At 41.8% G+C, this 1153433-nt stretch overlaps 2 protein-coding genes across 3 annotated transcripts; one reads left to right on the plus strand and one right to left on the minus strand.

Moving 5' to 3' along the window:
• Window positions 1–103677: 103677 nt before the first annotated feature.
• On the plus strand, window positions 103678–932096 carry CACNA2D3 (calcium voltage-gated channel auxiliary subunit alpha2delta 3). 2 transcript variants are annotated; one of them, XM_063114014.1, is made up of 38 exons: window positions 103678–103946; window positions 104602–104683; window positions 278270–278386; window positions 342381–342440; window positions 424941–425103; window positions 473237–473368; window positions 481940–482000; window positions 482093–482243; window positions 492787–492861; window positions 536244–536333; window positions 543243–543356; window positions 628220–628298; window positions 639223–639356; window positions 686546–686563; window positions 706674–706745; window positions 708075–708155; window positions 714523–714597; window positions 737652–737735; window positions 745355–745426; window positions 745689–745750; window positions 747132–747199; window positions 751142–751187; window positions 751347–751444; window positions 754860–754953; window positions 757860–757955; window positions 761679–761800; window positions 764582–764662; window positions 827492–827553; window positions 828537–828581; window positions 836798–836860; window positions 839922–839992; window positions 854022–854097; window positions 856699–856751; window positions 858285–858340; window positions 866078–866189; window positions 928838–928950; window positions 929169–929251; window positions 931790–932096. In XM_063114014.1, exons 1-38 carry the CDS (start codon window positions 103825–103827, stop codon window positions 931880–931882), a joined length of 3276 nt encoding a protein of 1091 aa, XP_062970084.1. In that variant the 5' UTR covers window positions 103678–103824; the 3' UTR covers window positions 931883–932096. The 2 variants fall into 2 exon arrangements, with proteins under 2 accessions (XP_062970084.1, XP_062970085.1); XM_063114015.1 differs by lacking the exon at window positions 686546–686563.
• On the minus strand, window positions 781656–787329 carry LRTM1 (leucine rich repeats and transmembrane domains 1). The gene is made up of 2 exons (XM_063114628.1): window positions 786564–787329; window positions 781656–782089 (listed from the first exon to the last, which is right to left on the minus strand). The coding sequence occupies exons 1-2, from the start codon at window positions 787327–787329 to the stop codon at window positions 781656–781658; spliced, it is 1200 nt and encodes a 399-aa protein (XP_062970698.1).
• Window positions 932097–1153433: the final 221337 nt, after the last annotated feature.

Below are 1153433 nucleotides of genomic sequence, written 5' to 3' on the forward strand. Positions count from 1 at the left end.
AGCAGAATTCAAGGTTTTCCATTTTCCAGGCCAACCAATTTTGACAATGTACTTTCCTCACTACTTCCCAATCCACACCTGATGTTTCTGCCTAAATGTGCTCTGTCTCCATTCCTAAACAAGTCTGTGCTCTCTCACCTCCTAGTTCTGTCTGGCTCAGGCCATTCTCCTGTGGCCCTGTCCTTCCCCCACCACTGCCTGCTCAGGCGTCTGCACCTGGGGGAGGTAGGAGCCAGGGTGGGCTTCCTGGATCTGGCGCTTCAAGTGCTCCTGCTTGGCTCTGGAGGTCAGATTCTGTGCTCAAGTTCAGAAAGGCAGCACACTCCTTAGGTCATATTCCAAGGAACACTTGTACATTGTAGCAAACTGAAACCCATCAGTTTTAAAGCTTATAAAACGTTAATGCTCCGTCATCACCCAAAGTACCCTGATTTGCTTTCCACCTTGTGACATGGGTTTTATTACACTGAATTTGGTTTCTTCAAGGGCCAGCATTGGTCATCTTGAGGGATTTTAATTTAGAAAATATGGAGGAAACTGCTTATGCTACAGGGAAGATCACTGCATCTTATTGTCCCTGAATGCATGTGGCTTTTTAAATCATTAATGATTCATAGGTAGCAGAAAATGATTATCATATAATGCTAGAGAAAAAAATCAGAATGTAAAATTGCACGTATAGGGGCTGGCCCATCGCTCACTCGGGAGAGTGTGGTGCTGATAACACCAAGGCCGTGGGTTCGGATCCCATATAGGGATGGCTGGTTAGCTCACTGGGTGAGCATGGTGATGACAATACCAAGTCAAGGGTTAAGATCCCCTTACCAGTCATCTTTTAAAAAGATAAAAAAATAAAAAATAAAATTGCAGTTATAATATGATTATAATTATGTACTAATCAAGTGTGTCAGGACTAGAAGCAGCTGTAGACTAATCAAAATAGCTTGATTTTGTGGGGAAATGGAAACATAGACAACTTATTTCCTTCCTTTTACTATTGTGTTAATGTTACCATGGTTATGTCAAATAAAAACATCAATTAATGATACAAATAGTTACTATTTGTGATATCATAATGATATAATAAGAATACACTTAATCTGAGCCACTGATCTCTGCAGTATTTCATTTAATTCTCCCAGAATGTCTGTGAGGTGGAGATGTTTATCCCCGGTGTATGGGTGAGAGAGTCACCCAAAGTGTCACAGCCACTAGGGGACAATGTACTGCCTTCCACACCATGGCTCCTCTCACTTTAAACCTGTTTTCAACCTCTGCTGCTTTCTTACCAAACAAAACCAAACAACTTTTCGTGAATCAGTAATACAAGTGTAAGAAAAATTAGAGGATACTGAGAAGGAAAACATTTTAGAACAGAAAATAGCACGTAATGTCAACACCAGGGAGAAGCACTGTTAACCTTTCGTATGTATCTTCCCAAATGTTATGTGTCTTCCAGGACGTTTCCTCTTGCTGCCTCTGCTTGTTCTTAAGCCTTAGAGTTGAGGCCAGAGCCTAGAAAAATCGTGAAACAACTGTTGGGTGGCGGTATTTCTTCTCTTGACATCTAAGGTAAGAATGACTGATGGAGGAACTGAAGTTTTGAACAGAATGAGTTGACTCAGCTCACAGAATTAGGCAGGTTAAAGGGCAACGCTATGCCCAAATAGCTGTCCTAATTCTCATACTTCAGTGGTTTCAGGAGTAGATATGTTCCAGGAACACTTGAAAATCTTTAGCTAAGAAGCTGAGCTTTAAAACAACTCATGTTTGTTTGGTTAGGTTTATTTAAAAAGAATTTCTTTATTAATTTAGGAGTCATTGCAATCTTCACTGGGCATTTAGTTCTGCCATATAGATTTCACTCTGTGAAGGGTTTTTGTGATAAGAATGCCATTGAGCTAGTAGAGATTTATCTTTCATTCATTCATTTATTCATTTACTTATTAATTCATCTAGTAAATATTTATTGAAAAACAACCATATGAAAATCCTTCCTTGTGCATTTGCTATAAAATGGTAGTCAAAGGCATTGCCTATTATGTATGTCAATGTTCTGTGTATAAAGTCCAGGTGAAAATTTTCTTTTAGAATTCAATTCAGGAAATCACTTTAGCTCACTTGAGTTATACTACGCATTTTCCTTTCTGATAATAGCCACTTATCATTGTGTTTCCCCTTTTCCCCTGGCTGCCAGGGAGTTCAGAGATACTTTTGATGCTCGATTACAAGCATGGTATTAATCTCATGGTCGGTTTATTTATCTCTTTCTCCCTTTATGGCTCTGATTTTCTGCTTTATAACCTTAGTATATGTTTATTCCTTTGACAGCTCACCTCAATTCTTTTTGGAAAAAGGTCATGGGGTGTGTGGGTGGGGCAAAAATTCAAGGCACAGTGCTAGACATCCTCGTCAAGTGCCTGTCAGGTGGAATGGGATAGCAGGGATGGAACTAAATGCCACTGAATTGTACACTTCAAAATGGTTGATGTTATGGTAGGTGAATTATACCTCAGTAGAAAAAAATTGAAATAAAAAAAATGGCCTATCAGTGACCTGCTGACTTTGATGATTATAATGATGGTGATGACGAGGCTCTAGTTGCAGATCAAATGCTTTCCATGATGGCCAATCAGAACTATGGGAAAGTCCTCCAGGGAAGCTGCCTCCTCGCTCTAGAGGAGCAGTAATCAACTTGGCAATGCGTACAAGGCAGTCATGCAGCCAACTGCAGGACCTCTGTTATCTCCATTCTCTCTCCAGTCACCTCAAAAAATAAAGCATCAACAAAAAGCTTTGTTACTTTCAGTTACATAAACAGAAATGTTTACTGTGGAAAAATCAGCAAGATAAGGAAAATAACAATAGACACATACGAATCGCCCGTATTTCACACAGCCAACTAGAGTCACTCTTAACATTTGTGCCTGCCTCTTAGACTTCTGTGCTGATCCATTGATGCATGCATTCAATCATCCATCTGTCTTTTCCAAAGTGTGCTCCCCAGAACACTAGTCTCATGGTTAAGTAAGTTTAGAAAATGGGTCACTCTAGCACCTCCTCTTGGAGATTCATGATGTACATTAGCATATTAAAAATCTGAGAGATAGTAGCCAAGAAGCTCATTTCACTGTGATTAATCTGGAATTTTTCCAATGTGCTTCAGCATGGAATCCTTATTTTCCATAATTCAGGGAACTAATGCAATGTTCCATGGCAGCTGACAGAGCTGAGAAATCCTGGATCTCAAGTCCTGGGTCATATTTAGTCTACGTAGTTGTACTAGATTGCTGGAATTGCTTCTATGGTGTAAATATCTCTCCACGTCAGTTACATTCTCCTAAAACATGATTTTTAATGGTTACATAGAATTCCGTTGTATGGCTTATGGAACCGATACTTTATTGTTGGGAGTTTGGATTTTTCTCATTTTGGCTCTTACGATGGACATTATTATAGCCAGCTAAGCCATTGCCCACCCCCTAAAACATCCCATCATATGAAGCTTGCTCTTCCTGGGAATGAGGATCTGTATAGATTCTCATGAGTGGTTTTTTGTTTTTTGTTTTTTTTCTTTTCTAGTTTAAGGGGTCTGTTAGGAACACTCTGGAAAGACAGGAAAGACAAAAAGTAAGAGTAAAAGGGTAGAAAGGAGGGATGGTTTTGTCACTGAATTGGATTTTTAAAAATTAAAAAAAGAAATCTGTGTGTCTGTGGCCAGAATTCTGGCCTAGCTCCTGGGTGTTTTGTTTCCATTGTATTTATTTAAAAAATTATCTCACTACCTTCTGTTTATGACAAGAGATCCTGATAGTGATAAGATTTCTTTAAAAATAAATGTAAGTAAAGAAAATGAAAAAAACAAGTAAATATTAAGAAAAATCATAAGTAAATAAAAGAAGTGATACTCAGATATGGCAAAAAAAAAAAAAAAAAGAAATCATGACAGGATATACAAATAATTGAAGTTTGGGGAAAAGTGGGTAAACCCAGGTCTCACTGGTCACTGGCTAGAATGAGCTCTTTATAGCTGTATCTTTGTATTATCCTCATTGGTGGCTTTATTTTGGGTCCTCAGCCTGGTTTTCTTCCTTTTTTCTCATCAGCTTTCAATAGCCTGGGGGATCCAAGGAGAACCTCACATAGTAGGGACATTTAGTTGGGTCTTGAAAGGTGAGTGAGATTTGCCACATAAGGTACCCTCTCCAGAGGCTGACCTCCATTGTAGGTCAGAGTCAGTCTTTCCTTCATCATAAAGGAAGTTACTTAAAATGGGAAGAAATAACACTTGGAAACAATAAATATAAAGGAATTCACTGGAAAACAGTTTGGCCAATAATACTATGTGGGAATTGGAGAAATATTTCTCTTTTCCCCTGTGGTACCTGGGAGAGCAAATAGCCCCAAAGGAGACCAGCAAATAATAGCAATAAAAACTAAAGTCCGTGCACAAGACAAAAGAGAGGTGTCAGCTCTGAGAAGGGAAAGAGAAAGAATTGGAAGTGAAGCAGAGCAAAGAAATGTAGGTTTAAGCCTATGAGGCACAGGTGGGAGTTTTATATTAAGCAAGTGAGAGACTATAGGGGGAAAGCAGGCTGGCTTTATTTTTTTATGACAGAATCAATAGAATCTAATCAAGTTTTGAATGCAATCAAGGTAAGATGAGAAATACCAACTAGGTCCTTGTAGGCAGTAACTGGAACATAATCGTGTCTGGAAGGGATTACGAGAGTGATGTTCCACATTTCACTCCAAGCCCTGCTGGGGAGGGAGACTCTGAAATTAAGGAAGGGTGATGTGATGGTCTCAGGTTATGTCTCCAGAGTTTTGATGCCCTGTTTTGTGTTGATTTTTTCGTTTCTGTAGAGCTCCCCTGGGGCAAGTCTTTCAGCTAAGAAAGGAAATGAAAGATGTCTTTTTGGAGAAAAGTAGTGAGGAATATCACAGGCCACTTGTGGGATGCATGGAATTGATAACAGAGACTCAGCTGGAAGGTGATATAAACTGAGGACTCCAAAAGGGGCTGGCCCAAGTCACCCCATGTACAAATAATCCAAGCAAAAACAGACTGTTTACCATGCAAATGCAGCTTCCAGCTCCCCAAACAGACAAGCCAGTGTGGTCTGTTTAAAACAAGAGTGCTGCTCATTACATGTGGTCCTGCCCCCATGTGGAAATTCTGGAGCTGCCGCTGGAAAGTGAATATGATTTGAATTCATTGATTGTAGGAGGAGCATGAGAAAACATGCAAAACCCCTTACGGACACTGGCTCTAACAACTGCTTTATTCAGAATCTGGCTTGCAGTGTGCCTGATTGGGTGCCAGGTCCCAGGGAGATGGGAAGGGATGGAAGCTTATCCGTGCCCTTAAGGAACAAACTGAGAGTCTAAGTGGGTGAGACACATAGTCAATAAGGTGACCCAATAAATCAGGCTGTGATGGGAAGCTGGTGCTGTGGGAATCAGAGAGGATTTTGCTAACCCTGGCTGGGAGGTGGGTGGGGGAAAGAAAATGAAGATAATGAGTGACCGTGATTTCTACATTGATTTCAACCTAAGACTGGACTCAGGCCACCCCCACACCCCCTAGGGAAGTATTGTTACTTCGGGCAAATAGTAATTGCTAAAGAAACATATGTGAATGTTTGGATGAATGAATAAACAAATGTCTCCAGTGAAGAAACTGGGACTCAGAGAGGAAATAAGAAATAACTTGCCACAGGTCACACGGTTCATAGACAGCAAAACTGTAATTGAGACCTAAGAACCTCATTCTCTTTCTATATCACACACAGCATTTGCTAGATGGTGGGGTGGGAAGAGCTAGAAATCCCAGACAGACACGAGAAGAACATAATAGGAATCAACCAATCCTGGGATTTTCAGAAGAGAGAATTAGCTCTTGCTTATAGATGTCTGTTTTCTTCTCAGATGGGGAAGTTCACATTTACCAGTGAGCGCATTGATAATTTGCAATAATATTTGTCTTTAAAAACAAAACCAGAAAAAATTGTGGTACTCTAACTTCATTCTCTGACATCTCAACGGTTAGCTCTGGGGCTGCAATCTTAATTAGCCCTTTAAAAATGTTCTCTTTTTAGCCGCCTTGTTTGTTTCTGTGATTTGGAAACAATGAAGTCCATTTGCCATATGGGTAAGGGGACTTGTTTAAGTAGGTGTTTTGCATCCCTGCAGCTCCAGGAGCTGTTGTCATAGTAACATTTTCCCCCTTGAGTTACAGAATGAACAGTCCATGGAACCAACAGCAATGTAGGTCACGAGTGAAGAGGGGTTTGGTGGATTCGCCTCAGTGCCCAGTTTGGCATAGCTGGTGTTGTTAATGCTGTGAGCTCCAGAGGGGCTTGCATTCCTCAAGTAGAACATTCTGTACTAGGATTTAGGATTGAGTCCAAAGAGGAGATGTGGGTTGGTGGGGGAGGTAAGGGTGAGGGGTGGAAGGGGGGAAGCAGGAGGTACAGAAACTGTGAGGGGAGGCTGGCAGAAGCTGGGCCCAGCATGGAGGTTCAGCATGTCGAGAACACAGGGTGGCTTGTCCCAGTTGGTGGCTGTGGGGACGTGGCTGTAGAATGCTGGAGTTCATTATTGTCCCTGCTGCATGGTAGGCATTGGCACCCCTTGCAGTCCAGAATCTATTCAGAGTTGGTTCATGAAGGTCCAAGTCAATCATCAATACGAAAGTTTTGGTTGCAGGAGACCTGGAGATGTGTTCAAGGAGTTTCATTCATTCATTCATTTATTCATGTAGCTCCACCTCTGCAGGCACTGTGCTGGGCATGGTCAGCTACATCAGGGTACAACCTGTGGGTATGCACAGGGCACCAAGCTGAGAAAGACCTTGCACTTGGTTTAATGCTCTGCTGTTGCTGTCTTAAAATTCTTAATCGTTTTGAACCGGGAGCCCCACATCTTCATTTTGCACTGGGTCCTGCACTGAGGGTACAATGTTCAGCAAAACCAGACCAGTCCCTGCCTTCCTGAAGCTTATGGTGCAGTGAGAGAGACAGACAGGAACCCAATCATGACACAGATGAATGAAGAATTATAACTGTGATCTGTGCCATAAGGAGAGGTAGGGGTGTGTAATGTCAGGAGAGAAGATAGACTATCATTTCACAGCTTGACTGGATTGTGCCCAGAATAGTGGAGATGGGTTGAAATTACAGTAGCAGGGGTTTAAGTTAGTGTTACTGTTGGAGACCAATGTAGGCTTCTGAGAGAGAATGGCAAGATTTCCCCCTCAAGGTTGTAAAGAATAGGAAAATATCGACCTCGTCAAGGCAGGTACTTTGGGTGCAAATCTCACCTTTTCTGTTTCTCTCCCTTTGAGTTTTTTCTCTCAACATTTTACTTTGGCATAATTTCAGACTTACAGAAAAGTTGAAAGAATATTCCCATATACTTTTCACCCAGACTCCTCAGATGTTACATTTTACCGTATTATCCTGTTTATCTACCTATCTATTTATCTGTCTACTGTTTGATCTTAAGTTGCAGTAATGACATAATGCCCCTTTGCTGCTGCTATGAACTGAGTGTTTGTTCCCCTCCAAATTCATATGTTGAAATCCTAACCCCCAATATGATGGTATCAGGAAGTGGGACTTTGGGGAGGTAATTAGGTCATTAGGGTGGAGCCCTCCTGAATGGGATTAGTGCCCTTATAAAAAGACCTCAGAGGTGGCTTTTTATAAGGGCACCTCTTCTGCCATTTGAGGATACAATGAAGACAGCCATCTGTGAAGCAGGAAGAGGGCTCTCACCAGAACCCGACCATGCTGGTACCCTGATCTCAGACTTCCTAGCCTCCAGAACTGTGAGGAATACATTTCTGTGGTTTAAGACATCCAGGCCATGGTATTTTTGCTATAGTTGCCAGAGCTAAGATAGCTGTTAAATACCTAAGAACCTATTTCCTAAAAACAAGATCATTCTCTTACATAACTATAGTAGAGTTATCAAGATCAGGAAATCTACATTTATATAGCATTATTATCTAATCTGCAAATCTGATTCAGATTTCCCTCATTGTCCCATAATGTTCTTTACAGCAAAAGAAAATACTGTATCATTGTTGCATTCACTTGTATCTTTGGTCTTCTTTAGCTGGGAACAATTCCTAGTTTGTCTTTGTTTTCATGACTGATACATATACATATACATATATATATATATTTATTTTAATTTTAACTTCTCAGTATACATTGTAGTTGATTTTCATGTTCTTTTACCTGTTCCTCTTTACCCCCTCCCTCTCCCCGCCCCCCACCACATCATATCTGTTCACTTGTGTGACTGATATTTTTTAGTGCAGGCCAGTTGTTATTCAAAAATCAGGTGTATCGAGGTATAACCTACACACAGTAGAATTCATCCTTTTTAGATGTATAGTTCTTAGGCCCTAACTGAATCTGTCTGATGTTTCCACACGATTAGAGTGAAGCCGTGGTTCTTGAGTAGAAACACCACAGAAGGGATGCTGCGTTTTGAATTGTCCCAGTGCTATTGATGCTAACTTTGATCTCTCAGGGTTTTCCACTGTAAAATTTCTCTTTTGTTCTTCTGTAATTTATATGTAACATGTGGGGAGAGACTTTGAGACTGTGTAAGTATTCTGTTACTCCTCAGTATTTCACCCACTGGTGTTTTCACCCATTGATGATTCTTGCCTGAAAGTTATTAATCTGGTGGTTGCCAAGTGGAGATTTTCTAATTTCATCATTCCTTTTACATTTGTTAGTTGTCTTGCTACAGTAATGAAGACAACTCCTCCCTTAATGAATTAATTGATTAATTGAGTATAGACTTATTCACTCTTACTTCATTGAATGGGTTATACTCTTTTACTACCATCATTTATTTTGAGTTTGAATTTGTCTCAGATTTGGCCCCTTTAAACCTGACCATATTTGACATGTTCCCGTCATTCTTTGAGCACTTCTTTCTTTCTGGCACAGCAAGATGTTCCAAGTTCATCTTGTACTTTCTCGGCCCTGGCCCTGGAGTCAACCACTTCTCCAAAGAAAGATGCAATTTTCTGAAGGTGCACATGTTGCCTGAAGTCATCCCAATCTTGAGACTCTTTCCAAATTCATGGGGTAAAACCAGAAAGTGGAGGCTTCAGATATAAAATTTTATTCAGGATACTTATGTGGCTCTTTTTTTTCTTTTAATTGAATTTGAAGCAACTTACAAAAAAAAATTCATACAATAAAATTTATGAAATGAGAATTTTCAATGGGGAAAAAATGGTGACCAAGAGGAGGAAAACAGACGTGTCAGCCATAGAAGTTGCTGGGCTTGCCCAGAAAAACTTGGCATTCGGCATTCTGGCAGCCAAATTAAAGAAGGAGAAGATGGCCTGCATGGACAGATCACCTTCAGGACTCTGACCTGCTGGCAAAGGCAGGCTCAGCAGCAAGGGGCCTGGCCCACGGCACTGTAGCAACAGCACACCTTTCACGATGGCATCCAGCCAGTCAGAAGCAGACTGTACTACAGAGAGAAAGTGGCTGGGCCAGGACTGTTTTCTTGAAAGCACTTTGGGACATGTTCTAGCTTTTGGACCAGCACTCATAGGAGACCCACAGTCAGAAAGGAATTGCTGTTTGAGCACCCATAAACATTCCTCCACTCATACACTCTCTCTCATGCAGTGTGTTTTATTGAACACTTCCTAGGAGAACTGCAGTTGTCAGGCATTTTCCCAGGTTAGGCACAGACCATGAAGACCCAGAGTCTAGGCACGGACCATGAGGACCCAGTGTCTGGTCATCAGGTCCAGCAGCCAAGGAGGCATGACTTGAGTGATGGTATACCAGACTGAACACTAGTGTGGTCTGACAGGTGCCGTGGGGACCAAGAGACAACTGTCAGGCACCTCTTCCACCCAGAGGAGCGTTTCATGAAGGAGCAAAAACATGTTTCGCAAAAACATGGAAGTTCAGATTGCAAAAGGGCCTTGAAAGGAATCCTGGCCCCATTAGGTGCTTGACTCTCTTCTACTACTGGACTTTGTGGTGAAGCAGGGGTCAAGTAAAAATATGCAAATATAGGGAGTAGTTGTTCATCTGTGAATAGTCATCCCATAGATCCTTCACTTATTAATTCATTTATTCAGCAAATATTTATTGAGCCCCTGTTACATTCTTGGCACTGTGGTAGATGCCAGGTACACAGGGGTGAGTGAAAATGCACACAGTTTCTGCCCTCATAGCACTTGAGATCTAATGGAAAAGACAGACATTAATCAGATTAATAAAAAAATACACATATTATTAGAAACTCCTCTAAGTGCTATTGTGAAAGGTATCCAGCACTTCCAGAGCAGATCGGGGTTGGCTGCCTTGTAGAAGTGATGATCGAGCTGAGAAGGGAAGAAAGAATAGAAGGGAGAGTTGGGGTCACTAGATGGGGCCAGACAGGAGCAATCCAAGCAGAGGGATCAGTGTGTGCAAAGGCTCAGAGGAGCCAGGGTACATCTGAAAAGTGACAGGCCCATGTGGCTGGAGGGTAGAAAGCAGAGAGAGTGTGAGTGGCACATGATAAAGCTGGAGAAGTGGGCAGGGGCCAGGAGGGTGCAGGTCCATGACAAGGGTTCTTTCAGAAGGGTGTGAAGACAGGTGGGGGTGGGGGGAGCTAAGCTGATGGGATCCAAGGCAGGGGGCAGAGGTGTGAGCCTAGGGCAATCATTCTAGGAGATGAAGGAGGTGGGAGATGAGCTGAGCACAAAATCATGAAATGATAGGAATGCTGGTAATAATAAAAATAGCGTCTCTCATTTATTGAGTGCCCCATTTGACTGAGACCTTGGTAAAAGATAGGGTAAAAGGAATGCGAGGTCCAGAGCTGTTCAAAGAACTGAAAATAACCCAGGACTCAACAGTTCTATTTCTCACTACCTACCCTAGGGGAACTTTCTGTTGTGCATGAGGAGGTACATCCAAGCATGTTCATTGTGGCAATGATTGTAGTCAAATAATTGGGCACAACATAAATGCCCATCATTACGGGAATGAATAAATAATCTATGGCACACCCTTACCAGGCTATGCGTGCAGCAATGGAAGAACAGAATAGATCTCTGTGTGCTGACAGGGAAGCTCTCCCAGACATATGGCTGGGCAGAAAATACAAGGCAGGATAACACATCAGGATGACATCATTGCTGTAAATGGGAAAGAGAGCAGTGGTCAAAAAAATACTGTCCTGTCCCCTTTTGAGTGCATATACAATACTTAAATGCCCACAAACATGTTTAGAAGGCTAAGAGCGAACTGAAAGCAGTGGTTACCTGTGGAGAGGGAAGAATTCTAGGGTTAAGGTGGTATCAAGGAGGATTTCAGCTCTATCTGTAATTTGATTACGGAAACTTTCAAACATATACAAAAAATAGGACACTATAATAAGCCTCCAGGTACTGTCACCCACACACTCCCCCTCCTGGATTATTTTTAAGCACAGCTCAGACATTGTATTCCATTCATAAATATTTCAGTATGTCTCTCTAATAGATAGAGTCCTTTAAGAAAAACAAAACCACGATACCATGATCACATCTAAAAATATTAATAGTAATTTCTTATGCTTATCAAATACCTAATCAGTGTTCATATTTCTCTGTCTTGTAATAACAATTTGTTTATTCAAATCTGGAACCAAGTAAGGTTCATACATTGCAATTGATTGATATGTCTCATGTCTTTGTGCATTTTTTCTAGTGCCTCTCTGTGATAGATTGCAGATGTGACTTTGCTGTGTCAGAGGATATGGGCAAGTGTCATTTTGCTAGATGCTATCAAATTCCCTTCCACAGAGCGTAACATTCTGCATTCCTGCTGGCAGTGGGTAAGAGTGCCCATTTCTCCATAGCCTCAGCAGCATACTGGATTGCCAAACTTTTTGATTTTTGCCAATCTGATAGATGAGAAGGGACATCTCATTCTCATAAAGTTTTTATTTCTTTACACTAAGTTTCAAAATAAGATGGGCTCAGGGAGAATTCTGAGTTTGTAGAGGAAAGGAACAATTTTCATCAAAATAGTAATATTGCCAACTACCATTCAGCACATATATTATCATAATTTACTCAGTCCTCAAACAATCCTACAAGGCAGGTGGTGTCACATCACCTTTAAAAGGGAGGAAACTGAGGTATAGAAGGGTGAGTAAACTTGTCTAGAGTCCCACAGCAAGGAAGTGGAGGCCAGATTTGAGCTTCAGTGGTCTGTGTTCAGAAACTGTGTGTCCGGGAGCCCTGCCCACAACCAGGCACACTGCCAGTGCCTTGGGGCCCCACCCGGGGGCCTTGGGTATGGAGCTGGGGACCAGAACCCCCTCCCATAACCAGGCACACCACCAGTGCCAAGGAGCATGCCAAAAACATCACCTCCATGTGGGTGGCCCACCACAGCCACCACAGTAACCATGGCTGCCATGAAAATGGCTAGATGCCACAACCACCACACAGATGGTTTGCCAGCCACTGGAGTGCACTGACACAAGAAGAGTCACCAGAAGAGACAAAGAAAAGAAAAGGATGTCTCTCTCCACAAAGCCCATTCCAGAATGACAGAAGAAGCATCTGCTCTATGATAATATTGGGGGACCTGAACACACCTCTCAGCATAGAACAGATCATCTAGGCGACAAATCAACAGAGTAACCATTACTCTTTTGGAGGGAGAGAAGAAATCTAGGGTTATCAGTGGTGGGAGGTGGGAGGGAGAGAGGGACAGGGAGAGATTGGACAAGGAGCATAAAGGACAAGTACAATTTGTAACAATATGCATACTGGTAATATCGATTAGGTCAACATATGTCAGCATTGAATCTCCAAAATATGTATAATCATTTATGATTCAATAAATAAAAGAAAGAAAGAAAGAAAGAAAGAAAGAAACTCCGTGTCTGGGCTCCTCTGCTAACCTGAACTTCCCCATTTGCAAGACATCCCAATCCTGGAATGTGAGCATCTCCGAGATCCCTTCCTTCTTTCTCACTTGGAGCCAGCTCCCAGAACTTCTGGCAAGGTCATCAATCCTATGTCCCAGTGGCTTTAAGAGCAAAGGGAGGGACATAACAGGCCATTCCTAGACGGCAGCAACTGGTTCCATGCAGCCTGGGTGAGCTAGTGGGTGGGGGCTCAGGAGTGGGAGTGTGCAGCCTCAGCAAACCAAGTTCTGAGGAGCCACACATGCAGACAGTTCAGTGCATAATGTGGAACCCCTATTTCTGTAATATTAGAAAAACATGTTTTTCCTCTCTCCCATTCTTTGAAGAAGAGAGAAGAATAAACAAGAATGGACTTTAGGAAGAAGAACCAACTCAGAAACATGATGAACCTGCCAAATCCAGACTTCTAAATGAGCATCCTTCTGCCCAACACCTTTTGATTACTGAAATATGCTTTGCACACTTCACTATCCTCATAAATATCTGGCTTTAGCCTTACAACATTGCCCCAATTACTGTGACAGCTCTGATTCTAACCATTCCTCAGAGGAGGACACTGCATCCCTGGTCATCTCAGGGACTCTCTGAGGCCCAGCGCCTCCTGAGGAAGAGGCTTGGACCAAGACTGCAGTGGGTCCTGTCCCTTTATGGAATGTTAGCCAGGAGCCTCCACAAAATCGATTTTGGTCAATGTTTGACTAGTAGAGAAAAAAGGTCCTTACTTGCTTCTTTTGGCACCTAAACTTGTCATCCAGAAGTTTTCATCTTCTGTCTTCGTAACTCCACAGCACTAGGCTGACTACTGGAGATACACTGGGGATTGATGGACAGGGCTGGCCCCCTGGTACTGAGGGGGAGCAGAGGGAGGCCTGTCCTTGGGTGATTAAAAATGACAAAAAGTCTCAAGCCAAGTGCTCTCCTGTTAACTGCATGTGCACTTGAACACTTGCATCATGTAGCGTGGAAACACTCAACCGGGCTTTAGAAGAGGTGGGCTGAGCTCGGCACTGTCACTCTCTGTGGTTTGGGGCAAGTTACCCATGTCCTTAAGTTTTAGTCTCCTCCTCTGGAAAATGGGGCCAATGATTCCTCTGTCATGGGATGCTGTGAGGATTCAATGACATGGTTAGTGCAGTGCCTGGCGCATAGTAGGTGCTCAGGAAATGCTGATAGAATCTGATCCGGTGAACCTCATGGGGCGCTAGAAGTGAAGGGATCTTGGAGGGCCAACTTCATGCTTCTCATTGTATTCAAGAAAAGCTGGTAGGGAGGAAGGCCTTGCTCTGATTAGGGGCGGGGCTGCCCTGGAACCCAGCTTCGGGCCCCTCGTCCAGGCCCTCACTGCCACAGGGACCAGGCTTTTGTACTTGTGTGTTCTCAGTTCGCTCCCATGTCCTTTCCACAAGTGCCCAGACTTCAACACACAAAACTTTTATAAACAGAACAAAGACCTGCTTCTGTGCCTTTGTCTTTGAAATATGTTTTGAGTCCTTTGCTTTTCTTCACTAGGTGAGTTTTTGGTGTTTCGTCCATGTCCTATCAATCTACTTCCTATCAGTCATGAATGCCTGCAAAAATTCAGCTCAGAGTTGTAAAGAGAGAGGTCAGTTTAGCAGAAAATTCTCAACCCCTCCATGCACCTACTTCTCCACAAAAACTCAACAACAACCCACCCTCCCCCAAATTTAAAAACCTGGACTCTTCTTTCTCCAAGGGCTCTGGGAGAAAGAGCTGGGGAATTACTCTGGGCTTTGGCAGGACTTCAGATTCTAATTTTTTTTTTTTCCAGTAGAAGCTCAATAATTCTTGAGATCCAAATATAGAAGCTTGTATGGAGAGCCCTGAGAAATCAGTAGTAAGACAGCCAGGCTTTCTAACTTTTTTTTCCCCCAAGCAATCTAATAAAGCTGTTGCACAGTCATTTCCCAAGGTCAAATTTCAGCTTTTAATAGCTTTAATGAGCTGTTTAAAAGGCTCCTCAAATTGTGCTCATCCAAACTTGCACATGTTTGGGTGCAGAGAGGAAAGGAGAGGAAGAAGAGAGGGATGACGAGTAGGCAGGAGAGGTGAGCTCAGTTGTGCCAACTTGGGCACAGGAAGGGGACCAAAGCCTAGCTCCTTTCTAGAACATCCCAGGGATGCTAATGCGGGCACTGTTCCCCCCTTGAGATCAGAACTAAGTAACCTCGGGGACCCAAGATGCAGTCTCCACTTCTAACTCCAAGCAGGACCCACAGGTACCCCTCATACCTTGGACATCTGCAGGGAGGTGAAGGACAAAGCGTGATAGAGAATCATAATGACAGTGGGAGAGCTGAGTGAAAAGAGCCTTGAGTGTTTGACGAATAAATGGACCTGTTGAAGGGACTGAGAAGGAAGCAGGGAGGAGAAAAAGGAGGCACAGCTCACAGGGAGTGAAGTTCCAAGCACAGCCAGGGCCTGTGTACTAGACGGCCTTGTGCTAATGATCACCACCACAGTTATGGCAGTGGGACCCAGTGCTCTGCACCACACGGTTACTGCGTACCAGGCTCCATGCCAAGCATGTTGTGGGTTTTCACTGCTTCGAGTCCCGCAACTGCCTGGGGAAGTATGTAGGTTCTATTATTGTTCCTGTGATACCGAGGAGGAAAACACCTGTTAATAAGGAGAGTCATTGGCACAAGGTCACGCAGTCAGGAAGGCTGATTTGCGACTAGACAGTCCGACTCCAGAACCCACAATTATAATCACAGCTATTATTTTGTACACCACCTGAGGGAGATAGGAAAATTTCAGAAAAATTCAGGTATTTACATAAAGAAGAAAATTAAAATACCCACAAACTTACCTCACGGTCATGGCCATGTGACCATTTTGGTATATGGGGTAGAGACCACGGGCTGTCCACCAAAAGTCATTCTTTCTTTCCCCACAGAAAGGATGGCTGATGGCCTTTTCCAGCCTCCCTGGAAGTCAGGTGTGAACAGGTGACATGGTTCTCACCGAGGAAGGTGAGAGGAGCCCATGTGTATCCTCTGAGCCTGGGCTGGAGACAGGGGGGGCGAGTTCTCCACACCCTCTTTCCCTTTCCTGCTGCTTGGGGCCTGCAAATGCCACCCCCTAGTTTCAACAAAGCTTGTGATGACCATGTCGGCAGGTGGGGCACACAAAGGAGGGAAAGACCACACAGGGAAGAGGTGACTGCCTCCTGGACTGCTCACCTGACACTGTTATGTGAGAGAGGAATACAGTTCTGTGTTTTCCAAGGCCTTGTTGTATCCCTTCGTTGCAGCAGCTCTCCCTGACTACTACAGTGTATTTCCTTCTAGCTTCCTTCCTCAGGCATAGGCGTAGGGTCATTTTTCACGCATTTCCTCTTTAGAAATTTGTGCTTTCCCTCGTATTTTATGATCCTCTTTCAGAAGAGGTGAATCCAGACTTACCATTTAATTCCACAACAGTAGTAATTGAAAATGATTATCGATCTACAAACCACCCATTCCATACCTCTGCTTTGATTTGGAAAGATCTTTGATTTCAGGTACTCAGTGGGTTCCCATGATGTCATCAAGTATGTCTCAGGTAAGACTGTCAGGTAATGCAGCTGCCCTTCTCTACCATAAATAAGCTTGACACCTTGTCTTGTGTTGTGATGTGCAAGGCTTGGTTGTCTCATTTTGAGATTTCCTCATTTTGAGACTTCCATCAGTGCTATGTTGTAATTGAGGCCCAGCATTTCTATTTTATAGATTAGGACACTGAAGCTCAGAGAGGGTCTGGTTTTCTGGGCCCCACACCTGGTTAGGCATTCACACCTGGTCATGTGTGAACCAGGGCAAGGGCCAGAACTTGTACTTCACCCCTTCAATTCCAGGACCAGAATCTTTTAAAAAATAATTTCTAATTTTTCTTACATTTTTAAAAGTAATATGTGTTCCTTGTGTACACTATCTTAACAAAGCAGTCAGAATAAGCCTTTTAAAAACATATCATAAAAAGACAACCCAAGTTTTTAAATGGGCAAGGATTTGTATAGACATTTCTCCAAAGAAGACATACAAATGGCTAATAAGCACGTGAAAAGATGCTCAACCTCATTAGTCATTAGGGAAATGCAAACCAAAACCACAATGAGATACCACTTCACACTCACTAGGATGGCTATGATAAAAAATACAGGCAATAACAGGCATTGATGAGGATGCGGAGGACTAGAAACCCTCCTACACTGCTGCTGGGGATGTTGATTGTACAGCTGCCTTGGAAAACAGTTTGGACTTCCTCAGAATGAAAAAAGACCAAACAGCCACATAAAATCTTGTATACAAGTGTTCATAGTCATATTATTCATATAGCCCCAAAGTGGAGACAATCCAAATAGCCATCAACTGGTTAACCAGTTGAATGGATAAACAAAATGTGGTATATCCATACAATGGAATATTATTTGACAATAAAAAGGAATTAGTTTTAATACATGCTACAACATGGATGAACCTTGAAAACATTATGCTAGTGAAAGAAGCCAGTCACAAAAGGCCACGTGCTGTATACTTTCATTCATGTGACATGTACACAATAGGCAAATCCATAGAGACAATGTAGATAAGGGGCTGCCAAGGGCTGGGGGTTGGGGAAGTGGGGAGTGACTTTAGATGGACAAATTGTATGGTCTGTGAATTATATCTCAATAAAGCTGTTCAAGAAAACAGAAGTTAAATCCTGTCACTCCTTTGCTTTGAACCCTCCAGATGCTCCCTAATTCCTCAGAGTAAGACCCACGTTCCCATGTCCTCTTAGGCCCAGGGCCACCTGGCCTCCAGTTTCCTTCCTGACTACATCCACACCTGCTCCAGCCACACTTGGCTCCTTGCTGCACTGTGGATGTGCCAGGCACACACACTCCTGCCTCAGGGCCTTTCCCTGGCTGTTCCCTCTGCTGGAAAAGCTCCTTCCCCGGGCACCCTCCTGCAAGCTCCCTTATATCAGTCACATCCCCTTGTCATGGGGCCTTCCCTGGCCACTCTATTTAGAATTACAATCCTAGCCCCGCCTGCCACTCCTTACCACATTTCCCTTTTACTGTCCTACCTGTAGCCCTCATTGCCTAGTAATATACCATAGGATTTATTATTTATTATACTTATTGTCTGGCTTTCTTTACTAGATGTAACTCTGAGATTCAAGATTTTCTCTGTCTTGATCATGGCTAGAGCCTGTCACTCAAAAGAGTGCCTGGCACATAGTGGATACTCAATAAATACTTGTGGAATGAATGACTGAGAATATATGGGGCAAACATTGTCAATCCTTCCAACCCCCTTCCTCCTTGCCCACCTGCTGTGACAGAATCTGTGAAATGAGGTCCTCAGTTTCCCAGTTTACCTTCAGCCACAGGTGCTCGTAGGACCAGTTCAGGAGGAGGAGGCTACCAACCCGGGAGTTTCTGAACGTCTCTCTCAGTGTCTCATTTCTGTCTCCCCTCTGCTTCTCACCTTTGGACGTTGATGCTTGAGGGCATCTTTCCAGAATTTTTTCTTTTCATTTAGCTACCTTTTTATAAAATTAAAAATTAGATTATCCTCTCTGCACGTTGTTTGATAACCTACTTTTTCCCCACTAGATGTGTCATGGACATCTTGACCTGTCTGTCATTCTGAGTCTCCCTGAGGGAGTGCTCACTTTGCCAGTGTCTATTCACTTTTTCTGCAGTTGTTTATTGAGCATCTACTATAATGATAGTCGTGTAGGAGATCAAAAACAGTGGCGTGTCCTGCCTGGGTCCAGAGGGGCTGGAGCAGGGGATGATGAAATGATTAAAGTTTGGGTCTAGCAGAGAGAAGGCTTGGAATCTGACTGGGTAAAATGTGAAAAGGGATTTCAGGGAACAGCCCCAGGAAGGAGGGTGGCTCAGTAGTCACCAGGGTGCATAAACAAGCAGGACATTTTCTGTACAAACTCTCACTGCTTTGATTGCAGACGTTGAGTCTAGGTTTGCCTCCACCAAGGGCTGTCTTGCTGGCAGCAATATAAACCTCAGAGTCTGGGAGGAAAAAGCATGGGGTGGCTTTATTTCTGTGCTTTCTGCATAATGCCAATGTAATTAATCTTGTCTACGATGATTTATAATTTAGTATTTTTTTTCACTTTTAGCAGTTTAATTAAATTCACTTAAGCTTTATAAGTAGTTATTTTAGAATTTTTCTTTGTACCCTCAATGGTGTAGTGCTGAAAACAAACAATAAATTTGTCTCGAGGTGGCTACTGCTGTTTTCAAAATGGATCTTGAGGGCTCTGCAAGTGAGAAGTTTTACTGTGTCGCTACAGCTTCAACTAGGCACAGGAAAAACGAGAAATGTTTCTTATTTTTTTCTTCTTCAAACTTTTCAGTGCTTTAAAGAATTAGGATGGGAGCTCAGATGAGCTGAGGAAGAGCCGCTTGACAGGACTGGCAGGTGACTGTGGTGGTCAGTACCACTTTTCGGACATAGCTCTACTGGATTTTCACCTTTCTGATTCAGAAAAGCAGCCATACACACATTTCTCTGTCTCTCAGGCCTGAGACATTGTGCAGAGATCCTTTTAGTGTGGAGCAATTAAGTTAGAAATACATGGTGCTTATCCCCTTTATGAATGCTCTACTCACTGAGCTTACAAAACCTCTGTTAGAGTCAAAGAAAAATAAGTTAAAATAAGGATTTTAGAAAATCTATTAATAATGAAAGAAATGCAACAACAAGAAACCATTTTTCTCCTACCATATTGTCAAAGATTTATATCAATGATTAGGGCTGGCTGGTTATCTCATTGGTTACAGTGCAGTCTTATAACACTAAGGTCATGAATTTGTATCCCTGTACCAGCCAGATGGTACAAAACAAAACAAAACAAAACAAAACAAAACGAAAAAGAAATAAGCATATCAGTGATTGATACTCAGGGCTATCCATGGTGCTGGCAGAAGTTAGCGCTGGTACAAGAATCTCTGTTCTGGATAATGTTTTCTTTTCTTTTTTGGATGGTGATTTTTGTGTAACCTTTGAACTAGAAACCTACCCCTAGGACTGAATCTTAAGGAAATACAGATCTTAAGCAAATACGTAGATGAGAGGATTTTCATTCATCTCATTATTATTTGCTAAATTTTTTTAAAATAAAATTTTTAATACATTCGTTTTTTCTACATTGCCTTGTACATAATTATTCACTTTAATTTCCCCAAAGGAGCCTATTGGAAATGCCAGATGGGCCCCTTTGAGAAGAAGAACGATGCGGTGCCCAGAGGTCAGCCTTGGAGCCAGAGAGCCTGAGTTGCAGGCCCAGCGCCACCACTTCCTAGCTACCGAGCGACCTTGGACAAGGTTGGTCGGTTTTCTCCATTTGTTTTCTTCACTGCTCTTATTTTTTCCTGAAATTATCTCATTTGTTCTTTTGTTTGTTTCCTGGCTCCCGCCTCACGAAATGTTGGCTCTTCAAAGGCAGGGACTCAGTCAGGGTTGCTCACCACCATGTTCACAGAGCTCAGACTACTGACTCCCCGACCTCACTGGGCCTCAGTTTCCCAAAACACAAATGATGATACTAACAATACCTATCTACCTCATGTTAAATGAGTTTAGCACATGTAAAATGCTTAGAACTGTGTCTGTTACATGGTAAGTGCTCAACAAACAACAAGTAAGGATTAAATTCTGCAGCTTCCCAAATTACTAAGAATAACCTGGTTGGGAATCAGGTTAATGGAAAGAAAAGACAGAGGGATGAGAGCATGCCTAAGGAGATGATCATTTCTGTGGACTTTGACTTTGAATCCTAGTTGCCGTGTGAAATGGGGCATTGGTCTTAGAGTCCTGAGAAAGAGCCACTCAATGTTGAGGGAGGTAGGGGTGGCTATTCCACCTTCAGCCATGAACCTGGGCAGCAGGGTGGGAGCTGGCTCTCCCCCCTGGCTTCATCCTGCCTCAGTGGGGGCCAGGAGGGTGAATGACGTCCTCTTCCTGACAGTCCACCGGTGACTCAGGTTTTCCAGGAAGTGGGACCCATTAACATTCAAGGTCAAGTAGAATTTGTACTTTAGGTGAAGGCTTTGTGAAGTCATCAGTGTCCAGTGTGAGAGGCACTGAAGCCTTCACCAACTTTGCTTAGGAAGGACCTTTTCCCCCCTAAAAATTCATTTTTGGGCCTCTGAGTAAGGAAGGTCACCACTAGAGGCAAAATCTGACTTTTTCACTTGGCTTCCATGATTTAAACAATAATGTGCTTCCTGACTAAACCCACTGTGTTAGACCTTGACATTGATGCCCCATGGAGGAAGGCGAGAGGAGGAACACTTGGTAGCCAGCTTGGCCTTTCATTGAGGCAGAGGACGTTGGTGCTGGACAGAACCTCAGAGACCTCATCAGATCAGGACACTGAGGCCACCAAGAGCAGTGGCGGGTTTGGGGCAGAGAGGGCACTCAGCCTCAGGTCTTCAGACACCCACCTAGTCCTTTTCCCACCAAGTCCAACTTCCCTGTTCTGCAGTTAGTGGAATGAAGGCAGGTGAAGCAGCCCACAGTAGGGGCCCTAGCCGAGAGGAGCAGCTGGGTTTGGGAAGTGCTCACTGGGTGTGCACTTCAGTGCCTGCCCCGACCCCCCATCCCCGGTGCTGGAAACGCTGTTAGTGATGGTGGTCAGTTTACCAAAAGGCCTGTTTGCACTCAATTTTACCATTGTTTAAAATTTTAAGTTTCTAGTTGTGTCAGAGAATAATAAGACTTTATTTTGATTTTAGGCTCAAGTAGGGTCAAAAGTTAACACCAAGATTCAGAGTGTCACACAGTGCTGAAGTTGATTCACATAACATATTCCATTTTCTTCTGTGCAGAGCTGTAAAAGGTCCTGCTGATACAAGGTGAAGAAACGCTCATAAATAGGCCTTGCTTTCAGGACGCTTCTTTCGAAGGGGGAAAGATGAACATTAAACAAGTAAACAAAACATGATTTCAAGGTATTAAGGGCCATGAAGGAAATGAATATTTCCAACAATCTCCAGAAGAAATCCTTCTAGATGGCCTCGGTAACCTCAAATCCGTCACTCAAAAACCACACTCATTTCTTTCCCCTAGCCTGACTTTCCTCCCTGACTTCTAGGTTGTTGTTAATAACATTATCACTTAAGAGTGGTTTTTAATGTTTTTAGGAAAGGGAACACTTGGAGCATACTTAAACCTATGAGTGCTTTTTTCTGAGACACACCCTTTTCTGCATGCAGTTTAGGAGGCTTCATGGTTTCTGGTTAACAACTCTGATCCTAGAGGAATAAAGAGACCTGGAGAAGTGAGGCCAGCTCAGTCGCCGCTTCTAGTTCCCTGGAGGTGGAGACCGAATGTGTAGACTGACTTCCTCTAAGCACTTTTTGCATTTCTGTTGACTTTTTGTCCTTAAGGACAAACTTAAGAACAGACACAAAATAATGTAATTATTAATAATAATTATATATCGGTCAATATATTATTGATAATAGTATATTATTTATTATATATAAGATAATAATTAATAAATATATTAATTATAATAGAACTAATCCTTTCTTTCAGTCATTAAACAAGTATTGATCTGAGATGCAAAGAAATCAAGTGACTTGCTCAAGGTCGCCAGTTAATTAACAGAGTCAGAACTATAACCCAGGTCTCCTTTTCCTCTGGAGAACATGGGCAATGCTCAGGGACGATGACAAATCTGGTTGATGGGGACGGTGATAAGTGGAGTGATGGTGGTGACGTTGTAGTGGCAGTGCTGGTGGTGGTGGTGATGTTGGTGGTGTTAGTGGTCATAAGTGCCGTTGTTGCAGTCATGGGATTGACAGTGGCAGTAGTGGCAGTGGTGGGGTTGGTGGTGGTGGTGGTGGTGGTAACAGTTGCAGTGTGGAGAAATGGTGGTGGGTGTTGGAGATGAACCTGATATGGTGGGTAAGATCAAAAATCAGATTTTAGGAAATACAAAAGCAGTGATTCTAGTTATTTCTTCATCATTTATTTTTCTTTTCCTTGTTTCTTTTCCCCTCTCTGTCTCCCACATTCTTGGTGTCATAGATACCGGCTTTCATCTAAAAGTTCTCTTTTCTTTGGATCTGCTTATGTCAAGAATAAAAATACATATTGTTAGGATGGCAGGCCATATATCTTTGCTTTGCTTTATAAATCATGAGTATGCTCTATTGTTAGGGAACAAATACCTGCATCCTATAAAAATGCAGTCTTTTCAGAGCAAGGCTCTTAAATCTCCAGGAGTTCTTTTCAACATGAGTTTTGTTGCACATGACCTAACAAGCTGTAGATACAGGACACCCAGAATGTACAGGCTGATAACCGCCCTAACAATGACCCATGGGATGTGCTCACCTCCCTTCCCCACCCCATCCTCAGCATTTTAGCTCCTGTCGGGTGAATCCTGCCATCTTCTCCTGCTGGCGTTAATAAAAGTTCAATCCAAATGGGTATCAAGTTGGTGTATTTTTGGATACACTGGTGGGGCTGTCATCACTGTCAGGCCAACTGTTAGTATTGTGTTTGCTTTTAATCCATTTAGTCTCTGGTTGCCGTCTTACTCGTTTTTTTTAGAGCTGCGTGGGTGAGTACATCGATGGCATGCTGATCACATTTGCAGGCTGGGAGTAGAGCTAATAGACTGGATGAAAGAATAATGAGCCAAAGCAGTGTTGACAGTCTGGGAAGCCAGGTCAAGCCGAGCAACCTGGAGCATAGAAGAGATAAATGCAAAGTCCAGCTCTTGGGTCCAAATAACCAGGTGCACAGGGAGGCAGGTAAGGGACTCCGGGCAGAGTCTGGTAGAGATTCAGGTGTTGTAAACTGCAACCTCTAGGTGGAAGGTGGCTGCCTAGAAAGTGAAATTCAGGGTGATGTCAGGAGGAGGAGGAAGCAGCTCTGTTCTGGCCGCTCTCGCTGGGGCTTGTGTTGAGTTTTCGTCACACACTTGACAAGTGGGAATCGTACCGAGGGGAGAGGTCAGGATGGTGGGGCTGAGGTGGGACTTGAAAGATCATAAGAATCTCAGTGTGAGAGCTTAGACACTGCAGCTCTGGTGAGCAGTTGTTGGTTAAAACACGTTCCATGATCATCGCACACTGTATAAATGTACCCGAATATCACATTGTACTCCATAAGTACGTGCAATTATCATAGGTCAGTTAAGAAAAAATAAATTAAAAAGAAAAAAAAAAATTTCAGAGACAGGTAGATTAGAGGTTACCAGAAACTGGGAGGAAGGAATAATGAGAAGTTATTGCTTAATAGGTACGAAGTTTATATTTAGGATGATAAAAAAGTTTTGGAAATAGATAGAGGTGGTGGTCACACAGTATTGTGAATGTAATTAATTCCACACAAATGTATGCTTAAAAATGCTTAAAATGGCAATTTTTATGTTATATGTATTTTACGATAATAAAAAATAAATGTTCCATTACAATTTATGGAAGGCTCCACCAGTGCTGGTTAGGTGATAAAAACGTGACTGTCTCACAGTGCAAGATGTCTGGAAGCAGCCACTCTAGGGTGACAGCAGTGGTTTAACCATATCATCCAAGGCCCAAGGTCCTTCTAGACTTGTGTTGTGCATTCTTGGCATCTTGGCTTCTCATCTGTAAGTTTGTCACCTCATGGTACCAAGATGATTGGCACATCCAAGCATCACACGCTCACACAGCCATATTCAAGGCATGGAGAAGTGGAGGAGACAGAGACAAGGAGCCCTTCTCAGTCATCTTACCTTCTATCAGGAAGCAAAAGTTTTTCCAGACTTTTCTTAGCAGGCTTTCCCTTGCATCTCATTGGCCGGGTTATGTCACGTGGCCACCTCTTTGGCTCTTTAGTTTCAAAGACTAACTACCTTATTCCTGGGGCTGGGGAAGGGGATGTCTTTCCTCAAGCTCATTGCTGCCTACCCCATAGTGAAACAGAATCAGTGTTCTCTCAGCCCAGAGGAAGGGGGTGTGAGCAATAGCTGTTGGAAGGGCAACCAGGTGTACCTGCTACTGGGCAGAAGCTCACATTTCAAACACGAGAAGGCTTAGTATGAAGAAGACGGTTTGTTTATGAGGCTCCAGAGGCAAAATTTGGGCAAATGTTGTGCCAATCTGTAGAAGTTATGAGGAAGCCAATTTGGAGTTCTACTCAAGTCAGAATATCCTGATAACTATAGTTAACCAGAAATGGAAGGTGATGCTTCAAAGGCGATGTGGAGCAGGATTAGCACCCCACTGGTAGGGACATAGTGGAGGTGATTCCTGGACCATTTGGGGTCTGGGAAATGTGGGGGAGAGGGCAGGCATTTACACTGACCTGTGAGGTTCCTTCCAACCCAGAAAGCCTGTGATTCTAGTAATTAGTTTTTCCCCTTTGAATGTTCATTAGATAATTATGCTAATTGGAGATAATGTTTCTACTAAGTCAGGTATAATTTCAAGCTGAACAGTATTTTTTATCTTTAGCATCATTGTATGAGATAGAGTTTGCCTTGGACCCGGGCCTATCCTTTGTTTATAACTATTCCTTTTACAAGGACAGAGCAAGGAGGGACATGTTCTTTCCTGAGTTGGGTTATGGATAATATGCCCCAGCCCACCAACTGGCATCTTGAGTGCCGATTCCTGTGACCCGTCAGTCTTAGACTGAGGCAGAGTAGCAGCTGGGCAGAGCACCTTCCCACATTTCATACCTGGTAGGACAGGAGCAACCCCGTATGAATCAGGGTATCAAGGAGAAAAGGGTGAATCCAACTAATTAAAAGAACTTGCTCCATTTCTCTCCAAATGAGAGATTTCTAGTGGGTTCCAGTGTACGGGGCAAACATGATCTGTCTTCTAAATCCTGAAAGTTTCTTGGACAATATTCTCAATTTTCTTGCTGTCACTTTGTTCAAAGAAGGAAAGGGCTTGGAATAGACACCCTTTGGACATCCCTTTCCTCCCCTCTTTCTGTACTGCTACTACCTGCTGTAGTCAACAGTCCCATTTATATTAGAAGACCTGTCCCCCCAAACCCCTGCCACCCCAGTTGCTGCTGGTGGGACCATGAGTGTTCATCTGGCTGGTCAGGTTCTCTCCTCAGGGAATTTGGACTGGGACATGGAGGGGCTGATCAGTTTCTCTTGGGTGTCTGTCATATAAGCAGTAGGCTGCCACCCTCTACCATGGGCTTAGAGCAGCCTAGAGGAGAGGTACCGGAGAGACCATGTGGCCACAGGGCAAGGCTGAGGCCCTGTCCACCCGTGTCCAGCCAATCAGGGCCCAGCTAACTCCAAGGCCCCTGGACATTTCCTTATTTAAAATTTTTAATTTTTATTTATTTTTTAACTTTTATTTTGTCGATATTCATTGTGTTTGATTATTGTTACCCCTTACCAAAACCTCCCTCCCTCCTCCCTCTCCTCCCTTTCCCCCAACAATGTCCTTTCTGTTTGCTTGTCCTATCAACTTCAAGTAATTGTGGTTGTTATATCTTCTTCCCCACCCCCCCAGTTTTTTTTTGTGTGTGTGTGAATTTATATATTAATTTTTAGCTCCCACCAATAAGTGAGAACATGTGGTATTTCTCTTTCTGTGCCTGACTCGTTTCACTTAATATAATTCTCTCAAGGTCCATCCATGTTGTTGCAAATGGCAGTATTTCATTCGTTTTTATAGCTGAGTAGTATTCCATTGTGTAGATGTACCACATTTTCCATATCCACTCATCTGATGATGGGCATTTGGGCTGGTTCCAACTCTTGGCTATTGTAAAGAGTGCTGCAATGAACATTGGGGAACAGGTATACCTTCGACTTGATGATTTCCATTCCTCTGGGTATATTCCCAGCAGGGGAATAGCTGAGTCATATGGTAGATCTATCTGCAATTGTTTGAGGAACCTCCATACCATTTTCCATAGAGGCTGCACCATTTTGCAGTCCCACCAACAATGTATGAGAGTTCCTTTTTCTCCACAACCTCGCCAGCATTTATCGTTCAGAGTCTTTTGGATTTTAGCCATCCTAACTGGGGTTAGATGGTATCTCAGTGTGGTTTTGATTTGCATTTCCCAGATGCTGAGTGATGTTGAGCATTTTTTCATATGTCTGTTGGCCATTTGTATATCTTCCTTAGAGAAATGCCTACTTAGCTCTTTTGCCCATTTTTTCATTGGGTTGCTTGTTTTTTTCTTGTAAAGTTGTTTGAGTTCCTTACATATTCTGGATATTAATCCTTTGTCAGATGTATATTTTGCAAATATTGTCTCCCACTCTGTTGGTTGTCTTTTAACTCTGTTAATTGTTTCTTTTGCTGTGCAGAAGCTTTTTAGTTTGATATAATCCCATTTGTTTATTTTTCCTTTGGTTGCCTGTGATTTGGGGTCGTATTCATGAAGTCTGTTTCCAGTCCTATTTCCTGAAGTGTTTCTCCTATGTTTTCTTTAAGAAGTTTTATTGTTTCAGGGTGTATATTTAAATCCTTAATCCATTTTGAGTTGATTTTAGTATATGGTGAGAGGTATGGGTCTAGTTTCATTCTCCTGCATATGGATATCCAGTCCTCCCAGCACCATTTGCTGAAGAGGCAGTCCCTTCCCCAGTGAATAGGCTTGGTGCCTTTGTCAAAGATCAGATGGCAGTAAGTGTGTGGGTTGATTTCTGGATTCTCTATTCTATTCCATTGATCAGTGTGTCTGTTTTTATGCCAGTACCATACTGTTTTGGTTATTATAGCTTTGTAGTATAGCTTAAAGTCAGATAGTGTTATGCCTCCAGCTTTATTTTTTTTGCTCAGCATTGCTTTGGCTATGCATGGTCTTTTATTATTCCATTTAAATGTCTGGATAGTTCTTTCCATTTCTGAGAAAAATGTCTTTGGAATTATAATGGGGATTGCATTGAATTTATATATCACTTTGGGTAGTATGGACATGTTCACTATGTTGATTCTTCCAATCCAAGAGCATGGGATATCTTTCCATCTTCTTGTATACTCTCTAATTTCTCTCAGCAGTGGTTTGTAGTTCTCATTATAGAGATTTTTCACATCCTTGCTTAACTCAATTCCTAAGTATTTTATTTCTTTGGTGGCTATTGTAAATGGGCAGGCTTTCTGGATTTCTCGTTCTGCATGTTCACTATTGGAGAAAAGAAATGCTACTGATTTTTGTGTGTTGACTTTGTATCCTGCTACTGTGCTGAAATCATTTATCAATTCCAACAGTTTTTTTGTAGAGGTTTTAGGCTGTTCGATATATAGGATCATGTCATCTGCAAACAGGGACAGTTTGACTTCATCTTTTCCAATCTGGATGCCCTTTATTTCCTTCTCTTCTCTGATTGCTCTGGCTAGTACTTCCAACACTATGTTGAATAGGAGTGGTGAGAGTGGGCATCCTTGTCTAGTTCCTGTTCTTAAAGGAAAAGCTTTCAGCTTTTCCCCATTCAGGATGATATTGGCAGTGGGTTTGTCATATATGGCTTTAATTATGTTGAGATACTTTCCCTCTATACCTAACTTATAGAGGGTCTTTGTCATGAATGAGTGCTGAATTTTATGAAATGCTTTTTCAGCATCTATAGAGATGATCATATGGTCCTTGTGTTTGACTTTATTAACATGGTGTATCACATTTATTGGTTTGCGTATGTTGAACCAACCTTGCATCCATGGGATGAATCCCACTTGATCGTGGTGAATAATTTTATGTATGTGTTGCTGTATTCTGTTTGCTAGTATTTTAGTGAGGATTTTTGCATCTATATTCATCAAGGATATCGGCCTGTAGTTTTCTTTTTTGGTTATATCTTTACCTGGTTTTGGTATCAGGATGATGTTTGCTTCATAGAATGAGTTTGGGAGATTTGCGTCCATTTCAATCTTTTGGAATAGTTTGTAAAGAATCGGTGTCAATTCCTCTTTGAATGTTTGGTAAAATTCTGCTGTGAATCCATCTGGTCCTGGGCTTTTCTTTGTTGGGAGCCTTCTGATAACAGCTTCAATCTCCTTTATCGTTATTGGTCTGTTCAAATTTTCTACGTCTTCATGGTTCAGTTTTGGGAGCTTGTGCATGTCCAGAAATTTATCCATTTCCTCCAGATTTTCAAATTTGTTGGCGTATAGTTGTTTATAGTAGTCTCGAATGATTCCTTGTATTTCAGATGAATCAGTTGTAATATCGCCTTTTTCATTTCTAATTTTTGTTATTTGAGTCTTCTCTCTTCTTTTTTTTGTTAGCTATGCTAATGGTTTGTCAATTTTATTTATCTTTTCAAAAAACCAACTTTTTGATTCATTGATCTGTTGTATTGTTTTTTGGGTTTCAATTTCATTCAGTTCTACTCTGATCTTAATGATTTCTTTCTGTCTGCTAATTTTAGGTTTGGATTGTTCTTGTTTTTCTAGTTCTTTAAGGTGAAGTGTTAGGTTGTTCACTTGCCATCTTTCCATTTTTCTGAGGTGAGCATTTAATGCAATAAATTTCCCCCTTAATACTGCTTTTGCAGTATCCCACAGGTTTTGGTATGATGTATCATTATTTTCATTAGTTTCAGTAAATTTTTTGATTTCCTGCTTGATTTCTTCTTGGACCCATATGTCATTAAGTAGAATGCTGTTTAATTTCCATGTGTTTGTATAGTTTCCAGAGTTTCGTTTGTTATTAATTTCTAGTTTTAATCCATTGTGGTCTGAGAAAATACATGGGATAATTCCAATTTTTTTGAATTTATTGAGACTTGATTTGTGACCTAATATGTGATCTATCCTGGAGAATGATCCATGTGCTGATGAGAAGAATGAAGATTCTGAGGTTGTTGGATGGAATGTTCTGTAGATATCTGCCAATTCCAATTGGTCTAGAGTATTGTTTAGATCTCGTGTTTCTCTACTGATTCTTTGCCTAGATGATCTGTCTAATATTGAGAGTGGAGTGTTCAGGTCCCCTGCTATTATGGTATTAGTGTCTATTTCCTTCTTTAGGTCTAATAGAGTTTGTTCTATAAATCTGGCTGCTCCAACACTGGGTACATACATATTTATGACTGTTATGTCTTCTTGATGCATCAGTCCTTTTATCATTAAGTAGTGTCCCTCATTGTCTCTTTTTATGGTTTTTAGTTTAAAGTCTATTTTGTCAGATATAAGAATAGCTACTCCAGCTCGTTTTTCTTTTCTGTTTGCATGGTAAATCTTTTCCCATCCTTTCACTCTAGTCTATGTGAATCTTTATGGGTGAGGTGGGTCTCTTGTAGGCAGCATATAGTTGGGTCCTCCTTTTTAATCCAGTCAGCCAGTCTGTGTCTTTTGATTGGGGAATTTAAGCCTTTTACATTAAGAGTTGTTATTGAAAGGTGTTGATTTATTCCTAGCATTTTATTGATTATCGTTTGGTTGTGTTAGGTTTCTTTTGTTCCTTGCTTTCTGATTTACTGTTTGGTTTCTGTGTTTGTTGGTTCCTTAGGTTGTAGATAGCGTTTTTGTTTGTTTGTTTTCTCTTCATGAACGCCATTTTTATTATACTAGTGGGTTTAGATTTTTCTTGGGTTTTTCTGGCAGTGGTAGTTATTTTTCAGGAACCAAACCCAGTACTCCCTTGAGGATTTCTTGTAAGGGTGGTCATGTGGTTGTGAACTCCTGAAGTTTATGTTTGTCTGAGAAATATACTATTTGCCCTTCATTTCAGAAGGATAGCCTTGCAGGGTAGAGTATTCTTGGCTGGCAATCTTTGTCTTTTAGTATTTAGAATATATCATCCCATTCCTTTCTAGCTTTTAGGGTTTGTGTTGAAAAGTCTGATGTTAGCCTGATTGGGGCTCCCTTATAGGTGATTTGACGCTTCTCTCTTGCAGCTTTTAAGATTCTCTCTTTGTCTCTGAGTTTTGTCAATTTGACTATAACATGTCTTGGAGAGGGCCTTTTTGGGTTGAATACATTTGGAGATCGTTGTGCTTGCTGGATCTGAAGATCTGTGATTTTTCCTATACCTGGGAAGTTTTCTGCCACTATTTTGTTGAGTATGTTTTCAATGCCATCTCCGTTTTCCTCCCCTTCTGGAATACCCATGACTCAGATATTTGAGCGCTTAAGGTTGTCTGATATCTCTCTCAGATTTTCTTCAATGCCTTTGATTCTTTTTTCTTTTTTTTTTTGTCTGCTTGTTTTATTTCAAACAGCCCATCTTCAAGTTCAGAGGTTCTCTCTTCAACTTCGACAAGCCTGCTTGTTAAACTCTCCATTGTGTTTTTTATTTCACTGAATAACTTCTTTAGTTCAGCAAGTTCTGCTACATTTTTTTTCAGGACATTGATTTCCTTGTACATTTCCTCTTTCAGGTCCTGTATACTTTTTCTTGTTTCATCATGATGTCTAGCTGAGTTTTCTTATATCTCATTCAGTTTCCTTAGAATTATCACTCGAAATTCCTTGTCAGTCATTTCAAGGGCTTCTTGTTCTATAGGATCTAGAGTTTGAGATTTATTAACTTTTGGTGGTATACTTTCTTGATTTTTTGTATTTCTGGTATCTTTTTTTTGATGTTTATTCATTGTGGCAGGGGGTTTCACAGTCCACCAGTTTGAGACTATTGACTAACTAAGATATTGCTGTGGTTGCCAATTTGGTATGGCTACCTCCGTGACTGCTCAGTTGGCCTCTAGTGCCTTGTGTGTGTGGTTGCCTCGGGTCTTGGGCCTCTCCTGGGAGCCACCTCTCTGGTCAGCTTGGACTCTGCTGGGCTGCTGGATCACAGGGTGGTACCGCAGGGTGTGTGGACTCTCCTGAGCTTCCACTTCCCGTGCAGGACTTCTCCCTGTTCCATGTACTCTGGCCCGGGCTGTTGGATCACGCAGTGGCGACCCCACTGGGTGTGTGGTTTCTGTAGAGTCTCCGCCTCCCTAGCCGGACGTCTCCCTGCTCTGTGCACACTGGGCTGGGCTGGGATGTGTCTTCTGCAACCGTCATCTATCAGCTGGGCCTTCAAGACCCTGCTTGGCACCGCTTCGCCCAGGAAATCTATCAGGTTCCTGCTAGTCGCAGACGACTCGTCACTCTGGGTGCCTTTGTAGCACTGTGTAGATCTTTCTCGGGACTTATCATCTTCCTCTTAGTATCACAGTTATTTGTGTACTTGTCTTGTCTCCCACAGCAGAGCGTGAGCTCCTCGGAGGAGGAGCCTGCAGCACACGGTTCACCTTTGAATCCCCCCGGCGTGGACCAAGTCCAGTGCCCGCCTACAGTCAGCTCTCTGGCAGTTTCAAGCGAACTTGGGAACTCTCCTACCACAGTATTCCTAACCAGAAATTGGTTAGCTGTTTTTCTGAACTGGTGGCCGCAGAGATGGTATCTGCCTCCCGGTAACAGGAAGTTTACCAGGGGCCGGAGCCCAGGGTGCGGTGGAGTGACAGTCGGCCCAGCCCGTACTTCCTTGCCCTCCCAACGCTGGCTGGGGATGCCCCACGCCACCAGCCCCACCAGAGAACCGTGGAGGGAGTGGGAGGGGAGGCCAGCCCGTAGGACCCGGAAAGCCCTGCGCCGGGGCAAGCAAGTGGGAAGGCTCAGTGAGGAGCCGAGCTGGGCGAGGAGGACAGGCTTGGGCAAGCCGGGCTGGAGCCGCCACCACCTGAGAAAATGTAGGCAGCCCCGGGGGCCGGTGAGTGGCCTGGTGGGGCAGGTGGAAGCCGGGCGGGCGTCTGCCATCCCCCCCCAGCAGGGCCGGGCCGGGGGTCACTCACAGGGCTGTGCCGGGTCGGGCGGCTCCCTCTCTGCCTCTGCATCGTCACCATCCCTGTTCTCAGTCGCTGCCGCCTCAGGCTGCTCACTCGGTCCCGCGGCGTGGCTTGGGCACTCCCAGGAATCTTCTTTTATGCCGGCCTGAAACCTCGAATCCTGAATAGGGCAGCTGGCCACCTTCAGCGCGGCCCCGGCCTCTGGGATCCTAGCAGCGTCAACAGCAGCCCCGGTGCCGTGTTCCCTGTTTAGAGACTCGCTTTTGCAGCTAAGAAACAGTTCTTTTCCTGCTCCGTACTTCAAAGCTGTTGCCTGTAAATGAGGGAGCCTCTCTTGCCAAGGGCAAAGTGGCAGTCAGCCCCCACGACCGGCCACCAGCAGCGGTCCTTCCTTAAGAGACGGCAAGAGGAATGTCCACAAGTTTCCCAGCTGCCTAAGGCCCAGTGGCTGCCTTTTCCACCTCCGCTACTCTGTGCCAACCGCCGTCTTACAATCCCTCCCCTGGACATTTCCTAACCTCCTGTTCAGTGCCACCTCTCTGAGTCCACCCTGTTACTCCTCCCCCATTTTGTTAAAGCTGGTATGCATGGATTTTTGTTCTTTGTAGGAATGTGAGAGAGATCCCATCCTTCAAAGGGCCTAATGGGAAGCAAATATGAATTTCACAAAGAACCTTATTGTTTTTTCCACATAGAAAATTATAAATGTGCATTGCAAAAAGTATAGAAATGTATGTCTTAGAATGTGAATTTCTCACAGTAATCCTCCTTGGAGATAACTGCTCACAACAGTTCGGAGGGTAGAGTGAAGGATGAGGAGCAGGCAGGACACGGCCCATATTAGTCTCTTACCACGGGCCCCACATTGTCTTTTATTTATATATTTTTTCTGGTGGTCAGCCAGTACAGGGATCAAACCCTGGACCCTGGTTTTATCGGCACCATGCTCTAACCAACTGAGCTAGCCAGCCAGCCTACCACACATTGTTGTGAGCACTTTACCCTAATAACTCCTTTAATTCTTACCATGAAGCCAGGAGGGAAGTCCAGCACTACCCTTGTTCTGGAGCTGAGGAAACTTGGATGCAGAGAGGGTGAGGGGAGAGGCAGGATTTGAATCCAAGCAGCCGGGCTCTGAACCTGGGCTCTTAACTCCCTTGCTATACGGTCTCTCATTTTATTTCTGCTTCCGCTTATATCTGAGTCTGTTGCTGCATAACAAGTCACGTACTTAGGGACTTAGAAAAACACACTCTATCATCTCACAGTTTCTGTGGGTCCGAAGTCCAGGCACAGCCTAGCTGGGTCCTTTGCCTAGGGCTTCTCTCAAGGCTGCAATCCAGGCATTGGCCAGGGCTGGGAACTCATCAGAGACTCGACTGAGGAAAGATCCACTTCCAAGCTCATGTGACTGTTGGCAGGATTTGGTTCCTTGTGGGTTCTTGGACTGAGGACCTCAGCTCCTTATGACTGCTGGCCAGAGGACACCTCAGATCCTTGTTATGTGGGCCACTTCCTAAGGCAGTACCTGGCTTCTTTGAAGCCACTCCAGAGAGTCTCCAGCCAGAGGGAAGTTACCATGTGATGTAAATTAATCACTAAGTGGCATCCCAACATCTTTGCTGTATTCTATGGGTTAAAATCAAGTCACCAGGCCAGGAAGGGATGACACAAGATGGAGCCAGGGCACACTGAGGATCATTCTCACAGCTCAGGGCAGGGCTGGCCTGACCCACCCTCCCTGATAGAGGAAGAGCAGCTGGACCAGAGAGAGAAGAGCACACGCCTGCCTGTCCCTCCTTGCCTGTGTCCTACCTGGGAACAGGAATCCTGGGCAAGGGTCTGAGAGACAGTATGAGCACCTGCTGCGTCTGGAATAGACAGGACCCGAGATCCAGGAGCACCTGGGCACTGTCCCCACTCCCTGTAGGACACATGGTGCAGCTTCCTGGGAAGGATGAGTGAGGATGGAGAGAGATGAGAGGCCCTTACTGCAGCTGTCCTCCCACTCGTGAGCAGGGCGGAGAGGATGGAGGGGAGGTAAGGTTCTCCCTGACCCCTGTCCTGCAGAGTTCTGCACCTTGCTCTGTCACTAGGCCATATATCTGAACATCTTTCTATGTCAGAGGAAAGGGATCCAATTCATCCTCTTTTTGCGGCTGCTGAGTGCTCCTCTGTGTGGGTGGCCTGTTGGAGCTCGATCTCCAAGTGTCCCGAGGCCCACCCACCTCTCTTTGAAGTGCATCAGTTCTGGAGGGCCCTCAGAGGGCTGGGTCATTGTGAAAGTGTGTGCTCTAAATAAAAGCCTCCTGAAAACAGGCTTTCAGGGTTTGGTGCTTGTGTCTCGCCCAGTAAATCTCTCTGCCAAAGGGGGCCTCCGGGGCCTTCCACTAACAAGGATGGCGCCCGAAGGAAGCGCAGCCAAAACCTGGAGGAGTTTGAAGAGGCAGGAGTGTGAGCCCTGCACGACATCCCTGTTGACACATCCCCCACGAGTTAAAGGAGGTGTGTTTCCTTTGAGGCAGCCTCGCCCTCACCTGCACGTGTTTCTGCAGCGAGCTCAGGGCCCTTCCGCTGTGCATGTGACAGTTGTGAAGGCCGTTTTGTGTGGACCACGCCTGCAGTGGGCTGTCTATAGTCTTCCGTGACCTCTTTGCTTTATTCAGGGTTTTAATGAATATCCTTTCCCCTCACTTCCCTTGTTTTCCCTATAGAATCTGAAATCCTGCAGTGTGACTTCTGCATCAGCTCAGCTCCCTTTCACAGCTCCCCCGTGTATAGAAGTGGCCGTCATTTTAGTTACTTATTAGTACATAGTCGTAATTTACTGAGGCTTTCCTGTGCCCCAGGCCTGTGCTAAGTGCTTTGTCAGAGAAAGCTCCTTGAAGCTCCACCACAGACAGCTCTAGGAATGATTTTTGTCCTCCCTGTTTTACAGAGGAGGAAACCAAGGCTGAGAAAGTGCCTCCCTCCAGGCCGTTGAGCTAGAAAGTGGCGGTGTCTGGATCTACGCCAGAGCACGCACACCCAAGCCCGCTGCCGTGCAGAATCACTGCCCCCCCCTCTGGAGCTTCACTGTGGGTCCCACTAAGAGCATGGTTACTCAGCTTTTCAGGAGGATAAGGAGAAACTGGAGAGCCTTCAGGGAAGGCCCTGGAAAGTGATTAACAGGACAAGAGTAAGACTGGTGAGAAAGCTCAGAGGAGTAAGAGTAATTTAATCTGGAGAAATACGTTCTAGGAGCAAAATTAATGGCATTCTACTGATGTCTTCATGAGAATCAATTAAAATAGTTTTAAGAACAGGAACCAGTCTGCTAGCTGTATTTCACAATGTCAGCAGAATGATTGGACTATTATTTTATTTAATTAATTTCACCAATGTATAAGTAGCCACCATAGCCGGGATAGAGTGAACAAGACCGGCAAGGACCCTCCCTGGTAGAACTTACATGTTGGTGGCAGGGGTGGGGGAGGGAGGGAAGAGAGGAACAGGGTCACTCCAGTCAACGATAAATGCTGTGCAGACACCAAGGCAGGAGGATGGGCAAGCTAGCGACCGTAGGCAGGCTTCTCCAGGAGGGGACATTTGAGCTGAGACCTTAAAGCCACGTGAAGCTCTGGGGACAGAGTGGCCCAGGCAGAGGGGGCCTTGAGGTGGGAATGAGTTTGGCAACTACAAGGAACAGAAAGCAGGAGGGCGAGGTGGGGTGGTGGTCAGGTGGGACAAACAGATGGGCAAGGAGCTCTCCCGGCTGCCGGTGGTGAACGGATCGCAGGTCAGAGTGACAGGCATCTGTGTGAGAGGTGCTGTGGCAGCCAGGATAGTGTGGTGGTGGTGGTGGTGGAGAGAAGGGGACCCTGGGCCTATATCTTGTGTCATTTAGCACTGACAGAAAATCACGGTGGGGGTGAAAAAACTCAAGGAAGACCATCAGGTTTTTGGAAAGAACAATCAACTACCTGTATTTATATTGTTGCCATTTTACTAGGAGAAGGAAGTTTTGAAGGTACTTTCCTTGGGGGCTCTTAAGCTGGTACCTCTAGGTCATCAATTCTATGTGGCATTTGCATCTCTGATGTTTTTCTAGGGAGAGGATCCAACCTTTCACCTGTTTCTTGGGAGGGAAAACCTCTCCCTCCCCACCTCCCAGCAACAAAAAGGTTGAGTCTGATCTAGACCAAACTCTCCCCATTCCATCTAATTTTGCAAGCAGGGAAACTGAGGCTCTGATGGCAGTTTGCGGAAGGCCACCCCGTATCTGGCTCTTGGCACAGACCTAGGTTTCCCGACTCCCCAGGGAGCTCTTTGCTAGATGGGCTGTCTCATGGCACAGAGGAGCAGGGGGTAGAACAGACATTGGTTCCATCCCTCCCAACCTGGACAAAAACACAGGCTCTTTCTTTTTAGGGGTCAGTTCTCTGAATTGATGGCTTCAGCTTCCAGTGCCTTCTCTTTGACAGCCTAAGAGAAATTTTAGCAGGTCTGTTTCTAAGGCAGCTCCCCAATATTTGAGTGTTTATGAAATGCATTCACAGTCCAGGTGTGACTGGAGCTGAAATGAGGCAGCAGTGAGGCATGTGTGTTGATCTGTTTTGGGTGAAAATCACCTAGGTTTGGGGCCTGTGGGAGGGTGGGAAGCTCTTCCAGGAAGTGTTCTCTTAAATGTTTTCTCAGTAAGCCCTGATGATAGCCTATCAGATAGGCTCTTTGACAGAAATCTCCATTGTCGTAGTAATGCTGAGATGTACCTTTTAAAAGCAGGAGTCAGAGTACTAGAGTAACCCAAGGGGGAATGAGTATATGTTTCTTTTCAGCTTTGACTTTCCACACTTCAGGCACACTTTTGTGGGTCAGTCTCTGAAGGTCAGCTAAAGGAAAGAGAAGGGAAAAAAGAAGTTCCTAAAACAAGCTGGTATTAGGAAGATAAAACCATGATGTTTCTAAAAGTGTGGGTAGGTGAAACGGAGACCTCCCCTCAGAAGTTTTCAAGTGAAATTAGAAAAACTGCATAATGATTTTTTACTTACCCTGGTGTGCCAATGTGCAAAATGATGATGGTATCACGATGAGAACACCGCCACCCAGAAGCTTACTGCATGTGCAGACAGTATCTGCAGCTTGTTGCTTGAGGAATCACCAACAGCCTCAGACCTGAGAATGGCTTTCCTGGTATGGCATGCTTTTAGCGAAAGCTACACGGATAGAATTTCTAGGACAGAGAAATGTCTTCTTAACCAAGCTTACTCGACTGGGATTTTCAGGTGTGCTTTTTTATGTTGTGGCAGGCAGTGTCAGGAAGAGGCCTCTGTTTAAAGAAACATGTCTTACCTGGGAAATGCTATCATGGGCAAAGGGGAATCACATTATCAAGTTAGTTGGCAGATTGAGTGCTTGGCAAATATTTGAGGAATGAGCCATGCAACAGATAAGTTTGGATGAGTTAAGGAAGGGAAGAACCATCCTGAGGTTGGGAAGCTTCTGTGGTGATCAGCCTGGGACTGGCTACTGGCGGTGTTGCAAACCACGCTAGTCTGGCCCTAGTCAAGGCCTTCCTTGACTTTGCAAGCAGCTTAGTTTCCTTTGAAAGGACACGGAAGCTTGGAGTCATACAGTTTGCTTAAAGCTTTAGGCACGTTGTTCACGGCTGGAGGAGTGAGGGTTAGGGTCTTACTTGCTCAAATGGCAAGTTGAGTTCTCCCACTAGGTGGTAGTCCTCGAGCACGAGCTTACAAAGTACCTAGACTAGAATTCATTCACCCCCCCCCCCCAAAGTAAAGCCACTTCCTCCTGGGAAGAGATGATTATCCTCACTCTAGACCTGGAGAGGACCTAGTCTATCTCCATTTCTCCATTTTCAGTTTAGCTAGCGAAGTTTTAGCAGGAACTATGATGATGGAGTCAGCAAAGTACATTCTGGGAGCAAATGTTCACTGTATGAAGTTAATTCACCTCTACAAAGAGACAACTTCACTCACCCTCAGAGCTTGTACAGATTTCTGTGGAAGTATATTTGGTTTCAGTGCCCTAACCACAAAATATTGGGGAAAATGTATTATACTCTTAGGACTCTCAGAGGGTTAACTATCAGTCATTCCTGGAAAACTCTGGGCGTCACTGGTATTGCAGCAAGAAATAATGAGAAGAGAGTAGAAGTCTAATGCTTGTTGAGTGTTCAGACTGAGATGAATAGACTGAGGCTCAGGGAGCTTAACTGCTTGCCCAGTCTAGAAAGAGATGGAAGTAGGGTCTGAATCAGGTCCATCTGGCTATAAAAGCCACCACATTCCTACGATCCCATGCTTGATAAAGGCAAGCTTTGGCCAGCTGGTGGTTGTGGTGGGGCAGGGCAGGAAGGGGTTTCCAGCATCTGGAGAGGGAAGTGTGCTTCTTTATTCCTTTTCTCAACATTGAGTAAAACCCGTGGTGAACTATACCAGTTGTGAGTGATCTGGGAGAAGCGCCTCCTTTCTCACCTCTCCATCTGTCAGAGTAGAGCATGGGATCAGAGCATCTCTGAGGACCCTGCTGGTCCTGACTCAATGCTTGTCTGACCAGAGAAGAGCCAAGGGGAGGTTCTAACTGTGTATTAGATGAGGGATGGGTTTGCCTTTGTATCTGAGATCGTCCAGGTAGCCACAAATCTGTTTCCTCTTTCTAGGCACACAGCTAAATTGTATTTCCCAGCCCCTTGCATCTGTGTGGGGCCATGTGACTAAGTTCTCACCAATGAATGCAAGGGCAGATTGGCATATCATTTCGAGGCCAAGGCAGCTGAGAGCAATGATGCCTCGTCCAGCTGACTTTGCCCCTTCTGCACCAACCTTGGAAACTATGTGATGCGGAGAGCAGCATTCCCAAGATGGAAGAAGCCTGGATTCCTGAGTCAGTGCTGGTGGAGAGCTGCCAAGGGAGCTGCCCAACCAGAACGTCTCTGCATTTGACTTGCATGAGTGAAAAATACAACTTATTGTTAAGCCATGGATATTTGGGATTGCCCTGGCTAATACAGCCATCCACTGTCCATTTTCCTTTCTGAGGGAAACAGCATCATTCTTGGTGCATGTGCTCCAGAGGACATATAAGTAATAGAAGCCTGGCAATTAGTTCCTTGCACTACCCCCACCCCCAGCCACAGCAATTAGCTTGGAAATGGGCGTTTGAGCCAGCAGAGCCTGAGGGAAAGGCTCTTTTCTGACGGACTTGAAGCCGTGATCAGAATGCAAGTGTTGAGGGCCTGCGCATGAGGAGACAGACCTTGAGTGCGGTCACAGAAGGCAGCAGAGCCAAGAGACAAGGAAAGTGGATTGGGATGATCTGCTGGTGCTGTGTAAGGCCCTGGGTTAAACCGCACTTGAAGCCAGATCTACCCCACAATATTTCAGTCACTGGAGCCAATACATTCCCTCCCTCTTTTGATTAAGTCATTTTGAGTCAGGTTTTTTGTCACTTGTCACCAAAAAAGTATTGACTTATGTAGGCAGTAAAGATGAGGAAGGATTGAGCGAAAACAGAATGAAAGCAGCTGCAGGTTCAATGGCATGCTCAGTATCACAGGTTCCCTTTGCAGAACATTTTCTACTTTTTCTAAGTAATCGATCTTTACCCACCCAATTTCAGAACGATTGAATGAATGAATGGCCATGTAGGCCAGAGCATGAGGAGAGTGAGCTATGACTCAGTCAAAATACAAGAGTAGCTGGTGAAAGGGCTTAGGGTTACAACATTACCTGAGCTAGAGCTACATGCTGTTTTCTATAAAACACTGGAAAATGTGATGTATCAGAACAAATTATTATAACTCTAACTTCTGCATTGAGTGGATATGACAAAACAAGGTGTACAAATAAATGAAATACCTGTAAATTATTTGATGGATTTCTTTGATAATCATCAGTGGTCTGGCTTGTATTCTTCCTGAACACCGAGGCTCAATTATCATGGGAATGATTGGACCGTTATAGTTAGGCTTGCCTTAGAAGCTTTAGTAATTGTGAGAGGAAGAAAAAAAGTCTTCGTAAGACAGAAATTAATACGCACGTTTTAATATTGAGTTTTCAGTACTGAGTTTCCTTTGGTCTATACAAATTGGCATCCTTCCTTACTCAGCCAAATTCAGAAAGAGTGAACGAATGAATAATTGAATGAATGAATAGCCAAGTTACATAATTTAGGACTGAAAATTCCACTCAAATTGAGCAATAAGAGAGTAATAGCCCCATAAAATTGGGAAGTGCAGAAAAGCAGAAGTCAGGTCGGTATTGATCCAGATAGTGAGATGAGGTCCGCCCAGACCATTTCTCCCAGTTCCTTGGGTTTTCCTTGTGGAGCAGCATCTTCATCCACAGGCTTCACACCATCTTCCCTTCAACAGCAGCAGCAAGATAGCTGTGGAGTTCCATGCTTTGACAGCATTGCAATGCATTCTCCAGGCTGAGAGAGAGGCTCTCTTGCACCAGCTTTTGCAGAGGAAAAGAAATCTTTTCTTTGCCAGAAGGACTCAGCAGTGCCTCCTAATCCTTCATATATCACTGGCCAATCGCTACAGCCAGAGGGCCGGGAGGTACTGGTTAACCTAAGCCAATCAGGGCCCACACACTGACGGGGGTTTCAGCCTCACCTAAATGGCATTGCTGAGTATGGAGCAGGGATGGTTTCCTAAAGGAAATATGGGGAGATTGTTCCCAGGAAGCAGATGAATGAATGATGGGCAGCAGATAACAGATGCCTTCCACAAATGGGAAGTTTATTTGCTGCAGTGACCCTGAATATAGTACCATGGCACTTCTTTGCAGAGTCATCTGCTTAATTTTGGTGCATCGAACTGGTCTCCGAGGGACATAGGACATCTGCAATAAATATTATTGAAAGAAAGAAAAGTGTTTTAGTCTGTTTTCTGTTGCTTATAGTAGAATACCTGAAACGTGGCAATTTATAAAGAAACAGAATTTATTTCTTATGGTTTTGGAGGCTGGGAAGTCCAAGGTCAGGGGGTACATCTGGTTAGGGCCTTCTCCCTGGTGGGGGTACTCTGCAGAGTCCTGAGGAAGTTCAGGGTACAGAGCAAGAGTGTGCTCATGTCCTCTCCTTATAAAGCCACCAGTCCACACTTATGATAACCCATCTATCTATTGACCCATTAATGGATTAATCCATTCATGAGAACAGAGACCTAATGATCCAATCACCTCCTGAAGGCCCCACCTCTCAACACTGCCACAGTGGGGATTAAAATTCCACATGAGCTTTGAAGGGGACAAACATTCAAACCATAGCAAAAGGTAAGAAAGACTATTGGTAAAAGTAACACTAGTTTCAATCATATTTCAGCCCCATATTTCAGTGGCTTGACACAATGGTTTAGTTCTTACCCCTCTAAAGGTGCTGGTCTAGCAGGTGATTTCTCACACTGATTCAGAGACCCAGGTTTTTTTCTGTCTTGTGCCTCAGCCAAAGGCCTGAAAATACAGACAGTGGATGGGAAAGAGTGGAACGTAGCCTGTAGGAGGTTTTTATGGGCCAGGCTTATTGAGCAGAGCTCAGTCACAAGGCTACACCTTAACTACAAGGAAGACTGGGAAATGTAGTCCAGCTGAGTGTCCAGGAAAAAGAAAAAAAAGAAATAGAAGGAAGGAAAGAAAGGAAGATGATGAAAGAAATTCTATTCACCTAGTACATTTGCTTTTAAAGAAAATTTTTATCTAAATCAAAATGTATTACTAAGACAATAGGTGAGAATAGCTACAGATCACATGCACAAGTGTGTTAACACTATATAAAACTTTTGAAAAATGATCTGTGTGGAACTAACAGGCATAAATAGCAATTTCACATAGTTCGACTTAATAACAATCTCACATGGAGTCTAGAATATGGTGACACTGACAACACATTGCGAATTGCGAGCGGCTCCCAGTGAATGTTCTGGGATCTTTATTTTTGAAACAACGTTTTTGAGATCTAATTTACATATGATAAAATGCTGGCATTTTAGGTGTATAGTTTGATTGGTTTTAACAACATTATTAAATTCTTTATGGGAAAAGTGTACAGAGAAGTAGGTTTTTACTACCACTATACAAAGGGGAGTTTGAGGGAATGCCTTCTGTAAAATAATGTCTCTTTCTTTGAGTTAATTAACAATGAAAAAGGAAGTTTGTCCAAGTCAGATTATTGCTCCAGTTTGCCCAACCAGGACAGATGTGATTTCAGCCTTTGAGTAGCAAGAGCAGTTCTAGGTTCCAGAATGAATGTAAGTAACAGGATTCTGATAAATCACATATGTGGTGGTTAAGAGGTTGGGATTTGGCATCAAATAGATCTGGGGTTGAGTTTTTGCTCTGTCACTTTCAATCTTTGTCAACCTTGGACATTTTGAGCCTCGATTTTCTCTTCTACAAAATAGGACTAGTAGCAGCGTACATCGCTTGACAGGTTTACTGTGAAAATTACGAGAGATAATTCATGAAAACAGTATGACTGGCACATAGTAAGTGCTCAATGTGCATTAGCTGCTATTACTAATTATTTGCTCCCCTTTAGAAAGATACCCATTCTTTGAGAATCTCTATTTTTATATAGTATATGCCACTGAAAGGCTCCTGGAGAAATCATGCTCAATTGTATTCTATATCTATTTTTTTATTTACCATCCCATTATTTTTTATAAGATATTTTGAATTCCCGGTGGAAGCAAGAACCATAGTAACAAGCTTTCAGCTTCATTTTGCTTCGGAAATGATCATTAATGGAGTTATTTTGATACTTTTTTTTTTTTTACAAGACAGCCTTAAGCTGTAACTACAAATGCCTTTTCAAAATTCCCTGAATTATTTTTCTGTTCAGCTGTACTCTTGTGTCCTTGTTTTCATATGTTTTTGATGAATGGATGCTGTTGTCTTTAGATGTTCTCAACCGTCCTGGGCACATTAAAATCCACCCAATGGCTCTCATCAAGTGGAACACAAGAAGGGGAAATCCGAGGAAAAAGATATCACAGGCTTGGCTTCCTGAGACACATATGCACTTGCTAAGGGACTAGTATTAGGGAAATCTACAAAGTCAGCCCCTGATTATGAAGGTTCTTCCTTAAGGAGAAAGAAAAAAAAGCAAAAGAGAAAAAACACATTTTACTTCAAAGAACTGTCTGATTGAGTGGAGAAAAAGTAGCCTCATTGCTTTGATCCTTTCACTGAGAAAAACAACATGAAAAGAAAAGCAAAAACAAGGCTCTGAATAAGGGCTTTTGTTGAGAGCATCATTAGGAGTGTTTATTGGCTGCTGCAAACAAACATCTCGGCTTTGGAGTGTGCAGTGAGGTTTACTCAATGACAGCAAACCTCACCAGCTTCCGCCTGGAAGGGCAGGCAGTGATTCCAGGCCACGCTGTTTTTCCAAGACAGGGAGCAGGGGCATAAGTTTTAAACCTCCTTGACCCCTGGTGAGTTCAGACTTTAGAAATACACTTGGATTTTTTTGAAGGCTTTGGTTTGTTTACCCTTGGTAAACACTGTCTGATCCCTTTTTTCCCCTTAAAGAGAAAAGCTCTTAAAGAAGCTGATGAAAAGTATTTTTGCATATCAGCTTCTTCAAAACAACATTGTGTTGAGTTAAATGCAAACAAACCAGGATTAGATGAATTACATTTTCCCTTTAAATACAGAGTTGAACAACTTTAAGGTGGTGTGGAAAGTGTTTTGCAAAAGCTCTCTTCAAATCCAGAATAGTTGGGGACAGACAATACACTCAGAGTATGGACAGAATTTGCCTTCTTATACTTCGAGGACAGTATTTCTTAACTGGTGTGCTTGGCCTCAGTCCTTTACAGGTGACCTATCAAATCTTGATGAATGCATAAAGTTAGTCTCTTTTATACTGAGGAAATTCTCAACACAGTGACATGGAGCAGACAAAATGTAAAACTGAGTGGCACGGCTATTGACTGCTACAAGAAGGTAAAAGGCATAATTGAAGAGTAAACTGGCAGCAAAGAAAGATTGTATAATTTGGGAATAGTGTGAGAACTTTGCTTCATGAATATATAAAAGAGTGTGGTCAGGGCAGGAAGCAGTTCTACACAAGGAGTTCTACTGCAAACTCCATGAAGGCTGAAGCCCAGGGTTTCTTCTAGCACTGGGTGCCCATTGCCCAACACAGGGCTAGCACAACAACAAATTATTAACCGTTCCACGAGTGAATGAATGTGTGAATGAACCAGTCACGCAGTGGCAAAGGGTGACCCAGGGCCTAGGCTCTGTGGATAAAACCCACTTTCAAACTAAGCCAGAAAACTAAAAGGCTAAGAACCTTTCTTTTGCACAGGAGTAATCCCTCTTTCATACAGTCTTTTCTGGTGATGTATGTATTTTCTTGCTTTGCCTCCTCTCCTGGCCTGAAGGCTCACTGAAGGTACAGTGCTTGTCTGGGTTTTTCCCCACTAGAGGGCCTTGTGCATGACCCTAAATGATTCTGAACCAATGAGAGAATCCAAACCATCATCATCATCATCATCATCATCATCATCATCATCATCTTCCTCATCATCTTTTTCTTCTCCTTCGCTGATTTCATTTTCCATTGGGACAGTGTGCTGATTTCTGAGTAGTTTCATGGGCATGATCCTGTTGGAAGGATATACTTGTGCTTTCATTAGGATTCGGTTAGGATTTACGGCATGGTCAGCCTCAGCCCTTCTTCTCCGACACCTGCCACTAGCTCTGCTGATTGTCCAGGCCCGTCTTTAGGCCTGTGGGTCTTTAGGTGCACCGAGGAAACATAACCCACTACTTATTATACAAAAAGAGAAATTACTTAACTGATTTAGCAAAAATGAATAATTCAACAAAATAGAAAAGGGGACTAAAAGCAAAGTTACATTGCTTTTAGAAATGTAAAAAACTCTGCTTTCACCTTATTTTGGCCAATGTTTTCAGTGAAGAATGCTCTGATTCCTAAAGATCACATCAATCTCTTGTTGCTCTTAACAAAGAATAGTGTATCTGAGCATGGCGAGAGCAGCCTACCTATCCTGCTGATATCAGTGCAAAGAAAGATATTTTGCTACAATAGGTCCTGCCTTTGAAAAAAGCCATCGATGTTTTTATTGCATCATTTCTGATTCTTTCTTGGTTTTCAGAGCATCCTGCCTCCTTTCTCTCTCTGGCTTCCTCTGTCAGAAGCATGAAATAGAGATTCATGAAGCTCTACAGCTTTTTTGTTTTCAGATAACTCTTTTGGATAAACCAGGTAAATAAATTCCTATAACTCGACAACTTACCCATGTAAAGAGAAAGAGCTACTTTGAGTGTGGTCTGAAATGAATGTTTGGGGCCTTTTAAAGGAAAAATAATCCCAGAACCACATCTCGCCACCACCGAAGTGTGGACTCTTACTATCTGTATTATAGTATTACTTAAACATTTATTACAGAAAAGTGGATATAAACTTCTAATGTTTGTCGTTCTTATAAGACTATAAAACAAGAAACTAATTTACAGGTTAAATTAAAACCAAACAATGAAACCAATAAAATTCAAATGAAGAACATTAATGTGAAAGATGATATGGTTTTTCTGGAACTAAATCACTGCTCAAAGCAAGGTGTTGACCATCTTGGCTTTTTGTGCGCTCCTTTGGCACAAATGCAGTACTTTAGTGTTATGTCCAGCTTGGTTCTTTGTGCATCAGCCCCTGACAAAGCAACATTTGGTGCCAATGTAAATGTTAACCCAAATGCAAACTTGGGCTTTGGCCTTGCCTTGTACAGGTTGGCCATCCAGGTGATACAGCATATGCTGGCATTAATTTTTTTATCATCAACATGAAAACCCCAAACTGAACACTCTGTAGAGAGTTCACAGGTACCCATAAATTCTTCCCAGTAACAATAAATATAGGTTTAAAGTTAAACCATTGAACTCAAACTTATAATGAAAAGGTTTTAATCGTAACACAGCAACCTTTACACATTTTAAGGATGATTTTGTCCTTTTTCTAAGGAGTTCACTGAACAAACTTACAGTTTACTACATGGGGAATGGGTTTTACAACAGGAAAATAAAAGGCCTTTGAAGGAATTCAAGGTCTACTTTCTTTTTTTTTTTTTTTCTTTATAATCAGCGTAGGCTTTCCATATTGCGGTAACAAACCACCCCAAACTGCAGTGGCTTAACCTAACCAGAGAGCATTTCTCCAGTGCTGGTTGGGAGTGGGCCTCTGCTCATTGTGGTCACCTGAGGACTGGGGCTGATGAGGATGGGACTTGACATGTGTTCCCACCATCTCCCTGGTAAGGGAAAGGAGTGTGATGACTCATGCCTGGGCTTTCTAATCTTCTGTCTACTATATATGAAGGTACTTCAAAAAGTTCATGGACAAATTGAAAGACAATGCAAATCTTTCCATGAACTTTTTGAAATACCTTTGTACAAACCACTGGCCACAGAAAGTTGTATGGTGATCCTCACTGCACAGGAGCTAAGAAGTGCAATCCTACCCTGTGCTCATGGCAGGGAGAACTGGAATGTCTGTGAACAGCCCTAGAGCCCCCACCCCTGACTCCCTGCAGAGGCAAGACCAGCAGGGGAAAATACTGCCTCTGAGGTCTTGGTTGGGTTGTCTGCCTCCATTATCACTTTAAAAATGCCCCTGACATTTTAGAGAGCAAATGGAAATACAAAACAGGAAGGTCAATTTATTACTTTCAGAAAAAAAAAAGTGCAGAGTTGAGAAAAGATTGGACAAAAAAAATGCAAATTTTATGTTTAAAGGTAATTAATAAAAATACTGTCTTTCTTCCTGGAAGAAAGCTTATCTGAAATAGCTTTGATAGCAGGAAGGTAAGCTTTGGAATTTAAATCCTATGGTTGATATTAGTTAACAAACAGGGTTCGTGGGGTACATGAACCATTTAGGGGTACTTGGTAATTATCACTTTTTTGGTGACTGTGGTTACTAAGGGCAAAAAACACCTCCATGAGTATGTTGTATTTTCACTTTTGTATTTTATTTTTAAGTGGCAGTGGGATCAAGGATAATTATGCGTGTAGTTTGTATTTAAATAAGGCATATGAGTGGAGATATCACTTAATTTGCCTCTCAGAAATCAGTTCTCAACCACGATGTTGGAATGTGCCATTAAAAGTACCTCATGCTATGATAATTAAATATTATGTTTTCCAAAGATGCTAAATGATATCTCCAGAGGGTCTCAAAATTTGCAAGTGTCTCTGTTTTATATAATGGAACTTTAAAATGAGTGAGAGTAATTCTTTTATGAATTGAGGATTTAAAAAGAAAATTGGACATGCTCATGCTCTCAAGATATTTTATTCTGTTATACGGCCAATGATAAATCCTTAACTGTCTGGACACAGCACATAAAGACTAGAAATGTTTCTTTTTTACCCATCGACTGTGTTAGATATGCTACTTTTTAGTTTTCTTCTGGCCATTAAATTTTTAAAAAGTAAATGTAACTTCTTTTGTGATAGGTAGTATAAATTTAGATAGCAAACACAGTTCTTGCCTTTGATGTCTAATTATAGAAGTAAAGCATAGTCACTGTAGGAAAATCAGGAAGTGCTGAAGAACATAAAGAAACAAACCAAACCAAACAAAGCAGAAGGAAAAAAACCTAGTAATAATGTCACTACCTAAGAGCAATCACTTAACATAGTACTTTTCTTACTAGTCTTTCTTTAAGTGTTTGTGTGTGTGTCTGTGTAGGTGTAACACAGTTGGGATCATGTACAGGGAATTTTATTTTCTACATTTTTCATTTAACATTTGAATATTTTGGGTGTTGATGGTGAGGAATGTACCAGGTCCTGTTCTATGCAAACTTTTTCTTAGAATTATGCAACCTCCTCTCCTCCCAAATTCCAGAACGTGGCTCTGCTTGGGATAAAGGCAACAATGAATTCTTACCCATAAGGGTGGATCTAGTGGGATGCTTTTGGAAGCAACTATTTGAAAATCTGGCTCAAGCTGGCTTCAACCATAAGGAAATTTATTATCCCACATTATAAGAAGTCCAGAGGTAGTTCAGACTTCAGAGTTGCTTGATCTAGTGGCGCAATGACATCTTCAAGGACCAAGGTTCTTCCCACCTCTCCTCTTTGCCATCTGCCCAATTGGCTTCATCCCATGGCTGACAGCAGCAACTAGGTCAACGGGCTTCCTTATGTATGCCTAGAGGGAGAGAAAAAGACCTTTCCCCTTGTGTGGAATGAAATTCCTCCCATCATTTGGGGGCCCGATTGGTCCAGTTTAGGTTACTATTTTGACACCATTGGCAGTTGACTCATGCAGTGCATAAACCTGGGATCCAGAAGGACTGACTTCGATCTATTGGAACCTGTCCCTGGAGCTGAGAGTGGCATCATCTTCTCCTGCATCACACAGCTGTGTGGGAGAGGGCTGAACACCTACACAAAATTGGGATTCTATTGGGAGAGATAGGCAGGAATGCTGGATGGGCCTCCAACATCTTTCAGTAAAAGGTCCCCTTACAATGTCCCTGCTGCCCACCCTGTCTACGTGTCCAGTCTTACCTTGCATCATGGTCCCCATCTCTTTCCTGATTCTCATTTCTATAGGTCATATTCGCCACCTCAGGGCCTTTGCCTATGCCATTTTCTCTTCCTGGGATGCTCTTGCCTCCTCTGTTTTTTCTTAGTTAACTCATCCTATAAATGTAAACTCAACTCCCACTTCAACCTGATGAGGTCAAATCCCTCATTCCTCTGCTTCCTAGCACTGTTAGCATTCAGTCTTTATTTACTAGTGACCTTTTTGAGCAACGTATGTTTTTTCCCCATGAACTCTAGACTCCCTTAGGGCAGAGATGACCTCACTATTTTATTTCCTGGGCCTAACACAGTGCCTGAAATGTGTAAGGTGCACAATAAATAACTTCTAAATAAAAAAATGAGTGACTTAAGCTAACTTTAAACAGAGGTTAGTTGCCAGTATATAAAGATGAAATTTAATGTTGAAATCTAAAGGAAGTATTTATCCATGTTTATTTCAAGTATTATTTTACAGAGTAATGGAGATAGTGTTTTACAGCTGGCACTACTAGGGGATGTACTCAGAGTGTGGACGCTGGGGGAGGAGAGGATGTGGTAATTGTCAGTTTGCAATGGTGTGTGGTTAAATGACAACTTTTCACACTGTTGTGGCAAATCTCATGGAATTGTTTATGGGGACAAAAGGTAGCCTTGTCCCTCGCTCCTTTTCTTCCTTTGTCACCAGATGAAGGTAAATCTCTGTTCTATGAGAAAATAGGTAACTATGGATGGAGATTATAATGAGGAATGAGAATGCAGTCAAGGTGTAGAGTTTCTCCTGGGCAGTACTTTTGTTTTATTTAATGAAAAAAAAAAATAGATGTTGTTAAGAAATTAAGGCATTTATATATTTTAAACCTTCAGTATATTGAAAGTTTATTGAAGAATATTGTTTATTGTGAAGAGAATTGCTTCTTAAAATGCTAATGACTCACTAGGTTTCAAAGAATTGGTATCAAACTTCTATCAATAAAAATACTAATATGAATGGTCATGGTGGGGAAAATACATGGAGGAAATCCATTTTATACAGAAAAACTATTGATTAATGTTTTCCTATGTCCTTAACCCTAAGGATACAGAAAACACTCTTTGTTTGTATTATGTTAATGTCTGCCTACTATCTCATTGTCTGCACACATCATATTTAACCTTAAATTGTTAGGACATTTCATTTTCCCCCCACCTCTTGTTATTATGAGTAAAGCTTAGATGACCATCTTACACATAAATCTTGGCATAAATCCACATTTCAGGTTATGTCCTCTAGACAGATTCCTAGAAATAGAATTACTGGGATCTCCACTTTTACTGTCCAGCTTCAAAAGCTTTCTGAGAGTTCAATATTCTAAATTATGTTGGCTTACTGCAATTCTGAAATTGGGGAAGATGAGGCAGAGGAGACAAGGTGTTCAGCTTAGAGTGTTGCACTGATTCACTGGTGATACTCCATAAGGGGCGCTCTGCAGATGTGCTGGGATGGGGGCATTGTGATCTGCCCAGATGTGCAGATTGTCAGAGAGGTGACTGTATTTGTAAAGACGTGGGGACATTTCTTGCCCAGACCCCAGTCTGTGAGAACCCTGAGGGAAACCCAGGTGAAGTCTATGTCAGCAGCTCACCTTTAAATATTGGACTTGGAATGTGATCAATCAGCAAGTCACAAGGGAGGAAGTATAAATAAAATATGTCCCTTGCAAGGAGGGCAAAGCTGCAATTTGCCAAGTGCACTGTAATTGCTCTGGTTAATTATCTCAGTGGTGAGCTGGGAGCACCAAAGGCACACATTTACATCCACATTATAGATAAAAATAAAGCCACTACTCAGATGATCCAAATTTTTTGTTGAGATGTGGACAATGCATATCCAATCCCTCAGATGGTAAGAGATGGATGATGACTTTAGTTCCACTTTTAGGGTCATCAATTTTTATCATCATTACAATTACTTATAATAATTATAGTAATATAATTATTAATAATAGCTACTTATAATTAAATAGTATTTATTCAATGAAGACATTGAGCTAAGCGCTTCCCATGTGTTAGCTCACAGGACGCTCACAACAGCTCCAAGAGGGAGTGTTATTTTTCTAATGTTCAGATTTAGGAACCGAAGCTTAGGAAGATTAAGTGACTTATCCAAGGCCACACAGCTGACAATGAATCCCCAATGTTAGGCAGGGAGCCAAAGAATTTTCTCTTAACCACTGTAGCAGACACCGTCAGGGCCCCATGTAGATCTCCAGGGACTCTGTTACCATTCAATGAACCCATCCCAACTACTAGAGGTGTTGCTGCTCATAGAGTACATCTGAAACATTTCTGGGAGCCCTTCAGAGACTAGAGCCACTTTATCTGGAGGTCCTTAGGAGTAACTACCGACTCCTGTCCTGGAGCGGCACATAGCTAATAACTAGGTGGGTGCAGAAGTATAAAAGCCCAGCTCCCTTGTTTTCAGATGGTTAACGTTCTATGGTACAGTGTATGCTCTAGAACTCCCTGCAGGATCTGGCTATGGCTGGCTAGACTTCACCTAAACCACATCCTTGCTTAATTTCTTCTTCCCTAGCCTACTTTCCTCCCTCCTCTATAGGTTTCCCCTGAGATCACTCCCCTAATAAGTGACTTTTGCACAAATCCTCTCTCAGGCTCTGCTGCTAAGGAACCTGACCAAACACAAGCCCTGTGTTAGGTTGGCTCCCAGTGTGTTTACTGATTTGCTAAAGGAATCCTTCCCATCTTGTCCATAAGACCTTGGGTAGGTCCCTTACGTCTCAGGGCCTGAGTCTCTGCTCTGTAGAATGAGAGGGCTGAATCGAATGGTCCTTGGAACCTTGCCTGGTCCTGGAAGCCACTGACATTTCCACTTTCTAAAATCCATTTGTTTGTAGACAGTTTATAGCTGTGCCAATAGAGGGACATTTGGCTTGGCAGTTTGCCCCTGGTGGGAAGACTCCTGCAGAGTGTGAACTTGCTTTTCTCCCCTCTCCCCATCCATACCACAGGGGACTACTGAAGGGACTGAAGTTCACTAGGGACTTGTGTGTGTGACCCTATGGGTTGGAGTATTCAGTCACACCTGAAATGTCTTTAGGAGGAAATGGTTCTCCTCAGGTTGGGCAGCAAGGGCAGCATCCCCCAGAGCGGGGAAATTACTGTCTGTGTGGGGGTAGGGGTCAGGCCTTCCATGTCCAGAGTGGGTCAGATGAGTGGAGAGAATGGATCATCGGATTTATCAAGACAGGGTCACTGGTGGTGTCGGCAAGAGTGGATTCAGTGTAATTCACTCTGACTGGCGTGAGTTACTTAGAGAACAGGAGGTGGGGAAGTGGAAACAGTTCAACTAGCGGGAGGGACAGGCCATCCATGTAGCAGAAGGATGGCAGTGTGCACAGTCCAGCTAATGAGGTTGGTGTACTAGGTATGGGGTGTTAGGATCCCCTCTTCTAAACACACTTGTAAGCACAGAGGCAGAGACTGGCATGTTTTAAAGGGAAAGGAGAAGTTCTAAAAATAGCCTTAAAGGGTGGGAAACAAATTTCCTGTGGAAATTGCTAGGCAGCTCTAAGATACAGTGTCACAGAATCAGAGTGAGACCTGTCGACATGGTGTATTTCCCTATAGCCAAATTCAGCTGCTCAAGTGCAGAATCGGGGGTGGTTTGGCTTTAAGTAGGATTGGTGTTTTGCTAAAGTGATTTGATAAAAGAGATAGAGAGGCAGGAAGTTGGGGATAGAGTGAAGGAATTCGTGTAGTAAAGGCCTGTGCTATCTAAGCAGGGAAGGAAGACAGAAAGGATATGATGAATAATAAAAAAGCAATAAGGCCAGTGGACTGGAGCTGCTGGTGGGTATTCTTAAGTATGTTAGCTGGAAGCACAAGAATGACGTTCAGAAAGCAGGACGGATGGAGCGGAGATGTGAGGTGGTGCAGATACTGGAAATGCCAGGTCTAGGGGGTGCCGAGGGGAAGGTAGAGAAAAAGATCAGTGGAAGTAGAGAGGTCAAGAAATGTAGGGCTAGGATGTTAGGTGATCATCCGTGTAGGTCATGAAGCATGATCAAAAGAGCAGTGGTGGAGAGGAAGGTAGCGAACAGGTGCTCAAATCTCCAGTAAAGAGGCGGAATAGTCTAAAAAAGTCAAAAGAGTCCAGAAAAAAATCTGATAAAAGAGGGAGAGGATGGTCTGGAGCTGGGATTTTGAGGAGAGGATGGAAGAAGTGGTCTGGATGTGGTCGTGAGGAGCCAAGAGGATACCTGCCCCTCCTCTGGGATATAAAGCAGTTCCCACCTGAGAGACCTGCAGGAACGCCCTCTTGCAAACAGCCAGATTTCAGGAGCAGGCAGTGCTCCATGGATGGACTCTGTGATCCCCCACACCAGGCCGTGCTGCCACCAGGGAGCAATTGGCCAAGGAGCTATGCTAGAGCTGTGCCAGATCACTCTGGTGCCCAGCATCCATTCTGACCCTGTCTGAACAGGAACGACAAGATACAATCTCATGGACACCCTGGCAGCTCATCTTCCAGATGTGCTCCAGCTCCTACCACTCACCACTCAGGTGGGACTTGGGACATGGGAATGAGGCAGAAACATGTTTCTGCAGCATCTGTTGACAGTAGCAGCAGTCATGGAGCTGTGTATGTGGGGAGCAGGGTTAGCAGGGCATTGTGTGTATTGAGAGGCAGTGTATCTATAGGGCACTGTTTGGGAGCTGCCAATTGTAGCAGGCAGTGAGGTTATGCAGCTGGCAGCCATCCTGGAGACTTGCTGGCTGTGGTGGGTCTCTGATCATGGTAGTGGTTGCATGGGTATGGGGTCAACAGTTGTCATGGAAGTTTCCACATCTGGCTGTGCTTCCTTGTCATAGTAGAGGCAGCAGTCTTTTGGGTGGCCCAATTCAGCCATTCTAGAAAACGTAAGCTAGAGTTGTTTTCTTCCAGTCTCTGATGTGGAGTACAGCAAGTTTAAGCCATCTATTACCCTGATATAAACCCCTTCTGCTTAAACTTGCTAGAGAATATTCTACACTCCACAACTGAACTTTGATGGGCCTAAGTTAGATAGCGGAAGTGAAGATGCCTATAAAAATAAAACAGTGCCCTCAATATAAGCCCCCGCTTCACCAGGGAATGAGAACGTACCAAGTGCAGCCCTTCTGAAGCACCCACTGTGTGCCAAGCATTGTCTCCAGGCCTCACATTGCCCTGCACAGCAGGTGTGATCACCCCCACTATGCAGATGAGGAAATTACGGCACAGAGAAGCTGTTTCTTTTTAAAGATCATACAGCTGGGAAGCGGCAGAACCGGGTTTTGAATCAGGTCTGTTCAACTGCTAGCACACCACGTGGCCTCACTGGGTAGGGACCGCTCTACCTAGGACACAGAGATCTGAACAAGTGCTAAGAAATGTCTCTGGGGGCGTTTTTCCTTCTTAAAAACTTTAGTAAAATTGGAGTAACTTTAGTATATGAAAGGTTAGACATGCATCTGTTTTGGCCATCGTATCAAATCACAGAGATTCCTCAGTGGTAAGGATTTGAAGATGAGATGAGAGGGGCTGCTGGAATCCTAGCTCCCAATGATAGAGATGAAAAGAGAGGGTCATTTCAGCAAAAGAAAGAAGGGCCTGGGAGCTGCCATCAAAGGTGCCGAGCTCGGACACACAGAGCGCTGGTGTGGTGGATGTGCAGATCATGATTTAAGTCCGAGGCAGGAAAAGAACAAAGAAATCATGGACTGAGCAAAGAAGTGAGAGATGGAAGAGCAGAAGAGCCTCATCCCTGGGAAGGTGCACTGCACAGGAGGCCGCCAACCCAGCACAGGAACGAGGGGAGCCCCGCAGATCTCAGGACCTGCTGCGGCCAAGGGAGCAGAGCTGATGAGAAAGGAAAGCAAAGTAATGAAGCCAAGAGAGAGACACCAAGAAGAAAGGCAGCTGAGACGTGGCTGAGCTATAATTGGCTCCTCTCAGCCTTTTCTGTCAGACAGCAATATGAGTCTGACCCATCTGGTTTGGTGCAACATCTTTGCTCCCCTGCGATCCCTGGATCTGATCATCATTAACCTCATCCTAACAGGCCTGTAGGGCCCTGCGTGTCCTTGAAGGCAGTGCTTCATGTTGCCCAGCTCTGGCTGCTCATTTTCATTAGCCACGAATGGCACAGGGGCTTGGACTGAGGATGATTAGGCTGGACCAGCCATGCAACCTTGGGAGAGTTATCTAACCTCTTCGAACCTCAGTTTTCCCATTAGTAAAATGATGACAATAGCACCTGTGGTAGAGCTTAAATGAGATAATACATGAGAAAGGCCCAGGAAAGGGCTTGGTACTCAGAAGGTTCTCAACAAGTGCTAACTCTTACTTTCATTATTTAGCACCCTATATTTTCTGTCTGTTCTCTTAGCTGTTGAGATATAAAATGTTCAGACTTAAAGAACCTGCATTCCAACTTGGCTCTACCACTTACTTGCTGTGTAATTTGGGAACGTCCACAGACCTCTCTGGGCCTCAGTTTTCTCATCTCTGCAATGGTTGCATGGATGAAAAGGTTGAAATGAATGAGGTCTGTACTTGACCGGATTGAGTAATTAACATTCCAGGAGAGGTACTTCTGGAAGGTCAGAGTTAACCATTTACTCCCTCCTGTGCAGTTGAAGCAGTCTTCAGGTTGGGCTTTGCACTGATCCAGTTCAGTTTCTCAAATCATTCGTTGAGGGCCTCTTTGTGCCAGGCATGGGGCCAGATGCTGAGGGTGGGCACGTGTGGGAAAGGGCAAGCCAAGCCCCTGCCTTCCAGGGACTCATGTCTAGTGGAAAAAATAGGAAGAAACACGAAGCTGATTACAACCCACTGTGGTGTGCGCAGTAACAGATGGATGCACAAGATAGAGATCGAGTGCAGAAGACGGACTGCTGCAGGGGTGGGAGCAGTCTTCACAGAGAACATGAGGAAAGCCCCTTCCATGTTTGTAAAATTCGTACATGTTCAGTAGAGAAAATGTAGAAAATGTAGAAAAGCACATAGAAATATTCCCATGTTGGTGCATGTATGGTCTTCTCATCCTGTGTATGGTATGTGTGAGTATATACTCAAAATTGAGATCAAGGTTTGCAAACACTATGTGGTCACTTGTTTTTTAACTTTGGCAAAATACCCTGCAAGTGAACAGGAATTTGTTTGAAGGCAAGCAGGGAAGGGAGGGGAACTGGGGAGGGCAAAATTCCAAGCGGCAGGGACAGCATAGGAAGTGGGAGCTTTCACTGCTTATTTGAAAGATGGTGCATTTCTCTCCCAAACACAGCAGAAGAGTGATTGGAAACAATGCTTTGCCTGCACGCATCCTGCGTTTCAGAGTGTAGTGTACGTAGCAGCAACTGGCTCGCTGTTTACTCAGCAATAAAGAAGAACTTTGTTCTGAAACCAAAAATCCAGAATCCTTCAAGTGGCCCCCATAGCTCTTCCCAAGTGAGATGAGACGAAGGAGCCTCAGTGTCCCAGAGGATCTGTGATGCTCCGAGGGCCTGCCACCACAACATGTCTGAGGAAAGGGACTCCCAGAGGCACTCTGTGCTTCACGTTGTTAGTGCTCAGGCTGTGTGCATCCCTGGGGACCAAGTCTGCACTCCCAGGCAGGACCTCCTGGACCAGGGAACGTGGCCTGAGCTGTGGGCATCCAGACGCAGGCCCACAGCTCCATTCCTAGTAGAGGCCAGCTCCCTGCTGAGATGTCTTGGCGCACAACTCTCCCCACAGGGTGCTCCATATGTTAGATGTTCAGAGCTGGGTATTGAGAGCTCAGGCGATCTCCACACTGAGCTGACCGTTCCAATTCCCCACCAGGCCTGCTATCCATTCTGCTACTAGAAATCCCCACAAGCCTGCAGCTACGGAGGCAGTATCTGAAGCTGCCTCCCTCCCTAGCGTATCATTATCCTAAACTCTCATCACTAGGATAATCCACACCTGACTCTTCCTTGAAATCTGAAAACTTTTCTGACTAGTTCGTGGTGTGCTGGACTGGCTCACACTGGCTCGCAAGAGCAGATTGTTAGATTTTGGGAATTCTGTGCGGGGGTTGCTAAGCACAGCCATTACTAAACATTAAATTATGTATACATTTACAATTAAATAAAACAAAGGTAGTAAATACTCGAAACTCATCTCTTCCTAGTTATTCATGCATTTTACTCTTATCTGTGCTTTTGAGATTATTTATGTTTATTTTATCTGTAGAATGGTGGGTGCTATGGCAATCTCTTCCTGACTCCCGCTTCAGTGACTTCACTCAAATCAGGCACGTGGGTGTATTTACGCCTCGGAGATCACTGAGTTACAAACCAAGGCTTTACCCCCTGAGAGCCGATCCTTACACTTTACCACACACCTCTGCCCTTAGGCACTGCGGGAAGATAGGCTTCCTGAAGGCACGTGGTGGGAGACACCAGCAAGTGAGCAGGGCCCAGCGTTGGAAGCCGTTCTGTATTTGTCACCCTTTTATTAATATAATTTCCTCACAGCACAGGCTTCCCAGTCTGTTCCTGAGAGGCAGATCTGTACTCTTGATTCACCACCCACAGGCCTAATTATCATTACTGCATTCCTGTTTGACTCTTTCCAATATCATTAACATGGAGCTGCCAGGGTACTCCTCTCGCTCTTTCTCCTCTTTCCCCTGAGGCACTACCTAGGCAGAAACTAGAGAAGTCACCAGTGCCTGGGCCACTTGTAGCTAAGTGCAATGGCGTGTGGACCAAACTGGGCTTCCTGGGAAACAATTCCACACTTCTTCTCACCCCTGCCGAGAAGACAGCACTGAGGCCCCTTCTCTGCCCTATCTACTGTGAACCCGAAGAGTGGCAGACATCCTACCTGCTGGCCCCCTCTACCCAGAGGGATGAATGGAATTCTGCACGATGTCATGGAGAATATTCCAATCTCCCATGTCCATGCCTGTGCTGCTGGAGTGGGTGGAGATAGGAAAGTGCCCGGCAGCCTTAAAATGAGACTGCAGTTATTGCTGTAGACCATTATCTTCCCCAGGTAATGAACAAGGGAAGCCTCAGAATGTGGCTGTGTGTCCACTCACCCCTGAGCTGTGTCAGCTGACCTGAGAGAAGGAAGGGCATAGACATGGCCTGGAGTGAAGAGCTGGAATGGCAGGAGATACACAGGGATGTTCTTGGTGCAGTGGGAAGCAATTTGCTTTTATTACTGAAATAAACCCACAGAAGCCAAGTGACCTTGAGGCTTGAGGGTACCTTCTGTAAACAGAATCTGCGGTGGAAATTTCTGGCCTGAGTAGGAGGGACTCCCATGTGTAGGGGAGGTCCAGGCATGGGCTTTGGAACGGCCGGTTAGGGTTAGGCATCCCAGCTTGGTCCTCACCATCTTACTCTGCCTCAATTTCATCATCTTAAACAGGGAATAATAATAATAGCACTTCTCACACAGGGTCATTTTGAGTACTAAATGAAGAATGTAGAAAGCTTAGAAGAAGGCCTGGCACCTGGCAATCACTCTATAACTACTGGGGTTGGGGGACAGGAATGGGATAGAGAGATTTCTGTCTATGCCCTTTTGTACTGCCTAAAATGTTTAGATTATGTGTTTACCTTACCTATTTTTTAAAAGGTAAAAAAACAACACTGCTATGCAGAGTTTTCATTGTTTGGGAAAAGAATGAGAAAGTTGCACAAATCTTCCTCCTCTCTAAGTATCGTGTCCTCATTTGTAAAATGCGATAATAATCACACCAACATCAAGGGTGTTTGTGAAGATAAGGGCTCAGCCCAGTTCCTGGCATGTGGTCATTTCTCTGTAAACTTAACCTTCCCCTCATTAGTGAAAAGCTTACGGGTTTGAGACCCTCCATATAGCCTGCTGTTCTAGCCTTAAATCTGCCTTCTGCATATCCAGTACTGTGGGGGATCTCTAAGGAAGGGGCCAGTCCTCAGCAAGGGAAACCCTGTGCCTGGCTCCGGCAGGAGCCTCCAGCTTAGTTCCAAGCCTGAACCCCTTTGGCAGCATGGCCAAGGCCTCCAGTGTTACTGGTTCCTGGAAGGTGGTCAGTGGAGGTTCCGGAAGTGCTGCTGGCTTGTCCTGACTCTGGTTACCTGTGGACAAGCATGGAGGATTTTAGGACAAAAGGAGCTCTGGTATCTTTGTGTGGTAGGTCTGGCAGAAGGTTAAGAGGCACAGATAGCACGTGGGAGGGCAGGCCTGGGCAGTGGAAAGCCTTCTTTGCAAGTTGTAGCAAACCCACCTCAACCTGCCTGAAGCATACGATGGGATTTATTGCCTGAAGGAACTGAACAGTCCAGAGGCATACTAGTTTCACACTCAGTTTGATCCAGGGGCTCAAACAACATTGCCCCTTCTCAGCTCTGTTCTCTGTGTCGGTTTCCTTCTCAGACAAGATGACTGACTGCCCATGGCTGCAGTTCTGCACCCTGGTAGGTTCAAGCCCAATGGGAAAGGAGGGCCCACTTCTCTCTCAATAGTCACTGCGTTGTCCCATCACATCTCTTTGCCCTGATTAGGTCCCAAGCCATTCCTGCACCAGTCATACCTCCCAGGGGAATTTAATGCCTGACCCGCCTTATCAGAGGTTGATTGAACTCCACCCCAAACACATGGGCTGCAGTGAGAGAGGGAGTAGTTCCTTAGAGGGAAATTGAGGTACTACTAGCAGGGGAAGGATAAAGAGGTGGAAAGAGCCCAGAGTCAGGAGTTAAGAATAGGTTGTCCCCTATCAAGTCCCAAAGCCTCCTGGGATTTCCATCTGTGGGCTTTGATCTCTGGAGGCTTTGGTGTGGCTTCTGGCTTCAGGGTTGGCCCCAAGCATAGGCACCGTCCTCATCCACCCTGCCTAGCAGCTACAGACCTCACCCTCCTCCTAGTCTCTCAGGAATAGGGCCCTCACTATTCATAATGTGTCAGTGGGGGCTTGTGCCCTATTTCTCAGGCACACAGTGGGGATGACAGAGCTGTGGAGGGAAAGGCCTTTGCCATGGGAGTAGCTAACCACACAGGCCCTGGACCCCGGTGGCTCGAGTGCAGGCCGTGGTACCACCACTTCCCAGCTGGGCCGTGACTTGCCCTCTCTGTACCTCACACGTCGCCTCTGCCAGACAGAAAAGGAGCGGTCCCTCCCTTGGGGGATGCGAGGAACGTTAACTCTGGAGGCTGACACAAGGCACTCACACACAGGAAGCTTTCCTCACTCTCGGGATTTCTCCGATTTCTTTATCGTGCGTCTTGATGGTGGGGCCCTGCTCTAGTCCAGTTCTCTGAGAAACAGATGCCGAGACGGGATTAAATGTGCAGGGATTTTATAGGGGGAAACACCTGTGAGAGAAACTGAGCAGGGACATGTGGGAGGAAACAGAGGGGCCGACCACAGTGCCAGTCTGATCCCACATGACAGAGGGGGAAGGAAGGTTGAGTGGATGCCACGGGAGACTCCTTCAGCCAAAACAGGCCAGCAGAGGAGAGTGGGGGTTTCCCCGGAACACGCCTGCATTAGTGGTACCTGCTTCTGAGGGAAGGGTGGCCTCAAACGCCAGGGTGGTTTGCTTGGTCCTTTGCACTCCCTGTCACTGAGGGTCTTGAGGCTTACACTGGTGTTCACAGACACCCTAGACTTGAGCTCCCCAAGGCCGTGCCTCATCCCTCCTGTCACCGATGCTTGCCTGGCCACACAAGCAGCAATCAGTGTTTGTGGGGTGAACACACAGAGTGGAGACAAGCGGATGAGGTGACCAGAGGCGGCTTTCAGCTGCTTTCCTTGCAGGGGACAGTGCTCCAACGCATTCTTCTCCATCTCCTTTCTCCTAGAGATCAACAGAATGATGACAGGTAAGCTCAGCTGGCTTGTTGTCACTTGCACTTTGTCTCTGAGGGAAACTCCTTTCGTGTGCAAACCACCACAAGTGCCTTCTCAATTTGGTCCCCCACCACCATCAGAGCAGCGTTCCCTACAATCTCTCCTTGCCTGTAAGGCCGCCAAAGCTACAACTGAAAATCAAAGAACACTTTTAATGAAAAAGGTGCTTTATATCCCTTTCTTCTGCAAATCCACTGCAATAATTTTGAGACTTAGTGACATTTAAACCCTTCTAGGTATTCCTGTGCTAGAGGGAGGCTGTTCTTGCAAGAGTTTCAAATAGTAAAATCTCTTTACATTTCACCTGTGACCTTTTCTTTCATATAATGTCAACAACATAGAAAACAAATGTTTGAAGTTTCTGAGACAGGTTTTGGTGTTCGGGTAACCAACATTCTTGCCATTATTCACATTCATTATTCAGAAAGGGTCTTCGGAGTACCTTTTTTATAAGGTTAATTTGCATACGCACGTCTCTTTTGTACTTCATACTATCTGAGCATGGCACGCGCTAACTTTTTTTTTTTTTTTAAATAGCCTTTCACATTATGATAAGATTAAGAGGAATTTCTTAAATTAAGCATCCTGACAAACTCCTCTTTCTTGGTGAAGCATGAGTGAGTGGCTGGCATTAGAAAAACAAGTTAGTCAACAACAAGCAAGGTTTGCTTTTGCATGGAGGAGTGATAGATGCCTCTTGGCAATCTTACTTGGAGCCTGTACCTAAGAATTTTTAAAAACCTGCTACTACCAGAATTTTGTCTGCCTTATCTCATTTACTCCTTGTAGCATCTCTGCAAACTAGAGTATCACTCCCATTTTACAGATGAGGAAAGTGAGGCTCAGAGAGACAGTTAACTTGCACCCTGTCTTACGGATAGGATAGTAAGTGGCAGGGCAGGGTCCTCCTGTCAGCACTTTCTGAATGCAACCCAAGGTGGTACCCCCTCTGTGGCTCCACAACTCACAGCAGAGGTGATTGGGTGACATGGGGAGTCCTGCCCAGACCACCTGAATCAGAGAGGGAGAGGCACATCCAGATACCTGCTTTTAAAACGTGCCCCCCCTGCTTCCTGCCCCCCAGATGATCTGGGGTTGGTGGAGGATGACTGCCCTGGGAGATGCAAACATAAATCCACGGGCTGCACTTGGCTAAAGCAAGGCAGTTCTACCTTCCCTGTGTGGACTTGGGTGTAGTTCTGCTGCTCAGGCGGGGGGAGAAGCTGAGGATGTTTATGCTCCAAGGGAATGGGTAGAGTTTTAGCCCAAGAAACATGCCAACCTTCTCCAACTCCAAGGTAGTGGCACCTATCTCTGCATGTCCTCCCAGCAGGCGATACTGAGATATCTACTAAGGGAAGCTTAACTGACATTACTGGTTTTATCCCCCAAGTCCACCTTCTCTTCTTCTGGTAACAGCACACTCACTGTGTCTGGGGGAGCTCATAACCTAGCCCTGGCCAGTCAAGACACAGTATCCCCCAGCTCAGTGATTGCTTCAGGGTGGGCACATGACCCGAGCCACATGGTCAGGCCTAATCAGCCAATCCAGAGATTTTTGCTCAGATTTCAAAAGAGATGCCCTTTTTCTTCTTCTTTTTAAAAAAATCTTTTTCTTTTGTTTTTGAAACACAATTGATTCTACATATCTGTGGGGTACAGCATTGAATATCAATACCTCTGTGCAATATGTCATGCTCAAATCAGGATAATTAGTATATTCAATATTACACAATGTAATCATTTTTTATGGACCTTTACCAATTTCACTAACATACTTTTCTCTAAGTTCACTCATGTTGCTGCGAATGGTAGCATTTCATTCTTCTTTATGGCAGAGTAGTTTTCCATTCTTGGTATATACTACATTTTCCTTATCCAGTCATTTGTCGATGGACATCTAGACTGGTTCCAACTCTTGGCTATTGTAAATAGACCTGCAATAAACATCGGAGTGCAGGTATCCCTTATTTCTTCAACAGGATGATTTCCATTCCTTTGGGTACACAACCAGAAGTGGGATTGCTGGAACATATGGCAATTCTATCTATAGTTGTTTGAGGAGCCTACATAATGTTTTCCATAATAGCTGCACTAATTTATAGTCCCACCAACAGAGTAGAAGTGTTCCACATCCTAACCAGCATTTGTTATCTCTGTCTTTATGATACTGGCCAGTTTAACTGGCATTAGATGATATCTCAGTGTGGTTTTGATTTGTATTTCCCTGATGCTTACTGATGTTGAGGATTTTTTCATGTGTCTGTTGGCCATTTGTATGTCTTCCTTTGAGAAATGCTTACTCAGCTTTTTTGCCCATTTTTTAATTAGGTTACTTGTTTTTTTGCTAAGTTGTTTGAATCTCTTATATATTCTGGATATTAATCCCTTGTGAAATACATGGTTTGCAAATATTTTCTCCCATTCTGTAGGTTGTTTTCATGCTGTTAATTGTTTCTTTTGCCATGCAGAAGATTTTTAGTTTGATATAATGCCACTTGTTTATTTTTCCTTTTGTTGCCTGTGTTTTGAGGTCCTCATGAAGTCTTTGTCCAGTCTTACTTCCTGAAGTGTTTCTCTTATGTTTTCTTTTAGGAGTTTTACAGTTTCAGGTCTTCTATATAAGTTTCTAATCTGTTTTCAGTTGATTGTGGTATATGATGAGAGGTACAAGTCTAGTTTCATTCTTCTACTTAAGGATATCCAATTATCCCAGCACCATTTATTGAAGAGGCAGTCTTTTCCTTAACATATGTTTTTGGTGCCTTTGTGATAGATCAGTTGGCTGTAAGTATGCAGGTTGATTTCTGGGTTCTCTATTGTGTTCTACTGGTCCATTTATGCTATTACTATGCTGTTTTGATTACTATAGCTTTGTAGTATAATTTGAAGTTAGGTAATGTTATGCCTCCTGCTTTTTTTTTTGCTCAGGTTTGTTTTAGCTGTTTGTGATCATTTATCGTTCTATATGAATGTTAAGATTGTTTTTTCTATTTCTGTGAAGAATGTCATTGGTATTTTGATGGGGATTGCATTGAATCTGTAGATTGCTTTAGGTAGAATGGACATTTTCACAATGTTAATTCTTTTAATCCAAGAGTGTGGAATGTCTTTCAATCTTTTTACATCCTCTTTAATTTCTCTTGGCAGTGATTTGTAGTTCTCATTGTAGAGATCTTTTACCTCCTTTGTTAAATTAATTTCTAGGTATTTTATTTTTGGGTGACTATTGTAAATGGGCTTGATTTCTGAATTTCTTTTTCTGTTAGCTCATTATTGGACTAAAAAATGCTATTGATTTTTGTGTGTTGATTTTGTATCCTAGAATTTTACTGAAATCATTTATCAGCTCTAATTTTTTTTTTTTTTTTGGTAGAGTCTTTAGATTTTTCTATATATAGGATCATTTCATCTGCCAACAGGGACAGTTTGACTTCATCTTTTCCAATCTGGATGTCCTTTATTTCTTTCTCTTGCCTGAGTGCTCTGTCTGGTACTTCCAATACTCTGTTAAATAGGAGTGATGAGAGTGGACATCCTTGTCTTGTTCCCATTCTTAAGCTTTTCTCAGGATGATATTGGTGGTGGGTTTGTCATGTATGGCTTTTATTGTGCTGAGATGCTTTCCTTCTATACCTAATTTGCTGAGAGTCTTTATCATGAAGGGATGTTGAATTTTGTCAAAAGCTTTTTCTGCATCTATTAAGATAATCATATGGTTTTTGTCCTTGATTTTCTTGATGTGGTGCATCACATTTATTGACTTGCACACATTGAACCATCCTTGCATCCCTGGGATGAATCTCATTTGATCATGGTGCATAATGTTTTTGATGTATTGCTGTGATCTGATTGCTGGTATTTTGTTGAGGATTTTTGCATCTATGTTTATCAGAGATATTGGCTTGTAATTTTCTGTTTTTTGTTGTGTCTGTGTCTGGCTTTGGTATCAGGGTGATGCTGCCTTCATAGAATGAGTTTGGACTAATGGCCTCTGTTTCAATTTTTTGGAATTGTTTGAGGAGAATTGGTATTATTTCCTCTTTAGTGTTTGGTAGAATTCAGACGTAAAGCCATACAGTCCTGGGCTTTTCTTTATTGGAAGACTGCTGATTGTAGCTTCAATCTTTGCTGGAGACCAGCTCTGCAGGATTTGTTGGACCTGAATAGGTGGTGTGGCATCAGCGAGGAAAGAAAGAGATGGACCACAGATGTCTAGTGCAAGTGTGGACAACAACCACAAGAATCTTGCTTTATATATATGTTTTTACCTAATCTTTTACACATTGATTTATTTTTTAATCAAAACATTTTTTATTTTGTTTCTATTGAAAAAGAAAGGTCAAAACATTCCAAGGCACTCATGTTGTGACAAGAACATCTACTCATGCATCAATAGTTCACCCCAAAGCCTGTGGCTTGTGGCCAGGAAACTATACAACAGCAGCATGTTTGGCATGAGAGAGCGTCAGACTTTTGGTCTGAATCACAATTCTTGACCTTTTAAACTTACACAAACTTATATTTTAAATTCTTATAAAATCTTACTTATACTTATATTTAACAATTTAATGTCTTATGTTTATATTTATTATTCTAATTTATGACTAAAATCACAATATATACAACATAATTTTATATAATGAAACTTGATTATAACGTTCTATTATATTTTATACTACTATTAAAAACAATTATACTATAAACTAATCTAAACAAAATCTATTAATATCAAAAACCTTATTATATATTTTTACTATTTTACCTATTTATCTTTATAGTAAAATTTTTAAATTTTTTACCAATTGACTCTGGGAACAGTACAAGGAACAAAGTGAAAAATTAAATGATCCTACTCAAACTAACAAAAACGCAATATATCATTCTTATTATTACTAGGGAAACAACATGTTCTTGGTAAATCAAATGAAACTATGGGAGTGGGGAGAAACAAAGAAATCTGTAACTGGTTGATAATCAATTAGTTATAAACATTACTGCACTCGGACCCACTGTCTCCCTGGGGGTATGTAAATAGAAACCTAACATAATAGCTTTATTCCACAGATACAAGAGCCTGACCACAGCTACAATGGGTCCATGCACACATCACTAACAAGGAAGATTAATGACAAAATTAAATGGTGCCAACCCATACTGGGAACATGCATCAAAAACACCTTTAGTACTGACAATGCCCTTTAAATAAACCAGTTAATTTTGATGTATTTTAACATGTCCTTTAAGAAACTCCAGGGAATTTCCCAAAGCCATACTAAGCCAAAAGGTTAGGCTGTTAATTCTGGGAAGCCTTGTCAAGCAACCAAAGGTGAGCAAACAACTTCCATGGAGCCGTACCACACACATGGAACCCCCTTGTAGCCTGCAGAACAAGGGGTATCACTCAGGCTCCCATGCCGTTCCCTATAGCAGGATGGCTCACAGCAAATCTTGTTGCTTGCTATTGGTCTGTTCAGGTTTTCTATGTCTTCTTGGTTCAGGCTTGGTAGTTTGTATGTGTCCAGAAATTTATCCATTTCCTCTAGGTTTTCAAATTGTTGGTGTGTAGTTGTTCGTAATAGTCTCCAATGATTCTTTGTATTTCTGTGGTATCCATTGGAATTTCTCCTTTTTCATTTCTGATTGTTGTTATTTGGGTCTTCTCTCTTGTTTTTTTTTTAGTAAGCCTAGTTTGTCTATTTTGTTCATCATCTCAAAAACCTAACTTTGTGTTTTATTGATCTTTTATATCATTTTTGGGGGTCTCTATTTCATTTAGTTCTGCTCTGATCTTAATTCTTTCCATCTTCCAATTTTGCGACTGGATTGTTCTTGTTTTTCTAGTTCTTTGAGGTGTAATGTTAGGTTGTCTATTTGAAATCTTTCTATTCTTTTGATGTAATCATTTATTGCAATAAATTCCTTCTTAGTACTGCTTTTGCAGTGTTCCACAGGTTTTGATGTGTCTATTTTCATTAGTTTTAAGAAATTTTCTCATTTCCTGTTTAATTTCTTCTTGGGCCCACTAGTCGTTCAGGAGCATGTCGTTTAATTTCCATTTATTTGTATTGTTTCCAGTTAGGGTTGATACTGATTTTGAGTTTCAATCCATTGTGGTATGAAAAGATACTTGAAAAGATTTCAATTTTTAAAAATTTTCTGAAACTTGACTTGTGACCTAGCATGTGGTCTATCCTGGAGAATGTTCCAGGTGTTGAGGAAAAGAGTGTATATTCTGTAGTTGTTGATGAAACGTTCTGTAGATATCTTCCAGGTCCAATTGGTGTAAAGTATAGTTTAAAGCATGTGTTTTTCTGTTGATTTGTTTCCTTAATGATCTGTCCAGTGCCGACAGAGGGGTGTTCAAGTTCTCAACTATTATATTGTGGTCTGTCTCTTTCTTTAGGTGTAATAGTGTTTGCTTTATATATCTGGGTGCTCTAGTGTTGAGTGCATATATTTATGATTGTAATGTTTTCTTGCTGGAGAGATCCCTTTATCTTTATATAATGACCTTCTTTGTCTCTTTTTATTGTTTTTGGTTTAAAGTATATTTTATTCGATATAAGAATAGCTACTCCTGCTTGCTTTGGGTTTCCACCTGCATAGTATATCTTTTTCTATCCCTTCACTATTAGTCTGTGTGTGTCTTTACAGGTGAGGTGAGTCTCTTGAAGACAGTGTATAGCTGGGTCTAGCTTTTTAATCCAGTTGGTCGGTGTCTTTTGAGTAGGGAGATTAATCCATTTACATTAGGGTTGAAAGGTATTGAAAGGTATTGTCTTACTTCTGGCATTGTATCAAGATTCATTTGGATGTTTTAAATATCTTTTGTTCCTTTATTTCCCTTTTATAGTTTGTCTTCATTTGTTGTTTTATTGAGGTGGAAATATCTTGTTTCTTTCTCTTTCTCATTTCCTTTTTTGTTCTTCCAGTGGGTTTGGTTCTTTCTTGTGTATTCATGGTAGTGATTATCATTTTTTGGATTCCAGATGCAGGACTCCCTTGAGGATTTCTTGCAGGGCTGGTCATGTGCTGTTGAACTCCTGCAGTTTTTATTTGTCTGGTAAATACACTATTTCTCCCTCATTTCTGAAGGATAGCCTTGCTGGGTATAGTATTCTTGGCTGACTTTTTCTTTTCTTTTAGTATTTTGAATACATCATCTCCTTTCTTCTGGCCTGTAGAGTTTCTGTTGAGAAGTCTGTTAATTTGACGGAGATTCTTGGACAGATGACTTGACACTTTTCTCTTGCTGTTTTTAATATCCTTTCTTTGTATTTGAGCTTTGCCAGTTTGACTATAATGTGTCTAGGAGAGGACCTTTTTGGATTGAATCTGTTTGGAGAAATTTGAAACTCCTGGATCTGATGGTCCATGTCTCTCCCTATACCTGGGAAGTTTTCTGCTATTATTTCACTGAATTGGTTTTCAATGCATTTTCCTTTCTCCTCCCCTTCCAGAACACCCATGACTCAGATGTTTGTGTGATTAAGGTTGTCTACTAGCTCTCTTAGATTATCTTCATTTGTAAAAATTCCTTTTTCTTTTCTTTTTGTTTTTGTTGTTGTTGTTTTTGGTCTGCCTGGGTTATTTTGAAAAGACTGTCTTCGAGATCAGAAATTCTTTCTTCTGCTTGCTCTAAACTGCTGCTTAAGCTCTCATTAAAAATTTTTTTTCTATTTTGAATGAGTCTTTGAGTTCTGGGAGTTCTGCTACATTCCTTTGTAAGGTTTTTATCCCTTTGTAAATTTCTCCCTTCATATCCTGGATACTTTTTCTCATTTTGTTGTGTCATCTAACTGAGCCTTCTTGTTTCTCATTGAGTTTTCTTAAGATTGTTGCTCAGAATTCCTTTTTAGTCATTTCAAGGGTTTCCTTCTCTATAGTGTCTGGTACTTCAGAGTTATTGTCTTTCTTTGGTGGTGTCATATTTTCTTGTTTTTTCATATTTCTAGTATCTGTGTATTGATGTCTGGTCATCTGGTAGAACAGCTGCTTCTTCTATCACTGTGGAGTGGGCTTTGAGGAGAGATACTTGTGTTTTATAGTTGTGTTTTTTATTGACCATTGAGTAGAGTGTTTTAGTATTGGTTCCAGGTAGATACAGTAGTGTAGTGTCCATGCAGATACTTTGGCTATATTCAGTGTTGGAGTTATGTGTGGATGCCTCCGTGGCCTAAGCACTGGTGTACTTAGTGATACCTTCCTGAGGTTAGTGACACTGTTTTGGTTTGTTGAGGACTTGGATGAGCTCTCAATTTCTTGAGAGAAGTGCCTGGGCACCCTGTCATTCTCTGGCTGTGGTAGGTAACCCTTGGTGGACTTGTTTGCACCCTGGCTAGTGTCCCATGACCCTGATGGGTATACTGGGGAATACTGGAGCTTCTCAGTTTGAGTGGATGACCCTGAGTGGGATTTCTGCTTCCTCTTTCCTATGGGCAGAGGGTCCTCCTGGGTCCTTGCTTCCCTGGTTGAGTGATGGGTTGGTGGTTATTGGGAATTTTCTTCCTTGCTCTATTTGGGTATCCTGGGTTTGGTACACTTGGGTGGTTTCACATGTGTCTCTCCCCAGATCAAGGTAGCCACATGGTATGCACACATACCTCCCACTCTCAAGTGGGTTACCATGTTGGCAACGTAATTCCCCCTGAGTTGGGCCTATGGATCCTGGGTCTGTACTCATTCACCTCTTTCCCTAGTCTCTGCTGGTGGCTTTCCTTCTGTCAATGCAGTTGAGTGGTCAGTGGGCTGCATGCATGGTGGTAGTGTCTGCTGCAGCAGCAATGGCTTCTGCTCTGGCAGTGAACCACTCTTGTGGCAGAGTGGCTGTGGTGGTGTCTGTGGTGGACCATTAGTGTGGCAATGTTGTCTGCGACAGCATTGGGGCTGCCCTTGGCTTCTCTCTTTCTTCTTCTTTTTCCCCCCTGTTAGACTTGGATTTGTGAAAGCCTGGGCCCATCTGGAGCCATCACAAGAGAAAAGCCTGAGAATGGAGCCAACATGGAGAAGTTGAGGCTGGGAGATAGTGGGATACCATGTTCTGCATTGTTCTAGCCCCTGGATCCAGCTGAAGCTATGCTTATAAACTTCATAGTTACAGGAGAGAATAAATCCTCCTTTTTGCTTAAGGTGGTTTGGGTTACATTTTCTGTCACTTACCTCTGAAAAGTGTTCTAACTGACAGAAGATATCAGACATCAGATGCATATAAACCTAAATACAGGAAATATGCTTTTCTGCTGGTAATTACATTTAGTCAGTCATTCCATAAATATTTATTGAGTTTCTGCTGTGTGCCATTCACTCTGCTACATGCTGTGGGGGATTCAGAAGCAGCCCTCAAGGGACAGATGGCCTGATGGGAAGAGTCTCTGAAGCAGAAGACAAGAGTAAAGCAAGGTGAAAAGGAAAGTGCCCCAAGAGATGTAGATCATATGCTAAAGAAATTCCAAGGGGAATGCTCACTCCAGGGAAAGTGATGATTCCTGTTCTGATCATGGGACCATTTCCCATCCCTGAATCCCAGGTGTGCAGCTCAGCACCTGGCACAGGATGAGTGCTCAGTAAATTCTTAAAGGATGAAGGGCTTCAAGGAGGGTGGGAGACAGAGGAAAAGGACAGCTGAAGCCCTAATCCATGCCTCCAGGCAGAAAGGTGGGAATTCACAGACCACTGCCCGTAATTCATGCTGACTACATAGTCTGGTGGAAGAGGGAATGCTTCACTGTTTAAGAGCATAGGGACAAACTCGGTTCCAACTGAATATTTGGCAGCAATTGATTTCCAGCCACTTGGTTGTATGGGAACCTCTTAGGATCTGTCTTTGTCCTTGGGTTCCTTGCTAAATATTCCTTTTTAAGGAAATAGAAATATCATTATTGATTTTTTCCCTGATTATAATTTTTCCATGCTTACAACATTTTCATGGAATACATTTAAGTAGAAAGAAGAAACAAATTCTCATAATCCTACGACCAAGAAATAACCACTGTGCACGCACACACACACACACACACACACACACACACACACACACACACGGCACACACACATGGCAGCATTCTGACTTAATCCACCTTAACATTATGTCATATCTTTCCATGTTAACAAACAGAACTGTATGTTATTGTTTTAATGGCTGCTGAATATCTTATTATAGGAATGAATCCAAACTAATGGGACCAATTTTCTGTTGTTGGATATTTAGGTTGATTCCATTTTTATGCTATTATAAAACCACTGCTATGAACAAATATCCTTACAACTAAAATATTACACATTTAAATCATTTCCTTCAGATAAATTCCTAGAAGTGGAATTGCTGGGTCAAGTGGAATGCACATTTTTAAAGCCTTATTACCCATGCTGCCAGTCTGACTTCTGGTAGTTACTCTCCCCAATGCTGGGTGTTATCATTTTTCTTTATTGTTTTTGCCATTTGAAGGGTGGGGAAGTGTAGACTTGCCTAAGTGTATTGGGCTAAGTGTCTTGTTGGTCTCTTGTTCCCTTCCCAGAAAATCTCCCTGACAAGGATACCTTTCTCCTGGATAAGGGTCTGACTAGAGCAGCAGGTGACCCCTCTAGGAATCTAGCCCCTGAGTTTAGAGGGGCCAAGAACCTCACTTTTCCAAACTCATGTTCCAGGAGAATTATTTCCTTCTCCTTTTAGTCACAGGCCAGTGTTCCTCTGAAATGTCTGTTTAGGATGCCAGTTCCTGACTGATAAGGATTGAATTGTGTCCCCCAAGTTTTATGTATTAGAAGCTTGATCCTCATTGTAACTGTTGAGGGTAGGAAATCCTATTATGGTAACTGAAAGGTGGGGCCTTGAAGAGGTGATTAAGTTGATAGTTTAAGGGTGGTCATGGGTGTGGTTCTGAGGGCTTTAAAAGCAGAATGCATGAGGAGCTCTCTCTCTGCTCTGCCATTCTGCCGTGTGCGACCCCTGCATCACTGTCACCACCAACAAGGCCTTCATCAGATGTGTTCCCCAGACTTTGGACTTCCCAGCCTCCAAAACTGTAAGCAATAAATTTTACTTTCTTATAAATTACTCAGTTCCAGGTATTTTGTTATAAGCAACAGAAATGGACTAATATACTGACACAACTCAGAAATGGAGGGAGAATCAAGCTGCAGGCCCTGTTACCTGACTTGGGAGAGAAGTGGGAGCTTCCAAGTCTCTCAGTGACAGTAGAGTCATTTTATCCTGCCACAGTCCAACATGCTCTAAGGACATCCAAGGAAATCAGGTATGATACTGGCAGGAATTTTGTTAGGAAAAAAAGCCTAGTTTACTCTTGCCACAATACTATTCTCTCTTTCTCCCCATTAAAGTTTAATGTTGCACTCTCAGCAAGGATGCTTTTTCTTAATTGATGGGCACTCCCTCAATTGAACCATCTCAGGGGATGCTGGATGATAACCAAGAAAGGACCCAGTGTGAGGAACAAGCCCCCTCAACCAGGAGTGGGGCTTCTGGGAGTCTCTGCAGAAGAATTCAGAATCAGCATCCCTCTTCGTTCAGCAGCTAATTACCAAGGACCTTCTCTGAGACACACCCTGGGCTCTCAGAGCTAGTTCATGAAGACCATTGCTCATGGATTTCTAACAGAATTTTCCTGAAATTTCAGGAGCTCAGTCATACTGAAGCTCTCCAGTGGGTAAAAATTCACAGGCTTTGGAGTCATGGGGACTTGGCTCCATTCTTATTTGGATGCTGATAACCCATCATTTCTCCTTTTTGAGCTTCAATTTCCTCATCTGTGAAATGAGAATGATAATGGTCCGCCTTGGATTGAATGTCCCCCCAAATCTTAATTTCTACTGTAACTATTGAGGGTAAGAAATCTTATGGTAATTGAAAGGTTGGGCCTTGAAGAGGTGATTGGATTGTGAAGACCCTGCCAGCAGGAATGGTTTAATAGTGGTTGTGGGTGTGGTACTGAGGGTTTTAAGAGCAGAGTGCATGAAGAGCTCTCTCTTTCTGCTCTGCCATTTCTGCCATGTGAGACCCCTGAGTCACTGTTACCATCACCCAGACCCTCGCCAGTTGTGTTTCCCAGACTTTGGAATTCCCAGCCTCTGAAACTATAAGCAATAAATATCGTTTTATTTATAAATTAACCAGTTCCAAGTATTTTTGTTGTAAGCAACAGAAACAGATTAATACATGGTCCTAACTTCACAGAGCTGTGAGGGTTAAGCAAGGTGATCCATATAAAGTGCTTAGCATAGAGCTTGATGCATAGCAGGCGCTCGACAAAGCTTAGTTCCATGATGATGATAATCTGTAAAATGGAGAGAATAATGCTAACCATATAGAGCGGTTACAAAGATTAAGTGAAATAAGGCTTGTTAAGTACCTGGTACCTAGAAAGTTCCCATTAAATGATAGTTTTAGTGCCATTTCTCTATGTTAGAAATAGCATTCTTAAGGGGTGAAAGATGTGGAAGGGCAGGAAGACTCTCAAATGTAAGGGAGCTGTTGAATTTTTTGAAACAAATGTTGTAGGCTTTGATTTTTAAAGGCAGCTCCTCTTTTTGAAGGGTCTCCAGTAAACGTGTAACCGGGAAGAAATAATTGCTATTTGCGAACATGAAATGTCTATTGTTGAATTATAGGGAAATAGGAGAATTCATCTGGAGAATAAGAGAGAGGGAGAAAAGTTCTCAGGCACTGAGAGAGACAGAGCCAGTGATCTAAGGGCCAGGAAGACTACAACTTGTCACAGGTACTCTCGGTCAGGGGATACTTGATGAATTTTCAGTAACTGCCCATGTCAAGAGTTCAGTTTGGAGTTTCCCCCCAGCCCTGTGCTGTGATTATCCTCTGTTTACTCCAGATTTTGCAAAGGTCTGTGATACACAGAACCTTGAATGGGTGGTGCTTGGGAAACGGAAGCGGGTGTCTTTGCCATGCTTACGGCAAGGAGATGAAGACTTGTGCTCTGAGCAGGAACTTGGAGCAAGAGGGGACAGGAGTTTGTGTCTTTGACCTCCTGGGGAAGTCTCTGAACTGTGGGATGATGAGGTGAGTCATTTTAGTTGGGTATTAAAGCAAAGGGTGACTGTCCCAGAAAGCTGAGGAGCTCAAATAAGCAAATTCAAATAAACCCTTAGGACGAGTTGCTTATTAAGCAGGTTTCTAGGATGGTCTCCCAGAATCCGAACTACTCGAGAATGAAACAAAACAAAATGCAACATATGCATGAGTGTCTGGAGAGTTTCAGGTGCCAGTTTTTATTCTTTTTTTTTTTTTTTTTTTTGTGTTTGCAAAGCCAAGACTATTGGTGATTTCTGCCATGGTGGAGAGATGAGCTTTGATGACTCAAAATTGTGTGTATCAGTCTTAAACATGGTTTCCAAAACGCATTTCCAGTCCCAGAGGGACCAATTTGGCACTTGAGGCGGCACTTTCTGTGTGCCACCTCAAGCTTTGGCATGGTAATCAATGAAGAGGAACTTAATGATGAATTAAAACATTTCCTTTGGGTATAAATTACCTGTCACTTAAAGCACAAACTGGAAAGTAAATATCCATCAGCTTTGCCCAGATTTGAACCACCCTAAAGTATGTGGATTTAAGATTTAAGGGGCAAGAGTGTCTTGGGTTTTTATTTCCCCTTAGTAATCCAGCTGGATGATTTCTCCTTTCTGTTTGGCACTGCAAGGAATTGTTACATTCATTATACAGTGAAATGGGAAGACAGAACAGAAAGGTAGAGAGAAACCTCATGAATCCATGACCTTCAAATCAAGAAGAGAAAAATGGGAGAAACAGGAGCAACATTTGGTTAGAAGGGGGGAAGGAAATAGAAAGGGAGGGGCTAATATGCAAGAAGATTTGTGATAATAATAAGGAAATAGCCACTCTTTAATGAGAACCTACAGTGTGCTAGCACTGGCTAACAAGAAGCCGAGTTTGGCAAGCAAAAGCAAGTGTGGTCTCTGTTCTCATGTAGCTGGCCCTCTACGGTCTACACTCCTGGGCTAGGTTCCTGTGACAGAGGTCATGTCCACTGATAGGCCAGGCCCTCCCTAACTTCTCTTGGCACCACTCTGTTCCCTGTCTTTCCCCTTGGGTCATTCTGGAAGCTTCTCAGTTCTCCAGCCTGCCAGGCTCTCCTCCTGCTTGCATACTCCCACATACTCTTCATTATGTGGAGGGCCATTTGTCCCCTTTTTACCTGGGTATTTCCTTTTCAACTCAGCTGAGACTCTCCCTTCCTTAGGGAAACTTCCCTGACCCCCAGCTGGGTTAGATCTTCCTGTTATGTGTTCCTATAGTTATCTGTGTGACTTAATTAATAATTTGATAACTGTTGGCTTTGAGCCTGTCTTTCCCTCTACGCTGTGGTGCAGGAGGACAGGATAGCGTCTGTTTTGTTCACCAGTGCCTAGTGCAGGGCCTGGCACATGATAGATACCTGTTAAACTTCAGAGAGGTGAAAGCCTTATTCCTTACAGCTTAGAAGTTGTGGGTCTTAATGTAATGTAATTTTTACCCTTAGATTGTCAGTCCTTTTTATCTTGCTTCTATGATATCATGGTATTTCTTTATTAACACATTTAGTTTTTACCCATCATCAAGGCAAAACAAAGGAGAAATGTGGCTAAAGAAATAGGTGAATTTTTTTCTGACATAATAAGCAGGTCTTGGGAGAATGGAAATTTTTTTTTCAAGGGGAAGCCTGGAGAATTGCTAAAGATGTTGCTCTAAGTCTCCGACTTGAACAGACACTCCATTTTAAACTCTATAATATTAATCTACGATTATGGCTTTTCTCATTTCTCACATTTGAAAAGGAAATATACATTGTCATTGTGATTTTAGATTACAATTCTCTATGAAGCCTTTAAGCCCAAGGACATTGAAAAGGAAGAAATCTGCACTAGAAAATGTAAGCAAAGAAACATGCTTTCATAATGCTAAACTTTCAGTGGTACTGATGTCAGCGTGGCAAATGGCATTTCTATGTAAACCTCACCCACTTGAGTGCCAGATAGCACCCAGGTTTACTAGCCTGAAGGAAAATTCACCAGTGATATAGTCTCTACCACAGAGAGTCAACTAAATGAAATAGATTTTCAGTGTGGCCTTCCAGAAACTGCAACTGCCTGCAAATTGCCTATAAAGGGTGAATGATTAACACAGCCACTGCCTGAAAATAATAGTCACTCTAGCTGATTTTACTAAATTGAATCGTGACTAGAATTTCTGATAATTCAGGGAGAATCTTCTGTGGCATGGGAAGAGGTATAGAACATTTGTAGACCCACAGACTTCCTGGTCCAGATCTACCTCTACAGCTTACAAAGGAGAGGGTCATGGGCAAGTCACTCATCCCAAGATCCTCACTTTCGTCTTTGTAGAATGGGTTGAATACTAGCCTCTAGGCACAGGAGTGCTTTGTAGAACATGCTGCCCAGTCCTGGCTTACTGAAAACTCAGTTTGTGGCAGCTGGCGTCCCCCTTTGATGCCAGGTAGGAGGTGTGGAGGGCCCGAGGCCCCAGGCCTGAGAGGCACAGCTGTGAGCAGACAGTCCAAGTGGGGCCATCTAGTTGAATCTCAATTTTAAAGAGGGTTAGCAGGGTTGGAAAACTGTTTTCTTCCTCTTTCAAGGTTTGGTTTATAAGAAGCAGGGCCCTGAGGGGATTCCTAGGGCCATTAGGAAATTCAAATACTGTCTTGGGTAAAATGCAGAGACTTCTGTGGGTCAATTTTTCCTACAACTAAATGCACTTAAGAGATCATTGGGGTAAAGGAGACTACAATGAGAAAAGCATTAAAAAGAAAGGAGAAAAAAGCCGAGCTCTTAAAAATAAATGAATGAATAAATAACTAACTCACTAAAGTCAGATCTCAGCCGCTTTGCCCGTGACCCTGGGAGCCGCAGCTCAGAGGACAAGCGCGTCTCTGCAGTCCACCGGACATCCACTCTCGGCTCTGAGTCCACGGGGGTCCCGGGATCCCGGGGCAGGCAGCCTACCTGATGGGCTGTGCGCTGAGGGGTTGCCCTGCACAGTCCCCCGACGCCGTCTGGGTGGCTCTTTCGCGTGACAGGCCCACCGCTAATTGACCTGCTGTTTCTTTTATTTCCCAGTTAATGGCTTTTCAGCCGGAGCCATCTGGGACCCTGGCAGGACGTCCCACCCCTCCCCCGAGGGCACCACCTCTATCTCCGCCACTTCTGCATTCGATCCCCAGCCGTGGGTTATGAAGCTCGACGTTGCAGTCCGGCAGAACCCAAAGTGTTGCCGGGGTAAGCGGCCAAGGTCTAGCCACCTGCCAAGGTCTAGCCACCTGCCAAGGTCTAGCCTGAGCTCGCGGGGGGTTTGGCTAGTCGGGTGTGCAGAGCGCCCCTGGACGGTAGGTAGGTAGCAGGGGGTCTTCCTGTGAGCTCCCTGCCCCCACCCCTGGGCAGGGGCTCCTGAGGGGGCTTCAGCCGGCCTCCAACTACTCGTGCCTGCTGGGATTGAACGCACTCTTCCCGAGCACCTACTGTGCACCAGGCTCGGGTTTGCTGAGCTCCCGCTCTGGGCGGGCCGTGGGAGCTCTGGCTCGCATGTGTTTCATGCTGTCCTCCCAAACGCCTCGGAAGCGGGTGCATCGCCCCTGGGGTCTGGTCACACACCGAATAAGGTCATTCCTTGGATTTCTTTCTCCCTTGGGAAATTTGCTCCCCTTACTCCAAGCCGGTGTGGTTCTGATATTGTGTGTGGAGCTGGGGGTGGTGTACTCCATAGACCTAAGTCCATCAGTACTACATCCCACCCTGGTAGTGGGGATTGGGCCCTGGAAGGCTGAGATCCAGCAGGTGCCAGTCAGCTCCAGGCCAAGGGCAGTGGCCTCACCGTTGGTGGAAGAAGCTTTCTTCCATGCAAGTGTCTGCAGTGATGAGGAGATATTGAGACTGGGGGCTGCGGGAGGTGGGGAGAAACTAGCCCTGGGGTGACAGACACAGGGGTTAATAATTTTATTTAAAGCTACTCATTTTTTTAAATGTAAGGACATTTTATATCCTTATCAAAATGGCAAAACAGTATTGCTTGCCATAAGCAAGTATATTGAAAATAAAACCCTATTATTAAATTCTGGTTTGATCCTGCTGCTGGCTATGGTTATTGGGCCTGAGGCTTCTTTTCTCTTTCTAAAAATCAGATTCTAACAAGTTATTAGAGAGGTGTCAAAGACTACCCACAAATGAGGCTTTCTCTCTGAGTAATATGAAGGATTGAAAGAGAATCAATTTAATAACATGTCCACTCTCCACTAAAAGCATCTCTCGGGCCCTGCCCTTAGTATGTATCTCACACGTGAGGCAATGGTACTTGTTAGAGGTGGTAGAAACATATTAAGCATAGGAGGTTCAGGAAGGATATACAAAAATAAGAATTTTCCTACCTCTCGCCATTTGGAGTGGTCACCCACAATACAGCTGGTGGGTTTGACACTGGACCCCATTGCCATCACCCCTGATGTCCATTTAGTTCATTTAGCTGCCTTTGAAGTGCCAGCATTTCTAGGTGCTTGGGATTCTTCAGTCAACAAAAACAGACAAGAATCTCTGACTTTATGAGACCTATGTTCTAGTGGGGACACAGACAATAAATCATTAATATAATAGAAAGTAAATTTCTATATTATATCACTTTTGCCCTCACCGCACCTTTATAAAATAGGGAGGGCAGTATCATTAATCGTAATACTCATGAGAAACCTAAAGTTCAGGGAGGTTAAGTGTCTTGTCCAAGACCCCAGAGCTAGTGCAGAAGTAGGCTCAGAGTCCGTGATGTCTAACACACAGCTGAGGGACTCAGAATAACAGAAGACTTGAGTGCATGATACTGTACCTGATATTTGGGGGCATTCAGTAAGTATTTGAGTACATATTTACTGAGGTTTTGTGTACTCGGCACAGTGCTCTAAGTCCTGCTGCAGAAAACGGATACATGGAACCTAGAGTTTAGTGGAGAGAGTGATATTAATCAAATATTATATAAATATTAAAATTAATAAAAATTACATATTTGACTATATAGTAGATAATCTAGTTAGATAGATCTTAGTATATAACCTAAGCTTTAACATTTTTTTCATTCATTGTTTGTTGAATGACTACTAGATACCAGTAGAACTATAGCCCCACTATTAACTTTTTTTCTAAGAAAGTAATTTAGCTCCTTTGTGACAGGTTTCTCTTCGTATATTACCAATGATGGACTAGCAGCCTATACTAAAAACACTGCACGGAGAAGCTTTGCATAAACCTATATCTTGTATAGGATTTATATATTTTTGGTGCTTGAATGTGAAATAAGTAATTCTGTAAGAAGTAAGTGTACATTTGCATAAAGATGAATGATGCTTGCATTTTAGATGAATGAAACCATAATCCTATCATGCCTATTTGATAAAATATGGAAAACGAGGCAAGAAGGGGATAAATAACTTTCCTAGGATCTCTCAGCCAGTTGGCTATAGAGGAGGCTTCGTGTGGTATCACTGTCAAGGGCTCAGCTCTGTCCCCTGGCTGGAGTAGGGGTAGGTGGAAGGAATAGAGAATGGCAGATAGGGAGAATTGTGGGCTCGGGCAGCTCACCTCTCTTAGAATTTTGGTTTTTGCATTCAAGGACAAGACTTTGAAGGACAGTTTGTTCTTCTGAAATGGAATTGGCTAAGGGGATCTGTGCAAGAGCACACACTCCTGAATGATGCTGACTTCCTTGCTCTGTCACTTTTTGGGGCAAGAAATTAACCTCTTGGGATCTCTGCTTTCTTCTCTTACAGTGCTTGTCCCCACTGAACAGACTGTCCCCCCCAGGACTTAGTGAGGTCATCCAGGGGAAGTAGGCAGCACAGTGCCCAGCATGTGGTAAGTGCTCAGTGGACATTAGCTATTACCATTATGAGTTTTTAAAACTCATTTTCTCTTGAATAAAAATAGACTGTTGTGCATGATACTTTTGAGGTTTGGAGCGTGGCTTCTTCAGAATATTTCCCTGATAGGTGCAGAAGGACACAGTCGACTATAAACCACTATACTGTACTCTGCAAAATTAAGCAACTGGTTGCTGCTTAGTAAGATCCTCCCTCAGGCTTTGCTTTTAGTTTTGGCCTTCTAATTGTGGATGATTTCATGGTGATTGTGTGGGATGAACTGAGCTGTCTAACCTGCTTTCCTCTAGCTAGGGACTGCAAGAGGTCTTGCGTAATTCTCTGAGCTGGCGGGTGGGGCAGCCCTCGGTTGGTCTCTCAGCATAATAGCAACTGCTGGCTTTCCCTGCCAGACCTGGCTCCCTGGGGAGCTTGCGTGGGTTCCTCTCCATCCCTGGATGAGCCAGTCTAGACACAGTTCAGAAGTCCAGGCTGGCTTCCACCTGCCTTGCCCCCACATATCCATGTCCTACTTGGGCTCAGAGGATAAAGGGCTGGCCCTGGGGCACAGATTCTCAATGAGAACACGTGTCTTGCTGTGGGTTAGCTGGGTTATAAAATTTAAATATGTAAGCATAGTATATGGGTTTACATTTGTACTCTTGGTCCATACCCATAAATTTAGGGGCAGCCTTGCCCACCACCATCCCCTTACCACCCCCACCCCAATAAAATCTAGTAGGCCTACTGGGCTGGTGGTGGGGGTACAATCTTAAGGTAGAAGGGACAAAGAAGTGGCACTTCCATTTCGTATCTATTGTGGCCTCCCTCCCCACTACTTCCTGGACTCATCACCATGCTACTGCCTAGACATTTGACTGGATTAGCATATATTTTAGCATGAGAACCACATCATCTGAAGGAATCCTAAACTAGCTGCTGGATACAGCCCAGGCATTTCAATTTGAATGTGTCCATGGGAGAGATGCTCTGCTGTGCATGGATTTATTGGTTAGTGTATTAGTTATCTATTGCTGTGCAATGAATTACCCCAAAATTAGTGGCTTAAAAAAACTTTTATCATCTCATAGTTTCTGTGGGTCAGGAATCTGGGTACTGCTTAGCTGAGTCCTCTGCTTTAGAGTCTCTCACAGGCTGCAATCAAGGTATTGGCTGGGGCTGCAGACATCTCAAGGCTCGACTTGGGAAGAATCTGCTTATCAAACTTACTCCTGTGGTGGTTGGGAGGAGTCAGTTTTTGTGAGCTACTGGATTGAGTCTCAGTTCCTCACCAGCTGTTGGCAAGAGGTCACCTTTAGTTCCTTGGCCCATGAGCCTCTCCAGAGGGCAGCTCAAAATACAGCAGCTTGCTTTGTCAGAGCAAGCAAGAGAACAGACAAGAGAAGGTGTACGAACAAGATGGAAATTGTCATCTTTTGTAAGCTAGTCTCAGAAGTGACATTCCTTCACTTTTGCCACATTCTGTGCCTTAGGAACAAGTTACTAGGTTCAGCCACATCCAAGGGGAGGAAATGGCATGAGAGTATGATACCAGGAGGCGGAGATCACTGGAAGCAACATAAGAAGGCTGCCTACGTCAGCTCATTATTCATTCATTTGACCTAGAGCTACTCAGGTGCTGGTATGGGCATTGGCCTTTTCCAACTCATAATGCTAAACTAGTTTATCTTAGTTATTCAAAACAAAATTTCATGTTACACAGGGAAATTTTAAGGATCAGAAATTAAGATTAGTATTATTGCTACTTTTGTAACTTATAACTTCCCACTCTTTTGGGGGGAAATCACTTAATTTATTTTCGTTTTTATGTACGAGTACATAGCAGATCTTCTTCCTGATTTAAAACAGAAATGTTTCCCCGATTCATTCTGAATCACAGCTAAGACATTTACTGAAGGAATAAATAACACTTTATACATGACAACTGAATGAATAAGGAGAGAAATCTGTTTAAATAAACAAGATGATGTAGGTTGATTCACCTAACCAAATTATGGTTATTTCATTAACTCTCCAATCGAAATTCTAAATCCTCATTCCATTTGCTGAGGTAAATTTGTTTAACATGAAGCCCTGACATCCTTTAAAATAATTATGCTTCTAAATGAAAATTTAATTTTTAATCATTTGCTTTGCTAAAATAGAAGCAAATGAGAGGATAATATGGCAATTTAAAGGATTTGCTATAGATCCCCTAGAGCTGGAGGAGACATGAATTTTTCCTGAGTGCTGCTGACTAGTGGAGGAATTTTAAATATGATAATAGAACTACTTTCTCACAATGTTTGCTTCTTTGATGGAAATAAGACCAGAGGGAATTAGAAGCCAACAGAGGTGAGGCAGGTCAATGCTACCCGATCAGTCGTGGACCTTCCTAGGGACTGCGATCTTCTCTCTGCCTTAACAGGTCCTCTAGCGGGTTTCTGGACTCCAGATTTAGGGCACCGCAGAGCCAAGTCCCCTTATGAAAAAGGCAATTCCCAGAAAAACAGAGTGAAAACAATTTTCATCTTAGAACAGAAGAGGTAGTGCTGTTGTGTATTTGCAAATAGTAAAACCTATATAATAGGAGGGACAGGTTAGTTTGTTTTAGCTTTTGGCTAAGTGCTCTGATGTTTGGTTGGTTTGCTTTTTAAATCACTTTCCAGCAGCTGAATGTAACATCTGCCCAGTTAAGGGTAGGAATGTGAATTCGTTTAAGAGATGTTTTAAATCAGAATACTAAATCATGAGTGAAAAACAAAGGCACTTTCTGTGAATTGTGAATTGTATTGATTGGCATTACCGCCTCACGTTCCCCAGTGCTCCCCATGACAGAGGATATGATTTTCAACACCACATTCCTTACAATACAGCGAATGAGGCACAGAAGGGAAATGTACCTGTGATTCCCTTCTGTTGGGCTACTTTGAGCATTGAGCTCAGAGGTGAGGGCTCATTTTACAACAGCTGTCACTTATAATCTGTGTTTTGTTTGATTAACTGTTCCTGGTCCATTTAAAACCAGTGAGAGTGCACTGATATTCACTGATAGTCAGAGCCTGAGGAGTTCATGTATGACTTTTTTAAAGCTTACTATCATTATTATTTATTTTGCAAACAGCCTTATAGCACTATTAATACAAATCAAAGAGAAAGAAAAAGTTCATCCACAATATTAATAAAATTGTTTTCATTTTTCAGTTCCCTCCCAAATCTTGTTTACGTACAGACATATTTTTTACACAGTTGTAATAGTAGGACAGATAAGATTTTGTAGTTTACTTTCAAACTTAAGGTGTCATACACATTTTTCAGAGTTTCCTTATATTCTTCACAGTTAAAATGCTAATATCTGTATAATATACCCTTGACTGGTGAAATCATGATTTACCTAACTACTTGTCACTTATGAACATTTAGATGAAAAATATGACATTATACAAATATTGCTGCAAAATGAATTTTTTTGCATAATTAAAAAAATTCTTTTGGGTTATCTCCTATGTATAAAGTGCTCAATGTGGGGACAGGGGGTATGCATATTTTTATTCATTTTAACATATTATAGTCTTGTATCCTTAATGAGTTGTACTTAGTTACACTGCAGCTTTGATCATATCAGCTTTATCTGTTAGCACTGGGGATTCTCATTTAAATTTTACTCTACTTGAATGGCTGGAAGGTGGGTGCGTTTTGATATCACTATAATATTCTTTGTCAGTAGATGAATGGATGTATGTCCAAGTCTTTGCTCTTCTCTCTTGGGAAGGATTGTGATGACATTTCTTTAAATTCTTGGCTCATCATTTCTTAAACTGGTAAGCAGAATACAACCCAAGACAATATTATTTAGACATCTCAGCATAATTTAATTTTTCATATTCCCTCCCTTTTGTTTGTTTGTAGTTGGAACTTTAGAAGTAGAGGGAGTCACATCTGGGACTGAAGGGAATTACGATATATAGTGGAGATGACTTTTAACCAACTTGCTGGACTTGAGAGATTTCACACGTAAAAATTGCTGACCAAAGCCCATAGCAGCCTAAAAGTTTTGACTGTTGGTGATTCATATTCCTGTCATCTCTGCTTTGGCTGGTAGGGTCATATGTTCCCAAACCTGCTGATGGCTAGTTGTATGGGTTGTTATAATTATACATTTATATGTATCTAAGGATTATGTCAATGAGGGATGTAAAGAGTGAATGTGAAGAGAGGATCTTTCTACAAAGATGGAGTTGAGCACTTTGTTAAGACTGGATAAATGGTAGTCACTAAAACATGCTATGGAATTAGGTGGGTGAGGCAAAAAAAAGACCGGGAAAGAATTGTAAAGGTTTAGAACTTGTACGTGGTGCACTAGGAGGGTGGATTTTGTGACACTGCTGGTACTCCCCTTTACAGTGCCATGCCCAAAGAAAAGGCTTTGGCCCTGCATCAGGAGAGTAGCACACGAAGTCACCTGGCTTTGTTTTAAGTTAAAATAAGATGTTTCAGGCACTGGCTTTATCATATTTGATGATTCCTTGCTTTAATTGATTTTTTTTCTTTTTATTGACCAACTATCTAATACTTCTGATTATGTCAGATAAGACAGCTTCTGTTATATTGGGTATGTGCTGCACACATACACATATACATACACACATGCAAGGTGGATTAAGCAGGCTTCAAATCAAATCATGGAGTATGGATTCATTTTTGTGAAACATGCATATTCCAAGGAAAAAAAATAAGAATATCAATGATAGTTATATTTGAGTGGTGGGCTTATGTATATTTTATACAATACGAGTGTATTACTTTTGAAATAATGCAACAGCAGAAAACAATAATACTAAAAGAATAACTCCTAGCTATTCTTTAAGGTCAAGGTCCAAAAAATTTCCTCTGTTAAGTTTTTCTTGATTTGCATGAAGCTTCATAAAGCACTTATTTCTTTATGCTCCCATAGCTTCTTACTTGTACTTTGGTTTCGCACTTAATTAGTTCTGATATTCAGCATGGCCAATTGTGTCTTTCCCTCTCATTTAAGGGCAGGAACCATGACTTATGAATATCCATATTCCTTAACACCGAGCACAGTTTCCACCATTTAGGAGGAACTCATCAAGTGAGTGAATGAATGAATTGTGGCCTGGTGTATCACAAATACATCAGAGACCTTTTTAAAAAAGTTTTCTCTTAGTGTCTTTTGGTAAGCAGATTTAAAATCATACTCTGGCCTACGTGATCCAGATCATGTGTTTTAGCATCTTATATAATCTGAAAGCAAAGGCCATATACCCAGCCCTTGAGCAGAGATGTTCTGGATGAAATAAGAACAGCTTTCTGAAAAACAAAGGCAAACTTGGCACAAGGTATGCAGGCACCACACAGATGTTGGCCAGGCTCTGGAAGAATCTGCATGTTAGGTGTTCCCTTGACATTCCCCTCCTGTTCTGCACCTAGACTACCTGAGAACGAGCCGTCTGAATGTGTAGGGGAGCATTTGTGAGGCATTTTTGAATTTACATCTCCTGCAAGCAGACTGGGCTACGTTCTGATTTTGTTAGTGTGATTGTTGAAAATGGAATGGTCTATTAAAAAGTAATGGTTGCCACATGACGGATTTGCTTCTTGCAACATTAGTGTCATGGTGATGGATTAGCAGAATCTCCAAAGTGGAAAAGCATGTTTGCACAACTATTTTGTATAAACATAAATTCACTTGCAAACATTACTCATTTTCCTTTTATTTTGTATTTATTATCTTTTAATATTTACCATGCATCTTTCAGTATACTCGTAGCACTCACTGGAAGACTCTGATAAGTGATTCTCGGAGGACCAGAGGAAACTTGGTACTGCCTTATGCCCATGTTTACAGAGTTTCTGCTGTGTTTCTGAGCTGCTTGCAAGAGGGGAAGAGAAGTCCAGACCACAAGGCAGAAGCAAGCAACCTCATTGGACTAGAAAAGCTCTGAGAGGGGTCTCTTTTAATAGAGAGGCAAGTTGGCTTAGTGATTTGAAAACTCTCTGCCTTCATTTCATCTTTTACTCAAAAATCAAATGACTATTTCTTTTGTTGCCTCCCGTCATCTGTAAGAACCAAATCAAGAAATGCCTGATTTCTCCCACCAAGGCTGGGCTTGACAGCTTAGGTGGCTGAAGTAGTTGTGTTTCCAGGGATTGGGACTAAAACAGTCTTTCCATTAAGGTCATTCCATTAAGTACTTTAGAAAAATACATTTAGGAGACCAGAGGCATGGAGCCAGGGACAGGACTCCCCTCCCACAACCAGGCACACCACCAGCACCAAGGAACATGCCAAAAGCATCACTTCCGTGTGGGTGGCCCACCCCAGCCACCGCAATAACCATGGCTGCTGCGAAAGCAGCTAGATGCCGCGACCACCATGCAGATGGTTCACTGGCCACTGGAGTGCATTGACACAAGGAGAGTCACCAGCAGAGACCAAAGAAAGGAAGAGGATGTCTCTCTCCACAGAGCCCATTCCAGAGTGACAGAAGCAGCAGCTGCTCAATGATAATATTTGGGGACCTGAACATATCTCTCGGCATTGGACAGATCATCTAGGCAACAAATCAACAGAGTAACCATTACTCTTTCAGAGGGAGAGAAGAAATATAGGGTTATCAGAGGGGGGAGGGGGGAGAGAGAGAGGGGGATAGGGAGAGATTGGACAAGGGGCATAAAGTATAAGTATGATTTGTAACAATATATATGTTAGTAATATTGATTTGATCAACATATGTCAACGTTGAACCCCCAAAATATGTATAACCAATTATGATTCAATAAAAATTAAAAAAAAAAAGAAAAATACATTTAGTTTAAGATAAGGTTTTTCTGCGTGGGAAAGGAGATACATTAGGAAGTTTGCCATATTGGCCAACAACCTGATGGGTCCTGAGTCCTGAGGGAATGGGATGCCATTGGAGAGGGGCTGGAGCTAGTTAAGAAGTATTTGGGATCCAGGCATTTGAATGGAAAGAGGGACGCACGTCCATGGTCATCCCTTGTGTGTGTTTGTGGAGCCCTGGATCTCTGGATGCCCGTCTGTTGGTTGCGCCTGCCCAGGATCCATTCCCCTTCTGGTGGCTGCTCTCTAATTTTCCTTGGGGAACGCTCTGTTCACCAGTCTTAGATTTAGGTTTGGAAGAAGATGACTTCACCTCGGACCTCAGGGGTGGGTGTGAACCCAGGTTTGGCATGGAAAGCTTCATCCTTTCCAGACCCCGGTGACTGGTGTACAGATGGGTCAGCAGCTGACCCAGTCAGCGGATACTGGATTATTGCGTGTTGGATGATTTCAGAATTCTTCCTTACAATACATGGAAGACTTTCTTGGTTGTGTCTTATAAAAATATCCCTAGCAGCATTCCTTCCATTATATTTAATATTTGTCTCTTTGGTTGTTGTTGTTGTTCAATGTTAGAGAATTTGCGATGCAGTTGAATTAACACACACACAATATTGTAGCAGCCTGCAGGGAAGGATAGTTAACCAGCTGGGAGAAGAATTCATTGTCTAGCTTAATACTCAAAAGAAATGTGAAGGCGGGGTGCTTTCAGTAGTTGTGCAATCTTAAATACAATGAATCTTATAAGAAATGAGACTTGCAAACTGGAGTCCGATGGATTGCTTCAACCAGATTTGGTTAGCTGTAAACATCATTAGCTTAAAATGTTTTTTTTTTTTTTTTTTTACCCCTGTTGTCTGTGGTAAGATGGGCCTCCTGAAAGTGGAAGAGCTGTTTTTTCACTTTTTAACTACTTCTGGGGGTGTTTAAACAACGTTGACGTCAGACTTTCTGCAAGCTTCATTAAGCCAGAAGGGAAATTGTGATGTCTCTTTCAGGTAAGAGCCTCGAAAAGCTCCAAAGGCAAGGCAACTTTCTTTTTTCTTTCTTTCTTTTTTTTCTGTTGGTGCTGACCAGTACATGCTTCCTTAAAATCAGGGCTTTAATAACAAAAAATGAAGATATCTAGATCATTCTGCTGATATGCTGGTTTTATGGTATTTAAAAAATATTCCTACCTGCCCCACCCTTGCCTCCACACTATAGATTAGATGTCCAAGATCAAGATTTGCAAGATGTTGATGTTTAAATACGAATCTGATGTTGTGTTAGAGATAATTTTTGCAATGAGTTCTTTGATGGTATTCTCAAATCATTCTTTATATTGCCAGGAAATGATTTATGAAACAGCTAACCAAGTTTCTTTAAGTCAATAACACTAAGAAAAAAGAAGAAAGAAAAAAGGGTGATGATGATGGAAACTGTTCTAGATTTTAAAAAGACTAGATTTTAAAAATGAAATGGTCCATTTAGACCTTATGTGGATGGTTCAGACAAGTAACTACAAAAATACATTTTGAGGATAAATGGGGGAAATTTGAATATGGTCTAATTATTAGATGCTATTAAGAAATAATTGTTAATTATTTAGGTGTAAGAATGGTTTCGTGGTTATGTAAGAAGATGTCTTTATTTTTTAGAAATGTGTGCTGAAGTGTTTACGAATGAAATGTCATAATGTCTTGTTTATTTTTTAAAAAAATGAAGCAAATATGGCAAAATATTTAAGTCCAAGTGATGCTTATACAGTGTTCAATATACAATTCTCTATTCTCATGTGTGTTTGAAATATTATGTAATATAATACAAAGGCTTTTCAAAAGGACAAATAAATTGCCAGTGAATTTCTTTTCTACATCCATTTTAAAGAACCAATATGGGCACCATCTCTAATGAAAACTATGGAAGAAAACTTTAAGTATAAGTTAGATATATTTTAATGAGCTTTAAAAATATTCTCTGCTATTGAAATATAAAACTATGCAGCTCTCTTAATTTGTCCTTGTTCTGTGGGTGGGTATAAATGAATAATAAAAGCATTGCCTGTTGAAAGAATAAGATTTTGGCTCATAAATTGAACTCCATGAAAATTATTTAAAGTACTTGTAGGTATAATAGGTTCACCAGAAATAGTTCTCATTTGCATGATAGCATTTCCTATAAATGAGCAGAAAGTAATATGTGTTCATTGTAGGAAACAGGTAATCTATTAGGAGAAAAAATCTCCCATAATTTTACTCCTTTTATTGATATGTTGGCACATTTCTATCCGTACTTTCTTTGAGCATAGGTATGTATATGTTTTATTTTTCTCCCTTTCCTGTCTTTCTCCTTCTCTCCTTCCCTCTCTCCTTTTTTCCAGACCACCATTAGACATGAAAATGACACCAGAAACAGGAGAAATAGGTACGCCCAAGAGTGGAATCCACTTATGACGAAAGCACTCTACTCCCAGAGTAAAGCCGTCTTTACTTTCATAATTTAAAGTGTTTTAAAAATAAATTTTTAAGGATTTTTATATATAAAGGTGATTTGCCAATTGTCTGAGAGATGAATTGCAAATATTTACCCCAGTCTGCCAGTTGTCATTTTTAAGTGTTTCACAACTTTATAATTGCAATTGATCACATTTATGAAGAATTTATAAAGTTACAAATAATTGTAATTACCACAATTACCACAATGCAAGGTAGTCTGACAGCATCTCTTGAAAACAAAATTATTACTGCTGGGCAGATATTGTACAGAGAATCTAATAACAATAATTTTAAAAAATCAAGGCATAATTTACACACAATAAAATGCACAGATCTTAAGTGTTCGGGTTTTTGAGTTTTGGCAATAGTTTTCACCTGTACAAACTTCACCAAAACCAAAATTTAGAACACTTGTATCACCTTAGAAAGTGTCCTTCTGCCCTTTCTAGTCAATTTAATGTTTCCCAACTGGGCATGCATTTTCTGATTTGCTACTATAAATTCATTTTTGGTTGTTTTTGGACTTCACATATTTTGGAATCATTATGGTAATGCTCTTTCATACCCAGCTTATTTCACTCAAGCATAATATTTTTGAGATTCATTTATGTTGCTTGTGGCATGTATTAGTGGTTCATTTTTAGTGCTGTGTAGTATTCTGTTATACTAATATACCACTATTTGTTTATCTAAAGACTTGTTAAAGGACACTTGGATTGTTTTTGGTTTGGGACTAGGATAATCCTTCTATAATTTGTAGGCATGTGTTTTCATTTTTCCTGAATAAATACCTAGGAATTTCTGGGTTATAGGGTACATTTACGTGTATGAGAAATTGCCCTACTGTTTTCCAAAATGATTGTTCATTTTTGTGTACAGTGTGACACAAGGATTGAAGTTAATTTTTTTCAATACTTATACACAATTGTACAATGACAATTCTTTCCGCATTGAATTACCTCGGAATCTTTGTTGAAAATCCATATAAGTATGGGTCTATTTCTGGGCTCTCTATTTATTTATCTTCATGTCTATGTCTACATCGATATGACGTTGTCTTGATTGTTGTAGCTTTATAATATGTTTCACAGTTGAATCATGTAACTTCTCCAACTTTGTTCTTTCTCAAGAGCATTTTGTCTATTCTAGGTTCTTTGTATCTCCCTACAAATTTTAGAATCAGCTTGTCAACTTGTATAAAAATGTCTTCTGGGATTTTGGTTGGACCTATGCTGAAATAAGTTGATCAGTTTTGGGAAAATGGGCGTCTTAACAATATTGATGGTATGTGTCTATTTATTAGGTTTCTTTAATTTCTCTTGAGAATGTTTTGCTGTTTTCAGTATAGAAGTTTTGCACATCTTAGGTTTATTTGTAGCATTTAAAAAGAAGATATTCCCTCTGTTTTTAGAGTAGGGTATTAAAATATATCAATCAGATCTACCTCATTAAATATGTTATTTAGAACTTCTATATTGTTATATTTTTTTCTCTACTAGATTTATTGTAGTGAGTTAGTCTCTCCAATAGTATTGTATTTCTATTTCTCCTAATTTTTGTTTTTTGTCTGTTGTTCTATGGTATTTGCTGAATAAGTATTTATAAATATTATATCCTCATTGTAAAAGTCAGCATTTTAATTTTGTGGAATACTCTTCTTCACCTTTTTGGAAGCTTGTAGGCAGTAACCTTACCTTGTTTGATAATTAAAATTATAATTCTTGCTTCCTTTTTGTTTGCATTTATTTGGTCTTTCTCCACTTTCTCTTTAAAAAAATTTTAAAAATGTTTTTAAACCTCTGTGAATGATTTTGTTTAAAGTTTACCCCTTGTAATTGAACATAGAATTAGATTTTACTTTTTGTTATCCAATTTGAATTTTTTTTTAAAGGAGAATTAAACCCATCAAAAATTTTTGATCTTTTTGGTTTATGTGGTATTTTTTGAAATAAATCTTTTGGTGTATGGCCTTTTTTTTGCTTTGTTTCCTTTATGCAGTTCTTTTGATATTTAGGAAGGTTTGAAATTTCATTCTGACAGTTCCTTTTCATTTGTATAATACTCTTAGTCCTTTATTTCTTTGAGCTGTATCTACTTAATAATATGCGATGACCAATGATAAAATTTAACATTCTCTCTTTCTCTCCCTCTCTTTTTTCATACCTAGTTTTAGGCAATAATGCTGTCATTTTTAGTGTTTGACATATATGTATAACTATACTTATAAGATTTATTGTCTTTAAATAATATCATTTGACACCTAGCTACTTCATATGAGATAATCAACAACTTCTCTTGCTCCTACCTTTCTTTCCCCATTGCCTTTCCGTATTTTAGATACCTAACTTCTACATTGTCAGGAAGAATGATATTTACATTCTACTATGTTGCTATAATCCACGTTTGTTTGGTCTAAGTTCTACAGTTAAATATATTCAGCACTCACAATTCTTTTGCTATTGTGTCTCCAGGTATCTCATGTTTAGCTGAAATTTTTGTTTCGATAGCTTTTGCAAGATCTCATGTATAAAACATTCATTGAGATTTTCCTTGTTTACCACTGGTCATGTGTATCCTTTACACTAGAAAGTAAGTTTGGATGGATATAAAATGCTCAACCCACACTTTTTTTGTTAAGAGCCCTGTAGGGATTGCTCCATTATCTTTTGGCTTGAATGTTGTTGTGGAGATACCTGCAGCCAGCCTCATCTTCCCCCTTATAAGCAACTTGACACTTTTGCTAAGCTATCCAAAGGATACTCTCTTTAAAATCCAGTGTCTTTTCCAGGATGTGTCTCAGGGCTAACCATTCAGAGCAACCTTTCCCTAATATACAGTATGCCTTTTCTATATGTAGGTTCAAGTTTTCCTATATTTCCATGAAGTTTTCTTGAATTATATCTTTAAGTATTTGTTCATTCTCAATGTCTTGGTTTCCTTCTTTGAATACTACAATTGTGCATGTGCTGGGTCATCTTGGCCTGTCTTTTTTTTTTTTTGTCGTTTTTTCGTGACCGGCACTCAGCCCGTGAGTGCACCGGTCATTCCTATATAGGATCCGAACCCGCGGCAGGAGCATCGCCGCGCTCCCAGCGCAGCACTCTACCGAGTGCGCCACGGGCTCGGCCCTTGGCCTGTCTTTAATAGCTCTTTTTCTAGCTAATATTTTAGCTCTTTATTTCTATTTTTATTTTGTTTGCTTTTATGATTTATATTTCCTTTGTTCCTTACTTTGTTTTCTACAGTATTTATTCTCTCTGTGTCCCTTCCAATTTTATCTTTATTTCTGTGGTGGTTTTATCTTTCTCTTCAATTCTTCCTGGAATTCTGCAAGCTCATGTTTCACCCCCTCCCTCTCTTCTCTAAGTTGTCCCACCCTCTCTTTTCTGAGTCCTTGTACTTCTGTGTTGTGATTGTCCACTATTGAGGGGATATGCTTCTCATGCTTTTAAAGTTGGTGGAACAAATGACTACAGTGTTCATCTGCTCAATAGCAACATTTTTTTTGGTGAGTGTTCTTTGTTCTTTGATAAGTTTTGCTATTCTTTTTGCATTTTAAAGAATGGGCTCTTTGTGTCGATGCTGGGCCAGTTGTTCCTCCTCCTCCTCTTCTCTCCCCCCTTCCTCTCCTCCTCTTCGTTTCCCCCTCCTCTTTATCTCTCTCCCTCCCACTCTTCCCCTCTCCCTCCCCTCCTCTTCTCCTCTCCCTCCCCTCCTCTTCTCCTCCTCCTTCTCTCTCTACCCCCATCCTTTTTTTTTGTTTCCTCCCCTGCCATCTTCTCCTCACTCGTCATGGAATCACTTGATTTCCTAGATCCCTATTTGCAGGAGCTCTAAGCATTGCATATGGGTAGGAGGACAGGGAACAAGGTGAGCTGGCCTTCCTTCTAGCCTTCCTTCACAACCCACAGACTTTCTCCTTTTCTACTTGCAGAGTGACAGACTGTTAAATGTAATATGGCTGTGTGTTCCTTGTGTAGTACCATCTCCTTTGCTTTAAGGAACCACACTGGGTCCTGGAGGGCTTCTACCTCCACTTTTGTTTGACATCTGTCCTGTATCCATTGGTTTCACAAGAGACAGAGCATTTGCACTTAGGGCAAGGCCTGACTCCTTAGGTGGTTGTGAGTTTCTGGAGTCTGCTGATGCCGGGACCCCTCACCACACCTCCTGTGGCTTTCATTTCACCTGCTCCTCTGGACAGCCTTCGCTTGGATTTTGTAGTCTGCAAACTACATCTGCCTTAATGTTTTAATGAAAATGGAGTTTGTAAGTTTTTTTTAAAAACATCTTTGTTGCCTTTTTTGTAAAATTTATTTTTTTATTTAATGATTCCTCTGAGAAAGGGGAAAAAGGCCAACTAGGTAGAACCGTGTTCATACTAGAAGTCTGTGCTCTTTGTGGGTCCATTCACCCTCAAAGGCTTCACAGAGACTGATCATAATAAGTACATAACAGTCTTTTTTATTGTAAATGCAGCTTTGGGGTCTCAATTTTTAGAATTAGTCTGTAGACAAAGCCTGGAAGATTGACTTGTAAAAAATGTAAACCTTATAAACCTTGACAATGTAAATATCATTATACATTTGCCAAATATTTATATTTGAAGTGGAGAGAGCATAGAAGGGAGGGTAAGTACAGGAATCTGAAATTCCTCTTTCATTGTGGTGTGTCCAGGGACACTGGCTAGTGCAGCATGGGAGAATGAAGTTAAGAAACCTACGGGACAGTCAGCTTCATGGGGCAGAGACTCTGCTGCATACACCATCACGGCCACAGCATTTAGAACATGCGGCTATAGTAAGCACATTGTAACAATGGCCAGGTTGATGACCAAATAAAAAAAAGTATAAATATAAATATATTATTTAAAGTTAAATAATAACCACAAAAGGAACTTTTTACAGAATGTTTTTACAGAACTTGTTAACAGTCACTTCCCTTGGAGAGAAGGAAGACCTCACATCTCATGTTTTACTTTTCTGTACGGGTTGAACGCTTTTACAAATGTTGTTCACACATTGCTTCTATAATTTAAAAGGAAGGATTGAATAAAAAATGAGAAAGAAAAACATAGCAATCTTATTGATAATAAAGATGTTTGAGAGATTTTTGTGATTTATATGTTCATTGATAACTATTTTAAAGCATTGGATTGTTATATAAATATATATTAAAAAGGTTTTGTTGATCATTATGATTTTTTTGGTATCATTAACATCATTTTCAATAGCAGCATAATATTACATTGTAATCAACCATGGTAAATTTAACCAATATCTAATTTTTTAAGCAGCTAAGTGGTCTCTTATTCTATTACAGACAATATTATGATAAATATTCTTATAGCTAAATATTTTTGTGCTCATGAATATTTCCCTAAGATAAATTCTTAAGATTAGAATTTGAAAAGGATTTACAACATTTTGATTAAATGATATTATCATTTTAATTCATGTCCTAACGAACAAGTTTGTCAAATGAATTTTCATTATGCAAGTGAGTTTGAGATTAGGCCCTATACTCCTTAACTTTAAACATTTCCCCTAAATATATGATTACTAAAGATCTACTATTGAAAAAATGTCCATGTTTATTAGACCACTTAGAATATTTAAATCATTAGGCTATTAATATAATGAGGGGTCAACGACTCAGCAACTCATTTGATAGGAAAGGTGTAGACACAAAATCGTAATGGAATGAAATGGTCATACAGTGAGGGGACCCTGAGCTCTCTAAATGAGCTGAGGATTTGTGTTTCTCTTCTCAAAACAGGAAATAATGATCAGTTCTTACTGCCAACTCCAGTCCATGCTGAAAGACAGAGAGCTATTGACAATGAGTACTTAAAAACAGTAGCTCATCTCATCCAAACTTGTTTTTTGCCTTTGGAATTATGTGTATTTAAATGGGTCATTTACCAACATGCGTAATTTTTATTTATCTTATTTTCAATTTGTTTATTTTCCAAAGTGTAGCCCATTGAATAGCGTGAGGGGTGGGGGAAGCTGACCTGGCATGAGAAGTTGAGGATGGATAATCTAGAAGTTGACTTCAAATGGAGGATCTCCATATATATTTGAAACATGGTTATTTTATACAAAATTTTAAATATTGTATTTATTTTTATTCTAAAAGTAATACAGCAGAAGACAGTTTACTTTTTTGATTATTGATATTCTTGGAGTTTAAATACCTTATGTCCCCCAAATGTGGCCATTAAAAATGTTTTAATGTGTAATAGATATTTACACTATTGGAATTCAGCATTTTAAAAAGAATTGTTGTCACTGAAAACAACTCAATGAAAGAAAGCTGCAAATGTGTGCATTGTAAGGAGGTCAGGGACACTGCGAGGGCCACGCTGCCTGGTCTGGATCTGCAAATGTGGTCATGTTTCTCAACTTAAAAGACGTGTCACTTCCTCCTGACGGAACATCCATTCCAGTCCTGAGGAGCAGTCTCCTCTCTCCCTGCTCGCTCATTAGCATTGACAGGTCTTTCTTTCCTACCATATCTTGATTTTAGAAACAGGTGATCACACTTAAATCCTCCTTTGGAACACGGATGATGTTTGGATGCTTCTCATGTTAATATCTCCGTACATACCATCTTCTACTCTACAAACTTTTTGTGAAGATTCAAACAATACCAAAGCGTTCAAAGTAAAAAGTGAAAATTTCATTTCAATTTCTCAATCCCATTTTCTAGAGGTAACCAGCATTAACAGTTTAGCATGTTACTTTCCAGTTTGCTCTGAGTTTACACACTCAGAAGATATGTAGCAAAATATCTATACTTCTGCTTACAACTATACCTATATCTTTGTTTTTTAAAAAAGAAATGGGTTTATAATACAGATATTGTTTTACAGCCTGTTTTTCTGCTTAACTCTTTTACTTATGAAGAGCTTGCCTCAGGACATGTCAGTACATAGGAGTCACTTCAACCTTTAAACAGCTGTATGACATTCCATTATGTGATAAACTGTGATTACTTTAACCAGTTCCCATTTGATGGACACTTGGAAACCTTGCAATGTCTTAGAGAAATGGATGCACCTCCCAAAGAAATGGATGCAATCCTGGGAAGACATTTTCTTATGTTCCTAATCTCTAGAAGGCTGTCTGCTCTCTACGAAAAGAGGCAACTTAGGGTTCAGATAATTAGAAGGTGTGTTATATGTGAACACTTTCTTCTTTTTCTCCATTTGGCTTGATGTTTTGAATGTAAAATAAAACCAGTAGCCTCTGCATATGTTGCATATGTTGGGAAGGGGAGGGCTGGAGGAGCACACAGCCCTGTGCTCAGTCCCCACCCTGGCTCTATCATCTGTGGGCCAACAGATCACTAGGCTTGGGTGAGCCGCTCCATGGTCAGCTGATCCTTCCAGATGCTTCCTTGGGATGGGCCTGGGACCCTGCCCAGGACAGCTTTCTGAGAGTCAGGGGCAGCTCCTAGAAAGAGTGGTCACATCTGCTACAAAGTAACCCCAGGTCCACCCATTGTCTTTTTCTGTGTTGGGGATTCAAGGGCCCTCTTTTCTCAGTTCAGTGAAAGACTTAGAAATGTTTGAGAGGATCATCTAGTTTGGTCGAATTCAGTTGAAGTTGCCTTAATACTCTCTCCATGCAAGAAGCTTTGGCACGATGAACCTGACACCACGTTCAGGGCTATCTTTTCCTAGGACTGTGTTTCAGACCTAGCCAAACTGTGTCCAAGAGCAGGACACTCTTCTGTGGTCACAGTGGTCTCCTTGACACCTATCTGCACCCTGGGCATCCTTGTGCAGCTAGAAAGAACATCGCTCTTGTACAGCAAATAGAATTTGGAAGATGACAAGTAAGCTTCCTTCCTCTGATAGCTTAAAATAACAGCATTTGGTGTGGCGTTTTGACAGTGTGCTTAAACTTTCAAGATGTCTTCCTCATCTCTCCTCTTCTTCCTTCAGCCAGCATCCTCCCACAGAGATGTAACTGAGGATTCTCTTCAGAGAAACGTGTCCCTGGTTCTCTGCTTCTTGGCAAATCTAGTCTTTTTTTAAAGGCTCTGTGGCTTGGGTGAGGGGGACGCTATAGCCGAGGAAGAATGGGAAGAGGCAGGACCTTTGAAGAGAGGGGTTTCAAGCTGACACCCATTCCAGCCATTCAGTCGATGTCTCTTGAGCCCCCACACTTTCAAAGGCCTTGCTGAAGTCACTGTGGCCACATGAGGAAGACGGACACATCCCATCCGGTGGGGGAGACACAGTGTAAACAAATAAGTCACTGTATCAGTAGCGATAACAGCTAGGAAGAAAAATGAAGCAAGGTAAGAGCACAGAGATGTGTGTGCATGTGTGCACGCGTGTGCATGTGCGCGTGTGCATGTGTGCGTGCATGCATGTGTGTGCATGTGTGCGTGAGTGTGTGCCTGCATGTGTTTCTGTTTTACCTGGAGTGATCAGGGAGCTTCTCCCCACAGAGGGGACTTTTGAGCAGAGACCTGAATTCAGTGAGAAACAGCCCTCAGGCGACCTGAAGAAAGAGCTGTCCAGGCAGAGGGCACAGCACACGCAAAGGCCCAAGGTGGGAACGAGCTCGGCTTTTTCCGGGCACTCCAAGGAGGCTGCCTGGAGCCTAGTGAGCAAGGTGGTGAGGGATGGAAAGGGAGGCTGGAGGGGTAGCTGAGGACCTTAAGTGCCCCAGTAAGGAATCTGCATTTTAATTTAAAGCAAGAGCCACTGGAGGATTTTGAGCAGGGAAATGTGTATGGTCTGATTTTTGTTTTTATCAAGATGGCTTTGGCTACTGTGGGAAGAAAGAATGTATTTGGAGAGGGCAAGAGGAGAAGGGATGACCCAGTAGGAGTCAGTCACAGGAGTTGAGGGATGAAATGATGGAGGTCTGGGCCAGGCAGTGGTGGTGGGTGGAGGGGTTCCATGTGTACACGCGTGTGCGTGTGTGTGCACGTGTGTGTGCACGTGTGTGTATGTGTGTGGGAGGGTGCCGATGAGGTGGGAAGCAGGACTCCAGCCAAGAGTCCAGTAGCTTTGGCAAACTGAGGCAGAGTGAGAGATGGAGCAGTACCCCAGGTGCGGAAATGCTTGCTGTGCTTGCAGGATGTGTCCATGTGCCAGGATCAAAGCAATAAGTATCAATTGGTTAATACTTAGCCTTATTATCCCATTTCATCTTCCTTATGTCCCTGCGAAGTCGGCTCTGTTGTTACCCATCTTCTGTGGTTAAGAAAAGGTTGGTTCAGAGAGGCGAGGTAACTTGCCCACTGTCTTCACAGCTGCTATGAGGGTGAGCCATACTTGAACCTGGGTATGTTTGACCCTGAAAGCCCAGACTGCCATCAGCCTCTACACTTCCCTCGTGTAAGAGAAGCCTTGTGCTTACAAAAAGTGCTCCACAGCCACTGGCGTCAGAATCTTCTGAGGAGCTTATTAGAATTATAGATCCCCCTCCACCTCCTGCCCCAATGTGGGCTTCCTGAGTCAGAACCTCTGAGGGTTCGAAACCACTTCTGTAGGGGATCAAAGATTTTAAGTGTCTCTCGCATTTTGCCCTAACGTCTGCTCTCTCTACTCTAGCCCAGGCCCAACTATATAAGAACTGCGACAAGAGCTGTGAAAATCTGTATTCTTACTGTTTTGAATAAGTAATACATTCACATGGCTCAAAAATCAAAATGATTTAAAATGATATACATTGTGAAATATCACTCATTCCTGTCCCATTTACTCTGTTCCCTCTAATATCTCAACAGGGAGTAACTATTAGTCGTTTCTTGTGTATCTTCCATTGGTTCTTCAAGCAAATACAAATATGTGTTCTAATTTTCCCCCTTTTGTACACAAGGTAGCACTCTATATATGAGGGGTCTTCAAAAAGTCTGTGGAAAGATTAATATTCTTTTAATTCCATTCATTTCCCATGAACTTTTTGAAGTACACTTGTACATTGTTATATACCTTGCCTAAAAATTTTTTTAATATACTCTAGAGATCTTTTTGCACCCATATATAAAAAGCATCCTCATTAAACAAAATAGCTACATAATATTCCATTGTGTGGATGTACCAATTTCTTTAAGCTTGTAGTGATAGCCAGTTGAGTTATTTCTAGTCTTGTGCTTTTGGAGATAATGTGGCAATGAATAACTGTATATGCATGTTATTTCATAACTGTAAGATAAATTCCCAGAATAGGATTTCTGGGTCAAAGGTTAAAGCATTTGCTATTTTGCTTCTTTGGGGTGAACCATTTTGCAACCCTATCAGCAACATCACAGCATTTTAGCTGGTGTCCTTTCTAATATATAGGCGGTAGATCTTCACCCAGTTAGACTCAACACCCCCCTTAGTGTCCTGATATAAAATTCTGAGACAATATAACCCGCCCAAAGTCAGAATTTTAAAAAAATTCAATATGATGCCTTATCTGGTAATATCAAAAAGAAAATAAAAGAAATTTATAATAAAAGGATGTATTTCACTATGTGAAATGTTCATGCAAGATTAACTGCAAGATGTAATGAAGTCATTAGTGCTTGTGCCTATGTACAGACTGACTATGGATGCCACACCCCAAATGCAGACTGATACAGGTGTGCTGTGTCTGTGAATCAGGACCTATGAGCGTGGCTGCTATTGAAGAAGTGGTTTTTCAAAATGAAAACAAACAAAACAAACAGACAAAACAAACAAAAAAACTCAACCAACCAAACAAAAACCTCTTGGTAACATTCTGGACAAAACATAAGACAACCTTCTCTTTATTTACACAGAAGTTCCATTCCTGAAAAATTCAGTGTTTATTAAAACCATGCAAAAACTCCTTTGTATTTATAATTAAAATGGATTTAAGTTCTAGATTCAGATGGTTATAAGTGATTTTTTTCTACCTGTATGTCTAGTGAGACATTTAAAAGTCCTGTGGGACAAGCGACAATTCCTCCTTGTGTGGGAGTGTCCTGCTCCATCCACTAAATGCCAGTAGTACCCCCAAGGCGTTATGACAAACGGAAAAAGTCCCAACTGTTCAAAATGCCTTCAGGGGCAATGCCATCTCCTGCCCTGAGAAATGCTGCTCTGGGGACTCCTCCGATATCCATCCCACACATCAGGACCAGGTGAATGTTTCTAAAACGTTCAGTTCTGTTTCATTATCTTCACTTCTGTCAAGCACCACCAGCAGCTCCTTATTGCAGGACTAAACGCAACATCCTCAGCCAGAGGGGACAGAGTGAGCAGGTCTGCCAATGAAAGCTTCATTTGGTTAGATTCAGTGCTTCAGCTGAGAGGTGGGTGTTGAAATACATGCTTTGCGGTGAAAATGGCAAGTGGAATCCAATGTCCTCATGCTGCATTTGGCATATTAGAAGGTGCTCCTTGTCCCTCAGCCTGATGTGGCTGCAGAAACCACTGGCTCAAAGTCAGGTGACCCTCCGTTAGTTGATTTTGTGTTTTAGTTGATTTTGTGTATAAGTGGCTAAACCTTTCTGAGCCTCATTGTCCTCCTCCGTTAAATAAGAATATGAAGGTACTTCAAAAAGTTCTTGGAAAAATAGAATTAAAAGGTAATATGAATCTTCCCATGAACTTTTTGAGGTATCCTTGTATGGGACCCCTTTCAGCACTGATTTTTGTGATTCTGGAGGGAATGATAGAGTGCGTAAGTGGTAGGACCCCAAATCTTTTTGACACTTTGAGTTCTGAACTTAATAGTATCAGATAGTTTAAATATTTTTATTTTTGAGATGGTAGAAATGCTTAGTGGGGGTCCATCTTTAATGTAACGTGCATAATGTTCTGCTTAAGACGGTCTGTGTGTAATAGTTATAAATGCTCAGGATGCTGTCCTCCTCCCTTGTTATTCTCTACTTGCCCCGAAACAACGGCGAAGCTCACCTGTGTCAGACTGGCAGCGCACAATGACTTCATTATAAAATGTTTTCATGACCTTAAGGCCCAAGTGGCCCTCAATATAGTCCAGCAGTCAAGTGGTTGTTTAAATATGATTAAGCTGTATTATTTTTCTGTGCCTCAATTTTCCCGTCAGCTAATAGGTATAACAATAGTTTGAATGTCATGGGTACTTTTTCTTTCCTAGTCAAAATGTATAATTTTGCATCTATCATTACGGCATTTGGAATGAAGCCTGTCTCCCTCCTAGTGTATAACTTCATGAGGGCTGGTCGCCTGGTTTGTTCATCACTGGCTCCCAGCACATCCTGCTGTGCCCATAACACAGAAGATGCTTGACAGCTATTGACCGGATTCACAAGTGAACCGGAAGGCCCTTATCGTGGAGGTGCCATGCAGGTACCTGATGAAGCCTTAGTGATAAGGGCTAGTATGCACTCACTCATACGTTCACTCACTCATGTATTCATTTGGAAAGAAGGCTCCTGTGTTCTGATGGGAAAATTAATTTTCTTCCAGTCTTCCATCTGAGCGTCACAGCCATCCGGACCACTTGCCTCGGGGTCGGGCCGCGCTTGGTTCGGTTTGGGAAGACCTGGCGCGCTTCCATAGGCGGGAAGTGTGCACAGAAGCGGAGAATTCATTATCATCAGCCAGTCATCCGTGGAGATAGTAGACACTGCCCACGGGCGGGGTGCACCTGGCGCTCCCCCGGTGGGGCCCGTCTCTTGCGCTGCGCCCGGAGGTGGAAGCGCGAGTGCCCAGAGCCCACGGAAGCCTGGGGTCTGCCCGCACTCGAAAAAAGCACCAATAGCCCTCGGCAGTCCTTCTGCCCTCGCAGTCAACTCTGAGATCAAACCCAACACCTACTGGGGCAACTTTTCCCGGGGACTTCTGGGCAGGAGAACCGGCCTGGATCCTAGCCCGTCACCAGCCGGCAGAAGCTGGAGCTCACCCTTACTTCTCTGTAACTTGAGGGTGCTGAGGCCGAGGCCGAGTGACAGGGCAGAACGCAAAACCCCTGTTGCAGAAAGGCGTGCGGATAAGGAGAGCCCAGGCAGCGGGCGCGCGGCTCGCCGGGTCACCGGAGTTGCGCTTGGCCGGCCGAGGATGACTCAGCCTCACTCGCGTCGATCTTTACCGCCAGCCCGCGCGAGGGGTCCACAAAGTTCCCAGTCACACCCCAGAGCTCACGCGGGGGTGAGGAGCTCAGAAAGCCGGGTCCCAAGGTGGGGGCTGCGGCGAGAGAGGCCGCGGGGAAGCCTGGATCCCCGGTGCCCAAGGGTTTCCCCGACTTCCCTTCACCTCGCACGTCCGCTGCGGGCAGCCAGAAAGCGCCTCCGCCGGCGCTCGGCTGCCTCCTGCCCCGTGGGGTGGATGCCAGAGCGGGGAGCAGGTGACCCCAGGCTCGGGTCGCCGCCGGTCAGGGTGGCCTCGGCGCCACATTTGCTTCCTCTCCCAGCCCTAACACCCTGGCCACCGCCACTCGCCGCAGGCGTGCGGACCCCGGGCCGCAGCCGGTGAGAGCGCCAGCTGCTCGGAAGCCCCCGGCCCGCGGTCGGGCGCACCAGGGGCTGCGGCGCTGCGGACGATGCTCGGAGCCCCGCGTTCGTGCACCCGCGCGGCGGTGACAGCGCCGTCCCTTACACCTTCCCCTGCCGGGCACTGCGGCCACAGGAGCAGCTGCGGGCGGTCACGCAGCAGTGCCCTCTCCAGAGCCCCTGAGCCCCCAGCGCCGGCTCCACCCCGCTCCGCCCCGCGTGCGACCCCGTCCGCCGCCGCGAGCCCCGGCTCCTTCCTCAGACTTCTGCTTCTTGCCCCGCTCCCTTCTCTCCCGAAAATTACGCGGCGGGGGCGGGGGTCGCGCCACCTCCAGGCTCCGCTGCACCCGGCCCCGCGGCTCGAGACCCGGTCCAACCCAGGGGCCGACTGAGCGCGCGGCGCCCGCTTCCAGCCGCCACTGCAAAGTGCGGGCCACCGCGCCGGGCCCTTAGCCTCCCTCCTGCGCCCCCCCCCCCCCGCTCGGGTCGCCAGGGCCCGGGGACGGCCCGGGGCCAGCCGGAGAGTCGAGCCCGCGGCGGCGGACTGACTGCGGAGTTGTAAAGAACTCGGCGGCCGCAGTGGGCCGGGCGGGGCAGGGCGCGCTCCGCCGCGGCCAAGGGCACTGGAGTTTGCGAGTCCCCGCCGCTCGGCGCCTCCCACCCTCCCGCCGCGGCCCGCCGGACTCCCCGGGGCCGCCGAGGCGGGGCCGGGCGGCCGCCGCCGTGAGAGGCGCGCCTCCCGCCCTCCTCCCGCCCTCCTCCCGCGCCCGCCTCCCTCTCCCCCCTCTCCCCTCCCTCCGCCTCTCCGCCCTCCCCCGCCCCCCGCTCCTTTTTCTGCTCCCCAAGTGAGCCCGGCGCGCGAGAGGCAGGCGGGGCGGCGCGGCGCGGAGCAGGCAGCCCAGAGCGAGCGCTCGCCCACCGCCCGCTCCGCGCTGCTCCCCGCGGCTGCTCTGGTCGCCGCCGCCGCCGCCGGCGCGTCACAGGGAGCCCAGCATGGCCGGGCCGGGCTCGCAGCGCCGCGCGTCCCGGGGGGCCTCCGCGCTCCTTGCCGCCGTGCTTCTCTACGCCGCGCTGGGGGACGTGGTGCGCTCGGAGCAGCAGATCCCGCTCTCTGTGTAAGTGCCGGGTCGTGCGACGCCTGGGGAGGGGACCCGGCCGCCCGCGACCCACTGTGCCCAAGTTTGGTCGTCTGCAGGTGCGGCTGGGCAGGACCTGCCGCGGGCGTCGGCCTTGCCTCTAGCACCTGCCTTCCTGGACCAGTGTGGGGCGGGCGGCGAGGCCGGGGTGGGATGGTCTTGCCGCTTCCCTGGGGTTGGGGAGTGAGACCTGGAGAGGCTCAGCTCAAGTGACAGTACCAACTTTGCAGCCTGTTTACCTAAAGCAACTTCCATGGGCCGTTTAATTTACCCCCCTCTTCTTTTTGTGGGGGGCGGGGGTGGATTTCTTCCCACTAGTGTTTGCCGCCAGGTGATGCCCAATTTGGGTGGTCGAATGTGAGGAAATCATTCCAATGAAACCCAGTGGTCTTTCCAGAGAGCCGGCCAGACTTGGCGCATTCTCAACTGTGTGACCCCCCTCGGATCCCCTTCCGCGCTGCACTCTGCAGTTTGGTGCTAGCAGTTTCTACCACAGCGCTTTTTCTCTTTCTCTTTTCTTTTCTTTAATATTATATCGCCCCGATCCTTCAGCCACAGCCCCATGTGTGCGTGTACGTGTGTGTGGACTGTGACACGGGTGTGACATTTCTTCCTGTGCTCTTTCTCCCTGAAGGGTGAAGCTCTGGGCCTCGGCTTTTGGTGGGGAGATAAAATCCATTGCTGCTAAGTACTCGGGCTCCCAGCTTCTGCAAAAGGTAAGGTTTCTGTGGTGGCAGGAAGTGATGATTTTTTCCAGCACAGAAAATGGAGGCAGATTTAGTTTTCCAAACAAACGTGAGCCCCGAGCAGCATCAGTTATCAGAGGAGTCTCTGATCCCCCGGTTTCTTGGCATTGTACTGTGCAGTGACTTCTCCCTACCAACCGGTTATTTTTAGATGACACTTGATTCTAAACACAAAGAAAAGCAGGATACTCACTATCACTGCCCTGGCTGGGGCTCGGAAACAGTGTTTTTGCATGGCTCTCCTCACAGTGTCGGTATTGCTGTTTCAGTGTGCGAGCAGATGCTCCTCTGGCCAAAAAATGCTAACTTCATCCAAGGGGTAGACTCAGTGCCTATTCTATGATGCCTTTCACCTTGCACTGGAGGCGTGGGGTTCAGTGTATCAGAGAAAAACGCTGCACTATTGTTTGTCATCCCCGGACTTGTACAATCCCATTATTCCCCAATCATCCAGACCCAGGGCTGGGATGCATTACATCATTACAGATAAGGAGAATGAATGTGGTTATCTTTCCACTCAGCTGCACTGCCAGGTAATAACCTATGAGAGTAGTCCACAAACTTAAGAAATTGGTCTTCCTCCGTATAATTCTGGAGAGTAATGAGAATGCAGAATTGATTATTAGGCTTTTATCAGAAGCTGCATCAATTTTAATTCAAACAGGGAGCATTATGCTTAAAATTACATTGTGAGATACATGGTCCTTCGTTCTCCCCTCCACAAATTAAAGAGAGAGAGAAAAAAAGCAGGTTGGGAAAGAGAATTTAGAGGGGCTAAAAAAATTCCACGTTAGCAAATCAACAGGATTAATCAAAATATTCTCATGATGACAGAAAATAAATTTGGCCTTTACAGGATAATTCTCTGAAAATGGGTACAAACAGCTTAAATTGTTAAGTTAACTTTTAAGCATTTTTAAATGTGTTTTTTGGCCAATGTACCATATGTGTTATGCATGCTGCCTGGTAACCAAGTACGTATTTTATTTATGGCATTCCACTTCAGAGAGTAGCATTTTTGGGGACATTATATGAAACAGTTTGTCATATGAAATCCAAATATCATAATAAAGCATCAGCCCACAATGGAATGACTGAAATTATTCTAGCTTAAAAATTGCCAGTGGCTATATTCCTTGAAACCATGGAAAGATTTTTTGCTGAATTCTGTTGTTTGGGAAGGAGTTCATTGAATATAGGCAGTTGATAAAACTTAAGGCTATAATATGCCTTTATGGAAGGTGACAATTTACATACCTGTGACCCACCTCAGAGTTTATAGAAACTGCTTCTTTCCCTGGTATTCTTTTAATCTGGACCAGTCCATACTCTGCTTTGGTAGTGTGCCTGCTTGTCATGTTTTATGTGAAGAGTTCTGGACTGTGGCATTGCCTGTGTATTTTCCTTATTTTTTTAAAGAAGAGAACATTTTGTATAACTTTAAAGAAATATTTCTCATCTGCATGTTGCAGTTGTAGCAACTCTGAAAGAATGCCTTCAGAGTCTGTGAATGATTTTTTGGTTGTGCTTATATATCTTCTATCTCACATTTTGCAGGAGCACATGAAATATGTTTTTTCCTTCTCTCTGAAGTTAACACACACACATACTGCACATATACACACACATACTGCACAAAACCCCATCAACCCTATTATTGGCTACTCTATAACAGCAAATTGGAAACAGCTAAAATGCTTCTGTTACCTTCTCATCAGCATCCTTTCTGATATTGAATTCACTATCTTTGCTTTGCTTTTGTTGTGTTTGCAGCTTGACAATTGTGTAATTATTTCCAGCTGTTTATGGCTTTGTTGTCATTTCTTGCTGCTGCCTAGCATTTTGTAATCTGATGCGAGGGGAAGGTAAAGTGCTGCTTGGCATTAGGTTCCAGGGTGGGTATCTGCTGTAGCACTTGGATCACAATCATGTACTGCGGGGGTCCTGAAATACCCATTGCTTTGGGTTGCTTGACAAGGACTTTCATGAGTGATGGAAGGGGCATATTAGACAACTTGGGGAGTATTTTTGCAGAAATCTTTTGGCCGTCTTGATCCATCGCCCTCAAATGTGACTGTATTCTTGAAATTAGCAAAGAACATTGGTTTAGAGAGTTCAGAGTGTGAATGGGAAAATATCTGAAGGTGCTCAGAGTGTGGGAGGCGTAATATAATTTGGAAAAGCAAGGAGACAGTGCCTCTCTCTTACGTATTTTTCAAATTTCTGGCCATTTACTGAGGAATTACTCTTCTTTTTTTTTTTTTTGACTGGTAAGGGGATTGCAACCCTCGGCTCGGTGTGGTCCACACCACGCTCAGCCAGTGAGCGCACCGGCCATCCCTATATAGGATCCGAACCCGCGGCCTTGGCACTACCAGCGCCGCACTCTCCTGAGTGAGCCACGGGGCCGGCCCCTGAGGAATTACTCTTCTAATCATCACATTTATCCATCACATTGCTGTGTCCTTAACAATTAAGATGCTTTCAAAATGAGTTAGAAAACTTGGTTGGAAAATGTGTTAATACAATATTAAGGGAACTCAAAGGTGACAATATTATGTTGCATAATAGATTGTAATTGAACTTTTAAGGCATGGACATTTAAACTTGATTTTCAGTTAAGTAAGATACTGTATACCACTGCATGATTTTATGTATTTTATGTAGTTTCTGTAATTGACACTTGATGTTGTGAATTGATGTGATATGTTCATTTTTAGAATGTGAGTTTAGTAATTTCTGTACTAAGGCATAAACTTTGCAAAGTAGTTATTGTGAATATAAGTTAAATAATAATTGGCCATCTATTTTAAGGTATTTGGAGACTGGGAAAACTGCCATTTTGGTAACATGTTTTTATAAGGTAATATAATTTGAGGTAGCAGCATTATTACTGACTTCATCAATGTGAGCACAAACATTTAACAATGTACCTCATTGTCATGGCTTCAGAAAGGAGAATATTTTATCAATTGTTTCTGTGTTTGATACCATGGCTTTCACTACTTTAGCTTATGATAATTAGGTATTCAATGCCAGACTTTTCCTATGTTTTCTTCTTTTTGTCTTTGCTGAGCACAAGAATAGCAGCATATTCATTCCTTATAGAGAGGACATTTTTGACTTTATAAAATGCAGTACGCTATGTTTTAGCAAAGTTGTGTCTTTTCAGTACAGAGTGGAAGATTGTGGGTCTTGTAGGTTGGAGCTGGAGTTTATCTTGAGAGGTTTTGTTGTTGTTAAAGAATAGCAGGCCCTTGGAAGGAAAGTGCCAGTGTGTATGCTCTCTTCCTTAGCTGGCATATACTGCAGGGGTTTCCATTCATTTCAACTCCTAATTAACTTTCCTATTTGACATATTCATGGCAGTGTTTAGCTGCTTCTCTCTTGCTTCATTTTCCCCAAAGAATGCACATTGTTCTTTTGGGGAGGCGTAGTTTCAGTACCTCTATATTTTGGGATTCAGTGAGACACATTTCAGTAGGTCTGGGAACTTAAGCTGTAAACTCCTGGGCTCCACACCTTTAACATCCACAATGAAAGGCATTCCACTGGCGTGATTCTCATCTCATCCTCCATAGGGAGAATTCTGTTGGAGCTGGGTTGTTCATTCTATTTAGACCTTCATTCAGGGAATCAATGTTCATGGGAATGAGGGGTTCTAATTACATTTTCCAGAATTGTGATGATAAATATACAGCGGAAATACAGGTAATGTGTGTCTGCTATTAATGCTGGAAAAGAATTGACATTTACCTCAGACGCCTTGTGCAGCACTTACCAAGCATGCACTTCTTGGAATGTACAATCAGGTTTTTGAGTTATCAACTATTTATTGAGAGAGTGGCTTTAATACATAGACGTGATGTGTCTTCCACAGGACAGAGTCAGCAAAGTAAAAGGTTGGTTCTTTAAGCCATTTTTATAATTATGACTTTTCATCAATGTGGAAATCGATGGACTTTTAAATAATTAAATAGGAGTATTAGCTTATCAGGAACTGGATAGCAGTACTTTGCTGCCTGTAGGAAGCCTGACACTCTACTGATTGCTTTGATGGGGGAGGCGCTATTTCTCCGAACATTTTTGTTGAATAAACAGTTTACTTGTCATACCAAAAGATAAATGCGTTCAGCTTAGGCTGCTGATGCTTTAATTCATGGCATCACTTCAAATTACTGGACTTGCCCCCAACAGATTATTTTTAAAAGCCTTGAAATCTCTGAACTGACAGTTTTCAATCTTTCAGGTCAGTTTACTGGTCTCATTAGTCCAATCACCGGCACATTTAGCAGAGCAGGGTAGACCAGTGAGCATTCAGCTTGCACACCTTATTCATACATCTAATTGCACTGGTGAACTCACACTTGGTTACTTGCTAAGGTTTTGTCTGAGCTTCTTTTGTTCATTGTTCCTTTTTCTTTTTTTTCGTTCTTTTTCTCTTTCTTTAAAGTTCTTTTCTGTCAGATATATTTCTATGTTGCTTTTGCTCTCATTAGGAGCTACTGAAGCCTGTGTTGCTCAGGAGATTGACAGATGCTAATCAAAACTAAGGGAAAATGAAAATATAGACATGGTTTTCTGGTTAGAGGCATACTTCAGATTTTTATTCCAATGTGGTTATAATTTTGATCAATTAGTACAGCGATCTCATGCTGATTTTAATTAGTTTATTAATTAATCCTAATACTAGTGTGATTTTAGGGAAACACATGAATACCAAACCACCTCATAATGATGAAATCTGTCCAGTATGGGTAAGCACAATTAGTATTTCCAGTTTTGGGTAAGGACGTAGCTGTGTATCAGAATGACCAGGTGTTTCGTTTTCCCAGTTTGAAACACATATCCACAGAAGTGCAACTTTGGGATTTTAGCCTTTTTCAGTCTTTGATCCTCACTTGGTGTTTAGTACTTCCTCTTATGTTGATCAATAAACAACCTGGTATGTTGGGCTTACTTAAAGAAACGAGCATTCTCACCCAGAATCCTTTGTTTCAGATCTGCCATTAATCCAGATTTGCCATTGTAAATGCCAACAGAAGAGCTTTTTCTTTATCCAAGCAATGTTATAAAATGCCAGCCTATGAATTAGCACATGGAATTTTTTCCCCTTTTAGTGTAATTTTTATACAAGAAACATAATGGCCTATGTTTCATCTCGAGTGACTGCAGTGAAGCTTTTGAAAAGTTCCTAATGTCAGGCTTCTGGCAACACTGATAGAATCTTTATCAGTCCTCTTTGGTCCATTAAACACAACTTAGTTTCTCCTTTAGGGGAAGAAAATGACGTAGTGAGGAAGGGGGGGTGCTCAATTTCTCGTGATTTTAATGAGTATTTAGTGACCGGCAGATTCCATCTGAGGGTGTTGCTCCTGAAATGTAAAGCCGGACTCAAAGACCCCTCTTTAATGCAGTCCACTGGCTTGTGCTGCATCTTGCCCTTGGTGCATCAGGCATTTGTATAGCTGGTGTGTTACAGGAGACTTTTATATATGTAGCCAGCTTGTTTAGTTTTTAGAAGAAAGAAATTTTACAAATACAACTTTGAAGAGAGTCTAGTACATTTCTAATAAATGGTCAACATTTCAATTTCCATATGCTTTGAACAACACTCCTTGGGTGCTTGTTCAAAGGCTGTTTAAATAAGACATTAAATGTGTAAGGTGTATTAAATTTATATGTTGCATAGCTTCCTGGTTACCCAAATCTAGATTATGAAAATAAACAACTCAGAAGCCAAATGATGAGTGCGCATTTCAGGGCCATATTGAAAAGGAGTGCATTGTCTCCTGACAAGAAATAGATGGCCATTTCGTCACTTTGTGCACTCCGGAGTATTTGTCTTGGCACCATGTATTGAAAAACAGTAGCTGCTCAAGGTTAAAAGAGCTGTTATCCATGTAAATGATCTGGACAGGCAAGTTGGGCAGGGCGGTAAATGCTGTGGGTTCACAAAACAGGTATTCTGATTATCCATTTTAGGTGAAACAACTGTCAGTCGATACTCGGAGCTTGCATATGTTGTTACCGTTATACTTATTAAGTTTGTGTGTGTGTGTGCCCGTGACAATAAAAATGGATGCTGCTGGGCCGACCCCGTGGCTCACTCGGGAGGGTGTGGCACTGGGAGCGCAGCAGCGCTCCCGCCGCGGGTTCGGATCCTATATAGGGATGGCCGGTGTGCTCACTGGCTGAGTGCGGTGTGGCCGGTCACAAAAAAGACAAAAAAAAAAAAAAAAAAAAAAGGATGCTGCTCATCACAGAATGTGCCAGATGCTTCCTGCTGATGGGAAGCCTGTTCTTGTCCTCCTGAGCTGCTAGAGAGGCTGGCTTGAGAGAGTGAACAGGGTGCTAGGACAGCACTGAGACACCCAGCCCACTAGGCATGGATTTGTGCAGCATCTGGGATTTGTAGGCAGCTGGAGTCTGAGGACCTGCTGAGACGAGGACCAGCTACACAACTTGCAGGCCCCAGTGGAAAATGTGGAACCCCCGTTAGAAAATTATTAGGAGTTTCAATATAGTAACAGCAGAGCATTAAGCCAAATATGGGACCCACTGGGCCTTGGCTAAGACCTGGGGACAGGCTGTGCTCGTTCTGGCTTTCTCTTTTTCCAGCTAGGTAGCTCATCCTTTCAGCGCATTCAGTCTAGGAGGCTTCCTTTGCCTACCTTTGTTCCATCTGCAATGAAATCATTTTCTTGTTTTATGAGCTACATAGTAATACGTCGGGAGTTTGGAGCATTTTCAGGGATGGATGTCTTTGGAGATGGTGTGTTGTTAAAGGCCTAGGAATGGTGCCATTTTCTTTTCTGTATGCATTTCCTGAGTAGCCTTGGGTACTTAATCTAATAGTAAAAAACTAGTAGCTTAATCTAATAGTAAAAACAGTTAGCATTCGCTCTGCAGTTTCTTCATTCTAGGTATTATGATAAGCACTTTACATATGTCATCCTGTTAAATTCTCCCAACAAGCTAATGAGTCAAGGACTGCCATTCACCCCATTTTACAGATTTAGAAGTTGAGGCTCACAGAAGTTAAGCAGCTCCCCAAATGACTGGGCTAGGCTTTTGGAGACTGAATATCAGGCCACAGTGCTACATTCCCTCATCTTTGTATGATCTTTTTTGACCTCAGTTCCTATGTGAAAAAAATGTGAATAATACCTGCATTTCTCTATCTCACATGTGTTTGGGAAGATTAAATGAGATAACATCTAGGAAATTAATGCAGAAACAATTAAAGCCTGGGATAACAGCTCAGAGGACATGGTCTTGGAGTGAGATAGTCTTTGATTTGAGTCCCAGATCTGCCATTTCTTAGCTGGGTCACCTTGTAGTTTTGCATTTCCCAACCTGTACTCTTAAATGGAAAAGGAGACCAATACCTTCTATCTTTCAGGCTGTGATGAAGATTAAATGAAATAAAACAAGCAAAGCACTTAGCACAGTGCCTGGCACATCAAAGCCTCCTGCCAGCAAGTTGCTGTGGCCATTATTAGTCGCAATGCACAAATAAAAGCTCTTCAGTAACCTTCATTGAGCATCTATGGAGCCTAGACCCGTATATACATGTGGACGTAGTGAGTGAGCAAGTGAGTGAGCAAGTGAGTGAGTGCCAGGTGTTGGTATGTAGGAAGGTTATCCCCACCTGGTACCTGCAGGAGAGCCAAATAGCTCAGAGCAGCAGGAGAGCTGCAGAGGTCCCTGCCTCTGTCGGGATGTGCACTCTTGCTCTTGCTGTCAGTTCCACTCTCCCTGAGGGTGAGGGAAGATGCCCAGGGAATCTGTCACCTGGTGAATTGGGGTTCTTATCTCCTCCCTCGCTTGTCCTGCCATCTGGGCAGTGGGACAGGCTGAGGAAATGGCCACATCTGTCCCACAGCCCAGAGGCCCTTAAGCTGCAGAAGTTCCCAGCACATCCAGCTATCTGCCCTGTTGTGGGAGTGCATTCAGAAGCCGGCTGTGGACACTTCTTACTCCAAATGCCCTCTTGGACAGCATTCCAGGCATTTCCTCCTGGGAGAATTCTCCCTGCTAGGCCGTGGAGAACTATAGACTTCTCCCAGTGGCTTCCTGGGGAGTGATGCTGGAGACCAGCTGCAGGACAAGGCACCTCACGGTGCAGGCCAGTCTTTCCTCCAGTCAGGGGCAGGGAGGTAAAGTGGTCTGTGGGGACTGCCATCTGTCACCAACCCGCAGGAGACAACGAAGGGCACCCTGTGTTCTTTGGCTGTTTCCCGCTAGCCCTGCCCGCCTCTTCGGCACTTCCTTGGCATGTTCTGTTGTTGTGTTTAGCCTTGAGCATCTGCAGTCCTATGCTGGTCTCCTTCAAGATGGTGAATGAGTGAAACCTGCCATCCCTCTTTGTGTAAACATAGGTAGCAACCCTTTGAAATCATGGGGGTAGTTTTTTGCTATGGTAGCTGCATAACTTTAAAAAATTATTTGTGCATAAATCCATCATAATCAGCACTGAAAGTCAATAAGAAGTCAGTGACGAAAATAAATGTACTTAAGCTTTGGTGGTTCCATGTGGGACAGTAGTTCAGAAAAGTGCCCAAGAGCTGTCTGTGCCCACAAATGTTGCAGAACTACAGAGTCTGACGGCCCTGGTGGCTTCCCAAAATCCACCAAGGTCATAACTGGCTCACGTAAACAGGAGAGTGTTGACTGGGGCTGCAGAGGAAGGAAATGCTTGTTAGTATGAGTTGAGCATCATCTGTATTAAAGCAGCTAATGTAAGACATCTGATCTGGTCCTTACTGCCACTGTGAGGTTGCTCATATTATCTGCCTCCCATAAGTAGGGCCTGAGGCTGGGGGAGGTGGGACAGCTTGCTACGTGGTGGGGCTGGGACTCAATTCAGGTTTGTCTGGAGCCCCAAGCCCCTGATTCTTCTGGAGCATATTCCTGCTGTGTGGGCTGATCCCACCTCAGCTGGGGCTGGAGTTACATCTCCAGGACCCGTAGCAAGATGGGCAGGGCCAAGGTGGGTTGGGATGTCAATGCCCTCACTGTTTTCCTTCCTCCAGATGCCTTGTACTTAGATGGGGTTTCAAGATGTGTGCTCTTCTGGCAGCAAAGAGCAGCTTTGTGAGCTGCTGGGGCTCCAGAAGCTAGTGTGGGCTTGTGCCTGCCGTGGGACAAGAACAGTTCCGAAAGGAGACTGGTCAGGGCTGATTGGTGGGCCCCTGGTTGGCAGGGGACAGGTGGTATCAGGTAGCCTCAATAATTCCCAGGCAGGAAGGTGGAAATGCCAGGGGAGAGAGTGACCTTGTGGAATTCCTGACCAGGATTCAATCGGCAGCTTCATCACGAGGACTCAACTCTCTGCAGAAACCAGGGAGCATTTTCCCCTTGTGTTTTCCCTGAAAAGTCAAACCTGCTGTTCATGTTTGCTTAGGTCGCTGAATATATCGGGTGCATGCATCCTACACGTGATGATTTGACTTATTTTCCTGAGACTTTGGTGTTGTGTTGTGCTAACGTTAAAATGGAATGAAAGGAATAATTGGCCTGTGGAATTCCCGAGTCTGGACCCTCCCATGCTGTAAACTTGACCCTGCATTTTCTTCCTAATTTTCTTGTGGCTGCTAAGTCTCAGCTGGCTCCCAGGACAGAAGCAAATGTCTGGTTTTAGAAGGATCTAGATTTCTATTACAGTGAGCTATGTACAGCTGAAAAGAGATTTTTAAAAAAGAGCGTGGGCTTTGGGGTTGAATTCTGCTTTGCCAATTGCTAACTTTACTTCCCTGGGCCTTCGTTTGCTCATTGATAAAATGGAACAAATAATAAAAGTACCTGTGTTGTAGAGCTTTGGGGAGGATTAAATGATAAAACACATAAGAAGTCATTTAGAACAATGTGTGGCACAGGGGAAGCCTTAGTTCTCTGGCCACTCCGTTATTTATACTGTCCTGCTTCATTATTAATGAACAAGAGACACTCTTGGAATTTTTGTCACTTTGATCCCATGATGAGTTCATAAAATTAAGGCGATGTATGTCATGCACATTTAATGTGACAGGGCTCAGTGACAAACAAAAGCATTTATTATGTCCTCAAGTAGGTGGATTTCTTTTTGGCTTTCTTTCCCAGATCCTCCTAATCTTGTCCCTTGCACAGCAGAGGTGGGCAGTTGTGGGATTAAAGTTTGCTCTTGCTATATAACATTGTACTATAATTTGCAAAACAAAGTGAAAGTTAGAAATACGGAGCAGGCGTCTGGTTCTTTGTGTGTACTATCCATAGTGCCTTTTCCATTGTGCTTTGTTGAGGCAGAGGTGGAAAAATATTGAGAAAAGAACAATAGGTGTCGGAAGCAGTAAATTCACTGGAGGCAGGTAATCTTCGGCTGCGGGTCATAACATACAGCTTTAACTCTCAGCCTCCTACTGGCTTCCATTATTAGTGAAATGTCCATTAGTGCAATGCGACTGCATCATGTGCAAACAGCTCAACGGGCATGGACTTTTGTCCCACTGATATAAATGATAGTCATTTGCTTCTGGGATGGTAATGCTGAAGTTTGAATATTCTTTCTTCTTGACTTTGGCTGGGGCTCCTGTTGGAATGCTATTGTAATTTGCTTTTATAATACAGAACTTGCACACCGACTCAGATGGCATACTTCAGGTGAGTCACTATCAGGCAACCAGTAAAGGATGTTTGTGTGCATATGTGCGTGCACGTGTGAGTGTCTTATAGACATGGGCCGTTTCCTTTTGTTAATAAATGCTGGTAACTGATTTAAAATCCAAGGGTCTCAGCTATCCCACTGCTGGGAATATACCCAGAGGAATGGAAATATCAAGTCGAAGGTATACCTGTTCCCCAATATTCATTGCAGCACTCTTTACAATAGCCAAGAGTTGGAACCAGCCCAAATGTCCATCTTCAGATGAGTGGATATGGAAAATTTGGTACATCTACAAAATGGAATACTACTCAGCTATAAAAACGAATGAAATACTGCCATTTGCAACAACATGGATGGACCTTGAGAGAATTATATTAAGTGAAACGAGTCAGGCACAGAAAGAGAAATACCACATGTTCTCACTTATTGGTGGCAGCTAAAAATTAATATATAAATTCACACACACACGCACACACACACACACAAAAAAACCGGGGGGGGGGAAGAAGAAGATATAACAACCATAATTACTTGAAGTTGATACGACAAGCAAACAGAAAGGACATTGTTGGGGGGGAGGGAGGAGAGGGAGGAGGGAGGGAGGTTTTGGTAAGGGGCAACAATAATCAAACACAATGTATTTCGACAAAATAAAATTAAAAAAAAAAAATCCAAGGGTCTGTGGCCAAGTTTGAGTATTTCAGAACATCAGGAGTCACCTGGTCACCCGGGAATAAGATGTAATCCTCTCAGGAGAGGATTCACGGCTCACTAATCTTTTGAAAAAAGCCAATGATACACATCTCCCAGAACAGGAATTTCAAAATTGTGGAGCCATAGCTGGATTTTCTACTTGAACTGCAAGGTTTTCAGTTTTTTGCTTAAAACAAGTGCCATATGAATAGAAAAAATATATAGGTGTAGAAAGAAATCAGAGGATTGACTTTTAAAAATCTATTTTTAAGAGAGGGGCTTGGTCTTGGGAAGGCAGAATTGTGCAGAGTTGAGAGTCTGAATCTGAGTCAGGCCATACTGGATTGAATCCAGGTGCTACTGTTGACTAGTCAAATGACCCTGACAAGTCAGTCGCTGAGCCTCAGTGTTCTTATCTATTGAATGGGCACAGTGGCACTGACTTCTAGAGTGGAATTGAGAGGCCCAAATGAGAAGATGCATGAAAGATGCTTAGCAACAAGGCTCACACTATTTAAAAAAGGTGGACTACTGTTGCATTGTTGTTATAATTATTATTATTTGCAAGGAGTTGCCTCCATATACTGGGACATATGGGCTGCAGTTTGTCTACTGGGAGCAGTTAACTGGAAGCCGTGGTTGGAGACCTGCACCAAAGCTTCCCATGACTGAGCCCTACAAGGGCTTCTTAGGAAGTAGTAATAAGTGCTTTGTTTGTATTTTGTGCCTTGTGCTTAATTTATAATATATCATCTAATTTCTCACAACCACCTCTGAAGTCAGTTCTATTATCAACTCCATTTTAGAAATGCAGAAACTGAGACAGAGAATGTAAATTTGCCCACAGCTCCACAGCTCCAAGTGGCACAGGCAAGCTTTGAGCCTGGGTCCTGTGTATGCCAGTTCAGGTGGGGTGGGGTCAGAGGAGAGAGAGGCATTTGAGTATTTCTCAGGATCAGCCATCTGGATTGGCTCATTGTGGGGTTTGGTGGGAACTTCTTCCCTGCCCTTTCTTTTCCCCAGTGGAATTCTTAATCTTATTGCTTGGGTACACTGCCATGTGCTTTCATAGGAGAGAATTGAAAAGGGCCAAGAGCTGAAATGAGGGGAGGGCCCACTGAGCCCTGTAGCTTTCCACATAGTTCTCCTGTTTCCTATGATAAAATGATGCTGCTTGTCTTTTGGTTTCCTTTGAGGGTCACTTCTCCCCTCAAGAGGTCTGACTCCTAAAGAAGTGTTTCTGAGAATCTAGTTGGATTGGGTTACATTTTCCTTTGTGTATAATGGGTTATGGTAAGGGATGATAGTGTGGAAGAGCCAGGTCGCACTCTAGGATCCTGGGACCCGACAGATCTGGCTCTGAGATCCAACCAGACCCTTCTTAGCTTCACTTTGGGGCCCCAGCTTCCCCACCTGTAAAATGGGGTCATGGTGAGGATTAGGCATAGAGGCATGTAACAGGAAATGCCCAGTCAATTTTAGCTTCTTGATTTGTGTCATCCCCATTCTTTGTTGTTCCTGGATGTTCGTAGGTGCTTATTTTTTTTAATCTTAGTGAAGCCACAGTTCCGTTTTTCTGCACAATTGACAGCTAGCTTGAAGGCCACAGCCCTTCGACCCTCTAGGATCAGTTTTATTTTGCATGGGATGAGTTAGGCAGATCCTTCCGTGCCCCTGGCAGGTCTGGGGGACTGGGGATGTGTGATACCTTGAGGACTCACATCTCCTTTGGTGGTGAAGGGCAGGGGTGAGAAGGAGGCTTGTAAGCTAGACCTTAAGTCCCTGGGCAGGCTTGCTCTTTCTGATGGGGAGAGGGTCCTTTTTTGGCACTTAGCACAGAGCTATCTATGGGGTGGGCTTCAGGGGTGGCTGTGTGTGGCCTGCACGAATGTACAGATAAACAAAGGAAAGAATAGCAGAGCCCAGCCTTTCCGTTGTTCCCACACACGGCGAAGGAAATGAGAATGCTGTTGAGAGCAGGCAAAGCATTAGGTCCTCCACATCCCTTTCCCCATTCACTCTCCATTGCCAGGTTTCTGAGCCCCAGCTTCAGGCCTTGATACTGCAGGGTGGAGACGGCCTTCCAGCGACAGCAGTCCAGCCCTGAAGCTCGGCAGGCAGGTCCCTTGCCTACAACCCTTTCAGTGCCAGGAGGGATGCTAGACAGCTGAGCTAGCTGCTCCCTATTCTCCCAGCTGGGCGAGCACCTCCTCGCCCCTGGGAGTATCCCTTCCCATCTGGGCCAGCACCCTAAAAACCCAGCTGAGTCTCACCCAGAGCATCCAGTTGGGCTGAGGGGTCCCAGTGCCTCTGCAGCACCAAGACGAGCAGCTGCCGCGGGAGCACCGCAGTGCCGGGCGGGTGCCCGAGGAGCACCAAGCGAGACTGATGGGGCCGCCGCAGCCGCCACCGTCAACCAGGGGGAGGCAACGCGGCAGAGGCAATTAGGAAGCTGCTGCAGCTAATTCCAGAAAGCACTAGAACGCCACATTCCCAGTGATGCTGGGGAGGGAGGTGAATTTTAATTTCTGTCCCCTTCACCTTCACATGGAGACGAACTTCACTTGGACTCCTCGGAGGCCCTGCCAGCCCCAAGACATGTGTGTGGTATTTGCTGAGCATGACCTTGCCTTCTCAGCGAGGAGCTTCCTCTTGTTTGTTTGTTTGTTGTTTACATCTCTGGGACTGAATTTCTGAGTCTGTGCATTGCAGGCTCTTGGGGTCTGCATTTCCTCCATGCGGTGCACATACCTGCAGCATCTCAGAACATTCCTAGGCGCAGTCTCAAGGCCGCACCTGCATGGGCCATTTCTGGCACTTTCATGCAGGAGGAAATCCTTGTGAGAGGCCATAAAGTGAGTTTGGGTTATTTTTATTTGTATTTGCATTCTGTAGATACAACTATCTTCTCTCTTCCTCAGACCAAGCACATGGATGCATTGAGAGCCTGCACTGAGCACAGCCCCTCTGAGCTGTGGGGGAGCAGCTGCCTAGGAAGTGGGAATTAAATTATATGGATTTTATAGTGGCCATTTTGCTAAAAGATGTCTACCTCTAGCCTCTGCTTCAGTACCCAGCAAGGTACTGTGTTTTGAGGCTTTTGGAGGAGACTTGCATCCAGCTCCTCCCTGGGACAAGCCTCCTCTGTGGTTGCTGTGATTTCTTCTCAGCAGAGTACCCACGTGGCCTGCAGTAAGCAGGATCTGATACCCACTTTCCACCTTCCTGCTGAGCCTGATCAACTCATTAGAAGGGAACAAGAGGATTTTGGAGCTGAGCAGGTCTTGGGAACAAGCCCCTCTAGCAGGGCTCAGTGACATGCCCCAGGTTGCATGGTAAATCAGGACTGGGCCAGGCCCTGAATGCTGGAGTCCTGACTCCAGCCCCAGGCCCTTGCCTGGACATCAGGTGTTGATACCACTGAGAGAGGGAAAGGCCCCATGTGCCACAGCGAACAGAGGGAGGCAACCCGGAGTCTCCACGCCCCCCATATCCTGTGTTCTCTCTGCCACTTGCCTTTGCCAAAGGGTGTGTTTGCAACCTCTCCTCAGATTAAATTGCATTTAAGTACGAATTCCACCTACAGAAAAGGTTCTTCCAAAGTATCTCTTTCCAACAGCGAAAACATTTTGTCCCAATGTGTCATCAGGGAAATTCTCCTTCTTAACAGTATCTGTGTAAGTGAAGCGAGCAGGAGACAGAACAATGTAGTCTAGCATTTGTCTACTCAGTACTGATGACCCATCTGGAAACCTGTGGCTTCCAACCTTCTCCTTTTCCACAGTGCAGGTTCAAATGATCAAATGCTTCATTTTGGGTAGAATATCATGGTTTGGGAGAATACTTTAACTGTCCTAACAGATTCACAAGAATGCATTTGCTTTTGGCCAGATGTTGGAAATGTTTTCTTCCCTTCCTTCCTGTTTCAACAGACACCCATTAATCCTCCATGAGGAGCATGGAGCAGTGTTGGGTACCAAAATCCCTTTGCAGCAGTGGCCACCTTTCCCATCCTCACCCTGAATGCTTCGGTGACTGCACACTGCCCATGTTCCCCACATGCATCCCTCTGGGTCTCACTTCTGTGCCTTTGCTGGTCTACACTGCTGACCCTGTTGCCTTGTCTGGCCACTGAGCCCTGATTCTACAGGATGTCAGATGGAAGCTTGTTAAGATGCATTATTCCAGGGTCCAAACCCAAGAGATTCTGACTCAGTAAGCTTGGCCCTGGGCCTAGGAATCTGCATGACAGCAACATCTCAGGTGATTCTGAATTGGTGGTACAGGGATCACACTCAGAAATGCTGTTTACATCCTGCCCCTGAGAAGGCTTCTGGCTTCTCCTAAAGAGATCCAGTCATTCCCTCCCTCCCTTTCTGCCGTGCATATCCTCCTGCCGTGGTGTGCTTACGTATCTCTGTATGTGGAGTCTGTGTTGTCCTGGACCAGAGGCTGGGGCTGCTCTGCCCCTAAACCAGGTCTGGAACAGGGGCTTGCTCTGGCTCCTGCCTTCCTCAGTGTGGATGGCACAAATGGAGATTTTGTCTGTGATAGAAATGAGGGCTTTGGGCAAGTCAGACATTTTATTTTATTTTTTAAGTCGGAAGGTTACCCAGGTGCACATCTGATTATTGAAGCAGTTTATTTAGAAATCACCGAGTACAGTTGAAGGGGCCATTCTCCAATTTGTGAGATGTAGAGAAATTTGTTGACCTGTCATCAATGGCTTTTCTTCTTACCAAATAAGATTACTGGGACCTGTGATTACCAGCCAGCCCTGTAAGTGAAAATTGTTTGGTGAACATCAGTATGAAAGACACCATCTGTTTCCCATAAAAGGCCGCTCCTAATCTCGCTGATACAAGAATTGATCCCCCAGGGGCCTGCTGGGCACAGATCTGCATTTTTTCTAAGTCAGTGCCTTTCAAACTTTTTTGACCATGGCCCACAGTAAGAAATAAATGTTTCATTGCAACTCATCACAAACGACCTCACACGGGAAACACAGGTTTCATGAAGTATTACTTAGCCTTATCCTTTGCAGTGTAATCTGGTATTTTGTACTCTATGTTATTGTGTCTTTTGTACTTTATTTTATTTGACTCGACTAGACTGGACTTGACTCTGTTCTACTCTATTCTACCCTACCCTGTGTTCTGTTCTATTCTATTCTATCTTATCCTGTTCATTTAGAAGACTGGCTCTGGCTAATAAATTGATCTCATAACCTAATAAATCTGTTAAAAAACAGTGCTCTAAGTGTTACCAGGGTAAATTATAGGCTAGTTCAATTTTATTCTGGGAGGAGGAACATCAATCTATAAGACTAAATCTGTGTTTTCCTCAACAGTAATGATAGGTGGTGATACCTAATGCTTATCAGCCAGTCATCAGTGCTAAGCTGGTTGTGTAAATTTCATTTCACCTTCTCAACAATCTCATGAGAGTGAGATAGGAACTCTGACAGTGCCATTTCCTAGAGGAGGACACTTAAGTTCAGGGAGGTGTTGTGACTTACCCAAGGTCACATAGCTAGTAAGCAGTGGTATTGATTCTTGAACCGAGGGCTGTCTGAATGTGCAGCCTGTACTCTTAACTGTGTTTGAATTTGCCTCTTCCTGTGTCCAGCAGCCACTGTAGTTGGTCCGACGTGTTACCACTGGGCTCTGTAGTGTGGAAGACCAGCTAGAGGTAATATGGGGGTGGCATGATGGGGAGCAGTGGGGAGGAATGGAGAGGGGGTGGAGAGTGGAGGAGGGCAGTCTGGGAAGCACAGGGTGAGCAGTGGTCTTAAGAACATCTGGTATTTTACTTAGCACTTAGGGAATTTACAAAGTGTTTTGCATCTATGTTATATTGGCTGCCTCCCCACTGCATCTGGAATTTGTTATTGTACCTGCTGGGCAATTATTCATTTTCACATCTCCTTCCTGACCAGGGGTCGTCTTTCTGAGGCTGAGAACGATGCCCTGTCCTTCTTGTCATGCCAGGGTGTGGCCCATGAGTTGCCCCACGAGTGCTTGGACAATGAGTGTGTGCATGAAGAGGACCTTTAAGTTCAAGTTGATCCTCACAACTAGCCCATGAGTCATGTTCCATTCTTGTGCTGTGTTTGAGGAAACTAGTCCCAAGTGATGGAAGAGCCAGGTGCAAGGCCATCACCCCAGATGCAATGTTTATATTTGTTTGTTTTTTTATCTTCTGAAGGTTAATTTGTTTATCCTTTCCCTTCTACTGAGAATTTATCTTCTTACCTTCTGAATCTGCATGTTGTGAATTTGGTTTCCTTTCCTTTTGGTTTTGGGGACATGATGTGGCTGGACCAGACAGCCACAGGGCTGAGAGGGCACAGGCCTGGCCTGGGAGTCTGGAGGTCCAGGTTCTAGCTCTGGCTTGGATGCTGCTTCTCCCTGGCCGGCATGCCACAGAGCCCGAAGGTCCTTCAGTGCTGAGAGTCAGCACAGCTACAGAAGATGGCAGATCCACTCTTATTCCCCTTCTGCTCCACCGTGAGATGGGTGACACTTTCTGCTTTTTATTTTGTCCCAGTGTCAATCCATCCTACCTACTTCTGTTGCCCTGCCCCTGTCTGCGCCAAGCATCTGCTGGAGCAGAGGGAGGTATGGAGACTGGTGCAATCTAGCAGGGCAGCAGACTCATAATAGTGCAAACTCTGAACATGACAAAGAAGACTTAGCTGAATGGCCAAGAGGAGATTAAAGTAGCATCAATGTCAGAGGAGGCAGAAATGACATACTGTTTTAGTAAATTCTCTTCTACATTTTTGCTAATGTATCTCCTGGGAGTCCTTGTCCCACAGACTTGTTCTTAAAGTTGTGTATGGGAGTGGAGTCATCTTTGAATGTAAAAGGCAAAAATAAAAGGGACTGAAATATTTGACATATGATGAAGTTCTGTGATATTTTAGACAGTGAGTAAATTGGTATTTATATAACCTGGTATATTCATTTCCCCTGATCCACCCTCCCTTGAATGTTGACTTAATAACACGCCTGACTAAATGACATTAATTGCTTTAAACTGCCAAAAAAAAAAAAAAAAAAAAAAAAAAAGCCAGCACTCATTTGGCAAGTGTGCTGTGTTCCCAGTCCAGGCTGGAGCTAGGGAGGGAGAGCTGAGGTCTCTCGGGGGGACAAGCACATCCCAGGAACACCGGCTGCTTGGCCAGATGTGAGCAGTGGAGCTGAGGGTGAGGTTTATGGGACCAAAAGGTGGCCGTGGGTTCGAACCCTGGCTCCTGCTGTAGGTAGTGTGTGGCCTTGAGCAGTTTCTTAGCTTCTCTGTCTCTCATTTTTTCGTCTTTAACTGATCCCCAGCTCATTGGACTGTTGTAAGGATTAAATTAGATTATGAATATAAAATTTAGCTCAGTGTCTGGCGGTTGTAGGAATTCAACGAATGGCAGCAACCATTATTTTAACTCTTACTGTCTTGTCAGTGGTGTCACCCCACCCAGATAATGTCAGCTCTCTTGAGCAAGACCTTTGTCTGCTTTGTTTGTCACTCTATTTTTGGCTTCTGTAATACTCTCTGTCAATAAATATTTGTGGAATAAATGAATGGGTGTGTGGACCATGAATGAACTTTACAGGCTGAGGAAACTGAGGTTCAGAAAGGTTGGCGAGGTCATAAGGGACAGAACAGAGCAGCCATGACCATCAGTTAGTGGGGCTTGTTGGTACCTCTTTTTAGTGTTACCTAAATTCCCAAGAGAAATGCAGTCTGTCCCCTGTGATCTGCAGATGAAGTGTTTGTGTGTGTGTGCACGTGCATCCCAAGAAGATGTGTCATATTAGATGTAGCCTCATGGTTGTTTAGAAACTAATTAGTTAGTTCTCATTCCTGGGTGACATGACATACTGGTAACTCTTCTCTCTTTGGGGAAAAAGCTCCCTAAAAATTCTTATGTTCTGAATTAACTGCATAGTCTCTTAAGATGTTGAAACAGCCCATACTCCCATTTGAAGTGCTTTTTTTGGGACTTGGTAAGGGAAAGCTTTCCCCATTGAACTACATGTATATGTATCATCTTTCTCTTGTGTATTGCAATGGTGATTTAAATCTACCATCCCACTCCCAAAACCCTCGTAGTCCTATGGCAATGAGCTATGAAGCTTCACTGTTTATCCACGTACTCAGATACTGTTCTTGGGCTAGACTGCTGGGTTAAGAGAGGAACAAAAAGAGAGGCAGAGGGGCTGAAGCGTTAAGAGGAGCACTTTCTGTTCTTTTTAAAAATAGTCCTTGAATTCAGCCCTTGAATTGATAACACATTCTTTCTCCATTTTTCCATTTCATGTGTAGGGAGGTGGTGGAGGGCATCTCCAGAGAGAACATCACTGCCTTGGACCACGCTGGTCCCCAGCAGGAGTATGAGAAAACAGTCTGAATTTGATTTCATTCATTCATTCATTCATCATTCATCATTCAACAAATATTTTTCATCTTGCTACTCTGTTCCAGGTATTGTGCTGGCTCTCGGGGTATAAGGACAAACAAAATAGGATGAGGCCTGCACCCTCATGGAGATTACAGTCTAGTGTGGAGATCAGGCATTTCTTGAAGCATTAGACAGTGCATGCAAGTCTCCCTGCAGTGCCACGGAAGGATGCTGATAGCACGTGACCTGAGGACGTGCTCTGGTCTGGGGCCAGAAGAGGCTTGCCAAGGGGATGAGCTTCAGCTAAAAACCGGAGTTCTGGCAGGAATTAAAATGACAGAGAGGGGAAACAGGGACCCTGCACCCTTTGTGCTATTTCCTTACTCATCCTGGCCCAGCCTCACCCTTAACTGGCCCACCTGGGCCTGTGCTTCAGCTCCTTGTGTGAGTTCTGGGTCCCAGGAACTCATCCTATACTTCCTTCTTGGCCTTTGCTGCTCTTGTTCCTAGGGCTCCAAACACCTGCTTGTTGAATTCTCAGTCTTCCCAGCCTGATTCTTTCATTCATCAAATGGCTCGAGTTCCTGCTATGCCAGGGGTCAGCGCTGGGCCCTCCGTTGCAACTGCCTTCAGAAAGCCTTTTGCACTCTCATCCTCTTTTGTCTTTTGTATCTCGCTTGTGGTCAGGAAAGTTGACCTTGGCTGCTAATTACTGTTGTGCTATCCTTCAGCCCCTCCCTCAGCTGCACAAGGTTTTTGAGCCCCTTTTGTCTTTCTCATCTTTGTTTTCCTGTGGCTCCCTAGGGCAAAGCCTGATGATGACAACACACTGCTGCTTGTTGAACATTCACCACAAGCTACACAGAATTCAAAATACCTAATACAGTTGTCCCTTGGTATCGTCAGGGTTCCAGGACCTCCCTTGGATACTAAAATCCATGGATGCTCAAGTTCCTGATATAAAATGGCATAGTATTTGCATATAACCTATGCACATCCTCCCATATACTTTAAATCATCTTTAAATTACTTATAATACCTAATACAATGTAACTTCTACGTAAGTAGTTGTTACACTGTGTAAGAGTTCCCCTTTCTCCACATCCTAGCCAACATTTGTTATTTTTTAGCTTCTTGATAATAGCCATTCTAACTGGGGTGAGATGGTATCTCAATGTGGTTTTGATTTGCATTTCCCTGAGGCTCAGTGATGTTGAGCATTTTTTCGTATATCTGTTGGCCTTTTGTATGTCTTCCTTTGAAAAATATCAGTTCAGATTGTTTGCCCATTTTTAAATCAGATTATTTGTTTTTTTGCTATATAGTTGTTTGAGTTTTTTATATATGCTGGATATTAACCCCTTGTCAGATGCATAGTTTGTAAATATTTTCTCCCAATTTATTGGTAGTCACACTTCACTATTTGATTGTTTCGTTTGCCGAGCAGAAGCTTTTAAGTTTTATGTAATCTCATTTATCTATTTTTCTTTTGTTCCTTGTGCTTTTGAGATCCTCTTCAAAAAATCCTTGTCCAGACCAATGTCATGAAACATTTCTCCAATGTTTTCTTGCAGTAGTTTAATAGTTTTGGGTATTACATTTAAGTTTTTAATCCATTTTCAGTTGATTTTTGTATATGGTGAGAGATAGGTATCAATAGTTTCATTCTTCTGCATGTGACCATCCAGTTTTCCCAGCACCATTTATTAAAGAGACTCTCCTTTCCCCAGTATTTGTCCTTGGCATCTTTACCAAAGGTCAGTTGGGTGTAGGTGGGTGGATTTATTTCTGGGTTCTCTCTTCTGTTCCATTGGTCCATGTGTCTATTTTTATGTCAGTACCATGCTGTTTTGGTAATGACAGCTTTGTAGTATATTTTGAAATCAGATTTTGTGATGCTTCCAGCTTTATTCTTTTTGCTCAAGATTGCTTTGGCTAGTCAGTATCTTTTGTGATTCCATATGAATTTTAGGATTATTTTTTCTGTTTCTGTGAAGAATATCATTGATAGTTTGATAGAGATTGCATTGAGTCTCTAGATCACTTTGGGTAGTATGGACATTTTAACTATTGCTTCTTCCAATTGATGAACATGGGATATTTTTCATTTCTTTGTGTCTTCTTCAGGTTCTTTCATCAGTGTTTTATAGTTTTCATTGTAGACTTTTTTGGTTAAATTTATTTGGCTTTTTTTTGTAGCTATTGTAAATGAGATCACTTTATTTCTTTTTCTGATAATTTGCTATTGATATATAAAAATGCTACTGATTTTTGTATATTGATTTTGTCTTGCAACTTTGCTGAATTCATTTATTCTGGTAGTTTTTTGGTGGAGTTTTTGGGGCTTTCTATGTATAAGATCATGTCATCTGCAGATAGGGACACTTTGACTTCCTCCTTTTCTTTGGATACCCTTTTTTGAATAAAATAAAAGTGGTGAGAGTGGGCATTCTTGTCTTGTTCCAAATCTTAGAGAGAAAGCTTTCAGCTTTTCCCCATTCAGAATGATGTTGGCTGTGGGTTTATTATAAATGGCCTTTATTACATTGAAGTATGTTCCTTCTATGCCTAATTTGTTGAGTTTTTTTTAATCATGAAGGGATGTTGAATTTTATCAAATGCTTTTCTGTATCTATTGAGATGATCATATGGTTTTTGTCCTTCATTTTGTTGATGTGGTGTATCATATTTATTGATTTGTGAATGTTGAACCATCCTTGCATCTCTGGGATGAATCCCACTTGATCATGGAGGATAATATTTTTGATATGCTGTTGGACTCTATTTGCTAGTATTATATTGAGAAGTTTTGCATCTATGTTCATCAGGGATATTGACCTGTAGTTTCATTTTATTTTTTGTTGTGTCCTTGTCTGGTTTTGGTATCAGGGTAATATTGGTAATGAGTTTGGAAGACTTACCTCCCTTTCCATTTTTTGGAATAATTTGAGAAGAATTCGTATTAGTTCTTATTTAAGAGTTTGATAGAATTCAGCAGTGAAGTTAGTTGGTACTGGGCTTTTATTTGATGGGAAACTTTTTATTACTGATTCAATCTTGTTATTTATTATTGGTCTGTTCAGATATTCTATTTCTTCATGATTCAAGTCTGGTAAGTTGTAAATGTCCAGGAATTTATTGATTTCTCCTAGATTTTCCAATTCATTGGCATATAGTGGTTCATAATAGTCCCTAAAGACACTTTGTATTTCTGTGGTGTTAATTATAATGGTTCCTATTTTGTCTCTGATTCTCTGGTGGGAATGTAAGTTAGCACAGTCACTATGGAAAACAGTATGGAAATTCCTCAAAAAATTAAAAATAGGACTTCCATATGATCTGGCAGTCCCTCTACTGGGAATATGTCCAGAGGAAACAAAATCAGTATGTTGAAGAGATATTTGCACACTCATGTTTATTGTGGTGCTATTCACAATAGCCAGAATATGGAATTGACTTAAGTGTCTGTTGACAGATGAATGAATTGAGCAGATGTGCTATATTTACATAATGGAATATTATTTAGCCATAAAAAGAATGAAATCCTGTCATTTGCATCAACATGGATGGAACTGGAGGTCATTATGTGAAGTGAAGTGAGCCAGGCACAGAAAGACAATTACCATATGATATCATTCATTTGTTGAATCTGAAAAAATAGAAGTAAAGAGTAGACTGCTGGTTGCCAGAGGCTGGGAAGGAGAGGAAGAAGGGGCGGATGGGGAGAGGTTGGTCAATGGGTACAAAGTTACGGTTAGGTAGGAGGAATTAGTTCTAGTGTTCCAATATGTGGTGGGGTGACTATGATTAACAATAATATGTCATGTATTTGAAATTGGCAAGAAGAGGGGATTTTGAAAGTTTTGCCAATTATGTGTATTGAAACGTCACACTGTACCCCATAAATATGTACAATTATTTCGTATCAATAAAAAAAATAGTTGTTATACTGTATTGTTTAGGGAATAGTGATGAGAAAAAAAACTGTACATGTTTAGTACAGGTGCAGTTTTTTTCCCTCCAAATATTTTTGATTTGCATTTGGTTGAATCCACTGATGCAGAACCCAGAAATATGGGGGGCTGAATGTACATATTAACTCAGTTAATCCTCACAACATCCTTTTGAGCAAGTTACTCTATTATTATCCATATTTAACTGATGAAGAAACTGAGGCATGGGGTATGGTAATTAACTTTCCCAAAGTCACTTGGCTGGGGAGTGGTAGAACCAGGATTTCAGCTTAGGCATTTTGACTCCAGAGTCTGTGTCTGTAACCACCACGCCATACTTCCTTCCTCGCATGGCCTGCATTTGTGGAGGTGTGCGTGTGAAAATGATCGTGTTAGTTAGTGACAGGTATAAGGTGTCCTTTCCCCAAAGTATGCACAGTAAAACAACCTGATAAAGGAGTAACTAGCTAACTAACGCTGGTCCCCCAGCTACCATGAAAAGCAGGGTCATGACTAGATTTCTGAGCTCCAGAATTTGTTCTCATCATTGGAAGTAGGTGGCAACATTGATGTGCATATTGGTCATGCCAGCAGACTGCTTACTTAGCTCTGGCCACTCTTTTTTCCTATTTGCTTTTCTTCCCAGGACTATAGAAGCACCCAGGCCAGACCATGTTGTCATAAAGGTGACTTCCCCTCAACAGAAATGGAGAGTTCATTATTACAGATGTGGATTCCTTGGCTTCAAAAGTACCAGATACAAGAATTTCCTTGTGTTGAAGGTGCTAGATAACCACTGGAAGAAATAATAACAATGATAAACTTGTAGCTTTTAAAATTATAAAGTGTTGTTTATTTATTGTGGAAAATTTTGGAAATACAGGTAGATAAAAACAAACTGATATACCTTTATCCTGGTTTTGTAGAGGTGTGCATGTAAAAATGATCGTGTTCATTAGTGGCGGGTTTTTTTTCTTTGCATGTTTGTATACGTGTGTGCACATGCATGTGCACATGTATATCTACTTTACGTAAGTGAAATCATATGGTAACAATTATTTCATAATGGCAGAACATTTTATAGTAGATTCAGGCAGGGTAGGGACCACTTAAAATTATTATTTTTCCTGTGAAAAATAATATTCATTCTCTTTGAAAAATTGGAATGTACTGGATGATTCAAAAAGGAAAAAAAATATTCCTAATCTTATGATGCAAGAGTAACCACATTAAAAATTCACAGCATTTCTTTCAGGCTGCTTAAAATTGGAATCAGATTTAGATATAAAGTTATTTTGCTTTTTTCCCCTAACTTTATCTCATGAGCATATCCCCTTATCAGTTAATGTTCTTCAAAATGATTTTTGTTTCCACCCTGTGGATGCCATGTGACTATGTCACCTTTCCCCTGATGTGGGATGTGAAGGTAGTTGCCCAGGTTTTCCCCCAGTGTAGACAGTGCTTTGATGAGCATCTCTGTCTGTTTCTGTTGGTTCTGTTCCTAATGATGGCCCTCAGAGTGGGCCTTGGAAGGGGTGTCACCATGCCAAGGGGCATGAACTTTATTTTGCCCTCCATTCTAGCTGCCCTGTGTGTGTATGCATCCATGCACGTGTGCGAACTTCTCCCTGTTTCTCCTGTAGCATCCAGCTCTGTGTTTGGAACAGTTTGCATGGTACACCAGAGAGGATTGGTTGGGCTAGATGGCCTTTGGTCTTCATTACATGTGCAAGACAATCAATGTGGGCTTCAAAGCCAGGCTCTGGAGCCAGGCATACCTGGGTCACATACTGGCTTTGCTGCTTACTAGCTGGGTGGACTTAAGCAAGTTACTCAGCTTCTCTGAGGTTTAGTCTGGTAAGGGAAGAATAGCATTCACCTACTGGAGTTATGATGAGGGTAAAGTGAAACGATATACGCCACGTGCTTAGCATAGAATCAAATACACAGTAAGGGCTCAGTAACGGCAAATGTTATTTTTATTATTTTACCCTATTCCAACCTTCAGGTTTTAGATCTATAGGAATTTGATTTATTTAAAAAATATATTCATACAAATAGAGCTTTAAAATATTCTAGAGATCTGTGGTATATTTGTCTTAGCTACTCCTTGTGTGGTCTTAGAATGTCAGGCTTCACCATAAACATCTGCTTATAGGATCCCCAGTAGTGTTTGAGATTTTAGACTGGCTCCTATGCTAAAGGACTGGCTTTAAAAAGATAGACCATGATCTAAGTGTTGGCTGGGGGAGACCAAGCTGCCTCCCTAAGCTCCCAAATGCAGTTGTTCTAGCAGTCAAGTAAATTAAGGGTAATAGTAATAATAGGAATTAACATGGCTAATTAAAATGAGGTAAGTTGCCAATTGTGTAACGGTGTCTAAGCCCCAGAGTAAATGGAGATATTTGCAGATGCAAACTTGTGCTGTGCACATTGTCAGGGGGACGGGGGGAGGGGGGAGTTGCATTTTGATAATAAGAGCACCCTGGATGCTAATCCATGAACTTCTGGAGCCTGGATGCGAAACTAAAAGCTGTTTACTGCCAGCATGAAAACCTATAGGAGGCTGTAGACTCTGTAAAGAATTGCATTTTTTCTCGTAGGCAAGTATCCTCTATTTAATATCACTAAAATGTGTAAGAAAGAAGAGGAACAATTGCGGGTGCTCTCTGAATGCTGGGGGGACATAAACAGCAGAGCCTTGTCCTGCACTGCATGTGCCTGGGGGCTCTGGGCCCTGAGCTCTGAAACATCTGTGGCACTGGGCATCCTCACTGCCCAGCACAGGACATGGCATCCAGTGCTTGCCTGAGGGCGACTGAGTGAAACAGACTGACAGGCAACTTTCCAACAGGAAGACCCCTGTCTGCATTCAATTATGGAAGAGTCTGCACTTTTATCTGTCTCAATATTATTTCATCGTTCCCTCTCTTCTGTCCTCCTGGGTGGATCTTGGAGCTTCTCATTTTAACCTCCATATCTCTTAATATCTCTTTCATAGTTTCTCTTTATCTTTCTGCACTGCACTTTGAGTGACTTCATCAATTTGTCTTCCTTTTCACCCATTCTCTCTTCAGCTCGGTCTAATTTCACTATCTAACTTGTTTATATTATTTTTTTAAAACCTGTTATATTTTTCATTTCCAGAACTTCTGTTATTTAAGTGGGCCTTGTTGTTCCTGGTCCTCAGTTCAGGATGGGACAGCCCTCTTCCCTGCATCCACATCCTGAAACCTTGATCCCTGCCCTTGACCCACTGTTAGAACCCCAGCCCTAAGCCCTGTACCCAGCACTGGGTACTTCTTTGATGGCACTGGTCCTGGGTGTAATGGCGTTGTTGATTTGTTGGCTTACTTCTTTCCAGTCTGTGTTCTCCACTACACTGTAGGTGACCTTGGCCTCTAGTTCCTGGTCAAAGGAGCCTGGTACCTCCAGGGACTGTGGGGATGAAGGCAGGCCTTCTCAGAGTGATGCCCCTCTCTTTCCTGCTGTTGGGAGAGCAGGCAGCTCTGCTGCAGGTAAGCCATTAGGTTTCTGCAGTCCTGCCTGCTGCCCACGTAGGACCAGTGGCAGACAGCAGCGTCTGTGTCCAGGGTTTCCCTCTTCCTCTGTGGGAGGCGAGAGTAAGGCTGGAGAACATGGTGGTCTGTGCATGTTCTCCTTCCAGGGGCCGGCACGGGTACTGGGCAAAGGGAGAATGGCTGTGTCCCCTTTCATGAGAGAGCTCCAGGAACCACAGCCCTCTGTGCATCCAGCAGGTCCCACAGAAATGACAGTGGTATGTGGGCTTTTCTGAGCTGCCCATGCTCGGGATGTCCCTCAGGAGGAGACCCAGAGGATTCTCCAGGGTGTCAGTGTCAGGGGTCCCCTCTGTCCCCACCTGGCTTGGCCGTTTCACACCTGCGATTGCTGCAGTTGGTCACAGGGTGGCAGCAAGAGTCAGACGCGGAGGCTGTGGCAGGGTTCCATCACAGCTGTGGACAGAGCAGGCTGGACGCTGCTGGCCCTCCTCAAGCTGGGTGTGGATGTCCCAGCCGAGATCATAGCTGAAGCTCAGCATCACTCATGGCCTTTTGTTGCCTGCATTGCAGGTTCAGAGGAGAAGGAAAAATTTCCCCTTTTAGTGAATAATACTAATAATATACTTTGAATTCTAATTAGCTTTTTCTGCATTGAAATCCATACCTTTCCCAGAGAAACAGAGCACAGCTACCAAAAAAGATGAAAAATAAGTGTCAGAGTAAGAGCTGGGGATCAGGGCACAGCTGTGACCCCCTGCACCTTCTCCTGGCTCTGTCACTTGGGCATGTGGCTTTACCCTTCATCGCCTTAGTGTTCCTGTCCGCACAATGAGGTCATCAGTAACATCCAAGTCGTGAGGCTTTCATGAGGAGTAAGGGACTCGGGCATTTAAGGCCATCAGCTTGGCCTAGAGGAACCTTTAGCTCTTCTGATTTTTTAAGAGCCAGTATTTGGTGTACATGGGATTAGCAGATAAAAGAATCAGAGGAGCCCTTGCTTGCAGAATTTCCCATTATAAAGAGTCCCCTTCCTTCCTTATCCTTTTCAGCTATTGTCAGTGTTGTCCTACAGTAGAAAAGCTAACAGACTTTGGGCCCTGACTGCCTAAGTTCAATCCTATCTCTTCCATACTCTGCGTGACCTTGAGCAAGTTACATAGCCTTTCCGTTCCTGTGTTTCCTCATCTGTCAAATGGGGATAACTGTACAGTGTTTGTGAGGACTGCAGGGTGAGCACTGCATTTGTTGTCCTGCTTGACTCTGATTGAGGCGGGCTTTTCCAGAGGTTTCAGATAGAGTTATGACTGGAAGGTTCTTGTACCACTGGCTTCCACGATGGCCCAGAGAAGCTCCTTGAGGTGCCTGGGGGCTCTCAGGCTCAGCCATCTCTTCCATTCATTTTTTTTTTTTTTTTTTGACCGGTAAGGGGATGATCGTCTGCACCACGCTCAGCCAGTGAGCGCACCGGCCATCCCTATATAGGATCCGAACCCGATCCGAACCCGCGGCCTCGGCGCTACCAGTGCTGCACTCTCCCGAGTGAGACACGGGGCTGGCCCCATCTCTTCCATTCTTGCTGCTGCTCAGTACACTATACATGGTGCTGGGGAGCAAGACAAAGCCGTAGTCCCTGCCCTAGAAAGGCTCGCAGTGCAGAGGGACAGGTAGACACAGAATCAGACTCCAGAACAGTTGGAAACACCTCCCAATATAGACTGCAGGTCCAGAGAGAGGAGTTGCTGGCTTAAATCTTCCTGGGAGGTCCTGGGGTGCAGGAGACCTCAGAAAGGAGGTGACTGTTGAATCAGGACTTGGTAGCTGGAATTGGCTTGCTGAGTGTAGAATGTGTCCCAGGCTGGTGGGCAGCCTGGACACTGGCATGTTGTGAGGTGGGAGCAGGGGTGCAGAGTCTGGTGTGGACTGAGCCCTGCATGCAGAGAAAAAGGAGATGGAGCTGGCGAGGTAAGGTGGATTTATTTTCATGCTGAGTAAGAAGCTTTAATTATGGGTTGGGTGGAGGTTGAGGGAAGGGTCTGGCCAGTCCAGCCAGTACAGGTCACAGGAAGGGGTGGGGGAGCCTGGGGGGAGCCAGGAGGTCTGGTGGTGAAGGCTTATACCACGGTAGCGAGAACAGGGAGAATGGGCACCTGGGAGACGTTTTGGAGGTAGAATCCAGGCCTGCCTCTAACATTTGTGGGCTCAGGAGGGGAGAAAAATTGAGATCCCTCAGCCTCTGGCCTGGCCCTTTTCTGTCCCCATCCTCTGGCTCTAATCAGCACTGTGAGGGGTCTCGTGCACACGCACGTGTGGACACCCCAGCCTGCATATCTATGCCACCTCCTCAACCAGCCACCTCTTGGCTGCCCTGGGCCTAGGGCTGCACATGGTGGCAATGTTGTCCGCCCTGGGGAGGACTATCTTGGGAAGGGGCCCACACAGGTCCTGGAAGCAGGCTCAGGGCAAGCATTTGGTTAGGGAATTTCAGGATCCAAGATACCCAGAGTGAGGTGTAGAAGGGGAAGACTGTGGGCTCTGGGCGGGCATGTCCCCTTGGACCTGAAGACCCCTCTCGCCTTTGGGAGGACATGGCTGGAAGAAGGCGAGGCAAGACCTTCTGATGCTTGGGGCCTGGGGCAGGGCCTTCAATGATTGGTGGTCTTAGAAGCCAAACAAGGAATGCAGGGAGAGGAGCGGCTTGTTGGGTAGGGATGATGAGCTTGGTCCCAGACATGCTGAGTTTCAAGTGCCCACAGGACATCCTAGTATGCTTCCCCATGCTCTGGGGTTGACCAGGAGTCCAGTTAAGGGGAAGAAGGATGATATCTGGCCCTCGAATGGGTGCTGCACCGCATGTGATCTCAGTAGCAGAAAGAGCTCTCTCGAAGGAATGTTCTTCTCTCTCTCTCTTCTGTTTCAAGTGGAGACACGTGAAAATACACACAAAGACTAGAAGCAGATTTGATTTTCTCTGGGGAAGTTCAGTTTTGGGAGTTTGCTTTCCTCCACAGGGAAAAAAATACCTTCTGGGAGTACCCAGGGAGAAAAACCAAAAATAAACAGAAGGAAAGCCCCTAGAACTCCAGTTCTAGGACGCAGTTTGTCTGCTGGGAACTGAATTTGTCATTTTCTAGTTTCTCCCTTTCAGTTTCTACTTTAGGTGTCAAAGGTCTAAGCTTTTCGGAGATGCTGTGAGGATTTTGAAGGAAAAATATAACAGAAATGAAGGGCAGATGGGGTCGTCTTATTCCAGGTACAGGAGGAGAGCAGGTGCCCCTCCTCAGCCCCTTTCTTCTCCTGAGAACCTGGGCAGGGGCTAGACAGGCCTGGACACCCTGTTCTGGCCTTGTTTCTTTAACAGGGTGTGCCTGTGTAGTCTTGGGAAAACACCGGTGCCCTGGAGACATTATGAGGGCTCACCAAATAACCTGGGACATAAATTCTCAATAAGAGGTAGAATCATGATTATTCCTATTGTTATATTTACTATACAGTCATGCACAGCATAACAGCTTTTCCGTCAAGGACAGCATGGATGACGGTGGTCCCATAAAGTTATAATGGTCGTACCAAATAGTTCAGGTATGTGGTAGGCTGTAGCATTTAGTTGTGTGTAAATATACTATATGATGTTCACACAAGGATGAAATCACCGAACGACACATTTTCTACAAGATATCCCTGTCGTTAAGTGATGCATAACTGTAATTTAATTCTTTTATGGGGAAGAGCTGTGGTCAAGTTACCATAGGAGAGGCATAAGTCACATATTAAAACAAAGATACTACAGAGGAATAAACAGAGTGATAATTATAATTCAACCAGGAGGATTGGGAGGTATTCTAAGAGGAGATAACTCTTGGAGTAGCTGCAGGATTGGTGCTTAATATATGATGGATGGGTGGATGGATGAGTGAATGGTTCGGATGAATGGATGGATGGATGGGTGGGTGGGTGGATGGAGGGATGGGTGAATGGATGGATGGATGGGTGGGTGGGTGGATGGAGGGATGGGTGAATGGATGGATGGATGGGTGGGTGGGTGGATGGAGGGATGGGTGAATGGATGGTTGGTTGGGTGGGTGAATGGATAGATGGATGGGTGGATGGATGAGTGGGTAGCTGGGTTGATGAATGGATGGATGAGTGGGTGGAGGACGGGAGGTCGGGAAGGAGGGAAGGGATGGATGAATGATTTTCTGAACATAAATGGATGCTTCAAGCAACTTTGTGTTCTTTTGTTCTCAGGGGCCTTGGAATTCTTGGCCATTCTCCTGGGCAGTTGTTCTGTCCCCATCAGCCAAGTCCATACATCCACTTGCTTTGCCAGTGCTGGAGTAGTGAGCAAGGTTACTAGGGGCAGTGCAACCCCTGTTAGGAGGGATGTTTTGTTGGGGCAATGCTGAGAGGATGGTCTGTCCGTGGACTAGGCACATGTTTGCTCGTAGCACTTGGCATACTTCTTATTCTGTGATCCATGATGTGCTGCCTGTCCCTTCAGCGGTTCCTGTGCAGTCAGGGTGCCATGCACAAAGCTACCTTTGGCCTTCTGTTCTGGACTCCATCTCCGTCCCTCTGCCTTTACCTCTTCCCACCCCTAGAAAGAAACTATGTTCCCCCGAAAGAGCATAACTTTCCCCCTCCTTGTAGTTGTCTGTACCATTCCCAGATAAACCGGCTCAGAGCTATTTACTGCTCCTGGCATCTTTGCAGGCCCTGCTCAAATGTCACCTCTTCTGTGAAGCCTCTGCGGAACTCCTTGAAGAGGCTAGAATTAGAAATGTGTTTCTGCTACTGTGGTCCTGCAGGACTCGTCTGCACCACTCGCACAGCCTCTCCAGTGCTGATTCGAGTTGTACTTGTGTTTGGTTATTTGCGCCCTTGGGTCTCTCTCAGGACACTGAATCCCCGTGGGATAGGAACCCTCTGCTTCACCTCTGTCTTCCACGTGCTCTGGGACCAGAACAGTTAATATCCCAGACTTACAGTGAATGATGTTAAATGGGACATTTTCATCCCAGGAGAGGGGCATTATTCAGGTGCTGAGTTTATAGTAAATGCCACACCTGGAATGTTTTGGTAACTGTTTTCAATTTCTTAAATTCGAAATATTTTAACATTTACTTGTGCATAATTGTGGGGTACAGTGTGTTGTTGCAATACATGCATATACTGCACAATGATTCACTTAGGGTAGATAGCGTAGTTTTGTACCCATTAGTCCACCCCTTTCCCTCTCCCCACCCACCTGGCATGTGTCTATTTTTTAAAAAGCTGCAGAACCTTGTATTTGGTAGGAATTTAAAATGACGCTCAGTGTTTAAAAAAAAATCCAGTAGAGAGTTTGGGTTCTTTTCAAAACTTTCTCTGATTGAATGTAGGTGAACCTAAGTCTTGCACAGTCTAGCACATAGTAGGGTCTTCAAATATATTTTAAGGAATACATGAATTTTTCTCAGAAGTTGTTCATTTGTCCACACTGTGGCCCAGGGAGCAGTGGGGTGGGAATGGACAAACTGAGCTGGAATGAATCATTCACGGCCCCAGAGAGGGGAGAGGCCAGGGCAAAATGAAGCCCCAGCATGTAATTGTCCTGTCTTCCCTTCTAAATTTTTAATAGTGTTTATGGGACAAAAACACATGGGAAAAATATTTTAAAGAGATGTTTATAGATGCTTTTAAGTATAACCTATGATTGGTCTTTTTAATACTAGAACAATTTTTATCTAAGTGTGAGAAAAAAAACGTGTGGTTGTGTGACTCAGTGCATATTTATCATGAGCAGATTGCCAAGGCAGCCTCTCTTGCTTCATGAACTGCTGGAAAGTAAAGAGAGGTTCCCTGGGAAGGAGATTTATCTAAGTTGAACCCATAGAGGTGACACTGGTGACAGGCCTTGGGAGAGCCTTATCACACAGGTTTTCCTCATGAACTCATTGTACTATGTAAATGGGCCACAGGTCTACTGAGACCCCAGTCTTCTTTTGGAAGGGAATGCAAACAGGTTCCCCTGTACTGAGGACTCATAGACCATGCAGGGCATGGGGTATCAGGTCATAGAGACACTTGGTTGCTCTGTGACCTTGGGCGGGTTAAGTACTATTCTGGGCCTGAGTATTCACATTTTTTTAAAAAAAGACAGTGTTCTCCTGGGGAAAGGTAAGATCGTATATGAAAGCCCTGACCACAGCACTTGATAGAGCAATAAATCAATGTCAACGGCCTACCTGAATCCCTTAATTGAAAACAGTAAAAGGAAACAGTTAGGGAAGGAGAAAGCACACATATTTATTTTGCAGTGCTTACAGAGAAATTGGTGGCCTCTAGGTTTGTGGGGCTGGTGGAATAGCTCAAATCTCATTTATTCAATCAATATTTGCTGAGTATCTGCTGTGTGTTAGGCACTGTGCTCATGCTATTGTTTAGGAATGATGAACAAGACAAACGTGACCTTGAGTTTAGTTTGGGACAGGGACTGGATAGTTGCATGCTAAAGGAACAATGAATACATAATAACTAATGAAGAGAAACCTTAAAGGGTCTATAGTCCATCTCTTGAACTTTTAATATGACCCGTGGTAAGAAATACATTTACATAGCAAACTGGTTTGTGTGTGTGTGTGTAGCAATTGTTTTTCCTTATCTGTGCTTTGCACTGATATTTTTATTCTATTTAAAAAAAATGGAAGTTCCAAACCAATAAATTATTTTCTTTTGCATATTGTTGGGTTGCCACTTGCAGTCTGAAAAACTTCTGTAAAACAATACTCAAGCTCTTCCGGTGGGATTTGTCTGTGCACTTCTCCCAAGAGAGTGAAATGCAGTATAACCCCTTTCAGAGCTGCCACTTTTGGGTAGCATGGGCGTTCAGCCAATGAAGAATTGCAGGCTAAGTAATTCGGTAGACTACAATCAAAAACTGAATTCTAGACCTAGTCCCAGCTTTTTTAGCTGCAAAATATGTGTATTTGTATCAGTATATGATTGCTAGGGCATGTATATTTTTAAACTCCCTAGAGTAGATGAACAAAATGCTCTTAATCCAGCTGGCTAATTTGAGTGCTATCTTCCATCCAAATAATCATTTTCTTTCACTTAAATTCAAACAACCTTTACTAAGATCCTCCTATGTACCATGTTTTAAAAAAGAGAAAAATATGTAGTTACTACTTGTGTAGCATTTGGTATATACAAGAAGGCTATGATCTATGCACTTAAATGTAATACAATAACCTGATTAAGGAAGTTCTATTATTATCTCCGTTTTACAAATGAGAACCAAGATTTATGGAGGTTAATTAGTGTTCCTAAGATCAAGTGATGGAGTCACATTTGAATCCAGAGCTCTTGGGCTTAGGAACCTGTATTTTCAAATTGTGTGACTTGCTAGCACATGTGTTAAAGCAGGATATTCTATGCCTCCAGCACCCCTTACTCTTTTTTCCCTGGAATGATTATTCTTTCCCCAATTACAGCTACAATATGTCCTTTTAATTGTTTCTTTTCCAGGAGGCCTGTCCCAAGGACAGCCATCATTGTCTAAACACCTCGTCTTCGATCCATTCTCAGGCCTTATTTACCCAGTTTGCTTTGTAGAGCCCAGCCAAGTGAAGTTCTGTCCAACTGATTTTGAGATGACGTGGTGTGATGTTAAACAGCCACGTTTTAGAATTCCACAATCTTGTTGCAGGTGTACAGCTCAGTCTCATTAAATACAAGAACCTGCCAACCATGATTGTTTTTCCTCCTGTGAGGTCGAGGCCATGTTTTCTACATTTCAGTCATTTGGTTTCACCTTCATGGCTTTACCTGATATTTACTATTTTTCTATTAATTGATGTATTTTTATTTAGCTTCAATAAAATTATTTAAATGGAAACCTTGAATCAATACTACAAATGCATAACAAATCATTATCACGTGGCATTGTGGAAGAAACTGCTATGAAAACCAAATGATACATTGGCATTAAATTCTAGCTGGTTATTTTTGCCTGCTGAATGAAGTCTCTTTGATTGAGGTTGCTTCTCTCTTCATAAAATGGGACTTTGCAGAGGTGGTTTTATTGGTCATGGCTACGCCAGGCTGTGCTGCGGTAATAAATACAACCTTGGAATCTCATGGCTTAACCCAACACAGCTTTACCTCTGGCTCACGTAAAGCCTGCTGAGGTTGGGGGACTCTCCCGGGTAGTTTCTGTCCTGAGTTTCCACCCAGGTCTGCAGGCCACTTCATGTCCCATGGCCTGACTGGTTGCTGCAGAAAGGGAAGAGAAGGTGAGGATACACCCTGGCTCCACCTGCCTCCCTTGGAAGGCACACACGTAACTTCTGCTCACATCCATTGACCAGCACCAGTTATATGGCCGCAGTCTAATGGCCAGGGATGTTGGGAAATAAAGAGGAACATGTGGGTCCTTTGTTAAAGATAACCATAAATACAAAATTGAGAGTTTTTTTTTTTTTTCTCCTTAACATGAGCCAAAGAATTGAAAGCAAGTTGTAGACAGGAAAACTCCTTCTTTGTGGGGATGTCTGTTATTTAATGTCAGGTCTATGAACACTTTGCTGTCATCACATGTTCAGCCTGCAGAAAACCCTGCTTTAGTAGGTTTGAGTACCAAAGCTTGACGATGGGGCAGTTGAGGAAGGTCATTTGGAGCAGGGCCACTTCCTGAAGCAAATGCTCTATTTAAACAATTTTTGTTTTGGAAACAGATATCTTCCAGAGCTTTCATTTACTGTAGTTTGAAGATACATACAATGTCACTTTTATTGTTATGCCACTAATCCTATGTATTTCATGTGGTCTTGACCTTGCTCACTGAAGTTTTGTGAAACATAGTATCCTCTTAGGAACATGCTAATATTAGTTTATATCTTGCTTTTTGAGGCAGTGCAGCCTGGTTAATGTGCATATGTTATGTCTCCTCAGCTACCAAAAAGCTTCATGAGTACAGAAAACTTTTCAGTCCCCAAATTGCCTTGGATTGAGTCCCTAACAGCAGATGCTAAGTTGGTGGTCTGAATGCAAATAGTTTATTTACAAGGTGAACCCAGGAACCACCGGTAGGGGAGTGAGGAAGTGAGGCAGGGACCAGAATGCAGTCTATAACACATGTGTTACCAAGCCAGTTACCACTGTGGGCAACTGGAGCATAATTTTCTGGGGCACTCTGGGGAGCAAGTGTAGTGCATTCACCATGGAATTATCTTACCTGAGGAGTGAGGGAGTTGAGCCATTTAAACACAACGCCTATCTGTCGTCCATGAGGGCTGCTCCTGCAGTAAGTGCCACTGGGAAAGGGGTGGCTGTGGAGTGGGACATCACTTGCATTTGCTACACCCACAGTGCCCAATTGTCAGTCTTGTTGACTTTCTGGGAGCCAGACTCCCCCCGTTGCCTCCCAGTCTTCATGCCCTTATACTATCCTCTCCTACTCTGAATCAGGGCTGTCCCTTCCTGACAGAGGTGACAATCTGTCACTTTTGAGGCTTGGTCTCTGCCTCAGTCTCTTGGATCCCTTGCTCTGGGGTGAACCAGCCACCATGCCACGAGAGGCATGTGGATGGGAGCTGAGCCACTGCCAACAGACCACACTGAGTTGCTAGAAACGTGAGAGAGCCACTTTGGAAGTGGGTCCTGCAACCTCGTTTAGCTGTAAGGTGATGGCACCTCTAGCTGAGGCAACCACACTAGAGGCCCCAGGTAAGAACTGCTTAGCTGAGCCCTTCCCCAATTCCTGACCCATAGAACCATGTGAGATAAGAGACGATCTTTATTATTTTAAGCTCCTAGGTTTTGGGGTGACTTGTTATACAGCAATAGATAATTAATACATTCACTGTATTAGTCTGCTTGAACTACCAGGACAAAATACCAACTTACACAACTACACATTTGTTTTCTCACAGTACTACAAGCTGTAAATCCAAGATCAAGGTGCCTTCAGGAGTGGTTGCTAGTGAGAGCTCTCCTTCTGGCTTGCAGGTGGCCACCTTCTTGCTGTGTCCTCACATGGCCTTTCCTCTGTGTGCATGTGGAGAGAGAAAGCTCTATGGTGTCTCTTCTCCTTTTCTAATGAAGACACCAATATCATTCCATTAGGACCTCACCTTTATGCCTCATTTAACCTAATTACCTCTCCAAAGGCCCTACCTCTAAATACCATCACATTAGGGGTTAGGGCTTCAACATATTAATTTTTTGTTGGTGGTGGGGGCAGGCACAGTTCCTTCCATAGCACTCATCAAAATCTTTCAGTGCTTTGCAAGTCAGCAGAGGTTCCCACGCCCTATAATTGAGTGATTTCCTTTCAAGTGAGGGGTGAAGTGTTGAACAAAGATGTGACTTTGCTGGCCATAGAAAAAAGAAAGGGGCAGAAATTCTTTGTGCAAAGACTTTTTAGTGAGCATCTTCCTTGTAGTCATTACATTCAGCTGTTATTTGGGGAGTGGGGATAAGCAACATATAATTTTAAAAGGAGCTGCACCATTTCAGAAGGAAATTGCCACCCAAGGTGGGAGGCATAGTAGCTTTGTGGTGTTGGAAGCACCAAAGATTGTCTCTCCTCTGTGCTGTATGTAATCTCTGGCCTTGGCTCCTGCAGTGTGGCTACTTAGAGCTTTGTGATTTTTGTGATTCTTTGGCAGGGGCTGGGAGGTGTTAGGAGCCCCCAGTTCTGTATTTTTGTGACCTTTTATTTGGTATCTCTAGGGGTTGGTTGTATTATCTGGCAGCTTTGAGGTTCCTCTGGGTGCAGATCCCCATACCTGCTAATTTAACTTCTTTTGTGAGCTATTTTGTTTCAGATGCCTTTTGTGAAAATTTTGTTCTTGACTTGAAAATATTTTCGGTATTGATTCTCTCTTTGAACAATATACTGGAGTTCACAGCTTCTCAGGAAAAAAGGTGGGAAAAAACAATCTCATCTTGAGCTTTCAGAATACTATGCAGTAGGCTTTCTGCATCCAGCCCACCCCAGCCAGAAACATGCGGTGTGTCTTCTCTCCAGGGTAAACCAACTTCTCCTTTTTACATGAAGTCTAGCCTCTTGAATAGTAAGAGAAGGGTGTATGCTGAACTGTCTTCTTGGAACCAGATGGCCACCCTCAGTTTCCCAAGGTTGGCATTGATTTCTCTGTGGCCAAGTTCCCACTTGACATCACCCACTGTGCTTATTTCTGTGTTGTTTGAGGTAGTGGCGAGAGGGCACTTCCTCTTGGGGAGATGATTTTCATTTAGTTTCCCAGCTCACACGTATATGAGACTTGCCCATTTGCATACATGCAAAAGACGTAGGCAGTCTAGGTCCTTGCCCTGAGGTGGCCATTAGTGATGTTCACAAATATTCAATCTGTCCTGCCTCTGGGCACATGAAATCACACTTCCTGTCCTGCTGAAGTTTGGCCAAAGGCATGCGAGTGTAGGTGATGCATGCCACTTTTGGGAGCAAGCCTCTGAGAGGCATGTGTCTGATCATATGCATAGCAGTTGTGGTGTTTCAGGTGGTAGAAGCTCTGTCCCCACCTCCAGTTTAAATCGTCCCTTTGAACCAAACCCTCTTCACATTATCCTCGTTCGCCTGTGTCATTTATTTCTTGTTGGGATCCTGATTGACTCGGTTCTCATAAAAGCAGTACATGGTCATTCAAGGTAATTTGGAAAATGGGGAAACTTAAAAAGAAGTGTGAGAAAAAAATTCATAGTTTTGTACCCAAACATCACTATTATTAACATGCTTTCAGTTTTTCCTTTTTTCCTCTAGATTTTTCTTGCTCAGTGTGATTTTATTTTAATTTGGTTGCAATTATTTGGCATATACAATTTTAGGTCCTTTCTCATGAACATTATATCATTCATGGTGTTATTATGATACACTCTTCATAAAGGTCCCTTTTAATGACTGTATAATAAAGGGCACGGTTTAAATAAGAAAATTTAAACTTTAATATCATAAACATTACAATCTGTATAGGTGAAGTATATCCAGTAGTGGAGGAGGGGTAAGTCAAGGAAAAACTTTAACAAATTTCTCTCCAGTGCCTCCCACGTACCAGGCTTGTTCTGGATCTGGAGGCAAATAGGACAGAATTGTCAAATTCTCATGAATTTGACACTGATAAATGATAAATGTTGATTCTGTATCCAGTCCTCTTGGGACTAGTCTAGATTTGTTTACCACAATTTCCTTCCCTTTTTATCTTATTTGACTAATGGAATCTACCTGTTTTGAAAAACAATACACAAAAAAATTGCACTTTTCTTTTCTTTTTTTTTTTGACTTGCGCTTTTCCCTGGAGAGGACTCAAGCTTATACAATTTGGGGAGATGTACTTTGTGAAAAAGAACACAGAACTATGAATAGAAAAGAAATCATGACACATTATTTAATCTAAAAGTTAAAAGTGCCATTTATATAACAAACATACCACAAACATTACAAAATCCAGAAAACAACCCAAAATTATTATTATTTTAAAAATTGTTTTAATTAACTGCCTGACACACTCTATAATCTTGTTTTTTTCTTGCGGTTTTTGGCTGAATGCTTGTTGATCTGCTCTTCATATGATGATGATTTTGTAATATCGTTTTCTATGGAGAGAATAGAAAGATGATTCATTCATTTCTGGCAGTGGTTTTCCACGTGGCCTGCACAGTAAAATATTTTGGGGACTTTTAAGAATCTTAATGCTTAGGGTGCTCCTGAGACCCATTAGATTAGAATTGCTGGGACCCTGGTGTTAGTACTTCGTAAAAGCCCTGGGTGAGAACCACAGCTCTAGAATGGATGGTGGAAATTTGATTTTTATTGTTGATGGGTTAGACAAGTTTCCTTCAGCGTTTCTACTTGTTACTGGTATTGTCGTACCCATTTTTAGGCTTATTGTTGAATCTGGGGAAGCCCCTATCAAATTTCTTTCAGACACGAGCTGTGAGATTTTAGGGCATGTCAGGTTTTCTGTTCAGTAATCTTAAATGTCCTTTGAATTGAAGACACTCACTAACCAGTTTGTAATTGGTGTCCTCATTTTCCAGTCATTTTATGAGTTCTATGCTATTTTTTTGTTGAGAACAGTATTTTGTGTCAAAGGAGTAAGAAATTAAATGACCTGAAGAAATGTAATTGGGTGAAATCATAAGGCGAAGTCCAGCAGGAGAGTCCCATGTAGATGGACAGCCGTGTGGAGGAGGGGCACCTGCACTCAGGAAAGGGAGCCTGAGTGCAGGTGAGAAAGTGCCACATGCTGGCAGGTGCTGGAGTATAGACACTCTGCCATTTAGTTAAGGGACCAATGAGCACATGAAAGAAAACATCGTGTAGTGTTAAGATTATTCTCTTCAGAGGCATGCAAAGGCTTTGTGTGAATCCCAGCTCCACCAGTGTTACTAGCCAGCAATGACTGTACCTGGGAAGACCAAAAGCCCTTTACACCCACACCGAGTCCATCTCCAACTCAACTTTCCCTTCACCAGATCCCTGCAATGCCATGGCCACACCAGTGCCACCTGCTGGAAGAGAAGTGTGACAGAGGTAAGTTGGGGCAAAGGAGACAGTAGGCTTAAACTGAAGTTAAAAATATCTTTCGTTAATTTTACAAAAACGTTTGCCATGTAAACATATGCTGGGTACCCTGGGAAGGGCTCATACCAGTGGGGGTCCCTGAAGCTTGGGTCTCTTTAACTTTACAGTTAACCTACCTTTGCTTCTGCACGTGAATTAGTAACTGAATGTCATGTGTGCTGGCAAAATCGTGGCTTAAAAAGGAATAAAAGATTTACTGATGACAAAGTTTCAGCCCAGCGACCTTAGAGAACAGTTCAAACGTCTGTGCCATTTCTTTCATTTTTATTGTATTTGAAATGATTGTTGCTTTTTTAGGCAGCAGACTTACAACCTGTACAATATCATGATATGAAAAATATCATTCTTATGTTGCCATCCTGTTTCCACTGTGTACCTCAACAAGAGACTCCTTTAGGAAATGTAGCAAAAGCTGAACAAAATCCAGCCTAGTTGGGGTTTCTGAGACTCCTCATTCCCTCACATTCAGACAGTGATGATTGCTCCTTGGGGAGTGACCACTGTGTGTTTTTATGCCTTCCCAGCCACAGGTTTTGAGGTTCACCAGCTCATAATCTGGGTTCACACTCATGGTCATGGCCATTTCTGAGATGCATGGAGCCTCACGAATCCTGTAGGAGCTCAGGCCATGGCTGTGCTCATCCTCAGGACTTGTTGGAGACAAGGTGAAAGATGGAATTGAACCACTATCTGGAGGCGAGGATACTGGGCCAGAGCCAGTCTTTCACTCAGGGATAGCATTTGAGTGGCTAGTGTGTGCCAGCTTTGGCTCACGTGCTGGGAATAGAGATGTTTCAGTTACTATTGCTGAGTAACAACACCCCTCAAAACTTTGTGTTGAAAAGTAAACACTTTGTCATGCTCACGGATTCTGGGGTCAGGAATTTGGACATGGTAGGGGTGGCTTGTGTCTGCTGGGATCTCATTTGGGAATATGAAGACTGGAGATGACTTGATGGCTGGGGGCTGGAATTGTGTGGAGGTGGCTTCACTCACATGTATATATGGGGGCCTCAGCTGGGCTGTTTGCTGGAACCCTGTGTGTGACACCCCCAGATTGTCTGTCTAGGATGGTTCGGGCTTCCTCATAACAGTATAATTCCTCCAGCAGTATAATTTGAAGTGACTGTTGGGTGCCAAGAGCAAGCATCCCCAGATAACCAGGAAGAAGTGCATGGCACTTTAGGCCCTCACTTGAGAAGTCACTTGGTATCACTTCTGCCATATAGGTTGAGTCAGTAAAAGTCCACCCAAATTAAAGATGGGGGAGTGGTAAGCTTTTAAAGAAACAGGTAGGATGGGGCCATTCTGAAAAATACAGTCTGTCTCACAGGGTCCCATATCTACCCTCACGGAGCTTACCACCTGGTGGGGAAGCCAGTCATGCATTGAGTTATTCAACAGATATCTATTGAGCATCTGCAGTATGCCAGGTCATCCTAAGGATTCAGAGATAAATGAGACAGATGTGCTTCCTGGCCATGACACTTGCCTGCTGGTGGCAGAAACTGAAAAGAAATAATTAAACTAACATATAATGTAATGTCAGGTGGTGATAAGTGGTATAAAGACAAGTAAACAGAGTGAAGGGATAGAGAACGATAGGAGGGGCTGCTTCAGATGGGGCTGTTAGAGAAGGCCTCACTGAGTGGGTACATTCCAGGCAAAGGGAAGAACGAGTGCAGGTGCAGGGGCAGAAATAGTCTTGGCAATGATGGAACCCATGATGGCTCATAAAACTACTGCTTTGAAGTGCACATGTCACTTCTGCTCTCATTTCATTGGCCAAGATAAGTCATAGTCATATGGCCAAGCCTGATGTCATGGGGGTGGGAGTGATGCTACCCCTACAGAGAGGGGCAGAAAACAGTTATGAATAACTAACACACTCTACCTGTGAGCTGTTGGAGGTTTTTGAGTGTGTAATGACATGATCTAATCTGCTTTTTCAGAATATCCCCTGGAGAAACAGATGTAACAGTGCAGCTAAAAGGACACCTGGGAAGGACAGGGCCATGGGCCTTGTCCACAGAGTGACAGTCAGGCAGAGATCTGAAGGATGAGGTGTCAATGCATCTGTACCTCTGGCATGGCAAGCACGACAGCAGGGGCTGCAGGAGTGCATGGCTTCTTCCCATAGAGACTGCATGGCCTTGCTGGGAACAAGTCTACTGAACAGTCCACTTCAGTATGGGATGGTTGGTTAGGGGTCAGCCCTGGGGCTATGCAGAGCACAGAAGGGTTCCTAACCCAATCAGAGAGGTCAAAGAAGGAGATGGCCCGTGGGTCAAGATTCAACATCAGGCGAGTTAGCCAGGCGAGGAGGAGATGCTGGGGGCACAGGGATTGGACACTCCTGAAAGAAGGACCTGCATCTGCAAAGGCTCCCAGGTGAGAAGGATGGCTTCATGTCACCTTTTCTGTGTGTTAGGGGAATCAGACCTGAGGCTCAGGTGTCCCCTTCCTTTCCTGGGGGACCTGGTGCACACTCCCCTTGCCCCATTCCTCCAGGAGCTTGAGTTTCTACCTACATCCTGATTCCACATGCATTGAATCTGTGAGTCTCAACCTCAAGATTCCTCCCTGCACTGCTCAAGGGTGGGACCAACAGTTTACTGTGTGGCAAAGGATTCCACACCCAGCAAGCAGTCGGGGCTCAGCCTGAGTCCCCGGCTTTCCACCTGCATTCTCCTCCCTGTGAAGATTCAATGGGCATTCCTTCCTCCTTTCACTTTCCCAGTCAGCCCCTGTGTTTCCTCTTACATCTTGTATCTGGCCTTTGTGCAGACAGCTCCTACGCCTTGGGAGGAACTTCTTCCTCTGAGTTCAAGCTTTAGGTCATTATAAAGTTGAGGAAGGGAGGGTATGGCGACCTGTTTTTCCAGGCCTTGCTGCATTCCCTAAAGGCCTTAGGAGAGGGCCACTTTGTGTCAACTGGGGAGGGAGGAATGGCTTGGTGTGTCTTCAGCCATCTCCCACCCCATTCCTCTGTGTGGTGTACAAAATACTGCCCCCTCCTGAGCAGGACACACCTCAGTTAGAGCCCAGGCCTGACACTTCCAGGCTGTGTGGCCTTGATCAGTTGGTTTTCCTTTCTGTGACTTAGGTCCCTCTCAGGGTCCTTGTGCAGATTCAATGAAATAAAGTGTGCAAAGCATTTAATCCTGGGCCTGGGCCATGGTGAGGACCCAAGAAACAATACCCACCACCTCTGTTACTGCTGCTGTCACCTTCATTTTTTTCTTTTCTTTTTTTTTTTTTTTTTTTGTGGTGGAATAGAAGCAGCCAGAAGACCTGGGTTTTAGTCCTGGCTCTGCCTCTTAACTACCTGGGTAAACTTAAACAAGATGCTGCACTTCTCTGAATCTCATTTTTCTTTTCTGTCAGGCAAGATAAATGAAGGAACTCAGTCTCTTTTAATAGGGACGTTAATGGAGTTTGAGGAAGGACAGTACTTAGTGTGGGACTGCCCACACTAAATGTCAGTTACACCTCTCCCCCCCCCGTCACAACCCCAAACAGCAGCCCCCTCAAATATTTCTAAATGTCCCTGTAGTTGGTGATGGTACTGCCCCTGGTTGAGAACCACAGAGCTAGCTCACCCTAAACTTTGTTTATGCTCTGATGTCCCCTGCAGAGAGGAAGACAAGGGACAGTTCACCAGGGCCCTCTGCTCTTGTGATTCTGAGACAGCTTCATTTCCTCTGATTAGAAACTTGTTCGCCTCCATTTATATTGAGGAAGGAACGGGTTTCCAACAAATGAAGAAACAAAGCTGATTTTGTGCTAAGGATCCCTCTTTGTCCCCTAGTCACATTCTTGGCAATTACTATGTAATGCCCTCCTGGGTCGATGGAGAGTTGACCATGTGGTCTCCCAAAATACATTTGACCTCCAGCAGTATAATTTGAAGTGTGCGACCCAGAAAAAAAGAGTTGCAAGGAGAGTTGCCCTAAGAACGCTGCTAAGAGAGGAGCCAGGTGTGGAATGACTGCAGCAAGCTCCTAAGGTCCTTGTCACCCTGTTTGCCAAGAACCTGGAGATGGGCAGGGGCTTTGTTCAAACCCTTGAAATTCAGTGTTGGATCCATGTGGAGCTGGCTGTATTTCCTTTCAGACTTTCAGCACTTCAAAGAAGAAATCCAAGGTGGGAGATTTGACCGTTGGGGGACTTGTCTTTTCCAGCTGGTGCTTTGTGGTCCTGAGGACTACTGGCAGCCTAAGTCCTTCGTGTCCCTTCGCCCATTTATTCTCCCAAGGTTGACAGCTCTAAATTATAATGCTCCTTGCTGAATACCATTAATCTTAAGCAAGCAACTTACTGCAAGTTATTAACCGCTCACCTTGAAATCCCGTGAACAGAGAAGAAAATTACCCTACTGTCCAGAGCCCTTTATTAACTGGATATGTAGTCGAAGACTACAGAGAGCGGCATTAATTTCAAGATGTGGGAGTTTGTTTCCCCATTTTATTTTTATTTTATCTCTGGATGTTCATCTAATTAAGTTATTTAAATTTGGTAATTTGGGGGAAGGTTTTCTTTTCTTCCTCGGTACTTTTAATCACAAGCCTCTTAGTTAAAAAGCCATTATGCCATTGCCTCTGTGGTGCCTAATTTATAGAAGGTGCATTTTGAAGAGTTTGGTGCATTTATCAGATACTTTTATGAACCTCTTGGAACATTTTAAGTGAGTTTTTTGAGACTTTCTATGATAATATTCTGCACATCTCTTTTGTGTGGAGAGATGAAGACTGCTGACTTAATGGTCTGAAGAATGATGACCTCTTTATTTACATTTGACTGATGACAGATTTTAGGTCATTCTCCTATCAAAGATATCCTCATGGAAGTTAAATTTTGGGGGAAGATTTTATGAGTTATATACTCATATTACCTGGATGAAAGTTTTCTTGAATTAAAAAAAAAAGGTCTGGTGGAATTATTTCGGGGAAGAGGATTCTGATTCAGTCTTCAGATCTTGAGGGGCGTTTCTCTTCCTCCCTGCACAGAATGAGAATTTCTACTTAAACAGTGTGTGCTGTTTCTTCTGTCTTACACTTAATTGCCTCTGTCTTGCATTCTTATTGAGTTATTCCTCTGAACTGTTGAGACAGCCATGTTCCCTACTACGTCATAAGCTCTCCCAAGATGTTTAGGTGTTCCCAAACCATGTGTATAGTTGACCCACAATGGATTGTTCTCAGTCAAGCCTTGTTACTTGGGATAATGTATGATTTCCCTAGCCCTGCAGAGGCACTGATTGGAGCTGATACCCTCTAACTCTGAATAATGCATCGCCGGCCTTCTGCCTTCCTTTCCTCAAGACGTGGCAACTTCCAGTGGGTTCCATACCCCCCTGTACCATTTGACATTGTCATATGCAGCAGTGTTTGTGGAGACGTGAGGATTGAGCTCAAGCTTGGGAGATACCATGTTCAAGTTGGCTGGCTCCAGTGGAGCCATGGTGAGTGAGGTGAAGAAGGACCGCATTCAGATCTGTCCATCTTTGATTTAGTGCAGAGCCAAAGTTTTGAATCAGAGAGTAGGAGGAGGAAGATGGGGCCTAGAGGTCATCTTGTTTATTACCATCATTTCCTTGGAGTGCGAGGAATGGATCCCCAATGTAGCTAAGATGGATAGAGCTGCCTGGTGGGAGAGTGAGGTGCCTGTCACTGGAGAGGCTCAGGCAGAGGTGGAATGGAAGCCCATTTGGCTGTGACTGCTGTGGGAGGCTTCAAGTCTTGGGGCAAGGCAGTCTGTGGGGGATTGGAGCAGAGGACCTTAAAGGGCTCCCTTTAGATTCTGAGCAACTTGCTCAAGACTTACGTAATTAGGGAATGAGCACTGGGTTTACGGATTCTGCTTTGCTCTAGCTTTTCTCCTCTGTAAGTGGGAGGCCCTTCTTTGCTTTTTTTCCCCCTAAGGCCCTCTTCTTTAGTCCACTCTCTTCTCATTTTTGCTCTAAGCCCTTTCCTTCATTCTTTTCTGCTCTATTTTTTGTCTACATTTCTCTTCCTTTCTCTCCTTTCCTATTTTTGTTTGTTTTTGAGCCCTTCAAGTATAGTGAACACAGGAGTGTTATATTCGACTCCTTACTATTGAAGGAACAGATATTGAGGAGGTGAGGAGTAAAGTGACTGGTGAAGATGAAGTCAGCAGGGGCTTCCTGCACAGACTCTGTAGGTTCTCCATAAATGCTTGTGGAATGTATGAGTGTGCACTTTCATTCACTTGTGCTAACATTATTTCACATTTGCATAATGGCAAGCGGGTTTTGTTTTGATAATTCATACAAAAATATCTTTTGAATTTTCTCCTTGATTGTGGTGCTTATCTTCTAAAATGTGAAGATGAGAGAACAATCTAGTGGTAATGTTGAATAAGTTAGGGTGATTTTGGGGTGGGGGTTGTTTGCAGTTTTAAATGCACAGCCCATATTTAGAGTCAAAGGATGCTTACCTCCCACCATGCCAGGGGTGCTGAGGAGCTGCCTTATGAAGCTTGGCTTAATTCTATTTACAGTCCAAATGGGATGCCAGGAGCATCTGCCAGGGTCCACAGTCTGCTCAGCACTCCTGCCCTTTTACTGTGGCTAGCCCAGGAGCATGGGCCAGGCTGTACTTTTAGAGCAGTATTGTTGACTCTCTGGAGTTTGCTTATGCAAATGAATTCACGGGTTGATGCAAATGAGAAACAGAGGAAGACCCCTTCAGGTGGTCTGGGCCAGTGCTGCAGGAGTCTGAAGCCTCAGCCAGCAGACCCACTGGGCCTTCCTTATTTGAATGTTCAGTGCCAGGGAAGCTGATGGTGTAAGTGCTGCATCCAAGGGTTTGTTTCTGAACTCTCACTGTCCTGCCAGGAGGTTCTTTTGTGTGCTGCCCTGAAATTCCCTGGCTGCTCTGTTTTATCCGTCTTAGTATACATTGTGTGATGCCCAAGACTGTGAAACTGGCAGAGGGGATGTTGCTTATCATAGGAGACTGGTAGTTAGCTGTTAGTGTGCTGTGGTAAGAGAGCCCATGAGGGTCATTGGTCTTGAAAACACAAAACTGAAAAACTAAAAAAGAAGCAAACAAAAAAAGCAGTTCTCCAAATTTCAGCAAAAGTATCAAGGCTGAAATAGATTTAGTATCTGATCGTGAACCTGGAAAGAAAATAGTAACCTGTGTGAGTAGGGGGCGTTGCCCGCCATGGGGCTGTTCTTAGGACTGTCCCGATGGCAGGGCCCACAGACCCACTCAGCTCAAGTAAAGGGGCTTTGTTTTTTAGGATGTAGAGGTTTTTCCTGGATGCCAAAGATTGTCAGTAATGCCTCATGGTCCAGGGAATGGGATCAGAAGCTGAGTTCCATCATGATTGGTGGGACATGGACTCTCATTTCTTATTCTATGTCATGCATTTATCTTACAGTTTATTATTGCAGTTCTGTATGCCAAACACTTGCCCTCAGGGAGCTTACAGTCTACTGGTAGAAACAGAAAATAAACAAATAAATTAAAAAAATTAAATGGTGACAAATGCAATAAAGAATACAGGGAGCAGCAATAGAGAAGTGTGTGTGTGTGTGTGTGTGTGTGTGTGTGTGTGTGTGTGTGTGTGTAGGTGGTGGTGATGGGTTGGGGGAACATTTCTTATCTAGGTGGGGAAGGATGATCTTTCTCTGAGGAGGAGGTATTTCGGCCAAGATCTGAATGATGAGAATGAATTTTTCATGTCAAGAGTGAGGACGAGAGGGTGGCCTGGGAATAGGCCAGTCTGGTGACAGGTACCCAGGAGGCTTTGCCTAGAGACCCAATGAGAAGGGGACCAGGGCAGTTCATCCCAGAATCCAGTAGATTCCAGTAGAATCCAGGCCTTCCACATCAGACCAAATAAGTTTGCTAATTCCTAATACAATATAGATTAGTAAGTAAAATTCAAAGCACAATTAAAAATTAAACAATATATGGTTAAAATAGTCCTTATTCAGATGATCTTAATGGCCAGATTTGGGGCCACTCTGAGGCACAGTTTGGAACTGCAAAATGTTGCTGTTGTGGACTTCTCCTGTACTGATAGTGTTGCCCTAGGAAGGCCAAGAAATCTCCCTCCCTCCCTCTTTTCTATCCTTCTTTCTTTCCTCCCTCCCTCCCTGCCTCCCGCCCTCCCTTACATCTTTCATCCTTTAATTCAGTAATATCAGTCAAGGGCAGATCAGTGAGTAAACCTTCCTTCTATTGGAATAAATTTTGTTCAGTAAAAGCTTTTCATATGAAGTCTGGCAAGTGTACATTTTAAAGCTTCTATTTAAGAAACCAAATTTTCATCAAAGTTGAACTCAGCTGGAAAGATGAGTAGATTTTATTATTTTGCCATGTGAATAGATGCCAGTCTTTCTCTAGGCTTTGTCAGGTGTTTTAAACTAAGAAAATATAGATGGAGTAATTTTTGCAGAAGCCTTAGGCTGAATAATTGGAGACATTATGCACTGATGGAGAGACCCTGGGCAGGTGATCTGACAGTCTTGGGGAGGGGAGGACATGTGGACCAAATATTCCTGAAGGACCTTACAAATCTTGAACTTTCAGGATTCTCTCTTTTAGGCACTTTTATGGAACTGTTTCATGAGCCTTTTGTTGACATTTTGAAGACGATAACCATTGTATAGGAATAGCTAGACAGTCTGTGAAGTTATCTGATGAGGGCCTGCCTGCATTCTGTTACTGTATTGTATCAACACTTTGGTATTGGTCATGTGGCATCAATTAATTTGCTGGACCAAAGTGATCTTGATGAATTACTGTGAGAGGAGCCCAAGCAGGAGCTTTGGTGATTCTTCAGTGCAGCGCTCTGAGTGCTGTAGGGTGCATCCTGGCAGGCCCTGCAGTCTTTGTGGTTGCAATTTCTTGGGTGGCAGGGCTGACCTCTGGCCATGGCGTGGTTCATTCAGGGATGCATTCTGAGCTGCTAGAGGTCATTCTGACGTTTAAGCAAATCACTGTCATAGAGGAAGGGCAGGTTGTTTACAAACAAAGCCCCATACTCTAGAGATGAAATGTTTTATGTCCACAACTATTGAAGAAGTGATCATCTAAAATGAAGGCTAGTAAGAGAAACTCAGATGTCTCTTGAAACTTTCTTAAAAGGACAAACGATTAGGTAAGTTGGAGCTCACAAACAGCTTAAAGGCTTAAAATATGCAAGTAGAGTTCTCTCTCTTCAGTTCCGAATGGTTTGCCAGCCCCGTTGAGGACTGTCATGTGTTGGCAAATGGCATGCTACTTCCATGGGTTGTCTCTCCATTGAACTTTGAAGTGTTCAAGGCTGAAATCCTTGGTCTGTGCGTTTCCCTTTGTCTCTCTTTCTGTCCATTTCCCTCTCTCTCTTTTCTTCTTCCTGTCTTTTTGCCTCCCTAACGTTCATTTCTGGCTTTGGGTGTCCTCTCTCCCTTAGTCAGAGCCCTAAGAAGGGCATGCTCTGTACTTCCTCTTCTCCAGACCTCTGGCAGTCTCCTTTAAATGGCCAACGAGAAAGCTCTCACTTGTTTCCATGAGTGGCCTCTTTTTCGAGAAAGCAGCACCAGTGCATCCAGTGTTCTTTTTGTCAACGCTCATTTACACAGCTGAGCGACCCTTAGCCGTGTCTGCCCTGCAGCTCTGCCCTCCCCATGCCTCCCTCAGGCATCTGCCGCCTCTCCTCTTCCCTTCCCAACCCAGTGATGCTGTTTACTGTCCCTGGGCTGCCAGTGTAAATCCACATTGAAAGGTGTTCATTTGATTTGGCAGAAAACATGTTATTCATATGGGGTGCACGTGCTTGTTTTCCATTGAGCCTTTGACATGTAATCTTTGGCAAACACTGGTCACTACACAGCACTGCTACGCGCTGCTTAGATATGACAGAATTGTGGGGTTTTCCCTTTGGAAATGTAAAGACTTCCTAAATGTAAAGACTCCTTCTCTATACTTAATACATTAAAGGGTGGTCTTGCTTTCTGAATGGCTCACTAAATGAGGGTGAGGATGATGTAAACCCAGCTCGGCAAGGTTTTTGGCACCTACTATGGGCTTAGGAAGTAATGCAAAGTTAGTTCAAAGGTGGTGAAGGCAGCTACCAACTCTACATAACATTTTGCATAGTAAAACTTCAGTTCTAGAACAAAAGTATGTGTATTAGGTTGAAACATGAAATTCCCAGTATTTGGCCGTCTTTGACCTCCAAAAATGGCAACGTCATATGGTTCAACCTAGTAGTAGTGAATGAATAGAAGGAGGGGTGGGCTTTGTTTGAAATGACTTTCTACTTTCGATTTCGTTAGTTTGTTTATTCAAGACACATCCATTGAACATATTTCCCTGTGCTAGACAAGGATGGGGTGACCAACTGTCCTGGTTTGCCCAGGATTGTCCAGCTCTAATACAAAGTCGTGGGCAAACTGGGATCAGTTCATCCCAGGATATGACTCCATGCGAAAATAACTATGTGGCTAAAGCAGTTTAGGGCTGGAAATGAAGCCCATTCCTCTATCCTGGGAGAGGCAAGAAACACATTAGCAAAATCAAAGCTCTGTGAAGTCTCAGAGTAGAGAAAGCTGTTTAATTTGTTTAACCAGAATTTCTCTAACTTATTTGACCTTTTTGCACTTAATATCCTGTGAGCATCTTTGGGTTCTCCCCTCTTTGTCCTTTGGGGAAAATTGCATCATTCTCTATCTGAAAGTGCACATTATTACTTTATATTATTATTCTTATCCATGATTCAGGCGACAATTAGTATTAAAATAGCCCATCACAAGAAAATGTAATAATAATGCAATTTGGGGATTAAAAGCTTTCCCAGAAGGGTTGCTAATGTGCTGTGGAGGATTGTGAGTTACCACAAGGCTATTTTTTCTGGTTGACACACACACAGAGACAGGCTGGCTGCTCACCTCTTTCTGCAAGTGCGTTTTTTTGCACCAACGGCTGAACCAAGTTGTTATGGAAACAGAAACGGTCTCTCTGTCTGAGAACAGCACCTTGCTAATAATTAGAGAGCATGGCTGAGCAAACTTTAGTGGAAATGATTAATTTTTGCACAGGTAAACCTAAAAGATTGAACAGGTGTTGTTTGGCCTTTGCACTTTCCGGCCTCAGAAAATTCTAATTTGGAAAGAGCTGAGGAAACTCAGGTTTTGAGACTTTCCTTACTTTAAAAAAGAAAATCATCGTTTAATATCATGGTAATTGGTTAATTTAAAATTTTAAAGATATATTTAAGCCTATAGAATCTCAGAGTGTGGTTTGTAAACCCTTGTGAGCTCTTTAAAATGCAGATTTCAGGGCCTCTCTTCAGACGCACTGAGGCAGAATATCTGGGGGAAGGTTTTGGAATTTGATTCTTTCACAAGCTGTCCAGATGAGTTTGATGCTAGCTCACTGGAGCTGACCCTTGCTGTAAGCTAGGGGTCGGCATACTTTTTCTGTACAGGCCCAGATAGTAAATAGTTTAGGCTTTGCAAGTCTATGGTTGTAGGTGAAAGCAGCCAGAGACAATAGTAAAGGAACGGGCATGCCTGTGTTCCATTCCAGCTTTGTTTACAAAAGCAGGCGGCTTGGGGTTTGGCCCTCAGGCTACAGTGTGCTGACCCCTGTTCTGGGATATGCTAAGTGCTGCCCAGTTAATGAGACTTCTGCTTTCAAAGGTATCTGTGCTAAAAGTCAACCACCCATCCAGATACCCCTTCAGCCCTGCCTGAAGACAGGCAAAAAGAGAAGAGGCCTTTTCTGGGAAAGGGGAGAGAATTATAGACGATTAGAAGGCAAACTGTTCTGATAATCACAGTTGTTGAGATGAGTTTTAAAGTGGGTGGGGATCTCCTTGTTACCCATCTTAATTGTGGATAAGGTGATGTCCTGATTTGGGGGCTATTACAAAAGTGAAAAGACAAACTTGAATTTTTTTGGAAGAAAAATCTCAGGTTTTTCTTGCAGGGGGAGATGGAAGTTTGGTAGTGCTGGGGGGAGGGCATTGATTTGTAAGTACTGTTTTCCTTCTTTTTCTCTACCCCACCTTGCTTTGAGCCCTTTTTTCTGGGTTCCTGCTATGTTTCTTAGGCCTGGCCTTTGAAGTCATGCAAACCCATCCTCTGTCCTCACAGTTGGATTTGCCTCTGTGCACTGACATCTTAGGACCTTAAATCCCTTCTTTGAGAGTCCAGATAAGCTCAGTGACTTGAGTTTTTCTTGCTGTTTTCAAATGCCACCATAGCACAGACTGTGTTACATTCATTGTAGCTAATTTTTCACTGCCTTTAAAATACCTTTGAAGTGAAAGGGACCCTGTTGTGTAAGTGTTCATAGTACACATTAGAGAATGGACTCTTATGTGTTTTGTTGCATTACACCAGTGCGGGGTTCGTTTGTCCTAACTGTATACATCCAACCAGATTATGAACTTTTCTGCTGCCTTGTTCCAGTATTCTGTTTTTCCAAATGGTTTGCTTAGTTTCAGATTTTCTTTTTTTTTTTTTTTTGTCTTTTTCGTGACCGGCACTCAGCCAGTGAGTGCACCGGCCATTCCTATATGGGATCCGAACCTGCGGCGGGAGCGACGCCGCACTTCCAGCGCCGCACTCTCCCAAGTGTGCCACGGGGTCGGCCCCTTTTTACATGTTTAAGGAAGAAGTATCTTCCCTGGACCACAACCATGAATGTCCTGACTCACGCTGCCTTCAGAATGTATTTCTCTTCATGTCCTTGAAGCTTTTCTTTTTGTATCACAGCGATTCCTTATTATTATCTTATTTTCTGATTTCTTTTGAAATGATAATGAGGGTAGCCAATTTGTGCATTTTATAAGGTTTAATTCAGTTGTGCTCCCAGTGCAGCTTATGCTGGAAACGATGGCACACACACCTGAGTTGTTCTCTTTGATTCAGCCTTAAAATCTGTTCCCACATGGTTTGAGTCTGTGTATTGTGGTATCATTAGCTTGTGTAGCATGTGATGTCACTGTCATCCCACTGTTATCAAACACAAGAACATTTTCTCTTGATATATTTACATCCACTTCCAAAACTACGTTCATTCATTACATGGTGATTTAAATTCTTTCTTTGTTGATTGTTTATTTTTTAAAAACCTTGGCTTTTATATATGTTTTTTAAACATAAAAGTTTAGGCTTTGCTTCTTTTGTGTGTTTTCTCTCTCTCTCTTTATTCCTTCTTTTCACTATGTTTTTACTCTTCGTCCAGAAAATGTTTACCCAGTACTTTCTGTGGGTAACACATGTCCCTCCATTTATTTCCATGGACTTTTGCTTACCCTGCCCCTTGGAGGTTTTGCTTCCCCTTTCTTTGGGGTAAAGTGCTGTGGAGGTGTTTGTGGTGACTGTTCGAGGCAGCCCAGTGAGGGCTTAGGAAGCCTGGAGCCAGGAGTCAGAACAGCCTGGGTTTCCAGTATAGCTCCCACTCCCTGACTGGGTGACCCAGGACCTCAGGCCACTTCTTTGCAGCTTGGGAATGATAGTACCTCACTGGGAGTGGGTTGTATTAAGTGCACGTGAAATGTTGAGAATATGCCTGCCAAAGAGTGAGTCCCCCATAAACGGTAGCTGTTACCATGACACTGAGAAGAGGTGGGGAAATCAGTCATAGCTGCTCTTCAGTGTGAATCCTTTCCTTCAAGCTCCACCTCTCCTGTCTATTTAAGCAGAAATACCATCCATCAGAATGTGCCAGCTCTCATGAGCCCGGTCTATTTTTGACTTGAAATGCTGTGATTTGTTACAATTTCAGCCTGCAAATTCAGGTTCCCTATCTGTGGCTTGCTATTTTGGGTCTTGGACCAAGTTTTTTTCACAAGGATGATTTGGCAGAGCGTCGTCAGTTTCCCCAGTTTCACTCCTGGTAACAGGAACACTCTGTGCCATGGCTACATTTCATGACTAGGCTGCTGCCTGTCCAGGAGGGGTTTTATCAAGCCTGTTGAACAATTGAGACTCCTCAGGCTTCTTGTATGGAATAATTTGCTTCAAAGAATTATCCCATCTCCACACGTGACCCTTCCATTGTAAAGCTTCCATCAAAGTTTAGCTTTTAGGAAATATCTTTACCCTCTTTAGTGAGAACCTTCATATATGGTGGCAATGCTATTGCAGATGCTGCTGAGGTGCTGAGACAAAAGCCGTGTGGTGGGTGTGGAATGTTCTACTTCAGGCTCCTGCCACGGCTGCTGAGGCGACGTTTTCTTAATTTCACTGACTTCCAGTGTGGTTGGATTCGTACTTTTTTGTCCCCTGTATTTAGTTGTAACCTCAGGAGAATGTTGCTGTTTTTGTAGCTCATGAGCAATGTACATTTTCAAATTCCAGCTTGTTAAAATTGGTGGAAAATTAGGAAAGGAGAATTTTTTTTTTAAAGGATTACCTTAATTAAAAATATTACCTTATTTCCACCGATCTGTCATCTGTTTCCATGGAAATAGGATTAGGAGATGGTTTCTGATGATCATTTTCAAGACTGGCTTGAGATTCCCACTCCAGTTTCCATAGAGATGGAAGCAAAACTAGTGGAAACAAGGTAAAAAGGAACCCATGAAGTAGTAAGCTGGAGACTTGGTGGACTGCGGTCCAGACCCTTCTCTGAGGTTACCACGTGGTGAGTGTGGTCATGAGCCCTCAGTGATGCTAGAACTTGCCGAAAGCTCGGGGGTTGGTACTCATAAAGAGGCCTTTGCCCTAAGGTGAGAGGCTCTGCCATTTTCTACACTTCTCTTTGTTTTATAGAAAGGGCTTCAGATCAGCCTCAGCACTCTTGGATACCTACCCCTGCCTCCTCTTTAGAAGTGTCCCCAAAGCAGTTGAGACAATCAGGTATTGATTGCCTGGCAATTTCAGTATCTCTCATCTCCCAAGATGGGCAGGAAGAGAGAAAACAGCTTTTGTCTGCCAGGAGTTCAGCCTCCCCGAGTCCACATACTGGCAGAAGCTTTCAGATTTTCTGTCTGCTTTCGTAAGCACACACATGACCAGAAAGACAGGGTTGAGTGGCACTGTTAGCACCTGAACTGCACTTTGCTATTTCTGAGGGCTATCTTGGTTGTTTGCCTGGAAATTATGAAATTGGCTTTATGCTGTTTCTTAAATCCAGCCAGTCTGCATCTTTAACAGAATAGTTGGCCAGAAGCCGACTAATTGATACCATTAACAGAAATAATCTGTCAAAATAAAAAATGTCCTTTGAAGAAAGCAGTTGAAAAATAAATAAGGGTAAAATGGGATGTTTGAGTGGGATTTGCCTCCTTTCAATCCAGGTCTGGGCTACGGAAGGGCAGAGTCTGGGATCCTAACAGTTGAGGCTGCTTGGTGAGGGGTTGCTTTCTAGAATCTCTAGAGAGCTTCTGGAAGGCACTTTAGGTGATGGTCCTGAAGCTTCATTTGCACGGCAAGCATGTTTCTTACAATTTAGCACGTGTGTTGATATGAGTTGGTGGCTGATGGTACCCAGCCCCCCTCTGTACACACTGTTCACTTATTTTGGGAGGGGAGGTGAAGGCAGTGGCTTTAGGCTCTACCTCAAGAGGCTATACATAGTTCATCCTGACATGGTCCCTTGATCCTCATCAGAGATCCAGCACCTTTTTGATTTTGAAAGAGGAAAAAAGGGAATGAGAAACGGCTATGAATCCATTGAGGATTAAACTGTTTGGCCCAAAGTAGTAATGTGATCACTTGCCTCTTCTGTCAGCACCTCAGTAGGTGCCTGTGCATTACTGACCTGCAGAGAGATCTGGAAGGTCAGGCCTTCAGGCAGCCTTGCTCTTTTTTGGCTCTGCTGCTGCTCTTGGGGCTCCTGTCACCATTGCTTCTCCTCTGGCCCAGGTTAATTCTTGACTGAGACATTTTGAGGCACCGTCTACACCTTCACCCCTCCTGCCTGCTGATGGAGGAAACACACATGGGAAGAATTTTGCTGGTATCCCCTGCTATGGACTGAATATCTGTATCCCCCCAACCCCCAAATTTATATGTTGAAGCCTAATCCCCAATATGATGGTATTTGGAGATGTGGCCTTTGGGAGGTAATGAGGTCATGAGGGTGAAACTTTCATGGTGATATTATAAGAAGAGAAGATCTGTGATGACACAGTGAGAAGGTGGCTGTCTGCAAGCCAGGAAGTGAGCCCTCACCAGGAACAGAATCAGACATCATCTTAATCTTGGACTTTGAACCTCCAGAACTGGGAGAAATAAATATCTGCTGTTTAACTCCCCCTATCGATGGTATTTTGTTATAGCAGTAGGAACTGACTAAGACATCCCCCAAAATTCTTTACATGGGTTTGTGGGTTGAACCCCATTATGGCCAGGGCTGTCTGTATCTGTGCCTTTGAATTTCTTAGCTGTAGTTCCTGAGAAGGTTTTTTTTTTTTTTTCCCCCTTTTCTTTTTTTTCCATTTCATGTCTTAACTAATTTTGTTGTTGCTGTTGTTTGTTTTTTTTCTTTTGCCTTTTTTGTTAAACCTTATGTGGGAGAGGAAAAGGAAAATCTTCTAGAAATGTGGATGTACTATGATGAATGACCTTAGCTTGATGTAGTGGCTACACTTCTGAGACCCTTGCCTAACAGTGCCAGGAGGTGAATGGAATGCATGAGGCTCTCAGTTTGCCAAGTGGGGACCATGCCCAGTCCCATTTGCTGTGCACTTGCTGTGCTAGCTGTGATCCTGAGTGCATGAGTTCCCTTAGTTCTCATGACTGGCTATGGAGACAGACCCAGAGTGGGCACACAACAGAGACCTGTTAACCAAGTGAATGAGTGTTATCATCTGTGTTTTGCAGACAGGAAACTGAGGCTTGTGTCTGACTGCAGCCCAGTTCTGTGAACCCCAGAGCCCAAACCCATGGTCTTTGAGATACGTGAACTCACTGCTGAAGCTGAATTCCCACCCAGGCTTCCCTTAGTACAAGGAGGCCCTGGCCACAGAGCTGGGATTAGGACTCAGGTTTCCCAGCTGCAAGCTGCTGCTCCAAGCCCCAGTCATTGTTATGAGTTGTATGTGTAGTTGCTGTCTTGTGTTCCATCAAGGCCTAGGTCATGTGTTGCTTCCTCTTTGGAATCTTCTAAGAAGCATGTCTGCTTCCTACCCCAGAAAGCTCGGCTGCTACCTGCTGGTGTCTTGGGATGTGCTTGGTCAGTGTCCCTGGAGCTGGGCCTACTTCATGCACCAAGTCTGTACTTGTCTGCCCCACCTCCCAGCCTGCAAGGCCCTTGAGGGCAAAGGCTGCATCTTCCATTGAACATCCAGTAGGTGTTCAGTAAACATTTGCAGAAGGACAGCCCCTGGTAGATGTTAACTTCAAGTAGATGTCTCTGAGCTGGCAGACCCCACAGTGATGAATAGCAAAGGCTTCCCAGGGTCCCTTCTCCCCACCACATGTGGAAGGAGTCTTCTCTCTTCTCTGTGACTGGAGGATGTTCTAACCTGAGTGGAAACAGCAGAACAGCTGACACTTACAATATTCACCCTTCACTTACTGTGAAAAAGGGTTTGGTTGTAGGGTCATTAATCAAGCTGTCAGGTAGAACATGAGGGTCTTATTTATTATATAAGGAGGTACTTTATATAAAAATTGAGCCGTAGTGATGAATAGATACTGGACACCAATTATGTTGCTGCTATTAATCAAGATATTCATATTTAGCAGTAACAGCAACCATGAGGAATTGTAAATGTAAATAGACTTCCCCAAGGATGAATTATACCATTTGATGATAAATTAGACTTTTAGAAAAATTAGCAATAACCCTAACTTTAACTGATAGTAACAGTTTGGCATACCAACTTAAGGAGATGTTGCTAATTATTTTCAATTAATTCCAAATAAATTCCTGGGTTTAAAGTGTGTGCTCTCGTTAAAATATGTCCTGATCTATACCTCTTTTAAATGGTTTCAAGAATCATTTATTTCATGAGCTCATAGTCATGGGACTTGCTCCACGGTCACAGCTGAAAGGGGCAGAGTTAGGATTTCAACCTATCACCCACACTTCAAACAGTTTTTGAAGTGCTTTGACATAGATTTCATTTACTTTTTAAACAATTCTTGTGAGCTGGCCCACGTCAGACATGCATCTTATTGAAGAAGTAATGCGGCGTCTGTCGACACAGGCTCTGGAATCATTTCGCCCCAGTTTTCTTGTAAAAGGAGCCTGTCCTGGCATGATTGCAAGGGAGAAATGAAAGCAGGGATGCCCTGGGCACACATTAACCGGTCAGAACATGTGAGCTGCTTTGAAAGATCACATTTTTAATGGTTTAAAGCAAATACCTAAATTTGGAAGCTGGTTTTGATACAGTTAACGATCTGGTGGGCTTGAAATGTCGATAAGCACACCCTTCTGGAAATATATTTACAAGCACCAATATTTATCAAAGTTAGGCCTTAGGTTGCCCCAAAGCTGAAGTTATAAAGTAATTTTAATGCAAATACTGCGTTTTCTGTGCCATGACTGATGAAAAATGAGGGTGTTTTGGGTAAGTCACTTAGCAGTGCAACCTTGTCCAGCACTTACCGAGGAAAACTCATCAGCACTCAATAACCTCATCAGGATGGAAAAGTCTATTTGCTTTAAATGAGATTTTGCTTGATTGCTATTTTTATTTTGAAAATCCAATTTTAGCTTTTTGTCTCACATAATAATGAGTTTTTGGATAAATATTGTCACCCTTTATTATAAGTGTAAAAGAGAGGTAACAAACAGCTTTCTGCAATGAGATAGTGTAATAAATAAAATCAGATGCTAGGAGTCCACTCATCATCAGCATAAATAAATGCATTCCTTCTTTGTGGGCAGAGAGTAAGAGGATATTGATTATAAATTCAGAGAAATTTGATGCTGCCTTTGAAAATCCAGAGAATGGCTTTATTTTCACATCTGATATTTCTTCTGTGGACAGAAACTGAAGTCTGAAATGAACGTTGCTGCCTACTTGATTTAGAGCAAACATAACTTTAACAATTAATTCTGGTTCGGTTTTACTTTGCTGTAGCTGAATGCTCTACACATGCTGTGCATGGTTATTGGGAAAGTGGGCCCTTGGTGATCACTTCCTCGCTGTGGGTTTCCACTAGGATGCAGAAACTGCTTATCGTGGCACAGGATGGAAAATAAATCCTGGAAGTGCCATATAGCTCAAGTGACAATTTGAAAATAACAATCAGAGCAGTGAATAGAAGCTGGGGCACAAATTCCGTTAACAAGCAGAGGAACTAATCTGCCAGGCATTGGGTGGAAAGCCTATTTCTGAGTTTATTTCACAGTACATTATGACAACATTTCTTTAAATCATAATTCATCTCCATTTAAAAGATATAATCTACATATTCTCATGGGAAATAATCAGAGACAAAGCTTTACTCAACTTTTTTTCTCTGAAGTTGACCTTGTCCCCCCAAAGAAAAATTTTCACACTGTGAAATGTAATTTACTTGACCCCAACAAAATTGGAATAAAACCCATCACAATTACCAGTGTGTAAGGAAGTGGAATTGAGTTTGGAAGAATCAGAGCTGAAAAAACTTACTGTATTTTTGTTATTCAGAAATTTATTGAAAGAGATGCAGGGAGACCCCATAGTTCCATAGTAGTTTGCACCCGTTTCTGGTTCATGGTACAGAGTGTTAGTGCTGAGAGTGGTAGGCAGTTGTGCAGTTTGTGGTGGTCTACCCCCTTGTTGGCCGAGAGGAGACTGGAGCCTTGGAGAAGAGATGACCTATTTAGTGTCACATGGCTGGTGGGTGGTAGGGCTAGATCTACATTCAGGCCTGTATACTCTGGGGCTATTTGCCAAGGTTCCCTTTTCCTCTCTAAAACTTTACTTTCAGGAAGATCATAGATTAAAAAAAATATCTCAGTGTATTGTGTTCTCTTGACAGGTAGGTTCACATTTGCCCAAGTTTAAGAAGAGCCACAAAATAAATGATTGTTCAGCAGGGACTTCAGCAGTGAGTAATGAGAACAGTTCTTGCCTTGGACTTAATTCCTTTCAATTTAGGGAACGTGGAATTGCCTCACCTGGAGAATTACCTGCTTTTCCCAGGACATCTGTGGCTGTGCATTTGTGGTGGTCTCTGTAGGTGAGACACAGGCATTAGAGGTCAAGCTTGCAGGCAGGGTAGTTGTCATGAGCACAAGAGCTGTCTCTTTGAGTGCAGGAAACAAGTGTGCTTACAGAGCTGGGGAAACAGTAATCAGAGATCCAGGCTGGCTGGGGAAGGCTGGAGCCCTAAAGGTTCATGTGAATACTTGTGACACACCAACAGACCCTTCAGGGTAGGGGCAGGCTTGGTCATTGCTGCATCCCCAGGCTATGATAGGTAGGCACTGTTTACATAATTGAGTGAATGCTATCACTGTGTGCTGGGCTCTGTGCTAAGGCCTTATGACCACCCCACCTCCCCAATTTTAGAGGCATAGAAATGAGGTCCAGAGTACCTGGTCACTTGCTCAAGGTCGTGAGCCTGGGGTCCAAGTCTGGGTTTGAACCCAAGCTGTGCCTAGCTCCGGCTATAGGAGAACAGGGACATTTGCCCACCCCCCCTTCTCCCCAGGAAGTACACAGACTTCAGTGCAGGCGGCCCTCCGCCCCCCGCCTCCTCTTTCCCTTGCCCTCATGGCTGACTCCCACGTGAAATGAGCCGTCACATGAGGAAGCACTTTATGGTTTACACGGGTTATTATTATACCTGATGAAACTGAATCCGTTTGGGGAGATGAGCTTCTTTAGTTCCCATCCCTTCATGGCTCACTCACATTTCTTTCTGTGTCTCTTTTGATTCAGAGTAGTGAATGTGGGTGAGAACAGAGGGAGGTTTTCTCTGTAACGAGGATTCTGGAGTTTCCTGGAGCTAATAGCAGAATGCTGCAGTGTTTGCCTCTACCAGCAGCATTTTGAGGCGAGAACCCCAACCGTTTCCAACTCCAGAGAGGAAAGTGACTGCTGAGTTACTAGTGACTTGAGTTACGCAGAGAAGCCCTAATGGGCAGAATCCGTCTGGCATTGTGTTACTATTGCCAGAGGCCCCGGCGCCTTGGAAGCAGAAGGGGTTTGTGTGTGTTTTCCATAGGTTCTATTCATAAATGATGGAATTCTTCTGTTGATAGAGAAGTAAGGAAATCATTGGTTTGGAAGGTGAAGTAATGGAAAAACCTATTTCAGTACCACAAAGTTTTGATTGTTGTATTTTTCAGATCACAGTCCTTCTAAAGGGCTTACAGAGTCCAGAGGTTTCTAAGATTTGCTTTGTCCTGACATATAAACTCTTGATGGTACAAAAACAAATTTTTGTTAGAATTAAGTGATTTTCCTGCAGAAGAGGGGTACTTCACAAAAGGAATTATTGGAACAAATAATTTAGGGAAATTCTACTTCTTAAACTTTTTTCTTGGTGATTAAGCATTTGCACATTAAAGCTCTGAGAAGTCCTGAGAAAAAAACCTGCTAAATTTTACCCTGGCATTTCCCAAACTTATTAACACCCCAAATTTTAATTTGCCTGCAGCACACTTCTAGAAGTGGGGCTTTAGATCTTTAGAGGTCAGTAACATGACATCTACAGGTTAAATTATATTTATTCATGAGCATATTATTATACAGATTTAACAACAAATCCTTTAGACTAGGGAATCAACAAACCTTTTCTTTAAAGGACCAGATAGTAAATGTTTTGGGCTTTGTGGGAGGTAAGGTCTCTGTTGCAACGAAGCGACTCTGCCGTTGTAGCATGAAAGCAGCTGTAGACAATACATAAACTATGGACATGGTCACATTTAATAAAACTTTATTTACAAAAGCAGGAGGCAGGCTGGATTTGGCCTGCGGGTCATGTTTTGCCAATCCTGTGTTAGATCCCTGGTCTGCTGATTACGTGAGTGCATATTCCGTGCTGTTCCCTCTGGTTGTAATGCAAGGCTTCTCCCTTGATTCAGTAACTCCTACTCAGTCTCATTAATAAGCCTCAGACCTTAGCACTAGTCTGCATGCCCAGCCCTGAGGACGAGGATGAGGGTGGTGTGCCGGCACACTGCAGGCACTCAATGTGAGCTCATGGAGTGAATATGATGTTATGATAACTTGATACAGTGTTGTGTTTTGTTTTGTTTGGGTGGGTGAACTCTTGGAGTTAATAGTAAGTATAGCAGGAGGAAATGCTCTTTTCAAATAATAATTGCAAGTATCCCAAAAGACATGGATTGTTTGGATGAATCTGGGGATGAATTCCACATCCTCCCAAGATATATGCTTCTTAGGTCAAGTAAGGGAGAAATGAGGCTACTGTGCACTCTGGTACATTATGCATATGGAACAGAAAAGCTGAGTGAGAATGATAATTTAGGGGGCAATGGGGAAGCATTTGAAAGATCTAAAGGCATATTTTTCTCCTTCTTTCTCTATATATTAGACATTAAATGATATAGACCTTTTTCCTCTTTTCACTCCAGCCTTTAATATATTTTTCTGGTAATTTCTCTTCATATTACATGACTACTTTAATTACATCTCTAGTTTTAAGATAATAGAACTGCATTTTTAATGCACTTTCTGCTGTATCTGGATTTATGATATCTCTCCTTCCTTACGCCTTCTGAAAAAAATTTAACTGAGTTAATATTAAAATAAAGTAGGTGAATTAAAAGGGAATGAGCCTTTAAAATCTCAGATCCAACCCACATGCTCACTAACAGCTGGCCTCTCCATCTCTGAGGCCAAGACAGCCCTGTTCCCAACTGTCCCCTGATGGGAAGCCCTGCTGACCTTCAGGTGTGGCCATGATTCTCAGCTGGTCCAGTGAGGAGAGAAAGGAAAGGCTGGCCTGATGTTCCCTAAGGTTTGAACTGCATTCATCTAGAAGAGACACTGTGATGACCTTCTGAGTCCACTGCTGGGAATCGGATAATCTCTCAGCAATTTGGCCCCCTTCTTCTGCTGTCTCAGGGAGTGCTGCAGGTGTGTTGACTTTCAGAGTCCTTTTAGAGAGAGTAGGTCTTATCTTGATGCCATTGCTGGTGGATGGGGTGACTTTGGGAGAGTCACTCGATGTCTTGGCCTTCAACCTCCAGACGACTCTATCTGTGTCTGGAATGATTGATCGGCCTCCTGGGTTGTCTTAGATGTTAGCAATTAAAACTTCATGTACTCAGTGGAATGTTAAGTACCACAATGCCTTTCTTTTACTTTGATCTTGTAGGAACTAGGTAGACAGAAACGACAGAGATTTTAAAACCCTGACAATTGCAATAATTGAACACCATGTTTATGTTTTTAATTTGGTTAAAACCCAGTCCCTTTCTTTGAGGAGCTCACATTTGAGTAAAGGACGTGGACACAGAAACCCAGAACTGCAGGGCTGGGGGATGATGGTGTGTATAAAGAGGTGTGGGGTGTGGAGGAAGGCTTCACTAATTGTCTATCTAGGATGGGGAACAGGCAGTAAGGAAGGACTTTCCAGGTGAGGTCATGATCAGTGAGGGTGGTTAACGATGACCTGGCATTCGGAGAAAAAGAGTTGAACTCCCAAGCAGCTGTCAGGTCCACAGATGTAGCATCGGGAGAATAGGAAGGGTATGTGCTTAGAAGAAAAATCTAGCTGTGGAATACATGTACACAGAACTCATTGTTTAGATTGTTAAGCATAGATTGTGCTTGTTCATTCTTTTCTGTTGTTACACTCATTTTTATCAAGCTAGAAAAAATGAACTAAGAAAACTGAGTAGCAGGAGAGGCTTTGCAGGATTTACCCTGAAAGGACACTGCGGCTGAAGACAGCAGTGACGGTTCAGCACCAAGGACAGCGACACAGGCCTGCTCTGCCCGGGATCTGGTATATCCCTTGATATTGATTCATGGGTGTTGAATGCGGTGAGGAGTGGCATTCTTGGCAGAGTCTGTGTTCACCAGGCCCTCAGGGCTGCACCCAAGCCATGCTTGACCGGCCATCATAGTTTCGGCAATCATACTTTGCAACTGGAAGCCAAGTGCCTGAGATAAACCACTTGGAGTTGAGATCAGACCATGAGGTTTCTCCTGCTTTCAAGCAAATGGGAGGCCATGCTTGCTGGGTTTCCTGTCAGATAGTTGGCCAAGGTTATAGTTTTACTCTCAATTCCTTTATATATGAGGAATTTCTGTGACTTTTCCAGTTCATAGGCAATGAGCACAAGACCCCTTCTCTAATAGACCACAGACCTCAAACTTCCAAAATGGCTAGCTTTTTGTTTTTCATCAGAGTGGCATTAGTGGTGATATTAGCTGCCAAATTCTGTAGAATATAGAGCGTCACTCATTTAGTACTTGGCAGGCCACTCTGATGTCATTTGTGGTGTTTGTCCCCAGAAACTCAGGATAATGGATTCGGCCTTTGACTTTGAAAATTCGATGGAATTTTCCCCACCTCTCCCCCAATACGTCCAGCCTCAGTCAAAAGTGAAGCTGTGGCATCTAAGCATTGGGCATAACTCTGCATATTTTATTGCAAGCATTAGCTGAAGTAACCCCCCTTTCTGGCAGAAATGAGGGCTCAAACTTGTTGAAGAAATTCTTGGATTTTGTAATCATGAGTCCTGATTTTTTATCATTTCTATTTGGCCAGGGTGTTGACTGGCAAGACTCTGTGTGTGGACTTGGTTCCCCAAGGGGACCCAGTGGGGAATCATATTTGTTTGGATAGTCATAGCAAGAAGGATTGAGAAGAGGCTTTCCATAAACCAGCCCACTGGTACTGTGTGTGGTGTCTCTGGTTCTGAAAGGGTTTGGATGTTTAAAAAAAATTTTTGTATGAATATTTCAAAACAAACTCACTAGAATTAATTATGCTCATGGACCATTACAGGTCACTGCCGGGTTTGGCACAAGCAGGTCCAGCTTCCTCGGTAGGGCCCACATTTAGCTTAATGTTCTGCTGTTGGCATTTTGAAATTCCTAATAATTTTTGAGCAAGGGGCCCTGCATTGTCATTTTGCACTCAGGTCTGTAAGTTATGTAGCCAGTCCTGGGCATAATCCAGTGTGGAAAGAGAGTAACAACCAGAGTGCAAGGACTCTGTAAAGATTTGGGGGGTTATATCTGAGTCTGTAAATGGTACAATGGATTTTAATAGATGTTCTATCCATTAATTAAGGTTGTATAACTGTACTTCATGGTAGACAGTTTTACCATACGGCCAGTTAGGGACAGAACTAAAGTCAAACACAGGGCAGTTAGTGGTCTTGTGGTTCTCCAAGCAAGTCTTATCTCTTGTTCCCACCCCCCACCCCCTCAACCCATCCTTTGAGATCTAGAGCCCAGGAGGAGGTGACAAGGACATAGCCCTGCCATGTGGTGCTAAATGAGTGTCCTGTGGGAGGTAGAATAGGCTTGCAGGCTGGGCTTTTCTGGGCATGGGATTGGCAAATTACTGGGATAAGGGATGCTTCTTGCCTAGCTTCAGGAGGAAGCTGTCTGGAGCTGTGAGAGTTTGGAGAGGCCTGCTGGAATCCTTTCCCCACTCCATTGGGCATGGGGGTAAGGCAAAGTTAGCCAGAGGCCTGGTCCCAGCAGTCAGGTCCCACACATAGGCCTGTCTTTCCTATCAGCTATGATGCAGGCTCTCTGTGCCTTCACTTCAGATTGTTTACAAAGGGAATTTTTTATTCTTATGTCATTAAAGTTAATGAATACACATAATTTTCTACTTTTTAATCTTTACGTGTAACAATTTATCCACATGAATGCTGCTTCCTCAGTTGTCTTAGTCTGTTCAGGCTACTATAACAAAATATAGACTGGGTAGCTTATAAACAACAGAAACTTATTTCTCACAGTTCTAGAAGCTGGGAAGTCCAAATGCAAGGCACTGCCAGATTTGGTGTCTGGTGAGGGCCTGCTTCCTCATTCATAGATGGAGCCTTCTTGCTCTGTCCTCACATTGTGGAAGGCGTGAGCAACCTCTCGGGGCCTCTTTTATAACAACCCTAACCCCATTCTTGAGAGCTGCACCACCCTTGTGATCTAATCACCTTCCAAAGGCCCCATTTCCTAATGCCATAGCCCCAATATTCCTCACCAGAGGCTGGGTTATTACAGTGGCAGGACAGGTGGGGTACCTAGGAAGGATGAATGTTTCTTAAAACCTCTTTCCTCTATAGAAAGTAGAGAGATAATGGGAGAATACAAGTTTTAGTGCCTACTGAAGGTGGCTGAAATGTTGTGCTTTAGGTGAGGGACACCCTCCCCTGCTATCAGCACACTTACCACTTTCCTCCTTTCCAAAAAAAAAAAAAAGAGAATTAGGACCTCGCATCATTGTAACTTTTGATTTTTAGCTCCAGCTTCAATCTCTAAGCATATCAATATCAGCGTTTCTGTCTATAGAAACCTTTGCATGTGAACCTCAAAGTGTTCTCCTGGTGTGCTTTCTCATCTTCTGTTTCACAGTGATGCTACTGGCAACGTGCCATTTTGCTTCCAGGGAAAGCAGATCTCTTTCTTCTAACTCTCTTTACAAGATTACAGGTAAACTATTCTAGGTACATTTGACAAGCATCGGTTGCAGCTACAGAAGTGTTAAGGTCCACTGGACAGAACACAGAATTGGGGTCTGTAGAGCTGGATTCTAATCCTGGCTCTGTCTCCTGGTGGCCATATGATCTTGGACAAAAGACTTCACCTCTGTGGGCCTCAATTTTCTCATCTATAAAGTGGGGATCTCTGTCTAGAAACAAAAAAGAAAAGAAAACCCTCAAAGAACTGTCACAGGGATCAAGTGGGATAATATCAGACCCTGGTGTCGCATCTGTTGTTGAGTTGCTGTTTGGACAGTGTTGGTGGAAGTTGAAAAAAATGTTGCCTTTATCGAGTTGGATTTGTTTTAATCAGGGTGAACCCACTCAAAGAAAGTTTTGAAGAACTCACATGGGCCCAAAACACATCGCTGCTTTGGGGAAGATGGAGGATAAACCTGAAGCTTGGGTATGGCAGCCTTTTCCATCCACTGAAAGAGAAGCAGGACCTGAGCAGCCTCAACAAGCAAGGACAGTGTTCTGGGACAAACATGTAATTGTCAATGTTTTTTTGTGATGAGAGATCACATCAGATTAATGATTTTAAAATGAGTATTTTTCTGCCTTCTGGCCATATTTAATGTTCAAATGCCTTTTTTAACATCATCAACAGCACCATCATCATCATAACATTCAGCTTAGTGTTTTCAGTTTTATAACCATGCTGAGCAGTCCAAACTGTTAAATGGACTTTGTAATCTGGTATCCAGGGAGTGCCTTGGAAGGAGATGGGCTGTTTTTTATGTGTGTTTTCACATTGAACTGACCGAGCACATGGAGTTTGGTGACATACTCTCTGCTCATGCATGTGCCTGGGGTCAGGGGGTAACATATTCAGCCCCCTTTGAATAGTTTGGCTTTGAAGCACTCAACTTGGTGTCAGGCAGAGCTAGGTGGGAGTGTCAGGGCTGTGCAATTAGGGCAAGTTATATGACTTCTTCAGGTCTCCATTTCCTGATATTCGGGGATCATGGTAGATAATGATACCTACCTTCATAGGCTGTTGTGAGGGCTCCGTAAATGTTAGCTGCTGCTGTTGCTGATATTACGTCATAACACCTAATCTGCTGTGAACACTGTAAGCTGGGACATGGAGGGTCCTAGGAGGCATCAACATTGAGTCCATTTGTTTGGAGGATATTTAGATCCATTTAGGACTTGCCAGCTGCCTTCCAGCACATTCATGCCTTCCCTGCAAATTTTCTTAGAATGTCTTATGCCATCGATAATGACAAAACCTGGGATGCAGTTTTGTTTTTTTAATTCCCTGTCAGTCAGCAGTGCCAGGTGATTCCAGAGTGGGTGGCCCTTCATCCTCTCACTTCCAGAAAGTTCTTTCAAAGACTGCCTGGGGGTGGAGGGAAAGAATTTTCTTTTTGACATAAATGATGTATTTTGACAATAATACATCACCGTGGTGACTTTATGCTGAAGGGGAAATGCTTCCTGTTACAAATGGTGCTTGTTTTTCCTTCTGCAAACAGGACATTGACGCCTGAGTTTTCCCATGACAATTTAGGATGGAGGCAGGAGTAGTATGATATGTACGTTATTCTTTGGTAAAAACATAGAAACCACAGCAATGCTTAAACAGACTCCTGGGGTATTGAAAAACCAGAGATCTAAAGGAGAAGGCAAGAGTCCACGGTGAGGACATGCTTTTGTGTATTGGAACTTCAGGTCCCAGCATTGCACAGGGACTTGGGAAAACGACTCTACTCTGTGTGTTTTTTTCCATGTAAAGTGGGGAATGAGTGCAAGAGACGTGGGGCAGCTTCACTCCCCACGTGTTTCTCCACTGTTAATGTCTCTGTGTGCGTGTTTGTGTGAACATCGTGCTGGCTGTAGACTGTTCTCTAGGGACAATTGATGCTGCCCTCCAGGTAACTCCCCCCAACAAAGGGACTACAGGCATGCCAAACACCCACCAATAGTGCTGGTGTGAGGGAAAGTGACTTTTAACTGAGCAGGTGCTATGGGGCTGGCAGAGCTGCTCATCCCTCAGAGGGTCAGAGGGTCAGATTGATGCAGGAGGCCATGATGGGGAGGAAGAATTATGGGCAGTGGAATGTTATTACCTGTAGCCCTATGGACTGATAGACTATCCTTCAGGTGTCTTTTCTCCTGTGACTGGGGTAAGGATGCTATTTCTCGATTACAGTTATTCAGCACCTAACCTTGGCCAGGCACTCTGCTAAATGATTCACATTTAATCCTCAGAATGACCCTTTGAAGAAGGACCTTTTATCACCGGATCCCTTTTGCAGGTGAAGGCATGAGGCTCTGAGTGGTGAAGGGGCACATGGTGAGTCAGAGCCTGGTTCCAGCCTGGGTCCCTCATCCTTAGATTCCATGGCTGTGGCTGTGGCTGTGGGACGATTGAGCCTGCTCTGGGTGACACAGCAGCAGAGCCATGCTGTGTGCCTCATTACTCGATGAGAGAAATCAGGGAGAAAGGCTTTTTGCTCACCTCGCAAATTGCTTGTTTTAGCCAGTTCCTTTTTGAGGGTCAGTTTTCTTGGAATTAACTAGGGCTTCCTCTCTGTCCCTGATAGTAGCATTAGATAACATAATGATAGTAAACATTTGGACCCTAAATGCTAGGCACTTGTTTAAAATATTTTCAAGCTTATCCCATTTTATCTTCATAACATCACTATTAAACAGGTTCTTTGATTATTCCCATTTTTCAGATGAGGAAACTGAGTCACTTGCTGAAAGTCTTGGGACCAGTGTGGGTGGCTGTCTAACCTGGAGAGCCTGTCTCTAGACCTCCCCACTGATGACCACGAGGCTGTGCTGCTCTCAGGAGGGACCCCCACCCTGGGCGAGCTTGTTGCAGGAGGAATGTTCTTCAAGGCTGAAGTAGAGTGTGTTGTTGAGTGTCCGCTCCATGTCCTAAGAGACCGGGGTTCTAATTCGATTCCCCCACTTGAGCACCACATGATGATGAGCAAGTCATTGCTTCTCTGTGCCTCAGTGTCCTCACCTATAAAATGGGGAGAATAGTACCTCACTGGGATGTTGAGAGCTCAGGATCTGGCCACAGTCATCTCCTCACACATGGGAGCTGTCATTCACATTGAGAAGCAGGGACATGGATAGTGGGACCATTTCCCTGTAGCCAGAGCCAGAAACCAGCACCTTTTCTCTCTCCTGCCTTTCTCCCACCTCCCTTTCTTTTCAACATTTTCTCTGGAATATTCTTCCTGGCCGTCTCTTCTAGCCTTGTTTACCTCATAGACAGGGCCTGTCTTAGTCCATTTGTGCTACTAACAAAATAGCAGACTGGGTAATTTGTAAAGAGGAAAAACTTATTTCTTACAGTTCTGGGGGCTGGGAAGTTCAAGATCAAGACACTGGCAGGTTCAGTGTCTGCTGGAGGCCCGTTCCTCAAAGAAGACACCGCTTAGGTGTCTTCACGTTGACGGAGGAGCAGAAGAGTGCAAACCCACCCACTCAAACCCTTTTAAAAGGCTCTAATTCTATCCATGAAGGCTCCTCCCTTATATGACTCAATCACCTCCTAAAGGCTCCACCACTTAATACTATCACATTGGCCAGTAAGTTTCAACACATGAATTTTGGGGGACACATTGACACCCTCACCATTAGGTCTTTTGTACAAGGTCTGCTGAATGGGCCTCCTGCCTGGTCTTTCTCTCACTGGTTATATCTCCTCTGATCCATTTCTCACATCCTAGTAGTTTGCTCTGCCAGCAAAACACATCTGACTCGGTCCTTTCCATGTTAAAAAGTCCTAAATGATACCCTGCCACTCACAGCCAACTTCTCTTGAACCTCAGAGGGCATTGGAATCACTTGGAGGAAGTTGCTTAATATGCACATTCTGGGGGCCCACCCTCCAGAGGTCTAAATCAGTAGGTCTGGGTTAGGCTCAGGGGTATCCCAGGCCATTGTGATGCATGCAATCTGGGGCAACACACTGAGCCATGAGAATCAAGTCCGAGTTCCTTAAAGTGCCTCCCCAGCCTGCCTTATTTCTGCCTCTGTGTCTTGGCTAGACCACCAGCTCTGTCCCAAGCGTACCACCCCCTATCTCTGCTGCCCCTTTCACCTGGCTTCTCTGTGTTAAGATTTAGTTTGAAGAGAGACTGGCATGGAGATGGAATGACAGACATAAGCATCATATCATCTGGTGTTCCTTGAAGGCTTATGGTGTGCTGATTGAAGCTTTTGCAAGTATTAAAGCCCTGTGAGGCCGATACAGTTCTTGTCCCTACTTTTATAGATGTGGACAGTGGTGTACAAGGAGGTTGAGTAATTTGCCCAAGGTCCTGTGGCTAGGAAGCAGAAGGAGCTGCTCAGGTGGGTGGTGGTGGTATCTATACTTGATTTTGTGGTGTTGGCTTGAGTCATGGCATGATTGGTGGGCACTTCTGGCCTTCATTGTGCAAGGCTCAGGGATGCCGGCAGCCTTCAGAGTGTACATCAGCCCTGCTTATGGAGGATTTGTTCCATACCTCTCATGAACAGCACATATCCTGCTGTACATTCATGTTGGAGGTGAAAAACCTCTTCATAACTATTTGAGCCTAGAATCTAATCTAAGCATGCAATTTTTTATTTCATGGTTTTAATAAACACTAACTTTTCCAGGAGCTGGAAAACACTAAATTCATAATGTTTTGGAGGAGACGCATCACTGAGGGTAACATTAATGGCCATGAAGACACACTTGTGTCTATCTGCATTTGCAGCTGTTGATTCTGCAGAGAGGTACATGTGATTCTGCACAGAGGTATGAGCATCTGACTGTTTCTCTACACCTTTTAGTGTAGTTGTGCCTAAGCTTTCACCTGCTGAAATATACACTACTTTATTATAAACCATTTTCCTTTGATTCTCTTTTATGTTATAGGTGGGGCATAGTATGATTTTTAAAAATATTATAAGGTGGTATTATCTGAGTTTCATTGCAGGATAGTAAAGAGGATGTCACAAAACAATTGTTGAAAAAGGTGGTCTTAAGGTTCATCAGATTAACAACCATGCTGTACAAAATAAGTCCTACTAAGGGGAAGGAGGGCAGTGAGTTCTTGAGGGAGACAACTGATGGGTGGGTCTTCACAGGGAAGTCGTTAAGTTAAAGCTTGAGCCTGGAATGCCTTTGCCAGACCCGAGTTGCCTCCTGCCCACACATCACAGCCCGCCCAGCTCTCTTTGAGATGTTAATTTGTTGCTGTGAAAATTATCTTGTCACTGACAAACGGAATCTGGAAGAATCAGCTCTTCTTATAATGTGGTTCCTATGGTATCTGCATGGCTTTGTCAGTTTGCAAGGTATGAATATTTATGACTCAGAAAAAATTCCTCATTTAAATTGCATTTTCTATAATTTCCCACTTAATTTCCCATAGAAAATAATGACATTTCCAGCCTTTGCCTAGGTGAATGTCTTTGGAGATGGCAATTTTTGCACATGGGCTCAAGGGGCATTGCAATTTATCGAATTCCAAATTCGGATGTGGTCCTGCTGTCCAGCCATTGCTTCTATGTAAAATAAGGAATGTGCCCGATACATTATCGACTGAAGATAAATGCCAGACATGATTATGGTAAATTAGACCTTTTGCATTATTTATGAGATCCAATGTAAAACGTGTCTCACTTTCCCCCACTAATGTTTATATAAAAGCCATAATAGGACTTGTTAGTAAACAATTTTAAAATCTATTATGCAAAAGGCCAAGTTTTAAAAGGGAGTTCTAGTCTAGTTTTTCCCTATCTCCTTTCTTGAGTTCTTAAGGCAGAAAAGCAGATTTGCTAAAAATGTGATGGGACGTGTTTCAAGTGGACCTGAGTAGGGGCCCGGAGAAGTTGAGGCTGGGGATGGCAGGGAAAGTCTTCATTTTGGCCGTGAGTCTGGGGTCCTGGCTATGGTTATTTACACCTCCACAGGAAGATGTTGCCATCTACAGCATATCCTTATCTTCTCTCAGTTTGCAGGAAAATATGTAACATCTGACATACTTCTGTGTCCACCTCTGGCATCTTTTTCTTATCAGAAGTATGTTTTTGGGCTGGCCCCGTGGCTCACTTGGGAGAGTGCGGTGCTGGTGGCACCGAGGCCACGGGTTTGGGTCCTGTGTAGGGATGGCTGGTGTGCTCACTGGCTGAGCGTGGTGTGGACCACACCATGCCGAGGGCTGCAATCCCCTTACCGGTCAAAAAAAAAAAAAGTATGTTTTTATTTTTATTCTTTCTGGTGCCATGTTCCTTCTCTGGTTTGTACTGATCTCCCAAAGAAAGCTTGATAAAATTCCTTCCCTGAGCTGTGTGTGTTGATTTTTCATGGCAAATCATCACAATAACATCTTGTATTTGTTCAGGGTCTTACCAGTACGGAGCTGCTCCGGCACGTGAGTGCCTTTGATCTGCAGGCTGCTGGAAGCCACTGTCATAGGAGCTGTTGCAGGCCATGAGGGAACTGGGTGGAACAGTAGTGGGTCATTAAGTTGATCCTATCCATAGTTGTATTAGTCAGGGTTTTCCAGAGAGACAGAACCAATAGGATATGCATATAAATATATGAGAGGGGCTTGGTTACGGGAATTGGCTCACATGATTATGAAGGCTGAGAAGTCCCACGATAGGCTGTCTGCAAACTGGGTTTTGGTTGCATGGCTCAGTCCAAGTCTGGATGCCTCAGAACCAGGGAAGCCAATGGTGTGATTCTCAGTATAAGGCTAATGGCCTGAGAGCCAGAGGTACCACTGGTGTAAGTCCTGGAAACCAAAGGTTGAAGAGTCTCAAGTTCTGATTTCCATGGTCAGGAAAGAAGAGTGTATCTCAGCTCCAACAGATATAGCATGAGATTTGCTTTCCCTGCATTTTTGTTCTCTCCAGGTCCCCAGCGGATTGGATGGTGCCAGCCGTGTTGAGAGCAGATCCTTCCCATCCAGTCCACTCAGGCTCCCATGCTAGTCTCCTCTGAAAACACCCTCATAGACACACCCAAACATAATGCTTTACCAGGTTTACAGGTGTTCCTTAATGTAGTCAAATTGACACCTAAAATTAATCACCATAACAGTCATTACTCCAGTTCTTGGTTTTATGTGCATTCTTTGCTGGTTATGTCTGAAATTCCTCCTTCCCCATTTCCTATCTCCAACTTGAAGTTAAAAGTTTGTAGCCTTAGACTCTACTGGGAACTATTTTCTCTGGGAGGTATAAAATCTTTGGTTTGGGCTTTGATTAGTAAAGTGATATTGTATGTATCTTTGGACACGGGCATCATGAAAGTCAGAACAGCATGTGTGAAGTTCCAAGGAAAGAGAGGGTCAGAGGCCAAATTGCTGACTCTTTCTTATCAGAAATTCTTTTTTTAACATAAAAGATCTAAAAGGCAGGTTCTGTTCTTTACCTGTACATAACAAGGAAGGGAGCAAATCACTGTCTTTGTGTTTCTTGTCTTTGTACTGCCTAAAAGAGCCCCTGACCTAAGGGGCTCCTTGTGGCTCTGCCAACCTGAGGACAAGGCCTGACCCAGTGAACTCACCGTTGCCCAAAAGGCCTGACTCCTCTTTGCCGGCTCAGCCTTTCCAAGGGTGATTTAGTGTGTTTTGAACCCTCTTCCCAGGAGCCAACTAGGAACAACAGTCTGGTGTGAGGCTAGAGCCTCTGGCTTCCTGCGGCCCAGGGTATTCCTGTAAGCCAGCTGGAGGCTCTGGGCCAGGTAGCTCAGTCATGTAGTGATGGGCCACCCGCTCCGTGGGGGCTCTGTTTGTTAATTTATGCCATTTGTGCACTTTTTATGCTTCAGTTCCAGTACGTTTGGACAATGAAATTAAACTAGCCCACTTCTAGCACATTAAATAGCTTTGTTCTCCCGCTTTGGCACTGAGCCTCCTGTGGAATTGTTTAAGGGGAAGACGCTCAGCTTGGGAGCACAGTGGAATTCAAGGTTTCTTCTCCGTTAACTCAAGGCCGCGCTGCTGCCCAGCAGGCCCGGGTGGTGACTGGCTCTCAGGGTTTGCCGGGTGGCCTCACCTGCAGCCAGGCCACCCTGCAGCCAGACACTGAGTGCATAGGTCTGGTGGGCACAAGCTGTTTGCCAAAGCTTGGTTTTTTGACTGACTTCCTTGTACTGAGTGAAGGCTGCTGCCAGAGGCTCCTGAGTGTCTTGTTTCTTACATATCTTGTGGAATAGGAGGACACTTGCTTTAGAAAATTTATTCCGTTTCTCTCTTTCCTGTCCCCTGACCTTTTGTTTTCCCTTCCCCTTTCCTTTTAAACCCTTTACTTCTGACCTTTCCTTCTCTTTATTTTCCTTCTTCCCTTCTCTTTGACTCCTCTTCTCCTAAGACCAATAATTATATGCCCTATTTTGGTATAATCTTTTAAAAAAACTTTAAAAAATTATGGATGTCTTTAAACATATACAAAAGAGGGAATAATAAAACACCCAAATTCAGTCGTTATCAGCTCTTGGTCTGGTGTCATTTGTATCTCCATATCTCCCTACCATGCCCCCTGGATTATTTTGAACCATTTCTTAGGCTTCATATTATCTTATCTCCCAGTATTTCAGTGTGCATCTTTCTCCTTTGTTGATGAAAGAGTCTTAAGGAAGAACGTCCTAGAACTTTGGTTCTTTGGAGACCCTTAATGATCCTTAAAAGCAGTATCATTTCTCAAAGAATGGTACATGCAATGAGATGGCATGCAATGGTTAAGTTATTTTGTATTTGTCTTCCTGAATACATTCAGTTTTATGGCAAGCGATACTGGTATTCCATTTATGATACTAACATTAGGTAGAGAATGTGAAGCAATTTAAAAATAAAAATATTAGGTAAACACAGTATGGGACAGGGGTCAGAAAACTGACCCAAGGGTCAAATCTGGCTCATTGTCCTTTTTTTTGTAAATAAAATTTTATTGGAACACAGGCTCTCATTTGTTTACATATTCTCTATGACTGCTTTTGTGCTTCAGTGGCAGAGTTGAGAAGCTGGCCTAGAAACTTTCTGGTGTACAAAGCTGAAACTGTTTACTATCTGGCCCTTTACAGGAAAGTGTTTGCCAACCCATGGTATAGAAGGTATGTGGATGGAGCAAATATCGTGACCTGGGCTCATGAACGGCTGAGGTTTGGAAAATTCTAATCAGACCCAAATTCTTGCTTTGTAGCTGTGACCCAGGGAAGGGAGGAGTTTACCCTGGTCACAAAGCCAGTGGATGGGTGGGTGGGAGGTCTGTCCTGTAGCCAAGTCTCCCACCTCCCATACCTGGGCTTTCCCCACCATAATGTCATCCCCCAGGCTTTGTGCTAACATCTGTAAGTATTTCAGATTGGGTTTAGACCTCATGTTGGGTAGTTATTCCAGAAGAGAAGTAATTAGTAATTTCAGTAATTTCACACAAAATGCTCCACATTAAGTTTCTGTTGCCCTAGCCCCTTAAATTATCACACCAATGAGGAGAAAAATAATTTCAAAGAAGTAAGCAGGGTATTTGTGAAGTTGAATAACTTACCACTAAATAAAATATACTGTCTCCTCATATAGAATGCTGAGCTAATCTTCCTCTGTGATATCATTTCCACCTCTAGCTTTCATAGTGGGTATCCAGCTGGGAAGAAAGCATTGAGGTGAAATAAAATGCAAACTATCTCTAGCATCTTCTTGTGATTTTCTCATTTCAGTATCCATTTCTGCCATAATTGTTAGTGTAGGAGCAGTGCTGCAGGGTGAACTGTCCTTGGGTATTCGGTTTTTTATTATTTGGTTACTTTGGATTGAATAGCCATGAGATTATATTGGTCCATACACTTTTCTCAAGTTTCCCCATTTTCCCACATTTTAGGCAAGTGCTTGGGAAAATGGGAAGATTTTGTTGTTGTTGTTGAGATTGTAAGATTTTGAGATGAAAAATATTTTTCTTTATTTATAGTTCAAAATTATTATTATTATATTTTGTGGGGAGAGCTGGCCAGTTAGCTCAGTTGGTTAGAGTGTGGTGCTGATGATACCACGGTCTGCAGTTCGATCCCTGTACTGGACAAACACCAAAATAAATAAATAAATAAATAAATAAATAAATAAATAAATAAATAAATAAATAAATAAATAAATAAATAAATAAATAAATTTAAAAAAATGATATTTTGTAGGGGAGGCAACTTGCTAAAATGATTCTGTGGTTTACTTAGTACTATACTGTCCAATTCAATATGGCTAGTGAGCACCTGAAATGAGCCTGGTCTGAATTGATATGCTCTGTAAATGTGAAATAAATACTGGGTTTTGAAAGCACAGCACACACACACACAAAAGAATGTAAAATATTTCATAATTTAAAAATAGTGATTTTGGATATATTGGATTAAAGCAAATATATTATTGGAATTAATTTCACCTGTTTCTTTTTACTTGTTAGTATGTCTACCAGAAAATTTAAAACTGCACATGTCATTAGCGTTATATGTACTTTGGGAAGTGCTGAATATTAAGATGAGAATAGTTAAGGAAATTTTTAACAATTAGAGCAATGATGGTGAAGCTTGACTTATTCGATGCTGAAGAATATTGCTGTGATGTCTGAAACTGCAGTAACAAAAGGAGTATAGCATTGACTCAAGAATCAGAGATTGATGGAAGGAAGCGTCTAGCTCAGATTCCCAATCTTAGTGTTTGTGCTCAGTAAATGTAAAGGAGGCCTGAAATCACTTACGTAGAAATGTAAGATTATTTAGTAAGCAGTTTATGACTGGTTAACTGTTGGTAATTTATTTGAGTTTGAGCTTTATTTTATATTTTCCCCCAAATAAATTCCAGATAGATTAACAAAATAAATGTAATAAATGGAACGATTGAAAAGAACTGTAACATCATCTAGTCAAATGTGTATTTGATCTCAGAATAAAAACAGTACAAGAACTGCTTTTATTATGTATTTTATATATAAAGGAAAAAATTGAGCTGACAACAGAGAAATCTAGTTCCATTCCTTTAAAGAAATGTGGTAAAACGAAAAGTTGAACAAGTCAGATACATAAACAGGAAATTCACTGCAGCAATTCCTGACCCCTTGAAGGTATACGGTTCAGAGAACCGTATTTAATGCACATAGAACTCTGTGAATTCACATGGACTTATCTGCCAGTCTTCTGTTCATTAATAGGGTTGCCAGATTTAACGAATCTATCGAGCATCCAGTTAAATTTGAATTTCAGAGAAACAACAAATAATTTTTAGTATAAACATGTGCCATGCAATACTTGGGCTGTACTTTTACAAAAAAAAAATTATCTGAAATACAAATTATTTGGGCATCCTGCGTTTTGTCTGGCAACCCTAGGCCTGGGAATCCCAGACCCAAGAATGTAGAAGGAGAAGGAAATAGTAGAAATTGAGTAGCCATGTGGCTACACATGGCAGAGAAGTGACCTGGGTTCAACTGCCCTGCAAATAGGCTTTCAACCAATTGCCCCCTTTGAGGACTGTACCTCATCACTGGCTCGTGGAATATGGGTTACCTCTGTGATCTACGCCTGTCCAGGATTCTGCACAATCAGCTGGCTCTCTCATGCCGTAGGCAGTTAACAGACTGTGAGAATCCATCCCTAAGTCCCATTTACCACATCTACTTCATGCCATCTTCCAAAATGCCTTTATCGTGTTTGTTGTAGTTCCCTCTGTGTCCCTTATACTGTGAGTTTATATACCTACTTTATTCCTTTACTGTCTTTTAATGTGGTTTCAAGGACAGGAGAAAAGTGTATGTGGTCTATGTACTATGATTAATAGGAAGGCAGCCTTAATTAGGACACATATTTTAATTATCAATTAATACAAGGATTCATTTTTGTTGAAAGAAAAACATTATGTACAAAGTGAGAGTTCTGTCAAGTCCTCAGTTCCTGGAAGAAAACCAGGAAAATGGGGATAATAGACATAGATAAGAAGACCATGTGTCCCAGGAGAGTCCCAGTTTATGTCTAATGTCCTGGTAATAATTTAATAGTTGTTAATTGTAGTTATTAATAATGTCTTTCCTTTCCCCCAAATTTTATTTTCCAAAGAGTCTCTATTTGGATGGGAAATTATGGGGTCAAGCTAGGCTTAGGGGAGGGGGGATGCTACGTGCAGAGTGAGCTCACCAGGTAGGAGGTGGAGGTTGTTCTCTGGGGGAAGCTACTGGCTGCAGAGAAATCTGACCCTCACATATGTCTAGAGCTTCTGGTTAGCTTTAGGTGCTGTGATGGTTAATTCCATGTGTCAACTTGACTAGCCACAGGGTGCCCAGATTAAGCATTGTTTCCATGTGTGTCTTTGAGAGCATTTCTGGATGAGATTAGCATTTGAATCAGTGGACTCAGTAAAGTATACTGCCACCCCCAATGCAATGTGAATGAGTGTTGTCCAGTCCTCTGAAGGCCTCCAAAAACAAAAGGCAGAGTAAGGAGGAATTCACCTCATTTTTCCTGCCTCACTGCTTGAACTGGAACATCTCATATCATCTTCTCTCATACTAGGAACGGGATTTATAGTATCATTTTCCCCTGGTTCTCGGGCATTTAGACTTGGACTGAATTATAACACCAGCTTTCCTGGGTCTCTGGTTCATACATGGCAAATTATTGGACTTCTCAGCCTCCGTAATCACATGATCCAACTTCTCATAATAAATCTTCATATATATATATTTATATATACATGTATATGTACACACATATATGGTTCTGGTTTTGTTTCTCTGGAGATCCCTGACTAATGCAGGTGCCCAGTCCTATGTGAACAGACATTGAAGCTAACCAGACTTTGAGGAAAGCCACCTATGTGAAAGAGAGAGACCAAAACAACTAGCAAAAAGTAATCCCAGAGAAACTGAGATGTGGAAGACAAGAGAACATTTAAAAAACCTACAGTATCCTCAAAGATAAAATAATACATTGCAGTAACTACAAGAGCAGGAAGCTACAAAAAAGAACATGGAGAATAAGAAAACACACTTGGAAATGAAAAGTGATTGCCAAAATATAAAATTCAATAGATGGCTTGGAAGAAAGAATCAAGGACATTCCCCACAAGTGGCATAAAATAGTGAAGGCATGGAATTAGGTAAGAAAAGAACAGGCGGCCAGGAGATTGATGTAGGTGGTGTGACACCTGACTAACCACAGTGCCACAATGAAAAGAATAGAAGGAGGAAGTTATCACAGATATAAAAGACAGTTTTTCAGAACTGAAGACAAAATCTTGAGATGAACAGGGCTCACCCAGAGTAATGGGGGATGGGGGAAGGTGGGGGCCCCTATCTAGGTATGTAATAGTGAGATTCAGAACACCAGGGATAGAAAGACAATCCTAAAGTTTGCAGAGGAAGAATCAGGAATTGGGTTGGCATCAAAGGTTTCAACAGTACAGTGGCAGCTAGGAGACATCTTAAGAGGGAATCTTCCAATCTAGACTTAAGTACCCTGATGAACTCTCAGTCAAAAGCAAGGGTAGAGTAATGAACTGCATGGAGCATGGGTCCTTTTTCTTCTTCTTCAAGTGGAGGACATTGGATCTAGAACATGGATAATCCTGTGTGGGCCCCGAGAAGCCCCCAGGATGACACTGGTCAGTAGGCTGCATGCTGGTAGAGCAGAAGGAAGGAGGGAACCAGGGTGAAGTCTCCAGGAAAAAGGAAATAAAGCTGGTAGATCATCTGATATATTTGGGCAATGAAATTTGTATGTTTTTAATAGATTTGTTACAGAAGAATTAGTGATGGGACATAAACAATTAGCAGATGAAAATATAAGGCAGCTCTTAACACTAGGAAAGATAAAGCCATACAAAAGAGGAACTATTATAATTATGGCATACTCTTTGGCTTGGCAGTGAACAGTGTGTTTGTGGTCAGTGTTTACATTACTGAATGCTTTAAAAATTATGACAACTCTGTTGGGAAGCAAGAGAGAGGGACGTAGGGGATAGTAGCAAGAGCTAAATCTTCCTTTATCACAACAGGCAGTCAATTGGTAAAGCTTATAGTTGATGACATGCCTGTGTTATTATTCTTGATGTTTAGCAACATGGAGGCAAGTACCAGAGTAAAGAGCTTAAAGAGTGGACAGTGTTGCCTCTGGGGCTGGAATGGGTGGGAGGAGGGCGCAGAAAGGTTGAGGTGGAGGATGTCCTCTTTGGTTAAATAGTCAACATCAGAGTCGCCAGATGAAATACAGAATGCTCAATTAAATTTGAATTTCACATACACAGTGAATATTTTTTAAAGTATGTTCATGTGATATTTGGGATGTACTTATATTAAAAATGTATTTATTGTTTATCTGAAATTCAAATGTAACTGGGCACCCAGTATTCTTTGTTACTTAATCTGGCAACCTTGTGTAATGTGTGTGTATTATCTTAATAAAACTAAATAGAATCTATAGTTATTTATACATAAAAAAATTTTGAAGATGGTGCACCTTAGTTGTGGGATGCGTCATTGGGAAAAGGGAGTGGTCTCAGTTTCTCCTTTTGCATTTCTATATTTGAATTGTTTTACTGCAAGCATATATTGACTTTGGGAGTCCTGGACAATGACAGTGCTGACTGGGGAATGCTGTGGCCAAGGTCCTCTCTGAGTGCCATGGGGCATTAAGAAGGAGGAGCTCTGGGGGGTGAGGTGAGGGAGGCTAAATAAACCCAGGGGGAAATTTTGAGCTGAGCTCAGGTTATTATGAGGTTACCACAAAGAAGACTAAAATCATCTTGAGGCAGTGTTTAGAAGAGTACTAGAGACTCTATGTACCAGAGGAAGGTCTCATTATGACTGGTGTTTCCAAACTATGGTGGCTCTCTTCTCCCCCATGCTCATCCTCCTGAGGTATACTGATTGTCCTTGAAAACAAAAACAGTGAAACTCTGCCATTACGCAGCTTTGAGAGAGTGGAGCTAATGCTATCTATAAAACAAGCAGGTTGCATTGAGCTATACCAGTTATATTTGGGATTTGACTGTTTCAGATAAATGAACATCAATATAATAGCTGAATTAGTCAGTGTAATTAACCGTAGCTGCTGAAACAAGTAACCCCAGAATTTCAGGGACTTAACATAATACAAATTTATTTGTTACTCATGATGCAGTGTTCTTCAAGGAGAACCTTAAAGTTCACTGAGTGAACTTGACTTGAAGGAGTGAGTGACTTGGGGACATGGGCTCCTTTCATCTGGAGGCTGCACTGTTTCTTGGGGACTTACTCTGCCAGTCAGCCATGAACAAACTGACTAGGGGCAGGGTAGAAGATCATGTTGTAGGAGCCAGGCCTGAATGTGATGTATACAGCTTCTGCTCCCATTGACTGCCCAGAATCTGGTCATGCGGCTCCAACTTCACTGCAAGGGAGGCTGAGAAATGTAGTCTTCTTGGGTGCCCAGGAAGAATGGGCTTAGGTGAGCCTGGAGGCAGTGTCTGCCACAAGAGCTAATGTGTGCAGAGTGCTCACGGTATGAGTGTCAACAAATTAAGCCATTCCCACGCATAATCTCACTAATCCTGGGAGGCCTGTGCTAGGGTCCTCATCTTCCTCCCCAGGAAAGTGAAGCACAGAGATACTGCCATCTGCCATGGTTACATAGCTAGCAAGTGGCAGAGTTAGGCTCGCCCATGATCTGGCACCACTGTGTCCTGGGTAGTCCTCTACTTGAATTTTAATCATTTATTTAAAAAGAAAGAGCATCATAAGCAAATTTAAGACCAAATTAAAAATCTTTCTTGAACCCATTCTTATGTTTTTTCCCCCATATCCTGTTGGAGGCTTGGACAATGCGTTTCTCTCCCTTGCCCAAATCCACTGCTAACCTTCCTGGATGAATGGAAGGAAGTTGGTATAAGATTCCTGGTGGCAGTCTTCCAGGCAAGCAGAGAGGGGAAAGTTGCATTTATCTGAGTTACTTGGGGAATGCAGGGACCAGACCCTGTGCATGCTCCAGCACATGGGTAGTGGGCTGTGGAATGTGGTCACTAGAGAGCAAGGAGTTTGTGATGGCAGGAGGGGAAAAGCAATGAATCTCTCCTCTCCATAACTTCACGGGAGCTGTGAGATGGCACTGCTTTACAGAAAGCATTTCCACAAGGTTGCTTGGGATTAGCTTTCCCAGGCACATCTATTTTCATGATACTTATCCATTATCCAGAAGAGTGATCTGCAGCCCAGCTGGCTGTGTGACTGCCTCGGGGTGAATCCTGCCACATCCCCTGTGCTCGATCCAGTGGTTCACTGCCCCTTTTGAAGGCGGGAGCCTCAGTGTTGTTGACTCGATTTTACGATGCGTTTCCTCTACTTATTTCTAAATGGTCTGAGCAGTGAGTGTGTTCTGGTGCTTCTTTAATTGGATGATCTTGTTTATCAACTGCTTTTCAAAATGTTGGTCTCCCTCAAGGGCTTCCCTGGAAGAGCTTGTTCCCCAATAAACCACGGGTTGGAAGCTCCTGTTATGCGGGAGGCATTGGTTTCTGAGTGGCCTCTGCCTTGGCCCTGTATAGCCTGCAGTTCTGACTAGGGATGGGAGGCACCCCCCCAACACCCCCATATCACCAGGTAGTGAGTGTCTGGGCCAGGGACCTAAGAGGTCTCGCTGGTGCCATGTCCCTGTCCCTCCCCAGTGTCTCTGCTCTTGGTGGAGTGTGGCAGTGTGCCCCTTTCTGCTTCTTTCATTTTGGACAGGTGTATCCAATTCTGTGGTCTATACAGCTTTCCCTTCCCCATTTTAGAGCATTACTGTGTAGGAGATAACTAAAATACTTTTTTCCTCCAATTATCCTAATATATTTGGTGCAGAGAATGAGCTGGGGAGGGAAGTTTCAGCATATGTTCAGTTCATCATCTTCAACCAAGATTCACACAATTTTTAGAGAATTTCAAAATATGTGCTGAAATAATTGTAGACCTCTGGGGATATAACAGGATAAGGTTGGGAGCTAATTTGGGCCCTTAGAAAAGTCTTTAGTACAGGCAGTTGTCCATCCTGTCTCACCCTCCTGTCGTCTGGTTTGATTCTGGTGATCTCTACAGACTAAAGCCCTGACTGGGGTTGAGTCTCATGGAATATGAGAGAACTTTCCACAGAACTTTTAACTAATGGAGATGGAGGTCAAAAGTAATTGTTCTTGTATCTATTCCCTACCGAGTGGGAGCTAAAAGGAGCTCACCCATTAAATTACATTTTCAGTGTTCTGTTCTAGCACGTGCTTCTGTACAACTTTATTTAAAGAAAGCATAATGTGAAAGGCTTTTAACTCTGATGGAAGAAAGACAGGAGCCTCAGTCACTAATGGCAGAATCTCTGAGCGGGTCGTCTACTCCAAGAAAAAGATTTTTCAAAACCCAGACTCAAGCAGTTCCTCTGGATGATATTAATGGAACATAACCATAATGGGCTCCTCCAGAGGATGGGTATTCTACGTATATATTACCTCTCTGTAAACATCTTTGTTCTTAAACTTTTTATTATTTTTCTGTGTACATTTTCTGTGTGCTTTTTGCTCCCACGAGGTCATCAAATATCTAAGAAGTTTGTTTAAAAAAATCAAAATCCTTCTGGAGACGATGTTTCATGTGTATCTCTTTTACTCTATGGGAATTTTGGGCCACTGGATTTGAGATGGATTTAGCAAGTATTTACCGAGCTTCTATTATGTACCATGCACTGTTCCTGCCCTTAGGGTCTCTCAGTGAACAGAAAAGCAGATCGATGCCCTTGTGAGGCTCATATTCTGGTGAGGGGGAAGCAGAATATGGAGATAAGCATAAAAAATAAGAAAAATGTTTGTTAGAAGGTGATAGGCAATATGGAAAAGTCTTTGTAAGAAGAACAGCAAATCTAGTCTTAAAATGTTCACACTGTGCAAAATATTTATATCTCATTGTGTAAGATAGCTCATAGTGGCCTAAGACAAATAATCTGCTTAAAAAACAAATCTTGGGTAATATGTGCACTTGGTAAGGACACTGGACTTCTGCAGACTCAGTTTCTTCGCCATCAGACATGGACTGGGTGTTGTAATAATAAAGGAGGTAATGGACATGAAAAGACTTTGTGAAATGCAGCTCATCATGTCCTGGGGTGAGGCATGTTGGCATTCACAGTAACTCATGCAAGCCCCTGGAGCTGGGGTGGGGTATTTGGTAAGCCTGTTTGGATTTGTCTTCTGGGCCTTCTTCTGTCCATTGTTGCCATTACATGCCCACCCCCTTAAGGGTCTCCCATCCAGATTTACCCTTAAGCCGCCCAACCTGTGCTGAGGCTATGAGTCAGGCAGAGGCTTGAGGTATTGAGTTCAGGTAGTCCTTGGTAGTATGTAAAAGTCTATAGGCTGCATCCTGAGAAGGGGGACTGGGGACTGATGTTTTCATGGAGTTTTTATGTTAACAGAAGTGGATATATAATAACAGGGAGATACACTGAATATTATTTACACATATGACTTGAGCATCAAAAACGTGTGAAAAGGAACACAGAAAGTTGATCTCTCACCTCTATTTTTTATTTGCCACCTTCCCCCTTTCTATCCAAATAGGTAATAACTGATATTAGTTTATTTATCGTTCTAGATGTATGTTTACACATATATAAACCACTACCAATATATATTCTTGTTTTTCCGCTTTTTTACATAAATGATAGCACACTATATATGTTGCTGTAAGCCCTGCTTTTTTTCCATTTAAGAATACATTTGGAAGACTTCCTATATCCAAAAGCAAACATTTCCTTGGTTCTTTTTGCAGCTGCACAGTAGGGCATTGTATGAGTGGTTGTTATAATTTTAACCAGGTCCCTTTGAGAGACCTGTCTTTTGCTGTTATCTATAGTGCTATCATGAATACCTTGCATAGATGTCATTTCACATGTGGGGACACCTTTATTTCAGGATAAATTCTTAGAAGTGGGAATGTAGAGACAAAGCCTGTATGTGTTGGTAGTTTTGGTAGATGCTGCTAAATCAGTCCTTAGAAGGGTTGCACCAATTTATACCCCCACCAGCCGTGAATGGTATGTGTTTCTCCATAGTCTTGCCAATATAGTGTGCTAGTGAACTTTTGGACTTTTGCCCTTCTGGTAGGTAAAAAGCAGCTTTTGAGAGGAGGCAATTCCTTGTACCCTCTGGGCTGCCAGCTTCCCTCTGTTGTGCAGCCTCCTAGAAGAGCAGGTTACCAGAGCCCCAGGACCTTACCCCTGAACGACACCACAACCTGCTCTTATTTATTCCTTATATTTGCATGGAAAACTAATTAGATCTGTGTATTTTTTATAAACTGAATACTTTCTTTCTACCGTCTGGGTGTTCTTAATTGCTCTCTTAGTTGACAGTGACTCAATACTTTAGTTATAATTTGCTGTCATTAGCTTTTTTACCAAAGCAGATAGTCATCTATTAATTAATGCCTAATTAACAAAAGAGAACCTGCCATTTGAAGATACTTATGAATTATTTTATAAAAATATATTTATAAAATGTAATTTATTTCATTCTTTTCCTAGTTTTAGGTTTTTAAGGTTTATATTAAAAAAATGGGCCGACCCCATGGCGCACTCGGGAGAGTGCGGCGCTGGGAGCGCAGCAGCGCTCCTGCTGTGGGTTCGGATCCTATATGAGCACGGTGCGCCGGTCACAAGAAAGACAAAAGAAACAAACAAACAAACAAAAAAATGGAGGGCAAGGTACAGAGTGAAGCAAAGGCACAATCGAAATCAGATGAGTTTATTTTGCTGGTAAGACTGCAGAGAATGCTTCAGAAATCTTAACTTCACCCACCTCTCTCTTGCCAAGAAATCCCCAGACACTTTGAGGGACCTTACTTTTTAAGGCTCAGGGAATAGAAAAAAATGTTCACCAATAGTCAAGAGCTAGACTAGCTTAGAGTTGAGTGTCTGTTCTGTACTCAGACAGTTGTGGAGGGAAGGGAGCACTCAATCTCTCTTCTGGCTTCGGTTTCCTCATCTGGGCAGTGGGTGCTGCCAGCACCCTCATGAGATGACGCCAGATGCAGTTAGTGCAGCGCCTGGGCTTGAGGGCCCTGTGGGGCTCCTGATTACCCCTCCTATAAGCTAGCGCTTATACTTTCATGGTTCCTCACAAACAGCCTTTAATCTGTGCACATCATGTGGGCTCCTGAGCCGATGATCCAGTGTCACAATATCCACTGTGACTATTTATTGTGAAGCCTCCAGATGATCCGCTTCAGTGGCTGGGAAGGGAACCCAGAGCTAACAAATGCTTCCACAGAGGCTCTTGGTCACTGAAACTGGGTCAAATTTTCTTCCTTAGGAAAATGCCCAGGTTATTTGCTTCCCGAAAACCTTACTTTTCATCCTTTTGAAAGGTTGTGAAAGGGATAGTTTAAATAGAAATAATAAAACCTTTCTTCAGTCCCTCTCCCGTTGTATTAATTAGTGTAGTTCTATAATGTTAATGCAGCTATTTACCAGCATGGGTTTGAGCCTTTAAAGGCCCCGCTCCTGCCCCAACCCCCGGAGAACATAGATAATACAGGAACAATTGCTCCCTGGGTATTTTTCCTTGGTTGCAGTTCATTGTCCATTAATGGACATCTTCATCTGAGTCTGTCTGTAAAGATGACAGCATTCCTTCTTTCTTCCTGTGGCCCTTATCCGAGGATGGTGCATTTCCTTGCAGTGCTCAGGGTAAGTCAGCTGAATTAAGGAACTTCTTGTGAACTGCCACCTCAGGCTGCCAAATGCAGGGATCGGATGTGCAACTGCCCGTCTTGATAGAGTGAAATAGCACACAATTTTCAGGTTTTCCTCTAACAATCGGAAAAGATAATATGGGGACTCGTGATAATGGCAGGATGACAGTAGAGTAGAAGTGAAAATGGAATCAAAAGGGGGAGATTTATTCATCTTGGTGTCCTTATGGATCTGGAGAGGTAGGGAAGAAAACCCGAGGCTTGAGTCTCTCTCTAGTACCTGTTGTTGATAGAACCCATTCAGTAGGAAATGCCCAGGAGTTAGTTGAGTGGCTGGACCACCATCTGGTCAAGCCTGCTGTGATGGGGATGCTCTGAATCTTGGCATTTTAAAAGGAAATACTGGGATGAAGGCATTCACTGAGAACCCTTGGATGCTGGAGGTTGGGTCTTGCTGGAATGGGGCCTTTGGAGCATTTGTGATGACTTGTAAAGACTTGAGACATCTCTGGCAGGAATGAAGCTGGCATTTCATAATTTTCATGGGAAACTCTCATATTCCAGAAGACTCCGGCTGAGTTAATTGATCTGTCACTTACCATGCCTCAAACATCCAGCATTCATATTTTGTCAATTGCAAGTATTTCCATGTGCCACTTTATTAATATTTTCTAGACCTTTCCTTTGATTAGTAAACACACAGAGGAGCTCTATAATTGACCTTTGCATCACAGCCATGGAGGGACACAAGCGGAGGCCCCTCTTCTCTAGTCTCTAAGGGACAAAATCTGGAGCCAAAGGGACCTGGTTAGTATACAGTGGGCTGTCACTAAAGGTAAGTTGGAGGAGTGAATGGATCTTCTCTGCTGTGGCCCTCATCATGGATGAGCCTGTGCTTTCTGCTGCAGGTTGTATGTGGAGCTACACATGGCACCTGCACTGGAGCTGAAAGGTTGGTGCTCCTGTTGTTTGCAGCAGCTCACAGTCATGTGCTGGTGCAACATGCCAGGGTATGAAAAGGCTGCCCCAGCACTTTCATATATCCAGTGCCATACCAGTGTTTGGAGGTGACAACCCCAGACCACAATGGCAACACTGGTGTTTTTATGTCTTATAATACCAAAATATTAATGTTAATGACAGACTGAGAAGTGGTCACTAGTTTTAATCCATTGTGGTCTGAGAAGATACATGGGATAATTCCAATTTTTTTGAATTTATTGAGACTTGATTTGTGACCTAATATGTGATCTATCCTGGAGAATGATCCATGTGCTGATGAGAAGAATGAATATTCTGAGGTTGTTGGGTGGAATGTTCTGTAGATATCTGCCAATTCCAATTGGTCTAGAGTCTTGTTTAGATCTTGTGTTTCTCTACTGATTCTTTGCCTAGGTGATCTGTCTAATATTGACAGTGGGGTGTTCAGGTCCCCTGCTATTATGGTATTAGTGTCTATTTCCTTCTTTAGGTCTAATAGAGTTTGTTTTATAAATCTGGCTGCTCCAACATTGGGTGCATACATATTTATGATTGTTATGTCTTCTTGATGGATCAGTCCTTTTATCATTAAGTAGTGTCCCTCATTGTCTCTTTTTATGGTTTTTAGTTTAAAGTCTATTTTGTCAGATATAAGAATAGCTACTTCAGCTCGTTTTTCTTTTCTGTTTGCATGGTAAATCTTTTTCCATCCTTTCACTCTTAGTCTGTGTGAATCTTTATGGGTGAGGTGGGTCTCTTGTAGGCAGCATATAGTTGGGTCCTCCTTTTTGATCCAGTCAGCCAGTCTGTGTCTTTTGATTGGGGAATTTAAGCCTTTTACATTAAGAGTTGTTATTGAAAGGTGTTGATTTATTCCTAGCATTTTATTGGTTGTTTGGTTGTCTTAGGTGTCTTTTGTTCCTTGCTTTCTGATTTACTGTTTGGTTTCTGTGTTTGTTGGTTCCTTAGGTTGTAGATAGCGTTTTTGTTTGCTTGTTTTCTCTTCATGAGTGCCATTTTTATTATACTAGTGGGTATTGATTTTTCTTGGGTTTTTATGGCAGTGGTAGTTATTTTTCAGGAACCAAACCCAGTACTCCCTTGAGGATTTCTTGTAAGGGTGGTCATGTGGTAGTGAACTCCCGCGGTTTTTGTTTGTCTGAGAAATATACTATTTGCCCTTCATTTCGGAAGGATAGCCTTGCAGGGTAGAGTATTCTTGGCTGGCAGTCTTTGTCTTTTAGTATTTTGAAAATATCATCCCATTCCTTTCTAGCTTTTAGGGTTTGTGATGAAAAGTCTGATGTTAGCCTGATTGGGGCTCCCTTATAGGTGATTTGACGCTTCTCTCTTGCAGCTTTTAAGATTCTCTCTTTGTCTCTGAGTTTTGCCAATTTGACTATGACATGTCTTGGAGAAGGCCTTTTTGGGTTGAATACGTTTGGAGATCGTTGAGCTTTCTGGATCTGAAGATCTGTGATTTTTCCTATACCTGGGAAATTTTCTGCCACTATTTTGTTGAATATGTTTTCAATGGAATCTCCATTTTCCTCCCCTTCTGGAGTACCCATGACTCGGATATTTGAGCGCTTAAGGTTGTCTGATATCTCTCTCAGATTTTCTTCAATGTCCTTGATTCTTTTTTCTTTCTTTTTGTCTGCTTGTGTTATTTCAAACAGCCCATCTTCAAGTTCAGAGGTTCTCTCTTCAACTTCCACAAGCCTGCTGGTTAAACTCTCTGTTGTGTTTTTTATTTTGCTGAATAACTTCTTCAGTTCAGCAAGTTCTGCTACATTTTTTTTCAGGACATTGATTTCCTTGTACATTTCCTCTTTCAGATCCTGTATACTTTTCCTCATTTCATCATGATGTCTAGCTGAGTTTTCTTGTATCTCATTCAGTTTCCTTAGAATTATCACTCAAAATTCCTTGTCAGTCATTTCAAGGGCTTCTTGTTCTATAGGATCTAGAGTTTGAGATTTATTAACTTTTGGTGGTGTACTTTCTTGATGTTTTGTATTTCTGGTATCTTTTTTTTGATGTTTATTCATTGTGGCAGGGGTTTTCACAGTCCACCGGTTTGAGACTAATGACTAACTAGGATGTTGCTGTGGTTGCCAATTTCATATGGCCACCTCCGTGACTGCTCAGTTGGCCTCTAGTGCCTTGTGTGTGTGGTTGCCTTGGGTCTTGGGCTTCTCCGGGGAGCCACCTTTCTGGTCAGCTTGTACTCTGCTGGGCTGGTGGATCACGTACCACAGGGTGTGTGATCTCTGTTGAGCTTTCACTTCCTGTGCAGGACTTCTCCCTGTTCCGTGTGCTCTGGCCCTGGCTGTTGGATCGTGCAGTGGTGACCCCAGAGGGTGTGTGGTTTCTGTCGAGTCTCCGCCTCCCTGGCCGCACGTCTCCCCACTCTGTGCGCACTGTGCTGGGCTGGGGCGTGTCTTCTGCAACCCTCGTCTATCAGCTGGGCCTTCAAGACCCTGCTCGACCCCGCCTCGCCCAGGAAGTCTACCAGGTTTCTGGTAGGCACAGACGACCGGTCACTCTGGGTGCCTTTGTAGCACTGTGTAGATCTTTCTCGGGACTTGTTGACCTTTGTATCCCCCTGGCATAGACCGAATCTAGTGCCCACCTGCAGCCAGCTCTCCGGCAGGTTCAAGCAGACCTGGGAACTCTCCTACCACACTATTCCCAACCAGAGATTGGTTAGGCTTTTTTCTGAACAGGTGGCTGCAGAGATGGTATCTGCCTCCCAGTAACAGGAAGTTTACTGGGGGCTGGAGTCCAGGGTGTGGTGGAGTGACAGCCCACCCGTACTTCCTTGCCCTCCCGACAGTGGCCTGGGACGTCCCCCGCCACCAGCCCCGCCAGAGAACCGCGGAGGGAGTGGGAGGGGAGGCCGGCCCGCAGGCTCCGGAAAGCCCCACGCCGGGCCAAGCAAGTGGGAAGGCTCAGTGATGGCCGAGCTGGGCGGAGCTGCCAGCACCTGGGAAAATGGAGGCAGCCCCGGGGCGGTGAGTGAACCGGTGATGCAGGCGGGAGCTGGGTGGGCGTCAGCCCCCCAAACAGGGCTTGGGCAGGGGTCACTCACAGTGCTGTGCCAGGTCAGGTGCTCACTCTCTGCCTCTGGTTTGTTGCCTTCCCCGTTCTCGGCCACTGCTGCCTGGGGCTGTTCAGTTGCGGCGCGGCTCGGGTGCTCCCAGGAATCTTCTTTAGTGCCAGCCTGAATCCTCGAATCCTGAATAGGGCAGCTGGTCGCCTTCAGCACTGCCCTGGCCTCCGGGATCCTGTCTGCATCCACAGCAGCCCTGGTGCCGTGTTCCCTGTTTTGAGACTCGCTTTTGCAGCTAAGAAACAGTTCTTTTCCTGCTCCACACTTCAAAGCTGTTGCCTGTAAATGAGGCAGCCTCTCCTGCCGGGGGCAAAGTGGCTTTCCCCCCCCACGACCGGCCACTAGCAGCGGTGCTCCCTTAAGAGATGGCAAGAGGAAGGTCCACAAGTTTCCCGGCTGCCTGAGGCCCAGTGGCCGCCTTTTCCACCTCAGCTACTCCGCGCCAACCGCCACAGCCACCACCATCTTGAAACTCTGAAACTTTGTACCTTTTAACCAGCATCTACCAATCCTCTCCCTACCCTCTGTGAAAATATTCTTATGCACATGTGGACTCGGCCTTTCCGTTTGGAAGCTGAGATTTATCTTGACTTTGCTGTCAGGGTTTGCCATGCATTGCCTGGGGGACTTCACTCTTTTCCCAGTGAGTAAAGCTGGCAAGGGTGGGAGTTAGGGCAACACATCGTTTACTTTTTCATGTGTCACTCAGCCTCAGTGCTTGGAATGGGTCTTTTATGTGTAGTTTCCAAATTCCAGCCCACAAACCCACTCTAGTGCCTGTGGGTGTGAAACTTATTTCTTCTGGTCTCCGTGGATCAAAGAGATATAAGAATAATGCTGGGGGTGTTCATACATGTACACAGGTCCCATTCAAGGGCTTCTCTTTTTATTCTGAGCTTGCTTTTTGTTTTTGACTTAAAATATCCTTTCTTTTATGAAATGATCACGAGAGTAGACAGTATGTATGTGTGTGTGTGTGCGGGTATACACACGATTCTGCATGTATATATCTATACATATCTATATATCTATATCTATTATATCTCTACCTATACCAATACCTATACCTATTCCTGTATCTATCTTTTCCCTCTTTAATGTTCTTACTTTGTTAAATAAAAACTCAACAGTCTGTGGTCTTCACTTTTTGGGGGTTGCTGACCCCTTTGAGAGCTGTGCAGCTGTGCCTGTGTGTCCACCTGTACTCACTTGCCTGCAATTTCAGTTGTACGTGTGTGGGGGCACACGGCAGAAACACGGTGTAAGAAGCCTGCCGTCCACTTTCTGCAGAGGGTATTTTACAACTGAGGAAGCAGAGGCTTTGAGAGACGGGATCTTTGTATTCCAGGCCATCATGCTTTTTCATATCAATCTTCTTGCAGTAATATACTTCTTTACATTCCAGTGATTTAAAAAATTTATGCTTTGATGATGTTTAAATATTCCACATGTATGTGTACTTTATGTAATAATAAACAACAGCCAATATTTGTATAATTGTTGAAATATGCTGCTTTCCTTTATAGTTTGCATGGAAAGGTTGTCACCCAGTTATTCCTCCAAGGGTGTCAGGGGTAGGTTGTGGGCACTAAAGGGCCAGGCCTACAGTTGAACTTCTGGATTAATATCAACATTTTACACTAATTAAATAAGGAAAAAGCATTTCAAAGAAAGTATAATGGCTTCTTGCACTCCACCTGGAAGGCAGCACAGTGTAATTGTCTGGAGTTAGAAAAGCTTTTTAGCATCAGTGATTTAACTGAACACAGTTGAAGGAAACCCAGGAATAATGCATTAACGATTTTGTTTTTGTCAGAAATAAGCCCAGGTGGAAGACAGTAGTACCCAGCCAGGACTTAAAATCATCCTGGTAGTGAGAAATTGGGAAACCATCCATGTAGCTATTATTTTTCTGAGCACCTGCTCCTCATGGGTGCTTGACGAGGATGGGGGGACAAGTCCAGCAAGGGTCCCTGGTTTTCTGGAGCCTCTGTTTGGTGGGGGGAGGCAAACGAGAGCTAAGAAGAACACACTCGTCCAGGTAGTGACAAGTGCCAGGAAGATGATAAAACAAGGCCGTGCGTGCTGCTGACGCTGGGCGGGGTGGGGATGGAAGGCCTATGACTGAGGACGGCCCCTCTGAGCTGGGGGGAGGAGGAGCCAGCCCCTCTGCCCTGAGTGAGGCAAGGGGAGAGGGCTCGGGATGAGGACTGAGAGGGAGGCAGGATTTTATTTCTGGTGCGATGGGGAAGCAACCAGAGGATTTTCCAGTAGAGCAGGGACTAAGGGGATGGGCAGGGTCTCGGGGCACAGAGAGCCTGGCTCGTGAGCCTGTGCGCCACTGCACCCGCAGCCACTGAGGTGTCCCTTCTCCTTGACTCTGTCTGGGCTGCCCCACATTGTGCCCTGAGCTAGAGAGATGGTGGACACTGTAGCAGGCTGAATATCGACCACCTGAAGAGATCGAGTCTTAATCCATGGAATTTGTAAATGTTAACCTTATTTAGAAAAAGGGTCTTTGCAGGTATAATTAAGTTAAGGGTTTTGAGATAAGGAGATTACCCTGGATTTTTAAGATGGGCCCTAAATGCCATCACAAGTACCCTATAAGAGAGGAGTGAAGGGAGATGCAGACTCACAGAGGAGAAGGGGATGTGCAGACAGAGGTGGAGACTGGTGGAATGTGAGCCCAGGCCCAGCGACAAAAGCCCACAGCACCAGACACTGGAACGGAGGGAGTGTAGCCCTGCTGATGTCTTGATTTCAGACTTCTGGCCTCCTGAACTGTGAGAGAATACATTTCTGTTGTGTTATGCCCCAGTTTGTGGTAATTTGTTATGGCAGCCACAGGAAACTAATATAGATCCTAGGGGCAGAAGAAGGGATGGCGGGAGAGTATGGTACCTACTCTCCTCTTTTGACCGACTAACCCCCCACCCCCAGCATGGATGGGTGGTGATGGAAGGGGAGGAAAGGTTGAGGGTGATGGGAGACCGCCCTCCCACATTGGGACTGGTAGTGAGAAATTGGGAAACCATCTCACATCCCTCCTCACATCCCTCCTATTTGAGCTCCAGCAGAGCTCAGCTACAGCAGGGGCCTCCCACCCTCATGCCTCCAGGGGCTAGGCTGGCCATTCCTTGTGGATGAGGGCAGTGGGCGGGTGGGGCTTGGCAATCCAGGCTGCCTCATGCCCGGGGCAGCTGCACCTCCTCTCAACTGATGTGGGCCAGTGGGGTCAGATGTCCCAGTTTTTCCAGACAAGCCTGCAAAAAGTATGATTTGTTTTTAAAAATGAAATTTCCTGGTATTGAATGTGGCTGAAGTTTTTAAATCTGCACATCTGATTTGACCCATGGGTGAGGTGAAGGGTTCTATTTTGTAACTTTTGTCTTGCAGTTTTTATTTGTCCCAGATGTTAGCATGTTAATGTCCACCCCATTTTTATAGGATTCTGATCAGGGTTTTGATCAGTGTTTAGTTTCTTATTGCTGCTGTAATGAATACCATAAACCTTGTGGCTTAAAACAATACAAATTTATTGTTTTATAGTTCTAGAGGTGAGAAGTCCGAAACAGATTTTATGGAAGGGCTAAAATCAAGGTGTTGGTAGCGCTGTGTTCCTTCTGGAGGCTCTGGGGGAGAATCTGTTCCTTGCTTTTTCTAGCTTCTAGAGGCTGTCTTGGCTCAGGGCCCCCTTCCACCAGTGGCATTGCTCCAGCCTCTGCTTCTTTTGTCATATTTCCTTCTCTGTCACCTCCTTTCTCCCTTATAAGGACTCTGTGACTACATGGGGCCTACCCAGATAATTCAGGGTAATTTCCCCATCTCAAGATCCTTAATCACATTTGCAAAGTCTCTTTTTCAATGTAAAGTAACATACTCACAGGTTCTGGGGATTAGGACATGGTCATCTTTGGCAGGGGACATCACAGTGCCTTCTGCAGTTGGTGACACATACTTAACCTGTAGCTCTTTATGCGTTGTGTATGGAAAACCTTTATGGCTGGCTGCCTGTCTCCCTCTTAGTCGTTCCAATTTGTGCTACAGTTGGCTTATATGAACTCTCAAGAACTGATTGTGCTTATCTTTTCCCAATTCCTTGTTCAGTGACTTCACTTTGGTGTCTTGAAATTGACCAGGGTGAGAGAATTTATACCACAGAAATCAGCAAATGCTGCAGTTCAGGGCTCCCCACCCCTCTGCCTACTCTCTGACCTGGAGAGCTGGATGTTAAACATTTACTATACATTGTTGACTTTCACCTGTGCATTTGGGCTGGGATTCTTGTCTTTTGGCATACCCTTTCCATTTTTCTAGGTACTGTTGTCTTGGATGTGGATGTCTCAGAAGCATTTGGATGCCTTCGTGTGGAGACCATTATTACATCTGTCTGAGCTCTATAGGTTTGGATAATGAAACACATTACCCTTTCGGTTTCCCTTTCTCCAAAGGAAGCTGGGTGGATTTTTGCTCATTCCTAGCTGGCATTACAATTTTTGTTTTCTTGCACAAGAGAAACATTCGATATTTGCTGGCTTTAAACAAATGACCTCGTCCCTCCATAAGCATTTTGGTCTCGTTTCCTGTCTGTTCCAGTGTTAGGGGATCCTCAGTATCCCTCTCAGTGTTTCAACATTGGTAGACGTGTGTTGGTAGCCTTAGGTGGTGGCTACAGTCCTGTTGAATGCTTGGTGATTATACTCATTAATAATTTCCAAAGCCTGGTAGAATAGGGCACTTCTTGAAGCGTGCTAACAAGGCAGTGGCAATTAATTAACAATTCTTCTTAATAAAAGAACTATCCTTCCTTACTTGCAGAAAGATTCTTGTAGAATAAATATTCTATTAAAACCTCAAGCCCGTGTTTGCAGTTGGCATTTTTTTGTGCTAACCGTGCCTTTTGAATCTCTAAAATTGTGTTCGCTCTTCTCCTTTTTAATGGAATTTCAAGCAACGTTTTGATTGAGAACTTCCATACAATGGGCTATCTAAAATATGAAAAAATTGCACTTTTCCCTTTTTATGTCAGTAATCGGAGAATTATTTCTTGGTGACTGCTACGAATGTGTCTTCCAACTTTGTTTTAGCCAGTCTGTTCTGATAGGACTGGTATTTTCATCGTACAGTCACAAGCATGTTTGAGACATAATTGCTCTTATCAGTTAGGTTTTCAGTAAAGCCCCATTAATTAGGCGTGTGATTGTTATCTAATATTTACTATACAGAGAAAGTTTTTAAAATAAGCTTTTAAAAATGAGGGTTTACCAAAATATGGCTGAGATATTCATGTTGCACTAAAAGAATGACAAACGATCAACCTAGAAAATGAAGCCACCCTCAGATGTGACAACAGGGTCCAAAAGGGCTCTGTTGTTGGAGGGCAAGGCATGGGGACCCCTCCTTCAGTGCTCTTCCCACCCGCCGTGGCCTCTTCCAGGCTGAGAGGCTTAGAGACAGCAGCTGCACACACACTGGTTCTTCTGCATAGGGCACGTCCTCAGGCTTCAGGCCTCAGCTCCCCAGCGTGGCTGTCCCAGGTCACCTTCTCTGACACCAAACCTGTTGTCTTCTCCTATGGCTCTGGGTACAACCATCATATGTGTGGGAGGTCACTTCTCCTGAGTCTCCCCCCTCGAGCACAGGGCTGGGGGGTCCTGCTGGGTGGTGTGGTCCTGCCAGCACAGTCCTTGGCCCGCAGTAGGTAGCTAGGGAACTTCTATGGAGTGAGTGACTGAGTGACTTTCTGTCTTTCTTGCTGCTGCCCCTCGGCTCATCTAAGACGGCGAGGCGTTAGGTGAACAAATTTGCATAGAGAGGCCTTGGGTGGGAGTGGAGGGAGTGAGACCACAGGGGGCTGGAGGTTCAGAAGGGTTTGCTATTCAGCCAGGCACTGGGCAGAGCTCTGAGTGCATCTCCTCACTTCATTTTCACAACCACCCTGAGAGGTAGTCTTGAATTTATATGTCAGTACTAGCACCTACCATGTGGCAGGCATTTTGCAGACTGCTGGAGATGTAGATATCAAAATCAATGAATCCTTGACTTCTTGCAGCACATGGCCTAGAATATTCAAATGTTACAGGTGAGAGGGTGGGATCTTCAGAATGGTACAGCCATAGCTAAAAATGCAATCAGTTACTTAGTGTCCATTTAAAAAATTGCCAGAATATTTTATGATTGTAGTTCGTTCTCTTCTAGATATTTAAAGTTGATTAACTCAACCTCTTTCACAATTTTGTATTTTCACTAGGTGTAGTCATAATTCTGAGTTTCTAATTTTGTAGTTTACTTTTAATGAGAAGTGTGAAAATTTACATCTGTATGAGCATTATTCCAAATTGAAATCCACTGAAATATATGTTATTAAATTAACATATTATAGACCAGATTCTTGTATTTATGAATTTTTATTAGCAAGATTTTTATAAAGCTATGCTAGTAACATATTGAATAATGGATAATTTTAGAAGAAAAAATTTTAATTAATTGATTTATTTATTTATGCCTTCATACATTTTTTAAATTCTTCGAGCAACCATTTAAACTTTCACGGTCTACTTAGAGTGGATATTGTGCCACTTCATGTAAAATGTAGAAATCTTGCAACCATTTAAATCACTTTACCTCCTGACCTTTATGTTATTGTTGTCATATGTACAGTATTACACTCACATACATTGATACCCCAATGGACATGTTATCATTTTTGCTTTAAACTTATTTTAGATTTTAGGAGTAGCAAAGATAATCTGTTACATTTAACCAGCTATTTACCATTTCTCTTGCTCTTCCTGACTGCCTGAAGAGCCAAGTTTCCCTTGGTTAACATTTACTTTTGGCTTGAAGAACTTTCTTTAGCATTTCTTATAGAGCAGGTCTGCTGGTGACAAATCCTCTTAGTTTCCTTTTATATGTGAATGACTTAATTTTATCTTTATCTCTGAAGGACATTTCACTGGATGTAAAATTTGGGAGTGGCAGTTCTTTTCTTTTAGTATTTTAAAGATGTTCCTCTATCTTTTGGTCTCAGTTTCTTAAGAAAAATTTGTGATCATTAAAATTATTGTTTCCCTGTAAGTAATGTGTCATTTTTCTCTAACTGCTTTTGAGAGTGTTCTCTTTATGTTTGGTTTTTAGCCATTTGATAATGATGTGTCTAGATGAGGTTTTCTTTAAGTTTATCCTGTTTCTGAATTGCTGAACTTGCTGATTCTGTAAATTTTTGTCTTTCATCAAATTCAGCAATTATATTTTTCAGTATGTTTTCCTGCCCAAATCTCTTTCTCCTAGCTTGTTGAGACCCCAATGACCTGAATATTTAGACCTTTCGATTTTGTCGAAAAGGTTCTGGAAGCTCTGCTCATTTTTTTTCACTGTTGTCTCTCTGTCGTTCAGGTAGATCATTTCTATTAATCTCTCTTCAGGTTCACTTATTTTTTCCTCTGTCATCTCCATTCTGATATTGAACTCATCCAGTGAATGTTTTTAATTTCAAATATTGTATTTTTCAGTTTTAAAAGTTGTATTTGGTTCTTTGTTATAGCTTGTATTTTCCCTGCTGAGTGTTCTTATTTTTTCATTTATTTAACTGTTTTCCTTTACCTCTTGTACTATAGTTATAATAGTTCTTTTAAAGTCTCTGACAGTTTCTACATTTGGATTATCTTGGGGGGTTGACATCCATTGATTGTATTTTTCCTCTGGTAATTTTGGATTGTATCCTGAACATTCTGAATGTTAGTTGTGTAAATTCTGTGTCTAGTTAGAATCCTCTGGAAAATGTTAGTTTTTTTGTTTTATGAAGCAATTGACCTCGTTAGATTCAGGTGTAAGTTCTGTCTTAGTTTCAGTGGATGGTGGTTCAAATCTTAGTCTAGGCTTTCTAAGCTATTATACTGATTTGGGTTTGTCTTTTGCATGCCTCGTTGAGGTATTATTTAGAGGATTGTTTGGGTTGTTCAAATCTCAGTTAAATTCTCTCAGCCTTTGCTACACGGATTTAAGTCTATCCCATACATGCATTATTCAGGACAGAAGTAGTGCATGGGTGCTTCAAAATTCAGTTCAGTTTTCAAAATCTTTGCTATATGAGTTTGGATGTACTTCACACATGGATTTTTCCGGTTTAGGCTGGGAGATGTGTATTGTTTAAAACTCAGTTTGGTTCTTTCTTAGAGCCTTTGCTGTGCTAGTTTGGGTCTGTTCTGATCATGCATAACTCAGTGGTTAGTTGACACTTGCCCAGATTCATAGAATTAGGCAATTCCCTTTTCTTACTCCCTTGCCTTTGAGATACCCCCTACCCCTCTTTGCCTTATTCATCTGGCTGGGAAAAGAGGGTTATTATTGGCATTTTAGCCACTAACACCACCACACTGCTCTGTAGCTGGAACCCACCTTCAGGACAAATCTGTGAGAGACCAAAACAAACAAGAAACAAAAGCAAAAAAGAAAGACAAAAAGAAGCCAAAAAACAAACTGAAACACCCCAAAAACTTCAGCAAACTCATCTCCATGTGAACTGTTTCTCCAACTTTTAACTCTTCATTCTTGCCTTGTTTTCAATTAATCAAGTGTTTATATTATTCACATTTTTTTTACCTTTAATATGTTGTCAATTAAATATTTTTATTTTATTCTTTTGATGGTTACCCTAGGTATTACAAAATGCATATTTGACTAGTGTGAGTTAGTACTTTTACCACTGTATGAGAATCTTGGAACACTTTAACTCCCTTCACCTTTCTCTTGCCTTTTTTATTTTTGTCATGTGTGTTAGTTCTACCTTGTTTTAAGTTCCCATTAGATAATATACTGTACAATATTATTATTCTTGTTTTGTACAACCAAAATGTGTTTAGATTCACCTAAACATTAACCTTTTTGGTTGCTCTTTATTCTTTCCTGCATTTCATGTTTCAATCTGGGATTATTTTTATCTCTTTTTTCTTTTATATATGTTTTTTAATTTTATCATTTCACAATGTAAACATTTTTTTTGTGTGGCCTTTTACCACTATCTTCCTAATATGTGGGATTATTTTTCTTTTGCCTGAAAAACTTTAGTATTTCTTTCAGTGAAGTTTAATGGCAATAAATTTTTTCACTTTCTGTTTTTCTTTAAATGTATTTATTTCATCTTCCATTTTGAAGCATAGTTTCATTGAATAGAGCATTCTAAGTTGGCAGTTATTTTCTTTCAGCACTTTAAAGACATCATCCCATTGTCTTCTGGCTTCCATCATTTCTATCAAAAGGTAGGATGTTAGCGTTATTGATGTTCCTTTTAAAGCTATGTGTCTCCTATCTCTACCTGCTATAATATTTTCTCTTTCTGTTTGGTTTTGCTGATAGTAGCCTGGTGTCAGTCTTTGTGTGGCTGGTCTGTTTCTGATTTTCCTTTACTCCTAAGGTGTTAACTGTTCAGTGCTCCAAGCTGAAAGTCTGGAATAGGCTCTAAACTTCAATTTTGATCTCCCCAGCATGGTGAGACTGATGATAGCTCTAATTAGCTTTTCTGACTCTTGATAGCTATTTTCTGTTAAGCTTTGTTGTCTCTCTACCCATGATACTTATCCCAGGTAAGTATCAAACACCAGGAAGAGAGAAGTGGCTCAGACTGTCAAATTATTCTCTCTGCGATTCCCTTTGTTTTATAAGACCTTGGCCCCTTGACTCCTAGCTGTTTTCGTAGCTCTGAATTCCAATTCCCATCTCCTACCCTTCCAATCAGACAACACTGCTGAAAGCTGTGTTCAGCTTCTCAGCCTCAAGCCATCCAGCTTTTGATTTACTAATGCCTCAATTGGAAGAGCAGTATAGAATATTGGGTTCACCTCAGGGAGTTTCCATTCTTCCCAGAAATTTGACCTCTTAACTCCTGGCTGCCTTGATAGGTCTACAATTTCTACAAATAAATGTTATCTCTACATGATTTAGCTTTTCTAGTTGTTCTTGGCAGGAGTGTTTGTCTTTTATAACCTAGACCATCATTGTAGGAAGCAAAATATAGGGATAGCTTTTAGTCTTTCTAGGAAGTAGCTATATCTGGTAGAGAGAGCTCTGAACTCAAGTTAAACATGAGCTAATCTCCTTTGCCCTGGCATACCTGAAGATCATTGTGAAGACTACAGGACATAATGGTATGTAAAATCTAACAATAAAGGAAATACAGCTGTACAGATATTATGAAATTCTTATTTTTAAAAGCACCAAGGTCTTGGATAAACAACATGCTGCTGTGTGGTAAGGCCTGCATTTTCATGTTCAGGGTTTGGGTTTTCAGGCTCTGGGAAATGTTCACACTGGGTTTTTGCTATGTGCTAGGTTTCTTTTTGTGTGCTTCCTGGGAATGAACTGTTAGGCCAAATTTAGTAACTTCATAAGTTTCACTGATTTTTTTCAGCTTGCACTTGCTTCATTTGACCATGAAGTTGTTGACTTGCGGACCGAAGAAAACAAGACAAGTTTTTAGCCTTTTAAAAGATTAAAATTTTGTTTTTTAGTGATCTTTGGGGGAATAGAGAGTGGAGGAATTTTGCAAGGGGTCAAAACAAAGCCAAACAATTCAGCTGTTGCCCACGACTTTTTTGGTCATCTCCCTGCTTCCTTTTGCCAAGCTTGGCAGAAGTTGTTTTTCTGAGCCACCTAAGTTCAGATGCAGTGGAACTGATTTGCATGCTCTTGGTTCAACTTTGTTCTCTTTGTGAGTCTTCTATTTCAATTTAAAATTTATGTGATTAGGGGATATTGTGTGACCTTTTCTAAGGCTAAATTTCTGCCTTGTTGCTTAGTCACCAGGGACAGTACAATAATGGGCTTTTGGAACTGCCAGGGTGCAAGGAGATTTGGCCCATTCTCCTGATTTTATAGATTAGGAAATTGAGGCCTGTTCAATAGAGCCTTAATAGATCTCCAGTTTGGTTTCCTTAGTAGGATAGTGTAGCAGAAACCTTGTTTCATATCCTGACACTGCCATTTAACTGAGTGTGATCTTATGGATGGACCTAATCTCTTCGATTTATGATTTCATCACCTGTACAAGAATAATAAAAAGAATGAGAATAATACCGAACTTTTACTGAGAATTAGACATAATGTATATAAATCACCTAGCCCAGGACACCACTAAATGGTGCTAAAAAGATTGAACAAATATTTATTGACTCAGGCCAGACTCACTGGTGGGAACATGAATCCTATCTTTCATGAGGTGGCCGTAGTCTAGCAGTGATCTTTTTAGCAAGTTTATAGGGATTCTATTCTTTTATTTCAAGTCCTTTAATTTCACATATGAAATTCAGACCTTAAAGTCAGAACCCTGAGAACAAGGACTTGTGACCTACTTTACCTGCAACCTTATTCTATCCCCTATTGTTGCTCTCAGCAGGCTTCTGTTGATCTTTATTGAGATGTTCATTGTGGTAACTGGATGCTGTTCTCACAATCTGAATTGGGAGATGACAGAATCACCGATTCACAGATGAGGAACAGAGATGCGACATTATTGCCTCTGTCATGAGCGGAGTCTGGCTTTTCGGTTTGGGTTTTCATGTGTGGGTTTGAGACAAGCCAGAAGTATGTTGATGTAGTGATAACAGTGCCCTGCTGCTCTGCTCTCCATTAGGAGCTCACATTTGTTTTCATGGAAGACCCTAGACCTTTCTGGAGGTCAGTGGCACCTGTAGATTTTGTGTCTTGGACACCTTCAGGGCTCTGTGTGGCTCCCACTGTGGTCAGAGCTACCTTTGTGTTGCGGTGAATGAGCATTGGGAACGAATGCAGGCGTTTCTTAAACTAGCAATGCCACTTGCATCCAGTCTGGGGAGACTTGATTCTCTTCCTTGTTTGGGTCTTTTGTTCCATGACAGATGATTCTGTTTTACTTGATCTTTGCGAAGCCTGAAGGGCTAGTGATTTCTCTGCACAATTCTGAAAGTTTTTGGTATTTTAGGGAAATTTGAAACCTTTATGGAATTTGCTATTCATTCTCACTTTTTTTCTTCTTATACTCTGTTTCGTTCACACAGAAGTTACCCAGTTATAAAAATACCAGTTTTCCCCCTGAGTACCAGTTGCCTTGGCAAACTTTTTATATAATGCACCAAATTTACTGTTCTAGGATCCATTTTATTATATCTTTTTCAGAGCACTCGTTTCAATAGAGAGGGAAATTTTAATCATTTGGATGCCTGCAGATTACAGAGAGCTCCCTTCCTTTCTCATCTTGTAACTTCTTGTCATCTGTTTTTTGACATTTTGACATCTAATGCTTCTAAATAACCCAGGGTAGAAGAAGGATGAGTCATGGAAAAATATTATGCAAGTAGAAAACTTTGCCAAAGGTAAGTTTAATTTTAAGTTAAAAGAAAGAAAAAAGAAAGAAAAAAAGAAGAAAAACAAATCAAACCAACTTACAGTGCTGACTATAAGTCGGCTTAATTGTTTTATTTTTTTTTTTTTTACTCTGTGGTTTAAGTATTTTAAAGCTATTAGTATTCTTAGTTTCTGATCCTAAAAACAGACATGACTTTAAAAGGCAGTGTAGTTTTATTATAGGGAAATTATGCCAGATTTCATATATTTCTTCATTATTGCCAGTGGAGTATTTCCTGGCTGTGTCTTTGGGCTTCTCAAAGATGAAGAACTGAGAGTTTGTGAAATTCTCCTTCCTGACTTACCTTATTCGTATCCAAGAAAATATTTCTCAAGTCTCAATAGAGTTATTTAAGGCAATACATATTTAAATTGGTAAATTGTGAGGGCCATTAATTTCTGAAAAGGTGTAATAATTTTTGTAGATAATTTTGAAGAGTATAGACTATGATCTATGAATGAAAGGCTCATCTTACTTAGCATGTAAATAGTTTCTGAGCCAGACTTAGACACAGGAGATTCTAACGGCAAACTCTGTCGGACTCTGTGGGAGACAGTTTGGAAATGTTGAGCTTCATTAAGCATGCTGTACTTACAGCTCAAGAAATGTAATAAATTTGTGTGAAAGATTATTCGGGCCACATGTCACCTCCACAGTTTTATAAAATTCCTCCTATCTTGCCAAGGAATTTAAAGTTGACATTTTTATTTCAATAATATTTTATACAGGTAAATGTAGGCAAAAATTTGCAAAAGGAAGAATTATAAATGCTAACTTATTCAATTGAGCTGTTAACATTTTCTCTTCTGCTTAACAGGACAAAATACATAAAGATTAATTAAATGATCTAAAATTTCCAAGCTTCTTTTTAATTGTGTAAATTGAATCTGTTGTGAAAAGATATCCAGTTCTGGCAATGAGGACACATGGTGACTTGGATGGACTCCATTTCTGGGTTCTGCTTGAGTGTGTTTGGCTGTGGCTGTGGTTTACAAAAAATATCCACTCTGCCAACATATAAGCCAGGGCTCGGTGGTCAGTGGTTTCACATGATGTCTTTAGGGTGTCCCCACATTGAGAGGACAAGGGAACTCTCAGTAGCTAGGGCTACGGTCTCTAGGAAATGGGTGGCTCAAATGTCACAGGTGCCAAATATCTGGATGTTTGTAAGGGTTTCTGTTTGGTGAAATCCAATGCTGTACCTTGTTTGGGTAGAGGAAGTTATCAAGGAGGAGTTAGAAAGCCTACCTTCTGGTCTTTACTTTGCCAACTAACCGCATGGGACTATAGAGCCACCATCTATAAGATGGGGCAGGGTTACTTGATTCTGTCTTACAGAGTAAATGCGAGGAGCCCTTTGAAGTGATGATTGGCAGAGTTCCTTGAAAAATCTAAAGCGGTGTATTAGTTATATTGGTTGATTTATCAAATACTCTGTGAGTTTCTGCCAGTGAAGCAGGTCCTGGCCAGCCTTTTGAGCAAGAGGCTCACACTTACATGCAGGTAATGTTTAGTCATGTTGTAAAAATGCTTTTGGATGCTGCTAGAATGCCACCTTGGAGCTGAAGGGGGTTTTACCCAATTTGCTCACCTGTATAGTTCCAGTGTGTAATAAAGTACCTGGCATGTATTAGGTGGTTCCAGAAAAATGTGTTGGATGGATGGATGGATGGATGAATGAATGAATGGTTTTCAGAGGCTTTATCGTTAGTAACACATGGTTTTGTCAAGACCGAAATTACAGTTTTCATGGTTGTGGAGACATGTTCATCATATTGCATTCCATGGAGGCAGGCTGCTGCTTAGTGTCAGGCAGCTGCACAGTGAATGGAAGAGATTATTCTGGGGTGAGGTGGGAGGGGAGTTCACAAGAACTCAGGTAGCGGTGCCAAGGCTACTGCACTGGATGTGACCCTTTGCCCTTGGCACACCCGGGGTTGCTTGGTCCCATGTGGTGTGGCTTCCCACATGGGGTTGCTTGGACCCAACTTTCGGGTCCACTGCCTTGTTATCCAAGCACAGGCTGTTTTACTGGAATGACCACTGTGCCCTTGGAGGTGGCTTCAGCTGTGTAAACACACATACACGTGTGTATATACATACACGTATATATATAGGATGCACAGGTGTGCTGTGTGAGTTGTGTGTCTTCTGAGATGAAGAGCTCAGCTGCAGAGTCAGACAGATTGAGCGTTCTGGTACTGGACCAGCCACTTGCTGGCTTCATGCTCTTGGAGAAGTTACTAAATCTCTTGGAGCTTGGGGTTTTCAGCTATAGGGAAGTGACGATAGCATCTGGTTCATAGGATCATGGTGAGCACCAAATGAGTTAATGCCCACAAGGGTTTTGAGTGGACCGGTGGTAGAATATGTAAGATGTGAATGTTAGTCTCATGTTAATGCATTAACACAAGTCTATGATTCTGCTTAATGGCAGTAGATGATGCCAGTGGCTACTTAGGTCTGATTTCAAGAGTAGGAGGATGTTCTTCCTCTACAAAATGTTTGTTATCCACACCTCTAGATCCTCCTGGAAGAATTAATTGTGTTAAATAATTTGTGTTAAATATTGCCATATCTCTTTCAAGCTGCTTATGTTCCTAGGAGGAATAACACATCTGCTGTGAAAGGGCTTACAAGGTTTGCCTGCAGGGGAGCTTTGGAACAGTTGGGGCAGAGGCTTGGATAGGGAGAAAGGGGTTCAGAGGGGCAGGAGAAGGCACCCTGTTTACTTCCCAAATGTACCTAGATCTATCTAGGGATGGCCTTGTCATTGTCTATCTAAGGAGAGTGAGTATTTTATACTTCCCTGCTAATGTAGGTATCCATGCAGTTTGGATTTATCTAACATGTACAAATGAAATATAGGTCAAAAGCATTTTTACAAATCTGCATGGCAAAGATTTATCTTTACCCAGGAAGCTGAATCTCTGGAACTTGACTTTTATGAAGAGGAATGGTAGCTGACCCATCAAGACTTCATTTAGTGTGCTCGACTATTTAATTGCCCTTTTCCCTGCCTCTCAGGGATTAGTACATCAATATTGTTTACCCTGATAGTGAATCCAAGCATTTCTGTTGTTGGCATGTGCTGCAGCTGAGCAGGCAGACTTTGGCTCAGTTCCCCCTTGGCTGCATTTTCCCAGTGTTTCTCCCTTTCTATTGCAGGATTTTCCTAAAGCTACATGAATTCACTAAGTTTTATTAGATATTAAGCAGGAAAAAAAAATGGTTCCATGGCCTAATACGTTTATGAAATACAGAATGAAGCCAAGTTAAGCAGGTTTCTTCACTGCAGGACTTTTCAGAGCCTTGATTTTGCTGATTTGCGCTGTGAGTCTCTGCTAGCGTGTGTGCTGTGGCTCATGGCCAGGCTCCCGTGAAGCCTGTCTTCTTGCAGCAGTTCTCCAGCCTGATGATGAGGGGTTAGTGTTCTGAGTCGCATACCTGAAAGGCACTGTTCCATAGTGTTTTCCCATGTCTTTGCACTCATCAGACTCGCCTGTCTTATGTGCACAAGTTGTTTGTAGCAAAATTTACATTATTAAATTTTTCCTCCATATCATTCTTCCTCACTCTTGCAACGTATGTTTGTAAATTTTTTAAATACCGTAGTTGAACCTCTGTAGAATTTTGGGTTTTATTTTAGTCACATAATCTCCTATATTGGCATGGAGTTATTAGTGAGTTGTCAGTCACCTGTGCATATTAAGAATGCAGAAGTAAATTGCTGCTGAACTCAGAGGTAGAGAAAATCACCTCAAATGATTATGCAAAAAAAAATCCAATTTGGGTCGTGTAATTGCTTTCTTGTGGCAGTCCCACTATGTGGAATTATTTTAATAAAAAAAACTTCAAAAGAATAATGCACTTGCTACAATATTTTCCTTCTGTCGTAGAGCTTCTTACTATTGGGAAGAGAAAACAGTACATCTCAAGTCATCCAGTTTTTACAGTGTTGGTTTTTGTATAAGATAGTAAGTACTTTGTAGAAAAGTGGATACAATTAAGCAAATATATCCTGTTTTTCCTGAGAAAGGGAAAAATGGCACAAGAGGTCAATCCCTATTTAAGTCTAAGTAATGAAGAAAGAGGTTTTGCAAGGGCTGCTGACAAGACCTCTACACATAAGGCGGATACCACCCAATGCGGTGTAAACTGCTGATGAGGGGGCCAACTGAGACGTGGTACAGGGATTCAAATCAACTCTTTCCTCCTGTGGTTCAAGGAAATTAATTTTCTCAAGCCTCTAAAAGTGTTATTTACCAAAAACATAAGCCATATCACTAAAAAATTCATTTGAGATCTTTAGATCATTTTGAATATTTTATTTATTAGCAACATATAGACCAACAGATGTGTTTATTGCTATAAAATGTAAACATACTGCAGATGTGATGCCTATGCATTCATTATCAGTCATTCTTCTTAATGCTTGTCAAAATATTAGTTTTCGATATGTAAAAAGGAATGGGTGTCTGATCCTGTGGCTAAAATGTAGGATACAAGGCAGTATTGGACAGTAACTATTGTCAGCTAAATTCCAGCTCTCTAGTGGGACTTGACTTGGAGTGTGGTGAAGAACTTTCAGAAAAAATTAGGGATTGAATTTTTGAGATACTTTGCTTTTAACCCTGTAAGCAAGAATTCAGTTATTTTACTGGTTAAATGTGGAAATGAATCAGTTTATAAGTATTTATAAGGTAACCAGCATCCCAAAGGAAGAGTGTAGATCAATAAACCTAACCCTTCTTGCCTTTAGAGGTTTTATAATTCAGATGAAGAGTCAAGATATAAGCTCATGGACAAAGTTCAATGCCATTGCAAGAATCAAAGACTGCTGAAGCAGCCCAAGATTTTCAGTAACCACATTTCAAAAGGACTGTTATGTCTGTTGAGATACCTGTTGCCAGATGAGGGTCCAAACCAAAAATGCTGGGTCAGAAGAAGGAAGGTCACCATGTACCGAAGAGGTTTTGGAAGAACACATGTGGTTCTTGTGGCTGCCTTGGTCCAGAATCATAACTTACTTCCTGAAAAGCGACAATCTGAGTCTTGCACAAAATAGTGACATAAGAGGCAATAGGGTATAATAAATGTTATGGCTTCAAGTCAAATTTATGTGGAATTTTGGGCAAGTTATCTGAATCCCTAATCTTATCTTTACTCATCATTAAAATAGGTATAGTTAAAATATGATATGACTAAAAACCTAGTAACTAAAAACCTAGTTTCTGTGAGAATAAAATCAGATAATACTTTTAAAACAAAACAACTTTACATCAGGCTAGGCACTTGGTAAAGTCTCACTAAATATCAGCTGCTATAATAATCACTGTAAACAACACCTGTACAATCTTATTTTGGGCCAGGAATAAAGTTTGCAGAGTAGGGAATAGAATCATATAGTTAAAGAACTCGATTTTTAATGTTAAAATGTGAAATATCCTTTTGGCATTCCTGTCGGCACTGTCTTGGGTAGCTCAAGACGTTGAAGGCTCTCTAAGGAAGAGGGAATTTGGACTATCCAACCCATCGAGATAGGAGAAAAGAATTGGCTGGTGATGGTCAGATTAGGTGTTGTTTTTTTTTTCTTTTTCTTTTTTCCTTGTAAGTGAAAACAAATCAGACAGGGGCCACAGGATCTGGCAGATCCTGTTGGTTGGTTGTTCGAGGTCAAAAACCCAGTAGCTTGGGTTGAAAGATCAGTGCTGATAAGCAAGTCTGTTTTGTTCCAACCTACCCAAGAGAACAGTAATTACCAGATATAATAATGCTTGTCAAAGGCAGTTACTGAAAACCCTCTGCTGCTTCAGCATAATCAGAAGGACAGAAGTAGCAGGATGATTTTCCTTGTGAGAGGCACCCACGCAGAATGCTAATTAGGTGAGGTGAAAGGAACATGGAGCAGCGGCCAAGAGAGCCTTTCCCTCTAGTGAGTGAAGACGAGGAAGGAAGGAGGGGGGAGGAAGGGTTTGACTTACCTGTTTTATGCTTCATGACATGATTCTCTAAATTGATTTTGGGCTCTTAATTCTCTTCATCTGCTGGTTTTGTACAGTGATGCTTGGACGGACTACAGCAGAGTGAAGGCTGGCATTTCCCTTAGACACTTTGGAGGTATTGTCACACTTGGAAATATCTCGTCCCAGGAAAAAAAATACCTCAGGAACCAGTGCCAGTGGAATCCAAATAAAATGTTATCATTCAACTCCCTGAAAAAAAACTGACTAAGAATAAAATTTGAAATCTTTCTTCTTTTGTTCACTTTTACTTTCTTTTGGATGACCTCAAAATGGAACTTGAATCCAATGGCAAATGGGCCCAGAAGCCAACAGCTGGCTCCCTTGGGGTCACGCTATATCTTTGCTTTTATTTGCCATTCAGTTTCTAAGAGAAATCTAAACATTTATCCAGAAAATCTCTGTGCTGACCTGCACATGGCTGTTGCCTAGGTGACTATGACTGAGGGCTTCCTTCCTGCTAGGCACTATTGTAAGCACTTCTTGAGCAGAAGTTTCTATTACTATCATGAGTTCCTCCATTAGAGATGAGAAAAACTAGCACAGAAAGGCTGAGTGTGTTTCCCAAGGCCACACAGCTCATAAGCTGTGGAACTGGGATTTAAACCCAGCCATCTGCCTGCAGAGTCCACATCTAAGAGAGTCTACCAATCAGTAAAGTGGCTTTTGAGTAACTGTGATGAAGACATGGTCTACAGAGTAGGGTCTTAGCAAACTGGGCCTTATGGAGACTAAGTTGAGCATGCCGAACTCAAATAGCACACAAGATACTGTAGGTTGGCATATGACTGCATGCTGGCTCACATGGCTGTTGTCACGTGGAGGTGGGAGGTGGAGGGAGTGGACGCCAGCCTGGCAATCGCTAGGAAGCTCCTGCGGCCCAGTGTGCCAGTGTCGGGCAGTGATTAAGAGCTTGGGGCCACATGTACCCAGCTTCCAATGCTGAGTGTATTGGTAGTGGTAGCTGGCATGTAGTTCCAACACTTGCTTTCTGTATGACTTTGGGCAAGTTACTTCAACTTCCTAAGCCTCAGTTTTTCCATTTAAAATATGATGATAAGAATACCTATGAAACAGGGTTGCTGTGAGAATCAAGTGAGAGCAAGTATGGAAAAGCTTTAGCACAGGGCCTAGAATGTAGTAAGTCTGAAGGTGGAGGTGCTTGCTTTTGTATTGCTGTTGCTACACAGGCAAGGAGGGGATTTTGAAGATAATTGATAGTAAAGCATCTTTAACAAATGGTCAAAATACAGAGTGTTCTGTAGAAAATACTTTTCTCAACAGCAGAGATACTGGAAGGGATTGAGGTCCAGGTGAATGGCACAGTCTGCTTCAATCGTCATCCTGAATCCCGATTTCAGATTGTAAAGCAAATGCCCCCGGATTCCAGATCTCCTCCAAGGTTGCACGTTCTGTCTCCAGTTCCTCCGTTCCTCACACCCCAGCGCCTTTCCCTTCATCCTCTGTCCTTGTGAAGTCCTAGGAACCCATGGCTGCTAAGAGCTTGGATTCACTAGAAAGACAGGGGTTGGTGTAGGAGATCAGAGATTGAGGGGGCCGTCAAATGTTTAGCAAATGCTGACTGATGCCAGAAGAATTGGCCAAAAATGGAATGGGTGTTCTTGATTATATTCAGTGTTTAGTCTCCTATAAGTTCATGTTTCTAAATTATTTTTAGCACTCTTTTTTAAATTTGTCCTTAGCTATTAACTACTTTCCTGATCTTAAAGCTTAGCTGTTGACCCATCTCCACAGCTTAGAAACCATGTAGGGCCAGGACAAAAAAAAAAGGAAAGCTTGGTTATTGTTCATGTGTCTTTTACATTGTAGTGTAAATGATAGTACATATTTTCTTTGTTACGCTTATTTTTTTAAGGCCAATAAAGAATTTGATATTTCTTACTAAAAAAAAAGTTAATAAGAATCAAAAAAGGGAAATTCAATCAAACAAACAGGTAAACAAAAACAAACCTTCCTCCTCCCCCATAAAGCACCTTTCAAGGAGGCTGGGTTTCAGAATTGGGTGGCCCAATTATCTGGCTCCAGACTCCAGACTTAAAACAGCCAAGCACTGCACCCCCATGTTCATCACAGCTCTATTTACAATAGCCAAGATATGGAACCAACCCACCTGTCCATCAATAGACAACCCGATAAGGAAAATGTGGTATATGTACACAATGGAATACTACTCAGCCATAAAAAAGAATGAAATTCTGCCATTCACAGCAGCGTGGATAAGCTTGAAGAAAGTTATGTTAAGTGAAATATGCCAGACACAGAAAGAGAAATAACACATGTCCTCACAGATAAGTGGGAGCTAAAAAATAAATTAAAAAAAAAAAAAAAGAAAGAAAGAAAGGAACAACAATCACAGTAATACATTGAACTTTCAGGAGGAGAGATCAGAGCTGTGGTTACTAGAGGAGGAAGGGGGTGGTTAGTGAGAGAATGGTTACGTTTTGTAATGACGAATATGTTAATAATTCTGCTTTTATTATTATGCTAATTATTATGCTAATAATCCCACATTATGCACAAGTACTGATATTCAACTCTGCACCCCACAAATGTGTATAATCAATTATGTTTCAGTTAGAACAAAAAAAACAAACAGCCAAGCAGAAAGTACGTGCACTCTGACTCAGCTTTGCCACTTTTTAGCAGTGTGATGCTAGACGAGTCACCAATCCCTCTGAGCCTCATTTTCCTTAGCTGTGAATGGATAATGATACCTGCCCTGATGTAGGCAGTGGTTGGGGAAATGCCCTGAATCTGTGGCCTGGGGAAAGCAACTGAGGAACCACAAGCAGCTGCCATTAGAGGTGATCTTGAAAAAGAACATTTCCCCTTAGACTCTAAAGCAAACTAATAGCAATTAGTTGAATGAGATTGGGTATGTGCAAACTGTCAACTATGAAACTCAGTATGTAATTCATTGTTATTAAATCAAACTGTCAAATGCTTTATTAGCTTTAAAAACCACATCATTTGTGCTGAAGACTTGCTGGCTGGCGAGTTCCCTGCGGCAGGAGCCAGGGCCACCCATATGGCCCCAGGGTCTGGAGTAATGCCCAGCTCATAGTAAGGCCTCAGTAAAGGTTTGTTGATTGATTGGATGAAGGTAAAAAAAAAGAAGCATATACTGAACATGCCAGTAATTTTCAAAAGTAGTCATCCACGTCCAGCGTCCATGCCTTGTGTGTGTGCCTTAACTGAGGTTGCCTGTAGAGGTGTTTACCACGGTTTTAAATTTAAATTACTAGCAATTTGAAAGACTTTAGTTTCATTGTAAGCAATAATATATTTGAAATCATGTGTTTAAAGTGCTATATATACATATGTTCAATCTACATTTAAATATTTAACTAATAAAATAAAAAGGTACATGTTTGCCTGTGGACCTCCTAAAATCCTTGTTTGTACCTTTTTGGATCCATTGGATCCATTGAGAGTCTGGTAATTCTATACTTTTGCCTTTTAAGTGGCGGCCAAAACAACCATTTTGGTAAGACTTAGTGACATTTGAGCAGTTTAAAATGTGTTGGGTGTGTCAGAGCTAGGGCAGTCTTTTGTTCTGATTTAACCAGGACAGTGCAAGTTTATACCAGTTGTCTGGCACGATTATTACTATCAGTCCTTTTCACTCTCAACATGTCTTTGTTTGGCCAATAAATTATATGGTCATAGCCTAGAAATAGCTGGATTGGAAAAGAACACGTTTTGTTTTGTTTTTCTAAAGTGTGTGTGTGTGTGTGTGTGTGTGTGTGTGTGTGTGTGTGTGTGTGTGAATGTGAATGATCATGCCCCTGGACTCCATGGCTTGAACCATCAAAAGGTGGCTTGTGCTGACCAGAGAGTGGGGAGCCTTGGCTTGGCTTTGAGGGTGCAGGCCTTTCACTTTGGACCATCCAGAACTTGATGTGTTGGGCTGCCCTCCACCCTGCTGATGTGGCAATGGCACTAAAATCACCTTGGGCTCAGGCGTGGATTCTGTATTCGTCTGTTTTTGTGTTGCTATAACAGAATACCTGATACTGGGTAATTTATACAGAAAAGAGGTTTATTTGGCTCACAGTTCTGGGACAACTGCATCTTGAGCAGTCCTCAGGCTGCTCTACTCATGGCGGAAAGTGGCAGGGCAGCCAGCGTGTGCAAAGATCACATGGCAAGAGGGGAAACAAGAGTGAGGGAGGAAGGTGCCAGGCTCCTTTTTACAACCAGTTCTGGTGGAAATTAATTCATTCCTTGGAGAGCTCACTCACTTGATGCCACCCCACTCAGGGATGGCATTAATCTATTCATGGGGGCATACACATCCCAACACTGCCACATTGGGGATCAGATTTCAACATGAGCTTTGGGAGCAGGGGGGAAACATATCCAAATTATATCAGGTTCCATCAGTTGACTTTTGACCCTCTACGTAATGCAGGTCTTACTTGGGGTGGTGTAGAGTTTCAGAAACAGAGTATCCATTTGGAAGGCCTGCCTTTGGGAAGGTCAAACGATCTCCCCCAGTCCCTCACCAGCATCATTGTGAGTGAATGCTGATTATGGAAAATAAAGCCCATCTAAACATTAAAAACTACCTCCAATGCCTCCTCTAGTCCCCAGATGGAAGTGCAGCATGAGAATGGATACTTTTTAAAGAATGTATGGTTATGATTAGTTTGTGGTTTTTTTTCTCTATCATCATCACCTGATAATTCCTGACAGGGAATCTTGATCAATCAACCTGATTGCTTTGGGAGTTTAGATGTTTTTTATTTATTTTTATTTGCCTGCCCTCTCTTGCCTGTTATACCATAAGCTCAGTGTGGTCAGGGATAGCCTCTCTCTCTTTAATTGCTTTCTTGCATTTCTTTGAAGTTTGACCATTTGAGTGTGCCTCCCTAGACACTGTAATTAATGTTGCCCATTTTCTTTTTATTTGATATGTCTTAAGCCTTTTTAAATCTGCAGGTTCCTACCCTATCCCTCCTTTTTTCCTCCTTACAATTTATGTGTTAAAAATTCAGGCTATTTAACTCGTAGAGTTTCCCACAGTCTGCATTTTGCTCACTCATGGTGGGGGGTTGCTCCTCTGTCCTTGGAATGTTCTGTTGACTTGCAGCTGCAGTCCAGAGGCTTGATTAGCTCAGGTGTAAATCCTTGGTAGGACTCTGGGTGTATTAGTCCATTTTGTGTTGCTATAACAGAATACCTGATACTGGGTAATTTATAAAGAACAGAGGTTTATTTGGTTTATGATTCTGGGACAGCTGCATCTGGTGCGGGCCTCAGGCTGCTTCTACTCATGGCAGAAAGTGGCAGGCAGCCTGTGGGTACAAGCAGATCACATGGCGAAAGGAAGCAAGGGCAGGGGGTGCCAGGGTCTTTTAAACAACCAGCTCTCACAGGAACTAATAGAGCGAGAACTCAGTCACTACGCCCAACCCCCAGGGAGAGCATTAATCCATTCATGAGGGATCCACCCCTATGATTCAAATAGCTTCCAACACTGTCACATTGGAGATCATGTTTCCACATGAGTTCTGGGAGGGCAATACATCCAAACTCCGTCACTGGGCAAGGGTCGTGTGTGCTTTATTGGAGACACATGGGACCTGCTGCTCTCTCCCTCTCAGTGTTGTTGGCAGCTATTGGTGCTAAACCCAGGTTCATTAATTCACTGGGGTGGCAAAACAGTGATATTCTGATTATGTCATTTATTTTTCATTTGTTAGCTGGAATAATTCTGTTAAGAGAGGTTGCCCTCATCTCCACTTTGGTTTCTCACTCAGCATAGTTCATAAAAGATGGGAAGGATAAATTCTTGATTTTTTGCCTTTGTTCAGCAGATTCAAGGTAGTGAATCTTTTCCCTGTCATCCTTAAGAGGCTACCAATGAGAGTTTTTTTCTTTTTCTGTACCATGATGAACAAGTGGATTTAAACATATTTTATGGGTTTCAATCAATTGCAATTATCATCTTTATTGAAGCTCACATCTTTGCCCTGGGAGAGCCTCTTTAGGTTGGCTCCATTTGACATGGCCTTACGAGTGTTTGATAGCGTCCCTGCTATATAGTTTGGTAAGATTTTCCAGGCTTATCTTGTACATTTCCTGCCCCAGACCTGGAATCAGCCATTTCTCCGAGATATGCCAATTTTATTTAGTGAGACATAGCATGTCAAGAGCATAATGTGGGTGTTAGGGGTGCTCTATGTTCCTTGGTTAGTCATTGTTTCTAGGTGTTCTTAGGGGACAAAACTAGAAGCTGGCTAGCATATAGACATATAATCTTATCTCTGTGTGTGTCTGTATGTATACACACAGGTGCACACATCATTATTTATAAATAAATAGTATAGCCCATAAATAAATAGCCCATAAAATATATAGTATTTTATGATTTCATACTGATACTTCCAATTCAAATATAGGACTACAGAGTTTTAATAGTTTATATATTTAGTCTGTATCTTCTTTCTTTTATACCAAGACACTTGGTTTTAAGGACACAGGGATGACATAGAACTAGAATATCTCATACTAACTCATTTGCTTAATCTCATATATAAAACATCTCAGAATAGCATTATGACCATGAATATGATTACTCAAAATAATTAAAAATTTTTTTGCAGTTGTTTTTTTCATTTTCCCCATTAAAAAAATAGTTGTACCATATTTGTATTTTGAAAGCATGTAGCCATTACATACTATACTGTACCTTATAATCCTCATTTAGTCTTACTTTTACAAGTATCTGTATATTTACAACAGTCCTAATCTATGCTCTTTAGATATTTTGATTGTCTGACAATTATTCTCTAGTATAGTCCTCAGAAATGGCTCAAGGGAACAATATTACCTGAGTTCTTACCTGTTGCCTATGTTTTTTGTACTTGAAAATAATTCAAAACCCTTGATTCATATTCTCTCCTTGGGTATCTTAGGTTACTCTATTATAGCATAAATTGTTGCTTTTAAAGTCTGATTACAATATTTTTTCCCTAATAAACCACTTTTCTTTTTGCCAGATGCTCAGGCAATATTTTTCTTTCTCTTTAAGGTTTAGTAATAAAAGTGGACAACAGAGTAGAAAGAGAGCCAGTATATCTCAGAAAGCAGCTATCATAGTTTTCTTAAACACTATATGAAAACAACTGAAGAGGGAGCTGTGAAGTTAGAAAAGTTACTGTGAACCATGCTTCCTCCTAAAAGCTTAAGAAAATTAATCTCACATAAAACCAAAATTAATCTCACATAAAAATAAAAGAATGGAGGTAAAATCCTACACAAAGATAAAATAAGATAAAAAGAATAAGTAGCAGAACAACATCTCTCTACATATTGCACACTGAGAAGATATGCCCACAAAACAGATTAAAACTATACCCTACTATTATAAAAATGAACTAAAATTTATTTTAAAAAGTGATAGAAGATATGAGAAAACAATGTAAGTCAAAGTTGAAAAATCTCAGAAATGAAATGACAGAAGTGAGGAAAGCATTGGAAATAAAAAGAAATTTTACAAATACTAAACTAGAAGGAACACAAGAGCAAATAGACATAACAGATAATGATTTAAAATACATAGAAGGCAAGAATTAGGAATAGTTTAAATATAAAAAATAGGAAAAAAGAATTCAAAAGAAAGGGACAAAATACTGAAATAGGAAAAGGAGATCTAACATATGACTAATAGGAGCCCCTGAAAAAGAAAACTTAAGCAAGGAACAAACTCACAATAAATCTATGATTTGAAAGCAAATAATAAAAGATGAGAGAAAGAGGGAGAGAGTAACAACAATCACAATAATATGTTGAACTCTTAGAAGGAGAAAACAGAACTGTGGTTACTAGAGGTGGAAAGGGGGACAGGAGGAGAGAAGGAGGGGGATTTAATGGTGAGGATGTGCAGAGAAGGGAATGCTCCTGCACTGTTGGTGGGAGTGTAAATTAGTACAACCACTTTGGAATACAGTATGGAGGTTTTTCAAACAATTACAGATAGATCCTCCATATGATCCAGCAATCCCACTTCTGGGTATATACCCAAAGGAATGGAAATCATCATGTCGAAGGGATACCTGCACTCCCACGTTCATCGCAGCCCTGTTTACAATAGCCAAGACATGGAACCAACCTAAATTTCCATCAATGGATGATTGGATAAGGAAACTGTGGTATATATTCACCATGGAATACTACTGTGCCATAAAAAAGAATGAAATTCTCTCATTTGCAACAACATGGATGAGCTTGGAGAAACTTATGTTGAGTGAAATAAGCAAAGCACAGAGGCATAAATACCATATATACTCACTCATAAGTGGGAGCTAAGAGAGAAAGAAGGAAGGAAAGAAAGACTACAATGATGTGTTGGACTTGCAGAGGGATAGAACATACCTAGGGATTCAAAGTGGAGTGGGGAAAGAGGGATGGGGAGGGAGGTTGGGGGTAATTGGAGGGATAATTGGGTGGGGGACATGGTAATGGGCATACTGCCAGTACGGATCTGGCCATTGCATCTTAGGCATGAGTGGTGACAATTTGCTTTGTACCACATGAATATTCATAACCTATTAAAAAAAAGAAAAAAATAATGAGAAATTGGTTAACTGACATAAAGAAAGATTATGTATTGTAATGATGAATAAGCTAACTATCCTGATTTGGCCATCATACATTGTATACAACTATTGATAGCAATCCATACCCCACAAATGTGTGTGTGTGTGTATAAAACATTAACTTTGTCATAGTGAAAAGAACTTGGAAACAACAACAAAAAAAATCTATAATTTGAGAAAAATTACCTGAAATGAAAAGGATTTGAGATTTTGTATTGAGACCACACATCTGAAAATAGTGGCTCACAATGACAACACCAAGATGCACTCTGGTGTTGTCTCATTCAATCAATGTTTATATCTGCTAGGCTAGTACAGTGCCTGGTACATAGTCAGTGCTCATACTACTGGCCAACTATATTAATGTTTGGTGGATGAATAAAAGATTCTCAAAAATGTCTAGAAAATGTAATAATCTTATTTTCCTTAACGATCACTTGCTGTACATTACCCTGGATGTGACTGGGAATGTAATTACAAGCTGCTATGGACTGAATTGTGTCTCTTCACTCCCAAAAGTTGTATGTTGAAACCCTAACCATCAGTGTAACTGTATTTGGAGGGAGGGCCTTCAAGGAGATAATTAGGTGAAATGAGGTCATAAGAGTGAAAGGACTAGTGTCCAATAGGACTAATCCAATAGGACTGGTGTCCTCATAAGAAGAGGAAGAGACACCAGGGATGCACACATGGAGGAAAAGCCATGTGAAGACACAGTGAGAAGGTGGCCTTCTGCAAGGAAGGAACGAAGGCTCCCCAGAAACCAACCCTGCCGGCACCTTGATCTTGGACTTCCAGCTTCCAGAACTGTAGGAAAATAAACTCCTATTATTTAAGCCACCTAGTCTTTGTTGTGGCAGCCCTAGCTAACTAATACACATTTTAAGGTTTGGATCTCTCCCACCTCCCCCCCCCAGGTAAAGAACCATGACCAGCTGAGATGCCTGCTGAAGGCAAAAGGAATACAGAGTGGGGAGTATAAGAGGTAGTTATGAATACTAGCTGTGACCACAGGACCAGCTACAGAATTGAGGATTGTGATTGACATGATTATTTTCTCCTTATTTTGTTATGAATGTGTGTGTACGAGTATGGCTAATATCTTTGTTTTCTTCTCTATTATCTCCTTATCATGTAAAATAAGATGTATTGACTTTATATCATAGCACGTAAGTATATCATAGTATTTAAGTTATGGGACATCAAGGAAAAGAGTAAACATCATCCAAAAACTTTACATCCTCTTCTGCAGAAAGGATTAGGGCGTTTTCAGGTGTGTGCAGGATAGTTGTATCACGCTAGGTGAAAGGATGATCTTGTTTGTTTTTATTTGGAGATTAAGTATGGTTTAAGGAGATTCATATAGGTGCCAAGTTGACAAAGACTTGTGATGGTTAATTTTATGTGTCAACTTGGAGCGTGTTTTGGATGAGATTAGCATTTAAATTGGTGAACTTTGAGTGAACAGGTTACCCTCCATAATGTAGGTGGGTCTCATCAAATCCATTGAAGGCCTGAACAAAACAAAAAGACTAGCCTCGCAGAGCAAGAGGGAACTCTCAAGCAGATGCATTCAGACTTCATCTGCACCACTGACTCTCCTGGGTCTCTGTCTGCTGGTCTTCGGACTGGAACTGCACATGGGCTTTCCTGGGTCTGCCAGCCCAAATTTGCATTTGCCAGTCTCCAAAATCATGAGATCTAATTCTTTACAATAAATCCTTCTGTCTCTGTGTGTCTGTCTCTGTCTGTCTCTGTCTCTCTCTCTCTACACACACACACACACACACACACACACACACACACACACACACACACACACACACACACACACACACACACACACACACACACACACACACACACACACACACACACACACACACACACACACTGGTTTTGTTTCTCTGGAAAACCCTGACTAGTACATAAAATATTCAACATTCTATACTGAAACTCTGTGGGATTTTGGGGGGATAAGTTGGACTATTTCTCCTTTTGTCTCTTAAAAGTATAAAGTGGTCCACAGTGACCTCAGATAACTACAGACACCTCTTTAATTACTTTTTCGTTGTTTGAGAAAAAATCATACTACGATGAAGCTTTAGATATTGTATTAGTCAGTTTCTGTAGCTTATAGCAGAATTCCTGCAACTGGGTAATTTATAAAGAAATAAAATTTATTTCTTACAGTTTCAGAGGCTAGGAAGTCCAAAGTCCAGGGAACACATTTGGAGATGGCCTTTCTGTTCTTGGTAGTGACCTTCTGTAGCGACACAGGGTATCATATGGCAAAATGGCTGAGCAAGAGTGAGCTAAGCTGCTCACTTGCTTTCCTTATAAATCCATCAGAGTCATGCCCATTACTCCATGAATGGATGAATCCATTCACATGGGCACAGTCCTCACAATCTGATCACCTCGTAAAGACCCCACCTTTCAATTACCACAATAGGATTTCTCACCAGAGATTAATACGTGAACTTTGAGGGACACCATTCAACTCACGTCAGATATCATGAAGTCCCCTGAGCTCTCAGTTAGTGGTGAGCAGTCAGGACTTTTCTGAAAACATAGTGGGCAAATGCATCTGGTAGGGTTCCTCAGGGAACATGATTTTTCTCTGAATCATTATGTGCTCTTGGTATACCATATTTGTGAAATCTGAGGTTTGAGAGAAAGCAGCTGTGATCGCCTAGCCCATTTAATATCACTATCAATGTATTTTCCTTCCTGGATTTCATGACTGGTTGACTTTGTTCTGATATACATACTGGGATCACCAGGCAGAATCCTGAATCCTAATTTTTTGGTCAGTGGTGAAGATGTGGTTGATAAGGGACACAGAAGTATAAATCCAATGATGTATTGTATATTTGAAAATTGTTAGGCTGGCCAGTTATCTCAGTTGGTTAGAGCATGATGTTATAACACCAAGGTCAAGAACTCAAAAAAATTGCTGAGAGAGTAGATTTTAAGCATTCTCATCACGAAAGAATAAGCATGTGAGGTAATGCTTTTGTTAAATAGCTTGATTTAGCCATTTTACAATGTACACATATATTAAAACATCATGTTGTACACCATAAATATATACAATTTTTACTTGTCAATTAAAATAAGTAAATTTTCAAAGCCTGTAAATCCATTTTATTTACCATGGTGATAAGCACCGTTCTCCTGGGGGCTTACAGTCTAGTGAAGGAAGGACAAGAAACAAATGGACAAGAAAATATCAGACAGTAAGAGCTAGGCAGAGAAACAGGCAACATGCTAGATAGCGACTAGGTAGTGACTTGGTCAGAGTGTTCAGGAAAGGTAGCATTTAATCTGCAGTGAAGGTAACATTTCATCTGTAATTCAATGAAAGGAAGGAGTGAAGATCTGGGTAAAGAGCATCCCTGGTGGGAGAAGTAGCTGGTGCAAAGGCCCCAAGGCAGCACCAGCTTGCAGATTGTGGGGGCAGACAGTCTGAGCTGTGGCCTCTGGAGGGATAGTGGTCAGGGGTTATGTAGGCGGTTGAGGCAGGGGAACCTGTGCCCAGGAGGAAGTCCGGCAGGGTTTGTTGTCTGCATGGCACTGATCCTGATCCAGGGTTTTGCAGAGGGGGTTGGGTTGGGTTTGGGGGGCAGGAGGGAAGCTGGACAGTAGTGAAGAGGCTCCTGAAGGAGATGAAGGGGATTAGACTAAGGTCACATTGCTTGACGTCGGAGAGGCAGTTAGCCTCAGCAACGCAGGTGCAAGGCATCTCCAACTCTTTGATAAAAGTCAGTATATTTGTATTTTGAAGTTAAGAGATAACAAGTATATCTGCATAACCATCTTAATTTGAAACCCTAAATTATCAGGATGGGATAAGATGACACGTCCAGGATTCCTTGCAGAACCATTATTACTGTCATTTGCCACTGTTTATTGAGAACCTACAGGCTGTGGCATTGTAGTGAGCAAGAATGAGTGGAAATCTCAAATGTCAGTGTATTTTGGTCAAAAAGGGCTCTAGGAGCCTTCCCTTCTATACCAATCCCATCTCGTCTGGCTCTTCCAGTAATTTCAGAAATGAGGCAACTTTATTGCCTTCCTAAACAATGTTTGCCTTGTGTCTGCTCTGTCCCTTGAAATCTGTATCTTTTCTCTTAAATCTCTTAAATCTATGAATATAGTTACATTGGAACATGAGTATAGAACTGATATGCAGCAGAATTAGTATTAAGTGACCTAATTCCAAGGGGCTAGTTAAATAAATATCAAAATGATATTATCATAAAATGATTTCACTTGCAAGTCAGAACAATAGTCTGAAACTTGAAGGCCTGCTGGGTTTATAGCGAGGCCCTGGTGTTTTACTGTTCTAGCTCTTCGTTGAAATCTGCTTGGTTCTACTATTTATGTAATTTTTTATTCATGCGGTTATCTCTTTAGAAATCTTCCTTAATTGGGCTCCCAAGGTACCACTATGTAAAGTACCTAGATCCCAGTGGTTCTGATTTCTGTTTTTGCAGAGCTACCTTTCTGATACAATAATCTCTCTTTCCCTGAAATTCCTCTTATACAGACTTGCTACAGGTCAGGTCAATCCTTGAAGGAAAAACCTCTGTTTTCTTGCAGGATGGTCTGGTGATGAGATTGTCAAAAGGCTAGCCTTGATTTAGAATAGGCTTCTTGTACTGGGTTTCATACCAAAAATTATTTGAGAATAACTTAATCATACTGTTTTCATACACAGACCTGCTGGTAGATAACACCGGCCCCACTTATCACAGAAATATAACAGGAGCATGAGATCCGTGTGTCTCATTTCTGTGGTCAAGGACAGTGGGCTGATATCTCGGCTCCCTTATGTCCTCTAGGTTTTATTTTTATTCTTTCTTTCCTTTGCTTTTGAAGTGTTCTAAGAGCCTCTGTAAAGACTTTAACTGGCCAGTGACTATGTCCCTAAGATGAGGCTACAGTTCCTTAAAATTAGACTTGTGCACGCTCTGTGCGAGAACTTTGTTGGCTCCCTCCTGCAGGCTGCCCACCCTGGCATGCATAGCTGCCTTTCTCTGCTCTTTGCTCTGTTCTTACTGGGACCAGCTACTCGCCTGCTCCCCTGCAGACTTCGTCCCCCCTCTGCCTCCTGCTCTAGTTCGTTGTGCTGGGGCATCTGGGCGAAATTCCTCAGTGTGCTTCCTGGGCTCCTACCATCCCAGAGCCTGCCGTTGACAGACGGTACCATGAGAGGGGTGTTGAGGTCAAGACATCTGGGGGTAGCAGGGTGAGAAGAGCCAGCAGGAGGGTCAGGCCCCTGTCCACACTTTCAGAGACTGTGCTGGTCTTTTCAGGTCAGGATTTGATTTAATATATTCATGGAATCATTCTGTGCCCATTCTGGTTACATGCTAGGGGTGTGTCTCTCTATTCCTGTTTCACATGTTTAGATTTGGAGGACACATCTGTGAGTTTGTGTGTGCATGTGTGCCTTTTGGAGGACTCCATGGGCAGCAAGATTGGGATAACTTTAGTCTCTAATCCAAGGATTTTCCATAAAATCACCAGAGATCTTGTTTAAAGAGCTTTTCCATGTGTTTCCTCTCAGCAAGTCACTGGGTTAGGTCTGGGATGGTCTCAGATATAAGGATTTTTTCCATTTCTTTAGAGGATGTTGGCACTTGTGGAGACCATTGGAGAAGCTCTGCTCTAAGGAGGGATGCTGTTCCATCAAACGACAGGTTTGGGTTTGCCAGGCGTGTCTTATCTCTGGAGGGTCATTTTCCATTTCCAGATAGGGCACTGGGGTAAAGGGGTTCATTATCTCACAATCCAATGCTTCCTCTCTACCCTTCAATTTCCCTTTCTAGGGGGGCTGCTTAGGGACCAGTGAGAACTCAGTCCATTTCTAACAAACTATGGCTGCTGTTTGGAACAATACAACATATTTACTCTGTAGGAGTGCAATGATGTATCCACCAAATGCAGTCTTCTGGTAGCTTCTTTGTGGTTACATATGTATACCTGTGTATGTTAATGGGCAAAGATAAGGACTTGGGCAAGTTACTTAACTTCTCTGAGCTTCAGTTCCCCTGTATGAAAATGGAGATGATAATAGTACCTAATGCATAGGGTTGTTGTAAGGATTAAATGCTAAATGCTGAGAATGTTTTGCATATAACAAGTGCAGTACTCATATAAGAGTTAGTTGCTATTGGTATTATTGTTGTTGTTACTATGGTTCCTAACTTATTTGAATCAGGGTAAAAAATCTTCCTTGTCAGAAATTCATAGGAATCAAAAAGAAAGAGGGGAAAATGCTGTACACAGGAGCTTGTATGCTTTAAGGGAGCTGGTACAATTTCTGGAATGAATGTAGTCCTTATCTGCAGTGTGGAAGCTTTATCAATAGCATCTACTATGAAGAGCGTTAATAGGACATCTTCTTGTCCTCCAGCCCCAGCTCAAACATGCTGCCAAATGCAGATAAAAGCACCGGAGTAATCTCAGTTGACTATTGTCTGCCTCCTTAATCTCACCATCAGTGAAATTAATATTTGATTCTTGAGGACAAGCAAACATCTGTAACTTTTCCTGTGTGGGATGGCTGTTTGGTTTCTATGGCACATGTTTTTCTCTCAGGTTAAAAACTGTCTAGACCCAGTTTCCCCCTTTTAAAAATGGAATCATGTTTGATTTAATGGTAATGTTTATAGAGCTAAGGAGAATTAAGAGTCATTTTGGCGTTAAAACCTTCTAAGCCTTTAAATAAATATATTGTTGTTATCTTGAAACTTTCCAAACTGAACTTGGAATTCACTCAGGCGTCTTATAGAACTTTGATATATAAGAGGAGGACAGCTAATGATCCCGTAAATTCCTGGTAATGTTAGGCCACTCTTGCAGCATGCAAATAACACAACGAAATGCAGCACAAAGACTCACGTTGGCAACATCCACATGGGTATTAATCAACTTGCTATTTGAAGTAATGTCCCAATTACAGGAGATTTATTTAGAAAGAATTTGGTATTTTATCATCATTTCTCCTCTGAATGATTGTGGTAACCTCCTAACTGGTCCATCTTGCACAGCAATTCCAGAGCTACATTTTCTAAAACAGTGTTCCCATCGGCTTACTCCTTTGTTTAGAAGCCAGTGTGACGCTCCCATTCCCTGTGACAAAAGTGCAATCTTTGAGCTTTGCACTGCAGGCCTTCTCTGTCTGCTTCCCACCCTACTTTAGCAGTCACTACCCCAAACTTTCCTGTGCTGGTGACCCTGTAGTCCCCACGTCAGGCCTTTGCTTTGGTTGTTTACTCTGCCTGAGAGCCCCTTCCTCACCTCCACTGCCAGGTACTCTGGGAATCTCTTAAGTCATCATATGTGTCTTCCAGGGAAGCCTTTTATAAACATGTTATCCTCAGAATTAAGTATTTCACCTTCCTGTACAGAAGTGAAAATGGACATATGGAGGCACAGAGAGGCTGAGTAATTTTCCCAAGGTTATACATCCGTTAAGTGTTAAAGTTGGGGTAGGCAATGAAATGCTTGATGAAAAAAATGAAAATGCAAAAGCATAGTTGGAAATAGGATGTCATTATCAAATTTAGGGACCAAAAAATAGGGTTAATGAGAACTCCTCATTGGACTACACCCTAAAAGGTTGTATACATGGAGTCTTGGAAAGGGAAGGCCCTGAAACCTCAGACTGGCAGCCCCTTTTCTGGTAGACCTGAAATCTTGTCACCAGGGAGGTGTATGTTGTGGTCAGAAGTGCTCTGCGGAGTCTGCTGTCACTGGAAGAGGAGGTCCTCATGATGGAACAGCTACCCTCTCTCTGATTGTGCTGACAAAGGGGCTGTCTGGCGAGGAATGTGGCAGCTTCTGGGGTCTTCTTATGCCCTGTAGGGGCTGCCCTGGATATGGCAGAGCCTAAATCAACAGGCATTTGAGTGAGGGAAAAGAAAGTGGATTTATTAGGCTTGTGTGCTATTGTGGGTCTTTTGTTTATGCTGCTTCCCAGAGAGTCCAGGTTGTTCTGTAAGAGCTAGAATATGGTGACTGACACAGACATAGGAATTTCACATTAATGGCTCTCTGTTACTGATGCCCTCAACATTGAAGTGAAGACTTGCCTTCTCTTGTCAGGGACCATTGTCAGGGCAGCCTCTACAGAACAAACTGTCTTCTTCCCAGTGCACTTTCTTATCCAGAAACTCTGTAGAAAAACATAATGAGCTTCTCTGATGAATAGGCCACAAAAAAATTATTGAATGTAGTTTTCCACATTATTTGTCCCACTATTTTGGCCAGAGTTGGCACTTTATAAATCTGCATTTGGCCTTTCTTCATCCACTTGGACTGACTTTCAGGGTACAGTAAGCCGGGTCTAGTTATGACCACCAAAGCAGAAATGCAGATTCAATGAGTAATTATTAAGAACTTTCCAGAATGTTAGCTGTTTCAGTTGCTGCAGTGACTAGTGATGGAATAGTCTATTAGACATTTCTGTTCCCAGCAACTCCTGAGAATTGATTCCAATCTGAAGCAGCCAACCGCTTTGATCAATACCGTAATTACTCTTATTGATGGATTGTTTTACAATGGTAGCCATCAAGGCAGTCCGTCAGCTCAGGAGGCACCAGAACTGTCCCCTGCAAGCTGTAATGTACCGCAAATATCTGATTCAAATCAACTTACTATTGAGGCCAGGATGACAAGCGTGAAATTAATTGTTCCACTTCATGTAAGACCTGCATTCTTCTTTTGAAAGAGTAATTGGTTGCCGCATGTAGCGTGAGAGCTGGGGGAGCTTTGCTTCTCTGCAGTGTTTACAGACTTATTTTTTTCCCCTACTCTTTTAGGTGTCAGCAGTGTTGTACAGCTGCTGTTCCTGCCATTGCTATTTTTTAGTAGGTCTTGTCCTGTCAGAGAGAATGGTTTTCTTTCCAGAAAGGTTGATTGCAGTTAGAACAAATTTCTTATTAGAAAGGTGTATTCATAAAAAGAGGATTTTATTTTGGGGCCAACATTAAAGTAAGAAGACCTCAAATGTGTTTCAATGAATGTAAAAAAAAAAATAATAATAATAATCAGGCACATGGCAACGGGCCCACTGTTCTTCCATGGCTGCAATTGGCTAATTCAATGAGAGTGGTCATCTTGCTGAGAATCTTCTGAATGCAATTGCTTTTAGAAGTCTATTGATGGAGAAAAAACTAGGGAAATCTAGGTGGATGTCAAGAAGGACAACTGAGGAAGTTAGAAAATAGGTATAATCCCAACAGTCACTGGCTGTTCGGTCCTCACAACAAATTATTATGTTGGGTCAAATCAAGATTTCAGTAGAACTTGAGAGAAATATCGTAAGATATTTTAATGAGAAAGTCAAGGACACAAGTTTGTAGCTGGTGCAGGAACGTCAAAGTGCTGTAGAAATGGAGAGGCATCAAAGCACAGTAACATTCATGGCCTCAAGGGCTTTCTGAAACCCTGGTTAGATGGATATCCTATTAGAGGTGGGAATTTCTTAGATTATAGGAATAAGTCAGAAGTTACTACACTAGTAGTTCTAGGCATAGTAGCACTTTTTAATTTAATAGTTGTTTGTTATAGCATGTCCAAGTTGAATCCTATGAGAATTGATTATGTAAAAAGGGATTCTTTGGACATCTAATCCTATAGCCAACTGATATTTATTGAACACCTGCTATATATGTAAGCACTGCTTAGCTGGGGCTACCCAAATAAAGGTGACCCTGGACCCCTGAAGCTCACATTCTAGTGGGAAGCTTGGGAAGATAGACAATAACTGTGTACTCAGATCTGTAAGGGGATGTCAGACAGCATTAGGGATGGCAGATGACAGAGAATGGCAGCCTTGTCTGCTGGAAAATGAAGTCCAAGAAAGAGTATGGCAGGTAGGTTTGACTCCAGCACAGACCATGGGCCTGAAGGTGCCCTTGCCGTTAAACTTGGTTTGCCTTTGAGATGTTCTAGTAGCAGAGCTTTCTCTTTACACTTTGGAATGAGGAGATTTGATGCTATCAGCGTTCATTGTAGAGGAAAGAGCCCATATAAAATACCCAGCTGAGAATGTTGGGGATGGTTTTAGAGGTAAGTGATTCTATTTCTGCTCAGTCATGTAAGTGTTTGAAAGTATTGATTGAACACTTTCATAACACCTGAAGGGATCAGGAGTGATTAATAATAAACAACCTACAATAGCAAAACTCAAGAATTGTAAAGCCCCAGACGATGCTGGTAAGGGAGGAGAATTCTGCATCATTCAGCTGCATGTGATGAGATGCAGCATGCAAGCTTGTTAACTCAAATCTCTGCCACAGTGGACTGAGGTCAAGTGTTTACTTCATTGTCAGGCTTTCCTATCACCCTTCTTGTGGTTTCTTTGCAGATCTTCCCTCTCTCTGGTGAGTCTCATAAGCTATAGCCACCATGTGGACAGAAGCCCAGGCCTGGCCCACAAGGTCTCAGACACAGAGTTTGCTCAAAAATGGGTTTATGTCTTAGGCTCAGCCAGTCAGAGTCTTCCTTGGACTTCCTTCCAGGAGCAAGTGAAAAAAATGTTCTTTCCACCATGGGGGCTAAGGTGGTAGGATGAGAGGCTGGCATAATGACATGGACTTAACTGGCTACTGGAATGGCCTGCTGTGGAAGGAAGTCAAGCAGAGCTGAGCATTGAGATCAACAGAGAAACAAACACAGCAGATGCAGACATAACCCACAATTGTGAGTTCTTGATTCTTTAGGTTGCCTTGTTTAAACAAGTACACATATTTAATAGGAAAAAAAACTACTCTAAAAATAAAAAATTGAAATACGTTTTCACTTAATTAAGCAACACTGGTGAGCTTTTATTTTGACTGTGTGGACAGCCAGATAGAAGTGCTTTTACTGTACAGTGGGTTTGAAAAGAACTCTTTTAGGAGAGAACTCCTGAGCTGAAACCAGCCGCTCATTCTCAGGACTCATGAGGCCTATGCCATTGTCTCTGGAAGCACTTATGGTGACTGAAAGAGTCCCCTTACATAACTTTTATGATGACAGCATCATAAACATATATCATAAGAGCTTTTTGTGAAGGAGACATACAAAATTAAAAGTCCATTTAGTTAAAACAGAAGCCTACCAATATGCTTGTGTGGCTGCAGAATAGAGACTTCTTAGTAGAGAGACAGAATCTGCAGCTGCTGAAGCAAAGCCCTGCCTTCTAAGCACTCAGCTTTTGTGGTGTTCAGGAATTTTATGGACCAGCTGCTCTGCTAAGATTCAGTAATATATGGGCAGAGGAGTCTTGAATAAACATGTTTCTTCCTTCTCCTCCTTGGAAATCCAGGATCTTCAGCTCTAACTTCTTTTAGTATTGAACCCGGAAATGCTTGATTGTAAACGTGGAGTCAGCTAGCTCTTTCCTTAGCTACTTGATCCATTTTTTGTATGGACAAGACGTTACAAATTTGTCTAGTTTTTAAACAGAAACTGTATTTATTCTATCTGTGCAGAGATGCTACTCTTTGGAACCTCTCTGATTCATCTCTTTGCTCTCTGGGGACCAGATACCTAGAATTGAGTGCCTCAGATTCCCTCCTTGGCTTACAAGTGCCCATGATGTGTCTCCTTCCCTTCCGTGTCTCCTACCATTCTCCCAGTGCTCAGCAAGGCTGTGGCCACACTGGTCTTCTTTTTCTTTTTTAAATATGCCTACTCCTTTTCTGCTCAGGACCATATCTCTCATATTTCTTCCATCTTGAATACTGTCTTAGTTCGTTTTCTGCTGCTATAACTGAATACCACAGAGTGGGTAATTTATAAAGAACAGAGTTTATTTGGCTCATGGTTCTAGAGGCTGGGAAATCCAAGAATATGGAGCCAGTGTCTGGCCAGGGCCATCCCGTGGTGGAGGGGTGAAAGCAAGCACACAGGACAGAGAGAGAAAATCAGGCTGAGCTCATTCCTTTTATCAGGAACGCACTCCTGTGATATCTAACCCACTTCCACGGCATTAGTCCACTTATGAAGGTGGAACCCTCGTGACCTAATCACCTCTTAAAGATCCCACCTCTCTACACTGTTACAATGGCAATTAAATTTCAACATGAGTTTTGGAGGGGACATTCACACCATAGCAAATGCTCTTCTCCCACGTCTTTGCACACCTGGCTCATCACTTAGGTCTCAGTTGATATGTCACCTCATCAGGGGAGCTTGCACTGACCAGGCAATCTAAAGCCCTTTTCCCAATAACTCTGCTCATTTTCTCCATAATAACTTTGTCTGAACTCTGAACTCATTTCCTGCCGATGCTCTCTTTCTTTCCACTAGAATGAGGGTGAGGGCATGGTCTGTCTTATTCCCTGCTGTATCTCTGGCACTTATGTCCTGGAAAATGGTAGAAGCTCAGTTATATTTCTAGTAAGAGCAAATGGCTAAGTAGCCCACCCATTCCTCTGAGTAGACTTCATTCAAGTAAATGAAGCAATTTACCTTAGTGTTCTCTCTGTTCTAGAATGGGAAGTGGAGTGGAATATTCACATTAAACTGGATGCTTTGATTCTCATTTAATCTTTACAAAAGCTTTAGGAACCAGCAGTACTCAAGTGCAATCTTCTTTCCACATCTGGAATCCAGTTTCATTTTTTTGGTACCCGTACCCAGACTACTTCCTGGTACCTGCTGCCATGGAGACTAACTGATTTTGTGATTATATATTTACTATCTTCTTCCTCTGCTGGACCCTTAAGCTTGGTCCTAGGACTGCTTTATTCCTTGCTGAATGCTCCCAGCCTGGCTGAGTGTTTGGCACTTAGTGGGTGCTTGAGGCCTTGGGGCTAATCATGAAGGGGTGGAGTGGGGGTCGTTCCTGTCTGAACCCGTTACTCTGCTTGGTCTGGATACAGGATTTTGTGAACACAGAATCTTCCTGTCTGAACGAATATGTGCTTCCTCGTGGCTGTGGCTGGAAGAATATTAAAATTCCTTGTTCACGTTTTCTTTTGCTAGGGTTGAAAGAGATGTGAAGTCTTACCTTGGCAGCCTAAGTTCAGTAAGACCTATGTTTTTGCATGTTCAGTGATAATGAATCTTAGATTCTGCTCCACCTACCCTTGGTTCAGGGTGGGCTAAGTTAGCAGTATGGTCCAAATTATACAAATGTACTTTGAGAGGCTACACTCTGGAATGTTTGAAATCAGGATCATCCTGGAAAATGCAGGATGCATGGTCCCCATACCTCCCCACGGGAACTGCACAAATCCCTCTATAGTGCTCGACTGTGACGCATCCCAATAAGCTAGTTAAAGCAAGAGGCTCTTTGCAGCCCCGTATGGGTCTCCTGGGGCTGTGAGTGCAGTTGGGGAGAGGGGGCTGGGGGAAGGAAACAGGAGTTTCGATATTTTGCTGCTGCTCTCTAAGGAATTCTATATTTCACTTTAGTGTGTTCCCAGAACCCGTGACAGGCTGCATAATTGCTGGACCGACATAAATCTATAGCAACGATGGGCAGATTTTGCTGACATGTTCGCTTCGGTGGCAGGACTTGGTAAACCATGTCTGCATATCATATCACAATCTCAGGCTGTGGTGGGACTGAGAAGGAAAGCTATTGCGTCTCAAGGTCATGATGTGAGAGGGAGAGTCATAATAAAAGAAGCACCATTTAGGTAGCGAGAGTTGCCCAAAGTGGGGAAAATGGAAAGATGAAAGAATATATTTCCTCCCATGGTGGACTTGTGATAGGAAAGCTTACAGGAAAGGCAGGCATTTATTTCTGTGAGTCACAAATATCTGCAATTTAAACACACTGGTTAAAACCCTGACTGATCCGGAGTCTTTCCTCATAGTTTGAAAGTTAAATAATTAAGTGTGTTTAGGCTTTCAAAAGAGATACTGGAAAATGAAAGGCCTTATCAAATTGCCTAAAGGATTTTGGGATTCTTTTAAATCCTTCTGTTCAGTCTGTAGATATTTGCTGAGCACCCACTGTGTGAGCACTGTGATCAGAGACAGGGACAGAGGCGTAGGAAAAAGCAAGCGGGTTCCTTGCCAGGCAGCCCAGCTAAGAAGCTGCCATTATCCAAGTAATCAGATTTCCCTCCCCCTGTAGCTGCCTGGCAAGCTCCCTCCCAGTGCTAAGAGCTGAGATGATTTTTCTTTTTTTTATTTCCTTTTTGTTTTTTATTTTTGGTATACATTTTAAAACTTTGTTTTAAATTTTTAATTATAACTTAAGTAAATAATTCAGGAATCCACCTACTTTATAATTAGAGCATTACAGAGAAAGCCTAAGTGCCTTTTGACTTCCCCCATCCCAGGTGACCACCGTGACAGATTTACAGTGTGACTTTGCAGATAATTTTGTGATCCTTTCACACATGTGTGTGGTGTGTGTACACCTATAGAAAGCTCCTGCTGTGTTTCTAACACAAATGCAACACATGCTATGCGTATATCATGGTGCAACTTGCTTCTTTTATTCCGTAGTACGTTTTTACATTTGTTCATAGTGACGTCTGTAAATGTAGTTGGTTAATTTTAATTACTGAAAGTTATGCTCATTCATAATCCTCTTTGGAAGCTTGTAAGTTGTGACTGTCCACTGACCTGGAATAGTAAAAATAATAAATAGAAATAGTGTACTTGTATCGGGTGCTCTGTGTTTGCCAGATGCTACTCTAAGCCTGTCACATGGATTATCTCATTTAATCGTGAGAGTGTCTCAGTGGGGTAAGTGCTGTTCTGATCATCATTTTACGGGTGAGGGGACCTGAGGCACTGAAGGATAAGGTAGTTTGCTCACACAGCTAGGAAGAGATTCAAGATTTGAAGCCAGGTAGTGCAACACCACAGCCCAGGGTTTGTCGGTTCTCTTGAGTACCTGTGATTTTTGGGACTTTAGATGCTAATTGCAGCCTATGAAGCAGTGTGTGACAGGAAGGTACTGGATTGACTGAGGGCCCAATGGGCTGGTTTGTGCAGCTGTCAGTTCACTGATTCAGGAAATACCTGCTTAGCACCTTTGGTGTGCTGGGAGCTGGTCTAGTCCCCAGAACATAGCAATGAGGGGACACATGCCTTGCCTCGTGAAGCTCACAGTGTAATTCTATGTGCCTTCTATGTAATATCTGGGCAGGCAGAAGGAAGCCACCCAGCAGCTTGTCCTGAGTGCCCAGCCACAATATGGCAGATTTGCTATTCATCCAGTTCAGTCATAATTAGCATAATCAGCTCTGGTGCCCACCCAGATGTGGTGGGTGGTGTCCTCGGCTGATTACAAAGATTGCAGCCCAGCATTTCGGGAAACTGCTCTTACTTCCTGTCCTCATATCACTTCTGTGGGCTGATTTTTCTGCTCTTGTGTTGAAAAATTAAAGGAAAGGTTCTCTTATACTTAATGTGTCTTGTATAATGATGAAAGATAATCACAGAGTCTGTGATTTTTTTTCTTGGAAAATCAGGAGGACGGTTAAGGACAGAAGGAAGTCTAAGTCACTTGGCTTTGAACTCTAAGATGTGTTAGTTGTCCTGCAGGCTCAGATCAAAGGGGCATGCTCATCTCTTCTCCTCATTTGGGCCTAGAGTAATCTCTCAGTGTAGGACTGGAAAAGGTTTAATGTCTTGTCCTTTTCCTTTTAATGAAGAAGTGGAAGGGGAGTCCGTAGGGTGATCTTGTCCAGAGTTCTCGTCCAGTATTTTTGTTTGAAATGGGCTCAATGTGGCAGGTGGCTTTATAACCAGCTCCTGGGAGAAGGGCATGGCTCTTATTTATTTACTTGCTTATTTTGGGAACACTTGGGTAAGTTAAATTATGGCCTTTTACTTTTTAGTCAATTGCACCAAAAACTACCAAGCTTTCTCTCATTGAATGAAGACCACACTTTAAGATATACATTGTCCTTTTAAATAATGCCTTTCTCATTTTGGTATGCATATGAAGGAAAAAAGTGGAACAAAAATATATTTAAGAGAGGAAAGCATATTTTTCTCTTAGGTTGGAACCCACTTGTACTTCGAGGAGTTTTAAATTTCAGACTGACATAAAGCCTTTTGAGGTTCAAGTGTAGTTTGCTCTTTGCAAAAAAGGTGGCTTCTAGTTCAAAGAGGGAGGAAAATTTAAAGACTTGTAAAACATTCAAAAGCTTTCTTGGATATCAAATAGCTCTCAGAGAAAGCATTTGATGAACGAAGGACAAAGGAATTAGAAAAATATGGGCAAATTTTTCTTTATATATAATAATATTTAGAAGCAGTGGAAAAAGTTCTTAGGTCTAGGAAATGGGACTTAAATCAGTGACTTGGAAATTTTTGGTTGTTGCCAAACCCAGAAAAAGCCAGGTTTGGCCTGGGCCTTGTAGGAGTGAAAAGCTCTTCAGCCATCTCTATGGTATAAGAAACAAACATGAGAGATGTTGGCACATGAGATCTTAGAGATGCTTCCTATAATTGGAATTGGATAGTATGTAGCTACTGTCAATAATAAACTTACTGATATTTTTCTGGCTACTATTCCAGATAACTGAAATGGAAAATAGGGTTAAGAGAAATAGGATGGGGCATCAAGGAGTCCTCTAACCTTTCTTAAGAGCCATGATTCCTTGAATTCACATGTTTTGGGTTTTAGAATTTAATGTTTTCTGAAGTTAACTCTGAGCTCTGGGAAGAGAGTAAGGTTGGCTAAGTTGTTGGGTCATAATTATGGAGAACAGAGGGCTCTGCTGCTGCACTGCTGCCTCTTCAGGAACACAAACTCTGAGGGCCCCGTAAGACATCTTACCTGTGCAGGTCACAGGGCTACCCCCGACCTTGCCCCAGATGGTTTGCATTAGGGTCTCCATTTTCACACAAAGGCCTTTTATGTATGCATGATCTTTGCTGATGAGTGTGTGGGTGAGTGGGTGAATGAATGATTGCAGTAGCCACCTACTCCATGCTTAAGGGACAGAATTCAGGGCCCGAAGGAGTGACCTTGGCAGTCAGTGTATCCCCTTTCTTACCTTAGATTCCAATTTGGGAAAAGGGTCACTATTGCACCAAGGCAAAGTGATAACACGACATGATATTCAGCCTGGCCGGGTCTCTGCCAGTTCTCAGTTACTGTGGGTCTGTGACTGGCTTACTCTATGGTTACTTAGGTGGCCCTTGTCACCCAGTGACCCAATCAGTAGAAACTTGGGCACATCGAGAGCTGACAAAGCAGGCCCAGGAGAGTGTGGAGAGGACAGCGGCTGCTTCTTTACAGCACTGCTTGGTCCTTTTCATACTTAACCTTAGGCTTGCCCTGAGCACAGACTGCAGATGCTTTTCACTTCAGCAGTTTGTATATATGTTAATGTGAAATGGGGGCATATACGTAGCATAACCATGATGTTATAGTTGTTGGAGCTTAAGGATGAGGCTCCTTCAGTGAGAAAAAAGTGCGAGTTTATTAAAAAATATTGCAGGTTGTGTTCAGACATGTCTAGGTGTGACGGTGTGGTTCACATAACAGAAGTTTGGGAAACTGCCTTTGTGCAGTAACTTGTGCTCAGGGTGTTTTTACCTTTTACAGCTTGGGACTTGCAAAGTGATATGTTAGGTATGGAATGTGTGCTCAGCCTCCGTAAACAGCCCGTCATAAATGCTCTGTAATGACAATTACTTACTGAAGTTGCGAAGGAGGCTATGACAAACCAGAACCCCCTGTTCTGGATTCCTCATTCCAATTTAAATGCACGGTTTTAGAGAGTTCATAAGTTCCCTGTTGGAGGTGCGGTGCAGGGTAGATTCTTTCTTCCAGTCACTGGGATGAGAACTCATCAAGTTTTAGAAACATGTTTAGCATGTTTATCTTTTTTAAAAAAGACAAAGGTATCCTTTCTGAACCAGACAGAATTTAGTTACTGTTTTTCAGGAGCCCAAAGATGGATGTGAGTATGAAATCATTTGATGCTTTTAATACTGGAGGCTGATGTTAAGGTAAAGAACACCTAATCTCTGATTGTTTTAAGCTTTTCTTGTGCTACATGTTATTGAAAACTTAGCAAATAAATCCTAAATAAAATATAGGAGATGAAATATCTGTAATATTTTGATGGCCATGCGATAGGATATTCTAAGTGATTTTTCCAGAGTCTGCTGTTCTCAGTTATTTTTTCTATCCTAAACACATGATTTTTAGGGGTTTGCAATTCATCCATATAAAGATTTTTGGGCTTAAGGTAATGGTACAAAAAGATTTCAGCCTGGGAGAAAGTGATGTTTTAGGGATGTTTTTATAATATTTGAAATATAAATCTTTTTGGTTGCACCAAGTTAGAGATGATAAAATAAAAAGAAGGAAAAGGAAAGAAGTTAATGATCTGAAACCTGGAGTTGGTATGTGTTTATATTCAGAATCAGATGTGTGCTGGCTTTGGCAATGGGGAAAAATTAATATTCTGATCTCTGTGGCATGGATATTTGAAAATGAGGTTTAAAGAAAAAGCTCATATGACAAATTTTTAAGGGAAAGAAGCTGCTGCCCCTGTGTAAGAACTACTGCTTTTTCTGTCCTGGGCTGGATAGCCTTCCTGTGATGGCCATCCAGGGAGTCGTGCCAGCCCTGCTGATATCACAGCTAGTGGCTTTTGCTGTTGAGCTGTTACGACCTGCTGGCCACTGCACTGTGTGTGTGCCTGATCTCACTTTGCCTTCACTATGGCTCTTTTACAGATGAGAAAACTGAAGCTTGAGAGAGAAAAGGACTTGCCCAAGGTCACCCAGCTAATAAGTTGCAAAGCTGGGATTTGAGCCCAGGCCTCTGTTCAGATTCTAACCATTATGTAATAAAACATAAGGGAACACAGCGCTCAGGAACTGTAACCTTGAAGGCAGTGGTTCTGAAATCTTAATGGTATAAGAATCTTCTAGAAGTATGAAGCTTCAGAAGGGAAACCAGTAGGTGGAGAAACCCATGGAGTGGGTTTAGTTCTCTCTCATTATTTTTGGAGCAGGAGGACCTGACATGGAGAGGAGAGTTCCTGTGGCTTGTTTGGTTCTTCCCTTTTGGGATAGATTGATTTTATGTTCAGCTCAACAAGAAAAACAGAACAGTGATTTGAGTAGCCAAACCATAGTCTGGGGCCTAAATGTGAGTGACTGGAGTCGGTACAGGTGAAAGAGGTCCCACCTGGATGTAAACCCCAAAAGGGAAGCCTTCTGTGTTCCGGGGCCACCATTCCATCTTGCAATTCTGTGGATGTCAGAGGGGAGGAAATACTGCAGGATCTCTGAGCTCCATGTGTATAGGTCTCTAATACTGTGATTTACCATTTCTCCATCTCTTGCAGTCTTTTCCATATTTCTCTTGTTCATACATGAGTTCTCTTCTCCTTCCTTCCCTTTATCACCTGCCTGCCTTCTGTCTTATGATGAAGAGTAAGATAAAGAAAAGAGCATCTACTCTGCACCACCCACTAAGAGCTGGAGATGCAAAGGCTGACCCACTGTGGACCCCACCCTGGGAATTACATATTCTGGAAAGGGAGGCAGGTGTGTCCACAATGATTGCTGTACTGTGATGGCAGGAGTACCACCACCATTTCTGTGTAAAGTGAAGAAAGAAAAACTTGCAAGGAGTGGATGAGCCTGGCTGGCACTGGGGCTGGGGATGTAGCCATTAGCCAAGGTGGATGTGGGGTGGGAGGTGCTGTCTGGACCAGGCACCCAGAGACAAGGAGGGTTACCCTGGTAGGAAAGAAGGTGGGTGAGTTTACTTTAGGCAGCTTCATTGAACAGTTTCAGGGAAGGAAATAACTTCTATTTTATTTATTTTTTGTTGTTTCATGAATTAGATTGATGAAAGATACTTAAAACTACATAAAATACTTAGAAAAGTGTCTGCCTCTTGCAGAAAGACCTCAATATGTGGTTTCTGTTGTGTTGTCATGGTTTAGTCATCATCATCATCATCATCATCATCATCATCATCATCATCATCATCATCATCATCATCATCATCATTTATCAGATTTTGGCCCTGGAGAACAGACAAATAAAAGTCTTCCTTAGCTTGTTACACCAGAGCCTGAAGCAGCTAGTCTGAGTTTGAAGATGGGAAAAGCCATTAGTGGACACCATTGAATGCAGATCTTGTGATGCTTGAGTTTAAAAGCATTTTTGAAATTGCCTTCTTCCTGCATTTAGCATTCTTTTTTATTGTTAAATTGTTAAAGCTGCCTTTAGTCAACTTATTTATGTGCGGAGTTTGCAAACATGAAAGGGAAAAAGAATTTCTATTCTCTGTTTTGTTTAACAGACAAAACTATTTAATAATCTCTATTTTGGAGATTATTTAGCTTTTCTTGTTGTTTTTACTTGCTTTATTTAAATATAAAACAGAAAGTCTGAAGAGTGAGTGTTATAGGAATTAATTGACCTGGTCCACCCATCCATTTGATGCTTTTTTAAGATTGACCAGGTTAAGTTGGTTTCCACCATTGCCACCACTCAACAGGATGTTGACAATCCTCACTCCTCAACTTTGGCTTTGTCAAGCATCCACCGGAGACACATTTCAGCTGCCAACTGTGTTGGCTTTCTACTTCTGCAAAACAATTTACCAGACATCTAGTGGTTTACAGCAACACCTATTTATATCTCACAGTTCTCTAGCCCAGATGGGCTCTACTGAGGCCTGTGTTCAGAGCCTTGCAATGCCGACATCAAGGTATCATCTAGATTATCTCTTTCCTGGAGGCTCTAGGGAAGAACACTCTTCCATGCTCATTCCGGCCATTGCTTGAACTCAGTTCCTTGCAGCTGTGGGACTGAGGTCTCTATTTCTTCTCTGGCTCTTAGTGGAGGGTGTCTCTCAGTTCCTTAAGGCTGCCTTCATTCCTTCTCACATAGCCCTTGTCCATCTTCAAAACCAGCTATAGGGCACTGAATGCCTCTCGAGCTTAAATCTCTCTGACTTTCCCTTTTGTCAACAGTCAGAGAATATTCTCTGTTTTTAAGAGACAAGTTTTATGTATTGTTTTTATATAAAACCAGAAACAGTAAGGTACTGAGAGACATTGGAGAGAAGCAGAAGGGCTGCATCTCATTTGCATTTTTATAAGTCATTATTTCTAAGTCACAACTGATGGTAGAATGACAGGGAGCTGAAATTGAGAGACAAGGGTTCAAGTCCTGATTCTGAGACTATGCATTTGGAGAGCTGTTGGCATGTTTTCTGGGCCTTGGTTTCACTACCTGTAAAATGAGACAGCTGGGCTCTTAGGATCAGCTTGTTTTTCTTCTTTTTCTTTTCTTTTCCCCTTGCTCACTTGCTCTCATTCTGCCTTCCCCTGGCAGATCTCACTAATCAACCATCCCACTCTTCCCCACTGAGCCTGGATGCAGTCCTAGAATCCTTTTGACATGGCCCTCCAGGAAGTCACCCCCCATCTACTGGGGTTGGCACTGGAGATGAAACCTATGTGTCACTAGGCATTTGGAGGTCCCATTTCATCCTGACATGGTACGATTCTCCAAAATGAGAAATTATCACCTCTCTTGGCCAAATTGCAGAGAGCCAGAGAAGAGCCAATTGGCCTTTGCTTTGCTTGTCATACAGACATCTGGGGAGTGGGTTCAGTTTTCAAGCCACAAATTGAGGTGTACAGGAAAAGTCACTTTCTTTCCCTCTAATTGAACTTAATTTCTAGTTTGGGCCCCTGTTCTGCCAAGTAGTTGAAACAAAATCCCAGTCAACTCGTGATGCTCCCTCTAGCTCTCCTTGTGGGTGTATTTGAGTTCCACAGACCCACACAGAGCTGAGGCCTGGTGGTAGAGGACCTGAGGCTCTGCTGCCACCTGTCTGTGATGGTGTCTGGGGTGATATTCTTGCTCCCAATTGTCTTTGACTTTATCCAGGAAAAGCTAGGTCGTGCTAGGTAGCAAATTCATCCCCAAAGCTCATATGTCACTTTCTTGTTCAGGCATAGTCCTCCATGGGTTGGGCCACTCTCCAGGGCATCTTTCATCCATACAGTGGTCAGGGAGCTAGCTGTTTCCATCTTGTTTCAGCATGAAGCTTCTAGTCACCCAGGCAGGGGAAAGAAGCAAGCCTCAAAGGTCATTTGGCGGCTCTTGAGTGCGTGAGTCTGGAAGGGATGCAGACCTTCCTATATCAATGGGCCAGAGCTGGACACATGGCCCCCGCCCCCATCCATAAGGAAGCTGGGAGTTGCATGTATGGGGAGTGACGCTTGGATGTTCGGGGAGTATTACTAATTACTGCCACAGTTGTTGATTCATTTTGAGTCACTTCTACATTTTCTTCTACATTTTGCTTTACCTCCCTGCAAGACTTGAGCAGCTTTGCCAGCTCTCTGTGCTTCTCTCAAGCTTCTCCCAGCCAGTGAGGAAGTATTCTATTCTTCCTGTACCTCTCTGGGCTTGGGGAAGCCACGGGGCTGCCTGTGGTTCTTCAGCCCACCTGTACCACACACATGTGTCTTTAGCTTCTAATGTGCTGGTTGTGGGATGACCGTAGGACCCTCCTTGCTTCCTACAGTGCTTTGGGAATAGGAGGTGCAGGTGCCCACTGTTTTCAAGCTCCCCAAACCTGTGTTGGGGTTCTTTCATTCCCCTTCCCCATCGTTGGACTTGGCCAGGGAAGGGTGGGGAGGACTCAGGGCCCCTTCCCAGAGAAACTTGTTAGGAACACACCTGGGTCTGGCTCCTTAGCTTCCCCTGAGAACTCCCCAGCATTTCCAGTCTAGGAAGCCTGGCTCCTGCCACAGGGGCACTGGTGGGCACGTGTGGGCAGGATGAGTGGGATGGAGCAGCTCTGACCACCTCTGACCCTCTTCTTCCCAGGCTTTGTTTATCCCCTGAGGCCTACACTTGAGAACGTGAAAAGCCAAGTCTTGGACTCACTTGTTCTGGGTCTTTCTATGGGCCGCAAGGACCACCAATTGCTCTTCCTGGTGAATAGATTAAAATATTTCTCAGCTTCATCTGTAGTTTTAGTTCTTATCGTGTCTTGCTAATGGTAAATATGTCATTTGAGAAGGGAAAGCAGATTTTTGTGGCTCCACATGCCCAACACAAGGATATAGTTTGGCGAGGAAACTTGTGGAATTTGTGAAGGTCTCAGCTTTGTTCTTTCCTCTCATCCAGCTGTGCTTATTAGCTGGAAAGAAGGGTTTGGATTTGTTTCATTACTCTTGGCTGCTGGGCCCTGTTTCTTCCTTTCTCAACTGTTCAGAAGTTGGAAAAGAGATTTTCTGTCCCTCTGTCTGTCTGTCTGTCTGTCTCTTTCTCTCTCTCACATACACATACTCTCTTGCATCCTCTGATCCCATTCTAGCTTTCCTACTTTATTTCCCACTGATTTCTTTAACCCACCAATAGATTAAATCATTTCCTATTCCTTCCCTGTCCTTCTGTCTTCGTTTGTGTTATTTAATCTACTGGACCTCTTATGACTCCACATCTATAATCTACCCCATTCTTTAAAAAACATCTTGTATAAAGCAGTATTATAAATGGTATACAGAAAAATTGGAAAATGTAAAAATACATATTTCAATACTTATAAAATTATTTCAATTTATTTAGCAATATATAGGAAGTATAGAAATGTATAAGGAAGAAGGCAAAAAACCTGTAATTTTGTCACTTGGCTATAAGTATTGATTCATTTTCTTCTTCTTTTTTTCTTTGCAACTCTCTTTGAATCTGTTTGTGTGAGACCTTCATTCTACGGGCATACTTCAATTGCAAGTCTCCTCAGACACCTTCCTGTACAATCATCCCAGCTAAAAGAGAGAGTTTCTTCCACAGCACCCCTAGAATGTTGGTGTTCCTGCTCATCATCATGTGCTGTGGATCATTGGATTCATTTTCTATTGTTGTATAGAAAATTACTACTAAATATAGTGGCTTAAAACGACAAACATTTATTATCTCATAGTTTATGTGGGTCAGGTATTTGAGCACAGCTAAGCCTGGTCTTCTGTCCAGGATCTCTTACAGGCTGCAGTCAAGATTCTGGTGGGCTGCAGTCTCATCTGAAGGCTTAGCTAAGGGAGCATCCAAGCTCATTGATGTGAATGTTGGGCTGAGAACCTCAGGTCCTCACTGGCTCCCTCAGACCTTTGCCCTACTAGCTACTCCATAGAGCAGCTCACAGCGTGGCAGCTGGCTTCCATCAGGGTGAGCAAGTGAGAGAGTGAGATGGAAGGCAGAGTCTTTTGGAATCTAATCTTGGAAGTGACATTCCTTCACATTTGGCATATTCTATTCATTAGAAAGAAGTCACCAGATCTGACTACACTCATGGGAAGTGGATTACACAAAGGCTTGAATACCAGGAGGCAGGGACCGTCGGGGACCATCCTAAAAGTTGCCTACCACAGTCAAGCTTATTTTTGAGCCTGTTGTCTCTCCCACACTGGACTGTGTGGCATCTTGGGCAGAGTCCAACCTGGCTCATCTTTACGCTTCCACCCTCTGCAGTTTAGTCAGATAATGGATCTTGCACCTGACAGGCACTCAGCAACCTGCCTTGCTGTGCCCCCGTCAGGCTTTCTTAGTAGCTGCTCCCCCCACCCAGCTCTGTGACTTTGCTGGATAATTCTTCTCAGTCCTTCAGGTCTCAGCATTTGTTCTGCTCCTCCAGGCAGCAGGTTCTGAACTTCTTTTATGCTACCAACCACTTTGACAGTCTAAAACTGATAGATTCCTTCTTAGAAGAAAAAATATTTTCAAGTTCCTAAAATAAAATGCATAGAAATAAAAGGAGACCCAGTTTTGAATTATAGTTATCAAAATATAAAAAACTGAAATTTGGGATATAGTAATATGTGCTTCTTCATTAACACCTTAAATAGCAAGATCAGCAGCAGTCTTAATTTCAAAATAGTGAGGAAAATCAATGCTATTTGGAGATTCCAGCAACAGCTAAAAGGTGGTAGGAATATATGTGATTTATTTTGGTGATAAAGCTGCAGGATCTTCTAATACAACTTTTATTTCTTTACTTTTAAAATTCAAGGGAATACTAAAATTCAGTGAGAGGCTAGTGAAAATCAAGATCTGATTCTTTTTTGGGTACCCTGAAGCCCCAGTGAAGGACCCCCGCTGCAGGGACAGGTTAGCTGCCCACATGCCCCGAAGACCCCTGTTCTTCATGAATGTGCCCCTCCCGCTGCCCCCATGTTAAGGAGTGCTTGCCTGACCTCTTGTCGCAGAGAGGAATGGCCAGCAGAATTCACTCTGGAAAGATGAGGATATGGAATTTGATAAGAAAATGTAGAAAGGGGAGCCATGAGGGAGTGCATTCTGGCCTTGCAGCAGGAGCTGGGTGTTTTGAGGAAGGGAAGGGTGGATTGGGGCTGGGGGCAGAGACAGACACAGGACTGCAGGGCTTGTGTGTGAGAGAGTTGGGAAGAGGGATTAAAGAAGTTTCCCTCTGTGTATATGCATCAGACTAAGGTAAAGATTCAGATTATTTACTTTCTAGCTACCCAGCTGTCTTTAAGCCCATCTCTAGGCTAGAGCTAGAACATGATGTGGCTTTCCTTGATGGACAACTCACTGACAACCCTGTACTGTGCCTATTTATGAAGACCAGGGTTTGACAATCTATGGCCTGCGTGTCCAACCTGGCCTGCCGCCTGCTGTGCTGCAGCTCCAGTTTTCAAACTTGGAGCCTGATTCTTTTTCAGATGCCGTATTCCTTAGGCTCTGAGCCACCACATGGAGGTGGCACAAAAAGGCAAAGACCTAGGGTAACATCTGTCCTTCAGGTCTGGCCCTGAGAGCCCTGGTTCAGGGCAGGTGTCCACACACTGTCCTGTGGGACTGTGCCACTGCCATTTAAAAAAAAACTTCTGCCCTTTTCTTATCTTTTTAAAGCCCACAGCCCAGCTTCAGAGCTGACAAGAATCAAATTAGCATTCTTTAATGTATATGGATCCTGGGAAGATATCTAATTCATTGCTTCAAATGGACCTTGTTGCCTCGTTCCCCAAAGCTTTGCCCCTCCTCTGCAAGGCTCCAGCAATGATGAGATTGGCTGTGTCATTTTGATGACTCATTTCATTCCCAGTTACACAGGTGGAATACACAAGTCCAGGCAAGGGTGAGGTGCAGATTCTGACTCACCAACCGAAACATTGCTGGAGATTTCAGTGACACCTGTCACTATGATGACCTTCACTGCGTGTGCACGAGTGTGGGCCCAGTGGAGTGGCCCTACTGTTATGCATACTCAAGGAAAAGTTTCCTCAGGGACTGAGGATTAATTAAATATTGGTGTCCTGACGAGCTCTTTCTCTTTCTCTCCAGCACTGTGGCCTGCCCGCAGATGACCTTGGCTATGCTGAGACTGCACTTAGCTTGCACTTTGCAAGTGGGGCTTTCACATAGAGGCCCTGTCTGCATATGACACAAGGAGGTTGGATTTTCCAGAACTTTTCTTCTCTGTCCCACCGTCTTTGCCGTTGGAAAACACTGTGTAGTGTGAGCAGCCCTCCACCTACAGGTGTGGGCGTCTGAGCAGAACTCTGGTTTAGTCCTAAAGTTGAAACTCTTTTTGAGTTCTAGCATCTGGTGCATGGAGCTGTCTCTGTCCTCACAGTGAGGACTGCGGAGCCTGACTTTGGGGCTTGTGCTTTGAGCAGGCACCTCAACCTCTGTGGTCATTAGGCTGTGATCAGGGTATGACCTGAGGTGTTGGTTTTGGTCCAGCCTGCAGCATCATTTTTATATGAAGCAAAGATTGCCCAAAGTACATTTTATATCCTGAGTTTTCAGTAACAAAGGCAAGCCAAAGCTAGCTCCACCTGCAGAGGATTTCAGCAGTGATTTCTTCAATACAACAGATAGTCCTAAGTGAAACCAACAAAGATAACCTGTTTATTCAGTTACCACGTATTTATTGAGCACCTGTGCATCATGAATCTGGGCTCCTTGCTAGTTTGCAGTGAGCAGAAACACCAAAAATCCTTGTATTCATGAAAGTTCTAGTCTAGTGGAGGAGGGACAGAAGTAAGTGGGTAATTACAAGGTGTGAGGTGCTATGAAGTACTCAAGGACTGTGCTGAGAGAGGGAGAGTGGGGGAGGTAGTCGGGGCAGGCTTCAGAGAGCAGGTGCCGTGGAAGCCGAGACGTGATTCCCAGCTGCAGTCTACACCATGCCTGCCTTGAAGCCTCATGTGGCCTATTCCCCTGGAACTCAGTGATAGCAAGGCCCTCAGACCCCATTCTCTGTGCCCTTTGGTCTCTTGCTTTTGCATTGCTGTTCCCTCTGCATCAATCTCCCTTCCCTCTCACCCTCTCTTTTTTAGCCAACTGCTACTCATCCTTTGGGGCTCAGCATTGGCACCCTTCCTCCAGGAAGTGCTCTGTGATCCTCAAGTCTGGGACGGGTGCCACTCCCAGCAATTGCCCGCACATCCCGTACGTCCCCTATCCTGGTGTTAAGCACACGGTTTTGTTGTTTTTATCCCCCTTATGAGGCTACAAACTCCCAGAGGCCAAAGGCTGTCGATATTTTGTTCATTCCTCTATCCCCAGCATCCACCCTAGAGGCTGGCACACTCAGTCATACCTATTGAATGGATATGCGTGCGAATGAGAGCTAGATGAGAGCTGGCTCAGCCTGCGGCTCCTGAACAATTTGGAGTTGAGAGCAGGAAGGTAGCAGCATGGGGACTTCAGGAAGTCTGACAGTGTTTGCGAATAATTCGCTAATTTCTAGTAGGTATTAAGCACCGTAGAGGAAACAGTATCATGAACACCGCCTCTCCTCTTGGCTTGGCTTTAAGCCATTACCTATGAAACATGAAGCACCACTGTCTTTTTATGTAGATTTGCACACATTTTGTGACTCCTAATCTTTTCCATTGTGCATCCAGGTAGCTGAAAAAACAGAGACCACTTAACTGTGTTAGAGCAGGTGGGCAATGTGTAGGGGAGGCCTGGTAAGCCTATCCCTCTCCCTCCTGTGAAGGGTATCATGATGGACCATGACGGGAGGAGGCTAGGCTCTGAGGAGGGAAGGCAGACCCCAGAGTGCGCTCATCCACGGCAGCTCTGTAATGAGGTGATTCTTCATCCCTTAAACTGCTGAGTGAGAACTGCATGCACAGATGTGTGCCCATGGTGGTCACGTGTGATCACACCTCAGAGAAGCCGTGGAATGTCCAGTTGCTGCGGTCATGTTTTATTGATGTCTTCTCTCCTCTGCAGATTCTTGTTGGGAACACATGAATTATATTTTGTTGTGTAGAATTAAAGCTGCAGATGAGGATATGAAGCTCTGTATTAGTTCAGCACGGTGGGAGGGGAGCGGGATGTGAATCAATAGCATTTCCTAGAACGGATGTTCAGGTTCAGTGGGGTTTATGTGACCCTTTGATGGGGTTTCTACCACGTTGTCCCGATGTAAGTTAACACCACTCAGCACATAGCACAGAGTGGAGGCTGCCTTATGTGTGTTAAAGTAACTAGTCATTGCTCTCTGTTAACATTATATTATTAAAAAGGAAGGGTTTATTGCTTAGGAGGTCTCAGCAAGTCAAAGCATGACTAACCAAAGCAATAGTGACAACAAAGTATTTATTGACATAGAAAGCTCTTCATCACATTATATGTAAAAAGCACTTTGTAAAATGGCATATATGGTACAATTCCAATTCATTAAAATGTGTTCAACGTAGAGAAAAAAAAATGAAGGACACACACCCAAATATTAAGTTTTTTTTTTTTTTCTTTTTTTGAGGGGATGTGGCAGGCTGGTGAAAGTATCACTGAATTTTCTATTTTGAATATCTGTGATTTTTTTCAATGAACATTTATTAGTTTTATCATTAACTAACATAGGTGTGGAGAGTTAGGCTTTGGAATTAAGTCAAGATAAGCTCTTTATGCCACTTTGTGAAACTAAGTTGACATGCTAATAGCAGCCATTAGTTAAATAACAAATCATCAGGTGCGAAGAACAGATGTTCAACGTAAAGACGTGGAGTACTGTGTGGATCATTCTGGGGCTCTAACACTCTCATAGGAAGTGGTCATACATGCTTGTGGTGAGGAATGAAAGCTTAGGAGTCTTCATGTTAATATGTGTATTTCTAGACATCTAGAGAAATCTAGGAAATGAAGCGACTGCTGAGGGATGTTACTGTCCTCACAATTCTGAAGTCGCCAGTCTATGTGCTGGGCTCCAGGTATGTGGTGGTCATTTACACCTTCATGAACTTACAGTATAATGAGATAGAAGACATTAAACAAATAAATATATAAAGAATATTACAAATTGTGATAGTGTTATGAAAAAGAACACAGGTTACAATGTGAAAGAAGGAAAGAAATCACTTTCTTTAGGAGTTAGCCCTCTAAGATGAGTACAGAGTTTCAGTTTTGGTGCTTTTTGTTACAAAATACAGTCATTACTAGTTGAATCACAGACTTTGTCATGGTAGTTAGAATTGTTTGTGCTTGTAGATTAAAGTCTGTTATCAAACAGAAATAACATACATGAGAAATTGGTCTTTTTTTCTGAGGGTAAATTTACCTTTTGATGAAGCTGTTTTGTACTGAAGAATGAGGCTTCATGTGACAGTGAAATAATTTTTACCTTAAAAAAAAAAAAAGAATGAAAGAGAGAGATTGATTTGGGCTTTGAGCTGGTAGGACTTTGAAATGTGATTATAATTATAGGATACAAATTGCAGAATTTCAGTGAGAAATAATCTGGTCCACAGAAAATTAATAGGGAAGGTGGAGTTGTGTAGTGAAAAAGATGCCAGTCCGGTTGTCCCAAGTTGTGGGTTCTAATCCTGGCAGATATACCAGCTGCTGGATGTCCTGTAGTAAAATCCCTACCTTCTCCAGGGCCAGAAGCCTTCATCTAAATAGGAAGAGATAGATTTCCAGAGTCCTTCCTCCACTGGTAGCCAATGGTAGGCAATGTTTTTGGTCACAGAATATGGTGTGAAAGTTGTGTTTCTGGGCTCTTATCTGAATAGTAAACATGAGAACAAGATAGTTAATGGATAAATGTCTTGAATTTAGATACTAACAACAAGAGCAGATAAAGTTCTTCGGGAGTGTTAATAGCAAGAGAAAGAAAATGCTTTAGCGGCTTGCTGTAGGTAGCTGGCTTTCACTGTGTAGTGGGATGCTCTGGGGATATGATTGAATCAATGTTATCAGAAGGCAAGTGTAGTGTGTATGAGTAATTCCACGAGTTGGGATACTTCGCTGGTGAATCATACTCCCTTTGTACACTGCAAAAGCCGACAGTGACAGTGTTGTTCTTGCTCTTCTGAGACCAGAGGGGTTTCTATATGTAGATATATCCCTAGAGGAAGAGACTGCTGATATTTTTTACTGCTACTCTGGGGTATGTATTTACATAGATGTCTGCTATATAAAAACAGTTTCCTCTCTTTCCTTTTAAATTGTTAAAACCGTTATTAAGTTTTGTAACAATGGTAATTTTTTGTTCTGACAAATCTCCCACAGTAACATATAATGTTACCTTTTAGGGGAGGCTGGGTGAAGGGTATATGGGAACTCTACTCCCTCTGAAACTTGTCTGTAAACCTAGAATTATTTCACAATAAGTATAGTGAAGGAAAAATTTTATTAAAATGCCTTTCAATTTTACAGAGGATATCTAATATACTCTGAGCAGCAAACATCTTTGTTTTGATGAACAACTTCAGTGTGGGAAAGAAGTGTAAAAAATAAATTTGGTTGCAAGACAGCTCCTTCAATACCAGCACTTCTCAATAAAAATAGTCATCAGATCACCTGCTACAGGATAGAAGCACTGTGGCAGATCGGAATCAGAGGAGAATGTTCATTTCAGTGTTGTTTACAAGAGTAAAAGACGTTCTAAAATAAGGGATTGATTAAATAAATAGTGGCCCTTCAATATCCTGGAATGCTATATAGCAATAACAGTGATAGTGTCTAACGTATTTGATATTAATAGTGTGTCTTGCTGTGTGGAAAAAGTAGACCATAAAGGAAAATAGGAATAAAATATGTGCTGTGGGAGGAGAGAGAGGAAAAAATGCCGGTAGAAAAAACCTTGCCTTTGTGCATGCAGGTGGTGGTGTGGGGAGTGTGTGGACTCATTCCTCATGATTGGTGCTAAGTCCTGTGATCGCATCTAAAAAACAACACAAACACGATGATCCAGGCTTTGGTCATTTCAGTGTTTTTCTGCTGTCCCAGCTTTCTCTCCCTCAAATCGGTTTGTGGGCAACCTCCAGTGCAGGGAAAACCCAAATCCAGACAGTGGATAGGGCTGGAGACTGCTTGGGCTACAAGAAGAAGGGAGGCAGCAGGTCTACCTTGGAGCATGGAGGCTACTAGTTCTTGCCAAGTGCTGGTGGCCTTAGTGGTCTTCTCTTTATTTGAGAAGTCAGGGGTTTGAAATCTGGGTGAGCTTGTGGCTTTTTCCTCTACCTTGAGCCTTGCTTCCACTTTTTTTTTTTTTTTCTCCCTGTTCATCTGCCTATTCCTTTTCATCCATCTATTCACTCAACAAGTCTTTTGGGAAAATAAAACCATTTTGTGGTATGGATTGTGAAGGAGAATGAGACACAGACATTGAGGAAAAATTGGGAGAAGAGGCAACTAGCAACCCCAGAAGCATGGCGAGGGCTATCAGGGAAGAGTTGGGTGCACTGAAGGTGCACAGGGTGGGGGTGCTCTCATCCAGGCTGGGCTTCACAGAGGCCTGTGTGAAGGATGAGGATAGACCTGATTTGTAGGAGCCAGGAAGATGATGGGGGATGTGGGACACAGAGAGCTTTCCAGAAGCAGTGACCTCCATGGGACTTCCATGCTCAAGTTCAAGGAATGACTGGGCTTTGATGGAAGGGAGAGGAGTTCAGTGTGGCTGGAGCCCTAAGATGTGATGGGTGTAAAGACAGAGGAGGAGAGGTTGGCGGGCGCACTGGGGGTGGTCCCATGGGCTGTGTCCACCTTGGTCCAGCCTTGGAAAGGCACTCTCGGGTGCACATTCTCATGGCTGTATGGAGTGAGGATTAAATGTGGCAAGGCTGGTAGGATGTTGGGAAGGTCCTAGATAGGTGAGAATTGGACGTAGCAGTCAGAATGGTTAGAAGTTGGTAGATTTCAGCAAAATCCAGTGGGGAGAACCAAGCAGACCTTGTCCAGAGGATTTCTTTTGCTTTCTTCATCTTCCTTTTCTTCCTTCCTGTCCACGATGCAGCCATAGGGAGGTACAGTTGGGCTTGTTGCTTTCCCATCTCTCCCCCTTGGCCCCATCGCACGGACCCAGCTCTGTGGGAGAGGGAATCTTACTCAGGTAAGATGAATGGTTTTGGTCACAGGGAGTTCTACATTTCCCAGGATAACATTTGTCTTTATTTTAAATCATCAAAACAGCATTTAAGCGAGAACAGGGATCTGTGCCTGCTTTTATTCACTGTGTTTTCCAATTGCTCACATTATCCTCTAATAACGGGATGTGTACTCGATATGATATAGAGGCCACCGGGCTGCAGAGCAGTCATTAGCTTTCCTTCAACAATAAAGAGAGAGGCTGCCGTTTGAATAATGATCCCTGGCTGTTTTCTTTGTGCACGGGCCATTTCCTTAATTAAGTTTCAAGCTTCATCTCTCTCGTTTTTAACTAAAAAGCCAACTGAGAGAGAGACAAATTGTATTGTGGGGAAAAAGAGAAATGTGTTCCATGCAAAGTAAGGGTAAATGAATAAAATGGGAGATTAGTGGATGCCCTGATGTTCCAGCCAACTTTGGTGGAGCTGGGCTTGTGTCTGGGATGAATTCAGGATATTTGGGATTGGGAGACCTTTCTGCTCATCCCAGGCAATGCATCCTATGCTTCTTATCTAGAGTTTTTGATCTGGGTCTCAGAATTTGTCTCTAGGGTCACCTATTCTTTCACTTTACCTTGAAATGACCTTGGCAGCATGTCTGTTAAACATGCACATGTAGGAGTCAGACAGCCTGGGTTCAAATCCTGCCCTGCTGTGTGGCAGCTCTGTGGCCTTGGGCAAACCATGGCATTCCTTGCAGCCACTGGTTGTTCTTGGGTAAAATGGAGGCAATAGTAGTAACTGCTTCATAGGGTTGTTGTGGGATTAAACTACTTGGTTTTTATGTGAAGCACTTAGAACAGTGTGTGGGACTGGGTGAGTGCTCGGTGAAGCTAGCCGGGCTGCAGCTGCTGTGGTTATTGTTGTTGTTATTACTAGCCTCTGAGGGAGAGTCCTAGTGGAGAGGTAGGACAGATGCAGTATTGTTATTTCATAACCCCTTCCATAGTTAGGGAGAGTGAGTCGGCATGTTGGAGCCATAAATTACAGAGAACATTGACAACCTCATTTATTTTTTCCCAGAATGTCGTGTTTTCTCACCTGTTGTTTTTAACTTCTGCAGTTCCTGAGATCCTGTTTCATATTTTGAGTTTGCTGAGTATGGTGGGAAATAACTTTGAATTTAGACTGAGGCCTTGGTTCATAACCAGTTCCACATTCTCAAATCAGGGTGTTTCGTGTATGAATGTTGGATATTTCCACAAAGAAAAAAGAAAAAAAAAAAAAAAAAAGAGCTGGACAACTGGCAGTACCACTAAGAAGCTTTCCTGACCTACCTAGGCAGGAATTATTCTTCATTCCCCTGGTGAGCCTTCCTTTTTAGCCCCATCTCGCACTGCCCAGTGCATGGGGGATATGGAGATGAAACTTACAAGCTTTTTCCTTTTAAACTCAAATTGTGGTCCATGGACCCGTGACATCAGTATCACCTGGGAATTTGTTAGAAATATCGAATCTCCAGCCCCACCCCAGATCTGAATCAGAATCTGCATTTTAACAAAACCCCTTAGGAGATTCATATGCATATTAAAATGTCAGGCTCTGTGATATCACATTCTTATCGGGAAGATGGACCTAGAAGCCAAAGAGTAAATACCAGTGAGGTCGACCAAAGTCTTGCCCCAGGGGATAAGGGGACTTCTTACGGGCAGTGACCCTTGGTCTGCGTATTGATGGCTGGGAAGAGGGAGGAGCGAGGGACATCTAAAAGGAAAAACTGGATGCCCAGAGCCAATGATGGCAAAATAATTTGACATGCCTTTATTTTACTCAGCTTAGTATTTATGGTTTCCTGGATCCTTTCCAGCACTCAGGGCAGGTGCTGGGCTGTGTGAAATAATTTCTGAACAGCACAGAAGTGCTTTGTTTCCAAAATTCTGATATGTGAAATGCGGATTCATAAAACAGACACATCAGAGGTATTACTACTTTGCAGTGAGTTTGCTCAACTTTCAGATGAATTCCTTGAGAATAAGAAGGAAAAAATGTGGATGGGCTTTGAAGTCCCCCGTCTGGGTCCAGATCCAAACTCCACCATTTGTAAGAGGGAACTTGGGCCAATTAGTAGCCTCTGTGAGTCTCTGAGTTTTTATTTGTGACATATAACTTTTGATACTTCATTGGCTTGTTGGGAAAAGTTGGGTGGTTTGTAATGATAGTCATGAAGTTTGTGCTTCTTGACTTTCAAATATGTGGTTCCACATGTTTAAAATCAGTGCTTTATAACCTAACTGAAACATAACAGAGGTGGGGAGGAGGGAACAGGGCCACACACCACACTCCTGGCCCAGGACTGTGCGCGGTGCTACTACAGCACTCCAGAATATTCCAGCCCCACTTCCCCAGAACAGCTACCCTCTCTTCTGTTTGCAAGGAGAGTGTTAGCACAAGTGCCTTACATTAAGGTGCTTCTTCAGTGGACATGTACGTACATCATATTTTTAAAGTTAATTTTCACTTCCAGTTTTTGGTTGATGTTCCAATTTTTTTCCTTTTGCTTTCCTTTTTTCTTGTTAACCTTTTGTAGCTCACCACTGTGTTTAATGAAAAATGAATGGATTAAAGGAAGCGTGGTGATAACAAGGAAATGGAATAGCTAAAAAAGCATTCAATTAATGAGAGAGACCATGGACCACAAAATGAATGCAGAAAAAGACAGATAAATTCAGGGCTCGTTTATTAAGTACAATTTACCTTGAATTCAGAAAAGGGAACATTTTCAGTAAAGGATTAGTGACAAGATTTGAAAAGAGTCTCCCAGGGAAAGAGGATTAACAAAAGGAGACATTATAGGATGAAATAGAAGTGAATTAACAAGTCGATTTTCTGTAAGGGTCAGAAGACACAAGATTTATTTGGAAGATAAATATTTGGTAATTGAAACCTGTAAGTGTTTTGTTGCTGGTTTTTACCTGGTGAAATTATGCCTGCGCAGTGAAAATCTTATGGCTGATGAACACAGAATCGTACAGATACTCTAAAGAGACTGCCGGACCTCTTTATCTCTCAGCCTTCATGGCTCAGATGTATTTTTTCTTACTTTAGTAATTCAAAGGATTTTCCCTCTAATCAAAGAGGTTAGTTTAAAACTTAATGAGCATAATTTGGAACCAGAAGCTAAAATTATTATTTTTTACAAAGGGGAGGTTCTTTCTTTTCATAAGAGCTTTGTATTAAAGTTTTTTTCATTTCTTCCTGCACTTCACCTGAATTCCGTAAAAGTATTTCTGTTGGTTTCAGAGGAGCGTCCTGGGACTTTTCTTGTCTGTTGACAACAGAACATGGCAGTTTACCTGATGGAGGTTTTATAGGATGTGATGCCCTGTCACCTGGTGACGGACTTGATGTAGGAAGTGCCATGGGCAATCGCTACCACAAGCCCATTCTCTGAAACAGCCCTTGTCTGGATTCCCGTATCTGACCCTTCCAGAGGATGTTGGGTTGGATTGTTTGACTCATTAATTTACAAGGGTTTTGATTTTCTGATGATCTATAGGTTCTACCCCTTCAGGATGTAGGCTGTACTGCTGAACAGAGAGGGGGTAGAGATTGTTAGCCCCCGACATAATTCTTATCCCTCCCACTGTTACTCTGTATTCATGTTTCTTTCTCCTTGTTTCCTTCCATTAATATGGGAAATGGATATCTGATTACATATTTGGCTTTTGACTACACTTCCTTCTGGGTACAAGTGTGACCAGTAATGTCATTGTCACCAATTCTTATTTTTGATGGTCCACTGGGTGAATGGGGTTTTTATTTTATTTTATTTTTTTTTTTTTTATTTATTTATTTTTTTTTTTCCTTTTTTTTTTTTTCCTTTTTTTTTTACATTTTATTTTGTCGATATACATTGTAGCTGATTAATGCTCCCCATCACCAAAACCTCCCTCCCTTCTCCCTCCCCCCCTCCCCCCCAACCATGTCCTTTCTGTTTGTTTGTTGTATCAACTTCAAATAATTGTGGTTGTTATATCTTCTTACCCCCGTGAATGGGGTTTTTAAAAAATAAATTGTAATTGTTGACATTCAGAGTTAGGAAAAAGGGAAAAGAAAACCTTTTTAACAAATACCATAATTTTAATAGGAAATTGTTTAACATTATTAAGATTTCAAAAGTACTACATTTATTAGGGTTTTCCAAACAAAACTTGGTCACTCTACCCATTGAAATAGTCTTTAATTTCTTGTACTTGCTCTAGTTTTTCTTGTTCCCAGAATTTATCCCGTTCCACTCCATGGAAAGCATCATGTACACATGTGCATGTGGACACACACACACACACACACATTCCAGATTTCTTTCTGAGGGTGGAGGAGCAAGAGAGTATTGCGCACACACACACACACACACACACACACACACACACACACACACATTCCAGATTTCTTTCTGAGGGTGGAGGAGCAAGAGAGTATTGCTTTTGGATCAACCTGTGTTTGGAAAAGATGAATCATGGGACTCAAGCAGACATATATCTCCCACCTGACCATTGTTTAAGATTCCTTATGTAGACTTGATGTGCATTACAAAATATGTAATTTAAGGGAAGAAAATAAAATACTTCTCTGAAATTGGACTGCAAAAGCCTATAAAACAATTATACAGTCAACTTTAAACAGTTCATGTTTCATCTTGTCACTCTTGATTCTGATCTAGTAATCTACAAGTTAGCATTGGCATCCAGCAGCACCAAGCTCAGATTTATTGAAAACCCTTAGCATCGCATTTAATTTTTACACAAAGCTGTGTACTTGAACAACACATTCTCCACTCCCTGGTAGAGTCTTTCAGTCAAGGCTTCTAGCCTTCCAATTTCCATGCTGAGAACAATTCCAACATCTCTCAGGTGCAAGAAAATTGATGTGCAGCCTTGGGGGTGTTAAGTCTGTGTGAGAGCTAAGGATTGGAGATCTGGAAGTGGTCCGGATAGCTCAGGAATCTGTCTTAAAACACCTTTTGTTCCATCAGGTATTAGGAAGGTGGTGTTTTTCAGCTGAATGTGTTTCTCAGAACATGACTGAGCTTTCATGGAAAAATTCGGAAGGGCCCTAAGTACAAGATGGAAAGAGCACTTGGTGGATCTTCTCCTAATTCCCGATCTTGAGTTGGGTTTGTCCAGGCTGTTTGTGGACGGCATCCCTGCAGCTGAGCATGCACACTTCCTCCACACATGCCCACCTTCCAATTGCCTGTGAACAATCCTAAATATTCAAATGAGACTGCCTTTCACAAAGTCTAACTAGATATGAGGAAATATGCCAATGTCTCCGTGAGCTTCAGGATGGCTTGACCTCTTGTGGCTGTTGGCCCCTCCATCCAATTGTACAAAGAGGCATCTGCTTGGGGCTTGGTCCTGGGACTCCTTTTCTATCCTCTCTTCCTTTTGCCTCCTGGCCTCTGTTATTCTGGGTGGTCTCTACTCCAGGAACCCCCTTGCATAAGGTGTGGGTTGGCACATGCCATTCCCTTTGCCTGGCGGTGTCTTCCTTCAGTCTTCCCCCTTCTCTGAGCTCATCCGTTAAGTCTGTTGTAACAGCAGTTCCTTAGGCCTTTCCTCTCAATCTAATCTGGGTCTCCCTTGTTGGAAGCACAGCACTCAGTGCTGTTTGTCACCGTGTTTAATGACACATGTATTCTGTGCTTTTACTTGGTTAATGTCTCTCCGTTGATTCTAAGCTCTGTGTGGGTGAAGAGTGTATTGTTTATGCTTGCTGCAGTAGTCCCATCACTCAGCACAGTATCTGGCACATAGTAGGCATTTAGTAATATTTATTGAGTAAGACAAGCCGTGGTTGACTTGATGCTATCGTCTTTCCTGGCAATGTCAGGGCCTTATTGAAAGTGATGATTCTCTTCTTATTTCCTAATGGATGTTGCTTTGTTGGTTTGTTTACTAAGAATAAAATAATTTAGAAGAGTTCCTTTTACTACTGAATAAGCACATGTATGAAATCTCTTACCAAGGGCTTCTTCAAAAGCCTAATTTTTGCAGCAGAGTATGCTCACACGTATGCATTATGCTATGATGTGTATTGCTGTAGTCTCTGCAGTTTGATGGCCCTTCTGAGATTTCAAAGCATGACACCCACTCTCAGGGTCTAAGCTTTAGGAGCCTCAGTCTTCTAAACTGTCAGGAGTCGTGTCTACCACTAGAGTTATTGTGAGAAGGCCATGATGCGTGAAAACATCTTTTGGGAGGCCTGGCTCACAGGACATGTTTAACTGTGATTAGCTGCTATCATGATTGATTAGGCAATTGATTTGGTGCTCATCTGTTGTCAACCTCATTGGTGACTTCATGTTCTCTGTTCTAGGAATCCTTCTCTTTTTTCCACCATTCATAGGACTTTGCCCTAAGACCCCATCTGAAGGGCAGTTTTCTGTCTCTGGAGGCTCCTTGAATCCATGTACCTGTGCAGCTCACCTGTTCTCTGTTGTGCCTTTTCTTTGCCCACATGGGGCCATAAAGTGAATGAGGCCAGCCCTGTGGTGGGGCCAGTGGCTGCCCCAGAGCTAATGCTGCCCTGGGGAGCAGGGCTGGGCATCGATTGTTCAGTGCAGAGGAGAGGGCAGCTGCCTTGGGCCCCACAGGGGTCAGACCAAAGGGTGTGGTCAGAAGATGCAGGCTCCAGGTTTGAAGAGGAACAGGGACAAATGGGAATGTCTGGAGAGGGCAAACAGGGTGGGGAGAGGGGTGTAGAGTCCATGTCACATGGAAGCCCATGGGGAAGAACTGGGGATATATTTAGTCTATAAAAAGGTGACACAGGTGGCAGATGGTGCCAAGCACTGCTTTAAGCACTTTACATGTAAATTAATTCATATAATCCTCACAGCAACCCCATAAGGTGGTTGTAATTATGTAATTATTAGGCCCATTTTTCAGATGAGGAAACTGAGGCAGAGAATGCCTATAACACCTTCTCCAAGGACTTATGGAGAGTGAGTGGTAGAGTTGGGGTTCCCATTCAGGCTGTCTGTACTCTTAACCTCGATTCCAGATCACCTCCTTTCATCTCTCTGAAAATATTTCAAGGCAGCATGAGACTTTGTCTGTATAACTAGTCGGTCAGCAGAACGGGGTTCTAAGAGCAGGATTACAGGGAGGCAGGCTGAGAATGTTTTCTGTTGCTCAATGCTGCCCAGCAGTAGGAGGAACTGCCTTGTGGGGCTGAAGAGCCTCTCCCTGGAAGAGCCCAGGACACTTGTTCAAGATGCCTTGGACAGAATTTCAGCTTTTGGAGGGAGTCTGGGCTTGAGAGGCATCAGGATTTGTGTTATATGCATTCCGGACTGAAAATGATTCTCTAACCCAGGTTTTCTCAACCTCTGCACTGTTGACATATTTGGTGGGATGATTCTTTGTTGTGAGGCTGCTCTGTGCTTTGTAGGGTGCTCAGCAGCATCCCTGACCTCTACCCACTAGACTCAGGAGCAACTCCTGCTCTTCCCCCAACTGTGAAAATCAAAAACGTCTCCAGACACTGCCAGGTGTCCCGGCAGAAGAAAATGGTTCCTTGTTGAGAAGCACTGCTTCAAATATACCCCTCTTCCTTGAGAAGCCTGTATTCTCTTGCCTAGGCCACATTCACACCACAGGTCTCAGTGTCTGTGTGGGGTTTTTCCCTGGGTGGTCAGACCCTTGGACGTGCCCCTTCTTGACTTTGGTGGTCTGAAGGATGAACTATTTTGTGCTTAAGCTTCCTGGGGAAATAATTTGAAAATAGATCACATTGGCATGTATAGGATAATCTCATTTTGTAAAAAAATATTTGCATTCATAATCTTTCATTAATATAAATCTGTAAGGATATAACTGAGGAGTAAACTGTGGTATTTTGGGGAAGTAGGATTAAGGGTTTTTTGTTGTCATTTTCTTCTATAAGCTTACAGCTTCCATCTGATTATTCTCCCTGCACTGAGCACGTTTTGCTTTTATAATTAGAAATAGTCTCATTTTGCCTTCAAATATTTCAGGGGAGGTCAGAGCATGGGCTCTGGAGCCAGCTTGCATGGATTTGAGTTCCATCCTTACCTTTCTATTTTTCCCCGTTTTAGTCTTTACTTTTCCCATTCTAAAAGTAATATCACATAATAAATGTGGAAAACTGGAAAAATCCATCTAAAATTCTGCCACGACACCCAGCCATGACTGGAGTTTTGTTTTGATCTCTCCCAGCATGTTTTGCTTTCTGTTTTTATGTGGCTTTAGTTATAAACATAACACACTTGTGTAACATGCATCTTTACTTAGCACTATTTGGTCAGAGATTGCTGTGATAGTAAATAGACATTAGTTGCAATATTTTTTGACACAGTAATGTAGTAGCTGTGGACAAAGGCCAAGCTTGTTCTGTGGGTTGTTTAGTTCATGTCTTGAGCGTAACCTGAGTCAGTCACATTCCTCTTTGCACATTATGAGACATTTATTATATTTTTGTATTGGTGATTACTACATTTCTTTGAACTTGACACTTTATACATTTTTAATCACACAAATAATCCATGAATATATGCTCTATATGAAGAATTCTAATAACCCAGTCATATATAGGAAAAAGTTATAGTTTCCATTAATTCTACTCTATGACTCTGGCCTGAGATAAAATTGTTTCCAGTTTAGTGTTTACTCTTCCCTGATTCATTTGAGAAATCATCATTTATTGACAGAACACCCAGAGAAACTTATATGCTATAATCTATACTTACATAGACAGCAAAACCACCTGGCAGAAGAATTAATTGTTTCAGGAAATGTCCAAAATTTTATGTATAAGTTTAAAATCTGGAAACCTTAAATCACATCATAAATATATGCTAATAGTTAGACAGTACACATGACATAGTGACATAGGCCAGCAGTTGTCAATAGGTGTTGTGCAATGGCAGGTCTGCTGTCACTATTCACACATCAGGTGAACTTTTCTGGGACCTCTTGGTGTTCCTGGATAGTGCAAACCCTCAGGATCTTAACCTGTGTCCATAACCTTGGAGAGAATTCAGGGGACTGTGAACGTAGGTGGGAAAAATGTGACATCATTTATTTTCACTAACCACTAACCAAAATTTATTACTTTCTTAACTTACAAATATAGGCGACAAGCCACAGCAGTTCCTGTGACTTTGTTATCAACAGAAATCACAGATATTTTTATACCATGTCATAGTCGATGCAGATATCTCCTTGCTGTCACTCATCCTCGGCATCAATGATCATGGTGGCTAAAGTCTCATGACCAGACCTTGTTATTTAATGCACGGATGAAGAAACACCTGTATTTCTGCCTCATAAATTTGTGTGTTAGACATTCTGAAAACTGAGTTTTAATATAAAAGTTTCTTTCTTATGTTTTTTCTTTTTTGCATTTAAAAAATCATCCCGAGAAGGGGTCTGAGGGCCTGTGGCATGCCACCCCCAAACCTCCAAAATCCCCATCTTAAAGGCATATCATAGTGTAATAATGAGAACAATATGGATGTATTCGTAATTACCTTATATTTTCCTAAATGCATTTTAGGACAAAAAATATTGATAACATAGTGATTTTATGTGTGTGTGGATGAGAGAAAGAGGGAGAGAGAAACATTAGTTAACATTTCCTAACATCCTAGGACTGTTCAAACCACTGTAGAAAAATCCCCATCTTGAGAGTTGTGTGTGGACTTCTCTCCACCTGCCTGGATTCCTCAGCTTCAGCGTCTCTTCTCCATGACGGTCAACCCTAAATGTGCAAAGAATCGAGTGCTTTTGATCACACTTGGAGTTCTGTAGGGAAAGGCATCCTTGGGTTCTGGGTGTCTGCATGGCCAGGGTACCTTGAATGATGAGGAGGAGCCTGGCTCTGTCCCACTGGCTGGGATCTTGGTGAGCCGGGTTGATGTCTGTACCTTAGCGGCCCAGGCTGGCTGCTGCCCTATCGGAGCCCCAACTCCTCCTTGTGATGGGGATCACAGCAGGGTAGGAGAGTTAGTGTGTGGATGCCTGGAAGCCTCATGCATCGCTGCCTCTGGGGGATGTGAGCCCATGTTATTCTCTGTCTTGATTTCCTTGCATGAAGATGAATGAGGAGGAAGATGTTCAGAGACATTTCCTATCTGGGCCCCAGAGTGTTCAAAGAGGTAGACTCAGTGGGAGATTTCACATAAAAACACAGATATCTGGCTTCTCTTGACAAATGGAAGAATGGGTAGCAACAGTGTGTCCCAGCCTCACCTCCAACACAAAGATCAGAAGACTCCAAGAAGTGGCTGGCATCTTAGGATGGCACAGAGGCTCTGCTGGGTGCCACAGATTCCAGGCGGGCTCATTTCCCTCACCTGATATAACCGGTCTGGCCTCTGGAGGTGTCTGAGTCAGTGGCTTTGGAAATGGATTATTTCTAAGTTCCTTTCGTCTTCTAACACCGTGACTTGAAAGGCACTGCGAAAAAGTTCTGTGGGCTGGGCTTGGTGAAGTATGTCAGAAAATCATTGGATTCTGAAGTTGATGACACCCGCATTTTTAGAGTTCAGATGATGTTTTTGCTCCTCGGCATGGGGGGGCTCTGATGTAGCATCTTGTTTCTGGTACTGTTTATGGTGGGTAAAATTGGAGGGTCACCTACTGTCAACTCCCAGAGGACCTGTGGTCTACGGTGGGGAAATATGAAGGAAGGAGGTTTCCATAAAGGATGCTGAGCTATGGATCATTTTTCTTAGCATCTGATATTGGCAGTAGGGAATTCTATATCAGCATCTCTCCAACCGTTTTACAGAGGAAGCTTTCCAACACAAGAAGGAAGACTCAGTCGTCACCCCTGTCTTTCAACAGGAGGGGAGGGGGAGTGATAACAATTCATCAAGCATGATATCACCCTGGTTCTCTACATTCCCAATTGAAAAGCAAGGGTCCAGCTGTGCCATAAATCTGTGTCCCTGTATTCAGCTTGGAATTGATGGAGTTAAAGATTAATTCCGATGCTGGGTCCTAACACTCATTCTGGCTTTGGCTCTGTAACTACAGAAACCACTTGAGAAGCTGCAAATAGTATTAGCTCTAAGCTTGTTACGGATCTTGCAGACTCATTCATTGATTGCCTTCGATTTCCAGGACATCTTGGATATAAAATTAAAAAGACTTTAGTTAAGCCAATTAACTTCTGTGGTGGCTGGGCAACTAATATCACATGCTAGAGAAGGTCACTGATGTTATTCAAATAGCAGTTTTATTTGAGCTGGGATTAAGGAAATCAGACAAAAAGTCCAGGAAGTTTTTATAATGTGTTCCTTTCTGGTTGCAAAGTGTTGGCCTCTCACATCTGAGTCTGACCATAATCACACATACAAGTGATTGAGTCGTATTACCCTCTCTGTAGATTGTGACTTGATTACAACTCTCAAGTATCCATCTTGCAGATTGTTCCCAGCTGAATTTTAATCTGAGCTTTCATCTAGCTGTAGTTTATCAAGCTTTTCAACGAAAGTATGGCAGTTGAGAGAGAGCATGGACCCTGGGGCCACGTTGCCTGCATTCAAATCCTGGCCCCCTGGTGATTTTGACTCCCATGTCCATCGTGTTGACTTTGAGCCTGGAGAAGCCTCATTAACCTTGGGTTCCATTACTCAGGCCCTCTTACATCCAGTTGGGCCACGTGGTTAGTCATTGCCAGTGGAATGTGAACAGAGCTGAGAGCGTCACCTCCAGGATAAAGAGTTCAAGAAAGAGTATCCCTTCCCCACTCCCTGTCTCCCACCTTCTGGCTCAATGCAGGAGCCTCCAAGGCCCGAGGGGAGGATCCTCGGTCCCTCAGTCACTATGTGGAAGGCTGTCTGACAACAAGGAGCCCCCTTGTGGGATGGTAATATGGACAAGAAATAAACTTCTTTTATGTTAAGCCACTGAAATTTTGAGATATTTTTATTTTAGTTTCTGGTGTCCCCTTAACTAATAAACCACTTGCTAGTGGTGTCACCTTGGGTAAATTACTTGATCTCACTGTGCCTCAGTTCCCTAATAATATCTACCTGACACGAAATAGGTGCTCAGTAAATGCCAGCTCCTATTATTAATAATAAGTTATTACTGTGTTGTTATTCCTTCTGATCCTTGGGGAGCAGAAACGATGAATTATTTTCAATTGGAGCATCAGAAAAATGTATTTGAAAAAAGTAGGCTACAGAAAGCAATCCATATCAAGCTTTGCAAAGTAACGTTTTAGTATTTGCATTTTGGCTGTAGTTAAATTTGTTGGTGTACATAAAAGACACTCATAAATGCATACAATGAGATTTTTTTTCTCTAACACCCATGGACCTGTAATCATTATTTTGGCTTGTGGGGTTGTGAGGAATTATGTACAAAATAAGTAGTCTCATTTCAGAGCCTCAGATCCCCATGTAGTCATCCAAAAAATACCAAGGAATTGGAGTTTTTAAATAAGCATTGAGACTGTTTTGATTTTGTGTAGTAACCAGATGAATTCCCCAGTTGTAGAGCAGAATGTTCTACGCCACACAGGGCAAGGATGGTTCTACTGGCAGCTAGTTTATTTAGAAGCTTGCTTCTGACTTAATTTCCCTTGTGTAAAACAGGGATGTAATTCAGCACTCACACTCAGCTTCATCATCACAGAAATTTATCAGCGAGTGGCATTTGACTGTGCTGAACAATCAGAGCTTATGAGAGTTATCAAGATTTAAGAAAAGAAAAGAGTACAGACAGTAAAACAGGGAGAGGAGAGATAGTCCCCTTTTAAGTCAGGACCTGATGATCTGAAAGTAGTAGAAATCTGTCAGAGACCACCCACTGCAGAGCCAACTGCTCTGAGGGGCAGCCCCTGGAGCTCCGTGACTTAGTAGGGCACTCTAAACAGCTAGTGGGGGAGGTAGACTACAGGGGCTTTGGGGCTGGAGACCCTGATGATTCTTGTGACATTGCTCTCTTCAGGTGTTGCCAGAAAGCACCTTGAGAAGTCATTTAGACCACTCCACTCCTTTCACGCATCTGGAAGTTCTTAAAAACATGCTGAGGAAACTCTACCACCTTCAGTGCTGGTCCGTTTCCATGTCTCTCGTCCCTCAGAGCTGGCACTGCTTATAGATGATACTGTGAATTCCTCAAGCTGTCCCTCTGCCACAGCCCTGCAGAACTGGGGGCTATGCTGCTCCTGTGTCGTCTCTGCTTTTCCTTGTGGTTGTAATGCCCAGCCATCCTCTCTCTTCCTCATTCTTAAGTAGGGTCTCTTGTTCTGATGCACACTGTCTCCTGTTCTGGTGGCTTTGACAGAGAAAATTTGCATTCCTCAAGGATTTTCCTAAAACTCAACTAGATCTAGAAGAGCACCACATTCATCATGGGTGTTGTTTGACCTTGGAGGCACTTGATTGGAATACCTTGTGAAAAAGAATTATTCATGCAATATGGCACTTCTCATTTTCAAATAGAAAAATATTCTTCTGTGACTGAGAGATCCGTGAAGTCAGTTAGTTCTGTTGTTGTTATGGTTAAGAAGAAGCATTCCTAACATGAGCTTAAAGGATTTGGAAATATGTTTACTGGGAACATAATTGCTTTGGAGTGTTGTGTTTTGAAGTGACACTTCTGCATACAATAATTGAGTTGAGAGGAATACCAAGTACATTTATGTCATAATAAGAAAATGACATCGCCTATAAGGAGACACCCCCAAATTGCAGATGATTAATTTTTATTGTAACATCTTTAGTAACATATCTAGAAACTGTCATCCTCCTACACAAATATAGATGTCTAGCAACCAGTTTCTGCCAGAAGAGAGCCATCCCCAAAGAGTTCTTGTTGGGAGACCTCTTGGTGACTTGTGAGTATATTTGAAAAATACCACCGTCCAGAGCAACATTTGGAGCTAGTTAGTCTGTTAGGTTGCGAATGTTGGTGGTTGAGAGCTGCTTCTTGTTGTTAAGGCAAGAGAGTGACTTTTTCAGAAGTTTAGAACAAATGTCAGGATTTATTACCACCTCTGCTGTCACCATCACCATGCTTTGAGTTTTTTGCTCTGTGTCCAGCATTCTGCTGGGTCATTTATACATGTCACCTCATTCGATCTTCCCAAGGATAGTCGGGTATCATCCACTTTAATGTGAAGGAAAGGAGGCTGGTGGAGCCAGACAGCTTGTCACATAGCTAGTAAGAGATGATATGGGGACTTGACCTTGGTACATCTGGCTGGAGAGTTCCTGGTCTTAGCACCACGCCAAACTGCCTCACAAGTGCACATGGGTGATCCTCCTCTGATATGAACCCTGGCCAGTAATTTTAAGCCAAGCAGGATGCTGCTCCCAGGCTCCAAATCAATAGCATTGCAACAAAATTGATGCAGATTCTTTCCCCCCCAATCCATTGTGGTCAACTGTTTTCACCAGGGATAAGACAAAGGAGACAGAGCAGGGAGTACATCACTCTGTCTCCACTTGAGGGACACATGATGAGCTTACAATTTACGTGCAAACTACAGAAAGACTCCACTCCTCCTCTTCTCTTTCCTCCCCCACCTTCCTTTGCTCCCCGTGTCCATTAAGCCGTGGTCACAGATGTGCTGCCTCTGTTTACCGGCTGCTTCGTGATGGCTCATGACTATCTCATGGCATGAATATAGTCCTTCATAGGCCACCTCTCCCAGGAGGCAAGGAATTGTATGTGCTGTATGGTCATCCCATTTTCTAGGGATTTTGGCTAATCCGATACTTTACAACCCTTCCTGCAACCCTCTTTCCATCTAGTGACTGTGATGACCAGTCCTTTCTGTACCTGGCCAGAACACCTTCTCACACCTGGCAGAAGTGACATACCTGTCCTGCAGACAGGTGTGCCCTTGGGAGGAGACAGACGCAGAACAGCTGTGTGGGATATGAGGGTGCAAGATAGATGGAAATGACTCATGCAGCTCTGTTCCAACTTATTTATTACTTATTGTTAAATAAAATGAACCAAAAATAAACCTCCTTATACCTTGAGGGAACCATGTGCACTTGCCAATGTATCCCCCACCTCCCCCGTCACCCCTGCCTGGCACATGATAGACAATTTGTAAATATTTATTGAATGAAGGAAAATAGCAATTTGGTTTAAGTTCCTTCTTTGTGTTGGCATAATCCTTACTTAAATGATTGGTGTAACGAATGACTCTCTCGCACTGTGACTACTTCACATCTTCAGATCCTGAGGGTCTGAGAGCAAGACAAAAAATCAAACCCTGGGATGGGAACGTGAAGTGGCTTCCACTCGTACATAGCAAACCACCTTGAAGGGTTCTGGGCTCGGCTGTCTCTAGGTTTCTTTCTTAGTGACAGAGTTTATTTGGGATCTGGGTTAGGGGACTTCAGGGAAGCAGGCCAGTTGCTCTCAAAGCATGGGCTTTGAGGCGAAATCCCTGATTCTCACTTGGGGACGGGCAGGTCCTTGCTGTGCCATCTCCTCCTCTGGACCTTCTGACAAATCCTCATGTAGCGGTTGGATTATGCCCACTCTAGAGATGTAATTTCAGTTTTTGATGAGAAAATTTATCCAAGAGGCCATGTTAAAATGTACCCACTCTTTGGCTAATGATACTTTCTGCACCCACCCTCTGTAGAGGGCATTTTTTCCTGGTGCCAAGTGCACCCAGAGCCCCTCTTCTGTGTTGGCTTTCATCTCAATTAGCTGTGTTGGTCAGAAGCCCCTTGACTCGAGCTTCCTCTCTGGGGGCAGTTCCAGGTGACTAACTTCTAGATACGCAGTTATCATGTAGGAAAAAAAATGACCCAAATGTACGAACAGCATTAAGTGTTCTGACAGTGAAGTAGTGCTGTTCTCTTCCTGGTGTTTGTGTGAAATGATCTGGCAAAATAGATGCTGTAGAAATAATGCATTTCTGTGTCTCCCTTCTCAAGTGATAAATGTTCTTGGCTCATCACGGGATTTCTTGCCAAATGCTGATTCTGCTAACAGAAGGAATGGGAGCTTCCGATGTCCTCTCGTGACAGAGGGAATACAAAGTTTCTCAGGCTTGTCTCCTTCTGTGTCATGAATGCTAAGAGGTGCTCTTGTGAAGGGCTGTGTTCTTTCTAGGCCCTGCTGTGGCTGAAGCCACCAGCTGTCTTGCTCAGGCACATCTGGCTGCCGCGCCAAGTTGGGGGAGGGGGAGCAAAGACCATCCACAGGATCCCCCCTGTCGGAAGTTGTTCCATTAGGGGCTTCAGGTCAGGAAGGCATGCATGTGAAAATACAGCATTTGCTAGAATCCTCTGCAGCAGAAATGCCAAGTCGGAAAAACAAAGGAGCACTGGGGTTTGAGGTGGCTCATTAGGAGTGGACACTCTGCTGGGGGCTTCCACAGACGTCCTCCCAGTGAGACCGCAGAGCAGCCCTGGAGGACGGGCATTGTCCCTGGCATCCTGAGTGAGGACACTGAGGTCCAGAAGGTTTGAGGACTTTTGTAAAGTGACGCAACCAACTGGTCCAAATTGCTGCTGTGTCTGACCATGAGATCTCTGGCTATCTCCAGGGAGCCCCACCTCCCATCCCTTTGCCTATTCTGGCCTCTCCCTGTGCTGTGTCCCACGTCCTGGCCACTCCAGCTGCTGACTCCTTGTCTCCATCCCGTTTTGCCTCTCTCCCCTTCCCTCCGCTCTGCAGCCTGAGTTTTCTCAAAAGCACACATCTGATCATTGATCTCTCCTACCCTTCAACCCTTCAATGGCTCTGGCTGTTGCCTGTCTCCACCTCCCCCTCCTCCCTGCCCAAATCGGGATGAGGTCCTGGCTCTTAATCTTAGCACGCCAGCTTTGATGACCTGGCCTCTGCTCACCCTGCCTGTTACCCAAGTTCCCTACTTTGGCCCTCAATGCTCTGGTGAAGTGGAACAGTAGGCAGTTCCTGGAGCCTGGCAGCCTCTTGTCTCTGGAACTTCACACCCGCTGCTCCCTCTGCCTGACGTTCGCTTCCCCTGTTGCACTCCACCTTCCCAGCCTCGCCATCCTTAAAGGGTCCTGCGAGGTGGGAGTTGCTGCTGTGGCCGCCCCAGCAGCGCACTTTCCGTGATGTGTCTTCATTGCCAGTTTCCTCACCCAAGCGTCCTGACCATTAGACTGCACGCTTGCTTAGACTTCGCTTCACCTGGCACTGCGTGCTGGTGTCTAGCACCTGCCTGGCGCGCTAGAGACACAGAGGATAGTTTGTGGAACACATCAATTGTGGGGTGCGAGAGACAGGATTCAAAGCCTGGCTGACTTGGATCTTTAATCTGGTGGCACTACCGTCTCTTCCATTTTTGTCTTCCTCTTTGTCTTGTGCGTGTTTACAGGGACCTGCTAATACTTTCCTAACTCCTCTTCCCGGTCGAAGGAAAAATGCTTTTACGTGAAACAAAAGTAATTTATAGCGTAGTCCTTGAAGCTGTGGGAAATGAAAAGCTCCATTGCTCACACAGCTGTGTGAAGAGGCAAACCCCAGGAGGAGAAGGAGTTTGAGGCCTTTAACCTCCAGGTCTTTCTTGGTACCTTGGAGGACAAAAGCTGATTTGTCACCCACCCAGAGCCCCACTGTAATTTCTAGCTGAGGCTCCAGGGCTGCCTTCAGAGTGGGTTGTTCTTCTGCCTCCAGGTATTTTTATTGTCAAGAGCCATGTCAGCTTCTTTCGGGCCAGGCTCCAAGTTCACAGCTTCAGAAGCCCTGTGGAGGGATGGTGTCCACTTCTGTGACATCACATGTACCCTGGCCATGTGGCTTTTGCTCACTGGGAATAGCTGCTGATCTTGTCAACTAATGATATCTCCAGTTTTTGGTATTTGATTCTCTTGCTGAGTCTAAGCTACCGTTGGCTACAACATCAATGAAACAGGTGTTTTTACAGCAGTGAAATGGGCCCTCTGAAACAAGTTTGCAAATATTTAAGACTGTCAGTCTTCTACCCCTCTACCACCAAGTTCAAAAGACTGAGCAATTAGAAGTCGGATGCTAGGTTTAAAACTCTCTCTCTAACCATTTGACTTTCAGCAGCTGACAGAATCTCTCTGCCTCAGCTCCCTACCTGCAACATGGGGATAAAACCTGCCTCTCAGGGGAGCGAGAGGATTAGACAAATTAATATGTGAAAAGCTTCTGGCATCGTGCTGGGCCTGTGATACACATAGACTAATTTTACTGACTTCCTTAGATTCTGCTAATGAAAGCATGTCACTTAACTACATAGACTCTAATTGGGACCGCATTCACCTAAAGGAATTTGTTTATCAGGTGCCTGTATTCTATTCTCAATATAACCACAACTTTTATATTTTCTAATTTCCAAAATAGTAAGTTTATTGTAAAAATTAGAAAATACAAGTCAGCAAAAAGAAGAAAGAAAGAAAAAAATAATTTGTAATTGCACAGCCAGCTGTAAATATTTGGCATATATCCTCCTAGCAGTGTGTGTGTAGGGTGTGTGTGTGTGTGTGTGTGTGTGTGTGTGTGTGTGTGTGTATTAGTGTATTAGTGATTTAAAACAAAAAGTAATTACTGTCTGTAATATATTGTAACATGTTTCCTACATTTTTGGACACAGTGTGGGATGGCTGTGTGGATTGTTGTACTATTGTGGCTCAATCTGTCCAGTTGCTGGAGGTAAAATTGCTTGGATTCCTACCTTAAGTGCCTTTGTAATGGTTTTGGTATATACCACAGTTCTAAGCAGCTAAGGGCTTGCAATTGAGCTGCTATCATTGGATTATTCTCTCTGTTCTTCAAATCTTTTGATTCCAGCAAAGTAAAACATTTCCTGGCAAGAGTAAGGCATTACGTTATTCTGACCTGATCCAGTAGGCATTCACACATCTTGAAAAGACAGAGTGTTTTTTGCTTATGGCATAACTTCCCCAGAGTGCTGAGAAAGTAGGATACACTTAGCTCATTTGCAAAGAGGACCTGTTGGCCCATGTCATGAAGGGAGAGGACTCAGGCAAGAACAGAACCAGTGAACTGCTGAGTTTGTCCCAGATCTGGAATCCTGGGCTTGGCAGAGAGCTTTGTGTTGAGATTAGTTAGTTATGTTACAGGTACAAGTGGTCTTAGGAGACTGACAAATCTCCATAAAGCCAGCAACTCCTTTTCACAGAGGAGACTCAGAAGAAGATAAGATGCAGGAAGATCTAATTGAAAACTTGGGGGAACATCGGAGTTAAATAAATGAATTTCCTTTTAGAAGTTTGTTGGGAGAGAAACACATGCAAGTAACAGATATGGCCAGAATTTGAGGGCCAAATATAAAAATCAAAAGATTCAGGTAAAGGTTAATTGAGAAATCTATTTTATTTTTTTTTACCTTAAGCTCTATATCACATTAAGTTACAGATTTACTTAAGACAGAGATTTATTTCACTGACTCTGTAAATACCAGGATGACATTAGTTTTGTTTTACTCACTTCTTGAACTTTGTGTTTTCGGTTGTGAGTCAGCCTTGGGAATAAGCTGGCCTCTGCCATTGGCTTTTGGAGCACATCTGGCAGGCAGCAGAGAACCCCCAGGATTTTTGGCTCCAAAGATATTGGCTTGCATTTGGACTCAGGGAAAGTTTCCAGTGATTGCCATTGAAGTTTTTTTCAGACACCAGAGGACGCTGTTAGCTTGAGCCAGGGTTGGGCTGGCCAGGGTCCCAAATCCCAAGCGAATCTAGTCAACATCCCAAAGGGTGAGGGGTGTGGGTCACCCTTTGTCTTAGTCCATTTCGTATAGTTATAACAGAATATCACAGACTGGGTAATTTATAAGAAGAGAAATTTATTTCTTACAGTTCTGGAGGCTGGCAAGTCCAAAGTCAAGGGGCTGGTATCTTCTGTCTATATCAGCCCATGGAGCAAAAAAGCCTCTTATTAGGCACCACCTCCCAGCCCTGTTGCACTGGGGATTAAGTTTCCAACACATGAACTTTGGGGCACACATTCAAATCATAGCACACTTCTAGAGCCATGGGAAAATGCAGCTGCTTACTTGCATTGTCCTTGTATTGTAAAATCACAAAAGTTCTGCAACAAGCTTCATCTAAAGAAGTTCTGTGAGTGTTTACTGTGGGCTGTGGTGGTGACCACAGGGACCTGTCCTCATCTCTTGGGCCACACAATCTACATTGCCAGGAGAGATGAGCACAGAGTGCTTTGGGGGTTGGGGTGGAGAGTGCAGCCTCCTTGTCTTGGGGAACTGGGCCAGCCTTGCTGAGGAGGAGGTGAAGGCTAAAAGAAGGAATAATGGTTTTCTGGGTGAGATGCGTGAAAGAGACCCTCAAGACAAACACATAAGATTTTTATGGATGTTTTCAGGGAGCAAGGAGAAGCATGAAACTATAACTCGTGGTTCATTGCAGGACTATACAGAGCAGTTCAGAACATCTAATAAATAATATAGCAGATGTCCATCTTGGTGCGGAGTCAGATGGTCTAGAAATAGCACTTTTTTTCTTTAGGATCAACTTAATCCTGAGAAACTCCAAGCCCTTGGGTCTGATGTTCAGGTCAGAGGTCCCAGTGCCTGGCCTGAGGATCACATCCCATCTTGCTGCTCTGCCAGTGTGTAGTGGTGAGTTCTGGGAACTTCATGTGTAGGGTCCTACCTGCTGGTATGAATGAGAGGGGGATCTTGCTGCTCCTAGAACCCATGGCCAGATGCCCCCAGCCTCACCTCCAGACTAAGGATATCCTTTTAGTCTTAGGGATCTGAGGAATTCTCTCTATACATTCCTAGCTTTGCAGTCCCTCTTTCTGTCTTTAAGCCCTAATCTTGTCTTTCAGGACGCTCAGTATTATTGCCAAAGGACTTGGAGATGTGACTAAGGAAGGGAAGCCTTTTGTGTGACACACACACTTACACACACACACAGTTTTCCTTGGGGCAAGGAAAAACTGAGCCTCCTCTCCATTTGCATTTTTCAAGGTAAAGGGTGGGAGGAATGAGGAGAAAATATAAAGTTTTATCTCAAAAATTATCCTGTCATTAAAAAGTCATTATGTTTTCCACTTCAAAAATGACTGTCAAGGTTTCTAAAGCCAGAGTGAGGTGTGGAGCCCTTGTTTTTCCTCAGGGCAAGAGGTTAACTGATTCAGAGTTGCCCTGCAAACAAGAATAAACATGTAGCTCCCAATATTTTTAATTTCCCAGCCTTTTGATAACTTTATAAATGTAATGGGTTTATCTTGACATTAAAAGTGTTTTGACTCCATTTGGAAGGTTCCTATTAATAAACAATATTTATTTTCAGTTGGAACAAAATGAAATCTTTAGTTAAACCAACTTTTTGGTCTTCGGACCACTTCACAATCTTACCACATATTGAGGACCCCCTAAGAGCTTTTGTGTATGTGGGTTATTTATATCTATTGATATTTGCCATATTAGAAATTAACTCAAGAAATTAAAAAAGTAATTAATTCAAAAGATTAAAAAAATGATTATATGTCAGCATAAATTACATATTTTATGAAAAATAACTATACTTATTAAAACAAAAAAATTAGAGTGGCATTTTAAAATTTTATTTTGAAAGTCTAATATTTGACTTCAGAGAAGACAGGTGGATTCTTATATCTGCTTCTGTGTTCAGTCTGTTGTGATTTCTTGAAATCTGTGAGGAAAATCCTGCTTCACGTAGACATGATTTTGGAAAGGGAGGACTTCATGGACCCCTGAAAGTATCTCAGGAACCCCCAGGAGTTTTGGGACCATTCTGAGAACTTCTGGTTTAAACAGATAAGTCACTAGGGTGTGTGATGGGTTTTTAATGAAAAATTGTCTTAAACAAGAATCTGAGTAAACTGTGGGACAAATCAGTCTGCTATGAATAGACAAATGACAGAGTTTGATCGGCTTAAGGTTTATTCCGTTTCTGGATGATAGTTACGTTTCCAAGGAGAACCAGGATCAATTTTTCCATTTATTCCTAGTTTGCTTAATCATTTTGAAATACATTCCAGTATCCCCAAATCCAACAGAAACAATCCTATTGTAATTTTATTTTAATGTGTTCCTCGTTGATAGATGTGCTCTGCCATCACAGTTGTGGTGTTTTATGGAATCATGTGTTGCTCCCTCCTTACAGAAATACAAAGAGTATGAGAAAGATGTTGCCATAGAAGAGATCGATGGCCTCCAACTGGTGAAGAAGCTGGCAAAGAACATGGAAGAGATGTTTCACAAGAAGGCTGAGGCAGTGCGGGTGAGTGCCTTGTTTCTGCTCTGTGCTGCCTGGAGACACACAGGCAGCCTTAGGGGCTGGCACGGATGCCCTACTCTCAAAGATAAAAGTTGCGTCAGCTATTACATCAACACGTTTATTTCTTCCATTTGGTTAACCAGGAAAAGCAGTAACTCGGGACACGTTCGCCCTTTTCATGTAGGGTTCTGATGCCAGTTTTCTTATAATTTTATGCCTTCATCAGAGCTGCCCCTAATTATACAGCTATAGAGGGTGGGCCACAACTGTGTGTTTCATTCACTAATTGCCTTAAAGGCTCATCGTTGTTCAACTAAGCAACTCTAAATAAGTTAAGCAACACTTGCCAAAATGTGGAATTGAAAAATCTCAATGGGGTAAACGATGTCTAGATGAAGTTGTAAGTTCTCCTTACCTCTATTGGAACATTACTGTAATTACTATGTTTGTTTAGACCACTAAGAGCTCCCTGAAATTTCAAAATATCAGCCAGATGAAGGGAACTGCAGTGCATATGTGTATCATTTTGGATTTCCAAGATGACGTCTGACTTTATTCCTGTTGGCAACTGGACAGGCATCTTACATTCTTGACTTAGGACACGTGAATGTTATAATATCCTGCACTAATGCCATATTGGCACAGAATTGTGGGTAAGAATTACAATCTCAATTATTCTTTATTTCTAACGTATAGTTTGCTTACCTTTCAGTTTTAATAATTATCTCCAGAATCACTTTGTTATAAAAGACCACTTCCTACTTTAGCTTCTCTCATACTTAATTGGCCAAACCAAGTTTCTACAAGTCATTTCTGCCTGACATCTGATAATCTCACATCTTTGCTTGTCTCTAAAACATTTTTGTACTATTTTGATTCAGGGAAGGAGGGATTGTAGCTTAGTTGGTAAGAGCATGAATTTGACGTGGGTTTAGTGCCTGCCTTTGTCACTTATTAAGCTCTGACCTTTGGTAAAACAGTCTTCATGAGCCTCATTTTCCTTATTGGTAAAGTGGGAAAAACTCACACAGAGAGTGTGAAGATCAAAGTTATGATTTTGAGCCACTTAGCACAGATCCTGGCACATAAACAGTGCGTGGTGAATGTTAGGTAGCTGCTGCTATGACTATAATCTTTGGTTTAAATAAGATGAGACTTCTTGGGGAAACTCTGAAGTGCCTAAGAAGAAAAAAACGCCCTTTTATCTGCCACAAAAAGAGTGTGCTGACAGCCAGGCCCGGAGCTGAATGGTGGCTTCTGGTGTGTTCTTATGGCACTACCTTGAAGCAGGTTGTCTTCCTCACAGACATGGCAGCGTGATAACCGTTCAGATCTAACAAGCAGAACTCTGAGATGCAAACTAAAAGAAAAGCCCACTGTAATTATTTTCTGTTTATAAAATGAACACTTCTCTGGTGGAACTTTTAGAATATACTGAAAAATATAAAGTAGAGGGAAAAAATTACCTAAGAACCCCACCTATGGCTTGTGTTCTTGTGTTTCTTTCCTTCCAGTCTTTTTCTTTACATTTCTGTGCATGTACTTGTGTGTGTGTTTTTGTCTTTTCTTTCAAATTTGCAATTGTATGGTGTGTTCACTTTTTGTATCCAGCTTCTTTTCACTTCTCTCTACCACTCCAGTGTGAGCATTTTCTTGCATCGCTGTATTTTGTGATTTTCTTAAATAGCAGTGTAACATTTCAGTCTATGAGTGTGTCATCATTGATTCAACTGTTCCTGTATATTTGATTGTTTAAGTTGTTTGTAAGTTTTGATGTAAATAATGCTACAATGAATCTTCTCGTATGTTAGTACCAGATCAACTGACCTGTAGATTGTTTGGTGTTCCTTTAAAGATTTTCCATGTATTCACTTATCTTATCCTTGCAACAGCCCTGCGATGGAGATTACTGTTATTATCCCCATCTTCCAAAAGAGGAGAATGAGAGGCAGAAGTTAGGAGCTTCTCTGAGGTGACATGGGTAGTGAGAGGTGGGTTGTAGGCACATGGACCCAACAGTTTGCATTCTCCACTGCCTCCATGCCCTCAGCATCCTGGAATGTATGTTCATTTCCTTAATACTAATTCCTGAACATGGAAGACAGCTCAGAGGCTCTGAACCAACCTTCAAGGTTCTTTATACATATGAAAACATTTCTGTCCAGATAATGATGTGCCAATTCACAGCCCCTCCAGCAGGAGTGGTAAAGTATGTGAGTGCTCATTTTCCTGAATCTTTGCAAACAAAAAAAAAGAAAAAATGATATAAATACTATTAACACCAATGTCAATCTGAGATGGGACGTATTATTGTTTTAACTTGTATTTCTTTGTGACTCAGAGAATTTTAGAGCAGAAAGGGACATAAGTATTCTTAGGTTCTGCCTCTGCAATTGACAGACAAGGAAGCCCTGGTGCCTGTAACTTGGGGGTACTAGGGTGGGAGGAGGCTGTGCAGCATGTTGCTGGGACACAGAGGCCCAGTCAGTGCCAGAAACTGCCCCTTGTCCCTTTGATTTAGTTGGACCCACATGGTGGGTGAGACGGGCTCTAGAAGCAGAGAAAATGTTCCAAATCTCAGTTCTGCCCCAAGGTGGGAGGCCAGCAAGAAAAGTTGAGAAAACCCTGTGGACCTCTTTTTTTCCCCTCATTTACCTCCTTGGAGGTGTTAGGAGGAGTCAATGACATAATAATATGTGCGTATGTTTGTTGAGTTCACCATGCACCGGGGCCTGTGCTAAACACTTGGCGTATGTCATCTCATTTAATTCTCGCGTCAATCCTAGGAGTGTGACACCATTACTATCACTGTCTTGGAGATAAACACACATCTCTAAGTCTTGGCAGGGTGAAGTCATTTGCCCAGGTCACATGGACAGAACTCCATGGAGTTCATCTTTGCACCCAGGTGGTGGGATTGTAGCATCTTTGTGTGTACCTGTGTAAAGTGCTTAGCTCAGTGCCTGGTAAACAGTAGACGTTCAGTATATGTTTGATGTTAATGCTGGTTGAGGGACCTTCGAAGTGTGAGCACTTAATAGTGTGGAGCCTTGCAGCTTCGGGAAGCTCCTGGATGATGACGGGAGGGAACATGAACTGGATCAAGATTCTTTGTATTGCCTAATTTTGAAACCTTTTTGCTTTAAATTAGTGAGGTTAAAAAGAAAGAAAAGACCATTTGATATGGTTGGTGTGCTTCCTTTGAGAAGAAAAAAGAAATTGTTCTGTTTGAACTGGAATGTTTATAGAATAAAGGCAGCCAGGATTATTTGAAATGTGTATTTTATGTATTTTAAAACAGCTGCCCAGGTCCTTTGTAAGCACACTTGATGCAGTAACATCTTGGGTAACTGGCCCAGTGTTAAGTGGGTATTCTCACCCCCAGGCTATGAAGAGGGTTTGTATGTTAAGTTGGGGTTTGGTCAGGAGACGGTTCAGGTAGGCTTGGTCCCCATTGTGAGCCATGTGGCTCTATTGGCAATAGCCATGAGCCATGTGGCATTTGGAATGAGATGTTGGTTTATGTCAAGGCCAGGGGAGCTGTGAATATGACTCTTTTTATGTTATAATGACACCTCACTTCTCCAGTAGGGAAGGTTGCTGTTTGCCTGTGGGATTTGTGCACATTTGGTGAGCAAAGACCTCAAGTCCAAATTTGCTCGGGGATTGGCAGTGGAATCATTATTTGCAGCATTGCGCTAGGATGCACCACAGTGAAACCGGGTGGGTCCCTTTCCCATGCCACCCACTGAGCAGTGACCCCCTTCCAATAACCCAGAACAGAATAAGTTTTAGTCTGGCTCTATCACTATGATGTGCCATGCCTAGGAATCTTCCATATCCAAGCTCCCTCCCCACCCCCAGCAATTTGAGTCAGGCCAGAGGTCCTGGGGTCTCCTCTTGTGCCTTCCTAGTACCTGGAACTCACCAATGGGGACTCAAGAAAATATGTAAGAAAAACCTGGTTCACAAACAACACTGACTATTAAAGTTTCCACTGATGTAATGCATATAAAATATTTATGAGACTGGCAATAGCAATTGAGAAAACTGCAATAACAACCATTTAGTCTGCGAAGGCGGGTTCAGTTATTGCTGGGGAAATATAACAGAGGGTTGCAGTAGCCCTGTCCTTCCATGCAGCCTGTCAGCTCTTGGCTGTTAAACAGTGCTGATCTCTTTCTCTGTCTCTTCTGGCTTGATTTCCTCATTTTCCTCCATCACTTTTCCCTGTGATTAGCTGAATCAGAGTGATTTTATCATACTCGTCCCCTATTTGAATTACTCTCCACTATGCAATTATCCTATCACAGAAAGTCCTATTTTCTCCCCGTCAGATGTCTGAAGTAAATGTGAAACCTAAAGTGGCCTGCCCATTACATGACCTCTGTCATCTGGTTCGTAATGGACTACATGTAACTTTTTTTTTTCGAGCTGGAAAATTATAAGTAACCTTAGCTTCAATGATTGCCATTAACATAATGGTGCCATCATTATGGTAGCATTTCTTAACTAATATTTTCTGGAACTTTTTAATGCCATTGGTGGTTTAAATAATTTTTCTAAATCTACTAAGAGGCTAGCTATAGGTTGTTTGATGCAGCAGTACTTTTGTGTACAGCAATTATGCCCAAGGCACCACCTCCCAACTTCTTTGTTAAAGTGCATTCATGCTACCAAGCCCTCAATTAATGCTGCTGAGCAATTGATCAAATTTTAAGACCCTATGTGTAGACAAGAAATGGAATCAATTTGCTTTAGTGCATTAGCATTTCAAGGGAGATATTGCATGTGCTGGACGTGGAGGAAATGATATGTACCTGTCCTTTGCCAGCTGTGGACTCCCATCGGGCCATTCCTAAGTGACACCTGGAAATGCTTGTCTGAACCACAAGTCAGAGCTAATCTGGGGTGGTGATGTAAGGCAAATTTGGCACAGCTCCCCTTTCTCCTGAGTTGCTGATGTTGAGGAATGTACCCTGATTTGAGGGGAGAGAGAAGACAGCGGGTGTCCCTGGCTTTGGTTCTGTGGAGAGCCCCCCCACCCCCAGCCCCCAGCCTTTCTATTGTCTTCAAAATCCAGGCCTCCACTAAGAATAGCACAAACTGTCAATCAATGGAAGCATCCTCTGAGGCTCCAGGGAACTCCAAGCAGACACAGCCAAATGTGCAGTTGGAGAATCTGTAGGAAGTAAATCTGAGTAACCACGGACAACTCTGATTATAAGGACGCACTTTCAGGACAGATTCCAGCACAGCCAGCGGAAGTCATGATCCTGTGCTTTTGGTACAGTTCCTATAACTGAAATGAGCAACACAGCCTGAAAAAAATAGATAAACTAGGGAATAACAAAAACAAGGGCTTTGGAGAATTTACAATTTTATACTAGTATCTCCAGAATAGTTTCTTAAGGGTACACTGATTAGAGTGGTTTTTGCCTCTGGTTGTGTGGGGCAACTCTGGGGTGGACACTGCCTTCATGAGGCTGATGTGGGCAGGCTTGTTACCTTCCCCCTATCCCAGGGCTTCCTGGTTGCAGCACCAGGCACTGATCACGGGACTTTAAATGTTGGGCTATACAGATTTCAGAACTCCACAAACTTACACACATTTCAGAGAGAGAGCGGGACAGGGCGGGACTATAGGATAGTATCTGTTTTGGTAGCATATCAAGCAAAACATTTTATTCATTGTTCATATTTATTTCCCCCCAAAACAGTTAGTTAGAAATGCCTAAAAGAACAAACATCAATGGGGGCTAGGAAGAGTCATAGAAAGCAAGTAGCTAAACTCACTATGTGAAGAGTCTGTTGTTTTCAAACTTTGGATAAGATATTTAGTAAATTTTGAAGGCACATACCTGTAAATAAACTTAATACCGTTTTCGCTTGTTTTCTGATTTACATCAATAAAATGATAAATCAGGCCCTCAAAAAGAGTGTTTTGCTTAAAAATAAATACCCTTACTTCGTAGGAAAAGCTAAAAGAGACTAGATTTTATATTAAGTTTTTCCCTCCTTCCTATAGCTACCTGCTGTTCATTGCGGAACTGATTCCCATTATAGCTGTACGGTGGAAAGTAATTGCTGTTGTACAGTAATTCAATTTCAGTGCATTCACGCATCAGTTCACCGATAGGGGTTTATCTGGAGAAACCTGGGACTTGAAAGCTTTTTATCAAGAAACTCCACATGCAGCAAGACGTTTTTCCTAGGTAACGAATATCAGTATTTGCATTTAATAAACATTTACTTTCTCAGAAAAATGGATTTTTTCCCCTGAAGAAGAGATTTACGCCAATCTTCCAAAAAGCTGGAGGGCACTATTAAAGCAACTTTCTCTAGCTGCTTTTTGACTGGTGCATGTCTACATATGTATGACTATGAAACACATCTATGTTTTTATGTAAATATATACACTGAAGCGTGAAAAGCAGGATGCACCCAAGTAAAGCATACTCTGGGCCAAAAATGTAGCTATATAAGCGATTAATATCTATAGGGTCTATATGAATACTTCTGGTTTAAAAATGCATCTACATCTATAGACAGTGAAGATTGTTGGTGAGGCTTACTTTCAAAAGGATATCCATTAAGTTGGAAAGGAAGTCAAAGATTTCGTTTACAAATTTTTAAATTAAGGAAAGGTTATTAAGACAGAACCAGTTCTCTTCTATAGATAGTAAGTCCAAAATGAGCTATGGAGGCTATGCTAGAATCACCTTTAGTTTTCAGGCAATAGAGGTGGCTGTACATATCCAAACGATTTTTGTTTTCTGCTTTGTTTTCATTTCTGATCTCATCTCAAAATTCCACAACTTGTACCTTGAAAGAGGGGTAAGTTTGTTTTAGAAAAGAGCAATGTTCTCTGTTTTAAGTCACAGATGAAGAGGGAGGAGACTATTATTTTTTACGTTGATGTATCTTGTGGTCTATTTGCCTTTTTTTTTTGGCAAACTGCTTTGCAAAATCCCATATAATATGTGTAAGAAAATTTAGAGCTGAAACCTCAAACCAGAAGAAACTTAAAAAACAGCAATAATGTCATTCTTCTGTTTTGATGAGGTCAGCGAACTGCCCTTGATTTATGGTTGAGGGCAAAACCACATGGAACCGCACGGTCTTCGTGGGCTTCATCCCAAATGGGCCTGGGGTTTCCCCTAACATACTTCAGATTGTACCAACCTGAGCCTCACAGGGATGCCCTGCAGACTGCTCTCCCACCCACACTGACAGTGAGCAACTCGCCTGCCTCCTGCGAGAGAGAAGCTTCCCGGGAGGAAGAGAGAATTGCTGACATGTATGTGCCGATTCACGACCTGTCTCCTCCAGCATTTCCTTTTCCATCGGCCTCACATATTCGAAGCTGGACTGGCTTGGTGGATGGTTTCCTAACTTCCTTGCTTTTTCAGAGCATGTTGGTGTGCAGAAAGAGCTCTTTGTGGGTATGACCACTTCACCAAACCCTCCCCAACTTCATGGTTATTTTTCCCTTTCCCAAACAATTAGATTAAAAGCTCTCTATTTTCAGAACTCTAGGGAGACTTAATTTTGTGTTTTCTGGGTCTTCCATAGGAGATACCCCTGTTTGTTTTTTTATGCTTTTTATTTTGTTTTGTAAACAATGTGTGGAAATGATAAAGGAGAAAGTTAAGATCACAGCACTAAGAGATACTAAAAGGTACTTAACATTTTTTTAATACCTTTTGTTTTTAAACATCTCAGTTTCTATCCTTAAGGATTTTTTTTTTCTATTTTTGCATGTGTATATGCATATGTGTATGTATATAAACTTCTAAAATGTTGGCTTATTCGTTTTTGTAACCAGCTTTTAAAAAAAATTTTACATGTTGTGGACATCTTTCTAAGTCAACGAATATAGATTTTTATTATTTTTTACGACTGTATAACAGTCTGCTTTTTGGGTGTTCCAATCAAGCAATTCTCTTGGTGAACATTGACATCGTTTGTAGTATTTCACTATTATAAACAATAATGTGATAAGTTCCCTTGCAGAGAAACTTTTTTTTTTTTTTTTTTTGGACCGGTAAGGGGATTGCAACCCTTGGTATGGTGTGGTCTGCACCACGTTCAGCCAGTGAGCGCACCGGCTACCCCATGTAGGATCCGAACCCGCGGCCTCGGCACTGGTACTCTCCCGAGTGAGCCACGGGGCCAGCCCGCAGAGAAACTTTTGACCATTTATTTGATGTGTTTATAAAGATATCTTCCTAGAATTAAAATCAAGGCTTTTGGTATATCTTGCCAGATAGTCCTCAGACCGCATGTACCTGTCTGTGCTCCCACCTGCATGGCTGGAGAAGCATTAGACCTCCATCGTTCTCTCTAACATGGCACTATTATTCGTCTTTTGGCCTTTGTCAATCCTATAGGCAAAAAGTAGCATCTCATGTTACTTTGTTCTCTTTCATTACTCACTGTTTGGCATGGTACCTCCCTTCTGGCTCCCTACCTACCCTGCACCAGGGTTTCTGGCAAATGACACCATGTCACAGAACATGGGCTTGAGAAAACATAAGGAAGGCCCAGGTGCTGACCCCGTCCTCCCACGGAGAGTTGTGTGGGCCCAGGCACTCTGCTGGATATGCTTGGAGGGTCCACCCCTTCCCGCTCCCTTTCTGGAGTGTATCATGAGAACAGCCCCTGGAGGGCAAAGGGGGTGGAGTGTGGGACTAGCACCAAGCTGCCTGGAGTTGGGTGCCAGCTGTTTCAGGGAGCTGTCTGGGAGCAGCAGTGGCTCAGTACCTGGGGACTGTGGTAGCCAGGGTGTTTCAGGACTTTCTTATGTGGGAGAAAGTCACCAGTTCCAAGAGAAGTTGAGCCTTGTGCATCCCCTGTCACTGGGAGAGGTGAGCCATGTTCCTGGCTGGCTCATTGTCTGGGCACCCAGGTTGAGCACCAGAGTCATTTTGGTTCACCCAAAGGTACCATGTAGTCAAGTTCACTGTCTTTTTATATGTATATTTGTCATTTCTTCTTTTTCTCTTTTCTTTTTGTAAACTGCCTTGTAATACTCTGTCTCCTTGTTAATAGTGTGTTATTCCTTTCCTTGTCCAGCGTGTTCCTGCTCCAGCCCCAGTGCCTATTGCAGTGCCTTAACCTACATTTAAGTGCTCAGTAAACCTCTGTTGATTTGCTCAGAGACCTTCATTTTGGGGTCAGGATGACTTGAAGTCAGGGTGATATGAGCTACACCTCTTCTCTTTGACCAGAGAACTCCTGATGAGGAAAGGGAAGAAAAGTATTTGAGTCTAACTGCAGAGAAATGGTGGAGCTCGTTGGCTTTCCAGAACCCTTCACTGTCTGCTCCAAGTAAATGAGCGTCTGCTTAGACTCTAGTCAGCTTCAGCTCCGTCGCTCTGCACGTGGGCCTCCCCGCAGGACCAGGTGAACGAAGGAGTTGAAATGGGCAGAACTCAGGCCAGCCACTCAGAGTGGAAAAGAGAGGCTAATGATCTCTGTAGAGGAACCAAATAAAGATCTCTCTCTCTCTCCCCTCTTCTCCCTCTCTGCCTTTCTTCTTTTTTCTTTAATAGCAAGAGGTTACTTAAAACATTTTTAAAAATTGTATTTCTGTGAATGATGAGAACTCTTTGGTTGGAACTGAGGAAGGAAGACTTGATTCTTGGAGAGAGGAAGGAGAAGGAAGCTGGCCTTGGGAGGGCTCCCACTCAGCAGAACAGCCTGTGTTTTTCCCTGCTGTTCCTCCTTGGGCCTGGCTGAGGAATCTGAGGGATCTTTTGGTCTGGTCATGAGCCACAGAATGGGGGCTAGAGCTGGAGCATGTGTCTGCGGGCTTGCCAGACATTTCTCTCCATGAGGCAGGTGGTGAACATGGGCAGTTCAGAACAATTGAGGTTCTGAGCATTTTCTAGAGGGTTTACATAAATTTGGGAGAGACCCCTCCCTGGGATTTCATGGAGGAGAATTTTGGAGTGAGGCTGAGGACACTTGCTAAAGTCTTTCCCACCATCCAGACTTGCTGTTGTCACTGCTGTAGGACAGCTGGGTCACAGCACCCTCTAAAGCCTGCACCACAAGTCCTTGCCCCACCCCTGCCACCATCTACCCTAGCACTCTGCTTACTTTCTTTATAAAATGTTTTGAAAGTTGTCCTCACTCTGGCTATCTCAGTGTATGCTGCTGGACTCCCCACTAGAACCCCAGTGTTGTGAGGGCAGGGACCATGACAGTTGTATTCCCTTTATGTCCCCAGGACCCAGGCAGGGTGCTCAGTGAGTGTGTGGGGTGGATGAACTTGCTACACTGGTAGTGATGATGTGATGGGGTGAGCACCCCGTGCTGGGGAAGACCGTCTAGTCTCAGGACGCAGGGATAGGTAACACTGTAAGCATTTTCTGCGTGTTTGTGCCACCCTGTCTCCTCCTCCCCACCAAATGATCCACGTCTCCTCTGTGTCACGAGTGAAGTTGGATTTTGTTTATGGTGTGCAATGAGAAAAGAAAGAAAAAAATTCCTTTTGTATCCAAAGTGAAATGTCATTTAAAATTATTTTTCCCATTTTCATTTCCTCTTTTTATTATCCATTAACAAAATCTAGCTTTGAAAGATTTCCTGTTTCTTTGGTCAAGACTGAGGTGACCAAGCAGCCTGGAGAAGAGAGGCTTGTGGGCCACAAAGACACTTTGTGAAATTACGGCACTGGTTCCTGCCATTAGCCCAAGTAGCAATTACTCTCCATCAGGAAGCCCATGCAGAGACACCAATCTGAACCCCCGGTGTTCTCTGACTGTCTGGCCCGCTATAACTAGAAGAGCCAGGTGTCCATATGCAGGAGGAAGATGCAGGCCACTTAATCTAAACTAGAGTGAATGGGCTGGGGGGAGCCCAACATGGCAATATTGCACCAGGTGCTCGTTCCAGTTTTGATTTTTCAGAATATTGCATTGTTGTTTCAATACACCAGGCCCGGTTGAAAATAATGCCCCTTAATTTATACTTGGGCTAGGCGAAAGAAATCTTGAGAGGTCTGTGGGTAAGAGAAAGTTATGGTAAAGCACTCATGTGTCACCATCAATAGATCCAAGTGACTGAGTAAAACATTAAAAAATAATAATAATAGTGATAATAAAAGACTGCTGGCATTAATTGTATAAATTACTGGCAACAAATGAAATCTTTTCAGAAATATTTTGAATGCATATTTAGTATGTTTAACTGGGGGTGTGTTGGTGGCCTCAGTTGTAATTTTTTGGTCTTTGCTCAGTTTCCATATGGAGGTGAGGAGCAACTGGTTCTGCAAACACAGTGAGATTATTTACTTTTTCTAAATTAGGTTATGAGGGGAAAATGAAAAGGTAGTTAGGAATTCATTGGCATTTCATTTACACTGCATTCAGCAGAGAGATGACAGCACTTGTGAGTAATCAGAGTCTTTGTTGAAAATCAGTTGGGATATTGTTTACAGCACACCCTAGGCTTACTGGCTGTTCAAACAGACAACACGTAATGCTTTGTACTGTCAGGAGCAATGTGGCTTTTTTTTTTCCTTGTGTGCTTTTTAATTGATTTTTTTGTGTGTTAGTTGGGGAGGAAAACCAGATTCTTGTGGATATACTTAGAGAGCCTCCCCTTGCTGCACCTGGTGACTGGTACATTTCATCTGGCACGTCATCTGGCTATGTGATGGGCTTCATAGAGAGAAACCTCTCCAGGGCCTGGTGAAGCCCATGGTGGACAGCAGAGAGCAAACTCCTCCTCCAGGTCATGGTTGGGGGTTGATTCTAGACATCCTACACCAGCCAATGAGGAGGAGTCTTCTTACCTCAAGCAGGTGTCTTCGGGCTGGGCAAAGACCTGGCTTTCAGGACTTTTAGTAAGAAGTGGATGGCTACAGCTGCAGATAGGTGGTGGAGGCACCATAAGGCAGGTCACAGTCACACTGGTGGGGCAGTGGAGCTCTGCGGGCAGCTCCCTGTCCGTGCACAGGGATAGTGATAGAGGTGGCAGGGTAGGGGGTCACGCTCATAGGAATTCCTTCAGTGGAGATTGGGGAAATAAAAAAGAAGTAACTGTATCAGAATTAACTGTAAGCCTGTGTTCCCCAGGCCAGTTCTCATCATAAACATGTTTTACTTGGTTTGCATGGGTTTTAAGGGGAAAAAAATGAAATCACATGTAAAAATATGAAGTGATATAAGAATATCCAGATTTAAAGCTTGAACAATGGAGAGGTATAGCCATCCTGGGCCGCCATTCTCACATAGCAACAGTCTGCAGGACTGTTTCATTTGCTGGTTTCCATGCAGCTCCCAGTCATGGATGTTGCTGCTTTGGTCCCAAAGAGCACTGAGTTTGCAGCCCTTGCATTAGTCAGGGTCAGGGCCACAGCATTGTTTAGGGAATGCAGCAGGGTCTTTGAGTGCATGCAGTTCGAAAGTCCAGAGGCAGGATACGTGCAGCCTTTATAATTCCCCCTGCAGAACGTACGCTGGAGTCACTGTGTTGTTGTCATCCTCACGGTCACCACTGACATTGTTGTCATCATCATCTCGTTACTGAGTGCCTCTCACTTGCCCAGCCACTATGGCACGTTTTCTATACAAGATCTCATTTAAATGATACAGCCCTGTGAAGTTGGATTAAAAAAACTCTTGGCTGGGGGCCAGGGAAAGATCATTCGCAGGACTTAGGGTAAGAAAGTGTTATGAAAGGCCACAGGACTTTCTTTTTTTAAGTTTGCGAACCACTGGATGGGACTATTTCTGGGATTTTCTTGAATGTTTTAGGATTTTAGCCCTTGTCTCAGGCTCATACCCATAAGAAGTCCTATTTGTCTGTTGTGTGATTTCTCCCAATCTCAAAGAAGACCTGATCCATGTAAATAATTCCCAGCCAGGGCCCATTCACAGAACTAGGAAACAAAAATCAGAGCGATATCCTCTCTCCCTCAACCCGCCCCTCCCCACCCAGCTCACACTTTCCCACTGGAATGATGACGGTGACAATCTCCCTCACGTGGAGAGGGGAATGAGAAATGCTCAAAGTGGCTACATTTGAATATGTGGTACTTATCTCTCTGTGCAGGCACCTTATAGAAAAAAATAATTCATCAAATTTCATTCTAGAGAAAAGAGCATTAAGCCTTCATCAACAATAACATAAAGAGCTCACCATGGCAGGCACGGGACAATAAAGGAGTTATTTTAGCAGAATTAACAGGAAGAAATTAGCCCCATGTATCCTTCCTTTTTATCACAGCGTGGTGCTTTTACATATTTTGAAGTTTCACATTTGCATAGTCAATGATTTTAAATTAGATTCTCGCATCTCCTCTCTGATGTTTGTCATGTGTGTAACTTGTCTTAATAACTGAGTTGTTAGCATTTAAAAAACAGTTATCTAATCATCGGTCCAACCCTGAAAACACGGCACCCAGTTACCCTTGCCATTTTTACAGCAGCTTTGCTGAGATGTAACTCGCATGTGTACGGGAGACGTGGGCATGCATGTGGGTTTACTTACGCTGCTTAGAAATGCATCTGATTTATTAACTTTTGGTGGTGTACTTTCTTGATTTTTTGTATTTCTGGTATATATTTTTTGATGTTTATTCATTGTGGCAGGGGGTTTCACAGTCCACCGGTTTGAGACTATTGACTAACTACGATGTTGCTGTGGTTGCCAATTTGGTATGGCTACCTCCGTGACTGCTCAGTTGGCCTCTAGTGCCTTGTGTGTGTGGTTGCCTCGGGTCTTGGGCCTCTCCGGGGAGCCACCTCTCTGGTCCCTATCCCACTGCTGGGAATATACCCAGGGGAATGGAAATCATCAAGTCGAAGGTATACATGTTCCCCAATGTTCATCGCAGCACTCTTTACAATAGCCAAGAGTTGGAACCAGCCCAAATGTCCATCATCGGATGAGTGCATACGGGAAATGTGGTACATCTACACAATGGAATACTACTCAGCTATAAAAATGAATGAAATACTGCCATTTGCAACAACATGGATGGACCTTGAGAGAATTATATTAAGTGAAACGAGTCAGGCACAGAAAGAGAAATACCACATGTTCTCACTTATTGGAGGGAGCTAAAAATTAGTATAGAAACTCACACACACACACACACACACACACACACAAAAACAAAACCGAGGGGGGTGGAGGAAGATATAACAACAACAAATACTTGAAGTTGATACGACAAGCAAACAGAAAGGACATTGTTGGGGGGGAGGGAGGACAGGGAGGAGGGAGGGAGGTTTTGGTAAGGGGCAACAATAATCAACCACAATGTATATCGACAAAATAAAAGTTAAAAAAAAAAAAGAAAGAAATGCATCTGATGCAGCAATCAAGTTCAGGTCCTCTGATTTATCTGGTAACCACAGCTGGGAATTGGATAGGCAAGTGGTGCTTTGAACTAGTGCCTGTTGGGAGTGGGATGAAGTGCTCATTTCTTTGAGAATTCCTGTCATTCCAAGGAGGAGAAAATAAAAGCTTGATAGGAGGGTGCAATTTGTTTGTCTTCTCTTCCTGTCCTGAGCTACCTTCGTCTTCCTGAGGCCTGGTGCTCACTCTCCTGCCCACTTCCATGACCACCTGCTCTACTCTGTGGGCTGCTGGCTGCTCAGCCTGGAGCTGCGGGGTTGGCTACTGGTACAAACTAGATTTACAGCCCCTACACCCTCCCCAGGTAGAGTTGATAGACTGTGGGGGAGATAGGACATGGAGTCAGGTGTTAGAGCACTGGGGAAGCCTGTAAAGTGGAACGTCCTAGCTTCTTGGGTGCTGCCCACCCAGGGGAGTTGGGGAGTGAAGGCGAACATCAGCAGGGCCTGGGAGACGGTAAGGAGAAGGGGCTCCGGGCAGAAGAACAGCATGTTTGTTGCCAGAGAGGGAGTAGAGAGTGGGGCCAGATGAAGGAGTTGAAAGGAGGATGGAGTGGGGGTGGTGTGGGAGTGGAGAGAGCAAGGCAAGGGGGCTCTTGTTGTGAAGTCTGCAAGGTGGGGGCTCACAGGGGCCTGCTGAGTGGGGTAACGATGGTGCACTCGTGTGCCAATTTGAATGCTGCCTGTACCACCCTCTGGGCAGTGGCTGGGTCCATCTACTCCTTGCGTTATCCCTGCAGCTCACTCACCTGGCATGGCAGGCAGTAGGTGTTCACTGAAGAGTGTGGGTGTCATCCTGAGGGTAAAGGAAGGTGCGGGAGGGTTTGCGTTTCTGTCTCTGCACTGCTCATTGACTGCCTCCCTTTCCCTTTGTGGCCAGAGCACCGCTGTCTCATTCCCCACTTTCCTCTGGGTATTTGATTTACGTTCACCCACCCGTCAAGTGTACTACCCTCTCAGTGACCCGGGACAGTGGCTCCTCCAAATCTTGGGGAGCATCTTGGCTCTTGTGTCGCTGGCCCTTTCCTCGAGCTGCATGCACTTTGGTGGTAAGAGAGAGCAGACCTTCCTCCAGCTGTGGAGCATGATGCCCCAGGCCGCACTCAGAAGGAGGTACTGGAGACACTCTGAGAAGCCTGTGTTCAGTGGAAGCAGAGACCCCTGCTTTTTTATTTTCAGCCACACTTAGCAGAGATGCCAGCCCAGGATTGTCCTATTTCAGGAGTCTGTCCTCCATGTGGACAATTAGTGGGAGGAAGGCACCTTCTAGGAGTCAGCCCAAGAAGTACAGTCATCCATTAATTCTCTGAGCTTGTGTCCCTTTGGGGCTTACCTCTCTGAAGGCAATTCTAAGGAGGACATGTATTACTGGCTTACTTTCAGCCGTGGCTTATCCAGGCATGCTCCCTTAGTCTGTCCCGGTGGCCCCAGCCATGGGAATGGCCTTCTGTTGTAGAAATGGGAGCACAGGGACTTTGCCTACACCGTTTGTTTTGCCTGGAGAGTTCTGATGCACTTACGTCTTCAGTCGGCTCTTGGGAACCCAGTCCACTTCTTCTTTGGGAGGTAGTGCATATGACTGGGCTCTGGAGCCGTGGAGACCTGAGGTTAGCCGTCATTCACCGACTGTGAGACCTTCACCTCCTTGAGTCTCAGTTTCCTCATCTGTAAAATCGTGACCCTCAGGATACGAGTAGGATGAGGTATGGGGCTGGCTGCATCAGACCCTGGGTCCTGAGTCCAAGTCACCGGATCCCTCCTTGAGATGGACGCAGTCATGCAGCTGATCTCAGAACTGATGTGAGGATCAAATGAGAAAATACTGCTCCAGCATCAGCCCAGCATCTGGGACATGGCCAACACTTTGTGAATGGTCATTTGGTTTTATTGGCATATGTAAGTATGTATCATATGCAACCAGCCTAACAGAAACAAGCTCTGGTCCTGGCCCCAAACTCCCTCAGTTCAAATCCTGTCCTAGTCATTTAATAGCTGATTAAACTTGCCCAATTTACTTACACTCCCTAAGCTTTAATACCCCTAACTATAAAATGGAGATTGTAATACTTGCCTCAAGGAGTTATGTTGAGGGTCAAAAGGGAAATTTATGTAAAGCATCTTAACCCAGTTCCTGGCACGTAGTTTACCTCATGAAGATTAGTTGCTACTATTGTTGCTCTAGTTATTAGTATAATCATACAGAAAGTGTGCCTATAATGGGACACTTCATAGTAGAGTTTGAGGAGGTTTTCAAAATTCACTTCTATGGCAAAAACTACTCTTTCAGGGAGGTAGCTTAGAAGAAACTTTTCCTCTTCAGAATCCCAGGAGACTTTTGTTTGCAGGGCAGTCACCAGTGGGTTGTGGAGAGTTCGCCTCTGCATGTCTCCTGTCAGCTCCTGCTCCACACAGACTGACTTCCTCAGGACGTGGGCAGCTGGGCAGGAGCCCCCAGAGGGGTGGTAGGTGAAAAGTTGAGGAGGAAAGTTGAGGTGGGACAGGCCCTGCTCTACAGTGTTTTCCCTGGGGGTCAGGGTTCAAGTGGACAAGCATTGGGCAGGCCTCTAATGGGGTGATGTCTACAGGGGAGCCCAGGGGTCACACGGTCATAGCTGCCTGACAATTTTAATAGTTATTTGTGTATTTTAATCTATAGTAGAATGAAAGTAACTACCCTTTAAAGCAAATGTATATGTTATGTGAATTGATGTAAAGAAATGTCATAAGTGCAGGTGAGGTGCGGTGGCTGGTTGCAGCATATGGATTGGAGGGTGGCTGGAGAATCCCTAGACTGTGTCATGAAGGAAAGAGGCAGGTCAGTTGTGCTGGATGTGGCTGTGAGAAGCCATGAATGAGATGTACACATGAAAACCCACGCTGATTCGGAGTGAAACAATGCATAAGAAATAGAATAGGATTTACAGCATAATAACATCTATATAAATCAAAAGCATACACAACAACCATGCATTTTATATAAGCACACACACTATCAAGGACGTCCATCAGATCCATTCAAGTGGGTGCCAGTGAGTGCCAGAGTGGAGGTCAGGGCTGAAGGGGAAATTATTAATCAAGAAGGGGGCCTTGCATGGGCTAGTGATGACAGTGTTCTAGGGGTATGAGCAACTTGATCTTTTGTATACACTCAGGCACAGCCACAGCCACAGAGGGAGAGATAGATAAACATCAGCACACAGGCTGGTAGGCTGGTTCAGCAAATGTGTGATGGTGGTATGCAAATATCTCGAGTTCCAGCAGTAGTGCAAAGGTGGAATGATAAAATTTTTTTAAATTACTTTCCTTGTAGCTGTCCCCCCTCCCCCGCCTGTGTTTATACACCAGGCATTCCATTTACTCAAAAACCTTATGAGCTAGGTAGTACTATCACCCCCTTTGGACAGTTGAGGAAACTGAGCCGGGTCCAGGTCATGAAGGGAAAGCTTGGTAGAGCCGACACAGACCCAGTGTGTCCATCTCCAAAGCCCATGTCTGTCATTTACATTCCTGCACACCCCTTGTCTTAAGGGCTCCTTTAAAATGGGTGCACTTTTAACACCCTTGCTTGAGTTCTGCTATCTCTACATTAGTTGAAAACTGAGTTGTCCTGTGATAGTTGAAGGACCCATTGGGAAGACTAGGGGGGACCTTTCTGAGTGGAAGAAGATTGGTTGATGCAGCCCTTTTTCCACTCCTGATACTTGATTTTGTGCCTCTGAAACCCCAAGTCTTATCTTTTCCTTTCTTTGTTTGTGTCTTTTATGGTATAACCCCAAAGCCTTTTCCTCCCTCTCCCCCTCAGTGAGACAGCCAGTCAACAGCCTCATTGCCTTCAGTGTCTTCCTGCTCCCCTCTTTAGTGGGTAGTCATGTGACATTGGGCTTCCACGTGGGTGTCTTCAACACGATTTACCAGGAAGATGCATGACTCCATGGTGGACAGCTCTATCATTTGGAATGCTTTGTAGTTTATTTCACTGTCCACAAGAGTAATCAAGCCATGGCCCCCTTCCTAGTTATTAAGACGTCGTCCAGTGCTCACATCCGAAATGTTTGGGTGCCTTAAGTGAGCTCTTGTTGGCTTGACAGCTGCTGACAGGGCTATATGAGTGCTCCCCTAAGGCAGACAATGCCAGTAAATCGTAATCACAATGGAGCACGATGGAAGAAGTAAACAGTTCTGAAACTGTGCTATAAATTGTCATCCAGTGATGATTCTGTTTTATTATGGAGGTTAAATTACAGCAATCACCGGTGCACAAAGGCGCTGCAGTAAGAAAGCATTTGGGAACAATGTTTTTCTCCTATGGCTTGGGTGATGGGTGTGCAGGAATAAAACACTGTCACTTGTTTACCGTGGGCCAGAAAGGAAAATATGAACTTACCTACTGTGACGTGTGCACTCTCTGTTTCTTTTATGAACCAAGCAGGTTGTGAGCATGTTGCTGTTGCCACAGGAAAAAGTGATAAACTTGAATTGAAGACAACTTCCAGCTATGTTTTTCTTCTTTCTATATCTTCTCTTCATCTCCTCTCCTCTCACCATCGTGTGTGTGTGTGTGTTTTATATTTACTTGGACTTGTATAGATGAAGAGAAGATGAACCAGAGAATAATGCCTGTCCCCTGTGATTACCAGCTTACAGATACTGCCTTTCTGATGGGCTACTTGATTCATTGGCTTTGGGGTCCCCCTGGATCCAGGTTCAAATCCTCACTGCCTCTTGATAGCTGCGTGACTTAGGAAAGGTCATTTTTGTCTCTGAGCCTCAGGATCATCAACTGTAACACGAGAGCAGTGACTACACTGACTCGTGGGGCTTGAGGAGTAAATGGTCCATCAAATGTGTACCACACTAATTCTGGACACACACCAAGTGTTCATTAATTGTTCCTTCTGGTTATCATTGTGTAGCAGCGGCAGCTATTAGCAGCATTGCCATAGATATTCCTGCATCCCTGTAGCCATATATACTTTCACTAACCTTGGGGTTATTTTGCAGTCTTTTAAATTTCTATGTAAAAGCAACTGGTGTTAACTCTGGAAGTTCAGTTTGTTATTGCAGGGAGCTTATCACTCTCCATTATTTCTCATTTCATTTGAAATCAAAACTTATTGGTAAGGCCATTGCATGATCTTGGCCCTGCCTGCCTCTCCCAGGCCCTTCTGTGGGTTTCCATGGGGACCTCCCTCTGATTCCTTGAACCTGCCAACCTGTTCTGTCTTTAGTGCTCTTGCATGCAGTGTTCTCTCTAAGAGGAATCTCCTTTTCCAAAATCTTGTCCCTCCTTGGTATTCAGGGTTCCCTTCGGAGTCTCCTTCTTGGGCAGCCTTCCTTGGCCACCTTGCCTAAGATAGACCTCCACCCCCCACCTCCAAAATACTACCTACTTGCCTACCTCCACCCTACCATTGTCCTATCATTTTCTCTCATGTTGGCTTGTTTATGTCTTTACTTCATGAAACTCATCAGTACCTGAAATTACCTTTTAATGTATCTGACTTTTACTTCCTCTCCCCTAGAATTTAAGCCCCTTGAGAAGGACTGTGTCTTCTTTACCCAGGACAGTGCCTCGTATATCACAGACACCCAAACACTATTCATGAAATGAGTGAACGATCATTTTTCTGATGTACCCAAAATCTGATCAGAGAATTTTACCTACAAATATTGGAAACTGAATTAATTTAAATAAATTCTCATTAATTAATAGCCTTTTAAAGTATTGGGCAACAACACTGTTCTTTGCGAGTGAGTTGTAAGATGCACTCTAGTGGGTAGAGTGAAAACTACTAATGACATCGCCAGCTCCTGTTAATTACAGGGTGGAAAGTAATATGAAATTTAATCATCAAACACTAATTTTCTCATAGCTTTAAAGAGTATAATTTTCAATGACATGTAAATATTTATTGAATAATTAATTATGGATTTTGCATGCATGTATTTAGTGATACTGGAGGGTTATTTTTTTTTAGAGTAAAGATTTCTCCAAAAGTAAAGGGTCATAGTGGTTATCTCACTTTTGAGGGTGACATAGGACAAAGAAGAGTGACAATACTGGCAGAGAAATGATTTTAGAAAACTTAGATTATAGGCAAGTTAATGCTAGTGACTTTTTAAAAGCACTTACAGAAGTATTTCTTCCACCCGTGTTATTTTTTTAGGTTTGGGCTGATAGTGTCTTCCACCCCCAACACCTTCTTCTGAAAATGTTCAAGCATACAGTGAAATTGAAACAATTATTATTATTATTATTATTTTTTTTTTGCCTTTTTGTGACCTGCCGCACCGCGCTCAGCCAGTGAGCGCACCGGCCATCCCTATATAGGATCTGAACCCGCAGCGGGAGCGCTGCTGCGCTCCCAGCGCTGCACTCTCCCGAGTGCGCCACGGGGTCGGCCTGAAATTGAAACAATTTTATCACAAACACCCATATGCCCCCCATTTCTACCACTGATAAGTATACTCATTTTATCACATATCTGTCCATCTGTCTATCTATCCAGTAGCCATCCATCAATACATCTTATTTTTGGTGCATTTCAAAATAAATTTCAGACTTAGTGATAGTATTTTTAACAATTCATTTGTCATTGAAAAAGAAGCAGTTGCTTTTTATAGGTAAGTCTGATACATAAGTTTAATATATCTGAAAAGAAAGAAGTATAAAATAAAACAAAGAGCATCTTTCTTCTTCCAAGGTTTCAAGAGAATTGAATGAAGTAGAAAGGAGCGTGGATGCTGGGTTGCTGAGTAGGATCCCATCAGACCTACTCGCCAGCCAAATGTAGTGTAATGTGATTGGAAAAGCAGGACTTCTTCCAACTGGAGTGAGCTTTTGGATTTCTCTGTTTTTCTAGTAATAGATGCTGTGCTTGTTTTCCTTTTGTGTAGCATACATTACTCTTCTTCCTGATTTTCCATAGGGATCTCTCTCTTCCTGACCCCTGGTCCACAAGGTTTGGAAGGGGCAGACCCCAGGCATGGGCATGGGGCCGAGGTTTATCTCATCAGTGGGTCACCGTGCTTCTTACCAGGGGGTACAAAGTCCAAGCTGCTCTTGCTTCATTTCCAGCCTCACCTCACCCCTCTCCATTTTCTTTCTTACTCACTGTTCCCCCCTGAACCCCTGTGCTTGCTGTTCCCTTCCCTGCACTGCTCTTTCCCCAGATAGCCACGTGGCTTGCCCTACACTTCATTCTGGTCTCTGTTCAAATGTCGATTCTCAAAGAGACTCCCTGGTCACCCTCACTAAGATAACACCTTTGGCCCTTTTTGTCATGTGAGCTAATACGTTGCCTATGTTGTGGAAGCACCTTTGAGTTTTGTTTTCATCCCTCACTACAAAAGAAGTGCAGATGAAATGCTGCATTTGTTCAGGCTGCCTTAAGTGTTCTTTGCATCATCCGAGTTTCCTGGCACTCAGACTCCACCAGTGGCTGATCAGCCATCCCCGTGGTAGAGCCGCCCAGGGTAGATTCCCTGACCTAGTTCCTGAGTTCTGAGCTATATGCCCATCTACTGACAGCTGGGTAACTTGATGGAGATGAGCAGGAGGCTGTGCAGAGGTGATGAGACCCAGAGGTATAGCAGCACGGAGACAGATTCGGAGTGGTAGCACCCCAACCTTCCCTCTGACCTGAAGGGGCCAGGAAGGTTGGTTTGCCAGGTCATCTGGTACACATGGATAAGATGGCATTACACAGAGAATTTAAAGCCTGAGAATGGGAGCTTGGCATTATTACCACTAGTGCGCTCTTTGCTAGGTTCGTAAAGCCCTGAGGGAGTGGCATGTGTGAGTAGCTTCTCCAGCAACCGATGGCCACTAGTTACTGAGCATCCTCTCTATACATCCGTGGCTGACTCTTACGGAAAAATCAGATCTTTACATTGTCTTAGCTCCTGTATGGCACTTGCATAGTGTATGTAATTAACTGCAGTCCCTCTGACTACCCTGCTAGAGTGAGGTTTCTGGGTTTTGTGTTTGTTTTGTTTTGTATCCTAAGTACTTAGCATAGCACCAGGGTCAAAAGTGATAGTCAATGATTGTCAAATTAATAGAACAATAGATAACATATATTAAGTGTTGCCAATGACCAGACATGGTTCCAATCCTATTACATGTATAAGTTTATTTAATCTTCACAACATTATTAAGGGGTAGATATTCCTATTTCCATCTTGTAGATGGGGATACTGACTCACAGAGCTGTTAGGTTGCGAAAGATTGCACAGCTGGAAAGTGGGTGAGCTTGGACTTGAGCCCATTAATATCCATATAACATTTATTTTAATATGTACAAATAATACAGTAGTATTATAATGTGACTGTGTCACCTAAATGTATATTAGAATGTTTATAATAGAGTATCGCAGGCTGCTTATCCCCTGAACATGTACGGAACCGTGCTTATGTGTAAATGATAGGCATTAGAGGAATTTAAAGATGACTAAGGCTGCATCAGGATCAGAGAAGCTTAAGGTCTTGAGTTAGTGATAGAAATCTACACATAAAGCTGTCCTATGAAGTGATGCGAATGAGTATTATCATAAAGACAGGCAGTGCTGTTGAAATGTACAAGAGATGAAGATCAATGCTGGTCTGAGTGCCTGGAGAGGGCTCTGAGAAGAGGTGATGTGTGGGCTGGCTGCGAGTGTCCTAGGAGGTGGAAATGGCAGGGTGGGTGGGAGGGGAAGATGATTCCAAGAACAGTGTGATCAGTGGTTTTGGAGCAGGATGTTCTGCTTGAAGATGATGCTTCAGAACTTAGAGCCTTGTGTTCCCTCCAAACCAGTAGATTCGATGACAAGTTATTGATAAGAACAATGTTGGACAAAGTACTGACCAGTTCAAACTTTGAAAACACCTCCTGACCCCCAGGAGGTAAAACCAGTATCAATAAAGAAACTGTCTAAGGTGGTTGAACAGGGGACTGGTTTGAAGTTGATGAGGCGGGTAGTTTACCACCAGCAAAGGTGGCGAGGTGTTTAATGAAGCCTGATTGGGGCTGGAGCTGCCTGGAGGGGAACCCCCCAGACATGGCTGTCTGGCTCTTTGGGACTTGGCAGGCAGCCCTCTCCGAACAGGAAGCCACAGGCCCGAGTTGCACTCGGGTCCAGGAAGGCCCTCTCTGTGTAGCTGCACAGGGTTTGCGCGTTTGTGCCAAGCCCCTCCTTTATGTCTCAGGCCCAAGTGTGGACAGACACCCCTACACATTAAAACAACTTCCTATCCTTGCTGCTCGGGGTGATCCTTCTTGGATAGTGAGCAGTTGAAGCATTTATTACATTAGGAAGTTCTTAAACTTTTTTTTTCCTCTTGAGAAAATGTATTTAATCCAAAGAGGTACTTCTGGATGTTTAGTGAGTTTACAGCTCCCATGAGGACATTGTTAAAAGCAATTCCTGGGCCCTACCCCAGAGACTTGATTCAGTAAACTTGGGGGAGGACTGGAGGGTTGGAGTTTTAAGTCCCTACCCCCGTCCCTCGCAGGTTTCAGCCCCATGGGTCATGGGATCTCATTCTGAAAAGCTTTGAGCCAGCATAGGATGCTTCTCTGTAGTGCAGGGAGAAAATATTGGAATGTCTCCTTTAAGATGCAAGGGTCCTTCAAAAAGTTCATGGAAAAATGGAATTAAAAGATAATGTGAATCCTTCCATGCGCTTTTTAAAGTACTCTTATGTCTATTTTTGTGTATGTTTTATAGTGTAGTTGGTAGAGCTGTAGTACATTATGATGAAGTCCATAACAGTAATATTTATATGACATGTAGTATAAAAATGCAATTATTTGCAGGCATGTGCTCACGTTTTTTGCTGATAGGAATACGCATTTTAAAAAATTTGGAGACAGTTAGTTTAAAGAAGGTTTTTGGGATTTGTCTTGCTGAAACAGCCCAGGCTTACCATGGCACAGATACCTGGAGGAAGTGGTGAGAGAGCACTGCACTGCACTTGTCACTAGTGACTAGCAAGTGCTACGAAGGATGCTGCTGACTTGTGCTCTGTAGAATCTCTCACCCCTCTGATGGGCACCCTGCTCTGTTTCTGGGACACCCTGGCTCATTTTCCTGGAGTTACAGCAGGGAGTGCTTCCTGCCTGGTGTCTGGACATCTGATTAGATTGTGAGTTCTCAAAGGCAGGGCTGGTATTTGTTCATGCAGCTTTGTGTCTCTGTCCCCGCCACAGTGCCTGCCTCCCCAAATATTTGGCAACTGAATAAAAAAAGGAGAGAGGAAGGGGGCTCTGTCCATCATTTCTATCATGGTCCTTGGCATGCTGGGAACCCTAATGAAAAGCCAGTTGTGTTTTGGCGACGATAAATCATCTATCCCTGTACACTTGCTTTCTGCTCATATGCTGTCTGACCAGAAGGTTTATATTCCTTAGAGAACTTCTCTTTGGAAGGAGACAGACTCCCAGGATCTGGTTTGGGTTCCAGCTTGGCTACTTATTAGCTCTGTGGACTTTATGTATATAAATTACTTCTCCTTTGGGAGGGGTGTTTCCGTTTCCCCAACAGTAAAATAAGTGTGGTGACCCAAACTCCAGCTTTTCCCATTTCTTCATAATTTTTGCTTTATCTGAATAGTTCCTATGGAAATGTTTAATGGAATGTTTTTCTTTATACTGACTTCCTTTATCCTTAAATTTATTTTAAAAGCAGTCTTCAAAATCCTACTGTTGAAGAAAAACCAGCCGGCCATCAAAGAAGATATCTAAGAAGCAGAGTGAACCCCAAACAGCTGTGCTCAGTTCTGGTCTTTGCTGTGGCGTACAAGGCTTTGAGCTAGAGATCTGCAGTGAGAAGAGAGAGGAATCGGGGCAGAAGGGCCTCAGGGGCCCAGAACACCTGGCCGAGATTTTTCTTCTCTTTGTCTCAATTAAGAGGCTTGAGGGTAAAGTGGAGAAGAAATACCTTTCTCTCTGTGAGGTCTTTATGCAGTGTTATTTGATGGGGTCAGTGTTATTTAATGGGATGTCCAGTGACTATCTACTCTCACTCCCCAAAGCACTCCCCTTTAAGTCTCGTACCAAACCCATCTACCTCTGCCATGGGGGACTTTAGGCCTTTCCAACCTGAGATAGGACATGATTAGTTACTGGGTCTCTCTTGTTGCCCTTTTTCTCCCCCTTCAAAATTGCATGTGTAGTATCTGAATCACAGCTTTGTAGGAAATCAGGTATCTCTTACAGCTGTTTTCAATTTAGGTAAATATAGGGGACTGGAAAGATCCCACTCATATCATGGCATGTGTCCTTCCATGCCAGGATTTTTAGGACACTGCCCCCATATCTTTGGACTAAGTGTACTTCCTGCCTTGGACCCTTGCTGGGAGCTGGGGGCAAGGGAGGAGGGCTAAAAAAAAAAAGGTTTCCCATCCTTGAGGAGGGGAAGCCACATCCTGGCTCAGTAGGCTTGATGACCCTGTCTTGAAGTTGGGTTGTTGTTAGTTAGGCCTGATTCATGGTGATCCATTTGCAAGTGTCACTTCTTGAGATGACCAGGAAACACGGCATAACAGTGGGGAGGGAGATGGCAGGATACAGAAGCCTCCACCAGAGTAACATGCCCTACTTGTCTTGTGCAGTGTCTGGTCCAACTGTCCAGGGAAGACAACTGTCTGAAGAGATCTTTTTGGGCTGTCAGAATAGCCTGCATCAGGGAGAATGACATGGAATTGGTTTCCCCTTTAGAATACAGAACAGGATTCACCATAGTTGCTTGCTTCTTGCTCGTGGTATCATGGTTCGTTGTACTTGGCATCTCTGTGAATCTGTTTGACATGGCATAATTGTTACCTGTTTTTGTTCTCATGCATTTTTTAAATTGATAAGCTTCTCTTGTAGCAGCTTTAGTTTTACAGCAAAATTGAGCAGAAAGTACAGAGAACACCCATGTACCTCTTTCCTGCCCCCCTCCACTTTCTTCTATTACTAACATCTTGCATTAGTGTGGTACATTTGTTACAACTGATGAACCAATACTGATACATGATTATTAGCTAACGTCCACAGTTTACATAAGGGTTCACTCTTTGTGTTGCTTATTTCTATGGATTTTGACAAATGTGTGATGTCCTGTATCCGTTGTTACAGTATCACACAGAATACTTTCACTGCCTTAGAAATCTGCTATGCTCTTGGCAACTGCTGCTCTTTTTACTCTCTATAGTTTTGCCTTTTCCTATGATTTTTAAAAATTGGGATAAAATATACGTAACATAAAATTTACCATTTTAACTGTATTAAGTGTGTAATTTCAAATGCACATGCATTTTTAATGGGTTTAGGTTTGGGCAGGTGGCTAACTTTGAAGGTTACAAATATGATGAGGAAAATGGCAAAGGCAGACATTTCCTCCCGGCTGGGGCCATGTTGCAGTGTTGATGGAGCCTTGCTCAGGGGCAGGCACTGTGCTCCACATTTTACATGCAGGGCCATGCTGGCTGCTGACCCTGACCGGCACATGTTGTTATGACCCCTTTACCCCTTACCCAGGAGGAAGGAGAGGCAGCGGGGCTGGTGGCTGAGCCTGTAAACAGCAAAGCTGTGATTAACCCCCCATCTGCTCAACCCCACAGCTCCCTCTCTTGGCCAGTGCACTGTCCTGCTGGCGTGGGGTCTTGAAGAAGGGATTTAAATGTTCTTGGGGGTGGGGGGCTGTATTATGCGCTCCCTTTCATTGCGGAGACCATCTGAAGTGGAGATCTTTGCTCTGTCTTAGTAACAATTCTTAGACGGTCACTTAAGATGATGCCTCAGCTTTTCTGCTGCTTGTGTTTCTATCTGATTTGATGGATGCCTTGTAATAAGCACCCTGTACACAGAACCTGCTTATTTCCATATTACACATCAGAAGTTTGGGGGACCGATAGAAAAGAATGAGATTGTGCTGTGTCAGGATGAGAAATGACTTGTTTGGGATATATATGTTTTAATCACTGGCTGCTTCTTCACAGAAGGCTCTTTTAGGGTCCACTTGCCAGGTGACCCAATGGGTCTGGTGGGATGACTCAGAGCTCCTCTCTGCCCTGTCCCAGATGGAATTGGCGTGTCCTTGCCTGGGACCCACTGTGCATGTACAGACCGCCTCTGTGCCCTTCCATTCACTGAAGGTCTGTGGGCCCTAGAAGGAAAGGCCCTCCGTTGGAGCCTGGTACACTGTAGGCACTTAATAAGTGTTTATTTAACAAAAGTAATTGTATAGTGCTGTATGTTTTTCAAAGCAAGTCCATATATAGAAAGCTGCATCTTCCATTTCTTTGACTCCCATATAAGAGTGTACTTGAAAGAGTTTGTGGAAAAATAGAATTAAAACATAATATGAATCTTTCCGTGAACTTTTTGAAGATTCCCTGTATGTGAGTGCAAAGAAGTTAATGTTTCTTCAAAGAAGATTCCTAAGACACTTCTGCTGTTGGGTTCCTTGGTTTGATGAGTTGGTTGCAGCAGAAGCTTTGATTAAGAATGGCCAAGGTGTCAGCCAGGAGTTACACTTCCACATCTTGACCATAATCCACTTCTCTAACCACAGACCCCTTTGTTGTCCTTTGAATGGGTTTGACATTGTCAATTATCATTCTTTTTAGAATGTGGCCATTTTGTTGTTCTCAGCCTGAGTAAGTATTGGTACATTTTGGTGGAGTTCCTTCTGATTTCATTGGCTGGCATTGTGGCTGAACGAGCTATGGCCCATGCTTCATTGAAACATTTTAACTGCAAGATAAAATATTTTTTAATTGACAGAATCTTCATACTCCAGCCAAAATGGGTAATTTTCTGGTAATTTCATTGCCGATGCTCTGATATCTATAATATTATGTTTCAGTTAGAAAATGCTTGATGCTATGAACTCACAGAGACATCTATTTCTTTTTAAATGGAAATTCAAGACGCATTATCAGGAGTCTCTTGTTCTCAGAAGAAATGCTGCTATTTCTTTGCCCACAATTCAAGTTTTTCTCATTCTGGGGATTATTGCAAATAGCATTAAAATCATTTGCTCATCTTTCTTTACTGTCAAGAAGAGAAACTCTTGTGTTAGAAACCCACCTAATTGTGACTTGCTTTTTCGATTAGCATCCTGCAGCAGGAAGGGAGAGACTCCTGGCTCTGTTCCAGGGAGGGAGAGAGAAGAGGGCTCTTGGGTGGTGGTGGGGGTGGTGGGGAACCCCAAAAGACAGGCTTTTCATGGGCTGGGGGCTACATTTCTGAGCTGTTCTTGCAGTTGCAGCTGTCCACTCCACAGTCACACTGCAGGACTCAAGAAGAGGGACTTGGGAGGAGGACGTGAAGCAGAGCGGAGGTGCCCTCACTCCAGGCCCGCTGAGACTGTGGATTGAATCTGTCCCCGCCTGGCCTCCTGCAACCATTTGTTCTGAACATTGCGCTTTCTCATTAGGAATCTCTCATTAGGAGCCATTCCTAAGAGGCGGCTCCTTTTAGGAATTCTGAAGCAGAGGCTTCACGGAGCCCCTTAGCAGTGCCAGCCCCATCTGTCACTCCTCCTCACCACAGCCCTTAATGGCTCCCCCGAGTCCACACCAAGCTGCTTGCTCCTTATCTTTTCAGAGCATGGCTGTGTTTATCTTTATTTCACTATGCTCCTCCAATTTTTGCCTGTCTAACTTTTCATTATTTGCTTCCTTATCTGTAAAATCACCAATCAGCTTCTTTTCTCCTTTTAATTAGGTTGAAGCCTCTTTTGTTCACAAGCCTTCCTGAAAGATCACACCACCCAGGCTTCCACCACGTCTTCCCATGACGGCAGCCCATATCTTGGCTTTCTTAGGGGATGTCGCGCTGTCCAATTATGACTTCTTTAAATTGCTACCTCAATGTTCAATCTCAGTACTTCTCTCTGTATCTGAGCATCAGGAATATCTGTTCTGTATCCCATTGCTCAGAGCGTGGCTTGCCCTCTGCACTGTGTCTGTAAATGCTGGCTGCCATGATGGACGTTCCCTTTAGCACATTCCTCCAACAGAGAGCCCTTTGGTTCAGATGCTGCCCATGCAGCTGTCTTGTGTCTTGGCTGTCAGTGCCTTTTTTGACATTTTATGACCAAAGTAGCTGAATTCAGTTGTACCTTCAATTGTACGCTTAGTTGATCTGCCCAGTGGGCATAGGTCCCTTCCCGCTTCCAGTTCAATTTCTGTCCCTTCAGAACTTGTATTGTGAGGGCATAAAGAGAATGACCTTCGAAAGGGATTGGATTACCCTCTTCCCCCCTGTTTTTTTTTTTAAATTGAAAGCTGTTCAAATAACTCCAAATGGGTTTCCAGATATAGTTCTTAATATATCTGTTTAGCTGGATGTTTCAGACAAGTTTTTCCTGATTGAGACTAATCACTTTTTCTTTTATTTTTTATTAATAAAATATTTATTAAGCATCTATTACATTTTAGGTTCTGTGCCAGACCCTGAGATAAGGAAATAAACAAGACATACATGGTCTTTTCCTCACTGAGCTTAAGGTCTGGGTTCCAGGGGGAGGGGTGCCACTGACTGCATTAGGATTAGTGCTCAGAGACTTTACTGCAAAGGTGTGGGCTATTTTAGGTTCTTCTAAGCTAACTGAAAAATTATTCAAACTTTCACATTTTGGTTTTTTTGGAGCATAGTCAGAAACATCCAGAGGTTTCAGGATGATTGGCTCAACAGTTCTATTGTCAACACTAGTTCTATTGTCAACACTATTGTGTACTTTTGCTCAGGAAAATGTTTCACACAAGTAAGTTTTTCAGATACTTGAGGCATCAGCCTTGTAAAATGTTGTGCATTTTTGTGGGACATATGTCTTCAATGTATTCTCTACCTATCTGCCTCCCTAAATGGTATAATAATCTAACATTTCCTCTGTGGCCCTGTCTCATCACTTTTGACATCCATTCATGATGCAGTCATTTAAAAGGACACATAGAGGCTATTTGCTTCTGGGTCAGATGTTTCCAGACTGCTATGGATTGTGAGTTCTTGAGTCTAATTTTTAAACATTTTCTGTCTCCTATTCCCTTGTCAGATAGCCATTGGTGGCTTCTTGCTGCTGCTTGCTGCCAATTTTTATTTTGCTGCTTTTAAATCGCCTGGGAAAGCGTATAAACAGGATTGTTGGAATGGTGTTCACACTAAGAGTCTAAAGATCTTTTTCACGTGTGTATATTCCCTGCTGACAGGCCTTCATATTACTCTTTCATTTGCAGCTTTGTCTCCATGTTTGCAGGTTCTGGGTAACCAAAGGTAGTTGTGATGTAATACCTTTAGAGTGATTACTATCAACACTTGGTTTGGTTCCACTTTGTGTTAGAAGGTGGGAAACTCTCTTTGAGCAAGCCAGTTGGTAACCTCCTCTTTAGACTTACTGCCACTACTAAGTTCATTACTCTTTGCCAGGACAGTCTTGGAACCTCTGCGCTGGCCCCTCTGCCTGCCACCCATGCTCATGGCTGTGTCCTGCTGTCAGGTAATTTTTCTAAAGCACATCTAAGTCATATCAACCCATGCTCAGCTCTCTCTTGGCTTCCTAGTGCCTTATGAATTAAGTGCAGATGCCTAATCTCAGCATTCAAAGATCTCTTCACAGTGGGCCCAAGCTACTCCTCTGATTCATCTAAACCCATGATGGATAGCTCCTCTGCAAAGTCAGATTACCCCTATGGGGCACTTCTCTCAGCCTGCAAGTACGTCTACCTCCTGGTCTTTGTGGCTCTTGGTGCTTTGCTTTTGATGACCTGGACTACATCAATACATGGATGCAGATGCTTGTTGATTTCCCCAGTTGAAGACAGGCCCTTTATGAGCCAGGGCGTTCTGATTTGTTCTCGTAATTCCCTCCCACTTGGCACAAAGGAAAGTCAAACAGCAAAGTGTTCAGAGCATAGCAGGTGTACCTGATTTCTAGTTCTGGGTCTGCCCTTCTGCTCTTCACTGTGCAAGCTACTTTATTTCTATGAGCCTCTATTGAGTCGTTTATAAAATAGAGGTGGTAGTAGCACTATTTCATAGGATTGTTGTGAGGATTAGCGTCCTAGGGCCCAGTACGATTAAAAGCCATGGTGTGGTATTGGTGATTGTGTTATTGTTACTATACCTAGCACTGGTGTTACTATTACTCCTCCAAGGTAATTCATTAAATACCTGTTAAAGTGACTTGAACCTAAACAAATTGGCCAATGCTAATCATAGACATAACTTGAGGAAAGTCACTTGTAACTCATGGGGTCACCAGCAAATAAGCCAACATGTGGAAAAATCATAAACAAAAAAAACAGCGACTGCTAAGGTTTTTAAAGTCTACTCCCAACTGGATCAGGCAGTTCCTGTTTCTCGGGCTGGGGCAACACTGGAGCCCACCCTGGATGGCACACAGCTCCAGCAATTTGGGGCTCTTTCAGAAATTATGGCTTGTCCCCCAAATATGTCACCTTCAAATGTGAGTGAGTAGGAGGGCAGTGGTGCTTTCTTTATTCTAGGGAAGTACCCACAAATGTTAGACAGTCACTTCCAGAAGTTTTGGGATACAGTTGTGGTAGTAAATCCTGATAAGTTCTGGCCAGTAAATGTGGTGGTTTTCTAGTCATTTAATTTAAGTTGTGTGATCAACTTACTTTTATAGCTACTCCCCCAAAGTCAGAAGTAGCAGGACCATTAGGGAAGCAGAGTTTCTGTGTAGCTCTGAAAGAAATGCAGGGATTGGAATATGAAATCCTTGGGAAAGGTTGGTTTCCCCTCATGATCTGTGACCAGCAGCTGAGTGCAGAGTCTCCGCGCTGGACTGACATAGGGTTAAATCTCACCTCTGCCTTTACCCATGGTGTGGCCTTGGTTCTGCATGTGTGGGTATGAGAAGGTTCAAGAATAGAATTTTTATGAAGTCACCACCCTTCCCCCATTCCCCAGATGGTTCCAATTATCACTGGAGTTTGGGAACCACAGCTCTAAACAAAGGTGGCATAAATTGCAGGCATTTTGGTGAGTAGCACCTCTCTGCTCTGGCCCTGCCTCTGCCCCTCTTCCTTAACCCTGCAGTAGCCCCGGGGTAATGTATGGAAACGCCAGCCTAAACTCCCCATCCTAAAATGACCTCATGGAAACATTCCCCCTCTCTCTTGGCAGGCTTCAGGGAGGGCAGTAGAGTGGGGGATGGGCAAGCCACCTCCCCGTAGACTTGGGCTTCTCGCCATTCTGTCCTGGTCTGCAAGTCAGGCCAACCAGCCTTGCTACATGTGAGGTGGGGGAGCCTCAGAAAGGGCCTCTCAGGGTAGTGCTTGGTCCTGGACTAAGGAGAATTATTCTTCCATCTAGAGGGTCTTCCTGCCAAGACAGCTTTTTATCATGTTTGCCCAAGATTCCCATTACCCATAACTGCCTCCTTTGTGTAGCTTTGGCCATTATTTTCTTTCCCCTTTGGTGTTTACTCTGTCAAATATTTAAGGGCAGTTATCATGTCTCTTTAGCCAAGCTATACACATTTGAAGTCTTTTCATCTTTACACATAAATCTCAGACTTCCAGCCCCTCAACACCTACCCGTACGTGCTGTGCAGTGTTTGCTTTGGATTGGATCTTGGAAGCAGAGGAATTTTTCTCCTTAGAATTATTGGCATAAGTGTGCACTTTATAAGTCTGCCACAAACACACTCACACGGGGAATTATGGAGACATGATACAGTTTACTATTGTTGTAAGTACAGCCCAGGGCCCTTTTTGCCCCCCGATGATATCTCTTTAAATTGAATTTGAGGCATGGGCAAAAGTCAACAGTGACTAGTGTTTCCATTACTTTAAAGCTTATAAAGTATGAAGGATTTTTTTTAAGGCCTAAAACCAAAAAAGAGAAAAAAATGCAAGTATAATAAAAAATGACAAACAGTGCTGTGGTGAGCTACAAGTTAAATGGAGTGCCAGTGGTTTCCATTCATGGGCCTCTCCTGAGTGTCTTTGAGTCTCTTTATAGTGCATTCAGAATTTTCTGTCAATGCTTTTACTTCTCAGAAAAGCCAATTTAACTAACGCAAAAAATAGCCAAAAGGGGGAAAAAAGGACAAAACTATTTAACTATTAAATTGAATTCCACTTGTCATTCTACCCAGTGGCTGGAGTGTGGGATCTAAGACCTGTGTCTGCTGGACCCCTTGGGCTATTTGGTTCTCATGTGCTTCTCTCTGAATATTAGTGGGATTCCAGGATTTATCCATATACATCTTTTGTACAACATGGTCCCTAAATGTAAGCCCACTACTGCATCTTCTGCTCAATAACAAAAACAAAAATCAGTTGCAACACCAGTGAGGAAATGACTATGTTGGACTCTTTGCATGATGACTTATCAGTTTTTATTCCTTCAACAAAACATTTATTGAGGACCTTCTCTGTCAGTATACTTCTGGGCACTGGAGATACTGTTGTAAAGAAACTTTACAGTTGTCTGTGTGTGTTTGAATAATGGTGATAAGCATGCTTCAGAGAATGAAAATAACATAGCATGAGAGAGTGCATGGTGGCCTCTTTAGAGTGGGGATCAGAGATAGTCTCTTTAAAGATGTGACAATTTGACACTGGGATCTTTATGACAAGAAGGATGAGGTTGAGGAATTGGACAGGGGCCAGGTTATATACAGCTTTGAAGCTAGGTTCGGGAATATGGTTTGTACTTGAGATGCAACTGGAGGCCCTGAAGTGTTTCAAGAAGTAAGAGATGTGATCTCATTTACGTTCTAGTCACTCCGGCTGCTGTATGAGACTAGACTGCAGGGATGAGAGTGGACGTGACCAGCTGGGGGCTCTTGTATTCATCGGTGAAGAGATCTGGGAATGGGGTTGTATCAGTAGAGATGGAGAGAGCCTTGATCAGGGTGTGTTTGAAGTTAGAGTCATCAAGAATTGCTCATGGATTGGTCATGGGAGAGAGTGTGTGGCAGGGCTGAGGGAAAGAGAGAAACCAGTGATAACTCCTAGATTTTGCTTTATAGTCTTCAGTTCTGTTCTGACCACGTTACATTTAAGGTGTCTATTATACATGTAAGTGGAGATGTAAAAGATGCCATTGGTTCTGTGAGGATTAAGCGCAGGGCAGGATTCCAGCCAGGAGATGGAGGCATGGGATGGTTGACATATGGGTGGTCTATTAAGTCATTTTACTGGGAAGAGGCTACAGACAGGGAAGAGAGGGACAAAGCCCAGTTGGACCACATACGCTTTTCACCTCATACTCTCTGGTTAGTGTGGAAATTCCATTGTGCAAGTGCACATATACCCAAGCTTCTTGCTGCTCTGATCTTACTGATTGCTCTGAAGGCTGGTCTGGGGATGAGTGACCATGGAGTTGCTAAGTTCTTGGTCGATTGGGTATTTTGGAGGTTCACAGGACTGGCTGGATCAATCACATCCTTTCAAATGTCAGACTCCCCTGCTGACGTGCTCTGTGATGACTGTCCCCCAGGGTTTGCATCTGGAGGGCAGCTTCCACAGTGAAATCTGGACAGCTTTTTACAAGGCTAGGGTCAGCAATATAGGTTAGTTATCATTCCCCAGAGAGGAAACTCATGGAAGGAAACTGAGATGAGCTAATGGGGTGGTGTTTCTTATGTCATTTTAATTTTTTTTTTTTTTTGGTCATCTCTGTTTGCATGGGCTGCTGTTCTCCATCTTTGTCATGTGTATGAATTAAAAACTGTCTTTTAGCCTCACTTTTTCTCTTTGCTGAGAACTTCTAGAGCTCCGTGCCAACCCGAGGGCTCAGGTCACTGCAAAGACATTGCTGATTCAGTTTTTTGTACCTAATGAATCTTTATTGGCATCGAGGTCTGACCTTGACACAGCATGGTGAGTTATGCCTTGGCAGCCACTGGCAGGCACTGCATTCCTGTCCCTGTGAAGTCCTTTGTAAATAATGTGGGCTGGCTCACAGATGCTGCAGCACAGCAGAGCCTACGAATAGTTGTAGACAGTGAGAGGCAGGTGAAATGGTGGCCTTAAAATTTAAGGAGCGTTTGGTGTTAAATATTGATGAATATTTCTCCAAAAATATGGAACAATTTTTGTTAGTGCAAGTTTATTGAAAATGGGCCATATGAATCTATAAAGTCTGTAACCATGGTATTAATTTAAAAAATTTGCATTTCTTCATCGTTAGTATTTGTCAAAACACTTTCAGGGATGATGAACATTCTTGATACAGAAACCTCCACCGGCACTTCCTTATTTTAGTTTCTGTGTCACTTTTCTCCCTGGATTTTCTGGCTGGGCAAATTCTTCTTGGCAACTTTGCAGAAACACATTGCAGGAAGGTTAGGGCCTTTGTTTTGTCATCCTAGAGACATATGAAGGACCCTGTCCTGTGGGCTCCCATGATTGGGGCTCCATGAAAGAGTGACCACACTTGGGCCCCTCCTTACCTTTGGCTCCTCTTGATGTGATGTGATCAGGAGTGTCAACACCCCAGTCTGTGCCACATTGTGAGCCCTGTGAATGCTGGGCTGTGCGTCTTGTTCACCACTCTATCCTCAGAGCCAACATGTTGCAAATTGCATAGGAGGGGCTTAATGAATATTTATTAAGTGAATGAAGCATGGTCATTGGGTGCAATTAGCCCTGTAGAAACTTAGGATAAACAAATCATTATTTATGGATTCAGGCACATTGAACATCAAATCTTGCCCCTTGGAACACAACAGATACATTCCATAAGGGTTGTGGAGGAGATCAAATTCACATCTCTTATTAAAATGGAAAGTGCTCAACACCAAATGCTGGTGAGAACGTGGAGTAATAGAAACTCTTATTTGTTGCTGGAGGGGTTGCAAAATGGTATGGCAACTTTGGGAGACAACTTGGAAGTTTCTTACAAAACTACACATATTCTCATCATATGATCCAGCAATTGTGCTCCTTGGTATTCAATTCAGATGAATTGAAAACTTGTATCCAAAACCTGTACGTGAATGTTTATAGCAGCTTTATTCACAATTACCAAAACTAGGAAGCAACCGAGATGTCCTTTAATAGGTGAATGGATAATCAAACTGTGGTACATCCATACAATGGAATATTATTCAGTGATAAAAAGAAATGAGTTACCAAACTGTGAAAAGACAGGATGGAAATTTAAATGCATATTGCTAAGTAAGAGAAGCGAATCTGAAAAGGCTACATGTTGTATGATTCCATCTATATGCCATCCCGGAGAAAGCAAAACTATGGAAACAGTAAAAAGATCAGTGGTTGCTAGGAGTTTGGGGAGAGGGAGAGGTGAATAGGTGGAGCACAGAGGACTTTTAGGGCAACAAAGTGGATATATGTCATTATACATTTGTCAAAACCCATAGACTGTGTAAGACCTAGAGTGAGCCCTAACGTAAACTATGAACTTGGGTTAATAATATATTGCTCTTCAATTATAACATACATAACCACACTAATGCAAGGTGTTAATAACATGGGAAATTGTGTGTGTTGGGGGGTGCAGGTGTGGGGATGAGGTGGTGTATGGGAATTCTCTGTACTTTCCCTCTCAATTTTTCTGTAAACTTAAAACTGCTTTAAAAAATAATTTCAATTTTAAAAAAAAGTAAAGTGCTGTATAAACAGGGGGCTGCAAGGAGGGGGTGATCCTGTCTTTTGCCATTGAGTTTATCAAAGAAAGTATTTTCCATATCTTAATACGGAATTCTTTAAGTTGTCTCTTTGTGAAGAAGAATATATGGTTTCATTTAAGTGAAGGAAATCTTCTCTGACTGCAAGGAGGGTCGATTGTGACATTTTGATGTTAACATTCAGTGTTCAAGTGAGTCGCCTGGGCAGTTCACTCGATTTCTCCAGGCCCTGGTTTCATCATCTGTAAAATTAGGATGATAATGCTCGAGGACACTAAAAATCAGAGACCAGTGAAAGGATCCCGCCTCATGGCCCTTGAACAGTCTCCTGAAGCGTTGAGGCCTCCGTGGAGAGCTGCTGGCCCGTGGCTCCTTCTCTGAAAAATGGTCATGTCCCCTCCAGTCCTGGCGCTCTGGGATATCTATTCTGATACTTAGCCTGTGAAATTGCCTATGAATCAGCAACACGGCAAATTGGGTATCAACCAGAAGCAAACTAGAAGACCGATATTCAGTTATTAAATGTCGAAAGGTAGAGCAAATAACATAATTAATTTTAGTAGTTCATACTTGTTGGACCTGTTCTGGAAGAGTTTCTTTCTCCACCTCTGTCCTTTGTTTCCTTCTATAAACACTCCTGATATTCTTTCACTCAACATTCCTTTATGTTGTCTGAGGGGGTCCCCGGTTCAACAATATGAGTTGGGGGGGGAGAAATGAGGGAGTATATTTAGTTTATTCATGACATATGCATTATGGGAGAAATCACCTCTTAGTGAACTAGATGTATTGCACTAGCTTAGAGAAACTAATACGAAATGGATTCAGGCTCTTTCCTCAAATTTGGTTCATCCAAGGTCAGGAGTTCAAATGGCAAGTATCACTTCCCCAGGATTATGTTGCTCACCTTCAGGTAGGAATAAATTAAACTGTATGGGATGATTGAGGTATTATTTCAGATATTCTCTGAACACAAAGGCCTGGGACATAAATTTTGGGGAGAGGCTGCTTACACATTGAGCTGGCCCTACAGTATGAATTTGTCAGGCACGGGTGGCGGCCAAAGCACGTGTTTCGGTGTAGAAATAGAAAAGTCCCTGGTGTGTTCGCAACGTGATGTGCAGCTCAAGTGAGTAGGCAGTGGGTACACTGGGATGAAACTGGGAATTCTGTATAGCTTAGGGCTAGATTATAAAGGGAAATTTATATCATGCTAAGGAACGTATCGTGTGGGAGTATTCCCTGATGTTTTTCCCCTGGAACAGAAGTTCCAAGTGATATGCTGTGGAAATCAAGGGTTCTGTGGTCAAACATGTTTAAGGAGTGATTCTGCTCCTCTTTATAGCTGTGTGATGCCTGTTAGCGTATAATCCTTAGATGTCCTGCAGTAAAGGAATCTGCCTAACTTTGTTCAAACTAAAGTTGGCATTTCCCAAGAACATGGTATTTGAAGATAATATACCTTTTGTTTCATATAAATCACCCATGATGATCTGGGCTAGTGAATATTCCTGAAGTAGATTATGAGTGCTGCTCCAGGCCATGGGGGCCATCTAAGATTTGATAGGAGAGGGACATGCTCAGACCTCTGTTGTAGAGATCTGGTGGCTAGGGAAGGATGGAGTTGGGGAAGGAAATGTTATGGGGATGCCATTATAAGAATGAAAGGCTGTGGTGACAAATTATGAGGGTCCTGGGCATGTTTTCAGAATTCAAGGTCAGGACTCAGCAAACTACAGCTCATGGGCCAAATTCAGTTTATGTACCATCCGTTCTTGTGAATTAAGTTTATTGGAACATAGCCACACCCATTTCTTCATGTTATAGTCTTTACAGTAGAACAGCAGAGTTCAATAGTCTCGACAGAGACTGTATGGCCAGCAAAGCCAAAAATATTTAGCATCTGGCCCTTCACAGAAACATTTGCTGAACCCTGCTCTGGTAGGTTGGTTGTACTGGTTTCGGTCAGTCTAGGGTAAGAAAATTATCTGTGCTTTTTAGTTTTTAGTTCCAATTTCTTTAAAGAGATGAATGAAATATATGAAATACACACACACACACACACACACACACACACACACACACACACACACAACTTTGAATATCAAATTCTAGGAATTAGCCCCGACTTGAATTTTTAATAAAAGTGCCAAAGGCTGGGATTGCCCTCTGCTTTTTTAGCATTGAACATTCAGGAGAACTGAAAACCTGCCTTCATCCCTGGTGGGCTCTGTAATTCCTTCTGTGGCAGGGGATCCAGGCTGCAGGGACATTGGGAGGCCAGTTGTGTCCTCGAATTTTGAGCCCTGTAAGCCATCAATCATTACCTTTGGCACAACCTTGGGCTATGTCACAGCCCCATAGGAATCCGGCTGCAGTTCTTTGTTTCTCTGAGCTCAGTTTCCTCTACACTGTTGATACTGGCAAATATTGTCTGCTCTCTCCCTTGGGTAGTAACTTTCTACACATATTTCTTGGGGCACTTATATTTATACACCATTCATAATGTAAAATCTTGTGATGATGAAGTATGTGGTTGCCCAAAAGGTAGAGTGGAGCCATTCAGCTCCGTCACCCCTAGGAGGCAGATTTATGTGTCCATTCTGCCTACTCAGAATATGTTTTATCTGTTTTTTTTAAATGTCTCATCAATACGGCTTTTCAAAAATTTGAAAAAGTATTGTTTCAATGGTGCGAATGTATTTGAGAGTATAGGAAAATAAGTAAAAAAAAAAAAAAAGACCTATAAGAATTGCTAACATTTGTCACTTTATTTGTGGTAGCAAGTGTTAACAATAATTCCCTGTTTTCAGATAGCTGCACACAAAACATAAAAATGTAATGTTTCTAAGCTGTGAAACATGCCAGTGAAAATGTTCACCATCCAATCATGACCTGAATATTTACTTTTATGGAAAGTTAAGTACCAGTGAAGAATTCCATAGCTTATAAAATAGGTGGTCGTAAATGAAGTGCAGAAGTTGGTGTGGAACCTGTCAGATGACTTGGAAACATGGCATACCTGACTAGAAGCTCTGAATTTCACGTCCAGGTCAAACAGAGGTTTGGCCAGTGTACTGTCTCTCATCATCCCCAACACAATTGGTCTGGTTTTTACTTCTCATTGCAAAAGGCAATATCTAAGAATGGTACATTTTAGACCCAATTTATCTTCCATGATTTTGCTTATGGAAATATGCACTTCAGTTTTTTCAGTTGAGAATCAGATAATACCATTTACCCTATGATTTCAGGATGGTTAGAGACCTGCATTACAATCGACAATGCCCATGATGTTTGCAAAATTTATTTTTTGAAACTGTATGAGGTGGCTTATTGCACCTAAAGAAAGCTTTATATTAAGAAGTGAGGCTGCTGTAGATTGTTTTTTAAAAGACTACATTTGTGGTCTGGTTCTGCCATGAGCCACCCGGCTATGTGACCTTGTGTGGGGTCTGAGCCTCAGGTTTTTTTCTGATATAATGGGAATGGTAATATTTGCCTTACCAACCTCCCAGGCTTATGACAATTATCAAAAGAGACACAAGAGGGATTTAAGAGATGTAAGCCAGTCTTTAAAAATGATAGGCAGATTGCTCTCCATAGGAAGGCTCATGAAGTCTGGTGGAATTTTACATGTGCAAGAGTGTGGGTTTGTACATAAATGCACTCTACTTACAGTGTAGATAGGCCTATGTGGGCTATGAAAAGTAATCATGAGTGTAGCAGCTCCTGTGAGCTGAGCGACTATGCTTAGCTCTTCCTATAAATGATTTTTAATCCTTGCAGCAACACCACATTTAGGAGGTATGGCACCCAGCATTGGTTTTCTATTGCTGCTTAACAAATTACCACAAAGTTAGCAGCATAAAACAACACCCGTTTATTATCATCTATAGGTCACAGGTCCGGCCACGGCTTAGCTGGATTCCCTGCTCACTGTCTTACCAGACAGAAACCAAAGTGTCAGCGGGGGTGACAATCTTGTCTGATGCTGTGGGTCCTCTTCTCAGCTCATGCAGGTTGTTGACAGAATTCAGCCCACTGAGATGGTACGACTGGGGTCCCTGTTTTCTTGCTGGCTGTTAGCTGTGGGTTTGTCTCAGCTCCTAGAAGTCACCTTCAGGTCCTAGCTATGTGGCTCTCTCATGGTATGGCAGCTTACTTCTTCAAAGCCAGCAGGGAATCAATCACTCCCATTTCTGCTTATATAACATCTTGTATAAGGAAACCTAACAGAGGGAGTGGTTATCCCATCATATTCACAGGCTCTGGCCACATTCCAGGGGAGGGAATTGTGCAGGGTGTGTTGACCAGGGCATGGGGATCTTGGGGAATGATCTTAGAATTCTGCCTACCATACACCCTCATTCTGCAGATGGGGGAGAATTCTCAGAGAGAATTCCTAGCCCTGAGTCACAGAGCCAGTACTGGCAAAGCAGGGATTTGGTTACTGCCAGCCTTCTAAGCATCATGCACCCCCATTTTCCATAGATGGGCTATCACAATGTCTTCAAGAAAGCACCGAGTGGGGACAACTGAAGAGTTGTTTATATTAAGCCTTGAGTTGACTACAGTGTAGACCAGAGCTCCCAAAGTGTGGACCATGGGCAGGTGTCAGTTCAGGAACTGGTCATTAGTGCCATGAGATAAGAATAGAAATTGAGAATAAGAGTTTATAAATAATTATAACAATATGACGTTGCCATGACATCAAGCAGCTATATTTTTGTGTTTTACAAAAATATTGGACTCCAATGGATTAGAAAACACAAATGCAACAGAATAAAACAAAAACAAAACCCCAAAAGCTGGCCCTTCACCACTTAGAGTGTGACAAGTCCGGGAGTAGGGCATAGTTTGTCACAAATGTTATCATGGGCTGAGGGCCAGTAACTTGCATGCTAGAGCTGAGTGTAGAATCCACCTGTGAAATGTTAACACATTGGCCTGAGGTCTTTGACAACTTTTTCTGGCAAGTTGATCTTGTCATTTTTTCTTGCTAGGCCAAGCATGACAACACTCCAACCAAATTTTCAAGGATTTTGGATACCTCCTGAGTCAGAATGTTCAGAAGCCCCCAGTGGGCATTCCTGTGTTACTGTTTTTAGAGTTTGTAGAGAAGCTGTCTTCCTGGCCTGCCGAGTGGTCAGAGTTGGTTGGCAAAATTGTCTCAAGGTTCTTTTGGTAACAGGTTACCCAAACCCACAGGAATGAGCATTGGTGAAAGTGAGGATTTGATGGTGAAACGATAGAGGTGTGTGCTGGAGGCTGATGGTGTGAGGTGGGGCCCAGGAAGTGACCTGAGGAAGCTGTCCCCGGTCTCTCGCTTCTTCTGCTCGACTGCCAGCTCCCTCCCCTCTCAACACCTGCCTTTCTCTGGGCCTCTGTGCACCATTGCCAATGACGGCTGCTACCTCTGTCCCGGGTTCACATGCCCTACTTCAGATATCCCAAATATCTCCAGCCTCCAGTTCCAAACCTTCAGGGAACAGTATGTGAGGAGCTCAGTGGTCAGATGTCCACTCTGGAGAATGTGATTGATTAGGACAGTATGGCACCTGGGCCCCTTCAGGTGGGTTTTCAGCCCTCTCTCAGAAGCGGGCAGTGTGGGCTGAGTGGACACTCCAGAATGCTTATTAAAACAACTCTGTCGAGAAGGCACATTAACACTCTCTACATGTAGGGTATGTTGATTAACTTTCTAAAAAAAAAAAATTAGTAAAGACCTTTTTGACATTTTGTAACTCAATCATTGTCTGAAACACGGCTTTGTTTTCATTAAGACCAAATATCAAAACAACAGGGACACACAATTTTATCTTCCTGAAAAATCTCTCCCTTCAGAACAGAAAGATCTTGAGCAACATCTAATTATTCCTGTGACTTAATTTGATAGCTTGTAAAATGCTTTGTAGTCTTTAAGAAGGTCTATGGAAATTTCCTTTCCCTGTCACAGATCAAATTGTTTAAATGATGGGCGGCGATTTTATATTGAACTATGATAATAGTATCTCATTTGCTGCTACTTAAGTGGTTTCTTTTCCTCTTAACACATGTAGGTCAAGTTGCTCTCTAATTCTAAAAAACCGTGAATGAAAAAGGATGGCAAATGGAAGAAAGCCAGTTATACAGTAGTTTTACGTTTTTGAAGGAAGACTGTTGCATTTCCCAATATTGATTACTTTTTGCTTGATTATAGTGACTGTTGAGCTGTTTATTACAATGCAGATCATAACTCACAGGCTGTTCTTGTTCTAAACAAGTTAAAAAGAAGTGCGAGGAAGCGGAATAAAGAAGGAGGTAAATGAAAAGTAGCATTTTTGACATCAATGAATAACCAGCAAGTGAATAATCATATTTAGCTTTTCTAAGCACTGTATTTGACTAATAACATATTGAACTCCTCTTGTTAGAGAAACACAGATTTCTTAATATGTACCAGCTCATGCATTCTCCCTTTATTTTCTATAGTAGGTTGAAGATAAGTTTTATGTTATTTCTGCCTGATAGGAGAGAAATGGGAAAATGAAATGGCTGGCAGCAGGCGCTGAGTTTTGTGATCTGGAATTGGGTAGTAAAACTTGTGTTCCTACCACCAACTCATGCTATTGGACCTTCTTCTTTGGGTGAATGGGGCCGCGTCTAACATCCTGCATTCCTGTGTAATCTTTGCTGAATATTTAGCTAACAGACATTAGAGTGACTTCTGGAGATGACTTCAAGATGCTCTCCTATGTGCCCTGCACCATCAAGCCAGTTCTTGACCTCAGAGGGCTTCTAGTTCAGTAGATAAGATGTGTCTATAACCCCCTAAAATACCAGGTAGAAAATGTGGAGTGACATGAGGGATAAGCAGATAAAGTTCTAAGGAGGGAGACATTAATTCAACAACTGTGTTGAATGCCTGATGTAGACTGGATACTGTGTGCTTCTCTCTCTGTTTCTCTCTCTCTCTCTCTCTCTCTCTCTCTCTCTCTCTCTCTCTCTAATACATTCAGCCCATTCTCACTGAGTCAGTATTGTGTGACAGAGGTTGAAAAAACTCGGGTGTATGAGACAGTCTACCATCCCAGAGTTCAGCCTAATCAGAGAGGGATGGGCCAGGGGCTGATGGGGAGGAGCATTCATTGTTGAATAGACCTAAGCCGCGGTATCCAGGGATAAAAGGAGGGAAGGATCTGCTCTGCAGCTGCCATTTGCAATATAACACAGATGAGGCATATCTCTTAGCTCAATGCAGATTTGTCACATGTTGTGGTAAAAGGGGCATGGGACTCCAGAGTAAGGAGGCATTCATTCTGCTTTGGAGTGTTCAGCAAAGGTTTCACAGAGCAGGGGATATTTGATTAGGGTGTTGAAGAAGGAATAGGAGCTTGTTGGGCAGGGATGAAATGAGTCGAGCCAGAGGCACCTCACGTGGGAAAGACAAACCTGCTTGCTGTTAGTTTGGTTAACATGCAATGTTCAGTGATGATGAAATGGGACTAACTTTTCCCGCTGCTCTATACTTTATTTAGAAAACCTCTAGAAATGAAAGAGGAGTTAGACTTTCTTTTTGAGAATTAAATAACCCTATGGCTAGAAAATGGTTTGCTCTGAAATTTGGAAAGCAAATGTATAATACATTTTTCCCCAGTCAGAAAATGTTTAAACCCATTAGAATGCAAAGATTAGGGGCTTAAATTGGATTCACAGGACATGTGCCAGCTCCACATATGTACTGAATTATTTTTTGAAATGATGTAGGCACTTTGCCCATAAAGTAGAGTAAGGTTTCTTTATACAACTGAAAACCCAGAAGAGAAGTCTGTGGAGGGCTTAAGCATTTCACCTTGGAAACCCCTAACTTAAATATTTAGTAGACATGTATCTTGGATTTTGGAATCAGTTTTTCTTAACTTCCTTCTTTCTCCTACTTTCCCCAGATACTTCTTGATGAGAAAAGGCAACTGTTTGCTTAACTCCATGCATATTTCCATTATCCCAAATAGTCTTACAAGTACGGTTAAGATTTTTAGAAGAGGCAACAATGCTTATAAAGAGAAAAGCAACCTCAGAAGGGAAGGTGCTACAAATTCAAAGCAGAGAGCAAAGAAAACAGGGGAGGCAAAGCAAACAGATTTTGCAAGTAAAGTTATGGCGGGAATCCAGGCACCTGCCAGGTGGAAGTTGTTAGGAGTGATAAAATGACTATTGACTTAGAATTCATCCATCCTTGGCTGCTCACATTTGATAAACTGCCAAGTCTAATTCTCTTCGTACCATCTTACCTTTTCTAATAATCTTCTCCTCCGACAGCTGCCCAGTCATATTGCTTAGAGTTTTTACTTTTCACTACAGGATTAACCAACATTTCTGTGCACCAGATTTTATTCAGTGGACTTGCTTACTTGATCTTTCACCAAGGAAGCCATTTCTATAAAATCAATTAAATTATGAAAAGGCACACCACTCCTGTGAATGTCAGCTCTGCTCCCAAACCCCCGTGGGTATTGGGGCTCCTCTGGCCATCGGTACCCAAACGCCCCTATCTTGTTTGAAGTGCTCCCCACCTTACTGGCTTCAGGGATGTTGTTCCCAACCCTAAGTGGTGTCCCTGAGACCCAGCATTTAGAGAATGGGAAGCTGAAGAGCGAGCCTAGTTCTGACCATCCATAATTTAATTGCAAGAAGCACTTGCCGAATGTCCCCAGTTCAAAAAGAGCGCAGGGCTCATGGCAAATGAGCCATCAGAGAGGGGTAAAAAAGCCATTGGGGAGATTAAGGCAAGAGAGAAGCACAGGCTTAGAAGGCTTGAAAGAGCCCTAATCCCAAACTCTGCCCCTAACTTGGTGTCAAGTAGGGCTCATCCCGGGTTTGTGGTAGTCCCTTTTACCTTCCCATATAAACTTATCTTCACTGGGCTGGCCAGGACCTTGCCTCAGCATTGTGTGTTCCCAGAGTTTCCTGGGTTATGTTCCTACTGGCTCCTTCAGACTCTAGCACTCCTTTACTTTTTCCTGGTTCTTGAACTTGTAAAACGTTACCTACCACCTGCATGGTTTAGATGCTTGTCCACCTTACCTCTAGTATTGGTCTGTGCTGTGATTCACCATCTGCTGTCTGCCTGTTGCTTATAAAATTAGTTATCAGCAAAGTGGAATGCACTATTGATGGTTTTCATGGCATACCTGAATATTAACAACTGTGACTTATTAAAAAGCATAAATCAGGTGGTTTGTCTTAATGAAGTATTGGTAAATGAGGGGAATTATATATAAGAAGCAAGATTTTACTAGACAGCTTACAATGGCACAAGTTGGTATTCTTGTTTTGACTGATTTTATTAAGTTACTTACTATTTTAATGTTATTTGAAGTTACTGCATCTAAGTTACCTATAACATGCATTGTATCAAACAGTAGTTATTCGATTATATGTTTGTCTTTATTTTGTGAAGTCTTCAAGGGGAGGGACTGTCTTATTAGTCTTTGCTTAATAAATAACGGTTGAACTTCCTCTTAAAGAGAAAAAGAGAGAGGGAGAGAAAACACAGGTGAGTCACTGATGTCCTCTGGTTAATATAAACTTTAATTTTCAAAATATAACCAGCATATGTGGTATAATCCATTTAATAATCAGCATATGGTTCCTGCAACAAGCTAATATTTGGGGTTGGGGTTACCTTATAACCTCTTTTTCTTCTCGCTATGTTAACTACCCACTTACAATCCTCTCAAATAGTGACTGCTTAATCAGCATAATAGAAATAATCACAGATACGTACACATAAAAGTGTACTTCAAAAAGTTCATGAAAAAACAGAATTAAAAGATAATATGAATCTTTTCATGAACTTTTTGAAGTACCCTTGTATATAACATGTTAATATCGCAGGGCTGTGACAGGTCACCGATAGGGTTACTGGGCTTTTGTGTTTGTTTCAGACCTGGGACTTTGCAAAGGAACATTGTTCTTTTAAAAGACTTGTAAAATAATTCAACAACACAAAACTTTTAAATTTAATATTATTTTATTGGTTATGCATATTTATGAGGTACAAAGCTGACCATTACCACTTGTGCCCAAGATGCGATGGCCAGATCAATACTATCAGCATGCCCATTACCACAAATTGTGATTATTCCTCGTGTCCTCACCCAATTAATCCCCAACCTTCCTCCTCCTTCTCCCTTCCCCCACCCCACTCTGCAGCCCTGGGTATGTTCTCTCCTTCTGCAAGTCCAACACACCACTGTGGTCTTTCTTTCCTTCCTTTTTTCTCTCTTAGCTCCCACTTATGAGTGAGTATATGCGGTATTTTTCCCTCTTTTTCTGGCTTATTTCACTCGACATAATTTTCTCCAAGGTCATCCATGTTGCCACGAACATGGCAGAATTTCATTCTTTTTTATGGTAGAGTAGTATTCCATGGAGTATATATACTACAGTTTCCTTATCCAGTCGTCTGTCAGCAGACATTTAGGTTGGTTCCATATCTTGGCTGTTGTAAACAGGGCTGCGATGAACATGGGAGTGCAGGTATCCCTTTGACATGATGACTTCCATTCCTTTGGATATATACTCAGAAGTGGGATTGCTGGACCATATAGTAGATCTATCTGTAGTTGTTTGAGAAACCTCCATACTGTTTTCCATAGTGGTTGTACTAATTTACAGTCCCAACAGCATTCCCTTCTCTCCATATCGTCACCAGCATTTGTTATTCTCCATCTTTTTGATTATAGCCAGTCTAACTGGGGTGAGGTGATATCTCAATGTGGTTTTAATTTACATTTCTTTTAATAGTAGTGTGGAATAGGACTTAAGTTCATTCTACTGGTGGGTGTGATTAGCCTGACAATGATAGGAATGCCTTGCCTGCACTGAGGAACCACCTGCATGGTGTTCAGTGATGTGTACCCTGCTCTAAGTGACTGTGGTAGCACTGAGGAAATAGACAAGTCAAGGCACTGTGTTTTCTCCTACTCTCTTTCCCATTGTCCAGCCACCATCTCCAGCAGAACTCAGCCTCTCAGCCTCTCATCACCCTGGATCACTTTTTCTCTAGTACCTCTTTTAACTTATTTAGGATGAAGTTCAGCCCTTAGACTAATAGACCAGACTCTTGCCCCAGGCTAGTCCAACCCTCCTCTCTGGCTTTACCTAGTTCCCTGCCCAGACTGGTGAGCTCTCCATTCCCAGAGGGCATTGTGCCTCTCCCATCAGGATGTCTGCCTTCCTTCCTCCAAACCTGCCTAAGCCCTAGGCACCTTCAAAAATTAGCTGAAATTCCATCTCTTCTGCAGTCTCCCTGGCCTCAGTAGTGGGAAGTTACCACTCCCTCATTCAACTCTTACACTTCTTATTAGCTGGACACCTTATTTGAGTTCTGGCAAGTAACATTTGGCACAGTTATTTATTATTTCTAGTGACACAAATTCCTAGAGGGCAGAGGCTGTTATTAAGAAGTTTGTAGCTCATTTCAGTGCCTGGCCATGTTCCTTCCGTATAGTAGATACTTAATAAATATTTGTTGACTAATTAATTAGCTACATGCCCCCTAAGATCAGATGTTCTTAATTAAATTTATAGAGTTTTTATTTCTTCATGTGGCATGTAAGCAATGGAAAATCTTTTTGGAATGAAGCGGGGTATAAATAAACAGTAATAAGTTATTATAAGCCTTCTGAAATGTTGCAAACCTATGATCTTTTCCTCCATTTGGTGTTTACTTACCCAAGAAACAAGAAAATTTTTAGTTAGCACTATTTGTATTTTAGCTTTGGACTATCCTAGAATTCTGCTAGATGCCATCAGAGTTATAATTCTCAGACTGTAGTAGCTAAATATTCACAATATAACACACTTCTAAGAACCAGTTTAATATGTTTAACTTACTTTTATCTCAATAATATTTATTTAGTGTTTCTTGTCACAGTGTGAATGACAGTAATTCAGCTAGTTCATCTGAAATGGGTTGTTGTGCTAAAGGCACATAAAAGATCCTAATTTTAAGAGTCAAGGAGATAAGTAAGTCTCTAAAGGAGATTTAAATCTCTTCACAGACGTATCCAATCTTAGTGACTGGATGAGAACTTTTTTTCTGTTGACAGTGATCAGCGGTTACCGGGTCACATTCTGTGAAGGTACATTGTACTCACTAAGTTCCACCCTAATATACCAAAAACACTCTTTTTTGGTAGCAGTTTTATTGAAATGTAATTCACCTACCATAAAATTTGCCCATTTAGAATGTGCAATTTGGTGGTTTTTAGTATACTCACAATTGTACATCCATCACCACAATCAATTTTAGAACATTTTCTTTACCTCCAAAAGAAACCCAGTACCCATTAGTCATTATCTCTCAGCCTCACCATTTCCCAGTCCGAGGCATCTGCTAATCTACTTTCCTTTTCTTTGCATTTGCCTTTTTTGGACGTTTCATATAAAAGAAATAATACAATACAGAGTCTTTTGTGACTGGCTTCTTTCACTTAGCGTAATGTTTTGAAGGTTCATGCATGTTGTAACATTTATCAGTACTTCACTCCTTTTTACTGATAAATAACATTCCATTGTATGGGTGTACCACATTTTGTTTATCTTTTCATCAAATGATGGGCATTGGGGTTGTTTCCACTTTTTGTCTATAATGACTGAGGCTGCTATGAGCATCTGTGTGTAAGTTTTTATGTGGACATAGATTTTCATTTTTCTTGGTTGTATACCTAGGAGTGGAATTGCTGGGTCATATGGTAACTATGTGTTTAACCTTTTGAGGAACTTTCCAAAGTGGCTGTGCCATTTTACATTACTAGGAACACTTTTACTGTGAGAAAATAGGATCGTGTTATACGTAAGCAGGTTTCTGCATTTGAAACTAATAAATTAACTCACATTTTTGAGTTTTTCCCATTGATATTTTTTTCTAACAACTTTATTGAGGCATTATTTACAAATAATGCAATTCACACATTTTAAGTGTATAATTCAGTGATTTTAGTGTATTTACCAAGGTCTGTGTACATTACCGTAATGTAGTAATGGATGCACATCACATTGCGTGTGCGTTTTCATCTCTTCAATTTTCATCACTCCAATAAGATCCCTTCTCCAATTGTCATTTATTTGATCTATGCTTACTTGTTTAATTTTATGATTTATTAGCCCAAGTAATAGCTGAGCCAAAGGGCTGAGAAAATTTTGTGGTCAGAAAACATGAAATCGAGAATCTTCTGTCACAATATTCGTGACAGGCTCCAATCAAGACATCATAGCCTCAGTTTGCTTGTGAGATTTAAGTGTCTTTGCTTGTGGGTCAGGAGGCAGCTGCTAGTAGACATGGTTCCACAGTCCTGTCCCACTCCAGAAGGCATCCACATCGGCACAGCTGAGTCTTCATAACAGTTTAACAAGTGAGAGCATCTTGAGTTCCACTCTTGACCCCACCACTCACTCGCTGTGTTACCTTGGGGTGGCCCCTTGACCCCTCTGAGTCTGTTTCCCATCCGCGCAATAGAATGTGGACGCTCCCCCAAGGACTTGCTGGAAAGCTTAAATGAAATGGACAAACAGTTGCACAACGCCTGGCATTCCCAACTTCTGCATCTTCCTTGGACTCTTTCAATTTGCTCAAAACCAGTTGACTCCTTTGGAAAGTTGAAGGGAAGTTTAAAAGCCACTAAAGTCCAAATATTATTTTATGAATGAACTCAAACTATGTGGGACTGCTGATATTCAACTGCTTTTGACTCACAATGTGACAATTTTGTGTGGTTGGACTGACTATTTCTCTGTGTGTGTAGGCACAACAAAAGAACGGGGATGGGCAGCAGGAAGGCGACCAGAGAATGCTGTGCAGAAACACGCTCCCTTTTGCTTGGTCATGTAGGAGCAGTGGAAAGTCCCAAGAGTCCAACCTGCAGAGAGTAGGGGTGAGGAAGGGGACGTGTGAGCGTGATGAACGTCCAGGGCAAGCAGGGTGTGCAGATGAGGCATCGCAGAGATATCCAAAGGAGTCTAAGTTTTTGGTCTCTATTTACTTTGGTGTAAATGGATTTCTCCTTCCTTCATTAGCTCTGTCTTTTCTTCATTAAAAAAAAATCCTCAAATCTTTTGCCACTAGCATTTGTTCATATATCTGCTTATTTCTTTGTCATTTTGAAATAAAGTTATCATTAAGGGTCAACAATGGAGAAAGAGTTGAAACAGAGAGAATAAAGCATATGAGTAACTTCCCATAAAAATTCAAACCTTATATGTAATTTCAGTTCATTACCTGGGCATTAGAAAAGGGAGAGCCAGCTTATCCTTTAAGCTAGCTTCTCATCCTTGGAAATTTAAAAATGCTGTCTAGTTCCAGAGGGTGAAAATGTCATGCCTCGCATACAAGAGGAACATGAGAATTAGAAGGGAAAAATAACAAAAGGTAAGTTTAAAGCACAGCACTTCATTCAGAACGTAGCCCCTTGGTTGGCCCAGCCCCCTAGGGGCTCAAAACTTCATGTGTGTCTTATGTGTCACCAGTGCTGGTTCCCTGGCCATCCCGTGTTTCTGGTTGGACCAGCGTCGGGCAAGGTTCAGAGCCTTGGCCTCAGGATTTCATTTTGGCGTTCGAGGAAGAGGGTGTTTTCTGAGGACCCTGAAGTCACCAGAGTAGTATTAATTGAAGCCAGGGACCTGTATAAAATGCCAGGGGAGCACAGTCATGGCAACAGTCTTATTTTTCACTATTTGTTCTTAATTGCATTTGAAATAAGCTTCACATGTAAGTGCACGTAGTTGACTTTACTTTAGAGAAGTAAAAACCAGCTTGGTTCCATTACACAGGGCCTGTCAAAAGTCAAGAGTGACCCAGGCCATTTGGATTATTTTTTCAATACTCCTGGTATGTTATGAAATGAAGAAATAACAAAACATACTTGAAAATTGTGGTAAGTATCTTAAATAGTTACATTTAAAAAATATTGTTTTTTAACAGAGAAGGCCTGTACAATACAATTGGACTTTTCTGAATACAGGATACAGTAGAAAAGATGCATTATAAAGCATCGTAGTCTGTGTGGTCCGGGAAAGAGATATACCTTTAAACAACTTCTCCTTTCAGTGCCGTGGTATCTCTGTGGCATACCTGTGATCTTTTTAGGAGATAATGTGGAAGGCCTAAAAGGCCCTTTGAATCGCAGGCCTGGACCCACTGGCTTTCTGACCCTCTGGGAAGGATCCTGGATTTGCCCTAAGCTGGGTCTTCAGGGAGCTTCCCAGGGCAGTTTTTATTACTGTCTTTGTTGCTGTGAACGTGTTTTTATCTTTAAGCCTCCCTTTGCCCTGCATTGCCTTCCTGCGATGGCCCAAATCCAGTCATCCCTCTCTCCCTCCCTCCATCTCTGTTTCAGTTTCTTGACATGAATCTGAGTTTTTTGTCCCAAACTTCCATCCCTCCCACTTTTACTACTCTCTTTACTTTGGCCCCTCCCCTACCTGTGCTCTGAAGTGGTTCTTACACAGTTAAGCTCTGGCTCACGCAGTCAGGTTTGATCAGAAAACAAAAAGCCCTTTAGGAATTCCAAGAAGGCAGGGACTTAATATAGGGAATTAAAGGCTCACTTGATAGTTGGAAGAACCGTGTGAGTGAGGGTCAGGGATGCTGCTGTCTGAGTTCATAGGTTCAGGAAGAGCCACGGTCACAGAGAGCCACCACCAGTGGCTTCAGCCGTCTGCAGCTCCAGTGGGTAATTCCCAGAAGGGCATCTGGATGGTGAATGGCAAAATATATCTGCCATCCCCCAAAACTTTTACTGGAGAATATTGGCTTCTCCTCTCTTAACCTGAACATCTCTCAAGAATCTAACCTGGATTCCTGCAGGTAAGAGAGTTAGTAACATGTAGTGTTCAGGCTTCCAGCCCCTACCATAGAAGGGACAGCTTACATAGAGCTGAGAATTAGCAGGCACTATTCAACATGTACCCTTAATCAGTTAATCACCAAATGTAATAGACTTTACCTTTAAAAAAAAATTCTATCCTTGTATCACTCGGTCTTACTGTGAGATTTTGCAACACCTACTAGCCCTTTGTTCCTCAGATGTCCTCCTAAGCTCCAAATCCCTCTCTGACCATTCCTGGATACCCACTGGGAGGCGGTACTGTGTAGTGGTTAAGAGCACCAAGCTAGTTACCATTACTCTGCCTTCTGCCTTATTCTCTATGTCCTTCTGGCCTCTGAGTCCCCTAGGTTCTTCTTTGTAAGTAGCTTTTAAATGGCTTCTCTTCAGTCTTTCTCTTTATTGCCTTGGATCAAATTATGATCATTTAAAAAAATCTATATAACTTCAATAATCAATAATTTTGCTGCTTAAAATATTCTAGCCTCCTTTCTCACTACCTCTCCCCCGGGAACCCCCCCTCCTTTGTACCTTTATACCCTGCACTACTTGTAATTGCCTGAGGGTGTCATGCCCTCTTCTGCCCTAGGGCCAGTGAACAAGCAGCGCCCTCGTCCTGGAATGTCCTTCCTCTGTTTTCTGGGCTAGCGCTTGTCTTTCAGGTCTCCATGTAGATGAGAAGCTTCCTCATACCCCCTTAGACCTGGTCCGGTTGGTCGCTCAGTGGCCTTCTGTGGTGTCCCTTGCTTCCTCCTGTTGGAGTCTTCATCACACTGAGTTGTGGCTGCCTCTTTGTCTCTTTCCCTCCCTGGACTGTAATATACTCAAGGGCAGGAACTGTGTCTTACAAACTTTATATTCCCAGACAAACAATACCTGGAATACAGTAGGGTGAATAATAGATATTATTTAATTTGTCTGACAACCGTATTTCAGCCAAGAGAATAGCAGGATGACAGAGGCAAGCTTGGGGTTGTCTAGGGTCAGGAAGGTGGCTGGGAGTCTGCGGAGCTGAGGGTGCTGGGCCAGATCATGAAGGGCCTTATGGGTCACAGTCATGGTTAATGGGAAGTCATTGGAGGGTTTCAAACTGGAACAATGCCATTGGAATAATTCTTAAAAGGCTCTTTCTGGCAACTATGTGGACGGGCTATAGGCACTGAGGACTCTGGAGACCTGTTAGGATGCTGGGGGTGTCCAGGGGGCAGGTGGTGATGGCTTTGCCTAGGTTATAACAGGGGGGAGGATAACAAAAGTGATGAAACATGGGGCATACTTTGGAGGGAGAGCCCACAGGAATTGCTAATCGATTGAGATATTTGTGGAGTGAATTGTATTAAAGAAATCAGTCTCCCTGCTTCAGTCTCTTTGTTTCAGGTTTATCCCTTCTAATATTTTTCAGCACCACTAGCAGATTAATTTTTTTTTTTTTTTGGTCAATTAAATTTTCTTTCTTTTTTTTTTTTTTAAATTTTTTAAATTTTATTTTGTCGATATACATTGTGGCTGATTATTGCTCCCCATCACCAAAACCTCCCTCCCTTCTCCCTCCCCCTCTCCCCCCCAACAATGTCCTTTCTGTTTGCTTGTCGTATCAACTTCAAATAATTGTGGTTGTTATATCTTCTTCCCCCCCCCCCCGGTTTTTGTGTGTGTGTGTGCGTGTGTGTGTGAATTTATATATAAATTTTTAGATCCCACCAATAAGTGAGAACATGTGGTATTTCTCTTTCTGTGCCTGACTTGTTTCACTTAATATAATTCTCTCAAGGTCCATCCATGTTGTTGCAAATGGCAGTATTTCATTCGTTTTTATAGCTGAGTAGCAGTCCATTGTGTAGATGTACCACATTTTCCGTATCCACTCATCTGATGATGGAGATTTGGGCTGGTTCCAACTCTTGGCTATTGTAAAGAGTGCTGTGATAAACATTGGGGAACAGGTATACCTTCGACTTGATGATTTCCATTCCTCTGGGTATATTCCCAACAGTGGGATAGCTGGGTCTTATGGTAGATCTTTCTAGCAGATTAATTTTAAAGGTTAGTGAAAGTTCGGGTCTCATACTGCTGCTCAGCCCAATGAGACCTCCCACCATGCACAGGCCATGGTGTTCCTGAGCCCAGCTCATGTCCTTGATCACCTGAGCCCCACTTCCTGCCTTGCACCCTCCTGCACAGCCTCCCCCTCCCCATTCCAAACCCACAGCTCTGGAGCCACACCAGGCCCCTACCTCGGAGCCTTTGCCACTTTCCCCCATCACTTTTCATGGCCACTTGGCTGACTTCCACTCTCCATTTCACTCAGGCTCACTGTCACTGCATTTATGAAACCCTCCCTATCCTGGCATGCTGTGCCCTGGCAGACTTACCTGCTCCCTGCTTTGAGTTTTTACAATACTGAGGCCTGTCTGCTGTCTGGTTTCCCTATGTGTAAAGTTGGGATGCTATCTGTGCTTTCCTTTAGCAGGTGGTTGTGAGGATTAACTGGATTCATTCACTAAGGCACTTAGAACGATTTGCATGTAGGACAGGAAGTGTGAAACTCAGTAATTGTTTGCTGTTATCGTCTTCTGTGGTCCTTATCCTATGGCCCATGTCACAATGTCTAATTATTCCCTTCTCCTCCCAATTGAACTATGAACCCACCATCATCTTCCCAGCCTAAGCCCCTAGTACAGTTCTTCTCATGTAATTGGTCATTATCATTGTTTTCATCATCATCATCATCATCATCATCATCATCATCATCAGCAGCAGCAGCAGCAGCAGCAGCAGCAGGAATAAGAGCTAACATTAATGGACACTTACTATGTGTCAAGAACTTTGGCCCAAAGTACTAGCATGAAGTTTCTGGAGCCAGGATTCAAATTCAGGTTTTCTGGCCCCAGAGCTTTCTCTCTGGACCAACACGATATGCTGCCTCCCAAACTGAAGTTGCCTGGTAAACATCCGGATGGATGGGTGGAAGGGAGGAACAGAAAGGGAATCTAAACAGCTTTTTCTCTGCATCAAATTTATATAAAAATCCATTTTGGGAAGGTAAAGTCTGAATGCACATGGAAATTGTTCTGTATTACTCCATTTTCAAGGAGATAGGAAATTTTCCTTCTCTGGCTGTTGCTGGGGCCTGGGGGATAGGAGCTGCCTCCCACACCACCATGCTGTCCAGTGCCTCACAGGTGCCATCCGTCAGTGGAGCTTGCTTTGGCAAACAGCTTAATTTATGTGTGTGTGCCATTCTGAGGACATCAGTCAAAACTTTTGATAAGGGCCTTCGCCTTATTCCATTTTCAGCCTCACTGATCACAGATTTTACCGCTGAAGCTGAAAAAGGGAGCAATGGATTCTGAACACCAGCCCTTAAGGAGCAAGTGCACAGCCCTGTGTTTTTGAACACAAGGTTTGGAGTCCTTTCCTTGGCAGCAGAATTAGCTTTCACATAACCTCCATGTAACTGTGAACCTGGGGAGATGTTCCAATTCTCCCAATATGACAGCCAACCGTGGGAGGCACAGACTTTGTGAAGTTTTCTTGTTTTAGTCAAGCTGTTTTATGCTGGAAGATCTTGTCTCTTCCCCTGCCTCATCTTAATAATATCTTACACTTGTATGGAATCCTTTAGGAAATGTTTAATGTGTACATCAAATTCATACACTTAGGTACAGACTGAAGATGATATTATTTCAGTTCATCAGATAAGAAAACGAGACTGAGAGAAGTTAAAATTTGCTCAGAGTCAAGCAGTTAGTGAGCAGGAAGACCTGAATTCAAACCCTTGTCCTTGTTTTCTGAGGCTAGTTCTGATTCTACTGTAACAACATGTACCAAAAGCTTCTTAAGGTCTACGACTGAGTCATCTGTTTCTTGGGGTCCCACTCAGTTCCTGGTGACGTTCTGGTAACCTACGAATACTTTCTAAACTAATTTGAACAGAAGTGATGAAACATGAGGCTATAACCAGGAATGGAAACTCTCTGTAGGACAAACTTTCTTACTAGCACCAGCACCTTGTTATCTTGGTTGTGACTTGTCTTATCTAGGGCAGATGTCCCTGTCTTCCTTGGCTAGTTGGGCAATACCTTCAGTGCTCTGTCATTGTGGGTTCCAGTCAATACCTTCTGAATAAAACCTGGAAAGGTTGTAATTAAGGGCTGGAACAGAATTTTATTCACCACTATCAGAGTCCTCCGTGATAGGCAATTTCCTTTCATTGCAGGAAACAAATGTCCATCTTTCAAACGACATAATGTCAGAGTCTCCATTCATCTTAGACTATCCCCTCAGGAAGTTAAAGACAGTTCCATTGCTCACAAAGGAAATAGCTCAGTTACCTCAGATCTGAAGTGTCCTGAGGGGATTTTTCAAGTTTGGTAATTCAATGGACTTGATTTTGATAATCAACTCTAAAACATTCCCAGGAGGGCTACATAAGCAGAAGACCATTTATTAAAATGCTCGGTCATTTGGAAATTTTACTTGGGCTGAAATATAAGGTTGTCTTCTCTTCCTATCTCCCCTGTACTACCTTGGCCCTTGCACAGAGCTTTCTTTGGGTAAAGTTTGGCTGTTTCCATCTTCAGCAGCTTTGCAAATGCTGCACTTTGGGAAATGGTAGCCTTAGATGTAGACTGAGATGCCTTTGGCTTGGAAATTGGCCATCCACATTAATAACAGGTGTTAATTTAATCAGTCTCAAATTGATAACAGGTATCTCCTGTGGAAACAAAGATAATTTGTTATTGATTGCGGTCATGTCTTTTGATGTAAACTGCAGGCTCATTTTGTCTTGTAAAAGGCCACTGTAGCCTCATACAATCTGAAGGCAACAGCAAAGGGGAGGAGTACAGGAAGGAAAGAAAGCTCCCCACGTACCCACAAGATGTGTTTGCTCTATTGTTCTGTTACCTGCTTTCTCTAGAAACTTTATAGATCAGCTTTTATAATCCACTTTGAAATGTTTGCTGTTCTTAAAGCGAAGCAATCTTTGCAGCTTTCAAGCAGAAGGTCATTTTATACAAAATGTTCATTCGTGTGCAACAAAGCTTATTTCTTCTACAGGAACAAAGAAATAATGAAGGCTCCTTAAAAGCTGTTTTTCTCTGAAGCAACGATCATCTTGATAGTTGTTGATTTATATGTGCCATTTCTATTGGAACTGAAAAGTAAAAACATTTGTATCAATAAGGATTACTGAATATTATTAAGCTCTCAGATATGACTCTAACTGCAGTTGCAGCATTGCAGGGTGGTAGGGAGGGGTGTCTAGGTTTTCTTTTTGTGTAATTGTGTCCATCTCTCCAGGTTATTCATTTTGTCCTGACTTATTGCCTGATGGTCATCCAGTCATTGATCTGTGTAGGTCTCTGAGTACTAGCCGTTTCCAGAACATTTCTCTAATTGCAGTTTCTAGAACATTTTTTTTTACCTCCAAAACTTTGTGTGAAATTTCCCATTGGCCGGAACATTCTTTCAGCATCTTTCTTTCTCCTGGATCCTTCCTGTTCTCCTTCGGAGCTAAGCTCAAATGTCATTTCTTCTGGGAAGCTTCTTTGACCTCCTGGCAGCATTCCTTGTCACTTATCCCTTTGTATTGAAATCGCTGTTTTCCTTGTGTGCTCTCTCACCCTTCTGTAAAATACCTCGCATTATTTCATGGATCATTGTGGTACCAGCCCCACACCTTGGGAATTAGTCATCTAATTACTCTAGGTGCAAAGCAGGAAAGATGAATCTACACTATTACAGAGTGACAAAAACTCCATCCTGAGAACAAAAGGGAAGGCATTTCAACACTAGAAGGAATGAAAATGTAAATCTGAATATCTTACTTTATTTCTTCAGTGTAATCGTTCTTAAGTGGATGGTTTCTGACCCTTGGTATGAGAGAGAAGTGTCTGAAATGAGTCCTGGGAACAAATCAGTCTCGTTTTGTTTGGGTTCTTGGAGACATCTTTTGATGTGCTAATGGCCCATAATGAAGGTGGAGATTTTTCATTTTATTTCTGGAATCCATCAGGTGTGAACTTTGACTGTGGGGAGGACCTCAGTCTCCTCTGTCCTCACTTCTGTAGACGGACAGCATATCAAGTTCAAGTGCTGCCAGATAACACATTGTGAAGACAGCATTAGCCCCAGCTATGCACTGATGTCTCTTTCCCCTTCAAACTCTGGCCCTTACAACAAAAGCCACTGAATTAAGGCAAGAGAAACCTGAACCAGGCCACCCTGCGTGTGGTTGTCACAGTAATTACTACTGCTACTCGATTACACCATTTGGTCATTTTTCTACACATTTAACTCTTGTTGACTTGAAAGGAGAGTCGTGTGATCTCTAACTCTTGTATTAATGACAATTCAATAATTAGTTCCAAGTTAATCACCAGTATAGCCCAAATTCATGTTAATGATTATAGATTTTTTTTTTTAGAGTACCCCCAGTTAAGCTTAAACCTTATTTGAGAAAGAATTATGTATTCATTCCAGAAAAAAATGGCAATAGAAACCCTGGCATGAGTAATAAATGTATTGTTGTAAAACATTAAATGGAAACCACTAAACATATTAAGTGTTTTGAAATCTTGGTTAAATTTTAACATCCCATTATAACAGCATTTATAAGCCAAAGCTTTTTAGCTTTAACATGAGAAATAAATATAACTTTTTACTTTGCTATTCCATATGGTTTTTATATTTGTTTTGCTTTAAGGATTTTCATTCCTAATTGTTCTCCGCCCCACCCCCCATTTTTGGTATTTTTATTTAAGTGTTTTTTCATTTGTACACAATTCAGCCATTCTGAATCAATAGGAGTCCAGTAGTAAGTTACTTTGGTTGTGAACATTTTCCATTTCCTTTCCCACCTCTCACTGCACATTTCTTTCTATCTTTTCTCTCCTTGCTAAGGCAAAATGATCAGCAACCAAAAAAATATGAGTAGAACAAAAAATCATTTTTTTCTTCTGATCCAATTTTTACTTTGACTTGTCCGATTTTCCCCCTTCTGGACCATGACAGAACATTTGATTTCCACAATGTCTTTAACTCTACTCTTGATTTAAGTGTTGCGCAGGAGAAATGGGAGACTGTGCATTCTGTAGAATTGTACAGATATATGTGGGGCCACTATAACAAGAAGTAAGATGTGATTTTAAATGAAATGCTTTAGTATCTCACTATTGCCCTTGGCAGCCTTGCCTTCACCACAGCTATAAATACTGTCCATGGTCTGTGACTTCTAGTGTTTCTTTTCTATAAAGATAGCTCTTGTTTGTATTTATTTCACTAAAAGGGAAGAGACATGTAGAAATATAAAAAGTCAATGAAATGTGCATCAACTCATGAATTATAACCTTTTAGCTTATAGGTGCTTTGTTCGAAGGCCAGGATATATATTCTAGGATATTGTTATCATTTTTATTGAGTAAGGAAATGCTCTGGCATTAAAGAAGGGGGAAAAAAATCTGTGAACAGAATTGCTGTTTTCTCTTACCTCAAAGCTTCGTTCTGAAGACTGGAGTCTTCAAGGCCATTTTTATTTCCAGTGTTCAGTTTTAACTAAAAACCACATTCACAATTCAATAATTCCCCCTGAAGATCCAAAAAGAGAATTCATATAAGAGAAAATTAACTTATTATTATTAAAAGTACACTGCCTTTCTAATAGATATAATAGAGAAACAGTTCCCCCAGGCTTAGTGGTGGTTCCTTATATGATAACTAAAATATTAGCAAATTTAATGGAGTTTTCTTACCTGCAAGAGATAATCAAACTTATTTTTAAAACATACTTCATTTGTCCTAGATGATAATGATATTTGCTCAGGAAAGAGATATTACAGGCTGCTAGAATTTGAAGTTGAATGGTCTTGACTTTGTTAGATGATGATTCCATTTATTTTTATTTTATTATCGGTAGGAACTCTTGTCTCCAGGACTCTGTTTTAGGTAAATTTATGGTAGATGGTTTCCTTCTTAAATAACATTTCTTTTAAATCGTTTGCTTTTATAAGAGTACTTGAGAAGAAAAGATCAACTATCCTTTGCTCTTTCCACAAGGTATACAGTTCTTGATGTGCTGTTTGTCAAGACCACTGTGCACAACAGCTGAGCCTGTTCCCAGGGTTTTACCCTGAATTATCCAGAAGATGTAGACCTGTCTCCCCTTGGCAGCAGGGGGCAGATTGGATAACCCCATGGTTTACTGAACAAAGGAATGCCCTTCCAAAGAGCTCTGTTCCAAAGTACTTTCTCACTTCACATGAGACTGCTAGTGTGTGTAGCTGCTGGTTGACTTTCTTCGTTTGAATCATATTTCCTAAAGCTTCGTAGTGAGAATGATGGGAAAATATCTTTGTAGAAACAAGAGATATGTAAGTAAATTAAGTTCCAAAAAAGGCGTGCTGCAAATTTAACTTGAAAATGAACATAAAAACTGGCCAGTGGGATCAAATTCTCATATACTTACTGCACTCAGCACAGAACAGAGTATCCTGGCGGATCTTAGTAGTTAATTCAATATTATTGAATTGTTCTAGGGTGTTGCCTTCTTGTGCCCTATACCTTGTGCTGTAGTGTTTGTGGTTGAAATACACTCCAAGTTGTGTTATATAGGAACATGTATATGGTATGTATGAGATATACACACACACACAAACATGTGTAAATAAAACATGTTATATGAAATACATTCTATGTTATGTTATATAGGAATATATGGTGTGTATGATTGTATGATATATGTATACATACATACTCATATGTAAACAAAAAATATATATAAAATATACTTCATGCTGTACTCTTTCATGATAATTTCAACTTGCCTATTATTTACATCTTATTCTCTTATTTGTTGGTCCTGCACTACTTTATTATTATTGTTTTTTCTTCCTCATTCTTTAGCTTTTTCAATATTATCTGTTTTAGTCATTGTGAAGTTTTATTTTGTTTTATCTTTTGATCATCTGAACATTTCGTTGACATTTTTTCTCTGGTTTCTCAGAGTGCTTAGACACCATTGAAAAACAACTTTTTATGTGTTTAAGTAAATGCTCAAAATGCATGACTTGTTTTGATAACGTAAGTGTTCAGACATGCATACTATTATAAACACTCTATAAAGCTCAATATGTAACTGATTTCATGATACATGCATAGAAGTTCTAAATCTTTTTACAAAGTTTAAGAGACATATAGATTTCTTATGTCACTGCCTGTCACGCATCTGTCAGGATCCGCATTGATACATTTGCAAATTGTGCCATGTGATCCTGGGAGGCTGACAAGCTTCATTGACTAGGATGATTCCAGAAGACCCTGACTCAGTGAAAGCTTGGAGCCCACATACCCGATCTCTATAGATATTGTCTCTTCATATTTTTTTTTCTGTTTCTCACCCCATCTATCTTATATCTCTCTTCTGTAAAGAATTTGATGTCTTTAAAAGTGCAAATACATATGTACACAGATTTTTAAAAGATAAGTGAGAGTTGAGAAACCTTGGAGGGCTGGTGGAGCTCATTAATCAAGGCATCAGGAGTGAGGTAGGGTCTGTGATAAGTGCTATTTTTAGCCAGTGGTTCTCAAACTTTAGTGGCATCAGAATCACCTGGAGGACTTGTTAAAACAGATTGCTGAGCCCCATGCCTAGAGCTTCTGATTAAGTAGGACTGGAATGGGGCCTGAGAGTTAGCATTTCTAACAAGTTCCTGGGTAAAACTAATGCTTCTGATGGGGGATTGCAGTCTGAGAATCACTATTCTAGGGTCACCTCTTCATGTGCTTTGGATGAGGAGACCAAGGCCCAGAGAGGGGAAGGGGGTTGCCCAAGACCTCACAATTGTTATGCGTTAGTATCTGGGCTAGAATTAGGACTAGGTCTTCTGCCTTTGGCCTCTATTTTTCTCTGGGGGTCTGTTCTTTGATTGACCAGAAAGAGAGAAGCCCTTCTCCACCCCCGCCAGGGTCCTGTCTGTGGACAGCACCATCTCCAGCTGGCCCAGCTCTTTCTTTACCTGTCCTGTGGAGAAAGACGGTTGTGGTGCTCTCTATGCTGCTGCCTAAAGTTACTCAAATATACTTCAGCTTCTTTATTTCCACATCCAATTTAATAATTATTCATGGGACATTTGTCTGTGGGTTTGTGACCAGAGATTAATGTTAATGTCATTTTTTTCAAACATGGCCTATTAAACTCAAGTCTATATTATGTCAAGAAAAAGCAAGTTAAAGACAGCGCAGGCTGCAAGAGTTACCATGGCGAAAGAGAAATTTTTACTTGGATCTAAAGGTTCTGCTTTTAGTTCAGTGAAATTTCAGTGAAATATCACTTCACTAAATAAGAATTTTCGGCAATATCCTCTACTTTATATTTTCATGGTGGGAAATATCTTATTGTTGGCAAATTTAATTTAAAGTAAAAATGATTTTGATAGTTGACTAATTGCCTTTAAATGAAGACATGTCATAAAATTGTTTTCATTAGAGTATAAATTTGTTGAATTTAGTTGGCTAAGAAGAATAACAAGAGTTGTGTTCTTGTGGGTCCTGCATCTTGATTTAATTTCTGATTGGTTTATTGGGATGCAGATTGTCAAAATGACATTTGATGTACCATAAAATAGCAAATAGTTATCACCTGATAATTACGTATTAGAACTGGGTGCAGAAAGAATTGACCTTGAATGATTGAGGGAATTAGAAAAATTACTCTTTTCTAAGCCAGTGGGGAAGAAAGTTAGACCACTTAGAGTTGGACTCAATTCAATTCAATAAATCTTGTCTAAGGGCCTTCTATGCCTAAGGAATGCAATGTTGTAGGTAGGTTTTGGACCCTTATTGAGCCTCAAGGGCTGGTATCTTTGAATTGTTGTGAAAATGGATGCAGAACATGTGTGCATTTATAAATATACATAATGATAAATATTTATTGGAAGAATTGTGATTGAATTATGAAGACAGAAACTAAATTTTGACACTGAAGTGATTTTCTTCAGTTTCATGGGAGCAAAGGTACCAGGTCAAGATGCATAAGACACAATGTAATCTTTCATTTTTGGACAATGGAGAAACCTCAGTCTTTTTACATTGTAGAGATAGGGTCCCAGCCACAATTCTGATTCTTAATGTTGCCTTCTGTCTTTTCAGCGTCTTGTGGAGGCTGCGGAAGAGGCACACCTGAAACATGAATTTGATGCAGACTTACAGGTAACTGACTATAGTTTGAGTTAAATTGCTTTGTGTGTTAACTGCCAAAGAATAAATACCAGGTATACCAGAAATACCAAGTTTTGGTGCTTGGGAAAGAAAGATATTTGAGAGGATGGTACAGAGTTGGAATGAATGTGCCTATTTCTTGACAGGGCAGGATAGCGATCCTCAGTCACTTTCTCCAGGGACAGTTATAATGGGTATAACCAGATTTCAATGAACTTTTCCCTAATTGGAGGGGAGTTAAGTCAGTCAACTGACAATAGTCGCCAGAGAGAGCTGGTGGTAAATGGCGAATTGGTAAGATAGCAGCAGGATATATCCAAATACCACTTCTGTGGAAGCATTTTGAAATGCAAGTGACTGAAAGGAATGTTGTGATGGAGCTAACCTCAAATAGATTGCTAGTTATACTTAAAAATTAAATCATTCACAGACTTGGGATTTGAACATCTATTTAATAAATTTCTTGCTGTAGATCTTATATCTTATCATGTGTCTGGTTGAGAAGGACTTTGATGTTGACATGTAGAAAACTTAGTAAAAGGCAACAAGTGGACTGAATAATACTTGGAGGTTCCTTTGGGTTCCTCCTGAAGGAACTTTTACCTAAATTGTCATTTTGAGTTCTGTGGCTTTTCTTTATTGCTAAGAAAACAGAAGGAGCAAAACCTTTAAGTCCACACTTTGCTAGAACATATTTCTTTTAATGGCATGTGGTCACATTTCACAATTAGGAAATAATGTTTATTTTGTTATGTTTTTAATTGTATGAAGAAGATAAAGGCAGACATAAATCTTTAAGCACAAAAAAGATGGCAATATGAAAGACAGCCCTTGGCGGTGTCTCTCTCCCATGATGCCCCTCTTGTCCTCAGTCCCATCTGTGTTTTTTGCCTTGCGGGTAAAAGAATGCACTCTGAAGTGAAATAATTAAGGAAAGTTTAATAAAGGGAATGTTTACAAATGTGTGGTTAGGGTTGAGAGAAACCAACAAGCAATGGTGTTAAAAGAAAAACCCACAAGTGATGGTGGTATCCCCCAGAGCTAGCCGTACCTCTAGCCTCAAGAAGTGAGGGAAAGGAATGGTTTCCAGAACTGAGAGAGAATAGCCATATGGAAAGGATGTTTGATAGAGGAATGCAGCCACCCATGGTAAGCTGGTAAGGGTGGATTTTGGGGAGAGATACCCCAATATCACTCTCCTGCTTTCTTATCTCTTGCTGGTACCCACCATTGGTTGAATCCTACTGTTGATGTAGTTGGTGTAGTTCAGCCTCCTGAGTCACTAAGCTAGTGGAGAAGGCTGAAGAATGGGTCTGGATTGGCAAACAGAAAATATTGAGCCCATCTTTGGGGGGGTCATTTTCAGGCATAAAACCCAACACACAAAGCAAACAGCCAGAAAGGTAGTCAAGCATAAGAGATTCCAGGGGAATGTGGAGAAGCTCTGGGGATTGTTGGTAACATCAGGAGAGGAGTGGGAGGCTGGTCCAGCTCCTGAGCAGAGTTGTAGGAGAAGGGGCAGAGGATAAGAAGAACTTTGGACATAGCAAGAAGAACCTCACCTTCCTACAGCCATACCTACATGGCGATTTCCTGAAGATCTAGGGGCCATTTACTGGCCACATTTTCTTCAGTGTGCCTCGTCTTCCAATGGTTTGGACTTCCTTGAGTGGGCCAGGAGGGATTTAATGGAATCACCAGGAAGCTCCTTTGTAAGTGTAAAGACTGTAAGGACCTCTTGAATTCATTTCCAAGAGAAATTGTCTCTCTTTCCTCAGGAGTTCCTGAAGCCTTTTCAGGAATATTCTGGTTATAAATGACAGAAACTCAATTTGAATCAATTTATATAACAATGAATAAAATAAGAATCCATGAGTCCACTCTGATAATAAACAAATAAACAGACAGAGAGACAAATTGGTAAGGACATAAACAAATGGGGAGGGAAATCTCTTACAGAATAATGCCAACTAATACATATAGAAGAAATGATGGGGTTAGAAAATTATGGTAATAATTGATTCGGGCAAGAATCTTCAATGGGTGCTAAAACTAGTAGGTAAAAGATTGACGAAGAAGACATTTACAGTCTCAAAGTATCTGCCTACAAATTGCTTATTAATTACAAAGGGAAAATATAGGAACTTTATTGTGGAGAAAACACCTTAAACAAGTCATCACAGTTAATGTCACTAATAGTGAGAAAAAGTGACATCAAGTGCATCCAGACATGATGACCTGGAAAAATACATCACTTCTGTAGAATTCTTGCCCAAAGTATGTATCCTGAATCCAATCATGTTTAAACATCAGACAGATCTAGATGGAAGAACATTCTACAAACTAACTGGCTGGACTCTTCTTCAAAAATGTCAAGGTCAAGAAAGACAAAGAAGTGCTGAGGACTTGTTCCAAATTGAAAGAGGTTAAGGACACATGACAACTAAATGTAATGTGTGATCCTTAATTGGATCCTGAACCAGAAATAAAGACTTAAATGCTGACTGTACATTAGATTATAATATTATATTAATGTTAGATTGCCTGGTTTTGACCCTAGTGTTGAGATTATATTTAAGAATGTCCTTATGCTTGGATTTTTCTGGATCAAACGTTTGGATTCAATGTTCAACAAGCAGGAGTAAATTTGCGGGAGAGTGAGAAACATTATTGGAAGTCAGCCATGTTTTGGAAAATCTGTATTTATGGCTCACATAGTCAATTTAACTTTGAGATCAATTCTCTACTAAGGATAGGTGGGCTGGGGGATGGAAGGGAATGGTATGGTTGATTAAGGGGATTATTTATCTTTCAGCAGAGGAAATCTATTCGTGGTTTAGTTCAACTAATGTAGAGATGCTCTTTTTTGTACGTCTGCAGCTATTATTATCTTCCAAGAGTACTCTGAATTCCTATTATCGAAGCTCTACAGTAAAATTCTGGTGTAGTACAACTGATTTCCTTTGTCAAATGTGGTGCTGTAAACATGAGTGTAGCACTGGCAGCTCTCTTGAAAAAGGAGACACCGAGAAAATGAATCTTGAAGTTTTGTTCTCCTGGGAACAAGGAAGGGGAGTTCAGTTTTTCCTCCCCAGTCACATATTCTGTATGTGTACAAGAAAAATATCAGAAGGTAGGTACGTACCATTGTGGCCTGGACACAAAAGTAGATGTCAATATAATCTGTCAGTATTACAGAGTGTCATTCACTACCCTGATCCTAGTCCTTGTGAAATCTCTGGCTCAGTGTAAATCACGTATGATTTGGTGCAAACCTGTAAAAGAGAGTCCTTTGATAAAATGGATGTGCATCGAAGGATATTTCTCTGCTGAGATGAAGGTTTTGAAGCTACTGAAGCTTCGAAGCTATTAAGTGGAAGTCTGTTAACAGCTCAGGTGTCAGCCCCGTTGCTATTACTGAGGTAGCAGGCCTGTGTATGGGCTCTGACTTTATTGCTGTGATGGTCCATTAGAGCTGATCAGTCGTCAATCTGGGTTCCACTGACCTCTCAGCAACCTCTGCCAGAGGATTGTTTTTAATCAAAAAAATTCAGAACTACCATCTGCTCACTGTGAAATAACGCTGAGGAGGACCCTGCATTATTAGTGCAGGAAAAGCAGAGGGAGCTGGAAGTCTGTTTTCCTACAAGAAAAACAAGTGTTTTTGCAAAATTTCCTAAATTGTATAGCTTCAAGTTATATAGATCTTAGCTTCCTTGTTCCTGAAACAGAAAAGAGATGATGGATCTGCCCCTTCTCTCCCTTTAGAGTCTTTGCCTCATTGCGACATTCATGTGCTTTAAAAGTGAAGAATTTGTTTTTCATTAGTAGAATCATCAAAAGTTACGAAAAGAAAAATTCTGCCTCCTTTATTGTCACAATTTTAGTTTCCATTTAAATTTCTCTCATAGTTTCCCCAGAGGTTTAACTTTTTCCCCATGGACTTATGGCCTTGACACCGGCAGTGCCCTCTGTAAGGCTCTTAAATATGGCATGACATTGTTAGTTCTTAACTAAAACTGTACTGGGGCAAGAGGCAAAATACAGCATCTGAAGCATGTGCGAACAAACCAAAACGCAGAGAAACCAGGTCTGCCTGGTCTTCACTAGCTGGGTAACTTTCTCGTGGACACTGCTGTCGGTTCAGCCCTCTGGCTTGTCCTCTTTTATGCTGGCCTATGGCTTCTAGACTAACCTTCTCTTGGTTTAGTTCTTTATTCCTTGATATCTCCATTAGGTCAATTTTCAGTCGTAATTGATGTACAGAGGTCTTATTAAAATGACATCCCCCCCTTTAAAAATTTTATGCTGTGAATTAACATTGCTTTTATTAAAAGATTGATAATTGTAATGAAAAGAGTTAAAAAAAAAACCCCAATCTCTGTCTTAGTTATCATATGGAATTACTGTAGTGTTTCACCCTCATTATTTTTTACAGTAAAACCCAATTCTGGTGGATGGGGAGTGGGGACCCTAGCCATGAATACCTAGTCGTTGATGAATTTCCAGAAAACTAGGTCTACACATCTAGTATAACTCAGAGAGAATGCCTTCCCCCTCTTATTTACTCTTTCTTTTTGGGTTTTTCCACTGACAGCAAAGGAGAGGAAAAAAAGTCCTTTTGACAGTTTACTAAAATCCTGCTTATCTTTGAACCACAAACATATTTTCTTTGAAAGCTGTCTCAAATAAGTGCCAATTGCACAGAACTGGTGCACAGCGAAAAAAAAATGTGATTTTGAATTGTGTATCCTCCAGAAGATTTTTCCATTACAAAGTTTTCTATAATAATTGTTCTTTGTTGTTTGGTAATAGAAAAAAGAAAAAGCCTGGTGACATTCAGAGGGATAACAAGTACGAGAGTAGAAAGGAACTTGGGAGGGGTGGAGATTCAATATAGTGTCCTGAACGTCCCCTCCCGGTCAGCACCAAGCTGCAGGAGCCTATCTTGCAAACACAGTGGCCTGATTTCAAAGTGAGGAGTGAGGGGTTTGGAGGAGAAGGAAACTCTGAGATAGGATGACTTCTGACACTTCCTGGAGTGGCTTCCTCCACCTCACCACTGTCTGCTGCAACGGAAGCTGTGTTTTGAAGGAGACCTCGGGAAGAAGAGAAGGGGTGGCTTAGAGCCCCGGCATTCACTTTAGAACTTCTAACACCATCCACTGGGAAAAGGAAACCTTTCTAAGAAATGGGTAGAAAGGACAATGACAGAGACGTATTGTGTTGAGTATATATACTATATTTTCCTTATCCAGTCATCCATCAATGGACATTTAGGTTGGTTGCAACTCTTTGCTATTGTATATAGAGCTGCGATAAACACGGGAGTGCAGACATCCCTCTGACGTGATGATTTCCATTCCTTTGGGTATACACCCAGCAGTGGGATGGCTGGATTGTGTGGCAGTTCTCTCTGTAGTTGTTGGAGGAAGCTCTGGACTGTTTTCCGTGATGCCTGCACTAATTCACCAACAGTGTAGGAGGGTTCCCCTTTCTCCACATCCTCACCAGCATTTATTATTCTCTTCTTGATAATGGCCAGACTAACTGGCATGAAGTGATACCTCAGTGTGGTTCTGATTTGCATTTCCCTCATGCTTAGTGTTGTTGAGCATTTTTCCATGTGTCTGTTGGCCACTTGTATATCTTCCTTCGAGAAATGCCTATTCAGCTCCTTTGCCCATTTTTTAATTGGGTTACTTTTTTTTTTTTTACCAAGTTGTTTGAGTTCCTTGTATATTCTAGATATTAATCCCTTGTTGGATGTATGGTTTGCAAATATTTTCTCCCATTCTGTAGGTTGTCTTTTCACTTTTTTAATTGTTTCTTCTGCTGTGCAGAAGCTTTTTAGTTTGATATAATCCCATTTGTTTATTTTTCTATTGTTGCCTGTGGTTTGGGGGTCTTATTCATAAAGTCTTTGCCCAGTCCTACTTCCTGAATTGTTTTCCCTATGTTTTCGTTTAGGAGTTTTATAGTTTAAGGTTTTATATTATTTAAGTCTTAATCCATTTTGAGTTGATTTTGGTGTATATTGAGAGGTAAGGGTGCAGTTTCATTCTTCTCCTTATCGATGTCCAGATTTCTCAGCACCTTTTATTGAAGAGGCAGTCTTCTCCCAAATGTATATTCTTGGTGCCTTTGTCAAAGATCAGTTGGCTGTAAGTATGTGGGTTGACTCCTGGGTTCCCTATTCTGGTCCATTGGTCCAAATTTCTGTTTTTATGCCAGTACATTGATGTTTTGGTTACTATGCTTTGTGGTATAATTTGAAGTCAGGTAGTGCAGTGCCTCTGGCTTTTATTTCTTTTTTGCTCAAGATTTCTTTGGCTATTCGGGGTCTCTTGTTGGTCCACATGAATGTTAGGTGTGTTTTCTCTATTTCTGTGAAGAATGTCATTGGTATTTTGATGGGGATTGCATTGAATCTGTAGATTGCTTTGGATAATATGGACATTTTCACAATGTTAATTGGTCCAACCCAAGAGCATGGAATGTCTTTCTGTCTTTTTGTGTCCTCTTTAATTTCTTTGGCACTGATTTGTAGTTCTCATAGAGATCTTTCACCTCCCTGGTAAAACTGATTCCTAAGTATTTTATTTTTTGGTGACTATTGTAAATGAGCTTGCTTTCTTGATGTCTTTTTCTGCTAGTTCATTGTTGGAGTGTAAAAATGCTACTGATTTTTGCATTTGATTTTGTATCCTGCAACTTTACTGAAATCGTTTATAAACTCTAAGAGATTTTTGGTAGAATCTTTAGGTTTTCCTATATATAGGATCATGTCATCAGCAAACAGAGACAATTTGAGTCGGTCTTTTCCAATCTCGATGCCCTTTATTTCTTTCTCTTCCCTGATTGCTCTGGCTAGTACTTCTAATACTATGTTAAATTGGAGTGGTAAGAGTGGGCATCCTTGTCTTGTTCCTAGTATTAAGGGAAAAGCTTTCAGCTTTTTCCCAATCAGGATGATATGGGCAGTGAGCTTGTCTTATAAGGCTATTATTGTGTTGAAGTGTTTTCCTTCTATACTTAATTTGCTGAGAGTCTTTATCATGAAGCAATGTGGAATTTTGTCAAAAGCTTTTTCTGCATCTATTGAGATAATCATATGGTTTTGTCCTTGATGTTGTTGATGTGATGCATCACATTTATTGACTTGCATATGCTGAACCATTCTTGCATCCCTGGGATGAATCTCGCTTAATCATGGTGTATAATTTTTTTGATGTGTTGCTATATTCTGATTGCTAGTATTTTGTTGAGGATTTTTGCATCTGTGTTCATCAGAGATATTGGCCTATAGTTTTCTTTTTTTGTTGTGTCTTTGTCGGGTTTTGGTATCAGGATGATGCTTGCCTCACAGAATGAGTTTGGGAGAGTGACCTCTGTTTCAATTTTTTGGAGTAGTTTGAAGAGAATTGGTATTAATTCCTCTTTAAAGGTTTGGTAGAATTTAGCAGTGAAGTCATCCAGTCCTGGGCTTTTCTTTGTTGGGAGGCTGCTGATTACTGCTTCAATGTCATTGCTTGTTATTGGTCTGTCTATGTCATTTGCCATAAAAAGAATGAAATTCTGCCATTTGCAGCAACCTGGATGAACTTAGAGGAAATTATGTTCAGTGAAATAAACCAGGCACAGAAAGAGAAATACTGCATGTCCTTACACATAAATAGAAGCTAAAACAACAACAATAACAACAACAAATACACAAATTAAAAAGAAAGAAAGATTCAACAATTATAGTAGTACATTGAACTTTCAAAAGAAGAGAACAGAATTGAGGTTACCAGAGGTGGGAAAGGGGGAGGGGGAAGGAGCATTAGGGAGAAAGTGGAAAAGGGGGCCCCCAAAAATGATTACATTGTGTGAGGTTGAATATACTAATTATCCTGATTTGAGCATCACACATTGCATACAGGTATTGGTATTCAATGCAGTACCCCACAGATATGTACAATTATGTTTCAATAGATAGATAAATAAATAAATAAATAAATAAGATTAAAATTTTAAAAAGAAAGTACAGTGAAGCAGTGAACAGCAGAGCAGGGTTCACTCTTACCTCCACTGGTTTTCCTGCTGGAAAGTGAGGCTTTTGCCCTGGGAAAAACCATACATCATAAACAAGAGCAGAACAAAAAGGGTTTCGTAGAAGTGCTTCTTGAATGGAGGCAATGACCATCCTCATGGGGGTTTTTCTTCCACCAGGACCGTCCTTCTCCACTTTCACTCAGCAAGGTGTTGAGCTCCTCACTGGTGGAGGTGGGAGAAGCAAGGAAAACCTAGGCCCCAGAATTAGAAATGGTATTTTTCATAGCTAATTGGCTCTTGAGCAGTAATCAAAATAGGGGTCATATCTATAGGAGAAATAAATGAAAAGAGAAGGCAATTTCACACTCTTTGTATTAAAATAAGTCCCCCCCCCCCTTTTTCCTGATCTAACTGGTGAAAACATGGCTATTGTTGTTCTTTTTATCAGCTTGGCAGGGGGTCACAGTTAGTCTTCCGCATTTTAAGATCTTAACATTAGATGTTTCTTATGACTTGCCCCATGTTATTTATTCAAAAGACTGAGTATAAATAGTTTCCAAGGAATCTTTAGGTGTATGTATTTTAAAATCAAAATCATTTCTCAATTGGTACACACACCTCCCATGGAGATACACACTATCATTTTTGTTCATTGACTAGACATTGTAACCTGTCATAAGGCTAATGTCATGACTGAGCTTTGTGTTAATTGGTTATTTGGGCACATGTTATGCCCATGACTCAGACTGTTCATCATGTGGGAGTGGAAGAAGGCGGAGGGGATGGAACCTCAGCTTGATCCAACAAAGAGAGCTTTGGCTTGGAAGTCTGGAAATTTAGGTTACTAGAGTTTCTGTCCCAGTCAGGCAATTTATGTGCTCAAGAATCTGCTGCTGTGGCTTCTTTGCTCATCCATGAAAGGATTCATGTGTATTATACAAATGATTTCTAAGATCTCATCCATCTGTCAGATGCTGTGATTCATTCAACCAGTAGTTATCAGCGGCATCCTGTGTATCAGACACTGTACTGTGGATGTGGCCATAAGCTAGACAGACAGATGCTGTCTTTGTTCTCATGGAACTCACTCATGAGACAGATATTAAAGACATAACAACAAAATTGTTAATTTCAATTGCGATCATTGACATGAAAGAGAAGTACAGGCTATTGTCACAGTGCAGGACAAGGACGCCTCACCTACTCTGGGATTTCAGAGGACCTAGGAGGAAATCTCCAAAGGATGAGTCTAGATTGAGTGGAAATTTTAGGTTCACCTTTACCATAGCTAGAAGAAATCTTCCCAAACACAGAAAACCCATAATATCTTCATTTTTCATAAGTGCAAAATTAAAATTATTTTGCCTGCTTTCCGTGTAATAATCATTCTCAACTCTGAACTCTTATAAACAAAAAGTTTGGGAGGTCATTGCTTTGGAGTGAGCTCCTGCACTAGGCCCCAACAGACTACCAAACCAAATGGAGTCACTCACACTAAATGCCACATAATCAAACTGAAACTTTAAGAAAGCAGATAGATCTCAAAACATTAGTTTTTCCTGAAAGCGGGAGATTCCAGTCTACTTGAGTCCCTTTTGCTTTAACCCTTACAAAAAAAGTAACCTGAAATAACCTAATGTTAACCAATCATCTTTTTTCTCTATTGTTTTGTTTCCTTGTTCCTGCCTTACAAAGCCCATTATTCTATCATTGCCCAATGGGAGCTGTCATTCTGTTTTGTAGAAGGGAGTTTGTTCCCAGGCATGAAGTGCAAATAAAAGCCAATTAGATCTATAACTGAATTTCTTGTAATTTTGTAAATTTGAAGCAACACTCCAATGACACTTGATTTTTGCTTTTTTAATGATGTTTATTATTTCCTATCGTGTTAGTTTTATTCACATAAGTGTCCATTTATTGCTTAATTTAACATTTGTTCAGAACTTGGTACATGTTAAGCCCTGTTCTAGGTTATGGGACTCCCACAAACTGAGAGGTGATCCTAACTCTCGATCTAATATACAGGCATGTAAACAAATGGCTACAATATAATATGTAGAGGAGCTAACCAGTTGAAGTACAGTGTGAACTCAGTGAGGGTAGAACAGATTGTTAAACGTGTATTCATCCATTTATTCTTCCAATAAATATTCATCGAACACTTGTATTCCAGATATTGTACTAAGTGAAGGGGATGGAAGGATCCAAATGAAATAGAAAACAAAAAAGAACCAGGATTTCAGGGCTTATTGACATATAATTTCACAAACTACTGCTTAATTACAATTGTAATGAGTGCTGCTTTTTATTTTATTACGTGAAATCTGCATATGGTAAAATGCATAGGTCTTAAAACTTGGTGAGTTTGACTTGATAGGGAGAGTTTCCTTTGGACGCCTTTCCATTCAATTCCCTTCCTCCCTACACAGGAAACAAATGTTCCAATTTCTAACATGATAGATTAGTTTTGTATATTCTTGACTCTTATAAAAAAAAATGGAATAACAAAGTGCAAACTCTTTGGGGTCTGGCTTCTTTCACTGAACATAATGTCTGAGATTCATGTACAATGTTGTGTGAATTCCTTTTCTTTTTTAATATAAACATTGGATACTATAAAATTTCCCTTTAAATAGTGCTTTCACTTCATTCCCCCATTTCCAGTTTTAATATATTTTGTTTTTTTATCATCATTCAGTTCAAAATATTTTCTAATTTCCCTTGTGAATTTTCCTTTAACCTGTGGTATTAAAATCTCCAAATACTAGAGGACTTCATAAAGTTTGTGGAAAAGAATTAAAAGTTACAGATAAAAAATACAAACTTTATTCTTCAACATAAACTCCATCAAGTTCAAGACACTTTTGTAAGTGATGATACCAGCCATTTAGTCCATCCCTGAAGAGCCCAGGGTCCTGGGAATTTTAATGAAGTCTTTTTTACATTATATACTGAAGAAAAATGGGTGTCCTTTAAAGATTTTTTGAGATTAGGAAACAAAAAATCATCAGAAAGAGCCAATCATGGCTGTAAAGTGGATGCCTAATGATTTCCCCTCGAAACTCTTTCAAAATTGCCCTTGTTTGCTGAGAGAAATGAGCAGGAGCATTGCCGTGGTGGAGAAGGACTCTCTGGTGAGGCTTTCCTGGGCATTTTTCTGCTAAAGATTTGGCTAACTTTCTCCAAATACTCTCATAATAAACAGATGCTATTATGTTTTTGCCCTCTAGAAAGTCAACAAGCAAAATGTCTTAAGCATCCCAAAAAACTGTTTCCATGACTTTTTGCTTTCACTGGACTACTTCCATCTCTTGGTAGCATGGCTTTGATTGTGCTTTGTCTTAAGGATCATACTGGTAAAGTCATGTTTAATCTCCTGTTACAATTCTTTGAAGAGATGCTTCAGGATCTTGATACCACTTATTTAAAATTTCCATTGAATGCTCTGCTCGTGTCGGTGGCTTTGACACCCATTGAGTGGAATGTAATTTTTCAGTTAGAATTGTATAGGCTGAACCAATTGAGATGTCTATGGCATTGGCTTGTTGTTTCTGCTTTTAATCATCAGTTCTCTTCAGTTAGGGCAGGAACAGGATTAATTTTTCCCTCTAAAATTGATGTGGATGGTCTGCTGCTGCAGGCTTCACCTTCAACATCTTGTCCCTTCTTAAAATAAGTCATCCATTTGTAAACTACTGATTTTGGGGGGGCAATGTCCCCATAAACTATTCATAAAGCATCAATGATTTCACCATTCTTGTACCCAAGTTTCACCATAAACTTGATGTTTGCTCTTGCTTCAATTTTAGCAGAATTCATGTTGCTTTGATAGGGGCTCTTCTCAAGCCAATGTCAGTTCTGGCACTCTTCATTCTTTTCTATAGATTTGACCTTCCATCTGTTATCATTTCTTTTCAGCCTAAAGAAACTTTTTTAACTTTTTTTTTTTTTTTTTTTTGCATTGCAGGTCTGGTAGCAACACCTTCTCTCAGCTTTTGTTTGTCTAAAAATATCTTTATTTCACCCTCATTTTTGAAGGATAACTTTGCTACATATAGAATTTTGAGTTGACAGTTTATTTTATTTTTAGCACTTTAAAGATTTAATTTTATTCTTTTCTAATCTTTAATGTTTCCAATAAAATGCCGGCCAGAATTTGTATCTTTCTTCCTCTGTAGAGTGAGTCATTTTTCTCTGCTGCTTTCAAGATTTTTCTCATTATCTTTGATTTTCAATATAGTATGCACTGTGATAAGTTAAAGATATTCCTAGATGCATTTTTCTTTGTATTTATTCTGGTTGAAGTTTGCTGAGATTTTCGAATATTCTGACTATATTTGGAAATTCTTTAACAATTATTTCTTCAAAATTTTACCTACCCTATTTTCATTGCATTTCTTCCTGGCACTTAAATGACATCCATGTTAGATTACTTAATATTATCACTTAATGTAATCTTTTTTGTCTGTTTTCAATCTGTAATTTTTTAAATTTTATCATTATACAATGTAAATATTTTTTGTGTCCCTTTACAAATTTCTCCTTAACCCCCCTTCAATCTATAATTTGTTTGCGTGCTCATTGCCTTTCTCCCGTGGTCTCCAATCTGCTATTAAACTTATCCAGTGAATATTTTATTTCATATATTGTGCATTAAGTTCCAGCATTTTTATGAAATCCTTTTTTATAGTTTTCATTTATCTGCTGAAATTCCTCATCTACGCACCAATTATGTTCGTGTTTTCTTTTAAGTCTTCAAACATATCTATAACAGCTGTGTTAAATTTCTACTCTGCTGATTTCACCGTCTGGGTTATTTGAGTGCTTTTTTATTAAGTTATGTTTTTCTGCTTCTTTACATGTCTAGTAATTTTTTTGTTATATGCTGGACATTGTGATTACATGTTTGAGTTTTCAAAGTTCCTTTATTGTAACTTATTATAGTTCTATCCAAGTAGAAGATTGGTATTATAAAAAAAATACCAAATGCATTGAATTGACTAAATTTGTTTTAGAAACCAATTATTAAACAGATGAAAAGGAAAGAATGACATATCATACATAGCAGGGCAACCTCCAGTGATTTGATCTTCTGCATTTTAACATTATATCAGCAGTGAGTACAACATTGATTTCTCTGCTTCTTTGTTCCAAAAGAACTATGAAAGGCCATCTTCCAGCTAAAAGAAAGGGAAAAATGTGTTTTTTGTTATAGAATCTTGAAATGTAAACATTGTTTCTGAAAAGCTTATAATTTCTACTGCTTAATTATCTTAGTACCGTCTCCTGTTCTAAATCTAGATAAAGGTACCAAATTAACAAGTTTAAGGACAAAAAGTACAACTTTAAAGCAATGAGGGCCGAGCCTGCGGCGCACTCGGGAGAGTGTGGTGCTGGGAAGCGCGGCGACGCTCCCGCCGTGGGTTCGGATCCTATATAGGACTGGCTGGTGCACTCACTGGCTGAGTGCCGGTCACGAAAAAAAAAAGACAAAAATAAATAAATAAATAAATAAAAAATAAAGCAATGATAATTGATTTGGTATGTTTGAATAGTCATTTTTATTTTATAATTTAGAAAGGGAAAATGGCATTATTTGCTCCTTCCAAAGTTGTCTTTTATTTGCTTTTGAAATATTTCCACATTAGTGAGCCTGTTTTTTCTTTGCTACTCATATGTTGAGAAACTCTGGATCTTATCTCTAATTGCATTAATAATGAACAACCTGGTAGAACTCCTGTATGTTTTCCCTATTGTCCTAATCTTTGTTGTTACATTATTTTTTTAAACATGATCATGCATATCTTAATTTGTGGGTAATAGTGGTTACAGAAGTCTGAATTGTTGCTTTAGAAAGTGAATTCTTTCCTACCAAAGTAATTGGTTCTTTTGTGATTTTTTTAACTCTTGGGTCTTCTCAATCGGGCTTCTCACAGCCTGGGGATGTTTGTTTTATGTAAATATTTGTGAAAAGCACATTTGTTTTAAATAACATTTTAATCACAATAATACGTCACCAATTTAAACTTTATTAAACATTCCAATTAACAGATATTTTAAAGTTCAGTTTTATTATTACTTTATACATAGTGTGATTGTAGTCTTTTAGATATCAGTCATTTTGTAAAGGGGACATTTTGGGACACCAGAGCCTTCTTGGCATATCTACAGTCAGTCATGTTAGATAAACACTTCATGGTTCTGTTAGTCATAATATTCAGAATTCCACAATACATTTCCCGAAACTTTAGTGTCTTTCATTAAGATGGCTGACTGCAGAGCTCCTTGGCAAACCCCAGATATTACCTCAGAATCTTTCCCCAGCAAATTCTTTGGCAGTAATGGGAATGCTCTTAGGTTGCTAATTTTTCACAAAGGATTCATGTGGTCTAAGGGTTGTCCAACTGCTATTGAATTTTTAAAGTAAAACTTGAATCTGGTGGCAATCCAGAAAGCAGACAACTCAGAAGAAATTTTCTAATCCCATTTAAGACTGTTAATAAGGCACCTGATATATACACGAATGAATGAATTCTCGTCTTTTCTACTTCTGGGTTAGTTTGTGTTGTAGGTTTTCATAATACACATAGCTCTAAGCATATGCCTTTGGTATGGTAATCCTAATTTCTTCAAAATAAAACTCCTTTCATGACTAGCAACATTAGGATATTTCTCTGTATTACTTAATTCATATAGAATATAGTAACAATGATAAGAGTAACAGACACTATTAGAAAAGATGTAAAGTGCAGACATTATTTCATTTATTCTTCTCTCTATAATCCTATGAGGTGGGTACTATTATTATCTCTGTTTTACATATGGAGAAATTGAAGATTGAGAGGCCAAATGAAGGCTCCAAGGTTATACAATGGTGGCTGGAGGAGCCAGACTTCACATCCAAGTCTCTCCAGTTCCAAAGACCTATAAGCTATGTTGCCTCACAGGACCACAAGTTGTAACCTTGACCATAATTAGCACAAGACAAAATCTTACAAAGAAATAAATTTAAGATGAAATTTGTCATGGATTATTTGAGAGGCCTATCAAATAATTCAAAAGGAAATTTTTTAGAGTGGTAAATTCTAACTTAGAAATGTATGGAATGAAAAATCCCTTAATAAGATAACAATTATTTAGTAAAAATGATTAAGCATTGCTTTATTAATATAATTAGAAATATGTACATAAAGGAGCCAGCCCCTCATGTGGCAATTGGATCTTTACATATCAACCATTGTGATCTTTTAAAACACAAATATGGTCAAATTACTTATTTGCTTACTCACATGCTTTGCTCACACAGAATGAAATTTAAACTCCCATGTGCCTTACTAAGCCCTGCACAACTTGGCCCCAGATTATCAGAGGGTTAGCAGCTACCTCCTGCCTTTTTCCTTGGTGTCTGCTATGCTCCTGTCTCTTTCCCTTCTGTTCTTTGGGCCCCCAGTAGGATTTTATTGCTCTTTTTTTGTCTCCTCCAGCAAAATATAAGCTACATGAGAGCAGGCACCTGACATCTAGTAGTATGTCCACAAATATTTATTAGGATTAATTGCCATCCATAAAGATGCTAAAATGACTAAAAACCACACCCGATTAGTCATCATCAGTCATTAATTGTTAGTAATTCATGAAGTTATCTCCTATTTATCTGAATTAGAAAAAGCTGATTTTTTTTCTTAAAGCATATGCTAATGGCTTAACCAGAGATGATGCAATTATTGCTGTAAAATTCATTCATTTTCATATACTTAATATACAATTATAAATATGTAACTATACTTAATTATGAGCAAGATAATTGATTAATTATATTTAATGAGTATTAAATGAATATTTATCAGGTTATTTTATTAAACTGATATGTATTTATAGAGAAAACATTTTTTAAATTGGAAAGGAAAAAAAAATTGGAAGGAAACATGCTCTTAAAACTCAGATTACCACTCTTGATCGAGTTCCCATCCACCTTCCCAGCCCCCACACTCAGAGCTACAGGCTCAGTCCATCTGTGGCGGGGGCATTCTCTTAACATATAGGTAGGAACTTGGAGAGACATAATCAGCCTGTAAGGAGGAGTGTTTGACAGCAAAAGCGTGTGTGTTTTGAGATCTTGTCTGAATCTTTGTGTCTATCAGAAAGTGTACTTGTAACATTATCTCTTTAGAATACCTTTAACAGCCATAAGAGTCAGCCTTTCATGGAAAATCCTAGATATGACATTGCACTTGTCCGTAGCAAAATAAAACAATGAAAAACCCCACAAGTAAATGGGGAAAAACAAAACAAAACAGCCTGTCTTATGTTGGTAGTCATTAATGGAGAAAAATAATAGTTTTCTTCCTTGGAGTAATTGCATCAGTAGCCAGGGTCTCTGCAGTCTTGCTATCAACTGCGTGACCTTGGGCAAGTCTTATGTCCTTTTGGACTAAATGTTACCTCAGTTAAATGAAGGACTGGGACTGGTTTGGTTTTCCTTCCTGATGTATAATCCTCTATGTCTGTGAGATTGTGATTTTTTCCATGGAAAGGATAGCAACTATTTTTCTGTAGGTTTTGCTCATTCTTGTAGGAAATCTAGCAACTTCTACAGGCATAGCATTGTCCTAAGGGAAACAATCTTGAGAATAAAATCCTCTCTATTCTTCCCACGCCCCCCACATTGATAGATGTAAACTCCATACTTTAAAACCGAAACAGGAAAATTTCAAGGAAAGATTGCTTGATTGGATCATTCACAGACCCCTGTAAATAATTTTACCATTTTAGATTTTAAAGGGTTCTTATGAGTAATATAAAAGGACTTTTATTTTTGTAATTTTAAGAACATAACTTTAGAAGTGAAATAATTTGTTTTATTCTAGTCCATAGTTAGCAATATATTGTTCAAGGCATTCAGAACCAAATTAAACCTTTACTTTGACTTATTTGTAAGTGATTATGTCATGCATATCAATGTATTTGTGATTTATCCTTCTTTCTAAAAGTTTCAGGTGGTTGAGGACATATAGTCACTATGAAAAACTTTTTTTTCTAGATTTTAAGCTTTTTGTCATCTCATTCTAGCTGAGATTGGCTGAGATGTGGTTATTCTAAGAGGAGGAAGACTGAGGTGGAGGAAGAGGAATTACAGCGTCATAGCAATATTCTCTGAAACCCAGGTGAAGAAGAACATTGCGCCCCAAACAGATTTTGTCTGGTTAAGGAAATGAAAGGAAATGAAGGAGGATTCAGTATTTCTGCCTCTGTTTGCTGAGTAACAGTCTGGATGAGGGTAGACATCAGCTGTTGAGAGAATGTCTTCTGTAGACAGGAAGACACAGATTTGAATTCTGGTGTTTTTTTTCCTACTAGTGATGAGACCTAGGCATATTTCTTAGCCTCTTGGAGCCTCAATTTCTTCATCTGTATAATTAGGATGATCACATTCTCCTTATAGTATGTCAGGCTTCCGCAGCCTAATTGATCTACATGAAGATCTGTACACTGTTTGGTGCAGTACATGATCCTAGCTCAGGGTAACCATTATCATTATTGTGATCCCTAGTTTGACCAATGCCCTTGAAATATAAAGAAGTTGATTACATTTGTAATTGCATATTTAGTCTTACCTCCTTTGTGGACTGTGATGTCTGGAAGGCAGGGACCACATCTGTTTTTGAGCACTGTGATCAGAGGTTAGGCACACAGCTGGCAGTGAAGGAAAAAGTGAAGGATCATCTCAAGAGTTAGATACTCATTAGGAAGAGAGTTAAGAGCATCATTTGCTAAAGAGAAGAAATGATGGTGCTGTGGGCAGAATTGTTAGTAACTTCTGTAGCAGGAGGGTTGCCCAGCGGAGAACCTGAGCCATTCCAAGCTTCTCTGGATCCTGGTGGGCCCCAGGATTGGGTCTCTCATATCCACAGAAGGGCTGCCATATTAATCCATTTCTGTTGCTTATAACAAGATACTATGGAACTGGGTATTTTATAAAGAAAACGAAGTTTATTGCTTACAGTTTCTGAGGCTGGAAAGTTTAAAGTCCAGAGAATATAGCTGGTGAAGGCCTTGGTGGTGGTGACACTGATGGCAGTGTATCACATTGCAAAATGGCAGAGCAGAGAGAGCAGAGAGAGCAAGACGTCAGCTTCCTCATTCACTCTCCTTTTAAAGCCCTCCAGACCATGCCCATGACCACCATTTTTAATCCATTCACTACAGCATGGTTCTACAATCTAATCGTCTCTTTAAGGCACCACCTTTCAGTTACCATAATAGGATTTCCCACCCTCAACAGTTACAGTGAGGGTTAAGATTCTACATATATGAAACTCGGGGGACACAATTCAGGCTTCAGTGAGTTTTGGGGGGACATAATTCAGTCCACTACAGCTGAGCTCAAACCATCTTTGGCCACACCTGTACCTTCCTGGGTGTGTGCGGTAGGTAGTGAGAGGCTCTTATCTAAGTAGTCATAGAGAGCAAAAGTCCTGGAACAATTCCCCTCCACGATCAGCCAGTTTTAGAGCACTAGGCTAGCTGGCTGTTCTTCACTATTGTTTTAAACAGGTTCCTTTATGTATCAGAGAGAAATACAAACAAGAGACTGCTGCTAGGACACATTATATATTCCTCTTCCAATTTTATTAATGGCTTTGAAGGAAATCTCTCTTTAATTGCCTTAAGTATTCTGTCTTAATTATTAAATACCCGCCATTTGTTATATTCTACACTTCTTTTGACTCTGCGTGGTAAATTTTTCTAGGACTTTCTGAATTAATAGTGACGTGCAACTATAGGGCAGGTGGTCTGGGAGCATGCTTTCCCATTTAAATTTCCAGGAGCACCTCCATGCTCTTAGAAATGTCTTAGCAGTTACAGATATCTGGAGTCTGGAGTTTTATTCATTCAGCTATCGAAGACATTAACTGTCAGGTTGAAGTCAGCAAAATTCTCCTTGGTTTACAGTCATTTGTGTTGGACTTTGTAGTGATCTCATATGCCCCAATCCCGACTGTGGTTTTGACCTTAGGTCTTGGTCACATGCTTCACCAGGTCCACATCTAGTCTCAGGTTATTATTTGAGAGGAGTTATACTATCTTGACTCAGAATCCAAGGTGTGCCTTAAACATCAGACTGTCATGTGAGGTAACATTTTGGGGGCTATGACTATTGAATTTAATCCTCATACCAATCTGGGGGGGTGGGATTAGGTACTACTATTGCCCCCACTTCTGAACAGTAAAACTGACATTCGGGAAAGTTAAATAATTACCCAGAGTTACAAGGGAAGAAATGGAGGACCTAGGATCAGAAATTAGCTGGTGTTTATTCCATGAACAGTGCTTAAACACTAAGCTTTCCAGAAAGCAGCCTTTGTTTGTGAATATTTATTTACCAGGTCTTTCCTTGATCTGGTGTTGATGGGTGATTCAAAGTTGTAATGAATTTGGAAAACATACTATCAAAGGTACAGGTTGAATTCCCTTGAGTCAGGGAGGTGGTATTTCCTGGGGGCTCTGCTCTCTGATGAAGCAACAGGCACCTGTGGGCACATGAGGTGCGGTGGATTTGTTCACCGCGTGTGGGAGCATATCTGTAATTGGTAGCATTTCTATAACAAGGGCCCTGTGTGCTGCTTACTACGGAAGACAATCTTTCCTCAGGTGAATGTCTTTGTTTGTTTGTTTATTGTTTTCTTGGATCTACCTGTGAAGGAAAGATTCTAGAATATTTCCCCTGAGACTGGAGACAGCAGGCAGGGAGCAAGCAACAGTCGGAGGTGCTTGATACAGTGAATCAGACACTCTGTGCTGTCTTTTGTTTCCTTCCTCTGCCCTTTTTTCTATTATCTTTGAGTTTAATAGACTAAAGAGGGGGAAAAGACAGAGCAGGTGACACCTGCTCCTGAGCAAGGAAGGCCTTGGGGTCCTGTGGGAGTGTCTGCTGATGGGATTCAAGTTATTGATGTACATTCTTCCAATGTGGCAGAAACCAGCTCTGGATTTGGAAAGTTCACCTGGACTCCACAGGGGGAGAGCGGTTGTTGGCATATTTGCTCTTCCGGGAGAGGTAACCGCCTCCCGCTGCACGGTTATCATGTTGAGGGTTGGGAACCAGGGCATGCTAGCGATAAGAACTTAATGAATACATATGAGAAGGGGAGATTCAGGCCAGTGAGCAGTGTGTTGCCCTAGGCCACTTCACATTTCAGAATGGCGAGATATTTAAGGGAGTAAATTTCAGACGATCCTGCAAGAAAAGATGTGTGAGATTCGAGTGAGAGCCATGTCCTTACCTGTGTTTTCCGCAGCAGGTGGGTGGTTCGCCTCCCTGAGAGCCCCATGAATCACCTCTCCATTTTGTCCATTATCTTTGTTTTTATAATTCACTTATGACTTTAAAAAAGATGATTGTGCCTGCCTTGTGGTCATTATTCCACATGACAGAGAGGATGTGCTTTTAATTTATACTTTGCTTCTGATTGTAGTGTCTGCATGTCAGAGTCCACTAGCTGGAGAGAGAATGAGCCTTGCTTTTGTAAAGCAGTTAATTGAACCTGGTAACAATTATGGTCAGCAGTCCCCTGGGGTTGTGTTGTCCCTGTGCCTCATATCTCTTGGTGGTTTCCAGCATCTAGTGTGCTGTAACACTGAAGATTTTCCGAAAGGTAACAGCAGTAGCAATTGGAGTTCTTGTACTGCAGACCCCAATTTCAGTAATGTTAGTGACCTTTTCTGAGTGTGTATGCATCTTTGGTGTTAGGGACTTCTGAAGAGAATGTTTCCAATTTTGAAATGTTTAAGAAAATTTTTGCAATTAGGCAACAAAGGATTAGTATCTAGCATAGAGAAAGAACTCCCCCATATTAACAACAAAAAAATCAAAACAAAAACTCTTCAGTATCAATCCACTGCAAAGAAGCAGTAGAAAAATGGGCAAAAGATATGAATAGTGAGTTGAGAGAGAAATGGAATTACATGGACAAAGAAAAGATGCTCAATCTCACTGGTAATAAGGGGAAAGTGAATTAAAAGCAACACCATTTTTTTTTACCAATCAGTTGTCAAAATAATAACAACAACGATGATGATGATAATATCAAATGTTGGTAAGGTCCTGGGGAAAAGGGACTCTTGCTAGTGCAGCCACACTGCAGGTCAGTTTTGCAGAAGCCTTTAAAACTGAAAATGCACAGACTCTACCACCCAGCAGCTGCACATCTTGCAATCTGCTTACAGATACACTAGCACATGTGCACCAAATGCAGTATTGCTTGATTGATTTAACAAAAATCTAGACTGCCTAAATGGCTATCTGTGTGGGAAAGGCTAAAGTGACTGTGGCATATCCATGCGATGGGATTCGAGGCAATAGCTAAAAGGATTCAAGCAAATCTATAGGTAATGGCAGGGACAATGCCCAGGGCATATTGTTAATTTTAAAAGGCAAAGGCAGGATTCAGAGTTATTTGTACAATATGACATAATTCAAATTAAAAAGGAAAATGGTCTTATATACTTTGTATGAATATCTACATTTGTCTGTTAATACAGAGGGAAAGGTTTGTTGGTGACATGTGGGGAGAAGCTGGGGTCAGCAACAGGGTCAAAGGGGATGGCGAATCTTTTCTGGGATGCTTAGATTTTTATAAGGAAATTACTTGGGGTAATCAAAATTGAATTAAATATATAAGAGAAAAAGAAGTGAGTTGGAGGATAAATATTCATTAGTGTCTGCATCTTGCTTACAGTAGCCTCAGAGGGCAGCCAGAGATTGGAGCTGCTTGCAACCACTCATTTTCATTGTCTTAATAGGCCTCAGGATCCTGCCTCCCCAAGAGGTTCTGGTGAAGATTAAGGGAGACTGTGTGTTTCTCTCCCCTGTGTCCTCAGCCCCTAGTGCAGTGCCTGGTGTAGAGCTGGCACTGATTAGATATGCTCTCAATTGGGGCCGAACTTAGGGATCAATGTGTGTGTGGAGCATGTGTTGACTGTGGGCTGTAGGCAAGGAGAGGTTATGGATTATCGCCATTGGCATTATAGTCAGAGTGGACCCTGGCTTCTGATTCCAGAGAGTGAACTCTGCACGCAGGCCCTGGTTTTAAATGAGCCTCCCTTGCTTTCCTGAGCAGGTAGTCCCTTAGCCTGTGTAGGAGTGGGGCTTCCAGCCATCCAGCCTGTCTTCTGACCTGCCTGCTGCCTCGGGAGCTGGGCTCATTTCATGCATCTGCGGCCTGGGCCGTGCACAGGCCCCATGTTCAGAAGACCCCATGCTCGGTGTAATGCTTGCCTGTTACCGCCTAAAATTCTTCATAATTTTTTAATGGGGGCACTGTATTTTCTTTTTACATGGGGCCATATAGGTTATATAACTGGTTTTGGTTAGAGCCACCAACGGGGCCACCCTCGGCCAGGTTGTGTGGAGGGCCAAGAAGTCTCTGGGTCCCAGCTGGAAGAGAAGCTTCTGGCTCTTGGCTCTGAGAAAAGCAGAGAGCTCTGATGTTGAAGTAACAAAAGGAGCTCTTTATGACAGCATGGACTTTCATGTTTTTCACAGGAAGCCAATGGAGTCTGTTTGTGTTTTTGCCCTGAGGGTGACAGCCACTTTCTCCTTTTGTGTCTGGAGCTGATCATATTTCCTGATGGCTTGGCCCCTCTGTGGAAGGCATTACTACTGGGGTATGACTCAGCTTTGCTTTTCAGTCATGTAGATGGAGCCAGGACCTGGGGTGGGCTCTGTCTTCTGGGAATGGAGTGAGTGGCCAGGAGGAAACACCCCATATCCCCAGCAGCTCTGGTCCACTGTGGTCCATAGCACTCAGCTTTCTGCACACTGCCTGTGTGGACCATCTTCGTTCTCTCCCCATGGTCCCCAAACTCTGCATCCCATCTGCCTTGCTCACAGAGCTGGCCCTAGGGGTACAAGAGGAGGAGAAGGAAATTACCTACAACCATGTCTTCTCCTCCCTGAAGCAGCCTCAGGTCATGAGGGAACATGGATTTACAAGTCAGAAAGATCTAATCTCAAAGCCTAGGTGGCTGTGTAATAGCGGAGCAAGTTCTTAGGCAAGTTACTTAACTCTGATCCACAGGTTAAGGATTAAATGAGGAACAAATCTAAAGCACCAGGCTTGGAGTTGTTTAAGTGCCTTCCCACTCTACTGTTCTTTTCCTTTTCTGGAATTTTCCACAGTATCCCTGTCATCTGCTCTCCCACCCCCAGTTCTACCCCACCTGAACAGCTCTGGGGTATCAGAAATGGCCAAGGCAGAGCGGGTTTGGGTTTTCCTTTGAAATGTAGAAAAATCAATGTACCCACCTCTCCTTCACTGTCTCTCATGGGGGAGCCTTGGAATTTCCTGCTGTTTATGTGAACGGGCAAGGAAAGCTTGGGAGGGACTAGTCCCCTGCCCTGAGCATCTCATAGTTCTACCTTGTTAACCAGGAGAGAGTAAAGCCTTTGGGAGACCTGGTTCAATGAGTGATCTGGCTGCCTTTCCACAGACCTACATGGTGTAACCTGTGACCAACTCGACTGGGTTTATTGTTTAACCATTGCTTAAGCTTTCTTGCAGGTGGAGCAGAGCCAAAATTTGCAAGTCATGCAGCCCAGGCATGTGAGCAGAAAAAGCCTTGACAACCAAACAGCACCCAGAACTAACGATCCTTCCTAAGGAACCAAGGAGACTGGGACATGAGCAGAGCCTGAAACACCAGTGCCCTTTCATAAGCAAGGGTATCCACAGTCCAGGCAGTTCTGGTGCTGAAACCCATCATTACATACCTTACCATAAATGGCCAGACTCACAGCCCACCCAGTCAAAACCTGCCCCGCCAGTACTTCCACATACCAACCTGTCTCCCTAACCCGTAAAAGTGTGACCTAACCCTGGATCAGGGAGACAGGTTTGAGCTTGCTTCCTGTCTCCTTGCTGGTCAGCCACACAATAAAGCTCTTTCTTCTCACAAAAGCTGGTGTTGCAGAGTTTGGCTTTCTGTGTGCATTGGGCAGCGAGCCCATTGCTCAGTAACAATGGTATGTGGACAGATGGGCTCTTTGGTAGCCCAGATTTCATCAGAGCAGTTAAAATCAGCATATCCCTAGCCTAGGAGACATCAGCCACCTGCAGGGTGTGTTGGAAGCTGATTGGTTTAGATGAGAGTTGAGTTGTCCCTCCTGGTAAGACGGTTCCTTTAATGACTGCAATCCAGGTGTGTATCCTGGCTAACTTTTCAGACAGATGTCAATCTCTGGCACATAGTGGGTAAGAGAAGAGGTGAGGGCCCCCTCTGTACTGTAAAATTGCTGGTTGGAGAGAGCTGGAAAGACATGTTATTTGTATTCTAAAGATACAGGATGTTTGCAAAGTTTACTGCAGACACCAAACTCTTACTTGAAATATATTTATTTTTCAAGCATGCTATAAAATAGCAATAATTTTTATAGCTCCAAATTATTTTGGTGTTCTTCAGCCTTCTGTCTTTGTTATAAGCTACACTTTATAGATCTGTCATAATATTTGCTTTTCCACTCCTTTTAATGGGTTGGGATATTTTGGAATCAATTACACAATGCTTTTGTTTCTCACATTAAATGTACTGCCAATTCTTTTCTTAAATATTTTGAATATTGGAACTAATTTCTTAGGTGACATTAATTACAATGCACTTCCCTGCTGAGCACTTCCCTGGCGATATTAATGAGAGCGTTTCAGCATTCTTGACTGGCTCTGTCATTAATCCATCATAAATACCAGCCCCAATTAGTGTACAAAAGTGACATCAGTTGAGGAGTGAAATGTATGTGCCACAAATAGAGACTGGATGCTGTGTCTTTCCCCGAGGAGCAACTGAATTTGGCAGCTGTCAAATCTGAATTCTTAGTAGTTCTCTTTGTGTAAAAATGCATCCTTTGATTTTTTTTTCCATTTTACAAAATAATTTGTAACCACAGTTGGTGGCAATGTCTGTTTGCAGGATCTTATCCTTTGATTTCTTTTCATTCTGTTAAATCAGAAAATCCCTTCTAGATTCAAAGATATTTCGCCACGTAGTTCCCTGTTAATGCGTCCGCTTGTACTGTCTCTATTTTTGTGTCTTTCTTTACTCTTGTTTTCCTTTCTATTCTGTCTCTTCCTCCCTTCCTCCCTTCCTTCACTTCCTCCTTTCTCCCGCCTCCCTCTGTCCTTTCTTTATGTTCTGTGTCCCCTTTCTTTGTTTTGGAATGTGTTATTAGAAGTCAGGACTGAGACTTTTACTTGGGTGTATGCTATACTCAGCCCAGTATGCACTGGAAATGCCTTCTGCCTGGTCATTTGACATTGTCGAGTGCCAGAAAGCCCTGCATGTATAGATTATCAAGACATATCTGTTGACTAATATAATTTTTCATAAAACACAATTTTCTTTTTCTTTTTTGTGACCGGCCGCACCGAGCGAACCGGTGGTCATCCCTATATAGGATCCGAACCCGCGGCGGGAGCGCTACAGGGCTCCCAGCGCCGCACTCTCCCGAGTGCGCCACGGGGTCGGCCCATAAAACACAATTTTCAAAATGTGTTAGCAGAGGGCAGTTTTTAAGTTAGCAACCATCTTGAGCACAAGTGCTTTCCCTTGGGTCTCCCATCCAGAAAATAGCTGTTCGTTTGGTTAAGACGTGCATTGAAGGGTATTGGTGTTGTGCTTGGCATGGGCTATGAGTTAGGGATCCAGGATTTATTTATCTTCAAATCAAGATACTTTTAAAAGTGAAAGAGGAGCTATAGATAATTACTCTTGGACAACATTTGTAAGCCAAGACTATTCTAGGCTAATGGTAAGATCACCATATAAAATACAGGACACACAGTTAAATTTGAAAGTTCAGTTTAACTGTGCATCCTGTGTTTGTTTTTTATTTGCTTAATCTGGCAACCTTATTTATAGTTATAAATACATGAGACAGGCACAGAGCTTATAGTCTATTAACCATAACTGAAGGTTACTGACCTCAGGCACTAAGCTGATCATTTAACATGTCAGCACAACCCTGGGAGGTGGGTGGTGTTTTTGCACTTCACAGTGGGGGATCAACAGGTTAATAACATCCCCAAGGTCAGACAGCTAGGACCTGGGTGGGAGGACAGGGAGTTAGGATCAGGTCCTCAAATCCAGCTGCCTGCAAAGCCTTCGTTCTTCCCTGCCATCGCCTCTGCCTCCTGACCAGCATTGTGCTGGCAATGAGCTTCTCTTGCAGGTTTGTAAGAGATCCTGCAGGAAAGTTAAGAGCCCTTAACATTACTTCTCCACTGCTGGATTATCCAGGCAGCAGGAGGCAACCAGCTGTTTTCACTGTATCAAACCCAAAACATGTCACGCAGAAAAAAATGTCAAGTTATTTTGAAGAATGTCTGAAGCATAATGTGCTTGACAGGGGTGAAATAGCATTGGCCATAGTCACATAATTACTACCTCAATGTTTGTTTACTGTGCAGCCTTTTCTTCTTCCATTTGAATTAAATCAATCAGAGCAATAGTGCGGCTTTATAAAACCCAGGTCTCAGTGCCTACAACAGTTAGACTTTCTCAGGTTCTTCGTAAGCATGATCCTTGCCAGGTTGACTAAGTAACTTAACAGTTTCTTCCATATTCATATCTGCAGACTAAACTCAGACAGACTTATTGAGTTAAAGTAAGTGAAGGTCACCTATTTTTTTTTTTTGCAAACAGTAAATGTTAAGATAAGGTGAGGCACTGAGGTCCGAGCTCAGATTTGAATTTAATCTCCAGCCAGACACCATAACATCGACATCTCCACTAGATGTCGCTCACGATTCACACCAGTGCAGCTGCAAGCCCATTTACGGATGCTAAAAAAAGTCCTTAAAAATGTCAGGCCAGAGTCAAAAATCTGGAAATTCCATGTATTCCTTTTTTACCTTTTACTTTTTAACGTATTCTTTGTATTCATCTAATTGGGCCTTATTTCTTCTCTCAGTCTTTTTCTACCTGTCTAAATTTAGCAAAAAACATGTTAAGGATGGCTACAAAGTCTGTCTTATTTAAACTGTCTCACCGTTTGTACATGTTGCTTTTTTTTCCTCTCAATTTTTTAGTGTAACTCCTCAGACTCCATTTCTTTGATGGTGGTTCGTTTGTTTTAACATAACTTATCTAGTTACTGTAGATTTCCTACATCCAGAGAAGTTGATTTTCCTTTTACAGATTTATGCTTGATTTACTTTGAGAAAGGAAAAAAAAAAAATCTGTCTTTACTCTTGGGAATTTGCCCTTGACAATGGGAGAGATCGGATGCCTGTTGTAGTCCAAGGAAGGTGAATCTTTGGTCACCCATTCTTGCTTAAAGACTCAAGCTGGTGGGACATTCCTGGGGGAAGATGGGTGGGTTCAGTGTGGGGATTACGATGTCAGTCCTCTCTGGTATACAGAGAAATTCTCGGCTGGGCAGGAACAACAAAAGCAGAAAGACTGGCAGCTGCTATAGATTTCCACTTTTAATGAGCTACATTTCTTTCCCAGAGCATGGCTAATATGGGATGGGATCCTCAAATTTAGAAAAGGAATGTTAAAAGGGAGTAAGGTTAGCTTTAATCAACTAAAAAAAAAAAATCATAAAACTAATTTCCAGAAATGCTTGAGACCCATGGAAAGTTCTCTTGTAAATATTATAATGGCAGGCAGTTTTTCTTTTCTTTCTTCTTTTTTTGGTTAAAGAGAGGTCTTCTGGTTTTCAAACAGCAAATAACCTGATTTGGGAGGGGATGGCGGTGGGTAGGTGAGAGTCTCTGTATTTGATTGGGAATTTAGTCTAGATCCTGGCTTCCCAGGAAGCCCCAGTATTGTGGTACCCTCTGTAGGCGTGGCCTTATACTTCTCAGCTGTAGCTGAGGTTTCAGTAAGAGTTGGAAGAGACTGGTACACATCCTGGGGGTAATACCTCAGTGGTGCTCTATGAACAACTATATAGTGAATGGCACTTTGCCAAACTGTACTCAACTCCCATGCCTACCCTTCGTGGAGTACTTGTCTTTTGCCATGGGCTTTTCTTGGATTTTGGAATAGCATTCACTTGTGATGATTTTAAATAGTCTTCTGTAGATCTCATTATATTGCAGAAAATTTAACATCCATGATATAAGAATAATGTAATCATAAGCAGGTTAGATTTTCCAGTCATTGGGAAAAAAGGCCAAAGTTCCCTGATTATTAATCTGATATTCTGCTTAGAATATCTGAGAATGAATACACTGTAAATGTCTACTTGACTGTACTGGGGATGGAGATTGGAGAAAAAGAAGCCACAATGCAGCATTCAAACACAAAACACTTCCTGAGTTTCCCCACAGTATGAATTAATTATATTTAATACTAATTGTATTCTTGCTACTCAACAACTTCCTGTGTAAATTGTGGGAAAACGTGAAATCGTTTTCAAGCCCCAAGCAAATTTTACAGTGTGCTTGTATATGTGAATTTGTCATTATTTACTAGGTTTCCCTTTTGATACAAATTATTCTCTGCAGATTTACCAAAAGGTCGTGTTGCTATTTTTTACTTTCAGAAAAACTACTTATATTTTCTCACCTCTTTGGCCAAAGTGTTAGAAGTACTGGGGTGGGGTCAATAATGCAGCTTTGATCGAGTTGTTGGGCTTATTCAGAATTCTTTGTGCAGATATTATGAAGATTCCCAGTGGATTTTTTGGCTTTGGTGATTTATAACTCTCTGTCTCCAGAGATATTTGGAATTTGCACTATCAAGTAACCATATTTTGTATCTTTGATTAAAGCGTCCAACTCAACATATGCAGAAGTTGGCTTAGTACTGGACATGGTTTGGTTTCTTGATGGGTCCTGAGTGTTCTGGAGTCACTCAGATATATCTAGGGTCTACTCTGCAGTAAGCATCAAAATCAGTTATACCCTTGAGTTTCCTCCAGACCTGTAATGGCCTTAGCAAGACCAGCTCTTTCAGACTAGAGTGAATGCCTTAAATCTATGAAGACCCTATCAGTGGAGGGCTTCTCTACACTTAAATATATTTGATTATAATTTAGGAAATCTGCTTGAGAACTAATTCTTTAGTCCAATAACTAATATAAGTTTTAAAAAATTTACTGTTCTGAAAATATAGCTTTATTTGTATAGCCATATCAAAATTTGATCTTGTGGCTATCAAAATATGAACTTATAAAATGCATTGTTAAAGTTGGTTGTTTAAACCTAATGTCCAGCCATAGGAGCTCCTTAGATAAATTACAGGCATAAAAACTATTAAGAGTCTATTTGTGTTCATTACTGTGGAAACATAGCTATGCTACATTCTCAGGTAAAACAAAATAAAATAATAACTGCAGAATGCTCTGTGCTGTTGTGGTCTCATTTCTGTGAAAGTGTATGTTCGTAGATATACATCTAAAAGACTGCATGCACATCACTCAAGTGGGAGAATTATAGCTATTTAAAAAATTTTTGATCCTCCTGTGCCATCTAATTTTTATGATGAAATTACATTATTTTTATTATCAGAAAATAAATAGGGAAGCTCTTTTCTGTTTGGAATAAACAAAAGTATTGCTTTTAGATCTCTTAAATCACTTTGTTTTCAGATGCTGATACACAAATATAACTGCAGCAAAGATGCAGATGCATTTCTATAATGAAGTGAATTCTAGAATATAGTGTCATTCTCCAATATACCGTATTTCATTTTAAAGGAGGAAGCTAAAAGCATGCTCTTTCCCCAACTATCTGTGAGCTTTCCCCTGACAACATCAGCACTGAAATCACCTTCTGCTAAGTGCTCAGTGTCAGCAGCCGTGTTTGATGTGTCGCCTCCCACCCAGGCATGGTTAGGATTCTGTTAAGGTTTTATTGAAACACTACAGATGGATTAGGAATGTGAAGCTTTCGGCATATGCATATTGCTGCTGTTGTTTATATATCGGGTTTTTTTTCTTTTCTAAATCACTTCAGGCGTTAATTTTAAGAAAGGATGCCTGGATTTAATTTATTTTAATTAAAATATAAAATGAGGATAGAGTAAAGTTTGACACTTTGGGAAGTTTCCTTAACATGCTGTCTGCATTGTCTCTGCTGAGTTCCAATCTCCATGTGTTCAAAAGAAGACCAAGGATTACTGGGCCTTGCTTGATGTCATAGCCTTTTTAACCAGGCCTTTTGCTTGGGCCAAAATAATTAAGTGGTAGAATTCTTTTAAAAAAGGAAATCAAAAGTTTTACATTTGGGTAGACTAACACATTTTAATTGGAATATTATAGAGCTGATGTTTTGATTCAAAGCAGAAAATGAACAAGAATCCACTTGTAACATGAATAATAAAATGACCCTCTGTTGAGCTTAATTTGACATTGGAGGCCGGGGGAGGGGGCGGGGAATGAATATAGCTCTCTGGGACCATGACTGGTGCTTATTGCAGCTGTGACTAGCTGGGTATCTATGTATTTGTTCAATGTCTGTCTCTTTCTAGTAGCAAACTCTGTAAGGATGGAGACAGCATCTGTTGTCTTCTTTGGTTTTGTTCTTGTTTGGTTTTGTTTTTTGGCAGCTGGAGCGTACAGGGATTGAACCCTGCCTGGACCTGGGTGTTATCAGCACCATACTCTAACCAACTGAGCTAACTGGCCAGCTGTGTGTGTGTGTGTGTGTGTGTGTGTGTGTGTGTGTGTGTGTGTGTGTGCGCGCGCGCGCGCGTACGGCTGGTTGGTACAGGGATCGAACCATGGACCTTGATGTTATCAGCTGTTGTCTTCTTTGTTTTTAACTCCAGGGACTAACCAGTGTCTGCAACTAAGTAAATGCTCAATCAATAAATATCGAATCAATGAATATATTCTGGAAATCATAGAGAAGTCACCTTCAGATATTTCTTTTAGGAGTTATTTGACCAAATATTCTTTTGGCTTTTGTAAAATTAAAAGCTGAATTGTACAAAGTAATACCTGAATCCACCCTCTTTGAGAAATGTTAGAACATTGCTGATATTTCCAGTTCCAGCCAAGATGGAATAGCCCAATTACATCCAGGTCCTCCTTATAACTAAAATCCTCTAGATATCACATAATAAATGAGCATAGGAAGACTTTGAAAGGTGGAACGAGGAAGACAGATGGCTTAAGGACATTTGGACCGAAGGAACAACAAAGCTGTGGGTCCCTTGGGTTTCCTCCTTACTTCTCATACATCATGAACAGAGAGCTCCAGAAGCCTCCCCCGAGACCTCCAAAAGGCATGGACTGCAAGAACAGCCTGTTCCCCCAGTCAAAGAACTGGGAAGAGGGTGGCTTAATGGCAGGAAACCTTTCTGGCAATATTCACCCTGCACTAGCCAAGCGCCAATGGAAAAACAAACCCTCTGCCCCTGTGGTTTCGGCAGGGCCAAAGAGAGCTGATCTTCTGCCCCCTGCTCCCAACCAGCAGAAGCAAGCGGCAGTGCTATGACCCCCACCTGGGGGTGTCCACAGAACTGAGTGTGGAGCTAGTCTTCCACTCTCTGCCTGACTGCGGCAGGTAGTGCTGTGTGGCTGAGCAGGCACCTGATTTTCCATTTCCTGCTGGATGCAAGCAGGCAGTGCTCCTGTTCCCCTGCCAGGGCAGTGTCACTGGGGGCCAATAAGGAGGCGAGCCTTCACCCCTGCGGTGCAAGGTGGGGGTAGTGAGCATTCTGTTTTCTCCCACCCCAGTGGTGAGCTGGACCTCCCACCCACCCAGCAGCAATGATGTTCTAAAGCAGAGCTAGTTGGCATTCTGGTTTTGGCCCACTCCACCTCCCACCAGTGTCAGTGGGGTCCCATCTGGCCTCAGTGAAAATGATCAAGGTTGTTGTTTTGGGGGATCCTAGTTAACCAGTTCCCCTGGGGTAACTTTTTCCCTTCTGATTGGCATCAAAGATGAATCTTAGACACCGTCTGATGCTCAGGCAGTTTATTCTGGCAGGTTTCTTATAAGATGAATAGTTGGGGCAGGCCAGCAGCATGAGATGAGAGTTGGATGACCACCTGACCAGGAGAGTTTCTGTCTGGAGACCATTCTCAGAGTTTGAGGGACCCTTCTTATACCTGTATTCAGTCCAGGTCAGTTACCAGATGTTTCTTCCGTAGGGGGAGTTTAAGCTATTCTTGTAAGGGCGAGCTTCATGAGCGTTGCATTGTACTGAGGTGGTCTTGTTTCTATGGCCACTGGGGTTTTTAGGTCCAGTTGTCATAGAGACCTGGCAGTCCCTGGGCCAGGGCTGGAATGCCCAGGCTGGGCTGGATCTTACTGCTAAGTGACACACAGTGCAGGCCCTGCAAGATGTTTGAGCAAGCCTTATGGCCATCATTAGTCTTCCATCCATGGTATGTCTCTTATAGTATCCTAGAAAGGTGGTGTGAGGTGGGGCCAGTCAGTACTCCAGTCACTCTCCAGCCCCAGTACGAGTGGGACCCTGTGGGGAGCTAAGCCTCCACCTCTACCTGGTGTCAGTGAAATGCAACAAGGTGGTGGGGAGTGGGCTAGTTAGCATCCCACTACCCTCTCCTTTGGGGTCAATAGGACTCAGCAGGGTTCTACTTCAGGGACAGAAGGAGCTTTTGTATCCATTCTGCAGCAACAAAACAGTGTGTCATCTCTCCAGTCCTCCACTTCTCCAGGGGCAGTGGAGTCCAATGGGGAGCTGTGCTTGTGCCCCTACTCAGGGGCAGCAGTGTGGTATGAGTTGGAGCCCCACTTCCACTAGGAAAATGTCAGCAGGGCCAAGGGGACAGCTGGACTTCCACCTCATTTGAATGCAGTAAGGCAGTGTGACTCCACTTTGCTCAGATAGTGTTGACAGTGCCCAGTAGGAAGCTGACATACACCCCCACCTGGCCTTCCTGCTACACCTTGGCAGGGGGAGTGCTTGCTAAGTGAAATGAATCCAGAGTCTCATAATAAATCCAAAATGTCCATGATACTATGAAAAATTACTCATTATACCAAGAACCCAGAAAAATCATAACTTCAATAAGAAAAGACAATCATCATTAATCAAGAATGGATCAGATGTTGAAGTTGTCTTACAAGGATTTTGAAGATACTATCATAAAAGCATTTCAACCAGCAATTAGAAATCCCCTGAAACAAATGAAAATTAGAAGTTATAAAATAAAAAAAATAGAAGTTATAAAAAAATCAGACATTATGAAACTTGAAAATACAATTATCAAATTTAAAAAAAAACTTACAGGTTATACTTGATAGTAGAGTGAAGATAACAGAGAATATAATCAGTGAACTTGAAGACAGATTAATAGAAATTAACCTAGAATTTACCCAGTCTGAAAAATAGAGAAAAATAGATTTAAAGAAAAACAAAAACAAAACCAGGATCTGTGGGACAATGACAAAAGAACTAACATTCATTTCATCAGAGATCCAGAAGGAGAGGAGAAAGTGAAACAGAAAAAGTATTTAAAGAAATAATGGCTAAAAGCTTTCTAAATGTGGTGGAAGACATAAACCTACAGATTCAAAAAGCTTGGTAAACCCCAAATGGGATAAACCCAAAGAAATTCACATGGAGGCACATCAAAATTAAACTTCTGAAAACTCAAGAAAACAATTTTAAAAACAGTCAGAGAGAAATGATGCGTTGCTGTAGGGGAATACCTGTCCATCTGAAACCATGGAAGCCAGAGGAAGTGGTACAGCGCCTTTTGAGTTTTGAGAGACAGAACTGTCAATTGCAGTGAGATTATCCTTCAGAAATGAAGGGAAAATGAAGACATTCTCAGACTAACAAATACTAAGAGAATTTGTTGTTATCTGATCTATGTTTATCAGAGAGGAAATGATAGAAGAAGAAAGCTGGGAACTTCAGAAAGGAAAGAACTTCAGAATGGGTAAAAATGGGAATAATATAATAGATTGTCCTTCTTATGAATTTCTTAAATTATGTTTGACGGTTAAGTTGAAAATGACAAAACCTACTAATGTGGTGCTGAATGTATGTAGAGGAAAAGACAATTATACCAAAAAGTGCAGAGGGTAAGGGATGACCTAAATGCAGGTAAGGCTTCTACACTGCACTGGAAGTGTTAGAACATCTATACCAGTAGACTGTGACAAATTATGCGTGCATATTGTAATGCCTACAGCAACCACAACTTCAAATGAGTAATTCTCCTTCCTGGCATTTTTCAAAGCATGGTAATACAGCTGTACTTCTTACAAAATACATAATCTTGGCTTGTGAGGATTTTGCATAAATGGTCACATACTGTACATGGCGTTCTGCAATTTGCCTTCTTAGTCAATATGTTTTTACAACGAATCCTCATAACTGCTGTGTTACATATGAATGCACCACTTTATTTTTTAAATTGAGAGATGTTTTTCAAGACATTTTCCCAGACTTTAGCCATTACAATCAATGCACAGTGGACATGATTATTGGAGCCTTCTTGAATATGTGTGGGGTTTTTTTTGAATTATTTTAATTGAAATAAAACCCCTTGGATATTTTCTCCTGTATTATTTCTTTGGCTCATCCTGGCACACCTGTTAAGTCAAATTCTTACAGATCCCATTTAGCAGGGGATAGCTTTCCTACACATGTGAGCTCTAAGAGAATCAGAAGATATATTCCTGCATCACAATAGGCCATCAGCCAGGGGGTTCAGGTATTTCTGCCCACTCCTCCCAGACCACGAGGATGTTCAAGAAATCTTTTCATTATGTCTAAGGATCCCTGTTACCTGCATTTCCTTGAGAATGCCTAGGGCCACTAGAAAACTCACTTTTTACCATCCTCCTTTCTTTCTTTCTTGATTTTTTACAGCATGCATAGACATAAACACTTGCACCCTTCTGGTCAACTAAAGTGGTTCAATATAGCTAGTCAGGAAATCCAGTGAATGGTGGTCAGAGGAGCCAACATTGCAGTCAGGTCACAAGGAAGATGGGTGCGCATGGGCTGAGAGTGTTTGCAGGTTGGTACACCATCACAGTCATGGACAGAGAGTGTGGATGCTCGTAGTTCATTGATAGGGTGGGGGACGGTGTATAGATAAAGATATATACACACAGCGCATGTATGAGTTTTTTAGAGGCTTGTTTTAAGGAAAATATTAGAGACAAGTAAAGTTATAAAAAATTAGTGATGATCATATGACTAACTAGAATTTCTCTGAAGAAGAGGATAGCTTTGCTAACTCCATGGGAAGGGTTTTAAAAGCAGGAAAGAATCACCCCTTTATTACTGTCATGCTCTTTGCATGAGGAAAATTTGTTAGTTTCTAAGTGCATATTTTTTAACTTCCTGTGGGTTTCTTTCTAAATATGAAATAATTCACTTAAAATAATATATAAAGTAATTGTAATATAGTTACATGATAAAATAATCAGGAAGCTGACATGTAAGGGGTTTTAGTTACTAATTTGTGTTTCATAATGTGCCTTATGATGGGTGATTTACCTTTATCAGTCCCCAAATAAGGGTCACAAAAACTTTTACAAATAATTGTCAGTTCTGAAAACCTTCCTGAAAAAATGTTGCTTTGGGAAATCGGGATGACCTCTCATTGCAGATTTTCAAGAAAAGCTCTCTGGGAGATGGAAAAGCTCTTGGAGAAATCTAAGTATAATTAATGCACATTTCTTTGTTTAAAAGAAAGAATGAATTGAATTATTAGTAAAAGCATTTAAGGTGACCTGTCTTTTGTAGCAAGGGCATTTAGATGGCTAAATTATGATAAAGGGAGTATTGTGTTTGTCAGCTATTATCATCCTAAATTTGCATAAAAGTAACCATAATAGTGAGAGACATTAAGTGCATTAATTATCCATTAAAGGGGTAATTTAACAGTCATTAGGGGAGGCACTAATAGATTGGTGATCATCTTACAAATGGTGTACTTGACCTAAGCTTTACATAACATCAAAAAAATTAATCTGCCATTTTTACTTTGGTAGAATACACATTTCGTTTTAGCTTTCTGGTAATTTCTGTTAAGAATTGAATATTGGAATGAATGAGCAAGCATACTTTTGTGCCTGTCCTATAACTTAGCACAGATATGTGGGAATACCAGCTCCCAATCAGTTGACCAGGTATGGATTGGTCATGTTGGCTGATGGATCCTGTTTTCACCTGCCGTGTTGAGAAACCTCACCATTGTCCCAAGATCAACAGCTATGAAAGTAGCCTTACTACTCTTCCCAGTGTCCCATCACACTGATACTACAGCAGTTGGAGGTGCCCACCTCCCATCTTCAGGGCATCACAGCTAGCAGCCTGCAGTCATCTTTGTCCAGCTGGTCTCGTGTCTTATTTTGCAATGTTTTTGTTTGCTTCGGGGTAACTGTGCTTGCAAAGGAAAGAAACCCACTCAAGCTTGTCTGCATAATGGAGATTATCTTTTGTGTTTATCAGGATAGAAAATTAGCTCATGGAACCCAAGGACAGCAGAATAACCAAGGCTCCCAGGTCCTGGGGTGAGGAGGGGAGGGGAGAGGAGTGTTATTAGCAACAGAGACAGTTGCTGTCCCACCCACTAGCAACTGCTGCTTTCCTTTCAGCCACTTTGCAGACCTTGTTTCTGTGCTTTGCCAGGAACGTGGGCCCAAGCCCTGAATTTATGTGCCTTTCTGAGACCAGTGCTGGCAGTGAATGTGCTGGAGGGTTTGAGTCCCAGTCCCAGATTCCTAGGAGGGAGAGACAGTGCCTGTGTTTTCATCATGCACGCACTCCCATTTCAATAAGCCATGGCCAGGAGACAGATTTGTGCCATAAAACAGGGAAGGCAGTTGCAGAGGATGCTGGTGGCTGGCCAGCTCCGTAAGATAAGTTTCCCTTTACAACTCGATGTACGTTTTCCTCACCGTGGGATACCAAGTCTTCCTCTCATGTCAGGAACGGTGGAACCAGCTTTCACTGTCTCCCCCCTTCCCATCTCCCCTCCCTTCTTCCCTGCCACACTGTCTGATGTGCTTCTCCAGTGTACCACTTAGACCATGTCACTGTCAGTTTAATAAGCTGGGGTCTTTCTGATACTCAGATACCTGCAGGTCCAGTCTCTTCCTTGCATTCAGGCGTCTCTCCATTTTCACTCTCCTGTGGACCTCCCAGCAACCAGCAGTGCCGGCTTGTGCCCTTACCCTTTTCTTACCCATACCCTAGACTTGTGCTTCTGTTTGCACTTTGTTTTGGGCGCACCGATGTCTCTCCTTTACAGCAACAGAGACCCAGCTTAGCTCAGGGAGATCTGGGTTTATCCCTCTGAAGGGGGAAGGGTCACATGTACCTTGAGAGATGTGTGTGAAAGCCAGCCAACTCTGACCTTCCCTCCTGGGGCTGAAAGTGGTGTTAGGAGGGACCTAAACAGTAGTAGCTGTTTTTCTTTAAGGCCTGGATGAAACTCCACCCTTCCCAGGAAGCCTGCCTTAACCATGCATGCAAGCAGCCATTCTATAATATGTACTGGTTTTCCTGAGTTCTGTTGCTGGATTGTAAACTCCTTAAGGGTAGGAATATTGTCTTCTATTTCTTTGAATCCATTGCACTCAGCACTCAGGAAATGCTTTTCTTCTTCATTGTTAGACAAATGTGATCCAGTTCAATTCAATAAACATGTCTATGTGCCTTTTATGTGCCAGATATCATTTATTGAAAAGATTATCCTTGACCCAACAAGGGCCCATGGGGTGAGTAAATTATGAAGGATGATATATTTGATTGGCATGGTAATGACACAGAAACTTTACTTTCAAGTCTCTAATTATGCATGGTTTTATATTGGCTCTTGAACAAAGAAAACCACAAAGAACTGTTCCCTTTGGTCAAATATGCTTAAATTATTGATATGGACTTAAGCAGTGAACCCATCATGGTACACTCTGCAGGGGATTCATAGTGCCTGTTCCACCCTCTTCTTTACCTTGATCTCTCAGCCTCCCTTGCATCTCTGAATGCCTGTGTGACCTAGTTCTGGCCTATGCGACATTGGCAGAAGCTCCTAGAGAAGGTTTTTCCATCACTTAAAAACATAAATATTTATAAAGGAAGGCTTTTCCTTCTATCTTTTTCTGTGCCTAGAGATACAGCACCCATTCTGCTACCATGAAGGTGAAAGCCACAGACTAAGGATGGTGGACTAGGAAGATAGGAGAAGCTGGTACCTCAATGATATTCTTCAACAGCTGCACCTGCCCTTAACTGCCTACCTCTGGACATCATTATTCATGAGGAAAGCAAAGGACTTACTTGTTTGAGCAGCTGTTTGGTGGCTTTTCTGATCATTGTTGCTGAATGCATTGTCAGTGGACTGATATTCACACAGCAGCATCAAATCTTTAGCCAAAGAGTGATAAGAATTTGTGCTGCTTGGTTCATACAGCTTAATTCAGTTGCTCCCTAAATCAGCCTTTACTCATCAATTAATCCACCACTCACTAATCCAATCAACTCTCCCTGTGTCCATTCAATATATAGGAACAGGGCAAGGGCCTCTTCTATGTACAGCACTGGGCCAGGGCCTCTGGGAAATGGGGTCCTGTCTTACCAGTGGCCAGCTGCTTCCTGACTTGCTGTGGAGATGAGGGTCAGAGACCAAATCGGGAAAGAACTCGGGCTTTTGGTGAATGGTAGCTTCAAAGGAAGAAACCCATCCTGCGGATGTGATACTCCTGGCACACAGTAGGTGCTGAATAAAAGTTATGGGGAAGGTAGCAAAGGGAAACTTGCTGAAGAACAGCACCTTGAATAAACTTCTCTAATTTTATTGGTGCAAGAGACCACATAGAGCCAGGGGCATAAGGAGCTGCTTTATATGCCAGAACCAGCCTCTGGGGAATTCAGGCTAGACCAGGAATTCTTCCATACAACCAGCCATCTGCCTTTTCTCGTGGTTGTTTAGTTTTGTTGTATGAAGCGTATGCATGTCTGTGTGTGGTGGGGAGGTGAGTGGGCGGGCATAGTATGAGGCACAGTTCACTTTAGGCGGCTTCTTAGATTGTGGTAAATTTGTTGCAAAACTCATGACTGGCAGGCTCCAGCGTCTGTATATTGGATCCCTATATAAGGTGATTCCTGTCTATGGCTGTTAATTCTTCAAGGCTTCTTCACTAGGAAGAATTAGGAAGATGAGAGGGGGTCAGGACCTCCTGGTGCGGGGACGCTTTCTTCCCCTCACCTGATATGTCCTCCCCAGGGTTAGCGGGAGGAGCAGAGACGGAGCCTTGGCAGGGTGGCCTGGCATCGTGCTCTGCTCTCTGTCTGCAGATACGCTGGCGGGGACTTGGCATTCTCTCCTCACCGGGTTGGCTGCATTGTGTTCAGCCTTCACGTTTGCCTCTTGTCATGTCTTGTCTTTAATTCAGGCAGATAGAAAAGATTGGGAAGGAAAATGACTTTCACGGTTTCTTCCTTTGATCTGAGTCATGGGTCACAGATCAAAGCGACCACAGAGTCATCTTTGCTTTATAGAGTTCTATGGCAAAACATGCTGCTGTTTTGTTTTGTGGCGAAGAGCAGGATAATTTGGTTTTTGTTTACTCCAATTCTCATTTTTTCCAGACTTCCTCATCATGTTGTTCAATATTTGCAGTGGACTTGAAACCACCAGGTGATGCCCAATTTCTCCCAGCAAGGCAAGGAAAGAGGGGAGACCTGAGCCACCTTTAGTGTAATAGAGACAATGAGCATGCACTCTGTTTCCCTCTTACCTATTCCTGTCTTCTTTTGAACGTTTCCCAATGCTTTCTTTGGTTGAAAATATTAACCAAGGTGCCCGGCTCTCTCCTAGCCAGAGGGGGTCTCTGATCCAAAGCTGGACTGTCAGACTCTCCCAGGACTTTGATTTGAGCAGAATGTCCCAGATACTTTTTCTCTGGCATTTTCCTGACCACAATATTGAACGATTCCTGCTACTTAGAAATCTGTGGTGGCCCTAGTTCCTTCTTTCTCAAGTCTTGTTCTCCAGTCTCCTTGTTGATTCTGTGAGGCCCACTGTTTGCTCTGAAAAAATTCCCTCTTGGTTTAGGTCACCACAATCACTATCTTTTGCTTGCATCCAAAGAACCCTGGCTGATGCAGTGGACCTTTTAATAAACTGGTCTGTTCTTTTTCTTGTACTTTTCTGTCTCATTTTGTCCATGGAGAGTTACCTCCTGATCTGGTAAACAAATCAAGGAGACAAAGTAACATGAGTTAGGGCTGTATAGTGTTGAACCTTCCCCTTCCAAGAGGTACACTCAGAGCTGCCAGCACGGAGCTTTCACTTTGACAGTTTTTGTTGGTTGGCCTGAATTTTGAGGCCCTCGGAGCTATCTGCTTCTGAGTAACACGGCCATGGGAGCTAATGAGTCCTTACTCATCACTCAGTACTGCTTTTAGGATTTCCTTCCTAGAAATAAACAAAATCCTTTTATTACTGTTTTAGAGATAGATATTCTCTTTCCTGGGGAAGAGTCTATCTCCCCAAGTGCAGCCCACATTCTATGTCCTCCATGAAACTGTCCTCTCCTCATTTCTACCCTGTCCCCCACACTAAGCAGAGTGAGCCTCTGTCTACCATGAATGAGTCTGAGTCTTTAATGTACTAGAGGATGCACACTTCAGAACCCACTTGTGCCAGGCAGGTAGCAGATGTGTATTGAGTTGACGAGATGTCAGATGAGAAATAGTTATGATTCTGAACCTTGGGTCAGGGATACCTGGTAGGGACTGATACAGAAATAACCACCTCCCCCTCACCAAGGTGGGCCACCACTGATGTGCTGCAGCCATTGCTGCCATGTAGAAAGGAAGGTCCACTGTTGCCAGTGCTGGAAGTCCAAATTTTGAAGTGAATCATCCCAGTTTTTTCCTTGGCAATGAATTGAAATTTACAACACTGTGTGTGCATGCAGACCTCACTACTCACACTGAACAAAACATGACTGCAGACTGAACTTAGCCTGGGGTCTCAAGAATTCTTGACCTCCAGTAGACTTAGGAACCAGGTCTGAGCTATATTCCTAGAAAAAAGCAACTTGCAGAGGAGCATACATAGCATAAACAAATATACGTATGAATGTGCATGTGTGTTTATATGTTTGTTCTCCGTATGCTCTTTATGTCTATGTATATGTGTACAAGTGCATCTATACACGTACACACATGAATATGCTCACATATGATATGAATGGGGAGAAAGTGGAGAATCTACATCATGATTGCCAGCAGTTAAATCTAGGAGGGGAAGAGATGGGGAGTGTTGGGAGACTGCAATCTTTGCATCTCATTTCTGTAATGTGGAAGTTTTTAGTTACAAACATGGCTTATTTTGGTAGTCAGAAGAAAGAAAAATGGCATGACCACAATGAGAGGTGAGGACGTGGAGCCCAGTAGTCTGTGTTCGTGTGGTTACCGCCAGGCACTCTCTCGTTTGATGGAGGTAGGTATTTATAGGCCTCTCACCTTCTCGTCTCAGAGCTCCCTGAAAGCAGGAATCCTCACATTTAGTTGTATCTCCAGCGCCTGCCGTAGAATCTGCCCCAGCATATAGGCGACTGTCAGTGAGCACAGTCGGACTGAATGAATGGGTGGAGTAGGTGGATGGACGTGGCTTTGGCAGCAGAGACTCCCGGGAGCAGGTTTGGACTGCCTGGGTTAATGATGTGATAGCCTCAACTCTGGTTTTCATCCACTCATGTTCGTAGAGAGGAGGCATTTTCATGTTTTGCTGGAAGACATCTATGCTAATCTGCAGTTTCACAGGGGGCTTCGAGGTCGATGCCCTCCATGTCTCCTGACTGAGCTGCATTGTCTTCCTTTAATAGCCACACATTATCAGAATCAATGCTCTTACCTGGTCAAAAACTTTTATAAGGGGAAAATCCATAGAGCGTAGAGAAGAAAACCTCTCTGCACGGATGGGAATACTGAGGCCTCGAGAGGGACTTGCTTAGACGAGGCCCCACAGGTGCTGAGGGGCAGACGGTGAGAAGCCAGCTGCTCGGGCCCACAGACCATGCTCCTTCCCATACTGGGCGGTTGCCTTTCCTTTAAAAACTTTCAGAAAAGGACAATGAATAATATAACAAGCACCAAAACTACCACCCAGAATTGATAGATATTCACCTTTTGTCATTTCTGCTTTTTTGTGTCCTTCTGTTTCCTTTCCTTAAGGAGCATGGCCTCTTCTTGATCAAGTCATATTTGTGGTATAGTCCTAATGATGGGATTCCTAAATGATGATGTCTAGGAAAGCATCGTGACAGTGGTGTTTAAGCTCTTTCAGAACTGAGCCTGAGGATGACTTTTTCATGCCCGCATGACGTGTGTCTGACTTGACTAGTGCTTGGAGTGCTTGTACTGTGTGGGATCTGACATATCTGCCCTCACATACCTTCCCCCAGCCTCCCCCTGAGAGTTCTCTGCACCTTTGGCTCTCCCGGAATGGATGAGGAAGCTGTCGTATGGGGCACTGAGTGAGCGTCTCTGAACTCTCCAATCCACTGATGAGGACTCATCCACATTCCACATTCTTCAGGGTTGGATCCGGGAGGAGGATACCCGAGGAGGAACATTTTTTAAGCCAAGCATTGACATCTCGGTTAATTACACAATAGGCACTTTTTTCAGCCAACAAGACTGCCCTTGTGTTCAAATGTTGTGAAACAGGCATTCCGAGCTCAGTTTCCTTTGATCCGTGTTACACAACTTTGCTGAGCACTGATCTGCTCCAGTTCAAAATAGATGAAAACCACCACATGAACGTAAGCTGCAGGTTTTTGCTTTTCTTAAAAATTATTTATTGTAAGGAAAGAAAATCTGTGAAATTATATTGTGATGGGTGAAAGTATTAATGATGAATTCTTCGTCAGAAAGGTTAAAATTGGAAAAGTATGAAAAGAGAAAAAAAGAGAAATCCTGGAAGAGCAAGTTGTCTGAGGAGAACATCAGTGGATTCAAGGCTATTTCAGGGCTGGTTTTAGTCTAAGAACCTCAAATGGCTGTGAGAGGGAGTTTCCAGAAAATGAACTATTTCCAGTGTTTTGTTTCTGTGTCAGTCAAATGTACTATACCCAGGGCGTGTAGGCTAGACCACAGAAGTGGTCTCGAGTGGTGTGGTGGGGCTCTTTAACAAGAGGTGCCTGGGAGCCATACAGAGTTTTTGTTTATTTAGATTCTTGCCGGCCTTGAAGGATGACAGGAGGACTGCCATCTGTTGCTCCTGCTGACAGTCAGGCAAGACACTGTTTGGTTCTTACTAGGCCACAGTTATATGTTGAGGCAAATATCGCCCAGAAAGCCTGACTTCCCTGTACTGAATGACTTGAATCTGTTACCAAGACTCTAACGCCAAGTCTTGGTAACAGATTCAAATCATTCAGCAATACCTCTGGGAGAGAGTTCCAGAAAGAACTAGCTCATGCTGAATTTAACAATAGAAAAGGCCTTGTTTAATGATTATACCAGTTTTGGTTGTAAGTTACAGAAAACTCAACCCAAAGTAGCATAACCCCAAGTAAATTTATGAAAAGGTTCAAGGAGAGAACTGGCTTTAGTTAAGGGGCTCTGATGATGTCACGAAAACACCAGGACCCTGCTTCCCTGTCTCCATCATTCAGTCGCATCCTCCTGGGCTAGTCCATTCTCCAACAGGCTGAGGGGACACAGCCTTGCCCCACATCCTCCCAGGTCCCTCCCCAGTGTGAAAGAAGAATCAGCCATTGCCTCCGAATGGCCTGACAAATTTAGCTTAAGTCACATGCCCAGCTCTGAGCTAATCACGGAGTCCTGGTTGCCAAGGTCTGGATCAGGAGCCTCTCTCCTGGAACAGGAGGAGCCATCTCCTCTAGACCCATACAGTAGACCCCATTTGATCAGGAATTGGAACAAGGTAGTCTGGACCTGGCTACTCTCACTCTCTCTCAATTTATTCTTTTTCTGTGTTATGTTCACTTTGAGGTAGGTTATGTCCCCTTCAGGTCCCCAAATGAAGGTTGGAGTGATATGGTTCCACCAAAAACAGTGGCAGATGAAACAAGAGGTAGGGCTCATGAGATTGAAAGGCCCAAACCTACAAATGTCCCCTACTGAAAAGTGCCAGTGAACCCTCAAGTGGGAAAATGAGTAAGCAGTCCTCATGGTCTCAGCAGTGTGATGTGGTTTCACCTTTTTGGTCACCAATGAACCATGTATCAAACCACCCCAAACCTCCAGTGTGCTTGTGAACCAGGTGGACTCACCTGTGTCTGTGGTGCAGAACTGGGGTCTTTGTGACAGGTGCTTCACTTCTGCGTTCTTCCATTGTTACAATGTCTGTTTTTCCCAACTGCAAGGTGAGTTCCAGAAAAACATTTGGCAAGGGATCCATAAATCATTTGTGCAGAGATTGGTTCATCTTCAGTTATTTTGTGTCTCTTCCCATCTCAGTTTGACTTAAGATGAATTCAATAACGAGTACTCTGAAACAATATGAGACTTTATCTTGAATTTATTTATTTTCGAATGGTCGTATCATTCAATCAACCCCTCGGTGAAAAATGAAAAATAGCAAACTAGTTTTTAATGTCTTAGTTGAACTGTAGTTTTGAATCCTTCAGTTCCACATGCTAGGCTGGAGTAATATGGAGCAGAGGAGCTGGATCCAGGACTCAGTATGTGTTTTGCTATTAATCACACTCAGTTAATACTTCTCATAGAATGGATATACAAAACACAGGAGAGAGAGCTCTGGCTTCTTTGGATATAAACAGTATAAAAGGAAAATAATTGCTCTTATTGGTTAATATTGAAACATTAGCTAAATACAGGAGTTTATCTCTGTATAGCTGAATGTTTAGGGCAAGGCAAATTTACTCCATTTAAAGAACATAGTGTTTTCACTTTATGTTTTCAGTGAAAAAGATTTGCTAATTTGGTGTTTTAAATTTTGATTCAAATTTGATTTTCTTTACCTTAAAGAAAATAATAATCTCAATGCCAATTTTATATCATTCTGTATCTAATATATACCCGCAATCTCTATTATTTGTCTTCTTTCTTAGACATTTTATTTATAAATGCAATAATTGGAACTACCAGCTGTTTGTGGAAAAAATAGTTATTATAATATGTACCTATATAATTTTTTTCTCCCCCTTTGTAAGCTAAATCAATCTACAGGTTAGATTCACAGTTTAGAGTTTGCCACTGATTCACTCTGGGGAGCTGGGTGAGTCTCTTCTTACATTAGTTTCCTAGGACTTCAATCACAAAGTACCACAAACTTTTTGGCTTAGAACAACAGGAATTTATTATCTCATGGTTCTGGAGGGTAGAAGTCACATTCACTGGTACCTGGGGTTAGGACTTTAACATCTTTTTGGGGGGCACACAATTCAACCCACAACACATTGCCCTCTGACCCCCCAAAATTCATGTCCTTCCTATGTGTGAAATACATTTAACCCTATCCCCACACACCTTCAAATCTTAGTCCATTCTATCATCACCTCTAAGTCCAAAATCTCTCCTAAATATAATCAACTCAAAATGTCCCAAATCTCATCTTCTATACCATTTAATCAGGCATGGGCAAGACTCAGGGTATGGTACATTCTGGGGCAAAATTCCTTTCCATCTATGGACCTGAGAAACAAGTTATGTGCTTCCAAATACAATGGTGGCATAGGCATAGGATAGACATTCTCATTCCAAATGGGAGAAATTGGAAGGATTAAGAGGGTCATGGCTACCAAGCAAGTTTGAAACCCAGCAGGACAAATTCCAATAGGGTTCAAGGCCTGAGAATAATTGTCTGTAGTTCGAGGCTATACCTTCTGGGTACCAGCTGGCAACCCCGCCCTCTTGGCCATGTTGTCTCTGGCTTCTGAATCTGTGGCTCTGCACTCAGAGTCACTCTTCCTTTATTTCATACTGTCTCTGTCTCTTTCAGTTCTGGCTGACAGTGTTTCTGCTCATATAATAATCTCTTAATAACCTTGTCAGTCTTTCATGGATGTCGAGGGGATCCATGCCATTAGACAGACAGGTTCTCCACAGATTCTTTTTGGATAGTCCAATCTCTATTCCTGGCTTCTGCTCAGATGATTGATTGGATTTGTTCGTCACAGGCCTGATCTTTCCAGTTGAAGTTTTTACAGCTACACTGTTGGTGTTCTCTCTGGAGTACACTTTCTCATTTTTGCTATCTGGATAGGTTAAAATGTTTTCAAATCACCAAATGCAGCTTCTTTTTTGTTTAACAATTCCATCCTCAATTTATCTCTTTCCTCTCTCATTTTACTGTAAGCAGAAAGGAAAGACTAGGCTGCACCTTCTGCACTTTGCTTTGAAATCTCCTCAGTTAAATATCCAAGTTCATCACTTAAAGTTCTACTTTCCACCCGATGGTAGAACATAACTCAGCCAAGTTTTCTGCCATTTGAAAACGAGGAAAGTAATAGCCTCAGTGCTAATTTTATATCACTCTTTATCTAAATAAATATATACCCACAAGATCAAGTATTTTCGCCACTGTCCTTTTCTCCTGTGTCCTCCAGTGTCTGACAACCTTTCCTCCAGAGTCCAATAACATGATCAGCATTTCCTTTTAAAGCCTCACCAGAAGTAACTTTAACATTCTTATTTCTGGCAACCTTCTATTCATGATGTTATATGTATTCTGTAAGATGATAGAAGTTTTTTCTACAGGATTCTCTTCTTTCTGGGCCCTCACTGGAATTGGGTTTAAGGTCAGTATTTCAACCAACAGTCTCTTCCAGTCAATCTAGGGTTTTTCTCTCATGCATCTCAAAATTCTTCCATTCTCTACTCATTACCCAATTGCAAAACCTCTGCCACATCTTTAGGTATTTGTTACAGCAGCAGTCCACCTCCTGGTACCAAAATCTGTATTAATTTCCTGGAGCTGACATAACAAAGTACCACAGACTGGTAGCTTAGAACAGCAGGGATTTATTATCTCACATTTCTGGAGGCTAGAAGTCTGAAATTGAGATGTCAGCAGGGCCATGCTCCCCCTGAAGGCTCTCGAGAAGAATCTTGCCTGCCTCTTCCAGCTTCTGGTGGTTGCTGGCAGTCTTTGGTGTGCCTGGCTTACAGCTACATCACTCCAATTTCTGTCTCCCTCTTCACATGGCCATCTTCCCTCTGTGTTTGTCTGTGTGTCTATGTTTTTTCCTTTTTGTAGAAGGACAGACATAGTGGATTTAGGGCTCACCATAATTCAGTATGTCCTTATAGTAATTTAACTTATTATACCCACAAAGACCCAATTTCTAAATAAGGTCACAGTAACAGGTACCTGGGCTTGGGACTTCATCATATCTTTTAGGGGGACATAATTCAACCCACAACACTATCCCTCTCAGAGCTTTCAGTTTACACATTTATACAAACAGGATCTTTTTGGTTGCAAATGACAGAATGCACAACTCAAACTAACTTAGGCAAAATGAGCCTGTTTGGCTGTCATAACTGATGGATTAATGGCTAGTTCAGATTTCAGGCATGGCCCAATTCAGAGATTCAAACACTGTCTTCTCTTGCTCTCTGTCTTGTTCTCTCTCAATTCCTTCTTTTTCTACGTTATCTTTACTCTTAGGTAAGTTATGTCCACATGGTTGTTTCCACCAGTTCCTCAACTGCTTATATCCTAGAGAAAAGGATTTCTCTTGTCTTAATACTTTTACAAAAGTCTTGGGCCTTACTGCCATTAGCTCCAACTGTGCAAAGTACCTGTCCCCACATGTTGGGGAGATGGATTTTGTTGTGTGGTTTATGCATGAGTCATATGTCCTCTTCTGGATCCAGAGGTGCAATTGGTGCTACCCAAACCAAATGAGCTGAGAGCATGGAAATTAGGCTACCATTACCAAAAGAAGGGGAGAGCGTGCTGTGCAAGCTAGCAGATAGCTGTCCATCTCAACTGGTAAGTGGAGGGGTTGCATTAGCGGGTCTCTAATGTCAATTCTAACGTTGCTATGAATATGCACTCACCCTCCACTGATTCTTAACCAAGTAGTTATATGTGGTGGCCTTAGTTTCTTCTTCAGTAGAGCACTACTTCATTAGGCTTCTTTTAAAATTTATTTTTGGGGAGCTCAGCTTTAGTGAAGTATAATGTACATACAATAAAACCCACCAGTTAAGTGTACAATTTGATGCACATTGACAGGTGCGTTCAGTTGTGAACCACCATCACAATCATTACACAGAACATTTCCTTCTCTTCCCAAGTTCTCTTGTACCACTTAGTATAAGTCAGTCTCCTTACCCCAGTCCTTTACCCCTGGCAGCCACTGATCTGTTTTCTATTATTATAGCTTTGCATAGGGTTTTTTTTTTTTTTAGATAATTCATTAAATTACTTTGTATTAAACTTTTAGGCCTAGAGTTCAAGGCCTGGTACATGTTCTAAATAACTATTAGCTTTTGTTAATATGGTGGGCTCAGTGAAATTAGGCAGAATCCATTCCTCTTTTTAGTATGAACCTATGAAATTATTGGTATGTGGGAGTTTTTAACCTAAGAAAAATGGCAATTTTGTAGCAGTCAATTTGATAAGAATAGGACAAAAAAATCCCACAAACTACTCCTAATTTTTGGTCCATAGGGAATTTGGTGGACCCTCTTTATCCCTTGTCTTTTACTCATTTTGGTACATTTGGCTTCATGCCTGGTGATGGAGTTTTGGGTTGCCATCTGGCTTGCAATGATATGACAGAGGGTGAGTTGTCACTGTCAGATGGAAGTACCCTATTGAGAGTGCCAGCATCAGGCCATGTGATAGACGTGTGTGTGGTTTTCCTGTCCAATATACAGTGCTCCTTTTTTTTTTTTATTAATACCCCCTGATTTTCCTTGTGGGTCTACTCCTCCCCACCTCAGCCCACAGGATTTCCATGCCCCTGATCCATGACTGGCCACAGTGATTGGTTCAGGGAGGGAGTCATGATCCTGTAAGAGCCATTCAGAGCCCAACCCTGGGAATTTGCTAGAGCTACCAGACAAGACATGCTCCTGTCTACTGCAAAGGCTTAAGCCTAGAGCTGTGGCAGCCATCCTGCCACAATGTGGAGAAAGCCTATCTGAGATAAAGCCTGCATAGAGGAAAGTAGGAGCTGAGAGAAAAAGAGTGAGACAATTCAGATGACATTGTTTGAGGCTCTGTCATGTCCTGATGTGCCTCAGGGTCAGATGTACTTATGGACACCTCAGTTACAGGAGCCATTGCGTTCCTTTTCTTTGCTTAAACCAGTTGGACATTTTTTTTTTTTTGGTCACTTGCAGCTGTAGTATTCTTGTCTGTTACAGCATTCTATTTTGAGGAGATGTGTGTGGTCCTATCTGCAGAAATTATTTATTTAAAACATGTATTCAATAGACATCATAACCAAGAGTGCTATAAGGATACATTAATCCAAACAAAAAAGGAAACCTTCTATCTTGGTTGAACCTGGTAATGAAGAGAAAATCTAGCACTTTCTCTGCTTCTTTCTCTCTCTTTCAATATAAGACATTAATTTTATAGAAAAAAGCACTCTTGCTCCGATGCATAGTTTAAGTTGCAACAGTGCTTTGAAGAGACACAGGATCATCTGTGGTGGAAGAAAAACTTCTAGTGTTATGGACCTTTGCGTCTTCTGTTTTGTAAGGGCAAGGGTAGGATCAAGGAAACAGTCCAAGGAAGACCTGGGGTTCTTCTACTTGGGAGTAAGTTGTGCCCACACAGTTTGTATTTTCCTTGCAGTCTCCTCTGGTCCTCTCTTCCCCTGCTGAGGCTGGGTGTGTGGCATGGGTTCTCATCAGGCTAGAAGTCCTTGTTCTCATATAGATTTACGTCACAGCCACTCAGCCTGATTGAAGAGGCTGGAAAAATTTACACTACTGTAGACCCATGGGCTCTAGTTTTCCAGCAGAGCAAACGTTTTTTGTGAATTAGTTAGCATCAGTTGCAGCCAGAGCTGAATCTGGTTCTGCTACATGTTAGGAGTGTGTTCTTGAGTGGAGAGCTCCATCTCATTGAACTTTGGTCTATCTATCTTCAATATCTTTAGTAAGACTAATAAATCTCCTTTATTGTCATTGTGAGGATTAAGTGAGATAAGGCATAAATAATGAACATTACAGCCAAAATTTGAGTTGCATACCTTGTGCCAGCCTGTGCTAGTAGTCTTTGCCCTACATTTTTGAACTTTCTAGCATAGGGCCACGCACATAGCAGACGTATTACTTTTCGGTTATTATATAATACATTTAGCAGTTTAAGACAGCACCACATTTATTATCTCACAGTTCTGTAGGTCAGTAGTTTAGGTGAGCTTGGCTGGTTTCTCTGCTCTGGGTCTCACAAAGCTAAAATCAAGGTGTTGGCTGGGCTGCACTGGGCTCTTCTCTGGAGTCTCTCTGGACAAATATGCTTCCCAGCTCATCCAGGTTGTTGGCAGAGTTTAGTGCCTGTGGTTGTAGGACTGTCCAACTCTCCCTTGCTGGCTGTGTTTGGCTCCTGCATGTGTCCCCCTCCATCTTCAAAGACATCAATGGCATGTTGAGTTCCCGTGCTACAAATGTCTTCAACTTTTCCTTCTACTGCCAACCAGAGAAAACTCTCTGCTTTTAGTAAATTTACCTAATTGAGTTAGGCTGAGATTTTCATATATTTTTTTTTTTTATTTTGTCGATATACATTGTGGCTGATTATTGCTCCCCATCACCAAAACCTCCCTCCCTTCTCCCACCCCCCCCAACAATGTCCTTTCTGTTTGCTTGTCGTATCAACTTCAAATAATTGTGGTTGTTATATCTTCTCCCCCCTTCCCCCCGGTTTGTGTGTGTGTGTGTGTGTGTGTGTGTGTGTGTGAATTTATATATTAATTTTTAGCTCCCACCAATAAGTGAGAACATGTGGTATTTCTCTTTCTGTGCCTGACTTGTTTCACTTAATATAATTCTCTCAAGGTCCATCCATGTTGTTGCAAATGGCAGTATTTCATTTGTTTTTATAGCTGAGTAGTATTCCATTGTGTAGATGTACCACATTTTCCGTATCCACTCATCCGATGATGGGCATTTGGGCTGGTTCCAACTCTTGGCTATTGTAAAGAGGGCTGCGATGAACATTGGGAAACAGGTATACCTTCGACTTAATGATTTCCATTCCTCTGGGTATATTCCCAACAGTGGGATAGCTGGGTCGTATGGTAGATCTATCTGCAATTGTTTGAGGAACCTCCATACCATTTTCCATAGAGGCTGCACCATTTTGCAGTCCCACCAACAATGTATGAGAGTTCCTTTTTCTCCGCAGCCTCACCAGCATTTATCGTTCATAGTCTTTTGGATTTTAGCCATCCTAACTGGGGTTAGATGGTATCTCAATGTGGTTTTGATTTGCATTTCCCGGATGCTGAGTGATGTTGAGCATTTTTTCATATGTCTGTTGGCCATTTGTATATCTTCCTTAGAGAAATGCCTACTTTGCTCTTTTGCCCATTTTTTAATTGGGTTGCTTGTTTTCTTCTTGTACAGTTGTTTGAGTTCCTTATATATTCTGGATATTAATCCTTTGTCAGATATATATTTTGCAAATATTTTCTCCCACTCTGTTGGTTGTCTTTTAACTCTTTTAATTGTTTCTTTTGCTGTGCAGAAGCTTTTTAGTTTGATATAATCCCATTTGTTTATTTTTCCTTTGGTAGCCCGTGCTTTTGGGGTCGTATTCATGAAGTCTGTGCCCAGTCCTATTTCCTGAAGTGTTTCTCCTATGTTTTCTTTAAGAAGTTTTATTGTTTCAGGGTGTATATTTAAATCCTTAATCCATTTTGAGTTGATTTTAGTATACGGCGAGAGGTATGGATCTAGTTTCATTCTCCTGCATATGGATATCCAGTTGTCCCAGCACCATTTGCTGAAGAGGCAGTCCCTTCGCCAGTGAATAGGCTTGGTGCCTTTGTCAAAGATCAGCTGACAGTACGTGTGTGGGTTGATTTCTGGATTCTCTATTCTATTCCATTGGTCAGTGTGTCTGTTTTTATGCCAGTACCATACTGTTTTGGTTATTATAGCTTTGTAGTATAGCTTAAAGTCAGGTAGTGTTATGCCTCCAGCTTTATTTTTTTTGCTCAGCATTGCTTTGGCTATGCGTGGTCTTTTATTGTTCCATATAAATGTCTGGATAGTTTTTTCCATTTCTGAGAAAAATGTCTTTGGAATTTTGATGGGGATTGCATTGAATTTGTATATCACTTTGGGTAGTATGGACATTTTCACTATGTTGATTCTTCCAATCCAAGAGCATGGGATATCTTTCCATCTTCTTGTATCCTCTCTAATTTCTCTCAGCAGTGGTTTGTAGTTCTCATTATAGAAATTTTTCACCTCCTTGGTTAACTCAATTCCTAAGTATTTTATTTTTTTGGTGGCTATTGTAAATGGGCAGGCTTTCTTGATTTCTCTTTCTGCATGTTCACTATTGGAGAAAAGAAATGCTACTGATTTTTGTGTGTTGATTTTGTATCCTGCTACTGTGCTGAAATCATTTATCAATTCCAGCAGTTTTTTTGTAGAGGTTTTAGGCTGTTCGATATATAGGATCATGTCATCTGCAAACAGGGACAGTTTGACTTCATCTTTTCCAATCTGGATGCCCTTTATTTCCTTCTCTTCTCTGATTGCTCTGGCTAGTACTTCCAACACTATGTTGAATAGGAGTGGTGAGAGTGGGCCTCCTTGTCTAGTTCCTGTTCTTAAAGGAAAAGCTTTCAGCTTTTCCCCATTCAGGATGATATTGGCTGTGGGTTTGGCATATATGGCTTTAATTATGTTGAGATACTTTCCCTCTATACCTAACTTATAGAGGGTCTTTGTCATGAATGAGTGCTGAACTTTATCAAATGCTTTTTCAGCATCTATAGAGATGATCATATGGTCCTTGTGTTTGAGTTTATTAATATGGTGTATCACATTTATTGATTTGCGTATGTTGAACCAACCTTGCATCCCTGGGATGAATCCCACTTGATCGTGATGAATAATTTTACATATGTGTTGCTGTATTCTGTTTGCTAGTAATTTAGTGAGGATTTTTGCATCTATATTCATCAAGGATATTGGCCTGTAGTTTTCTTTTTTGGTTATATCTTTACCTGGTTTTGGTATCAGGATGATGTTTGCTTCATAGAATGAGTTTGGGAGATTTGCTTCCGTTTCAATCTTTTGGAATAGTTTGTAAAGAATCGGTGTCAATTCCTGTTTCAATGTTTGGTAAAATTCTGCTGTGAATCCATCTGGTCCTGGGCTTTTCTTTGTTGGGAGCCTTCTGATAACAGCTTCAATCTCCTTTATTGTTATTGGTCTGTTCAAATTTTCTACGTCTTCACGGTTCAGTTTTGGGAGCTTGTGTGTGTCCAGAAATTTATCCATTTCCTCCAGATTTTCAAATTTGTTGGCGTATAGTTGTTTATAGTAGTCTCGAATGATTCCTTGTATTTCAGATGAATCAGTTGTAATATCGCCTTTTTCATTTCTAATTTTTGTTATTTGAGTCTTCTCTCTTCTTTTTTTTGTTAGCCATGCTAATGGTTTGTCAATTTTATTTATCTTTTCAAAAAACCAACTTTTTGATTCGTTGATCTTTTGAATTGTATTTTGGTTTTCAATTTCATTCAGTTCTGCTCTGATCTTAATGATTTCTTTCCGTCTGCTAACTTTAGGTTTGGATTGTTCTTGTTTCTCTAGTTCTTTAAGGTGAAGTGTTAGTTTGTTCACTTGCCATCTTTCTATTCTTCTGAAGTGAGCGTTTAATGCAATAAATTTTCCCCTCAATACTGCTTTTGCAGTATCCCACAGGTTTTGGTATGATGTATCATTGTTTTCATTAGATTCAATAAATTTTTTGATTTCCTGCTTGATTTCTTCTTGGACCCATATGTCATTAAGTAGAATGCTGTTTAATTTCCATGTGTTTGTATAGTTTCCAGAGGTTTGTTTGTTATTAATTTCTAGTTTTAATCCATTGTGGTCTGAGAAGATACATGGGATAATTGCAATTTTTTTGAATTTATTGAGACTTGATTTGTGACCTAATATGTGATCTATCCTGGAGAATGATCCATGTGCTGATGAGAAAAATGAATATTCTGAAGTTGTTGGGTGGAATGTTCTGTAGATATCTGCCAATTCCAATTGGTCTAGAGTCTTGTTTAGATCTTGTGTTTCTCAACTGATTCTTTGCCTAGATGATCTGTCTAATATTGACAGTGGGGTGTTCAGGTCCCCTGCTATTATGGTATTAGTGTCTATTTCCTTCTTTAGGTCTAATAGAGTTTGTTTTATAAATCTGGCTGCTCCAACATTGGGTGCATACATATTTATGATTGTTATGTCTTCTTGATGGATCAGTCCTTTTATCATTAAGTAGTGTCCCTCATTGTCTCTTTTTATGGTTTTTAGTTTAAAGTCTATTTTGTCAGATATAAGAATAGCTACTCTAGCTCGTTTTTCTTTTCTGTTTGCATGGTAAATCTTTTTCCATCCTTTCACTCTTAGTCTGTGTGAATCTTTATGGGTGAGGTGGGTCTCTTGTAGGCAGCATATAGTTGGGTCCTGCTTTTTGATCCAGTCAGCCAGTCTGTGTCTTTTAATTGGGGAATTTAAGCCTTTTACATTAAGAGTTGTTATTGAAAGGTGTTGATTTATTCCTAGCATTTTATTGGTTGTTTGGTTGTCCTAAGTGTCTTTTGTTCCTTGCTTTCTGATTTACTGTTTGTTTTCTGTGTTTGTTGGTTCCTTAGGTTGTAGATAGTGTTTTTGTTAGCTTGTTTTCTCTTCATGAATGCCATTTTTATTATACTAGCGGGTTTAGATTTTTCTTGGGTTTTTATGGCAGTGGTAGTTATTTTTCAGGAACCAAACCCAGTACTCCCTTGAGGATTTCTTGTAAGGGTGGTCTTGTGGTAGTGAACTCCCGCAGTTTTTGTTTGTCTGAGAAATATACGAGATTTTCATATTTTAAGGTCAACTGACTTGAGGCTTTAATTTCATCTGCAAAATATCCCTAGATTAGTGTTCAATTGAATAATCAGGGGAGAGGAATGTTGGATGGGGCCCTCTTTAGACTTCTGACTACTACAGCGGGTGTTGTATAAACTTTTTTTTTTTTGTATTGAACCAAAAATGTATAAACTTTTTTTTTTTTGTATTGAACCAAGGAGAGAATTGAAAAAAATATATATTAAAAAGAAGTCTCAAATTAATTGAGTTTTACACTGCTAATTTCAGGATTCCTTCTATATGATATCACTGTTACACTGGTTATATTGGTTATATTGCCCATTGTTGTGAAGAAAACCACAAGCTAACAGAGAAAAGAAAAACAAAACAATAATTATGCTGATGTTGTTGTTTTTTTATTTTTGGAAGAAAAGGAAATTTGCTTATCTGAGCCAAATTCTTCGCCTCAATGGCTGGCGCTGATAGTAACATTACAAGTGTTATTCATATATAGTGTTTATTTCTTTTGGGGGCCTGGGCAACAAAGTAACTTATTTTTCACTTTTTGCAAGAAAAATGGATTTAAACATGTGGAAAAGTTTAAAAGAAGAAGGTTAGTGTGACTGATATAAAATAGTTGTAAAAAGTGAACCACCTCGTTATAATGTTGTGATTTCTGGGCTCTGTTGAGTTTTGGTAGTTGCCCAACACTGTATAATTATAAGTATAGCCAGAAAAGTGGGTGTCCCTTAAAAGTTTGGGACAGTTGGTTGGGATTTTGTAGTCAATCCAGTATTGAAAGGTTTGCTTCATCATTTTGTGGTGTTATCTTTGGGTTGGGAAATAAAGATCATTTAAAAAGAAAAGTTCAAGAGAGTCCTGGTGGGTTCTGCTATACTGTGGCTTGTAGCCTATGTGCTGGAAGCACATAAAGTTCTTAGTACTAAAAATTGACTTTAATTAACTTTTAAATTTAAAAGCAAATAATTTTGTGTCTGTCATCTTCAACTGAGAGGACCAGGACAGAATTTTCTCCATATCAAATAAACAACAATAGGGGTTCTGGCTGGAAAAAGGACCATTGCTTCGGTTGGTCTGTCTCTAGGAAAATAAGTTCAAGACAAATCATCAAATGGTGTCTGCACTGGGGTCTAACCAACCAGGACTGGCAAGAGGCACCAACTCTGTGGGCTGCCCTTGACTGTCCACGTGGGCGCCCTTCTGTGCTGTTAACTATAAAGCATAACCAGGGAACTGGGAAGAGTTTTGGAAGTACATCAGTGCTGCCTGAATTCACTTGGGCTTGTGGAAGGGGAGAAGGAAGAGGTAAAGGAGAGAGAGAAGCTCAGTGGTTGATAATAATAGTTATGGAGTCAGCCATAATAGCTTCATGTCAACCTGAGTGAGACTTGGGCAAGTTATCCTGTCTTTCTGAGCCTGGTGTCCTCACCTGCCAAATGGAGATAATAATAGTAACTCCTTTTATGTCTTTGGATGATTATATCATGTGATACACAGAAAGCATCTAGCAGAGCACCTAGCATGCAAGAACTTAGCACGTGGTGGCTACAATTAAAGAAGGTGCATAAAAAAGAAGAAGGGAAGTCAGAGAGAGAGAGAGAGAAGAAAGAAAAGAAAGAGGGGAAAATGAGATTATCAGAAGCAGACAGAAGAAGGAAGTGTCTAGGTTACCAGGATTTGATGCACCTAGAAAAATAATTTAAGTTCAAATTGAGGTTTTTCATTTCTCGAGTGAGGTTGAGTTTCAGGATGAGCACTCTGTATTGCATCTGTTCCTTTCTGATTCTGAGTTTCTCTATCCTTTGATTGAAGTTTTGAGAGACTGGCCAAGATAGCTTCCAGAATGCTTCTGTAAACCAGTGATGATATTAGTGGAGCTCAGGAAATCATTTTAGAGCCTCCAGTCTTCTTATTTGCAATTTTAGTCTACACTGAAGATGTTGGCATCAACCGTTTTACTCTGACTGAGCACAGTCTCGCAGGAGAACTGAAATCTTAGTAAAATATTACCTTGCACAGTGGGGGCAAGTCAGAGATGAATGAAGTATTTCAGGGAATGAAGATCGACCTGGTGGTGGCTGAGACTGAAGGCTTGCAATATGCTTCTTTCCCAGCACTGGGGTTTGCTCGTGGATTCTCTCCCACCCCAGCTGTCCCTTCTGTGAGATGCAAAGGAAAGAATACTCTCTGTGTGCAGCAGATTCCTGTTTAATCTGGGGCAGAAATCTCAAAGCTTTGCCAGTGATCTTCTTTTTGGAGAATAAAATAATTGAATTACCTCCCTGGGCAAAATCACAAATGGCGTGGAAGCTGTTGCAGCAAGGGAAGAAAACAAGAATAAGTGGCTGTTTTGCTTTGTTTTGGTTCTAGTTTTTGATACTGAATTCTATTCATTTAGAACAAATGAAGAAATGTCCTTTTGAGAATGTTAGGCAACATGTTTGGGAGGTTCCATCAATTTCCTTGGGTTCTTTTTGAGATCATGGGAGAACTGCTCAGGCCCCACAGCACGAAGATCAACTATTTAGTCTGTACCTATACCTCTGTCTCCAGTTCAACCCTACTTGAGAATCAAACCAAAGAAAAAGAGGCCTTTTTAGTTTATAACTAAACTCTTTGCCTAGATTTGTTTTCCACTCCCAGATTTATTGAGCTATGATTGACACATAAAAATTGTATATATTTAAGGTATATACCATGATGTTTTGATGTATGCATACATTGTGAGATGATCACCACAATCAAGCTAACTAGCACATCCATCATCTCACTGTACCATTTGTGCGTGTGTGTTGTGGGAACACTTGAGATCTACCCTGTCAGCAAATTTCAAGTATATAGTACATTACTATTATTAACTGTAGTCACCATGGTGTACATTAGGTCTTCAGAACTTTTATCTTATAACTGGAAGTTTGTATCTTTTCACCAATATCTCCCCTTTTCCCCCCACCCCCAGTATCTGGTAACTGCCATTTTACTCTCTGTTACTATGAGTTTGACTTTTTTTTTTTAGATTCTACATATAAGTGAGATCGTGCAGTATTTGTCTCTCCGTGTCTGGCTTATTTCACTTAGCATAATGTCCTCCAGGTTTATCTGTATTGCCTCAAATGGCAGGATTTCCTTATTCTTAAGGGCTGAAGAATATTTCATGAATATATATTCCAAATTTGCTTTATCCATTCATCTGCCGGCAGACACTTAGGTTGTTTCCATATGTTGGCTACAATTAATAATGCTGCAATGAACATGGGTGTGCAGATACTTCTTTGAGAGTGATGTTATTTCCTTTAGATATATACCCAGTAGCGGAATTGCTGGATCATGTGGTAGTTCTATTTTTAGTTTTTTGAGGAACTTTCATGCTATTTTCCATAATGGCTGTACTAATTTACATTCCCACCAACAGTGTACAAGGGTTCCCTTTTCTCCACATCCTTGTGGACATTTGTTATCTTTTGACTCTTTGGTAATAGCCATTCTAACAGGTGTGAACTGATATCTCATTGTGGTTTTGATTTGCATTTCTCTGATGATTAGTGATGTTGAGCAACTTTTCATATACCTGTATGTCTTCTTTGGAAAAATATCTATTCAGTTCGTTTGCCCATTCTTTAATTAGGTTGTTTGTTTTCTTGCTATTGAGTTTTATGAATTCCTTATATATTTTGGATATTAACCCCTTATTGAGTATATGGTTTGCAAGGAGTGTATGGTTTGCATTGGATATATGCTTTGCCTAGATTTGAAGGCAATTTCACCAATTTTAAAACTTCAATAACTTTTTTTTCTCTTAAAGATCTAAGTACATGGTAAGATAGGAGTGTGGACACCTCTCTCAAGTCTAGCTGTAAAAAGTAGTAGTTACTATGGCAGTTTAGTGGCTGGATGCCCTTGTCAGGGTGTAGGGAGGGGAGGCAGTGTCTGCTGGAGAAGGTCAGCAGAGACCAGCCCAGGGCCTGACTCATATTAGTTACTATGGAGATGTTTGTTGACATCCATGATAGCAAATACTATCAGGGTAAATTGGGCTTCTAGGAGTGATACCAATAGCTAATACTTATGGGGTATTAGCTCATATGTAAAGTGATTGGATAGGTACCTGGCGTGGAGTACCTACACTTTGTGAAGAAAGAACTACCTTTAGTTTTTTTCAGATGGGGAAACTAAGGCATAGAATGGCTTAATATCTCAACCAAAGTCATTATAGGAATACCTAGTGAGTGGCAGAGCAGGGATCTGGAGCCGTGCAGCCTGACCCAAGGGCCTGCGTGTTTATCCACTATGCTAGACTGCCGCCCATTTCAGAATATTTAAAACCGAACATTCATCCCTTTCTCCACCCCAGCCTGCTTCTCTCCTTGTGTTTGCCACCATCCGTTCATTTACACAGACCAGAAATCTGGGGAGCAGCCTTGACACGCCACCTCCCTTGCTCCGCACATTGATCAGTCTCCCAATTTTGTCAGATTTCTCATCCCTGCTCACTCTCTCACCTGTTCATTTCTCTCCTCCCCAAGGCCACCATCTTGGTTTATGACATCATCATCTCTTGTCTGGATTTCTGCCTCAGTCTCCCAGCTTGTCCCCCTGCTTCGGTGTCTGTTCTCCAATCTGATATCCACATAGTTTCTAGAGAGATTTCTGACCCTTTCTGAGGTTAAAACTCCTCAACAGATCCTCCATCCCTGGCTAGGGCAGTTTTCCCCACAGTGTGCCTCTTGGACATGATCACTTAACTGGTGGTACAGAGGACGAGGGGTGAGGCATTCACAGGGAGGGACATTGAACCAACAGCGACAGAGTTACTTCCTTTCAGTCCACTCCTCTGACAACCTTAGGAAAAAAGTCTCAATTCAGTATTAGTGTGTCTTCAACATCTATCTAATTCTTGCTTATCTCCATTTTTAAGCAAGACAGAGCTTAGCTGTAGTTAGCTAGAATTTAATACCACTGCTTATTTATTGTATTTTAATGATTTCTTTTTACTTTATGGCTCATGACACAAGTTTTCCCATTTCTGGTAGTGATGCAAAGCTATTTTTAAAATGAGTACATTTAAAATTTAAAATAATAGCATAATACAAATGATTCATTATTGAACAGAGCTAGTGATGTAGTACAGAAATCAGTCATGACACAGGAAAGGCCAGAGTTTGGGAAACCCTAACTATAGGCTTTTCTGGAGTCTGCTCCTGGCCTGTGTTGCCAGCCTCAGCTCTTCCATTTGTCCCCTATTTTGACTTGCCTCTTGAAAGTGACGAAGTCCTGAACTATGCAGTGGCTCCCACCCTTTCCTTACTGCCTTCTCAGATACACCAGGACCCAAAAGGAGAGAAGGCTAAATAAGAGTTGGTGTGTCCTGCAGCCACAGAACTGATTTTGGCAGACACTATTTTACTGTACAGTTTCATTGAAAGAAAAAATTGTTTGAGCAGTGTTATTAAAATGTGGCCAAACACTTGAAAGAACATGATTTAATGATGTATATAAAGATCCTATAGTAATGGAAACTCAGTGGGCAGCTGTTAGTCAAGCTTTTTATAGTTGTTTATTCAGAAACAACTGAATATGCCATCTCCAGAAGCTGGGAAATCCAGCTCTGCTTAGCAGCCTGTCTTATCCTTCTGGAGTTCATTCTATAAAAATCCAGGAGAATTTCTTTCCCCCTAAATCATTAGCCAGAATATGAGAATCATGGGAAACTGCTCATCCCCAGACTCCACATGCCTGCACAGGCTCACACAAGTCGAGTCTCTAACAGGGTTTAAAACTTCCTCTGAAACCCCACAGTTAAAGTACAAGTCCTTCTAAAACAATTGCCCTGAGGTTGCTGACCCTCAGAATTTATTTCTTTGATTTCTCATCATGCCTGTTCTTGGAGTTTTTAAGAGAATACGCCTTTGCTGGCATTGCTGCTTAGTACAGGGCATGTAGATTTTCAGACCCTGGGCCTGTGTGCCACCATCAAATGTTTCTCCACTTCTTAGGTCACCTCAGTGGGCTTCTTCATCACACTTTACCACCTTGGCCTACCACCAGTGCTGTCTTCAGTTCCTGGTAGTAGTAAATACATGTTTCAGTTGCTGAAAAATCATAAAAACAGGGGTCTCAAACAAATAAGTTAAAGAATATAAGATGCGAATGTAATTTTTAATCAGAAACATGGATCTTTCAGTAATTTAATGACTATGGTGGCCAACTTGGGCTGCCTACTGATTTCTAGGGTACTTTAGTTTCTTCTCCATTTGAGGTACTTTTGGTGGAAAACATGGAATTGTTCTTCCATGTACCAGTGTGACGGATGGCGTTAAGTACCTGAAAAGCCTGGGAACAGACTCCAGAATCTGAAATGTATGGAAGCTGGGAGGGAACCCCTAGGGTCATCTGGTGGAAATGACTTGTTGACAGATGGGGAAACAGGCTCAGAAAGTTGAAGACTTGTCCAGGTGAAAAAATAATCCATTGAAGAAAATCTTAGCCTTCTAACTGACAAGTTTGGAATCGTTCCTCTCAGTGACAACCTTGGGTCCTGGGACACTCTCTGGTTCTGTGTGTGGCTTTGTCTCTATTGGGGAGAATGAGTAGGGTCTGGAGATGCCTCCTTCTTGATGGCCTCCTGGACTCAGGGTTCCCTGCAGGTCAAACATGAAAGAGGGACCTCTGGCTAGGCTTCCTTTGGCAGGGGACATTCGAGAAGAAGCCACACATGTACTTTGTCTTCCAAAGCTTTGGGACATTCACCAGCTTCCCCCAAACCTTCACTCTGCTCTGATGTCTCATTTGCACAGCTGAAGTGGAGTTGTGTTTTCAATGTGTTCCTAGGATGCCTGCAGGATTTCTTGGAAACCTCAAGCAGATGGATAAGTTGTGTGATCTCCATTACCACCCTCTGGAAAACCTGTGGCTAATATTCCTCAATGGCCCTGGAATCTGGGGTGGCTTCTCGGTGACCTGGCTTCCGTGGCTTCTCTGGGAGAGATCAAAGACTTCAAAACAGCCCGAGCATGTGAAATGATCGGTAACTGTGCTCATTTCTTCCACAGCTATTTGTTCTTGCAAGCCCAGTCTTTACATCTTTTTCCAAAAATTGTACACGGCATTCGTTCTCCAGAGCGGTTGAAAAACGAATAGACATTCTCATTGTATTACACCCCCGACTATAGGCAACTCTATTGCTAGATGAGTTTGTCTGAATTCCATTTGCTTAGGCCTTATGAAGTGAATAAATTTGAATTAATGTGTGGCTTTCTGAGGAGGGGGAAGTTATGCTTTGAGGGTTAAGCAATGTCTGTGTTAGTTTACATAAATGGATCTTTATAGGTGCAGAGTACTCATATCATGTTACCATATTGGCTCTATTAGTGTATATAATATTTTCTTTAAGTGATGTGAAAATATACATATGGGAATTTCCAAAATGATATTTTCCTTTTAAACAGCCAGATATTTATGTTTCTTTGTGTTGCATTGGCAGATAATGTATTTTCACTTTTAAAGCTAACACTTGGAAGAAATATGTATCAATAAGTATGTATGTAACAATTCAAATTCCCAGCAAATTGCATTTGCTTTATTTTGTAACTCTCCAGTAGTGTTTTTTTCCCATAATAATTAGAGCAGAATTGAGATGTCACAAATGAAACTGATACTTCAGATTTAGTTGTCATTTGGGAGCTGGTGAGGGGAGAGAGAAGCATTTGGCTTCTTTGTAAGTTGAACTTTGTATTATTGTATTTTTATCTCTAAGTGATTATGAATGGAACTGTAGTGAGTAAATCATGAATGTTAATGTGGCTATAGCTTCTGCTTCTGTAACACTTAGTTATTCAGTCCTTTATTACACCCTTATAGATGTTGATGGTTCAACAATTGGAGCTTTTAAACTAATGGAGGGCTTTCAACCAAGTAGAATGCCTTCATTATTAGCGAGCATGGAGATCTGAATGTGTGAATTGAGGTGGTTTAAACTAATCCGAGAAAACAGTTTTATAAAAAAATAATACTCATCATTTATATGTTTATTTTCAATTTTCTTTGATTTGAATAAATCAGGGCAGGGATTTAAATTATTTGTCTTCTTTTCACATGCCTAGCCCAGAGTACAACTGCATTAATCAAGATAGCTCTGATAACAAACAGCCTGAAACCTCAGGAGATTAACAGATAGAAGTTTATTTCTTGCTCGTGTAAATGTCACTGTGGGTCTAGGAGCTCTCCAGGGCAGTTCCCTTCTAGTGTGTGACTCAGGGACCCAGACATTTTCCATCCAGTAACCATGTCATCTGGCAAATGTAGCTTCTGGAACTGCTGTGAGAGAAAGAGACAGTGTTGGGGATTGAGACCCCCTCTCAAGTGCTTTAGACAGGAAGTGACAAGCATCACTTCCGCTTACAACCCATTGGCCAAAATAGTCACGTGGTCAGCACCAATGACAAGGGATGCTGGGAAATGTAGGAGGGCATGGGATACTCAGTGAGCACCACTGTTCCCACCACTCCAGCACATCACAGGTGCCTAGCAAATGCTAATGGAGAGAAGGAATGAATGAATGGTGGATTTTTCTCATCATTCAGAGCATGCTGTTGCTGTTTTAAATTGGAAATAGCAGGAGGAATGTTAACCCTAAAGCTTTTTGTGTATATTTGTACCATTGACATATATAAGAGCTTGTTGCTGGTTTAAATCTAAATGCTACACAATGACTTTTTTTTCAGGGTCCTGACACATGGAACCTGAAAAATTCCATTTTTTGATCCTAAAGGCTTCTAAAGCAAACGGCACCTTGTGGTTTATTAGGTGGAAGTGTTTCTGAGCCTTCACAGACTGTATGGTGGGAATGGGCTTTGTTAAGGTTACATAGAAGGTTAACCTCCATTGACAAGACAAAATTGAAGTTGTTTTCTCTTGCCACAGAGCAGTTCCCTGATCTGTATTGTCAGCACAGAAGAGTTTATCCATTTTCCCTAGAGCATTATCTCAAATGAGGTGTCAAGGCACTGAATGGATTTATTTTCTTGTATTATTTTTCATTTTGATGTTTAATTTTTTTATTCCACTTATTTATTGTCATATGAAGTTAAAACAACAACCACAAAAATAAATAGGGAAAGCTGAGAGAGAAAAAAATCACCATCTCATAATCTTTCACATTATTTCTGAGTAGTTCCAAAATACATAAGGAATGTCATTGTATTGTAATTTCTAGTTTTTTTGAGTGTTTTTTTTTCTTAACTCATGACATCTAATTTGTGTAACCTATTAGAATTCAGATAATAAGTCAGTTCACTCACACATATTCAGAGCACCCACCAAATGTGACAATGGATGATACAGGTATGCTGCAATAGATGACTGCTTTTCTATAATATATTGCTAAGTTGCAGTTCTGGAAAGCAGCTCTGAACAACCAAGATAGAGTAAGCACTGGCATTGTTCCCATCAGGTTTCAAGCATAGATTCTGTCACCTCTTAACTGGAGGTAGGTTCTTCAGACTGAATCATGCAGTCATGCTGAGCTGCAGCTTCCTCACGGAGTGAGATGTGTAGGGGTGTTTGAGTAAGACCTTAAGAGATGCTAAGCAATGAAGCACTACAGTGCCCAGCATATCAACCTCAATGTAACTTTAAATAATATCAGCATTTTATGAAATGACACAGAACTTACTGTGTGCTGAAAATGAAATATTTTACTAGATTTTGCAAAATTCTAGATATGTCTAGAAAGCTTCTGTTCCCCACCCCCCGTTCCATTCTTCTCTTTCATAGCCCCCTCCCTTCCAACTCTATCAAGTATAGCCCGTTGGAAATCCAGCACTGCACATGAAGCACACTCGTGATAACTACACTTGTTGAGTTATCACTTTTTTTTTAAAATCAGAGAGGCAGTTCTGTGTTTCAGATGTTATGTAGTGATGGAAAAGACATTAGTATAGTTTATTACCTTGGTTACCGCAGATGGATGTCATGTCCTTTCCTGATGCACATGCTGTGGCCTTGGCTGTCTCTTCCCCTAATTAACATCCTGTGGGAAATGTAGGAGTAAATCACCAGAGCAACTGGACCACTGCAATATTAGGTGCTAGAACATTCTAAATTGCAATAATAATCCTGATAATGAGGCCACATATTCTGTGTCTGTCTTTTAATTGCTTCTTAACTTTTCTAAGTGGGAATGGCAAAGTTATTATGATGTGGAAACTAGGGGTGATTTATTTCTAACCTAAATTGGGCTTTGTGAAGACACGTTTTCTAGTCCATTGGGAATTGTGAGAGTTCCTTTGAAGAAGAACTTAGGTACATAATTTTAAATACAGTTTAATACTACTAATCTGCAGCACCAAAAATATGGACTTGCCTTATAGTCAGGGGGTTATTATCATGCATAAAGCATCACACTCTAAAACTCTAGCACCTTAGGTGAGCCTGTTCTTTCACATTTTGCCACTCAGTTATGGATTCAGATTCATAGGATAATTTTTTGTTTTGTGATGGAGTTTGGATGTGTTGTCCCCACCAAAACTCATGTGGAAATTTGATCCCCAATGTGGCAGTGTTGGAAACTGATTGAGTCATGGGGTCAGATTCCTCATGGATGGATTAATGCTCTCCCTAGGGGAGGGGGGATTAATGAGTGAGTTCTCCCTCTATTAGTTCCTGCGATAGCTGGTTGTTTAAAAAGACTCTGGCACCTCCTCTCTCTCTCTCTCTTGCTTCCTCTCGCCATGTGATCTGCTTGTACCCGCCGGCTGCTTGCCACTTTCTGCCATGAGTAGAAGCAGCCTGAGGCCTGTGCCAGATGCAGCTGTCACAGAATCATAAGCCAAATAAACCTCTCTTCTTTATAAGTTACCCAGTCTCTGGTAATTCTGTTATAGCAGCACAAAACAGACTAAGACAACTTGAATCAAAGAAGTCTAGTGACTGGACACTAAAGGATCTCATTAGAGGATGGTTAATCCTGTTAGCTGGTTTTCTGGTTTGGACCTGGAGGCCACATGTTCAGATTCAAATTATGGTTCTTGAATATGAGCCACATAGTAATCAATTTATTCTTACTGATGATTTCATATACAATATTCTAGCTCAGAAAGTCCTTATAAAAAACCCTCTATAGTTTGGTATAGTAGACACCTTTTGGGGTCTCTGCCAGATTAACAATGACCCCCTCCAACAGCCCCTTCATTCATGAGGGTGGGCCCCAAAGTAATGTTTGTGCAAGGTGACTCTATGGCTCCCTGCCCCTCTCTCCCCGCCATCCCCCCTCCCTTTGCTAGGATTTGGGAGTTGTATCAAAAATTTCAGTTCCTCTTGGGCTAGTCTGTGAACGGAAAGATGTAAACATGGAGAAGCTGTGGGTGGGTATTTCTTTTTTGCTCTGTGAACCAATGGCCGAGAAAGCCAGACTGTAGAGGGGAGACTTGTGCAAACACCCAGAGAGAAGCTGGAAAGGAGAAGTGAGAACTTTGCCAAAGAGCCTGATGGCCTTCTTGATTCTGGTTCCAGGCCCTTCCTGAGGCCTGGCTGCGTTCAGTCCTTTGAATTCCATCAAGCACTTCCGTATCTTGAGAAAATTCCATCACTTTAAAGAAATGTCTTAACTAACACAAGTAGATGTTTTTGTTCCTCTTTCATGTGGGAAGAAAACTGAGCTTTGGGGAAGCCAACCTTTTTTCAAGCATTGACTGCAGTGTTTCTGAACACTTTGTCAGACCTCCAGCAACCCAAGTCAAATTAGAATCAAAGCCAAAAAGGGAACGTATTGACTCACTTATCTGGGCGTTCCAAGGCATGACTCTGCTTTGCAGCAAGAGTAGTCAAGGATTTGGCCAGAGTCATTTAATCAGACTTCACTCCTCCTTGACAGCTCTTGGCTCTGTTTGTTTCTGCTTGGCTTTGTTCTCCGAAGACTGATCTCCATGTGAGGGGCAAGATGGCCATTGGCAGACCAAAGCAGCAACTCTGTATCTTGTGACTCTTGATAAAGGGTGAAGGAGCCTCAGTCTTCCAGCATTCCTAGCGGTCCCTGAAAAAGGACTCTGATTGGTCAGCCTGGGTCACGTGTTCATGGGTGGCATGTGGCTAACAAGTGCCCCTTGATTGAAAGCCCTTTCTGTAGTGGAGAATTGGGGTTTTGTTACTAAAACAAGGGAGAAGTGACCATAGCAACCTATCCACAACATTTGCCTTTTTTTCTACCAAAGTAGAAGGGACAGATGATGCTTATATGTGTGACAGACTCCCATATGCAGCTTTTCTCCTTAGGTGTTAGTCACCTCCTTTTTTTCTCACTCAACAAAATAAATCTGGATACAGATGACTTGGCATGAGCTATTTGTTCAGATAACCTTAAATCCACTCTGACTAAAAACAGCCATCCTTTGCAAGCATGAGTACTTCTATCACTGGTAGTAACAAGTATGGAACATCTCACACGTTCCTGGGGCACAGATCCCGGGGTGGAAACCTCTGCTGCTGGATAGATGTGATGAGAATAATTGTGTCAACACAATATTTGACACAAGCCTTCTTATTCAAATCACATTTGAGTGCCTCCCAACAGCCAGGTGCTGGGGTTCCAACTATGACCAAGACAGAAAGGGCCTCTGTTTTCACATGGAGCTCAAGTTTCTAATGGGAGAGGTGGACAGTAAACTTACGAAAAAATTTATAATAAAATTCAGATACTGAGTGCAATAAGAAAAAAGTTAAATAGGGTAGTGGGCCTGTTGTTGTCCAATATGGTAGACCCAAGCCATATGTGGCTGTTTAAAGTTAAAATTAATTACAATGAAGGAAAGTTTAAAAGTCAGTTCTGCATTCATACCAGTGACATTTATGTGCTCAGTAACCACATGTGGCTGGTGGCTACTGTGTCGGACAGTGCAGATATGGAATGTGTTCATCACTGCACAAAGTTCTGATGGATGGTGCTTGGCATGGCAGTGACTGGAAAGATACACTAGAGGGTGTTTAGGAAAAACCTTGCTGTGAAGCTGGCATTTAAGCTAAGACTTGAAATGACCCATGCAAAAGTCTTGGGAGAATAGCATTCTGGGCAGTATGAACAGTAAATGCAAAGACCCTGAGAAGGAAATGGGCTTTGTCTATTTGAAGATCCAAAGATGGCCAGTGTGTCTGATTGAGTTGGAGAAGCAGGTAAAAGCTAGATCAAATATGACTTTGGGTTTTATTCTACACTGCTGGGAAAGACCTCGGTTTTTATCCTACACCTTGCTTAAGCAAGGTAGTGACAGCTTTATTCAATTCTCAAAGGCTCATTCTGGCTGCTGGGGCAAAGGGAGCAAGGGTAGAAGTGGCACAGAGAAGGGCTTCAGAAGCCATCTGATGCATGAAAGAATGATGGACAGCCCAGCCAGGCTGGAGTGTCCATTAGTCTGACATCTCCTTTTGAGGGCTTTGGAACCCTCAGAAGGTTCCTAGCTGCCTTATGAAGTTCCCATCATGGTATTAGACTGAACAGCCGCCGGAGTAGCCCCATAAGAGCCCAGGCCCTCCGACTCTACATAGTTCCCCCAGTGGGCCTTCCTGTCTCTCTGGGTCAGAGCTGGGCTCACTATTGGCTGTTGTTAGCCCCTCCAAGCTCCTGACGTGTCCTGGGACCACAGTAGGGCACTGCTGCGGTGGGGCATTCACTCCCCTCTCCCTTCATATCCCTTCAAAAATCTTCACTTTAGTACCTGTTCTGTACCACAGATTGTATTAGGTACCAGGATAACAGTGGCACAAGAACAAACAGCTGTGGTCCCTGCAAACATGTATTTCACATTGCAGAGTGGAGGCCCTATCAATCAAATACTCAGTGAACGTTCCGGTGACCCGTGGGATAAGTACTATAAAGAACAGGCTTTTGAAGCTAAAAGAGCACCCAGTAAGTGTTCCCCATCAGGGAGGCCAGAGGTGCTGCCTCATGGACATGCTAATGAGGAGGAATGAGTATTGTGTAAGTGGAAGCTGGAGCAAGTGTCCCAGGCAGGGACGATGGTGTCCCAGGCAGGGACGATGGTGTCCCAGGCAGGGACGATGGTGTCCCCACCTTGCCTCTTTGAACACTTCCTCCTGCCCTCTGCCTGCCAGTCAGCTCCGTCATGACAGTGACTGCTTCCACCTGTTGACTCCCTGTGAGGTAGAACCACATGAAACTGCTGCTATACACCCATTTTTGATGCACAAAAAAGGCAGTTTTGTACAGTTCAACCTAGTACTGTGTTAGGCACTGAACTGAGTACTTTTTACCCTTCACCCATTTATTTCTCAAGACAACTTCACTATAATGTGGGTGGTTGTGAACCCGTTTAATGGATGAGGCAACTGAGAGGTTGTGGCTAAGCAGCACAGCTGGGATTTGAACCCAGTGTGCTGAAGTTAAACACTCCACTCCAAGGCTCTTACAGTTAAATACCAAGTGGCCAGCTAGGCCTGTGGAAAGCTGCAGTCCAAGGCCTGCATAAGTGGCTTGTTAAGTATGCCATTAATACTTGTATTTGAGTATCCTCAGAGGCTGGAGATTCCAGATGGCTGGGAGAGGGCTATTTATTATCTGTTTTTTTAAAGGAACTATGGCACTTGGGGAATTATAAATGAGTTAATGTAACATTAATATCTAGAAATATTCTGGAACAGATCATTAAAAAATCAATTTTCACATATGAGGAGAAAATGAGATTATTGAGCAGTAACCAGACGGCACTAGACCTTTGGAGAGGAGCATGGCTGAGAAGCAATATATGTCACTTCCCCATAGGATACACAGGCGCTGGGAGCTGGATATCTGCTTGGCTCATTTGGAACTAATATTCCTCCTAATTTTTATTTTTTGATCTAAGTTGTAAAAAACTGGCCATCCTCCCAGAGCAGGGAAGGAGAAAAAAAAATAAAGAGGAGAGAATCAAAACACATTAAGAGCCTGCTGCAGGCACTGTGCCCATGGCTTTTGTACATTTTATCCCATTCAATCTTCAGAAGGACTTAAAGAGGTAGGAGTTGCCACTCCCACTTCACAGAAAAAGAAACTGAGTCAGAGAGATGTTGGGGAGCCCTCGGGAGGCAAGCACGGCTGCGTCCCCGTGCATCAGGCTCCCATGTCCTGGCTCTCATGGCCATACCAGGCTGGGGTTCTTGCTTTGGGAATGGAACCAGGGTGGAATCCAGGCAGAGGGAGTTGGCCGAAGAGAATCGGGAGGCCCACCTAAATTCCTCCACTGGTTTGGAACTAACTTGTGGGGAGGCAGGAAGGCTCTTCCTAGGTGGTGGTGAAGTATGAAAATGTTTCCCTAAGTGGTACAGAGAAGGAGTGTCATGTCCTTCATTCATCCCCCGCCTTTGAGGACCTCCAGGCATTGTGCATTGTACCAGTGACATGGAGGTGAGAAAGGCCCCAGTGTCTCTGGAAGGACAGGTGTTTCAGGAATCTAGAGGAGCATAGGTGTCTGCCTGCCCTTAGAGGGCTCACCATCCAAAACAAACCCTCTCAGGATTTCCAGTGTCGTGAATGCCATGAAAGAAAAGCCCAAAGAACTCACTGATTTCCTGAGTGGAGAGAAGAGTTCAGAGGAGGTGGGGTTCCTGAGAGGGAGAATGGCTTCAGGTGGAGTGGGAGAGCCCGGAGCCTTGCAGCTGGGATGGAGCCCGTCGCCATGGATGTCCGATATTGTTCTTACCTGTCTTACCTGTGCCAGACACTGTGAAAGAGTTCACAGTTACTCCATTTTCCAGATGAGGAGACTGAGGCACAAATAAGGAATATATAAATGTCCTGTTATATATATATACATATACATAAAATGTACTGTTATAGAATATATATATATATATATCTCCTCTATTATCCTATATTCATTCTATCCACCTTTACATCTATGTATTTATGTATGTGTGTGTGTATGTATGTATCTATTTCCCATTGGCTCTGTTTTTTGGAGAACCCTGACTACTACACTCACTGAGTGGGCACTGGATTTGCTGCTGACTGTGTGTTATGAAACTGACCCCCAGGCTGGATCTTATGAGTTGGACTTGGTTCAGGTTCAGTGGCGAGTGGGTAGGTGTGGGGAGAAGTGCAGGCCCACCTCTTAGGGAGTTCACAGTCAGTTGGCTCCATAGTACACACACACAGGGAACAGTTAGAGTACCTTCAAGGCAGAATTTAATTTCCAAGCCAAAATATGTGGAGCAGATACTTCCGGCCTATGAAGCAGGCCCTTTGCAGTGGTGCCTTGTAGTTCTGTTATGCAACTTCCCCGCAGAAAGGGGAAGCAGAAGCCGTTCTTGGAAACACTGTGTCTCAGCCTGGGCTGCACACTGGAATGACTCAGGGAGGCTAAAAGAATCCTGATGCTTGGGTCCTGCCCAGGGATTTGAATCTAGTTGTCTGAGGTTTGGCCAGAGTTAAGAAGCACTGCCTTGGGACATCTTGATTTATGAGATTAGATGCCTCTCACCTGGAAAGAGTGAAGAGGGAACCAGGGCAGTGTTCAGGATACTAGGGCTTGCAGCCATATCCTGCTAGCTGCCTGTTTTTGAAAATAAAGTTTTATTGGAACACAGCCACGCCCATTTGTTTATGTATTACATTTGGCTGCTTTCACTAAAACAGCAAAATTTAATGTGCAACAGAGACTGTCTGGCCTACAAAACCTAAAATATTTACTATCTGGTTTTTTTGCAGAAAAAGTTTGCCAACCCATAAACTAGGGAGTGATGAATCTTCAGGGATGTGGGTGGTGTGGGAGAGGTTGGGCCACCATTAAGAGGATAGCATACTTTCCTCTGGTTGAGATATTATTTCAGAAGCCTCCTCAACACATGCAGACAGTCACCACCAACCCTTCAGGGAGGGCACACAAACTGAGCCTTTTTGAGTTGAATCTGAAGCTTGACTCTGCATGCTGGCTAAATGAGAAGGCTTGAGCTCCTCTACAGTTGGCAGAGGAGGGGAGCAATGGATTGTTTTCCCTGATGGCACCCCTATCAGAACTGAAAATTACCACTGTCTCTGGCAATGGCATTGAAGGCAAGGAACTCTGCAGGCAAATAGGATACCCACATGGCCCTTGGGGAAGCTGCAGGATTGTCGAGGTATCATAGATCTGCTGATCATTCTCTTGATCGTATGGTGATAGCACAGACCAGTAGTTCTGGCCACTTCTTGAGTCTCCTTTGTCCCACTACTCTGGACTCAATTCTCTGTCCAAATTTTCTGACAGAGGCCATGCAGTGGTAGGACTTTGGCCTCCTACAACTTTCCTTTTCCACTGTCCATATGAGTGTGATCTTCCTACCCTACTGAGCAACTGACCCTGGCATTACATGGCCTAGAAGAGTTGATTGCAAAGACAGGTCTACAGAATGCAGGTCCTATAAGAGGCCTGTTGACCAAATGGATTCTGACACTGCCATCCAGTCTGTCAGCCAACCAACAAGTCACCGTGACAGGAACTGGAGATACAAAGTAAACACAGATGCAATTCCTGCAGTTGTGGAACTGGTCTCATGGGGGTGTTACGTATTCATAAAATCATTAAACAAATATATGTAAAGTGGCCCCATGTTACTGAGGCCACTGGATAGTTAAATGTTCAGCTATATTTAGGGAATGCTGCATATGACACCACCTCTGCCCCAAGATTCGAAGTGCACACTGTACATTCTCAGAATGACTTAAAGGCTCTGAGAAGTCCTGCAATGAAGAAACCTGTTTTCCTTTCCATAAACCCAGCTCTCCTCATATTTCTCAAACTTTATTCATTTGAAAAATGTTTCCACGTATCATTCTTTGGAAATGCTGCTCTGGGACACTGCAGAGAAGTGCTACCCCTGGAGCTGCACAAAGTGAGCCCTTGGGATGCCTAAAGAGAATATGCCACTTTAATTTCTGTTTACTTTAAATTTCATTTTTATAGTTAGTATTGTAATATGCACGTGTTAGTCTCATAGGTGGTAGGTAGTACACATGAGTCATAAATAAATACGTATGTATGAAATACCACTCAAAAAATTCTTAGTGAAAAGAGGGCTTGATCAAAGATGTTTGCAACCACTGGTCTAGAAAATAAAATCCAGGTGCCATATTCCAGTGTTTAGGACCTTTCTGCCCTGGCCTCCACCTGCTTTGCTTTCTCATTTCACCATCACTACCCTCCAGTTCAGCCAATCTGAGGGACTTCCTGTTCCTGTCCCTACTTTTCTGCTTCCTTGCCTTGGCTTCTGCTGTCTCTCTCCCCATCTTGGCATAGCTAGTCCTCCAGTTTTTAGTACCCCGTACTGTGCATCTTTTCTGAAGATCCCTTTTGGCCAGAGGGGTTTTTTTTTCTTTTCTTTTCTTTTTTCTGTCTCACAAATATCCCCTAGCACCCTACTGCGGGGGTTGACCAGTTGCAGCCCAAAGGCCAAATCCTTTTTGAAATTTCGTGAGTTTCTGGTAAATGAAGTTTTGCCGGAACACAGCCAGGCCCATCGTTTATGTCTTGTCTGTGGCTGCTGTCACGCTACCACAGCAGAGTTGAGTAGTTGCAACAGAGACTCTAGAGCCCACAAAGCCTAAACTATTTACTGTCTGACCCTTGGCAGAAAAAGTTTGCCGACTCCGGTCCTATTGAATTACTTTTAGACACTCACTCGTTGAACTACCACATTCTGAGCCTGGGGCTGGCTGGATGCTGGTGAACAGCACACCCGCCACTGTGCCCCTGTGTTTCATATGCCACATTTTGTTCCCTTTGAGCCCCCATCACACTTAGGAGGTCCTCAGATGTACTCACAAAAGAATTAATTTACTCTGACCCATGGGCGACAAGGATTCAGAAATACTGAGGTGACCTGGACTACACATATCTTTTCTCAATCGATCCTATGACAAAGCCACTGAGCCTCGTCATTACAACAATGCATTTCAAGGACTGAGAAATGATTCTTCTTGTTTGTACTGTATCAGCCTTTTCAAAATCAATACAGAATGGACAAATGCATTTGGGGAGGAGAAACAGAACACAGAGTCGACCGTGGTAAAGTATGAGCAGCGCTGAGCAAAACCGTGCTGACGCTTTTGTGCCTGCTTCATTTGCATTCTGGGCTGTGCAGATTATCCAATTAAATGGCAGTTTCAGTGCTGCCTCCAGAACCTGGACCATTACTGCCTCCTCTTTTACCCAGCAGGCTGAGGCTTTGTTTTGTTAATTTAGCTTTCAGTTATATGAAACAATGGGGGTAAGGGATTGAGTTTTAGAAAGTGTTGATAATCCATGAAGTGTTTGGGCCTCTGGAAGATGAAGACTTCACTTAACGTGGTGCTATGGGAAGACATGCTGCTGACACGTGCCCTAGAAAGCCGATGCCTCAAAAGGGGGGCCTTCCCCTTGGCATGGGGTGGTTTGTGAGCTGGTCAAGGTATTTCTGCACAGTAAGGTGCTCCTGTGGTTGGTGTTTCAGCAGAAAGGTGTGATTTGTTTTGTTTCTGAGTGCCATATCCCAGGAAATTGTGCTTCAAAAAAATGGTTACAGAGGAATTTATTAACTTGAGTTCTGTTTCTGTAAAGTTCTTGAATTGATAATTCAAAAAGCATTGAAAGGTCTTTTGTGACTTTAATTTTTTATTGAGACATACATTTTTCTGTGTAGTAAAATGCACAGTTCTTTAGCATACAATTCAAGGAGTACTGACAAATAAATACACCCGAGTAAGCCACACTTCATCAAGATATGAATCATTTCCAGCACTCCTGGAAGCTCTCTTGTGTACTTCACCAGTCGACCCCCACTCTCCATCCCAGAAGCACCCCCTCATTACCTTCACTTTTGAATAATAATTTTGCCTGTTCCACAGCTTCGTATAAGTGGAATCACACATATGTATTCTTTTGTCTCTGGCTTCTTCCACACAGTGTTTGTGAGATTCATCCATATTTTGAGGGTAACAGTAATTTGTTCCTAAGTAGTAACCCATTGTATGACTGTATCACAGATTTGTTTATCCTTTCACCTGTTAATGGACATTTGGGTTATTTCTAGTTTTTGGCTATTATGAATGGGGCTTTCATGAACACTCACACAAATATTTTTGTGGGCATATATTTTCATTTCCCTTGGGTAGATACCTAGGAGTAGAATTGCTGGGTCATAGAGTAGATATATGTTAAACTTTATAAGAAGCCACAAAATATTTTCCCAAACTATTTGTACCATTTTATATTGCCAAAAGCAACATATGAGATTTCTGATTACTCTGCATCCTTGGCAACATTTAATATTATCAGAATTTTTAATTTCAGCTATTCTAGTGAATGAAAAATGGCATCTGATTGGGGTTTTAGTTTGTACTTCTCTGATGACTAATGCTGTTGCCCGCCTCTTGGTCTGCATATTGGCCATTCACATAGCTTTCTTTGTAAAGGATCGATTCAGATCTTTTGCCCATATTGTGATTGATGTTTTAAGTTGAGTTATAGGAGTTTGTTACTTATTCTGGGTACAAATCATTTGTCAAATGTATATATTATGAATACTGTATTTTTTCCTTAACAGTGGCTTTCTTGTTTTATTAAAAGTGAATTAGATGATCAGAAGTTTTGAATTTTCATAAAGTCCAAATTATCAATTTTTAAAATTGTAAGTGCTTTCTGTATCCTAAGAAATCAGTGTCTACCTGAAGGCTACAAAAGTATTCTTCACCTTTTTTCTAGAAGTACTTTAGATTTCGCATTTACAAGTGCATTTAATTCTATTATCCATCTTGAATTAATGTGTATATGATGTGAGTTAGGGATTGAGGATGTTTTCAAGTGTTTAGTCATTTGTCTCAGCACAATTTGTTGCAAATAGTTCCTCCATTGAATTATCTGGGCACTTTTACTGAAATTCAGCTAACTGTATATGTGTGGCTTTATTTCTGGACTTTCTTCTGTTCAATTGATCTGTTGGTTTATTCTAATGCCAATATCACACTGTTTTGATGAGTTAGATTTAAAGTAGGTCTTAAAATCAGGAAATATGAGTCCTTGAACTTTTTTCTTCTTTTTAAAATTTGTTTTGGATATTTAGATCTTTTTTGTTTCCATATGAAATTTAAAATAAGTGTGACAACTTCTACAAAAGCCTGTTGAGATTTTGATTGGGTTTCCATTAAATTTATAGATCAACGTGGGAAAACTTTACATCTTAATACTGAGTTTTCCAATTGTTGAGCAAGGTATCTCTCTTTAGTTTCTCACAACAATATTTTGTACTTTTCAGTATTTTGTAGTATATAGGCATTGTACATGTTTAGAAAAAATTTATTCCTATTTCACGTTTTTATGTTGTTGTTTTCAATTTAAACTTCTGACTCTTCTTTGTTAGCACATTAGTGCCCTTTTATTTGTGTTTTTGCTTTCTGTGATTGCAGTTACCCATAGTCAACTGCCTTCTGAAAATAGATGAGTACAGTACAGTAAGAAATTTTTAGAGAGAGAAGACACATTCACATAAATTTTATTACAGTTTATTGTCATAATTGTTTCATTTTGTTATTGTTGTTGTCTTTTGATGTGCCTAATTTTTAAGTTAAACTTCATCATAGGTATGTATGTATAGGAAAAGCATAGTATATATAGGGTTTGGTGCTATTTGAAGTTTCAGGCATCTGCTGGAGGTCTTATCCACCAAGGTTGAGGGGGAGACTACTACATATTGAAATACAATTGAGTGTTTTCTATTCATCTCGTATCCTATGACCTTGCTAACTCTCTTACTAGTTATAGCATATTATGTGGATGCCTTAGGGTTTTCTATACACACTATCTATCATGTTGTCTACAAATAAAGACAGTTTTTTGCTTTCCAATACCTACGGCTTTTATTTATTTGTCTTGTCGCATTTGCCAGGACCAACAGTACAATGTCGAATAGAAGTGGTAAGACATCCTAGCCTGGTTCCTGATCTTAGGGGCAAAACATGCCACGTTTTATCATGAGTATAATGTTAGCTGTAGGTTTCTCATAAATGCTCTCTATCAGGTTGCGTACATTTTCCCCCTATTTTTAATTCCTGGAGAGTTTTTGTGATGAGCAAGACTTGAATTCTATAAAATGCTTTTTGTGCATGTATTTGATCATATGATTTTTCTTCTTTCATCTGTTAATTTAGTGAATTATGTTGATTGATTTTTTAAATGTAAAACCAACCTTGAATTCCTGGGATAAATGCAATTTGGTCATGATGTATTATTCTTTAATTATAAGTGGATTTGATTCAATATTTAAAAAAAATTGTGTCTAGGTTCATAAGAGATATTGTTGTGTAGCTTTTAAAAAAATATTGTTATTTGGTTTTGGTGTCAGGGTTATGCTGCCCTTATTAAATAAGTTGGGAAGAATTCTATCCCTTAATCTTCTGAAAGAGTCTATGTAAGATCATTTGTATACTTTATTTACCTATTTGACAGAATTCGCCAGTTATGAGATCTGAACCTTGAGTTGTGTTTTTTCAGTGTGGCTGTTAATTATGAAATGAGTTTATTTATATATGTAGGGCCAGTCATACTTTGTTTTTCTTCTTGTGTCAGTTTTGATCATTTATGTTTTTCAAGGAATGACATTTAACCTAAGTTATTGAATTTATTGGCATGAAGTTGTTTGTAATATTCCCTTATCCTTTCATTATCTGTAAGATCTGTACTAATGTTTCCTCCTTCATTCCTGATACTGGTATTTTGTGATTTCTTACTTTTTTCTTCATCAGTCTAGCTAGGGTTTTACAATTTTATTAAATATTTTAAAGAACCTGCTGTGGTATCATTGACTTTTTTCAGTTATTTGTTTTTTATTTTACTGATTTCTGCTATTATCTCTATTATTTTATTCCTTCTTTTAAGATTAAGCTTTATTTTTCGTTAGTATCTTCTCAAGGGAAAAATCTTAAAGTAGACTCTTCATTTTGAACATTTCTTCTATTGTAAGCTTTTAACCTAAATTTTTCTGTAAACTCTACTTTAGCTGTATCTAACTAATATTGATGTGTTGTTTTCATTATGATCAATTTCAAAATATTTTCCAAGTTTTCATGTCATTTCTTTCTTGACATGTATTATTAAGGAGAATGTTGTTTAATTTCCAAATATTTAGGACTTTTCTAGATATTATCTTTTATTAGATATCTAGATATCATTGATATTTTTAATATCAATATCATATATTGATTTTTAAATTTAGTACATTATTATCAGAGAACATACTATGTGGATTTCAGTCATTTCAAATTTATTGAGACTTGTTCGATGGCCCGTTGTCTTTTCTGGAAAAGAATGTGTGCTCTGCAGTGATTAGGGGTGGAGTTCTATAAATGTCAAGTAGGTTAAGTTGGTAAGTGGTGTTGTTACATCATTTCAAATCCTGAGCACTGAGTCTCTATTGAGCCTCCCTGGTAGACCCCATTTTAAATGTGTTGTTACAACTCATTACTGGAAGGACTAAGTGCCACCTGTATGATTGTACTGGGCCAGAACTCTTGGATGCTTGAACCTGGATTCCTCTGGACTTTGACTCATGTACCTCTTCCCTTTGTTGATTTTATTTTGCATCCGAACTGTAATAAATCTTTTCAAAGAAACAACTTTTGGATTCATTGATTTTTCTCTTGATTTTCTGTTTTTATTTCTATTGATTTCTGTTCTGCAAATTAAAAAAAATTTTTTTTCTTTTGCCTTCTTTGGATTTAATATGCTTTTCTTTTTCTAGTTTCCTAAAATGGAAGCTTAGATGTTTCATAGCATTAAATCATCCAAGATTCTAGGGCCAGCCCCGTGGCTCTCTCAGGAGAGTGTGGTGCTGGTAGCACTGATGCTGTGGGTTTGGATCCAACACCAAGCCAAGGGCTGCAATCCCCTTACCAGTCGAAAAAAAAAATAAATCATCTAAGATTCTAGATCTTTTTAAATTTTCTAATACATGTATTTAATGTTATAAATTTCCCTTTGAGCACTCTTTTTGCTTTATCCCACAAATTTTGGTAAGTTGGATTTTAATTTTCATTTATTTTAAAATTTCTCTTTAGAATTCTTCTTTGGCCTTTGTATTATTTAGAAGTATGTTGTTTAATCTCCAATTTTTTTGGATTTTTCAGCTATTTTCCTGTTCTTGATTTCTATTTTGTTTCTATTGTTGTTTTAGAACAAGTTTGTATGATTTATGTCCTTTCAAATGTGTGAATGTGTGTTTTATGGTCCAGCAAGTGGTCTATCTTGGTGAATGCTCCAAGAAAATATCTTTTCATGTTTGAAAATAATGAGTATTCTGTTCTTGTTGGATGAAGTATTCCGTAAATGTCAATTAGGATCAATTGATGGTACTGTCCAGTTCAAATATTTCCTTACCAATTTTTTGCTTACTGAGTCTGCTAACTACTGATACAGGAGTATTGAATTCTTTAGCTATAATAGCTGATCCATCTATTTCTTCTTGCAGTTCTACTAGTCTTTGCTTTATGCATTTTAATGCTTTGTTGTTAGGTGCATACACATTTGGGATTGTTATGTCTTCTTAGAGAACTGACCTATTTATCATTAAGTAATGCCCATCTTTTCCCCTGATATTCCTTGCTCTGAAAGTCTGCTTTGTCTGTAATATAGCTACTTTAGCTTTCTTTTGATTAGTGTTAGCATGGTATATTTTTATTCATCCCTTCACTTTTAACCTGTCTGTATCTTTTAATCTGTCTGTAAAGTGGGTTTCTGGTGGACTAAATATAGTTGGATCTTGTTTTTTTTATCCACTCTGTCTCTATCTTTTAATGGTGTATTTAGACCATTCACATTTAACATGGTTATTGATATAGTTGGATTAATATGTACCATATTTGTAACTATTTTCTATTCATTGCCCTTGTTCTTTGATTTTTCTGTCTTCTACTCTTTTCCACTTTTTATAGTTTTAATTAAGAATCTTATGGGACTTAATTTTCTCACCTGTCTTAGCATATGAATTACTTTCTTTTGAAATTATTTTAATATTTGCTCTACTACAGTTTACAATATACATTGGCAAGTAATTTAACTCCAATTTCAAATAATCCTCTTCTATTTCATGGGTAGTACAAGTACCCAATAACTGAGTGTCTTAGCCTGTTTGTGCTGCTCTAACAGAATACCTGAGACTGAGTAATGTACAAAGAACAGAAATTTATTCCTTCACAGTTCTGGAGGCTGAGACATTCAAGATCAAGGGCTAGCAGGTTCAGTGTCTGGTGGGGGTTCATCTTTGTTTTCAAGACGGCACTTTGATGCATTCATCCTCAGGGGAGGAATGCTGTGTCCTCATATGGCAGAAGGTAGAAAGACAATGGGGTGAACTCCCATCATCCAGACCTTTCATGTCACTTACTCCAGTTGCGAGGGAGGAGCCCTCATAACCTAATTATCTCTTAATGACCTTGTCTCTTAATATTATCACATTGGCAGTACTTGAATTTTGGAGGGGACACATTCAAACCATAGCACGGAGTATCCCCCCGTCCTCCCTCTTGTCTGTTATAACACTGCTCTCATTCCTTTCACTTATCCATAAACTATATCACCCAATAATTTTTTGCCGTTATTATTTTTAACATGCTATTATATGTTAGATCAGTAAAGAATAAGAAAAATTAAATATTTTATTTTACCTTCATTTATTCCTGCTCAACATTCTTCTTTTCTTTCTGGAGATCAGAGTTTCTCACCTATATAGTTTTCCTTCTCTCTTGAGAACTTTTAGCATTTCCTGAAAGGAAGATTTACTGGCAACAAATTCCCTCAATTTTTGTTTGTCTGAGAAGGTCTTTATTTCTCCTTCACTTGTGAAGGATAATTTTGCTGGATACAGAATTCTAGGCTGATGGGATTTTTTTTTTTTTTTGTACTATTTTTAAGTATTTCACTCCACTTTCTTCTTGCTTGCATGGTACCTGAAGGTAAATATGATGTAATCCTTACCTTGTTTCTCTATAGGTAAAAATTTCCCCCATCTGGCTTCTTTCAAGATTTTCTCTTTATCTTTGACTTTCTACAGTTTTAATGTGATACATGTAGTGCAGATTTTTGTATATTCATTGTGATTGGTGTTCTGTAAGATTCCTGGATCTGGGGTTTGGAATTTATCATTAATTTCGGAAAATTCTCAACCATTATTATTTCAAATATTTCTTCAGTTCCTTTCTTTCTCTCATTTTAGAATTTTCATCACACACATGTTACACCTTTCATAGTTGTCCCACAGTTCTTGGCTACTCTGTTTCTTCTCTCTCTCTCTCTCTCTCTCTCTGCTTTTTAGTTTGGGAAGCTTCTATTGACATATTTTCAAGCTCACTGATTATTTCCTCAGCTGTGTCCAGTCTACTGATGAACCATCAAAGGCATTCTTCATTTCTGTTACGGTGCTTTTGATTTCCAGCATTTAATAGAGATTCTTTTGAAGAATATTCATCTCTCTGCTTATATTGCGCATCTGTTCTTGTATGTTGTCCACTTTTTTCCATTAGTGACCTTAGCATATTAATCATAGTTATTTTAAGGGTCTGTTAATTCCAACCATACCTGCCATCAGCCATGTTGCAATATTGCACAGCAGATAAAAGCACAGACTCTGGAGATAGATTGCCTGTGTTTTAATTCTGCCTCTGCTTATCAGCTATGTAATCTTTAGCAGGGTGTATAAATTCTCTATACCTCAATTTCCTCATTTGTGAAATGAGAATACTCATAAAAATCTACCTCATATGGATCTTACGAGAATCAAATGAGTTAACACATGAAAAACACTTAGAATAATTTCTGGTGCAAAGTAAGCATTCTATATGTTACATGATGAAGATATAGCCATTTGTAAAATGTGCCAGCAAATCCCATCTGAGGGCCTTTTTCCTTGCTTTCCTGTCTGTATGGGATGCTTCCCCCAGATGCCCACACAACTGGCTTCCTCCTTCATTCAGTCGCTATACAAGTGCCACTACAGCAGTGAGACCTTCCCTGAGCGCCACGTATAAACACACAGCCCTTCCACTGCTGCTATTCCCCTTAATCTGCTTTATTATTTTTCTATAGCAAGTATGATGATCTGACATATTATATATTTTATCATATGTTTTATTTTTTGTTGTTGATTTTTAACCTCCTTCAGCTTGAGTGTAGGCTGGATAAGTGTGGAGTCTGTCTTCAAAATTTAAAGAACTAAAATGTTTTTAGGGCAGTTTTCTCTATATTCATATAAGGAAGTACTGTGCTGCCCCTTAAATTATGTTTTCTAAAAATGTCAAATGACAGTGGCAACTGTTTATGTAGCGCTATCACACCTGTGCAAAAGCAGCCATATGTAAGTATGTAGGACTTCCAGAGGTCACCTGAGCAGGTGAGGGCATACAAGTGTAGAGACGATGGCACATGGCCTGTGCCTGGGTATGTCTAAGCTCACTGTCCTCTTCCCTAAGATGCATTAATGTTTTTTGACTTTCTCTTTCAGTATGAATACTTCAACGCTGTGCTGATCAACGAAAGGGACAAAGATGGGAACTTTTTGGAGCTGGGGAAGGAATTCATCTTAGCCCCAAATGACCATTTTAATAATTTGCCTGTGAACATCAGTCTGAGTGACGTCCAGGTGCCAACAAACATGTACAACAAAGGTAAGACTTCCTGCTGCTGCTCCTTTTAGAGGACAAAGAGTTGGGGGTTTGAGGGACAGGATCTGGCTGCTTTTGGATATAGTGGGGATTTTTTTGAAGAACATATCTACAAGCTGAGTGTCAAGCATTAGCAGGATAGGTGAAGTGTGTGCGCATTCTGCCCAGAGACTCTGGGCTTGTTTCCCCCACTGGTGTTTACATCAAGCTCTCTACCATGTAGTCCAGGGGCTGGTAAAGGCCAAATAGTAAATGTCTTTAGGCTTTGCCAGCTATTCAGTCTCTGTTGAAAACAGTCAAACCTGCTATTCTAGCACGAAAGCAGCTGTAGACAATATGTATGTGAATCTGTGGGCATGGCTGTGTTGCAATAAAACTTTTTATCTACAAAAAGAGATGACCCGATTTACCCTGGAGGCTGTAGTTTCCTGAGCTCCGGTGGAGTCCCCCTCTCTTCTTCCTCTATTTCCTGGAGCTCCTGAAGTTGCAATGGAATCAATTGTGGTCTTTTCTGAGAGATCAAAGCAGCATAGAGCTTAACTGGGTTCCCTGTTTCCAGGCCATGTCCCTCAAATCCAATCTTCACATAGACACTAGAGTGCTTTTCTTGAAATTTTCATCTGCTCATTTGAGTTGGGACTATTGTGGTCGAGGGCTGGGCTCTGGCATCAGATGGCCTCTGGGTAGACCCCACATTCTACCTCTTTCTGGCTGTGACCTTGGGTACATCATCTTATCTGTTTAGATCTTAGCCTCCTCATCTCTGTGATGTGAATAATAATTTTGTCTGCCTCGTGGGGTGGGTGTGAGGACTCCATGAGATGATGTTTATAAAGGATTTGAGTTGCTGTCAACATCTTCATCCTCATCATTACTGAGCAGGAGTTGTCATATCTGAAAGGCTCCTAAACAAAGATCTATTCTCCTAGAAATATAAATCTGAAAGCCATGGCATCTTCAAAGTAAAATGTCTGCCCCATTGTCTGGCATCAAGGTTTCAGAGATTCTAACGGCCAGTTTCTGTCGCAGCAACCAGTTTCAGAATCAGATAAGAGAGTGCAGTAGCCAAGAGCAAGGGCTATGGTGTGAATCCTGCTCTTCCCCTTGCGGGCTTTGTGATCCTCAGCAAGGAACTCTACCTCCCTGAGCCTCAGTTTCCCTCTTTGTAAAATAGGGATAAGGACACTGCCTTCCTCTGAGGGTTATTGAGAGTATATGAAATGATGGGCGTGTAGCCCTTAGCACAGCAGTAGCTCACAGAAAGTGATCAGTGCATTTTAGCCGTCGTCATTATTGGAAAATAACGTGAACATAAACTGTACTTCTGAGTTGTTCTAGGTCACTGTGTGAGGAGTTTGGTGAATAAAGAGCTTCCAACTCACTGTCTCTCTGAAATATTTTTCTTGTGCCTGTTCTTTATGGCTGGATACCTAATCTGTTTTTCCTGGTGTACCTGTTATCCATCCTTAAGATTCAGCAGAGGCAGTACCTCATTCATTCATTGTTCTGACAGTTATCGGGGATCCCACTATGAACCAGACTCAGTCCCTCCCTCAAGGGGTTGGTTCACAGTATAGTTGGGGAACACAGGTAATGAGCTAATTAGAACACTGTGTGTCACGTAATGGCCACAATTATGGAGAGCCAGGGGACAGTGGGGGCACCGAGGAGGGGACATGATTGCTTGCTCATGTGGGCAAGGCCACAAGTTTGTCTTCTTTCTGTCTTCTTCATAGAGGAAGTGATGTCAGTCTAAACCTCTAAGCCGTCCCCAGAGAGCTCTGGACTGGGTCATATCCTGTGACCTCATCTTTACTTTGGACTCTTCCTTAGGGAACAAATGGAACCAAGCCTTAGAGGTCTGAGCTCAGCTTTGTTTGGAGGAGTTTAGTCCTCCAGGATGATCTTGTCTGCTGAGACCTAAATGAAACAGCCTCTTTTTGTGCAGAATGGCTGCAAGAAAGCCATCTTCTTAGCATTAAATATGTTCTCAATAGAAAATGAGAAATTAACAAGATTTTACAGAGCAATTTCAGACATAAAACAATTCAAAATGATCTTTTAAAATATGACAGCTGCTTCAAGGTTGCTTGAGCCATTAGCACCATTATAGAGATTTTAATTGCACCTTGAGCTTTAAAGGCATAATTGTACCTTTCGATGCTAGCAACACACAAGTGACCTACATTGTCATTGATCACAGGCTGTAGAATTCTGTTTGCGAGGACCGTTAGGCAGAATCCTAATAGATCGCTTGAGCCATAGGAGGTAGGCAATGATATCGAAAGTCATTCTCAGCAGCCCTCATGGGGTCTGCATACTCCCCCACCCAGACTTGATGGTTGCCCAGCCTGGCTGAGGGGCATGAATCAGCATCTGCCAGGTGCTGCACCTCGTCTTAGTCCTGCAGTGAGCAGCCGTCCAAGGGAGAGGGGAGGGGACTTCAGGAAAATTCTTGTCTCCATTCTACCTAATTCAAACCAGCCACAAACAGCCTTTTTTCTTTCCAAGCTGCAGAAATCTACTTCATGTTTAGAAGGCCCTCTAGCTCAGATCTAGTCATTGATGACGTGTACTCAAAACACATGCTCAGAGATTGGCCACTGGCTCTGTTGTTTCTGGGTTGGAACTCTTGCCTCCAGTGAATGAAACCAATAAGGGCCGTTCTCTCCTGGCAGCGCGGACCCCCGTGGGTACATAGCAGAGTGGCCTGATGCTTGCTTAGGAGCTACTGTGTGCTGTGTCCTTGGGCATAATTTCTAGTCCTAGATGAAACCGGCTGGTAAACTACCTGCTTTCTGCCATCTGCTTTTCTCCTACCTGGCTGGGCCTTGGCAAGTGGCTTGTTTGACCAGATCACCACTTGTCTCTGTGGTCGAGGTACCTTTCTCTTAAGCACTGAAAGAGACTGCAGCTTCTAAGTTGGTGACATGTGGGCGAGCTGTGCTGCCACCCACAGGAGCTCAAGGAGCCATGTTCCTACAGTCTTTAGAAATGTGTCTTAGATCCTTGGGTCTCAGAGCAGCAGCTTCTTCATGATGCCTCTTCAACAGATGTTTACTGGGTGGCTGCTCTGGCATCCCCAGCCTGTAAATCTTACTATCTGGGTGACTTTGAAGACTAAAGCAGCTGACACCTTAAGAGCTATGAACAGTTCCATATCCTCTCTGAGTAAAGCATGAAGCAGGATGCTTTAGTGAGAACTGGCAGAGAATTGGTATAAAGCTGAACTCCTTTTTAATTACTTTCTTGGCTGAAGTGGTGTAAAAGTCATATATATACAAACACATACACATGCACCTACATACATATTATATGTAATATATATGTGTGTGAGTGTGTACGTATGTGCATATGGGTATATGTGTGTGCTCATGTATGTATGTATGAAACAAAATGCTCTGCTCTCAACCTGCTCCTTCCTTCCTGCTTTCTATCTCTGTCCACCCAGGTGAGACCCCCTTCTGTTCACTGATCATACCTTTCTCTTTCTTCTATTCTATCTTGTTTATTCCTATTATCTCTGCTTTCCCCTTTCCTGCTTATCCAAATGCTCATTCTTAAAAACCAGCTCAGGTACAACCTCCTTAATTCCTTCTGTCCTTCATTGTGTGAGTGACTGGTTATGCCTTAGTTCCAGCATTGCTTTGTTCTAGGAGTGCATTGCCTGCATTTTTCCTTCAACACATGGAGTTCTCTGAGGGCAAGGGAGCCTGCTGGTTCAGCCTGGTGCCCCCCTTGGCCTCAGCCCCAAGCTCTTTACATACGGGTTTTGCCCAGATGTTGGGTGAGGTTGGGAACGGTGATGGATGATGTCTGTGCCTCCTGGGCTGTGAGATGTCAATCACTGCTGTTGTGGTCCCATGGTGCTTGCAAGCCACAGAAACATATTCTGGCTGATCTAAATGAAAAAGAAACTTTTTGAAAGGAAAACAAAAGGTGGCTTATAGATTCTCCAAGAATGCTTAGAAAAGAAGTCTTGGAAAATGGCTGGGAGGAAGGGAGGGAGTCAGGGGGCCAGAGTCACACCCGATAAGGACCCCACTGCCACTGTGGCTGCACACATCATCTGTGGCTGTGTAAAATGTCTGTGCTTCATCTTCCTCATCCATAAATTGGAGATGATAATGACAGTGACCTGCCTCAGGGGGTTGTGTTGAGGATTAAACACTCAGAAGGATGCCTGGCACACAGTGGCCACAAATATTCAAGCATTCTGGTTTGAAGGTAGGTGTTTCTTCAAAATCCATATGTTGAAACCTAATCACTAAGGTGAGGATATCAGAGGTGGGGCCTTCTGGATGTGATTAGGTGCTGGACCTCCAAGACTAAGGGAGCTTGTTGTCCAAAGGGGCTGTAGAGCAGTACGGGGGGCTGGACCTCAGCCGCTCCTCTGTGGGAAGTCAGAAAGGAGGCTACGGAGTCAGGTGATGAGAGGTTGCAAGAGCCATCAGGAGATCATGGAAACCATGGGGACAGGGAAAATATGCTGGACAGCTTTTCTGGAAAGAGGTCAGCAGTAGAACCCTGGGACCATACACACGGAAGAGGAGGGAGAAAGAGGAGTCCAGAGCCAAGTTTGGAGAAAATCCAAGGGAGAGGAATTGTATGGGGCCCAAGACGAGATGGCTGAGGTGAGAGCCCTGGGCCTTTTGGCCCCAGACAGCAAGCTCCAGTGAGAATGACAGCCCTGTGAGGGCAGCAGCCCCAGCATGCTACCTGGCACGTGGTAGATGCTCAATAAATACTTGTTGCAAGGTGAGGGGGTGAATGAAGATTGCAAATAAACACTCCTTCCACTTTGTTCTCACACAGATGAAGAAAAGACAAGGAAGTAATCTAATGTCAACTCCTCCTCCTCCCCTGGTAGTGGGGAGAGCATCAAGGAAAGGTGGACTGCCCCTGCAGAGGGGAGGGAGGCGTGAATTGCAGGACACAGCCTAGACCACTCCTTCATCTTCTAGACTTCCCCAGCCCCCGAAAATGAAAATAGCTCCAGGAAAAGGAAGACCCATAACTGCCGTGGCAGAGCCCGAGAAATCAGTCTGCCTGTTAAAATCCAGTAGGTTCTCCTGAAATGCCCAGGGAAAGGGTAAGGTCTGATGAGGTGGAACTGGGTCCCCTGCTTAAAAGCACAGTATGTGTGCTGCCTCGGGGATGGGCAGAATCGCTGGGTCTGGATCTGTCAGATGTCTCAACCTATTTTTCAGCTGTTGGGTTTGATAAAATGCAAAATGCATTTTGCCAAGCACTTTTCCCCTTAATTACATGTGTGTATTTTAAGGGAAATTTAATCCATATGTTTCTGATTCGTTTACACGGAAATCATTAAAATGTTTTCTAAGAGCCATTTGATGTGCAAGAGGGCTCACAAACCTTTTAAAAAGCTGTTTAAAATTTTTTGCTTTCTTTTTGTTTCTTTTTCCTTTGCATATGCTTGTGTGTGTATCATATGCTTGTGTGTGTATGTGAGAGAGAGAGACAGAGAGAGAGAGAGAGAAAGAGTGCAAATGAGCAAGAATGATTGACCCCACGATGTCAAAGACAAATTCCATCTCTAAATGGTTTTTCTCTTCGGGATTCTGAGCTGAAGCATTTGGAGTAGGCTCGAGTCTTGCTTCCATGTCTGTCTCCCTTCTCTAACTGAATATACTGGTGGTGTGGCCATAAATTGGAGTCAGGAGTCAAAGTCAGAGGAATTAGGCCAGAGTACACCGCGTTGGTCCTGGAGAGAGACACTCAAGAACCTCCCCCGGCACGGCCGTGGTGCCCACGGTTCTCACCAGGGCCCAGTGAAGTGTCTGATGCTGGAGTTTGGCTTTTCAGGAGCCCCTGTTCCATCAGTGTGGGCACAACAGGGCTGAGGTGTTGGCAAGACACACACTAGGTAGTGCCACTGCAGTGACTCCACAGTTGCCATCCCATAGTACTCATAGTGTTTCTCTTTGAGTTTCGAGATTGTATTTTTATATCACAGAATAACTACCTCTGACTGAAAATTTACAGTTTAGGTGGCTGAGTTTAAGTTCTGTTGGCAGTTCCTTTGCACTTCGAGTGTGTGTATGTGCACACCTACATTAGCAGGTCTGCATAGATGTGTGTGAGTGTACACACAGGGTTATGTCTGTATTTTCTCAGAAGTGGTGTTAGTGGAAGGAGGGTGTCATGTGGCCCTTCGTGGCCCCGCAGCCTATGCTTAGGCTTATGTTGAATCTGGAAGTTGCACCTAATGAACAAATGAATTGATGGAGGAGCGGATGGATGAATGAATGCATTACTTACCAAGGGCCCCACTCTGTTCTGAGCACTTTAACTTCATTATGTCATTGACAACAACCCCCTGTGCTGGTGGCTACAGAGGGGACCACTGTCCTCCAGGGTGAACCTGCCACAGTCTCTGCTCTAGAGTCGGGTACAGGGACATTACATGGGGTCAAACTCAAAGGCATAATTTTTGTGCCAGTTGATTGTTTCCCAGAATGCAGATGGGAAAGGAGTTTATACCTCCCACCAAAGGCTCTCTGAAACACTCTTTGTGTCCTCCTGGACCTCTTCACCTGGCCACTGCCCTGTGTAGTCCCCATCACCTCTGTTTGGTCCACCAAGGGGCTCTTTCCAGTGCCCCCATGGAGTCTTTGGAGAGTGATAGGCCTGGACTTGCATCCCAGTTCTGCAAGTCCCAGCTTGGTGGATTGGGAAAATATTTCACTCTCTGAGGCTCCGTTTCTTCATCTGTAAGGTGAGCATTAAAGGAGGTGAAGGTACAGTTCCCACCACAGCACCTGGCGCACAGAGGCACTGATACCCGTTGACCTCCCACACAAAACCAGCTTCCAGATCCCTGCAGGCCAGATGGGTTCCCCTCGCTGCCCTGCCCAGAACCTTCTCACCTCCAAGCACAGACTGCCCTCATCTCAGTGCTGTCTGTAGGATGAAGTGCAAACAGGGTCACACACTGACTCTGGCTTTACTGCCCTCTGTTACTGGCTACCTGCTTCCTCCTCTTCCTGGTCATGCTGGATTCCAGGCCTCCAGACTCCCAAGCAGCCTTCCCTAGGCCCTGACCTCCATCTGAGGATTCTCCCCTCCTCCTCTTGGGCCCTGGCCCTCCTCTCCAGGACCACCCCCTGCCCCTCAGCTGTGCCCCACCCTCTGTTTTGTACCTCTCTCTGTTGGAGTATTTATTACACTATGTAGCAGTTTCTTTTTCACTGGGCTCTCCCCACTGAACTTGGGGGCAGGGGCTGTGTTTTTTTCATCCTGGTGGGAAACTAGCAGAGGACTTGGAATAGAAAAGATCTTCCACAAATGTTGTTGAATTGTCATCACAAATGAATGGGCTGTTGTTTTTTCTGCTTGTTGGCTCTCTCAATTCTACTTGTATTTGAATTTCAATTGTTTTTGTTGTTGTTGGTTGGTTTGTTTCTGAAGACAGTAATTTTAGGTGTGTGCCTAATGAGGTAGTAACTACTTTCAGGATCTTTTAATTTGTTTGCATTTTTTAGCTCTTGTTTTCAAAGGAATGGAGATGAAGATGGGGTCTTGCCATTGGATAGGAGCTGAACCCAGGCAAGAGAAATTCTAAAAGCAGGGGCCAGGGACAGTAAAGGATAATGGAAGAGCAGGAGCATTTGTTTGCTAACAGTATTGTATTTCCCCTGGTGTCCCGACATTTGTGAAACATCACAGTATAGTAGAGAGCAGGAGTTTATAGATGACTTACTTTTATTTTTTTAATGACTTAGGATTCAAGGTCATTCCTATGTAACACCACTCTTAGGCGCTTGCTTTCTGGTCAGTATTTTGACTGGGAGGAGGAAGGTGGAGCTACCTTCAGCACTCTGGAAATTGGAGCAGAGAGTGTTATAGTCTGCGATGATAGTCACATGTGTCCCAGTGGGGAAAATTGGTTAAGAATCACTGTCCCAGGGCTGACTTGACCAGCTACATGTGCTACAGGTTCTCACAGGTGAGGAAGGGCTGCTTTGCTGAGGAAATGCAGGCTGGGCCTCCAGGATTTCAGAAGCACAGTGGAGACCAGCAGGTGGCATATGGTTGGCGCTGGCCTCAGCAGCACTACCAGGGTGCCCTGGGCTGACCACGAGGCTTGAGCAGGGCATCCGGTCTGGGCATGAGTATGACATGTCCCATCACCTCGATGCCAAGCCTGCCCCACCAGGGCTCAGACGATGATGTCTGCTCACGGTATGAGAGGCATTATGATGGCACCCCCTGCTGCGGGTTGTGTGAGGACTAAAAGAAACATTACATGGTAAGCATTTCACGCTGTGGCTACTCTGTGGTGAAGGATCAGTAAGAGTCACAATTGTTGGTATTGTGTATGAATGATGATCGTGAAGCCCAAGTTGCATGGCTTGTGCTTGGGCATGTCTGTGACACAGAGCCGGGTCATCTTCCTTTTTTCCTGCACGTTGGAAACTCTTTTATTGCTGCAGTTGTATGTCAAGAAGTTTAATGAACAGAAAACAGCATGGAGCCGGAGTTGCAGGCGTTGGAGGCTGATGAGCACCTTCCACAGGTGGCCTGTCCTTGATACTTGCACCTGTCATTCACTTGCTCATCATGCTTGGACATGGGGAACCTCTTCATGTCCAAGTGTTACTGCTTGGGCCACATGGCTGCAGAGGACCTTGGTGTCATTGTCAATTAAATGCTGTAGGGCTTCCAGCCACACTGTTTGCTTTCCCTTTTTCTGGGACCAAGGGCTCTCAGAAGGGCCTGGGGGCCCTTGGCTGTTTGGTGGGTCTGGCCTTGGCAGGGACATGAAGGAAATCTTCCTTTTCATTTGTCACTCTCTTTTGCTCTCCTAGCTTCAAGCTAATGGAAACTTCTGTCTAGAACACACTATCTACCCATTGTCCTTGGAGACACTTATGTGTACAATAGACTGCTGATGTCTCCCTCTATCAGTTTTCTTACTTTGGATAACATTTATGTGGTGTTTACTGTGCACCAAGCACAAAATGATCTAACACAATGCAATCCTCAGTGAAGAGGAACCATTATTATTCTCCCTTTACAGATGAGAAAACTGAGGCTTGGAGACTTGCTCAGAATCACTGAGCTAGCAGAGTAGGCGGATCTGCATGTGAATTGGATGATGCTTTGACTTCAGAACCAGGGGGTTCTCTGCATCTCTGTATTTTGTCCTCCATGCCACCATGCCCATCGCCCCCGTGGCTGTGTCGAGCTTTGAGCTAGCTGTGCCATGCCTGTTTACATGCACACTCCATGCGTGCAGCAAATGGGAGGCCCTGTTTTTGTCAAATCGTGCTATTTTCTTCTCAGCATGTGAAAATCCATCATAAATGAAAACTAGTCTTATTTTACATAAGCACTTCCAATCTCTTCCTTTCATCAAAAAAAAATGTTGCAGCAGAAAGTCTTTTTAAAACTGTAAAGCAAATTCTGCATCAGAATGTCAATGGGTACCAACTGCTCACGCATTGGGGATATTTCTGTCAGCGATGAGATGGTTCCATATTTAATCCTGCAAACCTGCCATACCAAAATATGTATGAGACAAGCGAGTAAGGCAAAAAGCCTCTTCTCCCCACCAGAAGGTTCACTGCAGCATGTTTAGGAGAAGTGACTTCCTCCATGGTAGTGGTTGGAGTGGTGTTTGTGGAACTGGGTTCTGTGGGACATCACCACCCTTTGTTGATTTAGTAAATATTCATGGGGCACCACTAGTGTGCCAGCCACTGCACCAGCATGAGCAGGTGTGGGGGAGAAGGGGCAGACACCATCCGTGCTCTCGTGGAGCTCATAGTCCAGTGGGGAGGCAGACGGGCCGTCACTGCACCAGTGAGTATACAATGTACCCAGAAGGGCGTGTGGTGCAGGACAGGATTGTGGTACAAGAGTGTGTCCCAGAGCAACTTGCCTGCACTGCAGGAGGGGTGGGGGTGGCCATGTCAGAGGACATTTTCCTGAGGAAGACAAGCTCAGCTGCCATACAAGGGATGGATAGGAAATAATTTAGTCAAGGGCTGGGGCAGGTGAGAGGTGAGGAGTATTGAAGTGAGAGAGAACACATCACAGAAGAAGTTGCTAAGCAGACCTGAAAAAAATGTTTTGGGATGAAAAAAGAGAGGCAGATGCCCTGTAGAATCTGTCGCTCTTGGCATTCCACTGTGCAAGTGAGATATTCAAGGAATACAAGTTTCTACTGTAGAGAAAGCTGTTTAATTGTATGAGGCAGCTTTTCCTAAACTTATTTGATTATGGCCTCCCATTATCATGGAACAACCATTGTCATCTCAGAACGCACGGGTGTTCCTTGAGATTAGGAGACTTTGCTGAGTTGCAGCTCCCTGCACTCAGGGGAAAGGCATCAAGGTACACTGGTAAGTGAGGAAGATGCAGAAGAAAAAATGTGGAAGAAAATGCATGGTAAAATATGTGTGTGTATGCACGTGCGTGTGTGTGTGTGTACATTTGAAGGATATAAGTGGTAGTATATGCAGAACATTTCTGGAGGGATATACAGGAAATTAATAGTGCTTGTTTTGCACCCTTCTGTTCAGTTTGAATGTTTTACCATGAGCGTGTGTTGCTTTTTTGTAATTAAAAATGGAAGGACAAAAGAACGTGATTCACAAAGCTATCCATCTAAAAGTGATTTTCAGGGCACACATTTATCTATCTGATAAAAGGAAATGCACCTGCATATAAGTGGTCAATAGTCTCCCAGCTGGTAGTTCTCTCTGCTTTGTGGTGGAAAGGGATGACGATGGTTTTGTTTGAGGCAGGAGAACCATCAAGTAAGTATTTTATGGCAGAGTCAGTGCAGATGCTACCCTCTCAGGAGATTGTAAGTGTCATACTGTGTCCTTATGGTGGCAGGAGTTATTTTAATATGAATGATGTTGGCCTAAGAAAAGAGGAATGGTTTCCCTCTAAAATGATTCTGTGACACTCCAGTCAACTGTTGATGGGTGTCACAGATGTGGGGATGCCCTGCCTCAAATAGGAAGAACATTCTGCACTTGGCTTAAATGGGTCAGACTAGAAACCAGGATTAGAGGTGAGGTTTTCTGGTTCCAAGAAGTGGCTGTGCAGTCTTGTTTTGTGCTCTCACGGATGTTGGATCAGGTGACTTGCAGGAGTCCTTCGTGAAGCAGCTGTTTCTGGGCCCCAGTGACTCTCTAGTGGTGAAGGAGGTATCTTATGGAGGTCCAGGGCTACTGTGGCCAAGGGTGCACCTCAGCCAGTCCCCTCTCTTTCACTGCACTGTTTCCAGCCACAACCTGGAGCTGGGTCTGCATCGGGGACATGTCACAGGGAGTCTGGGCTAGAGGTTCCATGCAGACCACTTTCACTACCTGAAGAATGCCTGGCAACAGCACAAGGAAGCCTCAGGGATAGGATGCCCACTCTCGGATATATTCCCCGTTCAGGGCCACCAGCTCCTTAAGATGACATTCAAAACTTCATGCCTCAGATTTTTTGGGTGGGTTTCTAGTATGAATGAGTCAGGGACCTTCCTTACTTCTCAAGACATCAAGTGCTGCACAATGTGGACAAATCCATTTTCTAATCTCCAAAGGGCCACCCTCTTGAATTTTCCCCCCATTCTTAAGTGGGAGAGCTATTTTTGCATGTGTCTGATCTTATTCTCTTTTTCCCCTCTCACTTCATGGCAGTAGAACAATTCCTAAGTGGTTTCTACCTCAACACCTGCTGCTATACTGTGTCATGCCCACACATGCAGATATTTGCATATCTCCATATGCACTGCTACTGTATCTCTTGGCAGGTGGATTGAGTAATCCACATCTCAGAGGTAATAAAATGGCTTAATGAGGTTCAAGGCCCATAACTCTACATGGTGAAACTCAGACTAGAGTTAAAAGTCTTTTGACTCCAAATCTGTGGTTTCCCACTAGTGCTTTCCAGTGGCCTCTGCAGTTGAATCTGCGTGGCCACATCTTTACATGTGTCTACTCAAGACCCAGTGCTGGATGTGGGAAGTTGGACCAGACCTGACCTTCAGAGACTTTTCTGGGATGGGTTTTCTTGTTCTCTACTCACTGCTGTCAAAGGCAGAGTGGGAGGAGGGGAACTAGCAGGACTGAGTGCCTGGAGACTCCAGATGAAGAGGGGATGGAGGACTGTTGGTTGAGGCTGCAGGCTCAGGACCAGTCAGGGTGCCCTGTGGTGGACCAGCACTGGGAGTGTAGTGGAAGGTTCCTTCCACAGGAGCAGGAGCCTGAGAAAAGCTCAGACCCAGTAGTGTCTTCTTAAGGGTCACACAGAATTGGGTGGGGGTGATTTGGTCTTTCACAAACCAGACTTTAAAGTATGTGTAGAGGCCATTTGCTCAGTAAGGTTTTAGGTGTTTCCTGGACTAGTCCCTCAGGTTTCAAGGACAGCTGTCATATTCCCTGCTCTTAGCCTGTAGTTTTCTCCTGCCATTGGTAGCAGTGTCCTGGGATCATTTCTATCCTTCACACATGGGAGTGGAATATCTCCCTTTACAGAATATCCGCATGTCTCAAATGGATCAATGTATCAAGGTTTTATTTTTCTCTTATTTGCCAGTTTGCTCTCTGTTATGGGCTGAATTGTGTCCACAGCAAAATTTATATATTGAAGTCCCAACTCCCAGTACCTCAGAATGTGACTGTATTTGGAGGTAAGATCTTTAAAGAGGTGATTAAGTTAAAACAAGGCCCTTGAAGTGGGGCCCTGATCCAATATGACTGTTGTCTTACAAGAAGAGGAAGAGACACCAGGGATAACACGTGCACAGAGAGACAGCCACATAAACACACAGCGAGAAGGAGGCCATCTGCAAGGCAAGGGGAGAGGGCTCTGGAGAAACCAGACCTGCTTACACCTTGATCTTGGAGTTCCAGCCTCTAGAACTGTGAGAAAGTAAATTTCTGTTGTTCAGGGCAGCCAGTCAGCGGGATTTTGTTATAGCAGCAGGAGATGCCTAATACTTTCTCCTTTTTTCAGAGGGGATTTGGGGCGTGTGTACTGCAAGTGGGCCAAATGAACACTTTTGTTCCCCTGAGACCAAATGGTCTTTTTTCTCTTGACCTCCTTGCTCCACCCTAACTCGTGAAATCTAGCAAATGGCTGAGTGATATTCATATCACTGTTTATATTAGTAGAGTTTGGTGCCAGTGTGTTAAATGAAAAAAAGGACACTAAAGAACAGAGCTGTTCGTTTTATATGCAAGAAACACTGTTTGACCTCACAGAGAAGCAGGTTTCAATATAAGACCCACCAAGATTCTGCTGTCCTTCATGGAATAACAGCAGATAATTAGGACAGCAGCGCTATATATGTGTGCTGACTGTGGGCAGGTGCTGCGCTAAGTGCTCCATCTCCATCTACACGGTCTCCCTGGGGGCCCACGGTGCCCCCATGAGCAGGACATAGTCAGGTCTCCTGGGTCAGTGGGTGGGCTCTGAAGCCAAACAGCCTGAGGTAGAATCAAGGCTTGACTGCTCACCCACTGTGTGATCTCAGACAAAACATTTAACCTCTCTGTGCCTCAGAGGGGAATAACTGTTTCCAATTCAACACTTGAAGTTATTGTGAGGACTAAATGAGAGAGAGAGAGAGAGAGAGAGAGAGAGAGAGAGAGAGAGAGGATGATTGAGAATCACTGGAATGTGAGAAGGCTCAACAATTATTAGCTACCATCACTACTATTGCTCAGCCCATCTTACAGATGAGAAGACTGAGGCTCAAGGAGGTTGGGTCACATGTCCAAGTCTGCATTCAGATCCAGGTATGCCTGTTGTCTTAGCTGCCATGTCTTAATGATTAACAAGAGCCTCCCCAAGAGAGGCAGCTTGGGAGAAGCCCAGCACCCAGGCCATGGCTGGTTCTTAAAGACAGTTCCAGCAGCTGGCTGACCTCAGCCAGGAAGCATCAGTGTTGGCAGTGCTGGTGGTTCAAATACTGAAACAATGTGTAGTGTTGGTGAATAGCCATAGCTACAAGACCCCTGCTTACAGTGCCCCTTCTCCGCCCCAGCCCCTCCCCACAACTGAGGGGTTAGCATTACAGGCTGTGGCCTGTGCCCACTGTAGCTGTCGGCATCTGCCATGCAGGTTGTAAACACTGAGCACTGCCAGGTGTAGATTGCTGCATTTCTGTGGCTACAGTTTAACATGGCTCATTGGCAGTGCCCTCAGCAGTGGGTAAATGTGTGTTTTTACCCCCCGTCCCCAAGGCTCTAACTCTTCTCTGAGGAGAATCCTGAGCCTCACAAGCAGTCTGGGCCTCTGCCCCTCTCCTGATGCCCCCCATGGCTGCCTGGCTTTGGTCCTGCATTCCTGCAGCTCTGCCTCCCTGTTCCGTCCACACATCCTCAGAGCTGGCTGAGGAGGGTTCCGGGGCTTTGGCCAGGATCTCACTCAGCTGTGCAATGAGCCTAGGGTTACCCAGGCACTGTAGCATGAGAGGACAGCATATACACCCAAGCTTGGCAGTCCTCAGAGTCCCTGCTGTTTGAGGTTCTTATTCTGCGGGCGGACCTTCCTGATGTCCTTCTAACAAAGCTCGGTGGGCTCTCGTCATTGTCCTGAATGGAATCTTTTCAGGGAGTGACCAGGTCTGCAGAGGCCTCTTCGTTTTTAACTGGGGTGGGGTGGAGATGGAATCTTTTACTGCTAAGTGTAAAGCCAGGACTAGCACTGCTGTGTATGGGGCTGGATACGAGAGCAGGCTGGGGCCAGCCCCCGTCCCTCCACTTGCTGGCCGTCAGGCTGGATAAGTTAGCTAACCTCTGTGAGAGGCAGTCAACTTCTGTAAGGCCTGGGTCCCCATGGCGTGATGAGAAGAAGCCACCTGGGAGAAAGAATGGAGAGGATGGGGGTGCGGTAGGAGAGGAGTGAGGCAGGGACGGGGGTGCGGGGAGAGGAAGCACCTGGATTTCCCGCAGTGTGGGACGCCCGTACTGTAAGTGCCCGCTGAGACGTGCCGAGGTGGGGTCACACGGAGGCCTGGCATCTTCTTCATGAGGCGGCCCCTGTGGGGCCTGGGCCACCGTCTGTGTTCGTTCCAGGCTCCTCTTAGCCTCAGCCACCTGGCTAGTTATTTTCGTGGCTGGTATTACTGATAGCCCGACTCCAGAAATGCTCTTGCTTATCCTGACACATCTCGTTCTAGAGTTTCAGATTTCTTTTCTCCCTACAGCTTGTTCTAAGGAGTTCACTGAAGGAAATACGACCAGAAGTTGTTTCAACTGTCAGGATATGAAATATCTTCTCACACTTTTCAACCATTTTTTTCTCCCTCCCAACTCTCACTTGAGTTAATACAAAAGGAGAGAGGACAGGGTTTGGTGGTTATTTTCATCCTTGAAACGTGGATTCCGCATAGAATATTTGAAGCGACATTAGCTGATGTTAGGAATTGACTAGTACATTGTCACTTGAGCACCCTGGGGAAGAGGGTGGAAACCTAAGAACCTCTCAGGGTATGGGGCCATAGTGCTACATGCACGTGGAAGGTGCAGTGACAAATGGCCCTCATGCACGTGTGCCTGGAGGGGGCGCTTCCACATGCTAGCTCTTGTCTGGTTGACAGATGAGGGCCCTTTGGTGAGCAGGGAAATACCAGCACACATGAGATCTGCAGCGTGTCGTGAAGGCCGGTCATTTCACACTGCAGAAGCCTGCTCCCAGGGCCGGTTTATAAGATAGACGTCAGTCTCCTGGTCTTCACAGTAATGACTCTTGCCAAGGAAGGAGCTATAATGAAGTGAGATTCACAGAGATGGGACTGGGCCTGGACCACCTTCCAGCCCGGATGAAGTCCAGTAGACACTCCTAGCCGTCCTCCACGAGCCCACAATGCTTTTGGTAATACCAGTGTGTGAAAGGCAGGGATGCTCCTCTTCATAGAATCAAAATCTAGAGACTGGCAGATCCACACCAGAGTGAACTGGAGATGAAGACGTCAGACTTTGAACAGTGTGGTAGGTAGTCTATTCTGAGCCTTGCCCCCATTTCAGACAATGCAGCAGCAAAAATAGTATGCTTTTCCTATTTTAAGCAGCCCCTTTTCCTAATAAATAGCTTAGTCATAGGACACACGTAACATACTTTCAGTTTGTGCCAGGAAGAGCCTTATCTCCCATTCCCAGGCCTGTGCCATATATTTCTGTATAACAATGGCCAAGTTAAGAGGAGTTATTTCAGAGATATTCTGTCTCTGGAGGGATGTGGTTTGTAGTAGCTCAACTGATAGAAATCTAAGTCAAATGTCTTATTGACAAAGGATGGACACCAAGATCTGATTTTAAATAACAGTGATTATTAATGTGGTTGTTGAGAAGTACAACCATATGCCAGCACTAAATGGCTTAAGTCAAGGCCATGGGGGCCACAGCAGCGCCAGCCAAGAAGTGAAGCAAAGAGGTGGACACATCTCTCATGTCTTGGTGTGTCTGAGTTAAAAATAAAAACACCAAGATGGGGGATTGCAATATTGTGGAAAATGAAATGGCTGGCTGCAAGGTGGCTGGTTTTATAAAAGTACAAGTTAAACTCCTGATGGTTTCAATATCCCTCTGCAGAGATATTTAGGAGGACTGAAGTTCATTACGTGTGCAGCCGCTCATATGTACAAGTGCCCTGGTGCAGTTCTTCTCCGCCTTTCTCACGTTGTAACACTGGGGTTTAAAGAGGAGGCACCATCTCCTGTCCTGAGAGCTGAGGGGTCAGTGTCTTGGTCCAGCTGCAGCAGGCTGCCCTTCACGTTTAATCTTAGAAGCAGGTGAGGCTGCATCATCATGGAGCTAATTTTTCAACGTATTCGTCTCGAACACATGAGCAGTTTGCCAAACCCAGAACTGATTCAGTGCGTAGTCAGCATTTGTGCCATGGAGAGACAACCAGGGGAGACTCTGGGCCCCAGAGGGTGAGGCAGTGGTTCTTGTTCGCTAATATACCCTCCGCCAGAAAAGTAAAATGGCGTTAAAGACCGAGGTACACAAAATGGCACCTGAGAAAGTTTCCCTGAAAACCCCCACCCAGAAAAGTCCCCTAGGTGCCACATCACCTTCCCGCGTGTGCAATTTTGCCCACCTATGAGAAAGTCCCAGCTCAGCTTAAACCCTGCTCACTTCCCTCCCCTTCCTTCTTAGCCAATAGGAACAGTCCAGCTCAGCCTAACTGGATTTAAAAGGCCCAGCCCGACTCTCTCTGCTGCTGCTCCCGCTTTCGAGAGGGCAGCCCGCTTGTTCGTTTTGCCTGCCTAGTACACTTCGGTTGAGTCCCTGTCTCCTGGCGCGTCTTATTTTGTGCTCGGGCCGGGATTTTCCTTTCAGTTCTCACCTCAGTCCCCTTACTGGTCAAAATCACTCAGAGAGCTTCTTCAGTTTTTAAAACAGTTATATTGAGATATAATTCACATATCATACAATTTGCCTACTTAAAGTATTTAAAGTGTACAATTCACTGTTTTTTAGGGTATTTACAAATACGTGCAACCATTACCCAAGTCAATTTTAGAGCATGTTCATCACCTCACAAAGAAACCCTGTGTCCTTCAGCTGTCACTCCCCTGTCTTCCACCCTCCCCAGCTCTGTGCAACCATTGATCTACTTCCTGCCTCTTAGGTTTGCCTTTTCTGGACATTTTATGTAAATGTAACCACATAATACGTGGTCTTTTGTGACTGGCTTCTTTCACTTAGCATGATGTTTTCAAGATTTACCCATGTTGGAGCAGGTATCAGTATTCATTCCTTTTCATGGCAAAGTAATATTCCATTGTGTGTATATACTGCATTGTGTTTATCCATTCATCTCTTGATGGACATATGATACTGCTATGAACATTCAAGTTTTTGTGTGGACATATGTTTTTATTTCTCTTAGGTATATATGTAGGAGTGGGTATATATGCTGGATCAGATTATGTTTGACCATTTGAGGAACTGCCAGGTTGTTTTCCAAAGTGGCTTTACCATTTTCCTTCCCCACCAGCAGTGTGTGAACATTCTTCATATCCTTGATAACTCTGGCGATTATCTGATGTTTTGTCAGCAATGTGAGAAGGGGTGTCTCATTATGGTTTTGATTTACATTAGCCCGATGACTAATGATTTCAAACATTTTTTTATGTGCTTATTGGACATTTATATATAGTCTTTGAAAAAATATCTTTTTAGATCCTTTCTCCATTTTTAGTTTTGCTGTCTTTTTATTGTTGAGGTGTAAGAAATCTTTATAGATTCTAGATAAAGCCCATTATCAGATATATGACTTGCAAATATTTTCTTCCATTTCGTGGGTTGTCTTTTCATTTTCTTGTTGGTGTCTTTTGAAGAAAAAATAGTTTTAATTTTGATGAAGTCCAATTTATCTATTGTTTTTATTTTGTTGCTTATAATTTTGGTGTCATGACTAAAAATCTAATGCCAGATCTAAGGTCATGAAGATTTAGCCCTATGCATTTTTTATAGTTTTAGCTCTTACATTTAGGTTTTTAATCCATTTTGAGGTTTTGTTTTGTTCTGTTTGTATATAATGTGAAGTAAGGTTCCAGCTTCATTCTTTTGCACATGGCTATCCCATTGTGTTGCCTCAGCACCATTTGTTGAAAAGACAATTCTTTTGCCAATTGAATGGTCATGACATTCTTGTTGAAAGTCAGTTTATTTCTGGACTCTCAACTCTGTTGCATTGATCTGTGTGTTTATCCTTATACCAGTCCTATTACTGATGCTTTGTAGTAAGTTTTGAAATCAGGAAGTGTGAGTCCTCCAAATTTGTTCTTATTTTTCAAAGGTGTTTTGGCTATTCTAGGTCCCTTGCAATTCTCTATGAATTTTAGAATCAGCTTGTCAATTTCTACAAAAAGCTCAGCCGGGGTTCTGATAGAGATTGCACTGAATGTGTAGATTGATTTGGAGAGTATTGCTGTCTTATCCATATTAAGCCTTCAAATCCATGAACATGAGATTTCCATTTACTTGGATGTTTAATTTCTTTCAACAATGTTTTGTAGTTTTCAGAGTATAGCTTTTGTTAAATTTTTGTTAACTCTTTGTTAAATTTATCCCAAAGTGTTTATTCCTTTTGATGCTATTATAAATGAAATTGTTTTACTTCATTTCAGGTTGTTTATTGCAAGTATGTTAATACAATTGATTTTTTTATATTGGTTTTTTATTCTGCAACCTTGCTGAACTTACTAGTTCTAATAGCTTTTTAGTGGATTCCTTAGGATTTTCTGTCCACAAGATTATGTCATCTGTGAATAGAGAAAATTTTATTTCTCTCTTTTTAATTTGAATGCCACTTATTTGTTTGTTTATTTGTTTATTTACCTATCTAATAGTCCTGGCTAGAACCTCCAGTATATTGCTGAATAAAAGTGGTGAGAGCAGGTGTTATTTTCTTGTTCCTGATTTTAAGAGAAGGCATCAAGTATTTCCTGTTAAATGTAATGTTAGCTGTGTTTTTTTCACAGATGCCCTTTATTAGGTTGGGGGAATTTCCTTCTACGTTTGTTGAGTATTTTTATCATGAAAGGGTATTGGATTTTGTCAAATATTTTTTCTGCATCTGTTGAGATCATCATGTGACTTATGTTTTTCATTCTATTGATATCACCATTTCTCTCTCTGTTTTTTGGGTTGCCTGATCTCTATCAATCCATCTTCAAGTTTGCTAATTATTCTTTCTCAAGTTCAAATATGCTGTTGAGCCCCTCTAGTGAATTTTTAATTTTATTTATTGTATTTTCATGTCCAGAATTTCCATTTGGTTCTATATATATATATATATATATATATATATATATATATATATTTATATATAATTTTATATATATTTATATATATTATTTATATATAATTTAAATTTATAAATTATATATAGTAATTTGTTTATAATTATATATATATAATTTAAGTTATCTCTTTATTGATATTCTGTATTTCATGTGATGTCATAATACCTTCTGTTTCTTCTTTAATAATGGCTTCCTTTAGTTATTAGAACATATTTGTAATAGCTACTTTGAAGTCTTTGTTAAACAAAGAGCAATATCTGGTCACTCTCAAACACAGTTTCTGTTACCTACTTTTTTTCATCTTGTGTATGTGTCATATTTTCCTAATCTTAGCATGTCTTGTAATTTTTTATTGGAAGCTGGACATTTTAGATAATATATTGTAGCAACTCTGGGTACTTGTTCCTTTATCTGGGGCTTGTTATTGTCATTTGTTTTTAGTGACTTGCTGGATTGTTTAGTGAAGTCTATTCTCTGTCTCTCCCTCCCCTCACCCCAGTGTAAAGCCTGCAGTGTTGGTCTAGCTCTTCAGGAGAATGATGCCTTGGGTATGTTCAAAGTCATAGTCTGTCTTTTTCCCTGACCATGGCCACACCAGCCATTAGACTTCAGTAATTGCTGACTGATCTCTGTATTTTATTTTTAATAATGCCCTGAGACATAAGTTATTCCACAGGCTGATCCAATCAAATTCTAGCTCTTTTGAAGAGATAGTTTCCAAGGTCATTGTTTGAGACTTGTCCTCCTTTTACCTGTCTCTTTCTCTGGTTCTTTCTAGAAAACTTGCCAGCTGACAGTTTAGCTTATATCTCCAACTTGTCTATCAGTCTTCTTCCAATTGTCTTTCACTACAACCTTCATTGTTTCTTGTGTGCCCTTAGCCTTGAACTTCTCCAAGCTTGATTGCAAAGGATGGCTGTTCCTTTGGGAAGAGATTTTGAACTCTCTGTTTTATGGCCTGATTCCTCCCACCCTCCCCTGAGCAAAATCTATGGGCCACAGCTTTGGAGCTAAGGGTGGGGACATTGGCATGATTCTCTCTGAGTGACAACTATGTTTAGGAGTTGAGTGCTCTGCTTAGTGGGTGGGTCATTAATCACAATTCTTCTCAGCTTGTATCTCCTGGTGTGGTTCTTTCACCTTCCTAGTATGGGCAAGAGCAATCAGGGTCCCAGTCTTCTTGGTGCACCATGCCCAAGGTAAAGCCTTCATTCTACCTTGCACAAGTGCAGGCTTTGTGGAAGAAGAGAACACTCATGTCTCAGTTTCTCTCATCCAGAACTTAGCCTCAGCAACAAGCAGCTGGTGGCAGGATGAAAAATGCTGATGTCCTGCCCTTCCCAGGATGAATACCCTCCAACTCTTAACTTGGGGGAGAGAGAGGCCTGTGTTCTTCACTATACCACTTTAGAGTGGAGTTTGTGTCTTGCTGAGCTGGGAGGGGAAAGAGAGGGAGCAAGCCTTGGTTCAAACACCATAGTCTCTTGCTATTCTTACCATGTTCTTGTCGAGTTTCAGTAGATTTTCTTGAATAGATGTTTCTTATTTTGCTGTATGTCCCTAGCACCATTTCCAGAAACTTTAAATGGTTGTGTTTTTCATAATTTTCACCACTTTTACTGGGGACCAGCTCTGTGGAGCTCCTCATGCTACATGCCAGAAGTGGAACCTCTCAGGGAGCTTCTTAAACATCTAGTTACCCATGACACCTCTGGAGAATCAGAAAGTCTGAGATGTGGACAGGGTTTGGAAAAAGCCAGGAGATTCTGGTGTGCAGCCAGGGTTAGGGTTACTGTTGTAATATGAGTGAGAGTGATGGGCTTTGGAAAAGAGTCTTAGCCCAGACATTTAAGTTTGCTGTCTTGGGCCAGTGTCACTTATAGATTAATTTCTTGATCTATAAAATGAGGATGAGAATGGTTCCTACCCCAGAAGTCTGTTGTGAAGATTAAATGAGTTAACACAGTAAATTACATAAGTGGAAAAAATTAAAATATTATAATATTTTATATAACAATATATCATGTAATACTAATAAAACTATTATTATTATATTATTGCTATTAATGTCTTTGTATCCTGGGTTATTCTTTTATTCTAACCAAAGCTTGGATGTTCTGACTATTTTTAGTATTAGGGAACACCCAACAGAAATGCCCTTCTTCTTATACCTATGTTGATCCTAACATAGATTTTATTTATGATGGAAACATAGAACTTCACTTACTCCTCTCAGTTTATGCCAGAGTGAGGTGGTTCCTGACTCCTTTCTCTTTTAGAAGGGCTGGTGGAGTTGGGGAAATATACATTTTTCATTCCAAATATGTGCGAACCTCCTCTTATCTGGGAATTTGTGAGATTACCAAGCAGACATCAGTGTGTGGGCTGACATTTCTGTCCTTCTGTAATTGCCCCTCTAACATGCGAATTCACATGGAGCCATCAGTAAATCAGAACTGTAATAAAGAAAAATATGAGTTACAGAAAAGGCTTTTCCTCCACTGTAGCCCAAAGTTGTATGAATGGGTGATAGTGTGGGGACTTGAGGGGAGTGATCCCATGTGGCCACAATGGGGGATGGAGTCCAGCCTGTGTCAGTGAGAGCAGGCCCAGACTCACCAATCTGATTAGAAGGAGGAATATCTTTAACTCCCAACCATTCCTTACATTTAGTGTTTTCATTATACAAAATCAGCAAAAGTTCCTGAAGGGAATTCAGTGAGCCAGCATGAGGATGGATCTCAGTGCTCTGAAATGATAGCACTTGGCGCTGTCCTGATGACCGTGTATCACCTACCAAGCTCCCTCCAGTGTTGTCCTGTTCATGGACATTCACTTATTTGTTTAATTATTTTTTACAAAAGTGAGCTCCTGTGCTATGCATATTATTTCATAAACAGTAGGCATTCATGTTAGTGGTCTCTAACTTGTCACTCTTTTTTTTGCACTGCCAAGTAGTGGCAAGGGTGCCAGTCCTGGATGCGGACAGGCTTGGGGTGGTGTCTCTCACCAGTCTGTCACAGTCTGTGCACCTTGGACAAGTCTTTGTTTCCGTGAGCCATGGTGGTGAGGACCAGGTGGCACCATGCTGGGCTTTGGAGCTTCAAGGACCTGGATGTGATCCCAGAACAAATTGCTGTCAGCTGGGTGGCCCTGGGAAACTCACCCCACCTGTCTGGCCTTTCTGTCTGCAAAATGGGGACAGTGTCCTTCCCAAGTGTTGATTTGAACACTCAAACTGCTCTTGTGCAGAGGGATCCTCCACCTGAAGGCTTTGTAGGTGGACTGCTTTGAGGCTGGCCCAGATGCTGACTGTGGAGCACTGGTCTTTAGATTTGGCAAATTTTGAGCTTAAAGAAAAAAAAGGGCCATATTCTTGAAATTTATTATATCATATTTATTTGTACCTACTATTTTTGTTTTTCTTATCCAGTTTGGGATAATAAGTGATTTTTTTTTTTTTTTTAATACTGCTTTACATTGAATAACTTAGATTTCACAATTGGTCATCAGCAAATTCAGGCGTGTATATTTGGGCAGGCAGGGTAGGGGGTGGGGAGGGGGGCAGATTCTGTGGCCATGGGAATTTCTGTTTTGGAACTGGAGGAAGCTGGCTGCCAGATCCTGTCTGCTGCCAAGTGTAGATCTGGCCTCTCAGCCGTGGGTGAGGGTCTGGATTCTAAGCAGCCTTCAGGGAAGGGCTGACAGTGCCCAGCTCAAAGCCCTAGGGAACAAGAGCTTAGGCCAATGGTGTCTCCTAGAAGCCTTTACTCCTTGGAGTACTTTAGCACAGCTCAGCTCCTTGGTTGCTCCCTTCAGGAAGAAATTCCTGAAAGCACAGATGAGACAAGGTGTCCCACCACTGCCACTTTTAGTGCCCTGTTCTTGCCGGCACTGTGATGTGTATTATCACCTCTGGGGCTGTTCCTCCACCTCCTCTGTAGGCTGAGCTCTCTTGGCCCAGCACTTGGCTCTCTAGCTGCTGTTTGAAGGCTGTAGCTAGACTTGATGAGCCCCTTGGAGCTGGAAAAGGCCCATGTTCTGTACATAATTAAGTGGGGAGGGAATAAGAAAGGACTGTTTGTCTCTACTCTGAAGGGCACTGAGCATGTGTGTGGATAGAGCAAATCAGAAGCAAACATAGGGATCCTGCCTTCCTTTACTCACCTCCTCCCAGGAATAGCTCAGGCATGGCCTCATGTGTCTTACAAGTAAGACAGAAAAATTGGACTCAACGATTATAATATTAACATTTTTGAAGCTCTTACTGTATACCGGGCACTGGGCTCAGTATTTTAAATGCATTATCTCCTTTTATCCTCACAGCAACCCTCTGCAGAGCAGCTCTGTTTTATTTCCATTTTATAAATGAAGAAGGGAGCTCAGAGACATCGAGTAACTTGCCAAGGGTCACACAGTCCATTAATATACTCAACCACATGCAATATTGCCTGAATGGGAAATCCTTTGAAGGAAATGAATGTCTGGAAGATTGCCCTGTGTTGGCTGAGCTGAGAAAAGAATAGATGTGTCCTACTACAGTGCCTCCCCCAGACACATGCCTCAGCACCACTGAGACTGGCCCAGCTCATTTTCTCAGTGTCCAGGTGGGCTGAACAGGCCACAATACCATCTCCCTGTGCAGAAGTCCTGAGGCCCCTTTTGGCTTAAACACAGAATTGAGGGCACTAGAATTAAAGCCCTCTAAAAGCCTATAGAAACAGAGGCTGACAACTGCCATGGCTTTCAAGATGCAAGGGTTTGCCCTTCCTTGTGTTCTGGTTGAGAATGGGTATCAGAAGCTGTCGAAGCAGATGACATGCTCTAGCAGCTGGTCTGATTCCTATTTCTGTTTCCTACCTTACAGAAGAGGATTTTTTATGTACCTACTGATTGCAGATTATCATCTCTGCACACCTGTTGGGGATAAACTTGGGCTAGGACTTCTAGTGCATCAGAATTACAGGTATTCTTGGCCCACTGCCTCTTGGACTAAGCTGATAGGGATATATGTTGGAAGGATATTCATAGCTCTCTTTAAGTGGCAAATTGAAAAATCCTACTTAATCAAAAAAATGGCTGTGGTTCATCACATTTCAATCTCATTTTGAGCTGCCTCTATACCCTCAGAAGATCTTTTCCTCCTGTGCAAGCAGAACTTTTGATTACTGTCTGCATTTATCAACTTGCAGTGACTATGCTTGTCTCTGAGCCCGGCGGTGAGAGCCCGGCTGTGGAAATGGCATCTGAGGAGGGCCACATCTCTTGCTGTGCTGCAGAGTTCAGGAGAAGCACAGTTAAATGTATTTCTGTGCCATTCAAGTTGAGAACCTCAGAAGTCATTGTTCAAAGTCGGAGGGATTGGCTAGTTACTGAGAAACTTGAAGTGCTTGGGTGGAACCCTGGCCAAAAGGACTTTGAGCAGAGGGGATAGTATTAGAAATTCACAGTGTTGGCAAAGATAGGAAAGGGGGTTTTTGTCCATTCATTTGCTGTATTGTTGCACTGGTCATGTCGGCTTTCCTATTCAAAGCATAAAATGCCCTCCATGGGTGACCACAGTGCCTGGAACCAGCAGAAGCAGAGCAGTTTCCTTTCTCATTTCATCTTTGGGTGGGCAGCTAGAGCCTCCCCTCTCTGCTATGCCCACCCTGTGTCTCTGACCTCATTTTTCACCACCTGCCATTAAGTTACCACGTGCAGGGTGGCCTTCTGCCTGTCACTTGTGAATGAATGCCATACCCATTGTCTCTTCAGTGTCCCTGCAGACTTGCCCTCCCACATCCCAGCATCCCCTCTATCCTTTCTCCTGTCTCTCTAAATCCTGTCCCCTTTCACAGCCACCTAGCCTCATTCCTGCTCTGCCACATTCCTGAAAGCTTCTCAAATACCATTGACCTTCTTCTTGGAGCTCTCGCAGAACTTGCTCGTGCAACCATGAAGTCTGGGGCTTGCTGACTTTCTTGCATTTTTCTGAGTGTGCTGGTTCCTCACACTATGGGCTGACACTGTATTTTCTGTTGACCCCAGCATCACGCTCACTCTGTAGCGATGCTGCATAAATATGACTGGATGCACAAAGCTCAAAACATTGTGGTTCTGAGGTATTCAGAGAGGAAGAGCCATGACATGTGCAGTTTGTCCTCAAGTGGTTTGAAATGGAAAATTGTGTGTGTGTGTGTGTATGTTAATAGGGACAGTGTGCAAATGATAAAGCAAGTAGAATAAAGTGTTCAAACTGGGAGAATCTAAGAGAGGGGTACACAGGTGATCTTTGTGCTATTTTTATTCTTGCAACTTTTCTGTAGTTTTGAGGATGTTTGCAAATAAAACATTTTATATTATTTTAATAAAACATATTTATTAAACACCATGGTCATCCTCGAGCCCTCTCTTCCCCTCACACCCGCATCCTGTCCCAAGGAAGTCTGTCAGCTCCCTCTGCAGGACATCATCCATTTCCATGCCTCCTGGCCACCTCTGCTGGTGACCACCTGGGTCCAGCCTGCTGTCCTCTCTCACCTGGTGGGCTCCGATTGCCTCCTACCCAACTGCCCTTCTTGCTTGCATCTTTGTCTCTGAACAGTGTTTTCGCCACACCTCAAAATAGCCATCTTTTTTTTTTTTAAAGATGATAGAATTTTGGGTAGTTTTAATCTTTCTTTTTTAGAAAAAAATTTTAATTGAAAAATAATAATTGTGTATGTTTCAGGGTAGTCTTTTTAGAACATAATCCATGGTGCATCACTTCACTCACAACTGTAATTTTCATGGAAAAACTGAGCACTTCTGTCCTGCTGTGGTCTCTGCACTGTTCATCTGGGCTGGCTGTTCCCGAACACCTGAAGCTCATTACCACACGGGGTCTTCCCATGAGATGCTCCATTTGCCTGGAATGCTTCCTCCCCCTGAGTTTGTATGGCTTCCTCTCTCTCTTCATTCATCCACTTCACTTGTTTAAATTACCTCCTCAGAGATGCCCTCGTAAAAAAATATTATCTCTGTCTCCTCCATCACCCTCAATTGTTTTCTGACATTATTTTTCATGAAAGAAATGACCAATACACTGCTGCTGAAATTGTCTTATGCCTAATTGCTATCACTTTAATAGAATGCAAGCTCCAGGCAGAGGGGCTTTGATTTGTTCTCTGCTGTATTTCCATAGCCTGGAACAGCGGTTCACAGGTTCACGTATTGTGGCTCCAGAACAGCAGCATCAGTGTCATCTGGGAACTCGTTGGAAATGAAAATTTCTGGGTCCTTCCCCAGAACGATCGAATCAAATGCTCTGGAAGTAGGGCCCAGCAATCTATGTTTTACAAGTCCCCCAGTTAATTGTGATGCAATTTAAAATTTGAGAATCACTGCTTTAAAATAGCATTTCACATTAGGTAAGCTTGAAGAAATATTTAAATGAGTAAAACATATTTAATGCCCTTCTGTGTTAGAATGTCCACTTTTTGTTGCCTTCATGATTTAGAACCTTAAAATTGTATTCTACAAAAATGTAAGCTTTTCATTATAACAATGTTCATGTTTCAATTTTGGACTTTATGAGGATTCAAGGTTAAAATACAGCTTCTATTTTTATTCCCTCTGCCCCTGCCACCTCCTTCGTTTTATGTAGATGTTATTGGGGAAACAGAATATTGATAGCTCCAAATTATGAATAATTATAGAGGTATCACTTTGTGCTGCTGAGAGCTATTGGAAGAATATATGATGGTAGGCTGTGTCCTGAGCTGGCTCAAGCTAGGTTCATATCAGGCCTCACTGCCCAGCTAAAAGTAGCAGCTACGGGGTGGACAGGTCACCTGTCAGGATGCTGAATAATGTCTGGTGTGACCAGAGCCTGTGCTGGTCTATTTGTCAGTGTCAGCTCTGCACTCATTCTTGTCTGGAGAACAGATGAAGTGGCCACCAGGTAGAACAGCCCAAAATAAAAGGGGCAAAAAGGTTATTCATTGGAAAATTAGAAGTTTCAACTTACAGAGGATCTCTTGGAGATTTCACTGCTAAGAGAAATTTAGATGTGAGTAATTGTGGTTGTGCTTTATGTATTTAATCTAAAAATGTGGGCTTTCCACTTGAATAACCCTACAGTGAAAAAAAAAAAGTTATTAAAAACATCCAGTGTGCAGCCTCTACCTCTAATTCTGTAGTATAGAGCTAGTGAAAACCTGCCAAGCTGATGTTGGCATGTTACATTCAGTAAATGGGTCACTGTATGCTTTGAGGATTGGGGGATGGTAGAATACATAGGCATTTATCAGTGTTAAAGGTGATCATTCTGGGTCATTGGATTATAGGTTGCTTTTTTCCTGTTCTGTCCCTTTCTATACTTTTTGGATGTTCTACTGTGAACATTTTTTAAAAATCTTGTGGATGTGTTTGGAATTTTAATGTTTCTGTTGGGACAATTTCCGTTTGCATATGAACTGAGATATGCACAGAGCGAGCAAGACAATCTCGAGGACAATTGGGACATGCCCCAGGAAGGATTATTCATGCTTCTCTGATGGAAACTCCTCCAGTAATGAATGAAGGGGTCCTCCACGGGTTGACCACATATCTTCATGTCACTCTTATTTCCATGGCTTGCATTGCCGCTGCTCTTTGTGCCAGCTTCAGGTAGGTGGTCTGTGTACAGGGTGGCCCTGTGTCATGGCCAGCAGGCCCCAAACAGCACAGAACACCATGTGCTGGGGAGAGATCCTGACCGGGAACAGGGTGAGGTGAGGGACCTTGGCATTTCTAAAAAGGGTCTTTCCTCTGTCTCTTTTTCTCTCATTCTCTTTTTTCTCACTCAGAATAGCTGAAGCCTATTCTGTTGTTGTTATTAATTAAAACAGCAGCTGCCATGCAGATTTTTCATAGTTGCCAGCACTATGCTAGCTTTGGAGAATCACTCGCCCTCTCTTACCTGTGAGATGGGGCTGTCTCCACCACACCTCAGTGAGGGGGATGCAGTGCTAGGTGTCAGACAGACTGGTGCATATGAATAGATGCTCAGTAATTGGTTATGACTTCTGTTAAGAACAATGATCTTCTTCAGTCCTATCAGCTAAGTATTGTTTTCCTCATTTTACGGACAAGGAAACTGAGGCAGAGAGAGATGTAGGGACGAGAAAGGCAGGGACAGACAGGCGCAGAGACAGAGAGCAGAGGATGCTGGCATGTTGGCCGTCATATCATGAAGAGTCCCCTTGTGGCCACACGAGTGAGTAAGCCCTTGCTCTCACTCCCCTGCTGTAGGACCTTGGGGCAGTACTTCATCTCTTGTTCCTTACCTGCCCCTCTGTAAAATGTGGGTGTTAATAGCACCAACTTATAGGAATCACTTACACATTTACTGAATGCTTGCTATGTGCCGTGCATTTGCAGGAGAATGGCTCCACCATGGTTTTATCCAAATAGAATAATTGTAGCAATTATGTTTTGAGTGCCTACTGTATGCCAGGCCCTGTGCTGAGCACTTTTCCTCCTGAGTTACCCCTGATGCTCAGGTCACAGTGGGAAGAAGACATGGTACACCCCGTTTTGCAGGGACTCAGAGTTCATGCCTGCTCATGGGCCCTCAGGCACAGTCAAGTGGGAATTTGAACTCAGAGGCCCCTGCTCTCTGTGGCTAGTCAGCACCTACACAAACTGTGTGAGACAGCACTGGAGAAGAATGCAGACTGCCAACTGCAGCAGGGCAGAGCTGGGCCAGGCACTGTGCCTCGCCTTTGCTTTTGGCACCGATCAGTACCTGGCTATGACATCCCCATTGGAGGACTTTCGTCCCATTACTGTGACCCGCACCTGAGACCCTGGCCATGCGATTTTTGTTCACTCTCATTTTCCACCCAGGAGTGCCCCAGCCAGCACAGTCGTGTGACAACCCTGCATCCACCCTAGGAGTAGAAACTGGGAAGTGGTCTGGGCTCTGGTCTCACGCCTGCTGAGAACCAGATGTGGAATGTCTCATGACCTCCCTGGGCCTTTCACATTATTTAAGGACCTGCCCACCCTGCCACTGTCTGCTTCATAGGCTACTCCCCAGCACCCCAAGGTTGCTTGACTGAGAGAAATATTTGGCCAAGTTAGGTGATGTGGGCAGAGCTCAGCTCATCGACTGATGAATCAAATCCCACCACACTGCATATGCCTTTCTGGAGCACTCAGCAGTCTCGTTCTGTCCCTTAGTCCCTCCCCCGACTCCACAGCCTCTACCTCATGTTCCCCTCAGCTGTAATGCCTCTGACAGTACAGAAGGGATTTGAGGGCTCAGGGGAGCAGGGAGAGAGGATGCCAAGTTTCTGGGCGTTCATCGTGCTACCTCCAGGTGTGACTGGTTTTACCTTCACAGATGCAGCCAGCGCCCTGAGCAATGTGCTGTCATCCTGTGCTGCTTTGTTTCCTTCCCTGTGGCTGTGTACAAAGATGCCCAGAATTCTCTCAGTGCTCCATCTGGTTCTGTTCAAGTGCTCCAGGAGCAGGTGATTTCCCGAGCCCACCTCTCTTAGGGTGGGGGACTGGAAGTGTCCACACTGTATGTATGAATTTGCTTTAGTTTTGAACTTTTGAAAATGTGGCCCCAAATAATTTACTTATTTTCTCTTTGCATCAGTTTCTGTCAATAAGAGGAGGTCAAGAGGACCTACCTAGTGGCCCTGCTACTAACTGAGTGATCTCGGGCATGTCACGTGACAGTCTAAGTTCGGTTTCCCCTTCTGTAAAATGGGGACTATATTAGCACCCACCCTAGAGTTGTATTGATTAGACGTGTCACTATCCATAGATGTAACCTTAGGGGAACTCCTGGCGCCTCCCGAGTGCTCAGTACATGTGGGCTATGTCCATGCTCCACTACCTTCTTCTGGTGTCACCTTGGGCTAATTACTTAAGCCCTGTCTGGCCTCGGTTTCCTCATTTGTAAATGTGCATATGAGGACCCATATCATGGAGCATCAAGTGAGCCACAGCATGAAAAGTGCTCAGCTGGGCCCATGGAAGTGCTGCATACATGGCCATTGTTATTATTGTGAGGGAGATGTGTTTTTGAGACTGAACCCATTTTTCTTGTTTCCTGTCTTGTTTCTTATTCAAATAAAGCCTAGTGAACTATTTATGGTGCCTTGTCCAGGACTGTCAATATTGCTTATACTCTGGTTGCATTTTGAAGGTGTATGCTGTGTGTGTGTGTGTGTGTGTGTGTGTGTGTGTGTGTGTGTGTGTACGCGTGTGCACACGCATTGCATTATGAGTGTGTGTCAGACAGTTACTTTTGCTACTTGGGCCTTTGTGTAGTGTGTACCCTGTTTCCATCTGAAGACCTGCATCTTTTTGCTTTCCTTGGCTTTGCCCTCCCTGACCAAAGATATCTCAGTCCTGTTTACCCTCTTTGTGGATACCACATGGGACAGTGCTTACATGGGTTAAGGGTGTGTATGTGTTTTGAATATTTGTCTCTCTTTTCAAGGCTTCATCTTTTTGAAATTGGTAAACTCAAGGCTGGGGTAGGCAGCTCACAATGTACACGTGAGAAGGGCTCCTCTACTTGATTAAGGAAATTTGCAATGAAATATGTTAAACTGCTAGACTGGTCAGATGTGTCAGAGAGTATTCTCAGAGCCAACCAGATTTGCAAATCTGCTGGCCAGCAGGCTCTGCTGCTTTTCTGGAAGAGAGGAATCACCATCTGTTTTACCCAGAAGGGGAAAAAGAGGTGAGCCTGTAAAGCCCACTGGTAGGAATGAAATGATCACCAACTCAATTTGGAAAAGGTAAGCTGCTGTTTCTTCCCTAGTGAATTTCTGCAGAAAACAAATCCTACCAAGTGAACCTCATCTTCCTTCTCTAATCAAGAGGCAGCTGGGCTCCCGAACATGATGGCTGTCCCATTCATCCTTTTTGAGTGGCTCATGAGGCAGAGCTGGAATCATGGCAGTTTTTGAAAATAATGACCTCTTAGGAGAACATTGATTTGGAAGCAACCTCAAGCCCCTGATGCCTCCCTGGATAAAAGTGTTGCTCCCCTGGTCAACAGACTGATAACTGGTGAATAATCACCCGAGTAAGAAGCAGTGGTGAACTGTGAAGCTGCTACTGGGTTGCTTTTATTATTGAAGTACCAAGTGCAAAACTAAATGTAATTTGCTGTGATCTTCTCCAAGATACCATGGATGTTTTGACCTAATGCTATTTTTAGAAGTAAAATGCATTTTTATACACCAATAACAAACTAGAAGAAAAAGAAATAAGAAAGCAAGCCCATTTTCAATAGTCTCCAAAAAACCAAAATACCTAGGAATAAATCTAACCAAAGAAGTGAAAGATCTCTACAATGAGAACTACAAATCACTTCTGAAAGAAATTAAAGAAGACACTAAGAGATGGAAAGCCATTCCTTGTTTGTGGATTGGAAGAATCAATGTAGTACAAATGTCCATAATACCCAAAGCCATCTACAGATTCAATGTGATTCCCACCAAAATACCAACAACGTTCTTCACAGAAATAGAAAAAGCAATCCTAACATTCATATGGAACAATAAAAGACCCTGAATAGCCAAAGCAATCCTGAGCAAAAATAGTAAAGCTGGAGGCATTACACTTTCTGACTTCAAACTATATTATAAATCTGTAGTAACAAAACCAGCATGGTACTGGCATAAAAACAGACATGTGGACCAATGGAACAGGATAGAGAACTCAGAAATCAACCCACATATTTATAGCCAACTGATCTTTGACAAAGGCACCAAGACCATACATTGGGGAAAAGACTGCCTCTTTAATAAATGGTGCTGGGAAAACTGGATATCCATTTGTAGAAGAACGAAACTTGATCCATACCTTTCACCATATACCAGCATCAACTCAAAATGGATTAGAGACCTAAATATGAGGCCTGAAACTTTAAAAATCCTAGAAGAAAATGAAGGGGAAACTCTCCAGGATTTAGGACTGGGCAATGACTTTATGAATAACACCCCAAAAGCACAGGCAAGAAAAGAAAATAGTACAATGATAGTTTTTTACCTGCTTATGCTGTCCCATAGTGAGGTAATGTGAGAGATAGTCTAACTGGACTCATAACCTAGCCATTGTCCAATAATATACACTGTAGAACTGCTGAATTGAAGGACATTGTAGTGGGTTGAGTCATGTTCCCTGCAGAAATTTGCGTCCACTCAGAACCTCAGATTGTGACTATCTTAGTCAGTTTGAGCTGTTATAACAAAAATGCCATAGACTGTGTGGTTTGAACAACAGACATTTATTTCTCAAAGTTCTGGAGGCTAGGAGGCCTGAGATCAGGGTGCCAGCATGGTTGGGTTCTGGTGAGTGCTCTCTTCCTGGTTTGTAGATGGCCGTCTTCTTACTGTACCCTCAGATGGTAGAGGGCAGAGAGAAAGGAAGCAAGCTCTGTCATGTCTCTTCTTATAAAGGCACTAATCTCATCATGAGGGCCCCACTCTCACGACTGAATTACCTCCCAAAGTCCCCATCTCCAAATGCCATCACACTGGGGATTAGGGTTTCAACATATGAATTTTGCAGGGACACAAACTTTGAGACCATAGCAGTGACCTTATTTGGAAATAGGGTCTTTGCAGATGTAAGTAGTTAAGGATCTTGAGATCAGGTCATTCTGGATTTAGGCTGAGTCCTAAATCTAATAACAGGTATCTTTGTAAGAAGAAGGGAAGACACAAAGACACACACACACACAGAGGAAGGCCATGTAAAGATGGAGGCGGAAGTTGGAGTTATGTGTTTACAAGCCAAGGAATGCCAAAGATTGCCAGCAACCACCAGAAGCTAGGAGAGAAGCGTGGGAAATTTCCTCCTTCAGAGACTCCAGAAGGAACCAGCCCCGAAGCCACCTTGATTTCAGACTTCTGGCCTCCAGAACTGTGAGGGAATAAATTTCTGTTGTTTTGCTGGTAGTTTGTTATGGCAGCCCTGGGAAACTCACGAGACATTCTATAAGATTACTAGCCAGGGCTTCTCTGTGTCTTGTTAGACAAATTCTTCATTTACCTTCATGTGGTTCTGCCTGAGGAGGGGGAAGCATCAATCCTGAAGGACAAAGAAAGACAGGTCCTGACTTAAGGAGACTTAGAGAGAAAGGACAAGTGATATAATGAGTGATACTGGATTGGATCTAGACCCAGACAAAGGACATGGATGTGTCCACTAAAATTTAAATAAGATTGTAGATGAGATGATGGTATGATATCTGTGTTAATGTTGTGGTTTTGATTATAGGACTATGGTTAAGTAAGAGGTTAACATTTAGGGAAGGTTGTATGGGATTTTTCTTTTCTTACAATATTTGCAACTTTTTGAAGTTTGAAATTATTTCATAATGAAAATTTAAAACAGTGATACTCTGATTATAGGAGAAAGATGAGAGAAAGAGATTTGGGGTAATTGTATTGGACATGTTAAGAATGACAGGGTGGCTCAAGTAGTGAAGACACATTTTTGTAGTGAAGACACAGGCTTTATCTCTCAGTGCACCAACACTTTTCTCCTTATACATGTGAGGCAGTTATATTGTTTTAGTTTGTTTTGTGTTGCTGTAACAGAAATACCCGAGACTAGGTAATTTATAAAGAACAAAGGCTTATTTGGCTTACGATTCTGGGACAGCTGCATCTGGCACAGGCCTCAGCCTGCTTCTACTTATGGTGAAAAGTGCAGGCAGCTGGTGGGTACAAGCAGATCACATGGCGAGAGGAAGCGAGAGAGAGAGAGAGTGAGGGGAGGTGCCAGGGTCCTTTAAACAACCAGCTCTCGTGGGAACTAATAGAGCGAGAACTCACTCATTAATCCCCCCGCCCCCATCACTCAGTCAGTTTCCAGCACTGCCACATTGGGGATCAGATTTCCACATGAGTTTCGGTGGGGACACCACATACAAACTATCACATATTTATCGATATTAAGACAGATCCCTTTAAATACTCTAAATACTAAAAATCTCACTTATAAAAACAGACCACTTACTTCTTCCCACTTGGAATGGAATGCTATACTGCCATGACAGATCAGAGAGATATGTATGTGGTTTGGGAAGTTGATAAATGGAAGAAAAAAGGGGACAAGTTAGGTCATAGAGCAGGGTATACAGAATAAGCCCATTCTAGTACAGATGGAATGTCTTTCTATAGACAGAGGAGGGAGTGGATAGTTTTCCATCGGGATGTTAATAGTGGTTCTCAGTTGGATTAGGGTAACTTTAATTTTCTTTCTGATCGTTTGATTTTTTTTTTTATATAGAGGATGTTTTTTTTTTTCTTTTTGTCTTTTTCGTGACCGGCACTCAGCCAGTGAGTGCACCGGCCATTCCTATATAGGATCCGAACCCGGGGCGGGAGCGTTGCCGCGCTCCCAGCGCCGCACTCTCCCGAGTGCGCCATGGGCTCGGCCCTAGAGGATGTTTTTGTTAACTAATAAGAAGTTATTTTTTAAGGGAAAGAATAAAACTATATTAAGAGGGTGATTCTCCCCCCCGAAAAGAGCTCTACGTTTAGTTTAAGATAAAAAGCCCCAATTGGAAACTTATTACAGAATTCATTTATTATATCACTCTTCCACCATTTAGGCGCTGCAGCTTGGCTCTCGAAGGTGGACGATGTGACAGCACAGCCTGTTTTGCTGGTCTGATCATTCTGAAATAGCCAACTGAGGAATAGTCCTTATAACTCAAAACTGCAAGATTTTTTTTTTTAATACTGTCTGCATTTTGTTTATCAAAAGGTCTTTCTCATGTTTTTCTTTGGCACAATTAAATAGATTTTAGAATTTGCAGTGTGGGTCCTTAATATATTCATTCCAAGATGCCTTTGTGCATCTGTTATATATTTCCATATTGTTTTTGCTAATAGTTTTGGAGAGATTTAAAACATTTGGATCTTTTTGTCCCCCTTGCTTTAAAGACAATGTCTGGAGAAAGTTAAAGACCCATAAAGTTATTAATTTTTTGTACCCCTCATTGTACCATAGTCAGCTGTTTTTAAGACAAAAGCACCCATTTTTTTTCTTGTCCTTCCTCCATTTTCTTTTCTTCTTAAATATACTTTGTTTTATTCCAGAGGATTGGATCAACTCTCTAGTATGAATTTTTACTGATCCCATATGCTAATTAACTGTCTTATCCCTAATTCAATTGTAGGAGATAAGATCTCCTATACACATGGTAAATGCATAATATGTTTTAGAGAACAAACACTGAACAACTTAAAATTAAATTAAGTATCTGTCTTAAGTGACATGTTTGCTGTTATATAGTTCTACCTTTTATAATGGGCTATTGTTTTGAAACAGGCTTTATCATCCTATCTTTACGTCTTTTGGTGGTGGTGGTGGTGTTCATTCCTCTCATCTCTTAATCTCACAGTGATCAAGCTAGCTTTTTTCTGTTTTGGCCTTGTAACCTTTGACCTCACATCATGGATAATCCTTGCTTTGAGACATCCCATGAGTAACATAGCTTTCATTTCAATTTATTGTATTCTAATTATGTAAATGCTGTGAGAATAGCAACTTTAAATTTACTCTTACATGTTTGTTAATTCGCATACAAAATGCAACCACGCTGTTTGAAAATAAACAAAGAGACCAAAGGGTGAAATCAGGAAGGATTAAACAAAAAAAGGTGAATTGGCTGCATAGATTGCTTGTCTTATTTCTTGTTAGCTGCTATAATAAAATCAGTCATCAAATGTGTTAGGACTCCAAAATGTTACTGAGGTTTGGTTTGCTCTGTACTTCTGTCAGTTTGAAATACATCTCAAACTGATTAAATAGTCCAAAATTATGATATAAAATCTTCAGCATTTGTATTGCTAGAAGATCTTTCTGAATCCGTTTATTTTTAAAAATATGAAAATAATAAAATTTGGACTACTTAAATTTTAATAAAATATTTCCAACCCTTTACTTAAAAGCAAGTTCTCATTTAAATAATTCTGGCTAAAATCTATAAGTCACTCTGTCCTTGAAGATTTTTGGAGCTCCACTTCCTTTTTTGAAGGCCTCTCTTTGCCGTACACGCGTACGTCATTTCTGTAACAGCTGGCTTCTTTCTCTCTTCGTGCACTTCCTATTAAATATGTATGGCCTGGTTGGTTTTATTTTAGTGTCAGTAACGTTTTCTTCTTTTTCATTGTCATTTGTAGCATGTAATCTGCTGGAGTTGCAGCTTTATGTCCCACAAAACATTTTTTCTCTTCTTTGATATATATATTTTTTGCATACCAAGGATATATATATTTGTTTTACCTTTTGCACTGAACTTCCCTTGTTGGTCATTCATAAAGTTCCTTCTATCCGCCATGCAATTTTAGAATGCTCAAAAAATTTCTTATATGCCAAAATGGTATACAAAAACTTTACTGCCAAATTTAAATTCTTCAATGAATTAGTCTAGGTTTGGTGAAGTCCTGGGTCACCTGGGTTTTGTGGCCTTTGAGATGGCTCCAGGTGTTTGTGATCATACTGGAAACTTGGAGGAGATGGTTTGGTGCCCTTACCTTCCTCTTCCCACCAGTGACATCTTGAATTTCATTCAGGAATCCAGCTTTCAAGGGTGCTGGGCTTGAATTCAGATCCAAGGTATAAAGGGGGAAAGCAGATCAGCATGCCCCATTACCCTCCTGTGCTGACTAGATCAGGATGGGTGTACAATAGTCAAAGTCAGTGAAAAGTCAGGAGACATCTGAAGTTATATTCTGTTCCTGGGTAGGGTGGGGAAAAGATGTGATAAATGTAAGTGCTACAGCAATTTGGTGGCCCTATAAGGCTGTAGGGCAAAGAGCCAGGATGTGTGAGAGGAAGGGTCTGAGGATAAAGCCAACCTTGTAGGATGCAGAATAGAAAAAATGATAGAAACCATGTCTTTGCTGAAACCATGTGCAACATCTGGATCAATTTCCCCTTAAAGCCATTCCTGCCCGTCATCTTTTCAGTACTATGGGCCGGTATTTTAAAAAATACTTTGAATAGGATGTTTGAGTCCTTAAATTGGAAAGATTCCCAAGTTGAAGAAATAGAGAGTGCATTGACATAATGACCCCACAAACTCTCTCAAGTAGCCTCCACTTAAGCAATTTAGTGGATTAATTCATGTTCTCCACATCTTCTCCCATTAATAAAACACTTTGATTGGTGTCTAGACATGCTGAATGCCCATGTCTAGTAAACGGCCCCCAATACTCAAAGTATTCTAAAGTCCATGGTCCAACATGCAAAGATTGGCCAAATGTTAGAAGAAGGTGTTTAATGTATCATTTAAAAAATGATTCCTTGCTCTAATCTTGTTTGGTTAACCAACTAACTGCACACCGTAATCACATCAGAGATCAGCATACACACAAACTGTCAGTCAGAATCATTCTCAGTGAAATGGGGTGGGTTATAAGTGGAGTGCCCACCCATCCTCTGGTGTGCCTATCACAGACCCAATTTTCACTAATTGTTCCTATATATTAATTAAAAAGACCCATTTTTACTCTCAAAAGTGGTCCAGTTTGAATGATAAACTATATGGTCATCCTGGTAACAAATAATAGAATTAAACCTTTACCCTTTCATTTTTCATGAGCCATTTCTATGACAAGAGGAAGGGACCGACCTTCAAGTACTTGTCCCTGCCACTGAGGAGTTAGGAGTTAGTATATATGAGCTACAGAAGGTCCATAAAAGAAATCATTTGGTCTCATTTAATTTGGCTTGACTGCTAGTGTTCAACAAGTCAAATAAATAGTTGATAAAAGAATTTTTAGGGTGAATGAGGTCCAGTGGAAAGACAGCTGGAGTCTCCTTGTTAATAGCTTTTGGCCAACACTTTTGGAAGCTGGCATCATTCCTAGTGTACATCATGCTCTTTGGAAGCAGTTTACACTTCAGGGAGGTTTACAGCCTGTGGACCTTCACGTGAAATTGGGCATCAAGAGCAAATACCTGTAATGTTCTAGCTATGTAAACCTGGTCCCCTGGCACTGTGTCCATCAAAACCCACCCGGGCACAAAATTGGCTTCCTCCCCGGAGCTCTGTGAGGGGTGGGTCTTTGCTACGATCGACTCACAGCAGACATTGCCCACTTCTTGGAATATCTTTCCAAGCTTTCTCAGGCTTACTTCTGACTCCTGCTTCTACTCTCCTACAGTGTCGATCTAGAAATACCCTTGGCTGTGTGACCGCGTCTACATTTGCATGTTCTTGGGGCTGAATGGCTTCAGCAGTTTATGAATTTCAGAGCAAGAAGACATAGAGAACGTATTTATATTTTATTAAAGAAAGCCATTTTCCTTATATGAGTCATGTGTTCATATGTCACTTCCCTTCCCACACAGAGGCCTGGACACTGTTAAGGTTTCGGTGTGGAGTTACCAAGGAGGGAACTTGCTGGGAATGCTGATGAGCAGTGCTGCTCGGAGCCCTTGGGGAGGCCCTTCCCCAGCCCAGTCTTCTGCGAGCCACACTCATGACTTCATTCGTGTCTGCCCAACACCTGTGTGATCACTTTATACTTTTCTTTAGATTAAATCACTCTTTATTTTCACCTAAATAAATATAGCCACATTCGGAGCAATGGATTTTGAGTAACTATGAGTTAGCTGTGTTGGTTAAAATTTCTCTAACATCATGAGATACCTAACTACTAAAATCCTTAAAAGGTTCTTTTTTTTTTTCTTTGAAAGTTTGTATGTCTTCTACCTTAAATTACTTGCCTCGGATGCATTGTGGTGTGTGTGAGTGTGTGTGTGTGGGGGGGGGGTTGGGAAGTGCTGAGGGCAGGACAGAAGCCCCTTTCTATCCATGGTTCAAGCAAGAAGAGATCAAGATTTCTTTATTCTGTTTCTGCTGCACTGACTCTTTGTAGCCCAGACCTCTGTCGGCAACATTCCATTTGAAAAGGGGTGCTCCTTTAAGGTGAAATGACCCTATTACTAGACCTGACCATTCTGATCCCCAAACTCAGTCCATTCGTTAGACACCACTTCTTCCTCCAACCCACTTCCTTCAGTTGCAAAAACCAAAAAAAAAAAATCCTGGGTATCTGAAAGGATCCTGATCCAGGGAGGGATTGTGTCAATACCTCCTTTACGATGACCATCCCCATCCCCACTATGACCACTTCTGTGTGGCTTGTTAAATCAGTGGCAGCATATTGTGGTAGGACTTGAAGTTGGAACATAGCACAAATGCAGGCTTTGGCCCTTCTCTAGGTTTACCCCTGGTACCCCTTTCGTTGGGTCTTGCCCTCAGGCTGGTCCATCTTCCCTTCTTCCTCACTCAGAGCTCACCTTTCAAACCTGTCCACCTGCCTGGTCCTTTCTCACCTACAAACTGGTTTTGTAGGCTGGTGCCACTTTGACAGGTGTTAGAAGCAGTGCTGAATACAAATTCCAATTATACCTCAATAAAGCTGTTAAAACAAACAAATCAACAATGCAAATTCCTTTCCCTGACCCCACATCCTCCAACCCCCATCTCTCTTAAAGGCCAGACTCCAGGCTGCATGTTTTCTCTCCAATATAAATATGTCTTGTATCAGAGTCAGGAGAAGCAATTCTTGGCCTTTCTGTTGAAGACAAACAGCAAACTTAAACTTGGCCCCATTTCCTTTTGTTAATGTCCACAATCCGCTCATCTGTTTCCCTGCCTGTGATCTCAGCATGCAGAGCTGGGCTGCAGTAGTGATGTGGCTTCTGCCGCCCGCCTCCCTCCCCGCAGCCCTCTGCTCCCTGCGCCTCCCCAGCCTCAGCCCCAGCCTTCTTTGTCCAGTCCCCAGCTCTGTGTCTTCACACCAGTGATATCCCTGACAGCTCCTTAATTGCTACACATATTTGTACAGTTTCCTGGCAATTATATTTCAGACCCTGTCAGAGTACCTGCTAGCCTGGGGCTGTGTTTATATTAAATATCAATAAAAAGCTGATAGCATCAGCCCAAATGGCAGGCTCACAAAATCATATTTTCCTGAGAGTCAGGCCTGTCTGGAAGATGGAAGGAAGGAATGTTTAAATTTCTTTCTGTCTTCTGAGAGGTTAAAATGAGAGGAGACTTTCTGAGTTAATATCAGGAGTGGGCTAAATGATGACAACTGTATATGCTGTAACTGGGTGTTGTCCTTTATTGCATGTGACTTGTCCTAACATCAGTTCTCTCCAGAACTGGTTCTTTTGTATGGCTCCCCATGGAGCATAGAACAAGGCTTCAAATACCATAGAAATTTTGTTAGTTCTAGTTGACTGAATGGGTAAGAGTTTACTTGGCTTTTCTTTGGGGGGTGGGGTTGGGACAGAAGTCAAGGGTTAAGTGGCTCTGAGCCCCACCCCATCCTCCATCCCACATCTTCCATGTCCCCTGCACGGCCCTCCACCGGGGAGACATGGAAAGAGAACATAAGTCCTTCAGCACTAGCAGAGTCTTCCTAGGAGCTGTGGGCATGATGGAAGGTGAGGGGTGCAGGGCAGCTGGCCGTGGAGACACATAGTAACACCCACCAAGAAAGCCTCCACTGAGGTGCCACCACCTGCAGGTGGGCGGTCGACAATTTCCCTTTCTTCTCATCTGCATTCCGTCATGGTGCTTGTGCTGAACTTCTGTTAGTTGGAGACACACTGGAAGATTGGCTTGGAGGGATGTGCATTCTGAGAACTGTTTCAACAGAGAAAGTTTTAGACAATAAATCTGTGACACTCAAGCTGTTTGGGGACAAACTCTTCCCTGTTGAAGTCAACAGGATTTCCCATTCATGCATGATCTAAGGAGCATGCCAGCCCCCCTGATCCGCACTTTAGCTGATTTTCCCATAGTGGAGATACTCTGGAGTATTGTTGTTCAGGCTTCCTGCTGCTGGGACTCTCTGCTTGGATGCTGTAGAAGAGAGCTTCAACCTCTGGCACAAATGCCTGCCTTCAGAGTCCAAAACTTGGACCAACATGTGTTTGGCAGGCACGCCCCCTCTGGACAGCACTGGCTTCTCTCACTTTGCCACCTAGTGCAGGCAGCTTCATGTCCTCCTTGAATGACTGCAGGAACCTCTAAACACTCCCCTCCACCCACCTGTCCCTGCTTGGTTACTCTCCAGATGGCAAAGGTGAGTGCATGCACCTACCCTCACTTAAAACCCTCCAGGGGCTCTCCACTGTAGAGCAATCTCTGCTGCTTTTGAGACTGAGGGCAAACTGCAGACCAGGATCTGCAAGGCCCTGCTTGGTTCCCTTTCACCCCACTTCCTACCCCAGGCTCCTTTTTATTTCAGGCATTTAAAGTTGCTTCGGCTCTATCAGGACCAGTCTGCACTGCCCCTGCCCCCCATGCATATAAATTCTGCAGATTCCAGTTTCCTCCACTGGACTATGTACTCCGTTGGGTTAAAGACCGTGTTCGATTTTGCTCATGGCTTTATCTTCAAATCCTAGCATATGCTTGGCACACAGTAAGCATTCAGTAAATATTTTCTGAATGAATGAATAAATGCATACTATATTCAGTAAAGGTGCTAAATGCATTTGGAGATATTTGAAAATTTGACATGTTTGTACCCTTTAAATGGGCTGTCCCATAGTATTAACTGCTACCATAAATGAAACAAGAAAGTAGTTACCAATACCATAAATGAAACAAGACAAGAAAAAGAAAGCCTCATGGAGGGGAAGTGGATTTGAAAAGCAGTCATGAGCCAGATCAGAATGGCGTGGAGCCTCAGACAGTGGGGTGTAGTCTGTCTGTGATGGGTTATCCAGAACCCCTGATGCTTCTGGAGCAGGTTAGGCATTCTGGCTGTGGCATTTAGCACAGATTTTCAAGCAAGATATTTGAGTTTCAGGGAGTGTTATGGGAGACTTGCAGGCCTGGCATCGTTCTAGTACTTGCTGGGGGAAAAGGATGGCTCTGTGCTCACCCTGTTTCTGAATCTCAGATGAGTTCTGTTCCCCCCCACCCCCCAACCAAGCAAAACTTCAGAAAAGCAGTGGGCTCTGGTTCTTCAGCTGTTTTTTAGAGACTGCAAGGGTGAATTAGTTAATGGGGAAACATCACATATCAAATGAGGAGTTTTAAATTAGTAATACCAGCTTAACTACAACTTATCAAATGCTGTTTTAGAATCAGAAGTGTTTTAGCTAAGATTGCATGTCTTGTGAATGTGCCCTCTGCACATTGACTCCAAATCCAAGTGCTGATGGTGATCAGCTAGCCTCACCAAGCTGCCCTGCAACACTGAACCTGAGGGGATATGCCAGGGAACTCTTGGAAAGGGGCTCTGACTCAGTTCCCAGCACTACCTTTATCCATCCTGTCACTTTTAACTCATGCACATGTCCCAAGTATCAGTGCAAAGATGCCATGTAAGGGCCCCAAGAAAGCCTGATTGGAGCCCCCTCCCCAAGGGACCAGACACTTTGTTAATTTGTTGGCAGCTGGGGGCAGACAGCCTGCCCTGAGCCACATGTCACCTTACCTGGTCTCCAGACTGCACCTCCCGTGTCACCTCTCCCCCCAACCCCTGTTTACTGTCTGATAGGTAGTAATAGAGTGCAAGGCCTCTGTTCAGGCCCTCTGCCATCTAGTAGTTTGTACAAAGAACTTAGCTAACCTCTGCCTTGGGCAATGTAATGTACTGGGGTAGTGGACTTCAGAGCTTTGAGGGTCAGTTTCCTTATCTGTAAAATGGGGCTAGGAAGATTTGTTTGTAACTGCCTGGAAAGGATCATGCATAGTATATGGCATACTGTCTAGCACAGTGAAGTCAAGCACTTTGAGGTAACAGGTTGACAGCATCTAGAGCATTCTCTGGGATTTGCCAAGCCATTTGCTTCCCAACTCTGTCCAGAGTGGTTCAGTGTTGGGCCATGAATCCTTTTCCTTCTGGTCCCAGGGCTGTCAGAAATTGGCTCCAGCTTTGTGAAAAGCAACCTGCATTTAATATCTAGCATATTACTAAGTTTAGAGGAAGGGTAAATGTTTGGCAAATAAACCTATTTTATAATTCAGCACACATTAGATTCTTAGATTAGACAATTTTCCAGTAGATATGTTTTTGATCATTAGCATAAAAACTATTCATTAATCTATGATCTATTTAGAATGAATGGGAGAGATGTCATTTACTTGCTGAAATGGGGGAATGTGAAAACTATCCAACCACTCTCCTCTTGAATCTGGTCCAACATGCAGCACTGGAGAAAACTCCTGCGTGGGCTCACTCTCATGGCTCCCTGTGCCTGGTATAATTTCATATCCAGGAGGTGCACAGCTTCAAAAACCTTTAGGAAAGCCTGAGATCCTCCCTCAAGCCTTTTTTCAAGTCAAGGAAATACCTGCCTTACAAGGGCCACACTTCAAAAACTCTGTATAGTCTGAGCTCAGTCCTTTCTCTTCACAAACTGGTTTTTGGGTAATGGTGGTTTGTCTGTAATTCTACACAGGAGACCTCATGTAGCCAGGTGAAAACCTGAGGGTAAAGCACAGGTGAGAGCAGTTATCTGGGTGGAAATAAAAGAAGGAAACTACAAAAGCTGTTTGTTGTTGACTCACTTAATACGTTACAAAGACAGATCAGAGATGTGTGAGATGCTCTTCAGATACAAATCGCAAATGTATCACAAGAGTGGCTGTGGGACTGTTACTCTCCAAACATCTGCTAGTAGTCTATTTAAGTAAAAGCTGAACATCTGATCTGTTCTTGACTGGCATCAGAGATTATTTAATGTCTCAGAAGGTAGAGGAAGCAAACTGCTATTTTTAGGCTTCACATTTACCAATATGAATAATATGTTAATACGGATTGGATAGGAATGTTGGGGAAAATGACCATGTTATCATGGAGTTCACTTTATTCAACAGAGAATACTGGGCATTGACACATACACTAGACATTTTTAATTCAGCATAGTGCATCGTGGGTAGGACCCATTGACAGAAGTCAGGAAGAACAGTAAGCTCGTAAAAATATAATCAATGTTAAAATCTGAATTTTTCCAATAAAGAGAAAAAGGGTAAAGGCCTTTAAATATCCTTCCCTGGGTAAAAATCCTGCACTTATTAAACTCATATTGTAAAAAGAATATGTGCAAAGCGTGAAATATGGATATATCGTGTAGGATAACTAAGAGAGTGTGTGTGCTGAGTTGAATAGCGGCCCCCAAAAGATATGTCTAAATCCTAATTTCCAGTACCTGCAAATGTGGCCTTATTTGGAAATATGGTCTTTGCCAATGTATATAATTTAAGGATCTTGAGATGATCATCCCAAATTTAGGGTGGAGCCTAAATGTCTGGTGTCTCTATGAGAGAAAGAGAGAGGGATTTGACACAGAGATGCACAGAGCAAGGCCATGTGAAGACTGAGGCGGAGAATGAAATTATGAATCCACAAGCCAAGGACTGTGAAGGATGCAGGCGGGCACAGGGTACTAGCAGAAAGGCATGGAACAGACCCTCCCTCAGAGCCTCCCGAAGGAGCCAGCTCTGCCGAGACCTTGATTTTGGACTTCTTGTCCCCTGAACTGTGAGAGAATAAATATCTGTCATTTTAAGCCACCCAGTGTGTGGTATTTTGTTACAGCAGCCACAGGAAGCTAATACAGTACATTAAACCTCGAAGAAGATTAAAGGTGGAGATGGAAGCCAATGCTCAGATACATAAATCTGACTCCTGAAGAATCCTAAAGAAGCAAAGGGGGCTTTTAAACACATTTTGAAACAAAACACAAACAAGGAAAAGGGTAAGCCTGCGACTCAGGAGGATGCTGTCCTTTTCACAAGTGACCGCAAGAAAACAATTCGACTCAGCTACCACGACGGAACGTCAGGTTGGGCACTGGTCCACACCCCAGCCTGCCCTCTGTCTTCTCCTCAAGGGGCAGTGGAAGGGGCTGGGGACCTCGATACGTGGGTGAGATGGGCAGTACTGACCAAGCCTTGGGTTGCTTCACGTCCAGTCTCTCTGTCAGTGATGTTGGGAAAAACATTTTTAACTTGCCCTTTTCCAACCCAAATACCTAGATGACATCCCCATGTAATTTTTCTGTTTTTTCCTGTCTCTTAAATGACTGTAACAATGGACAGTTATTCAAGATTTTCTCATCTATTAGAATTGCTTGCTAAGCAAGCTTGTGAAATCAATTACACTGTGAGTATTTTACAAGCCAGGGGAAGTGTGATTTCAGATATTTAATCAAATGGGTGTGTGTAAAAACACAACCCCCTTTTTAAGTAGATGACATTTTTTGGTGATTCTACTCCCCTTTGTTCGCCAGGCCCTGGGAAAATTGAAGCCCCCTTTTCTGGAAGAGGCATAATTTCAGAGCAAGGTCTGGTGTCCAAATGAAGTGGGTGAAAAGATCCTCAGACCATGCAGTTCCCTTGCTCTTCTGAAGGTGTCCACAGTTCCACAGGGGGCAATCTTAGGATTCTGGGGCCACCTGGAGGTATGGGCAGCCTGCACTCAAAGAAGCCACACTCAAGAAAAAAGAATTGTCTCACTGGACAAATCCCAATTGCCACACTTAAGAAAGAAGAATTATCTAGTTGGAAGCTGTTTGACTCCTTAACATGTTGAGACAGTGAGCTAGTAGAATGGAATTTTTGCTTCTAATTGTGGAAGGTTTTTATATGACACCAACATAATTGAGGCCATCGAGGGAGGCAAGAACCATGGATTTTTCAGTGTCATTATTGTATTTTCGTCTTTGTGGATTAATTTAAGTGGCTTTTGCTGGTAGGAGTGAGTCACAATCATTATTATCAAGCTTGGACAGGAACAATTAAGAGCTCCATTTTCTAGGATTGAGAGGATAAAGTCTACCTAAAATTACTTTGTGGTAAAAGGTTGAATCGGTCATTTTTCACTCTCCTAGGCTATGATGTGGTTTATTATGGTTTTTAAGAGTTAGAGCATTTACTCTTGAGGTGGAAGTCAAGAATCCCAATCACCTAAGTGATCTGAAAAAAATAAGGCAGGATAGAGGTAAGACAATAAGACAGGACACCCTGTCTACCAGCTGGGTCAGGTGCCATTTCATGGGCTCTGCCTCAGAGCTGACCACATGGACATCATGGGACAGCCGGCTAGAAGGCCAGGCCACCGTGGCGGGGCAGGGGACACTGGAGACAGTTATGGGTTTCCTTGTCAGCATACCTAATTTATATGACTAATCCTAGCATTGTTTTGCTCATTGGTTTATGATGCAACTTGAGGATGGGAGTGACCCCATCTGTCCACGTCCCTCCTGTCTGTGTAGTACTGAGGAGTCTCTGGAATGAGGATGCCTCGGTGGGATTGCTTTGACTTGAGGAGCCAGTGCAAGACCCTCCTCCTCCTGCTGCTGCTGCTGACATGCTCCTTATGCCATCCTCTCACCCTCATCATACTGGGGCTTGACAGGTATTTCCCCTCTTAGAACAGAACATTGCTTCAGGTGGCATCATTTTAAAACAGGGTCTTCAGAAGTTAAAAAAAAGAAAAAAAAAGGTGGACTGTTACAGAGCATCCTCAGCGATCCACCTTGCTTCAGCCAGTGTGTGAGAAATTCTTGTCTATTCTTTTTCTTTGCCCTACTTCTTATCTATGAACAGAAGGCAAGGTGTTATCTCTGGGCTGCCAAGAGTGAAAAAAAGGAGATTTGCTAATGGGATTGCAGGGCAGAAGAGTGAATGTCTGTCTCTTTTATCCATCTATCCATCCATCCATCCGTCTGTCCATCTGTCCATCTATCCGCAAAAGTTTTTTAGATTCTCTGAGTGCTGTCAGAAGAGTACGGCAGAAGACCAAGAAGAGGTGGCCTCTGCCCTCATGGAGCTCACACTCTGCTGAACAGAATAAGTGGAGAGATTTAGTCACATGTTCCCAATTTACTTGTTTATTTTTTTTAAAAAGCCAACTTCTAAGTCTGGGGTGAAAAGAACTAGAACAGGGCTGTGTTGGCTTAGGTCAGTACAGTAAGAGGAAACACATTCTTCCTGGTTTTGATGCTGACTTTTGGCTCATTTAGGGGAAAGGAGGAAAATAATGCTAAGACGGTCCTCATTGCTTTCTTAAGAACTGTGTGATAGTAAAAGTTACAAAGGAAGGGACGTGCCTTTCAAATAAGGAGCCATTGGTCAAGGCTTCTGGGTGGCTTGGAGGGCTGGGGCAGAAGGGGAAGCCCTTGCGGGTGGATTTTCCAGGAGCGAAACGTTTCATGATCTCTACCTTTCTTCATGACTTCCGGCAAGATGGGCTTTGTGCTGATATCTGTCTGCCATGCTGTGTGGGATGCCAGGGGCATCTGTTTCCCTTTGGCTTCTAACACGCTTCTTCTCTCTCTCTACCTCCCTTTTCCTTTCAGACCCAGCAATCGTCAATGGAGTGTATTGGTCCGAATCCCTAAACAAAGTTTTTGTAGATAATTTTGATCGTGACCCGTCTCTGATTTGGCAGTACTTTGGAAGTGCAAAGGGCTTTTTTCGGCAGTATCCAGGTGAGTATTCCTGCACTGACAGCTATGATTCAGATTATTGATCCTGTAATATTTTTCTTTAGGGCTAAGGGTAAAAGTTTTTTCTATTCCCTTAGAAGAATATGAAAGATTAAGTTCAAATCTATTATCAGGGTGCAGGGGAAGAATGGCAAGATGGCATCTGAACATGTGTGTAACACACGGCATTGACCCCAGGATCCTCTCTGGACCTGCCGTGGCTTTGGCATCTTTCTCAACAGAGTAATTCATAGAGCTGCTACCAAAATTGCAATTGGGTGTGAAATGTACCATATTTAATCATTCTGGACAAGTGTTTGGTTTTAGTACTATTACTACTGCTATTATTATAGTAATAATTGTTATTGTTACTAAGGGAAAAGCAAGTCATACTTGGGCAGAGTTAAATTCTGATTAAAATGTGTAAAAAACAGAAAATTGGAACTTGGGTTTCCCCACCCCAGAGCTGGCTCAGCTTGGAGGAAGAGGTTGAAATGCCAGAGCATGCTGATGGCAGCAACCCCTCCACGAAGGCCCTCCAGCAGCACCCAGCGCGGGTGTGTCAGAGTTTGTCCATCATGCCTGGGAACAGGTGTTCCTTCTGGAGCCTTCCCAGGCCTCTGCTTTGCAATAGTATTTTAATTCTGGCTTGGTTTGAATTTTAATTAAAAAGGGAAGTTTTAATTTTGCTTACAAGTTGTGAAAACAGGACTTGGGGCTGCAATTGTGCCAGCATCACAGCTGTAGAAATTAACAAGCTCAACCTAAAAGAAGGAAAAAAACACCCTGCATAATCTGGGAGCAATTAAGTGAAGTCTTTTATGTTTTCATTAAGTAAGACTAGGCACCTGATGTCTTCCCACTTTGAGGCACAGAGACTGCTGGCCTCCGCCTGGAGGAGCTGTTTGCCCTACGCACGGCATCTGTACCTTGAGACTTGCCCGCCAGGGTGTCTGCTTTGCCACATTATCCAACATCTCCCAAGAGCCATGTTCAGCAGGGCACACACGCTTCCTCCTGGAGCTCACAGAAATTTAAACAATAAGCATCCTATTAAAGATAACGTTATAATAAACAGTGGACTATTAAAGTTCCATTGTCACCAAATTGCAATCTCCTTGATACACTCAACAGAAAACAAATTTGCTGCAGATGTTGCTGAAATGAGAGCAAGTTCGGGAGGCTGCTCTGTGTGGGAAGCCATGGGGCATCTAATTGTCTTACAATATGGCATTTAGATGAGGGTGGGACAGAAAGTAGAAACCAAAAGTTATCTGTCATCACTGCCAGCAGGAAGCCCTTAAACTGAGGTCATCAGGACATTGGGAAATAAAGGGAATCCTCATAAAGGGTTTATGTAATAGGGGAGATTAATTTACATTCGAGGTTTTTATCAATCTCAACAGTCGGCTCAGAAGTGCTTACAATTCTTTTGTGACATTTTTGGCAGGATTTTGACTTTGTGAAATGTGTATATCTTTAATACGTTAGTAAAGACATGGGTCTCAGTCCTCCAAAGGTGTTTCACTGCCCTGATAAATGTAATGTGGTCACTCAGCTCTTGTTTCCTGGACATAATGCGATTGGAAGAGTGATCATGAGCATTTTTGCTAGGATATTTTCCTTTTCAGGATGCTTCTTTCCATTTGTAGAGCAGTAGGATATTATGAATCAGTGGTAAATGTGCATGTCCTGAAGTAGAAGGAATCTTTCTTCATTATTGCATTTGTGCATTCTGAGTTCTGGCTTCATACCAAGTGCTGTGTGAGCCCTGAGGATAAAGTGGTGAACTAGACAGAAGAGGTCTCTGTCCTCCTGAAGCTCTCATATGGGGAAATGCATTTATTAGTACTTCAGCTGCAAGTGACAGAAGCCCAGTTCAACTAGGTCCAGCAAGAAACACACGTATTGGCTCATGCAGTTTGAAATCTAGGGAGTGTGCTATTGGGGGGACATGGCCGGATTTCAGTACTCAGCAATGTCACTTGGATTTTGAATCTTTCCTTCCTTCTCTCATTTCCACCTTCCATTCTGACCTTGTTTCACTGGCAGGTGACTCCTTGTGATGGGGAGCTTGGCTGCAGATTTGTGGATTTCTCACTTAGGGTCCCAGGGGAGGAGAGAGCATCTGTCACAATAGTTGGAACAAAAGTCCAAAGATTAGCCTGGTCTGGGTCACATGTCCACCACTGAAGCCAGGGGGACCAGACAGTGGGTAGGGTCAGTCATCTGAAACCATGGGACTAGACAGGATTACTGTGGCCTTGCCTGGAATGGAGTCCTAAGGGAAGGGGCATTGCTTCACCATGGGGAAAGAGACAGGTGAACATCATCGTGGTATAGTGTGCTTCATGCTAAGGTGGGGGAGAGAGAAGGTGGTGGAGGGTCACTGAGAAAGAACACCAATCCCTTTTTCTCAGGGTGGGAGAAAAGAGTTCCCAGAAGACTTTCAGTAATCATTAGCCTAGAAGCATACCTGTGATGATGACGTCCATTTCTGCATGGATTCACGCATAGGCTCCACAAATGCAACTTAGGTCCTGTGGGCATGTGACAACTCCCTCGTGCTATCCTAAGGAACTTTATGCTGTGGTGGAAATGTTCTGTATCTACTCTGTCTAATGTGGTAGCCACTGGCTACTGTGGCTATTGAGCACTTGAAATGTTCCCAGTGAGGCTGGGGTACTGAAATTTGAATTTTATTTAACTTTAATTTAAATTTGAAATTAAATAGCCACATGTGGCTAGTAGCTACCATTTGAATAGTATAATGCTATAGGAATCAACTTTTGTAGTCTGATACCCAGTTTCCCAGGTACCAGTCTTATTGTTCAGTGCCTGCATTGCAAAAGGGTCTCACTGAGCAGAGGACGGCAGTGAGGCTCTGTGGTTCTCACCTTATAAAGAATGAATTCTAGCCTGAAATCCTGAGCCATCAGGCTTCCATTCCTATCTCCTCTACTAGAATGTCTGCCCCCAGGAGGAGAGACATTTGTGTTGTCCCTCACTCTGTCACCAGCAGCAAGAGTAACACATCGTAGGTGCTCAGTATGTATTTGTTGAATGAGCGAATCACTGAGTAGATCAAATTCCACCAGGTCTACTGTCTCCCATCACACCAACAGTAGCAGCCTTCTCTCCTCAGATACAATAGAGCTACTGGCTCGATGGGGAGCTGGTTCCTGGCTGCAGTCTGGTGGAGGCTTGGTGACCCAGCAGGGAGCTGGCACAAATATAGTATAGAGCCATAATCCCTTTCTTTTCCCATTGATCCCCTTTCTCCAAGTCCTCCTAGGCAACTGCCCTTCCCATCATAGTGCTTGTTGAGTCCCGGACACTGGATATCCTCTTCTATTGGCCAGTACCTCAGGAGGCCTCATGACTATCTCATTCTAGTTAGTAGGGTTCCCCAGGCTTACCATCTACCAGGAAGCAGAGTATCATACCTGCACAGTCAGTCCTTTTCCTGTGAGGCTTGACCACTTCATCATTTTATAACCTTCTGTGAGACGTGATTTCTACCTGCTCCTGAGTGAGGCCAACAGTGCTAGTTCATCCTTTATGTCTGGCCAATTGTTAACTTTATCCAAAATTGCATGGCTGGCTGACAGCTCTCTGTACCTACTTGTCCTTACCTACATAGAGAGAAAACTGTGTCTATACATCGTGGACAGGTCAATATCTAATCAAACACGGGACACCAGTTAGGTGCATACATGATATTAAGAAGCGTCAGTCCCATCCCCAACATCAGACTCCCACTCTTCTAGTGCCACGTCATGGGGGCTTGTGCATCCAGAAGGCTTGATGACCACAAAGAGAATTGATTTTCTTATCCTTGTGCCATGATTTGGTTGCCATAGGAAGGTGAAAGCTGGTTTATAGCTATAGCCATGAAGAAGGAGATAGCTAAGTAAAGAACTCCCTTCAAGTCTGGACTCATGCTGTTTGCTAGTTTCACGTTCAGGTTCTGTGCACAGCATTACTTTGTGTTCATTCTCTTGCCCACCTTCCTCACAAGGCTCAGGTTTGGTGATAGGGAAAGTGTGATTAGTATTAGGGTTCTCTTCCTTGGCCAGCACAACGATACTACCCAATAAAAATGATAAAGGAAAATCATAATTCATAATTTTCATAGCAACTCTCTTGTCACATACTCATGTATCATTGTGCATAATCTTTCAAGAGATTAAGGAAGATGGCATTTGGTTGAATGAAGGAGCTCTTTTTAGAGGAGTGCATAGCCAAGACATTTAAAGGCCAAATTTGACTCTGGCTCAACTCACACTAGATTCTAGAGCAGATATTTTAGATCTAATGTTACACTGGAAGGTACATATTTACACTTAAGATTATGGACCAATTATAATTATGTTTTGAGGAAGCAATTGGGCAGCACCTATTCAGTTAGGGATAAGCCAACATGACCTACCTCTTGATTTTACTTCCTTTCTTTCCACATCATTCTGGACTTTTTGCTTTCAAATAGGGAAGAGAAATGCCCTGTTGCAATGGGATAGTTCAAGTGCGAGGTCGTGGAGCTGGTTTAGATGTCATCGGCAGTGCCTGGGATGCTGCATGGAAAACACTTTGCACTAAAGAGAGAAGAGAAACAATGGGCTAAGGCAGCCTTTACTGAGGTGGGGAGAAAAGGGGAGCTCAGAGCCAAGCAGAAATAAATCCAGAGGGCAAAAGATGTTTAGAGTTTTACTGTGCTATTTCTTGTAGTCCTTCATAGTTGTATTAGTCTCAGACCTTGTTGCCACATGGAATTATGTCAGTGGCATGAGGCTCGACCTTCAGACAATCTTGTATTGGGCTCTGCTCTGTTGGCCCTACTATTCATTTCCATGTGCTAAAAGAGAACGTGAAGTCATATGTTGTCTTAGATGAAATTAATTTCCTTCCAATATTAGTTTGTAATGCCTCTGGGAGAGAAACTGTGGAATATAGTAATGTTGCACAATATTTTAAATACACTCACAGTTGAGCACTTGCATTTGCAGTTGAGATTTCAACATTATTTTCAGTTTCACCTATGGATCTGCCAACGTTCTAGAAACCCTCTGAAAGCTGTGGAAGGCAGGCTAGCATCACTGATGCTGACGATGGAGCATAGAATGCCTTGGAGAGAAGGCAGGATGGCAGCTAGCTGTGCTACGGAGCTGCGTCGTTCCACTCCATCCAGCCTGGGTGGGATTCCAGAAGGCACACTGGCACTTGCAGAAGTTACATGGCTCGTAGGGTGCTTCTTGGGATAAGTGACAATTCCTTGTATCTCAACGATTGAAGATGAGCCAACTGTTCTTCCTCTGAGATTTGAAGTTGCTTGAACATTTTCAAAATATCTGTGTGAACAAAAAGTTATATACTAAAAAGTTGTTATATCCTGGGAGAAGGTTTCCTGAAGTTTGTCTCCTAACGCATTTTTCTGTCAGATTCTTGGAGGAGGAAGGGCTTCATGGTCAAGTTATTTTGGCAAATACTGTGTCGGGTGTCCCTGACATAAAAGGAATTCAAGATGCACTTGAGCAGATTAAAGACCTTCAGATGTTCCTCCTGTGACATAGAAACTCGTTTTGCTTTTGTTCACTTAAGTCATGTTAACATTCTGTAACTTCTCACAGAAATGCCCATGTAAGGAAAGGAATGACGGCGTGGGAGTTGGAAGAACAGGTCTCAGTCCTAACGGGACGCCTCAGGAAAATCTGAGGATTTTGGCACAGATGTCAGGATTGGGCAAGACGATCCCCCAGGGCTTATCCAGATCAGACTTTGAGTCAAAGTCCGATGGTTATTGTAACATCCAGGGCAGCCGTGTCTGGAACTGCCTGGAGGTACTGTCTTCATCCCCCCACTCAATGCATTCCTTGTGTCCTGGCAGTGAAAGGCCTGGGCCTCCAGTTCCTGCTGCCACGTGGGCTCCTTTCCTCTGGCATGGACATTCTCTGTGCACGGCCACACCAGCATCCCTTCGGTTGCTTGAACTGAGGTACTCTTCTCAGCCTGGGGACCTTTGCACATGTTGTTCTCTCTGCCTGGGGTTTCTCCTCTACCCTGTCACGAGCCCTCACTCTTGTTTAACAAGTCCTACCCATATGTAGTGGGTTGAATAGTGTCCCCCAAAATTCATGTCCACCTGGAGCCTCAGAATATGACCTTACTTGGAAACAGTCTTTGCAAGTGTAACTAGTTAAGTTGAGATGAGATTATACTGGATCAGAATGACTGGTGTCCTTCCCAGAAGAGGAAGGGACACGCAGACACAGAGGGAAGACAGTGAAGTGAGGACTGAGGTGGAGGTTGGAGTGATGTAGCCGTCAGTCCAGGAACACCGAGGATTGCCAGGACTAGCCGAAGCTGGAAGAGGCAAGGAAGGATCTTACCTAGAGCCTTCAGAGGGACCATGGCCCTGCTGACACTTGATCTTGGACTTCTAGCCCCCAGAACTATGAGAGAATACATTTCTGTTAAGCCACCCAGTCTGTAGTACTTTGTTACAGCAGCCCCAGCAAAGTAATGCACTGTCATTTTGCTTTCAGCTCAAAGGTGCCTTCCTCATGTTAGGGATTAGAATCGGCTTTGTACACTAACATAGCATCAGGTACTTCTCCCTTGTGGCATCTCTGGTACTTGTGGTTTCTTATCTAGAGTCTGCTTCCCTGCTGATTGGGAGGCTTCCTGAGGGCCAGCACGAACCAGACCCATCTTTCTCAGTCACTGCTGTCTGTCCACCGACTGGCAGAGTGCTTGCCCATGTGATGACGATTGTGACTAGCAGGCAAAAGGCTCTGGGTCATTCCATTTGATCCACTTTCATACTAGAGTTATATTCCTTACTGGTTTTCCCAGCAGACTAATTTCATATAAACTTTTCAAAAAGCACCAAGTTTCAGCAGAGCCTGGGAAGAGTTACAAACCCATGTATAAGAAGGTGGTCTCAATCCAAAAGGAGATCATTGAGCATCATTAATTCCTTCTCCCAGGCCCCGACCTAAATGTTGGGGCCATAAAAGAGAATAATGTATTTTCTGCTCCCTGTGGAGCACACAGTGATGGGCTGTGATGGGGAGGAAGGACAGCAGAGCCAGAAAATGGTGGTGGGTGATTGCAGTTTATGCAGGTATGGCCATGATCTGAGAACACTCACAACAACTCAACTCAAGAAGTATCCTCTGAACACCTACCATGGCCTGGCACATTTAGAAAACAAAAAATAAAAAAATTCTCTTTACACTGGACTCAGATTCTTTGTGGAATTATGCCTTGGAACATTTCCTCGCCTCCCCAGGAATATGATTTCGCTGTGTCAAGACTGTGCCATCCTAACTGTATGTGGCTTTACACAAAGCAGTGTGTCAGGTATGTTTTAAATAAACTGCATTCTTGTCCCTTGGTGTACAATATTGTGTCAGTTATATGTTATCTTTATTACCTAATGGTCTTCAATTGGCAATAGCTTCCCATACTTCTATTTTCTTATTTCTTATAGGGAGCTGTTTAAATTAGGCACATGTGCAGGTGGGAAATGTAGGTACAAAGAGGACAGAATGAAATATCTCCTTGCATTCCAAACTGCCATCTCAGGGTTCTCTGTGTAATCATTCAGGGATGTTATCTTCAGCGCATGCCTGTTAGCAGCCCAGTGTGGTCTGGAAAGCTGGCCATTGTTAATTGGAAAGGAGGATCTTAATGCTACAGTCTGAGTCAGGATTTTCTCCTGTGGAAATAATTTTTCATTTTTATTTTCTTACCTCCACAGTTTGTTTCAAACCCTCCATTCCTAAGCAGTACTGATGGTAGAAAACAATGGTTTTCTATCTTACTTTTAAGCAGCAAATGCCTTTCATTTTAAATGAAATTATACGCTTAGAAACTAAGTCATAGCGAATGTCACTGTTGGATATATCCTGACTGGTTTGTAGACCACGAGACTAAGGATGATGGATCTGACCTTACACATGGGGAAAACTCCCCAGGCTTCAGGACCCCAAATTCAAACTATTATGCAGCATAATTAGAGCGTTTTTATTTCATTTCAATGTGGAAAACCAGACCAAAATTCCTGGTTTTAAAAACAGGAGTGAGGAGAGAAGAGACCTGTGTATATTCTGAGATGGATGCGTTGTATCATATGCTTCCTACCCCCCCATGCTGTAGACGTTACTTCACCCAGGTCCGAGGGTGGAGTCTGATCCTGCCCAGAGGTCTATGAATGATGCCACCAGGTCCGATGACTTGCTGGCTGGTGAGAAATGGCCTTGGCTACCTTTATCATCAGCTACGGAAAGGGGCTGGTGTCACGTCCTCTTTTGAGGAACAGCATGATACTAACATAATTTCCATTCTCCAGCAGGTCTTTGGAGCAACTGAGCTACGGCTGTGCTTGCTATAGGGTTACAGCCCATGAGCTCTTCCCAAAGTTGGTGATGGAGCATGTGATGAGCTCTAGGGTTGGTCTTTGCATGTGATTTTTCACCCTGTCCGTTCAATCAGCAAAGCAGAGCAGCCTTAAAATGCTGTGAATAAATATTTGAAGTCCCTGGGTTTCTTATAACCCCATTTTTCTTCTAGGGATTAAATGGGAACCAGATGAGAATGGAGTCATTGCCTTTGACTGCAGGAACCGAAAATGGTAAGCAGTGGTTAAACCTCTCAGTTATTTTTTAAAGAAAAAACTTGAAGAGAGGTGAGGATTTATTTTTACTTAATTTTCCCCTGACCTAGGTACATCCAGGCAGCAACTTCTCCAAAAGACGTGGTCATTTTAGTTGATGTCAGTGGCAGCATGAAAGGACTCCGTCTGACGATCGCGAAGCAAACAGTCTCATCTATTTTGGATACATTGGGGGATGATGACTTCTTCAACATAATTGCTGTGAGTGCAGCCGTTTTGTGTTTTCTTTGCACTTTGGGTTCATTTTATCTTTTAGCAGCAACCAGTTAACATTGTCATTGCTATGGAACTCATGTCATCTACATGCCAGAGGTCAGTCCCTTGTCAGTTCACTGAATCATGGACAGTGGAGGGACTTTTGGAGAATGGGAATGCAGCCCAGCCCATTCCCTCTTTTAAGCTAGCATGTAGTCATTGTCATCTGGAGGAGTAGCACCAGATTTGGTATTCCTGGGGAGCCAACCTTTTCAGAACCTTGGGGAATAGACCTAGCAAGATTTTCCTTAAACTGATAGAGTTTCTCACATGGAGATTAAGTTAGATTAGCCTGATGATAATGATAGTAGTAATAATAATGATGAAATGACTAATACGTAAAGAGCAGTTTATGGCTCACAGAACACTTTATCTCAGTTTCTGAAACACAGGTGGCATTTATTAGGCACCGACTGTGTGCCTTACTCCTCCTGTTTGTATGATCTTTGTTTCTCATAGCAACTCCAGGAGGTAGAAGGTGGTCTGGGCATATTCTTAAGTGATGATGCTGAAATTAAGAGAGAGTCAGTAACTTATCCAAGGTCACATGGCTGGGAAGTGGGAGATCCAGGGAGCAAGCTGAGGCCAGGCAGTTACATGTGGCCTGGAAACAAGAACTTGTTCAACTTTCCATCTCCAGTTCCTTTTCTTCTTCTTTTCAACTCTTTGGGATGATTTTCATCCTATCCCTTATGTCCCTCCCACTCTCTTTCCAAAGACTGACTTCACAATGAGCCTGATTCTCTGCTGTGAGTGCTTAACCAGGTGCTCATGTGTGCTGCATGCTTGTGCTTTGCCATCCCACCTCTATTTGGGACATGATGTGGTTGCAGTAGGTGATGGAGGCAGCGTGGTGAGGGGGACAGAGCATGGGTTTTGGAGCCAGGACTAAGTTTTGAATTCTTGCTCTGCCACATACATCTGTGTGTCTTGGGGCAAATAACTTTAATCTGGGCAACAGCCCTCTCAACTGTGAGGGACCTTGTTGAGCATAGGGTTGCTGCCAGGATTATCTGAGCTGATGCACCAGTGTCAGGCTGGTGCTCAGGACTCTCTCAGCCAGTGTTAGGATATGAAGTAAGATGGTACTTTGCAAATGCTGTTCCTGTGGTCTGCAGGCCTTCGCCAGACCCTTGAGCAGAGGATCTAGTCTCGGAACCCTGTATCTGGGCAGCCTTCCATGTGGGCATGAGACCCACTTGTATTGGCTAGGCAGAGGACACGAGTGTTTAAGTGACGCTGGGATTGCAGAGCAGATTGCTTGAATTAGTGTCCTGTCTGCATGCTTCTTCTGATGAGACTCTCAGAACAGAAGGGCATGACTGCAGTGAAACATGATTTATAGGGAGATTTTTAAAAGCCTTGAAGAGGAAGGGGAAGAGCAAGAGAATAGTAAATTCCTTGGAAACAAGGGTTAGTCTTGTTCATTCATGGGTGTATCCCCAGCACTGAGGACAGTGCTTGTGAATAGCAGGAGTTTAAATGTTTGTTGAGTGAATGACAGCAGCTGCCATCCATAGAGTGCCCACTGTGTGCAAGCCTGTTGCTAAGCGTCCTCTGCAGATTATTTCACTGACCGTTCACCCCAGCTCTGTGCCATGTGGTATGGAGACAGAAACACGAAGTGGTAGACGTGCCTGTCTCAAGGTCACACAGCTAGAAGAAGTGGCACCCTGAGACTCAGACACTGTCTGACTCTTGTAGGTGATGTGCTCAGCCATCACCTCTGAAATTATGTGGCCCCTGGACACAGTTCTTTGGAAGGAGACTTTCAGATGGTTAGAACTTAGGGTTTTCTGACCAAGAAAAATTACTCGAGTCACCAGCCTCATTGTGAATATGTAAATGTGCCCAATCCCCACACATCCTGAAGCATTTGCAGATAAGAAGCAGCTAATTTGAGACTATCTTTCTTATTAATCTTTAATTACTCATTACAGAAGTATCAGAAATTCGCATAGGAAGAAGAGCTAACTAATTACATCGTGAATCCTTTATCAGTCAGGATTTATTGTTCTGTTAACAAAACCCATTGATTGAAACAATCTATGTAAGTTCATTAAGATCTACAAACAGCGTCAACTCAATAATGAAGAGAGGGTTGATTAAGATAATTAAAAGTAGGCATGCCAGTTATTACAGAATAGTTAAGAAAAAAATTTTTTCCCCCCAATTGTCCCCGTATATAAAGAAACCCTTAGAGGTCCCGTTAGCCTTCCCTGTACATCTGTTTGTTAGTTTTCAACATAAATGATCAGCTTCAAGACTATTTACATAATTATTTTGACAGCTAGAGAGAAACTGAACTATTAAAATTTGAAGTCTTTATGGTAAAATCATGAACTCTGTTCTCCTAATGGGTAAAGGAATGGATCAGGTATGTTAGTGAATTTATATTAGAAGACTGAGGTCATAATGGACCATCAATTAACAGTAACGTTTGATTGTTTTTTAATGTAGGCAACATATGTAAAAATTTTAAACAATCCAGAAATGTTCTCATTCCCTTTCTATTTGGCATATATTCTTCTAAATTTTTCTATGTATATGCACACACATAATGTTTTTGCAAAAATAGAATCATATTTTACAGAATATTCAGCAACTTGCCTCTATACTTGTAATGCAGTTAAGTGTGTTTGAATGGCAGGGCATTTCATCACATATAGCTGATGTAAATTATTTAATCAACCCCCCTTTGCTGGACATTATACTATTACCAATCTTTTTCCCACTCAAGAGTCCTGCAATAAATGAACTCTTCCCTGTATAGAATACACTGAATGGAATGCATGTATTTTTGCAGGGTTGAGTGTGCTTCTATTAAATAAAATCTAGAAGTGAAATTGCTGCAGCAAAGATTATGCTCTTAAGTACTATCAAAATGTCCACCAAGGAAGGTAAACATTATATTTATGCACTTACCAACCGTTTGAGGTTCTAAACAATAGTAGATTCATAGTTAGCAAATTTTCATACGCATTCCCTTGTATTGTTTGTCTCTCCCAACCTTCAGTGTTTCACCAATTTAGCCTGGCCCTATATCTCTTCTTTTCCTCCACCACCTCCTGCTTCCACCCTGACATACTTCCTCTGGTAACATGGCATGGGTTTTCTCTCAATCTGTTTAAAATGGTCACATGCCTCCAGTCTAGAGGGTGATCCAACTGCAGGTTCTTATAAGTGCAGGGGATGGGACACTTGCAACCATATCCAGAATACCCTGCAAATCTGGGTGCATTGTTCTCAGGCTGGATTCCATTTATGGAGGAGGACATTATCATTTCACCCTTCATTGCACAGTCAGCCTTCCCTTGCTTGCTGAATGGATGTTTGAGGAGACATTTCAGTGGTTTAGAGAGAAAGTAAAGAATACAATCTTTATTTTCAAGTTGGAAGCCCTTGTGCACTGCAGGTTTTTGTTTGTACAAATCTAATTCCATTTGTACAAACAAAATCGTCATTGCCATGTGATTTTCAGTGCCATATTGCTGGAGAAAGGAGGGAGACTTAAATAGTGAGAAAGGCTTTCCTTGGCCACTTGAGTCAGTTTTGCATGTTTTATTAAGTTCATTGTGAAGTGCAATCATATATTACATCGAAAATCTTCTAATATAGGTCTTTCAAGGGAATAAACGTAAAAGGATAATATTAAAAATTATTTTAGTTTTCATGGGTAAGGTATTGCAAAATCTATTTAAAACTGATTCAGTTATAAAGGAATAGTTGAAATATGAGAGTGATTTTGTGCAGTTGAAGTTAAAATTTAAGGTCAAACCACTGGTGCGTGAAGAGAGATGTCTCTGACAAGAGAAAAGGCATATTTTTCTGATTCGCTTTGAAGTCTAACTCCAAGCCATGCATTAAATTAACAATATTATCATAAAAATGAGAGTGCTAACTTTGTGCTTCGATGCTGAAATTTGAAAAATGATTTTACAGAAGCCTAAGCCATGCATTAAATGAACACAGTATTAACTGGGCTGATATTGTTAAATCAGTTTAAATGTCTCCTACAGCCCACATTTGTGCAGAGTTGAATTGAGAAGAGCATTATTTGTTAGTTCAACCCAGCACTTTCTGGTGCCCTGGTTTTAATTTGCAGAATTTTCTTTAGAACTGTTTCTACGGTGCTTTGCCTGCTGTGGATTTGCTTTTTAGAGTAATCGATTCCGTATTAAAAATATGAGGATGGTATTTTCTTTCAATGCTCATTTATTCTGTACTGCTAATTATGTCCAGTCATGTTTCAAATTACATAAGAAGCTTTTGTAATGCAAAAGATCCCTGGGATGGCTTGTGTTGGTGAAAATATTGTGGGTTCATCCGCTTCATTACATAATCCCTACACATTTTCATTCTAAAGGTTATTTAATCAAAAGTGCACCAATAAAACCATTAAAATATTCAGCGGAGTCCCAGCAATTCTGCATCAGTTTCTTGCATTATGTGGGCATGTGAACATTTTAATTCTATGGGATTTTTGTGGAACTTTGGATTTGTGAAGCAAACCCACTTACTTCCTCTACTTTTCATTTATCAGTTTTTTAAAAGGGTAGAGGTTCTCATCTTATCATTATAGTCTCTGGGCCACCTTTTTTTCTTTTATGGTTTTGTTCCTAGTCTTTTCCATTAGTGATCTTCTCTACAATTTTGCCTTTTTGTTTCTTTGTCCTGGTTATTGATTCATTCAACAAATACTGCTGAGTGCTTTGTGTTAAGTACTGGGGCTGCCTTTGTAAATAAGGTAGAAGATGGGTTGCTCTTGGGAACCTTGAGGTTTTGCATGTGGAGCGCCAGGAAGCAGGTGCTGACAGTACAGTGTGGCCAGTGCAGTCTTGGAGAGGAGCAGTGAAGGAGGCTGGCACAGAGCTAGGGCACGTGACCATCCTGGGGCTCAGGGACAGCTTCTAGGAAGAAGTGAAGACTAAGTGGGCACTTTCAGACAAGTAAACGATGGGGTAGGGCAGGGAGAGAAGGAGGAAGGAGTTGACATCCGAGGAGGAAGATGTCAGTTTCAGGTTGTAGGACCTCCCCCAGCACAAGAAGGAGTCCAGTGTGTCTGGAGCATATTGGGGTGGGGGTGGAGGGGGATAGATGGTGATGGTGAAAAGAAGGGACTGGATTGAGAGAGGCAAGCCAGACCAAACAAGCCTGGCCAGCCATGTGGAGGAACTGGGACACTGTCTGGAGGCAGTGGAGGGACATGGAAGGAGTTTCAGCTTCCGGGTGACATGTCGAGATGTTCCATAAAGTCTCTCCCTTCTTAGGTCTTTCCTCAGTCTCTTTTTTAGGCCACTGGTTGTCTTCTGTTAGGCCTGAAAGCTGCGTTGCTTTTGTCCAAGTCCAGCTTCCAACATTCAGCAGCGTTCAGATTACCCAATATCATCCAGAACCCATAGTCACTGATCCTCCATTGTCCCATCTTTGTCCTGGACTTACGTGAACCAACGTATGACATGATTTTACACTAATGCGGACTTGTATGAATCCTGGTGGGAGAGACCAGCCCATTGGCGTTGTTTTCAGATTCTTCTCCAAAATTCTCTGGCCATTCATTTAATGAAAGTTACAACCTGCCTTTTCTATTTTAGAATATCATTAACATTCCCGTCGAGGAGTTTGCTATGTCTTTCAAAGGGGAGAATCAGGGAATGCTTACAGAGATTGGGCAAGAGGAAAAAGGGAGATAGTGGTATGCCCCTTGTTGTCAGAGTGTAGCGTTTGGTGGTTGAACAGGGCAAAGGGAAGGACAGTTCCCTTGAGGACAGAGTAGTGGGATGTAGTCTAATACCCGTTTTTATTTTTGGATGGATCATTGCATGTCACAGATAAGCACTTTTTATCATGAAAAAGAAAAGCAGACATTATCTTCAGATGTAATGAGCATATTATTTTACTAATAAAAGTAAGAAGTGGTTCATGATTACTCCACGATGATAACATGAGCAAATTTTGCCAGTGTTTTATGTCCCTGGCACATTGTAGGTGCTTAGTTAATATTCAATGAGCAAAAAAGGAACGGGGAGTTCTGCTGTACCACTTAGGCTCACAGTCTGCCAAAGACCCAGGTCATTGTGGCATGGAGTGGGACAGTGTGCTGCCAGGCACTGTGGATTTCTGTCTTGGGCACTTAGACAGTCACATGTACCTGATGGTGCAGCACCTTGTCCCCAACAGAGGCAGAGTCCCTGCTCTCCAGTGGAGGATAGGGGCATGTGACCCCTGCTCCCAAAAGTGGGCCACCTTGCCATTGCCCACACCACCCCCTTTCTACTTTGCAAGTAGCAGAGGATGTCATTTGTTGGTCTTTCCATTTATTTAGCACACCTCACACACACATATATATTTTACTCTTCTTTGTGCATCTGTGTGTGTGCACCCTGGTGCCTTCTTTGTCTTTCTTACATGCTGGACTCTGTGTTGACTATTGAATTATCTCACTTATCCTCATAGTGGGCTCATGAGACCAGTGCAGTTAGAATCCCTGTTTCCTGAACATAAAAACTGAGGCGCCAAGAGCTGAGATGTCTTGGCTGAGATCACCCAGCTAGTGTGTGGCAGAACCAGGATCAGAACCCAGGCCTGTCTGTCTTGGTTGCTTTAGCTCTACTGCTCTATCCTCATGCAAATGAGAAGGGGAAAGCAAACCAGGAAGGAGAAGTGGGGAAGAAACTAACAGTGACTGAGACTCCAAGTGTCATGTGGCAGTTTCTAAGCTCTGTAAGGGGCAAAAGTTGTTGTCCACCTCCTCACCGTGTGGTTAGGAGGCTGGGCTGGACTATCTCCAGGACTGCTGGGCCCTCTCCTCCTGTGAAGAGACTTGTCCCATTTCCCAGAAATGTGCCAGAAGGACTAATCGCTTTGGCAAGAGGGGGGAGGTTGATTGCCTCTGTAGGGTTCAGTCCTGGTGGTGTGAGGGAGTGACAGCAAATGACAGAAGGAAGTTGCATCTGACTGGTGATGATGAGCTTTGCTTCCTTTTCTTCCCTGGACCATTGATATATGATTTAAGCAGGGATGAAGGAGAGCCATTGTGTCTTAGGACCAGAGGGGATCAGATCTTCAGTTATAAATGGTTATAGCTCTCCTACATTGTTACTTTACAAAATAGAAATCTAGGGAACATCCACAAAAATGCAGAAACTGAAAACCTTCCACATGGAGAACTACTAGGAGTCTGGAAGCAGCTACAGGTGCAGGGCATCCCTGGTGTCCCCCTCGGGAGGGGCCCTTGGGTAGCAAGGTGAGCATGTGCAGCCAACAGGCCTCCGTGGCCCAGCTGTCTGGAGCGCACCGTTCCCTTAGATGTACAGCCGAGCCCACTTCCTCTAGTGATACAGACCAGATTACTCAGCATAGCTTTACCCTGATGCAGTCAAGGGAAATTAGTCAACTGCAAGCTTGGATGATGCCACTAACAAGCTGGCTGGGGTTCAGAAGAGCAGATTCCTTCTCTGTGGCCACAGCACATGCAGTGATGGTGAGCATGGTTTTGATTACTGCACATGTACCTCCCTGATGAGGGCAAGAAGTTCTTGCTCTTCTTTCCTTTTAAGCCCTCTCTGCAGTCCCCCACACGCACAGCCTTTACATTAGCAAGGCAGTTTCAGGTCTGTTGCCTCACTGGATCCCTACAGAGAGCTCTGGAAGGTAAAAGGAGATGAATTAGCCCATTTTTATGCATAAGAATCTGGAATCAGAGAGGTTTAGTGACTTCCCCAAGGCTACATGGTTAGTACAGGGCAGAGGCAGGACTTAGACCCAAGTGTCCTGACTCAAAGCTCAGACTGTCCAACCCGAATCAACTTTGACAGTGTGTATTAAGTAGAATGCTAATGACATATTTAAATTTACCTGGAAAATGGAGCGATAAGAGGAAGAAGAACCAAGGTGCGAACCTCAGCTAGGAAAGTTTTGGGCTGTAAATTACAGAACAGCTGAACAAAGCTTGCTTTCACATACAGGCATCTAACAAGTGTATGTGTGAAGCCTGGAGGAGGATAGCTACAGTCTTGATACAATGGCTCTGCAATGTCATCAAGGACCCATGCTGGCTGCAGCTTCCTGCTATGTCTTCCTTGGCTTTGCCTTCCATTCTCTGTCTTGTCACCTCATGGTTGCAACATGGCTGCCACAACTCCACAATAGCATCCCAAGCAGGAAGGAAGGAGCAGACACAGAGGAGTTTTCCTTTAATGGCAGGAAAAAGTTACATTGAAACTCCCCAGAAAACTTCCCCTTAGGTCTCATTGGCTGGGAATGGGTCATTTGACCACCCCTAGCTGCAAGACAGGCCATGGAAGCATGTATCCAGCAGAAGGGAATTGGATAGCTTTGCTTGGCTAGGGCCAGTTATGCTTCAGGCCTTAGGAATGGCCATACTGTCACCCTAAATCAAATCAATCAGCAAGGGAAGTGAAGGACAGGGGAGTGGCTGTTTTCTCACCACTTCCAGTGTCAGTCCAATACAGACTGAAGAAGTTCTTCTCCATGTTGGACTGTGCAATTTCCTCCCAGGTCCAATTGTTCCTGGTTCCATTTGTTGACTAAAATCCCACTTTCATTTCTTAATGGTTCATTTCAGAACTGCAAAAATATATTTTTCCCATGTCTCATCAGAAGATATTTAAGCCCTAAGATCATTGGAATATAATATTTCAAATGCTTTTGTATGACCAGGAACAAAGTTTAAAGAGGGGGTAAAAGTCAAACTGATGGGGAAGTATGGAGGCTTGGGGACTAGAGAGGAGTCATGGGGGGCTTTGAGGTCTTTAGGTGAGTGGCTGTGAGGTCAGACTGCCTGGATTTGAATGTGGAATTTACCTCTTACTTATTCCCTGGTGACATTGGTCAAGTTAATCATTCTTGCCCTGCCTCAGATTCCCCATCTGTAAAGTGGAGTGATGGGAAGTACTTACCACAGAAGGCTGAGATAACCTGCGAATGAAGTTTAGCTGTGCCTAGATGAAATACTCAAGAACAGTTAATTGCCAGTGTTGGTATTATCACTACTCCCACTTGCTTAGTGAACATCTCTGCATATGAAGCCTGATGTATTCCTGTTGCTGTTGTACTAGCTGCAAGTCTGGCCCCTCTTCGATCTGTCCCTGCAGTGTGTCCAGACCGACTGCCCCAAGCTCACCTCTTTATTTCACTTACTCCCCTTTTCCAAGCCCTATCATGGTCCTCGTTGGCCACAGTCTATAAATCCAAACTCCTTTGCCAGACTTTGATCAAGAGCTGGGCTCGTTCTAATCTCCTCCTTCAGGAACCCTGGGCTGCTTTGGCCACTAAACTGGAAACACCACCATTTGGGCCTAGCTCTGTGCTTGCCCTAGGGAATGCACTGAGGGACCAGACGTGGACCCTGATGATGTGGCCCCACCTTGTCGTGGGGGATTCAAGCAATAGGAATTAGAATTCACAGGCAGTATACAGGAGAGGGGCCTGACCTGGTGCCTAACCTGCACCAGAGGCTTCTTCCCAGGGGAGGTGGGAATGAGATGACCTAGAGGATGGACAGGAGGCAGCCAGAGAGAGGAGATGCCAGAGCCAGGGCCCCAGGCAGAGGACCAGTGGTGGAAGGCTTAAGGGAAAAGACAGCAGCACATGTCAGAGAACAGGAAGAGAATTAGGGCTGGCCAGAATAAGTTTCTGGAGAGGGCTAATGAGTGAAGATGCTGCAGTGGTCAGCAGGGGCAAGTATCCAGAGCCCCTTAAAGCCCTGGGAAGATTCATCTGTATAGAAATGGGGAGCTGTGAACAGGGTTGACAGAGGTGACATGGTCAGATTTGTTTGGAAGGACCAGCCTAGCTACAGTGCAGAGAACCAGGCTTGATGAGAGAAATGAAGAGTAGAACACCCAAATTTCCACTTCCTCATTGTGAGCTTAGGACAAGAATAAAGGGTCATATTCTGGGTATTCTGGGATTAAAAGTGGTGGGAAGGCAGGCATTGGGAACATGTGGAAAATGGTGTCACTGTTCTCAAGCAGTGCCATGATCAACCAGAGTGACCGGAGAACATCAGGAACATCCTTTCCTCCTCTCTGCCCTCACTTCTGTGGACTGGCACATGTATGCCTTGGTTCCACGAAGCCAGAGACAAGAGCTGGAGCTGTGTCCACCCAACTCTGGGATGCTGCTCAGATTCTACCTCAACCGTGGGCTACCGGCCAGCTCAGGGAGGCCCCAGTGTTTGTCTGGAGCCACCCCATTACAGTTAACAGTTTGCACCAGAATCCTGCCATAGTCCAGCCCATGCTCTAGATGTTTCTCTCTCAAACGAGAACAGAATAATGTCTGTTTTCAGCACTTGATCACAGTTTTCTACAGTGGCACTCATGCAGAAAGTCACCGTATGTGAGTAAATTGAGCTGTGATTGTGCTGATTTTTTGTTTGTTTGTATATATCCTTAAATTATTAAGAAGTACCCTTTAAGTCCCTAATTTAATGCTTCCCATTGGCTGTTTCTTCTCTTTGCAGTATAATGAAGAGCTTCACTATGTGGAACCATGCCTGAATGGAACGCTGGTGCAAGCCGACAGGACAAACAAGGAGGTAGGGCTGCTGCTGGGTGGAACGTCCGGGGTCATGGCACACTCCTGTCTCCCTCACAGTGATAGTTTACAATAAATCTGTCTTAATTAAAAAAAAAAAATTCCTCATCTAATGTATTGCCATTTCATTGAAGCCCTTCGAGCCCCAGTGTGTAGAATATTTATTAAGAGTCACAAAATAGAATCATGGTGCGGAAATAATTACATTGAGCTCAGATGCTTGCTAATTCTGCAACAATTGCATTGACTTTTTTTTCTCTTGCTCTAAGCATACCTTCTGTTGTGCTTGACACTTATGTTGGCACCGTTGAAAGAATATAGCTCTTGTTGAAATTTCAAAAAAAAAAAAAAAAAGTTGAACCCACCTGTTCCACACCTCATTGCCCTTCTTATAGTTGATTAAATAATCTTTAGGGTAGCTGTTAGGGTAACTTGCCTATTGATTAGAGGGTAAGTTTTACAAAGATAGGGCTGGTCTTCTCACTATTGTATCCTCAATGTTCTAAGCATTGCCTGTTCCATAGATATTACAGAACAAAAGGAGGACATGTTAGAGAAGAATCTTAGGAAATTGGACAGGAGTTTCCCGTCCAGTTGGAGCATTCCAGGAAAATTCCTGAAACAGCCTTCTATAAAATTAACCCTGTTTCCCTTTGACTGCCTTTAAATTTGTCAGTACAACCACCACAGCCACCACTATGCCACCCCTACAGGGCCAGTTGACAATTTAAGTTGAAGGTAAAGCTGTGGCTACTCCTGGGACTCAGAGCTGCCATTGTCCACGATGTTTTACTGTCCCTGTCACAGAGGGCTGTTCTTCTGGAGAGCAGACCCCCACAGAGTAGGGAAAGTGATGGTCAAGGTAGCCTTTTGTGAGGCACGGTGTGTGTGATGGAGAATCTCCTGGCCCAAATGGGTCATGGTAGTGGCGTTATCTTAGATGCTGGTGGTAGAAGCACTTGGTCTGGGTATCCCTGAGGGAGTGTGCAACAGAGGATTGGGAGAAATTCATTCCAGTTGGAACGTAGAGCGAGAAAGAAAAGTTATACCAGAGTTAATATCTGAGCTTCAATTTGAGGGGGAAGAAGCGCCATAACAAGCTTCATTTTTAGGAGGGAGAAACAAGTGCATTGTAGATTGAAGAAGAAGAAGTGTATCCTGGGAATGTTCATTCGTGATTATTTTCTAGGCTAAGGAAGGAAAAATGACTGAAATCTATAGTCAGATTTCTCCAGGAGTTTTCCCCTTATTTGGCCATTGCCTGGGTGAAGATTCCACTCCCTTTCCAGTATTATAGCATTGGAATGTACTCCAGAGCCTCAAATAGTTATCCAATAATAGTGCTTACAACATTAAACAGAAAAGATGATTAAATGATCAAAGCCTTCCTTCAAGTGGCTTCCCAAAGGCAGTGTGATATTTGGAGGTATAAAGTTTTTTATGACTGAAAGAATTGTTAGAGGAGATGGGCTAGAATTTATTTAAAATTGCCTTTGAATTTATGGATGTTGAAGACTGGAGTAGCTTCGAATATAAAAATTAATCCAGGCTTCTGATTCTGTCAGTATGGAGTAAAGCCACATTCCAGTCAGGTTCTCCCCCTTATAACTAAAAAAAACTGAACAAAACACAACAAACAAATGTAGAAAGGCTCTAAGAAGTAGAAAGGAGAAGATGCACTGCCTAGGGCCTTTGGGACTTAAATACATGGAGATGAGTTCCTGGGATTTTCTTATTGACTCTTGTATATCTTGACTAGAGCATTTCAGAAGCCTCCCACCTGGACCAACAACAGGCATAGACAAAAAACAAAACAAAACAAACAAAAAGACTCCCAGGTAATCCTGTTCTCTCTAGCCAAAGGACCACAGAAAACATTTGTGACAATACCTTTCCTCCTTTAGCCAAACACCAATGGAACAATCATAAACCAACCCTCCATGGTTTCAGTAGGGCCAAAAAGGAAGTTGATCTTCCACCCCACTTACACCACTCAGCCTTTGTGCTGTACCTCAGTAGAGACTGACTGCTAAGAAAAAAATTAACTAGGATACTGAGTCTCATAATATAAAACCCATAATGCCCAGAATGTGATAAAAAAAAAAAAATCCCTTATCCCCCAAACCAGAAAAATCATAACATGAATGAGACAAGACAATCAACAGAAGCCAATATTGACATGAATCAAATTTTGGACTTGTAAACCTGCTTCAACAAGCAATTAGGAATTCTCTTGAAACAAATGAAAAAATAGAAAAATCTCAGCAAAGAAACAGAAGCTATAAAATAGAGCCAAATGAAAGTTATAGAACTGAAAAATACAGTCAATATAAAAAGTTCACTGGATCAGCTCAATAATAGAATAAAGAGGACAGTGGATAGAATCAATGAACTTCAGGACAGATCAATAGAAATTGCCCAGTCTGAGCAACGGAGAGAAAATAGACTGGAACAAAATGAACAGAGTCTCAGGGACATGTGGGACAATAACAAAAGAGTTAATATCTATAACATCAAAGTCTGAGGAGAGAAGAAAGAGAATGGGACTGAATAAGTATTTAAAGGTACATTGGATGAACCCCAAATTGGGGAAAGGCATAAACATATGAGGGTACTTCAAAAAGTTCATGGAAAGATTGATATTATCTTTTAATTCTATTTTTCCACAAACTTTTTGAAGTGCCATCCTACATGTTTAAGAGGTTGAGAAAACTCCAAAAAGGATAAACCTAAGTAAATCCATGTCAAAACACACCAATGTGATTAGACAAAAAATCTTGAAAGCAGCTAGAGAGAAAGGACACATTACTTATTTGGAACATCAATTTGAATGACAGCAGATTTCTCATTCATGAAATTATGGAGACTAGAAGAAAGTAGCATAGCATTTTTCAAGTACTGAAAGAAAAGAATTGCCAGCCAGAATTCTACATCCAGTGAAAATATCCTTTGGGAATAAAGAGGAAACAAAGGCATTCTCAGATGAAGGCAAACTATGATAACTTGTTGCTGGCAAACCTATCCTTAAAGAATGTATAAAGAAAGGAAATAACAGAAGAAGGCTTGGAACTTCAGAAAGGAAAGAAGAACATTGGAATGGGTAAAAATAGGAGTATTAAAGGAGACTATTCTAATTCTCAGGAGACTCTTAAGTCATAGTTGATAGTTGAAGCAAAAATTATAACACTATCTGCTGTTGTACCCAGTGTTTGTTGAGGGAACACTTAAGACAATTATATTTTTGAAGTGTGGAAGGTAAAGGGACCTAAATAGAGGTAAGGTATCTACAACTCAGTAGAAGCAGTAAATGCTGATACCAGTAGACTCTAATAAATTACATATTTATATTGTAAAACCTAGAGCAAGTACTAAAAAAGCAATACAAAGTAACTCATTAAAAAGTAACTCATAGGAAGGTAGGAAAAGAGAAATAGAGGAATGAGAAACAGGATGAACAGGGAAAAAAAATAGTAAATTGGCAGACTTAGGCCCTAATATATCATTAATTACCTTAAATGTAAGTGGTCTAAATATCACCAGTGGAAAGACAGAGATTGGTTGAGTGGATTAAAAAAGAACCACAAACATGATTCAATCATATGCTGACTACAAGAAATTTACTTGAAATATAATGACATAGGTATGTTGAAAATAGAGGGATGAGAAAAAATATGCCATGCAAACATTAACTTTTTTAAAAAAGCAGGAGTGGGTATTAGTATCAAATAAAGTTCTCTTGAGAACAAAGAAAATTACTAGAGACAAAGAGAGACATGGCATAATGGTAAAAGAATCAATTCCCTAGAAAGGTAACAATTCTAAATGTGTTCGGACCAAAATACAGAGCTTCAAAATACATGAAGCAAAAACTAATAGAGCTGAGGGTAGAAACAGACAGGTTTACAATTACAGCCGGGGACTTGTACACTGCACAGCCACAACTGATAGACTGCTAGACAACAAGTCAGCAAGGACGTAGAAGAACTGAGCAACATCGTCAACCGGTGAGATCTAAATGACATTTATAGAACACTCTGTTCAACAACAGCAGAACATGAGTTTTTTTCAAGCACCAATGGAACATTAACTGAGATAAAACATATCCTCGGTCGTAATACAAATCTCAAAAATTGTAGAGACTTGAAATCATACAGAGTATCTTTTTTTTTTGTAATAATGGAATCAAACTAGAAATCAACAACAGAAAGACATCAGAAGAGTCTCCCAATACTTAGAAATTAAACAGTACACTCCTAAATAATCCATGGGTCAAAGAGGAAGTTTTAAAGGAAATTAAAAAAATATAAAAATGAATGAAAACGAAAAGACAACATAACAAAATATGTGGAACAAAGCTATAGCAGTTTTGGGAGAGAAATTTAAAGCACCAAATTCTTACATTAAAAAGAGGTAAGTTCTCAAATGAATAATCAAAATTTCTATCTCACAAATTTAGAAAAAGGAGAGCAAAATAAAACCAAAGCAAGCAGAAGGAAGAAAATAGCAAAGAGCAGAAGCCAATTAAATTGAGACAGGAGAACAGTAGAGAAAAATCAATGACACCAAAAGCTGGTTCTTAAAAAAAAAATCAATGAAACTGATACATTTCTAGCAAGACTGACAAAAACAAAAAGAGAGAAGACAAATCACCACTATCAGGAATGAAACCAGGGATATCAGTACTGACCTTGTGGTCATTAAAAGGATAATAAGGAAATATTATAAAAATCTTTACACTCATGAATTTAACAAATTTGAAGAAATGGATCAAATCCTCAAAATCTACAGACAACCAAAATCCAACCAAGATGAATGAAAAAGATAACTGGAATAGTCTTATAGCCATTAAAGAAATTGAATTCATAATTTAAAAGCTCCCCCCAAAGAAATCTCTGGGCCCCGATTCTTTCACTGGAGAATTCTACCCAACATTTAAAGAAGAATTAAAACCAATTTTATACAATCTCTTCCAGAAAAATAAAAGAGGAGAATATTCTTCCAAATCATTTTGAGGCTTAGTATTTTCCCAATAAACCAAAGACATTACAGTAAAAGAAAACTACTGACCAATATCCCTCATGAACATACATGCAAGAATTCTCAAGAAAATGTTAGCACATCAAATACAACAATGCATGTAAAGAATAGTATACCACCACCAAGTAGGATTTATTCCAGATATGCAAGGCTAGTTCAACACCAGTGTCAGATCAATCAATGTAATGCATCATATCAACAGGCTAAAAATGAAAAATCGTGATCATATCACTTGATTCAGAAAAAGCATTTGATAAAAGTTGAACACTCATTTAAAATATATTAAAAATACTTTTGGCAAATTAGAAATAGAAGATAACTTAGTCAAACTGGTAAAGACTATTTACAAAAACCTACAGCTAACATCAAAATTAATGGTGAAAGACTGAAAGCTTTTCCTCTTAAGATCAGGCACAGGTAAGGATGTGTACATTCACACTCATTCAACATAGTGTCATAAGTTTTAGTCAGGCTAGGAAAAGAGATAAAAGGCATACTGGTCAGAAAGGAAGAAACAAAATTTCTTCCTTTTGTCCCTATTTTCAGAAGACATGGGTTATGTATATAGAAAATCCCAAAAAAACCTACCAAAAGAAAACCCTCAAATGAAACAAAACAAAAATACCTCTGAGAATTAATAAATGAGTTCAGCAAGGTCACATATACAAGTACAAGATCAACACACAGAAACCAGTCACATTTCTATATACTAACAATAAACCTATGGAAACTGAAATTTAAAACACAATACCATTTATGGTTGCTCTAAAGAAATAAACCTAATAAAACATGTATAGGCTCTGTGTGCTGAAAATTACAAAATGCTAATCAAATCAAGGAGGACCTAAATAAATGGACTTACTATGTTCATGGATGGGAAGTAAAGATGTCAATTCTCTTCAAATTAATCTGTTGGATTTATGCAATTCCCACTGAAATCCTAGCAACATTTCTGTAGACAGGGACAAGAGTATTGTAAATTTACATAGGAGGGCACATGCCCTAGAATAGTAAAATGATCTTGGGAAAGAAGAATATAGTAGGAGGAATCAATCTATACAATGTTAAGACCTACTATATAGTAACAGTAATCAAGAAAGTATGGCACTGGAAAAGGAAAAGACATAATAGGTCAATGGAAAAGAACAGGGAATACAGACATGTACCCACACAAATACACCCAGCTGACATTTTGACAAAGATGCAAAAGCAATTCAATGGAGGAAGGATAGCCTTTTCAACAAATGGCACTAGAACATTGAACATTCATAGATGAAAATAAACAAAAAACAACTCAAAAAAATTAACCTTGACCTAAACCTTACAACTTAAAATTTAACTCAAATGGATCAGACTTACATGAAAAATGTATAATAATGACACTGAAAAAAACAGAATAAAATGTTTGGAGTCTAGAGCTAGGCAAAGAGTTCTTAGGCTTGACACCAAAAATACGATTCATAAAAAGAAAATTAGATAAAATGGATCTCATCAAAATGAACAAACATACAACTTTTGCTATGTGAAAGACTGCTGCAAGGATGAAAAAGACAAGCCACAGGCTAGAAGATATTTGCAAACCATGTATACGATAAAGAACAAGTATATAGGGAATATATAAATAATTCTCAAAACTCAACAGTAAAAACAAACAATCCAACTAGAAAATGGGCAAAATCCATGAAGAGACTAAGAGACATTTTACTAAGGAGGATATACAGATGGCAAATACTAGGGTACTTCAAAAAGTTTGTGGAAAAATAGAATTGAAAGGCAACACAAATCTTTCCTTGAACTTTTTGAAGTACCCTCATAAGAACATGAAAAAATGTTCAATATCCTCAGCAAATAAGGAAACACAGATTAAAAATCCAATTAGATATCACTACATACCTATTAGAGTGGTTAGCATAGAAAATAAAAAGAATGAAAAACACTGAGTGCTTGTGATGATGTGGAGAAACAGAGTCACTCATACATTGCCGGTGGGATGTGAAATGGTACAGCCACTCTGGAAAACAGTTTGGCAGTTTTTAATAAAATTAAACACATAACTACCATGTGACTCAGCAATTGCATTCTTGGGCATTTATCTCAGGGCAATTAAAACTTACGTTCACACAAAAACCTGTACATGAATGTTCATAGCAGCTTTAATCATAATAGCACAAAGCTAGAAACAGCCCAGATATCCTTCAGCAGGTGGTTGGTAAACAGACTGTTACATCCACATCACAGAATATTACTTAGCAATTAAAAAACAACCACAAACTATTGATATGTGCAATAACTCAAATGAATCTTTGAGTCTTTGGAGAGTTGTACTGAGTGAAGAAAACAAAAGTCAGTCCCCAAAGAACACATACAGTGTGATTCCATTTATACTACTTTTTTGAAATGAAAAAATTATAGAGTATAAACTATCAGTGGTAGTCAGGGGGTAGGGGTGGGGGTGGCGAGAGGTCATGTGGTTATAAAAGGATGACAGGAGGGATACTTGTGGTGGTGAAACTGTTCTGTGTATTGACGTATCAGTGTCAATATCCTTAGTGATGCTGTACTATAGTTTTCACCATGTCACTGGAGAATAATGGGTAAAGGATATGTGGCATCTGTATTATTTCTTACAACTACATGTGGATCTCTAATTATCTCAAAATAAAAAAATGTAATTAAAAAGTAATCTGAGGTATGTGAGGAACTCTTTGAGAAGCTTTATTTATTAAGTTAGTGTGTACAGTGTGTACTGTGTGTTAGGATGGTTTAGTTAAAGTAAAAAAGTACTGATTGTAGTTCACTATCTAATGGCGAGAAGTTTCAATGTTCTTATCTTATGGGTCTTTTTATTTGGAGAATATCTCAGAAGACAGAGCATTTATTTTTCATTGGTAACTTAAGATACTTTAAAAATAAAGGTGAACTCTGTTGGCTAATTTGAACCAATTTTCATTTTTATCATTAATTCAGTGCTAGGTCATTTCAGGACTCACTTAGTGGCATGTAACAGATTAGCAAAATCATTACAAGCAAAATGGAAGCTTAGGTCAGCTCACCCAACTAATTCGTGGGGTGGAAAACACTGTTCCCAAGGCCATTCATCTGATATCGTGAGTCATCCCCCTCCCCTGTGTGCACTCTGATTGGTTTTGCTAGGTCATGAGACCATTGTGGATTCATGATTGCATCTCAAGGGATGGAGCAGCCCAGTTGGCAGCTTGGTCTGGGTGTCTACACCTGTGGCCACGAGGCAGGCCTGTGTTGGACAGATCTGCCCAGTTTTCCAGAAGGAAAATACTCTGGGCAACCAGGTCAATGCTTATGAGATAGATGTTCTATGGAAGTGTTGAATGAATGAATGAATGAATATATGAGCCACCTGGGAGAGGATTCTGTTTGAAGGAAACGTTTTTTTCATTTTAATAGAAGATCTGCAAAACATTGAAAACAAAAGCATGAAATTCATTACATTTTAATATAATCAGGACAATTTGAATTAGATTATGGGTGAAATTATGTGATTCCAGGGTTGGCAGTCCTTCCTAGTCTCTCTATTTCTGGCCACATTCCCTGAATGGCAGCTTTCAGGCTATTTTCTCACATGCTTTGTGTGATGGAGTTGGAAGATTATGACCTTCTGTGAAAACCTCTATAGAACTGGCAATGTGATCATGGATGCTAGCCTTCTGTCCTCTGAGTTAAATGATTCTGACTAGAATGTGCCAAATCCTTCAGGATGTTTCATTCTTTAATCAAAATATTCATGTGTATCCTGACAGGTTCTATGACAGCCAAATACCCAAGATTCTTTTCTACCCATACCTTTCATCTTATGACTGTTTCCCTGGTGGCCACTGTAATGCTACTTCCAATTAATGAAAGGGCATGAAGGGGCTTCTAGAAGGTGACGTCTGGGATTACTATTATGTCACGTACCTTTTGTCAGTGACAGCCAACTCTGGTTTTACAATACTCAGGTGACTCCCTGAAAAATCAGAACTAGATAATTTTAATTAAAACAGCATTTGATAAAATTCATTTAAAAATTTTGAGAAGGGAGAGGATCTCAGTAAGTCTTAAAACAGAAGAAAAGGTTAGGGTAAAAATGCTGGCCTTGGTCAAATTGAGTTGTCCTGGCTTATAGATTTCCTGTGATTTTGCTTGAAATAGCCCATAGCACATCATTCCTGAACAAGTGGCCTTGAGATTCTATTTAGTTTTTGTTTTTGTCTTTTAACAGTATTGTTTACTGCCTGGAGAGAATTTCGCTTTGCTGTTTTATGTACCAAATCACTGACTTTTTTTTTTTCTTTAAGGAGAAAGAAACCATGACAAATTGGGTGAGCCTGGAATTCAAATATAGAATTCAAATGAGTAAACTCTCATTCTAATCTACTTCAGGCCTTCTGAACCATTCATCAGACCTTAAAATGAACCTCCTGTGGTCTCTCTGGGGGAAGCAGAGAGGGAAGGAGGGAGGAAAGAGAGTGATATGGTTTTTCTCTGGTTTTATAATGAAGATGTCCTGAAATCCACTGAATTTCATGGCTCTGTTTAAGATTGATTTGCAAATATTTGTTGCAAAATCAACCGATCTTAGAAACCCATGTGACTCTCATCTTCCTTGGCAGTTTTGATCTTTTCCTGTGGGATTAGGAGACACCGAAGTGCCACGAACTAACAAAAGTGCACATCAGAATTGGCGGATTTTCCCCAGTCATGTTTTTCCAGACTGAGCTTTGTCAAAGGAGGCTCCCTGGATTCTAAAATTTCCTGCGTCCCATGGCCTTATGGGTATACAGTGTACAGTTTGCCACTAATATGGGGGTTAGGGGTGTGTTATGAACTGTAAGCAGAAAGTAGTTCTTCTGCATGTCGGAAATGTTGCCTGCCTAAATGCCAAGGCAGGCAAAATTTGCAGAGAACAATCTCTAACTGGCTTTTATTCAATTCAAAAGTAATGAAAGGTAAGAATTGCATTGCTTCTTAAATGTCATAACTACATTAAAAATAACTTAGAGAAAAACTGGGAACAACCTAAATGCAAATAAATGAGCACAATATAGCTCTAAACAAAAATATAATTTAACATAATACAGTTATAAACAAAAATAAAGTAGGTTTATATATATTGCCACAAAAGAGTAACAATGGTGTATACTTAGGTTTTAAAAAATAGCAAATTTCAGGATAGTATGCTACATGGTTTCTGTTTTGCTTGCTTAAGGACAGAAATAACAAAACAAGAAAAGAGAAGAATAGAGGGAGGGAGGGAAGGAAGGAAGAGAAGGAGAAAAGGAGGAAGGGAAGGGAAGGGTCTCAGGAGGTAGACCTGATGTACCGTGAATTGTTAGAATGTCTTTACTCTGAGCCTCAAATACTGTTGTAATCATTAATAAAATATTTTTAGTAATTAGTTTCCTATTATTGAAATTAATACAACTATTTAGAAGAAACTATTTCTGTAGGTCTGTAAATGCTAACCCAATTGTTTTTGTATGATTGTGAGGACGTTCTTTCTGGTAATTTCCAGATAGATTTTCCCCTTTGGAAATGGGCTAATTTCTGCTTATCAAGGTCAGGAAATACAGCCACAACTTAAGTTCACATCACCTTGGTGGCTTAAATGATTTAGAATGCTGCTATCGTATAGTGATTCAAATGACGTGTAATGCAAACTATTTTCTAATTCCTGTGTGGTAGGTTGATAAAAGTTTCCAAAATGGTGATCTAGGGACTATTTCTATGAGAGATGTATCCCAGAAATTCGCTCAATTATTTCCCTCTTTTTATTGTATTATATATTTACATTCATTTGATAAAATTTATTTGTTTGGAAATAGTTAAGCTGCTACTGGTGAACTATCGAGGCCAGCCGGTTATATGCCAATATATAGTTTGGGTTAACACCATCAATATAGTACAAAATTTTTTGGTTAATCTCCACTCACGTATGGTGGTGTTAATTGTGAATTCCTCATATAAGTTTAGATCAGGTGTCAGCAAACTGTTTTTGTTAAGGGCCAGGTAGTAAATATTTTAAGCTTTGTAGGCCATGTGGTTTTTGCTGTATCTACTCAGCTTTACAATTGGAGCATGAAAGCAGCCATAGACAATACGTAAATGAGTGGGCATGGCTGTGTTCCAGTAGAACTTTATTTACAAAAATAGGCAGCAGGCAAAATATGGCCCGTGGGCTATGGCTTACCAATCCCTGGTTTAGACTGTGGACAAGACTAGAAGAAGTCTATTATTAAATAAAGAACTTACATTAGCATCAGGTTAAAATCTTTTTGAAAGGTGCACATGGAAAACAGTGGTTGACAGCATGAGTATTATGGGTACTATTCCTTCACTCTTCTAATTTTAACCCTTTTGGCAAAGGAGGGTTTAGGCTAGATCTCTACCTTGGACTGAATTTTTACTTTGAATAAACTTGGCAGTTAACTGGTTTCTGATTTCTCTCTTCATGTACATTTAACTGGAAGGCAAGAATACATGGATATGCAGTCATGCATCGCTTAATGATAGGGATACATTCTTTGAAATGCGTCATTAGGTAATTTCCTCATTGTGCGTATGTCATAGAGTGTATTTACATAAACCTAGATGGTATAGCTGACTACACACCTAGGCTGTATGATATAGCCTGTTGCTTCTATGTGAATAATGTGTTGTGCTACAATATTACAATGGCTACAGCATCACTAGGAATTTTTCAGCCCCATTATAACCTTATGGGCCACCATTGAATATGCAGTCTGTTGTTGTCCGAAATGTAGTTATGCAGCGCATGACTGTATGTTGTAAATAGAGATAGATATATGAAATAATAACATAAATACTAAATATAATATCTTACAATTTAGAAAATACTTCTCATTTGATTCTCATGGTTATTAACATTACTATTCCCAACTTAGACATCTGGAGTCCTAAGCCCAGATGTATTTGGTGAGCCGAGCAGGCAGATGGATGGGGAGGTGGAGATGCTGAGAGAGCATGAATGACTGTGCAGGTACACACAATTGGCAAGTGAAGAACCACATGTCTGAGACCCGTCTTAAGATTCCAAATACTGACCTACTGTTGCCTTCACTATCTGAGCAGGTCGTGTCTCCTTCCTGACATGGGTCAACACTACTTCATTCCTCTGAAGTCTTGCCCTGTAGAGTAAAGCCTAATTCAGATTTATGTTTTGAAAGAGTATCACTGAGTGTGATGGGATGGGGGTGTTTATGGGACAAGGTATCTTTTTGGAGCTGTGGTGCCCACTGAAGTGGAAAGGCACAACTGCTTGTTCGTACGAAGTGCAAAGTGAAGAATAACACAAAAGTCTGCTCATTTATTTCTACCCCTGTGGGGATCGATTGAGTTCTTTGTCTAGGTCTTCTCTGTACCTGTCCAGGTGTGCTAAAGCTCTGTGTGTGTGTATGTGGGCTGGTGTTCGGTTCTCCTTGCTTCTACCACTCAGCTAAGGAGAAGCCAAATCAAGCACAAAGCTGTCCATTGTTGCCTGGCAGTGACCTGGTAGTTGTGCCCCTGCCATTTCCTCCTAGTTCCTAGCCAGGAGACACTGGAGCCTGCCCTTTGTCAACCTGTCCTCGGGTCCCCATGCTTTTAGTGACCATGCCTTGATTTGCCCTGTGACAGCTGCTTGGGCCCCAGTAGCCTCGGTGACCTGCCCATGCTTTACCTCAGCCTCCTGTCACACACTCAGATTGCCCTCTTCCCAGAGCTCCTTCCCTTGTGCCCTGTCTTGACATCTCAAGTTGTGTGGAGCTTTTGGGTAGCCTTGATGAAACTGATCAAACCCTGAGGCCCCAGGGAGTAGCTGTGCTCCCAGATACACTCACACACGTTATCATAAAAGTCCACACCTCACCTACCCAGAGCTCACTCATCCACTCACTGCTTGCAGCACAGCAGGGAACAAAGCTGTTTACTCTCTGTGGGGCCCCTTGAACTCTCACTCAGAGCCTGTTTACTCTTACTTGGTAGACAATTTAACCAATTTGGCTATTAGCTATGAAGGAAAAACTATTGGGTGGGGAGGGAGGGGCGAGAAGAACTGTCCAGACGGCTTTCTCCTTCAACACTCCTCATCCCAGGAATGATGCCATCCTGGGTCCCTCCCATAGTTTCCAAGTCCCACTGATACTTCCTCCTCAGTGGTCTCCTGTCTCTCCCCACATCTCTGCTCCAGTGGCCTCCGTGCCTGTAGTCCCGACCTACAGCATGTGTGCTTCTGCGCTGGAGGCCGAGAGGCCTGGTGCAGCCTGGCTTCTCTGCTTACATTCCTTCAGCACCTCCCCTTTGCTCTCAGGATAACAGCAAAGTCCCTATTAGTAACTAGGGGTATGTGTCCCTGTGTGCCCAGGGCACAACCCGCATATATGCATGTCATCAAGGTCCAGTTAGTCACTTTTGGAAGTGTCCCAGTGTGGATGACTGAGTTATTAGGCCCCTCCTCATCAGGCCCTCCTGTCCACTACATGCCTTCTGTCCATCTGTGCGTTCTCGTCTCTTGCCATTATGATATTCCCCCACCCCTGCTCTCCACCAAGGCTTGCTCTCTCCCTCTTTGCTGATCCAGCCATATCGCAATTCCTCTATCTCTGACTTCACCATGCACCCTTTTAAAACCAGGCTGGTGCATATGTTCTTTTCCCCTGTCTGGAACACACTACTTCTGTCCCTCCTGTTTCCCACACCCCTTTTGCTCAGTTCACTCCCTTTCTTCCTCATATCTCAGATTAAATTACATTCCCTTTAGAAAGCCTTTCCTTTCCGCCTAAGAGGGGTTTCAGTGCCCCCTGTGGTCTTCCCATGAGGCCACACAGTGATCTGGTTTCTCACTGCTCTCCCCACTGGCCAGGGTCTCATGGACGATGTCATGATTCCCACTGTCTCCAGGGCACCCAGCTAGCGCCAGGCTGTCCATAATGAAGGAAGGAAGGAGCAGTGCTGTCAAGTCAGTCTCCTGATCAGTGCCCTCCCAGGGTTTCCTATTCCAGCTAGAATAAAATTTAACCTCCTTTCCAGAGAGCGTGAGGACTTGTGGAATCTCATCCTGCTAGCCAGTGCTCAGTCTCTTTCCACTTTGGGCACTCAGGGCCTCTCGTCAGTCTCTTTTCCGTCCCATGCTACATCTGTGCCCATTCCCATCTCCTGAGGACCTCAGCACCAACTCTTCCTCCTGGAAGAAGTGCTCCTTCTTTTTGTCAGGTCTCAGCTCCAAGGTCACCTTCCCTCCTTCTCCTTGTCCCCCCTGCCCTGATGATTGTGAGCCCTTGTGACAGATATTTCTTTCTTTTTTTTTTTTTTATCTACTTGCACATTTCTCTCTCACTCATCACCTTTACCCCAACCTGAAAGTCTGCTCCATGGACACATGTGCTCTGCATCTGATCACTGCTGTAAGTCCCTTAGAAGTGTCCCTAGCCCATCGAAGGTCCTCTGGTGTTACTGCCTACACAGGTGAGTGTATGATAAAGGAATATTAGGTTTCTCATCCTGTCGTAATTTAAATGGTCGCAAACATAAAGGAAGAGCTAGTGGCAGTCAAACTGACAGCTGAAAGATGGGAGCTGATAGCCTGATGTTTGGGGGAAAGACCAAGAACACTGTTTAGATAAAACAGCCAAGAGAATTCAAAGTCTTGTAGCCTGGGTTGTCTAGGTTTTTGATGTAAGTTACAGCAACATACATATATCCCTTTGGAGTTACCGTTAAGCATGACCATTTTGAGTCCTTGAGGTGAATTTAAATTCTCATCAATAGTCTCCATTTTGGAGGGAGGAGATGAGTAATTTTAGACGTGGAAATGCCTAATGGTTAAGATTTAGGTTAATGTAGCTTTGAGTCCTGGCCACGGTGACAGCTGTGGGGCATGGGTGTGCCTCTGCCCTTTCCCATCCATAGAATGAGGATCGACACTACCTGCCTTCATGTACCCATCGCACAGGGGCTCTGGGCAGATTCCATGGGACAACAGCTTTAGAGCATTTTTCCCAGTGCCCAGCATCTTAACAAATGTAAGTGACTAATTATTTACTTAAATAATAATGATTATTTAATGCTTTCTTAAGAGGTGTTTCCACCCCACATGGTTAACATAAGGAAAGACAGACTATGTAAATGCTAAACTGCAGTTTTCAGAACAAGCCACTTCCCACGGCATCTCTTTCAGAGACACGAGTCCCTTTGCATAGAGTTCGCACGTGCTACATTACCTCCAAGTTATCTACCTTTCAGCATTTTTAATGGAAGCCCCCAAACCACTAAGTTAGCATGTGCAGTTCATGATTTCACAAATATTTAGTTAATAGTAAGGATTTTAGAACGTGGCACAGAAACAGGTCAGCACTTCGATTCACACATATGTCCTTAGCCATCAGTAAATAATAATCTCTGACTAAAATGTGACTAAATTACGTAGCATCCCTAATCCATTCTACAGACCATGCCAGAGACTGGTTAAAATACTGTTTGTGACTATGGTTGTGAGGCTCTGATTTTAGCGGCCTGCATCTAATGTCCGAGAAACTCCAGTCTTTCACTAAAATCCCTGTTAATTCTATGGCAGTTGTCACTGACATAGGAAGATGTGAAAGAAATGCAGTGGGTAAGAGGTCCCCACATGCATTTTAAAATCCCACCCTATTGAGCTGCTTGCAGGTGCAGCGCCCTGGCTGTTATATTTATAACTGACTAGAACACTGTGAATTGGATCAAGGTAACAGGAGTACAATCATGCCATCCGCTCATGCTCGGGTCTCCACTCCTGACTTTCCAGAGCTTCGTCTTATCTCCCCTTGCTTTGTTCATCATGGACTCTGTGGGAGAGGAAGTCAAGCCCTTGGATCTCATATTTTATACTGGATGAAATGAATCCAGGGTGACTTGCTCAGAATAAAAAGCCTTTAGGAGGAATCATATTAAATTACTATTTTTGCAAATCAAAAAATGGTCAAATGTTGGCAATTTCATGTGAGTGCAGCATGATAGTTACAGCATTTCTATTAGATGTCGCTATGGCCAGTCCTTTTACTGGGAAGTGACCTCAAGTGTAACAAAGTAACCCAAGTGCTCCCATTTGATTGTATTGTGGATTCCTTTAATAGGGAGCTATACGTGAGTGTAGATGAGTTTCTGTTTTCCTTTCCGGTGCTAAGTAAATAAAGTGACTAAAGAAACAAAAAACAAAAACCCTGGCAGCCCTAACAATGGGCTTTCATATGCAGATTACCCTATCAATGCAGGAAGGCTGGCTTCTGTCTTGCCTTCTAACTTTAATTATTTCTGCAGGATTAAACCTGTTTTTGCCAAACGTGGTTAAAATGAGCTATGAGAAATCACTGAAAGTTTTAATGCCACGTGACTTCATTCTGTGCTTCTCCTTAGGTCTGGGTCTGGGTGCCAGGCCATCTGAGCATTAACTAGCAGCAGGGCCTTGGTGTGGGAGGGGGGTGGCTGCCAGGGACTGTGCCTCAGCTGTGATCAATGAGCCTGGGGACAGCCATACAGATGCCAGCCACAGGCCCTGTGCTCTGCCAAGGGCCCGACGGCCCGAGCTGGCTGGCATAGGTGTGCACAGCCTCGGAGCATTCAGTCAGTTAGTTGCCCAAAACACTTTGGGATTGTAGGTTGGAGCTGAAGGCATTCTCCAGGAAGGAGCTACTACTGTCTTGCCAGAACCTTGCCAGTTCTGAAGCTTCAAGCAGTGCGTGATGCAGCCTTGCACCTCCCTGGGGAGCAAGGTAAAATGGCTCGGGTAGAAGGCCCGCAAAATAATGGAAAGAAGCTCCTACAGGTCTGCTCCCCTTTGCCCGAGCCCCCTGAGCTTCCCTCGCTCTTTGTTTGGTCACCTTGCTAATTCAGGAGCAATCTCTTCCCTGTTAAAACGCCTGCTGCTCAAAGCAGAGGGTATTTCCGCTTGTGTAGCTGCCTCTTTTTTATTCTTACAAGGAGAAGGGATTTTTCCTTCTACTGGTAAGACTTAAAAGATTTGCCTTAAGTCTGACAGCTCTCTTGGGTATTTGCCACAAACTCTTGCTGGCTGGAGCAGGATTGACCTCATTTAACAGCCAGCTGGGTCTGGAAGAGGAACATCCAGCACAAATCCGTGTGCCTTGGCTGGAGCTGATTCCTCATTATCATTCTGCTGGGGCAGTCAGAAGCCCAGTGGCTGGCTTTTCCTCAAGGACCTCTTCTGGGATCTGCAGACTGCTCTGAAGCACCGAGGGAGGGAGCTGATTGACAAGTCGAGACTGCTGCTGTAAGCGTTTGTAGCTCTCTTCCTCACCAGTTGTGATGAGCCTCCTCTGCCATGGCTTCCTGTGTGTGTGTCTACTGAGCTGCGTGTGGAAGCTGTGGGTCTCTGCAGGAGCAGTTCACCACGTGTGGCTGGACCCAGCATCCGCAGCCGTCCCTGAATCTGTGCTCCATCTCCCTGCCCAAAGAGTTCTTCACTTTTGAGTCATTTGCACTGATAATTGAGTGTTTTTATTTTGATTTTTCTGTGACATCTGGATCGTGTGCCCCAAGTCTTGCTTATGGAATCTTGTGATGCAGAGTGGCTAACCAACACCACATACTTGCTGCATTTTCTTTTTAGACATGTCCTGTGGATGAGACTTGGTCATATTTGACTGTATGCATTTTGGCTTAAATGTTTTCTGAATTCCCATTCTGGTCATGGAGGTGGTGGATGAGCAAAACTTGGCTTGGCCTAGGAATCTCATGGACAACATTTTGAAAAGTATGGATTCCTGGGCCTACCCAAAGCCTACTAGATCAGAACCTCTCAGCCTGGGCCCTCGGATATTTCTAACAAGCTTGGTCTGGGGGATTCTGTTGCCCTCTGTCTACCAACATACTATCAGATACCATAGGAATGTAGCATAGGTCCAGATCTTGTACTCCAGTCACCTTGTAAGAAGCTCTAGCAATTCTGCTTGGATTCGTTTGAATGTAGAAGCTTTGTGAGCAGGCACCTCACGTCTCTCATTACTGTTGCCAGTCAAAACCTTGAGAGTCTGATTTAAACGTTTGACTCTTTTTTGGAGTTAAAATATTAAATATTTCTATAGTTATGTGGTGCCTTCTAAATATGTTCATTTTTCTCTGATGTTTGACACTGTCCAATTTTAATAGCTTGCACATCAAACTAATAGTGGTGAGGGACTCCGTGCCCAGTTGCCAGTTAAAGAAAAAAATGCTGTTTTCTTATTTTAGCCTTTCAGGACACTGAGAAATAAAACCAGGCATTGATGAACACTAGTAGACGTGTATGTAGAGACAAAAAGTCCACAAATGAAGACAGTTTCCTACAGTGCCTGGTTCCTGTCCTTATGTCTGCCCCAAGCCATGGCTGCCACCAGGACTGGAAACATAATTTTCAAAATGAAAATGAAAATTCAGGGCCCTGTGTTCAAAAATTATTCAGAACGTCAAGATGGCAGTAGCAGGGCGTGAAACCAAGTGCAGGGCCTTTCTGAGCGTGGGATGTGTGCGATTACACAAGTCACATGCCCGTGAAGCCAACCCTGGATCTGGACTCAAAAGAGTATTTAAATAGTAAGAAGAAGAAGAAGAAGAAAAAAGTCCTGAATTATATTTTCAAGGTATGTAGACTGAATTTTAGGGTGCCCTTTCTTGACTATTAGTTTTTAAACCAGTGTTCGATTTGTTTCCACATCACTTGTGATGATGTTGCGGTTTGACCACTAGAGGAGGCAACTTCTTTACTCACGCCCCAGAAGGGGCTTGAATTGAGACCCTTTAAAAAATGTCAGCCCCATAATCTGGAATTTCAAACTCAAGTTGAAGCAGCTCAGTGACTGCTGTTGTTTAGAAGTTCCTGTTGTCTGAAGTTCAAGGTTTTTGTGGGTGGTCCCCCTCTGCTCGGTGTCACTATCAACAAGTGTGTGGAAAGAAGAAATAACTGGAGACGCAGGCAAGCTTCAGCGAGCTCTGCTGTAGTTGGCGAGTTGGCTGCGTTTGCAGCACAGGCAGAATCAATTAGGGAGCTGGGCTCGTGCCGGCGCTGGCCCTGCCACCCGCCTCGTGCAGAGGGCTCTGTGCGTGTCTCCACAGAAGAGGACGAGGAGCTGTCTCCTGCCCTCTCTAAATAAGGCTCGGGACTGCTGAGTTCCCCAAACAGCCCTACCTGTTTGCAGTTCTTGTGTTTTCCAATAGTTCCTGCCATCTGCCAGGCTCTCTCTGCCCCCATCTGTCCAACTCCTTCCTTTCTTTCAAGGCCTGCCCCTCTGAGGTATCCTTGGAAGTCTTTCTGGCTTGCAGCAGACAAGTCCTGACTCAACTTCCTCCCTCTGCGTGGTGTCCTCAACATCTATCTGGCTTCCTTGAAGCCAGGGGCCCTCCTTTCTTCACTGTCCCTGCTGCTCCTGGCCCAGGGATGGGCATCCAGTTGGCGTCAACAGCATGTCCGTCCATTGCGTGGACCAAGCTGGTATTGCTGGCAAGTTTGAAAGTGGCTTGGAGGCTAAGATTTAGAAATATGGTGTACTTCCACTAATACAGACATGCTGGGAAAGGGGGGACTCATCAACAGCAATGAGGCTTTGTGTAACGATGCCTTCACATTGCAAAAATAAAAGACCCACTCATTTCTTATTACACAATATAATCAAGAAATGGATGAGCAAAAGGAAGAGAATTATAAGTCGCAGGTAGTCCTGTTATCAAAAAGAATCAACTATAATATTTTTGTGTTTATCTGGAAATTAAATTGTAACTTGTGTCTTTTAAATTAAACGGTAAGTTGTAATAACCCTTACAGATCCCAAAATATTCTAAAATATTTTAGATGGCTACAAACAACATGGTGGTAAGCATCTGTGTATAAATATGTGGATATTTGCTTGACTAATTGCTTAGGATAAATTTATGGAATTTAAATTGGGTCAAATAATATTTAGCTATGCACACATGTAAGGCTTTTAATATGTATAAATTTGTTCATTGAATCAACAAATATTTGAGTATCTGCTTTAGGCTAAGCGCCATTAAGACTTTAAGGTATGATGGTGAAGAGATGGACAGAATCCCTTCTCCCATGGAGATGTTAAGTTCTGGTGGGAGGAGACAGATAATAACCGAAGTGGTCATTAGACACAGACTTTTGGCCCCAGTGATGCCAACACTCACACCACCAGCCCTGATCTCAGCCCTGCCTACTCAGGGGTCCTTTGGGATGTCAACCAGGAGTATCATGTTTCTTGTATCCAAAACCAAACTCTGGTCTTATGTCCCCAAACCACACCTCTCCTCGTCTTCTTTATTTCAGCAAATGGCAATCCCAGACTTTCAAGACTCAGGCCCCAAATCCCAGAAGCATTCTTTTCTTCACTGGAACCCACATCCTAAGAGCCAGAAAGTCCTGTCCCTTTTACCTTAGAGAGAACCAGAATCTGGCCATGCCTCACCCCTGCACCACTCCCACCTAAGACTGAGCCACCATCCTCTGTTCCCTGAATTGTGGCAAAAGTCTCCCAGCTGGTCTTCCCCTGTCTGCCCTTCTCCACCTGCTCGTCTTTCCCAGAGTGCAGTCTATTCTCCACTCAGGACGCAGAGTGATGCTGTGTCTTTGTAAAATAAAGATCAGATAACACCCCTTCTGTATTCAATGTCCTGCGGTGGCTCAAGTCTCACTTAGAGTAAAGCCCAGGCCGTTCAGGTGCCCAGAGAGTCTGCATTACTGGTCATCCTCGTCTCTCAGACCTGGTCTCTCCAGTGAGCTTCGGCCACACTGGCCTCCTCACAGTTCCCTGAGCCCACAGGACTTGCTCCCACCCTAGGGTCTTGGCTCTTGCATGCCTTCTGCTCAGAGGGATCTGCCCCTGACAGCCACATGACTGGCTCCCCCACTGCCTCGGGTCCCTGATCAGATGCCACCTCCTCAGAGAAGCCTACCCTGTCCTCGCTGTTTAAAACTGCCGCCTCCCTCACCTCTCCCTACATTATATGCACCCACTGCACTTAGCATCATGGATCGCCTCCTATGCAGCCATTTACTGTTTCCCTCACATATTAGAAGATGAGCTCCGTGAGGGCCTGGCTCATAGAAGCTACTCAACATACACGTGAGCGAATTAACCACACACAGAAAGAAAGAGCTCAGTGTTGCAGAAGAGTAAAACAGAATGAGTTGGCAGACAGTAACTTGGCAGGGATGGGCTGGCCGTCAGGGAGGACCTGCGTGAGAGAAGGCTGCCTCATGCAGGGCCTTGTCAGAGGCGGACTCGATACGTCTTGGACCATTCTGAAGAGTTCAAGTTCTACGTGAAAAACTTCTCATAGCCAATGGAATACTACACATAGGCGAGCAGTGTGATGTGATTCACATTAAAAAAAAAAATCCCTTTGAGTGCTACGAGGAGAATGAACCATGTCAGGTCAGAATAGAAGCATGTGATCACAGAGGGAGGGGTCCTTCTCAGAGCCAGGCACACAGAGTGGTGGCTCAGGCCAGGACAATCCAATGGAGGTGGAGAGAAGGGATGTGTCTGGAGCATGTTTTTGAAATAGACTTGACAGGACTTGCTGGTGGATTAGATGTGGACAACGAGGGAAAGAAATTATGTATTCTTCAGAGGGATGGTGCCAGTTTCAGTGGTCATATGTGGGGTGCCCATGCCTTGGTGAGGGTGACTATTCATATATGCTATATATACTACACAGTGTTCATATGTTAAATAAATATATACTGTACAGTATTTATATACTATATGAATATAAACTACACAGTATTTATACACTATTTGAGCATATACTATACATATAGGGTGCTATGTGACTATGTACTGACTAATGCCACGGTCGACTAGCCTGGTTAACTCTGCTGCACTGCATGGGGGCCTCCTGTTTCTTCCCCAGGCAGGTTAGACATGCAGGGCTCTGAAGTGTTCTGAAGCATCCACCTTAGGAAGCACAGGTAGTTCCAGGGAGAAGAGGACCCATCAGGACAGAGCATAGCAGCCCCGATTCCTCCTGGGAAGAGGAAGGATGAGAGTTGAGGTTTAGTGAGTACTATGGCTCTTCCTCAGTGTAAATAAAAAAATGAAAGATGAAGGAAAAGGACGAGTATGGGAACAGGTGAATACAGATGACGGCATGATTCTGTGAGGGACGTAAAGGATCACAGAGGCAGGCAGAGGGATCTTGAAGAGACCAGATTTGCAAAAGGACATTCTAACCTGTAAAGAACTAGATTAATGGAATTTGCTGCTTTTGTAATTTTTTTTCTGGGCATACTAGTTACAAGTAAATGCATGATGGTTTGACTTCACTAGCATGCAACTTTCATATTCATGGGTCAACATGAAAGATAGCTTCGAAGACTATCTGAAATATCTGTTACCATGATCGCAACTAAATTTGGATTTATAAAAGGAATTTCAGAAACACGTATCAGACATATAACATTTAAAATTTACCCTGATAAGTCAGAATAAGGCACAGCTTATCTAATACGATGGTTAAAAAAATAAATCTGTTTTATTTGTAAATTCATTGCAGTTCATTAGGATGACTGCATTCGTTTGCAATGAGGTAGTAATCACTTTTGATAATTTCTGTAAAGTTTACAGAAAAGTGGTTGCCAGTGTCATGCGAAAGAGTCACCAACTTGGAGTTATGAAAGATGACTTTAGTTGTTTGCTAAAGATCTGTGTGCAGGAAGAAACGAGAGGACCACCAGCCAAAGACTAGAACCACACCCCACCCTACCCCAGATCCTCACATATCAGTTGAACAGGTTCTCCTTTAGACATGCATGTGAGTTCAGACACCCCCACCTCTGCCAGGAATTGCTCAGCATATGCAGGGAAGGAAGGGCTTTGCATTCACAGGTAAACAAGCTTCATGATGTGTCCATACTTGAAAAGAGATCCAAAGATCCATTTTTGAAAACAAGGGCAGTCCCCAAAAAGGAGGGCTCATAAGTTTGTTCAGAAGAACAGAAGAGATGCGATGTTGAAAATCCATTATGGAGTCATGATGGTAGATCAAAATATGAAAATCTTAAGGATATGTTTTACTTAGTTGAGTTCTTAACTTTAAGAATAGGCATCATTAAGGACTGTTGGGTACAGAGCCACCAGCCACAGGTGCACAGTCTGTCTTATGGCCTCTGGTCCCTTACAGTTTGTGTCCTGATCTCCTGTGGCTATTGGGCTGTCCTATGTCCACCCCTCCCTTTTATTGCTAATTGCACCCTTACTTTGAAATCTTGGCAGGACCATAAATTGATACATCGAAGTCCCCTGCCTTCCCTTACAAAAGAGGATGATGAGACTCTCTGGCCAGGACCTTGAGAAGCCAAGATACGGAATGCTAGAGGCATGTTCATTCCAGTTCTGGTATCCGACTGCAGCTGGCACTCTGAGTCCCTCCATTGATTCTAAAAGCTATCTGATAGCAGACTAGGCTGGGTTAGTTTCTGTTGCCTGCAACCAAAGAATGCTAATGCACTGGCAAATGAGCTTTTTAATAAGTTCGCGTGTAAGGAAGGTTATCACTTTAAGAGTGTTGCTCTTGTTTCCTATCTTCTCTAAGAGGGAGAGGGATGGTCCCTAGCTCCTTGCCTAGAAACCTCAGTTTGTGCGTGTGTGTGTGGCTCCTGAATGTTATTGTGACATGGGCCTCTCACGGGCTAAAATCTAGAAGATTGATGCTGAGGAATATAGAGTATGGTCAGGATTTCTCAACTGTATGATTTTCAAGGTCTCAGAGAAATTCCCATCAGTGGGTTTGATGGCAGAGTTCACTGATGTGAATTTCTCCGAGACCTTGAAAATTGCATAGCTTGAGAGATGCTGCTATGTTAGTCTGCCAGAGCTGCTATAACACACTGGGTGGCTTAAAACAGCACAAATGTATTGTCTCACAGTTAGGGAGTCCAGAAGTATGAAAATAAAGGTGTCTGCTGGACCATGCTCGCCAGCAACCTGTAGGGGCATCCTTGTCTGCCTCCTCCTAGCGTCTGGTGGTTTGCCAGCCATCCTTGGTGTTCCTTGGCCTGCATCCCTCCAGTCCTCTGTCTTCACGTGGCATTCTCCTCTTGTGTCTACCTTCACTGGGTTGTCTTCTTATAAAGACACCAGTCATATTGGATCAGGGATCCACGTTACTCCCGAATGATTTAATTTTCATTTAACTAATTACATCTGCAGCCACCCTTCCAAATAAGGGCACATTCTGAGGAACTGAGGGTGAGGACTTCACCATATCTTTTGAGGGGGACACAATTCAACCCATAACACTGGTTGAAACCCATAGCCCTAAGACAGTTCTGAGGAGTTTCAGGCTCCTCACTGTGCATGAGGTGGCCCTTGTCCTATTGTGGACTCATCATCTAAACCCCATTCAGTGCCAGCCTCTGTTGTTCATACTGGAGTGACATGGGCCGTCTTTTCAGACACACCATGGTCTTTTCAGCCCTAGGACCTGCTCTGCTGGGCCTTGAATGCTGCCTCTTCTCTATAGTGAGACATCCCTGACCACCCAGCCAAGGCAGCCCAAGCTCCTTCCTTCACTCTTTCTCACCAAACCCACCACAGAGAACACTTGTTATAAGCTATTTTACCTTGAGCATTTACAAAATTTATTGTTTTTCCCCTCTCCTGCCCCTTCCAAATATTATAAAAGTTCTTCAAAGCTGGGAACCTTGTCTAATTCTTCCAGAGCCTATAATAGATGCTCAATAAACATGTAAAAATCCCGGGAAAATGTGCGCCAGCATTTCAGTGAACATTGTTGTGAATTCCAGTGCATGTCAGAATTTGATGAGTGGATTGGCATTAAATGCAGATAGGAACTGAGTGACATCTGGGTAGCACGTATAAATAATAATCTATGGGAGAAATCATTTCATATGAATTTGGTGAGATTTTGTTTCAGTTCATTTGAGTGACTTTCTCTTCCTTGATGCTTTTAGGTTGAGACTCAAAGTCCTTTGCAAGCAGAATAAAGTACATTTTCATTCTGAAATGGGAACTGAGTCTGATCTACTTCTGTAGTCTAGGTTAACTATTCCTCTTTGTCTTTATTTGAAGGCAGAACAATAGCAATAAATCAAGAGAAGGGGGTTTAACAGATTGTTTCAGAATCAGCTGCTATTCTCGCTTGGCCATGTAATGCAACTTTCTTTCTTTTCTTATTTTTGTGTTTTTTCATTCATTGTTCGCATAACAACAACCAGCACATTCCTCCTGTGAGCTTCTTGTTTTACACTTTGGGGAGCTGGAGAGCAGGGAGCAGCATTTGCAGGGCTGCAGGAGGTAGTCTCGGTACAATAAGGAAGTGGGGTAGTCAATAGAGGAAGCCTTTTTGGCTCCAGGAATCTTAGGCTCAGGAAGAAAGTTGAATTCACAGAAGCTCCCCCCCACCATTCCAGCTGCATTCCTGGTGCTGCGGTCCTGCATACACAGCCCTGTGCAGCACAAACTGGAGGACTGGACTGCTGGGTCCTGGACCCAAAGAAGACATGGCCTGGAGGCTTCTTTTCACCTGCTTCCAATCCATCTTTGCATCTACTCTGAATATAAAAGGCTAAATTAACATAATCACACCGTGTCCACATCCATTAAAGTAAAATGTACCTGTCTCCCAGTCCTAGGCTGTGGACATCTGCTTTGTGCCTGCCTGTATATTGCTCTGATACTATTCAGAACCTCTTCTGAGTTTTTGGAAAGAGTACTTTTAGTTTACCTTGGAAGTGAACTTGAAAATTTTTCCCATGTGCTGTGCTTGGAGCCAGAGGAGCAATAAATGGACAAAACCCAATTTTAAGGTTTTCACTAAAGTAGTATATTACTATTGCCACTGAGAGTGAGCAACATTGGAGAAATCCCAAGGCAGAGGAATTGGGGCTGAGTAAAGGGAAGACATGCGTTCTGTACCTTCAGGAGCAGTTCGCGTCCCCATAGGTCTGTTTCTCCTTGTCTCATGTTGAGTGCCCCTAAAGTCATGAGAGTGCAAAACGGCCATTCCTGCATGTGCAGCTCTGCAGATTCTGATTATGGAGTAATCTCGCATGAGCCTGTATTTATCTGGACCCCCTGCCTCATTGTTGTCCCCTCATGCATCACCCAGAGATGCTCTCAAAATCGTTTAAAATTCCCGTAATGCCACTACACAGAATGGCCAAAAGAAAAAGAAAAAATACTGACAATACCAAATGCTGACAAGGAGGCAGAGCAATTGGAACTCTCATAAGTTGTTGATGGGAATGTAAAATGGTACAGACACTCTAGAAAACAGTTTGGTGATTTCTCATAAATTTAAACGTACACTTAGCATAGACCCAGCAATCCCACTTGTGGATATTAACCTTTGAGAAAAGAAAACTTATGTCCACACAAAAACCTGCACAGGAACATTCATAACAGTTTTAATTGTAATGGCTCAAACTGAAACAACACAGGTATCCTTCGGTAGGTGAATGAATTAAAAGTGCTACATCCATGCAGCAGAATAAAAAGGAGAGAACTATTGATACGTGCAACAACTTGGGTAGATTAAGATAGATTTATTATGTTGAATAAAAAAAGATAGATTTCATTACATTGAATGCAAAAAGCCAAACTCAAAAGGTTACATACTGCATGATTGTATGGCATCCTCAAAATAAAATTATAGTGACAGAAAATGATCAGTGGTTGCCAGGAGTTAGGAGTGAAGGGAGACTGGGAATATAAAGGGTAGTGCATGGGGAGTTTCTTTGTGGTGATAGAACAGTTCTGTATCCTGATTGCGGTGGTGGCTATATGAATCTATCCTTGTGATAAAATTTGATAAAACTGTACACACCATAAAAAATGAGTATAAAAACTGATGAAATACAAATGAGGTCTTTAGTTAATAGTATTGTACCACTGTCAGTTTTCTGGTTTTGATCATTGTACTATGATTAAGATATTACCATGGGGGAAGCTGGGTCACAGACATGAGGACTCTCTATTACTATTTTCACAGCTTCTATATGAGTCTAAATTATTGCAAAATAGAAAGGTTTTACAAATTCCCTTCATAGCAGCTAACCATTTATGAGTATTTACTAGTTTCAGGCCCTGTGCTCAGTACCATACACCTGTTATTTCATTTGACCTTTCCAACAATAGCCTTGACCATTTTGTTGGTGAGGAGACCTTACCAAGGTCACACACAATAAAGAGTAACAGAGCTAGATTTTGAACGCAGGTGGCATGGCTCCAGAGTCTGTGCATTTAACCACTACGAGGTTCTTTCTCCCTTACCAAGATTTGAGATGCAAAGACCAATGTAGACCACAGTCTGTATAGACCGCGTTTCTGGAGATCTTGGTGGTGCTGCTGAAAGATGTGGCTTCCACCCTTACTGCTTGCTGTGAACAAGGCTCTTGCAAATCTAAAAGTTTCATAGCTGAAATTTCTTTTCACAACAAAGTAATAAGAATGTGTTAAAAATAATGCATAATGTATCATAAAAATGTGTTATTAGAGACCCCCTTGCCATGGAAGAGGCCTGCTAGGAGTAAGGGGAAGAAGTGTGGGGAGGTGAAGGGAGCCCATATCGTGTAGGCTGTTGAGTTGTGATCTGGCTCTGACATTTGCTAGTGACCTGTAGCAGCTTAACCTCTGTGGTCTGTTTCATTACCTGCAAAACAAGGACCATGCCGTCCTGACTGAGAAGTTAGAAGAGTGTTATGGAGGAATTGTGTCCCCCTGAATTTATATGTTCACCTCTTACCTTTAATGTGACTGTATTTGGAGGTAGGGCCTTTAAAGAGGTAATTAAGGTTAAATGAGGTCATAAAGGTGAGGCCCTCATCCAATATGACTGCTGTCCTTATAGGAAGAGGAAGAGAGGCCAGGGATACCTGTACACAGAGAAAAAACCATGTGAGGACCTGGTGAAAAGGTGGATATCTGCAAGACAAGGAGAGAAGTCTCAGGAAAATCCAACCCTGTGGGCACCTTGGTCTCAGACTTCTAGCTTCCAGAACTGTGAGAAATAAATTTCTGTTGTTTAAGCCCAAGTCTTTGGTATTGTGTTATGGCAGCCCAGGTGACTAACACAGAGGATCACTCAGATAGGATCATGGATGTGTTAGAAAAGTCTCAAGTGCTGCTTGTATATCAAGTGACAAGGGTGGCTATGGAAATCTGGCATCAGACCATATTTCTTAGAAACAGCACATCTGTAGCATGCTTTTTCTTTTTTTTTAATTGGTTAAGCTGATGTTTCTCAAAAATGTGTTTGAGGGATCAGTAGTTTTATGATGAGATGTTAATAGGTGTGCTGATGGGGAGCAGGGAGGAGAAGGTTTTGTGGTCAAATGAAGCTTAGAAATGACAGATTAAACAAATTTAAATAAGCTTCTTGGCTAAAGGACTTCTCAGAGCCTTGAAAGTGCTTTCATACATTGTAACTCTCTGAAAGAGTTAGATGACTCATTTTGCAGCATTTCCAAAACTTTTTTCTAGAAGCACCATTTACTCAAGTAAGTTTTGCAGGTGACAATTTGGGAATTGTGTTAGTTTCCTAAGGCTGCCATAATGAAATACCACAAACTGGGTGGCTTAAAACAACAAAAAAATACTGTCTCATTAAATAAGAGGCTACAAGTTTGAAATCAAGGTGTTGGTAGGCCATGCTTACTCTGAAGCTTCTAGGGGAGATTGCCTCCATTCTTCTTCCAGCTTTTGGTGGTGGCCGGCAATCCTTGGCGTTCTGTCACTTGTACACGCATCGCTCTGATCTCTGCCTCCATTTTCACATGGTCATCTTCTCCCTGAGTGTGTCTGTGTCTCTTCTAAGGACACCAGTCATACTGGATTAGGAGCCCATCCTCAGGCCCTCATACTAACTTAACTAATTACATCTGAAGTGGTCCTATTTCCAAATAAGATCACATTCTAAGACACTGGGATTAGGATTTCCATATATCTTTTTGGGGGGCACAATTTAACCCATAATAGCTGTTATAAGTACTTAACAACCATCAGAATAAATGCCCTAAAATTTTACTTTGTTGCCTTTCATTTTTGTTTCTTTCATGATAAGCGGCTCATTTTAATTTTACATTCTTTAAAGCAGCGGATTTTAATCAGCTGTGTGCAAACAAGTCACATATAATACTTTTTTAAAAAGTTCATTTCCATTTCTATCCACCTCAAGATTCTGATCATGCAGGGCTAGGTGATGGAAGGAGACTGGATTGTTTCCAGGACCCATGTTTTAAGTCTTTCTTTCAAACACCTCTTCCCTAACTCCTGGCTTTCATAGTTTCTCCTTCACCAAAAAGTAATGTTGCTTTCTTTTAAATATGTGGTCAGCATGCATGTTCTGGTCTCCTCCCAGAATCCAGGAAAGAATGTGTAGGTGAGGGTTGTATGGGGGTTTGTCCTAATCAAGTGACTCAGCCAAGCTTCCTACAATAACTTTTGAGAATTTCCCCCGAAAGTCACAACTGCGCCTGGGAGAAGTGTGACTATAGCCTAGCTGTATTGAAACACATGTTAAAACTGTACTCTGTGTATGTGGTTCCATGTGCAGGATGCAGGGACTTGAGCTGGGTTTTTGAGTCACATGATGTTTCCAATTGTCAACGATTTTTAATACTGTATTTCTACTTCAGGAGGTTATTTGAAAGATATTTGATAAGCAGCTTTCAAATGACTCTCTCTCAATTCTCCACATGTCATTTTATGTCCCACTTCCAAAGTCTCAGACTGCAAATGACTTACACTCCACAGACAGCATCGCCTTAGCCAGGGGTTTTTTTTGTCTTTGTCCTCAAGATCCTCGGGGTGTCACTTAGAATCATTCAGCAGTGAAGTCATTTTTCTTCCAAAATGCTGACCAGAAGGGCCATTTTAGAGTGCCTGCAGTTGGCCTCACAAGAGCAGTTTCCATAAAACGAGAAGCATGGAACGATGAGACCTGGGGACACTTGGCTCTGCAGTCTTTTCTCTGGTTTGGTACCAGAAAGGGGATGGTGTACAGAGAGGAATCTTTTCAAACTTAGACAAGAATTACCATCTTGGGGAAGGTAGTATTTAATGGATGGTACTACCTTGAAAATTATGTTCAGATTTTGGCAGGATATGAAGGGAGAAGAGTGAAAAAAAAAAAAAATCACTGATTACAGAATCCCATATTGGAGTTGTGTGACATTTTCTTTTTTAAATAGATGAATTCAGCACACGACGTTAAAGGGATGCTTGGGTTTTATCTTTTTAAAAAGAGCATGCGTCATATTAACTTATTCTTAGTGCTGTAACATATTTCTCAGGAGAACTGCAGAAAAGGATGAGAATTAAAGAAAATATGCCAGTGCCCACATTGTCTTGCCCCAGGAGTTGAGATTCACACCATCTCTGCTCTTCCTGCAGCTGGCTGTCCCAGGTCTGGTCTTGTTCCCCCATCCTCTGCTCTCCCAGGGCCCCTTAGGAAGTGACGTGAGGGCTTGCAACTTGAAACACCCTGAGCTGATAAGGCGGTTTCCATAGAGCACCCCCTGCTGAAGGAGAATTTTTTTGTCTTAAATGGCCTGATGTTTCCTGGCCTACCTCTTTGATCTAGCTGGGTAGGCTGCAGGGCCTTCTCCCAGATGTATTCAGGACACGCTCTCAGGGGCTATCCCTGCTAGTGATATCACATTAATGATTTTGTTCTAGTGACTCATAATCATAGTCCACCTAAAATCAGAAGCAGCCTAATGACTCTGAGCAACAGAGGAAAAGGCCATGCAGGCTTTGTGGAAGCTGAAATCAGGGGAGGCCCAGGAAGGGCCTGAAGCCCAAATAAAGAACCACCCCAGCTTCTGCATTTATTTTATTTGAGAAGAGTATTATCCAGATGTCAGACAATTAGTGTAAATTTACTATTTTACTTTGTGAGATGGTGTATTAATCAGGGTTCTCCAGAGAGACAGAATCAATAGGATATGTTATAATTATATGAGAGGGATTTATTAGGGGAATTAGCTCACGTGGCTATGAAGAAAAGTCCCACGATAGGCCTTCTATAAACTGGATGCCGGTAGCGTGGCTCAGTCCAAAAGCCTCAGAACCAGGGAAGCTGATGGTATCCTTGGTGTAAGTTCTGGAACCCAAAAGCTGAAGAGTCTCAAGCTCTGATGTCCATGGACAGGAGAGAAGAGTGTGTCCCAGCTCCAGCGGATCAGAGAGAGAGAGCTTCACCTCTTTCCTCTGTCTTTTGTTCTCTCAGGACCCCCACTGGATTGGATGGTTCCCACCCACACTGAGGGCGGGTCTTTCACACCCAGGCCACTCAGACTCTCATACTAATCCCTGCTGGAAACACCCTCATGGACACACCTGAAAAGATTGCTTTACCAGGTTTCTCAGCATTCCTTCATCTAACCAAGTTGACATCTAGAATTAACCTTCACAGATGGGAATCCTGATTTTCTTTCTAAAGTCCCTTTATCTTGAATTAGAGGTGAGTATAGATGTTTTCATTAAATTCATGAAAGCTACTGCCTACCAGGCTGAAAAGCAGATAACCTCCAGGCACCAGGAAGATGCCCTGGGGAAGAGCCAGAGCTGGGAAGGGATGAGGCCAGCTGATTAGTCTGAAGATGCCTACTGGCCAATCACCACATGAGAACTTGGTTTTCAGCCAGCCGAAATGACCCATCACCGCAGTGGCATACAACGCTGGACCTCCCACGAACCCCACAATGCCGCATTGCTGGGGCAGGCAGTCTGAGTGTAGAGGAGGGGCACCTGCATTTGTTGGGACTGGGAAACACTGTGAAAACGGACCACCTCCACAGCTAGACATGAGGAGAGCTGCATGGGCAGCATTCATAAATGTATACAAATAATAAATGTCATGAGATCATGTCCACTAAGTGGATCAAAGCTGCAGAACTTAGCACGGTGGCCATTTAGTTGACCTGTGACTTAGAGCCATAAGACCTCTTACAGTGTATTTTATGTTTATTAATTTGCATTTCTACCTGTCAGTTATGCTGCATATTTGCAAAGAGGTGCTTTGCTTCAGAAAAACAACTTGGGTATTTAAAAGAGATGTTTCTTTAATCCCCTGACAGTAAATTGAAAAAAGAAAAATAATTGCCTGTATTTAAGGTGTCATGAAATTCTTTGTTGGAGCGATTTCTTTGCTGTTTTATTTTCCTTGCCAGTGATTAAATCTTAATTTTCTGGAATGGGAGCATTCATGTTGTCTATAAAGCGCTCTGCTGATTTCATGTCCTATGGTTGAAAACCCATACTCCTATTTCCTGTGGATTACTGCTGTTTTGTTTCATAGCATGGGAATGGCCCTGGGCCTTGGTTGCCCTGTTTTTTGAGGTCCACATTCCTGTTTACTCTTATGGCCCACCTGCTGCTGATGTGGTGGTCCCAGAGAAGGGCTTTCTGCCCCATATTATGAGCACCACAGCCTGTCATTCCAACTTAGCTCTGAGTCTTAAGGCCTCTTGATCCTTAAACAACCATTCTGGCTAATAACTTATTGAGCACAAACTCTGAATGCCTTTAAGTTCCTGCTTAGTCTGGCTCCTTCCTGGATCTTCAGGCCCATGGCACACCATGTTCCTTTTCTCTTTCTGTGCTCTTATTATAGTCATTTATGTATGCTTTCCTCCTGCCCCAGGGCCTTGGCACATGCTATTTCTCTACCCGCAACTCTCATGCCCGAGCACCCCTGCCTTTGCCTAGTTAACTTCTGGGCCCTCCTTTCATGCCCCTATTCTGTACTACCAAAGCACCATGGGCCTCTCCTTGATGGCACTCGTTACTCTGGCATGTATCTGTGTGCTTATTGATTGAGGTCTGTCTCTCTCTACTGTGTGTGGCTTAAAACAACAAGTGTTTGCTCTCTCATATAGTTCTGGAGTCAGGAATCCGGGACTAGATTAATTGGGTTGTTCTGTCTCAGCGTCTCTCATGAGGTTGCATTCAGGGTATTGGCTGGGGGCTGCAGTCTTCTGAAAGTTGGCTTGGATGAATATCCACTTTTGAGCTCATTCATGTGGCTGTTGGCAAGAGATTTCACTTCCTTGATTTCAGTTCCAGCTGTCAGTTGGAAGCTTCAGTTTCTCACTCCGTGGACACATCTATAGGGCTGTTCACAACAAAGCAGTTGGCTTCTCCCAGATAAATTATCAAACAGAGATCAGAAGGGAACCATGATGAAAGCCATAGTATCATTTACAACTTAACTTGCAAGTGGCGTATCATCACTTCTGCTACATGGTCTTGGTCACAGAGACCAACTCTGGTGCGACGCGGGAGGCCCTCCACGAGGGTCTGAATACCAGGAGGTGAGGCTCATTGGAGGCCGTCTTGAAATATGGAAAGTTTCGGGAAAAGAAAACAAAACAAAACACCACCACCAACAACAATGTATTTTAGAGATAGAATACTTAGATTTAAGTTCCAGCTCTGCCATTTATTAGCTGTGAGAACTGTCTCCTCACTTATGAAATGAGGGTAAGGGGAGAGCCTGCCTCATCTCTTGGATTCTCGTGAGGACTGAGGAGCTGCAGCTCCTGAGTGCTCAGAGCCAAGGCTGGTGGGTGGAGAGCACCCAAAGAATGCTAGTTCTCAGTGCATTAGCTTCCCTTTTGCCTCAGCACTTGCGTTTTGTTTTTATTGAAACGTATTGATTAGTACATATTTTTGGGATACAGAGTTGAATAGCAATTCTTGTATACAATGTGTGATGATCAAATCACGGTAATTAGCATATTTGTCATTACAAAACTTAATCATTTCTTTGTGATGAGGACATTGGATCTTTTCTCTTCCAGCCATTTGATGACATGCAGTAAATTGTCAGTTATAGACATGTAGCTCTACTGCACGCCCATGGGACTGATTTTTCCTGTTTCGTGTCCGTTAACTACCCTCTCCTTTCCCACCTCTTGTAAAGCACAATTCTGCTCTTTCGTTCTGAAATTTCAATTTACTATTATTATTTTCTTTCTTCCTTCCTTTCTTTTCCTCCTTTCCTCCCTCCCTTCCTCCCTTCCTTTTTTCCTCTCTCTCTCTTTCTTTCTTCTCTCTTTCCTTAGCTTCCACTTATGAGTGAGGACGTGTGGTATTTCTCTCTCTGTGCCTGGCTTATTTCACTTACAATTTTCTCCAAGGTCATCCATGCTGCTGCAAATGGCAGAATTTCATCCTTTTTTTATGGCTGAGTAGTATTCCATTGTCAACCACTTGCTTTTTGCTGGGCCTCAAACCATCCTAGGATGACTTATTTCCTAGAAACCCTTTTCTCTAACTTTTTAGAGGCATATTGTGATGCTCCCTGGGAAAAGCTGATATTACTTTCTTCTTACCATCTCCCTGTGGGTATTCCCCCTCCATGTGCTGCTGCAGAGGAAGCACTTGAGCACTTGGTCCATGTGGCTGGGCATGTGTTGAGTGTGTCTCTGCTTCCCTGGCCTGCATCACCATGCTTCTCTGAGGATGGGGACTGTGCCACTGAAGGACTGCACCTCTCCAAGAAGCTATTTATAAGGTGACTTCTTATCTGCCCAGCACCCACTCTCCCTCCAGCTCTCCGTGAAATCCCTCTGTCCTTAGAAAACCCATTCGGTCAGGTTCTTGCTACCGCAACCTTAAGTGCAGAAATGGGCACATGATTCAGGCCCACATAAGACAGGGGTCCCATTCTCTGGTCACCTGATTGATTCAGGCTCAGACACATAAACTACGCTGTGCTCATCAGAGTGTTTCTGGGGACTTTTCTGATAGAAATATTACTGAAATTGGTCTGGAGTAGAGTTACCAGATTTAGTAAAACAACAGAGTACTTGATTAACTTTGAATTCCAGATAAACAATGAATAAAGTTTCAATATATTATTTGTTGTTTATTTGAAATTCAGAGTTAATTGGGCAAATTTAATCTGGCAACCCTAGCTCTTGCCAGTGGGGAGGCTAAGCTAGTAGATGGGACTGGCGATGTAGGCAGCTGTGTGGTCAAGAGCCCACTGAAGAGTGAAACCATGTGTAGCCAGGAGATAGAAAGGAGAGACCCAGCCCTGCGTGTGTCATCCAGTTTCTGGTCCCTGCCCCAAAGGCGTTCCTTTTTCTGTATGTAGAATTAGAATTATTTTTGTTGTTGTTCATTTTTAGAATTCAATTTTGATAATTTAATAGTCTGAAAATACAGTGCCTTAAGGCACTGCAAGCCATGGGTGCCATACTAATAAGAACTGATGTTTACTGAGTGCTTACTATGTGCAGGACTCTGTGTTAAGCATTTTGTTTGAATTACCTCATTAAATCCTCACAGTAACTCTGCATGGTATAAACAAAGAAATTATTGACCCAGTAATTTTCCTTCTATGAAGTTGTGATAAAGATATTACTACACATATGTACTATGATGTGGGTAAAAAGATTTGTACTATAGTGATGTTTGGAAAAAAATATATAATGAAAACCTAAATTTGCATCGGTAGGGGTCTGGTCAAATAAATGTTGATACATACCGAAAAATAATAATATAATGCCATACAGGGTATTTGTTTGTTCACAGACTTGAATGGGAATGGAGGAAATTTAGACAATTAAGTTTAATACTCATATGCAATTAAGTTTGGCGAAATACAGTGGTCATTGAAACAAACTTATTTCAATTGAATACAAGTTTTATAAAACTATACGAGGCTTCCAAGTGGTCATATGGAAAATGTTGCCTGCTGGGGTCACACATCTTTGACAAGCTGCCCCAGAAATGAATGTTGCCATCATTGAAAGGACGAACGAGTGTGACGTGTGTCAGCTCTGCCCGTCCACGTGGGCTGGAGCGCTGCGTGTGGGTGCAGAGGACCCTGCGCTGTGTGTGAGGCGCTGTCTGGTGAAGAGGAGCCCGTGGCATGCTGGGGGGCTGCATTCCATTCTCCTGGGGGGTGCTGACTGTAAATGCACATCTCTTAGCGCTGAAGCATCTGCAGAGCTTGGTGCCGTGTTTGGAATGAAATTGAAATTGACTTCTGTCTGCGCTTGCACACTGCAGCTGATGAAAGCATTCTTCCCCCAGAAATGAATTTGAATCAAATTAAGGCTTTCATAAAGTTTATAAAGGATGGATTTGGACCTTCACAAATGTCAGAAAGACGTGAAGGGTGAGGCCTGCTGTTTGCATACACGCCACCCTGCCCTGCCAAGACGCAAAGCAGGCGCTGCCATCCAGGCAGCCTTTGGGTTGTGGCTTTGCTCAGTCTCCAGGAGGTTCGCATAGCCTTGGTTCCAGGAGATATGCTCCTAGTACATCATGTGAGCTCGCAAGGAAGGCCGTGAGCTCATACAACACGGCGGCGAGTCCCCTGGAACCCAGCCCTGCTCACCGGCATGGTGATTAGCGTGTTCCTCTTGGCAGTTACTTGGAATGTGTACTGCTTCACTGGAGAGGCTGCTTCACTTCAGACATTTCCCAGTTGTAGAGAATTGCCAATTCTGAGCTCACCACCATCATCTTACATGGAATAATTAGTGCTTTCGCCATCGAAATGAGGTTGTAGCTAATATGACTACTTGGTATGAAATAACATTCATTGTTCACATCCAAGAAATCTATCTTGTCTCTAATTTGGCACTGGCATTAAACAGCTGCTACCTTCAGACGCTTCAATGTGTTATACACAAAGCCAAGGAGAAGCGGATAATGGCTCCAACGCGGTTCTATCAGTGTCTGTACTTTCTCCCCCAAATTGCAAACAGCTGGGTCTGCCTCTTTCATACCAGCTTTCTCTGGACATTCTGTTTTCATCTTTGAGAAACACCATGTCACCACTGTTCCCACTGGAATCAAATGACAGTCTGATTTACTGGAGCCTGGGCTTTGAGGTAGCAACGTCACAAAACACGTGCCTTTCTCATAAAACGTGTTGACTGTGCACTGCCCTAGATACCTGAGAAATTTGCCCAAAAGATGCTGTGGATTCAGCCAGGTGATTGCTCTGACCAAACCAGAGCATGGGAGAATCTTGGCAAGTTCAGGTTGGGGTTGGGTTAAGAAGTGTGTGTTGTCAGGACAAAGAATTCATATTTATATTAAGTAACCTTGTGGTATAGTGTTCAAGCCAGATGGGAAGATAGGTCTGGCACCCTCTGGGTCTCGGACAAATGGGCTTGTGCAGTTGGGTTTGGAGTTCAGTGGCAATGGGAGCACAGAGCTCTGTGAAGGTCTGTTTGGAAATCTCACTGAGGAGTCTTACATTGGAGTGAGATAGACACAGTACTTGGGACACTGGTATTTGGGTTGACTTGACTAATGGGAGCCATTGTCCCTATTTTAGGAGGAGGCAAGTGGCACCATGTCTGTGACAGATGGGGCTGAAAATTGGACAGCCTCTACAGGGCACTCTTGCCTTTAACGCTTTAATTTTAATTTGCCAGTAAATGTGTACCCTGAACCACCTGACAACCACAGTACAAAGTAATTTACTAAAGCCAAGTGTGCCTGAGACCACCTGCACTGTAGCTTCCCATGGGAATTCTGTGCTCCTGGGGCATTGTGAGTGCTGTGAACAGGGCAGCAAGGAACAGAGGACACTATACAGCATGTACCTCCTTTGCTCACACTCATGCTCCAGTTTTCCAGTGGATTTCATTTACAAATCACAGACTCAAAAGAAAAGTTATTAAAAATTTCAAGACAGTGGCAGCAAAGTGTTAAACCAAGCATGGGGCCCTGGGCCACTGCACAGGTGACATTACCATGAAACCACCCCTGAACAGGATCATGGCCTTCCACATGGACCTCACATCTGTGTCCTCCTGCATGCTGTACATGGGATGTAGATAGCTGGGCCTGGGCATTGGGAATGGGCCCTATTGCACAGGGTTAAGATACAGGGCTCAGTACTTCGAAACCCACCCTGCTTCATATTTGCTGTGCCATTGTGGGCAGATTATTTCAACATTCCAGTCTCCTTTGGCCTGTGTGCAAAATAGGAACATGATAGTACCTTTCTTTTAGGGGTGTTAAGAAGATCGAGGAAAGTAACGTTTAAAAAGCACACCGTGCTTGACATACTACGTCACTCTGCTGGTGCTGGCTGCCATGGGAGGTCTTAGAGAGGCAATTTCTGCAGCCTTCCTGTGGCTGAGTTCCTGCAGTGACCCTTGTCCACACCTAAGGGGTATGAATTCACATCTGCAGTGCTCAAGTGTCCCTGAGGGGTGTCACTGATAGGTAGCTGTTAGCCTTCCCCCAAAATACCCTGTACCCCCAACTAGGATCTCTGGCTCTCAAGGGTTTTGTGGATAGGGGACTGTTTTATCTCCTGATGTCCACTTTTGACTCCCTGCTCCTAATTGGGAGGACTCAATCATTTCTTATAATTATATAGACACGAGAAAACATGATTGCTATTATGGCAGAGAGAGTTATCAGTATGATTCAACTAAATCAAGTGCTGGGGGAAGGAGAGGGTTATTCTCCAGGATGCTCCACTGGCCTGGATGCTGTGACTGTTGGAGTGAGATAAGTGGCCTCGGCTGGCTCGATGGCAGCAGCATGGGGGTGGCGGCACTCTTGCCTGTTCATGTCCTGAGGCAATACGCTGCGCTAATTGCTTTGGAAGCAAAGCCTTTTCCCGGGCAGCAGCATATGTTGCATGAGTTGCCAAAAGCAAAGATAAAAAGCCGCCCTCCTCCTCTTTTATTGAAGTTTCATAATAAAATGGAACTGTCGCCATTTCCAATAAACTGTTTATTTTAATTTAGAAAAATAATGAAGACTGGCCACATTCAGTCCACAGTTGGGAGCATTGTCCTGGCTCGATAGTTCTGAACCTTCTGTTTTTCTGCAGCTGGGCTCCTGGGGACACTCAGGTTGGGGTCAGTGCAATTAGCCACGTCTCTGTCCGTTGAAGAAAACCTTACCCTTGAAGGGCAAAAGAAGTCATTTTGCAAGGTGCATTAGACTGTAAAGTTGCAAACCAGGAAGTTGGCATAGAAGGTACTTGAGGTATAAAGCTTTCTAGGATAGATTTTTGTGTGTGTGTTTTAAAAATTTTCAAATATTGAAGGCAGTCTTTTCATTTATTGAACATGAAATTAAAATAGTCTCACATTTTTTTGGTTACCACAGTCTTTCAGATGACTTTTTTCCCCTGTACTGTCAGCTCAGTATCCCCCTGTATTAAGAGGAAAATGAAAGCACAGATAAGGGAAGAGTGTCACTCAGGCTTGTAGAGAGGGTGAGTGGCAGAGGGGGAACTGGAACCAAGTCCTGCCTGCTGCTCTCAGGCACTGATGCTCTCCCTGTTCCACACACTGCTCAGATGCTTTCCCATCCCCATTTCACAGGGAGCAAAACTGAGGCCTGAGGATTAAAGCTCCTTGCTTCGGGGTCTCAGCTGGTAAATGAAATAACCAGAACTGGAAGTCGGTCTCCTGACTCCTAGTTCAGTTCCTTTCTGTCCCCCCTAATCCCCCCACCGAGTCCACAGGGTCTATATAACAATTGTTTCTAAAATATGATGATAATATGGTGGTACTAAATACAACAATTTCTGAATCTTATAGAGGCCACAAATGGAAGTAGAGAAAAGGAATTCTGTAGTAAGGAGGATGTAGGTAGTTAGCCAGGTGCTTTTGTTCCCTTCCAGACAGTACCTTTGGGGTTCGCATGGTTAGGATTCGTCTTTAGCAAAATCCCAATTACTCCATGTCGTGAGTAGTCAGAGCAGCGGCTGTTACATCCATGAGCACCAAGAGTCAGTCCATTGTGTATGAAGTGCTTTGCTCTGTCTGGCATAGGCATTTGGTAAACTGCACAGTGCAATGACAGTGATTAAGAAGGGAGGAGGATGCATAGGTGAGACGAGGAGGATCATTTTAACACATGGGAAGCTTTGGAGAGGTATTATCTTGGCAGCCAGGGTCATTGTGATGGTCCAGGTAATCACAGGGGTCCTTTCTGAAGCCAAAATCCAGCTAATACTGGTTAAGTAAAAGAGCAGATGCGCTGGCTCTCTTACCTGACAAGGCTGGGCATGCCTGGGTCCAGGGGCTTAAGCCATGTTGTTGTAACCCTGTGTTGGCCTCCACTGTGGGCTCTACTCTCCTTGGCTGTGTTACCTTCATTTGGGTGACGCTTCCTTTGCAGTGGCAAGATGGCTGCTGGCAGCTAGGCTCCCTGACTGCTCAGCAATACCACTGAAAAGAAAGAGCCTTCTCCTACGTTCCAGTAGAAGTCCAGAGATTAGGGCAGTGCCCACATGATGGAATTCATAGGCTGGACAGGCTTGATCAATGGGAGGGAGGGAGAGAGAGTCTCACCCAAACCGCACAAATTATGGGGTGGTAGGAGAGAAGGAAAACCAGAAAAAGGGGAATGAATGCTAGACAGACAAAAATCACACATAGCCCCTGGGTATGAAGCCTTAGGGTTTCCTCTGTCTCTCTGTTAGTCAGTGGCTTGGTGGGGAGGAAGGCCCAGTCTAGCCCTGAGTCTGTGGGTCGGTGCCGTCCAGTAGAACTTTCTACAGTCATGGTGCTGCTCTTTAATCTGCACGTGTGGCTAATGAGCACTCGAAATGTGGCTAGTGCTACTGAGGGACTGAATTTTTTATGTTATGTACTTTTAGTTAAATTTAAATGCAAACAGCTATGTGCGGCTTATGGCTACCATATTGGACAGAGTAGATCCTAGTGAAAGTCACGCCACAGGAGATAGTTCCCTGGAAGTCAAGGCCTGGTTTTGTATAGGAGACTTGGCTGAGGGCTAAATGCCACCAAAAAGACCAAGATGTTGATTTGGTTCAGATTATGGAGTAGGAGAAAAGGAAGTCTGGACATGAGGGAGAGAAGAGAGAGAAACAAACCAGATTTGTACCAGGAGGAAACAAAATCACAACTGACCTTGTTATAAAAGCAAATTGAGGGAAACTCCATGACATGTTGTTACACTTGACTCTAAGTGTCCAACAATGAAAGTCACCATTGCCTGGAAGTGGCACATGACAGGCAGCTACACATGGATTAAACGAAAAATTAAGTGGGGTTGCAGTGTTGTTAAAAACCATACTGTGTAAACTTGTGTGACTGAGCAAAATTAAACACAGTAACAGAAATGACATCAGATGAATGGAACGAATTTGTGAAGGCAGAGCCTGGCACGGGGCTGTGAATCTGGTGCTGGTTAAAGTCCTCTTGGTGGTCACTGCTCGACCACAGGTGGTTTTTCTTGGTAAAGGCAGATTTCCCTCCTGCCCAGCTGCAGGATGCCTGGCTTCCTCAGACTTGGTTAATTGGCTGTATTTGTTCACCAAGTGTTCGTTCAGGACCTGATGTGAACTTAGCATCCTACTGGACCTGGGAAATTGGGCAGGAAAAAAAGAAGCACAAAGCTTGGCTCCTGGCCATGTGGTTTACCTGGTTTCCTGGCCCTCAGCATTCCTGTCATCACTCAAGATAGCTGATCATGACCTGTAGACTCCGTCCCAGCCCAGGTGCAGAGATTACGAGCAAGCTTTCTGGAGCCAGGCTGCCCAGGGATATGTCAAGACCATGGTCAGAGCCTGGCTTACAAGGTGCTCCAAAAAAATAAAAAATAAAAATAAAATTTTATTTTGCTAATTTAGAGAAGCAATAGTTATAGAGCAGAAAGAAGGGGGCATTAGAGTAGGTAAAACAGACCTGTATTGGACCTTTAGACACAGTGCTGAGCCTCAGCCTTTGCATCTGTAAAGTGGGGTGATGGAAACTCATAGGGCTGTTCTGAGGACCCATTTTCACTATATTTTTTACAGTTCTAAAGCAGGGCAGTCTTCAATAGTGGTGGCTGCTCTGGTGGGCCTGAGAGTGTGGTTATTGTGACAGAGGGGCAGACCAGGGAAGAGGGTCTGGTGGGTTGTATGTATCCCCAGGGTGAGCCACCAATTTCAAACCCAGCCTTGACTCATATTAGGACTGAGTGTCATTACAGCTGAATCACCATGAAGAGGCCACCCAAACCTTGCTGCCTCCTGAAGGAAGCCCAGGCAGAGGCAGAACAGCACCTCAGAACCATCGGGCATGTCCTAGGATCAGTCTCTATGACCTGTTCTGGTTTTGGGATCAGTTTCAGGGTCCTAAGGCAGTGTTGCCTGTTAGATACATTGTGAATGGTGATCGCCATCTGAGTGCTGATGGCACGCCTGGGGCATTGTTGGGTCCCAGGGTGTGGTAAGAGAATACCGCCAGCAAACATTTTCCATGCTCCTCTCCCTCCTGGTGTCTCCTCCAGACAGTTTCCCCAGCAGACAAGGGTGTGGATGCCTTTGGGAAGAGGATAATTCATTTCCATAGAAAAGCAATGGTTTAGGAATGGGTTGATTAGGAAGCCAGGCAGCTGTGCCACTGTGGGCACAGGCTCTGGATCAGCATACCCACGTGTCCCTGGGCATGTGCCTGGACCCACTCTTGCCCCTTTGCTGGAAAGCGAATTGTGTGGGGCTTCACACTTTCTCTTGTCCCCTTTAGTCTCCAGCTGATACTGGGCTTCCAGAGAACCAAGATGGCCAGAAGGGACTTGAGGTGGGCTCCAGAAAACACTTGTACCCAATTTGTCAATGCCTTGAAGCTTTTCTGGGTTTCTAGCCTGTGTCTCCTTGCCATACTACAATTTTTATGTTGTGATCCAATCTTTACCCTTGTTCTGTAGAGGTATCTTCTGAGCACCTTCTATGTGTATCAGATATGTGGTAGACATGGAGACAGAGTAATGGCTTGTTTCAAGGAATTTCACAGTCTGAGGTGGGGACAGAGTTTAATTAGATAGTTGCACACCTGGAGTGCCAAGTGCAAGGTGTATCTGAAATGGAATGGCAGCGTGGGGTCACAAAGGAACATTCGAGCTAGGCTCAGAGCCGATGGTCTGGGGAGTCCTCCTGGAACAGGAAGGGTGTGACATCTATCTATACTGAGATCCCAAAAGTAGGTGGGAGAGAGCATGGCAGGGGGGCCAGGGAATGGATTGAGAATGGGTTCCCAGTTGAGGGAGAGCATGTGCGGTCCTAAAAGAGATCAGGAGTGGGAGAATGGGGGATAGCAGAGGAGAAGAGTTACAGGAGATGAGACTGGAGAGGAAAGTGGGAATTTTAGACAAATTAAATACTTTTCACCAGAGTTCAACTAATTTTTTTTCCTAAACTTTAATTGAAGCTAAAATGTGAATATCGAAGGTAAATTTTACATTGAATAATTGCTTATGTCTTGAATATAGAAGGAAAAAATAAATTATGACCATTTAGGTCTAAGGATCATGTGCCTGTTTATCTGAGGCTGGCATTTCACATAATGAGACAGACATTAATGGATTTTCTGCTTTGTTGCAGCACTTCAGGGAGCATCTGGACAAACTTTTTGCCAAAGGAATTGGAATGCTGGATATAGCTCTGAATGAGGCCTTCAACATTCTCAGCGATGTAAGCTCCTCCTTGGTTTGCCTTTCTCATCCCCAGTAGAACAGATGGCATTTGTTTCAAATTGTGAACCAGGCACTGAGCAGGGTCCACAGGCATGGGGTGGGAGGGTGAGGCTGTCTGGCCATTTACATTGTTTAGGGAACCAGGTACCAGCCAGTGAGGCCAAGCCACTACCCTGCGGGGTAGAGTTGGTGGTGAGTCTGGTCATGGGACTCATCCACCATGCTCATTGGCTGTGTGGCCATCAGTGTCTCTCAACATTCAAACACTTTGTAATGCAGATTTCTTTCCATTTGAGAAACTCTCAATCTCTCCATAGAGTAGACTCATTTTTCATTGAGTGTCTCACTGAATCACTGTCTATGGCAAATGTTCAGAGGAGAAAGTCTTCTCTGTGTGACATTATTTAGGGAGTGCCACATGCTACACCTACCCTTCCCTCCTCCAGCCAGTTAGAGATCCACACTATGCAGTAGAGTATCGAAGACTCCAGTAAGTACTGTAAAGAGGAATCCTATTTAACCTGGTGTTTCTCACATGTCTTTGAACAAGGAATCCCTTTTTCAAGTAGTACCTGTTGACATCCCATGAAGCGTGTTGGGAAATCCTGGACTGATGATTCTGACCCTCGAATCCAGTTGTGTTAAGCTAGAACAACATGCTACTGTTGTTTTCTTGTTACTTGGGGAGGGATGGTAGGAAAAATAATGACTATTAATTCTGGTCCTGTATCATTTATTTAAGTGGTATATGTGGCATGTTTTTTAATGTCAGACACTGGGAATACAAGAGTGAGCAGAAGAGACCAAGTCTTTGCCTTAATAGCTCATGTTCTAGTGCAAAGGCCTTAGGTCTGCATCCTGTGGCAGCATCATGACTGCAGATGAGAAGGGAATAAGGAGGGAAGGTACCAAGACAGCTTCCTCAATATAAACCTGAGGCTACTCCCTCCCACCTCACTTGGAGGACTGTTGGCTACAGGTAATTAACATTTATGTAAGAGTCTGTGTTTTGGACAGCACGCCTCTGTTACCAGCATATGAATACTTTATAAACACAGCTGGCCAGGCAGATGGCAAGGCTGCACCTTTAAATTCTGGTTTGAACCTTGGGCAGGCACCTTCCCAGGGCTTGGAGCTCTCCATCTCAGCAGGCTCTTTCCAGGTGGTAATATTGAAAAGACTTGTCATAATTTGAAAATTCCCTCTCTTTTTATCTCAAAAACCTGGCCGAAGCAGGGGGAGGCTCATCTGAGCTGGGGCGTCCCTCGTTTGCAGTCTGCCTGCAGTGAAGTTATGCTTTGCTGCTCTGGCACGGATGTTCATGCGGTGGAAGCTAGGAGACTGTTTTTGTGGTTAAGTCTGTGGCCCTGGAGTCAAGCAGGCTGGGCTGGGAGCCAGACTCAGCCAGAGCTTGCAGTGTGACCTTGAGAAAACGAGTCTCAGTATCGCCCTTATTTTTCTCATTCGTACAAGGGGGATAGGAATAGGCCCAACACTGTCCACGTAAATTGCAAGGCCCAGTGCAAAATGGAAACTCAGGGTTCCTTGTTCAGAAGTTGTTAAGAATTGTGAAAGGGACAGCAGAGCATTAAACCGAGCGTGGAGCCTTTCTCAGTGTGGGGCCCCATGCAGTGTGCACCCACGAAGCCAGTCCTGGCAGACCCTTCCTGGTGGGGTTGGAATGCAGTATGAGGAAGTGGTTCCCAGCTCCCTTTCAGCAGTGCTAGGCTGGGGGAGAAGTGCCTTCTCTGTGACCACTGGCACACGGGCACCTGGACTCTTGTGGTCTCAGTTTGCACTTGGATGCCTTGGTCCTACTCCATGCCCAAGTCCTCAGGAATGCCTGCTTCCCTTCATCCTCCCACTCTTCTTTTTCTTGCCTTGATACCCTTTCTCTGCACGTTCCTTCCATTGATCAGTTTTGCTCTCAGACTCTCCTAAGCCAGTGTTTCCTATAGCACACACAGTTTAATGCTGGTCCATCAAGATACTCCCACACAGGGGTTGTGGTCAAGGTGAAGAGATACTGTCCTCCTCCTGGAAACCCACAAGGTACTTGCACATATTAAAGGCCTTGAGAAGTCCTGCAGTGAACAGACCTTTAAAATGTGTTTATACTGATACTCAAACCTGTTGACCCAGGAACACTTTATATCATATCGTACATTCAGTAGGAGCACATTATGGGACATAATATTGTTGTATACTCCAAGAGAGCATATTCACCTTCCACAGGAACCACTAAGACACAGGGAAATCACCAATACATGGTGGAACTTTTTCTTGAATCCTTGTGCTGGAAGTACTTTTGAACAGAGAAACTCTCCACACCCCTACCTGCCTTGTCTTCTCTTGTAAAAACTTTTCTGGAGTCTTGCCAATCATAGAACCAGATGGGCCGAATGTAAATCACAGAAAGCAAAGAACTGAAATACCAATAAATGTTACAAAATGTCCCTAATTGAGATTGGCTGGTGGTTGGCAGCATGTTTGTTTTAGTGCATATTTATCTTATAGAGAGTAACATTTCTGTCCCACCTCTTGCCACTGAGCTTTTTCAAACACAGAGTTGGTTAATCTCCCATGACAATGAAGCTTTATCTATTTTCCACTTCATCAATATGACCTTTAAGTAATATAATTCTCTTCCTGTGTATTATGTCTCTCTCTGCAAGCCAATATGAAATAAAAAAGCTGTTTCTCTCTCTCTCACACACACATACACACACACACCCACACACCACACAATTGAAATTGTGATTGTTGCTGGAGCTTAGAACGGTTCAGAGGTTACTATAATTAAATGGAGTTAATTCTGTCTTACAGCTACCTGCGTTTCAGTTTCAGTATTTGCTCAGATGACTTAAAGTCTTGCAGTTGTTGATGCAAATGGCTTTGAAAGGAGCATTCACATAAACTTCTAAGCCCCTTCTAGCTATTGATCTCTGCTGCATTCATTAGATTTTGTAAGAACACAGAGCCAGTTTGCTACAGTAGTTAGCATCTACCTTGTCATGTGACAATTGCAATTATCTTTTTTGGCAATGAATGTGATCTTTGCAGTGATTACCTTTTAAAATTTTTTCTTACCAATTAAATAAAATTCGGTGACATTTCAAAGACTGTTAATCACAACCAAATGCTCTAAATGTCAGGATGCATTGAAATTTTCACTGCTAACTGATGAATCACTGAGCTAATTGTAGTTCATCATCAGGCCCTTGTCATTGTTATTATTATGGAAAACACTTTCATCACTCTCGCTATTCAATAAAAAAAAAGTTCTAGACAAATATGAAGAGACGAGATATTACTCATCAAAGCATTTGAATTTAATTGCATTCTTCAAAATTCTCCAACTACAGATTGCAGCAGAGAATACAAGGGACCCAGGCAGAGAGGAAAGTAATGTTTTTAAATAAACAGCTCCTGGCAGCTCCTTCTTCCAGTCTACATTATTCAGATATCATCATTACCCTCCCTTTCTTTCTTTTTGTTTGGAATGTTTTTCCAGGATCTTTTCAATGAGTTACATGAACAACAGCCCTGGGTCATCCCGATTTTTTTTCCTACTGAAGCTTCTAGATCCTGAAGCATGGGTCACTTTTATTAAGTGACTTGATTTATTCAGTGGTGTTGTGTTGAATGCAGTCTCCCCAAACATTGCCAGAAAACCTTGTTGATAAGACCAGGCTACAAGGCTGTTTTTGCTTACTGCAGTTAAGAAATGCACTGTCACGACAGAGAATTTATAGCATCTCAGAGTGGGAAGGACAAAGCGAGGATATTTATTGAGACTTTGAAGTCTGGATGAAGGTGCACCTTTTATTGTGAGAGGAGGGGATATGAATAGGTTAGGGTAGAATAGGAATCCTTATATTACAGTTGAGGGTTGGTGGAAACAGCAAGGAGGAGATTTTGATGTCCAAGGTTCAAAGTGTCTTAGGGTATAATTGTCCTTTGATGCTTTTTATCAGAGAGTTGGTTGGTCTTTCAGGAAGTTCCTGGAATAAGCAATAAAGTTATTTGCTAATTTGTCTTCCTGGGCAAGTGTTTTCTGGAATAGCAAGTTATGTTGATAAGACAGTAGAATAGTAGTCATATGGAAAGTTTTGTGGTGTGATGGATTTAGTTTTCAGGTATTTCTACTTACTAGCATTGTGATATCATGGGCCTTGTCTGCTCATTATCTCAAAGGCACATGTCCAGTCTAGGTTACCAGAGTGGTGACCACAGCCAGGAGTAAACTGAGACAAGTGCCCAGGGCACAAAATTTAAGGCTCACTCACTCTCAGGATCACAGCCCTGCTGGCTGCCATGTGACCTTGGACCCCTGGAAGGGATGAGGAAGAAGAGGCAGAAGAAGGAAACGAACATTTGTAGGGCCCTACCATCTATCACCATCTGCTTAAGGACCTTCATATCACTACTAAAAGGCTGTAGAATGTGCCGAATCAGAGAGCAGAGTCTTGGGCTAGCCTTCCTGGATTCAAATCCTGGCTATGTCAGATAGTAGCTGTGTGACCTTGGGCAAGTGGGCTAATCTCTGTGTGCCTCATTTTCCCCACCTGTAAAATGGGGATGATAGTACCTACTTCAGAGGCTAGTAAGGATTAAATAAGTTCATACAAGTAACCCAGCATATAGTGGGCATTTAGCTTGTGTTGTAACAACCATGTAAGGATGTTATTCCCATCTTATAAATAAAGAGTTGAATGCTTGGGAAGGAGGACTTACCCTACGCAAACTGCTGTGGTGGGATTGAGTGCTTTCCACTATACCATGGTACCCCATGCCTGTTTTGAGTTGGCTTTGCTCTGTCCCAATATGGCCACAAGAAAATTGCATCCATCCATCTACCCATCCATCTATCCATTCGTCTAGTTATTTAAAGTCTTCTCTTAAGTTGCTGCAACTTCACACTCCACATAAAATTTCTAAGTCCATGGAGACTAGCCATTAATAACTTCAACTTGGATGCTTTATTAGCTCTCTTGTTCACCAGTGGCCATCCAGCAAAGCCAAGAGCAACCTCCATCCTTCCCCAGTTTCATCGTCAATAGATTGAACATGCCAGGTGATAACCAAAAGAATCTGCTCTGACCAGGTCAGCTAAATTATAGTGCCTTGGGAGATCTGGGACAAGTCACTAATTATGTCCACCGGTCTTGGGAAACGTTATCATAAGACCATTTTACTTAGAAGCAGTCATAACAGTGCAAGAAAGCCATAAAATAACCTAAAACTCTTCTTATTACCCTCACTCTAGATCCCTGCATGAAGGACATAACCTAGTAACAATCCCAAATCTATACATCATGTACAACCAATAGAAAGCCTGATGAAGTAATTAGGTGGGGCTGTCTTTCTCTCTCTTTCCTTTGACTCTTCGTTCTTCTTGTGATTATAAAATGTTAAGCTCTGCTGGCCCTCTTTGGAACACATTTTCAGGGCAACCTGATCTATGTGTCTCCCCAGTTGCACTCATTGTATGGACTCAACAAATCCTCGCTATATGTATTTTGCCTCAGTTTCTTTTTAGGTCAACACAGGCCCATTTCCACTTGGTGCCTTTGCACTTACTGTTTGCCCTTTTCTGGAATGGCTCCCCCAGATACTTACCTCCTTCAGATATTATGTCAACTCCTTAGTGAGATCTTCCTTGAGTACTGTTTCCGAAATTGCTCCCTCCCCATTTCCTATCCCTCTACTCTGTTTTATTTTTTCCCCCTTAGCATCATCATTATCAAACATGCAATGCAGTTTACTTATTTATCTTGTTTTTGTATATCTTCCCAAAGAGAATACGAAGCTACACAAGAGAAGGGCTTTTTGTATGTTTCATCCCCAGCACTGTGTGGGCACTTTGCGAATAATTTTAGAATAAATGAATTAGCCTTGTGGATTATAATGGACGGAGTTTTTACTGCTGAAGGTTGAAGACTTTTTGCATTTCCTATGCCTCAGAATTGTCATATAATTGTAGGGTTTTTAGAGGACATGGTGTTACTTTGAGTTGTATCATTAATAGCATCCATTAAGGGAATTTTTTACCCCAATTCAAGGGAAGGACACACTGCTCTGGCAACAATATTTGGTCACTCTAGCTACCATCCTCAAAGGCTGGGAGCTTTTAAAATGCTATTTATGCTGTTTGTAAAGCTGGAAGTTGAAGACATTTAGGGTTTTGCACACCAGTAAGCACAATCTTGGAATAACAGCATACCATACATACTAACACGTAAACTAATGCATAATGTTACATGCCTACAATGAATATTTAAAACAAACACTTTTTTTCTTTTTTTTTTTTTTGGCTGTTTTTGTGACCGGTGGCTGGAGCGCTGATGCGTTCCCAGCACCGCACTCTCCCGTGTGCGCCACAGGGTCGGTCCTAAAACAAACACTTTTAAAAAGTGTGCTTAGGCTTCTAATATGAATTGTCATGTTTCTGACTTTATTCTATGTCCAAACCTTCTTGATTTTGTTATATGGTTACATTCTGTACCCATCAGACCCACTCAAACCAGCCTCATTTAGATTTTGAAAGAGATGTTGCCTCTCAGATATACTGCAGCCCATGTAATATGTCCCTAAAAGGTTCTTGTGCCAACCCCTTTTGGCCTGTTTTCTGAAACACATGGTCCACACTTGAAGGTAAAAGAGGTTACGCATCCTAGGTTACTTCTCACCTGTGCATGTTTTTTTAGAAATCCCTCTGTGGTCCATATTTAGTTCCAATTTGTCAGAGCAAATATGGTGATTCATGCAGGTTCTGTTTTGGTGGTGCACAACAAACCCTGATTTTGAGAGGCTTCCAAGGCCCAAGACCCCATGCCTCTGAAGTCTCATGGATACGTAGCACTCTCTGATGGATATTCTATTTTAAATTTGTTTCTTTCCTCAGTTCAACCACACAGGACAAGGAAGTATCTGCAGCCAGGCCATCATGCTCATCACTGATGGGGCAGTGGACACCTATGACACGATCTTTGCAAAATACAATTGGCCAGACCGAAAGGTAAGTTGATGCTGATGCTACCCGTGTAGCAGAGTCTGTGGAGAATCTTTACTGTAACCTCCAGATTGTCCATGGGTAAGTGCTCCATGTAGACTTAACTTCATAATGACCTATGGTTTTTCAGGCTTGTGTTTTCTGGTTGACCAAAACCGAAGACTATGGCTTTCCTTGTTTTCAAAATGAAAGTTTTGGGGAGGAGCCAAGAAACCCATAAAGGCATATTTGACAAGTTCAGTGAAAAGATCCATTGTGAAATGTGCTTCATCTGTATTGGGCAGTGCTTCCTTTTATTTTAACTTACCCTGGAGCCCGAGCTGCTTGGTGGGCCCAGCATCTCTAGAATGGGTTCCTGGCATGGCCACCCTGCAGCCATCTCTTTTGTGTATTATGTTTCTATAGTTTCTCCCTGGATCCCATCACCTCCCAGAAACTCTGCACCCCCCAGTGCAGCTCTCCATCCTTGTCAAAGTTTGTCTGTTCTCTGTTCTATTTCTTCCTTTGATTTCCAAGTTGGCATTTATTAATCTGATGAACTCATATGTTAGGTTATCAAAAACTGACATTAATATTTTTGGCACCTTTTGAGCATCTTAATCCACAGGTTTCTCAAGCTTTTGGCCAGTCTCAGTTTCCTGGGGTGAGTTTTTAAATTATGGATGCCTAGACCCTACCCCACTCCTACAGAACCGAAATCTTTGGATGCCAGCTCCTTCCCCTGGTGCTCAACCTTAGAAACAGCCATTGCTGCTGACACTGGTGGAAAGGCTGGCTGTGCTGGGCTTGCTGAGAGTAGGTGGGACTCTGACATGGCACCTGCCCGAAGGATACCCAGGAATAAATTTGGCTCACCATAAGCATTGAGTTTAGAACCCAACCCTTGAATAAGATGGAGGTTCATTCTTGGGCAAGGTGATTTTAGATGCCAGTGGTATTTCAGGTGATAACTTTCAAGGACAGATAGAGGCCTGAGTTAATTCCTGATAAACATATGAGATGTAAAGTGAGGGACATGCCAGACGCAGGTGCACCCCTGCGGTACAACACAGTGCTGGGCCTGTGGTGAGGCCTGTTGCACAGCCCTGTGAAGTGGCTGAGTGACCAAGGGGGCTGGGAGAGAGGCCCCAGAACTAGTAAACATGCGTAGGGTTATGGACATTTTGCAGCCAAATGATGTTCCAAGATGTCATGACATCTCACAGCATGGTGAGGGATATTTTGTGTTATTTAGGACCACAAAAAAAAAAAAAAAAAAAAAAGGACTAAAGTGGAAGGGGCCTTCTAATAAGCAGCTCCAGGAACACCAAATGTTTTATCATGTGAGTTTCACATGTTGGGTTACATGAATCTTTCCCACTTGGTGATACTCAGTGGATAGCAGTTGCCTAAGAATATCGGTATTTAAACATCCTGTCCTAACTTATAGGTAGAGGCATAGGATGAGGGCTGCAAAGTCCTAACTCTTTAAACAAAACTCAAATCTCAATGTATGTTTTCAGAGGAACGATATTGATCTTAGGCCAGGTTCATTCTTGGATTAATTGGAACCAGGGTCCTGGAAACGTCAACGTTACATAAAGCAGTTTTATCTACTTATGCAGAAGCAGACTTTCTTTCTGTAGCGAGAGCGTCTTTTTTATGATTGGAAATTAATAGCAGGCTCCCTTCACTCCTGCCCCATTCTGGAGAGTTCCACAGCATTCATATACACATGCATTCTCTTCTTTATGAATGTCCCCATGAGGATGCAGGTAATAAATTCATATAAAATCCCAACATGATTTAGTATTGTAGTAAAGTGAGATGATGTGCAATGTCTAAGCAGTCATCTTTGTTCATTATTTTGAATGTTAGATGTTTAGTAGAGGGTTGTGTTGTGCTGTAGTTGACAATCTTCAGGACTGTAAAAACAGGAAACGGGTTCAGGAGAGAAAAATGATCTACGGCTGCAACATGATTCCCATAAAACAGTGGTTCTCAAACTTGAGTGAACCTCAGAATCACCTGGAGGGCTTGTTCCCAGACAGCTTGCTGGGCCCCCCACCTCCAGAGCAATAGGTCTGGGTGGGACCAAGGAGTTTGCATTTTACAAGTTCCTGGGTGATGTTGATGTTGATCCTGCTGGTGGGGGGACCACACTCGGGGAACTGCTGCCATAAGAAATAGCCCAAGGAACTCAATTTGGTTACTCCATGGGTCTGCTTCTCTTGCTTCCCTCTGTTTACCTTTATAGGGACCTGTTCCCTCAGTTGAAGCCAGTGCACAGGTGTGTGTTTCTTGGCCCATACTCTGTCTGAAAAACTGTCATTACGGATCCAGATTTTAAACTCTGGAGATATTATATACATTTCTCAATATTAGTTTCTCTCAAATGGGGTACATTTGGACTTTGAGGCCAATGTTCCCATATGGCAAAAAAATGGCTGGAGCTGAGAAGTAGCTGCCCTTTCAGGCAGCAGATGCCTGCTCCTCTTGGCCATGTCCACTCCCTGGCGTTTTCTCTCAGCCCTCTTCACCCATATGCTATACCTGCCCGTAGGGGATTGCTGCTCTTGATTGACAGCTACTTGCTATTTCCCAGGCATGGTCTGTATTTTCCAGTCCGTGGGGATTTGTTCCCTTCTCTTGGGTCTGCCTTGAGCCTTCCTTCTTCTCCTGCAGCTAGGTCTTCTTGTCCTTGCCTGAGCCCTAAACGCCAAACTCCTGGGAACTGACTTAAGGCAAGCACAGCTTCATGTTCAATTCTATAATTGCTTTGGCCTGTCTTTCATTGTCTTTGTTTGGTGAGTCCATCATGACCAGATCTCTCCTTCTGAACGATCCCACCACCTTGCACTATATCTAGCCCTGCTGAGAAGTGTGTCACAGGGAGCCTCGGTAGCTCCGTGACTCCTGCCCCTTAGTGCTTATGTCCTGTGTAATCTCTTCACCTTGAGTGTGGGCAAGACCAATGACTTGCTTTTAACCAATAGAATCATGTAAAGATAAGAGACTTTTTCTCAAGACATTTGATTTTTGAGCTAATCAAAAGGGATATTATCTTGGGTGGGACTTATTTAGTTGAAAAGCCTTAAAAGAGGGACTGGGCCCTCCTGGAGGGTAGAGACTCTCCCTGCTGGTGTGATGAAGTAAGAAACTGTTAGGAGTAGCCCATGTAACCAGGGTCTTCAGGCAGCCTCTGGGACCTGAGCATTGCCTCCAGCCAACAGTGAGAAAAAAGCTGAGTCTTATTCTTATAGCCACGAGGAAATGAATTCTGCCAGCAACCTGAGTGAGCTTGGAGGTGGGGTCTTCCCCAGTCAAGCCAGATGTTTTCCAGATGAAAACACAGCCCCGTCAATGCCATGATTGCAGCCTTGTAAGATCATGAGCAGAGGACCCAGTTAGAATGTGCCCAGACTCCTGACCCAAAGAAGATGTGAGATAATAAATGTGTGTTGTTTTAAGCCACTCCATTTGTGGTAATTTGTTATGTGACAATAGAAAACTAATACAAGAAGCAAAAGGGAGAAAGGAAAGAAAATCACTTATCATAGCATACTATGAAAGATCCCCAGATAAAGTGGCTTAAAATAACAATGGTTTATTATTTCTTTTGATTCTGTGGGTTAACTGAGTGGTAGGTCTGCTACACATGGTGTCAGGTGGGGTTGCTGATGAAGCTGCATCCACTTGGGAGTCTGGCTGGGCTGCTTGGCTTCTCCTCCTCATGGGCTCTCTCCCCTCGTGGTATTTCATCCTCTGGAAACACTGTGTGTCCAAGTTCCTCAGTAGGGTAGCCTGGACTTCCTTGCAGTGTGGCACCTGTGTTCCAAGAAAGGAAAAGCAGAAGGAAGTGGGGAAAGCAGGCCAGGGGAGCACTTGTGTTGTCTATCACCTAACCAGGGCCTTGCTCAAGGCAACTGCTTAATAATGCATTTTAGGGTGAGTTGGAACAAGGAATGCATTACTGGTGACTTAACTGTGAGTCTTATGAAGGCAGCATCATGATTATGCAATGTGTCCCTTGCCAGCATTTCATTTCTGAGAGCAGAAATGAGAAGCTATTTATTCATTTATTGGATGCCATTTACTTTTGCCTAATATCCATTGGTTAGTGGCTTAATGGCAGCCTTTTCACACTTGGAATAAAATATGAACTCCTCAACCTGAAACAGCCTTGTTCCAGGACCTGCTTAAGAAATAGAGCGTTTAAATTAGAAAAATGGCTGTGCCCACCATCTATGTACTGTAGTTGCTCTTCCAAGTGAACTAAAAAATGTCATGGAATTATTTGTCATTACCTCCCCCTGATGCACAAGACAGAAAAGTGACAGCTGATAGGTAAGAAAATGATTAATTAAGTGATTTAAAGAAGGGCCTGGCAAACTATGGCCATATGCCATATCTGGCCTATTACCTGCTTTTGTGGCCCTTGAGCTACCAATGTTAATACATTTTCAAATGGTCAAAAAAAAAATAAAGAATATTTCACGACATGAGAAAATTATATGAAATTCAAACTTCAGTGTCCATCAATACAGTATTATTCTAACACAGACATGTCCAATTGTTTACATACTGTCTGGGGTTGATGGTGGAGTTGAGTAGTTGTGATGGAGACTGAATTTTATGCATTGTCTGAACTCAACAGAAGATGGTCATGGTGATTTCTCCCTACTTTGCCATTGCTGTTTTCTACTTGAACAAACTATATTAGCTACATAATAAATGGAGGAGTGGGAGACTCGAGGCAAATATTTCTCTTCATGCTTCGGTATCTTCCCCCAAAATGTTTAGTGACCCTTTCTGCTTTTCTGTAACGAGTATTTCTTTTTCCTCTCCCCCTCTTCTCACACAAGGTGATGGGGCTGTTGAGAAGCAGAGTGAGCTGCAGGCTGCCCAGCCTTGCACTGGAACCCAAAGCCTCCATAAGTTTTAGACTTGACGGTACCTTGAACCCAGTTTTGGTGGTGACATGGTCACGTAGTGGAATGTCACAGCTTTCAGGTTACCGAAGTAACAGAGGGGACACCTTGGAGAGAATCAGGTTCCCTGTTTGCAAAGACCCAGGAAACTGGAGACCTCCTTTCTTAGTCAGCTCTGGAAGCTATAACAAATTACCATGGACTGGGTAGCTTGTAAACAACATAAATTTATTGCCCATGGTTCTGGAGGCCAGAGATCCGAGATCAGGGTGACAGCATGGTCGGGTTCTGGTTGAGGGCCTGTGTACAGTTTGCAGACTACTCACTTCTCCTTGTGTCCTCACGTGGCATGGAGCAGGATGGGGAGCAAGAGTGCATGAGTCCTGTTCTGAGGGTTCCGCCCTTATGACCTCATCTAATCCTAATCACCCAAAGCCTCCAACTCCTGACACCATCACATCTCGGAATAGGAAGTCAACACATTAATTTTGGGGGACACAAACATTCAGTTCATATCACGCCCTGTTACTGTGGGGCCAGAATCAACTTACCCATGGTCAATAGCCCTTATTTTACTTTGTGTTATACTGTAGGGAATGAGATTGGCCTGTAACTCAAATAACAGAGCACATCTTAACTTGCTTCTACTGTAGGTAAAATAGTGGCACCCTGCTGGGGTGTGCAGTGTTCAGTGTCACTGCATGAACTGGGATGAGCACAGAGGCAGTACCAGAATGCTCTGTATACTTCCTCTCCTTTCCCCTGAACCTGAGTTTTCCTCAACAAGATACCATTTTAAACTGATTTCTTGTACCTAAATCTATAAAACAAAACTAATGGGAGCAAAATCTAATTGAATGTTGAGTGTCAGGTACTGTTCTAAATGCTTCCTATGTGTTTAATTCTCCCAGAAATCTTATGAGACAGGTACTGTTATTATGCACATTTCCCAGAAGAGGAAACGGAGGCATCGAGAGGCCACATAACGAATTCAGGGTTCCCTCACCAGCACTTGGTGCAGCTGAAATGACCACCAGTGACCTTGAATGCTGAGCCTGGACCCTTACCCAGGATGCAGACATCTCAGGGGCAAAGCAAAATAAAATGGCCATTGTTCAGAGGAAGAGCGATTCATCCTGAGCACATTGTCACCGGGACAGTAAGTCCATTTCCTTGGCTTTCCTGCCTCCAAGTGCAGGAGGGTATGCAGAGTCTGGGGCCGGGTGATCTCAGAACTTGGCAGGACTTCAGGCAGAGAGCAGGAGGAGGGCAACTGTGCAGCCTGAGGACGAGGTCGTCTGGGTTTGATGAAATGATTTTCCCCTTCTCAGAGGCCAGGGGAACTTCAAAGGTGAATGCTATTTCAGTTATGTGTGCTGTGTGTTTCATTATCAGCTATCAAAAGCAAGGACAGTAGCTTTCAGGCAGTTTGAGAGGTTCAGGGTCCTTCGAGGATCCCTGGTGACCTGGCGGAGACTACAAGGAGGGAACAAACACATTTCTTGGTTTGGAGATAAAGGGTACCCCTGGATCATAGAAAGGTTTGGGGGACCTAGCTTTGGAGCACTTTTGGAAGCCCTGTTGGAAATCACTGTCCCTTGAGCTGGTATCACATAGATCTTCAAGAATGGGGCTGTCTTGGGAGTTTTGCTCCAGGCCTCCCTCCTTTGACATAACTTGGAAGATAATGCCTCAAGCCAGCCTCATTCCAGTGGCCTCCTGCTGAAAGGCTTAGCTCAGCTTCTGAAGTGGTTTTGTAAAGCTCAGCAATCCCCTGTGTCCTCATCTATTAAGGGGCCTGTGCTGTTCTGGGGAGCAGAGTTTCAGAGCTGGGTCAGGGCTTATTCTTTTAAGAACCCAACCCTTAAATAATCTTAAGCAATTTGGAAAGAATTTTGTATTTTTTTCCTCCTAAACTACATTGTTCTTTTCTGTGACTTTCAAATGATTTTACAAAGCATGTTAGAATTAAGATCATACTGCTCCTAGAGGGAGCTCTCAAAATGCTCCGCCTACTCTCACCCCTCATACCACATCCATTCTGGCTCTGTCTGTTCTTCACTCCATAGAACCAGGTTATTAAAGGGGCTTGCAGGCAGCGAGGGCTGTTGGCAAAGGAAATAGAGGGAAGAGAGGAACCACAGGGGATAATTCATTCAAACCACAGATCTTTTTCAAGAGCCAACTGTGTCGCAGTCCATCTTAACAGAGCCCAGGAGTATGGGACTGATAAGACACCTCCAAAGAGATCACAGAGAACAGACTACAGTAATGAGCAAGTAAAAAGACCAATTAATGAGAAAATAATGAAAAATCTTCTGAACAAGATGAAGAAGGGCCTGAGGCAGAGAATGGGGTAGTATCTTCTCTTACACACAGGGTGACCCAGATAAGCTTCTTGGAAGAGAGCACGTGTAAGTGAAAGGAGCTGGGTGGAAGGGCACTCCCAGCAGAGGGAACAGAATGTGCAAAGGCTCTGAGGAGGAGTTGGGTGTGCGTGAGGAGCAGTGGCTGGAGCCTGGTGGGCACGGGGACAGCATCATGGGGGAGGCTGGCAGGACAGGCAGGAGCTAGCTCCTCTTGGCTTCCATGGGCACAGTAAGGAGTTAGGATTGTGATCCAAGGGTAGTGGGGAGCCATGGGAGGCATTTGAACAGGGGGGAGGCATGCGCTGCTTGTTTTCAGATGTCCTCTCTGGCAGTGGTGTGGGGAATCAGCCTAGGAGAGGTGGACTTGGCTGGGTGCACAGTTTGGGTATTAACACTCTGTGTCATCATGGATTTCAATGGGTGGGGTGGGGGGTAGGCAGGAGACTCTTACCTCCTGTGAATGCTCCAAGACTCCCGTTTCTCACGGCTGTTTTACTTTAGGGCTCAGTTGGGTGGTGATGTTTTTCTGCCCCCTGCTTGCCTCCCTCTTCCCTCTCTTTCTCTTTCTCTGACTGAAATCACATTTTGATTTGAAAGTTTTGGGTGAGTTTGTGCCGTTGCTGTATTTTTTTTTTTTTAAGGGTGATAAATCCAGAAGCTGTCTTAGGAAAGTAGCAGGAACATTCATTTCTCGTGGTCAGTCAATGGTATGACAGGAAAAGGCATTTCCAGTCCCTGTGGTGAAAGCTCACCCAGGCCCTCCTTGCGGCTGAAGGGAGTCGAAACGGTTCGTTGTCTCACTTTATTTTTAATTACTTCTGCCGGTATTAGACATCTCGTGACTCCAGCAAGAAGAATATGACAGGGCAAGCTAGCAGCGAGGCCCACTGATGTGTGGCTGCTGCCAGCCATTGAAAAATCACTTTGTGTCGGGGGCTTGACACAGCCTCTTGGCCCCTTCCCTGCTGCTGTGACTGCTGCTGCTTTTCCTGGGCTTGGTGTTGGGGCTCTTGGGGGTTGGGGGGTGAGGGTAGGGTTGGAGGGAGGGCAGTGCTGCCCATTGGAAAGAGGCTGGAGTCTGGATGCTACAAGTCTGTTTCTCCATCTGTAAACAGAGGCTAATTATACACACCTGCGGTGTTAAGAATTAAACAAGAGGCTGTCCCACCAAGCTCGTGCTGGGCACACGTAGGCAGAGCACAGGATGGCTGGGTCATCATTATTCTTACGGTGATGTTCCCCCACTCGCATTGTCAAAATTCCTCTGTTCTAGTTCAAATGTAGCTGTCCTGGATGAATTCAAGATGGTGCAGCAATATTTTTTCAGATGTGGGAAATAGAAAGCGCTCTTTCATCCCTCAATATGGATTAATCGTACGCAGTGTCTTGGTTGACTTATAAGAAGATTAAAGTATTCAGCTGCATTTTCTAAACATTCCCAGCCCTTTCTTTTTACCTGTTTCATAAATAAATATATATGCAGTGTTCTATTTACCTAAACTTTTGGCACCTATCAAGATATACTGAGAAATACTTGACCATTTTGTATCATTAATTAATGATAAATAGTAACTAATGTTCATCAATTCAGAAGAGCATCAGGGAAGATGAGCCTGTTTGTGTTAGTGAAATGTAAAAGGGAGATTTGAAAAGTCTTACTGCCTTTATATTATTTATCCATTTTCTAGAGTAGTGGTCAAGGCTCAGACTACCCTGGGTCTCCTCGCTTTACTCTTTCTGAGCTGAGTGACTTTGGGTAAGTGATTTCATCTCCCTGAGCTGTGGTTTTCTCATTTAGAAAATGAGGGCAAGAACCATACAGGGTTGTTGTGGGGGACAGATGAAAAGTGCCCAGTGTCCAGTGAGTCCTCGGGGAGCAACAAGTGCTCAGTGAATGTTAGCAATGCAGAAGAGGGTTATGGTCCACAGTGCACTAGACCGGGCTCAGCTGGTGTATCCAAGTCAACTTCCTCAGGTGGCTTGTGTTGCTGTGATGACAGAAGAGGATACGGACTTGGCATGATAGGTTTGGAATGTGTGTGGCTGGATGTACCAATTTATATTCATACCAATAGTGTACAGGAGTTCCCTTTTCTTGCCTGTTGCTTTACACACACACACACACACACACACACACATACGTGTGTGTGTGTGTGTGTGTGTGTGTGTGTGTGTGTGTGTATATATAATTTTTTTTATAATAACCATCCTAAAAGTAAGGGATGACATCTCATTGTGGTTTTGATTTGTATTTCCTCAATGATTAGTGATGTTGAGATATTTTTTCATATATCTGTATATGTCTTCTTTTGAGAAATGGCCATTCCAGACCTTTACCCATTTTTAAAATCAGGTTATTTATGTTTTTTTTGTTGTTGTTATTGAGTTTTAGGAGTTTCTTAGGTATTTTAGAAATTCACCCCTGATCAGATACTTGGTTTGCAAATGATTTCTTGGATATGACACCAAAAGAATAAGCAACAAAAGTGAAAATAGATAAGTAGGACTATATCAAATTAAAAAGCTTCTGCACAGTAAAAAGAACAACATAGTGAAAAGGCAACAGGATGGGAGAGAGACTCTCTGGAAACTGGAGGCAGATGGTGCCATGATCCCCCCAATCCTGTACTGGTTCCCCACTCTGCTGTTTCAGCCTAAGCTCCACCAGTGGCCAACAAGCCTGGCCTGATGGGAGCCTATTCACTCTGCCCTCCGCCTTGTGGCTGTCCCCTCACACCCTCTGCACAGCCCCCTGTTCTCAGGTGTGCTGAGCACATGGCCACTTTAGGGTATTTGCACTTCCTTCTCCTTCCTTCCTGTCTTTGCTCGCATACCACCTTCTCCATTAGAGATACCCTGACTACCTGACTTAAAGTTGCCCCCTGCCCCCAACCTCCAGCTATCTCAGTTACTACTTTCTTTTTATTGGTAGCAGTTTTCATATTAATATTTTAACACGTTACATAAACACCTTAAGAATTAAATTCTGTTTATTGTCTCAGCCCCAAGAAGCAGAGCGCTGTGAGAGAGCAGGGTGCTGTGTCCATCCATTGTAGCCAAGCCACAGAGCTGTGCCTGGCACACAGTGTGCTCTCAGGGAGCCCTCTTGGAAGGAGGCAGTGAACGCTAGCTGAGCAATTGGCTGAGCACTTTGCAAGCATCACCTCATTGATCCTTGCAGCGCTTTTATGACATAGAGATTTCTAGTATATCCCTTTTATAGATGAGGAAACTGTGTTAAGAGCAGATTAAATAGCTTGACTCCAAAGCCCATGCCTTTAACCTACTCCCTGGCATCTCCTTCTGGTCTGAGACCCTGGAGTAGAGAGAGAGCACAGAAGCCTGCCTAAGACTTCTCTGTTGAGCTTCCTTGGGAATGTAGAGAGTGCCCAGGGACTTGGTGAGAGTTGCAAACAAGTGTGTCCTGAGTTCTAAATGGCGGTGGACTAACTTTCAGGAAAATTGCCATGGGTCAGAGGGAATGACCTTGGACAGGAAAGGCTTTCAGGTGATGGCATTTCCTAGCACCTTGAATAGCTCCGTAGCACTGATTGCAGTAGTCGTGACTGATGCCGTGTTTGTCTTCTCCGGTAAACAAGATTGGTTTCTGTTTTGTCCTCCTCCAAAATTTAGTACCTGATGCAGTCAATATATACAGATGTATAGCAGGTGCTCAGTAAACATTTGTGGAAGGCAAGGACAAGTAGCTTTAGGTCAAAACAAGGTTTCTGCATACCTCTTGTGGATAGCTAACTGCCTTGCATATTTAATGCTGTATGCACACAGAGGAATAATTTACCCTTTGAACTTGATCCCAACAGCCCAATGGGAAGTATTCCCAATCGAAAACCTAACCATGAACATGAACCTCTTAGTACTTAATGCTTTTTCCACATTGCTAGATTTTCCTCACAGAGGATGCTTTTGCTTTCTTAGCTAACCTTATTGGTAGAGAAATCACCTTCATGCCTCATAAATGAAGCTCCTTTTTCAAGTAGATTTGAGGATATCTGGTATTCTGCACAGGCTGGCCCTTGCATTCCCTCTTCAGGCATCTGGGGATAAAACCTGAGGCTCCGAACGCCAAATGATTTTGGCTGTCAACCTATTATCTGTCCTAATATCCTCACCTTAATTGTTTCCATGAAGACTATGGAGGGAGGAGATTTATAGGGCCTAGTGAGTATGTTCTGTTCTGTGCCTGTGCCTTAGGCGCTGGCTTCTTTCAGACCCTTCTCTCTTCCCAGAGCCTCCCACAAGAGCCTTTACAGTTTCTCCCAAGATCTTCACGTTAAATTTGAGTTCAGTTCATTGTTCAATCTTCTAGAATGTAAAAATAGATTTTGTTCTATCCTGTTCTCTTCTGGGGATTCCTATCTAGAAAAGAAAACAGCTGAGGGTGAGACTGATAGGCCTCTTTGGGGGAGACTTGTATGAGCTGCATGCTAACTGTCCAGTGCAGATCTGTTGCCTGACATGCTTATTGCAAAGCGGAGGGGCCCATGTGGGAACCATGCTGGAATGTAAACCGAAAGTGACATGTAGAGGGAGGCTTAGATAAATGGCCACAAAGCCTCCTGGGGCCCCATCGGATCCCTGGGACAGGTTTCTGTGGTGCCCTCTGATTTGGGGAGGGTTAACTTAGCTGAAGGCAAGTGTCTTTTGGGTCAGAAGCCTGGATTTTTGGAACTGTCAACCCTCGCTTCTATGCATCTGAACCTGGGAACCCATGGAAACTTTAGGGCTTTTAAGATTTGGATCACGTTAATTTTGCTTTCACATGATTTGTTTCTGGGCCTCAGTGAGACAGAAACAAAAAGTGATGGCTTTAGAATTTCGAAGAAGAATCCAGTCAGAACTCCAAATAGAAGAATGTCTGTGTGAGCCAGAGATGCTTATTGAAATGTGTTTTCTACCCAAAGAATGATTACCTTAACCTTCCTAAAGTACTGATCCTTTTCCTTCCTCTTGACTTAGGAAATAGCCTGTTATGAGCTCCTCTCATTAAAATAAATCCCAGAGAGAGTTGTCTTAAGCTAAAGATCAGCAGCCAGCCCCCTTACATCAGGAAAAAGGGGTGGAGTGAAGATTCTGGAGTGTGGGTCTCTGCTTCTGCCTCTTCTGGGCAGAACATGTTAAGATTCCTGTGTTGCCACTATAGATTCACCAGAGGTGGTAAAAGCTGGTGTTGTGGTCTCTCCAGGCCTTCAAGAAGTTCCCAGAGGAACAGATGGATGGCTTGCACAGACATCTAACAGTCCAGAGTCCTGATCTGAGCTGTGTTTATATGTATATATGCACGCAAGTCCACATCTTCAGCGAAGCTCCTTTCACTACCACTTCTCTTCCTGCTATAGGCTTTCCTAGTACCAGTTATTTTCCTTAATGATGTCATCATTCATAGTTACATTTAGTATCCATTTTGGGGTTTACCTGATTTTTAACTCTTGGTGTACCATAAACTCCACAAGGGTGATACCATTATGGAGTTGTCACCCTCTAAGTCACCAGTGTATACCCAGTGCTTGGTATGTTGGCCCATAGTACCTTGCTTAATATGAAGTTGCACGCGCGCGCGTGTGTGTGTGTGTGTGTGTGTGTGTGTGTAGATGAGTGGATGATGGGTGGGTGGGGGTGGTTACTTTAAGGCTCAGTACCATTGGGGACTGAACACAAAGCATGTGCATGCAGGGTTTAAATGATTCAAACCTTCAGGTATGGGGCCTGACGCTCCCTCAGTTGGTTGTCTGTGATCCCTGGAAGGCTAGGCTTGGTGACCAGAGCAAGGGAGTGTCTAAAGTGAGCATCCCAGTCCTAGTAGAATAAATCCTGTGCAAGGAATCCAGCAGGATTTAGGCACAAAGTGCCTGACTGTGAGGGATGTGGAGGGTTTAGGAAGTCCTCTTGGACAGCAGCAGCCATGAGTTTCCCTAGGGTGCTACTGGTGGCCCTGTATGTACCTCGTCCTCCCTCACTCCTCCAAGGCCGAGGAGCATCTGCTGTCTTGCCGCAGGGCCACATGGTGAGGAGCTTGCTGCACTGACTTGCCTCCTGGACTCCAGCGCTGCTCACGTCCCTGTGGCTGGTGTCCTGGTGGAATGTATAAGATGACTTAGCACAGACAAAAAAGGAAAATATTTTCTCAGTGTTAATTTAGAAGAGGAAACCTAGTAGGAATAACCAAGAGTTACAGAGTCTTATATTTGAAGGACAGAGAAGCTGAGTTTGAGGTCCAACTTAGTTGAGCTGTGTGATCCCAAATGAGCCACTCAATCTCTCTGAGCTTCTAATTTGTGCAAACATCTTGCTAATAGCAGCTCCTTGCTGGTTTTGGTGCAAGAACCAAGTGAGCAAAGGCATGTGGTAGTACCTTTTGCTCCATGGAACCTGTGGGGGAATTGGGACAAAATTTTTGAGAAAGAATGGAGTGAATGAGCCAGGATCCCACAGAAAATGTGATGGAAATCGAGGCTGGAGAATGTGAAAGTGTTTAAGAAGAGCTCTCCAGACCTTTATGGGAGGACTCTCTCTGTCCTTGCTGTCCTGATGTTTTCATGGACTTAATTTTAAAATGTGCAGCCATGAGGGACCAGTCTCTGTTCTCATGTTGCCTCTGGGACCTGCTGTGGGCATCCATGTCGGTGAGCCCAAGAAGGGAGATTGTCTTGTTTTAGAGACAGTGCAAGATCTCCTGTTGTCCTCAGACCCATCTGGGACCCCAGGAAACAATGGAGACTGAGGAGTTTGCCCCTCACATCCCAGAGCCTCTCAGTTATCTGCATGGTGACTAGGCCTTCAAGGCGCCGAGACTTTGATCAACCTGTGGCAGAAGGTTTGTGTGAAAGCCTTCCTCGTTTTCTTTTTTTAAACACAAATGGGACCTGGAATTGATCCCAGATAAGACATCTGCCTCTTAATTTCACTTCAGAGGGGCAGGATGACAAGAAAGGCGATGAAGACAACTAAATGTATTCATGATTTATGCCCCTGTGATAAATCATGGATGATTTCTCCTCAAAATGTGGTCACTGCCCGACTAACTCATACCAGCTGATACATCTGTGAGACGCATAGGGAGTGGGGCTGAACCTCTCTCTGCCATGTGTGCACCAGTCCTGCAACCCAGCACCCCAAGCACAGAGACTGGACGTGCGGGAGAGGGGGCTGTCGACACGCAGTAGGAAGAGGGCCACCTCCCTGCCATCTTCCTTTCCTTGTTGAGTCCCTGTTTTCCTTTCTTGTGGCCTGATGGTGCAGCCATGTGCAGCCTGTGCTTGGTTCCTCTACAGCATTCCTTTCTGTGCTCGCCTTCACGTGTGGTGAGTTAGATTTTTCCATTCCCTAAAGGTGGTTTGAGCAGGCCCAGTTCTCACCAGAGTCCCCCAGAGCATGTGGGGAGAGTGGAAAATCACATTAACTCTTTCATTAACTCCAGCTGTGTGCACCGAATGCGCGATGGCAAGGAGGTTTTGTCCCAAGGGCCAGCTTCAGGCCTTTGGAGGTTGCTTTCTGGAGCATTAACTTTGGAAGGGTTTTGAGGGCCCATATGGTGGGAAAAGAGCCCAGTGAGCAGTGTGCCCTCCACAGGAAAGCCAGCAGAGGCCCTCGTGCCATGGGTTTGCTGTCTCTTTCCCCCAAGGTTTTTTTGTGTCCTGAAGGTCTGATGTTGCCTTTCTGAACTCAGAAAGCCATAGCTACACATTCCAAAATATTCTGTCATTTGAAATTTTCAAAAATCTGTTGAACCATTTTTTGGCTGCTTGGGAGTCCCATAGCAGCCGGATTGCTTACTTCCTCACCACTTCTTTTTTTTAACATCATCTGAAGCTAATTTATCCAGGAGTAACTTGGTCTTTGTGGGAGAAATCTACATTTCATTTTATAAGTTACCTGCAAATGAAACTGCCTGGCTGTGTCTCTCATTTTCCTCTTGTGGAAAAATGTTTCATTCCTCCATGTTTTGCCTTTCTTTACACAAACTCGAGAAATTCTTTAGAAAGTGCCAAAGCCATTTCCTGGGTCTAGACTGGGAGGTAAGACATCCTGTAGAAGGGAAAGGCAGACCGGATGGTCCAGAGACTGGCCTTTCTCCAGGAGGCAAGCAAGGTTGCCCAGGCAGGCTACTGTCAGAGCGAAGCCCAGCAGGAGGGAGAAGCAGAGGCTCCTGGCTGGAGGTTGGACATATGGGGCTTCAGCTGGAACCTCTGCTACTGGAGCCAGATTGCCCCATACAGGCTATGTATAGAAGGGGAAAACAAGCCAGCTAGTAAAGGTTGTTCATGTGGTGTCTCTGCTGGTCCCCTGCCTTACCATTGTTCCAGCCAGAAATAATATACCTGCAGCTGTGTTTCTGTAGGACAACAGGGACATCTAATAATATATCGGGCTGATCTAAGCTGCCTTTTCTCCAGCGATGCCCCAAGGGGAAGATATATACTCCACCTTTGTGTTATCCAGTGGTAGTAATCACAAATCATTGCCGTGGAAACGTGTCCTGTTCTGTCCCCTTATAGTCAGGAATCATAAATTAAAAGGGAGCTTGATAAATTCCGCTTAATGCCAAAATGAAATCCTCACATACTTTGCTGGATATTACATAATTAGTTGACTTCTCAAAGGAGTTCTAATTATGCTTATGGAATAAGCTCGAGGTAATGAAATGCATCCATCTCCCTGGCAAGCTGTCTGTCACTCAGCCCAGAGCTCCGAGTTGGTCCTCTGGGGTTCATCTTCTAGCTCAATGAATGAAGTTTTATTTACAGCTGCAGAACTTGGAAATTAAATACAAAGTTATTTTATGATGTATTTCTTTTTTATTCCCTCTAAGAAAATCAGTTTTCCTTAGTTTCCTATAGTGTGTAAATGGCCATGTGTAAAGTAGGTGTACTCATCCCCAAATATAAAGATTCCCCCCCAAATGCCTTGGTAAGGCTCATAATACCCCCAAAATGGCCAGAGGTAGGAAGAGAGTAATGACAGAGACCAAAGAAAATGAGTTCTTTGACCCTGAATTTCATTAACTATAACATTAATACTCAGTAAAAGAGTTAGATGGGTGGGTGGGTGGATGGGTGGATGGGAGGGCGGATGGGTGGATGGGAGGGCAGGTAGGTATTTGAATGGATGGATAAATATTTAACCAGAAGGTGTATAGATGGAAGAGAACTCAGAAGAACAAGAGGGTTCTCCCCCCCCAATAGTTTCCTATTTGTAAAAGGGAAACTGAAGATTCTTGTAATTTCTCAATAGACAGCTTTGAAAGGTAACAGCAAAGATGTAGGGAAAGTTGAGTTGGAGGAAAATAGAAGAAATGTCGGAGTAAAATCAGATAAGAGAGAGACTTACATTTCAATAGCATAAAATATAAGATAAAAACATATTCTTTATAAATCAGTCATTGGTAACCTAACAAAGTTAGAACAAAGCTCTGCTTAAATTCTCCTTAGATTGTTTCCTAACACATTAGTGAATGGAACCCAAGCCAAGAAGGAGTCATTCAGAATGACATTTATGGAGTATTACTGCCTCAATTTCTATATTTAATAATACGATGCTCTGTGTGAGGAGGAGATCTATCCAAACCCATTGCTGACACAGCCATAAAGAAAAGTCAGGGGTGCCTGCTGCTTTTCCTCTTCCAATTTAAGGATTCATGAATCTCTTCAGGTACCAAAGGCATTTTTGCTGTGAAGTCACCTTCTTTCCAAATTTGTCCCTTGAAATATATATGGAAAGAAAGGCCTTGAAAGATGTTAAGCCAAGTTTTCTTAAGACAAAAAATCAGTCTTGTTTTGCGACATGTCATTCAGGTGACTGGAGATTACCTGACTCAGGTGAGGGGCGAGGGGAACCTAGACTCACGTTCTACCCAGCATGGTCAGAAACGCTTTGTGCCATCAGACGCCTCTGTCTGGCACAGCACAACTGCTGCATCGACACTGTTTCACAAAACTCTTACTGGATCCATTCAGAAGACGCTCCCATAAAAAGGACCCTTCCTTGCTCTATTTTTTCAAACATAGTGTTGGAATCCCAGAACCTCAGGATTTGAAAGTACCTTAAAAGAGTGAAAGCTATGAATTGATTTTCAAGACTACATGATGACATCTGCAGGTCATCTGTTTTGTGCTAGTTGGATACATAGTCAGTAACCATCATTCAAAGCAGAGGCTGAGGCAGCAGTAAGAGTAGGATCAGGTGCCATCTGTAGTGGACACATCTGCTTGCAGTGGTTAGATATACATATTTTCATCTTATTTCTGTTCCTTTGGAGACAACATGCTACTGTCACTCAAGCCAGGGTATCGAATCCTGAAAGCCGATGCATCGCCTGTCATCACACAGACTACTTTCTGCTGAGTTAAAGGAAAGACACAGTCTACTTTGTAGAATTGTGATAAATGTTTGGACCATATTTTAAAAGAATCAAAATAGACATTTTTAAATTTGAGTTTTCTATCAACTTGAGATGTCAAAAACGGCAGATTGGCATGAAGAAATAATTTTCTTATTCAAAAATTCAAAGGGCCATTCATTATAACTTTGCTGTGCTTAAGGAAAACTTCTCTTTTAAGAACAAACATCATCAGCAGGCATTAGGAAACGAGACCCCCAAAAAGGAAATCCTTTGAGCATGGGAGAGAATGCCTTCAATATTAGTATTAGGTGTAATAAAAGTGGGTAAATGAAACACACAGTGCCTTGCAGTTCTTCTCTTTCTCCATGCAGAACCATCAGCATGTGGCTGAGAAGTGAAAGACCCTAGCTGTCACTCTCCATTTGTACAGTAATGTTTAATCCAGTGTGAACAGGCTGGCTGAGTCCAGGAGACCAGGATCTGCGAATAGGAGTGTTGCTAGGACTGGGATGGTGGGTCCTGTACTCTGGGGACCAAGAACGATGAAATTAATGTGTGGGTATGGCCCTGCTGTTGTTCAAGGAGCTGTCCATGGCCTTTTGCTGTTTTTAATTACAGTGACAAAATCTCAGTCACTGTTTATACAGGCTTATTGCTCAGGTGTAGCAATGCACTGTGAGCTCACTCTTGGCATTTGCTTTGCAGCAAGGGGAGTTCTTAGTCTTTTAAATTAAAAGCAAATTCATTCTATTCCTCTGGTGTTACAAATGTAAATATCTTCACCAAACCTGCAGGGATTGTTGTAGTGGTAAATGGGTTTGTCACTTGGGGGAAGGAACAAGGACCCTGGAAGAGGTCTCATACAATCAACGGGGAACCACTCAATTCTATGCTTACTGCAAACGTTCCTTCAAGACAGGCAATCTGCATGTGGCCTGCAATGCCCTGCGGAGGGCTGGCATCTAGTCTCTCTCAGGCTTCACCCTTTTCTGCTCCAAGACACAGGCTGCCTCCTCCAGAGGGCATTTGCATGTGCTGCTCCATCCCTTGCTAGGCTCCTATTACTCAACAGCACAGGTACACCTTTCAGATTTTGACCTAGGCCTGCCTTCTCTGTCTCCTGGGCCCCAGCCTGGGTCACATTTCTCTGTCATATTTTCACATGTGATAATACTACTTTCCTTCTGAACGTTTGTGTCTGTTCCTTGCATTCTCATTAATGGTGTTGTCTTATTGTTTGGCTCCTTATGAAAATATAAGCTCCACCATGGTAGAGTCGAGCCAGCTTCATGGGCATGCTACTGTGCAGCTGTACAAGACTCCATGCACAGAAGGGCCACAGGTTTGGCTTAATTAATGCTCTGCTATTTCCGCCTTGAAATCTTTAATACTCTTCACAATTTCACTTTGCACCAGGCCCCGAAATCATGTGAGAAGTCCTGGGTTGAGGCCATGTCTGTTTTGGTTGGATTTCCAGCACATGGGATGAGCTCAGGAATCGTTGTGTCCGTGAATGTTTCAGTGACAAAAGATGATCTCTTTTCTTTAGTGCATGAAGTATAAAATACCTAATACCTAATATCAAGTCAGGATATTATATATTTTCCTGGCGGCTCATTACTTAATCTCGTTCTTTTCATAAAGTTTGGCAAATGCAACCAAAACAGAATTAATGAGACAAGCATATTATGATCCAAGAAAAAGAATTGGTTGCAAGCTATAGGAATTATAAAATGGACTGGTCTGTTGTTAATTTTTTGTTCTATCTTTAGAACTGAAAAGGTGATATTTAGAGAGCCAAGATGTTAATCGTTTTACAAAGAGTGCTGTAAATGAGCTGAAGCAAGCAGTACATTGGAGAAAGTATCCTTCCAATGATAGAGGAAGCTGAGATGGTGACTGGGACTCTTCTGAAATGAATATAAACTCTTTCCCTGTACTCATGTAGGGCCAATGAAACAGAATGTCCGGTTTGATCTCCCTCAAATAGCTGGGCAAGCTTTGCCTCCCACCACAGCAAGCTGGGTCAGACGTCTGCCGTGGAGTGTGTGGAGAAACTGCAAGGTTTCACAGTTTCATACAGCATGCCCATAAGTTTTCTGTCACTTGTCTGAGTTGGACACACATTTTCCCATTCTCCCCTGCCCACCCCAAAGGTGACTGCTGCAGACTGTGAAGTTGGCAGGATTTTCCAGGCTGTGCCGGCATAAGCTGCTAATAAATTAGGTGCACAGAAGTGTGTTGGCAAGGCATTTCCTCCTGGAGTTCATAGGCCTTCCAGAACATTTATGTCTCATTACAGCCTGTACAGCAGTTTATGCCCTAATAAATCAGAGAAGCTTTGCAGAGATGGGCTAGCCCATAATGAATCTTTCTGTTGGCATTTTCTCTTTACAGGCGCAAATAATGGAGCAAAACCGCCCCATCTGGCCATTCTGTAAGAGCGAACTCACTACAGGAAGCTGTTTTTTCAAGCATGACAAAGGTCATCGCAGGTAGCAGGAGTGAGGGGTAGCAGCTAGCACTGTGAATGACAGGGTGGAATGAAGCCATTTATGAGCCTTTATCACTGCGATTACAGGCATTAGCTGGACTGTCAGGGTCTTGTTCTTCCTTCCTGTGATGAGCTTTGGTCTTTGCTGATTTTTCACATTTAATTTTCAGACCTGTTTGCTGTCTTGCAAACAGTGCAAATGGATGCACACCCTCAGCATGGCGTGTGAACCTTTTCACTTTGATTTACATTTCATTACCTTGATAAGGTGTGCTCCCAGCTAACTAGGAATGGTTGCTGAGCAGAGTAGGAGGAATTTGCTCATCGACCCCAGATCACCTTCTCCCCTGCCTCTCTTCACCAGTGCAGAGATGTGTGATGGGAGCCAGGTAAATATGGAAATTATTATTAATGATGTTGTGATAGGCAGAAATGTATAATTTAGGCTAGGAAATCAACTTGTCTCTAGTGGAGGCTTACCAATTGTAAAAAAAAAAAAAAAAAAAAAAATGAGGGTGGGGCATAAATCATATTTAAACCAGCACCTGGAAATAAATGAGGAATCCGTTGTTGGTGTTTTATGCATTTTCTCAAGAAGACCCTTCCCCTGTTTAGGAAGTTAACAAATATTGACCACTTCCTTTGTATCTAGTAGCTGGGGTCTCATTGCAGTGGAGAACCATTTACATCTAGTTCAGTCAAAGAAGCTATCCTATTTTGTCCTCCTTTTCCAGTCTAGCTGGTCTGTGCTCCTGCCCTTTGCAGGGCTGCAGAGGAGGTTTGGAGGCGCCTGGGCTGCTTGTTTGTGTTCACAGAGAGGCTTTTGGGAACCCTTGGAGAGTGGAGTATATCTGGCCAGACCTATTTCGATTTCATCAAGGCTTGGTTGGTGCTTCTTCAATAATCACTTTGCTGCCGGGAATGCAGAGGAGAAGCCAGTGAGGGAGTGCATGATTTATCAAAAGTGACAGCGAGAACAGAGCTCCTCCGTCAGCCCTCAGCTACCCTCAGATTTACAAAACACCTCTCCTTCCAGTGTTTTCCCCAGCAGATGGCCAGGTGAGGTTCACGGACTCTGCACGGAAATACAGCTGCTCTGGGGCAGGCACAGGGGATCTTTCGGGCTTTCTCCCAGCAGAGTTATGCAACGGTCCATGGTGGGAGGAGGCAGAGTCACTCCCTAGCTGAAGCAGCCCTGGAAACGTAGACTCAAAACCAAATGCTGCTTGCAAATTGGGAGGCTGCCAAGACCCAGCACCCCAAGACTAGGGGAGAAAGTAAAATCCTGGAAGAGCTAGTAATTGACCACAAGTGGGTCTGCCCCCATCTGCCCCTGCTGTAATGGGAAAATCAGTGAGGCTTCATGGGGTCAGAAAAGGACAGTAATGGGTTGACTGGATGATTGTGCTCTGCCAAGGGAAAGAAAGTGTACCCTTCAGAGGCATTCTCCAGGTAAACTCTGAAAGTTCTCTCATCGTCCTGCTTTATCAAGATCTCAGAACCAATTAAGGCACCTGCTCTGCCAGGGATTTGCTCTGTGGGGCCAAGCATGTGGGTGTCAGGAGACCTCGTTTGGTATCAGATGTTGAACACACACTGCTGCTTTTTTAATGTTTCCATTTGAAACTGGCTGAGCCACAGCAGGTAATTAGCACCTTTGCTGTTGGAGTAAGCATTGCTTTTATTGGTTGGAGTGTCTTAATCAGGCTGCCACTTTGCAGTTCTTGGGAAGAGAATCTAAAGAGAGATCAGGGATGCTGTGTGTCCCAGCAGACGACGCCACACTGAGAAAACAACTGGAGAGTCTGAGGTCAGTGCCCCGCCCCCCTGTGCCATGTTCTAACCCTGCCCTGAAGTTTCTAACCCCACCGGGGCATTTTTCTTCCTCTGAGATCCTGGGTAGACTCCAGAACTTTTTCTTAGAGACACATATCTCTTCTCTAAAGTGTTTGTTGAAGCTTCCTGAGAGGCAGAGGCACATTTAATTTTCAGACCTGTCTGCTGTCTTACAAACAGCACAAACGAACACACACCCTCAGAATAGCATGTGGACCTGTTCACTTTGATTTGGCTTGTGTTACACTTGCCCTGCCAGCATCTGTGTCTTCTGTGGCAGGTGAGGAAGACAAAGGAATCAGCCAGGATGGAACTGGAAATCTAAGTTTGTGTTGGTTTCTCATTTGTCGTTAATAGATAACTTTTCACTTTGCCTGACACTAGTCAGCTATTGTTCCTGAAGGTTGTTGAAAGTATTTTTTGATAGCAACAATGCTTCACCATCACTGTGGGTAATTGGCCTCTTTTAACCAGCAGAAGATCTGAACACACTTGAAACATAGATATGGTCCCCAGTGTTCTTTTCTTCTGCCGGATGATACAGAGCATATTTTTCCAAAGGGGTCCCACTGGGGATGGGGCCCATTCATTCATTCATTCATTCATTCATTCATTCATTCATTCATGGGTGAGTGAGTGAGTGAGTTAAAAGGGGCAGGGCAATGTTAAAGGTTAAGAGTGAGAAAGGGAAGGAGGTTGGAGGTTGGAAGTTTGAGGAAAGGAACAGGTGGAATTATTGTCTCAGGAGAACTGGACATAGAATTGACCAGGGAAAGTAGAAGGATGCCCAGCAATGAGATTTTTAATTGTAAATTTAAAGTGCAACTGGCCAACATGGTTGTGAGTTTCTCTCTAGCCATATTTAACTGCTTGGTTGCAGGCACAAAAGAAGTGAAAAGTTCTGTTTAATCAGGGTTGGTGTTCAATTTGGATGGAAGGAGAGTTACTGGGATTGAGAGTAGATTCAAAGAGAATGAGCCTTGGAATATGAGGTGGGTAAGGAAGGAAGTGAGGATAAGAGGGAGGTCTTGGGCAGTGAAGGATGAACTAGTCTGAGGTCTCAGAGAGCCGGTGGTCTGATAGCTGAGTTCAGAAAATCCAGATTTTGGAGATAACCCACCATTGACAGTGACAAAGTCAAGGCTATAACCATGGGAGTATGTAGTCAAAGTGGGGCAAAGGACACAATTATTGGGAGGGACACTGTTAAGGAATTTAGAGGCCAGGATTTTAAAATGTCACCAAGAATGACCTTAGGAAGGTAGTTGAGAGAGAGGCTGTGAGCCTGGTGCTAAATTGTGAATGAGAGGCGGTCAGGAGACGGCAGCAGCGTGAGGGCACACGGTTGGTGTAGCCTCACAGAAAGTGCATCAAAGTGTCTGGGCTTTTTCAGAAGGAGGAAGGAGACATATTTGATTTGGCAATAGGTAGCAGGGAAGATGCCTCTTGAACTTCCAGTCTCTCTCCATGGTGTGCTGGGTATGGGAGATAAAGAGCCATCGCTTGACAGGAGGGGAGGAAGCAAAGTTCTCCAAGGACAGATAGACTTGGACAGCCAGATGGAGCATAAAGGTGAAGGTCATATTGCGAGTAGAGGTTGAGGATAAGGTAGATTTGGCTGATGCTGGGCTAGGAGTTGCAGAAGGCATGGACAAGGGGTTTGGGGCAACTGGGAGGTAGACATGGCAGAGGAAGTGTGGACAGAGGCAAGCACGTGGCATTAAGGATCTGGGTGATGAGAGCTGACCTGGGACTTGGCTTTTCCTGTTGATGGAGGAGGACAGTGATGAAAGGCTTGGCGGCCCCTGAGGAAAGGTGGGCAGCCAGTCCTCTTTACAGTTTATTCTCAGAGTTCATGACTCAGGCAGTGGGCAGGGGTGAGCCTGGGACTTTGTGGGTCTCTTTAAATTCTGCTCAGTGCTGAGGCAGAGGGGGGAGCCCCAGGGGATTAAGGCTGTGGTGTTGCACATTCCTGGAGGTACCACTCATATTGCAGTCTCTGTAAGAGCGCCCTGTGTAGTTGTGCAATTCCGCATGCTGTTTGAGATAAACAATGAGCAAAAAGTTTCAAAAGTCAAAGTAGTTTGGGAGATGCTGCCTCCAGCGTACCTCTCTGGAGAGCAACAAAATAGAGGGTCTGAGAGTCCCACAGCAGGCATGCCAGTTAGATGGTGTCTTCCACCCCTCTTCAATCACCTGCTTCCATGGTTATATGGTGTCATTTTTTTCTTTTTTCCATAGAACCCCTATTGATATTCTGCAGAAATGGACTTCTCTGGAATATGCTTCTGAAAGTACTGGGTTTCAATACCAATGCAACCATCAGCTGGCCATCCCTTACTTCCCGTCCTCCAGATCCTCATCTTTAGTAACACTGACCATGCAGGGTGGTTGTGGGAATTGTGATTAAAACATGTGGATTAATATATGCTTGGCTTGTAGCAGGTCCTCAGTAAATTTTAGCCCCCTTCCTCCCCTTTCCCCAGATAGCTCTCTGGATATCTGGACATCGGAACTTAAACTGCAAAGTCCATCTGTTAAAGGAACCATGCTCTTTACATATAACAGGGCTGATTGAAGGAATGGTAAATGGGAGTTTGGAACGGACACATTGGTAGCATTGCTGACTTGTGTTTGCACGTGGTATGACATCTGCATCTTTCCCAGCACTTGGTACAGTGCCTGAGTCTTGGTAGGATCCTGGTAGACCCTGACCATGTACCTGGGCACTGTTGGATTGCTCAGTCCCTCCTGTGACATGATGTATTTTATAGGCTGTATACAGGGGTGTGTGTAGGGTGCTATGTACTGGGCTCTTTGCAGGACAGAAGGGTTCAGATAGATGAGCCAGATGGATGGAATCTGGAAAAATGACTTTCTGCTGCATCTTGGTAGCTAAGGCATCAGGACTGCCCTTCCCGTGGGCTGGCAGGAATCCCAATGAGGAGAGACCCAACCAGCTTTTTCCAAGGAGCATTCCTGATGTTCTGTTAGCTGAGGAAGGTCGGAGGAGTGCTGCCAGCTGCCTGCCAAAGAGTGGAGATTAATTAAAACTAAAAATAAACTTCGATTGAAATTGCTCTTGTGGGTGGAGGGAAGATAAATTGGCCCAGGGCTAGGAATTTGGAGGCCATCTCCCTTGCATTTAACATTGACCTCTAATACAACTGAGGTAAAGGAATTTTTTTAGCACCAGGTAGGGAGTCAGATATCCATACTGCTTTAGTTATGGTTCAGCACATTTAGGGAGTTGTTAATTAGTTACAACATATTTTTCTCTCTCTCTTTTCAAACTCAGACAATGTGTGGCATTTGAGATTCAGGAAGGAGTTGGTGTATATGTGCTCTTCAGCACAGTCCTCCAGTTAAATAAATAGATGTTGTCCCAGGAACAAAACTTATCTGATTTACTTTACAAGCTTGTTGTTTCCGTCCTTCCTTCCTTCCTTCCCTCCCTCCCTCCCTCCCTCCCTCCCTCCCTCCCTCAAATTTATAACTTTACATGCTGAACTTAAAGCTGTTGCAACCCTGGGGGTTCTTGAATGGGAAATAGTAACAGTACTTAGTACCTTTAGCCTGATACAGCCACTCACTAGAAAGTAAACTCAACCGGCTTATTTTATATAGGGGAGCCTAATTTTGGTAGCTCTATAGGAGCGGAAAAAATAAAAAGGAAAGGCAGACTTGAGCATATGTGGTATCTTTCAAGTTTTCTTTTTTTCATGATCAAGAGCTGTAAATGGCAAGATGGAGTGGATATTTGAACTAAGGAAAAAATTAGTTCTCGTCACCTCAGTTTACAAATGGTACTCTTCAATAAAAATAATTGGCCTCTATTAAAATACAAACAGATTAAAATTATTTTCAGATAAGTGTAGGGGTTTCACATACCTTTGAAAGCAATGTGTTAATTATGGATATATAGAGGGAATAGATAAAAATTCAAGTAATGCTTTGAAACAATTAAGGTCATGATATTTGAAGAGCTGTCTTTTCTGGCCAAAGTGCTGTCTCTTTTACTTTCCTGTCCCAGGAATATATTATAAATTGTGTTTTATTATTATGAAATATTACTATTTTTACCCCAGTTGATTCATTATTTGGGTAGGAAAAGAGTCAAATCTCTGAACCAAAGAGAATTTTGGAATCATGTTGTAATGGACATAGGAGTAGAGTTTGATTAATTAAGCAATGGGAGGAGGAGAAGAGAAAGGAATTTTAGTCTTAAAAATAGATGTTCGTCAGAGACAGAGAAAGGGTGATGGACCACAGTATTTAAAAGGGAAAGTTGAGTTACCTTTAGAGCCTTGAGTGATAAATTTGTCATGAGAGAGAGAAATCAAGCAAGAGGTGAAAAATTCACAGAACAAAAATGCTTGTTTTTCAAAAAGGGACAAGGAGGTAGCAGTAGATGAACCTTGTTTTTGAGGATTTCTGTCAAGCATAATCTGAATCTGAGGAGTCTGAAAAAAGTCCTAGGGGCTTAGATCCCTGGGAAGGGAGAGAGCTGATAGAATCCTAGGATGTTAGGTCTGCGCTCTATTCCAGATGGGCCTCTTTAATTTAGCTTGAGGTTTCCAAGGGCTAAGTGGTCCGGCCACTGCAGAAGATAAAGTACCCTCTGCTCTATGATTCAGTGACTGTATGATTTCAGTTTGCTGTCCATGGAGAAGAAGGTGACAGAAGGGAGACTGCAAATTGAAGAATTTGAGAGAGAGAGTAACAGGAAAGGAGGGACATACAGGAAATCCCAGAATTGCAATCATACATGGGGGCAAGGTGCGAAGTAAAAATTATGATCAAATTAATCATCTGGTTATCAAGTTGACTCCATAAACATTTTTTGCTCAGTAAGATTTGTTCTTTCTTCAGGTTTGAAAATGTACATAATGACATTTCCTGCAATCTACAGAGAATTGAAGGTAAAAACACTGGCCATTGTGATCAGATAGGAAAAATACGCAGTGACTGTTCAAGTAAGGGGCTGTATTGGAATCCCAAGGAATTTCGTTTGTTAAAACATAAGTGTTCAGATTCAGGAATAAGTCTCCTCTTAGTGGACAGTGGCACAAGTAGTAACTAAAGATCCTTACATTTGGCCAGCCAAGAAAAATGACACAGAGTCCAGAAGATGGATGACAGGGTTCAAGACCTAACTGTTGGCAGGCAGCCCCTCTCACGCTCTGTGAGAACCAAACTCCTCTCCTCTGGGGTCCCCTTCCTATGGGGTCCCTTTGGTGCTTTTCTTTAGCCTCCCTAGGGCACACTTAAGCCCCATACTGGAAAAAGAAGGGCCATGAGGCTTTTTAATCCTCTGGATTTAACAACTGTGAAATAATCAGACCTTTAGGGATGCCAAGACTGTCCTGCTCTCAGCATATTCTTGGGTCTTATTAATATTCAAAGAAGCTCTGTCTCTTCCCAGGTATACTCAAAGTACCCTTTTCTTATCCTGCCTTTGATAGATGCCAGGGAGAAAGATTGAGGGAACAGGGAGAAGTCAGAGGCTGGGGACTCCAAATCCAGAAAGAAAAGCCTGTCTATATGCATCCGTTCTTGGGGGAACTGGAGCCGAAAGGGGTCCACATATGTGCAACTCTCTCGCTGTTTCCCAAAATGTCATGTGTCATCATATTTGACCAATGTCATATCCTCTGCCTAAGATGACCCCTCCTCTCTCTGTCAAATTCCTACTCATCCTTCAAGGCCTCAGAAGTGCCTTTGCCTCTGGCAACTGCTGACTTAGGAAATGGATTCAGGTGTCCATGCAGATCATTCTTTCATGTACTTCACAGTGGGTTCCAGGTCAACAAAATGTGCCACCTGATCAGCATTGAGTAGGTGACTAGAATTCAACCGAGAAGCCATTTTTTATTTTTAAAGAAAATGGCAGACCAACTGTGAATATTTCCTCTAGTGAAAAAAATTATCTTTTTGGTAATTGCTAAATTTGCAAATTAATTCAAATTTTGAAACTTTTAAAATGCAGAATCAAATCTTTTATTGCCTGTCAGAACTTGAACTAGTGTGATAGATCTGAGTGAAATTTTTTGTTGCCATTAATTTAAATTTTGAGAACTATACTTTATGAAAACTACAAACAGCAGAGATACTTTTAGTTCTTCATGTTTTATGTAGAAACAAAAGATAATTTTCTCATGCAACTAATTTTTATAAAGATGGGTTGTAGGGCATGGTTGGGGGAGTTGGAATTGTAAAATAGCCTCCCAATTCATTTAGAGGCTAAAAAATTGTTTACTAGGAAAAAAAGTCACCAAGTATGCCCCTGGATCAAATGTGTAGATACTTCCAAAGATACGCATTCACATAATTGTGGAAAAGGAGAAGCTGATAATCTTGCCCAGCTCAACAACGTTTCCTTTTTATTGTAAGGTTCTGTTCTGTTGGCTGCACAGATGTTTTTAATTTTTTCGAGTGTGTTTATATGTTTGCAAGTTTCTGAGGCTGTGCTGATGAATGGAGTTTTTATTGAATGTATATGTAGCATTCAGATAGTAAAAATGTGCGTAAGCTTCTTCACCTTGCTGCGTAATCCCAGGCTGGGTCTTGTCTGAGGAAACTTATTCTGCTGTTTTAGGATCCTCAGGCTTTCCCTGACCTGTGACTCCATGTGCTACTATAATTGAAATATTTGAAAAGGGAAAATGGCATATGTGAACTTGGTGGTAAGACCATGAGATGCTGGAGTCACTATTGATGGTTGAGGTAGAGGTGGTCCTCCATAAGCAGTCCCGTTATGCCATCTTCTACAGAGAAGAATGTTTACTTCCAGATTGCATTCAGGAACTTTGGATGCTTGGGACGTGTTTTTTTTTGTTTGTTTTTTTTTCAGTTATAGCTATTTTGTTAAAAATTTAAAAATGGAGTTATAATCAATAAGAGGTATAGGTGAGAAAGTCCTCCCTCTGGGCCAATTATTCCCCAAGTGTGTAGTGAGAACTCACTCTCTGCCAAGTGGGGGCCTGGTTCTGGTGTGGGGGGGGGGCAGAGGATGGGGCTGACCACACAGGGAAGATGTCGACAGCTGGGTTCATGTAATATTGCTTCTAAGTGTGAGAGCTCAGCTGTCAAGAGAGAGAACATATTTTTGTTTGTTTGATTATAACCTAATGACTTTGTTTTTTTTTTTTTACTAAAATCTTATAGCTATATGGAGGTCCTATTTTCAAAATTTTCTGTTCTGTTTTAGTACAAAAGACTATAGTAGGGTGAGGGAGAAAAATCATACAAAAGCCCCAACTTGTGACCACGTCTCTTAAATCTACGATGTCATGTCATCATGAGCACAGATAGAAAAGGTGGTTAAAATATTAAGCAGAGACAAATGTGATGACATACAGAAGGTAGAAGGTTGGATCACCAGGAGAAAGTGTTTTAACATTTTTTAAAATTTTAATTTATTGATATACAATGTAGTTGATTTTCGTGTCCCTTAACCAATTCCTCTTTCCTCCCCCCCTCCCCCACCATCAACATCATATCTGTTCACTGGTCTTAACAAGTTCAAGGAATTGTTGTGATTGTTGTGTCTTCTTCCCACCCCTCCTCCCATTTATTTGTTTGTGTATTTATTTATTTATTTTTAACTCCTACAAATAAGTGAAAATGTGGTATTTCTCTTTCTGTGCCTGGCTTATTTCACTTAATATAATTTTCTCTAAGTCCATCCATGTTGCTGCAAATGGTAGTATTTCATTCTTTTTTATAGCAGAGTAGTATTCCATTGTGTAGATGTACCACAGTTTCCTTATCCACTCATAAGATGATGGACATTTGGGCTGATTCCAACTCTTGGCTATTGTAAATAGTGCTGCAATAAACACTGGAGTACAGGTATCCCTTCAACATGATGATTTCCATTCCTCTGGGTTTATTCCCAGCAGTGGAATAGCTGGGTCATATGGTAGATCTATCTGTAATAGTTTGAGGAACCTCCATACCATTTTCCATAAAGGCTGCACCATTTTGCAGTCCTCTAAGCTTTTAATTGGTGGGAAACTTAGCACAGAGAAAATAAGTGACTTGCCCAAGAACAAATATGTGGGGGACTTGAAATTTGAATCCAAGCATGATTGTAAAGTGGTGTTTCTACTGTATCCTGCTGCCTCCTGTTCTCTCTCATTTATACAAAACAAAACAGAAACACAACACATACACACATACACCCACAGACACCAGAAAACCCTAGAATGTCATTATAACAAATAAAAGTATTTAAATATAAATACAAGAAGGAAATGGAGAAGCATAATTATGTGTGGACTTAAAATTCTTCTATATGTTTTATATTATTAGAGCATTAAGAACAAAATTATTAAGGAATAGAATTAAATAATTGGAAGTTCAAAAAGCAGGTGCACTTAATGCTCTTAGAATGGCCTTTAAATATACTGTCTTCCATAAATATGTCAGGAAACCTGAAAATGCAGATGTAATCTTCTTCTCACATGGTCACCAATGGTGATTCCAAAGCAGCAGACTCAGATCAAAGTTGAGACTAAATGTATTCTTACCACCCCAAGACCCACTGCCTTCTCCGAAGCTGGGTCATCCCCGATGACATCTTTGAAGACGAGCTATTCATTTTAGCTTCTGAGTTGATTAAATTGTATGACAAAACAGTGCAGTGAAAATATGAAATGAGAAAATTGAATCCTGGATGTCTTGCAAAGGCAACTAGAGAAAGATTCTTATAAACAAACCAAGAAAGATTACATCCTTTCCCCTTTATTCACACTCCCCACAAAGATTCTCACTGACATGAATAAAAAGGAAAGAGATAGAACTGGAAATACATTCTGAAATGGAACACTCAGCATCACAGTACTAATGGGCTTCCTAATGCCACCTGTCTTCTCTAGCCTCAGGTTGCTAGGATGGAAGCTGCATGTGATGGCGGCTCCCCACAGCTGGAGTTCTTAGTCCTCTGCCCCTGGGAAAGGGCTTTCGGTGCCAGCTTCTTTACATGGACCAGCTTGCTAGGTCTGGAAGCAAAAACACAAAAGCACATATACAGACAAAAACTTCAATGTGGGCTTGAACAACAGTATGAAGTAGTGGTTGCAAGCATGGATCTGGAGTCCAGTGCACCAGCACTCAAACCCAGGCTGTGCAACTTACTACCCCTGGACCCGTGGACCAGCTCTCCAGGAGCTGTTTCTTCAACTATAAAATGGAAATTACCAATATTGTAAATCTCAAGGATGGTGAGCATAGAAACACTTAGCTTGGTGCCTGGGACATGGGAAGCGATCTGTCTCTGTTTGCTCTTCTTCTCCCTATCTTCTTATAAGCACCACCACCACCAATACTATTCGTTTTCTAGGGCTACCTTAAGAAAGTAACACAAACTGGGTGGCCTAAAACAACAGAAGTTTGTTCTCTCATAGTATTGGAGTCCAGAAGTCTGAAATCAAGATGTCAGCGAGGCCATGCTCTCTATGAAAGCTGTAGAGAAGAATTTGTCCCGTGCCTAACTCTTAACTTCCGGTGGTTGCCAACAAACGTTGGCATTTCTTGACTTGTGGCAGCATAACTCCAGTCTCTGCCTCCTTTCTCACATGGCCATCATTCCTCTGTGTGTCTGTGCCCAACTTCCTGTCTTCTTATAAGGATACCTGTCATTGGATTAGGGACCACCCTTATCCAGTACATCCTCATCTTAACTTGATTACGTCTTAGTTTCCAACTAAGGCCACATTCACAGTTACTGGGGATTAGGACTTCAACATATCTTTCTGGGAAACATAATTCAATCTACTGTAAATAGCATCTTTCTTTGAGGCCAGAGGGAGCCCTGGCTTCATCCTGGATCAGGCACATCATCTGAAGTCACCTGATTTGCCAGCTGCTGTCCTCTGTCCTCTCCACCCCTGAGTGGACACTGCAGACAGTGCTAACATTTGCTTAGCAATCACTTCATTGGACTTGTTCTGTTTTCTTTTCCCTCACTGCAGTTTTGTGGTTTGAATAGATATTGTAGATATCTGATCAAATGGCAGGAGATACTCTTACCTTGTTCATTTCCTGTGAGGCCCAGGAGACAGCATACAAAATTGAAAACCATTATTAAATGTTTGTCATGTTCAAAAAAAATCTCCTCTGTATTGAGAAGCTCTCAGCTGATCAGAGAAACGGTGAGAGGAGCCCAGTGAGTCCAGTGTGAACAGGATGAGCATTGGCTGGCTGTTGTGAATCTCAGCCAGATAAGAGGAGGGTCTGCAAAGTCACCTCATACTCCACTCCCTTCTGTTTTCATGATGCATATATCCCACTGCTTGGAGTGCAGGAATCTGCAGAGACATCTGTTTACTTTAAAATTCAGTAATACTCAAAACCCCTGACTTTGATTAAAGGTAACCTTACAATCTATCAACTCCTGCATGTGCATCTTGGCAGCGGGGCCAAATGTGAAAAATGACAACACTCCAGAGAACAAAGGCCTGCAGGCCGTGTCTCTGAGGACAACTCAGCAGCTGAAAGTGCAGAGGGATGGACTTTGTGAGGCTAGGAGGTCATGGACTGGCTATGAAAATGAGAAAGAACAAAAATAACCAAAAAAAGGAAAAGAAAAACTCTTGAATTGAATGAATGAATCAGGGGTCCTCAAAGTATTTTTTGCAAAGTGTCAAATAGATCGAAATCATTTTAGGCTCTATAGGCCGTTACGGTCTCTGTTGCAGCTACTCAACTTTGCTGTTGTAGCATGAAAGAAGCCATAGACAACATGTACACAAATGGACATGGCTGTGTTCCAATAAAACTTTATTTGCATAAAACAGGCAACAGGCTGGATTTGGCTCTTGGGCTGTAATTTGCCAGCCCTGGAAGTAATCAGTCAGTCGATCTGATTATTTTCCTTCTGATTGCCTTTTTCTAGAAGCTGTATAGTACAGTGATTACCAGATTCTGGTGAAAGAACACCTGGCTTCAGATCCTGCTGTTACTGTTGACTAGTAATGTAAACTTAACCTCTCTTGTTTCATCTAGGAAAATAATATAATGCATATAAAGTGCTTGGCATGGTGGCTGACTCTTAGTCACTACATAATAACTGTTGGTGGTTAGCTATTATTACCAACAATTGCCTAAAGACTTCTTGTAGAGGCCAACCGTGGGTTGTTTTGTGTTTTATGGGTTTCTTTCAGTTGTTGTCACCTGATTCCTTCCACCACCTCATCAGGTGAAAACCATCCCTCTCTTGGCTGTGCTTTTCTACTGTCATTATTAATTTATACATGTGCCTCCTTGTAGACTGTGGATGCTAGAGGACAAGGACTGCTCTTATGCCTCTGTATCCCCTCCAGCACCTACCCCATGTGCTTGCAGAATTACCTGGCTGTTACCGAAATGCTTTTTACCAAGCTGTTTTAAATTGTCCTGTTTTTCATAGCAGGACTATGTTAACTCAAATCATGAAATAGGGCAATTTCCCTGTCTAGATAGAACAAGGTTGCCAAAGTACAGTCTGAGGCAAGTCTGGCCTGCTACGTGTTCTTTCAAATAAAGTTTTATTGGAAAACAGCCATGCACATTCATTTCCATATTGTCTATGTCTGCTTTCTCACTGGGTGGCTGAGTTGAATACAGAAGGTCTTGTCTTATGAGGGTTCGACTTGCAACTTTTTCTCTTTACGAAGGTGAGAAAGCAATAGGCGTTCTGTAGAAACCATGTTTCAAATTCTTACTTTTGATCTTTTCCTGTTCTAGCAATATGTGGTACAATGCTCTCGGGAGATGCTGGGTAGCTAAAGCAAGTCCCAGCTTTCAGTCAGCCACGTGATTATGAGGGAAAAAACCTGTACTTTGCAGTATACTTTGTTGCCAGATGATTTTGCTCAACTATAGGCTAATGTAAGTGTTCTGAGCACATTTAAGATAGGCTAGGCTAAGCTATGATGTTCAGTAGTTTAGGTGTATTAAATGCATTTTCAACTTATGATAGTTTCAACTTAAGGTGGGTTTACCAGGACATAACCCCATCATAAGTTAAGGAGCATCTACAGTTGATCAGAGACCATACGGCCCACAAAACTTAAAATATTTACAGGAAAAGTTTGCTGACCCCTAGTCTAAACTCCTCAATAGTACTCTGACACTTATTATTAAGCTGCAGATGGTACAGATTGTGTTCAGGAAAGATCTAAAGTTGTCAGCCTATCTTAAGATTCATGGTCAAATGTTAAAGTAATGTTAAGATTGAATCTACAAACCAACAAGACACAGAGGAAAGTTTCAGTTTCTGGATTTAAGTTTAAATGTCTTCCCAGTGTACATTGTATTGTGTTTTAGACACTCGAAAATTTAGGCTTAGTTCATGGCTGTGGTTACCATACCGTGTGCTGAGGCACCCTGGGGTGGGGCAAAATTATAGGGGCTCTGCAGGATATTCTAAATTTCCAAGGGAAGCACAGTCTTACTTAACACTTTAAGATAGCATGAACCAGTAGCTTCAGTGCTGTTTCCTTTTAGTGACGTCACATCTTTGTCACACAGAGAGGCATGTATTTTCGGCAGTTGCTGTGAAAGTAACATGTGGAAATCAATGTGGAACAGAAAATGAGGTTGTTATCCAATTTGATTTCGAAGCTTGAGAACTTCTGCCCAATCCACCAGGTGTAAATATGGCTGTTTAAGAATGATACAAAATACTATTATTTTTTTCAAATACCTATTAAGTTGTTAGGACATAACTAAATAAAAGAGACAATTGGATTTTTTTTTTTTTTTGACCCAGAGTCATTGTGACTCGAGAAATTTTTGGAAGCTCTGGTATATGGTTTGTATAGGTGGCATGTCTGAGTGACAAGAAGCTCCTGATATATTCTGATATTCAAATGTGACTTTTCTTTTTCTTGGGAAAAATAAGTTTCAAAGTTTTTTTAAAGGAAATAAAAGTTATGGTAGATAGAAGGGAAAACAGGAAATTGATCGTCTTAAAACTAACTGGTTAATATGTTCAAAGAGTTTTGGAATGGAGTATCTAAACCAAAAGGAATCACTTGGGTTCAGCTAGTTCAATAAATAATAATTGAACGCTTGTTATATGTTGAAGACACAACATTGAATAGAGAGGCATGTGTTTGCAGAAATCATTGTAGGAATCATTTTGTCAAAACAACTTGGCTTTCTAAACCCTTTTGAGTCTCTCCCATATGCAGCTGAATTTGATTTTCAAAGGAGATATTTAATGCAGTACTTTGCAAGCTGCTCTTCCTGAGAAATCACACTGGTTTTAGATACACACAAGCACTAGAATAACTTTATTACTGAGAGTGATTCTTCTGTATACAGACCCTTACAAGCACCCTCTGTCTCAACACCTTGGCCATCTGATTTTTTTAAACACACGAGAAAAACTGTTTGTCTTTGCATTGTCATAAATGGAATGTTCTTACTTATTGATATACATTGATTTCCCTCTCCCGGTTTTATTGTCTTTCACGTTGTGTAAGTTTCACGTTTTATTATTTAAAAGAATTATACTGGCCTTTAAAAACCAGAAGAAAGGATTAGCAGGTGAATCCTTAATTAATGGCAAAGCATGGAGCTCTTTTTTGTTGTTGTTTTGTATTAATTGGTCAGATATTCATTATAAATACCCCATGTCTTCCAAATTACCTGCTGATGTTAGCCCAAATAGAAACCATTAGTATTCATATGGAGCCTCTAATTTATCTCCTTTTCTCCCTCTTCTCCATACACAGTTTTTATTCGTTACCTTTTTCACTTTCTCCTTTCCTTCTACACGTCTTTCTCATGAATCTGATGGAAGAACAGGAAGGAGAAAGCAGAAAGGTAGATTGCACAGCTGTTAAGAGCACCAGCATTATATTCAGTGAAGTTTCCATTTGTATCTGCTTTTTCCTGCTTGGCTGAGTACTTTACTTCTCCAAACCTCAATTTTCAGGTCTGCATTATGATGACAGTAAAACAATCTCCGAGGATGGTTGTAAAGAGTGAGTGAAGTAATATACATAAAGTATTCGACACAGTGCATGTCGTGACACAGAGAAAGAACTCAAAAGCCATAGCTGTTACTATGAATGCTAATAATGATAGTGATAGTTGCTAAATCTAGCAGTCATTTTGCAGTCTTTGTTTTACTTAATAGCAGTATTTGACACAGTAGATCTCTCCTTCCTTGAGGTATGGTATTTTCTTTCCATGGCTGCCAGGTTACCCAGGTCTCTTGGTTTTCTTCCCCTCTCCAGCCCTTTCTTCTCAGTCTCCTTTTCTGTTCCTTCTCCTTTCTTTGATCTGAAGTGCTCCAGGTGCACTGCTGGGTGCTGCTTTCTCTTCTATCCGCATTTACTCGCTGGAGTGGTGATCTGATCCAGGATCATTTCTTTCAATTCCACCTACCTGTGGATGTCTCCCCACATGTCATTCTCCAGGACAGACCTCTTTCTTGAAGCAAGACTTGTACATCCAGTGCTTCCCCACATCTCCACCTGGATGTCTGATGGGCATCTCAGACTTCTCATGTCCAAAGCTCAGCTCCACATCTACCTGCCCAAGTGGCTGTCCTCTCAGCTGTCCCTGTTGTGTTTGATAGTAGCACCTTCCTTCTAGTTGCACAGATCAGAAGCTTGGAGTCATCCTTGATGACTTTTCCTCTCATACCCCTCTCCCAGTCAGTCAACAAGTGCTTTTTGCTCTACCTTCAGATATACCTACACACACACACACATACATGCACACATGCACACACACACACACACACACCCTCTCCCCACCACAACCAACCTGATCCAGTCACATGGACTATGACAGCAACCTCCCCACTGGTCTCCCTACCTCCTTGACACCCCTTCTCCATAATCTTTTCTCAACACAACAGCCAGAGTGATTCTTTTAAAGTGTATGTCAGTTCATGTCTCTCCTGTGATCACAGTCCTCCAGTGGCTCCCATTTTCCCATAGTTGAAGCCAATTCCTTATAAAACAAGTGTCATGTGTACTGGCTCTGCTCCACCAGCCCACCTGTTATCTCTCCACCTTTTTCTATCATTTTTTCTTTCATTCATTTGTCTCCAGGCCAGCTGACCTCCTTACCACTCCTGAGACAACCCAGGCAACCCCAGGACCTTTGCACTGGTTGTACCCTCTGCCTGAGACACTTTCCCCCCAGACATCTGCCCAGGTAGCTTTGTCACTTCCTTTAAGTTTGTGCCTAAATATCCCTTTCTCCGTAAGGCCTACTGTGACTACCTTGTTTAAAAGTGCGTCTCCCCACTGACTGTGGTTGGGAAACTCCTGATACCTCTTAATTTGCTTTATTATCCACCCCCCCATAGTATTTTTACTTATTACTTTCTTACATACATGCAATTTATTTACTTATTTTTAGTGCTCCTTATTTGGTCCTCTCCAATAGAATGTTAGCACCGCAAGGATGGAGATCTTTGTAACTTACTCTGATGAATCCTAAGTGCTCATTTCAGGACATAGCACCTAATAAATGTTCAATAAGTATCTGTTAAATGAATCATCATCATTATCATCATCACTTGATCATCTCACTGGTGCTAACAGCTCTTTTTGGCCACACATTCCATGCAGCGTGTTATCTGGCTAGTGGTATTAGTATTGAATGATCATTGTTTTATGGACAGTTAATTAGACCGAGTATGCTGTCTCTTTGGGCAACTTGTGATTTGATAGCAGAACTGTATCTGATTGAAGAGCAAATATGAATCAAGCAATGTGGCAACATGTTACTTCATGGATGTGATCTATTTGTCAGGACATGGCAAGTAGATTTTGTGATGTTTCTTTTGTTTTCCTTTTTCATTTCCACTGTGTCTAGAATAAGAGGAAAAAAACCTTTAGCTGGCCCTGGAAGGATTTAGGCTAGTCTCCTGGAGAAAGTTATCTTTCAGGGGTAATGCAGCCAAGCCCCACTCAACCCAGTTCTCTTTGCTTCTCACTATGATGTATCATATTTTATGGTGTTGTGTACAAATGGCAAGAAAGTGTAAAGTTTGTCAATTGAGCTTTTCTTTCTTTTTCTTCCATTTGTTTGTTTGTTTTTCTGGTGTGTTTGAGGATGACTTTACAAAGGTTTTAGCCCTCTACCCTGTGGGGCTGGGCTTTGTCAGGTCATAGACACCTGGGTTCTGACCAGCCGAAACCATCTACTGCCCATGCCAGCTGACCATGAAGGAAACAAAAGGAAGTGCACCGCAGAGTTGTGTGTGCCTTTGACATGCTCATGAATGAATGAGAAGCCATGGAAGCAGCCTCCCTCCTGGCCACAGTGTGGTCCCGCACTGAGCTGACTCCTCTGCTCCCCTCCACAGGGTGTGCTGTCTGGATTTAAACAGCAACTGGGCACTTTGCAGCCAGGTGACTTCCCAGGGGCTTTATGACTCCATACTGATAGTTTGATGTGTATAATCAGCCGAGGAACAGCATATCATGGAGGCTCACTTGATTAGCTTCCAGCCACACACGGTGGCAATGTTCAGCTCAATGAGAACGGGAATTGAGAGAGAGGCTCGTGATGGAAGCCTGGCTGTATTTAGAGGGCTTGCCGAGAAGAGGTTATCAGAATGCCAAAGAAAGGTGTTGGAAGTATATTCCCAGCAGAGGGCTGAGAAACAAAAGTAATTACAGTAATCTCTAACTCCAAGTCCCTAGTGTATTAACATGAAAATGAGCAAATACTGAGTTCCTGCAGATCCTAGTGGCATGGACAGGAGCCAGCACGAAGGCCTGTATCATGGGTGGGGATTAGCTGCTGCCTTGTCCTGTTGCTCATAGTTTTTAATTTATTTACTGTGTGCTTGGTAAGACGTTCATGTGTGCAGGGGTTTTTTTTGTTTGTTTGTTTGTTTGTTTTTTGTTTTAAGGCTCAAGAGCTGATTAATGGGTGAGAATGCAGTGGAACGCCCCATTAATCCTTTTTTATCTTTAAATTTTGACTCTGTGAATAGCCTACATGTTACTACAATGCCGTTCATCACAAACAGCTGATAACCAGTTAAAGTAATTAGTAATAGTGATTTATATTGATCCTGTGGTCAGATTTGTTTTTCCCTCTCTTCTAAGAATTCCTTTTAAGGCTTCTAGTAAGGAGAGCGTTTCGGCAGAAGGCCTCCCCTCACATGCCCCTTTCCTCATTTTGCCGCATTGCTGGACACTGGCTGCAGAGGAAGCAGGGGGCTTTTGTGCCAGACACAGGGTCTGATGACCAGCTTCAAGCTCACATGCTTCCTGCTTTCTTTGTTGTGTGTTCAGAGTCCAGTGACTCTTCAGACAGTAGCTAGAACTGAGCTTCCATTTCAGCTCTGGATCCTACCAAAATTTCTTACAAACTCCTAAGCCTTAGCTCTCTGAACACAACCCATCAACAAGCGAGCTGCATTCCAGTCCAGTTACCTGTTTCAGCTCGCCAACAGGCAGGATGGGCTGCAGCCCGGTTACGGGTTTCTTTCATCCTACGGGCAGATTGTGTGTCTCTAGCAGCCTTTTTGGAAGCAGTATTTTTATTCCACAGATGTCTCTGCCTTGGCAAACCTGTTCAACTCGAACGCAGTTATCTATCATCTTCTGCTGAGAATTTACACTGCAAGGGTCTGAAGGAAAAAAGCCATTTAGTTTTTCCCCCACACATGAAATGGCCAACCCTTTTAAATTAGGGCTTATAGACTGAAGAGCTGGCTACTAGATATCTGGATTTCATGGACAAGTAAAATATCAAAAAAAAAAAAAAAAGTGTGCAGTAGCATGGAGTTGGCAGGTTTTTATTTCACTTGGTTGGGATGTTAAGAAAAATGAAACAGACAATTGTTTACTTATGATCTCATCATCTCATAGAAGAATGGACATCTTAACATTAAAATGTAGGAAGTTGGTTTTCCTGGAATAAAAGGTGATCTTTTGAATGAAATACACTTAACTTTATGGAAAACTCTGTACATGCTTGTCATTTTCCTCATTTCCCCTTACACTGGTGAAGACACGCACTCCCAGGCGGGCTGTTCCACCTGCTGGCATCTGGTGGCCGCAGGACCAGTTAACAAGAGGATTCAGTTCACCCGCTGCTCAGATCCCATGACAAGACAGTTGGGGGATGCTTTGTGGTCAACATACTCAAAATACCAAAATTCAAATCCTCAAGGAGCTCCTTTGAGAACGGGCTTGAGGTTCTGTTAGCTGTCATTGGTTCCCTTTTTTTTGAGAGGGTCACCCCTCCTCTAATTTTACTCCCTTTTCTTTTTGGTATCTTTTGACACCTTTATTATATTCTCTTTGTTTTGTGTAATGGAGGAATATAAGGAGAAAATTAAAATTTTTCTATAAATGTATCTCCTGGCCTGATTTCAATGACTGAGTAGTATTCAAGTTTAGGTTTTTGTCTTCTCTTTGCCTTATTTTTAAAAGCGTAACCTTTTTGCAGATCACAAGTTGTTTCTAAGATGAATACATAGATGGGTATGACTGGATCTAAAGTTAAGAGCATTTTAAAACTTAGGGATTCCTGTCACCATCCGGCCCACGGGGAGAGTCCTACCAGTATGCATCCCCACCAGTGGCGTTCTGGTGTTGTCTTCCCATTACCTGCCAGTTGTTGCTAGAGATGATCTTTTGAAAAACGTTAGCCAATCTGATTGCAGAATAAGTGGAAGTTCATCTTAATTTGCAGTTCTTTCATTACCAATAAGATTTCATAGTTATTTGTGTTTCCTTCACTGTGAATGGCTCATCAAGCTTGTTGCCTCCTCTTGTTTTAAATCAAGGAACACATCCTTTTCCTTATTGATTTACGAGACATCCTGTTATGGAAGGATGTTAACTTTTGTCAATGCCCACAAACATTTTTCTCAGTGTTTTGTTTGCCTTCTGATTTCTATGGTGGCTTTTGTCATGTCAAAATAAAAAATTCTGTGAAGTCAGATGACCAGTTATTTCCTTTATGGCTTTTGCTCTGGCTCGTATTCTTGAAAAGGTTGTGGTTTTCTTATTTCCCTTTCTTTCTGCATCTCTTTCTCTTTTCTCTCTTCACTTCTGTCTCCATTGTGGTCCTAGTGACTGGGGATAGAGGTGGGAGGCATGGCCTAGGTCAAGGAGTGGGAGGTGTTTCTGTCTGGCTTCTCTTAACTCCATCATTATAATTAGATAAAAATCTTCTTGGTAGCTTCCATTATAGCTGCTGACAGCTGTAACTTCCCAAATAATTACTGGTATTATCTGTGCTTTGGGCCAGTGCTTCCTAAGTCAGCAGATTGGGGTGGGATCCCTGCAGTCTTCACCTTTCATCTTGAGATGACTGGCTAGAAGGTCCCCATTCCAGCAACAGTGACATTCTGCATGGCAGGGGAGGAGGAGTAGGTTTCCTGCTGCATTGACATTAAGAAACTATTTTCAAATGCCTATGAGACCCAATGCTATCTGCTTATGTAGAAATGCATTGACTTCCTTCATCAACTGATTTTGTAATGCATGTTGTTTGCTTTTCCTTGTCACAGGATATTTCCTTAGGAGAGGATTTTTTTCCTCTGGGAGAATTTATCTAGGGGCTCTCGTGCAGGATGTTATTATTGAGAGGTGTGTTGTCAGGGAACGTGGTGGTGGCCAGCACATGGAAGGGCTTAGTTCCACTGTCCTACACTCATTCTTCCTGCCTGTGGTCAGTGGCTGCCTGTATACCTGCCATCACCATAGTACTTGGCAAACCCAGTTTTTCTGTGGTTCCACTTCCTGTAAGACCCTGTTCTCTGCCCCAGCATTAAACTCTCCATCAGACATTTCAAAGGATATGAAAATTGGGGTAATCTCTTAAACCAGCCAGCAATATTATGTTAAAAATCACCCTTTCTTACTTTCAGTTGTCTCTTGCCCTGCTTCCTGCAGGTCTGAGAGTGTCCCCAGAGTTCTTCTGGTTGGGAAACCCAGTGGTGAGAAGCAGTGTCTCCGAACCTGTGATTTGAGGGCCCCTAGCTTTGGAATCTCTTGGAGCTCTTGTAAAAAGTCAGATTCCTGACCCCATCCCTGAAGTTTTAACTCTGGGTCTGGGATCAGTCCCAGGTGTCTGCCTGTTAACAGGCACCCAAGGTGATTCTTGTCCACAGTGAAGTTTAGGACCCACTGCTTCAGAGGACCCATTCACTTGGCATTTGGCAAGGTCAACTCCCGGTGGTGGGTTCCATCACTTGCCATCCCACAGTTGAGGAGTATGTGTGTGAGGACCCCATCCCCCATGTCTCCCAACCAGCCCCTTCAGACTCAGGTCTGTCTCGCTCTGAAGCTTGTGTGTGGCACTACTGCTTTGCCCTTAATGAAGCCCTCCTGGAAAAGATCGATGTAAGGTGACACCATGGATAATGAGGTCTGGGGAAAATCAGGGCTCACTGTGGGTAGATGCTGGTTCTTTTGAGACCACGTGGCTCTTCCCTCGTACTTCCCTTCCGCATTTACAGGCATGTGGAGCAAAGTCAGGGACCAAGTCTTGGGCGAGGTGACTAAATGGTTAAGCTTTGCTGACCATTGAAGTTCCTTTCCCATGTACTCCACCTGGACTGGGCTTGGGCCCTAGGGACATTGGACTTGGGGATAGAGATAGCCCCACAGAGGAGATGGGCTCTGATTTTAACAAGTGATGGAGGCATCTCGCATGGGAGCTTAATTCCTTGAGATCTTCCATGAATTCCTCCTAAGACTCAAGGAGGAATAAGAAACCTTTGTGCTTCCTGAGAGGTTCTTCACCTTAGTTGAATTTCCTTCCTCACAATGAGATTGAGAAGAACATTCTTCTGATTCCAGGGTCTTTGGGAGCTGTAGCATCAGCTCTTCCGAATCCCACCAGTTTCATGGGGCAAGCAACAAATTCCAAGTTTGTGGAGAAAAGTCCCTCCCTGGCGTTTCTGATGGAACCCTCGCTCACAGTGATACCAGTTTGTTGCCCTTTCTCAGCTCTCCCCTCTTTCCTGCTTCTTACTTCCCCCAGCTGCAAGGTGCCCGCATCCTGTGGCTGGAAGGGAGTGAAGCATGCGGCACGCTTAACTTATTTTTCATGCATTCCAGAGACAGGGAGTTGGAGCAAGAGTGCTGTAGGCAAGATACTTCTAGTCCTTTCCTATCTACCTTCCATGAATTCACATCACCCATTTTAATGGATGCCAAAGCCACTGCTAGGAAGGGGGGGGTGCGCGGAATGGAGCAGTTACTTCAATTTTCCCTTAACTGGACTTATTTTTTTCTTCCAGCATCTTAGTTGACTGGTGGGCATGGTAATCTGCATTGCTGGCCTGTCATTCATTCTTATTTTTTAAATAATGCACAATATGTTATCTTAACAACACTTTCCATAAACAGAAAATAATGTTTATTGTCCCTTTTTTGAGCTCTCTGTTGTCATTTTTGCTGTTCTCTCTCCTTACTTTCATGCAAAACAATCAACTGCAAACAATCCAAATAATATTTTCAAGCTATTGTCAGATCCCAGGGACAATAGATTACTTATGGGTGCTTCCCAGGAAATTGCCTATGGATGCAGAATTCAATAGCAGCAATAGCAGATTTGTAACCAAGGAGTCATCTCAGGAATGTGAATAGCAAATGGGGGGAATAAGTCTGGACATCAGGAGTGGGGGGTGGTTACATTATTGACACACAGGGAAGATGGTGTTTGTTTAGAAGAGGAGTCACAATTCAGTTTTCCTTTGAACTCTTTCGAAAGAACTGGCTTCCAGACAAAGGGAAATAGAATACAGCTAGAGTTGTCTGTTTTCATAAACTTTCAACTTGCTTTGTTGCTGGTCCTGTTTTTAAAACTTGCCTTAGAAAAACATAAGACACGTTTAATATTCTGCTCTGAATGATCTTCATTTTGATATGTTTTCGGTCCCTATTGATTTTGAAAATGCTGAACACAAGTTATTTGACATTCAGGAGGGCAAGCACAGGATTAAAACTAAATCTCCGTCTCCTGCTTGCAGTCATGTTTGAAGAGAACGTTCAAGTAAGCAGAATTCTTACAGCCAGAATAAAACATGATTAGAACACTTGGGGAAGGAGATGTGATGTGACTAAGGGAAATGTGAACAACATAGAAATGATAAATACATTTGCCTAACACTTTTCGGGATGCATTTTATAAACCGATGCATGGGCAGTGGCCTGCATATCTATTTTTTTTCCCAAACCCTGTATGTTTTCCCCCCACATAGAACCATACGAGGATATACAGGAGAGTGAGTGAAAGCGTGTACAAATCACTAACAACCACGTAAATGCAGAAAGCTCAGCAAGGTTTTGAGACTGGAATCGAAGATTATTAAAACCACAGGAGGCATTTAGGTAAGAAGGTGTAATTACTGTTACTGTTTAGCAAGTACCTAGTGCTGATAGTGTGCTTCACTGGAAATATCGAAGACCCTGATCCTGCCCAAAAGACTTAAGATGAAAATAAGAGAAAGGCATCAAGACATGAAAAACTCAATGGCGTAAAAAAAGTAATTCATATTCACACAAGTCATAGGTAGCTGGTGGCATCTGGTTTCCAGTTTTAAGAACAATTCTTCTTTTGATCCCATGGCAGCCAGTCTCTGATAGGCGGCTCAGGAGGAGCAGCAGGCAGGAAGGACCAGACGGAAGGAGAAAACAGGGCAGGGAGCTAGAGGAGCGAGGGAGCAGCAGCCTGAGGTCCCGGGATACTGAGACCCAAAGCTATGTGAGCTCTTCCTGTAGTGGGGCTGAAGAGTGTCCCCCTCTTGTCATTATTAACCAAAGTTTTTTCCTCTTATGGAAAACACCCCACTTCCTCCCAGCCACTAAATTGCCCAGAAGCCAGTGCCGCCTTTGGCCTCTTCTCTTGTCCCCTGTGACAACATATGTCTCACTTTTTATCTTCCACTTATGTCTTCCCTTCCCTATTAGATTAGTAGCATTTTATTATAAGCGCACACATCCTCATTCATTATCGTATTGCTCAGCAGTGATTCCTCTGAGTTGGGACTTTACCAAACGGAGTTTGGGATCCATCCCTGCAGTGTGCCTTTGGGGGAGCTGTTTAGCCACTCCATGCTTCAGTTTATAGTCTGCGTAAAATGAGGTTGATGATATGCACTCCATCCTGGGCTGTCAGGAGATTAAATGAGGGGATGGACAGAAAGTACTTAGTGTGTGCTAAATACTGTTAGTTTAGATTTTCCTTTATCCCTTTGGATGCACACAGCTAGGGTGCTTATTTGACAGTTTATTTGCTTTTTGGATAAATAACCAAAATTAACCAACCCAAACCATCATATTAACCATGGGTTAAATTGTGTGTTGGTGTGGGTGCTGGTGTGCTTGTGACCTGTGTGTGACGCAGGTGCATACAAGGTTGTCACTGATGGGTTTCCTTAGGGAGCAGAACACACTCCCAGCCTTTAATATCTACCACTTAGCCAAGGCTCAGAGAAGCTAACAGAGTCACCCACCCAGGCTCTCACACCTTGTAAGGGATGGACCCAGAATCTGAACCCAGGACAGTCTGACTCACAGTTCATCCTCACCTTCGCAAGTCCACGTGACGTCTCCACTGTTGGCAGTGAGTGCTGAGTAGTCATTCTCACCCAAATGTGGCTTTTCCTACTGATGTTTAATTGACTATTATGCTCTTCAGCCTGTTTTCTCGCACTCCAGGGCTGTGTTCTACAATATGGTGGCCATGAGTCGCATGTGGCCACTTAAATTCATGTTCAAGTTAATTAAAATTAAATAAATAAAAATTTAATTCCTCAGTTTCAATGGCCACATTGCAAGCATTAGTTACATTTCACTCCTGGCAGCCATACTAGCACAGATATGTATAATATTTTCATCATTGCAGAAAGTTCTATTGGACAGCGCTGCTCCAGAGAATGCCTCTGGAGCATTCGAGATGCTGAGTTTTAATTTTTTCTGACATACATGGTTGTACACATAATGTTTTATAATTTATGGGGCATTGAGTAAATAACCAATTGGTAAAAGAATGGCAAATAGTTATATTTTAATAGTTACGCTTAAATGAAAATTTTATTTAATTGATTTTATCTTATGTGTTGGGCTCCATACAAAGTGCTTTCTATGAGATGTGTCACATAGTTTTTATAGGGCTGGAAAGTCACTTGCCCAAGTCTCGGAACCACTCAGTGAAGAAGCAAAGACCTAACACCAACCCGTTGATCTGCAGAGCAGTAGCCTCTTGCCATTGCATTGCCTCCTCCAAAAGTCACAGCATGTTCTCAAGAAGTATGAGCTATCAGCAATTATTCTAAGAGCAGAGGTAGCAGAATTTTCTGTTTTTTTAAAAAAAAATTTACATGAAACTGAGCCATATTGGATAAAAGAGATCAGGTTCTTTTTCAGAGTGCTTGTCAAGTGCCTCTGATTCCTAACAGAAACCAATTAGGCCATCGAACTGAAATTTCCTTGTAGGCTTTAAATATCGTCTCTGGTCCTATAAGTTGTCTTTAATTGTACCAACAACAACAGTGCCATTCACCAAAAAAGATCATCTGATGTTGGAAAGTGGATCAGAAACAAATTATGTGAAAAAACCTTTGTGCCATTAGGGCTTTGAAAATGAGTTATCTTAATGAAAAATAAATGAACCCTACTAAGTGCGGAAGCCTAACATCTGTTTGCAAGGAATTTCAGGAATTCTACCAGGATTCCCTTCCTCATTCTCTTTGTACCTAGTATACCTAGCTTCTGCTCACAGGGATGAGCTTGACAGATGTAGAGTGTTGTAAATGTTCATTCCCTATAAAAGGTCGTATAAAAGTTTCAGGTTGGACAAGGTGCCATGAAGTTTACATTATTCTTACCAATGTACACAAGATTCCTTTTAGCCATTTGAAGCTGGAATTTACCTGTAAGAATTTCACTGGCTTAATCCTACTCCAACGAACTAAATGTAAAAATAGTTTCCAGATTCTTGGGTGATACTAAATTTTCTTCAGAATAACCAGTGTCCCCACATTTAGAATGGTGGCCAACTCTTTTATTCATATGTTTTGTTTTGGACAATAGTTTTCCGGAAAGCATCTCACTCAGCGCTGGTCATATAGTAGAAGTTTAATAAATATTTGATATCGTCCTACCAGGTTTTGATCAGAATGACTTAAAATTCCTTCACAATTCTCCCGTCTTTGCGTGTGTCTTTTTCCTGTCAAAATTTAGGAAGAAGGTGCCACGTGAAAAGCGGTAGAGTTTACACATTGTTGGTATCTGTGCACTGATAATTGTCACTCTAGCACCAGTTGGAAAATGCACAGTTGGATAGTTCACAATAGAGCACAAAGTGATGGTTAGATAATGAAACATGGGCTTTGGGATGGAGACAGAGATACTAACAGAGAGCCACGTTTGTTTGCAGCACTTTTATCTACTCAAGGAATCTTGAAGTGACTTAATTCAAACCCCTGCCTCAACCCCCAGGTAATCACAGGAGTGATGAAAAATACTACATGCTCTCTTTTTTTTCCTAAGCTCTCTTTAATCTTGATCTTTAAGAAGCTAGTGGTTTTTCTTGTGCAAACAGCTTCATAGAAATGTCAAATCTGGCACCCACAGTCTATGCTGAAGGGGGACTCTTGGTACAAAAGGTTCAGTGCTCACGGCCCAGGCTTTGAAATGACTCCAGCTGTATCACCAATGCAAATGCAGGAGGGAAAAAATTACTGGAACAAATTGAAAGGTTATTCAGACTGGAATTTAGAATCTCAATAAAAAAGGCTTTTATAAGCCAAAGCCCTCGAAGTAACCAGATCATTTGAAAATACATCTTTTCTGCATTAAATGTAGTGTGACAGCCGCATTAGAAATGCTGCAGTCCAAGTATGTTCCTTAAACGTGTTTAACCGGCTTGTTAAGGACAGCTAAAATCTTCTGCTGGGGGGACGCTGGACCCTCAGTTCATACATAGTTTCCATTTCTTTACTTTTTCCTATTTTTTGATACCTAGCAAGTGAGTTCTTGCTTTTCCCCCCTGTTGATTGCTGCTGAGAGGTATGTGTCTTGATAAAAATTGTTGAGCTAGTCATTTTCTCTTTTGAGTTGGTGGAGAACAGTCATCTTAATCACTCAGATATTGGTGATCAGAAATAGCACAGAGACATACTGGGGTGGAATCCCTTCAAAAACAGGTGTTCAGGCCAGGAGACACAAATGTAACCCATCTAATGTAAGGAAATGACCCAAATGTGGGACTCCCTTCCTATTGTTTAAAGTCTCTTATTTCATAACCTTTTGAAAGATATGATCCAAACCCAGTTGTTGTTGATATGCATGGCACATTCCTACCCCACCCCACCCCACCCCCAGACACTTTTACTTCCTTGACCCAGATGGGAGGTTTTTTTCAAAGGGAGACCTCCCTTTAGGGAGTGGAGAGTTAATTGAAGTCAAAGCAGCAGACATTTCTTGCGTGTTTCCAGTGTTCTCTGAGCTCTGCTGAGCATAGGACTGCCGTAGACCCTGGAAGTGTAGCTGGCACAGCCCGTATTGTCTGCACAGGTCTTCCTACTTGATTATTTCAATGAATGGCTCAGTCTCCAAAAGATTAAATTCATTGTTTTCAATTTGTGAAATATTTCAAATACACTGAATCCTCATAATCTGAAATTAGCAAGTATTTAATTTTGCCATATTTATTTCAACTCTTTGGCCTTATTTTAAGCCCTCACTTCCTTTGTTCCCCTCCAGGAGTAACGTTATTTCCTTTCCCAGGCAGAATTAGCTCTTGGTGCTGCCAAATTTTATTGTTTGTGTCATTGTCTTGGGAATTACATTATTGAGCTAGAGTTATAAGGTAACTTATCTATAACCCACTCTAGATTCCCCACTCCTTGAGAACAAAAACTCGGCCTTTTTCAAGATGTTGTCCCCAGTCCCTGGTCACATGGCTAGCACTGCTGGTGGTTGTCATGAGACTTTGTTGTTATTGTTGTCGTTGTTACTGTTTATTTTGAGTGAGCGGATGACTCCATAGCAGAAAAATCAAAGAACTCAAGGTTTGTAGACACAATGACAGTCTCTCTTCTCCCTGATGACCAATATTTTCAATGAGTGTTTTAGCACAGGATTATAGAGTCATTTAATTCAACAGGCTGAGCCTCTCAAATAATGTTTCTATAACTAAAACCTTTGAATTAATCTTGTTTGAATTATCTGATATAATTATAAAATGATAAGGCATCTTCCTGGTTAGAAGAGTGCAAGTCGCTTCATGTAATGTGCTGATCCTAGCTTAATGAGTTTCTATGTAGAGTGTGGATGTGTGTCTGAAGCCTGTTGTCTTGTTCACACCTGGAAATGGACTTTGTCCCAGACAAGCGCTTTGGATGCAGAAGCTCAGGCCTTATGAAGAGGTGATGGAGAGGATGTGCACGGCCCCTTTTCACCTCGTGTAGTTCTCATAAAAAATAGACGGATCTGTTCTGGTTCCTCTTCCTCCTTTGAGAAAACATCACTAGCTCATGTGTTTTAAGAACTGTCTTGTTCATAAATTGTAAAGCCAAATCAACTAGAGTCTCATTCCCACATCTAAGCCCAGTTCTTGCATGGATCCAGCATTCCTTTGACTAGAAGCATGCCAGTGATGCATTATTTTGTTGAATCTAAGTAAAGCCATCTTTTAACATAAAGAGATACCTTCTTGCAGTTTCTTTAACTGAGATGGATTTGGGGTAAAACCATGCACCGGGTACTGTTCCTGGGACTGATATCTCAACAGAAGGTTGGCATAGGGTGCTGATAGGGACATTTTCTTCCTGAAATAGTGGCAGTTCCCAGCAATGTTGTCCACCATGAAATAAGCACTGCATGAAGCCATCATGCCAAGGCTTGCCTGGAGTTATGCATCAGTTACCCCTTTCCCTTTCATTCAGGAACATCTTTTGGAATGCAAGTGGGTGGGGAGACATTATTAGTACTATGATTAAAATCTGTCTTTATTCATTAAAAATGATATCTATTCTCAGACTTTGGTGCTTGGGCTTTTGTTAGTGGCCCATGGACATTGAGACCAGCTGTTTTTGATTGGCAGTGTCTCTGTAGATTATACCTTTTACTGAAGTGCTTTGTGTTTGGTTCCCTTCAAAAATGCTCCTGTCACTGATTTTCAGGGCTGCTGGGGGAACTGATGCTCTCCAACTTTAAGCCCTCACTCTCAGGGAGAGGAGTAGTGGGAGGCTGATAACTTTTAAAGCTCACAGAAGGGAACGTTTTTGCACTGACTATGCCAGAATCCCATGCTCTGTGGACAACATAATGGATTTCATTTGGAGCCCTGCATAGGCCAACTGTCATGATATGGTTGGGAAACTTTCCATCAGCTACTGTGAGCTCCATCACTCTGTTCCCTACCTTGTTTTTGGCTTCTCCATTCCTGGTCACATTTTACGAAGCAGCCAACCATCCAGATTGGGATTTCATGCTCTGCTGCACTGCTGCCCAAGTTATTTCTCTTACAAAGGCCTCCTTTACGAAATCCTTAATCTAAGCAATACATAGAAAGTGCATTAAGTGGTAGCAAGTTAAAGAAGGCAAGAGCCAGCAACTTCCTGAAAATTATTGTCATTAGAGCATTTCCATGAAAGCTGAGCAATTCATTAGGGTCAGCCAGGCAAAAGCCCCATCCCCCAAAACATATGTAATTAATTCAAACCTAATTGGCCATGGTCCAGTCCACATATCAGGGGCATTCTTGGCATTTTGGAGGTCAGAGGAGAAGTTTGATATGAGGCTTATCATGTGTTTCCTGCGTGTTATCTTTAATTTTGTTTGTTACATTCATTGGATGTGCCCACTGCCTTTTAATTTTGGGACAAAGGTCAGATAAATTGGTCAATCCTGGCTCTTCATGCCATCATCAGTCCAATGCCTCAGTAAAAAAAACATCCACACCTTTGTCCTGATATGTAAAAAGGGTTCACAGAGCAACCTAGGACTTGAATGAGAAACAGACCTTGGCGGATAGCTGAAGTTTGGCATTGGTTTTGTAGGATGGAAAGGGACCCCAACTCTGTCTTTCATCTGTGGAATTTTTTTTTTGCAGTCCTACTGTCAGGGTGTAGCTAATGTCTCCAAAGTTTATCCAGAAGCTACACTATGATAAAGCCTTTGAGTTAGGCGGGCTGTTGAATTTCCATGGTCTGCCCATCCCACAGTTGCACTGTGTGGGGTAGCTGGAGAGAGGGAGAGAATCTGGGGCACATGGCTGCCTGAGTCTTTACTTGCTTGTGTGACTGCAGCAGGAAAGTGAGAAAAGTGAGTGTCATGTTCTCTTTGTGAGAGGAACTGTTCATCTCATGCAGAGGCCCTGCCAAATCCTGTTTTTATTCCCTTTTTCCTGTTGGAGTCAGACCACAGCTATAATAGTCAAGACTTGGGTATGTGACTTGAGGTCCACCTGTATCCACATAGAGGCAATGGATGTGCATTGTTTAAGGCTTTGAAGTGCTGCTCATGTTGAACAATGGACAAGGGCTATGGCCTGACGAGGTAATTGTTTATTTGGAGCCAAAAGTCTGAGATGTGGGAGACATAATTTAAGGAGCCCAGGGGCCTTATATTCTTGGCCTCAAGTCAATTGAAGAACATATAAAACCATCTAATGAAACTTTTTTGGATTTGCAACTGAATGAATAATTCATTCCAATTCACTGATCTTTAGTCTCTGAGAATGAAAAGTAGCTGGATGCTATCACATTATATATACAAAGGTGTTATCTAATTGGATGGCAGGCCACCATTGTTTTGCCTCCATGTTCAATAAAATGTGGACATTTAAGATTTAGGTTACTAGCTGTTTAGCCCACTTGGTGGAGCTACCAAAGACAAAGTGACAGAAAAAGAACCCTAATAAACACTTCTCCGAAAGGATGGAGTTGAACAAGATCCTTTTGATTGGAGTCCTTGGGATTACTGCCAAACTGGACTTTGGGTTGTTTATAATAGTTACGTGTTGATTGAGCAGAGACATGTGAAAGCTGGAATCATAGCACTGACTACCCCCTGTCTTGGCCCAAGTATGTGGGAGGTGGAAGGCTGGGGCTATTTGGAAAAGAGACAGATAACTAAGTCTTTTAGAGAAGAATGCTTTTAAACGCACATTTGTAAATTAAGCCATAATTTTAATGCCCAATTCTAGGAGCATTAATGTCCTAATTCTAGGAGGCCCTAGGATTTCCACCAACACCTGAGTTGCTGGTGGAGTGAGACCCTAACAAGCATAGACGGACTTTTGGGAACTTACTTATTTTCTACCAGCCTAGTTTGGTTTTGACTTAAATCTTGAGTCTTCAGTTTCTCTCTCTCTTTCTTTTTTTTTTTTTTTTTTTTTGGCGGCTGGCCAGTCTATTGAAAAGACAAAATCTTTTTTTCCTTTTGGTTTGCCACTAATTCTGGTATGATGAGGTGAGTTCAATTTTATATAACTATTCTTTACATCTGTACATCAACCCTAAAACCTGACTCCATACACATCCTCATTTTTGAACTCCAGTTGCAGACTGCTTAAATCTTATCTTTATTTATTTTTATTTATTTATTTTATTATTTATTTATTTATTTATTTATTTTTTAAATTTTATTTTGTCGATATACATTGTAGCTGATTATTGCTCCCCATCACCAAAACCTCCCTCCCTTCTCCCTCCCCCCTCCCCCCCAACAATGTCCTTTCTGTTTGCTTGTTGTATCAACTTCAAATAATTGTGGTTGTTATATCTTCTTCCCCCCCCCCCCGGTTTGTGTGTGTGTGTGTGTATGTGTGTGTGTGAATTTATATATTAATTTTTAGCTCCCTCCAATAAGTGAGAACATGTGGTATTTCTCTTTCTGTGCCTGACTTGTTTCACTTAATATAATTCTCTCAAGGTCCATCCATGTTGTTGCAAATGGCAGTATTTCATTCGTTTTTATAGCTGAGTAGTATTCCATTGTGTAGATGTACCACATTTTCCGTATCCACTCATCTGATGATGGGCATTTGGGCTGGTTCCAACTCTTGGCTATTGTAAAGAGTGCTGCGATGAACATTGGGGAACAGGTATACCTTCGACTTGATGATTTCCATTCCTCTGGGTATATTCCCAACAGTGGGATGGCTGGGTCGTATGGTAGATCTATTTGCAATTGTTTAAGGAACCTCCATACCATTTTCCATAGAGGCTGCACCATTTTGCAGTCCCACCAACAATGTATGAGAGTTCCTTTTTCTCCGCAGCCTCGCCAGCATTTATCGTTCATAGTCTTTTGGATTTTAGCCATCCTAACTGGGGTTAGATGGTATCTCAATGTGGTTTTGGGGAAGGGACTGCCTCTTCAGCAAGTGGTGCTGGGATAACTGGATATCGATATGCAGGAGAATGAAACTAGATCCATACCTCTCACCGTATACTAAAATCAACTCAAAATGGATTAAGGATTTAAATATACACCCTGAGACAATAAAACTTCTTAAAGAAAACATAGGAGAAACACTTCAGGAAATAGGACTGGGCAAAGACTTCATGAATACGACCCCAAAAGCATGGGCAACCAAAGGAAAAATAAACAAATGGGATTATATCAAACTAAAAAGCTTCTGCACAGCAAAAGAAACAATTAAAAGAGTTAAAAGACAACCAACAGAGTGGGAGAAAATATTTGCAAAATATACATCTGACAAAGGATTAATATCCAGAATATATAAGGAACTCAAACAACTTTACAAGAAGAAAACAAGCAACCCAATTAAAAAATGGGCAAAAGAGCTAAGTAGGCATTTCTCTAAGGAAGATATACATATGGCCAACAGACATATGAAAAAATGCTCAACATCACTCAGCATCCGGGAAATGCAAATTAAATCTTATCTTTAAAGAAAAAGTCCAGTGCCTACCACCTGGCAGAGGTCCTGTTTTCTACAAAGAAAATATGCCTTTGGTTTTTATAAAAACAAACAGACCAATAAAATGGGCAGAGATGTGGGAGACAAAAATCATAGATTGGATTCATTCATTTGCTAAACGCCCAATTATTCATGCACCGAGCAAGTATTTATGGAGCATCTGTTGTGTAACAGGCACTGAACTAATGCTGATGGATCAATCACACAGGTGAACAGTGGCTACTGAGGAGTCCAGAAATAAGCAAAGGCCAAATGAACTATTTAATAGTGGTAAATGTAATGAAGGAAAAGTAAATGTCTTGAAGAGAGAGTTGTATTAATGAGGCTAGGCTGAACTATGTTGCAGAAACAGCAACAATAAGTACTAACTTTCAATGACTTGACAAAAACAAAAGTGTATTTCTTCTCACATTCCAATATGATGCAGGTTGGGTAGTTCTCTTGGCAGGTGATGGTCCAGCCCCTTTCCATCACTGGCACCACCAACTTCCACATGTGGCCACCATGATTGTGGTAGGAGGGAGAAAATGCTTGAGACATATTGCACAGGCAGGTTTTTGGCCAACTAGGAAGTGGATATATCCATTTCTGTTCATGTTCCTTTGTTGAGAACCTAGCCACAGGGACCCAACCTAACTGCAAGGGAGGCTATGAAACATAGTCCTCCTGATTGTGCAGGAAGAGGAAATAGGATTGATGAGCATCTTGATATTATTGGAAGACCTCATCTAGACCAGAGGCTCCAGGAGGATTTTTCTATAGAAATTATTTTTAACTAGTAATTAGAATATTGTTAGCCACATTAAGAATGTAATGAGATACATTGCAAGTGTATTCTGAGACCTTAGAGTCATTAGTACAGACTTGCTACCATTTGATAGCTGAATGCCTAGAATATTTAGTTAAATCTTCTTACCTGCAGTTGAAAATGTTAAAGTCGGAGATGCCTCCAAGGAGGTAATTGAATTGCAATCTGGGTATATTGTATGATCAGCTTAACTGTCAATCATTCTTCCATGGCAGAGTAACATATTTCGATAGAAGGTAACTGAACTGTTGCCATAAAATAATGAACAGGAGAGAGACTGATTAGGGGGCAGAGTGCAAGCTTTAGACGCACATAGCGCTGAATTCTAATCCTAGTTCTGCTATAAAATAATATGGTTTTTCTCAAGCTAGCTTACCCCTCTGAGACAGATTTCTCTTACATAAAAAAGAAGAGTAGTAGCTACTATTCACTGTGTACCACATGTGTAAGACTGCACCTAAGCTCTTCATATTGCCTTATTAAATAAATAACATGAAGTGAATGGCGCACACAAAAAAGACCTCTCACACCAGTTAGGATGAGGCTGCTTGAAAAATTTGTCATCTGGAGACAGAGCCATGCTGGAGCTGGCACATTCAGCACCTTGAAGCCATTCTTCTAGCTGGTGCTTTCTGCCATGTAGACACTGTAAACACATGTAAACACCGATGCTATCACAGTCTCAGATGGGGGCAGGAGTTTGAGGAATTACCAGCAGACACCTTTTGCATACTCCCTTGTATGTCATTAAAGAGGAAGTCCTTCCTCATCCCCAAGCAGGCACCTCTGTTGGCCAGGAATAAGTCACATGGTCATGCCAGAACCAATCATTAGCAAAAGAAATGGAATTACCATGATTAACTCAGTGTAAGTATCAATCATGATTCCTCACTGAGACTTAGGCAGGAAGTATTATCTCTGAACACAGGGGAGGGTGAATATCTAACAAACTTGGGACTCAAGTAGCAAGGAGAAATAGGATGCGTGTTAGGTAGAAAGTCAGAAGTATCTGCCTCTCTTCACCTGCTCCTAGCAGGCCACCTAAGCTCTGAAAGGATGCTTGCCACTTAGAATAAACCCTGTTTAGGTTTCTGCAGATGAACAGAAAACACCTAATTCTAGATAAGGGTTGTTTCCCTTCCCTCCCTTCCCTTTCATTGCTTTGCAATGAATATTAAATTTGTTAAACAAAGCTTCTATTTTAATGAAAAAAATAATAGAGACATCTTCGAGTAGGAAAAGCTTCACTGGGGGAAGGTATAATATCATAAGGAGGGTTTTGGACAACTAATTCAAATTCCAACTCTACCACTCACTGGTGAGATGACCTCAGGCAAGATTCTAAAACTCTTGTTGCCTCAGTTTCTTCATCTGTAAAAGGGAGATCATCATCATCATCATCATAAAACCTACCTGTATTTGTTTCCTATTTCTGATGTAACAGATACCACAAGTGTAGTGACTTAAAATAACTCAGACTTATTATCTCAGTTCTGTAAGTAATCTGAAGTGTGTCTCACTGGGTTAAAATCAAGGTATCAACAGGGCTGTATTTCTGTCTGGAGACTCCACGGGGGAATTTATTTTCTTGCCTTTTCCAGCTTTTAGAGACTGTTCACATTTCTTGGCTCATGGCCCCTTCCATCTGCAAAGCTAGCGCTGGCTGGTGGAGTCTTTCTCACATGGCGGCATTCTAGTTCTGACACTCTCTTCTACTTTAAAGGACCCTGTGGTTGCATTGGCCCAGTGGGATAATTGGCCATATTTTAGGATCATCTGATTAGCAATTTTAATTCCGTCTGCAACCGTAGTTTCCCTCTGTCACATAATAGCAAAATAACAAGTTCCTAGATAGCATGGGGGTTGGTGGAGAGGGTGCATTATTCTGCCTATCACACTACCCCATAGGAATGTTGTGATGATTAAATGAGATGGCTCCCATGATGGCTGAGAACAGTGCTAGTCATGAAAGCAAATGCTCAGTAATTGTCCGCCATGACCCCACTGTCTTAGTGTTTCATGAATTTGTTTCACAGGGGAACAGGCTATTGGCAGGTCTGTCTTGAGGGAGAATAAGACACTACCTTTCTCACTGCTAGAAGTGATGATAAAAGGATAGAGATCATAGTAAGAGGCAAGTGCTTTCTGAAGCCAAACCTTAAGGTCTGAGATCCCTTTGGAATTATGTGATTCTCCCCAGAAAACACATGGTTTGTGCAAAGCCAATTTTATGAGTCATAGGAATGAAACAAACTGGGCAAGGTCTAAGCAGATGATATATCCTCACAGAAAAGGAGCCAATAGAAAGAGGTGAAGGGCCGCCTTTCCCTGGGTCACATTTATTTAGCCCATTTAAGAGAAGGCATGCAGTGTGCAGTTAAGATAATGGACTCTGGAGTTGGAATCCCTTCCCTTCTCTTCTCACTAATTGGGTGGCATCAAGTCTTAGTTTGCCCATTTGTCAGATGTGGATAAAAATAGTACCTGTCACAATGTGAAGTGAGGACTGGAGCTTATACAGCTGAAGTGCTTGGCACAAGGAGGGCCTGGCAGTAAGTGCTAGATCATGGATAGCTCTGGGATGTTTTATACCCATTAAGGACCTCCTAGAAAATAATTGCAATTGAAAGAGCCATTCTCCTACTGGTCTTGGGCCAAAGAGTGTGTGGAATCTGATCATTATCTTCAAAATCCTACTCTTATATAGTTAAATCTTAGAGTGAATGTTTATTGCATTAAGCTTTCCCCCCAGATTGCATCATATGTAATTATAAGATGAAAGGTTGTCTGGAGAATGCAGCCATTGTTCAAGTTTTACATAAGTGATGATGGTTTCTGAATCTTCCTGGTGGGGAGGAGGCTAGGTTTGTTTGTTGAGGTGGATTGTGAGAAGCGGGCCAAGGGACAGACAAGCAGAAAGCCACGATTCCTTGGTTGGGAAGAAATATGTTGCAAGTCCTGGACTCAGCGGGAGCAATATCTTGTCTTGGGCTATTTTCATCCCACAGTGAAAATAACTGAAGATAGAGGCAAAGATGATGAAAGACAAAATGGTATTTTAATGTCACTAGGCCTGGAAACAAAGGTGCTCTTGTTTGCAGACAGCCTTTGTTCATCTGTGCGAGGTTAGTAATGGCATTAATTTATTCAAGATCACAGTTCAGAAGCAGAGTCATCAAATAAAGCTCTTCCATGTACTGAGCACATTGTACCGACTCTGGATTCGAGGGGGAATGGTGCTGTGCTCTGTGGCCGAGGCATTCTCCAGAGTGAGTTGTCTTCACAGCATGATTTACCCAAAGAACAAGCGCTAGAATTCACCTTTTTATGCCTTTTAGCCACTGTCAGGATTCCTTCATGGACTTGATATAGCCCGACTCTTTGGATTCCTGATGATGAAAGCAGTGGCCATGCTTGTAAAGTAGAAATTGGTAAGGTCAGTAGGTTTCACCTAGAGCTACTGTGATTCAGTCACACTCTTCCAAATTCTCTGAAACATTCAAACTGTGGCAGAAATAGTCCAACCATAGATCAAATCATCATGTTGTACACTTTGAATATGTACAGTCTTCATTTTCCAATTAAAATAAAAATGCAAAGTTTATCTTGAAATAATTTTAGACTCACAAGAAGTGCAAAAATAATGCGGTATTCCTGTGTACCCTTCTTCCAGCTTCCCCTAGTGATGCAATCTTATATAAATAAGTAGTCAGTTAACTTTTTAATGACCATATATATGGAAATTTTCAATAATACATGCAATAAGGTCATGCAATACACGACCTTTTATATAGAAATTTTCAACAATACATGCAATAAGGTACATACAATACATGCAATAACGCTTAAGTTCATGGCTCTATGAATTTTTACCAAGTTTGCGCTCCCATGTAAACACCATAGTTATCAAGACAGAACCTACCAGCACAACCAGATCCTCCTTCCAGTCATTTTGTCTGCTAGTAGTAACTACTTTTCTTACTTCTATTTCCACAGATTAGTTTTTCTTATTTTTGTACTTTGTATAAATGGAGCCATATGGTATATATACTTCTGTATCTGGCTTCTTTTGCACAATATTATGTCTTTGAGATTCATCCAGGTTGTTGTGTGTGCCAGGGATTTATTTTTATCATTGCTCTGTAGCACTCTGTGTTATTGATATATCATCAACTATTTATCTCATCTACTGTAGAAGAACACATAGGTTCTTTCCAATTTTGTCTATTTCAAATTATGCTGCCATAAAAATTCTTCCACATGTTCTTTATTACATGCTTGTGTGTGTATTTCTTTTGTAGATATACCTAGAAGTAGACTTACTGGCTCATGAAGTATGCATATGTTCAGCATTAGAAGATACTACCAAAGAGCTTTCCAAAGTGGTTGTGGCAATAGGAGTCCTAGTTCTTCTTTGTCAACACTTGATATCCTCAATGTTCTTAATTTAAGCCATTCTGGGGTGTGTGTGTGTGTGTGTGTGTGTTAGTATCTAAGTGTCATTTTATTTTGCATTTCCAAGATGACTAATGTTGATTAGCTTTTCATATGTCTATTGACTATCTGGATATCCTCTTTTGTGAAGTGTGTGTTCAAGGGTTTTGCCCATTTAGAAAATTTGATCATCTGCTTTTCTTTTTCTTATTGATTTGTAATCATTCTTTATATATTCTAGATACCACTTTTTTTTTTTTTTTTGGTGACCGGTAAGGGGATCGCAACCCTTGGCTTGGTGTCGCCCACACCACGCTCAGCCAGTGAGTGCACCGGCCATTCCTATATAGGATCCGAACCTGCGGCCAGAGTGCCGCTGTGCTCCCAGTGCCACACTCTCCCAAGTGAGCCACGGGGTCAGCCCTAGATACCACATTTTTATTGGAGATATATACTGAAAATATCTTCTCCCACCCTGTGGCTTGCTTTGTCTCTCTTTTAATGCTGTTTTCTGATAAATGAAAGCTTTTTAAAATTTTGATAATCTTCAATGTATCGATCTTTTCCTTTGTGGATAGTGCTCTCTTATGTACAATTTTAGACATATTTTCTTACCCCAAGGCTGGATGGTGTTCCCCAATATTATCTTCTAGAAACCTTACTTTTAAGCTCTATATTATTAAGTGTTATTATTAAAATCCATCTGAAATTAGTTTTGGCTTATTTTTCTCCACATGAATAGTCAGTTGATCCAGCACTATTTTTGAAAGAAACCAACTTTTCCTCATTGCATTGTAGTGGCACGTTTTAAAATTTAGGTTTTTTTCTAAGTTTGCTGATGTTGTGATGCTGGTCTATTTCCCTATACCATACCAATTCCACTATTTTAATTATTTGAGTTTTATAGTAAGTCTTAGTAGATGGTAATGTAAGTCCTCCAATATTATTTTGGTTCTTCAAAATTGCCTTTGTTCTTCTTGGTCCTTTGTATTTCCATACATATTTTAGCATTGATCTATTGATTTCTACAACATAATCTGCTGGGGCTTTGGCTGGGATTGAGTTGAATGTGTAAGTCAACTGGAGGCGGGTTGACCCATCTTTGCATTATTGAGTTTTCCAATCCATGGACTGGAATCCATGCCTCCGCTTATTTTCTTTCTGTAATATTTTGTAGTTTTTATGTAAGAAGTCTGTTTCAGTCCATTTTGTGTTGCTATAACAGAAATACCTGAGACTGGGTGATTTATAAAGGAAAGAGGTTTATTTGGCTTACGATTCTGGGACAGATGCATCTGGCACGGGCCTCAGGCTGCTTCTACTCATTGCAGAAAGTGGCAGGCTGCTGGTCAGTACGAGCAGATCACATAGCGAAAGGAAGCAAGAGAGAGAGAGAGGAGGTGCCAGGGTCCTATATACAACAAGCTCTTGTGGGAACTCATAGAGTGAGAACTCACTCACTACCCCTCCCCCCCAGGGAGAGCATTAATCCATTCATAAAGGATCCGCCCCAATGACTCAATCAGTTTCCAACACTGCCACATTGGAGATCAAATTTCCACATGAGTTTTGGAGGGAACAACACATGCAAACTCCATGAAAGTCTTACACATCTTTTCTTAGATTTATTACTGGGTATTTGAGGGGTTTTGCTGCAATTATAAATGACATAGTTTTCAATTTAAAATTTGCTTGCTAATATATGAAAACAATAAACTTTTTATATTGATTTGTGTCCAGTGATTTTGCTAAGTTCACTCCCTAATAATGTTAATAATGTACATATCCTTTTTGATGTTATATGTAATTAATCATATTGTGTCTGGATATTGGCTGTTTTAATTCTTCTTTTCCCATACATACACCTTTCATTTGTTTTTCTTACCTTGTTGCACTGACTTTATTTTTTTTCCTTAGCTTGTTGGGCCACCAGTACAATGTAGCAAGGATGGGGATTAGCAGATATCCTTGCCTCGTTCATGATCTCAGGATGAATGCTTTTAATATTTTTACCATTAAGTACTACGTTGCTGTCTGTTTTTATGCATATTCTTTTTAAGATTAATGAGGTGCTATTCTATTCCTATTTTGTTAAGAATTTTGTTGAATGGGTGTTGAATTTTATCAAGTGCTTCTGCATCTGTTATTATGTAATTCTTTCTTCTTTTTTTTTTTAATGCCATGGATTCCATTGTTTGATTTTTGCGTAATAAAATGACCTTACATTCATTGCATAAATTCGACTTTGTCATAATACATTAAGCTTCTGTGTTTCACCACATTTGATTTGCTGCAATTTTAAGGTCTTTGCATCTATGTCAAGAGAGATATTGGTCTGAAAATTTCCTTTTTTGCAGTGCCTTTTTCAGGCTTTTGATTAGGGTTTGCAGGCCTCAAAATGAGTTGGACAGTTTTTCTTCTTTTTATACTCCCTGGAAGGATTTGTGTAAGATTGTTATTTTTTCCTTAACTGTATAGGAGAAATGAGTGGTGAGGCCACAAGGGACTGTAGTTTACTTTGAGGGAAGATTTTTCATTGTAGATTTAATTATTTTAATTAGATGTAAGACTATTCTGATTTTAACATTTTGTCTTGAGTCAGTTTTCGTAAGTTGTGCTTTTTGAGGAATGTGTCCTTTTACCATAAATTCTCATATTTATTGGCCTAAAGTTGTCTCTTAAATCCCCTTATTTTCTTTTTCATATATAAAAACCTATAGTACTATTTCCTTTTCCATTCCTGATATGGTCAATTTGTTTTCACTAATTTTTTTTTCTAAATCCTTCTTGGTAAGGATTTATCAGTTTCATGGATTTTTTGAGAAGTAAATTTTGGCATTGTACATCTGTTTTCTGTGTCATGATTTCTATTCTTATTTTTTTATTTTCTTTCTTCTACTTTCTTGGAGTCAAATATGCCATTTTTCTAGTTTGTTAAAATGCAACCATAGATCATTGATTTTCAGCCTTCCTTCTTTTTTATTATATGCATTTAGAGGTACCAATTTCCCTCTAGTTGTTTTAGTGATATCCCACTTTCAAATATCATATTTTCATTATCATTGAATTCAAACTATTTTCTAATATTCATTGTGAATTTTCTTTGTCTCATGAGTTATTTAAAGTATGTTATTTTAAAGCAATTTGGATTCCAAATTTTCTAGTTAATATTTTATGTCTTTTAGTTTACTCCACTGAGATATTGAATAACTTCTAGGTGATGTCCATCCTTTCAAATACATCTGAGTTGCCTTATAGATGAGCACATGGTATGTTTTGGTTAATGATCCTGGTGCACTTGTAAACAAAATGCCTTCTGCAGTTGATGAATGCAGAGTTCTATGTATGTCAGTGTGATCAAATAGACTAATTGTAATATTCAGATCTATGTCTCTACTGTTTTCTGTGATTATTCCATCAGTTGGAGAGGTATGTTAAAATCCTGTTATAATATTGAATTTGTCTATTTTTCCTTTTAGTTCAGTCAGTTTTTGTTTTATGTATTGTTGTGTCTCTGCTATTGTCAATACATAAATTTAGGGTTATATTATAATTATATTATAATCATATAATAATATTTGCATAACAGTTATAAATTATTTATAATTACATTGTGCTTACGTGGCTTGGAAGAAAAAAGATGGGATAAGATATACTAAAAGTAGTGGATATTTAATGTAGTTATTATATCTGAGTTTATCTGTCATGTTGCTGTTTTTCCTATCCAGTTTCTTTTTTTCTTTTTTAGTTGATTAATCTGAAAGAAGGCAAAAATGTTTTGTTTTATTATTCAGTTTTCTCCTCTGTTGACTTGTTAGTAATACATTATTTTGTTACTTATTTTAGTGGTTACCCTAGACATCACAGCATTTATTCTCAGTTTCTTAGAAAATACATTAAATTATTATTTTTACCACTTTCCAGAGAATGCAGATTACCTTAGAACGGCTTAAGTCTGTTTAATCCTGCCTGCCCTTGGTGCTGTTTTAACTCCCAAACCATCATTATTGTCATTTTAAATATGTAGTATTTGCTTAGATTTACTTTTATAGTTCCCACCCTGACCCCAATTTTCTGTGTTCTTAATTCCTTCTGGCACTACCGTGTTCCCTACTGGCATCATTTTCCTTTTGTCTGAATTATTTCCTTGAATTCTGCTGAAAATTTGTCTGAGAATATTTTAATTTTACTGTCATGTTAAAGGATACTTTACTGGGTATAAAATTTTACTGGGAATAAAATTCTGGTTTGGGACTTACATTCCTTCAGCCCTTTAAAGATGTGTTCTGTTGTTTTCTGTCTTTTATTATTTCTATTGAATAATCATCAGTCTTATTATTGCTCCTTTGTTGGTACTAATTTTTTTTTCCCTCTAGCTGACTTTAAAATATGTTCCTTTAGTCTTTAGAATTGTTATTAGGATATGTATAAGCATGTTTTTATTTTGTATTTATTCTATGTGGAGTATGTATATCTTCTTGAATCTATGGTTAGATGTTCGTCAGTTAGGAAAAATTGGGGGCTCATTTTTTTTCAAATATTTTCCTTGCCACATTCTTTCCCTTAATTCCTTTGTAATTTCAATTACGTATCAGAAATTTTAACAAATCATGTATTTATTTTGCTTTTTCTTTGTTTTCTATTATTTTTTCTTCTCTATAGTGCAATCTGGATATTTTCTACGGACTTCTCCTCCAGTTCATTATTCTTCTCTTTTACAGTGTCTAATCTTCTATTAAATCTATATGCTGAATTCATAATTTTAGTCACTGTTTCCAATTCTAGGAATTCTATTCCATTTTTTAATTTGTCTTTTAATCTATGTTTAAAATATTTTCATCATAGTTATTTTAGAATTTGTGCATGGTTACTATAATATCTGGAGCACCTGTAAGTTCATTGTGTCTTTGGGCTTTTTTCTCTTGATTTTCAGCTACTTGACTCTGTTTCTTGACATGCCTAGCAATTCTTGGTTGCTTGCCTGACAGTATGTATGAGAAATTGTTGAGGCTTTGGATATTCTTATCTCCTTCTTGAAAGGAATATATTCTGTGACAGGCGGGTAGAATACAGGCAGAATATCTTGATCTAATTATAACCTGTTTGTTTATCCTTTGTTCTTACTCCTAGGGCATAGCCACTTCAGATGCTTTGACTGAAAGCTTATAGTTTTTACCTGTGTACCCTCCTCCTTGTGGAGCCCTTATCTACGGATTTTGATTTCCCAGCATTTTGGGACTTCCAAATTCTCTGTTTAACATTTCAGTCTTTCTGCTTGGTTTTATGTTTTACCTGACACATGTACCACTTAGGTGTGATCAAATGCCTTGAGGAGAAATTTCCTGGTGAATATGGACTTAGTTCTCTAGAGTTCTCTTTTTGGGGTGATCTTTTCCCTCAGTTTATGGCTTTCTCTGTATCCCTGAACCCAGTTTTTGTCTCTCTATCCCGGTGAGGCTACCACTACCTCTAGACTGCTATTTTCTGTTTGGCTCCCATGCTTTGTCCCATGAATTGGCAAATGCTATGATCGGGGAAATGGCAGTGCATGTAGGGCTTTGCTCCTTGTAATTCTCTTCACTCTAGGATCTGGTGCCTTCAAGTCCTGGTTGTCATTGTTGTTCTTTGACAGCCTTTTTTTTTTTTTTTTTTTTCAGTTTAGCCAATCTTGATTGATAGTTGTTCTTAGTATTAGGATTCATCTGGCAGTAGCTAATGAATTATAACTAGAAGCAGAATTTCTCCAGTTAACACCTTTTAATTTAGTTGTTAATGTTGTTTCATTCTGGACGCCAGACTCAATCTGTGGTCACTGGTTGTGCATAGAGTCATCATGGTGTGGTATGCATCCAGATCCAGCTTTGACAAAGTGCTTAGCACAGAAGTGCCAGCATTCTTCCATTCAACTATCTTCAGTAGGTGTATTCTTTTATCTCAGTACAGTCACGAAGTAGTTCTTCCCAGGGTGTGAAGTTCTACGAATGCTAATTTTAAAAGGTACTTTATGTTTTAAAAATTAGTGTTTATAGAGGACTTTCTTTTCTTTTTCTTTTTTACCAAATATTTGTTGGAAGTTTAGAAAACCCTAGTCCCCACTTTAAAAAAATGTATACTCCACATTCTTAGCATATTAAAGGCATAGAACAGCATCTTCCACACTGTGTGCTCAGCTTTGCTGTTCTGGGTGCTGAGAGCATAATAATGAGCAAGCAGAACCCATCCTTGGGGACACTGAAATTGCCTGTGGAATCTACATTAGCAGCATCCATGACCATGCCCAAAAGACATTTTATGAAACAGTGAGTTGCATTTTTCTCTGCAGACAACTGCTGGGCCTTCTGCTTCCAGTGTTCACTGACTCTGCTCAAAAGGCTAGCTAGAGCATGCCTAATGGGAATAGTCATTTTGGAGTGCTTTGCCTCCTCTGAAGAATAAATTAGATTGAAACAGAATATTTAACTCACCACAGTGCGTCTGACTCTTAGCTATGCATTGTCACACCTTTCAACAAGTATTCTTTCATTACTGAAACAAAATTAATTTAAATTCTCTTTAAACACATCTTTTGGTTTTATTTTCTAAACTGAAACTGTCAAGAGATCAAGTAACAGTGTCAGTACAACGAAAGATAGGGAACTATGCTTTAAAGACTGTCATCCCATTTGATCTACCATATAGAACTAGATTGGTAATTATCCTAAAACAGTCAACTTGGCAAAAAAGAAAAGAGAAGAAAAGAATCTGAAAAGTCAGTTAGTGATTGCATATGATCTGTCTTGTGATTTTATGTAGTTATATATGTAAGTGACTGTATATGTAGGCATATACATACACCTGTGTGTGTATACTTTTTTTTCACATTTGCAGGCTAACATTGCTTCTAAACAATTAGGAAACATATACCTTCATGCTAAGTTGTACCGCCTCCTGAAATGGACACTTAGAATCCTGGATGGGATGTTTCATACTAACCAGGCAACTATTCCTATTATTGGCATAGATAATTGGCACTTGATTCTATCATTCAATAGATTCTCCTGTCCCCATACATCAGAGCTATCTTTTAAGACTATGTAACCCCAGAAGTCACTGAGGACTGCTCGTGTTTATACCCTCAAGTGTTGAAAGCAAGATCACTGTAAGTGTGCTTTTTCAGGTCACAGTCATCTGCATCCCACTCTTTCTTCAAGGTCACGGTGTGTACTGATTTTGCATTCGAGCCAGAACATGTCCAGGACTCACAGTGGCCCTCAAAGAGTCAGCAGTGTCATGATGAAAGTGATGGTGAAGGATTTGGGAGAATCCTGTCTTTACTGGGGCAATGTGACACCAATCCTAGGGAAATAGCTACAAATTTCACTCCCCCAAAATTTTGGGTTTTCAGCAGGACCCAGGGTTCTGTGGCTATGTGTTAACATGTCTGAGTCCTCAGGTTCTAAATGAGGCAGGACTAGTCAAAGGCAGGTGATGTCTTCTGTGGAGATACTCAGGTATATGAGAAACACTTCACTAGAAGCAAAAATGTGTAGGGCAAAGGCTTGGATCAAAAGCATCACTGTGTAATTGAAACTGACTATGTATTGGGTTCTTTTAGTATCAAGGCCCCCCTTTTCTTTTTTCTAAGAGCAACATTTTCCCTCTTATCTTCATTTGTGTCTGTGCTTCCTTAATCATCTTCAAATGTTTGTGGGTTGATGTTCACAGGTCACCATTCTGTTTTTTAAATCCCATTTGTTGCCATTTTTCTCTTACAGGGAGAGGAAGTATTCTGTTTAGGCTATGTATTTAAGGGTGAAAAGTGTTTATAGAATCTTCATCTGTTTCCCCTGAGCCTGATCTATTTGATGACATCACTCTGTAATTTTACATGATTTGGACTGTGTGTAGTGCACAGGGCAGAATGTTTGGGACAGCAAGCAGAACATGTTTTTGTAATTAGCCAGAGAACCCAGGCTATAACTTGGGATTGTTGTTTAAAAAAATTCCATTTACAGATCCAACAAGAGAAGATGGTCCTTGCCCATATGTTCTTTGGCATCCCCAAGACTGATTTCAGGTGGTGTTTGGTTATTTGAGCACCTGTGTGTGGTCAAGACATGGGTCTGGGTTGGAGTTCAGCCTTTGAACTCTTGGTTAAGAATTTTGATCTGGACTAGGTCATTGATAATATTCAGAGATTTGGGGACATTTGAATAAAATCTCTTAGTGTCTGGAATTTGGGGTTAGTAATGGAAGGTCATGTGAATTTCATACTAATGAGTGTTAAATGAATAAAGATATGCTTGAACCATTTCCCCGATGTTTTGTTATTCTTTTTCTTTATTGTCTTCCTGTACTGTCTTATTCTTTCGGTCTGAAGTGACTATGCAGGGGCCTCCTTAAGAAGCCCTACCGAATGGCTCAATGCTTCTAATTGAGATATGTATTGTTCATCAACTGCTGACCTTTGGGGCATCATTTCCTGAGACTCCTACTTCTTAGTCATCAGAGTTTTATGTGGACTCTTGAAGAAGTTAAGAGGTCAGAGCACAGAACAGAGAATCGTAATGAAGATCCGTAAAATGTCAAATTTTAACAAATCTAAGATCTGTGTTTAATTTCGGTAAGAATGAATGCTTTAACATTTACTAAAACATCAGTGGGAGTAAAACTTCCAAATTAGAACTTCCAAAAGTGGGAACTCACTGGGGACCATCCCCACTGGTTCTCACACCATAATGCTTAGAGATCTGTCCTGGGGGGGAAAAGTCATTTGATAAAAACCTCATGTTTCTGCCTTACTGTGTGGGACACCACACCTTGAGGGCTTGGACTAATGAAAGGGTTAACCCAAGTGTTGAACACTGTTTAACTATCTTGGGACATTTGTTCTGTGTTCATGGATTTAGTAATTTTAATGTAAATAGGCACCTCGGCAGCTGTGTCCCCTTAAGCGGATTTTATTTAGCAGCTGAGTTACCCACGTCACTTGGCAGTCGTAGATTTTCAATTTTTCTTTATGCCAAGAGGGCAGCTGGAATAATTTGAGTACTCATTAATTTAGGAGAAATATGAGCTTTGTAAGGCAGACAACATGAGTCTTCTGTATGGTGCTGTACCAGGATAAGCAGATCAGGGTAGAAGCAATTTTCCCTATCCCAAAGGGGCCCTAGGATTTTAATAAGCTGGTTATGAAAATTCTATTTCTTTGCAATTTGAAGCAGCTAATTAGAGCCTGTAATTTCTCTCCTATAACGAGAATGGATGAAGGTTAACATTAGGCCTCCCGGGCCCTTTCACATTCATTTACAGAGAGAAATCAGGTAATAGTTGTAGCTAATTAGAACAGGGTATTAAATATTTAGTCCATCTTGATTTAACTTGGAGAACACATGCATGTTGTTGGGGTATGGAAAATGATAAAGGGAAGTTAAATTTAATTTTTAATCAAAGATAAACTTAAAGGCAGTATAATAATTTTAGCACTGACTATCCTAACCTGACAGCCATAGCAGCAATTGCCTCCAGTCGTCTGAACTGTCAAGATAAAGGAAGATGATGTCGATTTAATTTCATCAGTGAACGCATTGCCCGAGTTCAAACAGCTGGGATTTGTGCAATCTGCGTAAAGTACAAAGAACTCGATGATTTTTATCATAGCAGTGACATGAAAAAACCCACCTTCTTGATGTTTCAGAATTTGGAGTTCAAGTTTGGATGGTATGAGTGTATTTTTGGAAGCCATCCTAAGGCAATACCTCATTCATAGGCATTTTTTGAAGAGAGGATTTGTGTCTAACAACACTGCTCCCTGAAAGGAAATGTTCTCTGAGCCGTCTCGGTAATGGGGTAGCATCATGTTGAATAGTCTGACTTTGCCATAGACTGATACCTAAACTCCTGCATGCTGAGGACAAGAAGCCATTCTCTTGTCATATCCAACTCCAATTATCTTCATAAAGTGAGATTCAGTTAAGTCAGGACACACATATCAGAAAGAAATCCCTCAGAATCAATACCATGACTGGTTTTCCCTCTGGGGGCCTCACATAAGGGTAAAACATCTTTGCAATGAAATCAGTCCATAAGAAAACTCCCTGAACTACTGTAACTTACCCGGAAGCAGGCTTTTAGGAGCCCAGAAAAATATAAAAGGGCAAAGATGGGGGAAAGATGAAAGTCTTATAAAAATAGAAAGACTGTAAAGAGTAACCCCGAGGCATGCATCCCTCTAACTTTTTTGCAAGGTGATTTATCTTGGCACATGAAACACAATCACTCCTCTGGTTGTTTCATTTTGGGGTGCTTGAAGCATCTTTGCAGATCTGTACAAAATAAAAGGCAGCTCTCAAAGACCATCTTACTTTGCTACATTGGCTTCCAGTTGCCAGTTACTACAAAATGGTTTCTGACGGCAGTAATCCTTGGAAAATGCGTGTTATTTGGGATAATAGCAGGTTGTCAGAGCATTAACCACCCTTGACTTCACTTTGGGCTGTTACATAACAAAAGAATGAACTGGTGGTGAGTCTTCCAGGTGTATTAAATTATATCATGCATTATAGAAGTTCTGTGATAGGGATTAGCATCCAGAAAAGACTATCGGAGATTGCCAAACTCATTATCTGCAGAGGGACGGGGCTGGCCTCAGGCCTGGGGATGCAGGGCTCGAGTTGTAATCAAGACACCACTTCCAGTCCTTCTCTGCCGTAGCATGGAGACAGACAGGTAGCACACCAGCAGTTCTTCTCTGTTCTTCGACCTCTAAAGAAGATTGACAATATACTGCATTAACTACAAGCAGTTGAAAAGCTGTAGTGACAATGGATTTATTCATTTTCTGGACTTCTTAATGGCAGTCCTGTATCTTCAGCAATATTCTGTAGCCGTAGAATTTGGTGGATCCTCCCAACACTTTTTGTGGGTCTAGATTTTGTTCTCTAGTCCCCTTAGGACAACAAGGGTGGATGGTGAGCCTTCAGAAGGCATGGCTTCTGGGAAGCTCTGCAGCAATATCTCAAATACCTACATTCACTCTTAGCATTGACACATCACCCTGGGCTAAGATATCTTTCAGGGCTGAAGTTTTCCAAAGGGGAAAAGCATGAAATAAAGTGAAGGTTGAAATCCCATGGAAATAAGCTTTCAGCTGCAAACATGCGGATGAATTAGGGCTTGCCCGTTCTCAACAGATCTCAGTGATCCTTCCTGTAGCTATTGGCCTGATCCATTGTTGATGAACCGTGGGATGGTACTGCTTCTAATTAATTCTCAGGAGAACATCCTTATGACTCCTGTTTAATAGCATATCATCTCTATAATCTATGCTTCTATTCTTAAGCATCTATATGTAAGCCCTAAATGGTACACTTTTCTACCTAAATGTTATCTGTGTGGAGTCAGGGATTGGGTCACCATTATACCCCTAGTGCCTCACACAGAGCCTGACACATAGTAGATGCTCTGTAAATATTCGTTGAATGGAATTAATGGAAATTTCTGTCTTTTCCTTAAAAATATTTGTCTTATAAAAACAGTATTACATATTACTTGTAGGAAATGGTAAAAAAGGAGATACTGGGAAAGAAATATCACCTGTTATCCAGCCTCCAGAGGTCATGGCATTAGATACTTTTTGCATTTATATTTCCATTATTATTTCAGTGGATATATCTTTTAATTTTTTATAAATGGGATCAGACTGTCCATGGCATTTCAAAACCTATTTTTTTCATTGAGTAATGTCTTTGCAAGTCATTAAGCAATTGACTTTACCATTATTTGTAATGACTTTATGAAAGTTCATGAATGAATGTATTATAATTTAATCTGCTTCTGTGATGCACTTGGGTGTTGTAGTTTTTTTTCTAATATCAACAGTGCTTCAACATCTGTCTTTTAAGTTAAATCTTTGTTTCACTATATGATTATTTCCTTGGGTTGATTTCCTAAAAGTGGAATTTCTGTGTCAAAGGTTAAGTGCATTTTAAATATGCGATAAATGTGGCCAAATTATTTCCAATTTGATAGTGAAGACAAAAAATACCTTAACATTCTTATTTGTATTTGTGCTTAAAAAGTGAAGTTGAACATATTGTTCTGTCATTTGTTTGTTTGTTTTTGTTGCCTTTGGTGTTTCTTCTGTGACCTGCTTGCTTATCATGTTCTTGATCCTAGTATCATGTTCTCATGTCACAGTGTAGCAGTTAAGAAAATGAGCTTTGGAGTCGCACGTGCCTTAACAGGGCCCAGTAGCTGTCACTTGCTTGCTGTGTGAGCTGGAACAGGTTCCCACCCTTTCTAGCCCTCAGTTTGTTTAACTGTTAAATAAGAATAATGATAATGCCCACTTCAGTGCAGTCCTACTGTGTACAGTGCCTGGAATGGGCCAAGGCTCAACATCCTCAGTTTAATTCTTTAGTGCTCATTTGATCTCTCTATTTCTTTTAGTGTGTTCTTACTCCATATGTCATAATGGATTATCCAACTTAGTTTGCATTTATACCTTTCACTTGTCGGCAATAACACATTAATTTATTTACCTGACATATATTGGGGCATCTGCTATGGGTCTGGCATTGGATTAGGAGTTGGGGAAACAACAGTGAACAAAACTGATATAATATCTGCATCATAAAGCTTACGTTTCTGTGTGTGTGTAGGAAACAGAACATAATCATATGACAGACAAAATAAATGTAAACTACACCAAGTGCTATGCAGACCACCAATAGGGGCCAAGACAGACAATAAAAGGCAGATTTATTATAGATAAAATGAAGAGGGAAGGCCTTTTGGAGGTGGAAAGTTTTATGATCATACCTAAAGCATGGGAAGGAGATAGCCATGCTAAAATGTTTCAGTGCAGAATGAGCGGTATATTCAAAGGCCCTCCAGCAGGAAAGAACTTCAGGTGTAGAGGTATTAGACAAGGCTAGCTGGGAGAAAGGCTGTTGTTGGGAATTTGACAACTGGGATGGGGGTGTGAGGACATCCTGAGGTGAGATTACAGAACAAGAAAGGGGCCAGAGCTTTTTTTTTTTTTTATTCTCAATGAAGGGAAGGCTCCTGCAGATCTTTGAGCAAAGAAGAGACACAATCTGATTTTTGTTATAAAAAGCTCCCTCTGGGGCTGGATAACAATGGAAGAGCTCAGGTAATAGGCCCAGTTGGTCCTCCAGGTGAGAGGCATTGATGTTTTGGACTCAGGTATTGACGGAGGAGATGGAAATCACCACAACTGTATTTGTCAAGAAGCTTCCAAATAAGCTATTTATTTCCTCATCCCCTGTCATTAATTAGGACCACTTTTAACACAGGCTGTCATTAGAAGTCACCCAGTGTTCTGAAGGAGTGGGTTTCCAGGCTGTGGCAGACACTCCAGCCCCTCCCTTCAGTGCAATAAGGTACCAGAGACATGTCCTCAAACTTACTCCTCCAGGAAAAGCCCCTAGCTCCCAGAAAGCAATGTTTAAGATGGAAGATTGCAGAACTTCCTGCAGCCACTAGAGCCATTGGCTGTGACCAGTCTCTAGGCTCCCAGTGGGGGGAAACATATTTAGAAAAGGTCAACTTTGTTCCAGCACATAGTATCTATCTTTCTCTTCTCTTGATCCCCATGAAAAATTCTGACCTCAGGAAAACAATAAACAAATCAGCAAAACCACGAGGGTGAGGAAACAATATAGAGACCGGCCCTCAAGACTGTTGACTTTATTCTAATTTATGTTTTTCTGCTAAAATCCGCTGCTCTTCTTGGTTTGCATTTCCCTGATTTGGCTGCTGCCTCCCAGAGCACCCTTTCCCACCATCCCTTGAATTCCATGTAAGCTGTTCATATGGGTTTGTAGCTTCTCCATTGCACAGGAGGCTCCTCAAGGTCAGGGATGATCTACTGCCCTCAGTGACCTCACTTCTTCCATCTTGTCCGTCACAATACTTTTCCACCAACTTGTTTGTATGATCAATACTCCTTGACTTCTCACGCCTTTGTCTTACATGTAAGACTTGGAGACAAAAAGGAAAATAAAGTGGAGTGTGCCTGAGGGGTTATTTACAGGGACAAAAGAGTTGGGAAAGGGCTCAGGAAGGATACTTTTGGCCTCAAATGCTCATCCTACCAGTGCATGGAGCTTAGAGAGGAAACAGCAATGATTTTGCAATTACATGATCCTCCTTATCAACTGGAGTTGGGACCACAGAGCCCAAGATTACATGTGTCATATTCAGGGAAGCCAAGCTTTTGAGGGGTAGGGGGTCGATATTAGTAGTGACATGGTTCTGGAAGGAGGTGATACTCCTTAGGTCTCTACCACAGGCATGTGTCCCCAATATAGGTCACAAAGTTAGGACAGAAATAGTATAAAAAAATTGAGGGGAATCTTCAACCAGTGACTTTTGACAAGTCAGGAGTATCTAATCACCTAAGGACAGTTTCTTCTCCCTATGTGTGTGTGTGTATTTGTGTGTGTGTGTGTGTGTGTGTATTTTTTCCTTCATAACTCTTTGCCTCCCTCATTCTATAAAAAGTATTTCAAGAATTTACAACTTCTGTGAGGACAGAGACCATATGGATTTTCCCTCCCCGTTGTGTCTCCAGCAACAAGCAGGATGTTTGGTATCTAGCAGGTATCCAGTTAGTACTTAATGGATGGAGGAGTAGGTGGGAAGGTGGGTGGAAACAGGAAACAGAAAAAGCAACACAAATTAGAGATGAGTGGGAAGGAAAAAGGGACACAAGGGCTGGGGAGCTGTAAGGCACATAATCTGTTTGGGGTGTTAGAACCCTCTGCTGCAGCCAATTTGTCAATGCTGAGAGGGAACCCTGGACAGCTGCAAGACTCACAGCCAGTAAGGTAAAATATAATTCTTATTGACTAAACCCTCAGGAGCTTTGACTTGCTTTCTTGCCCCAGCATCCTAAGGGTTCTACTCAGTGACATCATAATAGTGGCTCCTGACAGTAGGGTCTTCAGCCAGGATGCATGCTCCCATAGTCGGTGTTGGGGGTCTTGGGTTCACTGGAGCCCCCGGAGGGGACAGAGGTTGGTGTACTGATAAGCATGTAGAGATTGCCAAAAACCCAGAAGTGATTCTGGCACACAAGCTGTCCCTCCCTCCGCCCCAAAGAGCCATGTCCCAATCTGTCTGCCTTGGAGAAGCCTAGGTAAAATGGAGTGAACAGTCCTCAACGAGTCCTTGACTTTTCTTACTGACAGTAAGCCCCAGGAGGTGGTAGGTAAGGTGACAGCAGAAACCGCTATTTTGGACTAATTCTTAGTGACAGGGAGGATTGGTTGGGAAAATAGAAGTGACAAGAACCTTGGGAGAAAGCCACTGTGCTATCTTAGAATTCACAACAGCTGTTGGTTTTAATGAGTCTGAGAATGACTTGGGCAGAATTCCAAACTCCTGAATCCTCGATCTCTAACCTGCTGCCATGCTGATGCCCCAGGGTGGTACACTGAGGGGGCACTCTATCCAAATGCATGCTGCTTATTACTGTGGGGCTCTGGCCCCAAGCCCCAGTGGAAAATCACAAGGACTCCATTTGTGCCCAAGGCCAAATCGGTCTTGGTTCTGTACCCTGATCTGGGCCCTTGGGGTCTTACTGATCCAGAGGCAAAGGGAGACACACTGGGGGAGGGGGAAGAACATTAAAGAAAGAGGAACTTGTCCTTCAGGTCCAGGTTGACTCTCCCCAGTCATGTGTTCAAGCTTCACAACCCTAGACCTTTCCCTGTTTCTTTTTTCTCTCTTTTATAAGTTCCAGGCAAGGAGCAGCTTTGGTGATCTCCTCTTAGAAAGAACCCTCTCCTTTTTGCAGCATTAATCCTTGTAACATTTTACTTTATTTGATCCATTTAGCAACAACCCTGTCATTTGGATCGTGTGATGTTAACCAATTTGCAAGTAAGAAAAATGAGACTTAGGTCAAGTAACAACTCACCAAGGCTTCACAGCTCATTTGGGGAAGACCCAGATTGTGAATATAGTCGTGTCTAATTCTCAACCCTGTTTTTTAACCACTGCTTTCCGTTAACCTGTCCACCCAGTCCTCTCTGTTTTCCATGAAATGGTGCCATCTGTCCACTGTTACAAAGAGCAGGGGGAAAGGAGAGACTTTTACTGAAAGTTGCTTAGGATAGCAAGCCTCGCATCACTATTTTAAGATGTGATCTTTTCCCCACTAGGTAATCCCTGAAGCAGGCAGTTATTTAAAATACAATTGGCTTCAATCTTTGCATGGCTTCCATCTAGAATCAAAGGAGCAGACACCTGGGAAGAAACATAAAACTGATCATCCACCCGTGGGAGGCCTTGAATAAGATACCGTTTTTCTGGCCCCTGAATATGAGGCTCTAATAACAAAGACCAGAGCTTTTTTATCCCTCCATTTTTCATAGTTTATCACCAAGCTTCAGTGTAAGAAGAAACCAAGGGAACTGAGCCTAGGGAAAGTAAAACTTCAACTGATTGATAGCAGATCAGTCTGGAAAAAGAGGAACGGAACATATTTAAGATGGAATTGGTAATGAAGGAAAGAGCTCTATGCTAATGAATTCAAGTATGTCTCATGCTGGCTTCTTTTGACTTCTCAAATCTGTGAAAAGAAATGGAGAAAATGTGGTAACTAACATTTCCTGGGAATCTACTACATGCCAGGCACTGACTTGGGCACAGTGGCTTCCCTCTGCCCTTACAACATCTTTGTTTCTGTTTAAAAGGAGAAATAGACATAAGTCAAATAAACAAACAGATCATTAAGACAACTTCAAGATGTACTGAGTATCATGAAGGAAACAAGGGATGATGAGGATGAGGGTGACTGGGGTGAAAGGGAGTTAGCCATGCAAAAGGGAGGGGAGGAACATTCCAGGCAGTGGGAAAGGTGTATGCGAAGACTGGAAAGCCAGAGGAGTTTGTCATGTTTCTGGATCTTGCAGGGCTGTGGTTAGGAGTTTGGAATGTATCCCAAGTGCCATGGGAAGGCATTAGAGAGTTCTATGCTAGGGTGTGACACGATCCCATGATGTTTCATGAGCATAACTATTGCCATCCCAATTTGTGGAACAGTTAGTTTCCCTTTGACGTAAGTGAATTCTCTGATCAGTTTTGTTTAATTTGACAGATTTACACATGTGAATTTGTCTTTTTGTTCATGGTGTTGAATCTGTAAGCCTTCTTGGAAGAAGGGGCACACTTGTGATTTCCCGAGGTCTCAGAGGACAAGAGAATCAGAAAGGGGCTTCCCAGCCATACAAATCCTAGGCCATGCAATGGCCTAAGCTTGAGGCTGAGAGATGGGTTTGTTTCAGGAACCCTAGTATCAGCAAAAAGATTTTTATGGGTATTGGCCAATCAACAAGCGTTTGAGTGCTGGCTCTGTACCAAGCATTGTGCTGAATTCCGTAGATTCAAAATGAATGAAATGGGGGTCCTGTCTGTCCATTCCGTGCCTTCTCCTTTAAATGTGGTTATGCAAAGGCTCCATGATGTGATGATCATCTTCAAAACCCAGTGTTTGCAATGATACCTACTCTGCTCAGGGCTCCTGATATCTCTACCTTATTCCTCCATATTGAGTATTTGTTCTCCATGTGACTTTTCTGGATCTGACTGCAAATGGCCAATATCTGGCACTCATTAAATTGTCACAGAATGGGCATGTAAATGAAGAAATGAATTTCTCTCTCAGTTTGGCTAGCACTTCAGATGAGAGAGCCCATTCTGATTGTCCAAAGCACACAATTTGATTTTGAGGAACTTATAGTGCAGAATCAAGAGATTCAGAGGTTCCTAAGGAATCTGGGTCTGGGCTTTGGTGGAAGAGGTGTCCTAAACCTCATAAAACTTACCTGAAATTGTGAATGTATAGTCTTGGAAATTTCGGCAGAGAAGAAGGTCTGTAACCCCTGCCAAATTCTCAGTGGATCTTGTGACTCTCCAAAGGTTGGAATCATTTTACCTCTAGTGTTACTCTGACTGTGTTAGGAGCAGTCAACCCTATTACCCTTGGTAATGACAAACCTCAGTGATGGCTCCTCAAAACCCTGTCCTAGGAAACATCCCCTTCCTCACCCACAAGAGTTGATTTCTCTTCAACTAAACCTCTGGGCAGGTTGAAGGAGGTGTATGGATAGAAGATCTGGCTTTCCTCAGCTCCCTTTGTGTAGTTTTGCTGTAGCAAGTTGTCTGAAACACAAGTGGGATGCAGCCCTCGCTGATTAGAATTCATTGCTTCTGACCTGTCCTCTCATCCATGATTTCATTTGCTATTGATCGCAGTGAGGGGATGGGTAGATGATCCACATGTTATGGGTGAGGAAAACACAGCTCAGAGGGTTTAAATGACTCGCTGAAGATCACCAACCCAGTAAGTGTGGCCCACGGGAACCCAGGTCTCCTGATTCCTGGTTGTTTTAAGGGTATCTGGAATTTGTTTTATTCAGGCACACAGACATGGAGATGACTGTCGTGAAAGAAAGTTTATTATACTCATAGTCCCCTACAAGCAGGAGGCCCACCACACGATGACAGGTTACACCATGACAGGCACCGAGGCTGGATGAGTAGGCAGAGAGAGGAACTACAGGGTTCCGTGGGAAGAAAGAGGCAAAGTAGAATAAGAAGGCTTAGGATTGGATAGTCTGAGTGATTTCAGAAGACACTGGGGTGTCAGGGCTGTCCTGAGTCATCTGATATGTAGCCCTGGGGTGATTGGGGCAGGTGGGTAAGAGCCTGATGAAAGAAGGTGGTTTGGGGCATGGGCTGTGGAATGGTTGATTTGCAGAACAGAAATGCCCTTGCAGGCAAGTTGTTCACTGTCTCCAGGAATTAGCCAGCCCTGGGAGAGGAAGTCCCTCCAGGGTCAGCAAGGCCCAGATGTCAGAGCTTTAAAAATACAGAAAATAAACAGACATGGTTAACACTGGCTCTGCCCCCTGAATGAAATCAAGACAGTCTTAATGCACTGTATCAGCCACCTTTGAGGATGTTGGTAGCTTGACTTCTTCCTGCTTCGTTAAGTTGTGTATAATCTCTTTTGTCTCACTGCATCAACCCCAGGTCATCTGGGTGGCCATGAGACACCCGTCTTCTTCACTTTGACAAAACAGATGGCCGTAAAACTGGACTTTCATTCCCCTGGGCAGAAGATTACAAATGAAATTTTTTTCTGAGTTGGGATATTTTCAATACCACACATGAGGTATCAGGCACCTGTACTTGGGAGGAAGGAGATTATATAGACTCTTAGAGCATCCCCAAAATGACAGTCCATTTTTCATAATGATCTATGATGTTCATTTACTGAAATTTTATTAGTTTTCTAATTTAATTCAATTTATCCCATTTTATTGCTGCTCGAGGCAGTGTTACCTTAGTTGCCTCTCTCGTCCTTCTGGATGAGGATGTTTCTTCTTTTATAATGAGCATGATGGCTTCTAGATTAAAGCAGCTTGCTCAATATAGCTGTTTCTTTTGGAGTCAACCTTCTCTGAGCCCATCTCTATTCTTGTAGCATTTTCATGAAGATAAGTATCGGCAATGATTTATGAAGGCTTTTTGTGAATAGTCAGGTTCCAGCCCTCACCTTCTGCTTAGAGATTAAAGATTTTATTCAGAAATGCTTCCCTGCACCAGACATCATAGAAATGAGCAAATAATAATAGAAGTTGGTTAGGAATATCCTTTGTGAGGATACAGACTAAGAACATATTCAGTAGAATCAAATTGACTTTAAAACATACAGACATCAGGAGTCCTCCTTCTGAAGCTGAACTCATTCATCATTTTGAGAAATGCTGGAGGTATTTGGGGCAATAATTAAGTTGGGTAGTGAGTCCAAAGGGACATGAGCAAGTGAGAAGACCTGAAGGTGATTCCACAGCACTAATGCTGAGGATCCACTTAGCTCATTTTAAATTTAGAAACCATGAGTGCGGGCACCCGTAGGTACTAGACAATTCTTGCAGCAAATGTCATTTACACATATAATCCATATAAATTGCATGTTTTAAAGGGTGGGGATAATAAATCCATAGTTAAATGTTATTTTAAAATGAAAGATTGACTTCTTATTTCTATAAAAGTATAGACTGTGTATTTCAATGCTCCTTAGTGCTCTGTCCCCAGCCCTTTCCTCTGCATCTGTGAGCAAGAGTGGGATTATTTCAATTTCAAGGAGTAATGCTTCATGTGTGAATACACAGCTCAGTAGCTACAGACAACGGGATACAGATCTGTCCTTTCTTGAGGAGAGAAGAAAGTGTGGTTGGCTGGTCCTGTTTGCCGAGTCTGGCTGGTGTCTGGTGTTCTTAGATTGACACAAGCTTCTTTAAAAATGTCATCTTGATCCAGCTTCTCTATTTTTTTTTTACCACCCACTGGACTGTAAACTCCTTGAAGTTTAGTCTTCATCCTTAGCTATCTGTAGAATTAGCTTTCTTAGAAATAGTTCCAATGATTTTTTAATTCCCAGACCCACTTCTCTTTGCTCAGGCCTCCTCTTCTTGGTTTTATTTTTTTAAGTGTTAGCCTTAGACCAACTGCATCAGCCCCACCATGGGTACTCTGAAAAAAGATCCCTGGGCCTACTTAATGGGAACATCTGGAGGGTGGCTGCTGGGACTTCATCTTTAACATGTGATTCAAGGCCCCTGGTGAGTTTAGGGCCCAAGAAAGTCTAAGTCAACTTTGACCTCCCTGGCCAGAACACTGTTGTCTCTTACCTGGACCATCTCTGTGGCCTCTTACTTTGTATCTCTGTTTCTACCCTTATCTCTCTGGGCTGGGGGTCCTGTGGCACCTGCCTGTTCTGGCATGGTTGACTTGAGGCGTGTGGACCCAGCAGCTCTCAGGTCTCTCTGAGTGGCAGAGACTGGCCTGGCTGGGGGTCCCGCTGTGGTTCTCAAAAGTGGCTGCAAATTGGAATCTCTGTGGGGAGATTAAAAGTTGGGCCCTGCTTCCAGAGGCTCTGATTGAATCGTTCTTGGATGGGACCTGGGCATTCAGAATTACAGGAACATCATAGGAAAATTGAATGGGCAGCCAGGTGGAGCACAACTGTCCATGGCCTATTCTTCCCACTGCAGCCAGAACGACCCTTTCACATTATGTGTCAGCTCATGTCAGGCTTCCCCTCAGTCCCTCCTGTGGCTTCTGTTCTTGCTGGGAATAAAGCCCACACTCTAACAGTGGCCTGCAGGGTTCATGTGATATGGCACCCATTGTCCCTCCAAGTTCATCCCCTGCAACCTCTTCTGGTGACTCCATCCACACTGGCCTGTCCAAAACCCTCAGGCATCCCTAACCCCAGGACTTTGTACCTTTTGTTCCCTTCACCTGGAACACTCTTCCCTAATAGCCATATGGCTTGTCCCCTATCCCCTGCCCCCATTTTGTCCAGATCTTTGCTCAAATATCACCATATCCAGAGGGTCTTCCCTTCCTCCCTTTCTAAATTAGCAGCCCCCATCACTCCCCATCACCTTACTCTGCTTTATTCTCTTCATCAGCATTGAATCCAACAAATAAGCATTCTACATGAATAAGCATTCTACCTGTTTCCCTCCCAAGAAAACGTACACTCGCTGAGGGCAGAGTTTGTTTTGTTTACCCATGGTACCCCTAGCACCAAGAATGGTCCCTGGTACATAGTAGGCACTCAGAAGTTACATATGACAGACAGGTGATGAACTGCTTTCCTTGGACTGTCTCTGCAGCACAGGACATTGTGAGATGTACAAGCAGAAGCAGCCTATTTTCTGGTTGTGCCATTGTCCCCTTGCAATTCTATGAACAGCCACTTATCTCCCTTTTTAATGGCTACAGAAAGGAGACAATTTGATTCATTATCTTTGCAAACTCACATTATCTATATTCACTAAATGTTGAGAGGAATGGTGCCCCTCCATGTTTGTGATGGGGATTGCGTCTACATGAATAAAAGGCATAATGTTTTTTAGAAAAACTGGATTGAGGTTTTGTTTGTTTCATTTGGGAAATTTTATACTAAGTAGATTAAAATAAGTGGCTTTGAACTTTGAAAGCCTATATCTTAACATTTTATTAAGCTTAATTTGGTTTGTAGAATATTTAAAGACCATCCAAATTTAAATGGGAGATCAAAATGAACTAATAGTTCGATGCAGACTTTCTTTACCCCTGATTTTGAGCTGTGTTCATGGAAGCAGTGCCTTCCAAGGCCAGTCTCTCTGGGGTGCTTTGGTGTATTCTGATGACTGCCCTGGCCCGCATGTGCCCTGGCTCCTTCCCATGGTTGTCTGTGCTGTGCACCTGGCTTTCAGGACCACCCAAGATCTGGCTCTGCTGATGCTCCTTGCCACATCCGAGAAGTAGCTGGGCTCAAGGCAGATCAGTGAACATTGTTTGGTGGTACTTCCTAGGGAAGAAAGCTTCCATTTTGCAAATAAAATCCATCAGGTTATACAAAATAATGGAATGAGCAGTTTGACTGTGTAACTCATAGAGGTTTTGCATTCAGTTAAATGAGCAGTAGAGTAAGGACACCCTCACTGGAATACGCAAGACCAGGACTTAATATCCACACATCATCCCTTTTTGTGTTTGATTTTCATGGATAAGTTTATTCTTCCTATATCCGTACAAAATTATTCAGGGAGTAGCAATGTCATTACTTTCTTCTCATTTAAAACAATCTTTAATTATTAAAGCAATACTTATTCATTTGTAAAATCATTCAAATGACACAAAATTTTATCGAGTAAAAAGTGGAAGTCCCCTTTTAGAAAAAACAGGATTCTGTGCTACACAATGTCTCACAACTTGCTTTTTTTCCCTTGCCAATTCATAATGGATGAGTATATAGCTGCGTGGTATCCCACTACTTGAATGTACCATGTAGCCAATTTGCTGTTGAGAGATACTTTGTATTTAACTGTTTTTGACCATTACAGGTAATGAAGGTGAACAGCCTTGTACTTTTATCATTGTGTATTTGTGAAAACAGACGTCCAAATCTGAATTACAGGACTTCCAGAACTCAGGCACTCTCCAATACTTCTAACACTTCCCGTCATCTTTGTTACCTGTTATTCCCCATTGGCATTTCATTTGTTATCCTGGCTATAAGATAAATGCCAAGAGGTAGAACTACTAGGTCAAAAAATTTACAAATATAAAATGCTATGGATATTGTTAAATTGCTCATCAAAATGTTTCATACTTTGAAGTAAAATCCCTTTTCTTCTGCGGTCAGTTGAAAGGTATTATTGTGAGAAATGCAGTGCGTGAACCCAGTATCATTTGATTATGCTTATTTTATAGGCAGACATGCAACAAATCATTTCCACTCAGATAAGGAAGTCAGTCCACTGGGAGCCAAGGACTGCACATAAATAGAAATATTGAACATGATTCTGACATTCTTTCCTAAGCAATAAAATAAAATACCAACCAACAGAACAAATATTATGCCTAAAAATCCCTTAGTGTAGTACCTGACTCAGGGGATAGTGTGAACTGTAGAAGCCGCAGTGCTGGTGATGGTAGGGGCAGTGTGGGTGGAGTAAGGGGTCATGGTGCTGGCTTTCGTTATTATGGTTATTGTTAGCATAATTATTCTTGAGCAATCATGTGTGGTCTGAAGTTTGGCACAGTACTACTGGTTTTCCAAGTAGGTTGCCATCTTTTAAATCAGGAATTGTAGAAGTTTTGCCAGTGATTCACAGCATTGTTCTGGAGTTTTAACTATGCCCCCGAGAAAGAACTCGATTTATATTAAGGCTCTTCATCTGGACAGCAGAGGAGGCTGGCACACACAGCTACCTTTACTCAAAAACAAATGGGTTGCTTTGCGTTGGGTCTTTGTCTACAAAGATAGACTCTTTGCTTCATTTCCTAAGAGCTATCTCTTATGTTTTCTTGCTTGGCTAAGAGCCCTAATGTTTTCCCTTTGAAGAGATTAAATTTGAAATTAAAGACAAAGATTTATGAAAAAAGCATGGGTCTGGTCTCAAGAGACTGGATTCCAGTCCTGGCTCCTGTGGGTGCTGGCTCTGGGCCTTGGAGCTGGTTGTGGCATTCTGTATTGACCAAACCAGCATCTCCAGGAGGTGGAAAGGAGGCCCCAGTGCTGTCCTTAGGTCTTGGAAGACCTCTCTCATGAGATCAAACCTTGGTGAAACTAAGCAAAACACTTTCCTTAGCTGGGCCTCAGTTTCTTCCTAAATCAGAAATCCTCAGCTAAATTATAACTGTTGCCAGGTAGGAAAAGTGAGCAAGGGAGGCAGTGCTGTGTAATGGGGTCAATGGGAGCCACCTTTGGCCGTAGGAGGCTGGATCTTTGCCTCCCCCACCCCCAAGAGAAGTCAGACTCTTCCAGTTTTAGGAAACATGTAACGTCCTTGCTCCGAAATGTAACTCTAGTGGGAATGGTGTGGGAAAGAGATAGGAGAGTGAAAAGAGGCAAAAGTCAGTCTGCCTGCGCATCACCCAGGAAGCCCCCTTGCAGGGGCTGTGATGAATGAAATGACTGCCTTGTCCCGCACAAACGAGGACAGACTGAGATTCCATAATAATAATGTGCATTTAAACATCTCTTTAAGTGGGAAATAAACCATCAGCTAACAACTAGCCTTCACAGATAACTTTCTGGGAGACTGGAGCTTTTTCTGGAGGAGTAAGTTTCACAATTAAAGCAAAATCTTCATGCTTGCAGTCAGCTATAAGCACTCATGTTGATCCATTCATGTACTGAGTTGTAACACTGCAAGTATTATGCTCCGTTGGGACACAGTCAGTTAAAGGAGGCATGTCCTTTTCTTCCCCTCCTCAAGTGGACAGCCTAGTGGGGGAGAGCCACCTCACAGACCTGCCCACACAAGGAGCGCCTGACCCACCAGTCCGGGGGAGTGGAGGGGACATTAGCAGGCAGAGCTTGGTGCCACCATGTCGACACTGATCTCCGTCTCAAAGAGGTGGCTAAAAGGCTGTCCTCAGTCTGCCCGAAGAGTTTTGTCTGGACTGTGTAGTGTTCACTCACATACTGTGTTAAACTTGAATTAAAGTGTTTTGACCCTTTCAATTTTTTATCTTTCTTCCACCTAACCCTGAAGTACTACTCTACCAGGTAGATGCATTTTGTTTCAGAAAGTTCTGGCCTCGTGAGAGGGAGTTCAGGAAGCAGTCGAAAAGGAGAGAGCCATGGTTTTATATGTGTTCTCTGCTCTTTGGGAGCCAAAAGCTTGGGAAGACTAGAGAGAGTCGCCCTTGGTCTGCTAGCCACAGGCTGTGCCTCTCATCCCAGTTAATTACCTCCTAAAATCACGCCCGACACCACAGATGGCAGGAGAGTGTCTGCAGCCTGTCCTCACCACTGGGGGGAAATGTTGAGGGTCTTTCGGTGGTGCTTTTATTCCCAAAAAGAGCACACACTCTGCGTTTCCTCTGTGAGTGAGGAAGATGGTTGGCTGTCTGGTCCAGGCCTGGATGATCCCTGTGCATATGTGTGGAACAAACCCAGGCCCATGATACCGCCAGTCTGCCATTTCAAGTTGTTCTCCTCTGTCGTGAGTTGCACACCGAAAAACAGCCACCACCAGTGCCATATGGTTTAAAAGATCAAAGGCCCCAGTTTTGAATATATTTCTAGCTGACTGTACTTCAGATGTCTTAAATATGTTCCTACAGATGGGAAGCACAGAGCATTAAAGAGGTAAACCACATGTGTGTGAGCCGTGCATGTGGGCTGCACAGGACGGTGAAAAGTGAAGACCATTCACCCACGTGTGTGTCTTCCTTTCAGGTTCGCATCTTCACGTACCTCATCGGACGAGAGGCTGCTTTTGCAGACAACCTCAAGTGGATGGCATGTGCCAACAAAGGTGGGTTTCCCCAGTGTACTTGGCTCTGAATAACTTCCCCTTGGATGTGCAGAATTAGGAATAGTCATGAGAAAGCAGAGTTCTGAGAGAAGGCTGTGAATTCTGAAATAAAGTCTGAGTGTTTTTACCTGATTATTGATAGACTTGTAACAGCTTTTCTCAAAGTATGTTTATGAATTTTGAGGGCCCAGTTAAGTGGAGTAGTTAAGCCTCTCCACTCTGCTACTTAGTGATTGAGTATAGTGACTTGGGAGCATTGCGATGGCAGAGACATTTACTGGACACCAAGTATCCATGTACTCTGTCACCGTTCTCAGCCCTCTTGCAGTTACGTGAGGCCTCAAGACTGGTTCTGGCCAATAGGCTGAGTGAAAGCAACCTGCGTCCTTTCTGGGCTATAGCATTTAAGAGCTGGTGTGCTGGTCCATACTCTCTTCTCCTGCTCTCATGAACTCTGAAACTACATGCTCCAGATGGAATAGTCAAGAGATGCTGCAGCCTGAGTCTCTGAGTGACCACATGGAGCATTTGCCTCTCACCCTGCCCCCACCATCTGCCAACCCACACTGGATACACAGTTTGCATGACAAATAAACCTTTGTTTATTTAAGCCACTGAGATTTCTGGTTTTAAATGCTCCCATAGCATAACTTTGCCTACATGACTAATTAAATTATTTAGCTTTAACTTGCTTCAATGTTACAACATTCAAAATAAGAGTGGTAATAATAGTTCTTCCTTTGATTCTTTTTTTAATTGGCAAATCAAAATTGTATATATTATGGTATATAACGTGATGTTTTGGTATATGTATACATTGTGCAATGGCTAAATCAAGCCAATTAACATATGTATTGCCTTACAGACTTTTCATTTATTTGTGACAACACTAAAAATCTACTCTCTTAGCAATTTTCGAAGATACAATGCATTGTTATTAACTATAGTCACCATGTTGTACTATAGACCTCCTAAACTTATTCCTCCTGTCTAACCGAAATTTTGTATTCAGTTCTTCCTTTGATTCTCATTAATGAAATGCTATATATTAGGCACCTACTTCAATGCAGGGACATAATAAGTGGTCAATAATTGTTAGCTTTTTTATATTCATAAGGTTAATTGATTATCAATCCTAGTTCGGGGATGGCACAGGAGGGAAGTAATGGTCTCTTAGGGCTTCTCTTCATTTTACACACAGCGAGAAGGTGAAGCATAGCAGGCAACAGGTGGGAGAGTCCAGACTCACTGAATTCAAACCCAGCCTCCACCGTCCACCACCTGTGTGCGAGATACCAGACCTACCTGAGTGGGTCTGAGTTACATCACCTGCAGACTGGTGGTAGTGACAATATCTGCCCCAAACAGATGCTGTCGGCATGGAATGAGACCATACAGATAAAGCTCGTGGCTCAGTGCTGGGTACATAAGTGTCCTAAATTATTCCATTGTGTTATATTGACCTGTGGACCTATCTTATCTCCCCTTTGAGGCGGCAGGCTTCACGAGAGCAGCCTTGGACTCAGTTTCATCGTGGATGCTCTGATAGCCCAGCCTCATATCTTACTCAGACTGGGAGCTTCTCTGATGTTTGAAAAATGGATAAATTGTCTATAAATACTGATAAAGAAAAATGTGTGCAGCAGTACAGCAAATTGGTAACAATGGTTTTAGGTGATCTGTTTTTATACTGATCTCCTAAGCCATCCTTCATAAAATTTCCAGTGTTTGGACTTCATTGGAGGAAAGAGGACTCGGTGAAGGGTTTGCAGGTCTCAGTTCCAGTTTTGGTAACTTAAGACGATGTTATTGTAGTTGCAAGCAACAAAGTTTCTCCCTGAAATTAAAAAAGAGTGTTTTGGAGAAAGAGAGGAGTGACTCAGAAGCCTCAGTGGGAAGGGAAGCTTGGGTCTCCTGAGGGACCTGGGAGATGTGTTTTTATTTTTGTTTGTTTCCTTCCTGGTTTCTTTCTAATGTTCATGGCATTCTTCTTCTCTGTAGATAGACCTTCACTATTATGACAAGTGCACAATTGGAGATGGCCACCCCATATAGCATATACCTATCCATCCGCACAACACATACTGTTGACGAGGCATGATATTGCAAAGGAGAACTTATGTGTTCTCCACTTGACGGTGACCAGCAAATCTAAATTCTGATTTCAAGTTCCCTTCCCCCCTTCTCCCCAATTACGACGTCCAGCGTGGGCCAGTTCTCTCCTCTTGCTGAACTGTGCATGGGCAGGGGTAAAGCCTACAGAGAAAAGTATGTGCTCTGCGAGGGCTCAGTACTGTGGGTGGGGGGTGTGGGAAGTTCTCTGGGAGGAGGTGCCTAGCCAGGTGATAAACCTGTGTGCATCTTTCCCTTCGCTTGGCATCGTCTCTATCTGCTTCTATTTGGAACAGTCTTGTAAGCAAGTCTCGATTTCCTCATCTAAAAAATGAAGGGCTGCATGGATAGTTTTTAACATTTCCTCGAAACTCTAAAATAACACATTCTACAAGTATTTTAGTGTGTTGGGTGGCTTGCCTCACTAAAAGGTATCAGTAATTCTGCTTGTCTCTGCTTGTCAGTAATTGTGTTTGGCTTCATTTCAGGGGGAAATATAGGAGGAACAAAGGCTCAGGAGAGGGATGCTGAGTAGATCCCAGATTTCCTCTGAGTGAAGAGGCTGTTCTTGAAATAAGTCTTGGAACTTTGTTGGCATTTGAAAACCATGAGTGAGCTACGCTTTTCCCATTTTTCCTTCATTCTGTGGTCTTGTAAAAAAAAGTTCCTTTCTGTTTCTTAATTTAAAAAAATTTTTCTGTTATTCCTGCCACATCGGATTACAATTCCTCCCATCAGATAGTATGCATTTAGTTATGGGTTATTGTTTTTACCACTGTCTGTGTCCAGCTGATGAAAATTACTCAAATTGAAGTCTTGTCTTAATCAACTAATATTACACCATAATTTAGTTTTAGTTATTGTTTATAGGAATCTTTGAAGCATCTTTTTGAAGACAATTTAGTCAACTCAGAGTATTTCAGGGCCTGGCTATAGAATGTAGCCCTTAAGATTTCTAAGTTCTGAGCACTGCAACTTGGAAAATCCAGGGAGGTAATAGTAGCTGCTTAGCTGGATGGGTTGTTGGATTCCACAATGATTCCCTTTCTCTTCCTGTCCAAATCCAGTTATTTCCTTCCCTACCAGAGTCAGCCCCTCTCAACAGTTCCACCTTCCTCCCTCTGCTTCTCTTGTTAAGGGCCTTGGGAATGAAATGTCATTGTTTATCACTCTTCAAAGTAGCAGTTGCCATCAAAATGTTAGGTTCTAGTCATCTGCGCCCATGTAAACATTGGCTTCACGTTGCATCAGTTATGGGGTTTTAGACCACGTAACATCAGTGAGCAAATATTCTTCTATGGTCATTAATTAAATCATTGTTTATAGTCTCAGATTGTTATAGTACAGAGGCAGCATAACATTTTTCATCTCAAGTGACATGAGGTCCAGAGGGACTCCCGCCCCCCCCTTACATATTTTTGCCCTGACTCAGCCAAGTTCTTCACTGAAATGAAGCGTTAGCATTCAGGGACCAGAGCAGAGCCAGGGAGAGCCCAAGGAGAAGCCTGTTGGCTGACTGACCAAGCCTGACCGCAGAGTGGCCCTGGGAAGGAGCGAGAATTGTTAGGGCCATCACATCCGTCCCAAGGTCACCAGTCAAAAGCTGCTTCTTCCTTGGAAGTCTGGTAGCCATGGAGACAGCTCTTAGCCAGCAGACCTCAGATGCTTTCCCCTGGAAATGGATGTCGGGGGACATTCATACCCCTGGCAGGAGTTCTCTGCCTCCTCCAATCTACTAGCAACATCCAGAGAAGCCTGGAGCTCATTGGGTTGTTTCATTTTACGCATAAGTAGGCCCTACCTTGAGGGAACCAGCCCTAATCGGGCAAAGCAGCAAGCCGTTTTAAATACATTAAAACAATTGTTGCCACTATAGAGTGGCTTGTGGAATTTAAAGTTCTGCGTTGAAACTGTTGCATAAACAAGTGAACTGAGAAAACAGAAAAGAGGGGCTGACCAGATATTCCATAAAGCTGTGATGACCTTCTCTAACATTCAGTGTGCCAAGATTTTACATAAGCACTGGCTGATTCTCCTTCAAAAATCAGGTTAATGGAGTGTTCTCCAGCTTTGCAAATAAAGAAGGGGCTCTGTGTCTGGGTTCTCAACCAATCAGTCATCGTTAGGGCCAGTGGAAATGCTACATGCCTCTCTTGGTTGTCTGCTTAGCCTGTCCCTTTTTGATGGGTTAAAGGTCATTCTCTCCTTATTTAAAAGAGAACTGGTGGTCTAAGCCCACCTTGGAAGTCCAGGCCCCCAATCATTTTCCAGTAAAAAACACTTAACCTTGCTATACCTTTCCATGTGTTGTGTTTCCCAAAAGACAACTTCAAATTTAATAATCTCATATTATTATGAGATTAATGGGTGTGGGTGGGGTAGAAGAAGTGAACACTTTTTGCTCTTTCAGGGCAGGTGGAGGAAGGCAAAAACGGCCATTATTCAGGTACATTTGCAGAGTTCCTTGTGCACGTTCCTTAAAACATGAAAATTCAGATGGTGGAAAAGATGAAGATGTTGCTGTCAACAGTGATGAAGGTTCACAGACTGTTTACTAAGTGCCAGGCCAGTGCAAAGTACTTTTGTATACTATCTCTTTTGACTCTCAAAAGTTCTATGAGGTGCATGTTATAATTACCTTTATTTACAGAGAAGGAAACTGAGGCTAAGAGGGACAGAATCTTGCTCCAGGTCACCAGCTAGCAGGTGGCAAGGTTAGGATTCAGGCCCCAGCCTGAACTCCCCAGGATGGGAGGCTACCTGTCTTGGCAGAGAAGAAAGTTGTGATTTCCAGAGGACTCTTACGTGTCTCCCATAATTTGAGATAATTTAGAAAAGAAAACTAGAGGGTGAGAAAGGACTTTAACATGCCATAGCCAATGAAGACGAACTGGGATTAATACCCAGCCCATGTCCTCTGGAAATGGTACTGCCTCAGCTTGCATAGCTGTGTGGTTCATTTCCTGATGTTCTACAATTGGGGATGTTAAGGCTGTAAGAGAAGACGAGGCCAGCTGGGGCCGTGGCTGGGGCATGGCTGGACACAGTCACTGAACTGTAGGAACAAGCCAGCATTCCTAGCTCTCAGCATGTACCTTAGATTACTTTCCTTTTATTTTATTTTGAACATGGAATTAGAAATTAAAGTGTAATAGTATTCACAATGTAAAAGGCTCATGCCTAAATTTGAGGCTCAGCTGGTTCTGACAGCTTCACTCAGGAGTCCTGCTCTCCCACTGAGACCACCAGGCTCCTGCTCTCAGCACTCTCCCCCTGGTTGTCTTCCCAGCTCCGTGGACATGTGGTCTTCGGCTCTTTGGTCCCCAGAGGGCTCTTGATTGTTTTTTGTGAAGGTCAGAGACAACATGGAGGTAGAATAGAAAGCTGTTTATAAATTATACTTTTTCTACAGAAATAAGTGCTTTTTCAATAGTGTGTGATGTTGGCAGGGAGGAGGAAGATGAAACAATATTGGGAGAGTCTTCCAAGAACACATCCTTCTGTAGGGAATGCAAACCAGTCAAGTCACATTGTCAACTTTACCACCTGCTTGAATCCCATTTGCACCTCGGTGCCCTGGGAAGACTGAAATCCAGGCACTGGCTCTCTGAATTTTGGCCTGCCTTACTGTAGGAGGGGAAGAGTCTTTGGGAAGATTCAAAGGCAGCTGTACCCATCACCCCAGGGGTAGAAAGAGGTCTTCACCATGTGAGGTAGACAGCCCTCTCCACCCACTGAGGACAGACCCCAGGAGCCTGTAGGTGGTGTCATTGCAAAGCTGTATCGAGTGATGTGCTGATGGAGCATCTCACATCAAGGCAGCTTTGAGACAAAGGACTCAAGAAATAACAAAGTGAACGAGGTAAAATCTCAGGAGTTCAAAGCATCAGGCTGCATATGGTTTATCACACTGAGTCGTTGTAACCCTGAGTTCACAGAAGGAGCTCTGCAAGGGAATAAGGTAAATAAATTGATGTTATGTAGAAAAATGAGCAGACCATTTGTAATAGGTGGCTAATTTCAGCATTAATTACTCCTTGGTAATTACCGAATGATTGCTGATTCTGTTTTTGTACATGATATATGAAGTCCAAAAAGTTACATTAAAGAAGAGAATAAACATTCAAGAGCTAGAATTTAACAGAAAAAAAAAAAAAAAAAAAAGGAGGGAACGTGGCCAGCTTGGAGAATACAGAGAGTACAGAGGGGAGCAAGGGAAGCGTCTGTAACTACAGCCGAAGATCCCAGCCCGTAGTGACTTCCTATTATCCATCATTTGTTAACTAAATCCATACACTGGTGAACGAAAACTTATATGAAAACATTCGAAAACAAAGCAAGACTCTTTCAGAAAAGTTTTAAATTTTAATAGGTTGGGATCAAATTTGCGTGAGCTTAGCACGTATGCCATTAGTGTTATTTTTATAATTTCAGTTTTTCTTACCTTTTATACATCTGCATTCCTGGTCTACATAGTGAAGTGTAGGTTGGAACTGCATCCTGGGTTTTGAGTAGACCTTTGGTGCTAATTATCACAGATTGCCAGGAACGACAGAGGGCAATCCCATATTTCCACATCCCCACCCTCACCTTTTTCAGCTGTAATGCACAGATAGCCCATCAGAGGTGTGCTCCTGAAGGAGCAGAGCTGAGCAGCTGGCCTGTCCTTCCCCATCATGGCAGAGGCAGTGTCTTCAGCGGTTGAGAGAAAACTCTTTGGAATTGAATGAACCTGGATTTGAATTGCCCCAGAATAAATCGCTGACTCTCTGAGCTTCTGTTTCCTCCCCTGTACAATGTGCGCGCAGTTGAGCTGTCATGACACTCAAGTGCAAAAAGGCAAGGTGAATCCCAGGAGACCTCAGGAATGTTCCTGTATTACTAATGGCTCCCGCACGGTGAGCTCCCCATTCTGGGAATGCCGCTCCCAACAAAATGGGCACCAGCTTTTTGTAACATCCTACAGAGCTAATATTCCAGTGAAAGAGAACACAGTAAACAGGCATGTCAGAATCCAGTGTTGGATGAGTCTTCCAAAGAAGCTGAAGCAGGGCGAAGTACAAGAGAGTGGGTTCAGACAGGATGGCCTCTCTGAGCTGAAGCCTGAAGGACAAAAAGGAGCCATCCATGGATAACCTGGGTAAAGGGTGTTCCAGGCAGAGGGTGCAGCAAGTGCAAAGGCCCTAAGGCAGTAAATGAGCTTGGCACGTGAGAGGGGGAGAAAGAAGGCCAGTGAGCTGAGACACTGAGTGGGGGGAAAGGGACAGAATGAGGTCACCCAGGGAGGCGGGGGCCAATTGAGGAAGGGTCTTGAAGGTCAGGGTGTATTAGTTTGTTTCTGTTGCTTATAACAAAATACCTAGAGCTGGATAACTTGCAAAGAAAACAAAATTTATTGCTTACAGTTTTGGAGGCTGGAAAGTCCAAAGTGCAGGGAACATTTATGGTGAGGGTGTTCTTTGGTGGTGATTTCAGTGATGCAGGGTCTCATATGGCAGACGGCAGAGCACAGAGAGAGAGAAACTCTCACGTGCTCTCCTTTTAAAGCTCTTGGAACCACACCCATGACCACCATTATTAATCCATTCATTAGGCATGGTCCTCAGAATCTAATCACCTGTTCAAGGCCCCACCTTTTAATTACAATAATAGGATTTTTCACCCTCAACAGTTACAGTGGAAGCTTCAGTGAGTTTGGAGGACATTCGGTCCATTGCACAGGACAACGCATTAGACATTTGGATTTTATTCTAGTTCTAAATAGAAGCTATTGTAGGAATTTTCCCAGAGAGGTGATGATCTCTGCTCTTTACTCTTAGACCACCTCTGACCATTGCAAGGTGCCTAGAAAAGGAAGAGAGGGATTTGTGGGAGACGATGGAGCCTTGGGGTAAGCTGGAGACAGTGGAGATGGGCAATGAGTTCCAGATTTGTTTTAGACATAGAGCCAGAAGATCATGCTGGTGGATTAGGTGTGGGGCGGGGTGAGGAAATGATGGATGTCAAGGATAATTCTTCTGTTTTTGGCATAACTGGACAGTGATGCCATTTGTTGAGAGGGGGAAGACCAATCAGGAAGGAAAGGACACGGGGAGGGAAATCAGGAGTGGGCTTTGGATGAGTTCAGTCTGAGAATCCTGATAGTCATCCCTTTGGGGGTGTCAGATACGCAGTTGGCTATGGGGCTGTAGCTCTGGAAAGAAGTCAGCTTTTTGTAACTTTTCAGAACTTTGGTTATGATAAACAAGACAAAGTGAGGATGATTTCTCAGCTCAATCCCCTTCCAAATGTGTGGTGGTTTTCCTTGCCATTTCCTCTCTATGCTAATGACCTGTCTCTCCATCCTCCTGCTTCTATTCATCTCCTTTCTTCTCTTGACCCTGTTTTGGAAAACCCAAATCAGAGTTTTACTGTTGGCTTTGAGGATTAGATGTGAAAATACAGAAAGCCAAGGAAAACTCCTTAGAGATGTCGTCAAGTGTCCCTTGGCACTGGAGTCCAAACATAGGATTTGTCCAGTGCTGGGAAATACTCATCCATGTCCCCTAAAGGTCCAAAACCGGCAAACCGTCTCCTCCTCTTACCAACATACTAACACCCCCCTTAGCTCATCCTCTGTGCCAAGCCCAAGGTTAGCCTACTAAAGAAGAAATGAAATATTTTCTTTCTCATTCAAGCACAGACTTCAGCCACTGTGCATGGAGACATGATAAGTATGGGTGGGGCATATCCCCATCCTCTAGAAATCCTCTTTAAAACCTGTCTTTCCCACCATGCTTCTAGAGGGACCACTTGGGAGCCTTGTGAGAGCAGTATCCCAAATAGGTCTCCCTATTGTGATGCCTGACCTCTGAGGGGTGCATGTATGCCCTGCTCCTGAGTCTTAAGCTACAATAGGTACTCACAACCTATTCTTTTGGGGCCCTGTTTCCTCTGGAATGGGTGAAGCTGGGGCCCTGGCCAGGAGGGTGGGGCAGGCAGGAGTGACAACGCATGTTAATTAGCACTGTGAAGAGCTGTCATCAAGAACCCAGAAGCCACATGGTCTCAACCTGGTTTGGGGTTGGCACACCAAATTCAAACCAGCTGACCTTTGTTTGGAAATACTCTGGGAGGGTCCCGATCCTTTCTGGACAACAGAAGGGCTGGTGTTTCCTTACTCTGAGCCCTTTTTTAGACACTGAGAGACTATAAATGCTGTAGCAAGTACTGCGATGGATCTGACTTCAGAGGCACACATACCGTCTCTGATTTGTTTGCTGGTAGGAGCTGGTATGAGCTTAGGGTCTTTATTTAGAGGCATGGGAAGGAAACACGAATCTGTGTTCATACAGTGTCCCCCTATTTAAAATCCTTCTATGATTATCTGCCTTTAGGATAAAGTCTATACTCTTTCCCAAGTTCTGATGTGACAGTTTCGTTGCTCATCTCTCTGATCTTATACCACCCTGTCTCCCACAATGCTTAACTCCTGCCATTCTGAGCTATTTTCAGTTCCTAGAAGGGATCTGATTGTCTTTGATCTTGGGCCTTTACTTACACTTCTTTATTTGTTGGACACACTCTTTAATCTCTCTTCCTCTAGCTAATTGGTCCTCATTCTTCGGGTTTCAGCTGCACTGACCCTTGCCCAGGGTATCCAAGTTTGATTGGCTGTCCCTGCTCTGTGCTTTAGCTTAATATTGATTGTACTATTCTGAGATTTGTCTGTTTAATTCAGGTCTGCCAGGCTCCTGGAGGGGAGGAGTCTTGCTCAATTGTTAATCCTTGCTCCTCCAGTTCTAGGCATCAACGAAGCCTTCCATAAATGCCTGAATGAAGGGCATCCTCCCAGGTATCCGGCCCTGTGTCAGTCCACCCTATTCCCTTCTAACATCTCCTAACCTACAGTAAAGCCAGCAGGACCCCAAGCTGAAGAGAAACATAGCAGTGCCCTGAAACTCAAGACCAAAGTGATATCCCCATCCACAAGACAATAGCATGTTGAGAACTTGTTCTGTTACTTAGAAACCATGTCTACTCAGCATATTCAAAAGGCAGGTCTGGTAACCACATCAGGGTTTGAGCTGGAATTTCAGCCTCAAACACACAAAGGGCAAATTCACATAGACGTAAAAGGCACAGATCAAGAGACTTGTAAGTCTGGGTTTACCTTCTGTATTTGCCACTTGCTTGTGAGAACATGGGCAAAACACATGTCCTCAGTCTGCTTCAGTCATCTTATCTTTAAAATGGGGACAGTAATCCCCACTTCATCATGTTGTCAAGAATAAATGTGACAGAACTTATCAAATATTGAGCAAATTTTGTGGCACTTAGTAAGAACTCAAGAATTAATTATAACCATTATTGTTATAATTATAAAAATGGAATAGCCTTTAATTTTTATGGTTTGTAGCTTTCTCCTTGGAAATAAACTCACTAAAGTGAAAAAAAAAAGGTTACAAAATGGCATGTTGAGAGGACTCCCATTTCTTCTGGGGAAGATAAGTGTGTGTGTGTATATATATATATATATATATATATATATATATATATATATATATAGTCTGGGAGGATATTTTTCAAAGGGAACTTCCTCTGGGAGGTGGGTTTATGGTTGATTTTAATTTTATTCCTTTTGCTTGACTATATTTTCTAACACGGACATATTACTCATGAAATGGGTGGTAGTGGAGAGGAGGTCTAGAGTCTAAAAAGGAAAAAAAGAAAGAAATAAGCTAGAGAGCAAGAAGGCATGGTATAGGCATGCTCCTAAATTACAGGTCTTTCTGTCTGTTACTAACCTGGGTCCTCCCTTGGGTTTTGGCAGGATTTTTCACCCAGATCTCCACCTTGGCTGATGTGCAGGAAAATGTAATGGAATACCTCCACGTGCTCAGCCGGCCCAAAGTCATTGACCAGGAGCATGATGTGGTGTGGACTGAAGCTTACATCGACAGCACCGTGAGTCCATGGGCCCCCTGGGAAGGAGGCTCATCCCGCAACGTGGGAGTTTTCCTGTGTTAACACCAGAACAGTATTGTATCACTCTTCCTCAATTATGGTGTTCAATGACATTTTCCTTGGTTGTATGTACACTTTGTGTTGGTCACCTTGACAAGCAAGGTTAATGAAAAATCATAATGCAGAGAATGTGACATGCACTTCTGGAAGGTGTCCGGTCAGCACAGAAAACTCACCTTTTGCTTATGTTTTCTCTAGTTCCTCCCCACCCCCCTTTCCACATGTGTTCAAATTCTGTCAGTGTAGCAAAGATTATAAACATGTTCTTAGATTCAGTCCTCGCCACGTGGGAGGTCCAGGTCTGGTGATGAATTCTGAGTCTCAGTTGGGAAAGTGACCAAAGCTCAGCTCTAATATGAATTGGAGCCACCGTGGAGGCTACGGTCACATTTTCTTTCCATGGACAAGTGAGAATATGCTTGAATGGTGGTTCTGTAGGCACTGGATTGTTGTTTGAACTGTGGCCATGGGCTCATTCTAGAGCTGAATTCCAGGCAGGAAACTCTGATGCTGAATTAGCTTAAAAGGCGGGGCTTCGCCAATCATCAAGTAATGGCTCAACGGCGCTGGGTTTCTTGTGTAATTTCACAGTGATTTTTCATAGTGATAATGAGCCTGATGGGAGTGGTGTTTTTCATTTATTGATTGTAAATGTTCTCACAGGGTCTCTCTCCCATCATTTTTTTTCGGGATTAGCATCCCATTAATCACTGTAACCCAGACACAACTGTCCTCGGGAGTGATCTCACTAGCTGTCATGGGCCGGCTTTTCTCTCCCAGTGCTCTCATTCCTGCTGTGTTTCTGGCAGCTTCAGGCAAATGCAGGGCAAGAACAGCACATGGGAACCCATTTTGGGGGGCATCGTGTCACAGGCCAGGCCACAACAGCTTGCTCCTGCCTCAGCCTTAAAGTACACAGGGGGACATAGAAATATGAATGTATCTCCTGGTCACAAAGGGATACTCCTTTCCAGGAAAAGTCATCTAGAATAATGACGGATATGGAGTTGAAAAACCCTCTCTGATTGCAGGGAAGACCCTGAGCTTTTATTGGTTTTACAGTCTGACCCCAGTTTGGTTTTGATTCATGGAAACAAAATAACTCAGCTGCCCTGTTTACATTGGCACTGCATTAACAATAATAGCAGTAGCAGCAATGGTGTTAGCTTCATCCCCACTTCTTACATGTGGTTGAGGAAGGTAGGAAAAACAGGAGCGATGAGGAGTAATGTGGCTAGCCGGTATTGAGGTGACCAAGTCATCCAGTGGTTTTGTGTACAACCCTTACATAGTCAGAGTGATCACCCATTTTATTTGTTTCATCAATATGAAAAATATAAGACAGAGACTCTATAATTAAGACATTATGGTACTAGCCCCTGGATACACAGAGATCAGAAGAACAGAAGGTCCAAACACAGATCCAAGTATATATGGGGATTTAGTATATGACAAAGGTGGCATCTCTGATCGGTGGGGCTAGGATAGACGTTGGAATAACTGCTTTTGTGAAAACTAGATAGCCATTTAGGAAAAAATAAAATTAGTTCTAGTCTTCACATCATACCCAAGAAAGAAATACAATTGGATCAGAGATCTAAACTGTAAAAAATGAAACCAAACAAGCACTAGAAAAAAAACCTGAGTGAATTCCTCTATGACCTGGATTTAAGGAAAGGCTTTCAAACAATAACCGCAGCATCCAGAGGCAATAAAGAGAAAGATTAAGTTTGACCACTTAAAATGATAACAAAACAAACCACAAAAACAACTTTTGCATGTCAAAAAACACAATAAGCAAAGTCAAAAGGTAAATGATAAAATGGGAGAAAATATTTGCAACATATAGTACATAAAGAATTAATAATCCTAATATATAAAGAACTTTCAAAAATTGAGGGAAAACCCCAAAATTCCTATAGAAAAAATGAATAAAACACATGATCAGACAATTCACAAAAAATAATGAAAATGTTTTTTATTCATATGGAAAGATGTACAACTTCACTCGTGATAAAATTGCAAATTAAACTAGAGCAAAATACCATTTTTCACCCATCAGTGGTAAAAATTAGAAGTGTAATCATACACTCTGTTGGTGAGGCTGTGGGAAAAGGGACAGACACTCTCATATATGAATATTGCTTACAGGAATGCAAAATAGAGCGATCCCTACGAAGGGGAATTTGCATTTACCCTTTCACCCAGCAATTACACTTCCAGGTATTAACCTTGAGGATGAGCCTCTAACAATATAAAACTATATATGCACATGTTTGTTTATTGCAGAATTGCTTATGATTTCAAAATATTAGAGTTCTCTAGATGCTCAAACATAAGAGATTGTTCGGATAAGCTATGGTATATACTCATACTCTAATGGAGTCAATATTAAAAAACAAGAATGAGGATGATATCTACTGGTTGATATGGAATGATTGTCAGGATATACTTGCGAATAAGTAAAATGAACAAAATGCAAGAATAGATATAGCATGCTATGTTTTGTGTAAGAAAGAAGAGTGAACAGGAAGATATATATATGTGTGTATCTGTTTTTTTTACAAAAAGAAATAGAATAAGTCAGAAGCAATAGAATTGGTGACGTATAAGATGCGGGTGGGAGTACAGGGGAGAAGGGATTGGGGAGGAAGTGACATCTCTGTCTATTCCTTTTTGCATACTTTTGACTTCTGAAAGCATGCTAATATTCTGTGTATTCAAAAATTAAGATTAAATCAGCAAGAATAGGAGAAAAACTAAAAGCGAATGCAAACAGAGCCAAGCAAATCCATCTAAATGTCAAATGAATGGCAAAATTACCCAGAAAGAAAGAAAAACAAAGAACTAACCTTTTGAACTAACCTTTGATATAGTAGTAATATACAATAGTAAATTTTGAACACAATAAAAGGGTACTTCAAAAAGTTCATGGAAAGATTTATATTGTCTTTGAGTTCTATTTTTCCTTGAACCTTTTGAAGTACCCTTGTACTTCCACTATCTACCGTTAAATTGATGTAGGAAAAATAGAACTGCAGGTACATTTTAAACTCCTTTTGATGTTATTTGTAATAATATGGGCGCAGCAATTCCGAATCTATTTTGTGAAAATGTTGGGATTGAACAAATGTGTAAAACGAGTGAAGACAAGGCAGATATCTATGGGATTAGACTGGATCGAAAGTATCAGAATGAAATCCCAACTCTGTCCTTTGGAAGGGCCTAGAAGCAATGGCACCCAAGTAGCAATGAACCCATCCAGTACCCAGATCCTGGCTTCTTAAAACCACTCCCCCTAAAAGGAACCAGGGAAGAGAAATTGCTAATTCCAGGGCTGGGCAGGAAAGGAACCCCACCTCCACCCCCCCCAAAAAAAAGAAACCTGGAATATTTTGTGCCAGAAACTAAGGAAATGCTCAAAACAATAATGCAGTTATGTCAAAAGGACACAGGAATCAGTAGAAGGGGCTGTCATTGGTCAAATCTGGGACAGTTTGAGCCTCAAAATGAAGAATGACAGTATTGGATCATAACCTGTTGAATAAAACAGAAATCCACATGTCCTTACTGATAATAAATAGATAAGCAAATCTCAAACAGATGAATTAACATTTGATTTGGTAGTAATTAATACACAATATTAAAACCTACCTAAACACACATACATATGTTCATGTATATAGGGGCAGTTCAAAGAGCAGGAGAACCCATTGCTACTCATACTTTTCTACTAAAGAACTCTTGAGAGCAGAAGCAAGGTGGATAGATCTGGGAATGCAGTTGCAAAGGAAATGTCTCCGAAGTCTTATGCTTTATCTTAAACACTTAAGTGAAATTTACATTCTGTACCACAATCATCTTTGCTTACTTTTAAATAAAATAATGATTTAAGTGACTCAGTAGTGAGTAAAATTGGTATGCTGAAATGACGAGGCTCATTTATTCCACCCCTTCAAGAACCCTTTCAAGTACATAAAACTAAACCCCCACAATCTGGCTATCCCTGCAGTGATAGCTCAGCATTGTCACTGTGCTTTCCAAGCTTCTGTTGTTGTATCTTTGCAAATAGTCCTGATAATTAAATCCCCCGGTAGAATGTTCTGAGGAACTTTTGGGCCAATGAGGACATTGGGGATTCCGTCCTTCTCCTTACTAGGCCTGTTGGGTGAGGAGAAGGCAACTGTGCTCCAACAGGCACCTCTGACCAGAGAGCAGCAAGTCTCTTCAAACGTCTCATCTGGGCCTGGATTCTGCCAGGGCAAGGACAAAAACCCACTGTCATTTGTAAGAGGTCAAAATAGGACTCCCATGCTGAACTTATCTGTAGAATCTAAATTCTGAGATGAGCCCACCAACTTTGGAACCACCCAGAAGATGAAGAGGAGGTCTGCAATTTTGAGTTTATGACTATCCTGACACATCCAGGACAGCCCCAAGCCAGCATTTTCCTAATGTGACCCACTTGGCATTGGGACTGGTGATTGACCCCATTTTAATAACCTGATGTTCTAATGGGGTTGGTAGCTCTGGATTTTTTTTTTTTTTTTACATTTATACATATTATAGTCTACCTTAGTTTATTAGCTGAGGGTATTGAATTTAGAGTTAGAACAACTGCCTAGGTTTGAATTGCATGTCTATTCCGTACTAGCTCTGTGAACTTAAGCAAGTTACTTAGCCTCTTTGATGTTCTTTTCCTCATTTATAAAATGGGGATAAAACCTGCCTTCAGGGTTGACTCTAAGGATTAAATGTCTGTGCGTGGTGAGAAAGCCAATAAATACTACTGTCATCATTTCCCAACTTCAGGAGATCCAGTGTGAATGTATCTCCTTGGCTGCAGGAAGTTTTTTTAAAAAGTATTCTTTCTTTGAGCCGTTTCTCATATAGTAACTATGACATAGCTCACACCTTTTTGATGATAGAATTTGGTATCTAAGTGTGATGAGTACCTTGGAAGCACTGTTTGTCTACAGGTACACTTCAATTCTTTGGAATTCATTTTGCTATAATAACGTGTTGTGGGCCGAGCACTAATGTCTGAGGGTTGGTGCCTGGGGTCAGTGTCCCCAGGAAAGACTGGGGATGGTGCTGCACTAGCCGGGCAGATCTCCCCACATCCCTCCCGCAACCCTTCCAGCCTTACGGAGATGAACTCTAGCTGAATTGCCCAAGAAGAGGGAAACTTGTAGCAGCCCTCTTAACACACTGTCACTTAACTGTCTTACTGTCCTCTCTTTGTACCAGTTTGTGCTTTTGGCCCACAGCTCCCTGGATGTCTGGTCTGTACTTGAGTTGCAAGCTTACTAGAAGTCAGTTGTCTTCATTCCCAAACCTATTGATGCCAGTTGTAATTTTATCAAAATTGTATAAATTAATTAAATATTATTTAAACCAATGAATTGTAAGTGTAAAAAGAAAGTTGTCCCTTCTGTGAATATGTAAATGTATAGAAAGACTTTAAAAAAGAAAAGGCTTTAAAGGAAAGACTTTAAAGCAAGTTACTAAAAAAAATTTACTCCTGAGTTAAGTATGAGCAAAGCAATCATAAAACACTGGAGAGAAAAAGTCTTCCCTGCATTCAGAGGGAATTGATTCTTAATTTTTCTTTCTTGTCATAGGGTACTGTACCTTGAATTGTTTGTGTCATCCTAGGTCGATGTGGTAGATCTAGGGGTTAGCGTCTGCTTCCTGTCTTCCTGTCTCTTGGTAGCTTCCGGGAGCTATGTCCTCCATGTAGAAGGATCATCCCAGACACAGAAAAGAGGGCCACAAATTGGTGTGTGAGGAGTTGTGATCCCAGCTAGAACTAGCAACACACTCTTGGGATGGGCGGCAGCATCGCCTGGGCAGCTGTATTAATTCTCTATTTCTGTGTAACAAATCAGCACAAACTTAGCAGCACAAACAGCGCAAATGTATTATCTCCAGGTTCCCATGGGTCAAGAGTCTCACATAGGTTAGCCAATCATCAGCTCAGGGGCTCACAGGGCTGCAAAGAAGTGTAGGCTGCACTGCAGATCTCATCCGCAGCTCAGCTTCCTCTTACGAGTTCATGCAGGTTGTTGGCAGAATTCGGTTCCTTGCAGTTGTAGGGCTGAGATCCCTGTTTTCTTGCTTGCCATTGACTGGGGACTGCTCCCAGATCCCAGAGGCCATCACAGTGGCTCCTGTAGGCAGGGACACAATGCTGTTTGCTGTCGTCCAGCCAGCAAAAGAGTGTCTCTGATGCTTCACCTTCTCTCAAAGCCTTCTTCCCTTAGGTCAGGCCCACCCAGGATAATCTCTTTTAATTAACTCAGAATCAATGAATTAGTAATCACGGGAATGATATCCCATCTTACTCACACTCCAGGGGAGAGGGTTTTACAGGACATGTACTCGCGGAAGGCAGAAATTTGGGGGGCCATTTTAGAATCTTGCCTACCGAGCCACCTCTGTCCACGTGCTCTGGACTGCAAGGGAAAGATAAGGCCAGAAGGCAACGCAACCTACTTCATTCAGCGAAGTCTCGGTCAAGAGCAAATTTTAGGGCAGCCCTGTCCATTCTTCATCACAACATTTCTGCTTACCTCTGATGTTTCGAGGAGCCTGGTTTTCTTTGTTATATTGTAGTGTGAAAGTAGCTTTGATTCCATTAAGAATCAGAAGACCCGTGACCCTGCCGATTTATATTATTTCTACCAGATACTAAAGAAGTAGGTTTTTGTTGATTATCTAGTAAATTTGGGCACATGATCCCACATATTGGCTTAATACAGTCTTAAGTCTTCTTTCTCCTTAATTATCTGGATAAAAGGAATTCCTTGACTCATCAGTTATTATGGATGAAAACCCAGCAGCAACAAATAGAATTATATAATTGATTTGATACTTAAATGAGTAGCTTAAAATGACCTGTGAGTATGGGGCTCTCTCCCTTTTTATTAATTACTCATTGATTCATACAGTTCTGAGTCTGGACAAGTTCAAGACAAAAGTTTAACTGTGAGCAGAAGCTGAGATGGATTCTCGCACATGAGAGCCAGGGATTGTGTTTAACCAAGCCTGATTCTAGAATCAGAGACTGGAAAAACTTCCTTTCAGGGCCCATCCTCCCTGCCTGTTGCTACCAGTCTGATTAAATATTCTGTTTCCTGCTTGGCTATACTATTCAATTTGCTTTCCTGGTGAAGCCCAAATAAATGAATTAATGTTAACAACTTTAATTATGTTTAATCTCATAAGATCTCATGTATTAATTGACAAAACAGCAAACACCAGAATTCTGAAATTCATAGGCTTCTCATCTGAATACACAGTCATGCACAGTCATTATCTCTTAGGTGCAGAGCAAAAAATCATTAACAATGGGATTTGTTCCATTTTGTAAGCAAATAACTTGTGTTTTGCAGTTGGGCCTTAATCAGCTTGGGAATGCTACCCAACTTACTGTGCAGGGTTGAACCACAATCAAACTGAGGAAGCCTCAGCATCCCTGATCCCCCCCTCCAGGGGAGTTTGCACAGACCACAGTGACACGCAGAGGGAAGCAAAGAAATCTTTTAGAAACAGTGGGAATGTGACCATTTAAAATAATGAGAATTCATTACCAAGCCCTCCTGCCCCTCCCATTTGCTGGTAATGCAATTTAGTAGGCAATTTGTAGGAAACGTTCAAACCAATTTACTTGCATTTGTAAATTGGACTTGTATCCCTCCTGCTCACCCCCCACTAAGTCCAACTTGGAGAAAATGCTTTTCGTTTGAAAAATTGCACATTTGTTTCATTTTCCCATCTAGGAATGGCACCTAGGTCCTTTAGGAGTCGTTTGGGTGATTGCTTTAAGCTACAACCTCTTACTGCCTAGAAGCTATTACTCAGGAGGTTGAAGCCATGGTGAGGAAGTTGTTGGGGCTGGAAAACTGAATTTACAGTATTTTCCCAAGACATCACTGCATATCAAAGAAGTTCAAATTGTCAAAACAAAAAGACACACGTAAAGGGAAACATAAACCATCCTGCTGGGTTGTGGAACAGAGAATGCCATCTGCATTGCATGGCATGGAGGAAACTGATTATGTTGGGACCTCTATTTCATAGCAGATGGGTTCATTAAATTTAATAGCCTCCAGAGCCTTTAGAAACCGTGTTAAAAACATGTGGAGCATGCTGTGACACTTCACTTCTGGCCCCGCAGTCATTATAACTCTGGCACAGACTATAAATATTATAGTACTTTATTTCCATTGAAACAGATTACTATTATAATTATTTTCTTGCCAGGAGATGCTGATGATAAAAATATGGTGCATTCCTGAGTTTTGGTACTGCTTATATCCATCCAAATATTTTTCTCTTGCATTTGATTCTAGATTTCTCTAGTAAATAGTCTTCTTTCTGGGCACAACATTTTTTTTTCCTTCTTTGAGTTGGTGTTATAAAACTATGAATCTATGGTATAAAATGATTATCTTCAGAAAAGATATTCTAACACTGTATATGGATGACTGTCAACTAGTAGAAAAGCTTAGGGCTTGAAATGAAAAAGATTTTTAGATTTCCAGTGTTTATTGTTGTTTCTGCTTTTGTAGCTTCATGATTTATAACTGTCTGTAATGAAAGAAGAGCCTCTACCCTCTGCCATATAGAAGTGGATAAAACCATCAATCCTGAATAATCCATCATGCTATATGATTAATAATTATAATAACATAGCATGATGGATTATTCAACACTCCTTGTTTACAAGTGACAACTCCCAACTCAAAGTAGCAAAGGTTAAAGGTGGAATTTGTTGACTCTTGGAACCAGGACATCTATGCAGTTCTGTCTGGAGGCATGACTAGATTCAGGGATCGATCCCATATTATTTTGACTTGTTCCTTGTCTCTTATTGGCTTAATTCCCAAACAATATCTCTCTACATGGTGCAAAGATGGCCACTAACATCTGCTAACTTTCATTATGTTTATAGCCCTTAATTTCTCCCTTTCTCTTCCAGCATGTATAAGCCTGTGATAGATATAGGCTTGTTTGGGTCACAGCCCCACATTGAGAGGTGAGATGGAGCTACTAATTGGTGGCCCGAATCTCACAGAGTGGGAAATCAGTCCCAAAGGAAACTGATACTGGGAGGACAAGTACCAGAAGCCTGCACAGAACTCGTCTGTAGAAGCCAAAACCAATCCATGTCCAAGATCACGTATCATGTAGTATGGTATTCATTATTGTATTAGTCGGGGTTCTCCAGAGAGACAGAATCAATAGGATATGTTATAAATATATGAGAGGAGACTTATTAGGGCAATTAGCTCATGCAGTTGTGAAGAAAAGTCCCGTGATAGGCCGTCTGCAAAGTGGATGCTGTTAGTGTGGCTCAGTCTAAGTCTGAAGGCCTCAAAAGGGAAGGCAATGGTGTCCTTGGTGTAAATCCTGGAACCGAAAAGCTAAACAGTCTCAAGCTCTGATGTCCACGGACAGGAGAGAAGAGTGTGTCCCAGCTCCAGCAGATGGAGAAAGAGACTGACCTATTTTCTTTGTCTTTTTGCTCTCTCTGTGCCCCCAGTGGATTGGATGGTTTCTGCCCACATTGAGGGTGGGTATTTCCCACCCAGTCCACTGAGGCTGTCATGCTAATCTCTGCTGAAAACATGCTCATGGACACACCTAAAAAGATAGCTTTACCAGGGTTCTAAGCATTCCTTAATCTAATCAAGTTGACACCTAGAATTAACCTTCATAATTATGGTACCATATTTTTAAGCAATGGGGCCCTTTGCTAGTCAAATGTTTTCATGGACCCTTGATGTATAAAACATACAGAAGCAGAGCTACTCTGGTAGATATTGTGGAGTGGGGGCATGGAGCCCCAGTTTCTTGGGCACCTCCTGAACACCTAGGGAGGCTCTGAAACACTTTTTTTTTGCTCCTTCTAGGCACTGCAATGCTTATGTAATATTCTAAATAATCACATGTCAGCCTCTGAGAATGGCAGTATAGGATTCTCTGCTACTGGACTATTTGCTATATCCTTAAGTTTACAACAAGGTATATGTTGGGTCCAGTTAGGAAAGATGGTTATAGGGATTAAGAGGTTGTGTCTGTGGCTGTATTAGAAGACTAAATTGGAAAGGTTACTGTAATGACAATATTTTACAATAATTCTGCCTTATTTTTCTTTATTATTTCAGATAACAAAAAGTTGTATCAACTCTTACAAAACATTGGCTCTAGACAAGAGAATGCACTTGAGCTGGGGGAAATGTACGAGATGGATACAGGGGCAGCCTCAGCAGGGACAAGGACTGTCAGGGAGTAGGGAACCATCAGGAATGCACAACCACTCTCTCTGTTCTTTCTTTCTGAAGCCACTCAGCCTCCTGTGCTTCTTTTTCTCACACATCTGCTATATTTCTTTACATTCTCTACAGATGGTATTCTTCCCCACACCCACTCCAATCATGGGTGAAACGTGGTCTCCTCTAAGTCCTGGCTTTACACGATGTCCCAGAGCAAACCCAACAGAGATGAACTCAGTGTTTCTGCACCTGAGTCCACATTTCTAAGCAAATTACATCACTCACTCTAGCCCATGGTTCCACTGAGGTTAGATGCCTACCCCTTCTCCAATCAGCTATGGCTCAGGAAGGGTCATGGGATAGAGAAAGATCATCCAGGGCTATGGGTAACACATTCTGTGAGAAAGAGGTATGGGTAGGGGGAGATGCCTGGAGTCTGAAGGAGCTGGCATTTCTAGACCTCTGTCTTTCTGTGCAAGGCTTCTGCAAGTTGCAGCCCAGCTGGACTCTATGACGAACTCTCAGCAGCATGCCTTCCTTCCTATTCACTGAGCTCAAGGCTCATAGCTTCTTTTTAGCCTCAGTTGCCCCAACAAGTGTCCCCCAATCCTCTCCTTGCCTCCCACACCCTCAACCCTGCCCTTTCTCCATGTACTATCCCTGCTGTGAGGATGGTGGGAATCCTCCCCCTTGTGCCTTCTGAGAGCTGAGGGAGGTATTTTGGCCACCACAACCAAATCTGTATTGCTTTTTCCCCCCTCACAGACCAGAGATTTGGGCAACTTAGATTCTCAGAGCTGATTCTCATGCTTTGACATGGTTTAGACTAAAATGAACACATTCCTCCTATTACCAGCATGAAGAACAATTAAAATAATCCCAGAGAATTAGCCTGTGGTTTGGTAGAAGCTGCCAGTTTCTCTTCTCTTACTGTACACAAGATTGTCTCCATGTGAACGATTTGATTCTTTTACTTCTATTCCATAAGAATTGATGTCCCAAATTTAAATGTACTGTCTGTGAGGCCATGGCTCAGAGATACCATGGATAAGACTATCTCACCTGGCTTGGGCTCTTAACCTGCTTTTATTGAAAAATGGCGGAGGACCTCTCTTTTGCCTCCTCTTGCCTTCATGGCCTTTCACACCTGCTTGTGAGTGATGTGGTAATTGGGGGCTCCTTTCAACCTCTCTCTGCTGGTGATACACACTCTGTTAGATGTCCAGACCAAACATGATGCTCAGTGCCAGCTCCTTGGGGAAATTTCTCTCTTGTTCTGAACAAAGAAAGGAAAAGCAGAAGCAGTAGTTTATTCAGGCAAAAGGAACACGTTTTCAAATCAATTTCCATTATGTTTAATCAAAGAATCTGGAGCATCAACATCTTTTCTAATTGATGCAAATGACTATTAATCACTCCTGTCATTGATTTCTCTTCTGAAATGATCAAATTAAAGGTGGCCTGAGATGAAGCAAGGGAGGAGTCCTCATCCCACAGCCTGTTTCTCTGTCGCTGAGCCCACGGTGAAAGGAGCACTTGTTTCCATGTAAAGGGTCCTTCCTTTGAGAAAGACAAGGTTCAAACACGCTGGTTCTCAATGGATCTCCCATGGCATTGCAATAAAAGGGACCAGAGGGAAGCACTGTCCTCACCCCCACAAGGGCAGGGCCATTGTGAGACCAAATTAGATGACTCTGTCTGCTTTTGAAAACATTTGAAGACCCATTTTTAAAGGTCTTCATGAAGAGTTGAGCTATTTTAACTGTCAACGAATAAATTAGAGAATTGAAAGTGCTGGTAGGATTAAAACCACCGGCTCAGAGGCCTCCAGGGGAGCCTAAATTCTAAGCATTAGAAGCACTTGACAGCCTGACTCCAATTTGCTTCTCACTCTTCTCCTTCCATATGGCCTTCCTCCATTTGATGCTACCATCCAGCCTTACCTCACTCACATGTTCATAGTCACAGGAACCAACCCCGATGTCCTCTCAGATCTAGACCACTTCACGTGTTGTTCTCTCTGCAAGATGCAGCCTCTTCCTCCCACCCCATCTGGAAGCCTCTGGTCTCATCATTGCTCTCAGTTTCATCATTATCTCCTTGGGAAGGCCTCCTGTGACCTCCTTGGATGGACCACAGTCTACAGTGGGTTCAGCACCATCCTAGAACTTGTACTATATTAAGGACTCCAAATTTATTTTTATTCCCACTGAACTATAAAGTCCTTAAGGAGAGGGATGGTGTCTGGTTGCCTGTGGTGTCCTCAGTACAGGGTTGGGCACGTAGTAGGTGTACATATACACTCAAGTGTATGAATCTCAGAGAATCAGAAATCTTGAGATTGGAGAACATCTGAAAATGTGTACACTTTGAGGCTGTTAGGCAAGAATGGCATCATCTCCAACATTTTGTCGAGTACCTCGCGTACTTGCTCAAGGTTTTCTTTGATATACACATCATCAGTGTATTCCTCTTCACCATGTGACTGGGCTTCTCTCCCAGGTACCCAGCACCACTGACCCCTTGAAGCATTTGCCACACACGTAAAAAAGGGCTGAATTCATGTGTCTACATTTTGAGGAACTAGGATAGGATAATTCCTCAAAAGTTTACATTGTTAAGATAAAACTGATGGAACCTTTTCCCACTGTTAAAATTTAAGGAAATCTTTTAAAAAGGTTTCTGCACTGTCAGAATTCTTTGTGGTTGTTGGGTATATAATGGGCATCAGGGAATCCTCGAACATAAAACCTTGCATTTGTCTAGCATTTCCTGGCTTTCAATGTGCTTTTCTGCATGTTGCCTCCACGTGTCTGACCATGGTCAAAAGATCCCCACCACCGCATCGTGGCCCCTCTCTCTCACTCTCACAACATCAGCCTTGCTGGTCACCTTTCAGTTGCTTGAACACTCCAAACTTTCTCCCTCCCCTGGGCTTTTGAACACGCTTCTTGCTCTGATCTGCTCTGCTCCTGTATTGGGAGTGGGCTCTTTCCCATGCTCCGTGTCTCCTGGAAATGTCACCCCTCATGTACCCACTGGCTTTTCATCTCAGATCCCTATAGGTTTCCTTCCTAGAAATTATAAACATTTATAATTATTTTAATGAAATGCTTTGATATTTTCCCCCTCTTTAAAAATTCTTTTGTTGTCTGTCTCACCAACAATAATGTAAGGATTGGGGCAAAGTCTGCTATCTCCGTATAACCCAGGGCTGTGCCTGGCACATAGCAGGTACTCAGTATTAACTCAGAGAGGCTAAGCGGCTTGTTCTTAGTCATTCCACTAGTCTCTTTTTACTGCTCACTGCAGTTTGCTTCTCCCGTCGTACACTAAACTTTCCCTAAAATGGTACAATGAGACACCAAGAATTAGCGAGGAAATAATAATGACCACAATGTGGTTGGTGGTACCAAGATAGATTTTAAAGTATTGTCTCTAATGTGCATTTGTCCTGTTTGTCTTCCCGTTTGGAAACCTGAATGATCAAATTCAGGTCTGAAGCAACTGGTTTTAATGAATGCCAACTTCATCCACCCAGTGGTAGTCACTGATTTTTAGATAGAAGAACAGGGCAAGTGTAGGGTGAATCAGATTTCTGCAGTGCTCCTTTTCTATGCATGTTGTTAAATTCAATAAGTTGGGGAAAGGGTTGATTGCTTAAGGCACATTGTTTACACTATATTACTTGGGTCTGATGGAAAAGTTCCTAACAGTGGTTTTCTTGCTAAAGATATGGTTTATGGATGAAGTGTGGAATGTGATTTTTATGGTAGGGCATCATCATAATTTAGATGGACTCCAAAGAAACTTGATATTGGGAGAGGCCAGGAAAAATATTCGGGTCCATGAAGCCTCTTTAGCGTTAGCCTAAGCTCTCCATCAAAATATAAATGCTATCTGCTTTTAATTACTATCCTTGTTCAGGCCAAGCTAATTACTCTGGGCCAGACTGGAAAGTTCCCAGAAAGTCTGATATCATGATAGAATGGTAGTGTGTGTCCTGAAGAAGATGCTAAGAAATCCTTAATTGAATTAGCATTTCAACTCTTGCAACAGAATACTAAGGGAATGTGGTGGAGGGTAGAAATCATAGATTTTTGGCAGCAGTTGGGCATCATAGCACTTAACAATCTGCTTCTTATTTAGTTTTGTTATGTAAAAGCATGGAATTCTCAAGTTAAGAAATATTGATCAGTGCATGACAATACATATGTAACAAAACTGTATTGTGTTGAAAAACTCTTCTTTTAAGATGACATTACTATTTTGTTATTAAAATGTGTGGGTCTTTTTACTTAGAAAGTACTGTGGTTCTGTTAAACATATGCTATTTAAAGGTTAAAATAATCTTAATTTTAACCATTAATATTATTAAGAACAGATTTTCAACAAAGTACAACTGAATGCAAATAAGTACAAATTTAGAAGAGAAAATTGGTGGCTGGGAATGCAGAAACAAACTGTGGGCTGTGCCTTGCCCACAACGCACACATTCCCAGTGGCCCTGTGCTGTACTGGCAGGGCCGTACATTTTTGTAAGGTCTGGTGATTTCCCCAGACTTCATAGAATCTAGATCAAGTTTGTCAATTTCCCATTTCTCTTGAGACTATACTCCAACATGGTGCTGAACCAGGAGCACTCAGGATGTATGGACTTTATCATTCTCTTAATAAGCTGGGTTGCCCCTTCCCTGTCTGTAGTAGTCAGCAAACAGGAGAGTCTACTCTGGCCATCGTTGTTCTAAGGGCACTTGTCAAATCAGATGTAGGTTACCTAGTTCATTGACCAGACACTTACAAACCAAGAGTCAATCCCTATTCTGGGCACTAGGATATTATAGTTTTTATATTTAGGAAATACAGTTTAAGTCCCTGCAGTGAACCATCCAAGCCAGTTACGTAATTCGTAATTGTTAAATTATTTTAGGTAGTTATTGGCACCTTCCAGCATTTAGCAGTGAGGCTGTAAGTCCTCCATTCACAATCATTACTAGGCTGTGGTGAAAACAAGTCTCAGGCTAATTCTGCCATCCATGAAAATGTTTATTAACAAGCATGCCCAAATGCCAACTGCTCTGAAAGCTCAGCGAAGTCCCAGCTCTCTATCCCTTTAGGTGTTCTGATGGCACCTCGCATCAGAGCAAATGCGTTATTTGCAAGAGTCTGTTAACCTTCTGTTTAGAGTTAGGTGACTGAGAGGCCTGTGTCAGCAGCTGAAGGCAAGACTGTTTCAACATCAGGCCTGGGTCACCATTCCTAATGATAGAGCTCCCCAAGTCTCCATATGGGTCCATGTCGAGAAAGGGATGGTCTCTGCAGTAATCCTGAAGCAATCCACAGGGTGGACATCTCCAATTGTACCAATAAGAATTTATTTCTAGTGTTCATTATGGTAATTGACAAAACCTGTGGTTATGTATATCCGGCATTCCACAGTGTCCCTAGATGCACAAATTCCCTAGAGATAAATAGCTGTATCTCCTTTGTAGCACATTCAAGCAAAAGTGTTTAAATATTAGCTGGAATGCATACTCCTGATTAGGGCAATTGCCCACCTCTGAGCTACAGATTAAACTTAGCATTCACATTGGTATCCATCAATGCTGAGGCATTCTGCAGTAAATTACATATCACATAACAGTGTTACATTATATGCTGTCAAGGTTTCATTTTTGTGAAATGGGAATAATAATGGTGATGATTTCATAGAGTTGTGAAGATTAAAAAAGATAATGTTTCTTAGTACCATGCCACGCACATAGCAAGTGCTCAATGAATGCTAATCGTTATTACCTAGAAATTAAAAATAAGATTATTACTTACTGTACCACACACAGAGTCTTGTGGGATGACTTCTGCCTTCCTTTTATTTTGGAATTGCCAAAGTCTGACATCTCCAAAAGAAAAGGGGAAATTGGGCCACGTATATATTTCCCTCCTAGCAGAAAGGCATTGGAGTACCTCCACTCTTTGCTGTCAATACCCCTGCTCTGGATGGTGTGTCCAGCTTGTTCTGCCTGGAAGATCTGTGCCATGCTTGGCACTGAAAAAGAAAACAAACAATCCACTGATGCCATTGCCCCTTGCTGTCTCAGAAGATTTTATAGCTGTTTCCCTTAGAAAGGACTAGTGTTAAGAAGTAATTACAATGCTGGAATCTGCTGTGCCCTTAATCTTGTACTCTGGCCAGCAGGTGCAAACCAAGAAGCTGAGGAAAGGCTGAGCCATAAAAATTGATGGTGCTCTTCAGAAGCATCCTTCCCAGCAGTGCAGTAGAGCAGGCAAGGAGGGACAACTGGGATAGTAAAAGCTGCCATAGGGGGCAGTTAAAGTGCACCCTAGACCCTGTGCTAAGTGCATTTGCATCTCGTCAGGTGGGTCCTAGTATCTCTATTTTCTAGATGAGGAGGCTGAGGCTTAGAGAAATTGAGGAATTTGCCTGAGGAGATAATTAGTGGAACAATTGGAATTCATCCCTGGGTCATCTGCTTGGGTGTGAGACTGTGCTCTCAGATTTGATGTTGTATGCAGCAAGGTCTCCCACATACTCATACATGTGTATGCTCTGATTAGCAGCAAGCCCAACAGGTTGCTTTATAGAGGTGCCAAAGTCTTCAGAATGCCTGACATGAGATTAGAAACATTCCTGTTCCCACAAGCCTGTCACTTCTACTGAATTTCGAAAATCCCCATGGTGCCTGCTTTGAGATATGAAGACCCTGGAGCCTGACTTGTTCCGAATTATGTTTCCCATAGTCTTGGCAACCCAAGATAGGAAACTTTAAATTTTGCAACATGTATCTCTCACACAGAGTTCTCTGTGCTATATTAAATGACAGAAGGAAAACTCAGCTCATCACACTTGTGAAAGAAACCACAGGATTCCTTGGTTTAAATCTTGAGTCATAACAATTCTATTTGATGGGCTTTTAAATATCCTGGAATTTGCATTTTGAATGTGCTATATATCACAAAAGGATTTTGATGGTGTTATCATAGCAAACACTGTAATCACATCCTATAATTTATGTAACTCCAACTGCTGTCAATATGTCAAAAATCATGATATGTTATTCCCAATATATACAGCTTTTCTCCTGAAGGAAATTAAGGGTCTGAATCAACCTCCTTGGGGGCATTTTTAATGACTTTGTCTGGTAAGTCAGGCCACCTTGATGGATAGTCAGGTGAGTCAAGCAGTAGGTTAATAAGTAGATCAAAACTTCAAATACGCAGTTGAACAAACCAAGGTGTCCTGAAGGCAGACCAGGACAGGGTGATAGTCCCTTGGAACTGGAGAAGTTCAGCAGTTTGGGAACCTCTGTGTCACACAGAGCAGCAACAATCTGTGGCTCCCGCTGGGGGCCTACTGGAGGCCTACTGAAGGCTGACTGATTAACCCTGGAGCTCAGAGTTTGTATCTGTTAGAAACCTTGCCTCTGGTCTGAACTTTTGCACACAGACTGCTTTAGATGAAGACCAGGAGGAGACTCAGTGACGCTGTCAGACATTTCCTTACTGTATTCTGTTTTTTCTTCCCCCAATAATCATCTTTAAGTTGTTTGTCTTTTTAAAGAAGAGACGGTCAAATTTAACCTCTTTCCTTCATACTCAATCATACCAGAGTTCCTCAGGAAAAGATTTGGGACCATCAGGACGGGAAAGAGGGGACAGAAGAGAATTGCTCTGCAGAAGAAAATGGGACAAATGAACAAGGCAGGTGTGCCTCCTGAGAGAAGAGGAGGCAGCAGACTTAGTCAGTGGGTAGGAAACCCAACTCCAGATGGGCAAAGTGACTCAGGATCTTTTTAAGAGCAAGGCTAACTCTTATTTAATTTTGTGTTATTTGCTCTGCTACAGTGTAAACCCCCACATCTTACCGCAAGTCCACCACATTCTCATAAAGGTATCCGAAGAGTAGTTTTTGGGTGAAACCATGGGGAAATTCTAGTTTTGTACATCTCTACACTCTTGGGAAGGGGGTCAGGGAGTGTGCATTTAGGATGGCAAGGTAGTCTACAAACAGAACCAATCCAGCAAGAGCAGGAGCTTAGAACTGGGGTGGCTGGAGACCTGTGAGCACCATCCTTCCCTAGGACCCAGCAGCCACCAGCAGAGCCATGGGACTTTCTCCTACATGGGATGGGTTAGGATTAGTTACAGCTGAGTCCCACTGTTAGGATAACTTGCTAAAAGGTATGTTTCTGCCAGAAGCTCAGTAGGTTATAAAATGCAGAAGAAGGATCAAGAGATGTCACGTTTGGTTTTCTCTCTCCTACTATGTTATGTATCACTGCTCCTCAATTTCTCCAGTTGAAGAATGGGAAGATTGGTCTACATTAGGAGATTTTAAAATCTGACCTCCAGCCATGTGTGAATTCCAAGCAGTCTGTGATCTCTCCCATCAAAATTTGTACATGCACATATACAATTTTCCTTGGAAGAGGAGCCCATCATTCCCCAAGATGTTAAGATGCACTGGAATAGGTCTCAGGTTTAGTCTAGCTATATGGGCCTGTCTTTGTTTTGTTTTATTGTAAATACTTCTCTTCATCTACCTGAATGACAAGCCAAAATACATAAGTCATTTGCTGTAGGGCCATTCAGAAGCCAACAAGCCTGAGTGCAGATCCTGTATTGCATGTCTTATACAAAGGTGTCATGTGGTTTAGCAGAGAGATAGGCCCACTGAAGACAGCGCTGGTTGGTACCAAAGAATGGAGGCCCAGAACCCTGTACATCTTGTTCTTGGCTAATGAGGCAAACACCTGTCACTGGGTTTGAGACACAAGTCCTGCTGATTCCATTCTCAAAATCCATCTCAAATCTTTTCCCTTCTCGCCGTTTGCAGTGTACAACCACCCTGTCTCCTGCCTGGACTGTCCCTGTGCACTGCTCACTCCTAAGTGGTCTCTTGGTCCACTCTTGCACCTCTAGACCTTCTCCCTACTTCTTCTTTAGTTCCTGGGAAATGGGCATCCAGCCGCCATCTGTCATTAGGGCCTGGTGACCGTTGCTCTCTTCGAGAACCACTTCTTGTTTTCAATAGCATTTAGCACCGTTTATTATTACATATTGCTTGGGCTATTTTAAAAATTATGTCCCTCTGGCTTACTCTAAGTTATGCATGATAGTGACCCTCATTTTTTTCCCTGCTATATTCCCAGTACTGAACATAGTAAACACAAATTGTAGAAAAGATGAAAGAATGATGAAATAGTCTCCACTTGGGGGAACATGATTTTACTCTTTTTGTAGTTGAATCTGCTTGCCTTATTCAACCCTGCCTCCTCTGGGGACCCTTCCGTGATTTGGCTTCATGGCCCAGTTATCATACAGTATGGTTATCTTTACTTACTCCTTCCTAATTTTTAAGCCCAATTTGTAAGCATCCCAGAAGAGAGCTCATGTCGCTTACATCCACCAACTCTTCCATGGCCCAGGGGCTAATGCTGTATAGATATCTAGTAGGTAAATAAATAGCAAAGAATGACATTATTAGTTAAAAACCTTGTGAGTTTTTCACTCAATTATAACCCAGTTAATAAACAGTATGCAATTTCAAATCCATATACTCTATCCATGGGTAAAATTAAAACACATGCACACACACAATTGATTTTACATATAGAATATTGAAACTGAGAACACATGCAGTGACACCTCAAAGAGCCTGTATGTTATTTATCTTTGCATGTGGCCCACATACCCAGTACTCACATGAATGTTCATTGTGTGATTGTGTGAATTAGTTCATAAACATATGACTTAAAACTTGCTCTCCATTATTATATTAGGTTTTCAAATGTTCCAACATGGAGATATGGAAGCCATTGTTATTTGAAAGAACTCTGTGGGTGCTACTTATTAATTTCAGTTAATAACAAAAAGAAAGATGAAAATGACCAAATTTTACCATTCCCACATGTTTCAGACTTTTCTCGTCTTGTGGGTGTTTCCTGCACACATATATTTGAATAAGTATGCCATACTCACAACACATTTAATGGCAATTGCCTTGAGTTTCAGAACAATTGAATTCTGAAATAGCTCATTTGAATTATTTGGGTAACAAGCCATCAAGGTAACAATATGATCTGATTCTGTTGGGTTAAAACTCCTTGACCACCCAAACCATTTGCTTCATAAAATCTTTCAAGGCCCCATCATATGTTAACTTACAGCATCATTAGGATTTTTTAAAAAAATCTAAGTCACTGTGAGTATTTCATTTTCTTAAACATTTGGGCCAGAAGCACAGTTGATTTCTATGTGTGAAATTGAATGGTAACTACTGTAGGGGAGGGAAAAAAACTTTCCACCTAGCCTCTTATATTCAGTGACTGAGACATGTGAATTAAATTGACAAAAGATTAATAGGAGAAAAGTTTTATTTCGTATGCACACAGGAGGCCTCATAGAAAAGAAGTGAAAAGCCCCCAAATCAGTTAGGCCTGGCAGCTTGTATACCATTTTAACAAAGGGCAGTAAATTGTGGAAAAGTGAAAAGATAAAGGAAAAGAGGTTTGGGCTTCTGGGGGTGATAAATTGTGAGAAGGTAAATATATGGGGAAACTAATGGATGATTAAGGTTTAGTAAGATTTGCTATGCAGACACAAATCAGTGCTGTCTCCAGAAATAAGAGTCATCTCTTCTTCCTGGTACAGGAGAGGGGAGAGAGGACACCCTCACAAAGGGAAATTTTTACCCTTTTTAGGAGAGAGCAGAGAATTCTTCCTGCATCTGCTGTTTCTCGATTTCCTTCAGCTCAAAATAATACTTATGCCAAAGTGGTATATTTTGGGGTGATATATTCTGATCCTGTTTACTATTTATAGTCTTCCTTTTTTTTTTTTTAAGCAGTTCCCTACTCCTACTTGTTGGCTTCTGATGGCAGCCATAGTATACTGCTGTCCCCTACACTGTTACTGCATTAATATAAACTTCCTTATTAATGGGCATCCTGCTGTATGCTGTGACTCCGTATTTTCTCTTATCTTTTAATGATCTGATCTCATCTGTCAGTCACGATATACTTGTGGGTGAAAAGGGTTTTGAAAATCTTTTTTTTCTCTTTTTTTGTGCCATTGTTGGACACTGGTTATCTTAAGGAAGGTTGTTCCTCAATATAGTAATTCACGGTCTGCCACTTCTCCAGCATGTTTGGCTGATTCCCCCAGCTCATTTTGCCCAATATTCCTTGCCCGATTGTTTAAGAAGGTCTCATCACCACTCAGGTACTCACTGTGAACATGTGTGGGAAGATCTGGAAGACACCTTAGTGCCCTCAAGTCTCCTGATGTCACTGCGGTAACAGCTTTCCTTGTAGTATCCACTTGAGAAACTAGTCAGAGGTGTCTCAAAAAAACACTTTTGAAGTTTCCCAAATGAGGATAAGTGGGAAGCCTGGGGATACTGAGGAACTGACCTTTCTCCCTATCAATGCAATGCTATCAGTGACTATACCCCAGCATCTCTGAGGCTCAAGTCTGTGCTCTGCCTCTCATTGGCCAAGTTCCTTTATATAAATCTTCCCTTTCCTGGGCCTCAGGTTCCCTACCTCATTGGGTCAGATGCTGTATAAACTATATTGTATAACACAAGTTAAAGTAGTGATACTATGAATACTAAAAATATTTACATTAATATAACCATTGCAGTAATAACTCAATGGACTGAATTTGCCTACGGCAAGTACGAGAGTACTTCAAAAAGTTCAAGGAAAGATTCATATTATCTTTCAATTCTATTTTTTCACAAACTTTTTGAAGTACCCAGATATTTAGTTCTAAAAGGTTTCTCCATAAATTTCAGTATCTGTTATGTAGGAGACATTTAACAAGTTTTGTTGAGTGAAAAAAACATGCCTTTCCATGGGTTCCTGCTTGACTGCTTGAGCAACCAAAAATGACAATAATAATCACAGCCACATTTATTGAATACTTGCTATTGGCCGGGCACGGTTCAAGGAGCTTAACACACAACTGTACGTCAAATATATCTCTAAATAAATGTAACAGTAATATTATACTTATATATAAAATTAAATGTATCACTAAGTGTAGATACATACAGTCTTGGGGGATAGGTGCTGTTGTTATCCTCATCTGCAGATGATAAAACTTGAGGCATTGATTAGTTGAATAACTTTCTCAAATACCCATTCAAGTTATTTGTTTTTTTTAAAAAATTGTCCTTTCTGCAGTAGAATGTAAATGTTTTAAAATGAAACCAGTGAGTTATTTGAGCATTAAGACATTTGCCCTGTGCTTGAATATCCCTGGTTTGCCCTTTGCTTAAACATTGAGTGGTGTGATGTTGGAATTCCTTTATGATAATCAAGGGAGATTTCTGTCACTATGAAGTTATATTCCTGGTTCTGAATAAAGTTTATGAGTGCATCCAAGGCCCAAATTCTCTGTTCTGAGTGCACTGCCACATTCGCTAAGTAGGCTGGGAAAATCCATGTGGCTATGGCCAAAGTCAAATTGTTTTGTCAAGCTTGCTTAATTGTGAAATCCATGGTTATTTGGATGGAAATTTAATCTGTGCCCTTGATTCATTCACTCGTTACTCATTAAACTGCTATTTAGCTCTAGGTATATGAGCTGTCAGAGCTTTCTCTAATGCTCCTCTAAATCAAAAATGGATTATGGCAGCGTACGGTGAGGCTGGTTTGACTCACATCTAAAGTGAGCCCGAGCTTACAGTGAGCTGGGGCTTGAGGGTTCCCCAGGTTAGGCCGAGCTGGTAGAGGCAGCATGGGCTGTTTCAGGGGCCGGAGCCCATTCCTCTGCATCTTGAGATCCACCGCCTTTGTTCTCCCAAGGATTTGAAATATGTAGTTCTTGGAGAAAGAGTCAAATAAAGTTCTTGTACAATGAGGAATGTTTTCTCTTTCCTTCCTTCTAAGATATTTGAGTCCCTTATAAAGGTGGAAGGGTGTAATGTACCATGCTAGTTAAGAACACAGACTCTGGAGCCAGAGGGCCTGGGTTCAAATGCTCACATCCTCACTAAGCAGCTGTGTGATCTGGGCCTGCTTGCTTAACTCTTCTGCGCCTCTGTTTCATCATAGAAAGGGGGGTAGTGATAGACTGTGCCTGGCTGGGTTGTTGTCGGGGTAACTGATACAGTGTCCTCTAACCTGGGATTATCTTCTCCTCTCCCAGCTGCTGGTTCTGTGACAGCCAAAGTAGGGTTGCCTGCTGCTCCTGCAAGGCAACAATCTAACATCCTCACAGTGTTTATTATCTCTGTTAGAATGAAAACGTTTGCAGGAGCCAGGCGGGTGAGGTAAGTGTGTGGAGACTGAGCATGAGACAATGGGTGGGAGGGAGTAGACTATGGTAAGCTCTGTATAGTGTACATGCATTATCTGAAGGTGTTCATCTCAAAACATTTAAAAACAACTCATGACCAAATGAAACTCTGGGAGCATTATCTGCTAGAGACCATACGTTGCTTATGCCTGACTACTCCATCCACAACTTTTCCTTTGACCCCTTCACCTTCTGCCCTCCTGAATCCGCTTTTGTCTTCCTTACATGATTTAAGCCCTGAGCACCTCTCTTTCTGTACTCTCAAGAACTTCAGCAGCTAAAATAGCAGCAGAACACATCTCAGTCTCTGTACTCAGAGCTCATTCTTCAAGTTCATTGTCACTCGCACTTCTGGAGCCTGATCATGCCTGACTATGCTCATAGTGCCCCATTGAACTGGTGTTGCCTCTGTGTGTCCAACAGTCCTGCAGCAGCAGCGCATCTTTGAGAAGGAGGGGCTTCTCTTTCTTGCCTATGCTCAGAGATGTCTCTGATGACAGGCAATGCCAGTGGAGCTGAAAGGGACTGTGTAGCCTCAGGTTGAGTCTGACCTGGAAAGCCCCCATCCCTCATCAGAAATTCTGGCTCTGTGATGTCTCCTGCTGTGCAGTGTTAACCAGCCCACTGGCCTATGGGTACTTGAAGATTTTACTGTCTAGTCTTTCATGCCTTCCTTGTAGTTTTATTTAACTTTCTGTTGTGGATATTACAAGTATATGGAAGTTTCTCAAGGTGGAGTCGATTTCTGTGAGCTCTGCTCACTCAGCAGAATGCCTGCACCTGAAAGGTGTTTAGGAAACATGTCCTGATCCATTGAGTCTGTCTTACCTCCATACCAAGAATTTGCTAATGTTTGCTTGCACATGGCATTATTTGGAGACTGACACAAAACTGGTTATACTCATTTCCTTTTCCCACTCAACATTCAGTAGAAATATGAAGGATTGGCAGAGGTCCTAAGAACCACCCCAGACCATGGTCAGTAAGGGCAGACATTGTTTATATTCAGATTAGGTGCAAAGACTGAGATATGGAGGTGAAGTTAGAAGGAAGAGAAATGCAGGCTCAGTTCATACATGATTAGACACTTTCCATTTTTAGCCTCATGGCTTAAATTTGCATAATTCTTTTAAAAAGAACAATTAATTATTTATGACTGTAGCTTTTAGCCAAACTGTGCATTTAAAGTAATCACTCTGGGTAATTTAAATAAAATCTTTTCTGTAAACAGTTTATGCTCGTTAGAATGGGGAAACTGTTGGTTTATTCAATTAAAAGGACGTTATTACCAGTTTGGATTCTCTCTTTTTTGCCCTTCAAAATAAAGGGCAGTCACATCAAGGCAGATAGATGGGACTTAATTAACTTGTCTCAAGAAGAACCAGATTTTGATTTTTTCTTAAATTTTAAAGAAGATAGTTTCCAAAACCTAACCACTGTTTTAGAGCACTGAAGAGAAGTTTTTACCCTTTACTCTGACAGAAATAAATTTGTTCTCTGGCAAATGTATGTGACTTCTACATGAATCCAGCACTAGTCAAAGAAGTTGGTTCTAAGCAATCTCTCCCATACTGTGATCTGTAGAGAATGCAAAAACACTGAACCTGCTTGGTACTCCTGCAGGTGACATCATTCACTGTGTTAAAGAGAGTCTTCTAATAAAGCCAACCATATTTTCAGGATGTTATTGTCTTTTGCTTACTGTTAGTTTCCTTGAATGCCCATAGTCTGTGACACACTCTGGGAGTGTGACACCCAGGCGTCTTCCCAGAGCATGGCCAGTGTGCAGCTCTGCATTGAAGGATGGGCAGGAAACTGATGCCAGAGATCCGTCTGGGCCCTCCTACACTATAAAATAAACAGTGGCTGTGATTGAATTGGGGTCAGAAGGCCCCTTTCCCTCAGTCTCTTTGGTTCACTGTAGAACATAGAATTTCGGGGCTCCACAGAGCAGAGTTCATGAAACACTGATATAGGTAATTGATAATATGTTGTCTTAATGTCAGCTTTCTTTGGCTATGACAGAAATCTAGCTTGGCCAGACTTGTGTGATTAAGGAGAATCTATTGAATCATAAAATTGAAGTATCAAAGTATAGTTCTGCCTTCAGGTGTGGCTGGGTCTAGGTTCCCAAATGCTACAGGAATCTTCCTCTTGCCATCTCTTAGCTCTGTTTTCCTCTGTGTGGCTTTATTCTCAGGTGAGGCTCTCTCATGGTATCAAGATTGCCACCAATAGCTCCAGATTTACATCGTACTACTGGAGCCCCCTGCCCCCAGAAGAAAGAAATCTTCTCAATCCTACTGGTTCTAGATAAAGCCCTGGTGCTGACACTCAGGGCTTCCAGCACCTGCTTATCTGCCTGAAAAAAATCACATGGTCAACAGGATGGAGAGTTCTGACTGGCCAGGCAAGAGTCACATTTAAGGAAGGATAGAGTCAGCCCTGGTCCAACCACAAGATCTGAGAGTAGGGGATGGGTTTTGCATCAAAGGCAAATCAAAGTGCTCCAAAAGAAGAAGGGACAGATTCTGTACAGGCAAAACAACAGCTGTTATCTACAGTGTGCTTCCAGATACAGCAACCTATGAGTCTAAGCAAATCCTGCCACATTTCTTCTGCATTTGTGGAGATTTTATTCAGGCTTTATGATGGAGGACTTCTACCTCTGTAGAGAATAAACTGGTGTTTGTAAAAAGGGAAAAAGGATTGGAGAGTAAGAGAGAGTACAGGAGAAGATGACAGAAAATAGAAAATGCCCACCCATGACATCCATCCCAAGTTCAGTCATCTTTCTAGGAAGGAAATGAATAAATTATGTTTGCCCTGTTATCATAAATAATTCTTGGTTCACCACCTGATATCTCCTGTGATGTAGTGAAGTGAGAGCCAAGATTGAAGCAGGTTTTATTCCTCTACTTCCTGTGCTCCTTGCAGCTGTTTGGAAAGAGTTTCTGAACCGAAGTTCATGTTTCAAACAACTTTTGTATAAATGCCCAGAAATCATGGCTGATTGAGCTACTCGAGCTTTGGAAATGTAGACATTGGGGATATGTCTGTGCTAAAGGTTTAATAGTGAGATGGCTTTGGCTATGTGAGCCATGCATATCAAATCTTGATCTCAAGTGTGTTCTGGAGAGAAATGGAGTAACACGAGTAGGGTCAGAGCAGTGACCACGCTTGGTGATGATGGGGCAAAAGCTGCTTACTGAGCAAGAACTCTAGTGAATCAGGTCAGCCACACACAGGACTCCCTTTGTCCAGGTCAATGTCGTGCAGCGGCTTTGCAGAGAGAGCTGGGTTGATACCCTAGCTCTGCTGCTCGCCACCCACACCACCTTGTATGAGTCACTCTCATGAGGGGACAATATCCTCCGCTATAAAATAGAGATCATGATATCTAGCTTTGATTACTATCACTTCTTAATGCACAACCCAAAATAATGGTGGTGTGAAACAACCATTTCAGTAGATTCACAAATGTTGTGGCAGGAATTTGGACACGGAATATTGAGATGGGTTTTCTCTATTCTGCAATATCTGGTGTCCTAGCTGCGAAGACTCAAAGGCTGCTGGGGTGACTTGGTGGTTGGGTACTGGTATCACCTGGAGACATCTTTACTTATGTGTCAGGTGGGTGATAGTGGCAGTTGACTGGGACCTCAGGTGAACTATCAGCAGAACACCTACATTGGCCACACCTACAATATCTTTTCTTCTCATGTTGCATGGGCTAGTTTGAGCTTCCTCACAGCATTGAGATTGGGTTTCAAGATAAAGGCAGAAATGTATGACATTTTTATAATCTATCCTTGGAACTCATGTGGTGTCATTTCCCCCATACTTTCTAGATTGAAGCAATCACAGAGGTCTTCCCAATTTCAAGGGCAGGGCACACAGACTCCAGTACTTTATAAGAGGAGTGTCAGCATCACATTGTAAAAAAGAACATGGCATGGGAGATATTAGCATGGTTAACTTTGGAAAATGCAATCTGCCATATATGACAAATTATACTGATTGATATCAATTATAAGAATATAATAATCCTTCATTCCTGCAATAAATACTTTTTGGCCATGGTGTGTTTTTCTTTTAATGTATTGCTGGATTCAGCTTGCTAACATTTTTAGTAAGAGTTTTTGATTCTTTGTTCACAAGGGATATCAGTCTGTAGTTCGTTTCTTTCTTGTAATTTGTTTTTCAGGTTTTAATAATGCTAGTCTAATAAAATGAATTGAGAAGTATTTATTTTTCCTTTATTTTCTTAAAAAAGTTTTTGCAAGACTTCTGTATTTCTCCTTGAATATTTCCACAAACTTGTAAGTCTACTATTATGGTATATATGTATAATCTGTTATTTTGTTTTCCTTCTCATTTAAGTTTACCATACTATTATCAATATAACTGCACATACACATATATAAAATATATGTGTCTTTATGTAGGTAGCATATTTAAAAGAACAGATCATATATATATATATAATTATCAAATATATGTACATACATTCTGTTCTATTTTTCTGAAGTTCACCCTATTGTTGTAAATAAATACATATAATTATATACAATATATTTAACTATTTATATGTGAATAACATATATTAAAGAAAAGATCTTATATATGAGAATACTTCAAAAAGTTCATGGAAAAACAGAATTAAAAGATAGTACAAATCTTTCTGTGAACTCTTTAAAGATTCCTTGCATAATGATCACGTGTATATGCATACACACATATATAGACATCTATATATCTTCTGTTCTTCAATTTTTCTTTTTTTTCTGCCTTCTTTTGAATTAATTTTGTTTTTTATTCCATTCCGTCTTTATTATTGGCCTAGTAGCCATACCTCTTAGTTGTGTTTTTCAGTGGTTGCTTTATTGCGAACTATTTATATCTTTGATTTCTTATAATCTACCTTCCTTATAATAGAGGAAACTTATGACAATATATCTGTCATGCCCCCATTCCATTCTATGTTTATTATTATCATACTTTTTACTTCCACATATGTTATAAGCCCCACAATACATTGTTTTTATTTTGCTTAAAACACTTAATTAAAACTTTGAAAAAAATCTTATATTCACTCACATATTTTCCATTTCTGGTGTTATTTATTCTTTTGTATAGATCAAACTTCCATCTGGTTTCATTTTTATTCATCCTGAAGAACTTCCTTCAATTTTTTCTTCCCTGCAGCTCTGCTGGCAATGAGTTCTCTCAGAATTTTTTTATCTCTGAAAACGTTTTTATTTTGCCTACTTTTGGAGGGATATTTTCACTGGATATAGAACTCTAGGTTTATAATTTTGTTCTTACAGTTATTTAAAGTGGTTGTTCTATTACCATCTGGCTTGCATTGTTTCTGATAAGAAGTCAATGATCATTCTTACCCTTAATCCTCTATACTTGTGTGCCTTTATTTTATTGGCTGCTTTTAAGGTTTTGTTGTTATGATTGTTTTTCAGCAATATTATTAGAAAATGCCTTGGTATTTTTGTTTATTTTGCTTGAGGTTCATTAAGCTTTTTGGATTGGTGGGTTTATAATTTTTATCAAATTTGAGATATTTAGCCACTTTGTCTTCATTTTTTTATTGAAATATAATTGTACATATCTGTGGGGTACAACATTGAATATCAATACCTGTGTACAATATATGATGCTCAAATCAGCTTAATTACTGTATTTATCATTATATAATATAATCATTTTTTGTGGCCCTTTACCAGTTTCTCACTAGATCCCCTCTCCTTCCCCCTTTCTTGCCTCTGGTGGCCTCAGTTCCATTCTTTCCTTTTGAAAGTTCAAGGAATTATCGTAATCTCTCTCTCTCTCTCTCTCTCTCTCTCTCTCTCTCTCTCTCTCTCTCTCCTTTCTTTCTTTCTTTCACACTAATGGGTGAGGACATGCAATGTTTTCTTTTCTGTGCCTTGCTTGTTTCACTTAACATTAATTCTCTAAATTAATACATGTTGCTGTGAATGGCAGAGTTTCATTCTTTTTATGGCAGAGTAGTATTCCATTGTGTATATATACCACATTTTCTTTATCCAGTTGTCTGTCAATGGACATTTAATTGGTTCCAACTCTAAGCTATTGTAAACAGAGCTGCAATAAACATGAAAGTGCAGGTATCCCTTCAACATAATGATTTCCATTCTTTTGGATATACACCCAGCAGTGGGATTGATGGATCATATGGCAGTTCTATCTGTAGTTGTTCAAGAAACCTCCATACTGTTTTCCATAATGCCTGCACTAATTTACAGTCCTACCAGCAGTGCAGGAAAGTTTCCTTTTTCCACATCCTTGCTAGCATTTTTTATTTATTCTTTTTTTTTTTTATATATGTAATGGCTAGTCTAACTGGCGTGAAATGATATCTCAATGTGGTTTTGATTTGCATTTCCCTGATGCTTAGTGATGTTGAGAATTTTTTCATTTGTCAGTTGGCCATTTTTATATCTTCCTTTGAGAAATGTCTATTCAGCTCCTTTGCCCATTTTTAAATCAGGTTATTTGTTTTTTTATCATTAAGTTGTTTGAGTTCCTTGTCTATTCTGTATATTAATCCCCTGTGAGATGCATAGTTTGCACATATTTCCCCCATTCTGTGGGTTGTCTTTTCTCTATGTTAATTGTTTCTTTTGCTGCGCAGAAGCTTTTTAGTTTGATGTAATCCTATTTGTCTATTTTTTCTTTTGTTGCCTGTGCTTTTGGGGTCTTATTCATAAAGTCTTTGCCTAGTCCTACTTCCTAAATTGTTTTTCCCTATGTTTTCTTTTAGTAGTTTTATAGTTTCCAGTCTTATAGTTAAGTCTTTAATCCATTTGGAGTTGATTTTGGTATATGGCAAGAGGTATGAGTCTAGCTTCATTCTTTTTCACATGGATGTCCAGTTACCCCAGTACCACTTATTGAAGAGGCAGTATTTTCCCCAATGCATGAGCTTGTTGCCTTTGTCAAAGATCAGCTGGCTGTAAGTTTGTGGGTTGATTTCTGGGTTCTCTATTCTCTTCCATTGGTCCTAGTGTCTGTTTTTATGCCATTACCATGCTGTTTTGGTTACTGTAGCTTTACAGTATAATTTGAGGTCAGGTAGTGTTATGCCTCCAGCTTTTTTCTCAGCATTACTTGGCTATTTGGGGTCTTTTTTTGTTCCATAGAAATGTTAGGATAGTTTTTTCTGTTTCTGTGAAGAATGTCATTGGTATTTTGATGGGGATTTCATTGAATCTGTAGATCACTTTGGGAAGTATGGACATTTTCGTAATGTTAATTCTTACAGTCCAAAAGCATGGAATGACTTTACATCTTTTTGTGTCCTCTTTCATTTCTTTCAGCAGTAATTTGTTGTTTTAGCTGTAGAGATTTTTAACCTCCTTGGTTAAATTGATTTCTAGGTTTTTTTTTTTTTTTTTTTTGGTGACTATTGTAAATTGTCTTGTTTCTTGATTTCTTTTTCTGCTAGTTCATTACGGGAGTATAAAAACATTACTGATTTTCGCATGTTGATTTTGTATCCTGCAATTTTACTGAAATTGTTTACCAGCTCTAAGAGTTTTTTGGCAGAATCTTTAGGTTTTTCTATATATAGATAGGATCAAGTTATCTGCAAACAGGGACAGTTTGACTTCGTCTTTTCCAATTTGCATGTCCTTTATTTTTTCTCTTGCCTGATTGCTCTGGCTAGTACTTTCAATACTGTGTTAAATAACAGTGGTGAGAGTAGGTATCCTTGTTTTGTTCCTGTTCTTAAAATATTCAGAATGATATGGGGGTAGGTTTGTCATATATGGCTTTTATTATGCTGAGAAACTTTCCTTCTATACCTAATTTGCTAACAGTCTTTATCATGAAGTGATGTTGAATTTTGTCAAGTGTTTCTTCTGCATTTATTGAGAAAATCATATGGTTTTTGTCCTCGATTTTGTTGATGTAGTGTATCATATTTATTGACTTGCATATGTTGAACCATCCTTGAATCCCTGGGATGAATCCCTCTTGATCATGGTGTATAATTTGTTTGATGTGTTGCTGTTTTCTGATTGCTAATATTTTGTTGAGGATTTTGTATCAATGTTCATCAGAGATATTGGCCTGTAGTTTTCTTTTTTGTTGTATTATTGTCTGGTTTTGGTATCAGGGTGATGCTGGCCTCATAGAATGAATTTGGGAGAGTGGCCTCTGTTTCAATTTTTTGTAATAGTTTGTAGAGAATTGGTATTAATTCTTCTTTAAAGGTTTGGTAGAATTCAGTGGTGAAGCCATCCAGTTCTGGGACTTTCTTTGTTGGGAAACTGCTGATTACAATTTCAATCTCTTTGCTTATTATCAGTCTGTTCAGGTTTTCAGTGTCTTCTTTAGTCTTGGTAGTTTGTATATATGTCCAGGGATTTGTCTGTTTCCTCCAGGTTTTCAAATTTTTTGGTATATAATTATTTTTAATGGTCTCTAATGATTCTTTGAATTTCTGTGGAATCAGTTGTAATGTCTTCTTTTTCATTTCTGATTTTTGTTATTTGAGTCTTCTCTCTTCTTTTTTATTTTGTTAACATAGCTAATGGGTTGTATATTTTGTTTTCTTCTCAAAAAACCAACTTTAAAAAAAACTTTTTGTTTCATTGATCTTTTGTATCATTTTTTGTGTTTCTGTTTCATTTATTTCTACTCTGATCTTAATTATTTCTTTCCTATTACTAATTTTTGGATTGGATTGTTCTTGTTTTTCTAGTTTTTTGAGACTTAGCATTAGGTTGTTTATTTGAGATCTTTCTACTCTTTTGATTTGTTTATTGCCATAAACTTTCCTCTTAGTACTGCTTTTGCAGTATCCCACAGGTTTTAGGTGGTGAGCATAATGGTATTATATTGGTGGGCATTATGTTTTTCAGTGTTTGGATTTTTGTTGTCTTCCTTTAAGTAGTGTTGAGTTTTGTTCTGACAGTTAGTTAATTTACTTATGTATCATCTTGGCCCTTTCAAAGCATGTTTTTAAGGATTGGTTAGGCAAGTATGGTGTAACTTTCACACAAGGGCTGGCTTAGTTCTTATCCTAGGCACAGCCTTTCTCAGGTTTTACTGAATGTCCCAGGTGTTTAACAAGGTGTTATACTCTGGCTGGTTGAGAATTGTAAGTTCCCAACCATATCTGAGGTCCAATAGCAGTAGTAGAAGTTGTTGTTGTTTTCCAGCTTATGGCTTTATTGAAGTTTCTTCCTTTTCCTCCCTGTTATTATGCTGTCCAATCTTGTGAAGTCTCACTCTATACATGTTCATGTTAATATTAAATCAAAGATTCAAGAGGGCCTCTCTGTAGATTTCTGGAGCTCTTTTTCTGTGTAGCTTTCTCCCTCCAGTACTCTATCTTGGAAATTCCACCCACTTCAGCTTCTGTGAACTCTGGTTAATTCCTCCTCAGTTCAACACAACTACCAGGCTCTGCTTGGGCTCACCCTTCATTCTCTGGGATCTTGTAAGTGCCTCCAGGGCAGAGTATTGGAGTGATCATGAGGCTTACCTCACTTTTTTGTCTTTTTCCCAGGAACCACAACCCATGTGGATTGTTGACCAATAAATACCTAAGGACATTTGTTTTCTGTATCCCATCTAGTTTTCTGGTTGTTTGTATCAGGAGAGCTAATTTAGTACTAGGTACATTATTCTGACCATATGCAGAAATCTAGAGATAAAATATTACTATTATTATCATTATTATTATTGGTTTATTTTATCTTAATGATGATTTGATTAAATTACCCAATTTATTTATTCATGTACGAGATTTTAAAAACATACTGGATTTAGATTAATTTTATCAGAGATAATGCTTATCTTTTTATTCCTTGACTATGTTACCTAACTTATACATTCAATATAAATGACAGCATTTTGTTGCTTAATTCTTGGCATTTGGATTCCTCTAGTTCTTAAATGTGAACTTCAGAAACAAATCTGCCTCTTTGAGATTTAGGCCCAAGTTTCACTGATAGGATCTGACTTTCTTACTAAGGCAGAGGAGTGGGGGGAACTCCTGTGGAATGGCAAAAAGGCATTAGCAAATACAGATATTTGGTAAGAGTTTCTTGGTTTCATGATTTAATTGTAAATTAATCAAGACCGTAAGAAAAATTCCACTGAAAATACACATAGATTTCAGAATTATAGGAACACATGTTTGGCAAAGTGTGCACAAAGATTGCCAAGCCCCACACTTAGGGGGTGGGGAGCAAGAGGTGGTTTGAGAGAATCAGCAGTCCCAGCATATTAATAGACCTTCTCCTTTCTACACGATCATATAAGCCTGAAATAGTGTGCTAGTCAAAGTGTCAGCAGGCTTGAGTAGAAGCAAAGCTCTCTTCTACTCAACTGGCAAGGCCACTTCATTTTTATTTTTACTTTGCATTTCCTTCATTATCCACTAATAGATTAAGTTTTTAGGACCAATTGGACTGTTTGACTTGTTTATAGTATCAGGTCAAAAAACAGCCTTTGGAGTTAGTCTCAGTTTTCTCATCTGCTGAATGGTGATGGTGGTATTTGAACCCTAGAGTGGTAATGATGGTTTCTCATGAGGATGCGTGCAGAGCCCTTAGCTCCTGCCTGCTTTACACTCAGCATGTGCAGACTCTCGATGCTAGTCAATAGGACTATTGCCAGTCTTGAGAAGTGCCTAGATGCACAAAGAGAACTAATATCATGCAATACATGGCTTTGATAGTTCTTTTTCTAACCAGGTGAACATAAAATATATTCACTGATGGGTCAAGGTAGAAACAACATATAAGAGAAGGAAATGTTCATAGATTTTTTTATAGAAAAGAACTTTTCTTAGATGAGAATCCCAGAGCTGAGAGTTTCCTGAAGGAAACCAACAAGAATATCCCTCTACCCTCCACTGTCTATTTAATGCGTTCACTTCTGTGAGATGTGGGCTTGATGGATGGAAGAATGACACAGTCACTTGCTTTTATTTAATAGCTTATTAAGTTTTTTATAGGAGGCAGGAAATGGAAAGATGAAGTTGAACTTTTCGGTTATAGGTAGAGAAAGAGATAGAGGTAATCATCACCGCTACCTGCAAAGCTCAGGGAAAGCAGCACTTCATCCACTGTTTTCCAGAATAGCAGAGAACTCATTGTTTCTGGAAACACTCCTTCAGGGCTGTCTTCTGAATTTACCCCTAAGCCAGTTTGGTATAGCACCCAGCCTTTTAACATGTGTTTCTTTAAGATCATCTTTCAAATGACCTTAGGAGATGGACTGTTGTTATCAGACTGCTTGAGGTTTGCTAAATGACGCTGAATGTCTTGAAGGCAGCCATTTATGCGGTTTACCACGAAACAAGCTAGAGTGGAATTGCATCTTTTGTTTCTAGGTTAAATTCTAGGTTAACAGGAGACAGAATATGTCTTTTCCCCCTGGCTTATGATGTAGTAGGGCAGTGTTTCCCAAGAATGTATCTTCCTGTGTTCAGAAAAGTTCTAACAGTAATCATGCAGCCAAGGAGATGGAAGAACACAGGGGTGGACCTGGCACTGGCCCCTGCTGTGGCAGCCTCTGTTGTGCAATTTCAGTGGATGGTAGAAGCCCACGTAACTGCGATTAACTGTCTCCGGGGACGCCTTTCTACTCAAAGCCACTATTTTGACAGGCTTACAATTCGTCCATAAAATCTGAGTGAAGCATTTAAAGTTGTTGGAAAATATGACAATATCATATGGCTTTTATGCCTCCTTCCCCCATGTTTTAAACCATTTTATTTTGGCAAGTTCTTTCTGAATTCCTTAACTTGTGACATAACAAAGCATAAAACATGATAAAAATAATCTTACTGATTGTGTGACTTCTTGAGTTTGTAATTTCCTCTAAAGATGAGTTCCAGAAATTTGTACAACTTGTTACTGTTATCTGGGTGACCCCGTTAGAAACAAAGGCTGGCATAAACCTTATGATCCTATGTGGTGTTCACCTTAGAGCTGTTACCTGTAAAAAGCTGTTTGTAAGCTAAAACATTGCTGTACGAATGTAGTTGTATTATTAAGTAAAAATGAGTAACCCAAGTAAGGACTCAAACATAGACTCCTGGAGGATACTTGAAAATCTGGAAGATCTGCTTTGTAAGATCCTATTTCATCCCAGAAGGGCCACACTTGAAAGGTGCCCCCCAACTTTGAAAATCTCGTGAAATATGACACTTAAAATATTGCTCACTTCAGCTACTGTATTATAAAGTTATCAAGTGTTATCTGTTCCAGAAAAGGCATAGCTTTGCTTCTTTTTGAGCATTAAACTTCTTGCATTAAAAGACACAAACTTCTGTAGCTTCTTCATTATGGCTACCAGTAATGTTAAAGCTACTACCCAAAATCTTATATACTGTCATTTTCTATGAAAAATTGGGTCAGAATTTAATAAGAATAATATTTTCGCGTCCACTACACTATGAATTAGCTCCTACATAACTGGTAAATAGAAAATGATGTTATGATAAGACAAAATCTCATTGGTTCATATGATATTTTCTCCAGGCTGCTAAAGTTTTGCACCACTAAGAAAGCAGTGGCTGAAAGCACAGTACAGCACATGAGAGGTCATGTAAAACTTCCTCTGGGCTCCATTTGGTCACATGGTCTGTCTTGGACACGCTTTCTGCCTGGCTCACCACAGTCATGAGCGTTTTGCCCTTGTTTTCATTACACAGCAGTCTCAACCCTTCCAGTTATTGTCTTTTTTTTTTTAATGATAAAGTACTTTAATGTTTCAATTAGAAACTTAATTTGTTTTGAACGGTTCTAATAGTTTATGAGGTTTTTGTTGTTTCTGTTTAGTGCTCTGGTTACAAAGTTGCTAAGAGTTTCAGCTTGTCTGTCCCAGCATTATTTTTCCCATAAGCTCTGTTATTTTTAGTGTGCAATTTTAGTGAGCTTTCTAATGCCTGCAATTGTATTTGTTTCAAGCTAATAGCTGCTTTTATATTACGGACACTGTAAAATGTGTGACTTATCAGGCTTGCCTAGAAAACAGCACCAACATTGCGCCCCATCCTTTGTGAGTATGTATGTTTACTTTCATTTCTGGCCCCTTTCATTCTTTTTTCTATGGCAAATCTGTCTATATTCTCTTTCCACTGCAGACATGGAAGGTGACTGGAGATTTGTTAACTTTGTAATTAATGAAGTGTGAATGTTGGTGGAGGGTTCTTTCTGGTTGAGGGTGTTGGTGGAGGGTTCTTTCTGGTTGTCATTCTCGGGGCGCAGTATTTCCAGTTAAGTTGCTACGCAGATTTCTTTGTGCTTCAACAGTTTGGCAGATCTCTGAAAATTCTCTGTTGAAGACATCTGTTGAGTGAAGTAATGGCTGCATTGCATACTCTTGAGTTTTCATTAATTTTCCTCTGAGGGTTTTTTAACGTCTCCTTTTGTGGGGAGGGTGGAGCCCGTTCACCTATTTTGGAGGGTTTCAAGTTCTTTTGCTCCCCATCTCCCATCTTTCCTTGGAGAGCCGTTCTGGCCATTTTTGACCCTTCTGGTTCTCTCTGTCTCCAACCTGCCAAACGGGCTCTCTGCTTCAGACATCAAGGCCCCTGTGTGTCCCAGGTGGCTGCAGATGCAGGTGATGGGAGGCTGAAAGAAAGTATCCATGCCTTCCCCTGCTGCACCCCGTCTGATGCCTCTCTTCCTATATCCCTTTCCTCCCCTAACTTTCTCGGCACAATGTCTCCTTATATGGCCCTGAGTTGGCTCCAAGTTCATAATCTCAGGGGAATTACATGACATGCATAAATTATGAAACATTTTTGCAAATTAAGTTTTAATTAAAACCAGCAGCTTAGAGCATCCAACTGGAAGCAGTCACAAGGCTGAAAAGTGACACTGGTAGGGTGGGAGTTCAGGAGAAGGTCTGAGTGGGTTTGCATCCTGTTCAGATAGTTCCAAAACGAATGCTGCAAAAACAGCTTCCTTCCGTCTCAGATCCACCTTAATAGCTTCATGCCCCTGGACTGCCATGAGGATCAGTATCAAATGTTCAGGCAGGAAACACAAATACATTATGGTGGTAGAATTATCTGGACTTTGCCATATTTCCATTTGGTTCTACCAACTTGTGTTCTCTTAGAGAACTGGCAGCACCTCAGTCTCCCCCACATTGCCAGGACTTAGATTCAGATCACTTTTCAGCAGGATGACCACCCAAAATAAGGCTGAAGAATGACAATTTTAATTGGAACCTTATTTTTCCAATGCAATGCAGAATTCAAGCCTGATGAGGAATGACTTCTTATTGTGAGAATGTTCAGAACATTGTAACAAGTGAAATGTCTGGGGCTTTCCCCCGCTGATAGCCTTTAGCTATATGTAATGTGAGAATTGTTCTGGTCTGCCCATTAATAATCCACACTTTCCAGCATCCCCAAAAATGTCTGCCATCAAGTAAATAATTTATGCATGCTTGCTTTTCATCTAGGCAGGACTCTACTGCTAGAACAAAAACTCCAGGTCTTTTCATCCAATTTAACATTTGAAAAAATCTGACCTTTGGTTATCAGTCCACTCCTTTTGTTTATTAAGTAATCTGGTACTACTAGTCTGTTGTGTTCTCTGAAAACCTGCAGCAGAGCTAGCCAGTTCGCCATTCAGGAATTTTTAAGTTTAATATACTGTCTTTAGCTCATTTAAACCACAGGAAAGGCTTATCCATTGTAATCTGTATTTTTAAATTATTGGGAGATTTTTAAAGATGAGAATGCATAGTGTTGGTTTGCAGGTGGTGAAATGAACATCGGAAAGAGAGAACCTGAGGGTAAATTAGGACAACTTTTTTTTACAGCATTTTGACTGAAATATGCAATTCCCTTTGACCAGTAATTCAATTTCTTGAAAAATTGAGTGTGTGTAACAATTTGACTACGCGTATATTTACTATAGTGCCATTTATATTAGTGACAAGGCAGAAACAGCCTAGATAGCTAATAATAAGGATTATATATAACATATAACTATTAATAATAACTATTATATATTTAAATAATTTAAATACTATGCAGTCTTTAACATGATGAGAACAACAAGGGATATTAGTATCATAGGTGGCTTTAAATGTCTTTTTTTGCCTATCTTTCGTATCTAATTTTCTACAAGGAACATACGTTTCTTGTATGATTTAAAACACACAAACACACACACATACTTTAAAAAGTATGTGTTGCAAAGAAGGGTCTTTCTGTCCATCTTTTTCCTGCTTTTAAACATACTGTTGGAAAAAGAAGTCGAAGTTCCATCTGTACCTCAAAATAGATGTTGAGAAATTACTATTAAATTATATATGGTCTGGTAAGATAATACACAAACTTATAAAAGCCAAGAAAATTTGGAATACATAGATACCATTTTCCCCATGGGTCTGTCCAACAAAGTTTGAAGGACTTATAAATATGCAGCAAAAATTGGGAAGGGGACTAGAATAATTTTAAAGCGGAAAAGTCAGCTACATTTGTTTTCTTTTACTGACCCTGTTTTTGTTCTTTTCCGCCCCTCTGCAGGGTTATCTGTCTCTGCCTTTGCTCCCACTCTTTCCCTCTTCTTCCCCCTTCACCACCCCCATCATTACAAGAGATTAGCAAGGCCATGAGACTGGGGGGGGGGGTCCCCTTGATTAGGGATTGCAGAATGAGCAAGAGGCTGCACACATTCAAGGAGCTAGAGGAGGACTGTGGAGTAGAGGAGGCAGTGGACTGACACTCGTGCGGAGCCAAGGGAGGAGGACATTCTCAGGAGCAGGTGATTTCGAGGATAAGGGTGTTCAAAGAGACACCCTTTTGTCTCTCGACTTATCCAATTTTATCATAAAGATTCAAATAGCTTCCAGACTTTGGAGAAATATGATGCCCCATGTGTTTGTAAGGAAATTTTATGCATAGCATTGGAAATCTTTTGAGGAAATTACTCCTGAGTTTTTTTGAAGCTCAGCAAACACTTATGGAAATATTTTTGATGAACCTCTTGATTGGTGCAAGTAAAATCTAGTGATCTGTCATGGTGTGTACCTAGAGATGGTCAGCTTCAAGTTTCTATGGGAATAGTGAGAAAACCTCTGTTCACTCAGGTTGCCCCAATGGCTCATACTAAGCTGGAAGCCACTAAAAGCCCAGTCATAAGGATGGACGTGGGGGCTCACGTGATCACATTGACGCTGAGTTCTGTCTGTCTCACTGCTCTGCCTCCTGTGGCATTGGCGTCACTCTCAGGCTCGGTAGTCTGTCTCCACCAGTGCATCCTCTCAGATTCTAGTTGGGAGAGGAAAGGAGGCAGGAGAGGAAAGGGAAAGGAGTGTAATTTATGGTGACTTCTATAAAAGTCCTGATTAGACCAGGCTAGGTCACATATCCACCTGAGACGACTGTTGTGGCCAGGAGAAAGTGATGAATTGATTGGCTTAGGTCTGGGCACTGTCCACATCATGGGGCATGGCTCTTACCCAGAGCATGGGACACTGTGAAAGAAAGGGATTGGGTGATGAGATAGAGATGCTCATGTCCACTGTAAGAGTCACACTGTCTCGTGTACCTTATTCAGGCCTTATCACTTCCTCACATAACCCGCTGTAAAGAAGGTTGGAGCTGTGACACAGGAGGGAGCTGACCCACGTCTGTGGGATCATCTGTGGACCATGAGGCAGTAGGTTATTTCTGTAACCTCTCACGCACCATCAGGTTGGAGTCATCTTGAAAACTCTGGAGGTTCCAAGGTCAAGGGGTAAAAATGGCAACCATTATGGGCCAGTTGCTTTATTAGGGACTCAGTATGCACTATCTTGTGTAATCTTCACATTAATCCCACTAAATAGTGTCATTACTGTCATCTTACCGATGAGAAATCCATAGCTCAGAGATGCTATATTGTTGCCCAGGTTCTCCTGGCTAGTAAGTGGCAGAGGCAGTGTTTGAAACCTGGTCTGCCAAACTAAGTCCTCCCTCCTTCCTTCATTTCCTTTTTTCCTTCTTGTTTCTTTCTTTTCCTTTTTTCTTTTCTTCCTTTCTCCTTCTCTCTCTCCCTCCATCCTTCCTCTTCTTTCCTCTGTTTTCTTTCTCTCTCTCTCTCCTTCCTTCCTTCCTTCCTTCCTTCCTTCCTTCCTTCCTTCCTTCCTTCCTTCCTTCCTTCCTTCCTTCCTTCCTTCCTTCCTTCCTTCCTTCCTTCCTTCCTTCTTTCCTGCCTGCCTGCCTGCCTGCCTTCCTTCCTGCCTTCCTTCCTTCCTTCATCCATCCATCCATCAATAAATATGCATGAAATTCTTGCCAGGGGCCAGGCACAGGTCTAGTCCCTAGTGACACAACAATGAGTATGATAGATATGGCATGGCCATTGGTTGGATCTTGAGTTCATAAGTGGAGAGTTAATAAGAAAGTACACAGGAAGATTACAGAATGTAATAAATGCTAAGGCAGAAATAAAAAAGATGATGTCATAGAAAGACACTTGGGGTACAGATAGGGATTCCAGGCAGGAGAGGTAGCATCAAAGCTGAAATCTGATGGATGGGTAGGGATCAGGGAGTCAGGGGAGGGGTTCAGGGAATTGATGTGGGGGTGCATGGGACAGAACATCAGCCAATCAGAGGAAAGAACCACAAGAGGCTTTGAGGCAAGTGTGGATTGAACAAAAGTCAGCAAAGTGCAAGGCTCATACTGTTAGATCATTCTGGATGCCGCGTAGAGAAAAGGTTGGAAGCAGGGTGAGACTGGGGATACCAGGTGAGCAGCAGTGCTAGCTGGACATGGGGTGGTGGAAGTGCATAGTGTGGGGCAGGACCTGCACCCCAAATCTCAGCTCATCAGAGACCTTCCCCTCCTTGGCGTAGGTTTTGGAGTTACAGCCAATTAGCAGAACTTCCTCTGTTATATAGAGAAGTAGGGATCTTCATCCACGTTGCTTAATGAAAAAGAATGGAAGATTATACATGCAAGCATCCATAAGGGAGAAAATGAAAATAAGGAACCTTTGCAGCAATCAGGATTTTCCTTCATTCATAAGGCCTGAGGCAAAGGGCCAGTTTTACAAATGGAATAAACATATGTAGGCCAGGCTTTTTGTTTTGTTTTGTTTTACACAGTTGGCAGGAAAATACTTTGTTTCCCATTTGGTCTTTACATATTTTATAGTGAAATGTGTTGTTTTGATCAATAGATCTTTAATTGGAGTTTTATGTTTGAAAAGGAGTCACTCGACTCTGGAACTTTATTGAGCTAGAGCAATGGATGTCCCTTCAGCCATCCCTGTGGCTCTGTGTGAAACTCTGGGATAGAAATGAAGTAAATGAGAGTTAAAACAAAATCACCCCTGTCCCTTGCTGTAGGAACTGTCTCTTTTTGAAACACCTTTATTGTTATAGCATGAGGGACTCAGAGCTTGCTCAGATCTTGTTCTCCCTCACCTTTTGCTATTCCCAGGCCCTTTTCACTGGCTCCCCCTCATCATGGGGCCTCTGACTGGTAGAATGTCCCATGCATGGTTCAGTCCTGAGATTTAAGGTCAGCTGTACCTGCACTCACTCCTTAGGTGACCTGGTCTACATGCTGACAGTGACCAAACCGAGGTCTCGTCCTTGAACTCGAGCTTCAGATTTCCCGCTGCCTACCCTACACTTCTGCCTGTAGGTCTAAAAGATATCCTAAACTTTCGTTACTTTTAGACAAAACTGAACTCTAGGGGTTTTCCCTCAAATATGCTTCTCCCATAGTCTTCTCAGTAAATGGCAGCTCCATTTCTGCATTTATCTTGTATGTGTCCTTGATGTCTCTCCTGTTTCATGTCATCATCCAGTCCCTCATCTCTGTTCTCAAATTCACCTACTGCCAACACCTCCACCACACCCTGGTCCAGTTCTCCATCAGCTCTCATCTAGATCATTCAGTAGCCTCCCCACTGGCCTCCCTTCTCAAATCCTGCCTTTGCGGCTCCCTGGCTCTGTGACCTTGGAGTTTCATCATCTGCAAAGTTGGGGTAATAATGGAGCTTACCTCATAAGGCTGCTGAGCATTTTTAATAAATTATTATAGGTAGAGCACTTAGAATGGTGGATAACAGATCATAGCTATTATAACCACCTGTCATTACTGCTGTCCTCAGCATCCTAGTGCATGGTTTCCTTCCTCAAGATAACCTTATAGGCCAGAATGACTGCTGGAGCTCTAGCCATCACATCTGTCTTCCTGGCAGCAGGATGGAGGGGGGAGTCCTTTTTAGGACAGTGTCTGGAAAATCCACGTCCATGCATGTCTCATTGACCACAACTGAATTCACTGAGCCATACCTGTCTCTACTAGGGTCATTTAGCTGAGCCTGGCTAAAAATTGGGTTTCTGTTACCAGAAAGAGAAGGGAAGAATGGTAGGTACTTCAGCTGTCAGTATCTATGCTATGAATAGGAGGTGTGTGGTATTATGAGGGCATGTGATGAGAGCATATGCCACGAGAGGTTAGGCAGGGCTTTGTTGAGACAGTGACAGCTGACCAGAGAAGTAAGTCTTTGCCAGGCAAAGAGTGAGAGGTGTGAGGAAGAGCTCTAGGATGAGCGAGGAGCAGGTACACGTGTCTGTGACAGGAAAGGGTGTGGTAAATGTTTGTGCTACACCGCACATCACACGCCATATGCTGAGAGGCATGGTGGGCTGGATTCTTTGTCCTCTATCCAGACTCTTCCAAAATGAGTGGGGCCAGGATTTCTCATTACCCCTTTCTCTTATGGGTGATGCCCAGGTTGCAGCAGAGGCAGGGGTACAGAGAGACTTGACTTTGATTCTCAACTTGAGCCTGTCCTGACTAGGATACCTTGGCAAGGTGCTTAGCCATTCTACATACTATCTATTTTCTCGTTGGTAAACTGGGACTGACACTAATCTCTAAACCAGAGGTTCACTGTGAGGAGCAAAAGAGCCAAAGCTGGTAAAGCATCCATGGGGAGTGTGCAGTAGACAGTGACTGCTCCTCTTATTGCTGTCACCTTCATCTTCATCACTTTCTCCTGAACAGCACATTCTCAGTCTTTCCATGTACAAATGTATGACTGTGAAGTACCTCCTGCACCCAGATTTTCCGTAGCAATGTGCAAGCCCTCAGCATACATGACTCCTTCTTTCTGTACCTTCCTTTAGAAAAACGACTTGAGGATGTGCACAGTTATAGATGGAACCGTACAATCTGGGGCATTAGGCCTGGAAGGAACCTTCACATAGTAAGTGAGGAAGTGGACCCAGCGAGGTAGAGCTGGGCACACAGTAGCTGACTTGGTGGCTTTGGAGAAGAAAAGGTTTCCATTGTGTGGAGAGAAAGAGAAGTTGCATCACCCTGGGCCTCATGATGGTGGAAGTTCCCAGGCTGGCTTTATGCACATCCATGAGACAATCACGTGGGTATAGAACTCTATACCAGGTATGTGCGGATCCAAGAGTTTTGTATCTGTCTTTCTGGAAGAGATATTTTTCTCTTGAAAGCCATCAGCTTGTGTTATCAACATGGTGTGGGGTGTAGATTCAAAGTAGTTACCCCAATTATCTTTCCCTGGCATATTCTGTTAATATTCCCTGGATATATTCTATTAATAAGGTATCTTATTCAACAAGGAGAACACCAGTCACAGGTTAGAGAACTTAAGACATACATACAGGGTGGATACCTTCTCTGCCCTCATGGAGTTTGTAACTTAGCAGGGTAGAGAGGCATTAAACAAATAAATTATATAGTAATTATAGATGTGCTCAGAACCACAAAGAAAAAGCACAGTAAGACCTTTATAGATCATCATGTCCGGGGATATGTTTTGCCATTCCCGGGTTCTTAGCCCACAGCAAATGTTGCTGATCGGTTACAATATTCTTTCCAATGAAAGTCAGACATGATGTCCAATCTTTTCCAACGTGGCCCTCTAGACAGCCATTACTAATCAATCAGAATTGGTTCTTGAAGCAAACCTAATGGCCATCCAAGATGTGGCCCATTCCCCAGCCCTCCCTCCACTGTTCCTTTGCACAGACAGGCACACTAGCCAAAGGCTGGAAAGTACATGCCACAGGACTCCAGCCAGAGGCTGAAGTGGACACAGAGTCTGGCTGGTCTGGCTCCCAGCTCAGGGCTTTGCACGCCATTCTTGAACGTTGGGGAAGCCGACTCCCAAGCAGTCGCGTCTGTGGCTGCAGATGATCTGATCTAAATTTGTTCTGTTCTATTCTGAGACGCTTTTCAGAGGTCCAACCTGTTTAGGGCATTGCAAGCTGTAATTTACATTATTTAAACACTTCAGTAGGAAAGTTGCTGTTTGTTCTCATGAAGAAAATATATGTTTTGTGGAGAGTTTGAGGGCAGTCTTAAACTGAAGACATCACCGCGAAGGCCTAGTCTTTCATTTTCCTCCCCAGGATTTCTTCTCATGTGCTTAAATGGGTGAGTCAAAAAGAGGTGTTTCCTGCTCAACCAAGATAAAACTTCAAGAAAGAAAGAAAAAGAGAGAGAAAGGGCAGCTCTCCTGTCAGAGAGGCCTGTAAAGTCTGGCGTTTGTGCAGGATTTAACTTTGGTATTTATTTTGCAGTTCATCAAACGTGTGTAGTCTCATGGCCCCCTGTGCATTTCATACAGCATACGCTGTGATTCAACATAAGTGCTTTCCTAAGGAAACATACATTTTTCATTCCACAATGTTCATGTGTCCAAGGTTTCTTTTCCATGGTGTGAAAAGATATTTGATATTTCAGAAACTTTTCTTTAAGTGATTCTCCATTTTAGCTCGATTTTTCACCTCTTGGTACATTTTTTCTGAACTTTGAGAAGCCCTGGAGGAACTCATGAGCTTCCTTTCTGAATAGAGCAGCCATAGCTAGGAGGAAAGAATCATGAAAACATGGCTGTGTTCTTGTCTTCTTAAACTGCGAGACCTGTTTGAGATAAATGTGTTTGATATTGAGTGTTGGAAAGGTTGGGATCTGCTTTTCATAGACATTCTCAATACCATTTTGGAGATGTATCTGAGAGCCATTTGTTTGGGTTTATCTCTTCTACCCTTTGCTGGGCTCCATTCACAGGAGTAGGGGCTTAGGACAGATTTAAGAGGGCCCTGGTCTTGGTAAATATATATAGAGAGAGTTCTTCCCAGGGTAAAAAGAATGGGAAAGGCAGAAGATTCCGACAGAGACCAAAGGATATCTAATTTAGGTGTCTTGCAATTTCTAGCACTTGTGATGTGATAAAGTCTAGAGAGTCAGAGGGAAAGTCTGCAGACACAATTCTCAAGTGTTTGTGGCCTTTATTCACGTGTGAGTTGAGTTGAATTTGTACATTCTAAACTCAGGCAGCATAGTACTATAATTTATTTTCTGTGGGACATCGTATAATTACATAACTTGTAATTTCCATTTTATTTTCCATCTGTAAAATGGGAATACCTAGCATTGGGTTGCTATCATTTAATGGGATAATGCAAATAAAGAATTTGACAAAGTGACTGGGGCCAAGATCACACCCAATAAATGTTAGTCTCTATGACAAGAAGTAAGTCTTGGTAATAACGCGATTCCTAGATTGAGTATTCTATCATGGATAATGTTAATTCCATTCCAGATTAGAAAAATGCTTTTCAAAACACTGCATACTAGAATGACAATCATTATACTGTGGCATTAAACCACAGTCTATAGTCTCAATGTAGAAAAATAGACAAATATGTCTTGTAAACGTTCATCTTTTTCCACATACCCATTAATTTCAGTTCCTTGCCTGTGCCATTGGGAAAGTGGTTATGTCTTATTTTATGGACTGATTGACTGCTTTTCATGGTACTTAGATCATCAACTTCACTTTAAATGCAAAAATCCTTGTGTATGCTTCCTTAACCACCAATAAAGGGAATAGTTAACGTGCCACAAAGCAAGAAAAATTGACTTTAAAATAACCGAATATTCTTTTAACAGTCTTACCTTTATGTACAGCAGGGTTTTGCAACTTTGGCACTATTGACGTACGGGCCAGATAATGCTTTGCTGGGAGGGGTTGTCCTATGCATTGTAGGAGGTTTCATGGCATCCCTGGCTTCTATCCATTAGAGGCCAACAGCTATTGCTTCCTTCCTCCCTGCACCCCCAGTGGTGACAGCCCCAAATGTCTCCAGATAGTCCTCCTCCAGTTGAGGACTGCTGCCCCACAGGAAGAAGGAACTAGATCACGGCATTGCACTGTTACAGGAGGTTATACAACTGCTTTGGGCATGGTGATTCCCAAAACACTTGCTGGGATACTCACAGGTTATCTGTTGATACCACATGTTCAGATGCAGGTCAAATGAGCAGCGCTGGAGCTTTATTTTGGAAAATAACTTGGCTTTAGTTTATTTCACTCTTTTTCTCCCCGTTTGGGCTTTCTGTTTGCCAATGACAGCAAAATGACATTTCACAGTTAACTTTAACTTCCTAAGTAATGATCAATTTTTTTCTTTTCTTTTTTGTTTTGTTTCCCCCTTGTTTTTCAGCTCCCCCAGGCACAAAAGGTAAACGCATTTCCGTTGCGTTTCAGTTTCAGTCATCCCCAGAGCTCACGAGCCCTGCATGTCTCCATGCTGCTGTGCATTCATGACCAGTGAAACGGTTTTCCTCTTACAGCTTCAGAAACCTGAAGTTGGGCAGGAGCAGAGAGGCCAACAGACTTAGTTGTCTGCTGCCCCTCTGCCGAGTTAGTCCCACCAAACAACCCCACTGTGGCCATTTGTTGTGTGTGTGTCGGGGGGAGGGGTGTGAACCCATGCTCAAGCATTTTCCTATGAATTCTCAAATAATAGGTCAAGACAAAGTTTGGCACATTCCTTCAAATATGGCGTTCCAGGCCTTCCCTGGGATAATTTCCTAGGGAGACAGATCATGTGAATAAATTAGTAAGGCCCAGCGACCAAGTTTAAACTCTGGACTCTTAAGCCAAATCTCTGAAAACTCCCCTTGAGCTTCATTAATTGCAAAATCAACAGCTCCATTGCTTGTATCGTTGCCTGTATCACCCGGACAGCATAAGAGCAGAATTCTTGCCATGGCCAGACCCTTTCACTGGTCCTCATTGTCTGTCTGAGATGATCTTGTTCCACCATACAGAATGTTCCCCCATACAGAATGTTCCCTGTTGAGAAAGACTCCATGTGGTTGCAGTGATGGCTTTGCTGTGTTGTCTCCATGGCATGTCATTGTATCCTCAGGAGAGTTACAGCAGAAAACATGTCACTCAATGCCTGCTACATTGTTCTTGTGTATTTCACAAACATAAGCAAACTATTGAAAGACACAGCAATTTCTGGGGGCCAGATGTGGGTTGGTTTTCATTTCAAGAGTTAAGGTAGGGCACCAGCCTGAAATTTAAGCAGCATCTCCCAAGTTCCCCAGGTTGGAGCAGAGATGATTTGGTTCCTTCTCACTGAGAGAGACAGCACAACTGCTGTACAAAAGACAGTCTGTTCAGACCATATGGACAACCAGAGGCCTAGAAATCATTACACAATTACTCAAATATATTTGAGATATTTAAACAAGGCAAAACGTGCTAGTGTGTGACTTGGCTTGAGGTAATGTTTGATTACACTTCAATGCCATCACAAAAGCACTGAGCACTTCATTAAAAGTTAAAGTATTTGAGGATAGCAATAGCTTCCAGGGTAAATATATGGTCAGAATTCCAGATTGTTTGGAAAGCTCGATGTCTTTGATAGGACGCAATTTCGTAATTACCCACATTTGACATTTTTTTACAAAGAGAGTTCACAAATTCAGTGCCTAAAATGAACTGGCCTTTACTTACTGGCATTTATTCCTCAAATTTCCACGGATCCATATATAAAAATGTTCCTGATGTAGAAGATCATTCATGAATGGAGGTGTCATCAGCCATGGAATTTTAAAACAAAGTTTAAAACCAAAAAACCCACAGAATATGGTAAGAACAAATGTTGCTGGGATGTATGATTCTTCAATCGCACTTAGCTCATCGCACTTGTCATCGTGTATTGACACACATCACATGCCCTGCACAGCAGAGCTCGCTATTGTGATCATATAAAGTCCAAAGTCAAGGAAGATGCCCCAGCTGCTTTCCTAACTCTTTTCTCTGTAGCACTGTGTAACAATAACTCTGCTGCCTGTTCCTATTATGCCTACAAATGGTCTTTTTGCTATTAACATAGAAAAAGGTACTTAACTTAAAAAAATATTAAGAGCCCTGCGTGAAATGATTTCAGAACTCTTAGGGGTTGTTTCTGGGCAATTCAGCTCTTTGGAGAAGGAGTTTGAATATAAACCTAGGCTATTCTTTTTATTCTATAAAAAGAAATCAAAAGTGCAGATAGGGTCTACCATATGATCCAACTTTAACTAATCACACATCTGGCATCCTACTTTTACATATGTTGGTTACAAAAGGATATTAATCAACTTGAAATTACAAAAGTGGAAAGTTGAAAAAGGTAGAAGAATAATGGGACAAATTTATAGAATAAAGAAGTTAGTTTGGTCTAGTATGCAGAAATTTCTCCACCCTTGTTTTTCCTAGTTCTCACATTCCTGAGGAAGAATGGCTAAGCCTGCATTTAAACCGTTTTCCATGAAGGTTTCAGAGCATCCCTGGCCTCTGTCTACTAGGACAGAGGTTTCTAGGAGTTATCTGGGCTGAAGAGTGAGGTAAATTGAGGAGAGACACACTGCAGATTGAAAACATCTTGCCCCAGGGCTGCAAGTCTCCATCTGGTGATGTATCAGCATCTCTGGGCCTTGCTCTCCTTCCCTCCACTCCCCAGCATTACCTCAGTGACAGTTGCAGAAGCCTCTGCCAGAAGGAAGAGGTTCTTACAAGCATCAGCATCCCTGAAATATACTGTCTCACTACCTGACCAGCAAAGGAATGTGGTGGGTTCCACTCTAGCCCACATCCATTTGTGACCGTGGGCAAGCTACCTAGCCTCTCTAAGCCTAAGGGTTCTTACTTAATGAGAATGATAGAATAACCTTCCAATTTTGTTATGAGAGTGTTTTTTTTTTTTTTTTTGCTTGTGCCCAGCACAGAGCCTGACACATGCTGAACACTCACAAAATGTAGCGTTCCCATTAATATTTGGCCTGACTTGGCCCCTGATGCTGCAGAACAGGTCAAGAGAACGGTCATATGTGAAGTGGTGATCTAGGACCTCTGCACAGTGGTTTGTGGTTCTGACTTAATCCCAGGGAATAATGGGGAGAAGGCAAAAGAGCCCAGCAGGTATGTGGCGCACCTCCTATTTTATTAAAAACTCTGTATGTTAACTGACTGTCCCTTCCACAAAGAGTCAGAAAGAAATTGATATTGGGCTCGAAACTCCAACAAGCCAAAGACATTCAGGGACAATTGTTTTGAGAAATTTCTTCCCAATGTCTTTGGCATTACCCATAGATCTTACCCATTTGTGGATATGATTGCAATGAGCACCTCCGAACCCATGGGTTTGTTGTTCTGCGGGTGAAAGTGAGATACCCCTAGCCACTATGTCTTTGGCCTACTTTTCACAGGAGGTCATGAGCACAAACATTGCAGACATATGGTTGTCTGCATTTGTGCTGTGTTTTTGTTGGAATCTGTCTTTGTATCATCTGCAACTGTTTTCTCTATAAATATTTTAAATAGTATGTTTCTGTAAACATGTTTATTTCAATCTCTTGGGTGATCCACAACTAAAACTGTCTCATTTAGGTGTCTCTCATGTGTAGCATTCATTAATGAGTGTTGTCTTTAAGTCATGGTTTTCATGATTCTAATATTTTGGGGGTCTTCCAAAACTTCTCTTCTAGCCCTTTAATAGCAATTTTCTAGAACAATGGTTTGCAAAAATTTTTTCTTATTTTGTTTTTTTTCTTGTGATTCTTAAGCACTCTGGGATAATTCCTGGACTATAAATTTCAACCTTTGATTTAACATTGAGATGTTACTAACTGGTGATGCACCTGATGAATGTTAAATATTTTCACCAAATACAGAGGCAGTGTCCTGAAGCCTTGGCTGAAAACCAGGTAGTAGTGCAGGCACTATGCTTTTAAGCCATCACAAGTCCATTCTTTTTGGTGGAAATTGAACCGATTTCTTCAGAAGGTTGATTGTGATTGAATTCAGCAATAGAGATCTATGTGTAAGAATGGTTTGCCTTTTTTTCCCTTACATGGTACTTCTTGACTTCTACAAAAATATCTGAGAGATCCCATTTTATAATAATAACATAGCAGAATTACCCAAAGCCATTTTCAAATGTACATTCAATAGTCATGCTATTGAACAAAATAGTCCATTTTTCTAGCTGCATTTTCATTCAAGCAGTTTCTGTCTATAAGAACCAAACATCAGTTTAGGCCTTAATATTCAAAGTCAAAACGCTCTTTGGGGAATTCCAGATATGGCTGTTTATGTGGGTTAACCTGTTGGGATGCTGGTACCCTTCCCTTCATTTTCTGCTGCATTCATTAGACTTTGGAATTTGCTAAAGACCATTTCTGGAAGGTTTCCTAGGTGCTCTATGGCATGCTAATAGTTAATATCAGCCTGAGAATTCTGAGTAAGCATCAGCATTTTTCTCAAAACCATAGTTAAAGCAAACCACATCTCTAATGCTGTTTGGAACAGCAATTGATGCATTCAGGGCTGTGCAGTAATGGCAAAATGATCCCTGTTTAATAGCCCGACCACGTGTTTTGTTTCCTGTTAGGAACAGCTTAACTTGCCTTCTTGAACAAACACAGCAGGGTTCAAGATCTGTTGTTCTATGCCTGCTGTGATATTCTGTGCTGCTTCACTTGTATGAGTACTCAGGAGTGCATAAATTAGCTTCTTAAATGGGGGTCGATTTTTGGTCTTTCTTCCAGGATGGAACTGTTTTATTAATTTCCCCTCCTGAGTGTAAATGGGATCCTGAATCCATTTGTATTTTCTTTGTTTCCTTTTTATGTTATATTTTGGGGGAATAAATGAGAGTCTTAATTTATTTAATCTTTCTTTCTCCCTTTCCTCTTTTCTTTCCCCCTTCCTTCCATCCTTCCTTCCTTTCTTCCTTCTTTCTTCCTTGTTCTTTAGGTACAGACTTGTGCAAGTAGAATCAGCCGAGCTCTTATCTCAGTGTAATCAGACTTCAGCGGTTGTGAGGCATCGTTTTTCATTCTTTGCTTCATCTAACTTCTATACTTTAAACTGTTGAACTAACTATCATTGAAAATAGAAAATCGAAAGTTTGCGAAGTTACTGTTTTCATAGAACTGCAGGTCTAGTGATTTTAGTGCTCCATTGCAGTGACAGAACCAGCTAAATCGATGAAAATAAAGTACAAAACTGAGAGGTGATAACTGTTTACGTTTGGTCCTGGTTTGTGACTCATTTGCTTTTACCTTTACTTGCTTTGCATGTAAACTATTATGTCTGTTTTAATAACCCTGTTTTCCTTCCTATCATTTACTATGTGATAGGAACACACAGGAGTACAGGCATTCCCAAGCTGGGCAGTTAAGACTGATATACAGTCTGACAGATGATAGCACAATGGGCTACAATGGGAATCTGAGTAATGGTGGATTGCTCATCCGCAGTGATGGCCACATAACCAAATATTTTGTTCTCTGCCATAGTTCTGTATGAGTGTGTCTGTGGAAGCCCTAACAGGCTGCACTGCTGCTAAGAAAAGAGGTGAAATTTTCAAGTTCCATACCCATGTGAGTCCTGGCTGACAGATTTTCCATGGCTCTGTCCATCTCTGTGTTTGAGACCATAAAAAGATGAATGCAAGACTCTCAGATTCAAAGTACATGGCTTCTTGACGGTAGAGTAGCCAGAAGAGCAGCACACAGATGCTGGGTGCTGCAGCTGAAGCCCCACATGGGCCAATTGGGGACCATGGAGCTCCGTGTGGAAGCAGGATGCCATTTGCATTTCTCATTTGTTAATATTAAACAACCTCAACCTCATAGTGTGTGTCTGCTTGCGTATGGAAAAAGATTCAGGATTTACTCCATTTTCTTATTTATTTGAGCACTTGAAGCATGTACGTACAATTTGTATAATCAGGGAAAAAGCAAGGTAAAACAAGAGATTCAACTTAATTCTGAAAATTTTTTAAAAACTGTTTTTAGCTTTCATGCCATTATGCATGAAAATTGGTAAAAGCCTTCAAGAAAACATTGCCAATACCCATCAAGAATTTTCACAATTGCATGCTTTGACCCAATAATCCTCTTTTGCAGAATCAAGCCTAAATTGGTCAATGGCTTGCAGTTTTATTTATAATGAGGAAAAGAAGAGCCAAAACACCCAGAAATAGGAGAATGGTTGCAAAAAAAAAGTCACTGAACTTCCAAAAGGTAGAATATTAGGAAGCCATTAGAAAATTATGGGTCAAAAAGAGATTTAATAATGTAAGAAAATTAATTAGGTTTAAAATCAGAATGTAACATTTTATGTACATTATGCTCCTATTATACATGTGTGTGCATATGTGTGTGTATTTGTGTAAACAAACGGATGTCTAAAACAATATTGGAAAGAAATGCATAGACATGTTTTAATCATGGCTATTTCCTAATGGTAGGAGAACACGTATTTATTTTTTCTTCTTAATATGTTTCCATATGTTTCAAATCCTGCACAATGAGCATATATTATTTTTATAAGTAAATACTTATATTTATAATAATGAACTAATTGTACTACTCATAAATACATTAAATGGAATGAGTAGCAAGGGTTAACCTAACAATTGTTTGCTGAGCCCAACTGTCCCCAGAAACAAACAAACAAAAAAAGTGAGAAACTCAAACTCGGCTGTGAAATACAGCCGAGTATTGCATACAATTGCAATTGGTACAGGCAGCTATAACCACAAGGATGAAAGTTTGTAAATGGCAGTTGTGTGGGACAAGTCTAAAAGTACCTTTGTTTATCAGTAATCTTTGTTTTTTACAGGAAAGAGAGGTTGATTTTGATCCCCATTCCATGTTAGACACTTAGATTAACATTGATCTGAGCTTGGGAAATCCATAAAAATGGCAGGTGTGTGGTTAAACTCGGGGGGCCACCTACCCCACATGCACCTGTTCTACTCAGACCTCCAGTTGGAGGGAAGGGCTACGTTGGCTTAAAAGTGTGAAAAATGAAGCCGGGTGAGGATGGCATTTGTCCAATTTACTATTTGGAGAATGTTGGACCAAATGGTATAGCCTCTTGTATGGTGCTCGCCATGACAGAGGGAGGCACTCCACTCTTTCAATGGATGCAGGAGAGCTGAGTGGTTCCAAAGACCAACTTTAGGGACAGCTGGAGGGAGAATAGAGGCTCCAACCACCAGTTCCCCCTGGTAAGCATTGGCCCATCACCCAAGCCTTGATGCTCTCATTGCCATAATGGAGACTTTCCTGAGAAGTACATGGGCAGTGCTTGCCCAGGACCCATCCATACTAAGTGCTGGATTGCAAGTAGTGTTGGCCATGGCAGCTATAGTAATATTACTGACAATGCTAATAGCATTATACCTTGCTTAATACAGACAAAATTGATAAAGTAAAAGCAGAAACAGTTTTAAAACTCTGATATAATCCGTTCTTTAAAAACAGGCAAAAGAACTGGGTGCTAATAAAGCTAAAAACAAAGAAATTTTAAAATCTCTAATCTCAATGCTTTCTAGTTTAAGACTTAATTTTTATTGTCTTAGGAATTCAAAATCTTCTTTAAAAAATTCTCATTTATTTAAGATATATGAATGTTTTCTATTTTTTTAAACAAACACAATTATAAAACATGACTCTGTTGAGGTGTTAAAGCAAAACAAACTCTACTCATTACTAACATGAAGCTGCTTTTTCTTTTGAAAGTCAAAAAAAATCTGAATAAAAACAATGGAATTTTAAAAATTGCTTTCATCTGAGTTGTTCTTACATCCCCGAAGAAATGCAAACACACATCTTTCTTCTATACAGAAAAGAAGACAGAGAGTTGAAAAAAGTTGTTTCATAAAGCTCATTGGATTGGGATGTCATGGCATTAATGTGAGCATTACTAATATCAATCCTGGGACAGTTACAGGGACACCCATTTTTCTGATGTCCTTGATTCTAGGTGCAGTTCTGTAAGTCATTTTTATTGACCCAAAGCCAATCTTGAATTCAAAAAGTTTAATTGCCATTTTGGGGTCTCTTCTGTATTTCTCGATAGATTTTTTAGAACACCTTGTATTCATCACTTGACACACTAGATGTGTTTCCTGAAAACTCAATATACAAATCTACCCTTTGTCGTCAAGGCCCTGGAAGAGATGTCATTTAAAAGACAACTCTATGGAATACCATGATGAAACAAAGAATTAGTCAACCCAGAATATGTGGACTTTAGTCAGAAATGCATTTTTTCCTGATTGCATTAGAGAGAGAACACACAATGAAGAACGCCATTCTAACACGGGGCAAATCAATGTCAATTCACTTCAGTGATTAATATGAAAACCAAATTTATGACAAAATATAAATGTAAGTCAAGCCTGTACCAAAGCAATATCAAATTGCCACCAGTGATTATAATCTAACTCTACTGGTCTTCACAGGAGGGGATTTCCTGTGTGGAAGACATACTAGATAATGCCATGAGTTACTTGAGAGAAAACACGTACTATACACTCGTTGGCATAGCCTTTCTTTTCTTTAATCTTTTTTGGCATAATTTTTTGGATACAAATCAAATGTAATCTTTGTTGACAGAATTTGTCTACCTGTATTGATTCTGCATGTTAAAATTGCAAAAGTGTTCATTTTAATAAAGCAACTGCCTTTCCATTTTTCTTACTAAATTGAGCCACATGTTTGTTGGTCTGGTCACAGTTCGGCTGCCTGATCCTTTTTCCAGTCATGCAATTCACTGGTCAGACCCCCAATTAATCAGTTTGTATTCATTACAAGCCCCAGTGTAGCCCCATTCCATGAGAACTCGGAATGGCTCTGGAGGAGCTGCAGACATTTCGTGGCAAACGATTCAACTGGAATGACCCTCTGGGGTAAACTGGAGCAGTTGTGCAATCGCATACAGCAGTGCTAACAAGTTCAAAAACAGAAAGTTAGATGTTTATCCCTTCAAATTAACTAGAAGGATTTTGGAAAACCCAACCAAGTTTCATGAGGTAGAAAAATGTCAGGCCAGGACTAATGCCATGGTATGGATTTTCTTTTTCCAGAAATGAATCACGGAATTGAACCGCTTGCTGAGTCATGAACCCTGTGTGCTTGGATTGGACCCATCCCTATTTGCCCAGGCCTGGAACACATTAGATGATCTGGAGACTGGGACCTTCCCAATGTGCTTCCTTCCCAACCTGCTTTAGTATTTATAATTATAATTACCTCCCCCCCCACCCCCCGCTTTCTAAATCCTGTTGGCTAACTATTACAGCCAAGGATGTTATATCATGGTATAAAGGAGAAATATCTTTCTCTTTTGTCTATGTAATTGAGATGGAGAGACAGATGAGGTTCAAATCTGGTAGAATAGTGTGTGGATTTCAAAGAAATCTATGAACTTCTCACTCCTAGACTGAAATGGTCCTTATGAGATCAATTGCACTTGTTGGATATGCCAGGCATTGTGCTAGGTGCTCTATGTCTATAATTCCACTTAATCCTTCCAAGAACTCTAAGGGCTAATTGTATTTTAAGGATGATTTTCTTGGTTGCCTCTCCCACTGCACTCTAAACTCCTAAAGGCAAAATATGACATGTGTCTTTTCACCCCAATAAAGGAGACCATGGGTAGAGTGATTAGCACATGGGCTGTGGCATCAGGTAGGCCAAGGCACAGATATACAGGCCGCTGCCTTCTGTGACCTGGAGCAAGGTACTTTGCCCCTTTACTTTTTAAAAATTCCTTCACTTGTAAAATGGGCATGGACACTTCACAATGTCTGTGTCAGCATTAAATTTAAGGATACCTAGATGTAAAACATTGAAAGCAATGTTTGGTAGTAGCAAGCCATGTTTGGCAATGGATATGGATAGGTGGATGTTTGGATGCGTGGGTGGAAGCAAGGATGGATGGATGGAGGATGAATAAATAAAAATGACCCAGCAAGGTTGAATAATGTTAATTTGGGTCCATCTGCTTCTGTGGCTTATACTATTTCTCCTATCTCTGCTGCTTTCCAAGGAAGTCACAGCACTCAACTAAGCTGTAAAAAAAAAAAAAAAAAAAGTCCTTTTCCTTTCTCAGTGTGACATTGGCTGACATTGGCTGGACATCATGAACCTTCTGCCCCATCAGCACCAGCAGCAGTACCAGCTTCTCAGAGCTTCCTTGCAGCCTAAGTCTAACCACATCAATGTAGGCATAACACACAGAGACATTGATGAGGAGCCATGAGCAAGCAGAGGCTGCACAACCTAAAAGAGAGAACACCAGCTCCAGAGTCTGTTCTGAATTCTGGTGACACTTTTCTGTGACTCTTTTCCTCTCTGTCCCACATTTATAAAATAAATAAGAGGACAGTGCTGGAAGACGTTCATTTAAGGATCATTTGCTGAGTGCTTCTTGTATACCAGGCTCTATGCTAAATGCTATGGATAGAAAGAGGGCTCCTTCCCATCATTGGCCCTTGGAGTTCACAGGTTCTGCACAATTCCCAGCACTTCTTCCAGCCACAGTGTTCAGTGACTTTGCTATATTAACAGTTTGCACAGATTTGGTCCTAGATGGTATCTTTGGTTGTAGAGTAAATATGATTATCTTTGTAGTGAAGTCTGAGCACATCTGGTTCTCATTTCCACTTAGTTAGGGAAGGTTTTATGGAGGAAGCAGCATTTCAGGGGGTCTTTAAACAAGGTTTTGTCCCAGGGCCCCACAGCTCCAACAGTTGGCTGTGTTTTCAGGCATCTATTTGGGAGGTGTCTAAACCATGCTTGTGAAAATATGAACATTTGGCCACGACGGGGAGTGGGGGTCACTTATGAGTCATACCTCATCATGACTATTGGCCAAAATCCAGTGCCCCATAATTATTCTCATTGTCATTATTACTAAGCATTCTTGAAATAAGCAGGTTGTACCCTAATAAGCAAACAAAGCAGTTTCCAAGACAAGTTTCAGATATGTTAATCAGTAGTATTCTTGACCATAGCTTTATTTAGTATGTGTTTCTGGTCAAAGTCAGTGTCCCTCTATCTAGATGTGTACTTATAAAACATATTCCTTACTTAAAGACCTATATTTTAGAATCACTGGGAAAAAAGGAAGCAACATCAAACTTTTCCTGAATAATAACAATTTCATTAGAAGAAATAAATCTGTTCTTAGATTCTCACATAGATGTTCCAACATTATCCAGCAGTATCATTCACAAAGTTGTCTTCAGATTGTTAAAAAGAGAAGGAACAAACAAATTCAATAATTTAGTTGAAAATTAGTTCATAGAAGATGCAGTTAAAGTTCAAAGAGGGAAATCTCTCTACTTTTGTATTTAAACAATTTAAAATACAATGAAATCTCATAAAAATTTAAGATCTCCTAATCTGAGATGTAATAGTGATTCAGTAAGAAGAGGACTAAAACTCTTGGCTAAAAGCAAAATATCATTTTTGTAGCATTCTCAGGGATTAAGTGACTTTAACCAAGACAGTCAAGTGTAAAGCAGGGGAAATGTTACTTAAAAGGTTTATTTATGGGCCGAGCCCGTGGCGCACTCAGGAGAGTGCGGCGCTGGGAGCGCAGCGATGCTCCCGCCGCGGGTTGGGATCCTATATGGGAATGGCCGGTGCACTCACTGGCTGAGTACCGGTCACGAAAAAGACAAAAAAAAAAAAAAGTTTACTTATTTTTTATTCTTATTCTGCACTGCTAGTTTGTTAGGGCCTTATATTATTTAAGATTCAGTCATCTTGCAAAAATGTTAAAAGATGCCAGTGCATAATGAAAATCTAAACAATGGGTGGTGTTCTTAATTTGTTTAGATTTTTAAAAGGAAGTAGTTCCTCTGAGTAGTGTCATAAAAGAAAATTCATATTACTTACATTGAAAGAACCAGCTTTTCAATTAAAAATAATGCCCGCTACCTCTAAATCTCTCACTGTAAAGAACATCTAAAATACTGATAATCAAATATAATATATTTAACCCAGAATACAAGAACTTTATTCTCATAGCACTTTCAATGTCAAAGTATTAGCCTGATTTATTTAAAGGACTATTTTGATCTTCAAGCAAAAAGGATTTTTAAAATAGGATTTTTAAAATTATTATTTTATTTATTTTTTATTTTTAAGCATTAATCTTCTTTGCAAGCATATACTATCATGTGGTTTTATTTGTAAAATGCTATCTTTAGAAGAGAATTTATGGGAATGTTCTTATAATAAAAAATTTCAGTCACACAGAAAAGAGACCAAAACTTTTTTAAAAAAAGAAACATTTATGTACTCACCACCCAGTTTTTAAAATATAAATATTTTATTATATTTACTTCAGGTGGGTGTTTTTGATGATTTTTTGTTGGAGCGAAACATTGCAAGTATTGATGGGGTTGCCTTGGGCTGACTGTCCTTTGGTGGGAGATCACACCTATCTTTGGATAGCTCTCGACACACAACTTCTTTGTCTCAGTTCCAACAACTGCTCGCTCCCCTCCTCTTTTCTGGTGTAGGAGTGCTCCCCTGTCCCCCACTCTTCCTAGCACCCAGGCACTGTGCTATTCCTTCGGGGCTATCCTGCATTCTGCCAGCACGTTTGCAGATAGTCTCTTTATTAAACTTCCCTCAAATCACCCATGTTGAGGGTGCTGTTTGTTTTCTGCTGGGACCTGGTAGCCAAAAACTTGTACCTACCTGTCTGTACCAGTTTATTTTTACAACCGGTGTAGGTATCTATATGCAGTCTGCAGCATTGTGGTGTGTGTTTAAATTTTTATATAAATGGTTTCATACTACATGTATTCTTTTGCAACGTGCTTTATTTTCCAAATATTGTTTGAGATTTATCCACATTATGTGAAGATTTAGTCATTTAGGTTTTAAGAGAGATTACATGTAGACTTCAGGTTCTGTAGTTAGGACAAAAATTCTCAGAAAAACTCTAGGAGAATTGCTCTAAGATTAACTAAAGCTGTATATGTATTATACATACATACGTATAGCCAGTGGTGACTTAGATGTCTTTAGGTTCTGTCACTGAAATAAGCTGTTCCTTTTTTCCCTTCTCATTTTAAAAATGGCTTTTTAGATTACTGAGTAAATTATTTTTTTATTTTAATTTATCAATATACAATGTAGTTGATGAGTAAATTATTAAGTAGATGAATTTTTAAATGTGCATATGTGTGTAAGGCCTCTTTCTCTCTTAAAACTAACCACTATTAAAGCAGCCAGCACATCTCATGATTATCACTAACAGTAGTGGAAATCTAAAGAATATAAGAGTAAAATTCACAGGAAGAGTCAGATAATGTTTAACATTGGCAAAGTATATTATGTTGATTCTGTGCTGTGTTTTCAGGCAAGAGATGCAATAGAATCCACTTGCCACATTTCAGTGGGTTTTCATCTGTGTTCTTCCTTTGAAGGGAGACTGTGTTTCCACCAAGTTGTGTATCTCCAGAGAAAACGTCCAGCACGTACCCAGTACATTCTTACTAGATTCTTTCCCTGACACTTCTGTTCAGTATTGAGGATAAGGGGTGTTGTGATGATAGTAGGGGTGGGAGGTTGGGGGACGAGGGAAGTAGGTGGCCATTGAAGGGGTAGGTACAGAGGACTTTTTGGTGAGGGAAACGGTCCAGGGATTAGGCCATGAAGGGTCTCTACATAGCCACATACGCTGTTCATTTTCCCTTTTCCAGAGCTACACTCTCCTGCTGCTCTCACCAACTCATTTGCACAGAGTGTTATTGTGATGAGTTCTACTATCCCACTCGCCCCGTTGCCATGGAGTGTGGACGCTGGAGGACATGGCTGGCATCTGTTTCCACTCTGTTCCCCTTACCCCTCATCATGTGCTGCTCAGAGAATGGCCCTTGGGAATTCCCAGGTCACTGGTAAACTTAAGCTTGAGGGGGGAAGAGAGGAAGCCAGGGAGCTGGCTTCCCTTCTGTTCAAGCTGTATTTGAGAAAGTGAGTGTGAAAGAACTTCGCCTTTCCTGTACTCCCCGTCACATTCTCAGATCCTTACGGAATCAATGGTTCTCTTCAAAATGTCTCATCTGAAATTTAAAAATGTACCCAGCTGTGTTTTTCCCCCTGTTAGGACTATTTTTTTACTTTTAAGATAAGGTTATTGACAGAATTAATAGTTGGTACAACCTATCTTTGCTTCAACTGGGTAGATAACTAAGTGACATTGTCCACCACTTAAAAACATCTTGACTGGTAAGGCCCATACTCTGGAAATGGCTATATCTCCCAGCACCTTGTGCCTGCAATTCACCGTGACTGCCACTAGATGGTGGCAGTGTCTTTCCTTGGAGTGCAGGTTGATGTTCATCATAGGTACTGAAAGGAAGACAGCAGAAACACTGCTGTGTACTCAAAAACGATACATACATATATAAAATACTTATATATGATAGTATTAGACATTATATTATGTACTCCATTAACATAGTCAATATGTTAATCAACTTTAATAAGAGAAGAAATACATATAAACATAAGAGGAGCAGAGTATAGAAGAAACGTATTTGAGCAAAGTTAGGGCATCAGCCTTTGTTCTTGGCTCAAAGCCAGTCCTCCTCCTGAGCTGAGTTTGCCATTTGTGCTCAGAGGCCTTCCCTCTGAGCCCAGGCCTCCAGGGCTGAGCAGATCTGGCAGAAGGCTCTGCTGAAAACCACCTGGCAGCCCTCGAATGGGTGCCAAGCCTGCTGCCCTCAACATGCTCAACTGCCTTTTCGGGGCCATATCCAGCTCGCCTCCTTTCTCTGGGGCTTGGCACTCACCCCACGGGCTTCCAGCTGCAGGAGAAACAGCGTGTCTTGCAGCGGCCCTGGCAAACTTCCTCTGAATGGAGATGTGAAGAAGGCAAGCAAACAGATGTCCCTCAAATGTGGAGGCTACCAGGCAGCACTATAGCTACAACTGCTCCCAATTTAAAGGGACCCACTGGGCACTGGTGTGTGCCGGCAGCCTGCCTCCAGCTGTGCTCTTTCCCTGCAGGTCCTGGTGGCTCAGAACAAATTCTCGATTCTACAACTTTTTACCCAAGCTTTTTTTTCAAAGCAGCCAACCTTCTATTCATTATTTTACATACAATTCTAATGACAATAGTTTTTCCTGCCATCATACAGAGTGGTCATTTCCTCAAATGCTGTCTGTTACCATTCAGAATTAGTGTACTTTGGGGGTACCTAAATTTCTTTCCTGTGATAAAGACACAGCCACTCATTTTACAATGATGCATGTTAGGACCACTTTTCCTTTGGCCTTTATGGCATCAGAAATTCCTACTCTGTGTGGGTTGTACATGGCACTTGGGACCACCTCAGTGGGTACCTAGAGCTACCTAGGAAACTTACAGCCCAAATTGGCACCTATGTGAGTCAGGACTCTTCTGTTATCCGAGTCACAGGCCCAATTTATGCTAATTTGGGCAAAAAGAGAAATCTTATTGGCTCAGGTAACCCAATAACGGAAAAAAGCATGGGTGGAACTGACCCTAAGAATGAAGGCACCCAAGGACTTGTCCCTCCCTCCCTTTCCTTCTTTCTTTCCCTCCCCCTCATTTTCTCCTCCATCTCTCTCTCTCACACACACACACACACGCACACACACACACACACACAAACACACACATGCACACACACACACATTCATCTCTCCTGTCTGTGTGTTGACTTTATTTTTAAAATCTAGTTGCCCCTCTGTGGTGAGGTGATGTGGCTGTCAGGCTTATGTTTTTATATCCATCCACAAAGGAGCGTAGACAGTCTTCCTCATGAGCTCTGGACAGGGAAAAGAAAAAAAATCGCAGGTAGTCTAGCTTGGACCACGTGCCTAATTAATAAAGCAGTCGGTGTGGCCCGGGTGGGGTGTGTGTGTGTGTGTTTGTGTGTGTGTGTGTGTGTGTGTGTGTGTGTGTGTGTGTGTGAAGTGCTCTGGGTGGTACAGCCAGGGTTGGAGGTCCAGCCACACATTCAGGATGAGAGAGGTCAGCTGCCAAGAAAACTTTGTGGTTGCATAAGGTGAAGAGGATTTCCTTAATGGAAAGGGTGGTATTTGCAGAAGAAAAATAACCAATGCTGCCCAATTTAAAAAGTGTCTGCCCGCGTATTGTTCCACGTATAAACATCTTTAAGCATAAAGCAAATGGGTTGAAACTGCAACACAGTAGGGAACTTCTTCCTGGTGTTATTAAACTGGCTTTCAGGAAGCATTCTGAACCTGTCATATAAACCCTGAAAGATGTCAGTAAATGCCAAAAATGTTTACTTTAGTTCAAGCTAGACCTGAAGAAGATAGCCTCTGCTCATGAAATGAGAACCAGTGTGCCAGCCCTGCCAGCCCAATCCACTCTGCCTCGTTAGCTCTTCTGTCATCCCTGGGGGACTTGGGGTTCTTTGGGATTAAGACCCATGTCTTATTCCTAGTTATCTTCCCTGCATGTGGCATGGAACTTGGCACAAAGCTGATCCTCAAGGAATGTTTATCAAGGGAATCAATGAATAGTAATGACCAGACCAGCAACAAAATGAAAAGACCACAAACCTGGTGTAGTTATGCTATGTAGGGCCACATCCTGGGGCTGGCCACATTGCCTACTAGTGCCATTGGTGGGAAACTAACCAAGCATGAGGAGTAGAGGCCTGGCGTGGCTGCAGGGACCTCTCATATGAGTCTGGATGCATATAATATGAGCCCACATGCATGATTAACTTGCGAAGCTGACAGGAAGCAGTCAATATGTTGAGCAAGTTTGTGTTTTATAAACCAGATGTTCGGTATTATTATTCATCATTTCCTTTGATATCAGAATGGTCCCCATTATGTAGTATGGGAAATGAAGAATATGGAATAATATACACTTATTATACAACAGAGCACCACAACCAGGCATTTCAGGGGCCTGTTCAAAGCCTGGGGAAATGTAATTGAAAGGCAGTTCATTTTAAGATTCCCACTTGGACTTAAGTTAATGGGATTTTGCCCAGATGGACCATGGTGACCCCATCTCCGGCTCCTACCCTTTGGAAAATGAATGTTGACTCTATGTCTGCGTTTTTCTTGGAAGCCACATGTATGAATCATAAGCAATGCTCTTGCCTCAGCAGCAGTTACAGGTTGGGGGGCCACAGAAAGCAGGGACCCCCGTAGCGTGTGAGGGGACAGAGGGTTTCTGGCCATGGTTGGCTGCTTGGTGGTCTGGAAAAAAAACTGTTGCCACTGGCTGCTATTTCCTATGGCAGGAGTACAGAATACCTTTCCATCTTAAAGTGCTTACAGTGCAGATGAACTTTCAAATGGATGTGCTTTCTCCAAGAAATGTTCAAGATTTACAGCATCCAGATCTGTGTAGACTGGGAATGGTGGAGCTGGTGGGTGCAGAAGAGAGCCTTAATGCTGTGCAAGTGATATTTCTGGGCTCCTGCCAGTCCTTGTGGGCATACTGATGAGCTGGTGTACATGGGGAAGCCTACAGGTTAGGGTATGGCCAACCCAGTTCAAAGTTGGGCCACAGCTGCCCTTAAGAGAAGAAGACATGAGATCATAGGCCCTCGTGTGAATTGTTGCCATACTGAACCCACTACATTTCCTTTGTTTACCTGGGGCTGGTTGCAAATGACTGGTTTCAATACAAATGTAATACTACAGGGATTTTTTTTTTTTTTTTTTAAGTAATGATGCAGTAATTACATTTGGAATTAGCCCCTGAGTAAAGTTGATACTATATTCTGGATTAATATTTGAAGTTAGTTTCCCGTGATTTTGTGTTTGTGCCAGGACAATTACTAGTGATTTGTAACTGAGTTTTACTGGTTGCAGGAAAAAATCTTCATTTCTCATTATTGTCAATGGTGTGTTTTGATTTCATCCGTGATACACGTTGGCATTGCTTGAAATCTTGATTTGAGTTGCAAAGTGGAAGAAGTCCAGGGTTATGGATCAGCTCAAATCAGTTTTCTTTATAGTATTAAAGATTAATCAAGGAATCAGAATATGAGAAGACTTCTAATTCTAAGAGAGCTGTTTTTCGTGGTTCTGCCTTTGGAAAAGGTTATGCATGCCTCCAGTGGTAGCCACAGTATACATTAAGTATTTTTGGCAGGATATTGGAACCATCTCTTCATAAAATGTTATATATTGCATCTACTGGTTGACTCAGTTCCTGGTAACAATAACTGTCAATATTGTCTCATAGTTAATATCATTTGGTGATTAATATGGATGAAGTAAATTTGTTTACTTATTCTAACACCCAAATTAGGCTGCTCCAAATAATAGGTTACATGATTACCATGTTTATTAGTCAGGGTTCTCCAGAGAAACAGAATCAATAGGACAGCCCATATGTGTGTGTATATGTGTTGAGAGAGAGAGAGAGAGAGAGAAAATGAGAGAGAGAGGTTTTAAGGATTGTCTTACGAGTCTGAAATCTGCAAGGCAGGCTGGACATCTGGCAAGAGTCGATGTTGCAGTCTTGAGTATGAAGGCAGTCGAGGCAGAATTCCTTCTTCCTTAGGGAACCTGTCTTTTCTCTTAAGGCTGTCAACTGATTGGATGAGACCCACACACACATTATGGAGGGTAATCTGCTTTCCTCAACGTCTACTGACTTAAATCTTTAGTCATATCTAAAAAATGCCTTCCCAGCAACACCTAGACTGGGGGTTGATCAAACACCTGGACACCATGGCCTGGCCAAGTTGACACAGAGTCAACCATGACACCATGAGTTTCTGGTCCTTGAGGGACCATGAGATGCTTGCATCACCTTACTTATCATGAGGAATAGAGGCCAGTCTTGATATAGATGTGAACTGAATAAAAACATGGCCCCTCCACCTCTGTTGAGAGTTTTTTCCAACACCTGCCAAATTCTCTTTAGCTATCATGATTATTGATGGGGATGCAATGGAAAGAACTGCTCTATAACAATGCTTCTTGAATTTTAATATGCTTGCCAATTATTAAAATAATGATTCACGGTCAGAGGGTCCTGAGTGGGGCCTGGGATTAAGCATTTCTAACAAGCACTCTGGGACTGCTGTCCTGTGTACCACTTTGCGGTAGTGATACACTGTAGCTCCAATAATCTATTGTAAGCACGAGGCGAAAGGATGGACTGAGTCTAATGATTTTCACTCAAGAGACTAACCAGTCTATGGGGGCATCAACCACTTAGATTTTAGGATCTTCTCTTTAGAATGCTTCTTCCTGAGAAGATTAATAATCAGGAGCATCAAAATCTATGGAGGAGTGCCCAGACATCAGAAAACACTCTAGACTGAAGATAGTGGATTCTAGCTCACAGATTGCTTCACTTGAGGCTTGAATGGGCTGTGAAGCCAGAAAGTACCCCTCTCCCACCAGACTTGCCAGGCCACTTTTGGTGTCTGTCAGCAGTGCCATAAGCTTTGATCTCACTTTGGACTCTGCTACTTACTGGATGTGTGACCTTAAAAGCAGAGAAAGGAAATTAGCATCCTTTTAGCACCTCCCTATGCCAGGTACCATGCTGGGCAGTTTTACACTTTATCTTCATGGCAGCAAAGCTGGGGAATAGTTGGCGTTGTTTCCTATGAGGACATGGAGGCTTAGCTAGTACAGTTAAGGAAGATTCAAACAGAATTAGAACCAGGTGTGTCTAGAACCAAAGCCTACTGTGTTCCAGGACACTGTTTCCCCACTTGTTATTGGGGCGGAGAAGGGGTTCTGCCTGTCTCCCAACACTGTGTGGGAAACAGATGTGACATTGTGTCTCATGCGTGTGCATGTAGTTTGGAGGGTTACAGAAGTACATCACGTATGTATTTCAAGGGTCGATCTCCTAGGAGAAATGATTAGCTCCTTAGTCATGATTTTTGGGGCCAGACAATCAAGTTATTTTTTTTTTTTTATCTTGTTTTTGTTTTGTTTGTTTTCCATCTGGGACTGGCAGTCAGAGATCTGGAGAGTCAAGAGGGCCTTTGCTTGGCTACCTTAGGGAGAATAAATGCTTCCAGATTCTGCCTTCCCAGCAGGGGCAACTCACAAGACCCCCGATGCTCTCTCATTCTGATCTTCAACTTTCAGATTAGGGAGAAGCATTATTATTGCACATATTGAACATACATTTCTGGGAAGTAAAAATAGTAAAATCAATCCGTGGTAGTAAAATAAGATGAATCACTTAGATCCAAACAAGGCGTTATTTGAGCCACCATGGCTAACAGCAGAGAAGAGATCAGCTGGAGTGACTGACACAACTGACTTTGTTTCCCCAGTGGGGACTGGGGCTCTCACCCACAAATCAGGGTGGAGGCAGGTTGCTCTTCTCCCTCGCTGAAGGCTTGAGTGGGCACGGCCCTGTTCCTGACAGCCACTGGTCAGGAAAGGACCTGCAAGTCAAGGGGGATGGCCTGAGCCCTGCAGCTTCCAGACCCTTCTCAGGTAACTGACTTTTCTCTCTCCATCCAGCTTGCTGATGATCAGGGCCTCGTCCTGATGACCACAGTTGCCATGCCCGTGTTTAGTAAGCAGAATGAAACTGTGAGTATAGTGGCTGTGCTTCTGGCTGGAGCTAGGAGGGCGGTTTTCTCAGAACCCCTCTGACTCAAGCTCTGGTGACTTTTTTTTTAAAGGATAGAGAGTCTATAATTTTTCCTTACTGTTTCATCCCACTGTTAGAATCACTAAATCAAACATAGAAGAGAGGAATTCAAGCAGGCATTATTTTAGAGTTTTCAGCACCTTTCTGAAATTGAAGTGTTAAATGACCAGAGAAGGAAAAGCCCCAGAAGAATCCTTGATTATGGTGGGCTGACCTCTTTTATATTTGAACAGCTTTGTATTAGTTTTCTAGGGCCAACAAAGAGCTATAAACTGGGTGGCTTAAAAACCAGAAATTGATGCTGTCACAGTTGAGGCTGAAAGTTCGAAATCAAGGTGGCAGGGCATTTCCTAGCTTCTGGGGACACTGGGCATTCCCTGGATTGTAGCAGCATCACTCCAATCTCTGCCTCTCTTTTCACGTGGCCTTCCCCTCTCTTGTGCCTCTCTGTGTCTCCCCATCTTCCTATAAGGAGCCCAGTCATTAGATATAGGGCCCACCCTAAATCCAAGATGATTTTACCTCAAGATTCTTAACAGTTACATCTGCAAAGACCCCATATCCACACAGCATTACATTCTGAGGTTCTGGGTGGGCATGAACCTGGAGGGACACTATTTGACTCGCAAGAGCCTTAAAGGAATGAACAACAGCATCAATCTGTATATTCTTCCCAATGGGCTTTCTGATATCAGAAAGTTTCAGCAAATCACAATGGCCACCTGCCTTGGAAACTGGGACCCTGGAGGCCTCCTTCACCTTGGTCCTTGGCTCCAACTCACTGCTAAAAATGTAAGGGTCATTACATCTTTCTCCGGCTGTCTAGTCTGTCTCTCCTGGGCACCAGATGGCAGTGTAAATTGAAAAAGCACTGAACATGCTGTCTTTCCTGTAAAAAAAACTTTCATAAGAGAAACCAGTTCCTCATCAGAGTCCTTAGCTGCTGAAACTTCTGGGCTGCTTCACATCCCCTTGTACTTTCCAGGAGAGAGAAGAAGAAGGTTATTAGAATGTCTTGGTATCAGTGTGTGTTGGGGGTTGTAGTAGTTAATGTTTGGCCTGAGAAGCTTCCATTCTTGTGTAGTAATGTTTTGGGTGGAGGGCATGGATAGAAGAGGCTCCTTCTTGGAGATCTGGTTTAATCCTCAGTCTGTCTTAGTTTGGGGAAGGCCCTGGATGGTGATCCATGGTGTGGGGCTTCTTATGAGGTTCTACTTATTTTGCCAAGTTAACTTATGTTCTTATTGTCCAATGTTGGTTTTCAACAGAGATCGAAGGGCATTCTTCTGGGTGTGGTTGGCACAGATGTCCCAGTGAAAGAACTTCTGAAGACCATCCCCAAGTACAAGGTAATGCATGACCTAATTAATGAAATCAGAGGAATGGAGACAGCAGAAGCCTCGTTTTTACAAAAGTCAGAATTCAAACTCCACTTTCCTTTTGAGCAGTGTTTTTGCTTGCTGCAGTCATAGGCTATTACCTTGTACCACCTGCTCATTTACTTAACAGGTATCTTTTATTTAAATTGACTTGCTATTTTTCTCAATCACCTTCTCTCACCTCAGTTTAAAGAATCAGTGTGAAGTCATGATTTTGATGTGATTGTTGTGTTTTTCCGATACACACAGGGTATTGACATGACTGGTTCGCCTTTTTAAAAGATGGCTCAGAGAGTCAGTCCTTGGACTTCCCTGTTTCCTAGTGGGGGCTCTTTAAAAAAGCAAATCAAAAAGTGAGAAGGCAGAGGTCCCCTCAGGGCCTAATACTGGCACACGGGACTGCTCAGAAGCCCTCTGAAAGTGTGCATGAGGGCGGGCGCGTGGGACGGGTCTGAGTGCACCCCTCTCCCCCAGATCCTGTAGGTTTTCTGGACAAAGGGCTCCCCCGGCTGCACCTAGGTAAGACCACATCCACTCCCTCTTCCCCAGCGCTGAGCAGACTGGCCAGCCTGTCTGCACTGCAGGCCCACTCACAGATGGACGAGGGCTTCCTCTGCCTCCATCTGGGGGGGGGGGCAGGTATCTGGGATTGCTGACTGCTAGGGCACCTTCATTAACACCACCTTCCATGATGTGCTGAGGCCTGATTCGCCACCGCTGTGAGGGCCTATCAGCCTTCCTGGGCCTCAGATGAATGAAGGTGGTGGTTAGGACTCAGCTCTTTTGGTTCCCAGCTCTGTCATTGATGAGATGGGTATGGACAAGTCCCTGAGATCCTGAGTCCTCTTCTGTCAAATGGTGGCAACCGACTTCATCCACTGAGGCTTTTCCAATTGGAGCTAAGTTTCCAGGAGCACAAAAGGACATCTGATGGATCCAAGCCCACGCAATCAAGTGTTGGAAACTGTAGATACCCAGAAACTGAAAGTCAAGGGTAGGGATGAGGCAAGTCTTTGAGGCCCCTAAAGATCATGGACTTTACTTTTGTTGTAATCTCCAGACCTTGGTGTCCAGAACTACTGACTCACTGTCTAAAGAAGGACATCCCCCCTACAGAGTATATTTCCAAACAATTTTTTAAGCTTCTTATTTCACATGAGGAGAAGTAGAAACCCAAGCAAAGGGCCACCACTTAATATGTGCCCAATAAATCAAGGAATAATGAATATAATGTGGAATCCTAACACCCTGCGTGCCAATTTCTCAAAGCTTCCTCTGCCAGGCAGTGTACTAAGCTCTTCATAGCATTATTTTACTTAATAGTAGGTAGACATTACAGTTAGCCCCATTTTACAGCTAGAGAAACTGAGGCACAGAGAATTTAAGTATCTTGCCAAGTCTCACAGCTTGAAAGTGGGAGAGCCATGATTTTAGTCTCAATGCCACTGGGAACAGTAAGAGCAATGATGTAATAACCATAGTTAAAATAATAATTAAAATGTTAAAACAAAACCATAGTAACAATTAAAGTACAGTAAAACATTTGCTGGACTTCTGCATGATTGGTGTAGTCAAAATGCTTCACATACATTTTTCCCATTTAATCCTTGTTATACTCCCATGAAGTGGGTACCATTTGGCACCATTTTTAGTTGAGGATACTTGACATTACTTTCTGAACAACACTCCGCTAGAAAAAGATGAATGAAACAAAACATAACAAGAGAATTGAGAAAGACCAGCTACAGAAAATTCTCTAGCAGGGCTTGAAAAGCAGGCACTCCTGTAAATGCTTTCCCCAGGGTTGGGCTGAGAACCAGAGACACAGGTATGGCGTAATTTAACCTTAGGCATCCCTCCTCTGGTTCATAAGGAGCCATGGAAAAGGTGTGCTCGTTAGCCAGGAACAGCCATGGCCAAATAGGCCTCTCTCATCTAGGAGAGGAGAGCTCCAGGGAGAGAGTTCAAGTCACACCTTGCCCTCCTGATTAACACCTTGTAAAGATGAGTCAGCTCTTGGCTCTTGGGGTTGTCCCAGAAGATAGAATTCATTCTTTCTCCCTTAACTTCATAGATTTTCCCACAAGTGATCAGACTTCCTGTAATTTTTATTAAGAATTCCAGACACCCCAGCAATAATTTCCAGACACCACGGCCTCTGTTAGCATAACGAGCCATTTTATAATTGGGTTCACTTCATTAGCCCAAAGTCTCTCCATTTGGAAGAAAAGTGCCTCCGTTCTCCAGGCTCTTGGCCATGCAGGTTCCTGGGCTCCAGGAGAACATGTTTCAGGTCCAGGACCCCTTGGCAGGCTCCAGTGCTGGATGGCCTTGTGTGTGATCTGTTGTCTATTACTCCACGGGATGCACATTAGAACGGACAGGAAGACTGGTTCTGTTGCAGATGAAAAAAAGTTACGGATTTCATCAGCATATTCATTTGTGGCCAAAAACAAATGTTGGACATTCTCATATTACAAGATTTTGTTTCTCAGAGATTCATCCACAGAATGCGTTTGGAGATTTGCTCAGTTCTCTTCTTACATTTATATTAGGTTATATTGTATGCCACCAACCAACAAACAAAGCATTATGATGTTTTCTCAGAATGTTTCCCTGGTATGGATTTTAACCAGAGAGCTTCTGAATGTCAGGAAGACTTTCTCAGGTATAGGCTTGAGAAGGACTCGCTGTGCGCCTGCAAATCAGCTTCTCCTTTCAGCTTTTTTTTTTTTTTTTTCCTTTTTTGTGACCGGTAAGGGGTTGGTGTCACTCGCACCACGCTCAGCCAGTGAGCGCACCGGCTATCCCTATATAGGATCCGAACCCGCGGCCTTGGCACTCCCAGTGCCGCTGCACTCCCAGTGCCGCACTCTCCCGAGTGAGCCATGAGGTCAGCCTTCCTTTCAGCTTATTTTTAATATTTACTTTAGTTTGAGTTCTCAAGATGACCTAGGTAATATTTGAGTAAAATGACAAATGTCTTAAATACACAGAAACCTTAACTGAGCACAGACATTGTGCAGGGGCTTGTAGAAGTCAAAGATAGGTGAGATGGATCCTTCCCCACAAAGCTTATGCGGTGCAGGAGATAATGCCCTCAGTTCTTTATAGAACAAGACAGAGGAAGGAAAGAACTAGCTAGGGCTGAGAGGCAGGAGAGTAAGTGTAGCGTTTTTATGCATCGGGTGAAGGTAGTAATGGAAATACACTCAGGGTTTTATGGAAACGTGGTATGGAAAGGAGACAGCAAAAGGGACGGTCAGGAGAGACTTTTGATCAGAGATGATCCTGAGGCTGAGCTTGTAGCATGGGTGAGCACCAGCTAGAGGGAGAGGGAAGGGGGTGCTTTGGGCAGCTGGCACCGCATGAGCAAAGGTCTGGGTGGGAGAGAAAACTCCAGGCAGTAGTGGCTGCCATGAGCCCTGAGAGGTGGTGAGTGGAGGGAGACAGGGCTGGGTACGTAGGTAGGAGCCAGAGCCCAGGCAGACCTGACAGAAAGGCCCATGGATTCTATCTTACACTCGAAAGGGGTCTTTAGAGGGTTTTACACAGAGGAGCAACATGGTCAGGGTCACCTTTGACTTTGATCAGTCTGGAGGATGACTTCGTGGAGGCCAAGCTTTGAGGCAGCAAGAGCAGTCAGGACCACTGCGCGAATCTATCGAATTCATGTCGTGCTGGAGGGTCGGGTTGCAGGGTTGACTCAGAGCACCATCTGGAAGAAAGCTTGGCGGGATGTAGTGAGTACTGGGATTGAGGGGTTGAGGACCAAAGAGATAGAGTCTGAGGATGATGCTCTGGTTTCTTGGGAGTCTGGGTGTGTGGGGTGCCGCCCCCCTGAGAGCACGGAGGAGGAGGAGTGGCACTGAGGGAACGAGCCGCCGTCCTGATCGGTGCGTCTGGGGTGCTAGAGGGATGGCTGGGAAGAGGTGGCCAACGCCCCGCTGGCTACTGAGAGTGCCACTGAGGGGAGAGACTGAGGCAGGAGCGCAGAACCGGAGGCCAGCAGCACATAGGTGGCTGCTGAAGCTTACTGGGGGAGAGGAGAGTTAAGGCGGACAGGGGCCACCGAGGACAGAATCTCAGGGAAAATGAGCGTGTGAGGAAAGGGTGGAGGATGAAGACCCATGAGGAGAAGGAAGACCAGGAGTGCAGAGCCTGGAGACCGAGGGAAGAGAACATCACGGAGGTGGAAACAGTTGGAAGATCCAGGAGAGAAAATACTACAGGGTTTGGCAGGTAGGAGGCCCCCAGCAGCTGTAGAGAAAGGAGGTGTGATGGCATCTTGTGGGGTGGAGGGAGGGCAGAGGCAGACTCAGGAGGTGGAGGCATGAATGGCAGTGAGGATGCGGAGATGGCAGGTGACCAGGAGCGGGGACGCTGGGGCGGGAAGCCATGCCAGGGCGGGAGGCAGAGAGGGGACTTAGCTTTGTAGAATCTGCGCCCAATTTAATTTCTTTTATCATTTCCCTGTTTCCACCTTTCCTTCCTCCTTTTCCCAGTCCTCTTTCCTCCATCCCAGCCACCCCTCCATGTATTTGGAACCACACGCCATGACCTTTGCCCACGGAGAACTTATGTTCTGGTGGGGGGTGCAGGCATTAAGTAATAAATAGGCCTGGACTGATGCCTTGGCTACTTATACTCAACCTCACAAATAATTGATTATTATCGCTGTGATAAGTGCTATACAAGTGCAGGACATGAAAGAGCCCTACCTTCTTTTGAGTATCCCTTCCCACAAGCAAAACAAGAGGAGCCAAAGTGACATATGTTAGAAGGCACTGAATACATTAGCTGACTGTAAAATACCGTTTGTTTGGTCTAATTTTGAGTTTGAGTTTCTAATCAAATACTTCTTTTCCCTTTAACGGAAAAAGTCATACTCTCAGAGTGATTTTTGACCCCTCCAGTCCATATTAAACTGGGACATAATAATGGTAATTAATGCAGCGTTGACTGTGTCTGACATTTTTCCAAGAGACAAGATGAAAGAGACAATGTACATCTCAAAGGGTAGGAAATCTCCGGTTTATCTTTCACAGCATAATGGAATATACTTTTATCATTAGCATCAAGTAGGGTCTTATTAAGGCTTGCTGTGCAAGGTAACTCCAGGGGAAAACGTCTGCTTCCCTTGACTACAACATGCATATTTGCTTTATGTAATGCAACGGAACTTTTAATTGCCGGTGTTAAATTCTCTGAAGTTAATTTCACATCACCTTGACATTAAGCTAACAAGCAGACAGGGTCATTCCTGGTTTGTAAACTGTGTTGTCTGGATCATTTAATAGTATCATATTCAAGAATGTGAGTGGCAGAGAATTAAAAGTAACAGAGAAGGCTCAGAACTGTAAAATAACTTCTTGGAAAACAATGGAGCATTTTTTTTCTTCTTCTCCCCTTTCACTGTTCTGGCAAAAGTGGGTTACATTCTTTCTTCGAAGAGAGAGAGATCAGTATGGGTTTTATGCCAGAGGCCATTTTAATACATGAATGATTTGTAGGTAAATTTATTGTAGCCAATGGGTGCAGTCAACTGTGTAATAGAAATATTGTCAAAAAGCCGGGATTATTATTTAAATAAGTGCAGTGTTAAATTTGATTACATACTTTTTAAAGCTAATAAAACATTTCATTGCTCACAAACTATTTCCCATAGTCCCATTTAGTCAGAAAACATAAATTAAGTGAGGCTCTGCATAGAAAATTACCCAGGCTTTGTGTTGATGGAAGCATGCTTGGAAAAGCTGGGCAGCCACACAATTTAAAGACGAAAGTATATAAAAAGGGTTGGCAGGCTCCTCTATAGGCTGGTGGGGACACTTTTATCCTTGAAGAGTAATGAAAAATGACAGCCTAGAATGCATGTTTGAGATAGCCCCGTGGGTGTGGAGTGGTAGGAAGCCGAGAAGTGAAATAGCATGAGGACCCCTCTTTTCTTATCACAGGTAGAGAGAAGAGGCAGCGATAGACAACATTCTGTTCACTTAGACATAGGGCCTTTCCAGAAACATTAGCCATTTTCTTGCTATTAAAAGAAAAAGTAATTGTTTTTGTTTCAAATAAATCAAAATAAAGCCCTTGATGCCAATGTAGGAATGTGACATTTTAAATTGTGCTATTTGCTGAACTTATCCTGTGACAGGTCTTCATTTCCACCAAATGTCAAGGATCAGTGCCTTGCATTCATTTTAATGAAATATTGTGCTGATAAGGGTTATGAATGCCAAGTTTAAGCTGTAAATTACTAAATATTGGGCTGCTTTATACTTTGTGAATTCACCAGGGAGCAAGCTAATGAAGGTTTCTTTCTTGCTTCTTCTTACAGTTAGGGATTCATGGTTATGCCTTTGCAATCACAAATAATGGATATATCCTGACACATCCAGAACTCAGGCCACTGGTAAGAGAAATAGTTATTTCTGCCTTTCTTCTTTTATGATTTTAAGAGACTTTAATCCTGCAATGATGACACTTTGCAGCAGTTTTCACTTTCAAAGCTCCAGTCATAGTATTGTAAAGGTTGTTTTAATAGTTTATAACTATTGACATGTAATATAGAAATAATGTAAGGTAAATATATTTATTGTCATGGTTTTATATAAATCCATATATATATCTGCATGCATGTATTTATTTCACATCTGCCAATATATGGATAATTTTTGTTTAACTCTAGACAACTTAAAGAGCATTACAATGGATACCTTGATATAATAAATGGATTCTCATACTCCAACCATAGATGCACTTATTGCAAGTCACAGTTGATACAACAAATTAGATTCAAGATCCCTGGAAATTCATTACGATGGGATTGCCTCCAAATTACATTGCTTAAGTCCAGTGCCTTGTGTGTAGAAGCAATACAACACCATTTTTGTTAAATTGAAACAGGTTGAGATTTTCACCAGTTCTTGCCAAAGTCATTCCTAGCAACATTGTTTGATGACCTGGTGCATAAGCCACTTTCTTTCTCTCACTATTGTTTTTACTGTCTCTTAAACAAGTGGGGTTAGGCCAAATCCAGGACCATCCATGGTATCCTCAACCCTAAACTCTGGTTAAGGCTGCCCAGAGAACTGTGTTGAGGAAGGTTCTGAGTGGCAGCCAGGCTCGTTGGGTCCTGAAGCATTGACAGTATCTCCTGTGGACAGTGTCCCCTAGAGGGGCATTGGCAGCAAGCATGCCATGTGTGTTTGTCATCCTTAGACTAGTTGCAATGTGTTGAAAAAAGGGCATCCCTTTGGGTTTGTGTGTGTTTAATTAATTTTAAAGAAGATACAAAAGTATCTTAGTAATATAGCAAATGCTGCTTTTTAAAGTTAAGGAAGTATAGGTTATTTTCTCTAATAATCCACAGACACACACGTGTGCACACACAAATGCACACGTACACATCCACCCCACAAGTCTTTTTCTCTTTCATCACAATTAGAAAATAGCAGCAGTGCCTGCTATGCAAATGTGTGTTGGTGAAATGCAGTGGGGACCAGCTCACTTCTCGCTTGCATCATTGTTTAGAAACTGTTCATGTGAGAGCTCCATCATCATCCAACTTTGCTCTAATCGCCCTGGTATTAATGGAGTCATGACCACATCATGTGGATCCCATATGCATGCTTTAAGGTAGGACTTATGGTCATATTTGATTTCAACAATGTTTTTTTATCAGAAAAAGGACTGAATTTACTGGTTAGCTAATTCCAAATGTAACTCAGAATTATTTAAAAGTCTGATTGAAAAAGCCACTGACCTTTTGAGAATATTTAAGTCCACAAATATATTTAAGTCTGAAAAGCTTAGTACATTACCCATCTCCAGGCCACCCCATTGGGGGTGTTTTTTGTGATTGGTAGGAGTTATATGTTTGGTGTGGCTGAGTATGGGTTCCTAGAGCTTATTTATTAAAAACTGGAATGGTACAGAGTCAACAAAACCATCAAACCAGAATCTTCTGCCAGTGAATAAATTAATTTCCTAATTATCGGCTTTTAAAGAAGGGATGAAATGGAACCAGATGCCACGAAGGTAGCTTCCCTCTCTCTGCAGCAGTGGAAGTGATCAGCTGTTCTCCATGCAGTCTGCTCGCTATGCCTTTCTGGTCTTCTTTGTCTCCTAGTCTTGCAGCAAATTGTATGTTCGCAAACAGTCCATCTGATACACTTTCCATAGCTGTGGCTACTGGGAGGGCAGTTGAGAGGTCTTAGAAAAACAGGCCAATCCAGCCAAGGCTGTTCATCTCCTGATAGCACAAATAATGACAAACACACAAACACAAGTCATTTCTGTTCTTCTCACTGTTGAAACACTGTGCTGAATGGCTTCACTAAAAGCAGCAGTAGCCAGCATCAAGTTCCCATACATGGGTGGTCCAAACAAATGCCCCACATCTTGTTTGTGAGATCCCAAACCACATGCACCATTTTGTAATTGACCCATGACAAGACCATAAGGAATGGCCAGGCCATTGGGTCATCCATGCCATTCATATGTCTCTACTTCTGAGGCTGTCAGATATTCAGAAGAGGTTTGTGGGGGATACCACCCATTGGGGATCATATGAATTAAACCATCTGAATGTTTCAGTAAGTGTATGTTGATTCTGTGTTGAGTTTTGCATTTTTCCTTCTAAGCAAAAAACACCAGCAAAGTGGGAAGAACTCAACTTTAATGTCACAGAGGTTGCCCTTGATTCCTAGTTCTGCTACCTCCCAGCTGTGTGACTTTGGGCAAGTCTCACAGCCTCTCTGAGCATCATTTTTCTCTTGTAATCCCAGCATAACCATAGTGCATATATTATTGCTTGGTTGTTAGAATAACATAAGCAAAGAACCTGGTGCAATAAAGCAGGCCCCAGGACATCTTGGGGGCAGTGGTGGTTATTCCAGCATCCTGTTCGTGTTACATCAGTTCTATTGATCTGTGCTTAGCTGCTGTAAAGTTTGAGACATGGTGGTGATGGATGTAGGGGGGTTCTAAAGAACACTTTTCGATTAGTCAGTTCAGATTGTTATGATAAACATCAGCAAGGGACCGAGTCAACACACACACACACACACACACACACACACACACACAGTTTTCCTTTTTGGTTCTCTAGCAATCCTTCTAGACCAACTGTGGTCTAGAAGACAGGAAAACAACTATAATGTGAAGTTCCATGTGAGACCCACCATGTGATGAAACCAAAGATTTTTGTTTATTTCAAAAGTAGCAATAAGAAGCTACAGTAACTTAAGAAAGACAGTTAAGACCCAGCCTACATGGACCCTCCTGGCTCTGGCATACACAAGTTATTTGTTCATCTCTGTTCTGTTCACCTGTTTCTGCTCTTTCCCTTCTCCCCTGTCACCTGCCCACTCAGCACTTAGTAGGCACTCAGAAGGCAAATGAATGAAGGGATTCTCCAAAACCATTCTTTTCACTTTTACTTATCTTCAGTTCTTCTGGAGGATGTAAGTAACTGTGAGCTTCCTCTAGAAATCTGGTGTCTTCACCGTGCATAGATCCATCCTGATCAGGACTCTCAAGCACAGCTAAGAATGGCCAGCTGCTAGCAGCTTCCCTGGTTAGCTCAGGCAGGGAATCCTCATTCAAACCCTACTTGCCTTCTCCCAAGCCCAGCCATATAATCGAATCCATATAAATGGACGTTCCGCTCAGTTCTGGCCAGGACTACCAGATTAGCATGGTGGGTGTGAGTGTGGAGTTGTGGCCAGCGTGGGGAGATGGAGCAAGTTTGCTTAAAATAACTTATGTTCCCTCTCCATCTGCTGTTGAGGTTGTTTCTGCCCCTGCAGCCAGAGGAAAGAAGTGGGTTTCTCTGAAGCACAATACCAATATTTTTCTAATTTGTACAATAAAATATTTCCCCTGAACTTAATGTTTGGCTTGATTTTATCCAGTTTATTCTTTAATCTTGTATAATTTGGGTGTGAATCATGAAACGTCTCCAAAAACAGCTCAGATGTAGAAACCTTACTCAGCAGACTCCTTTTGGTTTAACCGGCAAAGCTGCTAAAATAATACTTTTCTGTGATAACTGGGCTCCCTTTAGTCCTCCTCCAAGTGTTTCTTGACCACCCCATCTTTGCCACCGGCTTGTGACTTACTGATAGATTAACTGACATTGGGTCAGCAAGCATTTATTAGGTGCCTGGTGGGCCCAATCCTGTGTTAGATTAAAGGCTGATATAGCATCTTCAAGTGAGCTAGGGGGCCATTTCACAGACAAGACAAGCACCAATTCTCAGTGTGGGGAATGAAACAACAGCACAACAGGAGGGATTTAATGCTCTTAACTTTGAGAAATGCTTTTTCAGTAGTTATTACACACCTGGAAATTTTTTCTTGGTCTTTACTACTCTTTAATATTCAGGCTAAAAATATTTCGAGGTGTAGTTTACTGTCTAGATTTAATTTTCTTGATCTTTACTTTGTCTTTGAGAGCTTTATGGATTTTTCTTAAAACAGATAGCACTGAATTTATCTCCTTTTCTTTTGCCCAACAGAGGATGGAGGGAGGGAGGACTGGGAAGGTGCTGTCTTTAGAAGGATCTTTATGTTTGTTGAGATTTTGGTGATCCATCTGTCCCTTCCTTTTACAAGAAAGGGACTCCTAAGTTGAATTCCTTCCCTTGAGGAGGTCTGGAATGTGGATCTGGTCAAATACCCAAGAGAACACAGTTCCTTTCCAGCAGCCACAGCAATGGCAGGGTTCCACAGAGGAGCCTTGGGCAGACAAAATCTAGGACTCATTTCCATGAAGCCCACATTGAAGTCTGCCAAAAACTGTTTGCTCTGTGTCTGCAAGCCCAGGAAATGGGGAAGGCTGCTGGAGAGTTTTTATTCTGGAAGAAGATTTGCCAGTCACATGAGCCTGTGTGTGGTGGTGGATGAGACGGGACGTGGGATTGATTGAGAGAAGTTTACATTCTTTCCTCTGACGGTTGCGGGATATCCACTATGTTCTAGATCTCAGCAAGCTGCTGGAAGAGGCACAGAGATGTGCCCCACCTCAACGAAGCCAAACTCTAACAGGATGGATAAGATATATGCAAAGCAGCTACAGACACCTGGGAAGATGCATTGTTTGTTTGCTGTTGGTCTTAGTGTGTTTTTCTAACATTCGTTGATTCTTTTTGATGGGAAAGGCACTATTCTAAGTATTTTGTATGTGTTAATGCTTTAAATCATTACCTAATTGAATAGCAAGCCTATGACCGATGTGTGTGCTTTGGAAAGTCCCGGAGGCTCCAGGGAAGGCTGAAGTGAGGGGAGGCCTGGGTGGAAGATGTATCTAGAAGGCAGCCTGGAGATGGGTTGCAGATAACTGCAAGTACCAGGAGGAGGAGCTGGGGTTCTCCATGAGAAAAGTAAATATCCCATAATTACAAATGGGCAGCTGAGGCACCAACTAATAATGTAACTTCCTCCAAATCACACACCTAGAAAGTGCCAGAACCAGGATCCCTAACCCAGATCAGTTTAGATGCACTAAGTTCACTATGCTACATTGGTTCGTCAGGAAATGGGAGGTAGAGGGTTTGGAGGGTGGGAGTGACCAAGATGCGTGGTCTCTGCAGCCACATGGATGAATACCAGGGCAAACATGGGAAGATTATAGTTAGAATCTGTCTAGACATAGCACTGTCCACTAAGAATATTATGCCAACCACAAATGTAAGCCACCTATGTAATTTAAAGTTTTCTGGTAGCCACATCTAAAAGAATAAAAAGAAACAGGTGAAATTAAGTTTTTATTTAACCCAATATATCTAAAATATCAGTGTTTCAACATATAATCAATATAAAAATTATTAATGGTATTTTACATTCTTTTCATACTAATCTTTGAAATCTGGTGTGTATCTTACACTTACTGCATCTCAATTCAGACTAGCCATATTTCCAGTGCTCAAGAGCCACATGTGGTTGTAGCCACTGTAAGAGACAGCACAGATCTAGAGCATAGCCAGACATTTTGGACCCTTCTAGCTAAAATGGATGATAGGGAATTCCTCTTAAAGTGGATTGGAACAGACTCTACTGCCATGACTGCCACCTGTGACTGAGCCATCACGGAAGTCTGTGCTCACAGTCAGCAGTCGGTTCGCCGCCTCCAGTCTGGTCGCCGCCCCTTCCTCCCAGGCTGTGGCCTCTCCAGCCTCGGGGAGTGGAAGTGGGAGGTTGTCCAGAATTCAAGGGACATTGACTCAAGGGCCAGGCACAGGGGCTCTGCAGTTTGGCTGAGAAGCTCTGGCCGTTTCAGCCATGTGAATTCACTTCTAAACCATGTAAACTTCCTACATCAAACTGTGCCAGAGAGGCCAGCCGGTGGAAAGCATTAGCCACATCTGGTAGCCTCAGTTGGCGGGTTATCTAAATCAGAAATATTTAGATACTGAAGCCATTTCTGCTGTTCTGGAAAACTCAGGTTAACTCTTTAACAACCCCAAATTGTGCAGATAAATGACATCTTCCTAACCTATTAAAGAGTCTTCCCGTCCCCTCTGGAATTCAATCTTGCCGTTCCAGCCAATGGCTCTCTGCAGCCTGAGTTCTAACATGCCACCAGCCATTCCATGTGTCACTCCGTGCCTGCCCCTGCCCCACTCTAAACATTGATTCTTCTTCTTTATTCATTTTTTAAATTTTAACTTACACATGTAATTGTACATACTTATGAGGTACACTCTGATATTTTGATACACATACATGTTGCATAATAATTGGGTTGGATAATTAAAGTAACAATCATCTCATGTATTTATCATTCCTTTGTGGCAAAAACATTAAAAATTCTCTCCTTCAGCTATTATGTAATTTATATACAAAACTTAATCTATCACGTCCCCTGCTTTAGTTGACTTGTATCACTTATCCCTGCTGTGCACTAGAATATCAGAACTTATTCCTCCTACCTAATTGAATTTTGTACCCGTTGGCCAACCCCTCCTTATTTTCCCTCCTCCTTCCCCCTCGATTTTGCTTCTTTATTCTTGTGGACACCTGGGCAGTTTATTTTTCTGTGCTTGTTTACCATTGCACATTGGTTTTAGTAAAAGGCGAAAGATTTATACGATCTGAAGAGAAACCAGAGTTGCACATTGGTTTTAGAAGGACCCTTGGAGAATACGTGGATTGACACATGGACATGCTAGTAAATATAAATGTTTTCATACTTTAGTCCTCTCATATGGAACTAAGTAGAGGTCCCTATGGACACATATCAATATATGTTAAATCCTAATTGGAGAGTTCATATTAAACATCAATTTAAGTAGGGGCTTAAGAGGTAGAGGCATGGTTAGAATCCTTATCTAAGTTTAACTGACTTAGTTCGAGTAATGGCCTACGGGAAGAGATTCTGTATAATTCCAAAAAGTTTAGATGTGAAGTTTAAATGCAATCTGTTTATAATTATGCATATCCTCAATGGTGGCCCTTTTATCTATTCCCCAGAAACACTAAGCTCTTTTCTGCCCCAAACCCTTGTGCTTGCTCCCCTCTACCTGGCATCTTGTCCCAGACACACCCGTGAGTGGCTGTTTTTCATCCTCCATTTCTTAGCTTAGATGTCACAGCAGAGAAGTATCTCTACTTCCAACCAAAAGTGCCATAGCCCTCCTCTGTCACTGTCCATCACACACCCTGCTTTAGTTGACCTGGATCACTTATCACTCTTGGGAAATGTCTATGTTCAACTTCTCCCCTGTCATCCCTCGTGAATACCTGAGACTTTGCTGCTACACTAGGGGGGAGTCAGTAGATATTTGGTGAATGATTTTGATGATGTTTAAATGATGGTGATGATTAAATATCTGACTACCAGTTTCCTACAGTAAATGAGAAGTCCAGGTGCCATACATTCATTCATCAAACACTTATTGAGTCCTTGCTACAGCAGGCACAGAAATTGAAGCAGGTGTCGTTGGTCAAGGCCTCTTTCTTTCTGCTCCGCCCTCTGCCCTCTGCTTGCCTGCGAGCATTCATCAGACGTTCCTTGAGTCAAGCGCTGGGCTGGCTAGTGGAGGAATAGAAACAGGTAGAAGAATGTCTCATCACAAGAAGCTCACGGTTCAGACAAGTTTCCCTACAGGGACCAAGAAGAGCTAAGGGCTCACACAGGAAGCATCTGCTCTTTTGGAGGAAGGTGCAGGAGGGCTTCCCCGGGGAGGTGCGCAGTCCGCTCTGGAGGACATTTCTTCCCACTCAGCGGGGACACCATGGCTCCCCAGGACTTCTGATCTTAGGCCAGACCAGGCACGACTTCTCTGGATGCAGCCTGTTGGGGTGCATGGGGCGGGGGACCCAGCACCCTTTGCAAACCTTCCCGTGGTTCCCAGGTGCGGGGATCCTTCCCCCGCCTCTCGCCTTCCGCGCTCAGGCTGCCGATGAACTGGAAGAGACTCCCCAGTAGGTGGCGCGCGGGCACCGCCGTGTGCCCGGTCCCCGGCGGACCATGTCCCTGCCAAGGCACATCTCAGAACAGAGCCCAGGCAACTCTGACTCAGGCCTGGTCGGAGTGCATTCCTTTCGGTTGAAAAGAAAGAGTTAACTGATGCTGAGCAAGTGTATCTGCTCAGAGGGCTGTGTTCTCCGAGAAAAAATAAACAGGACTGTGTGACCCCCACGGAGCGAGCCTGCTCTTTCTGAAATACATCACTTGGCAAAAGAGAAAACAGAGCCCTGCCCGCTTTCCTCTTGATGGACTTGTGGAGGGCACAGTTTGCGCTGCCTCCGTCTGCACAGTCGCGTGGAAGCCTCACAGCCCTGAGGGGAGGCTCACCCCGTCCGACAGGATCGCGGCGACCAAGGCAGGCGGGGGCGCCTGGATCTCTGTCGCGTGGGAGCTGCGCTCTGTTCCGCAGACCTCAGGACTCAAGCCCACAGGCGCTTGGTCCCTAAGTTCTGTGTGTGCTTGGACACTTAGGGCATAGATGGGCAGTAGAATCAGTTGCGTAGGCATTTTCTGAGTGTGCACAGAGTGCCGTATTAACCCCCTGTGATGCCGGGCTGGCGGCGCAGCGGGGCCCAGCGAGCACCTGCAGCTGTCACCGAGCGGTAGGGCCCGCGCTGTGCCCAGCAGCCTGCGCCCGGCCGGCAAGTTCTCCCAGCATCCTGCCTGCAACGCTTACAAGAGCTTAGCTGTACGTGAGGAGGGGCCACCTGCAATACGGTGTTTACATAAATAAATATCTGAAAGGGAGAAAGGAAGGTGGTTCCTGATGCTTAGGTCAAGGAATGTGTCAGTAAATTTAGGTCAGTCTTCAGAAAAAACAAAGACAACTATGGGCAATGTGCTTTTTCGTAAAATTAAACATACTCAACTGAGAGAACTTGCTTTCATCCTGAAGCTATGTTCTCAGGTTCTTTAACAAAATGCAGGTTGGACTGAGGCCCTCCCTTAGCCTCTCCAGACAGTGTCCCCCTTTCCCCAGCACGCTGAGCCAAATGGGACACAGCAGCGGCTCCTCTGCTCTGAGCTGTGGGTGGGTTTGCCCATGGGGGACACCCACAAGAAATGGAGGGAGGAAGGTAGGGTCAGGGTGTGTGTTCTTCCGTGTCCTCTGGCACTGGCTGCACCCAATGTGAAGCCACACAAGCCTCCCTCTCGCTGTGGCTTTCTTCCCTCTGTCCCTTCATGCAGAGTGGGAGAGTGGTCCCCACTGTTTCTGGCTTCAGGGTACTGCACCATTTCTTTTAGTTTCCTACACCCTACCCACACCTTTACAATAGCCTCTTTATTAAACCCTCCTTAATTAGCCAGCTTGACTATGCCACATGCTTCCTGCTGGGGCCCTGACTGATACGAAGGTAAGTGTAGATGGAAGGTTTGTTTTTCTTTATTCCTTACTCCGCCAGGAAGGAAAGAGAGAAAGAAGGAAGCATGAAAAGAGAAGGGGAGGGAAGGGAAGGAAGGAAAAAGGGAGGGTGGGAGGAAGGAAGGCTAAAAGGAAGGGGAAAAGAGTGAGAGACCCTCTATCCATTCCTTTATTGTTTATTTATTCATTGTTCATTAATTTATTTATCTCCCATTGTAGTGGGGAACAGAGGATTTCCATATACCTTCCAATAAATTCCCCTTTTACTCAGGTCATTAAGAATTGATATCTGTTGCTTACAACCAGAGCAGTCTGAATGATACAACCATGAAATCACAAAGTTTGGGAACCACTGCTGAGTCTGGCTCTGACCCCTGCTCACAGGGACCTCACAGTCTGACACCCCTACACCCCCTCTTTGTAAAACTGTCTTTCTCTCAATCCCACCCCTCATCCCCAGACTGGTCTTTTCCCATCCCAGCAACTGGCAAAGGAGGTGGAATGATAAATAAATGGAGAAAGAAGACCTACAGATAGGAAATCGAACACAAAAATGAAACAGTATGTTATGAAACACCAAAGTGAAAATACTGACCAGAAGCAGAATTTATAAAAGGACATGGTGTCTAGCTGGGGGATTGGATGTCTGGGGAAGTCTGTACGGAGCTACTAAACTTGAGGTCACGATTTGTGATTCAGTCCAGCACAATTTGGGAGCATCAGAGGGCCCTTCGGATACCTGGAAGAGTAACTTGCTCATCTGTGATGCTGGAACCCTCCCAGCTGGATGGTCAGGGAGAGCCCTCAAGGATATGTTAAGCTCCTCTCCTCTTTCCTTTTTTCTTCCCTCTCTCCCTCCCTCCTGTCCTTCCTCCCCTCATGTGGTATATATCTATTGAACACCTATCATGTACCAGTCACTCTATGAGATGCCAGGGATCTAGTGATAAAACAAGACAGAATTCCCCCTGTGTTTGGTGTTTGCAACTGCATGGAGAAGATACATTCTTGATAAGCTCATAAATAAATGGATAAATAAAAAACATCACATTTTAGATAAACTTGTAATGATCTTTGTTTATCCATTTATTTATGAATTTATCATTTCCAAGGATACGAGAAGACAAAAAAGTAGTGAGAGGCACCTGCCTTAGCTGGATGGTCAGGGAGAGCCCTTAAGGATACGTTAAGCTGAGGCCCGAGGGATGAGAAAGACTGTGGAGACTGGTCTAGGCTGAGAGAACAGTGTGTGCAAAGACCCTGAGGCAAAGGGATGCTTGAAACATCACACTCTGGAAGCTGTCCATAGATTTAGGACAGACCTCTAAGGGAGAAGAGCGGGTGACTTGAGGTTTTATTGACAAGTTCCTATTTGGGACTGCATTGAATGAGGCAGTGGCTGCTGGTGCCCTGCTCCCATCCCTTCTACCCTTCCTATTCCCAAAGCCTGGCTCATAGCTGCCAGAATCTGGGTGGAGAGTTTCCCTGGCTTCCAGAGTCCACTCTTCCCAGGCATGCAGCAGGCCAGACATGCCAAGGAACTAGCATCCCTCAACCAAAAACTGATGAGCCCTGCTGCCTCTTAGGTGGACTATCTCCAAGGTGTGTGTTTGCACTGGCTCCCAGAGCTTCCCTGTGGGATGAAGCTCCAGTTGCCCACACTGGTGACATGCTTGATAATGCACCTGTGTTGGCTGCCTTCCTGTCTCTGAATCCCTTCACCATGTCCCTACAGGTATCTCCTGGGAACGCTTCTCAAATAAAAACATTGCACTTGAATCTTTGTCTCAGGATCTGCTTGTAAGAGAACTCAAGCAAGACACCAGTGGGCTGATATTTCTCTGCAAAAATTGGTTTGCTTCTAGACTAGAGCTTCAAATACAGTTTTGAGTACACCTACATAGGCTTCCACTTTAACACAAGGGTATCGGGAATGAAATAGAATATTTGCATTCTATTTCAGGCCCCTACACATATATTCCCATCACACCAGTCTGCTTAGAGAATTCATACCTGTATTTAGGCATACCAGAGAGCATTGCCTTTATGCTGTTTACAATCCAGAGCAGGCACTTGAAGGAAATTTGGTTTAGAAATAGGATTATCTGCTGCTTTATTGTTTGGCAAAAGGACTTGTTGGAGGAAAAAGCTTTTCTTTTCACTGGATGCACTCTGACCTTTGTTTTACTAGATTAATTTCCTATCTAGAATGCCCATCTTGGATGATGAATTAGCAATAAAAAGCTCATCAAAATGTAATTACATACAACGTGTTGAATAATGATCTCTTAAAAATCCCTATAGATTTGTCTGCACCTCCTTCCCCTCACAGGGGAAATGAGCCTCAGCTGCTAGCTACTAGCCCCAGCTCAGGAATGCAAAGCCTAACTTTGGTGTAAGACTGAGATGTGTGTGCTGGCATCTGTCATGCCCAGTGTCATCTGACTGATCAATTGCTTTTCTCCATGGGATGCACATCTTTATATAATTTAAAGGACCATCTCAATGGGTATAGGAATACACAGGAAGTAGAAGCTCAAGCAGAACGAAACCCTTCTCTCCTTCATCTATAGCAGTCTGTTGGGGGGAAGAGAGTTATTAATTAATATGTTAACTGCCCGGACAATAGCAGGCAGACCAGCATGGAGAAAGCCTGAGAAGCAAACATTAAAGCTTTCATAACTGCAAATTCCAAGATCATTTGTTCCTCCTTAAAATAGGAAACAGAGCCATCTGCCTCTAAGAGGAGACTTGACTGAGCTGCTTAAATGATGTTCAGTTTTCCCAAGGAGCCCATCTTGTTTCTTTCCAAGGCGTTGGACTTGGACTAGGAGAGAGATGACCTAGCCTTACCTTTGCTCTATTGAGGAGCCCCATAAAACCGACAGCTGGATCTGACAGCAGAATATTCAAATGATCCCAACTGTGTAAATGCCCACACTTATTTGAATAACTGAAAAATTCAATCATTTGAATGCCAATGATTATTCCTCTGGGAGTTTACATTTTAGAAAGACCTTGCATCTGAATCCCCATGAGAGCATTAAATTGCTATCTAATTAGCACTCCCAAATTATATATATTTAAAAGATAATTAAAGGTTTGAAGGCTGTTGGAATAACTGGTTATACATTTAAATGAATCACTAGAAATTTGTTAGTAATGTGTGGAGTTTTCTTTTATTTCTTGCTTCCCTCTTTGAAGTTCAGTAGGCCCAACCTCACGGGGTTAAGTCTGGTAGTGGTAAGATAAAGGCAGATGTTTTTAATTATCGCAGCTCAAAACCCCAAATAATTATAAGCAGCTGTCATTTTTACATAATCCTAAATGATAAGACCCAAAGAATGCAAATGAAAATCTTGAGACCCAGGGCTTTTTGGCAGAATAATTTAATCCCTATTATATCACTGAATTGACCATTGCACTTGACTGAGGCGTGTGCTCTAACCATTATGCTCTTTGCTCAACTTTCACAATTATGTGATAGGCATATATATTTCCAAACACATCTCGCAGGTGTCATTTCCATGTCCTCTGTGGATGTTGGCTGGGCAGAGGAAAACACTAATGCATTTAGAATATTGAGGCAAGAAAGTAGTTTGGCTAAGCCAAGCAGGGCTTTTGCTCAAAGTTCTCAGACTCGCTTGCCCCATTCTCCTTGGGATGTTGTCTCTCCTGTCCTTGTCCCAAAGATCCTCTTCCTCCGTTAGGTGGAATGATAGGATTGTGCCTGTTGGCATTTCTTTAGCCTATAGCTAGGGTTTTCATTGGACTGGCCGTTTCTGTGCACCAGCTGGCCAAAGCCAGAAATCCCAATGTCGGACTGGCCTGCCAGCTTCAACCCAAGCTCTGGTTCAGGTCTTAAATTTTATGCTTCCTGTGTTTGTCTCTTCCTGAAAGGGTCAGAGCCTCTTAAGGAGCAAGTCAGAGGAACATTTACCATAGCCACAATGGCTTCTCCCATTCGGACCCAATACTACAGAACTGAAGTCCACCAAATCAAGGCACACTATTCTCCCCAGGCAAAGCTGAAGCCAGACTCTGCAAGAAACAAATCTAGAACAGCAGCCAGAAGGAAGACACACACACACACACACACACACACTCCAAATTAAGCCAAAAGCCCAAGGATCCCTCTGCTAAGGAATGTTCAAGGTGGATTTAAATGGAGACCGGGACCTGGCTTGGCAGAAATGTGCCCAAGCAGAAAGGATTGCCCAATGAGCTAAGCTTAATTCCTTGGGGATGGGAAGTATAAACAGATATAAGAGGAGAGAAATCAGACCAAGAGTTTATCTGGAACATTCAGAAGCTGGCAGGCATCACAGAATATTGTTACCTCTCCCAGTGAAGAAATGTAGGAATTCCAGAAACGTATCTTGAATATTAGAATAATCAGTTAAAATATTCTGATTATCCCAAACTCCTTTCCTGGAGTTTCTAAGTTTCTAGCTCCAAGCCAGGAAGAGGATTTGGTAGTAACTGAGAAGGGTTAAGGCATTGGACTCCCAGTAGTGCAGCAGGTTTGATATTAACATGTGTTGGACTCCCCTTAAATGAAGCTCATGTTCACCCAGGCTCAAATACAAATATAGATATTACGTTCATATATATTTAAAGGAAAGATTCTTTTGAGAGTTAATAACCTAAAACAGCTCTGCTCAGCGTGGAATTCTAGGGACCTGGCTGATGGTGACCTTGCCATCACCCCCTCCTGTGCCCTCAGGACACACCACAGGCAGGCACCCAGCAGCAATCTCTGTTCCAGAGCAGGGGGCTCACTGGTACATGTTTCTTCATGGAGCAGAGCAGTCTCTTGAGACCAGATGTCTGAGGTCAACCCTCAGCCTTGCTACTATCAGCTGTGTGGCCTTGGATAAGTTACTTAACTTCCCTGGCCTCAGTTTCCTCCACTGAAAAATGAGGCCCAAAATAGTGCCTACTGCATGGAATTGGGTGAGGATTAAATGTGTTCCTGTTTACAAAATGCCTAGAACAGGCAGACACATAGTACGTGTTGTCCATGTGTTTATTAAGTGAACATATGTACCAATTTGTCCACTCACTGTCTTTACTCATTCATCACATGTTTGTGGAGAATCTGCTCTTTGCCAGGCCCTATCCTAGGCACTGCAGGCCCCATGATGAACAAGAAGTAGCCTCTTTCCCAAGGATTCTTAGGACCTAGTGGGGGAGCCAGGCTAGTAAGCTCATAATTTGCAGTACAGGGTGATGGATGTGGAGACGAGGTCAACACAGGAGGCTAAGGGAAATGTGGAAAGCACTTGAAGTGGCCCTGGCCTGACCCAGCCTGCACAAGTCAGCACAGAGGAGCTGATGTCTCAGCCAAGTCTGAAGGATCAGCAGGGATTGGCCACTGGACTCTGAGTGGGGGTGAAGGTGCTCAGAGCAGATGGGGTGGCATGTGCCGAGAGGCCTGAAGGCAAGAATGATGAGGACATGTTTAGCAGCCAGCTCAGTCTGTCTGGGGGGTGGGGGGGGGATAGTGAGAGGTAGGGAGCAGTGAGACAGAGGCTGGAGCAGCAGGCAGAGGCCACGTGATGGGACTTGCAGAATTCTGGAATGTTGGGCATCATCCTACAGGGCGTGAGAAGTCACAAGGACTCTAGGCCGAGCAGTGATATGATCTGATTTTTTGGTTGTAGAAGAATCCCTCTGGCTGGACCCTGGGGAATGGATTGGAGGGGTAGAGTCCAGGCAGGGAGACCATGTAGGAGACACTTGCGCTTATTAAGGGGAGTGATATCGTGGTGGCTGACACTAAACTGGGGCAAGATTGATGTGATTTAATTTGAAGAGACGTGTAGAAAATGGAAGAATGGATGTGGTCATTTGATGGGCCCTGGCTGCTTGGCTTGGCCCACTAGCCTCTTTCTCTGATTATACTCACCCATTCCAGGCCGTGCCCACGTTTCCATGGTCACCAGCAAATTTAAGACCCAGAGAACTCAGTCAACCTTGCAAGGGGCCTTCAGTTTGCCTATGAGTCAAGGATCACATCAGAGGTCTCTTGGGCTTATTCAAACCAGCATGCATCCAGAAACATTTTTAAAAATATTTGTTACTGTAATTGGGAATCACACAGCAAACAATCAAAACTAAGTATTTTGCTGGGTAACCATTCCAGTGGCATTGCTGGATCGATGATGGATATGAACCTGCTCAGTTTGGTAGTCAGGACATGGCTAGGGCAGAGAGCATAGGGTTCCACAAGGTGGCTGCATGCAGGTTTACACTGCAAAGCACTGTATCCTCAGGGTGGTGGGGAACCAGGTCCACCCCAGGTGAGAAAGTAGAGAGACTCTGAGCCAGAAGAATCCGGGAGACCTTCACGGAAGAGGTCACCACAAAGATGGATCCCTCATGTTCTCTCTTCCTTCACAAGTATCTTCAACAATTTTATCAGGAAAAGCAAAACAAAGTAAAGCTATCATGCCAAGCCTCTCCCTAAATAAAATTACACATGCATGCACACACACACATACATATGACGAAGGCTCAGCATTCTGACATAGGTTGACACTCTCACAGGCGTAAACCAGGTGATTGCAGTAGGCTTGGAAAGACAGATTCCTTTCTCTCTTTTCTGCATCCCTGTATTTACTTCACTTGCAAATTCATTGCCAGCTTCCTGCACTTCATGTCATTTAGCATAAACACCTGAAAGTTGAGAGCTCTTTTCTGACTGCTGTTCCTCCAGCTGACACCGTGAGACTCAATTCCTCTTCCCAGGGACTGAGCTGGGGAGAAGCATTGGGAATGGAAGTGGTGGGATATGAGTCGATGTCCCTTACCACTGACCACTGGCGGGAAACCGACAACACAGAGAACTGGCTCTACAGTGAATGATCAGCTGCAGCGTCATTTGAAGGCTAACACATTTTGTTTCAGTGTTGAATGATACTATTTTCTGATTTCACTTGAGTGAATAAAGAAATTCATTGTCTTTGAAATTTTGAACCTAGAATCAATTGGTTGTGCCTGATTGTACCCTATATTCAAAACAGTCTGAGAGTTCCACATACCCAAGGAAGGAATAATGCCAAATAAAGTTCTATAAATAAAAAAAAAAAAAAGTTACTTGCCAAATGTCACAGATGTACTCTCAAATTATAGAGATCCTCTTTTTACCCTAGATATAATCTCCTAATGACACAGCGGCATCTGACACCTTTTATGAAATTGGCCTTGTTGTAAGACATATATCTATGCTTAGGAATGCAGTGCAGCTCTATTTGAAATTTGAAATTCATTAAGGCTGACTTGCATCTAACTTTCTTCCGGGAGACTTTAGAGAGGGTTTCATATCAAAATGCTTTAACTTATCAGTGGCTGTCCCCAGGTGCCCACGTGTGTTGTTCTCTCTGCAGCATCAGGCCCTTTCTTCATTCTTCTCTGTGGAGCAGTGGTCTGCTGTGCAGCAGCCCTCCTCTGCAGCAGTAGCTGGAGCTGCCACTCTCCCTCCCTGCTTTCGAGTCCCCTGTTCTCTGTCCCTTTGCTAGCACAAGCTTCCTCCTGCCCCAACCACTTTGCAGGATTTTAATTTTTGACGACTAGCTTGTCATTATAAGACAGACTGGCTTTTTGAGAATAGGAGTTTAAATCCAGCCGTGGTGTGCTAAGCTGCATTTGACCTACAAAAACTGTGGTGGGGCCAGGCCATCTCCTCCCCACAGAGAGTTTGTGACTCACAGCTGCTGAGAGGACACTGATGGAGATAAAGGTCATTTGGGTTTTCGAAGCTGCCTGTTAATTGTTTTTTTTTTAATACCAAAGCTGTTTAGTTTTACAGCGATCAAAAGGATTTTGTAATCATACTAAGAGAGCACATACAACTTTTCATCTTTGAGACACTTAAAAACATTAATTAATAAGAGCACGGTACCTTTTAGAAAAAGGAACAGGCCTGTTGTCTGGACATGTCCTGTTGCCTCTCTCCCACCTTCCTGCTGGTTTTTGACACACCCTCATGGCCCTGTTTCCCTGCTGTGTATCTGGGCTTCTCATCTTCCCGTAACATGTAGGATTTCGTCTCCGATACAGACTTATTGGAATGTCTCTCGGCATAATGTCTATGTCATCTGGTCGTGTGTCTTGTCTAGAGAAGTCTGGGCTATTCTGGAGTCACACAACTAAAGGAGCCAGCACAATTTTGATGGAAATCCTAGCTAAAATGATACCCTCAGGTACTACAAAGCTTCTCTGAGGCCCTGAAATAGATACTGGTTAAATTAAATAAGATGTTGTCAATTGGATGTATGGAATAATACTCAGTATATGGCAGTCACTCAGTATATTTAGGTTTTTTGTCTAAAACTGATTCTTGCATCCTTGGCCATCAAGGCCACTTTCAGGGCAGGCTGGATGAGTCAACTGTTCACAGAGACGTAACTGGCTGCTGGGATTTGACTTCCAACATAGTTCTGCAACCATGAGTGGGCCTACTGTGCGCATTCCTATCAGTAGCTGCCGTCTGAACTGAGGACCTGAGTTAGCAAGGAGGAGACCACCTCAAGGGAGACGGTACAGGATAAGGAATACCAGAGACTCAGAAACGAGTTGGAACTGAATCTTGGTCCATCGCATATTAGATGTGTCACCAAGTGACCTACAATCTCTGGGCCCTGCATTCTCCCACCTGTGAAGCGATTATCCCTCACTTGGAGTTGTGAGAATTAAAGAAGATATGTGCAGTGCTTAGCACCGTGCCTTCTGCAAGAAACATTCACCTTCATGAGGAGAGATAGGAGGTGGGAGGAAACATGGCCAGGAGAGAAAAATGGCTTTTTATTTTTTCTAAAGGCAGTTAATTGGAAAGCAGAGAGATTTGTTGCTGCATTTTATAAATTCCTTGTTGGAGAACAATGAACTTTGAAAACTGAAAACAGTAGCTGCTTCAAAGTACTTCTACCCTTTGAGAAAGACAGCAGGATGTCTGTCTGTGGTGACCCCTGTATTGCGGTACTGAGGGCAGTATTCTTTGTATTTTTTTGCACTTATTGTTTTCCAAATTTTCTGCAATAAGCAGTTACTACATACATTATAAGAAAAACAAAACAAAACAAGACAACAAACACTCAAACCATTTAGACTGTTAGGCCCCCACCGCTGATCCCCATGTGAGCAGTGGCTGCTAGAGGCCACTGGGACGCCCTCTCCCTGGGGCCACCTTCTCAGAGTCAAGGTGGAGGCTCGGCAGGCCTGTGGCAGAGTGATGGCCTTTCCTCTCAGCATTAACAGTTGCATTCCATCTTTTCAGTCGCAAATCAAGGTCTCTGATTGTGACAGACTCAGAGAGGTGCACAGCTATCCCCAGAGCACACAGAATCTAGACCTGATCAGAATCTGAGTCTGACTTCAGGGCCCCAGCTTTTAACCTTTCTTCTAAATGGCCTCCCTTGGCGTAGCCTGATTCACTGGTAGTGAATTGTGATGGGCAACTTGAGGGCAGGACCTTGTCCTTCCCAGGGGCTTCTACGTGCTTTCCCAAGGCTCACCTGTGCAGGCGCAGGACCTGAGAAATATTAGGTGTCCAACAGTATTTTGGGACGCATAGGAGAACAAATGAGCAAATGAGGGAATGAATGGACGAGTGAAGGCACGGGGCCACCGGGCCCTGTCTCTTGCGTATGGAGGAGAGAAGGCATGCCCGTATCCCTTCTCCTGAAGTGGTCCCTTCAGCCTCGGAGAGAAGAGGAGATGCAGCACCTTCACCAGCTGAGGACCATGGCTGGCTGGGGAGAGAAACATCTGCCCAGACAATAGCTGGTTCCTGGCCCTCCCTGGGCTGCACCCCTCCTCCAAATGGCATTAGCTTTGGGCAAGGTTTCTTCCTCTACAGTTGGGGGCCTCCCACCCCCATCTCCTTCCTTCCTGTTGGCAGCGTGGAGCATTGCGTACAGTTTATCAATTACTAGCACATACAATATTTGTTCCACACAGGCTGCATGGATGTGTGTAGCTGATTTCCTCCAGCCCTTCCCAAAAGAACACAGAAAAAGCAAAGACGTTTTTATTTTCTTTAAATCCACATGGCCATCACCTTGGCCCATCTATTGAGCTCCAAACTCAATCTGCAGGTAACGCAGATGGCTGTTCACATCCAGACCCTTAAACACTGATGGAATGTTCTGGCATTTCAGGCAAGCCCCCAGATGTTTCTGCCTTGCTCCTCAATGGGTACCCTCCTGTCCCGTCCTCCTAGGCATGGGCTTATTGGTGTGTTCACCACATCTGGCCTTTATTTGAAACTCCACCTCAAAGTATTTCATAGCACAGAATATCTTTCCTTATTAAATTCTCCCGCACATATTTTTTTCATAAAGCAGGCACCAAAAACTACAAACCTACCTGTGGCTCTCATAGTATCTGTTTATAAACCTTTGGAAACCGTTTGCAATTCGTTAATCACATTTTCAAAGGAAGTTACAGATTATAGATACACTAACAAATGCCATATACCATGCCTCAGCCCCAGTAATGAGCTCCTCACGCAGAAGAGGGAATTGTGGAGCTGGGGGACCTGGGATTTGTCCCTCGCCACGCTGCATGGGAGAGGGGAGATCTGGCCTGAGAGTTGGAGATTCAAGAGTTTATTTCTTTTTTGTCACGGGGGTGGGGGGCATGCAGGGGCAGAGCAGGTAGAGAAGATCAGCTGTGCTTAAACCCAGTAGCATATTTTGGGGAACAGTGAAGCACTTTGTAAATCACATGTTCGTGGTTCTAAAAAATGACTAAAGATGTCTAGGAATGGTTATAAGTCAAGAGTTCTCTGTTGATTCCACTTTTGCCCAGGGACATCTAAAAGGACTTGGGTTCTTTAGCACAAATATGAGTTTTTCTGCCTGGAGAGTCTTAAGTCTCAACTTGTAAGATATACACCAGGAGGAGACATATGATTGTGATTGTCTGACACTGTCATCTTCAATAAACATCTCCTTGCCTATGGTTTGCAGAACAGTGACCTGCAGAACTATTGAATGGTCTTCTTCTTTTTAAGGAAAGAGATATTAGCCCATTCTATGCAATGAGCCTGTTTCTTCCCAAGGATAGTACAACTTTCAGGATTCATGCCAGCTACTTGTCACAGGTTTATTCTGTGCCTAGGAGTGTGCTTGTCATTTTTCCATACATTATCTCATTTAATCCTCTCAACCTACCCTTTGATATGGGGGTACTATTGTTTTTCCCATTTCGCCAACTGAGTAAGGAAGCCTGGAGCAGCTGGGTACCTTGCTCAGGGTTATACACCCAGTGTGATGTGGGCAGCATGAACTGGCAGAGCTGCTGCTCTTCTCTTCTGACAAAGACATGTGAACACTTTTTCCGAAGATAAAAAAACCTTTGGTGCTCTAGACCTTGGGATCTTTTTAATTTTCTTCAACAGTTGTTGAAATAACATGGGGCTTAGACAAGAAAATTTGGGCAGAAGCTGGCGGTGGGTGGGATGTCCTCCCCCACACTGGCTCTATGATCTTATCTAACACATTTGTTATTTAACTTGATAGGGCATGTTTCTCCACATGCACAATGGGCGATAAATTGACGTTACAGAAACAGAAGTAAGGATGATAAGCTGCGTGTAAGTCCTTGGAGAAGAGTGAAGCACGGTTTGACTTTATATCTTTAGTGCCCTGCACTTGGTCCAAGTCCAGTAAATATGTGTTAAATAAAGAAAAAGGAGCACTGTGAAGTAACCAAAAGAACTTCCCCCCAAAAGACAGTTTTGAGCCCGCATTAGGCTTCTCAAGAAATTGTGAAAGTTCTGCCTTTAAAGTTCAGGATCTGGGCTGCCGGAATTTCTGGGGTGCCTCATAGCTCTCAGTATTGGTTCTTACTAAAATGGGATGTGGGAACCACTGGCACAGGTAACAGAGAACCAGAATGACTGTCTGCCTCTAGTTCTTCCGGGGCACCGTCCTGAGTCTTAGCACCCTACACCCCCTCCCCTGTCACTCCTGCCTACCACAAGATGGAGCTGCCAGCAACTCCTGCTGACCTCCTTTCACTTCCTCTGTGCAGCCCAAGCCTGGCTTTGCAGAGGACCAGAGCTTCTATGCACACACGAACTTTCCATAGCAGGATCCAACTGCTAATCTGCTATCGTTTACAGTGGCTTCTGAGGGAACCACTTCCCTTCCTCTTCATCTGGAGTGGATCCGATGTCATAAAACTGACCGTGAACGTCTGCTAATTGGAAACCAAAGAGAAGGGATGGAAGCACTGTTGACCGGGGTGGTCAGAGCCCACTGGCCCTTGGAGGCGAGGTGGCCTTCCTGGGTGGTGGCGGGGAAGAGGTTTTCCAGAGATGTCGCAGAGTTCCCGAAATGCAGTTGTCAGGGAAGAAAAGAGTGCAGGGAAAACACTTGGCCTGTTGGTACCACAGCCATACATGACCTGTCACCCTGCCCCTCTCCCCTAGATTCCATTGGGGGCTAGTTTAGATGTGTTGGGTTCAATGTATTGGCAGTGGTTCTCTCCTTCACTCCTGGCATGCTTTCAGCACCTGTATCCAGAGCAGCCAGTGTCCAAAATGGCAGCCTATGGTTTAGGGGTCTGAAAACACTCAAACTAACCGTGCATCTCACTTAGAGTCTTACCAATTTAATCAAAAGATGACCAATCTAGAGAGAAAAGCAAAAAAGAAAACAGTATACATACATATATATTTTTTTCCAGTGTGCTATTAACCATCTTGTGAACTTCTAAAAGGGGTTGCTTATCCTTAGCCTGCAGCAGAGGGCAGACTTTCCTACATTATAAACACCCCAACAACCAATATTAAAGGCCTCAAGACGCAAAAATGTCCAGACTCAAGAATGTCCGGTGGATAAAATGGTAGGCTCGCTGGATGACTAACACCAGTGATTTAGGGGAAGAACTAAAACCACTTCCCCAGTTATTAATGCACTCATCAGCTTTTCCAGAGAAATGCCCTAATGGCCATTAAATCTGGCAGTGGTTCCCACTACCCACATCTACTCCAGGTAAAGTAGCCGTGCTGAGCTCAGTGCTGCTGTGGCCAGTGCAATGGCATATAGAAGGATCTGTGTGTTTGCAAAATGCTACGAGGAGGCTGAGCCCAACTTCAACTGTGGGACTCAGTGCTTTTGTTTCCTAGCCAAGGAGTATGGGGTTGGTGTGAAACAGAAGGTAGGAGTGGAGAATTACAAAGCCAAGGGGGTTATGACAGGGTTTTTGATAAGCAAATGTTAAGAAGCTCTTTCTTGTGTCACGAAGGAGTGAGTTTTATAGCTTTGGAAAAAGAGAAGGGTCTCCCCTATCTCACACACACAGCATCCAAGGAGAGGACATAATTGCCTTTGCATCTGGTGTTTTTACAACCAGAGTCCACTAGGTAAGTTCGTATCAAACAAACAGTTGACTTATATTCCACAGCTTGAAGCAAATGTTTACAGGCATCTGGCCTCAGCTTTCCTGTCATTAAAACCCCTAGGACTGTCACCCTGCTGAGCTTCTCAGGAATATCTGTCTACTCATGGTCCTTATCTGTGAGACAAGACTCGGGAGGATAAAGGTGGCTCTGGCTGATGATTTCATGGACATTTTTTTCTTTTTTCTCTTTTTATCCTCTTCTCTCTTCTAGTACGAAGAAGGGAAAAAGCGAAGGAAACCTGACTATAGTAGTGTTGACCTCTCTGAGGTGGAGTGGGAAGACCGAGATGATGTGGTAAGTGTTTTCAAGCCTTGTGGGGAAGGAGCTCCGTTGTAACCACTTCTGTACCTGCAGGCTAGCCCAGGAGATGGCCAAGAGGCCCACCAGAGGGACAGCTGACCACCAGTGGGATGTGGAGAAAATGGACCATTTTACCATGTTTTGGGTTTTATAACTCTGCTGCTGGTTAGTCGGACCAGTTGCAGACAAGCCAGCCACCTCACCTGTATGTACAGTCTGCTAAAACCATCCTTTGGTGGACTCTGGTCTCCTCTGTATCTGATGAATCCAGCCTCCTCCCCAGTACAATGGGTGGGGCCTGCATCTTCAGTGGAGCCTGGCTAGGCAACAAGAGGCTCTGTCCACTGCAAAGTCAAGGCACCTGCAAGCCAAGCAGACAGGTTCCTGAGCAGCCAGAATTCACCTGTCAGGACCTCACAGGCATAGCTCTTGTTTTTGGAGAGCAGCCTGGGGCTTTGCAGGCCCACTTTCTTTCTGCTCGTTGGCTGCCCACTTGTGTTCGTTCTCAGCTCTTTCCCCTGCTCTGGCCTGTGCCGCGATAGCACACCGTGCTTTCCCCCATGCAGATTCGGCCTTCGGGGCTATATCGAAAGCTTTCCATATGCCCACGACTTAACCCCATCAAGTCTTCTTGTTACTTCCTCAATAAATCAGATTTGTTAGACACGGCTGCCTTTGTGTGAATCCAGGCAGACCGTCCTTAATTAAATTGTAACTTCCCAGGTGTTCCCGTCTGGGTCCCTACTTTCTACTACTTCTTATGATGTCTGTGTGCCAAGGCCACATTTCTCAGCTCCACCCTCCCAGATCTGTCTGGGTCCTTTCTTAAGTTTCATCCATTGAGTGAACATTGTTTCCATCTCTCACTTTGTCCTGCTCTCCAAAGACTAGTTGAGGAGACTGACTTGACATCCCAGACTGGGTTCTTGTCTCTTCCAGAAACGGGGCCAGCACCATGGCTCTTGCTGCAGCTTCTTTTCTTTTCACATCCTCAGTTCCCTGGACCGGCTCAGCCAGCATAAGTCTCTGATTTTCTTCCTCACTTGTGAAATGCAAGAATCATATCTGTTTTAAAAATTTAACATATTTCCTTATTCATCTGTACTAAGTCTATATAAAGCCAAGTTCAGACAAAATCACTTTGCCATTTGAAAAAAGCTACTTCTTCATTCACACTTTTTCCCCCACGTGCCAGTGGCCTGACATCACATCAGCTCAGTGGCTGGGTAGAGTTTTATAGCTTCTTGTTCTCTAAACATTGTCAGCAGGATCCTGGCAGGTCTTTGGGTTGTGCTGCCCCTGAGGTGCACCGCTCCCTTAGCACCGCGGTGAGGAGCACCACACAGGCGTTAGCTACCGGGGCTCAGCCCACCTTCGCAGCTCCCTGGCTCTGTCTCAGGTAAGCGGTTATCCCCCTCTGCACCTCAGTTGTATTTTCATTCTTGTTTTATTTTTCTCCCCGTAAAATGAGTGTGATGGTAATAATTCCTACCCCATAGAGCCATTGTGAGGATTCAGTGTGTTAATGTATTGAAAGATGTAAAGTGCTTACACCGTTGAGTAGACCTGCTGCACATTCTGGGTGGAGCCGTTGTTAGTTTTATGCCCATCACTGTCATCAATCCTCAGGGGACTCTTTCATGCATGAATGTCTGATGATGTACAGCTGCTGACGTGTCTTCTGAATCTCTGAAGGCTACCTTCCGTCATTGCTCTTTCTCTTACATTCTGACTTTATCTACTATGCTTTGTTTTTGGTTTGTTTTGACCTCACTGGATCTTTTCATTTTCTTTCTCAGAGGGATTGAACCTTGTCACCAACATGTGTCTCCATACCATCATCTTTTCCATTTTAATTAATAGGGAGGTCCAACTTGATCACGCTCGTCCTACGCTCGTCCTTACGGCATTGTCCCCACATCCAGGAAGCGACCCGTCGGTTAACACTAAGCTGACACACCCACTTCTCCTTCCATGCTGCTTGAAGAGATCTGTTACTCGGCTCACTGTTGTCATCACCTCTGCACCAGCTCATTTTCAGTGAGCTCATATCTCCTTTTACCAATCATGGTCTGGAAGTGCTTTCTATCTCCTCATTCTATTTTCCTTTCTCACTGGAGCTGCAGGCAGCAGATTCCTAGCCTTGTGTGCATGTTCTTCATCTTCATCTGACTCACAGGTGGGGATCTGGCTCTCCACCTTCAGAGTCCTCACATCTCAAGCAAGTCTGGGGCTCCCATTCTGCACACATTGGTCTCTGGTTATGTCTTTGGTTTGAGTCTCTCGTCCTGTCACCTTGGGAGCTAAGTAATTTCAAAGTGTGAATTCCTTCACCATCAACATGTTTGACTTGGAAAAACCCAAGCCATCATTTCTCTCCTGGGGATTTTCACCCCATTGATTAGAGAATTCTGAAATCTATACAACGCGTACTTGTGAAGTCTACACAAAATACCATATGCCCATATGATGACCATTGGAGTTTGTACATAAGTATCAGAGGACAGGATTTTGGTCAAGATTTGGGAAAGATTATGCAAGCAGAGCCCACTGAGGTGGAAGAAGCATGGTCTGCTCCACTGCAGAGAATTTCTTGGAAGGAGAATCCTACTTCTCTTGGACAATTAGACTCTGGTTGAATTTAATGACTACATTTATAACATAGACCCTGCATACTTCCAAAGATGATGTAAGGTCACATATACTGTCAAAACAGAAGCAAAATAGACTGGCAAAAATTAAAATAAGAAAGAGAAAAATTATAAGCCATTTAGGAGGGTATGGGTGGGATGTCTGTCCCAGTATTCAGAATGAGTTGGCACTGCGTGAGCAATACAACCAGTAGAGCAGACCTTTTGGGGACAATGAGCAGGCAGGGAACCCTGAGATACCCATAGCCTAGTCTGAACCATCAGTGTAGATTACCTCTGGGGAAAAAAAGAATTATCTTTAAAAATAGTGTTTTTCCTTTGGTTATAAATTCCCAGTGATGGCTGACAGACTTAAGGATGATTTTGTTTTGTTCCTATTACCGTTTAGTCATTATCAAACTTTCCTCAGTGAACATGACTATTTCTATAAATAGAAAAAAACTCACATAAATAATAACTACCATATACTGAGCTCTTCCTGCGTGCCACTACAGTTCTAAGTGCTATATATGAATGAACTTATTTATTCCTCACAGCAATCCTATGAAGTAGGTGTTACTACTATCTCCACTTCGTGGTAAGGAAACAGAGGCAGAGAACTGATGTAATGGTTCAAGGGCACATGGTGTGGATTCCAACTCAGGCAGTCTGGACCGCAAAGCTGGGCTCTTGGCACTTTGGCATTCCACAGGAAGTCCTTGAAGACTCTGTTTCAGTGCCTCACAGTGGATGGGCTATCCCCTGCTGAGGGGTGCAGAGAAGGTGGGGAGTGCCTTGCACACAGGAGCTGCTAAACAAATGTCTGTCCACACAGTGTCGTTGCGAACACTGCTCCATCAGATTCTGCCTCAAATCCAACTGCAATCCCTTCTGTTTCAGCGTAAACCGTTTTCTCCTCCTCCAGTCAACTCACATTTCTTTTTACACGTGATGACTCTTATGGAAAATTTCCCCGAAGTCCTTTCTTCCTAAAGCTCTATAAGCCTATTCTCTTGGGGAATATTTGTAAGACCTTTGGTCACTTAGTTTGTTCTTCTTTATATCCCCTTCAGTGTCCCTCCAGCTCAGACTTGAGTACTGGAGCCCAAACCAAGCACAGCCCATCCTGAGAACCCATGTGCAGAGAGAGAGGATTTTGTTGCCTAGGTGCTCCATGCCTGAGTCTGTTTCCATATGCTAGTGGAATGCTTGCTTGGGGATGACAGGCCTCTTTATCCGCTGCATCCCCCTTCCCCTTTCATCTGCCAGCTTGGCCAGTATAATGTGCCAGTAGGGGCTGGAAGTGTATGTTGCCTGTGCACTGGGAAAGGTGAGGCTTGTGTTCCAGGACACAAGCCACCGTTAGGAGAGCGAGCTATCATTATATGATTATACACACAACCTGAGGTGGCCAAAGATTCTCTGGGAAAAGCTTCCTTAATGAGCTTTACCGTGGGAGGTAAGAGCAGCAGGCTCACGATGGAACTGGGAGCCTGGCCTCCAGCTCTAACGTGGTTGTTAGTAAAGTGAGTGCTCTGAGGGGTCATCGACACTGCTTCGGCTTCAGTGTTGCAGAAGAGAGACAGGTTCCCCAGGGACTCCAGGAAGCACATGTGAACTGGATCACGCAGGGCCCAAGGGAAAGCAGGTATTTCCCAGAAACGGGGGAGGCTGACCACTATCACCAGATTAGTATTTTCTACTTGAGGAGGTTTTCCCTTTTATTTTATTCACCATGCTGGAGTGAGAGATGCTTTAGTGGTCACTACATTATCATCCTTGCAGATGCTTGACATTTGATAGGGGAAAATAAAGGTACATCGCTGATGTCCTAATTTGCCTGTCTTTGATTATGTGTTAAGTTGAACATCTGCACATGTGATTTTTAATGACTACATATATGCTAACGTATGAGCACACCAAAACTTGTTTGGAAATTTGTCAAACTGCGTTCATTTTTCCAGTTGTTCACTACAGCAAATGCAGGCAGTGGTGAGTTCAAAGGCTATTGGGAGAACTTTGAACAGTGCCCTTGATCATGCCCTCCTGCCCTTGGTGGGTGCTGATACCGTTGTTATTGCCCATCACTCTTGCCTGTGCTCTGGGTACCTCTGCCGTCTTGAAACCTGGGGATACCATTGACGTACCACATGATTCTGAGCAAGCTCCTTCCCTTCTAGAGCCTCAGTCTTCTCAGACAGAAAAGTGATGTTTCTAGAATGCTCCACCTTCACAATGCTGTATTCTCACAGGGAAATCTATTGAAAAAATCACAAAGCCCCTTCTTCCTCTGGCAATGAGGACAGAAGAGCACCTTCCCGACAGCCCTGGATCACAGTACTTAGAGTTTGTGGAACAGCCTACTGGGAAGTTAAAACCTCAGACTATTGAATGATCAATTTTTAAAACTTTTTCTTTGATTAGAAATAAATCCAGAAAGAGCAATACACTAATTTTTATATTAATGTTATGAAATATTTTTTTCCAAGTGATCTCTCTCCTGATTTGAGAAGCAGAGATTAAGACCATGGTCTCAAGAAGCAGAGAGTCAGTGTTATCTTGGGCAAGTTATGTAATGCTGTGCCTCAGTTTCTCCACCTGTAACATGGGGATAATAGTAATAGTGGTACCTTAGAAGATAATTTTGAGAGTTTTATAACCTGAGCCTGACAAATAATAAAAGCTCAATAAACAGAATTTGTCTATATTATCTGAGCTTCTTAAGAATCCTCTGACCATGATTTTTAGAGCACCTGACAGGATCCCTGGGATCTGGGAGTCTTCACTCAGGAACACTTTTGACAGAATGAATGAAAGATGAAGAAATTGAGCCACAGAGAGGTCACAGGACAGCTGGTTTTTGTCAATGGCAAGACGTGAACCTTGATATCCTGGGTTACCTCTCTTGACCTTGGGCTGCCTCCTTCTTAGTCCAATACAACACACAGGTGGTGAAGAGCAGCAATTTTCAACCTGGGGAGTTGGGGAAGAGGTAACAAAACCATTTAGTGGTTCATGAGCAGCAAATAAAAGCAATGAAATCTACTAAAATAGGAGAAGCAGAGGGCATCACCAGATAAAGGTGCATTTCTTATGGGGCTCACAGTCAAAAAAGTTTGAAAAACATTGGTTTAGAACTGGGGCATCTGTGTCAAGCAAACTCAAGTCTGAGTCCTGATTCCTGAAGTTACTGGAGGCATCTGACCCTGAGTAAGTGAGGTGGATGGCAGTGCAGGTGAAGATGATGAAGACACTGTTGATGGTAGTGACGATGGGGACAGACAGCTACCATGTACTGAGTGCTTACGGTGTATCAGACACTCTTCTAAGTATAGTCTCATCTAATCCTCACTATGACTGAATAAGATGGGTACTGTCATTAGTTCCATTTTGCAGAAGAAAAAACTGAGGCACAGAGAAGGTAAGTGATTTTCCCAAGGTCGTAAAGGTCTGGCACCAGAGTCCCTTTCTTAACTGCAGTGCTATGCTGCCTCACAAGCAGGTGTTCAAGAAGGATAACCTGTTTTCATTATTATCTAAGAGAAGGGTGAGACTAGACTAAGCATCAGTGACCCTGGCCTTGAATCCCCCAGTCCCCCATGCTGATTGTTCTGTGCTACTGGGAGCTGGGGGTGGGGTGGCAGGGAGGCACAGAGAGGCCTACCTAATCTCTAACTTGCCTGGGGAATGTGAAAGGGGAAGGTCCCAAATGGCTTTAGGCAGGCACCAGAAAGAGGAAAAATGAAAACCATGTTAAAGATAAATCGAGCCGTTCTTAAAAGTTAGAAAGTAGACTTAATTAGGACCAGCTCTCCCCATCCAAAACCACAAAAGTTAAAATGGGAAAATATTTCCAGAAATGCCCATTATGTGTTGTTAGAAAATATCTAGAGTAAAATATATGTTTTATTTTATACATGCCTCGAGCTAAAAATTATGCTTTTACTCTGTCTCACAGAAGATGGGAATGCAAACCCAAATCTAGACAGCCCCGAATCAAATTTAGGTTGCTTGCAAGCCTTGCAGTTTTCTATCAGCCAGATCTTACTCAAGCTCCTCAAAGGAGAAAAGAGGAAAGGATAAAAAACCAAGGCAGGGGGCTGGGAAAGAGCCTTTCCTGACAGGCTGTGGCATGTCAACATTTGCTCCTATTCCATTAAATGGCCTTCCCTGTCGTCTCCTGGTGGTGCCCACGATGGCACATCTTTCATCACCATGTCTGCTGTCCTCCTCTGAACTCATGGAAGGGCCACACGTAATTAGACGAGGTCAGCCAGGGGTGGGGGAGGAGAGCCAGGCTCACTGTTCCTAGAAGGGACCTTCAAAAATCAGATACAGGGTCACCCCTGTTCACTGCCTCATCAGCAAGGCCACTAATTGGCCTACATTTCTGAGAGCGCATTTGAAGATGATTCATGCTATGAAAAGCTAATCCTGTCTTCCAATTGCGTTGGCCTTTTTTTTTTTTTTTTTTTTTTTAACTACTGTGTAGGAAAATGCCTTTAACTTGATTCTGTTTTGAAAAATGATTTTTCCATGACAAATCAGTACCCCTTTAGAAAACGTAACTCATCCCCAGAGACATTCTTGCTTGAGTGTTTTAGTGGATTGCCTGTAGTTTATTTTCTGACTCTCAGGATTCATCAGCATTGGACAGGCTTTTTTATTGTTGTTGTCCTGAGGTTTATGTGAGCACCCCAAACTGAAGTTGGAAAGTTAGTCAGTTAGTGTTGTTAGCCTGTCTCCCATTGTATGAGAGCAGCTGAACATTTATTCTTTAAAAGCTCTGTTTTTGAAGTCTGAGTGCAGAATGTGGACCTAATTGTAGTGGCACCTGAGATTCAGTGCGAAAACCACCCATCCCTGTCATATGTCTGCTTTGCACAAGCCACCAAAGTGCTCCCCAGATGAGGATGCAAGGTGTCCAGATTTCACAGTAACCCAGGGGAGAACTAACACACCGGTTTTCTATTGTCATTTCAGTTGAGAAACGCCATGGTGAATCGGAAGACGGGGAAGTTTTCCATGGAGGTGAAAAAGACAGTGGACAAAGGGGTACATTTTTCTCAAACATTCTTGCCGCTTAATTTAAAACAAACCACTGTGAAAAATTAGCTTTGAAAGCTCTATCTGGAATAAATATCTTTCGCTGAGATCATTTTTCTCTTGTCTTTACTTATCTCAAACAAGATTCATGTAGTACTGTTAACCTGATCGTAGTGTGTCCATTTATTTTTATTTATTTCTGAAAACTTCACCTAGCAGACTAACCATGTTTTCTTTTCTCTACGACTTTTTTTTTTTTTTTTCAATCTAGAAACGGGTTTTGGTGATGACAAATGACTACTATTATACAGACATCAAGGGTACTCCTTTCAGGTAGAGCTGACCATAATACATGGACATTCCATCAGACCCATCAGTTGTGTTTGTACAAAACCTGCTGACGCGCTCAGAGCCCATCATCTGGAGATAACCAAACACCCTGCCGAAAGGCTGGAAAGAGTGAGGAAGGGGCTTTTCCCAGGCTGCTTTTGTTTTTGTTTTCCAGAAGGGGGGAGATGCTTCAGGCTCACCTAAGAGAACTCCCTCAACTTGTCATGGCTTTGCATCTCATGACCAAGCACATAAGCTTTGGGGGTTCCCACTAAGGGTGGAGACAAGATCAGAGGGTTAGCAGGGTCCTTAAGCATCTAACTTGCTGCCTCGTGAGTTCCATTTTGCCTTTTATTTCCATGACCCAAAGCAATCCTTCAGACCTGGCGGTAGCATTTCCATCCCTACATGTTGTGCTTCTGTTTCAATTTCTCTGAACTGTCCTTATGTACGTGTCTACCTTTGAATCCTGTTGTTTCCCTTTGTAACAGTCCTGAAAAATGGCTTTGCCTCATTGCCTGCTTTCAGATGCGTGTGTAGCATTCCAAAGTTTCCTGCTACCATTAACTTAGTGTTGTAATACGCTTTATAAAAGATTATCTCAGTGGGGCTGCTTCATGTTCCTAAACTGGTGTCTCCCAGAGCTAAGGAAAGAGTTTACTGACTGTAGATTAATCTGAAAAATAATGGCTGTCATTGTTGTCACATACTGCCACGGATCATGAGTGGATTTCATTTGCAACCAGGAGCAATCAGGGAACACATGAGCCACTAAACAGGTTTGCCAAATGAAGAGACCTGTTTTAAAAACATAGTCTCTTACTTTAGGCAAAAACAGAAAGAGCTTAAATCAAGCCAGTGAGAGTGTGAAAAACGTATTAGACTGGGGAGAGGATTGGGCAAAGAAGCCTGCAATGCAGTAGTGCGGCCACATTCAGGTGGTGATGGAAGTTTTTGTTTTTGCCCTTGAAAAGAGTTCAGTTTTCCCTAGTCCCAAACTCTAGGGTCTGGAAAGATCTATTTCTGGCTGAATGTAGGGCTGGGGTGTATAAGGTCTTAGGAAAGAGCAGGACACATGGCCCTTGGGGGCATTCAAGAGAAGTGCTTGCTGGAAGGACAAGCAGTTTGCCACAACTCTGGAAAACACACAAGAGCAGCCAGTTGCTGCTGGCATTTCCAATCAGAAGTTACTTTGAAGCAGCTGACTGAACCTAAGAAAAACCAACACCAACTATAATCAGTGGGGTTTTGAAAAAAATTGTTGGAAAAATTGTTTACAGTACATGAAATGGAAATGTGAAAATGGAAAATGAAAAATGTTAGCCCGCAAGTCTATTCCAGTCAATGCCATGGATGTCAAGGTCTGCTTTGTTTTTCTGCACAGTTTAGGTGTGGCGCTGTCCAGAGGCCATGGGAAGTATTTCTTCCGAGGGAATGTGACCATCGAGGAAGGTGAGGTGCTGCCTTGGCTCATCTTATCCTTTGGTGTGAGAAGAAAGCTCTGGAGCCAGCTACTGGGTTAATTGAAGAACTTGTTTGTCCGTCCAGACCTCTGACCAACCCCTTGGGCATTTAACTCAAATAATTGTCCACTTGATGTTACCTTTCTTGCATATGTTGCCTAGGTTCCAATTAGTGGTGGCCTTTGTTACGATGTAACTTATTATTGTTTATATGTGCTTTAATCTACAAAGTTGTTGAGGCAACTCTTAGGGCTCATTCACCAAGTATATTCTCCTCATACGTAAAAATCAGTACCGGGAGAAATACAAATAAATGTATGCACTTAAGCCCAGGGGGAAAAAAGGAAAACAAAGATATGGAAGCCTTAGTCTCCTACACATTTGAGCCCCAAATTTCACTTGTGTTTTATGGCAGTCCTGGTCCAAAGGGAAATATGACCATTTAAATTATTCACATAGGTCAGAAGGGGTAAGGAGCCCCTTGAGGTTCCCACGTGCTCTTGTCTTCCTAAAGCATAAGGACATATTGAACACTCAGTAAACAGTAGCAGTTTTACAGCTCTTTAAACTTTAAAATTGCTGTCATATACATACTGTCCTTTTCATCTCCCAACAACCCACTGTGCAGAAAAATTATCTTTCCCAGTATCACAAACTCACAGAGAGGGGTAGGCATGGCCTCTGGAAGGCTTTGCTTTCCTGGTGGCCTTGAGCCAGTCACTTACCCAATCTGGGCATTAGGTTTTGCATCACCACGGAGAAGGAGTTGGACCAGACTAGTGCTGTTTCTGGGTGTCCCCAGGGAGGACAGTCAAGGGCGGGAAGGTCAGTTACAATCCAAATATTAGCTGGTTAGAACTGGATACAATGATGTGGTGAACTTCCAGAAGGTTGACCACTCTTGGCTTACTCAGATGACATAGCAGGAAGTGGGGAAGGAGACTGATGTTCCCTGAGATGCCACATTCTGTAGATGGCCTTCTGATTTCCCGTGGATTTTCCCAGCATTGTTCACAGGTGTTGGTTTTTGTCTCACACATTATTGTGAGACCTTATGGAACAGAAAGGAGAATAGAGCAGCTCACTGTGAACTGGGCAGAACCAGAGTGTGCCTACCACAGAGCTAATAGTGTGGTCTCTCTTCCCAGAGACCTGCAAGAGAAAACAGGCAACTTTGTGACTTCTGCAAGATACCGTGCAGGATGTGTTCTCAGAGACCATGCTTTAACTCTAGAGTTTTCTGGTTCTATGGGCCATGTGTGATTCTGTGGACATCACTGCTCATGAAGCCAGAAAACCCATGTCTAAGCCATCTGAGGTCCAGCTGAGGAAACAACTCACAGTCAGAACAATAGAAGGAGAGGTTATTAATGAAACGCTTCCCTCTCATGTGTCCTTTCCCTTAAGTCAATCCTCAACACATGGGCCTGTCCCTCCCTCCATTTCTCTTTCCTCTCTGTCTCTCTCTCTTAACACACACACACACACACACACACACACACACACACACACACACACACACACACAGTTGTTTTGCATTCTTTTGCATCATTTTTTGGGCACTACCTTCTTCTTGTATGTTCCACAGCTGTTAGGCTAAATGGCCACATAGAGAGAATTTCAGAGCTAACCGTAACCACCGTGCAAGAAATTAGTTTGAATCCTCAGCAAGGGGGAGAGTGCCTGGTTATCCACACAAATGAGGTCAGATCTTCCTCTCTGTGTTGGTCCTCTGTAAATAAAAGGACTTACAATCCTGCCAACTTTGCTGACTAATAGAGCCTAGCAAAGCTGCTTTCCCTTGGGCTAACTAGTAGAGAGTCTTGTCATCTCTAAGAGCTGTGGCTTGATGATTATTGTCTTCTGTTCTTGGAGAAGGAAGGAGTTCCTTGGGGATGAAAACCACACTTATATAGGATCTTCAATAAGGAATGCTTCCCTGCAGAACGCAGGAATTTTCCACATGCATTGCCAGTACCAGATATTACAAAGATGGTGAACAGGTAGACTTTGCTCAAAATGTAAGAGGTGCAGATCTACCTTGTGAAATTGTTTCTCTTCTGGATTTCCTTTAATACTTTCATCTCTATCTTTTATACATATTGTACACAATTGTTTAATAAATTAGAGCTTATGTTAATATTGACAGCAATATTGAGTATCAATAGATGTATTTTTGTCAGAAGAGCCAAAATCAGAGGTGAGAGAATTAGAGAACAATTAAATTTTTTTGGTGCCCTAAGAACTCAGAGAAGAAGCAATAAAAAAGATCAGGGTCTCATCTATAGGTCTTGTGAAATATAGCCAGAGTGGGCTTTGTGGATGAAGGTGACTGGAGCAGAAACTAGAGAAATAGGTAGAATTGACATCCTTAACCAAAAGTTCTGGTAAGATACAGTCCCACCTCAGGGCCTTTGCACTTGCTGCTCCTTCTGCCATGAGCACCGTTATCTACGTGACTCTGTCCTTTGCCTTCTTCAGGTTTTTGCTTAAAAGTCACTTTCTCAGTGAAGCCTTCGCTGGCCACCATAGTTAGAATGGAAATTCTCTCTGTCTCCCAACGCTTCCCCTCTCTTGGCCTTCCCTGTCTTTGTTATCCTCCTCATATTCTCTCTTCCTTCATAGCCCTCCAACTGATATGCTATGTATTTTAGTTTTATTTAGTTACTTCTTTTTTGCCACTGGAAGTTTTGTAGTTGTTGTTCACTGCTATATTCTCAGGGCCTGGGATAGTACCTGCCATATAGCAGCTGCTCAGTGAAAGTATAGAAGGAAGTGAGGGAGAGAGGGAGAAGAGGAAGGGAAATAAGACGCATAGAGGCATGGACAGATGGATTGTCCTAAAGACCAATCACCATCCCACTCAACCATCTTGTGGAGTTTGTGAGTTATGCCTTATTACCTTTATATAACTCAAAGAGTTGGCATGATGTGCCCAAGGTCATTCAACCAGTAGGTGTTGGTGCCTGGATATAGCCACTTGGGTCATATATGATGATGTCCAATCTAATTTATTCCCCACTTCCTGTAAAATCAAGCAGGATTGTGTGATAGGCCTAGTATTTTGCCATTGAGTTTATACATTTTTATTTGAGGAGGAAACTGGAGTCCTGAGTGCAGTAAGATATTCTTGGTCTTTTGGGAAACTGACTTCCTAAAACAGGCTCTCAGCATCATGGGAGTTCCTGAGGTCACCATCCAGGAGTGTGTGTGTGATGATAGTCCATCGAGCAAGTGACATGAAGACACAAGAAAGTGAGAGTGATTTCGTAGAGTTAGGGTGATACAGAGCCTTCTATTAAAACTCCTAGATTCCCTGAAAGCCCCAGCTCCCCTAGCCACCTTCCGAGATGGATGACTCGTTTTTACTTAAGATCCGGTAACGATTAGCAATTTTTGCTGGTCAAAAACAGTTGAGTATTGACCATTTCATATTGTTCAGCCTATAATTTCATCCTCATAACCATCCATCAGTTAGGGACTATTATTATTCCTGTTTCGCACATGAAGAAACTGACATTTATAAAAGCAAAGTAACCTGCTAACGTTACACAGGACTTAAGTGGCCTAATCCAATTCCCAGCCTGGACTATTTGGGGCTCCAGAGCCAGTGATTCTAACCATCTGGTTAAGCTTCTCTCCCAGGACTCACTGGTGTATCCTTTATCTTTAAGGGAATAAGGCTTTCATGGAATATACAGCCAGGGAAGGTAGCGGTGCTGGCTGAGTTCAGTGGAGACGGGGACAGAGTTCTGCCCAGGAAGAGAGCTTGTTTCCTTCGTTCAGAGTTCCTGTTCCCAGGCAGCTCTCTTTGGGGGTGATATCTACCCCTAAATCCCCTCTTCTCTCCAGCCCTGCCCTAGAATATTTGAAGCACACGGGAGGATGGAGAGGCAGCACTCACTCATTAACCCTTCTCCTTGACCTCCAGGCCTGCATGACTTAGAGCACCCTGATGTGTCCTTGGCAGATGAATGGTAAGAATTAAACAATCCTTCATCGGCATTGGTATTTATTGCCCCCTTTGGTTTCAAGTTGTTTTTGCTCCCTTGCCCAGTTTTCCTGGTTCAAAAGCAAAGGAAGGAGATGCTGTAAATATTTACATGCTCTTGTTTCGGGCCGTGTCATGTTCTTAGGTCCTACTGCAACACTGACCTGCACCCTGAGCATCGCCATCTGTCTCAATTAGAAGCTATTAAGCTCTACCTCAAAGGCAAAGAGCCTCTGCTCCAATGTGAGTGTGCCTTCAAAGCATGTTGTGCATGCATGTGGTGGTGGTGGGGACTGAACACAAAACCATTTTCACTTCAGTTTTCAAGGGAAGCTTTGCTTTGGCAGAGACTATCAATTGAGTGAAATCCAGCCAAATATCTGCTCCCTGTAGGAACAGGAGAAGGAATGTGGGTTATTGAAAATTGTGCAGAAACTGTAATTCCACTTTAACCTATTGGATTTGTCCCCCTACCAAACTCCAGCAACTAAATAGGAGATGCTACGTCTAGAAAGGAACTGTAGATATTTGCTCCTCCAGTTCCCCTAGTTTACAAGTGAGAAACTGAGGCTGAAAATGGGACTTGTCTCATCTGAGGCCATAATCTAGGTGTCCTGGTTCTCCCAAGAGTGGGATCATCCCTGGGATGTGTTGCCTGTCATGGCAGTGTATGTTCTACTGCCTCTCCTCCTACCTACCAAGTGGCCTCTGGGGGAGCTCAGTGAGTGAGAAGTGGCCAATGGCTGGTGCAAAAGAGGCAGGAGAGAGCAACAGGCCTGGATGCTCACCACGGGTAGGAGCAGACCCTACTCTACCACAGGCTAGTGCCAGTAGCTAAAGCGTGAGCCAGGGGAGACTCAGCAAAACTGAGCATGGCACCTGCCCCCACCTTGATCAAGGGCCACAGTGATGTGAAAAGAGCTTTGCATGTGTTATCTGATGGAATAACCACAGCAATCCTATGAGAGGTATAGGAGATGATCCAGCTACTAAACAACATCCTCATGGAATATGCTGGATATGCTGTGGGAGGGAAAGGATCAGATGGGCATCATTTGAACCCAATTTTTCATTTTCTTTGACTTTTTAAATGACATATAAAAAACAAAATTTAGAGACAATATGAAAAATACATTTATAGTCACCATCCAGCTTTATCAAATCTTGATATTTTGCCATGTTTATATCATTCTTTTAAGGAATGAAACATGATAGTGATAAAGCCCCTGTGTGCCACTGCCCGGTTCCATTTCCCTCCCCAAATGACCATCCTAAATTTGTCACCATGCTCATGCGTTGTATGCTGTTATTACATATGTAGCTCTCCATAAACAACGTAACATTATTTTCATTATTTTTTATATTTAACCTGCATGTATAATATTATAATTACTTCATATAATACTATAATATATATAATATGGACAGTCATGCATCACATAATGATGTTTCAGTCAACAACAGACTGCATATACAACAGTAGTCCCATAAGATTATAATGGAACTGAAAAATTCCTATCACTTATTGATGTTGTAGCCATTGTAACATCATAAGTTATTTTTTAAAAAATTTAGTGCAGCCTAAGTGTACAGCATTTATAAAGTCTACAACAGTGTGCAATGATGTCCTAGGCCTTCACATTCACTCACCACCTTCTCAGTGACTCATCCAGAGCAACTTCCAGTCCTGCAAGCTCCGTGCATGGTTAGTGCTCTATATAGGCATACAATTTTTTTATCTTTTATACTATATTTTTACTGTACCTTTTCTATGTTTAGATAGGTTTAGATACACACATACTCACAATTGTATTACAATTGCCTGCAGTATTCAGTTCAGTAATATGCTGTACAGGTTGGTAGCCTAGGAGCAACAGGCTATACCATGTAGCATAGGTGTAGCAGGCTATACCACCTCGGTGTGTATAAGTATACTCTATGTTTGCACAATGATGTAATCATCTAATGATGCATTTCTCAGAACGTACCCTTGTTGTTAAGCAGCACATGACTGTACAACACATATATGTGCTATAACTTATGTTTCACTCATTATTTATTTATTATGAATATTCATGAAATATAAAGCTAATTGTCACCCGCGGTGCCCATGATGTGAGGGCCAGATTCATACTGGGGGCATACCCACTACCAGAAATTACTTTTGTACACTATGTCCCCCACCCAATTGTCACCCAACCTCCTTCTCCCTCCCCCTCTCCCCCCCACTCCACTTTGTCAGCACCACGCTCACCCAGTGAGCAAACCGGCCATCCCTATATGGGATCCGAACCCGTGGCCTTGGTGCCCCACTCCACTTTGTAGCCCTAGGAATGTTCCCTCCCTCTGTAAGACAAATGCATTGCTGTGGTCTTTCTTTCCTTCCTTCCTTTCTCTCTTAGCTCCCACATACGAGTTAGCACATGCAGTATTTATCCCTCTGTGCTTTGCTTGTTTCACTCAATGTAAGTTTCTCCAGGTTCATCCATGCTGTTGCAAATGGGAGTATTTCATTCTTTCTTATGGCAGAGTAGTATTCTATGGTGAATATATACCACAGTTTCCTTATCCAATTATCCATCGATGGATATTTAGGTTGGTTCCATATCGTGGCTATTGTAAACAGAGCTGTGATGAACATGGGAGTGCAGGCATCCCTTCAACATGATGATTCCCATTCCTCTGGGTATATACCCAGAAGAGGGATTGCTGGATCATACGGAAGATCTATCTGTAGTTGTTTGAGGAACCTCCATACTGTTTTCCATAGTGGTTGTACTAATTTACAGTCCCACCAACAGAGTTTCACTCATTATATTTTTGAAATTTATTTGTATTAATGGTTTAGCTCTCTAATGCATTTGTTTGAATTACTGTAGAGAATTTAATTACATAACTATATCTCAATTTACCCATTGTCTTTTTACTGATGAGTTTTTTCAAGTTTTTGCTTTTCAGCAAAGCTTCATTGTCTTTTTTGCCCCCAGCCAAGGAGAAGACTGGCCTGCTTGTGTAATACTTAGTTGACTTCCCCTGCAAGTGAATGGAGAGCTCTAGGATCCTTCTCCTAGGTCATGATAGCCCCCCATTCCGTGGCCTCTTTTCACAGAGCCCTATCAAGAGTCTCTTTGGATAGAGATAGATATCCCCCTTTAAAATGAAAAATAAATTTAAATGGGAGGAATCACAAAACAAGAGTCCCCGTAGTCATTAAGTTATGGTATCCCTTTCCTATCTTACAACCCACTGAGATCAGGGCACTGATGAATTGCATGTTTTAGTAGAGGGTAGAGATGAGGATGACAAGAGCCTACTTTCCAAGGGGTACTGGCTTCTGGTCTCCAAATCTGGGAGCCAGCATGCTGGTCTGTGGCATGAACTATGAGACGGGACGAGAAAGCAGAAAACTGAAGCGTGATACACCCAAGCCTCTCCATTTACTATCATCTAGTCTAAATGTGTTAGGCACCCCTGTATTACTGGCATACCAGGTGTCTGAACTGTTCCATATTTTTGGCTGGTGAAAGGTTAACTCATAAAGCAACACACCATGTGAGGAAGTAGCCTGAAGATGCTACAAAATGAGCCCAGTGAGCGCCTCTTGTGCCCCTCTTTGGGGCCTGGCCAAAGCCGTCATCTCGTCTGTCCCTCCCAACAGGTGATAAGGAATTGATCCAAGAAGTCCTTTTTGACGCTGTGGTGAGTGCCCCCATTGAGGCATATTGGACCAGCCTGGCCCTCAACAAATCTGAGTAAGTGGTTGCACGTGTCTCCCTTTCATGGCCATTTCCTCACCAACCCTCCAAAATATGGTTATGGTTTAAAAAACTAAACTGTTTTAGGAGCCTGGTGTTAAAGTTCTTTAATTTTCCCCCAAGCTCCAAACCACAAGAGCTAGAGCAGATTAGCAGCTCGGGCTTAGATGGCAAGCTCCTGGGTTTGACATGTAATTTGTTTGAGTTTGAACATTACATGAAATTCGGTATGCTGAGGTAGGGTGACACTTCCGAGAGAGAGGGAGGTGGAAGGCGCATTTTCTTCCTGCCTTGCCACAGCTCCTCCATTTCACAGTCTGGAGGAACTTGGGATCTGGGCCAGGTCAGGCTAGGAGAAGGACAGGGAAGTGAGAGCTCTCTTTCAGTGGGTGTCAGATGTAGCCCTGCGGTTTTAGTTCTGAAGTGGAGGATAGAGGGGGTGGGGGGAGGCATTGGTAGTTGATGTCAAAGACTAGGGCACGAACAGCTTTAGTGGTTTATTATTGTATCATTGATATTATTATTTTTACTGATATTTTAAGTAGGCTATTCAAGATTAAAAATAAGAAGAAAAATCATTCCTTTTTTTCTGATATCTTCATGTAATTAATACATTGTTCAGTTCTCTCCCCTCTTCTGTTCTTCATTAGCTCCTTCTCTTATCTTCCCTTCTATCCCATCTATCATTCATTCTGTCCTCATCCTCATTCATTCATTCATCAAGTATTGACTGTGTGTCCGTTATGTGCCAGACACTGAGCTAGGTGTTGGAGAAATGAAGGTAACCCAAACAGATGGAGTCCTTGCCATCGTGCTACCTGTGATAGATATTGTGTTGTATTATTAAGAATCATAGTAACTGTTTTGAACAAAAAGTAAAGATGCATAAACTGTAACAAGACCTAGAGTACAAGGGGATGACAAGAATTAGTTCAAGCATCAGGGCACATCCAGGAAGATGGAACAGCAGGTGCAAAGGCCCTGAGGTAAGAAAGTATTTGACACATTCAAAGAATTTAAAGCAAGTCAACATAGCTGAAATATAGAGGGTAGGATTGAAGATGTCAGATGAGGCTGCAGAGGGGCCGTGGTTCAGGACCTTGGGAGTCAGGTTGAGGATTTTGGAATTTGTACTTAGAGTATGGAAAATCATTGAAGGGTTTTAAGAAAGGGACTGACATGATCAGATTTGCATTGTTAAAAAAGAGCTCTCTGCTGTTGTGCGGAGAACAGAGTGTAATGGGGTGCAAACAGTAGTACAGGCTCCTGCAGCCTTTCCAGGGCTTTACTGCTCAGACCAGGGCAGAGGGCACAGAGAGAAGAGGTCTCCTTGTGACCTGCTTCAGAAGTAAGGCCTCCAGAACTTGTTGTGTGAGGGTAGGGAGGCTGAGTTGCCAAGGATCATTCCCAGGTTTACATCATGAGCACTTGGGTGGATGGTGCTATTGGCTAGGACAGGAGACACTGAAAGAGTGCTACATTTGGGGCTGGGCATGGCCAGAGTCCCTTCCATACACTGTAGGCTTAAAATGGCTGTGAGTTTCCCAAGAGGAGATATCAGGTAGGCAGTTTAATATGAGTCTGGGGATCAAAAGAGAGACTGGCATTTTTGTTATATTTGGGGGTGTCCTTGGATTGCTCACCTACATGGATCTTATTCCCTGGGAGGGTGGAAAAGAATCAAAGCTTTTTCTGTGGTTTCTTTCTCCAGTGGATGTGAAATATTTCTTTAAGGTTTTCACAAAACTCAAATTTGGGGGCAAAGACCACTTGATTCATTCCTAACACATGCTAAAGATTTCCAAAATGGTACCTTGCTTTGTAGTCCACATCTGTAACTGATTGGATAGACTGGCTTTCCAACTGGGTGTAGGCTACAAGCAGAAACAAATGTGTAGTATTGGTTTTTATTTACCCCTTAAATACTTAAAGGTAGTATTGACCACTTTGGCTACCATCAAAGATCAAGTAGCCAAGTGATCGTATATTGAAGGTGACATGGGTAATGCTTCAGATGAAATTAGTACCAGCATCTAGGAGAGAAGCAAACTTAAGAATTACCATTTTCTTCATACTTTTATTGTAGGATAAAAATATGCGTGTGGGAAAAGGCCATTTGCTTTATTTCAGAGGAGAAAAATGTATTGCAAATCTCCTGAAGAACATGCTCAAATGTATAAAACTTGCCTTGGAAGTTGAAACAAAATTATCTTTAGTGAATTTTCAAATTATTTTCTCTTGCTGAGGCCATTCTTAGACTTCCCATGCATGGCATCCTACAGGACTCTTTGAAGAAGCCATTTCTTTACTTAGCTCTGGAGCTGGTGGCAAGAATAAGGTCTGTCCTGTGGCAGAAGTTATAAGTTGATGCTCTCACAACAGTGCAGGAATCAGATCCTATTTCAACTGTGTGGAATTCCACGCTGAGGGACGCTGCAAACTTGGCTCAGTAGCTCAGTTGCTTGTTCTCTCCAATGGCAGTTCCACTGATGGTCTCAGGACCAATAGTAGACTTGGTAGCGATCCCTAAGGATTTTTTTTCCCTTTAAAGTCCTTCCCATTCTCAGCCTGCTCTCTCTGAACTTGCACCCAGAACCTTGAGATAAAAATGGTTGGAAGTGCATTCTTCTTATGCTGCTTTTGTTGGCAGGGAGTTCTTCATTTTTCCTGCAAGTATCACCATGAAAACTTTTGTTAAGGGGTAAGAGTTTGCATTCTGCGCTTGGTGAGTGCGCATGTGAGTGAGTGTGCGTGTGTGCACGCACATGTGTTTCTATAATTTCTTTTAAAGTTCAGGTTTCAAAACTGCTATTTTGCAAAACCTTCCATAAGTCTTCTAATGCAAAAGCCATTATCTGCTTACTGTCCAGAAGCATCACCCTGATGTTGCTGTTCTATTTCAGGAATTCTGACAAGGGCGTGGAGGTTGCCTTCCTCGGCACTCGCACGGGCCTCTCAAGAATCAACCTGTTTGTTGGGGCTGAGCAGCTCACCAACCAGTAAGTAGGAGGGCTCCTCTGCAGAGGCCCAGTGGGCCCCTGAAATGGGAAATTCAAAGGGAAGCTTATTTCATTTCATGATTCTAGGTAGAAACAAAATTCAGGCCACCCTGGGCCTGTTGAGGTTTTTCCTCTCTGTTCTACCATGGGGGCCCCAGCATGTGTGTTCACCTGCCTGATGGCCCTTCCACAACCCTTTGTTCCTCATGCTTCTTGGCTTCTGTCCACCGTCCTGGAGTCTTCTCCTGCTCTGGTGAGTCATTTCAGAACCTGGAAGATGGTGCAGCTGTAGGAGCAGCCAGAGGGAGGAGGTTCATCTCCTGACTAATGGCTTCAGGGTGTTCAGCTGTTCTGCAGCTATGCTGAGCAATTCCTGCCTGTAGGAAAATCAGTGTCTCAAGTCTGTTTATTTGTTTGTTTATGTTTTAATAAACCTCTGTGCCTCTGTGCTTAGCCTGAGGGGCTGCAGAGCCCCACACCCAGGGGTCAGCCATCTGTTGGCACTTGGGTTTGACAATGTCTCCTTGCACTTCCACAGACACCTGGATGGACAGTAGGCAGACAGTTGCTGAGTCCAGGACCCAGATGCTGTTTAAGCCTCTGCTCAGCCTCTTGACTTCCCTCAATTCATCAAATCAGTGTTTCACCAGAGCTAGTAGATAGCCTGTGTAGTCTTTTCTGAGCCCATTAATATTTCTCAACTTTTGTCTGAGCTGGAGACATTACTAGAGCAGGGACAAATGGGGCCTGAGATTCCGAAAGTGTAATTATGGTTTGTAAGTGGTGTGTGTGTGAGTTCAGAGGTTACCAAGGAACCTTCAGGGTACCTGGGAGTGAATAATCAAGCCACAGGGTGCCACCACGTAAATAGGGGTTGGCCCATCAGGGGCCCAAGGAGGATATGCTCCCCTCCCGTCCAGCCCCAGTTTGGCAGCGCTGCTCACCAGCGCTAGATGAGGCCAACACCAACCACATAGCCTTGCAAAACCGAGTCAGGTGAATTGCAGAGCAATCAGTTTTACATGTTCTGGGAGACTGGCTTTGAATTCCTGTTCCAGGACTTTTGCTTTCTCAGTAGCTCACATTTATCATGTGTAAAGTTGACTATAGTTGCAACTTGACTTTTTAATCAGTCACAATTATACCCCCCATCCCCCAGCCAAAATTTTCTACAGGGCAGGTTTCTAGGAAGGACTGGAGGTGCTGAGATATCCATTGTCTTTCCTGTTAGGATCTAGAGAGGTATAGAGAGACAGGAGTAGATTTTCTAATGCTCAAAGAGGAAGGCTGTTGCTGGTACTGAGATTAAAACAAGCAAAAAAGAAAAACAATAACAACAAAACATGACTCCTTGCTAATCTGGTATCTGCGTCATTGTGATGGATTTGAAGGACAGCAGGACTATACTCAGGAATGCTGGGACGTGTGCCTGTCTCATCTCGCTCCTGTGTGTATATTCTGTTCATCCGAAAAGTGAGGGTAATGATTTCCTTGGGTTATTGAGAGAGTAAAAAAAACCTGTGGATGGAAAACTGCTTTGGGAAGCTAAAAATACCTACAACTTTGAGTTCTATGGCATTACTGTGATCCAAAATGTGTACTATCTGGATGGATGAACTAATTCTGTTTTCAAGAAACTCCTATTATTGATTCATATGGAGGCATATTGTCTATTGTCTCAGGGTCTTTTACCTGCCTGTCCCCTCTAATCAAATGGTATTCATTGACATCTCCAGTTATTGGATATACTCTTCTAAGCTTTTAGAAGTTCTGATCTTTGTTTTTGTTTTTGACAAAAGCTTTAAAGGAGGAACTCAAAGTACTGATCACAGAACTAGATAAAATAAAGTTCCCACACTGGAATTAACTTGTGCCCTCTTCGGTCTCCACCGAAATTCCATCTCCTATCCCTACCACCTGCATTTGGAAGTAGGTCACTGTAACTGAGCCATCATTTCCTATACTGACAATGTAGTCTGTGCCTTCAGTACGACCTCTGGTATCACCACTCATCCAGCATCTAGTGACGTTAGCCTTTACAGTGTGGTTACTGGTCTCCTCTGCAGCCCTGAATTTAAAAGATGACCACTTCACAACTTGCATTTGAACCACAGAGAACAAAAGAAGCTCTTGGGCTTTGAGACCCCCCATGTTTGTTTGAGACTGTTTTCAGTTTACACAGCCCTTTCACGTATGATGCTAGGTAATTCTGACAGCATCCTGACAAGTGCAGCATCGTTATTATTCCCATTTTATAGATGAGTAAATGGGGCTTGAAGACTCAGTTAATTGCCCGAGGTCACCCAGCTCTGCCTCACACTACTCCAAGGTAGCTCCTAGTATCCAGAAGTAGGTTTCATCTCACTCAGGAGGATTTTTTTTCTGCGATTCTGTAGAATCAGGTCTCTCCTTCCTGCTTCCTCCTGAATCACTGCTTAGTAGTTGGCAGGGGCTTCCAGGGCTTCCCAGCAACCCACCCCTTTCACATTAACATCGGATCTGATGGGTATTAGTGCTGCAGGCTCCTGCTTGCTGCCCCGGTGCCAGCGCTGTCCTGGGCAGCAGGACATCAGACACGTGCAGCAGTCCAGACCCATCGCCTACTGTCCCCAAAGGCTGAATATCGCTATCAGTCTAAGTGAGGTCTCCCTTCCTGAAAGATATCTGCAGCGTGGACTAGCCAGCCAGTCATTTCCTCTCCCAAGTTGCACCTTATCAGCCAAGAGGAAGCACTTGGGTGCTGGAGAGTAAAAGTGACTCTCTAGAATGGGTCAAGTCAACATACACTCCCTGGGACTTTCATACGTTTAAGGCTCCGTGGAGGGTGCACAAATACGAACAAAGCTCCTGTCCTCGGAGACTGTGGGAGGCTGGGGGAGGGGACATGACAGTTATGCAGATGAGGCCAAGAAAATGCAGGCTGCCTGAGAGTGACGGAGGCTGTGGGGACCCAGGGAGGGCAAGAGCTGGCACGTGCCTCTGTGGATTCTCAAGACAGGTGACATTGGAGGTGCACTTTGTAGTGGATTGTACATTTCAAAATTGGCCCCAAATAAAGATTTTCAACATTCTCATCATACAAAAAATAAGTTGGCAAGGTGATGGATATGTTAATTAGCTTGACTGAATCTTTTACTACAAAGTATACATAGATCATCACATTGTACCCCACAAATTGTACACAATTATTAATTGTCAATTAAAAATAAATTCATAAAGAAAGAAAGTGAGTGTGATTTACAGAGGAAGAAATGGGGAGGAGAATGCATGTAGCCCTCTGGATAGACGGAAGGACCATGGGCAGAGGCCCAGGGCCTGGGGAGCTGGGGATTCAGAGAGGAGACTATGAGCAGTCCTGTTTGTCTGGAGAGGGCAGAGGGGAGGGAAGAAGGGCACAAAGATCCCAAGATGGCCTAATTTCACCCACTTAACACTGTTTCTAAGAGTGATTTCCCTCCTTCCCACTTGTTCTAATTAGTTCACTAGGTATACTAGGAAAACCATTTTACCCACCCCAGCCCTGACTGCCAGAGCTCCACGAGCTATTTTTGAGTAGTCTGGTGTGCACAGTGTTGACTCAGGTCCCATCTGTACTGAGAAAGGCAGGCGGGGGTTGTAAAAGCCAGCACAGGTTTTGCCTGACAACGGCTGCTGGGATGCCCTATGCCCACCTTCACCTTGCTGAATGGGTGAGATGCTCTTCTTTTTCTCTTCCATTTCAAGGGACTTCCTGAAAGCTGGAGACAAGGAGAACATTTTTAATGCAGACCATTTCCCTCTCTGGTACCGACGAGCCGCTGAGCAGATTCCAGGGAGCTTCGTCTACTCCATCCCGTTCAGCACAGGTGGGTGCCTGTGTCAGAGGTGGAGCCTGAGCATTGTGTGCAGAGAAGGGGGGAGCTGCCTGGATGCTAAGCAGAACCAAGGTCACCTTCAGAGACAATGCTGAATGCTGGCCAGCCTTGAGCTAGTGACCTGTTCCTTGAGTGTAATGGCCCCAGGTAAAATGAAGGCTTAACCAAATTGTGCAAAGAGCATTTCAGGAAAGCAGGCTGGTAGTTTGCACCCTGTGGAATTTGAATACAAACTTCTCAGCTGATTTATTAAAATGTTGTCATGGCCCCATTTAGAGAGAGTTCAGGCATCCTTTACCAGAAACTTCAGCAAGTCACGTCACTTCAGAGGTCCACAATTCCCAGTGTCAACCAAATTGATTTAAATTGACATATAGGAGTAAGGACTGGCTTTGTATAGCCTGTGCTCTCCCAACAGAGGGCTGTAGTGACCAATGACAGGCATGTAGCTGATGATTTTTCCAGTCCTAAGATTTTATATTACAAAAAAATTAATTTCACCTCTCTCTAAAAAGAACTGAGCGCTATATTATTTCAATCGGGTTTAGAAGCAAGACAAACTAGAAACACTTTTCAGTTGTCCTTGGCTTTTTCTTGTCTCGTGCATCTGACAGTGTTGGTCCTCACTTTGTGTAAGCGTTTACACTGAGCATTTTAAAAATTCCAGAGTTGAATGAAACAGTGCAATAAACTTGGATTGCTCTGGAAAGTTCAATCTATAGTTATATTTTATTTTAGGGCCCTTTGTATTACTCTCTTACAAACGTTCCTAACTCATCCGTAAGGGAAGCTCTCCAGTGCTTAGTGTTAAATCCCCTTCCCTAAGTCTTGGTGCTTTCTCATTTCCAGGAATGAAATCATTTTCAGAAAGAGTGCTTTTGAAATCTGTAGAAGACATGTTGACAAGAATTGTCCAATAATTAGTTGAATGGACTCATTAGGAAAACTGTCCCTCATTAATGGAGATATTCAAGGAAATGTTGAATATTATTGATGAGATTCTCTTGCTGGGTGGGATTTCAGACAATGTCGTCTCCAGGGCTCCCTTCTGGTCTAGGATTCTTTGACTCTGTGCTCCTCTGCTGCTAGGCCTCTGTGTGTGCATGCCCACCTGTGTGGGTGCTCTCTCAAATACAAATTTCCAGGTGTCTGAAGCTTTTTCTTTATGCTTATCCACATCACAATTTGTTGTTGAAAATATGAAGTGAGCGATAGTGGACTTTCTCATGCTGCTGCAAACCTATGAATAATAAAGTCGTCTTCTAGCAAGCAGTCTCATGAGACTTCCTTTTTCATAGTCCTCTAAAGAAGAAAATGGAACTTAGCTTGCTGTTTTTCTCATTTAGTACTGGAATCATTGAGTCATGCTTTTGTGACAGAGTGGCTTTCTGAAAATGTACAGGGAGAAGGAGCTGTGGGAGATCACAGCATCCCCCAAAACAGCTGTTTGTGTGTGCACACTTGTGTGCGACGGCACCTTGTACCAGCTTGTTATGTCATTCAGTGCTTTTCCTGAAAGAATTATATCTGGGGAAAAACAAATTCTGATTAATTAATGCTGTTGTTGAATTTGTTTTTGGCAACTGGGGTTTTCACTGAACTTTCAATGTAATCGTATAATGATATGAAATTTACCTCGTTCATGCTAAAGTTATGGATGATATAACAGCTTAAGAGATTTCACAGCTCCTTTAGATTCAGGGAAAACTTTAAATCACCAAGCACAAGTCATTGTTGTAGAGCACTGTCTTGTTTTCTCTACTGTGTGTCAAATATCTGTATATGCTGGAAAAGAAGCTGGTTTTTATTGCTGCTTAGACTTGGGCCATACATACTTTGGTCATAAGTGTATTAAAATTCAGGTTTGAATTTCCCTGCTTCCTAATTCAATTGGGTTTAATTCTATACACATCCACTGAGCACCTTTTATAAGACAGGTATTGAACAACAATTATTTTCTTTTTTCTTTTTTGAATTTTAGTCTTTTAACAAATTTTTACCTATATATATATTTGTGGGATACAGTGTGTTGTTTCAACACATGCATGTACTACACAATGTATCACTTAGGTTAGATAGCATAGTTTTGTCCCCATTACGGACTAACAATTATTAACTGTGGGCATTCAGAATTTGTGCTCAGCATGTTTTTATCCATGGGTATTAGAACCATTCTCAGTAATTAAAAAATCTCAATTAACCCTAATGCCATATTATTACCAGATTAGTAAGAATTTAGAGTAAAGGTTGCATTCCACCTCTCTCCCCATTTAGAATGGCTTGAAATTAGAATTTTATAGATCAGTAAAGATTTAACCAATGAATCAGAGCTAAAGTTGCCAACTTACTGTAAAATAATTTCAAATTATTCTTATTCAGATAAGTTCTCATACAACTCTTTATGGCTATATTTAGAGAGGCAATATAAAGATGACTACTGACACAAGGAAACCTGCAATTACTAACCACAGATTACCAAAAAATGTGGTCCCTCCACGTTGGTCAATGATTTTGATGTGAAGAGGCTGGACCTTTTCCAGTCTGGTGGTCATAACTCAGTGCATTGCTTCCTTCAACCGAGAGGACTGTCCACACCACGCTAATAGCCTAACAGAAGAGGCAGAACACCCACAGCCCAGAGGACCCTGGATTCCGGGAGCCAACCCCCGGAACAATGTGCAGAATTGGTGACTGTGGACCAGTGTGATTATTCTCTTAATGTGTACACTGCAACTATCTCCATTTTTGTTGTGGTGTTTTTTCCTTATACAGGAACAGTCAACAAAAGTAATGTGGTGACAGCGAGTACCTCCATCCAGCTCCTGGATGAACGGAAATCTCCTGTGGTGGCAGGTAAACGATGGGTTTCAACCAGTGAATGTAAAGTAAGCATGGTGTCCATTCATCTGGCTGCTCAGCTACTCTGGTGGAGCACGTTCATTCTCCAAAAAGTAGGTTTTGAAGGGATTAAAAAAAAAATTTAAAAGTACTTTCTCCTCAGCTTGGTGTCATCTCCTCCACACCAAGGCTCTGACAACTGGTGGTGTTTGATATAAAAACAGAAATCATTCCCAGGGTTTCTATTCTTAAACTGTGATCCAGTGAGAAATTGTTTGTTCTGCAGTAGAAGCATGCTCATTTAAAGTAAACTGCAGATCTCCAACTCCTATGTCATTAGGGTGACAGAGCACATACAAGGAAGGTTTAGTTTTAGGCAAACACAAACCAAAATGTGCCCTTCTCCAGAGAGATTGAAATTTTCATCACCCTAATCCCCGTGAGGAATTAGTGTTAGATGTGTCTGCAGGTGCTGGGTTTGGGACCAGGGAAAAGCCAGAACATTTTACAACTGAGAGCCTTGAAATGTAAAACAAGCCCTGTCTCTAGCTTTTCCCATTTCTCTCAAGAATATTAGTAGGTGTCTGTGGCTGGGGCCTGTCACTGGTGGTATTTGGTCAAAAGGGCTGGAAACTGCCACAAGCCCACCTTTGAGGACAGTTGCTGACAACAACAGGGCCAAAGAGTGTGTCTGGCACACAGTCGATTTCTGATACATAATTGTTGGCCCGTTGGTTGATGGATGAGTGACATGCCAGGCACCATCTGGATGTTGGCCAGGTTTCCCAAAGGGAGTCATTTTGTTTCCAAGCAGCCCCCTCAGTGAGTTGTGCATTAGGGTCACTTTGAACATCAACTTCCGTGTCCTTGCGTACTGTGAATGTTTGCAGGAGGGAAGGCAAGTGGAGCAGATGGTTCAGACCTGTTTGAAGGGTGTGTTCTCTGGGTAGGAAGTATTGTTTTCCCCCCACTTTACTTCTGACTTAACCTATGCATCATAATTATATTACTAAAAATTGAAGAATTTGGGGACAGTTGCCTTGTTTATTCCTGGGTTATTGGATATAGCATGGAAGACAGTTTTATGCATGGGATCTGTATCTCATCTTGAATGAAGCAGATCTATAATTAATCAGCCAAGAGATATGGGCTCTGAGGATTCACAGTTGCTGTCTTCAAATTTTGTCACTTAATGTCTCATGTTCCTTGAGGAAAGTGAGAGACAGGATCATTTAACTTAGCAAGATTTATTTTTGCTCAAGGGAGGTCAGACTTGCCCTCCTCCAGGCTGGCCCCACCAGCTAATTCTGGAGACATCTATCTCCCCTGAGAGCTGGGGCCACGTGTAGCAGCTGTCAAAGATATGGGCTGGCCAGAGCTATCTGTCCGTCTGCTCAATTTTTTTTTTTTTTTTACCTTTTTTAAACTCTTTCCCTGGGTTTCTAATTCAGTCATCACAAAGGATGCTCTGGACCAGCTCTGAGGTCACTGTGCCTATCCCAGCCACCCTGTCCAAGTTTATAAACTACACTCACGTGTTTCCAAATGGCCTTATATTTCATAAATGCCTATTTGGCTGAGTATGGTGACATGTGAACTCAGCCTGAGCACTGTGTATCCAGTCTAGAGAAGAACATGCATTTTCCATATGGTTTGCTGGTCTGTTGTTGAGTTACATAGCTGGTCAGAGACCACAGGCAGGTCACCAGACATGGTTTGGTCCACACTGTGGGTAGAGGAGGCATCCCCCTGTTCACTGCTTCACAGTGTATAAATGGCCCCCACTTTTAGAAGATGATTACTGAGCAAGACCAAGAAGCAAGGTCATCTGAGGAGTTGTATTTAGTTCTTACCTTTTAAAACTGGGGACTATTAACCTTCATTTGCAAACTGTGTTTGGTAGATATGAGATAAGACAAAATTGCATGGTAGTGATCATGAAAGCAACTGTGGTCGCAGCCCCATGAAGGCAGTGACCTCAAGAGGACCTTTCTGTCTCCATAAGCAGCAGGGCCCCTTGAGCACATGCCCCAGGCCTCATGGCCACTGACTCACCACCATGTCCCTGTGCAACTTTCCTCTGTATGTTTTCCTCAAACTGAGTAGACATTGTTTACCACTCTGAAATTAAAAAGGCCATTTTAATTGGTGAAGAAGGCTTGTTTTGGCAGCTGAAGATGAATATGTGGGCAGGCTTGTCCCCATCAGATTGCCTTCAACAGCAGATGGGAAGCAGCCGACTGGCAGTGATTTGGGGTTTCAATGAAATCCTTGTGTTAAATGGAAACTTATCTGAAAGAAAAGGTGTATGACTTTCAAATGATGGTCAAGAACGCCTTTGAAAGGCCTGCCCCACTCCCAGGCCCGATCTGGGATGTTCATATTCATTAGCTGTATGTGTCTGTTTGGGGTAGAAAGAGTTTTTTGTTTTGTTTTTATTTTTGGTGGGGTTTTTTTTTGTTTTATTCTTTCTTTCTTTCTTTCTTTCTTTTTTTTTCCCTTTGTTGTTTTCTTTTTTAAACAAAACATTTAGATACTCATCTGTCAATGACACCTTTGAAGAAAGGCCAGTCAAACTGGGCAGGATTCCATTTGCACGTCAGCCTTGGTGCATAAACAGGCCCCATCCATCTTCTTGGCCTATGACATTGCTTACAGTCATTCTCTTGAGAAGCCTGCCAACTCTCCAGCTGCCACCAGTGTGCTGCATTTTCTTACTTGCTCTCCCACTGCAAAGGGAGAAGTGGTAGGACTTTCCCTTTGGCCTCCCAAGTCTCTCCAGAGCCCTGGAACCTTCTGTGTGTTTCAGGCCTCTAATCCATTTTTCTGTTGTTATTGGAAACACAAACCTTAGACTGTAAGGTCCACGTAGGTTTGTCACTCACTCTGTCACTTGCTAAATGTGTGGTCTTGGGTCTCTCAAAGTCTATCTAAAATAGGGTTGGGATTATTACCTCCCTTTCCTTGCTGTGTGTCAATTTGGGGATAAAATGAGAAAACAAACAAGAAAATACCTGGATGCAAAGAAGTATAAAAATGCTAGGATTTAGGGGTAACCCAGTTTTATCTTCAAGTTGGCAGCATATTCATTCATTTGTTCATTCAGTAACTATTTCCTGAGCTCCTGCTTTTTCCAGGCACTCTAGCTATAAATGAATAATAACCAGGCTCTGCAATTGACATCCCTCCCTCCCTCCACAGGCCTGTGAAATAGCAGCTATTTTTAAAGCCATGTCTACGCAGGGAAAGTGAATTGAGAAGTTGAGCAATTATCTGGAAACTCCTAGTGGTCAAGGACTTTGTTCTTTTCATCTTCACAGCATAGCCCAGTGGAGTACCTGGAGCACAGCGCATTGACCCTCAATGAGAATTTTGTAAATTGAACTGAACCTGCTTTGCCATAACTTTCTTATTGTTGACTTCAGTTCCATAAATTCCTAGATCATGGCAATAATTCTCCTACCCAGTCTCAATGGAGAAACTCGGCCCTTTAGACCAACAGTCATAGGCGGTGCTTCCACCATGCTAAAGAAAGTGACCTGGGGAGAAGAAGAAATAAATGTACAGGGAGGAAGAACTGAGCCACAGTGGAAAGTGTGACTCTGCAGGGGACTTCTTCCCCTCTGTGAAGTTTTTTGTCTGACCTCCCTATTCGCCTTCTAGACCCTCCCTCTGACAAATACAAAATACCTAATATTAGTTTTTGTTAAGAAGCTCAGACTTCTGAATTTTTTAAATAATGAATTCTGAATTATTTGCATTGCTTTAAATTGCCCATTTTAACATATCAAAATCTAAATCACTGCTAAAAATGTTACGTTTCGATTTCTTAAATAATTGAAGACTCTCCAAGGGCAAGAACTGTCCCAGTTATCTTTTTATTCCTACTGCCAAGTACAAGAGCTAACACATGGTAAATATGTGAGAAATATTGGCTGAATAAGTGATTCAGGGAAAATGGGGTCCTTTTTTACCTGCTATATGGAGGTACATAAGCATCCAAAATTTACTCACCAGACAATGGAAACATTGGTTTCTTATAAAAACATCTCTTTTTAAGACAGCTTTATTCAGGTATGATTTATATACCAAAAAATTCACCTATTTTAGTTGTAAAACAACTACTTTTAGTAAATTTGGGGGTCTCTGATCTGCTAGCCTGTTCCTTTGCAAGGAACACAGACTACATTAGAGAAATGTGAAAATGTGGGTTGTATGATCTCATTTGCATAACTCAAGGCAGTGTGATGAAGGGAAATGTTCCATTTTAAACAGCTAATTAGGAAAGTGATTAACAGCACTGACCATTAGCTACTGTCAGGTACGTGCTATTTAAACTGAGTGTGGTATTTAGTATGGACCCTTCATTAGAGTGGTGTGAATAATGGTGGCAAAATGCTATAGGCAGACATTCAACTTGACAATATTCCTTTGGTGAGGTATCACATACTTGGTATGTGCGAGTTAACTTGTATGTCAGGAATTATGTGTGAAGTCTGCATGGATACATCTCTAGTTGGTTAAAGCTGAGCAAGGGAAGTGTTTTATCTTGTCAAAAAATTAATACTTATTGATTAAACCAGTAGTTTCTAACCGGGGGCAATTTTGACCCCGAGTGGACATTTGACAACATCTATAAATATTTTTGTTTGTTCACTGGACAGTACCCACTACAAATTATCTGGGTCAAAATGTCAGTAGGATGAGATTGAGAAATGCCAGGTTAAACTGACAGGCAAACTGCAACTCTTGGTGCTTTCAAATTCAGTGTTTTCCCTTATGGGCTAATTGAAAAAAATAAAAGATCTTGCTTCATTTCTTCATTTTTTAATTAAATCATTCAACAAACATATTTTGCATCTACTGTGCACCTAGTGCTAGGGATACAGCTGTGAACAAGTACCCCAGAGATCATTGTAGAGTGTGTCAGGTGGGTAGATGACCCAAGAAGAGGTGGGGAATCCAAGGCAAATCTTTGCTCTAAATCTCAGTTACGAGGTAGGCTTTTTATATGTTTGGCATTTGTTTTTCTTTAACTGATAAATACATACAAATGCAGGAACAATAGAAGGTCTAAACCAGTAGGACTGACAACAGCAAACTTTGTAGAAATGGATTAGTGCTGTAGTTATAGATTATGAGGTATATAAAATCTGCAAAAGAATTTGAGAGTTAGAACTGGCCATTAGAACAGCTGCTCTGCATACCACAGTAGCCAGTGACAAGGGCAGGTTGAGGATTACTACTCCAGGAATAAAAATAGCCCAGAGTTTTGAGAAACTGGATCCTCTACACTCACTCTCCAGAACACTCCTCCCAGGAGTCACTTTCCCTTTATAAACCTCATCAAAATCCCCAACACATCCTCCACTCAAAAATCAGCAGCAGAATTTGGGGAACAGGTTCTCACACCTAGTTTGCATGTTTTGAATCAGCAAGTTAAGCCATCTCTTTTTGAGGTCACGGTGGGAGATGGACATTAAAGTCAATGGGAACTAAGCATTTAGGAGAGGGAAGAGGGCTACTCCCTCTCCCACCCCATGCCCAGGGGCTTTAATTTTCACATATGTAAATTGAGGTTTGGTGCTTAGGCTGGATTTCTAACAGTCTAGTTTTCTGAAGATGAAAGTTCATTTCATCACTACAGAAAAGGAAAGGAACTAACGAGTATTGGAATATTTCTCACACCCAGATTCAGTTTGGCTTTTGAGGGCCCCTCTGATTCCTGTTGAGTGAAATAAATGAGTTTGTGTATGTATAAACTGGTAAACGCTTACAGTTGAGTACTCAATAATCATTAACTGCTAAATTATTACTGCTTTTGCTATCATTGTTAAGAGTTACTGTGTGTTACATTGACAACCACTCACTAGCCAGTGCTTTTTTCTATATGCTGTTCTCTACAAAAACTTGCATATGGGAATATCATTATAGTATATTGACATGTTTTGTATTAAAACTGAAACTCACACTGTCGTGTGCCTATGCCTTAGAGCAGAGATTGGCAAACTATAGCCCACAGGGTGAAATCCAGGCTGCTACCTGTTTTTGGCTTTTTAGGTTTTTTTACGGCTTTATTGAGATATATTTCATCTACTGTAAAATTAGCCCATTTACAGTGTACAGTTCATTGGCTTTTAGTATACTGACAAAGCTGTACATGACGACAATATAATTTTAAAACTATTTTAACATCCCCTAAAGAACCTACCATACACTGCCACACCCCCATTTTTGATACTCCACTCCCCACCCCAACCCCAGGAAACCACTGATCTACTTTCTTTATGGATTTGCCTATTTTGGGGCATTTCAGATAAACAGAATCATATAATATGTGGCCTTTTGTGACTGATTTCTTTTACTTTACAAAATGTTTCCAAGGTCCATCCATGTTGTAGCATGTACTTCATTTTTTATTGCCAATTAAAACTCCAGTGTATGGCTATACAACCTTTTGTTTATTCATTTATAAGTTGATGTCTATTTGGGTTGTTCCCACTTTTTAGCTGTCACTAGTAATGCTGATATGAACATTCATGTACAAGTTTTGCGTGGACATATGTTTTCATTTCTCTCGGTAGATTCCTAGGATTGGAATTGTTGGGTTGTGTGGTAACTTTATGTTTGGTATTTTGAAAAACTGCAAAGCTGTTTTCCAAAGAGGCTACCCTATTTTACAATCCCACCAGCAATGTATGAGGGTTCTAATTTTTCCACATCTCACCAACACTTATTATCTCTTTTTTATTTGAGCCATCCTGGTGGGTGTGACGTGATTTGCTTTTCCCCTAATGACTCATTATGCTGAGCATCTTTTTATGCACTTACTTGCCATTTGTATATCTTCTTTAAAGAAATGTATATTCAGATCCTTTGCCTATATTTAAATTAAGTGTCTTTTTATTGTTGAGTTGTAAAAGTTCTTTTATATATTCTGGATGTAAGTACCTTGTCAGGTATCTGCTGCCTGTTTTTGTAAATAAATTTGTATTAAAATATAGCCATGCCCGTATTGTCTATGGACACCTTCCTGCTGAAATGCCAGAGCTGGAAGTCGGACAGAGACAGTATGGACTGAAAAGAGAAAAAGTACTTACTACCTGGCCCTATACAGAAAAAGCTTGCCAAACTCTGCTTTAGATTAAAATTTGTCACACAGCCTATTTAAAATAAAAACAAAAAATGTTGATTTGTACACTCACGTGTTTCACTATATTCTTATAAAAATGAAGTGGATAATTCAGAGATCATGTAAGTAGATGTTGAAGACAGGGCTTTATGTATCAGAAGCTGACCATCAGTGTGCCTAATGTTTTTGTAAATGTGGTTACACAGAAATCCCAATCAAAGACCCTGCTTTCTAAAAATATATGTTCTCATTGCCAGTCAAGACAGCGATTTACTTAATCTTTGCTCTAGTTTATAAACCTCTGAACAGTGTAATCAGCATAATGCTTGGTAGAGCATTGGAAATGCCCTCACATGCTTTGGTGGAAAACAGTTTATGGGATTTTTTTTTTTTTTCCAACATGGCTTATGAGAGATTTGGGGATTTTATTTAACCGCCTTTATCTAAGCAAATCTCCTAGTGACCTTGTTGGGATTTTGATCTTGGTTAAGACTAGAATATATGTGACTCACGCTAAGTGAAGGGCCTGCAGAGGATAAAGGAGCTGACATGAATTTCTCCTCCCTGCGAAGAGAGAGACCAGAGTGAGCAGAATCTGCAGTAGGAGCATAAACACTTTGACAGTTAGTCCATGAACTTTCTTGCTCATAGAAAATGCGTTGGTCAGTCCACGGTGGGAAAGGGACAGTGCTGATCGAAGGCTTTTTATTCCCACTGTCTCTCAAAGTTTATACTCACCAAGAGCTCCTGGGTTCTATTCCGGGTGAAAAGATCTGCATGAGGTCAGGATCAATGTCTGAATGTCATTTCTTCTTGAAGGCCAAATTACACAATTGTACAGGACTCAGCTCAGGTAGATGGGAGTGTACAATCATCTTTAAAAACAAAAATTAAATTTCAGACTGAAAACATAGTGCATGGTCATATAATTTGCTTTTACTTCATTAGCCTTCCACCAACATCCAGATTTTAGATAGCATAAGTCAGGTTTTTAAGCCAAAATTTTATTACACTATTTTATTTGTGTTACGTGTAACTCACTCTTTTATGCTGTGTGCTCCTCTCCCTTGCTGTCTCCCATTCTCTCTGGAACTCACACCCACCAGGTTTCATGCACGGGGAAACATTTCTCTTCAAGGTCGCCGATAACTTCCACATTGCTGAATCCAAAATTGAACTTCAAATGTTCATTTCTCTTGGTCTGTCAGCAGCGCTTAACCAGTTGATCACTTCCTCCGTGAAATATCCCTTTACTTGGTTTTTGTCTACCTTGCTGCCCTCCCTTCCTGGGTCTCCTTTGCTGATTCACTCATCTCCTGACTTACACACGTTGGAGGGCCCCAGCAGTCTCCGTCTGTGCCCCTATCCACTCTCAAGGCTTTAAATGCCAACCATAAGCAGGTGTCTCCCAAGCCAGACCTTTCTCACTTGACTCTCTCTTGGCTATGCAGCATCTCCATCTTTCTCAAGCAGACCTGCCAGATTCAGTAGATTCCAAGCTGAAGTCCTGCTTCCATTCACATCCTCCCCCTCCTCCCATCCTCTGTAGCCATGCTGATCTGGGTAAATGCAACTCAGTAATTCTCGTTATCTAGTTATTTGGTCCAAAAACTTTGGATTCATTCTTTAAAAAAAAAAAATTATTGAGGATAATATTGAATATACTCAAAAGTGGACAGAAATATAATGGAACTCCATGTATCCTATACCCAATTCCAGTAGCCATTACACTGGCGATTGTGTCCTTCAACCCCCAATCCACTACCACCCCTCTCATGTTATTTTAAATTGAATCTTAGCCATTACATTATTTTATCCAAAAATATTTCCATATGCATCTTTAAAGGATAAGGACTTCTTTGTATTTTAATATAGCAACACTATTACTGCACCTTAAAATAATAATTCCTAATTACCTATTACCTAGTCAGTGTTTAAATTCCTAGCTGTCTCAAAAATGTCATTTTTATTTTTTTACAGTTTCTTTGAATCGGGACCTTGAAGTCATTCTTGATTCTTCCCTTTTGCTGCTATCCACACCAATTTGTCTATAAATTCTGTTGGTTCTTTCTTTAAATTATATACTGAATCTGACCACTTCTCAGTACTTCTACTGCTACCCACTGGGCCACCTCTGCCCTGGGTTTTTGTGGTGACTTTCTAACTGGTTCCCCTGCCTTCTTCCACCCCTTGCCCCTTCAGTCTGTACTTCATAGGAACCACAGAAATCATGTTAAAAGATAAGTAATATCATGTCACTCCTCCATTCAAAATTCTCTGTCGACTTCCCAATTGATTCAGAGTTAAAAGCCAAAATTCTCACAATGTTTCATGTATTAGTTATCAGTTGCTGTGTAACAAATTATGCCAAAACTTAGTGGCTTAAAATTACAAACATTTACTAGGTTTTTGCTCCTGTGAATCAGAAATCTGGGTGTAGGTTAGCTGGGTCCTGTGGCTCTCACAAAGTCAGCAATCAAGGTTTTGGCCCAGGGTCTCCCACAAGCCTGCAATGGAAGTGTTATTGAGGGCTGTGGGCTCATCTGAAGGCTCAACAGACAGAGGAAAAGCTTCCACATCTACTCATGAGAGTAGCAGGATTCAGTTCCTTGCACTTTGTTGGACTGAGGGTCTCAGTTCCTTGCTGGTTGTTGCCTAGAGACCACTCTTACTTCCTTGACACGTGGGTTTCTCTGTAGGATAGCTAGTTGACTTCCATCAGAATGAGCAAGAGAGAGTGAGTGAGCAAGACAGAAGCTGGAGGTTTTTTGTAACTTAATGGAAGTGATATCTTAAAGTGATCTTTTGCCATGTTCTGTTTGTTGGAAGCAAGTCACTAGGTCCAGCCCACTGTCAAGGACAGGTGATTAAACAAGGGCATGAGTTCTAGGAGGTGGGAATAGTCACAAATCATCTTAAAAGCTGCCTGCCACAACCCACGAGGTCCTACATGATTTGGCCCCTAGCTACTCTCTAACCTCAGCTCCTTTTGCCCACTCAACCACAGCCACACTGCCTCCTGGGTTTTCTTCAAACACTCCAAGCTTGCTGATACCTCAGGGCCTTTGCACCTGCTGTGCTCTTTCCCTGGAATGTTTTTCCTCCAGATATCTTCACCACTGGCTCCATCATTTCCTTCAAGTCTCTGCTCAAAAATCTTCTCAGAGAGGGCTTTTATATATGATCACCATATATAAAACAAAAACTCTTCCTCCTCGTATCCCCAGCACTCTCTGCCCTTCATATTTGCTTTTTCACCATCTGATATATTTTTTATTTCTCTGTCTTCTTCCTCTGCTAAATGTTAAGTTTCATGGGGCATGAACCTTATATCTCTTGTTTACTCCTTTATCGTTGATACTTGGAGAATTGCAGCAGGTCCTTAGAAATTTATTAAGTTTTTGACTTTGCATTGTTTTGTAACTATATTAGCAAAACCAATGAGACTTAACTCTGACTTTAACTGATTTTAGTGCTTATCACTGGCATGGTAATGCCATGACTCCCACATTCTTTTAGTAAGCCTTTCTTGATGTGCATAACTTGGGTTTTTCTTTAGCTCAGGGAAGATTGTGTCTCAGAGTTTTAAAAAATGTTTTCCTTCTATTTGATGTGTTCTAATGTGTTTATCAGGAAAACCAATTATTCATATATTTGTTCTTTTTTGTTGCTCTCTATCTTCTTCCATTGTTTTCATCCCTTTTTTTCCTTTTGTATCTGGGAGTGAGTGTTGCCTAGTATGTGTTCTTTATTACTGATTAAATATGTTGCAGTGTTTTTTGTATCTCTGATGATGACTATAGTAGATTTTATTCATTTATTACTTATTTACTATTTATTTACTTACATTTACTATTTCTATTCATTATTATTCTATAATTGTTAGCAAGTACTCTTTCCATCCCTGTAAGGGGTTGCGTGTCCTGTCCACTGCCTTATCAGTGCAGTGCCTTCCCACTGGAGCTGAACCCCTCTCTGCCTTACTCACTCTAAACTTGGCCACGTGGCATGATTTTGCCAATGAAGTGTACCCCCAAATATACATATAATGTACATGTATATACATGTACACCAAATCCCACCATAGACTTTAAAAATTATATTAGAATACATTCTAAAATTGATCTTTCATGTTTCTTCTGTATCTTGAGGACAATGTTGCCTTTCTCCTCTCTCCCTGCCTTTTTTTAACAGTCCTTTAGGGGACTCCAAGTTAGATTTTCTTTTTAAATTTTAATCATCCTTAAAGCATGGGTGTTTGCCAATGAATGGGGTAGATCTCTTCCTTTTGAGTGTCCTTTGTTGTTGACTTCAGAGTACTCCCTGGAGAGACCAAGATGGAAGACCAGTTACTAGGCAAATGTCTGTTAAAGGGATACCACCTCCTGCTGCCTGGTGGTCTGACAACAACTGGATATATCGAAATAGTGTGTGTTTTCATTCCTTGTAAGAAACAGTAGGCAAAACTCTAGCCCTAAATTGTGCTTACTGTCACCGCTTCCTTTTTTTATTCTAGTATACGCTACATTGTTGAGAGTCTTCATCTCTAATAGGTGAAGATAGTGAAGTGTTAATAGGAGCTGTTGTAGAAGTTAAATGTCCTCAGATATCATGTATATAGGAGGGGGGTGGTTTCCCTCTGATTTTATAATCCCGCTGTCTCAGTGGAAGGGATGTCAGCTTAAGGATGGGTAATAGAGAATGTTACACTCTTCCTTTACGCCTCTTTCATCTGTCTCAAGGTCACACCTCTGCTTTGAGAGTGCATATTCCTCCTGGAGACTTGGATATCATTGAGCAGTATTCTTAATTTCTAGAGCCCTTGTAACATTTTTCCTCTCCTGTGTATGAATATTTCAATGGGCCATACTGCTTACCAGCCAGCATCTTAACCTGGAGTCTGATTTTATCATTTTCTTAAGTAATGGAAAGAGACTGTGACTGAGTTTCTTCCCCTCCCATTGTAAGAATTTTTTTTTTTCCAACTCAGCATAGCCATAGGTGATGAAAGGAGCCTGCTTCCCCATTTTGCCCTGACTCCTTCAGCTGTCCTTTTGGTCTGGTGGGACCAGAGTTCTGGCACTGACATACTGGTTTGGGGGATGGGTTCCTTTTCCCTGCCATGTTTTAAGATATGAGTTGGCAGTGCCAGGAAAGGATCCTGACTCTGACTTCTTCAAACCTGTCACATCCTGAAAAGTGCCTGGGTTTTGGCCTTGGGAAAACCTGCATCCAAATTCTTCACCATTTACTAGACCTGTGACCTTGAGCAAATGACCCAAGCTCTCGGATCATGTCTCTACATCTGTAATGTGGCAGTATAATACCCACGTTTTGGTCAATATGAGGCTTAGAGAAAAGCATAAGTATTATGTTTGGAAAACACATGGCACAAAACACATGGCACAAAACATGGCTCCATAAATGTTGATAGTGGTGCTATAATTGTCTTTATCCAATAGTTGATTTAATAATGTCAGAGTCTGGATATTCTGGTTCACTACAGAATGAAAAAAAAGTGTGAGGGTGTATTATCCATTCTAACCCCTTGCTCCTGCAACTGTGATTATCAGGCCTGTCATTGATTGCATGTGTGACTTTTGGAAAGTTCCTTTCCTTTTTCATGCTTCTATTTCCTATCTGTAAAATGAGAGCACTAAACTGTATCAGGGGAGCAAATAGGTTTAATCTCTTATATCACTCCAGTCAATCAGTAGCGGGTACCTGGAAAACAGACTTAAAAGGATTCTGAGCCCTTTTCTGGGCTCAGCAGATAAATTTGCCATGATCTATTAACAATGTCTGCAATGGATAGGGAGGCCGGTGGCAGCTATTCTGAAATTTTCCAGGCCTAGACTAGATGCTCTCCAAGGCCCTTTCAGGCTCCCTAATCCACTGATTCTTTTTCTGGGTTATCTTGATGGGCCTTTGTAGCTGGATGACATCCTATTTATCCAAATGAATATTCAGTGTCACTGGAGTGAAAAGTAGGTGTGGATAGTCCAGTCAAGAATCTAAAAGGGGAGTGGTGGATTATGGAGCTGTTTCTCTGAATGGTACAGGGGTTTCTTTGAGACCTCATTGAAACTTGAGCATAAAAAAGTAAAGCATTGTCCTCGAAAGGGCAAACAGGATGGTTGCCTGAACTGCACGTAAACCACAGCCCAGTGATGCCATGAGGGTTGGAATATCATTTTTTTCTGGTAGATAGCACTTAGCAATGGATACACCGATGGGTCTTACCAAACTGGAAACGGTAACTTCCTGACCTGCAATAGAAAGTTATAGGTTTCCAACAGTTGTCTTATAATTACATGAATGTGTGCTACAGATAGATTATTTTAGAAATTGATTTAGCCACTTCCCTTGATATTCAGGACTTAAGACAAAGGCATCTTGTTTTGGGGGTACTTGGTTAACTTGAGCAATGAGATTTCATTTTCAGGAAACTTCAGGAAGAAATTCAGGAAGAAGCATTCTTCAGTTTCCCATTTTTGTAAGGAAAAATAAAACATTCAGTTATCCACTGGCATTTTATAATCTTAAGCACACGATTCTTCTTGCAGGGCTAGGGGTTTTTGCCTTAATTGTAAAAGCTTTTTATATATAGCTTTGATGCTACATCTTCTTTCTCCAGAATCTCTCTGGCAGGGCACATTTCCTTGCCCTCCTCATTTACCTCACTACAGATAGCTATAGTAACTATTCGTGAATATGTGATTGCTGGTGAAGCAAAAATCACCAGTCTGTAGTCATACTGTTCCACTAAAGATGATTTAAAAACCATATTTTAGATGGTTTTCTCAGAAACAATCAATACTAAACATGATTTTTGTCCACAGTGTACCCTCAGCTAGGTTCTATGATGGAAGGGCAGTTTTGTAAGAGAATCTATGACTATGACAGCAGCAATAAACAGCTGAAAATAATCTATGAGGCGTTTGCAAATTACCCCTCATGAGCTATAATGGTTGTGAAAGATAATTTGCGGTTCTTGCAGAATACCCTGCAAATTGGGTCTTTCATCTGCAATGTTTTTTACAGTTAAAACGTTTCATTTCTCATATTAACAAATGATAACTCTGCATTTGTTAATCTAAACAATTTGATTTATATTTTTCTGTGCTGAGAAGTTGTTGACATTTCAGGGTAAGTAATTATTTTCATTGCCAATTGCTGTTTGTGGTGACTGTAGGCAAAAGATAGAAATCTGAATATATGTATGCATCGTTTCAATCATTTTCCTCAGACTACCCATAAAGCAAGAAGTCTAATTTGCCTGAGTTATCATCTGAACTTAGACATCTAATAGGACATGGGTGTTGACAAATGAGGATTCTAGCCACACTTAGGGTTTTCTGTGGTGTTTTGGAAGCTCTCTCATGTAATCACTGTGGGCAGGGGTCAGGGTTGACCTGCAGTGTCACCAAACCTCTGGCAGGGCACCATGCACTTGCAGTCTTAAATCACCACAGCACATATGTCAGCAGTTCTCAGCTACTGTCATATCTGTTCAAGTACCTCATGGAGTGGCTGTCAGGATTACACAGTGAGGACTCATGAGAACACCTCACACTGTGGCTGGTACACAAGTGCGAGCTCTGGAAACATTTGGTGAAACTGGGAGGAGGTACAAAAAGATCTTCTAAGTTTCCTTTCTCATATTGCTTTCTTGGACAAGGATCCACAGTGCAGGGCAATGGAAAGAAAGGTTTTTTCACATGAAAAGAGTCGCTGCGTCCTTAGATCAGGATGCTCAGCCTTGCCCACTTTAGTGGCCCATGTGGCAGAAAGCAGAAGAGGTGCCAGGGCCTGGGACAGAGCTGGTGCAACGGCAGGGAGCTCTTTTGAGTCTACTCTTTAACGTATCCAAGTTTATTTAAATATTTAGAAAAAGACTTACCATCAAAGTTTAAACTGTTCCCCCCAGAAAAAATCATCTAGCAAAATCGCTGCTTTAAAAAGATGGCCTAGCTTTAGCCTGTGGGTGTGTGGGGCCCACACTAGCTGTGAAGCACCCAGGGCAGGTGTAGATTACTTCTGCAATCATTAGAGGCACATTGGTGTGAGACCTGCACAGGAGGGGGTGGTATAGTCAGCCTGGTGTTCCCTATGGTCTGTTCACACTGTTGGGGAGGGCTCAAGCCATTTCCATCCCATGCACATGTGAACCTTCCATTCACATTCCAGTTAGGGAGTGGACTACTGACTTAGGATCCAAACCAATTTTTACATGGCCTGAAGGAGTGAATGTAGAGCCAGTACCCTCAATGGCAAATGTGTTTTATCCTTTGAACCAGCTCCAATTGGTTAGTTCTGGTTGCCTACAGTGCTGTCTTAAGAAAGCATCTGTGGCGCATCAGGCCCAGCTGGGAGGAGTGCTGGGATTGATTAGCGATGTCTGTTGAGGCCTCTGGAGGAACATCTTGCCCTATATTTGCCATTCTCTGCTTTTAACATGTCCTTAACTCCTCTATGCTCTCCTCCTGTGATTTTTTAATACTAACAGGTGACTGTAAGTATGAGCTGGGGCATCCTAAGAGAAAACAGGTAGATTCCACTTTGAGAAAACTTAGCATGAGAAAATACAAATTTACAAAATGCATAAATCTGGAGCCAATTATTTCCATTACAGAAAGATTCCATGAAAGGTTCCTTTAAATAGTCAGCTCCCCTACTGCATAAAAATGATGATTCAATTTACAAAAATTCACTTTGCATGCAACTCTTCAGGACTGTGTCTGTGGAGTAAAGCAAGCCATACCTGACTTTTTTCTTTTTTTTTTTAAACATGGCCTAAACAATGTTCAGGATGGCTGCCGCCACGTATCTTGAGTCTCTTGGTAATTCCAACTCTGTTCAGACTTCCTTCATACTTCCTATCCCAGAGTGTTGAGTAGACAATCTGGGTGGTGGTCAACAGCTGCTGGCTTCCACCCCGACACGGCTGCGTTTCATTAGTGGGTAAACTGATTGCTCCGAGCATGTTTATGTGTGGGTGTGGTTGTACAAGTCTATGCGCTCTGCACTATGTATGTAGATACAGATACACAAAAGTCATTATCTCGCTCTCAGCCCAACCTAAATTCATTCCTGCTGTGAGAGTTATAAATGGAAGGTTCCAGTCGCTTGGTGGATATGGCCTTTTGGTAATATCTGCCCTGAATTCCGGCTCCCCATCTTCTTTCTGTTTGTTTATATGTTATTTACCCTTGCATCAGAAAACTTCCTCAGACTCCGGGCCTGAATCCCATTATCCAGACGTGGAACCCTCCTCTTCCTCTGCGGCCTAGAAAGCCCCAAATGGTTTTCTGATTTAGAAAATTAAATATAATCTGACTCTTGTGGCAAGCTACGAAATTCCCAACCAACAGACTCTCCCATTAAATATATAACATATACAACATCTAAAAGTATCACCGATCTAGCATGAACTTGAATTATAGAGGCATTCAGTGCCCCTCGGGTAAGATCAACAGCTTCTTCCCAGGCACTCAACATTGGGCAGTTTTCCAGTGGGCCATAAAGCTCCTAGGAATGCTGACTGGCACGCATGTTTGAGTTTCTGTTGCTCTGTAAAAGCAACTTAATCCAGGGAAGAGTACCTGAAAGAGATATCTTCCCTTTCTCTGTGTATGACCTTCCCCCACATAGAATCATTGTATCATAGAGCACAAGTATCATCTCTATTTTATCTATGGCATTTAAAAAATCTCAACATAAATTTCTTCCCAGGAATATTTTTTTACATACATATCTTTTTTTTTTTTTTTCTTTTTTCTTTTGGCAAAAGCAAAACGAAACAGTGACAGTGAACACATGAGCCCTACTCAGACACTTTCTTCTGACCTCCAGTGATCAATCCTACAAAAGCTCTCAGGCTGGTGAGCTGTCGATTAGCTCTTTTCCTTCCATCTTCCCAGGCTCGTTGGTTTGAGCCAAGGCTCCGCCATGGTTTTGGGCTGTAATAGCCGCATAGGTGCAGCCATAGATGACTGCCGCCAACATCATGAGACACACGATGCCACACACAACCCCAGTGATGATGATGGTGGCAATGGCATGACGCAGGTTGGCTGGCCTCGGCTTGGGTTTGAGCTCACATTCCAAGGAGTGTCGCTCTCCCAAGCTGTGGGTCTCCAGAGGCCTTGGGATTGCCTCGTGGGCAGAGCCGGGCTGCTGAGCCTGTGCGGACACCAGATCTGGAGAAGGAAGTGGGCAGGGCTGGTACAGCTCATGAGGGATTTTAAGGAGGTCCTTTCCCTTCCACGTGTCTGGTGACCCACAGATGACACCATCCATTATTCCCCCTTTAAAAAACAAAAGCAAAGGATGATAATTGAGTTTCAAAATCATCAGCTTGCACAAACTCAGGCAGATGGAATTTATGAATCACCTTTTTCTTTTTTTCCTGGAGTCAAAGAATTTAATGACCATATTTTATGATTTTAGGATTTCTAAATTGGCTAAATGCTAAAAATGCCACACACTAAATTGGCAATTACTTATGACCAAGAATTCATCAGAAGCCAAGTTACCTTTACATCATATAAATGCTGAGGGGAAAACAAAAGCTGACAAGAAGGAAGGCTGGGGCCAGCACAGAGGTGCTGCTACCCACGGTATTCCTGCTTCTTGCTCCTAATGAGCCCCACCAGACAAGAAATCTTTTGTGCCAGATTCTCATTGCAACTCTAAAGCAAAATAAAACACATGTCCATTGTTGTGATGCAACATGTTAATTGCAAAGACCCTAAATTCTACCCACACTACACAGGGATGCCAAGTGCAGAGGTGGAGTGGTCTTTGAGTGTTTTGTGCATCTGAGGATTTGACAGTACTATTAGTCTAGCTCCTGGGATTAAGTATAATTAACGTGTCTCCTTGGGCTTTGAAACATTTACTACTTTGAGTACTGAACTTTCCAATGGGTTATTAAAACCAGTTTCCATTCCCTGTAAGGCGATTGATTTCCTTGGGTGTGTAGACTACTATTGTTGAAGGGAGATTTGGTGCTCAGCAATTCTTTTCCAGAAAGAGCACTGGCCAATAGACATCATTCTAGCCTAGTTTGACACCGATTTACTGTGTGACTTTGGGAAAATAAAGTTCTCTGACTAAATTTTCTGCCAAAAAACATTGTATCTGTATCCGACTTGAGAGTTTACAAAGCACTTTGAGACAAGTCCTCACGCTCCACTATTATGGGTAATTCTTGTTTGAATCACACAGGTCCTGCATGGACGAATCAACATCCAGACTCAGTTCTCCCCTCAATCCCCGTTGTTCCTACTGCCCTCACTGCCTCTCTCTACTTCCTCCTCCGGAGTGTCTGGAGGTCAGGGGAGTGGCCGATGGCCCTCAGCAGTGCCTGCACATAAAGCCCTTTGAGTGGGCAGAAGTTCCCCCATGATCTGTCTCAGTTGGCTGCCATAAACACCTCCCCTGGGATGGCTGCAAAGACTGGCACTACTCTTCGCAAAGTTAAATTAGAGATTCTCAGTGCACATGGTGGATGAATTATGAAATTATACCAGAAAGACACACCTGGAGGGCATCGTTTCAATGTCAGTGGCACCTTCTGTTTCATGCCACTTCAGAATTTTGGGAATGCTTTCCCATCAATTCTATCTAAGCCTCATAAGACAAGTCCTAAGTGGCCATGTGAGTAAATAGGGCTGCTCCGCAGTGCAAGGGTTAGTGGTGATGGCAAAATACAACCCATGCCCTTTTTGCTGCTACTTTTTAAAACTGAATCACCCACGACCAGAGTTTCTTGGGACCCTCCTAGCTTCTTCAGCAATCCCTTGAAACAAGAGTCCCAGTTCTAAAGCAAAAAGGTAAAAGGAATTTCTCCCTTTCCTGAGCCACTAATTTTCATGAGGCCAGAGGTGTGAGGTGGCTGCTGCAGATGAGCCCAAGGGGCCACGGAGCTGCACTGAGATAGAGGATCCTCTCCCTGTGGGCCATTTCATTCCTCTGCACCCAGCTGTTGCACTTGAACTCTGACATGAGAGAGCAACAGACTTTTATTGCATGTATAACTGAGTTCTGGGGTTGTCTGCTGTATCTGACTAATACCTTCAATGTTTACATTTGTTTATGTTTTTGTTTTTTTTTTAAAGGTCTTGACTAATATCTATTTCCTTATTTTACCTTTATTCAATATGTCTGTGATCAGACTGTCTCTCATGCTTAGCATCTATTTGAGATTTTTTTCTAGTTATTTTGGGACATCCAGGTCTTATTACCCCAAATCAATTTACCCCTGAAGAAAGGCTGTTGTGTGTGCTTGGGCAGCTCTGTTATGAATGGGCGTTGAACTGCATCACCAAATCTGAAGACCAGAATGGGCCCCAGGAACTCCTGGGCTTAACACCATTGGCTTTCATCTGGTGACACTGAGCACAAATGAAGGGTGTTAATTAAGATCACCATCAAGTTTGTGGCAGAGTAGGGGAATTTCATCCCATCTCACATTGCTTCTGGTGCCCTGGGCCTGGGAACTATTTTTTTTATCAAGAAATGTTCTTCCTTTATGAAAATTGTTTTTCTGTGACAGAGTGGCTTATGCTTATGATTTAATCCAGAACACAGTAACTCAAGCCCCTTCACCTCCAGATGTAAACAGTTTTATTTGCAACCTCTTATAAGAAAGATATTGCTGTATTTATTATATGGCTCCTGTTGTAGTTTAACTTGCACATTGGCTGATTAGTGACATGTTATGTCCTATATTGTTGACAAGCATTCTTAATTCAATACTGCATATTTGAACCCATGCTATACTTTAACCTGCTTCCCTCTGAGAACTGCTGCAGCCATCCAGACTCTGTGGATTCTCTAATCCATATCTGTAGCTCTGATATCTTCCTGAGCTACAGGATCAAATATGCAACGGCCAACTCACCGACTCCCCCTGGGCAAGTATTGGGTATCTCAAACTTGACATGCCCCAGGCTGAACACTTGACCCACAGCCTACCACGCACGTTTACCCACCTCCCCGCTCCCCGGTCATCAGCTCAAGGCATCACCATTTATCTGGTTACCCCTGCAAGCCAAAATGGAATAGTATTTCCCATAATTACACTCTTTTCTTCATCTCCCACGCCAACCCATTAGCCACTCCATCAGTTCAGTATTCCAGATATCTGCCAGAGTTGATCACTTCTCACCACCCTGGTTTGGGCCACCATCATCTCTTCCCTGACTGACCAAAATCACCTTCTGTCTCATCTTCCTGCTGCTTCTTTTGCAGTGTGTGGTCTGCTCTCCCAAGAGTCACCAGGGTGACCTTTTAAATTGTAATTGGATCACATTGTTCCCCTGACTAAAACTCCTCCAGAGCTTTCCAGCTCACTTCAAAGGCAATCCAAACGTCTCAGCCTGTTCTGCATGGGCCCCCATAACCTACCCCAAGTGCTTGTGTCGCCTTGTCTCTGGCACTCCCTTCCTCCATTCTGGCCTCTATTTTGTCTCTGTTTTGGTCCCTCAGCCAAGCCTGGCTTCCTCCTTGGTGAGGCCCTTTGACTTGCTGTCGTTTCCCCTTATTTATCTCATGGTTCGTTCCTCCTCATTGTTTGTGTGCTGCTCACCCATGTCACCTCCTTAGAGAGGCCTTCCCTGTCTATCCTTTCTAAAACGGGACCCCCATCCCGTCATTCTCTCTCGACTTCCCCTGCCTCATTGTCTGCTTAGCATTAACTGCTATCTGAATATGTGTCTGTATTTATCATCTCATCTGTTTCTACTACCAGAATGTAACCTCTGTGATGGTAGGAGTTTTCTTGTTTACTTCCCTATGCTCAGTGCCTGGCACGTGAGAGGTGCTCGAGTATAGGGATGAATGAATGATGCTGGGAGTTAAGAGGAGATACACACTGTGAGGAAGAAGAAAGACTGTAGGGCCAAGACCCCAAAGCCACACATTCTGTTCTCTTCTGTGCTCCTATTCTTGGGTGAGTCACTGAATCTCTCTGGGCTTCCATTTCCCATTGATAACAGGGGTTGGCAAACTTTTCTATAAAGGGCCAGACAGTAAATATTGTAAGCTTTGCCATACAGTCTCTGTCACAATTACTCAACTTTGCCCTTGTAGTGCAAAGCAGACACTCAGTATGTAATGAATGGGCATGGCTGTGTTCCAATAAAACTTTATCTACAAAAACAGGAGGTAGGCTAGATTTGGCCCTCGGGCTCTAGTTTGCTAACCCCTGGGTGATTTCCAGAGCCCTTTGTCTTTGATTTTCTGGATTCTCTTGGTTTGCTTTTGGCATCTGGTTAAAGATAGTGAGTAACTTTAGCAAGAGGACATATTGTGCATATTCAATAATGGTGGTATGTGCTAAAACAGAAGGAACATCTCAGGGAAGATTTATAGCTGTCAAATGGGTAGAAGCAGACAAAAAAGAAAAAATATCCCAAAGAGTGATAGCCCTGCCCACAATGGGATCACACTTGAAAATTAGAGTTTGGTGCCAGTTTGGGTTTGAGCAGTTATTCAGGGTGTGCTTCACACATAAGGAACTTCACATTATGTTAATCAAACAAGTGAAAAGGTATCACCATGCATCATATTTGTAGATGAGTTCAATTGCCTGACTTTAAACACACACTGAGGACTCACTTTCCTCTTGTGCCTTACCGTGAAATGACATCGATGTGAAAAAGCTTAAATCTGCCCCTTGCACACTCCTCAATGTTCCTTCTAATGCAAAGAACAGATGAAGTTCATCCTAGCTGGTAACACACAGATGGGGGCTTCTAAATAGACATTACTGACCTTTAAAGATAAATTTCTCCAGCCAGAGTTTAAGACCAAGCAAGTGGCAATTGCATTTCCAGAGGTTGTCCTTGAGAAATAGAAACCTCACGTTGGGCATGGATTCTAGGAGTGCTCTGTGGAGCTGCTGAAGCTTGTTTTGTTGAACTGCAAAAATGGTTAGGTTCTCCCAAGGCTCACCCAGGGATGTGGGAAGATGGCTGATGTTGTTTGATGACAAATCAAGCGCCCTCAGCTGTGGCAGGGAATGGGAAAGTCTGCTTTCCAGGGAAAGCAGCGAGTTCTGTGTGAGGTTTAAAACCCGTAAGTGCTGAAGTCCAAGGAAAGTTCCAGGAGCCAGATTTGAAAGAGAATTGTTGGACAAGTTTAAGGTCGTGAGCTGTGGCACTGACCTAAATGCAAAAGCAGGAAGTTGGTGTATCTGGTTATCTTGTAAGTGCAGTGTTAGAGTCTGAGGAGGCAAATCAGAAGGGATTTCAATGAGACCCTGCTGACTGCAGTCTACAAAGCTTGAAGATGAGCGACAGCGGCACTTCTCTGGACAGCCAGATACCACCTGGAGCAGGAAAATCACACTTGAAAGCAGGAACAGTTCACCTACAACAAAGACATTGAGATAGGAACAGTTTGTGAGGAGCAGTATCAGCACTTGCCTCCCTTTGAATTCACAGGTATTGTGATTCTGAGCCACATAACACCTTCTGCAACCTCGAAGAGAGATTCTATCATTCACTCTCTTTAGCAGAATTTGCTGAACTGAGTACATCTCCAATGTCAACAACTATTGCAATCACTGTGCTGACTATTGTCGGAAGTCATGGAAAAGATACTTTCTTAGTGGCTCAGCAATCAGAAGATGGCAGACTTTAGGATATTATATAGAAAGGTGAAAAACATCTTTTGGGGGGCACATGTCCTTTGTACGGTGCAGCAGAATTATTTGGGGCCAGATGTGTGAAGAGTGAGAGGGGATTTCAGATATTCCTGTTTCTGAAAATTGTGCTGCAGAGTAGCACTGTCCAATGGAGCTTTCTGTGATGATGGAAATGTGGCTACTGAGCTCTTAAAAGATGACTACCACAGCCCAGCAACTGAATTTTCATTTGCATTTCATTTTAATTAATTTAAATAGCCACATGTGGCTAGTGGTTACCATATTGGATAGGGTAGGTCTAAAGCATTCCTCATATTGACATCCACCTTTGTAGGTGTAATTCCATGAATGATGATTCTCTGTTCCTTTTTTACTCAAGAGGCTTTAAACATACAAAAAAGCATTAAGAATAATGTAATAAACATCCATGTTCCTATAAAAGTTCTACCAGTCGTTCATGAGTTATCATACTCCTTCATCTTTTTTCTTTTAGCTCAAAGAAGCAAAGCATTACTGGTGCAGTTGAACTTCCATTGATTAGCGCCCAAGTAATATTTTCCAACATGAGCTTCCCTTCCCCCCACTATTACTCATGTATCCTTCTAGACCTTTCAAAAACAATAGTTAATAACAACGACAATGGCAAATAACCAGACAGCATACATTTTGAGCCAGGCACCATTCTGTTTTATATATATTAATTCTCATAATCTTGTAAATATGGTTATATTATTATTCCCATGTTAAAGATGAGGAAACTGAGGAAGAGAGAAGCTAAATCACTTGCCAAGATCACACAGATAGTAAGTAGTAGAGCTGTGATTTGACTCCAGCTAGTCTGCCTCCAGAGTCTGTCAGGGTTTTTATCCACTGTGCTCCACTGCCTGTCAAATACTTTTTCACAAAACACACACTGTTTTGCAGAGTGGTTTTTAAAAATCCATATAAATGGGGCCGGCCCCATGGCTCACTCGGGAGAGTGCGGCGCTGGTAGCGCCGAGGCCGTGGGTTCGGATCCTACATAGGGATGGCCGGTGTGCTCACTGGCTGAGCATTGTGCGGACGACACCATGCCAAGGGTTGCGATCACCTTACCGGTCAAAAAAAAAAAAAAATCCATATAAATGTAATCATCATCATGTCTCATTCTGTAATTTTCTCTATTCATTTACAGAAAGCTAATTCATTCCTTTTAACTGCTGTAGAGTATTCCATATTGACACTGTGCTCAATTTAATATTTATCCACCCCCTTACTGAGGTGCATTTGAATTTCTGCAGTTTTTTTCTTCGTTACAAACAATGCTGCAAAGAGCACCCTTGTGCCGGAGCTCCTTGGCTATACAGGAAGTAGGAGAGGGTCTGGAATCTAGAGTCGTCTCCTTGTAGGGCTCAGAGAGGATGCTGAGTTTACATTTTCTTAGATTCTGCTAGATCATTCTCCAAAGTAGCTATATCACTCCCTTCTTTTTTCCCAAGACTTGAATTTCAAAATAAGGCAAACATCTGTCAAAGGCATTTTGTCAAAGTGTAGAAGAATTCACAAGGCCACGTGGTAATATTCAAAACTCAAAATAGTTATCTACTTGTAATGAAAGCTCTTGAAAGAGGTTTTGTTTGTTTGTTTATTTGTTGGAGCCTTAACTAGAAACACAGTGTGGCTGTCCATTGCCCCGAGCCTGTTCTCCTTCATTCCTCGCATTCTCTACCGAGCTCACAGTGCTTTAGGGCAACAAGGAAGGTGTTTGGAGAACCTTCTGAAGGAGATTCTGCTCAGTTTAATTTAGTTCAAGGGATGCAGCACATCATAGTCCCCTTCCCGTTCCCAAAATACAGAAGAGCAAAGCCCTTGTTTTCCTTTCTATAATTCTACAAATAATCTAAAAGACTCCTCTCTAAGCCAAAACGTCTTCCTGTCAGAAATGAACCGACACCCCTCACTTTTGCTATGGTGCTCAGACATTCCTGGGTTGCAGGAAATCAATTCTTAAGCCAGAGAACATGTTCTCCAGATAATCCACTAATCTATTAATGAAAGGTTTGTCTTTCTGAGGTTGTCACCAATTTGTTCATTATTTCTTCAGTTCTACCCTTCCCCGAAAGGGACTAATAATATCTGAGCTCAACCCCAAGCACCATGTTTTCGAAGCAATGGCCCGTGACACACCAACCGCACATTCACATCATGGCTGCAAACACTGGTCTCCACCCACTCCTCTGCACCCAGCATGACGCAAACCTAAATCTTCCCACTCAGAGACATCTTTTACATCCATCCAGTCTTTTAAGACAGGTGACTTGAGAACAGATTTCCCACAGACACCTTTCTGAGGGGTCACTTCCCTCTTTCAGATGAGAGCTTTCCTACAGGGTGGCAGAATTAATCATGGCTCACCTTCCATGGCTGAGTCCCCACAGGCGTCTTCACTGAATGTGTCGCCCACCTTTATTAATTTGCAGATCAACAAACCAAGGGCATGGCAAACTTGGAGCTTGGCTTTTCATTCACTTTTTCTGAATTCTGCCTGTGCTTTTCTTCAATGCAAGAAAACAGTTGTCGCTTTCAGGAGACCACTTATTTAAGCAGCCCTTCTTCTTGTCTCCATCTGGCTGGGATCTTTTTCCATAAGAGGATCTTTTGATTGTGCCCTTTCTTCTTTCTCAAAGTGTCGGCCTCCCCGAGATCATCCCTGCCTTTCCCATTCAGACAACGAGCCACATAAAGAATGTCTGTCAAACCTCGGTGAACAGCTGTAGCATTCAAACATGACCCCGGTGGCTCGGCCTTTTTGATTATTTAATCTGCTTGAAGTCCAGGGCACCAAAATAAAACTGCCTTCTTAATCCGGTCGTGGCTTCTGAATTCTGTTGACTTATTAACTACGCTGTGTCAACCCTCCTCGGGTTGGGGGATACTCAATGCAGATCCTCAGTCTGGGGGTCTAGCAACAGAACCAGCAGAGTGTGTAATATGAGGACAAATTGTCCTGCTGGAGGCTGACACGGTTTCCACAGTGCTCTTCCTTGGTCATGGCAGCCTTATTCAGCCAGCATCCGTGGGGATTAGCTGTGTTGACAGGGTCTTGATGTTCTGAAATTCATAGCCATGGTTTCCTTTAGTGGACACAACCTCTTCTCCCTGGTGCCACAAATACTTCTCAGCTGCTCGCTCCCCACCCCCACCCTCCCTGTTGAATTTCCCTTTTTGGTTAGCGTGACTTTGGAAATACTTCACCATCTTTCATCGTCTCCCTGATGCTGAGGTTCTGGCCCTTTCCTCATTTTTCACATATAAAACAATAAAGCCACCCCATGTGAGCATCAGGCATCAATGAACTGTGACTGTTCTCTAATTGAAGCTGCTGGGAACTTTCCCGCCAGGGACTGGAACCAGGTCTTTGAATGTGCAAATCCCCTGCCATTTGGGAGGTGGCGGTTCAATGCCTGAAGCTGCCCTTCTGCAGTGAGCCAATATGTCCCGCACACTGACGGCAATTATGCGTAAGGTAAAAACCTTGCTTTTATGGAGGCAGCATGAGGTGGAATCCCTGGCCCCAGCAGCATAGTTGAGCAGTCAAGTGTGGGCTCTGGAATCAGGCAGCTCTCGATTTGAATCTCAGCTCCACCATCACCAGCTCCAGGTCTCCCAGCAAGCGATTGCCTACCCAGAGCCCTGTCTCTAACAGGGCAGTAATGCCTGTCGTGGCCCAGAGCGTCTTCATCCATGGTCACAGCTCCCCATGAGAATGCCTTCCAGGGCTTCCTTGCTGCTCAGAAGGAAGGGCAACCTTGCCTTGGCAGTAGAAGGGAGGTCCTGAGGAATGGCCATGAAGCATTGCCCCTCATGCCACTATGGTGGTACAGAGGGAAGAGACCCCTTATGAGTGGAAGATGACAAATTGAATTCTGACTATTTTCAATTGCCTGTTCTTTGGAGACCCTTTCCCCTTTGGCTAAGCCCCTTCCCACTTCACAGAACCTAGTAAACTCATTCCTAAAAGTCTACTTTACCCAGCCATCTTTTGTCCTTCTCTCCAACATTTTTTGAGCATTGCAGATTCAATAGGGAAGTCAAGTGTAGGTGATGAAGTAGGTCAGGTGACAAAGAGCCATTTAAATCTTAATAAGGGCTAAATGGTTCCTTGCTTCCTTCTTTCCTTTCTTTCTTCCTTCCTTCTGTTCCTCCTTCCCTCTTTTCCTCCTTCCCTTGTCCTATCTAGTTTTTAGGTACACAGAATTTAACAATTTAATAGCAATCCTTTCTTGATGATACATGAGTATCAGTGGCCCATGTGTAGCACTCAGTCAATTCATCATAATGTAACAAACATCTGTGAACGTAACGCTTTCTCTAAGAACTAGAAAGTTCTTACATCTACCCATGTGCCTCTCTCTTTCCCATGGGTTAGAAAACATTTTTTTGTGAAGAGCCAGGTAGTAAATATTTCAGACATTGAAAGCCATACAGTCTCTGTTGCAACTACTTCACTCTGCTGTTGTAGTGCAAAAATAGTCAAGGACAGTAATGAACGAATGGGTGTGCCTCTGCTCCAGTAAAACATACTTTATGAAAACACATGGAAGACTGGATCAGCCCATGGGCTGTGGTTTGCAAACCCTACTCTATTCTATCCTGTAACCATTGCTATCGCTACTTCACCACACCCCCTGCCACCCACCCCCAACTCCCACCATCCAGCCAGACATATCCACTATCCTGTCTCCTCATATATAAAATGAGGGGGTGATAGGATGATCGCTAGGTTCCTCTTATGTCCACAATTCTGTCTTTCTGATCAGGAAGCATGAGCACACTTGAAAGGCACTGCACATAAAACACAACTTTAGGGTGGCTTGGACAGACAGATAAATCCACTGACAGCACAATTGGGCATGGGAGACCAGGACATCTGTAGGGAACTGCTAGCAGTCAAGGATACCTCCAGTTCCAACAGTGTGGCTAAATGAGGAAGTACACTTTCATGCTGCTTAGACTCTAAAGCTGTGTGGTCTTGGGCAAATCAAAGGCTCTCTGAGCCTCAGCTTCCTATCTGTAGAATGTAGACAATACTTACTGCCTAGGGGATGGGGAAGATCAATAATATTTGTGAAGTGCATAGCACAAGTCTGGTGGAGCAAGTGAAAACAAGGGTATCTCCTATTAGCAGTGTGTTCTTGGACCTCAAAGAGTCCAAGCTGGCTGCTCTCACCTAAAATGCAGATACCCTGAGAACATTCAGAGAGCCCCCACAGGTGAAGGGTTTCTGGGAGCCGTGGCTTACTGCTGAAAGAGTTTCCTCGGTTCATTTGTGCTCCTGCTGACTCTAACTGGTGATTAAAAGATAGACAGCACACACACGGACTGAAAGGCTCCCAGACACACTGAAGGACTTGGGATGCAAAAGCTGATTGATTTATTCCATCTGACCTCAGCCAGGGGAACAAAGGGCGGGTGTGTGATCTGCACGCTAATGATGGCAGCACCTTCTCTCTCTCCCTCCCTTCCTTGTTGAGCCAGATCCAGAGGTGGCAAGACAACTGTGCTTGCAAAAATGTAACCCAGGAGAGAGGCCCAGTGTCAGTGCAGGCCAAAGCCATTACTTGTGAGGGGCTCCTGGCACCGAGACCTAGCAGGACCCCAGTTTTCCACATGGGAACTAGCTTCAGATATACCCTTGAACATTTCAAGAATTTCCTAGCTTCTAAGACATACTCTTTTGCTTATTTTAAGTCAGAATGTTTCCTAATATAAATTGGTCTGTTTGACATTTCACTTTCCTCTAAAAAAAATCAACAATTATTAACCCTTAAATTGATGGTGTCTGGAAATCCAGAATGTTCTAGGTCTTTCTCCCAGCCAATATTATACAGCTATTTAAAAAGAGTAAGTTAGTACTAAATAGACCCATCTGGGAAGATATTTATAATAAATTAAGTGAAATAAAGTAATTTGAATAGGAAATATGAGGGTACTTCAAAAAGTTTGTGGAAAACAGTATTGAAAGGTAAAACTCGAGTTGCTGCTGCCACGAAAGCATTTGGAAATGCAGCTTGTGCACTGCTGCTGTGTGTGATGAAGAGCTAAGATGGTTAGATCTACTGAGACTCTCCTGAGAATGAACAACGTAGGCGTTTCCTTCTTAGGGACTAGCATTTCTTTTATTGGTGTTTTAAATTTCTCCTGAAGGTGAAAAGAACATCCTTATATAAAAGGTAACATAAAGGTAATATATATCTTTCTGTGAACTTTTTGAAGTACCCTCATATATTGTATAATTCCATTCATGTCGAGGGGGGGGGAGAAAAAGTTAAAGGTGGAGGAATTAACCTACAAATGTCTGTTGTTTTGTCTGAAGATGGACTGAGTGGGGAAAGGCAATCACCAAACCAGTAATACTTGGAGCGAGGGGCCAATTTAAGAAGAAGAGAGGAAAATTTATTTTTCTGTTTATACCTCTGCATATTCAGCTCGCTGCAACAAACATGTTATATCCGTAATTAAAAAGCTACAAAGGAGAAGAGCTTATCCTCTAGTGACTAGCTGATTGATATGTGTAAATATAGCATGCATACTGTTCTCCTCCTCTGTCCGAGAGGATTAGCCCCAAAGATAATATCTATCTTTCTGTGTCAAGGGGTCTCTGCATGTGATGAGACCATACAATGAATATGAGCATTTCTCTCAGTTTTAGCATCTACTTTGGTAAAATCATGGCAAAGTGTTCCTCCATCCCTGCCAGCAGGCTCCCCAGGCAAAGCACATGCTATGGAGATCTGACGCCGGGAAAGGCAGCCAGATCTAGTGACAGCTGCAGCCCAGGATCGTGGGGAGGAAGCCCTTGGCACCACAGATCCAGGCATAAATTTCATTTGGTCATGGAGGAAATTTGGCATTTCGAGGCATGTAGATAATACTGAAAATATTTCTCTAGTAGTTGTGGATGACCAAGTGGCACCCACATGTAAATTTTATTTAAAAGGCTTCAATATTAAAAAGAGCTATTTATAAAAATCTTCAGTATTATTTTTTCCTTCCTTCCTCCCTCCCTCCCTTCCTTCCTTCCTTCTTTCCTTTCTCCCTCTTTGGACCTCTCTCTTTTGGAATTATTATCCTGTAAGTCGTATAGCAAGAGAACTAGGAATGTATTTTAAAATGACAATCCTATCAATAATTTATTTAGTGCTTACACTGGGCCAGATATCACTAAGGATTTGTATTAGAAAAAGTCATGCTAGCTATTATAAAAAGTAAACCTCCAAATCTCAATGGCTTAGCACACAGCTGCCCTTATCATAGTCTAGTTCAGGTTGACCGGGGGCTGGTTTCCATGCAGTCATTTGGGGATCCAGGCTTCTTCCATCTTGAGGCTGTGCCCTCCTCTCTGTTCTTGTGAACCATCAAGTGGAGGATCAAGGCTGCCACATGGTTTCTCTAGTGACAGGGTGGAAAAGATATGTTCATCCCCTGTTTTTTCTTGCCCTTTCTATAAAGTACAAATGGAGGTTCGAGGAATACCTGGAGTAATTCAGTTTAATTCATATAAATAGCTATAGAGCTTAAACTCTCTTCAGCAGGCCTTGAGTTGTCTGATAAAATTAGTGAATTGGTGGGTATGAAATGTTTGACTCCAACCTCCCTAAAACTAAGAAAGCTAGTGGCCAAAATCTTTGAGACTGCTTTTCAGCATCCACTTGTCCACAGGGCCTGAGACTGAGTTAGACGCTACAAAGAAAGACTACAGAAGACATAGCATGCTGGCCCTTAGCCTTCAAAGAGCCTACCAGTTTGTGGGGTACTATTTAGGGATCATATTTATCATGTCAAAGTTGATGCTAGTCTTCTCATCACCTTGAACTTGTTAGAAGACTGCACGTGATTTCACTTGAATGAGGTAGGACTTCCTTGACACTGTCCAACTTCAAGAGAACCAAATCTCAGAAGTCCTTGTTGGAGAACTTTAGATGGTAGCAGAGGCAGACCTAGATGCATTTTGGGGCCCATCCTCCCTGTACCCTCAGGGTTAAAGGAAATACGGACCTTCCATTCCAATATCTTCCTAACCTGCTCCTTCCAGCACTTGGTTTTCCTGCACAGAGTACTTACATGAAGATAAAGATGTATTTCAGATAAGTATGATTAAAGGTAATTAGTGAGCTCATGCGGCTAGTGAAGTAAACATAGACAGATGCTGGTTGACATAAAGCTAATGAAAGAAACAAAGAGATCGAGAAACATGGCAGTTTAGGAAACCGGGCCAGAGCCTCACACTGACAAGTTGTTTTACTTAGATCTTTTGATTGACTACTTTTGTCCCTGCCCCGACAATATAAATTGGAATCAAATTCATGCTCATGTTTGATTGTTTACTCATGTTACACATAAAATGAGCATTTTGCGTGGCTCCTCTTGGTGAATTTTTATTTGCTTTTGTACTTTTATTATAACATGTTAGTCCAGTTTCTGTAATAGATACAATGTATGTTTCATATTTTTAAGTTATAGCTTAGTGTATGTATGTTGTGATGCACTAATAAGTCTGTGTTTTACCTTTTCTCTTTAAGATTTGTTCTGTATTAGCTCTTTGATACATGTAGTTTTAAAATGTTATAGAAAACACAATCGTCTCAAGCAGGACTTACATTGTAACCCACCAACTACACATCCTGAACCACTGAAATACTGGAATAACTTTTATTATTCCAGCTTCATCTGTCCTACCACCTCATTTTAGAACAATGTCCTTGTTAAAAACATGGAATCTGGAGTGAAACCATCTAGGCTCAAATGCTGCCTCCAACATTTAGGCGCTGTGTGAACTTGAATGAGTTATTTAACTTCTCTGATTTTCAAATTATCATCTGTATAAGGAACCCAACTCACAGATTTGCAGGGAGGGTTAAATAATTTTTTTAGTGGAAGAATCTTAGCAAAAAAATACCTTTGCACATAGTAATATACATTAGCTAGTATCTTCTCTATGATTGTGCCTGTATGATGTGTATCAACTAGGCAATTACTTAGATTGTATCTATTTGAACTAATCCGTTTGAACAAAAACAAGTGAGTTAAATGCAAAGGAGTGTTTTGCCTGTGGACAGAGTTCACCATCTTTTGGGATTATAAAGCATGTGTGTATGTGTGTTTGCCTAGAATCAATTTCAGTCCCGGTAAATCTGTGCTCTGCATATCTCTGCTTGTCATCAAAATAGCTCCATAAACAAAGGAAAGTTGGTTGTTAGTGTCATGCAACTACAACCTTCATGCGGAATGTTTGTAAGTAAAATCAAGGCTCTGCTTTGACTCTGATGCAGCCTCCGTCCAGGTTTATAATGGGCATCTTCCCATTCTGGAGCCATGGTAATGTTCTCATTCTTTCACTTAACTCAAGTATTCCCATCTCTGGCCACCTACTATGTGCTTGTGCTGTTATTTTTTAAGGTTTTCCTGCTGACAGTTAGTAGGAGGTTCTTTTCCCCATCCTCGCATAGTTAGAGAAAGCATGTAGTCATCTCCCCAGGGCTGTTTAGCTTTCATCATGGAGCATGACTATCAGAGTTTCGACGTTGATAGGAGTGGAAACATTTGTGTTCAACAAGCAGGCTCCTTCATGTGTTGTCAACATTTCATTTGTGATTCTAATGAGGGCTGAGGAGAAAATAAACTGTGTGTATCGCTCTCACTGCTGCAGCTGATGTTTATACGTTTCTATCCATGGCCTCGAGTTGCTCCTGCCACGAAAGCATTTGGAAATGCAGCTTGTGCACTGCTGCTGTGTGTGATGAAGAGCTAAGATGGTTAGATCTACTGAGACTCTCCTGAGAATGAACAACGTAGGCGTTTCCTTCTTAGGGACTGACATTACTTTTATTGGTGTTTTAAATTTCTCCTGAAGGTGAAAAGAACATCCTTATATAAAAATAAGGTGTACTAAATGGATTCTCATTCTGGACTCCTTTGTTGCATATTATTTCTTTATCAAAGAAACATCTATTGAGTGTTTCTAACCTGCTAGGCTCTGTGTTTGGGGAAATTATGGGCATCAAAATAAGAAACTGCTAAGTAAATGGACCTACAGTCTAGACGATCACTACAGCCTGAAAAGGAGACAGACATTTATTATACAGCCATACAAATACATGAAAAGTGGTAGGAAGAGGAGGTCCATGGTACTATAAGAGAATAGAAGCAGGGAATTTGACGAGGGAGGTTGGGGCAGGCATTTCTATGGATGTTATAACCAGGCTGAAATCTGAAGTATGAGCTAGAATTTACTGCAGAGAAGAGAAGGTACGAGGGCCATTCCAGGTAAGGACATGACATGTGTTAGGCTGCGAGGTCAGAGAGAGATACACTGTGGTTACAGCACAGAGGGTGAGGGGAGAACTGGGGTAAGTGGATGCTGCAGAAGAGGTGAAGAAGCCAGCTGCTGAGCCCTCATGCCCATCTTTCACAGTGATTTTATTAGTAAAATTGAAAATCTCTCTCTCTCTCTCTCTCTCTCTCTCTCTCTCTCTCCCTCCTCTTCCTCTCTCCCCTCCCTTCTCTCACACACACACACACACACACACTTTTGCGAGAATATCGACGTCTGGCTTTTGGGTCGAGATCAGCGCCCTGCAGCGCACCTTGTAATATACTGTGGGAAGTCTGTCACCTCACGGGTGGTGTCCTTTGACAGCTCTCCCCTCTCACCATAACTAGAAAGATGCATGTTGCTGTCTTCTGTACACTTCTTAAAGGAGGTAGAGAGGATGGCAACTTTGCAAGCATTACTAAATCTCAGTGCATGTTTATCAAAATCCCGAGCATCTATGTACAGTTAGCAGTAGTGGGTAAATCCATTTCACATGTGCCCCAAAGGCAGCAGAATGGAGGAGCTGCTGTCCTTGCCACATGAGTACCTGAGTCTAGGGCAGTCAAGGCAGCACCAGCCTTGCTGGTGTTGCTCTGGTGAAACGGAACTTGCCCTCCTATGAGTTTGTGTGGATGTTAGAGTGGATGTGACACCCAGCAGACCAGAAGTGGCAAATGAGGGTTTGTGTCCCGCAGCTTGTGTCCCTGCTTTGTGGGCCCATGGCAGCCTCCCTCCACAGCCCAAGGGGCCAGCCATGGCCTCAGAACCCTTTCTAGTCCAGTGCTCGAGGCACACACATCAGACAGACACAGGGACCGTGCTGACATAATCCTAATAGCTGTTCCCGAATTGGATCTTTGCCATTTGCAAATCTGACTAACCTAAGTGCCCCTAAAGTCAGTAATACAAAGCCAAGTGCTGGAGGAGAATTTGAATCATGCCCTAGGAAGCTACTGACTGAGCCCGCTTCTACATCTTGATGTAAACTTGCTGTCTTCTCCTTGTCTTCATGAACATGGTAATTTTTCTACAGTGGTAAAAATAAGTTAATTCTTTATTTTTAATAATGGCCTTCAAGTGAGAGACATAATTTTAGGGCATGTTGAAAAAGAAGTTAAGTTGTGGTCTGTGTGTTTGCATGGGAAACCCACAGCTTGCACTGGAAATATGATTCCAGAAAAGTTGTGCATGGCATAGGCATTCATGTTTTTGAATTTGGGCATGTTGGACGATCTCCATCAGAGCTCCCTGTGATTGCCAAGGGTTTGCTGTAAGCAGCGGTCAAGGTGAGCCTTGTATATGCTACCTTACTGAAGCTTTCTCTGCACAGCATGTACATTGGCCTGAGAAAATGAAGTGCCCAGTCCAGAGGAAGCTGTTCTGAAAGGGACACATATTGGGCAGTGAACTGGGGCCCAGAGGAACCTGTGAAGCCAGCTCCGCATTTAAGGTGGGGAGGCCCTGTTACTTAGCAGCTCATCCTTTGTTTAGCTCGTCCTCTGTCTAAAAATCCAATTTGCTGTTACTGACACCATGACTCCCTAAATTCTCAGGGTTGAATCTCAGCAGCTAAAACCCACAGAACGCTTAGAAGGTCTCAGACATGAGGTGCTTTACCTGGAGACAGTCATGTTATTCCTCCACAATTCCAGGGGAGAAGCTATTATCTTCCACATCTTAGTGAAGAAAAAACTGAGACTTGGTGAAGTGGAGTCACTTGCCCAAAATCACAGTTTGTAAGTGGTAGAGCTGGGACTTGAACCATGTCTGCTTAACTACAAATCATTTGACTTAACTATGTTCTTTGATCTCATCTTATTCTTCCCAGTCCCTTCCCCTTGCATCTGGGGGAAAGCCAAAGAAGGGCCCTAAAAAAGAACTTTAGCCCAGACAAAACAGACTTTGAAATAATTCACCCACCCCTACTCAGGAAGACGTCCACCCTTGTAGGTCTCCACTGCCCATTGTTTCTGGGGGCATGGGCTGCAGGGAACAGAGGAGAGCCTGCTGTCTGCTGTGGCCAAGGTTGGGGAGAGCGTTCTGGGGCCAGAGGAGAGGCAAGCAGGGCATTTTGTGCAGAGAGTTAGCACTAATCTGGTCCGTCCCCCAGAACAGTGCTATCAGTCAGATCTCGGACACATTTGTCATGGCTGCTCTCCTGTTCAGAAGCGGCTGCCGCAGCCCCCCACCCTCTCTTCATCGCTGGGCAGGAAGGAGAGAACTCCCTTTGATCTGTAGACCAGTAGCAGGAGAGGTATGGAATTCTCAGGGCCTGCTCCTGCCCCTCCACCCAGGCAATTGTTTGCACAACCACAGGAACAAAGCCCCTCGGCCATGTCCACTCTAGAGCATCAGACTCTGAAGACTGAGCAAGCCCTGCAAGAGAGTAGAAGTGGATGGCCACTCCCTTCACACAGAGGACTTCTAGGTCACAGTATAGAGGACAGGATGCCTGGACTCAGAGCTGAGCAGATAAGCATCTCAAAAAGAGGGGTGGATGTGGGGGGAGTGCGGATCTTACAGCCACCCCACTGGACAGCACGAACTTCTGTGGGCAGGAAAGAATCACACACTCACCATGTTAGTTTCCAGTCTCCCTCCACAACCCTCCCCCCCGCCCCCCTTTTAGCATTTGCCTGGAAATGGGTTAGCTAACTTTTGAGATATATGTATAGTTTTAAAAGTAAGGTAGCTCTCGAAAAACCGTGCCTACTGTCTAGGTATCCTCCTTAGGAAAGAAGGTTTCGGAGTGTAGTAATTCTGAATAAGGAATGTATGTCTTTTAAAAATATATTCAGCTTCCCTGTAATGTAGCGTACTTTGATGTATTAAAATACAGCTCACTCCACTCAAATTACTGCCTCAGTGCCTAATGCTGTAAAATTAAACTATTCCTCACCGATATTTTATTAAACTCCACCAGCAGTTCAGACACATACATCTCACAGAGCTTCGGGCCCTATGTTTTATATGCTATCAGGGTGAACTCTGACATCAGTCCCTAAACCCCCCTTCCCCCATGTCTTTATATAGTGCAGCATTTTCAAAACCTTTGCTAGAGGCTACTCCCAAATTGTTGACTGTTAGAAGTAAATGTCTCTGGTTGTGTGGCTGTGAATGCCTAAAAAGGCCAAAAAACAAACAGAAAGAGTGCTTTATGAAAAGTCCTCATCCCCTGGATATCACTTTTGCATTTATTTTTTGCTTGATATTATTGAGGTTCTTCTTTTGGGGGAAAGGGGGCCGTTTTTGTGGAACTTTTCTGAAACCCATGTGCAAAAAAGAGCATATGTCTATGTACCATGAGCGCACCTCTCTAGCAGGGAGCTAAAGTTATCTGTATGTTTGCATTTTGAGAAATAAATGGATATAGCCATAAATGCCGATCCTCTTAATAAGACTAACTTTGTCATTTAATAAGGGAGATTATTTCATAGATTTAAAACCAGTTAACACATTTAAAACTTGATAAGGCAAGGCAATCCTGGTATGTTTCCTGTTCTGCAGTGATTAAAGCAAATCGAACGCTGGACTAGGGGAGGTTTTCCATGGTACAAGTAATGCCGTGAATGTTTCTCCTGGTAATGCAATTAGGAAATATTGGCCCCAGTTAATGTAACTTAAACAAAACATGTTGTCCTCGTCAAACTTGTTCAAGTTGTTAAACAGGCAAAGCCTTGTCCAAAAAGTTAAAAAACAGGGGCATATAGTGTTTCCATGGAAACTCTGTTAAAATACTGATTTGTGGATATGATCATAATCAGCCCCATAATCTAATATGACTGAATTAAATGAAAAAGAATCTCAGTTATGAAGTAAGCCCCCTGTGTAAGAGTATTCTTACACATGCAGAAAACATATGGATCCTGACGGACACTATTTTCAAACTACTTATTGGCGCAGGGCTCGAGCTTTAAGACTCCAGTTTTGTCTGTGTCTTTTTCCCCCTCCATTCATTGTTCATCATTTTTATAATGCTGGGATTATGTGGGTGAGCAGTAAATAAAGTCTTGATGGCATTTGGGTTTTTCAGTATCTATCATTGCTCCCCACACAACATCCCATATTGTTTTCATTGTCTTTTGTGACAAGAGAAGATAACCCATAATACTTAATGGTTTGTGGGATGTTACAAGATTAAGTTTTAGTGAGGTAATAATTTGTTCCTGTTAATGGGATCCTGGTAGAATTCTAATCATGAAGTTGCGAATGGATGCCTTTGACCTCTAGAGGAAAGGACACTCAGCCAAGGGCTGGGGTGAGTGTCCCTTGGACCTGGGACAGAGGCTTCAAGGACTTGCAGTGGCCTTTTCCCTACCACCCAGCTCTGCAGCTCCATTTGCACCTGTCTGAGCTGTATTACAAATGGAAACTGCTCACCGTGGGTTAAACTTCAGCCTTGTAAAACGGTGAAGACAGCTGTCTTTCAGCAAACCTACTTGATTTATTTGGAAACTGTTCCATCCAGAGATGATCACTTGTGGTATGTGTGGGATCAGTTTCCTTCTTGCAAAACTGTGTCCTCAGTCATGTACAAACTTCAAATAGGGTTTACCAAGTGATTATTCTCCAGTGCCCAGCAATCATGTGTACTTCAGCCACAGCATCCCAGATTTAGACTCTGACCTAAGGAGTAGAGACTGGCTTCTAGGTTCTCCCATCCACTTGCCACAGTGGCTGCAGCTTCCAGGTGTGCTTACCTTCTGGTTTGGGCACAGGGAAGAATGAACAAAGAGAGAAATAGCTTTAGGCCTGAATGTGTCTTGGTGTCAGGAGCTTGAATCTGCTGGTTATTTGCTTCTCTTAATGCCTCACTTTCTATTTCTTCCAGAATTTTCTTTTCTTTCCCCCTTTTTTTTTAAATAGCAGATTTAGTTTTACAGAGAAATTGAGCAGAAAGCGTAGATAGTACCCGTAACCTCCCCACGATCACACATAGTTTCTCCTATTAATGACATGTCACATTAGTGTGGTACATTTGTTGCAATTATGAATCAATGTTGATGTATTATTATTAACTTAATTTTACATTAGTGTTCCCTCTTTGTATTGTACAGTTTTATGGGTTTTGCCAAAAGCGTAATGTCATGTGTTCACCATTATAGTATCACACAGAATAGTTTTGCTGCCCTAAAAATCCTCTGTGCCTCACTTTCTATTTCTAATTAACTTGGTTTCATAGCAAAGCCATAGCAAAGCAATATATGAACATGATTTTTAAAAATTAAGTAGTTCTAAAGAAGTTTATAAAGAAAAAAAGCAGGCGCTGACCACCACCTCCAACCCCTAACCTCACTTCCTAGAGGCAACCATTTTCAACTTCCTTAGCATCTCGATTTCCCACTGGCTAGTTAAGATTGCTGCTTTTCAGTTAATTTTAGACATTACTTATTTATTTCCTTTAAGGTATGGTGTTTTGGACTTTTCACACCAGCCCTTCCTGCCTTCTCCCTATTCCACCAACACAGCTGCATACTTATTTCATAGCTTTTAGTTAATTAGACAGTGATTATATTATTAGGACAATCTATTTGTATTCCCTACTGCATTAACTAGTGTGCTATTATGTGTTTTCTTTTTTTTTGTAGTATTTTCCCTGGATTAAAAAATCCCTTTGGGGCTGGCCCCGTGGCTCACTCGGAAGAGTGCGGTGCTGGGAGCGCAGCGGCGCTCTCACCGCGGGTTAGGATCCTATATAGGGATGGCCAGTGCGCTCACTGGCTGAGCGCAGTGCGGTCGACACCAAGCCAAGGGTTGCGATCCCCTTACCGGTCACAAAAAAATTAATTAATTAATTAATTAATTAAATTTAAAAAATCCCTTTGTCTTTTTATTCATTTCTACCTGTGACTAATTTTCCTGCTATGTGTTTCATCAGATATTTCAAATGCCTATTATTACTACATTCTAAATGTTCAGTGTTTCCATCAAACTTTGGAGAGACCTTCTCCCTGCACCCTTTGTCATCCTCTTTCATCTGGACTTGTAGCTCTCTAGGCCTGCTGGGCAGCTGGGCTCCTAAGACTTTCCCTCACCATTTCCTCTGTCATATCCCCCTTTCTCCTAGACTCATGCCTTCCTTTTTTCTGACTTAATTTCTCATTTTAATGATAAACATTCTCCAATAGGTTTCCGAGAAAGGGAGGAAAAATTTCCTCAGTCCTTGTAGCTCTGAAATGTCTTGATTCCACTTTTTCACTTGATAATCATTTGGCTGGGTATAGAATTCTGGGCTGGAAGTCATTTTCTCTCAGAAATGTGAAGGCTATGCTCCATTTTCTTGTGACTTCTGCTATTGTTGTTAAAAAGTCTGATGCCATTCTGTTTTCAGAAGATTTGATATGACCAGGTTTTCCAAACTTCCATCTGGGAAGCTTTCTTTGCCCCTAGTGTTCTGAAATTCCAAGGTGTTGTGGGTCTTCTTTGTTCATTGTGCTATTTTGCAAGCTCTTTTGATTAAGAAATGCATATCCTTCAGCTCTAGGACATTTTTTTATATTATTATTCTTACAGATCTTTTTGTTTTATTTCCTGGGAGGTTTTCTTTTTCCAACATGCATCTTTCTAGTCTTAAATATATTTGTTTATTTTCACTCTTTCATTTTAAATTTCTGAGAGTTCTTTCTTTACAGCAGCCTATTCTTGTTTCAAGGATGCAATACTTTCTGTTATCTTTCGGAGTATATCAACTATAATGAGAGTTTTTTATTTTGTTTTTTTTTTTTTATGATGTCTGTGCTGTTAACACTAACTTATTTATTTTTCTGTTAATTTTTCTTTCTTTTTCATGTTGAAAGCTCTCTGCAAATATATGTAGCCTAGTTCTTATCTAAGTGTGGGGCACTAAAATGCAGACTGAAAGTTCCTTCACAAATAGCCTTACTGTTGGGTGAATCAATGGAGATTCAGCCAAATTCAGTGATGGAGAAAATATCAGTAACTCCACGGCTTGTTCGGGGCAGGGTGGTAGTGGTAATAAGCCTGTGTGTTAGCATCTGGAAGCTGGGCAGGGGAAGGAAAGCTAGGGATTTTCATGAGTTGGCATGCAAGTTTTTATATTTCTAGTTTAGCCACTCACCCTACCTCATGTGGACATTAGCGTTTCTCAGGAATATATAAGATATTTGTGGCACATGCAGCAGAATGCATATTGCTGGCCCCTGCTAGTATTATGCCTTCTAGCCTATCTGTGGCAGTGATTAGAATTTCTAGGGGATCTGGCTCTCCAAGCATTATTCTGTAGTGTCTTGGCCTTGAAACTGGCCAAATAGGGACAGTGTTTCCTGTCTTCAAATGCCATCTTTTTCCTTACCCCTCTCTCCTGTACTCTGCTCAGGCATGTATCTCTCTTTCTCCCGGGTGCCTGTAAATGTCTCCAGAGCAAGAACAATGTCTTCTGGGTATATAGTGATAGAGAACAGAGTCTTTGAGGAGGCACAGAGTCCACTTCAGGTTTTCCCACCTATCAGCACCATAACCTAGGGCAAGTTACTCAACATGTCCAAACTTCAGTGTCCCTAACTCTTAGCCATCCCAGTGGGATCTCAAGCTTGTCCAGCGCTGTCATTCCCCACTCCCTACCAAGTGCAGGTGTAAAATGCTTCCCTGTCACTACTCCATTAGGTGTCTAGGAACACACTCCCCTTTCCTCAAGATTATAGTTGTCCTGGGGCATTGTGAGGATGTAGGGAATCAGACAGGGACCAGGCAGGGTTTGCAGCATGTGAAGAAGGCACTTCTGCTCGGCAGTCAATGGACAATACCGCAAAGGTGAGATAGTGCAGCAGTGCTGTTAGGTGGCGGGTGGTGCCCTCGTTGGAGGGAGGGTGGGACCTGACCTCTACTCTAGCTCCTGCCCCTCACAGGGTCCTTTGCTACACTTACTCGCCAGCTCCTTCCAAACAGCACAAAAATTTATACCTGCCTCATTATGACATTTCCTTGATTCTAAGATATCATAATAGAAGTGCCAGCTTCTAAAGAAATAAAAAGTGTCATGCATTGAGGTACCTGCACTGAAAGCCTCTCAGTTCTACAAACTTCCACCTCAGGATCTTAGCCGCTAACGTTCTTTGCTTTCACTTCACTTCTTTGTCTGTTACTGCTTACCCAACCCCCATTCCTCAGTCTCCATCCCCCACTCCCTGCTCCAGGCTGCAGATTAAAAGGCATTTCTCCCATGACCCTGAGGACAGGGTTGGGTGCCCCCTTGTATACTCCCATATCACCCTGTACGTATCTTTCAAACCACTCGCAATGGTTATGGGTTGTGTAATATCTGTGTGACTTAATTTTAAGCCCTGGGAACCCATCAGCTGTAGCATCCTCCATGGTGTCCCCCTGCACAAAAGACCCTCAGTCAGTGTTTGTTGGATGAAGAGAGTATAGACAGGGGAGGAAAGTGAGAGGTAGAGACAACATGAGGACCATTAACAGCAGGAAAGAAGATGAACCTTCTTAGAAATACCCTTCCAGTGGATAAGAAAAATTGAAAGTTTGACTTAACAAAGAAGAAAAGCAGGTTCACCTGCACCAGTGCCTTTTTCCAGAGTGTCAGATAAAGACAAGGGATGGCATACTTTCATGGGACCTGGCTCCAAACCTGGGGGGAGCATGTATTTTGCCCAAACATTGGAAAAGCATGGTGCTGTGCTCTCTTCTCTATTGGATGAAAAGAATCCGATCCTTTCTTAAACACCAAAACAAACGAAGAAATAAAAGGTAAGAAGTATAACTTTGGAAGTAGATGTGGTTTAAAAAAAAAAAATCCCTGCGATCATTTAGTCCCCAACTGAGATTACTCTTATGGACAAAACTCTAGTGAGTGATCTTTACCTGTAATTGTAATACTGTACGGATAAAAATAGTTAAGCATTGTAAAAAATTAATCTGCCTGTGACCAGAGTGCATTTACGATGATTAGAGTTACCTGGAGAGCCTTAGGCAGGGACTCAGCAGCTCTTTGCTGTGACTGCTATAAGCAGCAGCCATTCAAAGAAGATTTAAATGCTTTGTTGTAGGAGCAGTTGGTGACGGAGAGAGAGGTGAGCCAGTGGAGCTGGTGAGATAGTTCTCAGGGGACTTGGAGGAACTGAGAATGCCTTGCTAGGTGGGGAAAAGAAAGTGCTGACTGGCTGGCAGAAGGTTCATCATTAATCTTTTCTGGAACCCCATAAGGAAAGTGATCTTCCATTTTAGGAAAATACCGTAATACCTAAACTGACAATTATTGAGCTCTTACTGTGTGCCAGATACTGTACTTGATCTAACTTCATCATCATGGCTTTTCAGACTGAGCAGAAGTAACTTGCCAAAATTCCTTCTGCAGCTGGTAAGTGAGAGTGCTGGATTCTAATCCAGAGCCCACCATTGCTCTATGCTGCCTCTTTTTCAGTAGACTAGGGAACAGAAAAAGGTTGGAGTACTCTTCCAAGCTGTGCTGATGCAAACATAAGAGACACAGAAAACAAGGATCCCAAGGGGCTGTAGCTAGGACTTGCTGGGCAGGGAGAAAGGAAGGGAGTCCAAGGAGTCAAGCTGGGATGCCATTGTAGGGTAGGACTTTGCGAGAATCCCTGTGAAGCATTTGAGCATTTGAGCATTTGATTATTTTCCCAAAGACCTGCAGGAGAACCTACACTGTTGTGTCTATGAGACAGCAGCACCGATCACAGCATCCTGAGTGCTAGGTGTCCCTGCAGTGTCTTGGTGTCCTGGGAATAAGCCTGACTTATAGTGTGAAGATAGCAGAGCCTTAGCAGCATGCAAAGGAAATCTTTGTGCTGGCTGTACTCCATGAAAACAGGAGGTCCTGACGCTGTCATTTAGGACTTCTTGTTAGGTACAGAAGCCACCCTACGCATTCCAACTATTATGGACTTGAATATAGGGAACTAGAAGCTTTTACAGTCAGTGAAATGTTGGGGGATGTGGGTCAGTAAGCACCATGCAAGTGGTTTTCTAGGACTCACCTGGGGATTGCTTCATATCTGCCAACATATCTGCCTGCAACTGTCCTTGGAGCAACATGGCCTCTTTCCCTTTGCTGCCTTCTAAATTTAGCACTAGCTCTCTCATTGGAAAACTCTGATATGGAACCACACATGGAGGTGATTCTGGAAAATGCATTCCTGGCCTCTCTTCTTCAGTGCAGGGCAGGCCTCCTAAAGAGGAGGTGGTAATGTTCAGTTGTTCCCACTTACCCCTGATTGTCTTGGCTAGGGAATGAGATAGGAAACGTTTTGCCCGGGAAAGTTTAGATGTGGTGTGAGCATCAGATTCCTTCCAAGTGACCTCTAGAGGGCCAGTCAAGCTGTATGTTCTCTCACTGTACCATCTCACACCCTACTTCAGTAAAAACCGGAAGATTCTTGATAATTGTCACTGGGAAGAAATGAAAATACTCCTGAAAGGTTAGCAACTAGTTCCTTCATGGGGATGCATGTGTTTACCTTCTTCATTGTCCAGAACTTGGTTACTAAGAGCAGGTAAAGGGCATATGTGAGTTTAACTAGCATGAGCAAAGGTACCATGTTCCTGCAAAGGTTTTACCATGAGCAGCACTGCAGAGTCAGCTAGCCCGGTACCACTGGATGATGGCCATGGTTGCCTGGCATGCTGTGTTGGGAGGATGGCAAGGATCCCTGGGAAGCAGTACCAGGATTCATTAGTGACACTCGACATGAAGTAGGGAGGAATAGCATGCATGCCACAGATTTGCCGTCCATATCAGTGGTGTCATCAGCTATTTTGACTGTCGCATGAAGGTGCTTATGTGATGGAGCTCTCTGTGTGAAGATAAATTGCCCATCTCCTATTGGAAGGAGCCTCCGACCTAAACCACAGATGCATCTGTTAGGATGTCATCTATTGCAGGCAACAAAAGCCAAACTCAAATTGGCTTAAGCAAAATTAGTAAATTAAAAGAAGTTAATTATTTGATTGCTTGTGGTGGGTGGAAATTCATTGTCTCATGTAACTAGAAAGTCCAAAGCTCTATCTGGCTTCAGATGCCAGGGCTCAGCTGAAGGTTCTCAGTCTTTTGTTTTCTTTTTCTTAGTGTCAGCCCTGATCTCGAGCAGACTTTCTTCATCTAATCCTTCTAGCACTCATCTGACCAGCTTGGCAAACTCAATGGAAAGAAACACCGTCTCTCATTTAAGTTTCCATTCAAAATCCTGGGGATTGTTCTCTTTGGCATAGCTTGGGTCAGTGCCCATCACTATGGTGGATGAGGGGAGGATACATCCCTGTGCCTCGGGGGTGGCAGGTTAACCCCATACAAATCACATGGACTGAAATTGGAAGTGGGATAGTTCCCTAAAGGAAATGGTGTGGGTCAGAAGGGGCTCTGCTACCCAAAAAGGAGGGATGCACACTGAGCTGCAAAAGCAGCAGCTGTCTAGTATTTCAGCTCACTGAGAGTGAGAATTGGTCTGGGCCTATCTCAATCATCTCAGGCAAGTTGTTAACCTCTTTGGATCGCTAGTTACTGGCCTGTGAAATAAGTAGGTTGGGATCAATGGCTCACCCCTCCATTCCAGCTCTAAACTTGTGAACATCTCCCCATCTACGCCACAGCCAAATGGACTGCACTGGTTCATTGCCAACATTCTCAACAAGTGCATCGGTCACATATTTCAGGCCGAATTGTGTTGTAAAGTCACAAACAGCTCCCTGAAGAACCTCCCAAGGTTGTTGGTCAGGGTCTCGGAAAAATTCAAACTGGTTTTGAAGGGGTACATTCCACAGAGGTGAGCATGGTCTCTGCCACAAGTAGATCCATCTTGTCAGATCATGGAGAGATGATTCTTTTTGCCTGCAATTCTCTTGAAAACAGTGCCCCTGCCAAGCTCATCTGGTGTGCTGTGCTCTGGGTAGAAGTAATTATTTTTACGAGGCCTTATTCGTGTCTGGTCTACTTAAGGGCCACCTCAAATCATGTTTCTCCAGCTATTAAAGGCTTTATCAGGCATGCAGAGCCTCTAGTAGCTTCCTTTAGGGGGAACAAAAAAGATTCTTCTTGAAGTCTACCACCTTCAACGGCAATTTGCTGCCCATTTCAGGGCAATGCTAAGTGGTTGGCACCCGAAAAAAGGGCAAAGTCTTTTTCTTTCAAGTGCAGCCGGAAAATGGGAGTCATAAGTGAAAGTAGGGAACCGGGAGAAGCATTTCCATGCGGCTGAGGTAGCTTTCTTGTTTTGTTGTGAGCTGGCAAACTTCAACATGCTCAAGCAATGTTTTGTCAAATTTCTTAAATGCTGAATGTGGCACTGGCCCAAATGAATATAGATGTTATTTTAGTGCTAGGAGAGATTTATTTTAATGTACAGATGCAGCCACTACAAAGGCCCCTTTTAATCTACTGGGAGCTCTGTTCCTTGCTCTTTTACTCTCCGCAACCCCCTTCCTCATTGTAAGGAACTGGTGTATGCTGTTAAATTGCAGGGTATTCCCTTCTTCCCTCTTTACCTCCCAAAGGAGTAACATAAGTGCTGACAATAATGATAATTAAGATGCTTTGTGCCAGAAAAAGCCATTTGCAAGGCTCAGTGCCCTCTCCCCGTCTGCCTACAATTCAAAGACAATGCTGCTTGATAAAAGAGAAGGCACCAAGGCAGAGCTGGTCTGCCCAGCTCCAGCCTCTGGCACAGCAGCCCCAAGAAAAGTGTACCCTTATCTAGGACCTGTGTTCTCTAAGCACAAAGCGAGCTGTGCCTTTACTGCTCAGCTCTGAGATGGGAAATCCATCAGTTGAGCTGAGCCTTAGATACCAATATCTTGCACCTTGATCGGGGCCAAAATAAACGGGAAGGGAAGCAAGGAGGAAGCTTGGTGACATGTGAGGTTAGGCTGAGCCAAGTCTATGCTTTCAAGGCAAGACGAAGGGAGGGGAGCCACAGACGGAGCGAGAGGCAGGGGTAGAAAAGGGAGGACGCTCATAGACTCAGTGGCAGAGGGACACTGACGCCAGGACAGTTCTCAGCCCTATCCCACTCAAGGCCCTTTTCTGTAATAATTCGTAGTATCTCCTTCACTATTGCAAAATGAAATTTATAGAATATATACACTGCTTCCCTAAATACTGCCAAAAAAATCTATAGACTGATCCAACTATAATTTCAAGAAATAAAAGGAGAGTAGCTTATAATAGGATGATGTATATTTTAACATGTAACTGTTTTAGGCACCACTGCAGGAGAAGACAAAACGAAGTAGCCAGCAGCTGGAGCTTCACTTCAGTGCAGAATCTCCGTAAGTGCAGTGGCCGTGGTGTGGACAGCAAATCCACAATCCTGCCCCTCGGTCACGGGATTCTCTGAAATAGTGAAGTTGCAGACAAAACAAAGTGCGCCCATCTCTCTCTTTCACAGGGTTGTGGTTATATTTCTAGCAAATCCCATGTGCAACACACACTTTGTATTTAGATGTAAAGCGGGGTTGGATTCAAGGCCCTGATATGAATCACGCTTTCCAAGCACATCAGAGCCAGGCGGAGCCGTGAAGCAGTGAGGGACGTGGAACTGTTCTTTGTGGAGGGCTGTCCCGGGAAGTGTAGGACGTCGAGTTTTTGTGACAATCAAACATCATTGTAAACTTCCTAAACAGCCCCTAGGGGGTGATGCAGCTCTGTTGAGAACCACTGGGGAGAATGGGAGAGAAAGGGCTGCAGGCTTCTGAGTCAGGCTTGCGGGCTCACAGCCCAGTTCCACGGAGTCCTAGCAGCTGCACAGCCCTGGTTGTCACTGAACTCTCCTGCACCTTTTCTTTAAAATGGAGAAAGTTCCTCTACCTCACAGGATTGCTGAGGGTTAGGTGGAATAATGCAGGTTGGGTGCCCGGCCCATAGTGGATCCTCAATTAATGCAATTTTCTATGTTATAGGACCAGCCATGTTTATAAACTGCCCCCTGCACCCTGTGTGTCTTGGGCCTTTTCTTTTCTATGTAACCTGCCTTCTTAGAGACAGAGGATGTTGTCTTTATACTCTGCAGTGCCTCCATGGGCACAGGTTTCCTGGAAGCAAGTCCCCAAGAGCTTGCGTTTGCTGAGGGTCATTGCCAGGTGTCCCGGGAGCCTCGCCTGCTGTCTTCTTTCTTCAGAGTGAGGGGCAAACATGAAGGGCCTGGAGGCTTTGAAGGCACCACGAGCATCTTAGGTGCTCTTTTTGGCCTCCAGAAAACTGAGTAGTTCACAAATGTTGGAAAGAAAAAAAAAATGAAACATAAAACACTTGCGAGAAAACATGTTGACTTAATGATTTCATATTAAGTAGATGCGATGTCACAGTCTTTTCTATAGGAGCAGGCTCATTAAATCATATTCTTTAAAAGTAATTTTAGGTGATTCCCTTTGGTTCACTCATTTTAGATATTCTTCTATTTCTGCTTTGAAGTCAGAAAGATCCGGGTTCAAATTCTGGATCTCTTAGAATCCCTCTTAGCTTCCAGATGAGAAATCTCTATCATCTGTCCTCCAGCTCAGCCACTCAGAAGCCTCTGTGTCCTCAGCTATAAAACAGAGGTGACAATGACAATCTCTAGCTGTTAGGATTCTATGGGCTCTTCAAGTTTTTGACAAACTCTCAGCAGAGTTGGAAATGATCTGGATAGTTGAGATGACACCAGGTACAGCTTGCCTGCGTTCCAGCAATAAAGGATGAAACCTTCCACAGTGGTTTGAAGGTTAATGCCCCCCAGCAGATGACATGTAATATACAAGGATTAGAAAGAACCTGAGGTCCAGGCCAACCGAAGAAATGAATTGGTTCCTCGGTAGAAGGACCTCAGCTCTTTAGCAGGTGGATTGCAGAGCAACCCCAGTTCTCCACTCTCAGAACAGCTACAGGTGAGGGATACAGGATATGGATTATATTAAATATAATCCTGATACTGTGCTAGGCTCATGACATGCATCAGCTCATGTAATGCTCACAACAAACCTACAAGGTGTGCACTGCTCCTGCTCCCATTGTGCAGATGAGGAAACTAACTCTGAGGCATTTGCTTATGTATGAGACAGGCAGGACTGAAACCCAAGTTCATTTGATACTTTCCCATCTGGACATAAGTGTAAAGAAACAGACGTAGATGGTAACAAGAAACTACTAAAATTGTGGGGCAATGTTATTAAAACATTGTAGAAACCTCTCACCCATAGAGGTGGGACTCAGGAAATTCCCCACCTCTGGTACAGACAAGATTGGGCCAAGATCATGGGCACGGCTGAGGCCCTAGCACATGGTGGTCAGATGGCTCACATTATGGGTAGAGAAGAAATACTAGTCATCGCAGTGAGCCCTCGGAGGACCCCGTTCTCTCAAAGCCATTTCTTGTAATACTTGAACATCCATGATCCATTCTATTTTAAAAACTTCTGTCCATACTAAAAACTCCAGTTTCCAAGGAGCAGGGCAAGAGGTGAGGACTAAGCTACTGTATAAGTTGCTTGCCCTTGCCTTTGGACACTCGGAGCAGCCTCTGGGACCTGCCCATGCTGCCATTACAGGCTGTTTGAATCACTGGTGGGAGCTGGGGCCTGGAACTCTGTGCTCGCAGCAGTGGGGTCTCTTCCAGGATCAGCCCTGAGTGGATGTGGGAAAGGCCTAGGCCCTGCATCTGAACAGACTCTGAGGCTATCCTTTTGTTCAGTGCCCCATTGTTTATGTTCTTGAGTCCGGAACAAACAAGGGCCACAAATTCCATGTGTGCAATCAAGGCTGCTTTGTTTGCACTAAACTTAGTTTCTATCAGAAGCCTCCATTTTCCTGGTGGGCGAGAACTTTCGGTGCACTGAGTGTCTCTCTTCACTCTCCTCCAGGGCTTACCTGAGGCGGGCGTGGGGGGTGGTTAATCATCTAATCACACAGGCATTTCCTGAGTCACCAGTCCCATCTGGTCCTCTGTCATCAGTCCATGCACAGGTCAGTGCCATGGCCTACTCATTCCAAAGGAGGGTCACCTTGGAGTCAGTTAGCAGCTCCCAGGGCCTCACTCTGACAAGCCTCACGGGCAGGGAACCTTCTCACGCTGGGTTGTCTGTCTGGAGCCTCTGGGAGGCTGTCATCTCAGGGGTCCTGCTGCTTTCCAACACTGGTGGAGAGAGGAGTATGTGCAAGGGAACACTCTCTCTGCTCTGGGTGTCCCCATCTTGACCTTGGGCAGGGGCGGTGGGCAGACACCTGCAGGGACATCATGGTGCAGGTCTTTTCCTCGGGGTCTGCCAGCACCTTGTCTTTCCCTGGATTCTCTTCCCTTTCTGGTCCAGATCATCTTTCCTGAGCGGACTGTTTAGGGGGCTGAAGACAGGCTGTAGGGAACATGAACTGACCCAGGCTATTCGTCTATTTTTCTTCATGCTCTGAGATTCCTTTCAGTCTCGCTTTTGAGACTCAAAAATCCAGAATTTACTTCTTTGTTCTCTGAGTTACTCTGTGTCCTCCCTTCCCTGAGGCCTTAAGCATGGAATGCTTTAGCTGAGGAAATGGAGAAGGGCCAGGGGTGCCAGAAAACTCTGGGAAGAAGAATGTTGGTAACAATTTTGTTTCAAACTGGTATCCCTCAAAGAAAGCATGAGAGGCGACTGACTAATTTGCCTAGTGTCTGGAATACAGAGTATTTGCTCCATCGTTCATTCATTCAGCTTTTATTGAGTGCCTACTGGGCACCAGCGTGTCTAGGGGATCTGTGGGATGGAGGAAGGTTTGAGTTGAGGGACATTGAGACCAGGTAGACTGCTCACCACTGAGGCTCCTCTGTGTGCTGAGAGGGCTCTTGGGTGTGGGCCCTGCTGAGACAGATTTGGACTTGGCCTGCCAAATCAGAAGAGGAAGTGCCTGCCCCACCCACAGCCTACTCTAGGAGACCTAACCAGTGCAGCCTGTTCTGAAAGCCTGTTTGGGAACCCAGATGAGAGACTCAGGTGTTGCCAAGCACATGTTTGGGAGCAATCACCTAATAACAGAAGATGGCTTTTCCATCCTCCACCTCTGCCTGATTAAACTATGGGACGAAACTGGCATTCTTCACTCCAGGGCTGATTCCCAAATATTCCAATGTCCAGAGGTTCTAAGAGGTTGGAGTAAAAAAGTGCTTGATTACTACAGAGTGCTGTCTGCCCCTCTCATTAATGCTTCGCTCTTCCCTTCCCTCTCCCCACTTATAATTGCTTTGTGTGCAGCTGTTCTGGGAGGATCCGCTTTGGGCCAGGTCTGCTACAGCTGGTCACATCTGCCACCCAGGTGTTTGACTTTGGAATGGGTAGCTCGATGGCCAAGGGGAGCCAGGCCCCATGGCATGCTGGAGTTGCCTTTCCAGGCTCCTGGCTGCACAAGCACACTCATAAGTACATGGTCTTCCCTTGGCTATTTCTGATTGTGGTCTTCCTTTCCATGTTAAATGAAATGGAGATACCAAATAGAGGTGGGAAATGACGGTCTTGTTGACCCACCATCAAGACAGGAGCTTTGCTTGTGACAAGCTGTCTCCAGAATGATCGCCAGTTTTTGTTTGAACTTCCTTATTAAGCCCTGGTCCTTGTCTTATAAAGTCTAGGGAAGGTCAGCTTTCTCAGTTGTTTTGGCCACACAAGTGGTCTTGAAATTCTCAGTCTCACCAAACTCATTGCCAGCGTGGGATTTTGCACATGGCCTAGAATGCTCTCTCCACCCTCCCTCTTTACCTGGCCATTGGGTCCTCATGAATTCCTACTCATCCTACAGATCCTACCCCTTTAGTGGAGAGTTCCCTAACTCTAAATCCAGATTTGGTCATTGGTTCTCAGAGTAATCTTAAGGCAATGGCCCAACCACCTAAGCAAATCAGTCATAATTGCCTGGAAAAGACAGAACTAATTTGGGTTTTTTCTGTTTGTTTTTTTATTATACATACATGTGGGGGACAATGTTGATTTTCAATAATTGTGTACAATGTGTGGTGGTTAGATCAGTATAGTTAGCTTATTCATCATTACAATACGCAATCATTCTTTGTATCTGTTGACCAGTCCGCATTAGCCCCCCTACCGCCTCCCCTCCCTTCCCCTTTTCCACCTCTAGTTTTCTAAAAGTTCAACATATTACTGCAATTGTTATTTCTTTCTTTCTTTCTCTCTGTCTCTTTTTATTCATTTCTATTTATTCTGTTCATTTGTTAATTTATGGTTTCAGCTCCCCGTTATGAGGGAGAACATGTGGTATTTCTCTTTCTGTACCTGGGTTGTTTCACTTAGAATAATTTTCTCCAGGTTTATACATGTTGCTGCAAATGGTAGAATTTCATTCTTTTTTATGGCTGAGTAGTGTTCCATTGTGTAGATATACCACAGTTTCCTTATCCAGTCATCCACTGGTGGACATTTAGGTTGGTTCCATTGCCTAGCTATTGTAAATAGAGCTGCAATAAACATGGGAGTGCAGGTATACTTTCAACCTGATGTTTTCCAGTCCTCTGGATGTATCCCCAGGAGTGGGATTGCTGGATCATATGGAAGATCTATCTGTGGTTGTTTAAGGAACATCCATACTGTTCTCCATAATAGCTGGGCTAATTTACAGTCCCACCAACAGTGCAGGAGGTTTCCTCTCTTTCCACATCCTCACCAGCATTTTTTATTCTCTTTTTTTGTAATAGCCAGTCTGATTGGGGTGAGGTGATATCTCAAAGTGGTTTTGATTTGCATTTCCTTGATGATCAGTGATGTTGAGCATTTTTTCATATAGCTGTTGGCCGTTTGTATGTCTTCCTTTGAGAAATGAAGACAGAACTAATTTGAATATTCAGATAATTGCTGCAAATGTTCTGGAGTGTTTAGATAGAGATGGCCCATGACTTATCCTGATATCTCCAGTCTGCATTTTATATGACAGAAAAAAAACGCTGAGAGCACGCTAGAACTTACAGTTCTGGAAACCTCCTTGACTTTGCTCTATGCGTTGAAAACAAGGATGAAGATGACGTCCTAGTAGGAGACTTCATGTCCATAACTTACTTCAATGATCCTAAGTCTTCTCAGATATCAAGTGTCGCTGGAATTAATGTGTTACGAGGATTGGCAATAAAGTATCTAAAGCTTCTAGCAGATACCTGGCACATAGTAGGGGGCATAATAAATGATATTAATTACTATTATCACTACTACTACTATTATTACTATGTGATATAATTCCTATGGCCTAATTTATAAAATAATTTTCATCATGGAATATGTGTTATGTAATTTGGAGATATGTCTGGTGAGCAGGGAAATATGTTTCATGAAATAATTTATTTGGAAGCAAAAGCGTGTTGAAATTTATCAAACTAAAATGATGGAGCCTTACGGTTTGGTGTGTGCGTTGGGGATGGGGGTTGTATCTGGCCGGATGTGGATGAGACCGACGTGCCTGTGGCAACACTCAGGGCTTCCAGGCTTCACCCTGTCAGGAGGGGTTAGAAACAAGACCACACTTTTCCATCCCTGTGCCCCTTGCTCAGTGCAAGTCTGTCTGTCATTTTTCACCTGATTGGATGGATGCTTCTGACTCCTAGCCAGCCCCTCCACTCCGCCCCCCTACACAAGCCATGCGGGCACAGCCACCTTGACCTGCAGATATCTCCAGAACACAAATCTGTCCACATCTCGGATCCTTCCGTCCCCTGCTGAGAACCTTTTTCTAGTTCCCCATTGACTTCAGGACAGAGTCCAAACCACCTCAATGGCAAAAGTAGGTCTCCTGAGAGAGAAAACTGAGAATAATTGATGTCACTATGAGCATAACATCCAACCATCCAACCAGTTATTCACTCAGTGAGTCCGCACAGGTGCCTGCCTGTGCTAGGCACTTTTCTGGGGACCAGAATACCTCAGTAAACAAATAGCCTCTGCTGAAAAATAGGGGAACTGCCTGGGCCAGTTCTTCTCTACACCCTGCTAAGGAGCTTCCTTCTAGTTGGATGGGGATGAAACACAATAAATAAATAATATACAATATGATTTAATGTCAAATATTGATAAATGCTATGAAGAAAAATGAAGCAGGTTTAACTGTTGACAAGACCATCAGAATATTCTGTGGATCGAGCAAAGTCAAGTTCATTCCCTAGTGCAGGAAGGAGGAACACCACCTCCACAGTCTCAGTAGTGGCTCAGAAAGAGGAAATCAGGGGATATTTATAGGGTCTGGGGCTCTGGGTGGGTCTCTCAATGTGGGGATCTGGTTGGGACTGGGCTGCACTGAGATTGATGGACCTCTCTTGAGTCCTGGTAAAGCAATCATTATTCAGTCAGTAAGAAGTTTCCCTAGTGAGCCATATTGTCCTGAAAAGGGTGACTGTTTGGTAAGTCTGTTGTTCAAAAAATTGATTTTGGCTAAGTTTTTCAAGTAGACCATGAAATGTTTTTACTTGTTTACACCTTGCCTTTCTCGGCAAGAATTTTCTGGAACAAATAGTAAAGTCTTGAAAATCATGTTGATGGAGGTGGCCTTGGTTCCCAGTCCTGATAGTTAAACTACAGGATGCAAACTTTCTCAACCCTGTCAGGGATAAGTGTGCAACAGAGGTCGTCCAGGTCATCGCCTGGGGGTGTACAATGTGACCCTCAGCCTAGGGTTGCCAGATTTAGCAAGTCAAAAATATTTTATCTGGCAATCCTATCAGAGTGCTGTAAATTTTTCACATGAATTGTCTGTTTAAGTCTAGCTTCTCAGCTTCTCCTGCAGTTCGGATAACTTGCAGCATCAAGATCATGTTCCCACAAGGCACCTGCTGGGCTGAGCTGAGCCAAGCGGCTCCCTTTACACCAGGCATAGGGTGGTCTCTAATTCACCACAGTACCCTCCCATCCCTGGAGGGAATTTGAATTTGGGAGTTCTGAAATGGACTCAGGCTGCCTCTAGTGAGCGGGGTGTGCTTGGACAAGTCCTTTTTCTCCTCCATGCCCTATAACATAAGCCTGAGAATCAGAGAATTAGGAGGCATCCCTCCAGCTCTGTGGGCTGCCCACGTGGAAATCTTAGTGCTGTTTTGCATTAAATACATTCATAAACATCCAACTCAGAGGTGTTTGGCAAATATATGTGGCTATTCTATTATGGGTTTTGAAATATTTCGGAATTTGACCCCCAATTTTGTTATAGTCTCTTTGTAACTATTGTTAGGTGGTGACCTAATAAGAAATTATTAACTGGGGAGTTATCATTTGGAAGCTTGTAATTTTCTTAATGGACATTGATTTGTGCAGCCCTGATTAAAATACAATGAAGCTCGAGGCTTAAATGTTTTATTCTGAAAGGTTGAAAGGGTGGGAATTGGCTCTAAAAATGTATTGGCTTGAAAACTTTACTGAAATGTTATTATTTGAAAAGTTTTGTGAGCATAAAATGATCTGACAAAAACTATTCGATGCTAGCTCTAGTGGCCTCAGAAAGCTGAGGGAATATAGGTTTCTTCTGGAAAAATGCTTCCAGATTACCTCAGGGGTGAAAAGAAAATTATTATTCCATTCCACAGCCCTGCTAATTCTTTTCAACATTGATGCAGTCAAGTAATTAGAACCCAAATGGAGGAAACATTTATAATTGCTAGTTATTTTGCTTTACCAAAGGTGACTGTTCCCAAGAAGCTCTGACAGGACAAAAACAAAGTGATTACGAAAGAAATGTGTGGGCAAATGGATCGGGCCTTCCTACACACGTTCCCAGAAGCCAGTCACAAGCGGTGGGTGGGGATGGTTCCAGATTAATGTAGGAAAATCTTCTGCTGTCACCTTGTCAATCAAGTGACAATGTGAGCCCTGCTTCTCCTCCTCCTGTCTCACCACAGACATACATCATGTAGCTCTTTGTTATTTAAAAGCATGGATAAGAAAGATTACCCTCCCCCACTGAGTACCACAGGGAGTACTTGAGAAGTGAATGATGCAGTCGGTTAGGGGGTTATATTCAAAATTCCTCCTCCAGCTTTTATCATTATATTTCTTCACTCTGATTAGGCTAAAATATGAGGTGTGGCTGCTGCTGTGAGAATGGATTTCCCCCCCCCCCCTAATTTCTGGAATAATACCATACCTTGGAGATGAATGTTCAGGCTTTACCAAGATTATAACAAACGCATATTGCTTTGATCTAAATATTTTTCTCAAGGTTGTTGCTGATCGCTCTCCCTCGCCTATAATCTTTTAAGAAAGCTTTTAGGTTTGCCAGCCTGACACCCCAGGAGACAGGAGCACAGCTGCCTCTTGGTCCCCTCAGCTTCCCAAGGGTGTTCTGTTCTCAGTTTCACCCAAATTGGTCCCAGGATTTCAGTTGTCTTTTCTGTCCAACATTCCATCATGCAATTCATTAAGATCTTCACATGAAATATTTAACAGATGAGTTACGTCATAATTCACATTACGGTTTTAAATTGTTATTCCTGTGGTAAGTCATTTATCCTGGACATTTGCAGACCTCGGGAACAGGCTTGCATTAAATGTAAGGAAGGTTAGAGTTCTTTTCTTCAATGCTCCAGAACAGTGGCCTTATTCCAAACCCCGGGTTAATCGTGAAATATTCCAAAGAAATGACATTCAGATTCATTGTTAGTTCTACTTGCAATTAACTATTTTGAAAACAAACAGAAGAAAATATTTAAACAAATGTGGCTTGGCTAACAGCTATTATGGTTGACCGTTAATTAAAGCAAGTCAGAATCCAAATGTGCCAAGCCTTGTTACTATCACCGCTAGCAATCTTTGCCATTGTGCACAAAGAAATAAAAATTCAGGGATGCTGTCAAGGGAGACTTGAGACTGGGTGGGAGAGATTAACCCAGCTGGTAAAAATAGGCTCTACCCTGCTTGAGAAATATGACCAGCAAGGAGGCTGATTTTCTGGATGAGAAAACCTGGATGAACATTTATTTATAGAATTTGGGTTTTAATAAAAGCTGTTCTACTCCTAAGAGATGAAATACATGGGAAATCCTTAGCAGGCAGGCATTTTATTTAACTTATTGTAGTTTTATTTTCTGTAATAAAGATACAGTTTTCTACTGCATCCCTACCCATAGATTGGAATGTATTAGAAGAAAATTCTCCTGTTTGCGGCCCAAGCCAGTGCAGGGCAGCACGCTGGGATCTGTTTCTCTGTCTGGGCTCCAATATGACATGACAATTGGTCACATGCTGTCAGCAGTAGCCAGGCCATGGAGAAGCTTTGTGGCCAGGTAGTCTGGTTGATGAACATGTGGAGCTGATGGCTCCAGTGTCAGGAACAGTGATTCTCTGGGATTCTGTACACCGACCTGTCTAGCCTTTCCCTGAATGTGCATAAATGATCATAATTCCAGAAGGGACCGGCCACAGGGTTGGAATGGTGGCATGCACCTTGCATTAATCCTGAAGGGAAAAAATTCCTTCTACAAGTAAGAACTTCCTCGGCTGATATCATGATTTTGTAAAGCATTTACTCACTGACACCCTGAAAACCATTTCTAGCAGTGGTCAGTTTTGATTTATTATGAATGAATTTTCTGCTTAGTCTCAACATATTGGCATTAAAGGTATATTGGCTGAGAAATACAAGAATAAGGAATGAAAGCTCTAGGAAGAAATTATAACATGAACGTTGACAACACCATTAACCTGTTAGAGTGTTCTAATACATGTCATTTTATTTAGTCTCATTTATTTCTGTCCCACAAAAACTCTGTTCAGAAGCTAGAGCCACTGCGACTCTCTTTGTGGAGACAGAGAGGTATAGTGACAGAGCTAAGGGCACATAGCAGTAATTTTAGAAAAAGGGGTTGCAACTAATTCTCCTGGCAAAAAGCTTTCTGGTTATAATTCACTGATGGATGAAGCTCTTCATGTGTATGTGAATATATTGTATGTCTGGAGGACTGAGCAAGTAAGTAGGGGTGTTTGCGTGCGCTTGCGTGCCAGGCGTGTTGAGCACTATTTTACAAACCGGATTTGTGCTCCTAGGAGTATGTCGCAAGTTGAGGCCAAGCCCACAGAAAATTATTTCTAAATGAGTACAATATGAAAAAGTTATTTTATTTCTAATTTTACATGTAACATTGTTATTTCGTGAGTTTCGCATTACACTTGAATGCATGTCTATTAATGTGATATGAGATGCATGCATGATTTCATCTTGAATACATTTGAATATAATAGCACTGGAAATGTAATTTGTATTCTCAAATTTTATAAAGCAAAATAAATAAATCTTGGGGGTGGTAGCCACACTGAGCATATTGCATTGATTTCTTTGGGTCTCTCAAACTAATTAGGAACTTCCCTTTGAAAATCCCTGTCCTCTCATGCTGGCAGTCCCTTTGTGATTTAAACCCTCCATACCTAAGTCATCCTCACTTCTTTCACTTCTGGGGAGTGGTAGTATGGGTGGGTCTTTCATCCTTAAGGAGTTCCAGTGTCCACTTCTTCTCTGTGATCCCTCCTGTGATCACTGATCACTGTCCAGTAGAACTCTCCGCAATGATGGAAGTGTTCTAGATCTGCATGGTACAGCACAATAGCCACTAGCCCCATGTGGCTATTATGCACTTGAAACATGCCCAGTGCAACTAAGGAACTAAATTATGTATTTTATTTAATTTTAATTAATTTTAAGTAGCCACGTGTAGCTAATGGCCACCGATTTAGACAGCACAGGATTGGGACAATTGAAGTCAGTGGCTTGTCCCTAGATTTGAGTGTACTGATCATTGACATTCTGCAAATCAAATAGTCTATATGCATTGGTGCTCAGAGGATGTCCTGTGCCCATCTCTTTCAGCTCTGAGAATGCTAAAGTATGAATCTCTCCTCAGTGATTTGACTGCCTTCCGCAGGCCCCCACCTCTGGGTGTGTGTCCTTTATCTCTTCATCTTGATATACCTGCTCCTAGCACAGGCTGGGTTTCTGACAAATGTGGGGGAAAGGCATGGAGGAAGGTAGAAAAAAAGTAGTAGGAAGTTAGAAAGCTGGGAAAAGAGGAAGTCTGGAAGGAAGATACTTCACTGAAGGCTTGGTCTGTATTATTAAGCTGAATATCTATACTCAGGCCCTCAGAGTATTGAGATGAGTTACAGGAACAGTCACCTTTTCAAGCCAAGAGAGGTTTTAGTGCTTGAGATGCCTGAATATTTTATGTTAAAGGCTTCTGGGCTCTTTTGGATGGCAATTCTCATAACAATAACTTTGCTGTTTTGCTGGTTTCCAAAGACCCTCCCAGTGTCTTGGGGTCACTGCCCTAGGAGGCTAACCCTATATTGGCATGTTGGGAAGAACCCTATGGTATAATTTTTTCTGGATCTGCTCTGCTCCTGGAAGGTGAGTAACGTACCACCAGATGCTGATATGCAAAAGGACCTCTGTATCTGTTCGTGTGAAGAGGAGTCACAGCGGAAGCCCTGGAGCACTTGTAATCAGATGGAAGTGGGAAGCTCCCTGAACTCCAGGGAAATATGTTGATGATTTTCTGGACTGTCTAAAAATTTCAAACCCTAGGAATGGTGTTTTTGTTTTCTGCACTCTCCTTGGGACTTCGGTTTCACTAAAGCATTTTTTTTTTGGTCCTTATTTTCATTATTAAATTAGCAAGACTGACTTGAATGAGAATATACTGTTATGGTTTGAAATGTTGTTGAAAGAACGAAATAGATGGGCATGACACATATCTCAGGTTCCATTTAGGCTATGTGGGGAATGGGGGAAGAGAGTGGGACTTGCTGAAGTAATAGTGTTTTCTCTGATAAAGGCTGAAAAAAGAAAAACATGTGGAACAAAACAAAGGAAAATAGTGAAAGGAAGCTAAATTTCTGTTTCTGGCGAGTCATATTTGTGTTTCGGAATAGGCCATAATGTTCTTAAGTATTTTTATATGCTTGTTTCTTTGGGAGGGGGTGCTTTTTTTTCTCATTTGGTTGTTGGTTTGTTTCGTGTTTGTTTTTTTTTTCACTTTAAATCATCAAGTGGTCATGGCTGCCTAACTCATCTCATTATCCCAACTCCCACTGTCCAGGCCTTTCCTGGCACTTCCTCTGCAAGCTTTCAGAGAATTTCTTAGGATTTAGAAACTAGAATTTCTTAGAATTTCAGAGAATTTCTTAGAATTTCTAACATATAAATCTGATCCTGCCACTTCTTTACTTAAAGATCTTTAATGGCACCTACAGCAGGTGTCAGCAAACTTTTTCTGTAAAGGGCCAGATGGTAAATAGTTTAGGTTTTGTGGACTGTGCAATCTCTGTTGTACTCAACTCTTTTATTGTAGCCATAGACAATATGTAAACAAATGACAGTGGCTGTGTGCCAATAAAACTTTATTTACAAAGAGAGGCTGGATTTGGCCCTTGGGCTAATCCCCAGCCTGCAGGATGCTATTCAGATGCCTCGGCTGACATTCAAGACCTTTTGCCATTTCAACCACAGCCTGCACTACCAGGTCCCCCAGTCCCATTCCTCTCAAGCCTCAGGACACAGGATGGTCTTTACAAAGACTCCATCCCTTTGACACTGTGCCTTCCTTTATTTGGATCACCATGGACCCCTGCTTTCTGAGTCAGGTATCCATGCTTACCTTACACAAAGCTCTCGCCAATTCCCCCAGGCCAAGTCAGCCCTGCCCTGCCCTCCACAGTTCTTAGTTTATGCCTGTAATGTAGCTTTTACCATGTGGCTACTCAGCTAGATGCTGAGGGAGCATATTGTCCCCTTCCCCTTAGTGCCCAGCTTAGAGCTCAGCACAGAGAAGGCCACTGAACAAATGGTCATGAAGTGGACCCACCAATGGGGTTGTGAGTCTCTTAATCACAGAACAGTATATTAACGTGTAGGTGAAAATTCTGCAAACCGGATGTGTGATGGGAAGCCAGGGGCTGATGGTGCTGGAGGGGCGTGGGGGTCAGCAGCAAGGAACACAGAGGTGGGTCCAGTCCAAGCAGACAGTTGCAGTCAGTCGGGGCTGTCTGAGAGCCCTTGGGCAACAACCTCTGGCCCAGACAGGGAGTGAGTGAGGAACGAAGGGAGCAGCATCTCGTGTAGGGCATCAGGACCAGGGAGAGGATGCAGCCTGCTGGAGAGAGATCAGAGAGAAGCAGCCGTGTGATTAATGGGACGGAGGGACTGACTCATGAGGAAAGATTAAAGCGCTCTGAAGATCAGGGTGCGGGACTGACAGGGGCAGATGATAGCAGGCTCCGAGCATGTGAGATGGATAAACACCCAGGAGGCAGCAGCTAGCTTCATTAGTGGTATGGAAACGTGGCTCCATCTGAGACTGGGAGGGGTGCTCGGAAGGGCACAGGTGGCTGATGGAAGAACTCAGGTGATGGCGGTCGGCCGGGGCGGCTCTGGGCTGTTGGAAGGAGAAGCATCATGAAAAGACTCTTTCAGGGAACCCCCATGCTTTTCTCCTATAAGCCCCTGCAGCTCTCCATGGCTGTTGACCTTGGCCCTGAGAGGTCGCCTTAGATTTACTCTCTGGCTGCCAGTCTGGGGAGGGCTGGCCAGGGAGCGACGTGGGAGGGGAGCTATAAGAGACACACAGAGGAAGACAAAAAAACCGACTTCCCGTTCTCGAACTCTTAGATACCAGCTGCAGGATTTCACAATTGTGAGGCCTTCTGCTCTGAAGTCAGTTTTCTGCTGGCGCCTGACTGTCGTTGGTAGGACCAGAGATACTTGTTCCATGCCTGTTCTTACACACAGGTCAGATGCTCACCTCTGCCTGTTGGTGAATCTGATCAAAGCCCAGCTACACCCTGGTTTGCACCCTGCACCTTGGCCTGAAAGACATTTTGGAAGACAAGATTTATTTGAATTGCAGTAAACAGCCCTCAGACTCCAAAATCAGTTTCCTTCAGTTATTCTCTGAAATTTTCTCCAAGGCTGGGAAGAGCAGCTTGTGTGCAGTCTGGCCAGGTGGCCCACATTGAACCAGGTCCTCTATAGCCAATTGGCTAAAGACTGCAGAGCAGACCTCCTCAGCCCTGGCTGCACAGTAGCATCACTTGGGGCGCTTTTAAGGAATATTCCTGCCTAGATCCTTACCCCCAGAAATTCTGATTTAAATGGTCTTGGCAGAGAGGGGGAAGGCACCCAGGCATCAGTATTTTTTCTTAAAGATTCCCAGGTGGTTCTAATGTGTTGAGAACCACTACTGAAGAAGCTTTTATTTAGGTGTGATTATGATTCATGTGGATGTTTCTCTCCCATTTTTCTCTGTAACTGCTGACAGTATCACTTGAAAGTTAAAAAAAAAAAAAAAAAGCAAGCATTTGCTGATGGGTCATCTGTGTGCTCAGCACTTTTCTGGAGGCACGGATCCAACAGGGATCAAGAACATGTCCCTGCTCTTGGGGAGTTTATGGTCCAGAGGACGGAGGACACTTAGGATAGAGCAAGATGGGTCCATAGCACTAAAATAGTGCATTTCAGAGACTATTCCCATTCAGCATATTGCAGCCATGATTAGCTCTAGTCTTATCCTAGAGTCTGAAATTCTAAGTCCAAGACAGATGGCAAGTCTCTCCAAAAGTACCTCCCCAGTTAACCTTTACTCTCGGAGCTTGCTTCAACCATTTCTTTAGGAACTAGAAGTACACTTGATTATTGTAAGGGTAACAGCCTTGGACCTTCATGCATCCCCAACTTCCCAAAGCCAGCACAGCAATGATTATTTGAGGGGGGTGTCTAATATAGTGGCATCCAAAATTTTAAGAGTATATAAGGGAACTTTTTTTCCTTCCAACTGTGTATTTCTTTTGATGGGTGTTATTATTTAGGTTGAAGTTATTATAGGTGTTTAAAAGAAAGCAGAATGGGAAGATAAATAACAGTACTTGCCAGCATGTAGATATGGCAAGAATTGGGGAGGTTGTGTGCAACAGACTGAAATTTACAAAAATGCACTGGGGTAAATGGTGTCCCCTGGGGAGTCCAGCGTTTCCTGCAGAGTTTCATTCTTTCAAACTCCTCTGAAGTTTCCCCATCATCTGATGAGCTTTTTACCCTGACCATTCTGATCACTTTCTGAAATGGTTTCAAGAGTTAGGTTCCACTAAATTCCACCTCCCAAAGTTTCAAGTCATTTTCTAAACCTTATCCCTTTCTGTGTTTCTGTCACTAGAACTAGCATGCACTGTTGCTTTAGGAAGCTTTTCACAGACAAAAATTGTAGAATTTCACCAGACTTCCTAGGGAGAGAGGAACATTGAGATGTGGACACTAGGGGGCCAGTTAAACTAAGTGATATCCTTAAAGTGACTTACTTCCAATACCAACCTCATGACAAGTGCTTTTCAAATTTTGTATTTCAAAAACACATGCAGAGTCCACATTTTAGACATACCAGTTCATACAATAATAGCTGAAACTGGAACTGAAGAAATAGTGATCTTCTGAATCTTTTTTTTTTTTTTATTCCTTTTTTCAGCTTGTGTTGGAGGGGGGTTGGGAATCACAAGTTTATGAATTTTAGAAACACTAAAGTAACATGTCTCCAGAGAGCCATCTGAACTGCGCTGTTTGTTGTGTATCATGAGTTCTGAGTACAGGTAACCTTGAGAATTTCTTACCTGAAAGATAAAATGTCTAAGTTGTATGCTTCACTGTAAAATTTATTTAATATGCTTATACCAGCTTCTGGCCATGACAGATAATTTTCAATGATAATCTTAAGTAGTTATGTAAAGGGATCTCTAATACCTTCTTTTATTTGTAATTTGTCCCAGCTGTAGGCATTCAGATGAAACTTGAATTTTTCCAAAGGAAGTTTTGGACTGCCAGCAGACAGGTAAGTTATAATCAGCATCTTGAAGCATTAGCAACACTGTTATTATACAGGTATTCACATTTGGGTACTCAGTGCCTAAAAGTGCCAGATTTCCGATGAATGTTTGTAAAATGGACTGCCGGCTGCTCAGATTACCTTTCATTTTACTGCTAAATGAAGAGCTGTCAGCATGTTAGACACCGTACGCTGTGCAAAGCAGGGAATTTGCTCCTAGGAACAGTTTTAATTGTGAGATCAAGATAGTGATCTTCCAAAGGAGTTTTCTTTTAAATATTGAGGACTTTGTGAGATTTTTTCATAGTGACTTTCTTCTAACCTTATTGTGATGCCTGGTTATTTATTTGTGTATCTACCACAATTTTGAAGGCCTTTGTATAACTAGGTTTGTCGAAGCATGTATGTGCATTCTTTGGCCAGAGAATCTGGGAGCATTGTTTCCTTTTGCTATGCTGTCTGTGCTAAGTAATCTCAGTGGTATTTGTTCAGCAATTTGGTAGAAATGGCAACTAATAAGTTGCCTCCATCTGTCCAATTCTAAATGTTGGAATGGTTTGTCATTTCCTAAATTAAGATACTTTAGGAAACTATAAACCGAGAACACAGGGGATTTTAAAAAGTCATTGGGAATTAGTTAATTTAAAAATAAATATATCATAATTATACTTCTTGTTACCAAAATATTTGAGATCTTAAAATGATATTATCAATATTGAATGACAACATAAATTAAAATAGATGAAAAAGAGCCAGCTCCTTCCCCCTGCACATTGTTTTATATGTTATTTTTATGTTACTATTTGGAGTTGATACTGATTCTGGAGAAGGCATCAAGATTCATCTTGGAGCATTCCTTCTGGATGAGATTTGGTATTTGCATTACATGCCATGACTTTGACAGCTTGTTCTGGAATAGCTAAGTGGCAGCCACAGCAGATGCTGGGATGTCCAAGTAACACGCTTCCCCCTGCTTTCCCCCGACATAGTGTGCCTCACTGGATGGCAAATGCTCCATCAGCTGCGATGACGAGGTAAGATGGCCTCCTGGTTTTGTTTCTGCCCTGGCCAAGCGGAGGTGACAGAGCTTTCTGACAGAGGGAATGCCACTATTAACACTGCTCTGGGCCAACCTAAAAGAAACCCAGAAACGACATTTGCTTTGTTTCTATTTTCTTCTCTCCACTTCCCCCCACCGCTGCCCCACCAGTCAGATAGTTTATGAGATCTGAAGAATTGTCCTTTTAATATCTCATGGACAGCACTATTGGAATTTTGATATTTTATAGGAAATAATAAAAATGTACTGTCATTTGAAATTCACATTACAGTTCTCAAAGCTTTTCTCCATGCATTATCTCTTTCCATCCTCGTAACAACCTAGTGAAATAGGTAGGGATTATTGGCCCATTTTTGCAGGTAAGAAAACAGGATTCGAGAAATTGAGTGACTCAGTTAATTTCACGGAATAAGCAAGCCAAAGCTTAGAGTTCTTTTATTTCAGCATAGTATTTCTTTCTACAACCCCTCACCCCCAAACCCTGCCACTTTCTTAAGAGCAAGGAAGGAGGAGGTTGAATCCCACACATTATCAAAGAAAGAAAAAACTGTGCCACTGCCCTAAATCTGTCCATCAGACTTATGTTTTTACCATAGCCAGTTCCATGCACCCTCTGCCCCGTGTTCTGGAGCCAGCAGAAGCATGGTGGCCTTGTCTCTTCTGCTCAGGTAGCCTTTCTCTCTCTGTGTTAGTGAAACATGGTCAATACATAAAGCAGACCTTATAGATAATCATGTATTTATATTCCTTCTGGTTACCACGACTTAAGAAATTTTAAACAAACATAATTTCAACCCAGAATTCATAGAATAGAAGTAGATTTCAAAAAATTAGGCAAAGGAAAAACAAGTATAGAAATATAAAATATATAAATATATAAGGGAAAAACAAGTACAGAAATATAAACAAGAATAGAAATATAATACAAGTACAGAAATATAAAATATAGTCCTGTATGAAGTTAAAACACAAAATGCTCAATCCTGGAGGGTATGGCTGCTGATTTTTTTTTAAAAAAATTATAATTATTGTATAATTATAATTATTGTTACAGTATCCAAAGAGTAAAAACCAAGCAATCCGTTTTTCAGCAGAATCCTAACTTTTTCTGATTATCAGATCAAAAATAATTTTCTCTTAGGAAAGAGCACACTTTGACGTTTTATGACCAACACCTTTTCAGTAAGCTCAGAGACACCTTTCACAGAATAGTCAGGTGGGCCTCAATCCTTCTTCTGTCTTTGAGACACTTATTGTCTTATTGGAGTGTTCAGCTCAGGAACAACAATGCTTCACAGTAATATTGACTAGTGAGTGTCCCTGTATTAAGCTCCTTACTTGCTCAGTGAGTACAGTAAGAGAACTGAGGATGGTTGGTTAGTTAGTTGGCTGATTGAATAGATGGCTAGATGGTTGGCTGGTGGGATGGGTGATAGTTGGGATGGTTGGTTGATTAATTTGTTGTTTGGCTCATTAGTTGGTTGGTTGGTTGGTTGGTTGGTTGGTTGGTTGGTTGGTTGGTTGGTTGGTTGGTTGGTTGATTGGATAGATAGATGGATAGTTGGTTTAACAATTTGATGAATAAACTTAGAGGCAGTAATCTTTCCATAATCCATGCTGCCTCAGAGTATCCTCATATAAAAACAAGTGAAAATGGATCCTCGCTTAGAGTGGAAACCTCCAGTATGCTTTTTGTCCAATGACTGATTTCACAGGTGGTATAGCATGGTGGTTAAAGGTGCAGGCTATGGAGTTAGACTGACTAGTTTCAAATTGCTGACTCTGACAGTAACAAGCTATGTGACCTTGGATAAGTTTCTGAACCTCCCTGTGCCTCAGTTACCTCAATTATACAATGGAGTTAGAATATCACTTCACAGAGTAATGGTGAAAAGTGAATGAGATAAGATATAAACCATGCATGGCATGGCTCCCGGCAAATGGTAAGCACTAAGTAAATGTTGACTATGAACCAAAAAAGTCTAATGACTGTTTCTTGCCTTAGAGTGGTGGTTCAGCTGGATCTGAAACCTCAGACAGCAATGGCATATCTACTTCAGGCAATTGACAATTTCCCCCGAGCATAGTAAGCACAGGTTATAATACCTTCCTCACTGCTAATGATCTCTTTCCAGCAGCCATTGGGATAAACCTCCATTCGAATGTCATTTAAAGGTCCACATACTTTGAAAATTAAGCCTTGAATTTGCCCTGATTTCTGAACTTGATCAGATGTTCAAATGTCCTCAGTTTGCACTTTGAAACTACCATCCAGTTTTTTCTTCGACACTTAAATTTTGGCTCCAGGCAACTGACTGACATTGTTTTAAATGGAAAAGCTAGCCCTGCCTTCCCACCAAGACCCCTTCCGTTCTTCCAGCAGACTCTTTCCATGTGTCATTCTCTTTTCATAACTTTTAATTAGGCCTGTGAGACCATGTCCTTCCTCTTTCCCAGCTTCCCTCAAATGATCAGGTCCCCATTAAAAACAGCTGTGGGGGCTCATTAAGTTCACATGCTTCTGGCTTCTCCACTGCACTGAAGACCTGGCCCAACTTCCCAGGCTTATCATCCATGCTTTGCCTTAGATCCACTCCAGCCTCCTTGTCTACCCCAGCAGTGCACTCCCTGGGCCTTGGCAGGAGGGCTGATGGGTGGGGTCAGTGTGGCCCGATGCCTTCCCATCTGGTAGATGTGCATCTTTGGTTGGACCAATCAGAGCCTAAGCCATGTGGCTTGAAGGATCTGGCCGTGGGGTCGACTGAAGACCTTGAAGGAGTTCTGTCGACCAGGGCCAATGTTAACTTCAGAGTTCATGAAGTTCATACACTCACTCATTCCTTCAAGACGTGTTTTGAGACCTTCTTAGGTGCCTGGTACCTGGCCAACCACTGGGGATTCAGTGGCGTCTCTAAGACTTTTTAAGGCCTTTTAGGCATTTCCTCTGGTGTCTGAAAGACCTGCTTGGATTATGAGAGGGCAAGGAGAAGGGCTACATCCAAGCAGCCAGGTGCTCCATATCTAACTGCCAAGCCCAACCAGCAGGTGGCGCTGAGGGTCATTTGAATAGCTATCGGGGGAGGAGCACGGTGACCCCCACCCAGCACATCTTTCCAAAGTGACTCCTCCACAATAAATTCTTTCAAAAGACAGCATTTTGATAGACAGTTGACCTATAATGAAAAGACAGAACAAGTGATGTGAAGTAAGAGTCAGTCTGTTGCACAATGTAAATATTACGGATGAGGTTGTGAGCCCCAGGGAAAGGTAGTAAGGAGCGGCCCCTGTGTGCCTGAGATGCAGAGATACGGGCCCCACCTCACATGTAAAACCCATTGTGTGTGTGTGTGCCCGTCCGTCCGTGTGTCCTCACAAATGAGGACAACGGGCAGCACAGTTCTGGGCTTCTGAGTGAGTTGTTTCCCCAACAAAACAAACAAAAGGCAACACAAAAAGCCTCAGCCATCCCACCTCTGAGATCTCTTGCTGTCTCTTCCTGAGAAAGGTAAAACTGTAGCATCAGGATACTTATAAAAATGGCACTTAGTAGGTGACCAATAAACAGGGCTGAAGCACATGTCCCTGGAGGGCTCACTGTGCACGGGGCACTATGCTCAGCCTTCACCTGTACCCTCCCACTGAGTCTTCCGGACAACTCTGTGGAATAGTTGCCATGGCTGTCTCCATCCTTCAGATAAGAAAAAAGATCACAATGATAGCAAATGTCAGTCTCTGACTGTAAAGCTAGTATCTCAGCCCCTGAGCTAATACTGCCCCTTCCCGTTAACACAAGCCTTCCAGTCTGTGACTGCCCGATTCCCACAGCCTGGGTTTGTGCTTTGACTTCAAGTATTTCCTGAATCTGCCTTTGTGACCCAGAATGAGACTTCTCTGAGCAATATGTAGTCATCAAATAGTCGCAGGTATTTTTTTAAACATCAAATTCTCTCTGCCTCTCCCCCTCTCTCTTTATCCCTGCATTTTTAGAACAACCTTATCCCCAGATGTTTTTCCATAGATGGCTGTGGAGTAGGTGCTTCCAGCATCTGCCAGAACCCAGAGCTCGTGATTTCTCCAACCCCTCAGCCTGTCAGTGCTCCCTGGGGACAGGATGATGGGCGGGTGTCTTCCAAGATGATGGGCTTCATCAGAGGGGAAAGTAGCGTAATGAAAGAAAGCTGAGAAAATATCTCCTCTATTTCCTTTGACTGGAAGGGGACGATGGGGAAGGAAATTGAATATTATTTATTATAAAGTGACATAGAAAAGACAATTGATCAGATTGGATCCTGGTTAATTCTGTCCTGAATGATCTGTAAACCCAGCGCTCTGCCCCCCTAACTCAAGCAAGCTTACTTCACTCCCCTGCACTTCTCCAGAATAATTTAATCCCGGTGGCCGCTGACAGGGAGGTCTGTTTAAGAAGTCATCTAGTCATAAATTTGCTTTTTGGTGTTTACGGGTAGACGACATAACAGTATTGCCTGTGATGAAAACTTGGTGACGCCTTTCAGATTCAGTGACCCAGGTCTGTATCAGTGACATAGCACCCTGACTTTGACCTATGATTTTCTCAGCAATTTGTAAATCCCAATGTTGGCTGTGCTTGTTCCTTGCTTAATAGGGTGACCGAATCTTTTTATACCCAGCGTAAGCGTGAAATTCAAACTTAGCCATAAACAAGTACAGTAAGGCATCTTCTCTGCTGCCAAGTTTCTGTCCTGGAATCCTAACGTAAGGGAGAAAAAGTGAATTTTAAAACTTTTAAAGAGAAGCATAGTCCAAGAAATAAATGCCAATTGGTACTCAGCATAGAAGAAACAAGTACTGTTCCCCAGCCCATGGCATGCCAAGAAGAACATGCCCACTGTGCTGTGGAAAAACATGAGGTACCTTTGCAGGAAAGGGCAGCTTAGGCACATCGTCTGCCAGGACCCTTGGCCAGACCTCCTGTGTTTCCTCTTCCCATCACTATCTGGTAGGATGTAGACGAATCTGACCACAGTGAGTGGATCATCAAGTGAATTTTTAGACTCTAGCCTATGATGGGCTTTTTTTTGTGTGTGTGTCTATAGATTGTTCCTTAGTAAGTGGTGGGGACATACAGAAAATCCCCTTAAGCTTTGCCTGACTAAATCTCTTGGTTTCAGAAATCAGCTTAAGAATTACTGTGCACAGAGAGTCCAGGAACCTATAATTGGGGTCGATACCACTTGACCAAACTGACCCCAAACAACAGTCATTCTGTTGTTTTGTTTGTTTTCAGCCATAATAATAACACCCCAGGCACTTAGTGCAGTCACTGGTCTGGCTGATTTTTCTGCCATTTGTTGTGGTTTTGTTTGGTAACGTGTGACAGACAAGATCTGTCCTTAGCTCTATGTATGTTAAGAGATTGCTTCTTTCAAAAAAGGAAAGCCTTTATGTCCTGTTGTCTTTTGAAAGGTAGAGCGGGTTGGACAGTAGGAGGAGTCACATCACACTGGATTCAAGTCCCACTTGCTTAGTGTGTGACCTGGGGAAGGCAACATCTCTGGGCCTGAGTTTTCTCCTCTGTCCAAGAGAATAATCTCCTACTTGACAGTGTGAAAAGTAAGGTTTTCATGAGTCAGTGTCTTCCTAGAGCTGTGATTCTTCTTCTTGGCAAGCTTCAATGTGTGCTAATTTTCATCTGGTATTCTCTCAAGCTTGCACCCCTCTATTTTTGCAGCTTGATTTTCCAAGTTCTGAGTTGAAATAGGCTTGGCACCCCCTCTAGAATTATCACCCCTGTTTCTTCCACACCAGAAATGAGAAGAAGCAGGGCAGGCACCTGCAAAGTGAGTCTCCTCCTGGCCCGCCCTACCTCTGCTCCATCCAGTGGGGCCATTAGAAAGAGCACAGAGGTCCTCATTTCCAAGTGAAGTCAGGAAAAGGACCACATGTTTATAGTAAATTCACTGAAAATTTGTCTCTAGATAAAGTGGAAATTGTGAAAATATATTTATTTTATATAATGACTTTAGGTTGTAATTGCAACTGTACTCTAATTCTCCAAACAGAAAAGTAAATTTAGTGAGGTTCGGGGGCTGAGAGTTTAATGTTTCTGATAAAATTATAAAATAGCGCAATATAAAATCCTTTATATTTGATTTTCTCAGAATGTTCACCAAAAGGATCAAATACAATAAAGAGTTTGATCAGTTTTCCCAGAGACTTCCTTCCCTTAGCTCCTGGCTTTTGAAGTCATCCTCTTTGGAAGCACCTCTCAGGTCTTATCTGTGGTGATTTTTTCCTTCTTTGCATGTCTACCTCTGACAGATCCTGATGTGCCAGTGGCTTCCCTTGGATTAGAGCTCTTCTCCAGCATCACTTTCATGGGCTTCATGAAATTTTGCCTCTTTCTCAAGATTTTCGATTGACTTTATACTCTGTGTGCCTTGTGTCTATATTGTATTACCCAATATTTACAACATTAGACAAACAGAGGTATTGACCAAAGGCACAGGTCTAATAGCAAGAATACTAATTGTTTAGGGATGTTTGAGTAGGAAGTAATTTTACAATCAGGGATGGAGCGCTGATGATGATTTTTGACTCCCTATGCAACTGTGGGGATTTGGATAGTCAATATCTGAACATGGAGGCCGCTCCTGTACTCAGCATGTTTTCATTGATTGCATAGAGATTAACCTCTCTTTGCTTCAGTGTCTGTACCTGCAAAATGAACATCATGGCATTCAAATCAGGAAGGATATGACACAGTGTAGACTGAGTTAAGACTCATTGGGAGTACTAGTGTAATCTAAGACATGGCTGTCCAAAAGAACTTTCTACAATGATGGAAATTTCCTAAAGTGTAGCCACTAGTCACGGGTAGCTGTGAAACACTTGAAATATAACTTGTGTGACTGAGGAACCAAACTTTTAGTTGTATTCCATTTTAATTAAGTTAAAACTGAATTTAAATCTACGTAAAACTAGTGGTTACCATATTGGAAGCATAGCTCTGTGGATGGATTGCTTCCATGCTGTCTCCTGAGGATGGAGAAAGTTTATCAAGACTACTACCAGGACCAAAGCCAAGAGCTAATAGTAAGAGTGTGATCAGGTATCCAAGTCATTCATCTGACCTCTTTGGATAACCAAGAGAAGCTCTATTATTCACCAAAGCAGCCAATTTTCTTTGTAAAAGGTGTTAGCAGGACTTTTAATCTTCTGTCCATTCTGCACAGTCACTGTCTAGTAATAAAGCACGGACCTTTCTCACCAACTCACTGCTGTCCTTTTGTGCCTAACTGAAACCAACCCTGTGGATAGGCAAATGTCCCAGAAAACACCAGCCCTGTGGTGGCCTGGAGCTAGGTGGAATTTAGCTCAGGGTAAAGATATGTTACAAATTAAATGTTGCAGTCGGTATGTAAAGCTGCAATAAATAGAAACTGAGTTACATCAAGGACGGAATTAAACCTTAAGTTAAACTCCACAGCACTGTAATTAAAACTTAGCCTGTAGCAAATCATTCACTTTAGATTAAAGCAGTGTGGGGGAAGCAGAGGTTTGGGTTTACCTTGCTCTCTACAATTTATAAGTCTGAGCTACCAAAAGCTAACAGCCCTGCCCCCAAATCCAGCTCCCAATTAAAAACACAGTTTGAAAATCTTTAGGAGGCCTGAGGGGCTCCTTTAACAGAAGTCTGCCCCTTCCCCCCTGCCTCAGTCTATGAACAAATTAAAAAATATTACCTGGTCCCCTGATGGTCCTCTGAGCTGACACGGTGTTTTCATTAATACATCGTTAGAGTAATGACATTGTGCTGGCGTTTTGCTTTCAAAACAGCCTGCACTTCAACCACCGAGAATACAGGCTAGGAGGCCCCCGAATACTTTGTTCCTGAGAAATATTATTCAGGTCATATAAAAAAAAAAAAAAAAAAAAAAGGGAAGACAATTTGTAAATTGTTTTAATGCATATTCTTTTTCTTCCAATCTGGGTCACTCAAGGCTTGTTCAGTGTTTTATTTTTGTTTGTTAGTTTTGCAAAGTAAACACTGGAGTTAGCTTAACCATGGCATTATCAGCAGGCTTTTCCAAGTTCCTGAAAACAACTTCCCTCCAAAAAAATTGGTTTCTTTGGGTTGGAAGTACGTCATTCCGTGTAAAAGCAGTCCGAAGACCCAAAGCTGAAAATGTTTTTTTTTAAATTTTCTAGACTGTGAACTGTTATCTCATAGACAATAATGGATTTATTCTAGTGTCTGAAGACTACACACAGGTAAGTAAAAAAATTTCTACCACCTCAAAGTAAGGAGCTCAGAATATGCTTGGGTCGGGGGAACAAATTAGGGTGTTAAAACCTTGAGACAATGATCTCTACATAAGAGGTAATAGCAGGAGATTATAAAACCTTATTTCCATCCCTTTAAGAATGTCACAGCTTACTTCTCAGCAGGCCCCAAAGAGTTTTTACCTCCCAGTGGGGGGTGGTCAGGGGATGGCAGAGCCCAGGCCTGTTCTCTCACTCATAAAATGTTCAATTTATAGAACTCTTTGCCTCAGAGTTGTCTGTGCCACATAAAGAATTTTTGCCTCAAGGATGGAGGTTCCGTAAAGAGTTTGGGCCACTTGAAGGAGGTTTTCTCCTTCTGATATTTTACCTTCACATGCACACACACACACACACACACACACACACACACACACACAATTTCTAGATAATTATTGTTTATGGCTTTCTTTCTGGTTTTTGCTTTTTAAAAATCAGTTATCTATGTTCAAGGATTAGCTTGGGCTCTCAGCACCGAGGGACAGGGTTGTGGTCCAGAGATAGAAGAGGAATATTCTCCATTTGAATGACCTGTGTGCAGTGTGGAGGTGGGAGGGACAGAGATGGAAAGAAACCAAGAGATGGGGCTCAGTGCAGAAATCTCCACTCTATTTAGAAATAAAAATGAGAGTTAAGGTCAACAGCATTATGATAGAGAAACAGAAGTTTTTCCATTCAAACTTTCTGCATGAAAACTTTTCCTGCTATTAGAATTAAATCAGAATTTTTAAAGAAGGGAAAATGCATGCATACAAGTTTAGCTGTGCAGTGTGGTATAATAAAGTAATATTAGCAGGGGAGGCAGATGGTTTTGGTGCTAGTTCTCTTCCTTAACTAGTTTGGGATCATTGGCACATTTTTTAACCCAGCTAGGCCTCTGGATAGGCTCTGTAAAATGATGGTTAACTATATATGGTTTCTTCTAATTCTAATATTTGAGGGTACTAATATTTTATAATGAAGTTACTTTTAAATCATTTAAAATTATTTAGTAGTCAACAGTACTATAGGTCCATTAATGCTTGATAAATTGGTTAATTGTCCTTCAGTGTGGCTCCTTAAGGTCTGAGATCAATGGTTTGTTCATTTCTAAACTGTGGCTCCAGGAAACTTGAGGATTATGCTTCCAGTTCCCCTCTTATCCATGAGAATAGAATGTTGTAGGGTTTTAAATGCACCTTTCATGGCTGATTACGCTATTGAGACTCAGAACGCCTACACAGTCTTCTCTAATGCTGAACATCACTGAACATCGGACAGTGGATGGACAATAGGTAGGATGAATGAGCCCATGAAACAAAGCCAGTCTCTGAGGCAGAAGGAAAGTCTATTGGCCTATGGTAACATGCCCATTTGGCTGGGAAAAGGAACATAGACATTTAGGAACCTATGGAGCAAGAATCCAAACTAATCACCTGGAAGGAGGAGCTCTGTTCTGTCATAATCCTGTAGGGCTGAGATAGGAACCTGATCCTAGGACACAGGAGGGATGGAGTGGATGTCTTCCAGTGGTGAGTCCTGGACTGGCCAGCATACTATTAAAATAGTGTCTCTGGCAAAGCCATTGGCTGCTACAAATGCTCTGCTTTGCATCTCTGTGGAATAGGCCTGCAACATTACCCAGCGAGTCTGCCAGCCTGCTGAGTCTGGGCTTGTTTGATGTTGTCTGGCTTCCTGCACCCCATTAGGATGATTCTTCTTCATCTAACAACCAGTTCCATTGACGCTGGCATATTTACACACAAAAAAAATACAAATGTCCTTCTTGCTCCTAGCAGCAGCACACGCCCACAGAATTTGCAGGAGTTTTCAAATTTCCCATAGTGAGAAAGGAAGTGCTTGATATTCAGAGAAATGTGTTTCCTTCCTCCTCCTCTCTTTCTTGACTTCTTGTCAAAGTCTCTCTCTATATATATGCTTTGTTGCCTGAAAACTCCCGAGAGTGTAGTTAAGGTCACTCAGTCGCAGTGGAATTAGGGTTTAGTTAATACAAAGCCTAAGGAATTTACGTAATTTGGACTCTTATTGTAATGCCCTCCCCACACCCACACACAAGCTATAAATCTTCAGAGCACCCAGAGGATTCTACTGATCTACACTGGCTCACTCCAGGTGTTAGCAGAAGAAGGCTGTTGTCACAAGCTCTGTTCCACAGTGCTGCATACACTGCCCACCCATAGGACAACTTGGAAGATAGTGGTTTTAGACATCTACAGGGCATGCATGAGGATGTTAATCCTTCATTCCACTATTCAAAGTTTGCAAATCTTGGCCGGAACCAAGAAATAGAGTTGCACAAGCATCAGCAGGATAGCGGGGAAAGGCTGCAAGGCCACAAATGACCTGAAGACAGTCCCTGAGGTAGGGGCAGGCCATTAGAAGTGTGATTGGCCATGCTGTCTCTTCAAGGGCCTGGACAGTCTTATTCTTGGTCAACATATTAACTGCCTATGGACAAAATGAGAGTATTCCTCAGAAAATGATTTGGAGAAAGGATGGATTCTCCACTGCAGGAAATTTATAGGGCCAATGAAGAGGACTGCTATATTTCCCTAAACAGGTCATCCAGGAATTATAAACAATTCTTTTTATTAGTGCTTAGGAAGCCCTTTTCACAGCCTGTTTCTGTCTGCATGAAGTAGCGTTTTAATCACAAGGGATTATATGCAGATTAATGCCTACTCCATCCAAGGCTAATGGGGGTGTGTGCGTGTGCACATGTGCGTGCACACGCATGTATGTGTTAATTTCAGCAATCAGCACGTTTTATGCAACCCCCTCCCATATATGGTGGAAGCACTCACATCTGCTCACTGGTTTGTTCTGTAATCCCATAATTTCACATGACTGTTAAAACCTTTTCCACTTTTATGTAACAGTAGTCCTGAAAACCTGCCTTTTGCTCCTGTCACTTCCAGGACACGGACTGTGTCCATCTTCATCTCTTCTCTGCTGTTTGGGCACGTTATTCATCTACACTGCCTCATGTGTCTTCTTTTCTTCCCCACAGACTGGAGACTTTTTTGGTGAGGTCGAGGGAGCTGTGATGAACAAATTGTTAACAATGGGTTCCTTTAAAAGGTAAGGATTTTATGATCCTCTGTGTCCCCCCAAAACGTTTGCCTAAATAAAATAAAACAAACTGAGGTCAAATAAAGAAAGCCCAGACTTGACCCCATAGCTAGTTTTTACTTGTGTTCATGTTCCAGAAGATCTCACTGAAATTCGATGCCTCTTGCAAGAGTGTTGAGAGTCTTAGAAACCAATCTCACAATGAGTTTCCTGTTCACCCAGCATAGAGTTTATTGGAGGCTCACATTGAAGTAGGAGTCTGTACTGTGACATAATTATATCAGTCTTAAGCAAGTCACTGTGAAGAAGTAGGAAATGTTTTACCTGGTCTGAAAGGAGGGGTATATTTTACCTCATGTTGACAAACCAGGGAAGCTTCCTAAGACTCTGGAACTCAGGGATGGAAGGTGATATTTAAAGACTTATTGATATAATTTTAGAAAATCAAGTGAAAGTTCTCAAAACCTGTGCCTGATGGAGGTAAGTTTAAGTCCGCTGCGGGAAGAAAACCCAGATGGTGCCAAACTCCGTAGGTGACAGGTACTACTCAAGTGGGTTGTGAAAACTCTAGACCCTAAGTGAAGCTTATATAGGACATCTTCTTCATGGTACCGTGTCCGTCATGGGCAAGCCAGCCATGCTCTTGGGATCACCAAAGCCTATGGAAAAAGTCATCACCCTGTGAGAGCAGGATGTCAGAATATTTCCCCAGGTGTGGGGGCGGTCAGTGCTATCTCCCTTCTCTTGGCCTCCCAGGAAGAATGGCGGTCTTTGAAGTGGTGCTTTAATGGGCGTATTTGATGCTGTTAAACATATAATAGCAGGAAATACAAGGATGGACCTCCAGCTGTCCTGTGAGATGCACTGCTAGTCTGCTGCCAGTGGGAAAGGCAGGCCCCAGTTTATTACTCCCCCACAGCTGAATGGCTAGGAAGTGTTAGCTCAGGAAATCAGGCTTGTAAGCCAATCAGCCAGACCAACTGAGCGCTGTGCTGAAAGCAGGGAATTCAAAAATGATGACCCAGTTTTTGAAATCCCATAGCTTGTTTGTGCCAGAGGGGAGGAAAAAAAGAAATCGTATAAGAAAGCTGGCATGGTGCCAGCTTGTCTATAATCTCTGATGTACTTGTTTGCTCTCAGGCCTGGCCATGGCAGATCGTTCACTCCTGCTCAATTCTCTTTTACAAATTCAAGTACAGTTTTCATCCTCGCCATGAGTCCTTGTATGCATGCTTGAGAACGCTGCTCGAAGCTGGGCTTGGGTTGCTACAGAGTTTTCCATGACTTCTTGGAGCTTCCCACAGCATCTCCTAGATTGTCTGCCACCTCAGGCACCACCGACTTTCCTGTCTTTATATGGATGTGTCCATTTGTATCATGTTCACTTGTTTTCAACTTGGTGTGGGGAGGAGACAATAAAGAGTAACCACACACAGCACACATGTTTCTCATTTGAAAGCATATTTTTCAACTTCTTTAACAAACCCATTTTTTTTCTCCTTTTCCTTCTTGGACATTCCTTTCAAACTGTTTGGTGGGAGAGAAAGAAAGATTATCATGGAATTTCAAACTTCTATTCTTCTCCTTAGTGTAGGTGAAGTAAGTATGGCTGGCATGAATCTAGAACTTTTTTTTCCTACAAGAGCAGTCAACATATTTGAGAAAAAGGAAGGGATGAGGATTTTACTCAATCATTACAGCAACTGCTGTCATCCAGGAGCTGGTTAACATACGTCCTGGGCCTCTTTGAAGGGCCCCCTCGCTGGTCAGTAAAGCAATGAGAGCTTGAGTTTGGGAGTCAAACAGACCAGGGTCAAATCCAGGCTCTGACATTTACTAGCTGCATGACTTAGAATAAGTCAAGTTACCTCTCCCAGCTTTGGTTTCCTTACATGGAAAATGAAGATAATAATAATAATTACTTCCAAGGATTGCTGTCAGAGATAATGAGATAATAATAAGCATAATGTTCTTAGCACAGTGCCTGGCATCTATTAAGGGCTCAATAATTGCTAGCTGCTGCTGTGATTTTTGTTGTTGTGGATCTTTGCTCAGTCTTGGCTTTGCTTTCTGCTTGGCACTAGGTAAGCTTCTTCTATACTCACACATCCGTGACACCTGCTGATGGAGTCTCTAGTATTGGAGTACCGAGTGCTTGAAATCAGACATTAGCATCCTCATTCTTTCCTGCATGCAGTGCTTGCTCAGAGCATAAAGTTGACAGTCCTTTGATTCAGAGAAGACCTGTGTTTCAGAAACACTGAAAGGATATAGCTGGAATAACTGACAGCACTCTGGTGGGGGAAGTCATGCACCCCCAAACACAGGGTCCACGGAGGCTGAGTTGCTTTAGCAACGTGGCCAGCCCAGGTGAAGCTCAGGCCCAGTTTGCTGAGCTGACCTCTCATCTCAGCAGCTTGGACAGTGCCAGGCTGGCACAAAGTCCTTCATTGTGATCAGCTATATACCCAGTCCTCAAGAAATGAGTTTCATGCACAAGAGCCCTACAAACCATCTCCTCCAGAAAGACAGAGCTCAAAGAGAACACCATCTCCCTTCATCAGCCTCCCCTTTGTCTCTCTCACCCGGGTCCACCTTTGGTGCCGCTCTCTAGGGACGTTAGGCAATGCTTGCCCGTGTGACAGTGGACCTTTTCCCTGATTGTCTGGCCACTTGCCTGGTGACCTGATGGCTGTCCTATGTGGCAGTGCCATCAGAGGGAGGGAATATTTACTTCTGGGTCTGCATTGCCATGTGGAAGAACCACTGGTGCATGCAAACAAATTAGCAACTTGAGAGAGTTTGAGGAAGTCCCACAGCAGCAAAACAGTCATGTTTGAGAGGTGTGGGACAGCCAAGGAAGTGTAGGCTCAGCAGTGTCTTATCTGGGCAAATAGAGCTTTCAGGATGGGAGGCCAGCTGAGTGATAAGGTCACCCAGATTTCTTTTAGCAGCAGTTGGTAAATTGTTAGACCAAGCAATGTTCCAGGCTTCACTTGTTTTCTCATACGGTATCACATCCCTGGTCAGCTTTTTCGTTTCAGAGAGCTTCAGACACTTCTTCACTCTTATCACTGAAAGTAGTGGACTCCCTGAGGAGTGACCCTTAGGGTTTTTCACGTTAGCTGTTTTCCTCTTTCACTCATGTTCCTGTCTAGTAAATGCCTTGCCTTCACATTTCTCAGAATCCATATTCTATGGTTTTCTTTGCTGTCCCTGTCCCTCTTGAAACAACTAAGAGAAAATCTAGTTTTAAAATCCTTTTATTAGAATTAATTTATTACCCTCTCACCCTGAGTGATACAAATACAGTGTTGCCAAATATCCAGGGGAAAGGGGGAAAAAGTACAGCCAGTCACGGGAGTGTGTTCAGAGTTCCTTACAGGGCCTCTGTGGCATTCTAGACTTGAAATCTGGAGACTTTTCTTCAGCCTCTTTGGGACTCCATCTCTTCATCACCCAAAATAGGGATCTTGATTGATTTTCTGAGAATTAGCTAAAATACAATATGTGAAAATGCTTTTCAAAAATCAAAGCCACAGCAAACAGGAGGTAAGATTAGCCCTTGAGTAAGAGTTCCCAGTGTCCAAGATTTTTTTTCTTTCAATTTTCTTATTTTGTTTTGTTTGTGTTTTATCACCAGTAGGCACCCCCCCCCCCTGCCCCCCAGCACAGCACTGGGGTGGACCGTGGGCCTGCACTTTACCGTGCACTAGCATCCCCAGGGACCTTTCAAAGCACACCTAGGCTCAGCCTGCACACCAGGAGATGGTATTAAATTGGTCTGGGGATGGACCCCCAGCATTGGTGCTCTCTATAGCTTCCATGTGATTCTCCTGTGCAGCCAGGGTCAAGAAATACTGGGTTAAAAGCACCTGAGTACCAGTCCAGCTGCTGCCCACTTTGGAGCTGCCTGATCTTCTCTGCAGCATAGTACTAAAAGAATTATTCCTATACCTGCAAGTGAGGGTTAAATGGAATACTGCCTGGGTAACTGAGGGGTCCCAGCTTGAGTGCTGGTACATGCTCACAGCCCGGCCCTCTGAGCATGGGAGCCCAGCCTCCTGCCTGGGCGTCTCCCATTGTGACCACAGTAGAGAATCGTCACAGAGCACCGTCAGCTGGCAGGGATGGATCGTATGACAAAGCTAGGGCTTGTGCATGTCTACTCTCTAATCCAGGACTCCTACCTCCTTCTGTTTCCTCTGTTCCTTCTTTTTGTAGACTTTCAAGCAAACAAAAATGTCTGAGTCAATCCCTTCCTAGACAGATGAGCCCCCAGCCCATCTTTCTGAGGGTATTATCTCCAGTACCTGCACCTTTCCTTAGAGTGCGATGGGAGGGCACCCACCTTTAGTGCCTTGATGGTGGTTTACTCTCCTTGAGGCCCCAGGGGACTCTCTGGAACTACCCATGCTAGGGCAAAACAGCAAACCTATAGACAGCAAGAATGAAACTCAGGTTTGATCTCAGGTAGAGCATCCTGCTACACAGCAAAATACTTAGCAGATTGCTAATAAGACATGAAAACCAATGGATCCTCCAGCCTCTTCCCTTCTACCTGTAAGTAAAAGAACACAGCTCACTGGAGTTCCATTGAGTTGGGCTCTAGCCTTGATATAAATTCCAGTTGTTAGGTAAGAGGGACAAGTGTGACTTTTGGGACATTTGAGCTAGAGAGACTGAAAGGAAAATTGGAATGAGTTCAACATGGAGCTCAAGAAAACAGCAGCAGCCTTTAAAAAACAGGTAAAAAAAATAAGTCCTCACTGGAGGATGAAAGAGTGGTTGTTGCTTTTATCAGATATCCAGAACTGGAGGGTTTGCACTGGATTGTTTGCTTTCACCAAGCATCCTTGTGGTTTCTGGGAAGGCCAATGGGTCTTCGCTCATTCTTTGTGTATCTGACTATGCTGGACACAGAAAGACCATCTGAGAACACCTGGCCTTAGGCTTGCAGGGACATGGACTGCTGGCTAATCATTTGTTTTGGCTTTGGAGCTACTGATGTTCCTATCTCCCTTGGTCATTGTCTTTTTTCCTTTTTGGGGGGTTTTGTTGTTTTTGTGTATGTTTCATTTTTTTGTTGTTGTTTATTGTTGTTATTTTTGCAGTGCTTGGTACGACAAGCCTGAGCTTTCACGCCACTGAGGCCATCATATTTTTCCCATGGGGCCTGGCAAATGTCCTTGTTGCCCTGCTCAACACACATTTGTGAACATGGTTGGCTTGTGTAGCATTCCCTGTGGTAGCTCATTCTGCTCTTTCAATCACCTTTTTAAAAGGTGACACATCCAGGTAGAATTCAAGACTTGGACCATTTCTACCCTTGTCTCTATGTGGTAGGATGGGGAGCTTTCCCTGTCTTTGGTAATCACTTCACATTTCAGCGAATGCCCTGGCCTTGGAGTCTAGTTACAGGAGAGATCTGTTATGTTTGGATGGCTGCTCTCCTTTAATGCCGACTGCCCACCGAGCTCTAATACTCAACAACTCAACTCGTGTAATGAATGTAATGCTTCTTGGCTTCCTGTTGACCTGATCATTTCCACAGAAGTATGCTTTGTCAGAGGTGGCGTTGAAGGGAACAAGGAGACAGATTGGCTTGGACAGTGTGTTTCTGGGCCAAACTTTCTGGAATGCAGGCACATGGAGATTCCAGTGGAACATTCTGAAGTCCTAAAGCTGCTGCTTGAGGATCCCCAATTACAACAATAACGGTAACTGCCTTCATCTTCATCATAACAGCAGCCTGTCTCAGTTACTGGATACTAACTACAGGCAAGGCATAGTCCCAGTAGCTAGCATGCATTAACTTAATTAATCCACCTAACAACTCCATGAAGTAACTACTATCATTTCCATTTAACAAAAGAGGAACTGGAAGTGGAGTCTCCAAGCATTTTAGTAACTTGTGAAGTTCACCCACAGGAATGAGTGAGGGGGTTGCAATTTGAACTCATGTCTCTCAAATTCCAGAACATTTTCTCCTAATCACTACTTATCATTTTCCATAGTTGGAGCAGACTAAAATATTTTCTGCAGAAATATTTTTTTTCACATTCATGAGTGTTCTGCCTCAAGAGGTAGTGAAATAGTTTTTCAGTCAAATTTGGAGTTCAGTGTACCAGTTACGAGTCAGTTCTGCTACAAATAATAGGAAAATCCAAAGTAACAGGGGCTTAAAGAACACAGGAGTCTTTTATTCTCTCATGTGAAGGAAGTCTGAAAATACTAATTTGGGATCCTCATGTTAATCATCATGGGTCTCAGGACCACAACTTTTTTTCCCACCTTCCTCCAAGTTGGCTTTTACACTCGATTACTTCATGGTCCAAGATAGCTGCTGAGCTCCAGCCATTGTATCTGTAATCCAGGCTAAGAGAAGGAGGATTCAGGGAGGTCTAAAAATCTAAAGTCTAAGTTTCAAATTTATATATTAAATTTTATTTTAATGAATTATAAATTTATAAAGCAGCCTTTTATATAATACCTCTACTTAATCACATGGCTTCACCTTACTACAAAGGAAGCTGGGAAATGTGCATATTGAAAAGACAGGGTTCTGCTTGCCGGAAGAGGAGAATAGGTATTGGGAGACTACTAGTGGTCTCTACCACATCCAGCATGCCCACGTTTGCTTCAAACCATACAAGTCCTCAAAATATTGAACCTGGCTTCCCTTGATGTCCACTTCAGAAATCCTCAAGAGATTGTTCACAGCTTCTAGTCTCCTCTATACACCATATGCCCAATGCAGTCCTAAACACAAATGGTCATAGCCACCATGTGACTCACCTGGCCAAGTACCTGCCTGACCCCAGACAATGAAAGTAGGAGCACTCAATAGTACCTAATTGTGTTTTGCTACTACTAATAATGACGCCAGCAACACCACCACTCCCAGATACTGACATTTATTGAGCCTCAGTAACATGCCCTGCACTGTGCTATGTGCAGCACAGGCATTATTGTGGTGAAATGCAGTTGTTATGAAATGTAGGCATGGCTTCATGAACATGGCAGAGTCCAAGGACACTCCTCCAGCATCCAAGTTTCTCGCCTCAAATGGGTTTTGTATTACTTCATTTCCAAATTAGAATTCAGCCATTTCCTTCTATTTCCTACTCAAACAAAGAGGCAAAAGAAACTTAATATTTTCTGTGTGGGATTAATTGTGATTCCACTTTCCCCTTCAGCTTAACAAGCAAAGCTAATTTTTATGGAAGAGGCCAGGTGAATGGGCGAACAAGCCGGCTGGTAGGTGCACTTACTGGCCACCCATGAGTTTCATCCCTTGCCTCAGGATCAAAGCTGGAAGAGCAACATTCTGCTCTGGGTGGGGACAGGGACTGTTCTGATGCTGGGAGGTTGCTGATCTCTTCAGGGCCACGTTCCTTCAGATGACCCTCTCTTCTTGGCTCTGGGGTACCCACTTGTTTCTCAAATCAGTGCTGCTCTCCAGGATAATGGGAAACTGTTCTTGATGTTTGCAGGTGCCACCTATCTATCTGGTGAGTCAAGGAAGCACCCTGTTGGGGCTCAGAATGTGGCACCCCAAAGCGAAGGTCTCAGAGTCAACCTCAAAAGCAGTTTTCCTCTGCCCTTCTCCACCCTCCTGTCTTTCAGCCTCATTCTCCCCCAAGGCAGGTCATAGAAACCAGAACTTCTCTCCACAAAGCCAGCCATAGAGACTAAAAGTATACTGTAATCTTCCTCTACCTTTCTGTCTTAGAGTTGGCCATAAAGGAATTCTCTGACCTTCTTTGTCTGATGGTAGGTCAGGAGACTCCCATTCCAGAAAGGGTCCTGCTCCATACCCTGGAGGAATGAATGCTACACAGAGAGGCAAGAAGAATCTGAACAGACAGACTTTGCTGGGTTTCCCCACCCAGTCTATGAGCATTAGCTCCTACTTTTCTTTGTCCAATCACATTTCTTCACAGCTATGCCTGCTTCACAGAACCTAAACAAAAAAATGAACAGTTTTCCCTATATCTTTAGGTCTTCATTCTGAAGGCTCCCGTGTCATGTAAAACTATAATATAATAAAATGTTATGCTTTTTCTTCATATTAATCTATGTTTATTAGTTGATTTTTTCAGAGAACCTTCAGGGGGTTGAAGAGGATGTCCTTCCTAGACCCCTACACCCCTAAATATGTCCAGACTGGTACTGGGCCCCAGCAGGATGCCTCTGGTTGTGTCTAGTTCCTGCCTGCAAAGCGCTTACAGTCAAGTCTGGGGAGAGGTGGGGGGCACACAAGAAAATGGAGGGCATCACATTCTAGAATCCATGGCTCTCAACCCTGGTTATACATTAGAATTCCTTGGGAAGCTTAAAAAATAATGTACCAGGTCCCCAACTCAGACTAATGGAATCTTACGGGGAGAAGGTGATACCAGACTTCAGTATATGTGAAAAATTTCTGAAGTTTCCCAGGTGATTCTAAAGAGTGACCAGAGTTGAGAATTGAGAGTAAGTTACACCCCATTTTCCAGATTCTTCTGATGAGGTCCCATCCCCGTGAGATCCTTAAGGAGCAGGATAGCGCGTGGGAATCCACGTTTGGGAAGCAGTTTAAATGTGCAGCTTTCTACTTACTGTAGGGCTAATAATCTCGAGACCCATGACTTCGTTTTTCTAAGCTTTAGTTTTCTCTCTTATAAAATGTAATCATGTCCCTGTCATCAGAGATAACGCCAACATTGCTGGCAGAAAGCAATTGGTTATTTGTTATTGTTCTTGCTCTTATGACCTGGGTGAGATACTGATGTGATGAGCATCTACAACTTTGTTTCCTTTTATATGATCAGCACCTGTCAGTGAAAGATATTTATTTGTTGCCGATAGACCCTCTGCTTAATCTGCCCAGTGAGTGACGGCTCTCCATTCAGTGATCTGCAGTGGACCCCGGAGTGGCCCCAGTATCCTGTAAGCTGGGCTCCTGGCTCGTGCAGCCAGGTGAAGCTTATTCTCTGCGAATGATGAGTGCTCACTACCAAAACTTGTTTTAGTGATTTCCAGCTGGAGGGCTCAAAGGCAGGAGGGCCGGCCTCAGCTCTGGCTCAACTGTTAGGTTTGCTGCACTGATCTTCAAGAACGGGGCCATCTCTGTAAGAAGTTGCTGTGGGATGAGGTGGTGACCGATGCAAGCAGGAGAGAAAGGAAGAGCACGTTTGGATCTTCTGTTAGCACTCACATCAACAGCTGAGCTTTCCACTCGCCTGGCTTTCTGAGATGTAAGAATGAGTGAGGGCTTCCCATGGCAACAATCCCTTTGTTGAGAGTTTCCTGTATTCTTGCTCCATGCCCATTTACTTGCAAGTTGAAACCTGCCCCCAGAGAACACATTTTATAGCCCAACAAAGAAAGGTGTATTTTTAAATGCTACCTTAGCGAGTCATTTTGCTTCTCAGACTTTTAGATTCACAATTGCTTAATTATGTCCCATGATGGGTCTTTATGTCGAAGGCCTCTCTTCTCTTGCTTTTAGGGCTGCATTTGCAGACATTAAACTGTTTTAAGATTGGTTTTAGGCCATTTGTTTAGCCAAAATGAGCTAATCGAGTCATTGCAGGTAAATTACCTGGACTCATGACACGTAGTAGGTGTTTAATAAATGTCAGTCCCTGCAGTTGCTAACCAGCCAAAATTAGCTGAGCTTGTCCCTTTAAAATTCAACCTGCTAATTCTTAGAAGAAATGTTTTTGTTTGTTGTGATTTTTGTCTAGCTGTAAAAGAACAGTATCAGCAAAATGACTTTGAACAAGTCCTAATGTCATGAGCCTGTCATCCAAGGCTCTACCCAGCACAGGGCACAGGGTTGCCCAGGCTTTGTTAGTGTGCTTTGAGCTTCTTCTTCAGAGACTGTATCTGCCTTCTGTCAAAGTTTCAAAGAGATCTGTCTGGGGAGCACAGTGATGCTGATGATAAGGTCTCTGGCTGTGGACCATGGTTGAAGTGGCCTGGTGGTGATGTCATGGGATTAAGGTATGCTCTCAGTAGTAAGAATAAACTCCCACTGCTGTGTGCAGCAGCACGCAGCACCAGTCTTGGTCTGGGCACGATTCTCAGGGCTTATTTTAGAATCGAATGAAAGCAGGCAATTATCATGTTCCTTAACTATAATCAGCCAAACAGGATACAGGTAGCCACAAAATGGAGTTACTTAAAACAGTAACAAAATCACTTCAAAAAGGGTAATAATCTGAAAGTCTCTCTTTCTGCAACATCTAGTTAAAGCTGTCTAAGCGCGGAGAAGACAGGGAAGGCTTGTTTTATAACCTCCTCAATGGCAATAGTATCAGGAAAACTTCCTTTTGAAATGAGACAGGAACCCTGGCCTGGGGGCTGCCCCAGAGCAATTTAGTTTGGCCCCAACATGTAAGCAGGAGCCTTTGAAAGCCATCCAAGGAGAATCCTGAGTTTCCTGTCATCTGTCAGGGTGGTTACCATGGCAACAGGCATTCACAAGCCCAACCAGCTGGTTCTGCCTGGCCCAGTGACTCCTTGACAGGCCCTTAGCTTGAATTGAAAGTTGATTCTGGACATTGATTATGAGACCTTATCTAAGGCAGCATTTCCTGTGACATTCCAATAAGACACTGGAATGGGGCACAAGCCTGAATTCTAAGGATTTCCTAGAACCTGTCTGAACCTGCTTCTGGGCAGAAAGCAGGGTGAGGTGGATTCAGCTTGGCCCCCAATGAATTCTGGCTCTGCCAGTGGTTAACTTTGTGAACTTGGGTACATTATTTAGGCTGACTGAAACTTAGTTTGCTCCTCTGTAAAATGGGGTGATTCAAATCTATCACACAGGAATGTACTTGGAAGAGTGTGTTACTTATAGTTACTAAGTATAACAAACTATTAAACAAAGTTAAATAGACATCAGCTGTTGTTATCATGATCTTCGGCTAAGAAGCCCATGGACAGAAGTTCCTGCATCATCTCTTGATAACCCCAGCATAGCTTCTGAGAGTGCCTTGTACTGCAGTAACAAGCATGAATTTTACTATGCATTGTATGTGCTAATGAGCTCAGAAATCAGGAGGCTTGTCTGTCCTTCAGCCGGCTGGGTAGTGCATGGGTCATTCCCATTGCATTAAACACCACCCTATTATTTAATAGTGGCAATGGAAAACATACTAATAATTATAACAGCAGCTGCCGCCCTGCCTTCTGTTGGATGTTTCTTCTGTGTCAGGCGCTGTGCTGAATGCAACACACAGATAAAGCCCCTTTAATCCTCACAACCACCCTGTAAAGTAGCCCTTATTCTCACCATTTCACAGATAGGAAAGAGAGGCACTATGAGGGTTAAAAAACATTTGTTGTGAGTGGATGAGTTAGGATTTGAGCTCAGGTGTTACTGACTTCAAAGCTGGCTCTTTAGCCGTGTGTCACACATCTGTCCCTTGAGCCTTTTGAAACAGTGCAGCTTTAAGAGCCCAAATTCTAATAAAGAATGAAATGGTGTCTTCTGTCGTGAGGACCTGAACAAGGCTAGCACACCTTGTAGCACACTTCAGTGTGCTTCTACACATCTGATTGTTTACATCTCAGAACATCTCCATGAGTCATTTTACAAGTGAAAAAATGAAGCCTCAGGAGAGGATAAGGCCCCTGCTTAAGGTCACACCATCCTTATGTGGCAGAACCAACTTCTGAAACCAAGGCCATCCTGCACCCACGTCTATAGGCCTCCAGGCACACACAGGTTCCGCTCAACCCCATGCTTCCTCTCACTCAGCTCTGGCACAAGTTTTCGCTGTAGAGACAGAGTTGGGCAGTAGGAAAAGGGTGAGTCACTACTAATTCTTGCCAAATCCTAGAAAGCTCTTGCAGGGGCACCTGCAGAAATTTCCTGGGTGAGGATGGAGACCTGGCATGGTGGGCCTGCCAGGGACCAATTAGAGTTGTCCGCTGTGGTCTGCAGTTGATTCTGTGGCCTATTACTGTCGAGCTATGTCTACGGGGAGCTTTTCTGTGAGAAGTTGGTGTGGGAGCTTCCCCAAGCCTAACGTTTGTCTGGTTCACGGTCTTCATTTCTGTTTCCATAAACAAAGTTTCTTTCTTGCATCTGCATGAGGAAAAAAGCCAGAGGATGATGAAGAAGAAATATTCTGATGAAGGAGAGGCCTTGGGGATGGGCGGGGAGACTGTGTGAGCACCAAGTGGCCTGCTGGGCTTTCTGCCCAAGGAGTGCTGTGTGCTGCTGATCAAGAGGTGGCTTCCTTCTCAATTTGGTCAAATGTGACCAGTTTTCTACTTGGTGCCCACAGATGCCTTTGTGTTTAATCTGTTTATCCAAAATATCTCTTACTGTCCAGATAATCATGCAGACAGGCAATCATTCATGCATTTGACCTTTTACAACTGAATGTCATCTCCATGCGAGGTGCTAGGGTAGCTGTGAAACAGATTCAGCACCAGTCCTGCCACACGAAGCTTTTATTCTAGTGTTCTTTCCAAGCACCGCAGTAAGAACACTCCACATTAAACATTGTACTAGTCTAGAAAGAAATTCCTAGGGGGAGAATTCCATCCAGTCATTAAAGGTGCGTGTATTAAAGGGTTTAAAATTGCATCTGGCAGCTGTTATGTAATTCAGGCTGGACTTTAGGTGTCTCTCCTTTGGGCTTCCAAGAATGGTGGGAGAGGATGCTGCAGGGCAGGGCAGGGCAGGGTGGGAATGCATGTCTCTGTGTCCTTTGACTACAGCTTCCAAGTATGGGATAAGGTGCTCACTCCATGGAAATGCTGTGACATACTACCAGAATTTGCCATTCACCTTTACTTTGTAAAGTTCTTGATGGGGAATTTAAAAACCTTAATCAATCATGAAGTAAAACATTTTTGCAACTGAGAAAAGGCCATAATTGGGATGAGAGCTATGCTTTTATTCACAATGGAGGGGGAAAAAAATTCACTTTCTTGTTTCGTAAACTGCACTTTTTATGAAGAACACGTGATACAAAAGTAAGAGTACGCTCACTATGATGGTGGTGGCAGGGAGGGGTGGGGGTTACAATCAACAAGCCAGCTGGTTTCGCACGAGTTGTCAACATACAGGGCTTAACTTGGTCCAAGCCTGCTTCCTAATGCTTTAGAAAGACAGAGGATCCTGCCATTTCTTAACCTTTGGAGACATGGTCCATGTACATTCCATCCAGGGTCCAGCATCCAGTTCAGAACAGCACATTCCCTTTGGAGTATCCTGGTCCATGCAATCCATTCTTTTCAGACCAAAATGGCTGTTTTATCAAGTTAAGGCATTTCTCGTCTCCCTCTGTCCTTCCCAATACCTTCATTCCCTCTGTTCTTCAAGTTCCAAGTGGTGATATGACTGTGTCTCCAGTGCTAGACTTTGCCACATCCCCTGTTTGTCCCCCATTATTAGACCTGCATTGTGTTTGTCACTGTCGCACTTGATGGTAGTGACTGCTCACCTTGCTGGTACACAGTTCAGGGTGAAAGGAACTTTCCTTCTGTCCTCCGAAGGTTTGATAATTTGAGTCTCTAGAATAAACCAACAGTAGGCAGATTAATAGGAGAAAAGGCATATGGATTTATTATACGCACTTGTGCATGGAAGAGACTCAAAAAAGGACCCGCCGACTGCAGCTCTTATAGCATACAGAAAGCTAGGGGGCTCCTGGAGGGTGTTGGCAACAAGCCATGCAAGGGAGTGGGGAGGAAATGCCCTGAAAATAAAGGTTTATTATGCGGTTGTCTCTCAGGTAGCAGCCCTCAGAAGAATAGATGGTGGCCTGTGGCAAAAGTCGCTGAGGGAGACATCACTCCTTCAGTGTCTTTTCCTGTGACTTAATCATCCCTGGTTGAAGATTGTGTTCCTTCCCAAGGAACTTTCCTTAGATAAGGGAAGATCAGAGAAAGCCCATCCTGCACTTGCTCCTCCCCGGTGCTCTCAGTTTGAAGTCCAAAGCGGCATATTTGGGGGTGTCGTTTTCTAAGCCCCTACAGCTCCCATGTTTTCTCATTTAGTGAAGTCCCTTTCCATTCTTCCCCGTAGAATCACCCTTTATGACTACCAAGCCATGTGCAGAGCCAACAAGGAAAGCAGCGGCGGCGCCCGCGGTCTGCTGGACGTGAGTACAATGCCGTCGCCCAGACAGCAGCTGCTTGCTCCTCTTTCTGTCTGTAGGAGCATATCTCCCTCTTTGGAGTAAACAAGTTTATCTTTTTCAAAACCATGAATGTTTAAAGGTATCTCCTGACTTTACTCATTAAGAAAAACCACTTCAGTTTATACCCAAATTCTGCTTATATGAATAAAAAACAGGTCTAAATTCTCTGATGGATTAATTCAGCAGCCCCCTTTTGATGGGTAGGAAAAGGGGGATGTTTCGTCAATTCTCTCATTCCTCTGTAAAAGCGAATTGGGTTTTCTTCAACCGAAATCTCTCTGTTCGTTTGTGAGAGAGCTCTTAGCCTGTGAGCTGATTCATATTTCGATCACAGATGCTCTCTGCTAATCACGCTGCTGTTGAGTTTCACCATCGTTTCCCTGAAGCTGCTTCTATTGATGATGTCACAGTTGCGGAACAGTCAATACAGCTATTGTATCATTAGAAACTGGCTGTGACGCTGCCAGAAGTTAACTTATAATTTACTCCCAGTTTAAAAATATATTATAAAGTGTGTAGACAATATAAGTTTGGCCACAAATACCTAAAAACAGAACTATATATATAGTTTTCCTCTATATAGTCTGGCGTTTAAGTGTGTAAGTATAACTTCTTATAATGTTACTATTTTGTAAATACTAAAAGCTAACCTAAAACTGGGTTCAAAACACATTTAAAAGCCATTTTGGTTTTAAAATATATACACCTTCTCATTTACAGATGTAAGATCTTACAAGGGGGTTACTTAAAAACCCTATATTGAATACAGTTCTCTTACACTGAGGGAGCAAAAAGTGATTCAGAGCTGGAAAATTTCTGAAAGGCAACTAAGAATTGGACATTTTGAAAAATACCACTTTTAGTGAGACTCACCATGTCTTTCTAAACCTAGCTTCCCTAACCTTAGCATGAATTTTTCCAGACTTAAAATGTTCCCAGATATGTTTTCATCATTAGACTTAAAAGCTCAATGGCTTTATCCTTTTGAATGATAATGTGCATTTAAATTTTTTAATCCTGTATTTGCATAATCCCTTTGTGGACTCCTATTGAGCCAATGTCTGGCATGGGATGCCTGAGTGCCTTTCCCTCTGGCCTTAGGGTGAGCCACCCCTGCACACCCTCTCCCCACCATGCAAAGCTTCCTTAATCCCTTTGTTTATTCTCTCCTGCCTCTGACCCACACTACCCACCCCAGCAGGTACAAAGACAGAATTGTCCCATGCGTGATGTGACCACCAGGGTGTTTTTGAAAGATGATTATTTTTTGAGCCATAAACTGTAATGGCAAAACCACAGGGCTGCAAGGTTGCATCATTTGGTTTTAGGAAATAGTGAAAAGTTCACATCTTTATCTCACCCCATTCCTGAGGCTCAGAACCCTCTGATTCAGGGAATGGTGTTGAAGCACTTAGTCAAATCAGAGGCAGGGAGGGATACACCAAGTCTGAAATCTGGGTGGGCTGGCAATAGCCCCAGTATTGGTTGTTGTCCCTGTTGTTGTGCTCATTTGCTTTCTGGCCTGAACTAGGAAAGGTTCAAGAATGGTTAGGGGTGTATAAATTCAGTCTCATTTTATTTAAAACTGGGTAATTCCTCCATTCCTTGTTCTAGTTCTTATAACTAAAATGCTCAGAAGGTAGGATTAAGCAGCCATCCCTTTGGAAACCAGGATTCGGCATGCATTTCAGTTCTCTGATACCTAAAGGCAACCACAAAAGGTTCTGAGATTTTTCTGGACCTGACATCTGGAGCCAGGCTTTGCCAATGTCATTGCCTGTCTCTTGAGTCCACCCACCACTCACATATCTGGCATACCTAGGTACAAAGAACCAACTGAGGGGGAGACTTGGTATTTTCCAGAATTCAGGAAATTAAATTATCCACATAGGAAACATCACAGAGTAAACAATCCAACTGCTTTTTTTAATTAAAATATTCTGAAATAAAGATTAGGCTGTCAATGCCTTCTTTTATAGAGTGAAGGGGGTTTTCTGCAAGGATAAAATCACATGTTTATATAGTTATCATTTTTTTCAAGTCCAAATGTGTAAGTGTGAGAAAAAGCAGCTTAAATCCTACATAATTCATGGAAGGCACTGAAATAAAGTGTATGGAATTTTTGCCTATTTTAATGAATGACATACAGTGATAGAGAACAGAGAATCACCTTTCCAAGAGGCAACCCTGTGAATTACCATTTGAAATTAGTTATATGATTCCAGCCCCCAGAACTGGGCTGCGAAATATTAGCCCCTTGAGAGTAAGGGGTTAAGCATCGTTTGCTGAACTTCCTTTTTCCTCCCAGTGATAACCCTTCTATTAGATCGTGTTTATTTTACTTGTAAATCACATCTCACTATAGCAGAGTTCAAAGTTTTAAACTGTTAGTTTTGGGATACAGTATCCAACCGTTTTCTTCCTTTAGCTGAGAGTCACTGTTTTTTAACATGATATCAATCTCTCTGGAAGAATAACATTGTCTTTATGTAAAGCTTTAAGTTAAACTACAAACTTTGTGTGTGATGCATTGTTTTTAATGAACTGTATTCTTCTCTTCAGCCTTATAATGCCTTCCTCTCTGCAGTAAGATGCATAATGACAGAACTTGTCTTGTAAGTACAATTTGCTGCATTTTTTGAAAAGCATTATTGTTTTTCTTTTTGTATTATAAAGTGAATTGGGAAACGTTGTTTCATGTTTTCAGTAACCATTAGATTCATGAGTCTGAGATCACCTCATTGAACATCTTGAAATATTGAACATTGTGACAAAAAAATGATCTTTTATTAAGTTATTCATGATCACTCCTTATGCCCTTATGTCATTGTTTAGCAGACTAACAGCTTGCAATACACAAACCAAATTTATTTATTGTGGTTACTGTTAAATTTAACATGGATGTCTGGCTGTTTTTAATACAGCCTGGGTGGGCTGTGGTCACAAGAACAAACCGCCCTGGCTGTCCACTGTGTTACTTCGGATGTCTCGGCATGTGCAGGAGTGGGAGCTTGGGGGGTCGTCAGCTAGGGCTAGGAGCCTTTCTCAGGTATGATTTAACTGTTTATCGTGTCAAGTTATAGTCCTGCTTGGAGGGTGCAGGACGCATCTGTGACTTAGCTAAAACTTGAAATGGCATGAAGATGAAAGGCTTGACTTGTAGAACAGATATTGGACACACTGCAGAAACGTCATGTCACACAAAAGGAAAGAATTCCATGGACGAGCCTGCAAATCAAACTTTCTCATTCTAATTTTCCCTTGTTAAGGCTCCAGTTCTGTGGGTTTAAGGCAGATTTCTTGCCATTTGATGAACAGACATAGTATTCTTCATTGCTTTAATGTAATCTATATTAATTTAACAAAGTTTATTAATTCAGGTGGTGAGTAAGTTCCCTATACACATAAAAGACAGAGAAAATACATTAACTGGTAATAGTGGGATTTTGATAGAGAGCTGCTAGAGATAGTAGCCATGAGCCTGAAAAACAAATAACTGAGTTTTGCTCTATCTCCATTCATTTGGAAGATGACTTATATTGATTTTTGCATTCTTTACTAGAAGTTGAGAAATTTTGATTTTATGGAATTGCATTGTGGCATAAATTCATAAAGAGAAGTTTGTCACCCTCCCCCTCCACACACACACACACACACACACACACACACACACACACACACACAGCTTAAACAAGTTCGAGTTGTGGTATAAATTTTGAAGCATGCTTTATTTTTGCAGACCATAGTAGAAGAGAATTCTATTTGTATTTCTGAACTGAGGCAGGAGAAGCCCTTCAGAAATTGGGTATTTACATGGAGTCAAATGAGATGATATTGAGTGAATATTGAGTGAATAATAACTAGAAAACCATTTTGGCCTATACAACAGAGTATTTCTCAACCAGGAGTCATGAGCATAGGTGCTCCTCATTTCAGGGTTTGCTGGCATTAGGAATAAAACAGCCTTTCACAAGTAAGATAAAGCCCAGTAAAAATTCAGTGGTGACTCAACCAACCATGTTGATACCTCTAGACTTGGATGTTATTCTTTCAAATGAGATGAGCAAGACTGAATAACATAGAATGTCACTTTTCTATTCAGGATGTGGATGACCAAGTAACATTGGGCTTTTCTACCATCTGTTTAGGTTCCTGGTGGAATTTAACCTCTGCAGTTGGTGGCACTCGGATATGACAGCTAAAGGTGAGCAGCAACTGGTTTCTGTTTCCTAGCTCAGAGTGCTGAACCCTGGGTTCACTGGCTACTTTTCATCAGGGATGTGCTGGCTCACATAAAACCACCCAGGATTTCAGATCTGTCAGCAAAAATCCACCGTTTGTGCTAAGTGCCACATACCTTCCAGTCTGACAAAATTCCTCAGGCTTCATTCAGCCCATGTTGCATGAACACTTTGACCTGTTTCCTTAACTAAGGCTTTGAGGTCATACATTGCATAGGTAAATTCTTCAGAAAGCTCACAGACAATGCTAAAACCTAAAGGAGACAGACACAATGCCTGTGTCTCTGGCAGAATGAATGCATAACCATCCTATCTATTTTTGTTTACACAACCACCCTCACAAAGCATAAATCAATTTTATTATTCTCCCTGCTCAAAAGCATAATACTTTGAGCAGTAATTAGTAGAGAGGCATAAGTTGTGTAGTCAGATCATTACGGGTATGAGTCCTTGGCTCAGAAGTTGGCCTTTGGCAAGTTAGCTGATCTTTCCAAGATTCAGTTTCCCCATAGTAAGCACAATGGGGAAATAATATTTATCCCATAGGGGGAGAGAGAGAAAGAGTGTGTGTGTATGTATATATTCACTGATAAGATAAATCATGTTATATACTCACTACAGTGACTGTAACATAATAAGACCTCAAAAAATGGAAGCTATGCTTAATTCATGATAATGGTGGTGATAGTGTTGACCACAATGATGGTTATTGCCTGTAACACCAACGCTCCTTAATGAGCGGTGTTTGCCGGCAGTGCCCCAGCCTGCTCAGTCACTTGCTATTTCTCAGATACGCTCTGTTCTTTCTGTCCGTCATGCATTCATTCATATTCATTTTTTTACTTGGGATACCAGATACTAGCAGATACTGATGCCATTTTTATCATTGTTAAAGAGATTGATCAGTAATGTATTAGCATTCCACAGGTGCTAAAGATATTTCAATCTGTTATTCCTTTTCTCTCCCCTAAGACCCCAGTCTGTGAGGATTTCCTCAATTCCCCAGGCAGAATTAGCAAGCTTTTCTTCTTGCTCCTGCCCCATCCAGTTCACACATTATCCCAGCTTTCCCTCATCATTATTACCTCAGTTTGTTTATTTGTTTTACACTAAACTAGAATTTCTTAATGGTAGGAGCTGTCTTCACCACCATTATCTCTTAGCACCTAACTAGTGATTAGCGCAAAGTAGGTGCTTAATCTTTGCTTATTAAATTCCTTCACAAATCTTTCTTGTGCCAGTCACTATAGTCATAACTTTGTAACTTACAAATAGGCCCATTTTTCCCGAATCCAGGAACTCTCTAATTTCTAGTTAGCACATGAGATGGGGCCACATCTGCAGAGTCCTACAGATGCTTATGCCTGCATAGAGCAGCCTCTGATAACAGTGAACCTAATCCATGTGTACCAGGCTTGGCCCTGCGCTGGGAAGCTGACAGCCCAGTGGAGCAGGGCCCCTATGCTCTGCTTTCACACACACACACACACACACACACACACACACACACACAGTCCTGGTGACCCTCAGAGCCTGGGCCCCATCCTGGCCCCTCCTCGCTGGGTTAGTACCAGTTTTGAAAGGCAGTGAGTGCCCATAATCCCACTTCTAGAAATTTACCCTAAGGAAATAGACTGAGATGGGAATGAAGGTTTCTATGACAAGGAGATTATCACTGGGGAATTTATGATTGAAAATATTGGTAACTCTTTAAATGTCTAACAATAAGTACATTTTAAAATAAGTTACAGCCTATCCACAGAAGGGCACATTACTTTGTTTCCGGACACTTTGTAATGAAATAAATAATGCTCATGAAATTGAGTCATATCGTAAAACCCAAGATACAAAACTGTATATGCACCAAAAAGATGTCCATTGTTGTGGGGAAGGAAGACGTGAAGTGAAGGAGGGTCAGGAGTCAGTGTGCAAAAGGGGAGTCAGTAAACAGAGACCAAAAATATGAGTCAGGAAAAGAAGACGATCATGTACCCAAAAGAAAATTTTACCTGTAGCATGAACTTGCTTTGTTTAAAATTGCACGTGCTTCAAAAAGGAAAGATGAGAAGGAATCTACTACATGGATGCTTGTTTATCTTTTTCTACTCACTTTTCTTATTTGACTGTCTTTCCCACAATTTTACTAATGGGGTGAAAAAAGATAAATGATATTGAAAGAAAAGGAAGAAAGAAAATCAACCAAAGCCAAGACAATGGGTTGCAAGTTGGTTCAGTGGCTGCTCTCTCTGAATCAGGCTGTGAGCTCTCAGAGGCCAGAGCATCTGTTTAGGCTAATGGTTGGTGCACTGGCTGTGAAATAGGCAGGCTCCTCTGCTTCTTGCTAGCTGTGAGGCCCCGGGCAAGTCACTTGGTCTCCTTGGGCTTTGATTTTCTCATTTGTCAACAGAGATAGCATTAGGCATAATGTGGCTGTGAGAGATGAATTCAACAATACATGCAAAGCCCCTGTGCATGCATGGTGTGTGGGTGCTGGTAGGTTTTTAACTAAGCATTTGGCTGTTTCCTAGGAGTGTGCTCAGTTCAAGGGCAGCAAGCTGGGTGTCTTCAGTGGTTTACTTTTTGGTATTCTTCTGTACACCTAATGAAGATGTCCCCTCTTCCTGACAACCTCCACTCCCATGTCCTCCATACTTGCTTTGACCTACCTTCCTTCCCTGTGACCTGTCTCCACAGACATCTACCGACACTCTTGTTTGGGTCCTGTGGATTTGACAAGTAGTTTTGAGTTTTTGTTAATTGCCAGTCAACGTGATCTTTGCCAAGACCAGTGGTTTTAAGCTGGGGGGCAGTTTTGCTTCCCAAGGGTCTTTGCAATCCCTTGATATATTTTTGGTTATCACAACTTGAGTGGTGGGGAGTTGCTGCTTGAATCTAGTGGGTAGAGACTGGGGATGCCACTAAATATCTTACAATGTATGAAAGCCCCCTACCACAAAGAATTATTCAACTCAAAATGTCAATAGTGCCACCACTGAGTAACCCTGGCTTAAAACAAGGGGTGCAGGATAGGGGACAATGAATAAGGGAGGAGGATACAGTATTTGCACTCATGAAGTTTAGAGACACTTGTGAAGGTTTTCATCCTGATGTCTCATATACCACCCCTCCACAGTTGGACCAACAGTGGCCAACATTTTAGCTAGAAGAATGTGATGCTTTAGCTCTCTGTTTTCTGCCTTAGAAAGCTCTTTTAAAAGACCCTAAATAGATCATTTCAACAAATCATTGTACTCCACTGCCAGACTGTGAGACCTTCTTCCCACAGACTGTAGGAAGGCCTTGTCAAGAACTACATCATTGACACATGGTGTGCCAGAGAGCTGGCATGTAGATTGTCTTCACATCCCTTCAGTCATACCTGAGAGGTAGGTACTGCTCGAATTGGTCACCAGACTTCTCTGAAGCATGTAAGTCAGACAGCTAATACATAGTGGACTCGGACCTTAGCCAAGACCTGCCACCCCAGCTAAATAGTGGTGAGGGTCACGGCTACCCTCCGGTAAACCTGCATGTTGAGCTAGGTGCTGCCGTGAATTGTCTCATTCAGGCCTGTAGCCCTCTGCTGGGCATGCATATGACTTTTTCCATTTTATAGATTAAGAAACTAAATCAAACAAAGGTGAATTAATTCATCTGCAGGGCTGCTGCTATCATTGGGATATCTTATTAAATATAAATCCTAGACCCAGTCTAAGCAAGGTAAAGTTTTAGGTGCCATAACATTATTGACTTGCAAGGTTACTTCATTCTAAGTTTACCATTCCCTCGCTAGATAAAGACCCTGAATTAAGACATACATCTTTGTTTTAGTTAAAAATGGAATCCATAATTACACTGTTTATCTGCTTCATTTCCTTAATGAAGGGGACTGTGGAAACCCATTTCTGCCTGATTATCAGAAAGGTATCATTTTGGAGAAGTTGCACAAAGAGAATAGAGCTTGCTGGCACCCGGTTGTGAATGGGGGTGCATTCACAGAGACAAAAGAAGAACGCTTTTCAAATGGCAAATCTATTCATTCTTGATTGTCTGCACATAATTGCTGTGAACCCAAGTCAGTTATTCTCATCAGAGACATTTGTTGCTAAGGAAAAATAAAAAGACTTCAATTGTGCAGATGCTCCATTGGGTGCTCCATTGTGAGTGAATGATAGGTCATGGTGACATCCAGCATAACTGGGGTGGGAGACAGAGCTGTGTGATTGCACAGAGCGTAGCCTCCAGCATGTGACTGCTCAGGCTCATATGTGGACTCTACCACACTCAGCAGTGTGACTTTGGGCAAGTGTCTTAACTTCTCTGAGATTTAGTTTCTTCATCAGCAAAATGTGATAGTAGTGGTGCCTTGCTCACTACGTGGTGATGAGGATTCCATCCATACAAAGGGCCCAGCAGAGTGTTTGGCATGTAGTAAGTGCTTAGTGAATACTGCCTGTGAAAGTGGTGGTGGGGTGGTAGTTTGCTGTTTAAGTGAATAATGATCACCGTGAACCCCTCTCTATGGGACTCAAAGCAGGCTGTGTTTGCTTTCCAAGCCTCAGCTTTTCCTTCTTGAAGAAGAGGGGAATCAGCCTAGCTGAGCTCCATGATCCTTGTGTACTTATACCTTGGTAAGACAGTGAACTTTTAATACCTAAGAATTAAAATAGTACGCAGTAGATTGCTGGCAGCCTTGGTTATTGGTTTGAAATTCCATAGATAAATAGTAGTGACTGCCAAATATACATGGTGTTTTCCATAGCACTCTAGACAAAGAAAGGTCTTCTTATTAAACTATGTTATTTGAATTAAATGTGGCCGTGGTTTTATATGATAATTCGTGTAAACAACTTCCAGCCAATCTCTAGTCATGCTGCAAATGTACTCAACAGTTTATCACTGCATCAGCATGGGTGCCCTACAATTGTCAAAATGAGTCTGGCCGTTAGCAGGGTTGGACTCGTTCCATTGTAACTGGGCCCAGACAATTAGAATTAGAGATGAGGCAATTATCAGGCTTATTTAAATCTCATGTGATGCCTATCTCAGCAAGACCCAAGGACCTTTCTTCTTTTTATCCACTGGCCAAACTTCATAAAGCACTTAAATATATACGTGCTGGAGCCAGACAGCCCAGGTTCAAATTTCAGCTCTGACACATACTCATTGCATGAATCTGGGCAATTAGCCAGACCTCTCTCTTCCTTTCTCTATCAGTCAAAAAGAGATGAGTTGAGTTGATCATACTTCATAGACTATTTTTTAATTTGGTCATGTTTTCCTATTAAATTAATACATATAAAGCAAAACAGCATGTGGCACACAGAAATATCTTAATAAGTTTAGCTGTAACCATCATTAGGTTTTTATATGCATGATTGTGCTATATCCACTATGTAAACTGTCCTGTTGTGTTCTTAATCTTTATTTCATTTTAACTTACTTTTTGAAATTCAAATAATTTAAATGTGAAAGGAAGCTTCCTAATTTGAAAATCAGAATTACTTGCCCTACAGAGAAGTCAATTGCAAAAATAAAAACTGAAAATAAAAAATGTTGCCAGATTGTAGCCAGATACAATGGGCATTGTGTTTGGCTTCACTAGGTTATAAGGAGAAAAGAGCAAATGAAAGAAAGGAATGGAAATGAAAGAAAGGTGCTAAAAATTCTTGGTATCCAAGATGTCCTCCTCACAGAACAGAGGTACTGAAAAAGAATTAAGAAGAGAATGATGTTAGCACCGAGAGCCTCTGTGTTACTGTTGAACCCAGGACACCTCAAATCACCTTACTTTGCTCCCACCTGAAAGGCAGACAGTTTGTCATAAGAGACTGAGATTTTCACTTTTTTTTTTTTTTTTTTGGTCCATTTTATTTGGTTAAAATACACCATTCAGAAGAATCATTCTTGTATTCAGCAAGCATTTAATGACCCTTTTGATGAGCTAGCACTGTTGGGAACAGTCTGGAACCTGGCCCTTAGGAGAAAAACAGCACACAGTCAGTGGACTCAGGAGTCAGGGAGGCAGCCATCTGCTTGCCTTTTCTAAGCTAAAAGAAATGGCTCAAAAAGGCTGACGGTCTGAGGAGTCAATGAAATAATGTACGCAGTGGAAGTCATGGTGGTAGTAAGAACATACACTTAAATAGCTCCCACAGTGTGCCAGTTGCTTTCCATGTGTTAATTCATTTAATTCACAAACAACCACATGAGCTTGGTACTGTTATTCCCATTTTGCAGATGAGGACACTACAGTGTAGAAAGGTTAAAAACTCACCTGATGTCACACAGCAGTAGCAGAAGTCACATCCCCCAGAATTTATGCCCAATGAAAAGCCTGTATATAAGAAGCAATCATGTCAAAATATAAATGCTTAAAAAATGGTCTCCTGATCATCAGACACTTATTTGGTTGTTACCAAAAAGTTGTTTTGTACACAGTAGCACTGATGGCTCACCTAGTGCCAACAGCAGCCCAGATGGACAGTCTATAAAACATCTACACATGGTTTCTGCCATCCAATAACTTGTATTTGTGTTGTAACTTGAGACTTTATCCACACATCATTGTGTTAAAATCCTATTGAGCTTTGGAATAATAAGTGTAAATTATATATGAAAATACATTTCTATATAAACACCAGCCAAAAGCTTTTTACAAAGCTTGGGTATTGGAAACCTATATGCATTCTATTGGGAAAACGTTAATGAGTAGACCTCCTGTGAAGAGTACCACTGGCATTCCCATTTTACAGATAAGAATACTGAGGACTTGCTAGAAGCAGCAGAGTAGGGATTTGTACTCCAAACTTCTCTTTCTTCATAGCCTTCATTCTTAACCACTCTGCTATAGTATCTGTCATCGTTGTCATCATTTTAATGTCACAATGGCTTTATTAGAATGCTAGTTTATTTAATTGTTGTTGCTATTATTATCTAACATTTACTTAGCACTCATGTTCCACATATTGTACCAAATACTCAACTTGAATGGTCTTATTTACTTCTCTCATCAACCTCTGATAGAACTTTATTATCCACAATTTACAAATAAGAAAATTGAAACTTAGAGAGGTTTTTGATCTTGCCCACTGGACATAACCTGTCTAAATAATTTAATCAACCACCAAGCCATTACTGAGTGCCTACTATGTGCTCATCCACATACCAGGGTTTAGTGCTTTAAAACTGACATCGTATATTACTGAGCAAGAAACTTCATAATAGTAGGATTTGGTTCATGGCTGTGCTTCAAAGACATCACGTATTTTACTATTTCGTATTTCAATTTTCTTTCTATAATAAAACCATGCAATTGTATCATGACCTTTGTCTCACCCTAAATAATATGGTATAACTTATATTTTATACATGTTCAGATATACATATGTGTTGTTGCTAAGATTGAGTAAGTCTGAGGTCAGATACCCAGTGACTGATGTTGTCCCAGAAAGTAGAATTCTTGTGATGCATAAATGATAGCTGATCAAGCCAACACAACTGTTTGAGGAATTATAGCTTATAGAGTTGCTTGGCAGATGAAACCACTTGACTAATTAGAAAATAATGCATTATGCCGTGCCTAGAAAAATCACAGAGCAACAGAAGCAGAACTGCGTTCTCAGTTGCTGTGGGCTGCCAGTCACAATATTGACCCTGTGCCTTGTGTTCTTTGCCTCTCCCCCTCCCCATCCTAACAGCCCAGAAATTAAAACAGACCCTGGAGCCTTGTGATACTGAATATCCAGCATTTGTCTCTGAGCGCACCATCAAGGAGACCACAGGGAACATTGCTTGTGAAGACTGCTCCAAGTAAGCCAGCACCCCCACTCTCACCCCCACACCTTTCTGCTCAGTACAGAACTTTCCCAGATGGATCAATGCACTGGCATGCACACAGTGACACTGAGAGATGGGAAACATGGCTGCCCTCTTGTGTAAGCAAGTATTGCCGTCAGCTTGGAATAAACATCACTTGGCTTTGTTAGAATCATTTAGAGGTTGGGAAGCATTCAAAATGCATGAAAATGCGTCGTGGAATACAGATTTTTAATCCAGTTTGTTGATGTTTGGAGAAAGCCCTAATTGGTGTTTTCCCTATTGACAGTTGGCAATTCAGCTGTTTGTTCAGGAATGTCCTTAAGTGTCTTTACTGAAGGCACCAAGCAAGCCTTCAGGATTTGCCCAAATCTGATGTATTGTAAGTGGTTTCTCAGTGGTTTAATATGCATTTCCCTGATGATTGATCAGTTTAAGCCTCCTTTAATGGTTTTATTGGTCATTTGAGATTTCTAGCCTCTTCAGTACTGTTGGACAGTTCCCTGTGGGGTGATTCGATCTGTTCTTATTGAGTTGGATGTTCTTTCTATGTTTTCAGTGCTATATTTTTACAGTTATATGCATTGTCTATATGTCTTCCTAGTCCTTCGCCTGTTTGTTCGCTTTTTATAGATGTCTTTTGATGCATAGAAATTTTCTTTTTAAAAAAATTTTAATATTGCCTAATTTATTCCTCTTTTCTTTTATGATTTGTGCATTCTGTGCCTTGTTTAAGAAATTTTTTTCTATGCCCTTAATATCATAATGATATTCTCTTTTATGTTTGTGCTGAGCACTTCAGTGTGTTGCCTTTCACATTTAGAACTTGAATCCCTCTGGAATTTGCTTGTGTGTGTGGCATGAGGTGTGTTTCTAATTTGGTCCTTTTCCATATAATTGGCCCGTTAACCCATATTTTTTATTAAATAGTCTATTTTCCCATCCATTTGTTATGACACCTGTGTCGTGGCCAGAGTTCCCATCTATATGCAGATCTTTTTCTAGGTTTTATGGTTTGTCAATACCATCTCTCTTTAATTATTACAGTTTTAAAATATGACTTGATATTTAGAATAAGTACACTTTCCTTATTCTTCTAAGTTGTCTTGGTTATTCGTGACTCTTTACTCTTTCAAATTAATTTTGGAATCAGCTTGTTAATTTTTATGAATTCTGCTAGGGTTTTGATTAAAATTGCTGTAAGTTACAGATTAATTTGAAGATAATTGCTATCTTTTATGATATCAGAGCTTCCCATTTATAATCTAAGTATTTCTCTTTATTCACATGTCTTTTTCTATGCTTTTAAATACAGTTTTATAATTTTATTTATACCAGATTTATACCTAGACAGCTTATCGTTTTTCTTGCTATCATAAATGACATATATTTAAAACTACTTTTCTAATTTGTAATTACTAGTATGTAAGAACATCACTGATTTCAGTATATTGAATATTTTATAGTCAACAAGTTGTTAAAGGTTGAGATCTAATAGTTTGTGCATGGATTCTCTTGGACTTTTTGCATAGGCAGTAATATCACTTGTGAAATGTTTCCTTTCTAATCTCCATACTTAATTATTGCTTTGCGTTTTATTGCACTGGACTTCTGACACATTGTTGAATAGAAGCCATGAGAGTAGGCAACCATGTCCCATTCTTGATTTAAAGGAATTGCTTCTAGTGATTTCATATTAAATAGGAAGCTTGCTAAATATATTTTTTAAATTTTATAAAATATAAATAATATAAACTTTGCCAGTGTAACTATTTTTAAGTGTACAATTCAGGGGCACTGAATACATTCTTAATGTTGTGCAACCATCACTATTATCCATATCCAGAATTGCTATAGGTTTTTGGTAGCGGACAATTTATTAGGTTAAAGAAAACTTCTGCAAGAGGTTTTGCTGTGATTGTTATTATTTGAAACCTAAATGGAATGTTGAATTTTATTTAAAAAGCTTTCTACATCCATTACTAAAATAATTTCCTCTAATTTGTTAATGTGTTGAGTTACACTGATATAATTTTTAATTTTTTAAATCATACATGCAAGCATATATATACGTGTGTTATATATACATACATATGTACTATAAGGATCTTTAATAGTAGATAGGTGGTCTAAATGTACCTGCTTTCTCAGGATGAACCTCATTGTCATGATTACCAAAAAAAAAAAAAAAAAAAAGCAAAAACATATTGCTAAGTTCATTTTGCTCATATTATACTTTGAACTTTTTATCTGTGCTCAAAAAGAGGAGTGGCTATACTTTTCTTTCTTGTACTGTTGTTTGCTATTAGGGTTATTTTATTGTCACAAAATTACTTGGAGAGTTTCCTTCTTTCTCTATTATCTGTAACATTTTGTATAAGATGGAATATCTGTTCTTTGCTAAAACCCATAAAAGTATCAGTGACTGATAGGATGTGTGTGTGTGTGTGTGTGTGTGTGTGTGTGTGTGTGTGTGTGTGTGTGTGTAAATTTACAACTACTAAATTAGTTTCTTTTGTGGTTAGATATCTCTGGATTTTTTATTTCTTTTTGAAATGACTTTGGTAATTATATTTCTTAGAAAATTGCCTATTTCATCTCACTTTTCAGGTGTATTGCACGCATTTGTCAATAGTGTTCTGTTTTGATTAAAAATGGTACCACATTTGTGATTTTGCTCTCTTTAACCTTGTGAGTTTTAGCTGATTCTCTCTCTCTCTCTGCCTCCCTCTCTCCTCCTGCCCCCATAACTTCCCACTCTTCCTCTCTCCCTCTCTAGAGATGTTTGTTTTATCCTTCTTCTGTTTCTGCGATTTACTCTGTTTTAAATTTTCTAACATTTTGTGTTTGATGTTTAGCTTTTTAGCTTCATTATACATATAAATTTCTCTTTGCATACCAGTGTATCTCCATAAATTTAATATATAGGGATTTCATCATTATTCAGCTCTAACCGTTTCCAATTTTCACCTGTTTTTCAGGTGAACATTTCAAATGTTCAAATGGCATTTTAAAATTTTCTAGTACATGGGTTTTGAGGCTACTACCTTTTTATTATTGATGCCTAATTAAATGGCATTGTGATCTGCATAACACATGTTTTTTAGAGTGTTTGGAAGCTTGCTTTGTATTCTAGTAGTCCACATTTTTTTGGAAATAAAGTTACATTCTCTAGTAGTTGAGTATAGGGATCAATGTGCATCCATTGGATAAAGTGTGCAGTGTGTTAATTGTGCTTCAAACCTTCCTTCATTTTTGTTTTTGTTTTTGGTCTGTTTTTGATGTCAGTTAACTCATACCAGGCTTATGAATTTTTTAATTTCTTCATGTCATTCCATTAGTTTTCCTTTCTATATTTTGAAGTTGTATTACCACGGACATTCCTGTTCAAGACTATTATACCTTCCAATAAATCATTCTTTTTATCACTGCGTAATAACCCTTTTACACATGAAAGTGCTTTATGCCTTCGTGCCTATTTTGGTAATACTTCCTAAGCATATTTTCCCCCTTTTCTCCATTTTCAACCCTTTTTGTCATTTTGAATTAAATTTTGTTTTATAGATAGAATATAGTTGAATTTGAAATGTTTATTATCTCTACTATCTGGTAGATTTAACCTTTTAAAATTTATTGTGCTTACCAATAAGTATGGATTTATATGTACCATCATTTTATATGGATTCTGTTCCCCATGTTTTATTTATTTACTTATTTCTTTGTTTATTTTGATTGACACATATTGATTGTACATATTTATGGGGTGCAGAGTTATATTTTAATACATATATGCAATGTATGATGATCAAATCAGGGTAATTAGCATATTTGTCATCAGAAAACATTTATCATTTCTTCATGGTGAGAGAATTTGAGCTCCTCTCTTTTGAGAGGATGTACAATAAGTTATTTTTAATTGTCCAGCACTGCTGTGATCACTAGAACTTGTTTTTTCCTATCTACGTGTGATTTCGTATCTAACCAACTTCTCTCTGTCCTTTCCTCCCCTCTCTCCTTCCCGTTCTCTAGTAACCACAATTTTACTCTCTACTTCTGTAAGTTCGCCTCTTTTTTTTCTTCTATTGGATTTATTGTTTTCTCTATTATTTTTTTTTCCATGCTAGAATGTTACCCTTAACCTTTTTCTTTTTTTTTTTAACATGTTTTAGTTGGTTAGGATCTCCTCCCCCTCCAGAACAAACAAAAACTTGGAACCCTCTAGCTTGGATTACCTTCCATCTATCTTTTTCGTATAGTATTTTCTAACATTCCAGTTCTCTTGTGTTTTTAGCCCACTACATATTTTATTACTGTTATTGATTTCTATAATAAATTACATGTTTATCTGTATTTGTACTGGTTTGTTTACTCACCAGTGCTTTCTTTTTAACTGTCGCTTTTTTTTTTTTTTTTTTTTTTTATGGTACTTTAGACATTTTTTTCAGGAATGATCATTCCTTGGAGTGGTAAATTCTCTCATTCTTTGTCTAAAGTACCTTATTTAATTTAATGTGTACTCTGCAGTGATGACTTAACTCCAGGGCATCTAAACTGAAATATTTTGAAGATGTTATTCCATTGTCTTCCGACTAGCTTTGCACTTCTGTGAGTAGTCTGGCTTTTCCCCCTTATTTAATGGCTTTTATGGTGCTCACTCTTTAATGTTCTGAAGTTTCACTGAAGTGATTCTAGATATAACTTTATTTCTATGTATGTGCTTTATTCTGGATAATTTCTTTAAATTCCTATTGCAGTTCACTAATCTTTTGGTTGTGTCTGGTCTGTTGCTTAAAGAATCCATTGAGTTTTTAATATACATGACTTCTTTTTATTTCTGGAAGTTTTATTTGCTTCTTTTAAAAGTATGTGTTTGCTTTTACACAGAGTATTCTTAGGTTCTCTGTACCAAATTATAAAGGCCTTTTAAGATTATCTTAGTAGTTTAAATTTGGGGGGGGAACCAATACTCTTTTTCCTTCTGTCTACTTTCGTGGCAGATTTTTTGCTCATGTATTTTGTCGTTTTGACTGTGAACTGATCTTTACTATTAGTAATTAGTTCTGGGGGAACAAAATGGAGTTTGAGTTTCTCTTCAGAATAGGTTTACATATGGGCTTCTATCATGTATCCTATCAGTATTGACTGCCTGGGAATAATTTTTATGTAAGTTTTTGTACTTAGGGGTTTCTGCACCATATAATCACAGTAAATATTTTTCCTATGCAGTGTGTAGTTTAGGCTTGAAGTTTGATTTCTCATGGGCAATATTGTTTTACTATTCAGAGCCTTAGAGAGTGCCAGATTATCAGCTTTTTATACTTAGCTGCAAATGTACAAGTTGGCTTTTAGTGTCTTTTCTTGTAAGCTCTTTCACATTTAAACATGTTTGTTTTGTTTTTACTATTTTACCCAGTATGTCTGAATGTTTAGAAAAGGATGGCTTTCACATTTGCCCAATCTGCCTTGCTCCAATTTTGCCCAATGAGCTTACTCTTCTGACTGGGGCATTCTAGAGCCACCACAAGAAAGAACTGAAGTATAATGTTTTAGTGCAGGAGCCTTGGAAGCAGAGAGTTCATAGTGTGAGTTCTAACTCCATTAATTGCTAACAGTGTGACTTTGGAAAAGAACCTTAGCTCTCTGAAGCTCAGCTTCTTCCTGGGTAATTTGGGGGATAATGATAGTAAGCATGTTATGACTTGTAAGAATTAAATGAGGAAATTTATGTTCTGAATTTAGTATAATGCCTGGTACAGAGTAAGTACTCAGTAAATGGCCACATTTTATGCATGCATAATTCTGTGGTATTAATATTGGTGCCCCCCCTCCAATTTATATGTTGGAACCTAATACCCAGTATCACAGTATTAGGACATGTGGCCTTTAGGAGGTGATTAGGTTGTTAGTTCTCTTCCCTCATGAATGGGATTAGTGCCCTTATAAGGGAGGCTCGAGAAAGCCTGTTTGCCCTTTCCAGCCTGTGAGGACACAGCAAGAAGGTGCCATCTTTGAAGCAGACAGCAAGCCCTCACCAGACACTGAATCTGCTGGTGGCTTGATCTTGGACTTCCCAGCCTCTAGAATTGTTAGCAACCAATTTCTGTTGTTTATAAATTACCCAGTCTAATGTATTTTGTTATAATAGCCCAAATGGACTGAGACCCATAATACCATATATAAGAATAGTTTTTGACCCCTGCAAACCATTTTGTTGAAATGTGAATTTTCCTTTTCATAGTCCAATATCATTTCACTCTGTAGAATTCCTCCCCATAGAAAAAGGTACAACATAGATGTATCACAGATGATCACAGGTCATGTATGACTTAAGGGTTTTTGATAATTCATGGCTCTGTTGTTTCGTGAAGTGGATGCCAGTGACTTTATAATGATTAAGAACCTTTTTAATTAGAGGGATACTATATCCCCAATCATCATGACTACAGACTCCATGATAACGCTCACATTTCACATGCTTGCCTTAAGTAAGGTGGCCAATATCTCTTAACAAATGATTGGGAATCCTATTTAGTAAAGTTAAGGTTCTTATTTCCGAGTGAGAAAACAAATAGACCCAGGATAGGGGATTGCTAGGGCAAGCGGTATTTTTCCTTGTTGACTCATAATTAGAAACCAAAGACATGAATGCAGTTTGATTAAAGTAAGTGACCTAAAATTTTCAAACTAAAGAAACGGGTACCTTTCATTCAGTAGGAATAGGTCATTGCATTCCTGCTATGGTCTAGAAACTGTGCTGGTGCTTTGGGAAATGCAAAGATGGATAAGACACAAAGTTGGAGCTGAAGGTATTTACACCACTCAGGAGTGGTCTGTTTCAGATCTTGAATTCCATGCTGGGTTGGGGACTCACAGCAGACGGCGAAGTTGAGTAAGGCCTGCTACAGTTTGCCGGCAGCAGTGAGAAGACACTGCAGGCGTTGGAGGATTTCCTTTCAGAGCTTTAATTCAAGACCCCCTTCTGCAGCTCAATCACACACTGCACAGGCAAAACAAAGACTCAGGGGTCTGGGTGGGGAGAGGAATCGGGACTTATACTTTTCCTTTCTTTTTCAATAAACTTTTGATTGGAGTACAGAAAAGCGTCCAACCCCTAAGTTTGCAGCTTGATTAATTTTCACAAAGTGAGCAGCCTGTATAACCAGCACTCAAGAAGGGAGAGAGCACTGCAAGCTCTCCAGAAGTCCCTGCCTGCTCCCTTCTAGGCGCAACCCCCACTTACCATGAGGTCACCACTCCCTTGATTTCTAACATCATAGATTGCTTTTGTGTGTTTCTAATCTCTAACTTGTGAGACGGCAATTTAGTTAATAAGATATGGGGGCTGATATTAATGACCTTGAAGGAAGTTTCTAAGGAATTAGCTCAGAAAACAGAATAGGACCTTAGGGTGGGAAAAAATTGAAGACAGCTCAGCACTTCAGTTAACATTTCTTAATTGTCTATTGTACCCCAGACGCTGGGCTACACTGGAGGAGAGAGCAGTGAATGAGACACAGACAATTCCCACCCTCATGGAGTTTGCAGACAAGTAGTAGCGAGGCAATTTCATTCCACCACAGTTAGTGCCATGACTAGAGAGTAAATGTTACACAGGAGCGTGGGAAGGAGGCTTAGGTTGGTCCAGAAAGGCTTCTTGGAGGAAGCAGCACTGAATGCAAGACCACCAGGATGAGGAGGAGTCAGCACGTAAGCACATCCAGGCAGAGGGAAGAGCATTGTGGAGGCGAGGGAAATTGTGGTTTGTTCAACAAATTGTTAGAAGTTCGAGGAAGCTGGAACAGAGAAATGGGGGTGAGGAGAGATGAGAGAGGAGACAGAGCATGAGCAAGGGCCAAATAGTGTTGCTCCTGTGAAAGATTTCAAATGCTAACCTGACACCAACATGGAATAGCAGAAATGTTTTAAGGAAGGAGGGGAAGATCAGATTCCAGATGATGGAAGAGGTGACAGCAATAGCAGTGACAATGGTGGACTCTTGAGACAGAAACTGATTCAGCCAGACCATTTGCCACCCCCATCTCCCCCTGCCCCGCTCACCCCAGCACACACACACTCTGGTGCTAATAGAGCCAAAAGCTCATGTGTTTCTCCTCCTCCTCCTCCTTTTAGGGATTAGAAATGGACACATCACTGGGGCAGCTAGTCAAATGAGAAATCAGTTTATGACTATTCTTATTTTTAATCCAAAAATCTTTGTGAAGCTTTGTTATAAAATTATGATATAATGTTCATACAACCTGAAAATAGACTCATAAACATAGTCTCTTTGGATGCTTTTCAAGAAGTAAGTCCTTTTCCTCTTGTCTTTTGCATACCCCTCTCTCTATCCTTTCTTGCTCCATTTTATGAAATATAATTCATTAGAAGATATATGTGAGTGTTTATCAAAGTATTTATTTTGCATTTAGTATGAGTTTTGCATTTTTAGAACGTAGTATGTTAAGAAGGAAATAATGCTATTTGATTTTTGTTGTCTTTTCTCTTTTTGGTGGCCCGTAGATTTTTCAGTACAATGGCCAACACCATTGGTGGCAACCAGAAAGCTAAATGTACTCATCTGCTGTACATCTAATTCGCATAGAAATTTGTCAACCTTTGCCTGGAAAGAAGATTTTTCAGGTCTAGTTCTCTAAGGCAATTACTAATTTTCAACCAACTTTGTAGGTAACTTCGGGTCAGGGGCAATGACATTCAAAAATAACACAATTGTACAGCACTTGGCCAGGAGTGAGCTGGAAACTGAGTTTGGTGAAAATTATAGTATTTTAGAAATTACGCACTAAGATCTTTTTCATAGAAAAACATCTCGCCTTCCGCAACGGAACATATAAAACTGTGTCCATTACAAACCAGTCTCAAGGCAGCGATTACTTTCCTCCACAAGCAATGGCAAACCATAGAGCAACAATCCCAAGGAACTGTGCGCTTCCCACGGGAACATGCTTCAGCTGCAGTTTGCTCTTGGACTGTCATTAACAATCTGCCCATGTCTTAGAAGAGATCAGATGACCCTGTTGTCAAAACCATGTCAGGTGGTTCTAGCCATATAGTCAAAGTCTTTTCGGTCTTCAAAGCCCTTTCAAGACTGGCTGCTCCTGACTTCATTTCTGTGTCCTGTTTCCAAATCACTAGATGGTTTTATGTGGAAAATACATCAAGAGGTGACTCAGTGGCCCTAAATAGAAACCTTCAAATTGGCAACTGCAAAAGTGGACATTTATCTGTCTATAGCATAGACAGATATATGATACATAGAGGGACAGCATGCAATGTTTAAAAAAGGATTTTCAAAAGTACAGGGTTTATTAAGAATGCAGGAGCCTAAAAGAAAATAAGAATTTACATAAGAATGTCATTAGGGTTAGTGGTTTGGCTGCTATAACCAATAATTTTTGTCATTCAATATCCCACTGATTATTAAATTAATCTGTTATTCAAACAGCAATCGAAAACAACTCAGCCCATATTTTCTGGGCATTTGTGACTGTCAACAAGTTTAACAAAACTGGATATCTAAAAAGAATGTAATGTTTTACTATTTTCCAGTATGATTCTTTCCTTCTTGATAGTCACCCCCTCACACGCACCCCTTCGTTGAGAAAGGGATCCACAAAGATTTTCTTGGAGTAAGAATCAATCGCCAAGTTAAATACTTATAGCCAGTTAAGAAGAATAATTAATCAAAAATAAAATTTTATACATGTATAATATTTTCAAGGCCAGACCTTTAAAAATCTTGTGACATTCCATGCTGGAAAGATATTAATTTTTAAGGTAAATTAGATTTTTGTTTTTGTTTTTTAGTACGTGCTTTTCTTTTTCTTTTTTCTTTTTTTGGCTCACTCATCACTTTTGATAAGAGCTGTGTTGCCATCAGTTTCACTTTGGGATCTGTACACAGCTTTGCTCATCTTCCTGGAAGCTCCAAAAGCTGTGGCTACACTTTTTTTCTCTCATCACCCCTCCCCATGAGCCTTTCATTTATCCGCTAAACTGAAAGAAAGTAATTGGTCTCGAAGCTGTGTTGACATGTTTCGTGGGCTACAGTTCAGAGAACCATAGTTCAGGGATTGCATTTTCCTACAAACGACTCCAATTTCCCGTTGAGGTCTCGTGCTGGGTGGGCGATTTACCGCAAGTCTTCAGACTGTTCTCGGTGAGTGCCCTGCAGGTGTTCCTACCAAGTGGGCCTTCTGGAAATGACCTGGAAAATGGATCCATTGCACAATGGCGACATGACATTTTCCTTGTGTAAAGGCTGAGAGGATGGGCTTTGGGACTGGACTAGCCTGAGCTACCACACTTAATAGTGCAGAGATCCTAACTGGTTGTCTGAATGTCCTGGGTCTCAGTTTGCTCATCTCCACAAGAGGCATAATAATAATATGTGCCTCAGGATCTATGTATTGGTTTTTTTTAAAAAAAACATATAACCCTCATGCTTTAGCACAGTGCCTAGCATAGAGCATATGCTTTGTAAATGGGAGATATTTTTATAGAATGCAATCCACAGACCCATCTGTGTTGACAGGGATGCAGGAAACCCACAGAGCTCCAGTCAGTCCCCTCTTCCAGATTTCTCAGCCTGGTAGGTAAAAATGTTAGTTACAATTAGAAAAAGTAGATGGTGAGATTTTTGCTTCAACAAGACTGTCCTCGATAATGTAACTCTTGGATTTTTGCCGTTTCCTGGGTCTACTGGAGCTCTTGGTTTATTAAAAATTTGGAATTCTGAATCTGGAGCTACACATATTCAGTGGTGATCAGATACTTCATTACACAAATTAGATACAGACTTTGCCAGTGGGAGTACATTAGTGTCATGAGTAATATAATTTGTAGGCGTTAAAAAGTAACAGTTTTTAACCACTTCATTTGCAAGCATACACTACTAATTTGTTGAAATATTTTTGTGTCTTCTGCTCTATAGATTCTTACTACACTTCTGTACTTGATCTTATTTAAAACGTGTAAGTAAATGCGATTCAATTTCCCATGAAATAATCAATGGCCTTTTCAAATGGGCTTAGTTTAATTTCTAAACAAGTCAACTTTCTATTCTACAGTGAGAGTAACTTCCGTGGTCAAGTTCTTCCTTTTGCAGATTGATGGCCGTGCATGTTATTTTGCTCCAAGTTTTCCTTGGTGGTGTTTATTCCCTTATACCTTTTAATGTTGCATGGTAATGTGCAGAAACCAAGTCAAATTAATTCCTGTCTGAGTTATATACTGTCACGCCCAAATGGAAGTGAAGGATAACCAGCCTCCTCCTCCTTGAATTTTCTTGCTTCCTGTTCCACATTTTAGAAACATAGTGGGAGTAACTTTCAGATCCTAAAAAACGCTTTTAATCACAAAAGATTTAAAACATAACTTTATTAAATCCAAAAGTTTGTTGTTGTTTTTGTTTTGTTTTAACAATTTGTCCTGTAATATTGAGGCTGTGCCTCTCAGCCCTTGTTAAAGGGCTGCCTTCTTTTTACACAATGGATATGTGGCCAGGTTTGAGTAATTCTGTGTTAGCTCTTACAATGAATAACCTAATTAGTGCTGTATATTTGTGGTTGCTAAAAATGTCCTGGTTTTAAAACTTTTTAAAGGGGTGGAGGAGGTAAATGCTTATCTCGGGAACTTTATTTTGAATTGTTGACGTAGTGCCATAAGATGAAAATGTGGTCCAAAAGTATTCTAATAATTGAGATGAAAACCTCTGGTCGATTTTTCTGCCCATCCTTCTGCATCTCAATTCAATGAAGCATTTACTGGGGACAGGGTTTCACTGACTCTCTTTCTCAGATGCTCAAGGGAAAAAAAGTGCCCTATTTCCAGATGCAATGATGATTACAACTTTGAGGATCCAGATAGAATGGACATTGTTGTGTAGGTGTTGCTATCTTTACTTGCTCTTTGATAAGCAGTGTTTGGAGAGGTTTTAGTACAGGAAATGTTGTAAATTACTGTTTTCCCTCCCGAGTTCATGATGCAAAATGAGAGGGCCACATGTCTATAATGACTAGGCAGGTCTCTACCTGACATGAATTAGTCTCACAAACAATTTCCCATTTGTACATTTCTTAATGTGTGGGAAAGAGGGGTGGGAGCACATGTAAATTTGGCTGGGCTCACAACACAGTGAGGCTTTCCTCTTCCATGCTGGAGGGTAAGAGACCAGCAGAGCCAAGGGATATTTTTAGAATGTTTATTTGCATGTGGAATGGAGGAGTGCAGAGCTGTATCCACACTGTTGACATTTGCAAGCTGCATTTCTGCGGTGCATTGTCTCCATCCTGATGGTGGTTTGTGCTGTGATTCCTGCCATTTCTACCTCAAAGAGCAGTCTGTGTTCCCCCCTTGGTCTGCCCAGTACTGCACCTGAAGTGGCTTAGCAAGTTGCCAAAACCCTATAGATGTGTGTTTATTAACTCTCCAGCTTGCCTCCATTTGTTTAGCTTGGAAAGAGTTTATATATTCCTATGGGCATTAAAACCCCATCTGATGTGTTAAAGGAGCTCAAAGGATCAAAGCAGAAATGCTGCTTGAAATGCAGCATATTGAATATAGACCCCAGATTTCTAGACCTAAACCACTTTTTCAAGGGACATTCTGTATACTCAAGAAGGAATTTTTTTTTTTTTTTTTAAATGATCAACTTTTCTTGGGACTTGGAATTTTTCTTCAGGTGACCTCTACTCCTACCTTTTTGAAGATCTCTTATCATTTTGACTAGAAGACCCCTTAGCCATCTAGGGCAGAGGCAGGCATTAATTTCAACATGTTTTTCATGCCTCGAAGATGTAGGCCAAGAACCTCAACAAACACATCAGCCACTGGCCAATGGCCAAGGTTCTTAGTATGTTTGGATGAAAAATGGGTGGAGATGGTACAAGAAGCGGATCAGAATCACCCATGATCCAGAATAATTAGAGGTGTAGATGACTAAAGTCAGGATGTAGGAGAAATTATCAGGCTAAAATCATTGTATCAGATGCTTCTCAAACAAGATGTTGTATCTGACTTTTAGAAAACAAATTATGTATTTCATGAATGATTCCATTTTTGTTGAAGTAGATTGCCCGTGCATTCTTGGAATATTTCAGGAGATCTAAGCCTATATGAGAATTCATATACAATTACTGTTTATTGAATGTCAACTTTTTGCCAAGAGCTTCGTGTCCATTTCCACATTTATTTTTCTTTCCATTTTTCCATTTCATCTGCACTTCACCAAGGAGGAACCTGAGGCTTAGAGGAGTTAAGTCTCCTGACCAGTGTTTCAGAGGTACTAAGTGCTAGAGTTGAATTAGGTCCAGGTCTGCCTGACTCTGAAGTCTGACAAGAATTCCTGTTGGCATCCAGTTGAATGGCTCTCTGTCATGGTACATAGTCATTTATGTAGCTGCATGTCAGGTTGACTTCATCTCAATGTCAGGGTTTGCTTTGGAAACTGACAGTTCTGCAATTCATTTGATCTATGGAAAGAAATCTACAGACATCCAACTTGACAAGAGCCATATGCTTCTTAAATTCCAGTTTCATGTGACTCTCCCCATTGGACGTACGTGGGGGTTCTCTCACAGCACTTACATTGAACTGTTTAATCGTCTCTTTGTCTGTCTTCCTCCCTCACCAAACCAGGTGAGGAAGGTTAGAATAGTAGTAAAAAGTATGGGCTTTGGTGTCATAAAGACTGGGGTTTGAATTCTCAATGCCATCACTTCGTAATTGGACGATCTTTGCCAGCAAGTGACTTAGAAGCCCTCTTAGCTGCCATCTGCTCATGTGTAAAATGAAGATGCTAGTAGTGCCTACAGGAGGTTGGGTTGAAGTGAATATTACAAGGTATCATTATATAAAAGGCTTCCTCTAGCACCTGGATTTAGTTGGCTCTCAATAGCTGGGAGGTCTTATATTGAATTCGCTGTAGATGAGGACGTGTCAGGTTAATTCCTATATTCCTAGCACTTAACATAGGGCCATGTGTATAAAGTTGTGCTCAGAAAACTGTTAATTGAAACAGCATTTCCCAAGAGAATAATCTGGTAAAGTGTGAGCACTGGGGGTGGGGGTGGGGGTGGGGTGTGGTTGTGTGTAATTCTAGTAGCTGAGACACCTGTTATTTTGTGTAATATTTAAAAACAAGTATCTGTTTTGAAAACAGCTAGAAGCTCAGATTCCCAAGAGCTGAAAAGGAACTTTGTGATTATCCTTAGGAAAAGAGAAGGTGGTCCAGAGAAGGGAGGGGGCTGGCCTGAGGTCCTACAGGGAAGGACCCCTGATTGATGCCAGACTCAAAGCCCAGTCAACAGCCCACCCTTTAGGAAAATTTCTTCACATCACTTCTCCTTCTAAATAGATGATAATTTTTAAATAACTATTAACTAAATACATAAATAAATTCTTATACAAAGTAGGAAACACAAACAAGGTAAATAATTAAAGTAGTACACAAAGATATGCAATGATAAATAAGTCCCTCCACTCATGACCCCCTGAGTCTTCTCCTCCAGAGGATCCACCTTTGCTTCCAGGCCCTAGGTCATGACTCCAGGGATGGTTTAGGCACAGACAAGCACAGGGGTATATTAAATGTCTTGCCACCCATTTTTTTTTAAAACAGGAATGCTAGCATACCATACACATTGTACTTTACCTTTTTTGATGTATCTGAAACTATAGTCACATCATTCATTCTATAGATTTGTCCTTTTTTTTTTTTTAAATGGTTGCATGAGATTCCACTTGGGGGGAAGTTTTTGTTAAACTCAAATTGGAATGTTCCAAAATATTGGCTACTTGAAATGAACTAGAAAGGAATAGCTTTGTGTAATACATCATTCACCTATACAATAAATTACTAAAAGAATTGATGGGTCAAAGGCTATGCATATTTGTGATTTTAATGAATCCTGAAAAAATGCACTCTGGAGATGTTAAACCAATTTGCACTTCTAACAATTTATGAGAATATGTATTAGATATACTCTTGCCAACACAGTGTGTTATCAAAATGTTTTGCCCTTTGCCAATCTGAAAAATGAAATATTACTGTCTTAACTTTTCTTTTTATGACCAAAGTTGAATACATGTAATATGTTTTAAAGTCATTTATATTTACCTTCCTGTATATCCTCTAATTATGTTCTTTTTTTCTTTCTTTTTTTTTTAAGTCTTGTGTTGTTTGCCTTTTCTTTTAAGGTGTTAGACTTTTCTATTGAGTTTATATCATGAGAAAATTAACCATTTATCTTATATATTGCATTAAAAACATAGATCATCATAATTATTTTCTCATTTTAAAAGTAGTACATGGTTGTTATGGTACTGGTAGAGAATCAACTATAGTCTCATCAACCAGAAGTAAAACTACTGACAAAATTATGGTATATTTGCTTCCATTCATGTTTTCTGTATTTTTAAAAAATAGAACAATATTGTAAATACTATTTTATAACATACCTTTTTTTAAAACGTGAGGCGTCATAAACCTGAAGTGTCATAAGTGTATTTCCTTACCTTTAAATATTTCTGCAACGTAATTTTTTTAAAAAAACAACCACACAGTATGTGGATTTACTAGTTTCTTTAACCAACACTATTTAGTCTGTTTTTAATATTTTGCTGTATAAGTAATGCCATCAAAGATGAACATCTTTATTCCTAAAATTCTGTGTATCTATACAATGATTCCTTCTAGTGTTCCTAGAAGTAAAATAGTTTGGAAAAATTCTCTCCTAAGATAAATTTTAGTAAGATATAGTTACATAGTACAGACATAAAAGCCATCTATTTTTCTTTTGATTTCTTTCTCTATTGCCTATTTTGAGGGAGTAAGATATAACTTTTAAAAAGAACAGGTATTATGTTGAAATTCTTTTCCATGAAGCTTCCCCAGGAAGATATGGTGCCAATTGAGAGTGGAACTTAAGTGCTGTAAGCTTTTTTTTCCTCATATTAAAGTGATAGGAGAAGCCTGTTTGTAATTTAGCTTAAGACGGGAATAAAACAGAAAATACAGTAGTGACAGACAGGTTTATATATTTAATGCTTTTATTAGTAATTGTTTATAAATCTCCTTATACTATTTTTTAAAAAGCCCAATTTTAATCAAAGGTATTGACTTCTAGCAGGGCGCCGAGTTAATTATTTCAACTTAATAATAAGCAACATTGCAATGACATTACACAGGCTTATTGAAGGGGTCGCAGAAAAATGAGCTTCAGAAACACTTTCTGAATGTGTGAGCATGGATATAAGCACAACTAATCAGGAAAATTAAAGCAACATGAAAAATTGTTGAGATTAATGAACACTGATTAAAACAGGATAAAGTGCTCAGTGTGTATAAGCTACACAGTTCCCTGAGCAGGCCTGTGTGCTCCAGAATGCTTGCTTCAGTTAACAGCAAGTCTCTCACATGAATTATGCTAATGCTATTGATTTCAACCTTTCTCTGACTGGTCTGTTCATCTATCCTTATGTCATTTCTCCATTATGAAGGACGCAGGTGTCAAATGCATACCTACCAAGCTCTGAAAATGGAATTGGTTTTTAAGAAAGGAGGTAAAACAAGTAATATACATCCCTGTTTGTTGTGTCTGGCAACTGTGCAGAATAGAAAAGAGTTGAATGATGAAGGAAAATTCTAAATACACTTTCAGGCTGTTTTTCCACATGTTATCTGAAGCAGTGAATTCAGATACTGTCCAGTAATTCATGGGCAAGGGTGGAGAAATTCATGTGTTAGCCTCAGTGATGGAGATGGCTCTAGAGGAAGGTCTTGAATGCACATTAGCTTGGATTCTGCACTTCACTTTGCTGTGTAGACACAACATCAGTCTCATCAGGTGTTTCCTGAACAGTGGTCTAAAGTTGTTTTAAAAGGTAAAATTCAACAGGATAAAGGTAATGCTTGTTCTTCTAGGCGCATCTGTACCTGTGGGTGGTTTCGTTAAACCACTTGGCTTAAACTATGAGCCATATAATTAACCAGCTAGACATATTGTGATTCTCTCACATCTTATGAGAACACCCCCTTGTGTTTTTTTATTTCATTTTATTTTTTTAAGATAATCACTACCAGCAAAGGAATTTTATTTTTCATTTTTAAAAATGATGTCATTTTTCTACATTTTTTTTCCCTTTAATCATCTGGGATATCTGTAGAAATGCTCCTGGGTCTCACCCCAGACCAGTGTCCAGGAGGTGGGTCTGGGAATCTGTACGTTCGCCAGGCTCCCCAGATGATTCTGATACACAGCCGTTCTGGGAAACCTCTGCAGGATTTCCTAGGACATGACACAGTAGGGCCTGCTAGTACTTTCCCAGACTTCATTAGCAAAAGCTAGATTCTCTCTCTTCTTGTTATTGATGTAAACTAGAAAGAAGCCAAAAATAACTAAGAAAAGAGAGAAGAAATCAAAGTAAAGTAATGCCAGAAGTTTCATTTGCACCTCACTCTCCCCAGAGATGTAGGAGTTGTTCATGGTGATGTACCGAGTTCAAGGCCACAGCTAGGAGGTGGTGTTGGAACTGGGCTCAGAGAAAGATGGTTAGCCTGGCATTTAAAGTTGAGTTTATGGAAAATGAGTGGCAGATAAAAAGAGATGAATAATCATAACTGAGCTGTGAATCGGGGCTCCAGAAAAAATCTGAAAAGACTCCCCCTAGACTTGAATGCCACTTTGGGGAGGAGGACTTTTAGAACTTATGTCTGTCCTAGGGTCTTGGAGAAAGCAGGTAATACCTTTCTGTGAGAGGGTGTGCTCAAGTATAAACGGAGGCCAGGATGTAGGGAGTGATTCATCACTATAATTTAGACAGTTTAGTGTATCATGGCATATATTTTCCCCTCTTATTTTATGAATGTTTTATTTCTTTTCATAAATTATCTTCTGTGAGATATCACTTCTCCCTCTGAAGCAATGTCTTTTTTCACCCCACCCTAGCATTAGCCATATTTTTTTTAAAGCAAAAACTGCCTGGTACAACCCTGCTATTTTTAGATGAAAGTAAATATATGTTATTAAATGTATTTATTTATGCAATTATTTGTTTGCTGTGCACACATGTGATGATAGACACTGTATTAAGCACCAGGTATTAAAAATCAGATACATTAGGTTTATCTTGAGTTTGTGATCTTATTATATGACCTCCCTGAGAAGTCATTACATCTTTCTAACAACATATTTTGCCTAAAATCTAGGACTCCCTTCCTGTCACTAACATCCATGATAAAGCAATTGCTTCTAAACGTTGTGCTATTTTGTCCAAATAGACATGAAAACCTCAAACAAGCAAATTCTTGGTTGGAAAAATTTAGTCATGACACCTAGAACAAGCAGATTAAAGTCCATACTAAGGCCCATGAGTGTGTTCATTTTCTTTTAAACCTTTTCTTTTTCCTCCCTTAGATTATTAAGGTAAACATACCACTTACCCTTTTTCATCCTCAAGTTTTCATGCTGGTGACAGGTTGGTTTTCTTGAGGCCGTGCTTGTCCCATGCGTTTTCTACAGAGCAGTAGTAGTTTTTCCAAATGCCTGGAGCAGTGAGGTCTATGGTGCCAAACACAGTTGAGAAGTGCATAGATGCATATATGAAGATGCTTTCACAGCTGTGACATGAGATGCTGTACATGCACATATGAATATGCATCTACAGGCATGAAATTCAGTGCTGTGTATACATATAAAATAGGAAGTGTGCTGTATGCATATCTTAATATGCATTCACTGGCATGACATGCTGTCATTCATTACCCTTTTTAGAAAGTTAGAATTCATGATATCCTGTTAAAGGCTCAGAGAAGTCCTGCAGTGGAGAAACCTGTTGAGTTCTTTTTAACCAGGAATTCACAAGCATTCAACAGCATAAAATATTTCCATAAAACCCACCTTGAGAAGCACTTGGGCTAATAATTTTTATTATTAAAAAAGAATGGGTGGAATAGAAGTCAGTCATGACTCGAGATATTTACAAGATCGTAAATGCCTTGGACATAATTTTAAGATAAATGAAGTAGCCAGAAGATACATATACATATACATACATACACACGCATATATGTTTATACTACTAAATATATAAATATTAATCTATTGGTACATTTATTAAGCTAGGAGGTTGGTGGGATGGACAAGACTAGAGCTTTGTGCCAAAAAGAAGGGGCTTGCCAGATGTGTAACTGGGTGTGTGAGGCAGAGGTGCTACCCTGCCTGTTCAGTTACAAGAACCAGAAAGGAAGGACATGTTGGCCACTCTGAAAGATCTAACACCTTCCCAAAATACATTTCTTGAAAACCTAAAAGAGGCATAACCACTCTTTCTCCACCTTTAGAAACCAAAGAGATGTGCTGTTCTTTTATCACTAGTGAAAATTCAGAAATCAACTAAGGGGAAAAGATGTGGAAGAGTCAGAGTTCAGAAAAACCTTGATACGCAAGTTTGTTTTTGACCTTTTCATGCTCACTGGAAAAGATTAATCTTAAAATCTTTTTATGATAATGTGATAAACATACAAAATTAGGAAGAATACTCTAATAAACTCCATGTACTCGTGCACAGCTTCAACAGTTATCAACGTTTTACCAATTTTGTCTCATCTAACCCAATCTATGTTCTTCTTATTAAATCATAAGTAGTACCACTGTTATTATTTTGATAGAGTATTTTATTTTTATTTTTTCTTTCTTTTTTAAACTGGTATGGATATTAATGAGATACAAAGCTGATTGTCACCCCTCGTACCCGTGATGTGAGGGCCGGATTCATACTGGCAGCATACCCATTACCACAAATTGCATTCGTACCCCATGTCCCCCATCCAATTATCCCCAACCTCCCTCTCCCTCCCCTTCCCCCCCACTCCACTTTGTAGCCCAAGGAATGTTCTCTCCTTCTACAAGTCCAACACACTACTGTGATCTTTCTTTTCTTCCTTCCTTCTCTCTTAGCTCCCACTTATGAGTGAGCACATGCAGTATTTATGGCTCTGTGCTTTGCTTATTTCACTCAACATAAGTTTCTCCAGGTTCATCCATGTTGTTGCAAATGGGAGTATTTCATTATTTTTTATGGCAGAGTAGTATTCCATGGTGTATATATCCCACACTTTCCTTATCCAATCATCCATTGATGGCCATTTAGGTTGGTTCCACATCTTGGCTATTGTAAACAGGGCTGTGATGAACATGGGAGTGCAGGTATCCCTTCGACATGATGATTTCCATTCCTCTGGATATATACGCAGAAGAGGGATTGTTGGATCATATGGAAGATCTATCGGTAGTTGTTTGAGAAATGTCCATAGTGTTTTCCATAGTGGTTGTACTAATTGACTGTCCCACCAACAGTGTAGGAGTGTCCCTTTTCTCCTCACCCTTGCCAGCATTTGTTATTCACTGTCTTTGATTATAGCCAGTCTGACTGGGGTGAGGTGGTATCTCAATGTAGTTTTAATTTGCATTTCCCTGATGACTAGTAATGTTAAGCATTTGTTCATGTACCTGTTGGCCATTTGCATGTCTTCCTTTGAAAAAATGTCTATTCAGCTCCTTTGCCCATTTTTTAATTGAGTTATTTGTTTTTTTACTTGAGTTCCTTGTATATTATGGATATTAATCCCTTGTCGGATACAGGTTAGCAAAAATTTTCTCCTACTCTGTAAGTTGTTGTTTCACTCTGTTGATTGTTTCCTTTGCTGTGCAGGAACTTTTTAGTTTGATATAGTCCCATTTCTTTATTTTTTCTTTTGCTGCTTGTGCTTTCGGGCTCATGTTCATAAAGTCTGTGCCCAGACCTAGCTGCTGAACTGTTTCATCTATATTTTCCCTTATAATTTTACAGTTTCAGGTCTTATACCTAGGTCTTTAATACATTTTGAGATGATTTTAGTGTATGGTGAGAGATGCATATCTAGTTTCATTCTTCTGCATATGGATATCCAGTTTTCCCAGCACCACTTGTGGAAGAGGCAATCTTTTCCCCAATGTAGATTTTTGTTGCCTTTGTCTAATATCAGATGGCTATAAGCCTGAGGAGTGATTTCTGGTTTCTCAGTTCTACTCCTCTGGTCTGAATGTCTATTTTTGTACCAGTACCATGCTGTTTTGGTTACAACAGCTTTGTAGTATAATTTGAAGTCGGGTAGTGTTATTCCTCTGGCTTTATTTTTTTTGCTGAAGATTGCTTTGGCTATTCGGGGTCTTTTGTTATTCCATAAGAATGGTAAGATTGTTGTTTTTTTTTTTTTCATTTCTGTGAAGAATGTCATTGGTATTTTGATGGGGATTGCATTGAATCTGTAGATTGCTTTGGGTAGTATAGACATTTTCACAATGTTAATTCTTCCAATCCAAGAGCATGGAATATCTTTCCATCTTTTTGCATCTTCTTTGATTTCTTTCAGAAGTGGTTTGTAGTTCACATTGTAGATGTCTTTCACCTCCTTGGTTAAATTGATCCCTAGGTATTTTATTATTTTCATGACAACTGTAAATGGACTTACTTTCTTTATTTCTCTTTCTGTTAGTTCATTATTTGAGTATATAAATGCAACTGATTTGGGGGCATTTATTTTGCATCCTGGAATGTTACTGAAGTTATTAACCAGCTCTAGGAGTTTTTTGATAGAGTCTTTAGGTTTTTCTATATATAGTATCATGTCATCCGCATATAGGGAAAGTTTGACTTTGTCTTTCCCAGTCCAGATTCCCTTTATTTCTCTCTCTTGCCTGATTGCTCTGACTAGTATCTCCAGTACTATCCTAAATAGAAGTGGTGAGAGTGGACATCCTTGTCCTCTTCCTGTTCTTAAGGGAAAGGCCCTCAGTTTTTTTCCCCATTCAGAATGATACTGGCAGTGGGCTTGTCATAAATGGCTTTTATTGTGTTGAGATATTTTCCTTGTATACCTAATATGTTGAGAGTATTTATCATGAAGGGATGTTGAATTTTGTCAAATGCTTTTTCAGCATCTATTGAGATAATCATACAGTCTTTGTCCTTGAGTTTGTTGATGTGATGACATTTATTAACTTTCATACGTTGAACCATCCTTGCATCCCTGGGATGAATCCCACTTGATCATAGTGTATATTTTTAAAATATGTTGCTGTGTTCTGATTGCTAATATTTTGTTGAGGATTTTAGCATCTAGGTTCATCAAGGATATTGGCCTGTAATTTTCTTTTTTTGTTGTGTCTTTATCTGGTTTTGGTATCCCAGTTATGTTGGCCTCATAGAATGAGTTTGGGAGAGTAGCTTCTGTTTCAATTGTTTGGAACAGTTTCATGAGAATTGGTATTAACTCCTCTTTAAAAGTTTGATACAATTCAGCTGTAGACATCCAGACCTGGACTTTTCTTTTTTGGAAGATTGCTAATTACCACTTGAATCTCCATGCTTGTTATTGGTCTGTTCAGTTTTCTGTCTCTTTTTAATTCAGTCTTGCTAGTTTGTATGTGTCTAGAAATGTATCCATATCGTCCAGATTTTCATATTTGTTGTCATACAGTTGTTTATAATAGTCTCTAATGATTCTTTGAATTTCTGTGGTATCAGTTGTAATGTCTCCCTTTTCATTTCTGATTTTTGTTATTTGGGTCTTCTCTCTTCTTTTTTTTTTTTTTTTTTTTTTTTTTTTGTTAACCTAGCTAATGGTTTGTCTGTTTTATATATCTTCTCAAAAAAATCAACGTCTTGTTTTGTTTATCTTTTCTGTTGTTTTTTGGGTCTCTCTTTCATTTAGTTCTTCCCTGATCTTAATTATTTCTTTCCGTCTACTACCTTTAGGTTTGCATTGCTGTTGTTTTTCAAGTTCTTTGAGGAGTAGTGTTAGGTTGTTTATTTGACGTCTTTCTGTTCTTTTGATGTAAGCATTTATTGCAATAAATCTGCCTCTTAGTACTGCTTTTGCAGTATCCCACAGGTTTTGGTATGCTCTATCTTTATTTTCATTAGTTTCTAGAAATTTTTTGATTTCCCATTTAATTTCTTCTTGTACTCATAGGTCATTCAGCAGCCTATTATTTAGTTTCCATGTATTTGTATAGTTTCCAGAGTTTTGCTTATTATTAATTTCCTTCTTTAGTCCATTGTGGTCTGAAAAAACACTTGGAATAGTTTCAGTTTTTAAAAATTTGCTGAGGCTAGTTTTGTGACCTAATATGTGGTCTATCCTGGAGAATGTTCCATGAGCTGATGAGAAGAAAGTATATTTTTTAGTTTTGGGGTTAAATATTCTGTATATATCTGCCAGGTCAAGTTGGTTTAACATGTAGTGTAAATCCTGTGTCTCTTTGTTGATTTGTTGCCTGGAAGATCTGTCCCATACTGAGAGAGGGGTGTTCAGGTCACCCACTATTAACGTATTAGGGCCTATTTCTTTCTTTAGGTCTAAGAGTGTTTGCTTTATATGTCTGGGTACTCCAGTATTGGGTGCATATATATTTATGATTGTTATGTCTTCTAACTGGATTGATCCTTTTATCATTACATAGTGGCCTTCTTTGTCTCTTTTTATGTTTTTTGGTTTAAAGTCTATTTTATCTGATATAAGAATAGCTACTCCTCCTCGTTTTTGGTTTCCATTTACATAGTATATCTTTTTCCATCCCTTCAGTTTTAGTCTGTTTGTGTCTCTATATGTGAGATGGGTCTCTTGAAGACAGCAGATTTTTGGGTCTAGCTTTTTAATCCAATCAGTCAATTCTGTGCCTTTTGAGTGGGGAATTTAATCCATTCACATTTAGGGTGGTTATTGACAGATATTGTTTAATTCCTGTCATTTAATTGCTTTTTGTTTAGATGTTTTAAATATCTTTTGATCCTTACTTCCCCTTTTATTTCTCTTCTTCAATGTTAGCTGAATATTTGAGGTGGCATGATTTAGCTTCTTGCTCTTTCTCACTGGCATTTTTTTTTAATAGCAGATTTTGCTCTTTCTTGTGTGTCCATGGTAGTGACATTCATTATTCAAATTCCAGATGAAAGACTCCTTTGAGAATTTCTTGCAGGGCTAGTCGTATGGTGGTAAACTCCCACAATTTTTGTTTGTCTGGGAAATACACTATTTCTCCCTCAGTTCTGAAGGAGAGAGCCTTGCTGGGTAAAGAATTTTTGGCTGGCAATTTTTTCTTTTAGTGTTTTGAATGTATCATTCCACTTTCTTCTAGCCTTTAGGGTTCCAGTTGAGAAGTCTGCTGTTAGTCTGATAAGGGTTCCCTTATAGGTGACTTGATGCTTTTCTCTTGCTGCTTTTAGAATTCTCTCTTTGTCTTTGAGCTTTGCAAATTTGACTATAATGTGTTTTTGAGAGGATCTTTTTTGATTGAATCTGTTTGGGGACCTTTGAGCTTCCTGGATCTGAAGGTCTTTATCTCTACCTACCCCTGGGAAGTTTTCTGTTATTATTTCCGTGAATAGGTTTTGAATACATTTTCCTTTCTCCTCCCCTTCTGGAATACCCACAATTCGGATGTTAGAGCACTTGAGGTTGTCTGCTATCTCTTGTAGATTTTCCTTATTATTTTAAATTCTTTTTTCCTTTTTTTTTGTCTGCCTGTGTTATTTTGAAAAGATCATCTTCGAGATCTTTAATTCTTTATTCTGCTTGCTCTAGCCTGCTGCTTAAGCTCTGTTGTGTTTTTTATTTCGATAAGTGAATCTTTCATTTCTAGAAGTTCTGCTACATTCTCTTTTATGGTATTAATCTCTTTGTAAATTTCCTCCTTCACATTCTGGATATTTTTTCTTGTTTCCTTGTGTTCTCTAATCGAGTCTTCTTTTATTTCTTCAAGATTTCTTAAGATCATTGCTTGGAATTCTTTTTCAGACATTTCAAGGATTCCCTGTTCTATGGGGCCTGAAATTTGAGCATTATTGTAATCCTTTGGTGGTGTCATATCTTCTTGTTTGTTTGTAGTTATAGTATTTTTTTGTTGATGTTTGGTCATCTGGTAGAGGACTTGCTTCTTCTGTTACTCTGGGGTTGGCTGTAAGGATAAAGACTTCCTCCTCTTTTTGCAGGCTCTGGTGACTCTTCTTATATCAATGTAGTCAATTGAGTGGCAGGTTTCCTGTAGGGTGGCCTTGGCTGCTTCTTGGGTGGTGAACTGTCCTTGTGGTGACAGAAGGTGTGGCGGTATCTGTATTACACCACCTTGACTCCTGTTCTAGCTTTGTGTGACAGTAGACTGAGCCCCTCGTGCTGTGCAGGTCTCATCTTACCTCAGTGCTTTCTGGGCTGTGTGCACTTCCCTTCCCTTCAGGGCCTTAGCCTGGACCCCAGTACCACAGGGGTCTCTACTCACCTCACTGGCTGCTGGGCTGTGTGTGCTTCCTTCCAGGCCATAGACTGAGCCCTGGTGCCGGTGCTGGAAGGGTCTGGTCTCAACTCAGCTAGAGTTTTTTTTTTTTTTCTTTTTAACTTTATTTTATTATTATTATTTTTTTTTAATTTTATTTTGTCGATATACATTGTGGCTGATTATTGCTCCCCATCACCAAAACCTCCCTCCCTTCTCCCTCCCCCCCTCCCCCCCAACAATGTCCTTTCTGTTTGCTTGTTGTACCAACTTCAAATAATTGTGGTTGTTATATCTTCTTCGCCCCCCCCCCCGGTTTGTGTGTGTGTGTGTGTGTGAATTTATATATTAATTTTTAGCTCCCACCAATAAGTGAGAACATGTGGTATTTCTCTTTCTGTGCCTGACTTGTTTCACTTAATATAATTCTCTCAAGGTCCATCCATGTTGTTGCAAATGGCAGTATTTCATTCGTTTTTATAGCTCAGTAGTATTCCATTGTGTAGATGTACCACATTTTCCGTATCCACTCATCCGATGATGGGCATTTGGGCTGGTTCCAACTCTTGGCTATTGTAAAGAGGGCTGCGATGAACATTGGGAAACAGGTATACCTTCGACTTGATGATTTCCATTCCTCTGGGTATATTCCCAACAGTGGGATAGCTGGGTCGTATGGTAGATCTATCTGCAATTGTTTGAGGAACCGCCATACCATTTTCCATAGAGGCTGCACCATTTTGCAGTCCCACCAACAATGTATGAGAGTTCCTTTTTCTCCGCAGCCTCGCCAGCATTTATCGTTCAGGGTCTTTTGCATTTTAGCCATCCTAACTGGGGTTAGATGGTATCTCAGTGTGGTTTTGATTTGCATTTCCTGGATACTGAGTGATGTTGAGCATTTTTTCATATGTCTGTTGGCCATTTGTATATCTTCCTTAGAGAAATGCCTGCTTAGCTCTTTTGCCCATTTTTTAATTGGGTTGCTTGTTTTCTTCTTGTACAGTTGTTTGAGTTCCTTATATATTCTGGATATTAATCCTTTGTCAGATATATATTTTGCAAATATTTTCTCCCACTCTGTTGGTTGTCTTTTAACTCTTTTAATTGTTTCTTTTGCTGTGCAGAAGCTTTTTAGTTTGATATAATCCCATTTGTTTATTTTTCCTTTGGTTGCCCGTGCTTTTGGGGTCGTATTCATGAAGTCTGTGCCCAGTCCTATTTCCTGAAGTGTTTCTCCTATGTTTTCTTTAAGAAGTTTTATTGTTTCAGGGTGTATATTTAAATCCTTAATCCATTTTGAGTTGATTTTAGTATACGGCGAGAGGTATGGATCTAGTTTCATTCTCCTGCATATGGATATCCAGTTGTCCCAGCACCATTTGCTGAAGAGGCAGTCCCTTCGCCACTGAATAGGCTTGGTGCCTTTGTCAAAGATCAGCTGACAGTAAGTGTGTGGGTTGATTTCTGGATTCTCTATTCTATTCCATTCGTCAGTGTGTCTGTTTTTATGCCAGTACCATACTGTTTTGGTTATTATAGCTTTGTAGTATAGCTTAAAGTCAGGTAGTGTTATGCCTCCATCAGCTAGAGTATTTTAAAGCAAATTCCTGACATCATAGTTTTCCATCTGTAAATATTTTACATCTTACAAAAAGAGAACTTAAAAGAATTTTTAAAATTTCAATGCCTTCACACCCTACAAAATTAACAGTAATTACTAAATATTATCTTGCACATCATCTATCTTCAATTTTTTTAAAAAAATTTCTATAACATCAAGGTCAAGGGTTTGGATCCTGGTACTGGCCAGCCACCAAAAAAATAAAGGGATGGAGAGGGGCTGGCCTGTTAGCTTAGTTGGTTAGAGCATGGTCACATAAACATGTCTTTTTTCATCTTGGTTTGTTTTAAACAGAACCAGATGAATTGCACATGTTGTCCTTGGGTGTGAGGCTGTTTGTCCTGTAGAATGCCCTGTATTCTGGATGTGGACACTTGCTTCCTGGGGTTTAGTGGGCTTCTCTTTCCCTGGTAGTGTCTGTGGTTAGATCCACAACCTGATTTGATTCTGATAGAGAGTTTGTGAGAGTGTTCTATAGGCAGTGCCAGTGCTTCCTCTTACATCGTATGAAGGCACCAGTGCCACATGGCCACACCGTAGTGAGGCTGAGTTTGATTCCTACATTCTCACCTGTCCACCGACCTTATCAAGTGGCTGTCAATCTTCACCAGATGCTTTTAGATCCACGGATGATCCTTCCCTAGATCCATTATTTCTCTAGAAATGGAAAATAATTGGAAAAATGGTGATATCTGAATTCCACAGTCTTTCCTGAATTATTAGATGAAGTTTTTCTTCAAAGAAAAACTTCTCTTTGTGAATAGTTTCATTGCCCCAAAATACAATCTGTACAAAAAGACAGGATAAATGCTTGACTCTTTATTGTTATCAATTTTCAGAATAATGTCTTGCTTCTCTAGCAACTTCCAGTGATAAATAATAAGCTGGCTTTTAAAATAACTTACTATAAACTATTATTACATGTGTTTATATGTGTTTTAATCCATTGCAGACATAGTTCATTTAATTTTCAATTTTCTCATCTTTGGCCTGTGGGAGCCGCATCAACTTGGTCCTCATGTCTTTTTAACAAGACCTCATTAGTCTTTGATAGTTTTCTTGGTTTCTGTATAACAAGATGTTCCAGGCTGATTTTGTAGTTTCTGCCTCAGATTTGGAATCTGCCATTTTCCAGGGAGACTTGGTTCTGTTTATTGGGAGATATTATTTAGAGACCACAATCTGAGCTCAAGTATTCATTGCCAATAGCTTTGCCAAAATCTTAGTCTTTCAGGAGTCAGAGCTAAGAAATACATACTTATTTTGAAAGAGACAACAAATTGAGGGCTTATACTAACAGTTCCAATTCCAAATCAAAATTGTTTGATTTTTAATTAACTTCTTCAATTCACGCTTGTACCTTGTCTTAGTGTGTTCTGGCTGCTATAACAAAATGCCATAGACTGGGTGGATTAAACAGTAGACATTTATTTCTCATAGTTTCAGAGGCTTAGAAGTCCTGGATCAGGGTGCAAGCAGGGTTGGGTTCTGGTAAGAGCTCTCTTTTTAGCTTGTAAATGGCTTCCTTCTTGCTGTTTCCTCACATGGTGAGGGGAAAGAGAGAGAGAGTACGTGTAAGAGAGGGCACATGCAAGTGAATAAGCTCTCTGGTCTCTTTTTATAACGGCACTAATCCCACCATGAAGACCCCACCCTCATGGTCTCATCTAAATCTACCTTCCTAAGGCCCCGTTTCCAAACGCCATCACATTGGGGGTTAAGGATTCTACATATAAATGTGGGGAGACACAATTCAGCCCATAGCATACCTCTTCTCTTATACTTAAAATCTCAGTCCCTAACCACATCAACATGTTAATCATTTCCTTAAGCTACAATATGTATAAGATAATTTCAAAATATCAATATCGATATTATTGCTAACGATAGCATGAATGAGTGTTGTTTAAGATTCCTTTGTGGGTTTTTTGTTGTTGTTTTTAGGCTAAATCCCAAGATGGAAATAGTGTGAAAATACTGTGAAATATCTCTTTTCATTTTGTGGCTATCCCAACAATTTGATATATAATAGGGGATTTCATTTGTTTTTCATTTGAGGAATACTTTACTTTTATTTTTATGCATTTATTTATTTTTAAATTATACAAAATATGCATGTACGTATTATTAGGGTCACAACCACGAAATGAGGTAATTCAGAGGAGCATAACTGCCATCCCCAAATTCTCTACCCTTTTCTCTCTCTCCTAATAGGTAGTCATTTTTATCAGTTCTTGGTTTAGCTTTCCATTGGGCTTTTATTTTTTTTAATAGAAGAAAAACTAAAATGTATTTTATTTCTTTCCCTGTCACAAGAAGAAGCAAACCATACATGCTCTGTTCAGCACCTTGCTTTTTGTCATTATGTGTGTATATATACATAAGGGTACTTCAAAAAGTTCATGGAAACATTTCTATCTTTTCATTCTATTTTTCTGTGAACTTTTTGAAGTGCCCTCATATATACACACAGGTATGCCACAGATCTTTCCTCCTTAGTTTGGGGAATGACATCCTCTTTATTCTTTTTAAGAGTTGCATAGTACTCCATTGTGTACACTGTGAGACATAAGAACTTACTCAAGCAGTTTCCTACTAATTCAGGCTGTTTCTAGTCTTTGCTTATTACAGATATCTTACAATGAATAGCTTAGTACGTATAAAATGTAACATTTTTGGCAGAATACTTTGGGATAGATTCATAGAAGTGAGATTGCTGGGTGAAAAGGAAAATGCATGTATACTTTTCTTAGATATTGCCAAATTCTCCTCCTCAGAAGTTGTACTGCTTTGCATTTCTTCTAGCAGTGTATGAAAATATCTGTTACTCTTGATCTTTGCCGGTGAGAGTATTGTCAAACTCTTGGATTTTTTTCCTGATCCACAATAGATAAAAAATGCTATTTTACTGTAATTTTAATTTTCATTTCTCTTATTAGAAGTGAGATTAAAGTTTTTTTGCATGTATTAGGAATAATTACTCTTTGTAATGAAATATGTTGCAAATAATTTTTTAAAGTTTGTCTTTTTCAGAAAACCATTCTTTGTTGTTTTTTAAAATTTTCTTCATTGTTCATTTCTATTTCAGTGATTATTGTTTTTGTCTTTATAATTTCATTCTTCTATCTTCTTTGGGTTTATTTGCTCTTTTTTCCAGTTTCTTAAGGTAAAAGCTTAGATGCTTATTTTTAGATTTTTTCTTTAACATAAACATTGAAATGTATAAATTCCTCTAAGAATGATGATATTCCACAGGTTTTGATATGTTGTCTTTTTACTGTCTTCTAGCTAAAAATACTTTCTAATCTGCTTTGTGATTTCCTTTGGACTTATGTTATTTAGAAGTATGCTGCTTAATTTTCCAACTATTTGGAGAGTTTCTAGATTTCTTAACATATTTTATTCCTACTACAATTCTATTGTGGTTAGAAATCAGATTCTGCACAATTTTAGTCCTTTTAAATGTATAGCTCAATATATTGCTATTTTGGTGAACATTCCATGTGCACTTCAAAAGAATGTATATTTGCCAGTTGTTGGATGGAGTGTAGTATTCCATAAATTTCAGTTAGGTTTTGTCAAGTACTGAGAGAGGTTTACTAAAATCTCCAACCGTGATTGTGGATTTATGTCTATAAATTTTTGTTTCCTTATTTTGAGATTGTTTATAAATTTAGTCTATAAATTTTTGTTTCCTAATTTTGAAATTGTCATTAGGTACATATACACTAAGGATTTTTGTCTTCTTGATTAGCTTATGTCCACTCCTAGGAAATGGCAATCTTTATATCCGGTGACATTCCTTGTCTTTGATATTAATATAGTCAAACCAGCTTTCTCCTGCTTAGTATTGGCATATTACATCTTTTACCATCTTTTTACCTCCCACTCATCTGCATCTTTGTAGTCAAGTGCACCTCTTGGAAACGATATAAATTCATTTGGTCTTGCATTTCAGTTGTTCTTTGCGGTATACTTTATTATATTTTTATTGACACTTTTAATTTACTTGTGATAAAATTTGCTTTTTGGTGTAGACTTCTAAGAGTTTTGATAAATACTTACAGTTGTATATCTGCTACCACGATCAAGACATTACAATTCTATCACCTTGGAAATTTCTCCTGAGGTACCCCTTTGTGGTCAACCTAGCTCTATAACCACAGCTCCTAGGAAACAGTAATATCAGGGGTCTTCAAAAAGTTCATAGAAAAATTTGCATCATTTTCTAATTCTATTTTTCCATGAACTTTCTGAAGTCCCTACAACTTGATCTTTTTTTAGAATGTCATAAAAGTGAAATCATTCAGAATCTAGCCTCTTTTACTTAGCATAATATATTTGAGATTTATTCGTGTTACTGCATGTATCGGTGGTTACTTCTTTTTATACACTGAATGGATGTACCATAGTTTGTTTATCTATCCTCTGGTTGAGGGGCATTTGGGCAGTTGGGAATTTTCAGTGATTATGAATAGAACCACCATAAGCATTCATGTACAGGTGTTTGTATGAACATAAGTTGTCGTTTCACTTGAACTAATTCCTGGGAGTGCGATTGTTGGACTGCATGGTTTGGGTTTAATTGTATAGTTGCCAAACTCTTTTACATAGTGGCTGTACCATTTTGCCTTTTTGCAAGCAGCATATGACAATTCCGTTTGCTCCTCATCCTTGCCAGCTCTTGGAAGTTAAATTTAAATTTATTTTTATTTTAGCCCTTCTAAGAGTAGCATAGCAGCATCTCATTATAGTTTTACATTTCCATAATGAATAAAGAGTTTAGGCTTCTTTTCATGTGCTTATTTGCCACCTACATATCTTATTCAATGAAATGTCTGTTCAAATGTTTTGCTTATTTTTAAAAATTGGGTAGTTTGTTTTAATTTTATTTAGTCTTTTGAGTGTTGAGAATTTTTGTATATTCTAGAATCAAGTCTTTTTTTAAAATATATAATTTGAACATAATTTTTTCTGGCATGCAGCTTGTCTGTTTATTCTCTTAACAGTACCTTTCACAAGGTAGAATGAACTTTATTTTGTTGAAATTCCATGGATTCTTTTTAATGGACTGCAACTTTGTTTCATATCTTAGAAATCTTTGCTTAACCAAAGGTCACCAACATTTTTTCCTATGTCTTCTTCTAGAAATTTTATGCTCTTCAGCTTTATATTTAGGTCTGTGATTCATTTTGAATTAATTTTTATACATGGTGTGAAGTACAAATTGAGATTCTTCTTTATTTATTTATTTTGTATGTGGATACTTAATTATTCCATTATCATTTATTGAAAATACTATCCTTTCACAATTGAATGGCCTTTACACCTTTGCTGAAGTTCGAATGACCATATGTGTATGTGACTGTCTGGACTGCATATTATTTACTTGATTTTTGTATCTATCTTTTCTCCAATATAAAGGTGTCTTGATTGTTGTAGTTATACTCATATTAAGTGTTAAAGTCAAGTAATAAGAATCCTTCACTTTCTTAGTTTTCAAAATGCCTTAGGCTATTCTAGTACATTTGCCTTTCCATGTAAATTCTGGAATAAGTTTGTCAATTTCTATTTTTAAAAAAACATGACGATTTTGTTTGAAATTGAGTTAACTATATAGCTCAGTTGTAGAGAATTGACATCTTTTTTTTTTTGCGCTTTATTTTTTTTATTTATTTTTATTTTTTTATTTTTTTATTTTTTTATTTTTTAAATTTTATTTTGTCGATATACATTGTGGTTGATTATTGCTCCCCATCACCAAAACCTCCCTCCCCTCCTCCCCCCCAACAATGTCCTTTCTGTTTGCTTGTCGTATCAACTTCAAGTAATTGTGGTTGTTATATCTTCCCCCCCCCCGGTTGTGTGTGTGTGTGTGTGTGTGTGTGTGTGTGTGTGTGTGTGTGCATTTATATATTAATTTTTAGCTCCCACCAATAAGTGAGAGCATGTGGTATTTCTCTTTCTGTGCCTGACTTGTTTCACTTAATATAATTCTCTCGAGGTCCATCCATGTTGTTGCAAATGGCAGTATTTCATTCGTTTTTATAGCTCAGTAGTATTCCATTGTGTAGATGTACCACATTTTCCGTATCCACTCATCTGATGATGGACATTTGGGCTGGTTCCAACTCTTGGCTATTGTAAAGAGTGCTGCGATGAACATTGGGGAACAGGTATACCTTCGACTTGATGATTTCCATTCCTCTGGGTATATTCCCAACAGTGGGATAGCTGGGTTGTATGGTAGATCTATCTGCAATTGTTTGAGGAACCTCCATACCATACTGTGTCTTCCAATCCATAAAAATGGTATATCTCTCCATTTATTTAGGTTATCTTTGATTTTTTTATCAGTGTTTTATAGTTTTAACATACAGATTTTTCAAGTATTTTGTTGGAATTATACCTAAGTATTTCCTTTTCCTTTGGTGCTATTATAAATGATACTCTTTTCCTTTTAATTATCATCTATTAATTGCCAGTGTATAGAAATATGATTGATTTTTTTCATATTGCTCTTGTAGCCTAATACCTTACTAAACGACGTATTAGTTCTACTTGCTTTTTTTATAGTGTCTTAGGATTTTCTGTGTAGACAAATATGTCAGTTGTGCATTGAGATGGTTATGTTTTCTCCTTTCTAATCTGTATGCCTTCTGTTACTTTTCTTGATTTATTGCACTGACTGGGACCTCCAGGGTGATGATGAGTAAGAGAGTACAAGCAGACATCCTTGTCATGTTCCCAAAAATATGGGGAAAACTTTTAGAATTTTATCATTAGCTCAAATGTTAGCTGTTTGTTGTTTTATATGCCTTTATCGTGTTAAGGAAGTTCCCTTCTATTCCTAATTTTTTGAGATTTATTTTACTTTTTCATGAAAGGGTGCTAAAGTTGGCCAAATATTTTTTCTTATCCTTTGAGATAATAATTTTTTTTTCTATTTTAGTCTTTTGATATGATATATTACATTAATTCTTGAATATTGAGCCAGCCTTACATTCCTGGGTAAACTGTACTTAGTCATGATGTATTACTCTTTTCATACATTGCTAAGTCCAAATTCCTAATATTATGTGTGGCTTTTTTCTTATGTTATTATGGCCCATTGATGTGTAGTGTACTTTTCTTGTAATATTATTGTCTGGTTTTGGCATCAGGATAATACTGGCCTTATAAAAACACTGTGAAGTGTTCTCTCCTCTTTTATATTCTAAAAATTTTGTGTAGAATCTGTACTATTTCTTCCTTAAATGTTTAGTAGAATTCTCCAGTGAAGACTCTGTGATGGGAGATTTCTTTGTGGGAAAAATTTTAACGATGAATTTAATCTTTTTTAATCTATATAGGACTGTTGAAGTTATTTATTTCTTCTTGAGTGAGCTTTGGTAACTTGTGTCTCTCAAGAAATTTGTCTTCAAATAGTTCATCTAAGTTATTAAATTTATGGGCATAGAGTTGATTTTTTTTTTTATTCCCTTACTGTTCTTTTAGTATCTGTAGGTCTATAGTCATGTCCCTTCTTTCTTACTGATTGTTTTCATTTATGTCTTCTCTCTTTTTATTTGTAATAGAAAAAACAGTCTAGAGGCTTATTAGTTTTGTTGATCATTTAAAAGATTCAGTTTTTAGTTTCATCGATTTCTCTATCTTTTCTATTATCAATTCTATTGTTCTGCTATTATCTTTGTTATTTCCTTTGTCCGCCTTGCTTTGAGTTTTACTCTTCTTTTTCTAGTTTCTTATGGTAAAAACTCAGATTATTGATTTGAGACTTTTCTCTCTTCCTAAAACAAGAATTTAATGGTAGAAAAATTTCCTTGAAATACTTCTTTATCTGCATCCTAATATTTTGATTTATTGTATATGTTTCACTTTTTATTAAATTCATAATATTTTTCTCATTTCCTTATGGCTTTCTCTTTGACCTTAGAGTTATTCAGAAATATGTTGTTCAATTTCAAAAAATTTTTGTATTTTCCAGAATTTTTCTATTACTGATTTTGCATTTAATTTTATTATAGTTTGGGAGCATTTTTTGTATAATTTCAATTCTTTTACATTTTCAAGTATTTGCTTTATAACCAATAACATAATCTAACTTTGTGAATGTTCCATGGACACTTGAAAAAAATGTATATTGTGCTGTTTTTGATTGGAGTGTTCTGTAAATGCCAATTAGGTAATCTTGATTTCTATGTCCTTACTGATTTTTTGTCTACTTATTCTATTTATCCTACTGATTACCAAGAAAGGAGTGTTGCAGTCTGAAACTATAATTGTGGATATGTATATTTATTTCCCTTCGGTGTGCATTAGTTTTTGTCTCATTTATTTTGATGTTTGACTGTTAGATATATATTCATATGTAGGATTTCTATGCCTTTTTGGTGAATTGAATCCTTTCTTATTTTGTGATGTCCCTCTAGTCCTTCTTCTGAAGTACACTTTGTCTAATATTAATATGGTCATCCCAGCTTCCTTTTGGTTGATATATTCATTGTATATTTTTCCCCATCTTTTTTCTTTGAGCTTTTCTACTTGTTTAAAACGAAACTGTGTTTTTGCATATAGGGTATAATTGGGTTCCACTTTTTAAAATCCAGTATGTCAATCTATTTTTAACTGGTGCATTTAGGCCATTTATTTTTAATGCCTAAAATAAGTTCTTGATATGATTGGAATGAAATCATCTGCCATCTTCCTTATTGTTTTCTGATCCTCCATTTTTTTGCTTCTTTTTTCCTCTTTTTTCCTGCCTTCTTTTATATTGACTATTTTATGATTCTATTTTTTTCTGCTATTGGCTTATTATTTATACATTTTTTAGATTTTTTAAGTGATTACACTAAGGTTTATAATATAGATCTTCAATTTTTCAGGGCCTGTCTTCAAATAATCTTAAATCACTTCATGTATAGTGTACATACCTTTTTTTTTTTAATTTCATTTTGTCGATATACATTGTGGTTGATTATTGTTGCCCCTTACCAAAACTTCCCTCCCTCCTCCCTCTCCTCCCTCCTCCCCAACAATGTCCTTTCTGTTTGCTTGTCGTATCAGCTTCAAGTAATTGTAGTTGTTATATCTTCTCCCCCAACACCCCCCAGTTTTTTTTTTTGTGTGTGCCTGTGTGTGTGTGAATTTATATATTAATTTTTAGCTCCCACCAATGAGAACATGTGGTATTTATCTTTCTGTGCCTGACTCTTTTCACTTAATATAATTCTCTCAAGGCCCATCCATGTTGTTGCAAATGGCAGTATTGCATTCGTTTTTATAGCTGAGTAGTATTCCATTGTGTAGATGTACCACATTTTCCGTATCCACTCATCTGATGATGGGCATTTGGGCTGGTTCCAACTCTTGGCTATTGTAAAGAGTGCTGCAATGAACACTGGGGAACAGGTATACCTTCGACTTGATGATTTCCATTCCTCTGGGTATATTCCCAGCAGTGGGATACCTGGGTAATATGGTAGATCTATCTGCAATTGTTTGAGGAACCTCCATACCATTTTCCATAGAGGCTGCACCATTTTGCAGTCCCACCAGCAATGTATGAGAGTTCCTTTTTCTCTGCAACCTCGTCAGCTTTTATCGTTCAGAGTCTTTTGGATTTTAGCCATCCTAACTGGGGTTAGATGGTATCTCAGTGTGGTTTTGATTTGCATTTCCCGGATGCTGAGTGATGTTGAGCATTTTTTCATATGTCTGTTGGCCATTTGTATATCTTCCTTAGAGAAATGCCTACTTAGCTCTTTTGCCCATTTTTTAATTGGGTTGCTTGTTTTCTTCTTGTACAGTTGTTTGAGTTCCTTATATATTCTGGATATTAATCCTTTGTCAGATGTATATTTTGCAAATATTTTCTCCCACTCTGTTGGTTGTCTTTTAACTCTGTTAATTGTTTCTTTTGCTGTGCAGAAGCTTTTTAGTTTGATATGATCCCATTTGTTTATTTTTCCTTTGGTTGCCCGTGCTTTTGGGGTCATATTCATGAAGTCTGCGTCCAGTCCTATTTCCTGAAGTGTTTCTCCTATGTTTTCTTTAAGAAGTTTTATTGTTTCAGGGTGTATATTTAAATCCTTAATCCATTTTGAGTTGATTTTAGTATATGGTGACAGGTATGGGTCTAGTTTCATTCTCCTGCATATGGATATCCAGTTATCCCAGCATCATTTGCTGAAAAGGCTGTCCTTTCCCTTCCCCAGTGAATAGGCTTGGTGCCTTTGTCAAAGATCAGATGGAAGTAAGTGTGTGGGTTGATTTCTGGATTCTCTATTCTATTCCATTGATCAGTGTGTCTGTTTTTATGCCAGTACCATACTGTTTTGGTTATTATAACTTTGTACTATAGCTTAAAGTCGGGTAGTGTTATGCCTCCAGCTTTATTTTTTTTGCTCAGCATTGCTTTGGCTATGCGTGGTCTTTTATTATTCCATATAAATGTCTAGATAGTTCTTTCCATTTCTGAGAAAAATGTCTTTGGAATTTTGATGGGGATTGCATTGAATTTGTATATCACTTTGGGTAGTATGGACATTTTCACTATGTTGATTATTCCAATCCAAGAGCATGGGATATCTTTCCATCTTCTTATATCCTCTCTAATTTCTCTCAGCAGTGGTCTGTAGTTCTCATTATAGAGATTTTTCACCTCCTTGGTTAACTCAATTCCTAAGTATTTTATTTTTTTGGTGGCTATTGTAAATGGGCAAGCTTTCTTGATTTCTCTTTCTGCATGTTCACTATTGGAGAAAAGAAATGCTACTGATTTTTGTGTGTTGATTTTGTATCCTGCTACTGTGCTGAAATCATTTATCAATTCCAACAGTTTTTTTGTAGAGGTTTTAGGCTGTTCGATATATAGGATCATGTCATCTGCAAACAGGGACAGTTTGACTTCATCTTTTCCAATCTGGATGCCCTTTATTTCCTTCTCTTCTCTGATTGCTCTGGCTAGTACTTCCAACACTATGTTGAATAGGAGTGGTGAGAGTGGGCATCCTTGTCTAGTTCCTGTTCTTAAAGGAAAAGCTTTCAGCTTTTCCCCATTCAGGATGATATTGGCAGTGGGTTTGGCATATATGGCTTTAATTATGTTGAGATACTTTCCCTCTATACCTAACTTATAGAGGGTCTTTGTCATGAATGAGTGCTGAACTTTATCAAATGCTTTTTCAGCATCTATAGAGATGATCATATGGTCCTTGTGTTTGAGTTTATTAATATGGTGTATCACATTTATTGATTTGCGTATGTTGAACCAACCTTGCATCCCTGGGATGAATCCCACTTGATCGTGATGAATAATTTTTCGTATGTGTTGCTGTATTCTGTTTGCTAGTATTTTAGTGAGGATTTTTGCATCTATATTCATCAAGGATATCGGCCTGTAGTTTTCTTTTTTGGTTATATCTTTACCTGGTTTTGGTATCAGGATGATGTTTGCTTCATAGAATGAGTTTGGGAGATTTGCGTCCGTTTCAATCTTTTGGAATAGTTTGTAAAGAATCGGTGTCAATTCCTCTTTGAATGTTTGGTAAAATTCTGCTGTGAATCCTTCTGGTCCTGGGCTTTTCTTTGTTGGGAGCCTTCTGATAACAGCTTCAATCTCCTTTATTGTTATTGGTCTGTTCAAATTTTCGACGTCTTCATGGTTCATTTTTGGGAGCTTGTGTGTGTCCAGAAATTTATCGATTTCCTCCAGATTTTCAAATTTGTTGGCGTATAGTTGTTCATAGTAGTCTCAAATGATTCCTTGTATTTCAGATGAATCAGTTGTAATATTGCCTTTTTCATTTCTAATTTTTGTTATTTGAATCTTCTCTCTTCTTTTTTTTTTGTTAGCCATGCTAATGGTTTGTCAATTTTATTTATCTTTTCAAAAAACCAACTTTTTGATTCATTGATCTTTTGTATTGTTTTTTGGGTTTCAATTTCATTCATTTGTGCTCTGATCTTAATGATTTCTTTCTGTCTGCTAACTTTAGGTTTGGATTGTTCTTGGTTTTCTACTTCTTTAAGGTGAAGTGTTAGGTTGTTCACTTGCCATCTTTCCATTCTTCTGAGGTGAGCATTTAATGCAATAAATTTCCCCCTTAATACTGCTTTGGCAGTATCCCACAGGTTTTGGTGTGATGTATCATTGTTTTCATTCGTTTCAATAAATTTTTTGATTTCCTGCTTGATTTCTTCTTGGACCCATATGTCATTAAGTAGAATGCTGTTTAATTTCCATGTGTTTGTATAGTTTGCAGAGTTTCGTTTGTTATTAATTTCTAGTTTTAATCCATTGTGGTCTGAGAAGATACATGGGATAATTCCAATTTTTTTGAATTTATTGAGACTTGATTTGTGACCTAATATGTGATCTATCCTGGAGAATGATCCATGTGCTGATGAGAAGAATGAATATTCTGAGGTTGTTGGGTGGAATGTTCTGTAGATATCTGCCAATTCCAATTGGTCTAGAGTCTTGTTTAGATCTTGTGTTTCTCTACTGATTCTTTGCCTAGATGATCTGTCTAATATTGACAGTGGGGGGTTCAGGTCCCCTGTTATTATGCTATTAGTGTCTATTTCCTTCTTTAGGTCTAATAGAGTTTGTTTTATAAATCTGGCTACTCCAACATTGGGTGCATACATATTTATGATTGTTATGTCTTCTTGATGGATCAGTCCTTTTATCATTAAGTAGTGTCCCTCATTGTCTCTTTTTATGGATTTTAGTTTAAAGTCTATTTTGTCAGATATAAGAATAGCTACTCCAGCTCGTTTTTCTTTTCTGTTTGCATGGTAAATCTTTTTCCATCCTTTCACTCTTAGTCTGTGTGAATCTTTATGGGTGAGGTGGGTCTCTTGTAGGCAGCATATAGTTGGGTCCTGCTTTTTGATCCAGTCAGCCAGTCTGTGTCTTTTAATTGGGGAATTTAAGCCTTTTACATTAAGAGTTGTTATTGAAAGGTGTTGATTTATTCCTAGCATTTTATTGGTTGTTTGGTTGTCTTAGGTGTCTTTTGTTCCTTGCTTTCTGATTTACTGTTTGGTTTCTGTGTTTGTTGGTTCCTTAGGTTGTAGATAGCGTTTTTGTTTGCTTGTTTTCTCTTCATGAATGCTATTTTTATTATACTAGTGGGTTTTGATTTTCCTTGGGTTTTTCTGGCAGTGGTAGTTATTTTTCAGGAACCAAACCCAGTACTCCCTTGAGGATTTCTTGTAAGGGTGGTCGTATGGTAGTGAACTCCTGCAGTTTTTGTTTGTCTGAGAAATATACTATTTGCCCTTCATTTCGGAAAGATAGCCTTGCAGGGTAGAGTATTATTGGCTGGCAATCTTTGTCTTTTAGTATTTTGAAAATATCATCCCATTCCTTTCTAGCTTTTAGGGTTTGTGATGAAAAGTCTGATGTTAGCCTGATTGGGGCTCCCTTATAGGTGATTTGACGCTTCTCTCTTGCAGCTTTTAAGATTCTCTCTTTGTCTTTGAGTTTTGCCAATTTGAGTATAACATGTCTTGGAGAAGGAATTTTTGGGTTGAATACCTTTGGAAATCGTTGAGCTTCCTGGATCTGAAGATCTGTGATTTTTCCTATACCTGGGAAGTTTTCTGCCACTATTTTGTTGAATATGTTTTCAATGCGATCTCCATTTTCCTCCCGTTCTGGAATACCCATGACTCAGATATTTGAGTGCTTAAGGTTGTCTGATATCTCTCTCAGATTTTCTTCAATGTCTTTGATTCTTTTTTTTCTTTTGTCTGCTTGTGTTATTTCAAACAGCCCATCTTCAAGTTCAGAGGTTCTCTCTTCAACTTCGACAAGCCTGCTGGTTAAACTCTCCATTGTGTTTTTTATTTTTGCTGAATAACTTCTTCAGTTCAGCAAGTTCTGCTACATTTTTTTTCAGGACATTGATTTCCTTGTACATTTCCTTTTTCAGGTCCTGTATACTTTTCCTCGTTTCATCATGATGTCTAGCTGAATTTTCTTGTATCTCATTCAGTTTCCTTAGAATTATCACTCGAAATTCCTTGTCAGTCATTTCAAGGGCTTCTTGTTCTACAGGATCTAAAGTTAGATTTATTAACTTTTGGTGGTGTACTTTCTTGATTTTTTGTATTTCTGGTATCTTTTTTTTGATGTTTATTCATTGTGGCAGGGGGTTTCACAGTCCACCGGTTTGAGACTATTGACTAGCTAAGATGTTGCTGTGGTTGCCAATTTGGTATGGCTACCTCCGTGACTGCTCGGGTGGCCTCTAGTGCCTAGTGTGTGTGGATGCCTCGGGTCTTGGGCCTCTCTGGGGGGGCCACCTCTCTGGTCAGCTTGGACTGTGCTGGGCTGCTGGATCACGGGGCGGTACCACAGGGTGTGTGGTCTCTGCTGAGCTTCCACTTCCCGTGCAGGACTTCTCCCTGTTCTGTGCGCTCTGGCCTGGGTTTCTGGATCACGCATTAGTGGCCCCACAGGGTGTGTGGTTTCTATCGAGTCTCCACCTCCCTAGCCAGATGTCTCTCCGCTCTGTGCGCATTGGGCTGGTCTGGGACGTGTCTTCTGCAACCCTCATCTATCAGCCTGGCCTTCAAGACCCTGCTCGGCACCGCCTCGCCCAGGAAGTCTACCAGGTTTCTGCTAGGTGCAGACAACCGGTCGCTCTGGGTGCCTTTGTAGCACTGTGTAGATCTTTCTCAGGACTTATCACCTTTCTCCTGGTATTGCGGTTATTTGGGTACTTGTCATCTCCTACACCAGAGCGTGAGTTCCTCGGGGGAGGAGCCCGCAGCACACGGTTCACCTTTGAATCCCCCCAGGGCGGACCGACTCCGGTGCCCACCCGCATTCAGCTCTCCGGCAGGTTCAAGCGAACTCGGGAATGCTCCGACCACACTATTCGGGGCTGGGCCGGGCCTGGCGGCTCTCTCTCTGTCTCTGCTTCGTCGGCGTTACTGTCCTCAGCTGCTGCCACCTTGGGCTGCTCACTCGGTCCTGTGGCGCTGCTCGGGCGCTCCCAGGAATCTTCTTTTATGCCGGCCTGAAACCTCAAATCCTGAATAGGGCAGCTGGCCACTGCAGCTAAGAAATAGTTCTTTTCCTGCTCCCCACTTCAAAGCTATTGCCTGTAAACGAGGCAGCCTCTCCTGCCAAGGGCAAAGTGGCGGTCAGCCCCCACGACTGGCCATCAGCAGTGGTCCTCCCTTAAGAGACGGCATAGTGTACTTACCTTTTGACAATATACTCCCAATTTCTCTGTCTCATTTTAGGCAAGTCAGCATTTCTTTAATATATTTTCTGACCCATTCTCTGTTTACTTAACACCAAGATTCTACATACATTTTTGTTAGATTGCTTAGTACTGTCTCATTGCCTATTGAGGTTCTATTCATTTTGATTTCAATTTTGTTTTCTCTTTTTCTGGTCTCTAATTTGGATGATTTCTGTTGATCTAACTTCAAGTTTACTGACCCTTTCTTCTATTGTGTATAATTTGCTTTTAATACTATTCAATGAATTTAGGTTCAGATGTTTTATTTTTTCTGTTTTAGTAATTACATTTGGTTCTTTCATATAATTTCAATATTTGTGCTGAAAACCTCCTGTCTCCTAGCCCAATATATTCATGTTTTTTAGGTTAGTTACTGTCAATATATTATCTAATATAATGTATTAAAAATTATTGTATCAAAAAGTTTGTGAAAAAATAGAATTGAAAGATAATATGTACTTTTCCATGAACTTTTTGAAGTACGCTGATAATGTATTATCTACTTATCTACTAATTCTAATATCTGGGTATACGTTGGTCTTTTTTAGTGACTAATTTTTCCTCTGGACCGTTTTGTCACATTTTACTGTTTCTTTATATGTATGGCAATTTTTTATACACTGGATATTGTGGATGGTACATTGTAGATATCCTGGATTCTGCTATATTCTTCTGAATAATATTAGGTTTTATTGTAGCATGCATTTAAATTACCGGTGTGTTGCCTTGCTTTCTTGGTAGCTTGGCGTTAGGCTTTAGAAGGTGAGTCTTTTTCATTTTTGCCCCTGGGATGTAATATTTACTTCTTTTTTTTTTATTTTTTATTTTTTTATTTTTTTAAATTTTATTTTGTCGATATACATTGTAGTTGATTAATGCTCCCCATCACCAAAACCTCCCTCCCTTCTCCCCCCCCCTCCCCCCCAACAATGTCCTTTCTGTTTGCTTGTTGTATCAACTTCAAATAATTGTGGTTGTTATATCTTCTTCCCTCCCCCCCCCGATTTGTGTGTGTGTGTGTGTGTATGTGTGTGTGTGAATTTATATATTAATGTTTAGCTCCCTCCAATAAGTGAGAACATGTGGTATTTCTCTTTCTGTGCCTGACTTGTTTCACTTAATATAATTCTCTCAAGGTCCATCCATGTTGTTGCAAATGGCAGTATTTCATTCGTTTTTATAGCTCAGTAGTATTCCATTGTGTAGATGTACCACATTTTCCGTATCCACTCATCTGATGATGGGCATTTGGGCTGGTTCCAACTCTTGGCTATTGTAAAGAGTGCTGCGATGAACATTGGGGAACAGGTATACCTTCGACTTGATGATTTCCATTCCTCTGGGTATATTCCCAACAGTGGGATGGCTGGGTCGTATGGTAGATCTATTTGCAATTGTTTAAGGAACCTCCATACCATTTTCCATAGAGGCTGCACCATTTTGCAGTCCCACCAACAATGTATGAGAGTTCCTTTTTCTCCGCAGCCTCGCCAGCATTTATCGTTCAGGGTCTTTTGGATTTTAGCCATCCTAACTGGGGTTAGATGGTATCTCAGTGTGGTTTTGATTTGCATTTCCTGGATACTGAGTGATGTTGAGCATTTTTTCATATGTCTGTTGGCCATTTGGATATCTTCCTTAGAGAAATGCCTACTTAGCTCTTTTGCCCATTTTTTAATTGGGTTGCTTGTTTTCTTCTTGTAAAGTTGTTTGAGTTCCTTATATATTCTGGATATTAATCCTTTGTCAGATGTATATTTTGCAAACTTAAAACTTTTCTTCTTGATTATGTATAGAATTTCTCTGTTAGAAATGTCAGGTGTCACCCTAGGTTGATTTAACATTTATGAATTTTTGAATTTTAACTTTTAGAGTTTAAACAAGTCTTTGTCATTTAAGAGAAATGTTGATTAAAAAGAGTTGGAAATGGAGGGAGCTAAAGGAAAGAAAATACAATGGTAATAACTAATCCAAGTCTATTATCTCAGCCTGGAGAAATTTGAGAATTTTATGTGAAGAGGAAGCAATGATGTGAAAGCCAAGTATTTTAGAATATTATCTTGGGAAGAGACACTAGAAATCACTTTGAGATAGGAAAACTAAGTTCGAGAGAAGAAACAGGACAATTCTTAAGGTGGCTTGCTCATTAATTTTACATTGGCTTGATTCCACTCCATTACTTCTAAACCAGACGGCTTTCTAGCATACCCTGTTATCTCCTACCTTCTTCATTTTCTTCTTCTACTTTATTCCACATTGATATTCTACATATGGATCAAGTATACACAGAATGAGAGAATAGTTTTGATTTTTGTTGTGGGAAACTTTTTTTTTTCTTCCTGTGTTGGAGCATATTACTAATCCTCACAAAAGTCTGTGGGAACACTAATAGAAAAATCTAAAACATTGCCTTTCATACAGTGTTTCTGGAATACATCTGTCTTTCTGGAAATTTCCCCTTGGCTGTAGGTCTGCACTTTAGTACTTATACTATTCAAAGTTAATAATCATGCTATTTTGTGATAAGAGACTGTCGAATTGGGTTGGGAATTATTAGCAGCATTGGTTTCAAAGTCAGAGTCCAAAATACAGCAAACTACATGAATTGTCTGACTCTCTCCCCAGGACATTAATTCAAAGATACAAGATATGTTATTTAGAAAGCTTAGATAGTCATAGTAGGAAGGCATTCATTCAGCTTTTATTTCAATCAGCAAAAATGTATTGAGCTCCAACTGTAGACCAGACTGTGTTACAACAGATAACACAGGCTCAGAGAGTTTCTTCAGGGGGACTCAGATCCAAGGATATACAGTCAAACTGAACACATGGAAGAGGACAGCAAAACTACTAAGGAGGTACTTTCTTATTCTTTTTAGTCATGATCTTGTAGGAATTTCACTCTGCTTATTTAGTTTTACTGGTGGTTAGCAACTGAGATTGTAGCATAAAATGCTAATTACTAAGACTGTTTTCTAAATATATTTTATGTATATAGTCTAAAAAAGGGAAAGTTATTTTTCCATGGTTCTTGGCTCTTATTAAAATGTAATTCCTGCTCATTACAGAAAACAGAAAAATACAAGAATGTGTGAAGAATAAAGTAAAAATCACTTGTCATCTTACCACTCAGAACTGAGAAGCAGAAAAGTTACATGCTCAGGCTCTGAAGCTAGATGGCGTGGGTTTGAATCCCAGCTCCATGTCTTATTAGCTCTGCAACTCTGGACAAGTTACCTTGTTCTCTCATCTATAAAATGGGGATAAATAGAACCACTTAAATCGTGTTATATTTTCTTCCAGTCTTTTCTTTTTTTGCTATGAAAAACTGGCCTCATACTTAGTCCAGCTTTTTTTTTTTTTTTTGCTGTTAACATAGTATACTGGTCAAAAATGCTTTCTTTTCATGTAATGCAAGATGACCAACTTTTTGAAAAGCAAGTATTTATGACCAGAATTTGACTTTGCCAGATGACTTAAAATTAGATGTTTAACACTCCAGTGAATTATTTATATTTTGAGTCTATTTGGACTCCTGATAGTTCATTCTGATGCTCTTCTTTTTTGCTAAATGTACCTGACAATTCACATGGAGATTGTGGAAGACCGTGTAAAACTAGAAAGAGGGAGGTTATAACTCTGAGTTCAAGGTAATGTCAACTAGTGCCTTTGATGCAGGGACAGGTTCTCTGGCCTCAGTTTACCAGAGAATTGTTGCATTACTTCTGCTCAAACAGGTTTTGCTAAGATTTTGTTGTATGATGGGTAAGATGGCAGGCTATAAATTCTGATAGCCTGAGTCCAGATCATGGCTCTCGTACCTATTTCCTGTGCTGTTAAAACCTAGATGAGACCAAATTACTTGTGTTCTCCAAGCCTTAGGTGGCTCTTCTGTAACTTGAGAGTAACATTACATAGAGTTGTGGAATGAGTCAATTTTAGGAAAAAGACCATCATGCATTGCCTGCATATGATAAGTATTCAGTAAGTGGCAGATGATGAAGACTGTGATGGTGGGGATGATGGTGGTGGGATGACGATGATGGTGGTGGGATGATGGTGGGGGGGATGATGATGGTGGTGGAATGATGGTATTGGGATAATGATGGTGGGGGGATGATGATGGTGGTGGGAATAATGGTGGTGGTGAGGATGATGGTGGTGGGGGGATGATGATGGTGGTGGAATGATGGTGGTGGTGAGGATGATGATGGTGGGAGGATGATGATGGTGCTGGGATGATGGTGGTGGTGGGATGATGGTGGTGGTGGGGATGATGATGGTGGTGGGATGATGGTGGTGGTGAGGATGATGATGGTGAGGATGATGATGGTGTTGGGATGATGATGGTGGTAAGGATGATGATGGTGGTGGGGATGATGATGGTGGTGGGATGATGGTGGTGGTGGGATGATGGTGGTGGTGAGGATGATGATGGTGGTGGGATGATGGTGTAGGGATGATGATGGTGGTAAGGATGATGATGGTGGTGGGATGATGGTGGTGGTGGGATGATGGTGGTGGTGGGGATGATGATGGTGGTGGGATGATGGTGGTGGTGAGGATGATGATGGTGAGGATGATGATGGTGTTGGGATGATGATGGTGGTAAGGATGATGATGGTGGTGGGGATGATGATGGTGGTGGGATGATGGTGGTGGTGGGATGATGGTGGTGGTGAGGATGATGATGGTGAGGATGATGATGGTGTTGGGATGATGGTGGTGGGATGATGGTGGGGGGGATGATGATGGTGTTGGTATGATGATGGTGGTAAGGATGATGAAGGTGGTGGGATGATGATGGTGGTGGGATGATGGTGGTGGTGAGGATGATGATGGTGGTGGGATGATGGTGTAGGGATGATGATGGTGGTAAGGATGATGATGGTGGTGGGATGATGGTGGTGGTGGGGATAATGATGGTGGTGGGATGATGGTGGTGGTGAGGATGATGATGGTGGTGGGATGATGGTGGTGGTGGGATGATGGTGGTGGTGGGGATGATATGGTGGTGGGATGATGGTGGTGGTGAGGATGATGATGGTGAGGATGATGATGGTGTTGGGATGATGATGGTGGTAAGGATGATGATGGTGGTGGTGGGGATGAAGATGGTGGTGGGATGATGGTGGGGGGTATGATGATGGTGTTGGGATGATGATGGTGGTGAGGATGATGATGGTGTTGGGATGATTGATGGTGGTCGTGGGGATGATGATGGTGGTGGGATGATGGTGGTGGTGAGAATGATGATGGTGAGGATGATGATGGTGTTGGGATGATGGTGGTGTTGGGATGATGGTGGGGGGATGATGATGGTGTTGGGATGATGATGGTGTTGGGATGATGGTGGGGGGATGATGATGGTGGTGGGATGATGGTGGTGGTGAGGATGATGATGGTGTTGGGATGATGATGGTGGTGGTGAGGATGATGATGGTGGGGGGATGATGGTTGTGGGATGATGGTGGTGGTGGGATGATGGTGGGGGATGATGATGGTGGGGGATGATGATGGTGGTGGGATGATGATGGTGGTGGGATGATGGTGGGGGGATGATGATGGTGGGGGGATGATGGTGGTGGTGAGGATGATGATGGTATTGGGATGATGATGGTGGTGGTGAGGATGATGATGGTGGGGGGATGATGGTTGTGGGATGATGGTGGTGGTGGGATGATGGTGGGGGATGATGATGGTGGGGGATGATGATGGTGGTGGGATGATGGTGGTGGGATGATGGTGGGGGGATGATGATGGGGGGGGGATGATGGTGGTGATGAGGATGATGATGGTGTTGGGATGATGATGGTGGTGAGGATGATGATGGTGGTGAGGATGATGATGGTGGTGGGATGATGGTGGTGGTGAGGATGATGGTGGTGGTGGGATGATGGTGGTGGTGAGGATGATGATGGTGGGGGGATGATGGTGGTGGGATGATGGTGGTGGTGAGGATGATGATGGTGGTGAGGATGATGATGGTGGTGGGATGATGGTGGTGGTGAGGATGATGATGGTGTTGGGATGATGATGGTGGTGGGATGATGATGGTGGTGGGATGATGGTGGTGTTGAGGATGATGATGGTGGGGGGATGATGGTGGTGGTGAGGATGATGATGGTGGTGGGATGATGGTGGTGGTGGGGATGATGATGGTGGTGGGATGATGGTGGTGGTGAGGATGATGATGGTGGTGGGATGATGGTGGTGGTGAGGATGATGATGGTGGGGGGATGATGGTGGTGGGATGATGGTGGTGAGGATGATGATGGTGGGGGGATGATGATGGTGGGGGGATGATGGTGGTGGTGGGGATGATGAGGGTGGTGGGATGATGGTGGGGGGGATGATGATGGTGGTGGGATGATGGTGTTGGGATGATGATGGTGTTGGGATGATGATGGTGGTGGGATGATGGTGGGGGGATGATGATGGTGGTGGTGAGGATGATAATGGTGAGGATGATGATGGTGTTGGGATGATGATGGTAGTGGGATGATGGTGGCGGGGATGATGATGGTGTTGGGATGATGATGGTGGTGGGGATGATGGTGTTGGGATGATGATGGTGTTGGGATGATGATGGTGGTGGGATGATGGTGGGGGGATGATGATGGTGGTGGGATGATGGTGGGAGGATGATGGTGGGGGGATGATGATGGTGGTGGGATGATGGTGGTGGTGGGGATGATGACGGTGGTGGGATGATGGTGGTGGTGAGGATGATGATGGTGGTGGGATGATGGTGGTGGTGAGGATGATGATGGTGGGGGGATGATGGTGGTGGTGAGGATGATGATGGTGGGGGGATGATGATGGTGGTGGGATGATGGTGGTGGTGGGGATGATGATGGTGGTGGGATGATGGTGGGGGGTATGATGATGGTGTTGGGATGATGATGGTGGTGAGGATGATGATGGTGTTGGGATGATTGATGGTGGTCGTGGGGATGATGATGGTGGTGGGATGATGGTGGTGGTGAGAATGATGATGGTGAGGATGATGATGGTGGGGATGATGATGGTTGTGGGATGATGGTGGTGGTGAGGATGATGATGGTGGGGATGATGATGGTTGTGGGATGATGGTGGTGGTGAGGATGATGATGGTGGTGGGATGAATGATGGTGGTGGTGGGGATGATGATGGTGGTGGGATGATGGTGTTGGGATGATGATGGTGTTGGGATGATGATGGTGGTGTGGATGATGATGGTGGTGAGGATGATGATGGTGGTGGTGAGGATGATGGTGGTGGTGAGGATGATGATGGTGTTGGGATGATGATGGTGGTGGGATGATGATGGTGGTGGGATGATGGTGGGGAGGATGATGATGGTGGTTGGATGGTGGTGGTGGTGAGGGTGATGATGGTGTTGTGATGATGATGGTGGTGGGGATGACGATGGTGGTGGGGATGATGACAGTAGAGGGATGATGGTGGTCTGATTATGATGGTGTGATGATAGTGGTGGGGATGATGATGGTGGGGATGATGATGAAGGTGGTGGATGTTGAAGGTGGTGGATGATGGTGTTGGGGATGATGGTGGAGATTCGTTATAGAGTGTGATGGTTGAAACAAAGGCTTAGAGTCAAGCAGCACTCGCTTTGTAGAGTTTTGATGCTTTGATACTTGGATTTTAGGATATGGGAAGGTTTGGGAAGATTTCTCAAAGCTTGAATGTTTTCATGTGTACAATGGAGATAATGATATTTCTTTGCGTTGGTGCAAAGATAAAAGGGGAACTGCTTAGAAAGTGGTGCTAGGTAAATACTTCATAAATGTTAGCTTTTATTGTCATTATTTATAAGAAAAGACACTGATAGTTCCAGTGAAAATATTTAACAAATTCCTTACTCTTCTTAAGGGATTAGAAGAAAATGATTCATGTCATAGTTAAGAGGATTTACTGGAGACCCCAGTACAAAAAAAAAAGAAAGAAAAGAAAAGAAAAAAACAACTTTAAAAGCTAAAATAATAGCCAAGTTTTGAAAATATCTTTTGTTTTCAGCTCTTTTGTGAGTCCCTTCCTCTGGGATAAGAAAAGAAACTGGATCCCTCTTGCTTTTCATTCTATGAGGCTTTCTCCTCCATATTTCAAACACTAAATACCATTCCTTACCACCTGCCTCGGGTTGACAATGCCAAAGAACTTCCCGCCCAAGTTGTTTTAAAGCTCTGGGTCCCACAAATCCTCAGTGGGCTGAGAAGGAGTGGAAGTCATTATGATGGTTCTTATTGATGTATTCTGTCTACAATATAATAAATACCACCCCAGGACGCTGTGCCCTGTAGACAAAGCATCATTCCGGCTTTTTGTGTTCTCTCCCCATCAGTAAGTCACAAAGTAAATGCCATAATGTGTCCATTGTATGCATTTTTGAATAAATAAGTATGACAAAGAGAATATGCTAGTCGCATTTAATCTTAGCACTTAACTGAAAACACAGCACATTTCCCACGCTAATGTAATGGAGCAAGAGAGGCCTATACCAGTATGGTTCTTGGCAGGCCACCGAGGTACACCTGGTGGGAGCTATTCTTATAGTTTCTAGGGCTCATCTCCCTAAAGCTTAAGTTTTCCAACTACAGGGTGATCAGACAGTGTAATGGCCATCCTATGGAATTTAGCAGCTTATCACCTAATAGCCTTTCATCTACAAGTAACAGAAGGCTCAACTCATGTCAGCTTAAACAATAAAGGGAAAAGCTGAGGTGTAGACTTCAGGTAAGGCTTACTCTAATTTTCCAAAGGTTTTCTCTATGCATTTCCCAGCAAGCATTTCTATTCTTGAGCACAGGAGTCTGAAAGCTTCCTTGTTCTCATGTGTTAGGAGTAAAGATAAGAGTTCTAGGTTTCAGTCTGATTGGAATCACAGGTTCAATGCAAATCTCTGAGCCCATTGCTTTCTCCAGGGGAAGGAATTATACCAATCAGATTAGGTTCAGATGAAGTGCCTGGACAGGGCTAGCTCTTCAGAAGCACCTGGGCTGCCTGGAGGAAGGGTGGATTCCTGAACAATGATAGGGTGTTGGTACCAAAAGAAGAGAGATTGGATATCAAAGGGAAACTTCTGTAGATGGTTGGGCAGGGCCTTCTCTTTTCCTGAAATCAACCAAAGGCGAAGAGGTTCTACACTTTGCAGAGCTATGAGAATAAACAAAAATTCTGGGCTGCTTAAACCTTGTACGATGTTCTGTAAAATTCTTTTGCTGGGGATATTGTGCTACTTTGAATTACATTTTTATCTTTTACTCTTTTTCTATTGTCGTTTAATAAGCTTTAGTACTGAGCTGATGTGTAGTCAACGAAAATAAAGGAGGTTTGTGCCTTGCTCTCAGAAGTCTAGTAGGGGGATGTAATTACCAAAGTTAAAAAATAAAATAGCTGTCTGGCTGGTTATCTGTAGAAGGATAGAGGAAGGTAAGACACTACCTAGCTTATCCGCTGTGTTATGTTGAGAAATAAATCAATTCCTACCGTCATCAACTGAAAGAATAAGCTGCATGGAGAGGCCCATGGTGGGCCAGCATGCTTGATGGCTAATCAACTCCTGAAATTGGAAGCATCTACCCTCATGACTTAATCTGAGCTCCTACTGGGAAACCGTTGTTTGTTCTCTTTGTTTTGTTCATGGATTCTTGATGTGTATGTCCTGATCCACCCATCTGACACTCACTGAGTCCTTTTCTTGAACCTCACTTTAGCTGCTCTATAGGATAACTCTACATGTGTTCCCCTGGGTTCCCAGAAGAGAATTTTCTACATGCTCCAAAGCTTACAGTTTTCAGATCATCCTTAATGCAGCCCAGAGTGTTGGTGTCTGTCCTTTCAGCCATTTCCAGACTGGTGGTACAAGGGTGGTAAAATAGCTACAAGCATTTAATGCCACATACATATAGAAGTGTATGTATTTTATATGGACGATACAGGTTTGACAACATGTCATGGAAGAATGAAGGAAAACATACTTCTCTCTGTGAGGGAGAGCTTTATGGAGAAAGTAACATTTAATAAGTGTTTTAGATCTGAACTGGTGTTCTCCAAGGGTATGGGAAGAGATGGCTTCAACTCTCAGAGCCTTGCTGTTCCCTGAACCAGCAGTATCAGCATTACCTGGGAGCAGGTGAGAAAAGCAGAATCACAGGCCCCACTCTAGACTCCACTGAACAGCATCTGCATTTCAATAAGACCTTCAGGTCATTTTTAAGCATGTTAAGTTTGAGAAGCAGGATTCTAGACTGGTACGTCTCAGACTTGGCAGCATGCTGAAGTCAGTTAAGAAACTTTTGAAAAATAGGATGCTTTGGTCCTTCCTCCAATGATTCTAATGTAATTTTAGGTGTGGCCTAAGCATCAGGTGGCAAAAACAAAGCAAAACAAAGCAAAAAGTTTCCCAGATGATTAAAATGAGCAGCCAAGCCCGAGAAATGGAGCTCTGCTTGGGCCTCGGCACCATGGAGAAGCAGTATGGTGCATTCAAGGACTCACGGCTCAGGCAGCAACCCTGGATGCTGGGAAAGAAGGTGGCTTAGGCGCTGGGGCCATCCTGCATGTCAGGCTGGAGGGAGAGCCAGATGCATGGTAAAGGGCTCTGTTTGCTCCACTTAGTGCAGACCACTGGGTAGATGCAGGGGGGGGGGGGGGCACGGAGGGGAAGAAGGTGTAAAAAGAGGGATGGAGTGATCAGCCTTGCACTTGGGAAGAATCACACCTCCTCAAGAATGGGCCATTTGGAAGGTATGCTGAAAATGATGCAGGTTGGCAAGGCTGGCTACATAATTTGCCCAGCCCTGTGTAAAATGAAAATGTGGGCTGATTGTTCAAAAAGTGGGAAAAAAATGTCATTAACGGTACTAAAATGTAAAACTTCTTGCTTCTTTCTGTGGCCTCTCTTGACCTGTCATGATATTTTTCATTTGCTATGTAGCATTGTGCGCCATCAGAGGGCTGCTCACTGGGTAAGCACAGGCGCTCGCTGGCACCCAGGGCTGGCCCCTCTTACCCGGTGGGGTGCGTGGCTCTGTCGGGGTCAGGTTCTCCCTCTCATGATCCGCTGGACTGAGGCACCATGTCCTGGGTGGGGGAGGGGACTCAATCTCCCCTTCCTAGGGGCTCACCACCCCTGCTTATGATGGACAGCTGATCCCCAAGGGGTTTCCGACTTCACACCAGGAAATACTTGGTACCTGAATCAAGTGTATAAATAAATAGTATGGGGGCTGGGGGCAGGGGCATGTTTTAGGTAACTGTGAATACTTCCTTTGTTCAAGGACTTAATTATCCTTCTTTCCTCTGGTTAATTGCATAGGCTGGCACTTGCAGAACAGGGATTCATGATAGAGGGGAGAGTGAGCCTTCCTGCCTTCCTCTGACTCTAATTAGACTGCTCGGAGTGTTTTATCCTGAAGCATGATGCTAAATTTGATTCACAAACAAGTGCCTATTTCTATTCTTTGAAGGTTTGTTTTCAGGGATGGGAACTGGCTCAGAGTTCCACTTCTGTAGAGATGCCTTACATGAACACATTTACTGGGAGGACATGAACTGGATGTCAGGTGGGGAGCTCCTTGTGGTCCCAGATTTAGGGGAAGACACAGTGACACTAAGCACTGCAGGTTCAAGAAAGAACAGCCATTTAGCTGGCACTGAGTTAGAGTTGGAAATCCCCCCACTCCCATTCCAAATCTTATTTGGGTTAGAAAATGGATCTACCATTAGTCTACCATGTGAAGACAGGTGAGGGTCCTAACAGGAGCATCAGTGTTCATGGAAAGAGGTATTTCCATTCAGGGGGTGCATTTTCCTGCTGGGAGTCAGATGGGCTGCAGGGGATGCTCCCAGACACCCTCTTCTACATTTGGGGGTTGCCTGAAAGAAAAGAAGTCCAGCATTGGGAGACAGCAGATGTACTAGTGTTCTTGTGTTTACCTGGGCAGGGGAGAGAGGGCAAGAGTGGAGCAGGGGCAGCACTGAAGTGGCCTATGGCTAGGCCAGGGGTTGGGGACATTATGGAAGATAGCTGTCCTTGCACAATCTTGCTTAAAACCCACAAGAGGGCTGCCTCTAGGTGAAGTCCACCTCATGGCTAGAGACTGTGGAGTAACTTCTGATGGTAGGAGCTGGATGGGTGGTCAAGTTGGGGCCATTTTGAGGAGCTCTAGGTCCTCTGAAGAATCCATGATGACCTCAGAAGAGAGCCAGTGTTTGGATGCTGAGCTACCCAGCGGGCACCCAAGGCCAACTGGTGTAAGCAAGCAAGCTGTGGTGAGAGAATTGCACCATGACTGGGTGAACAGAAAATGCTTGCCTCCCGGCTGCTCTGTCTTCCTGATCCCGAACTACTGAGGAAGCTAGAAACTAGAAGCTTAGAGCAAGGACAGTGTAGAGCTTTGAACTGTATGTGAAATTAGAGTATTGAACTAGTGTCCTTTATGATTAATCTAAAGTAGTCAGAAAGCTATGGAATCTGTACAAGATACCATTGAGAGATGAGAAACCAGGAATCCAACACAGTAGAGATGAAAACAGAGACAGAAAGGAAAGGAGAAAGGAAGGAAAGGAAAGAAAGAGAAAGAAAGAAAAAAAGTTTTATGTTTCTGTTTCTAGTAAGCTGGGACAAGTCAATAAGCTTGTCCCTTGCATTCCTGGATTAAGCCTCGCTGGAGCATGCTGTGTTTCTCCTTCAGTGTCCTGCTGAACAATTTAAGATTGTTGCATCAGTAATCATAAGGAGAGATTATTTGTACGTATTTTTCATGTATTCTTGGTTACATTTCATATCAGCGTTCTTCATAAAAGGAATTTGAAAGATTTCCTTCTTTCCCTGTGCTCTATAATAGTTTAAATATTTTAGAATTACATTTGCCTTGGCATGCTAAAATGATTCACCTGTGAAATTACCGGACCTGCTGCTTTTGGGGATGAGCAGGTGAGGCAATGCTATTCATTCTTTTACCTTGTTTGGACTGAGTGTGGGGAAGGCCGGCCCTCTCCTTTTCAGCTCCCCCATGCCATTAGATAGCATGGCTATAGAGTTATGCTAGAACACATCCTCAATATTTAATTTTTAGCTTAAATTTAAATAGTCTCCAAATGTTTGCTCTTCACAACTTATGGGCCTGGGTCAGTCTAGGGCATTTTGGTGCATACTGGGGATTGGGGTGCAGGTAGGAGACACAGAGTATCTTCACACCTTTAAGGAGAATAGGATCTTGTTGGAGATCCACAGTTACATACCCAACTCAACCAGAGAACAGTACCATACAGCACAGGGTCTGTGCCAAATCCAAGTAGTTCCCTATGACATACTCGTTGTCCTTTATTTTATCTTTGGATAAAATCTGGAAAATCTATAAAGGGTGAAAATCTATAAAGGGTGAAAGACTTCAGTCTAGGTTCACAGTGCTTTAAGATTCTATCCTTCCCAATTATTTTTCAAGCCACAATTCTATACCCATTATTGAAAGACAAGCCAACCAAGTTCTCCAAATGTGCAATCCGTGGTCCTCTGGGAATCTTATCCTGGGGTTCCTCCCCGTCCTGCGGAGCATTAGGGAAGCACATGATTGCTTGCTTTCGTCATTTGGTCAGCAAAGCCCCTCTCAGAAGATAGCATGCGGCAAATAGTCTCTCTTGTCAGGGAGGCTGTCTTGAAATCGCATCATCTTTTCCCCTCTGGTTCTTTCTCAGTCTGTAGTGAATGGGAAAGAGAGGACTGGGTTATTTCAGTTCCGGCAATGGACACATCAAAATTGCTTCCCTCTTCCCGACTCCTTTTCCCTTGAGGACCTAATTTATTTCACTCATTTTGACCTATCCCTGCTTAAAAATGACTGCTGCGATTCTCTGTTGAGGCATTTTGCTCCTCGCCTTTCTTGGCCCCCAGGCAAACCCACCCGGCCACAGCTCCTCTGCGCTATGATGTCAGCTTGGCTGCTGGGCCCAGCTGGATGGAGGTGTGTTTTATGAAGTTCAACCCTGCACCCTGGACCATAAATACACATTGTACACATAAATGTACAGCTAACATTGCCCAGGCCCCTCGGAAGCACCATGTTAATAAGCAGACAGTAAGTCTTTAAAATATGGAAAAGCAGTTAATCTTTCCGCTGGCAAATCCTTTGTAGGGGGTGGTTTTCCTCTGCTTCAGTGTAACTGCATGCAGGGCTTTTCATCTCCTAGGGCCTATGAAAGAAAAAAGGGAAGTTTGCTGTGAGCTTCATGGTAAATGTGTTAAAAACGATATCTTGCATTTGTTGTCATTAAGAGTCTGTATCAAGTGATTGCTCTGGATCTACCCTCAAAGAACTTGAGCACTAGTAATCCCATGCAAGACAGGAAGTCTGCTGACTGGTAGTAGAGCCACACAAGCAAGCCTGTGTTCCACAGGTTTGGAGCTCTGCCCCAGTTACTCTAGGAATTTACTCAGCCTCTTGTTTCCCCATCTGTAAAATGGGCATAATTTTGTCCTGTTCATATGGCTGCTGTAAGAGTTTATTTATCCTCTTTGAATTCTAGTTTTCTCTTTTGTAACATGAGAAAATCGATACCCCTTGCCCCTAACATAACACTCCATTTTATAAATCCACGAATACATTCTCCTTATAAAGAACTTCACTGTTACAGATAACATTCAAGTCTCCCTTGAGAATCATTCCCCAACATAATCCATCCACCAGAGATAACCACTTTGTTCATTTGGTGTATAACCTTCCTCACTTTTATCTGTACATTTCATGCATTATATATAGAGAAAGAACCTATAGAAACTTTTCTCATTTTGTGCTCAATTTATGCATAGACGCCAAGTACTTATCAGGCAAGTTATTCTAGAGGCCACAGAACCAAAAGACTCACAGACAAATATAAGATGCCCAAATCACGTGGCTTATCAAATTAGTTGAAAGCATACATCTAAAAGCAAAGGAGGAAAAAAGGGGTGGCAGGACCTCACTGCCTGTACTTGTGTCATGAAATGTTCAAGTATTCTCCTCTTCTCTCTCCCACCTTTCCTTCCTTTCCCTTCCCTTGAGTTCACTTCCCCCCACCCTGTCCTGCTCTCTCTCCCACTGATGGTGTGGCTGAGGGACCAGACTTGAGGCTGGGGATGGGGGCTCAGCAGTCAGAAGATGCTTGGAGCAGATACACATTTGCTTTCCAGGAGGGATGCCAGGGCAAGTTTATAGTTTGCCTGTAACCTGCTGAGCAGCCATGGCATTTATCTGTGTGTCTCAGAAAGAGAATAGGTGTCACCAGTGAGTTAATTTAAGGGTGACATAGATGAGAGCTATCAGTTTGGAGAGGACAGGGTCTGTGCCTTGTGAGTTCAATTTATTTAATACCATCTGGTCCTTCCATTCCTTCTCTTCTATAGGAAGAGTCTTTGTGTGTTTATCCTTTTCTATTTGTGTTCAACCACATACATTCTACTTTCTTTTTATTCTATGTCTAACATGAGCCATGGGCCACTTATTTATTTGCTGTCTATACCTAATGCATCTAGATTTTATTCACCCATTTATTTTTCTGGTTCTCTATAGCAGGATTAGATATTCTTAAGTGAACATTCCTAAATATACTTAAATACTAATACTTTATAGTTTTACAATATTATTTCCCCACTTACTATATCTTGAATATTCTTTCATGACAGTAAATAGAGATCCATTTACTCTTTTATGTGATGCCAAATAGACCATAGAATAGACAGACTATTGCTTACTTAATTGTTCTCCTGTTAATGGTCATTCAGGTGGGTTTTCTTTTTTTCCTTACAATAAACAGTGCTACCAAGAACATCTTTATACATGACTTCTTAGGTTCCTGAACAGGATTTTCTCCTATTGAGAAGTAAAACTACTGGGAAAAAATAGGATCTAAATGATTTCCACTGTAATAATAACAACTTTCCTCCTAGTAACTATAAAAGTTCACTTTCCCACCAGCTACATAGAACAGTATTCACTTTTTCAGACTTTCTCCATTACGTGATATTACCACAGATTTTAATTTTTGGCAGCCTTTTAGGGAAAATTGCATTTCATTGTTTTCATTTTATTTTAATTTGTATTTCTTTAATTTTTAGTAAGATTGAGTCCCTTTATACATATCTGTGGTCCACCTGTGCTTCCTCTTCTGTGAATTGTCTTCTGGGTTTTGACATAGGGTCGGAGAAGCACCTTCCCTTCCCTTTTTATAAAACCCATTTTTTTATAACTGTCCAGATTATTCTTTACATTTACTCTTTTGAAAGAATCTTAGAATTATCGCTCAAATTCTGTCAAATATCCTATTGAGATTTTGATTGAGATTGCTTTGAATTAAAAGGTCAATTAAGGGAGAAAGGACATCTTTAAAATATAAGTTATTTCTTTCCACAACCATTGTACTTCCCTCCAATTTTTAAGTTGTATTTTTATGTTCCTCAGTCAAGTTGCATCATTTTCTTTATAAAGGCATGTAGTTTACTAGATTTATTCTGGGGCATTTTAGAGTGATTATTGATACTATCAGTGGTTCTTTATTTCATAAATATTTTTCATCAGCTTTTTCCTGCCAGAGTCAGTCTGTGGCTTTATACGCTGATTATGCAACTAATCAGCTTGCTGAGTTCTTTCGTTAGCTCTCATAGTTGGTCAGTGGGTTCATGTGGGCTTTCTGGGAGCACAGCCATATCTGTTCTTGGGTGACTTGGTGTAGTACTCACCTGGGGTAGGTTCTTAGTGAGCGGTTCGGTTTTGTTCATGCCATTTGGTCTGCTCATGTTTTTTATAGCTTGTCCACATGTAGATAATTTATGCTTCATACCCAAAGCTGTGTTTTCTGTACATTTTCCAATTATTTGCAATGGTATAGATAGCAGTCACCAAAAATGTCTAAAATGCCTCTGTATCTTTCAGGTTTTAATGTTGCTTTGTGACTTCTTTCTTGATCAGGAGTGCCAAAAGTTGATTTATTTCAGTATTCTTTTAAACCAGTGTTTGATTCCGTTGATTTTCTTCATTTTATTCTGCTGCTTTTATCTTTACAAATTCTGTTGAGGGTTCAACAAATATTTACTGGAAATCTGCTCTTTCCCAGGCACTACCGTAGGTGCTTGGAGATAACATAACTGCGGGCAGTCAGATGCAGCCTTGTGCCCATAGAAACTACACTCTAGTGTGAGCGGCAGATGGTGGCCAAGTGGGCAGGAAGGGGAGGCAGAGGGACTGAGAAGTGGTGAGGACATTGATGTCCCTGGCAAGATCTGATTCAGGTGGAGTGGTAAGGCCTGTAGTCTTGGAGTGGATTCGTGAAAGAAGGGGAGGGACGAAGGAGAGAGAGAGAAACAGAGGGATTGCAGATCATTTTCAGGGGGAGTTGGATTATAAAGGAGGAGAGAGAAACAGGAGAGTAGCTGAGGGTAAGGTCGAGGGAGAGTTTGTTTTTCCCGAGATGGGAACTGTGACAGCATGTTTGTCACCTGAAGGGAGGGACTGTGAAACTATTTGTGCAGTGGCCAGCCATCTCTCCTCTTCTGGCAGTCACATCCTTGCAGAAGCCTGAGGGGTGGGCTTTGGAGAGGGGCATCACTACTCAATCCAGTGTACAAGGAAGACCATGGATAGGAACACAGGTACAGGTTTATGTTCTAGTTTTTCCATCTTCTTGATTTGCAAATTTAGTTCAGTTATTTGAAATCTTTATTTTTTTCCAAGAAAAATATTTCAAGTCACCCTGCATAAATTTGAGTCTGGGCTGTTCTCAAATTCTAAAGGATTTATGAAATATGTTTTTTAACTTTTAATTTTTACTGTTTATATTTTTTAGCTATTAATTTGTAATTGTAGTCTACCATAAAAGAAAAATATGTAATTGATACTTTCTGCTTTTTGATATGTGCTGCAGTTCCCTGTGTTTGAAAATAACTTATATTCTGTGTTGTTGAGGTCTAAAGAGTTTTTGATCCATATTTTTAATAGATCATGTTTTCATCAATCCCTTTTGGTATTTCTCTCAGTTTGTATACTATGGTCATTATGTACACAAAGATTCATATCATATTTTGCTAGTGGATTATACTGTTTTTCAATATGAACTATTTTATTTATTATTTTAATGATTTTTACTCTGAATCTTTGTATAATAATATTACTAAACCTGTTCCTTTTTTATTACTAGCATTTTAGGATATATTTTTTCTTCCTCTCATGTCTTCTCTAGTGTCTGTGGCAAATAGCATAATGCTGGTATTTTTTGTGAACCCAATTTGAGAATCTCTGCCTTTTAATAGGTGAATCTAACAACCATGTATATTGTGATTGGTAGTAATTTTAGGCTTGTACTGGCAGCTGTGTGTGTGTGTATTTAATTTATCATACTGTCTTTGGTTAATCAGGTTTTCATTTTTCAGTAATTATTCCAAAATTCTAAAACACAACTTTCTGCAAGTATCTATAGGCACTTAGAATCTGTTTTCCTCTGGACACTGACATACCTTTGATTTCCTTTGTTCCATTCCCTCAAAACTTTAAACGTGTTGCTCTGTTTCTTCACCTTTAGAGCTCCCATTGAGAAATTGGTTTCATTCGCATTCCTTTTTAAGTAATTTGTTTCTAGGGAAACTTTTAGGATTGGTCTTAAGCTTTGATAACCTGAAATTTCATTCAAGCTTGAGTAGGGCCTTCGAAGAAAAAAAATAGGATTTAGGATTTTTTTTTTAATCCAGAAGGTATTTTCTCCCTTTGGATCATCTATTTCATAGTTTCATCTCTTTTTCCTTTATTTCTCATGTGGTAGATTCATTTGGCTTCATCTTCTAGTCAACTATTTGTTCTTCAGAGAGTTCTTGGTTTCATACTTTTCTTTGAGACTCTGTTAACCTACCTCTGATGTGTAAATCTCTGGTTCTCTGAGGAGAGCTGTCTCGGGTAGCATACCTTATGCTGGTAAGCAGAATCCATTACAAAGAGGCCAACTACTAGAGCTATGTCCTAGCCTAGGTGAGAAGGGATCTAGTACTAAAGGGGAAAGGTAAGGCAGAGATATTTTTAAAATTCTAAATATACCAAAACAGTTAGCAAGGTTGAATTTTTTTTTTTCAATCCAGGTGTAGTTCTTGGAGAAGGGTGAAAGGACAGAGAGTAGGTGCCCCAGAGATGGTGGTGTAGGCTCTGAGGAAACATCTTTGAGCACTGGCATGCCCTGTTTCCTGCTATGGATGCAGAAAATAAACATAACTGAAGGGTATTAGGTGGATGGATTGGCACTGGGGCTGTATAGAAAGGAAGCCAGTTGTACTGTAATCTCAGAGGCATTCCTGGATAATTCAACATTTGAGGTGGTAACAGGTAAAAAATAAAATGAAATAATAAAGGGGTCTTTTCCCCTTCTTTATAATTTTCCATAAAGCAGAAGGATTTTTTTCTTATTGCATGATTTTAGTTCTTCATGGTGATACACTAGAGAATAGAACAAATTTGTTGAGAGAAAGATGAGTGAAGGTAAAATTACAGAGAAACTGACAACTTTGTTAGGTTAAAATCTGTTTCATCTGACTACACTGAAGTTAATAAAATATCAGGAGAAATTATGTGACAGGGAACTATGCCTGGGTCTACATTTTTGGCTAAACTGTTGGCTCTGGAAGAATATGGGTTTTTGATCCCTGATTTGTTCCTCCAAGGAGTCAGTAGTAGTGCCTGTTAAACGATCATTCTTATGTTGGTGTGACTTTGTCACTTCACTGCATTAGCAATGTGACAAGAAGGTGCCATCACTCTTCCTTCATTTGGACTAGCTGTGCTGATGGATCCTGAAGATCAGAATTGCTGTGTGGCCTGAGCTCGGTACAGAACTTGGACTCTGAGAAAGGTGGAACCTTTTAAATGACTAGCATTAATTTCATTCAAAACATGGTTCCTCTTTTCTAGGCAGACATTGTACAAAGTGGCACAGGGACAGGTGTAGGAAGTTCACCACTTCATTTGTCGTCAGTATGATGTGGTTTCAGTCTATTTTTAAGGAGGACGAGAGAAAACTCCATCTAAAGGAACATCACACGCAACTTGGGATAGTGTTTAGACTCTGGGAGAAAGAAACTAGACTCAGAAAAACCTCACCTCTAAAACCTTGGAAACAGAGGTGATTTAGCCAACTCTGACTCTTCTGTTTTGCACATATAAAATTCCAGTCTTTCCAAGGTGAGTTGTATGAGCTGCGTGTGGCTGTAGCTGTTTTCCTAGTGAAGCCGGGTATTTTTAACTGAAGCGTCTCACGGAAGCAGACAATTTTGAGTAGTAAAGCAGACTCTGAAACGTGTTTTACAAAATACTGTAGTAGTTACCACCCGGGGGAAAGTTTTCCTCATAGCTCTTTAATTAAGGGATGGTAGATGACCCCTCACTGTCTTGCTGCCTCTTGTTCCAACAGGTCCTTTGTCATCCAGCAAATCCCAAGCAGCAATCTGTTCATGGTGGTAGTGGACAGCAGCTGCCTCTGTGAGTCCGTGGCCCCCATCACCATGGCACCCATTGAAATCAGGTATATCCTTTTGTGCGGAGGTCCAGCCCCTACTGCTGAAACTGGTAAGGGGGGTCAACAGTAAGGAACCCTGGGGGAGAAATATTAGAGAGGGAAAAATTACATCCTTTCCCCTGTTGGAGAGAGAGAGGTTGTTAAGGGAGTTTAGTGCCAAGTTTTGACCTCTGAAACATGGAATAGGAAAAGTGATCCTTGGAAACGTGCCTTAACTACAGTCAACATAATGAATCCCTTAAGTGTGAACGTTTAAAGGCCCAGAAGATCAGGAGGCGTCCAGAATCTTGTCATGGCTTCCATCCTGAGGTAAGTCTGAGAACTGTTCCTGTTCTCTTTTCTCATCAGATTCACAATGAGAATTGCACGGTGGTCAAAGAAATACAGCTGAAAAGTTTACTCATGAGAAAATATTCCCTTTCAGGAAACTAAATGGAAGATACAAAAAGGCTAATGGTCCTCTACTTTCAGCTCCTCAATGTCTTCTTATTTAGTCGGTGCATAATAGTCTTTCCCTGTTATACTCATATATATCTTTTAAAAATTTTTGCTATTTTCCCTATTATAGATGTACTGTAATTTTATCACATACAATGTGACTCTGACCACCTTAGTCACTTATTTTAAATTAAAGTTAAAATTATTTTTCCCTGCTTATTTTTACACAGCCTTTTAATTACAAGAAATTCACTTAATGCCAAAATGGCAATAATAATATCAGATAAAGAGTCACAATTTATGAAGGTGGAATGATAAACCTCTAAACCCCCTAAAGTCACAAGTATAAAGACATTCCATTTATAGTTAAGGTGATGGTCAGAGGAAGATTAAGATTAATACTGTGAAAGGTGAGCTTATCACAGATATAGGTGATTTATAAGAGAATACCTCCTATAATGCTCTAGGCAAAAAAAAATTATTTTTAATCTGGAAAAATAATACACATTGGAAAATTAACTCCCTACCCCCTTTCCCCCCTCCCCCCCCACACAGTGCAAAAAATGGAAAACTTGCCTAGACCAATTACTATAGGGAGATTAGGAAGATATCTACTCTGGAAAATACCACCAGAGCCAGCTAAGTGTTAATCTCACCTTTATATAGCAAATAATTTTAATGTTGTTCAAACTATCCATGTCCTAGAACATACAAGGGTTCTTCAAAATGTTCATGGAAAAATGGAATTAAAAGATAATACAAATCTTTCCATGAAGTTTTTGAAGAGCTCTCATATGTTAAAGTCAGTATTGTACCAATAAGAACTAGGAATTTATTAAGAATGTTTGCTTCTGTACTCAAAAGGTAGTTCAATTGCAATGTATTATATAAAAATATACTGAAAAGGCCTTTGATAAAATTCAATGATCATCTCTAATAAAAGCTCCATGAAAAAATGCAAATAAAAACAATAGTCCAAGAACACTAAAATCACTTTAACTAAAGCCAGGAACTGCATACTTAGACAACTAAGTCATTAGAGTAAAAACTACTAGAGTTAATAAGATCATTTGTTTCGGTAACTGAATATAAGATAAACATACAAAAATTGGTAGTTTTTCTTTAAGTTTCTATAACTAGTGAGGTGAGGTCAATGGAACAGAATTAAAAATTTTATATACGACAAAGGCTCAATTCAAATGGAAGAATATAGATTAAACTTACATAGTAAAATAATAGCCTCATAAGAAATTCTAAGGATTGGAGAGAACTTCCAATTCAAAACCAGAAAGCTATAGAAGAAAAACAGATTTATGTAACTATAAAAAGATTATAACTTTTCTATGGAAAAAGATAACTTAAATGCAGTAGCCAGTTTGTGAACTTGAAAAAATATTTATAAATCAAATAATAAAGATCTTTTAAATTGATGTCAGCAGTCACATGTAAAAATAATCTGGGCGGAGCCCGTGGCGCACTCGGGAGAGTGCAGCGCTGGGAGCGCAGCGATGCTCCCGCCGCGGGTTCAGGTCCTATATAGGTATGGCCTGTGGGTGTACTCACTGGCTGCGTGCGGGTCACGAAAAAGACAAAAAAAATAAAAAATAAAAAATAAAAGAATCCAAGAACATGAAAGGTACAAGTCATTGGGTAATCAGGAAGTACAGGTAATGATGAAATATCTAACTATAGCCATCAAAGGCAAGAATACCCTTTCACTCTGCAGCCTCATTCCTGGGCATCTTATCATAGGCAGGGGCAAGAGCAAATATCGCTGGCTGACACAGACCTAAACTCAGCACTATTTGTAGCAGTAAAGAACAGATGAGAAAATAAACGCCCATCAGTAAGAAAATAGCTAAGTAAAAACAGAACTAGAATTATGGATTTGGAGAAATTACCTTCAGTTAGTGGATAAGAAGCATGCTGGAGAAAGGAGTAAATAATATGATTTCATTTTTGTAAAACAGGGCCTCCCTCCCCTCAAATAAGAAGAAAGAAGTCACACACAAAACCTTCCATAGCCACGTCTCTGAAATGATTGGGACCCTGAGATGGACCCTTTTACTTACATTCTGACAAGGAAAAATTAGAAGACCAATATTTTGCCTTTATAATATGATCAAAGCAGACACCTCTACCAACAGCCCTTTATCTCTTGAATGCTCTACATGATGATATGCAAAGAGTAATTTAGAATATTTTATGCATTGACAACAGAAATCAGAGATTCTCTTCTCTAACTTGATAAAGTTTAGACAGATCCATATCCCCACATGATCTAGATCCCAGAAGACTTTGTTCTTATACTGGAAAAGGGAGAGAGGTTGGGGAATCAATCTGGCTTGAAAAAATTAAGGCACTGTGGGAGCCATTTCTGCCCTAACCACACCCTGCCTTTCCCCGTAGGAGAATGCACGGGAGTGTGGGGGTGCGCTGAGTCTCCAGGCCGAAGCAGTCCTCCTCCTGCTTCCTCTGCTTTTGATGCTCTTCTCAAGGTGACACTGACTGAGATGTTCTCTTGGCATGCTAAATCATGGATAAACTGTGAACCAAAATATGGTGCAACATAGGAAACATGAAGTATAGTCCAACCATCAGCATCTCATGATTTTAAACTGTGTGTGATATAACCTCTTAAAGATATGTTGACAAAAAAAGTTATCTTTTTATTTTGCCACTCATGCAAATGTGAGTTTGCCACATGATAATCACCCTTCATCAGAAATGGGACTGCAAGTGGTAGGCAGTGTCCCTTCTGCTTGAAACCCATTGAAACTAATTTAAAACTGTGTACTTTTTAAATAAAGTATATTAAAATCATAATCTCCTTGTTTGGATTTTATCATCACTTTGTTACTGAGAGTACAGACTAAAAAATAATTCATGCGGAAAAAGTCACCCCTTCCAGAAACCAGTAAAGGATGGTTGTTGGGAGAGCCTTTGTTCTCAAGCAGATTCAGACAAATATTTAACTAACAATTGTTTAGATGCTCCATTCTGTTATAAAAATATTTACAGAAGTAAATGAAAATATCATCTACATGGGAAGAGTTTATTACACAGAACTCTGAAATTTGTTGAACCAAACTTCAATAGAGATCATAATTTGGATGAGAACACAAACTCTCATAATATTCAAGTGTTGAAGTATTTGGGAATAGAAATAAAGAAGTCATAAATCCTAGGAATTCATTCTGAGAAGACTTGAAGGAGAAAAGAACAACTAAAAATGATTCTCAAGCTTATTGCTTAAGCATTTGGCTTCTGGCTTTCCCCATAAACAAGAGATGAAATTAGATCTCAAATATTTCAAGATGTGAAACTACCCAGACCTGCAAGCATTTCTACAACACTGGATCCTGAACCAAAGAAAACAGATTCCGTTGGATCACGGTTACCAAATAAAGTGGAATAATTTCCCTGCTTAGGCAGAGAATGCTTTACTTTATAGGACAGACATCTAAGAGTCATCTGGAGAATACCACTTAAGCTCTTCTAAGATCCACATTACCCTGTTAATATTTTAGAAAAACTGATGTTATCATACTATTTTATACTAACATGATTCCAGTGTTTATAGGAATAACAGCACTATACTGTTAAACAAGGGTACTTTTTAAAGGGTACTTTTAAAAAGTTCATGGAAAGATTAGTATTACCTTTTAGTTCTATTTTTCCACGAACTTTTTGAAGTACTCTTGTACTTGTTTAAATTACTGTGCCTCCAGTGCTATTCTTGATATAACAACACTAATACGTGCTAACCTGTCAAAACTTTAACAACCAGTGGGGCTATAGAATTGTGCTCATTGCTGTTATTCACGTCTGTGCACTAAGTGAATGAATTAATTTGTTGCTCATACAAATATCAAAATGTATTATATTTACAATGATATATCAATATCAGATGAGTCACAATTTATTAAGGTGAAATGATAAGTCTCTAACCCCCCTAAATACATGAATTCACAAGTATAAAGATATTCCATTTATACCTAAGGTGATGGTCAGAGGAAAGTTAAGCTTAATACAAGGGTACTTCAAAAAGTTCAAGGAAAGATTCATATTATCCTTTAATTTTATTTTCCCATCAACATTTTCCCCATGAAATCTATGGAAAGATAGAATCTTTCCATGAACTTTTTGAAGTACCCTCAGACTAAGAAAGGAGAACTTTTCATAGATTTAAGTGCTTTGTAAGAGAGAGCAATCATACTATAATGTAACTTTTAACAAAAATAATGTCATATGACCTACCATTTTCTGTTCTAAAGAACTAGCAACAATAAGGCAAATATGTTGCAATGCCCATAATTTAATATTAATGATGCAGAATATCGTAATGTAGATATTTATAATTTCACCCTCTATCCCATTCTTAACAGTGGAGTGGCTTGATTTTTATTACATTGCTTGTGACATAAAGATAGCATAGTTGAATCAGACCGTGCCTCATGGCGTCACCTGGCATCACATTCATGTGAATGACCCACCAGGCTCCTCACATTCTCTTCCCACTACAGCACCAAGCAACTGGACATCCCATTTATGTATTTGGATATTGAATAATTTTCTCAAATTTAATGTGTCTTAAGTGCAACTGTCTATCCTCCTCTACCAAACCTTTTTCTCCCCACTGACTCAGCTTCTCAAACCAAAAACATCGAACCACTCAGGGATGAACCCCTCAAGGGCTTCTCCTCTCGGCCCCGTTGTTGAGTAGATCTCACAAGCTCCACCCTCCACGAACCAAACCTGACCCCCACTTCTCACCATCCCCTCACCACTGCCCACAGCTGGCTGGGCTGTCGTCTTTCAAATACCACGCTTCTCACTGGTCTGGCGCCCACTGCATCTTCACTGGTCTCTCGTTCATTCTCAGCGACAGCCCCACGCCGCACTTCACACTCCATTCTCCATGCAGCAACCGGAGCAGTTTTTCTAAAACAAATATCAAATATCCAATCATACCCCTGCCCAGTGCAATGAGAACGACATACAAATCCCTAACCGTAGTCCACAGTAGTGGTTCCCAAAGTCTTCAGTGTGTACATTCACCTGTGGAGCTTTCAGAAATCTTGACTCTCCAGGGGCAGGACCCAGGCATTTTCACTTAAAAAAAAAAAAAAAAAAAACTCTTCACGTGATGCTAATGTGAAGTGAAGTTTGAAAACCTGGGAGCCTACAGGGTCCCGGCTGCGGACTCTGCCTCCCTTTTCAACCCCATCATGTGCTGCTCTGTCCCACACTGGTTGCATTCCTCTGGTCGGCCTTCTGTCCTTTGAAAATGCCAGGTGTGGTCCCTGCTCAGGGTATTTGCTCTTCCTCTTGCCCTCTGCCTGGGAGGCTGCAGACCCCAGTCTTCCCACAACTGCTCCTTCCCACCCTTCACACTCCGCCTAACTATCCCTTCCCCAGAGACACCCCACCACCCAAATACTCCGGTGTTATTTTTCCTTTACATCAGTATCTAGAATAATTTTATTTTCAGTTTCTCCTATTATATTACAGCTCCATGAGGGCAAGGACTTCTCTGATACTGTTTGTGGCTTTATCTCCAGCTTCTAGAACAGTGGCTGGCATATGATAAAAACAAAGCCGCCACTACCAGTGACAAACCTAGCACTAATGCTTATTGAGCTCTGATTCTCTGCCTAGTACTATTTGAAATACCTAACTCGTTTAACTTGTGTGATCCCCACACCAAACCTAGGGAATAGATGAGATCACTGTCTCCATTTTGCAAGTGGAGAAATGGAGACACAAAGAGGGAAAGTACTGTACCCAAGGTCACATAACTAGAAAGTGGCAGAGCTGGAATTTGAAACCAGGCAATTTGGCTCCTATGTCTGGGCAGTCAGCCGATTAAGTACTTATTGAATGAATGAATGAACGAATATATGAGTGAATGAGTGATCAATAACCTTGTACTGCTGTACCTCAGTATTGCCCACCCACTGACCTTGCCATCTTCCCAAACTGCTTGGCCTCTCCCTCCTGCTCTCAGATACAAGCCTGCCAGCGCGCCTCCCTAAATACTGCTGCTACTCCTGTCCTCCCGCCTGCAGACCATTTTCTTCTGCCCGGTAGCCCTTGTCTGTCTTCATTTCCCCCCATCGCTAGCATGGAATCCACCATCCACAGTTGTACTCTGATTACCTGGGCCGCTGAGCTTACCTGGGCAGACCAGTGGGCAGACCAGTGGGCAGCCCAGAAACATATCCTTTCCTGAGGCAGCTTTTATCCCACTCCCCCCAACAAATATTTCAAACTTTCTTCCCTCTCTAAAACTTGGGCCATCCTCCCTGCTCTCCTGATACATTTTTCAAAGATAAAGAAGTCTTCTGTATGTGGAAGGTCATGGTACATGTCTTCAGACAGCATGATATGTCATATTGAGCAGTACGGCTGGAGGGAAATATTGCTACTGTTGTAAAATGCCAGTATTCTTACAAGTATTGTTGTTAGTATTGAAAATTCTATGTGTGTGTGTGTATATATATATATGGTAGTATCAAAAAAATTATTAAATTTTTGTTAAAATGTAGATAGTCTTGGCTGATGTAGGAGAATGAAAATAGTAAGGTAGGTATCCTACAGCAAAAGATAATCTGAGTAGCGATATTGCTATGAAAATTGGAAAGAATCATGTATAGTTTTTCAGCTAGCTATTAAAACCTTATTGCCACTATTGTAATAGCAAGCTGTAGAGCACTAGGAAAGTTGTATTTGAATAAAGAGCTAGGCAACTGAGCAGAAACGAGGAGTGGTGTTATTTTTAACTGCTTTTTGGAAAAATGATATAATAACAAATTACTTGACCATGACCCGCAAAGCCCTACACAGTCTTCCCTCTTCCCCCAACCCTTCTCCGAGCTCCCTCTCCTTGCACCTGAGCCACATGGTCTCTCTGCTCCTCAAACATGCTTGGCAGGTGCCACCTCAGGTCCCTTGCACTTGCCATCCCCTCTGCTGGGAGCACTCATGCCTCACTGCCTCATTTCCTTCCTTCCAGGCAGCTTTCTCTGACCTCCCTGTTTACAGTCGCAGTTTCCATGCCCCTCCACCCCTTTCCCTGCTTTAATTCCTCTACAGCAGTTATTTTGGAATTATTTATTGTCTGTCTCTCCCCAAGAGCATATAAGCACCAAAAAGGCAGGGATTTTGTCCTTACTGCTATATTCCCATCTCCAAGAAGAGTGAGTCAGAGCGGACCCTCAATAAACATTTAAGCAAGTAGGCAAGTTAGTAGTAGCAGCAGTAAAAGCAGTGCTACCGACATGGGGTGATCGTGTGCACCCCTTTGGTGTAGTGCTGCACGGGGATGTCGTTGTTGCTGCAAAGGGCAAGGAGTCATCGAATATTCTCTATTATTCTGTCATTGCTAGAGTTTGAAGTAGGAGATTTCTATATGCGATATTAATGTGATTGATACCAACAATATCCAGAGGTATCGTATCAGAGAACTTTTTATTAGAATGTATAGCTTACCACTAATGATTGAGATGGACTACAGTGTGATATGGTTTAATATAGCATGATGTAGCACAATTAGTTACTAAAATTACAGGCCGTAACATTTAGTATAATTAGTAACAGATTCAGAAGGCATCTACAGCTAACCATAGTGTAACATTGTAGCAATTTTCTTCCTAAAATTTAGAAATATTTCATATATATGTATGTACACACATAATTATAAAAAATACATTTATATGTATATACGAGGTAGAGTTCATAAAAGCATAGTAGAACAGTTGCAATATTTATTGAGGGTAGAATAGCAAAATGCAGCATAGTCAAGATAATATGTGATAACTTTGTTCCAAAATTAAATACTGGGTAGCTCCACGTACTATACTTTCATTAGCAGTACTGAGGAGAACACAGTATTACAATGTAGCACGCTAAAATATGGTAGGAATGGTGTTGGTAAAGACTACTATTTAGTGTGTGAAATATTTTAGAAAGAGGAAATGTAGCATTATTATTTAAATTATGAACAGTACAGCACTGCAGAGGATAGTAATACTATTGCTCGTGTTATAGGAGACTGAAGTTTAATAAAATTTTAAAATTATAGGCAGAAGAGCACAGCTTCATTACTATCAGTATTGGAGGTCATGATAATTTAACAGACTATTGAGGGTCATTTGCAGTGTCTTCAATTTGAGAACTTTGTGAAGATGCCTCTAATTGGCACATGTATTTGGGGGAGTCAGTTGTGGGCATTTCTTCTCATGTGACTTTGTTGCATAAATCCAGCTGGTAGAAACCCAAGTTCCTGCTGGGGGCTCTGCAGGCATTATTTCCCCTAATCAAGTGGTTATAAACCCTGGACAATATTGTACCCCAGGGGATATTGGCAATGTCTGGAGACATTTTCAATTGTCACAGTTTGGGAGAAGGGGCAGTGCTACCAGCATCTCATGGGTAGAGGCCAGGAATGTTGCTACATCCTACAAAAGCCCAGGACAGCCACAAGAAAGAATTGTTTGACCAAATATTCAATAGTACCAAAGTTGAGAAACCCTGCTCTAATCCTTTAACTATGATTAAGAGTTTTGTCTTTACAAATTAATAGATGCCATGAACTTCCTGGATCCTCCTGTGGCATTTAAATGGGGTTGTTGATCACACCAATGCTAGGGATCCCTCACACAGTATGAGATAGTAAACTACATTCAATTAAAAAAATCCACCTGCTTTATGTCTTAATATATTTAGGTGGTGGGCTCCTTCTTGTCATCCAGACCTCAGCAGTCTTCCACTGAACACCGAGGAATCCTCTCTCAGTGCCCCCTGTTTTCATTCATGCATGATCCTGATGAGTGTCTGATGTTTTCTCAGTTACTGTCAGAGTCCCTTCCTCACATCCTGCAGGGTGACGTCTGTGTTCACTGCCATATCGCCAGAGCTTGGAATAGCTCCCCAGCTTCAATGACACCCAGGAAGTGTTTGCTGTGTGAATACATAAACGAGCCTCACAATACCATTTATCGAAGCTGTCTTTTTACAAGGTAACATGCCAAGCACTTGACATCATCATTTCATGTCAATCTTCGGACCACTGGATGGTGCACCTGGTACTATTCCCATTTCACTGATGAGAAAACTAAGGCTCAGAAAGCAAGTTCCCCAAAGATGCTCGGGCCAGTAAAAAACAGAACCTTAGTCCACAACTTGTACTGTTAATCATTACAATGGGCAGCTAGTTACCATAGTTCCACTTGCAGCATGCAGCACACACCAGTCCCCTCTCCTAGGCAGTGAGTCAAGATGGCAGTGCTATCTAGTTTAGGATACGATATTCAGCAGCATTTGGAGACATTACAGGCAATATGCAGTAGGAGGTTATAGTGATACTTTCATTTAGTATAATTAAAAACAGCATATTATGACACAATGGCTACATTTTTACTACATTCAAAATACAGTATGTTTTTCTCATATACATGTTATAGGTAATGCAGGATGTTTTAAACTAGGAGTTAGCAAACTTTTTCTGTAAAGGACCAGAGTAAGTAGTTTAGACTTTGTAGTTCTTATGGTCTCTGTTACAACTATTTAATTCTGCCATGATAGCGTGAAAGTAACTGTGTTCCGATAAAACCTTAAGGACATAGAAATTTGAATTTCATATATTTTCACAGGTCAAAAATGTTGTTCTTTTGATTTTTTCTCAAATATTTAAATATGTAAACACCACTTAGACTGCAAACCATACAAAACAGGCAGTGAGCCAGATTTGACATGTGAGCCCCTGAGCCGTGGTCTCTCAACCCTCTGATTTAGAATATTGCTTCTGCCAATATTTGAAGCTCTCATGATATGATGAATTAGGAATATCCTTGCAACATTATGAATGTGTACACTAGAATAGTGTCAGTGCTATGGGATATGGGTATTGGAGGCACTACAGTACAAACGTGATAGTACAGTTTTTACTGCAGCATCATACAAACTAGCATCATTTCAAACACTGTAAGTACCGTAGTATAATCTAATGTCTTTATATTCATGTAACTATGAATATAAAGAGCATAATTCACTATAGTTTGCTAACATTACTGCCACTTGAATTGTAAGGCAAAGGGTACAGTCTGACATAGTGCAGTTCAGCACAGCATATTATCATTTTGGTTCCCACAATTATATATAATAAAGCAAAGCATAAAATCACATTGCTGCTGCCAGCATTGGCTGCCTCAAAGCACAGTTACTTCCCTCAACCTATGCTGTGCCGTGTGGCCCTAAACTATAATATTGTGTGTCGTATTACTGCTATATCCCACTGTGTTAGGATGCCAAGAATCTTGTTAACAAAAATCCTACCACAGATCCTGTACCAAACACCATACTGTAATTATCCTAGCTCCAAATGATTAACAATAAACTGTGAAAAGAGAGATCAGAATGGCATCTTTTTAATAAGCTATTGTCACCATGCATGATAAGTCCCTACTAACCATAACATCAAGAAGAGTATGAAATTATAGGCATACCATCCTTATATTTATAAATGATTCAATATTGTCCTCAAATGTGCTATTCGGTTATGCTAACGCATAATCTTCAAGCTGTAGCAACGATCATGGGGTAAAGATGAGACCATTTATTGAGTGCTGACTGTGGAAAGCACTTTGCAATCATTATTTCACATAATCCTTCATGGTAAGCATGGGCACAAGCCATGAGCAGGCTCACGCTGCAGATGACAAGTCTAAGGTTCAGAGAGATCACACTACTTGACCACATCACACAAGCCATGATGGACAAAGCCAGGATTTGAAGGCAGCTTAATGGACCCCATAGCCTGTGTTCTGTTCACTTTGCCACTGTGTTAGCTTTTACCATGTCACTCTCTTTCCATGCCATGGGCTGTCATCAAGACTTAGGAAAGAGCAATTTCACTCAGCCGTGTTTCATTATACTGTCTGTAATACTGGAACCAGCATTACTACTGTATTATTCCGTATACTGTTCTAACAGAAAAATTGGCAATGTCTCTAATTCACAATATGGTGTACCAGTGCCACTCTATCATCAATTCCAGTAGCAATGGAATTGCTCCATCTATTTTTCCTAGCAATAACGCTATTCTCCCTTGTAAGTAGTCCTACTTTATTTCTAGTTATGAGAACAAGACAGCTACTATGCTAATGCCACCTACAGTTTTAGTAGCAACAGCAAAAGTGCTACTATGGAGCCACTGGTCTACACTGTAATATATCCTGCATATTGGAAACCACTTTTGCGACTGCAGCTTTACAGTGAAATAAAGAGGCATCACTCAAGCACAGAACTATGGACTGTGACTTCCTCATTTTTACATCACTAAATCTTGAAAATTGCCAGACACTCAGAGATCATTTAGGTTCTGTGCCATCTCTGATATTGGAAGTAATCCCTTTGGTATACCACTCTATATGATGTCCCTATACTTTTAGCATTTGTAATGATATTACCACTAAACCATGTCGTGCTTACTTTTAAACTGAAGGCAATCTCCTAGTATAATAATCAGTGTGTCATATCTATAATTTTAGCAAAAATGCTAACACAACCATGCTAACACTTAAATAGCAGGTATTCACTGAAGAGATATACTATTTAAATATATATGTGCTAATTTAATATACCACAATGCATTTTAGTTTGGTGCAGTCATAAAATAATATTCTGATTGACCACACATATTATGAGAGTCTTAATATTTGTAATTTGTAGATTTATAGCAATGTGGTATTCTATGCTACCTGTATTTACCATCAATCATATTATTATTCTTTACTATAATAGATAATGGTAAATATAATAGATATAGTATAAAAGGATATAGTGCATATAGATGCAGTACAATAATACGTGAATAGTGTGTGCTGCTGAGAGATTGACATTGTTTAAATTATTAGCAGGATTATTATAATGCTATACTATAATGTACTTCTAATATCAGGGTAAATAGTAATATGTACTATATTTTCTTTTATTTTTTTAATTTCAGAAACAATAATGATACCATAATAAATTACTATCTCTCAAATGGATAGCAACACCTGTATTACAGGGAGCTATGTTGAAGTTTAGTACCAATTTGCTACCAGATAATATTAACGAAAATATAACATGCACCTCTCCTTAACTTGTAACAATAACAACAAAGCATCTGCCCATAATTTTAGTATTATTTTAGTTCTCAGTATTATTTTTAGTTTTAGTGTTGCTATGCTACGGTATGTCACATTTAACATACTACTCTGAGACCACTAAAAGGAATAGAAATACAAATGTTACATACTGGAAGGTCTTTGAAGTCAGACTAGATAGATTTGAGTCACAGCTTCACGACTTACCCCTTGCGAAATTTTGTTAAAATACCTGATAGTCTTAAGCTTCGGTTTTCTCTCTCTCTCTCTCTCTCTTTTTTTTTTTACTGTAACATAGTCGGTTGTACATATGTGTGTGGTACAGAATTGAATATCAATACCTGTGTGCAATACGTGATGCTCAAGTCAGGGTAATCAGTATATTCAACAATATACAATGTAATCATTTTTCATGGCCCTTTAGCATTCCTCAGCTTTCTCATCCGTGTGATGGGGTTAGTAACAGAACCCACGTCACAGTGTTGTTTTGAGGTTTAAATGAAACAACACATCTAAATCAGGTAATAGTTCTAATTGCACAGGATGTGGCATACAGTAGTTCAATAATTATCGGCTGGTAATATTTCAATGATTTTTACTATTATGTTAATACCTCATACTCATTCTAGTAACAATACTACTACCAAACTACTTAGAAATAATCACTATATGTATGCTATATGTATATATATATATGCTGCACTGAACTCCTCTACTCTCTTCTGCTTTAATACTATTAATGGTGCTGTGAAGTTGGAGAACCAGTGGCTTATAGCAAGTGTTCTTAAACTTTTTGGGTCAAGGACCCCTTTGAAAACCTAACGAAAGCTATACATAAGACACATGATATTTTGCATCACAATTTCAGGGACTGCAAGAACATCTGGAGAACCTTCTAGGAATGTACATTTCTAAGCCTCACCTCTGATCTACTGAATCAAACCCGTCCTTGGGCTTAGTACCAGTCTCAGTGGAGTAAGAGTTTAGTGGGCAGAGGTGGAGGGGAGGTCACAGAAGGTTGATAAGGCAGTGGGAGATAAGGTAGAAATAAACTTGACTTACAAAGTTCTCAGTTAATTCATGATATACTAGATACTGGACAAACCATCTTCCCTCTGTATTAGTCTGCTGGGGCTGCTACAACAAAATGCCATACACTAGGTGGCTTAAACAATAGAAATTTTTCCACAGTTCCAGAGGCTAGAATCCCCAGATTAAGGTCTAGCAATGCTGGTTTCTGGTGAGGTTCCTCTTCCTGGCTCGCAGGTGACGACCTTCTTGCTGTGTCCTCACATGGCTGAGAGAGAGCAATCTCCAATGTCTCTTCCTCTTGTGTAAGGACACCAGTTCTATCAGATCAGGGCTCCAAATGTATGACCTCAATGAACCTCAATCACCTCCTGAAAGGCCCTGTCTCCAGTACAGTCACGTGGGGGGTTAGGGCTTCAATGTATGAATTTTGGGGGGACACACATTCAGTCCGTAACAGCTTTTCTCAACAAGAGGCATTCTTTGTCTGAAGATTCTCTTCTATTCTCTCTACACACTCAAATCTTCCTAAACCCCATTCAGCGAGACCCATTCCTCAGTCAATAAATACATCCCCAGCATAATTATGTCTGTGCATCTTTTAATTGCAATTGCATCAGAGCTACTTTGATATCAAGGTACTAACAGTTCAATGATTAATAATCAAAATAATAATAATAATGATGATGATGATTATGAGGATGAGGGGAGGAGAAGAAGGAAGAAGCAATGCTACTGAGGAATTAATATGTGCTAAATACAGGGCTACGTGCTTTATACACGTAATCATGACAGCCCTTTGAGACAGACGCTGCAATTCTCTGCATTTCACAAAAGAAGCTAAGACACACAGCAGAAAGCAAATTGTCTGAGGTCTCCAGGGCCCATGATCGGAACTGTTACATCTCACGTCACACTCAGGCTCCTGCCATTCCTCTCTGCCAAGCCAGGTTGATTCCCATTTTGGACAAGAAGTGCACAGATAAATAATCCATCCATCTAACTAGCTCCTTACACATCAGCAATCAAAATAGAGTTGCATCACATCACGTGACGTTTCGGCCCTCTGCTTCTAGGACATGCACACTCTGTAGTGCTACTCAGAGGGCGGGTAATTCCCAAGGGGTCCTCTACCCCCTTATGAGGTTTACTCTCTGGATTCAGTGTGGGGCACTGAATTCTTTAATTCAGGGTTGGACTGAGGGGTCAAGTAGAGACCTGGGAAGCTGCCATGATCTTAAAAGGAGTCCCACACTTTTCCTATGGAAGAGGTTCCATCTTCCTCCTGTGCAGGTGAGACAGAGTCTGATTTGGACTAGATCAGACCTTTCCACCTGTCTTGGCTGTAGAGGGGAAAGGAGCTTTCTGGCTGTAGTTGCTTGGGCAACATGGTTTGCATGGATTTCCAAGTAGCTGCCAGTGTCCGTTCACATGCCAGGGCAGCAGTCTAGAAGGGTCACGCTGCTGATCACCTCACATGTGGTTTACCCAGCACAGGTGACAATGATGTAAGGAAGCTATGCCCCAGCTGTGCTTGCTTAATCCTCCTTCGTAGCCACTCGTCGACTGGTATCACACAGTGCCGTGTCTTCCATGCCCATCACTGCAGTATTGAAATCACCCACAAACTCCCTTCCCACCTCAATCATACCCTCCCAACTAAGCCTCAACTTCTGGTTCAGCACAGATTTTTGTTTACGCTCTGCCTCTCTCCAAGCAGGTGAACATCGTTGGAGCAAAACACCAACCAGTTCACTATTCACACTCTGATTCCTGACAACACATCTAGAAAGGGCAGTGCCCACGAGCTGATGATCTCACTGCACTTCCACTACGTGTTGGCTTTCCTGACCCCCAGAACCCCCTTGTCACACCTCTCTCTACCTTTTCAGCTCAGCTGACGAGCTTGTCTCTCCAGGATGGACAACACAAGTGTCAGGCGGGGATGCTGCCATCTTCCCACAAAATTTACCCGCCCGTCTCAGCTGTCCTCTCTCTGTGTCCTCTTCTGCTGCCATCATGAAGTGTCCCCATCCTATCAAAGGCAGTCTACATGTGCCCACCTCCCACCCCCTGTCACCTGCTCAAGGACTCTGCTCTTGAGTTTCTGCCTGCCTCTCTCATCGGCAGTTCCTTCCTCCCTACGAGATCGTTCCCGAGCGCACGCACAGCCCTCAGTGCTCCCATTTTAAAGACCTTCTCTGGACTCACCTCCTCCAACCATCACCCACTTTGCTTCTCCCCTGCACAGTAAAACTTCTTAAGTTACTTGGCAGTGGTCCCTGTCTCTGCTTTCTGGTGACATTTTTTGACATCACCAAGAGCCTCCATGGGGCCAGTCCAGTGTCTGCTTTCCTATCCTCATCTTGCTCATGCTCTCAGCCACGAGTTTCTGAAACCCTGTCACCTCTTAGCTCCCCTGGTACCCCCTCTCCTGTGCCTTCCTCCTTCCGTCTCTGTAGCTGGTTTTCATCCTCTCGCCTCCTCCCACACCAGCATATCCCAGCACGGAGGCCTGAGACCTTTTCTCCTCCCCATCTGCCCTCCTCCCTAGGTCACCTCATTCAGTCCCCCTGATGACTCTCAGGGTCACCTCTCTAGCCAGACCCCTCCACTGAGCTCCAGACTCACAGATGCAGCTGTTCTTTTACTTACCCACTTGGATGTATTAGAGGCAGATCAGTCTTAAGGTGCCCCCAACAGATCTCTGTATTTTCTCCTCCAGTCCTGCCCCTCCCTGTTTTCTCATCTCAGTGGGCGGCCTCATCAGCCCCAGCACGGTCACCTCGGGCATGAATCACCTTTGACTCGTCTCTTCCCACCCCATGTCCAATCTCCCAGAAAATCCTAATGATCACCCTCCAAACACATTCAAATTGTCCTTCTGCCTTCTGCCTCCACCACTAGCCTGAGCACAAGCCCTGGGACCTCTCCACAGAGCAGCTACAGTCGCCTATTCAGGGGTCTCTGTGTAGCTCCTCACCACCCCACCCCGCCCCGGATTCATCTCCACAGAAGACAGGTCGTGTGGGGTCCCTTCGCTCATCAAACCATGGGAGGTGCCCTGAAGCCTCCAGCTTACTTCGAAATGCATAACAAATATAAGATAGACTAATGGGTGGATAGAAAGATGACTAGACATACGATAAAGAAAATTCAGTAAAATGTTCATTGTGAATTTGGGTGGTAGCTATACGGGAGTTCACCTGTAAAATTCTTGTCACTCCTTTGTATGTTTGATATTTTTCATAATGAAATTCTGAGGGAAAAAAAAAATCCTTATAACAAATCTTCCCATTGTATTTAAGGAAAAAAAGCCCAAGCTCTTTCCCTGGACTCTGATAATCTGTGGTTTTTTCTCCTGTCTTTCTATCCAACCTCCCAATACCACCTTCTTCCCACAAAGGGCTGCGTTCCGTCCTGCAGCACACTAGCTCATGCCTGCCCGGCACCCGGGTGCTGGCTGCTCTTCCACCTGGAATGCTCTTCTCCAGGGTCCTCCCCTAGCCGGCACCTTTTTGTGGTTCTGGTCACAGCTGATTCATCCCCTCCTAAGGGAGAACTTTCTGGGCCACCAAAACTTAAGTATCCCCCAGTCACGTCCTATCACATGATCCTGTTTCCTTTCCATTGGAGCCCTCACCGTTACTTGCATTGCCCAGTCTTCTTTATGGTCTGCCTTTGATGAGAATAGAAGTGCTATAAAAAACAGGAATTTGCTTTGTCTTACTCACTCCTGTGCCCCAGCACTCATATAATGTCTGTGAATGAATAATTGTCACAACCACGCCACTGTGAAGTAAGTACAGACATCCTCATTTTACACAAGAAGCTTAACCTGCACAGCCTCAGTCTCCTTGTTTGTAAAGCAAGGATGTCAATACCTACATCATCATTAGGCAGTTCCAGGGCTTGCACTCAGAATAGTTTATTTTGATTGTTTCCATTTGCTACACACTTACTATTCCAGGCACTGTGCCAGCAAGCCTCAAAAGGCTCCCGTGAGGTTAGTTTTATTCCCATTTTACTGAAGAGAAAGCTAAGGCATGAGGAGGTCAAGTCAGAGGCCTGAGGTCCCACAGCTAGTCGGCGGCAGAGGGGGGTCACACCCTGGTCTACATCTTGGAAGCCTCTACACTCTGCTGTCCTCCGGCTCTGCTGTCGCGCAGAGAAGTGTGGCTGCATGCTGTTGGCTCCTCCCCTGGTGTTATCTGCACCATCCCCGGCTCCTTCACTGTCCTTGCCTGGCCTGTTTATTCCTTTCTTGGAGACATTCCTTGAATCCCATTTTAACCCATCTATATAACCCACACACATCATTGAGGCTCAGAAAAAGGAAACATCCAAAACACCTTCTCCAAATCTCCAAGGTTTTGTTTGAAATGAAGGCTCTTTCCTAGCAGGTTTCAGGATCCAGTTATTTCAAATGTTTGGAAGGACAGCTATGGATTAAAGCAAAGGAAAAGCAAACCTACCCAGGCCTGGAAAGAATAATAGCGACAGAAGTAATGAGAAGAACAGAAAGCAACATCCTTTATGTGCTTATAATGTACCCAGGATGTCACTAAATACTTTATTCACAATGGCTAATGTAATGCAGGGGCAGGGTGTGAAGCAGTTGGTCTCATTTCAAAACCCACCATCCTCCCATCTCCTATATGGATTTTGCAGGAGGAACTCTGACCTGTCCTTCCAGCTTTTAGCATCTCTCCCAGCCATTTGAGTCTGCTGTGCAGTGAACCCCACACTGCTGTTGTCTGACAATTCACTAGAGAGGTGGTCCCTTGAGGAGAGGGGAAGACGATGCTCTGCCCCATGTTTCTATTGCTCACATGGTGGCTGGAGCAGAGAGTGAGATCCCAAGGCCCCTTCAATCACCCCGTCCCACCCATCCCTCCCCTGCCCTGCCTCCTTCTTCTGACCCTTCCCTTCCTCCCCACCCCCACCTCCATCTGCTTCGAGCCTTTATCACGTCCCACTGATGGGAGAGGGTCCAGGTCAGCACACCTTCTTCTGGGGTAGGCAGTGTAGAATAAATCTTTAGTTAGATAGATGAGAATTTGAGCCCTGGCCTTTAATTTATAAACTGAGTAGTTTTGGGTCAATTCCCTAACCTATCTGAAATGCAATCTTCTCACCTATAAACAGGGATAATAAAAGGATTGCAGGGAGGACATAAGATCCTGTAGATCAGGTGTAAAGATTGTGTTGGCACACAGCAAGCACTCCCCAATATCACCCATTACTTGAGGTCGTGGTATATAGAGCCTATACAATAGAAATAAATCTTACCGGCAGATTATTCCACTTCTCTGTTTAAAAACATCAAGGGGCTCCCTGTGTCCACAAATAGAGCTCAAAGTCCTTAGCTTGCGGTCACACTCTGACTCAGCTTACCCTCCCAGGCGTCCCACAGAGCCAGCTCTCGTGCTCCCCATCATGTCGCCCACACGCGATATGAGCAGAGCAGCCCTTGTCTGAGCCATTGCTCCTTTCAAAATCTCAAATAAAAATTCCCAACCACACGGTAGGCATCTTAAATGAATGCAGACCATTGCCCCATGGACATGTATGAAACCCATTTTGGTGAAAGCAAGTGGCACGAGGCCTGACGAACACCGTGGAACTCTCCTAATTAATTGCATTTGGAATGAGGACTGCTTTTTGGTTTTAGAAAGAATGAAATTATTCTAAGATCTGATGATGGAAAATCTGCTGGTGTGGGGAAGGTGATAGATGCTGTTGTTCTTGAAAGGACGAAGTCTTTGGAAGAAAATTTCTCAACCCACCTCAATTAAAGTGCAACATTTGTTTGTAAACTCATAAGATTATGGGTTTAGAACTAATTTGAGTTGAGTCCTTTCCAGTTACCAGTAACCTAATGCTTGGATCCATTATGCAGTGATGACTCCATTATGCAGAAAGTCCTTCTGAACACCACTTTTCAAACATGTTGGAATTAAAGGACAGACTGTAAATATTTGAAAATGCCAGTTTAAAATTAATTTAACTCATTTACTTGCTGGTTGCCAGTAACTTAGGAGAGTTGGAGCTTTTTATGTAATCATATATATCACCCACAAGTCTTTTGAATAATTCATTTAGAAAAAATATAGGGTAGAACTCTGTGGATCCATTACTGAAAACATTGGTGGTAAGTGGTAGTAGAGAAAGGAAGAAAAAATACAAAATAAAATTTGCCTTTGATGTTTCAGTTAAACCTCTAAGTCCAAACACCATAATTTAGTTATAGATATAAGACTGCTGTATTTAGTTCTATTGTTTACCTGATTGATTTTTTAAACAGCTTTATTGAGATATAATTCACATACCACACAATTCATTCTTTTAAAGTGTACAATTCGATCATTTTTTGCATATTCCCAGAGTTGGGCAACTCTCACCACAATCTACTTTTAGAACATTTTCATCACCCCCAAAAGAAACCCCATTCCCATTAGCAGTCACCCCTATTTCCCACCTCCTCCCTGTCCCTAGTCCCCAGCCCTAGGCAACCACTAATCTACTTTCTGTCCTTATAGATTTGCCTATTCTGAAGATATCCTATAAATGTGATCTTGTAAAATGTGGTCTTTTATGTCTGATGTCTTCCACTTAGCATAATGTTTTCAAAGTTCATTCATGTTGTAGCATGTACCAGTACTTCCTCCCCTCTTATTGCTGAACAATATTCCATTATGTGGATATCCCACATTTTATTTATCCTTTCATCAATTCATGGACACTTGGGTTGTTGCTACTTTTTGACTGTGATGAACAATGCTGCTGTGAACATGAGTTTTTATTTCTGTTGGATGGGTACATAGGAATGGAACTGCCAGATCATGTGGCAACATCATGTTTAAAATTTTGAGGAAGTATCAAACCGTTTTCCAAAGTGGCGGCACCATTTTACATTTCCACCAGCATTGTATGAGCATTCCAACTTCTCCACGTCCTCACCAGTACTCGCTGTTAGCCATCCCAGTCGGTGTGGAGTAGTATGTCATCGTGGTTTTAATGTGCATTTCCCTAATGGCTAGTGGTGTCCAGCACCTTCTCATGTGCTTATGGGACATGTGTGTATTTTCTTTGGAGAAATATCTGTTTAGATTCTTTGCCCATTTTAAAAAATTGGGCTATTTTATTGCTGAGTTGCAGCAGTTCTTTATATATCTTAGATACAAGCCACTTCTCAGGTTTGTAATTTACAAATATTCTCTCCCATTCTTGGGTTTTCTTGATTGTTTTTTGATGGTAAACTTTGTTGCTTCCTCCCTAGAATTCCTGGCATTTATCTGGCTTAAAACAAACAAACAAAAAACTTTTACATTCTCCGTGGATGTTTTCTAGAACTTTGGACCTCTTGTGTTCATAACAGAACTTCATAGCCTCCTTCCCACTATCCCAGGTCTGCTCCTTTATAAATCTTTTCTATTCACACAAGTGGCCGCCCAAGGCAGAAGCTAACTTTTCTTCTCATCACCCCCAGCAATGCCTACCCCTCCAGGTTCTGTACCAAGCAATGTTTATTTCTGCCTGTATCCGGGTCTTTGAAATTGTGCCATCCTGCTCCTTCCACTACAAAATCTGAGGTCACATTTTCACCATCTTTCTTCTATACTCTTTCAACAGCCTGACCCACAACCTTGCCTCCATTTGGGCTCTTCTAAATGCAAACGTGAGGATGACACTTCTATGGGACACTACAGATCAGCAGTTATAAGCACTGGTTCTGAAGCCCTACTTCCTTAGTTCAGATACTGCCTCTGCCATTTAACCTCTCTGTTTCTCAATTTTCTATATGTAAAATGGAGATTGCTAATAGTCCCTACCCTATAGGATTGTGTGAGAATTAAATGAATTATTATTTGTAAAGTGCTATGAACAGTGCCTGCTATAAACTAAGCATACAGTAAATGTTAGCTAATATTATTATAGTAATTCTCCTTTTTTCCACCATTAATTAAAACTTTTCCAAGGCTTCCTCCCTCCCCCGCACAGAATAAAGCTTAAATATGTTGCTTAGTACACAGAGCACTGTGTGCCTCACGTGATCTGCTATGTGAGCTAAGAATGAGAAGCTACTATGACCACAAAATCCTTGTAGCATCTCTAGATCTTCACTTTTCATACTGTGATAGTGACATAGAGTTGTAAGGTGTAACCTCTTTTCAGTCGCCATTGCTCTGGTACCACCAGCAAGTGCGAACCGTGGGCTCGCTCCTCACCAGGCACAGTGCTGAGCTCTTTCCCCGCACTGCCCGCCTTACTTCTCACAACTGCCTTGTAAGGGGGTTAATGTTGCTATGCCCAACTTTACGGTTGAGACAATGAGAGGGTAAGTCTATAAGTTCAAGGTCACACAATTAGAATTTGGAGAAACCTGGATACAGTCCCAAGTCTCTTGGACACCAAGTCCTAAGCTCTTGGCTCTACCTCAGCAAGTTTCTGAAGAGGTGTCCACAGACAGGCATTCTCAAAGACAGGGTGGAAAGGAATTTCAAGTACTTATTTCATGTTTATAATTCCTGAACAGAATAAATCCTCCATCTGGGAAGTCTTCACACTGTTATGCAGACATCTGAAAATTCCTGGGACTAGGAAATTTTAAATGTAGTTTCTGCAAGTTCTTGCTCAGCAGAAATATTTCTCCTTGGGGGTAAGTGTCTTTCTTTGCTGGCTGGACTATGGCTGATTAATTCACTTGGCTGAAACTAATGGGTCTTAGACCCAACTTTCTTCTTTTCCCAGACAGCCCTTCCCACACGGTGAGGGACCAGGGAGAGTGTGAACAGTCAGGAGAGCCATCTCCCTTTTGGGAAGTACATCTAGGTGCGTGGGCATCGGTGAGTGACTCAGGGACGCCATCCTAACGTGCAGAGACAGCACATTCCTAACTGTCAGCACAGGAGGTCTTCATTATCCGAAGATAATTGGTGCTGGAAAAATGCTACGTAACATGAATCCATCAAAACTAGGGAATACATTTTCAAAATAAATTGCAGAAAACAGTTACTTGGAGCTTTAACTTGAAAAACAAAACTGGCATTATGAAAACAAGCTTATTTTATTTGATATTTAACAAAATACAGGGCCAGATTCAAACTTTGCCCTCTTAGGAAATATACAACACGAATTGAGTATTTTTTTTCCCTCAGTTCTGACAAAATTATATAATGGCAAAATTCAGTTTGCCTTGAACTTTTTCAACATTGTCATAAAGTCTCTATCTCTCTATGTCTCTTTCTTTCATAAAATTACTTAAGGCTTTTGCAAATTTTCCTAAAGGCCTCTCTTAATTTTAATCTTGGATATTCAAATCATTCTCTTTTAATGCCCCAATTACATACTCAATCTGGTTGATTTTCTTTTTTGATTAAGCCCTGCCTAATCCCTCTTAGTCCATGGCTTTGGGTCTAGCTAATTTGATTCTTCGACTTTCAGGCACTCCAAGAACTCTTGCATTCTTTGCAAAGTTTGTAACTTCAGTTTGCAGTTTGCCTTGTATTTGCGTTGTGTTGTCTGAGAGTTACACTGTACAATCACCATGAGATGGACCAACAAAGATGTTGACCAGATGGATTGGGACAGGAAATAATGTTAAACAGAGAGGGCTGACTGAGAAGGGAAGATTTTAATGGGGAGTATTTTTGTGCTATGCCTTTGCTTCCTTATGCAAACTTGTGATTTGGCATCTCTCTTGATGTGAATCTCCCTTTATTGACATACGGCTTTCCAAATCCCAGGCACAAAGATCCATTCTGGACTTATGTAACCTTGAAGGCCTTACTATTAGCTAGAGTTTGCTGAAATCCAAGCTTGTTTCCACAGTAAGGTCTAGGAGGGTCTCCCGGGCAGCCCATCATTCTGTATCTTCATCCTCCTCTCATTCCCCGCCTGCTCACACTGCTCCAGCTGCACCCGCCTTCCTTATTCCCTGCCGAGCCCTGTATGACCTCTGCACTTCTGCTCTTTATGTTCCCTCTGTCCTGAGCGCCTTTCCCATAGCTAACTCTCCTCCATCAGGTGTCAGTTCATTATCAGCTCCTTGGAGAGACCTCGGTAGGCCACTCCACCTCAAGAGGACACTTTCCCCTCAGTCACTGTTTTGCACCCCTTCTGTTTATATCCTTAACAGCATTTAATGAAATAAGTAGAGATCTTATTTGTTTACTTCTCTTATCTGTCTCTCAGTCCAGGACACATGTTTTAGAAGAATAAGGACTTTGCTGAATTCTTCTTTGAACATGCAAAACCTGCTTAGCTTTTGTTAGGTGGAGAGATGCAGTTTACAATTTGAGAAGAGGTATGTGGGGCGGAGCTCTCTATTTCCTTGATTTGAAGAACTTCATCAAATCTCTTCCTTGGAGCCACTGGAAGCATCTTTGCCTTTTCCTAAAATACAGAAGCCAGCAGCAACATTTTAGACTGTGGGGAGGGCTTCGCGGGGAATTTGCCAGGATTAGGGATTAGATGCAAGGGAAGTTATTAACTTGAGTACATTCTTCTCATTTGAGGACTTTTTTTTTTTTTTTTTTTTGCCTCATTATCAAATTAATCACCTCATTTTCCCACTGAAGGGCAGGAGGGATGGGAAAAGTGGGATAGGGGCTCATGATTTTTGTCAACTTTGTCTCCAAGGGTACTAAGGTTTACTTAAAGGGCAACTTTCCATATTTTTCTAAAGCTTTAATGAAATTGGGAATATCATGAGAAAAATGCTTTATTGTAACTCATGGGCCCTACTGGATGATCCAGATCAGGTTCCGGTTAATGCCGGTGGGTGACAGTCCCTAAGTCCTCTGAACAAAGGCATGGTAAAACTAAGCAAGACTCGGAAAGATCAGGATCCATGTTTTCCATTGCTAAGACCTCAGAAACCTATAAAAGCAGTTGTTTTATGGGAACACTTAGCAAAGCACTGCCCAAGTCCACTGTAAAGGCTTGAAATCCTTTGACATATGGCAATCATTATGTGTGCTCAGCTGTCTATCTTGCACAACTCTTTCTTCTTCCCTCCCCCAAGGAAAGCATTTCTGAGGGCCTATACTTACCATATTTTACAAGAAGCGCTTAGTGGCAAGCCAGGCTCGGAAGCAGTCTCAGGAAGAATAGCCCTGGCCAAGAGCTCTGAGAGCACCAAAGCATTTTGTCTTAAAATGGAAGCCTCAGGGCAAAGCTGTTTCAGATTAAAAGGAGGCATACATTCCTCGTTGGGGCTTTACTTTAGAAAAAGGTTTAATGGCTCAGATGTCCCATGCAGCAAAGTGAAACACATTGTCTTGCTTGTCCTTCTCCAAAAAAAAAGAGGATATGAGGGCTCCATCGGCCAGTTGGATTGTGTTGGGGTTTCCTAAAGATCAGGTGATGCGCATGTCAGAAAAACAAGTCAAGGTGATTTTTTCAGTACGTCTCCGTGGTTCGCTTTGTTTCAGAGATATGCCGCATTCCTCAGCACCAGAAAGCTCAAGATAAGTGCTCCTGAGCTCTTGGAAGAGCAGGTGGACACTTTCCCCATAGACCTCCCCTCCATCCTTCTCTTGGGAACAGATGGTAGAACATATCTGTACTGTATTCTTGGAAAAATCTTCCCAATGCTGCTTTGATGTGGTTCTTCTCAGGAAAACCATCCAAAATGTCTCAAGGAAATAAAAATATTTGAATCCAACTGTATGAGGGGGTGCAGCCCAAACTCACCTCAACTGTGGAAGCCATAATACGTTCTCACCATTCCATCTTGATCTGGGCCCAAACCAGGATGGGTGAGACCTACAAGAAACATATGATGCCCCACTTTAGAGTTCACCATCTGTCAATAAAATTCATCTTCCACACCAAAATGCCTGAAAAGAAATTCATGGGGACAATTTCTTTCCAAAAGTGTTAAAAGCGCCTATCAAAATAGCACACGACACCCTTTAATTCTCTGCTAGTGGAAGTGTAAATTTCTACACCCTTTCTGGATGTCACAATAGCCTTTTAAAAGTGCATACTTTCTGACATTAATTCTACTTCTTGCCATGTTTGCTAAGACTGTCTAACCAGAAAAGGGAGAGGGTGGTGTTTTTCTCCTCATTTTCTCATCTCCTGTCAAATTCAGGCTTCCGAAAGAAAAATAAGTCTAACTCCAAAAACACTGCACTAGAACAGGTTGCTTTTTGTGAAGCGTCTGTCCTGGAGAGATGGCAATGGGGACTGCGCCATGTGGTGCACAGCAAAACTAGCTGCGGACCCTCTTCGGGCTTCCCTCTTCCAAGGGCTTCTGCCTCACCTTGGCAACTCACAGCCAGATTTCTCTTTCTAAAAACCAACATCTCCATTCTTCAGCCAACTCCTGCCTACTTTTCCATGTTTTCTCTCCTGAGTAGCCATTTATCTTTTTTAAAAAAGTAAATTCATTTAGCTCATTTCTCTTCTAGTTCTTCTCTCTATCCCTTATCCTTGTCAGCACGATAAGTTAAGCAGCAAAAACCTTAGAATACAAGGTGGGAGGATGCTCACAAAAAACTGTACCTATCACTCGCAATTTCTTAAAGACACACGAAGATTTGAGCAGGTGTTATGTTCTTTGCAGCATTATGTACAATAGTGAAAAATTAGAAACAAATTATGTCTCCTAATCAAGGATTGCTTGAATAAATTACACAAAATCCTTGTGATAGTACGTTATACAGTTCTTAAAAATTGTTTTCAAGTGATTTTTGTGACCTGGGGAACATGTATTTAAGGTATGAAGTAGAAAAATAGAAGCAAGATAAAACTTGAATAAACAATTATATTTCTGAGTGTTAATAACTATATGCATCTTTATTTAGGAAGAAAAAAAGGAAGGGACTATACCAACCTTTTAAGAGTGATAGGCTGGTTAGCTTAGTTGGTTAGAGCACAGCCTTATAACACCAAGGTCATGGGTACTGAGAAAAAAAGGACAGTGGTTACTTTTGGACTATGGGAATATGGACACAATACCTTTTATTATATTAAAATCTATTTTGTACTTTTCTAGTTTTCTAATTTTTTCATCGTTTATTTATTTTGATTTTATTTATATTTATTTTTGTGGGGTACAGTGTGTTGTTTCAATACATGCGAATACTGCACAGTGATTCACTTAGCTAGTAGCATGGTTTTGTATGGTTAGCCCACCACTTCTCCTCCCCCCATACCCCTTTTCCCTCCCAGCTTCAGATAACCATTATTCTACTCTCTACTTCTATGAGAACCACTTTTTTTTTTAGATTCCACATGTGAATGAGATCATGTGGTATTTGTCTTTCTATGCCTGACTTACTTCACATAACATGATGGTTTCCAGTTCCATCCATGTTGCTGCAAATGATAGGATATCATTTTCTTAAATAGCTGAATATTATTCCATTGTGTATATATACCACTGTTTTTTACCCACTCATCTACTGGCAGGCATTTAGGTGAATTCCATCTCTTGGCTATTGTGAATAGCATTGAGATGAACATGGGAGTGCAGGTGTCTTTTTGATATAGTGATTTTGTTTCCTTCAGGTATATACCTAGTAGTGGGATAGCTGGGTCATAAGGGAGATCTATTTTTAGTTCACTGAGGAACCTCCATACTGTTTTCCACAGTGCTGTACCAATTTACATTCCCACCAACAATGTAGGAGGATTCCCTTTTCTCTGCACCCTCCCCAGCATTTGTTATTTTCTGTCTTGTTGATCATAGCCATTCTAACTGGGGCAACATGACATCTCGTTGTGTTTTTAATTTGCATTTCCCTGATGATTAGTGATTTTGAGCATTTTTTCATATGCTTGTTGGGCATTTGTCTTCTTCTGAGAAATGTCTGTTCAGGTCCTTTGTCCATTTTTTAATTGGGTTATTATTTTTTTTCTGTGAGTTGTTTGAATTCCTTATATATTCTGGATATTAGCCCCTTGTCTGATGTGTAGTTTGCAAACACTTTCTCCCACTCTGTAGGTTGTCTCTTCACTTTGTTGACGGTGTCCCTTGTTGTGCAGAAGCTTTTTAGTTTGATGCAATCCCATTTACATATTTTTGTATTAGTTGCCTGTGCCTTTGTAGTCTTGCTCAAAAAAGCACTTCCCAACCACATTTCACATAGAGCTTCCCCTATGCTTTCTTCTAGTAGTTTCATAGTTTCAGTTCTTAAATTTAGGTCTTTAATCCATTTTGAGTTGATTTTAGTGATGGTGAGAGATAGGGGTCTAGTTTCAATCTTCTGCATGTGGATATCCAGTTTTCCCAGTGCCATTTGTTGAGGATACTGTCCTTTCACCACTGTATATTCTTGGCACCTCTGTCAAAAATCAGTTGCTTAAGTGTGTGGGTTTGCTTCTGGGCTCTATAATTTGTTCTATTGGTCTATTTTTTTTATTTTTATGCCAGTACCATGCTGTTTTGGTTACCATAATTTTATCATATATTTTAAAGTCAGGTAGTGTGATGCCTTCAACTTTCTTTTTGTTCAAGATTGCTTTAGCTATGTCTTTTTGTGGTTCCATACAAATTTTAAGATTTTTTTTCTATTTCTGTGAAGAATGACATTGGAATTTTGATAGGGATTGTGTTAAATGTGTAGATTGTTTTGGGTAATATGGACATTTTTATGATGTTAACTCTTCCAACCCATGAACGTGGGATATCTTTCCATTTATTTGTGTCCTCTTCTATTTTTTTCACCAATGTTTTATAGTTTTCTTTGTAGAGGTCTTTCATCTCCTTGGTTAAATTTACTCCTAGGGATTTTATGTTTTGGGTAGCTATTGTGAATGGGATTACTTTCTTGATTTCTTCTTCAGCTATTTTGTTATTGGCATATAGGAAGTCTGTTGATTTTTGTGCATTGATTTTGTGTCCTGCCACTATGCTATACTCATTTATTAGTTCTAGTAATTTTCTGGTGGAGTCTTTAGGGTTTTCTATGTATAGGACCATGTTATCTGCAAATAGGGATAGTTTGACTTCTTCCTTTCCTATTTGAATGCTCTTTATTGCTTTCTCTTGCCTTATTGTGCTGACTAGAATTTCCAGGACTATGTTGAATAAGAGTGGGGAAAGTGCGCATCCTTGTCTTTTTCCAGATTTTGGAGGAAAAGCCTCCAATTTTTGTCCATTCAGTATAATATTAGCAGTAGGTTTGTCATATATGGCCTTTATTGTGTAGAGGCACCTTCCTTCTAAACCCAGTATGTTGAGTGTTTTTATCATGAAATGGTGTTGGATTTTATTAAATGCTTTTTTTGCATCTACTGAAATGATCATATTTTTTTCCTTCATTTGGTCAATGTGATATATCATGTTTATTGGTTTGTGTATGTTGACCCATCCTTGCATCCTTGGGATGAATCTCACTTGCTCGTGATAAATGATCTTTTTAATGTGTTGTTGGATTCTGTTTGCTGGTATTTTGTTGAGGATCTTCATGTCTGTGTTTATTAGGGACATTGGTCTGTAGTTTTCTTTTTTTGTCATATCTTTTTCCAGTTTTGGTGTGAGATTAATGTTGGCCTCTTAGAATGAGTTTGGAAGTATTCCCTCCTCTTCAATATTTTGGAAGAATTTGGGAAGAATTGGTATTAGTTCTTCTTTAAATGTTTGGTAGAATTTGACAGTGAAGCTTGTGGTCCTGGGGTTTTCTTTGATGGGACACTTTTTATTACTGTTTCAATCTTGTTACTCATTATTGGTCTGTTTAGGTTTTTCAGCTTTTCATGATTTAACCTTGGTAAGTTGTATGTGTCCATGAATGTAACCATTTCTTCTAGGTTTTTGACTTTGTTCGCATATTGTTGTTCATAGTAGTCACTTATGATCCTTTGTATTTCTGTAGTATTGACTGTAATGTTGCCTTTTTTTATTTCTGATTTTATTTAATTGAGCATTCTCTCTTTTTTTCTTTGTTAGTCTAGCTAAAGGTTCATTGATCTTTTTTAAAAACCAACTCTTTGTTTCATCAATCTTTTGTATTTTTAATTTCTAATTCATTTATTTCTGCCCCGATCTTTGTTATTTCTCTCCTTCTACTGATTTTGAGTTTGGTTTGTTCTTGTTTTTCTAGTTTGTTGAGGTGTAATATTAAGTTGTCTATTTGAAGTCTTTCATCTTTTTTGATGAAGACATTTATTGCTATAAACTTCCCTCTTAGAACAGATATCCTCAGAATACTCCAGTGTTGTAAGGGTGGTGAATAAACTGCTTGCATCCTTAGTATGAAGACTAAAGGACAAACCTAACAAGACAATAGCATACAAGAGATAGGTAGTATTAAAAGATGTACCTTGAAACAACACAAAGTCAAAAAATTGGGTAGAATGACATCAAAGTATAGAGTTGGCTTTGGCTCTCTTTTCACTTAGATATCAAAGTTAAGTTGTTATTAGTCTAAAATGATGTTATAACTATAACATGTTTTTTTGTAAGCCTCATGGTAACCATAATGCAAAAACTTACAAGAGACATACTAAAAGTAAACAGTGTGAAATCAAAAATACACTACTAGAGAAAATCACTCACTTACAGAGGAAGGCAGTAAGATCAGAAAAAAGGAACAACAAAACAACCAGGAAAAGAGTAACAAAATGGCAGTAACAAGTCCCTGTATATCAATAATAGCTCTAAATGTAAATGGATTAAATGCCCCAATTAAAATACACAGAGTGACTCAATGGATTATAAAACAAGAACCAACAGTGTGCAGCCTACAAGAAACTCCCTTCACCTATAAAGACACACACTGACTGTAAGTGAAGGGGTGGAAAAAGATGTTTCATGCAAAAGGAAAGCCAAAAAGAACAGGAGTAGCTTTACTTATATCAGATAAAATAGACTTCAAGCTAAAGAAATTTTAAAAAGATAAGGAAGATCATCATATAATGATAAAGAAATCAATTCATCAAGAGGATACAACAATTCTAAATATATTCATACTCAAATCCAGAGCACCCAGTTACATATTAGACCTAATAGAGAAATAGACTCCAACACAATAATATTCGGGGACTTTAACACCCCACTTTCAGCAAAAGGCAGATCATTCAGATAGAAAATTAACCAGGAAACATCAGAGTTAATCTCTACTCTACTCCAATTGGACTAACCAGACAAATATAGAACATTTCATCCAATAGCTGCAGAATACATATTCTTTTCAGCAGCACATGGAACATCCTCTAGAATAGACCATATGTTAAGTCATAAAACAAGCCTCAACAAATTTTAAAAAATTGAAATTGTATCAACTACCTTGTCCAACCGCAATAGAACAAAATGGAAATCAACAACAAAAAAAGGGACACTAGAAACTGTACAAATACATGGAAATTAAACAACATGCTCCTTAACAATGAATGGGTCAAGGAAGAAATCAAAAAGGAAATTAAAAAATTCCTGGAGACAAAAAAAAAAAGATAGTTTCACAAAATAAATTAAAAAAAAAAATTCCTGGAGACAATTGAAAAATGAAAACACAACAGAGCAGAACCTATGGGATCCATTATTATTTTTGAAAGTCTCTATATGCCAATATCACTCTAGAGGCTGGAGACACAGCCACAGACAAGCTGGACACAGTCCATGATTTTTTGGGTAAAAGCATTTTTTAATGCAATAAACTCTTTAGAGTAGTAATATACACCTGTGTTTATCTTTTTGCGCAGCATTTATTCACCTTTCTTCTAATAAAACAATATTCTAGTTTTTCCTTTGGAAACACTTCTTTCTCATTGTCAGCTGGGTAGTTTATATGGAATTGGTCCAACTTCAAGCTCCAGGAATTATATGGTCTGAACATTTGTGGCCCATAAAATGTTGAAACCTAATCCACAACGTGATGATATTAAGAAGTGAGGCCTTTCTGAAGTGACTAAGTTATGTGAGCAGAGTCCTAATGAATGGTAATCCCTTATGGAAAGGGTAATAGTGCCTTTATAAAAGAGACCCCAGAGAGCTGCCTTCCCTTCCAAGATGTGAGGACACAGAGAGAAAGCATCATCTTTGAATCAGAGATCAGGCCCTCACCAGACACTGAATCTGTCCGCAACTTGATATTAGACTTCCCAGCCTCCAGAACTATAAGATATAAATTTCTGTTGTTTAAAAGCTACCTAGTTTAGTATATTTTGTTATAGCAGCCTCATTGGACTAAGACAAGGAGCAAGCCCTCATGGGCTAAAACCATCAATCTCCCCCACTCACAATAGCACCTATGATTAACTTAAGGAGAAGCTGGTCAGCCGCCTTGAACACAGGAAGCGGGGGAGCTCCAGGCCCTGTTCTGGCACCCTGAACCGACACCATGCAGGGGAGCCTGCCAGAAGCAGCTGGCAGCAGCACCAGACAGCAGAACTGGGCAGCTACACACAGCCTCTTCACCCCACTGCATCAGACCCAGGAAGGGGGGGAGCTCCAGACCCTGCCCCCATGGCCTGAACCAGCACTGTGCAGGTGAGCCCGCTGGTGCCAGCCAGTGGAACTGTGACTCCACGTGGCTCACTCACCCAGCCTCCTTGGACCTAGGCAGAGGGGGCAGCTCCAGGCCCTGCCCTTGTGCCCTGAACGGGCACTGCGCAGGTGAGCCCACCAGTGGCAGCTGGCAGCAACACCAGCCAGCAGAACCACACAGCTCCATGTGGCCCCTCATCCTGTCTCAGACCCAGGGGTGAGCACCAGCCTATGGTTCTGACCCACCGAGTTTGGCCGAGCAGAACTCCACATGTTAGGGGCTCATTCTATGACCACAGAGTCTCGAATGGGAACCAAGGTGGTTTAACATAACTACCACCACACCTACTGTCAAGCAAAGACAATTCACCCCACACAGTAGCAACCAAGGCCACTCCACAGCCAATCTCAGTGTAATATAAGAAGCAAACCCCCTACCAAAGAACCAAGCACCAGCAAAAAAACACTAGAAGCACAAACAATCAAGAAGAAATGACACCACTGAAAGGATATGGTAAGGCCCCAAAGTCAGACTCCATGGAACAGGGAATCCTTGAAATGTCTGAAAAAGAATTTCGAGCAATGATCTTAAGAAAACTTGAAGAAATAAAGGAAGACTCAATCAGAGAACACAATGAAACAAGAAAAACCATCCAGAATATGAAGGAGGAAATCTACAAAGAGATTAATAACATAAAAAAGAGTGTAGCAGAACTTCTAGAAATGAAAGTCTCACTCAATGAAATAAAAAACACAACTGAGAGATTGAGCAGCAGGGTAGAGCAAGCAGAAGAAAGAATTTCAGAGCTTGAATATGGTCTTTTCGAAATAAGTCAGGCAGACCAAAAAAGGAAAAAAGAATTAAAAATAATGAGGAAAACCTATGAGAGATAGCAGACAACCTCAAGCACTCTAACATCTAACTTGTGGGTATTCCTGAAGGGCATGAGAAAGGAAAAGGTATAGAAAACCTACTCGAGGAAATAGTAACAGAAAACTTCCTGGGTGTAGGGTAAGATACAGACTTTCAGATCCAGGAAGCTCAAAGGTCCCTAAACAGACTCAACCCAAAAATATCCTCCCCAAGACATATTATAGTTAAATTTGCAAAGCTCAAAGATAAAGAGAGAATTCTATAAGCAGCAAGAGAAAAGCAGCAGGCCACTTATAAGGGAACCCTCATCAAACTAACAGCAGACTTCTCAACCAAAACCCTGCAGGCCAGAAGAAAGTGGAACTATATATTCAAAATACTAAAAGAAAAAAACTGCCAGGCAAGAATTCTTTACCCAGCAAGGCTCTCCTTCAGAAATGAGGGAGAAATAGTGTATTTCCCAGATAAATAAAAGTTGTGGGAGTTCACCAGCACACAACCAGCCTTGCAAGAAATTCTCAAGGGAAGGATTCATCTGGAATCTGAATAATGGTGACCATCATCTTGAATACACAAGAAAGAGCAAAACCCACAGTTAAAACAAAAATGCCAACAAGCAATAGAAAGAAGCTAAATCATTCCACCTTAAATTCCCAACTCACATTGAAGGAGAGTAATAAAAGGGGAAATAATGATCAAAAGATATTTAAACCACCTAAACAAGTAGCAATTAAATGACAGGAATAAAACAACACTTCTCAATAACTACTCTGAATGTGAATGGACTAAACTCCCCATTCAAAAGACACAGACTAACTGACTGGATTAAAAAGCTAGACCCAAGTATATGCTATCTTCAAGAGACCCACCACGCTTGTAAAGACACTCATAGACTAAAAGTGAAGGAATGGAAAAAGATATACCATGCAAGTGGAAACCAAAAACGAGCAGGAGTAAGCTACTCTTATATCCGACAAAATAGACTTTAAACCAAAAAACATTAAAAAAGACAAAGGAGGCCATTTTATAATAATAAAGGGAATTATCCAGCTAGAAGACATAATAATCATAAACATGTGTGCACCCAGTACTGGAGCACCCAGGTATATTAAGCAAACACTCTTAGACCTAAAGAAGGAGATAGGACCTAATACATTAATAGTGGGTGATCTGAACACCCCTCACTCAGTATGGGACAGGACTTCCAGGCAACAAGTCAACAAAGAGACACAGGATTTAATTTACACTCAAGACCAACTGGACTTGGCAGATATATACAGAACATTTCACCCAACAGATAAATACACGTTCTTCTCATCACCTCATGGTACATTCTCCAGGATAGACCACATATTAGGTCACAAATCTAGTCTCAGAAAATTTTAAAAAGTTGAAATCATTCCAACAATCTTTTCAGACCACAATGGACTAAAACTGGAGATAAACAATAAGCAAATTGCTGGAAGCTATACAAATACATGGAAAATAAATAATAGGCTTCTGAATGACCTATGGGTCCAAGAAGCAATTAAACAGGAAATCAAGAAATTTCTAGAAACTAAGGAACATAAGTATACATCATACCAAAACTTTTGGGGTATGGCAAAAGCAGTATTAAGAGTCAAATTTATTGCAGTAAATACTTATATCAAAAAAATGGAAAGACTCCAAATAAATGACCTAATGCTACACCTCAAAGAACTTGAAAAACAATAACAATCCAAACCTAAAGGGAGTAGATAGAAAGAAATAATTAAGATCAGAGCAGAACTAAATGAAATAGAGACCCAAAAAACAATAGAAAAGATCAACAAAACTAAAAGTTGTTTTTTTGAGAAGATAAACAAAATAGACACACTTTTAGCTAGATTAACAAAAAAACAAAGGAGAGAGAAGACCCAAATAACAAAAATCAGAAATGAAAAGGGAGACATTACAAGTGATACCACAGAAATTCAAAGAATCATTAGAGAGTACTATAAACAACTGTATGACAATAAATTTGAAGATCTGGAAGATATGGAGAAGTTTCTACACACATATAAATTACCAAGGCTGAACCAAGAAGAGATAGAAAACCTGAACAGACCAATAACAAGCAAGGATATTGAAAAGGTAATTAACAATCTTCCAACAAAAAAAGTCCGGGTCGGATGTCTTTACAGCTAAATTCTATCAAACTTTTACGGAGGAGTTAATACCAATTCTTATGAAACTGTTCCAAACAATTGAAACAGATGCTACTCTCTCAAACTCATTCTACGAGGCCAACATAACTGTGATACCAAGACCAGATAAAGACACAACAAAAAAAGAAAATTACAGGCCAATATCCTTGATGAACCTAGATGCTAAAATCCTCAACAAAATATTAGCAATTAGAATACAGCAGCATATTAAAAAAATTATACACTATGATCAAGTGGGATTCATCCCAGGGATGCAAGGATCGTTCAACATATGAAAGTCAATAAATGTGATACATCACATCAACAAACTCAAGGACAAAGACTGTATGATTATCTCAATAGATGCTGAAAAAGCATTTGACAAAATTGAATATTCCTTCATGATAAAGACTCTCAACAAATTAGGTATAAAAGGAAAATATCTTAACACAATAAAAGCCATTTATGACAAGCCCACCACCAGTGTTATTCTGAATGGGGAAAAATTGAAGGCCTTCCCCTTAAGGACAGGAACAAGACAAGGATGTCCACTCTCACCACTTCTATTCAACATAGTACTAGCTAGAGCAATCAGACAAGAGAAAGAAATAAAGGGAATCCAGACTAGAAAATATGAAGTCAAACTTTCCCTATTTGCAGATGACATGATACTATACATAGAAAAACATAAAGACTCTATCAAAAAACTCCTAGAGCTAGTTAATAACTTCAGTAACATTGCAGGATTCAAAATAAATGCCCCCAAATCAGTTGCATTTATATACTCAAATAATGAATTAACAGAAAGAGAAATAAAGAAAGTAAGCCCATTTACAATTGTCACCAAAAAAATACAATACCTAGGGATCAATTTAACCAAGGAAGTGAAAGACCTCTGCAATGAGAATTATAAACCACTTCTGGAAGAAATCAAAGAAGACACAAAAAGATGGAAAGATATTCCATGCTCTTGGATTGGAAGAATTAACATTGTGAAAATGTCTATACTACCCAAAGCAATCTACAGATTCAATGCAATTCCCATCAAAATACCAATGACATTCTTCACAGAAATGGAAAAAACAATCTTACCTTTCATATGGAAAAACAAAAGACCCTGAATAGCCAAAGCAATCCTGAGCAAAAAACAAACAACAAAGCTGGAGGCATAACTCTTCCTGACTTCAAATTATACTACAAAGCTATTGTAACCAAAACAGCATGGTACTGGTATAAAAATAGACATTCAGACCAGAGGAGTAGAATTGAGAATGTAGAAATCACTCCTCAGGCTTATAGCCATCTGATATTAGACAAAGGCAACAAAAATCTACATTGGGGAAAAGATTGCCTCTTCAATAAGTGGTGCTGGGAAAACTGGATATCCATATGCAGAAGAATGAAACTAGATATGCAACTCTCACCATACACTAAAATCAACTCAAAATGGATTAAAGACCTAGTTATAAGACCTGAAACTGTAAAATTATAAGGGAAAATATAGGTGAAACACTTCAGGAGTTAGGTCTGGGCACAAGCTTTATGAACATGAGCCCGAAAGCACAAGCAGCAAAAGAAAAAATAAACAAATGGGACTAAATCAAACTAAAAAGTTTCTGCACAGCAAAAGAAGTAATCAACAGAGTGAAAAGACAACCTACAGAGTGGGAGAAAATTTTGCCAAGTATGCATCCAACAAGGGACTAATATCCAGAATACACATAGAACACAAGCAATTATACAGTAAAAAAATAAATGACCCAATTAAAAAATGGGCAAAGGAGCTGAATAGACATTTTTTCAAAGGAAGACATACAAATGGCCAACAGATACATAAAAAAATGCTCAGCATCACTAGTCATCAGGGAAATGCAAATTAAAACCACATTGATATATCACCTCAGTCCAGTTAGATTGGCTGTAATCAAAAAGACTGAATAACAAATGCTGGCGAGGGTGTGGAGAGAAGGAACACTCCTGCACTGCTGGTGGGAATGTAAATTAGTACAACCACTATGGAAAACAGTATGGAGGTTTCTCAGACAACTACAGATAGATCTTCCATATGATCCAGCAATCCCTCTTCTGCGTATATATCCAGAGGAATGGAAATCATCATGTTGAAGAGATACCTGCACTCCTATGTTTATTGCAGCTCTGTTCACAATAGCCAAGATATGGAACCAACCTAAATGTCCATCAATAGATGACTGGATAAGGAAAGTGTAGTATACATACACTATGGAATACTACTCTGCCATAACAAAGAATGAAATACTCCCATTTGCAGCAACATGGATGAAACTGGAGAAACTTATGTTGAGTGAAACAAGCAAAGCACAGAGGGATAAGTACCTCATGTGCTCACTCATATGTGGGAGCTAAGAGAGAAAGGAAGGCAGGAAAGAAAGACCACAGCAGTGCCGTGATCCAACAGAGGGAGGGAACATTCCTAGGGCTACCAATTGGAGTTGAGGGGAGAGGGGAAAGAGGGAGGTTGGGGGATAATTGGGAGGGGACAAAGGGTACCAAAGTAATTTCTGGTAATGGATATGCCCCCAGTATGAATCTGGCCCCCACATCATGGGCAGGAGCGGTGACAATCAGCTTCCTATCTCATGAATATTTGTAAAAAATAAATAAATACATAAATAAATTAATTAAAATTAAAATTTTAAAAAAGGAGAAGCTGGTAACCCCATCTAATAAGCAACAGTGACTTCCAGGATGTGCGAGAGCTATGCAGAGGTAATGTTTATTCGTCTGGACTTAATGGTGTAAGAATATGAGGTCAGGAAGTTTTGCAGCCACACACGGACTCCCTAGTATGGCTAGGAGGACCACGGTGGTTAATGACAATATAAAGCAAGTGAGATCCTGAAAAATGACATGCTTTGGGCACTTGGATTAAGCCTTGCCTGAAGCTATACTTTGGACTTTTCCATTACCTGAGCCAATAATTTCCTTTTATTGTTTAATCCAATTTAAGTTAGTTTTCTGTTGATTGTAGCCTACAGACATCTAACTGATTGACCTATGTAAATCCAAGTGATAAGCATGCTGGTTTAGGACTCCAGGGACCTGAAGGCAAACTCCTGGTCTTCCCTTAAATGACAGTGTTAGTTGAGCAAGTCCCTTCCCAACTCTGAATCCTGCAATTGAAAAATAAAGTAGCTGGAGTTGAATAGGATTTTCCAGATTCCGGTCAGGCAGACCAGGCTGGTCAATGAAAATGTGTCTACCAGTCCTCAGTTTAGAAAGAAAAATAGGAAAATTGTACATTTTCATAAAGTTAAATGTATTATATTTAAAGGACTACACTTTATTGTGAGATTTAAAAAGTATGGGGATAATAGTTTATTTTATTTGTATTTTATGCCCTTAATTGGCAAAACTTAAAAATCCTAAACTTTCTGTGGTTCCTTCCAATTAATATTGATGAATTGTTTCTCATTTGTGAAGTCTCAAAATCTGTGATCAATAGACCAAATAATCTCTTAAGGAAACATCCAAACATACACATTGAATAAATTTTCTATTTTACAGTTATGCATTCAACAAATGTAAATAATTTAACATAATTCAATGCAATTTTTAAAGTATTTATAAAGTGCTTAAAGTTAGCAATAGCTATCAGGCTGCTGTAGATGAAAATGTCAGAGAAACATCTGCTGATGAATTTTTTTTTATTTATTTAAGGAGGGAAGCAGTTAATTGTGCTTATTTTCTTTTTCAATTAGGTGTAGTCAAATCATAAATATTGTCAAACATTCTCTCTGTGCAACTCCTTAAAATCCACAATTATCAAAACACTGAGAATCTAATTCCTATTTTTATACAGTTGTTCCAAGACAATAATTGACTATTTTCCTTCACAGAGGAAATTCTCTATACATTTTCTAAGTCAGAGTCTATTTCTGCAAGGACTTCATTCTATATTCCTGGATTGAGTTATGATTGGTTTAGAAAGTTGTAAATATTTTTTTTTGTTTTCATGAGATAATTTTCTGATGTTAATATTTGATAATATGTTCCTTGGCCTTTACCCATGGCATGTAATCCTCATCCTGACTTCGTGTGGAATTTCTTCTTAAGTTTTACCTTACTTTGAAGGGATAGTAAATTTCATTCTAAGGGGTGAGGTAAAAATCAGAGAGAGATGGCAAGTAGGTACTCCTGAAGTGACCATTCTTCCACCAAAAAACAAATCACAACTGCCTACATATAAGGGAAAAGGCCGTTGAAACTTCAATATATTAGATACGATTTAGCTTGATTCTGGATCTGAGGAAATGAGAACTACATTTTTAAAATTTATGTTTTTGCTTACCTTTTTTTTTTTTTTTTTTTTAAATTTTGCAACCATCACATGTGACTGAAGAGTTGCAAGTAAGGTACAAAGAACTTTTTCCCTGAACCATTTGAGAGTAAGTTGCCAACCTGATATCCTGCTTCTCTGTGCTGTCTTTCCTACAGTTAAGGATGTCCTCCTGCATAACCGCAATAAAACCACCAAAAGCAGGAAATTAGCAAGGATCTAATCCTCACATCCTATTCAAGTTTTACCTATCGTCCCAATACTGCCATTTATGGCAAACCGATCTATTTCAGAATCACATGTTACTCTTTGCTGTCACGTTCCTTTAGTCCGGAAAATTGCTCAATTTTCTTTGACTTTGGCTTGATACTTTTGAAGATTAAACCACGTGCTGGGCTTCTCCTCCAGGCGGTGGCATGGCTGATTTCTCAACATCTAGTCTTGGATCTGTGTTCCCTCTCCGAGGCACATTTAGCGCCCTGATTGAAGAAGCTGCTCTGCCCCACCGTTCTTTATCAAATCACCTCATTGTAGGGGCTTTGAAGTCCTTACCACCATCTGAAATTTTATGTATTCATTTGGATGTTTTACGGATGTTAATGGAGAGAATAAATGAACAACCCAGCAATATTTCAGAGTAATGCAAAGTGTGGGCTGCGAGGCTCTGCCCATCTGGCTTTGCATGTCCTGGCTGTGTGTCCTTAGGTAAGCTACTTCTCTGGTCTTTATGTTCCTCACCTCCAAAGTGGGAATGAGAGTGCCCACGTGAGTAGGGTTATTGTGAAGTTTACAAACAAGCATCAGTATAGCATGTCACCTAGTAGGAAGATAATAAATCTTCCCTCCAATATGAGAGCTGGTATAATGAGATCAGCACTGGATTTTCAGTTTTCTGGCATCATGTACTTTACCGTCTCTGTTCAGGCACATTTGGGTTTCTGAACATGGTGCAACCAGAGAAAGTCCATGGCTAACCATCCCTTTTGATCAAATATGTGTTTGCATTTGAGAGCCATAAACAGAGGAGCCCCTTCAATGGAAGAAAAGCATTCTGTACACCATGCCACATGAAAAACAGCTTCAAAATGAGTTATAAAGGAAGATCTGTTCCTTGCTGGCATGTGAAAGAACATCTCAGGGTCAAGAGTGGTGCCTTTGTTTGAGGCTTAAGAGTCTTATCCACCCAGCCTAAGCAGAGATCATAGCACAAGAAAACAGAACAGAGAAAAGGGAAGGAAACCCCCAAAGTTGGCCTGTCACTCCCGGATGAAAGGCTATTTCATCTGCTAACATGCAGCCTGTGGTGAGAGCCCTGGTTAGCTAGATGTCAAAGCTGCAGACGTGGAGGATGACCTCACTGGAAAACAGTACGGCGACCCTCCCTTGGCTTTGAGAATATGTGCACTAGACAAATGATCCTGACTCAGCTAAGCTAACTTATGGATGATATAAGGCCAATCAATTCTCCATTTTTCATGCTAATAGATGCAGAGTCAGCCCAAGGAGGGGAAGCGGATGAGGGTGGCTGTTGGCCAAGTCCCCTTCAGAAGATCCCATTAGCAGACAGAACCTCTCTGTAAAGATCATCCTCTCCCAGAGAGCAGCCAGCTTTTGTGAACTTGAGCAAGTTATCACAACAAAACTCTAGGTTATCAAACAAGACACAAAGTCTTAGGAGCTTGCTGCTCTAGAAAGTGACTGATGACTCTCAACAATAGGAGGTGCCCAGGTTTGCAATGCACTCAGAGATACTTCTCGAGGGCTCCTGACCTCAGATCTGACCACCTCTGTGACTCACCCATGACTACTCTTCCAGTCTCCGATACTTGAGACTTGACTGCATTAAGAAGCTAGAAAAACAACAAATCTTAGCATTATAGTCATGATATAAGCTTGTTACAGTTCACAAAGTGTTTCTACATTTGTGCTCTCATTTGTCCTCACTCTGTAAGGTAGGCTGGGCATGTATTGCCATCTCTCTCCCCTCAGATATTAGGAAATTGAGGCTCAGAGAGGCTAAATGACTTGCCCCAGAGCACACAGGTAGGTAATGAGAGTGCTAGGATTTGAACACAGGTCTGTAACCAGAGCCCATGCCCTTTCTACTATGCCACAAGTGATGTAAACATGGGCAAGGTTTATGCCACCAATTTTTTCTTTTAACAAGTCAAATCACTACTATCACCTGAGCTCTCAGAGGTGGCTGAAAAACAAAACTACGGAAGTCATGCTGGTTTGGGAGTCAAAAGTCAGGTCTCTGGAGCAAGTCAATTGGGAACTGGGGGGCCATTAGTTGCCATATACTTTTGACTCACCAAAAACAGTCTCAGTGTGACTGCTGCTTAGAAACTTAAAAGGAGAAAGATGAGATTTTCTAGGAAAATGAAAATCTAATGGAAGACACCAGTTAGGGTGCACTCTTATCCCCACACCCATTTGTTGCTGGAATTACCCACTCTTCTTTGAGGTAAGTCCTCCAATATGTTGGCAAGACCCCCCAGACAGTGCATTCAACACATTTATTATCATATGGAAAAGATACATGTTTGTTTAAAAAGTCAGGTTATTTAACTTCTATAACTCTTACAACTTCCTAAATACCCCCAGGCTCTTTGCTGAGCTGAAGAACCAAATTAGGCTTAATATGATCTAATGTGAAGTCTGAATTATGCCTTGAGTATACTTTCTGGAAGATGAAAGGGCCAATATGCTTATAAAGTTCTATTACTCTTTAAAGAAGACTTTTAAAATGTTGGAAGTACCTCCTGGCTAGGGAAAGGATTAGATGCCCTTCTTTCAGCTCATTACTTTTAATATAAACACCCACATTCCCAGTGTACGCCATCAGCTGACTGTCTTTACACAAACAGAACAGATGCGAGGCCTTGGGCCCTTGTCACTGAAGTCATTTTAATGACTAGGACAAAGTGAGATGTTTTGTCTGATTAAAGGCTCTGCTCTTCAAAGCCATACTTTCTTCCATTTGGGAAATGACAGTGTTTATGCTTCCTGTGCCCAGTTGGTGGATAGTTGGAGTGGGCAATAAGCAAACCCCTCTCTGTGCCTAAAATACCAGTCCTGGTAAAAAAGAGAAGGCCCTATGGTCCGCATGCTGGGCAAATCACTCTTGACTCTTCCATATGATGCAAGTCCAGTGGTGTATAAATCCTTATCGGACGCCATGGATCAGACACAGGTACAGATACACAGTGATACACAGGCGCAATATTCACAATTCACAGATTCATGGATACACGGGTGAAAATAAGCACAAGCGCATGCTGCTTACATTTTTAAAAATATTTCTAATTTTCAGAAGTAATATGTTTATTACAGAAATTTGGAAACCACAGAAAAACAAACCCAAGAAATATCACCCATGATCTTGCAATCCAGAGATTATTATCTTGATATATATGAATGTTTCCATTTTATTTTCCAATTATTTAATATAAGTACCTTTTAAAAATTTTGAGATCATATAGATTTTGTACCTTTATTTTTTTAATTCGTCAAGATATTGTGAACATCTTTCTAAATCAATGAATTTAGATCTATATTATCTTTGATAAATATACGTATCAAGTGGGTGTGTCATTTATCATAATTTAACTAACCAATGTGCAATTATTAGACATTTAAGTTATTTTCAATTTTACAGTATTATAAAGTGCTGAGATAAAAAATAATATCCCTGTTCAGGAATCTTTTCTGAGTATTTTCTCAGGATAAATTCCTACAGGTAGGATTGTAGGATCAAAGGAAATACACATTTCTGATCTTGACATTTACAGTTAGATCACCAGTTAGAGTTGGTATCAGAAATGTATCTGGGTCCCTTTTCCTTTTCGTTCTGATACACACAAGATATCATTTAAATGTGTTTTTTTAATAATAAACTTTAGAGGTAAAAAAAATAACTATGTATTGTCTTTCTAATTTGTTTATCTGAGACCACATAAAGGTGAACATGTTTTAACTGTGTGGTTTGGCCATCAATAGCCCCTTTTATTGCATATTTCCTTTTCCAGTTCTTTATTTATTTTCTATTGGTAAAAGAACTTCTTGCATGGAAATTATAATCTTCACCCGTCACATATGTTTGTCATGGTCATTTGCTTCTGCTTATAGTGATTTTTTATGTACCGAGTTTATGTATATATTTTTTATAACTCTGCATTATTTAATGGTTTCTGTATTTGTCCCTTTGCTGAGGATGGCTTCCTGTATCCCAAAGTCAGAGTCACCTTTATTTCTTCCAAACTTTTTTTTAGTTTCTTTTTTACATTTTACACTAATTCACTTGGATCTTATTTTTGTCATTAATATTTTTAAAGTGCAAAAATGGCAAGATGTTTTATAAATCCATTGATTGGTGGGAAAAGGCAAGACAGAATCCAACCATCTCTTTTATGGAAACTAGTATGATGATAATTGAAAAGTGACCAGACTGAATATGTGCTCTACTGTGCTAAGATTTTGTGCTCTTAATGAATTAATCAACTCTTCTTCCTAAAAATCACTTTGGCAATGGTGACTGATGCAGTTTGGTTCATCAGCAAGAAAGAGGGCCCCCTGTGAACATGAGGAACCAAGAATTACAGAGCTCAGATCCCTTCCATACTTATGAACAACTTGAGCAATCTTCTTGAGACACCAAGACGTCAAAAGGCCAGAGAGAAAACTGTGTATGTATTTGTGGAACAGGCTGATGTGCATATGACATGTCATGAGGCCAAGTCAGTGAGGACATTCTGAAAGAAAAGGACTTGAACTGAACTGGGAAGATTGGGCCGAACACAGGGAGAAGAAAATAAGGCAGGAAACCAGAATGTGCAAAGGAACAAAGAAGAGAAGAGGGCCTTGCAATGATGAAGTCCGTGACATTTCGTTAAGTGCTTAGGTACGTGTTGCTACTCATCTCTCAAACTGTTTCCTCATCTGTAAAATGGGGGAACTATACAAAGAGTTTCCTTTTAAAAAGATCAGCTAGCACTGCTTAATTGAAAAAGGGGCATTTATTGGCTTAACTAATAGAATGGTCCAGGTGTAGTCTTCAAAAGTGGCTTAATCCAGGAACTTAAGTGTCAGCAGAACCTGCTACTGTCCGTCTTCAGGTTCTCTGTCATCTCTGCGGGTTTCATGTCCAGATTCCATGGGAGGTGAGATGGCAAATAGCAGCTCTTCACCTACATTCTTTTGGGATCCACTTTTGGATTCGCTGTGATTATATTTAACCACATGCCTGTCTACAAACCAGTCACTGTGGACTGTGATCGGGATGATAGAATATCCTGATTGGATGGGCCTAGATCACATGTGCTCTTCCTGGAGCCACAAACAGAGGTCAACAAGAAACCCATAGCCAGAGTGTCAAGGAATAGTGTTTCTCCATAGGAAATGTGGGGTTCTGTTCTCTGGAGAAGAATTGATGCTGATCAGGCTAAAACAATACTTCTTCAGACCAAGAAGATTAATAATCTATGATTCTATAAATCAACCCTCTACAATTGATGGATTAGGTATCATCCATCACCACTTTACAGATGACAAAATGAAGGTTCAGAAAGATTAGGTAACTTTCCCCAAAGTCTCCCAGCTGGTAGAAAGCATGGTCACAGATTACAGGTGTTCTTTTGACTCCAACGTCAAACTTCAGTGAAAAAAATATTTCAGTCAAGGCTGCTTTCTATAACAGGCCTCTTTAGGATCAAGCCTGGGCCAGGCAGCTTCTCTGTTGTCTTCTGACTGGCCAGCTGGGCCACAATGTGGCCATCGTCACTCTGTCACCCTCTCACTTTATCTTGAAGACAGACTGAATGAGCAGCCAGCTCTCTGTCAGGGTGTCTGTAGGGATTAATGACCCTGAAAAACTGACCTGACAGATATAAAGAGAAATTTCTAAATGTAAACTGTTTTCTGCCACATGCAGTCATTTGGAAGTCAAAAAAAAGAGAAAGAGATGACAAATTGGCTATTTTCCGCCCCTGTACCACAAAGGTAGTAAATCCAGTTTATCTCTCAGCTGGTATTGCCTACTAAAAACAAAACCAAGCATTTAAATATTTTATGTAATGGTTGGTAAACCGGCAGTGGTTCAAATCTCTAATTTCCCATAAAGATTCAATTCTTAAATGAGGCTAATATGAAAATTCCTGCCCTGGATGGCATGACCTTACATACATAAGAAATACCTTACAAATACATAACATATAACCCAAGAGGTACTGTCACAGCAGCAGGGTGCAGTAAGCAAGAGCACTGATTTTACAATCAAACAGATAACAGAGCTATCATCAATCAACCCTATGATCTCCCTGAGCCTTAATCTTGTCATCTGTAAAATGGGAATATGTATCAGTACCTTCCTCACATGGTTAGCTATACATTTATTTCTATTTTTTACTCAATTGGTATTTATTATACACCTAGCACATGTCTTGCACTGATCGAGGAGAAGGGTACAGAGTAGGCAACATAGTCCAGTTGCTGCCTTCTTATACCTAGCAACTTATTAAAGATACTCACTGCATAAGGATGGTGCTAAAGATGCATATTAATCAATGAATCACCCATAAAATCTAAAATTTACAGCAGTAATAAGTACTTCAAAGAAGACAGAAATGGTAATATGAGAGTAGATAACAGGGAAATGAAATCCACTTGTAAGATGAGTGGGAATTAACCCAGCAAAGAGGTGTGTCCTGTATTTTTGTCATTTGTCATGGGCTGCAGCTCCTCCTGTCAGTCACTGAAGTCTAGTTCTCCATGTCATGAATCTGGTCTTGTGACTTGCTCTGACTCTCTTTCCCAAGCAAAAAGGCAGGAAAATAGAACCAAAAACCAAGATAAATAACAGAAAATAGAAATAAGCCAAGAGAACATTAGATAATGGAATGCTCAGACATGAGCTTTTGTCCAAAAAGATAATATTGAGAATTTCAGCAGGCAAGAGGAAATTATGAAATAGAATCAAATGGAAACCCTAAAACTGAGCCATACCGTAACTGAAATGAACATATGAGACACACTGAAAAGTGAAGTAAAAGATAGGCTCCATGAGACAACTAGAATGCTGCTTGGAGAGATGGAAAAAGGGAATGCAGACTCTACCAGAGAATGTAAAGAGAAAATGCTTCCTACCTCATCCTAAGAGGCCAGAATAACGTTGGTGTCAACACCTAACAAGAGCATTACAGAAAGGAAAATCACAGGCCAGTTTCTCTCATGGACATAGATGCAAAAATCCTGAGTAAAATATTAGTAAACCAGATCTACTAATTTATATAAAGGATAACATATCACAGTCATCTTGGGCTTGTTCCAGGAATTAATGTTGTTCTAACATTTGAAGATAAATCAATGTGAGTCATTGCATTGATACCACAATAAAATACCATGACACAATCCATCAAAATGGCTAAAATCAAGAAGTTGTATAATAGCCGCGTTAGAGTGGATGAGAACTAATGGGAATTCTTAGGTGCTGCCAGTGGGAGCATAAATTAATACAATGTTGAAAACCTATTTGGTACTGATTGACAAACTTTATCATGCACTTACCATGTCACCCAATAATTCCACCCCTTCTCATATCCTCAGTAGAACTGTGAGCAAGTGTGCACCTGAGGCACACACACAGGAATGCTCATAGTGGTGTTAGCTCAGAGATGAAAACAACCCCAAAATGCTATCAATGTTAAGATGGATAAATACATTGTGGTGTATTTATAAAATGGAATTCTGGCTTAGAACAATAATAATGAATTAACTATAACAATAAAAATGAATCAACATGGATGAATATCCCAAACATAATGTGAAGTGAAAGAAGCTAGAACCAAAAGAATATGAGGATCCTTCAAAAAGTTCGTGGAAAGATGGAATTAAAATATAATATTAAACTTCCCATGAACTTTTTGAAGACCTCTCATATACTGTATGGGGGAGGGGGGGTCCAGGCAAAACAAAGCTATGGCATTTTGGAATGCTGCTTAACTGTTAAAATCATAAAGGAGGGCAGGCAAGAAAGCGATTTATGTCAAGGTCAAGATGGGGTCTGGATGGGGAGAAGGAATCAGGCAGGTGTGAGCCTCTGGGGCTTGAAGAGCTGTTTCTTGGTGTGGTGATGGTTACCTGGGATTTTGCTTAGTGATACATCATTTGATCTGGCATTTCCAATTTACACATTGTTCTGTACTTATTACATTTCACAAATAAGCCACCGATATCGGATGGATGAGAACTGCTAGCCTAAACGGAGACAAAGAAGGTGAAAAGTGTTCTAGACCAGGAGATTTCTAAACTTGCTTCCATAGCGCTCCCTACAAGAACTTTGAACACGATGTATGATCATCCACCTTTTTAAATCTGACAACGAACATTTCTCAACATGTTTAAGTAGTTGCAGCATATTAGAACTATTAACATTTTAGAATAAAAATGTTTTATCATTCTAAAATGTATCCAATGGAATATAAATACATTGGTGATTTAAAACCCATTATTTAATATATGCACAATGTTTTCGACTGAGAAATTTTGTATTTTTTGTTGAAATTGTATTTCACTCACCTCTCCTGTGAAATTTTATACTGATGTAATATGTTTCTATGCTTGAAAATATCTTATAGATCACCTATCATAATCCTCTGTGACATAAACATGAAAATAAACTAGAATTTGGAATTCCCTGTATTTCCTGTGACTATAAACTTACAAATAAAAAATTCTTCTGGGTTGAATTATTGCTATGTATTACTAATACACGCCGTGCATTCTCAAGTAGATCAATTTTGGCAACAAGTACAATAGAGGCTATAGCAGAAGATTCTTCTAAAATCCCCTGTGCATCCACACCCCTTGGGAAGTACTTGAGTACCCCCTGGGTCTACAAAACCCAGTTTGAAGTCACAGAGATCCATACCTCTGAATAAGGGGGCAATTCTATTCTCTCCTGCTTTCAGGGGAATGATCACAGGCCCGTAATAAGACAATTTCTAGATTAGCAGATGTGAACATAATTCATAAATTATAAAGAGGATTCTTATTACTGGAATGGGAATCAGGGGGTCTGGGTTGTAGTCCCAGCCTGATAATTGATTTACTGTATGAGTACCCCTTTTGCCCCCAGTTTCCCCCTGTGGACAATGAGGGAGTTAGAGTTATACAATCTTTAGTTTATTTTCACATCGCTGGGTCTCCATTCACTTTCATAAACCCATGTGCAAATGCTTCGATGCAGATGGGTGTGCAAGACCATCCTGGCTCAGGAGGTGGAGAATTCTCTGCCTCTATAACCCTGACTTTGGTTCACTGCACTACCATATAATAAAACCATTCTTTTTCTCTGCTTTTGAATAAAGCCCTAAATCCTTGACCTCCGCTAGACTTTGATCTACTCAAGTGGATTCCAAATTTTTGTACCACCAGCTTCCTGCACAAAGATGGTCACGTGACATATGTTTAATAAATATTTGTTGAATTGACGATCCCAAGAGTTTGCTCCCAATCTTCAGTTGCAATTGCTTCTCAATAAACCCTGGATTTTCTTCAGTATTAAACAGTGGTTCTTGATCTTTCTTGGGTCAGAAAGAAAGCTATAAACTACTTCCCCAGAGAAGGAACCCATTTGTATGGGTACACAGTCTTTTGTATTCTCTAAACAGGGACCCTGGAAATCTTGGACCTCAGGTAAAAACTTCTCTTGTAGTCCAAGGATAGCCTAACTTCTGCCGGCGGGCACTGATATCTGGAGGGCAGTTTTGAGAGGGAGTCTAAGGCTACTGCATTTTCAGAAGGAAGAAACACCGTGTGCCCTGGAGAGGGATGTGGCAGGCCAATGCCCGTGTTTGCCATTGTCTCCTACACATACGGGTCCACTTCCTGAGCATGCTCTGCATCCCTTCATCTCTATGGCTTCTCTCCGGTGCTTACTTTACTCAGAAGGTCATGGGCTTTCACAGGAGGCAGTAGAGATCTCAGAGCACAAGATGAGAATGCAGGTTCCAGAGCCCAGTGGAACATACCCTTAGTCAGTCTCTTGCTATCTATGACACCTCTTATAGGTTACTTACTCTCTCCTGGCCTGTTTCCTCATCTTCCAAGCAGGGATTTATAAAATCTGGTAAAAGGAGTGTTACAAGGATTAAACAAGATTATGCAACTCACTTAGCACAGTGAATGGCATCCCACCTATACCGAATAAACACATGCTATTTTCTAACTGCCCAAATGCCTTTCTCTTAAGCTTCAGATGTGGTCTCTATGTTTTTCTGTCATTAAGAATCAGTATGTTGGGCCGGCCCTGTGGCTCACTCAGGAGAGTGTGGCGCTGGTAGTGCCGAGGCCGCTGGTTTGGATCCTATATAGGGATGGCCGGTGCGTTCACTGGTTGAGCATGGTGTGGACCACACCGAGCCGAGGGTTGCGATCCCCTTACTGGTCGGGAAAAAAAAAAAAAGAATCAATATTTATCTTTTCCAATGTGAAGACATTTTCTCCATTATCATTGCTTTTCTCGAAATAATTTGTGTACAGTGGTGTCACAGCAGTGCAGGGCTCACCTCATTGTCAAAAGGGAAAATTGCATGTAATTAAAATTTTCCTTGAAAATATTTTAGATCCCCAAGAAAGCACGGCACACAAGACTTTGGGTAGCAAATAGGAAATATATTTATTTTTTAATTCGTATGTCTGTATACCTAGACATGTCTGCAGATAATTCTCTGCCTCTCGAGAGCATCACATCCTTAAGAATAAGAGGGTAAAGGTGGAGAATTCTGAAGTGTTCTCATGTGTCTGTAACATTAACTCCATCCTGTTTTAATATTGAGCATCAGAAGTTTTTAATGCAATTATAAAGTTCTATCTGTCATTTTGCCTAGCATATATAGCTGATGAACAAATGTTTGTTAAATTGAATTAACCAGCATAGCCAGGTCATTAAATTTAGCACTACTAATTTCTCAAAATGGTCCATTTTTAGATCTTACCCTGGAAAGGTAATGGATCCATAAAATAATAATAGGAAGAAAAAAATTATCTAATTCAAGAATAAAGTTTGTTTATGGATATGTCAAAGGATTAATATCTTCAACATACCAGGAACCCAAATAGAACAAATTAAACCATCTCATACGAAGATAAAGGACATGATTATTTAATACATAGAAGATGAAATACAAATAACCAAATTAATATGAAAAGGGTTTCTCTCATATTAACGAGATGTGAATTAAATCAGTAGTATGCCATTTTTATCCATGAGATTGGTGATAGTAGAAAAGAACTATTTTTCAGTGTAGGTGTGCTCATGGCATTTGCATACAGGAGCTTTCCTGTACTGTTGGTGTGACGGAAAGTGAAGTCAACTTTTAGAAAGGCCATTTACAAATATAGCTCAAAAGCTTTAACATGGTTATACTTTTGAATTCAACTAATGGACTTCTAACCTGTGGAAATGATTGGATAAGTAGGCAAATATCAGCTCACAGCATGCTGATCACCGGTGCCACCTGCCACAGCCTCATACTTTAAGGTCCCTTCCCCGCCCCTCCTCCAGCCAGCTTTGCCCTTCTTTTCAGGGTGAGGGAGCCTTGGACCAAGGGGGTGTGCCTACTCAGAGACTATATCCCTTTCTCTAGACCACATTCCAGGACCTGAAAAGGGCTCTGAACTCTCAGGTCTATCTCCCGAGGGCAGACTAGGACACCAGTGTACCCACTGCTGGCTCTAAGAGGTGGCTGTTTGCAGGCATTGTAGACAGAATTGAAATACATGGGCTGGAAATTTCATACACATGCGTGAGAGGCGCCTCATTGTACAGGATGAACTGAGGCTGGGAAGAGAGGTGCAGGGGCCATGAGCCAACTCACCTATATCCCCATGTTCCAGCATGGAACTCAAGGCATCCAAGGAGTCTGCATTTAAACCTGGCCTTCCAGAGGCTAAAGTCATGTTTATCATGGTTGCAGGATAAAACGTTTTACAGTTAATCACTTATACACTGGCTTTATAACTTTAAAATATTTAGATACATGCTATGTCAGCCTTCATTTGTACTCTTAGAACAGGTTGCAGATCCACAAATGTTAAGGGTAGGCTTGCTCACCCTAATTTCATTTTAGCAAAAAATAAAACCAAACTACACTAACTGATATGGAAAGATGTTTTAAGCTATGTTAAAGGGAAAGGGTCTAAAACATTTGATCCAATCTATGTATGGAGAGGTTTGTATGAATACATGTGTATATGTTGCGGGGGTGAGTGTACATATTTCCTCCCCATTTAAAAACAAAAAGATATGTAAGGCATTCAACAAAATGCTGACAGAGGTTATCTTGAGGCAGTGGAGGGAATGAGGGGACTGGACTTGAGGTAGCATTGAGCTTTCTATGTTTTTCTGCACTGATCATGTATTATTTGTAAAACAAAGTTTAAATGAAAATATGAAGCCTCAGTAGTTGGTCACAGCCAGTTTTCTAAGGTGGCTTCAGGATGTCTGAGACCCTTGTACAAGAGAGGACAACTCTGGCTTTGCAGCAGGGTGCCAGGGTGCCATCTCCAACTTTCAGCGGGTGTCATTGAAAAGGATGTCTCTCTTCTCCCATACATGTTCCCTTGGAGCCTACCGGAATGACCACCCAAACCACGGGCTCCCAGTTTTGCACAGCACTGCTCAAGCCCCTTCTGCCTTCTCATCTGGGCTTCAGTTTCTGGACCAGAGGCAGGAGAGGCTCAGGGTAGCCCTCAGGATACTCAGGGGTGAAAGGCACACCTAGGCTGAGGTCCCCCATTCTGATCTGGACCTGCCGGCTTACCATTTAATTTATGCCTGCTCATGCCTTGACCCATCGTTGGGGCAGAACTTTTTTCAACAGAGCCAGGTGGACGAGGAACATGTGAAAGTAACACAAAAGACTTAATTAAGTTCTGGGATGCGGGGTCTCTGCAAACTGGTGAAGGGGAATGGGCCCCACCTGAATGTTTTCTTTCCTGGGTGCTTGCAGCTTTAGCAATATAGTTTAAAGTTAAAATACAGAAGCTTAGTTAATTTATGTCTACTTTGTATACTCTGTTTAGTACATTAACTGTTTCTTTAACTTGTTGGGTGATTTTGAAGACTGGCCAAAGAATATATTGTCTGGATGACATTTCACCTTTCACTGCTATTTCTACTTTGAAAAAAGGAAGGGCAAAATCATAATATTAAACTGATCAAAGACAAAACCTCTTATTAGTGCGAAAGGGTTAAAGAAACACACACAAGCATCTTTTTGACTTTTCTGCAACCATGGGCCGGTTATTTCAAATGTTAATTGCACATGAATGGTTGGGTCTATGATGTCCTAAATGGACCTTGAAACTGATTACATTCTTTGAAATTCTGAGTCCTGAAAAACAGTTGTGCATAAGTTCTCTGGCCAATGCAATTGATGTGATTTTGAGAGCAGACGGCTTGAAGTTAGCTGACTCAGTATCTTTAGCTGAGAAGGATTATACCCATCAAGACACATAGGAAGAAAAAAGAGCCACTTCTATGAATTTGAGAAAGGAAGCAGGACGTGGAGGCCAGGAATGTGTGAGGCCACTCTGACTGCCTTCCTCATGTGGGTTAATCCACGGAGGCCCAGGCTCAGTTGTCAGTGCCTTGAGAATTGCTGTTGATTCAATATCGCCCAGATACAACCCTGCTAATTCTGTGACCTTGAGCAAGCCACTTCACCTCTGCATCCCTTCTACTTTCTCATCTGCAAAATGGGCACAATAAAAGTGCCTACACCTCACAGGACTGTTGTAAAGCACAAACAACAACATGAATGTGACATGTGTACTCACAGAAAGGGCAAGTCACAAGCCTTCCCTTAATACAAACTCTTTTTACTCTTCTTATTAAAAATAATAAAATTGGACTAAAAGTTAAGCAGACTTAAGCCCTAGGCAGAGATGACACATACTCTGACTCAGATCCAGATTAGATTAGCATGCACCAGGCACAATTGAATGAGTCTCATTGATTCATTCCTAAAGCATGCACTTTCTATACCATGCAGCAAGTAAAGGTTTATATGAAATAACTGGTTCAGATTAGAGTCTGGCCCCAAGCAGATGGCTAAGCGCATCTTGTCGTGGGCAAGAGTAAGCGTACTCTCACTAAGCAGTAATGATTGATCTGTCCCGTAGAGATCGGTAGGCTGTGTCCAACGATGCTACACAATGCAGAAACTCCGTTGATTAATGATCTACCAAAGACCATGAAGGGACCAATGATTAATCTTTATTGTTTTCATTGACGATAAGAACATTGCCAATTCGGTTGGAAAAGACTACTGCAAAGGGGTGTGAAACGTTGAAATAGAGACAAATGTTACAAGCCCAGAAGCCAGCTTCCTTCAGCAAAAGGAAGATATTCATCATAGGATTACTGTCACCCAAAGAGAAAGCCTCCAAAATAAAGGTTAAGAGAAAACTAGCTTTCTCACAAGTTTATAAAGCCATGCCCGAAGGGACAACGGAGGCAACACTGTTCTCTGAAAAGAGAGGGCCTAGAATTAATGAGAGACTTGTAGGGCCAATGGGTTAAAACTGACACAAGGGACCATGGCAGTTAATTGACATTTTCAATGCCTGGAGAAGCAGCCCTAGGATTACCAGCCAAGAGGGAACCTGAAACAGAGAGCACTACTCAGGTCCAGATCTGGGGACATGAAAACTGAGGAGTGTGAGAACAAAAAATCGTATTTACTGGGCTAGGGCCAGGAGTCAGAGGCAATCCAGATTTCAAATCTGGAAAGTGAACACTACATAAGAGCTAATGGTTGAGCCAGCTGTCTAGAAAGATCAGAGTTAGGGATTCTCATTTCTTCCCAGCTGGAGAAGATCAAAGCCTATTCATCACCTGTTCAAGACATGTCTAGAAAACAGTGCACATATAAGGTGAGGTCAGTATTATCCTGGGGTCTGGGTACCAGCTTGAAGGAAGGATAATTCATTTAAATTCATTCATGGAAGAAATATTTACTGGGCCGCTTCTTGCATTATATGAAGTTCTATAAAAAGAACAATGCAATTGGAGAAATAAAGGACCAAAAGACTGAAATCAGTTTTATTTGAGCTTTATATAACCCCCTAACATTCACTCCTACTATATTTCTATACCACTCAGTGAGTAATAGTAATAATATTTTATAAAATTATAGAACATGCACTCACCATCTCTTTGCTATAGAGACTTGAAGAATCCCCAAGTCTGATTGAGATAACCTGCTCATCTTCTTTGAAATGCATCCTTTGAATCATCTCAATTATTTTAGAATCATTTAGACTTTCTTAAAGACCTTTGCTGAGGAAAAGGGTCCAGGCAGAATCTTAAACTGTTGATTCAATCATGGTTACATGTTTTAGGTGCCCCAAATGAAGGCTGGGATACTCCAACACAATGTCAATGCTACTCCAACATCTTTAGCTGACAAAAGTAACTCTGTTAGTTAAGCAAGGACTTTAGGTAAAATCCCACCAGACCAAGCAAACCAACCAAAACATCTGAAATCCATGAAGAACAAGTGTCTGGACTACATTTTGAATCCAGCTGTGAATTCTTAGGTAAATAATCCCTCCTCTTACTGGAATATTCAGGTAGACTTAGGACTACACTGATACCTAGGAGTCGGGGGCAAAAATTTCTTCTAAGCCATAGAGATATAAATTGTTTTCTTTCACAGAAGACTGAGGCAAGTTAGACTAACAAATAGTAATTTGAGCCAAAAAATATCTGCGTGGTGGAAAGAATTTATATATACTTATCTATCCTCTCCCTGATTTTTTTATTTGGCTTTGGGATGAGGAAAAAATTGCAACACATGTTGAAGATCTTGGAAACAGCATCTACTGCCAAATTTAACATGTGTACATAGGGAAAGCATACCAGTCATTTTGTGTGCAATTTCATTTGAAAAATCTGGGTATATAAAATTTTACCCAGTATTTCTTCACAAATTTGTATCTCGGTGTGTTTAAAATGAACGGTGAAGAACACACATCAAGCCTATGAATAGCCTTGATTATCCAACATAGCTGTTTGTATTTAGAATATATGTAATGGGCTGAAGGAGAGAACTCAAAGTGCAAATTGCCTGGGTGGCTTCTGCCTTGGGGTGATCGATTGTGTGAAGGAGCTGGAATGGATGGTTCTTGCACAGTCTCATCTACATCAACACCAGCTGACTCCTTTCCTACCTAGTGTCCATCAGAGTTGTCTGGTGAGTATTTCTGACATTATTAACTTCAAAAACATTTTCTTGGAAATATAGGGGGAAAAACTACAATGAGTATCGTCCCTTAAAAGAAGAAGGTTTTTTTTTTAACTCTAGGAAAAGTTTTCTGAATACTCTCTGTGTTTGCAAAAATGTTTTGAGTTACTATTGAAGAAATGAGGTGCTTTTATTTTCTTTGTGATTTTTGTTGCTTTACTGCAAATGTTGGTTATTTCTAAGCCTCCTTACACTGGTTATCATTTCACTAGAATTTTACAACAACCCAATGAAGGACCCAGCTCAAATATTTTTATACATATGTCTTTTGTAAAGGAGGAAAGCATTAAGGTTCACTGGCTTGCAGAGGTCTTGAGCCAGGAGTATCAAAAATTAGTAAAAGAATCAGGTCTCCTGGCTAGTAGTTTATGGTACTGGTACAGCAATAATCTATCAAGACTCCCAGATCATAGTCAGGCTAAAGGGAGAGTCTTAACTTTCTCAGTCTCCTATGGGTACTCTAGAGAAGTACACGGGAAGCCTGGAAACCATTTGATTTCTGGATGTGTTCTTTGAACATCACCCGCAATGAGTGTTCTGAGATGCCATGGAAGAGTCTCAAACAATCAATAGTCTGATAGATGCACCACAAACAAACTCTAAAAATAAAGAATTTAAAGCTTCTAATGGACTATTTTAAATGAACAGCTTGCATTTTTTAGATTCAGACGCATATGGGACTTTCTACAAAGCTTTTGACATGGTTATTGCTCCATTTATTTAATCAACAGTGTTTTTGTTTGGGTGGTGAAGGGTATCAAATGTGCATCAGGCCCTGTGCTTAGAACTGATGTACAACAAGTGTGTAAGAATGGATGTGCAAGAACTGGTGTGAGCAAGACAGTCCCAGACCCTGACCCCATAGAGCTGTCTTCTAGTCAAGCACCGTCCAATAGAAATAGACTGCAGACCACAAAAGCAAGCCACATATGCAATGGTAAATCAAAACAATAAGAAGAAACAGATGAAATTAATTTTAATACTATTTTTCATTTACTCAAAATAACTAAAATATTATCGTTTCAATATATAATCAATATAAGAATTTTTAAATGTGGTAGACTGTACTTTTTGCTACTAACTCTTCGAACTCCAGTGTACATTTTACACTTAAAATTCCAATTTGGACCAGCCATATTTCACGTGTGGTTGGTGGCTACCATATAAGACAATAGAGGTCTAGAGGGGATATGAAAAAAAGTAAGGAGAGTGTCAAAACAGGTGCATGTAGAAACTTATGCCAATAAGGACAAACAAAGGTCTGAAAATGAGGATCACTAGTGAGGATGGAGAGGAATACTTTAGAGAGGCTGGTCTTCCTAAAGGGATGACCATTATGCTGAGATCTCACTTTCCCCAAATGTGAATCAGAAAAGTAATTACATCCTTGGCTTTTCACACTTCTTTGTGAAGATCAAGAAATTGATCTCAGTAGCTTAATAATAAGGGATCAAGTTTGAAATCACTGGAATAGCTGATATCAATCATTTAATTTTCCAAAATTGTAAAAGGTGCATCACATTTGGTACAACCAAAACATGTGGGTAAAGCATGACATTCAAATGGACTTTCCATGACATGGGGAATGTTCAGTTGGGACTCCAGCAGAACAATTCCAGTATTTCCTCTGGACTCATGGGGACAGAAACAAAAGGGAGGACTAGCTCTTGAAGGCATTTTGCCACCAAGTGAAGAGGAGGACACTCCCCTGAAGGGTTGTCCCCAGGTGGTCTCAGCAGAGGCGATCCTTGAGTTCATTCCAACCAAGGACTGAACAAGGACTCGTTCTAGGGCAAGTGCCACCATTTTCTCATCCTGTTCCTGGTCCATTCTTGATGTTTACTAGAAACAGAAGAGTTGAGATTTCTTCTTTTTTCGTGGTAGGCCAATTATCTCAAAGAATGACACAAACCATATGATGCAGAAATAAATTCAATGTCACTATGTCCACTCCTCTCTTCTGCCCTGGGACAAGCAACCATCTGTTTAATGGCAGATCCCAGACGAGAATGCAGAATTCCTACATGATTAGGAATTCAAATGAAGGATACAGAATTCAAATGAAGGATGTAACTATTATATTTTACTGAAAGGAGTGCAAGCATTCATTAAAAAAAAAAAAAAAATCACCAGTGAAGTGCCAAAGACTTAGAGTTAGAAATATTTTATTTTTGTATTATATTAGTTCTTCTTTTTCCTTATTGGTGCTTTATCATTAGATTCCCATTTGGAGGATGGAAGACTGTTAAGGCTAAAATAAAAAATGTTGAGAAATATCACTGGGAGGAACAACTAGCTCCTCACATAGCTGTTCTAAATTAATTGCATGTTTCATGACTTGGGAGTTTTCTGAGAGATAAGTGCAGTGAAAACATATTCCCACAAGACCTTTGCTTTTCTATTTCGCACATTCGAAATGCTGAGATGCTAACCACTATATTCAGGTTTCTTAAAACTTTAACATGTTAACATTCTATTAATTTTCTAAACTGTTAGTATTTTCCTTCCATTCAGCTTTCTGAGAGTAAATCTTGTTCTAGAGAAGCAGCACGTTTATAAATGAGTCACCGTTGAAGCCGTAGTATCACTATTCACGTTAGATTTGTACTTTTTTCCATTGTGTGGGTTCAATCTCTCTGACTCCTATGTTATTTTCCAAATTTCATAGCTGTTCATCCAGGCATTCATTCATTCTCCCAGTGCCTAGTGAATATCTCTGTCACGTGAAATCCTGATTAGCGGGGGCCGAGCAAGCAAACTCTTGGCCCTCTAGAGTCTACACTCTGAGAAGAGAGGTGATGTTATACCAAGAGTTACACATATGCCCAGGTACAAGTGGTGAGAGAGACAGTCGTAGGCTGCAAGGAGAATCACAAGGATTTATTTTATTTTATTTTATTTTAACATTTACTTGTACATCTTTGTAGGGTACAGTGTATTGTTTCAATATATGCATATTCTGCACAATGATTCACTTAGGGTAGATAGCATAGTTTTGTACAAGGACATAGTTTAGATTGGGAGGAGAGGTTGTTCTTGTCAGGTGATATCTAGGCTGGGACCTGCACAATGAATAAGAATAAGTCTGTCAGAGAGAGAGTGGAAGAGCACAAGGCAGAGGGAACAGCATGAGCGGAGGTCTGAGGCAGATGAGAGGTCTGAGAGTTGAAGTAACAATCTAAACAATACAGCCAGGGTAGTGGAGGAGGAATAGTAGGAGAGAGGTCAAAGGCTGGGGCATTCAGTCTCAAGGGCATAAGATGCTTTGATGCCATGTAAAATCAATGGGAAGTCACCAAGGCTTACTTCAAGGAATGGTTTAAAAAGTTGGCTTACAAGATGTATGAGAGGCTCCCAACCCTGGGGAAATTTTTTAAAAACACTGTTGCCTGGATTCTACCCTAGACCAATCAAATTGTGATCTGTATGATAGAGCCAGTATTTATTTATTTATTTATTTATTTATTTATTTATTTATTTATTTATTTATTTATTTATTTATAATTGTCCATATTTATGGGGTACAGTGTGTTGTTTCAATTCATATATATATTTTGTACAATGATCCACTCAGGGTAGATGGCATATCCATCACCTAAACATTTACCATTTGTGTGTGGGGAGTGTTTCTTGAGGGATGCCCAGGTGATTGTCATAGATAGCCAGAGCTAGGATCCACTGAGAAAAGTGGATCTCTCACTACATGGGGCCTGGGTTAGGTCTTTTCCCCCTGCCGGCTGGGCTGCATTTAATACAAAGGAAAACAATTAACTTAAACTTTTCACACTGATGTGCGTGTTCAGTTTACTCTCAGTAACTCAACCTCAAAAACATTCTAATCAATAGCTGAAAATACTATGGCTTGAGTTTGATGGAAGTTGAAAGAGAAAAAAGCCTAAATAATAGAAGCAGCTTGTGATATTAACTACATATCATCCAACAATAACACTGTGTACTTACCATACTCCACCGTGTACTCTTAGTTGGAAATATGTCATTTGCTATGTACACATCAAAATATTCCCACTAAAGCCCTATTAGGGAACTATTTGGGACCATGTGGAATCAGTTAAGTTCCACAGTGCTGTGAACTACTGTGTTTCCGAGCTGCCTGAGCTGTTCTCCAACTAATGAACCATATCATTAATTACAGACACCTCAAATAAAAATGCCTAAAAGGCAGGCATGATATATACAATAAATAAAAAGGTCATGATTTGCAAAGTGGCCAGCTCATTCTGAACCAATTGTCTCTTGTTTTCCTGGGCTGTAATTGGAGACATTAATTTGATTTATCACACTGGGCTGGGAAAGATCTTGCAGTTTGCAGAGATTAGAGAGTTGTGAAATCCGCGACCCCCAAAGTGCTTTCACCAAGTGCAGACAACACATTTCAGATAGGGTTTATTATTGAAGTGACTATTTCCAAAGAGAAAGACAGATTGCAGAGAATAACACTCTGAAAAAATCTTTTCCATCCATTTTTCAAAATGACACTTCTGGTTTTAAAGAGACAGGTTAATTAAGCAGCCCTGGTTACTACTAACGAAGTCAAAGAAACACCCACGAATAATTTTATTCAGTGATAATAATTATCAAGTTCTTTAAGTAATGGTAACATTCTTTAAATAACTTAGTCTGTTAAATGTATCATTGTAGCATCAGCAAAAATTTCTTTGTAATTCTCATTTCATAAGCAGGAGATCAGCAACTAAATATCAATTATTTAATGGTCGTAAGAAAAAAATAAAAGGAACAGTATTAACCAGTTTGTTCAAAGTAAAAACCTAGTCTGTGCTAATGTCAGAAATGAATACTGTTAGTAATGACCACTTATTGAATGCCTGCAAAGTACTGGGGACGTGGCATCTGATGGAACCTCTGAAGCATTTCTTTACACCCTTGCCTAAGTCCAAGCTGGGAGTTCTGGAGGGGCAAGGACGAACATCTGCCTTGCTCACAATGTGCTCCCCAGGCCTAGTACATCATGGGGATTGAATAATATTTGTTAAATGGAGGAATGAATAAGTATCTTGGGTCCAGGGCTTTCCAGAGGTTGAGAGTAACTTGAGATGTTTTCATTTTTTCAGCTTCTTTGTATATCGAAAAGATTGAGAAAATGTGTCATGGCACTAAGAACTTTTCATGTCATCTCCTACATCCCCTGTCCACCTTGGAGGTCACATTTGGTTATGCTGGCAAAGCTCTAAATGTGTTACTTTTTGCGAATATGAGGCCCGAGCCTAAGTCCTCATCCCTCCTCTGTGCTCCTCCTGCCCCAGACGTAGAAGAGACTGAGTTGGAGTCCACCCACGGGAGTTTCACAGCAGATCAATACCATAGAACAGTCTTCCCAGAGCCCCGCCTGTGACTCGGGCTCTGAGCCTGACTTACCCTGCAGAATTTTATGATCTGATAATCTGAAGAATTATCACCATTTCTAGAACAGCTTTAGCTAAAAAGACATGATCTGTTTTTCGTAGAAAGTCCCATGAAGCAGATGGACTGGGGAAAAGACGGTGTTGGCGATTTACAGAAGTGAGTGGGAACATTATGCCAATAGAGGGAGAACCAGGGTTATAAATAGGGAGACCATTCAAATGAAGACCCTTGTGAGAGTAAAAGAGGTGTGTTGTTCACTGCACAGGGACAGCAGGCTAAACCAGGGCTGTCATCTGAGGAGGTCATATGGTAGGGTTTATTTTGTTTTTTAGTTCCCTTCCATTCAGTGTGTTTTGCTGTGCCTTTCTGAGCACTGAAAATCACATTAGATTGTTGGGTCACAAACTCCTTTAAGGATCTGGTAAAGGTCATGACCCTTTCCCCAGGAAAACGCACAAGTGCAAAGACCCACAAAACGGTGCTTATGATGTCAAGGGGCTTGTGAGCCATCTGACCCCCATTCATGTCCTGAAATTAAAGACCCCGTGAGCCTTGATGTGTCTTTAATGATTTTCAAAACAAGTCTTTTACACCGTAGTTTGGCGTTCCACTTCCCCTGCATTTTTTTCTTTCCCTTTGCTAAACCACAATGTTACCTTTGCAGACAAAATGTTAGACCAACATGCTGAGCCAATGAATCCCAAGCCAGTGGTTTTCCAGAGAAAAGAGCCACATGAAAGCCCCCTGAGCTGCATCCCCTGTATTTGTAACTGTTTAGTGGTTGGGGGATTGGAGAAAATAGCAGCCAATAGGTATCTGATCTAAATTTACAGAGGGGATAAAAGCAACCAAAATGATAAAATGTCTCCACTGCTGGAAATAAACAAATACTTGAATCTGCCGAGGAACCCAATTATTTTCATTTCGGTTTTATTAGAGGATTGTATAATTTCCAAATGTACAGGAAGATTAAAAAAATAGTAAAAGCAAAAAAGATTGGGAGAAAGTTACTGTTTCAGAGAGTTCTCCCAAGAATGTGGGAAGCATTTCCACTGAGTTGAATTGGAATCAATAATTGCCTAGAAAATGTCTCGCAGAAGCACAGTGGCGTTTAATTAACAGAGTTTCCATTCACAAGAAAAGTGCTGGGCAGCTCTGTCAAGAGCCCTCCTCATAGAGGAGGTGGCAGTGACATTGACTGGACACAGAGACCATTAACAAGAGGTACCATCTTCAGTTCAGCCTTTTTTGCCTTTCACTGGAAATATTTTTAGATGCCATGAGAAATCTCTGGAGTCCCAAATTAGGATTTCCTTCATAACTTCCCGTGTAGCTTGCTCATAAGTTTAGGGCCACATGAATCACCTACTCACCTTTCCTCCTCGGCTGGGTGATCCCCATAAAACAAACAGGAGATGGGCAATTGACTGCCCTGTGACAGAGTCATGCATGTGAGAGGGCCCAATGGGGGCTCCATGCTTCCTGTCACCTCGGACACCTTCTACTCTTGGAAGTTGGCTGTCTGGCTGCAAGCAATTCTGTCAATAATTGAAAGACAACTTCAGTTGTGGGCTAGGGGTGTGTGTGTGTATGCATGGGCTGCACAAAAGGACGTGAGGCCTGACAACCTTGAACATGCCCCTTCAGACAACAGCCAGAGAACACCCAGGATTATAAGAAAAGAAAAGGGGGGACACTAGAGATTTTCCATATTAGTTGGTCCTCCAAAAAAGAGAATTTGATTACTCTCATGGTTCAAATCATCTCTGGATCGAAAAGAATACGACCATTTTGCAATCCCTACAAAATAACCCTATTCAAATAAAAATTGAACATGATACAAAAATCTTTAGGTCATCCATTAGTGAAGAGCTAGGCATACATGTGGTGCCAATGTATCATCCCACAGATTCCTGCAGCTATCACCGTCATTATCATAAGTAGAGATTAATCTCGACATAGGTCATAGTGGGGCCACTAGACACGATATGCCCCTGACAAGATGCAGTGGGAAGTACCTAGTGTCACTTACAAAATATTCACAACAAAAAAAACACTTGAGGGAATCTCATCAAGGCTTTATATTTAACCTCCAGCATACAAGAAACAGGGGAGAGGGGACAGAGGAACATGTTTATCAGCACCACAGAGGAACAAGTTTATCACACCAAGAGGAACTAATTAAGCAAATCCAGAAGGTGGGACAGTCTACAGGACAATTGGCCTGGTCTCTTTAACAAGTTTAAATGTCTTGGAAAAAAAAAGTAAGGGTGGTGGTGAGAGCCTCTTGCCATTAAAGGAAACTCAAGAGAAACAATAATCTAATAAAATACATGACTTTGAATGAATCTTAAACTGAACAAAACAGTTGTAAAAGACATTTGGGTACCATGGGAGAAATAGGAACACAGACTAGGCTTAGATGACGTTAAGCACTTGTTTATCTTGTAAAGAATGATAATGATCTGTGGTAATGTAGAACAATCCTTCAGGATTCATACTTTATTTTAGGATAAAATATCTTGATGTCTGTAATTTACTGCAACGTACTTCAGAAAAACACTAAGTGACTCAAACATGGCAAAATGTTAACAATTGTTAACTAAAGGAAATAGGCATGTGAATGTTCATATATCATGCTCTACTTTTCTGTTTGTCTGAAAATTTTTATAATCAGAAATCCAAATAAGTTGATAAAAGGATTAAAAATGTTTCATGTAAGGATTGGAACTGGAGATGTATAGAGAAGTACAGAAATGTGTTGAATTTCCTTATGTGTTCTTCCGTAGTTTTGTGTACTTAAGCCATTTGCATATAATACTTTTAAAAGGATTCAAAATTTAATAAAAATTATTATAACCATGCAATGGATTATCATACAACTTCTAAAACGAACAATGAAAATATGTATGTATTTAAAATTTTTAAGATAGAAAAATTTTAAAGATAAATTTTTAAAAAATTTTTAAGTGAATAAAGAGTAAAAAATTTTGTCTTGAGTATAATCCTATTAGTTAAAAATATATATAAAAGTTATCTACATGCAGTTAAACAGATACATGTAGAATATTTTTAAATTTTTGAATAGAATAATAAGAAATTTTTAAAAAATGGTTATATTTTGGCAGAAGGACTTGGGTGGGTACAACAAAGGAGCTTTTGCTTTTCAGTTTGTATCTTTCTGTACTGCTTGGGAAAAATATATACCTAATCACTCTGTCTTAAAAGTTGACAAGTCTTCTTGGTGTACAGATTTTGTAAATTCTTTTATTGAATTATTTAATTTTTATTTCTCTGTGTTTAAAGAACTAGTCGATTTTCTATTTTTAAAACTATGTGATATATCAATGAAATAAAAAACACACGTACAATAGAATAAACAAACCCTAAAACATTTCCTTCAGAAGATTAATAAAACTGATAAACCCCAGTCAAGAATAATTGAAAAAAGAAAGAAAAGAGAAACAAACAGGAAAGAGGAGATTTTTACTACAAATCCTACAGATAGGAAAAAGCAAATAGGATGACACAACAAACAGCCTTAAGCCAATACATTTGGAAATGTGGATGAAATGGACATAGGCCATGAAATATACAAATTGTGTAAACTGATAAAAAAAGAATAAGAAATCTAAATGGTTTGATATCTATTAAAGAAATGGAATTCATTATTTAAAAGTTTCCCACAAACAAAACCAGCCACAGATGACTTCATTGTTGATTTTTTTCAAAACTTCAGGAAAAGATAAACAAATCTTGTACAGATGCTCCTAGAAAATAGAAAGAAAGAAAAAAAAAAAAAAAGAATACTGTTTAGTTCTTTTTATGAGATCAGCTTAAACTGATTCCAAAACCTAGGGACTTACAAGAAAGAAAAATAGCAGAACAAACTCTTTCATTAACATAAATGTAAAAATGTTACAAAATATTAGCAAATAGAATTCAAGGATAATATAACATGACCAAGTGGGGTTTATTCCATGTGTGTATGCAAGAGTATTTCACCATTGAAAATAAATCAATGTAACTCAGTACATAAACAGAAAGCAAAGAACTAATTCAATCATATCTATAGATACATTTGACAAAGTTCAGCATATATTCATGCTAAAGACTCTCCGCAAATAGAATAGATGGAAACTTTCTTAATTGGATGAAAAATAAATTTACTAAAATCTATGGGAGGCATCATACTCAGTGGCGACATATTGGAAACATTTCCCCTGCTATTGGGAAACAGACAAGGAGATAAATTCCTGATTAAAATGAAGAGGGTTAAATTTACATTCATATATGCTAACATGGAAAGGACTCCGAGACATATTATTTTTTAAAAAAAAACTAACCTAATATATGTAAGCTAAAGGTACACAAAACAGAAAAACAAAAACATAAATATTAAGTTTAATTGAAAACATTCTGGAAGAATATATCCAAAACTGCTAACAGCAACTGCTTCATGGGAAGAGAGGGGATCCATGTTTATGTTTACAGAGAATGGTGGGGCTTGAAGGGAATCTTCCTATTGTATTTTATATATGCCTGCATCACTTGAAACAATAATATATTCACGTAATTTCATTATAATAAAATAATCCAATATCATGTCCTGCTCTAAAAAGAATATTACACCTCTTTAGGGGACTCTAGGCGATTATTATTACTGTGATTTGTAAAAATGTTTCTGTGTGGGTATCGACTCTGGTGGAGGGAAGGGGGAAACAAACTGCTTACGTAAATTGAATGACTAAAGCGGTGATGATGATATTTTTGATTGAGGACACCTCCCACCTTATGCACATCTGGAATAAGCAGATAGCTAGTTATCTGTGATGGTTCTGGAATTACTCCATGTTAACCAACAAGCATCTTTATTCCTCTTGGTAGCATAGCCAGAGCAGGGGGTATAGAGAGTGTTTGGAACAATCAAGCAAAATACTCCAGCCCTCTGGCCTCATTCATCACAACCCAGAAACATAATCCAGGAAAAAATTTCTTTCTTCTCCTCACAGCTGCTGTTGCTCACCACTGGTCAGATTTGGCTTCAGAGACCAAGACACTGACAACGATTCCGTAGTCAGTTTTCAGGTGCAGGAATTGGCATGTTCTCAGCCCTGGGGCACTGGAATCTGGAAGTACAGGAGATGCCCTCTGTTCGTGTTCTGCACAAAGAAGCCACATTCGTGCCTCCCCTTCCCAGACAGGAGTGGCAGGGACCAGCTTCCACGTAGCCCTGCTAGACAGCCAAACAAATTTCTCCCCCTTTTCCTTTAACAACTTCTAATACAAGTCCAATTATTATTGGACCTGTATCCATTAATCCAACAATTAACACAGAGTACAGGAAGCAAAGAGAAGGAAATATCTTTCATCTACAAAGTGTGTTTGAACATTTCATGTTACTTACCTCTCTGCACTCAGGGTTGCTTCTGGATGGTGTGACCAAATTATGGATGTGATTTCTTAGGATCTTAAATTCAGAGGAGGAATTGGAAATCAATCTTCTGTCCCTTCAAATGTATTCTTCCAAGATTGGATTAAAATACTTCACAAAAGGGTCAGATTATTTGTTTTGCCCATGGACATCAAACTAAATAATGGAAATAATTATCCAGGTAGTTTGACGTGATGGTCTTTTTACTCTTCACTGCTTGTGTAGACGTGGGCATTGTGTTGCCCCGTACATTCTAACCTAATGACCTCATTCTATAAATCACAAGAGTTTCCAACTTCACCTGAAGCTTCTCTGATGAAATTCAGCAGGGTGAGAATCAAAAAATCACACCACCTGGATCAAAATCCACCCTCCACAGCCAGAATACATCTCTTTGTAGATTTAGTATCTCAACATATTTCCGTGGCTTTTGCAAGATGTGTACAATCCTGGCCCACCATGGTCCTAGACTGTGAGTCAGATGACATACCCAAGAACTTTCCTAAGGCTAAGTTAAACAATGAATAGTCGAGGAAATTGGAGTTGGTCGTCCTGGGCACGAGTCAGCTTTGCGGTGATCTAATTGGTGTTTCTAGGCGTATGAGGCAGTCTGACCAAATTGATGTAGACAGCCTTTTCCCACTGGCAACAGCACAAGAACTAGATGACATAATTCACAGTATAGGAAATTAGGAGCAGATAGGAAGCGCACACAGACTACTGTATTCCTTCCAAAGGGAATGCACATATTGAACAGATTACTAAGGAGGATCCTCGAAATTGGCAAAATCAATTCGTTCAAGAGATAACAGCAGAGAACTGGAAAAGATGAGGGCCAGAGCAGAAAGGCAAGGAGCTTACAGAGTAGAACAAGACAAGGGCTCATTTGGTCTTCTCATTCCTAGAATTTCTGTCACTCTGGTAAATTCAGCAATACTGTAATTCAACATTGACATGTAGGCTACTGGGACTTGCTGTCTGAACATCCAATTATTATTTTCTTAATTATTTTCCATTGCCTGTGAGAGGCATTTTTATCCATAAATTTGAATGAAAGAAGTCACATTGAGGCCAATTGCTTATAACCACCCAGAAATATGGGCTTATGAGTACACTTTAGGGCGAATCAGCAAGACTAGTTTTTGTCTCTGTCAAGTCTAGCACTTCTCTAGTGGAACTGCTCCCTTCCCCCTTGAACTAGGAAATATATACATACTTGGGACTTCACAACTATGCCAAACCAGCCAAAATTTACTCACCAGTGTCCACAAGCAGCCACGTCTTTCAACACATCCTCTTTTCCCTTCTCTGAGAAAACGCTGGGAAAGTACAGATAGCCTTGTAATAGAGACATTTTTGTCTTGAAAGCAAGGATGACTAATGTAGCATTTCCTCAGCTACCCCACACCAGAGGAAGACAAAGTGAGAATGACATCCGTTGCACAGATGGAAATGCAAGCACTTGATTTTCCCACAAGGACCCAAGCATTGCTGCTGCTGGGAGGGCTGTGACACCAGGCGAGTGTGATAGAAATCCCTCGATCACCCCCTTTGAGATCAGCTCAAGTGCACATGCAACAGAAGCTTAGCCTGATACTCATGGGTGAAAACTTAGGCTGGGGGCCACTCCTCACCAGTGGAGGGGTGGTGTTGTTCCTAGGGTCCCATAACTGTAAAAGAGGGGAAGCAAATAAACTGTGGTTTCTAGGTCCTTCACTTGTTCAACAAACCATGTTGTGTTGACTGCAATTGCTCTGTGAATCCTCTCTTTCTTCCTGAAATTCTTCTAGAGCATGGCACAGAGGAGCGGATTGTGGCTCAGATCTGGAATGGTAAAATATCAAGATATGAACTTGACCAATAGACTAATCCTGGTTCTATTTGAGAGAGTGTTCTTTTTTGACTCATTGGAGCCAGTGGGCTCACAAGGTGTGACAGAGGAAGGACTCTGCCATCATACTCTCTTTGGTGCTGATGGCTCACTGGTATCGCTGGTATCGCTTAGTGGTTAAAAACACGCTACAAGCAAGTCAGCTGGGATTCTTGTGTGCTTAGCAAAAATAGAACCCTGGAAAAATATTTAAACACTCTAAGACTGATTCCCTATATGCAAAATGAGGATATCAACTACCTTATAGAACTGTTCTGAACATTAGAAGAGATCATTGTTAAATGCCTTATCCACTACCTGACACACAGTAATCTCTCAAAAATATTCCTGGCCATCACCAAACCAAAAACCTGGAGAAGGAATTGGGCTTTTGAATGAGCAACTCTTTGCATTGCTCTCACCTATGGGAATCAGGTATTTTGAACTAAAGCGGAATGCCCATGTTCGGATATTCGGAAGGTTTGCTGAAACCGGGACAATCTGTACGTGATGGGTTCCATAAATAGAATCCAACATTTGGAGGCATGATGTGCACATGTTGCTGGTGATATTTCTCAAAGGATGCTGTGGTGTAGTCCAGGGCAGGATTTGTAGCCTGTCAGTGGTGAGAAGCTACAGGCCCTCCCAAGTGGAGTCTCTGATAAGAGAGAGCAGGTGCTGGCTCATGAACATGATTAAGCACCTTCTACTTACTCTCAGTAGAGACTTAATGAAATACAGTATATTTCCTTGACTGCCTTTGTTGAAGCTACAGAGATTCTGAATTGTTATTGTTGCAATTATTAACAAGAATAAATGATTTTAGGAGTGATATTAGGAATTATAATAATGACATTGCAGAAGCTAAAAGAAAGCGATTACAATGAAGACGATACTCCTCTTTCTTCCTTCTTCCTAACCTGGTGGTTGGAGGTTAGCTATCAATAACTCTGTCCTCAACTGTTTAAAAGATTCTCTCTCTATTCTATCCAATCTGTTCCTATAAGAGATCATCCTACAATATTAGAATAACGTCAAGAGGATGAAGAGCATCATGCTAACAGTGAGGTGACAGAGTAACAGTGATTGTCATTTTCTTCTTCATCTCTCTTTCAAATTTCCTTCGATGAATTTTTACAATGAATTTACTGGGAAGGGAAGCTCTGGATTTAAACCCTGGCTGTGCTATTTTTTATTACTTAAACTTTGGGTCTCAGTTTTTGCATCTGCTCAATGGAGGAAAGAATACTCTTCTCTTGTGAGGATGACAGAAGACTGTAAAGATATAGGAAGTGCATAAAACAAAGTGGTCAGTAGACGCTCGGTCATCATTATCCTGTTTTGGTTTATTATTATTATTATTATTTACTTGAAGAAACAAACCCAAATGTAAATGAATAGAAAAATGAACGCGCTTTAAAATTTCAAAATAAGAATACATTCACATGTGAAAAGGAAAAACATTTATTCCCTGAAAGGGAAATAAGATGTGGCTTTTTTAATAAGGAGAGTTTTACTCCTGCTGCATGATAATGGACCGTTAATCCAGACTTCCCCCCGAGTGACCTCATTGACCCTCCCCACGGGAGTAGGGGTCCGTGTGGGCATCGCCTTCTCACTTTGCAGGGGAAGAAAACAAGCTCAGAGAGGTGAAGTTTAGTTCCAATGTTAGAATGGAGACTACAATCCCATGCCTTTCCCCTGACATTTTATACAGAATGCTGCTGGGCAGGTGGAGTCAGCTGTGAAATTTACTCTACTACAAGGGGGCTGAGGGCAGGGAATAGGGGCCTGAAGTCCAGAAACTGGGCAGGGCTACATTTCCTGGGAGGCAGAAATGCCTTCCCTTAGCCTAAAGGCTCTTCAGATGTCAAGCCATATATTCCAAGTGCTGTATCCACCCAGAGGGGGCGCCTTTTGCTAATTCAAACTAAGGAGCACTATTGGCTAGCTGGGCCCTCAGCCAGGCTATACCCCCTACTTTATTTCTGAGGTTCATCTTGTGGGGGGAGTGGGAGGGGATTTACTTTAAAAAAAAAATATTATAGTAACACAACTTTCTCTTCCATTTGTTTTTTTTTTCTTCTTCTCTCTCATGGCACAGAATGGTGGTGCAGATTTTGTGATTATATGTAAACATGAGGGTATTTCAAAAAGTTCGTGAAAAGATTCATATAATCTTTTAATTCTATTCTTCCACAAACTTTTTGCAGTACCCTCGTGTGTGTATGTGTGTGTGTGTGTGTGTGTGTGTGTCTGTGTGTGTGTACGTATATATATTTTTATATCCTGTCTTTGAATCTTTTTATTGGGTTTTATCTAATATAAATGCTTTTTTTTTTATCAATTAGAAAGGGAATTTAAAAGGTTTATTTTTCATTTACATGCTTCTTCGTTATTTACTATTCTCTGTGACTTGAGTTTATTTGAAAACTTGGATATCTCACTTCTCAGACCAACATGTTTCTATAAATAAAAAGCCTGGAGCCACTTAACTTAATTTCAAAGACTCCTCTACATAAAATTAAATGGAATAGTCTGGAGTTTTCTGGTATTAATCTATGATTTTATTTTAAATAGTAGTATTATGTTGCCATCCTATTTTATTATAATTTTCTTCAGTGCTCCAGGATCATTCTTGAAATGACCAAGGCTATAATAATAAATGATAATTCTTAAGAACGCTAAGGCTTCTCTAATTTCTGCTTATTTTTACGAACACTCAGGACAATACTGTTTGGTTTTCTAACCTTATCATTTTGAAACAGCTGAAGCCATAATAGGCTATTTGCGATTGTGAGTGATGAGACCATGCATCCTGGTGCTGGCGGGTCTTGACGTGGCCAGGAATGGGGTCATTCTACACGGGGCTTTGCCCTTGATGAAGATGTTGACATGAGTCAGACTTCTCTTAAAAAGGGACACCAAGTCCTGTCTCCGATCTGTAAGTACACATCCTCTTTAAAGGACCTGAGAGTAAGTCAAGGGTGCTCAAGTACATTCGAGTTCATTTCACAAAAACGTTTGTGAATACCTAAAGGGCGAGGGTTGGACTGAGTCTTACCATTTGCTGTGTTCCCCTCCTTATTCAGCGCTGAGCTTTGCAATAGTACGAACTTAATATTTTCTGAATTGGATTGAAATAGTGACCTAATAGACAATAGAATGTAAGAGCAACAACAAAATGCTATGGAAAGACTGAAAGGTGGGAACATTGCTTTTAAGGGAAAACTCCATTGTCCATCTGTTCATTCATTATTTCTTGCTTGTATCTGAAAGGTTTTAAGGCAATGATATGGGAGGACATGAAAGAGGCAGCACATGAGCTAGGACCTGGAGAACAGGTGAGATTTGGGACACAGAGACAAGAAATGGCAGGAGGAATTGTGCTTTTACAAATACAATTTGAAGGTTGGTCTTGGGGAGGAATGAGAGGTGTCCTTTGGCTGGATATTAGGAGTCTTGAAAAGAAGCATTTGAACAGAGTCTGAAAAAAGATCCTAAAGCCCAGTCACAGTGTCCCTCATTCATAGCCTTGCCCAAGGGGAATTGATGCTGAGTGAGAGGGTACAGTGTGGTTCACCAAAGAGAACGAGACCCCATGGTCAGACAGTCTGCATGCACATGGCAGCTCTGGACTCATAGCTTCACTTTTCATTATAATTATTACTATTACATTATTAGCATCAATAATAATAATAGTTATTATTGTGGAGGTTCAATTTGGCTGGCACAGATGGTGACCAGAATATAGTGAATGCCCATTAAGGGTAGGTTTCTCTCTGTCCCCAATACTAAGCAAGTCTGATCAATATTCTTGCCTTCTGACAAAGCAGAAAAAACATATCTTAGATGTATTTCCAAATAGCAAAATATTTAATTTAATTTTTTACCACCACAACATTCAGTTAATCATTCCCAGAGCATCAGAACATTCTGGTTATTTGTCGATTAGTGGTGTCATATTTCTTTTCTTAGCAAATTCCCGGCTTTTCTGGCATTTGCCCTACACTTAGAGTCTTTGAAATGTATCAGTCTGATGCTCCTGTGCCTGCCCATCCTGATGCCCTCTACAAGGCCTTTTTGAATATATAGAAACTTTCATGCACACGGAGTTACATTTTCAGTGAGCCACTTGTGCCTTCAGATAAAAAAATCTAAAGGTCATTCGCAAGTACCACTTCTGTGAAAATTCAATGGGCAGGTATTTTCCACATACATGTGAAACTAAGAGCAAAAGCCAAGGAGAAATGTGTTTGTTACATGGGTGCATTTAAAATTATATCTTAGCATTTTCATTATCCTTTTCAAAGGATTTCACTTGTTCTGAAAAGTGGAACTCAGTCCCAAAGCAAAGTTTTATTCACAGTGACGAGTTTTCTATTTCCCTATATTTGATTTATCACTGAAGGAAAGATGCTATTTCATTGACCACATGATGATGGGGTACATGCAAAATAGTATGTAAATATTTTAACATTTGTATAATCTTAAACAACAGCTATGATCATGGTACTATCACCCATATTTTGATTACCTTCTTTCCAGACACAAGGCAAGACTGAACTTCTCTACTTCCTGGAAGTTAGAAGAGCCAGAGGACTTGCTTTGGACAATGGAACATAAGAGGAAGTGATGTCTGTCACTTCCAGGTGGAATCCTTGAAGGATCAGGGCATAACTTGCCAAGTTCTCTTCCCTTGATTAGGTGACTGGCAATTTTCCAGATCGTGGAGGCTCCTACAGCTTGTGCCACATACATGGACTGGTACCAACAGTCGTACCAAGCAGAACACACAGGATGAGTGAGAAATAAACCTCTGTTGTTGTAGCTTAACTTTCTATTGTGAGGTAATTGTATATTCCTACGCAAGGAGATCCCATTTCTTTCCGTCTAATTTCCCCCAATGCTAACATCTTATATGACTATAATAACATATAACAATGAGGAAATAGACTTTGAATCCACAATGTCTATTTGGGACATTTGCGAATCCACTGACTATTCAGATTTCACATTTGTGTATGTGTGCTTGTGTGTTTAGTTCTATAAAAGTTTATTGCATGTGCAGATTTATGTGGCCACCACCACAGTCAAGAGACAGAACATTCCCCCAACAAGGATCCCTAGTGCTACCCTTCTATTGTCACAGGCATCTCCCTCCCTTCTTCCCTGTCCCTGACTCCCGGAAACCACTAATCTATTCTCCAGATGTACAAATTTGGCATTTCAAGAATATATAGATGGAATTACACAATACGTATCTTTTAACTTTTTTTATTGTGGTATAATATATATAACATAAAATTTGCCATTTTAACCATCTTAAGTGTAAAGTTCAGTGGCATTAATTACATTCACAATGTTGTGCAATCAAATATGTATCTTTTTGAGATTGTGTTTTTTTTCACTTTGCACAGTTTCCTTGAGACCCGTCAAAGCTGTTGTGCGTGTATCAATAATTCATCCTTTTTTATTTTTGAGTAGTGCTCCTCTGTGATATAGACGTACCACAGTTTGTACCACCATCCACCCATTGAAAGATATTTGGGCTGTGTCCAGTTTAGGGCTATTATGAATAAAGTTGCTATGAACATCTGTGGATAGAATTTTGTGTGAACACTTTTCATTTCTCTGGGACAAATGCCCAGAAGTTTAATTGCTGGGTTATACAGTAAGTACATGTTTTGTTTTGTAAGAAACTGCCTTGCTATGCCATTTTACACTCCCAACACAATTTTTGTTGCTTGAACCACAAAATTTGGGGGTTGTTTGTTACTACAAGATAACCTAGATTGAGTAATACATCACTAGATTATTTTCTCGTTTGCAGGATCATCATCTACTCATGTTTACCTTCAATTATGAAATAAGAAGTGCCTTTTTGAAATGCGCTTTTATTCATTCATTCATTCATTCATTCACTAATTGATGTATTGAATAGTTATTTATTAAGAGTGTACTATTCTTGGGAACATGCTAGGCCCTAAGGTTATAATAGTGGGAAAAACACTTTTGCTGTAGCTCAGTGTCTACTGTGCAAAAACAAAACATTCATAAAGAAAGCAGAAGACAAAGCATTTGCTACACAGAAGCAGCACAAGACAACATTAAGGTTCCAAAGCAGGCGGTGACATAATAGCTAGGGTTGGGAAGACAAGGTTTCATGGGTAAAGTTGTACCCCAAGAAGTTGGTGCTTGAACTGAAATCTTAAAATGAATCAGTGAGGAGGGTAGAAATGATTTAATGAAACCAATGCTTATCCTGTACCATGCAGAGTGGGCCTTCTGGGTAGAGCACGTAATGAGTGTTATGGACTGAATGTTTGTGTCCTCCCCCAAATTCATATGTTGAAATCCTCCCTCCAAATGTGATGGTATTAAGAGACAAGGTCTGTCGGAAGGAATTCGGATTAGATGAGATCATGAGAATGGAGCCCTCGTGAATGGCATTACTGTCCTTATAAGAGTCCGAGCAGGGCTTGCTTCCTCCGTTCCATCACATGAGGACACAGAGAGAAACGCCACCTATGAAGCAGAAAGCAGGCCTTCACCAGACACAGAATGGAATCTGCTGGTGCCTTGATCCTAGACTTCCCAGCCTCCAGAACGGTGAGAAATAATTTCTGTGGCTTAAAAGCTACCCAGTTCGTGCTATTTTGTTAAAATAGCCTCTGCCAAGACAATGAGTGAATATAAAGAAACAGAAAATAGGGATGTCTGGGTGTGTTTTTATGGGAAAGGGTGTTCGACCTCAGGGCCTCCTTGGTCATAGACTCCCTTTGTGAATTGCTTCCTCTTTGATGTCTCTGATAGAAATGTCAAGGATCAGGCCTATTGTCCCTGGGATTGTAGGCTATTTCTCCCTAAGAATGCCTCTTAAAGCCTAAGCAAGTTTCTTTTATCAAAGGAAAAATGTTAAAGGAAATATATCAAAGGAAAGATATCATTGGATGATATCATCCAGTACTTGGGTGTATTACAAAAAGAAAGGAGAAGAAGAAAAGATTCCTTGAAAGTTTGCCACGTGTAGCTTGGCACTTCCTCATCTTGAAATTTGGCTGCTAATTTCTGCTGATGCTAATGGAAAGTTTCCCAGAAGACTCTGGTTCTGAACACATTTAAAGTCTTTGAGTTAAGTTGGTATTATTTAATCTAGATCTTTATAAAAGACTGTAGTCAATTAATGGAGCTGTGGTTACTAAAACAGGAGATTTTCCCTCTCCTGATAGATGGAAAACTCTCTTGTTTGCCCCCCAAAATAAGCCCCCTCTTTCCATAACTACCCTAGTAGCCTTGGCAGCTCACACCAGCATTCTCATCCTCGAGCACTGATAGCAGCAGAGGCTGATCATGAGCAGGAACTGTGATGGGCTGTAATTCTCTCTTCACAGAGCAGTCCACCAGGAGAGCTGCCCGTGCTGGTTGCATTTCATTAGCTTCTGCCCACCAAGCAGCCATTTATGACAATGAAGTGATGCTTTGCCACTCTCTGGCAGACGGAAGTAGTTTCTCAAGGTAGAGATCCATGCTGTAGAAATGGGATTTAGAGGACTGAGGTGGGGCGGAGCGTGGGATTCTGAGCATGAAATGGAGCATGCAGGGTATAAGAATGTGCTGATACACAGGGCAGTAAGGCCACTTGGAATTCTGAGACTCCTCTGAGAGCACCTACTGATTTTTACCCACACATTCAACAATGCTTACTGAGTGCCTACAGTGTGAGACAGACACTCTTCCAAACCAGAGAGACAAAAATTGTACCCTCACGTAGTTTGCATTTTATAATGGAAAGAAAGATAACCAAATAGTATAATATACAAGTAACTTTATATGGTGTGTTAGAAGATGAGAAGCAGTGTGGAAAAAAGAAAAAGTAGAGCAGAGTGAGGGGAATCAGGAGTGTCGGGGGTGGGCAATTAGGGGGTAGAATTAGGAAGATGGTTTGGACAAACCTCATTGAGCCTTGAAAGGGATGGAGAATTAGTCAAGCAGTATCTGCAGGAAGAGGATTGCAGGCAAAGGGAGCCACAGGAGCAATGGTGGGAGCCCGCCTGGCATGTTTATGAGGTAGTAAAAGGACAATGTGGCAGATGTCAGGTGAGCAACGGGGAGAGTATTAGAACATGAGGTCAAAGAACACGACCCCAAATCACGCCAAGCCTTAGGAAGATTCTGGCTTTTTTTCTTAGTGAAACTGGGGGTTATGGGAGGGTCAAAATCTGACAAAATGTGTATTTTTGGTTGCCTTGTTGGGACCATGCCACAGGGCTCAAGGTAGAAGAAGCACAGAGCCCTATTAGGAGGGTCCAGCTCTAACCTAGGAAAGAGGTGACCATGGCTCATACTGGAGTGGTGACAAGGGAAGTGGTGAGAAATGGCTGAATTGTGGATATATGTTAAAGATAAAGTCATCAGGATTCCTATGGGTCGGATGTGGGATATGAGAGAAGGGGCAGTATTTAGAAAACTCCAAGGATTTTGTCCTGAGACACTGGAAGAATGGAGAGTTGGGGACAGCAGCAGGTAGAGCAGCTTTTGAGGAAGATCAAGTAAGTTTTGAACATGCTGATTTGTGAAGTCTATTAGACATCCAAGTGTAGGCAGTAGATATATGACTTGGGAGGGAAGTCTGGTCTGGTGAACTTGGGAGTTGGCAGCATCTAGTTCCATGTGGGATCACCAAGAGTAGTGTATATGGAAAAGAGGTGCAGACCAAAGGCTGAACGCAGGGCACTCCAATATTAAGAGCCAAAGGAGATAACACACGGCAGAGCACACCTCGCCTATGGGAGACACATAGTAAGTGTTGAATGAATGTTACCCAGGATGGCTGTAACTATTATTATAGTTATTGTATCCACAGTGTCTGCTTGTTTTTGTATTGATCTAAATTAGGACACAATGACCTTGAATATATATATTTTTCTGGCTCACCAAGAGTGACAATTCAGTTCCCCAAAAGTCCTTCCTGTAGCATAAATGGATACCTGTTAAAATGAGGAGGAAGGCTAAGATTACCTATAGTGATCACTAACCATTTATCTGATTTTTAAGGTGCAGAAAGTTCTATGCACTGGTCTGAGGAAGGGCGCAGAGATGAATAGGAGGACAGGATCACTGTCCTCAGAGAGTTTGTAGTCTAGTGAGAAGATACAGAACTATGTATTAAGTGTTACGTGGATATAACAACAGTCATTTCAGAATAAAAGGAAAGAAAGTTTAATTATGAGTTCAGTGCTTAAGATAAGATTGGCAAGTGTAGGTGGACATGGACGCTTTTTCATATATATAGATCTGTACATATGTATGTTCACTTGCTTTTGGAACAAGCAAACACCTAAGAAATTTAAGGATCAGATGACCAAGGGGCAACTGAATAGGAGTCATAGAGAGTAGTATGGGAGCGAAAGGGCAAGTTCAATGATGTGTTAGACTGAAAGAGTCTGGGAAACAATGGAAAAGAGTTTTTAAAGAAAGGACTCAGGTCCCACCCAGTTGTCCTTTGATGTCCTGCCAACTTCCTTCAGAATCCCACACTCATTCACTTTGACCTGAACCTCTGGCTTTCACCAGTATGAGGGAAGTGCTTTGATCTGCTTAAAAATGGGGTCTTGGAAAGGTGATGAGATTCCAGGGGGTCCTTGGCAGACAGTCCTTGTAGGCTGCCAACCTCAAAGGCAATTTGGGGTCTTATTGCTATTGGCTCCAGCAGCAGCACCTCGGTATGGTCTGTAGAAACTTATGTACTATTCTTAAATCCTGAATCAAAGGGAGAACTGGATCTTGGGGGACAGGGAGGGGGAGACAGGCTCCCATTGGAAACTCTGATGTCACAGTCAAACGTGCTACTGTTCACAGTCGGGTTCCCATTTGACAGCTGAGGCTTGAAACAGAATCCTTTTGAAATCAGAAAAAAGAAACACGTTGGGTTAATTTCAGGAAAAGCCCTAATGGTGAAATCTGGGAAATGGCAAACGTGCATATAAGAGAAGCAGTAGGAGTCCCAAAGCTTGAGTCATTCAAAACCATGTTGGACACATTACTGGAAAAAGTTGGGGGAGAAAGGCTCTGTCCTAGTGGAAAGTCTGTGAAGTCCCCTGCAGTGAGCCCCCCCATGTTGTACAGATACATTTCTCAGTGTATTTGGTGGGCTTTCACAGATATGCCTTGCTTTCCTCTGTGTCACCCACTATCTACTTAGGGCTCAAAGAAGGCACAGCACCAACTTTCCATTTTGCTCATGTCCCAGGTATCATTCTCTCTTCAAGTCATGGACAAATTTCAAAAACAGCTTGAGGAACAAAATATGATAGATCTGATAAATAAAAATAACACACTCCAGTTAGTTACAGATCAATTTTACAAAGCCACACACATATGTTATCTCATTTGAACCCCAGTCATCCTCTTGGTGGACATTCTTCTTTAGTAGGTCGGGCCATTGAGATTTAATGAGGTTATGACTAGCATGAAATGACTTCAAGTCCACTTGTGGTGATTCCTGCTCCACTACTCAGCCTTTCAATAGAATTAATGGAACAAAATCCTGCTCCACATTTTTAAAAAACTTATGAAATTTCATTTAATTATTAAAGGAAAATCTATAGTTTATTAGATGATGAAGGTATGACAAAAAGAACTCTATCAATTACCAAAATAAAATTTCTTTTGCCTTAAAATATAGCCTTTCTTCCTTGCTCCAGAATCCACATAAGATATGGTCCTTGTTTGCTCTGAAACTAACATCCTTGAGTCTGTAATTCACACACTTTCCTGCCTCTCCTTATATCAACAATAACCTCTTTTCTCTTGTGCATCTTTACTTTCTCTCCAGGGCATGTTTTCTCTCTACTCTACAAACCTGTTCAAATAGTTTCCACCCAAAACTCACTCCTGTCTTGTACCAGATTTGCTTTAACCTCCTTCCATCTCTCTTTTACATTCCTTTAACTTCTGAACTTCTTTACAAGTGAAGTACATGCCACATTCCCTCCAGTAGTTTCTCCATAGAGCCTTACAAACTAGCTTCTTCCCTATGCCCCCCTGAGATGCTCATGGAAGCTATTGTCAAACTAACCATCTCATCTCTGTGGGCTGAGCTGACCACCACAGCCTCTTTGAAATCCTCATCATTTGGCTTCTGAAACACAGTAACTGCCTGGTTCTTCTATCTTCCCTTTTCTACCCTCTTTTATAAACAGACATTTCATAATGTCCATTTCCCAGCAACATTGTTGCTCTTACCCTTTCAGGGCCATCTTATCATTCCAAAGCCTTGACTTTGACTTTTATATATATGATCCTTGAATCTAAGTCTCTTATCCTAAAAATTCTACTGAAATTTAGATGTTTACATTTGAAACTGCTATGAAAAATATGAACATTTAGGATTTCCCAGCCACTTTTGATTCAATACATCCCAGACTGAGATAATTTCTGTAACTCCATCTCAAACTTCTAGCCTCCTTGGCTTGGATTCTTAAGCCATCCTTGACCTCTTCTCACTTCTCACTCCCAATAGGCTGTTAATTCCCTATTCTGCTTCTGAGAGGTACACCCATTCCTTCCTTTTGCTTTCTACTGTCTTAGCCCAGATGCTCACCATTTCTCCCTAAGCTATTGCAACAGCTTCTTGGTTGCTGACAATGATCACACTAGCTAATTTTTATGAGTCTACCATGTTGAGGTACACTGCTGAGCAGCCTGCATATATCCAAAGCCCTGTGAGTTAGCCAGTGCTGGGATCCCCTTTTACAGTGGGAGACTGAAGTCCAGAGAGTGAAGTATTTTTCTGAGATCACACCATGTGCACAAAGTAGAGCCACGACTCAAACTCATTTGTGTCAACACCTGAGCTTCCATTCCCAAGGCATGTTGCCTCCCAACATAAAAACAGAATGCAAATCTTTCAGCCTCTCAGAGCTCTACAAAATATGGTCTTCTCTCCTCTTCCCAACTTTATTTTTTAGTGTATCCCTTTTCGCCAGTCTGGGCTACTCTTCTTACAAAAGATGATCCCTTTATCTACATTGCGTCCCTCCTCTTCACATCAACCTTGAGGCCTGTCTTGAAACACACACCTTCCAAGAAGACTTCACAGACACCCCTGCTCAGAATCAATCTCTCCCCTGTCCCTTGCATGTGGTTTGTCTCAGCACTGGAGCAATGATTTGCCTGTCTCATGTTGGTTGAATGTACATGAGTCTCTCTCTCACCAGTGTCTGAAAAACGGGCTGTGCTCTACTCCTCTTTGCTATACTTCCCACCCCCAAACCTGGACCCTACACAGTGCCTGGTGTGTTACAAGCCTTCAATGAGTTTTGGTAGAATTGAATAGCAGGCTTGTGTGTGACTGGGGTTTGGATTATTAATGGCGGTGCCAGGTGGGAAGTGAGACTGTCACCCTGGTTGGTCTGTGGTTGGTCCACACCAACCCCAAAGGGTCTTTAGGCTTAATATCTGCAGATTTTGGCCTGTATTAGGATCAATGCTCTTTTCTAACTGATACCTGAAGTCCAGCATTTAACTTCCATTAAGTGTCTACTCTACAATGGGTATTAATTCCCTCAGAAATAATTTCTTCCATTCTTCAGCTCCTACCACTAACTAAACTTAATTGTCAGCGGTAGTAGAAATAACAATGATAAAAGGTAGCATCCACCAAACTTTACATTTATAATCTGCATTTGATCTTCAGAACCACCTGATGAGGTAGATGCTACTATTATTCCCTGTTTCTGGATGCCAATATTCAGGATCAGAAGGGCTAAGAAACTCCCCAAGATCACTCAGCTAAGAAGTGGCGAGGCCAGACGCAATCTGACGCCCACACTCCTGACCACTGAGTCGCAGCATGTCTCTGGAGGCCTGAAGTTAATACGTGTTAGTTTCCTCTCCTCCTCCCCACACAACCAGCAGAGTTAAGATGCAGAAGCTTGGGCTTGGTGCAGCTGACAGCTACCGGCCCCCTGCGTTATCCTTGTATGCTTTCACATGGCCAGTTTTACAGCCAGGCCGCTCATGTGAAGATGTCCACCAATATTCCTGGTTATCGTAAATCCCCTCATTAAGCTCCTCAGAAGGAGGAAACAGTGGGAATGCCCGTGACTCTGCACAGGTTTGGGCTCCATTGGAGATGGGACGTGAAATCTTGGCACACAATTGGCCATGAGTCATTGGAAGCTTGAGCTGGGTACTAGAGAAGATGGCAGGAAACCACAGGCCTTGGTTTTGCTCTTGTGGTGACAGTCTTTAGGAAGGCTGAATGGCTGTGGTGGTTCCACTGTTTCCCAATGGCTGCCTACCCATCAGTGCTAGACTGTGTTTGTCTTGGCCAGTCTGGATGGGGAACGCTTTCTGGCTGCGTCAGTGCTACTGAGGGAGACACATCCACTTCCTGAGTCTCCACCCCCTGCTCTGGCTACTACAGTATTTTTTACAGCTCCTTGCTGCTGTTTGGAGACATGTTTATGGGCAGTGGGGACATAGGGACTCCTCACCTTGGCAACCACCCCTCACCAAGCCAACAAACGGTCTTTGAAGTGGTCGTGGTTCCTGAGTGAACAGAACATCTATCGTCCAGCAACAAACACCCTTTGTTCAGCTCTGAGGTTCATGGCATCTTTGATATAAGATGATGCCTTCAACCACAAGCCCAACCAGAAGTCTTTCACTCTTTTGTTGACATAACTGTTCTCTTGATTCATTTCTGTTCGACCCAGTGTACAGGTCATATTCACCTTCTGAAAAATCCAATATCCGGCTTTTTCATCTAAAGAAAAACATGTCTCATCCATGTATTTAACTGTTAGTGTGTGCATTGTGCTGTATGATGCCCAAGAAGGTTGAAACACAGTCCTGGTCATCAGAACCTCTAGGAGACCTGGATAAATATGTGGAAAGTTGCCAAGTATTGCATCACGGTAAGAGCAAGTGTAGAATTTGGTGTTAAAGCAAGGCCTGAGCATGAGTCTTGTCTCTGCTGTCGAATAGCTAGATGAGTCTCCTTATTCTCAAAACAGATGAACAAGCACCTCTCTTTCAGAGTTTCTTGTGAAGATTAAATAAGACAGTGTCATATCAAGCACTTGGCAGAGTCTCTCTCACACATAATGAACACTTCATAACTGGAAGCAATTATTATTTCTCATATTTAGGATGTAGAAGAATGTACAGTTCACTGGCCTAATTCATAGAAGCCTCTTCTTCCAAAATGAAACTGAACAAAATCAAGGTAGAGAACAGCTTCAGGCATCCACCCAAAGCAAGGGTACATGCTTAGAGCTAAAGCAAAATCCTTGCTGCAGTATCTTTAGGGTTGCTAAACTTAAATCATTAGGTTCTTGGTAAAACTTGGTCTGAACTTATCCCCTTTGGGGTCAAAGACAGATGGCAGAAAGCTTTTATTTAATCCAGCTTCCAAACCTCCCAATCTGCCTCCAGTCAGTTAAGCTGTCAGCCTGTCCACACTGAGCACACCCAGGTAGGGCCCTTCGTTGCTCTCCTGTCATAGACTGACCAGGAATTACTTCATAACTGGATGTGGCTGCCCCACAGAAGTTCCAAACACAAGGCTGCTTCAAAGCACTTAGGCCTTGCGGATCATGAGATTGTATTTTAACATTCCACTCGTAATTCTGATTCTTCCTCTGTCCCTTTCTGGAAACCCACACATTTGCCTTTCAGATTGCATCTTACACACTTTGAAAACACTGAACAACAACCACACTGGCTCACATGCTTTGAGAGGAGGCTTATACTCTGGCCAGGCCAGTTTGAATTCTGAGCCACAGGTACTGATTTCTGAATCTCCCCTAATACATCTGTTTGGTGCCTCTTATATTTTTTGCCTGAAGCTAAGATCTGTTCTCATTTTCTCTTGATCTTTTTATGCATCCCTAATAAGCAAGTTGTTGTAAAAAGCAAGTTGAAGTAGTCTAAACACGTGAATTTGTAGCAGCTGCAATCTTACCTATTTGAAGTCTGTGGATGAGACTTCTGCAGGGATGACTATCAAAAGGCAAGGCACTCAAGTCATGAGAAGTACATAAAGATAGTTGTCTCTCCTTGTTTTTGCTTATTTTTTTTTTCAAGCAAAAAGACTAGTTCAGAGAGCATAACATCTTCATTCTTCAAGGTTATGATCAGGTCCAGATGTCTTCATGCTTTGTCCAGCATTTTTAGGTTACTCCTCTCTGGCTACACGTGTACATGGTATAGATTCAATTTTCCTTTGAATTTCCAACCATATTAATAAGGCACATGGTCAACGTAAAATATGTATTGAATATCTAGGTATGTTTTCCAAGCATTACAATTCTTATTTATGGAACACAATGTTTGGTTTACTTGGAAGAGGTTTGCTTCTTTGATAACATGTACCTTTGAGGAAGTCAAATATTTCTTTCTGGATTCCTTCCTTCCTTCCTTGTTTCCATCCATTCATCCACTCATCCATCTGCGAGGGGTCTTCAAAAATTTCATGGAAGTATTTGCATTATCTTTTAATTTTATTTTTCTGCAAACTTTTTGAACCACCCCCATATTTATCTATTCAACACGTTCATGTTAAGTATTATTGTGGGCCAAGCAGTGAGCTAAGTATTAAAGATAAAAAAAAGAATAACACATAACATGACTTGTAATCTAGTAGGGGAGAGAAAGATGCAAAGTTAAAGTGGGAAAATGATGTAACCAAAGCATAAATTAAGTTGCCTGGAGGAGTCAGTATGAACCCAGAAGAACTTGCTTCTAGAGTCAGATTGACCTAGGCTTGAAACTGGATCATGCATTAGCTAGCTGTGTGACCTTGGGCAGGGTACTTAACTCTGGTGAGCCTTGGTTTCCTTGTCTTAAAATGAGGATCATAATATATCTACTTCATAGGATTATAGTGATGATTAAGTGAATAAAATTAGATAATTTTGAAAAGCATTCAGCAGAGTGCTCAACTTTTCTATCATTAGAATTAGTGATAGTGTCTTGGAAAACCTTACAGAAGAGTTAACATTGGTCTTGATCTTGAAGAATGAGTAGGGATTCGAAAAGGGAAAAGACATTGCAAGTAGAGGGAAGAACACATCTAAGCCTGGAGTCATACATGTGTGTGGCATGTCAGACAGAGGATATGTAGGTGAGATTGCAACTGGACAAGTCGGGAAAGGACCATGTATTTCATGGCAAACTACACACTTCATACAATAAACGACAGAATGCAGCATGGCAGTACTCACTCCAGAAAGAAGGGACTGCATCCTGGAAGGAGGGACAGGGATAAGAAGCAGTTTCTCACCTGTCAGTTGGCCACCTAAGAGCTGAATGGAGCTATCAGCTCTGTTGTTCACCCAGCGACCCTCAGATATTTTCCAACTTAGGCCAATGTATTTGGCAAAAGATTTGATAGACTCCTGCCTTTTCTCTTCCTCTGTCACTGGGACACACTCATGGCCCACCCTGGTAGAAAGGGCTGAGAATTGGGAATTCTGGAGTTTCCTCACTGAATCATGGATAAGTCTAAGGTTGAACAAGATGGTCTCCAAGGTTACTTCCTTCCAGTTCTAAGTCATGATTCCAAGTTATGAGTTTCTCTAACTACAGGAGGTAAGTAAGGGGCTCGAGGTCACACATCTGTGAATAGCAGAGCCAGGATTTGAATCTATGCTATCTAGCTCTAGACCCTGCACTCTTAGTTTTGACCTCAGACTGTCTCTATGCTGTGTTCAACCATTTTGCCCAGGACAGTGATGACATTTCCCTGCTTGCTGTCATTTGTGTTTTAAAGACTACAGTTATTCTCAAATTTAGACTCAGAATTCAACTTGGGAGCAAGTGGGTTTTGTGGTCTGTTTAATTAAAATTCTAGAACACAGAGTCCTTAGAAGAGGCCTTGCTCTGAAAGGCATCCTAGGAGCTGAACCCCATTCAAAGCATGGGAGTGTTTACAGCAGGCTTTTCCCTGCACTGTGGGCCGGTCTCTAGGCAGAAGGCTCCTGAAAGGAAATTCATTAACCTCAGTGCTCCTCTTGCCACACTCAGGGTGGCCCCATTCCATTATTTGGCTGCACAGGTAAGGATGAGGGTGTGTGTGTGTGTGTGTGTGTGTGTGTGTGTGTGTGTGTGTCCCATGTGGTTCGTGGGAGATTGTCTGCCTGTAATGAACTGCATCAATTCCAAGCAAGGCTTCTTTTTCTTCTTGGAAGTTCAAAGTGTGTAGGTGACATATCCTGTTCTAAATTGTGGATGGTATTTTCAAATACATTAAAACAACACTTATTATCAGAGGGCAAAAGGGATGTGCTTAAAGATAATAACACCTTATTGGCTTAGAGGCACCTCAGTGCCTTTAAATGCTGTCTTGGCATGGAGTGTTAATGTTATCGGCTTTGAACTTACCCCCCAATTATGCAAAGCTTTTGTCCCTCTCTTGACTGCCAAATGTTTCTGAGCCCCTCTTCAGCAGTGTCTTGCTGAGAGGCCACACTGCTGGAGACCACGGGACTGCTGTAAAATCTCACAGCCTGAGCGAGGGAATCCAAATCTGTTTCTTATTGAGTAGCCACAATGGCTGGGTAACTCCACAGCCAGCTGTAGATCATTTTTATGGGCGGCAAGGGACATGTCATCTCAGTAGCATCTGTGCAAAGTATCTTCTTGGATGATTCCAGGCTGAGGAAGTTCCAGGTGTGGCTGTGCAGTTTTGTAAAACCGTCATATATGAGCAAAGCCCACTGCTCCACACATCCTGGGCTTCTCTAGCACCACTTGTGTTGGCTCCTCTTAATCTTTAAAAATCAGGGACCAACTTAGGCAACTTTCTGGTACCAAGCACATCCTTCTCCTTCCAACGCTGAATCCACTTCATTATCCAAGCCCTTTGGTCTCTCACTTACAGTAAATAATTGGCCACAGCTGTTGTGAGTTGGTTTATCCTCCAATAAAGGTCAGAATGGCTGACTACACATCAGAGGAAAAACTTCTAAAATTTGGTGTTTAGACTAACTTACATCTATGTTTATCTTTTTTGTGTTTGCTGTAACTAAATACGCAAGTGTGGGCTGTGGTTAAAGCATGACCAGGCAACCTGGATGCCATGGCTTTGTTTCTAGTTCTTTAATTCTGATGCATGAGGGATTCTCTCCTGCCTCCCATGCCTCAGTTTCCCCAGCTGTCACACATAGATCAGTATTCAACTTCTTGGGGGTGGGGAGGATGGGATCTGCTAGTCCATAATCCATGAAACCAAATGTTGGAAACCAGTTCTCATTACAAGACTGAGGGAGGGCCAGTACCCCTCCATGGTTTGACAGACCTCACCTAAAGCCAAAGTAGTCACTAACTAAAGTCTGCTGGAGCATACAATGAAGGTAGAACTACTCCAAGGGAAAGTCTACCTTCAACACCAGGAGGCCAAAGAAACAAAAAGAAACCACCTCATTTCCCAGCAGGAAATGAGACCCATTGGTTCATTTCCATTTACCAAGAGAAGTGGACGGAGTGGGGAAGCTTCTGCCATGCACGTTTCCAGATGGGATTTCTGGGCTTGGCTCATGGCAGGGCCCACACAAGCTCTCCAGCTGTGTCCTGGGATCTTAGAGGGGAGGCCTAACAGCAGGACAAGGAGGAAGATGTCCTCCCAGGGATAAAAATTTATTAGGTTAAAACCTAATGCAAACACAATTTTCTCTGGAAACACCAACATGAGGAGCAAAAGGATAAGCAAAGATGATTCCAAAGAAAATGAAAGTGATTGCGATTTATGGTTAGGGAGGAAGGGAGGAAGACGAAGAAACTGTCGGCCAGGAACAAAGCACAAGGAACCTCTGAAGCTTGCTGCTTGCTCGCGACCCCCTGGTGGAAGCATTATTGTTTCATGCCTAGGATACTTCTAGGGCTGCCAGATGGGCCTCCCTGTCCTCGGTCTCTGCTTTGCTGAATAATGCACTTCCATTATCATGTTAATTTGGGGTAGGACCATGGGTTAAAGTAAAGCCGTTTGGGGTCAGACAGACCTGGAGCCGTAAGTGTTATCTCACCTAGAACTGGGCCTCAATTTCTTCACCTATAGAATGAGGATAATAATAGTACCTGCCTTGTTGGCCTCTTAAATGCAATCATATGTGTGAGGTACTTAGCACACTATCTGGTGCATCAGAATCTCTAAGTAAATGCTCAGTACTGCTCCTAGCATGGTACTCCCATCGCACCGCTTCCCACCCGCAATGCTTTCACCACTCCTCACACCCATGGCATATGGGCTGAGCAACCCTTTACACACAATGGCTCTGGCTTGCTGTCTAGACCAGCGCTATCCAATGGAACTTTCTGCAGTAATGGAAATGTTCTCTATTTGCACGGTCTGACATGACAGCCATCTGCTACAGGTAGCTACTAAGCACTGGAAAAATAGATGCAATAACTGAGAAAAAGAATTTCTAATTGTATTGAATTTTAGTTCATTTAAATTTAAATATCTGTGTGTGGTAAACAGCAAGTCTTAGATTCTAATATATCCCTCAGAAGGCATCCACTTGAGCCAAATGGATTTTTTCACTTCTTGCCTTTTTTGCCTCAAAGGTTTCATGCCTGTAGAGTGCTGCATACAGCTGTGTTGTCTATGCACTGCAAAAAAGGGGCCCAGTTTAGGCTGATAGCTCTGTCACATACTTGGCGTGTGATCTTGGTCATGTTAGCTTCTCTCTCTTACCCTCAGTGTCAACTATAAAACGGAGACAACAACAACAGCGCCTCTCTCATAGAGAGAAACTCAAGAGTTCTAAGGAGTAAATGACAGTGGGGTTAGGTTCATAGCATGGTGCCTGGCTCAAAGTGAGTGTAGATTACATGTTTATACATTCATTCTTTCTTTCAATACATTGTTATTGAACATCAACCAAATGCCTGACACTTTGTTAAGCTCTGGAGATCCAGTGGTGACTAAACACAGATAAAATTCCCATCTATCACAAGGCATGTGAGGGACATAGGTGACATTTCAAGTGATGACATAGGCAACTATAGAGCTACAGCTGGGACCAGTCCCGAGAGTTTGTGGTAGGTGTCATCCCATTCAGGGAGGTCAGAAAAGGCTTTACTGAGGACAAGAAGCTTGAGCTGAGATTGGAAGGAGAATGAATAGGCATTGACTAATTGAAGAGGAGAGGGAAGGGTGTTCCAGGCAGGGGGAACAGCATATGCAAAGGCCTTTTCTGGGTGGGACTGGAAATCTCCCAAAGGGAGAGAAACAGAAAGAATAGGATGGGGCATGGTATGAGACCAGGCTGCAGAGGTTGGGGGAGCAGGCTGGGCAGAGTCTTGTAAGCATGGGAGGAAGAGCAGAGGACTGACACCGTCTGCTTTGCTTTTCCAAGATCTCTCTGGCTTCAGTGTGGCAAATCAATCAGACAATAGACGAGGTAGAAGCAGATAGATCTGGAAGCCACTGCAGCCATCTAGACAAATCATGATGGTGAAGGATGAGCCAAAAAATTGGATTTGAGAGTTATTACCATGTTCCTCTCATCCAAGAATTAGTGATGTACTACTTTTTGATGATTAGCACAGTTTTGTGTTTCTATTTATTCAAGTCTCCTATTACTGTCTGAAATCCTGTGTCCTCTCATCCCAATTAAAGGATACAATCTTTGTGGGCAAGAATTGTTTTCATATTGCTTTGTATAACTTGTATGGCTCCCTGCTTATAGTAACTTCAAAAGGAGTATTTTCTAAGATGTTTCTAAATTTCATGTGCTAATGAGAAGGACAATAGGATGATTGGCCAAAACATGAGAATTGTGGAGTACAAGATGATAGAAACCTTCTTTTCTCTGTGTTGCCAGAGGAACCAGTGCAAAAACCAATAAAGGAAAAAAAAAATTCCCCCTTCCACTAGACAGGGAGGAGGACTTCTTTTCCAGATGGGTAAGTCTTACCTGAAGAAGGTGAGTAAAACCAGCATTACAGCATCACCTCCTGGGGATGCAAGCATTTGCAATGAAAGGCGGGCTCTAACAGATCTTCTTCATGCGTGCTCTGCATGCACAGTTGCTATTATTACATATCAAAACAACAGAAGGAACTGAGTCTATTCTTCCCTATTCTCTTTTCTTTTCTCAACTTCAAATGTTTACTTTAGCTTTTTTGTTTCAGGAAAAAGACAACAGAAATCCCAAGTTAAGGTGACTTAAACGAGAAGGAAATTACTCTTTCAAATTACAGGAATGGAATCTGGTCCAGAATCTGGGTGTTCTCCAGGAACGGCCAGGAGTTCAACTATGTCTTCAAGGATGAGATTCTTTCCAGCTCTCTGTTTTGCACAGCAACAGGCTCAAACCAAAGCTGGTTCCCCTCAAGGTAAGTGGGGCAGCCCAGGCAGCAGCTTGTTGGCATAAAAGGAAAAAGCCCTGGAACAGCAAATAGGATGACATGCTTCCTTGACTATCCCCATAGGAAGAAACAGAAAACTTCTCTCCAGGCCATGAACTTAAACTCATCCCTTTCAATCTGACTGGGCCAACAGAGGTCATTTGCATTTTACCAGACCAATCATGATCTCCACGAAAAATGCCATATTTTGATTGGCTTAGACTAAGTAACATTTACCCCTGCAACTGAGGATAGAGAAGTTTCCTAAACAAAGCTGGGCATGCATTCAGAAGTAGAAAACGGAGGAGGGCGTCGGACAGGCAATCAAGCGTGCCCTTATAGTAGTGAGCTACTTTCTAGAAAAACAAGATGACCGACTCCAGTTCCACTTCATTCATTCATCCACTCACTCACTCACTCAATGAGTATTTATTGGGTGCTTTCTCTGCTCTGGGCTCCAGGCAACCTTATTGAGGCACCTCAAGAATTTTTCAAATACCTCGGCACATATTTTTCATTCACTTGCCACATATGGAGGTAAGTAGCCATATAAAGAGACAGACGTATTCACAAGGCACATTTTTAAAAACCCATGCTCCTAACACTCAGTTCTCACATTCAGATCTTCATAAATCTGGATTCCACAGGGACCCGGTCACGATATCACTTTGGGCCTTTGTCAAAGAGGATTTACGATGGTTGTTTGCATGACCCAACCATATGCTCTGGCTGGGAAAATATTCTGGTTAGCCTGCTTTGACGTATGCATTGATGACAAAGCAAGTTATACTACACCACAGGAAAAAAACAACATGAAAACATGCCCCAGTTTATCAGTGGAGTGCCTGTAGAAATAATGACCTTCTTGGTAAAATCAAGAGATGATTAAAAATAATTAATGGATACTTCTTGAAAAAGACATAACAATCGGAGGATCTGGAAGCCAGCTGTCGTAACATTTCTTGAGAACAAGGTGCATTTTATTGGCTCCATGAAACACATGCCTTTAGCCCCACAGCAAAAGGCCAGGAAAGGCAGATCTGACCCAGAGATAATGCCAGTTTTCTGTTCTTATATCCTTTCAGCACAGAGCCTAAGTCTTGGAAAACAAGATGTGATTTTGTGAACTGACTTGATCTTTTTCTGTGCACAACCTGACAAATCTGAGTGTCGTACCCGGAGATCTGAAAGAATGGGTCCCTTATCTTCACAGATACAGCAATCACTCAATTTACAGAATGAAACCAGGGAAAGAGAAAGAAAAATCCACTGAGTCCTGGTTTCCTCATCTGTAAAGTAGAGATAATACGATCTATAGAATATAGGTGGATATGAAGATTAAATAAAATGTTATATAAAATACCAGCAAGGTCAAGGAGTAGGCAGAGAAGCTGACCACAAAAGAGCGCTGTGAAAGGATTTTTTCAAGTGATGAAACTGTTCTGTGTCTCAGTGGTGATAGTGATTATATAGCTGCATGTGTTGTTGGAAACCAGACCTACACACTGAAAAGGGTGAATTTTAATTTACACAAATAAAAAAGTAAATAAAATGCCCAGACACACAATTTTTAATTAATAAATCCCTAAGTGCCAAGCTCAGTGTTTGTAATAAAAAAAAGATACAGTCCCTAGTTTCAGGGAGGCAACAGTTTTGGGAGACACACACGTACCACTTTAGCTTTCTCATCACTTCCATGAAAGGTCTCTTCACATACACTCAGCAATTTGATTCTCAGATTTGTCCCCTCTGCACATGCTGGCCCCTTGCCTGGCATAATCTTCTCTCCTCCGCCCTTCGTTTGGATAGTTCCTGCTCACCTCTTGGATCTTGGCTTAGTCACTTCCTCCAAGAAGCAGTCCTGGAAGGCGTCTTCCCTGGGCTCAGGTACCTGCTCCCTGTCTGTCTGTGCTCCTCAGTGCCTTCCACCTGGAGCTTGCCCACATGCCTGCATTTCTATAGACTGTGAGTTGCTGAAGGTGGGAACTCGAGTCTTGTTTGCTGTTCTATCCCAGCATCCAGTGCAGTGAGGGGGCCATGACAGTGAGGAGAGAAATGTTTTGTAGGTGGATAGATGTGCACACAGGTGGATGGATGATGGAGAGACGATAAGTGAAGAACGAATGAGGCACATTCTTACATCTCAACTTAGTCAGCGTCCTCTACCTTGACAGGTAATAAGAGCCAACCTAAGCAAGCTCAAGCACACCAAATGATTTGCTGTCAGGATACAGGAAAAGCTCCAAAACTCAAAAATCACTGAGTTACTTGAGAACCTAGAGCCAGAAACTGGATAGCTATTGGAAACCAAGGTGAATTTTTTTCTCCATCTCTAATCTCCATTTTTTATCTGTGGATCAACATTCTTCTCCCTGCTCCAACTTTGTTCCCTCTGTCCCACATGCACATGTTGGAAAAAGGTTACGCAACAACCAGTTGTCCCCACTTCCTTGGAAGGAAATAGCCCAGAGAAACTGTATTTTTGTAAATCCCAATGCCAAAATCCTGGAAGGCAGAATCTGATTGCTTCACTTTGGGCTGAGTCTCTACCTCCACCTCAGTCAACTGTGGTTAGTGTGTGGGGTCACATAGCACACACATAGGTGCCAGGGTTAACCCAGTTCTTAGAGAAAGAATGTTGTTTTTGGATTGATTAGACACTCTAATTGGTGACCACTACTTGGCAGTCAGGCTTGTAAGGAAATCCCCATGATCCTCACCTGCTGGTGTTCATGGACTTGAACATAGGCAAGACCTATGACTTGCTATTAACCAATAGAACATGACAAAGAGGATAAGATGTATGTGATCATGTGTACATGATTATGTAATGCAAGATTGTAGCATCCATCTTCCTGGAGTCTCTCCCTCCCTTGTTGCTTTGAAGTGGCAGGTGGTCATGTTAGGAGACCCCTCATGCCTAGGAACTAAGGGTGTCCTCTTGTCTACAGCCATCAAAATCTAAAGTTCTCAATTCTACAGCTGCAAGGAACTAAATTCTGTCAACAACCCAAATGAGCTAGGAAACAGATCCTTCCCCAGTCAAGCCTCAGATGAGACCATGGCCCCAGCAATGCCTTGATTGTGGTCTTGTGAGACCCTAAGTGGAGGACCCAGTTAAGTTGTTCCTGGACTTCTGACTCACGGAAATTGTGAGATAACAAATGTGTGCTGTTTCATGCTGCTAAGTTTGTGGTGATACTGTTCACAGCAATAGAAAACCAATAAAATCACACAATATTTTTCAACTAAAAATACTCTGAGAAGATTAACAGGAACTCAGTACAAACCTGTAAAGTGACCTCTGAATCAAGGGCACAGGGTTCTAGTTGCTCAGAGGGTGTCGTGGTGGCCACACCCAACAGTCAGTTGAAGGGATAGCCTGATCCCTCAGCAAGAAGTGCAGGAGGTTTAACTTTGATCCTCCAGTCCCTGCCAGGATGCTGGCATGTTCGGTTGGGAAACTTGCTCTCAGGAGATCTAGTGGTGAGCTCACCTGGGGGCTTTGGGATATCTTATTTAAGATGCCAACCTGAGGATTTCAAAAGGGTAGTGAGCTTAGACGCAGCAGGTGGGTTGTTCAGAGAGGAATGTGAGAAGGGGAGTGAGGCAGGGCAAGGCAGGCTGCCTGGAAGCCTCTGTTCTAGAGCTGTGTCTGCAGCATAGCTTTGCTCTGCCTGAACTAACTGTGGCTTCAAAGGTACTATTTCTGATGCTCTAAATTGGGAGTGAAGGGTTAGAGGTCGTGCTACACCTGCTTCAGGGAAGGGGCCCTCATCTGTCATCCCCAAATTTAGTTACCATAGGTGGCTGTTCATGAAAGACCCCCGGCTTCTTCTCCTACAAGGAGTAAGGAGCTATTGCAATGCTGGAAACATCCACACCATTGTTCCAGACTTTGCTGATAAAAATCGCCTGTTATGCTTATTAAAAATCCAGATTACCAAACCTCACCCCTGGAATTTCTGCTTCAGAAAGGCCAGGTTGGACCCAGGAATCAGTACTTTCACCATCAGGGAAGTTTGGGAAACTGCCATACATTAGTGTTTGTGGAGTTTGTCCTACGTGATGTCAAGTTTTTACCACGTGTTGGAGAGGCTGCTGCAGTCCAAGATTGGAAAATGATGCATACCTGTGTACCACATTGACTGCTCAGAGAATCCTGACAACAAAGGACCCATTGATGCATCATCATGTGGCTGGGCCCGCCAAGACAAGACCAACCATGAAATCTCATTTGCTATCGGGGCATGGCCAACGACAGGCAGGAGTTGACAGCCATTATTGAACAAATGGGCCTAGCACAGCTTCTGGCAAATAGTAGGTACTTCATATCCCCTGAAACCACATGGTTATTTGGTCTCCAAGGAGCATGGCTTGCACAAACACAACTAATGAGTCAAAAGTAATGATAAAGGAATACAGTTCCTTTAGTCCTGTATTTTGACAACAGCAAAGGAGATGCTGGTTCTTGCAATACTTATTTCAATCCTTTTTCTCCTCTCATACCTTCTCTCGACCCTGAGGCTACACTGAAACCACCTCAGCCCCCAAGACACACACAGAAACACGCAGCACACACTCACAAAACACGTGCCCACAAACACAATATACACATACAACCTACACATGTGCATACCCACCCTCCTGTGTTCTGAAGACAGCCCCTTTCTTTCTCCCTCCTCTCCCTGCATCTATAGGAGACTCTCCACAGGGCTGGGGGAAAGATGAGCCTGTGCATACTCCTCAATGCATTTATCCCATTGCATGAACCATTACTACAGGCAGGTGAGAAATTATCCATATTCAGCTGTTTAAAGACAGAACTTTCTGATCCCCTGGAGGGGAGAAAACTAAAACTGCTCCCCTTTCCCCCTCTAGACTGTGAGCTCCGTTGTAGGTGGCCCTGTGACCTGTGATCTGCATCTCTCCAGCACCTAAATCACGCCTCACGCTGAGCACACCATCTCCAAGAAGGAATCATTTATTAGGCAGTGGTTGTGTACAGGCAGGTAATTTAAATGTATTACAGTAATTAAGTTTTGCTCCAATATGTATCATTAGACAGTATGAGTTCTAATATAATAATAATGATACCATGCACATACTTAGCCTAGTTCATGCCAAGCACTGTTCTGAGTTTTTAACAAATATTAACTCATTTAATATTCACAGCAATGCCATGAGGTAGATCCCATTATTATCCCTGGTTTACGTGCAGGGAATACGAGGCACAGTGCAGCTCTATAGCTTGGCACGGTTGTGGAGAGTGGGGGTGAGGAAGTGGATGGAGACCCAGTGTGCTTGCATTCCTGTCCTTGGCTAAAATCCGCCTGCCTCACATGGTGTTGAGGTCAGAGCACATTCTCTAGATATGGGCATTTTGATTTGAAGTTTAACTCTGCATTTCCTAGCCATATGAGCTGGAGCTACTTACTTTACCTCTTCAAACCATAGTTTCCTCTCTGGACAAAGAAGATAGTAGTGATTTTAAACTCAAAAATTCCTGAGGACTGAGTTAATAAATCTTTCTAGAACAATGTCTGACATGTATTAAACCCTTCATGAATATAGCTATTATTAATATTAGCACCATTTTGCAGATGAGAAAACACAGGACCAGAGAGGTTAGGTCACTTGTCCAGAGTCACACAGTTCATTAGTGGTAGATATAAGGTGGAAACCCAGGTTGGTCTGTCTTTTCTCCTGTGGATGAGAAAAACTTGCCATTATATTTTCTTGAGCTAAAGAGTGTGCAAGTACAGTAAGTTGTTTTCAGAGTTTCTTTTCTAAGTGACTACCACTTTTGGTTAGAGTGAGATCCTAATGGTACTGGACACTCTAGAAAGTATGTTCTCAAATCTGTAAATCATCAGCAGAATTAAATCTAAATGTCAGATTACATCCTGCCTGATAAGTGGCCTTCCCTAAACAGACATAAAACTGAAATCTTTATGAACTGCTTTGCCATTTTCCAAAGCATTTTCCAAACTCTTTCTTCTACCCTGCCTTCAAAGTCCAGCATTAGCCCCTCTCCCTCAAGGGTAGCTTGGTATGGGCTATGGTTCAACACACGGGGTCTTCAGCCCACCTTTGTGGGATAGGGTCTCTCAGGCATTCTCTGCCACATACGAATCTCCACAGGGATGAAACTCTAGTTTGGGGAGCTAAGGCTCTGAGGGGTTTATGCAGTTCATGAAGTGAGGGGCTGGTGTAAGCAAAGGTGTGTCCCCCAAACTCTGGATTACACAACTAGGAACTGGAGGGAGGTAAGCTGAGCCCAAATGAAAGGAAGCCCTGTTTTGCATTTTGGGGAGTCATTTCATGTAACTGTCACCTCCCCACCCCTAAAAGTGATACAATGTTAAATTCTCAATTGCTTCAAGATATGTTTTATAAATAAAAAATTCATAGTGCATTACGTAGAAAGCAAGAGGTGCTAAAAAATTAAGCTAGTGTGTTTGTATATATATATTTTTTGGTTGATGTCAGAAAGAATAACCATATTTTCCAACAAATTTATCCGATATTATTATTGGTAAAAGTTCTCTGGCTCAGAGAATGGTTTTTTTCATTGAGTAAAATTTCAATGATGCTCTAATTGGTAAATACAATCTTTTTACAAATTAAAATGAAAAATACTATTGTTAGTAATCAGAGTATCTGATTTTGATGAGACATTGTATATGAATAGTCGGGGGGCTGGGAATACATCTATATAACTTCTGTACTGAGAAATAAGGGCCACAATAAACAAGCTCCAAGGCATGGTTTTTATTAGTATTTCCTATGATAAAACTATGCATACAAATCATATTATATTGACTTAAGATACATTGCTTGCTTATAGAAAACTCCAATTCAAAACAAAACAAAACAAAACTGAATTAACAGGTAGTTTTCTTAGTCATAGATGGATTCTACCTTATTTTTATTACTTGACATGTGTTTTAACAAAGTATCTTAAATTACTAGTACTATTAAGATGTCTTTTTATATCCCTGTGACATTACCCGGGAGAACTCAGCTACATGAACACAAGGCTCTAATATTTTATGATCCAAAATCCTTAAAAACAATCTTTTTTCCTAAAAATAACCAAAAAAGGACATACTTAAAAAAATTAAATAAAAATATACGGGCACCAGTGGGATATTATATTCTAAAGCAACCAGGGAGATCTTTCTGTGATGACAATAATCAGTTCCTGATGTATTGGCTTTTTTTTTTTTTTTAAGTTCGTCTTCTTGTATCTAACATAAGCTTAATTTAAAAATGGACGTCCTTCTTAAGCTTTTGTACTTCAGGTATTTTAAATTCATCGCATTATCACATACTATTTTTTTCACATCTTTTATAGTTTGATCTATTAAAAAATTGCCTTCATTGTCTCTGGGAGAAAACACTTCCTTCTTACATTCCAGTGATCATTCTGGTTTTTGTTGGAGACAGGATAAAGATTTTTGAAAGCTCTGCCTGAGCTGTTCCCTGTGGTCCCAGCACTTGTGTGTCTGTCTGCTGGGATCTAGGAATGTTAGAGCCACAACTGAATGTGGAAGGCTGCCTGCTTCCTGCAGGCTGAACACAACTGCCTTGGGGGAGTTTAGTGCTACGCGTCATTGTGTGCCTCACCTGGAGCCCAGCATGCATCCTATCCTGCTCCTACCAAACCAGTTTAAAAGAACATCAAACACACCCCACGGTTTGATCCTTTCTGACAATTCTTAGAAACCCATGCCCAGTGTTCTGAGGTATGTGAGCATCTAGGTGAAGGGAAGTCACAGATGGAGGACTGAGTGGGGGTTCCCTAAAACTGTGGCAGTGTTTAGCTGGATGGCTGGTGAGGCAGGTCTCAGAACTATGCCAACATTCGCCCTGCCTGGACTCTCAGCAAGAAAACATCTGCCTCTTAACAGGTATTTCCACAAACTCACTGTCCATCTCCCTGCTGTGGGTTGGCAAACTGACCAAGCCTTTTATTTGAAAATATACAAAGAATCCTCTTTACTCAAGCAACAGAGAAAACTCAAGACACAAACACACGCAGAGGAAAGAAATAGCAGCAACAAAATAAGAGATTCGTGGAGACGGAGTGGATTCTTCCTGGGCAGTCCACAGTTTTGACTGGTGTTCATTTTCCCTGAGATTCCTTTTTCCCTCCTGAGTTAAACATCTAAAGGTAGAATGCAGACCGAGATGACTTCCTGAGGTTCCTTCCAACTTCTGGATCTTAGAGCCCGGAGTTCAAATTACTTTGTTTGTAAAGCAGAATGGCTTGTTTTTCAATATTAAATGTATGATATGAAAGAAAAGTTAACGGTTCTTGGGTTTATTACCTCCTTTCCCCCTTTCAAGATATATCTGATATTCCCTTTAAAGGGAGGGATAATCCCTCATTTCTCTCAAGATCCACAGTGTCAGGCACATAGCAGAGGTCCAACATACACAATGATTTGAAATCGCATGTGTTGAACACTTAGTAGTTAAGTTCCTTACAAATCTTTGATTCCCAAAGAGGGCTGAGGATTAAGTCTTCAAAGCAGAAAAATATTTGTAAATGATGTAGATCTACACGTCCTGACACAGACAGATCTCCAAGAGATCTTGAGAAAAAGAAAGTGTAGGACAAACTTACAATGTGATACCAATTATGCTGTGGAAAAGTGAAAGCAAACTATTTGTTTCGTCAGGTATGTATCTCTGAGTGCAGATGCATTACGAGAGCAGCAAAAACAGAAAAGGACGGCTGGTCCAGCACTGCTGCAGCGTAGCCTCTAGGAAGAGGGCTCTATGACGGGGGAGGGTATTCTTAACAACCAAAATTTATTCATCCAGTACTTGTGTTCTTAAAAATAAGCAAAACTAAAAAAAAAAAAAAAAAAAAATTAAAGGGTCTAACAAATTTCAAGTCACAAGGGAATTCAGATAGAGAAAACAAGTAGATAGGTCAAAGTTGCACAGTTTATGTAAGCAAGGTGGAAATACACACAGTGCCTCTAAAGACAAAATCAGAGCCACGAGAAAAGGTAATGTCAGGGGCACTTTTCAAGGCATCATGTTGTTCAAATATATTCTGGAGGATGGGATAAATGAGCAGACATCACCCTGCAATGCGATGAATGCAGAAGCAGAGCCATTCGGAGAAGGTATCTATTTTAAAAACGAATCTCAAAGGAACATGTTTAAACATGGAAATCAGTAAATTGACATGTATTTACATTGAAAATAACTTTTGTTATTTTTGTAAATTTCCCTGTTGGGATGAATAGATAAATGAAAGAGATATTTAGATTACAAAAGAAAAATTCAATTTAAATCTTTTAAAAATTTGATACTAATAGTTTTTGTGGGGGGTTGAAAATTACCTAAAGATTTCAGTGAATGTCTCCTCACATGAATGTTTAACAATATATATACAAAGAGAAATTTCATCTTGGTTGAAAGTGGAATTTTTCTACCTACTCTATCATTATCCTTTTCTCTGTGATTTTGTTAAATTAATATAATATTATTTTACTATAAAATAGTTCATGGTCGCTGCAGAAAATAAAAAAATACAAAAAGAAAAAAAACCTCATAATTTAACCAGCAATATCTACCTTGGGTTAAATCTTTGCTGACTCTCTTATACATATATGTATCATATTATAAAAAATGATACTGTTTTGCAAAAACATTTTTAAGTTAATGTATTGGAAAATTTTTCATGCTAATAAATCATTAGATATTTTTAAGCTTGGGGACAGGAATATCCTGCTCATCAAAATTCTCTAGTCAAGAATGCACTGAATAAAAATCATTGGTCGTTTTGAGCAATCACATAATAACTTTTGACTGTCCCCCTATAGAGTATTCTCAAATAAATCACTTTCTCTGATCCTCCCAAACTCTGGTGACGGATGAAGAGCAGGCACTATTGCCAGGGATGGAGCGGGCATTAGTAACATTCCTGCTTTAGACAAAGAAGTCAGAGAGTGTCCATGGACTCCCCACGTTTGTGATCCGCTGGTGAGAAAAAGAGGTCTCCTGATTATAAATCCCACACCCCACTTGCTGGACTTCCAGTCTCCCATGGCTTCCTCCCTTGTACCATTCAGGATTCTGCCCAATTGGAACGTCCTCAAAACTGTCCACCGCCCAGAACTCCTAACCCCTCTCAACTTGTTTCTTGCTGTTTCTGTGACGGTTGTCACACCAACTTTGTTTCCAGCTGTAGCCGATCGCCAAGCACAGCACCCAGTACATAGTAAATGCTCAACAAAGGTTTGCTGAATGAACACTACACCATGGTGCCACTGGCTTTCAATGTGAGCACAGTTTGGAGAGCTGTGGAAAGAGACAAACATGGGCCCTGACAAGCACGCGTATCTGCTTAGGTTAACCTGAGCAAACAGACTCAGGTTTTTCCTCCAAACTGAATCAATACACTGGTTGATTAAATTAAATTCCTTATTTCAATCTCCTGGGCAAATCAATAAAACAAAAGAAGATTTCATGAAAAGCAGATAAAAACTGCAGTTGATTAAAAAAATATAAAAGATCTGTTCAGTGAAGAAAAAAAATCAATCGTTTCATATTATCTGAATAACCAGATGGCAGGAATCTTGTCACTTTCGAAGCAGCTACTTCCGTGTGCATGATAGAATATATTGGGGTAAACCTTTGCAGTTTGTTTATTATTAATTACTGTCCCTGTCATTTATAAGAATGGACCATTAGGAAGGCCCCCTAGTGGCCAGTTACCAGTGACGTCTCTGGTTGACACATTCAAAATTCTTAACTAAAAACAGACCTGTACATAGCTGCATTCCTGTTTAAGTACTATTAGTCAAAAGCACTCAGAAAATCAGCTTTTCTCGCAAATGGTTATAAGTTCTACATTTGAAATATTCTCTTTTAAGAATTCTTTGCCTTTTTTATGTTTTACAAACATAAGTAACTCCTATGTAAAACTAAGGGAGGATAAAACTGTATTTCTCTGTCTTCCTGACCACTTGGTCTATTTTAAGGTTGTTCTTTTTTTCTAACTATTTTTTTCCCCAGCAAGATTAACTCAAAGAGTCTGTCATTATATATGACTACCCATTCCGCACTAGAATGTCTTTATTATCAATTGCTCTCCAATTCGAGTTCGCCTCACTAGAATAGTAGCATAGTTTTAAATTGGTAAATTTGGAAATTATTTATTTTGAATGTAAGTTTACTTAAAACAGTAACTGATTTCATTTTCAAAAATATTAAAATATTATTTGAATAGTGCTGGAGTAAATGTGATGTCACCAGGAATTATAATACAAAAAGAAGCTATTTCTTAAAACTTAAAAACAAAGCAACAATAACTGAATTGATATTTTTTGAAAATATAGGACTTCTTCATTTTGAAAATGATGTCAAATTGTATACATCTCAAATATCTTTAATTAGTATTTGTTCCTCTAAAACTCATTTTCGTAAAATTAAAATGTACTATCTGATGCCTTTCCTGTAATAATAGAATATTGAGTTTTCTGCACTAAGTGGAAAACACATTAACGATCCTTTTTAAGGAAGCAGTAAAAATAAAATACACAACCTTCCATTGACTCTGGCTTTGTATAAAGTAACTCTTCTTTCAAGATTCACATTTCATCTGTGGACACTACAACTCTACGGCATTTCAAAAAATGTAAATGCAAATGAAAGACAGTAATGAAAAGTAAGTGCCTGCTGCATTTTATTATGTGATTCTAGTCTTTTCCACCAGTTTACATAGTTTATCTTCAGTAAGACTTGCTATCTCATTTCGTTGTATTCCTCTCAATAGATGAGTGACTTTGATCATTTTTCAAAACTGAAAACACACATAAACCATGTATTCTCATGTTTTTCTGAGCTCTATTGTACAGAACTATGCAAAATAAGAGGACACATCTTTCTCTTTCCAAAACATAGCTTGTGTTTCATTGCTGTATTTTTATACATCGCAATTTCTAGAAGCTTCTTCCTATGTTATCATTAGTGGAAGATCATTCTGGACATGTAAATTACTGTTAGCAGGATTATTCGTGCACATAAAAAGTAGAAAAGAACTTCCCACTCGGGTATTTCAGTTATTTTCCAAGTTATGGCTGATATTAACACTTTAAATGGGAACAATTTAAAGATCATTTGTGGCTCAATTAAGGTAAGAACCAAAACATCACTTTAAACGTTCCTTGAACTCAGCTAGGTGATGTTCCCTCTCCTTCCCCACCTCTCTTGTGCTTTCGTAGGAGATAGCATATTACTATGGAATATTACTGCTTTATTTTGACAATTTTATTTTGGGCTTTAGCCATGGAGGAAGTGGAAAACTTTTAACATTTTAACCAAGTGGATTAAAGAGATCACCTCTGTGCTTCCTTTTTGTGGGATAAAAGGTCGGCTTTCACATACTCCCAATCTCCTACCTCCCCCTACCAGCCAGCACTCACCAGGCCAGGCTGCATGTGTAGACAACAGGCCTTGATGTCTTTTCTGTTAGAATATATAATCCCCCAGAGTTAGAAGTGGAAAATGGAAGCTTCTGATCATGCCCTCGTAAAAGGCAATTTCAGTGTCAGAGTGGTGGACCGAATAAATATAGAAAGGATTTATTATGAAGTTCTGTAGCGATGTTGGCATCAGCAGCAAACTGCTGGGCAACACTGTATCACCAAAACCCAGGAACTAGCACAAACATTGAACCATTGTGTTTTCAGTGACAATAAGAGAGCAGCTTTATGATTGGCTGGCATAGCCACAAAAGACACATACTGGCATGTTTTGGGACACAAATGATAGATCTGCTGCTGGGAGTTTATAATTATTTAATCAAACCCAGATTGGAGGACCTGGAGGGATATTGTGTGTCCTTCCAAGAGTGGAAAAAGGACAGAACTCAAACACTGACAGACCTCAGCGGACCTTGAGGGGCAAGGGGGCATGGGGTGGATGTGCTTTCTCTGGCCAGCCAGGGCCCATCCCAGGCCTGGTGAGGGGTCTCTTCCTCTGGGCCATGACATCTCTCCAGTTGGGGCTGGTTGGGAATTACCCACCATCTTCTTTATGTGCTGATGGAAGTGGAATCAATTATATTTCCTTTCGTGGAATGAAACTCATGTTGCTCTCTGAACAGGAAACCATTCATTAGATCCAACTCTTTCTCCATAACACACACACACACATGACATGTGCCAGCATTTTGCTTTATGTGTACATAGTTTTAAATCCTGAAAGAATAAAAAGCTTCACTTCATTGAACCTCCACATCCCACATTTGGAAAGTGAAATGAGGGCCATGCCGTGGCCATGAAACATGCCGTGGGCACTGGATGTTTGGAGACCAGGGTCTGGGATGCAGCTGGACTTTGTTCATCAAATCCACTCTTAATTCAGTCTTAGTCTGATTGGAAAAAATAGTTGGAGGGGTGTGGGATTGAGGCTTTCACAAGCAATGATTGTGTGTTTTGGTGGAAAGAGAGCAAATTATTAAATTAAATTAGCATTACATTTTATTCCTAGCCCCTAAGAAGTTCTGGAATCTAAATAAGATGGTCCCTTGAATTTAGTTAATACATGTAAACTTTAAGTTTCTATATTAAAGCTCCAAGAAATGGTGCATGGACTGATGATGTCATGAAAGCATAGGTTTTTTGTTTTTTTTTTTAAAGGATATTAAGTTAAAGCAACCCAGAATTAGGGAAAATGAATTCAATGTGACCTTGATAAAACTAATCAAAATGTTAATACCTAAAGCTTTTCCCAGTACAAACCTTTTCTTCTGGATATCAGATTCTTCATTCTCTCCTCCCCCCAACTCCATTTTTAATCTAATCTTCCCACAGAAATGCTTTAGAGAGCAGATGCTACTAGCAGAGCAAATAATAATTCCTCCCTACTCCTTCCTCCTTGCAATCCTATATACAATGTTCAAACTTGGGGTACTATATAACTTTGTAAATTATGCAGATAGGTTTTATTTCTCTCTAAATATAATGTTTTCTTTTTGTTATGTAGCTATAAAAATTGTACAAGTGGCATACGAGTACATTTTCATTGTAAATAAAATGGAGAAAGAAAGGAAAATCTCCCTTGCCGCCCCCACTCCAGGGTCCTGCCCCCTCACTTGAGAGGTAGCCGTCTGTAATAGATTGGGTGTGTAAATTTCTTTTCCCATATGCTTGCTCTTTGTAAGAAACAAATTTTAGAAACAAAGTATGGAAAATATTTATCCTTCTGCCATGATTATTAGGTTTTGATATTTAAGAGGGAAAAAACCCCAAACACATAAAAGCAGAAAATCCCCAAACAATTTGGTAAGATATGCATTGTAGGTTTCTATGTTCTGAAAAGTCCTCCAAAGTTTTGACAAACATACTTTCAAACATATGTAAAGACATCCCCACTTTTAGAAAAGAAACTAAAAATGAGGTCAATTTTTCAAACAAATACAAAATCTTTTATCAATTTCCAAAGTGGGGAAAAAGAGTCAGACAGAAAAAAATTAAACCACATTTCAATCACTCATGTCTTATGATCGCCCAGTTTTGTCTTTTCTCTCTGCAATGCACTGGCACCCTTCTTAAAATATTTTCTGAGTTTGAGGGCTTTAAATTCACTCTCTTGCCATGATATAAATGCACATGTAAAAAAATTGTTGTCTGTTTTTAGTTGGCATTTTAACAGAATAATAATCTTCTTTTTATACCTTCAGTAATGCTAAAATCATTTATATAGAATCTGTAATTAAACAAAGATGTAGACTTATTTTGCAGGTTGCAGTCAACACAGTAATTTTGTTTTATAAATGAATTAAGAGGAATTCAAGCTAGCAGAAGAGGTTGAGATGATGGTGATGAACAGTCTGCTTATGTATAAAACGATCAAGCAAAGATCCTAACAAAATTATCCAGAGCATCTTGAATCTTTCCTTTCATGCCCTATGAAGATCCGTGGGACTTTCCAAGCTCATGTTGCAGGCAGCTCCCCTGACTAATAACTTACTGTTTACAGTTGCCTGTGCTGAATTTCTTTAAGGGCATTAATTATCAAGGATGCTATTTTCTATTGCCTGTCTGAGTAAGCTCAGAAACAGGACTACATTTTAAGTATACCTTTAGGCTATGCTCTGTCTTCACATGATGCTAAATTCAGAGAACAAAAGACAATCCAAACTAAAAACCATCAAGCCATTTGCTAGACACCACGTAGTCAACGGACCCAACTGAGGGACTGAATGTTCATGTTTTATCTGTTTTTTAACTGAGATCCTAGGGGAGAGAGAGAGAGAGATTGGGAGAGAAAGAGGGAGGACAGAACTCTGTGGCAAGGAGATGTGTGGTAATTCTACTGGGAGGGTGCTGCAGATGAAAGGAAATACCCAGTCCCTGACTGAGAAACACACAGCCTTGCACAGAAGACTGGATGAACAGCATAAGATGAAATGATAATTCGGATCAATGATGAGTGAATAAGATTCATATGGTAAAGTTCCAAAGAATCTTCACATAAAGAAGTATTTCTGTGTGGGTTTTTTGTTTGTTTGTTTGTTTTGTTTTGTTTTTCTGTGTTGTGCTCTCTGTTCTTCTCTTATAGGGAAATTGAATTGAGTGAAAGTGGGTAATCCCCAGAGATGGGGAAGGTCATAGTATATTTGGAGGTCTCTGAATTTGCTGAAGCAAATTGAAAATGTGTCTTGGAGGGAGAGGAGGTGAATGAGGGGGCTGAAAACATAGTTAGGACCTTAAAAACCATAAAGATTTGGATTTTGTTCTCTAGGCAAAGGGGATCCATGGAAACCTTTGGAGCAGAGGAGTGTCTTATTCAGAACTGTATTATTAAATGACTATTGTGCAGCAGGGAGGAAGATGGATTGGAAGGAAAAACACTGGAGGTGAGGATATTCAACTGCAAGTCTACTGCAAAAGTTAATGAGGGCTTGACCATGGTCAGGGTCAGGAGTCCTAGAAGGAAGAGATGCACATGAGCCCCTGTGGCAGGTGAAGCTGTCGGGAGGCGGGGGTGGCTGTGTGGCCATCTCTCATGTTCAAGGCAGCAGGGCCTCTCTCTCAGTCTCAGACCTGCACTGTGTCTGGGTAGTGGGCAGGAGGGCAGGGGGCCTCATTCTAGAGGAAAGGGTCAGCAAGCTTCTATTCTGGGAAAACTGTGCCGACTTCCAGTGTTTTCTTACGGCCTTGACACCAATGTGACCCTGACCGACATTTTCCTTTTCGGTCATGGTTTTACTTTTCCACTTAAATAAGATGCAAGCCCAGCTCCATAGGGGATTCCAAGGAGTCTGAAAGGGTGAAGTCATCTCCCATCTTGGGATACAGCAGGCATGTCTTCACTTTGTTTTCAATCCTAGACTCTGGGAGTTGTTGGAAAGGACCTCAAACATCCTATCTGATTCCCCTTGGGCATGAGAGAAAGGTATGCAAACAGACCATCAACAGTCCCGAGGGGCCTCCGATGGTGATGCTGAGTTTTGATCTGGGGGAACAAGACTTTATCCCATACTGTGGACATCCTTAAACCACAGCTAGAACAAAGAGGCCCACGTTTATTAGGGTGTATTTTGGGAGGGAAGCAAACTGGCACTGCATTGTCTCAGACCAATAAAATGCTAAATTGCTATAGACCTCATCATGAAAGAGAAACCCTGAGTTAAAACTTGCAGACTAAATTAGGTTAATGCTGTATTAGGCTAATACAACACTGCACTAATCCGGAGAGTCAATGAACTTATATATGCCTATTAGTATTTAGTAGGATTAATACAATCCATAGCCAAGCACTCCACCAACCATGAGTCTGAAGTTCCCAACATGGTTATAATTTACTGCAAATGTCTCCTTCCAGTCGTTGTCCTCCTCATGAATTTTTATTGCCATAGTCTCTCTGTGACAGGTCTTTGTGTTGTTGACTTAAATTTTACCTACATATTCAGATTCAAAACCAAACACGTTTTGCAGTGTGCTCACATTACTCTGATGTTACAGAAGGGAATGTATTCACTCCTTTGAGACAGCTGGAGCCTGCCACCAGTCCATGTAGCCGATCCTTTCTTGTCCTGTCCAGATGTTCCACCTTAAAGAATGTTCCTGTGTCTGCAGTATACCAGCCTGATTCAGTAGCTCGGTATGTGGAAGGAGTCAAAAGGGCGCCTTTCACAGATCCACCGTTTACCGCCGCTTGCCCAATACGCAGTAGAAGGATTGTGAGGAGGGACAGAGGTGACTGGGCTGTTCTCCCTTTCTCACTCACAGATGTGAATATCCATCCAGGCTTTCCTTTCTAAGCCCTCCACAATCTGTCCTGGGGTGGAGGTATTTGTAGTACAAGGACATCATTCTGAAATCTGTCAGTCTTGATGTTTAAGTGGATTCTTGCATGTTCACACCTGTGCTTATTTTTAAGTAAATTTATGTGTAGCTATAAGAGCGTTCTGAGACAGGAGATTACTCAAGGAGATGTTGCACTCACTCAGGATGAATGAAAAGAGAAGTTTGGGCTTGGCTATTTCTGGGATGATGGAGTTCCTTGGGAGTGCACTAGCCAGCTGTCCATGTGGATAAAGAGCCTGGGGCTGGTGAGAACCGTCCTAGAAGCTGTGATCACAGGCTGGATTCACCTAGGGTAGACCTATCCAAAGTACGATCTGTGGACTAGCAGCAGCGGCATCAGCTAGGACTGGGTTAGAAATGCACTTTCTCCAGCCCCATCCCAAAGCCACTGAATCCGAGTCTCCGGGCATTGGGCCTAGGAATCTGTATTTTAACACATTTTGCAGGTGGATTTTATGGATGCTGAAGTGTGAGAAACATCAGTCTAGGATGTGGGTGTGCCACATCCTCACACTGTAGTTAAAACCAAGCTTGCCCCTTGACCTGGTACAGTCATTCCCATGATAACCTCTTTTACCTTCAACCTTCTGTTCTGAAAACTTAAACATGAATGGAGCCCAAGTTCACTTTCTTTTTCATCTCCTGACCCAATCTTTCACAAGCTGCTGTGATAATTTGGAGTTATTAGTTTTAAATTAGAGTTGGAAATGTAATGTGAAGTCAAACATAAATACACTCATGTTTGAAAATGAATGATGCCCACAAATGTGCTGGAAAAGACTAACATTCAACCGGCAACCTTACATTTTGTTAAGCTATTTGAAAAACGTTTTCAAAGCCCACCACAGGAGATCATTTCATTTTGTCAGCTTAAATACCTGGGGAAGTAAAAAGTAAAGCTGACATCACTACTCCCGTTTGATGGATAAGGAATCTGAGGCCCAGTAGAAGATGTTCTGAGAATAATACCTTTAATCTGGAAGTCTACCTATGCTTTATCACGTTTCAGAACATTTTTGGTGGAGCATGTTGCAAAGGTCCACAGTCAGGAGGAAGGTCTATCTGTTGACTCAGGCTAGTCTGCCCTCCAGCATTCCATCTGTGGGAACTCTCAACCTCACATGAGGTGGGGTGTCCAATTCCCACGCAGACAACAACACAGAAGGGGGACATTCCTCATTTGCTGGATATCCACCAGGCACCAGGACCACCATTCAGTGGGCAGATGACCTAATACCCAGCAGAGGCTCAGAATTGTCTTGATTTTAATGACTCCTAAGCTGAAAATGTCCTACTTGAAACAAGGCTGGGCAACCACTTAGCAATTGGCTAATACTTAGACTATTTAGTCATTTGAAACAATGCAATTAAAGATGAATCATAGCTTGGTAACCTAAACAAAATCAAATTAACAAATGACGGCACTCCCTTTGGTCTGGAAGGCTAATTCATAACCTCCTACCTTGAAGTTTCCTGAAGCTTATGCAGATTTCAGGGCACTCAGTCTCTGAATTCCTTCCCATTTTAGCACAGACCCAGTTGTGGTCTATGGGGATACGGCTTACTACTAAAAGAACAGGGCTCTTTGAAGGGGCTTGTCATGTAGGATCTCTGGGCATTGACATTATAGGGGATGGGTATGAGTACAGACTCTAGGATCAAACAGACTACAACTTCAGCCCCAGTTCTACACCTGACGAGCTAAGTGACTTTGGGCAAATTATTTAATCAGTTTTTCTATCTAAACTATGGAAATAGTACTTTATGTGTACATATATACATGTATATATATGTATATGTGTATGTATGTGCATATATATGTATGTGTGTGTAACTGCATACACACACATACATATATATAATCACACACACACATAATTATGTCTTATCCAGTAAGGGCAATTATTAATTTATTTAGCTTTTGAATCAAGTCTTTAATACTGTTAAAGTAGCATAACTCATTACCAGGCAGTTCTCTATATTATATTCAAAATTTCAATTTTCCTCTTGATAAGAACCTAAGATGATTAATGTCTTTGAAATGCTGAAGATTTTAATGGGACCATAAAAACCTTGAGCATGAAAGACTTCTACCCAGTTTTTCAGAACTGAATCTATGGAAATGTGGTGATTTTCTGAGGTTGTGCCATTTGAGACCCAGACACGAATGGGATCTGTCCTCATTCAGTGGCCAAACACCACTCAGTGGAAATATAATGAGTCACATAATTAATTTTAAATTTTCTATTTTTTGTTTTTCTTTTGCAGCGGGCCAGTACTGGGATCTGAACCCTTGACCTTGGTATTACAAGGTTATGCCCTAACCAACTAAGCTAACCGATCAGCCCTAATTTTAACTTTTCTAATAGTCACATTTAAAAAAGTGAATAGAAACAGGTGAAATTAAGTTTAATAATATATTTCATTTAACCCAATATATCCAAAATATAATTATTTCAATATGGAATCAATACAACAATTTGTTAATGACATGTTATGCATTATTCCTTTTGTACTGTCTTTGAAATCCAGGGTGTACCTTATTCTTAAAGTACATCTCAATTCAGATGCTAGATTTTCATTAGACATATTTAATCTGTACTTAGGTTTCATAAAATTTGCAGGTGAAAAAGTAGATTCCAATAACCAAGTTATTCCAAACATACTTAAATCTTTTCAACCTCTGAATTTAGTATCAGTTTTGAAACTAAAATTAATTAAAATAAAATAAAGTTCAAAATTCAATGAATCAGTCGTTGCATGAACCACATAGCTGTGTTTCAAGGGTTCAATGGCTAGCAGTCACCATATTGGATCGCATAGCTCTAGGCTCTTCTAGCCCTAAAATTCTAAGTCTTAAGAAACCTTGCTACCATCTCCTACATAAAGCTGATATAAAGATGATGACAGAGGAGGTAGATGGCTTTCCTGGAGAGATGATAGATTTGCCGTTAACAAAACTGGAGTAGGTTCCGAAGCTCTCCGTTGGGTGAACTTGGGCAGTGGTTTAACCTGCCTGAACAGTTTGGCTCACACATGAAATGGGGATTATAACCATTACTTTATAAAGTTAGCAGAAGCACACAATGTGATAGTGAACATAAAGTACTGATTCCAGGACAGGAGTAGCAAGTGCAGAATAAAGCTTAGTCCAACAGCTTCCGGACAGGTAGCCCCACATTTCTGCTTATCTCCATTTAACAAACAAATGATCTTTCACAAAGATCTACTCTTTGATAGTGAAGAGACTGCGATTGCCTAATAAATTTTAAGTCCCATCTCTGGGGCTCTTGAAAAAATTTCTCTGACATCTCTGCAGTTAGAAGTTGTCACCACTAGGTGATGTAACAAGGTGGTAGACTCATTTTCAACACAGTGCTTTTGTTATGTGCTGTTCCTTTTTCCTAGGATTCCCTTTCTGAGTCCCTCTTTTCTGCCCAGCAAATTCCTACTCACTTTTCAGAACCTAGCTTGAGGTCCCCTTGGGACTTCAAATTATTCAGATCACCCCAGCATTCTCTATTGTTTTTATATAAAAACAATGACAACTAAGAGGTTAGGTGGGGTCAGCACTATCTCCTTCTTAGGCAAGTCAAGTTGGCTGTTTTAGAGTCAGACAATTGACTTCAAAGAAAAATAGTTTTGGAGGAAGTGGGGTGGGAAAGAGAATAGTAGCAGTAGTAAATAATAATGATGATGTCTATTAATGTCTGGCACATTCTATGGATTATTTTATCTAATCCTAATAACAACCCTACGAGAGAGGTTACATGATTCCCTTTCAGAAATGAGGAGGCCTTGTTGAGTCAATCCAGTTTCAGAGTCCTGCTCTCAACACTACACAACACATACTTGTCATTTTGGAGAACGTGGCAGACATTTCTCTTGCCTCCCCCAAGTCCACTCTCCTTTTCTTCTCATAAGAGAATCCCAGATTTGTTTGAGGTATCAGTGTGCTCAGTCAAAAACACTTAGTTCCCCTGACTCCCTTGCAGCTAAGAGTAGCCACATGACCCTGTTCTGGGCAATGATATGTAAACACAAGTCCACTGCATAAGTTCCTGAGACACACGACTGTGTCAGGGCCTTTGCTCCTTACCTTTTCTTCCTGATTCTAGCCTGAAGTTTGCACCTGATGTCTGGAGTTACAGCAACCATCTTGCAAATATGAAGCCAACAGCCACAGTTTAAGGATCACAAAATGGAAAGCTAGGAGGAGCCACCGTCTTTGAAACTTTGACCAGCTACATCCCCATCTCTTGGGCTGCTGCATCCACAGTCCCCATTAGGTTACCAATATTATACCTCTGTTTGATTCAGTCACTGTAGTCAGATTTTAGCTACAAGCAGCCAAATGCAATCCTAATTAATAGACAGAATTTAGAGCCAGCCAGGAAATCCAGCAAGCTACATTTGATTCCTTCCTCTTCACAAATTGCTCCTTGTTAGAACCTCTTCTAATGTGGCATTTGCTGCAGGACCTTATCTTTATCATTTCAACTGGTTGGACAAGTTTTCTGTCCCCTTTCCACAAACTAGTTTATCACCGTCAAGACATTTCCAAAGAAGTTTCTGAATGACCTGGGTTGTTCTTCCTGGACTACCTGCAGAGTTTCCCACTCTGTACATAGTACAGAGATTCATCTGGCAAAACTAAAAATTACATGATAATGGTAGCAAGGGTTCCTGCCTCCTCTTCAGGCCAAAGGTCAGGAGCATGGAAGCCAGGAACTCAGAGATTCCAAAGCCATTGAATAGGAACTAAAAGTGAAATCTTAGGGTTTGGCAAACTACAACCTGCCTGCAGCCTGCTTTTATAGATAAAGTTCTATTGAAACATGGAATGCCCACTCACATGTCATCTACAAATATCTTTATGCTACAACGACAGAGCTACAACGACAGAGTTGAGCAGTTTAAACAGAGACTGTATGGCTCATGAAACCTAAAATATTTACTATCTAGATCTCCACAGAAAAAGTTTGTCCACCCCTCCCCTAGAGAAACTAGCTATAAAAGGAAGACATGGCAGAGGCTGAATAACAATATGAAGAAAGAAGAATGCCAGCCCCTTTGATCCTGGGCTTGCCATGAGCCAAGCATAGTGCCCGTTAGATCCTTGCCACAACCTAAAACATGATTCTAATGGTTCATGTTGTATATGAGGATCCTGAGGCTTCTAAGAAGGTAAGACAACTTTCCTGAGGTCACATCCAGTGATTGAGGAAGCTGGGATTATAACCTAATTCTCTTTGCATCTAAGGATCATGATTTTAATCATTAATCATTAACCATTACGCTATATTCCTTCTGTTAAGCTTAATTTAATGTCTATGGGAAATACTGAAAGTAAATGTAGAGAGCATTTTTAAATCAAAAAATGACTATGTGGAAGAAGATGAAAACTGACTTAGCTCAGAGAGGTCCAGACATAGAAGGATATTTGCTCCGAGATAAGCAGAAGAAAGGGGGACAGAGGATCCAAAATGGAACAAAAGTACCAGTGAGAATGGAAGGACATTATTTCTCTGCTCAAACTGAGCTGCCTTCAGTGTCAGTTTATGTAGATGGCCTATCTATCCAAATAGCTCTCCTTTCATCAGGTGCTACAGAATCAGACATACCACTACTAGCCCTTCAACTGAAGGAGGAACTGCCACCAAAGGATGGTGCCAGTCCAGTAGGAGGCCTCTGAGGTCTGAGTCATAGGACATAGCTCTCACTTTTCACCCTAGCTCTGTGAAAGTTATCAGTGACTGATAGAAGTGAGACATGACTTCATGTTTGAAAAAAGAGAAGTAGACAACAGATGTTAACACAGAGGATTTGTCCTGAGTCCCAGGGATTTGCAGCATATATTTAGCCCAGGCAACTCACCCCATAGGGGAGCACATGCAGAAAGAGCTGAGTGTTTTGAAGACTTAATGAAAATCTAATGTGAGCCCAAGGTAGGAGGCAGCCACTAGAAAAACTAATTTGGTTTGGGGTTATATAAATTGAGAGATGGTATTCAGGGCACGGGAGGTGATAGCTCCATTTAACCTACCCCGGGCAGAGCACACCTATTCTGTGCATTAGCTCTGGGCACCAGCATCTGAGAAGGTGGAAGTGGAGGATGTGAGGGGTCTGGAGACCAACAACCATCCATCCATCCCCAAATTTTGAGAACATACCATATGCAAGGCACAATAGTCTTTACTGGATATGCAGTTGATTTTGCTTTTGAGCAGGGGATGCAGACTTTAAACCAGTAACCAAACAAAGACAGAATTAGGAAGTCTTTGCTGTGTGTAAGGAGACAGTGCCAAGTGCAGAGGGAGAATATAGCAGGACCTTTAAGTGAGATTGGTTTTATGGGAAGGCCTCTGAGAAGGTGAGAGTTAAACTAAGACCTAAGAGGTCAGTGAGAGACTGTTTCTCAATGAGTGAGGGAAGAGCATTTCAGGCAGAGGGAACAGCAAGGACAAAGGCCTGGAGGTGGGAAAGAGCCATGTGGGAAACTGAGAGGCGAGTATACTTATAACTGCATGAAGGAAAGAGATGGTTCAAGTTTTAGGTAGGGAAGAGGAAGACGCCTTGGGGCCTTATGCCAGTTTAAGAAGTTGGATTTCAATCCAAGTTCAGTGACGAGCCATTGAAGGGTTTTAAGTGGGGACAAGACAGGAGCATTTTATATTTTCTGCTTTGGCTGCCGAGCAAATCAGAGGAGATGCAAGATCAGAGGAGGCACAAGATCAGAAGAGGAAAGGCCAGCTGTGAGGCCACTTCCATAGACTAGATGGAAGGGGTGACAATAGAGCCTTGAGGAACAGCGGGAAGGCTTGGGGAATTGAGTCCTGGAGAAACAAGTCTCAGTAAGGAACAGAGTACTTATCTTCAGATCTCCAAGTAGCTGAGAGAGGGACTAGACTTAGCCTCAGTCGTGCCAAAGAAAGAATAAGTAGCAATGGCAGAAAGCTGCTGAGGAGGAGGCTCCTACTCAACATGGAGAACTTCTAAGCAGGCAGTGATCTCTGTCTGCAGCATGGGCTTCCTAGAGGGGCTGAGATGAGAGACCGTCACTCAGCCTGCATGCTGCCTTCTAAAGCAGATTGTAGAGCAGGGCTTCCGAAATCTTGTTTGGTGAGCTTTTAGACCCAAGAAACGCTCTATGAAATAAGAGTTCTGTAGTTAGTTGAAAGTGAGACATGCGATATACATTGCACCTTTGGAGTGTCATCTCATCCCAGATCATATTCATTAACAGCACTGAGAAATCCTGTTGTGAAGGAACTGATTTAGCAATATTTAAGCAAACATTTCTCGAACTTATCTGGCCATGGAGCTCTATTTACATGCACCTGCCTATTAATGTGGAACTAGCAGACATGGAACATTGCTGTAGTACATTTGTACACAAGTTCAAGGGTGGATTCTAAAACTTCTTCCAAATCTATAATCCGATGTCCTGTGTTAGACTTTACCTATCCTTACAGTTCCCTTTTATGAAGCAGATATTTCTGATGTAACAGGAGTTCTAATGTTGAAGATCATAATGCATGTGAAGAGTGTCGCCAAACGGATGTGGATTTGAACCTTGCTCTCATACTTACTGGCTGAGTGATCTTGAGTAATGTCTAACCTTTGTGAATATCTGTTTCCTTATTTGTAAAATGAGAAAAAACATTAGTACCAACCACAAAAGGTTGCGGGAAGGATTAAATGAAATACCATACGTATAGGGTAGTAAGCTTTCAAAGAATGGGAACACAAGATGAGTAAGGGACAGCGCTGGGGGTTGCTATTACCCAATGAACCAGCCCAGTGGTTCTCAAACTTCAGCATGCATCCGCATTAGCATCAAAGCAGCATCGCCCGGAAGGCATGGCACAGCATGGTTTGCTAGGCCCTACCCAAAACCATCTGATTCAGTAGGTCTGAGGTGGGACCTGAGAATTTGCATTTCTAGTAAATTCCCAGATGACGTCGATGCTGCTGGTCCAGGACCACACTTTGAGAACCACTGAACTAGATTGGTACTGAAAATATCAGCAAATTTCTCTCCATTCCTGCCCACAGGATTGGACTTAAGTTTGTTAATGAGACAAATTCAGAATAACATTATTCTTATGCAATTTCCTTCTTGTGGCCAAAGCTTCATTCTGAAAGAGAGCCCCCTCTCCATCCCAGAGGAGCATTAGTGTGTGTTTGGGGTGGGAGTAGGGGAAGGCACAGGAAGTGGGAACACATTCCAGGAGGGGAGAGGATCCCCCAGCCTGAACATCGTGAGGATCCGCTGGTGCAGATGCTCTGATTCAAAGACCTGGCTCCCATTTATCCTCCAGGCCTAGCTTGGCTCCTGAAGAAGTAATCAAACTTTGGTTCCATTTTGAAACATTTTTCACCCAGTTAGGAGGCTCTCTGGGAAATTTTTCTCCTAACTGGAAGCTCCTAAAAGGACAAGTCCTTTTCTTTGGCTTGTCTCCATTACTCTCAGGGGGTTCTGCACTGAGTTTTTTTCTTTACTACCCACACTTTATTCACATATTCAAAGTAGTATTGCAATATCTGATGCTTTTCCTGGTACCGTGTTGAAAATATGATCTAAGGAGAAACAATATTTATGAGCTATGATATTTTTATAAATACCTGGCATTTATACAGACAAGGGAATGGGGTTTTTAATAAGGTAATCTCTCCAAATCTGGCATACAAATAGAAAACAAGCTTATTGTGTTTTTCCTATACATAGAAAATCTCATTGAAAGTACCTGGCACTCATACAGTATTTTTGTAAACGGTGGTTTTAGACTATGGTGAATTCTAAATTAGACACGGCATATGTGATATTTCAATATTTAATCATTTCCCCTGGTTTATTTTTGTTTAAGAATCACACATGGGAATGTCATCTTTATATTAAGTCACTATGAAGGACTTTGCTGTGACAACTGTCATAGGTTTCCCTGTCATATCATAGCAGCCTTGAAACTTCTAACAAAATGTTCACATTTTCCATTTGAATAATTACATCAGTTTTCTGGGAGGCTTAATAAAAATAGCTTCTACTCTTAAGTCTCCAGGTAGAGGAGTTGGAAGAATAACCTGTTCAAGGCCCAAAGGAAGGCCAAAGATGCCACATACCAACTCTATGTAACTTGTTTAGACTCCCCACCTTAGTTTTCTCATCTGTAAAATGGGTGGTGGTTGTGCTGGAGTTTCTCAGAGAGAATATCTTCCTGCTGGGTCTCTTGAGAGGATGAAATGAGATACTGTCTGGGACATACCCAGAACACAGTGGAAACTCAGAAAATGATAACTCATTTCCTTGGTATTTCATTTAGTTCCTTATCACTTCCTGACCATCTTCTCATGTGCTCCTCAATCGTGGATGTGGTTTTCATGAATGGTTTTGCCCCCTATCCTTTAGGAACAGCTTCCTTTCCAAACTCTGAAGTTCCCAGGAGACATGCAATCCTGGAGCCAAGCTCATTCACTAAGACTCCTCCATGTGAGTCATGGATTTGCTCTCTAGGACCCATGCATGGTTAGTTCTTTTCCACATCTTCTTCATCCCACGTCACTAACAACAGTAGAATCAATAAAAGCCTCATGTGATGGGAGACCACAAACCTATTTACCTCTTTGAATCAGGTAAGCACCTACCCTGTTGGGTGCTCTCATTAAATTTCTGGGAAAACTTTCCACACCTGGAAATGTGAACTGGAAATCTCATCAGGAAAAATTTTTCGCAAGAAATCCCAGGCATCAATCACTACATTGAGATTCTCAAGAAATTTTGATCCTGCTTTGTTTGGGTCTGGACTAGAGTCAAAAGCATCTTCTTAAATGAAAAATCATTTTCAGAAGGTCTAAAAAGGTAGGGCCATTCATGTCAATTGCCACTGGATCCTTTTCATTCTGCTAGTCTCTGTACTCTTAGCATTAAAAAAAAAAAAAAAAAAACTAGAAAAAACACATTTAATTGACTTGAGGCCAAGTTGGTTGACGACAGGAAAAGAAAGTGATGTGTGAAATAAGAGGTTACAGTCTCTGAGAGCTTAAATAGAGTGCAGGAGCTGAAAAAGAAAAAATGGCCTGGAAATTATGCTTGTCTATTTTTTCTTAATTTTTTTTTTCTAGTACAGGACTGAATAAGTTCTCCAGGCTCCAGTTTAATTAAGGTCAAAGGAACATGTCAAGGGCAAGAGGAAAAAAACAGAGCAGGCAAGACATTGGGTGGCTGAGAGAAGACACTGTGGAGAATGTTATGGAAAGACAAAGCCAAAAACTAGGAAAGAAAAGGAAAGGAGGTGGAAAAGAAGGGGAGGAATGGGGGAGAATGGAAACAGAGAACAGGAGAGGGGAGGGAGGGCAGGGGGAGAGAAATCCAACCAGTTGAAGTGAACTTGTCTTCCACCAGCAATATCCACAGCTTTTCCTGAAGGCGCTGGTTCTCTCCTAAATTTTCACATGGGTCACTGAAGGTAGAGATATTTGTCTCTTTCTTCTCTGCCTTGTCTAAGGACATTTACTGGCAAATGGAAGAGCCGAGATCAAGCCATCTCTAATTCGAAAGCCCATGTTCTTTCTAATCTACCCCCACTGCCTTGGCTTAACTTTCATGGATTTTGATTGTTAGGGGTGGAGGAATGGCTCAAAAATAGCTTTGTTTTCTATTTCTCCCTCTAAGAGCAAGGTATGTTCACCACAGCAAAATCAAATCACACATAAGTCAGTGCAAGTAATAATGTTAGTAGAAACTCACATGGGTTACTCTGTGCCGGGTTCTGGGCCACATGCTTTGCAGGTGTTATCCCATGTCTTGAGAGACCAAAACTGGTGTCAAAACAACCTGCTCATCACCAGTTCAGAGCCGCTTGCTCTGAACTTGCCCTCCAACTGAAAGACTTGCATGCACTGTAAAAACTTTACCTTGGTGCATGATGTCTCTGAGAAATTCCATAATATACTCTTTAAAAATTTTCCTTTTACTTACTGATGCTTGTAACTTCTCTTGCAAAATTCCTCAACTCCTTTCTCTGGGGCATGTTAGCCTCCAACCTTTTATCTTTAATAAATTAACCGTTATAATCAAACTATGTAGCCTAAGCATTTTTGGTTGCTGTTTTATTTTTCAAAAGGGAAGGGGGGGTAACCAACAAACCAGATGTGGCCGCCTCTTGTTTCAGTTCTTAATGTACAATAAGTTGCAGGTTTCTTATAGTTCCTCAGGGGTAAATCACAAACAAGAATTAGCACATCACCAGCCCTACTTCCTTTCCCCAGCATGTCTGTTTAAAGTTAAAGTGAATGAGGGACTCAAATATCAAAGGCACATTGCCTCTAAATGAGCCAATCAGCTCCAAATACAGCTGGAAACAAGAGCAGGGATAATGTTTTTCCATCAGTGGACAACCCTTTGAAAGTTTAATTATAAATGGTCACCGTTTATTTCAAGCTAAATGAATTTTGCCACTTCTACATAGGTGATACACACTGCATGTCACCCAGCCTAACCTCTATGTCTTACAGCCTGCAACAGAGGGTGTAAAAATTATGTAGAGCCTCACTTTCTAACTTCTTTTCTGTTATTATATCATTCTTTTAAGAGAATGGCAAATGGTTGCTATATAATTGTTTGGAGAAATCAATCTTCTGAGCCACTGTTCTTGGAAGGTATGGGTCTGGGTTGACCTGACAAGGCAGATTAGAATAGGTGTCCTTGGAACTGGCGATCTCATTATCCATCAATGAGGACTGTTTTCCAGGTCAGAGGAAGGAAGGGGTGGGCAGTTGAGATTGGTCTCAGGTGTCAGGTCTGGGGAGAAACATGTTTGTTATCTGTTCCTGTCAAAGAGACGGTGACCTGGCTCTCTGGGGTTCAGGCGCTGGAGGTAATTGCAATGAATCATTTGCAAGGCAAGCCCCTAGAAGCTTCTGCTTGGGTACAATGTAATCTTCCTCACTCATTTGATCTCTCACCCCCAAGTGACATGTTACTTCTCTTCAGATAGGAAGATATAGTGGACAGGGGTGGATGTGTCTGCCCAGAACATCACCACCCTTAGGAAACTTGTCCGCCCAGACTCTATCCAAGTGCCCCTCCCCTTATCCCTGCAGGATGAGCTATGATGAGTGGCCAAGGCATGGTCAAGAGCCATCCATCAGGTGACCTTCTAAGTGGGACTCAAGCCCATCCATCCACAGGATTCCTGTGTTCTTTCCAATCAAGCTCTAGACTGGAAAGCTGGTGGAGCTGGTAAGGAAATGCAGCCCAGCCTTTGAAGACAGATAGACCTGCCATTTAACCAGTTGAGTGATCTTGTGCAAACTACTTAGTCATTCTGAGCTTTGCTAATCTTATACATAAAATGTGGACAGTATCCATTTTGCCCTGCAAAGCTTTTGTAAGGATGATAGTTGCTGCTTGTAATGTTCTGAAAATATTGCAGTTAACTGAAAAATAATAAACATAGATATAGTCATATATCAAATTAGCCAGCCTCATCAGCCTGCGAGATAAAATGGGGTCATATTTGTGTCTAACTCCCAAATGACTGTGATGCTGATCCCACACAGTGTGGCTTCTGGGTGTCAGTCCTACCCCCCAACATACCCTAAGTTTTTTCTAGGTTTCCCCAACTGCTTCCTCCCACATGTTCACAAAATGGTCTGATTGAGGCCGTCTGCAGGTAGGATCCTCATCAGGTCATGTCCACCATGTTTTCCTTCCTTCATTGTCACTGCCGAGGGTGCCCCTTCTTATGTCACCAGAATCCAGGCCAGGGATGTTGTCCCTGATGTTCTCTTTGTCATTGCTTCCTAGGGAACCCAGGGGTGCTGGGTCCTGGAGGCAGTGAGGAGCTACCTGGGCCTCTGATTCTTATTTTCTACACCAACTCAGCAGACTCCAAAGAATCAGCAGCATTCAGGAATAATCCCATCTCCATTATTCTGCACCCTCCAGAAAACATAATCTGCCCCGGGTGAATGAACAGCACCAGCTCTACAGACAGACGGTTTCTTGGAACTGATGGCGACTTCTCTCTATACCCACCATCACCTCCACCGTAGCCCAACAGTTTCAGAAACTGGAGGCTCAGTCTCAGACACGCCACACATGCTATGTGAGCCAGCACTTCATTTATCAAAACAAACCCAGAGTATAGACCCCACCCACAACCAGTGACTACATGCTTGCAGGACAGGGAGACCAATAACATATGGGCTTACAGAGGTCAACGGGCCTCCAGGAAAGGATGTGAGTATGATTTGTTGGAAAGTGTATAAATCAGCTTACCCCCTCTCCCTTTCTTACGTATGTCATGTGATATATAGGTTTTTCTAACAATAAAGACAAATTGTGATGATAACAAGGTCAAGGTACAGCATTTATTATATCTCAGTTTGGCTTTATAAGAAAATACAGATATTGGATCACTAAATAAATTTGCATGTACTGAATTATCATCAATACGTATTACATCTTAGTATTTTGAAATATATATTAAAAATTCCTTTTTGTAATTAAAAATAAAACTTTAGACAAATTTAAATAATTCAACCTTTATTAATGGAGTGGGGTAAAAAGGTAGGTGCTTTGGGGAACCTATTCAATTTCTTTCAAACAAAATGCTGATGATAAATAGTAACATGTTGATAAAATGAAACCCTTTTGGGTTGGTCTTCCCAGCCCTTCGAAGCTCACTTTTACTTACAGGTACCCAAAATGTTGTGCTATGGTTGAGAAAATCTGCTCACTAGATCTGACAATTGTTATCATGCCAGAGGTAGGATGTGATATAAAGATAAAGGCAGGAAACTCAGGGTGCAAGATCTCAATAAAAACCCTGCATGCAATGAGTCTCACACTTAAAACACAGCAAAATGAGTTTGAACAATCATGAAGTGGTAATGACGTCCATGGCGCTATGACAAGGTTAACTTCAGGAAGTAGGAAGGTTAAGCACCAAGGAAGATACCACGCGTTTTATGCAGCCCACTTGTTTTAGCTACAAACAGCTGTTCTGTATACATATTCCTGAGGGTTCTCCACTCTAATTGTGAGTCTTAGACATCAGTTTCTCACCAAACAACAATTTTTAGTGGACTATTCCTGTTTTTGCATTTTCTCTTAATTTTACTAGTCTTTCATATCCTTGGTTTGTTCAGCTAATATTTCTTCTCGATTTCTTGTATTCATCTATACTGAGGATGGTATGACTGTTCCATCATTTCAAAGTGATGAAACTGGATGATGTCTGTTTTCTTAATTTCCCTAATTTAAGTGGGTAAGACTGAGTCATGATGGAGAGGTGGTCTCATCCCAAATGCCCCCCAGTTCTCAATGACTAAGAAAAGAAGGCTCTGAGAACTGAGTCAGGAAGTCTGACTAGGCATGCTGGGCAGACCAGGGGGAAAGAGCCTGGGTAACTTCTTCCTGAAAAGGAGGAAACACAATGAAACCACATGTCTTAACCAACCAGTTCAGTTCAGGAAAATTATTTAGTAAAACTAAGTTAGGAAAACAAAGCAAAAAAATAAATAAATAAATAAAATTCTATTTTGATGTGAAATGGTTGTTGTATTTGTTGTTGACATCTTAAATTTTTTATTTTGAAATAATTGTAGATTCACATGTACTTGTAAGAAATAATACAGAGATTTCTTAGTACCCTTTGCCCAGTTTTACATTTATGTTTATGTCTGTGATTTATTTTGAGTAATTTTTGCAAAATGCATGACATCAAGCTTTTGCTTTTTTTGTTTTTTGCCTGTGGACATCTGATTGCTACAGCACCATTTGTTGAAAAGCCTATCTCTTTTCCATTGAATTACTTTTGTATCTTTCTCAAAAATCAGTACTTATCTGAGTCTATTTCTGGGCTGTCTACTTTGTTCCACTGATCTATATGTCTATCCCTCCACCAATACCATGCAGTCTTGATTGCTATATCTTATAGTCTTGAAATTGGGTAGACTGGTTCCTACCACTCTATTCTTGTTCAAAATTGTTTCGGCTGTTCTAGTTCCTTTGCTTTTCCATGTAAATGTTAGAGTAATCTTGTCTATATTTACAAAAACTTAGTGGGGATTTTGAAAGGAATTATATTAAACCGGTATATAAATTTGGCAAGTATTGATATTTTTACTATGTAGAGCCTTCCAATTTATGGGCATGGTCTCTCTCTCCATTTATTTAAATTTTCTTTGATTTTTTTCCATCAGTGTTTTTTTAGTTCACTAATTTCTGCTCTTATCTACATTATTTTTTTCTTCCTACTGACTTTGGGTTTATTTTGCTCTTATTTTTCTAAGTTGTTAAGGTGGAAGATCAAATTATTGATCTGAGCATTTTCCCGTTTTCTAATGTAAGTATTTAAAGCTTTACGTTTTCCTCTCAGCACTGATTTAGATGTGTTTCACAAATGTTGATATATTTTCATTTTCATTCAGTATATTTCTTAAAAATTCCTTTGAGACTTCTTCTTTGACCCATGGGTTATTTTGAAGTATGTTGGTTAGTTTTCAAGTATTTGGAGATTTTCCTTTTATCTCTCTGTTATTGATTTTTAGTTTTATTCTGTTGTTGCCAGAGAATAAACTATATATTTCTTTTAAAATTCTTGAAGCTTGTTTAATGTCCCAGAATATGATGTATCTTGATATAACTTCCATGGGTGCTTGAAAAGAATGTGTATTCTGCTGTTGATGGGTGGAGTTTTCTATAAATGTTAATCAGACCTTATAATTGATGCTGTTGCTGAATTCATCTGTATCTTTGCTGATTTTTGATCCAGTGTTCTATTAATTGCCAAGAGAGGGAGTATTAAAATCTCCAACAATAATTGTGGATTTACCTCTCCATTCAGTTCTATCAATTTTTGCTCACATATTGCAGCTATGTTGTTTGGTGCATGCCCATTCAGGACTGCTATGCCTTCTTGGTGGATTAACCCTTTTACCATTAAATAATCTTCCTCTATGTCTCTGGTAATTTTCTTCATTCTGATGTCTACTTAACCTCATATTAATAGAGCTTCTCTTGCTTCTTTTGATAAATGTTTTCATGATATATCTATTCCCATCCTTTTAATTGCAACCTATACTGTTGTCTTTGAAGTGAGTTTCTGTAGACAACATATATTTGGGTTATGATTTCTAACTCACTCTGCCAATCTCTGTCATTTAATTACTTGGGCCTCTTAAAATTAATGTAATTATTGCTATCTTATAGCTTAAGTCTACCATTTTACTTTTTCTTTTCTGTTTTTCATTTCTGTTTTCTTTTTTATGCCTTCCTGTGGTTTACCTGAACCTTTATAGAATCACATTTTGATTCATCTATCGTGTTTTCGAGTGTATATTTCTGTATAGCTTTTTTAGTGTCTTCTTGAAGTTTACATTATATTTACATAATTTATCACAATCTGCTGGTGTTGACATTTTACCAGTTCTAGTGAAATGTAGAAACCCTACCCCCTTTATCTCCTGCATTTATAATTATTTTAATATAAAATAATTGTTTTAGTATTTACTATACACATATTTAAAACCACATTAGGTAATGTTAGAAATTGTGCTACTCTGTCAAGCAAAATTCATAAATCCAAGAGGGGAAGGAAAATGAATTGTATTTACTCATATTTTTACTCTTTTTCTTGCTCTTTCTCCTTTCTAGTTCTAAAATTTCTTCTTGGATCATTTCTTTTCTATTTAGAGAACTCTCTTTAGTCATTCTTTTATGGTAGGTATTCTGGTGGAAAAACTCTCTTATTTTTCCTTCATATGAAAATGTCATAATTTCCCTTTCATTTCTTGAATATTTTTGTTGAATGTAGAATTCTAGGTTGGCAATTCTTTTCTTTCAGCACTTGGTAAACATTGTGCCACTTCCTTATATCCTCCATGATTTCTGATGAGAAATGTATGGTCATTTGAATAATTTATACCCTATAGGTGAGGTGCTGTTTCTTTGTCTTTGTTTTCAGAAGTCTGAAGTGTTTTGGTATAAATTTATTTGGGTTTATCCTATCTGGGGTTCTCTCAGTTTCTTGACCCTGCTTCCTTACTCAGTCTATTTTAACATTACTCTAGCAGGGATGTAGAGGTGACTTGTTATATTTTAGTAAACATTTTGGGTCCCCACTCAGTGCTTCCTAGCATGAGTGGGCTTGGAGTCTCTGTTTTTTCTGTGATGTTTGGCTAGAGTAGAGCAGTGTATTAATCCATTTTCTGCCACTTATAACAGAATACCTGAAACTGGGTAATTTATAAAGAAAAGAAATTTTCTTCTTAAAATTCTGGAAGCTGGGAAGTCCAAGGTCCAGGGTGCATCTGGTGAGGGCCTTCTTGGTGGGGACTCTCTGTAGAGTCCCAAGGTGGCACAGGGTATCACATGATGACAGGGCAAGAACATTTTTATGTGCTTTCTTTTTCTCTTTATAAAGCCACCAGTCTGCACCCATGATAACCTATTAACTCATTAATCCATGAATAGATCGATCCATTCATGAGGATATAACCCTCATGATTAAATCACCTCCAAAACACCTCAGCTTTCAAATACCATAGTTGGATTTCCAACCCTCTTCATACTATTACAGTATGAATCAAGTTTCAAGATGAGCTTAGGAGGGGACATTCAAACCATCCATAGCAAGTAGTTATTATCTAAAAGCACTCTGCCTTGCTAGGCTGGCTGTTCCTTTCCTGGCATTTTGGATAGAAAACACAGGCTTTTTTTCAGGATATTTTCTTTTGTGTCTGTGCCTGTAGATGTCTCCAGGTTGCTGGATTCTTCAACTTCAACTTTGGATATGTGAGGCAAAAAGAAAACCCGGGGAACTCACTGCCATGTCATTCCTTGGGTCCTGAGCTGGTTTGTCCTCTTATCTCCACCTTGAATTTGTTTTATACATAATGTTCAGAGTTTTTATTCGTACTTAGTGGGAAGAGTAGTGAAAAGTATGTCTGGTCTCTCTTCCTGGAAGTGGAAGTCTCCTATCATTTGCCTTACCAAATGAATGGCTCACTTCAATGAAGATAGTCAAGCTAAGGTGAAGAAACTAGAGAAAAAACAAAACCAAGTTGAATAAAATCTTAACTGTAAGATGATTTTGTAAACTTAAACCGTATGTACCTAATTTTTCTTATTTTACATGCCAAAACAGGACTTTCTTTTTATTTTAGAATTTTTCTTGAGTTCTGATGGCTAACCTAAAATGGGCAATTTTCAGTGCTAAGATATAAATTGTATCCTGGGATTTAAGTAGCTCACCTACATGCTGGTTCTGGTGCTATTCTTTCATTTGAATATTTGAGTATTTCTTCCTCCAACCAGTATGTACTGAGAGTCTAATTTGTGACCAGCTGTATCATAGCTTCTTGAGATTCAGTTTTCAGATGGTCAGACAGTCACTGCTCTCCTGGACCTAAAAGTCTAGCAGGGTGCACTTCAAAGGTCTGCAACAACTCACCGTGATGTCTTAGATGAATCTCTTTGTCTTTTTCGCTCTCAGTTCAAGATCTTTAAAATGAGGGTGGATGGGTTAAACTAGAGTCTTTTTTGGGTTATTAAACCAATTGAGAATATAATGAAAGCCATGCTCCTCAGAAAAAATGCTGCATGCATGCCCAAATGCATAAAACACAACATGGTTTTACATATAACTTTACAGGATTCACAGTAAGTCATCAAGTCAGAAACATCTCTACTGTGTGTTGTTCATGGTACCATTGAGTTCTACCATTCTAAGCTTTCAAATATTATAAAAATTTCTTGAGATCAGAAACAATTATGGAAACACTTACTGGAATCCAGGAACTATTCTAAACAATTTATATTAATTTCCTCACTTTATCCTTATAGTAAATTTTATTAATTAACCAGGTGTAATAGATGATTAAACTGCAGAAGAAGATTAAAGAGAAGATCTTTTCTCCTATATATTTAGATGAGTCTAAAGGAAAATATTGTGCCCTATAAATTCAAAATTAACAAAATACTTCAGCTGTGATTCCCAACAGGGGCAATATAAAAATGGGAATCAAGGGAGACTAAAGTAGGTGGGATGGTATTAGCTACTTGTAGAAGGAGAAGATATAAATATTTATAAGCTTTAAACATTGTAAAAAAATTAATTAATAAAAGTATGAGTCCTGAAAATTTTAAAGCTTACCAGTGGGAAAATAAAAATAGAATCAATAACTTTGGGAGGAAAAAAAGATGTCTAATGAAAAGTAGAAAATGATCTTTAAAATAAAGAATGGTAAATATAAAAATTATAAATGGCAGAAATGTGTCTTAATTTATTTGACATTGCAATTAACATAAGTGTAATAAATTAAACACACTGATCAAAAGACAGAGACTCTCAAATTAAATTAAAAGAAAAATAAAAAGCAAAACAAATCCCATTTATATACTGTTTGTAAAAGATATACTTTAAAGAAAAGGACAGAGAATCAAGAAAAATTAAGGACAGAAGAAGACATGGCACACAAATAAGAATCAAACGAGAATTTAAGATATGTAAGATTTTTTAAAAATCATAGGGAATAAAGAGAGATGTTAAATTTAGATTACAAAAACTAATAATACAAAGAAACCACAATTTTGAGAGCAAAATACATAAAGCAACAGATGACAGAAATGAGAGAGGAGTAAAAAGTTATTGGAGATTTTAAATCACTGCTCTGAGAAACCAACATACAAAAACCTATAAAAATAAACTAGAATATAGAAGATGGCCATAAAATAATTAATAAGTCATATACACAAATTTATATAAGGCTTTGTACCAAAACATAGAATACTCACTTTTTTTCCAGAATAAATTGATCAGTCACAAAAACATATCATATACTAGACACATAAAAAAAGTCTCAATATATTCCTAAGGTTTAATATCAGACAATGTTCTCTGAATTATGTAACAAAATTTAAAATTAATAAAATCAAGTTAGCTGGGAAAAAAATTCATGTGTCTATAAACTAAGAAAAAGCAAAAACAAAACAAAATCTACTACATGCTAGACTTTGCATAAAATAGAAAACAAAATGTAAAATTACAAAATTTACAAAAACTTTGCAAAAAGGCCAAAGGAGCAGATTAAATTATAGCAGTAAATTAAGCTTGATGGCAATGAAAGCAATTCATGTCAGCATAAGCTGGATGCAGTTAACACAGTTCCTAGAGGAAAATTTATTCCTTTGAATACATTCTGAAAATAAAGAAGATCAAAAAGTAAATAAGGTAAGAAATCATTTAAAGATGGCAAAGAAAGGACAACAGAGCAAACTTAACTATTAAGAAAGATAGCAATATGAAAATAAAGGTATAAATCAATAAAGTGGGGAGAAATAATAACAAAAACAAATAAAGATCTTAACAAAACAAAAATCAGATTTTTTTTAGAAGACAAATAATTCTCTCTGGTAAAATATGTCCTTTTTTAAAAAAAAAGGGAATAAATAAAGATGAAATACAAATTAAAATTAGCCATATATCAATATATTTGAAAACCTAGAAAAAATGGATATTATTGAAAGACGTGAAAACGTTAAGAAATGCATAAATAGACCTGTATTCTTTAAAGAAATCAAAATGATAATCAACTCACTCCCACCCCAGGATTATACAGATGAGTCAAGGAATATGTAATTCCTATTTCATAGATGTTGTCCTAAAAAGTGAAAAATGAGGGAAATCTGGGCAGCTCACTTTGTGAGTACAATTTTGATAGCCAAACCAGAGGAAAAGAGCACATGACAAAAATCATAGTATGTCAATTTAACTTCTGAACTGAGTTTTGAAAATCTTAAATAAAATATTACCTATTCATTTCCAAATGTGTATTAAAATGACCATGATTCAAGGATAGTTGAACATAAGAAAACCTAGCAATAAAATTCAGTTTTTTTCTTTTTTCTTTTATTTAATAAACTAAAAGACTACAGGTTCACAACAGAGATAAAGCAAGCATATGATAAAATGTAGCGTTCATTTCTGGGAGGGAAAAAAAAAACAAAAAAACTCTTAGAAAATTATGAATATAAGGGAATTTCCTTAATCTGATAAGGTTTACCTACCCAAATCCATTGAAAACATCATTTTAGTGAAGAAATTTTAGATGTATTTCCTTTTAGGTCAGGACCAAGATAAGAATTATCAGTAGAACAACTACCATTCAAAATATTTGGAAAAGCAATAAGATAATAAAGATAAGTAACAAAAATATTGAATTGGAAAGGAAAAGACAAAATATTCATTACATGGAAATCTATGAGAATCAGGAGAAAACTATTAGAATTAGTAAGGGAGTTCAGCAAACTTGCCCCAAACAAGAATAACTTATAAAAACCAATAATGTGCATCTATTAAAGCAAATTTCTATTTAAAAAGCATGACCAGAAAATAAGAAAATTTACAATAGCAACTTTAGCTATCAATTATTTATTTGGAAATTTAATAAAGACTGCATAGGATTTTCATGGAAAAAATTTAAATTTTATTGTAGCACGTGAAAAAAGACCTACATAAATATCATGCCCAAGTTTGATGTAATTTAACATTAGAATGATATCAATATATCACTAACTAAGTTGAAGATTGGTACAATCCCAATTAAAATTCAAGCATCATTTTTTGGAGGAAATGGGCTCCAAAATACATACGTAAGGCCCAAAGATAGCAAAGAATATTTTGAAAGAGAAGAGTGGAAAGATTCTTCTTGTGGGGTATTACATCATATTAGAAAGCAGTAGTAATTAAAACAATATGGCAACAAAATAGGAGCAGGACAGTAGGCCAAAGGAGCAGATTGGAGCACGCACATCGACTCCTGGGTGTCTCTGGGAACTTGGCATATTATAGAAGTGGCATCCCAAATCAGTGGAAGAAAGGACTGATTATTTGGTAAATAGCCTCAGTTGATGGAAAATTAAATTGCTACTTCACACCAAATGACAATAAACTCTATATGGAGTAAGAATTAAATATTAAAAGTTTTAAATGTTAAAAGTTTTAAATGAATTAAATGTTAAAAGTTTAAAGTATGAAATCAATAAAGAAAATGTAGATAGTATCTTTATGATTTTGATATAGGAAAGAATTTTTTAATCAAGACTCTAAAACGTAAACTCTAAAGAGAGCAATCGATGGCTCAGCTCAGGCATCAAAATTAAACACTGGTTCTCAAAAGCATACCATAGACAAAGTTAACAGGCAAGGGACAGACCTACCCTCGACGCTGCAGTATCATTAATTAAATCATAAAAGTGTTAATTGAGCAGTTACTATATAGCAGGCACTGCTCCAAGTGCTTTGTATACACTGAATCAGTCACTCTTCACAAACGCTCCATGGATGAGAACTGTGGTTACCTTCACTTTACAGATGAATACACTGAGGGTCGGGCTGCGGTTGGAACCCCAATAACCTCACTGAATCCAGTCTGTCCCCTTAATTTCGATTACACATCCTTCCAGGATATTTCTTGATAATGCCAAGGGAAGAGAGAACGAAGGACTGAAGGGTCAAGGAATCACATACTGCAAAGACGGTGAGGGGAGGCTACTGGATTTAGCACCCCAGCGACTTCTGAAAGCACCGTTTCAGGGAGAGGGTGAAGATGGGGCCCCACTGGCCTGTAGAGAAGTGACCGGCCAGTAAGACTGCTCAGCCTCTCCAGTGCAGCTCTAGAAACATGACAAGGACTTGTCCTTTTTCACACTAGCCACTTTAGGGTTTCGTGGTTTGTGTTTTAAGAATATATTTTTAAAATTCTTTGGATAACACTGCTGATTATGAACAACATGACATCCATAAAATTCATGACCTTAGTCTCCAGAACAGACTCTCCACAAATTCAGGGCATCTGGAGAGTTATGGCCAAGGCCATTCTAAACAAATTGGCTTTCAAACCAGCATCTCCAACTAAGATTTTCCACAACATGCAACCTCACTCTTGTTTGCAGTGAAGCGTTGCAATGAAACCGTACTCTGTTTGTTCTCCAGCTCACATTATGACCTGCTATAAAAAGAATTAATATTCATAAATCTTTTTTACTGCACTAATCTCAATGTTTTAAAGTGGCGATTACCACCTGACAAGGGGGCGGGCCAGAGACGAAAGGAATCTTCAGAGAGCACGAGACCCTATTCCCAACGTGAGTGTTTGAAGAGAAAAGCAAAGAAAAAGGGTCACATGTTGAGTCTGGGCATAAACATGACCATTTTGAGAAGGTTTTTGCATAAGGACTCCAGATACTTTGGGGTAAAAATGTCCTAATTTTTTAAATTTTTTGTAGAGCGTCCGGGAACACAAGTAGGACTGTTCGGATGGGTTATATAATGTGGAATACACCACATGGCCAACCTTTTTGAAAATTTCCAGATGGGACCTACAGTTTGAAAAGCTTAGAAACGTCTGTCGTGATGTCCGTGTTTTCTGTCATTAAAGTGTCCTCAGGCTTTGACAGCTGAGCAGCGGATCGGCCTCACCCACCCATCTCTGAAGACACCGAGAAAGCCCACAGACTCAGCTGGCGGCCTGAGGGGCGGGGGGCCTGCCACTGTCCAACAGCAAGTGCTGAACATACTGGGACCAAGAATGCAACGACGCACAGAACTGAACAGAGAGACTTGGGAGAGAAGTAGTGCTGGCTTTAGGTACGATTTTACTTAGAAGAATTAGGACGTGGGATGGTTTATATGGTTGAGAATACTTATTCTCAGTCTGGGGCCCAAGTTACCAAGAGTGGGAAAGGAACGAGGAAGAGGGCTCAGACATTCACTAAAGAGTTTTTGAATTTCTATTGAGTCAGAAAGCACCATGCCAGGCACTGAGGGTATAATGGTGAGCCAAACCAGAGCTTCAAATCGAGTGGGCAAGATGGCTGAATAGTGAGATGGAGGGAAATATAATGACAAGCTGAGATAAACGATTTTAAGAAAAGTAACAGAGGAGTGAATCAGGTCTTGAGAGTCGGGGTGATCATAAAGAATTTGAAGGCGTTCACTATATAAAAGTGATGGAGTTCAGGGAGATGAGTGGGAGGGAGAAGCCACTGCTGGCAGAGGGACAAGAATGTGCAAAGGCCCTGTGGTGGGATGACACAAGGAACTGGAGGCCTGGGAGGAGTTCTCTCTCGGGTCAAAGAGGGGAAGGATTTGATGAGTGGTGGGAGGAGCAGAAAACAAGGTGGGCATCTGTAGTTTGCCCCCTCCCGTGGCTTACTGCAGGTTAGATTCTTGCCCATCCGCCCTCTGACCCTCTGCTCTCACCAAGTTCACCAGTGACCTCCGCAGCGCCCACCTCAGTGGGGCAGTTCAGTTCTTCTCTCACCCGACTGCTCAGCTTGGTGGAATCTGACAATGCTGCCCACTCCCAATTCCTGAGGCTCCCTTTCCCCACAGCCTGGCCTGAGCCTTCTCAGCTTCCTTTCAAGTGTTTCTCAGCCTTCCCCTCCAACACTGACCTTCTGAGTCCTGTTTAAAAGCACCTCCCCTTCGTCTCTGCACTCTCCACCAACAAGCTCATTCTGTCCCATAGTTGTTCTCATACATATGCTGTTGTCTAGGATTGGAAGGCTCCCCAAACAGACCCTGACTGGGACGTGAAGACAAGGGTGTGAGGAAGTGAGATAGGAAGGGGTCAATCCATACAGGGTGCATTGTAAGCCAGCCACTCCAGTGAGTGAGTAGGGCTTAATCCTGCTGGGGATCTCTGGGAACTAGTGGAGAACACGCCCTTCAGAGTGAGCCTACCCGGGGGGCAAGGGAGCTGGGGTGTTTCTGCACCAGCTACCTCAGTCACCGGTTAAGAGTTGCTCCTGGAATGTGTTCACTCCCAGCAAAAGAAAAACATCAGGCAAGGGAATACAGGTGCTGGCAATTGGAAGTTGGCTTCGTGCGTCTTGAGTGATGGGTATGGAGAAATATGGGGGGACGGAACAATCACAAATTTCTCTCTAATCCTTTCAACAAAGTTTTTAAATACTGCATTAGCAGGAGCATTAAGACAAATGAAAGGATATTAGAGGAAGCAGCATGAGAGCAAGCTGCCAACTGCAAACCCATTTCTCAAAGTGACAACTGGCTATCTGCATCCATGTGTATCAGATGGGTAACTCAGTCTGTGTAAAAGCAAGCTCATCGTCCCCACCACCACCAGCCCCCTGCTCTTCTATTGCAGTGAGTGGTCCCACCACCCTCCTCCAGTCGTCCAGATCAGAACTCTCAGTGGCATCCTTGACTCCTCCCTCTGACTTGCCTCTCACATCTATTCAGTCGCTTGATTTGATGTACTCTAGTTCCTGAACACTTCCTGGCTTTAATGACTCTGAATGATCTGGCCTGGCTTAACTCTGGACACACCTTTCTCCATCCTTCTTTGTGAATGCCATGGCCCAGCCAAGGGAAACCTCTGAACGGGCTGCGTTCCCTCTCTCCTCTGCAGCTGTTCCTGCAGCTCGTCGGTCTGCAATGGCTTCCCTCCCTGGCTCTCTGTATCAGGTAATCCTACTCACCTGTTCAAGACTCAAATGGGACATCACTTCCTTCAGGAGGGTTTCCTGGATCCCCAAATCTGGATAAGTTGTCCCTTTCACATGTTGGCCGAGGAGACCAGTCTTGCTTGCCAGAGGCCCTCTGTGCCAGCCTGACTCTGATAAACCAAAGTGGGCGCCACATTCCCCTCTGGGAGTCTGTTCCCTTTTGAGCCACCCGTGTCCTCATCGTAGAGACAGGTCTGTCTCTAACAAACACCTAGCAGTAGGGGAGCCATGCCAGGGCCCAACTGAAGGTAGGGTCAGCTCTGAGGCCCTGTCTCAGAGCAAGGAGGAGCCCCTGGGCTGCTGATCCAGGAGCTGTGGATTCCTCTCCAGGAAGAGAGAAAGGGGCACCTCCCAGCTGGGCCTCTGCGGCCACCGCAGTAGTTCTACTTCAGGCCACAGCTCCTGAAAGCTGCAGCTTGTCTCCGGAACGCACTCCCCTGGACAGAGATGCGCCTGCTCTGCTGGGGCTGGCGCAGGGCAGGGAGGATTTGAAGAGAGGCGGGAGGAAGAAGAGGGAAGCAGAACCTGAGCCCTCTTTGCCAGAAAGACCTGAAAAGGACCCTTGTCCCCAGCAGCGTCAGAGGAGAAGCTGGCTGGGAGAAGTTGGGGAGTCGGGAGAGTAGGAGCTCCTTTGCCCTGAGCACATTCTCCGAAAGGGATGCCCCTTCCACAAAAGACTGCATCACCAGGAGCATTAAGACTGCTGAATGGACACTGGAGGAAATGGCATGACAGCAAGCCATGCTCTCCACTACGAAGACGGAAGTCAAAGGTGTCTTCTCGATGTGCTCATCCCCAAGTCCCAACCAGAGGGCCAGACGGCACCTCAGGCTTGCCTCTCCTCTCCCAGCTCTGCCTCTCTAAGGTAGAACTCCAACCTATAGCTTCCCCACGCGGCCTTTCCTGAGCCGCAGACTCAGAGCTGTCTGCCTAATGACAGTTGTATTTGCCTGTCTCTCATACATTTCAAATAGAAAAAGCCCCAACTGGGCTTGTCTTTCACCACCAAACCTGCGTCTCCTCTACTTTCCCACCCTAGTGAATGAGGCCACCATCTGCCCCTTTGCCCAAGTGGGTCACCCATCTGCTTCCCTCCCTGACCCAACCCATCGCCAGTGACTTTCAAACCCACCCTGACGCTCCTGCTCTCCCCTCTTCCTCTGCTGAGACCACGCTGCCTCTCACCTGGAAGATGCCAGTCACCTTTAGCCTGGTCTCCTCGTGGCACCTCTTGCTCCCCAACCCTCCAGTCAAGTCTCCACCAGAGACCTGGAGAGGATCGTGGGTGTGCGAAGTTTCAGAGAGAGCACGCATGCATTACTGCTGCCATCCTGAGGGCGTCACAGGGCCACCGTTCTGGTGGCCCTGGGAAACTGGGAAAATTGGCAGGAGTCTGGATTTCAGAGGAGAGTCTATCACCACATGAACTTTAGTGAAGATGAAATCCAGGAAGGTAAGGCCCAAGGGAGCTGGGCAAACTGGTGCTTGGAATGCTCTGAAGCCTCACTCTTCTCTTATTCCAGAAAACCAAAAGTAGAAAAGCCGTAACAGCAACACTGATATGCTGTGGCTGACGTGCTCAGCCCCTCGCCCGCATTTCCTGATCCTGTCTTCTCCCTTCAGCATTTTCTCGCACACGTTCTTGATGAATTCACTCCCAACAGCCTGACCCGAGTCTTCTTGTCTGTGCCTGACCTCAGCCTACTGGACCCTGCTTTGCCTGAATGCACTAAGACCCATGGGGTCTGGGAACTTATGTCCCCCAGGACGGCCCTTAACCAGCCACCCCTCTGAGGTGCATCCACACTGTTTCCAGAGCTTCCCTGGGAAATTCCACCAAAGTTACCCTCGGTGTAACTTTCCTGATATCCTTATACAGCTTCCTTTCCACTTCTTCTTCCCTCTGGCTTTTCCTGGGATCACCTCCCAATAAATCACTTTCACATGAGTCCTGGTCTCGGGTTCCGCTTCTGGAGAAGCCAGCTCTCGGCACCAGGCACAAGCTAAGCACTTTCTATGCATTGTTTCCTTCAATGTTCCAAACAACCACGTGAGGCCTGTACCGTAAAGTTCTCCCATTTTACTGAAGGTGAAACAGGTTCAGAGACTTATGGTGATGTTCCCCTCACACAGCCAGTGCCTGGGAGGTCTAGGGTTCCAACCCAAGTCTGGCCGAACTCTTGACCATTATGTGACATGGTGTCTTTGCCTGGAGACTCTCTCCCACGGCTTCCCCTCATCACACAGAGCAGAGCCTGGGACAGGGTGGTTCATTCGGGGGAGTCGTCCCAGGAAACAGGTAGGAGGAGTGGGAGACAGCCCCAGGAACAGAGGATGTGTTCACAGTGGGGCTCGATCCCCTCTAGCCAGACCTTCTGAGGAGCTGTGTGGAATCCACCTCAGAGTTGTCCCCCTGAAGGACAGAAGAGGGAAGTATTTATCCCCCAGCTCTGTCCCCTGTGAGTCAAGGGTCACCCATGAGTGTTATCTCTCTCCCACTCCCAGGTCCATGCAAGGTGTTTGCAGGACCTCCCTTCCCCGCACACCGTGTCAGACAAGCCCCGGGCCGTGTGTCCGGGCACTCTCAGGTACCCCTGTGTTGAGGGGCTGCCACAGCAACGTCTGGAGTAAAAGACAGTCAAGAGGGTTTGAGGCAGAACAGAAAGGCTCCCAGAACCCACCTCCTTTTACTGTCTAACACAATTAATGCCTCTTAATAAGCACTGACATTTGTGGAGCATACTGCATGCCAGGCCCTGGAATAAACACTGGTCGATACCTCACACACCCCGACTGGGCAAGTACTGGTATTACTTGCATCGTACATTTGTGGAAACTGAGGTTAGAGCAGTGACACGCTCACTTGTGGTGCATGGCATGGACTTGGCCTGTCCATTCCCGTCTCCTGTTCTCACCCGCCGCTCTCTGCAGCTCCACACAGAGGCTGGGCAGGCGGTCTCACAAGCCGTGGCAGCCTTCCATGGGCTGGGCAGGCCCCAGCTCCAGGGCTGGTTCTTATGTGGGGGAATCTCGCCAGAAATCCAGCCAGGGACCGGATGGCGTCTTGTAATTTCTCTGTATCCCCCGAGCTGCCTAGCACTAAATAAAAACTTGCTGACTGATTGACTCATTCTGGCCTCACTTCCAAATTTCCTTGGACCCCTTCTCTAGGCAGCCCGGCCCTCATCCTGGCCTTTTGGACTCCCCCATTTCCACCAGCTCCTGAAGCCTGAATTTGGCAAAAGAGTGAGTGTTGCTTTTTCAGAGGTATGAGCTGGTGACAGAAGGGGCTTGGCAAAGAGGGTGGGTGGGCAGTTGAGCTGTTAGAAGGGTCTTGAAGCTCCTTATCCCAGAGGCCTGAAAGCAACCTGAAATTAAGAAAATGTGCATTGACCGCTCTGAGAAAATACTCCTGAGAGACCAAATAATATAATGGTTAAGGACACAGACTCCAGACCAGGCATCCTGAGTTCAAATCTTGCTTCAGCCATCACTTTACTTCTTTTTTTTTTTTTAAAGATGATCGGTAAGGGGATCTTAACCCTTGACTTGGTGTTGTCAGCACCACGCTCTCCGAAGTGAGCCAACCGGCCATCCCTATATAGGGATCTGAACCCGTGGCCTTGGTGTTATCAGCACCACACTCTCCCAAGTGAGCCACGGGCCGGCCCTCATCACTTTATTTCTCTGTGCCTCAGTGTCCTCATCTATAAACTGTGACCATAGTGGCCACCATGTAGGGTTGTTGCTTGGGTTAAAATAAATCAATACGGTGCCTGGCTGGTGGTAAGTGCCCCATAGATATTAACTGTCACGGTTTCTGTCACAACGTCACCAGTGTTTACACCTGGCAAGGTCAGTTTGTCACTCTCATTCTATTGCTGAGTGAATGAGGCTCAGAGAAGGCAAATGTGGACACAAGTACAAGAATTTAAATTCAAATGCAGGTCAGACTGACTCTGAGGTCTATGTGCTTCTGCTGTACCCCGTCTACGCATTTCATCCCGTCTGTCGGTTAGTATTCCAGCACTAATGAGAACTGTTTATCACTATTGTCCATCATACTTTAGAAATATCCATCGGGAGAAAGTTTTCTGAGGGGAAAAAGAATTAAGTGGTAGGCAATAAAGCAGCAGCTCAGCTCTCACGATTGCTTGCCTCTGATCGGCTGGCAGGACACTTAAGCCTGGTGGCTCAGTCAAAGCAGCCTCAGTTGAAATCAGATAAAATAAAATATTGGGTTGTTTATAACCTACTCAGATGTTACAGTGTAGCCATTTCACAAACCTGTAGGATTTGGCACTGGTTGTAAAAATCTCATTCATAACATTAAAATTGTTTTGTTTTGAACTTCCATCAGCACAGAACATTTGAGTTCTTGTTTGAGGTCAAAAGCAGCCTGGCTTGACCAGCTGCCCAGTTCTCTAGAGGTAGTTGACCATAGAGAGGGCGTCTTTCTCTGTGGGCAGTGAGCGGGCATCCGTGGTGCCTAGAGCTGCACAGTCACGGGAAGCTCAGGCGTGAGTCTGGAAGTCGGCCTGTAGTACTGCTACTACCCCACAGCCGCTCCTCCTACTCACTCACATTCACACCATTTTCTAAGTGTGTCACTCACTTTATCTCCAAAGCAATCCTATGAAGTAGGGAATTATTGAAATTTTACAGAGAAGAATAGTAGTTATCCTGTGATCACCCAGCCAGTGAGAGGTATGGACACCCCAAGAAATCTCACTCCACTTTCTGTGCTCTCACAACTACCCTCGACTTCATCACTTACATACTGTGCCTGAAAATGGACCCTCTCTCTGTGGTCTCCACCAGCTCAATGGGGATGACACACAGGAAAAGTGTTCTATGATGGGGTTTACAAAATTTGAGTAAGGAAGGACAAGATGCTTAAGGGAATGGTATCAGATTTAACTCTCTTCCTGGCACGTGCTTGGGTGCTTCATGTATGCAAACCCATCTGGCCTTTCCAGCCATCCAGCAAAATGGGGATTGTCCATGCTGACAGAAGTGGAAATTTAACCTTAGCAAGATCAAATGGCTTGGCTAAAACCACTTGGTTATGCATGTGGTATAGTCAGGACGAGGTTTCTTGGCCTCCAATCTCAGGGCTACTTCCGTTCTACCAGAACTGCTTTGAGGCTCTTCAATTCCACCCATTTTAAAATGTAGTTTTTATTATTCATTCCACCCATTTAAAATTCCACCTGTTTTAAAATGCAGGTTTTATTGTTACTGGTGTGGTGTGGCCAACGGATTAGAAATCAACTGCCACTGAAATGATAGGTTGTCACCCACAGTTCTTAAGCGGATGGGGCACGCCTCACCATGAGAGCCTGGGGGAAGCAGCAGGTTCCCCCAGGAGGCAGGAGAGAGAGGAGAATGTGGGCGAGAAACCTTCATGATGATTACACAGAGACAAATGGGTAGAGCAGGGCAAGCAGGCTAAGCAGGTTTAGGCCTGGCCAGTTTGAATAATTTCGGTGGGCTCTGGGGGATAGGAGCTTTCCCTTGGTTGTCCGGTATCGGGCTTGGGTGATTAGGTAAGAGAGTAATGGCCAATGTGTGAGAGCCCTGTGAGATCCTGATAATGGAGGTAGTTGGGGTATGGACCTTGTATGGGTGGGTTTGCATATGGATGGTGTTCTTCTGGAATTTGCTATCTGTAGGAATAGATTCAAAATAGAAACAGACTGTTCTGGAGAGGCAGTCCTCGGCAAGGCTCCAAGATGTCAAAATAAAATACACGCTTATTACACCATCCTTGAAGACAGTAGAATTAGGGGTGTCCTTACAAGAAACTAAGCAAGACCGTACACAATGTGGATGAGTGGATGGATAGATGGTTAGATAGATGGATGGATGGACCGACGAACCACAAAAATGTAAGGTTTGTTCTCCCTAATGCACATAGTACAAGTTTAACAGGTATGGTTGTTTCCATGGAAACTTCCCTATTTCAAGATCAGGGATAAAGCATAATCAAAGCAGCATTCATGGGACTCTGGATAGACATTTCTTCTACTGCTTCAAAATGAAGACCCTGTTAAATGATGTGCAGGGAGAGTTGCAGGCGTGCAGCTGGCCATGTGGGATTTCCCATTAGTTGTTATTCTCCATAACTCTGCTGCCTAGACATCAGAGCACGGCTGGTTACAAACATGAAGTCAGCTCCCTTCCAAAATCAATAAGAAGCTCTTGAATAGGCTATCCGCATCAACTCAGAGAGAAGAATAAGGATGCAAACCAAAGCTAGAAAATAAAAAACTCTGAATGGGTGCTTTCATTGGTTTGTTGGCAAGAAACATACTCAAGGAAACCAGGTTGGTTCTCAATTCCCTTTTTAATAAATTAAAAATAGCTTCTTCTGATACTTAGGCATGTGGGTCCCAAATGGCTTGGATAATTCATTAGCTCAGATGAAGAAAGCACATTTCTCCATCAGTGAGTTGGACTCATCTTGCTATGACCCCCAAACCTGGAAAGAGTGCTGTGTTTAAGACCAGTCCTGCTAAATTCAAAATTTGACTCTCCCTGAACCTCCGCAGTTGGTGCTTTTCTTTGTGGGGCATTTCTATAGAAACTCATCCCAAGACTAGCTATTAATTGGAGAAGGTTTATTTATCCTATAGGTTTGATAATCAATCATCAGATTTCAGCACTTGTTTTGTGGGATTCCATTTCATCACTTGCTACAGTATATATTATTATTCATTATATAAGTTTGTTAACGGTGTATTTATTTGAGTGAGTCTCCCTCTAAATAAAGGAGCCTTATAAAGTTTTTTTTAAAATAAAAGGTTTATTTTTACATCAGCTATTTGCTTTCCTATGCTAAACCTCCGCTGAAGGCTCTGAGCAGCATGCAAACCGAATTCCTGCATTTCAGTCCAGGATGGGGCTATTGGAAGGGTGATAAAAGCAGCTGCATGGGCCCTTCAGCAGATTTGGTTTTTTCAGTCCTGTCAGTCACTTTCCCTTTGAGAAGGGAACAAGACGGCTGGTAGAGATTAGGAATGGTAATGTGAAAGTTTCTACCTACTGCATAAAATTCTTTCAAATTAATGTAAGCATTAAATTGTCAATGATTTTTCACATAAAGCAGTTATTAAACTGTGCATGCCCGCTAGTGTTGGTATAAAGTTTTGTCAACATTTTTGGCACACGGGGTCTGAGCCTGGAGGTCAAAAAATGTTTTTAAACCAAATTTTGTTGTTTCAGTTGCTTTTTTTACACTTGTGTGTTATAATTCAAAATGTGGATTTTTTTCCCAAAAATGAAATTTGGCAGGCCATTAGTCCATAATGTGGTCTAGTGCCTTTGGGTATTTTTTAAACATGTAAATGGCCAAGATATTTAGGTTTTTGAGGTTGAAAAACTGTGCACGCGCTTTTAACAACTACTTTTTCGGCTGTATTTAGTATGCATATTTATTGCACATGTGCATTATGTAGCCGATTAGACCAGAGATTAGTTGGGAAAATATACAAACGCCCGTTCATGGGGGGAATGCCTCACACAGTATGAGCTGATATGTCTCCTCGTTTTTACTGTGGAGTAAGGGATCAGCAAATGAGGAGGCTGCAGCCCATTTCCACTCCTCCTCAGAGCCAGAAAACACTGCATATGACAGACAGACAGCTCTAAGCCTGCTGAGTAGCTCCATAGCAGGGCAATATCCAGAGGGAGAGGGTGGGCATCCAGGCCCCTTGTTTCTAGATCCTCTCTCCTGCCTATTATCCTAACGTGAACCAATACTCTATGGACACTAGTCCTGGGCTCTTCCCAGCACTGAAGGACCCAGAGACAGAATTCTCAGCAAAATACTTTGAGCATAAAGAAAACACATTACAGCCTAATCCACTGTCCAGATCATTGAAAACTAACAGCTATTACCTCATTTGAAAGTCATTTTTAACAATTAGCTTAGGAAAGTATTTTATAATTTTTTGCTAGCCTTACACAAACTAAAAACTTTTCGTGTAATCAATTAAATCTGGCAGCATAGCATCAGGCACTCATTAGGCTGGGCTGCTTGAAATTCATGTACAATTTCTTCCTTATGGTGATCTGCAGGAGCTTTGAAACTTGTGCTGGGATGCTGGCAACATCCCCCAAACATCTCAGACACATTGTCTCTCTGAACCTGAACTTTTTTAATGGTGGTTAAACATGTTGTCTGCTTTAGTTTCCTGTCTATCTTCATCATGAGCCAGCACCTGTTTCCAATAAATTATACACAGAACTGTATCAGCAACACCTTGGCAACAGCTGCCACCCTTAAAAGCGGAGTGCCCTTGAGGACAATACACCTGTGAACACATAGAGTGTTTATTTAGCTGAAAGCCAAAACTCTGTTACATAAAGCAATTATCTAAAGCCTAATGTATGCCCATTATTAACACAAAATAACCCTGTTCTTAAAAACCAATAAAAATCTATTTAAAGGATTTTTCCAAATCCCACTGAAATTTGTACTCAACTACGGACCTAGTCTTAACCTGGAACTTAAAATTCTAATGGTGGCCCAGGCAGAGGTTTGTGTGTATTATAATACAATATTCTCAGCTCATGCTTGGAATTTGGGGCATGAGCATACATGGTGGTGGAGTCAAAGCTTTAGTCTATTGGGCAAGGAGTTGTCTATTTCAAATGATCTTTGTTACAAGCCACTTTTAAAAAAAAATTTGAGTATGGTCTAGAGGTTAAGAAAAGGAATGGATTGTTTCAGTTTGTGTTTAAATGTGGGAATAGCTCATCTCAGATAGCTTTCTTTATTTGTGCAACCCACCTTAAACTTATGGTTCATACCTAATAGCATTACCCTTACGTAATGGGGTTAGCAATATACCAATGAAAATGGAACCAGCATCTTGTAAAGACCTTCAAACTTCCATCCTGCCAGGTGAAATATATTAATGATGAAAATTCTAGCCAAAATAGTATCTACTGCTTACAGTTCAGTTTCTAGAGTGTTTGACCTGTGGCCCTTCCAAGAACTGGGATTGCGTATTATATGTTGCTGAGTAATAAATAAGAACAGAGTTTAGTGGTTGTCTCTCCCATCTTGAAGCCTCATGAAGTCTGAATGATGTTTTTTTTGCTTAGAGTTTGTAATACATTAATGCCTGACTGATACTTCCTGTTGCCATTTAACTGATGGACCTATAGCCACTTAGGTGCAAATGTGTTTTAGCACTTCTGTGTGGCTGAATGCAAATGCTGTGGAAGTAACTGCTAATGAGTATAGCAGCTTCCAGCTTGGTCCATGTCACTGTTGGTTGACACAGAGTCCACATGACTGAGCAGATGCATGAAGCCTGAGCACTGGACTCTGTGGAAGACAGCTTTAGAAACAGCAGGACAATGACCACCACACAGCCGGCTTTCCTTAAACTGGCCACATGGGTGACAATAGGTCATACTGCTGTAGAATAGGAGAGAGCTCAGAATGTGGCCCACCATGGCCATCACTGGTTATTGTCTCCTGTCCGCAATTTGCTGGTGCTTTCATTTAGTCAGCAACTGCTTTCTGAACACCTATTCCAGACTAAAACTGGGGACACCAAAATGAATTAGATAGATGATTGTTCTTTCTTGTTGGATGCCAAAGACCTCCTGTGTATGTTAGAAGCATCTGTGATGAGAGACCAAGGTCCTAACTGTGATTCTGTCACCACTGGTGTAGTTGGTCGGGAGCGGGTCACTTGTCCTCTCTCAGCCAGTTTCTTCCCTTGTGAAACAAGGGAGAACAATTCCTAAGGCATCCACATCAGAGGATTGACATGAAAGCCAAATAAACAACTGATACAAATATATCCTGCACATTTCAAGCTCTGAGACGTTTTGGGCTCCCTTTGCTTATTGAACTTCACTGAAACTATGGTTATTTCTTCAGGTGACTTCACTTGTTGTTAGTTTGCAGACCCAACATGAAACACAAAATGTAGCTACAGCCGTGGTTTCATTATCAAAACTCTAGCAGGCTTTCCAGCCAGACTAATTCCCCACTGGATTCACTTAATGTGTAAGGAAATCTTTTAGCCAGACTTTTCTGGGGGGAAAAAATAATGAAAGAAAAAGAAAGTTAGAAAAAAATTTGTTTTCCTTTTCTAACCAGTATAGCATTCTGCTAATTTGAGGTTCTGTCTATACAGATATAAAACTTCCTTCTCTGATTTATTTTCTTGAGTAGGGGACCTCACATATAATTCATGTAAATCTGAGAGGCACCCAGTTTGGATACTAGGCCAGAAAAAATGCAGGAATGGATTTAAAAAGGAGAGATGGTTCCCATCTCCCTGGAGAATTTATCTTTATTAAAGATCAACACATTTAGAGCATGCCTTGCTAATTTACCACATGTATGGGAAAAAAGTCACGATTATGAGTTTGCACAGAAGATAAGATTTGCTATGTTTTAGATAAACCGGGTTTTGCATATTGAAAGGGTAATTCAAAAAACATTTTCAAATCCTATTGGTTTCTTTGTTTGCTTGTCAGATTTCCCATTGGTGATGAAATCCTGCCAAGTGTAGATTTAGTGCTGGTCATGAAAGGAGACCTGGGCTTGTGGTTACTTGATAATAACTATGATAATAAATTCATCCATTAATTTCTTTCCTGTTTTCCTACATGGGTAACATTAAACCAAGATGTCATGCTATTGGATGGAGAGAATAACTTTCATTCATACACACACACACATATTCACATCCTCTTTGAAAGATCTAAGATGCTCATTTCCAAAGACTACATCTATTCTTCCTACATCACGTGGATAATGCAAAATTTGGACATAATGTGCCCTGTGATTTGGGATCATCAAAGGCAATTAGAGACAGTGACAGGTTCCGTGGTCATCAAAAAGTGCATTAAAACTGGATTCAGGGCCAGCCCCCTGGCTCACTAGGGAGAGTGCGGCGCTGGTAGTGCTGAGGCCACGGGTTCAGATCCTATATAGGAATGGCCAGTGCGCTCACTGGCTGAGTGTGGTGCAGACCACACCATGCCAAGGGTTGCGATCCCCTTACCGGTCAAAATAATAATAATAATAATAATAATAATAATAAAATAACAATGAAGATAATAAATACAATAGCCTGTATATGAACGGTGAAGCAAAACTTGCCCTCACCTTCAAACTGTCCCACAAATCAATGGGGCTGGGACCATGAAGAAAACTATTGCTAGCATTGCGTTTGTGTGGGGTTTTTTTTAAAGCTTGACCTCTGTGGAAGAGGAAAAAAACAGATTTTTTTTTGTTGTTGTTGTTGTTGTTTTCTGGGCAAGGAAATTTGTTTACCCATTTTTATTTATTTTTCAGTTATTTTTCAGTGCTTGGAGGAAAATTTGTTCATTCGTGTAAACACCTGCTTCCAGGCAGGGGATGCTGCCCTCGGCTCCTGCTTTAGGGACCCAGACATGATCTCTTAAAAAAAAAAAAAAAGATCATTCTAAAATACTTTGTTACTTTTGGCCTGAGAGAATTTATGTACCTTCTGGGGCATACCTAGATGGGCCACGTTTTTCTTCATGAATGGATGACGGGTGCCCAAGTGACATTTTATCAGATTTATGATCACATGTCAGATTTCATTATATCTTGCACAGAGCAATGAGACAAGCCTGGCCTTTCCACTGGCATGCCTTGAGACAGATCAATGAATCAACAGTGATTTGTTTCCTTCTCCTTTTCTCCCTCTCTTTACCTTAAAAGTAAGGTAAAGAATCAAGAGGAATTGGAGTGATTTTTAATTGTGATTCTTTAGTGTAAGGATGATTTATCAAAACACTCTAAGCCTGAGGTTCTGAATGCTTTTTGCTCTACCCACAGCAAAGAGGGCAAAGGACAGAATGATCTTGGTGTGTAAAACTATGCTAGCTTGTGTGGGATTTGGTGTAAGCCCATTTTGAACTGCCAGTTCATTGTTAAAAAATGCACACCTGCACCAAACTAGTTGTGGTCAAAAAGTTTATTGGCAAAAAATGTTGGTCAGTTCCTGGAAATCCTTATATAAAGAGCCGTCGTGGTTTTTGTTAAGAATATGATTCCTCTTGAATTACCAAAACTCAGTTTAATATCCTGCTTTAACAAGGAGAAGGCTTGTAGGAGAAATAACTAGAGATGGGGAAAGGGTCAGTAAAATACCCAGGAACACAGGGAAATACAGGCCCAGGCTCTGAGCTTAGTCTCAATACAGAGCAGGGGCATGAGAAAGTTCCGAATGTTCTCCCCAGGCATGACAACTGTTCTCTCAGGTAGAGGGAGAAAATGAATAGGAGATGGTTTTTAAAACTGAGAAATACTTCATGAATGTAAAACTAGGCATCCGGAATGAGACTGAGCACTGGTATTTTTTCAAGGCTTGATGGCTAGAAATGCGGAAAATGGCCTTTTTAAAGCCTCAAGCCGGGTCCTTGTAAGTCTAGGGATAGTAGGCTTAATCTGTCTTTGGGGGCAGGAGGGAGCATGGACAATGGTTTAAAGTGTGTTTTGGTTCTTTAAAAACAAACTAACCCCTGGTTTTGATGTGGGATGTTTGGAGACCACATGGGCAACAGGGCTCTGCCTAATAATGTAAACTGTTCTTTGGAGATGAAGTCATATATGCAGATTAACTTCTTTTTAGGAGGTTTTGTATTTGGTTTGTTTGATATAGGTTTTGTGGAGCGGGGGACCAAACTAGAGGCACCTGCTAAGGGTCTCCCAACAGTTGAAATGGGCTGGTCCTTCAACATAGTGGTGTAGAGGAAGTTTGTGAGAGGTGCCCTGGGGAATCTGTGGAGGGGTTCAGCTGTGTGTATTTTAATCCCCTCTGTTTTCCAAAGGCTTTGGTAATCTCTTGTTGAGTCCCATGGTCTGATCTCAGCTGTGCTTCAGGGAAATGAGCAAGGGTCTGGGTCCACCTCTGGGGGGAGGCAGCAGGTGGGACAGGAGAGACGACCTATGCAAGGCTGGCTGGCACATGAAAGGTAAGCGGGGATTCTGAGAAAAATGTGTCCCTCAAGCAGAACCTGGAAAAAGGTGAGAATTCCTAAGGTTAAGGATCCTTATAATGTCAGTGTTGAAGGGAAATAAGATCCCTGATGCTGAGTGTTTATGAGGCAGGAAAGAGTCAGGCGGTTGTTACAACCATGGACTGGAGGCAGATTTCCTAGACCCCATCCCAACATCACCGCTTCCTACCTATGTGGCTGTGGACAAGTCACTTAACCTCTCTACACCTCAGTGTCTGTATCTGTTAAAGTGGAGATAACGGAAGTACCTACTAACTTAAGGGGTTTACATGAGAATTAAATGAGATAATGTATGTTGTGTAGAACAAGCATTTGGCATAGTGTCTGGAGTATTATAAATACTCAATAAATAACTTTTATTATTTTATGAGTTAGAATTAAAATTTTTAACACTGCAGTAGAAAGAGGCATGACTGTGAGGTTTGAGAAGGCAGTTGGGGAGGGTGTATGCCATGGACAAGGTTCTCCCTGCCCTCATGCAATGACTGACGTATAGTAGACATTCAATAAAATTTTCTCAAGTGATAAGTCATGCAGACCAGGTATTTCTGTACTTTGAGTTGGGACTGAGCTTCACTTACCAAGTTATTTTTCAACTGTTTTCTGAAATACTCAGTAGAAATAATTAGGTTATCCCACTGGGCTTGTTAGGCCAAGAAACACAAATAGACAGACATTCTGGCACATGGGATATAATCAAGTCAAATCTAGATTGTCACTATACACCTCTCTTCACTGTGTACACTGACCTGTGATCTTGCCCAAAACTCCCACAGGAATTGCTCTGATTTGACCTGTTTATGTCAGAGGGGACCCCCTCAGCATGAGAGGACAAATAATAGTCACTAATGGAAGTATGGGGCTGTGGACTTATTGAATGGTGTCTTCCAAAGTCCATATATTAGAAGTTTAATACTCACGGTAACCACTGAGTGTGGGAAATCCTGTTATGGTAATTGAAAGGTAGTGCCTTAAAGAGACGATTAGATTGTAGAACCATGCCATAGTGAATGGATTAGCAATGGTGGTCAGGGGCATGGTTCTGAGGGCCTAAAAGGTGAGTGCATGAGAGTCTCTCTCTCTTTCTCTCTCTCTCTGCTCCACCATTTTCTGCCATGTGAGACCCTCCATTGCTATAAAGCCAGCACCAAATAAGGCCCTCACCATGTGTTCCCTGGGCTTTAGATTTTCCAGGCCCTGAAACTGTAAGCAATAAATTCCATTTTCTTTACAAATTATCCAGTTCTGGGTATTTTGTTATAAGCAACAGAAATGGACTAATACATATGGCACTGGGCTAAGATAACTGGTTTCTTTGCCAGACCCCTGTGAACATTCTGGGGTAGCAAGGTCAAGGGAAAGATGCAGAAATGTGAGCAATCAACAGAGGCAAACTGCCACCATCTTCTCTCTACTTCCTTCCCTGCTGGTGGCATGGGATGGAGAGCCAGAGATAAGGCCAGGGCTGCTCTTTAGAATGCCATGCATGTAAATCTGCACACCATTCAACATCATAACGTTGGGAAGGAAGGAAGAGACGGGAAAGGGAAGGAAGGGGTCTTACTCTGCAAAGCCAGGCTATCACTAAAATGTGTGTGGCACCTGCTGTATGTCCTACACACTCACTGTCACTCCAAAGAGCTGAGAAAATGGAGACTGCACACATGGCCCAAGGTCACACGGGAGCAGTCAGGTTCAGACTCATGTCTACCTGGTCCCAAAGCCAGCGTTCTCCTCATAAAGAGTGTAGAAATACAAACATCCTCAGCAGGGTAGTCATTCCTTCCTCCCTCCCTCCCTCTCTACCCCACTGTGACCCTGATACCTCTCACTGTCCCACACATTTGTTAGGCACTTAGACGTTTGACCTCATTGTATGGTTGTTTGTTATGAACCTAGTTTTTAACACTTTGTGTTGCAGTAATCTCTTTAAAGACAGGACTGTTTCTTATTGGGAGATGTGTCTACCTGAGAGCCTGTCATAGAACTTCAAAAATAGCATGTGCTCAATAGGTAATTGCTATCAATCAAACAGGCCATAATAATTTAGTTAATTGTCACTTAATGCCATGAGGTTTCATAAAAATGGATTGGATAATGAGGCAGAGAAAGGAATTATTGAATAGAAGCTCTTCACCCTTATCATAGGCCCCTATCCTGAATCTAAAATATACATAGTTCCATCCATCAGAGTAAAAGGAGAACAATCCTAAACGCTTCCAAGGGGCAAGAGGATGCCAGGACATGCTAAGTGGGATGTTCATTCTAAAGGGACTTGTCCCGGCCCTATTCCTTGGGAGGGGGTTGGGAATGGGTCTTAGCTGACCTGTGGGGAATATCTGGATTTCCACATGTGGACTTGGGTCTGATAAGAAACATTGCAGATCCCAGTTACAATTACGGTGTGGATTTAGGTTGTATCTCTGAACCACACATTATTTCCATTATCTCCAAATGCAGAGAACTGATAACTAGTGGAATGGAGTTAGTATTTCTTAGTATCCTTTGTTTGCTAGGCCTGTGCTAAATGTACCTCTTTCATCATTATAAATGATCCTGTGATAGATACCTTTAAACATAAATTGTTGCTGCTTTCATGATTATTTCCTTAGGACAGACCTGCAGAGGTTCACAGGGATTCTTAAATTTGTATTTTATTAATGGATAAAATATGCTATATTAGCATAAAGAAACCTAAGATTAATCTAAAGGGCTAATTAATTAATTAATTAACTCAGTCTTCAGTAATGGAAAGCATAGGAAAACATATTCAGAGACTGATCCAGTTTACTCTTCAATGCCGATTTTAGAAATACTTAAGTACATTTATGGTAATCTGTAAATAAATGTATAAAACTTTTTAAGGTAAAAAAACCACACAACTCACTGACCACAATGTTTTTCTCTGCAGAAGGGCTGGGATTGGAGATGGTCATCAAGAGAGTGCTAACCTTCTCCAGAATATCTGAATCTTTTACAAAGAGAATGAATTGAATTGCTATATTTTTTATGGAATTTAAAACATTCCTTTCTTTATGTAGAACTCATTCACAAAAAGGATAAATTTTATTCCCTTTGGTCTCTAAGCATGGAAACAACTATTTATATCCTTAAGGTGAATTACACAGTTTACAAAAGACTTTCAGCTACCTTATTGATTTGTTTATCACAAAAACCCTATAACCCAGACATTATTGTCTTTTACTCTGTAAAGCAGACATACACCTGGGACAGTATGGGTTAAATCCTCAAAGTTCCTGGTCAGAGTCTGATATTGGAGAAAATGGTCCTGTCTTTGTTCCCTGAACACCTCCCTGCCATGTTATCATACAGCTCATTCTCTCTGTCTCTCTCTTTGTCTCTCTCTCCCTCTGTCTGTCTCTGTCTCTCTCTCTCTTCACTTTGCCCAGAAAAAATCCACCTCCTCTACAAGGTTCTCTCTGAATACACAACCCACATGGATCTCCACTCACTCACTCACTCACTCGTGTCTTTCTGGAGTGCTAATTATGTTCCGGGCCCTACAGAAGAGACGACCACAGTGTAATTTAAGACAAACAAAATCCCTGCTTTCACTTAGCTTGCATTCTGATTGGGGGATGCAAACAGTAAAAGTTGGCAATGTAAACAAAATAAGAAATAAGTGTAATGAAGAATGTAAACAAGAGTATTGTGCTAGAAAGTCACTATTGGGAAGGAAAATAAACATCATGTTCTGCATTTTGTTTAATGAGACCAATAATAAGTGAAGAATTTGAAAAGAAGGTTTTTGTGCTACATATTAGCAAGGAGAAGAAGTCAAAAAGAACTAACATTCCATCAAAATCTTTGGACTACATCTAGGGACGTTCAAGTACGTGGTGAACTTTTTCTTCATCTCTTTCCATCATTGATAATAAGAAACTGAAAAAGAAGAAAGAAGTACATTGTTGTGGCAAGTAGATTCTTACAATGGTGCCCCCATGTTCTCTCCTCCTGGTAGTCATACCCATGTGATCCTCTATCCTTGACTGTGGGCAGGACTGTGACTTGCTTCTAACCTATAGAATATGGCAGGATATATGCCATTATGTGTACATGGTTATGTGACTATGTTGCATAAGACTGGCATCTGTCTCGTGCTCCTACTCTCACTCTCCCTCCCTTCCCCCCTCTCCCTCCCTCCCTCTCCCTCCCTCTCCCTCCCTCTCTCTCCCCCTCTCTCCCTCCCTCCGTCCCTCCCTCCCTCTCCTCCTCTTTCTCTCTTCCTCCCTCCCTCTCTCTTTTCCTCCCTCCCTCTCTCTCCTCCTCTTTCTCTCTCTTCCTCACTCCCTCTCTCTTCTCCTCTTTCTCTCTCTTCCTCCCTCTCTCTCTCCTCCTCCCTCCCTCTCTCTCCTCCTCTTTCTCTCTTTTCCTCCCTCCCTTGCCAGCTTTGAGGAGTCAAGAGGCCCTGCTGGAAACTCCATGGGGCAAGGAACTGCAGCACAGCCTTTAGGAGCTGATGACACCCTTGGTGGACAGCCAGCAAGAAGCCCTCAGTCCTACAACTGCCAGAGAGTAAATTCTGCCAACAACCTAAGTGAGCACTGAAGTGGATCCTTACTCAGTCAAGCCTCAGATGAGACCATAGTCCCAGGCAAAACCTTGACTGAAGTCTTGCGAGACTCTAAGCAGACAACCCAGCTGAGCCATGCCTGAACTGACCCACAGAAACTGGGATAATAAATGAGTATTGTTTTAAGCCACTAAGTGTGTGGTAATATCATTACATATCAATAGAAAACTAATACACCATTCCATTGGGGAAATCCAAAATTTGAGGCACATCTATGGAAACAAACCTTGTATAAGAAAGTACCAAATCAGAACACTCACCAGTGCATTGTTCCTGCTGGAGATGAAGGTCAAGGTTAGCTAGGCACCAGCCCTGGCAGGACAGTCCTGACCTCTCTGAACCAGGATCCTCTTGCTTTCACTCTATGGAAGTGCTGAAATGTCAGCTGTTTTTGCATGTGTGAAGGGATCTTACACAGAGGACTCATGTCTCAGAACATGCACGTGGTGTTTTTACAGCAAAAATAACGTTGGTTTGCAGAACCTACATACCCAGGACTTTACTAGAGCAGAGAGGCCTTGGAAAAACCTCCCAACCCAGCAAGCATGTGTTTTCTTTTCAAAGAAGTACCAGCTAACCTTAATTTAAATCAATAGAGAAGGTAAAGGTGAAAAGGGGGGGAAATTACATAAGCACAAGACAACAAAAAAAAGAAAGTGGCAGACAACATATACAAACCTGGGAGAAAGAAATTCAACTGAAATTTAGGAGGAACTCTTCGTTTTTCTCCCAGAAGTGTGGCTGATTTACCTCCCTATTAGAAGGAGACTCTTGCTGAGTGCCTTTTAATTGAAAGGATAGCATGTCCCCTGTCTACGTCAGTTGCCTGCTTACTAATGGTTTTCAGCACCTGCGGCAAGAATTGGGAGGGAAAAAAGCAAAAATATTAGCAAAATAGTTTAAAGAAAAAGCTATAAGAGAAGATGGAAACAACTTACAGTGTTCCAAAGGGAGGCATTACGGCAAAGAGGAAATGTTAATGTGGGCTAAAAACACTTCTGTCTGGGAAGAAAATGAAAAAATTTCCCTACTGGGTGATTTGAAAGCAATCGTAAGCATAGTAAAAGTTGAATAAACAGCTATTAAATTAAGCAAAAAGAATATTGAAAAGACTTTGTATACATATTGACTACTTCCCTGTGCTAAACTTTTATTCATTCAACAAACATTAGCATGCACTTTTATATTTCTCCACAACCCAAGGAGGCAAATAATGTTGTTAATCCCCGGGGATCTTACAGACGAGAAGACCGAAAGAGGTGAAGTAACTTGCTCAAGTCACATGGCTGGGAAGTAGAAGAGCTGAGTTTTGAAGACTCTGATCCTAGTTTTCTCGCACATAATGGGAGAAATGTCATGTGCTTTGGTGTAATAGAAAGGAAATGCAGGGCACAGTCTATGTTAGGAAGTGCCTATGTGCAGGTGGGAGGAAAGGCAATGATTTATTCCTGGGGTGGGGTAGCATGGCGATTGAAAATGTCCCTGGGGATGAGTAGAACAAAGGCATCCAAGACATGAGTGTGAGGAACACTCTCAGAATAGAGCAGTCAGAATAGCAGAAAATGAATCCCTTGTTCTTTGATATAAAAGCCTCTTTCCTAACCACCATGCTGATGACTCACAAGGTGAATAAAAGAGACCTCCTGCATCAGAATTACTTGGGAATCTTGTTAAAAGTCATATCCTTGGGCCCCCCTTCAGACCATTTTTAACAAGCTGCCATTGACCTGGACACACACTAAAGCCGGAGAAAGATTCTGCACTGGAATGCAAGTAAGCAAATGCTACTCACTTTGAATAATGGCCATAGTAACGGGATATATGTAAGTAACACTGACAAGAAGCTTAGCTCACTGGGGAACCCAAGTCACATATTTCCTTGGCCCAAATCCATGGCACAGGTAAAGTAAAAAAAAAAAAAAAAAAAGCAGCAGATTAGGAATAAGGTGGTATCACCTATCCCTTCACTCCTACCCTGAATGAATGAATGAGTGAGACATGATATCAGCTGACAGACAACCTGCACCCCTAGGCCAGTCTCCCCCGATGAAGTTGTAGTGAGTAAAGATAACATAGCATCAATGTTGCTGAGCTTCTACAGCTAGAACACGAAAACAGATGATGGAACATGTCCCATCACCAGTGGCCAAGCTGAAGGGAAGTCTGAATGGACTGTCAATTTGAGGAACAGCTGTAAGATACTGGAAATTTGAGAATTTCTGAAACAAAAAGGATCTATATTTTCAGGATCTATATTCAGATTGTTCTGCATACAGCAAGACTTTTGGTGCGAGGTATCAGAGGTGGGCTGCTCGTGAGGTTGTAGCCTACGCTGTCTGCCTCTGCTAGTTAGATAAAGGGCATGGAACATTGGATTTCATCCTCTTTAGTCTTATAATTCCTGGTAAAAGGGAAAAATGCAGACTACAGATGAACCTAAGAGATGACTCACTACAGAATCTAATGGATCTTTTCCTTTCTACTATCTCCGCATAAAGGCATTTTATCCCAACATCTTACAAATCTCTCTTAATACAAACCATTATCTGAATCCCTGTAGCCCTTGTACTTCTAAAGGCATCTTTACAGTGTGTTTACTGTTATTATTGACAGAAATGACAGAAACGAAACTGAGATGATATTTCTAAAAACGAAATGGCACTTGCACCATTTGTCTCAGATCACACTGGATCCTGAAACAGCTGGGAACACCATCCGTGTCAACTCCCCCACTGCCAGGAGACTTGTTTTCAAAGCCCCTGACAGGCCACATATGATTCTTCCTCAAAACCTACTCATCAGGGAGATAAACACCAAGTGTCACAACTTCCCAAGCAATTCAGTGATGGAAAGGCTTTTAATGATGAACAAATTAAATTTAGTTCTAAAGCCAGCAACAGAAGGAAAGCAGAGTGAAGAGGCACAGAGGAGCAAGCCCAGGTATGATTTTTGATAAGGCTGGAGATGAGTTAGACTGTTAATGAGAAACAGATACTAAAGAGCTTTTCCAGACAGCAGTTGCCCAGGAGAAGGACGTTGTACCAGGAACGTCTTGCAACCAGGAGAGATACTTTGGTGCTTACAATCAGCTAATTTTTTAATGAGAACATCTCATCTGTCGTAGAATCATCTTTGTACTGGTGTCTTGGGGCCTTTTCTCCAGGCTTCCTATCCCAGGGCTAACATGTGCACACTGATTTCTTCATCTTCTTTCCACCTCTGCATCCCTCTCTAGTGCTGTCAGATCAAATGAACATCTTCTAGGTGACTGCTCGGTACTTCAGGCTCGAGGCTTCTCAATGCTTCCATGTTAGATGAGCTCTAGCAGTCTAATGGTGTGATGGTTTCCATTAAGTACTGAATCTTGCCCTGTAGGGATGGAGCTCAAAAATTCATAAATTATTTAATGTAAGGGCTTTGCTGATGACTGATAAAATCAAATTAGCTCTTTGGGCTAAGGATGAATTTGAAACAGAATTTCCTCCTTTGAAGAGAGTGACAAATCTATTTGATGGGTCTGTGTGTCAAGATTTTTTTTTTTTTTTTTGGTAGAAAATTGAACAGAATCCTTTTTTAGGCAAAGTGAATGAGGCTGGCTCTGGTTATGAACTAGTCTTTTTTCCCCCAAAACATTTGTTTTTGTCACAATATTAAAGCCATACCCACCCATACAAATTCTATTTTTAAAAGCAGGAAAAAAAACCAACAAACTCAAAATTATAACAGCCCAATAAAATCTGACATTTGGAACATTTTCTTTCAGACTTTCGTCTATGTGGTTGTTTGATTATGCATATTTTTACAAATTAAAGTCATCTTTTACGTATACATATACATATATATATATATACACACGTGCACGCACACATATGGATATTGATTTTCTTTGTGTATTCATTAAAACCTGATTTTAACAACTATATAATATTCCATATTGTCTCCATTTTTGATTATTGCTTTAGGATAATTACTCCACCAAAGGATACAAATAGTTTTAAGTCTCTTAATATACATTGCAAGATTATTTTTCAGAAACTCTGATTCAATTTATGATCCCACCAGTAATGTATGGGTTTTCAATTCAGACTTTGGTTGGGCATTAAAATGTTGTAACAGAATTTACTTCATGCATGTCAATACTTTCCAAAATATTTGCTAATTTGTTAGGTGAAAATACTATCTCATTGCTCTTGAATTGACTAATGAAATGTATTTCTTTTTATGTTTTAAATCAAAGCAAAGTATAAAGAATTTTGCTCTGTTCTACTGCTCCCTGGTTAAATGATTTCCTAATTCACTAAGTGAGTAATTATGACTGGTGTAACCAAGAGTGTATGTTTTTAAGTAAAAATATATCACTCGTAACCTGAATAATTCCTTGATCATATGCCATCCGTACTTGTGTGGTTTCTCATTGAAGCAAACATGCTACAGAAGGCAAAATTAATAATAGTTTTAAAAACATAGATCTAACTTTACTTGTTTCTCTTGAACATTTTTTTAAAGATCAAATTTGTAATCCATGTTATTACTTTTTAAAATTCTTCTGCTTCTTCTGTTCTTTCTTACTCATTGCTGCTTAAAAGTTTCTCTCTCTCCACTCTCCATCAAAAACTGCATCCAGCCTCCCAGACCACCTCGTCCTTGCCTTGTGAGCCACAACCACTTCCCTCCCGACCCTCCTGTCTTAATTTCCTCTCCTTATATTCCAAATTTGGTATCAAAGTCTAGAATCAGGTTGTCAAAGAATGAACTCTGGTAGGTAAAATGACAAGACAGACGCATACGGCATATCAATATATCTGTTCTTCACACTGCCTTTTTGAGCCCTGCTAGCTGTCAGTATGTAAACAAGGCTTGTAGCACATCATCATTGTTTGCACAACATAGTTCCAACTTGAACTTTTAGCACTTGTCAAAAAATTAAAATTAAAATTAAAAGGTCAGTATTATGTGTCCACTGTGTCCAAGGTATTATTCCATACGTTCAAGAAGCAGGAAAAAATTGCAAAGATGGAAAATATCAGGCTCCTGCTTTCTATGTACCCTCAGTTGGAAAGATGAAAACCATCAACATGGGGAGAAAAACCCTACCTATCAAAATAACATACAATAACGATAAAATTAATGAGAAATACTTTAGAAAAATAATAGCCAATAGACTAGTGCACCAAGACTGTAACACACCTTCCTCCACCCTCTTCAAACAAAACACATTCATCCCAGGTTGAAAGATATGGCAGCAGGATCTTCAGCTTCTAACTTTTCAATGTAGTCTATTTCAGAGAAGATGGCCTCAAATTTTGGATTCTCCAAGTGTGGTTTTGGTGTAGTTAGCAGAGTTGCTACAGAGCCTGAAATGGAAAGAAGTGTCTACTCTATCCTCTGTTTATTGAGAGTCTATTCTGTGCCAGGGACTGTGCCATTCACTGGGAATATCTTTGTGCACACAGCGAGGTGGCCTTGCTGTCCAGTAGTTTCCAGAAGGTGTATTTTGTGAACTGGCCTCAATTTTGGCTCTAGTTGTCATTTCTTTGTTTTCCCTTTGCCTGATCTTTCTTACTCACTTCTAAGCCTCCCCCCGCCCCCCGTGTTGTATGTTTCTTTGCAAGATGCCATAAATTCCTAACACAAAGCTGAATATAAACAACAGGGATTGTTTCTAGTTAGTCATGTGCCAGCGTTTCTTGCCTTGCACTTGCTTAGCCACTTGAGGACAGGGCTCCATCTCACTCATTAGAAGATGGCATTTGGGAGGGAGGTTGGGGATAATTGGGTGGGGGACACGGGGTATAATCACAATTTGTGGTAATGGGAATGCTGCCAGTATGGATCTAGCCATCACATCTTGGGCACAAGTGGTGACAATCACCTTTGTATCTCATGAATATTCATAATCAATAAAAAAGGAACATGGCATTTATCTTTGTGTTTTCTTAATATCCAGCACTACATGTGGTTATAGATCTCAATAAGTATTTGTAGTCATAAATAAGTATTTCCCTATAAAATAGTTTATATGGGCCTTGCCCTTGATTCAAACAACAATTCCGCAGTCAGGCAAAAGGAGACAATATAATCCAAAATAGAATATTTGCATAAGAAATATTGGGTTTTTAAAAATCTGCTGGATTATGAATAGATAAGAGTCACCTAAACCAGATAATTAGACTTTCAAGGGAAAAAAATAGTTGGCCAATAGTTCATTATAATCACTGAGGACCAAGATGAAAATTGTCTCCCTTAAAGACATTTTACAGACTCTAGCTGAAGCTCAGAAACAAGATGAAAAATAGGGCCATGGTAGAAGTAAATGGAATGTTGATATCTTGCCCAGTTTTCCTTAGACACCCAAAGGAAAGGAAATTGGGGATGAAAAGGCTTGGTTTTTCTTTGGGAGTGACTCTTCCTTGGTTTGTCGGCAGGGCGTGCCGCCATGTACTGAAGCAGTGACGAGGGAGAAAGGCAGGTGGCCGGCCCAAGCCTAATCGACGTAGTGTCCACACAGCTTGGCTCAGCCAGCATTTCTCCTGCCTGCTCTATACGAGATACCACCACCGACAGGATGGGAACGTGATGGTGGCAAGATGGAAACCCTGACCCCTAACCCCAACCTTAACGATAAAAGACTGTGAGGGAGGCAGTAATGAACAAATACATAAGAGAGAAGAATTCTGGCCCCAGGAATTGGAGAGGCGCTCATGGAGAAGGCCTCGGACGATGGGTGAGTCAGACAGCCAGGCAGAGATGGAAGGGTGGGTGTCATTCCAGGAAGAGGAAACCAGGAGCACAAAGGCTCCTGGTTGGAAAATGTGCTGTTTTGGGTAAAGCAAGTTGTATGGCTGGACCATCAGAGTGATGTCAAAATACCAAAATATAGAAATATTTTGAGACACATGGGTGACTGAATTGCTCTGGTTCCACATAGACATTTAGAGTCCAGTACAGCCAGATCCAGACCAGGGAACTTCATCTCATGCATTTTTTATGCATCCTGGGGGGGAACCACATGGAAGTGTGCCCCCTCCTCTGCTCCCCCAGCTAAGCCAGGTCGGTTTCTGTACACCTCCTGGAAATGCGAGAACTAGTATTGTTATCTCATTCATGTGAACCAGTGATTCTTAAGATACATTCAATGAAGTCCTAAGTTTCCTTTGAAGACACTGCAGGGTTCCCCTGGAACAGAGGAAAATAATCTAAGTGGGGAGGAGGGTGGGAACAGCTGACACCCCAATTTCAAATAAAGCAAATCTGCATTGGTTTATCTTATACATTAGTCCTCTGCATAAGATTTTCTTTGGAAAAAAGGGAACCATACCACCAAAACAGCAAACAACAACAATAAAACACTTTTATACCTGAATATTTTGAAAACCACAGCAAATCTGTGTGAGTGAAGGGAGGGAAGAAGGCAAAGAGGTGAGATAGGTAAGTGCAAGCAGGAGCCATGTGGAAGCCAGGCATTGATATTAATTACCGGGGTGCTGCTTTTGAAAAACATTAGAAATTGATTTGAATTTGCTTGGGGGGAAAGGGAAGCACTTCCAGATCTATAGCTAAATAAAATTAGGAATTTTGTGACTTTTTCTGAAAGAAGTGAAAGAATCCACTGCATGGAAATATAGTAGAGAGAACGTACATTTCTCTCGTTTTGGGCAAGCCATACACAGGCGGACTTTAAAAAATAATAGCTATAGCTGATTGAGGTAGTTATTATTTTAATCTATATTTCTTTGAAATAAGGAAACGAGTCTCAGAAAGTTATGTAACACCCTCCCAATCTCACAGTTGATAATAATAATAGGGATAATTAATAAACATAGGAACAACTAATAGAGACTATGTAACACATTTCCAATTCTCCCAAGTCCAATTTCAAAGGCAAACACTGGCTATGGGACCTAAGATCACTTGGTTACATTGGAAAATTCCACAGGAAGAAGTTCATCCATCTACCACAGCTACTGCAATGTTGAGTCTTTTGTTTTATGACTCTTTCTTATCTCCTGTCTCCTCCCTTCCCCTCATGGATTTTCTGAGCAGTGAGATGGATGAGATATACCAAGCTTTCACATGCAAACTATGTGGTTTATGGGGCTGTAATTTTATCTTAATTATTATCAAATTCTTCTCTTTCTTTATGAAAATCACCCTTGAATCTTCAAATAAACATATTAAATTGTTTATCTTAAAAAAGGTTTCTATTACTAATCAAATATTCCATTCCATAGTTTAGGGTCAATATCTACTTAGTTCTCTCCTACTCCTATTCTCTTAGCCTCAGTTAACTCATTGTTAAGATGGACATGTCAGGCCCTCCTTGAAGAGCAGTGTGACAGTTACAGATCATGTCTATAAGATGCCTCCTTCAGGGCCTGGCCCACCACCGGCACTTGGTGTCGTAGCTATTGATAATAAGATGAATGTGCATGTCTTTCTCCTCTACTCGATTCTAAAGTGCCCAATTGGAGCAGTTGTCTCACTGAGTTCATGAAGTTTTCCACCGGATTGAAGTTGTTCTTTTACAGGTGCTGCCTCTAAGGCTGACTCTAGGATTTAAGTCCACAGCAGTTTCATGACTGAGAATTAGGAAGGAGCATGCTGGGGGCAGACAGCTCTGAGCAGGCTGAGAAGTGCTGGCCAACAGGGAGAGAGATGGCAGGGTGGAGCCGAGGGGAAGGGGAGGGACGGGCAAACACACAAGAAGCTAAAGGGAAGAACAGCGCAAACAGGAGCAGAGAGGGCATTCCCTGTTCACTGCCGATGCAAAGTCGTCTCTTGTCTTTATGACCATTGGGGACTTCCCTCTGCTCGTCACTCTCCAGGGGCCACTCACTTGGGCTCTCTGCAGCGCCTCTTCTGACCCTGTTTCTTCTCCCTCTGGGCTGTGACTGAATCCCTGACACGTGGTGGAAGCCCCATCAGCTCCTGCGCAAAGGTTCTGCCCCTCATGCAGATCCAGGATGGAAACTGAAGAGTTTTTACCTCCTGGGGGATGACCTTGTATCAGTCAAGTTCTATGCCACTGACACACAGCAAACTCTTTGAAATATGTCTTTGTGACATTGTTGTCATTGCTCAGAACAGCTACAAGTGAGAGTTAAAAGCCACCTTTTTGCCTTCTGCATTGTGAAGCTGTTTAGTGAGAGCAGAATAGAAGCATGCATCTTAGGGATGGTTGTGGAGAGCACAAAGTTGCCTTCATGAAAGTCACCTTCTAGCTCCAAGGGCCCTTGTCCAATGGGTCTGCTAAATCAGGGACTGTCTGTGAGTCAGTGAAGCGGCACCTCCGTGGCCAGGAGCGCAGTGCGGTAGATTCCCTGTGTGGTAATCACATGGAAAGTGGCTGTGTGGAAGACAGGTGGGGAGAGGGGCTGTTTGCTGGTCAAGCTGACACACTTTATGCAAGTGCCTACAGCCCGTGTGACAATGTTTGAGGCTTGGCAACATCTAAACAGTCAGTGGCATTAGGGCAGGGGCCGTAAACAACTTGGCAGGAGGCTCCTTTGTGTATGCGGGAGAAGCTCGTGATCTGGGGCTTGCAAATCTGCAACCACAGTGACATAGATGTATTTAGAAGGCCCAGGGGTCATCCGACCACATAGGGAATGAGTATAAATGAGCTGATAATTGTCAAGTTCTCTTTCAGAGGAAAACCTTTAGAAAGGACTTCCCTGGAGTTGTCTTTTAAATTAGGAAATCTGTCTAGAGCAGAGTTTTTCAACCTTGATACTATGGGTATTTGGGGCTGGATAATGCTTTGTTGTGGGGTCATCCTGTGTATTGTAGGATATTTGGCAGCATTCCTGGCCACTACCTACTAGGTACCAGTAACATCCTGCCAGTGGTGACAACCAAAATGTTTCCAGACATCACCAAATGTTCCCCGGGGAGCAAAATTGCCCCTAGTTGAGAACCACATATTTAGAAAGTAGATCAGCTATGAAATGAAACCTAAAGCTTAAACTGTTCCCAAAATACAGTCTGAGCTACTCTGATGGTACCCAATCTAGTTGTGCTTTCAGAAGACTTCAAATCGGTTACACTTTTCTGTAAGCCTAGCGCCAAATCACCAAATCATTCTAAGCTATCCAAGATCATTGGATCCAACAGACCCAGTGTCTCCCAGGGGGCAGAGTTGACATCGACAAGAGTGGCTTCTTCAGGACTTAGCAAACAATACACCAGGTTATGAAGTTTTGAAAAGATCTACCCGAAGTTTCTCATGAGGTAAAGTTCCTTTCCTGACTCAAAGGAAAGAAAAACCATAACAATAATTTTTAACTGCCAACAAATGGGCTCTTCTGCTTAGTTTCTGGACAATTTGGTCACCTTTTATCCTCACACTCAAATCATCCCTCTGCCTGTTCAGGGACCCACTTTCTCATCTCTTTGTTAATAGGAGCTCAACTTGATGTTCTGAGGTTATCTTAACTGACAGTCTTTCTCCAGATAGCTTGGTGCGGAGAGCCAGAAAAAATGGGGAAATCATTGATTGAATGCCAACCATTTGTCAGATACTCTTCCATGCATCTCAACACACTAGCAAAAACTCTGACCTAAAGTTAGCATTAGGCAACTTCATAGACAAAGAAACTGTAAACAAAATCAACCATGAGAAATATGGGAAAAGTACATGCAAAAAAGAGATCGCCACCTGGGATGTTAGAGGAAGGATGTTAAATAGGTCAACAGAATATTTTGTGCACATACGTAGTTTAGGGTTATAGTATGTTTTGATAATCTGGGAAGTGGCCCTTTGCCCTTAAAAGTTACTGTCTTCTTTTGTTTCACCCAAGCACATTAGTTTTAAGTCTGCTATGGTCTTTACACATGCTGCCTTACCTTGACAGGTGCTCTCTTTATGTTTTTCTTTCCTACCAGTCAAGAGCAGGGGTCCTGCTTATCCATCCCCGCAGCTCCCCAGGGGCTGTTCAGTTCTCTGCACACCACTGACACCTGGTAATAGAGCTGTGCTCCATTTCACCAGTGAGCTCCCTTCTTTTTGTCCTATTCATTATTGTGATTTTCTCACTGACGACGTTGGACTCTCACCTCAGCTGCCATCCTAAATTGGGCTATTTCCTCAACCACTCTCTCCAAATTGGTAAACTAGCATCCTGGAGGGGACTAAACCAGAATATATAGGCTTGATTGTTATTTCCTAGTTCGGGGACATTATTACCCCCCAGCAAGCATCTCATCATAACACACTTCTCGAGCAGAGAGTCCATGTTTGTGTGACCGGGAGCCAGAGGGTCCTCGAGAGGTCCTCAGAGAAGGATGATAAATAAAGCGATGAACAGAAGACAGACTGCTCACACCTGGCCCAGGCCCTGGTCCGGTTAATATCCTGCCTTGTCTTTCACACCATGCTTTGTACTCCCAACAGAGACATGAAACAGCATATGAGAGAAAATGCCTCAGGTCAGATGAAACAGCATGAAATAAAAGGCCTCGTGTGTGTAGACCCACTCTTCCCTGGGCCTTGGCTGCAAAGCCAAATTATAGCACCTGCATCTTTCCAATGCAAAAGGAAGTTGTGAAGGTCAAGATTAAATTTAAGAGTCTTGACCTCAAGAGGCACTTGCTACTTGGGGTATTATTGTCTTGCTCATATAGTCAACGGCTCTTCAGTAGATGCTATTTGTGGGGCATAGTGCTAGGTAGGCATAATAGGGACACACAGATTAGCAAGACCTAGACCTTGTCCTTGAGGAGCTTACAATGATGCTACTCAAAGCAGTACTGTGCAAGTACCTGGACCATGGAGTCTATCCGGTCCATGGATTGTTTGAGACCCATCCATTGTAAATAAGAAGAGAAATTGAGAGTAAGCACTTAGAAACTTGTACAGCAAGTAATGTTATGTCTGTTTAATCTAATAACAAAAAAATCAGGCTTACATTTTATGTATTATTTTCACTTCATTTTCCGCAAAGTCCATGGTCAGAGTATTTTATAAAGGTAAGGTTCTAAAACAGATAGAAAAATAAAAAATAAAAATTTGTTCTTAACCATAGACAGTTTAAGCAGCACTGGTCTAATACACATATGACTAAAATACAAGGCAGGTAAGGATAAATATCTTAAAAGCTGAAATAGTTCACTGTTAAAGAAGCGGAGGAAGATTCTGAGAAATATGGGTGCAAAGGTACGAGGTGCCTGGGAAGTTACAAAACTTCTACTTTCCAAGCTTAGTAAAATTAAACCAAAAGAAGTAAAAATAACAAAGAAATTATAATTCACACTAATAATAGAAATCATCCCAATGTGATGGTATATTTATCCAGATATATCACTTAGGTATAAAACTATCAGGACTAAATGTAAGGAAGATTCTGGAAATCAAAACGTAGTTCCTTCTGGAAAGAAGGAATGGAGTGGTTGAAAACAAGCAAGGAAATTCTCAAAAAGGCCCATGGGTGTCTCACAGTAGAGAGGGATTGGGACTGGGATTATGTGAAGTCTCCAGCTTAAGTTCCTCCAGGTGCCTTTTAGAGCCACCTTTCACCCTATAAACCACATTCTGAAGCCAGAGGGTGAAGCTACTGGAGTAGATAAACTTGGTAAGAGTCCAGCAGATGTGAAGCCAAGCAGGTAATAATATTCTAGCAGCAAGAGTTTCAACCAAGACCTGCCAGCAAAACAGGAAGATTCAAGAGGAAAATGCCTATTATCACACCAAATCAAGGGCTTACCAGCTACGGGCTTTCTCTAAGCACAAACTCCGTAAAGGAGTCGCTCACACCACAGATGGGAACAATTGAAATCTGAGGGACAATACCCTTTGGGATGAAATCTACTCCCTCCTCAGTGAGGTGGTTTCTGGTGCAGGAATTTCAACAAGACCAGAGATTAATCAGAGCCAAAGTTACCGATAGCAGGGGCTGCCTTTCCTGGGAAGCTGAGACACCATCGACATCTAACCCCAAACCTCATGTAGTGAGAGAACAGTGCATACATTGGAGGTGAACATGATTTTTCTGGCAAATAGAAAGACAGACTACCTGCCTTTTTAAAGATGGACAAGAAAAAAAAGTAAAAAGAAAAGAATGAAAGAAAAAAAAAAGAAAAAATGGCATGTTTCCTACATAAAAATGTTGTCTCCTAGTCTACTGTCCTTCCACACAAAAAATGGAAAAGAATAAAGCACAAAGTGAGAGAGGGTGGGGAAGGGAGTGGAGAGGGAAAGGAAGGGGCTGTCATTTTAGGATAATTTCAATTGAAAATGGAAAAAAAAAACAAAAAACCCCAACTATGTGGAATTCACAAATAAGTGTTAAAGCACAGGAACAAAATAAATGTCCAAAATGTGGTAAGAAAAATATAAGGATATGATGAAAAGGGATTTAGCAGAGCTCAGGAAAGAAAATGAAGACAAAAGTAACGCTTTTATAGGACATAAAACAGCACCGGTCAAAGCAAGAAGCACAACTATTACCTTAGGAAACAGGTTTGAAAAACACATGACATGTAGCATATAAGGACAAATACATTTGAAATATTTGTTCATTTATTTATTTATTTATTTATTGGCAGCTGGCCAGTGTGTGGATCTAAACCCTTAACCTTGGTGTTTTAACACTGTGCTCTAACCAACTCAGCTAACCAGCCAGCCATAAATTTAAAAATTTTAAAGGAAGAAGAGTGAATATGGAGGGAAAGACAATGCACACACACATACTCTGTATATTAAGTATATCTTATAATAATTTAATATATTAACCTTTCTGCACAGTGAAAGGGCTCATAGGTCCTGGAAAAATTGATGAATGTCAACCAATGCTGAGAAAATATTCAGCAAAATTATAGCACTTAAATGATAAAGAATTCTGTAAGCATGTATGTAGAATAGGCAAGCCTTAAGAAAAGAGACCAGGTAGCTTTCTCACAGAGTTAGATAACAGGAAATAATGATGGCTGCAGGCTAAGGCTGGGGTCTTTAGGAACAGACACACCTGGCTTGTCACTCACTTGCTGTGTGACTTTGCATGAGTACCAGTTCCATGAAATTTATGCTTCTCAGTTTCCTCATGTATAAGCGAGTATCATTAAAATAGCCCCTGCTTACTTTTTTAATTCCAGAAAGATCATGAATAGGAACAAGAAAGACCATCTATCAAAATATAGTCAAAGAAATCACCACCAAGGCATCAAAATATACAAAGGAAAAATTGCTGGAAATATAAGGAGAAACTTCAAGAAATATGACATGGAGGGTGACTTTATTATAACTTTCTAGTCTTTGTTATGTCAAGCAGACAACAGATCAATAAGGCAGAGTGGACTGAAATGGTATAATCAGTAAGATTGCGCTACTAGATACATATCTATTTACGACATGTATTAGACACATATCTATTCTTGATATTATGCATATAAAGAATATACATTAGTGAACTCACAAAGCATTTCTTAAAAGTTCCAAATTACTTTAAAATCTTTTCAAAAATTAGAAATATTACAGGCCACACTTTTAATCACATGCAACAAAACACAAAATATATAAAAGAACAAACCCTACCAACAACAAACCCCTGCCCAACAAATGAAAATTAAAAAAAGAAATTTCTACATCTCTAATGTTAAAGAGAACCCATAAATTCAAAACATATGAAAAACAAAATGAGAACATTTCATCCAAGATTCTGTAGAATGCAGCAAAAAACTAATAAAATCAAGATTCATCTTCATGCAAATTTATTAATAAAATGAATATGTCAAAATGCAAAGATCAGCACATTCCTTCCAAAATGTAAAGAAAACGCTACAAAAAAAAAAAAAATAAGGAAGCAGAAAGGAAGAACTAATTAAGTAATTAATTAATTAAGCAAAATAGAAATTGATATAATAGAAAACAGAAAAAAATTAGATGGGCTAAGTCCAAGAACTATTTGTAAACCCAATAAAACAGATAAACCAATATAGCTAGTCTAATCAATGACCAAAGCAGAGAAAGATCAATGTTCAAAATTAGGAGTGAAAACAGGAACTGAACCAAAACTTGGACTACCAGAAACTAAGTATATGAAACGATGTTCACGGTCACAAATAATTATATTAATACAAATAAAATTAACATTGAGATAACATTTTTAGCCAGGAGGTTGGCAAAGATATTGTCACGATCCAGGTCAGGAAGGATGGACAATAATGTGTCCTCTCTTGAACTCTTGGTGAGAGTGAAAACCTGTAGATACTTTCTGGAGAGCAGTTTGGTAATTTTGTCAACCTCGTGAATGCATGTATCCCTGACAAATAACTCCACTCACTGAAATGTGTTCTAAGAAGATAAACACTCAAGTACATACGTGTAGCACAAACAGCAAAACTGGATATTCAATATTCAATAGAAGTGCCATTTTGAAACAATGATGTAGATTTACATTTATTGACTTGAAAAGATGTCTAAAATACGTTAAGCAAAAGAAAAGCATGTAAAACATGTAACTGTAAATTAAAAAACAAATATTTGAATATCTACTATGTGCGAGATACTTATCAAGGCATTGCAGGAAGTAGCAATGAACAAGAGAGTTCCTGCCCTCTTAGAGACTGGAACAAAAGCATAAGCTAACACTATCAGGTAACATGTGTCTGAGGAAAATGGTCACCAGGTGTGAAAAGCAGTTATCTGTATTTGATAGGATTGGGAGTAATTTCTACTTTCTTCTTCATCCCCCTTTTTAATGTTTTAAAGTTTTTAAATGCACAAGTATGATTATTTTAATTAGAAAAAAAATTATTTTCTGAGAGGTGTAGAAATCATTTGTCATGGAGGGCATGGTGAACTTGGCATTTGAGCAGTGCTACAAAATAAGGGTAGAATTTGCATATGTTGAGATTGGAGTATGTATTTCCCATTATGATCAATATATTATTTCTATTAATAAAATTTAAAATAAGAGCAGTATGACTTTCCATATGCACACAAAATGAATCTCACAAAATTTCATGTCTAGATGTACCAAATCCCAAAGAAGTCATCTGAGCGCGCTATGTTCCAAAGATGAGTACAAACATCAAAAACCAGCTCTTGCAAGGCATTAAATGGTCAAAGTTTCTCCAACCAAGACAAAAGAGCCAACAGCAAACTCATGAGTAGCTCCAGGTGGTGGCAACCCCACCACAACACCGGCAATCTCTTAGAAGATTTTCCTAACCTCTTTCCATTTGAAAGGCAGTAAAATATTTGAAAAATAAAGGAATGCATGCTTTAGTTTAACTTATTTCCTGTTGGACTTTAATTTTAGGATTACACATTCAGTGTTTTGATATTGACATCTATTTTATGTTTTGATTATTTTTCATTGTGCATTTCAACTGATGTGAACTCCTCAACTTTTGGGTGGTTGTCATTTGAGCCACAAAATTGTCTGCAGCTTCCCCAGGAGCCCATCACAGGAATAACGGGGTTCAGTGCCTTCCTGAGCACCACATTTATTTGTCTTCTTTATAAGGTTGTCAATAGTGCTAGAATGCCTTGCCTGCTACTATCTTCTAAAAGCTACCTGAATCTTCTTATCCTGGGTCAGAAGTTTAGCTCAGGGCAAAAGATTTTCATCAGCGCCCATATTCCTGGGTCTCAATAGATCACCTCTTCTACCATTTGAGAGCAAAGAGTTCACATTCAGCCCAGCTATTAAGACTCAGGATAGATCTTCCCCCGTTCAACCTTAGAAATAAAAGTGTTTTTTTAATATAGGTACTTTGGGGTAAAATTAGAGAGAGGCATGAGGATGCAAGATCTGAAAATAATGAATGTGTTCTGCTATAAGAGTTAACCCTGAAAAAAGAAGCTTAAACAAGATACAAAATTTATTTTCAAACAGATAAGAAATTGGAAGTTAGAGAGTCTGGGCAGCTTGACAAAGTCTCAGACACTTTATTCCTTCACCACTAGAGTAGGCCCTTGTCTTCATGGTACAATATAGCTGCGGGAATTCTAGCCATCTCATTAGCATTCCAGAAAGCAGATTGAGGGAAGGAACAAAAGGGGACCTTCTCTTCCTTTTCAGGAAACTTTCCATAAATCCCACATAATACTGCTGTCTAAATCTCAACTTAGTTACTTTGCTATATCTAGATACAAGGTAGGCTAGGAGAAGCAATTTTTTTTTTAACCTGGGTAATGTGCCAGCTAAAAATCAGGGTCCTTGTTAATGAGAAAGAATAAAAGAATTATTATCAGGAGGCACCATGTAGACCCACACCAGCACATGTATGTATAATCTTAATAACTGTTACTACCAAAAGTCTTCTTAGGAAAGGGGCTATCACTACTTAGACACCATAATATAACCCTGAGGTATGAAAAGATAGGGCCCAGATCAGGACCTGGAAAAAGAGAGTAGATTCAAAGTAGGACTGAATTTTAAATAGTAAGAATCTGAGTTTTGTTATGCCCAAGAAAGAGATGGAGAGAAAATATGCAGAGAAAGCCACTAAGAATATGTGAAGGAGCTAGATAACTCTGAGAAGTGGTACAATAAGTTTCAAAAAAGAAAAAGGAAGAAGGATGGAAGGAAAGACAGATGGATGGAAGAAAGGAAAGAGAAAAGGAAAGGGGAAAAGAAAGGAGAGAAGAGAAGACCAAAATGGTGAAGTAGCTAAATGGATTTGTAGGACAGGGATGGCCAATATGCAAAACCCAACTCCATCTGCCCAACTCACAAAGGCCCTGTAGAGGAAGTGTGTGCTGTGGAGAGAGGGTGTAAGTCTAGAATAAAAGACTAGGAAGGACACTTAGCCAGTTTAGTGTATCCAACAGAGGACAATGTATGTGAGACAACATTAACAAGAAGCAGCAATTTTGAGATAAATTGTTACTAAGAGAACAAGAGACCCTTCAGACAGGACATCACAAAAATCTTGGGGGCTCTGAGGAACAGATGTACTACAAGTCATGAAATGGGATTTTGAGCCAATTCTGTCTAGAATATAAAGGGCATGTCCACATGAGTTAATTTGTTATAAAAATTCAACTTTCCCCTCATATCAATCTCCCAATGTACATGTAAGGAGGATGGAGAAATGTTTATTTGAGCTTATTAAAATATAAGCTTTATAATATAAAATAACAAAGTTAAATGCCATATAGCTATTTAGTGGTTCAACCAAAACCAGAGCCTCTGCTTTTCATGGCCTCCTTCAGTTAGTAAGGAAATAGTTGTCACTATCTAATCAACTGAGAGTCTGGAGTGATGTGCTCAAATGCATGACTGAGTCTGGGCTCTGCAGGAGGAGTGCTCTGATTGATTAGTAATGTCTGCTCTGTGCTTTGGATGTGGGAACATCAGCTGACTTGCAGTAGTTCTGTTGTCCCCTTGAGACCATGATGACTCTCTAATTGCTGAAATTTACAGCAAGGCTAGTAGGTGTAATCAGTGTAATCAGCCATGAACTGTTTAACTCACACTTCTGACACCAAATGAGAGGTGTTTTTCTTTCCCCCTCCTAACACAAATTTCTCAGTTCTCTGCAGCCATTAACTGAGTGCTCAAGAATCTATCTCAATTTTGACACTAACTGCCCACAGTTAGCACAGATCCCACAGATTAAGGGCTCAGTCCCACAAGGCTGCCCCCAACTTCAAATGCCAGGGGTTCCCATGACCCCTTCCATAGGTTTGACAATCTACTACAATGGCTCATAGAACTCACACACATTATTTACTTAGATTTACTAATTTATTATAAAAGATACAACTCAGGAACAGTCATATGGAAGAGATTCATAGGGGAAAATATGAAGGGTGAGGAGTGTGCAAAGCTTCCATGCCCTTTCTGGGGATACCACCCTCCCAGCACCTCGATGTGTTCACCAACCTGGAAGCAATCCAAACCCCTCCATTTAGGGGCTTTTATGAAGGTTTCATTATGTAGGTATGGTTGATAAAATCATTGTCATTGGTGATTGAACTCAATCTTTGGACCCTCTTTTCCCCCCAGGATGAATTAATATCCTCAGAAGCAGGTAGGAGGGAAGCAAAATGTTCATTCTTGGGTAACTCATTGATTTGATGCCTATTAAGAGCAATTCATAACTGAAATCTCAAAGAACAAATATTTTTCTGAAAATATGTCCTTCCCCACAGCACCTCTCTAGTCCAATGTCTTTAGACAAGATAGAGTTGGATTGTTGGAACCAAGGCCCCTAAACAGACAATCACTGTACCTTCTCTCCGAGGGACAACAAATTAGGAATTTATTGATGCTTCTCCCTCATCACTATTTTACCACTTACATTCAGTCTGTCTTCTATTATAACAGAATACCTGAGACTGGGTAATTTATAGAGAAAAGAGGTTTATTTTGGCTCATGGTTCTGGAAGCTGGAAAGTCCAAGACTAGGCAGCCACATCTGGTGAGGGCCTCCTACTGCATCACAGCATGGCAGGAAAGTGGAAGGATGAGTAGGTGTGTGTAAACAGAGAGGGGAAAAAGGAGGCTGACCCACTTTATAACAACCCACTCTCATGAACACTAACCATTCAGCCATCTTAATGACCTAATCATCTCTTAAAGGCATCACTTCCCAACACCATTTCATTGACAAATTTTGACATGAGTTATGGTGGGAACAAATCACATCTAAACTACAGCACATTCTGGTGGGAATTTTCCAGAGTAATCAGTAATAGCAAATCCATGGACCCCAATGAACAGGAGATGACTGCTCTCAGGTAAAGGGAGGCACAAAGTCTCAAGGTCCATTTCTCTTCTCCTCTGGACACTAGTGTTGGGTGATAAGAGGTCCCTGTCATCTGTTCCCCACTACCAGGCATTCATTTGCTCATTCATTCATTATCCCTGTCCTCTAATATTTAGAGTGCATATTATGTGCCAAGTCTTGTTTTAGGCAGCTGGGAGTCAGCAATGAACAAGCCAAAAAAGGCTCTTCCTGCCCTCGCTGATTTCACAGGCCCATTGAGGGAGACAGATAAGCAACACACACCAACGAACATAACTAAAAATGATTTCAGACGGTGAAATGCCCATGAAGGAGTAAAAGTGACTTTCAGAGGAGTTCACAGTGCTTCTACAATAATCTATACTTCCAACCAGAACATTCCTTAGAGTAAGCTCCAAGGCCATGACACACCCATGCATTGTGAAGAGATGTGACCATCTTCCTCTACAGAGTGGGTGGCAGTCCACCCATGGTTTCACGCAGTCTCTTTTCTAACCATGACCCAAAAGGAAGAAAGCTTCCATATGGCCCAGCATTTTTAAAAAAATGATGCAGTCATGAAGAATGAGAAGACAAAAAATAATAAACTGCAGAGCTTGCATTGAGAATAACATTTTACCAACAGGATGTGTCATAAATATGAAATGGCAAAGAAAGATGTTCCAGGATTTGTCCTTTGTCCTTTGTTAGCCAGACAGATAATGAGTTACCATCAGGGAATTTTTTTTTCTCTCATTCAAACATGAGCTACATATAACTTCCATACTTCTGTGAAAAGGGAGTCCATAAATCACAAGTTATTGTTTCCTAGAAACTGGGATTGTACAAGAGAGAGCCAAACAATATCCTTTGTTTCATGAGCTTACAACTTTTCAATTAAATACCACTTTAAACTCACACATACATAAGCCAAATGTTCCCAATCCTTTGTGCTTTAGAGCATGATGCCCAGGCTCTTCCATCACTGCTGCTGTAATAGAGGTAGGATTCATGCATTTATTTATGTATTTATTTTTCCTAATTTTTTCCTCTGTCAAGTTAGGTGGAATTAGAAACACAGATCACAGGACAGGGACTAGTTCTTAACCTTTTTAGTAGTCATTATGACCAAGGACCAAGCTATACAGATAAGACTATAAACAAGAAAGGGATGGAGGGAAGGAGGAGACTCCTTAGCCAAGGGCCATGCAAACTGAGACACTTTATCTGGTCAGACCCATAGCTCACTGAGGCAGAATCTGTTTAGTTCTTCACCAATATCATGTCTCCTTCACCTTTGGCATGCTTTTAAACTGCATTTTGCAGCCCCCTCACATGTAAGTGAAGACGTGTTATTCCTTGGAGAATGTGGGCAGAAGGGCTGTGTGTCACTTCCATGAACGTCCTCTAAAATCTCCCGCTCTGTTCCCCATGCTTGCTTCTCTCTCACCTCCCGGCTGGATGCAAAGGATCTGGGGGAGCTTCTGAGATCCTGGGAAATGGAAGGGCCACACCATGAAGGCACCTGGCTCCTCGAATAACTGCATGGAGCAGAGTGACCCCCCCCCATTGAACTGTGACACTGAGATATGAGGGTCACTTCTATACAGTAACCAGCCTTGAACTATACACCCCTGTGCTCCATTGTTCTATCCATAGTAGTTGATACTACTAGATACATCATGGATAAATTCCCTCCTCTATTACTCTTGAACATTTATGCCATTTTCCCACACAAGCCTAACTTCACATTCAGATGGCATAACAGAGATCTTTCCCAGTACTCTAAGTACTAAGTTTATATTTTTAGTTAGTCTGTAATCTACCCTTCACTACAATGGCTACTTTGAAAAGCCTTCAAGGATGAGTCCATGATTCAAGATGAGAAAATATTTCCAAATCAGGGTCAGCACATTTTTTATGTAAGGTCCAGATAGTAAGTATATTAGTCTTCACAAGCCTTACAGGGTCCATCTCAACTAGTCAAGCCTCTCATTGCAGCACAAAAGCAGCCACAGACAATATACAAACGGATGGGCATGGCTATGCTCCAATTAGCTGTGACTTACAAAAATGGGCAGTGTGGCCCGTGGGCCATAGTTTGTTGACCTCTGCTCTAAATCATTCTCACATTTTCACTAAATATGACTGAGGCCACATGTAAATTCCCCTATCAATTTCAATCCCTGTGACATTGGTTTATATTTATTTATTTGTTTTAAACCTCATGCCTTCCCTCGAGTACTGTCAGATGTGACAAATGAAGTTGCAAACAGTGTGCAATTGTTCTTTCTGCTCCAGCACTGCACTGTGCTTGGCACAAGGTAAAACACAATAAGTTTTAGTTCCTTTCTACTTCTCTTGAAGCTTGTTTTTGAAGGTTAAAGTCAGACCTGAATTTAAGTCCCATTTATAGTCTGTGGCTGTGGTCAAGTCACTTTCTCTTTGTGAGCCTTGGTGTCCAAATCTATAAAATGATAATAGTAATATATAACTTGCAAGATTTGAGGGGGGCGGGGGAGACAGAGAACCACATAGAATAATGTACACATTTTGGAAAACGTAAAGCCCAGTACAGAGGTAAGAGACTATTATTATAAGCATCCTCTCCCTTCCAGGATTCTGGATTACTTTCTTCCCACTGGAAACATGATTTTTGTTTTTTCCCTGACAAATCCCGAAGAGGTCCACTAAATCCCCATTTATCCCAGGCCAAGAGGCTGTTGGGGTCCACTGGCCAGCTCCACCTGTGTTCTGATTGACTGCCAGAAACCCGAGCCTCCTCTACGGCCACTAACTGGATCCAGAGAAGGCAGCTCCTGTTGCCAAAAAAATGTTGTTGCTTTAAAGAGACAAAAGTCAGTAAAGATATATTTGTAATGGGCATTCTCAGTAAGGTTTGACTGGCCAATGACACAGTGCAGTTGGCCTTGGACCCAGTGCTATTTGAAATGAGCTCTGGAATCAAGGTCCTATTTCCATCAAAACAGTATCACCCTTAGAAGTCCACGGCTAAAACCTTCAAAGTGCAAAACTCAAGACTCTTTTTAGTCAAGTATTAGAATGGTAAAAAAAAAAAAAAAAAAAAAAAAGATTTTTCAGATAAAATATTACTTATAACTTAGGTTGCAAATTTTCATGGCTATCCCATTCCATTGAAAGTTGATGTGTGTAAAACTACAGAGTAAGCCTGAGTCTTTCCACCATGGACATCTGCACCACCTACATATAGTGCACACTTACCACTCTAACAGAAACAAAATGTTTGGACACCTCATTGATGATGCTTGCATTAAAACTTTAAGGAAAACATTGTAATTGGTTCTTGTTAATTAGTCCACATGCCCTGCCAGTGTCTAGAATATTGCCTGGCAAGAGAAGGGCTTCAACACAGATTTACTATCAGAGCAAGTCCTATATCCAGGCATTGTCCTGTACCTGATAGGGCAGGGATGGCATGTACCCAGCAAGTGTGCCATAACTCCTCCATCCTGTGCTCATGGCAGACATCAGTAATCACTCAAGATGCCTTTTTCCTGATGAGCCAGAACAGAGCAACAGTAACATCTTGGCCAAGGCAGCTTTTCTGCATCTCTGCACAGTTGTACCTTAAGGATGAGGGTTCCTGAGCTAGCACTTGGCTTCTCCCCCAAACCAGTTCTTCCTGCAATCTTAGCTAATCTTAGTTAACTGATCCACGCAGCCACCAAAGACCTTGAACTAAAAACCTGGCAACATCCCTTAACAATCCTCCAACATCTAATCAGTCAACACATCCTATGAACTCTAACACCCTTAATAAATTTTGAATTGCTTCTCTTCAGCCCCACCATTGTGGCCTGGGCCATCTTTGGTCTCAACAATTTCAACAGCTTTTTAATTGCTCCCCTGCTCCCACGTTGACTCCCTAAGCTCTGTATAGAGGTCTACTATTAAAACAGATCATGTCAATGACTCGCCTGCATGATCCAGCTCTTCCCTTCCTTTAAAACAGCATCTCAGCTCGCCCTCCTCTCTGTTACATCAGTGCAATTGCAGCTGCCTTGACCTTCTACAGGTTCTTGGAAAACACCCAGCTCTTGACCCCAGTTAGGGCCTTCACACGTGTTTTGTTGTCTACCTGTCAGTCTGCTGCCTGTGATCCTCCCATGGCTAAGTTCTGATTCTTCAGGTCACAACCAAAATGCCATCTCCTCAAAAAGGCCCTCCTGGATTGCTCACTCAGCTGCCTTATTCTCTATCAATTTGATTCCTCCATTCTCTGACCTTACTTTTTCTCTGAAGGCCTGGTCTTACTCGGGAGTTTTACACACATGGAAGTTGCAACGTCAGTAGAAAAAGAGACATCCATGAAAATAGTACCTTGGTCATTTACCCATAGTTGCCACACTTCACAGTGTTATATTATTTTTGTTTTTATACCACTTCTCTTACCCAATCTGTTATAAACTCGATTTGGTGTGGGGACATTGTTTGTCTTGTCACTCAGTACTAAAGAAAGAAAAACATGTATCCCTTCATTCTGTATGGAAAGAAATTTTAAACCATATTCATAGACACCTTTTGTGGCATCTGCCTCACCACAAAAACTCCCTTTCTCTGTGGATCAATTAACTAAGATTAGCTAAGATTGCAGGAAATCCATGAACATTCACAATGAACTCCCATACACCATGACAGACCAGATACCCATGTTTGAACCATGGGATACTACCCAACCCTGCTGTCTGAGTTTGATATTTGCCATCAATTGTCTTATCCAGGACACCTTGAGGGAAGGGATCCCACTGGACTTGCTCATTTTTTGATCCAGCAATTGTGACCAGTGGCTGCTCCATAATCATGCTTTGAATGCACAAAAGGACGGAGCTAGTTAGTAACCCAGGCATTGAAGTCTTGCTTATTGGGTGGCCTGGACTGGTTCAGGCTGCAGGAATCTAATAAGGGGACACCCAGAAAGATGAAACCATATCCCTAAACTCCTATTTATTCAATAATCCTAAAATAATTTCTAATAAAATTAGAAACAAAGGACGATTGTCAAGGGTCTTTGTCTGTCTGTCCCACTCCTCAGAGAGCCTGTAGGGGTAGATTTCAGAGCCTTGGATGAGGTTTAGCTCATGTAAGTCCCATTGTTTGTGGTATCATTGGAAGTTCCTCCAGCGTGCATGCAACTCTTTGAAAATCGCACTAAATGGAGGGCGTTCCTGGCAGAGGAGTTTTGCCCGCAGGGGAAAGTTCCATATGACAGGTCGTAAATTTAGAAGGACCTAGTCACAGAAGGCAGTCTGAACAATTTCAACAAAGGAGATAGTGGTTTTAAAACAGTTCTGCCAGAGTGTTCAGAAAGAGGAGAGGTCTGTATATGAATATAGGCTAATTTACTTCTTAAAACACCCGCATATTTCCTGGTCACCCAAGTTGTGTCAATAAAAAGGATATTATCTACCCACCACTTCCCAGGTAGGCAAACTGGGTCTGGGGGTTGCTGAGTACCATGTAGAAGAGTGCCTTGTAGGGAGATGCCCAATAGCCAGCTCCATTTATCCCAACAGCCTTTCTTTCTCTTCACACTTAGAAACTGACCCTGCCTGACATAAAAAAAAAAAAAAAAAAAAAGTTCACACCGACAAAAGAAGTCCTCCTGTTTTGGATAAAGTAGGTACATTTAGGTTGAGAATGAATGAAATTAAGACTGCCATACTAGAGAGAAATAGGGAGCTGGTAGTCTGGGTAATTTGCATGGATCCTGCTTCATCTGACACTTGTATTGATCAGTTCAATATTGAAGGCAAAGGTGTAATTTGACTTCCTTTTGAGTCTGTCAGAGAGACACAGGAATGGTTTAAATAATCTCACTTGTTAAACTTTCTTCCTCTCTGTGGTCAGAGATTTAGTTTTATACCCTCCCCTCCTCCCATTCTCAGTATTCAGGACAGTGCCTGACACATAGTAAACACTCAATAAATATTTGTTAAATTGTTATTAACAAATATACTCAATTTATCACTTCCCTTTGGCTTCAGACCTTCTCTGACTTTCTGGGACTCAGATCACTTTTTAAAATAGGTCATTTTTCCTTAAGCAAGGAAAATGTTATGTGACACCACCCTTGATCACAATCTCAAGATGTCCCTTGGTCCCTCTGAGGTGCGTTGTGCGGAGATTGAACATCATGAGCCTCCCAACACCAGGTCTAAAGAATGCAGGTACAAACAGCTGAGTATACAACTCATGGACCGGAGCCCAGTGAAGTCACTTCTTTGGGGGCCCAGGACTGTCATCACTGTCCTCGCAAGTCCATGCTTCTGGACTGTTGTGGTGGACTCACGCACCTGCAGCATCTGGCTTATGGTTGAGAGACCTGACTACAACACACCACATTCAAATTCAGCTTGATCTGGGACCGCGGCACAGAGATGAACCTCTCTGGAGCTCAGTTTCTTTGACTGTGAAATGGGAGAGGATATCACTACCTCAGAATGCAGCAAATCACAAACTTCGATGTGTGCACAAATCTCCTGGGGGTCTTACACGAACTACAGTGCAGGTTCAGATTCAGCAGGTCTGAGGTGGGGCCTGAGAGATCCTGTATTTCTAACAAGCTACCAAGTGATGCTGCTGGTCTGGAGACCACACTCAGAGTAGCAAGATCACAGGGCAGTGAAGGAGATAACAACAGGAATAAAAAGGAATTATTATAACATCAGTAGGCATTATAAATCAAATTATTCATAATTATCATCAGTAGTAACATTTTGGTTAAAGCACATGAAATTACCACCAGCCAGGTTTGTATTAGACTGTTTCCAGCCCTCAGTCCTTTCATGCAAGTTCTGTGATTCCTTTTGAAACCTCCTGCAGACTTTCCCCTAAGCTCTAATGTAACTACAGAAGTCGAGGGCACAGTGAGAAGATATTTTATTACCCATGTATTTATGTATGGGTTTTGGGGGTTTTAAAACTGGCAATTAAAACCTTGTAAATTTGTATTATCAACAAAATAAATGTAGACGGGTTAGTTATTCATTGCTAATAAATTTGATCATTCATTTATAAAGTGAATGTTCGCCCAAGAATCACAGAGCACTCTATAAATATCGCTTCACGAAGCCACAAACCACCTCGACAAGGAAGGCACACAGCACCCCTGAGGGGTTAAACAAACCCTCCGGGGCAGGGGGATGGGAGGGCAGTGCCTGAACTCCAGCCCCTTGGTCCCCTTCCCACACTCAAGTTCAGCTTCTGCCCCACGGGGCCTGACTCTTTAAAGCATAATATCCGTTTGGAAGCAATTCAAATCAACCTGCCCGGAGGCTGCCTCCCCAGATAGCCCCAGGAACCCGTCTGTGTGAGCAGCAGAAAACCATATTTCTCTCCTTTGAGAGCCTGAGGACTCGCCTCCCCGCTCCTCTTCTGCTATCACACACTCCCTGCAGTTCAGCTACTGTGGAAGACGTAACTTTCAAACTCACTGTGCCTGTGGGGCTCAAGCATGGAGTTAATAAAACACAACAACACTGCTTTATCACTGGTTTCTCAGCCAGTGTCCCCCACCTCAAGCCTCACCTGGTGGAGGGTACTCTTCACTTCTGCTCCATGACTGAACTCAGGACACGGTCTCATCCTGGAGTCCCTGTGCCCTGAATGGGGCAGGGCTTTTGTAGCTGGATTTGAACTCTAGCCCAGCTGCTGTGGGGGGCCACACACCTCATGTTCGTTAGCTGTGAGTTGGGATTATCACAGCCAACGTCATCCAGTGCTGTGGTGATGTTCAGAAATGGTGTGTGAAACGAAATGTGTGTGGCACCACCACCCCTAACAGTGACAAATTCCATTTATGGGGGTATGGGGCAGGCCCTCATAGACAGGATTTGTCACCGTTACTGGTGGTGGTGCTAGTCGTAAAGTTGGTCATAGATGCAGCACCAGCAGCAGAGTGTCAGGCCAAATTGTGGCTTTTAGGAACCCTAAGTGACAAAAGTAGGGGGGCTTCAATGGCCCCTACATGCACACACACTCACCCCTACACACTCCTGCTGACACCTACACACACACCAACACACATGTGCACACATACTCCTGTGTGCCCACACTCACCCATCCACACATGTATGCACACACGTGCTCACACACCCACACACTGACCCACATGCATAGCCCACCCATGCTCCCCTACCCATGGTCACAGACACTCACATACCTGCAAGCACAACACCCGGGTGTGGGCGCACACACACATGAATCACACAAAACAAATCCACGGTACCCAAACCTATATTATGCTAAAAGGTAAATACCATTTTCTGGATAAGTATACAAAAATTGAACTCTCTCTCTCTTTTGAGGGGAGGGGAAGAAGGAGGGTTGAGCCTCCCTTGCAGGTACCCTAAGCAGAGTTTAGACTGCCTGGTGGCATCTAGCCCTTCTAGATATCGCATCTTACTCCCTCTGCCCAAATTCTTGAACAGACCGTGTTCCTGACCTTCCTGCCACCTGCCTTCAGACCAGCTGAAATCACTTCTCTCCTTGCTGTTAAGAAGAACCAAAAATCTCTGCTCCCATAAAGACTGATTGAGGGAGGTAACAATCATCATTCTTAGCCTCGGTCTGCTGTGCGTTCCCACGCCCTGGCTCCACCTTGCCTGTAGCATAGCCATGTGCTCTTCTCAAGGCCACGTGGACTGCACATTAGAGGTTTATCATCATCCATTATATCCTAGTTACCTACTGATTTCTTCTTAACTAGTGACTATATCTGTGTTCTCTCTTGATTCAGTCTCTCAGAGAGCAGGACTCATCTTAACAAACTTTATTTCAGTCCTATAGAGAGGTAGGAATTTAATGAGAACTTGAGATATTCTATTTCTTGCTGCTACCTTTAGTTGATTAAAATAGAGAATCAGGGCCAGCCCCATGGCTCACTCAGGAGAGTGTGGCTGGTAGTGCCGAGCCTGGTGCGCTCACTGGCTGAGCGTGGTGCAGACCACACCATGCCGAGGGTTGCAATCCCCTTACCGGTCAAAAAAAAAAAAAAAAAAAAAAAATAGAGAATCATAGAATTTTTGAAAACATATAGGATACTAAGCTTGCTGAGACATGGCTATAGAGGAGAAAGCATCTATAAAGCTGTTCAATATCTTTTTATAAAAGGACTTCTGGTGGGCTTGGAATGAATCATCTCCACTAAAGGCTTTAAGACAGTCATCTCTCCAGCTCCCTGCCATGTGAAGGTTATTTTCTAAGATGGCAAATGTCTGCTATACCAAATGCCACATGCCATTTGAGCCCAATAAGTCTCAAATACTATCTTATCAGTAAGTTGGCATTGTGACCCCCTGAATCAGCCATCCAACTAAAGAGGGAGACATTTTCTCTTTGATCAGATGATCACCAAAGACTGAGGTGCTAGAATTAAATAGTTTTTCACAGTTAATGTTTTAAAAAGCATCACTGGCAACTCCGGGTCCATCTTTAATTTCTTAATGGAAGACATTATTGATACATTTTGCTTGAAAGAATAAAGTTTGCCTACCAGCATTTCTCCTAACGTGAACTTCTGTTAAGTTTTTTGTATTTTTTCTTTTGACTTCCAATGTAAAATTATCCAAAAGCTATTCATACCTGTGAGGATTTATAAGTATGGTTTAAAGATGCAGTATGTTTTCTTTGTTTAATTCAAACAGTATTGAAAAAACAATGTTGATCAGTGTTTTCTGTTCATGCCTTTTTACTTCTGGAGCTTGGCCCCCACCGTTCCCTTCATCCAGAATGTCCTTCCTATGTATGCTCAAATCTATGTCATTCTCTAAGGCACATCTAAAGGCTCTCAATCTTTAGGGCTCAAATGCCTCATTTTCTAGTCTTTACTGATTTCTTCACTGGAAGTCATCTTCCCCAGTTCTGCACGCTTTCGCATGGGAAATAGCAAATTTCAGGTGTTCACTCATTCGGTTTTTAAAAACAGGTCATCTTGACAAGTCAAGCTTGCATTTAAAAAAAAAACTTTCTTGAGATATAACTCACATATCATAAAAGTTTCCCCAAAGTGAACAATTCAGTAGTTTTTAGTGTATTCATAGCTGTCCAGCAATCATCATGATCTAATTTTAGAAGATTTCCATTACCCCGCAGAGAAACCCATACACAGCACAGTGACTGGCAGTCACTCCCATCCCGCCCACCCCCAAACCCTAGGCAACCAGTAATCTACTTTCAATCTCTATAGATTTGTCTATTTTGGACATTTTATGTAAATAGAATAATGCAATATGTTGCCTTTCGTGACTGGCTTCTCTCACTTACTATAATGTTTTCAAGGTTCACCCATTTCGTAGCATGTATCAGTACTTTATCCCTTTTTATCATTGTAAGGATAGACCACTTTTTGTTTATTCATTTACCAGTTGGTGAGTATTTGGGTTGTTTCCACTTTTCGGCTATTATGAATAATGCTGCTGTAAACATTCATTTACAAGTTTTTGCAGGAACATGTGTTTTGAGTTCTCTAAGGTAGATACTTAGGAGTGGAGCTGCTGGGTCACGTGGTAATTCTATGTTTAGCATTTTCAGGAACTGCCAAACTGTTTTCCAAAATGGCTACACCATTTTACATTCCCACCAGCAAGGTAGGAGGGTCTCAATTTCTGCACTTCCTCGCCAACACTGGTCATTGCCTGCATTTTGATTACAAAGCTTGCATTCTTAGTCCAAAGCTTTATTTCAGAAAACAAGTTTGAGGAAAAGAAGGGTATTTGGAAAACTTACTTTAAGAAACATTTTTTCCATAAAACCCTCATGGAAGCTCTGACTCCTGAGCAGGCAGAGCACGTTGGAAGAAAGGCACAACTGTGCCTCAGAGCAAGGAAGCCCCTGTGGTTTCCTTCTCAGTGCCACGATAGCAAGTGGTGCACCTTTGATGGATTATTGTCCGACCCTTGGTGGCCTCACAGGTAAAATAAAGATGATATTTCTATTATTCATCACATCAAAATGAAACGTGTATATGAACATATCTAGAAGCTCACATGGACCACAACAGCCACTCTAGAAAGTTCTTCCTGAACGATTCTCCCTGAAGTCCTGTAGTTCTTTGGCAGTGCCTCTCAGTACACCACCAGAGGAAAGGGAAGGCCTGGTCAATTTTTGTAAATATTCCATGCGTGCGGCAAGAATGAGTGTTCCTTGTTGAGTACAAAGATTTTATACAAACAGACACACATGAAGCCTGTTAACTGTGTAAGTCAAATCCAATTCATCTTTCTTTATTCTTTTGTCTCCTCGACTGGTTGGTTTCTGAGGAAGCTGTGGATGGTTTTCTGCACTGACTGTGCGTTCCTCCGTTTCTCCTTGTGTTTCTGTCACATCACTACTGCAGCCATTCCTAGCTGGCTCTCTCCTAAGTGCTCTGGTCCATTCCCAAGTCCTGTAATGCCTGGTGGACTTTGTCCCACATCCTGAGAGCAAAATAATGTGGGTGTTGAAGCCTACGAGGCACCAGACCACGGTTATGAAGAGCAGAAGCTGCGGAAAGACACAAGCCTGAGTTCAACTCTCAGCCGCATCATTTCCCAGCTTACGAAGTGGGGGAGGTAACTGAACCTCTCTGAGCCTCACGGTTCCTGTCTGTAAAATGGGAAGATTGAGAGTAGCTTCCACATTGGGAGGTTGGGAGGATTCGACAAGATAGTGTGTGTAAAGCTCTTGTCACAGATCCAGGAGCAGCAACCTGGTGAGGGTTTAGTAAATGCTGACTTTTAAGGATAACAATAGACAACAGTGACAATAGCAGCAGCAGCTGGTCATCTTTGGGGAGTGCTTGCTATGATCTGGGCACAAATCCAAGTGCTGCAGTTGTAGCTGCTCATTGAATCCCCACAGCAAACCTATGAAGGCAATATGACAGCCATCACCTTTTTACAGACAAGATCCCTGGGGTACAGAGGATGAGACAGCCTGCCCAAGGTCACCAGCGAGTGGTGGCTCTTATGCCACACCCCCCACCCTGGGAGCCTGGGCTCATCCTCTGATGATAAAGTGGGTCATGGAACTAACAAAAAGACACACCACAAAAGGGACTATTTGTCCCACATCCCTTCCTGTGGCCTCCCAGAAGTTCCCCACAGCACCAGACTCCACTCTGGGTGGCTACTGTGGTTCTTCTTTTGTGTCTGGGAAAGAAGAGTGTTCGATAGGATCCAGCTGCCAGCTCACTGCAGCCCTACTCGAGTATTGCCAGAGCAGCTCCTGGGGCTGGGACAACAGAGCCCTTACTGGCCTCCTTGTTCCAAGCATAGCCAGAAACATCTGAGATAAAGCTGGGGAGGAAAACCAAGCAAACCCTTAGAATCCACACAATGAAAAGACACCATCAGGACACATTTCTGGATAGCACGTTGCACTTACAAAATTAACTCTGTCGGATGCAAGCCACAGCTTCCCAATGCCAGTTCTTTTTAGAAAAAAATATACAATATACAAATATCTTCCCAGTACAAAATAAATAAAACCAAAAAATCAACAAGTATGAAGTGGAAAATGAGAAAGCTGCTCATTGCTCCCCACCTTCATCCTGAACCCACATCTCCTCCCAATGGGAACCACGATCGGTGGAGCAGATGTGTCTCCTCCCCAGCTTTCTCCTTTGCATTTAAATGCATATATATGTGCACATAAACATATTTTGCTTGGAAAGATACTTTGCTTCCACACAAATGGTGTCACAATGTGTGTACTTTTTACAAAATAGCTTTGCTTATTCATTTAACAATGGGTTTTGGAGATCTTTCCAAGTCTGTGCACACATATATCCGCGTCATTCTTTATGAACTACTGATGTATTTCCAGAGCTGTAACAATACCATAATTAATTGCCCTTCTTGATGGACATTTGGGTTGCCATGGGGGCAGACTCTAAGATGTCTCCTGGTATACATGCCCCTGTGTAGCCCCCTACCCCTGAGTGTGGGCTGGCCTCATGACTCACTTTTAATGAAAAGAATAAAGCAAAGGTGATGAGATGTCACTTCCATTATTAGGTTACAAGAGATTGTCACTTACTTCTTGCTAGCAGACTCCTCTCTTGCTGCTTTCTTTCTATAAATCAGCCTCGCCACATGGCAAGGAACTCAAGGGCAGCCTCTGGCCAACAGCCCACAAGAGACGGAGTCCTGCCAACAGCCATGTGAGTTTAGAAGAGGATACTTCCCCATTAGAGTCTCAGATGAGTCCCCAGCCCTGGCCAATACCTTAATGGCAGCCTGCAAGAGACTCTGAAGCACCCAGGACCCACTAAACTGTACTCCAATTCTCGATCCACAGAAACTGAGATACTAAATGTGTGTCGTTTTAAACTGCTTTATTTGTGGTGATTTGATACGCAGCAATAGATGACTAATACAGTTGTTAATGGCTTTCTGTTACAAGCGACACTGGAACAAGTGCCCTTGTGCACATGATGGATCAGTGTCATCTTCTAGGATCAATTCCTAGACCCGAGATTGTTCAGTCTAAGGGTAAAGGATATTTAACATAAGAAAACAACAATAAATTGCCCTCTAAAAATATTCAGCAATTTACAGCTGTGCAAGCAGTATGGAAGTTCCTACTTCTCTCCATGCCTTTTCCAAATGAAGTATCATTGATCATTGCAAGAATACCGGTCTGAGGAAAAGAATACCACGTTGATTTGATTGTATATTCCTGATTATTAGGCAGGCGAGCATCTTTTTTTTATAAATCCGTGGGCCATTTTTCACCCCTCTTCTGAGACTTGCCTCTTTATACCCTTTGCTTTAATCCTATTTCAATTCAATGAGTGGAATGATGGACATGACTATTACATCTGGGGCACACAACGACCATCTGTTCCATCGGTAATGCTGATGTTGACAACCCAAAGTGTGATCCAGTTTCTCCACCATACAGTGACTACTTTTCCCCTTGTAACTAATAAGCAATTTATGGAAAGATTCCTTGAGATCATTGAAATATCCTGCTCCTCATTAAAATATCCCCCTGGATTTAACATCTTTGATGATTCTTGCATGAACAAAACTTTATTATGCTGGATGTGAAAAGATGATTTTCCAACTCCAGCACTCTCTCCACATTTCCAAGTTCATATTCAGCTTTCTTTTGTAGGTAGGCTCTTCTCTTTTAACCATTTATTATTATTATTATTCTTTTGAACTCGCAGTTTCCTGTTTTCCTTCATGGCGTACAATTCATTACTATCCTTTAGCCAGTGGGAACCCCTCCAGGTTGGCTATTATTTCCTTGAGGCATGCCCACCTTCTTTCTTTCCTTCCTTCCTTCTTTCCTTCCTTCCTTCCTTCCTTCCCTCCTTCCTTCCTTCCTTCCTTCCTGCCTGCCTGCCTGCCTGCCTTCCCCTCCACCCCACCCCTATTACTTTACTTTCAGCCACAACAAGATGTTCCAGGTTCACCTTATACCCTCCTGCCCCAGCCCTGGGATCAGCCATTTCTCTGAGAGCCCAGGTTGTTTAGTTTTGTTTTAAGCAGGCAAAGGTATTAGAGACTAAGATCTGGACTGATGTGCTCATTAAAATGAATCCATTTTAAGTGCAGTTCAGTGAGTTTGAATGAATGTATGAACTCTTCTAACTATCACCACAATCAAGATATAGTTTTCTTCATCCCTCAATGTCTCCTTATCTTGATTGCTTTATGCAATTTCCTCTTTCCAAAATGTCCCCCTTATCTGTCCTCCACCATTCTGCAAAACCCTAATTGAATATTTGTTACTTCTAAGAATTTTTTTCAGTTTCCTCAGCAGAGGTTCATGGTCTCTTCTTCTTTGTTCTCACAGAATGGTGCTTGCTCAGCAACTGAAGGGCTCTAATGAAAATTGGCTGTTTTACCATCTGTGTCCTGGGGAGAGTTAATCGACCTCTCTCTGTCCGTTAATTTCCTGTCTGTAAAATGGATCACCCTCAAACTAATCCCATATCCACCACATGCATACTTCAGTTTAACCCCCAAAGCATTTCTCAGATTTTCACCTTCTGGACATGTTTACAGCCACCACTCTAGTATCTCTCTTCTGGAGATTTATCTAGTCTCCCAAATTCCACCTTTGGGCCTGTCTGTACAACACAGCCAACGTCATCTTAGGAAATGCATCAGTGCTGTAACTGTCAGCTGCCACACACTCGGTGCTCCTCAGCGCCATGCTGAGGATAGCATCCCTCCCTCCCCCACCCTAGCTTGTAAGGCAGGACCTTCTGGGTATGACCTCTCCTCTCGCCCAGGTCAAACTGCACTTCATTCTCCACACACCACCCTGCTCTCTTGTGCTGGAATACTTTCCCTGTCCCACCTGCTGAACTCCTCCTCATCCTTCATGTGGTTTCATCCTCAGAAGCTTCCATGGACTTCCTTGATGAGTTTAAATCCCCCAACTGTGCATTCCCCTAGTTCTGTGTTACTTTTTTGGTAGCACTTACCATAGTTGTACCGTCTCATTGATATTATGTGACATTTTTGATGAATGTCAGCCTCCCTAACTAAAATCTATTCTTGCAACAGTGGACACTGTGCCTCTTCTAGGACTGACACTCACGGGGTGTTAGTTGGAAGAATGAGTACCCCATGGGGTTGGTATAGGGATGAGGTGAGGTAGCACGCGGCATGGCCATGGTACAGTACAACACAGGTAAAAAGTACGCCATGCTAGCGGCTCACTAAGGAATTGCCATGTGAGAGAGGGATTTTCATACATATTTTTACCACTCTACTTACTGTTTTCTATTGCGAGTTCTTCTGTAGATGTCTGTCTTCCCTACCATTCCAAAAGTGTCTTGGAGGTGGCAACCAAGTCACATTGCTCTTGTTCCTCCAGCACCTGGTAGTGCCTATGCTTAGCAAGGGTCCAATAAGCATGTGGAGAATCAACAAATGATTGAATGGATGAACTAAGTCATTTAAGCTCTACGTGCTTCTGTTTCCTCATCTGTGAAAAGGAGAAGAAAGTCTGAGCACCTAAGTCATGGGCTAATCAAGAGGGTTTAGCTGGATTGATATTTGCAAAGTGCTTGGAACAGATGGAAAATCATTAAGTTTTCTGTGTGTTAAATATGTATGCAAATATGCAATGCAGCAGGCAAACGTAAGGAACCCCCGTTATCGAGCCCATCACAGAAGAGTTGTGTGTGGGGTAGAGGGGAGTTTGTGAAGGGGTCATTTCTCTTTCCACACACATAAGACATCATCTGTCTCTGATTTAGAAAACCCTGAAATGCTCATCTTTTCTTAAGTTCACATCATATTTTCCTAACCACCCCTTACACATTTTTGTCAAGCTAATTATTAGCGATGAGATAGAATGGAGTTTTTCTTAAATTGCTCTCTATTGTTTTTCAAAGACATTGCTATTCACTCTTGTTCATTTAATCAAAACTTAACTGGATTGTGCAATATTCAAAGCAAACCAGACCTGAAAATTCTCAATTTGGACCTTTTTCCCATCACTTATGCTTATTTGTTCTGACCACATATGTGGACTTTTTTTTTACCTCTTCCCAGAAGAATGCCACTGACCTAATATAGCCCTTCTCAAAACCTCAATATACATGAAAACAAAACTCTGTCAATTCTCTGACTTATAATAAAAATCTGAAAAATGCTACATCTTCCCAACAAATCCAGTGATTGGCTTTTAAACAATTTAGTCACAGTGGTCTTTTAGCACTAGTAGAGCCAGAGTGTCTGAGTCATTTGCATATAGGAGGGTTGCCTATAAAGGTACAGAGCTCTTTAATGAGTCAGGTGTAAAACAGCAGAACCCCATCAGTGACTGTCTGCTTGGGGTGACCCTTCCAGTTCTGAATGAGAAACTCACAGTTGGCAGCTGTCTATTTAGTATTCAGCTCATAGTTAGGAAATCATCAACATCTTCCATTTAAATTTTATTGGTGTGAATCCCGTCTAGGAAATTCAATCATGCTTTCAGTTCCTTATATCTCAGAACACAATCCTTTTTCTTCGATAATAAACAGGGTAGTGTCTTGGGCTTTTTCTGAATGTCTTGTCAAAGCAAAGAAAAAAAAAAAACTTTTCTTTAGGGCCAGCATTGATCGTTTGTGCCTGTCTTTTACTCTGACTGAAAAAGAAAATGGTTTCGTCTTCCAACTGGCTATACACTGGTTGCCTTAATTCATGGGACGCCAAGAAGAGAAAATTGGTAGGTTTGACTGTGTTGGGCAAAGATAATCAGAATCATATCACATTAACTGTAATTACAGCATTTCAACACATCTCTGCTTCTGCCAAAGCTGGCAAAGATCAGCCCCCCGTTAGAAAGCAGGGAGAATGGTGTGGGGCTGGGGGGATTCGAATAGAGAATCTGCATTTCTATTTTCTAAGCTGGAGTTTGAGATTTAGAGTCCCATCAGCACTCTCTTGGATATTTTGCTCATTCATGCTATAAAAATAAATATCATAAAATATTTTCTGGACTCAGCCTAGTCTGCTGCTCAGACCAAAGCCAGTCTGCTTCCCAACAGACTCACTGAGGCTCATTTCACAAGCATGGACATTTTCAGGCTGGCAGATGGCCACTGGAGGAGTTATTGAAATTCAACTCAAAATGATCTACTCTGCATGAAAATGCCCATTTATGAGCATTCAAAAGGATGAAGAACTTCACAGGAAGATGACAACAGTGACAACTTATAGGACCGACCAGTGTTTCCTGGAGATGATTACTCCAAACATACTCATGCTCTGAGAGCTTTGCTGGAGAGTGTTCTAAAGGCTAGGACTGTTTGTGTTCAGATGGAATCTCTGTATATGAAGCTATTTATTACAGGCTGAGAAAACAAATATATGCGATGGTGGGGGGGAGTGGAATTTGTAGCTAAAATACCCGCAGTGGGGTCGACATCATGGCTCCCAACCACCAGCTCAGAGCCCGGGGCTGAGAGGAGCATGATCTAACCCGAGGGCTCCCCAACACACTTAGAGCAGAACATCTGGAAGTCATGTTCCCAGGAAACACTGATAGCATTTGTTCCAGCACATGACCTAGGAACAATTTTTCTAGCTAAAACTATGGCAATGCTATACGATTCAACAACTCAACCCTAAATACTGTGCTTTCTTTTTAAACTAACTTTCTCTCCCACAAGAATAAAAATCTCTGTGAGAAAAGGGGCTTGATCTTACTCACTTCTTTCCTAGGGCCTAAACAAGCATCCTCAGAAGAAACGTGTGGCCAAAATGTATGCTTCCGTTCTTTTCAGCAAATTCATTCACTACTATTCAATCAGTTAGTGAGGTAAGCAGCACCGTAGATTTTAAAAGGAAATTATGGGCAAGGGGAATGCTCAGTAGTTAAAAAAAAAAATCTATTCAGCAATATTTCACTCTCTACATTGGGAGAAGACCACCATTAAAACATTTTAGAGGTGGTAATTTCTTAAGCATTTCTTAGGTCCATCCACCTCTACTGAACACCAGCAATTGGCAGAACCAAAGTTTAAGAATTGTTGGCCTAACCTATCCTGACATTGCTGAGAACTTATGCTTAGAGTGCAAGTCAAATTAGGAGACCTGGTCCTGAGCTGGACCAAGTAACTTCAACTGACAACCACAGAATAGAGTTATTGCGTGAAGTAATTCCATATTGTTCGGCAATATCCTGAAGTCAGGGATGTCCAATTTTTACTTCCAAATGGTAATCAGTGTAGCCTTGTGTTTGGGCGGTGGGAACATCACTCATTCATTTGATAAACAGTCATTCATGGTCTTGTTATGTGCTAGGTACTGTCCCGGGCCCTGGGTAGACAGTGGTGAGTAAGACCAAGTTCCTGCCCTCGTGCAGATTGTTTCAGTCTTGTGGAAGAAAAAGACAGTTTAAAAAAGTATCATAGAAAATTAGTGATAAGAGCTATAAAGAAAAAGGAAGGCAAGGAGATGGAGGGGACCACACTGATGATGGGGTATATGGGCAGGCTTCTCCAGGCAAGGAACATTTGAACAAATAAGCGAATTAAGTAAAAGCATACACCATGTGATAATAGGGGGCCACTAACATCTGACAAGACCCCAAAGGGCTTTTTGGTCTGAAGCTGGCATAAAAACAATTAGACAAGAACAGTTCATTGCACAACTATACTTGAGTGCTGAAAATAATTGGAAACAACTTGTTTCTTCCACTAGGCTGGCAGAATTTAGTGTGGCACACAGAGAAAGAGAAGACATAAGGACATATAAGTAAGGGAAATTCTAAAATATCTATACATGCCTGGCCATAATAAAAAGCCATGGATAATTTATTATATGAGACCTAAGCATATATTTGCAAGAATTCTTTACCCTTAAACCCTGTGTTAGTCTGTTTGGGCTGCTGTAAAAAAAATACCACAGACTAGGTGGTTTATAAACAACAGAAATGTATTTCTTACAGTTCTGGAGGCTGGGAAGTCCACGATCAAGGCACCCACTGATTCAGTGTCTGGGGAGGACCTGCTTCCTGGTTCACAGACAGCTGCCTACTCACTGCAATCTCACCTGGAAGAAGGGGCCAGGGACCTTTCTGGGGTCTTTTTTGAAAGGGCACTAGTCCCATTCAGGAGCTAATCACCTCCCAAAGGCCTCACCTCTAAATACTTTCACACTGGGGATTAGGTTTCAACATGAGTTTTAGTGGGACATAAACATTCAGTCTATAGCAATTTCTAAATATTATTTATTGAATTGTTTTCCATTGTCAGCATAAAAAGAGAGGCAGTTTGTGTTCCAGCAGAAAGAGCACCAACTTTAGGGACAGAGAGATGACAGACAAAGTCTTGGTTCTGTAACAATCTAGACATGTCATCTTGTACATATTTTCTCTGTGTGTCAATTTCCACATTTGGAAAATGGAAGGAAATGGCCATTTCTGGTTTATAGGGTTGTGGTGAGAATCATTAATGGTGATGTTTATGAAGTGTAATATATACAATATTATGGAAACTCTCATATGGAAAATCAGAAAGAATAAATTCTTCCCCAAAAACACAAAAGACACACAAAAAAAGCACCTAAGAATAATTTTCCTCATCCTCCCCAGAACTGGTACTTTAAAATCCTAATCCAGCAGCACCAGTGCCCACAGTCCAGTGCACTATAATGGATTGCATATATATGTCACAACTCTTTTTAAGAGTATACATATCGTGTAAACTCCTGTTTCATTAGTAAGTCTATGCACATTATCTCTTGAAAGTGTGGGGCTTCTGCAATGGTAAAAAAAACCCAACTCCAACTCATTAGTGACAACTCCAGCCTGAATTAGCAATGCTACAATCCACATATTATTTTAAGTAGTTTAGCCTTATAAGTAACTTCTGACTAGAACAACCTAGTGCTTCATACAGGGGGATGAAATTCATTAGTGCAAACAGATGTAAAACAAATACATTTGTAGCTAAGCCTTCATCCTCCATGCCTCCATCTATGCTTCTATCCAACCAGCAGATATTTACTGAATGCCATATGCCAGTCACTGGTTTACAAGGCTGGGATTCAGCGATAAGCCAGACAGCATTGCTGCTGATCGTACATAGTATATATTCTAGTTCAGAAGAAAGATAAACATAAATAAACGCTTGAGTTTATAAATAATTTGAGGTGTCGACAAGTGCTATGAAGACATTTTATTCAAGACAAATAAAGAACAAATGATAGCTGAGGTAGGGTGAGGTATTAAACAGGATCGCCAGGGACTGCCTGTCTGAAGAGGTGACACATGAGTCAAGACCCAGATGAAATGAAAGACTGAGTCATCTAAAGATCTGGGGGGAGAGCATTCTAAGCAGAGGGAACAGCAAGTGCCAGGGCTCTGAGGCGAGAGTGAGCTAACATTTCTTAAGCATAATGAGAGGCTGTCATGGTGGAAGAAGTGGGAGAGGGGGACAGTGGAGGAAAATCAGATGAAAGCAGGAAGCAGGGCCAGATCACCTAGGGACTCACAGACCATAGCATGAATTTTCTAGTTTATTCTACATGTGACAAAAGCCTTTGAATTTTATTTATTTGTTTGTTTGTTTTCTAGTAAAGGAGTAATTTGATCTAACTTTATTTTTTAAAATAATTTTGTTAAGAGAGAAATGGAACTGTGTACCCTGTTGCAGGAAACAGCAGGGTCTGAACATGGAGAAAAGAGAAGAAAAAAATCAGAGAGACCCATTAGGAAGTTCCTACAATAGTCACCTTGAAAGAAACGACAGGGGCTTGACTAGGGCAGTAGAAGGGGAAGGTGTGAGAAGCAGTCAGATCAGGATATACTTTTAAGTAGAGGGAACAGACCTCCTGGTGGAGAAGATGTGAGGATAAAGAAAAGAGAAATTGGGAGCACTCCTAAGGTTTTTCAGTCTGAGAACCTGGGGTGCATTTCTGGAGATGGGAAGATGGGGAAAGGAGCAGATCTGAAGGGGAAATTGGGAGTTCTTTGGGGAAAATGTTCATTTGAAATGCTCATCACACACCCAGATGGAGATGCTGAGCATTCAGGTGGAAGTGAAACAAACATGAGTGTCTACGATTTGCTGCTGAGGGGCTCAATATCAAAATTCCAGGAGTAAGCACTCAGTAAAGGTGCTTCTCTTACCCCTTAAACTTTGGGAAACACTTCATTTTCTTCTCTTGAGAAGTAATTTCTTACCAACTTAACTAAGTGAATATACCTAGAATGCTGCACTCCATAATTACTGAATACACATTCTTTTTCTAAGTATATATGGAACATTTACCAAAACAGAACATAGGCTGGAGCAAAAAGCAAATTTCAACAAATTTCAAAGGGGTATATTTTTTACCTCAGTGGAATTAAACTAGAAATCAACAATGGAAAGACAGCTAGAAAATCCCAAGTGCTTGGAAATTAAGTAACACGCTTTTATATAACCTATGAATCAAAGAAGTACTTAAATGGAAGTTAGAGAATATTTTTAATTGAACAATAATGAAAATATGCCATATCAAAAATGAGTGGGATGCAACTCAAGCTGTATTTAGAGGCAAATTTGTAGCTTTAAATACATATACAGTGTAAGAAAAGAAGAGAGTGAAAATAAGTGATTTAAGCTTCAATCTCAATGAACAATAAATAGATTAAAAAATTAACCTCAAAGAAAGTAAAAGGAAGGAAATTATACAGCTCAGAGCAGAAAGCAAAAAAGAAGAAAGTAGGTATTTGGTGGGGAAATCTAACAAAGCCAAGAGTTGTTTCTTTGAAAAGATGAATAAGCTGATAAACTCCTGGCAAAACTAATCAAGACACAAAGAGAGAGAGAAACACACATCATCAATATCAGGATTGTAAAAACACAGATCATTTATATGGACTGCAGATCATATAGACTTTAAAAGGATTATAGTAGGCTATCTTGAATAACTTTTTGCCAGTAAATTCAACCACTTAGATGAAATGGATAAATCCCTTGTAAAACACAATTTATCGAAACTAAAACAAGGAGATATAAGAAATCTGTTAAAGAAATAAAATCTTTAATTGAAAACCTTTCCACAAAGAAAACTCCAGGCCCAGATGGTTTCATGAGTAAAGTCTTCCAAACATTTTAGATGAAATAACAGCAATCTTATATAAACTCTCTCAGAGTTTAGAGAAAGAAAACATTTAAAAACTCATTTTATGAGGTCAGCATAACCCTGACACCAAAACATGTCAAAGCCATTACAAGAAAAGAAAACTATAGGCCAATCTCTCTCATAAGCAAATAATAATAATTTCTTCAAAAAAACAAAATTTTAAAAAAATACTCCTTTGCGTCAGTGTATTTTGTTCAGTGAAACTTAATTGTATTTACATTTGAGACACCTTTGATGGCTCTAAGAAATCTCTCATTTCAGGAAAGCACATTTTCCAAGCTGAAATCTTGCATTAAAAAGTATATATCTATAGTTCTCCTGATTTCCTCAAAGAATATATTTGTGTCACTAGAACAAAATTAATTATAATTCTTTTTTTAGATCAAAACCCATCTTTTGGTCCATTTAAAGAAACTAATTAAAATTAAGAGAGTAAAATGACATCAGCCCAGTTTACCACAACTCATTTGCATGACAAATATCTGTTAACACAACTGATGATCACATTGCGATCCCTCCTATTGGGCTCTTGTGATGAACTGCATGTGGAAGCAAGCACACAAACACATATTGGGGCATACTTGTATATAAAAGACTTTTGTAACCACTTGGCACCAAATCATAGTGATGAAGAGCTGTGATTTTATTAGACAACAAATAGCAATTCACTGCCTCAAGTTATTTTCATATAATAAACTACTACATAAAAGAGAGTAGTTTAATATTTTTCTTTCTTACAAAAATTTTCAAATATCTTCATGTGCCATTTTATTAATCCCAGTACCCCTGAAATATTCCCACCTGATTTGGCCACTTTGGAACACACGTCAGACAGGCTAAACTATCAGCAACGTATCTAAGTAATCAAATTGGCTGATTTATTTTATTGAATTGACTGGATGTTTCCTCTGTGCTTACAAACCAGTCAGCTGCCGTTACCACAGGGCAATGACTCTCAAAGGGGTGCCCAGGCTAGAAGCATGAACTTCACCAGAAACCTATTAGAAATATGTGTTGTCTAATCCCCGTTTAGACCTGTTAAATCAGACATCCAGCACTCTGTGCTTTAACAAGGTCTCCAGGTGGTTCTGATGCCCCCCTCAAGTATGGGAACCAACGAGGATCCAGTGGTTATCAATTTTATGTGAGCCGGTATTTAGCAATTGATTTCTTTTCTTGCAACACATAGGCTATCTGGTGATCATGTGTACAACACCCTCCCTAGGACACAGTTTTCAACAAAACAAAAGGAAAAAGTTATGGGGAAATAAAAGGTAGCAACAATCTGACCCTCTCTAACTATTGATAGGAGGTCAGTAATTGTCACTCAGTTTTGGCTGTGGCATAGATAAAATTGTTTGTGGACTCAGGCCTAATTTCCAGACATAGTTTTAACCCCACCCCACTCCCTGCCGTGTCCACCATCAGGATCTGCAGAGGGGCAGTACAGGATTGGTTAGAAGAATGGGCTTGGGAGCCGGGTTTGAAGTCCACCTCCAAGTCTCTTAACCTTTCCATCCCTCAATGTCCTCATCTATGAAACAGGGACAATAACTACTCCTACCTCATGGGGTTGTAAAGATTAAATGAAAGGTTATATACCATCTTGTACCACATAACAGCCATGGGCCACATGCACCACGGTGGTCCCATAAGATTATAGTGACTATACCATATGGCCTAGGTGTGTAGTAGGCTATACCATCTAGGTTTGTGTAAGTGCACTCTATGATGTTCACACAAGGACAAAATTGCCTGACAACACATTTCTCAGAACATAACCCTGTCATTAAGTGACACATGACTGTATGTAACATTCTCAGGATGGGGAGTCGGCACATAGTAAATCCTCAGTAAGTGTGAGTAATTACTATTGCTAGCTTTGATATTAGTAGGTACTTTGATACTATTAGATCAAAGAAAAGTCATTCATTCATAAATTTTATTTTATAATTGATAGCCCTTTCGGTAGCAAGTGACAGAAACTCAGAGCTAGATTAAGCAAAAGGGATACTTTGCTGGTCTGTTTCACCAGAATGTGGAAATGACATGACTTGTCCTCGAGGATGACTGCAACCAGGGATTCAAATACACCCGGGACCCTCCCTGTGTCTCTCTCCTCTCTGCTTCTCTCTGAATCTTCTTCATTCTCATAATCAACAAGACTAGCTTCTTTCACAGGGCAGAGAACACGGTCACCAAGTGTCTCATTTTATAGCCTTGCCTCTTTGTGACCAGAGATGATTCAATTAAGACACTCAAGGGATGACCATGGCCCAACCTGGGTCACTGCCCTTCTCGTGACCAATTTGTCTGACCAGGGAAGGGCTCCTTCCCATTCCACCCACCACCAGCAGCAGCAGCAGCCCACCAGGAGCTGTGGATTTACATGCCTGTAGGGCAGGCCCTGAGCAGCCTTCCTGAGCCATCCAGCTTGAGAGAAGTAACCAACAATCTCATTCCTTCTTCCTGTTGTTGTTGTCATTCTGACCATTTCACAATTTGGTCCTTAATGACTGTCCCATCTTTCATGGCTTTTGCTGAATTTGACCCTACGCTGAAAACGGGACATGTGTTTATTTTACCTGACAAAGTACCCGTGGCTGAAAGGCTTGGAGCACTCGAGTTCTGTGTTTTCTACCCCTCCAGATGGGGCCGTAATTATAATTTAACTGTCTGGGTCCAACTTAAGGTGAGGAAAAGATATATTAAGTTTGCACACATGTTATTCACCTACCCCCACCCACATCCCTTCGGCTCTCCACATTTCATATGCAATCATCTCCTGAAGGGGGTGCATGTGTGCATGTGTGCGTGTGTACATGTGTACGTGTACACGTGTGTGTACACACAGTTGCATTACAATTCTCATTTCACAAAGTTTATGCAAAAACCAAACACCTGGGTTCAGAGTTTCCTAAAGGAGTCATCTGAAGTAGGTGCTTTATGCCAAAATGTCACAAAGATTTATGTGCTTTCATTTGTGCATTAAATTGAGGACAGGTGGGAGAATGCTCAAGCCTGAGAAAAACTGATAGCTCATTCCTCCCTTAGAAGAGAGATGGCTGTTATGACTACTGCTGGTTTAGATAAAATAGATACAGACCTTGTAAAAAAAAAAAAAAAAAATGAGCCCTCATGTTTGAGAAGCAGTATTTCAGCAGTCAAATAATTACCTCTGCGATCATGTTTCTCACAAATGGGTACCCTGGACTGGGATTCCAAGGTAAGTCCTGCCCCCAATTCAAACAGAACAGGCAATACCATGACCAAACAGCCAAGAAAATGGCCTGGCCTCCGTTCATGCTCTCAGAGAAAGGGTCTCCGGAATTGGGGCAAGTGGCGGCCTCAACACATTCCATTTTAATGGCTTGCAACAGAGTCAGTTACACATATGTAACCACTCATTTTTTAATTTGATTCTTGTTTCAAACACCTTTTCAGGACCCAATACATCTAAAAAAATGTCATCACTTGATAGGTCGCTACTCTATGCCCTGCCTTGAAACAAGCGATTGGATGTGCTGCCTATTCACCCGGATTTGAAATAAGAGTGTGAATTTGCATTTCAGAAAGGGAATACTATTATGAAAACACAATCTGCCAAATTTTTCACAAAGGGAAAGGAGAGCTTCACGTGGAAATCCTGGTGGTTAGCCTCCCTGGGTAAGATGCTCTTGTCCCTCCAATGACCTGGGGGCATAATGGATAAATCAAAATTATTCTGTATACTCAGTCTCTTTGAGGTTTAAACTGGACTTCTGAATCACAAGTTTATCAAACCATTGACTGGTTTCTGAAGCAAGAATTTTCTACTGGGAAACCAGAGCTATGTTCACACTGAGGGGCAAAGGACATACAACTAGTGCCTGTTTTTGTATGACTTCACTCAATTACATGGATACAAATGAGATTTGAAACCTCCTAATGATTGCTGGTCTTTTCTTGTGTAGCAATGAATACAGTTCTAGTGATGTGTCTGTCATTTAAAATGATGACTAACTGTAATGATCAGAGAGTAAAAATGCTCCAAAAGCAGCGGGGAAAGCTTTCAGATAAAATATCCTATAACTTCCAGACATTTTTGTTTAAGTGTATTTAGCAGTTCAGCTTGAGATATGCATGTGTTTGTGGGGTGATAACTATGACTGCTGAAGGGAGGTAGATAAAAGAAGACATTTTGTAAATTGGAGATAAATGGTGCTAATAGTTCAATAAGATAAATGCTTGCCTTTTAAGTTGAATTCCAGAAGAAATTGCAACACAGGAACTGACACTTTATTTTATTTTATTTTTTGGCTAGAAAGGCATGCTGTTTTGCACCCAGATTGCCGAACAACATTGGGATGGTATTCTATCTAATTTCTAGAATATATATGTTTTTTCTTATATTACTTTTTAGCTAAAGTTTTGATAAAAGTTCCTCTGGTTGGTGGGAATAGTCCAAGGTTATTTTTTTCATTTAAAAACAAACTAACAAGAAGAATTCTATTCACTATTCTCTAAAAAGCATGCCTTGAAAAAGAGCCCTCCCTTAAATTTACACAGTTCCACATAACAATGCTTTTTATTTACCTTTGAGATACTAAAACAAAACATACAAATAATTGCTTGCTATGTCAGTGGGTCCAGGGAGTACCCCACAGCCATTGATCGACACCGTGCAGGGTTACAGAGTGAGGTGAACACACCCAGCACTTTCACCTATAGTATCTCAGTTGATCCAAACATCAGACCCTGGAGGGTCTTCTCCCCCAGGCCTAGGTCGTGCTCATCTCAAGCCAGAGTCCCTGGCTGGGCCCAAGAACCCAGATCTAACCAGCACTGCTAGTCCTGAAGGCCTTGCTTTCTCTACTCCCTCCGCCATCCTGTTTCTGAGTCTCTGGTTTCACCTTCCCAAGTAGGAGCCAAGTTAAGACTACACTGTGTCTTGCTTGGTAGGCTGGTTGGGCAGAATGTGAGACACATTTTTCCAGGAGGAAATAGCCAGAGTTGTCTAGGTGTCCAGTCTGACTCTCTACAATGCCTGGTAGATCAAGTGCTAACACCTCACCTGCATGCATCACAACGTCTCCATGAAACAACTCACTGTGGCTCCTTTGCAGTGAATTTCTCCTCACCACGGTGACACCAGAAACACTCTGTCCCAAAACTCTGGGGCAAATGGCTCCTCTATTTTCTTATCATTGGCAATGAACCCCACCATGACTTAAAACCACAATAGGACTGACAGTTCGACTGGCTTGGTACCAGGCACTGTTTCAAGCACTTCGCACATGTTGACTTATTTAATCCTGACAATAATCCTACTAGGTAAATGCTATTATTCCATTCTTCTCACGAGCGAGGTAACTGGAACACAGAGAGGTGTTTCGTTTTTTGTTTTTTCAGTTTTCCTATGATCACAAGGCCAGTAAATGTTAAAACCAGAACTCAGACCTCCACTCTGGGTCCGAGCTCTGACCACTTGACTCCACTTAGCAATGAGAGAAGGAAATACACACACTTACAAACACACACACACACATTAGGGGTCTTCACCAACATTTTCATTTCTTTTACTGATGTAAATATGCAGTCCAGAAAATCCCCCACTCAGTTGATGGAACATGGAGTTTGAGGAGGAAGCTGTCAGGTGGAGAGGTGAGGAAAGCCCAAGGCTGCTGTGGACACAGGGCAGGAAGGAAACCCATGGAAGGTCAGCTCCTCCTCCTTGTCCACCACCAACATAACGAGGTGCTGTGTCACACAAAGAGGAGGGTCTGGATGGAGGGAAAGGGGTGGTCCAGAGGGTAAAAAGCGAGGAGACAAAAGTGAAACACCATGTGATTCCTCCCAGCTGTGGCCAGAAAATCCAAAAATGGCTCATACATTGGCTACTGGCTCCTGGGGGGCCATAAATTGGAGACTATTTCTACTACATGCTCTTGACCTATTGTTTTTCTACCTGCATGCTCATATCAGACTGTATAGTAAAGCTCATGTTACAGGTCTTGTTTCTAAAGTCAGCAAGGCAAAACTTGCCAAGAATTGACCTTTCCCTGCAAGTCCCTGAAACTGTCCCTGGAGTAGAGTACACAGACGTACTTCTGTCAGCAACTGCAGCGTAGTGAACCAGTAAGAAAAGAGGTTTCTGTTCCTTCAGCGGAGCACCCGAGGAAGTAGCCTGCAACAATATCGATTTTAAAATAGCAGAATTGTCCTCAACACAGGCAGATGCTTACTTACACTAGGAGATGTGCAAGGGAATCAGGGAAGAAAAAGGAAACATCAGATTCCCATTTCCCATCTCATGCCCACGCATAACCCAATCAAAGCGAATAACACCCAGAACTGACCCCAGTAGGCACAGCTCTATTTGACCAAGTTAAGCATGTGCAAGAGGGATTCTACTCTTAGCCACATAGGTAGACCTGGTGTTTAGACATTACACACTGATATGCTGGACTAGCCAGTGAAAGTTCTAACTGGTCAGTGCCCAAAGTGCCTTGTTGTGCCAGTTGTTAAAGTCTGACTTTCACCCTCACTGAATGCATGCATATGGGGGTGTACACACCCACACATAGCTACATCTCCACCACTGCAGCATAGGCATTAAGTCTGAAAACCCCTAGATTTAAGGGTGCATTTATTTATCCTCCAAAGCCTGGCTCAAATCCTTCCTCCTCTGAGCAGCCTTCCTTGTTTTTCTCCAAATGTGCATGATCTCTCCTTCTACTTCTGTCCTTTTTCCTTGTCTTAAACTGTCTTTTATTATAAGTGATCAGAGATCTGAAGTCCCATCTAGGAGGGGAGCTCTTGGATCTTAGTGACCCCTTTTCAAGGGTATTAGAGGGTTGCCTTTTACAAAGTCAGTAGTCAATAGATACTTCACAAAAAAATAAAATAACAAGTGAATGAGGGAGTACGTGAAATCACATATTCATTCATTTGTGTGGACCAGAGAGATCCATGAAGAAAACATAACAAATTAAGTGTAAAAATACTAGTTATATTAGCATGAAATGCATTACCCTCTGAGGGTTTAATGTGACCAAACAATTCTTATCCTTGTCTGTGCCCCCCAATCTTTCTCTAATCTCAACCCCATCAATGGAAAGCTAGAATAGAAAACCATGAATGACAAAGGAATTATGAAACTTAGAAGTTGGAGTTTATCCCGGTAGAGATGCAAGGTGTGGAATCAAGACAGGATCTACCTGTGAGCTTTTCTCTTTACAGAAAAGACTTTGTACAAAAGCGTTCTCTCTCTCTCTCTCTCTCTCTCTCTCTCTGCTTGCTCACTGTTCATTTTCTTCATAATTTATACATTTCCTATTTACCCTAATATCATACCAGGAAGTAACCTCTTCTCAGACACCATTGTGGGTATCCTGGGAAGGAGTGGAATTCCTGTACCACCTTCCTCTGTAGAAATCAAAAGGCCAGAGCCAGACCTGCTTTTCACAGATCCAGCATAGGCAGGGCAGGGCTCTCTCCTGGGACCTTGAACCTTGGTCTCAGAGCCCAAGGGCAAGAGGTCAGGCCCCATAGTAATAGCAACACTGTCTGATCAGGCTGGCCTGACGGGGGCTTTGTTTCCCTTCCTGCTCCTGTCTTCCTGGCCCTCACAACAGCCCTTGGTGCCCGCCCACTTTTCCAGCCTCCTTTTCCTCTCTCTGTGAGCTCCCCAATAGCATCCTAATAAATTTCCTGGTGCGTCAATTAGCCAAAATCAGTTTATATTGCTAGCAGCCAATACTTCTAACCAAGAGGTGTTTCAGGAAGAAAGGTTCTTAATATGCTCTGGTTCCACATGCACTGAAATGGTTTCAACCACTACAGGCAAGAGCATTAAGCTGGCAACTAGTCTTGTCAGTAGCAAAAAAAACAGCTTCTGTAGGTGAGGGGTTGTGCCTCCTGGGGAAACACACCCTTCTCCCAGTCTGAATCTAGCTGCCCCTCAATGTCACCTGCCTATTTTGTGGGGTGTCTCCTTGCAAACAGTTGAATAGCAAACTCAAATTGAAAACATTCCTATACACACATTCGATAGCTACTTCTGCTGTTTTATTAAAGATGAGAAGGTTTGGCATCATGTTATCATGGACCAATCCATTCATTAAAGATAATTAGTTTGCTTCCTTAATGATCCTTACTCTCTCACTCAATCCCCTTGGGAAAGCTCCATTACTATTACTAACTACCTTCTGTGGGATGTTGAAAATGACTCCATTCAATTGAATTTAACTGGTTAAAGTAGCCAAATCAAAGCTTCAGAGTTCCAACCCAAATATTTCTTCTTTTGGTTCCTATACACATAATTACATATGATTTACTGTGACGCACAGAATTTCCGGAAATAAAAACAGGAATCTCGGTTCAAAATTTCATCCAATCCAGAAAAAATATACTCAGGCAACAGAAGACAGATGTCACAAACATGGGACATGTGAGGTTGGAAAATGTTTGCTGAGTACATCCTCACTGTCTCCTGAAATCCCACAAAGGGCAGTGAAGCAAGCAAGATCTTGGTGGTGTTCAGGGAGGGAAATGAAGTTCTCAGAAGGTCCAAAAGCTTTTGTGTTGCTCTGACAACTTCCCTCCCAGTGATCAGGGATTAGAAATATCCCCCCACAGTCTGAAGCTCTCTGCTAAAGAGCAAGCTGGAGGTGGGGTCCGGGTGGGGAACAAGCCATGTGGGGTTTATAGAAGAACTCAGACAAGCTGTGCAGTGGAATTGCCACACAGATGTCCTGAGGCCAAGTGATCTGCAGCTCCGGACCTGGCCTCTGGAGGAGATGAAGGTAGGCGTATCATGTTGGCTCATGAGGGAAGGTTAAGCAACCAAACATCAAACTGCTTATCTGAGCTGAACTTGTGAACTTCTGCGATTTCCCCTTCCTGGGTAATAACAGCTAGGCACAATTATCAGCTCTAAAAACACTCCATCATTGAAAGGAACCTGGGCCAAAACACCAATTGGAGTTTTGTGAGAATTTTACGGGTAAAATCAGCTTCACCCAGTTGACCCCAGGCCATAGTCTTCCCTATCACCACCCTCTCAAAAAGGGGGGCAATGCCCCCTCCCTCCGTGGATGGACAGATTGGTTTCATTGGGTCTAGTGGGACCCCTGCTCTAGAAGGAGACATCCATACCTATCTCCCAATCCAAGTAGACAGATGAGTAGCCTCTGTGTTTGACGCGGGGCCTGTAAGGTCCCTGCACTGGGCCCCTGCCCACCTCTTCAGCCCACTTCACACCTCTCTTCCTCTCAGGCCTCTCATGCATCTGTCACTCAGCCTTCAGCCACTTCTTATACCTTACACTCTTTCCCACCTCAAGGTCTTTGCCTCTGTGGTTCCTCTGCCTGGAATGCTCTTTCCTGTGACCCCCCTCCCCTTCTCTTAGCTCTCCACTTATTTGTCAACCTCCACAAGGAACACTTCCCCAGAGACTGTCTCAAGTAGTTTCCACCTTGCTATCTTCTAGAGCAGGGATGGGCTAATTATGGTCTGGGGGTCAAATCTGGCTGGCCACCTGCTTTTGTAAATAAAGTGTTATTGGAACACAGCCATGACCCTTCATTTATACATAGTCTGTGGCTGCTTTCACCCCACAATGGCAGAGTTGAGTAGTTGTGACAGAGACCATATGGCCTGCAAGGCCAAAAATATTTACTATATGGCCCTTTTCCGAAAGTTTGCTGACCCCTATTCCATAGATTTAACACATTCTGTAATTACTTTTCTTTACTCACTCATTATTACTTCCACTCAAGCTTGTAAGTCCCGGTACGCAAGGATCTCATCTGTCTTATTCATGGTCTTATTCGCAGCATCCATCACATTGCCAGGCACAAAAATAACACACAACCCTGAAACTATGCAGGATAGTATTCCTTTTGCTTTAGTTTTCTTAATGGCCTTTATTCAGATTGGTTGCTTGAGTCTGTCTCTCCCACTGGAATGTGAGCTCTGGGAGGCCAGCTGCCATTTTCTTCTTCTCTTTTTCACCCTGGTGTGATCAGCCTTGAACAGTGCAGACACTTAGGAAGAGCTCAATAAATGTGTTGAATGAAGGAGCAAATGAGTGAATGGATATCCTTAGCCTCTGAAGGCAGTGTTTCTGACTCTGCCCCAAGGTGCACACTGAACATGACTACTATCACAAGGAACCAGCATATGTATAGCTTCCTGAAACCATATGGTCGTGTTCCAATTATTCGTGTTAATGGAGGGCTACCCTGGCTCTAGTAATCCTGCATGCAAACAGTCCAGGCACCCGTTCTGTTTGGATGAAAAACAGCCTCCCTTTATGTAGCTGTGATCAATGAACTTGCCCAGTGGGAGTTTCATTTTCACTAAATCAGCCAATTCTCCCCGTTATAGATGAGGAGAGCAGGCAGAAATGGGGAAAATTACAAAGTATTATAAATCTCAGGCCCAAGCTTGAATCTACCACTTGTTGGTTACATGACCTGGGAAGAAATTCACTTACTCCCCCAAGTCTCAGCGTGCCCTCCCATTTAATGGGATCACAAAGACCAGTCTTCCTAGATTATTATGAGACCGCCATGGGATAATGTGTGCTAGGATTTGCAGAGAATGATGCACTGTAGACCCATGAGGTTTCTATCATCAGCAGCATCATCAATAATAAATTCTGAACAGGGTTAGTGTTCAAATAACTCATATGATATAGAACTAGAATAGATCAGTAGTTCAGATGTGAACTCTGGAGCTGTACTACCTGAGTGCATATCTCATCTCTGTCATTAACTAGCTATCCGATGTTAAATAAGTTATTATTGTTGCTGTTGTTATTATTTTTAATGGTTTTTCTCCTCAAAAATCCTTCAAGTCCCTGAGAGTTTTCTCTTTAAATTCCAGGCATAATTTCATAGCTGAAATTGGGATGCTACTGGGAATTTAAAAAAAAAAAAAAATGGAGCAGACATACTAAATATCTCAGGATCTTCTCTCTAAACCATCCTCAACCTGGAGCTAGTTCTCTGTCACATTTTGAAAAATGGTGCCTTTCAATGATTGTTAGGACTATGACAAATATATGAAATGAAGTTAAATGCAAAATGAGTATACAGAAGGTATTTCAAAGGGTTGAACATTTTAGTAAAGTGTCAATAGTCCCATCAATCCGTGGCACAGATCCCACCCCACTCCCCAAAATTACATTGGAAGTTAGGACCTGGCTGAGCCTTACTTGAGAAGGAGGAATGAGGGCCATGCTAACACGGCTCTTCTTTACATGACATTTTCCTTTCCTGTAGATGAAGTCAAGGCTGGGAAATAGACTCTTTTAAGGGACAGAACCCAGCCCTGAGACTCTCTTGTCCAAGTTTTGACTGAGATAGGGATACACCTTCCATGTTGTTGGGTATTCACCTACCTGTCTTTGCTAAACCTTACCACTAAAATCTTAGGCATAGTGGGTTGACCTTAGGAATTTTTCTCCATTCTTCTGGGATCCACTTAAATCGCTTTGGCTTGAGTGACACTCCTGGCAAGTTTTCATGAATGGGACGGAGGAAAAATGTGCCTGAGTCATGTGCCTAATCAGAGTATATATATTTTTTCATTTATGCTGCTATAAGCCCTTTTTATTAATATATTTAGTCAGCATGGGGATTATTATTAGATAATCTTGTTTCTAAAACTTCATCCCAGGAATTTGCTTCCAAAGCAACTTACTTACTGTTGCTACTTTTCAATAATTAAAGGTTTTAGTACAGTGATTTCTTCTTAAGCCTCTTGATAATCCCAGCAAAATCTGGGTGTCCAAAAATGGAAGGTGACCCTCCTGCATTCTGCCATGTATCTGAGCCCTAGTGCTAATGGAGTCTAGCTAAACTAAAGACGATTTCAAAACAAGAGAGTAAGACGTGGGTAAACCAAGGATCCCACACAAATCCTTCTGTGGAACCAGGAAATGAGCATCTAGTTGAAGAATGCGCCTGTTTTTCTGCCTCCGTACCACTTCCTTCCATCTCAACGTCGCATTAAGATTTAGCTCTAAATAACAGAAACATGGGATAGAGCCACAAAATATAGGCAGCAAAGAGTCTTTGCTGGACTGCACCAGTAAAGCTAATCCCTTCGATGCTGACGATGGCACTGTTTTTGTGACCAGCAGCTTATAGCCTGAGAGAGACGGGGAGCGGGTGGGAATCCCAAGAGCAAATGAGGACCTCTTGTGGGTATAAAAAAACAGCGGCACCAGGCACTTCAGAGGCTCCCACCGTGGGCAAGCAGGGAGAGACAGTGTACATTTTTTAGATGGGGTACTGCTCTCACAGGCACTCAGAATGTAGCCTTCTGTTGCCAGAAACCATTCATCAGACTCTGCAGAAAAGGCTGTCAGCTCAGCCTACAGGCCTCAAGCCAGCCTGTCAGTATCCAGGCCAGCAGCCAGAGTGTCAGGGTCTGAGGCTGGTAGCCAACCAGAACTTTGATGTCTAAGGGTTGGCCAGCTGGTGTGGGAGCATGACTGACGGACTCTGAAACCATACACCCTGCTCAGAGGTCATGGGTTCTTCAGGCAAGCTGGCTGTTAGCATATCTCTAATAAAGATGGAGGTAGACATTTTATATCGTTAAAAAAATTGTTCAAATTATTTCAGTATTTGTTTTGATTTAAATTTCCATTACACATGCTTTTCATTATGCGACTCAATTAGTATATAAAAGATTTTTTTCTGTTTAAAATGTTTAAATGAACATAATTGTTCAATTTGGAAAGATTACAATGCTTTTATTTAATTAACACTGCAATAAATACATCGCTCTGTAATGAACCCCATACTTTTAGGCCATTAACCATTCAATAAATTTGCAATATGGAAGGTTCTTTATGGAGAAGAAGATAAATAAAGCTATTTAAATGAATGTACGACAGCTATGATGCTAAGCAGCAAATTATAGCTTTTTGCTTCTCATCCACTAGAGTTGTACCTTGATTACAAACATATGTGAGTGTAATAAACAGCATACATTTCAATTACTATTTTGAACATGAGGTACAGTGGACGTTAAAGAAAAATTCTGCGACGATGGTGCTGGCTATCCTCCACGGTGTCTTCCCGGTGAGAAGCTCTTTCAGCATTGATTCAGCAGGTTCATCTGGTGTCTGCCTTATCAAACCAGGCTTGGGCCTGCCAGAACAAAAATAATCAATGTCTGCAGGCAGCTTCTCAGAACCAGCTGCTTCTCCTGGTGATCACAGAATTAAAGCCACTCTCCTCCTAGCTCAGTGCTCCCTGACACAGGACCATCAGCGACAGATCTCACAGCAGCAGAGGGCACGTCTACCGTGGCAAAGAGCTCCCAGCCCTTGCCCTCCACTATCTTATCCCCCTCACACGTCAGCTACAGTTAAAATGATGAACTTCTCCATTTGGATCGCCCTCTGCCCTCATCTAAACACCTGCAGCTCCTTCTAGCATTGAGCCCTGAGGGCAGCCATCCAATGGGAACCTCCCTGGGTATTCAACTGGCCATATTTGGTTTGCATGGCAAAGCGCTTTCAGGAATGAGACAAAGAACAAGGTGGTTGTGGAGTCAAGTCCCACCTCTGCTATTTACTAGCTGTGTGACTTTGCCCAGATTACTTACCCTCTCTGTGCCTCCTTTTCCTCAAGTATGAAATGTAAATAATAACAATTCCTACCTTCATACAGTTACTATAAGATAAAATCAGATAACCACATGTATCTAAATTGGCTTAGTATGCAGCATATAGTAAATACATAGTACATAGCATGTGATGAATGCTTAATAAAAGACTCTGGGTTCCACATTACAAGTTTAGAAAAAATCTAAATAATCCAATGGATCATTCAGCAAATGTTTATTGAGCATCTATTATTTTCTGGATACTGCTCCAGGTATTTGGAATAGACAGATGAAGTTTCTGTTCCTATTCCTGCACTACTTTGTACTGGGGGGCGGGGATGTCATAAGATAACCAAGTAGACAAACAATACAATACTTCAAGTTGTAACGAAAATAAGGAGAGGTGAAAGAATTGAGTGATGGGGATGAAATGAGGACTGCTCAAAGAGGTGACATTTGAACTAAGGTCTGAATTCAGGTGGTGGGGCACACACCATGGTTCCCGAGACAAAGCAGGAGGTCAACGTACATGCGGTGGAGATTGAAATGTGAACTGCCCAGCTCACCTCCTCCAGTAGTCCAGTCTAGGCACAGGGTAGACAGTGAACTTGCCTTTAGGATCAAGCCAGCTTGTGGTCATTCTGCATCATGATGCTGCTGTTAAGGGTGGCATGGTGGTCTTTTCTAGACTCCAGAACATTCCAGTACTCAGATCTCTCTTCTGAGAAGATGAGCATGGAGTATAAAAGGGAAAAGGAAGGCAGGACTGGAGCCAGGTGATGGACGTAGCAAAACACCATTGGCCAAGAGGTAGAATCCAGGTTTGGTCATTTGGCAAGAGGCGATATTGCCTATGGAGAGTGCATGGGTTAGGGAGTCAAAGAAACCTGGGGTCAATTCCCCCTTATGCAATTTACAGCTGTGTGAGCTCTTCACATATGCAAAATGGCAGTAATAGACTCTACTTCCCAACAAATAATTGTAATGTTTTAAAATGACACATGCAACATAAACAGCAAATACAGCTACTGTTACTCTGGGTGATGAGTATGTGATGATCACTATACTATGTTTTCAACATTTATGCACATTTGAAAATTTTCCTAAATAAAAATTAGAAATAATATTAAGAAGAATGATATATGCAAAATACCTAGGATGGAGGAGGCATTTGACAGATTGTAGTTATTTTTCTTTTTTCATTTAGAAATAAATCTCAATTCCCACATGGCACCAAGTTCTGCCTGGGAATTGAGACGAAAAAGATACCCTCCTTATCCCTGAGGAGTTCACAGTCTCTTAAACTCTTAACCATCATCATTATGTCTCTTCCTATTTTTCTTGGACCTGCTTGCATATTTTCACTTGGATTTTATCATTATTTCCTTGTATGTGTTTATGTGTTAAGCCACAGATAATCTAAAGAACCATCCAGGATGTAACTGGATGAATGGATGGACAGATGGAGGGATGGACTGGTCTTTCTGGGGAAATCTAAGACACTGCTCAGAAACCTAAGCCCTTGGTCAATTAAAAACACAGTAGAATAGCTCAGCATTTCAATAGCTAGACTGAGTTTCTCTTTCTTTCTAAAACCTGTTTTCAATATGTTCAAAGACTCAATTCTTTAATAAGCAGTGAAGGACTCTCGGTTTGCTAGTACAGTGTTTTCTATAGGGTCTTATTTGGAAGCCTTCTTTCCCCCAGTAACAATCATGTTCTTCACACTCATATAATGTTTTTAAAGGGGATTCATATCTCTTAGATCATTTAAATGGCAGCCCTACGTGACAGACAGGGTAGTTATTTTAGCGCTCATTACAGAGTCGAAGAAATCAATGGAAAGACTTGCTAGAGTCTGTAACAGTCCTGGACTGCAGAATCAGAAGACTGGAACCAAAGTACCATGACAAGCAGTTCCGTGCCTGTTCTCTCTCTCTCTCTCTCTCTCTCTCCCCCTGCCCCAGTCTCTTTCTCTCACCTGCTTTTTCTCTGTATTATTTCCCCTTTTCTCTCTCTTCATTTCCTATTTGTCTTTTTTTTCCTTTTCCTTCCCTCTACTCCTTTTCTCTCTTTCTTCACTCCAGATTTACTATGACTCTATCACTTTCTACTGCAGACTGAGCTTTTTTTCCCATGGCTTCCAGGGTCCTATGCCTACTCTCAGCTCTGTATTTCCTCACTTGGCGTGGAACACACACATAAGCCCCTCCCAACACCTGCCTGTGTGGAAATCTATCACTTCCATTCTTGGCATCTATTGCCCCTTATCTGGAAAGAGCATGCCAATTCTCCTTGGGAGAACCATCTCTCCCTGGTCTCCAGTATTGCATCCCCAATCAGGCTCCAGGGATTGGCACGCACCTGGCCAGCGAGAGCACTCAATCCCCAGGCTGCAGTGATTGGTTCAGAGGTGGGCACGTGAACCAAGCCAGGCCAATGGGATCACTCACCGCTGAGTTGAGAAGCTAGTGGAATAAGCCTAGAATTATTTGGTCATCTTTGCTGCCACCTGGGGACAGATTGCTCGAGAAAAAAACCAACACAGTGGTAAGCAGAGCTGAGGGATCAGGACAGATTACTAATCACTTTATTTGAGCACCTGCATCTAGTCATAGCTGAAGTTAGCTAGACTACTCTTAGTCTTCTATATTCCATAAGTCAATAAATGACCTTCTAAAATTAAGCCAGTGTAAAGTGGTGTCATAGACTAATCCATTACCACTGCTAATTCTACTCTCCTATATGTGCTCTTTGTCTTGTGAATATGAAGTTTCTCTACCTAAAGAGGCAGAATCTATGTCCCCACCCCTTAAATCTGGGCTGGACTTGTGATTTAGTTTAGCCGTTAGGATGTTAGCAGGCACAAATAAAGGCTTGAAATGTCATACGATAGAACTTTCTCATGCTTACACTTCTGTTATCACTATGAGAACATGCCAGAGCTAGCCTGCTAGAGGATGACACTCAAGGCCCATTGCCAACATGGCCCCAGCCAGTAGCCAGTGGACCACAAGACATGTAAATGAACTCAGTCAAGCCAGAAGAACCACCCAGCCCAGCCCTGTACAAATTTCTGACTCACAGACTCATGAGCTAAATAAATGCTGATTGCTTGAAGCCATTAAATTTTGGAGTGGTTTGTTAAATGGCATTACTATATGGATCAACAACTGATTGTGTTGGTTTTCCATAATTTGCAACCACGGGAGTCTAAATACAGTAATATACCCATGGGCTCTCACAACCATGGGCATTTCTTTCATTACAGTATTTAATGTATTCTTTTGTAATTGGTATTTACTTATTTATATATTGCTCCAGACCAGCATTGTCCAATAGAACTTCTGCAATAAAGGAGATGTTCTATTTTTGCATTCACAGTGGTAGCCACTAGCTATGTGTGGCTATTGAGTACTTGAAGTGGGGTTAGTGTGATCAAGGTAATTTTTAATTTTATTTAATTTGGATTAGTTTAAGTTTAAATAGCCACCTGCAATTAGTGACTATTGTATTGGACAGCACAGTTCTAATATCTAAACTCTTTAAAGTCAGGAATCATATCCATCTTGTCCATTATCATATATTCAGTAAAAGAGATGGTGATTAATAATTTTTTGTGCGTGATCAAGGAATACATCTGTAGTGGATTGAATTATGTCCCCCAAAACCCACTGAGGCTTGAATTGTTTTCCAAGTTTTATGTATTAGAAACTTAGCCCCCACTGTGACTGTTACGAGGGTGTGAAATGCTACTATGGGAATTGAAAGATGGAGCCTTAAAGAGGTGATTGGAATGTAGGACCATGCAGTAGTGGATGGATTAAAACTGGTGGTCTTGGGTGCGGTTCCCAGGGCTTTAAAAGAAGAGGGGAGTCTGTCTTCCTCCCTCTCTGCTCTCTCTGCTTCTACCATCTTGCAGTGTGAGACCACTGGGTCACTGTTGCCACCACCAGATGGACTTTGGACTTCCCAGCCTCAGAAACTGTAAGCAATAAATCTCATTTTTCTTTGTAATTTATCCAGTTCCAAGTATTTTGTTAGAAGGAACCTAAACAGACTAATACTACATCCTTCTGACTCTCCTAGGAATTTCTCACTGCCTGGTAAGCAGACCGTTCAAACCCAGTGAGGTGAATGACTTTAGATGTCACCAATTTTAAGTTATTCCTACCACATCTCTTCAATGACCAACAGGCCCTAAGATGCGTCCTGCTTCTGGTTAATTCCAGGAGTCCCATGCAGGAGAGAAGGATAAATTCTTGAGGACAGCTCAAACACCAACAGAAATTAGGACTCTCAGAGAGGCATCTGCTTGATCCTTTCCAGCGACAGGAATGCTAAAGCAGATGACTCTAAGAAGTATGGCAGCAATGAGACTTCAAGGTGTGGTGGGGAGAGGCCAGAGTGGAAGGAGAGATGAGGGTCGAGTTTCTAAGATGCACCTTTAACCTCACAGGTGACCAAAGGGCCTCATAGACAACCCAATCCCTAATTTGTGCCAGAAAAAAAGAAAAAAGAAAGGGGACTCTGAAGTTCTTTGACCTATCTAGAAACCATTTTCTTCTGACAAAAGATGTTATTGGTTTAAGAAAGACCTTTTCTTTTCTACTGATCCTGAGGTGAATCCAAAGTGTTAAAGAACCATGCCCAACATGTAATAGATGCCCGATATGTATTTAAATAACTGCTTTAAAAATAGTGAAAGTTGTTTGTAAGACTCCATATTAAGTAATGGCCATCTCTCAAGAAGGCAGATAGGAGGTTGGATTTTTTTTTTTTTTAATGATATTAAGTGATTTCTCCTCTTTGTGTCTTCTGCATACATAAAAGCTGGAGGGATTATATTGAAAGTACTTTCTAAGCAATGTGACAGAAGTCTTAAGTACAAGCTGTTTTTCCAACTAAATCTAGTCCCAACCAAAAATGCTTTCAGGGTCTCTCAGACTCATTTTTCACATAATTGTGTATCCAATTGCCCAAAGTCAACTGCAGCCCAGAAGGCAGAAGAGTTTGAGTAATCCAGTCCACAGGGGTTTGAGTTGAACAGAGAAGAGCAGAAAACGAACCTTGGTAAAGCAGAAGGAGACTAATTATCACAAAGGAATTATATATCTTTTGAGTCTTGAGGAGAGGTATGGTTGCGTAAAATCCCCCACAAATAATAACAACATTAGTATTACTGATAATACCCATATTAGCAATAACAATAATTTATTGCTCCATAGATGGCCAACACTTTAATAAGGACCTGACAAGCACTCTCCCACTAGTTCTTCAGAACAACCCTGGCAGCAGGTACCATCACTACGTTCAATTAACAAATCAAGAACCTGGGGCTCAGAGATAAAAGAACTTCCCAAAATCACACTGCTAGAAAGTGGGAGAGTCAAGATTCAAAGCCAAGTCCTCTGCTGTGAGGCCCATGCGCCAACCACTGAGTCACAGGAGCAGCAGTTGGTAACTGCCTTAAAACCTTGGAAAGCCAAATAGCATAGCAACTTGAATCCCTGGGAAGCTTTGTCAATGTTTTCTTAACAACCCTGACTGCACCTGAAAACAAGTAAACATTAAAAACTGAGGTTTTTTTTTTTTTTTTTTTTTTTTTTTAACACATCAGGAAGTCTAGACACCTGCTTTTGTATATTTTCTGGAGGGGGGAAAAATAGACTCATTGTAAGAAATTTATTTCAACCATTTGGAGAGGTTTTAGTAAAGATGGGTTACGTTTGCAATTCAGCAATGAGACATAAATGTTTAATACAAGGTCTTCCTCCTCACCCACCCTTCTCCTGTGGATGCTTTGAATAATGTGAAGTCTGTTTTAAGCTCTGCTGACTTACTCAAGAAAAGGATCAGAATATTTTGAAATATTGGTCATACGGTCTGGCGGGCAGGAGCATTAAAACACAGGGTAAAACTCAACAAGCTACTTCCTGTCAGCTGCTTCTCAAGACTTCATGGGCTTGTAACACTTAATAAAAAACGTGAGCTGTAAATAATACTTGATGTAAACTGCATTTTCCATCAAATGAACTAGATACTTGGAAGACCATTTTGTTCTTGTTGGGGAGTACATGAGCTCTTCATGCGTAAGTGTTCATTTCCTGTCCCTTCATTGAGGGCCCACTGTGTGCTAGGCACTTTTCTGTTGGCTTGATTCACATGAAGCTATTGATATTCAAACATCTTTGACCTACAAAAATTGCAATTTTATATGGCTCAACCTAACAGATATTTTATGTGTTTTATCTTCTAATCTTTACAACAACCAGTAAGGTAGGTTCCCTTATTCAAAGTTTATTAGGATGTCAGCTTTATCACTTCCAAGTCCTCAGTGCCTAAAACAGAAACTAGAATAGAGAAGGTGCTCATTAATTATTGGATGGATCAATGTATGCATGGAGGGATGGATGAATGAATGGGTGGGTGAATAGATGGATGAATGGATGGATGGATGAATGGGAAACTAAGGCTCAGGTAGGTGCTCCAGCAAGAAAGTGGCCAAGTCAGACTTTGAACCCAGAGCTGCATGATCCTGTGACTGTGCTGCAAAGCCTCCCATTTGCCAAGCTTACAGCTGGTTAAAGGGAGAATGCACCCATTGTAGACCTTATTTCTAGTCCCATGACCAGTGGCCTTTCTCTAAAAGTCACACCCTGTGTCTGTGGACAGAAGAAGAAACTGGAACATTCTGTGGCAACACAGCTAACTGCCTGCTCAAGCCTTTCCAGGCCCTATACTTTTGGGGCAAGGGGATACAGCAGAAGGACAACTTTGCTGAAAAGGTTTCCAAATGCCCTTGACACTGAAAAACAGGAGGGGAAGGGAATAGCTAGAAGTTATATGGAAGGACAGACATCACAACCGGAGAAGGAGACAGGTTAAGAGGAGGTCCAAGGTTCCATGAGAAGACCTGTGTCCACGTTATCCTCATCAGGCTGCGATGCCTCCTTAAATGGGCCCCGGGGTTAACCAGGAAGGTGGAGGAGGCAGAACAGAGCTGGGGAAAATAAACCTTGAGGAGGAGCAAGAAGGAGAAGAAACTCACGCTGGAATCATTTTGTTTTATGAATAGTTTATGAGGCGTATCAGGAGTCACACTACCGGGCAAAGGCTGGAAAGTTTTCCGACTTTAAAGTGAAAGCCGCCCACCAGGCTGCGAGTGTGGGAGAGGTGAAATATGAAAAACACGGAGGCCCCTCTCTGCACTGCCCAGCTATCTTGTAAAACATGGATCTTCCGGCTGCATACACTAGCAAATGTGTCTCACTTGAGATGCTAAAACCACCTTGGAGTTTATACAATCATCATGCTCAGCTAAATGTTTTCAGGCAACTTCTCTCACTGCCTGGAAAAGTGTCAGGGGTGGATCCTGGGGCTGGGGAGAAATTTGGAAAGGAGGACCACAGAGCCTGTGGGGTGCTCACCCCTAGACCAAGTGCTTTCTGTACTCAGAACTACACACCAGTCGCCATGGAGAGGAGGAGGAGGCTCAGCCAGGGGTAGGTGGTCTTGCTGGGGGTGGGGGAGAGGGGAGGACACACAGGGAGCCTCAGAAAGAAATCTTTATTTGTCCAAATCAGCTCGGTGCCTTTAACAGCTCCCTCTCCACCCACAGGCGAAGCCACAGGCGCCCCATAAACTGACCCCTCCATACGATGCCTCGGGACCAACTCCTCCCTCCTTTCCCAACCCTTAGCTCCATCTCTCAGGATGGAGCCCAATACCTCCAAGGTTGGCCCTCTGTTTCTAGGCCATTCCTATTCCCTCGCCCATCCCTGGACTGTATCCCAGCAATATCCCTTGGGTTCTCCAGGCCAGTGTCCAAGATTCCCCTTTGTCCAATTTCCCAGGAATGGCCTGTGCCCACACTAGCTTCTGGACCCATGCCAGGGTCTGATTCTGGGCCTCTTGCTTGCCTGGAGTGTGAATCCAGACTTTAGCCAGCAGGCTAATGCAAGAGACATTGTTAGTACACAGGCTGCTTATCAAGTGCTTATCATCCTGCCATCAGGGGCACCTTTCCAGCCTCCACCTCATATCACTCTGCCCTCTCCTCATCCTTTCATAAGCTCTGAAATTCTGGCTTTCCAAGACATCCCACTTTCAAACCTGTTTTCCATCTCTTATATCTCAGTGGAAATTCAAGTCAATGTTTCTTCCTGATAAGATTTTTTCTTACTCTGAGTTGAAAGATTTCTTTTTTTTTTTTTTTTATCCCCCCTTTCCAGAAAGAGTGGGAAGCTATTCTGAGGGTCAGATATACTTATTGGAGTTCCTATTATCACACCTGCTCTGCCTCAGAACACGTTGTTCTTGCTGTTAGGGTAGAGTTTGTATATCTGTCTACTTGGGATGACTGGTACCCTCGTGTCTCATTTTGGATGCTGTTTGCACAAAATCTCTATACGAAATGCATATTGGGATATTGATGAAGATACTAAAAATGGCATTTGGCCAGCGAATTCATGGATGTCCAATCCTGTTTGTTTTCTTGCTTCATTCATTCACTCATTCAAAATTAGTGAGTGCCTGCCCTCTTTCAGGCCCAGTTCTGTACAATAAAAGAGCAAAAGAAAAACACAGACAGGGTGAGAGTTCTTGTGGAGCTCTCGGCTTAGTGAGGGGAGAGAAGCAACAAACAAGAGCACAAATAAATGAACATGATCATTTAAGACAATAACAAGGCTATGGGGCCAACACTGGAACGGAGAGTGAGAGGCAGAGGTTAAAGGATGGAAGGTGGCAGAGGTCCATTATAAACCCCACAGAGAGCAAAGCAAGGTGAATCCACTCTCCTGTCTGGAAGCTTTGGTCTCAAACCCAATACACAGTCGTAGGGAGTTAGTCTGAGTTCTGAGAAAAATTGATTTCTATACACAGCGCTGGTCTGAATGGGCAAAAATGATCCTACTAAAAAGTCTCATTCCAGGTACTGATGTGATATTTCAGTGTAAGGAAAGAAAGATCACAGGTGCCAGCAACAAAGGACAGAGGAACTAAATGAGAGAGCATGTGGGCAAGAACGTCCCATCCACTGGGCTCGCACACCTGGGAGCTGGTGGAGGGCGGGAGAGCACTCTTCCAACCAGCTCTAGGCCTGGACACAGGGTCCCCCGGCGGCAGTTGCTGGGCACCTTCCTGAGATGGAGAAACCAACAGCTCCCCTCAGAAGCTGACAGGTAGCTTCTGGTAGGAAGGCGTTGGCAAGAGGTAAGCTTTGGAATTTGTTATCCAGTCTGTGAAGGTATTCCAGTTTGCATCGTAGGTAACTGTGGGCTCCACGTGGTCATACGCCGTAGGGGGTGGCAGTTGGAGCAAAGCAGGTGGACTCCTGGGAAGTGTGGAAATGCATCCCTTGGCTAGAGACAAGGGAGTAGGCCTGGCCTTGGGTGAAGAGGGCTAAGAGGTTGTAATGTTCATACTGTTGTGCATATTACACAAGTCTGTGCTCCTAATGAAAATTCAATTGCTTCTGAATAGACTCCTTGAAGGAATTCTTCTTTGATAAAGCTAACCTATATGTTCTAAAAGGGGCTGAATGAGCATACAATGGTGATAAACCTTGTAGAGATGGAGCAGAGAGACTTGCAGGAACCCACTGAAAAATACTGGTAGCAAAGCTGTTTAGGAAGGGGAGACACCTACAGAACCTACAGAATCAGAAGAAAAAAAAGGAATGCTGGGAATAGGAGGAAGGAGGTTTTCAAATTAGGATGGTCTAGAGCTGAGAGGAGGTAATCAAAGGATCTACTCATCAGTATAGTTACAGTCATTAATAATGGTGGCCTGTGACATTGTTTAGCATTTACGAGGTACCAGGTATTAGGTCATGTGCTAAGGTGTTAATACACATTAACGCTCATGTCAGTCCTTGAAGAGAGGTATTACAATTTTCATGATACTTCTAGAAGGGAAAACTGACTTTCGGATAACTTGAGTAATTCTCCCAAGATTGCAGAGCTGTTAAACAACACAGACACATCCAAACCCAGACCACCTGGCTTTGGAAATTCAGCAGGGTGGTGGTGACTGACTCAGAGAAATCTGGTGACCACTTATATAGAAATCACTGAAGGCTTAATAGATCGGAGTTTCCCAGGCCCTGCCAGACTAGCAGAATCAAAATCTGTGTTTAGAGCCTAGAGATCTGCATTTCAAAACTCCTTGGGTGATATTTAAACACATTGGTTTAAGAACCAGTCAGAGGTAGTGAATGGATTGGGCTGGTTGGAAGAGAGTGCTCCTAAGAATTCAGGGGTTTGAGATCAACAGGATCATTAAAAAAAAAAAAAAAAAAAATCAGTAATTTCCAAAGAGATGAGGGACAAGGCCTTCCCTGGAGAGCTGAAAGGACTCCATTTACCCAACAGCACTGTGTATCTGGATGTGCCATGTGACGGGGTAAACAGAGATGTCTTCCCTAGAGACCTGCCTTAACACCCTGAAGTGTGTGCAGGTGACTGCAGAGGACCACAGGCTTCTCAGAGCCAAAGTCCCTCCTCAACAGAGTTTAGCTTCAGAGAGCAGGAGGTAGAAATGGAGGCCAGGCCAGGGACAAGGGCTGCCAGCTCCAAAGGTTAACCAAGCTCCTGTTCTATCCCCTACAACTGCCGAGGGCTGACTTGATCATGTGCCTGGACGGAGTCCTCACTGATGCAGTAACAGAGTTCCCTCGCAGGAAGAGAAGCCAAGTGTTCTTGGTGGTCCTGAGGACACGCTCTGAGAAAGACAAGCTGCTGGAAGGGCCTTCCCGGTTCCCAGCATTTTCTTGTTCCCAGGCTCTCATGTTAGAGGGGTCTTGGCCCTGAATCTGCCTCTGTGAGTCCTGTACAATGTCCTTTGTGCCACCGGTTTCATCAAAGACCCGAGCCTCCATCGAGCGACAGTGAACTGAGGCAGGAGGTGCAGCCAGCTGAGGAGGAGGGAGCTTTCATCTTCCTACAGGGGCTGCCTTCACTCTGCTCCATCGTGGGCTGTTGCGGGGCAGGGTCCACCACTGCCCAGCCTCCACAGGCCGAGGGCTGTTTGGCTTCTGCACAGGACACTTTGCAACTAGTGAACAGGCCCCCAGGCTGCAGCACTCTGAAAGCTCCTCCGTGAGAGTCTGGAGGGCTGAGGGCAGCCTGGCAAATCACCGCTCTGGAAGAGCCAGAACCTGCAGGCCCTCACCCCTGCCCTTGCAACATCAGGGCTCTTTTCCTGGTCTTACTGAGTTGACAGGGAACATCCCAGTTTGAAGGAGGCATTTTGTAAGCTTGGCCAAGGGCACATTTTTACCCCTGTCTGGATAAAACATGCTACATTGCATGGACATTCCAGCCAGAGCACTTCAGTTACACACTGACACACGGACACACACACTGAGGTACAGTCGTGCTCCCTGCCCTCAAGGGGTGTACCACGTGGCCGAGAGCAGTTACACCAGGATGTGCAGGTCAGACAAATGCAGACTCAGAAATGAGACTGAATGCCTATCAGTATGATGAGGCCTGTGTGGGGTCACTCTACAGGGACCAAGCACTGGTGGGCATTTGGTGGAACAATCTGCCTAAGAAGTGGGCAGATTTGCCCAGAGGTGGTCCCAACTCCATGAGGGCCACACTCCAGCTGCTGAGCATCAACTGAGGAAAATCCCATGGGTTCTCCATATTACCCTGCCCAAATGCCTCAGCCCATAACCAGGCTCAAGTATTTGTCCACTGGGACTCAATTAATCCTTTAGTGCAGCACAGAATGCCCAACAAACTATTTTCAGATGCAGCTTCCTCATTATAAGGCACTTTATGTCTCCCCTAAGAGGCTGAAACTGTCCTTAAAAATAAATGTGGGGAGGTATAAATAAATGAGGGGGAGAAAGAGAGACAGAGCCAAGAAGACTGACAGCAGGATGGACGCAGCACACTAACCTTTCCAGAGTGGCCCACACTGACAAACTTTCACAGCATCCAGGTGTATCCAAGGACGGCAGCACATGAGGTCACGATGGAAAGCATGCTGCACACTGGAGTCAATCCTCTTCATGCAGCACACCTGTAACTTTCCCACATGGCTGTGGTTTGGTCTTGCACCCCTACTCCCAAGGAGCATTTCAATTAATATAAACATTTCTTAGCTGGTCCTTATGGCAACTGCAGCAATATGGTGGGAGGGACCTGCTCAGACAGAGATTGGCATAATGCCTTCTTGTGTCATCCTTCCCAAGGAAGCAGGGATGGCAAGACCATCCAAGATGGTCCTGGGGTGGTCCACCACTTCATCAGTGGCCTGGACTTGTGAAATATCAGGAGAGGGGACAGGGGTGTGGTCAATGACTCTGTGTCTGTAACATCTGCAAAGCGGGTGAGCTTCAGAGTGATGGGAATGCGAGGATGGCCCGAAGGAGAATCGCTTTTAGCCAAAAGTGATGCATTCAAATAAAAGCAGGAAAGGAGGCCAGGAGAAAGGCTGTGGGGGGTGTGGGCTCTGGACAGAGTTGGTGTGGGAGTTGAAAGACTAGAAACCCAAGAGGAAAGCAAAAGTTTCCATCCGCAGGGATGGGGAAGAAAACTCAGCATGGAAAAATACAAGCCTAGTGATAACCAGGATGTGAGTTTGTGGCACGGCTGCAGAGGAGGGAAGTATGAGAGAGAAGCCTATGGAACTGCAATGTCTACTCATGAATGTCTGCAGATGGCTGAGTTACATACATTGCTGAACTTCTCTTTTCTGCACAAGAGGTCTAACACCTACCAGTCACTGAAGGTGCTAGGAATACACAATGAATAAGACAGACATGTAATCCCCCTTCCCTTTCCTTTTTCTTGACAAGTGAGAAAGATTTAATGAGGCACACGTACATTTCAGAGGGTGGAAAACAAACAAACATGAAGTCCATTACAGCCCAGGACCCCAGATTATGCCTTCCACTGCAATATCAGTCTGCACCAAATAAACCTTTCTTAACGAAATCCTTTATTCAGTTTCACACATATAGTAGAAACCCCCACAGCTCACCTCAATCCAGTGGCCCTATAACAGTCAGCTAGTCAACTGCTCAGTGGCTTGATGAGGAAAGAAGTCCTCTCTAGTATAGACTCCTTTCACAAACAACTTTGTATAGATACAGTTGGAAGAAGAAAAAGGTCAGAGAGTATCAGAAAAGGATCAAATAGTCAAATAATAGTGTGCTAAGCTCTATGATAAGTTTAATAAAAAGTACAGAGCAATTAGAAAGGTGGGGCATGGGGTACATTTACTCCAAACGTGGTAGTCCATGGAGGCATCCCAAAGGAAACGAGAGGTATCTTAGTCCTAAAGGATGAGTGGTTTTACCAAGTAAACTTGGACAGGGGCTCAGTTTTGATACAGGAAGGAAGTGTTCCTGGTGCAGGGGGAATTATGCAGCCAAAGACTCAAACAGCATGTGTGTTGATGGAACTGAAAGAACACAAAGGGGAGAGCAGTCTATGAGGCAGTGGCGTCGATGAGAAGTGAACATGTGCCAGGTGGTCAAGGGCCCCATGAGCCATCCTAAGGTGTCTGGACCTGGTCCCAAGGGAAGGCAATGACTTTTCTAACTTCACTGGTGGAGGTGGAGATCAAGGGCGTTCCAGTTGGGCTGCACGAGTGGCCCTGTACAGGAGGTTGCTAAGCTAGAGGGAAGGTAGCATTATCTAAAATCATGGTCTTCTCTACTCTTTCCTCACTGGCGCTCAAGAGAAAGAACTTCAAGCTAAAGAGAAACAGATTAATCGCCTGAAGGGCGGTTACATCCCTGGCATTTTTCCCCGTTACATTTTTGCTAGCATTGTGGGAGAGGGAAAGGACTTACGCAGGTAGGAAAGTATGGGTCTCTGAAAATTCCATTTAGAAGCCGTCTTATATAATGGTAGGCATGACAGAAGATATGTTTGATCAACTGATTGACTGGAGCGGCAGCTCATGGGCAGACAGGCTGGCTCTTTCTGAGCTCTGTTTAATTCCTTTGGGAGGTCCCAGGAAGGAGCAATGCCGAGGTTAGTTTATGCTTTGATGGTGGATTTCTTGATTCTCTTCTCTCCCATTTTCTCTACTGACTCAGATCTAGGCCTTATAGACCTGATGGAAGATCATAGTGGGGGGTGAGGGTCACCTCACCATTAGCAAGCAATAGACCAAGAGTGAGAAATTCTAACTCAAAAATCTGGAGTCCAGGATATCTGGATTGTGATCTCAGCATTACCACTTCCTAACTACGTGACCCTGGATCATTTACTTCTTATCCTAATATTCAGCATCCTCACCTGCGAAGTGCAGAGTATCACTATACTCCTTCAAAAGGACATATATGGTGAGGGTTGAATTTGATAATGCATATGAAATGTTTAGCATAGGGTCCAGCACAGTCAACACTCGATAAATGATAGCTGGTGTTAATTTTAATACTACTACAATTATTACAATTAATAGTAGTAGAAATGTTAGTATTAAAATCTTCAAGTAGCCCTAAGGCTGAAGAGACCTATGTTTACTAATAGATTCTTGGCTGCACAAGCAAATGCTGATATGAACCATCACACATTTTGCCTATATGACACCAAGAGAGCTTGTAATGCCACTGTAATCACACACCAGTCACGTGGTCAATCAACACCATTGGTCAGGGGTAAGTCTGCCAAAGATCGAGTTAAGTTTTCACTTGCCAATTGGTGGTGGTGGTAACAGGGTGCAATGTGAGATACAGAGAGTTGTGTGAAGTGGTAAAAATGGAATATGTCTTTTCATAAATTCTGGGCAACCACAAACTATAAAGAATGGCAGAATGACAAGGAGGCACAGAGGGATTTAGGGGAGCTGTCTTCCCGGCCACATCAACATAAAGCGCCTTCCACACATTTCAGCACCCGGTGAGATCTTTATGGTGCTGGGAATTCCACATATTATGTGTGTCATGAGACAAGAGTAAAGATAGGACTTTCACAGGCTTTGGCTTCTTGAGTGTTTATGGTGGTGTTCAATTTAGAGTTGCTGAGAAACCAAAATCATGGAAAAGTCCACCTAAGAATCAGGGGCCTGGGAACAGCACAGAGAAAAGCCTGCTTGAGATGCCACGAGAGGGAACATATTATGCAGTCCTAATTTTTAAATCCATAAGGTCATCTACAGTTTACATATAGGGCTTTACCAATCTGGGTCCACGCATGCATGCCATTTGGTGTCTTGCCTTTTCTATTTGAAAATGTATTTTGGAGAGTGCGGTGGTTAATTCTGTGTGTCAGTTTGACTGGACAAAGAGATGCCCAGATAGCCGGTAAAACATTATTTCTGGGTGTGTCAGTGAGAGCATTTCCAGATGAAATTAATATCTGAATCTGTAGACTGAGTAAAGAAGATCACCCTCACCAATCACCCAATCCACTGAGGGGCAAAATACAACAAAAAAAGCAGATGAAGGGAGAATCCAAACTCTCTGTTTGAGCTGAGAAATCCCTCTTCTCCTACCCTCAAACTTCAGTGCTCTTGGACTTCAGACTTTGGATGAATTATATCACTGGTTTTTCTGGTTCTCCAGCTTGCAGATGGCAGACTGTAGAACTTCTTGGCCTCTGCAATTGCATGAGCAAATTCCCATATATATAAAATGGGAATTTTATATATATATAAATAGAACCAATAGGATATATGTACACACTCATATATATATATATGTACACACACTCATATATATATTATTATGCATATATATATTATTATTTATATATTGGTTCTGTTTCTCTGGAGAACCCTGACTAATCCAGAGAGACTTACATATCGATAAATGTGAACTATCTCCTTATTTTAGAGCTGACTAGGTTCTGATGTAGGGAGCAAATACCTTTTGCCTACATGTAAATTATTACTACTGCTTTAGTCAGGATGAGGCTAAATTATGCTGCAGTAACAAAAAACTGCCAAACCCTACAGTTTATAATAATCAAGGGTAGACACCCATCAAAGGTTTGACATTTTGCCAACCTACCCTCCAGAGAGATTACACCAATTTATAATCTCAGTGGTCATATAAGAAGTCTGACCATTTCCTCCACATGCCAATGCTTTAGGAAAGAACAGCACAAAAGCAGGTCAATAAAAATCATGTCCTTGGCAAAGTCATTTGGATGATATCCTGTCTTTAGCCTCAGCCTCATGTCTTTTTCCCACAGAATCCCAGACATTCTTTAAAGAAAGCCTCTATGCAGACACCGACCTCCTTGTTAATTACATTGTGTTGGTTCCAAACCCTTGGGTTCACGGGAGATGATTCCCAGAAGGGCTACCTCCTGGCAGAATGCAGACTATCCAACTCCATCCTCCGTACCCTGCAAATATGTGCCTCTTCTAGCCAGCAAGACTTCCGTTTTCATAACTTTGTCATTAGCTCTGTGCAAAACTGTGAGTGCAGAAGATGAAGAGGAAGAAGAGGGAGGAAAAGATGACACAGAGAACATTCTTCTGGAATCACCTCCTTTCATTCTGAAGTTTTAATTACCACTGATGACTTATCTCCAAGGAAACTGCTTCATTTCCAAGAACAGCTGCTCCCAGCCTCATTTGACCTGCACATGGACATGGGATATGACAAAATGCAGGACCTAGGCTACTAAAAAGCCATAAGAAAATCATTTCACTAGCAGATAGCATCTGTCCACATAAGTGCTTGGGATGCCCCAGCAAAACAGTGACATTTTCCAGGAAACAGTCAGGCACACAGGCTTGTGTTTTCCAGTGGTTGTGGCAACTGATGGTCTTCCACTGTGTTTCTTGCAACCATTGCCAAGGCTACCCTGACTGAGATTAGCAGGAATACCACTAACTACAACTGGCCTCCACCCTCCCTTGTGGTGGCTTTCACACCCCGGTTAGTCACAGTGTGCATGGGCTTGAACCCTGATTTACTGGCGGCCAAGGTGCATAGACTCAGGGAAGTAGGGCTCCAACCTCAGCTGCTCTGCTTCCTAATGGTGAGCTCAGTGAGTTATTCTTTCTGAATCACACTATGAATAATGTGCATGACAGCAGCTCTCCTTCTGGGGTGTTATGCAGATTAAATGAGCTTATAATGTAAAGCTCATATACAATGAGGTACCATGAAAGTACCTGACACATAGCATAGCACCGAATATTGTTAATTATCACAATGTCTAACTTTCTATGTCTGCACTCTCCACTCTAAGCCTGGCCTCATTACCTCATCCCCAAACTGATGTAATTGTCTCCTACTGGCTTCCCTGTCTCCACACTCACCTCTTGAACCCCACAGTGCACACCTAGTGAAGAGACCATCATTCACTTATTCGTTCAGTTTTAGTCCATGCAAGCCCACCTAGCCTATGGTTAGTTTTGGCATCTGGCAGACCTAGCTTGGTGTCCTGGACCCAGCAGTTATCTAATGTGTAACCTTGGAGAAGTTACTGAAAGTCATCAGCCAGTTTCCTTACCTATAAAACAGGAATTATAAGATCTACCTCATCAGGAAGTGGTACTAAAATATGAATTTGCATAAAATCCATACAGGGAACTGTTTAAATGAAGATTCTTGGACCCCACACATTCAGTATGATCTGGGGTTGGGCCTAGATAACCTAATTTGTAAGCAACTCTCCAAGTGACTCACCTATTATATTTTGAGAAGCCTGCTATGAAAATAGAATTTGATTTTTCCTTTCAAGGGATTAGTCCAGTGCCTAGCACATAGTAGGTGTTCTTACTACTAGCTATAGCATTCAACAGGCCTTTGGACAAATCAAAATATGAGCTCCTACTATGTGCTAGACACTGTGGTAGGTATTAGGATACATTAGGACCCAGCTAGATGCAGTCCTGCCATGGAGTCTAGGAGGGCAGGCAGATATTAAATGAGTATCCTAAGTATTATGAAACAAAGGGTATTCTAAATCATTGGGAAAATGTTTCAGACATTACTCTCCCCCACAAAAGTCCCAACACCCTCAACCCACAACCTTCTAAGTAAGACCCACATCCTCAACCATGCAGGCAGTGCTGTGCTGGGGTGAGCATAGCAGCTAGGGAGAGCTAACTGTTAAATTTTCAAAACTTTTGTGAGTTGAGTGACTTCTTGAAATTGCCCATGTTGGGAGTATTTATATCATGGAAATCCACGAATATCACAAATCAGGGCTCTCTCCCCTACCCCAAGAGCCAGTTGTTAAACATTTACTAGCATACTACAGTGCACAGGTTAGCTCACCACCCCTCCCCTGTTTTCTGCCTTTTTCCCACAGTACTTGTACTGGTTTGACCCCTACCCCCACCTCCAAAACCAATTGACTGTCTCGGAACCA

This window comes from Cynocephalus volans, chromosome 11, assembly GCF_027409185.1.
Source record: "Cynocephalus volans isolate mCynVol1 chromosome 11, mCynVol1.pri, whole genome shotgun sequence".
In the NCBI taxonomy this organism is placed as follows: domain Eukaryota; kingdom Metazoa; phylum Chordata; class Mammalia; order Dermoptera; family Cynocephalidae; genus Cynocephalus; species Cynocephalus volans.

Excerpts from the sequence above, each read along its gene's own strand:
- CACNA2D3 (XM_063114014.1), top strand. The coding sequence starts at position 103,825 with ATGGCCGGGCCGGGCTCGCAGCGCCGCGCGTCCCGGGGGGCCTCCGCG. Across the intron at positions 543,357-628,219 it reads ACAATTGGCCAGACCGAAAG|GTTCGCATCTTCACGTACCT; the intron begins GTAAGTTGATGC and ends TCTTCCTTTCAG. Across the intron at positions 856,752-858,284 it reads ATAATGACAGAACTTGTCTT|GTTCCTGGTGGAATTTAACC; the intron begins GTAAGTACAATT and ends CCATCTGTTTAG.
- LRTM1 (XM_063114628.1), bottom strand. The coding sequence starts at position 787,329 with ATGTACTCAGTTCAGCAAATTCTGCTAAAGAGAGTGAATGATAGAATC. Across the intron at positions 782,090-786,563 it reads GGAGAAATTTATCTTTAAAG|GGGGAATAATGGATGGTGTC; the intron begins GTCAGTAATGTC and ends TGTTTTTTAAAG.